Source organism: Chionomys nivalis, chromosome 19 (genome assembly GCF_950005125.1).
Source record: "Chionomys nivalis chromosome 19, mChiNiv1.1, whole genome shotgun sequence".
Taxonomy (NCBI): domain Eukaryota; kingdom Metazoa; phylum Chordata; class Mammalia; order Rodentia; family Cricetidae; genus Chionomys; species Chionomys nivalis.
This window is the reverse complement of record NC_080104.1, coordinates 28,638,882-29,713,907: the sequence shown is the minus strand read 5'-3', so window position 1 is coordinate 29,713,907 and position 1,075,026 is coordinate 28,638,882. Positions and strand designations below refer to the sequence as shown.

Below are 1,075,026 nucleotides of genomic sequence, written 5' to 3'. Positions count from 1 at the left end.
CCTGAGTTCAATTCCCAGCAACCACATGGTGGCTCACAACCATCTGTAATGGGGTCTGGTGCCCTCTTCTGGCCTGAAGGCATACACACAGACAGAATATTGTATACATAATAAATAATCAAATAAATATTTTTTTAAAAAGCCTGTGCTAGGCCCAGTCTCTCTCTCTCTCTCTCTCTCTCTCTCTCTCTCTCTCTCTCTCTCTCTCTCTCCCTCCCTCCCTCCCTCCCTCCCTCTCTCTCTCTCTCTCTCTCTCTCTCTCTCTCTCTCTCTCCCTCCCTCCCTACAGATCAGAATGTAGCTCCAGTGCTTGCCTCCATGTTTCCTGCCATGATGATAATGGGTTAAACCTCTAAAACTATAAGAAAGCCCCGGATTAAATGCTTTATAATAATTGCTTTACTCATGGTGTCTCTTCAAAGAAATAGAACAGTGACTAAGACAATGGTGTAGCCCATTGGTAGGGATTGGTTACTCCATATGATATAAAGCAACACTTTTCAGGCTATGCCTGGCTGTGGGCAGCTCCATTTTACTACAGTAATTGGCTGCATTCTGAGTGTAAACATAGAGACAGAGTGACTATGCCCTGGTGGACATGTGAGTACAATCACCTGTCCACCCATGGAGCATAGGCAGATCAATGGCCTGTTTCTAAAAGTAAAAAGAGTGTCTCCCTATAATCTTATCACAGTAGATTGGAACCTGCACTACTGATGTGGAATGTCCTTCTGTATATGTGTTGCTTTTATTGGATAATGAATAAAGCTGTTTCAGCCAAGGGCTTAGCAGAGTAAAGTCAGGCAGGAAATCCAAACAGAGATATATAGTGAGCATAAGCAGAGTCAAAGAGATGCCACGTAGCTGCCGAAGGAGAAAGACACCAGCCAGAACCTTAGGTAAGCCACAGCCTTATGGCAATACACAGATATGTAGAAATAGGTTAATTCGCCAGGTGGTGGTGGTGCACACCTTTAATCCCAGCGTTTGGGAGGCAGAGGCAGGCAGATCTCTGTGAGTTCGAGGCCAACCTGGTCTACAAGAGCTAGTTCCAAGACAGGCTCCAAAGCTACAGAGAAATTGTGTCTCAAAAAAAAAAAAAAATAGAAAGAAAGAAATAGGTTAATTCAAGAGCTAACTAGAAATACACCTGAGTCTTTGGCCAAGCAGTGTTGTAATTAGTATATTTTCTGTGATTACTCGGGTCTGGGTGGCCAGGAATGAAAGAACAGTCTCTGCTTACACACTGCCGAGTTTTTTGCCAACTTGACACAAACTAGAGTCACCTGGGCAGAGAGCGCCTCAAGTGAGAAAATGCCTCCATCAGACTGGTCCACGGGCAACTCTGTGGGGTGTTGTCAGGTTTAATGACTGATATGTAAGTATTCAACCCACTGTGGGCAGTGCCACTCCTGGGCAGGTGCTATAAGAAAGCAAGCTGAGCAGGCCATGGGGAACAAGCCAGCAAACATGGCTCCTTCGTGGTCTCTGCTTCAGTTCTCGCTTGCTGGCTCCTGCCGTGAGTTCCTGCCCTGTCTTCCCTTGATGATGGACTGTAGCCTGTATGGTGAAATAAACTTCTTTTTTCCCTAATCGTTTTTTGGTCCTGGTGTTTATTTATCATAGCTACAGAAAGCTAACTGGAATGGAACCGTATACGCACAAGGACATATTTAAAGCCTCTCAGTGAAACCATTGAGAACTTATTGAGTTCACCAGGCTGAGGAAGGACGCAACACTCTCACTTGGACCCCTACCACCGCAAAGATGATGTCCAACACTGCTGTGGAGATGGCTCTTTCCAATCTGTCACCTGACATTCTTTGTGTGCATCAAGGGACTGGCAGGCAGGGAACTCCTGACTGTCCCAGCTTGAACCCTGCTGTAGATATAGCCTACTTGAACTGGTGCCTGCCTGTCCACTGTCCATCTGTCTGGACTGGGTCCTGTACCCCGCCTTTGCTGTTGCACTAAACCCTGAGGCTTGACTTTGACTCTGTGGCTCTTTAACTTGGCTCTGTGTGCATGCATGTGTGCGTGTTTGTGTGTGTGTTTGCGTGTGTGTGTGTCTTCTGCTTCCAACAAGGCTTTTTAAAACTCAACTGAGACCTCTTTAATGTGTTTGTAGCCATTCTGTAACCTATGTAGAAGTGTAATTATGACACGATGTATAATGTGTGATCTAAGAGCTAATATTAGCAATTAAGATTAGAGCAAAGAACCTGTGTTGGCTTTGGCCACCTATCAAGGGAAATTGCCACTACTTGGCAATTTGCAGATAATGAAATTGACGTAGTCTGTAAATGTTTTGTAATTAAATAAATACATTATACAAAGACCCAAATGTGCGTATGTCTCTGAGAAACAGGGAACTCTCTGGAAGAGCCCTGGGCAGACCCATCCTTCCTCCACAGGGACTCTGCTTCTGCATTGGTTAATTTCTTGTTGCTGTGTTGAAATGCCAAGATAAGGCTGACTCCTACTCCGAGATCAACAGGTTCAGTCTAGCATGGCAGACAATATGGCAGCAGGTGAGGAAGGTTGGAGCTGGAGCCGGAAGCTAACTGGTCACATCGCATCCACAGTCAGGAAGCAGAGTGAACAGGAAGTGGGCGGTGGCTATAAAACCAGAAGGAAGGTCTGCTCCCAATAACCCAGTTCCTCCAGGGAGGCATCTCATCTGCACCACCACCCCAGACTCTACAACCTTTTCATACAACATCCCCCCGGGAACCAAATGTTGAAACACATGAGCCTATGAGGGACATTTTCCATTCAAACCAAATTGACCAGCATCTTACCTTTCTCTGGCTCTTCTTCCCCTTCCTAGGTCCCAGCCTAGCCCGTTCCATCCCCACAGAAGTGGGGGTTTGTATTGGAATTCTTCAGGGGAACAAAAGAGAAAGAGTGAATATAGATTAAAAGGGGATTAATTAGATTGGCTTATATGATAGGGTTGGGTAGTTCAACAATGTGTGTCTCACACAGGAGAGGCCAAGGATCCCATGGTTGCTCAATCCAGAAGGTAGAATACCTCTAGTCCCAATATGGCACTGAAGGCCTAGAAGATTCTTGGAGAGTCACTGGTCTTCAGTCCAAATCGGAAGCCCAGAGAAGCTAGTGCTAATTTCTGATAACACGGTACAAGCGAGAGCTTTCTGCCAAGAGGGAACGTCAGTTGAGAAATTGCCTCCATCGGATTGGCCTGTGGGTATGGCTGTGGGGAGTTTTCTTGACTGCCAACTGATGGAGGAGCGCTTAACCCACTGTAGTTGTACAAAGTTAGCTAAGCATATGTAAAGAGCAAGCCAGGCTTCATCTCTATCAATGATGGACTATAACCTTTAAGTCAAACAAGCCCTTTTCTCCCTGTGTTGGTTTTGGTCAGTGCTCTATGACAGCTGCAAAAAGCAAACAAGAACGGCTGGGTTCTAATATCAGCAGAGGAATCCTGCTGTAGCAGGAGCAGCAGCAACAGAGTAGATGAACTTGCCTGCAAGAGGCAAGGCAAGTGGGCAAAAGCAAGAGCTTCCTTCTTCCACTTCTCCTCAAGTTTAACCATCCCAGGGTGCGCAGACTGGGAGTTGTTGGTTTGAACACCATCCACATTCAGATAGGACCCACTGTTATCTAATTTTACTCATGAGAATATCTATGGATTTGCACGCATAGTCATGTATCCAAGCCTGAGATAGCTGACACGTGTGAATGCACAGACAGATAAACACCACTTTGTTAGATGTATGAATACGAGTGTCACAGTATGTGCTCTTAATGGAGATGTGTGGGATGGGATGTGTGTGTGTGTGTATATGCATGCAAGTGTTGGGTGTGTGAGGTATGGGGTGGTGTGTGTAAGTGTATGTGGTATGTATGGTTATGTGTGGTTTGTATATGTGTGTGTGTGGTGTATGCATTTATGCATGTGTGTTGTAAGGTGTGCATATGTGTGAATTCTTGGTGTGGGTATGGCATGTGTGTGTGCAGGTGTTGGGTGTGTGAGGTATGGTGTGTATGTAAGTGTGTGTGGTTTGTATGGTTATGTGTAGTTTGTATATGTATGTATGCATATGTGTTGTATGTTGTGCATGCATATGTATGCATGTTTGATGTGGGTATGATGTGTGTGTGTGTGGTATGTCATGTTCTCCATGTGCTGGGTAAACCTGAGGGCTGGAGGGGAGACAAAAGGGATCTATGTAAATACTAACCAAGGAAGCCCCACTGTGTGGCCTCAGGCTTGGGTGTGGCAGCTCACAGGCACTCTCTCACCACTCTTGCTTGGTTTGGCAGAGCCTCCCTGGGCTGGGAGCCAGGGCAGGTGGAGGTGGGTGTGTCTGGATGTGGCCAAGCCCTGGCTGACTCTCATGGTGGGACTTCCTCCCTTAGATCCTGCCTGGACCTGTTCTTCGCAGAGAAGAGAGCCTGGGAGTCTACCTACCTTCTAGATTCCAACGTGGCTCCCAGAAACTCTGTTTGTTCTACCACGAAACACCCACCAAGAGGAAGTTTGGGCAGGAGGACCATCATCCCAAATAACTCTATGCCTTCTCAACCGCTAATGCCTCCACTGTTAGAGACCTTTATCCATGGATTCTTGAAAGACATTGGGTCCTCTAGACACTAAAGAAGCAGGGCCACTCTGTTCCTTATATAGCCCGTCACTGTATCCTCAGGCAAGTCACTTACACTCTCTTAATCTCTAAAACCAGGTGAAAGGGCTTCCCATGGTTAATTGTTGAAAGAATTAAATGAGGGAAAGAGGCATCTGGCAATGTGTCTACTCCTTCCTTTCTGTAACAGTTGATGCCGTTTGTCAGCTTGACAGGATACAGAATTGCCTAGGAGATAAACCTCTAAGTACGTCTGTGAGGGAGTTCCTGGACTGTGGGCTGCATAGCGCATGGACTGGGGTCGGCAGCTGGATGAACAGAAGGAAGGGAGTTGAGTACCAGCATCTCCCTTGCTGGTTCCTGTCTTTGGGTACAATGTAACCAGCTACGCCACACTCCTGCCATCACGGCCTCCCAAAGTGTGAACCACAATAAACGCTTCCTCCTTTGAGATGGCTCAGGTCAGGTGTTTGGTCACAGTCAGGGAGTATATGCTACTCCTCCTCAGGGGAATGTGGGACTCTGGGGAAGGGTGAAGCTGGTCCTGTGGCTGGAAAATAAACAGGTGATTTCTGCACAGGAGTTTCCGTTTCTGCCCAATCTCACAAATACTAGTTGTTTCCTGTTGTTGTTGTTGTTTGTTGTGTGTGTGCATGCATACACACGTGTGTGTTAATTGTAACTATTCTCCTGGGTGTGCAGTAGCCTATTTCTGACTGTTCGGTTTCTAGGTGATGAATGCCACTGGACATCTTTTCGTGTGCTTCAGATACGTGTAGACCTTCTTAGGAGACAAGACTCTTCCTTTCTTGCTGTTTCGTTTGGTATTGCTTTTCTTGTTTTTGGAAGGGACTGCTGTGAGAACTTAAGAAGTCTGTGCGCTGAAGGCGGCACATAGCAGACACCTGCTTTGCAAATGCTCTCTCCCATTCCATGGATTGCCGTTCATTATATTGGGCATGGATGGCCGTTCATTATATTGGGTGGTTACTTTGAGACCGTAACATTTTAGTCTTGAAGTTCAGCTCATTCTTTTGTTGTCTGTTCTTTTTGGGTCATAGCTGAGAAAAGACCATTAAACCAAACATAATGTAATTTCCACTGTATTTCTTTCTAGGCATAACTAATGCTTTACACTTAGGTAATTAATTCATTGTATGTCCTTTCTTCCATTTCCCTCTGTCCTTAGTGTGCTTTCCCACATATGTGCCCTGGATTTGTGCTCATGTGGAAGGGACGTCTCTAGGAGTTCTTTGGGAATGCGGTACACTTCCTCATGAGTCATACTTTGCACCCCACCTTTACAGGCCCACTGGGCTTGAGCCCTACAGTTCTAGAAACTAAGAGGATGGTGGGTGTGCTCGTTACTTTCTTCAGCACTGTGATAAAATACCCCAACAAAAGAGAATCAAGAGAAAGTGTTTCTCTTGGCTCTCTAAGAGTGTAGATTCACGGCAGGGCAATCATGGCGGCGGGAATGAGAGGCAGCTGCTCATACTGCATCCACGGGCAAAGTGGTGAGAGCCATGAACCCTCTGACTCGGCTAGCTGTCTCCTCTCAATCGCTCCCTTTGTCCATAGAGTTGCTCTGCTTACAACTCAATTGGATTTTTCTGCCTCTACAACCGTCATCTAGGGACTCCCTCACAGGTGTGCCCAGAGCCTGGCATTATCTCACTAAGCCCTCAAGATGTGCCCAGAGGCTAGCCTTATCTCAACAGTCCCTCACAAGTGTATCCCTTGGTTTCTCTCCTAGGTGATCCTAAGTTCTACCAAGTTGACAATATTAACCATCACATTGGACGTGGGTCTTGAGGAAAAAATCAGTGTTTCTTGCATGACAATTGCCTTGGGGTAGGATGTACCTATTTCTTGAGGCAGCTGACTCCCTCAGATGGCATGAAATAGTCACTGCCTCTGGAGAGGTCTCTGTTGATGACCACTCCTGTTCAAACCTCCTCTCTGTGTGTGCTTCATGGAAGGACAAACAGAGCTTCGAGGAGCCATGTTTGAATTTTAAGGTTTGTAGAATCCCAAGCTCTCTCTCTGCAGACTGATCTAAGCAGGGTCTAAGAGGAGGAGTCACGGGCATGGCAGTCAGCCAGAGTGTGGCCACTTCCAGAGACACCCACGTCGACTTGCCCTGGCTCCCAGCCAGTGGAGGCTTTGTCACCTGCACTGGTGGAGAAAGCCCACACCAAGTCAAGCAAGTATTAGCAGCAAGAGGGTGTGTGTGAGCTCCCACATCCAAGCCTGTGGCCATGCGGTGGGCTTTCCTGGGAGCTCAGCAAGTTGTCTAAGCTAGTTGGCCAGCCAATGAGTTCTTGGTGTGCACCTGTCTCTGCCCCAACTCCCCCAGTCTTGGGATTATAGACATCTGCTATCCCAGATGATGCTGAGGACCCAAATTCCAGTTCTCCTAATTGCCTGTCGGATACCAAGTAAGCCACCTCCAGTCCCCATCAATCTGTTTTCTGTATGTTGAGAAAGAACTGATCCTCCTTGTCTTCATTACTAAGCAATGTTTTACCTCTAAGGATTTTGTGACTTTTAGCTTCAACGTGTGTCATTGATCTAGAGGGGTTTTTTTGTTTTGTTTTGTTTTGTTTTGTTTTGTTTTGTTTTTGTACATGGTATGAGGCAGATGATTCAGATTTATCTTGTTTCCATGTGAATTGCTGGAGAAACTGTTCTTTCCCATTGAATGTGCATGTTCCTTTACTGAGAACCAGATGGCCAGAGTCATAAGGGTTTCATCTGGACTCCCAGTTTTTCATTGGTCTGTATGTCTGGATTCTGTTCAGTTTGAGGACTGATTTTTTTTTAATTCTACTAAGGATTGTGCTGAATATAAAGATCACATAGGCTCCTAGATACAGACTCTTCCAACCTGTATGAGAGTAAATTATTTCCATTTGTTAGATAGTCTCAAGCTTCCATAACAGGGTTTTGTAGTTTGTCACGTCTATGTCCTTTACCTCCCTACAAGAGAGGGCGCGATCCTGGTGCTCATCATATGACCTTGGCTTTCTTGCACATTGTAAATGGTAATGGAATCTGAAAATGAACCACACAAGAGACACTGCAAGAGAGATCTGCTTAGCTTCAACTGTCAACCTGACGTATCTGAGGGAGTCTTGACTGAGGGTTTGACTCAAGCTGACTGCCTGGTGGGTGTGCTTGGGAGGCGTTTTCCTGATGGCTGATCGATGTCAAAATGCCCGGCTCACTGTGCACAGTGCATCTCAAGACAAAGTCCTAGGCTGGACCAGAAAGGGATCTGAGCAGAGTGAGGAGGCAAGACAGTAAGCAGCATGGGGATCTGAGCGGAGTGAGGAGGCAAGCCGGTAAGCAGCATTTCTCCACTTCTGCTTCAGTTCCTGCTGGAGCTCCTGCCCTGACTTGGAAGTATAAACCAAATCAAGTATTTCCTTCCCTGAGTTGCTTTTGACCAGAATATTTACCACAGAGAGCAAACTAGTACAGAAATTGCCACCAGCGGTGACAGATGTTTTGGTGACAGGCATGACGATGTTAGATTTTTTTTTTTTTTTAAGATTATGAATGCATTTGGAACATTGAGCTGGAAAAGACGTTGAGTGCTCAGAACCTACTTGGATGTTCTTGCGGGAGTTTGGGAGATAAGAATGACGCAAGCAAGGCAGAGGATGAGACTTCGCTTTATGATGTTTCAGAGGAAAGCACATACTCTGTCAGGGTCACCATGTGAGATATTTAAATCAAAAATCTGTGGGTGAGTCAGACATGATGGTGCACATCTTTCATTCCAGCACTTGGGAGACCCAGGTAGGCGGATATCTGTGAGTTTGAAGCCAGTCTGTTCTACATAGCAAGTTCCAAGCCATCCAGGGCTACACAGTGAGATCCCGCCACAAAATAAATAATAAATAAATAAGAAACTTAAAAAAAAAAATCTGTGGTGTCTGATCAGCTGGAGCTGAAAAACAAGCTATGATTAGCAAGACACCAGTACCATGGATGTTGGTTAGCTGGGACAAAACCAAACAAAACAAAAACTGCCATGGTTACTAAGAGATCAGCATCATTGAGGCAAAATATCTGGGAAGCAGTCCCTCAGGTCAGCACACAGAAGCTATGGCCCAGAAGGAGCCAAGGCTACGTTTTAAGCTGAAAGCCTAGCCCGGCAATGCGTATGTCTCTTGTGTATTTTTTTTGAAGGCAAGAAGGGGTCATGAGAGCAGCTGAGGTTTGGCACCGTGTGGCAGGCTGGGAGTCCAAGAAGGGACACCAGGATAGACCACTGATAAAGTCAAACCTTAGTTGCCTGGAGATCCCAGATACTGGGGATACTAGAACCCTAAGGAAGCCTGCCAAGGGCAGCAGCAGAGGTGACAGAAGACCTGTCTGAGACTACAGGGCGAGCTGTGTGTGCTGGGGACAGCAGAACCTGAGGGTGGAACTGAGCAAATCTGCTGGAGCCCAGAACACCATGACAGAATGGCAAAGAGTTCCAGCTACTTATGCTGCTGGGCTTACGGCTTTGCTTAAGTGTGATTGTAATTACACACTGTTTCTCTCCTCTTGGAGTACTTACTTGGTTTTGATTTTATGAGAACCCATAGTTAACAGACTTTGGAACTGGGGCTCAAGTAATGACTCAGTGATTAAAAGCCCTGGTTTTTTTTCCAGAGTTCAGTCCCCAACACCCACATAATGGCTTACAGCCCCCTGTATTCCAATTTGAGGGAATCTTAGGCTTTATTCTGGTTTCCGTGGCTACCAGGCATGCATACAGTGCGCAGACATATATACAAGCAAAAACCGATACGCACTCACAAAAATAAAAACAAAATAATTGAAAATAAATTATTTAATTAAAATGCTTTGGATATTTTAAAGAGACTTTAAAATTTGAAAGTGTTTGAATTTTAAAAATATAATGGGACTTTTTAAAAGCATAATAACTTTTTATTGATTCTTTAGAAATTTCACACCATGCACCCCAATGCGTTCCCTTCCCTTCCATTCCCTCCATATCTACCCCTCAACCCCACAGTATGCACCCCAAAATTAATTAAAAACAAACTAACAAAACCCCCACCTTGCTCTTCCATCTTTCCAACACCTCCTCATTCACCCTAGTGGCATCTGGAGCTGCCACGAGTCATGCAGTATCCCCCTTTGATCCAATCAATCCCACCCAGGGAAATGATGGTTATTTTGAGTCATTGGTCTGGTTCAAGGCCCTAGGACACCAACATGGCCCCAGGGGGCAGCCCAGACCCATGGCGTCAGCATAGCCTTCAGTGGTATCATGAGCCCATAGACTTTAACACAGACCCTGGCTACAGTAGGGCCACCGACCGAGACATGGTTCTCAGTTGCATCCAAGGCCTGGACATCACCATTGTACCTTGTGGCTGTGCAGACCACTCAGATCAGTACAGCCCTGCCTGCAGCATGACCCTCAGATCCCTGGCTGGCCTCAGGTGATGGCTCAGACCCCGGGTATTTTCATGGCCTTCGGTGATAGCAGAAATCACAGATCTCAGACCATAATTGAGGTGGGGTCATCAACCCAGACATGGCCCGTTCATGGATGTCACCAAGTCCCCAGGTGTCAGCACAGGCCACCCAGATTAGCACGGCCCCAGTGGAAGCATGGCTCTCAAAAACCAACATGAACTCGGGCATTTGACCAGACCTGACCTCAGTCATCCGCACACCCCTCACCTCAGTGGTTGCTAAAGCTACGGACATCAACACAGACCCCGGCTACTGGAGAATCAAGGACCCAGACGTGACCTCAGCAGCAGCCCAGGCCTGGACATCACCCTGGTCCCGGCTGGCAAGCAGGCTGCCAACATCAGCCCATTCCTCCCAGCCCTCGCTTCTTCATGCCTGTTAACACAGCACACGAACCCTTCTGTCTCTTTCTCTCCCATTTCACCACCATGTACTCACTCAATATACTGGTACCCATCTTCCTGGCACCACAAGGTGCTGGGCAGGCATGCGGATGCTTCAGGCAGGCTGGACCGTGAAGGCGTAAGTCACAAACAATCCCACACCAGTTTGGAATTATGATTAATAGAATGGTTAATTATTTAAGGGGGAAAAACTTACAGATCACCGTCCCAGACAACAGCCCTCTGTACAATCAGGAAGGGAGCCTAGTCGCCGGAAGTGGAACCGGAAGGCAGAGAGTGAGGGGAGGGTAGTGGCTGCTTTCTTAAAGAGAGAGAGAGACCACGTCCCAATGGGCTGGTATCTCAGCAGCTATTGGCTGAAGGAGCGGAAGGAGCTCCCGCAACAGGACCGAGAGAACCCAGGCTGCCCTGTGGATGTCTTTTGACTGTCTGAGCTGCGTGGCCTCAGGCGGCCTGTGGATGCTTCAGGCAGCCCCACTTTATGGGACTTTTAAGGTCAACAATGTTTTATATTTTATATTTATGTTAACATGGAATCTTGGAGATGCATAGCAAAGGAAAGGTTATACTTTAATAGTGATGTGTTTATATGTCACATTGACAAGGGGTCGATTGTTTTGGCTAGTTCTGTAATCTCAGCACTTGGGGTGGGGTAGGGACAAGAGGATGGGGAACTCAAGGTCATCCTGAAGTACACGGGAGCCTGAGGCCAGCCCAGTCTACTTGAGGCCTCTGTGTGACACCGTCCCTAGGGAGTGATGGACAAGTGTCTACTCACCCAAGAGAGATGATTGAGAACAGAACAAAGGAATGATACCACTGAAGTCCAAATGGTAAATCAATGAATTTATTGGGGTCACCCAAAGGATCATGGGTGAAGAGTTACAAGAACAGAAGTAACTCAAAGGCAGCTGCATCAGCAAAGGCCACCCCAGTGTGGCTGACATCTCAGGAGAGCTAGAAGTGGAGAGCTCACTGCACACAGTTGGTTCTGCATGCCAGAGAGGCCCCTCTTCTCCGCTGCCTTTATTGCTTTTATAACCATGGGGAGCCAAAGGACCTCCTGAACATTTAGAACTGTTCACAGTCTTGTTTTAGAACTTCCTGGGTCTAATGAGATTCCCATTAGGGTGAAATGCTTCCATTCAAAGGAAATGACTATGGGGAAAATTCTGTGTCGGTAATTAATTAATAAATAAAAAGATATTATTTAGTATGCTAATTGTGGTCATTTGGATATAAATGGTCCCCCATAGACACACATGTCTGAATGTTTGGTCTCCCATTAGTGGAACTATTTGGGAAGGATCAGGAGGTGTGATTTTGTTGGAGGAGGTGTGTCACTGGGAGTGGGCTTCTGTGGGCCCATATTTCGATTTGGCACAGAAGCCATTAGCCCGGTCTGAGCTGGTCACATAGCTCTGCAGACAAACTGTCTCTGCCTTAACGAAAGCCAGGATGTGCTGCTCCTAGCTTTCTTTTGTTAGAATGTAGATTACCTGAGAAGAGATGTTGACCGATGCTGATGTCTTAAGAGTTTAGAGGTTCGGTGCTTCCCTTCTTTTGTAATTTGGAGGATGTCTTATAGAGATGCTAGTTCATGGCCTACCTGACTGCTAGATGGGAGGTGACTTGAGCCCAGGCACCTGGTTGCCTAGGTAACAACCTTTGTGTGTTCCCGCTCAATTGGTGGGGGTATAAAAGATGTTTGGAGAATAAAGAGTGATCTGGCTTTTTCCATGATGACCGTGTAAGCTGTGTCAGCTTTATTCCTCGCGACTCCGTTTCAGCCGGGTTAGGGAATCTGTGTTGGACCCACACAGGCTCCAACAGGCTTTGAGGTTTCAAAAGTCTTGCTCTCTTTCTCTCTGCCTGCCAGTCTGCAGATCAGGATTTAAAGTCTCAGTCACAGGCCTCCCTGCCACCACACTTCCTGCCATGATGGTCATGAACTAAGCATCTGAAATTGCAAGCAGTCCCGCCATTAAATGCTTTCTTTTACTTTTAGCAGCTGCCGGGGTCATGGTGTCTCTTCACAGCAATGGAGCAGGAACGAGGACGCCACCTAAGCAAATGAATTTTTTAAAAAGTAATAAATTATTTTTATATTTTAAAATATTTAAAAAAATATTTAAATTTATTTATGTTTTAAAGCATTTAAAATAATACATTATTTTATATTAAATATAAATATACCAGCATGTCTCACTGTCAGGTCAAAGCAATAGGCAGGCTGAGAAGGAGCCAGGGGTCCTGGAACCTGGTGCTGTTTCCAGGGCAGTATAGGTAAGGTCAGTTGCAGGTCCTGGATAGAGCGATGGAGAAAACTCCACGTTGTCTCTCATGGTGGCCCCCACAGAAACTGGGGTGAGGGCTGGGGAGGAGACAACGTGTGAGGGTGAGCACTTGGCACCTTTCCTTGAAAAGAGTGGGACCCACTGAAAACTCAAGCAATTTCCCATTCTGTCTTGCCACACCCTTGTGAAGGTGTGCTGGACTCAGTGTGTCCCTACTCAAAGTGGGAGACAGGGGAGACAGGGGCCAGCACATACTCACCGCTCCCATGATCTCAATGAATGAGGCAGGGAAGGTGGGGGTGGGGCATGCTTGTTCCTGTCTCTGTCTTAAATGTGGCTTCAGAGGAAAGTGCTGAACACTTTCATAGTGAAGAAGTGGTACCAATGGTGGCCCTTTGGGGGGGACACTGGGAATATAGAGTTGTCTGCTGCTTCACAATGGAGGTAGCCTTGTCAACATCAAAGTGTTCCTTCCATAATTTCTATCACTCTATGGTAAGGTCATTGTGTCTATCTGTCCGTTGAACAATTAAGGAAGGGCTTTTCGGATATATATATATATATATATGTATGTATGTATGTGTATATATATACATATATATGTATATGTATGTATGTGTGTGTGTATATATATACATATACATATATATATATATATATATAATTTTTGAGGCAGGGTCTCACATAGCCCAGGCTAGCCTCAAACTCGCTAGGTTGCCAAGAATGACTTTGCACTTCTCACGCTGCCTTCACCTCCTGAGTTCTTGCCTTACAGGCCTGCACCACCACACCCAGCTCTACGAGGTGCTGGACGGAGATCCAACCTAGGCCTTTGCTCTTACCGGGCAAGCATTCTGCCAACTAATCTATGTAAGATGTTTTGGAGGGGTTTGTTTGTTTAACTTGAAAATCTGACAGGCAATTAACAATGTGGTTAGTTGGTCTGTGTGAATGATCTTGTCCTGGAGTGATGCCCTGATGGAAGGCCTCCTTGGCTGCATGAACTCCCCCAATCTTGCCGTGGGAATCAGTTCCTGTGCCCGTGTCCTAGAATAGGAGAGTCTGGGTTGTGGCTATCCCACGATAGTCACTCTCCTAAAAGATGTTGCAAGTTTTCCTTCTCCACTCCAGGAGAACTTGTAAGTTCATGTTCTGTGTGGTAAACTCATCGTCCCAGTTAAAGTCAAAGGGAAGTGGGCCTGGGGATGAATCAGCGGCCACGGAGAGCTGCGTCTGGCCTCTGCCCCGCGGCGCTTGCAGTCACCTTCATTTCCGCTGGGCTACAGCTCCCTCGTGCGGTCCTCCGTGGAATAGCATCGCTTGATGTCTGTAGAGGGTCAGACTGCGCTGGGCATAGGTGTCTTGGGAGCTGGTATACACCTAGTCACAGTCAGCGCTTAGTGTTTACTAAGCCCGAGGGCGTGGACCACTTTGGCCAGCAAATAAAGTTGTGTCGCTTTAGCATCTGCAGCACTTCCTGTGGGCCTGCCAGGGCAACAGAGAGCCCTGCTGGTGGGTATAGCGGCCTGGCCCAGGTACTCCGAGCCCCTGGAAGGATATGTTCCAGTCCTTGGTGGCATAAAACAGGAGGCCCTTTCTTTGGTAATTCAGGTACCACCTGAATCCTGATAGTGCTGTAATCCATGTGCTCACGGAGTCTTGGGAGACTGCGGTATTGAAAATAGAGAACTGCGCAGTGTGCCCGGCCAGGTGAAGTGCGCAGTGTCCCCGAACAGGTAAGGACAAAGGCTGGGAAGTGTCCATCACTGGGTCCGGGGAATTCTGCACTCGCTTCCAGGGCTGACTGAGATTGCAGAAAAGGCCTAGAGTCTGCAGTTCTGACGTTTAGCCATGAGAACTGTCACGACCCCCTTGAGCACTGGTCTTCATGTTGTCTGATCACAGAGGGTTTCTGCAAAAGAAATGGCCTGCCCCTCTCTGACCAGAAGGCAGAGTGGTAGTTCATGGGCATGACCTCCCAGGGCTGTGAGGATGTCTGACTCTGGCATCCGAGGCTCTGCAGGCCCACTCCTCGGCCTTCCCCCAAATCAGGATGGACAGGCAGCTCCCTAGCCACCAACTGTGACTGACAAGCCTGGTGCCAGGTTCAGGGTGTTCTAATCCTGGAGCTGTGGCCTCAACAGTCCTCATTTGACAGGAGAAAGCAACCTTTTGGAGCTGGCTGCCTGTCACTTAAAGTCTTAGATGGAGTTTCCTAAGAAGCCAGACTTGAGGAGCAGGAAAGATGGCTCACTGTGAAGTGCTTGCCACATAAGCATGAGGACCCAGTGTGACCCCAGTGCCTTACAGTCTCAGCGCTAGGGAGGTAGAGGCAGGGGGATCATGGGAGCTTGCTGGCCAGCTAGCCTGCCCTAATTGGCAAAGTGCAGGTTCAGTGAGAGACTCTTCTTCAAAGAGGTGGAGAGCGAAGGAGGGAGACACCTGGTGTTGACCTACACACACACACACACACACAGAGAGAGAGAGAGAGAGAGAGAGAGAGAGAGAGAGAGAGAGAGAGCTCCCTTCTTCATAGAAACATTGTGACTTAGAGAAAAGAAACACACGTAGGGACAGAACAATCCTTCTGGTCCCCGAGCATGGAATTCCTGGAGGAACCCTACTTTAAGGACATGATAAGAAGAGGCCCTAAGGGGGTTCAGCTTGGTTCCTGGGACCCTGCGAGGGCTCATCAGAACATGCACTTTTCTGTGGGCAATGGTACACACCTGAAGTGAAGCCTGTGATTTGGGGGTAGGCTGTCAAGTGATCCTGCAGCAGGAGATTAGGAACCTGAGCTGAAACATCAAGATGAATACATAGAAGAATTCAGTCCACAAAAGACTAGAAGCCCTTCCTCACCAGGGCTGCTTCTTAGGACAGAGGGTGAGTGGACAAGCCTTCGAAATACAAGCAGAGAAGAGGAGACTGTGGATGACCTTCTCAGACACCACAGGGCGAGTTTCTGCTTTGTCCTCTGCTCACTTATCCACTCTTATTCTAGGGAGTATCCTTCCTTTCTTACCAAGCTATCTCTGTTTCTATTTCTAATTCTGTTCTCCAAGAAACTTTTATTAATGAGAACCAAGAAGGAGAATCTCAGTGTCCCTGGTAACAACTCTAGGTCCCCAGCCAACAGACCAACCAATGAAAATGCACATAGCCTTTAGAAACTGGGAGCTGTATTTTGCCTTGGCATATTTAAGTAAAAACCACGCTGTTCTTGGTGACTTCGATGGCATTTTGCTTTCCTGTTAGCCTTGTTTTTGTTATGACTGCTTTCATACCAAAGCCACGTGTCTTACTTAAACCAAATCTTCATGCTTTAGATCTCAGTATTGACTCAGTTAAATACTCATAGAACCATGTCTATGTGCCAAGCACAGCTCTAACCCACCGGGAAAGGACAGTTTGTGGAGTCAGCTACGGTGAGGCACACCTTTAATCTTAGCATTGGGAAGGCAGAAGCTGGCGGTTCTCTGAGTTTGAGGCCAGCCTGGTCTACAGAGCAAGTTTCAGGACAGCCAAGCTTAGGCAGTGGAAGACAGAAAGCTGGTGAAGATAAAATGAAATGAGGGGGCCATGTCCCAGCCCCAGCAAGCAGCAGAACTTGGCAGCTGCAGCCGTGTGGTTCGGGCTTTAAAGTGAAGGATGGAAGAAAAGAGCTATGGGATAAAGCCACTGAGGCCAGGCATGTGTCAGGGGTGTCTCTGCATGGAGGCCTAGTAGAGAGACCACTGCGTGAAGCCGTGAAGTTGACGCCGGATTGCCTTGGAGAGCCCAGCACGCTAGAGATACCAGAGCTGTGGGATAGCTGCCGAGGAGAGCTGCTAACAGGGAGCGGAAGCAGCCCAAGAGAAGTGTGTCACAATCAACAAAGCTGAATGGAGCTGGGGATCTGAAGAGCGTTTTAACATCAGACATGGAGATGCACTTTGGAGTTTGTCCAGCTGGGTTTTGGTCTTGCTTTGGTCCGGTATTTCCTCACTGTGCTCCCTTCCCTGCATTTTGCAATGGTAATGTGTATCCTGTGCCTTTATATGTTGGAAGTGTGTGATCTGCTTTTTGATTTTGATTTTTACAGGTGATTACAGTTAAGAGATTGCAGAGTCTCAGAAGAGACTTTGAATTTTGGACTTTAAAAAATTGTTGAGACTATGATAGACTATGGGAACTTTTGAAGTTAGAAAAAAAAAGTGCATTTTGCATTATGATACTGTTAGAAGCTTTTGGAGGCCATGGAGTGGAATGTGATAGTTTGAATGTAATTGGCCCCCCATAATCTCATAGGGAGTAGGAGTATGTCACCGTAGGGGCAGGTTTTGAGGTTTCCTATGCTCAAGATAAGACCCAGTGTCTCAGTCAACTTCCTGTTACCTGTAAGATGTAGGACTCTCAGCTCCAGCACCATGTCTGCCTGTATGATGCTCCCCATGACAGTGATAATGGACTGGACCTCTGAACTATAAGGGAGCCACCCCAATTAAATGCTTTCTTTATAAGAGTTGCTGTGGCCATGGTGTCTCTTCGTAGCAATAAAAACCCTAAGACAGGATGATTTTGTTAAAAAAGAATTTAAAATGATTTTATATTGCTATCGTGCTTCTTCTGAAATACCACCTTCTGTTCACCTGCCCAAACTGGAATCTGGTTCAACAAAATATTATTATTATTAATAATAATAATAATAATTTGCTCTCTCAAATAGAAGTCACGATGACTTAGCTACAGAAGGCCAGTTTTCTCAGAGTTGGAGCTAGCCACTCAATGTGAGTTTACTGTCATGGAATCAAAGTGGCCAGAGGCAAATGTTGTGGAGTATTATTTTAAGGTGTGTTACATTTCTTCCTACTGCTTTTGTTTATAATACAAAACATATTCCATTTGTTAGATTAAGGGAGTATTATTTTAAGGTGTGTTACATTTCTTCCTACTGTTTTTGTTTATAATGCAAAAACATGTTCCATTTGTTTAATTAAGTAAAATTAATCTGTGCTCAGGAGGCTGAATCAGCAACTAGCTGACAGGAAGTGGTAGGGAGGAACCATGTGTAGCAAGTGTTCTTAAATCAGAGCTGAACAGATCTTGGGGCCGGGTTCGGGAGACACGAGGAGAGAAGATGAACTACTTGCGATTCAACCTCTCTGAGTGAGCAGAATTTCACCTCAGCCTTGAATCCCGAGTTCTGTAGAGAGAACCTATTTGAACAAGTTCTCCCCTGACGCTGCACAAACACTGTGGCACATACATGCACACACACACACACACACACTAAATAAACACATAAAATGTTAACAACATTAAAGGTAATGGTACAATCTTTTTCCTTATATTTGTTTTCTATGTATTTATTTATTTCATACATGTTTTAATTCTGAGATCTGAGATAAAAGAGAATTGAAAATAAAAATGATGTGAAAATTTTAAAATTTGTGTATGTGTAGTCTGTGTGTGTGACGGAGTATGTTAGAGTCATTCCTTCTGCAGATGGCACATGCCAGCGGTCACATGTCAGGCCAGGTGACATGTGGGTGGTGAATGTGCCTCACCAGCAAGGCTTGCCTGCCGCGTTTAGTGACTGATAAGGAGTTCAAGTGGTAGTAATTACCCATTCACTGCCAACTCCCTGCCTAGATTTCATCTGTCCTTTCTTCATTTCTTCGCTGTCCCTATCAGGGTTCCAGGACCCAAGCGAGCCACTCAGACTTCTTGTCTCCTCTATTCTAAAGTTTCATCGTCTCTGCTCCCAGGCCAAACTCAGTATGTGGGAAAGATCAGACAGTATGGCTTCATGAATAGCTAGGTTCAGCAAACCGTGTATTTTTGTTTCTTGATGTGATATACCTGTCCAGAATCCATAGGTGTTCTCTTTGCTCCGCTGGGTACCAGCCCTTTCCATTTTGTGATGGTTTCTATGGCAACGAATGTTGCTGGCCATCCTTTATTAATCAGATGTGCTAGGCTCAGATAAGGGCAAGGTACCTTTAGAGTAGGGCAGGTAAGTGCGATATGAATTATTTCCTACATCTTCCCTGCCACCCTGATGCTGAGTCGTCCTCAATCAGCTCTCATTATCTATCAGGCTGATGTTAGAAGAGTCCACCGAGAGAAGCTTGGGGCATCCATAAAACAAAGAAGTCACTCCCCACATTAGTAAAGGGAGAAAAAGCTGTCTGAGCAAAATGCCATATATCTCAGGATTTGATTGGGCTCCTCTAGTTATGCTTCTCATGAGAATATTCAGAGTGTTCAGTTTTTATTCATCTATTACTATTTATATATTATCTGCCCATCCATCAATCCACCTACACATCTACCCGCTTATGCATCCACTTATACATCTAGTCATGTCTTCATCCATCAATTCATCCACCCACCCACCTATCCATGATTCACCCATTCATTCACATCCATCCATCTGTCTGTCCATTCGTCCATCCATCCACGTACCTATTAAGACATCCAACATCCATGTCCCGTGCACCGTTTCAGCTTGGTCCTGTTTGTCAGTAGCTGAGGGACATTTTACCATGTAGATATGCGCATATGACAATCATATGTAGCAGTGTGTGATGAGCTATGAACAGCTACAAACAAATTGCTATGGACACTGATTCTGGGCTGGGTTTGGAGTGGGGAAGTAAAAAGGTTTAGGACAGGACATACAGTGGAAATGGGAAGGAACAGGTTCACATGAGGGGCGGGTTGAGGAAAGATTGTGCTTAAGAAAGAGCAAGTTGAGCTATGAGCCACAAGAAGAATGGGCTTCACCCAGAGATCATCACTGGACACTTCTCTGAGTCAGGCGAAGTATTGGCAGCTTGTCTGTCTATAACTTTGTCATCCTATTTAACATACAGGGTTTTGGTTAAACCTCCGTGATAGGATAAGCCAGCTTTTTTGTGTGAAGTGCCAGAGAGTAAATATTTTAGTTTCTGCAGGCCACATGGCCTCTTTCTGCAAGTGCTTGACTCTACTGTTATAACAAGAAAGCATTCATACATATTGTCAATGAACGGCTGTGTCTGTGTTCTGATCAAAATTTATTGCAGAGCACCAAATTCAAAGTTTTATAACTTCACATATGTCATGAAGTAATCCATTTTAATTTGTCAACCAGTTTTAAAAACAACATGTGAAGCTTATGAATCATACCAAAAAGTGTCTGGAGGAGTCTGTTAAATCAAGTGCCCTTTAGTTCTTCTGGGTTCCTCTACTAACACACTGCCCAGGAGGTCTGAATGAAGCTGACTCCTGACTATCTTCTCAGGTATCCTCGGGCAGCTGGCTCAGATGAGCATCCCAATCAACTGAGGCTGGCTGGAATGTGACTCAGCAGCTCCAAATCAGGAATGACAGGCTTAAAATGTTTTGTTGGAGATTTCACTCGGGTCTAAGGCACAGCATGAGAAAGTCTTGAAGCAAAGAGAGAGAGAGAGAGTTTCTAGGGTCAGAACGTGTAATTTGTTTGCCTTAACAAGCCAATTAAACAAACAACCGTGGAAAGCAGGAAATAGGGTACATTGAATATGGCCACCCTGAAAAGAAAAAAAAGATGTACAGTGACCCTCCATCTTCAGAGGTTCCGACATGAGGTCTAGGTTTTAGGAGAGAGCAAGAGGTAGCTAGGAAGCCCTGGTCAAGGTGTGGTCCTGCCCATTACTGATCTATAGTTCTTTGGGTTTCAGTCTTTCCTGAAGAGTCGCCTGTGTATCAAGGTGTCAGAACCGGGTTAAATCTCTTTCCCAGAGGACAAGGTCCTCCTCTGGGCTGTCACTAGGCTCCAGCCTTCTCCTTCTGCTAGCATGAAATTCCTGGTGGGATTTCAGTGTCTTGGTGTTTGTGGTTTAAATAGTCCAATAGCCAAGGGGACAGCACAAGTGTCCCTTTAGAATATCCTCGTTCCTGCCAGGATGGTTATAAAACAGGCCACGGGAGCAGACGGTAAACGAAGATGTTGAGTTTGGGTTGAGATCCTTGGAACATGAAGGAGCCTGTGGGATAGCCTTGTGTCAGAGGCCTTGAATGCCACTACGAAAGGTTGGGCTTGACCTTAAGTTTCTAATCTAAGGAAGCGATGTGGTGAAGTAGAAGTCTGAAGAGGGTTGCTATTGGCAGGGTTCGGATATTCAGGTGATACGCTTGTCTGGCGGCTGTAGATATGATTCAGATCATGTGGTGCAGCTCAGCGCTCTCTGAGGAAGCCTGGAAGATGACCTATGACTTCCTTTGGTAGGTGTGTGGACTGCACAGGGGTCACTGTCAGATGTCTGATTTGATTGAGCTTCAGGGATCCTCCTATTTCTTCCTCTCCAGTGTTGGGATTACAAGAATATTTCAATTCCTGACTTTTCCCCATGAGATCAGGGGCACTGACCTCAGGTCCTGATATTTGCACAGCAATCACTTTGCTGACCGTCACTCCATAACCCCAACCCTGAATTCCTTCTACAACGGAAAAGCATTCAGTAGCTCAGATGAATTATACTCACCTCACTCATGTGTGGTGTCCTTAAGGTGGAACCACCAGATCTGGCTGGGAGGTGACAGCTATGTGGAACACAGCCACTGGTTCCACCTTGCATTCTTTGAAAACTAGGAGGGAGAATGGCCACATTCCTGGAAGATCCCATATTCCTTTGCCTTTCCCACAATTCCTGGTTTCCTTGTATTCCTCTAGAGTTGACAGTCGTGTGCCTGAACCTAAGGGTGCCCGTAGCTGGACTTGTCTGCTGTGTGTTGGTCTTGCATAGCTTACTGACCACATCCAACCTTTCCTGGCTGCTCACTGTAGGCTCCACTCCAGGACCCAGGATGATGGAACTTCTCCCAGCCTGCTTTGAGCTATCTCAGCCTACAATCAGTATGGTGGGTTGGCTGGGATGATCCAACAGTGAACAAAGGAGCTGGTGGTCATGGCAACTGTTATTGAATTTACATTGATGTCCCTCGGCTTGGAGCTCACATTCTTCAGACCTGACAGAGGGAAATGCATCCCTAAGGACACAGCGCCAACTCTCTCCAAATTAACACCGACACCTGTCTTTGGGAGTTGAATCTGCTCACCCTCAGCCCTATGATTAGCCTCCCGACTGTCACCTCAGCGTTCTTGTTATAATTCCTTTCTTCTGAATAAAAATGGTGTAAATGTTCCTGGGCCTTAGGGAAAATACTTCACTTTTTTCTCCTTGCCTCCTTCTTGAGCAAATAATAATCTTGTGTTTTTTAGATCCTCATTCTAAAAATGAGATGCTCTGTCTCACTCTTTACTCTTCTCATGTAAGCAGCATAGCTACCTCTGTTTCCCTCCTTCTGCAAAGATGGGGCTGGGTAAGGAGGTCTGCTGGGGAACGCACACATGAGGAAGGGCCTGTGAGGAACACAAGAGGGCCATCTGCGAGCCAAGGGATACTTGACCTCGGACCTCCAGCTCTCACAGCAGACGACAAGGAAATTCCTGCTCTTTAAGCTGCCCAGCCTGTGGTGCTTTGTTGCTGCAGCCTGTAATAACAAAACTACCCTGAATTTGTCCAAGAAGCACATGGAAACCATGAGAAATGAATATTTCTTCAGAAAATATTTAGCAAATAAATTAATTAATAAATAATAAATAAATAAAAAGGAGCTGCCAGGACTGGGAAGACGGCTCAGTTAGTAAAGTGCCTGTTGGACAAACATGAGAATGTGAGTTTGGATCCTTAACACCCAAATAAAGAAAAACAAAACAAAACACACAAAAACAAATAAATCAGAAAGCTGAGGCTGGCAGCTTGAGTCTGTAATCCCAGCACTGGGAACCAGAGATGGATCATGCTCACCACCCAGTCTTGCTGAATCGGTGAACTCCAGGCTCAGTGAGAAACCCTACACCAAAGAATTTGATATAGTGATTGGCAAAGGTACCTGACAACTTCTGTCCTCCGTGTGTGTGAGGAGGGTAGCGGGGGGGAGGCATTTGGAGAACAACCACAGGTGTCATTCTTGGGACAACTCTATTTCATTTGAGACAGAGTCTTTCATGGGCCCAGAAATCACCAATCAGGCCAGGGTGGTGGGCTAGTAAGCTCCAGAGATCTGTCTGTCTCTGCCTGCGGGGGATTATAACCATATATCATGCCTAGAATTTTTACATGGGTTCTGAAAACCGAACCCAGGACCTTGTGCTTCTAAGTCAAGAGCTCTACAGACTGAGCCATCCTCTCACCCCCTCGTTTCATTTATTCTCCCATCTTCCTTTGTCCTTGGACTCCAAGCTTTCATTGGATGTCTCCAATGGACACTTGGGGCGGGGGGGAGAAGAACCTTCTTCCACCGTCCCTCTGCAGAGGCTGGCTGTCCCTTATGCCTGGACGTCTTTGAACTCAGGAGGGGACTTTATTTGTCTGTGTCCCTTCTTCTGGGCTCTAAAGCTCAGGCAACTACTGGGCTCACACTCTCTGGGAACTATTCATGGAACAGTTTCTAGGACATCCCGAAAGGATATGTGATGTACGGTCCTTGATATGAAAAGAACTCTTGTGGCTTTAACTTCAGCACAGTGGCTGTACCTTAATCTATTGCTATTGCAGCCAGCAACTGCGACTCCACAGTTACCAGCCTGCCTCTCTGGCAGGGACCCAGCCACTGAGGCCACAGCCTGGTGGGAATTCTGTTCCTGCACTAACTCTGTCACTGCTGCTAAAGGCAGCTTTAACTAAATCTCTATTAGTTTAAAAATAAAACTTGAGATTCAAAGGCTGGGGTGAAAACCTGCTAGCTCAGAGAGGTTGGGTAGCACCTAGATAACCTTCTGTCCTTGCTGATGTCTCCCACTCTGACAAACACAAAAAACACCTCGTCACTCCAAATCCCTCCCTACTACTTCCAGTGTGTCTCTCTATCTCTTCCAGAAGCCAGCTAATGCTCTATGATTATCTTCTGTTAACTAGTTGTTAACTTAACCTCCTGACCCAAGCTGAATTTTATTTCATTAACACAAATGCACACTTGGGGTTCACAGTGTAATTGAATACCCCTCAACAATCCCCTAGTCCAGAAAGTCACGAACATGGCAGATAGCTAAGGTAAGTCACAGCCAATCTCTCTCTCTCCTCTCTCTCTCTCTCTCTCTCTCTCTCTCTCTCTCTCTCTCTCTCTCTCTCTCTCTCTCTCCTGCCTGTAGATCAGGATATAGAACTTTCAGCTATTTCTCTAACACCATGTCTGCCTGATAGTGGACTAAACTCTGAAACTGTAAGCAAGTCCCCCAGCTAAATGCTTTATTTTATAAGAATTACTTTGGTCACCATGTCTTTTCACAGCAATAGAAGAGACACTATTATAAAAAAGAGATTCATTGGGTTGACTTATACAATGCAAGCTGGGCAGTTCAGTGATGGCCGCCTGAATGTTCGGAAGACTGAGAACCTCATCTACAAAGCTGGTGGCTTCAGCAGCTGCAGACTGTCACCGAAGGCCCAGAAGGCTCCTAGAGAGCTTTTGGTCTTTGGTCCACATTGAAAAGCTGAAGAAGCTCATGTTGTTGGAAGGTGGTAGTCACAGTGACAGCAGGAATAAGCAAAGGCAAGGAAACAGATGACACTGCCGTTGGCTGGCCTTCTCTGTATCTGCACGGTCATCTAGAAGGTGCCACCCACTGTGATGGAAGAGTGTCTCCCTTCTGTAATCCTAGAGTGAGACTCTTAGATCATTCCAAGTCTTGTCAAGTCGACAAGTTAGCCATTGCAGTGGGCACGGTGGCCTTCCACGTCACTGATCTGGTATTTGTAAGGTGTGTCTTCCTCTGTCTTTACTCTTAACCTAACAGTGTCAGTACATTTAAGTGAGTTTATTCCAGACAGCAGGTAGTGGGTCTTTAAATATTTTTACCTTTTTTTTTTTTACTTTAAGTACCTTACATTATTCTATTCTCATTTCTATTTCATCATATCACTACGACCCCTTTAAAAATGTTGGTGATTGCCCTAAAACTTAAAATGTTCCTCCTCATCCCTTTTATCCCCCAAGACAGAATCTTTCTATTGTAGCCCTGGCTGTCCTGGAACTCAGTCTGTAAACCAGGCTAGTCTGTTCTCAAACTCAAAGATCTGCCTCTACCCCTCCACCCCTCTGTCACTTCCTCCCTTCTGTCCCTTTGCCCCTCCATCCCTCTGCCCCTCCTCCTCTGCCTCTGCCCGCCTCTTGAGTGCTGAAATTAAATGCATGGGTCACCATGCCCTGATTTTCAATTTGTCAATATCCTGTCCCTAGCAACCAATCTAGGACCCACAAAAAGCAGCCTTCAACGTAACCTGGTGCACTTGAACCATCTCACTAGAGTCTACTGTTCCCTTAGACTGTAACTACCTTGTACTTTGCTTTTAAATAAAATTCTTTTCTACTTTGCCATCTGCCTGCACTTTTTCAATTCTCTGAAGTGGGCATCAAGAACGTGAGCTACAGCTGGTCCAGACAATGACCTCTGGTAACACAGATGTCAACAGTAGGAGCTCAAGACAACCAGGCAGGGTTCGGGAGGTCTGTGTTTTGCTTATTTTAAGACAATTAAAATATGTTATAATTTAAAGACACATTTTGGAACTAACAAAATGGTTTAGAGGGTAAGAGAGCTTAGTACACAAGCCTGGCAGCCTGAGTTTGATTCCTAAAACCCATATGTATGGTAGGAGGAGAGGACCAGTTCCATAAAGTCGTTCTATGAACTCCACACGCCAGAGGTGTGTCCTAGTCACTGTTATTATTGCTGTGAGGAGACACCAAGACCAAAGCAACTCTTACAAAAGAGAGCATTAAACTGTGGGCTGGCTCACAGTTTCAGGGATTTAGCGTCTTATCATCATGGCAGGGAACATGGCAGCATGCGTAGAACTGGAGAAGCAGCTGAGACCTACGTCCTGATCTGCTGAGAGAGAGAGAGAGACTCTGGGCTTGGCATGGGCTTTTGAACATCAAAGTCCACCCTGAGATCCTTCACCCATTTCTTCTTTCAGGCCACACACTTCCTCCAACAAGGCCACACCTCTTAATCCTTCTAAGCCTTCCAGATAGTGCCACTTCCTAGTGACTAAGCACTCAAATATATGAGCCTACAGGGTCCATTCTTATTCAAACCACCACAAGGAGGAAGGATAACAATTTGCTTATTACTGTTTTCCCATCTGTGACTTCTAACTTTTTATTCTGAGTATTTATTTCTTCCTTTTTAAGACTTTATTTTTAGTTTTCATTGTGTGTACATGTGTCTGTATGTGGGTATGTGCACCCTGAGAAGGCAGACTTCGGAGCATTGGAGTTACAGGTGACTGTGAGGCACCCAACGTGCCCCCTGGGGAACCGAAGCCAGGTCCTCTGTAAGAGCATATGTGCTGTTAATAGTTGAGCCACCTCTCTAGCCCCTCATGCATTTATCTCTATTACATGAAACAAAATAATAAAATAGGAACGCAGGAAGGTGAGAAGAACTCCCTGCTGGCACCCTCTGCCGATCCTGCCTTCAGGCCTTCTCTTGCGAAGATCTCTCAGACCCCTTCCAGGCCCTGCACCAACTCACTCCTCCCTCTCATGTACCCTAGGCCCAACTCATCCCACCCCATCTGACGCCTCTGTCCTCACTTGCCCTCACAAAGCTGCATAAAATCCACAGCCATGCTTGAATGAGATGGACAGAAATGGCCAGAGAGAGGCTGCACAAACTTGGAGACCTGAGTTTGAATCCCCAGCACCCACATAAAAATCTGGGTGTGACCACATGCACCTGTGTGAGCCATGGCAAGCAGAGACAGGAGGACCCTTGTCAGCCTAGCTCCAGGTTCCGTGAGAGACCCTGTCTAATAGGAGTAAGCAGAGAATGATAGAACAGGACAACCAATGTCTGTCCCTGACTTCCACATGTGCACACATGGGCACACACACATGCACACACACATGCACACACACCACACACATCGTCATACATAGAAGAGAAACAAGATTGATCAGAAAGTTCAGAATAGGAGGAGGAGACAGATTTCTTCCACTTCTAGAACTTGGTTAGCACCTTAGCTGGCCCTAATGTCCCTTCTCATTGGGTCACCCTAAGACCCATGGTGCCTGACAATGGTGGCACTTATTGTTCCCAAGAGAAGTCATCCTGAGGTTTGGGTGTGGAGAAAGATGGTCCAGAGAGAATTCCCATCACACCACTCCATTCTCCCTGATCCAGGATCCACTACAGTCCCTGAAGGAAATCTTCAGGAGGTTCTGGAGTCATAAAACACGCCCTACTCAGGGACAGAACCACAGCCCTGGTTTCCCATGGCTCTGTTGCTACACCACTGCAGACCACACCAGGTCTGGGACCACGTTCTGTAATTTGTTGTGCTCTTGAGTCTGGATAGTTTGTCTCCATCATTTCAAGTTTCTGCATCACAAACACTGTCCTCTGCTTTGAGAAGAGGTATGGTTCTCAAGCAGACTCCTGATGTGTGTGTGTGCACGTGCATGTGTGTGTGCATGCATGTCCCCAGACACTGAGCTTCAGGGATGCACCTGTCACCTCTCTCTGTTCCTTTGCCCGGTGTTGGGATTACAGGCCCATGCTGCTTCGTCTGGCTTTTATGTGAATGTTGGGGATCTGGACTCAGACCCCACACTTGTGTGGCAGACATTTTACCCACGGAGCCACTGCACCAGCCCCAGGTTCCTGTTAAACCTCAGTACTGTTTCTCTCTAAAGGTGAGACCCAGAGTCACCGAGAAAGCAGAAAAACAACACATATCTTGACACTACGTTCTTTCAAAAAAAGTATTTACTGAGCACTTTCTCTGTCGGGTACAGTACGAAGCCCCAGGGCTGTCACTGGGGTAGAGTGGCCTCCTTACTGAGCTCTCAGCTTGATTACAAAAGACACGTGGTTGGCACCCTAGGGTGCTCAGGTATCTGTGGCCCGAAAGAAGAAAGGGGTGAAGACTCTGGGGGTGTCAGCTGAGGGAAACCATCAGAATGTTCCAGAACTTACTGCATAGCAGAGCTTTGTAGTAGGGTTTGGAGGGGATCTGAACCCCACTATCTGCACACACTACATGTGTGTGTCCAAAGGAAGGTCAGGCAAGCTGTGCCCAGTCCCTAGGTCTGAAAACGAGCGTCAGATTTACCTCAGACTGCTGCTGGGATCATGCAGAATGTCCTTCCATTTATCACTATTCACAGCCAGGCTCAGTGATGTCATGATGAAGTCTGGCCATAGGAGGAATAGCCATGGCTTCCCAGGTGAGCAGCCCAGCATCTCTGTGTGTCCAGGTTCACGCAACCACAACCTTGATGCCCACTTTTTAACCTATTGTGCACAGCCCTCATCTCACCCATAGCAGCCTTAGAGAGCTGCTGATGCCAATGGCCATGAGAGCCTTTCTAGTCTAAATACCACTTTGGGCATTCAGGCACTGAGCACATGCTGCCAATGAGACCGCAGTGCTTGCCTGGAACTCCTGACCCTCTCCACAGAAGCTGCATATGAAGCATGACCTCTCGAGCAACCTGTCTGTCATATGGTCCTGGAAACAAAGTCTGCAGCTATCTGCCATCCTCACCCTTTGGCCGCCACTGGATTATTTTGGCTGAGGTAGAATCAAATCTTTGACAGTGAGGATGGGCCCTCTGCCCCTGCCCTCATGCTGGTTCAGAAGAGATGCCGACCCTTGCCGGGAACACCAGCCACCAGGTCCTTTCATGATTCTGAATGCTTTAGTGCTATTCATGAGTTGCCTTTGGGCTAAGGGCGGTGAGCACAGCTCCATTCAGCGGGTTTCCTGGAGAAGAGATGGGGATACTGATGGTGTGAAAGGGGCAGAAGTCAAGGCCTTTGCAACTCCAAGGCAGAATGGCAGAGGTGGGAAGGGGAGTGGGCATTTTCCCACGCAAGGCCTCAGAGAACAAGCTGAATGAAGTCGTTGCTTGCACAGAATGACCTACAACAGAACTTGCTGGTACTGACTAGGTAGGGTCTGGCCAGCCCTGACAAAACTGTGCACATACGCCATGCTGGCTGGCTCCAGCCTGTTGCCAAGACAGGGATGGTCCTCGTTATTCCCAAAGAGAAGCATTGTGACATTGCAGTGTGCTGTGGACTTCTGTCCAATGTAAAGAGTAGGTTTGGATGAGGCCACTGGGTCCTTGTGAAGTCAACCCGATGGGGTTCTCAGTCTCTTGAGCTATTAGCCTTCATCCTTTTCATATGCCTCAAACAGATGGATTGGCTGCCCCAGTCTTCATTTACAACATGAACTGCTTTTTGGCCATCAGTCTAACTGCTCTGTGACTTGTAGGGCAGCTAACTTCCAGCCTTCCAACTTCCAGCCCTGGGCTCAGGCAAGGATTCCTTCATCTCATCCCCTTCCCCTCCCCCTCCCCCACGTGCCTGAGCCCCACTGTCTCTACCCCAAATACAATCCTCATGTCAGAACAATAAGGATGAAGACTCTGGTCCTTGGTTCTTCTGAATGAGGTCGTACAGATGCAGCTTCTGCAGATACATGAGCCTGTCCTGTAGGTGAGCCTGAGCCACAGCTGGCTTGCAAGCCCCCTCTTTCAGTTATCCACAAAGAAGTCCGTATCAGGCCAGAAGGCCATGGCAGCATTTTGTAGCATGTGTGAAGAAGCGACTGGCCACTGTTTGCTGTCCAAAGAATTTCCGGGCGACAGCTGCAGAGGCTTTACTAGACAGCAGGGGCCAAGAATGGTTCAGGATCCCACCGAACCCCTCTGTGGTACCTGCTCTGGAGCCCTGGGACTGAGTTGTTGGGGCTGGCTGTCCACAGAGGCACAGGCCTGGGTTCCTAGCCTGGAGGGTTCCAACTTGAGCTGACTCAGGTCCAGGAAAAGGTCATGACATCTCTGGTCTTGTGAGCTGGATGTGGAAGAGAAGCCACAGACAGCTGCTCCATCGGGACGGCCACTTGTGGGTTTCTTCTGCACAGTGTTGGGACCCCAAGTCTGAGGATTCCAGAAGAGCCCGCAGCCCCTATCCTTTCTGGGAGAATGGCTGTCTGGATAAATTTGCAAGGCTGCCACATGGGCCATGCAACCTACAAGCATGGGCCCTGGGTCAAGAGCACTTCCCCCATGCCCTGGTCTTAAGGGGTCCTGAGCACACCTCAGGTTCCCGGGTGTCCCAAGTTCCTTCTGAGAGCTAGCACGGATGACAGGGTTTGGAGCTTTGCTTTTCCCAGAAACGCCTGTTGCCATGGCAGCTACAGAGGATGATTGGCCTTCAGAAAGGTCTTGTGTTCCTTCCTCTAGAGAGTCATCTTTAGATGGGACAGCAATAGACTTTGCAGGCTCCCTTTGGACCTCACGCTCTCTTACAAGCAAGTCTTTGGTTCCTGGGTGTGCCCAGGGCACCTGTCTGCTGGGTGCCAAGGATGTCATGGCCTTGCAAGTATCTAAGGCCTGGCTTTCCCTGCCTTCTAGGCTCTCTGTTGGTGCCCTGAGGACTCCATGGGGGTCAGGTGGGGCAACAGGCTCCCTAAGGACAAGAGCAGGGGCAGTGGCAGGGGCAGGAGCAGGGGCAGAGGCAGGGGCAGGCGCAGGTGGGGTCCGGCGCAGCCAGTTGACAATGCCCATGGTGATGGCAAGTTCTGTGTCACAGAGCTTCAGCAGACATTCCTTGCCCTTCCAGGTACTCTGCAGGAACCCCTGACTGAGTAAGTCAGGGCCTGGCGCTGGGGCCAGGTTCTCCTCGGCTCCCACGTGGAAGCTACACATTGACAGCGGAGTCCCCAGGGCAGGCCCTGAAAGGCTCTCAGACACACACAGGTCATCATCTAGGATGGGGCCAGCAGGGGCCTCGCTGGGGTCATAGAAGAGTTCATAGAGGGCATCCCCACTGTAGCTGTCCCTGGGGAAAGTGGCCGCAGGTGTCCCTGGGCTGGCAGCTTCCTTTTTCTCCTCCTCAAGGCCAGGCGAGAAGGAGTCATAGTAGCCTTCATCACTTGTGGACACAGATTCTGGCTGTTCACTTTTGGGTGTACCTGTGTCTATGGAGCTGGCTTTGGAGCCACTGGGGGGACCCCTGCAAGGCAACAAGGGCAATTCAGCTAACCCACAGGTATCTAACCTGAGCTGGTCTGCTTCTGTCCCCTGGGGACTCACCAGCCATGGGCTCAGCAGGGCACGCTGCTGCTGCTTCACGGAGCGATTCACGTTATCCCAGAACTTGGTGAAGTCTGATGCTTCGTTCTGGGCAGGGGATGCCAGCTGTTCCATGCTATCCTGGGAGGGGCCCCGGGGAGTCTTGCTATCCAGAGCCTGTGGTGAGTGGGCTGGACTCTCCGGACCTTCTTTCATCTCCACAGACGGCACCGAGCTTCCATCTGCAAAGATCTCCCCACAACCTGTCAGCGAATCGAAGCTTTTGAGTGAGGCCACGTCCTCACACAGGGCGCTGCAGAGGTCAAAGGGTGTGTCCGGCAGAAACTCACTGTCAGACAGATCCTGGCATAGGCTGTCCAGCCCCAACCCCTCACCCATGGAGAGGAACGATTTGCCTTGCTCTGCCCCAGCACCCAGTGGGACCCCAGGGGATGACAGGCTCTTCCCCTTGGATGATAGTGAGGCCAAGTTCTCAGTCTTGCTTTTGCGGATGTGAAATAGGTTTCGAAAGCACTTCTTGGACCTCTTCAGGGAAATCCTTTTCCTTGGGATGCTCTTAGCCACAGCCGGCACGAAGGGCATCTGGGGCACAAAGTGGCGGTAGTCAATCATACGCTGACCCCCAGGGGTCTCTGGGAAGCTCACGCTCCCCACCATCTGTCCTGTGACGTCAGCTGCCTTTGCGGCCCCTAGTACACTGTCGTGAGTCTTGCTCTTGCGCACCAACTTGAAGGTGGTTCCGCAGACGGGAGTGGGACCCCCTTCAGGATCGGACGGTATTTCTTTGTCGGGGCACTGGCCATACCCTTGAATGCAGGGAGAAGTCTGGGAGCTCTTCTCACCGTGGGTTCTTGGTTGCCCTCCCAGTGAGAGTGACCAAGGGCCTGTGTCCTCCTTGGCTGGTGCAGAGGCCGCTGGGTCTATGAGTTTCTCATGGGAAATCTGCACGCTAGATTTGATGAAGGTCTTTCCCCTCCTCAGCTCCATGTTGCCAGTGTTCTTGCCACTGTGGAGGAAGGTAGCGGGGAGTTAGTATTGGGGATGATGGCCCCAATTGAGGTCTGCATTTTTCTCTGCTCCCCTCCCTGCTTCTCCCCTCCCCTTCAACCCTCTCCCCAGGTCCCCATGCTCCCAGTTTACACAGGAGATCCAAGACCTGTCTTAAGGGAGAAGAATCTGGTGGTTTAGAACATGCTGCCCTTAGGGTAAATGTGCAGAGGACCCCAGAAAGAAATGGCAAAGTCAAAGCATGGGCTGGAGAACCTTCTGAGCTCTTCCCCCAACCCCCGCAGAAACTCTCTCTCTGCCTGTCCCATCTCCTTTCGTTGGCAGTAGCCTGAAGGTCGGCCTCTGTCAGTCTGTCGTGATACCAAAGCCGAATCCCTTCCCCCTCTGGGATTTCTCTGGGATCGTCCCTTGTGTTAGTTCACCCCAGTCCTAGCCTGTGATGGGGGCTGCAGCAGGTTCAAGGTCTGCGGATATTCAGCTCTGGAAACCGCCCCCAAAGAAGCATGCTGGTTGCCTCCAGATGGCTGCATGACAGCCATCAGCTGACAGTCAAGGCTGGCCAGAGTCCCTGAAGTGCCCCTGCAGGCAGAGGGCCTGCCTCCGCTTGGATGCTAAAGCTGGCATCATAGGGACGCACAGGCGGTGAGCTGGCTGAGCTCCTGCCACCTGCTCACACCTGTGGGTAGCACTTCCTCCCTTCCAGGTGACATCTGGGACTTTTGGCTGGGGAACAAGACGAAAAGTAGTCTGCAGGGGCAAAAGAGCCACACAGTCTAGGCTTGGCCCTCCCCCTACTTGGCTCCTCTAGGCACAGAACACCAGCTCTTGGCACCGTGCCTCGGGTGCCATGCTGGCTTTTCAGCCTACTGGGAGATGGATGGGCCCAGTGCCTCAGGCACCATGTTGGCTTTTCAGTCTACTGGGAGATGGCATGGCCCAGTGCCTCAGGCACCATGGTGGCTGTTCAGCTTGCTGGGAGATGGCAAGTACCCAACCTTCTCCTACCCAGAACCTGCGGATTTCTGCTCCAAACATCCCACCCCAGACATTCCTTTACGGGTCTGTTGGACTCTGGCACACATGTTATGCAGGGCCTGGTACTTGTGCATTGTACACCCTCTTAACCGAGCAGAAAACTTGACCAATAAGCTGGTACGGGACAAATTACTGTAGTCCTCACTTTACAGAGTATAAATTCAGGGGCTGGGGAAACAGCCTAGAGCTTAAGAGCACTTGCTGCTCCCTCGGAGGTTTGGTTCCCAGCATCCACACTAGAGCATTCACAATTGCCTATCACTCCTAGCTCTGGGTCGGGGGGGGGGTGGTTGTGTAAGATTTCCTCTTCTGGCCTCTTCCGGTGCCTGCGCTCACATGCACATGCTCATACATACACACATTAAAAACAAAAAAATCTTTTTTTTTAAAAAAAAAAATTCAGCTTCAGAAAAACCAACTAATTGACCCATTGGTGGTAAGGCTGGGACTTGGACCTGTGAACCAATGGTTCAAGATCTCTACCTCCCTCTACTTCATCCCTCATCACTCAGTATCCTGGGCTGGCCTTGAATTTGTCATGCTCCTGCCTCAGTCTCTGGAGTTCTGGGATTACAGGTTGTACACTACCACATCCCACTGAAACTATCTTTTGTGAGAAACCTTAAAATAGAGTAATAAATGTGTTCTCATGAGGAATTTTGGAAAATAAGACGAAGGTGAAAGCTGCCGGCTGCAAAGGCAACTCGTCCAAATTTAGAAAGATTCTAATTGAAAGCAGTGTCATCTTAATGGAGATATTTGTAATGACCTATCAGCTCACTCGTGCCGTTCAGTGTTTGGGGGGCCTATTTGAGTTACTGTGCCCTGAAAAATAGCTCCATCTGGCCATCATCAAGACTGCTTCACTGTTTGTAAAACTTCACACCTAAAAGAATTAAACCGTTGGGACAGAGATCTCTTTCAGTCAAACTACCGCTTTCCAGCTCTCAGAGCGACCAACTGAGCTCAGATCAGGAAAAGGTGGACAGTTCATTCCATTCTGAACTTACAGTGTGGTCCTCCCAGTATGATAATACAAAGACTGAACTCCAAGGCTGCTCTGAATGTAATCGCACTCTGCATATGGTAAAAAGAAGTGGTATAGTTGGTAACAGTGCACCGGAGGCATCAGTACTGGGCAGTGTGACCTGTTGCTTTGGCCACTTTTCCCATTAAAATGTTTAATCCAGCCTGTCTCTTTGGAAACGTGGGTGGAAGGCGAGCTGCCTGGTGGGAGGCGGGCTGGGCAGTCGCCTTCCACCACAGCTTTCATAGCGGAGTGGGGTTTATTCAGACGGCCAGATGCTATGCCAGCACTGCCTGGGGGCGAAGGCTAAATGCACGTAGGTTCTCAGTCGGAAAATGCACACTTGGTTTTTGTAACCCTGTGGCTAACAGCCTGTCAGTAGGAATTCATGACATGCCCTTCCTTCACACATGCTGTCTCTCCATCTCTCTTCCCAAGGATCTTCTCCTTCGTGATCTGCAGAGCTCAGCCACCACTGATCTTTTTATTCTAGTGCTTGGCATTGCTCTAGAACAAGGTTTAAAGTTTGCTAAAGCCCAGCACTTCAACTGTAGCAGACAGTTGTATGCACTATTGCACATTTGCACATGTGTGTGCACCTGTGTGTGTGTGTGTGTGTTTGGCTTGGGAAGTGATATCTTGTGGGCATGGGGATCTGAGGTCAACCTCCGGTGCCACTCCTCAGGGACCGTCCTCTTTGCTTTTGAAACAGTCTCCCACTGGGACCCAGGGCCTGCCAAGCAAACGAGGCTGACCCTTGACAGTGAGCCCCAAGATCTATCTGTCTCCCTAAGTGCTGGAATTTGAAGGGCATGCTGCCATGACTGACGTTTTATATGATTCTTGGGGATTGAACTCTGGTCTCTGCGCTTGCATGGAAATTTGAACAAAAGTTATATTACTCATTTGTGCCAGTGTATGCATGTGCTCCAAAGCATCATGATGTGTGTGCAGAGGTCAGAGGGCAACCTGCAGTATCTGTTCTCTCCTTCTGCTGTCTAGGTCACAGGAATCTAACTTGGGTCACCAGGCTCGGCAACAAGTGCTTTTAGCCACTGACTTATCCTGGAGGCCCCCATAGCAAGTTCTTTCCTGACCGAGTTTTCTCCCCAATCTCCGGGAACAGTCTTTAAGGCTCAGAGCTTCAACTCACATGATACTGCTTATTTAAATGAAGCGTTTTAAATATTTGAAACACCTTGACCATACGTTTCATTTGATGAACTATCACACATTTCCGTTTCCTAATTAAGATGCCAATCTGGACATTTTAATTCTACAAATGCAATTTATCCTGATAATTTTCTAAGACAGGCCCCAACCACACTAAAGCTAAGATGAGCCTTCAAACTCCATGAGATCAGAAACCATGCAGTGTGTTTATTTAATCAGTTCTGCTCCATGGATGTGCTGTTTAAATAAAACCTAAAAGACAGCAGAAGGCATTCAGTCAAAAATATACAGGATGCATATCCCAGCCAGTGAACACACCCTGCAAAAGGCCCCAAGGACAAGGGAAAGAGACATCTAAATGTCTAGAAGTGGATGTAGTGATCAGGACAGCAAGCAATGGGACCAAGCCAGGAGACTAGTCAGGAGACCATATCTGACCTGGGTCCCAGGAAGGAGCTACAGGTGAAAATGGAAAACCAGGAGTGGAGACCAAGGGAAGGATGGATTAGAAACCAACTGCCCCAGAGGCCAGCAGAAAGGCGGCTACAGAGATGCTAATGTCTGCTGCTGGTTTTCAGCACACCAGGACAAGAATTTATTACAAAATGAAGTGACCCCTCTAGATCTAATTTTAGATCAGCTATCTAGGATTTTCTTTTCCCCTTGGAAGGTAATCCTGTGCCTTTCTTTCCGTGTGTGTGTGTGTGTGTGTGTGTGTGTGTTGTGAAAATATTGTAGAGCAAAATTAAAAACAAACCCTCCACGGACTACATGGCCAGTACTTTTGGTATTTGAAATGCCTCTCCCGTGTCTGTCCCCGCCTCCATCCCATCCCCCCCCCCCCCAAGTCACAGCAGGCAGTGAACTATAAAGAGGTGTTTAAGGAAGAGCAGGCCTAGGTGAGGTACCTTGCCTAGTGACTTCACTGGGTTTGGGACTGGGTAGTGGAGGCTAGGGGGCAGTAGTTTGCTTCCGTGGCTGTATGCCTTGTTGCTGGCTTGGTGAAGGCCCAAGTGAGATGAAAAAGCTCTAGTGTTCTGGGATGGGGGTGGGGTGGGTAATAAAGCAGAAATAGAATCTGCGGTGAGAACCACCCACTCCCACACTAGGGAGACAATGGGCCCTTTGGGTGGAGGTCCTGGCCCACCTCCTCTGAGGGAGCCCCTGGTAAGTGGACAGATGAACCACTATCATCTTACTCCTTCCCCAGACCCCTCGTCCGCAGTGACAGGGTTTCCCCCATTACCTAAACCAGTCACCACGCTCAGCCCCCAGGCCCCGAGAATCCTCGCTGAGCGCCGTGGAGTGGAGGGAGTGCCCATCGTGGCCCCTTCACTCAGCCGTCCATCGCAGAAAGCGCTCAAACATTCCCCGGTCCCCCCAGTTCCCAATGAGGACGGGCGAGGCTGGGACCGACGCAGTCTCTTGGGGCCCCGGCCACTTACCGCTGAGGCTGGGGAGTGTCGCAGGGCGCGGCCGCGCCCGAGCCAGACAGCGAGTGCGCGCCCAAGCCTAGCGTCAGCACCACGGCCAGCTCCAGGCTCCGCGCCGCCGTGGGGGGCGGGCCTCCGGGCACCCGCGCGCAGCAGCAGCCCCGGCTTCTCCGCGCTCCGGAGGGCGGGGAAGGGAGGACGCTGCCGACTCGCGGAGGAGTGCGAGAGGACTCAGCCGCCACTGCGCCGCCACCACCCAGAACGGCTCGGCTTGCTGGCTTTGTTCTTGTTCTCTCTAGCTCTCTCCCTCTGCCCACTCAGCCGCTCCCATAATGCTGTGGGTTTTGCGTCCCTAAAGCCCTGTTGCCCCCAGCCTGGGGGTCCCACATCCCAAGAGACTACAGGTGTGGGTGCCCCGCCCCCCTGCATCCCGGAGGTCCAGGGTGGGTTGACTCCTGCTGTCTCCAATGTCACAGGCAGCCTCTCCAGCATTCTTACTCAAGATTCAGGATTCTGAGGCTTGGAAGAAGGGGCAAACCAGTGCCGGGAGGCAAAGTGGGCTATTCCAGAATCTTCCTTATATACCCTTCTTGGAGCTGATTACATTACATTATGACCAAGAATGAAAGAGGCGTTTCCCTTCCACGCACTTACTGTGTGGTCTGCTGGTGCTGTCCCCTGTTGCAGCCTTGATGACAAGTAGAATCGATGTGGGGAGCCCCTTCCGCAGAGCTGAGGACAAGAGTCCGCAGGCTGGGCCCAGTGTCCAGGTCTAGGAGATAAAGGGTGGAGCAAAGTCCTCTATGGTTTAGGTGATCTTGTCGCCCTCCCCAGTGGAGCCAGGAGTGGGGAGTGCACTGCTAGTGTTTGTGAAAGGCTGATGTTAACAGGGTGCTAGCCGCAGTGAGCACAGGCAGAAAGGGCAGCTGCAGAGGAATCAGTTAGGTTTGGGCTAAGGACCAGGGAAAAAGAGGACCTGGTGATTGACAAGGGCCACGCCTTTCCTTGAGCCAGCAGGCTCCCTCTGTCCTACATATGAAAAGCCCCAGTATCCAAGGTGTTCCAGCCTTTTGGTCTGCAGTGCTTTGGTAAGTCCCAACCAATTGAAACTTCTCTTTAATCAGTCAACAGGGTCTAGAGGCACTCCCTGACAAGATTTGACAGCCAGGACGACCCTCCACTTCTAGATGAGCTGCACGGTTGAATCTTCTTTCTACCTAGTGCCTAACTTAGCTACACACACCTCCCTTAAGTGTGCGGTGTACATGTCTTCGTGTGGATGGATGGGTGCACGCGTGAGTGAGTTGCATATGCCTGCCCGTGGAGGTCAAAGGCTAAGTGTCTTCCTCGAGGACTCCGCCTTGTTATTGTTTCAGAACATGGTCTCTCACTGAACCCTGGACATTAGTCAATGAGCCCCATGGATCACCCCATTGCCCGCTGCCACCACACCCCCAGCCATGGGGTTACAGACCTGCATGTAACACCTGGCTTTTCCGTGGGTGCTGGAGATTCGAGCTCAGATCCTCATATTTGTGTGCCAGGCACTTAAATGGCTGAGCTGTCCCCCAAACCTTCTATATCTGCACTGTGACTGTAACCATGTTCTCTCTCTTTTTTTTTTTTTTTTTTTTGGCACTGGTTACCTGGTTACTTGACTGTCCTGAGGGCCAGTTTTCTGGCCATACTCCTTTCAGATTCCCCACGATGGGAGTTCACAAGAGCCAGAAGTCTATGGCACAAGTGTGGTCAGCTGCATTAGTGGAGTTATAGGGTCCAGATCTGCAGCCATGAGGAGCCCCACATCTAAGGGGTTTGAGGGAGAAGGAGTGGAGCTCCATACTGTTGCAGAAGGCTGTCAGAGTTGGAACTGTCTGTCAGAAGCAAGCTTCAGGAGCCCTGGTCTGGAGTGGATGGTTGGATGGGGAGGAGGAACCATGACACTAGGGATGGGCATGAAGAGAAGTATTCTAGTCCTTGGAAGAGACCCACACAGAAGGATGACCTCTCCAACCCTAAATAAACTAGGATTAGAGACACTAACAGATGGAGTGACTTATTGCTACAAGTGGTTTCTTTCTTATTTTATTACAGTTTATACTTTTCTACAGTATTTTAAACAATAATTTTTTTATTCTTTTTTGGTGTGTGCATATTTGTGTGTGTGCAGGTACAACGAACATGATTATAGGGGTGTGTAGAGGCCAGAGGTCAATGTGGGTGTCATTTCTCAGATACCATTCAGCTTAATATTGAGCAAGGAAGTCTCACTGAAACCTAGGGCTGGGAGATTCGGTTAGGTCATCTGGCCAATGAGCTTCAGGGATCCGTCTGTCTCCAATTCGCCAGCATTAGGACATTAGTATTACAAGTCATCTCCCCCAGCATAGGCTCAAGCATCATGCACCTTGCTTTTTACCTCAGAGCTGGGAATTGAACTCAGGTCCTCATGTTTGACTGGTAAACACTTTACTCACTAAGCACTGAGCTGTCTCCCCGGTCTTCATAAATTTTAACTGGTTCTTTAATCACAAAAACTAAATAAGTAAATGTTTAAACAAAAGTAAAGAAAATAAATGTTTATATTGAAATTAGTTTATATGAAAGAGAAGCCATGCACAATTACAGGAAAAGTCTGTCTCCATTTTCTTTAATGCCTTGGTAAGATTTTGAGTATTCATTGACATCCCGCCTCTGCTTTGGGCTTGAAAGCGTCTTATAGTAAAGGCAAACTAGGTCCATTCCTGTTTATGATTAAACCTCTGTTTCTCAAGAATTGGACTATGTCCCACCTGTAACCTCAACTACAAATACTTCTATACTGCCTGTTCAGGAAAACAGCAACCATGGCTTTGTTTCAAAATGCTGTGTAGAACCATCTTGCAATCCTGCCTATTTCAAAAGGTTTTATGTGTACTTTGTTATGACTACCTGTTGTTATGACAACCTTGCTATGCCTTCCTTGCACCCATGTCTTTGTGTCGGGAGGGACTAACTTTTCATGCTTCTGTTCTGCTCCTCTAACCCACCTATTTTGCCCACATATGCCCCATTTGGAAACCCCCTACCCCTGAGCTATAAAAACTTTGTCTTCCTTACATCAACACTGACCTCTCTAACCCTGCCTTAGGGGGAGGCAGCCCTTCTACGTGAATAAAAATACATGCTTTAATTAATTTGGGCATAATTATTTGGCTAAGTGGTCTTACTCCTCACATCTTTGGGTTTAACATAAATATGTGTGTATTTATTGTTAGCCAACATGCTTTGATGTCATCAAAATGTCTTTACTTAATCTGCACTAAAATATTATAAATAAATTGACATTACACACTGAAATATTTAAGTATGTATTTAAAATAGTATTTGTATATGAACAATGTCCCTAGTGGCATCTCCTATCAAAATCCACACAGTAAAATGGGAATCAAATGAATTAATAATTAAATAAATATAAATGAATTATCAATAGCAGATTGACACACTGAAATAACTTTTGTTGAGTATAATAATGCTGTTTTTGAAATCTATACATACAGAGACATAAAGAAACATGGGAAAATACTAACAATTGGAATTTCAGCTAACGGTTGGCCCTTTGTTTTCAATGTTTTCTGTTTTCTCAGGTTCATTATTAAACAGAATATCAATGTCTTCTTTCCACAGTTTTCACAAACTTCAAATTCATAGGCACACGGGCTACACATTATATGGTGAGGATCCTTCTCTGTCTCTTTTTTTTTAAACATTTTTTAATTGATGCTTTGAGCATTTCACATCATGCACCCCAATCCCACTTTTTTTCCCAGTCCTTCCGTATCTGCCTCCACTCTTGTAGCCTCCCCCAAGAAAGAAAAGAAAAGAAAAAGAAAACATTTTGCTCGCCTCTTCCCCGTCTCTCCACCATATATCCTTTTTTATTTAAATAACATTTTTTATTTTACCTACCAACCAGTCTCCCCTCCCTCCTCTCCTCCCCTCCTCTCCCCTTCCTCGTCTGCCCCCCTCCCCATCCACTCCTCCATCTCCATTCAGAAAGGGACAGGCCTCCATGGCCTTGCACAAAGCATGGCACATCAAGCTGAATCCCCCCCTTAAGTAGAAGCAAGCCAGGTGATCCAGCGTGAGGAACAGGTTACCAAAAGCCTGCTGAGCACCAGGGAGAGGTCCTGCTCTCGCTGTTAGAAGCCTTACTAAGAGCTTCATGATTATCACACACGTGCAGAGGGCCTAGGTCCGTCCCATGCAGGCTCCCTGACAGTTGGTCCAGCATCCACAAGCTTGGGTCAGCTGTCTCTGTGGGTTCCCCCACCATGGCCTCCCTGGCTGGTACAATTTCCTCCTCCCTTCCACAAGACTCTCGGAGCTCAGCACAGCGCTTGTCTATGGATCTCTGCCTCTGTCTCCATCAGTTACTGCATAGAGTATCTCTGATGGCAATCAGAGAAGTCACCAATCTGCTTACAAAGTAGATGGACTCATTACATGTTCTTTGTCTTAGTGGCCTTGGGAGCTGCAATGTGTCACACACACAGTATAAACTGTCGCTCAAACAGCTTTGCTTGCAAATGCTCCTTTGCAGTGAGTTGTTGGTGTGGTTCCAGACCTCTGGCTTCTGGCACACCATCAATTCTGAACCTTCACCAAAACTTCTTGGCTATCCTGCTATTGCTCCAAGCCATGGAGCTTCTGCAGCTGTTCCACAGAACCACAGGACAAGTCTCTTTGTATGCTCCAGTGGGTCATAAATGGGGTAGATGTTGGAGTGGACCAACTCAAAGCCCTGGATGTGGGCCTGGGTGGTAGTCCAGACTTCCACAGGGAACGCTTTCTTCAGGCAAGGGTCAAGGCCAGTTTTCCTGCATCCACATCATTGGAACCAGTTCTCCTGAGCGCATGATAAGGAGTAGGTTCAGCCGTCCCATTGGAGTGGTCAGCCAGGTGGCAGCAGTTCTCCCAGGGCTGTCAAAAGCTGGGGCTCTCCTGTGTTCACACCATTGGGGCCAATTGTCCTGGGAGAGGGAGAAGCTCTCCTGCTGAGGACACTGGTGAGGGACTAGACCAGTTCTCCTGTGCCCAGGCCACTGGGGCTAGCTCTCCCATGGCTCCCAGTGATAACACAAGGCATGGACACCATCTCAGACCCTAGCTGTGACAGTACCACAGACCCAGACATGGTTCTCACCTGCAGCTTGGGCTGGACATCAGCTGACAACCTTGGCCACCCATATCAGCTTGTTCCTCACTACCATGGCATCTTCAATTCTGTCTCACCCCACTTCACCTTCTCTCCCGTTTCTCTGTCACACACCTGTCCTGCTGTGGGACAATGGTTTGTACCCTGTCAATTATATTTTAATTAAATGTTGATTTGCCAGTAGCTGGGCAGGAAGTATAGGCAGGACAACCAGACAGGAAGTAGAGGCAGATCAAGGAGAACAGGAGAATTCTGGGAAGAGGAATCTGTAGTCCTGTCCCAACCACAGAAGAAGCAAGATGTGACTAACCCGCCGAATAAAATACCAAGCCACGTGGCTAACAGACAGGAATAATGGGCTAATATAGGTTATAAGAGTTAATAAGAAGACTAAGCTACCAGGCCAATCAGTTTATAACTAATGTAGATCTCTGTTTGATTTCTTTGGGACTGAATGACTACAGGACTGGGCAGGACAAGAAACCTCAGACAACAGATATTTTTATCAAAGCCAGTCTCTGACAACAGAGCAGGCCAAAGATTCACACAGGAGACCCTGCAGGTCTTGGCTGACATAAGTGTTCCAGAGAGCTGCCAAGTTCTTAGGATGGAGGGTTTCTGTGACCCTAGCCTCTTAGCCTCTTTCTGGGGCAGAATCCCAGTATGAAGGACTGTGCATGTACTATAAAGTAACACCAGGGGGCACCACTTGCTGCTGCTACTGCTGCTATCTGTCCACCTACTGTGACCACTCACTGCTACTAAATTCGGAGAAAACAGAAAACCACTGAGACCAGCATTTAAAACCTTGCCTTCTTTACTTCTAACCAGGTAGAGCAATAGAACCCTTAGCCAGGCGATTGGTGCCCATGGGAAACATTGATCTATTGCCAGCTAGTCACAAGCATAGGCAAAGCAACATGGTGGTCTTGGGGACCTAGACGCCAACCTGTGGACCCAATGCTACCACCAGTTATAGGATGGGAACAGAATTAAGTTAGAGGGTGCCCCGCTGGTGTGTGAGGAAAACCGGTGTGTGCTCGAACATAGTGTAACAATACAGTAGAGAATGTCTAAAGCTTGTTCTTTTCTCTCCAGGCTGCAAACAGAACAGCTGTTCCAGCTGAGGGGGATGCACTGTTGCCAAGGTGACACAGAAAGTGACAGGAATCAATACGATGGGAACAACCTCACTGCAGCTTCAAGGATGTTGAACTGCATGAGAGAGCATTCTGAACATAAGGAAAGACAGCTACCGGGACCCACGTGCAGTTTTCCCTGCTTGCCTCTTACGTAAGCCTTTCCTTATCCAGTTTTACTGCCATGAAAGATTCCAGCTGGGAGCATGCCCTCACCAGAGTCTGAACTGACTTGTGTGCATTTTCTACGGGGTGGAAACTCCTCTGCTACCATTTCGCTTTTGTTTATGTTTTGTATAAATATGGCTTTGAGGTCAGAGACATGTGCCTTTTGCCTTTGTAGACTTGTGTGTACCTACGAGCAGCCTGTGCCCTGGGCTGCCTAAGTGGGTGAGGGGGGTACTACTTGCTGAATATTTACAGATTCTTCACTTGCTATGGCTTCCGGAGTAAAAGAACAGGAACACCATGACCATGGCAACTATTATAAAGTAAAACATTTATTGGGGTGGCTGGCTCACAGGTCAGAGGTTCAGTCCATTATCATCATGGTGGGACATGGTGGCATGCAGACAGACATGGTGCTGGGGAAGAGTTGAGAGTCCTGCATCTTGCAGGCATCATGAAATGGTCTGAGAGTCGTACTGAGAAGAGCTTGAGCAAAAGAAACCTCAAAGCCTACCCTCAAAGTGACACACTTCCTCCAACAAGGCCACACCCAGTCCAACAAAGCCACACCTCATAAGAGTGCCCCTCCCTACGAACTATCAAACTACCACAGCCATGTGCTTTATCTATATCATCTCATCCTGAGGAACCCTAATGAAGATGAGGAAATTAAGGTACACTTGTGGCTAATTATGTTTCTCTAGGCCACCAAATAAGTGACGTAGCATGGATGTGTCTCACTCCAGAGCTTATCTTGGTTTTCTCTTCATTGCACTGCGTTCCTGCTACTGTCTCTAGAAGACTCTAGAACTAATAATAATAATAAGCTAGGACAATATATTAATAATATCTTCACTCCCATCACCATCTCAGGGAACATGTCTTCATTCATCACTATTACACTCTGTCAAAATCATCATTGTCATCCCCATCTTCTGCTCCATCACCAACATCCTCTTCCTCCTCACCACATCAGGACCAGCAAGACTATTACCAGTGCCATCCCTGTGACTGTAGTTAACACCGCCACCACAAACACCATCCGCATCACACTGTCAGTTTGCTGCTTCCTTTTTTTCTTCAATCTTAAGCAAATCCTGACAAAACTAAAATTTTCTCCATTTACTTCAATGGTGTAAACATCATATTAAACACAGGATTCTTTGGAAACACCTGAAGCTTTAACACGTCAATCCCAAGAACACAGCAGCAGAAACCTCACAGGATGCTGACACCCATTCCCAGGACAGAGGGAATTCTTGGGGAATTCTGTGTTCCTCCCAGATACCACACCTGTGGTCACTCCTGGTGTCCGAGGGTTGTGGTACATGAGGCAGGAAGGTTGTCACCAATTTCCTTTTTCCAAGTTCAGAAGATCCTTCCAACAGAATGGAAAAAGCAGAACAGTTAAACTTTCATCCTCTCCCAGTGTTCCAGCCCAGATGTGGAAAACATCTACACATAAGAGTTGTGGGACTGGGTGGTGCACAACTTTAATCCCAGCACTTGGGAGGCAGATGCAAGTGACACTCTGAGTTTGAGGTCAGCCTGGTCTACAGAAGGAAACCCTGCCTCAAAAAACAAAAACAAAAACAAAAAAAAGGGGGGGGGGGAGAGTGAGGAAAACGAGCTCAGGAAAGGCATGCATCCTTCACATACCCCTTCAGGGCACTGTATCTTCGATGTGGGGGGAGAGCAACCTGGTGGGTTCACCCAAAGAATTACTCCACCCACAGTGCCGCCAAAGCACCCCCACACAGCTCAACAGTCCCAGGCGCCAGCTCTTAAAGGCTCCGCATTCGTTTGCTTTAGCAGTAAACTCCTTGCCTAATGATGCGCCGACTAAGGTTTTTGATCTCGTTCCAAAGTAAGGTATCACCAAGTCCAGCAGACCAATCACAGCCTCCATGGCAGACCTCCCGTGTCTGTGTAGAGGTACTGAAGGGGCCGTGCATGGGGTAAGGATGCCAGGCTATTTCCGTCACTTCCTCCACGGCTTCCTTCCAGTAGGAGAAAGTGCTCGCACCTGACTTCAAAGAAGTTTTATAGGTATGAATATATTTACCGTCTACTCAAAACTCCAGACATGACTTTATTTCCCATCTACTCAAAACTTCAGCTCAGCAATTTCTGGACTATCAAAGTCTTTCCTTGGTCCCTCTGTAACTCTTCATGCTCTTCAGACAGAAGGCACCTCGTGGCGGCAGAGGGAGCAGAACAGGCAAAAGCCTCATCGGTTGGAGGAGAAGCAGGTGAAGCAGGAAGAAGCCTGGACCGGCTCTGGTATTAGCCACACGTGTGCACGTGCATGCCCTGGGTTTGGGCAGCAGGTGTGTGGGTGGAGTGGCGGGCTGACAATCCTTTCTTTCCCACCAAGATACGTGCTGGGCTTAGCAGGTTATTTTTATTGCCAGTTCCCAGCCGCCTGTATGTGTTAGCTCCCCAGGCAGAGAGCAAGCTATAATTAGAGTTAGTGCTAGGATATGTCATAGCTATAAATAATATGGTCCACACGCGTTCGCTGTAGAGTTGCTGCTCGCACTGGGGTCAGCCAGTTGCCATAGTTTCTCTAGCCTGTCTGCCCATTTCCACTGTAACCATGAGTGAGGTGTGACCACAGGCAATGCCAGCCGCTCTCTTGTATGTAGCAGGTCTGTAACTTCCCAAGGAGTTATCTGCTGTGCTGTAGATCCTGGTCCCACCTGGTCATAGCTGACATAGCTCCAGCAAGCACCTCCCCACAGCTGCTAGAGCCATCCAACAATGTGAGATATGAGCTAATTCAGTAAACTACTTGATCAAGAGATTGGTACGAACGTGGATGGGAGCAAATGCCTTAGTTGAGGGTACCATTCCCCAGCTAGCTGTAGCCAATATGACCACTTCATTTTCAGGGCATGGGAGAAATGAGGGCCACTTCCATAACTAAGCCTTTTGATCTTGTTTTCACATAAGGTTTCTTGGACACCAGTGTATTCTGGTTATTTCCAGTTCCTAGAGATTTACTACAGTAGTGACTTTAATCACCTCACTGGCTGAGTTGCCAAGGACCTAGACCTTCCTAATAGGTGCAGTTTCCTGGGGCAAGAGCAGAGTGAAGACTGGCCACTTCCCTACAGTCACCTTGACCCTGGCCTCAGGCAGCTTCTACAAATAAGCTAACATCGGTGTTCATCACTCTCTTTCCCCGATGTCCAATCCTTCCTTAACCTTCAACCACAGATCTTTTCTCTCTGTTTCTAAGGGGAACCTAGACATGAAAGACAGACTCAAGCCCCCACAGATGGTAGCAGAGCAGAGACCCGCCTCATTCGATGCTTCTACACTGAATAAAGCTTTCCACTTCTTTCTCATTGTTATTTATAAAGAGAATCAAAGTTGCTGGAATCTGTAGGCCTATGTGTTAAAGGCATGGTCCCAGGTCTGTGTGTTATTGAAAGGTGGTGGAACCTTTAAGAGGCCTATTGGGGAGGAAGTTAAGTCATTGATGATGCACATTGGAAAGACATAGGGACACATCCTTTTCCTCCCTCTCTTTGCTGCCTAGTTTAGTACAGAGTAAGCACACCTGTCTGCAGTGCGGGATGCAGCCCACAGGAGGAGCAGGCTGTTTGTCGTCTGGGCTGCCTGGCTATCTTACACCTGAAATAATCACACATAAACTGTATTCATTTAAACACTGCCTGGCCCATTAGCTCTAACTTCTTATTGACTAACTCTTACAACTTAATTTAATCAGTGAGATGAAAGGGTGACTCCTGGGTATTCAGACAGAACTACAGCTGATAAGGTAAGCCCTAGATGGGGATGAGAGAGGCCAGGATATCTTCTCTGAAAAAAAAAGGTAATAGTCCTGTTTGCAAGATTCCCAGAGAATATTCAGGAAAGGAGTACGACCCTACCCTAGGTTATATTGTGCAGGCTACAAGCCTGACTTAGTCCTATTTTAACATTCTATTTGAAAATGTCTCTGTATTTAAAAAGTATTGCCCATATTGTCAACATTTATAGACAATGCTAATTGCGATAATATTCTTGATTTTCTACTGGCCAGAGGCTTCACCCAGACACAAGAACAAGGGACCCATCTCCCTCCCTATGTCTCCATAACCCCCCCCTTTATAACCTGTCTCATACCCACATGGTACATGCCAGGTCAGAACAACAGGGCCAAGTGACCGCCGGCTGAGATCCCTTAAACTGTTAGCCAGAATGGACCTTTGCTTTATTAAGTTGATTAAGTATTTTGTCCCAGTGACAGAAGGCTGAGAACCACATGGGATGTCTTCGATGCACTAGGCCCGGTACCCCATTCTCACCCCCTCCCTGCCCACCTTTTCGGTTCTCCATGCTCCAGTTGTTTCGATCCCTTTCCATTCCTTACCTGGTGGATGGCCCTTGTTACCTTGGGGCTTTTCTCTCTCTTTAATCCCTCTGCTCGGTTACATTGTGGCTCAAGTAACTGTTCTTCTGAAAAGTTCCTTGACCCTCAAGACTCAGGCCCCCTTATCCAGAGTAATAGATTGCCCTCTGCTCCTTTTATAATATTTAAAAAGAAAGTCCCCCAAAGGCCCATGAGTCACATTGGCTCTGGCAGGCAGGAGGGAGGCAACTGACCTGACTTCAGAGCAACAAGACCCAACGCCATGTCTGCCCACTCTCACCCTTTTATAACACAGTCCTTACACCCTGTTAGAGATCTTAAAAGTGGTCTGAGATGGGATTTTCATTGGCATATCTCCCTGTGTGATGGGAGCAATATTGGTCTTGCTTTTCGTGAAGCTGCAGACGAGAAGGGTGGTACTGGGTTAATCATTTATAACAATGACTGTTTGCTTATATGTCCCTTCCGCCTAGCTTGAACCCAGCCTTCATGTTTTATAGATTCAAATTTTTCAGTGCCCTCCTAAAATAATCCTCTTACTATTCACTACAATCTGGATTCTCAAATCCTGTTTTTAAACAAATAGCAAGCTATCCTAAATCTTTCAAAAGGAACTTTATTTTGGAGTGCTTCTATTTGGATTCAAACTCCTAGAGTCAAAAACAATAGAACATTTTTATATTGAGGGAAAAAAGGAAAATATTAACATGGACCAACCAGTTGGGTTAGTATGCTATTACTGATATAGAAGATGTTAATGGGGGGGGCTAAAAATAACTGTTATACAATTCCTTTTGTAATGTGAATGTCCATGTTCTTCCTCTGATGCTAATAGTAAAATAATGAGCTAGATGAGGTTATCACAAACAGGAGTTACAAAAAGTTAGATCTGGGACTGGGTGATGATGAAGTCAGTAAAGAATTTACTTACCTTGCAAATGTGAAGACCTGGGTTCAACCTCCAGAGACTAGGAAAGAAGAGAGGTGGGGCTTGTTGGCCCTACCTTTATTATTCCAGCAACCATAGAGGCGGAGGCAGGTGGGTGCCTGGGGTTCACTGGTCAGCCCGCCTAGCCTTCTCAGCAAGTTAACAGGCCAGTGATAGACAGAGTCTCAATGAGTAAGCTAGGTGAGGAGCAACAGCATAGGTTGTCCTTTGGCGTCCACTAACGTCTGTCCAGGATGTGCTTGCAATTGGGGCACATAGACAATTTGGATGCTAAAAACCAAACTTGCCTAAGCTCAGAACTAGCCACTCTGCTGAGGTTATGTCTATGGAATCAAAGTGGCCAGAAAGAAAACATGAATTCAAACAGCTAAAGCTCCCAGCAGCTGTGGTACTTAACCCAAGACCTACACAAAAGCAAGGCTTCTGAGGCCGGATTCCAGCTGAGGAGTTGGCAATTGCTATGGGAAAGAGAGTCACTTTTCTTTAGGCATGTGACCCCTGGTAACTTCCCCGTGTCCCAGTAGATGACCCCGCGTCCACGTGCATATGGGCATATGGGCCATACTCATTGCATAAATGACGAAGTAAGGAGAATATGAAGTTGGGAAATGTGATGGGGACGGTGGCGGGGGGGGGGGGTGCTGAAGGGAACTGAGGGCATGTGTGAAAGGTGAATTTGACCAAGACCATTGTGTTGATGTATGAACATTTCAAAGAATCAATAAAAAAAATTTTAATTGTAGAGCTTTCGAATGGTTCTCTGGTTAAGGGTACTTGCTGCCCTTCCAGGGGCTCGAGTTTGGTTCCCAGAGATTCACACTACCTGTAACGCTAGCTTCAGGAACTCTCATGCTCTCCTCCGACTCTAGGGACTTTGGGCTGATGAGCTAATGACATGCCAATCTGGGTGATGAGACTTTGTGTTTTTGAGTGCACATTGTAACAGAAGGAAACTGGGATATTCGGGGGTGCCGTGAATGCTTTTGCCACTCCCGAAGGAGCGTATGTCTGCCGAAGCCAGAGAAGAGGACCTGAGGACCAAACTTTCTCCGATGCGGGCTGCCTCCCGTGGAGCTAGGTTTTCAGCGCCCTTGCTCACCTCCCGCGAGGTCAGGATGGGCGAGAGATGGTACCTAGAAAGCAGTTTGCCAGTGTCAGCGGTTGTCTGCACGTGCTTTCTGTCCTGTCTGGGACCCAGACACAGGGCGGCCAGATGCGATGTGGAGCGCCAGGGCCCAGCAATCGGGTCAGGGTGGGTATGGAACCTGCCTGCTGGCTGCTCTGCTCTGGCTCAGCCTCCTGCCCCAGCATGCCCAGGCCATCAAATCTGCCCGCAGTAACAGCGCTACAAATATAACAACCACCCAGGCCACGAGAAGTACTCCACCCCTGTCTCAGGGTAAGTAGGCAGGGGCAAGAGTGACCCCTAAAGTAGAAGGAAGGTTTCCAGTAGGTGCGTTCCCTCCCCCACTCCCCTCAGAACATAGGCAGTTGGAAGGTCCTGCAAGCCTTTAAGTTGAAAGGGAGAGGCTTTAGACAGGGACCTCGACGCGACAGTCTTGCTGGCTCTTATCCATTGATGCCAAGTCTCCTCAGTTCAGGGTCAAGGTTGTGTTATGGCTGTACCACCACCGTTTACATTGGGTTAAGGGGGGAGCTTAAAATGACCATGGACCTGAAAAATAACGGTTTCTGCCAGCTTTGGCTTCTACTTCCGTTTCTGTCTCTTCAGAGCTGTGCTCCTTAAGTTAATAAGGACTGAGGAGAGCCTGATGTTACCCAACCCTTTGCCTGCACCTCTGTTCTGTGGGCCTTGCTGAGAGGACGTGTTGGGCCAATCTAACCTTCTCTCCCCACTCTTTGTGGAATGAGCTATGGCATTCCACTCTTGACCTTGACTCTGGCCACCTGAAAAGGGAGAAGTCAAGTCATTGCATCCCCTGGGTCCTGCTGATGATGACATTTGGGGCACCAAGCGCATGCATCCTGAATGCAGGTGCCTGGCGGCTGGGATTGTCTCCACAGTATGTGGCAAGACCAATTTCCAAGGGAAGATCTATGGCGGTCAGAAAGCAGCTTCTGAGCGGTGGCCGTGGCAGGCCAGTCTGCTCTTTCATGGCAGTCATATCTGTGGAGCCGTTCTCATCGACAAAAACTGGGTGGCTGGTGCTGCCCACTGCTTCCAAAGGTGCGTGTTCCCTCCCCGGGGCCCTTCTGCTGGGAAGGGGGGTGCAGGAGAGAGTCACTAGGAGAGAAGGAGAGGGGTGAAGGATGCAGAGCTGACAGTCCTTCTAGGCTGGGTTCTGGGATAGCCCTGCCCTTGAGCGGTGCCCGTCATCCAGATCGCCATCCCTGCTCATCTCCTGCCGATGTTAGTCTAGCATTACAGACAAAGATCTCACATTTTGTCTCTCACCCTGGGGACGTCCTCTCCTGCTTCCGGAGACTAACTAGTGTGACTGTCACAGTGATATACACCATACTTCTAAACAACTAATTGAAATTTCTTCCCCAAAGTATAATTAAATTAGTGCTGGAAAACCAGTTTTAGCTTTGAAGTGGTCCCCTCCAACTTTCTATTTTCTCTTTCATGAACATTAGGGATCAAAACTTTGTTTCCTTCAAGTACACTTCAGTATCTGACTCTTGCTCACCTCCAGACAGTCCCTGCAGATGGTAGCAGGTCTGGTTTCTCCTGGAAACCATTGCTACTGTGACCTGAACTAGCTAGACGTGCAACAGGTCCAGTGCTTTAATGAAAGTGACAATCCCAGACCCCTATTCCCAAGACTGGACATAGTGAGAACCTCTGTGGACAAGCATCCTGCATCCTCTGTCCAGGGCTCTCTGCAGGCTCTATCCAGGGCATGTTTATTGGGAGTTTGGGTTCAGGCCACACTTACACTGGAGCATAGTTCTCTCCAGAGGCATCCTGGTAGTGTGTGTGTGTGTGTGTGTGTGTGTGTGTGTGTGTGTGTGTTTGTCTTTCCTTTCATGGGGGAATGTCACAATTCCTCCAGCTGGAATGATTTGTGTACTAGCAGAGTCAAGCAGATATAACTTGAGCTCACGGTGTGCCCAAAGGAAGCAAGGAGGACAAATTATTGCATATGGGTTTCCATTTACATACTCAGCTTCCCTGTGTGCCAGACCCGATGTGGAGGGTCTGGAGGATGTGAGGCAAAGGCCACTTCCCATGGTGGTAGGTCATGAAGGTATGTCAAGGAGATACAGTGAATCATACAGCAAGAGGGGCCCTTAAGGAAGGAGACTTGGGAATGAGGGGTGGGCATGTAAAAGGGCCATGTAGTGGACACGAGGACTAGAATATAATTTGTCTTGCAGAAATAGTAAGCTTTTATTTATCACTCTATTTCCTCCACAAATACTTCTTGAGTGCCCATAGTTAGATAGGAAAACAATCTTGAGAAAAGACAAAGTGTGACAGGTGGGATACGGGTCATGCCAGACAGGAGGTGAAGTCTTTGAGAAGCCATATAGTTATAAGACAGATCTGAGCAGGCTCAGTGAAGCCTTGTTCCTCCAAGATGAAGGGGTGCAGTTTGATGAACCTCCGATGGTTCTACCCAATCATGAGATTGAGAGCCCCACGGATTCTGAGGTACCAGAAGCCTTCAAAAGACCTGTGTACTTAGGCTGTGTGTGGTTATCCTGCCCCTCAAGAAAGAGAGAGGGGGAAGAAAAACAGTATTGAAAAAGGAGGAGAGACCTGAAATGAGAAAGAGACAAGGTCTGGCTGCCTGCAGAGTGGGTAGTCAGGGAGACAGGACTGAGCCAACACTTACAGCTCCCCCCCCACCCCCGCCCGCGATAGGTCTCACAACCCGAATGACTACCAGATCAGGCTAGGCTACACCAAGCTGAGCAGTCCCACCGAGTACAGCAGGCAGATGTCAGTGTACAAGCTCATCGTTCACAAAGACTACGACAAATACTACCGCCAGGGAAGCGACATTGTCCTGATGCAGCTGGAGTCCCCCGTGGAGTACAGTTCCCACATCCTTCCAGCCTGTGTCCCAGATAAAAACGTAAAAATTCCCAACGAAAAGGCCTGCTGGGCGAGCGGCTGGGGGCATCTCAGAGAGGATGGTGAGTACACAGGGCAGGTGAAGAGGGTGAGGGGCAAGAGACTGTGGAGGCCTTTCCTGTGGTTGGGAACCTCGGTTTCTGGGTCAAAAGCAAACTTCTGACCTTCAGATCAGAAGTGCGGGCTCTTTGACTCCAGAGCTCTAAGTGTGGTTGACTCTGTGCACTGCAAGGTTCTCGCCAAGCAGTGGTTGCTCTACCCTGGCCAGGAAAGACATGAGGTATTTTTAAGGAGATGAAAGTAACCAGGCATGGAGCATTGGGGTGCTTGACTGGGGACTAGTACCTATGAGAACCTTACTGCCCAACCCTTAAGGCTAGGGAAGACTGCCTGTTCTACCAGCTTGTCCAACTGTATACATGGGGTTCCGATCCAGGGACCCATGAATCAGTCACCTGTGGACCAAAGGCCTGAGTGTTGGGGACTGACAGTCTCCTTGTCCTTATTCCCTAAACAATATGGTAGTATTGTGAGTCTCTGTACCACATTGGCCTTGGGTCAGATAGTGTGTCATCTAGAGACGATTTCAAGTGCACAGGTTCTCGGCATACAGTGTGCAGAGAGAACTCAGTGTCTTTGGAGTTTGGTATCCTGGGCCACAGGGAGAGCCTGCTGTCAGCAAGGGGGCAGCTTAGGTTGAGAATACAGAGTTCCTTGGCAATGATTCTACACAGGATGTTTTTGACTTAAGACCATATAATGGCAAGTTAAATAAAGTGAATATAAATTTGACATGAAACTTAGGGTCACAATCTGGCAAAGCAGCCCAAAGGAGGTTTACAGTCAGATGTTTCTCTGAGATCAGTCCCACAGTCTGTCCCAAGAACAGTGGCTCAGCAGAACTAGTAGGGACAGACTTTCACTCTCTAAGGGCCTATGTCAGGGCAGGTGGGGTCTTCAGGTCTGGCCAGGCAATGGGAGTGGGAACACAGAAGGAAGGTGTGGGCTGGGGCAGCTCTCAGAGCAGAGAACCTGGCCTCCCTAAGAGACCAAACCTTCAGCCATCTTCTGTCATGTCCTCTGCTGATCACGGTTGCTGGGCCTCGGGGCAGGTTTGGGTTTGCTACACACAGGGAGCCCCTGACCAACCTTGAGGGATGTGCACGGTGACCCCCGCATGATGTGAGGCATGCTGTTGTCGGTCTGCTCCTATGAGGCGACCCCAGGCCAGATCTGTAAGAGCACTTGGAAGCAGAGTTCACATCTCCAGGTGCAGTTGCTCCTTGTGATTGGCCAGTCTTCTTGTCGTGGTCCTAAACATTTCTGCTCTGAGTCCTATGCCACGGCTGCACTCGGACTCCAGCGTCCCTGCACCCAGCTTGGGCTCCACAGAGCAGCCAGAGCTGTTGGAAAGCTGAGTTGCCCTTTCCTTGGCTGCTGTGCTCTTGGGTACAGTCTCAGTCCCCTAGCCAGCTGGGGAAGCTCTGCCTAAGGTCCCCCCTCCCCCGCTGAGACCTTTGCAGTCGCCCTGACTTCCCGCCTGCTCCTGTCTTCCACAGCCCCTCTGCTTGCCCCTTTCCCCTTGTCACTGCAGGCCTGTCATGATCCCTTCTCTGCCACTGTGGTCTAGGACTGCTGCCCCACCCCCACTGCCACCAGCCATCATCCTGAGATGGGCAATGGCAGCTTCTCTCTGCTCACGAGCACATCTGGTTCCCCCTCCCACAGTGATCCTGCCCTTACCTGACGACCTCTATGAAGTAGAGCTCACCCTCATGGACAATGACGTGTGCAAATCATTTTTCCCGCCGCCAACATCTGGCTCCAGTAGAAGATACTACATCTATGATGATATGGTGTGCGCTGCCGATTACTCCATGACGAGATCAATATGTTCAGTAAGTGACACCTGCTCCGATGTGCAGTCGGCCTTGGCCACCCGTGTGCCTCTGTCTTGGTTCAGCCCTTTCCGTGTATTCTCCGGACCTTGTCTCCTCCATTGGGTTGGGCTTTCAAACACGTTGTTGAAAAGCAGCCCGTCCAGGAAACAGGCATCACTTGTCATGCCTTGGGGATTTCTAGAAATCAGCTCAACAAGCCCAGGAGAGCGTCAGGTGGATGAAGGTGCTTGCCACCAAGCCTAATGGCCTGAATTTGATCTACTATGCAACCTGCTTGATAGGAGAAAACCAACGCCGGCAAGTAGCCCTCTGAGTTCCACGCCCATGTCGTGAGTGGGGACATGTGCACGCTCACATGTGCTCACACCCTCACACACACACACACACACAAGCACATACACACATGCAAAATAAATGAACTAACGTTTAATTAAAAAAAAATTAAAAATTGATACACTGATGTAAACAGCACCCAAAAAGTCCTCCTGGTGCCCTTTCCTTTCCCTCGTTCCCAGAATTGTCCTGTTTGGCTTTAAAAACACTGCAGCTTCATGCTAGGTCCCTACCTAACTATGCATCAGGCAGGGTGCAGGCTTTTGCCTGGTTGCATTTTTTAGTCAACAGGATGTTAGCCATTCATGCTGCTGTATGGATGCGCTACACTCTTCCTTATTTGTTCTTATCCTGGTGGCATGCGGCAATTTTTAGGAGAGGACTTTACAATGGCATTGCCCTGAACAGGCCCGAGGGGTCCTCACACTAGCAGTCGAACCACCATGCCACGAGGTGCACATGTGTTCTTGTCGTACACCTACTCCAGGCAGCTCTCCAGTGTGACTGTACCAATTTGTGTTTCCGCCCTGGAGAGTTTAGGTTACTCCACTTTGTACCAGTCTTTTGGGTTTTTTTTTCTTTTTTGTTGTTGTTGTTGTTGTTTGTTTTTGCATTATCTGCCTGTTTCATTTTAACCATTAGATGTGATCTTTCTTTCTTTGTTGTTGTTTTGTTTTTGTATTTCAAGACAGATTTCTCTGTGTCGCCCTGGCTGTCCAGGAACTCAATCTGCAGCTGGGGTTTCTATTGGTGTGAAGACACCATGACCAAAGCTTCTCTTATAAAGTAAAGCTCTTAGTTAGGGTAGTGCGCTTACAGTTCAGAGTTTCAATCCATTATTGTGGGGGGGGGGGACAGGGCAACATGCAGACAGACGTGGTGCTGGAGAAGTAGCTGGTCCTACATCCTTCGGGCAATAATTAGACTGCTTCATTGAGTGATATCTTGAACATTTAAGAGACTTTAAAGCCCGCCTCCACAGTGACACACTTCCCCCAAAAGAGACCATAGCTACTCCTACAAGGCTACACCTCCTAATAGTGCCACTCCCTTTGGGGGCCATTTTTTTCCAAACCACCACAGTGACCATTTGGGACTTCAGCGACATCTCCCACATAGACAGCCGAGAGCCAATGTTCAGCTCGCAGACTCTCCACCAAATGGTATCCTGGGTTCCTCGGTAGCTTTGAGCAGTGGGGCTCCGTGAAGACACTGGCCCAAGAGGCTGCCTGTGCTTCGATTTGCAAAATTGCTCCGATGATCCAGATGAGGACTACTCAGATGGCAGAGACACCTGGTCTCCATCACATTCTCTCCATCCTGGTCAGTGTGTGTCCCTCCCTGTGGTCGCCCCACTCTCTGTGTCCTCTCTCTCCTCAGGGAGATTCTGGGGGCCCCCTCGTCTGCTTACTGAACGGCTCCTGGTACTTGGTGGGGCTGACCAGCTGGAGCGCACCGTGTGAAACCCCACTCACCAGCCCCAGTGTCTTCGCCAGGGTCTCCTACTTTGACAACTGGATTAAAGAACACAAGAAAGCCTCGCCTGACCCAAAGCCACATGGGTCTGACCCAAACCCACAGGGGCCCAATAGGCCCCCTCACTATCCCAGACCCCCTGGTGGTGGAAAGCCCTGGAACAGCAACAAAGGCCAAGGCATTGCCATCAAGCCAATGATCTGCACGGTCCTGCTGTCTTCTTGGGTCCTCCTTCTTCAGTTGAGTTAGCTCAGGAACCTGTGACAGAAGCACAGGACCTTGAACAGCCAGCGTGTCCTGTGAGCGTCCTGGGTATTGAGCTCCATACCATCTGTGGGCTCACCTGTCCATCTGAAGCCTTACTTGCCCTAGGTCAGACGAAATTAAAATAAATAAATAAATAATAAAGGAAACCAAAATCTAAAGAGGCTTCTGACTTTTTCTGTCCCTTCAGCACCACTCCTCATACTTTTCAGGGTTTCCAGCTGCTTGGTTCCAGAAGATTACCTCCTCCTTAAGCAGGGATAGCAGCTATCAATTGCTAATAGTTCCTTGACTAGGAACGGGACTCCACGTCCACACCTCCTCCTCCATGCCGAGATTTTGTCTGCTTTGAGCTTCTTCAGGACTGCTGCATGCCGTCAGTCTCCATGGGTTTGTATACGCACATGCACAGCTGTGTCCTAAAAAGGCTGCTTCCCTGAAATCATCTCCTCCTGTGTGACTCTTACAATCTTTCTGCCATCTCTTCCACATAGATCCCTGACCCTTGAAGGAAGGATTGTGGCATAGACATCTCATTCACGATTGAGCATTCTTCTCTGTACATTGTCTAGCTCTGTGTGTGTGTGTGTGTGTGTGTGTGAGAGAGAGAGAGAGAGTGTGTTACTAGCCGTCATTTACAAGAAGAAGCTGTTCTGGTGAAGGTTGAGCAGTACGCTCATCTATGAGGATAGCAACAGGTCATAATGGGCTGTTTTATTTTTATATCTATTGTCATTTAGCAGAATAATATTAGTAGATTTCCCCTTAGGGCCTATGACCTGTCTAGAATCAGGTTCTTGACCTTATCGACAGTGTCAGATCTATGATAAAGCAAAGGTCATTATGAGTTGTTTTATTGCTACGGTCATCTAGCAAAATAATAGTAGTACGTTTTTCCCTTAGGGCTTATGACCTATCTAGTCTCATGTTCTTGACCTTACTGACAGTGTCAAGTATGGGTTCCATCTCATGGAGTGGTTCTTAAACCCAGTTTAAGGAAAGAGGCTGGTTACTTCCTTGACATTTTTGCCACAGCCGCACCAGAGGAGAGCATTTCTTGCTAGGCAGGTCATTATTGTTGTTTGAAGGTGCGTAGCCAGGTAAGATGAACAACTTTTCTCCTCCAGTAACGTGTGTGGCACCTTCCAGCACTGTGAACACTAGCCAGTAGTAGTGAAGTTTCCAGTTAAGTGACAACTAGAAGTCTCCATATTCTGACGTAAGAATGTGATGTCTTCAGCAAAAAGGCCTTACCATCGTGCTGTGAGTGGTAACCAATAGCTTTAGCAATAATGTTTGGGGATGTTAATGGAATCCCATTACCAATAGCTCAAAAGATGCAACCTATCCCTGGTACTGGGGGTTTTATTTGTTATCATATAGTATCTAGTTGGGACATTCCCCTTGATAACATGTTAAATCCATTCAAACTCCTCATTTTACATGTGCATGTATTTTAGGGAGATGCTGTGAACTGCCAAGAATGGCCTGATTCCTGCTAATGAGGAGGCAGGTTCCAGGATGCTTGCCCCCAGTCCCTCCTGTCTTCCTTACAATATCTGCACAGAATGTTTAAGGTTGTTGGCTTTCACAAAACCCAGAACAGTGTTCCGGGCCCACTTTTCCTCTCCCATGGGCTCAGAGGTCAGTGGAGAGATTGACAGCCAGCAGTGGATGACAGGGAGCCTCAGCAATGAGGCACACAGGTGAGAGTCCAGGCTGTTCAGAATGACTGTCACCTGGAAAGGACTGCTTGTTGGGGGTCTCATTCAATCCTGTTCAGTGTATATCCAGAAACCTTCAGAAAGATTCTGGGTTGAGTATACTGGGCTCTTCTATTGAGGTTTGCCTCCACTGGAGACCTTGAAAAGAGGCTCAGTGAGCAAGGAGGTCTCCCTGTTGAATGTGTTTATTGCACAGTACAAGAACCCGTCACACTTCAGCCATTCTGTTATTTACAACACAACATCCAAGCAGATGCCTGCTGCCCAGCTTTCCTGCTGGCATGCTGCGGTGCCATGTGCAACCAAGGATGAGGCTGTCACTGGGCTTAGGAGCCTCCGCCATCACCAGCCATGCCCTGCAGAAGGAGGCCGAGCATCAGAAGACTCAGGACACCGCTTGCACTCGACCATCTGGTCCCTGAAGAGCCTGACGAGAGGAAGCCTTTCAGGTCTGAAAAAGAACACAGAGAACACATAAAGCGCACCGCGGTGGGCTTGGCTAAAGGAACACAGAGATGTCTGCACCGGGTCTCACTAAAGCCCTCTTCTGTTTGGCCCTGTGTGTGTGTGTGTGTGTGTGTGTGTGTGTGCATATATATTCTCTTATGTACATGTATGTATATAATTTTTTTTTATATGGGCTTACAGTATTCAGCCTGGGACTCACTATTTAGACCAGGCTGATTTCTGGCTCACAGAGAACTTCCCGTCTCTGCCTCCTGAAGGCTGGGACAAAAGGTGTGCACCACCACGCCCAGCCATCTTCCATTCTTTTTCAGTACTGGATGACAAGAACTCTTGCCTGGAATGTGTTCAAGACAAACAAATGAAAGACTTATTTTCCCCGCTTCCAGAGACATCTAAATTTTGGTGCAACATTGAACACTGAAGGGAAAAAAGCCTCCACTGTTTTTGCAGGCGAACAGACAGACCTTTCTTTAGCCTGACTCATTTAGCTCACGAGCAGAAGAGGGAGGCCTATCAGAATGTTGTATCAGATGCAGCCAGGGCAAATAGAATTTAAAGCAGCTTGCAGCATCTCTCCGTCCAGATTAGTTCTTTGTGGCTCTGTGTGTATTCGTGTGTGTGTACAAGGTAGCTGTATGTTTGTGGAAAACAGAGGTCAACCTTGGTGGTAATTCTTTAGGCACCGTCCAGATTTATTTATTTATTTTTTGGAGACAATGGCTCTCACTTGAACTTGGGACTCATAGATTAGGATAAGCTGGCTGGCCAGAGGACCCCGGGGATTGCATCATCAAGAAAACAAGACAAAACAAAAAACCCACATGTATGAACAAAAGAACAAAAGCTTTGATAATGGTTTGGGTGTGGTGGTTCACATCTTTAATCCTAGCTCTTAGGATGTAGAGATAGGTGGGTTCCAGGCTAGCCAGCAAGATTCAGTGATACCCTGTATGTCTCAAATAAGAAGGAAGACAGGAAGGGAGGACAAGGAGAAGGGAAGGAGTAGGAGGAAGAGGGGGGATAGCAACTGATGAAGATTTCTGACGTAGATCTTAGCCAATCACAGGAAAACACACATGGCATCAGGTGAGGGCAGGGTCAATCATATAGGGTCACCTTCTCTGGGAGAATGAAGGCAACAGGGGGTGATTCAGGCCCCTTAGGCAGTTGGGTCTCACACACAAACTACAAGTAACAGCAAGCTCTGTGAAATAAGAAACCTGAGGTCCCAAACTGGCTCTGTGACCACTGTGGTGCGTTTCCTAAGGAGATCACTTGAGATTAAAAAGAAAAAACTTAGAACACCACTATATATTTAGAGAAAACTTTTTAAAAGTGTTTTATTAATATTTTATGTTTATTAAAAATCTACACTTTTTATTCTGTGAACTGCCACTATTTTATGTCACACTAGGAAAGAAAATCCTGTTACTAGTGAATAGTTTATTACTAGAACCTGAGACCTTATTATGTCATTTATCAAAGATCTTCTAAATTTTTGGACATGTCAAAGACCTTTGTCATACCCATTACTTTTGGCGTATGTGGGGGAAAAAAAGAAATGAAACCAAGTTTGACCACTTGCTACCTGTCAATGTCCCTTTATTGCTGAATAGACAACAAGATCGAATTATTTTTATTTTTGTTACCCTTGGAGGTTTTAGAGTTCTATGCAGGGGCAGAGGGAGTTACCCTGGAGGAGGAGCTTGCTACTTTGTCTAACTTTGAGAATGGAAGCATTTTCAGAAGCCCTGGCCACTGACCAGCAGATAGAGGAGTCTCTGCCCTGAATGTTTCCAAGACCTTGTACGGGAGATTGCTAAAGACCCCAGAGAGCCCCTTCCGGCATTCCCAGGGAAGAACTGCTGATAAGAACTGACGTCACCTGTGAGACTACCAGATTTACTTTGTAAACTTACGTTGATTCCCAAAATTTGTGTCCTCCAACCTCTGGTACTTAGTGAGCAGAGGGAAGGCACTTGGGCAGTTGATGGCTGGGCCTGGAGACATTCCTGGTGCTCCACAGGAAGGGGAAGAGGATTCAGGAGCTAGGCAATCTCTAAATAACCTAAACCAATGCCATGGCCAGAGGGTGGGGCCAGGCAGTGCAGCCAGTGACTTCCCCCTGCTCTGGTACCGCCCTTCCTGAACGGCTGGGGGAGGGGGAGCAGGGGACAAACTGCTCAGTGCCACATCCACTGGAGGGGTTCAGAGTTGCCTGAGAAAGGGCATAAAAATGTTGGGGGGGGGCATTTCATGCAATGTTCCTTGGACACTGTGGACAGCCAAACCATACAGGAGTGACAGAGGCAGAGGGGGACAGGGGGCTGAAGGGTGAACCTCTGCTGCCTTGTCTACCACTGGGAGTCCAAGCCAACTCCTGATAAAAGGAAGACTGTCACACAAGACATCAGGTGGCAGTGTGGCAACCCCTCCCTTCCCGCTCAGTGCAGTTCTTGTGTCCCCAGGGTTTGGGTACCACTAGTGATCTGCTAAGCCAGTCGAACTCCCAAATTAACTCTGTTCTGCATTTTCTGAAGCTTCTGGGAACCCAGTGCTGAGATCATAGACCCAGCAGTCCCCACAAGGAAAATGTAAATAACGGTAATAAATTCAGTTTCACGATCGAAAGTCTGTTGACTGACGTAGGGATCTAATTTGTTCATTTCTATGTCTCCTGGCACAAGCAGATGCTCTATGGACCATCCACTAACAACAAAGACACAAGTGTATGCATGTATGCTGTAGACGCGTTTGGGGCGCGGGGGTGGGGCGGGTGCTCTTACCACAGTGGCCGAACGTTTGGCGTGGGAGGCAGTACAGGGCTGAAAAGATGCACCTGCATAGGCGGCAGCTGTGGAGGGTCCAAGCTCCATGCCCCAGAGCGCCACAGTCTCTGCAGAGGCCAGAACAGGTCAACGTTGTGTCGGTGTGACCCCCCCCCCCTCCCAGGTCAGACCCTGCCCAGCCCATTTGTGCTCCACCCACCTGCGCCTCTGGTCGTGCTCGCAGTAGCGGCCAGTGAAGTGTGCAGGGCACACGCAAAAGCTGCCCAGAACGCAGGTGCCTCCGTTGTAGCAGCAGCGGGATCCAGGGATCGCACCTGCAGGTTGACCTAGGTCAGCAGCTGTGCTGGCCTCTGGAGCTCCCCTAGTCCCCTCCCGCAGAGGGCAGGGCGCCACAGCCTGAGAGGGGACCTTGCCTGCTGCGTGTGTTTGCTAGGTAAACCTCACTCTTTAACTGGAGGCTGAAAAACAAGCTAACAGGAATGTGGGCGGGGTCCGGGACAGCCCTTGACACCCTCCAAGCGGCTGCTTCTCTCTCACCCTTCCACTGCTAACGTTAGCTTGTGACTTTGTGGACAGTGATTAACCACAGGCCTCCCAGGCAGGACCACCCGTGGGTGTGATGACGCTAGCGCCACCTGGAGCCTCTGGGCGTGCTGGAGTTGCCTGAATGTTAGGGAAGAGCCTGTTGCCTTGGCGACAGAGGAAAGCTGCTACTTTTGCCCACGAAACCGTGAAACCTGAGAGTAAACGTATCACTAGAATTTCTTTTTCATTTTTTTTTAAACATGAAGGTGAAAAGATGTTCCTTACGGTGTCTCCTTTTCACCCTGGTTTATCCCACTTGTTTTTCCCAGGATCCACTGCACAGGATGGCACGGAGTGAAGACTTACTCTCGCCAGAAGTACGGGAGTGGGGAGGGGAGTCCCGTGGGCGCCACCCCTCCTGGCTGCCATTCATTCTGCTGGAATCACGCAGGATCCCGTCCAGAGTCGTCCCTGGGAGCCTTGGAGACAGGATATTGCTGACTTGTCTGACACTGTCAGGTTCTCTCTGATAACCTTTGAAGAACAGCAAAGTAAGAGACTAACAGTAAGGGAGAAACGAGGATTTTATGACTTAGAACTGAAACTCAGGGGGGAAAAAAGTTACTTACTGTTTCCCTGATGGAGGAGCTGCAACACTACAGTCATCAAGAACAGAGGCCTGGAATGTTTCAAGGAAAATGGTTGAAGTTTCAAATATGCAGTCAGTATAAGCACAACTCACACGTCAGTCATGATAGAAAATATATAGCACACTTAGAACTTAACAAAAAATTACAAGCCTGGTAATCATTGTAGTACTTGTAGATTGCTGGAGATGCAGTTATAGTTTAGAAAGGTTTTGAGATGGAAAATGCCAGAAAATTTTAACCCCCTAGCCTGGCTTTCTAGTACCTGGATGACTTCTGTGCTTACCTGGCTTGGTGCCCTTTCAAACCAACACCTAGAGCTGGCGAGTCCCCTCTCATCTGTGCTTGGAGCAGGTCACAGGAGGTACAAGCTTGCAAGACGGGGATGCCGCTGCCCTCTGCCTGGACCAGAAGACACAGAGCTGAAAGGAGATCGGTGAAGCCAGATGCTGAGAACCTCAGGCCAGGGCTGCTAGGCCATCCAGGCTTGAAGGGCTGTCCCTTAGGGGAAGTCCTGCTGAAGAGGGGGTGGGGCCAGGCTGCCTGCCTCCCCAGGGCTATTTACAGTAATGACAACAGCAGTGTGGCCAATCCTTGATGTAAACCACTGGGGACAGAGACAACAGAACACCTCAGCCTCACTAGAAAACAAACAGGAAATGGAAAAGGTTGAAATCCCAACGTGAACCAAAGAGCTTTCCAGGAGACTGAATGCTGAGGCTACTGGATAGTCCCTGTACTGGGAGATCTTGAAGGGCTCAGCTGGAGAGGGAGCTGGGCAGTGGGACTCAGCAGCTGAGGGTGCTTCCATATGTCCTGTGTGATGAACAGGAAGGCAAAGGGGCCACTGCAGGCTCGGCTTTCTGGGGAGTTCATTTGCTCCCACACAGGAGCCTCTGCCCTCTGCTGTGCTCAGCACTCTTTGAGGGAGACAATGTTCCTCCCTGATGTCACAGGTGAGGAAGCTGAACCTTGAGTGGTTAAGCCCTTTGACAAGCAGATCGCTGAGAAAAAGAAAAAGCAGATGCTATGAGGAGCCCACAGCCCATCTGTGCATAGCCCCTTTTGCCTGATGCCAAAAAGAGAGATGAATCTCTGGAGCCCGTGGCCCAGGGCTTCTGCTCCTCGGGTTTTCTATCTGCTAAGATAGGTCCTGAGCCCTGTCGTTACCATAAAAGAGGACACTTTGCAATAGGCGCGGTAAATTCTTCTGTGACTCTAATGTAGGAACTCATTTCTTAAAAATATCCTTTCCTCTGCCGTTGCCACAGTGTTTGGCACTGACCTCATTCATTTTTCCTTTAAATCTGAGCTTCATCAAAGAGGCTGTTAATCCAGAAAGGAACTGGAGAGCCTCCCTGGCCTCTGATCTCCCAGCGAAGGGCTCTGTGAGCTTCCAGGACCAGACAGAGATTGGCAAACACAGTAGGCAAAACCCACAGAGAGGATGGGGCCTCAGGACTTCAGGAGAGACAAAAATACACTTTTAAATGTGATGTTTATTAAATGTGATGTTTATAACTGGTAAATTACTCAGTTCAACCAGATGTACAAAACAAATACATTTGTAACTTTAAATCAATACAAACTTTCATTATGAGCTATACAATTGTATATTTAAAAACAGAATGTAGTGCTGGAGACATGGTTCAGCATTTAAGAGCACTGTTGCCCTCGCAGAGGATCTGTTTTCAGTGGCCAGCACCACATCGTGGCTCACAATTATCCATAACTCCGCTTCCAGGGAATCCAAAGACCTCATCTGATGTGTGCAGGCACCAGGAATGTGTATGCACCAGACATGCAGACAAACAAAACATTCATGCACACAGAACAAAACAAATCTAAAAATAAAAGTAACCTCTCAGCTGAAGGAGTGAGTGTGTTTCTTTGCATAAACAATTTTTGAAATGGTCATTGCACAGCGTGGCCCAGGAACTTGCTGAGAATATTCACGTTGTAAGGAGCTATCTCAAATCTAATCTCTCTTTCATATGATTTCTTTCACTCAGATTTCCATAAAGGACATCCCAGTGCATACGTGAGAGCCGGGAAATTGACCCAGTAAATTCAGATTCACTATGTCAGTGTGAGCCTGGCCAATCCTATTTCCCCCTGGCCTTAGTTTTCAGAGTTACAAACAGCAGCTCCCAGACACTGTGCTTATCTGTTTTGCTGCTGTTTTCCTGTGGTTATTTGCTTGCTAGGCAAGAGCTAAACCACCTGAGCCACATCCAGCTGCTCAAATGAGGTTGGAAGATCTGCACTTTATTGATGGGAACTAGATGAAGGGAAGGAAAGGCCTTACCTGCCAGACAGGAGTGAGAGACAAGGAGCAGCATGGGATACCCCAGCTCTAGGGTTTGCTCAGGGTCCAGGGGCCTGAGCAGCATCAGAGGGGAGGCCCTGGTGACAGAACTGGTGATAAACTTTCTCACCATACTGTCACTTGCTCTATAGCAGGCCTTTGTGGTCCAGGCTGAGCCATTTACTCCCCATCAAAGGAGTTTGGCATGTCACCCTAGACAGAGCTGCTGAATGTCTGCCACCAAGGAGAGCCAGCAGGCAGAACTGCCTGGCATTGGCTGCCTGGGAGAAGGGGAGAGGACTTGTCTCTGGTTATCAGCTGTAAAGAGATAAGGCTGGAGCCACCAATCTCACCTCCTGGGGGCCATTCTAACTCCCAGGGTGTGGGAACTGGGACCTCCCTGGCCCAGCACAGGATTGCATGCTGTCCCCTGTCCCCTCTCTCAGCACCTAAAACTATCCCTGAGGTAATGACCTGACAGAGAATGGGTGAGAAGGATTCTCTGAGTATGGCTTAGAGCTCCTTGGGGACAGGAGACATGAAAAAAACTTGTACTAAAAGACCTTATAGTGGAAACTTTAGGACGCTGGAAAAAAATAAATTGAAGAAGACACCAGAAGATGGAAGGATGTCCCACGCTCATAAATTGGTAGGATTAACACTGTCTACAGATTTAGTACACTCCCCATCAAACTCCCAATGCTAGTCTTCACAGAAATTGAAAAAAAAATTATCTCAGAATTCATATAGAAACACAAAAGACCCTGGATAGTTGAAACAATCCTGAGCAATCAAACACTAATAGAGAAATCATAATTCCTGATTTCAAGGTATACTGTAAGGCTATATAAAACAAATAAAAAACAGAACAACAAAAACCAACATGGTATTGGCATAAAAACAGACATACATAGAATTGAGGACCCAGATACAAGCCACATTCCTACAGCCACCTGATTTTCCTTCCTTCCTTCCTTCCTTCCTTCCTTCCTTCCTTCCTTCCTTCCTTTCTTTTTTTTACAAAGAAACCAAGCAAAAACAAAAACAACAAAACACACACAGACACACACACAGACACATTGGCAAAAACACTGCTTCATTAACAAATCATGTTGGATAGCTATCCGAATGTGGACCAGTACAAGTGGGAAAATGGAATTTAATCCTTACCTCTCGCCCTGCCAAAACTGAAGCCCAGATGGATCAAGGACCTCTACATATGCCCTGATACCATGAATCTGATAGAGGATAAAATAGGAAGCAAGTTTCCATTCAGGGACACAAGGACAACTTCCTGAAGAGGGCCCCGGCAGTACAGGCATTAAGACGAACAACGGGCTAATGAAACCTCACGAAAATAAAAACCTTCTTACAACAAGAATGTCATTCGAGGGAAGAGGCAGCCTCCAGCCTCCATAATGGGGAAAGTCTTTACCTGATACACAGCTGACAAAGTGTTCATGTCTAGCATATACAAAGAACTTAGAAAACGAAACATCCAGCAAATACACCTAGTTAAAAGTCGGAGCATGGAACAGAACAGAGCAGTTCTTAAGAAGGAATAAAAATGACTAAGCAATCTTTAAAAAAAAGTTCAATATTCTTAGTCATTATTGAAGTTCAGATTAAAAATACTTGGAGATTTTTTCCTACCATAATCAGGGGGGTTCAACTCAATAAAACAAAGGACAAAAATTGCTGGCATAGATATAGGGGAAAGAGAGCCTTACTTGTCCTTGTCAGGAGTGCAGACTAGGAAAGCCACTGTAGAAGTCAGTATGGCGGTTCCTCAAAACGCTAGGACTGGCTCCGTCCTGTGATGCAACCCCTGGGCAAATTCTCAAAGGACTCTAAATCCTACTACAGAAATACATGGTCATCCATGTCCATTTCGGCTCTATTCACAGCCTACAAGAAATAAAAACAGCTTAGCTATCCATCACCGGATGACTGGGTGATGAAAACATGGCTCATATACACAGAGAAATAGTATTCCACTGAAAACAAAAATGAAATCATGAAATTCACAGGTACATGGTAGGAAATCAAAATAATCATTTGGAGTGAGATAACCAAGACCGTAGTGTGTTTGCTGGTGCCAAAGTGAGCAAGGACAAGAGCCTCTTGGGCTCCTTTCAGACACACAAGTCCACTGACAAGAAAGAGGTTTAGACACAGATGGCTAAGTGGCCTGAATCCTAGAGCCCACTCTCTCACCTCACCATGCAATCTTGACAAAGCCGAGGGATGGCCTCTAGGTACCCAGTCTTCTACCCCATGTAACAGACGGATTGATTGTACCGATCTCACGTTGTTGTCCGTCTCACAGCCCCCTCAAGCCTGCACATCATAAAGGACATGGAATGGTGCTGTTTTTTTCTTTTCTAATGAATCAGCAATGGCATACACTTCACCACGGCTCCCTCCCACCCGTCCCTACAATCACTATAAACAGGATCCTGGCACTTAAAACTGTGTTTTGGGCCACTGGCAGGACAGATTGCTGAGCTGAGGATTGCACAGCTTCAGGGATGACAGCCAGGTCCTGAGACAATCCATCTGGTCTCTTGAATTAAGATCAAAGCTGGGTTCTAAAATAAATAAAAAATAAATAAATAAACTCTACAAATTTAAAAGATAAATGATAAGATAATTAAAGAACAGGCCTAACTATGGAGAAAATATTTTTTCCAAGCTTTGCTCCATCTGAAACGCATATTTTGTCAGTGTTGCGATGGGCTGCTGTCATTCTTGGAATGGTAAAGGTGCTGCTCAGTATTAACAATTAATCTAATGAACGGCAACTCTGTTATAAACAATGCTACGGGATTGTTAGAACATTAACAATCTAATGCAACAATGTAACAGATAACAATCCTGTTATAAATAATGCTATGGGAATGTTACAGGAACTCACTCTTCCCCACTAAGAGATTCAGAGATAAAAGGACAAACTCTATCACTGGCCGTACTAAAGCCTACGGCTCCTGCCAAGGAGGCTCCACCATGACAGATGCCCTGTAACTTACACGGGGCAGGCAGTATGGTCACAACCAAGTCTATATGGTTAGGGCGGTCTTTTTTTTTTTTTTTATTATGTATACAATATTCTGTCTGCGTGTATGCCTGAAGGCCAGAAGAGGGCGCCAGACCTCTTTACAGATGGTTGTGAGCCACCATGTGGTTGCTGGGAATTGAACTCAGGACCTTTGGGAGAGCAGGCAATGCTCTTAACCACTGAGCCATCTCTCCAGCCCCTTAGGGCGGTCTTTTAACCTGCACCCCAAAGGAGATTTTCTCTGGAAGTTTCTGCTTAAAACAGTTTAACCCCTTTAAATATATTTTTGCTCTCTGATGCTTTCTCTACAAACCTTCTAAAATAATTTTTTTAAAAAAAAAAAACTGAAATCTTGCAGACACTCTCTCCCTTTATAGTTTGGTTAGCAATTCTTCTGTTTACCCTCTGCCCCTCATGGCTGCTCACTTGGTCCTGCCCACTGACAGCTGTATTGTCCCTGCCCCGCCCAGCCCAGCTCCGCCCCGCCCTGCACCCCCCACCTGCACCACCCCCGCGCATTCTTTTCTCTCTCACTAACCTTACATTTCTTCCTGTTCTACACTAGTGGTCCCTCTGGGCTTTGTCATACTGTCAGGGTTCTGATAATTCCTCTGGGATTTCTTGAGGTTTCAGGGACCCTTCTTAACTTTGCTCTACTGATTGCCCTGAAAGCTTTTGCCTTACAGCCTGGGTTCTGAAGGCCCCCTTTTCCTTCTTTATTAGTGTTTGATTGCTCAAGATTGTTTAGACTATCCAGGGTCTTTTGTGTTTCTATATGAATTCTGAGATAATTTATTTTTCAATTTCTGTGAAGACTAGCATTGGGAGTTTGATGGGGAGTGTACTAAATCTGTAGACTGCTTTTGGTAGAATAAACATTTTCACAATGTTAATCCTATCAATTTATGAGGGTGGGACATCCTTCCAACTTCTGGTGTCTTCTTCAATTTATTTTTTTCCAGCGTCTTAAAGTTTCCACTATAAGGTCTTTTAGTACAAGTTTTTTTCATGTCTCCTGTCCCCAAGGAGCTCTAAGCCATACTCAGAGAATCCTTCTCACCCATTCTCTGTCAGGTCATTTCCTCAGGGATAGTTTTAGGTGCTGAGAGAGGGGACAGGGGACAGCATGCAATCCTGTGCTGGGCCAGGGAGGTCCCAGTTCCCACACCCTGGGAGTTAGAATGGCCCCCAGGAGGTGAGATTGGTGGCTCCAGCCTTATCTCTTTACAGCTGATAACCAGAGACAAATCCTCTCCCCTTCTCCCAGGCAGCCAATGCCAGGCAGTTCTGCCTGCTGGCTCTCCTTGGTGGCAGACATTCAGCAGCTCTGTCTAGGGTGACATGCCAAACTCCTTTGATGGGGAGTAAATGGCTCAGCCTGGACCACAAAGGCCTGCTATAGAGCAAGTGACAGTATGGTGAGAAAGTTTATCACCAGTTCTGTCACCAGGGCCTCCCCTCTGATGCTGCTCAGGCCCCTGGACCCTGAGCAAACCCTAGAGCTGGGGTATCCCATGCTGCTCCTGGCCTCTCACTCCTGTCCGGCAGGTAAGGCCTTTCCTTCCCTTCATCTAGTTCCAATCAATAAAGTGCAGATCTTCCAACCTCATTTGAGCAGCTGGATGTGGCTCAGGTGGTTTAGCTCTTGCCTAGCAAGCAAATAACCACAAGAAAACAGCAGCAAAAAAGATAAGTACAGTGTCTGGGAGCTGCTGTTAGTAACTCTGAAAACTAAGGCCAGGGGGAAAAAATTAAAAAAAGAAAAAAGAAAAAAAAATTTTTTAAAAATGGGCCGGAAAGATGACTCAGTGGTTAACAGCACTGACTGCTCTTCCAGAGGTTCTGAGTTCAATTCCCAGCAACCACGTGGTGACTCACAACCACCTATAATGAGATCTGGTATCCTCTTCTGGCCTACAGGCAGGATACTGTTTAAGTAAATAAGTAAATATAAAAAAAAATTAAAAAAAAAAAAACTAAGGCCGGGGGAAATAGGATTGGCCAGGCTCACACTGACATAGTGATTCTGAATTTACTGGGTCAATTTCCCATCTCTCACCTAAGCACTGGAATGTACTTTGTGGAAATCTTAGTGAAAGAAATTGTGTGGAGGAGAGATTAGATTTCAGATAGCTCTTCACAATGTGAGTATTCTCAGGAAGTTCCCTGGGCCACGCTGTACAATGAACAATTTTATTTCTTTGTGCTTGTTTGTTTGTTTATATAGGGTTTCTCTGTAGAACCCTGGCTGTCCGGGAACTCACTCTGTAGAACCGACTGACTTTGAACTGAGTTCTGCCTGCTCTGCCTCCTGAGTGCTGGAATTCAGAACTCAGCACAATGAACCATTTTTAAAATTTTCTTTGCATTGCTTGTAAAGACATACACTCACTTGCTTACCATATGGTTGATTTTCTTCATGTAGAAGTTTGTATTGATTTGAAACAACAAAATGTCCTTGTTCTATACATCCAGCTAAACTCTGTTCGTTACTAGTGATAAACATTACATTGAAAAATTCATTTTTGTGTCTCCCTGAAGTCCTGATGCCCCGTCCTCTACAGGTTTGGCCACTGTGTTTGCCAGTCTCTGGCTGGTCCTGGAAGCTCACAGAGCCCTTCCCTGGGAGGTCACAGGCCAGGGAGGCTCATCAACTCCTTCCTGGGGTAACAACCTCTTTGATGAAGCTCACATTTAAAGGAAAAATGAACAAAGTCAGTGCCAACCACTATAGAGGACATATTACTAAGCAAGCAGGTTACAGTTTAAAGTCCAGGAGAGTTCACCACTGGAGTTGCAGGGTGTCCTGATGATGTAAATGAACTCAGGGTCTATCTCAGCAGATAGAAAACCTGAGCCCAAAGACGTCTTTAGGCTATCCGCTCCAGTCAATCAGGCTGCAGCCTGCAGCATCTCCGCTCAGGCAAAAGGGACTATGCATAGATGGGCCGTGGGCTCCTCATAGCGTCTGCTATTTCTTTTTCTCAGGGATCTGCTTGTCAAAGGGTTTAACCACTCAGGGTTCAGCTTCCTCACCTGTGACATCAGGGAAGAACATTGTCTCCCCCAGAGAGTGCTGAGCACAGCAGAGGGCAGAGGCTCCTGTGTGGGAGCAAATGAACTCCCCAGAAAGCCGAGCCTGCAGTGGCCCCTTTGCCTTCCTGTTCAGCACACACCCTCAGCTACTGAGTCCCACTGCCTAGCTCCCTCTCCAGCTGAGCCCTTCAAGATCTCCCAGTACAGGGACTATCCAGTAGCCTCAGCATTCAGTCTCCTGGAAAGCTTTTTGGTTCACGTTGGGATTTCAACCTTTTCCATTTCCTGTTTGTTTTCTAGTGAGGCTGAGGTGTTCTGTTGTCTCTGTCCCCAGTGGTTTACATCAAGGATTGGCCACCCTGCCGTTGTCCTCCCTGTAAATAGCACTGGGGAGGCAGGCAGCCTGGCCCCACCCCTGCTTTAGCCACTACTAAGACTAGCAGTACTAGGTCTAGCCAGTATTGGTCTCCCAGAATGAAGAACCATGAGTACCAGCAACTGATGAAGGGCTGGAGATGGCACAGCAGCAGAGTCCTAGCTTGGCCTACACCAGACCCTGCGCTCCATCTCCAGAAAGGCAAGGAGAAATCCAAACAACCTCGAAAGTGCTGGTCTCTAGCACAGCAATTGCATATGTGTTTCGAATGTTCTAGACCCAAGGTCTCATCTCTGCAACAAACATAAAAAAAAAAAGTGCTGGTGTGAAAATCTGAGTGTGAGATAGACTCAGGTCCAGCTGAGTGTGAAAATCTGAGTGTGAGATAGACTCAGGTCCATCTGCTACACTTTCAGTTTTCTCTTTCCGGTTATTTATTTCTTATTTATGTGCACATGCATGTCTGTCTGTGTACATACCAAATAGGTGCAAATGTCCGTGAAGGCCGGAAGTGGGCTTGAGGAGCTAGAGTTACAGGTGGCTGTGAGCCACTAGACACGTCGCTGGGAACTGGAACTCTGGTCCTCTGCTAGAGCAGCAAGCATTCCTAGCCACTCAGCACCTTCCAGACCTCAGTTTTCCCTTTAAACAGCACATGTGGCAACAATAAAAAAAATAATAAACCAGCCAACAAATAAATCCTGTGGGTAGACCCAGCCTGTGAACCTAGAAGCACCTGCTTCCAAGTAGCTCTGAACCCTTGTGTTTACCCAGTGTTCGATATCCCTGGACGTGCTGCTCCATGGGAGGTTCTGTCTCGGTGGGCATGCCTCTTAGGACAAAAGGGCAGAAGGGAAGAGGGACAGAAGAGGATGCCATCTCACTCATAAGTGTTTGGTTGGAAACATCACCTCAGCTCCCTGGCACCCCTTTATCCAAAGAGTCTGGAATGTTTGGTTAGGGACTTCACCCCAGCTCCTGGCATACATTTTGGAATGTTGGGTGGAAAGCTCCATTTCAAGCTCCTCCCCTGGGAGTTGCCACAGTCCAGACTCCACCTCCAAGAAAGCTGGCCAAACAGCAACCCCTCCTCCAGAGAGGGTCAAGACCACTCCCATAGGCTATTTAAACTGCCATCCAGAGAAAGAACGTGTGTGGTCTCCCCTTTTCCCTCTCCGTATTTTCCTTGGTCGGAGGGGCTGGGGGAACACCGGGAGCTCTGGCATTCATTAAACCTGGGCTTTTTTTAATTTGGCCTGATTTTGTTTGATTTGGATTATTGCATTTGCAGAGAGGTTTGTCGGATTGGAAAAACTTAACAATAGGGACTTCCCAAACAGGCTGCTGATTAGAGATTTCAGAAACATTGAATCTTTCCTTCACATTGAAAGGTGATGTTGGGACTGGAGAGATGGCTCAGAGGTTAAGGATGCTGACTGTTCTTCCAGAGGTCCTGAGTTCAACTCCCAGTAACCACATGGTGGCTCACAACCATCTGTAATGAGATCTGGTGCCCTCTTCTGGAATGTGGGTATACATGGAGGTGGCACACTGTATTGTATACATAATAAATAAATTCTAAAAAAAAAAAAAAAGAAAGAAAGGTGATGTTGTCCTCATCCCCAATGATTGCCAAACCCCTCAACAGTAGCAGTAGTAGTAGTAATAATAACAATAACAATAGTAATAATAATTTGAGCCTGCTGTCTGTTTAACAACAGAGACAAGTAGCAGTGGACAAATTTGGTTTTCTGTTTCTTTCTCTTACACACATACGAAACAGTACCGGGTCAGACAAACATCTCTGACGTGCCCAAAATTCTAGGTGTCAAGAATTTTCCTCAATCATTCTTCTATCTTCTTTTATTTTTTATTTTTTAATTAAAAAAAATTTGTGTGTGGTAGTTTGTTTACACACGTGTTTGTACACCACACGTATCTGGTCCCCATGGATGTCAGAAGAGGACACTAGATATCCTGGAGTTACAAACTGTTTTGAGTCCCTGTGGGGCCCGAGATTCAAGCCCTGAATCCTCTGGAAGAACAGCCAGTGTTCCTAACTGCTGAGCCATTTCTATAGCCCATTCTGCCTTATTCTTCAGGACAGAGACTCTTAATCAAACCCAACACTGTTCAATACAGCCAGTCACACTAGCCTGCTTGCTCCAGGATCTTGTTTCTTCCTTCTAAGGCTAGAACTACAGATGGGTAGTCAACAAGCCCATCTGGGATCTATGTGGATGCTGAGAATACAAACTCCAGTCTTCTTGCTTGCATGGCGAGTGATTTTAATCTCTGGTCTGTCATTTCACACACACACATACACACACACACACAAGTCTGCTGGATACATTCTTAATGTTTTTTTAATCCATTTATTTATTTATTTATTTATTTATTATGTATACAATATTCTGTCTGTGTGTATGCCTGCAGGTCAGAAGAGGGCACCAGACCTCATTACAGATGGTTGTGAGCCACCATGTGGGTTGCTGGGAATTGAACTCAGGACCTTTGGAAGAGCAGGCAGTGCTCTTAACTGCTGAGCCATCTCTCCAGCCCCCCTTAATGGTTTTTTTAAGAAAAATTTATTTTTGTTTTATGTACATTAGTGTTTAGCCTGCATTTATGTGTAAAAATGCCAGATCTTGTGGAACTAGGTTTCCAGGTAGTTGCGAGCTGCCGTGTTGATGCTGGGAATTGAACCCGGGTCCTCTGGAAGGGCAGTCAATGCTCTTAACTACTGAACCATCTCTCCATCTCCCTTAATGGGTTTAAGCATCCATCAGCTTCTCTTGACCCACCCTGGGTCCAGGTGTAAGAACCCTATTTGATGTTCTGGCATGCTAGAACATACCACCCTCCCTGGGGAGCCGATAGGAGGCAGCACTCAGGCCTGGAGGGAGCCTTGCCTTAGCCATATATGGAGTTGGCCTCTGAGCCAGTCCCTTCCACTGCAGCCTCCCTTTGAACAGGAGTGGGTGTCCCTGACACACTGCTGCTTCATCCTCACCTGTTAGCTTCTGCTCTGTAATCACAGCAGGTCACAGTCAGGGCTGGGGAGACGTGGGCTAGCCTGTCCTGAGTGAACCGGCTACTGGAAGAAGCCAGTAGAAGCTCCCTATGATAGTGGGGCCCCACCTCAGCTACCTGCTCCATAAACCAACATCCAGCTATGGAGTCGGTGTGAGAAGACGTGGGAAGGATGGTCATCACGCCTGTGGAGCTTTCTTTTCATGTAATTCATCACTGAGGACTTTAGCCAAGTCCCTTCTTTGTTGGGCCTTACCACTCAAGACATTACCAAATAGCTGCTCTAGGCTGGGATTCCAGACATATGCAGAGCCAGTTTTGGAGATATAGAACTCAGGTGAATAAGGTGGCAGCTAAGGGACCACCTAGGTAAGGAAAAAACGAGAAGAGGTAGGTTCCTGCAGCCCAGTCATGGCGGTGATGTGCAAAACGGGCCAACCAACAAGTTCAAGGCTCCCAACCAACGATTTTGAGGCCCAGTGTAATTCTGCATCACACTTATTAGAACTCTGCTGCTGACAGTGACCTGGGAATTTTACTGCACATTTATCAAATGTTCTTTTCAGACTTAGGATGCATCAGAGATCTTTATCACATCCATTGGTGTTGTGCCTCATGAGAAAGGGAGAGCAAGTAGGGTGCAGTTTGGACATACTCAGCTGTCTCCATCATGGGATAGGAAACACACACTAAGTATGCTTTTACTCAGGGATAAGAGGTTTGTTTTTTAAGTTGGTGACCACGGTGCATGAGGATAGACATCATCGTGTCTCGTCATGAGGACCAGACTCTGCACCTCTGAAGTGCTCAATGAATGGTGGCTCAATTGTGGCCACAGTAACAGCTGCGCCCTCCTGGTGAATATGCCACCCTAAGTCAAAGCACTAGTAACTGGGGAGAAGGTTCAGTGGGTAAAGTGTTTACCACATGAAGGTCAGGCCTGGTTCTGGTCCTCAGAACCCACACAGGAACGTAGATTCAGTTGTGGAGTATGAGGGGTATTGTTTTGTTTTGTTTTTAATTTTTGATACCTTTGTATGAGTTCTTTATCCACATCACTCCCCCTCCCATCTTAAACTCTGTCCAAGTTCGTTCTCCATTTCCAAGTCAATCCAAGGCTGGGAAGACAGAAGCCACAGGAGCTCAGCCAGCCAGCATCTCTCTGGCCTACCAGCCTAGTCTAGTCTGAACACCTATTAAAAGAACAATGTGGACAGTGTCCAAGGAATGACAACCAAGGCAACCTCTGACCTACACACACATATATACATACACATACACAAATGTGTGCGTATACATGCACACACAAACAAACATACACACATATAGAAACATGTACATACATGTACACACAAGTGCACAGATGTACGCACACAAACATACACATTCATATTCGTACATATGGACACATAAACATGCACACACATGTACATGCACGCATACATGTTCACATACCAGTGTATACAAATGTACACAATGCATGTATATTACACATGTGCACAGACACTCATATACATATATACACATCTACAAACACACATATACACATATGCACTCCTGTCCATACATAGAAAAACAAACACATGTACAGACACACACATAAACACACAAACACACCTACCCATATACACAGGACAAATGTGGACACACACACAATCCAAATACACAGATGTGCACACACGCATGCACACACAGATGTCTACTCACATGTGTATACAAATGTACACACACAGGCAAATACTGTAATTTTATTGTTCATTAAATCCCTTCTATTTGGCTGACTGAGTCACATATAACCCTCACAGGTGCTCACAGCTACATGATAGTTACTGAGGGCTTTCCTTCATTAGTCTTTAAAGCACACAACCATTTTCCTTCAGCTCCAGTAGTTCACAAAAATCCAGGTGTGTCTGACTGCAGAGAAAGGAACTTTTTGTTTGTTTTGAGTCTAGAACCCTGTGCTGCACTGACTAGGGCTCTCCCACTGAGTCTTTCTTTAAAAGGACATCTTTTCCAGCAGCAGGCCCAGTGGAGCCCAGGGCAGGGGAGCTATGCTGCCCCCTCCTGTAGGTCCACAGCAGCTGAAGTGGCCATGCTAGAGGCCGGTGTCACCCCACAATGTAGGCCCACACAGCTGAAGTGACCATGCTGGGGGGCCAGTGGCACCCTACAATACTAACACATTAGTCCTGGTGTAAAGAAGCCCGGGAAAAGCTACACCACTTAAGTACAGCTTCATTTCTGGGTAATTTTCCATTACTCTTTGTCTTAGCTAGGGTTTCTATTGTTGTGAAGAGGCACCGTAACCACGGCAACTCCTACAAGAAAACATTTAACTGGGTGGCTGGCTTACAGGTTCAGAGGTTCGGTCCATTATCATCGTGGTAGGGAGCATGGTGGAGACATGGCACTGGAGGAGTAGCTGAGAGTCTTACATCTTGCAGGCAACGGAGACACCAGGCAGAATTGTGAACAAAGGAAACCTCAAAGCCCGCCCCCACAGTGACACACTTCCTCCAACAAGGCCACATCTGCTCCCACAAAGCCACATCTCCTAATAGTGCCGCTCCCTGTGAGATCATCGGGGCCAGTGACATTCAAGCCACACTATTTGTCCCCAGTAAGCATGAGTTGAGGACCTGAAAGCTCGTCTCCATGGGACTAATCCACTAACATTTTCTCATTTAACACTGGGGAACACTGTGAGGGCGGAAGAAACCCCATTTTATGCTCGGCATCCATCTTTGTGCCCACTAGCTCTCTGTGTCTGCCATCAGTCCCTGGAAGATAAGCTTCCAGTAACCCCGACTCAATGACCCCCACCCCCAAATGTACAGCTGTCCGTGACTATCAACTTGCTATGATTTGACTGATTTTTTGTTTTTTGTTTTTATTTGTTTTGCTTTGCTTTTGCTGTTGTAACTTGCTTGTGCAGAGACCCAAAGGTTATTTTGACCTGTCTTAACCACTTAACTCGACAGAACAGGTTTTGCTTGCTTATGTAGATACTGAAGGTATTCTTGTGTCCCCCCCCCTTTTAAAATTCTTCCCCATACCCATCCCTCAAGGCAATCTCAAATTTGGCTCAGAGATGGTTTGTTCTGCTAGCATCTAATCAATAAACTTTTTAATTAGAATTGGATTAAGCCTGTGGTCTTTTCCCAGGGGTCACAAACTCCATAACGATACCACTAGCTGAGCTATTTTTAATACAGCCAGACCTTAATTTCCCCTGTATAATCTCATCTATTAACCTCCACAGAGTCTTGCTGCTTTCTCCTAGACATAAGTCTTACATTACCTGGTGACAATGTGTCCTCTCCCCCACATTGAGGATTAGAGCAAGTCAGATGGCAGAGCTGAGGTCCCCACTGCCCGAGGCTGCCAATAGAACTGATCAATGGTGTAACTCGGGTGACTGAAGGTCATCTGTCTGCCCTATTGGTTCATGGGACCCCATAGGGCAGTCCCTGCTATTTGACCAGGTCAGGGAAAGCCAGGATTCCATGAGCTCTCCACACTCTGTCCACTCCCCAGCCCGAGTCTCTCTCTTTCTGTCTCTCTTTTTTTCTCTCTCTCTCTTTTCTCCCCACTTCTCTTCTTCCTTGACACTGCTTGTCTTCCTCCTTAATGCAGAACCAAGACAGAACTCAAGTCCTTTAAAAGTCAGGACTCCTGAGCTACATCACCAACCATGAGCTTGTCACTAGCTGGTCACTAGCTGGTCATGGTGCTGTAGCATAGTAACTGCAGCAGGGTAGTTTTAGAGAGAACAGAAGTTTATGTGAGGTCAAGGTGCTGGCACACAGATCAGGTGAACAAGCAGGCAGAGGCCTCCTCTGGTATCAGGACACAGTAGCAGCATAAGAGGTGGAGAGAGGTGCCCTTAGAAAAGGTCATGGAGAGCCGGGCAGTGGTGGCGCACACCTTAATCCTGGCACTCGGGAGGCAGAGGCAGGTGGATCTCTGTGAGTTTGAGACCAGCCTGATCTACAAGAGCTAGTTCCAGGACAGGCTCCAAAGCTACAGAGAAACCCTGTCTTGAAAAACCAAACCAAAAAAAGAAGAAAGAAAGGAAGGAAGGAAGGAAGGAAGGAAGGAAGGAAGGAAGGAAGGAAGGAAGGAAGGAAGGAAGGAAGGAAGGAAGAGAAAAGGTCACTGGGAGTGGAGATGAGGGACATGGAGGGATAGGCTCACGGTACAGCATACATGTTTTTGAATAGCCACTGCTACAGGATGGAAGTTTTCTGTTCTACAGGTAAGAAGTGTGAAGGTTCTATTTTCTGGTGTGCTGGGGAGTGAACGTGGGGTCTGGTGAGCACAGAGCAGGCTGGAGTTATATCACCAACCCACTAAAAGGCTTTTTGAAATACTCTTCACTTGTCTGTTCTCGGAGTCATTTTGGAACTTTTAATTTGAATTTTAAATGCTATTTTCATTTCTCTGGCAGTGTGTCTGGAGAACTGTGCAGAAAGGCACTCATCACCAGTAGCTGTGTGGTCATTTGTTAATTAGGAGAAGCCCTAAATGAAGAATGGGTGCATTTTAGTCTTTGCCATTTAAAAAGCCTGAATTACTTATGTTTCTGCTCTCCTTTACTTCTCCTGGTCTTTGTTTTAAGACGAAGTCTCTTGTGTACTCCGATGGCCTTTAACTTGTATGTAACCAAGAAAGACTCTGACCTGATCTTCCCGCCTCCACCTCCCTAGGACTGAGATTACAGCCTCACCATCGCTGACAGTTTGGGTTTGGATTGGATTTGATTTGATTTGTTTTGGTGGTCTTATTTCTTTCCTTGGGATGTGTATCAGTTACTGCTCTATTGCTGTGAAGAGATTCCATGACCACGGTAGTTCTTATAAAAGGAAATATCTGATTGGGGGCTTGCTACAGTTCAGGGGGTAAGTGCATTATTGCCATTATGTAACCCTGGATTACTTGAATGTAATGTAAATCTTTCTTGGCTCCTAAATGCTTGTCTCCTAAAGTCTGGCTAAGCTGTGGGTTTGTTTGTTTGTTTTTAGTAAGAATTTGGTGTAGCCAGGATTGACTTTATATTCACTTTGTAGCCAAGGATGAGAGAATGGCTTTGAAACTCTGCTCCTCTTGCCTCTACTACTGAGTGCTAGGATTGCAGGAGTGCACATCAATGCCTGGTTTGCGCAGTACAGGGGACCCAACCCAGGGCATCTTGCACACCAGGCCAGTACTCTATCAACTGAGTTATATTGCCACCATTTTTTGTTTAAGGCCAGCCTGGTCTACAAGAACTAGTTCCAAGACAGGCTCCAAAGCCACAGAGAAACACTGTCTCAAAACTTTTTCTAAATTTTTTAATAATAATAATAATAATAAAGCATATTTAAAATGCTGTTAAAATGAATATGGTTGCAACTAAGTTAAAAACAATGAAAGGGTTATACAAATTTTTAAGGTTAAACATCCTGAGATAAAATGAATGATTGATTTCCTACAACAATGTTTTCTTATTTATCTCCAGAGACGGTAAAGCATAGCCCCCTCCACCTGTGGTTCCTGAGATGCAGGAAGCAATTCCCTCCAGGCAACCCAGTGGCAGCTAAATGAGCGTGTTACTTGAGGGCCAAGGAGAAAACACCTACGTGCTCCAGGACCGCTTCTATGGTGTCTGCTTATGCATTTGGCAATGTTACAGCTGATTCTGCTTATAGCATAGTGTACTTGTCTTTCATGTTTTTTTTCTCCTTCCACACCAGTGGCTTCTGAAAATATGGATGTGCTGTATGATCATATGAGTTCTCCTGATCTGACAGAGTGGGCAGGCATTGAAGCTGTAAAGCAGGTTATGGGGGAAAAAACCTGGCTGATGAGAGATTGGGGAAATTTGGGGAAAATGCAGAAGTTGTTCTTTGCCTGATTATAAAACTTGATAAAAGAATTATACTGAAGCAGAAAGGAGCTTGGCTATGATGAATAAAGTTTCTGAAGAACATAGGGCTTTAGGGCTGACTGCCTATGGCCTTATAAATCAATATGATATGTATTGGAATTGTGGGGACAAACAATGGGAAAGGTACGACAATGGAGTAAAGCCCACTGAACTATGCTTCTGTAAACACATAGTTAGCCTCTGAGGTGAAAGCCTCAGGAGTTGTTTTATGATTAAGTCGGCTAAGAATTAAGAATATAGTGGCTGGCGTGGGGCTTGGGAACTGGGGAAATGTGATGATGAATGATGATAATCTGATTTCAGAGAATCTTTATATTTCTTGTGAACTGCTCTGCCCAGGGAATGATTAGCCTGTGGCAAGAAAAAAAGAATCATTTTCCTTGTGTAAAATTCACAATAAAACACTGAGGTTTGAAGCTCAGGGCGGAAGAAGAAAGGAGGAGGAGGAGGAGGAGGAGGAGGAGGAGGAGGAGGAGGAGGAGGAGGAGGAGAAGAAGAAGAAGAAGAAGAAGAAGAAGAAGAAGAAGAAGAAGAAGAAGAAGAAGAAGAAGAAGAAGAAGAAGAAGAAGAAGAAGAAGAAGAAGAAGCAGCAGCAGCAGCAGCAGCAGCATTCTGTCCGGCAGCTGATAGCCTGTCAGCTTGCATCAGAACCCTGTGTTCATTTCCCCTTCCAGACATCCCAGCTTCGAGACCACTTCTCTGCTGAGGCTGCTCCCAGCAATTTATTGATTCGTTCTTAGTATCCTTTTACTAAATGGACACTTAAAACCTATGATTAGATTTTAGTTTTTTTTGCATTTTCCCTTTGGGCCAAGCCTTTGCTTTTTGAATTGTCAGTCTTTACTTTAACCACGAAAAAAAAGAAAACTTCTGTTTGGAGAGTGGTACCTCCTTAGAAATCTTATTAAACGACATAGTGATTGTAAGCCTTTTATTTGTTTTAATGTGCATTGGTATTTTGCCTGCATGTATGCCCATGGAAGGGTGTCGAATCTTGAAGTTACAGACACTGTGAGCTGCCAAGTGGGTGCTGGGAATTGAACCTGGGTCCTCTGGAAGAACAGTCAGCGCTCTTAACCACTGAGCCATCTCTCCAGCCCTGTAAAACTCGTTTTAACAGACAAATATTTAAGTCTGTATATAAAATTTGATGTTAGATAAAGAACACAGTATTGTAAAAATCTTAACTATGATAACTAAAATTTAAAATTAGTTATTAGTCTTCCTCAAAGGATAAAGAAAATCAGGCAATTTTATCAACTAAAAGAAAAAAAAAAACCACAAGCCACATTCTGAGACATTCATGTAGGCTTTAGAAAAGTGTGACTTTGTTGCCATTGATGGTGGGGGAGGGGGATTTAGCTACTAAACATTTCTTTCACTATTTATGTTTCTTAAATACGTTTGTAATTAGACTTCTTAAATTGTTTATGATGTGTGATAGTCTATCTGGTTTAGTTCCAAGTGATAAAATGATTCTAATCTTGGTTTTCATGGAGCTATAAATGAAAATGCTACGTTCTTTCATTTGATGTGCCTGCTTGTTTACCCTAAACCCTACCTTATTCAAAAATTAATCTTCTAAGAGCTAAGGTTTTTCACTGCTTTCATAAATATATATTCTCCTTATTCGGCATAATTTGAATAGAATAAAAATCCAGTTTTTAAGTTGAATTTCAACTCCATTTACTCCACCTAGTCATACTCAAAGATTTGGATTTGCTCTTCATATTCAAATTGTATGAAAAATATCAATCTCTAATAACAACATTCATGATGTTTTATATCTGGAGTACTGACGGGTTTTTTTTTATTTAAATAGCATCTAAAATGTCCTATAGTACAACTCACCAGGATGGAAAATTAAATAATATTTGTGTTTTACTAATAAAAAAGGGAGACAATGCTATAGTAGCTCCTTCCAAATTTCCATTCCTAACTATTTAAATGCACGTTAGTTTATAGCTACAAATAACTGTAAATACAGAAGGAAATATGTAGTTAATCTACATATTTCAAAATGTGTAAATTTTGATTATTTTAGATATGTTTATTTCATATATTACCTTTACTCCATTAGGCCAAAGTGTTCTCTCTCTCCCTCTCTCTCTCTCTCTCTCTCTCTCTCTGAGATAGGGTTTCTCTGTGTAGCCCTGGTTGTCCTGGCACTGGTTCTATACTGCTCTTGAACTCAGAGATCCGCCGGCCTTTGCTTCCCGAGTGTTGGAATTAAAGGCGTGCGCCACCACCACCTGGTGTCAAACTGTGCTCTTGATTCCTTAATTTTATACTAATTCTATATCATGTACAAACATTATGTCAGTTTCAGAGGATTTTTATTTATTTATTAAAGATTTCTGCCTTCTCCCCGCCACCACCTCCCATTTCCCTCCCCCTCCCCCATCAAGTCCCCCTCCCTCATCATCCCTAAGAGTAATCCGGGTTCCCTGCCCTGTGGGAAGTCCAAGGACCACCCACCTCCATCCAGGTCTAGTAAGGTGAGCATCCAAACTGCCTAGGCTCCCACAAAGTCAGTACGTGCAGTAGGATCAAAAACCCATTGCCATTGTTCTTGAGTTCTCAGTAGTCCTCATTGTCTATTATGTTCAGCGAGTCCGGTTTTATCCCATGCTTTTTCAGACCCAGGCTAGCTGGCCTTGGGGGATTTTTAAAAAAGAAAATCAGATCCAGATCATGATGGCTAACAGTTTTGATTTGATCCAAGGGTTTTTTATTAACAGCTTTTACCAGTTATTCCTCCCACCTGAAGACTGCTGTCTTGCCCAATACTCTGCCTCACTTACACCAGATCCTAGTGAGGAATCTTCCCAGCTATAAAGATCTTACAACATTGAACATATAACATGTGGCCCCAACTACAACATTGAACATATAACATATTTGTCTCCCAGGGAACAAAATGTGATGCTTGGCCAGCAGGGGGAGCTAGAGAATTCCTGCAAAGACGCTGTTCCTGCAGAGACCGGCTGATCAGTTTCAGTGCTCTGGCTAGGATGGTGTAGGACCCAGGGCAGTTTGGTACACACCTGCCAAGACAGACCCTACAGAGACCCACCAGAAAGTAGGCCTGACCCTAAGGCAATACCCGGTTCCAAGAAAGACCAGAAACTGAGATCACCCAAGCACCACCCAGGAACACACTCGTTAAAGGAAATTCCTAAGGCTCCAACTATTGTAGATAGGATCACCTGATGTCCCTTAGCCCAGCATACTTATCAGCCTTCACCAAGACACCCCAAGACAAATGTTGGCCAGTCAGTGGTCCTGAACCTTAGAAATCCCTCACCCCTGTAGGGTCCACAGATCTACCCCTCCTCCCGGGGTTCATTTTGAGGATAGCTTGCAGTTTCTGGCCACATATCCTGTTTGTTCCTGTGCTCCCTCTGCCCCCACTGGTGGTTAGCTTAGGGATTTTTGTTTACTCTTGAGCCTGGTAATTTCCCACCTGCCTGGGAGGGGGGGGGTTTCCATTGTGCAGCAGATAGGTATATAAGGTTTTTCTAAGCTTGAATAAATGGCATTCAGCATTCTCTCTTCACGAATGACCCATGTCTCTTGCATGTTCCTTTAATCTCCAGGCCCTTGCCCGGCTCGCGAATGGTACAGTAGCGGGAACTGAACCGTCGAGAGTAACGCAAGCATTACGATCCCAATCTCTGCTATTATAAAAACTCATCCCAACTGAGCTCAGGGCTCTCTGATCCTGCCAATATGTTGTACACACAGAGAGTCTGAGTTCAAACTTGAATAAGAATAAAGGCCCTTTGCTTTTGCATATGGGACTCAGTTTCCTAGTTGGTTTTGGGGGGACTTTGTAGTCAGGGCATAACACAGGCCAACCAAGAGACCAGTTGCCTATGTAACTCCCCTGAATAACCATTCCTTGTCCTTCTCTGTGTTGAAATTCATATCTTGTGACTGACAGATAGAAACCCCTAGGATCTAGTAACCTAACAGATCACCAGCTTCTGCCAATCAAAGCTAAAACTGTTTCGGGTGGTTTTAGTGACTGTAAAAGTTTGTATAGACCCTAGTCCTCAGGCCAAACTTGTCAAGAGCTAGGAAAGGCTCTGTTGGAAATTTCCTGTGTCGATAAGATGAAGACAAAGACTTGCATCTGGAGTGGCCCCACAAAGAACTGTAAGCAAAAGGTTTGGTCGCAGCCTGTAGGAGACAGGAACTGGTAGGAGAGATTGGGGTCACTGTAGGGGAGAGTGGTGTCAACCCTCAAAGGAGATCTTAGGAGCCTTAGAACCCCATCTTGCTCCTCTTCACCCTTGCTTCTCAGCTACAATTCAGTGAACAGGCCTCATCTGCCGCGTGAGCTGATGTTAATCCTACCAGTCAAGACCACTACCACAACTGAAAGTCAAATTTAAAGTAACCTTTAAATAAATACTGCCCGTTGTAATAAATCTGCTTGCTTGTCCTGTCACCTGGGTACCCTGTCCCTTAAAGAGACAAGCCCCGCCCACTCCCAACTTCCCCTTCTGAAAACATGGTTTCTCTTTGCAACAAGTGACCACTAGCATCTTGACTAAGGGCAAGGAGGGTAGGTCTGATGACCTCACTGCCATCTTGACTAAGGGCAGATAACCAAGTCGCCATCTTCATTGAGGTACTCCTTGCCTTGTCTCACCATTTACTTACGTTTTTGTCTCTAAATTTCTCTTACTGACTCTGTTACATGTGTGTTTTGCACAGTGGCATGCTTTTGGTAGGGCCCACGAGAGCATCCACTTCACCCAACTCCTGTTTAATATATGTGTGTGTGTACGCGTGTGACTTTTAATTTAACTTTATGTATGAACATAAGTTAGTTTCAATTCTGTGTATTTATGTATAAAACCTAAATTCGACTGTGTATTTTGTACTTGTGTACATGTACTTACTGTTGAAAAATGTTTTAAGTAGTCCCAGTCCTAATGAGCTCTGTCCATTGTATCTCATTCCAGACTAAGAAAGCAATGTCTCAAATATTGTAAATTGATATGTACTTTTAAATCTGTTATGACACACTATATATGTAATCCAACTCTGCTTTAAAATATATTTTATCTAATGATAAATTTAAGGTTATAAAAATCTATTTCAGATTAACAAAGGCTAACCTACAGCTTTTCCTGTAAACTGTTCTCCACTACTGTCAGTTTTACTGCTAAGCTTCTACTGCAAGCAGTGTTTTCTTCTTTGTCTTTCACAAATATAAATCTCACCTGTTAAGTTAAGAAACCAGTACGGTTAAGCCTGGATCCAGCTCTCCAGGCAGATCCTATACCATAGTCATAACTTATCTATACCCGATAAACAGCCCTCAAATATTCGGAGATCTGGGGAATATGGCATTTAAATGTTTAATTATTAAAGGGTTTTTCATGGGGCTGGAGAGATGGCTCAGAGGTTAAGAGCATTGCCTGCTCTTCCAAAGGTCCTGAGTTCAATTCCCAGCAACCACATGGTGGCTCATAACCATCTGTAAAGAGGTCTGGTGACCTCTTCTGGCCTGCAGTCATACACACAGAATATTGTATACATAATAAATAAAATAAGTATTTTTTTAAAAAAAGGGCTTTTCATAACTGAGAGACAGATTGGTTCCTAGCAGCAGCACCCTATTTCCTCCAAAGAAGACAGAAAGCAGGTAGGCACAGAACAACGTCCATCCACAATTCGCTTCATCAAGTGAAAGTGCTAACCACTGGGGAAAACTGTCTTTCATCTAAACTGAAAATCTCCAGACAGACAGTGGATAAAGGAAAAGTGGAATCAACAGCTTAGCTGCTCAGGCCAAGGTAGGCTTGTCTTCCTACAGATTTCCTAACCCACAGGATCTTCTAAAACCTGCCAGGCTCTGCTTCTAACAACAGAAGGCAAATACAACCCTCAAAGTCCCAGCCCTCAGTGACCATGGAGAACCGTGAGGAGTGGCCCAAGGTAGCCAATCGAGTAAGTTCTCCATCATTCTTTAGATCAATAACTCATGTGAAAGTTTATCCTTCTCAAAGATCTCTGATGCAGTTTGGTAGCAGAGAGGTTTTGCCAGTTTACAAGGGACAACCTCACCAAACAAATTTCAGTATAACTTCTTACCATGTTCTAAATAAAAGGTGTTTAAGATATACAAATGAAAGTTATCAAATTTCTTTCTCATGCTGCCTTTCATTGTTTTAACATTATCAATAAAATGTTGATAAGCTATTAATCTAACTCTGGCAGAGGACTCTACTGCAAAATCAACATTTTAAATTCTTTTTAGTCATTTTCTAAAGATACATTTCTTTATGCAAAAACATTTGTCACAATCATTCTGGCATAAATATACTGCTGTTTATACAATGTATGTGTCTAAAACTTAAGTTTTACAAACTCAAAGAATTCTTGTGAGTTCTAGGGAGCTGAATTTAAGGACTCACCTTAAACAGATCAGATATACCCCCTCTTAATTCCCTGGTCCTGATAGCCTCCTCCTCAATTACCAGGACCTAAAAATATTTTTTTTCTTCCTAAAATTAATCTTGTTCTCTGCTCTGCCAACACTTTGCCAGGTCCAAGAGACACCAGACATTTTCACACCACAAATCCTATATAGGAATGAAGCAACCAGATACTCCAGGACATGACCAGCACCCAGCTTTCTCAGGTACCCCAAGACTCTGACATCCACAAATAAGCAGGAAGCAGTCTTGAGAACCCAATACCCTCATCTCCTTAATCTGCCATGCCTAACTCCTTACCTCTTTATTATAAGAGAAAGGTAGGAATGTTGTAATAAACCTTCTGGCCTGCCCTGTCACCCGGGTACCCTGTCCCTTTAAGAAATAAGCCGCGCCTCCTCTCCATCTCTCTTTCTTTCTTTGTCTGTCCTTCTTCTGAAAAGGTAGTCTCTGCATCTCTCTTCTCTTTCCCCTCTTTCTTCTCTTTCTCTATCCCTCTATGTCTCTCTCTCCCTTTCTCTCTCCCCTCCATAACCCCCTTACCCTTATACCTTATACCGTTTCCAATACCCACTAAATAAACTCTATACCCAAGCGCTCTCTCTGCATGGCATATCTATCTGTCTCCCACCTGCCATGGCCTCCCATCCACCAGGGGACCTGCCAGGATCATGTGCATCATGCCTAGGGGGATGGGTTCTAGCCAGGTCCATCTCCAGTTTTTCAGGAAAAAAAAATGGTCCTGAATCAAGTTTTGCAGGGGCTTAAGAATGCCAAACCCATAATTCCCATTGCTCATCAGGCCCAAACAGGGGCAAGCATACATCCTGACATATTCTCTGCCTGTGAACCTCCTGCCTACGTATGACAAAGCACATCCAGTGCCGATGGGTCAAACACACTTGTTAGGGGGATGAACACATGTGACTTGCTATGTCCCATAAACAATAGCCACCAGTATCGTGGAACTATCTGTCCTTGGGCAAGCAGCTTGCAGATCAGGGGCATTTTTGCTTCATGGGTCTCTTAGGCCTAGTAACTAAAACTTAAAATGAAGCTTTGGCTCTCAGACCACCCGTGACCTGCTATGCCACTACGGGCAGAGCAACAAGCCAACACACCAAGGGCGGAGACTTTAGAAACTATGATCCAAAATAGCCGCCTTGCCGCTTTTCACACGGGTTCCTCAGGTGTCTTGTCCCAGTGATGGAAACCCAGGAATAGAGCCAGAGCCCATTCTGGGCACGGGAAGAAAAGATAGGAGGGAGGGGAGGAGGGACGGACCTGCAGAGAGGGAGGAAGGGGCAGGGTGCACACTGGGAATCTTGGCATTGCAGCAGAGGGTCTGGAAGTGGGCACAGCATGCTGGTTGTGCACACAAGAGCTGTTTTGTTCCCACCTGCTGGGAAGGGCCTGGGATATTCTAACAGGCTTGGAAAGGGTTTCTCAAAGCCCCTGGATTTCTCCCAGGGCATCATGGGTCTGCAAAGAGCCCAGTGGCTCCCTTGTCTCCAGTTCATGTTGAAGGGTGGAGACTGTGCTGTGGAGCCCTAGTGAGCTTCCAGACAGACTGAGTAGGATGTGGTGACTCAGAGAGGTCTGCAGGGCAGCTCAGAGTTAAGCCAGTCGTTCCCAGGTCTGCCAGGCAGAAGCAAGGACTATGGGCGGGGCTTATCAGACAAGGGGTGGAGTTTGGAGGTAGACTATTAGGGAGATTGCTGCCCTTGCAGAAGAACTTTGAGGACTACTACTGAGATGTCAGACCTCGGAGACCCTCACTGCTCGCTGTCAAACCCTCTAGAAGCACTGTTGTGACTTTGGACTTGGAAGACGCCCCTCATGCCTGAGCTGGGGCTTGCTCCAGGAACACAAGGCAACATAGCGAGGGCTTGGCCCAATACAGTGGCTCATTCTTCTGAAATAACACACAGCCTTAGGACAGGGGTGGACTGTATCTCTGGAAGCCAGCTTGGAGACAGTCAGTTCCTACACTGGTAGGCCAGCTCCCTGGCTGTCTCAACTACTGTTCTTACCCAGAGAGGATGTAGCCTTAAGATATTGAAGAACTGGAAGCCTGGTGGGACACTGGGGTGGGGGGGGGTTGTGCTAAAGAAGAGGGATCCAGAAGTTTCTTGAGCTGTTTTATTCTGTCAGGCCTGGATCAGGGATAGCCTCAGCTAGGCAGATGAGCCCACAGATGGAAACATTCAAAGTGGTATCAGTGAAAAGATTGCTAGATCTTGAGAGCCGGCATGGCTCTGTAGCGCCGTCACAGAATCTGGAACCAGATCGACTGCAGGAGGAGGACTTGAGAAGAGAGGAGGGCTCTACAGATACTGGGTTTGAGAATAGTGCCAGTGTTAAAACTCCTCCAGCCGACCAGAGTGGATGCGTTCTCGTCAGCGGGTGCCGAGAAGGGGTCGGCGTCAGGTGTCTCTTCCTTTTTCTTCTTGATCCAGTTGGAAAAGTAGGAGACTTTGGTGAAGATGTTGGGGCTGGAAATTGGCTCTAGACATGCTGCACTCCAGCTAGCCAGCCCTACCACATACCAGGAGCCATTCAGTGAGCAGACAAGGGGACCACCAGAATCTCCCTGAGGAGAGAGAAAACATAGCTGATAGGTTCAGGAAGGAAGGAACACACATTGCCCGAGCTAGAAAGGACTTGCTGGGGACCAGGGGTCTCTACAGCTATCTTGAGTGGTGCCCTTTGGGTCCATGGAGGCATATTTTTGCTTGTTTGCTTTTATTTAAAACATGGGAGACCTCTCTAGTCGGTATCTTTGAGGCAGGATCATAGAATTCTACTTAATACAGTTGCAGAGGGACCTTGTACAGCACCCACCTGGGGCAACCACAGATTTTTAGTATGTGGATGGCAACTAGAACAGCTGAACATCTGGCATCTGTCCCACCACCCACATGGGAGAGGAAGCCACTAAAAACACAGGCGGTGGCCTACTGGCCGGGGTTAGAGAGATGGCTGAGCTCAACTGCAGTGTTGGCGCCATGGTCGCTTACTAGGCAGACAGATTTTTCGTTCTTGACGTCCCCAGCACATATCATATCATCTTTTATAGCTTTATATTGACCGATGCTTTCTGGAGTATGGAAGAAGATTTCGCATTCCTTGTCATCAATGAGGGAGACCTCTGCTTCCTGCAGAGGGAAAGGTGATGGCAGGAACTCTGTGGGAGAAGGGTTCAGCTGTAAGAGGCAGCTGAGGGAAGATGCCAGCTCCCTTTCCAGGACGATTTGGGGTGGAGCGGGGGGCGGGATGAGGCAGTCACTCTAGGCCACAGTGGCAGGGAAGGGCTCATGTCAGGCATGCGATGACCAGTGGAAGTGGCATTCAAGAGCAAGCAGCGGGGCTATGGAAGACAGGGACAAGCTGGAAGTCAAAGTGACCGCAAAGGTCTCAGCATGAGGACCTCAGGCAGAGCTTCCTCAGCAGGTTAAGGGGACTGAGACTGTACCCAAGGGCACAGAAGTCAAGGAAAGGGCAATTCAGCTTTCCAACAGCTCTGGCTGCTCTGTGGAGCCCAAGCTGGGTGCAGGGATGCTGGAGTCTGGTGCAAGGATGCTGGAGCCTGAGGGCAGGGATGCTGGAGTCTGGTGCAGGGATGCTGGAGTCTGATGCAGGGACACTGGAGCCCGAGTGCAGCCGTGGCATAGGACTCAGAGCAGAAATGTTTAGGACCACGACAAGAAGACTGGCCAATCACAAGGAGCAACTGCACCTGGAGATGTGAACTCTGCTTCCAAGTGCTCTCACAGATCTGGCCTGGGGTCGCCTCATAGGAGCAGACCGACAACAGCATGCCTCACATCATGCGGGGGTCACCGTGCACATCCCTCAAAGTTGGTCAGGGGCTCCCTGTGTGTAGCAAACCCAAACCTGCCCCGAGGCCCAGCAACCGTGATCAGCAGAGGACATGACAGAAGATGGCTGAAGGTTTGGTCTCTTAGGGAGGCCAGGTTCTCTGCTCTGAGAGCTGCCCCAGCCCACACCTTCCTTCTCTGCTCCCACTCCCATTGTCTGGCCAGACCTGAAGACCCCACCTGCCCTGACATAGGCCCTTAGAGAGTGAAAGTCTGTCCCTACTAGTGGTGCTGAGACACTGTTCTCGGGACAGACTGTGGGACTGATCTCAGAGAAACATCTGACTGTAAACCTCCTTTGCGCTGCTTTGCCAGATTGTGACCCTAAGTTTCATGTCAAATTTATATTTACTTTATTTAACTTGCTATTATATTGTCTTAAATCAAAAGCATTCTGCGGGGCTGGAGAGATATCTCGGTGGTTAAGAGCACTGGCTGCTCTTCCAGAGGTCCTGAGTTCAATTCCCAGCAACCACATTGTGGCTCACCACCATCTATAATGAGATCTGGCGCCCTCTTCTGCCATGCAGGCATACATGGAGGCAGAATGTTATATACATAAGAAATAAATAAATAAACCTTTTTTTTTTAAAGCATTCTGCTGTGGGATAATGTTCTTGTATACTGTAAAATTTGTCATTCATATTAGTTTAATAAAATACAGATTGGCCAGTAGCCAGGCAGGTGACCAGACTAAGAGGATTCTGGGAAGTAGAAAGGCAGAGAGTAAGTTACCAGCCAAATGCAGGGGACGTAAGATGAGAATGCCTTACTGAGAAAAGGTACCAAGTCTTGTGGCTAAACATGGACAAGAATTGTGTAAGAGCTATTTAATAATAAGCCTGAGCAATAGGTCAAACAGCTTATAATTAATATAAGTCTTTGTGTGTTTCTTTGGAACTGAATGGTTGTGGGACCAGGAGGGACAGAAACTTCCATCTACAGCATCCTGTGTAAAATCACTGCCTAGGAACTCTGTATTCTCAATCTAAACATCAACAGCTGTCCCTTGCTGATAGTAGGCTCTTCCTGTGGTCCAGGATACCAAACTCCAAAGACACGGAATTCCCTTGTATACAGAAAACCTGTGCACTTGAAATCATCTCTAGATGAAACACTATCTGACCCAAGGCAAATGCAATACAGAGACTAGCAATACTGTATTGTTTAGGGAATAAGGACAAGGAGAATGTCAGTCCCCAACACTCAGGCTTTTGGTCCCCAAGTGACTGGATCTGTGCATCAGAACCATATGTATACAAGCTGGTAGAACAGGCAGTCTGCTCTGGCCTTAAGGGTTGGGCAGTAAGGTTCTCAGAGGTGAACGGCTCCCAGTTAAACACCAAAACCTACCCCATGCCTGGCCGCTCTCATCCTCTTAAGGATACCTCATGTCTTTCCTGGCCAGGGTAGAGCAACCACTGTTTGGTGAGAGCCTTGCAGTGCACAGAGTCAACCACACTTAGAGCTCTGGAATCAAAGAGCCCGCACTTCTGATCTGAACGGTGGAGTTTTGCTTTTGAGTCAGAAACCGAGGTTCTGGTTCAAAAACCACAGGAAAGGCCTCCACAGTCTCTTGCCCCTCACCCTCTTCACCTGCCCTGTGTACTCACTATCCTCTCTGAGCATCCCCCAGCCGCTTATCCAGCAGGAACTAGCTTGAGACACCTTCGTGGTATTCTCTGGGACGCAGGCCGGGAAGATGGAGGAGCTGTACGCCACAGGCCTGTGCAGCTGGATCAGAGCAATGTCATTCCCCTGATGGTGGATCTTGTTATAGTTCTCGTGCAAGATGAGCTTATTCACCGTCATCTGCCGGCTGAACTTGGTGGGACTGCCCAGCTGGTTGTACCCTAGCAGAATCCGGTAGTCAGATGGTTTTCGGGACCTATTGGAGGGCGGCACCTCTGAGTGTGACAGCTACTGACAGTTGACAGTGTCACCTGAATTACCCACCCTACAGGCAGCCGTATCGCATGTTCCATCATAGTCCTCCCCTCCTGATACTGGGATGGCCCTTCTCTTGAAGGGCAGATGACCTCCAGCAGCCTGAGGACTTTGGTCTTTTTGGAGGCTTCCAATCACTTCTCCAGCATACCCTAGTATCCAAGGAGCTGCGGATTTCATTCCCGTTAAAAACTATTTGAGGTGTATCCAACTGCTTCATCTTGGAGGCAGAAAGACTTCTCACTTCCAGCCCTGACCAGATCCCTCTCAGGGCTGCGTGAGAATTGTTTTTCTCAGAGCTTCTAGGAATACCTAAAAGGAAAAATATGTTTCCTAGCTCTGGGCTTCTCCTTATTGAGGGATGGCAAGGCAGGTGGCGGGCACCTTGCAAGGGAGGACTCCCATTGGCAGCAAGCTATCCCAGAACCCAGCCTAGAAGGACTGTCAGCTCTGCATCCTTCACCCCTCTCCTTCCCTCCTAGTGACTCTCTCCTGCACCCCCTTCCCAGCAGAAGGGCCCCGGGGAGGGAACACGCACCTTTGGAAGCAGTGGGCAGTACTGGCTACCCAGTTTTTGTCGATGAGAACGGCTCCACAGATATGACTGCCACGAAAGAGCAGACTGGCCTGCCACGGCCACCGCTCAGAACTGGCCATCTGACCGCCATAGATCTTCCCTTGGAAATTGGTCCTGCCACATACTGTGGAGACAATCACAGCCGCCAGACACCTGCATTCAGGATGCATGTGCTTGGTGCCCCAAATGTTAGCATCAGCGGGACTCAGGGGACACGATGGCCTCTCTTCTCCATTTTCAGGTGGTCATAGCCAAGGTCAAGAGTGGAATGGCATAGCTTATGTTAACAAAGAGCCTCTTGGATGGCAGGGATGGGGGTGGGAGGTGTCAGGCTGAGAGCCTCTCAAGAAGGGTCAACAGAAGAGAGGTGCAGGCAAAGGGGAGCATGCCGCCAGGCTCTCCTCAGACTTTATTAATGTGAGGAGCACAGCTCTGAAGAGGCGGAAACCCAGGGCTGACAGAGGCCATTATCGTCTTTGGATGGGTGTGCCCTCCCGTCTCAACCCAAGGAAGAGCATAGTACAGCCTCGTGCATGGCCTTGACCCTGAACTGAGGGGTCCAGAGATCAATGGGAAAGAATCAGCAGAGGTTGTGGGTATCCGGTATAGACCCCCACCTCCAAATGTTCACCTTCAGTGTAAAGGCCTGTAGAGCTACCAACTGCCTATGTTCCGAGGGAAAGGGAGGGGACACGCCCCCCAAAATCTGTCTCCTCTTCTCAGCACTTACCGTTCTGCTGGGCTTGGAGGCCTTTGGGGATGGGCCAGACACCCACAGTGAGTGGTACTCTTTGCGGGAGCGTGTAGTCCTGGGCATGGAGTGGCAAGAGGCTGAAACAGAGAAGAGCAACCAGAAGGCAGGCTCCCGTCCATCCCAGACCCAATTGCTGGGCCCTGGTGCCCCGCATCAGGCCGGCCTGCCTCTGGGTCCCAGACAGGACAGAAAGCACGTGCAGACAACCGCCTATGCTGGCAAACTGCCTCTAGGGAACTCCATCCCTCGCCCATCCTGACCTCGCGGAGCTGAGCAAGTGTGCTGAAAACCTAGGTCCTCCCATGGAGGAAGTTTTGTCCTCAGACCCTCTTCTCGGGCTTCCGCAGAAGTACGCTCTTGCGGGAGTGGGGCCAAGGAACATTCACCGCATCCCAGAATTTCCCAGGTTCGTTCTGTTGCAGTGCACACTCAAAAACAAGAAGTCTCATCATTGAGACTGACACGCCACCGTCTCATCAAAGTCCACAATGCCATCAGCTAGCTCCTCTGGTGGGGCTGTGTGTGGGTGAGAGTCCCCACTAGTAACCAGCGAGTTACCCTGTCTCGAAAAACCAAAAATACAAAACAAAAAAACTACCCCATATATACCTGCATGCCAGAAGAGGGCACCAAATCTCATTATAGATGGTTGTGAGCCACCACATGGTTTCTGGGAATTGAACTCAAAACCTTTGGAAGAGTAGCCAGTGCTCTTAACCTCTGAGCCACCTCACCAGCCCCCTCATTATAAATCTTTATAAACATGAACACTAGTAAGCACACGACAGAATCTATACTAAGGTATTTTGAGATTTCTTCTGCCAATAGAATCAATCCAAAATTATTTACTTCAGCCTTAGGCAGATTCTTTGCACAAGGGCAAAAGGCGGCCACTTTCTTTAGCAGAATATCTCTAGGCAACATTCTAAAATTCTTCCCCTCTGAAACCTCTTGAGTGAGTCCCCATACACGTCTGTCTACCATGCTGCCCATTAAGGGGTACTTAAAGCATTCCACTGTTTTCATAAACCAAAGTACCAAAGTCCAAATTCCTCCAAACACACACATGGTCAGGCCTATCACAATAATACCCCAGTCCCTAGCACCAACTTCTGTCTTGGTTAGGGTTTTTATTGTTATTATAGGCTCACAACCATCTGTAATGAGATCTGGTTCCCTCTTCCGACATACAGAGATACTTGTAGACAGAACACTGTATACATAATAAATAAATCTTAAAAATTTTTAAAAAATTGTTTATTTATTATGTATAATAATATTATTTATTCTGTCTACAGTGTTCTGCCTGCATGTATGCCTGCATTCTGGAAGAAGGCACCAGATCTCATTATAGATGGTTGTGAACTACCTACCATGTGCTTGCTGATAAGTGAACTCAAGACCTCTGCAAGAGCAGCCAGTACTATTGTCCTCTGAGCCATCTCTCCAGCCCTCACAACTCTTATAAAGGCAAATATTTAAATTGAGATAGCTTGCTTACAATCTTGAGGTTCAGTCCACTATCATCATGGTGGGAACATGACAGTGTGCAGGCAGAAGCGGTATTGAAGAAATAGCTGAGTCCTACATTTTGCAGGCAACAGGAAGTTGCATGACTCACTGGACAGTATTTTGAGCATAAGAAACCTCAAAGTCTGTTCCCACAGCATCACACTTCCTCCAACAAAGCCACACCTCCTACTAGTACTACTCCCTGAGATTATGGGGGCCAATTACACTCAAATAACCATACCCTCTTAGACTCAAATGACAAGAGGTCTGAGAAAGAATCAGGGACACAACACCCTTCACAACACCCGCACAGAATATAACTCTCACCAAGCAAGTAAAAGACTTGTATGACAAAAACTTCAAGTCTTTGAAGAAAAAAATTGAAGAAGACTTGCAAAGATGGAAAGGTTTCTCGTGTTCTTAGATCAGTAGGATTAACACAGTAAAAATTGATATGGGACAGTCTTCTGTTTTGTGTTGATTTCATTGGTTAAATAAAGAAACTGCCTTGATCCTTTAATAGGACAGAAAATTAGGTAGGCGGAGTAGACAGAACAGAATGCTGGGAGAAAGAAGCCCAGTCAGTCAGACGCCATAGCTCTCCTCTCCAAAACGGACGCAGGTTAAGATCCTTCCTGGTAAGCCACCACCTCGTGGTGCTACACAGATTCTTAGAAATGGGTTAATCAAGATGTGAGAATTAGCCAGTAAGAGGCTAGAGTTAATGAGCCAAGCGGTGTTTAAAAGAATACAGTTTCCGTGTAATTATTTCAGGAAAAGCTAGCCTGCGGCCGGAAACTGGGTGGCAGGAAGCAGCCCGCCGCTCCTACTACAAAAATGACTGTCCTACCAAAAGCAATCTACAGATTCCATTCAGTCCCCATCAAAATTCCAACATAGTTCTTTACAGACCTTGAAAGGACAGTATTCAACTTCATGTGGGAAAACAAAAATCCCAGGATGACTAAAACAATCCTGAACAATAAAAGACCTTCCAGAGGTTTCAACATCCCAATTTCAAGATACACCACAGAGCTACAGTACTAAAAACTTCATAGTATTGACATAAAAACAACAGGTTTATCTATCAGCAGAATTGAATTGAAGACCCAGATGCAAATCTACACACCTACAGACACCTGTTTTTTTAAAATATTTATTTATTTATTTTTATTATGCATACAATATTCTGTCTGTGTGTATGTCTTCAGGCCAGAAGAGGGCGCCAGACCTTATAACAGATGGTTGTGAGCCACCATGTGGTTGCCAGGAATTGAACTCAGGACATTTGGAAGAGCAAGCAGGCAATGTTCTTAACCACTGAGCCAACTCTTCAGCCCGACACCTGTTTTTTATATTTAAAAAAAGTCAGAAAAAAAGAATAGAAAAAGACACACACACACATTGAAAAAAAGAAAGCATCTTCAACAAATGGTACTGCTCTAACTGTATTTCAGCATGTAGAAATATTTACATAGACCTGTATCAATCACCCTGTATAAAACTTAAATCGAAGCTGATCAAAGTCCTTAACATAAAATTAGATACACTGAATCTGGTAGAAGAGAAAGTGCATAATAGCCTTGAATCATTGACACAGGAGACAACTTCTTGAACAAAACACCAATACTGCAGGCACTAATCCATAAATGGAACTTCATGAAACTGCAAAGCTCCTATAAGGCAAAAAAACACTGTCAATAGGTCAAAAGAACAGCCTAAAGAATGGGGAAAGACCTTCACCAACTCCATATCTGACAGAGGGCTAATATCTAAATATGTAAAGAACTCAAGAAACTAGACATCAACAAATCAAATAAAAAATAGGGTACAGATCTAAACAGGGGATTCTCAACAAAGGACTCTCAAATGGCCCAGACACACTTAAAGAAATGTTCATCATCCTTAACCATCAGGGAAGAGTAAATCAAAATGAGTCTGTGATTCCATCTTACACCTGTCCGAATGGCTAAGATCAAAACCACAAATGACAGCTCATGTTGGAGGTGATGTGGACCAAGAAGAATGCTCCTCTGTTGCTGTTGGGGGGCAAACTTCTACAGCCACTACGGAAATCAGTTCTTCGGAAAATTGGAAATCAATCTACCTCATGATCCAGCTATAACACTCTTGGGCACATACCCAAAGGATGCTCCATCCTACCACAAAGACACTTGCTCAACTATGTTCAGAGCAGCTGTATTCATAATAGCCAGAAACTGGAAACAACCTAGATATCCCTCGGCTGAAGAATGGATAAAGAAAATATGATACATTTACACAATGGAGTATTACTCAACTGTTAAACACAATGATGTCGGGGAAATTTGCAGGCAAATGGATGGAACAAGAAAAAAAAATCATCCTGGGATAACTCAGACCCAGAAAAGCAAACATAGTATGTACTCACTTGATAGAGTGAGGTCTGTCTCTGACTATTTTGCCCACTCTCGGGACTCTTTTCCTCCTCCTGGGTTGCCTCACCCAGCCTTGATATGAGGGTTTGTGCCTAGTCTTAGTATGCTTGTTATGCTGTCCTCTGTTGATATCCCTGGAAGTCCTGCTCTTTTTATGAGGAAAATGAAGGAGCAGTGGATCTGGGAGAGAAGGGAATGGTGGAATTGGAGTGGGGGCTGGGAGGGCTGGAGGGAGGGTAAGCTGTAGTCCAGATGTAATGTATGAGAGAGCAATATAGAAGAAGAAGAAGAAGAAGAAGAAGAAGAAGAAGAAGAAGAAGAAGAAGAAGAAGAAGAAGAAGAAGAAGAAGAAGAAGAAGAAGAAGAAGAAGAAGTTGTACTATTTCTGCAGAAGGGTATGTAGCCATGCCCAATCAAACAATCAGGCAACCAGACCCAGATGGGGTCTGACTGAATCTTAATTCTTAATACAAAGCAGTCCTGTACCTTTCTCTGAGTGGTCAGAATGCAGTCTCACCAGCTTCAACTTCCTGGCAAGGGGTTCTTCCCCTTCTCGTGTTCCCATAATATCTACTGTCTTTCTATTCAGCAGCAGGTCCTCCTGCTTACATGTGTGTATAGGCATGCCCATGCCTTAGGAACTTCTGCTTGGAAACTGCTGAGACCTAACCGAACTCCTATGCCTTCAAAGCTCAAGTTCAAAGATAAGATAAGCATCATCTTTCTGTCAGAGTCTCACCCTGCACCCTCTGCTCCAGACTTCCAAATGGCACCTAAGGCGCTCCACCATCATCCTAAATCTGCAGTTACTTTAGATATCAGAAACAGCGAATCATCCAAGGGCAGACCACCCTCTGGATGAAGTCAGTTATCCTTGATGGCAAGACACATTTACTGAGAGCTAGTTTGTCCCCTGAAGTAATAAGGACTTCTTGGGGCTGCCTTGCAGAACCAGAACTGCCATTGGCCATGCCAGAGGAGCCCCGAGTTGCAATGGAAGTTCCAGGTGCCAGCCCACCAGAAGGGCATCCTCTGATGGGGCCAATCTCATTTAGGCAAGGCCACGGGACTGCAGACCCTGGGATGTCTTTTGCTTCTGCTGTGCCTTTACATCTTTGCTGCAGCTCTCTTTCTCTCTCTCTTGTCTAGCATGGTGTGAATGGACGTGGGGAGATCTCCACTGCCTGTAATATAGTGTGTTTATCTCTTGGAAAGATCCTATTCTACTGGGCATTTTTATCTGTGGGTTGTCGAGAAGATGACCCCTCCCTAACCTGTACTATCTAATTTGATAATAATAATGATAGCCTATGCAGAGTTTTGATAAATAAAAACAAATACAAGGATATGTTTCACAGCCAGGGTCTGTGAGTCTAACCTAAGGAGCTGCTTGGATTGTAGCTCAAGATAATGACTAACAATTGAATCCTAGTAGCCCAGCTAGTTTAAATTCTTTCAATCTTAATGTTGGGGTATGTGGTCATGGGTCTCAGAGTGCATTATAGCTGAAAGAAAGTTTTTAAGCTGAAAGAACGTTTTCAAAATAACGAAGTTAGAGTAAGATTTTTTTAAAAAAATAACTTTGAGGTGAAAAACCCAAGAAGATAATCTAAAGTTTTAGAAAGGCACATAGATGAATGCGGAACTCCTTAAGGTCAGGGAACAAGAACAAAGCAGCCCAGTTATTACTGGCTGATGTGGTCTCCTTGCTAGGTGTGGTTGATGACCAAAGGTGATGATTAATTCCTTATACCCATTTCTGCCCTCAAAATCCCGATATTGAAAAAAAAAACTATTAGTGAATGGATATGTACCCTAAGGATTTAAAGTAGAGCTGACTGATTCTTTTTATATATAAAAGTTTAGGCTTGTGATTTCTTTAAGATTCCTTATAAGATTACCTTCCAAGATAAGTAATAAAGTAACTGACCCTTTCTTTGTAACTGCAAAATGCAGCCTGCCAGTAAAAGACCTGACAAGAACACCTTGCTTGTCCACACAGTTAATCTGTAACTAGTTTCTTGGGTATGAATGTGTGTGGGTTCTTGGGATAATTTGTTTTTTTACCTGCAATACATAATGTTTAGTCGTATGAGGGAGATGAAAACCATGTTTTCCCCCTTTAACAAGTCCCTTGAGAAACAAACAGAATGCAACTGTTTGGCCTCTTGTACTGCCTGGAAGATTCCGCCAGGGTATAAAATCTGTGGAAAAATATGAGGGAAGGTGGACTACAGAAGGAAAACATCAAGAGAGTTTGTGAGGGCCTTTCTTCCTAACCCCCCTCAGATAGAAAAGTCTAGCCTTGCTGACTCCATGGATTCTTGTCAAAGCCCTGTGCTGTTGGAAGCTGTCCCACCCCCTAGACACACAGGGGTACAGAATTGAGAAAACCACCAACCAGACCGCGACCTTACCACATATGCCGCGTGACCGCACATACTCTTGACCCCGGTCCCCAACTTTTCACATTGAAACCTCACGGCAGTATGAGAAGATGAACTTGGGGGTCACTGGACCCCTTTATCAGTTCATTCTCAACCTGCACATTATTAAGCCTCCTTCCTCTGTGTCTCCCCATGATTCACCTCTTTAATTGGAATATGGTAACAAGTAGCCAAATCTAACCTAACATGGGCGCCACATCCAGGGCTTTGGCCTCAACCTGTTCACAGCCACTCTTTTAACATTCTGATGTCTTGGTCATTCTGTGGTCGTAAAAGTAAGCTGTGCTTTTCGCCACCTGGAATAACTGATATCTTTGCAATCGCCCTGGCTCGGTTCCTTCTTGCCAAACAGTTTACCCCTCATTTGCTATCCTTGTGCTATAAGCGATAAGAAGAAACCAGCTGGCTACATATTTGCACTGATGTGTCAATAAGTTTAACTTCTAACAGAAATGAGAAATTGAGAAAACCAGGACTGGAGCGATGGCTCCTCAGGTGAAGGCATCCCACATTGTTAAACATGACGGCAAGAGCACCTGAGTGATGAAATCAATGGTTGGACTGGAAAGAGGAATATGCACCATCGTCCAGCTGGGCGAGGAACTGTCCTGACCTCTTGGGGGCTGAGATCCAGTAACCTCCTGGAATTGATACAAAATACATTATTTAGGGGACTATGAGAGGAGCAATTTACAGACTGATAAAGGACTCCCAAGTAAGTGATGAGCAAACACAAGGCTTCAGTGTTACCGGGAGGGTACCTGGGGGGTCTGCACTGCGACCCTGAAGGAAGCCCCAGCCCCGGACAGGCAGGTTAGGGGCAGAGGCCAAGATTGACTGAATGACCCGTGGGGAAGCAGGCTGTGGGAACCGCTCACGCCGGGCCCCGCCCCTTCCCTCGGCCCCGCCCCTCACACCTGTCTGTCTTCTTGTCCAAGGGGTTAGATGACTCCTTCCTATAGTCTCCCAACCTCCCACCTGTCGGTTCTGCTGTTCAATCATCCACCCAGGAGAAAGCAGTTGAGAAATCTTCTCAGGCTTGGCAGACCACGGTCAGAGAAGTTTATCTTCGAGGCAGATAAACTGCACTTCCTCCTTTGGAGCTGCTGGTCAGAGCTTTCCTGCAGACCCTGCAGATGCTATAAATGTGTCCAGGTCTTGGTTGATCAGAACACACACAGATAGCCTATTGCAGTTTGCACTAACCGGTTTAAGAGACTGAGAATGTCTTTATTCGACTGTTAGAAAAAGAGTGGTGTAGGGCTGGAGAGATGGCTCAGAAGTTAAGAGCACTGGCTGCTCTTCCAGAGGTCCTGAGTTCCATTCCCAGCAATCACAGGGCGGCTCACAACCATCTGTAATGAGATCTGGTGCCGTCTTCTGGCCTGCAGGGATATATGCCTGTCCTGGAACTAGCTCTTGTAGATCAGGCTGGCCTCGAACTCACAAAGATCCACCCACCTCTGTCTCCTGAGTGTTGGGATTAAAGGCGTGCGCCACCACCGCCTGGCTATGATTCTCATATAGTTCTAAATAATTATTAGTTCTTGTATATTTCTGAATCCATTTGGTAAGATGGTTTGAGAGCTAAGTTCAGTTAGGTAGATGTTCTGGTGGGCTAATGCATAGTAACGTGACTGGATAACAGGCTAGATATTTTAAAACGAATGATTTTGAAACATTTCAACATCTAGAAATAATAAGAAAATTAATACACTTACCCTGATTTAACATCATGAAATATATACAGGTATTGAAACCTAGCACTAATATATACAATTTTGTGTTTTTATGAGTCTATTAAAGAAAAGTATTTAAGCAAAGAAAATGAAAATTATTTTTGAGTCAAGAAAATCAAATTATTCACAATTCTCCAGTCACACCCAGGACTGCTATGACAGATTTGGTCAAAAAGTCTTACTGAACTCCTGGGGTGCCAGTGTTTCTCACCGTGTGTTCCTCCTCTCTTCAGATTACGTTGGGTAAATCTGAATAATATGCAGATTATTTATTTTTAAGATTTATTTATTATGTATATGGAATTCTTCCTGCATGTATCCCAGCAGGTCAGAAGAGAGCACCAGATCTCATTACAGATGGTTGAGAGCCACCCTGTGGTTGCTGGGAATTAAACTCAGGACCTCTGGAAGAGCAGCCAGTGCTCTTAACCTCTGAGCCATCTCTCCAGCCCCTACCTCACTTCATTTGTGTCTCTTTAAAAGCAGAAGAACCTAACAGAAAACTCCTCCCCCTCCTTCGCTGGAGTCATCGTCTTGCAATGTCAATTAGTAACAACTGTGCCAGACCAAATGTCCCTGTTCCTCACTGTTGTGCCCAAAAGCTTGGTTTCTAGGTGATTCTAGATCCTTACAAAGTTGACAGTATTAACTGTCATATACTCACGAATTTCAGTTATAGAACTTCCTCCCCCCCCCCCACTCCACACCTCAGTGCTGTGTAGGGCCTATGACCTCATCTAAGAAAGACAAGCACTTTACCATTGAGTCACAGCCCTGACGCCTGTAAGTCTTGTTTGTTTGCTTGTATGTTTGTTTGAGGCAGGGTCTCTCTACACAGCCCTGACTGCCCTGAAACTCATGATGTTGAACAGGCTGGCCTTGAATTTACAGAGATCTGCCTGCTTCTGCCTCTGGAGTCCTGGGAATTAAAGTTGTGTGCCCAGCTGTCATCTTTTATTTGATTTTTTAATATATATATATATATATATATATATATATATATATATATGTTTGTGTTGGCGTGTGCTAGTGCCTAAAGAGGGCAATTGTTTGATGCCTGAGGTAGGTGTTTGGAACAGAATTCTGATCTTAAGAGGCAGGAGGATGGTTGTAAACTCAAGGCCATAGCTTGAGCATAGCCAGACCACAGGAGACCTGCCTACATAATGATCTCCAGGCCAACCAGGGTGACACGGAGAGACTATGCCATCAAACAACAACAACAAAAACAAAATACACACAAAGAAAAACAGAACTCAGGTCCTCTGGAAGAACAGTCACTTTCTAACTGCTGAGCTATATCTCCAGCCTGTCAGGGACTTTTCTAAAAAAAGAAAAAGAAACAAAGAAACCCAGCTACCCATCCCTTTCACATCTTACAAATCAGCCCCACCAGTCTGGATCCCTGAGCCTGGGCTTGTAAGGGTCCCACTAGCACAAGACTGCAGCCATTTGTTGGCCTGGCCCAGGGCCAAGGAAAAAGCAACAAACAGGCTGGAGGTTCCTCTTTTGATTCTAGTCCAGAGTAAACCCATTTCAGGGCATGCAACAAAAGCATCACACCCACATGCAGACTGTGCTGCTCAGGGTGACAGGCAATTCTAGAGGATGCTAATGCAAACCTTCATTTTGCACGGTGGTGGTGGCACATGCCTTTAATCCCAGCTCTCAGGAGGCAGAGGCAGGTGGATCTCTATGAGTCTGAGGCCAGCCTGGTCTACATAGTAAGTTCCAGGACAGGCTCCAAAGCTACAGAGAAAGCCTGTCTTGAAAAACAAAACAAAAAAACCTTTATTTTTATAATTTTACTGCTATTTAAGATGTCGCCATATAAAAAGAAGTATTGGATGTGAAATTACATCAAAGGAAAATAACAAGAAAAATGGGGGCTCCGTCGTAGCAGACTTGTGTAAGTTGAATGAGACACTGGCTTTGAACTACAGCACTCCAAAGAAAAACAAAACCAAGCCACTGGTTATGATTGTCTGGATTCACTCAGTGAAGTACCTGGTGTGTAAGAGTGGGGACCTTAGTTTGCCCCAGACCCCACACAGAAGATTGAACATGGTGACACATGCTTGTAAGACCAGAATTAGAAAGGCAGAGGCAAGCAGAGCTGGGGTTCACTGGCCAGCCAGCCCAGATGAATTGGTGAACTCTAGATCCCAGTGGGAGAGACCATGTTTCAAAACCATAAGGTGAAAAACCCCTGTCACAATACCCTCTGGCCTCCACGTAGGAGTAAATACACATGTAGTCACCCTCGTGAAAACAAACACATACAAACATACACACACACACGCCTGTAAACTGGCCTCTAGAAGAACTAAATAAATTATTGGTAGTGTTATGATTTTATGTCCCCCCAATAAAATTCACACTGAAATATAATGCTGGTATTGAAGTGATGTCTTAGTTAGGGTTTCTATTGCTGTGAAGAGACACCATGATCATGACAACTCTTACAAAGGAAACCGTTTAATTGTGGTGGCTTACAGCTCAGAGGTTTAGTCCGTTATCATCATGGTAGGACATGGCGGCAGGCATGCAGGCAGACATGGTGCTAGAGAAGGTGCTGAGAATTTTACATCTATTAGCAACAAGAAGTGAATCGAGTCTACACTGAGCATAGCTTGAGCCTAGGAGACCTCAAAGTCTGCCCTTTTGGTAACACGCTTCCTCCAACAAAGCCATACCTCCCAATAGTGCCAATAGTGAGCTTATGGGGGCCAGTTACATTCAAACTGCCACAGGTAGTGAGGGGCGGGGCCAGGACTTTTAAAATAATTGCTCAGATTTGTTTGTTTTATGTGTGTTTTGACTGCGTACTGTGTGGGTGCCTGGTGCCTTCAGAGGCCAGAAGAGGGCATCAGATGCCCTGGACCTAGAGCTAGAGACAGGAGTAAAGCACCCTGCGGGTGTTGGAAACCAACCCTGGGTCCTCTGCAAGAACAGCAAGTACTCTCAACATCTGAGCCACCTCCCTATCCCCAGGTGGGACTTTTACTCATTCATTGACTAAGGAGCTAATGGGCTCTCTCAAGAATGCATAGCTGAAGAAGCCTGTTTGACTCTGGTCTCTCCTTTGTGTCCCATTCATTCTGCCATGTCTTGTCTCACCTCAAGGTTCTGCAATGACAGCACAAGCGGCAAAGGCAGTATTCAAACGCCACCCCTCTAGACCCTGGCCCTTTTCTGCCTCCAAAAACTAAATGACCCAAAGAAACCTTTATTCTCAAGAAATTTCCAGCTAGGGTAATTGTTAGGTTTATGAGGCTGCTTAAAGGGACGGGAGATAGAGAGGGGACGCATCTGATGTCAGCAGGAGAGGCAGATACAGCCAGAAAGGGGTGTCTGCCAAAGCTGAAGGGGATGCCTGGGGTTAATTGAAGAGCTTTGGAGAATGGGAAATTAGACTCAGCTGCTCGGGCGAAGGGAAAGCCTGCAGTTTCTCCTTCTTGGAGTTGTTTATTGAGAGGGGGCTGTTTTGTCTTTAGAAACCGCCTTGCCCTGGGCTGTGTTGATGCAGGCAATAGCGGGAGACTGAGGTAGGCAAGGGCATTGAAGGCAGAGGAGCTAGTGTTTCAACACACGGCCCTGGTCAGGATTGACACGGCTTGTTCAGGGTTTATTCTGACCATATTAAATTATAGTAGCAGAAAATAGGCGAAGAGACCCAAAACAAACAGCACAAAGTTGTGCAGCTGTGGCTGAGGCTGAGGAAGTGGCAGGTGTGAGGGGACCCTCGAAGCTTGATGTGTTTGTTGCACATGCATCTTTCCAGAAGTGCTGCACCTTTTCTCGGGCGCCCCGCCCGAACCCCTCTCCACCTCCTGAGACTTTACTGCTTAGCATTAGAAGTGTCTCCTGCTGTTCCAGCTCCCACCCACCATTGTTCTCAGTTTTCCATATTCCCTTCCAGGAATGGGTCATTTTCATGAGGCTATTGGCATATTGTACTTCAGCCATTGTTCTTGTGGAGCTGCTTTGCATGCGGCTTGCTGCACTCAGAAGCATTCTGCATTCCGTGCTGTCTCAAAACAGTTTCACTTTCCGTACTGTTTCCATTTTTTTTTTTTTAATGAATACTATTGGGTAGACAGCTGTCCCCTTCTGTTGAAGGCTTAGCTCTTTTCAGACAGTGAAATTTTGTAAGTGATTGGATAGTGGCTCAAAGCACGCAGATGCCCACCATGTCCAAGACACTCCCTACCCATAAAGATAGTGGTGACCTTTGTTCTTAATATGCAAAGAAAAAGATGAAGAACCAGTGGAGAAATAACAAGCGATATGAATGTCATCATAAGTGTTAAAACCTGTTCAGATTCTCTTAGAGGTAGAGGCTTGGAAACCCCAGCAAATAAAGAATCCATCTTAAATTCAAAGATCACAAGTTTGGCACGCACCTCACAGCAAGACAAGGGTGGAGAAATAGCTCCATCTGTCTATGCTCTTTGAAGTGGGGTTATCAAGAATTAGGGGAGGGTAACTTAGAAACTCATGTCAAATTTGAAACTGCCCATGCTTGTTATATGTTTTGGAAGTGTTATTCTTTGGTTGAGCACTTGTTTGTCATGTGGGAGACCCTGGGTTAAACCCCCAGCTTAAAAAAAGTTGCTCACAGCCAAATCTCAGCACTTCAAAGGCAGAGGCAGATGGAGCTCTGAGTTCGAGGTTAGCCTGGTCTACAGTTCCAGGACAGCCCAGGCTACACAGAGAAACCCTCTCTCAGAAAACAAACAAAGTTACATGCCTTTATTTTGTTTCTGCATTCAAAAATCCTTCCATACAGCCCAGGCAGATTGGCTTCAGACTCTAGATCCTCCTGCCTCATCATCCTGAGGGTTCCATTATCATTGTGCACCACCACACCCGGTGGGTACACGTCTCTTTTTCTTTCACATGTATACATGTGGTGTGTGTTCATGCGAGCAGGTACAGGGGTGGATGCCAAGCTCCATCTCAATCACAGAGGTGGGGTTCCTCAGTGGAACCCAGACCTTGCTGCTATGACTAGTCTACCTACTCTGCTTGCTTTGGGGAGCCTCCATTTCCTCCTTTCAAGTGCTGGAACTGCAGGTGTGGCACCACACAGACTCAGCTTCCACATGGGTTCTGGAGACCCAGACTTCAGTCCTCATGATTGTGCAGTGAGAGCTTTAACCACTGAGTCGTTTCCTCAGCCCTGTACATGCCTTGCCCGGGCATTTCACACCCATGACCTCGTTCCCTCGATTTCTTCATGAAGATAAGTAAAGACAAGGGAACGGCTGTGTGGATCTGTAGGGAAGGGGTGCGATGGGTCTGCTCGTCTTTAAATGATAGGTAAAGACATCAGTGACTCTTCGTTCTATATCACAGGATCCAAAATTTGGACTAAAATTTTATATTATGTCTTAAACACTAAAGAAGAGAGCCAAGCCAGATGGTGGCGGTGCACGCCTTTAATCCCAGCACTGGTGGAAGTGAGTTCAAGGCCAGCCTCTTCTACATAGCAAGTTCTACAACAGCCAGGGCTACATGGAAAAGACAGAGAGAGAGAAAGCTCAAAATGAAAAACAACTATTAACACGTTTTTAAGAGTACCAAGAGTCAAATGCTAAAAGGGTCATAGTGGTTTCTTTCTTATCCAACTTTGCTATTCTCTTTGTGAGTCTTTTGGGATAGTCTAGGGAATTAATCAGAAAATCAAAACTGTTCCTCTCATTAAATTTTCACTAAGCATCTCCATCTCCTTACTATGCCAGGATCTGGGCAAAAGGGCAAAATCATAACATTTGAGAAGGAAAACAATTGAAGCCAAGAGAACTTAAGCAAAGACACAAAGGTGTCAAGTAAAAGGAAGGTAATGGCAGGGCCAGGACCACGCTGCATCAGGCTCCTCCACCGCCTGCTTCCGGAGGCAGGCATGTGTGTCTGTCCACCTCCGCTGCCTGTTTCTGGAGACAGGCATGTGTCCACCTCCGCTGCCTGTTTCTGGAGACAGGCATGTGTCCACCTCTGCTGCCTGTTTCTGGAGGCAGGCATGTGTCCTCCTCAGCAGCCATTTTGCATCTGCCACAGATCTGACGGTTATCCCAGGAGTTCAGATTCAAGCCCACGTACAAACCTTGCTGTGTGTTCCAAACCACATGACTGACAAGCCAGATAGTGCCTGCGAAGCCTGACTGTCCCTTGCAACAGCATCCAGCAGCATTTTCACCACTATGGGAGGTTCTAGGCTCATGTCCATCACAGTTTCCAAAAACACATGCACTTACTGAGCACCCAGAGTGTGGCCAGTGGAACGAAGAGACTGGGTTCTTTTCATTTTACTTCATTCTAATTAATTCAGATACCCACATGACCCCAGCAATTCCTGTAGTGAAAAGTGGCTCTGTAGACGCTGGACATAAAGAAGACCAGTACCCTATGACAGGGAGGCTCTGACATCCCGGATAGATGCTGTCAACAAGAACAGTTAGCCAGAAGCAGAAGCCAAAAAGCAAAGTTAGTACATTTGGAGATTTTTCTAGAACTATTTGGACTTTGATGGATTGGGCCTATGTTTTATTTTAGCAGGTGTTGTGTACATACTGAGTTTTACAGTCTGAGTGGTATTTCCATCATGAAGTCAGTTGCGCTAAAGTCTGGGGTCCTGTTACAAACTGCAGAAGAATCTCCTCTCCCATGCCTCTCCTTGGGGCTGGTCAGTCCTGAGAAAATCCTTGGTTTTCTTTCAACCTTTGCACCCATGCCTTTTTCTCTTGAACTCTTCAGTAACCACTTACTGTTTCCACTTCCTGTCCTCAAGGTTGAGAAAACATGGTGTTTTTCGAGTTTTAAAAACCGATTCATTGCACTGGGTGTGGTGACACATGCCTTTAAGTCTAGCACTGGGAGGCGCAGGTGGGTAGATCAAAGCCAGTTTGTTCTACACATAGTAAGCTCCAGGCCATCCAGGGTTACATAGTGAAACCATATCTCAAAATCGAAACCACGTGCACACACACACACACACACACACATGCACACATGCACAAACCCATAACTTTTAAAGCATTCCACTAACCCAAATACCATGTCCTCAAGTCCATATAAGAACTGAAATACTCAAAATTACAAAAATACAAAAAAAAAAGAACTAAGAGTATAGTTGCTCAATAAAACAATGACATGGGACTCTGCAAAATAGCATGCGTTAGCAAAATTATTACTAGAGGAGAAATATAGACATATTTGATATTGGAAAAGTAGGGGGTTGAAGAAGGTAGAAGATTGAAGGAGTCATGTAGTTGATCCAAATGCTACTTCCCTTTAACCCTAACCCTAACTCTACTTTACTTTCCTGTTACCTAGCTACTTCTGCCTCCCTTAAGATCACTCTCTCATGATCACCTTTTTGGCTTCATGACCTACACACACACACACACACGTGTGCACCATTTTAAATGTAGGCTCCACATATAAGATACATGTGGCTACTGTCGTTCTGAGTCTGGCATCATTTTAATAACATAATAAGTTCCAGTCGCAATCATACCCTGCAAATATCATACCTCCATTTTCCTTGTTGACCGCATTGAATTCTATTATGCATGGGTACCACATTTTAAAAATACATTCGTCTGTTGATAGGCATTTCAACTGCTCTAGTTCCTGGCTAGAGTACACAGTCCGGTTACAAACACAGATGCTCAAGCATCCAGAGTATGTTGACTAAAAGTCCATCAGGTATGTCGAGAGTGGTATAGCCGTGTCATTTGATAGTTCTATTTCCAACTTGCTGAGGTACCTCTGCACCAATTTCCATAGCAGCCACACAGGTTTACACCCCACCCACAGTGGACAAAGAGTCCCTCTGTCGCCACATAGGCATGGACACACGTCATTTGTTTTCCTGATGCCTGGGACAAGATAAACTCTCAAAGCAGTTTCATATTTTTGGTTGTGAGCCTAGCCTTTAACAGCTGAGCCATCTCTCCAGCCCTCAAAGTAGTTTTAATTTGCATTTTCCTGATAGCTAAAGATGTTGGACACCTTTTCAAGAATTATTTTGGCTATTTGTGTTTCTTCTTAATTTGTTTACATTAGAGTGTGATATGCGTCATCACTTAAAAAATGCAGAGTCTCCCATGGGTATATGTTTGTAGAGATAAGTATTATTAATACACATATTTTTTAAAATGGTGTCTGGTGAGATGACTGAGCAGGTAAAGGTGATTACTTCAAAGCCTACAACCTTAGTTCAGTTCCTCAGGATGCACATGATGGAAGGAGAGAACCAACTCCCACAAAGTGACCTCTGATTTACACATAGGTGCGTGACACATGCACAGTCACACTAGATAGATAGATAGATAGATAGATAGATAGATAGATAGATAGATACAGACAGACAGACAGACAGACAGACAGACAGACAGACAGACACAGAGAGAGACGACACTACTGGAGTAGCTCAGAAATTCCCACAGTTGAATGTTAAGACTGATAGACTCAAGAGTATCCTAATGTAATTTTTTTTTCGAGACAGGGCTTCTCTGTGTAGCCCTAGATGTCCTGAAACTCACTCTGTAAACCAGCCTGACCTCAAACTCAGAGATCCTCCTGCCTTTGTCTCCCAAATGCTGGAATTAAAGGCATGCTTACCACTGGCCCTGTTCCTAATGCAATTTCTAAGGGAAGAATAACAAACATGTATTTGAATGAAATGCTACAAATAATTTTATGGTGGTGCCTGGTACATCACTGGTTCTTTCCTGTTTCAGCTTCTGGTAGAGGAAAAGTACGTAGCTTTTGTCTGTGAGTCATCTTGAATGAGGAATGATTTGGTAAAGGGCACTGCTGTAAACACCGTTGAAACCGTTCATCTTTTCTCCCTACATTTCCCTCCAGAATGTAGAAAGGCTTACAGAGTATTCTTAATTCCATTATGATTTATAATTTGCATAAGTTCCATGAGCTTTCTTTCTCCTTTTTTAGCAGACATCGTGGGAAACACTGGTTATGGTGTTCAGACTTTGAAAATTCTCAGGTGAGAATGGTGTTGTGATTGTTAATACTGATTATCAGTATGACAATATGCAGATTTACCTTAGAGACCAGTCATTGGCTGGGGCATGCCTACAAGGGATTATCTAGACGAAGTTAGCCTCTAGCTATGTCTGTGAGGGAGGTTAGCTAAGGTGAGCACAGTGCCCAACAGTGGGCAGCACCATTTCACAGTCTGGAGTCCTGAACTGAATGAAAAGGAGAAAGGATGCCAAGTACCAGCGTTCATTGTTCCTTGTTTCCTGCATGCTGACGCAGGGGCAGCATGACCAGATGCTGCCAGCTGCTGCTTCCAGGATATCCCTGCCATGGTGAATTGAACACTCACGCTGTTGGCCAAAAAACGTCTTTCTCCCTTGTCTCTCTCGGGGTATTTTATCAAAGCAACAGAAAAGTAACTAATATGTGTTTGTAGAATTAAGCTCTGAACAGAGTTGAGGGCCCTTAGTGGACTTTACACAGCCCTGTGGTAAATCCAGCTTTGAAACTGAAGTACCACGTCTCAAGCCTCGGGATGAGAATGGGTGGTCTCTTGCTCAGCCCAGGAGCCCCTGACAATCTCAAAGGAAGAGGAAAATGGGAGTCCGGTAGTTAGTGTGGTACTGAAGGTGAGCCCTTACATTGTCACTGTGATAAGGGCCAAAGGGCAAAGATGTAAGGGACAGGGTTTGGAAGGAAGAGTTTCCCTGACAGGAACTTCTGGAGCAGCGTGTGTCAATCACTGATTGCTAAAGGCAAAAGATTAGAGCAGTGGCACAAAAGGAACCATTGGCAGAAATAACCTTTGCTTCGTTATCACAGGAAAGCACCCATGCTTGCTGGAAATGAGGAAGGGTGAGGTGCAGGCAGGTGTTGCACCATCCCTCCTCTGTCTGAGACAGCGAGGACAAGCTGCACCTCCAGCTGAGGGGCAGAAGGAAGCAGGTGGCACCTATATTCAGAGACTCTGCCTGGGTTTTTCCCCAACACTTTCATGAGGCCTCCCTTTGCTCCAAATAAATGCTGCATTTGAATCTCTAGGGTAATGCTTCTGGTGCAAAGTGTACAACAACTTGGCTTTGCAGCTAACACATACTTAGGAATTTAAAAATATTCTTTGCAGAAAAACTCCAGCGAAGAAGACGAAAAAGACCAAAATTGCAATCAAGTACTCTTTGCTGAAAATAAATATAAATAATCAAAGCAAATGTAACGTGTCAGACAAATGTTCTAATCAGGAGTCACACCACACAGTGGGTGTACTGGCAAATCTGATGTTTCAACAGAAAAGCGCAGCCTGTTCACTGATCCCACCTGAAACCTGTTTGTGGTCTTGGTTCTGTTTTCTGCCTCTCTGTAAACGAATTATCTTCTGATTTGCACATTTTTAATCCTTGTCAACACCCCTCTGTTTTCTCCTGATATTTTCTTATAAGTCCCCAAACTGGTTCCCACTTTTCTCACGCTTTCCTGACTTGGGGTCTCCGAGAGTTGGAGACAAGAACCTGTCTTTTTAGGCTCCCATCAGAACTCTGAAGGAAGTTCTGTAAAACAGGTGTGTATTCTACCTTCGCTCCAAGAAATAGCCAGGGCTTGGCTGGTGACCCATATCATCAACCTAAGACCTGCCATCCAACCAAGAAATGCAAGGATGTCTTTGGCCATCTTCCTTCACCACCCAGAGATGCTCTGAAAGTCACCCCCACCAGCTAGCAGGTTATCTCAGATTCGGGTGCCACTGTTAAACTTTGCTTTCACTTTGATTGTCATAAAAATTCTCCTCCCTATATGCCTGACTAGTCATGAAGCCAACAAACATCCTCCTCTACCAGGTCTCAAAAGGTGGATTAATGTAGCAAAGAATAATAAAAACCCAGAGACAAGCTGAAGATCAGAAAAGCAAAACAGCCAAGCTACTAGCGAAGTCTCACCTCTACCAAGGCTGGGCGACTGCACACTGAGCCCTGAGCCTCTGTCTTCTTCCGTCTTATATTACCCTTTAGTCCTGAGGTTAAAGGCATGTGACTCCCTAGTACTGGGATTAAAGGTGTGAGCTACCACCACCTGGATTTGTTTCTGCATTGACTTTGTGTAGCTCAGGGTGGTCTTGAACTCACAGAGACCTGTCTGTCTCCCAAATTCTGGGACTAAAGGTGTCTGACACCACTACTTGGCCTCTAGGCTTTTAGTTTTACCTTCTGATCTTCAGGCAAGCTTTATTTGTTAAAATATCACTGTAGATTAATAGTTGCTTAATGAAGCAAGGAAGCAAACATGGTAGGCCTTATGTTATCAAGGAAAGGAAGAATGTGTCTGTTTCCAGAAGATGAAGAAGAGAAGCAGGAGGAGAAGGAGGAGGAGAAAGAGGAGGAAGAAGAGGAAGTCTGGTGGCACAGACTTGTAATTAGTTCCTCTGGAGGTGAGGCAGAAGGATTATAAACTGAAGACAGCCAAGTGTGGTGGCACACACCTTTACTTCCAGCACTCAGGAGGCAGAGGCAGGCAGATCTCTGAGTTCAAGGCCAGCCTGATCTGCAAAGGAAGCTCCAGAACAGCCAGGGTTACACAGAGAAACCCTGTCTGATAAACAACCAACCAAACAAAAGAACCTAAAGAGTTAGTTCAAGACTGACTTGAGAAAACTTACTGAGACTACATCTCAAAATAAAAAGTAAAAGATGAATCAGGTATGATTACAGGGTAAATAGTCTCAGAATTTGGGAGATGGATGCATGTCAATTCAGGCAGGCGTCTGTCTGAGGCTTTGTCATGTTAGACTCTGTCTGGGGTGTACTTTCCAGTGATGTCGTCTATCTCTAGTCTGTCCAGCTGGTGATTGATCTGACACTCTGGGGTCTGGTTCATCTGTCTTATTAGGCTAGAAGTCTGTGTAGCTGGCTGTAGGCATGTCCACCACGTGGTAGCCTGTGTATATCTGTCTGCTCTGCTCAAGGCTGACTAACTACAGACTGTGTGAACAATTGTGTTCAGTATCTTGGACAGGTCTTTCTGCCTCCCCAGGTTCTGTCTAAGACAGATTCTAATTTGTTGAGCCTCCACTTGTACAGCTGGAGATGTATTTGTACACATTCGGGAGGTATGTCAGCTCATCTACAGGGTCATGTCTGTCAGTTGGGGTCCACCTGGCAACCCGGCTAGCTATGTTTATCTACCCAGCTTGGAGTTTGGCTTGCAAATCTTGATGTGGGATCTATCTATCTCTACCTGAAAGTAGTTTGTCACCCAAACGTCCATCCATTATATGGGGTCCCTATCTAGATGAAGGCTGGAAGTTCACCAGTCTGCTAGCTGGGATTCTATCTAAGACTATGCCAGGTCAGTCTAGCCGCTCATGATCTAAATAGTGGGACGTATCCAGCTCACGCATGCCCAACTAGGGATGTATATCTGCCTATCTCACTGGTTGACTCAGCTATTTGGTAGCCATCTGACCAAAAGGAGCGATATCCATGTGTCCACCTGAACAGAAATTCTATGTCAGAAAAGCTCCATCTGTCTGGATAGCTGGGAGTTTAGTGGCTGACCTGTGATGTCTGTACAGTCCCCTTCCGTCTATGGCTGGTAGGTCAGTCAGTCTGCCCAGTCTAGCTGGGATGTCTGTGTATTACTTCATCAGAAATCTGTTTATATCTGGACTTTTGTCTGGCTAGGAGTCCATTTGGCTTGCTAGGCAGAGTGAGGGCCTGATTTGGGGGGACCGGTGATCACTGGCTGGTACTAGTCTTAAAGGCTATTGGTTGGTCTCTCTGGCCGAGGTCCATCTGTTTTGCCATAGACAACTCCTCTGAAGGTGTGGGCTATTTAGCGACCTAGCTCTAAGTCCAGATTTGGTGAGCTATGTTTTCCTATCTGGAATGGAATCATTTTTTTCTTCTTCTTCTTCTTCTTCTTCTTCTTCTTCTTCTTCTTCTTCTTCTTCTTCTTCTTCTTCTTCTTCTTCTTCTTCTTCTTCTTTTTATCTGCCTATCTGGGGTCAGTCCACTTGGCCATAGCTAGGCTTGATCTGGATCTGTCTGAATAGTGGGAGGTCCATCCTACCCATCTTCAGGGTCGTCTACCTCATCCCCTTGTGGTCACCTGAGTGCCTGGGCAAAGGAAGCCCCGGTACTGAGGATACACCTCTCATTCTGTGGTGAGGGGATGTCTCTGGAAGCTTACCAATAGATTATAGCCTCTTGGGTATGTGGGGAGGGGGTCGCAACGCCCACTCCTGATGTTCTTTCTTAAATCTTCTCAGGGTAGACCCACCGCCAGTGATCTCCCACTTACCTCTCCAAGCCTCGGGCTTTGATTGCTATAAACACTGGGGCAAAGCCCTTATTTTTTCCGCCCTGAGAAACTTTTATTTTGATGCAGACCCACAAGTCCCATTTCCAACACAGTGCACAGCAGCAAGGCTGCAGAAGTCCAGCCACTATTGCGCGACAGCACTCACACTCGCGTCCACTCTGCTGGAGGATCCCGTGGTCCTTTGGGTTTTCCAATGCGCAAGTTGAAGCCTGAGAGAAGGGAGAGAAGTTGGGGAGTGAAAGGGCGACCTCTCCCAAAACACCCCCAGGTCCTGGTATATAAAGGACAGCCTGAGTCCCAAGCTCCAGCCAGAACTGCCAAATTCCTGGGGCTCTCCAAAGCTGCACCGTAGGCTCTAACTGACTTACCTAGGCCACCAGTCTGCGCTCCATTTGTTACTTCTTCATAGGCATCAGGCCCGGGAGGATTTAGATCCACAGGAACTGCGGGCAGAAGAACCCCTACCGATCAGTTCAAGCAACCTTCTCGAGTCCCAGGGGACTCCACCGAGGGCGCAGTCACAGACTTCCCTGGCAGAGGTAAACAGTTGGAGGCGGAGCCACGGGCGTGGCCAAGTCCGGAGGTCTATCTTTGGGGCCGGTCTTAGACCCAACCTCTCAACTGAGACCTGACCTGCGATTCATTTGGGAGACTTGAACCCCCACAATCAGGAGCCCAGGATGTGGCCAGACTGGGTTCGGGAGCTGACCCTCGTGGGGTTGCTTAGATCTCCCACCCCCACCCCGAGCCTTAGCAGGTGGCGAACATGAGAACAGGTGCGCGCGGGTGGCCCCCAGCTCCGCTTTCCGAGCAGGCCGGCCCCAACTCACCACGGCCCGGTGGCGTCGTCCCCGTCGTGTCTTCGGTGTGTGCCACCGGCCGCTGGGAACGCGGAGTCACCTGGCTGTAGATTATGGTGTCGGTGCTGCTGGGCACCCGCGTTCCCCGCCCTACGCCCGCGGGGGCGCCATGCTTCTGAACCACAGCGTACGTGTCGGCCATGGTCCCAGTCTGGGATCCGGGTACGGAGATGCTCCTGCTGCGGGCAACAAGCAGAGGAAGTGAAAGCACAGAGTACAGGGAGAGCAGGGGAGGGAGCAAGTTCACCCCAGGCTGCGGGCTTCCTTCCTGCCTGCCGCCCCAGTCCCCAGCGCAGCAAAGGAGGGAAGGGGCGGGCCACCCGAGGGTTGAAAGCGGGGGTTCCCTACAGTAAGGGGGACAGGGACAGATTGACAAGTAAGACCCATGTAAAGGCAGACTTGGTCGAGTGTGGCTGTAACCCCAGAACTCCTACTTGAGAGGGGAGAGAGGAACAGGTGAATCCCCAAAAACCTGATGTACACAGTGAGACTAGACTGTCTCAAAACATATGGAAGGCGAGGACCCATACCCAAGATTGTCCTCTTGATGTAGGAGGGTCTTCTATCTATCTGCTGACTTTCATTGGTTAATAAAGAAACTGCCTTGGCTTTCTGATAGGGCAGAAATTATAGGTGGAGTAGACCTAACAGAATGCTGGGAGAAAGAAAGCAGAGTCAGTCAGACACCTTGGAGCCAGCTGCCAGGTCAGGTAAGCCCCCACCTCCTGGTGCTACACAGATAATCAAGTGTGGGAGTTAGCCAATAAGAGGCTAGAACTAACGGACCAGGCTGTGTTTAAATGAATACAGTTTCCGTGTAATTATTTCCGGGACTAAGCTAGTCATGCGTATGGGAGCCAGGCAGGACGAAAAGCAGGCCTGCCAGCAACTCCTTCTATATCCTCTGACCTCTCAGTGCGTGTATACACACACATACACACACACAGAGACAGACAGACAGACAGACAGACAGACAAAGACAGAGACACAGAGAGAGAGAGTCTAAAAATATATTTGTCTAATTAATTACCATCTGCAAGAGCAAGGGAAAGGCTAACTCAGAATGCAGGGGTAGGCGGTCCAGACACAGAGTGAACTGTGGGTGGTTCAGCCAGTACCAGTACCTGAAAACACCACCTGGTGGGCGGGATGTGTCAGCCGGCGCTGGGGAGATCCTGAGGGACAAGGAATCCTTTCCAGTTGGGGCACAGTTCTACAGGAGAGCAGGCGGGGAGGGTCGTGAGGCCATGCCCCTTATGCTGGTCACTGTGGTGCTGAGATAAGCTTATGAGGGGCAGGCAAGGGCCCTGGCACAGCAAGTCCACTGTTGTTCTCAGGAACGTCAGAGTGTTGGTGGCTAACAGAGTGGAATTGGGGACTCCGTACCTCTTTCAGTTTCTGGTGGTGGGGGCTGGTGTTCTGGAGAGTACGGGAGAATAGCTGGGCCACGGTGTGGTACAGGAACCTGTACTGCTCCTGTTGGGGTGAGTGGTCATTGAGAAGGGAAAACACAGAAGCCTCCCCGTGTCCGGGGGATAGAAAGGCAGGGCAAGCACACACCTCTGTCTGCACGGCAGCAGGACGCTGTTTCCTCATCTCGAGGACCACATCAAAGAGGTTGAAATTGGGTGGGATTGTCTGGGACAGAGAGAGGGAGTGTGAACAGGCCCTGGTAGGCAGGTGTGGGACACACTGCACACAGAAGATGGCATCGTACCTGGGTCAGCAGCAACTGCCTCACGTAATCCACAGCACACAGGACACCTGTCCGTCCGCAGCCAGCGCTGACAAGCAAGAATCGGAGCAGACTCTATCACAGCCGGCCCACAACGACCTCTTCCCCATTTTTCCATTCTTCTCCCAACCCCCTCCACTTCCCATAGGTTTTGCCGTGTTGCCCAGGCTGGCTTGGACCTCTTGACCCTCTGACCTCAACTTCCTAAGTGCTGGGATGCTGGCCTGCCTGTCCTACAGATACCTCTACCTCTTCTACATGGAGAATTTGGGGCTGAGCTGAGTCAGATCCCCTGCAGTACCTCTTAAATTGCAGGATCCCTAGATTATAATTTCAAATAAAACACTTTGGTTTTTATATGTACACTAGTGTGTGCCAATTTGGGGTGTTTGTGTGTGTGTGTGTGTGTAGAGATCAACATTATATTTGAGACAGGGTCTCTTATTAAATGGGGTGCTCACAAACTGGCTTGATTGGCTGACTAGCAAGCCCCATGGATCCACGTGTCTACCCCTCACCCAGCCATGGGGTCACAGAGACAAGCCGCCCGTCCTGGCTTTCCCTGGGTGCTAGAGATCTGAGCTCAAGTCCATGTACAGCAAGTACCTTACCCACTGAGCTAATTTTTCAGCACAGGAAAACCATTTTTTATTCATAAGCCCACTTGGGCTTATGAAGTATCAGCTATATGCTTACTCCCCAGTAGGCAGTCTGTGCTCAGCAAATGCTAAAGATTCCAGCTCATTATATCATGAACATAGGGACAGAAGTTTCTCAAAAAGAGGCAACTGAAAGGGAAAGACTGCTTTCGAGCCAAAACCTCTCTTCCTTGCTTTTCTGCTTCACCCTCTACCTTCTGCCTCTACAGAGCCTAGAAAGCCTGTTCTCAAAACCTGCAGTGTTGGAAGGAGACAAGATTGCCAGGCAAAAATTGGAAACTTGGGGGTGGGGATGGGGTGAGGGTAAGGAGAGATGGGGAGAAAAAAGTGGGAAGGGGAGGATGGGGAGAGCTTGGGGGAATGGGATGGTTGGGATGGAGGCAGGATGGATATGGGAGTAGGGAAGTAGATATCTTAATTAAGGGAGCCATTTTAGGGTCAGTGAGAGACTTGACTCTAGATGTGTACCCAGGTGTCCGTGGAGATGTCCCCAGCTAGATCCTTGGGCAGCTGAGGAGAGAGAGCCTGAACTGGCCCTATCCTATAGCCATACTGATGAATATCTTGCATATCACCATAGAACCTTCATCTGGCGATGGATGGAGATAGAGACAGAGACCCACATTGGAGCACTGGACTGAGCTCCCAAGGTCCAAATGAGGAGCAGAAGGAGGGAGAACATGAGCAAGGAAGTTAGGGCCGCGAGGGGTGCACCCACCCACTGAGACGGTGGGGCTGATCTAATGGGAGCTCACCAAGGCCAGCTGGATGATGGAGCATGTGATCAAAGCGGACTCCCTGAACGTGGCTGACAAGGAGGGCTGACTGAGAAGCCAAGGACAATGGCACTCGGTTTTGATCCTACTGCATGTAATGACTTTGTGGGAGCCTAGTCTGTTTGGATGCTCACCTTCCTAGTCCTGGATGGAGGGGGGAGGACCTTGGACTTCCCACAGGGCAGGGAATCCTGACTGCTCTTTGGACTGGAGAAGGAGGGGGAGGGAGGAGCAGGAGGGAAATGGGAGGAGGTGGAAATTTTTAATTAAATAATAAAAATAAATAAATAATAAAAATTAAAAAAAAACCTGCAGTGGACACAGAGGGGTCCAGGGCCAGCTCCATGGAGGCGACGGGCCTCCTCCACCATGGTGAGAATGTGGTCGGGATTACTGGGAACCCCGTGGTCTGGCCAGGACATATACTGCAGCTGGTGCACAAAGCGGGATTCCTGGGACGGGGAACAGAGAATAGAAAAGCATACATTTATAGAGCACCTACTACAGCCCTAAGCGTATTCCATTGAAATCCACCAGATAAGGCTGGGGGAAGAGCACTTGTACAGCATGCACGAGGCTGTGCGCTCCATCCCCCGCTCCGCAAAGGAAAACCAGCCCACTGCATAATCACTGAGGGTGATGAAAACCAAAGAGAGCCCAGTTTAAGGCGGTGGAAACAGCTTCTCCCGTGCAAGAGCCCCTTCATCTTTTGCCTGTTCAGTACCTTCTGGAATGTAACCCGGAGTGTCCTGAGAGTGATGTCTGCATTCACTGGCACCTCCCTTATCTGAGCGTGTGAGAAGAGGAGAGAGAACAAAAGGGAAACACAGACCTGCAGGGGCACATTTCATACTTCCAGAAAGCAAAGCTTTGGGTTTGGGTTTTGGTTTTGAGACCGATCTTGCTGTAGAGCCCTAGGCTGGTCTCAAACATGAGAGCCTCCTGCTTCAGATTCCCATGTGCTGGGATGACATGTGTATACCACCATGTGTATATACTTGTGTATACTACCATGTGTATACGTGCTGGGGTGGCATGTGTATACTACGAGTGTATACATGCTGGGATGACATGTGTATATACATATGTATACTACCATGTGTATACTACATGTGTATACGTGCTGGGATGACATGTGTATACTACGTGTGTATATACATATGTATACTACCATGTGTATACTACATGTGTATACATGCTGGGATGACATGTGTATCCTACCATTCCTAATGCAAGCAAAGCATTCTTGAGTAAAAATCAAATACTAAAACATTTTAAAAAGTCTCTGGCCTGCAGTGCTGTTCTTACATTCCTGGGACCACAGACTTATTTCCCATGTTGCTGAGAGACGAGAGAGCTTTCTGAGCATGGCTTCCAATTCAGACTCTGTTGGGCTAGGTTACTTAGTGTGTCCTTGTTAGAATTCCCAATCCTCAGAGGACTTATATTTGCTCTTTTCTCCCTTGTCCATTCTCATTATGTATTTCTTTAAATTTCAAAAGAATATCTTTAAATGGTTTCACAGTCAGCTGGGCTCTGGTGGGTGCATGCCTTTAATCCCAGCACTCGGGAGGAAGAGGCAGGAGGTTCTCTGTGAATCTGAGGTCATCCTGGTCTACAGAGAGTTTCAGGATAGTCAAGGCTACATAGAGAAACCCTGTCTCAGCAAACAAACAAGCAAACAAACAAAAAGTGGTTTCACAGCCAATGATGGTATTTCCTTTAGGTAAGTATTACGTTATTGTAAATTCAGCCATATATTTTTTTAATTCAAATAAATTTCTATACTGATAATATTTATAAATTTTCCTTTGGTCCAAACTTCTCCCAAAGTTTTCAAGGAAACTTCTCTCAGAACAGGAAAAGAGGAATGACTATACAAACAAAATTAATCCCTGTCCGATGAACACGAGAGGTCCATTGTTCTGAAATACATCGGTCTCATTGTATCTGTATGCAGTTCTCTGCACATGGTAAAGAAATACGAATTGCAGAAACCTGAACAGGCACATTTTGGTTACAGAGGTAACAGTAGTCATAGTCAAAAGTGCTAGGACCTGAGAAGAACACTTACCGAGCATGTGTGAAGTCCTTGATTCTCTCGCCAGCAAAATTTCACACATACACACATACACACACACACACGCTGATAATAACAATAAAATAATAATAAAGTAAAAACTTTAAATTGTGTTCTGATGGTTTGTATGACAAACCCAGAGTGTTCTGAGTCTTCTGTGGTGTCAGGGAGCTGTGAGGAAATGGCTCATCCTTGTACATCCAGTCCAAGGTTTCTCCTTCTCTATATCTTCCTGGAAATCTCCCCACTACCCAAGGCCCGCAGAGCCCACCTTGTTCCCATCCCTGCCCCGGCTTACCAGGGTGATGCAGAAAGGCCCTGTCTGCAGTGGCTCCTGCTCCTGGGCCCAGTAACGTTCACACTTCTTCTGCAGAGGGAAGGAGGAAAGGAAGAGTGAATGAGGAGGTGACTTTCAGAGTGACAAGACACCCAAGTGCGACACGTGGAAGGGCCAGCAGCTGTGGCTGTGATAGAGGCCAGCTGTAGAGTATGACATTAAACACATGCACACTCCATAGGGGCAAGATTAGTTATGTATTTATATATTTATTTATTTTGGTTTTTTGAGACAGGGTTTCTCTATGTAGCTCTGGGTATCCTGGAACTCACTCTGTAGACCAGGCTGGCCTCAAACTCACAGAGATCTGCCTGACTCTGAGGGGCAATGTTTTGATTACACTGGGGGAAGGCAGTTCAGGGTATCCTCCTGCTGCCTCGAGCTAGAACTAAGTACATGAACCAATGCTTCCCATCAAAGACACCTGTGCTGCAAGGGTGTAGGCACTAAGTGGACTAACTGGCCTACTTCCTTGACATGTAGGAACTAAGGAGCCTCATTATTCCAACATGCTACAGAAACACAGATCGCGGCTCAGAGAGGGCAACACTGAATTTTCAGGGAAGAGAGAGCTATGCAAATAGAAACCAGGGAAATAGGAAGGGCCAGGCAATAAAACATTCAAAAGAGACTTGGCCACCTTCCTAGAAAAGTAAAGCACTTGAAATACTCTTTAACGAAAGTCAACACAACCTAACGTTGAACTAGGAGACACTTCAACCATCCAGCACCTAATAAAAATGTCCTTGATAAACAATGACGCAGTAACATGTGACTTGTTACCAGGGAAATAATCAGCAAGTAGAAAAAGATCCAGAAGCGACAGAGGAAAGAGGCAAAGACCTTAAAATAGCAATATAACAAAGACTGGAGTGTAAGGTGCAAAACCAGCCCTAAAAGGAATTCTAAAACACTTGAAGTTCTCAAATAGCAGGTTAAACCCCAAAGGAAAGGAAAGCAGTGAGCATGAAGATACTGCAACATAAACAAAGAGAAGAAGAAGAAGAAGAAGAAGAAGAAGAAGAAGAAGAAGAAGAAGAAGAAGAAGAAGAAGAAGAAGAAGAAGAAGAAGAAGAAGAAGAAGGAGAAAGAGGAGAGAGGAGACTCAGTCCTTTGTGGGACACACCAAATGGTACCCGGAATTCAGAAGAGGAGAGATGGAGAGAACAGAAATTATTTTATGTGTATGGGTGTTTTGCCTACATGTCTTTCTGGACACTGGGTGCATGCCTGGTGCCTGAGGCCAGAAGAGGGCAGTGGATATCTTGGACCTAGAGTTAGAAATTGTTGTGAGTTCCCATGTGGGTTCTGGGAATTGAACTCACATCCTCTTGAAAAACAGTCAGCGCTCTTAGCCACTGAGCCATCTCTCTAGTCCCAGAGAGAACAGAAATCATCCTTGAAGAAATAAAAGCTGAAAGTTTCCCAAAGATGATGAAATTAATAAAGTCAATAATCTGTATTGGGGGGGAAATACATAAAGAAAACAAGGTTGAAAAATACACCATGACCCAACTGATTAAAAGAAAAAAAGAAAGAAAATAATAATGAGAAAAAAAATTAAAAGCAAAACACATGTGCTGACAATATTTTTAGAAACTCTGTAAGCCAGAAGATAATCATGTGACATCCTAAGAATACTGGAATTAAAAAAAAAACACACACACAAACCTTGGGTTAGGTTGTTGGTTCAGGGGGTAAAATTGTTTGTCACCAAACCTGACCACCGTAGTTTTATCCCCAGGTCCCCACGCGGCCAAAGGAAAGAGGAGACTCTTGGGCAGTTGCTCTCTGACTTTCACACACGTGCCATGGCTCTCTGACTTTCACACACGTGCCATGGCTCACTCATACTCCGCCCCCCAATAAATTAATAAAATAGTAACCTTGTCACACAAAAACTTAGCAAGTTCACTGCAAGCAAATCTATAAGGAGAAGCTTCTCATATACATAGAACAACACCAGATGGAAACTTGAAGCTACAGAAAACAGTAAAGAACAAAGACAAAAGCAGACATGTCGTTACATTAAAACATTCCTCACATTTTTGCCTCCCATAAAAAATAATCGAGTTATATTTACTGAGCAAGTAAGGCAGAATTAATAATAACACTTCATACATCCAAAAAACAACAACAACAACTAACCAACCAGCCAAACCTGAAGGAGCATAAACATGACCTAGCACACTAAAACCAAATATGGTCCTACCCAAACCAGGGATCACAAAGTACCCACCAATATCTCACAAACTTAAAGCCCAAATTCTCAAGAAAATACCAGCCAAGTATTATAAGCTAAGAATAAACAGGATTAATCCTAGGGATGCAAGGTGTTTTGACAATACAATATCAGTATCAGAGCTGGGGAAATGGATTGGTGGGCAGGTTTTTTTTTTGGTATTGCCAAAAATGTAATCTTAGGATGAATATAGAAGTGCAGATGTGGGGGCTAGGGAAGACCATTCTGGTGTTGACAGTTTACTAGGACAGAGAGGACTCGGCACACCGTCGTCCTCATGGCCATGACTTGGTCCAGTGAAAAGACACAGAATAAATTCAGCACAGGGAAAAGTGTGGCTCAACGGTGGCAGAACACAAGCTTCCAAAGCTGCTTGCCCAGTAGAGTTTCAAAGGGTGTGCTTCATTAGCCCAGCGATGAGTTGTGGGGCAGAAGTGATAGAATGTCAACCACAGGTTGTTAGGGAGTCGGCTCCCTGGGAATTTTGCTGGGTGCTTTTCAGTAGCATACATATGTTAGGTATAACGGCCCATCCTTACAGAAAACCCTCACAATTCATCTGAGAGCCAGCTCATAGGAAGGCCTTTCTAAACACGAGCAGCATGCTGGCCTTGTTCACCTTTTTGCACAAGGTGCATAACCAAAGCCATCTTCCAGAAAGGACAAATTCAGTGCTAGAGAGCTGGTTCAGGTGGGAAAGTGCCAATAAGCTTCCTAGGCTCATAGTCTAACCATTCTAGCTGAATCAGGGAGCTCCAGATTCCGCAAGAGACCCTTTCTCAAAGTAAGGTGCAGAGCAATAGAGGAATATACCTGAGGTTATCCCCTGGCTTCCACACGCATGCTCACACATATGTACACGTACCCTCCCACTCACACACATCACATGCACACATACCACACAGCACACCCATACAAGCACATAGAGAAAGGACAAATTCAAGGGCTCACTTCCTTACTGGAAGCTTCCGGGGTTATGGGTTTAGTCCGGGAGTAGAATGCTTCCCTACCAAGAAAAAGGTTCTGGGTTTTGATTCCCACCACTGAAAAAAAAAGAAATCTCAAAATTTGCTACAACAGTACAGTAATTACAACCTTCTCTTGCTAATACAAAGACAGATTTATAGATCAATGGAAAAATTTGAGAGCTCAGAAATAAGCCCTTACGATTATTTTTTTCAATAAAGATGCCATGGGATTGATGTAGAAGGCATGGTCTTCACCAAAGGCATGGGATCAATTGAATACATACACAAGAACTTTGGATTCCTTTCTCATCCTGTATGCATAAAGTTAATTCAAAAGAATAAGAAATGCAAGATATAAAGTTGTGAAAAACTTAGAAAGCACAGAAGCAGATACTTATTCTTTAGACAGTGACTTCCTAGATGTAAATGCAAAAAAACACCAGCAGAATGATAGGTTAGGGGCTGGAGAGATGGCTCAATGGTTAAGAGCACTGCCTGTTCTTCCAAAGGTCCTGAGTTCAATTCCCAGCAGCTGCATGGTAGCTCACAACCATCTGTAATGAGATCTGGTGCCCTCTTCTGGCATGCAGGCACACATGCAGACAAAATACCGAGAATACTGTCTACATAATAATAAAGAAATACAGAATGATAGATTAGAACACAACGATCAAAGCGTATGTGTGTGCAAAGTGTTCCTACTGAGAAAGGAAAATCCAGTCCACAGTCATCAGTCGTATGCTGATAAACACTTGTACCCAGAGCTCTTTCAGCTCAGTAACAAAGACAACAGACCAGTTTTAAAATGGGACCCAAATATATGCTTGTCCAGAGAGGACATACAAAAACATTTGAAAAACAAAACCAAAATGAATGTTTCTTTTTTAATATTTATTTTTGCCTGGTGATGGTGGCACATGCCTTCAATCCCAGCACTAAGGAAGTAGGGGGCAGGTGGCTCTCTGGTCTATAGAGTGAGTTCCAGGACAGTAAGGGCTATGCAGAGAAACCCTGCCTCAAAAAAAGATTTATTTTTATTATTTTTAATTGAGGAGGTAATGTGCAGGTGAACGCAGTGCCTGCAGAGGCCAGAATTGTTGGGTCCTGGAGCTGAGTTACAAGTAGTTGTGATCGCTTGATGCCGGCGCTAAGAACCAAATTCCAGTCCACTGCAGTAGCAGGATGCACTCTTGACCACTGAGCCATCTCTCTATCCTGGGAGCTGTTTTCTTAATGAGTGGGAAGGTAAATAACAACTGTTGAGCTGGGGAGATGGCCCATGCGTAAGAGCGGTTGCTGAACAAGAATGTGGATCTGAATTCAAACACCCAGCACCCACATGAAAAGTCTGGGTTGCACCTGTAACCACAATACTGTAGGGGCAGAGGCAGGAGGATTCCTGGGGCTTGGTTGCCAGCCTAGCGCCAGGCTAAGTGGACAACCCTGCCTCTGCGGAAAAAGGCAGAAAGTTAATAAAGAAGGATGTCCAATTCCTTCTCTGGCCTCCATATGTTCAAGAGCACACCACACCACACACACACACACACACACACACACACACTTGGTGTGCACACAAACACATATACACCCAGACACACATACATGTGTATATACATGTACACACACAAAATAGCAAGTGTTAGCGAACATATGGAGAAACCAAAACCCCTAGGTGGTGGAATCGTAAAAGGTTTAGACACTGTGAAATAAAAATTAACCAGTAATTCTACCGCAGATTTATATTCAATGAATTGGAAAAATAGAAGGTGCTCTAGAGAGCTAGCTCAGCAATCATGAGTGCTTGCTGCACAACCATGAGCACTAAAGTTCAGATCCCTGCACCCATATAACAAGCCAGGCATCCTCTGCAGCCCCAGCTCAGGTGGCCAGAGACAGGACACTCTCTGAGGTTGCTAGCTTCTAGGCTAGCTGAGAAAATTCAAGTACTGAGTTCAGGGAGAGATTCTGCTTCAGAAGGAATAAGAGAGTCAGGCAGAGACAGAGCCTAGCCTTTAAACCTAGCAATGTGGCAGGGATAAAGAAAGGTGGGTCTCTAAGCTTAATACCAACCTTGTCTACATTCTGAGTTCCAGGCCAGCCAGGGTGACTTTGTGAGACGGGAGATGTATGCACACAGGTGTACACATCCATAACTATACATGTGTTGTTCACACACAGACACAAGTATGCACACAGACACATAAACGGAGTAAGACAAAACCCAGAATCAAACAGATAACTGTTTGCCAGTGTGTGCGAACAGCATTATCCATAGTAGTCTAAAAGATAGAAACAACCCAAACATCTATCAACACATGAATGGGTAAAGAAAACATGGCACAAAGCGATGGCATAGTAGTCTTAAAAAGAATGAAATTCTGATGTGACAGCATGGACACGTCTTGAAAACATCAAGGGAAATAAACCAGAAACAGAAGGACACTTACTTTATAAGCCCGTCTACAACTAGAACAGGCAATTCAGCGGAGACAGAAGACAGGTGGCCAGCACCAGGGGGAAAGGGAGAGTTTATGCCTTTTATTTGTGTGTGTGTGTGCACGCACACGCGTGCGTATGCATGTGTGCATGTCTCTGTTATGTGAGAATGAATGTTAAATGTGTTTGGGTGCCCAAGGAGCCCAGAAGAGGGCATCAGAGGCCCCTGGAGCTGGAGTTACAGGCAGTTGTGAGCTGAGTTCTCGTCCTCTATAAAAGCAACAAGTGCTCTTAACCTCCAAATATTTTTCAGTCCCTTGAGAGGCAAATTTTATGTTTACATACATTTTATATGTTTTAAAAGACCCAGTTAGAGATTCCTTCATATTCCCAACAATGGCTATACAGACAGATGAGCAGGGAGCAGGCAAGATGGCTCATCTGGTAAACATACTAATTGCCAGGATAGATGACCTGAGTTCAATCCCAGGAACCCACATGGTGGAGAAGAGAACCAATTCCCAAAGTTGACTCTAACCTCCACCCCATTCCACAGCATGCACTTGCACACATGGACACGCCCCTCCCCCCCAATAAAGGAACTGTTTCTAAAAAGAGCATAACAAACACTGGTGAGGCTCTGACGAAACCAGAGTTGTCATGCACTATGGATGAAAACGTAACTCGGTGCAGCTCCTGCGGAAACCAGTTTGTCACTTCCCTAAAATAGAGTTAAAAGTAGAGTTCCTCCATGACCCAGCAGTTCCAACAGCTCGAGAAACGAAAGTTCATGTCCACTCGAGGCTTGCATATGAGTGTTCATAGCAGTGTGATTCACCGAAGCCAACATATGGAAACAACCCAGCATCTACAAACCACTTCAAGGAGGGAAATGGGGAAACATTCAGTGTGGTACGACCCGGCAACAGGAGCAAACTGTGAACACACTACCATGTGCAAGAACCAAAAACACAAAGGGAAAGACGCCAGCCAAAAAAGACACTCGCTGCACAGTTCCATCGCGTGTGAATGATGCAGAGTAGGCAAACCTGCAGTGATCAAAAGTGGACTCGGGGTTGTCTGCGACGGCTAACGGGATGATGGAAATGTCGGCGGCCTCCCTGAGCTGCCCAGACTGCCCTCAAACTTTTTATCCTCTCTCTTTGGCCTCCCAAGTACCAGCAGCACAGGAGGGAGCTGCTATATGCGACTGAACAGATTGTATTCCGGCAGAAAGGCGAAACCAATAGCGTGTGGAGTGTAATCACACTATTGTGAGTGTATTTCGCATGTAGAATTAGCCAGTGTGTTGAGGTGGATACAAACTGTTGAGATAGACTAGAAATGGGAAAATAACAGGAAGGAGTGACAGGTGGGCATGCTGGAGAGTGGGAAGCCAGTTGAAGGTCCAGGTAACAGAATGGGCAATTGAAAAGTCTAAGGCAGGGGATGGCCAAGGCACAGGCCCCGGAGGAGAGCCCTCTCTGTCTCATCTGAGGAACAGGCAAGCGTAAGTAGAGGGGAGTGTGAAAAGCAGGGAGGCGTACAGAGAGAAAGACCAGAGAGGAAACAGAACAGTACAGGTCTTTGGACATGTCATGGGCTGGTGGAAAGCCCCAGTTGCCAGCGCCAAGGGGACAAAAGGAAAAAGATCAAAGCAAAACTAGGACTAGCTGCTTTTGCAGAAGAACAATGGAGTCAGCCAAGGACTTAACCCGGGGTCCTAGAGACAAGAAGGAGACCCTAAGATTCCTTCTCCCCTCCCTACACAAGCCTTCTTTGCACTCTGGGAGGCTGAGGATACACACCCGTCCATTCTCTATCTCTTGACAGGCCATCAGGATCACCTAGACAAGAGGAGCAAGGAAGAGGGAGGTCACTGGTGAGGAAACAGAAAGGAGGGTGACTCAGAACCATGCCCAGGGTCCCCCAATGCTGACCGTGATCCCGAACTCCCAAACCAGGCGCCAAAAGTCCAACAGAGTGTGAGGCAGGGGTCCTTGGGTCGCAATGTAGGCGTGACTTCCATCTGTGCCCTGGGAAAGGCCCATTCATCATTCATTAACAAGATTCTGAAGCCCACCCTCCCCACCCCCAAGCCACCTCTTCCCTGGTCACTAGCCTGACCCGGATGAAGTTGGCATTGATGTAATCTCCATGTCCCTCCTCCTGCAGCAGGGAAAGGATGACGCGGGTCTCGTCATCTGCCAGTGGGTAAGACATACAGAGAGGGGTGTGCAATTATCTGAAGGCTTCCAAGGCGAAAGCAAACCAGGTAACGGAACACTGGTAGGAATCTGCCCCTTGTGGCTTCAAAGAGTAATGCAGCTGCCTCACGTACCGGAGCGGAGCGGAGCGTTGGGGCCGGGCAGTGGGTAGCTGCTGCCACTAGGGCACTGCCACCTAGCGTTTGTGCAAGTGGCCCTGACTCCCTAAAGATGACTTACATGGCACCACGTCTTTGTAGCGGTTCTTCTTCGTGTTCCCAGGCCGATTGCCGACCTTAGTGGAGCACACACCTCCAGTCTTCCAGGCCACCGAGCGGGCCTTAATATCCTGGTAGAAGGCACCGCGAGCCAAAAGAAGAGAAGAGGCAAGAGAGAAGAAGGAAGAAGCCAGGTCAGAGTGTTGGGACACTGAAACATCCCAAGAGTTATCCAAACAGACGAGGAAAGACTCGTGCAAACCCATGGCATAAGAATCTGTTTAATAATATCCGGCAACAGCAAGTGAAAACACGCCTAGATGATTCAGTCGTCCTAAGTAGAAAGTACCCACTGTCCATTGTGCAGATGGAAGCTGACGGGGGAAGTGGTTGAGCAACTTGCCAAAGGTCCCACAAGGAGGTTGACCTCTCAGGCCTGCATCCTCCATCCACATTATAATGTACTATAAATAATAAAATATGCAATATCTAGACCCAAAAGAAAGCTCGGTGGGTAAAAGCATTTGGTATTTGGACCTGAAGATTTGTGCTCAATTCCCAGATCGCACACCTTAATAAGGAGTGAGAAAGTTGTTCTCTGACCTCTACATGGGTACTTGTGGCATGCACAAGACTCCCACCCCTGAACAAATGAAATGGGCTAGGGAGATGGCTCAGTGGGTAGAGGTACTTGCCACCAAGCCTGATGATCCGAGATTGACCACCAGAATTCATAAGGTAGAAGGAGAGAACCAACTCTTATGGTTACACATACTCGTGCGCACGCACGCAGGCATGCACGCACGAACAATTTTATAAGAAGCTCAGAATCATCCTTGGCTACATATTGAGTTCAAGATCTGCCTGAGGTACATAAAATACTGTCTCAAAAAAAATTAAATGGTGGTTGGAAAGATGGCTGAGCGGTCTAGTGCGGTTGAATGCTTTCTGCTCTTGCAGAGGACCCAAGTTCGGTTCCTAGCATCAGCACTGACCAGCTCACAACTACCTGTAATTCCAGCATCAGGGGACCCAACACCTTCTTCTGGTCTCCAAGAATACTGTGAGCACATGTGTGCATGTGCATGCACATACATACCAAATAAAATTTTAAAATAAGTGCTTTATACAAGATACAACGTGACAAGATGTCATATTTATGTTATAACATATAACATATAAGAAGATGCTATAGGTGCTTTATAACTAGTACATTATTATAATTAGTGAAGAATATTACTCTTATTATCCGGTGTTCATAATTGCAATGATAATAAACACCTATCAAGTTGCCATTGCGTTTGGGCCACCACTTCAAAGCCCCCAGAGACACCTTCCTACAGTGGTGTGACTGTTGGAATTCCAGTCCCAGAGGCGGAAAAACCAAAGCCCTGGAGTGAGTAGCCTGGTCTACAAAGCAAGTTTCAAGACAGCCAAGGCTACAGAGAAACTTTGTCTCAAAAAAAACCTGTATTACTTATATATTTCTTATGTTAAAGTATTTTACATGTGCAAATTATTTATATTTGCATCTATACATGTTTAGTCTGTATATTTATAAATTTAATAAATTTGGTACTTATTAATATTTGCTTATGTATTGTGGTATTGTTGTTTGTTGTGTATGGTGGTATTGTCATTGGTTTTGAGACAGGGTCTTTCAGCATAGTCCTGGCTATCCTGGAACTCTCTACGTAAACCAGGCTGGACTCAAACTTACAGAGATCCACCCCTGCCCTTCCAGCGTGAGTACTGGGATTAAAGGTGTGTGCCACCACGGTGTACTGTTATTGGGTTACATAATGATCTTTGTGTGAACTATCTTTTTCTTTCTGTGAGACAACCTAACTCTGTATTTCAGAGTGGCCTCAAATTATGTAACTCAGGCTGGCCTTGACCTCACGGGGATCCTCCTGTTTTAGGCTACCAAGTGCTGGAATTACAGGCGTGTGCCACCATGCCAGTCTGTAAGTGGTTATTTAATTGTCATATTTGTTTTTATATATTTATAATACATATTTGTGTTTGATACCTGTTGAGTGGTATTCTCTTTCACAGGCTGGATTGGCACTACCTGATGTAACGTTTACAAGTTCTGTAATGTATGTTGAGGGCACCTATCCAGTGAGCACCCAATACGTGCTAAGTGTTTCTACCAAGACTACCTAATTTCTCAGACCAACTTTTAACATTCACATTTTCAAAACAGTGGAAACTGAAGTCAGACTTCCCCAGGTCACGGGCAGGGACTCGAAATTCTAAACTCCGCGGAGCTCAAAGGCTAAGCGACAAAGTTTCCCTGTTCCTCTTTCTGCTGCCCCAAGCCACTTCCTCCCAGGGATTACAAGGTGACCTAGGAGTGGCCCGGGTTGGGGACTGGGAGTCCAGCGCAGGTGTGCTGCCTCCCTCCCCAGCTGCAGCCACCGCCCTGCTAGGGAGAAGGGTCGCTCCTGGATACACTGACCCTGAGTGTGCCCGACTCCTCCCAGACCGCGGTGTACTTCACCCTCTGGGCACCTGCGGGCAGAGTAGGAAAGGCTGAGAGACAGTGTTGAGAGCGCGTCGGAGGTGCTGGAAGAGGAAACCAGAGAGCCGGAGGCAGGAGACGGACGCCCCGGGAACCGAGAGAAACAGGCAGAACTTTGACATTGCACAGGTGGACAGCGGTGGGGACAGCCTAGCTGCGAAGTTTGATCGCTGGAGTGTCACTCACTCTGAACTCGCGGCCAAGGATTTCTCCCTCCCGGCGGTCCCGGGCCTCCAGCTGCTCCAGGAAGCTCCGCACCAGGTCCAAGTGGCGACTCATGCTGCGACCCGCCGCAGAGGTTTGCGCACGCCGCGCTCCCACGCCGCGAGAGAGTTTAGAAAGTGTGGGGCGGAGCCTCTGTCCCAGAAGCCAATGAAGGCTGTCAGTGGCTGGCAAGCCACGCCCCTTGGCCAATTGCATTAGGAACTCACTCCACTTCGCCCCACCCACGGGCGCGGGCAGCTACTGCTGTCGAACTGGACATCGTGTGTCTGTCTGACCCGCAGTTCCCCGATGGCGCCTCAGGTGCTTAGACTGCAGTGCAGCAGCAGTTGAGTTCTCGTGGATCGCTCGGACCCCCTTGAACCAGTCCCTAGACCGGACTCACCACCACGTCCCTTTCCCGGTGGATGGCTGCGCCCTTAGTGTCGCAGGCCAGGTTCCCAAGGTTGCTCCAGGGTAGCGAGGCCACCCAGCCTGCATGCAGCACGCAGACATCCACAGCTGTGCCACAGCTGAAGATGAGAGAGGGGAAAGGCAGGCTTCGAAGAAAAATACTGTCCTGCCACTGTGCTTTTGGAAAAGGTCTATTCCTGAGAGTTTTTCTCTTTCTGAAATCTGCTGGAAAAGCGAGGATACCAGAATCTAGTCCTAACATAAGGCTCTTAATCCCACACCTCTCTGAGAGGAAGAGAATTAAGGTACTGGAAAAGAGTTCATGGGAAAGCCGAGCGGTGGTGGCGCACGCCTTTAATCCCAGCACTCGGGAGGCAGAGGCAGGTGAACGGTACATCCCCCCCCCGACGTACACACAAAATAAAAAGGGGGGGGGCTGCCAAAACACAGGCTTCAGTAGATGGGCTAGCAACACCTGCAGGGTAACCAAAGAATTTCAGGGGTTGCCAGCCCTCTACTGAGGGAGGGCTCAGAGGAAATCATTTGGGGCTGAGTATGGAAGGATAGGGCCGTGGACTGGAAGTGCCTTATGTCACTGAAAGATCTGTGGGGCCATTGGTAACAGGCTGTCAACTTAGTGGTCATCACAGTGTTTACATGGAAGAATGGAGAGCATCTTGAAAAGCCAGACAAGAACTGGTTTGGGCTTAATTACTTGACCTCTATCCTATGTACTTTCACTTTGCCAACGTGAAAACAGCCAGATGGTGGGGGAGGGGATGGCTGTATCCAATTTTTTTTTTCATTGAAAGGGGGCAGTGGGCAATAAGATGGCTCAGCAGCTAAAGGCCTTTCTGCCAAACCTGTCAAGAAGTTGAGTTCCATTCCTGGTACACTCATGGTGGGAGGAAAAAATCACTTCCATGAGTTAGCCTGACCTCCACGTGCTCAGCCCTGTGCATAAACACACAAATAAATGTAATTAAAAAAAAAAAAAAGCTTAGAGGGGCTGGAACGATGGTTCGGCAGTTAAGAGCACTGGCTGCTCTTCCAGAGGACCTGGATTTAGTTCCCACCACCCACATGGTGACTCTCAACCATCAGAAACTCTAGTTCTGGGGACCCAATGCCCCCTTCTGGCCTCCACAAGCACCAGACATGCACATGGCACAGATATACAGGCAAGTAATACTCATATACATAAGATAAATTTCTTTTTTTGTTTCTTGAGACAGAGTTCCTCTGTGTAGCCCTGGCTGTCCTGGGACTGGCTCTGTAGACCAGGCTGGCCTCAAACTCACAAAGATCTGCTGCCTCTGCCCCCTGAATGCTGGGATTAAAGGTGTGTGCCATCACTGCCTGGCCAAAGTTTTTAAAATGTTTTATACATGTGTTGGCAACAATCCTTTAATTTCGTTACATTTTTTAATATTTTGTGGTTTGCAGATTCTAGCTTGCTGGACCTAGCTTAAATATTGAGAGATGAGGGTAAAATCAGATGGTTTAAAATGCTGAGGGTGAGTGGCTGTTGGGTGTTCAGTCCTAAAAGGGACATCTGTACCACCCTCTCCAAGGCTCAGGGAACATTGCAGGGTGGGGATGTGGGCAGGAAGAACATAAGAGCCAGAAGGTAGAAGGTGAGGGGTACCATGAAACATTGTCTTCTGGATATGGCATAGCGGTTGCACCCATGAACCCATAACTCTGGGTTTATCAAAGTGCCATCATGAATGAGAGCGACTCAGCAAGCCTCTCTGAGAAGCTATAGGCCATTAATAGTCATGGGGGGGGGGTCACATTCCTCAATAGTGCAGCCACTGGTAAGTTTCCCTTACTCAAGTAAGTGAACCCGCCCTACCCATGCCTATTCAGAAAACCCCAGCTCACTGCAGTGGTGCACATACACACCAAGGACAAGCAAGTAGGAGAGGGCTTGTCATGAAGGGGGTCTGCAGGAAGAGGAGAGGATTAGAGAGGGCAGTGGGAGGACTATGATCAAAGCACATTGCTTATGTACAGAGCTACGGAGGAATTGTTTTAAGCCTTAAAAAGTGGGGATCTAGACTATTGTGAGTTATTGGGGAGCCACTGTTCATGTTTGTGTGTTCTAAGGGGGTCAGCAGGGATCACTGAGAAGAGACAGTAATTGTGGGCTCACTGGAGGTCAGTTATGTGACCAGCAGTGATTGGAAGTTGGTGCCACCTGGGGCAGGGTGAAGGTCAATTCATTAATTGAGGGGCCTTAGAGACTTGGAGGATTGGTTCCCAAGGAAGCAGGTGACCAGTAGATGCCAGTGGGACTGCGATGCCTGTTGGATAGACATGGGTGGCGGGTGACTCAGGCAGGCAGTACATAGGTCTATGAACTCCGTGAAAATAGGAGTCACAGAAGCCGAGTCTCCAAGATGACTAACGGCAGTCATTCTAAGCCAGGTGATTCCAGAACAAATGGAGGAGTGTCACTAAGGGATTGTGAAAGGTCTCCATGGAGCAGCAGTAGATACCATGTTGGGCAGTGGCCACTGGATACTGGTGGTACCCAGGAGCAGTGGCAGCCCTGAGAGGTCAATGGTCAGCTATGGTAATAGGCAGCAGGACAGGAAAGCTGACCAGTGCATGGAGACTCTGCTTTGGGATCTGGAGATCTGTGCAAGCAGGGAATGAGAATCTAGCTGGGAGGCCCAGTGGAGTCTATTTCTCCAGAAGGAGGTATCCTTTCTGCAGAAAAAGGTTATTTCTCTCATAGGCTCAAGTTTGGCCAATAAGTAAGCCTGTCCATCTGAACACTGACTGGGAGGGTGATGGGTCTCCACTGGGGTAACTTAATTGGTGGCGATGTTTTGTCTTCTGCTTGGCTGGGATTAATTTTAGTCAGCAAGGAAGGGGGGTTCTATTTCTCTGGGACCACTGATCTGTCTAGATGTCTGTCTTCTCGTCTGTCTAAAATTCTATCTGGCTATCCAGATGGGAGTCTGTTCTCTTGGGATTCTGTCTATCTTCATGGTTAATCTTGACTGTCAGCTTGACACACCTGAGAAGAGGGAACCTCTGTTGAACTCCACTATGTCAGATTGCTTGTGGACGAGAATGTGGACATACTGTTTTAAATTGCTAACTGATGTAGGAGGGGTCCAGTTCATTGTGGGTGGGGCTACTCCAGGCAGGTAGGTGGTCCTGGGCTGTGCAAGAAAACTGGCAGGAAAAAAATATTATTTGAAGAAAGCTGACTGCACAAGGAGGAGGAAGCAAGCCAGCGATGCAGCAGTCCTCAGGGGACTCTGCCTCCATTCCTGCCCCCAGGTTCCCACTTGAGTTCCTTATGTGGCTTTTCTCGGTGATGGGCTGTGACCTGTAAGTCAAATCAACTCTTTCTTCTCTTAGTTAGGTTTCTATTAACGTGTTCACCATGACCAAACAGCTAGGGGAGGAAAGGATTTATTTCACCTACCCTTCCAAATCACAGTTTATCATCAAATGAAGTCAAAGCAGGAACTCAAGGCAGGAACTGAGTCAGAGGCCATGGCGTGTTCTTACTGGCTTTGCTTAACTGCTTTCCTGGAGCACTCAGGACCACCAGCGCAGGGATGGTACTAGGAGCACCCAGTGAGCTTGGCTCCTCCCACATCAATCAGTCTTTAGGCCACAGGCAAATCTGGTGGGGGCACTCATCAGTTGAGGTTTCCTTTTCCCAAATGACATTGGTTTGTGTCAGGCTGAGATAAACTAGCCAGCACACGCCTCAAGGTGCTTTTGGTCACGATGTTTGTAACTGCTACTGCAAACAAACTAAATCAGAAATTGATACTAGGAGTGGGTTTTTGCTGTGCTGAACCTGACAATGTTGATTTTGGGGAGGACTGTGGAGGATTTTGGATCTTTGGACTGGGAAAGCCATTGAGTGTTAGCAAACTGTTCTGTGGGCCCTTGGAAGAGAAGATAACAATGGCTTACAATGTTTCCAAGGGAAGTTTGAGAATCTTTCTCAGTTCCATTTGTGTGGTATATTTGAATCCAGAATCTGGAAATGAAGCCTTCTTTGTTTTACTGGGGTGACGGATGCTGAGAAGGCAGCAGCAATTATTAAGAGGGCAGTATCACTGAGGTGAAATCTGGAAGTTATTTCCTCCGGGTCAGTATACAGAAGCTGTGGTCTGGGCTGGGTGCATCTCTAGCTGATAACTGAACTTGGTAATGGATAAAAGCCTCTCACATGGAATTGGTTTGTAAGCATGAAGGGGTCATCAAGCGCAGCAGAGTTGGTACTGTGGCTGGGTGGCAGACTCTCTGCAGAGAGGCCACTGGTAAAGGCGCAGTCTCAGTTTTAGTGGAAATCAGCATCGAAGGGGTCACGGAGAGAAGCTGAAGTCTGGCACCATGTGAAAGAGCCGGAGTTCATGAGGAGGTCAAGAGAAGCCACTGGGGAAGGCACAGCCTTCCTAGCTGTAGCGAAGACCCCAGCACATTGGAGACTATGGGATATCAGTCAAGGACAATTAACAGAGAGGAGCCAGCCTAAGCTTACTAGAAAAGCTGTTGTGTGCTGCAGATAGCAGAGGCAGAGAAGTGGGACTGTGTCTTCCTGTTCTATTGCTGTGAAGAGACACCATGACAGGGGCAGTTTATAAAAGAAAGCATTTAATTCAGGGATTGCTTACTGTTTCAGGGATTGCATCCATGACCATCATGGCCGGGGCATATGGCAGCAGGCCGACAGGCATGGTGCTGGAGCAAAAACTGAGAGCTTACATATCAATAAGCAGCAAACAGAGAAAGCAAGACTGGGCCTGGTAAGGGCTTTTGAGACCTCAAAGCCCATCCAGTGTCACACCTTCTTCAGCAAGGCTACACCTCCTAACACTTAAGCAGTCCACCAAGGGAATCAAACATTTAAATACTGAGCCCGTGGGAGTTATTCTCATTCAAAGCGCCACAGGCTGCACATTCTTTGGAGCTCAGAAGATTGTGAATGAATACCAGCTGTCAAACACTGAGCTGCAAAATTTGAGCAATGATGTTGGACCTGGGGTTTCCTTTGATCTGATTATAACTGTTCCCTGGTTCTGCCCTTGTTGCAATAAGAAAGTATTAACATGTTCTACCCATTGTAAATGATAGTAACTAGTAAGCCAAGTAAACCCTTCCCTCCTCAAGCTGCTTTTGGTCACGGTGCTTGTCACAGCAACCAAAAGCAGACTGGAGCAGAACTCTATCTAGGTAAAACTGGTCTGACTGGTTGCTGACAAAGAGGGCAGGAATGTTTGACTCTAACTGGATCTGAGGCTTTATATAGTTATAACATTCAGAGTCCTTGGTCCATTGGCCACTCAAGAGCTGAGGACTAAGTTGATGGGTGCTGTGAGGGGCCCAGCCTGAACTGTTGTTTCAAAAGAAAAAAGAAACAACAGTGGAAAACCTGGGAGACACTGCTTTAACTCAGGGGAGATTCTTTGATGATAACCCCTAATACTCAATTATTCTCAAGCTTTCTTTTCCACTGAACCAAAAAATTCAACAAACCAAATGGATAGAAGACATTGTCAAACACCCTTCCCACACACACACTTCACTGCTTCACTGTTAAAAACTCTCAGGCTCTACAAGCTGACACCCTAGCCATCCGCAAGCTTGACCTTCGGCAAACAGAATGCACAACCCTCTCCATCTGCAAGCAGGGGTTTGAGCCCAGCAGTATCAGGGCTTCCTGGAGAGCTCCTTTGGGGTTCCCCAATCTCCTCAGAGGTTTCAGTATTCTGAATCAATGGTTCCTTCCTTGGAACAACATCAGCATCTCGAGGCTACAGGTACACATCATAAAGAGAGCGCCACACTACACTTCAGCGCTCTCTGGAGGCTAAATAGTGATAGTACAGCTGACTATTAACAGGATCTAGAACTACCTACCTATGAGGTAAGCCTTCAGGCACACCCCTGAGAAATCTCTAGACCAATGAGAGGCCTCTAGACCAGTCATCCTCAACCTGTGCGTTGCAACTCCTTGACAAACCTCTGTCTCCAACAATATTTATATTACGATTCAAAACAGCAGCAAAATTATAGCTATATAAAAATATGTATGAAGTAGCAACAAAAATAACTTTATGGTTGGGGGTCACCACAACATAAGGAACTGCATCAAAGGGTCGCAACATTAGGAAGGTTGAGAAGCATTGCTCTAGCCAAGTGTGTGAGGCATTAATATAGAGTAAGCTGAGGCAAGAACCATCCTAAAAATAGGCGGCACCATTCCCTGGGCTTAAATTCTGCATTGAATAAAAAGGAAGCTAGCTGACAAGCAGCATCCCCACACTATGCTTCCTACGTTGATTCAAGTTCTTGCTGCCATAACTTCCCTGTCCCAAAGAACTGTCTTTGAACTGAGAGCCAAAATTAATCCTTCCTTCCTCAAGAGACTTCTCGGGGTGTTTTGACATAAACTGAGACTGAGAAGTGGGGCTGCTGCTGTAAGACCCTGTGGTTTGTACATCATGGGAATTTGTTTGATTGTAGGAAGGAAAGGAATTTAGAACTGTGGACTGGAAAAGCAATTGAGAACCGCCGTAGAGCCCAAAGGGCTTGCATCTGTGTGCTAGTCTCCGAAAATGGCTTCATTCCACCATGTCCTGAGAACTGGGGTGAAACTGAATGTAAAGTCAGTGGACAAAGACAGGGGAGCTGTCAGGCTGGTGATGAGGATGCAGCCACACTGTTAAAGCAATCAGCACCACCGAGAAGCACCTGTCAAAGCACTCCATTACAGAGTCTCCCCAGGGTAGCACCAATTCAGTGTAGCTGTGATCCAAGGACATCAGGCTATGTTGTATCTTAGCAGCAGAACTTGACAGCACCATCTATGTGGGTCCGGGATTTTCAGCCATAAAAGATGCAAGATTGAGGGGTTCAAGGAGTCATATCCATGGTTTCAAAGAACAGATAAAGCCAGGCAATGTGTGGCAGGGTAAGTATGAGGTTACTGCATGAAGCTGTGAAGGTAAAGCCTAAATTGTAACGGAGATCCCAGGATACTGGAGCTACCAGGACCATGAGATTAATGCTGTTCCCAGATTTGAAAATGGTATCTTCCCAGTGGTGTTGGTACGTGTCTTTAATCCCAGCACTTGGGAGGCAGAGACTGGTGGATCTGTGAGTTCAAGGCCAGCCTACTCTAGCCTGAGTTCCAGGATAGACAGGGCTACACAAAGAAACCCTGTCTTGAAAAAGCAAACCATCAGACTAAAATGACATTCTCTTTGTTTGGTTTTGAGACAAGGTTTCTCTGTGTAGCTATGGCTACCCTGGAATTCCCTCTGCTCCCATGTGCTGGGATTAATGGCATGCGCCACCATTGCCCTGCAAAAGTCTTTATTATATTTTTATTTATTTTGTTCATGGAGGCATATGTGGAGAGAACAACTTGTGGGTTTGGGTTCTCTCCTTCCTTCAAAGGGGCTTGGAGACTGAACTCAGCTTGTCAGAGTTGGCAGTAAGTACCTTTACCTGTTGAGACATTTGCTGGTCCAGAAATTGACATCCTTAAAATCTACATATTAACTTTTCCCCTAGACTGTTTGTTACCTCTCCAAGGCGGCCTCACCTACCTGCCATTGCATTGGAGGAAATTTACTCAGACAAGTGCTCACACATGTTTTTGGCAGCACCAGGGCCTCTTAAAGATGGATCTGGTCAGAAACCTGCATCTCTGACCTGTAGCTCCCATCTGATGTTAACCCAGCCTCAGCAGACTTCCTCTGGTACTTTATTTAGAAGTGAACAATCAGATCAGGCATGGTAAAACATACCTTTCAACTCAGCATTCGGGAGGCCAAGGCAGAAGATGAGTTCAAAGCTAGTCTGGTCACCACAGTAAATTTATAACTCAATCTCCCACGTCTCACCCCCCTTGTGTTCCCAACATTCCTTCTTTTACACGAGCCCCTCCTCCACTTTACAGTGACCTAATAGTAATTACCAATCCCGCTGTTGTTTTTCTCTCTCCGCTCACACCCACAGTAACAATACACTAACACACAAAATGCAATTGGTGGCCCTTCAGTTCCCCCCAAACTAGTATTTAAGGAAATGTGTGTTTTGTAGTCAACTAACACTCCACTTTAAAGATCTTTGGGACATCACAAAAAGGCAAAATTTATAGACATACAAGAATAGGAATTGCATGTCAAATGAACAGGAAATATTTTCAATAAAATTATGGAAGAAAAATCTCCTAATTCTAGATGAAGTGATGCCCAAAGAGATACAAGAGGCCCACAGAACACCAAATGGGCAGGACCAGAAAAGAAACTCTGTGTATCATATCAAAATAATTTTAAAAACTAAACACACAGAACAGAGTGTGGAGAAAGTTACAAGAACAAACTCATATACAAGCATGCTCAGTGCTTAAGAACACTAGATGCTGCCAGCGGTGGTGATCCACACCTTTAATCCCAGCACTCAGGAGGAAGAGGCAGGTAGATCTCTAAATTCTAAGCCAGCCTGGTCTACAGAGCTAGTTCTGGAACAGCCAAGAACCATACAGAGAAACCATCTTGAAGAAACAAAAGGAGAAAAAGAACACTAGGATGCTCTTTAAGACCAAGGTTCAATTTCCAGCATCCATGATGGCTAAAAACTGTCTAACTCCAGACCTAGAGGATCCTACACCCTCTTCTGGCCTCCTCAGGCACCAGACCTGCAAGTGGACAGACACGTATGCAGGCAAAACACTTTTACACATAAAGTTTAAAAAGAAAAAGACATTCTAATCCTTAGAAACTGTAACCGAGAGTACATTTGAAGGAAGGGTCTCTCCCCTCGACCGAAGAATGGTTAAGGAAAATGTGATATATCTACACAATGGAGTACTACACAGCAGAAAAAAATAACGACATCTTGAATTTTCAGGCAAATGGATGGAGCTAGAAAATATCGTTTTGAGTGAGGTAACCCCAGACCCAGAAAGACAATTATCAAGTGGTTTTTAAACATAAGGCAAAAACAACAACAAAAACAGCCTACAAATCACAATTGCAGAGAACCTAGACAACAATGAGGACACTAAGAGAGGATACATGGATCTAATTTACATGGAAAGTAGAAAAAGACAAGATCTCCGGAGTAAATTGGGAACATGGGGACCACAGGAGAGGGGAGAGGCAGGGAGGGGGGCAGAGAAAAATATAGAGCTCAATAAAATTCAATAAAAGAAAAAAGAAAGAAGGGTCTCTGCAAATATAACTGAGTTCAGAATTGTGTAAATAAGATCATCCCAGATCATGGGCTATAAACACTCTGACAAAGGTCCTTCTAAGAGAAGCATTCAAGAAATTTGATAGGCAGAGGAAGCATGGAAGACAAAGGCTGGCACTGATGCGCTCCAGTCGACAACAAGGAATGCCCAGGGTTGCTGGCAGTCATCACAAGCAAAAGAGCAACAGATTCCCCACCCCACACACACAGACTTAGGAGGGAGTGAACACCCTGACCTTGCACCATGACTCTAAAACTAACAATTTCTGTTAAATTACCTGGTCCCCAGTAATTCCTATGGGAGCTATAAGAAATAAACACAGGACACCACAATTTTGATTTTACTTGTTTTAAAATTTCAACAATACACACACACACAAAGGTTCATTCTTCCAAGAAAGAAGCAAAATCCCCAAGGCTTTGCAGAGGAACTGGATCCATGAGCTGTAATGGTGGTTTCATCCCAGACTTTCCAACACAGTGGCCTCCGTGGCTCCTATGCCTCCCTTTCTCCTCTTCTACTGGGTCTCATGTCATTCAGATGGCTTCTGTTATCTCACACTAATTCGGTTCTCAGGATTCCATGCAGACACGTTTTATGCTGTCCTGACACGCTTCCTTAGAGGTCTCCTCCTAACTGCATGATGGATCTCATCACAGCTCTCTCTGTAAACTCTAGTGCATTTGCAGGGTCTTGACAACCACTCTACATAAACCCAGGGTCCTCAGGCATGTACAGAAATGTGGGTACAGAGAAGGCATAACTTGGAAGAGACTTGGGCACAGACTTAGAATCTTGAGGCACCTCCCCGTGTGCTCTTGGATAGGCCCATCTGCAAGAGTTAGAGGAAGGGCAGGCAGGTTGTTGGTGTCACCATGTCTCCTGGGAAAGAGGGAGGATACACCTGCTTGGCAGAGGGACCCTGTTAAACTGACAAGTTAGGCTGGCACTGGAATGGGGCCAGCTTGCTGCTGGTGAAAAAGACTTACCCTAAACCACTGAGATAAGCGATCACAGAGCCCAACTCCCAAAACAACCACTCATTTTCCAGTGGGGAGTCTGTACCATCCCCAGCCTTAGAGGGGCTGCTTATACTCCACATAAAACGAGCCCTGAGGACATTCCACAGTCATTAGGTCTTCAACTCACAGACACTCTGTGGGCTTCATCTTTCAGATTTGGCCTGACAAGAGAGTAGGCCTACTGTGACCAGTGAGAGGCACTTGGGTAGCATGACGACAGAGGGTTTATTTTGGATCCTTCCAGCCCCCACTTGGAATTAGTAAATCTGTCTGTGACAAGTCCCTGCCCCAGAAGTCCAAGTCCGCACCCTGACTGGCCAGTAGCTCACAGGTCACTCAGCACTCAGGAAGACCCTCTTGCGGGCAGTGTTGGTATAGGGGTGCCAGCGCCACTCTACGTCTGCCGTGGCCTCCTGCTCCAGTGTGCCCAGGCGAATCATGTATACTAGGGTCAGGGGAAAAAGATGTCATCCCATGCACAACCAAGCCCCTCCTTAACCTCCCCCAGGCATAAACTAAAGCTCCAAACTCACACTTCAGCTCAAACCGAGGCCCAACCTCAGTCAGCTCCACATTGCGGTGGTCTGTCTTCTTGTAGACATGGTGCCTGGGGAGAAAGCAAGCAGAGATAGGGATGTGCCTCAGAAGGGCTGTGGGTCAGCCAAAAGGCTACGAACGTCATGGGGTCCCAGATGTAGCCCAGAGACCCACCGGAAGGAAATGTAGTCATCCTGGTTTGCAAAGGTGATGACCCGATGGCTGTCGTCTTTGGGCACAGGGAATAGGTAACGAAGGATATCAGACACCTGGGGCATAGGAAGGGACAGTCACAAGTGGCTGGCCTGATCCTTACTCCTCACCCCCACCCCAAGGCTCCCATACTTACCCGCTTGCCCAACCGTGAGGTGAAGCCATGAGTGATGAGGTGAGGCTTGGCCTCTGACATGGTGCCCAGGTCAGGGATGTCATGCCGCATAACCACATTGCACAGTGTGAAGTACGCCGTAGGACCGAAGGGCAGATGGCTGACAATGAGCCCCACTGTAGGGTACAGGCTGTCAGACACTCTGCCACGAGAACAGCCCTAGCTCCCTTCCCCTGTGGCAGGCCTTACCAGGTGTGCCTCGGTGCTCATGGACAACCAACAGGTCGGTGACCCCGTTGGCTTTGCAAGCCCGCACCAGCGCTCCAACCTCATGCCGACCCCGGTTCATGCGCTGGGCACCTGGGAACACCAGTTTCAGTTCCTGCCCATAGACCAATGTCAAATTAGAATCGGGGCCACTGACCGTGGGCATCCCCTACTCCCCACCCCCTAGTACCTTTGCAAACATCTTCAGGCGAGAACTGGGGTCTCGGGAGGTAGTGATCATGATCTTAGGATCCTCAACCCCAGCCCATCGATATTCATCATCTACATGGCTGGTCACACCTGTCGGGACAGCAAGGGACAAGAAAATGCTGAGCCTGCTCAAGAGAACCTTCACTGACTGAAATGCACCTCCAGTGGCCAGGAGGGCAGCTACCCTTGGTTACCCAGCACAGCTGAGCAAGGAAGTGTTCCGTGGTGGCAGAGTTCTGAACTGCTAGAACAAGAGGTGGGAGACTCCCCTTCCTCACAACAAATACCTATAATCTCTGTGGTTCCTTCCCTGCTTAGTAAATAATGCAGTGACGAGACATGAGGGTGCAGTGCTGAGGACAGGGCTCTGCCCCAGCAGAGGCTCCAGTGGGGAGTGAGCTAAGCTAAGGACAGGGCTCTGCCCCAGCAGAGGCTCCAGAGGGGAGTGAGCTAAGCTAAGGACAGGGCTCTGCCCAGCAGAAACTCCTGTGAGGGGAGTGAGCTAAGCTAAGGACAGGGCTCTGCCCAGCAGAGGCTCCCGTGAGGGGGAGTGAGCAAAGAGCGAAAGCTACTGTGTTCACTGTTTTGTAAACGAAACTAAAAGCCCCCATTTAGGGAGAGCCCTGCGATGCCACACAGATGAACAGGAGTGAAGTGGGGGACAGGCACGGAAACACCCGGACACTTCATCCATCAGGTGGGAAACTGCCCAGTGTGTCTGAAGAGGACAAGGAGCCCAGTGCGCAGAGAAGTTGGTTCAGTGTGGAAGAGGGCTGCACAGCACAGTTCTACCTTCGCCGCCAGCATCATCGAACTCCAGGGACCCCTGTAAGGCTAGAGCCTCCCGGCGCAGGTCAGAGGGAATCAGCTGGTTTTCTGCAAGGAAAAGACAGGGAGCTGAGTGAGACACAAGCAGGGCCCATAAATTTATATGACACTGTGGTTTACTAGCCTGCACAAAGTTGATGGGAAAGCACTCTACTTCTTTCTTAATGGAATCAGTACAGAAATAGAGGACCAGAGAAGCAATAAACCAGCTATGTTACTTACTTCATTTGAGAAATGCTCTGGAGATGTGCATGGCTTTAGCTTTTAACTGTTGCGATTACAGGGCATGCCACCACACCTAGCTACCAACTTCTCATCTAACTGTCAGCTTATGGCACCTGAGGAGCTCATTTTTTATGTATTATTTTTATAACCAGACAAAAATTTAAAGAAGTTTTGGTAACTCAACGATGGGCATTTTGTTTGCAGGTCCAGGACTCTGGTCCTGAGGAACATTATAAAACAAACAAACAAACAAAAAACAGACTGTTCTTAATGTAGGAAGAAAGAATCGTGACCCCAAAGTCTTCACACAAGGACACTAAGCTGGGTGTGGAGGTTCATGCCTTTGATTCCAGGGCTTAGGAGACAGAGGCAGATGGATCTCTGTGAGTTTGAGGCTAGCCTGGTCTACATAGTGAATACAGACCAGCCAAGGCTACAAAGTAAGACCTTGTCCCAAAAACAATAACTGCAAAACAGGATAAAAAGAACACTGCTAGTCTTGATGCACAGAATACTTCAAGGTGAGTGGCCTATGCTGGTTGTGGGTCAGAGGTTTCTTCTGGGGATAAAGTGGGGTAGTCGGGGGCTAAGCTGTGATGTGTCCACTCTGGAAAATAAAACACATTTGAGCATCCCATCCACAGGCCCAGTTCTGCTCTCCAGCATGGGGGGGTGGAGGGGAGGACCACAGCAACAGCACTCCTTCCAGCTACCGATTACAAACAGGCCCCATCTGCCACAGGAAAAGAATTCCCCAGTCACTCACAAGAAGGAATGTCTAGCCATTCCTTTGGGATCTGAGAAACAATTAGAAACACTGAGCACTCTCACCCAAACAAATAAAGCAGCCAAACACATATACTCTAAAATCTTTAGACTTAAAACTAAATAGGTATAATGTACGCACAAATAATAGCTTAAAAAATGGTTTCTTTCTCTTTTTTTTGAGACAGGATTTCTTTGTGTAGACCAGGCAGGCCTTGAACTCAGAAATTCACCTGCCTCTGCCTCCCTAGTGCTGGAATTAAAGGTGTGTACCACCACCACCCAGCAAAACCAAAACAAAACAACAAAATGGTTTCTTTTAATGCAATATTTAATATAGTGATTACTATAAATGTTAATATAGTGATTGTTTTCCCTTTTATATTTTTGTGTTTGTGTGTCTGAGTTTACATGAACACATGTGAGGGTGGCTGCTGAGGCCAGAACATACTGGATCCCCTGGCGCTGGGGTTGGAGGCAGTTATGAGCCACTCCATGTGGGTCCTGGGAAATGAATTTGGGTTCTCTGTAAGAGCAGTAAGTGCTCTTAACCCTTGAGTCATCTTTTCTGTCACCTCGTTTTGTTTTGTTTTTTTAAAGTTCTGAAGATGGGTCACAGACACTTAGCGCTATGCTCATGCAGGCCAAGCTGATCTGGAACTCATGCATTCGGAGAAAGCACTGTCTCTATGTCCCCAGTTCGGGATTACAGGCATAGGCTACTAGGCCCAGTTTAGTTAGGCTGGTACCATGTTAGGCAGGCAGTCTAACAACTGAGGTACAATCCTGGCCCTGACATTATGCTTCCTAACTCAAACAAGCTTCACGTAACACATACATACTTTATAGTCATAAAATGTACCAGGGGTGATGAACAATAGACAGGAGACATAAACCTCCCTGGATACAGAACCAATGAAATAGGGATAAATATGACATTTCTAATTAAGCTCTGTGATAGAGGAATTTCATTTAATGGGACAAAAATGGAAACGTGGATAAAAGCAAGGCAAAGTTTTAAACTTCTAACTCGAAAAAACGAGATATTCTGTAAGCAAAAGTAACAACCAACTTGTAAACATGCGAGACTGCAGCACAAATGGCCATACCGACCATTCCGAAACCATTGAGAGGTCGTACCTAACAGGCAAAGAACGAAAAGATGTTCGGCCACACTAACACAAACACGCCAAGTTCAAACGCGTTTACAGCATTGCATAGTATGCTCTATCAAGGACTGGTACCCCGCCAGGTTAGGGAGGAGGGCTCACCTTCAAGAGCACGCTTGACTCGCTCTTTCTTCTCCTGAACCGATCGCTGCGCATCCTCCCGGGCCTTGCGGTACAGGTACTCCCGGCGCAGGCGAGCCTCCCGACGGAGCTAGAGAACAGACACGGCCGCTTTCCACTCCCGATCACCAAGGACCCCAACCCAGTCCTCCACGAGTCCCCCTCCACCACCACCATCAAGCCAAATCTCGAACTCCAAACATCCTACCATGATGAGCGCCGCTCCCACACGAGTCTCTGATTTTTAGGCGCCGCTGGCACCACGCATCGCTCACTTCCGCCCTCAACCAGGAAGGCTGAGAGGCTTCAATCGAATGGGCTGCCGTCCGGAGTGCCCCACGTTAAGATGGCGAACGGCGGAGGGCATCGCAAAGGTATTGGTCAGCCAGGAAGCCAATCAAGTCCCTGGATTAGGAATGTCACGTGCTTTAAGACAGCCCAGAGAGACGAGTCTGCCCGCGGCTTCACTGAGCGATCAAACAGCCGGTTCGCGAAGAGAAGAAGCGGAAAACTAGGCTGGTGGCTTCCTGGGACTAATCTTAAGGCCCGACTCTTCATAGCCGTCTGACTCGGGAAATATCCCGGTTCCCGGCTCCCGGAGCGCCTTAGCAGTTGATGCGGGCCACCCGGAGATCGTCACCTTTGGCTTCCGGGTCACGACTAGGAACGCCCCCTAAAGGCGGATCTCAGACGCCGATTGGCTGCTGTGCAAGTGGGCGGTGACTAGGCGGCTTGGAAGGAGGTGGCTTAGCTCCTCCGTGTCCCGAGAAGGGCTGAGCCATGGAGGTCTCGGCCCTGCGAGAAGAGCTGGACTCGATGTTCCTGCAGCTGCTCAGCGACCTGGAGGAGCTAGAGGCGAAACGGGCGGCGCTGAACGCCCGGGTGGAGGAGGTGGACCACGGGGAATGGAGGGAGGGACCGACGGCGGGCACAGGGAGGGAAACCGAGTCTCAAGTCTCTCCTGCCTCCCCCAGGGTTGGCTCTCGCTTGCCAAGGCTCGCTATGCCATGGGCGCCAAGTCGGTAGGGCCCCTGCAGTATGCCTCGCGTATGGAGCCTCAGGTCTGCGTGCGCGCCAGGTGAGGCACCCTCGATGGAGACTGGGTGGGCGGGACGTAGGCCTTTGTGGCCAGAGAGATCCATCTTCCCTTCTCCTTCAGCGAGGCCCAGGATGGACCCCAGACCTTCAGGGTGATCAAAGCTGACTCCCAGACCCCTGAGGAATTGGGGCCCAGCGAAGCATGTGAGTTCTCTTTCCTCCTGTCAGCCCAAACTCACTGAACATTTAGATGACTTAGTTCGGGATCTGGTTAATGGATCGCGTCTAAGCTGGAGCCTGGGCTGTTTGAGGAGCTTTTCCTTATACTTTGATAGGGAGTTACTGGATGGTACGTTTTATAGTGCGAGAGATTTTGCAGTCAAAGGAAGTCTCATCAGCTGAACGGAAAATGTGCTTCTCTGTATCTATGTGTTCCTTGGAAATAAACCTCTAATCCCAGTTAATCATTCCTGAGACAAAGAATGGGGAATTTCAGGGTCTTCCAGAACATTTAGGGAGCCGGGTGGTGGTGGCGCACGCCTTTAATCCCAAAACTCGAGAGGCAGAGGCAGGTGGATCTCTGTGAGTTCGAGGCCAGCCTGGTCTACAAGACAGGACAGGAACCAAAAGCTACGGAGAAACCCTGTCTCGAAAAATCCCCCCGAAACAAAACAAAACAAAACAAAACAACAACAAAAAAAAAAACCAAAACAGAACATTTAGGGAAAACGGGCAAGGTCAGTTACCAGCAAACAGAATCCTCTATTCTGGAGTCAGTAGACAAGTCACTTGATTACAAAGGGAAGGCTAGTACTGTTTCCAGGCCCAGACACACATACAGGTTGAGGGAAATTTTCTTTTCTTTGTTCTTTTATCTTTTTTTTTTTTTTTTTTGGTTTTTTAAGACATGGTTTCTCTGTGTAAAACCCCTAGCCGTCCTAGGACTTACTCTGTAGACCAGGTTGGCCTTGAATTTACAGCGATCCTCCTGCCTCTGCCTCCCGAGTGCTGGGATTAAAGATGTACCCACCACCACCCTACTTGCTGGGAGAATTTTCAAACCTTCAGTATTTTCCAGAACCATGACTAGATTAATGAGTTCTTTGTGATCATGAGAACTGTATGGTCTTTAACTTTTCTTTCTCCAGCTCTGCGTAGGCGCAAGGGCCCTACTAAGACCCAAGAGTCAGGGGCCTGTGTGGTCCCTCAAGATCCCTTGAACTGGTTTGGGATCTTGGTTCCTCACAGTCTTCGGCAAGCCCAGGCCAGCTTCCGGGATGGTAAGTGAACCCTGTTGGCTTTGTAGCCATGTACTGTATTGATAGCCAGCCCGCTATCAATAGGGAGCCCTTGTACGCTAGCCCCGCGGGAGGACTCTACGGGTTTTCACTGGCAAACTGTGTTGCACGTCTGCTGGGGGTTTTCCCCCAAAGCACCCACTGCTGTTCTCAGCATTCCAGGTTCATGTTTGCCAACTGCTAAGGGATATAATAGCAGCAGGGATCAAACAGAATGTTTATCCTGAAAAGGAGAAAGACAATGTGTAACTAGATAGGCAAACAAATAGACTTGTATTGTAGTTCCAGGCTCTGAAAGTCATGAGAAAAGTAACGTGGGAGGGAGTGGACTGGGGAGCTGGTTTATGAAGGAAGGGCCTCTCTGAGGGAAGAACTTTGTGAGGGATCTGGAGGAAATATGTTCTAGCTAAAGAGACCATCTAGGCTGGTCTAGTTACTAGGGCAGAGGCCCTGGATGGGTGAGTGGGTGGGGTATCTGGCAGAGCTGGCCAGAGGGCTGGAATGGAGTCGGCGGAGCAGGAATACCAGGAGCTGGGACCAGGGAGCCAGACCTTAGTGAGGTTCTATGGGTGGGTGCAGAATCAGGATGAATCAGTCGGGCCAACAGAGTAACAAGAATCCTTGGGATGCTCTGAGTGGGGACAGACTGGAGAGCAGAGAGTGGAAGCAGGTGCCAGGATGGGCCAGTCACGGGATGTAGGTAGAGGCCGTGGAAGCGGGGTAAACAGTGGGAACATGTTCTGAGTGTGGAAGTTCCCAGTGTTTGCTAACAGCTTAGATGCAGGAGTGAGGGAAAGAAGCGTCACCTCAGAACATTGGGAGGCTAGAACTGTTTCACCTGTGGTGGTGGGCAGGCTTCCAGGCGGCTGCTGAGGGAAAGCTGAGTGGCGATTGTGTGTGTTAGTTCTTGTGGTTCAGCACCTGCATCTGCACTGGAGGGAGGTTTGGAAGTCCAGTGTAGAGTGCTGATGTTTAATTTCCCAGGCTGTTGACAACGATGCACAGACACCTTGAGGTGAGATCAGTTGAGGGCCAGGGAGTACCTAAGAAGACACTGGAGAATAGGGCTCACAGACAGGGGAATCTTAGAATCTAGGAGTTTTGAGAAAGCATTCCCTGGAGGGTTAGGGAGAGTCCCGCTGCCCCGAGGGTAAAGACAGGACTGCCTGGCCTACTGGGTAAGGTCGGGGAGTAGAGAGCAGAGGGAGGTGCAGCCTAGAGGTGGATGAGAGTGGTTCAGGATCAGGTGCAAGGGGAGGGCAGAGGGAGAGCAGCTCAGAGCAGTGGTGGAGTTTGCTGGACGGAGGAAATGGGACCGTGAGGTTTGTGGTCTGTGAGGTCCTCATCCCTGGCCAGCATGGTAGATCAGAGAGGTGTCTTTGTTTTAGAGGGCATGCACAGGGGAGGTGCTGAGGAGGTGAGGGTGTGGGTCAAGTGATGTCACACCTGGAACGTTTAGACTCTAGAGGCCAGGGCAGTCTGAGACTCACAGTCCCTGGGGGAATCGGGGGGGGGGGGGGGGTCCATGTGTCATACCATTCTTCTTCTCTCCCCAGGCCTTCAGCTGGCTGCAGATATAGCCAGCCTTCAGACCCGAATCACCTGGGGTCGGGAGCAGCTCCGGGGCCTCCAGAAAAGACTGAAGGAGTTGGATCCTGGGCCTGCCTGACCTGAGTCTACTTCCGGAGGCACTGAGCATAGTCTTCTTGGATGCCCTGCCTTACTCTTTCTTTCATAATAGCCCCTGCCTCAGCTATGCCCCTCTTCAAAATGTCCTTAGTCTGCGTCGTTTCCAGCCCTGTGAATTAGGAAGTTGAGTTCTGAAGTTTGCTGAGGCAAGCTGAGCAGTGTCGAAAGTGGCTTGTAGGAAACCACTTCCAGGTCCACGTTCTCATAGAGCCTCTCGCCCCGTGGACAAGTTAGGGAACAAGCGAATAACCTCGCACGGGCCAAGTGGGATAAGGGAACACTGCATGCATGGTGATGGGAGAAAAGGAGTCTGGGAACTTAGGCCAGATCGGGACAATGCCATTCAATAGAAATACCTCTGGCTGGGCTTGTTAGTGCATGCCGACTACTAGTCCCAGCAACTCTAGAGGCTGAGGCAGGAGGATCACTTACGCCCTGCAGTTAGAGACTAGCCTGGGCAACAGACCTTTTCTTTAAAATAGTATAAGACAGTGCGCACACACACACACACACACACCACACACACCAGAGTAGACTGTCAGGGAGGAGGGAGTATTCTATTATGAAAGGAAAAGAACCAAAAAACTTTGACATTCTTTCAGGGGAATTGAAGGGACCTTCCCACTTGTGTTTATATAGGATTGAAGTCCAGCCTCTTTGCTTGCTGAACTTGTATTCCTCCGTCTGAAACTGTACCCCGCTGCACTTTTCTACTGAGCTAACTTGAACAGTGTCTGGAGACTTGATGTTGGGGAGGGAGGTTCACTGTTTATGGGGTGTAAATATTTCTTCCCAATTTGTCGATTTTGCTTATATTGTTTTTCTACTTCTTAATTGTAAAAATATGTAAAACTACAGAAAACTTGAATAAAGAAAGTGAAAGCTACAGTAACTGTCACCAAGTTCTTTGGTTTCTTAAGTCGATTGTATTTTATTTATGAGTGTTTTGCCAGCGTGTGAGCCTGTGCACCATGTGGGTTGCCTTATACCCTCAAAAAAGAGGGGAATGGACCTCCTGGAACTTAAGTTACAGATGGTTGTGAGCAGCCTCATGGGTGCTGGGAAACCCTGGGTCTTCCTGCAGAGCCGCCAGGGAGTGCTCTTAACCACTGAACCATCACTCCAGACTCTTCAATCAGTTTTTAAGGAAAGTTGAATCTATATGATTCTTGGACTTGGGATTGTATTAATGCAATAATAAAGGAATCGTAATTGCTGTGGTTTCGCTGGGTTGTTAAGGGAATTGTGCACCCAGCTTTTCTATCAAAGTTCAAGCTGTAAATTTTTCTGACTGAGTATCTGAAAATTATTCATCAGGTTGTCAATTTTTGATGATAAACAGCAAAAAGACTAGCTTCACATTACAAGCCTGTGAGAGAAGCGAGCACTTCCCTTCCAGATTCTCTGTATGCTTGGGGCTATTGTGACTAAAGAGAACATGGCCCCCAGCCCTTTAGTTTTTATTTGAGAAGGGCAGAGTGCGTAAACCAGGAGGGGGACCTTACAAGAACTCAACCAGTGTTTGCTTTCCGAGTTTTGGAAGCATTAAAACCATGAGTTTCTTAACATTCTACTGTCAATAAAGCGACATCTCCGCAGGCAAAAAGGACCGAACACAGTCTTAATGACCCTAAATTCTTCCTGCGGGAGGGAATCTCGTGGAACGCTGATCACGCCACTGTCCACGGGACTGAATCTACAAGGAGCCCACAAAGGTATTTACTGCGGGGTTGGTCTCTGAGTGTGACAGGCTCCGGTAAGCGCGACACTGTTGCTGCTGCCGCTGCTGCTGGGACAGAATGAAGACAGCTCCGCAAAGTGCTTAGCTGCTGACTTCCGCCCCATTTTCACTCACAGAGAAGGAAGGTTTCATCCTCCCGGTCACACGACTGGGACAGCCGGAGAATCCCCAGGAAGTAAGATGCCGAAAAATTTAAGGGGTGGAGTTTGGGCAAACGTCCCTGCTGACGTAGATAACATAGTAGACAAAGCAGAGACACCTGCCGGCAGCTCCCATATGGTCTAGCGGTTAGGATTCCTGGTTTTCACCCAGGCGGCCCGGGTTCGACTCCCGGTATGGGAACGAGATGCCATTTTTGTCCTGAAAAAGTAGTTCACTTCTCTTCTTGTCATCTTTGGGGCTCTTAACACCTCACAAGATAGTAGTGTTGCAAGATAGTAGTGTTGAGTGCGGAAGGCTCAGGAAAATGCCCGCATGGCTTTTTATCAGTCTATGAACTGACTTCACCTTTCATCACAATACTAGTTATTTTGCCCCGCGGTAACTGCTTATATCAGATATTATCATTCCAAACACAAAACTATAGATATTGAAGTTAAAAGTAATATTTAATTTTTCAAAATAACACTGTTGAGTGTAGATACGGAAGTTCCTTCTGTCGACCCCTTCCCGTATCTCCTGGCCTTGAGAAGGGAAATGCGGGGTAGAACTAGTAAAGAGGCGTTCTGGGGACTGAGCAGAAAGCAAAGCGGGGGTGGCCGTAGGGGCAGACGCTGCATCCTCCAGCAAGTAAGATGAGCGGGGCTCGCGGGGCTGTGAGCCGCAACTGCAAACTACTGTCTTCCTTGATGAGGTTTGTCTGTCTTATCTGTCGGCCAGGGTTCTTTCCTTCTCAGCTGAGTGTGCTGGGCGTGATTCCTTCCTCCAGTATGGGACTGACTTCAAACGTTCTTCATCTGAAACGGGTTCCCTGTAGGTATCCTAGCCCGGCCTTTAACTCCCTATCCTGCCTTGTTTCCTGATTACAGATATGCACCACTGCACTGGGCTCAGACGACAGACGACCACCACTGTGTCTACACACCCTGGTGTTGAGAGGAGCGAGTCCCTCTCCCTTAGGATGTGGTTAAGTAGGTTACCTGTGTCCATGCCCCGGCGGATGGACCCACACCCATATGTATATGTATATGGGAGGCGTTAATTGGTCTCAGGGGTTATCAGTAACAATGGAAAAGAGAAAGAGACATGAAGATGAAGATAGAGGGCAGGGGCACTAGGGGGACCTAGGAAACAGTGGTACATAGTTATGACAAATGAAAACACTGGACATGGAACCGGGAAGAGGACTTGGTGGGAGGAGACAGTTTCAGGGGGGCAAGAAGGAGACAATAGGCGCGAGTGTGACCACCATGTTTGGTTATAGTTTCTTTTTTTTTTTTTTAACTTACATTTGTTGTGTGTATGTGTGCGTGCATGAAGGTGCACAGGCCACAGGGCATGTGTGGATGGATGTCAAAGGACAATTTACAGGAGTCACCTCTGTCCTTAATGTGGGTTCCAGAGGTAATTTAATCACTAATTCATTTCTAAAACATAACATTTGGTCTAAAAAGTTATTGTAGAGCACATCAATTACTTTATATCAACATTACTCTATGGGAGAATTCTCACAATATTTTGCCAAAATGATTTCAAATTTATGAAGATATACTCACCCAGTAGCTTATTAAGAATGCTTAAAATCAACTCTCTATATGTTAATGTTCCCTAGTACTCCTTCAAACCCTGGAAGTCCAGAGCTGAGTTTGCTTCTCTATGGAGCTCCTACAGTGGGTTACCAAAACCCCTTTAATATTAGCCTCTAGGCAGTGTCTGTGATTGAAAAGATGAACCACTAGAGGGCAGCAAAGTCCCACAACACTTATTTCCGTCTCTTCACTAAAATCATAGTGTTAAGGGTTTGGTTTTGTGCCTATATCTTGTACAATTACATAGCAAAGTGATGTCATTTAGGGCCTCAGACACAAAGCATTTGTTGCTGACTATACTGAGGGTGATATCTGTGAGCACATCCCAGATCCCTACTTAAGAATAATGTTCTCATTTGTTAGCCACGTTTCAGATTACTATATTAACAGAGAATGGAAGATAAAAGACTTTCAGTCTCAACCAAGTAGTCTATTAAATGAACCTCGATGGTTTTTCAAGATTCATGCTTTGTTATTGGAGGTTGTAACATGATTAATAAAATCCCAGAGACAGAAATTGGGGTTTCACCTGAAGGTCAGGAAAGCAAAACAGCCACCCACGGGCTCTTACCTCCACCTCAGTCTGAAATGGCGATCCTGCCTCCAGGAAACTCAGAATGAAACTGTGTCTCAGAGCTGTCTCCTCCTATCTTATATTCCTCTCTAGGGCTGGGATTAAAGGCGTGCACCACTACTGCCTGGTTTTTATGGCAAACTAGTGTGGCTACTGGGATTAAAGGTGTGTGTGTCAACACTGCCTGGTCTGTAAGGCTGACCAGTGGGGCTGTTTTACTCTCTGAACTTCACGCAAGCTTTATTTATTAAAACACAAATGAAATATCACTACCGGAGCTCAGGAAGCGGCCTCTGCAATCCTCATGAAAGGAAGCGGAAGATACTCCTTAGTTTTATCTATGATCTCTTTCAGTGTGGAGTCATTACAAAGTGAGGAAGAGACGGTGTGCCCGGGACATCACTAAACGATCATTTTATTTGCACAGCACATAATCGCACATAGGAGAGAATGTGTGTTGTCTGCCCAAAAGAATGGCGGCCGGCTTGGTGTTGTAGCAGCTCTGATTTGTTTTTCCTTTTGGTTTTTAGAGACAGTTGTTTTTTGTTTGTTTTTCTTGTCTTTCCTGTCTGGAATTCTTGGCTTGTCCTGGAATTCACACTGTAGACCAGGCTGGTCTCAAACTCACAAAGTTCTTACTGCCTCTGCCTCCCAAGTGCTGGGATTAAAGGCGTGTGCCACCACTGCCCAATGCAGCTTTGATTATTTCTCATGGGATTTTAAACTCATTTTCCTAGAACTGAAAGTCCTTATAGTTATAATGAGAATACATAAAGCAGAAGCTGATAAAAGTGCCAACAGAAGTGACCCGCCCAGCAGGTCCTAAGTTACTCCAGGGTCTTGAAGAGGCACTATCTGAAAGACATGGGGGGAGAGAGAAACGGACGCCAAGCAGTATTCCTTGTCAAGGCATCCCCTTTATTGAAGCAAGTTTCATGTCTTAAATACTCCTCAGAAAGGAGCTAGGTCAAGGGGAAACTGAGAAAAGGGGGAAGGGAAGGAGGGGCTCGGTAGCTAGGCAACTAAGTGGGGCAGTTTGGTAGCTAAGCAGGGCAGTTGCAAGGTCAGTGGCTAGAACACCTACTGTTAGGGATAAGCAGGAAGCCATGAAGACACTCTGTGGTGCTTTTCAGAGCTTGAGTCTCCACGGTCAGCACGTAATGTTTTGGCTAACTTTAAGTTTTCTTGTCTCAAGATTTTTCCTTCAAGGCCCTGTGAGATGTGAGAAAGGAGAAGCCTGAAATGGCTCCTGACACAGAAGGATGGAAGAATATGTTATGCTTATCACATAATAGTTTTCAGCTCACACACAAGGAAAAAAACCTCAAAACTTGAAAACACTTGTTGACTTGTGTCACAGCATCCATTATCAATCTGATACTGGTGTGGTGATGGGGACCAGCTTGAAGGTGCCAGAAGCGGACATCAGGACTGGACCATCAAACAGAAGCGATGCCACAGATCCAGAGGGCTCAACGCACTGAGACTCCATTCATCCTGCTAAAACCATTCATCCTGCTAAAACCATTCATCCTGCTAAAAAAAATGTGATCAAGCCTTTCATTAAGTGCAATCATAATCTATACCACAACAAAATTTGTGAAGCCAAGAATTCGTATTGATGACATGGCAGCAGGAACTCACAAAAATTAAAATTAAAATAACAGGAAGTGCCGGGCAGCGGTGGTGCACGCCTTTAATCCCAGCACTTGGGAGGCAGAGGCAGGCGGATCTCTGTGAGTTCGAGACCAGCCTGGTCTACAAGAGCTAGTTCTAGGACAGGCTCCAAAACCACAGAGTAACCCTGTCTCGAAAAACCAAAAAAAAAAAAAAAAAAAAAAGGAAGTGGTAGAAGACAATAGCACCAGGTAATGTCCTGGCAAAGAGTTGGCAGCATGATCCTGGAGGTTCAAACAACAGCGGTGTAAGGCTGAAGACAGCAGATACACACGGTACCTTTGAATAATAGTAATTTCTGTTAGCACAATGTAGAATTGCTGTTCAAAACAGGGTTTCCCTATGTACTAGCCCCCCTGAACTCTCTTTGTAGACCAGACTGACTGACTTTGAACTCAAAAAGATAGATCCTCCTGCCTCTGCCTCCTGTGCTGGGATTAAAGGTGTGAGCCACTTCTGCCCAAATTCAGGTGGAATTCTTGAGCTCCTATTTTTGTTTTTCCTTGTTTTTATTTTTAATATTCTTTTCCTCTTGTTGTTCTGGGCATTAAACTCAGGGCCTTGCACATGCTAGGCAAGTGCTCTATTACTGAGACACATCCCAGCTTTAAGAATTGGATTTGAGCCGGGCGGTGGTGGCGCACGCCTTTAATCCCAGCACTTGGGAGGCAGAGGCAGGTGGATCTCTGTGAGTTCGAGACCAGCCTGGTCTACAAGAGCTAGTTCCAGGATAGGCTCCAAAACCACAGAGAAACCCTGTCTCGAAAAACAAAAAAAAAAAAAAAAAAAAAAAAGAATTGGATTTGAACCAGGCGGTGGTGGCTCTTACAGTCTCCCTTCTCCCTTTTCCAGGATGTTCTCTGAAACTTGGGTACAGGAGCCTTGTTGTCCATGTATCCATTGGGGCTGGCTCCCCACAACCAGCGGGTCTCTGCATTACGTCGAGTTGTGGTTTTCTGTGACGGTCTCCATTTACTGTAGATAGGCTTCTTTGGTGAGGGGTGGTACCTACACTTATCTGTGGGAACAAGGATAAGTTTAAAGTGGCAGAGGTAGATGCTCTTCTAAGATCCAGGGCCTCAGGAGCCCTGCCTGGGTAGTTGGCTAGGTTTCTAGTATCAAGCATGAATTTCCTTCTTATTGGGTGAGCCTTAAGTCTAACTAGATAGCTGTGATATGAGTGTGATATTGCACTCTTAGAGATACCTTGTCATACTAATCATTCCAAGGATGAGCCCCCTAATGGGCCGCTTAATACAAAGTGGTCAGTCCTGAAATCTTGGACACACAAAACACACTAAATGGACTCAACAGGTTGTATTTATATATTTGTACATGTGTGCACATAATAATAAAAGAGGCCATGCATTTGAAAGGGAGTGAGGGAGGTCAGGGAATGGGGAAATGCTGTAATATTTTAATTAAAAATATCGTCCCACCTATAAAAACAAAGCCAAGCTTCATCAAACCATTGCCACATTGGAACATGGAATTTGGGTAGCCTACTTCTGTGTTCCTGGGCCATGGTCACTCTACTTGGCTCCAGAATCAACTCTCCTTTCCCTTCTCAGGTGAGAATTGAGGATACCGAAGACAGCATGGAAGCATAGCTTCGTTTCCAGCCACCGGAGTACCAAGCATTGTTTTCAGACAGATGGAACCTTTTCCTTTGACCCCACCTTCCTGGTCCCTAAGCAGATATGAATCAGGTGTCCAGGTCAATAAGGGGCACTTACTCCTGGTAGTGTGACCCGGCTTATTTCTAAAACCCATCCACCACCTCTGAATCCCTGATCGCAAATTCAGCCAAGCCAGAGAGGCCCCATAGCATAATTAGTTAATACATATTGGTATATGAAAATGATATGTATTTGTAGATAAATGAAAAATATAACCATTTTCACCTACCTTTTTATTTTTGCTGTTTGAGAAAGTGTCTCACTAGGCTAGTTTCAAGGCTAGCCCCAAACTCAAAGCAGTCTTCATGTTTCAGGCTCTAGAATGTTGAGATTACAGAAATGAACTGCAATTCCCAACTCTCATTTAGTATTTCTTTTCTTTTTTAAGAAAAGATTTATTTATTAAGATTATTATTATATTTATACAACAATTATTATATAATATACAATAATTTATATAGTTATTATACTTATATAATTATATTATTAAGATTTCTTTATTAAGTGTACAATGTTCTGTCTGCATGCATGCCTACAAACCAGAAGAGGGCACCAGATATCTTTATAGATGGTTGCAAAAGCCACCATGTGGTTGCTGGGAATTGAACTCAGACCCTCTGGAAGAGCAATCAGTGCTCTTAACCTCTGAACCATCTCTCCAGCCCCTTTCACTCACTTTTTCAAAACAGGATTTCTCTGTGTAGCCTCATCTGTCCTGGTAGAGGAAGTTTATTAAGAAAGAAATCACATTCTTGAGAGTGGGCTATTGAGCAGGGAACAGAGCCAAGGAGAACTGGGCCTTGTGGGTCCCCGGAAGATCTTTGTGGTCCCACCCTTCTCTTTGTAAGTTTCTTGGGCTTGTTTTCACACAGGCTTTGTTCCTTAGATGAAGCCCAGGTGAGGAAGGGCACCTCATCTTCCTCTGAAAAGTGGGAATCTTCACATGTGATCCTTAGTGTTTCACTCTCTAGTCCCTACTGTCCTGCCACACTCCATGGCCATGACGTGAGTGACAAGTACCATTTCTAAATCAAACTTCAGGAGTGTGACTTAAAGGCCAAATCTCAGCTCCTTCACTCTCCGGAGACTGGATTTTTGGCCTCCCCTCTTCCCTAGTATCCTCAACAGTAGGAGCAGCAGGCCATGCTGGCCTGACAGGTATTGTGTGTGCACTGCTTCCTTAGTTGCAAAGTGATCTGGCCCACAACTCACCGGGTGCCTCTTGCTGGTAGAGATAGACTGGTTTGGCTTTAGTTTCTTGAGTGAGGGCCTAGCTATGTAGCATAGGCTGGCCTTGCACTGGGAGGGGGACAGCCTGCATCCTGTATGTGGGATGGCAGATGAACAGCACTATTGTCAGAATGAGTAAGACTTCCTGAATAAAAACGTCTCTCTCTCTCTCTCTCTCTCTCTCTCTCTCTCTCTCTCTCTCTCTCTCTCTCTGTTCCTGCTGCCTGTGGATCTGGATGTAGAACTCTCGGCTCCTTCTCCAACACCATGTCTACCTGCACACCACCATGGTTCCAGACATGCTGATAATGAATTAAACCTCTGAAACTGTAAGCCAACCCAATTAAAAGTTTTCCTTTATAAGAGTTGGTCATGGTGTCTCTTCACAGCAATAGAACAGTGACTAAGATACCAGCTTCCTTTTGCTGTCATGGAAACGGATTACTAAGCTTAAACCATTCAGCAAAGGTCATACCAATAGGAGACAGGAGACTGACTCTTAAATCCAGGTTTTTTTTTGTTTGTTTTGTTTTGTTTTTTAACTCGGGCAGGCAGTATCAGGTCCAAAGGAAACTCCAGTTTTCCAAACCCCAAAGGGATAGTGCGTCTATCCAGAAATGACACGTTTGGCCCAATTCAAGCTGGACTATAGAAAGATATCTGGATAGATAAAAGCCAGAACGCAGCAGGAATTTGCGAGTCAAAGTTTTTCCATCTGCCAGAAGGAATCATTTCCCTTGCCTTTGACAGGAGGGACATGGACTTTCCATTGACATAAACCTGGGACTACTTACCAGAGCCCGTGCCGACCTCCAGGCCCCCTCAGTACCTACTTGCAAGTACATGACCTATATTTCAAATCCGCACACTAGCATCCTGGCCCCTCTCACCCCCTGCCTCTACCTCAAGCTCCCAGGCATGCTCCAGCTCACGGGCATCCTCCTTAGAGCCTGTACTGTTCTCCCTCTTGCTAGTTCTCGCTTCTCCAGGAAGTCTCCCTTCTCTGCTTGGCTAGCTCTGGCCCGGTCCAGTCTGTTTCTTTCAGTCTGCTTCTCCAGATGCCTCTGGCTGCTCTCTCCCTGTTCACAATACAATCCTCTCTAATGGAGCAGCCATCTTGGCAGTTTCTTTACGGTTCCCTCTCTAATACAAGCAACTCTAGCTTGTACCGTAATTTGCTGTGGGAGCTGTTTTGCTGCCTGTTACTCTGTGGCATGACCACGCTGACTGTGTGAATATCTGAATGTCTCAGGAGGTGTGCTACCAGATGAGACTATGTGGAATTCCTAGGAGGGGCCAACCAGGCCTGTGCATTAGACATTTGGAAACATTCCCTGGCTTGGACTCCCTTAGGACATTTGGGGTGGGGCAATGTTTTATGGAACAGATTAATCCTAAGGTGTTTCCTGAAGCTTAGAAGGTCAGATTCTTGCCTACTAAAAGTCCAATTAAGACAATCCAACATGCTCTCATAAAAATCTCCCACCCATCCTGAAACAATCACTCCACCCCCTGAGAACCTCTGACGAAACACAGAAATGTCTGTGTTGCTGTTAAGTGACAACTCAGAACAGTGAAAGCAATTGGAAGGTAACTCTGGGGGAAGGGGAAATAATTTGAACTGGACCGTCCTGGACTGACTCAGAGCTTGAACTGGGCAGCAGACCTGAGCGTTGACGTAATCAGCAACAGTAAATAGGTCGGCTGCCAAGATAAATGCATTATGAACATAATGAATGTGGTGTGCTTACGCTAGAATGGAAAAACAAATATCTACATCTCTGAAGGCGTATGCTTCTCTCCCGGTTGTCTCTTGAGTTAGCAACGGGGAACAATTTAGTTGTCCAGACCCTCATTAATGCTAAATTCTTTCTAATTGGCAGAGGCAGCCATCCAGACGGTACTAATGGGTCCTGGCAGCTACGGCAGTGTCAAGTGCTGTAAATGAGAAGTCCTAGGCAGCAATTTCACAGCAAAGGCTGACTGAGAATTCAAAGCCACAATGGCTCCTTCACCTCCACCGACACAAACAGCTTCTGTTACAGCTCTCCACAGATAGCATCTTCAAGGGCCATTTTCTCCTGGATGCTGTTAACAGATAAATGAGGTTTTTCTATTTGACTAGAAAGAGGACTGTGTGTCGGACCTTTTGGGGAGACCCCTCCCATAAATCCTACTTATCTCCATCCTTGGTCAGCCATCTGCAGGACACAGACACCGGCGAACAGGGCTTTGAGCAGCTGCTTTCCCATCGCAAGTCCTGGCCTGGTCTCACAGCAGAGCTTGGTCCCCTTGGCTTCCCCGGGCGGCTGCCTTCAGGGTGCAGTTTGCTTTTTCCTCTGAGTAAAAGCGACATAGCAGGAGCCGTTCAGATTCTCCCCAGTCTGTAAGATGTGATCTTTCTCTAAAGAGCCCAGCAAGAAGGAATTCAGACATGGAGGTGATTTTTTCTCTCATGCAGAGAACGTAGTCTCTTTTCCTCTGGAGGCTTGTAAAGGGGGATGGTAGAAGTTTCTAGAAAGTGTTCTGATTTCTGTTTTTGTTCCTGAGACTGGTGAACTGAACTCTGGAGGAACCTCATAGAGCTATGTAAAGTCCTTTCTCCAGCAGAGGACACTGAAAGCTCACAATTTCTCCAGAATTGTGTGCTTCGTGGTGCTCAAGGTGTCTAAAATCAAGGCACCTGCCTCCTGAGACTCCCAAATCAGCAGATATAAGACTAGGGAAAAAGCAATGAGTGTTCCCCACCAATCTCTCCCTAGCCTTCTTGAGTCTCAGTCTTCAAGTGAAGTCTATGCTTGATCCAGACGATTAATCAGAAATAAGCCTTACTTTTTGCATTGTTCCTTTTTCCTCAGATAAAAACTTACACGCTGGAGTCCTCGGCTAAGCTAGGGTTCTTTTCTTTCACCCCTTGTAAATCCTGGATTCTAAGCCAGCGCTAAGTTTACTCTCTGAAGCACAGTATAGTTTATTTTCTGGTGCAGATTTACCCCTAAATTTCTTGTTTCTTGATTTTTTTTTCTTTTGTTTTTAGTGTATTTGTTTGTTTTCTAAGTCAGGCTCTCTCTGGTCAAGCTGGCCAACTTGTCATCCTCCTGCCTCTGCCTCCCAAATGCAGGGCTGTAGATAAGACATGCACACAGTCTTAATTTCAAATGTATTCCTAATATTCTAGCTTCCTAAAGCCAGAAGACTGCCTAGGACATAAGACTGTGGGTCTCAGCACAGCAGCCAGTTCTTCCCGTAACTCACTAATCTGGTGGGTTTGCCTCCTGGCCGTTACATCATCTAGTTTTTGTTTTAGCTTGTTTGTCTGTTTTTTTAAAACAATGTTTAGACGTATGTCTTTTATTTTATTTTTTTAGATTTGTATGTTTTATGTTTTGTCTGCATGTATGTAGTAACACAAGCATACCCAGTGATCAGAATAAACTGTCAGATCCCTCGGAGTTACAGATGGCTGTATGTTCTGGGAACCAAGTCTGGATCCTCTGTAAGAGCAAACGTGCTCTTATTAACTACCGTGCCGTCTTCCAGCCCCCTTCAGATCATCTGAGTTGTTACTGGTGAACCAGCCTGCCTTCATCTTGGGCTTGAAAGCCATCTTTCAATAATGGCAAACTAGGTTCATTCCTGTCTATGATTAAATCTCTCTTTCTCAAAGACTGGCCTTTGTTCCACTTGTAACCGTAACTACAAATGCTTCTGTACTGCCTCTTCAAGGAAATGGCAATCATGCCTTTGTTTCAAAAAGCTGTTAGGCCCATCTTGAACCTTACCTTTGCTCATAATAACTATGCCCTCCTGTTGTTATGAGCATCTTATGTTCTGCTTCTGTGACCCTGCCTGTGTGTCCCCCAAACCGCATATTTGTAAACCCCCGTCCTTGAGCTTTTTGAAAAAACCCTTATCTTGCCCATGTCCTCTGCTGACCTCTTGAACCCTGCCTTAGAGGGATGCCTCCTGTGTTGGCTTTAATTAATTGTTTGCTTTTATTGGCATTGATTATTGGGGTCGGCGGTCTCTCCTCCCATCTTCGGGATTAGCAGTCACTTCCTCTAAGTTCCGTTTTCAGTTTTCAGCAGATCCCCTCTCATAGAGTAGAGCCCAGAAAGAAGATTGTGAATGCTCTCAGGATGAATTCTAATCCCCAGCAAAAGAAAAATAAAACCATCAAACAAAACCCTGAATTCAACAACAGCAAACCTTATGGACGTCTACTGAAAACTGAAGCATCATAATTAGATACATACCCTTTTGCATCAGATTTGTTAAACTTAGAACTTCAAAGGGGGGGACTAGCACACCAAGCGTGCAGTCCTGTCTGTGTGTGTGCACACACACACAGCATGTCATGTGTTGGTGAGCCTGTCTCATTCCCTTATGAGCTTGCCTTTGCGTGAAGGGACAGGACAGACGAGAGACAAATAGGAAAAACCCAGCAGGAGAGAGGGAGGAAGGAAATGCAAAAGACCAGACGGTGAGATAATCTGACTCAACCTGCAAACTCTTGTGTGGTGCTCACATTCCTCCTGGGACTTCCAACCCCCGTCAGCTGCAGAGACCATGGGACCTACGTATAGCTGGCTGTTAGCATTGATGACCAAATCCGACATCAGGAAAATATGACCAGTGTCTGGCTGAGCGTGTGTAAGTTCTCAGAATCTGAGAATAAGGAATGAGATTACAGAAACATCCCCACCTACACCCAAGTGGGGGTGAGCCCGCAGAAGGAGGGTGCCATATGAAGTCATATTTCTCTTTTCTTGAGGAACCCACCCCCATGCCTATGTCAGATTGAAAACAGAGGGTGAATCCTCTACCCGAGTATGTGGCAGGAGCAGTTCCGTGGATGGCATTTGTTCAGAACCCAGTGCTAACACCTCTTAAAAGGACAGAGGTGAGTTTTTTCCAGATAATGGTTTTCACCATCCTGTGAGTGGAAAATTGTTTCATGGTAAGAAAATGCCAAAGCACTTCCAACAGCGTTGAAGAAATAGCTTCTAGGCTGGATTCAGTCCCAGTGGACCAGTGTATATGCTTAGAGAACAGGTCAACTGTAAAAGAATAATGGAATTTTTATTATTTATTGTTCTTTGTGACAGTCAAAGTATATGTGTATAAACTTTTACCTTAATTTGTTTATATATATATATATATTTTTTGTTTGTTTGTTTGTTTTGGTTTGGCTTTTTGGATTGTTTTTTTCTTGAGATGGCTTCTTGTGTTGCGCTTGTCCTAGAACTCGCTCTATAGACCAGGTGGCCTCAAACTCATTGAGTTCTGCCTGCCTCTGCTGGGATTAAAGGCGTGCACCATCACTGCCGCCACCGCCACCACCCAGCTAAAGAAATACAATCTTTTCAAATTAAGCATGTATTGGCTCCCCACAACATACACGCACTGCTTTTTTAGAGTCTCACTATGTAGCCTTGGAATTCTGTATGTAGACCAGGCTGGCCTCAAATTCATAGAAATCTGCTTGCCTCTGCCTCCGAGCGCGGGGATTACAGTCATGGATCACCAGGCCTGGCAATTAAGAAAGGGATGTTAATGGTGCTTGCCTGTGCACCCCTTTCTTAATTGCTAATAGAACTTCCGTATGTTTTGCATGCTTATACCTTTCCCGTGTGGCTCCCACTGAGAACCCTGGTTAGCCGAGTGAACCACAGTTGTTTGATTAGCACGGTCCAGAGCAGGGCAATGAGGCCCAAGAGGGTGTTCTTGCTTTCTCTCAAATGCGAGAGATTATCAGGCCCAAAGGAAACTCCAATTCCCCAAACTACAAAAGGCAGTCCAAATATCCAGAAATGAGCTCAGCCTGGACTGATGGAGGATTAGCTAAAAGCTTGCAGTTAGATAAAAGCCAGCATTCCTCGGGATACCGAAAGAAGTCATTTTCCTTATCTCCAGCAAAAGGAACGTTTGTCTCCCCAATTAGCATCCTAGCCCTTCTCACTTCCTCCTCTACCCAAAAGTCCCACCAGCGCATGGGGCTCTCTCCCCACAACTGCTCACCCTTCTTATAACCCAGCTGTTTGCATTAGTCACTGCTCCAGCGCTTGCTATCCGCACTGCACGCCCCCCACCCCCCATTCCCTGCTCTTCTTCTCTTTCTTACAGATGTCCCTGGCCATGTCCAGTCTTCTTGCCATGTTCCATTTCTTTCTTTCTCTCTGTGCTCTGGACTCTTCCAGATGCCTCTGACTGTTATTTCTCTCATATCCACAATGAAACCTGCCCATACCATGGCGGTTTCTATAGAGATGACTCTACCTTACAATATCGTGTCTTCCAAGGATTTTTTGAGACAGTGACAGTCGATGGCCATGACTAGAATTGTCCAAGACCCTGAGAGCTCGACCCTAAGGAGCGTCCTGATCTGGCCAACGAATTAATATGCCGTGGATCACCTCTGAACCATACGATAAACAACAAAGACAGAAAATAACCATAGTTTACTATAACTTAGAAGTGAGGTTTACTTAAGTGTTTATCATAAATGCCCACAGATATTTAGGACACTACTGCTTTTGTTAAATAACTACACAGTGGAACGAAACATTTCTCGTTCATGCGAGTTTCAACACTTTAAACAGAAAAACCAACGGTCTCTCCCTTGATTCAAAGAGACAGAGAGAGAGAGAAAGAGAGAGAGGTGGGATTTGTATTTTTAAAATGGTTCTAAAATTTAAGATAAATTATTCTCAAAGAAACATTCTTCAGAATCATTCCTTCATTTGTTGACTATAGTACATGATTCATGGACAAGACAAAAATTTAAACTTAAATATCTGCATATATTTGCACATCAAAATTGGATGAGGAGAAATGAAGGATTAAAATGGGGTGTCTTAAAAATTTTTTTTTTTTTTTTTAACGAATGATGAAATATATAGACCCATTCACTGCTGGATATAAAAATTTAAGTGCTAACTGTCTAGACTAACCTGTAGCTACAAGGAAACTGGTTAAGACAGGAGTTCTGGATAGACAGGGCAGTAAACAGTTTGCTATTTGTTAGAATTCCAACTGGTATGACTGGAAATCATGTGTGAATGAATGCACGCGTGCGCCCACACACGCCCCCCCCCCACACACACACAGCACATTTTCTTCTCCTGACTCCATTAAAATTCATTTAGACTTCTTTTGTTTCAGAATTATCTACCTTCAGCTGCAAGGGAAAGTTGTTTGTATTTCTTGAGGGCTAAACTTTAAGATCACTTCCTGCCATTAATGTCCTGTTAGTGGTGTTTGGGGGCATTTCCTGTTCCCATTCTTAGCAGTGCTGAGCTGGAGGATCTGGATGGTTGCTGATGTTTCATTTTCCAGAATGGCTTCACAGGTGACTATTTAGGTATAGATGGGTCACTGTCGTTTCCCCAGGATAAGTCCAATGTGCTTTCTGGTGACTCTGTCTGTAGCGTGGCTGACAGAGCATTTTCGTCCATCTTGGGAAACAAGCTAGGCTCAGTAAGAACGGTGCTGTTGCCCTCTTTATTAGTGAAAGCAGCACCATTGTTTCTTGATATCCTGCTCTGGTTGGCAGGCCGGATTCAGACCTGGTACAGATATTGGTAACTGAGCAGTTATTACTGAGCCTAGCTGACCCTATAATCTCAGAGGCAGCGGCAGCTTTGTTGGAGTGGATATGGCCTTGCTGGAGGAAGTGTGTCACTGTGGGGGTGGATTTGAGGTTTCCTTGTGCTTAGGACACTATCCAGTGTCTCAGTTGACTTCCTGCTGCCTTCTGGTCAAGATGTAGCCAGCACCACATCTGCCTGCATGCCACCATGCTCCTTGTCACAATGATAATGGACTGAACTGCTGAAACTGTAAGCAAGCCACCCCAATTAAATGTTTTCTTTCTAGGAGTTGCTGTGGTCACGGTGTCTCTTCACAGCAATAAAAATACTAACTAAGGCAGAGCCCAAAGACATTCCTGGGCATAAAAATTAATTAAAAATATAAAGAAAAAACCAAACATATGTGGTTACATATGATTACAAATTTTCTATTAAAAAAATTCCTAGGCTGGGAATGTGGCTCAGTTGATAGAGTACATTTTTTTTTTTTTAGAGAGCACCGAGTCCTGGGTTCAATCCCCCAGCACCACCTATACCAGGTGTGATAGAAGGCGTCTATAATCCCAGCACTTGGGAGGCAGAGGTGGAAGAATCAGAGGTTCAAAGTCATCCTTGGCCATATATCAAGTTCGGCCAACCTGTGCTTCATCAGAATCTGCCAAACAAAATAAAATAAAACAAATCCTCAACCGAACATAAAGGCAAACAACCCTAAAGCCTTTCCCAAGGTGTGACCGAGGGAACTGATATGTTTATAACATAGAGATGCCGTTCAGATTTGAAGTCACTAAACACCACCCATGCCCACCAGAGGGTTTCCCTACCAGGTGGTTCGCCAAGGATGTAATGACATCCAAACAAATACAAATTAACCCCTATATACATTTGCACAAACATACAACTGTCCAATGTAATCACATTAGCCACTAACACCTGCTCCGCTGAGTTAGAAGCAAGGGAAATACTTGGGAGGTGTTTTTAATTGCAAGAGTACACTGCAAAGCAGCTCACAATGCTTATTATTCAGAAATAAATCCCTTATGTAATAAAAATTTAGGTAAACTTAAAAACTTCCAGGTGTTATCTTCAGGTAGTGATGTAGTAGGCCATTTTAAAGGTTTAAATTTTTTTAAAAATATTGTGTGCATGAGAGTTTTGCTTGCAAGTATGTCTGTGCACTTGCATGCCTGGCACCCGCAGAGGCCAGAAGAAGGCGCTGGATCCTCCGGAACTGGAGTTACAGACAAACCTCATGGGTTCTGGAAATTGAAGCTGGGTTCTCTGGAAGAGCACCAAGTGCTCTTAACTACTCAACCATCTCTCTGGCCCCCTTTAGTTTTTTTTTTTTTTTTTTCTCTTTAAAAAATGCTTTCCTGTATTTGTCTCTTACTTTATTAATTAAGAAACAGAAACAGAGTCAGGCTCTATGGTACAGGCCTGTGAGTGCAGCTTCTCCAGAGGCAGAGAAAGGGGGATTTCGGACCCAAGCCCGGCCTGAGCCTCTGAATGAGTCCAAGGTCAGCTGTGGCAGCTCAGCGAGGCTGTTCTGAAAAGACAAACCAGAAAGGCCGAAGGCACAGTTCAAGTGTAGAGTGCTTAACACTCGGAAGGCCCTAAGCTTAATTCTTTGGCCAAATACGTAAATAACTAAGTAAACAAAATGTATAAAAGCAAGTTCCTAAGTCAGCCTTCCTGTGGAGCTTGCTTCTGACTTTCCTGTGCTTACTCCAGCCTCCTGGTTGACACAGTTCAGGCCCCCATCTGAAAACTGCGTCTGTTTTCCCCAGCTTTCTCGACAGATTCACATGCTCTTGGCTTCGCGTCCTTCTCTGAGCATATATAGTAAAAGCTAATCAGGGCTTTTCTGTAAAACGCAAGAATTATCTAACATACGAAAACTAAGCCATAAAAAAAAATTGGCGCACCAGCTAAATATAAGTGGTGTTAGCTAGCATCCAGCTTAAAATAACTTCGGCCCTCTGCGGGGGCCACTGGCCATGATTGACGTGGAATTTACCCAATGGCTAGTGCTGGTCCTACATTTTTCAAATCCTTCTACTTTTTCAAAATAGGTTGTTGAGTCGAGCTTTATGTGCTTATATGGCAAAGCTCCCGTGTTTACTGTCCCAAGACCTAAGCATAAAATCTAGTTAAGGGTTCTTGCCAAAGCATGAATCAGTCGCAGCAATATTCTGAACTCTGTTCTCTCTTTCCATTGTCTAATATTTCTTCCATCACAACCCAAACAATTACTCATAATTAACTGAGTAGAGGAAAGGGGCCCTGGCAAGAAGTGTACTTGGCAAGGACCCAAAGCCTCTTCATTGTCTTCCACACAGAACAACTACATCAGTTCCTTCCACCGTCAGAGGAAAAAAAATGGATTTTGCAGAGCAAGGGTTGAAAATAAGGGGAAGGAAACAACTTATTTACACATTCCTAATCAAGCTAATACATAATCTGTTTATGGGGAAAGGAGAGAGAGCCTTTGAATTGCGTGGTCATTCTAAAGCCTGCTTTCAGTTCCTATACCACAGGCTCATCAGCACAGGCCCACTAGCCTCTTGGGTCTCTAGGCTCAGAGGGAAATCCCATCGGTAAGGGTAATAAAACCCAGAGTCCAGAAACTCTGGGAGAAGTTAAATGCCTTCCACATTGTTTGAAAAGTTAAAGCGCCATTGTTCTCCTATTTACTCAATAGCTCCTCTTCAAATCCTAGAGCAAAACGAAGACCTAGAGTCTAAATTTGTCACCTTATACCAGATGGCTTAGAGGTTGTCATAGTCAGGGTGTCTATTGCTACGATGAAACACCATGACCAAAAAGCAAGTTGGGGAGGAAAGGATTTATTTGGCTTACACTTCAACATTGCTGTTCATCACTGAAGGAAGTTAGGACAGACACTCAAGCAGGGCAGGAACCTGGAGGCAGGAGCTGACACAAAGGCCATTGAGGGGTGCTGCTTACTGACTTGCTTCCCCTGGCCTATTTAACCTGCTTTCATATAGAACCGGGGGCCACCAACCCAGGAATGGCTCCACCCACTGTGGGCTGAGCCCTCCCCAACTGATCACTATTTGAGAGAATGCCTTACAGCTGGATCTCATGGAGGCCGCTCCTTAACTGAGGCTCCTTCCTCTCTGATGACTATAGCTTGTGTCAAGTTGACAACACAAAACCAGCCAGTACATAAATTGTTCAGCCTCAGTTCCTCTGAAGACCAGTGATCACAATGCAGTACAGTTTTGCACCCCGATGAAGCAATGACCACCAATGTGTCATCAGTTCATGGGCATTCCAGGTGAGTTAGTGTCCAGCCACCTTGGGGGCTACCAGGAGAGCAAAGGTCGACCTCCAAACTAGATTCTTCATTCATCTGGCTGCCCCAGGTCTTTTCCTTTATGCTCTTTGCCACTTCTAGGTAACCTGGAACTTACTAGTGTTCCCTAGGAAAGGGGAATATGGCGTAAGAGGTCATCTTCCCAAACCCAAGAAGCCCGAGAGACTTCAGACTACATTTCTTAAGGACACCAAATGAGAGAGAACCATTGTCTCCAGGAGGTCCGCAGCCATTCTTAAGAAACAAGTTTTAGATTCTGAGAAATTAGAGTTCTCATTCATCCCTTGCCTAGGTCCCCGAATCTCATTTATTTTCCTGGTCAAAAGCCCTAAACGCTGCAGTTCCCTGGGCCATCATAGACTAGGAGGCAGGTGAGCAGGACTACCTAACACCCAGACCTAGCTCCTGCTCCGCAGAGCCAGGCGACCCTAAGAAATGAGGAGGACGGAGATATCTGGGTGGAGGGGGATAAGCTATGGACTACTCTAAATTTTTTAAATGAGGGGACAGCTCCAAAATGTTCATTCCCGAATATAATAAGTTATCACGATGCGTCCTATAGCAGAAAGCTAATCACGGGTTAATCTGATCCCACCTACCAACCCCTTAAAATGCATGCTGACCTGTGGTTCTCTGTCCAGGGTCACACATTGTAGAGATCAAGTGTCTATCTTGGCGTTGCAGCTGGCATGGAGGATGTCCTGTGTGAACTCTGTGTGAACATCGCTGACAGTGATGTTCTTTGGAATGCTGGCCAAAGGGCCAACAGTGGAGAGAATCTGGGGATCTACACAGGCCAAGGCAGAAGTTGCTGACCAGCAAGGCTGGCTGATGGGCACAGCGGTTCCCTCTCCTCCCCCAGGCACGTCCATACCAATACCTCTAGAGTATTCAGAAGGCACGGCCGAGAAAACTTTGGAAAAATTCCCCAAGCAAGTAACAAGATGGTCTCCACAGGACTGGCAATGCAGTTCCAAACAAGGCAGAACTCTCTGGTTGATAAGTGACAGGCAGTCAGCTCAAAGGGGACTGGGGACTGTGAACCAAGAAAACCATATCAGCGTATATAAACAGGCTAGGGTTCAAAGGCCAAAGCCCAGTTGATTCAGAGGTCCTATAACGTGACTTGGGGCTACAGTTTGGCTTTTCTTTGTCTGTGTAGGCTTGCTTCTGAAGACCAGTTCTCCCAGAAACCAAGGGCTGTGATCATTGTTTTGTTCTGTGGCATCTGGAAGCCCTCTCTGCACTTAGGAAACATGTCACCTCTGAAGTTTTCTGGAGCACATGCCCTCCCAGGAGAGGAGCTGCACACCAGCTGCCTGAGCTATTAAGCAGGCTCAGAACTGACACAAAAGCAGGCGCTCCGACCTTGCCCGGGTGAGCTCACATTCCTGGGGCAGCAGTGGCAGCGGCCCTAGGGATTCCATATGCTGCTAAATACCCTTTTAATTAGTTTCCTTTCTAGTGAGATGGAAGCAGCTGCCTAGATTCACACAACTCCCATTCAGATGGGAGCTTCATTCTTCAAACATGCCTGCCGATCCAGAGTCCAAGCAAGGATGGTTTGGGTTTGGTTTTAATTCCTTTCGCTGTTGTTGTTTTGAGAGTAGGGTTTTGCTCTGTTGCCTCAGCTGGCATTGAACTCGAAACCCTCTTCTCTAAGTCTTTCCATTAGCAGGTATTATGATCCCAGGCTCCTCACTTGCTTCAAGCAAGGATTCATGTTGATGTTTTGAGGGTCACCTAGGTGCTGAGTGCATGCTTCCTTCCACCCCAGACTTGTCATTCAAGGGATAAGGCTCTCTTTTCAGTCCAATCTGGTTGAGATGTCCCTTTCTGTGACTAAAGAGAGTGGAGCTCACAAAAGACAATTTCAGAGACCCTCTTCTGAAACAGAAGGGGGAGCATCCCAGAATAAGGAGAGGAATACATGACAACCATTTTCACTTCATATAAAAATTTTCCTGGTTATTTGCCAGTTCCTTTGAAACCCATAAATACCAAACTACAAAGGCTTGAAAGAATAAATCCTAATTTCCAGTCCCAAAGAAAACAAAAGATCTTAAAGCGAGGCAGATTTTGCCACAATGACATATGATGGCTAGAAGGGATCTCACAGTGAGAGAAAAAGAAAAAGAAAATGTTTTGTCTCTAAAATTCATAGAAAAGATTTTCAGTAGTACTCAAATGTTAACCATTGCTTCTAGACAAAAATCTCCACTCTGCCCTTTCTCCCAGTGAGTGTCCCATTTCCGGGCCTAGATTTGATAAGATACTCCTAAATACTATTGGAAGATGAGTCCCCTGCTGGAAATTTGCCAAGAGTTTTTACTGAGGGAAATAAATTACCAGCTACTGCTTAGCATTGCTTTTCCCCAAAGATCAGGAAGCAGACTAAATGCCCTGATGGAAGAGGGTAATCTTTCTATCTGTTGCTTTCATTGGTTAATTAATAAAGAAACTGCTTGGCCTCTGATAGGATAGAAAATTAGGTAGGCAGAGTAGACAGAACAGAATGCTGGGGAAAAGAAGCCGAGTCAGTGAGTCGCCATGATTTTCCCACTCCAGACAGACGCAGGCTAAGATCTTTCCTTGAAGCCACCTCGTGGGGCTACACAAAATATCAGAAATGGGTTAGATCAATATGTAAGAGCTAGCCAATAAGAGGCTAGAACTAATGGGCCAAGTAGTGTTTAAAAGAATACAGTTTCCGTGTAATTATTTCGGGTAAAGCTAGCCGGGTGGTGAGACGCAGCCCAGTCCGCTGCTCCTATTACAACAATGCCCCATAATCCTTCATGATGCCAAATACTTGGGGATCTACAAGCTTAACCAGAAACAGAAAGATAGTTGGCAAGGGAGATAAAGTCAGCTTCAAAGGGAAGGAGTTAGAAAGAACACTCAGGGTCAAGAGATGGAACATATATAAACTATGTCAAGGGCAGCAAACCTCAGCTGTATGTTTGGTGCCAGTAGAAAGAATCTGACACAGTGTGATAGTCAGGGTTCTCTAAAGGAACAGAACTTATGGAATGATCTATCTATCTATCTATCTATCTATCTATCTATCTATCTATCTATCTATCATCTATCTATCTATCTGTCATCTATCTATCTTGTTGTTGTGGGGTATTTGATTATACTGTAAAACCCAACTCTTTGTTAATAAAATCAACATTGGATCAGGGGGTGGAGCCATAGTTGACAAGAATTAGCCCTAGAGAGTATGGACGAACCTGGGAAACAGAGAGACACACAGGAAGTGGTAGGGAGGGACTTGGAGTTTTTCCTGTGGTCTTTTTGGTTTGGGACAGCTGGAGAGATGCTGTCTTGTTGGGTGACCAGACAAAAAGGAAGATCAGCTGGTTGCTTCTTGGTCTTTCTGAGCTAGCAGGTTTTCACCCCAACATCTGACTCCCAAGTCTTTTTCAGTAAGTAGAACAATAAAGATTTATTGTAAAAGCTAAATGTGGTGGCAATGGCAGGCTGGGGTCTGGGGGACCTGAAATTTTTCCAGACCATGACCTGAGCAGTGGGGTGCTGACTGAGGAACCACAGACAGTAGTTAAAATATCAGTAGATTCAGATGTAGCCACTAAGCTGACAAAAACCAACAGATGATAGATAGATGATAGATAGATAGATAGATAGATAGATAGATAGATAGATAGATAGATAGATAAAGGGGATTTATTAGAATGGCTTACAGGCTGTGGTCCAGCTATTTTAACAATGGCTGTTTACCAACAGAAGGTCCAAGAACCCAGTGGTTGTTCAGTCCATGAGTCTGGGTGTCTTAAATGGTCTTCAGTATACACTGGAATCCCAAAGAAGTAGGCTCTCATGTAAGGAATGGCCTTAGTGTGAGAGCGAGAGTAAGCAGGAAAAATGAGAGCAAATGCTCTTCCCCAACCTTTATAGAAAGGTATGTTCCAGACTGAAGGTGTATCTTCCCACCTTAAAGATCTGGATTAGGAATGGTTCTTCCTATTTCAAATGACTTAAAAAAGGCAAAAAAATCCCTCATAGGTGTGCTTATCTGCATGGGTTTTAGTCAATTCCAGATGTAGTCAGATTGGCAACCAAGATCAGCATCACACATAGAGTGCTTCTGTTTGATCTTCCAGGTCTGCTCTCCATCCTTCTAGAACCAGCTCTCTAGTGGCATGAACAGCATCAATCAGCACTGGCTCTTCTTGCATCTGGTGTTCTGCCAACCAAAGGAAGCAGTAGAAGCTAAAAAAGTGGGAAGGAAATGAGTCTGAGATTTACCTTCCTTGCTTCCTGCAAGATGATGATGGCCATTAGGTAGTCTTCTCTCCAGACATGTTCTCCAGGCTGTCTGCTCTCCTAGAAGCAACTGTTTCCATTGCTATCTGGTTCCAAACCCCATCCACATTTTATAACTAGCCCTATTACACTACAGTGGGGTTTTAACATTTTATTTTAAAATTCTATTTCTTTAGATGTATGTATATGAATGTTTTGCATGCATGGACATAAGAACACCATGGGCACTGATCAGATCTCCTGGAACTGGAGTTGCAGATGATTGTACCGTGTGGGAATCCAGGTACTCTGTAAAAGCAACAAGTGCTCTTAACTGTTGAGCCCCCTCTCCAGCCCATACTCTGTGGTTTTCATATTTCTTATTCCTCTCATGTGAGCATGCCATCAAGTTCCTGCTGGGACAATGACACATGCAGTAGAATGGAAGTGAGGACGGACATGCATTTTTCTTTGCTCAGATGTGCCCCGTGCTGTACCCACATGAAGATGTTAAGTGTGTGCTTAGGAAGGAAGGCTCATCTTTAGAGATGCAGGGTTAGGATCGCATATCAAGAGTCCTAAAATCACTCTAGCACTGAATGCAGAACAAGGAGGATTGTAAGTATGAGGCTAGCCTGTGCTACATAGAGTAAGTTAGTCTTACTCCCAAACTCCTGCTGCTGCTACTACAATCACCAAGAGAAAAAATAGAGGAAGGAAGGAAGGAAGGAAGGAAGGAAGGAAGGAAGGAAGGAAGGAAGGAAGGACAAGTGTACTTCCTGGTTATGGGAATGAACCTAAGAACAGGTCTCTTAAGATAAAGATTGAAATTTAGCCATTGGCTACAACATTTGAGGAGACAGTTACAACCTTAGCTAGAACAGTTTTGAATTAGAGCAGTGGGACTGTGGACACCAAGTCATTGGGAACTCCACAGTGAAGGAAAAGAGGCTATGAAGGGAAGGAAGGAGGCATGAAGCCTCACTTACATGGAGGTGATCAGAAGTGAGAGAGAAAAAAGGATTTTTTTTCTTTTTAGTTTTTTTTGAGACGGGGCCTCATGTAACCCAAGCTGGCCTTGAACTCCTGGTTGCTGTGGGATAATGCTCTTGTACACTGTAAAGATTTGTCACTCATATTGTTTTAATAAAATGCTGATTGGCCAGTAGTCAGGCAGGAAGTATAGGCAGGGTGATCAGACTAGGAGAATTCTGGGAAGAGGCAGATACAGAGGAAGCAAGATGAGAATGCCTCACTGAGAAAAGGTACCAAGCCACTTGGTTAAACATAGACAAGAATTATGGGTAAATTTAAGACCTAAGAACTAATTAATAATAAGCCCAAGCAATAGACCAAATAGTTTATAATCAATATAAGCCTCTGTGTGTTTATTTGGGACTGAATGACTATGGAACTGGATGGGAAAGAAACTTCCATCTGCACCTGATCTTCCTGCCTTCACTTACGAGAGTTTGCCATCAGGGAGAAATCTTAGATGAGACAAATGTGGAAGACTCTGCCTCAGAGGGGTAATTCTTTTTTTTTTTTTTTTTGAGACAGGGTTTCTCCTTAGCTTTTGGTTCCTGTCCTGGAACTAGCTCTTCTAGACCAGACTGGCTTCGAACTCACAGAGATCTGCCTGCCTCTGCCTCCTGAGTGCTGGGATTAAAGGCGTGCGCCCGGCTCAGAGGGGTAATTCTTTACAGAGGGATAGTTTCTAGCAAAGAGGTAAGAAGACCCCAGCAGGTTGGATTTGGGTAGACAGGATCTCCTCCTTGATCTATAATGGGGACAGTGAGGCTCCATGAACATGTGGACCACCCTCGAAGAGATGGGGATCAAGTTAAGACATTTTGCTACCTCAAACTTCTGAAAAAGTGAAGAGGCAGGAACTTTTATGAGGGACTGAAGGGGGATATGAGTCATGAGTTTCAACAGTGACAGGGGAGAAAAGGTCCAGGAGTTTGGAAGTACGCTGAAACTGGCCTAGCAGGATGAAGATGCGAGGCTTATGTAACGGAAGAACCAAGCACAGAAGTGTGTGGTACCCACCAGCCAGCTGAAGACTTCAATAACTAAGCTACAGATGAATATACATAACCAGACTAGGGCAAGAGAATGCATACCTTCTCCCGCCCTCCTCCCCTGCCCTGAAATGTGTAGTCATGAAAATTAAAAAAAGTACCAGCTGAGAGGAGGTGGTGGTGGGAAAACTCGCTGGTGTCAAGTACACAGGTGTGATAATGTGATATTTTGTAGACTTTGACTAACATAAAATAAACTGAGAGTCAAAAAAGCGTGAAACTTTATGTCATTTAAATTGTAAACATACGCATAGTAGAAGCGTACTGCACACCACACACACACAGTTACTGAAGATTGAACTCAGAGTCTCACACAAGCTCCCTACCACTGAGCTATCTTCCTAGACTGGGCATGCTCCTGTTGTTGCTATACTGGAGAACAAGTCCAGCACCTTGGGCTTACTAGACATGTGCTCTGCCATTCAGCCATGCCCCTAACCCTACATATGCAAAAAGATTCAACATATTTTCAATATATTTTAATGAGATCTTACAATATTACATATTCTATGGTCTTGCTACATCCCCCCCCACCCCCAAAAGAAAAAAAAACCCAAGAGAATTATTGCTTTGGGCATAGTAGTCCATACATGTGATCTTGGTCTATGGGAGGATGAAGGATGCAGGATTATGTATTTGAGTTCAGCCTTCCTCCTCCCATAGTCTACATAACAAGACCTTATCTCAAAAAACAGTTGAAGAAATGATAAGCTTTTAGGCTGTTTTCAAAGACTTTTTTCTGTCTAACAGTGGTGCAGTGAGAAAGGTTGTATATATGCGACTTTACATGGCTGCGACTAGGTTTAAGACACCTGCTTGGAATGGCTGGGCAGAAAGTGCATCAGTTGATTATTTGTTACCATGCCATTTTCCTCCCCAGCTCTACAATAAAACGTTTCAAAAATTTACCTTTGCTTATTTGGTGGCTTTATTTATTTATTTTACTTTGTCTTTTCGAGACAGGGTTTCTCTGTAGTTTTAGAGCCTGTCTTGGAACTCACTCTATAGACCAGGCTGGCCTTGAATTCATAGAGGTCTGCCTGGGTTCTGCCTCTCGAGTGCTGAGATTAAAGGTGTGCACCACCATTGTCCTACTTGGTGGCTTTTTTTAAAAAAAAATGTATTTATTTATTATGCATACAATATTCTGTCTGTGTGTATGTCTGAAGGCCAGAAGAGGGCACCAGACCTCATTACAGATGGTTGTGAGCCACCATGTGGTTGCTGGAATTGAACTCAGAACCTTTGGAAGAGCAGGCAATGCTCTTAACCACTGAGCCACCTCTCCAACCCTCTTTGGTGGCTTTTAAATGTCATTTCAATCAGTTTTAGTTTAGTTGCATTGAGATTATGAGGGAGATTGAACATCTCCTCTTGTAATTAATTTTCCCTATTTTGAAATCTATTATTTGCCTTTCTATTTTTCTATTAGCCTTTTCTACTGCTTTGACAAATTATATAGAATTACACTTAACTTCTATCTTTACAAATCCACCAACTCATTGAGAGCTGTCTAATAGGACTTCATGAAACAAAAAGACTACGTAAAGCAGAGGAACTGTCAATCAGATAAAGAAACAGTTCACAGAACGGGAGAAAAATCTTTGCAATACTTCTTACAGAGGATTCCTGCCTAGAACATATAAAGAATTCAAAAAGCGGACTTGGAGAGAAGATTGAGCCATTAAAAGCTAGGCTCACAACCCAAAACACCAAGAATTCAAAAAGTAAATATCAAGAAAATAAACAACCCAATTCAAAAGTAGGTCATGAACAGAGTGTTCTCAAAAGAAGAAATATAAATAAATGACTGATAAACTCTTAAATAACTGTTCAATATCCTTAGCCATCAGGAAAATGCAGATTAAAATTTCTCTGCTATTTCATCTTATCCCGTTGTGATGGTCATCATCAAACACACAAATGTCAATAAACTGATATGAAAAATGGAACCATTATAGGCTGTTGGTGGGAGTGTAAAATAGTGCAGCCACCATGGGAATCAGTCTGGAAGTTTCTCAGAAAAACAAGAAATAGATTTATTGTATGGTTCAGCAATGTCACTCACGGGCAGATAGTCAAAAAACTGGGTCCTGCTGCAGAGAGACCTTTGCCTACCCATGTTCCCTGCTGCTCTATTCACAGAGCTAGGAAACAAAATCAATCTAGTGCACATCGGTTGATGAACAGATAGTGAAAGTGTGGTCCATCTACACAATGGAGCAGGAGAATACTATACAGAGGAAGGTAACCACTTCATTAAGTCAGACACCACATAGTCTGTCTCAGATGTGGATTATGGCTTCACACTTAAAACTTTGTTTCTTTACTTGTAATGATTGCAGAGGCCCGAAAGTCAGGTGGGAGTCATGGTAGATGGGGGAAGAGGCTTGATGGGAAGTGAAGATAGCAGAACACGGGTGTGCTAGGGTTTCAACAGGGACGGACTCACATGGTTTAGGGACTGACCTAAAGGTGGTAACAGAAGTTTATAGTGTTCACAGTGACTTTACTGATGGTAAGCGTTGCAGTTATTGTCCACTGGTCATTGAATTTTAGTATACACACACATGAACATACACACACCCATATACATCCCCATACCTGTCCCCCATACGCCTCTCCACACATCCCCCATCCATATCCCCATACACACATATCCATATAACCATAAAACTGACCACAATTTATAAGGTCAGACTTACGGTTATGTTTACTTATAGCACATGTTCATGTAGTTTAATTAAAAAGGGATCGGGTGTAAAGTTAAAAATTAACTAAGATGAATGACGGGGATAAACACCCGAATCCAGGTATTATGTGCCATCTGGTCCGTGCCCTCTGCCCAGGCAGAAACAAGCTCACATGTCATCTACTCAAACGGAACCCACCGGGTGGGGAAGAAAGACAAGGTCATGTGACTGCTGCTCCAAGGAGAAACAATTAGACTGCCAGGGGTATGGTTTCACTTTCTCCTTGAAATATTTATTGAGGATAGTGAGGCCCCTAGCCTGAGTTACAAAGATATGCTTTCCTTACTCATTCTACAAGATCTGCACTTGGATGGTTGTTATACTTTGAATGTCACATAAGCTATGCGGGTCACTTAGGGCAACCACAACAAAACTCATCTCAATCAGGCTTGGCTAGGATTTCACCCAGATGAGTGAATCTCTCTCTAAGTGAAATGAGAGGTGGCTTGGAAATCCTTAGGCAACGAATCCAAAGTTGTATTTTAAGAAGGAGCAGAGAGTGACAAGCAGCCTCTAAACTGGAGGTCACACTTCAGCGTCTCAGGTTGTCAAATCTCAGGTGGCTGGTTTTGAAAGCCTGAGAGCAACCCCTTGACACAGCGGCACCAGACAAAGGCTTCTTCTGGTCCTCAGTCCGCAGTGCTGGTTCTATGACCTCAGCAATAGATATGAATCTGTGGCCCACATGCAAATTTTTCTGGCTGACACAAACAGTGTCCCGTAGAGAGACGACTAGCAAAAGCGTCCAACCTGATAAGCATTAGATTGACCACTCCTGGGGCAGGTAACAGTTACCACTCTCGGGGCTGGGGAGCCGTATTGTGCGTGGTGTGTACAGTAATGCCTTGGGCCTTTCCGAGTGCCTGTGAGTAACTCAGCCTGTCTGAGCTCAAGTGCCCCGGAACTGCATTTCAGATGCACAAGCCTTTCTATTAAAAAATATTTTAATATATATTTATTTGTATATAACATAGATAAAATAAATATATTTATATATAATATATATTTACTTCATTTTATGTGTATGAAGGTTTTGCCTGCATAGTATATGTATGCACACCTGGTGTCCAAGAAAGGCAGAAGAGGGTATCGGGTCCTCTGGAACTGGAGTAATAGATGATTGTGAGCCAGCCCGTGAATGCTGGGAATCGAACCTGGGTCACTGCAACAAGGCCACTGAACCACTGAGTCATCTCTCCAACCCCAAAGTCTTCTTATTTTTACTACTGGTATTCCAAACAGTCATCTTGACCTAAAACAGGAGTTCTGTATTATCTCTTCAGTCCAATGATTATATTTGAGATGTCAGACAGGTATCTGTTGTTATTTGAGAGTATTTATAAAGCAATGCTTACAAGTGGAACTGAGTAGAGAAATAAATTCTGTTATTCTTGTCTCCTTGTCTCTGATACTGCTTAAAGAATGACCTTCCTCCCCCAGTTCCACATCCTGCATTAGTTTTGTCTCAGTGCAGCAACAAAATGTCCAGCGAAAGGACATTAGGGAAGGAAGAGTTTGCGCTGGCTTAGGGTGAAGTGGCCAAGGTAATACCATCTCGTTTTGATCTTACCCTGGCTCCACTTATCCGCTCTATTTTTTTTATTTTATTTTATTTTATTTTATTTTTTGGTTTTTTCGAGACAGGGTTTCTCTGTGGTTTTGGAGCCTGTCCTGGAACTAGCTCTTGTAGACCAGGCTGGTCTCGAACTCACAGAGATCCGCCTGCCTCTGCCTCCCGAGTGCTGGGATTAAAGGCGTGCGCCACCACCGCCTGGCTTATCCGCTCTAACTCCCAAACAGTCAACGCATTCAGGACTTCCCAGGACCCTGACCATGCCCAGATGAGCCACCAATATCTGCTGAGTGGATGGCCAAAACACATGCTACCTGGTCCCCTGACCTGTACCTGACCGTGACGCCGTTTTGGCTTTTGCCTTTATAAACTCTGTACTCCTGAGCTTGGTGCCAAGATATCAGTTGCCAGCTAATAAAAGATTCTAATTTGGCTGTATATGCATTGTGATCTGTAACTTCCTCCCCGGGACTGTAACAACAGGAATATTGACCATCGTGGCAGAGATTATGGTATGGTGGCAGAGGCATGAGTCAGCTAGTCATGCTGTGTGCAGAGTTAGGAAGCAAAGACAGAGGAATGCTTGTACCCATGGGGCCATTCTCACTCAAACTACCACAGCAGGGCAGCACCCTAACCTGACAGGGTGACCTTCTAAGAGAAGAGTCCTCCCTGGGGCCTCTCCTTCCCCATCCCGTATCTCTCTCCTTTCTCTTCCTCCTCTCCTCCCAGTGGATACCCCATGGAAAGTCCACAGGATACAATGAGAAGCCCCTAGAGTTCAGAAAATAAAGGCTGCATCTACTTAACACAAGGGGTTTGGCGCTTTGAGCTTATGGCTCTGAACAGTGTAGCCAGACATCTCACGCATGTGCCCAAGCCCACCTCCACAGGATCCACGATTCTAATTTTCTCACAGTCTTCCTACCAGACATGGTGGCACATACCTCTGGTCTTGGCACTTGGGAGGCAGAGGAAGGAGGAGCTCTGGGAGTTCCAGGCCAGTATGATCTACATAGCAATTTTAGGCAGCAAGAGATACATGGTAAGACCTGGGGTAAGGGAGAGAGGGAGAGAATCTCATTGGACAAATCTTTTTTTCGACTTTCCACTTTTTAGTTTGGCTCCTTTAATTGGTTTGTTGAGGATGTGTAGCCAGACCCCACTTGGTGCAGATTGTGACCCTCAAACTTGATAACGCACGCAGGGCCCTTTTTCTTCTCCTCAGTGTTGGTGTTCATCCCTTGCTGGGCTTTTCTTTCCCACCATCCTTTGCCACAGTGTTGCTCTGGCAACAAGATGTTGCCACCCTAGGATACCCATCTCAGGGCCGCTCGTTGGCTTCCACTGTCTACCCACCCCCCTTTTGCATTCCTTCACTTCCAGGTCCCACTCTTTCCCCTAGAGAGCAACACTTTTATCCATTTGTCGACGTCAAACCTCCATTCATCCATTCAACGGTGCAAAAATGCACCAACTCAGTCCTTCCCTTAAAACGAAACTAAGGCTGGTCCTTGTCTCTTTCCCTCCGAAGCACCGTCTTCGCGCGGCATCCAGGAAGCTAAGCGGGTCGTGAAAACCAGAAGGAACACAGTTATTGGTCAGTTTCTCCCTGATAAGGGCTAATGACACCTCCGCAGTGGTGCTCTTGGTGAAGGGTTAAAGAACTACAAGCCTCAGGTGGGCTGAGAAACTGGACAGGAAAGTGGACTTGACTGATAACACCCTTGGCTGTTGTTCCAAGAAGCTTCTGATAAGATCAACAGACCAACCGCTGGTATTTACCCCGTGGAGCCTTCCTTCTGGGGAACTGACCTGCAGATGGGGTCTCCCACCCTAAAAGTTCCCTTTTCTGCTCTTTAAAGATCCAAGTCCCTGGCGCGTAGGTGCAGTCTCCTCTCCCACAGAGAGCCTGCTGGCCTTCATAGTTCCGATGAAAGGCCACCCTGCTTCTAGCAAGGTCGATTTCCTCTTGTAATTCCACATCACCTCAATCAGTCCCAATCCATCACCCGACATCTCAATGGGCAAGTCCGTTGTATTTCCTAAAAGAGGGTATCTCTGGTGTCTGAGACAACTGCCATTGTCTCCACTTCCCCCTTCTGGGTCTTTCTAATTGCTTGAACCCTCATGTAGAACTGGAGGACATGCCATATTAAAAAAAAAATTCTAGTCCACAAACAACAGGTGCTGGACAGAAATAGTTGATACTATCAGAAGCCAATTTCCTTTCTGAATTGTATTTGGCAGCTGGGGAGGGCACATCTGTTGCAGGGGTTTACAGCCTGAAGGCTATCGAGGAGGCTATCTCCTTATGCTTGACGTTGCACCCTTCCTCCTGTTTCCTCGGTAACACGAGAAAGGTAAACACCAGTTTCCCTGTTACTTTACCTTATCAAATGGCGAGAAGGACATCCCTGGGTTTTGCTGACATCCATTCAAAGGAGCAATTTCCTTCCAGTGAAAAGAATAGAATCTAAGTCTCACCTCTGGCCCTTGTAAGGAATATGACATTCTAAGCCACCCCAGGCACTACCTAGTGTCTCCTTCCTTCAAGAGATAATCCAGCTGAGCCTGTCAATCACCTGGCCAGGTCCAGCCCCTGGAAAGCCAGATCACCTGTAGACATACTCAGGGGGAGGAAGGACTTGTAGGGGTCCAGCCTCGACAGGTTTCGCAGGGTAGGAGCATGAGGATTAGAATTTTTAAGCAAAAGGAACAGAGATATTAGAGGAATAAAAGACAGAAATATAGAACAGCATTAGAATGGAAATTCAGTGAATATTGACCAGCCTGCACTGAATGGTCTGGACTGAGCCTTTTGGAAGCAATGAGCATGGCATTGGGACAGGAAGGTCATCAGGGGTAGATGCAGAATTAACAACATAAAACACATATGTTGGTCCTAGAGAGGGTGGTAAAAATGAAATCCGCATAATGTGATATTAACCGTTTTTAAAGCATACAGTTCAATAGGCTAACCAAGGTAGCCTCTAGATTTTGCCATTCTGCTTTGCATTTCATGAAGACCAGAGCCACACTTTGACACAAGGTAATAACTAAGGTTATTAGTAACGAAGGTTCTTACCTTGCCGGAATATAAACAGCATTTCTAACGGGAATTAGTCTGGAAAGTCGAAAAGAGCATAACTCCTTCCTACGAAAGACCAACATTACATTAGAATTAAAAGATTTTAACAATATGTAGTTTCCTTAATTTGTATTCTGGTTTTCTCCATTCTTACAGAAAAAAAAAATGCTAAAGTTGACTTTCTTCAAAATTCGCTTTAGACCTGACCAAATTAGAGCTCAAACTGCTTCAGCAAGAACATTCCTTCAAAGTTACAAATGCATCCCTAAAAGTTGCTCTAAAATTCAGGGATGGATTTAATTCATAGAATAAACTTAAGTTATATGTAAACCCACTAAGTAAGAACTCCACCTACTTATAAAAAATAGAAGTGACCAGAGACAGGTGGATCTCTGTGTGGTTGAGAACAGCCTAGTCTACATAGGAAGTTGCATGCCAGCCAAGGTGACACAGTAAGTCTTTGTCACAGTTAAAACAACAACAATAGGGTGGTAGTGCCAGACCTGGGGAGATGGAGGCAGGAGGGGTATAAGTTAAGCCCATCCTTGGGTTACATAGCAAGAACCTGTTCAAACAGGGCCTGGTATACAGCCATGTAGCTAAGTGCAGAAGTGCTCGGGAATCATGCACAACCCTAGGTTTAATCCTTAGCGCTGGGGTGTGTGGTGAAGGCCAGTTTGTTCTCTGTGTCACTGCTAAATGAATATAACTGTGACTTCCTGAGCCCTCCAGTGAAGGGAGAGAGGTAGAGGATGTATTCAATCAACGTAGCCATTGACTTAGTCAATCCTGTGCGCATAATGAAACCCGTGCACTGACTTCAGAGAGATTCCAGATGAGTGAACACATGTGTGCTTTGGAAGAATGGTGTGCACTGGCCTCTTGGGGACAGATGTTTCTGTGCCCCAAACGTCTCTAGTCCCCGTCCTTTCTCTTTGACAGTCCATTTGAATCTTTTACTTTAAGGTGGACCTGGTCAGGGACGTTTTGGCTGTGGTTATTCATACTTATGCTGAGGCCTTAGATTTCGCTCTACTGAGCTACATGTCTGATTTTGAGTCAGTACTGTAGTGCTTTTTGTTTGCTTTATTTTCTTTGTTTAATCACTATGGTTCTGTAATATGTCTTGAGATCTGGAATGAAAATCCCTTCAGCACCTTTTTCCTTTTTGTTTAGGAATGTTTTGGCTATCCAGGACCTTTTGTGATTCCATATGGATTTTAGGAATTTTTTTTCTATTTCTGTGAAGAAAGAGATGGGGACTTTGATTTGGGATTGCATTGAATCTATAAATAGCTTTTGGTAGGATAGTCATTTTCACAGTATTATTTCTACCAATCCATGAACATGAGATGTCTTTCCATTTTCTAGGGTCTTGCCAGCTAGTGAATTTGAGTTTGGTTTGTTCTTGTTTTTCCAAATTGAGTTTTCACTCTTTCTGATTTTTTTAGATATAGGCACTTAGGACTCTAAATTTTCCTCAAGAATTGTTTTTAACGTGTCTCAGAGGTTTTGTTATGTTGTATTTTCGTTGTCACTTAGTTTCAGGATCTGATTTCTTTATTAACTTCTTTCTTGTTCTATTCATCATTCAGGAATGGAGTTGTTTAATCTCCATGACTTTCTGTGTTATTTAGATATTTATCTGCTCTTACTTTTAAGCATTATCGCATTATAGTCAGATAGGATACACAGAGTTACTTCAGTCTTTCTTTTTTTTTTTTAAATTAATTTATTTAATTATTAAAGATTTCTGCCTCTTCCCCGCCACCACCTCCCATTCCCTCCCCCTCCCCTAATCAAGTCTTCCTTCCTCCTCAGCCCAAAGAGCAAGCAGGTTTCTCTGCCCTGTGGGAGGTCCAAGGACCACCCACCTCCATCCAGGTCTATTAAGGTGAGCATCCAAACTACCTGGGCTCCCACAAAGCCATTACGTGCAATAGGATCAAGAACCCATGGCCATTGTTCTTCAGTTCTCAGTAGTCCTAATTGTCCATTATGTTCAGCGAGACCGGTTTTGTCCCATGCTTTTTTAGACCCAGGCCAGCTGGTCTTGGTGAGTTCCCGATAGAATATCCCCATTGCCTCAGTGTGTGGGTGCACCCCTCGCAGTCCTGAGTTCCTTGCTCGTGCTCACTCTCCTTCTGCTCCTCCTTTGGATCGTGAGACTTCAGTCCAGTGCTCCAATGTTGGTCTCTGTCTCTGTCTTCTTTCATCGCCTGATGAAGGTTAATATTCAGGGGGATGCTTATATGTTTTTCTTTGGGTTCACCTTCTTATTTAGCTTCTCTAGAATCACGAATTATAGTCTCAATGTCCTTTAATTATGGCTAGAAACCAAATATGAGTGAGTACATCCCATGTTCCTCTTTTTGGGTCTGGCTTACCTCACTCAGGATAGTGTTTTCTATTTCCGTCCATTTGTATGCAAAATTCAAGAAGTCATTGTTTTTTACTGCTGAGTAGTACTCTAATATGTATATATTCCATACTTTCTTCATCCATTCTTCCATTGAAGGACATCTAGGTTGTTTCCAGGTACTTCAGTCTTTCTAAATTTGTTAAGATTTGTTTTGTGTTCCAGAATGTGGCCTATTTAGAAGCTTCCATGGGCTGTTTGGGTAGAATATTTTATAAAAATCTGCTAAGTTAATTTGATGTATGATGTCATTTAATTCTGATGTTTTACTGCTTGCTTTTTTGTTGTTGTTATTGTTGTTTGTTTTGGTCCAAATGACATGTCTTGTCTATTAAAGAATGTTGTATGTTTTTTATTAAATAAAGTGTGCCACAGTTTGGTGCACATATGTTTAGGATAGTAATGTCTTTTTGATTAATTGTTCCCTTGACTAGGATAAAATATCTTCCTTTATTGCTTCTGATTAGTTTTAGTTTGAAATCAGTTTTTGTCAACTATTAGGGTAGCAACGCCTGCTTGCTTTTTGGTGCCGTTGGGTTGCAGCATTTCTGTCCATCCATTCACTCTGAGGTCATGCTTATCTTTAAAGTTTGTGTTTGTTCTCAGTGGTACCTCGGGGTTTTGTAACCATAACCTCTTTCTGCTCTCTCTTGGCTGTACACATTCTTCTCCTCAGCCTGCAATATTGCTTTATTGCTTCCGTGTTTCCATTACAGTCAGTCTCATGGATATACACTTTTTTCTGTTTATATGATGAAAAGGTTTTCTTCCTTCTTCAGCTTTGGCAGATAGTTTTGCTGGGCACCTTAGTCTAAGTTGTCCATCATGAACCTTTAGGACACGACATGCATTGCTGCAGGCTATTCTGACTTTCAAAGTTTCCACTGAGAAACCAGCTCTTATTCTGATGGGGTTTCTGTTTCTTTAAATAATTTATTTTTATTTTATATGCATTTGTGTTTTGCCTACATGTATGTCTGTGTGAAGGTGTCAGGTCTTAGAGTTACAGGCAGTTGTGAGCTGCCATGTGGGTGCTGGAAATTGAACCTGGGTTCTCTGGAAGAGCAGTCAGTGCTGTTAACAGCTGAGCCATCTCTCCAGCCCCTGGTGGATTTTCTTTATATGTGACTTGTGTTTCTTCGCTTGCAGTTTTCAGTATACTTTCTTTGTTTCTTATATGCTGTGTCATGGGGATTTCCTTTTCTTGTCTATTTTGTGTTTTGTGTCTTTTTGTATCTTTTTATATAGGTGTGTCTTTTCTTGGTTTGGGAAGTTTTCTTTGTTGTAAAAGGAGCGGCGGGCCGCATTGCGCCACCCGACTAGCTTAACCCGAAATAACCACACAGAAACTGTATTAATTAAATTACTGTCTGGCCCATTAGCTCTAGCCTCTTATTGGCTAACTCTCACATCTGACTAACCCATCTCCATTATTGTGTATCGCCACTTGACTGTGGCTTACTGGCGTGAGTCTAACCAGTGTCCCTCTTGGGCAGGAGAAGCATGGCGTCTGCCACACTTCCCTTCTTCCCAGCATTCTGTTCTGTCTACTTCGCCCACCTAAGGGCTGCCCTATTAAAAGGCCAAGGCAGTTTCTTTATTCAACCAATGAAAGCAACACACAAACAGAAAACCCTCCTACACCATTTCTTCTATGATACTGTTGATCTGATGTATGCCTGGGAATTATTCTCCTTCATCCTATAATTTGGAGGTTTGGTCTTTTTTATGGTATCCCACACTTCCTACTTGTTCCTTTTCTCTATGTTTGTGTGTGTGTGTTTTAATTTCATATTCTTGGCTTATTTGCTCTAGAGCCTCTATATTGTCTTTGAGTTCTGATATTCTATATTATGCTTGTTTCATTCTGCTTGTAAGGCTTTCCCTCGAGTTTTCTAGTTGAGTTATTAAGTTTTTCAGTTCTGTCTTCATGTCAGCTTGAGTTATCCTCAATGTTCTATCTCCTTATTAAATTCTGTTTTCAAGTCCTGGGTTGTCTGCTTCATGCCCATCTTGGACACCACTCAGGTGGTTATTCTCTTTAAGTTCATTGAGCTGTTTCTTTGTGTCTTCTTTAAACTCCTTGCATTCTTTGATGATGTTTATGATGGTTCCTTTAAATTCTGTGTCTTGGGGTTCATTGGAGAACATTTCTATAGGCCAGCAAATTTGTGGATTTTTTTGTTTTTTTTTGTTTTTTGTTTTTTGTGGGGGAGCACTGTCCTGATCTTTCACATTATTTGTATTTTTGAGATGAGATCTGTGGAATTCTTTTGTTAGATCAGTCTCTGATACAGTTGTAGCAGGATGGGACATAGCACAGGATGTGAGGCCAGGTGAGGTCAAAGGTGGCCTGTGGCTTAGGTGGGATGAAGTCAGGTAAACACAGTGTACTGGGCTGGGGTATAAGATGTGCATGCTGGTTCCAGCATGAAGTCCTGGAGAGATTCTTGTGAAGCAGGTGGAGGATCTGGTTGGACAGAGGGACTTGCAACAGTACAAAAGGGGCCTGTAGGTTAGGAGCGGGATGGGGCAGGGTCCTGACCAGTGCCTTCCATTGGAATTTTGATATTATTTTCAATTTCTTTAAGGAGTGATGTTGGAATTTTGATTGGGATTCCATTAAATTTGTAGATTGCTCTTGGTAGGATGGTCATTTTCACAGCATTGATTCTATCAGTCTGTGGACGCAGGGGACTTTCTATCTCCTGGTATCATCTTTAATTTCTTTCTTCAGTGTCTTGAAGTTTTTATTGTATAAGTCTTTCACGTCCATGTTTTTGTTTTGTTTTGTTTTGTTTGTTTTGAGGTTATTGAGAAAGGGATTGTTGCCTTTATTTTTCTCTGGGTATGTTTACTGTTAGATATGGGAAGTCTACTGATTTTTGTGTATTAATTTTGAAACAAGCTATTTTTTGCTGAAAATGCTTATCAGCTATAGGAGTTTTCTGGTAAAGTCTTTTAGGTCTTTTATGTATAAAATAATATAACTTATAAATAAAGATACTTTGATTCTTTTCCTATTTGTAGCCTGTTTATCTTCTTTCCTGTCTTACTGCTTCATCTAAGACTTCAAGAACTATGTTGAAAAATAGCCAAGAGAACGTACTAGATTTCTTGCTAATGATTTTTTAAAATTTTAATTAAAGTTTTGTAAATTTCCAGTCTTTATTTCTCCACCCTTTTTTCTCCTATTCCATCTATTTTGGTCCATTTATTGCTGTCCTACATTTATCTAAGACTCTTCATTTTCTGTTTTTTTCAGATTGTGTAATCTCCATTGATCTATCTTCATTCTGCTGATTTTTCTTTCTGTCAACGAAAATACCCTGCTACATCTTCTCATGGCTTCTTATAGAAATAGCCCTTAACATCATTCCTAGACAATTACTTTTTGCTAGAACAAACTATCCAATTCTGCCTTCTAAAAATGATCTAATCTTGACCCCAAATTGATTCCTTTGGGGGATTTCTGTATCTTGCTTCTCTCATAGTGGATTGGCCAGGATCATTGTATTTTTATTACAATTTTACATTTTATTTTTGTTATCTTCAGAAGCATTCTTGCTTCCTCCTCCTTTCTTCCTCTCCTCCTCCTCCTCCTTCTTGCAACAGGGTCTCACTATATAGCTGTGGCTATCCTGGAACTCTCTACGTAGACCAGGCTGGCCTTGAACTAATGGAGATATGCTTGCCTCTACCTCCTGAGTGCTGGAATCAAAGGCAAACATTCTTATTTTATCGTTTATTTTGTTTTATTTTTCATAGTGCTATAGATTACACCCAGAATGCCTTAAATATCTTGGACAAATATTTTTTTCACCTAACTACACCCAGACCCCTTTGTTTTAAATAAATGAGAGGCTTTTTAAAATTGTTTTTATTGAGCTATATATTTTTCTCTGCTCCCCTCCAAAATGAGAGGTTTTTGAATTTAAATCTAGATTTGCCCAGAAATTTGACCCCAGTATGAAGGATTAGAACCCTAGCCTTTGGGATTTTACCTAAGCAATTTCTGAGTATAAGAATCACTGTGGAGTTATTTAAAAGATCCAGTTCTCATCTAGGTCTATGGGAACCTATTCCGAGGGCAATGCCAGTTAAAGGAAAAGTAAAGGGGCTGACACGCAAAGCAAATGAAAGAAAAGCATAGAATAAAAATCAAAAGTATTTATAAGGGTCGGTAATGTCCTCTGAAGCAATAAAACTTAACATGTGTGATGATCATTTTAGAATTTGTTTATACTCTACCATCCAAATATTACTAGAAATGTATTTGTCTGCTACAAGTCAGCACCATGGTTCATAGGATCTGGCCCTCGATCCATAATAATTAGAAACCAAACGTTAATAACCTTCATAAAGAACTGGATGGCCCTCAGGTAGGGCTTCCAGAAGCTGCGCCACCGAGGCAGGCACTCACCACTTTTCCTTATTTCTGAGTTTCAGATCATTTTCCTTAATGGGCATCAAGTGTTTAGCACAGATTCAGCTCCATGACAAGGCTCCGAAGGTGGCTGCTTGTTTGTTATTTCCATACTGGCAACTCTGGCTTTGACGCATACGCACTGGAAGATTTCAGTCAGTGCATTCTTTTCTTAGTTCTTTATTTGTAAAGTGGGGATAATGGAGATCCCAACCTTATAAGGTTCTCATGAGGCTTCAGTGGGAGTTCATATAAGCTAAGCACTTAGAGTCTGGCACATGGCAATCACTAACTTAGTTAAATCGATGCTGCCCAGCGCAGGGCATGTGATGTCACACGGCCGCTGACATTTTTACAATATAAGGAAATAAAAGGAGGAGAAATCTTTGCGGCAATAGCACCAGGGTGGCAGAGCTGGTCAGCGAGCCCAAGGACATTTTGCAGCTTGGATTCAAGCTATTTATAGCTAGGCTGGGAAACAAGTTCACAGTTCCCAAAACATTGAAATGGATTTATTCCAGGCTTCTGATACCAAAGATAAATTGTACAAGTCTTAACTCGTTTCGTTCTGCTTTGCTCCTGTCCATGGGCAGTGATAATTATGTAAATCACCTTCATAACTTCCTGAAAGAGCTGTCTGATGTTTCTAGATCAAATCTAGCCATCTGCACTCATGATGTCATTTCCCCGAGCAGGGAAATGTTAATTCTGTTCACCACAATCAACTTTCCCAGCCTGTTTGGCTGTCTTCATCAATGCAGATGTATAAAGCAAATGTTACCAGCCAGTCTACATAATCAAAGCACAAAACCCGTTTTCTTTTCATAATCTTACCTTGCGTTATGCAAAATGAACATCTGCAGTGTATGCAGAGAACACTATTAATCTTCTGGCATGAAGTGAACAAGAGGTCACATTTTGTTCTGACATAAATAAGACATTATATATGCATATGAATATGCACATGTGCATGTGTGTGTACTGGCTGGTTTCGTGTGCCAACTTGTGGCAAGCTAGAGTCATCAGAGCAAGGAGCCTCAGTTGGTGAAATGCTTCCTTGAGATCCAGCTGTAAGGCATTTTCTCAACTGGTGATCACTGAGGGAGGGCCCAGCCTATGGTAGGTGGTAAAGGATTCTATAAGAAGGTAGGCTGAGCAAGCCAGGGAGAGCAAGCCAGTAAGCAGCATCCCTCCATGGCCTCTGCATCAGCTCCTGCCTCCAGGATCCTGCCCTGTTGGAGTTATTGTTCTGACTTCCTTCAGTGATAAACAGCAATCAACTCTTTTCTCCCCAACTTGTGTTTTGGTCCTGGTGTTTCATTGCAGACAAAGTGTATATGTATTTTTCTGTGATGTATATGACAAAAACATGATTATAAATAACCAGATACATCCCAAATTTTCTAAGAATATAATTAATGTTGGTGAAAATAGGTTTAATTAGTAACAGTTCTGATGAATTAAATTACCTGAAGCCATGGTTCTCTCCTCCTCAAGTCTTATTTCCTAGGCTGAGAATGCAGCGGGTATGAACCAGAGAGCACAGAGCCACAGAAGGCGCAAATTATATTTAATATGTGTATTTCAGGAGCAAGATGGGTTATATGTGTCACCATGGCAACAGCTGAGCAGAATGAAGTCTTTATAACCGTTCTCAGAAGTGATTCATCTTTCCCTATTGACCTATTCAGCAATATCTACGCTTACTTCTCCTGTGATTATAGACATAATGAATGTATCACAGTTGCAGGTGATCCACACAGCACAGTGATAACCCACATCCCCATGGTTCCCCAGCCTAAAGGAATTCTGCTGACATGTTTCTGCTTTATGCATTTATAACGGCATCATGTGCAAACAACAAAGAGATTACATATATATCTATATGGTTGTGACCTGTCTATTTGGTAAAGATTTGTCCTATTTACCTAAGGTTGCATAAGAAATCACATTAAAACTTGATGGCTTTAAAAACAACCTTGATTTTGTCCACGAATCTGCAGTTTGAACAGCTCTTGATGGGAACAGTTTACATTCAGTTCACTTAGCCTCATGTAGCATGGCTGAAAGACTTACTGCAACAATATTTGAACTCTCTAGCCATGGGTCTGGTGTCTGGGCTAAGGCATTCAACAGCTGGGACTGGAGCAACCAGGATCCTGCATTCATTTTTGCTTTCTACATAGTTTTTCTTCATGGCGCCTCCAGGCAGCAGGTAGAGGGAGAAAGACACTGGGCCTGGAGTAGACTTTTGAAATCCTAAAGCCCACCCCTTGAGACACACTTCCTCCTCCAGCAAGGCCACGCCTCCTTCAAACAGGCCACATCCACTGCAACAAGATCGCTCTCCTCATCTTTCCCTGATGGCTCAACAACTGGGAACCATACATGAGCCTATGGGGGTCAATTTCATTGAAACCACAGCAGTGGGGTCCCACAGATTCCCCCAGGGTTACAGTCTACTGCATAGCTCTTGGTTACATTCCGGATGGGAGTGTATGTTTACTTTTTTATGAGATTGGTGGAGAAGTATCCATCCACTCTGACATAGCAGTTCAGCAGCAAAAGTTTGCTTTTGTCTTTAGATGTGCTAAAATTCTAAAGTGTGCCTTTCGTACTATCATGCTACAGTTTTTATTGGCGTTATGAGTTTTGTATGTCCACTTTCTTTCTGTGTGTTGGTGGATATTGATTTTCATTGAGCCTTCAGCAAATATTGTTCATAGCAAATTCCTTTGAGGTCAGCAAGTCTAATTAGCTAACTATTGATTAGGACTATGGATTTGGATAAAGGACAGATTTATTTTTAACTGATGATACTTGTAGAGCAGGGAATGTCTCCATCCTGATACAGGAAGGCTTGCTGAGGTGAGGTCAATGATTACTGTACTGTGTTAGCACGATGTCCCACTTAAAAATATAACTTTAAAAATAACTTTAAAAAAGATTGGTCACCAGAGAATAAGTTGAAGACATTCTCTTGATTATTTCATTAAATAATTTTAAAATCCCAATTGCAGCAAACGTATTTGCTGTATTTATTTTACACTCTTCCATAATTTCCTAGAAAATTAATAATGATCAAATCATATCACAGACATAAATCAAAATATACTATTAACATAACTTGCTGCTCTTGCAGAGGACCTGGGTTTGATCCACACATTCCCATGGCAGTTCACAACTGTCTGTAACTCCAGTTCCAGGGGATCCAGTACCCCCGCTGGCTACCATGGTTACCAGACATACTTGTGGTACACATACATACACACATACAGTCAGAACACTGTCTTCGGGTTCCTATTGCTGTGAAGAGGTACTATTACCACAACAACTCTTAAAAAGGAAAACATTTAATTGAGTGGCTTACAGTTCAGAGGTTTAGTCCACGATTATTCACGGTGGGACATGGCTGTATGCAGGCAGACGTGGGGCTGCAGAGGTAGCTGAGCGTTCTACATTTTGTGCAGGCAGCAGGAAGTAGTCTGTGTCACTCAGCATGGCTTGAGCAAATATGAGACCTCAAAGCCCGCCTCCACAGTAGCACACTTCCTCCAGCAAGGCCACACTTACACCCAAAAGGCCACACCTCCTATCTGGGCCACTCCCTTTGGGGGTCATTTTCTTTCAAACCACCACAACATAGGCAAAACACTCACAAATAAAAATAAATATGTCTTAAAATTCAGCTATAGCACTAGACAGGTTTGCCTGAAGATGAAACATTTGAGTTGCCGTATTTAATTTGCCAACAAGGGCTTTGCCAAATTTGAGGCCTGCCAGATCTTCCCAGCTGCCCCTTCATCAGACAGTTTTCTGATGGAATGGCATGCATCATCATTCCTTCCTGTTTGAGTAATACACGTTCCTCCACGTGCAAAGAATAAAGTGTGCTTTAAATCAATGTCAGCTGAAGCTGCATGGCTCAACATGTGCAAAAGCCAAAGCCATCCATTGTCACTTATAGTGCACAGAACGCGGGCTTTAGACTCCCTTCTCTCATTCGAGATGTCTCCCTGCAGAATGCCAGGGTAGCGTTGGTGTCCAGAGTGCTCGCTTACAGACACTCTCAAGTAAGTCTTCAAGTAAGACTGGGAGATCTGAGTTTATTTCCACTTTACTTTCCATCAATGGGATGAGGGGAAATAGTGAGATTTTTTTCTTGTGTTGAAAACAAATTATTATTTGGTAGAAGTTGACATCAACAAAAATACTTATGGAGAGGGGAAACATACAAGTTATGTTTTGTCGCTCATATTTAGAAATACAAATTTGCTTACAGTATTGTATTTTGTGTATTATTTTATCGAGGTAACAATCTCTATTTGCAAAAATGCATTTCAGAAACATTTGTTTGACATAGTAATTTTATTTCCACCAAGCTAACTTCTATTGGTAAAACACAATTAGTGGGATATTTTTAAAACTTCAAAAGCTCTGAGGGAAAATCATTTAAACGGCCAGTTCTAAAGAAGCTAAACTGTTAAACAACTGTTATTAATCCCACTGGTCATTAAGATTGCTACCACGATTTTGAGCCAAGTTTGAAGCAAGTTTTAATTAAATACTGGCCGGGATGGTGGACTCTGGCCAGGTGCATTTCGGGGTTCCCAGAAAATGGCCACAAGTAGGCTGGTTCAGTGCTTATAAAGGCAAAACTCCAAGGTCACATACTTCCGGCTTCCAGGTGACCAAGTACAGATGGTGCAATTGGGTCAACCAAACTTGTTTAAGGAAGTGAAAGCATGTGACTTCTTATCTTTTTAAACAACAGTGTCCAGCATCTTGGGAAGTATCTGTCCTTTGGCAAGGACCTTACTGGTTAGAGGCATTTTGTTTGTTTGTTTGTTTTATGGATCTTTTAAGCATAGTAATTAAAACTTAAAACATAACTTTGATTCTCACACTGTAAGTGCAAGGATAATGTGTGTGTGTATGTGTGTGTGTGCGCGCACGCATATTACTTGGGATTGGATCACAGGCCTTTTACGACTAGATAAACACTCTAACATTGAGCTATACTTACAGCCCATGACACTTTAAAATATCCATTTCCCAAATAGTTATCATCCACATGGCTTTGACTGGGAAGTTATCAGAGACTAAGTTCCAACAAAATAAAGTAGCTGGTCAACAGAGGAAGACAGAAATTACCAAGCTTGATCTAGTCAGAAGAGGTCTAAAAGAAACCCAAGGAAGCCAGTGAAAGCAAATCAAAGAGTCACACAGTGCATCCAGGAGTGACTCCCCAAGAAATAACAGGTGACACCCAAGAGATGATTTAAGTACCTGGAAGAAAGTTTGGAAACAAATTAGAAAAGCTATCCCTGAAAGTTATCTTAGGATGCTTTCTAGAACACACACACACACACACACACACACACACACACACACACACACACACACACACACGGTGCTAGTTAGAGTAGAAACAAAGATTTAAAAAGAAAACATGATTGTACATATAGGGTGTTACCTAGCTATGAGTACAGTTGACATGGGCTGACCCCACACTGCCATACAAATGCTTAGAGGAATAAGGGAGTGAAAGCTGTGTGGGTGTGGATAGATCCACACGTAAGTAGTATCTGCACTACCTTGGGCCTCTTTGGGAGATGGTTAAGAGTGTTACATTTGCACCTTCTGTAAGAGACATGAACAGAAAAGTAAGGCTGTAAAACTCGACATGTTGTTAAGAGATACACAGATAAAGCCAAATCAGGGAAGAAAGGTACAGGTGCATCATTGTCTATGTGAAGTGGAAAGGGAGCCAGGTGTTTGCTATACCTTCATAGTAAGCAATAATAACAAATATGGAACCCCGGAACTATGAAAACTATGAAAATCTTAGTTAAAAAATAGAAACACTGTTTTGAAAAAGAGAAATGTGGGAAAAAATATTTTCAAACCAAAGGGATGATTCTGTCCTCGGACTGCCTCCTCTTCAGTCTGTAATGGGCTCCTGTCTCCTCCCGCCTTATATTCCTCTCTCCACCCAGCCATACACCTTCTTGTCTCCACTTTCTTAGTGTTGGGATTAAAGGCGTGGGACTCCCAAATACTGGGATTAAAGGTGTGAGCCATCACCACTTGGCTCTGCTTCTCTTTTAGACTAGATCAATTTCGTGTAGCCCAGGGTGGCTAATCAAAGATGCTTTTAGAGGCAGATGCCAACTAAAGCCTGTCTACCAAGAAAAGTGAAGTGGAAACTTCACAATCATTTTTCTGTAAGACTTTAAGACAATTCTGAAGCCATTTTGACAATTCTGAATCTTCTCAGCCTCTGAGCCATAGTGCTTCCCCTCCTCCCCTGGGAACCAAGGACCTAACAGCTACACATGCACGTACTCAGTTCCTGAACAATTACCCATATACATATGTTTTGGTTCAGTCCCCTGGGAAACGGGGTCAAAGTGACCTCTTACCTTACCTGATCTGGCAACAGCTCTCCAGTCAATTATTGGTAATAGCCCTTTCGAATAAGCCAATCATAATAGTCAAAGAACAACCCCCCTTGCTTCTGTGACCCCTTTAAAAGTAGGCTGTGCCATCTATTTGGGGTCCCTTGGCTTCCCGAATGCTGGGGGACCCTGTCATGACAGAATTAATAAAATCCTCATGCTTTTGCATCGGCTGTGGTGTATGAAGTGGTCTCTGGGGGCGACTCCTCCTCGGTGTTTGGACGCTAGAGTCCAACACTTCCCCGAGCCCATGCACAGGGCCATCTTACACTAAAACATAGAAGGCTTTGCTTTGATGCAAACAATAAACATACAGACATAATGTCAAAGTCTGGAAACAGGCTAAATGAAAACGCCTTCTTCATTTGATTGAGGGTCATAACATTGGCTCAGACCACATCTTGCCTCACAAGTCTGTGGTCCCGAGCGGTTTTCAAGTAAAGCCAGCCTCGGAGATGATTTGCTGCTCTGGTTGGTTGCAGGACCAAACGGAGGCTGTCTCTCTCTTGCGTATCTCCAAAGTGAAAGGCATCGCTGGAGAGTGGGCTGTGTAATGTCTCCTCAACGGCAGTGCTCGCTTCAGTGAGAAAATAAAGGTTCCCATTTCCATCTCCTGGATGCAAGTTAGCCGTAAAAGAGTAAAGAAACCCAAACCAGATTCTTCTCACATTAAAAACTGATGAAAGATGCAAGGAATTTGGGATGCAAATGTTTGCAGTTAGCATCTGAAAACCTTCCGAATGCGATGGCGGCAAATCAGAATTGGTTAGGAGAGCCTATTTTACTTCCAGATTTGAGTCAATTGCAGAGGTCTGTTTTGGCACTCTTGAGACTCCATAGAAGACATGCGAAGTAGGAAACCATATTAAGAAATAATAGTCAAGCTGAGAACTAGCCGGGAGTGGCTTTGAACTAGAGGACTCACGCCTTACCCAAGGGCTCCCTTCAGTATCTGTAATTCACATGCTGCCTGTGCCAGACTTAAAGGCTGCCAAAGGACACTAGTTACACAGTGTGCATGTAACTGTTTTATGCTGGCAAGTCTCCTGACCCAAAAGAAGAAAATTAAGTAAGATTTTGCCAGATGCAGCAGGGAAAAAAAATTGCTTATTCTTTAGCCATTTTGTAATTTGGCTGAGTTCCTTTTGTTTAGGAGAAGAGGGTGGAATATTAAAAATAAAAAAGATCACAGAAAGCACTTATTTTCCATATTTGGATGTACATTCAACTGAATTCCTCAAAAGCCTTTCCCATACCTTCACTCAAAAAACAAAAACCAAAGCAAAAAAAAAAAAATGCTATAGGGTAAAAAGAGTTCATTTTCATGTTTTCCCATGCTTAATAAAGGACAAATAAAATCTAGAATAAAATTATATGTTAACCACACATACTGAAGTTATAGGGACATAATTACCCGCCAAAGGGTAAAAGGTAAGACCCTGTGGCTGAAGATGACACAGCTGGGGTAGAGCACGCGGGTAAATCAAGTCACACCTGAGACACCAACACCCTCCCTGCAGGCCAATGGACTAGGAAAGGTGCCGATGGTCCCCCCAGCTGTGGATCATGAGGACTGCCGTGCTCAGGTTACTTCCAGGCATGATGTTCCCGCTGGTGCGCAAGGGGCACCAGTTTCTGGGGTAACCACTTTTTTATCAGGTGTCCTGCTTCCTTCCTGCGGCCTGCTTCGTGGGAAGAAATGCACACCTCGTATTGTAAACCTGGGTAAAAGTCTCTGGGTAGGATGTCACAGGCCTACAGAGTAATTGAAGCTAAATAGATATGCAGCTGTACTGGATGGTTTTGCATGTCAACTTGACAGAAGCTATATAGAGTCATCAGAGGAAGGAGCCTCTGCTGAGAAAAATGCCTCCTTGAGATCAGCTGGAAGGAATTTTCTCATTTAGTGATCAATGGGGGAGGGCCCATCCCATCTCATTTAGTGATCAATGGGGGAGGGCCCATCCCATGGTGAATGGTGCCATCTTAGAGAACCTGGTCCCGGGTTCTATAAGAAAACAGGTTGAGCAAACCACATAGAGCAAGCTAGTAAACAGCTCCCTTCCATGGCCTCTGCATCAACTCCTGCTTCCAGAATCCCAGCCTGTTTGAGTTCCTATCCTGACTTCCTTCAGTGATGAACAGCAATGCTGAAGTGTGAGCCACATAAACCCTCTCCTCCCCAACTTGCTTTGTAGTCATGGAGTTTCATTGCTGCAACAGAGACCCTAAGACAGTAGCCTAACTGCCGTCTAAATATTTATATTTATCCCTGTAGGCTAGTGCTGTTATCTGCTCTTTTTGCAGTCTGCAATAGTTAATACAGAGACCCATCGCTAGTCAAAAATGCTAAGAATGAATGACTATTGAGTACTCAGCGCTAATCAGGACATCTGTACTGCCTCCTCCAAGATCCAGGGACCGTGATAGGAAATGGGGAAAGAGACAGTTTAAAGGTTAAGAATGGAGAGAGTCCTCTACTACGCTTCCTTCTAGAAAGTGTAGCTGGCATGCTCATGAACACTCAGCAGCTCCTGCTACATGTACAAGACCCACATAAAAAATAATAGACGTGAGTAGGAGGAGCATTCACTGGGCTCTATAGAGTGGGAGGGGAAAGAGACGGTAACAGGGTGAATGCATTCATGATATATTGCACGCATGAATGAAGTTGGCAATAATTAAGTTTAATGAACAACTTTTAAAATATCCAAAAGTATAGGGATGTACTAAGAGAGGCCAGATTTCCCCCCCACAATAGAGGTGTTTGTCCTAACAACAACTCCGAGGAGAGGGCCTGAAACCAATTCTTACAACTTGCCATCACCAAAATTTTCAGAATTTTTAGCTTATGACTAGGCCATTTCTTTCTTTGGCCTATTTTTTTTTTCAAGCCATTTCACCTTAACTAGAAGCTAAGTTAATCTAGAGACCCATTTTAAAATTATCAGCCATCTTTTAACTAATCTACCTTCATAACCAGAACAGGATAATTAATAAGGATCACTAAGAGCATGCATAAATTATGGGGAAGGAGACAGAACACACAGGTTCATTTATTCTTTTCTTTAACTGAAACAAGGCTTTGGTGTACAGTACTGTGTAGTTGAGAATGGCCTCAATCTCATGACCCTCTTTCCTTTGCCTACCAGCTGCTGGGTTTACAGATGTGGGTACCATGTGTAGTTGAGAATGGCCTCAATCTCATGACCCTCTTTCCTCTGCCTACCAGCTGCTGGGTTTACAGATGTGGGTACCACTTCCTGCCAGGTGAGGGCTTCTCCAGGTTGCTATCTTGCTGGTATCCCCTGGGAACCAAAAGCTTCCTATGTGCTGTGTACTGGATCAGTTGTAGCCTCCCAGATAGCATGCCCCCAAATAAAGCCGCTTTCAGTCCTGTAACTTCTGGGTCTTAATTCCTTTTTACTCCAGATGTTTGAGAGACTGCTTTCTAAGTAAAACATTAAAAAAGAAATCACAGGGCCTGGAGAGATGGCTCAGAGGTTAAGAGCATTGCCTGCTCTTCCAAAGGTCCTGAGTTCAATTCCCAGCAACCACATGGTGGCTCACAACCATCTGTAATGAGGTCTGGTGCCCTCTTCTGGCCTTCAGACATACACGCAGACAGAATATTGTATACATAATAAATAAATATTTTTTTAAAAAACAGAAATCACAAATAAGAATGCTAATAAACTTTACTGCCAGTTGTATAGTGCCCGCGTCAAGGCCTGTAATTCAGACTCCTATGAGGGAGTCAATGAACTAAACGTGTACAGGGACCCACAGTTGGGAGTGCCAGGCTGCTGTGGGCGTTGTTCACAGCTAACGTAACTTAGCATGCCAATTTAGGTTTAGGCTTAAGGGACAGTGATCCTGTGAACTGTCTGTGTCTTCCTGCACGTGTGGGTGACTGTCACCCTGCTTTCTTTCCAACGGACAAAATTGGCTCCTCATATGGGACTGATAGAATCTCAGAGGCTGAGCCTAACGTGGTAAGAAACTGTTGAAGGATTAGCACTGGCTCTGGTGGAAGAGTAATTATGTCGTATTACAGACACATCTGCCACACACTCACTAAACCATCAGAGAGGCCAGATGTTCCTCACGTTCTACTTCTTGGACATTTTTCAGTTTCCAAATATGATACAGCGTTCTAGTTAATGCTTACAAGCATTTTCCTTAAATAAACTTAAAGCTTAGAAGAACTGAAGTAGTTTCCTGGAGACTCCTCTTCTCCTCCCCCAGCCAGCCTCCAGCCAGCAACTGTGGGATATTCCTTTATACTGTGTGAATATATGACACTGAGTTGGTTTAATAAAGAAGCTGACTAGCCAATGGCTGGACAGGTAGAGTTTAGGCGGGAGAGTCAAGAAGGTAGAGTCTAAAAGTCTCAAGGAAATGCAGAGAGAAGTAAGATGGTCCTGCTGTACTGAGAAAAGGTACTAAGCCACGTGGCAAGGCATAGATGAGGAATATGGGTTAATTTAAAATGTAAGAGTTAGCTAGTAACAAGCCTGAGCTATTGACCAAGCATTTGTAATTAATACTAAGTCTCTGTGTGCTTATTTGGAAGAGGCTGGTGGGACAGAGCTGACCAGCACAGTCTGGACAGAAAGTCTGCCTACAAGTTGCATTCTCTGTAACATCTATTTGTACTCTCCAAAATTCTCTGTGTGCGTTCATCTGATAAATACCAGACATTAATTCATCTGGTAAAGAACAATATTCTTAGCAAGAGTCTTTTAGCTCTAGCCTGCAAAGATAAAAGGGGTGACTTCATGTCTGCCATCTCATTCATTAAATGGATTTGATGTCTTGTGTGTCAGTCATGGCTTTAAACTTTGATACGGGGAGTGGAGAGATAGCTCAGTGGTTAAGAGCACCAGCTACTCTTCCAGAGGACCTGAGCTTGATTCCCAGTGCCCACATGGCAGTTCAAAACCACCTGTAACTCCAACTCCAGAGGATCTGATGTCTTCTTCTTGCCCCCAAGGTCACCAGGCACACACATGGTTCACTGATAACGTGTAAAGGTGAAACAGTCATATGCTTAAAATAATAAAACAATTTTTTGGTTTTTCATTAATGTTTAGAATTATTTTATATACCAACCACAGTTCCCCTCCCTCTTCTCCTCCCATCCCTGCCTCCTCCTCCCTTCCACCCTCCCCCCATCCACTCCTCCTCCATTCAGAAAGAGCCAGGTCTCCCATGAGAGTCAATAAAGCACGGCACATCAAGTTAAGGCAGGACCAAGCTCCTCTCTGTGCATCAAGGTTGGGAAAGACAACCCAGCATGGGGACTAGGTTCCCCCAATAGCCAGTTCAAGTAGCAGGGACAGGTCCAGGTCCCACTGCTAGGAGCCCCACAAACAGACCAAGCCACACATCTGTCAAACACTCACAGAGGGCCTAGGTCAGTTCCATGCAGACTCCCTAAGTGTCAGTCCAGAGTCAGTGAGCTCCCATGAGCTCAGATCTGCTGTCTCTGTGGGTTTCCCCATCATGACCTTGCCCCCCCCCCCCCCCGCCAGATAGTGCAATACTTCCTCTCTTTCTTCAACAGGACTTCCTGAGTTTGACCCAGGTCTTGGCTGTGGATCTCTGCATTTGCTTCCATCAGTTACTGGATGAATGCTCTCAGATGTCACCAATCTGATTACAGGAGAAGGCTATTTCAGGCACCCTCTCCACTATTACTAGGAGTCTTATCTGGGGTCATCCTTGTGGATTGCTGGGAATTTCCCCAACACCAGGTTTCTCCCTAACCCCCAAGTGGCCCCCTCATCAAGACATCTATTCTCCCTGTCCATCCTGCCCCAACCCACCCGACCTGATCCTTCATACTACCATATTACCACACCTCCATCTCCCCATCCCACCCCTAGTTTACCCAGGAAAATCCATGTGTCCCTCTTAGGGTCTTTCTTATTACCTAGCTTCTTCGGGACTGTGGATTGTAGCCTGGTTGTTTTTCTGGGTCTGGGTTACCTCACACAGGATGATTTTTTTTTTCCTAGTTCCATCATTTGCCTGCAAATTTCATGATGTCATTTTTTTTTTTTTTAATTTTTACCTCTGAGTAATACTCCATTGTGTAAATGTACCACATATTCCTTATCCATTCTTTGGGTGAGGGGCATCTAGGTTGTTTCCAGGTTCTGGCTATTACAAATAATGCTGCTATGAACATACTTGAGCAAGTATCCTTGTGGTATGATTGAGCATCCTTTGGGTATATGCCCAAGATTGGTATAGCTGGGTCTTGAAGTAGATTGACCCAAACATAGATTGAGAAACCACCATACTGACTTCCAAAATGGCTGTTCAAGTTTGGACCCCTACCAACAGTGAAGGAGTGTCCTTACTCCACATCCTCTCCAGCATGGGCTGTCATCAGTGGTTTTGATCTTAGCCATGCTGACAGGTGTAAGAAGACCCTGACATTGGGGCTGGAGAGATGGCTCAGAGGTTAAGAGCACTGATTGTTCTTCCAGAGGTTCTGAGTTCAATTCCCAGCAACCACATGGTGGCTCACAACCATCTGTAATGATATCTGGTGCCCTCTTCTGGCCTGCAGGCACACATGCAGACAGACACTGTAAACAAAATAAAATATATTTAAAAAAAAAAAAAAAGAAGACCCTGACATAAATCCACACACCTGTGAGCACCTGATTTTTGACAAAGAATCCAAATAATACAATGAACTACAACAAAAGGCATCTACAACAAATGTTCCTGGCATAACTGGATGTCAGCATGTAGAAAAATGCAAATAGATCCATATTTTTCATCCTGTAGGAAATTCAAGTCCAAGTAGATCAAAGGCCTCAACATAAATCCAGTTACACTGAGCCTGATAGAAGAGAAAGTGGGAAGCAGCCTTGAACACATTGGCACAAGAGACCACTTCCTGATAGAACTCCGGTAACACAGACACTGAGATGGTAATTAGTAAATGGGACCTCCTTCAGGAGGCTTCAACTGAGAACGTTCTGTAAGGCAAAGGACACTGTCAATAAGACAAAACAGCAGCCTACAGGTTAGGATAAGATCTTCACAAACCCCACATCTGACCGAGGGCTGATCTCCAAAATATATAAAGAACTCAAGAAACTAGATATCAAAATACCAAATAATCCAATTAAAAATTGGAGTACAGCCGGGCGGTGGTGGCGCACGCCTTTAATCCCAGCACTCGGGAGGCAGAGGCAGATGGATCTCTGTGAGTTTGAGGCCAGCCTGGTCTACAAGAGCTAGTTCCAGGACCGGAACCAAAAAAGCTAAAGAGAAAACCTGTCTCGAAAATTAAAAAAGAGTACAAATCTAAACAGAGAATTCTCAACAGATGAATCTCAGGTGGCCCAGATACACTTAAAGAATTGTTCAGCATCCTTAGCCACCAGGAAAATGTCATCAAAATGACCCCGAGATACCTTCTTACACTTGTCTGAAGAGCTCAGAATAAAACAAATTTAAAAAATGAAAATAAGCCATGAGAAAGTAGCAGTACGGAAAAGATAAAAATATTGCCCTCATATTGTCTCATCCTCTAGAACACAATAGGATTTCCTTACAAAATTTCCATCCAGTTACAGACCCATTGAAACCTGATAGTTCCAGGGGTTTGTGTGTGTGTGTGTTTGTTTTACTGCAAAGCCATTTAAGTACACAAAGTGACAAGAGTCCCAAATTATGATTTAAATTTTTTCAATTGAGAAAAGTTACTCTTTCAAATATGGGGAGATTTTATTAGCTTACAGTTCAGGAAAACCACCACCCCAGGCTCCTCTTTAGGACTGCTCAAGGGAGAGCATGGACTCCCTTAGCTATGAAGTGTCCCTCCTGCTCAGGCATGGTACACAGACTCATCACAGGCAGACGGTATCACAGGTGTTCTCACCAAAATGCTCACACTAACTCCCAATAAAATTACCCCGAAAAGCAGAGTGAGAGTGTGTAAGAGAGACTAGAGAGACAAAAGCCTCACACGTTTTGGTCTCTATGACTACAGAAATACTTCTCTCCCCCACTGCAGCTTAAGGGCCACAACAAACATTCCAGTTTCAAGAAATAACCGGAAGGACATTTTCCCTCTTTTCGCCAGGCTTCTGAAACACACCACGTGTCTCAGCTTACCACCTGGGACAGCCAAGAGAAGGCAAGGACAGAGGGACCAGGAATGCTACCGTGTCCTTTGCTGGGGTGTTCAGATGTTCCTCACTGGTCAGAGCCTTCAGGGGTGGTGGAGAAAGGACAGTGACCAGAAAGGCTCAGAGCCACATAACTCAGGTAAGCATGGTTTGCTGAAACCTGTGTGGGGAGGGGACAGAATAGAGGCAGGGAGAGCAAACAGGCAAGAAGTGAGACTCCCCTGTGGGAGAAAAACTTGTTTCTATCCGGGTCAGCTCAGCAACTCGGAAGTCTTCTTTAGCTCTGTTGTCCCTTCTTACTTCTCCACAAGCAGAACTTTAAAAAGTTAATTAAAATATAACAACATCATTTCTCCTACCTCCTCTTCCTTCCCATGTCTCCTCCCTCCCCCAAATTCATGGCTTCCTCTTCTTTAACCATTGCTGTTCCGTAAGCATATAAACAAACATATAAATACAGTCTGGTGTTGTTAATTGCTCGCAGTTCTTCATCTAGTTGGGTGGGGAGGCTGTGAGGTTCCCCACCCCCCAATCGGCACTGGGATGTTTACTGTTGCTGGAATTATCCAGGTCTTGTCCAGGCAGCCATACTGTCGAGATTTCATGGTGTGGCTTCCCTGTCACCGTTAGAACGACAGTCTCACAGCGGACGTCCTCATCCTCTGGCTCTTACTTCTACCAGAACTGTTCCTTGGTTTCCTTCTCCGAGATTCTCTTTAGTTACTAAAGCATTTAGGAGGTCATGTAGTTAGCACGACCTTTCATGTTTAGCTTCCTTTCACATTTTCTTACCGACCCTGGTACACAGCCGATGAAGCTCCTTTGTGTGCGTTTTAATTTAAAGTTGACTTCTTTGAGGTTCAGCGATAGGGACACTTCAAAGGCAGACCACGTTCAGTATGCAGAAGTCCTGCACTCCATTACCTCTGCCCCCTCTGAAATTTTTTCTGGGAGAATGCCTTTGCCTGTTTATAGCTGGCTCCAGCTCTGCTAATAGAAGTGACCATCTGAGCAAGACTCATACCTCCAGGGACCACCCTTATCCTTTATGCTAAAGTGACCCTCGGAGGCACACTTTGGCTGTCTGGACTGATGGATGCAAACTGTGTCAAAGTTCTGTCTTGGAGGAGGATCTGGCCATTGTCTGTTGGGCTGCAATCTTCACGCTGGAGGGACCTGACAGCCGTTAGTCAGCAGCACAGCTCTGGTTCTACCCTCTTTTTGGCCTGTAGGCTTTCTTCAGTTTCCCCCAGAGCTGGAATGCTAGATAAGCCCTGGAAGCAGAGATAGAAAGAAAAGCTTGTGTGCCAAGCAGCTCCAACCTGCAGTGCTCAGCTACAGCCTTCGCGGTTTGGAAAGGAATCCTGCAAGAGGCCAAGAAGACTCATCTGGTGTCAGGCGGGTGTAACCAGTTTATCAATGTAAAAAGCTAATGACAAGCGAAGAATTACGAAACCCACTTAGCCCTGACTTAGCATCCATCAAAGGATGAAAGCAGACGCTAAACCAGAGAAAGGATCAGTTGCCAGGTCCAGTCAGCCGTACACCCACGTACGTATGAGTAACCCTAATTGGACTCAGCAGTATACATGCGAAGGAGATGCGTTTCAGAAGGGGATTTAGTGAGACGTGGATGGAGTTTTAGGAGCGCGGGAGCGATATGATGAAAATACATTGTACTTCTGTATAAAATCCTAAATAATAAACAAATACAATAGGTTTATTACGCTCCCTAGAGTAAAGTGGCGGGGACCCCAAATACTCCTAATGGACACCATTTCACAGATAAAGCACTTGCGTTTTATTTTAATAAGCCCTGGTTGCTGAATATTCAGAGGCAAAGGCAGGCAGGTCTCATGTGGAAGTTGCCCTTATAGAATGAATTCTTTCACCCCTTCCCAGAAAATTCTCTCAAATGCAGTTCTTCACTGAAGCATCACCTAGTCCTGGAGAGTCGCTTTCCTCGGTACATTGGGATTATTACTACTGCCAGTTTCTGTACCCTCAGGAGCTGCTCAGAAATTAAGTCACCAAAGGGGTTTCTTGGGCATTCAAAGGAAGCCAAGTGTGGTGCTAATCGCAGAAAGCCTTGTCAATATCCTTCTCTCCCTGCAACATTCATGCAAAGACATTTACGCCGCTGTGGTTTTCTTCTTTAAATTCCCCACGTGTGGGCGAGCATGTCTCTTGCAAACAATCACTGGATAGGCATTTGAGGCCACACTTTGCCACTACCTCCATCATAAAGTCACGGAGTGAGAGGCACAAGTGAAATGCCCACGTTATAGTCACAGGCCACGAGAGTGCATCATAACATAGTCATTACCTGTCCGGCAGCTGTGCATTGTCTGGTTGGTATGAAGGGGACTGCTGAGATTGTCTGGTTCGTATGGAGGGGACTGCTGAAAGATTATCTGAACCTAACTAACACCAGTAAGAAAGACGCAGTACTGGAATGACTAATTTGACCAAGGAACCGTCTTCCCTAGCTCATTTATGCCAATTTATTCAGACTAATGTTAACTCTCAAAAACAGCAAGTGGACCTGAGAGGGTTCCCACCGCCACCCTAAAATATTTGCCTTTAAGGTCGATCATCTGTCCTGCTGCAGACAGCAGTTAATCCTGAGAGACGCCCCCGACGCTCTATGGTTCAGTCCTTACATCGGATGGGATATGGGCAGGCAGCTTCCCATGAATGAGGAGATGTCGTCTCTCCACAGATGTTATTCTAGTCCTAGAGATGAACCTTGAACACCACACAAGCCAATCGTCTCTGGTCCTTTTCCTTTCCTCCCAAGTCATACAGATGTGGCTAAGCTCCGGCCCCAGGACTTACTCTTGGGGTGTGGGGGTTCCCCTTCCACTCTGAATCTTTCTTCCACTTCTGTTGATGGGCAGCAGGACTGTGTAATATTTTTTGCTGAGGGCAATAACCGAGAAGGCAAAACCAAAAAGCTCCCACAGTGGGGTTTCCATAATAAAGCCCTGGTCCATGACTTGTCTATAAAACACCTTAAAGCTTTTAGACCATACCAAGAGCGGTTTCCAGGTTACTTGGAGTTTTTTAGAGCTGTCTCGGAGTTTGAAGGGCACTAGAAGCACAGTGTGACAGAGAAGGAGCAGTGTCAAAATTAACCACAGCCTTGTACCATGGAGACAGTTCTGGCCCAGACTTAAATGATGACCAAACAAGACCGTGCTCATCTGGGTGGTGGGAGCCAAGCCTCCAGAGTGGGCCGCTCTGAGATGGAACCCCTGCAATCTGCAAGCCCGTACCAGGCACCGCATTCTCTCCCCGCTGGCTACTCCCTTGCTGTGTGTTCAATACAGTTGTCTTTTCTACTCTGAGTAAAAACCAAGCAATGCTCCAGTTATAAAAACCTGTTTCCCTTCCTGAGTCTGTCTACCAGCCCAAGGAGGCCCTTGGGTTTGAGAGGCGGTGCTTGGCTAATAATCCTTTGGGGGCTGTGAGGTGATGTACGTGCTAAAACCTCCTCAAGAACCATTCCCCCCACTAAGTGAGCTTCCAGGAAGCAGCCGTTGTGTGAGGCAACCTTGGCAAAAGCAGGGGCGTGACTGGATGCCAAGTTCGAGAGGTCAAAAGCTGTGCGGTACACGCCACCCCGTTTCCATCTATTTGTGGGAGGCATAATCTGGACCCTGTTAAAGGGCAATCATACTCTGAGAAGCAAATGGTCAGTCCTGCTGCAAAAGACAAATGGAATAAGCACAGGAGGAGGATTTCACCCCAAGGGAACGGAGTTGAAAGAAAATAGACGAGAGCCAAAAAGTGGCTCAGCGATGTTGGAGCGCTCGAAACAGTAGACAAGTCACAGAGCTTTCTTAAGTGGAAGGGACCTGAAGAACAAACAGGACCCTGCTCAGGCAGTCAGACACAAGCGGATCCAGGGAGGTCTAATACTGTGTCTGCGGATGAACCAGGCAAATCTGTAAGGGTAATTCATCACTTTCTGGGGCAGATACAAAGAGCTAAAAATAGAAAAGATGCTACATGACAAGCCAGAGGCTTTGCTGGATGGTGGCTCTAAGTGAATAGGAAAACGACACTGTTAACTTTCCATTTATAGAACGAGGACTCAAACAGAGACTGTTTTACAGGACTCCAAAAACATTTAACTGAATCTTTTCCTCTGTGTTTGCGGATTCAGGCATTGCCTCAGCAGGGATTAGCTGGACAAACGGCAATGCATTGAGAGGTTATGTTTTCGTGCCTTCCAGAGGTGGGAAAAGTCGCTGTATCCAACCACAAAATCGGGTCTGTTTTCTGGAAGTATCCGACACAGTGCAAAATCAGCTCGCCTTGAACTCTCCTTAAAAATCACCTGCACAAGGCGGAAACCAAATGTCTTAATACCCCATCTAATGAGATGCGCCACAGTTCCCCGTGGAACGAGGTCATCCTCACTGCAACACACTGCTCCACTCAAGCTTCCTTCCACATATATGTGTATTTCTCAAGGTTTTCGAACATAAGATAAGAATCCTATTGTAACGGAGTGCTAGCAAACCCTCAGTGTGTATACGTGTAACAAAACAGGAGGTGGAGAAGCCCAGTGAAACACTTGTAAGACCTACTTGCTTTAAATGGGCTTTAAAAACATCGTGCCTCTACAGAGGATTAAGCTCCACTTTTCCTCTTTCCTTGCCCTGCACTTTAAAGCAGGAAAGACAATGGAACAAGAATGGATCAGTTCCCCGCCATAGGTTATACACAGCTCAAAGACTGGAAGAAGCAACAGCAATTGAGATTCCTGACAGATGAAATGAATCGACGTGATGAAGAGCTGGAGTATGTTATGTAGAGCAAGAGGAAGAGTCTGCAGCAGCTGGGCTTCAAGAGGCCGATCTGGGAAACAGATCATCACAACCTCTAGACTCCATAGCAACAGCTTCCATAGCAACAGCTGGCCCCAGAAGGTATTGTGGAGATGAATTATGATGATGTGTGGTAATGGGAGGAGCAGGAAGTAGGAGTCTTTGGCTAATTGAAGGCAAAGCCTCTGCTGATGTATTTGCAAAGTGGAATATCTGTGTCCCAGAAGTTGTCTTGGATGCGGTGGGAGGCAGGTTTTACAGATACCCACAGGAATTCCCTCCTGTACAGTAAGAAAGGGAAACTCAAGAACTCTGCAGGAGTCCTGACCACACAGGAATTACGACTGCTTTGCAAGTTGGGCTTGAGAATCTGTTAAACATTCACTTATTTAGGGGCTGGGTGTCTCAGCAGTGACGAGTACTTCATGCTCGTCCACAGGACCCCCGATTCAATTCCTAGCATCCGCGTGGTGGCTCACAACTGTCTGTAACTCCAGTCCCAGAGATTTCAAAGCGTTCTGGTCTCCAAGGGCACTGGGCATGCATGTGGTTGGCAGACATACATGTAGGCAAAGCACATACACATTGAAAAACAAACAAATAAGTACTAAAAAAATACTCATTTCCTGTAGGAAAATTTTACCAACTTAGCTGGGAACACTTAATTCTCCAATATCTTTGAGACGGACTGAGTGTAAGTAGAGTCCCCAATAGTGCTCCTAGTAGCTATTTAGGAATAGATGGTAGCATTAACTTATTTACTTTGTTGCTATCTGATGCTCTTGTTCCTTGATCATATAATAAATTTTGTGTATTTTTTTTCTCGAGACAGGGTTTTTCTGTGTAACAGTCCTGGCTGTCGTGGAACTCACTTTGTAGACCAGGCTGGATCACTGAGGTTCACCTGCCTCTGCCTCCCTGAGGACTGGGACTAAAGGTGGGTTGCCACCCAGCTCCTTTTTCTTTAAAAGCAAAACAGTAGGGCTGAGAGATGGCTCTATTGCTAAGAGCACAGGCTGTTCTTCCAGAGGACCTAGGTTCCATTCCCGGCACCGACATGGTACTCACAACAGTCTGGGATCTGACAGTCTCTTCTGGTCTTCATGGGCACGGTGAGCATGTGGTACACAAACAGACATTCAGGCAAAGACTCATACACAATAAAACAAAAATAAATCTCAGAACAAAACAAAAAAGAACTCGGGATAGTGGGCTGTACCTGCAGCTATAGCTATGCTAGATTTGAGGCAGGAAAATTGCTTGCATCCAGGAGATCAAGACTAACTTTAGCTAAAGAACGAGAGACAGGGGGGTTGAGGGGGGTAAGAGGTGGGTGTGTATCTGCATGAATTAATAAGTCAGGCCAACTTTTGACATCTAGAATATTTGTAAACATAATCTCTTATATTTTCTTCTTGTTTTTACATGGAGACACAGGGTAGTTAGTGTCAACAGATGCTCTGTGTTATCTGTGTATTCAACATTCCTGCCTCATGAACCAGATTTCTTTAGGACAAGAACCTGAAGTAATTCTAGAATTTGGCTCTTGTTTTTCACAGCAATTCTAAATAGCCTTACTCCAATTATGAACGCATGTAATATTATTTCTGTTGATGGTACATTTGGAAGAAAAATTTCTTTAAAACAAATTATTTAATTCTAAAATGGAAGAAAGGCAAGGAGGGAAGAAAAGAGGGGAGGAGAGAGGAAGAAAGCTTAAAATGTTTTGGGGGCAAGTTCTAGTTTCCTCTGGTCTCAGCTTCAGCAGCTGACTTGCTTCTGGTGTCCCAAAAGAAAATAATTCAGGTGGGACGCAGGAGCAGACAGTCAGACCAGAGTCGAATTAGAACAAATGAGGGAGCCAGAATGCATTCTAGGAAAGGAATGGGCTGAGCCAAGCATCACTGCCCAGACCCTGGCGGGCCAGAGGCTCTTACTTCTTTTCTCCTACTGTGCCCTCCTTCTGCTCCATGGGGTGGGTGCGTCCGGGAGAGCTTTCCTCAAGGACTGTCTCACCCAGCCTGTTGTAAGTAAATGTGTGAGACGCAGGAACATGTTCGAGGGTTCAAGGACCCCTCAAGCAGAGAAGCTCACTAGGGGGAAGGGTAGCTGTTCTCTGCTCAAGCTCTTGGAGAAAGGGAGCCTTGAAGTTACTTTAATCTCATTTAGCTTGTGCGGTGACCTGCACAGTGTGGTAACCTACCTAGCTGGGGTGAACAGGAATGAAGGAATGACAGACACGCATACAGAAAAGCTAGGGCCAGATGGGCCGTGTGCTTGGACGAAGATGCACCAGTAGCAGCTTGGAAACTCAACGTGTTTATTACATACCACGGAGCAAGAAGGAAGATGTCAGCTGTAGACCAGGGGGCGACTCTGCCATTCCCAGGCATCTGAAGTATTGCAGTCCTTGACATGGCCGTGTTCATGTCCATGACATCCATCCACTCCCTCGAGACTCTCTCCACATCCACGAGCTAGAACGGACTACTATGACCCATCATCCCTTACATTTATTTTGGGGACTCTGAGTTGGCCGCTTCTATTACCATGGTCTTGAACTGATACACCCATCGTTCTTTAGGACCTGTTCTTAGGGTCTATTGGTCAGTCCCTTACAGAGCTAACCTCCTGGCTAACAGCAGCTGGTCGTGCAGGAGCTCAGTGGTACAGCATTCGCCTGGCATAGGCCTGGGTTCACAGACCTATTATCCCACGAGAGGAGCTTACGGGTGTCTGCCTGTTCCATAGGGAGTTGCCACACAGCAACGTGGTGACTGGGGACTTGTAGCTATTAGGGTTTTCTTTCTGAGCTGCAGACTAAGGAAGCAGTGACTCCCATCCCCGCTGGTCATTCTCTGGAGACATCTTGGTGTCACAGTTGGCCTCTAGTTGGTACTGGCGTTAGGCTAGACTGCAGTAAATGCATGGTGGAACAGGCCCGTGTCGTGTGAGGAAAAATACCAGAAGCCTCGAAGCAAAATTATCTCTGAACCAAAACAATCAAATAAAAGAAGTTCCTCCAGAGAGGGGAGCCTTTCAGACTCCTCAGGGAGAGAGCCAGGGTCAAAATGAGAGAAGGGAATTAGGCCACAGTGGTGATAAGGAAACAAAGCCCACACAGGACAAGAAAATCCAATTTAGATATTCCTTGAGTCTGCAGTCCATTTGCCAAGTTGATCAAATTATTGGGAGTCCTGTGGATTCTGTCGTATCGTTGGCGTGCTGGAAGGAAGAAAACTCAATTTCAGTCTACCCCAGAACTTTGGTAAGGAGAACCATCCGCTGAGCTGTCCTTTTCTATTTAAAAACTGAGGCCATAGAATGAGAAAGTGCATTGTCTGAGATAAAACAAGGCGTCTAACCCCTGGGTGGTTAGGACGGTTGCTCATTAATACCGACCACATCTTCTGGGTTAAAGGTGAGCTCAGGGACCGCACAGCATGTGTTAGTGCGCATGCGTTTATGATTGTGTGTGCGCATGTGTGTAGGGTAAAAAGGGTCCGTTAAGGAAAATCCTGGCCCTGAGACCAGAGACAAAGAAAAACGCTGTGCTCCTAATCACCCCAGGAGATGAAATTCAACTCAATCCCTGAGCGTGAAAACCAATCTTTTTCTGAGCTTGTCCCAAGCGCAGGAATCGAGATCCCCAGAAATCTCCTTGTTGGAAAGCTCTACCCCTAAGAGATCCTATATAAGCCCTGTACCTGTTCAGTTTGGGGCTGTCCTTTTCCACACTGGCAGAGGCAGCCACTCTCCTGGATTGTGTTGGAAAGACTTTCTTTCTCCAGAGGGGAGAAACGTCAGGCAGAGACGTCACCATTTTTACCTGAGCACAGTGGATCAGAGCAGAACTGTAACCTGTTGGCTGCTGGGTGGTGGGAGGAGGGAACCTTTCCCTTGCTGGAGCAAGGCTGTAACATTTCTCCAGAGCAGAGCAGAGCTGACACTTGCATCAGGGAACCCTTTCCCATAGGAAGAACTGTAGCTTTGCTGGGGAAACCGTTCTGCACCATAACATAGCTTCACTAATCTTCTGTTGGGACACCTTTCCCTCCCAAGCTTTAGGCATTCCCTGTTTTCTGACCGCCAGGATCCCCTTCCTTTCAAGGCTGTAATACTAACACTTCCATTGCTGATCCTACTTGGTTTCTGGACCCTAACCCATAGGCAGCTCCTCCTTCTTCCTTCCCCACCTCACTCCTCCTGGCAAACAAAACGGATAGTGGGTCTGTTCCTGCGGTTTCCTTCAAACTTGAATAGATTTGTCTGTTTTCTTCTAAGCCAGTTGTTAAATTCTCTCACTAAGAAGACTAAAGATTCGCAGAAAGTAGCCTTAATCCCCCATAACACAAACCCTTAAAACTGTTTATTCATGGGAACATGTGAGAAGAGTCCAGAGACCAAAAGCAGATCAGTTCCAAAATCATGTCAACTAAACATAGTCCTCCTTACCCCAGGGCAAAATGCTGACATTTTAAGAATAGTAACATTCTAAGAGAATATTTTTTTGGGGGGGGGAGAATATTTGGAAAATTTCTTAACCTCTAAATTACTTTAATTTTCAATAAATGAGAATAAAGGCATAAATGTAAAATTCCGTGGAAGAGCTGGGGTGAAACCCAGCCCTAGGGTGATCTCTATCACGTGAGCCAAGGGGGTGGGGAAGCAGGGCCTTTCCAACCCTCCGGAAGTCCCGCTCTAAGGACACGGTCTTGAGTCACTACCCGCTGAGGTGAGCTTTTTGGTGACAGTTATTTTTGTGTCGATAAGTGACCCCAACAAACTGACGGGTTCACTAAGTCAGATTTGGGTGGAACTTCTTTGGTTCGTCCTTGCTGGTTTACTCAGGGTGAATGTTTGGTTATTTCTCCCTTTGCCACAGGGCAGAGAGGACAGGGGAGGGAGGAAGTAGGGAAAGGGAGAGAGAGGAGGGTGGATAGGAAGAATTTCCTTTGCACACGTTTTGAACGTGTTAACTTAGCATATTGGTAGCACACTTCCAAATATTAGCAGGCAGGAGTTGTGATGCAGTTATCCTGCAGTCTGGCAGCTCACATCTATAATTTCAACGCCGTGTTACACACACACACACACACACACACACACACACACGCTTTAAACAGGACTGTTTACTTCTAAGCAGACTGGAGCTAGACTGAAGGGCACTTGTTTCCTAAAGTACTGATAAATAAAAAGAAAGTGCCTGCTGCTATTGTGGGATCCAGGTGGCAACCCATCAGGCTGAGAGCAAGTACCAAGAATGTGTAACAGCTGGGTCACTCACCTGAGAACACTTCAGAGCACCGGTCACAAGGAGGTAACCGTCCTGCACTTGGAACTATATGTGTGTGTGTGTATAAATATACATTATATAAATATAAATATATATTTGAAATTGGGGAAACAAGACAACAGATCCCTTTTCTTCCCTCCCTTCTTTTATTTAAAGGTCAGTCCTGGCTACCCAGAGAAACTTGCCAAGTTTGTAACCCACATTTGCCATTTGGCCAGGTCCAACAGTTTCCAGCCATTGTGTCAAAAGGAACAGTGCACGACAGTTAGTAGCTTTGAGTTTTTTTTTTCTTTTTAGACAAAACCATCTGCCCAGGATTTAGATTCTCTGATACTCCAGCTAACTTTTCAGGGTTGAGATTCATCCCAATGATCTGTTTTTGTTGCTGGTTTTAAGACTTGACCTCCCTAAGTAGCCCAGTCTGACCTTGAACTCAAGCGACCTAACCTTTGGAGTACACCCGTGCTTTACAGCCCTGGGCTCCACGCTCCGCAGCATTTTGAGGAAGAAGGGAAAATGAAAGGGTAGAACAAAGAACAGAAAGGGCTGTGTGTAGGTGGGTAGGGGGCTCCACCTGAGTCTGCACTGCTCGCAGAGTCCGGGTACTCCCGAACACAGAGCCCTTTGTCTTTGAAATAAAAACCGAATTTGTGCAAAACATTAAAGGAATAGCCATTTCCGCTTCCTTTTTAGGTGATATAATCAAACCCAGGAGCTACCACGTCGTCTCACGGTTAGAATTATCTTCTCCTTGCCTTGACAGGAGAGCACAGCCACTGCACAGACAAGGCACCAATTCGCAGGAATGACACAGCAAGTAGGGGAAAAAACCAAGCCTTTCTCCATGGTACCCGAACACCAACGCTACCCTTTTCTGAAATCTGTGCTCAGTTAGAGGGTGTTGTGATCTGCCATGCCCAAAGGAGCCACCTGCATTCTTCTAACTACAGCTTGTGCTATTTTCTTATTTAGGGAAATTGTGTAATTTGATTAAACACAAACAAAGAAAACTCAGACTGTAGGAGACTATCATAATACTAACAGTAAGAGCAGCCATCTTGTTACAGACCTCACTTCTTCCTCGTGACTCATGTAACAAAGTCTCCCTTGACTCTAGGAGGTCAGGACCATTGCAGCCTGACGATCATTACCACTAGTGGGCACATAATTAGAACATATTAAAATACCTGCAGACGGGGGTTCCCACTCGCGCTAACGCCTTTCACGCCTCTCACACCCTCCCGGTCACACTTATTAGCATATCCTTGGAAACAAACAGAGAAGCTCACTTTAAATAATCAAGTATTCCAAATATTCAAGTGAATAGGTTTTATTAAATGCATACTAATATCTTTCTCTAGTATGTGAGTATACATAATAAATTAAAATGCATATTTATTAAATATAAGTAGATATAATACCAGAACATGATTATTCCAGATGAGAAATCAAAATAAACCCACTTTTAAAGTATCTTTTGGTCACTCCAAATTGATACTGTTCATAAAAAAATACACCAATTTTCCCTGGGGAAAAAATTAATTCCATAGCAATGAAGTTAAGGGACATGTTTTATTTCATAGCTTTTTTTTTGCAAGCGAAATTGCTGTTACAAAATGAGTTCAATGATACAGGGGCTGCTGTCCACCCAAGCGAAGCAAACCTCACGTTTATACGAATGAACTTTGCATCACTTCTTACAGGAGAGACGGCGGATAACCCAGGAGGGCACGTCTGGCTGCATCTAAAGCAACGGAACAAGGATGCTGGGAGGTGCTTGCACACCATGGTACCCACAGCTGCTTGAAGCAATCTCCTGGGGTTCTCCGTTGGTTACGGCTTGAAGACCTGCGTGTTGATGTGGTTTTCCTTTTGCTTTCCTTCTAATTTACAGTTAAAGCATCTCAAAAGAAAGACTTCCCTGCTATGTCTGTCAGATGTTCAGAATTTTCATAGAAACAAGAAGTGTCATGAGGTATCCCTTAATGTCAGCTATGTAGCGCTGTGGTTGTCGGAGAGGATGGAGACTTACCTGTCGGTACAGTAACTGCCTTTAGTGTGTGTGTCTACACGTGACGGTGCAGGAACATTATCTGTTCATGTTAAATTCTTTCTTCCTCATCACATATGATGTGACTTTTACCCCAGAAAAATCTGACCAAAAAGTGATACAGATCAAATAAAAAGACAAATACACAAATAAGGCCATCTGCAGAATTTAAAACTTGCCTCCTGCAATATTTCACAGTAATCTCGAAATCATATTTTACATCATTCACTTAAATAATAAATGCTCAGAGGAGGGCTTGTTGGCGCCCGGTGCACTATCTCTTCGAAGACTTGTCTAGTCTGCTGGCAGGTGACTTCCTCTGGGGCGTGGGGATCTTAGATGGCTTGCCTGTGGACGGCCGAGAACCTGCTCGGGGCACAGGTCTGTGTGTCTGTGGGACAGTCTCCACGTCTGAGCACACAGACTGGATTTCCGAAATGTCAAAGTCTGATGCGTCACTGCCTCGGCGGCTGCTGGCCCTGCTGCCAGCTTTGCTTCCAGCTCTGCTTCCAGGGCGGCTTGGAGTCTTCCTGGATTCTGAGGAGAGGGGAGACAGAGGCGCCACGTTTAATCTCAACATGCTTGTCTAGGGCTCAGCATTCACATACAAGCCCTTTGGTCTTGTGGCTTCTCGTTATCACTCAAGGGCAGGCAGCCTCATCCTGAGCAAACGTTGAAGAGCGACATCTAGACTGGCACCCCAAAGGTAAGGTTGGACTTACCCCATTTAAAACTTAGTATGTGTCCGTTACAGGTAGACACAAAGAACACCCCTTTGTGTTCTTGGAGGGTTGAAGCCTGCTTGTTTGAAGCGCCCACAGACCCTCAGGTATAAGTCTTGTCTGAGGGGACGTGACTTAAATCATGTGAGAAGTGTCCCTCATGTTGAGCTCAGAGCTTGGTAGGGCTGGAGTGTCACTAAATTCATTAGTCTTTGATGGAAGGGCCAGTAACAGTTACCTGGCACAGCCCCATGCGCTCCCTGAGTGGCAAGAGGTTCCCAGAGCGAGGGGTACAGTGCTGAGCTATGTTTATGCCCCAGTGTTTGGTGCTGTCCAAAGAGACTCCTGGTCACTCTGCTAGGAGTCATTTACCCCTCTTTGTTGGAGGATTAGGGCTTCATTTCACGTCAAAAGGATACAGTACTGACAAAAAATTCCCTTTCAAATGAGGAAGAGAGGGAACTTTAAGCCTGAGGTCATTGTTCAAGAAAGAAATGGCCACACTCACCGGCAAGCTGTGTTCGGACTCTGGCAGCTGCTGCTGTAATCAAGGCTCTGTCCTCCCCGGAGTGGAAGCCTTTCCCTGATAGATACCCTGGGAGCCGCAGCTTGCTTCCCTGGATTGGCGTTCCCTGTGTGTGACCAGTGCACAGACCACGTGAGACTTTGCCCGTGTTTCCCGATATTCCACTGACATACTTTACTCATGGCTGGACATCTATGCACGTCCTCTGAGGAGGCAGACATGCTTCAGTTAAGTAAGGCTCTCACTTGCTTTCCTCCTCCAGTGTTTTATTAAGACTGACATAAAGGAAGCCTCCTGAAGAAAATGGCTTTGTGATGGAAAGTCCCCCAAAGAACACAAAAGTCACGGCGAGGAAAACAAGGCAGACTGAACAGTGGGGATGTTAGTATCTCAGACTGTCAGTGTTACAGTGTTAGACAGCTGTCCCCAGGATGGTGGCTATGCAGGGAAGGGAACAGAGGGCTGCAACTGTGCCGGAATGTTCCTCTGCCGTCCATGTCCTCAGGAAAACGAGGCAGATGTAAACAGAGGCAGGACGATGAAAGCAGGAAAGGATACCCGATAATAAGACAGCTCGGAAAAGCTTAAAAAGGACGTGTGATTGTCTAACTCCACACTGAATGTGTTCACGTCTTGGCCTATCATAGTGTTGTTTACTCTTTGTGGTACTGGCTCAACCGTACAAAACTTACAGGCAATACTTTCGGGATACTTGCTTCAAACTCTGAGGAGTTGCTTACAACATGCAGGGCGGTTTCTCCACAGCTAAAAATACCATCTCTAGTGCATAAGGGTTTCATATTTGTCAAGGGGCACACAGCCCAGGAGCCACAGAGAAAGCATAGCTAAAAAAAATGATGACTATATTTTGAAAACAATCTTCACGTTAGAGTCTAAAATTCTTAATAAAGCATATGCAGAACTTTTGATACTGATCTTATCATTTGATAATGCACTTATTGGAGTTAGTATTGGATTCCTACCCTCTGTCTTCCTGTGCATTCTACACATATACCCAAGTGCGAGGAACATTCTTTTAAAAACAGGCATGTAGCCCAGGCTGACCTCAGACTCTCCCTTCCTTCCCACTCCGAGTGCTGGAACTCACTGCCCACACGAGGTCCAGCACAGCACTTCCTGTTTGTTTTGTTTTGCAAAACAGGGTTTCTCTGTGTGGCCCTGGCTATCCTGGAACTCACTCTGTAGACCAGGCTGGCCTCGAACTCACAGAGATAGATCCACCTGCCTCTGCCTCTGGGATTGAAGGCGTGCTCCACCACCGCCTGGCTCCAGCATACTACTGATGTATGACTTACGCATGGAAACACTGTCAACATGCTTTCTCATATTAGCCAGAGTTAGACCTCACAATCGCCTCACCACCCAGGATCTGACAATGTGGATTTAGTGAAATTCCTCATCTAGAAGGAATCTAAACTGCCCCCAGGGAGCCACCGCTGATGATGATTGGAGTTATCATGTGGCATTACAGAAGCCAGAGTCCTATGCGTGACAAGAGTGCCGTCCCTCACTCTGACCGTTGTGACTGGACTCTCTCTCTGTCTCTCTCTCTCTGTCTCTCTCTCTCTGTCTCTCTCTCTCTGTCTCTCTCTCTCTGTCTCTCTCTCTCTCTCTCACACACACACTGCTCCATGAAGGCACACTGCTTTTTTCTTTCTTCCTTTTTAATGTTGTGAGGTTATCCTTTAAGATTAAACAGACCATTGCATCAGTTCAACTAATGTACTTAGGCTTTATTATGGGCGTGTGCATGCACACGTGAGTGCAAGTGTGCTGAGCCACAGACAGATGTTGGGCACCCTCCTCTGCCGCTTTCCGCTTCTGAGACAGGGTTTCTCACCAATTCCCTAGCTCTACCCCACGCATCCCGCTTTTAGGTGAGTTCTGGGGATCTGAACTCAGGGCTCATGTTTGCACAGTGGGCACTTACCAATCTAGTCCTTTCTTTCCCCGGTCCCTACTTTAATGGGGTATTTGCTACTTTTTTGTTTGTTTGTTTTTTGAGACAGGGTTTCTCTGTAGCTTTGGAGCCTGTCCTGGAACTAGCTCTTGTAGACCAAGCTGGCATCAAACTCACAGAGATCCGCCTGCCTCTGCCTCCCAAGTGCTGGGATTAAAGGTGTGCGCCACCACCGACCGGCCTACTTTTTTTAAAAATGTGAACATAGAAATTTCAAACCTGTCATTTGAGGTCCTTTAAAAGCTTCTCAGTTTTTACATAATAGATTCATAACAACTAACAGACATTTGTAGATTTAATCTATGATGTTAATATTTCCCACCGAAGGGAATAATCGGGAGTGCAGGACCCAGGGGAATGAAGAGGACAGACAATGTTAGAAGGGAGTTTGTGTTTGTCTCAATTCTTCCACTTGGCTACGCAGTGACCGATACTGAGAACAGAAGGCAAGGAGCTTTTCTCTGCCCATCAATTGTCTTTAACGTGAGGATTCAGTAACAGTCATGAAAACCATTAATAGCTTTAAAAAACAGTACCACATTTCTTTTTTTTTTTTTTTTTTTTTTTTTGGTTTTTCGAGACAGGGTTTCTCTGTGGTTTTGGAGCCTGTCCTGGAACTAGCTCTTGTAGACCAGGCTGGTCTCGAACTCACAGAGATCCACCTGCCTCTGCCTCCCGAGTGCTGGGATTAAAGGCGTGCGCCACCACCGCCCGGCCCACATTTCTTTTATACAAGGGCCTTGGCTTTCAAATTATATCTAACCAGTAAGCCAAAAAAAAAAAAAAAAAAAAAAAAAAAGCCTTTTCTTTCTAAGAAGAGAAGTTAGGGACTGCTCCTCCATTATGTGGTTTTAATCAAAGATGTGAAATAGTGTCTGTATTGATCAATTCACAGAAGTTTCTTTCAAAAATCGATGGTTGAATGTAGACAATCTAATATGCGAGTTAATCTTGGCAAATATTATCTTAAATATTCTAAATAGCTTCTCCCTGTACACCAGGTCATTGTTACAGTATGCTCACATAATATTCGCTCCTAAAATATAACACAGACACCTTCTGAAAATGACAGCTGGGTGTCTACATTCCCACGCTCATCCCTCTGATGCCTGCACCTGGGTCGGCGTGAACGAGCAGAAGTGAATGCCACAGATGGTCAGAGGCCCCATCCATGGTGAACACTTACTAAAATTCCTTAAGTAATTCTCCTGTAAATGCTGCCAGTGACACTGTTCGTCATTCTCACTCAAGGGAACATGCTAAGCTTCTCGCTCAAATTAAATCTATGGGCAAAAGCATTTCGCCAACATTAAAGTAAACTTTCATGGGCTTGAATATACGTTTTGTGTTTTATTCGTCTAAATGATACATGGAGACTTAAGTATGAATGGGAACAAAGACCACAGGAGGTGTTGTGCAGCCTGACGGTGTGAACGGTCTTTTCTGACAGCCTCTCACTTGTGTGTCCCCTGAGGACTGTTTTACAGACTGTTAAAAAGCACACACATTAAGGTAGTGGTGGCAGTGTTAGTAGGTGGTAGTATCCAATAGAGAAGGCTGTTAGGACCGGAATCTGGGCCTTACGATACCTCTGCTGACGACACGGGAAAGTCTGAGCCCTCGGCTGCTTTACAGGGAGTTGACATTTTGCTGTTTGTCAACCACGGTTTACCGTAATTGCGTGTTAAAGGGTGGAGAATCTGCGTGGAACAATGGCAAATCAAATGTAAAGGACGGCAGATCAAAAACAAACCCACAGCGAAGAGGCATTCATGGGAGACTCACGTTATACAGACAATGAAAACAAAGGTGGAGAGAGTGGATGGCAAATCATACATACCCCAAAACCAAACAAACAAAAACACAACAACAAAAAACGAAGCTTTTAAATAGAAAATTCAACCTGGAAGCTGACAAAGCCCCTAGACAGGTAACCCTGTAGTACAGACACCTGCTTCACGGGTCACGGGGCAGAGCATATTTAAAAAACCAATAGGTGGGAAGAGATCTAAATGGATGAGGCTGGTCCTACACATTCCAGGGAGATCAAACACCCAACAGTATGCTAGGGACAGCGAGTGCATTGGGAGAGGAGAGGCCACAGCCCAGAGTCCTACCTTGGGTGTGCTGGCGGCAGCAGGCACCTGTGGGGAGGCTGCCTGGCCAGCGTGACTGGACACAGAAGTGGATCTGTTGGGTGAAGCCCCTCGGGATGAAGGCCGTGATCTGCGGCCTCGTGGCCGGAAGGCAGCCATCCCCTGACTGGCACCGTCTGCTAGGATGAACTTCTCACGCAGCTCCATGTTGGTCCTTCCTTTAGCTGGAGTTACACACGCAGCAGAAGGCACAGAAAAGAAGAGAACGCATTCAGTCTTTGCAGGGGTGGGGGCACCCCAAAGAGCACGCTGAAAACTTCGAGGACATCTTTCTGCCATGCCAACTCCAACTTAGCATAACAAGAAGTTAAATGCATTCCTTCACAATGCATTCCTCTCGGATACAAGGGAGCGTGGAGATGGGCAAAGGTGCGCTTACTCTAACACTAGACACCAGCAGGAATAAACCAGTGTAAAACAAAGTCAGCATGACAATGGAAAGCTCATGCCACTGTTAATCCACCAGCTACTGATGCCCACACGCTTGGTCACCCTCACACCACACCAAATAGACAAGTCAGGAAGGCAGGGCTGTGTCTTTTTACATGTATTGCTGAGGTCTGGAGAATGCCAGTATTTAACACTGGGATTAAACAATTACACAAAATCAGAGGTGGCTTGTTAGTCATGAAGATAACATTAAAAACTTCCAGAACTTCCACTGAAGTGAGGGCAGCTAGTATTTTAATTTCAGGCCTTTAAAAAAAAAAAAATGAACCGTTTTACCAACATGCAGAACAAACACCAGACCCAGGAATCCACGAGGCAACCAGTGATGAGCACTCATACAAACACATATGCGCATGGAGCACACTCCACGAGGACCCGATGGGCAACGTGTTAGCATGTGCTTGATCACTTGGGTAACACTTGCGACAAACTACCGCTGTGTCGCGTTTTCAGAATTTCTAATTTCAGATTAGAAGCCCCAGCTCGCTGGATGGGAGTTAAGCCATACACGTGAACGAAGCACATTGTGTTAAAACGAATCATGAAAGCGAGAATGTAAAAGAAGGAAAGAGAAAAGTGAGGGGGGAGAGCCAAAGAGAGGGGTTGCCAACCTATAGTAGGCTGAGTAGTAGTAATTGAAGAGTTTGATTCCGAACGTAACATTTTACTCCCATGATGATGAACTAGAAAAAATGACACAGGATACCAGTCACATTAGAGCATACTGTTAGCAGAGGAAACACAGTATAGCAGTTGGGTACGCAGAGTGCTCAGATGCAGCCTTCAGCACACATTCAGGACACAAGTCACAGCAGAAGAAGCCCTACGAGGTCCAGCTCCACCAGAAGAAGCAGCTACAAAGCTCACCCAGTTGTGCTAGCTTGTCCTCCGTGATCCCGCAGGACAGGACACATTTGCACTGCCATTTCCTAGCCCCGGCTGTATTTACCTTGGCCCGTGCTCTTTTCAGAGAGCAATCATGTACCACAAACTGACGTTTTGCTTAACAACGGACTTTTTAATGGAGCTGAGAAACTCCTAACACCTGTTTGATGTAGCAGCCATCTTGCGGGTGTGGTGCGGCAACACCGCTGCCGTGTTTGTGGTGACGCTGGTATGACCAAGCCTACTGCAACACCAGCCAGACAAAACCGTAACACAGCTCCAGAGAGGACACAAGGCTGCAATCGTGCTAACAATGATGGCTGCTCGTTTATGTATTTACCATACTGTATTTGCTATTACAGCATGCCGTTTCAGACCGCCAGCCGCCTACACAGCTTATGATGACTGCATTTCTTGGCCGCATAATTTTATCTTGTGCTCCAGTCAATCTCACCTTGCTTTCTTTGGAGCAACAGGTAATAATACCGCCGCCCCCCAACCCCCACACCCTTGTTGTGTAGGACACTAAACCGTTCAGGTTGGTATTAAGTGTGCTTCATGTTTGCACTGTAATGAAAACGCCAGACTGACACATTTCTCTGAACACATCCCCAGTGTAAGCAAGCAGGACTGACGGACAGGAGAGTTCTACTCTTTAAGCTGCATCTTTAGCTAACAAAGAGCAGGAGGCTGCTATGTGGCTGGACTTGACAGACACGCCTGCTGACTCGGATACATCTGTATCCAGGTGCCAGCATTGAAAGGAAGGGTTCCTGCTTGGCCTTCCACTTGGGAGTCTAACGGGCAAAGCTGAACAGACGTTTTTAAAGGACTATAATAAGTTCACAGACTAGGACAAATCCATCAACCTTAATGCTTTCTTGTTTAAAATTAACAAATGCTTACTGAATAGATGGCACCTAATTATAAACTGTAATCAAATATCCATATGATGAATTAAGAATCGAGTAACTGTAGGACATGAAAATAGGAATATTAGGGCTGGTGAGAGGGCTCTCACAAAGGGCCCTTGTTCGGTATCATTGCCCATGGATGGTTCACAACCACCTGTAACGCCAGCTCTGGAGGATCTGTGGACACTGGCACATACATACACACACTGCACATGCATGCACACACACACATAATTAAAAACAACAGTACAGTCTTCAAAAAGAGATACTAGGAATATTAGAACCCAAGTTAAAATGCCTGGGCTCAGAGCCGGTGAAAGCTACAAAATAATATTTACAGTTATTCAACTTCAATGAGGGTTTGCTATTTTTATGTATTACTTTCCCCTCCTCTCCCCTCATTTAAAAAAACTTGACTTTTAGACTTTTACTCTCTGTCATTTTCAGATGTTACCATGTGGATTTTCTTTCAACGACAGACAGAAGTCTGACCTGGTGAGTGGAAGTGTTCATTTTGAGAACTACAGTCAGGTCTTACACAGAAAATCTAGACTGTATTTCCTACCTACCTGTAACAAATTCATCCCATTGGTTGAAAAAAAAAAAAAAGAAGAAGAAAGGATGTATTTTATAGACCAGTCTGATGAAACAACGGCCGTGGGACTCAAGCTGGGCCCAGTTTGCTGTCAATGAGGAACACTGGGCACTGCTATGTTTTCACGGTGCTTATGCCCCGTTCGTCTCCTTACCCCTGCAGGGATCGTTTTTCACTAAGAACTCATCCAGAGCCATCCATCCACCTCCAACACGAACCATCACCGTACTCCGCAGGATCCGAACCAGCCGCAGCTGCTGCGAGTCTCCAAACTAGGCAGCGAAGAGAGAAAGGACCTCTAATTGTCAGTACCGATGACAAGCGAGAGAATGGCGTGCAGCTTGCAGTGGCGTAAGCAACCAACTCAATTGCTTGCTTAGTTCACAGTGATTAATTAGTGAAATCTCAAAAGGGGTTTGCAACGATCTACATTAGACTGCTGCATGCCGATTTAGCTCAAAGGAAACAGTTGGGAGAAAAAAAAAAGATCACAAAGGTTAATCAAGTATAATGTTGAAGCTTCATTCTAAAGTTACAAATGATGTTTCTTCCTTGTAATAGAAACAGCACTCACAAGGCAGGAACTGAGAATGTCTCTAGACGTTAAGCGCAGCCATGAACAGAAGCACAAGTCCACTTGCCCAGGACTTACACAAAAGGAAGTGTACGGACTTCACCAAACTGATTTGGGAACACTGCCTCTGAATTTAAAACTACTTTCCTTTTATATCTGTGGCAAAAGTCTTGAGCTCCTTCGTTTTCCCTAGGGAAGTTCTGACTTGGGGATAAAGTAACAAATGCTTGTGTCTAATACAAGTTTCATACTAAAATTTCTGGATCTCTAATGGTCTGGTAAATCCATTAGCCAGTGGTTGGGTTAACATACCACTTTATATATTCCCGCAGTCTTAAAACGGGGACTGACAAATTACTAACGACACAGCTTCCAAGTCTAAGAGGATTTTACTCAAAGCTGTCCGTACCGTTGGTGCTTCCTTCAATCACCTGGGAGCACACAGACTCTCCGAGTCTTGAACAAACGCGACATCACAGGTAGTTCTGGTCATGGGCTTATGTGTTTTGAAAGTCTGATGAGTTTGGACCTGGAAACCATTTCTTAGAGGCTCACGTCCGACTGTGAAAACTACCATACTGAATTTCCAGCTCATCAGCTTAGTGAGTGACAGAAAACAAGTTTGTCAGGGGCCAACAGCTTCCTAGCAGAGCTGCCTGTGATGGTTCCCTGCCTGCACTACGCCAAGAAGAAACCCCTGCTACTTTTCTATGGTCTTTAATGCTGGATTTTAGGGTGTGAACCCAAACAGAGAGCCCCAGACTCCATTCAGGCACCTGCACTTAGAAGGCCAAATAAGCACACCAGCAGGAACTCGGTGTTTCCCCTCACACCTCTTAGTTAGCTCTTCCTAAGTTCGATTTTAAAACACTGAAACTTAAATATCCCTATGGGTGAATTTCCTCTGAAATGTGAATTTAAAAATTAAAACTTGTCTTTGTGTTGTTAGAGACAAAAATTGGTGCTGCAATTGGTAAGCAAAGGGAAAAGGGGTGGTGAAGAAAATTACTCTTAAGGAACCAGATAATGGGCTCAGGTGAAGCTTGTTCAAGACCAGGTTCAAAATTAGACTTAAGGAAACAACTAAAAATGCTTCCTAAAATGGTATTTTGGTTCTATTAAATATGGTAATTTCAGATTTTACTCTACCAAGGTATTCTCCAGCCAACTAACAGTGTGTCTAGAATTCCTCTAATTTTCTCAAGGCCAAATCATGAGACAAGAAAAACAGACTCATACTGCTCTTTGATTCTCAGCACACAAAATCTTTGAAGGCAAGAATCTTTTCTATTCTCTGAAAATAAAAGATATTACCTTACTTGTTGACTCAGAAAATACCAAGTATGAAAAAGTAACATTTTATCTGTTCTAACAAATAGGTATGTTACCCTGATTTTATCCTTACATATTATGCATTAAGTATTAAATTATCACACTCAATCCCATATATATGCATATATATATGTCAATTAAAATATTTCTTGAGAAAATTCTAAAGTAATGTTGTTGTTTAACTCTAAATCTCTGGTGGAGCAAATTTAAAGTAAAAGATAATTTGCAACTTTCAAGACACAGTGTGGCCAGAGACTGAAGCAGCAAGCACAGGGCCAACATGGGTCTGAGCCAGGTCCTCTGAATGTATAATACAATTTACAGTTTAGTATTTTTATGGGACTCCTGGATATATGAATGAATGGGTCTCTGATTCCTGTGCCTGTTCTCGGGGCTCTTTCTGTTGGTTTTCAGTGTCCAACTTCATTATGATAGTTTTTGCTTCATGCTGTGTCACACATATTTTGCCGTTATCTCTTAGAGAGACAGGAGGGGAGTGGATCTGGAGGGGAGTGGAGGTGGAGAGGAACTGGGAGGAGAAGAGGGAGGGGAAATTGTAATCAGGATACATGTATGAGAAAAGACTCTATTCTTAATAAAAGGGGGGAACAATGTCACGTGACTTACAATGGAGCAGTGATCGCTACCTAACACAGTATGCTCCTGACTGAAGGGTGCAGTCACAAACATCTTGATCGTGTGTCCATTAAAATGTGATTTCTCCTGTGTGTAGTTTAAAATTCCCAATCATGCCACAGCACCACTGAGCAGTTCATGTTGACTTAGATGTCAATGGAAACATTTGGCTACGACAGCACCAAACATGACCTGGCACGCACCGCAAAGCAGTAACTCAGAATAAGTTAGCTACTGGGAGCACACGTATCACTTGTGGTGAGGCCCCATGAAGACCTCTTGGTACTTCTTGCCATGGTCACTGCTCGGTGCTACTGCATGCCATATGTCCTGAACACCCAGACACAGTGATGTATGGAGAATCAAGTTTGTGTTCCAGTGACCACCTGCAGAATAATTTGTTAGCAGTATTAGCAACAATGGGACTTGAACACTGTGTTTACATCACTGGAGCCAGCTAATCAGCTACGGTTCATTATCTGGTTCACTTAAAAGTAATCTCCTCGTTGGACACAAAGCAGTCAAGGGTCCTGGGTCAAGGACTCTGATAGCGCTGACAGGAACAGCACACCAACCAACACTGTAGTAGCTAGCAAGACAGCATGGAAGGACTGGCCATGGCAAGCTTGAATGGCTATGAGTTAAAGATTAAAAAAAAATTATTGGGAACTTGAGATTCCACTGGTTTATACCTGATTTCCCAGGAAGAACTGATAAAAAAATAAAAAATGGGAGAAAGACAAAATTAGTTCAACAGGAAACTTCCTATATGGCTCGAAAACTCTCTCTCTCTCTCTCTCTCTCTCTCTCTCTCTCTCTCTCTCTCTCTCGCACACACAGACATACATGCATGCATGCATGCACGCACACGCACACACATGCACAGTCTCTCTCACACATGCACACACAGTCTCTCTCTCTCTCACACACACAGTCTCTCTCTCTCTCTCTCTCTCTCTCACACACACACACACACACAGAGACATACATGCATGCATACACTCGCACACACACACAGAGTCTCTCTCTCACACACACACACACAGACATACATGCATGCATGCACTCGCACACACACACAGAGTCTCTCTCTCACACACACAGACATACATGCATGCATGCACTCACACGCACACACACACACAGAGTCTCTCTCACACACACAGACATACATGCATGCATGCACTCACACACGCACACACACATGCACACAGTCTCTCTCTCACACACACACACACAGTCTCTCTCTCTCACACACACACACGCACACACAGTCTCTCTTTCTCACACACACAGTCTCTCTCTCTCTCTCTCTCTCTCTCTTTCACACACACACACACACACACAGAGTCTCTTTCTCACACACACACACACACACACACACACCATCTCTCTCTCACACCCACACTCGGTACACACAGGCACACACCCTGGACTTGTAGACACAGTATCTAGTTTAGAGACGTGCAAGCACCCTTTTATTCTGATTTCAAACCAAACCATTGCTGGTCTTACAAATTTACTGGAAAAAATCTTAGGATTTCAAATTGAAGTTAAAAGGGTCGGTAAGTACAGGAACATCTTTTTTAAACGAAAGAGCGCTGGGTTTGTAGATAACGTGCTATGTTAAGGAAGCTCAGCACGTCTTCCTCCTAGCTGCTTACTAAAAGATGCTTTAAAGACGAGAAAAGAACAAAAAACAAAGACAGAAAGATAAAATCACATCGTTCTGTTTTGAATGTGAACCAAATTCATTTAGATTTTGAATAAAAGCGAAAAAATTACTACATAAATTGAAAAGATGCTGCATCTTTTTCATATTTATAAAAATGGGTCTGTATTTTTAATTTCTAGACAAAAAGAAACAAAATGCTAACTTTGTGACCTTGGTTTGGAATAGCTGTTATTTAGAAGCCTGAAGCTTTGCTCTAATCCTAAGGGAGTAAGAAGTAATGCGGGACAGCTTTAATACCTGGTTTGAGTATCTTACATTTAGTAATTTTCTCCTGAAATTTTCTCCTGAAATGTGTGGGTGGGGGAGGGGTGCCATGAGTCTGACGGTCCAGCCTGAGGACCCAAGTCCAATCCCTAGGACACAAACAGCTGAGCAGATCTGACTCCCACAGATGTCCTCTGACCTCTATGCATGTTGTGGCATATGCATACACACACACACACACACACGCACACGACAAATGTAAAAAAAAATGAAAAGTTATGTGCACACTATAGAGGTTAAAAATAGGGCCTGCTGCTCAAATGCAAGCTATCTCTGTAACAGACACGTTATATAATTTGCGATGTGGGTCCTGACGGCTGCCTTCTTCGGCTTTGGGTCCTGCAGGAGCTAGAGTGGGGGGGCCCCCTCCCCGGGACACTCACCCTGTATTTGTTGTCGCCGATCTGTTCAACCTGGAACCGCTTCGCACATTTACATTTAGCTACTTGCCTCGTGACCTGTCAGAAATGAAGGCGAAATATTCACTTTAACCTTGGTGTGTCGGAGTGGGACCCTGAGAACTGATGAGCTGGCTGCATGGGCCACACCACCGCCCTGCGGAACACCCGAGCGCAGCAGTGACAGAGAACAGACGATGACACGTACCTCATCTTCAATTTTGTCGGCATCTGTGACGGGTTTGTAGGCATCTTTGTTTGGATGCAGAGCTGCCACAAATTCATAGTAGTCGATGTATCCGTCGCCATCTCGGTCAAAGATGTCTGCTACAGCGCTCATCTCCAGGCGGCTCGTCGGGAACTCTGAAGTGCGCCCAACAACACTGGTTAGGTAGTTTGTTAACTACACCTCATGACATAGTTGACTGCCTATTTTTATTCCTTTTTTTTTTTTTTTTTTTTTTTTTTTTTTTTTTTTTTTTCGGTTTTTCGAGACAGGGTTTCTCGGTAGCTTTGGTGCTTGTCCCGGAACTAGCTCTTGTAGACCAGGCTGGCCTCGAACTCCCAGAGATCCGCTTGCCTCTGCCTCCCGAGTGCTGGGATTAAAGGCGTGCGCCGCCACCGCCCGGCTCCTATTTTCATTCTTAATGTGGCTGGTCGGGGTGACTGAACAACTCAAAAAAAAAAAAAAAAAAAAGCCACCCTATTGCAGTATAATAAATCAACAAAATATGATACAAATTTGTCTTGAAGAAGGATGAGGGGCTGGAGGGACACACAGTGGTCAGCAGCCCTTGCTGCTTTGGTAGGGTTGCCAGACAAACTAGCTCAGGGCACTCATGTTCAATTAGTGTGAATATAAGAATTATGAGCTAAAATGAATTACAGTATTTCTTGGTTTGCTTCTGTATGCTAAGTAACGTACACAAGAAACTTTTAGAATCAAATACTGCTAATTTATTTATACTAATAACACAGCTTGAGGAGGGTGGCCATACAAAGCAGCAGGGTATCTGATTCAAGAGACAAAAATATTACACATTTTTCCAAGCTGGTAACTTCCTAGCCAATTTAAAAGGCAACACTTCACTAGCAACACAAGTTTACTGGCCCCATAACCTTAAAGTGCGCTTACTTCCTGAACAAAGTCTTCTAGTGACAGTCATCTGCCTTGGGACTTACTTGAGGAAAGAATTCCATCAATAAATTCCTGCCGAGTGATCTTTCCATCCTGGTCCTTGTCGATTCTCCTGAAGAAGTCCATCACTCGTGATTTCTTATGATTCATCCACCGCATGTATTTTTTACGCCAGATATCAAAGTCGAAGTTAGCAAATTCCCTCAGCTAAAAAGGGCAAATGTTTTGGCTGAGTTAGTGCCGTGCTCAAACTATTTTAAAATTTTTGTCTTTATTCTTGATAATTTTATACACGCACACAATGAAATACCATAGTATCCACTCCACATCGTCCCCTTCAACTCTCATGTACCTCACACGCGCCTCCCAATGTCATTTTTTCTTTTTTTATAATAACCCACTCAATGCTGACTATGTGTGCACAGGTCCAAGCACCAAATTCTCTTTTCTAGTAGCTGACTAAAGCCACTGATGACGATCTCCAGGTGACAAATATTTCTTCCACTTCGAAGAAAGTCATGATCTTACAAATGGCTTTTTACTATGTTTAGTTCACTATGTCACTGATTTTTTTTTTTTTGCAAGTAAAATATCTACATAATCTCATACTGCTCATGCCACTAGTCACAAAAGTGTGTTCCCAGAGTGCCAATGAAGGTGCAGGCCTTCGCATGTACCCAACCCATCCTCCTGTCCTTTCACAACATAAAAAATAAAAACCTCCCACTGTGGGGTACATGTTATTATGTTAGAAAGTCCTTCCAGATCATCATTCAGATGTTAAAACTTAAGGCTTCTAGCTTTTGGTTCCCTGGATCTAATTCCCACAGATTCCTTCCTTCCTTCCTTCCTTCCTTCCTTCCTTCCTTCCTTCCTTCCTTCCTTCCTTCCTTCCTTCCTTCCTCCCTCCCTCCCTCCCTCCCTCCCTCCCTCCCTCCCTCCCTCCCTCCCTCCCTCCCTCCCTCCCTCCCTCCTTCCTTCCTTCCTTGACAGGATTTCTGTGTAGCCCTGGCTATCCTGGAACTCACTTTGTAGACCAGGCTGGCCTTGAACTCACAGAGAGGCGCCTGCCTCTGTCTCTCAAATGCTGGGATTAAAAGTGTGTGCCACCATTGCCCGGCCACAGAAACATATACAATCTTAGTGTTTGTTTCAGAACAAGAGCACTTAGATCCTAAGATTTTGTTTATGTAAGAGAAACCCATGCTTTTGTGCAGTCCATCACGGAAAAGGAATACGCAGAGACCCCGTGGAGATGAACGTATGAGTTTCCAGACCTCCTCCAGCCTGTCCAAGGCGTCGTTGAGCTTCCTCCTCCTTTCCAGAGCCAGGAGCCAGACCTGCTGCCATTTGCTCACCAGCAGGTTAACCCTGGGATTCTTAGTTTCGATTTGTGTCTGTGGTCCAGATGGATACAAGCCTGATGCGGGGAAGCGTTTCCCTGTTAAAATACAACTCCAGTCAGGACGCCACAGTGCTGATGGGTACAGAAACTGGGTGCTTTGGGCTCCCAGCCGAGCCTGACTCTAACTGCAAAGAAAAGCATCCCAACCTAGTTATTCTTACTTATTAAGGTCCATGTTCTGATCTTATGCATTGTAGAAATGTGTCTTGATAGGGCCACTCAAACACTGAGAACACTATATATCTAATGTTTAAAACATTTTCCAAGCCGGGCGATGGTGGCGCACGCCTTTAATCCCAGCACTCGGGAGGCAGAGGGGCAGAGGCAGGCGGATCTCTGTGAGTTCGAGACCAGCCTGGTCTACAGAGCTAGTTCCAGGACAGGCTCCAAAACCACAGAGAAACCCTGTCTCGAAAAACCAAAAAAAAAAAAAAAAACCAAAAAAAAACAAAACAAAAAACATTTTCCTACTTAAATTCATGTCATTTCAGCGATGGGGTGACACACTGAGAGACATGCTAGAGTAGGTTACAGAGAAGGCACCTGCCTTCTTAGAGACTAAGGAAGAGAAATGGCTGTCCCTGGAATCAGTCGGATGCTTCACAGATGACAACAAGCCAAGAAGATGCTTGGGTCCGTCCCACCCTTCTCCCAAATCCGTTCTCCACTGAGTGTGTGTGTTTCCTCTCATACCACACACCCACATTTACCGAGTCAACTTTCTTCTTTCTGGCTGTTTTTAAAAGCCCCCACAGTACTTGGGAGGCTGAGGCAGACAGAGCTCTGTGAGTTCGAGACCAGCCTGGTCTACAGAGCGAGTTCCGGGACAGGCTCCAAAGCTACACAGAGAAACCCTGTCTCGAGAAACCAAAATAAAAGTCTCCACAGCAAAGCTCACAAGTGCATTTCTCTCATCTAACTGAATGACAGAATACGACCTACAAAAGTTATTGGCCTAAGATCATACTGCATGTAGTCTCAAATACACGAGGCTACATGCTTGGGAGTACTCATGCTCCACCCGCAGGAGCTCGGTCAGTGCAAAGAGGTGACAAAGTACTCCCATTTGCAGAAGAGGAGACTCTATCAGAAAGGAGACAAACTGTTCAATCTTATGCTTCCCAGCCGGTCGGTGGTGGGGACAGCAGGAGTCTCAAGTATCCCAGCTACAGTCACCTGGTCTCCAGTTCTGCTCCAAGCAAAAACTAAGACACCCTTCAAAAGTCTACAAAATGAACAACAGAGACCGTACTTTGTGACATTCTTGGCGCTAACTGCTACCATTCTGAATGCCATTTTGTGAGTGAGAACTGGCCGTGAGATTAGTCAAGAGAGTGGCATCCACAGGACAGCGAACGCAGTCAGAGTCCAGCCTTCACCCACATCACCATCAAGTTTCGATGGCTCAGCTTCAATGCTACTCATACAACACAAGGAAAGCGAACCAACGATTTAGATTCTTGTAACTTCCCCAGTTTCTTCTCAAATCTGCAAGGTACACTCTAACCCAAGTTAAGCAGAGGCCCTGGAGTACAGCCTTTTAATTCACTTAGAAAATAGCTAATTACTTAAAGCCCACGCTTTCTTTAAGAAAACCTTCTCTGGTAGAGTGTTCATGGAGTCAGTGCTTTCTCCTGGATCTCAAATGACAACTGAAAGGAATGGGGACGAGCTTGCTCAGTCGTCCTTAAGGAATTGCCCCTGCTTACGTCCAGCTCGCCCCTTGTCCAAGACTGGGATGTGGGACTGCAGTGCAGACGGGTCGGCAGCCCTCCTCTTGTAGGTCTTGGTGACTTTATCAACGTCAGGCTGCTTTCTGGTCATTTCTTCCATGAAGGTCTGAAAGGAAAACCGGTGTCACGGTATAGATCAAATTAATATTGCTATCAAAAAAAAAACAGATGACGAGGGGACTGTGCTGCCATTGTTACAGGACCGCCACCATAAACGAATGCAGCAGTGGCTTTTACTGATTTCCACAGAACACAAAGCTGTACACCTGACCAAAAGCAAATTCAAATTAAAAACGACATTGCCGCTTTTCAGTCTGAAAACAACGTAGACAAGCGCTCCTAACTATCTGCACCGACTCGGTTTGAACTCTGAAGCTCTTCCACCGGGGAAGTTAGTGAGCTGCGGCCAGTCCATCCACAGTCTAAACACTGGAATGACTCTGCGTACAGTGGCAGGAGGTGGCCAAGTGAAACGCATATATACTTAATGGTCATGAGCAGCGACTTCACCTGGGGCTGAGGTTAAGGAAGCGAACGTTTACTGTGGTCTGTTCCCTGCATGCGGGGTATGTGTCAAAGGCGGAGGACGGGCAGGATGAGGCAGACAGGTGAAGACAGAGGCTGCATGCTGCTGCAATATTTATCATGTTGGAAGATTTGAGCTACTACGATGCCTCTGAACATAAACTGAGATATTCTGGACCACTCTACACACCAGTAACACAGACAGAACATTTTTACATTTTATTTTTAGCTCTGTGGATGTATGTGAGGCATACTCTTGTCAGTATGCACACCACCTGTGTGCAATGCCTGCTGAGGCCAGAGAGGCTATCGGAGTTCCCGACATTTAATTTACAGGCGGCTGTGCGCTGCCCAGTGTGGGTTCTGGGAATTAAAGTTCTAACCTCTGAGCCATCTCTCCGGCTCCAATAATTAAACAAACTATGAGTCAGAGCACATGAATGCCAGCATTTCAGGGTTTGATATGAGTCAAGTACATAGGGTAAGATGTCACGTTGAGAAAGAACATGAATGCCCCTTTACACAGGCTGCATCTGGCATATGCACGATTGGCCATTTGAGGAAACAGAGGAAACACGTGCACACGAAACAATAAACTACTAGGCAGAGCCACAGGGAGGAATGAGATTGCCCGGCAAGGGGACAGGACTAAACACCGGAGCTGAGGATACAATGGAGAAGAAGGCAGAACTGATGGGAGTTAAGTGGCAGCTCAGGAGCTACAGGAGGCAGAGGACTGTCCCAGAGGTCCTAGGAAGAGACGCCAGGCTTGGGCTCGGGATTCCGTCTGAGAAGCGCTGCAATGGGAGGGAGAAGACACCCGAATTGACAGCTAACGAGTGAGGATCACGTTTATCTACCTGGTGTTCGGCAATGAGGGTTTTCACTTCTTCAATCTCCTGCGGGATGACTTCCTTATCTTTCTCACTGAGTGTAGTTTCAGCCCACTGCAACCACGCCAGCAAAGTTTCTAACAATTCCTGCTTAGCAATGAGCCCGGCCAGCGCCCCTGCTAACCTCTGCTGATGCTGCTTTGCCCAGGCCAGCACCTGTCACAGAAACACAAGGTTCACTGGAGTTCTTCCAGCTCAGGGAACAGCTTCATTAACATAAACACATAAGCTTTACCGATTTAAAATGTAAATTAGGATCATTCTGGGCTAGACCTGTGAAGCTTTCTTCTATTCTAGATCCGGCACCAAGGTCCAGCTTGAGGAAGCACCAAGACCCCCTTTCAAGGGTGTTTGTCACCACCAGACAGCTAACGATGTATACAGTATCTGAGTTTACTACTGTTTAGTCCTTGTGCTTTGTCAAGTTCAATATACCCAATCTAGAGCACCAAAGTGTGTATTACAGGCAGCCTTTGGAAACAGCATCTAAAGTGCTACGATCTTAAACAGGAATTCAATCCCCATTGTGCTCTTCAGTTCACTTGCTCCACAAGCACACATGGCCCCGAAGCACTCTTCAGTGTGGCGTTATTCAGCAGACACCATGACAGGGCAAAACCTACAGAGAACCAAACATCTGCCTCCTCAGGCCTCAGGGCCACAGATGCAGATCCCATAGCTTTTGTAGCCGCAGACACCTTCAGGGTCTGACGCCCAGAGAGCAGTCTACAACAGGGCACTCTCCTGTCCAGGCCTCACTGCCCTCGACTGCTGAAATTCCCCATTTCCCTGGCCTGACTCACAGCCACCGCCACCAGAGATGAGAGAAGGCACACTGACCTCTTCGAACCTGGCCTGGATGATGGTTATCCAGTGCTTGATGGTGGTGATGGAGTCAGGGTGGCAGAGGGCCAAAAGGGCGTCACCCTTACTAGTGGCCTTACTTAGTTCGCTTCTTTTTTCTTCCAGTTTCTTCATGAACTCCTGTAGAGGAACAGACACTTCAATCAGTGCTGGTGCTGGCTGAACACAAGGTTTTAGTGACATTCGTTTACTGTCGGGTTCTAAAAATAAGTAAGCATTCGATCTGGGTGTGGGATTTGATGCTGGCTGGTGGTCAGCCCCCAATGATATAAACTAGATTTCTAAATGCTGAGCTGAATCTAAAACCCACCATGAGCCCGCCACACTTTGCCTACAGTCTAGCTTCACATGGAACCTTGTACAAAGCCTTCATTCCTCCTCCAGGCAATGCCGTGCAAGCCTGTATCACATCATTAACAGCAAGGCCGCATTTCCTTGCCACAGTCAGATAACCCTTCTATGAGGAAGGGCAATAATTAAAGTATGCATCGGATGATGTAATGGATGCTATACTAGAATGATGTACTTCCAACATGACCCTGAAAGGCCAGGTTATTAAGCGGTGTTGGAGAAAATCTTTCACGTTAATCGGAAGTGCTGACATCAACACCGCATAGGGTGTGAACACTGTAAATTCCTGACTTTCCAGTCAAAGGTTAAAAACCATCTGCTATGTGGACCACTCTTGGGAGGGTTTTGCCAAGTCCCAAGCATAGCTGTAGAAAACTAGCTTAGCTGGGCTTGGTAACTCAGTGGCTACAGTTTTGCCTGGTTAGTTGTTCAACACTATGAAGTTAATGCTTTAAATTTATAATTTATTTTACATGTTAGTTCTTACAAGAATTTTTATAAGGCTCTTGGTTAAAAATGAGAAGTGGGCCCAGAGAGACTTCTCAGTGAGTAGAATGGGTGCTTCAAGTCTGAAGACTTGGGTTCGAGCCCCAGAACCCATATGAGAGAAAGGAAGAACAAACTCTTCCAAATTGTCTTCTGACCTCTGTAAGCACAGGGTGGTGCCCGCAACACACAAGATTCAAATAAATAAATACATACATAAATAAACCTCCCCAAAGCAGAAGAGGCTTAGGAATAAAATTCTAAGGCTTTAGGTGAGTTGCTTATTTTGCATATAAATGCCAAAATTATTAATGTACAGTTCTAGTGGGATACTTTGTAAAAGCCAAGCTGCTCTTTATTCTTGAAACACACATACAGAGTGACAAAATGGGCTGACTCTGATCAGAAGCCAAATGACCCTCTAGAAAAATCAATGTGCGGCCTAGAGGGAGAAAACCGAGTACCCAATTCTACAGTGGCCACTTTCTGTCAAAAGAGCACCTAAGAGGCCACCTACCTACCCAGGTATGCAGGTCTATGTGGACAGGTGTGTAAGCAGGGAGGGTAGAGACACATTCTCAAATGTACCAGACGGTCCGTTTCTTCTTGCCCTTGCTATGTGTAGTCACGGGCTTCTTCTCTTTACCTTCTTCATTTTCCCATTTTGTTTGACTCACCGACTGGAAAGGACTCACCTTATGCTGATCAATGAGAGTCCGGAGAGCATCCTCATCATCCGGGAGAGCACCATGGAAACGCAGGGTTTGCTCTGCTTCCGCCAGCCACTCCAGGAGGGTGTGGACCACAGAGTGAAATTCCTCTGCCTAACAGTTAACACACACACAAAGCAAGATATCTAGTACACCTGTTAGTAACATTTACAGAACTGTACACATGTGCCCCCGCCATGAAAAAAGTCTTGAATGAATTATGCACATTACCCCTGTTACGAAGACAGTGACATGTTACTGTGTTTTACAAATATAAGGAGAGATGGACTACATTAGAAAGGCCTACAGGAAGACGAGGTCACCATTCTTGCAGCCTAGTGCTAGATGTGTGGCAGTTGGAGTTGGGCTTCCCAGCTGAGATATTACTCAAGCAGAACTAAGTAGAGATTAGCAGACACCCTTGCCAAGTACTTTACTTTCTCAAAGTAGGAAGCAGGAGGAAGGGCACAGAGAGGGGTGAGGCAGACTACTGACTGTCTGGGATGAGGACGAGGATAAGCACTGGACCCCTAGTCTACCAGATCTCTTCTTGCTGAGGCCCCAGGCCTTCCCTCATTACACTTAGCTGTTGGTTATACGGATTTTACCTGATGCAGAGCTGCTTCTAACCGTGTCTGCTTTGATATAGAAAGTGCACACACAGTCTCCCAGCGGGTGCTCAGTTCCTGCATCTGGACCTTGACCCAGGAGGAGTCATCCCGGCTGCCTTCTATGAGCTCTCTGGCAGAGCGCTTCAGGGCCTGCACGCTGCTGGTCCGCTTCCCCAACTCTTTTTGGAAGACCTAAGGAAACCATATTAACTTTGACTTAAGTTAACTGTCAATTACAAAACACCACATATATACGCTTACAGCCAACAGTTTTTAATGACCACATTTTTGGCAGAATCTTCCCAAGGTAGGAAGCAACTCATGATTCCTCTCTGAGGATTTAACACTGTCTTGGACAGATGTATTTATATTTGGTAACATTCTCATAAGGAACAGATTTTTTTAAAATGACATATATCACGTTTAAATAACGGTGATCCATCGTCTCAATTTTTTGTCTGAGTAAAGTAGCAGAGTACTCCAATTCCTCTCAAGTTGTTAGCATGGCTGCCATAACATGCATGCCGGCCACCTCCTATTCTGAGAGACAAGCTACATAGACAGAGAATGGAACAATCCTGGTGCACATTACCGGGTCCAGAGAAAACAATGAATTCAGCAGTTATTGATCCTTTCTTCTATAATTAGCCTTTTCCCCACAGCACCTTAAGTATTAACCTGTGTTCTCACAGTGTAGAGGACCTGTCACCTCAGTGAGAAGGTTTTAAGGGATTCCACCTCCCCCTCTTAATTTAAGCAAATTTAAGTGATGTGGCTTCTTTGGGTCACTCTAAGAAGTGATGTTGAACCCAGGGCTCTTCATTTTTTTAATCTAAGTGTCTGTATATAAAACCAGATATTCAGGTCGGGCATTGGTGGCACAGGCCTTTAATCCCAGCACTCGGGGGGGGGGGGGGAGAGCAGAGGAAGGCAGATCTCTGTGAGTTCAAGGCCAGCCTGGTCTTATAAGAGTTACTTCCAGGACAGGCTCCAAAGCTACAGAGAAAGCCTGTCTCGAAGAACCAAAACAACAACAACAACAAAATAACAAAACCAAAAAAACCCTCCAGATATTCAGATAACCAGTTTTCTAGCTATAATAAAATTATTTTAGTTAAAAAAAAATCATCCCAGAGGGAGCTTATCCAAAACAATCCAAACAGATTGCGTAAGCAGCCTGACAGTTTAACAGTATGCAGCTACAGACAGACAGATATACCACCAATACACACAGCAGGGAAGTATCTACATAATCACTCGGGACAGCACTATTCAATAGCTTCAAAGTGGACTTTCCAAGTCCTTTGTATAGTGAAACTTCTGGCGTCTTACAGCTATATTACTAATCCTTAATGAATAAATCATATTTGATGAGTTTTTAATGTGTAAAGTCTGGAAAGTGCTTCAGATAGCAAGTATCTAGAGAGTAAACTTATCAATGTGGCGTTTGTGTACCAAGTAACACTCCATCACCCACTATTCACTGCAGAAATGCCTAGCCATGCCTGGACTTATCACACATTAGAATATTTTCTTCGCTGGGCAGTGGTGGCGCATGCCAATAATCCCAGCACTCGGGAGGCAGAGGTAGATGGATCTCTGTGAGTTCAAGGCCAGCCTAGTCTACGGAGCAAATTCCAGGACAGGCTCCAAAGCTACAGGGAAACCCTGTCTCAAAAAACCACATAAACACACACACACACAAAATATTCTTCAATAAAAGTAAAGCATTGTAATTAAAAAAAAACATTTTTTTTTTTTTTGTGGGCCAGACCAATGTTGAGACAGTATCTCATGGCACAAAGATAACCTTGAACTTCAACTCCTCCTGTCTCTACCTCATCATTGTTAGAATTAAAGGTATGAGTTACCACTGGGCATAGGCAGTGTCAGGGATCAAATCGAGCACTAACCCTGCATTCAGGCAACTGAGGTAAACCCCCAGCATGCTCTTTATTTACTCTTTTCTTTTCTCTTAGTGTTAATTTGTGTACTACTACAGTGTGAGAGGAACCTCATGACCTCTTGGAGTGTTCCTGCCTGCACACCTAGATGATGACTTCCTTCTAAATCACTAAATGCATGGTTTTGAATTTTATCATGCAACTGTTTGAATGAAGACCCAAAAAGAGCCATGACATGAAATTACACTTCAAGTCTAGAGCAGACACAGATCCGGTGAGTACAAGAACAGCATTCCACTGTTTAATTGACGGCCCCGCCCACGTCACTTTTAAAGATGGCTTCCGCATCTGCTCAATCACACCTTTCAGTAGGAAGACACTCTCAGTGTTTAAAAGGCTACTATTGGCTGCTTGTATTCTCGTCAATGCTGTGTATAAATAGAAAGTTCTGGCCGGCAATACCTTGTGATTATCAATCAGGTTCATCACTAAGTCGATGTCTCCGTGGACAGGCTGGTCTTCTGCCAGCTGGGGCTCCACTCGATACAGCCAGTCAATGAGGGCCTGCAGAGCATCTGTGAATTGTCCAGAGAATAACAGGGCCTCCTCCAATTTGTTTTGTCTGGGAAAAGAGGAGATAAATTAGCTCGCTGAAGTTCCCAGTGATGGCTGGTGGCCCTGAAGTGGAAGAGTGAGGGGTCTTTACCGTCTCCTCTCCTGTCCTTAGAAAATGCTTTTCTCTTTTATTCCTATACACGCCTGACATCTGTTACAGGAAAATTCCCTTAATCCCACACTGCAAATCACTAATCATTCTAGAGTCTAAATACACATATGTACTCTAAAGTTTTACTTAAAAAGATCTGTCTAATGCCGTCTCAGTGTGAAGCTGCCTAGAACTGAACACGCTACTTCATCTTGATACAGGTTGAAAATCTATACTCCAAACCTCAAAATTAAAAATTTCCTAAATCTGAAGATTTTCATCATCATCAACATGATGCTTCAGAATCCCATACAATAAAACTGTCCCATAATGTGCTTTTACAAAAATAAAATACAATAAAACAAACTGACTTTCTAATTTTAGCCCTGCAGTCTTCTTGGGATCATATGAGGAAGAAATGCGGTGGAGAACGGCCTCAGAGATCATGGCAAGAAAGAGCGGCCAACTCCATGCTGTGAGTATACCCAGGACAGATACCCCCAAAATACATCATCAAGAGAAAGTCACAAGAAGGCTGCCACAGAAAAGAACCCATCCCACAAGGTGAACAATTCTCAACAGAGAAATATAAGAAAAATTAATTGTTAGCCTCGGTAACAGATCAGATGAGGCAGAAGAAAAAATAACAGAGCTTGAAGAGACGTCTTTTGAACAGTTAGGGTACAAAAGAAAGAACAAAAGAGAAGTAGGAAACCATGGAGAGAAAATACAAGAGCTCTGGGCGGCCCTGAAACAATGAAATACTCCAGTCACTGGCATACGTGAGGAAGATGAGAGACAGGCCAGGGGCACAGAAAACCACTTCACTAACATGACAGCAGAAAACTCCCCAAACCTTGGGACGTGGATATCCAGGTACGAAAAGCATTTAGAACATCAAACACACATTACCATGACCTATTATACTTATGTTTTTAAAAGTATAGATGAAGAAAGAACATATCAAAGTCTGTACAAGAGAAATGTCCAGTGACATTTAATGGCAAATACAACAGACTAAAAGCAGCATTTCTCAGAAGGACCCTAATGCCAGGAGGGCATGGAATTGTGTATTTTGGGTCCTGACAGAAAATAACCACCAACCAAACCTTGCTGTAGCCAGCAGATTTGTCCTTCACAGTCTAGAAGTCAGGACCTTCTGTGATAAGAGACCAGAAGCACAACACACGCTTAAGGGACCCCTATACTCAGAAACAGAAGGAATTTAGTAAACACCATCACTGAGACCATGAGTAAATCCCACTAGAAAACAGATACGTGCCAATAAGGAAGAGAGTAACAACTATAAAAATCACATGCATAAGATAAATAGGAAAAAAATGAGCAAATTATATTCAAAGTTACTAGGAGAAAATCAGAATGAGATGTAAATTTATATGCCAAGTGTTGGAACAGCACCTAATTTTCTAAAAACCAAACACTACTAGACATAAAAAGGAGATTTAGGCCCCACTGCATCCATGGGTGACTGTAATGCCAAGAGCAACTTTGCAAAACTGGAGAAAATATCTCCAAATCACATGAGAGCAAAAGAGACTTCATGTATCCCAGGAAACCTAAACAAAACCACACTGGAGCTAAAATAAGGCATAAGGATAAAGCACTTCAGGATGTTGGCACAGGTGCATTTCCTAGATAAGACTTCAGAAGCAGAGAAAACAAGAACAGACACCTGGAATTACATCAAAGGTTCTGCCCAGCACAGCAGATGGTCTTCACTCTGTTACCTACACGATGAAAGAGTACAAACTGGTTTGAATGAGATGGAGTTCACAGCCTCTTTGCATACTTGGTCGCTAGAACTGTTTGGGAAGGATTAGGAGGTGTGGCCTGCTTAGAGGTGATGTGTCACTGCGAGTGGGCTTTGAGGCTTTAAAGGATACCAGTGTGTACTCTGACTCTTGCTTGTGGTCTGAGATGTGAGCTCTCAGCTGTTCCTGATGCCATGCTTTTTTTCCCACCATCATGGACTCTAATCCTCTGGAATTGTAAGCCTACTTAAATCCTTTCTTTTATTAAAAAAAAAATTAAAATAAAAAATCACCTCAGGTTATATATGTAAGTTATATATGAAACAAATGGATTTCAAACTTAGACTAGAGTCAGTTTTAGCCTCAAGATATTTCATGGTATATATTCAAATATCTGAAGGAAAAAAAAAACCCCACCAAAATCTGAGTATTTCTCATCTTAAGCCTTTTGGATAAGGGTACTCAACTTTCCTGACAAAAGTAACTAGAGCTATCCATCAGTGAAACACAGGGTGTTTGACCTTTTATACTATGATTGTACTTTATTGAAGACTTGGAAGTTTTAAAGGAAGTCTTGGGACAAAGGAAGGTAAGATGCTTGAGCTAATGCTAGGTCAGGCCAGTTCTGCCTTGCATAAGACGTTATGGAGCCTGTTCTATTTCATATCCAAAAGCAAGTTCTTATGGGGGGTGTGAGAGAGAGAAATGTTAAGGCTCCTGCTTGTACTCTAATATAACTACTCTACCAGTTATATGGAAACTGAAGGAGAACAGCAGCTGAGAACCATGGTAGCATTGCTGTAATCCTGGCACTTGAGAAGCTGAGAAAGGAGGATCAGTGCAAGTTCAAGGCTAGCCTTGGCTACACAGTGAACCAAGAGGCCCCTAGAATACAGTGTGGAACCGTCTGCAAGTAAGCAAGCAGACCTAGGTAAAAATAAGCAGTATCTGGACAGTCTTTTCAATATGTTCAGGGGGTATTTAGGAAAAACAGATATTCCTTGCCTAAAGGACTCCGAGGGCCACAAACTACCTCTGCAAACACCCTCCTGTGCATCTGAGGCAGGTCTATGATGTCACCAGCTGTCGGGAGGAACATCCTACCTTTCCACAGACTTTCCGCATATGGTGTCCCACTTGTCCCTGAGTTCACTCAGCATGTTGTCCAGCTTCAGGTTGTCATCAGCCAATGTGGTTTTCTCCTTCAGAGAACGTCCAGTTCGATTGGTGGTATCATAGACAGAATGCTTCCCTCCGAGAGATTTCTGAAACTCCTACATATTTAACAAGAAGAGAGTAAGTTGCTGCTGGGAACTGTTTGTTTACCAATAGGCAAAAAGCATTAAAAGCAGGGTCTTGTTTAAGTCTGGGATTTAAGTTCTTTGTTTGATGACTAGCCAGGCATCTCTGCATTAACTGTCATTCACTGCAGAGGGAAATTTCTTTGCTCAAGGCTGAGGGCACCACTAACCTTTGGGTATAAATATAAATATTAAGAAGGCCCTCTGACAGGTACATTTAATGAAACAAAGGTAGCATGTTCATCTTTCGCGTCTATGACCTTCCCAGCCATGGGTCTTTGACCAGATCCCTAGGAAAACACTTCATAGCAAATCTCAACTCCTCTGGTTACCCCCTTAACAGTCGTGCCACTGTTGTACCAGTGGACATACTTGGCCTGGCAAGTTGGTATTGTAGCATGCAAGCTACACATGACTCCCTCTAAGAACCCCCAAAAAGCTGTGGAGGAGAGAGCAGAAGGAATATGAGTTGGACAATGGGGAAGAGGGCCATGAATCTTTGTCTTATGGGTATGAAAAGCCATGGCATGCATAAAGTCATAGCAGCTGCAGTTGCTTATACAGGACCTGCACGAGGCTAAATCCAAAAATGTAAATATTCAGTCATAGGTAGGGGAGGGGTCCATGAGGAGTCGTTGGTAGGAGAGGGACACTATTGGGGGTTAGGAAATCCCTGTCTTCAGTAAAGCAATGATTGCACTGTTATTCATGATCCACTGGCTAGATCCACACTCATGTCCTCATGGGTTGCCCTTGTTAAACTCCATGGGTCACAAAGCAAAAACCAAAAAGAAAAAGTAAGAAGGGGACTTGGGAGGAGGATGAGAGAAGGCGAAGATACGTATGAGTAGGGTCAAATGTAATGCAAAAATGTTTGAAACAACCAAAGGACAAATCATTTTCTTTTAAAGAGGCATCTCTGCCGAGTGGAGGCCTGGCAATGGAGGCCATCAGCAGGCAATCAAGCCCAATACACAGCACTGTTCTATGGGGGCATCCCAGGACAGAAAGCAATCTTAAACCTGATAACTGAGGGCTTGCTCTTTCTCTCAGAAGCTCAGCGACCATAGGAGTATCTGTTATTATTGAGAAAACAATTTCAAATCTTCTTTTTGATGGTGGGGAGGGAGATGTCTAAAACTAGGGCCTTGTGCAAGGCAGGCAAGCTGTTGACCGTGGAGTTATTACATCCTCAGCCCAAATACTCTTGCAGACATAAACTACAGACTCTGCAATAATTGCGCTAAAATGACTGCAAGGTTTCAGAGAGGAAAATGTGGCCACATACCAATGAGTCTATCCTGGACAGAGTGATTAGCTAACACAAACTTACGGTAGCTTTCTGTTGTTGTCGGGCATCCCTACTGCTACCTGATGTGGATACTCAGAGTACCATACAGGTAATTTTGTCTGGGAGCCAGAAGTCAGGACTGCCATTCTAGAGTCCGATGGATAGATCATTTGGAAAACCTTTACCCAGTCTCTCCAGCTGTATAAACCTCTATCTCTACAGAGGGTTATATTACCTTCTCAGGATCAAGTGGCCATTGTGCTGTGGTAATTCAAATGTAACTGGTCCCCATAATCTCATAGGGAGTGGTACTAGTAGGAGGTGTGGCTTTGTTAAAGGAAGTGTGTCACTATGGGGACGGGCTTTGAGGTTTCCTATGCTCAGGATACTGCCCAGTGTCTTGGTTGACTTCCTGTGGCCTGCAAGACTTAGAACTCAGCTACTCCTACAGCACCACAGCTGTCTGCATGCCGCCATGATGCCAACGAACTGAACCTCTGAAACCGTAATCAAGCCCCTCAATTAAATGTTTTCTTGATAAGAGCTACGGTGGTGTCTCTTCACAGCAACAGAAACCCTCACAAAGACATGTGTACTAATGTAACATCTATATGGTACCACTCTTTACCTTTTAGTTACGGCTTTCATGTTTACGTACGTATATGTGTAAGGAAATGACTTATTTTCTTCCCACACAACTCAATCATACTTATAAGAACCAGGACTGTGTGTGGGCCTCTTAGTACCATTTCTTAGCTAGCAGGTATTTGTATTTGTAAGTATTTACAAAAAGAGTAGAAAAAGGAGGCCATTGCTGCTGAAGATACAATCTCAGGAATAAAAAGGAAGAAAGGTCAATTTATATACACTGTCTAGGCTGATGGACCAGCAAGGTGACACCAGCGACTTTCAGTGCTGGCAGCACATTGTGAAGGGTGAGGTAACAGGTACCACCCACCTCTCGAGCAGTGGCTCTCAACTTCCCTAATGCTGCGACCCTTTCATGAAGTTCCTCATACTGTGGAACCATAAATTCGCGGCTACTTCATAACTGTAATTTTGCTATTGTTAGCAATCACAATGTAAATATATCTGTTATGCAGAATATCATGTCACCCAAAAGTTGCTCACTGCAGCAAATCTCAAGGTTAGCACTATCCAATGCATTTTTACGGCATTTTAAAGCTACACTTCCCACTTTACAGTGTGCCACCAGTGCTGACCGTGCTCTCACGCTATTCTGGATGGAACACTTGTGTTTGGAATCAAGGCGTTGACACGGATCGCCTCCACAGCAGACACACACTAAACAATTTATTGGAGTAGATGGACTAGAGCTTTCCGATGCTGATTAGCAAAGATTTCCTTCAAAATTGCTTTTATGGGCTGCCTTAAAGATGTGTCTTGGAGAAGTCGTAAACACTGGTAATAAATAACACTGGGTAAAATGGAGACTCTAACGTTCTCTGCGTATTTGTTTCTCTGAGTTTCTCTAACTTTCAGATGCAATGTCACTTTTATAAGATTACATAATATCCACTTATAAATTTTAAAACAGCATTTTATTTTGAGCAGGGGTCTAATGTTTCTATCAGAGGAGTATGGATGATGCTGGCCACTGTAGCAGCTCACAGACAGAAGCCACCAGCAAAGCAAGGCAATCCTGAAGCCTCGTCTAGCCCGAGGACACACGTGTTTCCTCCAATCATCCTCTAGTCACGACCTTCTGGGTGACTTCACAGAACACATGTGAAAATCCTGTCTCGATTTTTTTGAAGAAGATAAATCTTAAACTACCCTACAATCTTCCAGTCTTCTTAAAATCACCAAATTCTAAGCAGTGATTTCCATGCAGCAGTCTGAAACTGTCAAAGTGTTCACAGCAGTCAGGCTCAGCGGCTCCCCCCCACCCCACGCATGACCAGGGACCACTTCACAACACAGGCACCAGTACGGAGGAGCTGAGCAGGGCAGAAACGTGCTCTACAGGGACTAGTGGGAGTAAGTTTTTGAGACACTGTTTTTACATTTTTCTAGTCTCACAAAGAAGCTGGCACCTCTTCCTCTGAGAGAAGAAATGAAAATTTTCACACACACCCCCACACCCACACACTAGTTCCTAGATAGCGTCAGTCAACTTTTCCTACCTCTCTGTTTAGAAGGATCTTACTTATTTATGAGACGAGGCTTTACAATGTTCCCCAGTCTGTCAAAAGACACGAAAAGCCGAAAGACAGCGCTCAAGTGTTCTGAATCATGATGGGACCACTCGTGCGTTCTGATGGCCTTAGGCAATCCTGGGATTGCTTAAGTCATTTGACCCCCCTAGGGGCTGTGAACCCCATGCTGAGAACCACTGTTCTAGGCCACAGCCTTTCTTCTGGTCTGGTGATTAATACACGCACAAATAAGAAAGGATCAGCTGCGGTCTTGAAACGCAGAGTGCGCTTTTTAAACGAGCAGCTCACCTTGTGCTGTGCCAGCTGTGTTTTGATTTTGTCTGGATCATTGGCGATTTCCAGTTCAGAATCCAAGGACTTTTCGGACTCTTCCAGCCATTCCATTAGTTTACTCCAGGCTTCATGGAACTGGTAAAGAGACCACATTTGTTCAGAAAGTTGTGAAGCACACAATGCTTGAAATTTAATAAAACAGAAACAACTACCAACGGGTTCACTAAAAACCATCAACTCAAACATTCCCCCGAAGACAAATGGGGAAGGTTTCATGAGCAAACTGCAGTGTCCTGCCACACTGGACACACGTGGCTGTGGCCTGAGTCAGCACACCAGGTCACCCAGTCCAGGGAAGAGCCAGGGAAGGAGCTCCAGGGGCCCTGCCGCCACCACACAGCCTCCTTTTGCTCAGCAGTTAACACAAACTCTCAGAGAATATGTTTTGTTTCTCTGTCTCTTTACATAGCTTGACAGTTTTCTGTGCTAAACTCCTATGTCAAGAAAAAGAAATAAGAGGAAAAAGTCCAACATTTGTGAATTATTCTTTAAACACGCCAAGAACAAGGAAGGCTATCTCCTTAATACATGAGGTAGCCTAACACCCTCACCCCTGCTCTGGAGCCCCACTCAGTGCTCCTCACAACCTCACCCCTGCTCTGGAATTCCACTCAGTGCCCCTCACACCCTCACGCCTGCTCTGGAGTCCCACTCAGTGCCCGTCACACCCTCACCCCTACTCTAGAGCCCCACTCAGTACCCCTCACATCCTCACCCCTGTCCTGGAGCCCCACTCAGTGCCCCGCACACCCTCACCCCTGCTCTAGGGCCCCACTCAGCCTTCACCCACCTCCTGTGGTCAGATGTGCACTACCACCATGCTAGCATTCTAACCATGTCTAATTCTGTTTGCCAACTAGGAACGTGAAAACATTGTAGGTAGGTCAGCGCATGCTTGAGTACAGCAGAGTTTATCTTGTGCTTATCTTCCAGAGGAGCAATCAGATACAAATTCGGGATACTAGTTATGAAACTGGTTACATGGTATTCTCCCCCCCCCCCAGGGTTTCTCTGTAGTTCTGGAGCCTGTTCTGGAACTTGCCCTGTAGACCAGGTTGGTCTCGAACTCACAGAGATCCGCCTGCTTCTGCCTCTCGAGTGCTGAGATTAAAGGTGTGCGCCACCACCATCGGGCCATGGTATTTCTTATAATACATTTAAATAAAGAGCTACAGAACAAAAGCTAAAGAAACGAGAGTAAGAGCCCTGGACACACAAACACACTGACACGAAGCAACAAAAGCTGCATAACCATAGCAATAACTATAGCAACTCTTGCAGCACAAGCCGCCAGAGTGTACTGAAGAGCAGCTCATCACAGACTTGGCCTCCCTGCCCAGAACATGCCTCTCACATCGCTAATCAATTTAAATGGGAAGGGAAAAAAAGGAGGGCAGGACACATTCGTGACAGTGAAAGTCGGAGGGCCACCTCAGTTCATGAGACAAAACCCAGGGCAGGGAAGGAACGAGAGGACAGTCCCACGAAGTGATGTGTGGTTTGGCTCTGAACAGGTGTAGAAGCGGCTGTTGAGTGGTGTAAAATACACGGGCTTTGATGCCCACCCTCTAAAGCTATGCTTAAGCCACAGAAATAGGGCAAACGCCGTCCATTTGCACTGGAGGCAGAAAAAAACAAAGCTGGCTGACAAGATGAGACCATAGCTGGCCAGATGGAGAGAGGAGAGACGGCAAGCAGATACTAACTACTCGTATTCAACAAGCCTTGTGAGTCAGCTGTGGAGAGGGATGCGCCAGGTTCAGAGTCAATACTGTCTAACAATCTTTAGAGACCGATCCTATTTTAGAGACTGAGTGATCCCGAAGGTGTCAAACGTCTCACTCAGAAAAGGGCTTATGGCATTTATGCATCACCCAGACACCACACTCCAGTGTCACCAATGCCAGACAACAGGAGCTGAATGAGGCAAAAGCAGAAACCACAAAATTCAGCCTCAATATTACACTAAGTTTCTAGTTAAAAAAAAAAAAAGAAAAAAATTCTCTTCCAAATAAGGTGTCTCTATCCCCACAGGGCAGAAAGATGTGTAATTTTCCTCTCGTCTGTGGTTAGTTCAGATGTCAGTTAACGGCAGGTTAAGAGAGAATGGAAAGCTCTCTGTGAGGTTGTGAGAGTCCCTAAATCAAATCAAAAGCAGCCTCCAGAGATTCAGGTAATTAGGTTCAAGTGAGATGGAGCTATACCAAGGTCGTTGGGAAGAAATAAAGACTGCTGATGAGCAGCCTGGGAAGAGGCCATGGGCAAGAAGAGGTCCCTCGGGGAGCACTGTGGAGGCCGCGGGTCTGCTCCTCAGCTCTGATGTGAGGGAAGTTTGACTTACAGTTAGCAACATAAGAGGGTCTGGTACCCCTCTCTGATTAAGAGAACAGGGGTTGAAAGGACAAGGGCAAAAATAAACACACTGCAAAACAAAAATCTGTAAGTTCTTAATGGGCCTTGATGCTAATCTATGAAGCTGAGCTATTTATAGCTTTTCAAAATGAGTCCCCATGGCCCAACGTGGCTGCCAGCACAAAAAGGTGACGTCAAGAATCCAAAGGCAGACTATTGCCCTTTCAGGAAAGGAACACCATGGCTTCTTATTGTTACACGACACGGCCTGCGATAAAAGTCCTGTGATCACACATCTCAACAGCTTCATCTACTGTCTGCCAAGGTCAGAACATCACTATAGTTTACTACCTGCTTGGCCCTCTTCCTCGCTTCGTCCAGGGACCTTCCTCTTTCCACCAGCCGCTGAACCACCTTCTCCCACCGGCTCTGCACGCTGATCAGCAGGTTCTTGATGAGCACCACGTCTTGTTTCTGACTGAAGTACTTCAGGTGGGTTCCAGTTTTGTCCAGTTCTATTATCTGCTCACGGTGAGAATTCACTTCATTGGCGAAGACCTTTCCCGCAAAAGAAGAAACATGGGGAAATGATCAAAAGTGTACGACTGTCACAATGCTCGCGTTAAAGGACAACAAAAAGTTCTCAGGTGGGGAGGGTGAGGGGTGAGTCCAGGAGGAATTAGGGGAGCAACAGGAATGTGATCAACTATGCTGCATACAGGTGTGAAATCCTCAAGGAATAAAACAATACATTACAAAAGAGAGTTTTCAAATTACTAAATTGATGCTTATGACAGGAAGGCAGATTGGTCTCGGAAGCCAGGTGCTTCCCATCTGAGTTCCCACGTACCTTGTGCTCATCGATCTGAAACAAGATTGTGTCCAAGATAAGACTTGGCCGAGAAGCCACATTCAGGGTTTGCTCGGCCTGGGTGAGCCAGTTGATGAAGTCCTGGAGGGAACTGTGGAAGTCCATTGCTAAGTGGAGAGCCTCTTCCAATTTGGTCTGTAAAGGAAGATGGTGTGTTTCAGTTTAATCAACTGACTTATAAAACTAATACTTATAAAGCCTAAGTAAATCATATCACTCTCTTTCATCTAATTTGTGATCAGAATACAGCTATTCATAACCTAGAACTTGAGTGCTTTAATATTTTAAAAATTACCAGAGCACAAACCGAGTAACACCTGACCTGTGATAAATCTTTATCCATACCGTACCTCCGTTCTCTTGGGTTAGAATACTGTGTTTAACTTCATAAAACACCAAATATATACCAAAAATATGGACACTGATAATGAAAATCAGACTCCTGATAGCTAGAAATAAAACATAACCCAGGCCCTAATGACACCAAACGCTGTTCTGCCGTACTGATCGAAGCACGTACTTTCTTCTCGTTGAGCTTGCTTTTCACAGACTCCCATTTCTCTTTCAAGTTGTTTATGTCCTGGTCAATATTTGTCTCTGCAGATTTGGGGCATCTTGCGAGCATCTGCTGCCCTTTCTGCATCAGACTCTTGTATGTTTCTTCTTTGATGTCAAAGGCAGCGCAGACTTCCTAAAATGAGAGGCCTTCATGTCATATGACTTGCCAAAGAACAAGATGTAAGTTACATTTTTTAAAGAAGATTTACTTGTAATGTGTATGAATGTACATTTGTCTGCCTAAATGCACATGCACCGTGTGTGTGCCTGGAGCCCTGCCTGGTGCCCCTAGAGGTCAGAAGAGGGTGAGTGTTATAAAGCATCATGTAGGTGCTTGGAACTAGACCTGGGCCTGCAGTAAGACCAATGAGTGCTCCTAACCACTGAACCTCAGTCCTCAAAGTCATATATATATATATAGTCAATCCTTCTAAGTCTCCATCATATGTTCATCTTTCTGGCTTACAGAGCAACCCTGACAGACAGCTACACTGTAACTAATACCGAAACAGCAATGATGCTGATAGCCACTCCCCGTCTACTGCATGTTGCGTGCTAAGGCCTACAGCAATAACTGGCATGCTGCCAAGAAGGGTCTCGCTGCATGGTAACCAGTGTGATCTGTGATGTGGTGCCGACAATTTCTCTGAGTTTTCCTCCTCTGTCCTTTTTACCATGATACAATAACTAAATAATTATTGGTACAGTTTAACCCTGTACTCAGCGAACATGTGAAGGACAGAAAACCCAGAACCAGTACAGAAAGATGCTCAGGCTGATACACAGATTGCCAGAGTAGTGGAGCCTCACTTGAGATACCATTTTCACTGATAAATTTTTAAAAGCTACAAATTAGGATGATGTGTACATCTTCTATGATAAATACAGAAAAACACTGGCTAAAATTAAAAGTTTAACACCAATGAAATAACGGTTATAATTAATTAAAAACCAAAAAAAATTAATTTTTCTCACACGGATTGAATTATAACATGGGTTGAATCAGTTTTGACTAAAAGTTATACATTCCACATCTTACTGAGAGTTTCAACTTTTTAAAAAAAGTCGAGTTAGGTTTTATACAACTAACCATCTGAAGTACACCAATTAGTGATCTGAGTCATTACAAAGCTCACTAAGTACATTTTCAGCAGCTCAAACCTGTGTTCCTCGTCCTTAAGAGAAAGCACATTAGAGATGAGGCACACCTACAGCATCTTTTTAAACAGCGTTAGCCCCTAAGGCAGCCTCAGGATGGGACCACTCCACATCTTGTTCTCATCTTCGTCTCTAGAACAACCAGAAACGTCTGCCACAGGCTTATAGTTTTAGAATCTGCTAGATGTTTATTTATTGATTGGGTTTTTCGAGGCAGAATTTCTCTGTGTAGCCCTGACTGTCCTTGAGCCCAAGGCCAGCCTGGTCTACAAAGCAAGCTCACAGAGATCCCTCTGCTTCCGGAGTGTTAGGATTAAAGGCGTGCGCCACCACCCCCTGGCTTCAAACTAAGTATTTTATATGTAGTTTTCTGGAAGTTCTTAAGATGAGCTCTCTGCTTTCAAGTTCTTATATATATATATATTTTTGTAAAGTATAACATTCTGAAGATAGAATTAACTCTTAGTTAATAAGTTATGAACTAGGTGAAAGCTATGTAAGCATTTCCAGGGAAGTAATGAACTACTTGAGTTCACTGAGCTATTAAATCACTCACAGTTTTCAGAAAGATGAGCGTTCTTAGGGTACAAATCAGTAGGCAAAACTACTTCGTCATTGAGCAAACGGGTCTTGCCCAGTGGCAAATAGCAAAACCAAACCATAGGGTTATAGGCATATGCCAGGTCTAGCCTGATAATTTTAGAGATGTCCTTCATACTGCTTATAACTTGGTATGTGTGTGGGGAGGGGAGAGGGAAGGAGGGAGGGAGAGAAAGTGTGTTACTCAAAACCACTACACTTCTTTAAAACCTTTTTCATTGCTAAATGGTGCTGTGTCTAGCATTTACAATGATTTCTGCCACAAAGCTTAACCTTTTAACCGTATCTTCTTCCTCAATTATTTATGCATTACCCGGGCGAGAGCCGTAGGAAATACCGTACATACCATGTGTGCGTTAAGCTGCTCCCTGGCTGTTTCTGGCAAACCTCCCAGGGGTTTGGATGCCAAGAGGTGACGCTCTGTGTCAGTCAGCCACTGCTGCAAATCCTCGATCTCACCATGGAAGCCTTTGGCCTGCAGTGATTGGGTAGTGTTAGGTGGGTGTCACAAATACTACCACTTTCAAGCAAGGTCAGCCTCTCTCTGCATCGCACAACATAAGGAAGCCAGGTGCTAGGACCAGTGGCTCGCGACCTGCGCACCCCAAGAAAGCTCAGGTCAGCTAAGAAGCGGAGCGCTGTCTTCTCATCTGCTCTTTTCTTTATCCCACTTACTTTTACTTCTCTCTTTTAAGTATCAACATGAAATATCCATCTGTGACTCAATGAAGCAAATCCACATGACTTTGGACTTGAACACAGAGCGAGTCTAGGGCTTATTCCCTTCATTCACCTGGCGCAAGGCACTATCCAGCTGCTGCTTCCTTTGATCTGTTTTTTCCAAAATATCCTGCCAGCGTTGATTTAAGATTTTGAGCTTGTACTGGAGGTTGCTTGCTTCTTCTCCCGCACTCGAGGCAATTAGATCATTTCCTGCTCTGTTGACCGCTTCTACTGTGGACTGGTGGGCTAAAACGTCATTTTGGAGCACCTGAAAATGTCAATATGATCATTAGCTGGAAACACAGTAATGGTACTTATAATGCTTGCTTATTTTTTTTTTTTCTTTTTCTGGCAGGGAGAGGGTATCATGTATTCCAAGCAAACCTTGAAGTCAACACACAGCTAAGGAGGACTTCAAACTTCTAATCCTTTTCCACCTCCCAAGTGCTGGTAATACAGGCGTGGAATAGCACAGGTAGTTTTAGGTACCGCTGAGGGATCAAACCTAGTCTTCATGCGTGCTAGGTAAGGACAGTACACCTGAACCAAACCTCTAGTCCATCATACTTGCTTTATTTTCTGGTTATGAAATATTCTGAAACAAAAAACCTTGTAACAAAGTTTTAATAGCAAGTTTTTGTGACAGCTCCCTTTCCTTCAACTTTTGAGGCTTCCTAGATATGCCAGTCGTCCTAAAGAGACGGTCCAAACGCTGGCAGGTATTCTCACTAGAACGCCCTTGTGACTGATGCACTACGTTCTTCTGTAGAGATTATAATTAGATGATTAAAGCATTTCTACTGATTCAAGTCCATTTTAAGTTTAATTTAATCTGAATGTTTTAAGGGATATTTTTACTCCTATATATTCATTTTCCTAATATAAGATTATCACATACCTTAAGACATATGTTTTATAATTGCTGTTTTGAAAGGAGAAATATAACCCTTTATTCTCTCATTGAAGGGAAGCAAAGACTACTAATTTGAAAGGAGCCCTTTCTCTTTTGTTAGCCAAGAGGTCATCAGGGCCCTACCCCACACTCTCTGACGTATGCTTGGCAGTAATAAAGAAAAGGATGTTATCTCTTATCCTATGCAAGACATCACACATCTGGAGGGGAGTCCAGACCCGGGAGGCTCTCCAGATAAGGGAGGCAGTCCCTGGAGCATGGCCTTTCTGACTGTTCAGTCCGTTTCTGAGGGACCCGATGCGTCAGTGTTTTCCAGAGGCACACAGCCAGCTGAGTGGGGAGTCAGTTCTGGAGAGCACGCACCGTGACATGGTCACAGCCGGAAACACTTCCTCGAGGCCCGAGTTAGATTCTGCCAGTGTCGACACTGACAGGACAGTTCTGTCAGGTTCCTTCCTCTCACGCTCAGAGGCAGGGGGAGACCATGAGCAGAGGGTGGAAACTTTCTCTTCGCGCTGGTTTTGGCAACCCCAAGTCACTACACAATGATCTTTCAGAAATGAAGAACGAAAAGGCAAAATAGCATTTCTAACGAGTCAGATGAACAGTTCTCCCGACTAAACAACCGGACTGGGCGTCTTATTTTCTACCTCTATGACACACAATTCTGACTGCTGACGTAGTCTGCTTTTAAGACAATTGCCAGATTTCTAAGACGTGAAAGCTTCTATACACTCACACATGAGACAAACATACTGTGTTTTGATGAAGAGTCATTCTGGAAAGCAACTGTCATTCACGAGACAGGGGCATTAAAAGCCGTGGTAGAACAACAGCGTTTTCAGCCTGGATGTTTTTAGGTCATTCTCTATTTAACCCTTTCAGGCAATTTAATGCCAAATAACCTCTGTTAAAATCATAAACGTGAAAAACTCCGACATAAAAATAACAGGCAGTGACAGTACGTACGTGGTGCTTGGCGAGTTCGATTTCAATGGCTTTCGGGTCTCCTCCGACGGGTTTCTGTTCACTCAGCAAGCCCTTTGTGTGTGTCAACCACGCCAGGAGCTCATCCAGAGCATGCTGGAACTGACCCAGTGCCAAGAGAGCACCCTCCAGCTTGTGCTGCCAAGAAGCAGAGAAGAAAATCCACTTAGGATCTGACATCATGAATGATGTGCCCTTACAAAACAAAGGCAAAACACCAACTGCTTAATGCTGTCCGAGTCCATCCGCATGGTTCATGAATCTAGTCATATCTGTAATCAACAAGTCTGAGATATAACACACACACACGGTTAAATGTAGCACAAAGGGGAGGGGGGTTCATAAGAAAATTTAGATGCCTCTAAAGGTTATTGCTATTAACTGCTAGTTTGATTTTCAGTGGCTGTTTTATATTGCTGAGAGTGTGCACACATGATGTCTGGTCCTTAGTCTGGGCCCTCACCTGTCTGCTGACGATCCTCTCGTCCAGGCTATCCCATATCAATTTCAGCTCCATCAACGGGTCTTGAACACTGTGTTTGTCACCCTCCTCTGTGACTTTCTTCAGCAAAAGTTCCGCTTGATGGTTCAGCCTTTCCATTTCTATCTGCTGTTGATACGCCTCTGACTTAAATTGCTATGGAAAAAAAAAAAACAGGGACATTTAAAAAAAATCAATAACTTTAAACCAAAAATATTCTAAAATTCACATTTCTTACTGAAAGCAAAAGTGGTAGAGGTTTCCCTCCTTTATTCGATGTTTTATGAATAGTTACAATTTTGGCGTTTCATTTTTAGTCTGTGCAATAAAATTTAATAAATCCCATGGAGAAACTTCTTATAATATTTCATATTACATTTTATTTTTTATATGATTTTATATTAATGAATGTGAAACCCCAGAAATAATGACTTTAAGAACTTTAGTAATTCCTATTCTCAAAAAAGTACACATTATGCACTCTCTCATAATTTTTATGTTTTTATAGCTGTTTTATATTCATTAATAATGATTTCTATGTCTTACTATTGATGCAAAATAAGTTATTATTAATATTACTACTACTAGGAAGAAAGTGACCTGCTATAGCTGTGGGTGGTCTTTATCCCTATTTTGCTTAGGTTGGTCACAAATTCACAACAATCTTCTCAGCTCAGCCTCCCAAGTACGGGGACTCCAGACCTGAGCTATCACATGTGGCTGTAGAATTACATCCTTTTCCCTGGTCTTCCTATATGACTGACAGGCACTTTGTGATCTTTGTTATGCCAACCAACATTTTTATCAACAATAGACAACATTTATTTGAATCTCTGATGCTAATTAACTGCTAATATTATAGCAATATATCAATTACGCTAATTACAACAGTCTACTGAGGCACATTATAATAGTCTCATAATCCAAATTTGGCCCTCCTCCTCTACACACACACACCATCCACTAAGATATGAGGATATCTGAAGAGCTGTATATCAAATCCTAGGCATAGTTGCTTTTAAGTATACAGCTTTTGGAGAGAGTTACTAGTCTCGTTTTCACCCTTTTTTGCTTATTTATAGTTCTATAAAGAGTAGGTATTAAATAAAACAATCTTTCATTTTTAAAAATAAACACTTATCTAAACTTACTGCATGCAGATATTCTAACAGTTGTAGGCCTGTGAAATCGCTCACTGGGTAAGGAATTTGCTACCACCCTTGACAACCTGAGCTTGATCCTCAGGATCCACGTGGTGGGAGGAGAGAGCTGCTGACCACAAGTTGTTTTCTGCCCTCCTTACATGTGTGGCATACTTGCGTGCAAACGCACAAATAAAAACGTGCAATAGAGCCAGGCGATGGTGGTGCACGCCTTTAATCCCAGCACTCGGGAGGTGGAGGCAGGCGGATCTCCGTGAGTTTGAGACCAGCCTGGTCTACAAGAGCTAGTTCCAGGACAGGCTCCAAAGCCACAGAGAAACCCTGTCTCGAAAAACCAAAAAAAAACAAAAACAAAAACAAAAAAAAAAACGTGCAATAGAAATAAACAGTACAATCTTGAAGTCAATATATAATGTTTAAGTTAGTTATGCAAGCTAAATAAACTTAAGTGAGAAATCTGAGGAACCAGTAACTTGACAATATAGGCGTCTCTTTACCAACCAGGAGCCCCACACGTACCTTCAGCTCTTCAATCTGCTGCTTGACAGTCTCAAGGTCTGTTCCAATTGGAGACATTGAGGCTAACTTGTTGCCTGCGATATCAACCCAGTCAAATATTGCCTGAAAGATAGATTTCCCATGTTATCACTGTTGCTCCGAAACGGCCATGCTTCTGGAGTTACAGGGAAAGGCAGTAACTAGGAGAAATTATGAAAGGCGCCTACTTTATAAAACTAAGATAGTTCGCCTGAATAAAAGCCTTAATATAAAACAGCTCCTCAAATACCAAGTAAACGTCACCTACAATTCTGCACCAAAGCTGGCAAAAGGAAAACTATTCTTAAACTATCAGACACTTTCAAAGAAAAGCTCATTTGAAAAAGAATAGGTATTAAATAAAACCATCTTTCATTTTTAAAAATAAACACTTATCTAAATATCTAAATATCTACATGCAGATATTCTAATAGTTGTAGGGCCTGTGAAATCGCTCACTGGGTAAGGAATTTGCTACCAACCCTGACAACCTGAGCTTATATGTTCAATATATATATTCAATATATAATTCAATATATAACCTGAGCTTATATATTATATGTTCAATCACAAAAGTGCAAATTCTCATTTGCTTATATAAAAATAAACTGAAAGAAAAAGATCCAAATGTATCTACTCATTCAAATAACCAAGAAGGTCACTATGGTTCAGCTCACCTTCCTATACTACCTAGATTAACATTAAAATCCTGCAGATGCATGTGATTAAGAGTCTGTGAACTGCAACAGGCTTCAGAGGCCACTACATTGTTCCTAGGTTTCCACACATTATACACAGGTTTACTGCATGTTTTTCTTAAAGGTAATGAATGTATATCTAAATAATTTTATATTTTGATGAAGCTGACAGAAGAGAAACCTTACAAACAATCTGGTCTATTTAAATGACCATAAACCAACCCTAATCACTTTAGCTGCAACTTGGAAAGAAAAAGTATCTCACCTTATAAACAAGCCTTGCACCTTATGGAGTACCTAGCACCATATCATAGCTACAGACATTCAGTAACCCAAGTTGCCATTTATGACCAATAGGACTTATGATGGAGCTTATGTTTCTTGCTGTTGGTGTCAAATCATGGTGACTTACTCAAGGCTCTCAGGTGACCTCACATATTTGGTAGTACCATCTCTAGCCATGGGAGACAATGCCACTCAAAAGACTTGTCATTATGACGCATCCTTGCACAATGGGAGTCCAACATGGCTACCACCGGCCATAGGTTATTTAAGCAAGAAATCCTTACTTTGCTTGGGGTGGGGTGTGTGCGCAAGTGCACACACACCTACAGGAGTTATAACAAGGTGTTTTATGTCATGAAAAATTTCATGTATTTCCAAAGTTCAAAACCCTTTCTGCTGAGATAAAGCCTGGCTGGTGATATTTATAGGATGAAGTGACATGAAGAAAAAGGAAAAAATGTTCTCATATGAGCTTTAAAAATAATATTCACATAAGTGTTATGGAAATACTTAAGAGAGGGTTTTTCCATGTGGTAGGGAGTATGAAAGATTAAACTCCTGCCAACCTGTTAGGAAACAGGACATGGAGGGAGGTAGGGAAGAAATATCCCTAAGCTGGCCTCAAGAGAACTTTAGTATTAAAAGACCAGATTCTATCTGGCTAACCAACTGAATGAGAACCTTGAAAAGACAAGAAACAACTACTGTAACAATCATGTAGAAAAGAAAGCACCATGATACACCCAGTTTTGAGTCAATAAAATAAAAATCTATTTTAGTACACAGAGAAAACACGGCTTCGCATCGGTTCTCTTGAGTTCTGACATCAGTTAAACTTGGTGATATTTTTAGCTCATGTTTATTCCTCTCATCTTATTTCACTCAGCTTTAGAACAGAACTCAGACTCCGTTCCATGACACTTCACTGCCTGGTGCCCAACAATTCTGAGAAATACTGTGTAGGAACATTTACTCTCGCTTAAAAAAAAAAAAGCCACTAGACTACTTCTCTTCAAAGTAAATTCCACTAATGTGTGTACAAATCCATGTTTACATGTACATATAAATCCGTATGTCCGAAAGGTAAGAAATAACTTCTAAAAAGGAAGAGTTGAAGTAGCTGTGGCAATTACAGGAACAGATTTGTTTGCAACTGCACACAGCCACAGGGTTGGGCTGGTACCAAAGTATAAATGCACCAATAACATCTCCTGTTTCTAGCTCAGGCCGGCCAGTGGGCACAGCAACCATCTCACCTGCAATCCATCTTGGTACTGAACGGCAGCTTGCATGGCCTCTTCCAATTTGTCAACCCGGTCTTTCCAAGCCTTATTGAGAGAATCCCATGCTGAATTTAACTACAAAACAAACATTGCAATCCTTTGAGTGTCAATTGTATGATTTTAACTATTTGTAACAAACAGATATTAGTTTGTTAAGTTTTGAGAAAGAAATTCTTGTGAAAGTGGAAAATACATCCACCAGTACCTCATCTATACTTTTCTTGACAATGGGCTTATCAGGGTCCCCACATGCAGCGATGAGCTCGGAGCCCAGTGTGATGACCATGTCTAGCTCCTCTTGCAGTCCGTCAATTTCCTCTCTTATTGCCTACAATTCAAAACAGAGCCTCAGAACACCATGTAAAACCACATCAAAACCAGGAAAAGATGCCACACAGAGCTAGCTGTCCAGAGGGATTCCTAGGTGAGAGATTAGCTTAGTTTTGTTTTATTTCCCCAGTTCATATAGTCATTTTCTCAACAAGAAAACAAAAGAAATATTTTAGAGAAAAAAAAATATTCTCTAACACCAAATCTTTACTAATAGAGACAAAATACCAGAGCAATTTTAAAAACATCCCCAAGACAGTAAAGCACTGGAAGGCGTTTTGTTTCTCACAGCTAGTTTGCCTGTATGTGTTCAAAACAGAGAGCAGTCAAATAGGAGCACAGAGATTTTATGCCAAGTAATGTGTCCGCTGGGAAACTCATGGTAAGCCAGCTCTGAAGTTCCACGGTGCGTCACCACCCAGGTATCAAGGCTGATCCGTCACAAGAGAAATGAAGCACCTACCTTGCTTTTCACCATCATGGTTAAACACACCCACCCGGCAATATTTAATGAGCACAAACAAAGCCCTAAACCAAACACTGGAAATGGAAATATCTGCCTAGTCTTCTCCAGAGCCCCATAGCCCCGCAAGTGGTTCAGGTAAATACACAACAAAATAAGTGTATGGGGTGGGTACTAACCTAACCCAATCCCGAAGCCTATCGCAGCGGTGGCAGAAATGACACACTGAGGCAAGGCAATGGACTGCGCACGGCTTCAAGGACACTAAAAAGAGCACAGAGGTAAAGGAGCAGCGGAGCGGGGCCTGTGACCACACGGGCACCAGCCGGTGGGAGCAAAGCTGGTAGAGGCCCTGGGTAAAGTCAGGGCTCTTGACCCAGCAGACAGTGGGGGCATCTGAGGGCCTTGACTCAGCAAGACAGAGACAGGAAGACTTTTAGAGGCTGGGGAGGGCAGACATCCCGTGCTTCAGGCTGCTTGGGAGGCCCTGCACCAAGTGTGAGCAGTGTAGGGGCAGAGACATGATTTTAAGAGCCACCTCCAGGTGACATCTGCATGGCCATTATATCTTGGTTCTCACTGCGCATTCACATTCAGAACCAATGCAAATTTTAACAGCATGATTTTCTCAGTCATATACAATATCAGGTGTTAGCATACACAACTTCATGGTTTTTCTTTTAGTTGAAATAAGTTCTGTCCCTTACCTCAGCTGCTTCCTGCTGCTGTTTTACTACTGAGGGATCAATCCCAGGGTCTTCCAGGTCCCGGATGAAATCTTGAGTGTCTTTTATGGTAACAACTAATGACATGTGATCACACCAGAATTTCTCTGCTAGTTCCATAACATCCAGCAATTTGGCTTCCCTTTCTTCCACCAGCGTGTGTATGCTTTCCCAAATGAAAACCATTTGGTCCAACTTATCCTGCACGGCTACACAGCAAAACAATGTCAGCAAAGATGCAGGTCATCCTCATGAAAGCAAAAGCAAAACAGTTACCTGATTTGCTAAATACATAGAACAAGAACAAGAACAAGGTTCTAACCAACTGCAGCCTATGCATTATCAATGGGCCCAAACCTATCCCATACAATACAAAATCTATAGGTCAGCTCTTGCCAAACCAAGACTTTTCCTTACAAAAGTAGATGCTTAAAGCCACATGAGCTCAGGAAGATTCAAGTTTACCAAATTTTAAGTTCATGAAGCTGGACTTAATCCCAAAGACAGTAAGGAACTAAGCTAAGTAACTAATCTGAGACGTGTTTTCTTACGCTCTCCAAGGATGGAACTGCTTGCTCAGGCCCAGGAACAGGACAAGGGTTTGCACTTCTGGCTTGCTTCTGGAATACTCATTTCCACTATATACACACCTTTTCTCTGACTCACAGATCACAACTCTAATATGAGTGGCTATGGTTACCATTCTGGTGGTTATGGGATGGAGGAGGCATGCTAGCTATGATACTAACACTGTATCCCCAGCTTTGGCTTATTAGCATTAATTTCAGTCTGAGAGCCTGAGAGGCTCAGAGAACATATGGTCTTTATGTAAACACATTTTGTCTTCAACCAATTGATTTCACAAACTGAGGAGGACATCAAAGGACTTTCATACAATGACACATCACTGTGCAAGCTCTTTAGAGACCTGGCAGTTTGCTATGCAGTCAGGCTGGCAGCGGACAGCGTACAAATCCACAGCCGTTTTAAAGTTGAGACCGGGTGTGGTGGCGTGCCTCCTCTCAGGACTTGGGAGGGAGAGGCAGATGGGTTTCTGGGAGGTTGAGGCCAGCCTGGCCTACATAGTGAGTTACAGGCCATCCAGTGCTACATAGAGGGAGACCCTATGTAAAAAACCAACCAACCAACCAACCAATCAAACAAAGGAACGCGGAGCTTGTTTCCTCAGTTCGAAATCACTACCTTTGGCAGATACGTCCTTCTCGGTGCCCTCAGACCTGGCTATCATCTCCTCTCCCCTCTGCCTCAGAGTCTCGTACAGCGGCTGCAGCTTCTCCATGTCCACAGACACGCTCTTGTTTTCACCAATCTGCTCCTTGATCTTTTCAACCTCAGCAGAGATGGATGGCGGCTGCCTCAGACGCTCCACGATGCGCTCCAGGCTCTCAAGGATCTGGTCGATTTTGTCATGAAACTACGGGCAAGACAATGGGGTCACTGTCCGGCTGCCTGCAACATTTCCTTCAGCTAAAAGCTGAAGCCCCTCTGCCAACACTTCCATGCGGAGTCACTTCCAGCTGGTGTATGAAGCCATGCCTAAGGTCACGACCTCGGTGCACTTCTGTGTGACACGCTTATGAAGAGAACACCGAGCTTCCCATCAGTAATTGAATGTTTTCATTAAGAAACAGTCTACGCTCCTTAGCAGCAATATAAATCTTAACCTGTTGTTTAATTTTTTTTAACCACAATTCAACTTCTTTTTTTTTGATAAGGTGCACATTTGGCTGTCAAAACTGATTATTCATTTAAAACGAACATTTCGAAATCCTAAAACATTATACAAGTGTATGCAAAATTCATAGGTGGCATTGATTAGATTCAAGGGATTCCCTTTAGTTACATATTTTCTAAACTGAAAAAAAAATGTAAAATTAAACAAAATAAAAATATGTCCAATGTTGTATCCAATTCATGGTCAAATAAATATATAATTAGATATATGAAATAATTTTATATTTATAAAAGCATCATACACAACTACGCAATGTTATAAAACCGTGTTTATTCTAAAACCCTACACTAGCGTCAGAGCTGAGTGGACCCACACTGTCCTAGTTAGTTCTAACTGCCAAACTGACACAACCTAGCGTCATCTGAGAACGAGTCTCACTTGCGGGAGTTCCCAGATCAGACTGGCCTGTGGGTATGTCTATGGAGGATGGTCTTCACTGGTAATTGATGATGGAGGGAGGGCCCAGTTCACTGAGTGGCTCCATTCCTGAGCAGATGTTGCAGGGCTGCAGAGGAACCCTGGCTAAGCTTGGGCTGTAGAGGAGGCCACCAAGCCGTGTTCTTCCCTGGTCTCTGTTTCAGCGTCTGCTGAGCCCCTGTCCTGCCATCCCACAACAAGGGACTGGGACCTGGAAGTGTAAGAAGACACAAGCCCACCACCCCCTATACTGCTTCTCCTCAGAGTATTCTCCTGCAGCCGCAGAAGGGAAACCAGAACACACACTTGGGAGTATAGAAAATGCCACCCCAAAGCCAGTATCTAACGATAAAGATCAAAACTTTGAAAATGGCAAACCTACAGTTTTGCAAAAAGTCAGCTTCTTAAAAAAATAGTATTTACAAAAACTCTGTTTCCTACTTAATATTCTTATCTTTTTTCCCTTTGGCTTATTGTTCAGGGTTTCCTCTAAAATGCTTTATTAGAAATATTTTATTATTAATGACTGTAATAGTTTCTTTTCTTTCCCTGACGTCAAATACTGTGTTCTACTTATGGTGGCCACTGAAGCAAGTATCTGACCTTTGCTCCCAGTAGGTATCCTACTTGCTGAAATTTATTTATTTTTATTGTACCCTGAAGTAGGCAGAGAAACCTAAGAGTTGGCTGCAAGAAAATCCCACCTCGGAGAGAGAGGTACTATACTCAGAGACAATACAGTCGATATATCACCCGAGATGAAATTTAACCAGAGGGTCCAGGAAAATGTTTGGTAGGTTTGGCTGTGGGGAAGGAATTAATTTTTTCCTAGTGTAAAGGATTACCTGAGTTGACTGAGAAATGGCTTCATCAAGAACCACAGCTCGCTTTTTGACATCTTCTTTAATTTGACTGTAAAGGGTGTCAGCTGCCACATACTTCTCTTGGATATGAATGCCTTCCTTTGGGCTCAGCTCCAGCAACTGTGGCCCGGTCTTGTTCATCTTATCTATGTGAGGCTTGTGCTCTGCTATCAGCTCTCGTAGTTGCTATAATAAACCAGACAGCTTCTCAGTATCTCAGAGTCACACCTCCACATTGCAACTGGTCCCATCTCCAACGCATCCAGTCAACAAGACATGCTAAACAAATGCCCTCCCCGCCGCCAGACGCTTATCTATGCCTCTGCAAGGAAGAGAAGCAACTGTCCAGCCACAAACAAGATGGCACTAAAGCAAACAGTAAATGTGCAGTTCATAGCAAGAGCGGCCCATTTTCACAAGAGCATCACGTCATCTGCAGGAAAGGAATCTGAACGCCTTGGGTGAGCCACTGCTTACGGGTGCTTCTTACTGCACACTCATAATACATACAGAAATGATTGGGGGAAGGGACATCAAGATTAGGAAGAATCTTGGGGGGAAGAAAGACACAATACCGGGATTTTAAAAACCTTAAGATAGAGAGGTCCGGGAGTGCCCTGAGCCCACAGGTACCCCATTCACACATGTGTGAACCAGTATCAGAAGGATACTCATATATATTACATTATATATGTGTATTAGAACCTCGTCTATATATACATGACATATAGACGCTAAATATATCAAGTCATTTCTGTTGGTTATTTTATTACATTTATTTGCATGTGTATGTGTAGTTACAGGTAAGGCCGTGAGCTGCCATGGGGTCACTCCTGCTAAGCTGCTGAGGTGCTGGGAGCTGGAATAAAGCTGGGCCCTCTGAAGAGCAGTACTTCATGGGGCCCACTCCAGAACCATTCCCATGGGAGCCTTTGCTTTAAGAGACTCTCAGGTCAGCCTCTAAGTAGGGACGGCTTCCACTTGCCCCTCGTCAGCATGCCCTCGTCCTTAGGAGTCTAACTCCAATCTGTTGCACTCCAGCCGCTAGCAGGAGCTTCCGGGAGGGCTCACGCCCAGGAAAGGCAGTCTAGAGATAATGTACAGGGGTTTGATGCTTTAAAGTTGTCTGAAGGGCTACTGAAAATACTCTACACACGAGTTCAGTTATAAAAGCACGCGTGGTGAAGTCTAAGCTAAAGTACTGCACGCAAAGAGCATGGGGGAACCGCTGTGGGGATCTTCCTCATGGCTGTTTTGGTCGGTCTAGATCTTATTTTCACGCCATATTCCTTGTGCTATGTCGCAGAAAGGAAGAGGCAATGGCTCCATCAGCCGACATCAAGGACATGAAAGGGAGAGCTGACAATGTCAGGCATGTTCTTCTTTTGCACTGCAGAAGGCAATGCCTGGACAATAACTCTGAACCCAAGAACCAAGACTCTCAAGGAAAATGCAAAACTTTGGCTGAGGTCTCTTGACCTGCCTGGCCAGCTGGTCGATGCGGCGCTGCTGAGGTGACTTAACCCGGGGGCAGTGTGATGGGTTGTATGGCATGCCGTGACAGGCCAGAGGACATTTGTTAGGTGCCTACTTGGACATGTGTGTGTGAGCCAACAGCCTTTGCCTGGGCGTGGTGTTATACACCTGTAATTCAAGCAGTCAGGAGGCTGAGGCAGGAGGATGGTGGGCTTGAGGCCAGTCTGGACTACATAGAGAGAACTTCTCTCAGGGGTGAGGGGTGGGGAATGTGGAGACCACATGACTTTGCCTCACATGTAACCAAGTAATTCTTGAGGCCGTCATGCTAGAGAGATTCCACAAGACTGAAAGGTCTATAACACTTGATAACACAGCCTGTGGAGGCTATTTTCATTTCTAGATAGGTCTTCCCTCACCAGTAGATCTGGAATAGAAAAGAAAGGCTTTTAGAGGGGGGCTGCGAAACCTACCCAGCATGAAGACTTTGCAGACGCATAAGGCTACAGAACCATATGTCTGTGTTGCAAGTTCAGATTATGCAAAAGAGAAAATCAATTCTATTTTTTAAGGTTTTAGCTACCGAGCCATTTCTTATCACTAGGTGTTATTCTAAAAGCAGTCTTTTGAATCGCCTATGACAGAGATGTTCATGGCCCATTTTACACTGAGTCATTTGATGAACGGCGGCCAGGATCTCTGGCACAACAAACCTTGACACTTATTAAATTCGGTTGGAGACCATTTTTAAGTCTTTTGCTAGTTGAATGATTTGGATAAGACTCTGTAAACATTTAGTTTCGCCTTAAACTGCTTGTATATCTGAATAAGTGCTTCCACTAGAGACAGTCTTCCACGCCAGTGTGTTAAAGAACACAAACAAGATCAACAGGCAGGAGCCAGGCCATCCGCTGCTATTGCAGATGACCTGGTTTTGATCTCAGCACCCACATGGCAGCTCAGTCCAGAGTGTACAACAGTTCTCCTGGCCTCTGACTGTACACATGTGGTGCCGACATATGCACAGGCAAAAGGCGCATATATACAGAATGAAAACAAATCTTTAAAGAAGTACTAAATTTATCATGTCTTCTGAGAGATATTGTAACATAGACTGGGCGATTTTCACCTCCTTATTAGTCTCCGAACACATCACATACAGATCAAGGAGGACAAATACGTTCTTAAGCTCACAAATATAAAGAACTCCAGATCTTCTTCCGAGACTCGAACCCTAACTCAACCAAACTCTCCTAAGTGTCAAGTAACATTACAGTTGAGTGACGGCTAGCGGGGCGATTCCATAATGCCAGAGTTCCATTTCCATTTCATGTAATTAGGTCACACCTTCACTGTTTGACATAGTGGAGGTGGTGATGGCCCTTTAACAGCCAGCATGGAGTCACACTATCTCATCTCGACTCTTAGCCACCAACCTACGCTGATACTTCAGCCGGTTTCCTTCTCACAGCTCTCGGGATATGGCTGTTATGACAGATGCATGCATTGCCCATTTCCTCCAAACTCAACGGCTGTGTATGCATGACGGTTCTTCTGTACACCTCTACTCTGCTTTTTAATATTTTAGATGGCTCTGGTCACGACATACAAAACATAGAATGTATTCAACGTATGAACACGGAACACGATTCAACATACATAACTGAAAGCACCTCAAAAAGCTCATGTTGCTAACATTGTAAAAATGGTATTCTTTTCCCTCCCCAGATGGGAGAAAGTACACACTACTGCAGGAAAGCTGTGATGTCTGCGGTGTGTGACAGCTACCCGGCCGTGAGGCAGAGCAGACTACACCGCAGCATTACAGACGCCCTAGTGCTGTTTGGTGTCTGACATCACGTTAAGCACGCCGTCAGGACCACTGCCCCGTTAGCGGCTGGGCCTCTAGCTCTCACCCGGTGCTCTTCCTGCTGCCGTCTCAGAGTCTCGTATTCCAGGGCTGGGGCAGGCAGCTGGGAGATGATTCTTTGTGTTTCTTCCAGCCATGGCCAAAGTTCCTCGTATGTCTCCCAGAACTGGCTAACGAGGGACTGTGCCCGTTCCAGCTGCAGGTGCCTCTCTGAGTTTATCTGGCAGATGGCATCATAGTTCTTCAATACCTTATCCAGTTTTTTCTAGAAAACAGAATGAGGAAGTATGTTCGCCAGGCTGGAAGTTGAAGTTCAGGATGCTCTGACTAGTTCTGTACATATGACACAGAGCAGGAACACAACCAATGTACACGAGATAAATACAGAAAAGAAACCCGTTCGGACTGACTGTTTCTACGCATGCATGCGTGTTAAAAGAGGGCACTTGAATTTTTATGCAGAGTCACTGAATTCTGCAGACACAGTGAGCAGAATTCTCGGGTTCTCCTACACTGTTCTCTGCATTAGAAAGTTAAGTTTCACACATGTGGACCAGCATTAACACTATTATCTGGAGAAAAAGGAAGATTATCTTTGAAGAATGAAATTAAAAGGACAAAAAAAGAATTCAAAACAAAATCGAGTGTGTGCATGGGAATCCCAGTAGGCCACTGTGCTCTACACTAGAGCTGTGTGTGCAGTGATTGAGAGTGCGATGCAAAGTCACAATAAAAACAAGAGTAGCACAAAGGCTGATCGCCTGATAAGCTACAAGTCAGAACAGAAAACATTTCATGATCATCTGTGTTTTTTTTATTTTTGAGTCCTTGAAAAATATTACTTAGTTATAGACTAATAAACCACCCTTGTTTAAAAAAAAAAGGAGAAAGAGAAAACAGCATTATACTGTACAATCTGTAATTTTATCTGTGGTCTACCTGAAAAAGAAATGCATTTTTTTCCCCTAAAATGTAATTTAAGGCATGGATATTTGCCTATCTTTATTTGGGGTCATATGATTACCCAGTAGTATTAACACTCAGTCACTTCTTTTAACCACTGAGCCATCTCTCCAGCCCTACTCAGTCACTTCTTTAAGCTACTCAGATGTCCATATAAAGCTGAGCCAACCACTTTTACCTGAGGATGGTTTTCCATCAATCTGCAGAATTATTAAAACCACATAAACCTATGGCTTCCTTAGCTATTACCTCATTGTTCTCCTACTGGCTTAGACTAATATTATACAGAATGAAGATCGATGTATTTTAGATTTTGTTTCGGCTTAAAAGTTGCAAATGTTCCAGAAGTTTATGATCCATAGCTGGCATCTCTCATAAGCATCATAACAGTAACGCAGCTAACACTGACTGGACAGACTGAATGCTCAACTTGGGTTAGTCGAGGAACCTTTAACAGCTCAGAAGTATCAACACTGACTGTCCTCTGGGGGATGGGTTTCCATGGTTATTCAGTAACCTGAAAAGATGCCCGTTTTAAATGTCACAATTCTGCAGTTTAAACAGAAGCTGCAGATACACACAAAGTGCCCTTCTAGAACTCAGTGCTCAGAGGATACTATTCGTTTGAGGGTCATTGCCTAGTATACGGACAAGGTGATACCTTCATTGGCTGCTTTTCTTCTTCGCTGGAGGTGGTCATGATTTTATGCCCAGATTTAACAAGTTCATCAATAATATCCTTGTGTCTCAAAATATCCATGGTGAATGCCTGTGATTTACCAAACAAAGACAAAATACAAAGAAAAATGTGTGATTCTGTGAAGGCAAGTAGACAAAGCAGTTGAAAATAGCAAGCGACCCTGACAGGGTCCTGGAAGACGCAGAGCCTGGAGACGCACAACCTAGATGGCAACTGGAAATGTATTTCCTCACCTTTTGAACCTGCAGCTGAGCACAAGTCTGGTCTTGCTCAAGCCTGATGTCACCCAGAGACATTAATTTCTTCTCTGTTTCAGTAATCCAGGATAGCTCAGCATCCGCCGCTTGCTCAAACTAAACAAAAGATAATAATTAGGTCAGAAAGTTACTGTGGCTGGTGCCAGAAAAATTACCTATTTCTGTTGCTTCTAGATACTCCCTTTCCTAATTGGAGACTCTCAGCTTCTCCTTTCAGAGCACGCTAAACTAAATCGTGAGTGGCTGAGGGATAGAGAGAGAACTCTGCTCTCAAGCTCTTATGTCCTGCCATATGGTCACGAGCACAGCAAGGATGTGAAGATGGCTGGCTCTGCGGCCTTCTGTTCTGTTGTCTCAGCACTCAAACATAACTGTTCTAAAACCTGACAATTTGATAGCATTGTAAGTAATGTTTCATATGACTCCAATTCTCGATGGGTAGGTAGCACTGTGCCATCAAAGTACCTTGTTCCTGATAAAAGAATGAAAAATTTCCATTTCTTTATTGTATGTGTTTATATATAAACGTGTGTGCATGTATATATAAATGAAGAATACACTCAAACAATTCATATATGACTTGTAAACATCTCATTTAATACTGGGCTTTAACCATGTACAAGATCATTCCTAAATGTTTTAGTTGTTTTTCCTCATCATTAATTCATAATTCATAACTCATAGGCATGGCAGAAAATTTTAAAGTATAGAAAAATAGAGAGAAGAAAATTAAAATCCAGAGTTAATATTGTTGGTAATTCAGTGACTTTCTCCCATCGAACTGGGAAAGGCAGACTTGTAAACTACCTTATGAACACATTTATATTCTGCTTCTTTAATTATAAATAATCCCCACATTTTGTTTTTGTTCCTTTGTGTTGTCAAAGTGCACAAACATTTTCAGTGTCTCCCATCAGATAAACCCTCAATGCCATCCTGAACCAAGCAGGGATCAGAAAGTGGGTGAGTAACACTATAGCCGCCAGGGATAAAGGTAAGCATGAGAGCTTTAGCTGGAAGAACTCATGGGAAATGGATACTGCAGCCTGCCAAATCCAGGACTGCCTGAACGCTCCACTTCCCAAGAGAAGCTGGAAATCAAAATGAGAGTACAGGAGGATGATTAGGAGAGAGAAGAGAAGGGTGGTGCTGAAAAACAAGCCAGAAAATAATTCCACTTTAAGGGCTCTACATTAACACAGCATAAACACACAGGGAAACGGAACAGACCAAGTTTCCTCATTCCAAGATAAGTAAAGGTAAAAATGGCAGCATGACATACAGAACGCTCCTGCAACACGAAGAGGAAGGTGGAGTGTCTTGGACCTGGGATCTTGAGGATCAACACCCAAGGGTGGTATATTTTGCACCTCACCTATACAAGATTAAGTACAAAACAAATAAGGAGCCCCTACACACCAGTGCATATAGATGTAGGCCCAGGAGAGTCCAGCTCTCTCTAGCTAATGGACACACGGTGGTGGGGGGCAGCCTAGCGAGGTAGAAAACAGACAATCCTCACTTCAAGTCAATCAAAAGCCACAGAGGAAAATGGCAGCCCCACTCACTCATGCCAAGAGGTAGCACGAGGAGCCTTGGATTTCACCCTTGAATCTGCAACAGCGTTCCTACATCCCTTTCAGGATGATTTTAAGCAGGAGCCAAAGTTTTATTCCCACTGACTCAAAACTAAGTTCCTTCATCCAGTGTAAATGGAGGGCAGCGGGGAGTCTGGACTTCAGCCAGTCAGGTAGTAATGAGGCACTTCTCCTTTGCCCCACTTTGGTGGCATCATAACAGACCTAGTGAGGAGTCAGAGTTCTCCACATCACTTGGTGTCAGACCATCATGGCCTCCCACACTGTGCAGAGAGCTGGAACGACCAGCCCCACCCAACAAAGATGAGGCATGTGCCCTAGAGTCCACGGGAACCTGCGCTTTTATCTGCCCTGGCAACAATCCCAGCTGCTCCTGCCACATTGAAAACAGATACAAGCAGATGAAATCAAAGATTTAACCCATATCAAAACTAGGAAGACTCATCTGCCCCTGCCTCTGGAGTGCTGGGATTAAAGGCCTATGCTACCACGCCAGGCCAGTACTGTTCTCTTTAAGGGTGAATATTTTAATATTTTAGGTTTAAGACTAGCGACATAAATCTGATTATTATTGTTAAATCTTTGGGAAACACTTGCAAACATTTTTGACTACAGTTGGTCTGTAGTTAGTGCTCGAGCAAGCTCCAATGCATGCTAACCAATATGATCTCAACCTGTTAATTCAGCCCGTATCTGCTTCATATCACCCAAATAACTGAACACAGAGACGTCTCAAAGGACGGAATATTTGTCTTGTTACTCAGAGAAGGCTTTGGTGCCAGCTCTGGGATGTTCAAATAAATTTTAATGGAAAAAGTATTTTAATAGAGTTGAATAAACTTCATAAGTAAATATTCCCACTTTCCTACAACAATGAGGCATACAAATTCCTGCAAGCTGCAAAACAGGCGGGCGAACACATTCCTCGGGCATGAATGCTCCTCAGAGAAACTTCCTAGGCAGGGCCTTGCTATAGTGTTCCTTCCAGCAGCCTTTGTGAGCCTTGACTATTAAAATACAGTAAGGGGAGAGCGTGAAGCTTCAGAACCTACAAATTACAGTTACACGATGCTAGAAAAGCAACTTCGGAGACTCTCTCCCAGTCTGCTTGTGCTTCCTGCCTTTGCGTGGTGTGATGGAAGAGGTTAGTCACACATCTCCTGTTTGAGGTATCTGAAACCATAGAGCCCCGAACCAAGTCTGCAATTCAAGCCTGATGACTGGATGCAAACAGCACGGAGATCTCAACAGGGCTCAGACAATGCACAATAAACTTCTAGGCCGCTGCACTGCCCACCATTTTCCAGGGCTGTGGCTAACAGCAGAATTCTCTGAATCTTTGGAGTAGAAACTGTGTGAGCCACAGACAGGTCAGAAACTATCATTTTTTCCCCCTTTTAATCATCCTTGGAAAAAACTCGACGTCACCAAGAAAACTCTTTCCTTTCGAAAACAAAGGCTTTTTCTTGGCTACAACAGCATGCCAGGGAACAGTTAACACTGACCTATCTGCTAACTCGAACTATTTACTCACAGATCCATAAGGCTGAGTCTAAGCATGACACGAGAATGAGCAACACGCACACACGCAGATACAGAGCATTCTGTTCGGAAAGCAGGGCTTTCCTGTGTGTGGCAGGGTGCTGCCTGTGATGTAATAGGGGCAGATGGTTGCTAGCTATATGCAGATCAGCAGCGCCCTAGTGCTCAGATACAGCCCAGCCAAATTCTATTAAAATCTCAGAGTTCATTTCTGAAGCACGGTAATCAGAATGGAAATACAGCACCAGTCATGTTTGTTCAGGTAAAGACCCAGGGCAGCTGGAGAACGTCTGTTGCCTAGACAACAAGATACTGGTCCTACCTGCTGAGACCGCAGAATGGCAGCATCGATCTCTTCTACTTTCTGAGTGATGGTGTCGCTCACCAATCGGTAGCGCTCATTGTCCTCGGCGACCATTTTCTCAAGTCCTTCTCTGGCCCTCCAGGGTACAAGTTCCAACAGAGCACTGCTCACTTCATTAAGGGAGTCCAGTAAGGCTTTGTTGCTCTTAACTTCTTTTTTCAGTTCCTTGAAAACACACACATATGGGTAAAGGTTCGGGCAGGCTCTCCTCTGTTCTTGGGGGTCCTTTGTTGGCCAACCAAGCTGTACTTGGCCTGGCTAGCTCTCCCTGAGCTAAACAAACCTCCATTATTTATAGCTATTTTGCAAAAATGAAAGTGTTTCCAGAGAAGTTTAGAGAACAGTTCCTTTGTCAACACAGCAAGATTGGGTCTTTGAAATGGAAAATAAATATTTACAATTTGGAAACACAAACCCAAACAATTTACTATGTAAGTGATCAGGTAACAACACTAAAACAAGCTGTCGCACTCCTGAGGAACAGGGCTTGCAGGGAGGGCATGCTGGCGTTGCACCTCACCAACCCCCTTCCACCGCAATGCATCTGAAAAGAACACTTGGAAAGGCAGTGTATTTTTGTGATGTTGCCAGAAAACCCACCCGTGCCACCCATCTCTGACAGAAAATTACAAATCTCTGAAACAATGGTCATCTTCTTTTTTTTTCCCCCTTCTTCATTATTCTATCTTGGGCAGGAAACCATATTCCCAGTTACATGAGTCTATACGCTCTGTCTGAACAGTCAACTTGCTGCCTGCTTCTACCAGGGCCCGCCCACCAAGACAACCTAACTGGGATCCCCACAGACACGCCCCTTGTGGGTGACAAATGCCTTCCTTTGAGAAGCACAGATACATACTTTCTGTCTTTCTTGGACTTGGCTTGAGGCTTCTCCTTTCAGGGCCTGAGTCTCGTAGGAGAGCAATTCCACCTCCACCCCGTCCAGCCAGCAGCACAGCTCCTTGTGCGTGGACTGCAGCTGGGTGGCGAGCTGCAGAGCGTGTTCCAGAGTCTTCGCTACATCGGTGCTCAACTTGGTGATGTCTTTGTACCGTGCTTTAATGGCTTCCAGCTTATCTTGAATTATTAAAACTTCATCACCTAAAATTGCAAAAGACTTATTATTTCTTATAGAAGGATAAAAAGCTAGGGTAGGGAGTTTCTTCAGGGACTACTGATGATATGTTTTGGCGGGGAGGGAGAGGAAACATTTTCCTTAAGATGATCTGACCCAAAAGATACTCTTACTTCTTCCTCAGGATTGCTAGCCATAATATCATCACTAAAACTAAAATGGAGATGACAAGGACCAGAGAAACTTTTATGTGTAACATTTTATTTACCTTACAAAGCCATCTGTCTTCAAAGAGTGAGGGCTACAACAGCCTGCGCTCAGGTCCCTGACTTATAAGCGGGGTTTCGTCAGGCAGGATGTCCAACCTTCCTGTGCTTGCTCAGCACTCCTCGCTTCCACACTTGTGGGGATCTTTATCTGCCTCTCCTACCTTTTCAGACAGACATTAACTATGCCCTAAGCTTCAGACTTCTAACTCAAAGGTCTTAGATACTTTATCACGTCTTTAGCCACAATGATATCCGCCCCGTGAACACACACACTGCTGAAATAGGTAAGGACTTTCCTATAACCAAAAGGATTGTTAAAATAACTTAGTTTCTCTGAGTTGCTCAAGAACCTCTCACGTAGATATTGAGCCATGTGTCTGTTTTCTTGGTGGCGCAAGCTTGGAGAAATGAAACCTACCTTAAAACAAAACAAGAAAACAGACTTCTGAACCCATGTGCTCCCATGGTGAAAGACTAACAGCCACAGTGCAGGCTGCTCTGAGTAGCTCCTATGCCAAGCACTTGATGCTATGAGTAATCCACATGGCGTCCACCAAGAACACAGTGAGATCACACATAAAACCCACTCGACTGACCTTCAAAGCTTTCTGCAGGGTGAAGCCTTAGAGCTGCCTCACAAAGTAGGACGTGTTCTGTCACCCCCCCCCCTTGAACTGCACCCTGACAGCACTGCAGGCTGCTGGCTGTGGACAAGCCCGAGGCATCTCACCTGTGGTTTGTTTGAGCAGCTCTAAGCCATTCAGCAGAGCCTGATCTACGCTCTGTTTTCTGAGGAGGATGTCTTCTTGCAGAGCCTAGAACACAGGTACCATTGGTATGGAAGCAGGGGGAAACAACTTTAAATCAGCAGCAGCACTCACTAGCTTGAGAGAGCTTCCACTGGGCTCTGGGGACAGATCCAGAGAAACATCTCCCACTTTTAAAAGCCCGCTTGCCATTCCCTCTCTCTTCCCACCCATGCTCCACGCCCCGTGTTCATCGACCATGATTCACAGCGCTCCCCTTTTAGAAAACACCGAGGCCTTGTAAAAATTCCCTTTGTGGGGGCACTGAAGTACTGCTTCATTATGGGCCCTTGAATACAACAGTAATCACACTGAATAAGCAAAAGGCCAGCTAAATGGATGAATTCAGTCACGTGTCATTAAAAGTACCCTGTACACACAACAAAGTCTCTTGTGAGTATAATAAATCATAATGGACATGAAATAAATACAACTAAAAAATGAATAAATTAACAACAACTGAAATGAAAAAAAAAAACAAACATAAAGGAAATAAATGAAGATACCCGGAGTTCAGCCTGCTGCTTCCACAGGGCCTCAGCGCTGTGATCCTGGACTGACAGCTTGCTCAGTTTGCCATGCACTTCATTCAGCCAGTTCATCAGCTCAACTTCATCTTCCCCAAAAATCTTAGCATTACACAAGGCCTGCTGGAGGAGCTCAGACCTGCTGTGACTTTTCTCTTGAATCTCAAAGTACCACACTTGAGAGCAGTCTAGTTTACTCTGCACCAGGTCTTTATCCTCCCTGGAGCTCAAAACCTTTAAGGACTGGCCAATGCTAACAGCCTGGTGTAAATGTTTATTGTGATTGATGATGTCATCTTCTAAAGCCTAAACAAAGTTCAAGAAAGGAAAACAGAACAAAACAAAAAGGAATGGACAAATGAAAATGTAAACAGAACCAAAGGATGATTTAAAAATGGATTTAGTTTTGCAATTATGCATAAAATAACAAATGTATGTCACAAAAACCATGAAGCAGATGATAACGTGGGCCTCACGGACACACGGCACCTTACTTTGTGCTGTGCAATCTGCTCCTCCAGCTTCGGTGCCTGGGTTCCTATGGGCTCAGAGTTTGCTAGTCTCTTTTCTACAGCCGTGAGCCACTCGTTCAGCGGTTCCAAGGCCTCGTGAAACTCCTGTGCTACCACCGAGATGCCTTCCAGCTGGCGGTTCCTACACATTTGCCGAGACACAGGTCAGTCAGGGATGGAGAAGGGGTGACATCGCCAACCAGTGTTTTCAGCCACGCTCCTTCCACTCTATTCTACACGCGGCTTTAAAGACCTCAAGTAAGGCTAAGCTTTAAAGCGCAGACATGTAAAGGACATGTTAAAATAGCTCTAAATAAATGAGATTAAACAAGATATCCAGCACATGAACACGGCGATGGGTGAAAGCCACCTTCCCTGAGAATATGCACGTCAATTCTAACCACTCTTCAAGGCAGCGGCAGTAAGAACAGTGACAAGAGGCGCTACTGAGGACACAGGGCATGCCTGGCTTTGCTGGAAGCACTCTGGATGTGATTTCAATGGAAGCGGCACCGGCTGAAGCTATTTATAACAAGATGGTCAGAGGTGGACTTTCAAACTTGAAGAACTGTGACTGCTACTAGAAAAATACAGCATCAAGTGCACTTGTCAAAAGCAATCGTTAACACTTTGTGGACTTAAATGTCAAAAATGGGAGCGCTCCTCAGATGAATTTACAAGGTGAAGGGCTTTCAGAAACCCAGGGCTGCAGAGCATCCAAGCAGTCTTTCTGTTTCCATTGCTGTTTTCCTCGTTGGCCGAGCTGCCAGTCCTCTGCTGAGATCTGGCTGTTGTCCTATCTTCCTAACACATTGACGTTTTCAGGAATAATATTATCTGGGAAATGAATTTCCCATGAAGCTGAGAGGAATTACAGAAATTGGCAGCAGGGACAAAATATAATTTCCATGTCTTTTCTTTTCTTTTCTTCTTTTTTTGAGACAGGATCTCACTATAAGCCTTGGCTGGCCTGAGATGCCGTGTAGCTCCAGGTGGCCTATAACTCACAGATACCCACCTGCCTCAGCCTTCAGAGTGCTGTATTGGCGCACACACATTTTAAAACCCTCCCCCATCATTCCAGTTCTGAAGAGGCAGGAATTTACGCAGTACAGTTATTTCACTGTCAACCCAATCACTGCGCGTTGACTCCTCGCAGTCACTGTGAATCAAAGCAGCCATGCTGCAGACAGGAGGTGCTGCACTGGTTGCGACTCTGTAATCAAAGGGTTGTGAGCAGGAGCCCAGGAGAGCTGCATTCTGCTCTACTGTCGTCATGGAGGGAGAGGCCCACCCACTGCTTCCTTCTTAACTCCTCCCTTAAACATGGCCATCACTCCCCATCTCCAAGCTCCTTACTGTTACATGCTTCCTGCATCCCATGCATTTGCACTTTAATGCAATGAAAATGTCATCATTTTCAATGGCCATAGATCTATTGGTCTGCACCTATCTGGGGGCAGAGGTGACTGAGCTCCCTCAGAACCCAGCATGCGCCTGTGCCTGACTCATGGTAGGAAGAGAAGTGCTGTGCAGTACACAAATGAACGCATTTCCCGCGAGGGAAATGCTTTCAGAATAAGCAGGGATGTAGCTGGTGGCCACAGGGCAGCAGAAGAATGAGGGGACAGGCACTGCAACCCCTGTACACACGATGAATATGCAAACGTAGAGAACAGGGACTTAAAGGAAGTTCTGCCCCAACCCAAGCCCTGAGTGCACTGTGGCTGCTCCGCAGGGACCGTTCGCAGTACCTTGCTTCAGCTCTGCTAAGCAGGGCCTCCCATCTGCTGTCCAAGAGGCTCAGCTGCCTTGACAGCTTCACTCTGTCTGCAGGCTCTGCAGAAGCAGCGATTTTCTCTCCTTCTCGTTTGATCACCTCCACAGTGGACTTCCGGTCTTCCAGCAGTCTCTGCAGAAGCTTCAGACAGAATGTTCAATATTTTAAGAGGCAAAATCAAGTATTTATATCTTATGTAAGATAGATAAATAGATAGATAGTATGAACATATATGGAAAAATATGAGAAGTAGGATTTAAAAAATAATCCATTTAGGAGCAGTGAGATGGTTCAGCAGGTCAAGGTGGCTTGCCACCAAGCCTGATGACCTCAGTTTGATCCCTGGGAACTATGTGGTGAAGGGGAGAACCAACTCCTACAAGTTGTCCTCTGACCTCCACATGTAGGCTGTGGCACATGCATGCCATATAAATAAATAAATGTTATAAAAAAACCACTTTTAAAAAGGAAAGAGAAAAGCATTTGGTGGAATGGTTACTGTGGTGCCAGACACTGAGGTGTGGCTTCACCACAGACAGCTCTCAGTGGTAGGGTCACTGCAATCTTCACAGAGGATAAGCAGCATGAAGCACAGGAAAAGTATAACGTCCTCCTTACTTTAATAAAACAGGAATACTCTAAGCACCCAAAAGCTATCAACTCTACCAAAATAAAAGATTTCCATAAATCACGAGTGTTTTCAAATCGCCTTCCAACATGAAACAATGCACTGCAGGCAAGCAGGTTACAATCAGAAAAGCCCGCGAGTAGGAAGGCTGTATGGGAGGCTCATGGCCCTCCACGTGGCAGAAGCAGCATTTCAAACCCCACATGAGGATGAAAACTTAGGCAGAGCTCTCAGACACCCAAAACGAAGGGAATGTGGGGTGCACTGGGGACTCAGGAGCTGCCAGAAAGATTAAGGTTTCAAGACTTAGCAGTTAAAAGGAAATTCAATTTAAATCTAATTGAAGGCCAGACTCAGGGTCACCCTGCCCTAGCTAATCAAAACAAATCATTCCTGAGCAACTGTGTGTATAAGCACTGGGCTCCGGCAATGAGGCGCAGGAGCTCAACCAGACAGGCCTCTGCTTCCTTACTCTGATCCCGAGAGACAGTTAAGGAGCAAAGATTTAACAGTTACCCTGAGTAACACGCTACAAGAATAAGGTGAGACTGAGACCACCAAGAAGGGCACTGAGGGGAAAGCCCACTTCCAAAGGGAAAGGCACAGATGTTCTTGACACAGTTCAGGCCATGGGGTAAACAATAAGGAAGCACATGGTTTAGGTAGCAAGGAGAACTATTTGGATACGCATGCACACTCACACACCCTTGTAGAGGCAAGAGGACAACTTGTGGGAGTCAATTCTCTGGTGCCTCCATGAGGACTTCAGACTGTCAGGCTTGGTGGCAAAGCCCTTTACCAGGGTGCTAGCCAACTTGCAAGTCCAAGTGGGTTACTTTTGGTGAATGGAAATAACAAAGCCTTTGGCAATTAAAAAGACAAAGCCAACAAGTGGATTCTACTGACCAGGCATTATTACTCAGCCCAGGAGAATAAGTTAGTTCAAGGTAGCAGTATATAATTAAAAACCACACAGATACAATGGGTTTCCAGTATGTTTCCTTCCTCCCCGTCCTGTTTCGTTGTCTGGTACCAGAGCCTGAACCAGCACCTCACGTATCCCGGGCCACTGCACTATGATTACGTCATATCCCCAAGCTGCTTGTTCACATTCAGTTTCCAGACAGGTTCTCACTGAGCTGCGGGCTGAGAACCTGTGACCCTCCTACCTCTACTTGCCACGTGGCTGGGATTATAGGCCTGGGTCGTAAGGCCTGGCTTTATTTCTCATATAACTTCCTAATTGGATAAGTTTTCAGAGAATTTTTAGAGAGCAGATATGGAACGAAGAACTAAATGAAGTAGCCAATGTAAAGGTTTTTAAAAAGTTTAATTTAGCACATAGTGTATGTATTTAAGGGTTATAATGTGATGTTTTAACATGTGTGTACACCGTAGAATGATTTAATAATAAAACTAACAAAGCTTATTTAGATTTATTTAAATTTAAAATTTATATTTATAATTAAAATCTTAATTTTGAAATATATAATAGCCCAGTGGTAAGGCACTTTCCTAGCATGGCTTAAGTCCTAGATTCAATTCCAAGCAACACAACATACACACACACAAAGAGAGAGAGAGAGAGAGAGAGAGAGAGAGAGAGAGAGAGAATGCATGTTATTATTATGCCTGCTAACTAAATTAAACCAGGGCTAGAAAGGTAAATTAGAACTTGATTATAGGGGTTGGGGAGATGGCTCAGGAAGCACACAAGCTTGCTCTGCAAGCTTGAAGACTGGAGTTTGAATCCCCAGGATCCATATAAAAAGCCAGACAGGACTGCAGGTGCCTGCAATCCTAACATTCCCCAGTGGGTGGGTGGAGACAGACAGATTCAATTGTCAGCCAGGCTGAAGCACCAGCCCCTGGTTCAGTGAGAGCCCCTGGTTCAGTGAGAGCTCCTGTCTAGAGGAAACCAGGTGAGGAGAGGGAGACACCTGATGTCCTGCTCCGGCCCCTCCATTCAAGCACTCACCTGCATACCTCACACATACACACAGTTTGAATTACAATTTTTATATGTAATGAAACTATAAATTCAATTTCAAATAATTAATCTACTCCCATTTAAAAAGTCATACAAAAGCAACCTTACTAATATACCATGTGCCATGCCTTTTTCTGTGTGTCATTTCAAATCACAGCTGCTAAATCACTGGAAATGTCATTAAAAGCTTCATGTCTAGCCACTACACGATGGCGAGCCCAGCACTGTATACGCTGTCTTGGGCGGCTCTCTGTCCATCGGCATCAGAGCACGCGGCATTACATTCCCAGCAGGTGTGAACCGAGGATTCGCGCCGTCAGCGCTCGAGAACCCTCCAGTATTTAATCTACAGAAGGACAACTTGATGGGTAAATCTTATGTGTTAGAGAGTGACGATTTCTTCTGTCCTAATGCCTCCTGGTCAGTGAAGGGTTTCTTAGCTGTTCCATGTAAAGCTACTCCCAACACCCCTCTACTCCAGCACTTCCTGCCCTGACCCTGCCTCTGTCAAATGCAGATTCCCCCCCTCATCCCTGCTCTGAAATACTCTAGGTTACATACTGACGTTGTTTACTGGCTTTCATAGCCTGTCTTTCCCATTAGACTTTATGTTCAACAGGGACTCTTGGTTGTTTTCATCCGGGGCTGTATTTCTCGCAGCCAGAACAACGCCTTGACCAGAGAAGGTGGCAGGAGGTAGGTGCCGGCCGAGCAAGTGCCAAGAAACCGTTACTATGACATCGGGTTAGTTCAAGTGAGAAGGTACGCTTTGACTGTCCTTTTAAACATTAAATATGAAAGCAAATGATAATATCATTAATTTTACCTTTTGCTCTTGTATCTGGGCTTTCACCACTTTGAACTCAGCCGATGGAGGCTTCTGATTGGCCACAAGGTCCTCGGTGTCTGCCATCCAGCTGAGCAGGGACTCCAGGGCATCCTGGAACCTCCCACAGTGGAGCAGGGCCTCCTGCAGCTGGGCTGCCCGCTGAGCCACCTGCAAAGTTCCAGTTGTTTCAACTTATTTACTTGTTTCATTAAAAGAAAAGGGAAGGCATCTGCCCACTAGACACTACTTCTCACAACTGTTTCTTAACTTGGTCACGTACTTTTCCTTTCCCTCCCTCTCTGCATGTGCATATGTGTGTTTAGGGCCAGAGACGAACTTTGTGTCTTCTCTTACTTTCCACCTTAATTTCTGAGACAAACCAACTGCTTGCCATTGAGGCCAGATAGGTCAGGATTCCACCTCTCTCCACTGTCTCCATCCCTCAGTGCTGGGGTCAAAGGTCAATGTCATCTGCTTTTAGGTGGGTGCTGGGGTTCCAAACTCAGACAGGTATTTTACCTACTGTCTCCTGGACCTTTTCTTTGCTGTGTGCATGTGTGTGCCTATGTGTGCACATGTGCCCTGTGGTGCTTCCCCCTCTGTTCATAACAAGATGCCATTCTTGGACTTTGCCACTGTAGCCATGGCAAGCAGAGCAAAACGACAGCGGCGGTCAGGTCTGTGATAACGGTAACGGAGCCGCTGACACTCCCTAGGGAGGTCTGGAGAGTCTACTCTGGGGTCCCTATTACCCTAGCCCCTAGTTGCAAGTGATCTTGGGTGATGCTGAACTGTATAGAATTGAAAGGTTAATGCCATCCATGATGGGGTCGGTCTTTGTGGTGACTTAGCTATTGGGGGGGGGGGTCACACATGCTCTAGTAAGTAACCTCTCACTTGCACCCTGTTTAGAAAAAAAAAACACTTAATAAACTCATTGGTCTCAAAAAGCTGGACTTCAGTGAAATCCCACTTCAGTCTGCTGTTAGTGCCCATCTGGGTGAATGGATGTCCATGGGGATCTCCCCAAGAGAAGTTAACACAACAGGAGCCTGCATCCCTTACGTCTGTGAGTCACCAGGGCAAAGGAGCTACCACGGCATGAGAGGTTTGCATGCTCTTTTAACACAGGGCCATCCACCATGGCTGCCTACAGTCATACCTGCTGGGTCTGTCAAAGTAGAGAACATGGCAGGGCAAGTCAACCGACGAACTTCGTTTATCTGTGTCCCCTATCTACTGTCAGGGGCCATTTAGTGCACAGTAACATGAAAAGGGCAAACATGCTTGGGCACGAGCGGCTACCAGGACAAATGACTACTAGTCGTGGAAGAGGACAGTGAGCAATCACTAAGGCGCTGAAGGGACCGTGCAATTACCTTCTTATTGAGCGTTTTCCACCGTGCATTGACATCATCCAGGTCATGCTCCAAACCCTGGGTGCAGGTGTTTGCAGCTGCGCTCTGAATGAGGCCTTGCCCTAACCAGTTCACATCTTGCTGCTTCACCTGCAAGGCTTCAATTTCTTCTTTCTGGAACACCTGCAGGTTGGGAGACCCATATCGTAAGAACTATATTATCTAACAACCACCAAATGTGTAAAGACCGTGTGCTTGCTCATTACACAGTAGTAAAGTGAAGGGAACCACTGTTACTGAGATATCATTTACTATTACTTTGTGAGTACGAAATATAAATTTGTGGCACTTAACAATATATCTTATATATCATTTAATAAGCTCGCTTACAAAACCAAGGTAAGTATAATGGAATTTCCTATCATCACAATTTAACTCTATGAAAAAAAAAAACACAAAAAATGCTAAGGAGCAAAGGATAAGATGCCCCTTTCAAGTCAAGGGTTCTCATGGGGGCTCATAAGGCTTGGTGCAATATAGCTGGCTGACAACTGAAGCTTGGGACTCAAATTACAAGTGGAAACTCGCTGGCAAGACAACAAAGTAGGTCAAGAGGCCAAGTGCGTGCCTACCCAAAGGGCCAAAAGACAAGGGCAGCAAGTGGAGAAGGACACCGGGCACATGAGGAGTCCCACAAACACAGCAGTGGAAGGTGCAGCCCCAGGGGAACGCCCAAGCGGACACGGTAAGACCCCTATGCACAGGGTGTTTCATAGCGGCCAGTGGCAGAGAGGAGGCTAGGGCCGACCTAGAACAGTACCTGGCCCTAAGAGTAAGTGTAGAGCCTCTGGCCTTGAATATCAAGTGTCCCGAGGAAAGTCACACCCCATGCCTACTATGACATAGTCCTCTCCTGAACATTGCAAAGAAGAGGTCCTGGAATTTTAACCATAAAACAAAAAAAGAAAAACGCAATTCACCAACTAACTTCACTAACTAAGTTCTAGTGTAGAAACCAGGACAATATGTCTCTTCCCAAGACTGCCCATCCGTATGTAATGGTTTCCAATGGAAACAACTTGCAAGAAGTCACAGTCAGAGAATTTGAAAGAACAGTTAAACTATGTTCAGACAACTCAAAGAGGATATGAATATACCCCAAAAGTATAAAAACAAAGATCTAAACAACAAAAAAGTTTCCAAAATACAAAAATAGAACCTAATAGAGACATAGGATTGCTGCAGGAAATTCAAATTGAAACGAAAAAAAAAAAAAAAAAAAAAAGGAAAAAACAAACCAAACAAACAAACCTAAAACCAATAGGCCAAATTAAGAAATCCTAGTGGAAAGCCTTACCCACAGAATGGAACACGTGGAAGACAGAGCAGGAGTTCCTGAGGACAAGGTGGAGGAATTAATCATTCACTAAAAGTCAAAGATTGAACATGAGAAAGCCTGGGATAGCCCGGAAAGATCAAATCTTCTAATGGCAGTATAGACCGAGGAGGAGAGCCCTACAGCAAAGGCACTGAGAGGACTGTCAAGGCAGGCGTGACTCCAGTGATGGACCCCTGCACTCATGGCCCCTCGCCCCCGGATCTGGACCCACACATCAGCTGTGGTTTCTCTTTGCTCGCTACTACCCATGAATCTGCTGTCAACACTTTCCTAGGACCCTGCCACCTACTGTCCATCCCATCCAACACATGGTCCCCCAGCTGCTTGTGGTGTATAAAGGATGAGATTTACATGAGATTAAAATACAAATCCACAGAAATGGAACTTACTAGTTTTTGCCTAACGGTTCTATACCCTGGGCCTGCTAGGATGCCTAGTAGTAATATGTACTCAATAGTTATTTGTTGAATTGGTATCAAAACAGGAAAGATACAGCTATCTTGGGCGGATGCCCTTTCCAGTTAACAATGAAGGTAACGCACCAATTTTTTCCCCACAGGTAATATAAATATTTATAATGTTGGGCTTGGAGAACGTTATGAGAAAAAAAAATCAATTATTTTTAACTCCCTGATGAAATTTTTACACAGATAATAAGGTAGACTAAGATTTGGGATTCTGAGTCATTATTCTGAAGGAAACCATAATAATAATTAATGGCTGGATAAACTGAACATATGGAAACGTAATAAAGGCAGATATATTATAAGAGCACTTCAGGAGAAAATTATAGGTAAAGTGTGAAAAATAACCGCGGAGGATGTAGGGGCCCAGGAGACCACTCCCCAGGAGACCACTCCCCAGGCTGTGGCCCAGTGCTAAGCATTCAGGGTTCCTCTATGTTAACCGTAAGAGCAAATACACTGGGAATAGCAAACAAACGAGCCATTGTTTCCTCTGAACGTCCCTGGTAACATAAAGTTCAAGCTGCTTCTCCCACTGAAAATGCATATAGACATTTCCATGCTGGCTAAGGATGTCTATGTCAATTAGCAACTGTAAGAAATTAGCAGAAGAGCCCCGGTCACTGCAGAGACAACCTCAGACATTCTTCTGTGTTTCAGGAAGGTGTAACTTGCTAAGTACGTCAGCAGAAAACTGCGAGAGGGTAGTGACGAAAGACTTTGTGTTTTTGGCACTGTGTGTGACTCTGTTTCTTTTCTATGGAACAATCTAAATTGCCACTTCCAGGAGCTAAGTAAGGGAATGGTTCAACAGTTTACAAAAAAAGTATGCACAGGGTCAAGAAAACTGCTGCACTCTTGTAGGTTATATAATGTTTCAGAGAAAAACTTCTCTCTTCGTTTTCAGAGCAAAAGCCTTACTAATACTAAGTTCTAGTAAACTATCTGCAACCCTGATCTAGGCTAAATGAAGGGTTTGTATCAGAGCAGATCTACGAGTTTGTGATCATTTTCCAAAATTCTTAAAAATGACTATACCAATAGCTATGTTATGAAAATATTTTTCACATCAGTTATAAAATCTTATAGGGGAAAGGTATTTTGCTAAACCTTTAAATTAGCAGAGCATTTGCCGCAGGCTCAAGGAAAGGTGTGGACGGTGGAGCCCAGACAAGCAGTACGTCTGACACTGTTTAGATTCCTTATCTCGGAGTGGTAACAAATCCCTACAAAGACCTGCCCCCCACCCCACACACTCAGAGCACACAAACACAGAGAGCCTTAAAATAAAATGAAGCTGACTTCGAGGCAAAGGGTACCAGCGGAGCTCAGGGGAAGCACCAAAATAGGCAACTTGAATCAGAGTGGGAAGAAAAAAAAAATTACAGGCTTGACAGATAACCTCCACTTATCACAGGCCGCACCCTTTACTTTCTGCGCTCATCCGCAGCTCCTAAGGAGTTAGGGTCGACAATGCCTGCAAGAACACAATAGCTTCTCTCCACTCCCGCACAGAGTGCCTGTAAGCTGGCCGGGTGGCATGCTTTGCAGACCATAACAATATAATGCTGCGTTGGTACCTTTATGACTAAGCCTGTTGATGTTTAATAGACTCAAAACAACTGCCCTTAAATGGCACTGCTTCAGACCATGATTTGTGGAAAAACCTAGCATCAACCTAAATTAACAGGGGGGAATTCTGAATGGGCTGCACAGCCACTGTCTGTACCGCCACAGGCCCCTGAACATCTGGGAATAATCATTCCTCAACAATTCCTAATTAATTTGTTACACCAACGGATTTATCAATTGCTGGCATCTGGCAGGGCGCTAATCAAAGTCCTCAAATGAATGACTGCGTTTGGTCATTATTAAAAATCATTCTTGACCACGCTGAGACAGAACCACGGGCAGCTGCCACTGCGGTTTTCCAATTCCATTAATTACCTGGAAGCCATTGCAGACTGTGTCCAATGTTCCCGCCTGGACCCCTGTTTTTCTGGGCCCTGTTTTCTTTTTTACTGGAATGAACTGGAGGGAGCATTTCTTCTGGGTCACCTCGATCTCCTGGGCAGAAAAGGGGGCCCCTACGTCACCCTTAGATGCCCTGTTGCATTCTGCTGACTCATATTGTGTCAACAGTATCACATTTTCTAGCAAACCTGTGCTAGCAAAGTCTACATGCGGCTCTCCCAGGTCTGTGGGAGAGAGTTCTAAACCACCAAGGCGTTCCTTCGTACGTTCCCTACTATGTGTCGTGATCTGGGACTCCCCTTGTCTGAAAGTTGTCTCCTTTTCTTCAGAGTTGGAAACACACTTGTTTCCTCCATCTCTTGGTACAACCAATGTGTGGCACTTTGTGCTCTCTCTCAACTCGCTCTGCACACACCCATGTTCACCATGGGGCACCCTCTGGCCACTCACACATTTGTTCCCGTCGAGTGGAGAGATGACCTGCGGAATCACCTGGAAGCTGTCCCCAGGGTGGGCACTCCTGCACGATAGCAGTGGGATTTTCTGCTCACTGACGGACTCATCAGAAAACAGTGGCCTATATGGCTCTGATAAGTGAATATCTTCAGCAGAAGACAGGCTTCTCGTCTGTGGCTGGTCCCCACTTACGGGGCCCTGTTTCTCTTCTTTCTCTGCCGGGGGACTGTATAAACCAGAGTCATCTTCTTCTGAGGTCTGAGAGTTAGTGCCCCATCTGCACTTGCTGGCCTTGGTAACAGCATCTGACACATCAGTAGGCTCAACAAAAGAACTTTCACTTTTGTTTGCATAATCCATAAAATCGGCTGGAACAAACATCCGCCATGACCTCCTGTGCTCTCTCTTTTCTGCCTGAGACTTGGGTTTGGGGAGACCCGTACTTCGAATGACATCACTATTTAGTTTGAGGGCATCGAAGATCATCTTTTCATCTAGTCTGTTAGTTTCCCGACCTCGCAGCTCAAATATACTGGAAGAGGAAAGGGCACCATTGGAGCACAGAGAACTACCGTCCAGTGTCCTGTGACTATAGGGTAAAGTCCGCTCTGTAAAATGCCTAGAAGACAGGCTACCTTTGGAACCTGAGTCTATCTGTTCGTTTAGTCTGACTGTGTCATAGATCGACCGCTGTGGGACATAGCAGTCTTCAATATTCAAGTCCTCCTCTTCTTCACCCTTCCCTACACATGGAGGATTCTGGCGTAAACAGTCTGGTCTGCTGAGTGGCTTCCCCATTTTGTAGACAGTCAAAACAAATATTGCAGCTTTTGACACCAAATGAAAGAAATGCAGTAAAACATTTCCCAAGAAGGTCTACTTGTACATAGAGCTGCGGTGCATCCAGCTGCAAGGCATAAATAACAAGGCATGGTGTCTGAGGTGCTGACGGTCATCACGAGTGCATCCGAGTAAAGGAAGCTACAGCCTTTTACCTGGGTCTCAGATATAAAGTGCAAGAGCCTGAGCTTTCAGCTCTTGCAGCTCCTGTGCAAGTTCCCTTCCCCTCACTCACTCCCAAGCCGACCAAAACAAGCACACAGCTAACGGTGGCTTAAACACTCAGAACATTCCACTCTGAGTTCATTGCACATTTCGGTCTAATTTTGCGTGAGGTTTCCAGATTAAAATTTCCAAACGAGCAAGCATTTTAACAGGCTGAAGGTTAACTTCGGCAGAGCTCTGGTTGACTGTAATCCACTTAAAGATGGCTTACAAAACTCCATGTCCTTTACAGATAAACTTCAGAAAAGCAGACAAACACAAGAGCCATGTATTGTTCAGATCGGAAGGCACAGAACAGATTGTCGGAGAAAAATAGGCTTGATGTTGTAAAAAAGTTAAATTTTTCTTTTAAATGGAAGGGGGAGCCATATATAAATAAATTCGACCCAAAAGGCAGTTTTTCTTCTCATATTAAGCTTCTTTGAGGTTATCCAGAATTACCCGAAAGAAAAAGGGGGAGGGCAGTAAAATCCAGCAACCATTAAGCCGTCAAAAAGCATGTCCGAACTTCTCTTTAAAAAAATTTCCCCCAAGATTCTTATCTGGTCTTTCTGAAGAAGGCTTCTTCCACCTGAGGCGGCTGCAGCAAAGAGCTCCGGGCTTCCTCCAAAGCACGGGCAGTTCCCATCCAGCTGAAGCCCCAGCCTCTGTCCTCCGCCAGGGCAGGCTGCGGCCGCTCCCGCCGGGGCTCGGGCTGCGACAGGGCAGCGGGGCCTCGCAGCACACCCAGCCCCGGCGGCATCGATCTGATCCGGTCCAGGGCGCGAGTCCCAGCCGCCCGCTCGGCTCCCCGCTACGCCCTCCCGTGACTTAACTTCACAGTCATCCTGCCCACTCGGCTTCTTCCCCAGCCCAGAGCGGTTTCAGGGGGAGGAATCTCGAGGCCTAGAGGCTGTAAAGCAACAGCTTGGTGACATCAGCGCGGAGCAGGCCGGTCCTGCAGCTGGGAGAGGGCAGCCGGGTTCAGATATCCCGAAACCCCTCCTGGCTTCAGATCCCGGAGGGATCCCAGGGGCAGGGATAGAACCTGACACCAACCGAGCAGGGACAGTCATTCCCACCGCGGGCTCAGACTGGACTGCTAAATGAAAGTGTGTGTGTGTGTGTGTGTGTGTCTGTGTGACTGTGTGTGTGTGTGTGGGGGTAATAAGCCACTCTCCACGGTGACGAATCAGTTACTTGACCAACAGTACCACTTTGAAGTCGAGTGTTTTATCATTCCTCTCTAAAGATGGAGTTCAAAACTGACTGTTCTCCACAGTAAGGGCCCTTGCGGGCACCTCGCCCCAGCACTGCTGACAAGAATATCTGTAGTTACTAATATCCACACGGACCTCTTGAGATTAATGCAAGGCCCAGGCAAACGATGAACACAGGTTATTTAATAAAAATCACATCTACAGATTTTTATCAGTTCAGCAAATGTTCTTACAAAAATACTGTCCAGCAAGCCAAACCTTGGCCTTTTTGGCGGAAATGACAAGAATTATTTAATAAACTTGATCCATTCTTGTATGAAATAAAGCACACTGCCAGAAAAAATACCTAGCTACAAAGGCAGGAAGACAAAACGGTGCTGCCCCCCGAATGAAGAAAGCGGTTGTGGTATTTCTCTGGTAGTTTTATGAAAATGTTCTATACCTTAAGTACCCCGAATTATTTTATAAACATCTAAGTTAAATTAAAATATCTTCACACTCAACAGTTACTAGATGCACTCAGTACCTGGTCATCATTAAGTTGGAAAGTACATTTATGCCGACATTCATACAGAAAAAGCAGGTATAAAATACCCGCCAACACCCCAACACGGAGGTCCATTTTCATGGTACAGAACTGAAATGTTTCAACGACTCTGCGAGTCTGTGACGTCCAATCACAGAGAAAAAAATGTGTCCACAACCACCGTGTTGAAGCCCTGGACTGACACACTGCCATGTTGAAGCCCGAGGCTAGGAAGGCATAGAAATCAAGGGTCGTGTTCTCAAACTCCCACCACCTTAGACGCATACAAAGAAGTAGTGATAATTTCCATGGAACTGGGACACTGTTAGATCCTTAGCAACTTTTCATAAAGAATGGCCTTAACTCAGCCCACCTTAGACTGAGTCATTAACACAATATTATTCCAGCCCTGCGCAAGATCGAGCGATACCTAGAAACTGACGTTTGAGATAGACAGTGCATTGTAAAACCTTCACAGATAATTCATCACCAAATTCAAGCACTAGGCAAGCACTGGGGGAAATGACGTCACATCATCACTGTCCTTCCCCATATCTCACAGCATAATGGGAAATAAAGACAATAAAATGGACCCAGCACAGTTTGGAAGCAGGAAGCACCTCGGGAAAATGTGCGCTGGCCGATTATGTGTAACCGTGAATTCTTATCATCTCAGTGATTGCAGCTTATTGTGTTCTGGTTCAAGTTAATTACTGTATTATTTGTACTATATCAAGACGTCTAGCAGTAAATTCACACGTATGTGTTACGTGAGATCGCACAGAAAGCTACAGCTAGATTAACATAAAGGTCAAAGACTGACTCGTCTTTCACCTTATATCTGTCCCATGTAGCTACTTCAAGAGTGACAGTCCCCACTGCTGGTGGAATCTGGACATGGTATGCTGTGCTACACACTAATCATGGATCGTTAGAGCGCTCACACTTTCCGGAGAGGGCTTTTCTGAGCAGTTGACACCGATAGCTCACACACACAATCACAATGCTGTCTTCAAGCTGCAGCTTACCCACGCTCTGTCTACTCAGACACACCTAAGATCAGTGTGAACAGAACATAAGGGGAACAGCACCCTGCCGTTGCTTCCTACCTCTCAAGTGAAATCCTTTTAAAGGAGAGTTCTTGCAAGTAATCTTATTACCAAGTGCCACAAATTACTTTACGGAAGTCATTAAAGGCTAATTCTATAAACTTGAAACATGGAAATTTTAGACCTGAGAGATTCGGGACATTATGTTTACTACACCATTAATTGGAAAATACGTAAACACAAACTATATTATCTATAAAAGCTGACAAAATTCTCGCTTGGCCCAGCCCAACCATTGCTGAAATCTGGGTAAGAAACCAAATGAGAAAGAGGGGTTTTGTGCTACGGGTATGAGACAGGCACGGAGAGCAAGGGTTCATGGTGCTCTTTCTAAAACAGACAAGCTGTTCGCTGAAAAAAGCAGGGAGTGACCCACGGTCTCTAGACCAAAGCCACCACACAAGTGATGGTGGGCAGTGCGTGGGCACAGTGGCCATTTATCTGAGTGGGAAGTAATTCACAGTTAACAGGGAGCAGCACAGAAGGAGCATGTTTAGAAGCACTGATTGTCTGGTGTCTCCTCAATCTCCCCAACAAGCACTCATGATCCCTATATAACAACTGCAGTCCTAGCAGCGCACATCTGTCCCACCTCTGGGAGTGAGGCTTCTAGGTGGCTAAAAAGATTCTGCACAGAAGGCAGTGGTCTTATTAATTAAATACACAAAAATGTCTAAAAGCTCATGCTTTTAAAGGCTGCCAAGCAAGCGCACACATTAATAACCCCATTCAACTTCCTTCAGAGGACAGAGCCAAGCAAAATCTGAAAACACTTTTGTATCAAAATGGGGATAAAAGAAACAATTGCCCTTAAGATGATTACAGATGGGTGTGTGTGTGTGTGTGTGTGTGTGTGTGTGTGTGTGTGAGAGAGAGAGAGAGAGAGAGAGAGAGAGAGAGAGAGAGAGAATGAGATATAGCATGCACATAGAGGTCAGAGGTCATCTTGTGGGCGTTGGTTCTTCTCTTTCAGGACATCGGACCTTGGTGGCAAAGGTCTTTACCAGTGCAGCCATCTTGCCAACCCTCCAGCTCCCACTGACAGTCCTTCCAGATTTGTAGTGTGTGATGTTTCTTACGTGATGGAGGAGAGAGGGCAGCCACTTAGGGTGGATCAGAATGGAGGACTCACAACCCTTCATTACCTTAGGTGTGGAGGTGTGATCTCTACTCGGGGACTAGGGACTTCTGCCTAGCCCACCAGATGTAGTATTACTCCTAAAGGGTACTATGATGGGATAAAGAATGTCACCTTCCTATAAGGCTATAAACTTTAGGTAGTTTCCACGGTGAAAATATTTCACCTTTATAAACACTGAAGGGAGGCACACAGCCTGCTGGCCAGCAGTCTATGACAGAAATCAGTCCACTAAGGCATGCCTCACACCCAGAACCTCTCCTAAACCAGAGTTATCTAATTCCCCTTGTACTCAACACAGATGGATAAATTATTCATCTTTGCTCTTTACTAACAACATGAATATTACTATTAAAACTCTTTCTGGAAATTCTAATTTTACTTTTCAAAATACGCGACATCACAGTAGGTGTTTGGGGATTATTTAACCAATATTTTAAGAAATTAGTTTGCAAATTTCCTGGTGTCTCTAGTGCTATCATAGTTTGCATTTTATTTATTCAATATTCAAATACTGCCTGGCTTAGATAATGCCTACACCTGGACCAGACTTAAGTTATTATAGTGTAATTATGTGTTCTGGTCTATGTCTTTGATTTCAACTTGAATTAGAAATTCTCCGATCTATGAAATGTTATTTCCATTTTGAAAATAGAATTGCTAGTTAATATTGACTTGTACCAGAGACACTTGTGTGGAAAAAATGAATCACAAAGGAGGCAGCAAGAGTAGCCAGAATGAACAGGAAGCAGGGTCTAAGTGTTTTTTGTTTGATATCATTCTGCCATGGTATAGAGAGGTAAGGGTGCAGACTAAGATGGGATGCTATCTATTAACACGGTAGTTTCTTTGATCTTCACTGAGATCAGTGTGAAATCAACAGTTCAGTGCAGTGATGCCGACTATGATGATGAAAGGATCTGGTGGACTGCTAATGACGTAAAACCACTTGCATAACTGCTTGATAAAGAAAAGTGTGAATACCGGGAAGGGGTGGCGCACGCCTTTAATCCCAGCACCTGGGAGGCAGAGGCAGGTGGACCTCCACCTCTGTGAGTTCAAGGCCAGCCTGGTCTAAGTGGTGAATTCCAGGACAGCCAGGTAGACACAAGGGAGACCTTGTCTCAAACATATAAGTAAGTAAATTGCAAAAAAGGGAAAAGGGGGGTGAGCATCTATATGACTTAATACATCTTGTTCTTGAAAATACACCCGAGTTAGGGCTCTGCAAGCAGAGGCTCGGAGCACCAAAGCAGGAGACACGGACATGGACTCTGGTGTTCAGTCCACAGAGTGAGGACACTCTGCAGCACAACTGAATTGCAAAAGTAGAGAAGCATAGAAGAAAAACGATACACAGAAGGAAAAGCAACAGCAGAAAAAGAACCTTATTCTTTAAACTTTAATCCAATGACTAGGTAAACCTAAGGGCCAAGAAATCAAATATATAGTTTAAAAACTGGCATTAACTAAAGAGGTATCAATCTTTTGTCAATTTTTTTTTTTTTGGAATCTTCTTTTGACTGATAGTGAATCAGAAGATTTAGAATAACAAGGTTTTAGGCAGTGTAGCTGAATTGATTTTTTTTTTTTTTTACCGTACATAAATTTTGTCTTTTTAAGGAAACAAAGTAAAAATAAATGGCAGTTTTTTCAGTTCTAATCTGGAGGAAGGGGGCAGGGAAATCTGTACTTAAGTCTACATCACATGGGGTGAATGTTGGGCTCTGTACTGACGAGTCATGTGGAAATTAGTGACCACTAAGTTTCAGTCCTGCTCTCAAGCAGTTCACTGTGTACCGAGAAAAACCACCACAGGATTTTATCCATGACATTAGGGTGAGGGAGAGCTACTTTGTGGATTAATGTCAAGCAGGATTATATCTGAAAGCTCATAACGAAAATAGGCCCAGTCCTCCAGAACTTTTTGGTTTCATTCTTAGAAATTATGACTGGCTTTTCACGCAATGCAAATTACTCCACTTGATTTGTTTTTTAAATTTTCAAAAAATATACTGAAAAATAATTCCACAAAAGACTAAGGCCCAACAGAAACTGAACTAAGATCTGCTCTTCTGCTGCTTTAACAGGGAAAGAGAAAACACTAAAGTGAAGGGCTGTCTGGTCCCGCCTCATCAGCAGCACACTCTCTGGGACACTTGTGACCACAGCCCTCATGTGCGCACCACACAGCTTCTGCAGCCTCAGGTGCACCGAGCTCCTGGCGCTCCTGGCACACAGTTTCACAGAACACTGTTCTTAAGTGGGCGTTCCTGAAGTGTTGGGCCAGAGTGAAGGGCAACAGCCGCTGGTTACTCAAGTTCATGATATGACCGATAGCAAAACTTCCCAGAGGAAACATCAGGTCTGAAATGCGAAGAACGCAGCACATAAGGCATTGTATGATTTTCCTCAAAACACCCAGGCTGTGTGATGTTATCACCTGTACGACCCTGTGCACAGGCCTGTAGACTAACTAGGGATGAACAGCGTCTCCTTTGCACGGCTGATACTACAAAGTATCTGACTGAACCCACGGTACAGGTCTGCTACTTGCTGTCATTATTTTTTTAGGGTACACACAAACAAATGACATCTATGTTTGTGTCTCTTTAGTCCTTAGAATCACAGGGTTTTAAACCCTGAACGGACTGTGTGCCCAAGGTATGTAATAAACTGTGGATTATTAGCTTATACTGTGTGAATATATGTCACTGTGATTGGATTAATAAAGAGGCTGACTGGCCAATGGCTGAACAGAATAAGGTTAGGCAGGAGAGTCAAACTGAGAATGCTGGGAGGAAGAAGAGTGGAGTCATAGAGTCACCAGCAGATGCAGAGGGAAACAAAATGGGCATGCCATACTGAGAAAAGGTACCAAGCCTTGAGAAAACCTAAGGTCATGCTCAACCTCCTTAGCGATAAGGGAAATGCAAATTAAAACAACTTTGAGATACCATCTTACACCTGTCAGAATGGCTAAAATCAAAAACACCAATGATAGCCTTTGCTGGAGAGGTTGTGGAGAAAGAGGCACACTCATTCATTGCTGGTGGGAATGCAAACTTGTGCAACCACTTTGGAAATCAGTGTGGCGATTTCTCAGGAAATTTGGGATCAACCTACCCCAAGATCCAGTAATACCACTATTGGGAATATACCCAAGAGATGCCACATCAAATGACAAAAGTATCTGTTCAACTATGTTCATAGCAGCATTGTTTGTAATAGCCAAAACCTGGAAACAACCTAGATGCCCTTCAATGGAGGAATGGATGAAGAAAGTGTGGAATATATACATATTAGAGTACTACTCAGCAGTAAAAAACAATGACTTCTCGAATTTTGCGTGCAAATGGATGGAAATAGAAAACACTATCCTGAGTGAGGTATCCCAGACCCAAAAAGAGGAACATGGGATGTACTCACTCATAATCGGTTTCTAGCCATAAATAAAAGACATTAAGCATATAATGTGTGATCCTATAGAAGTTAAATAAGAAAGTGAACCCAAAGAAAATCATATAGTCATCCGCATGGAGAGGGGGAAGTAGACAAGATTGCAGGGCAAAAACTGGGAACTTGCGGGTGAGGTGGCATGGGGCAAAGGGGAAATGGGATGAGAAATATGAGAAGGGGAGGATGGGAGGAGCTCGGGGGATTGGGATGGTTGGGATATAGGAAGGATGGATACGGGAGCAGCGAAGTATATATCCTATCTAAGGGAGCCATCTTAGGGTTGGCAAGAGACTTGACTCTAGAGGGGTTCGCAGGTGTCCAGGAATATGTCCCCAGCTGGTACCTTGGGCAACTAAGGAGAGGGAACCTGAAATGACCCTATCCTATACTGATGAATATCTTGCATATCACCTTAGAACCTTCATCTGGCGATGGATCAAGGTAGAGACAGATTCTCAATTTGGAGCAACGGTCTGAGCTCTTAAGGTCCAAATGAGGAGCAGAAGGAGGGAGAACAAGAGCAAAAAATCAGGACCACGAGGGATGCACCCACCCACTGTGACAGTGGAACTGATTTATTAGGAGCCCACCAAGGCCAGCTGGTCTGGGACTGAATAAGCATGGGTTGATTCCGGACTCTCTGAGCATGGCGGTCAATGAAGACTGATGAGAAGCCAAGGACAATGGCACTAGGTTTCAATCCTAATACATGAACTGGCTTTGTGGGAGCTTAGCCTGTTTAGAAGCTCACCTTCCTGGACGTAGATAGAAGACCTTCGTCTTCCCGCAGGGCAGAGAATTTGGACTGCTCTTCAGTATCGAGAGGGAGGGGGAATGGTGTGGGGGGAGGAGAAGAGGAGTGGGGATAGGGGGAGGGGAGTGGGGGGAGGGGGCAATATTTGGGAGGAGGGGAGGGAAATGGGAAACGGGGAGCAGGTGGAAATTTTAATTAAAAAAGAATAAAAAATAAATAAAAGAAAAAAAAAGAATAGATAAGAAACTTGGGTTAATTTAAATTTAAGAGTTAGCTAGTAACAAGCCTGAGCTATTGGCCGAGCATTTGCAATTAATATAGGCCTCAGTGTGTTTATTTGGGAGCTGCTGGCAGGACAGAAACTTCCACCAACAATAAACAGCAGGCAGTGGTTACAGATATTCAAAGTTATCTTCCAAGTTCACACATTTAAGCTCCGTTTTTACTAAAGACAGGAAAAGGAAACAGCATATCAGATGTAACAACAACAAAAAGTTTGGAAGTCCATTTAATTTCTGTTTTTTTCCCCCCATGGGAAGCATCTGAACCTGAGCACCAAACAAGAGGTCTCTCATATGCTCTACACTGGGAGCCCAGCCTACAGTTTTACATATCTTGGTTTTGTTTGCTCTTCCTTTAGCCTCTATGTGTTAATGATGCAAAATCCCTCTACTAGTCTTTGCTAGAAAGTAAAACACATCTCAGAAACAGAGCAGGACCCATAACAACTTCAGAAGGTCTGTGGCACACACAGAGCAAATACTCAGTAGTTTGTTGCGCATACCTGACATCCTCGCTTCCAGGAATGAAGCTCTCTTTGTACATGCAACTATTTGCTTCGGCTTTCACTATTATAAGTGGCCCCGAATCCAAAAAGACTGAAACAACCATTTTTTTTTAATATAGTTCTCCATCTATTAAGCACCTTTGAGGCTATCAAGTGGCAGACATGACTTGAACCAATCAAAAACAATTTTCTTTGAGCTGCATCAGACATGAGCTGAAGATCTGTTATAAAACTGGGATTACAACATGAAAAATCACACTGCCTTTAAAAAGACATAAACTTCTACAAGAAAAGTTTAGAGAGGAAATTAAGATGGATGAGAAGACTCATTTAAAAAGAGAAAGAATGGAAAAAGACTACCACTGTAAACTATAATTTATCACTGAGGAAAATGCTGGGAGACAAACATATGAAGTTCAGTTCAAAGCACAGCTCTGGTCACTACAGACGTCAGCCACAAACGGCAACACAAATGACTCCACTGAGGTCAGATTGAAGCCTGCCTGGAACATCCTCAAGTTCTCTTTGACTCATCTAGGCCTTTGAACTGCCCTGCAATATGTGACTATTATAACCATATGTACTCATTCAGACATATGCCAGTCATTCAAGAAGGTTAAAACAACAACAACAACAACGAGCCCCATAAAATGCCTTTCCACACTAATTAGAATCTTCATTTAATAATAAAAACATTTGGAAAAAAAATATAGACTTCCCTACCTTAAACACGTCAAGCTGCTGGTTAATTGTCTCAGTTTCTGTCCCCACGGGCCCTTGCGATTCTTCGTGGTCCTCAGCCTTCTGGAGCAGAGCCAAGAACTCTTGCAGTTTGTGGTAGAACTCTTCAAGCCGCTCAGCCGCACCTTCCACCTGCTCTTCCCTGGCTTTCGCTCGGTCTAGCAACTTGTTGCACTGTTTGCTCAAGGCTTCTAAGTCCCTTTTGATTCCAACAAGGTCGGGAGAGGTTTCTTCTGTGGCTAGCATCATCTTGCAGGTTTTATTTGCGTTGTCGTTGCTTGCTATGAGGGCTTCCAGCTTCTTCAGAAAGGCCTGTATAGATGCCTTCTGCTTTTGTAGCGTTTCTGCATCTCTGCCCACTGGAGCCATGCTATCCAGCTCATCATCAAACTCTGTAAACTGAGAAAACATCTCTCGGATGGTGTTCTGGAAGTGTCCAATACCCTGCAGCTTGGTTTCGAGGAAAGAACACTTTTCATCAACTTGCTGGCTCAGGTTTTTATGCTCTTCAGCTAATGTTTCTGCTTGCAACAAAACATCAGAGGTTCCCTTTGGTTCTGCGGCTTCCATCACCAGATCCTGGGCGAGCCTTTTTGCCAAGTCTACCTGATGCTTGAGGGTCTGGAGTGACTTCTGCTGAGCCTGTAGCATGGTCAGGTGCTTGTTGCTGTATGCCTGGGGTCCTAGGGAGTGATGGGCATCCAGCTGTTCTTTCGCCCCTAGGAGCTGCCTTTCAGCTTCTTTGGAGGCTTCCTGGAAGTCTTTAAACTTCTGCGCCATGTTCTCTAGGGAGACTTTCTTACTTTGAAGCTGTTCGGTGACCCTGTCTACCTTCTGGATCAATGCCTTATTTTCATCCGTAACCACCTCTTTATCCACCTCACAGACACTGAGTAGGCTATTGGCTGCGTTGTTTAGTAATTCCACCATTCCGAAGTGGTGGTCCATTTCCTTCTGCAGGGACTTTAGCTCGGCAATGGAATTCTCTGTCTCAGTGGGATCCAAGCAGAACTTCACTTTGTCCAGACTCTGCTGACATCTGTCTACCCACGGCTGCAGAGTTTCCACCTGCTCTCTGTACTTGAGGGCTTTCTCTAGCGCGTCTTTCAGTTTCTCTTCCCTTGCGCTCACCTGCTTTCTGAATCGGTCCCAGTCGGTTTTCATCGTGTTGAGCTGTAACTGTAAGGCTGCCTTCTCCGCCCCCTGTGTTTTTAATAACAGGTTTTCACCTTCTGCAATGGTTTTCTCGTAAATGTTAGACTGTTCAGTGAAAGTTTTGCTGAAGTCTTTCTGAGCTTTAAGCAATGACTCCAAGATATCGAATTTGGCTGATACTGGGGGAGAGTTTCTTTGTTCCTCCTTCTTGGTGTCCAGCCAAGCCTGAAAATCCTTAGACATTTGCTGAAATTGGTGAGAGCTTGCACAGGCTGACTGAAGATGCTGAACATGATTCTCTAAAGGGAAAGCACAAATGTGTTATTTTACATGAAGATCTTAGCACTATCTCTAAAAAGCCAACAGAAACCTCCAAGTGATGGCTCACAGTTATCCTAGAGCAAACTTGTAGCATTGACTCGAGGAACTGGAAGTGAATTTGAGCTATTGATAGAGGGAAAAACGAGAGACAAATATAACAGGCAGCAGCTGGGGCAAGAAAGCAGCTATTAGGCAAAACCAAAAGTCACGGGAATAGGTAAAAATGAAGGTGTAAGGTGTGGGCATGACATACTGGTCTTGTTCCCAGAATGCCTTCTCCATGCCAGCATGACAAGCTGACAATGGCACAGTTCTGGATTGCCTTAATCACTCACTTCTTTCTTAAAATCTTATTTAAAACACCCCTTTCCCCATAAATATATTTGGATTATATTTCCCGTTTCCCTAACTCCTTCCAGACCCTCCCCACATACCCACACAACTTCAAGTTCTTCTTACTCTCTCTAAAATAATAATAGTAATAATAATCAAAACAAGCAAAACACAAAAAAAGAAATTCAGTAAGACCAAAAAAACTGACACACATGCACACGTAGACACACACATGCACACGTAGACACACACATGCACACGTAGACACACACATGCACACGTAGACACACACATGCACACGTAGACACACACATGCACACGTAGACACACACATGCACACGTAGACACACACATGCACAGACATACTCACACACATGCACATAAATCCATGGAATCTGTTTTTTGTGGACCAACTACATCTGGGCATGGGTCCTGCCATGGAATGTGGTTGATTTACCCAGTGACACTCCACAGTAGAAACTATATCAGTTTCTTGGTTAGTTGAGGACTGTGTGTCCACTTCCCCTCCTCAGGGGAATTTTGTTGAATTTTGTCTGGTTTGAACCTGTGCAGGTACTGTGTGTGCTGTCAATAAACCTTTTCATATCAAATACAAGACCCCCCCCCAATTTCTCAGACTTTTCCGTATTCTCGGGGCTTAAATTATTTGCCAGGTGATTCCAGTTCTGAGATGAAGCTCAGGACCCCCGCACACGCAGATCTTGGATACTATCCTATGCTGTCTCTGTGTAAAAGAAGCCTGAAATTGCTGCTCTAATCAACATAAAAAACTGAACCAATGAAAATACAGATCACATATGGCTAGAGGCAAGGCCTAGACGTTCGTGGAACAGAACAGACAGTGAAGCATGTCCTTCTTTGGCAGGACCCTTCATGCACCCGTTGTACCTAGTTTGTCACAGAACTGTTGCTGCAGGTGAGCGAGGAAAACAGAAACCCACACATTTCTCTAGAAAAGCTTTCTGTGACAGACTCACACAAAGTAATAACAGATGGGAAAAAGACACAAAGCCTTTCAAACAACTAACTATTCACCTGCTTTTCTGCTGAAATAAGACAAAGTAACACAGCAAAGGAGTCTATGTATTTAGAAGGCCAACTTGGACTACTCAGAGTTAAAGCATCAGCATCATCTGGAATGTGTGCAGAACATCTCTGATCTGTGCAGAACTTCCTCAGAACTCTCTGTCCACCTGTGCCCGGAGGAGCAGGGTCCTTTCCTAGTCACGAATTATCACCAAACGCTTGCAACAGCAGCACAGGCTCACAATTTCTTACCAGGAAATAGGTATATGCAAAGGGAGACCAACCTGTCTTTTGTTCGATATCCTTGAACGATTTTACAACGCCCTCCAGTTGCCTACTCAGTTCTGCTTTCAAGTAGCTCTCTTTGACCAGCGCTGACAGGTCCTCGCAGAGTGCCTGCGCTGCCCTGATGTGTGGGCTTTGCTGTTCGATTTCCTGCTTCAGCTTCTGGGCCGCTTCCAGCTGCTGGTTCACAGCGTCAGGCAGTGTGCCCGCCGTGAGGCTGCTGCTGAGCCGGTCATCCAGCTCACTCAGGGTACCCGAGAGGCTTCTCAGGAGGCCCTGATACTGCGTGCTTTTGACGATAGCCTGGTCGATCCAGTCACACCTGTCCTTCAGTTGACCCGTCAGGTTGTCCCACTTCTGGGTCACAGCTGCCAGTTGTTCGTTCACCATCCCATGTAAAGAAGGGTCTTCCCCGGGTCGGCTCAGGATGCCCTGGCCAGCTGCTGTGAGCTGTTCGTATTGATGTTTCCGAGTGTCGAATTCTTGAAGCAGAATCTAGAATAACCGAAGAAAATAAACAAAGGGTTGTATAATTAACTATAAAAAACATAAATTTAAGCATCCAAATGGATAGAAATGGTCCAAACCTCTCTAGTTTGCTTTTGAATTTTGTTTTAATGCTTGCCTAATTTTTGAGGACAGTGCAATTATCTGAAACTAAGGAGCCACGGTGCTTCCCAGGTAACACCCTGTGTGCAAGGAGGGTAAAAAGAATGATATAAACTGTAGCGTGAGCAGATGAACAAACGCTCAGTCACACGTTCCAGAAACACATGAGATGCTGCTACTGGGTTCATTCACATCACCAATATTTCCTGGTATTCTACACCGAAGAAAACGCAAGGGTAACTCTTAACTGCTTAGTATGCTCAAGTGTGCTTGGCTTATAAAAGTTTGGTTTTTTTTTTTTTTTTTTTAAAAAAACACCAAAACAGTGGACTTAAAAACATTTACAATCTTTATTCTAAGAGCTTTAAAGATAAAATCTTACTGCTCAGAATGTAGAGGCTCATCGTCACTGGCATTAGAAATGACCTCCAAAGCCTTCCTTGTGGTGTATCTAATCTTTTATTTTATATTTTATCTATTTTATATTTATTTATCTATCCTTTTCAGACCGTTAAGATGACAAGCAAGTATTTCTCCAGATAGTTCCTGTTTATCTTTCTGTCTTTGTTCTGTTTGTCTTATGAACAGAATGAACAAGAACACCCAGGACTTGGTGACACCTTTGGCTTAAAGGAGCTCCTCCTCCCTGCTCTGAGGACACTGCTCATACCTGCAGAAACAAACTGGAACCTGTGCTCTTCTGTCTGACTTAAATGTCAGATTTTCTTTCCTCTTTGGGCTTATCTGTGAATGACTAAGACTCTGAGGTTGACTACGAGTTCTGAGGTTCCCTCTGTCCCCTCGGTCTTTGTCCTTGTCCCCACTCTGCTCTGTCTTCTGATCAGGACCTTACTGCATGGGTTTTACAAGTTTCCATCGAAATGAACGAAGCCTGAACAGAGAATTTGTGAACAGTAAGAAGGGAACACCAGCATCACCATGACTTAGGCAATCACACTCACCCTTCAGGGTCTCCTGAGGGTTAGCGGGCTTGCAACAACTACAGCATGACCAAACAGTAGGCAGAGGATCTGCCCCCCATGCTGGCTCAGGGAAAATACCGTGGCTACCTCCCAGCTGTAGCTCTCTAAAGGTCTTGCTTTAGATAACACGTCCCACAGCAGGAAGATACACACCGGCCACACTAATGTATTTTCACTGAGCACATTTGTCTTGCTAAGTCAAGGGGCTGCATCCAGCTGGTTCTCAGATAGCACTCACCTGCACCTGCTGCTTCTGTGTGTTCAACATATTCGGGTCAATGGATAAGGGTCCAAGAACACTGACCATCAGTTCTTTCTCCAAAAGCCACTGCTTTAGCTGTGCCTCTGTGGTCTGGAACTGGGTTAGATTATTGGAGGATTCTTCCAGCTTCTGTTGCCTATCAACTGTTATCTGGTTGAGCTCTTGCCACTTAGTATCTGCAAGAAAAAGGATGAGGCTGGTATTGGGTTTTTGTACGTTTAATATCCCCCCTGGAAAACGGTAATCGTGTGATTCAAAATGATATCATTGCTTTTTTGCCCCCTTTGCTGTTAGGATCTAGACTCAGAGCCTTAAGATTAGGCAAGTACACCACCAGTAAGCGACCATCTATCCTCGTTCACGCCTTATAACTCTTTCCTGTTAGCTGTAACTTAAAAGAATTATGTGAAACACCACAGGTGTTACCCATTAGAACACGAGGCTGCCATTCTAAGAAACGGCCACGAGGGGATGAAGTCTGGAGAAATCAGCCATAACCATCTGTAGCTTGTGCCTTGAGACTAAGGACTGACAGCCCCTGCTGGGAGCACACAGACCTCAACAGGGATGGGCTGGAGGGGATGTAGGGGAGCAAGCCATGGAGCCCCAAACTATAGACATCAAAACACCTCCTTTCTATGGGGGCTTTTTCTCTGAAGGCTTGCTTCTCTGTCATGCTGTTCATGGCAGTTCTAGGAATTCCTATAATGGTCCTCATCTCGTGGTCTTGCATGTTGTGGGGGTTATTCCCATCTGCTATGATATACAGTCTCCCTAATCTCCCTCCCTCCTCAAGGCCTCCATGGTCCTGAGGCTCTCCCTTCCTAATGCTGCTCATTCTAAATGATAACGGGTCTCAGCTTCCTTCCCCACACACCAACCGCGCCTGCGCTTTTATTCTTTGTCATAACGTTATGAATTTAGTAATTGTGTATTAACCCCAATAGAAGTAAAACAAGCCCGAACCTATTTTAGAAGGCAGAAATATTAACGTTGTCCAAAACAATCAGGTTCCTGTGATCTCTCATTCCTTCGAAAAGTCCTATACAGTTGGGGGGGGGGGTGGGTGTTACTGGGTACTGAACCTAGGGGCTGTGTGAATGCTAGGCAAGTTCTCTGTTGCTGAGTCACACCACAACCCTGAATCTTTTTTTTTTTCGAAGTTTCTCAAATATTTCTAGGTAAATGGCTTCCAGATTTGAATATTTACCCTCAAGCTCTCTACTAGACTCCCTCAGTACCAACCAAGTGCTACAAAGGTAAGCACGAGATCTCAGAGTCCCGTGAAAGGGCAGTTTACCTCACGACCGCAGCGTGACACCGACTTCTACGAAGTTCACACTGGAGAGCTGGACAATGCAGTGGCAAAGGCACACCACACAGACAAACCCTCGGCATGATTTTGTGCCATACTGCATTCACAGCCATCACAGGAACCGGTAGTGATGTCCCTCTAAAAACTGACCTTTGCCCCTGTTTTCAGATTTATTTCAAAGGCCACCCTCTCTTCCTTTTCACGGAGATGCAGTAGTTCGTAATGATTTTTAAAGGCATCTTATTTTAATTACCTGTCTGTTTGTCTGTCTGTGCATGCATGTAGTGGGGGTGATTTTGTAGGTGTAGGTGCCTTCAGGGTCCAGAAGTGCTGGATCCCCTGGAGCTGGAGTTACCGTGGTTGGAGCTGCCTGAAGTGGGCGCTAAGACCTGAACTCAGGTCCTCTGCAAGAGCAGTCTGTACTCTTAACCACTCACGCTCCACAATGACTTTCGACGGCCTTCTGACGGCTCTGCTATGCCATCAGAGCCCACGCACCTCGTGGTTATGCTCAGGGCCATGCTCTCCCACGGTCTACATCATCCTTGTCCCAGACCATAGTAATTCCCGAACTCGGCTGCCTACAGAACCACCTGCCGGGACTGTTAACACACAGGGGGTCTGGAGTGGGGGTTCTGCGAGTTCAATTTCTCCCTACTTCCCAGGCGGTGCAGAGGTGGACACGGATACAAAGCACACACTCTGAAACTACAGACATAGCTTAGTAGTCTTGTAACTCATATCTGGCTATTTCTCAGCGGTAAGCCATTTAATTCTAAAATAATAATTTCCCTCAAAAACAACCATTTTCAAACATATCACTTCCCTCCTCAAGTCCTTTAATCAATAACTTCTCATCATTTAGATGATAAAATCGGAAGACATCTGCCTGAACTCAGGGACCATCACAGCCTGACCTTGGAACACTCATCTTGTGTCTATATTGAGAGGATTCCTCTAATCTGGTCCTCACAATCTTAATGTTCTCCTCAAAGCAGCTCATGTTCACGTAAGCCATACCTGGGCCACTTCCCCGCATCATCTCCTATTTCTGTCCGTCATTTCCATACTACAGGACCATCCCCTCAGCCGGGAAGCCTTCTTGCTCTCCTGGTTTCCACAGAGCGCAACCTCTTGAGGTGCAGATTTGCTGTCAGAGCACCGAGGCTTGCCTTACACCCACTTTATTGCTTTTTAAAATGTGTTTGTGTGGGTACACATGTGCATATGTGTGTGGAAGCTGAAGGAGAACTGTCACTGCTGACCCTGGAGCCATGCGCCTTTGTTTTTTTCTATGAGACAGGGTCTCTCACTGGCCTGGTCCTTGCCTAGCAGACAAGGCTGCCCAGGTAGCCCCACAGAGCTATGCGTTTCTGCGTCCTCGGCACAGGGATTACAATCTTGTATTATTGTGTCTAGTGCTTTCACATGGGTTCTGGGGACCGAACCATCCCTTTGCTCGTGTGTGTAAGTACTTTATTGACTGAGCCGTTTCCAATGGTCCCAAGAGTTTTTTTTTTATTATTGGTCACTTGGCACAATATACTAAAGGAAAACTTCAATAGAACACAGTAGGTGATTTTTATTTAATGGCATCCTTCTGTATGGCAAGTTCTAATCCAATATAATCTGACTCGAGAGACTGATAAAGGAGACAGGATGCAGAAGTAGCCAAACTATCGAGAGGCATTTTAGGAAATGTACACTCCTCCCTCCCTCCTCTCTTCTAATGTGTGACAACACTCTGCTCAAGTAATGTTGACGTCCCAGGAGAGCCACTGACTTGGGGGACCATGACACAGCAGGAGTCTCGAGAGTCGAATCCTCTCTAACGCCGACATTAATTTACAACACTTTGTTTCTGAGCCCATGATGCCTAACACTGAAAGGAAGGTAGGAAATAAACCTAACAGAATGACTGAAAGTCAAGTCATCCCAAGAACGATCCACGGCGTACACTTCACACAGCACACAGTAAGGCTACTAGACAGACAGACCTTAGCTCACGGAAACCGCTAAACAACAGAGCAAAGTGGGAAAATCTGCTTTCTTAGTTTCCGCAGCTCGCACACACTGGAAAGGCCTTTGAAGGAAATTCTACTTCTGCGAGCAGTTTGTATAAAGGCAGGGTGGGAGGGAAGGGGAAGACATTGGCTTGAGAGAAAGGAGAGCTAAGGAGACAGGGCTGGAGGAGTCTAAGAAGCCTCCTCGCTGAGGAGAGGGGAGCCTCCCTTTTCCAGGTGAGTGAATGGAAGAAAAGATACTAAGGGATAACACCTATGAGCACAAAGCTAATAAAAAACAAATAAACACCAATAAACTCAGTGCACAGCATTTTATCATCAGCCAATCCACCTTTTCCGTAAAAACAGTTGAATGCCAATTCTCAGAACAATGGACTTAATTTTAATTACTCAAAAAACAGATTTTGAAACATTTAAAGATAATCCAAAAGCAACCGAGACTACTGTTGTTTTCTGAGATGCACTCTGATGCCTGTGAGCGGAGGCGCAAAGCTACACTTACCCATCTCCGTCAGCGTCTGTCTCCAGGCGGGGGCCTCGGGAGCCTCTGGGTTCTCCTTCAGTAGCTCAGTCAGTTTGTCTTTCAGCTCTTGCACTTTGTTCACGTTCTGCTTCAGTTCCGCCTCAAAGGACTAACAAGGAAAAAAAAAAAAGCAATTAAGTACACCGAAGTTTGCCGTCAACAGACAAGAAGTACAATTGTGCTGCATTTCCTACCCTCTGGTACGACCCAGAGAGGAAAACCCCCTACGTTAAATGCTGGAGTGGGTGAGGACCTGGATTATGGGACTGCTAATTCTCACTATTGCTTTGCCCATCTTCAACTGTGAGACACAGAGATCCCACACACAGAGGAACCCTCTAATTTGGAGGAATGGCGGACTGATACTGAAGAGAATTTTCTGATGTCAAACTACTACGAGGACATGCAGCTGCTCTCAGTGAGACTGGCTGACAGGCCTTGGGAAAGGCCTCCGGTACTTTGGACTCAACTTGGGAACAAACACACAATAGAAGTCAAATGCAGGTTTCTACTTTGCGTACATTTTTGCCATCATAGTGCCACCATAGAAAACTACCTTCCCAATTTTGACAGCTACAAAAATACTGTCCACTTACGAGGATGGTACCCCATTTTATAGTAGACAAAACAGGCCCTTAATATATTTAACCCTTACCTAAATCTTTCCCAAAAGTTAACTAGTTAATATCCTAGATTTAAATGAACGTAATGATGGCCAAGTCACATATACCCAACAGTTTGGCTCTTTTTACAATGTCAGAGGGCAGGAAAAAATGACTACCCAACTGCCCCAATCTACAGAAAGGCAGACTTTAAAACTCTCAAGTTATTTGTTGATGGATCTAAGTAGAAAACAGAACAGAGCACAGGAACACTTTGGCTGCTTCTGAATTTCCGTCCATTCTCTCCGATGTCTTCCTTCTGTGCACCAGTGTAAGGGTTACAGCTCCGAAGGGAAAGGTATCCTGGTAGTCGGAAGCCAAGGAATACCCGCGAGTGTCACACTCCAGGGAAGCCGAACAGAGTGTAACATTTCTCTGGAGCACCCCAGAGCAGAGTGTGACAGCCTGGCTGGGAACCCTCCACCTCTGGAGCAGAGCTATTACATCTGCATTAGGGAAACCTTTCCTGGAGCAAGGACTGTAACTTCGCTGGGGAAATGGTCCCCCACCTCTAACACTTGGGTTGGGCTACGTTTCCCTTCAGAGCTGTAGGTAATCCTCCCTTAGGAGTTGTACGTATGTTTGGCTTTCTTAGGATTCTCTTAGAATTTCACAGGACTTCTTAGGGCTGGATTTTTACAAGGTGGAGGTTTTCAGGGTGGAGACTGGTAGGATTTCAATTGGTTGATTTTCGTGCCCTGGGATTGGTTGGTTTCAATTCCTGATTTGCTGAGGGGCAGTGTGTGTTTCTTTGGCTCTGCTCTCTGGGCCAGAGATCTCTTTCACCGGTCCTTTTTACCCTACGTCCAGTCTACCTTATTCTGCTCGACTTGCGTCTTCACGGATTCAGTGTCTGTGGGCGTTGGCGTCTGGTGCCATTTGCTTGCAGTTTTGTTCATTTTCTGCAACCACTGCATCATCGCACTTGATTCTTCCTGAGCCTTTTGCAACTTGGAGAGCTTAGTGTTCAGTTCAGTTATCTTATCCTTGAGTAAGAGGCCAAGGTCTTCATAACCGTGGCTTATGTCTGTCATGTCCTTTTTAATAGATGTTAACCCTATGAGTGGGAAGAAAAATATACCGTTGCATGTTGAGGGCTTCTGGAGAAAAGTCATAGAATTAACTATATTATACAGTACTTCCTTCTACTTTGTCTCTATTAAGCTATAATAGACAACAGACATTTTAGGATCAAAAGATCAGGTCATACTGCTGCTTAGTGAAAAATGACTCAGGAACACTGCATAAGAGTAAAATGTCAGAGGTAGTGTGACAGAGTTCTAAGCTTAAATTCTATTTCTTGAGTACTAAACAATAAATCAGATCAAATGCTACCCCAAGTAGAAATGTATCTTAAATCAACAACAAGAAAATAAAACCAAGTACTAAAGCGAAACATTAAAGTTTGATCCATCACAGTTGGGCAGGGTTTACAGAATATTCTATCAATATAACCACGGAGACTGTGACCATTCTAATTCAAGTTTAAGATTTCAACATAAGTACGGCTCTCTCAGGATTTTCTCAGAAACAGAAAGCTCCACTGTGAAGCAGATAAGGTTCCTGTTCACCTTTATTTGCCAAGAACTCCTGAGTATTTGCATCCATTCCTTCACCATTTAATATCGCCCCACCTGCAAAAACAAAAACAGCGTTAGATTGTCGTAGTATTTCTACTCACCAACAATACATGGCATAAAGCAAACCATCATCGAGCGGCCATTTAAGAATTGTTTATTCCTAGAGCAGTGAGGCTGTGTCTTACTTTCTACTGTTAATAAATTAATCAATAGTTAATTCTTAAATAAATACTGTAGCTAAGTTGTCTTGTGCTAAAGTCATCTTAATGATAAAGCTACTGAAGTTTAGAAGGTCCCCAGCATGCATATATTAAATAAAGCAAAGTAACCGAGAAGAGAAAGTCTGCTCTACCTAATGAAAATAAAGATGAAACAAAAGCCTTTGCTGAGTCCACATATGCTGAAGAAGAGAGAATACAGGGGCGGTAGTGCCTGGGCCTGGGGTAGGACTCCTGAATTAAATGCCAACTCTACTAATTATTAGCTGTGTGCCCAGAAGAACTAATAAGTAAAGCTGATGTCTAACCTGTAAGAGTAGTTAACTTACAGATAGTTAACTTGTTGCCTATCAAACAGACCACAGATAGTTAACTTGTTGCCTATCAAACAGAAACTCCTTAGTGAGTCATAATAGCTATTCGTCTTTTATTATCAAAACCATCTGGTATTGGCATGTTTCCATACCACACTGTTAATAAAATCCAACTTTCTCGTGCTAGCATCCGCTGGCTGTCTATCAAAGCAGAGATATGCCCAAACAAGCACAACCAAGAGAAACTTTTAAATATCTGAATCTTGCATTGTTACACACACACACACACACACATTAAAAAAAAAGTCACATGCAAGGCATTTTACATGGAAGGGAAAGCATCCCAGAGTCTAATTCTTAAAGGCCAAACAAAGAAAACACAGCAGAGAATAGATTTGACTACAAATAAGGAGGCAGGGGAACTAAGATAAAGACAACAGGATTCCTTTTCTTAAGAAAAATCAACTTGGCATCTCAGGAAATCTGATTAGGGGCGAAAGGAGAGATCACTGCAGCATATATAATATGGGCATCCCTTTCAAAGGGATTAATAGAGTGGAATAAACGACTGGTTGAGGAAAGTGCAGCTGGAACATGGGTGTCACTCACAATAGGGACAGCTGGAGGCCTGGTCAGACTAGATAACCAGAGGGCACTCAAAGACACACAATAGAGATATGGGATCAGCCTTCTGTCTATTCAACTAGAAAGAAAACAAAAACTAACAAACAAAAACACACCTCAATAAAGTATGCCTTATCTAAACACTATACTCATATTAAAGTAGTTTGGGAATTGACATTTGTATGCGTTTGACTGAGAAAAGTGGGATCAGCTGGGACTTAGGCTGAGATGTGCGCTCGCGCTGGCCCACAGGCTGCAGAGTCAACTGCTCTGGGAACAGTGCACAGACAAGCAGACAAAAAGAGAGCAAGAGAGGAGAGAGAAAGATAGAGATAGATGGATGGATGGATGGATGGATGGATGGATGGATGGATGGATGGATGGATGGATGGATGGATAGATTACCTCTTCAGAGAAGAACCTATTCCCTTGCTCATTTCTTTTCTAGGAAACCAAATTCATTCCTTTACTACCTAGTATAATGAGACCAGAAATAACACAAAGAGAACTTCAACAGCTCCATATTATTACAGTAAAAAGCAAGCAGACTGGAACCTGACCGGTCTCCTTCCTCAGCATCACCTTCTTATCCTTATTTGCCAATGCGGTTATAGTTTACATGCAGTTGTTAATAAATATCAAAATGGGAGGGATTTTAAAACTAATTTAAAATTAGGACAGATATTTTTCCATGACAGATGTGCGTGCGTGTGTGTGTGTGTGTGTGCGCACGTTCCTACGTCTGTGGGTACATATGTGCAGGCGTGTGTGCTGTGTGCGCTGCTACATGTGGAGGCCCACCACAGACGTTGAGTATCTTCCACGATCACTTCCCACTTTATTTTCTGAGGTGGGGTCACTCGCCAACTCCAGAAGTCAAGGAATCAGTGAGTCTAGCTGGTCAGTCTGCTCTGAGGATCACCTGTCTGTGCCTCCTGAATGCTGTGATTACAGGCAGGCCACCATGCCCACGCAGGTGTAAAACATACGTGTGAGTACTGCCGATTCGAACTCCCATCCTCATGCTTCACACAAACACATTACGCACTGAGCCATCCCCATCTCTCCATGACAGATTTCAATGTGCTTTTAAAAATCATTTGTCTTATGTCTTTTACCTTCTGGGGTGACTTTTTATTTAATTAATTAGAAATACACAAAATTAACATGAGAGCTCTAATTCTTACAGACTGGCCACGGAGACAAAGCACATACCTGACTTGACTGCTGCTATGGCCTTGGCAGGGGTGGTCAACGCACTTATCAGGTTACATAGTGAGACCCCAATGTTGTTTGCCGTGTGAATTTCTGGGGCTTTCAAACGCCACTTTTCTTGTAATTTCTTTAAACACAAAAACACATTATCTTTCAGTCTTCCGTGTGTCTTCAAAGCTGTACATTGTCACTGAACTTGGGCAGATTTCAAAGCAGCAATGACTGTGGGCCCGGGTGACTGTTAACACTGTTAGCAGAGGAGAACGGGGCAAGGCCCATTCTGTGTTCTGCCCCCAGCCACAGTGGAAGCCAGGCTGTGCCCTGGTGCTACGGGAATGTTCCAGAGTAACTGTCAACTGTAAGTCTGCAGGGCTATACCAGGTGCAGCCGCATCATTAGGTATGCAACAGGACAATAAAAATAAACAGGGACATACAGACAGAATTCCAACTCACGCTGCGTTTCACTACCATCGTTTCAGTGGAGTTGTAAAGATACATGACTTCACTCCAAGAAAACCCGACACAATCATTCATAACTTTCATGACTAGAGTCAGACAACAAAATATGTATGTACTATTTATGCAAGGATTTCAATCAAATAACTAACCTGTCTTCCACCACTGGTTACCAAGCACATGCAGACAGGGTCTCTCTCTGACTACGTGGAGGGAGGGCATAATAAAAGAATGGGAACTAAGCTGAAATTTGATGAAGAAGGAAACGTAAATATTAGGGAGGCTAATGACTCATGGACACATCTTCTTCATAAATCAAATTAACAAAGGGATTATGTCCTTCCTCGAAAAGTTCAGCTAATCCCTTTACTGGCTCCCACAGATCCTATAGGGCATTTATGAGACCAGCTTGCACGACTTTAGGCTGAAGGACCCTACAGTTCATTGCTAACACAGGCAAGCAGAGGTTAGGATCAGGTCCAATGAGCCACCTTAGTTTCTTCCAGAGATTTTCCTAAGTCCTCTGCTCCCAAAGAAGGCTTCACCACGGGAACCTGCTTTGCTGTTTCTTTTATCCAGGACGTCAGTGACTGAACAAGGACTCGGAAAGCACCCAGCTGCTCCTGGCAAGAGCCGATAGCGTCTTTTCTAAGGAACAAAGGCAAACCAGAAGTTAGGCTGTGGAACCAGATGCTCCAATGGTCATCATCCCTAAACCGGGCTCAGCTTTAACAAGCACCTTTGAAATGCACAGAACAACTCAGGCTCACGTTTGCTTATGCGGCCAATGAAATCAGCTGAGTAACCACTTGTGATTCCTTAAGCAAAGCTATAGATAAAGAGAGGAAACAGTCAAAAAAATCTATGACCCATCCGTAACAATACTCTATAATGCTACATAAACTCTAGCAGCTTTGATTGATCCATCTTATATAATGCTTAACGCCAGCCAGCAAAGATCCAGAAAAAAAAAAAAAACAACCCATGTATCTTCTGCTGACCTGAGGAGAGCACAGGTCACATTAGTTAGTGGACAACTTAACCCATTAAGGAAGTAAGCTGTTATATTAAAAGGGGCTATTAAGAACACACTGAAATTATGTGTAGCTTCTGAACCGAGTCCCCAAATCAAGAACTACTGCTTTTCAAGGTTATTTCTCTCTCTGCAAACAGAAAGGCAATACTTGACAAAGAAACCATAGACTCTAGTGAGCTGGATCATTCCAGTCACACCCCACCAGCACCGTCATGCTTATGCAGTGCCCCCCACTTTTACACAAGCCATGTTCTGTTTCCCACCCTCAATAATTTAGCTTAATAGTAACTTGTGTTTTTGTTGTTGTGTTTTGCTTCTTAAGACAGGGTCTCCCTTCAGTCCATGTTAGGGCTTCAAACTCTCTGCAATCCTGCTCCAGCCTCCTGAATATATATTTTTTTGTTTTTGTTTTTTTTTTTTGTTTTCAAGACAGGGTTTCTCTGTAGCTTTGGAGCCTGTCCTGGAACTAGCTCTTGTAGACCAGGCTGGCCTCGAACTTGCAGAGATCCGCCTGCCTCTGCTTCCCGAGTGCTGGGATTAAAGGCGTGCGCCACTGCCCAGCCCTCCTGAGTATATTCAATGCATGAATACAGCAAGAGTCCAGGCCCCACATTTTGGAAATCACCTCAGCCATATACTCCCATAAATAAAAGCAATGTAGCTACTGAACACCACCAGATGGAATAAAATATATTTTGAATGAGGTGCTTACTTTTCTTGGATGGTATCCTCCAGTTCTTTGAATTTCTTTGACAAATTATTTGTTTTTTCAAACACCAGAGCTTTGTCCCCTGGCAAGCCATGACTGGATATCTCTTTCAGGAGGGTGTGCAAAGCTTCGAGATCTTTCTTGTGTTCTAAGAATTTCGTAGTGGATTCCTGCAAAGGATTGACATCCGTCAGTATAAATGCTGCGGGACCTTAGAATCACATTTCTCCAGAGGTGTGTACAGGGGCAGAGTACCTCTAGCTGGGGTTTCATGGAGCACACCTAGTGTTCAGTACTCCACAGACTGTGAATGTGCAGCTAGGATACAGGGGACACGTGAATATGCGCTGTCGTTGTTTCTCTGTGATTTTGGCATGCACAGTGATATTTGTAACAGCTATGGCACGTACGGTAAATGAATAATTCTATGCAATGGACAAATGCTTCAAGGAGAAGCAAGCGTGAAGCAGTTAGAATGATGATGGGTAGGCAGACTTGTCAACAAACACGTGACCTTGTCTTAACCAGTCCACATGCCTGGCATCGTGGCTACCGCGGACTACACACCTGCATATACTGAGAGAGCTCTGGAACATCTTTTCCTGGCATGTCCACCTCAGTGAGTGCCTGGCTCTGTGTGTCTAGAAACACCTGGAGCTTTTCTGAGAGCTTTTCAAACTGCTCTACTTTGGCCTTTAGTTCCACCATCTTGGCAAGCTTTTCTTTATGCTTCTGACTGGCTGCGGAGAACCGGGTAGACAGGTCTTTCATTTTCGCCTGCAGCGAGGATGCAGTGGATGGGTCTGTGGTCTCCATAAAGGTCTTCACTTTCTCATTCATGGCATTTACGCTGCTCTGACGGCCTGCAATGTCCTGCTCCAACATCTGAAACACAGCAATTATTGTATGTATATTCTAGTGATGTCCACAAATAATGCCGCGGAGGTCTGAACATGATTCTCCACAGCACCAGAAGCTCGAACAACCTGTGACTGAAAAGGCTAACAGTTGGGAATGAGTGACACGCTTGATTTTCCCCTTGAGGAAGCCAACCTCAAAGCTCTTTAAGGGAGTGTGGAGAACAGCTGGGTGGCTGTTTGAAGAACGCAGGAGGCTGCTGCTACCCAGAAACCCTGAGATCGAATGTAGTCTGCGGATTAGCCATGCTCTTAATTTTTAAAAGGCTTAGTAACAGCAAGATTGATCCGATGAACCCCATGAGCAGCTGTCTGACGTAATGATAAATGAGGTAAGACAGTGTAGGTTTAGGCCCTCCTTAATGAATAATGGAAAGTACATAAATCTCTTCCTAACCGATATCAAAACAATCATTTACATATTCATTTGAACAAGCACTGCTTGCTACTTGGCTGTATTCAGGGGCCTCTCTTATTTCTGTCTTTAAGCCTATCTATTCCTGGACACAAATCATTTGTTTTTAACTGCAAGTAGAAAAGGTCACTCACAATGTTTTTACTGATGAGGTCCTGAAGAGCCGCAGAGTTTAAGGGCACTTGACCTTGCTTGACCAGTGAGCTCTCCACACTTCCCATCCAGTCCAGCATCTCATCCAAGCCGTCCTGCACACTCAGTGAGCGGGTCAGTGTTATCTGAAGCTTTTCATTCCGTTCATTCACAGACTTGGACAGATCATCATATCTCCCAACAATGTCATCTGCGCCACACAGAGAGGGGACTAGTAAGCACCAAGCTCTGCTTAACTTATTCCTTCTCAAATGCATTCTGAGGTTAACAATTAGGTTTTCATATAAAGAAGTTTAAATGATACTTTTTCAATGAAGAATCACATAATGTAGAACTTTTTATAAAGACACAAATAGAGTGAAAAATGAAATATTAAAGAGTAATTTCACATGTCTATCATTTGCATGTGGAAAGGTTTTGGAGGCAAGAACATATGAAGTATTACAGAGAAAGCATGGTCTAAACCGTGGGCCACAGCCATCACTCTTGCTTCTGACTAGTATGTCAAGACTTATTATTTGGGGGTGGTGAGTGACAGGTCCCATACAACTACTCTCCAGAGAGAATATTCTGTCATATAACTGTGTACACACACACACACACGTTCATATTCAGCTTTTGTCATAATCAGAGAGGCTTCAAATTCACAGAAGATGCAAATGCATTCAGAAAAAGGGCTAACAATGTAAATCCACTCAAAGCTATGATTGTGTTTCTAAAACATAAATAACAGAACTCATCTACAAGTTTAATAGCAGACAAAAGGCAAAATGAGTTTAACAGAACAACTTATCTCTTATGAGACAAACTTTACTTTCAAGTCTAAAGATTTAAGGTGAAAGGGAAGGAAGGAAAGGAGAGAAGGAGGGAGGGAGAGAAGGAAAGGAGGGAGGGAGGGAGGGAGGGAGGGGCAGACGGATAGACAGAGGGAGGGAAGGAAGGAGGGAGAGAAAAATGCTACTTTCCTTCCTGGTGTTCTCTTGAATGACATTTGACATTCTATACTGTGGGCCAGCTACAGGTTCCAAGAACAGGGCTACTAAATTTCTGTTTCTCTCTGGAAAACAACTTGTTTTTATCATGATTTTCAAATCTCATTTATTATACAAAGGCTTAAAAAAGCATTTCAGTTATTTCTGAATGTTTTGGTAGAACACACTGTATAACAGAGCACTAGAAGCTATGGCCTAAACAGTTCTGTAGGGGAGTTCCCTTCCGTGCTTGTGTTTGGCTTATGGTGCATGCATGATTCAACAGCAAAACAATTTCTTCTAAGTTGCTGTAAGCTACAGTATGAGAAAACAACTGAACACATCCTCCCTGAGGAAAGTTGGCATGCCTGCTGCCGAGACACAATGACGCTGAGGAGAGTGCTGACTGGAGAGAAGGGCTGCCTTTAACCTGCACCAAGACGCTACAACCATCCAGTTCCCAAGTCAAGAATGACCCCTAGCCGAAAGTCCCAGGGGCAGTGGCCTTAAACTGTAGCTTGTGACTGGCAGCTGGGCTGTTCCTGGGGAGCAGTGCTTGTGCATCAGCGTGACGAGGGGTGTCGGCTCAGCTATGATGTATGACTTCCCACGCCAAATCAATGAGCTGCTTTCAAAAACTTAATACATTGTGAGTGCTGTGTGTGATGAACTGCATGTCTGAACCTTGACATGTGCCCCGCCACATGTATTTAGGTCTAAGGCCTAAAATGGTGATATCTGGAGATGAGGACTTTGGAATCCCACGTGCATATGTGTGCATGTATGTGGTTTGATCAGTCCCTTGCATAATTTCCCAAGCAATAAAAAGCACTAGCAAAATATTTGTGTGGTGTCTGTCTTTTGGCTCCAGTTCCTAACAGAGTTTTTACATGTTTAGCAAATCCGTCATGAGTTCAAGGGTAGACTAGGATACATGGCAAGCTCTTGCTTTTTAGGCTACCCTAGGATACACAGCAAGCTTTTGGGTTTTTTTTTTTTTGTTTGTTTCATTTTTTTGAGATCAACAAACCACTCAGAACATGTATTTTTAAAAGCTATTGTTTTTCTTTGAAATAAAAAGAGATCTTATGAAAATTTTTCTGTATCATAAATAGTTTCATATATTCCTAGAAAATGATGTCAAACAAAAGCTCTAAATATTGATGTAAAATGCATGAAATAATGAATATTTAACATCAGGGAAAGCCAAGCCTGAAGTCTAGCATTAAAGAGGCTAACACAGGAGTTCAAGATCAGCCCGGGCTACACAGTGATTCTCAAGCCACCTGCTCTATAGAGCAATAAATAAATAAAAAAATAAAATTTAAAAAAAAATTTAAAAATATGGAAATATCAAAAATGCCTCTTCAGTTGACAGAAACATAATGAAGACAGTCTTTCTGCTTCACAGCTCCAGGCTTAAGTTCCTACAGTGATGATCACTGCATGGGATGATGTTATCAGAACAGAAGAACAAAAACTTAGAACAGGCGGTTCTCAGCCTGTGAGGTTGCGACCCCTGTGGAGTCACTTAAGACCATCAGAAAACACAGATATTTACATTATTATTCATAACAGCAGTGAATTTGTAGTTGAGAAGTAGCAATGAAAGTAATTTTATGGCTGGGTCACCACCACATGACAAACTGTGTTAAAGGGTTGCAGCCTCAGGAAGGTTGAGAACCACTGCCTTAGAACCTACACTCACACTTTCTTCATGTGCCTTAAAATGTTGTAGTTTTGTGCTTTACAATTAGATACGATAATAAAATGCACATGAATTTGTAAATACATGTGCCTTTTAATTACTTGCTGATCAAGGTACATGATCAGAATGTTTCGTCTTTAAGGACAGAGAAGCGCTCATCTCAGACTGGCTTTCTCCTCACTTAAAATTCCTACTCAGAGTTTAACTCAGCTCTATTTGGGGGAAACATGAAGAGTCATCTGGAAGATATTTTTATTTCATATACACATGCAGAGACAAAAAATCATACAACATACATTTTCTCCTTCTCTATAAAACACCTCCATTTCCAATGTACCCATCTGAAACTAGGAATAAGCTAAGCCCTTACCCAGGGTCTTCTGGAACTAGGAACAAGCTAAGCCCTTACCCAGGGTCTTCTGGATGTCATTCTTGGCAGGAAGCAAGGAGCCCTTGGCATCCAAGAGCACTTCTGCTGTCTTCTTCAGCTTCTCTACAGCAACCTGCTGACTTGATATCTGCCCTTGCAAAGCCTGTGGGATTAGGTGGTTTTCAATTATATTCAGAAGGACTACAGATTCCCAATAAGGGAAAAAAAGATAAATTAAGTTGAATAGAATAAAGTGTATAACATACAAACTGCATCATTAAACTTATTCTGGACTTGAGAATAAAGTGATTAGAGAGAAGCAACAACCAATCCAGACAGAAAGTGCAGACACACATGAGTAAGGGTTCTTAACCGTCTTTCTACTTGTGACTTGTAACCCCATTACTGTTTTCCTATAATTTCCACTTTGATGTTTTGTATAATACTCCTACCTCCAAATCCTGAACCCCAACACCAGCAACAAAACCAAAAACCAACGAATCCCCTGAATTATTTCTGACTCTAGGTCCTTGACTTCAAATTGTGTCACTGTATTATTTAATTCAATAAGTTATTGAGCATCTCAAAATTCAAAAAGCTTTGCTACATTCTGTAGAAAAAAAATAGCTACCAAGCTTACAAGAAGGGCTACATTTCAAAGGTCAGAGGAGATGCTGGTGGAAGGTGAGTTAGAGGAAGAGCCGCAGGGCCTGAGGACTACTGTCAGTGATGGATGATGCTGGTGGAAGGTAAGCTAGAGGAGAAGCCGCAGGGCCTGAGGACCACTGTCAGTGGTGATGATGCTGGCGGAAGGTGAGCTAGAGGAGAAGCCACAGGGCCTGAGGACCACTGTCAGTGGTGATGATGCTGGCGGAAGGTGAGCTGGAGGAGAAGCCGCAGGGCCTGAGGACCACTGTCAGTGGTGATGATGCTGGTGGAAGGTGAGCTAGAGGAGAAGCCACAGGGCCTGAGGACCATTCTTAGTGACCATGCTGGTACTCTTTAAACTGCAGAAGTGAAAAGACAGAGCGCTTCTCCATAGAACAAATAGAAAGCACAGAAATAGCCCAGCAAGTGAACGAGTGAGAGAACGAGAATATGATAATGAATGGATAAATATGGCTGCAAAGGTCTCAAATGTTAGGCTAAGGATCTGACAGTCTGCTGGGAGAATGGGGAATTATTGAAGGCTTTGAAGAAAGTGCTAAGTAAGGCCATAAAGGAATCCAAGGGTGTGCGTGGTGGTGGTGGTGGGGGGGGAGAACTCAGTGAGAAAGAAATGAAGAGAGAAATGGAGAGCCCAGCTGGGAGTAACTTAAGCCAGAACAGGGAAGTCAGGACTTTACCAAGGTCTGAGGCCAAGTCCTCTTCTCTGATGGTCTGGACCACAAAATACAGAACGGTTCAGGGAGGGGAAGAGCTACACGGACTTGTTCAAATTATCTAAAGCCACGATACTTACACAGTATGACTTACTACATGTGAATTCTACACCAAAAGCAAATAAAGTAAAACATTTAATTCCTTAGCTGTATTAGCCACGCTTCCTCAGTGACTAAGGCTATGTTGCTGAACAGAGGCCATGACAGAATGGCCGGCCATCAGAGGGCGGGAACAAAGGGCAAGAAGAACCCCTAGAACGACTCCTACAACACTGTGCTGGAGGAAACGAGCAGGCTGGCAATGGACGAGACTACTCCAAAGGAACTAAGTAGAGGAACTGCGACCATCAAGGAAACTGCTAGAGCAGACGGCAGCAGACTGCAGCAGACGGCAGCAACACCAGAGAAGATGTTTACACTGTGATGGGAAGGGAGACAGAAACAGTGCGGTCAGTCAAGGAGGTGAGAACAGCCCAGAAGCATTCTGTACCCAAAGCTGAAAGAGGGAGAAACCAGATGAGAGCTAACTGGGACAGGTGACTCACACTGATAATGTAAACTAAGACTAACAAGCCTTGGGGGGAGGTTCCTACGATCTACGATCTCTGAGTGAACAGGTGCAGTTCCACACTGGGAAAGGGGTATAAAGAGGGTTGGATCCTGTAATTCCTAACACCCACGTAGGTTGTCCAGCTTCACAGGTCTGACAAGGTTTGTATTTCTATCCTCCAAGAGGGAACATAACAGTTCCCCAGCACTAACGCTGAGGCACTCTGAATATTACAGTAACATTCTTCCACAGGTCACTCTTGAACGAATACTCATTGTGCACTGTGGGCTAGGTGAGCCTCTAGATCAGTGGTTCTCGACCTCCCGAACACTGTGACCCTTTAATTCAGTTCCTCACGTTAAGGTGAGACCCAATTATAAAATTATTTTCATTACTACTTCATAACTTTAATTTTGCTACAGTTATGAATCATAATGTAAATATCTGATATATAGATGGTCTTAGGAAACCCTGAGGTAGGACTGTTCGGCCTCCAAAGGGGTCACAACTCACAGGTTGAGAACTACTGATCTAGATACTGGGAAAATGGCACTGAACACCACAGACACAAACACACACCTTCACAGAGTTTAATTCTAATGGAAAAGGGAGAAAAAAATAAGAAATCAAACAGTAAGTAAGTGGGTTGGGCTTCGTTGGGGGTAGGAGGTGGGTGAGGCAGAATGCAGGCAATAACATCAGTGTCAAGCAGTTCAATAACAGTGGACACACGCTATGGAGAGTTCAGCGTATTCGGAACCCTCTGAAGGGACAGGATCTGCTCCACACAGAACTACCACACTGGTGCAGAGAAGGGAAGGCCGTCAACAGGACCACGGAGCGGCTGTTTCTCCTTCCCTCCCTCCTTCCTTCTTTACCTTGGTCTCCTCTAACTGCCTCTGCAGATTTTTGGGATCCACAGCAATGGGCTCAAGTAGGTGTTTGCTTGCTTTGGCCTCACAGGCCTGCAGCCCGGAAAGAAGCCCACAGGAAGCGTCTTCATAGTGTTGGTATTTATCCACCAGGTCTTTCAGGTTATTTCCAAGAATGCTGCACTAAAAACAGAAGAAGACATGGAAAGGGAGGCTGAAACCCACTATTTTATCACATAGCAAATAATCTGAGATGCTTGAGCCGTGGAACTTGGGGGTGAAACAGATCAACCCAAGTGAGGTTTTTCCTTCGCGTGGAAGAGTCAAAAGGGAACCTATAAATAAGGAGATAGTTCTAGACTTACAGTAATTAAAAATCATTGGTGGTTGATCTCAAACGAGAAGGAATCACTGGACGAGGCAGACTTACTGGGGCACACCTCCTGGGTTTTCAGACAATGTGTGTGTGTGTACACCTACATATATATATATTTATATATAAATCATATGCAATATATAATGTATATTATATATAAATACAGAAACTTGATGAAGATGCTTTTACAGAGCCTTATAAATCAATTCTACATGCTGCACAAGACTAAGACGATGATGTCAAATAACTCACACTACGAGGAAGCACCAGCCAAGCTGCAAAGGTGCTCTTCAAATCTGAACAGTCTATGCTGCAAGCAGGGAAATACGTTCTTACGTCCTCTCCCTCCACATTTTCAAACAGGATCTTGCTATGTAGCCCAGGATAACCCAAATTCATATTCTTTTCCTACCACCACAACTGGCTTACAGTTTTGTTTTGTTTTTTTGTAATAAGACTCTTTATTTTCCAGAGTAATAAATGAAGCAACACAGAACACTCATCACTAATAAGCACTAGTCATTAATAATGAGAGCATACCGATCAAATACATCTGTAGGACAAACAGTTCTGTAATATATGTGAAGGGAATTATCCTATATGAAAACTTCACAGGGCAAGACTAGAGGTTGAGCCCCTCCTTCTGCTTAGCTCATATGCTCCCTCTGGTGGTCCCCTTTAGTACTGCATAATTTGAGAACAAAAACTAGTAAACCTCTCTGAAAACTTGTAGTTGCTAATCTTTAGGAGACATTTTCCAGAAGTGAAGATGAACAAAACTACTATTTTCCCTTGCCAGTTTATTGTTTTAACTTCTAAATACAAAGCAAAAGTGAGGAGGGCAGATCGAAAAATGCATCACAGACTGACCTCTACTAAAAACCAAAGGAAAAATAGAATTTACCTTAGAGTAGAGAGACCGGAAGCGGTGTGTAGCTTGGTCCAGTTTAGTCTGAACCTCCCTGTGGGTGGCAGAAGTGTCGATGCTGCTGTCCTTGCCAACCCTGTCGCCATCTCTCCTGCTGCAAGACTTGGCAGCTTCTAACACCCTGTTTCCAGAAATGGTGATGTACCTCAAGTCGCCTTTGTGTGAAATGACGTCTTCTGAGAAACTCTTCTGCCTCGTCAGCTTGTCCATTAAGCCACTGAGGTCGTCCGCACCTGCCTCCAGGTTCTCCAGCTCTTGTTCCGACTGCTGGAGCCAGTGCTCAAACTCCCCACAGTCAGCATCGAACTTCTCCAGCTCCTCCTGCAGGGAGTGCGTCAGCTTCACCTTCTTCTCAGACTCGGCCAGCACCGTCTCATAATGCACCTTCAGCTCCTGCATGTTTGCCTGCAGCTTCTCCTTCTCCTCGGGCGAGAGATAGTGGCCCTGTTTCTCAAGCAGCACCTGTGCAGACTGCGTGGCTATGATGACCGCCTGGTGCTGAGCCATGATCTCGTCATGCTGGCTCTGTGTGGAAACAGGTCAAAGACATCTTAGAGCTCAGGAGCACTGTGGCGTTGGGGTGACTGGGCTTCCAGAACCCAACCTGCTTCTCGATGCACCTTCTCAAGCCACCGCACGTATAATCCTCTTACCGGTTAATTTAGAGACAGCGAAACAAGAACAGCATTTCTAACAAGCCCAGCAGAATTAAAGGAGCAGATGTGAGGGAGCCCACCGGAGACATCTGGTCTCAATGACCTCGGTGTCTTACAGTGAACACGGAGCTCAGTGTGTTACAGGTTTGCTTTAAGGACCATCTCAGCTCACATACAAAGAATTCCTCCAGAACGTGGTTCATGCTAGGTGTTCAAGTCTACTCTGAGGCAGGAAAGCAGAGAGAGAGAGAGAGAGAGAAAACTCTGGGGAAGTGGTGCTGCCAACAGGTCAAGAATGTACACAGAACCACCACTGGTCTCAGTTTCCAGAGAGCAGGTTGGCCTTGGGCATCTTAACTTCCTTCCTTTCCATCTATAAGAAGTTTCATCAAATACGCTACCCAAATATGGTAAGTAAAGGTTAGTAAACCCTTAGAGCAATGTTTCCAGTTTAATGGCTAACATGGGTCTGATCTGGTCACACAGTAGGGCTCTTTCTGTTACACCTGGTCTTTGCTTGCTCCCACCTCTAACCCCACCCACCTGGGTAGGCATATTGGTACTTTTCTTTCCTCCTTGTGTTTTTCCATGGTGGCAGCTCTTTCAACAGACACCTACATAGCGGCTTCCAACCCCCCTTTAAATATCTGCATAAATCTCATCAACACAGTTTTATCTTAACTAGCTGGTTTAAATACTAAAAACCAAACCACATTACATTAAATTACTGTTGACCAACTCGTTAAGAGCTCTCTCCCTTATTACTTACTATCTTCGACCATACCACATAACTTAGTTATCCTGTGTTATGACACCCTCTCCTCCTTAGCAGGCAAGTGCCAGAATGGAATACCAAGCACTTAGAGCAGTGCTGACACCCGGAACAGAATGAGTCAGGACAGTAGAGTGACAAGGGCTTAGAATCAGCAAGAGCTACACCCTGCACGCAACCCTGCTCTCAGCCAGCCAGTGGAGCACAGGCTGCCCACACCAGCATTCTCACCATCTGGAGCAGTACCCAATCCCTTCTGTATCGCAGATACACACTTTTGTTCAAACCATTTTCTCCCACAAATTGGGTCTTTGGCACTTGAATCACCTCCATATGCTCCTCCCCAGCAGGGCTCTGTATCCGATAGGATGGACATACAGAGCACCTTATATCATCAGATCAGCATCCCTCCTTTGCTATAAGGAATCTTAGGCTGGAAGGAGGAGAGGGACTTGGCTGACCTGGGGCCCAGCACAGTTGCAGAGGACGACACTGCTAACTTGGGCCCTCTGGCTGTGTCCCCACTCAGATCAGCTCTTAAGGATTTTCGATCTTAGAAGGAAAATGTCATGCTATGGTGGTCTAAAGTAATGGCTGTTTTAGGGGACTTCTTCATATTAAAGTACACTTGTTGATAATTTTTATTACGTTGGTTAAGTTACTACCCTTTCATGACCTTTTCATCGTAACTCATAAACTTCCTTCAGGAGTTCATTTTTTTTAAAACCAATAACAGTGAGGTCCTATTCCTAAGATTTTGAAAGTGTTATCAGTGAGTACCCCCACTCTTTGGGCTTAAGTTATATCTTCTAGAAAAATCTCATTGAGACTATCCCATTGGGTCCTAGTTGAGTCCATAGACTTGCAAATCCAAATCCTCTCAAACATAGTCATCAGGTGCTGAATTCCAGGCACCAAGACAAAAAAAAAAAAAAAAAAGAAAGAAAGACATCAACACACCCACCTTAAAATGGATGTGAGCTCAAGGCTGCACAGTCAGCCAGTCTGTGAACAAGCAGTAGCAAGATCCACACAGTGACCGAAAGTATGGCTGAGGTTAAAGCCAAACTCTGTTTCTACTCCATATGCAACCTGGGCAAGCTACATTAGGTATTTAAGTTGCAATTGCCTTATAAAATAAAAATTTCAAACCTCAAAGAGTAGCCAGGAAGACAAAATGCAGTGACTCAGAAAGAGGCAGGAGCGCTGGACCACTATCACCACTCTGAAGAGGTCAACTATAGGACTCATTTTTTAAAATTTATGCGACTATGTCTGTTATGGATAATCTTGGAGGATAGCTGGAGTGACAGGTAGTTTTTAGTTGCCTGATGTGGGTGCTGGGAATGGAACGTAGACCCTCAGCAAGAATAAGCCAACTCTAATGCCCTCTTTTATTTCTTAAACAGTGCTTTACCGGTGCACAGAAGCTGTTACCTCATGATTAACTTCTTACTATTTTTATTTGCTAAGAACTTCCACAGTAATTTATATCTGACAAACAGTGAACCTGGGGTCGGGAAAGTCTTCACTCTCTGTGGCTGTATAAAGCTGCCCGACTTGTCACTGACATACACACAGACTGTGACATCACCGTTTACACAGCGCACCTTGACTCTCTGGTACTGCTGGTTCAGGTTCTCCTCTGTGGTCCCACCGTCAGGATCTGCCTCCAGCAGGTTGCCATTGACTTCGTCCTCTTCTCCAATTACTGACTTGCCATCATCTTCATGCAAATGCGTTCCATTCTGCTCCATCATCTGCAGGTGCTTGATCCCTGCCCTCCCTGAGTCTTTCTCGACATTCGACAGCCAGTCCATAAGGTTTTCTATTTTGGTTCTGCTCTCTTCCAGCTGCCTCACAGCTGCAACCTGGGTAGGGAAGGTCCGTAAATATTATAGACACAGCCTAGGTTTAACACATCACAAAAGGTTTACATAATCCTGAATTATGAAAACTAACACATACTAGAAACATATGGGAATTAAACCTTAAGGCAACAAGCAGTGATTCCGCTCTACACGGCCTTCAAACATATTATTCTGAATTTTTAGCTATAGTCGACAGCACTTCTCACGTCCAGAGTCTCTCAAACTGCTTCTACTTAAGGAGAAATTAAGCAAAGCCAATTCTTCCCATCTTTGTTTGTGTTTGGCCACGTTAGACCCAGAGCTCCAGCATTTCAGTACCCAGGGCTAAGTGCTGCTCACCACCTGACAGGCTTAATAAAAGCAAGCAGCTACCATGCAGCGTTAACCACCTCTGGCAGAGCAACCATGTACCATACACTTGGACTGGCACCTTTTCAGCTTCTTCCTTGATGGCTGATGTCACCGCTTTATCCAGCTCCTTTCTCGACTGCTCTGCCTTTAAATTCAGCTGTTCACACTTTGTCTTTGCCTCTTTCAGTTTCTGCTCGATCAAAGCTTTATCTTCTTGGGACAGCTCCTCGCCACTCTCTTTTAAAAAGATTTCCGTGTTTTTCACTATTTCCGCCAAAGCCTGCGTACTTCCTTGCATATCTCTCTGTAATTCCTTAAAACACACACGAGAAAAAAAGCATTCTATTACATCATTTCAATTCTCGCAGAGCTGTGTTCGAAAAGACTCACTGGGGCTGGAGAGATGGCTCAGAGGTTAAGAGCAGTGCCTGTTCTTCCAAAGGTCCTGAGTTCAATTCCCAGCAACCACATGGTGGCTCACAACCATCTGTAATGGGGTCTGGTGCCCTCTTCTGGCCTGCAGACATACACACAGACAGAATATTGTATACATAATAAATAAATAAATAAATATTTTTTAAAAAAAAATAAATAAAAAAAAAAAAAAAGAAAAGACTCACTGTAGGCAGAGACTTCGCAGATACAGTTGAGAAAGCATATAGAGCAAGGCAGTGTGAACTGTTTTAGCTGCACTTTAATTTTCATATAATTTGAAATTTCAATATTAAAAATGTATGAGTTTTTCATGTTAAGGAATGAGTATTTGTGAAACAATGAAAACACTGAGGCAGTAAGCATGTGAACTGTACAAATTTGTATGAGATTTATATAGGCATATTTACAACATATATTTGTGGTGAGATTTACTCTACTTCAAAACAGTGATATATATGTTTTGAGACTGGGTCTCACAATGTGGTCTTTTTCCTCAGCCTCCCAAGTGCTCTGCTTGCAGGCACACACACCCAACTGAACACTTGTTTTTAACCTACCTATTACTTGGGAAAGAAAAGAAAATAGCTCCATCGGAGAACTGAGATGCTCTCTTTTTCTAGCACCAGGAATATCATATAGTGTGGTTTGTTTGTTTTGCTTTGTTTGAGACAGGGTATCTCTGTGTAACCCTGGCTGTTTTGGAGCTTGCTCTGTAGACTAGGTTGGGCTTGAACTCAGAGATCTGTCTGCCTCTGCCTCCTGAGCGCTGGGATTAATGACATGTGCCACCACTACCTGGCATGATGTAGTGATTGCATCTTAGTCCAGGCAATTAGGACTCTTGAGAGGGAGCTTCCCCCAGGAGTTGGCTTTCTTTTGTCAGGGAAGCAGAACTATCCCTCTGTGATGTTTCCTCTTAAAAACAAGGGAGTCCTGTCCTTGTGCATTTTCATCCTGTATAACACCCTGCCGCATCTTAATAACACCGTTCTCCATACTCTACCTGGAGGTCCCCTAGTTCCGGAGTGTTCGACTTGCATGAGAGCCTGTGGATAACACCACTACCAAGCGACATTAACTTTGGTAGTGACTTGATTCGTATTCACTCGGCTTGAAAGACATGTAGCAGTGGAAGTACGCTTAGTACTTACTGAAGGGAACTAACACCCCGAGACACAACTAGCACTGAATTTGAATCAAAACTACATATAACGAGGTTCTCTTTCTCCTGACACCAAAATACAGATTTTTCTCACCTCTCACTTTTGTTATTTTATCCCTTTCGCCTCTAAGATGGAAAAAAGAATTACAGGAAAAGAGGAGAGGAACAGGAAGAGAGAATACTGAGCTCTGAGAAAGGACTCAGACTGAAGGCTGTTTCTCCTGATTTGTAAGCAAGTCAGCTGGACATAAAAGGGTCCACACTGTAATGTATCCTTTGCCCCCTTAATGGAATATGTCACCTGCTTCAAGTGTGAATCTAGCTTTTAGTATAAAGTTTAAAGGTCTTTCTCGGGGCCTCTGGGAATGCCTTGCTTTCTGGTACACCTGATATCTCTTCAGCAATCCCAGTGGCCTTCCAGACATTGTAACCAGACCTAACAGGGACATACGGCCGCTGCTACCAAAGTCTACCTCTTGCTTGGTCTGGTACTTCTTTAACTCCACTGTGCCATCTCCAATCACAAAGGCCTCTTGGTGACTAATCAGGCGGTTTTCAGTTTGGGTGAGGAGATCACAAAGCCCTTGGAGTTTCTCTTGGTACTCTTGCTGACGCTCCGCTACAACCTAAGAGGGAGAACACCCAAAACACCTTCAATGCGTGACCTCCAAACCACTTGTGAGCAAGCCTATTATCAGAAAACACTTTTCAAACCCCCTCCATTAAGCCTTTTAAGTATGCTGTAAACATGATAGCATTGGAGTGCAAACTGAGCGAGGACAGACAGAGAGTGCAGTATGAGCGTGTCCCATCCACACGGAAGAGCGCGTGATAGAATACTGGCCATGCACAGGTGTAAGAGATGGAACTTCTGATCGACAGGAAGAAACATTCCATTTTCTTAAGCTCTTGAAACCTGCAACACACATAATTAATTCTGCAAAAGGACACCAAAAGAGAAGTTAGTTGTGGTTTGTCAGTAAACATATGGATATGTATATACGGGTTATCATGCGACACACAGTGCCTGGATGCTCCGAGAATGAAAGGAGCTTCACATGCATCACTTTTACTGCATCCGCATGTCCTACGCTCATTACCGTCAGCACACAGTACTGAACTCATGAACTCTCAAAGACTAATAAGTCAAAACTTGTATTTTATGTTCCTATCCCCCATGCACACTCATTTATCTAGATCATAGCCACAGTAAACACAGTTCATGTTTGCTAAGAGCTCAGCATGGGTCAGGCCCAGGGCTGTTTCCTAGGAATCACTATCAGTGCTCACAGGATCACCAGATAAACACTATGATTTCCAACTGACCAATGAGCAGAGTGAGGGTGAGTGACTTCCCCACGTCACACAAAGCAGACAAAGTAGAGCATTTAAGACACAAATCCAGGCAATTCTGCTCTAGGCAGGTACTCTGAAGCACAAGCCCTGGCTCTGTTCACCCCTCCTCCTTCTAGGGGAAATGGCACCCTGGACCTCCAGAGTTAAATCTTCATCAGCTACTCCTGGACACTTCTGATTGCTTTCAGTTCCCATTTCCAGGGAGAAAATTAAGGCTCTCGCCTGACAAAGCACTGTTAGAAAACGATGAAAAGACATCAACGGCATGACATCATCAACATGGGAAACTATGCTGTGATCTGAGCCCACCCAGGGCATCCCCTATACCCACTGCAGAGTTAACTCCACACCCACTCAGGGCCACACAGAGCACTTCACAACTGCACAGGAAAGGCAGACCTTCTGATGACCGAGCTCCTGCTCTCGGTGTAAGCAAGTCTCTAACCGGCCCGCCTCAGTGGTTACCAGCTCCTGCACATCAAGAAAACCCTTCTGGGTTGTATTCAGGAGTCTCAGCAGCTGTCGGCTTTGGCTGGGAGACAGATCTTGCGCATAGTCGGAGATGAAGGACTGTACGTCAAAGGCCGTCGTTTCAAGCTGCACTTTGATATGTGTGAGGTCTCTTAGCACATCCTGGGGAAAAAGCAGTACGAGCTACCAGGAAGGTAGGTGGCAGTGAGGAAGTTCTACAGCATTAGTCAACTGCTTAAATACACTCCTTCTATCAGCACGCTAAGGGTTAATGATCCTTTCTCAGTAGTCATCAACAAACCTACTCATCCATCACCTGGTAACGTATCTGTGTGATTGTGTGCATGTGTGTGTGTGAGTATGGGTATGTGTATGCCAGGGCACCAGGGTAGAGGTCAGAGGTCAGCCTCAGGTGTTGGTTCTTGCCTTCTGCCTCGTTTGAGACTGGGCCTTTGATGTGTTGTTCACTGCCTTCTCCCAGTCAGCTGGTCCACAAGCGACCAGGGATTCTCCTGTCTCCGCCTCCCACTTCCCACAGAAGCACTAGTGTTACAGATGTGTGCTACCCCACCCGACTGAACACGGAATCTAGGATTTAAACTCAGATCCTCATACGTGCACAGAAGTGTGGAAGGACTTTCTACACTAAGCCACTTCTCCACCCCAATGATAACGTATTTAAATATGACACAGTTAACATAGAAAGAAAAAGAAACCAAGAATATTCGGTCTTTGTCTGGTAGATCACACTTAATGCGCAAAAGAGGAAAACAAAACAAAGCAAAAAACCCAGAAGACCCCAAAGCAGGTTCATCCATGGTCACGAAAGGCCCATTAACATCACAGAGTAGCTGCTAATATTTCCATTAGCCTTTCAATAGTGAAAACACATAGCAAGCTCATGAAGATCACAAAATGTGAATTAACACACTATAATTTTAGTGTTCTGATTCTGAGGCAAGGAGCCCAACCGTGTTAAATGGGAATGTTGTTGAAATTAAGAGCCTGTAAAAAAAATTTCAGCCCAAAATTAATTACCATATAAATATGAGTCCTATAATTTGACTAGTTTTGTACAACCCTTTACATATCTTTTTTACTATCGTGTACGTATATAATTCATTTATAAACACAAATGTCAGTTTGTCAGGGGTAATGAGAACTTGGTACAGGGTATGGGATAGCTTCCAGAGCTAGCGCAACTGAAAAGACATCTATCTCTTCAAGCCAAAGACAGGAAATAACGCCTTATAGTCCCGGGAAGGCTGTCTTCATCCTGAACACTTTACAGTCAATCTATATGTCTTGTACTTTGTCATGTGTACTTCGATACTTGCCTTAAGAAACTTCACATTTTCCTTTACAAGTTCAGTATCCTGGACGTTCACAGCTTGAATATTCTCCACAGATTTGCTTTTCTCTGACACCCAATCTGAATATGACGTGAGTTTTTGTAGGAAGTCCTTATGACAAACTTCAAGCTTAGACTAGAAAACAACAACAACAACAAAAGAGTTGAGAACTGTTAAAAATATAATACTTAAAAAAAAACCCTCCAAGTATGGTTTAAATTCCCCATCACATTTCATTCAAAATTCACCGTTTCACGCTTACCATTTCAGCATCGATTGCGAGCATGATCAGCTTCTTTCTCTCTGAGGATTCACTGCTGAGGGATGAGAAGGCATTCTGCAAACCCTCGTGGCTTTTGCTCAGTGCCTCTCGATGTCTTCTGGGAAGGTCACTAGGAAAAGTCTTCAAGAACTCTTCTGCCAACTTCAGATCTTTTCTTAAAAACACAGCAACTGGAGCAAATCCCAGCTCAAATGTCTGCAGAGAAATACAGTCCACACCTATTCACTAACAGCAGAAAGCCCGAACCCAAACACGAAAGCAAGAGCAAAGCATTCCAACTGTGCACGAAGTGGTACGAGCCACCAGCTACTGCAGCTGGGATCTGGATGCTTCCCACGGCTGGTGCCTTGGTCTTTGGCTTGGTGCTACAGGGGAGGATTACAAACTTTAAGAAGTGGACTTAGGAAGAGGACTTCAGATCCCAGGGGTGGGATACTCTCAAAGGCAATAGGGGCACTATGGACTTTCTTCTGCCTTTCAGTTTGAGGTGATGAACTGCCTTGCCACAAAACTAAAAGCAAGAGGACCAAGAGATCATCGGTTAGAGGCTCTAAAGGGAAGAACCCAAATAAATCTCCTTGATCTCCTTGATTACTGATGAAAAGCTGACAGGCATGTTAGCAGGCCACTCTTACCTCTAACTGCGCAAGCTGATTCTTCAAGGCTTCTAGACTGCTATCCGCAGATGGCTGGCTGTCTAAGGGGGGTTTCATATCTCGAAGCAAAGCTAAATATTCATGCATTTTCTCAGTATGTTGTAAACACTGTTGCAACTCACTGGAACACTGAAAACAAATTTGGATATAGTAATTAGTAGTCTTTATGAAAAAAAATTAAAGAAAACAAAATGTATGGGATAATCCCCACATGGTTATTGTGGAACTGTCATGGAAAAAAATGCATATGTCAACTCACTTTTTCCACGGAGCTGTCATCAGAGGCCATTGCTTTTGATACGGAAATACATTCTGAATGACCTGGAGGCTCACTGCATAGCTCTTCAGGCTTCTCAGCTCTTGGCAATGCTGCTATGTGCACAGCAGAGTGTTCTGCCCCCGTGTCGCTTACAGTTTGTGGAGTCAGGGAACAGTGACTTCCTTCTTTGCTTTGAAGATCACTGCAGCTGTACGGCTTTTCTTCCACCAGCTCAGAAGCAGCACAAGAGTTCTGATTTGAGGCTTCAACCTGCTCTCTTTCAGTGGCATTCCCATCAACAAGCAGCTTATGAAAAGCATTTTTAAGTTGAGGTGGAAATAATTCAGATGCAATGCCTTTCTCCTTTGGATCACATTCCATTTGAGTTAATACTTTTATCAACTCAGATGTGCCTGGGGTCTCTTGGATCTGCTGGTTTTGCTTCAGTATATCAAGAAGGTCCAACTGAAGACTCTCAATACAGAGCGGATCACCTCCACTCTCTGCCTTCAGTTCTGATGAGTTATTCGTGGGGGAAACGCCAGGACCGGGCACACTCGGTACTTCATCTGGCAACTGAGACAAGACAACTCTTTTAATTAAGTTCTGAATTGAAATTCTTGTGTCTGTGCAAGCTGAAGGGTCTCTCACCTCTTGGCGATTCATATGACCTTCTTCTAATATGCTTTGCAAGATACCCTTTCCATCATCTACATTCGCCAGAGAGCACTCAGGAGCATGAACCTCTCTCTTGTGGAGTCTTGGAGAGAAGGCTGGTTCTCTGTGTGGCCGTCTCTCCATGTTTTCTTTTTCCCTGCTGCTTTCTAGCAGTGAGCAGTCCACACCTAACGTGCTGTTTCCCACCTCGTTCAGACGCAGCTTAGACTGCACAAAACTGGTGCTTTCTCCACAGTCCTCCACACTTTTAAGAGGCAAGGGTGACAGTGTGGTGTCACTATTTTCTGTAGTGAACTCTTCAGTTTCTGTTTTTCCTTCTGAGATACTTTCTTTGATACAAGGATCACTTTGCTGGATCTCGGTACCTGGAGGCCAGTCTTTTTGGGGAATAACAGACTTTTCTTCTGCATTATTTACTGTCTGTAAATCATCTTCCATGGGAGGAGAAACCACTGAGACACAGCTTGCGATATTTTTGTTTGGTTCTAGTACACCCGCTTCTGTACGTTTGTCACCATATTCTAAAGACGTAAGCAGACCACTCTCTGTCTCCAGTCCTCCTGTAAAGGCATCGTCTCCCACCTGGCTCTTTACCTCGGAGGATGTAGCATCTGAAGTCGAGTAAGCAGGAGTCACTTTAGAAGCAGAGGTGTCAAATATTTCTGCAAGAGTCTCAGACGGAATGGGACTCGCACTAACCCTCCTTGGCACACTCTCGGATTCATCTCCAAGAATCACAGTTGCTGCTCTCAGGTCCCCTCCATGACTAAGTTCCTCGGTGTTTGTCATCTGACAGACAAACTGACTGTCAGCCATGTTGAGGCTCTCTGCTGCCCTTGTATTTGGAAAGGGGTTGAGATACCTTTCCCCTTCGCCTGGGCCTTCTATCAACGCTTCTTTACCCAAGCCCATTTCCTGAATGGATGTTTCATCCACCAGCGGATTGTTTTTGCTGTCTCTACCTTTAACCAGACCTCTTCCGCTTCCTTGCTGACCTTTGTCATTTACTGTGGATGACAACTGGCTTTCCTCAGAAGGTCCGCCTATTAACTCAGTTCCAGAACAAATGACTTTATCCGAAGATGGATTGATTTGGTGTGATATATTCTCAAGATACCCGTCTTCAGCTTTTAGAATGTTTGTAGATTCTGGCCCTTGAATCAACTTGTCTTTTGTGTTCATTGCATCACTTTCTAATTCAGAAACCGAACCAGTATTATGAGATAAAACACTTTCAAAGATTTTTTCCGAGGTGTTGTCTTTAGCACCAGGCAGCGACACGTCTTTAGTTGCCATGTGATTGGACAGACTTACTTTGCTTTCCTCATCAGTTTCAGTCCTAATTTCTGGATGGTTGCTTTTCTCAGTGCCTTGACTTCTCTCGCCAGTTGATTCTGGCTGCAAAACACTTGCGTGGCGCATTTCATCTAGAAGGACTGTGTGACGGAGACTTTCGTTTCCATCCCTGTGTTCCTTTACAGCAGTGGCACACAACTGGGTATCTTCAACTTGGTGCATGGGCTTTCCATTCTCATCTTCTACTCCTTGTCCTCCTCCTCCATCACCACCATCTTCACTGCTGTAGTCCCCACTATGAGTATCACTGTCATCATCATCCGTGTCACTACCGTCATATATATAATGCCCGTAACTTTCTCTACTTTCTTCAGAACCTCCATGATCAGTATCAGGTTGACTTTCTTGGCTAGTGCCAAACTCTTCTCTTCTCCCTCTCCCGCTACCATCAGGTGTTAATGAAGCCCCAGAGCCCTCTTTCCTTCCTATAATTTTACCATCAGTCAGTGAGTCGGAACCATCATTGCCAAAGTCACACAGGTTTTCCCTTTTAGATATAAATTCCATTAACTGTTCATCCACTTTGTCTGAGCCAATTGAATTGCACTGTTTCTGGTCAACCAAATGTAATTCAGGTTTCTCCATACCTACAAGAAGTTCCTGAGAACAGTGCACTTTGCTCGCCACACTTAAGCTATCAACTATACCTCCCTGGGGAAACAAAGCATTTTCCTTCTCTTTTGAAACATCATAAGAAACATCAGCAGGAGGAGGAGTCCCATCATTTTCCTCCTGCATCATGTCGTAGTCCTCAGGGTGCAAACAATCATGGTCATCAGCTTGAAGAACTAGAGAATCATGGTCATCATCTTCATACAAGGGGGTATCATAAAAATAATCATCACTCTCAGTGTCTGTTCCTGAGTCACTCTGCTGATCAGCCAGCAGTGATGTTTCATAGTCATCAGCATCAATGGCTCCTTCAGGGGACAGTGTGTTGATACTACATGAACCATCCCCAGGGACCGTGGTACAGGAGCGTTCTTCCACCGCAGATGCACTTTTCTCATTTTCATCTGTTGGCTGAGCATTTCCACTCTCACCTGAAGCATCTGACATGTACTCATCACTGTGGTCACCTGAAGCATCTGACATGTACTCATCACTGTGATATTGCTCTTGAGGATCGCAACACCCAGCCTCTAAAGACCTCTGTTCACTATGCTGCCCCTGAAAGCTGATGTTAATAGCAGCAATTCCCAGAAATTGGTCTTGGAATTTTTCTCCTGTACTTGTATCAGATGACAACTTTTGGTCATTGAATGGCGATGGGGAAGCTTCACCTATACAGCCCACATTCTGTGGAGCTTGGGGATCACTGAAATGTCCCTGACTGTGCCTCAACTCATCATGACTTAGCAGGGCACTCAGCCGGGGGGAATAGTCAAAGATAGATGAGCCATTCTGCACATTATCTTCATTCTCTCTTTCATTCCAATTACAATGTCTACCAGTTTTTGAAGTCAAAAAATTACGTGCAAAATCTTGAGTGACTTTAGAATGATTACGTTCATCCAGATGTGTCTTTGTTTCAAGCTCACTTTGATTTTTATAGTCGTGAAGTACGTCATCAGAATCATGTCTGGGCATGCTCCCTTCTGCAAACTCAGGCTGTGTTGAATGTGAAGCAGGTTTGGGGACACACACACTAGATGGACTATTGCCTTTATGAACAATTGCTGTGGTATTCATTAGGTTTTCTGGCCAATACAATTCACTGCTGTTGTCATTGTTTTCTGTTTTACAAAGATCTTCATTTATGGCACGCTCTCTGTTGTCAAGAGCCTCTTTATGTTCAGGTTGTCTGTAAGGACATTTATCAGAGCCAGCTGCTGGCGTCCAACACTCATCCTTTTCTCTACTTGAAGCATCATTGGGAAAGGCACCAGGGATGCTTAAGACAGAGATACTTTCTTTTCCAGATGTGTCAGCTCTGAGGTCTGCACTGCAGCTTTCCAGCAGCATGCCCACAGCCTCGTCCAAGTCTCCATCATAGAGCAGAAGTCTCTGTCCTGTGTTTGCATCCATGTAGCTGTTTACCATTAAATAAGATAGGAATAACTTTTTAGTTTGTTCTGAGCTCTGGATTGTGACTGACTCTTCACCATCAGAACCATCCTCTTCTTCCCGGTAGTCATGAACTGTAGATGGCTGGAATTTACAAAAAGAGAGCCATCTTTTGGTATTTTTACAAGCTTCCAAATCTCCCAAATCTGGCATTTTGTCCGGCAGTGTTATATTTTTTAAAATCGATGCTGTATTATTATCTATAATTCCCAGCTGCTTAGCAACATCCAAATCAATGACCTGAGAACTTTCTGGGATGTAGAGAGCAGCAATTTTCTGTCTCCCATTCAGAATTTTGTAGGCTAATTCATTTGTAATCAGCTCCTGCTCTAAGGAAGAAGATGTGGGAAATATTTCACCAGAGTGGGGCCAAATGAGTCCAACATAGCCCCGCTGGGCCTCTAGAACCAGAAGTGCGCTGCTGGAACTTATCAAGTCACACTGTACGGCTTCGTCTACTGTCAAGCGCTTAGGAGGGTTTGAGCGCATGATTCCTCCTGTCTGAAGCTGATAGGTGAGGATACTACTAGCAGTGTCTCTGTCAATCATTCCCTCTGCCATGGCTTCTTCGACAGTCATTTTCTGACCAGAGTTGCAATTGACCAGACCACCAGACAGAATCTGTGCACCTAGCAGCCTAAACATGGTTTCACGGTCTATGAGCCCTTCGTGAGCTGCTCTTAGGACACTGATGCTTCTTCCACATTTCAGTGTTATTCTGCCCGCTTCCTGTGGTCTCACGGGTAAAAGCCAAATCCCAGTATTTGCCTGCAGAATACTTCTCTGTACCATGTCAGTTAAAGATACCTTTTCATAAGTGCATGGGTCAATAAGATCTTTGCAAGTATTTTGCCTTTCTAGGACTTTAGAAAACAATGCTGAGGAGATCAAATTCTGTTGGAAAGCCTTTTGTAAGGTTAGGTGCTCGCCTGTGGCTGGAACCACCAGAGAGTCTGCCGAAAGCAGTATCTCAAGAACTCGGATGGCCATGGATTCTGATATCACGCCTTGAGCCAGACACTGTAGCACAGGAATCGTGGATGGTGATGCAGTGGAGATAATCTGCTTTACTTCATTCATTTCTTTCAGTTGGCACAGAATCTGTTCATCAATGAGGCCATGGCTTTTAGCATCTTTAAGATCAAAACACTCTCTTAATTCTGGTGAAATTAAACCAGAAATCACTAACTGTGCCTCAAGCAACCTGATTCCTGTCTCATAGTCAATCAGGCCTCTTAAAACCGCCTGGAAGATGGAAAGGACCTCTCCAGTTGTCTGGATCATGGTGCCTGCAATCACTCTATCCCGCTGAAAGGGAAATGCAGAGAGACTGGGTCAGTCTGGTACCCAAGGCAGTTATAACATCGGTGGTTTTGTTTTATAATAGTATACTTAACCATAAAAAAAATCCTCTACTTACCAAGGCAGCTTGTGAATGTTAGGCAGCTCAAAGGCACAAGTGATCTATGTCAGTGATCTATTCATCAGCACAGGATGTGATAAAGCTTTGAAAACAACATGCATCTGTGAATTGAAAACTTAATATCCGGGCACACTACCAAGGTTAGTGAGGACACGGGGGTGGGTGTGGACAGTGAGAAAATAGAACACACATCTAGAAGGCAAATCATGCTTTCTACCTGGGTGAGATTAGGGTCTAGTGATATGAGAGAGCATCAGACTCCATGCTATTGATGTTTACAGCACACAAACCTTTGCAAGGATAGTAAAAAAAAAAAACAAAAACCTAAGGAGCCAGGAAATTCGTTACATACCCCCAAACATGACAAATTATATGAAAGTATTCCTAGAAGTCATGGAGTTAAAAATAACACACACCATTTAACTATTGGACATTGTGTTCAACACATGACTGTGAGCTGGACAATTTTTAAGTGATTTCTGCTATTGTTTTTTTTTTTTTTTTTTTTGCTTAAGATATGAGAGTATTCTCACTTTAAGTTGTAGCTCCCCATCACTCAAATAATTCTCGTGGGTATCTCAGACAACCAAAAAGCTCCACAGCATATCAACCGTAGGCTCTTTCCTAACCATATTTTATAATAAAATACCTAACAGTAAAGAACGGTTTTGAAAAAGAAGAGTTAGGGAATGAATGCGTTCTCCTTCACCATGCAAGGCAGAGATTAAGAAGGCGCAGAATGAGTGATGATCAGCACAGGTAAGATTGAACTTTGTAAACACAAAAGCCTTCAAACACTCAAATAAATTCTTTCCAAGTATTTTCCATGTATAAACCTCGAGGTACATTGCCATATATTTTCAGTCATGCACAAACCAGACTCTTGAACGGACCTCACATTTGTGAGTAACGTTACCTTTTCCTCCACCTTCCTATCTCCGGACGGCTGTGACTCTTGTTGTTTCAGGGATTCGCTGAATAATAAATTATATCCTTCTTGAAGAGTTTTCACTTGTTTTTCCAATTCATTTCTTTCTTCATCTGTCAGTCTACAGTAGGCATAAAGTGTCAAGAGGTAATGTCAGCCTTCAAGGGTGCAAGTATGTAAATTGCCTCAAGTATCTCTGCTACTTAATCTTAAAATAGAGCCTGAATTATTTCACAGGCTTTGAAATGATTATGTATTAAAATAAAGAGCCTATATAAGATTAGTTCCTCTGCTTAAGAAAGAGACTAAAGGGTTAAACTTATAGGTTAGTTACACTCCAGGATAAAAACAAAACAAACAAAACCAGAATAACTACTGCAAGATGATCAGAGAAAGATTCTTCAAGGAATAACATAAAATCATTTCAGGATAACCATGAAGAGGTCATTCCAAGAGGATTCAAAACAAGGGAAAAATGCCCTCTCTCTGTTTCAATTACTGGTTGAAATATATAACTTGTGAAAATAAGACTAGAAAACAGAGAAATACACACCAATGCACGCATGTATGTGCACACACGCACACACACACACAAACACACACACACATGCAAAGAACACATGTATGAAGTTTCCCAAATGTAGTTTTAGGACACCATGTAGAACCTGACTTAGAGCCTGAACTGCCACACAGTGGCTACTCATCTTCAACCTGTCTGAGACAGTTTACTTGTCAGAAACAGATGAGGATTGGTATGCCACAGAACAGTGAAGACTAGCGGTGACGGATTGCTAAACTCATCTTCTATTAAGTAAAGTCTGGTTGGTTTGTGTCCACAGTTGAGATGTTGGTTAAGACGCACTGCCTTTTGTCCGCTGGATGGATTTGAGAAGGTGACCCTCCACTGAATGAAAGGGACAATGAGATCCAACGTACTTGTCTCCATGTTTAGCCAAAAAAAGCTGGGTGGCTTGAAGAGCTTCAGAGATTTGCTCCTTTTTGGTTGCGATTTCTTTACTGGAAAGCTGTAAGGTAAGAAGGCACATTCAAATACTCCCCCATAAAATGAGTATTAAATAATAATTTAAAAACATATCATTTTCATCAAGATAAAAAGTGACAGCTGTATTTTCTGGGTGACACACATAGCCTATTGGCTGTGAGCAGTGTAAGAGAAAGTGCAGAGCCCTCCAGTCACAGTGCTACCACATCAATGCAACACCACACAGTTCCTGCATCTGCCCTGGCTCAACCATGTCTGTACCAAAAGCCAGAAACCCAGTGCCTGCTCAGTAACATCATTCTCAAAAGGACACCGTGGGACAAGGATCTTCCTTCCAGAGGCTCCTTTCATTATGGTGAAAGCAGTACTCAGCAGGCCTCTAGATCAAGAGATAACTGCTCAGGCTAACAGCCTCTATTCCAAGTCATCCGAGGCAACCAGAGAAGGAAAACACTTTGGTTGAGAGACAAGTAGTTTTCCCAAGACTTTTCCTTAATCCCTTTTCATTTGATCAAAGCATCCATTTTTGTGAATGATCAGGAATGAGAGGGAATACTGGGCCAACTAAAAGATGCCAGGTATACTACTTAGTCAATTTATACCTACTCTATGTGGTTGTAGGTAATCATGAAAGCAAATAGAATCTTCGAGAACTCACTCATTATGTATATCAAACTACTTTTTCCTTTAAAAGAGAAAGCAGTGTTCTGGTAGAATTCCAGTTAAGGTCATGATCTTACCTAAAAGTGTTTGTGTATACTACATCTAAATCTTACTCGTGTTTCAGAGAATTTGTGACTATAATGTGAAGACATCAGGTGTTCATATAATTCATGCTTCTGAAGAAATACATTCTCTTAAGACATCTTTGCTAGGGTTTATGTGCCTATTTTAATGCTTTCCTATTTGTTAGTAAGGAAAAACTTGGGAATAAGGTGCTGTAAATCAAATATTTGAGGCGAAATACGTTGAAGGGTTTTAGTTTGAGACACACCAAATGTAAATGCTTTTTGAATTCTCAATTCTTCCATTTGACTGATACACACCATGAAAAGACTATGAGCTAACTGGATCCCTTTTCAATTAATATTTTAAGTATATACTCAGTATAAACCTTTTCAAGAGAAACCCCAAATCAGATCTCTTTGACCTTATATCAAAAGCAGGAATAGACAAGAGTTGATACCTTTCCTGACCACCTCTGTGTCAATGTCAACTAAGTACAAGTACTGAGGCAGAGCTAGAAGAGACATAAACACAGAGACTGAGTAATAGTTCTAGAAACTACCCATGTCAGGCAAGGGTGGGAACTAGCCTCCTGCAGGAAAACTCCTTTCACAAAAGTTTCTCTTGGTTTTCATGTGTAGGCATGATGACACATGTCTGAAATCCTAGCATTTGAGAAACTGAGGCCAAAGATCAGGAGTTCAAGGCCAGCCTCTACTGCATAGCAAGGATGAAAATAGCCTCAACCTTATCTCTGTAAAACAAGACCAACCCAACAACAAAATACAAGCTAGAGGGAATTCCCACCACCAATAACAGCACTAATAGAATTTAGATATTAATGCCAATGTCCTGAGCTTCAAGTGGCACACTATGGAGCAAAAGCGCCTCCGTGATGTAGTCTCCCAACTAACCCTAAGTGACTGTTTCCTTGGGAAACTGAAAAGATCCAGGAAAGAATGACTAAACATTCAACAACGTTCACATCCTAGATGGTATTCTCCATGTCTTTCTTACGTGGGTGGCATGGAGGATTGATGACTTCACTGGCCAACAATCCTAGTCATTCCAATCAGGGAGTGGATCTAGGTACGATAAGGTCCTATAACCCATTGGCTTGCTGATAGCGGAATCAATGCCAATGGATCTGGCTTTGGAATAGGACACCATTTTCCAGCACATTCTAACTATGACTCTTTGGGCAAACTGCCTAATGGCCCAACCTCTTAGATCTTCATTATAAAAGCCTGTAACCCTGGGGGAAATTGAGGTAAAGGTTTCTAGGTTGTTCTTTGCAGAAGTAAATTCTACCCAGTCAGCAGTAGGACCTCTGTGAATACCTGTTGCTTAGAGAAGAGACGTTTCCCAGCTTTCTCCCCATCTCTCATTGTCTTGCTGATATTTGATACCCATTTCTGCAATTCTTTAGCTTTTTCAACATGTTGTTTCTTCTCTTCTTCCAAAGACTTCTGACAGGTACGAGTGGTTAAAAAAAAAAAAAAAAAAAAAAGAGATACATTCTAGTAAATGCCTGATGACTGAACTTGTCAACGAATCTATCCTCGCTGAGAAAATAAGAATGCAAAAAATGTTTTCCCATCATGCACACAGGTTATGATATCTTTTATTCATTCACTTAGCCATGTTCACCATGTCACACCGCAGATGTCTAGGTAGCTGGGAAAGCTTTGAGAATCGGTCTTTATTCACTGCTCTGACCACCCAGCTGCTTCATGAGTATGACAAATAAGCAGACTCAACTTTATTCATGAGATCAAGAGATCTGGGACTTGCTGCCTTTACATTAGCATTACAATCGCGAACGCAGTGACAGAACGCTATCAGACAACAGGAAGCAGAGGGAGAGAGAGCAACACACAGATGATCCCTCCCCTCCAATACACAAAGGATTTGTTAGATTTTAATTCCAACGTCTCAACTGAAATAAGAGATTACAGCGGACACTTGAATATGTAAAGAACATCGCAGCCTGCAGGAAGCAATCTCCAGCCTCACGGGTCTGGACACATCTGCGTGTTCTCTTCGCTCCGGTGATGCTCTGTGAGATGTTCTTTCAGTATGCATGTTGTACCCCGTCAGAAACATGCTGAATCTATTCAGTGGAAGGACTCCAAAGGACTGAAGAAGTCTGGGAATGTGTTGATGGCCACCATGCTGACCCCATTTTCTAGGTCAAGCCCATTTATTTTAGTGAGATAAATTTTTTTTTAAAATGTTAACTATTTTCAGGAGCAGTCAATCTTTTGTTATTTCCAATTTAAGGATTGCCGTGTTTTCTGAGCAGGGAGCTATTTCTAGCCTACAAGAATCAGTGCTTCGAGCTAGTGACACAGTTCCTAGATGACACACTCAGCAGACACCATCTGCTCTGAACAGACGGCGGGAAGCGGCCGGCACCGCCTCTGCATGCTTAGGGTTACTTAAACGTCCTACTGGGAAGAATAGTAGAGGCTGGAAATCCCTGTCATCAAGGGTTCAGAAACTTCCAACAGCTTAAGTCCTGTGTGGAAATCAAAATCAGCTTTCTCTAAGGCTTCCTTATAAGTCAACTTTCTTTTAGTCTGGGGACATATTATATTCCTGACGTAGGACTTTTGATCTTTGAGCCGGGTGGCGATGAGGACATCGATGATACCGACCTGCAGCGCCTCCTCTACTGACAGCCTCGAGTGAGCCTGGGGCTCTATCAGGCCTCCTGTCAGGTACTGGAATTCCAGACATCGCATTCCCATCTCCTTACTTATGATGTTTGCGTTCACGGCTTCCACCACGGACATGGTTTTATTAGTGACAGGATGGCTAATGCCCGTGATGACCAGTTCACACTGGCGCAGCTGCTGGGCAAAGCCCTCGTCAACTAGGCCTCTATGCAAAGCCTCAGCCACCCTGTACTTTTTGCCAGTCAGAGGATCAATTATCCCCCCTGTACTGACTTGGGCTTCGAGGCATCTGAGGGCAGTAATCCTATCAATCAAATTTCTACGGGAGGCTTTAAGTAAGGAGATCCTTTGCCCACTAGCAGTCAGCCAGTAGCCTGCGATGGGACTATGCAAATCCTTCTTAGGAACTATCTTGCTCAGCAAGAAGTCAGCCAGTTCTGTTAGTGTGGTAAGGCCTTCCTGATACTTCTGGATCAAGGCTTTGTCTAGTGTTCCCTGCTCAACAGCCTCACTAATATTGAACTGCAGACCAGTTTTAATATCGGTCAGCATGTGAGAAGGATGCCCATAGGAGTCAAAAAATGTGGCTTCCTTCCACTGGTACTGCTGCCCTGAAAGTTCAAGATAGATACTTTTGTCAATCAGGTTTCTCTGGAAAGCCTCATATGCGGTCAGTTCCGCGCCTGTTTTCGTATCTACCACGGAGATCTTATGAGTTTTCTCGACGTTGAGACTGGATATGTCCCTTTCTCCAAATGGCAAGAGAAAGCACTGGCAATCGACATCAAACACACACATCTGCAGCAACTCTGCATAATACAGAGCCTGCTTGTTGTTGGGATTAGGAAAGACTCTTGTGTTGCTGGACGGCTCGTGCAGAAACTGTAAGATGGCATTGTTCAGCAAGCCCTGCTGCACAGCGGTTTCTGGAGGAACACGGATGCCCCTCACGGGGTCGATGACGCCCCCACTGGCAATCTGCGCTTCCAAGATATGTTTACCTTTCTTCCTGTCAAGCATTCTGTTTTCCATTGCCTGGAACACTGACAGTGTCTTAGAAGAATGTGTATATCCCAAAACTGCCTTCTCTGCCTCCAGGAGCCTATTCCTGAACTCAGGATCAACAATGCCTCGAAGAACCGCATCTTCAACACAGTAAGTCTGACCGGAAATGGGATCGATTATAAAACCTGTTGCAGCCTGAGCTTCCAAAAAGGCCAGAGCCATCATTTTGTCTATTATGATTTTCTGGGCAGCAGACGCAAATGACATTTTTTCTTTGGTAGACTCTAAATAAAGTCCTGCAATGGAGGTGGCTTTGGTCAGAAACCTGCTAAGACTTTTCTGAACGTCTTCAACCGTCTTCAAGCCCAGTCGCAGCTGCTCGACTGTTTTCAGGTCCAGAAGTTTTGCTTCAACCAGCTGCCTGCCAGTCACACTGTGCCTGAGCCCTTGGAACTGGAACTCGTCCTCCCTAACAGAGCATGCTTGGTTAAGGTCAAAGCTCTGGGAAGTCTCTGGCCCCATACTTTTCTTAAAGAACTCTCCTTTGAGTCCACCAGATCCCCTGGACCCTTCCAGCATCCAGCCGCCAGCATTGGAACCCAGCTTCTTCTCTTGTGTTAAGCTCGTGACTTCTGTGTGCATACCACACTGTTTGTTCTTAGCTATCTGCAATAGGAACGTTTAAGAAGTTAAAAGTTGCCTAAAGAACATGATGGCTCCTTAGTAAATGTTCTCGACCCAAACACAATCCCCTGATTTATAAATACGTGAAGAATGGCAAACCAAGGATAAGGGGAGAATAAGATTTTGAGAGACTCAGGTTTTAACAATTAAATACATTAGTGTGTGGGAAAAGACTGAAATGAAACCTGGCCGCAGAATATGCTCGAAGTTAAAGGTAATATTTGGTTCGTCTAGCTTTTCCCCTTCCTTGTGGGGCTGGGATCTGACCCAGGGCTTTGCACGTGCTAGGGAAGTCTTCTACCACTGAACTGCATACACAGCCATTTTCTAGATCTTTTTAAAAAAATATAATCACATTAAATATATACGCCTATAGGTATGTCAATTTATCCATATTACAATCTCAAGCATTCATAAATCAGTGGTAATTCATAGTAAGAATGCAGCCAAACTGAGGGAAAATTATAGTACTATATTCTTTTCAGAACTACTATATACAGCTTAGCATTCAAAACTGTTAAAAATGTAGTCCTGGAGAACAAAGAAATAGAAGAAGCCTGGCTTGGTATATCTAATAAGGTCTCAGAACAATGTATACCTCTAAGGGTGTTAAGAGCTTCACCAATTCCATTTCGAGTTTGTCATCTTGATACCTAGCAGGTGGTCTGGAAGTATGCAAGGCTTGGTCTCTCATCTTCTCTAATTCAGACAGTCTTGAAAGCGGGTTTTTCTCATCAAAAGTTATCTGCAATTCAGTGCTTGTCTGAGAAAAATACTCTGAGTAGCATGGTTGGCTGCTCTCCGTGTTCAGCAGAGGCCCTGGTTGCCGGAACTGAACCTCCTTTGGAACTGGATCAGTGACCCTATGCTGCCATTTTTCTTCTACCTGCTGTGCTTCCTGAGTCCACTTCGACAGTGGACATCTGGACTTTAGGCTGAGGTGTGCAGAGTTCCCAGAGGAAGTCTCTGTGGGGTGGTGGCACTCTCTCCCTGCCATATCGAAACCTGATGTGGAGGTCTGATCCCTGGTTGTGTTTTTTTCTTGAATTTCACACTGGAGCAAAACTAACTGATGCTCATGCTCCTTTATCTGCTGATCCATTTTTTGCTTGAGGTTTTCAACCTCACGTCTCTGGGCTATCAGCTCCTCCTCAAGTTGCCGACACTTCTGATAATGGTTTGCTTCGACGTGCTGGCCCTGCTGCACCTTCTCCCGGTGGCACCGGAGCTGCCGCTCAAGTTCTCTGATGTTTGTCTCCCACAGCTTCGCGTTCTCTTGCGCTCGGCAGTTTTCTCTCTGAAGAGACACAAAGTCATGCTTAATTCCAGAAATATCATTTTCGGTGATGACCTTGGACTCCATTAATTTTTCCATCTTTTTCCGAAACTCGTCTGCCGAGCGTTTGAACTTATCCGACTCTTCTTGGAGCAGGACCATCTTCCTGTGGGTCACCTGCTCTTCGATGGTCTTCAAGTGCAGCTCATCTTGCACCCTTTTCAGCCTGTCATTTAGCTCCTGCACCTGAGCCCGCTGCAGCTGAGCCTTCTGCTCCTCCCGCCGCTTCTCCTCTTTGGAAGCGCTCAGCTCAGCGCTCAGATTCCTCACCTCCTTCTCCGTATTCTGGATGATGATGCTCTGCTGGTCACATTTTTGCTTAAATTCACTTACTAAATTTTGACTTTGGGCTAGATCATCTTCCAGGCTTTTAATTTTCCGGTGGAAATCCTGTTCTGTTTTTGTCTGTTTGTGCAAGTGCTCATTGGTGTTACGTAACTGATCTTTAAAGCCGTCTGCCTGAATCTGCAGCACTTCGCATCTGTGCTGGATAGCTTGTTTCTCTCGGACTATGTTCTTGGACTCGGCCTGGATCCTCTGCATCATTAATTTGGTTTCATTATTCTGCCTCGTGAGCTCATCCACCCTTTGTTTGAGCATTTCTGCACACTCATTGCTTTTCTCCAGCTCTTCGTTGAGCTTCCGGATTTTATCATTGTTTTCTTTCTCAGCTTTAATATTCTGAAGCAACTGTGCATGGCTCTTCTCAAACTCTTCTTGTAGATGATCCGACTTTCTCTGACAGAGCTGTCTTCTTTCATCTGAGAGCTCCTTCTTATTCTGTGAAGACTGAACCTGGGAATTTAAATGCTGGATGTTCCTCTCAGCTAGTGCATGGGCCCTCGTGATTCTGTCCACTTCTCTCTGGAGTTTTCCTTTCTCGTGATGGAGAGATTCTAATTCTAACTCGTAGTTGTGCTTTATTTTCTTGAGATCATTGGCTTCCTGCCTGACCTCTTCAGCTTTGTCTGTGGTTTGGTTCAGCTGCCTGCCGAGTTCTCTGAGCTGCTGGGAGTAGCGTTCCTGGGCCTGATCCTTCCTTTCCAGTTCCCCTTTGAGACACTTGAGGGTGTTATTTGTCTCGTCCAGTTTGTCTTTCAGCAGCCGCGCCTTTTCCTCGGAGGAAGCCTTTTCAAGCTGGATAGCACTGAGTTCATACTTAAGCTCCCTCATCTCTTTCTCAGCCTTTCTGTTGGCGACAGTCAGCTCATCTACCTGCTGCTTAAGCTCCTCCTCTTTCTGTCTGTCATGCTTCTGGGGGCCCGCCACAGGCCGACCTGATGAAACTTGTATACAGGCAGGCAGCCCATTTTCTCTACATGAATACTGAATTTCGGTTATTTTTCTTCTTGCTTCCAATTCAATCTTCTGCTTTTCCTTCAGCTGCTTCTCAGCCACCTGTTTCTGGAAGGCCAGGTCCTTCTCCATCTGTTTCACCAGCGTCAAGAGTTCCTCCTCGTGGTCCCGCTTTCGTCGGAGTTCTTCCACTAACGCCTGTTTCTGCTGTTGCAGGTCGCTGAGGCTCGAGTCCTTCCTCCTGAGATGATCTTCGAGGGTTCTTCTTGTGAGGGTGTTTTCCTCCAGCTGACTCTGGAAGTTGCGGAGGTTCTCCTCCACTGCAGCTCTCCTGGCCTCGGCCTCGGATGTCAGCTGCCTCACTCGCTCGAGCTCCCGCTCGGCAGCTTCCTTCTCTCTCACAATGGTCTCCAGCTCTCGGCGGTACTGGTTGGCCTGGCTCTCAGCCCTCAGCTTCTGCAGAGAGATGTCTTCCACGTTCCTCTGCTGCTTTCTCAGTTCATTTTCTGCAGCCTCCTTAACTTTCGGGAGCTCTTCCTCTACCTGAGATTTCTGTTTCTTTAGCTCAGCTACCATTGTTTCCAGCTCACTGATCTTTCCTGTGAGTTTGCTATTTTCAACCATGGTTGCTTTCTGGCGCTGCAGCAGATCTGAATACGCCCCGTGTTCAGAATTCTCCTTAGACCTTTTCATCTACAAGAAACAGTTAAAGCGTCAAAGCTGTTCTACCGAAAAGGATTCTGCAGCCTCTCAAGCATGCTCATGGACTCAGGAGACCAAGGGAACTCAAGTGCAGAAGAAGCAGTGGCCACCAGCACCAGCACCAGTTTCTTCAGAGCGGAAACTTCACCAAGCCAGCAGGAAGGAGACAGATGACCTGCAGGACATGTTTCCCAGAGAACCCCATTTTGCCCCTCAGAAGTAATTTCATATAGAAAATTAGCTGGCTTGCAGTTTTGAAGCAAGAAAGTACTCTACCCTGAACCTTTACAGATGTCAAATTTAACCTCTGCTCATATGATACCATCCTCCTGCTCTCACAAGTCAATCATGGCAGCTTCAAACAAAACCACCATGCAGGGACAAAGAAGACAATGTAGTCTGCAGTAACGAACCCAGCGGAAATTAAACATGGTACTCACAGTTCCATGTTTATGACTAAAAAACAAGCAGAATTTCAGAACAGAGAGCCAGATTCAGAGATAATATTTTAACACAGGAAAGGAGAATTACATAAATTGTGACATTTCCAAGGTACTGCTTACGATGGCAAACATGACAATTATAATGACGAGAATTACTAATGTAAAGGCAGCTCTAGTCCCTGGCTTGAGAAAAGATGATATTCAAGCACTCACAGATTTCGCTGTTGTCGCTGGCATGCCTCATCTGAAATCCACTTTGTCAACGTACCTTTAGACATCCCACAAACACAAAGATACTTGTGAAATGCAAATGTTTTAGAGATATACATAGGGATTCAGATCCATTCCATCAAACGAAAATAAGGAAACGGGTTAGCAGCTGGGAGGACTGAGAAAGGAAGTTCCAGCTGAAGTGCTCCATGCGAGGACCAGCTTCCAGACACACTCTAGCTCTCTTAGCTGGCATCGCTACGGTGCTGGCTTTGTGCCAACTCAAAGTAACTGCAATAAGAAACTAAGTAGGAATACAGAAATCATTTTGAAGTTCTGATTTGTTTTCACTGGGATATATGTGAATTTCAAGAATTTAATTTATAACGAATCTTTTTCTTCCTTCACTTTCCTGATTTTTTGATAATTTGGGGCTTAAAAGCTCAGCATCCTCCATCTACCTCCCCGTGGATAAGAAAATCTCATCACAACTGCTGTGTTGTGCTGTATTTCTTTCAATTATGTATCAAAGTCGATGCTTAGGAACACTGCAGCATTTTGTATGCTTAAAACACGAGTTTTCTCAGGGCACAAGCATGCACACCTGTAATTTCAGCACTCAGGCTGAGACAGGAGAATATGGAGTTGCAGGACATTCTGGGCTTACCCAGACAACCACTGTCTCAAAAGCAAAAATGCACATTTTAATTTTTAATAATTCTTTCTGAGAACCAGTCTTGTATCAAATCTTACTTACATAGCTTAACTTTTGTCAAGGTGTTTTGAGTCTTTTTCACTTGATGAAATTCTGCTTACCTCAGCAAAAATAAAAATAAAATCCATTACCGAATCTTCAATATCTTAATTAGAGTAATTTTGGAGGTCTAATAGTAATTGTCTGGTTATTTAATAGTAATTGTCTATGTTGTCTGGTTGACTGGGATTTTTTTCACATGTGCTTAATATGTCTTTAACTAATTTAGTTCAACTGCTGATTGTTCATCTTGTAGATATCAAACTTACTCATAAAAATCATACCCTCACCAGGTCTCTCTCAGCTCTATGCAGTGAGATCAATTTATAGACTTGGGTTTTTGCGTCGGCTACAGAATTTCTTCACCATGTCAAATACATATCTAAACCAGTGTTCTAGATTTCTCCAGAATCATCTGTTCCCTCTGAAATTTACACCTATCTTGCTAAAACGTGGACTATGAAAAGCTCTGCTCTCAGACAGTTTATCCTGTGGATCTTCAAGACTGTTCCAGAAGTACTATCCTTTGGGGTCTAAAACTCAACTTACAGATCTTTTAAAGGACATTCCATTAATATGTCCTTAAACAGAAGGGTATTAAATTTTATTTTAAATTATACTCTTTGTTTGTCTTCAAAACTATATTGTTTGCATTTCCAATTCACCATAAATTTTCAGTGTTTCAGCAATAATTAGTACTGAGGACTTTGAAAATCTTTGTTTCTGTCAACTTCTATCTTATTGCAGGACTTGAGCCGAATGGCCCACATCTGTACAATTAAATATATACCGTGAGGATAGGAAAGGACTTACGGGACTTTATGTTTCACAACTGCATGCAAGATTTAAACACTATTTAAAACGGAATAACATCTCTCAAAATGTAGTGAAAATAGGTGCATTATATTTACAAAAGGAGCTGGTTCTCTGTGTTCATAAAGAAAGCTGGTTATAAAGCCTGAAGTGCACCCATGAGTGGGTTAGTGCTGAGACTGCTGACTCAGAACAGACTAAAATAGCTCAGAAAATATTCACAATTTCAGAAGCTAAGGAAGCGACCACCGTCTCACAGGTGCTGGTGACTGTCCTCTCAACACATACGCAGTACTGTGTCAGGGAGCGACACCTGCAGAATTTCAACAGTCCAATTACCATTTACACATTTTAGCATTCTTTTACCTATTTTTGTCTGTTCTGGATGAGGAAAGGAAAGGTTATCAAAAGAATAGAGCATGGAATGATCCTTTCATGTCATAATCAATGGCTTTCACAAGTCATTTCTTATTCCTCCTATTTCTCAACACAATTTTAAATTCAGGATTAAAGCTGCAGAAGTCCTTCAAATCAGAACCATACTTATTCTTTTGATCAAGTACAGTTCTGGGACAAAAACACAAAGCGTAAAACTCCACAAGTCTTAAAAAGTACATTCTTTTGAATAAGAATCTACTACTAAATTTATCTTTTAAATTTAATTACTTGTAATAATTTTAATTCTTTAGAGATGTATATCAATCCAAGATGCATAACACACATGTGTGCACACAGTGCATCTCTATGGCCTCTGTATGAGCAGCAACTGAGCTTGAAAGAAAGAATTTCCCAGCCATGAGGAAGATGGACAAAATTCTGCCCAAATGCCAAAATCTTCCTGCTGAAACAGAACCATTTATGAGACCAGCTATCATATTAGGGTTCTGAAGTAACTGCTTTTGGGGTTTGGGGAACTGAACCAGAACTAAAGCTAGTCCATTTGAAGTAAAAATTCAAAAATTATTTTCTCTTTTGGAAACTCTAAAAACAAGCAAGTAAATGTCCAGGCTTCCCCTTTTTCCCAGTGTAAGCTTCTAATTAACTACTTGCATATAATTATATATAACTACTGATATAAGCTATCAGCCATGTTATCATGAAGCTTATATTCGCCTTCCCAAAACATTACAGTTACTGCTCAAATCTAGTTCCTGCTTCCTTGGAAGTTCACTGGTAAAGGTTACCTCCTCCTCTTCCAGCCTTTTCAGTGAATCGCCAGCAAATTTAATATACTGTGTCATAAGAGTGACCAGGGCAGTGTATCGAGTCCGCAGGTCCATGAACTGTAAGAGAGAAATGACACAAATGTTATCTCTGTTACTAGTGAGTTGAGTGAACTCTGAATGATGCCCACACTACCAATTGGGCTTTGAAGAATAAAGCACACACTTATCCAACAGAGAGTGGCATTTCAGGAGTAAGGTGCTTGCTACTCACTTCTTTGTAAGTTTAATAAGCACTTTTTTTTTCCTGCATTAATAAATGATCTTTGGCTGGGCAGTGGTGGCATACACCTTTAATCTCAGCACTTGGGGACAGAGGCAAGTCCATCTCTGAGTTTAAAGCCAGTTTGGTCTACAGATTGAGTTCTAGGACAGGGATATACAGAGAAACCCTTTCTCAACCCTTACTGCCCCCCCCCCCAAACAAAACAAAAACCTTTATTTTAAAAGTTTTTGTTGTTGTTGTTGTTGTTTTGTTTTGGCTTTTTGAGACGGGTTTCTCTGTGTAGCCCTGGCTATCCTGGAACTTGCCCTGTAGACCGGGCTGGCCTTGAACTCACAGAGATCCACCTGCCCCTGCCTACTGAATACTGAGATTAAAGGCATGTACCACCATCACCCTGCAGGTGATGGTTTTAAGGAAACTTAATAAAATGTAGTGTTACAGCACTTTCTGTGGTGGAATATTTGCTTACACTGTGTGAAGATGTGCCACTGTGACTGGCTTAATAAAGAGCTGAATGGCCAACAGCTAGGCAGGAGAGAATAGGCGGGACTTCGGGAAGAAACTAGGCACTCGAGAGAAGCCAGCGAGACACTGAAGAAGTTGTGCATACGGTACAGAGGAGAGGTAACTGAGTACATGGCAGACTGTACATTAATAGCAACAGGTTAATTTAAGTTATAAGAGCTAGTTGGGAAAGAGCCGAAGCTAAAATTAAGTTTTTATAATTAATAATAAGTCTCTGTATCTTTATTTGAGGGTTGGCAGTCCAAGAAAGTCTAAGAAAGCACAACTACAACTTTCTATCAGGGATGGTTAGAAAGAAGTATTAAAAGTATACAGTGATGAATGTAAAAAATTATGATGTATAATTCCATTAAATCATTTAAAAATAATTAAAATGGCCAGTTTTACAAAAGGGATGCTTTACCATGATAAAAGTAAAACTGTTTTTATAATGTTTCTTTTCTGCCTGCCCTCAGCTCCTCTCTGTTTGTTACCTCTTGAATAATGAGGTCCGCTGAGCTCTGCATCCGCCGGCGTTTCACTGGAGACTTCTGCTGTGAGTCGACCATGGCCCTGTAGGTCACCGTCTGCAGTTCATAGTCCTGCATCAGAGAGTCAGTATGATCAAGTTCATTAAAGCGAAGCCTGAAAGCTCGTCCACAGTGACTTACCCCAGAGAACTGGAATGCAGTTCACCAAATTAGGTTTGGATAAAGAAATAAATTAAGAAAACCAAATATTTTAAAAAAATCTATTTGACCTTAGAAGATATCTGTAAGGTGGCGACATAAGTAGAGACATGTATAGTGGTCAGCAAAGATCCGAACTGTCTTTAAGAAGTCACAAAAATATTTACTGGAGAATACTCTTGGTATAGGCAACCTCCACTGATTCCACATCACTAACAGAATTGTGGAGTCGGGAAGCTAAGAAACTGCCAATAATATCCTATAAAAATGACAGTATCTCTTTAAGATTTTATTTATACAATGTATACAATGTTCAGCATGTATGCCTGTAGGCCAGAAGAGGGCACCAGATCTCATCACAGATGGTTGTGAACCACCACATGGTTGCTGGGAATTGAACTTTCTTAACCACTGAGCCCCTGAAAGTATCTCTTAAGTACAAGTTAAATGTTCTCTCCATTTTAAAGAGAAAAAAAAGGAAAGCAATAAGAAACAAGTTTCAGAGCTGTAGTCTAGCCTGTGTGTACATTTTCACGCATTCATGGGGAGTGAAAATGAACCTGTCAGGGTTTCACAAAGAATTATTATTAGGGAAGTATAAAAAGGTTTGACTGAGGTTTGAAAAGGGTTCAAATGTTCTTTAACACAGGACAGAATGCTTTGAATTGCGTTAAAAATATACTATAGCACTATACACATAAACACTAAATTTGCCTCAAGTAAGTGACTTTTCTCACCTTCACTGCGGCTGAGTACTGCTCGGAATATTTCTGACACTCGTCCATTTTGCTCTGTTTCACCTCTATTTCAGACACCAGCATCTGTAAACACAGTTTAGAGAAACAACAATGGGAATTCTATCCCATTCCACCTCATGCTCAGGAACTGAGAGATACTCACGCCACTCTGTACTGCCGCTGCGCATCTCAATGCTTCACACCTTCCGTGTGGCCTTGACTTATGGATAAACAACACACTTCCAGAATAAGACTCCTAAATGATCTACCCCTTGTGAGGCTTTCTAAGTGGAAATGAGAATCGTGCTGAGCTGACTTGGTGTAATTCATGACACCCACTCCAGATGAAAACAAAAACCTTTCAACTCTCACCTTCCCACCAGTTATAATAAGGATTCTGTCTCCTACCTCTGGCCATGCTTATTAATTTAGCAAGCATAAAACTATGTTGCCAGAAACGTATCAAGAAAAATTAGACCCAGATTATGAAATCAGGAAGATGAGGTATATAAAAACTATCCCAACACTCTGTTAATTATCTATACTTTCAAAAATGACTTCCAGGAAATAAAATAAATGCAGGTAGGTTTGGGGTGTAGAATTCTCATATAGACTGTTCTTCCCCATGGTTGTCTACATAATTGCCTTTTCTTCCAGCACAGGAGAGAAAAATGAGGCTCGTGGCCAACCAAATGCAGACAGAACACAGGACAAGTATTTCTCTGGGTACCTTCTGTTGGTTCAGCTGTAAGGCTAGAGCTTTGCTGTTTTCTGGCTGATTTTCCTGAATCTTTCGCTGGGTAGTTTCAATTTGCTGGATCCAATCATCTAGAGGGTGGTAAGAATCTCTGTAGTACTTCAGTGATTTCCCAATTCCTTCTAAGTCCCGAAGCCTACAAGAACAGCAACAAATGGTCAGGCTCCGGCAGAAGAGGTGAAGGGATTGGAAGAGAAAAACACAAGTGGAGACCCAAGAGTCACTATGCACAGCAGGGCAGATGTGCAGTGGCGACCTAAGACAGATTTCTGGGGCACTCCGTACAGCATCAGGGCGAACATAGGTATTCTGTTCCGGGGACTGCTAACTGGTGCTGCTGTCTTACTATAGCACTAAGACTAAAGCTGAAAAGGCAGCAGCATTAACCACATTATAATCAGTCAATGCATCCTGAACAGCTGAGGCTCACCCCAAACCATAGTTCACCTTTGGAAGAATGCAACTCCATGGATGGTTCCATGGTCTCAGAGGGAGTCTTCCCGGAAACATCCATTTCTATGATTTTTTAAATCAGAACACTAAACAAACTCATCATGTATTTTCCAGAGAAAAAATAGAATGAATATAACTTCATTTCTTGAGAGTTTCTATATCATAAAAGCATTTAATTTATATTAATATAAACATAAAAATGAGCATGAAAGGCCATTATTTATTCCTTTTAAGATGAAGCCAAAATCAATTCCATTTTCTTCTGTGCTTTTAATTCTCACTGAACAAATGATTTAGTCGTCTGACACGTCCATGAAAATGAGTAGCAGGCCACTCCAATCCCACCTCTTCTCTTAGGTCCAGCAGAAACTGCTATGCAGAGCCCAAGACAAAAGCTTATGATTTAATTTGCTAATTTATGGTTGTTTGAACATCGACTGTTCATAATAACTTTTAGAGCATTATTTTATTGTCTTTTAAAAAGACAGAATATACAAAAGCGAAGTGTGGAAGTTTGAATGTAATTGGCCCCCATAAGCTCATAGGAAGGGGCACTATTGGGATGTGGAATAGGTGTGGCCCTGTTGGAGGAAGGGTGTCACTGTGGGGGTGGGCTTTGAGATCTCCTTTGCTTTTGTCCAAGAAATGCTTAGTGTGGCACACAGTTTACTTCCTCTTGGCTGAGGATCAAACTGCAGAACTCCCAGCTCCTTCTCCAGCACCATGCCTGCCTGCCTGCCACCATGTTTCCTGCCATGAGGATAATGGACTGAACCTCTGAGACTGCAAGCCACCTCAATTGCATGCTCCCCTTTATAAGAGTTGCCGTGGTCACGGTGTCTCTTCACAGCAATAAAAACCCTAAGAAACCAAGATACACTAGCATTTTTAATTATACATAATTGAATTTTTTTTTTAATTTCTAAAGCTGGAGAGATGGTTCAGCATGAAGAGCACTGTCTGCTCTTACAGATGATTTAGGTTCGATTCCCAGCACCCACTAGTAGGTCTACAACTGTCTGTAACTCCAGTTCCAGTGGATCTAATGCCCTATTCTGGTCTCTTCAAGTACATACATGCAGGCAAAACACATAATACACATAAAATAAAATCTTAAATAAAGAGAAAAAAAATGTTTGGAGTTACATGTGTTGTTAAAGCACACATGTAAGAAAAAAATGTCATTAGGAAACAATCCTGCAGTTAACACATTAGCTATGGAATGTCAGTTAAAGCCTGATAAGTTTAGACTTTGCCCTCTGCACAGAAGGGAATCCAACCCATGTGGCCACTGAACAGAAAGGGGACCCACCTGTTGTCAATCTGCACATGGACATTCTGCCATCTTTCAACCAGCTGGTCTGCCTTTTCTTTGTGCCAATCAAAGTCAAGGTCCCGTTCTTTGTGTGCCTTAAACATCTCATCACTGATGGCCTTTGCTTTCTGCAACTCATCCTCCAATGCATGGAACACCCCTCTCTTTTCATCCACTTCTGATCGCCATTGCTAAAATACACGCATCAATGAACATCATGAAATGTATCAACAAGTCATATAGTAAACACATTATTCACCTAATGCAAAAATTTATACATAACTATATGACGTACAACTACATAAAGAAAAGTGTACTTCTTTACAGGAAGTTGTAGAACTAGAAATGAATGGAGACGGCACATTCAGAAGTATGCCAGATACTTCAGGTTGGGTGTCTGAAACTCGAGCTCTGTGCTAGAGAAATACTCAGAACTATGACCCTGAAAACATGTCCAGAATTTCTGTGAGACTCTTACCTTTAGAGTACTCATTAAGTTCTCAATATTGTTCTTGTCAGCTATTACTGCTTCCTCTTCACACAGTTTGGTTTCATAGAGTTTGACCAGGGCTTCTGCCTCTTGAGTGTTTTTTAATACCAAATTAACTGTTTTCAACCTTTAAAAGAGAAATAAATACTAGACCATGCTCTTTAACACTTTTTTTTTTTTTTAAATAAACATACTGTAGCCCTAAAGCATCACTGTAACTCTTGACACAGGAACATTGGTCTCCTCTAAGTCTGGCATTCAGTTGACGCTCTTCCTAATATGCGCCACCTTATGCTCCACCCCCAGGTGAGATCTACAGATGCCAAGAGAAGACAGTTCTAGGTCACACTACGCATGACAGGAAAACCCTAAAGACGACCTAAGGTGATCTACAGAACAAAAACATGGGAGGACAGTCATCTCCGGGGCAATTCCCCTGACGTGGAGAAAGACCATCAGTCTAGTTTCTTAGATAAAACCCATTGTTCATAAAAAGCAATCAGCGTCAGGACAGTAGGCAGATGTGTCAACCTACTTCTCTATGTAGGTGGAAGACATGGAGTAGATCTGATTCATGCTCTGGACGACCACGCTGAGCTCTGATCGCAGAGTGGGGACGGATGGGGAGTCTGCCGCTTGACTGAAAAACTCTTCACACTTGTTTGTGATCGTTGCCAAATCATCTTTAAGCCGTTCCAGCTCTTTCTTTAGTTTCTAGTCAAGGAAGAAAACAGAGGCTATAAGTTATCATCCCAAGTGGGTACATTTCTTACAGCTGCTTAACAATTCATTTCACAGTGTTATGACCAACATGTGTCCGTATAACTTTTTTCATTACCAAATACACAGAAGCATTGCCTGGAGCTTTATAATCAGTAATGTCTTTATTGTTAGGTCCCTTGACTTAAAGCTCTAATTTTGTATACAGCAGGTGTACAAGGACTCTCTTTGAATGAAGTCCATCAGGATAGATGAAAGGCAACATGCTTCTATGTTTACCTAACTCAGAGGCAGAGCAGAATTATAGGATCTTAATTTATATCCAGCAAGATATGTACAACTGGACCCCAGGAACTGAAGTCACAGATGAGCATGCAGAACATCAGAAGGTGATATAAGAGGAAGAAATGACCTGGGTTTTCTAACACATGTGTAACTCTTACCTCCTGCTCTGTGATTCTGAACATGCTTTCATGTAAATCGTCTCTTTCCAGGGGTGTCCGTATCTGCCGGATTAACCGGTCTTCACAGCTCTCTAACCGAAGTCGGACGTTTCTCACTTCTGAGATGTAGAGATTATACACCGACTCCTCTTGCTCCTCTGTGAAAGCAAACATGTTCAGCTACAGGCTTCTCATCCCTAGGAAGCTCACGTGCAAGTTTCCATAAAACAGCTTGATTCTTACTAAGGCAAACCAATGTTCTATTAGCAGAAATCCTAAAGGCATAACCTTAAACAGAAATCTTAAAATGTGAATTTTAAAACTTAAAAAAATACTAATCAAATTGCCCTAAGGTCATTTAAAGTACCAAATTATCACGGAAATATCCAAAGGAAACAATGTTCTGTTTTTATATTCACAAAATATGAATTATAAGCTATCACTTAACCATGAAATTGAATAAAAAAATCCAAGTGTAAAAAGTAGCAGGTAAAGAAAGTGATAATGTTTTAAGATTTTGAAACAGAATACCATTAATAAAAATCATTTGTTTTTAAATAGTATGAAGAGTTAAGACTAAGATCTATATCGAATAAATGTTAACTAAATAAAGCATTCTGCTTTAACTCCTGTGTAAAACTGAACAGAGGAAAATCAAATCTTTTATGCGCCTTAAGGACCTTCATCCTGAGTGTTGCCCTGCAAGGCAGGACAAATGTTAAAATGCAGATGAGGTAAAAAACGTGTCATCGGTCCCACTGCTTGGCTGGCATCTTGAATTAATGATCTCTTCTAGAATCTTCCTACCTCAAAAGTTTTGTTTGTTATTGGTGGAGCTGGGCCTGGATTCAGGGCTGCACATATGCCTGCTCTTACGTTATGCCCTGCACACATGCATTTCTATAGTGTTCATTAATCTTGCTTACATATCCCAGCCACGTGATGCAATAACCTGAGATTTCCAACGAGAGCAGAAAAAAAGCCTGGAGCAAACCCCTGCAGGGCAAGTAAACAGACCCCACACTTTACCTCTTTCTGCAGACTTGAGAAGCTCTTGATAATACTTCCTACATACATTCACCTCCTTTTCTAGTTGAGTGACATCTGAGCCTGAAAATATTTGGGATTCCTGGCTGTCCTCCAGGAAATCTTCCAAACGAGACTGGAGATTACTCAGAACCTGCTGGTGTTCACCAGGCAACATTGTCTTTATCTGAAAGAACAAAGATCCTTTGATTAAGACGTAAAGCCAAGAGCTGTATCTGAATGGTTCAGATCACAGTTGATACCACGGTATATACTTCAGTTAGTCACAGTTAGAGGAAACATCTGAAGTTAATATTCTATTTATTTTAGGCTTATACCCTATAGTAGGGAAACGGAACCAACCTAGATTTCCTCCAATAGATTAATGGATAATGAAATTTGGCACACATATAGAATGGAATAAAACACTGTAGAAAATGGAAAAACATATAATATTAAGGGAAGCCACACAATCTCAGGGAGATAAAAAGCACAGGATCTCCCTCATGTGTGAAGCATCACCTCTAATACATACATAGATAAGAAAACAAACGTGCGTGTGTGTACAGTAGGCCATGTAGACAGTCGAGTAGAAAGGGTAAGTACCTGGGTGAATGAGACTGAGTGTGGGCAAAGGACTGAAGTCAGGAAAGATGGGATAAAGCTACTTGGTTTTTGTCTCAGCTCTCTCACGGACTTTCAGGTTTTGTGATGGATAAGTGAATACAGAAGATGTTTGATGGTAAAGTCGAACGTGAAGCTCCACAGCTTCAGAATGGCTAGTCTAGTCATCCAGATGTACAGACTTTAGGTCTGTTAACTTGGGGGTATGATTGCTTTTCATTTGCAAATTCTTTACAATAGTGTTTATTAAAGGAAGACAAATAAAAACATTGACAAAATTCAATAAATAAAATTAAAATAAACCCACTCTGTCTGTCCAAGCATCTAGTTTTAATTATTATTTCTTATTCTTCCACCTCCTTTCTTGTTTTTTTTCAAGACAGGGTATCTCCCTAGTTATCCTGGAACTTGCTCTGTAGACCAGGCTGGCCGTGAACTCAGAGATCCACTTGCCTCTGCCTTCCTGAGTGCTGGGATTAAAGTCATGCGCCACCACTGCCTGGTTATTTCTAATTTCTCACCCTCAGTAAGCACTGAGCAGAGCATGCGCTCCGGATTTCCTTCACCTGGAGAGCGTGCCTCACCCCCAACAGGTCCTCCCAAGAACTCACTGACTGCGTAATGTCAGCCTCCATGGGGCTCCATGCTTTTCCAGAACAAATGCAAGCATGGCCCTGCAAATGACAAGGCACCCCTCATTTTTGGAAACATTGGATTAATGTGCACATTTATACTCACCGAAGCCACGTTACTAGCTCGAATTCTGTCGATTTCATTGACCAGATAATGCCAGGAGACTACACTCTTCATGTTTATGTGAGATTCATGCCAAAGAGCAAGGACACTCTGATACTGTTGCTCAATTCTGTAACATATGCAGGAAAATATAGACTTTTAAGCCTTTTTGCCCCTTCTGAAAACATGTTACAATCTTTGTTTGTAAAACGCCCCCTAAGTACTCGCTCTACAGAACTTCCAGTCCTGTGGGTCCCTGACAAAGCACTGATTGCTTCTTTAACCTTCAGCAAGCCCCAAACCATACTAACCTGTTTGCAAAGTCAACTGCTTCTTTGTTTGGTGGAGGAACAGTAAAACACACAGATGGGACCATAGCCTCATTCCCAGTGGGACTAATGACCTTCCACTTAGCTCGATGAGAATTGTTTGCCAGAACACATTCATCGTCTTTATAAATGGTTATCTGGTTTTAAATGGAAGAGGAAAAACCGAGGTCACCACTGACTCATGTATACACAATCTTGCTAAGAATTACATTTCTATGAGGCAGAGAAAAGCCTTATGACTAGGAAGCATTATGACCTCCTTTGTAAAATGCACGGATTCGTCACAGAATCTGGTCTGCTTTAAGAATGACAGGTACCTCAATCTGTCTGTAGTCGCAGATAGCGGTGATGGGAATGGAAGTTTTGAGTGGATTGTCAGGATTCCGTGGCTTCAGCTGCACTATTGTCTTGGCTCTCCCCATCAGGCCGGCCACTGAGCTTCGGTACTGCAGAAGCTCTTCTTTTTCTTCCTAGAAACACAGCGGGGTTTTCAGATTAGTGATTCAAACTCTCCATTCCACAGGGATTTACACAAATGAAACTTCATCACCAAAGTATGCCCTGACCACTGGGCTACACTTTCTGCATCTCATCACCCTGTCTTGACTCCCTCCTTTCTCACTTTGTTCCCCTCCCCCCCCGTGTGGCATTATTGCTATGTAACCCTCTCTATGCGTTTTTTTATTTAGCGTACTACTGTGCAGCTACCCTATGGTATCTAGGACCACAAGGGAGAACAGGTCCTGCCTCTGTTGTTCATGGTTGTATCTCCGGAACTGAAAACTGGGCAGACACAGAAGGTGTTTCCCAAGGATCTCCTTGTGGAATGACTGACCACACAGACTACTGCTAGAGCAGTTTAAACAACATCATATAAAGTACACTACAAAAACTAAACACACTAAAGGCCTGGTTGAGCCGATGAAATACAAATCTATACACGCAGACATCTGATGAACCACTAATCCACAGTTTCCACGTCAGTACCATGGATTCCTGAATGAGGTCCTCCAGTTTGTGAATGGCGCTCGATCTGTCACAGCTGTACTTGCGCTGGATGGCATCCTTCAGATTCCTTAGGTAATCAGTAGCTTCTTTGGCTTCATTGAAAAACTAAGGAAAGAAAATTCGACAGCTGAGCTACACTGAACGCCAGGAAGACAGAGCTGTTAAATCTGGGTACTCGGGCCCTCTGTGTGCCTCTGACAGGGGAGAGCAGAACCAAATCACAAAAAAACTTAACAGCATCGTCCTTTTTAAAACTAAAAAAACCCTTTGCACTTAGATGGCTACAGATGAATATTAATTATCCAAACTATACATGTATACTGTGCTTTGGATCTATATTATTTTGACTGGAAGTCTGTTTTACTTTAGGGCTCAACCAATCTTTTACGTAGGGGTGAAATTTCAAAGAATGTATGAAAATTTCTAAAGAATAAACTGAAATCTTTATTTGGTTGACTCTATAATAACTTCCCTTAATATGAGAAAAATTTGTAGAATTATTTACACCATTTAAAGGCCTTATAAAAGATGCATTGTGTGTGTGATTGTGTGTGTGTATATAAATCAGAGGTCAGCAACTGGATGCTTTCCTCACTTTTCCCCACCCTGTTTTTTGAGACAGGGTCTCTCACTGAACCTGGAGCGCTCTCATTTGGCAAGACTGGCTGGCAGCGAGCCCTAGCGAGCACTGGGCAGCTCACTTTTTTCTTTTGAAGTGTGGTTTCTGGGGGTGGAACTCACGGCAAACAATGTGCCAGTTAAGCCATCTTCCAGCCACAGGAACTCTTCTTACAGCTAAACTTTCCCCTCTCAGACCTCACACCAGCACCGACAACCTGTAAGAAAGTATTGCCCCCCCCCTCCCGTGTGTTCCACACCTCAGCCCCACAGGCAGCGCATTCGTCTGTGCAGGCTCAGGGCGTCGATGCAGCTGCAACTCCACTCACATACCTCGAAATAGGCGGTGTTGTCCTTGATGTGCTGCTCCACACACTGGCAGAGCTGCAGGACCCAGCTCCACTGCGTCTGCATGGCTGCTCGGTACGCCTTAGAGAGAAGACACGCACTGAGACAGGATGCCAGTATACAGCCCTGGCTATCCTCAAGTTTGTGCCAATCCCCCTGCCTCAGCTTCTCATTATAGGCTGGAATTACAGGCATGAGCCATCATGCCCAGATCAGCGTTGATGGCTTCAAATGACAAAACACTCTACTATCCAAAGAGATGGAAAAAAATTCTAATGGGCTGAACATGAAAACTGGGGTAGTAAATTTTCTTACTTGAGAGTTCTTCCTTATGCAATCAGTCTTAAAATTTGTATATAATTTTAAATTAGTCCAGATGAATTTCCCCAAATTTCTAATTCCTTGATTTTTTTCTTAGAATAAGGAAAAATTATGACTATATGAAAAATTTAATTTAAAATAAATGCAAGTTATTCCCTCTATTTATAAAATGCACCCTTGTCTTCACTCCATACTCACTAGTGCTGCCTGATTTTTAGAATACTGAGTGTGTTTTTTCTCCACGGTATCCCAGTGTCCCCTGTTAATGGATTGTTTGTATTACTGAGCTACACTGTAGTTTTCTTCTGTGTTTTGCTGAAGAAAACGTAGGGAGGATAGAAAAGGAACATATACTTTCATATCAATGCAATTACCAGGTTTAGTAATATTATAATAATAAGAATTTAAACACTCATCTATTTGAATGCTTATTATTTAATACAGAGTATATCTTTCATGAAGGAAATACTTTAGAAAGCACACCTAGTTCCTCATGAATTATGAAACTCGTTTTTATTGAAGGTACAAATCCCTGCCTCCCAGGAGAGGGAGCTCCGTGTCCACTGCATGTTCAGCCTGTTCTTCCTATGGGAATGACCCCAGGGCCTCCGAGCTGAGTTCAGACAGGCTTTCCTGCCTGGGAATCTAGGAACCTACACTATTATTTGCTCCCTCAAGCTAAGCTACACTTTTGTTTGTCATACACAGTATGGACAAGCTCCACCACACGACACCCTCCATCCCCATCAGGTGAATTTACTCAAAAGCGGCTTCACGAAAGCTGCTACCTTTATCCCAAGAGAGGACAAAGAGAAGAAGCACTACGGTTCACTGAGAAAGTTATCTCTGAGCCAGACCGGAGTAAACACTTAGTAGTTTAGCGAAAGAGGTTTAAGTTGGCAGATCCATCCGCACTCAGCCTAGACCTCTCACTTTCTTACCTCTATAGTCAACCGGGCTGGGTGGTTTTCTAGAAGCAGCTGCTCTGCAATCTCCTGAACGGCTTTTATGTTTTCCTCCTTCTGCTCGAGTTCTCTCATTAGCTCCTAGTGAGGAAGCATTAAGGAGTGTATCAGAAGATGCGGCCAGCTCCAGGTCTAGCTTTGGCACTGGAGTGCGCAGCTCACTCACCGCATGGTACCCTTTCTTCCGATCAACGTTGGTGTTCCTCTCACTCCAGTCGTAAGCGACTTCTTCCTCCTCCTTCTCATTCAACCAGATCAGTTCATTAGTTGCCCGTGTCACAAAATTATGCAGCGTATCAAGGTGCCGCTCCTGATTTCTAGATGTATTCTTTTTAAGAAAACGCAATGTAAGAAACAGATTGTCAGTAAACAGGCGGGATGGAAATCGAGAGTTTAAAGCAAACAAATGAAAAAGACTCACCAAGAGTTTTGCATATTGACTCTCTAATCTGTGCAATTTGTCTGTGTAAGTCAGCTTTAGAGGCGCTGTCATCTGAATCTAAAACAATGGGGGAAAGACACAGAGGTTAAGGATCTCAAGTTCTGACTAATACTTAGTATGTCAATCACTGAGTTATAAGGTCTTTATGTAAAAAAATAATAATAAACAGCTACAAAATATTTTTAAGAATTCACATACCTCGCTAATTTTAGCTTCTTTAAGGCTTGCTTCAAATTCTTCAATGGCTCGGTGAACGTTTTTATGGTTTTCTAAATGGCTTTCAACACTTGGCAAATCTGAGCCCCATTCAGTGCGGTCCAGCTGCACCTTAAAGAGCAAAATACCAGTTTAAAAAAAATGGAGAAGTTGTGTTCAGAGTAAAACTGGGGAACCGGGGTAAACATAAACATTACCTGCATCTCATCAACCCAGTTCAAGAGATCTTGAACAAATTTCATATTGACTTCCTCTTCTGTCAAGTTCTGATCCAGCAACGCTGACTTTAGAAGGGGCTTTCGGATCTGCATTAGCTTCAGAGTCTGTGATGAGCTTGGCTCTACTCCTAAACTGAAATTTGGAGCCATTACTGAAGGGAAACCAGGTGTATAAGCTGGAGTTATCGATGGAGTCAGACGGGAAGTCATCCCCGACGACAAGCCGGAAGTCACACTAGAAGAGGTCAACGAAGGTGTGAGACTCTGGGTTAGCCCTGAGTTCAGACTCGGGTGTAAGGTCTGTGCAAATCCTGAGTTTAGACTTTGGCTGATTCCTGATATCATGAGCTTTGTCTGTTCTGTGGTCAGCATGCGTCCTTTGCTGTACACGGAGGAGCATTCATTCCTTAAGGCCATAATTTCATCACGCAGCTTTGCAACCCTGCAGGAACACAGAGAGGGAAAAGGTGTGATCGAAAGGCTAATGTACACTGCTGGCCTTAGCTCACGTACCAATACTGGCCTTGCAAGGCTATCAGTCACGCGCCACAACAGCGAGTCACTAACAGCAGGGGTGGGGAGCAAGAAGGCCTTCAAAAGTGCTGCTTTCAACTGTTGTCTGAAAACCTAGACTACTCAAGAAGTACCCATTTTGTTTTAAAAACATCACTGAAGCCATGAGGTAAAATGTTGCCTCACGTTTTGTTTTCACTGAATATCATACTTTAAAAACTCTCCACATTATTAGTCTTTATTACCATCACTTATAAGAAACATAATTAGTACCATATGGTGGTGCTTTTATTATTTGATATTAAGGAGAATAAGATTTCTTATAAAATATTTCTGGCTTGAACATAAAGTTTTCTAATTATATCTGCTTATTACCCACATAGAGAATAATTCCTGATTCCTAAAAGTGAAATTAGTGGCTCAAACACGATTTACAAAGGTCACTTTCTTATGTACATAGAGAAAGAAAGACTACAGCTGGCCAAATTCTAGTCTCTCTGCCCCCATGAACTTCTCAGAAATGTTGTGCATTTGCTGTTTACTTTTTCCTTCTCGAGATAGGGTCTTGCTATCTGGCTCTTACAAGACTGCCTACTTGTGTCTGAGCTCAGAGCCCATGTGCGTGTCACCGCGCACAGCTTTTCCCCTCTTTTAATGTGCACTGGCGTTTCGCCCATGCGTATGCCTGTGTGAGGGTGCCAGGTAACCTGGAACTGGAGTTATAGACACTTGTGAGCCACCATGTCGGTGCTGGGAATTGAACCCAGGTCCTCTGGAAGAGCAGCCAGTGCTTTTAACAGCTGAGTCACCTTGCCAGCTTCCACAGCTTTGCCATTTTATACACATATATTTTTCAAATATTTGGTCACAACCATTTTCATAATAAACACAAAACTAACTGAAAGATGGGAACTTTTCCCTTTTCTAATGTTGCAAGTTGTTATTATTTGGTGGCCTGAGGATCAAACCCAGGGCCTTAAGTATGCTTAGTTAAATATTCACTCTGTGGGTCACATCCAGACCTACATTAATGTGTTATATACTTGGAAATAAATATAAACATTTAAAATACTCATTTTAATGACTCTGGTATTTACTATGATAGCAAATTTACATTTACTGCAAATATTGATCCTACTTATTTTATCAAAATATTAGAACTCACATAAAACTGAATTTCATATTCTACAGTCCCATCGTGCTCTTCTGAAGCAGTTATTGGAAAGGTATAAAGCCCACTCCTACCTCTGCACCAGCTGATCGGCCTGGTAATATTTCCCATCGATCAGAATCTGCACATCAATCACATGCTGGCGTAAAAGGTTCTCACATTCCAGTATGTACCCGGCAATTTCTGCTTCATTCTGAAACTGCACCCCTGATTCTAATCTTTTGGAATCCTGTATTTAAAAGAACTCAGCATTAATTTCATAAAACAAAGGTTAAAACTAGCTTTAAAGTCCAAAATATTAGAAGAGAAGCCTATTTGGTCTTTATTTCTTTTGGTTCGAATATATGTTTTTCTTTCACTCACTGCCTCCCAAGAGAGAAAATATTGACCATAATCTTTCCAAGCTTCTGCAGGGAGTGAGTATCAGGAATCTGTCATATAATACGAAAGGTTCCACTTTACCCAGCACACAACACCCCTCTACAGCAAGCCCTGGCTCCAGAAACCAACTTACAGACTGGAGAGCATTTCGGGCTAGGATCAGTTTGTCTTCACAGATGACACTATCCCTCTGAACACGGGCAGCAATCTGTTGCAGCATATCCAACCTAAAAGAGACAAAAGGAAAAAAGAAATTTCTTTTTCCTTTTGAAGACAAAGAGCTCAGCAGTCGTGAAAACCGACCCTGCCCAGGAAGCAAAGACAGCCTCGCACCACTGACTCCATACCTGTGTCCGTCAAAGGACTCATTGCCGAAGCTAATGCAGGAGTTGATCAATGTGGGGCCACAATGGACAGACAGAAGATTGTCATTCGAATCTAGACTAGTCCGAGTGCTCGTAGTGTTAGTAAACACAGAGTCACTGCTACGATAACTGTAGCTACTGCTGTGCATTTTCAGTCCTGAAATGATGTCCTAGGACCATGAAAGTAGGAGTGGAGGAGGCTCCAGTTCTACCTGGCGGAAAGTGGCCTTGGTGGAGTGATACAGCTTTAATGGATCCTTAAATATGCCTCAGCATGAATATGCAATACACTGCAAATATTACGCTGATAGCTATTCAGAAGAATCATGCCTGAAGCCATTCATTTGCTTGCTGAGGTTTGCCTTTTGTAGTCTGCATTAAAGCACTGCAAGCACAGACAGAGCAGGATGACTGGGCGTCACTGGAAAAGATATGCCAAATATTTTCACTAAGAGTCAACCAGTTGCAACCACCTAAAAAACAACTCCAGTACCCAGGAACCCAGGAATGACCACCAGTGAAGGTAATTCTGTCCATACTAACCACAAGCTAAGAGGACACAAAGATTGCATCACAGCCGGACTTCAGGGAAGAGATGCTATGTGCTGGATAACACAAGGCAAAATGCTGAAACAATCAAGTACACACAAGCAAGCAAATTTAATGACAAACAAAATCGATTTCCATTTGACCATCATGTCATTTGTCCATCATGTTAAATTAACTAGAAAAACATCCAATTACTTTTCTTTGTATGATGAACTCTCTCAGTAATGTTACTTCTAACTACCACAGCTCATATTTGAAAAGACAAAGAATCCAAGTAGAATACTGACTCACTAACAGCAAATGTGTCTGGACTTGCTTCTCCTTCACACAGACTAGCAGAGGGCCCAAGAACATCAATTCTTTCCTGTTTGTCTTCTACACACTCCAAGCCACACAGCTACTATAATTTGTAATATGCAGCCAGGACCAAAAACTTGTGTCAAGAAAAATGAAGGCTTTTAACCAACTAAGTTCCCAGACACTTCCCTACCTCCAATCCTACAAAGCCACAGTGATGTCTCTCTGCTCCGAGTTAAAACATTTTAATTTTCCAAAAGCAATGACCAGGTAAAACAGAACAATTTACAACAGGAATAGCTGTACTTTACACTTTCCATACAGTTTCTATGTGTCAGGAAATTAAATATTTTACACACATAACCTCATCTCGTATTCATAACCACCAAATGTGGTAGGTGTTGTTATACCCTGTTACAGTGAGGAAACAGGCCTAGAGATTTAAGAACACCTCTAAAATCACATAGCTTCCAAGGGGAAGTAATACACCTAGTCCAGAGCAGACTGGCTCCTGAATCTCGAGCTTTCTTCCAGCACCATGCTGTTGGGGTCGAGTGTATCTGTGTGAAGTACTTAAGAGCCATGAGATCATAAAGGCTCAACCCTCATGAGTAAATTAAAGCCACGATCAAGGGAGTGACTTGGTTCCTGCACCAGTGGGTAGAAGGCTCTGCTGCTTCAATGAACATCTGCTCTCTCCTGTGCCTGTCTGGTCCCCTAGCCACCATGCTGTTCCACTCTCCTCCTCGTGGTCTTTCTGCCACCGACCAGGGAGAGCCCTCATCGGGTGCCAGTGTCAGCATTTCTCAGTCATCAGCTTCCTCTTCTCTTTTTCTTGTCTTAAGCACAGGACAATCTTTTATACAGTCCAGGCTTTTCATGTTCCTGTTTCAGCTTCCCAAGTGCCGGGCTATAGCAGACTTGTACCATACCACAACCCTCAACAATAAACTTCTTTTATGTGATTCAGTCTGCAGCATTCTGTTGCAGCAGCACAAAGTGGATTATAGCACACATTAAAATTCAGGTACTGATGTAGTGACTAAAATTCTCTATCTTTTCTCTCTATCTTTAATTCAAATGGTTCCTTTAACACTTCATTTTAATCATTGTTAAGAGCCCATGCATTTAAAGCTCATTTTGATTCTTATGTTCTGTTTACATAGACATGGTAACTTTATGCTTTAACAAGACTGAAACTAGTAAGAAAGAGCTGACAAGAGGAACTTGTCTTTGCATCTTAAACATATTATTCCATGTCAGCACTGAAGTCAGTATGGGAGAGCATAACACAACTACACTGGGTGTCTCTGTCATGTGCCTGGCACTGTGCAAAAGCACTGTTAAGGGACACAAAACGACAGCTTGTCTCCATATTATTAGAGCTACTATCTTAGAAACAGGTGGCTTGAAAGAAACATGAATAAATATGAAGTTATAAACAAGGTAGGCATTTTTGAAAAATACTCATAAATTATTAGTCATAAAAAAGGGCATGTTATCCAGCCTGGGGCACTGGATGGGAGGAACAGGGAGGCTGAAGTCGGAGAAGGATTAAGACTAAGAAAAATAAGGACGTGAAATGGATTCCCTGCCAAAAGAACAAACTACACAAAACCCTGTGAATAGAGGCAGACGGAACACAGCCCAGGTGAGCTCCGAAGAGACTGCAGCCAGAGCAATGCCTGACCACACGTGCCCCCGGCTGGAAGGAGGGGCACAGAGCACAAGTCTCACACACGATAGCAGGCTGGAGGATAATGACCACAAGGAAATAAAGTCATAGGACATGGCCGAGCATGCAACCCAGGGGGTGGGTGGTTCCTTCTTGAGCAGTGGGACACAGTCAGAGCAGCAGAACAATAAGCAGGCAGTGCGATTTTCATGGACTGCGCACACACAGAAGGGAACCCAGAGACCTTCGCTGACTGTTTCTGTTGTTGCTCCTTGAGACAGGGTCTCAGGTAGCACAGGCTGGCCTCCTACCCACAACATAGCAAAGGGAGAATGATCTGGAGGCTCCAATTCCTCTGCCTCCACTTCCCAAATGCTAGCATTACAGGCATGTGCCACTGCACCTAGCTTTATGTGGTGCTAGGGATGGAAGACAGGGCTTTGTGAATGCGAGGGAGGCAAGTACTCCATTAACTGAGCTATACGCTCAGCCTCCATTGGCTTTTAAATGAAAGTATGTCCATGGCCTTAGAGAAGGAGACCATATGAAAAACTTTAATAATAGACAAAACAGCTAATCTCTAACTTATGAACTTCCACACTTGGGCCTTGGTGACTTAAGATTATTTTAAGAAAGACTTCTGGGTGCTTTTAGACAAGACTCCATACAGGAATCCAACCTACCAGGTCCTGTATGTAGTTACTAATTAATTCTCTAAGAGTTCTTGCTACCGTTACTAGATAAGGAAATGGAGGAACAAAGACACTAAGGGACTTAGCCAAGGTCACATAAACAAGTAACTGGAAAATACAATCTGTGTGAGCCTCAGTTCCAGTCTCCGGTCTCATAAACCATGGCAGACAGTTCCTGAGAAAAGGCCAGGGTTGAACTCTGACCTCCACCTGCAAGTACACACAAGTACCCAGGCAGACATGAACACAGCAGGAAAAGAACAGACAAAGCAACCAACAAAACAAAACCAACCAACAAAACCAAGTGAAAGTCGCGTTCTAGGAGAATCAGAATGAAGAGAGCCTCTCAGCAGACACCGCACTGGGCCAGCTTCCCTACCTCTCCACCTCTGGTCGGAGCGCCTTCTCCCGCTCAAGCATGGCAATGATGAGCTTGCCCCACTCCTTTTCAATGTCATTTGGGTGATAACCTTGAAGGAGTTTGATCCGTCCAAACTCTATCCAAATCTTAAGGAAACAACATAATTAATGTGCAGCAAAGGCATGAAAACAATTCAGAAATTATGCTTGAAAGTACCAAGGGATATTCTTGGCTTACTTACCTCTAATAACTTATATAGTCGCTTAATTTTTGATTTCTCTGTCTCCTTTGGTGGGATTTCTTTTTCTTTAAACTGTAAATACTGGTTATAAAGTGCCTATAAAGAGAAGGAACCTAAGTTACGGCCCGCCCTCAAAGCCCGCTTTCATCCTGTCAGTAGAGCAAAGGCCATTTCCCGTGTCATGAGCACTCAGTAGAGCTCCCTTACGGACTCAACGCTCCAGCTGCCAGGCAGCTGTGTGCTGGTTTGCGCAGGACCGGATGAGGACCAGATGAGAGCCATGATCTAGCATGTGCCACACAGGACTCTGAACTACACATGATGACCAAACACGAAAGCACATCCTTGAGAGACTGAGCTTCCCAAATACCATGCACTGGCTTTTAGTTTCTCAAAAACAGTTTGATGAAATTTGCATAGAGGCAGGAAAAGACTTTTTCCCTTCCATTCCATGGCTCTACTCTGGAACCCGTGCAAGCTAAGGAGGGCTAATTTGTGGCCTCTTCATACCACTGCCAATTTTAACAGGGATTTTTTTTTCCTAACAAAGGAGAGTGGATGCTATTAGCTGACATTACTATTATAGACACTCCAATCATGTAATTATCTCATTTGTGAACCTCTTGAAATGTTACTATCTTCATCTTAGAAGACTTTTATAAAAACTGCATAAATAAAACACTTTCACATTTAATAGATGCACGGTAGTCAGTTTAGCTTAATTTATGCTACATTAAAATACACAACACATTTCTGTAAGATTCTGTAGAGGTTTGTGAACTTGGAGAACTATTTGCTAATTCCTAAGGATATGTTTTCTCTCCTACATTACCAATTAGCAAGCAACCTATGTGAATACTCAGACTCCTACAACTCTTAAAGACCTGCTGAAGCCAGAGACTAACACAAATTTGCCCAATGGTCAAAACAAAAACATAACAAACAACCCCCACCACACTCCCAGAATTCATTTAGAAACATGTGTATTTGTACATTAAATCCAAAAACTGTATCGAACCAACACCAAAATCTTGTAGGTTGCTATCAGTCATTGGTCACCAAATGTCACCATGTGCAAACACTGTGGCACCTTATGAAGTAGAAAGGGCCAGGTTTTGGTGCCCTCGAATAGTTCATATCCACATAGGGAGGCATCTTATAATGATAGGACCCCATAAAAAGGTTTTTAAAAAATTAAACAATACTAAGTAACTCTGTGCCAAGGACAAACACCCTGTGGTAATGAGAAGAGTCATGCCACAGATGTGTGAGAATAACAAAGAACTTTCATGAGGCCTATCCTGTGTTACTGCAGCTATTGTGATTCCAGTCTGAGAGTTAAAACAAAGCTTATTAAGTTAAAGAATTAAGGCTACTCTGTAGTCAATATTCATATTAGTTGTTTGTTAACAATAAGCTGCGTTTGCTATTTCAAATATAAGTGCACAAAATGAGACAGCTTATTCTTTGAAAAGCTGTGTATTCATAATTACTTTATATTGCTGGGATAGCTCAATGACCTTACCTAAGATGACAATATCAGCAGAGGTCTGCTAACCCTTGGCCACTAATGTGAGGCTGTGAGCATCAAGTCTAAACTCACTTGCACTACAGCAGGATCTGCACTCTGAAATTCCTAACATGCAGGATGTGCCTTGTTCTCTACAGAAGCGGCCCTCGGGGCAGCTTCTAACCTGATTCAAGTAGAGGCATGCTCCTGATCACTGCTCTGTGTGTGAGCTCCCAGGGATCTTTCTGTCCCAGCATCTGGTGGCCTCCTTGCACTTCCCACTCATCATGTAAGATCTGGCAGTGTTAGCTTCAGAAGCTCTCAAATTATACCTTTAATTCTCAACAACTTAAAGCTTGGGTAACGGAACTTCTTAAAGATGTTGCTGCTATAACTTTGCCTACTAAAATCGATGGCTTGCCAATGGCAATTTCTCTTGAATGCTAAGATTATGGGATTAACCCAGCATTATTTTACAGCTTTTGATCAAATCAATCCTAGTGATCTTCTACAATATACCAACCTTTAGTTCAACAGGATTGTTAGGAAATGTTCTCTCAGACATTGTGACCACGTGGTGTCTAATCCACTGGATGAGGTAGTTCACCATATTCTGGTATTCGATCCACTTGACTTCAACATCCTAGGCAACAAAACAGCAGGGACAGTTGGAGTCTATGGGTAACTGCACTCATCTGCCAGACATATTCCTGTGAGTGCAGATGTCTTGAAACTTGGCAGAGACATTCATCAGGTAAATGCTTTCTTAGTTTCCACTCAGCTACAATTCTTTCCACACAAACAAAATTAAGAACATACTATCAACACTTGGCCACTAACCCTGGCCCAATGAGTGTCCAAAAATAGTGGCTGTCTGGGGCACCACATCGAGGAGGCTTCTGAGACTTCAAAAAATGACCTGGAAGGTTTTCCAGGGCTCAACATAAGGGGAGCAACAGCTTGTGTACACCAGGGTAGTCATCTCCGGCAACCACTGAGCATCTAAGTTCCCTAATACCTGACACTCAATGAAGTTAGAGGAGATTTAGGGACCAGAGAGGGGAAGGTTGGATATGATGGGATCTTCAAGTACCCATTAAACAAACTCTCGTAAAAGGAAGGAATCGGAAGGCTGACAACTGCTTATTAGGTGACAGGATTATGCTCACTGTTACAATAAAAAGCAAAACTTTTAAGACATAACATCTGTAGTCAGGAGTTACTGTCTAACTAGGGAGAAGAGGGAATCATGTAAGAATAGTTAAGCGGCATGTGGGGCAGTGTCTAATGTTCGAATGACTGAAACAGCATCTACTAAAAACTGGAGGGAAGGATACGCATGTGCCTTGCAACGGTCACCAGAGACTTCTGAGCAGTGAACCATGAGTGATAATGTGGTTGGAGCAGGGACGAATAAAAGATCCAAGTCCCAAAGGAGGCACTGGCACAGAAATGCTCTACCTATAGGGAACTGGTTAAGACCGCAAAACTGCAGATGGAATTGCTAATAATGATAATTAAAATGCAGTTCTAACTACTGGGCATGTGAATGAATGCAACCAGTCACCCTGCAAAAGACATGACAGTGGACAAAAATTAATTTCCCTGTGCAGAGTTAATGCACAGATAGAAAAGCATACGCTATCAAGCCCAGTGCTACATGAAGAAAGAAGAGGTAGCAATAAGGTAAAGGAAGGAGGCACAGGAACCATTCTGCACAGGAACCATTCTGCAGCACCAGCTCGGAGCAGTGAAATAGGAACACGCTGCCAGGAGAGCCAAATGGTTAGGATTTTTTTTTTTTTTTTTTTGTGAAAGGCGAGAGGAAGAGAACAAAAACAGATCTAGAACTAAGACTATGGAGCAGTGATACAAGCAGTCGGAAAAGGGAGCGCAAGGCTTCCAAGCAATGCATATTCATCTCTATATCTGTGAGAATGAAGGGAGCAGCCTGCAGTAAAGGGGCATCGCCCTCAAATGAACACAGCATCCTGTTCACTACTGGACATAGTGTTAGTTCAGCATGGCTACGTCAAAGCACATAGCTAGGTTAGATTTCACAAGCCTTTGAGAAACGGTGACTCGAGTGAGGTCACAGTAGCCAAACCGTGTGTCAGAAATCTAGCTCTGCTCACCTGGTCAAACAGAGACCTTCATCCAGGCAAGTCAGAAAACAACTATCTAGCCAACTTATTTCACACGGTCTCCCAGATCAACTATAAGTTGCATTCTACAGAGAGATGGCCTATCTACACAGACAGGAGACCAGTAGTTGTTAAAGGACAGCAGGTTACCACAGAAATATTTACATCCCAGTAACTCACTGCTTTCTTTCACAGATGTGCTGTGACTCTCAAGCACTTTCCTTTATCTGTTACACAGAACAACTTTTTTAGTTACCCTTTAATTTCAATGGCAGAACGACGCTGTGAGATGTACGTGCGGTCAGAAAAATAGCGCAGGTGCCCAAATATTTACATAGCATTTAAAATCCATTTTTAAAGTCCTGCACTGATTAGCAAGCAATTCAATTACTGATCATCTATGAACCAACAGGTTAAGTGCAGGAAAACCAATACTCACATTTGCACCAATGCCTTCACCACCTTCGGGGACTTTGGGAAATGCATCATAGAGGGAGGACACGTAGGTTATTACTGACTTTTCATCAGGTGAAGAGACATCAACATCTAAAGCAGCAACAGAAATGAATTATTTCACGATACTGACAGATGACTTCTGGTAAAAAGCGCATGCCAGTGGAGGTAGGACTCAAGAAAACACCTCACCTTCAGGGTCCAGAAGTCTTATAACACCAATTTTTTCAGCTACATAAAAAGCGTGCTCTAAATTTGCAAGGTTGCTTTGAACAGCAACAGTATTCATGTCTATCAGGTCCGGCCTAGGAGAAAAAGCACACAGTGTTAAGTTTCTTACAGGCCAATTCAACCTGACAGGTGCAAGTATCAGTCTCCTAGATACCAGCACCTGCAAACACCAGTACTATACCCATATTAAATCCAAGGTCGCCTTTAAACACTTGGTACTGCTTACTTGTCTCAGAGGCTTGTATGGGCCAAAGGAACACAAAAATGTGAGCATATGTAACTCCCAGATCTATATATAAATGCCCCGTGATTGGAACTCGTGACTACATCTGTCCTCCTTAACTGACTGAAACACCTCTCTTTCACCAGCCAGCATCCTCTCAGATTCTCCCCAGATGCCAGTTTTGTGCTTGGTTTAGAGCCATGACTGTGCCCCCCTCTGCTCAGAGTGTCCGATTTGCTGTTGCTGTTTCCAATCCTTTCTCCATTCTAGCCAAGCTGGCCCCGTCTTCTCTGTAGGACACTCGCTAACCACCACCCCAACCTGTCATGATATGTCCGAGCTTCTTGTACTCTTAGGATGGACTCAGAGAAGCAACAAGGGTTTCTCATACTTCTGTGCCTAGTAATCTATGGTTGTGTGTGTGTGTAAGATTCTTTCTCAAAGGTTGATTCCAAGATGGCAAGGGCCAAGTCCTAATAAATCTCTATAGTTTATCCTCCTACTAAAGAGTACATTCATTAAGAAATATCTACAGTTGTGTTAGTGAGCAGATTGGTTAGTAATTCATTTCATTCACCTGTGCATTTACAACCGCCCTCATAATCTTTCTCCCAGACATATAGACACACACACACACAGCAGGCACAAACACACACACAGCACACATGCAGGTAAACATACATGCACACACACAAATACACAAAGACAAACATGCACAGACCGAAAGGCAGGCAGACACACACACACCACACACGCAGACGGCACCCGCACCCTCGGATCTCCTTAGATCCTCCCTATCACTTTTTAGAGGAAGCCTACTATAATCCCACAGGCTCTCAGGTTTGCTCAAAGTAATCCCCAGGGAAACACACAAACAGTGGGTCCTCTATGTGCTCCAGGTGATGTGGGAGGGTAGTAAGTTACTTGGAACACTGCTTAGCAGTCATTTGCACAGGAAACTAGAGTGCATCATCAGTCTTGAGAAGAAAGGCAAGCACAAATGTGTGCTTCTTTTTTGTTTGCTTTTTTAACCTAAAGAAAATGCAGCATTCCACACCCAAAGGGGGAAAAAAAATCTATGTGCACTTTTATTAGGATTTAGAAGGGGGTTTTCATAAACTGGAAACGTAGCTCCACTTCCTATTTGTTCACATCCCGAAACCTCATCAGAAACTCCTCAGTGACGTTCACACCCACGAGTGTGGGCACACTTTACCACTGACATCAGGACACGTAAGGGGCAGCCCTCTACAAATAGTACTTAAAAAAAATCACAGACCTATGACATCTACTGATGTCAAGAGTACTAAAGAGGTATGTACAAAAGTCTAGACCAGGATCTAAAGTTCTTCCAATAAAAACATTGTTTTGCTTCCACAAAATTCAAATTTCCTGGAGAAATAAAAACCAGACTTCAAGTCTGCCAACCTCTGAACAAGAAACAGCATGCCATTATGAGAACCCTGCCATTAGCAAAGAGCGTAAACACTGAGTAATCCCAAGGAGAATGAATAAAGTCATTGAAGAATGAAGTTTTTTGACCAAGAGAATAAAACACAAAACTTCCTTTAGAATGATGTCATTCCAGCGCAGAAACAGCTGCACAGTACGGGGAGTCTGAACAAGCCCCCTCTTCTTTCTTGAACTGAACACTTTACCAGAGCAGTGGCTACAGTGATCGACCCCTACTAAAAGTGTATAGTAGATAAAGCCACTGGGAAAAACAAAGACCTTAGGAGTCTTCAAAATTGTACTGCTACCCTGCTTGGCTGGCCCTGCTAGCCTTTCAGTGGCCTTCCTCCTATACCTGGAGCACCCAGAGGCCTGTGCTGTGTCTTATCTACCTCCTCCTCTCCTGGCAATCTCATCAGGTAACGTCGGGTCTTTAAATTTTCATCTGTTTGGGGCTAGAGAGATGCCGCAGTGGGAAAACGTACTTGCTTTGCCCGCCTGCGTGCTTGTGTTCTATTCCTCAACACCCAAATAAAAAACTGGGTGTGGCTTTGTGTGTCTATAACCTCAGCACTGAATGGCAGAGACGGATCCCATATAATCTCTGCATTGGGTGGCAGAGAGACGGATCCCATATAATCTCAGCATTGGGTGGCAAAGAGATAAATCCCAAGAGAGTGGCTGGCTAACAGTGAGCTTCAGTTCAGGAGAGACCCTGTCTCAAGGCAGTAAAGCAGACTCCAACAGAAGACACTCTAGACCCTGCTCTGGTTTCTACATGAGGCTCAAGGGCATACACCTGTATACCATACACATCACGCATACCCATGCATGCATGCCACACACACAAAGAAATTCGGAGGCTTTCCACTCCCTGGAGAAACCTATTCCCATTGTAAAGCTAACATCTCACTTTTGTGGAATGTTAGCAGGAATTTCATTTTCAACCTGGTTTAAGTTCAAAAGGGCACCAGACACACTGCACGCACACAAAGGCTATGTGTTCCGACATTCCACTCTAAGACGCTGAGCAGTCCCATTTTATAGGCCATTTTCGAAGTAATATAAAGCAATCCTGGCAAAAACACATGATAGATGTTTTTATAGGAAAGTGTTTTTTATGGACAAGCTCTCAATTATTTTTATTATTTTATGACACACCCATCATGGATTATACTTTCTTAAACACCATACCCCATCTTTTCTTTTAGAAATGATTACAATTGAGGTGAAGACAGAAAATGATATAAATTTTAAATTGAAAATGTAAGGTCAAAACGACATAAACTCCTGCTGAAGCGCAATCAGAAAATGCAAATTTGCCAGATGTGGTAGTGCACAGTTAAATCCCAGCACTCAGGAGGCAAAGATGGGAAGATCTCTTATATGAGGCCAGTCTGGTCTATGTACAGAGTTCTAGGCCAGCCAGGGCTACAGTGAGATCCTGTCTTAAAAACAAGAGCAAACTAATTCTACACATGCTTGATAGCCCGAATTTACTATAAAAATATAGAGTAAAAATGGATTTTAAAGAGAGCACTGGTTAGTTTGTTTGTTTGTTTGTTTTTTCTTGACATAAGCTAGAATTATCAGGAAACAGACAATGTTAACTGAGAACTGCCTCCATCAGGTTGGCTCGTAAGTGAGACTGTGGGGGCATTTTCTGATCAATGGTTAATATGAGAGGACCTAGCCTCCTATGGGTGGTGCTAACCTGTCAGGTGCTCCTAGGTGGTATAAGAAGTTGGCTGAACAGGCCATAGAAAGCAAGCCAGTAAGCACCGTTCTTCCATGTCCTCTTCTTGAGTTATTTCCCTGATTTCTCTCAATGCTGTACTGTAAACTATAAGATAAAATAAATCCTTTCCTCCCCCAGTTGCTTTTGGCCATGGTGTTAATCACAGTAACAGAAATAAAAGGAGGAGAAATGGCTATTGCTATAAGCTTAAGTGTCTGAATAAAATTAATATTTAAAAGTTTATATAGTACCAATTTTTAAAAAGCACCCACGTTAGACAAAATGTTTACAATCACCCATATATATAGACATATATATATGTACACATATTCACATATGAGACTTATGTACACATAGGAACATATACGGATCGATACATAATTTCAAAATATCTCCACAGTAACAGCCAAAGCTATCTGAACACTAAAATTCCACAGGAGATTATACCTGGGGTAGATGATATCCGCAATTTGACTTCCCAGATTCTAGACACTTTATTAGTACATTAACACATAAGAAAACTAGGTAGGATGCTGTGGAGAAATATCCAGTAGGGATACCCAGGTCTTCCTACCTGAACAGCAATTTCTTCTGAAGCTCAGGAAGCCCTAAAGCAGGCAAACAACACAGAAGTTTCAGGAAGCCCTGAAACTGAGCAAATCTTCTCTCCTCCCTCCCCAAGGTTTCATAAACAGTGAAGAGTAACTAAAGGGACAAAGCAGTTGAGTGCCTGGAAGGACTGCAGATCAGTCAACCTGCCTAAAGGCACTCTCCAACATGCTGACCTGCTGAGCTGTCTGAATGCCCTACAGTGAGCTGCAAACTTTCAGAAGTTGTCAGCCATGGTGAGCTAGGCCTTCTGTGATGCTGCTGTCTTTGAGTCATTCCTGACACCGTAGGTAACCCCTCACCCATATTCCTGTTGATAGCCCCAGAGTGTGTGTGTGTGAGTGAGTGTGTGTGAGGAGTGTGTTATCTCTCCATGTTAGCACTGTGCATCTGTGTGCATGAGTGTGATATCTCTCCAGGATAGCATTGTGCATCTGTAATAAGTTGAATTTTCCTTTGAGGCTACAATCTTCTTAAAACTTGAACCTTATTTTATTTCTTTAAAATAAAATCTCTTTAGTCCCTTTAACTCAGAAATAAAAACAGCAGATAGCTATTATAAGGAAGCCCCTCAAACATTTTTTTTATTAGCACAGAAACCCACAGTATAAATGCATACACAAAGCACGTACAAATACTAACATTGCCTTTTGCTTTCTCCCCTTGGTCCCACACCAGAGACTGTGTTGAACTCTTTTCTAGTGTTTATTTTTATTGTTTAAGTCAGACTATTGGGGAGGGGTGTGGATCGGTCGAACTTTGAAGTACATAGTAAAATTACTGGGTCTGTAGTACAAGACAGATTTTTTTAAATTAGAATTAAAAACAATAGTTCCAATGTCAACTCCAAGTGGCTACTTGCTGCTGGGGAAGATCCTTTACTGGGTCGCATGCAGTCACGATGATGGTTACTTCTAACTGTCAATCTGACACAACCTAGAAAGGCCTGGGTAGAGTCTCAATGCGGGACTGCCCAGATCAGGATGGCCTGTGCCAAGGAGGTGGGTGAGATGGGAGGATGTTGCCTTTAAAAAGCTTAAATGATGGGGTAGAAACCAGTTGAAGAATGGCGTTAACACTAAAGCTAACATAATCGCTTCATTGGTTAAGTCAGAGAGACTGCAGGATGTGGGGGCATTTAGCTGGATAAGAAAGCAGCTGCAAGAGCTCAGAGGCTCAGGTGAAACCTTCTGTGCTGCATATGGACAACAGGAAGGATATCCTGGGCAAACCCTATTGGAGGCTCCATCTGGTGGGATATGAATTTCTTTAAAGGAATCCTAAAGGCGTTCCCTGCTCCTCGGAGGGGACAGCACACAAGCTGGTATGGCTGTGAGCTAAGGAGGCTACAACTCAGGTTGGCATCAGTATTGGACGATATCAGAAGCAAAGCCTGCCTGGAATTGATTTTAAAGGCACGAAGGGCACAGGACTGAGGACGGCCGTGGAGAGCAGCTGGGCTGGAACGATTAGGAGCCCCTGAGGAGAGGTCCCGAGAGTCAGACATGAAGCTGGGAAGGCGAAGCTTCTGCTGCAATGGAGACTCTGGACATTGCAGATGCCAGGGCTGTGGGTTTGGCCAAGGAGAACCCCAGGTGTTTGGGAATGGAGCCTGCCTGAGCCTAAACGGGCAGCTGTATATGCTGCAGGTGGACAGGGGCAGAGGACAGAGGACAGAGTCACCCTTTGAAGCCCAGCTGATTACCCAGAAGGCAACAGTGGAGCTGCACGCAGGTTTGCCATTTGCACTGCTGGATTTTCCTTTTGTTTTTGATCTGATTGCTCCTATGTCCCTCTTCTTCACTTTTGGAGTAAGAGTATTTATTTACTCTGTGCCAACACATTTTGGAAATAATTACCTTGTTTTTGATAACAGAAGCTCACAGTTACGAGACAGTTCTTTTAAAGTGTTGAGGTTTTTAAAGACTTCAGGGACTTTTAAAGGTAGACTATATTTTATAAAAACAAACAAACAAACATGAGATTTTTGAGACTGAAGGTGAAAGGTTATAGCTTAAAGTGGTATTTTCTGTGCCAGGTTGATAAGGGGTGGAGTCACAATGGTTGCTTTTATTTGTCACTTTGATATGACTGCTCATCTGGGAAGAGAGTCTCAGTGCAGGGCTGTGTAGATTGGGTTGGCCTGAGGGCGTGTCTGGGGGGCGGGGACTATCTTCATTTCTTCCCTGCTGTGGAAAGACCCAGCTTAAAGGAACGTGGTACCATTCGCTGGGTTTGGGTCCTGGATTGTGCAGGAGTGAAGAGACCAAGCTGAGCACCAAGCATGTCTGCACGTACTCTCTCTGCTCCCGAGCACAGATGTGATGTGGCTGGGTACCTGGGGGTCTGCCACTGTGACTTCCCTGAAATGCTGGACAATATATAACCTAGACGTGCAGGCTAAACTGAACCCTTTCTCCACCGGTGCTTTGGTCACTGCATGATGTTTTAGCATCACTGCAATAGAAACAGGGGGTCACACAAGATGAAGTGGTCTATACATGGAAGGTGGTGACGGTTGTATAACAATGTACTTAATGCCACCTACGCCTCACTGAAAAATAGCTAAGAGGGGACATCTTATGAATCTCTTATTCATTAGGCTTTTACTTATTGAAAGACACATTTAATATAATTGAGAGAGAGGGACATGTTAAGGAAAAACAATAACTACAACAAAAAACACAGGGCTCTGATGCAGGTGTCCTGTGATGTCAACCTGATTTGTTCTGTTTCGTTAGGATACACATGATACACAACTCCACTTACTACAGGGAAAATCAGGAGTTACACGAGCTGGAACAAAACCATCTAGAATTCCAGTTACACCCATGGAGCACCGGGAAATGTGGTGGCTGTGCAGGTAGGGATTCCCATCTGCCGCTGGCCAAGGTCAAGGACCCACGTGGGTTTCCCAAGGTCTCAAGAGGATTTGGGAGTAAGCAGGTGTAAACCAAGCAGAAAGAATACTGTACACAGGCTAAGATGCACCTATTGTCACAGCACAGTGCCACGAAAATGCACCGGGAGAAGAGGTAACTGGATGCTTTGAGTATGCGGATACACAGCTCTTCCCAACACAGCAGCCAGTCTACTCCTTCGCTTACAGGGGATTTAACCTAACCGACCACATTCCAGGTAATGCGATGCTGAGAACAGGCGGGGGTGTGTGGAGAGTGGAGCACATCAGGATGTCCTCACCCAGCAGTGAGAACACGGAGAAAACTCATCTGTAACTCCGCTGGAGGAAACCTGAGTGCAGGCAGCGCAGGAAGGGTAGAAGCAGCAGCGGGGGAGCATGGAGAGAAGGCAAGGCTGGCACGAGCAAGGGGTCAAAGTGGATTCACAAGAACCTCTTAACGGGATAGAAAACTTTTTCCCCTAGGAACTACAGAAAGCCATTAAAGTGTGTTAAGTAGGATTATAATAAGAGAGTAAACGATCAGGTCTGAGATCAGATAAGGAAATTTAAAATGGTTCAGATATTATCATAGAATTCAGGTTGGAGAACATGGTGGCTTGCAGAGGAATGGCACAGATGGGGAGAGGAAGAGGGACCAGAAGATCATACCCACAACACCCTGTTCTGTAATGCAGATTGCAGTAACTAAAGCTGTTATATGGCTGAGAGAAAAGAGAGAAGGGAGGGGGCTGGACCCACAACAGTGAAAATACTCCAATACAGCAGCTAAGAGAGAAGAAACGAACGCCCAAGAGGCCAAACATTGACAAGTAAGACCAGACTTGTAATTGTACAGATTTAACCACATGGAAGTCACCCAAGGCCCTACAAGTGTTGGAGTAGATTATGGAATCAGATTCAGAGTAAGCACAGTGGAGAAATGAGTATCAAGAGAAAAAAATGAAGACAGACAACTCTTCCAAAAAGACTACTTGAGAATGAAAAAAAGCACCCCTATAACACACACACACACACACACCACACGTTGTTGTGTGCACATGCTGACACACACAAATAATGGGTTGTAGAAGGACACGTCTATAGATTCTTTTATTGGCAGAAACTACCAACATCCTTAAAATTCATTGAGAAAGATCAACTGGAGGGAAAAGTCAAACAAGCCCGGAGAAAGGAGGTGAGAAGAAAGACAGAGAGGAGTCACAGCACAGCAGCAGGGGCACCAGACAGGTGGAACACGATGGCTGTGCTTCACAGGAGCACAAGAGATGAAGATGGGTGCAAGGAGGTGGGGGTATATCCAGAAGAGAGAATAAAATCTTTCCCTGAAAGCAGATACCAGCTCATCTGTCAAGGGTAACGAGATGAGAAACAGAGGAAGAAGTAATACAGTGGGCAGGGAGACTCTCCCCTGACGTGTGACATTCCACGGTGTGCATCACAGCTTAGGGACAAGCACAGACAAGGCAGACGGCTGGGCTCATGCAGGAGCAGGCTTTGCGAAGAAAAATGACACACACTCAGCAGTTTGCAAAGAAGAGATTCACTCTATGAAGTTTTACTATAAAGACAAAGAAAACCCCCACTGCAATTACCCAGAGTCCAGTCTTAACACAGCTCTGCTGGAGAACATATTCCCCACACAAAGACACGTCCCGCAGCACATGCTTACATAACATCATCTTTTCAACAGATCACACAGTAAGCACATACATTCCCTATGCCTCACTCCTCCCGAGACAGCACAGCAGTTACCATAACAAATTCCTGAAGATGACTGTTCGGATCAAATCGTGTTCAGACTTCACACACTCTAATTGTTCTTATTGGAGCAACGAGCGCCTCACCTCCTTCCCTCCCCACCCATCCCCCCAAGGTCTGTAAGCTGCCTCCTCCCCTGTCCCCCAGCAAATAAACATGGCTTGCAGAAGAACCACACGGAGTTATGTAACAAGGGTGTAGGCATCCCTTTATGCACATATTTGGGCACGCATAATATTGAGAGAATCAAGGCCAAGAACTCCTAGGTAGCAACAGGATATCCAGATAGTTTTCTCTTGTTCTCAAAACTAGGTGTTTATTTCAAATATTCTATCTTTCCCCCCTACAAAGTACCACTCTATTACAAGGCAGAGAGCAAAGATTAGAACCACTATAATTTAGTGCAAGCTTTGTTGGCACGTCAAGATTAAAATCTAGCAATTGTGATAATTAAAAGGTAATTAAACAGTTACAATCACTTCCATACTGTCTCCTAAACCTGAATAGGTCCAGAGAAAATTGCTGGCTTTAACCAAGAGGGACCTCCTTCTAGTACCTGCAGATTGCATGAACTGCTCAGATCTTATCTGTAAAAAACCCCAAACCTCCCCCAAACAGGGAGGTGAGAATCAACTTACTTTCACTGTATTAAAACTAACAACTTCAACTACTTCATATCACATAGTAAGATGAGACTATGAACCTATAAGCAAGTCAAAGCCAACAAGTTGAGAAGCAAACAAACAGACCCAGGGAAGGATACCCATGCCTGCCCCACTCCTCTGGGGAAAGAGGATACTGAAGGGAAACAGGATGAAGAAAGGAGCTCAGAGACAGCAAGGCCTGGGTCAGCATCCCCCTGGGCTCTCCACTAGGTGCTCTTTTGTCACAGGCTCAAGGACAGCTCACAGGGAGAAGGGGACTAGTGCTTGCCATAGGCTGCCTGAATCTCAGGCACTGCAGCCTGCATGCTTGTATTGTATCACGGCAGCCTCTGTTGTTGGCATCCTGGAGTGTGTGTGTGTGTTTGCACGTGCGCATGCAAATAAACACGTGTGAAAGCTGAGAGGATACTGGGCGTCTTCCTCTATCCCACTCTACCTTATTTTCTAAGACAGGGACTCTTGTTAAGCTGGAAGCTCACTATTTCAGCTAGGCTGGCCCAGGATTCTCCCAGGATCCACCTGTCTCCATCACCTAATGCTGGGGTCACTGGCACATGCAGCCATGCCTCACTTTCGTGTGGGTACTGGCAATTTGAACTCAAGTCACCTTGCTTTCACAGCAAGCACCTTTACCCACCAAACCACCTGCCCAGGTGTAGCATTCCAACTTTTCAAGTGGTCACGTCACTCAGAAATGTCCTGCCCAATTCACTTTCCTTCTCTCAGCTCAAAACAGACCTGTGTTTTGAAGAACACCCTGAACATCAAACACAGAAAAACATGCCTATGACGTCAGCTTTGGTGTGTCTTTAAGAAATCAACATAAATAATTTAGTAAAGTGGAAGAGAACGGGAGTCAAGGTTCTCAGACCTAGCAGAATACAACTAAAAATCGAGACACACTTCTTTCTCAAAAGCCTCATGGCAGGGAAACGATACAGACCCGGGACCTTATTATTCACAGTTCCACACATTTGCCCAGCACACAAAGTTAAATTCAACATTTTGATAGCAAAATCCAAAAAGTATCCATTAATTATGCATTTTAAATAAACTATGTTCACAGAACAGAAAACTATGTGGCACCTCAAGAGAAATCACAGATAGAAGAAAAGTGGGGGCCTATGTCAGTAGTGTATACTGTAAACTTCAAGGCTTATGGGGCTCCTACGGGGGCAGCTGCACAAGTCACCCTCCTGGTACGGCCATGAATCACCTCAGTGCTCTGTCTCAAGAATGGAAGCAGTAGAACAAGGTGACCACTGACTTCACATCCTTAAGGCTAACCCAAGGCTCGTCACTGGGCATCTCTGTGGATTAGTCTGGGCAAGAGGGCAAGGAACACAGAAACAAAATAAAACAGGCTGGAATTTCCTCTGATACTTATTTGCCGAACTATACCCCCCAAATTACGTGTAAAAATAGATGCAATAAAAACAGCAACCAGATTTATGCCACTAAAGCCATATTCCTTATTTGGACACAAACAAATTCTTTTCCATGCAGTGCACACTGGCTCTTTAAGGGCTTGAAATGTGTTAATAGTTAGCAGTGGCCAGTTTTTTTTTTTCCTCTGAGCGCAATCACTCTGAGTTCATTTTGTAAATGAACAATTTGGTTGGCTTCACAAAATGAAATACTTTTTGCTGTTGCTGTTTGGTTTTGGTACTAGGAACGACCACGGTTTCTGGCCTCAGGGAGCAGAGCCTGTAACACCCAGGTGTGTATACACACCCTCCTGTGTCAGGACTCAGCCTGAGGACAGAGGGAAAGGAACTGCCAGTCAACACTAAACACCTTCCTCTGAGAACATTTCAGCCCCTGGAGGGCCTCCTCCCAGTACTGAACCAGTCCAATCCGGTTTAGTTTCTAAGGAGTGACAGAATCCAAGACAGAGTGACTCACCAGCCTGCAGGTCATATGATTAAACAAATGACTCTGACCACAGGCTGTGGGGGGGACTTACCCAATTAAAAGACTGTTAAACTTTTTAATATGATGAAGCATAGCAGTCCCAATAAATTTTAATTGAAAATGCAAATTATGAGCAGAATAATTAATACTAAATTATGTCCTTCTTAATTAGAAAGTAGTTTAAAGGACACACTCTTATAAACTATTGCTTAAATTTCCCAGTTTTAATTGGCTAATATGTTTAAAACATGCCCGTGGAAAGAATGCAGAGACTCTGCAGGAGATTGAAATAAATGAATGGATAAATTAAAACAAGAACAGGACAAGCAGAAACTAGTAAGTGGAAATGAACCCCCGCACCCAGCTTTCTGGCCCTGAGATTCTGAGTTTTTCCACCTTGCTCTGCAGGGCCAAGCTGCATTTCTCCAAGCTCTCTGGCCTCCCGAGGGAATGCATGGATGGGCTGCTGTGTGGAACCTGGCTTTCAGGAAGTCCAGAGACTACTGAAGTTAGCTCAAGGACAGAACTTCAAGCACACAGTCAGAGCTCCACCTCATTAGGACAGAGACTGGAGCACACCTAGGGCCGAGCAAGGCTGGAGCTCTATCTCCACCTCTCAGGAAGGTCGGCAGGGTACTCTCACCCTGTTAGAGAACACACGAGACGCGCGCTGGTTAGTGGTTCTTCACTAATTCTTCACATCCCCTACTCAGGGAATGCTCCTGCGACAATCTTTTCATCCAAACTCAATTTTCACTCTTCTTCTGAGCGACAAAGTTCTGAGTTTATTAATGGGGAGGAGTGTTTCAAATCTCCCAAGATTTTACTAAAGATCAAAGCGTTCAAGTTATTTGAACTGAACACACAAAACAGGCAGGCATATGCCATTTTTATTATTTCAACTCTTTCCGCTGAAAAACGAATGGAACAAACTGAAGTCCCTTGAAGGAACCGGGAACAGCAACAAAATCTCCTAACAACATTTAACTGTGGGAAATATATTTACCCGTAATCTATTTTAAAAAAAAAAAAAAAAAATTTCTTTTAATTTTTCTGTTCTTTAAAATCTCCCTACTTTCTCATTGTTGTTACCTGGACCATAATCTAGGCTCTTTATCTCTTCCAGATAACGTGACATATTAACATGATAGAATTTGTGATTTTGCTCTTACTTAAGCCAAGTATTTTAATATGTTTTAATTTTTAACTGTTCTTAACATATTACATGTTTTCACTATTAGCTAATCCTAAATTAAGCAACTAACATTGTCCCTCAATAATTTACAGGAAGAAACAAAAGCCCGGGTTGGCAGTTCCAGACATGCATGCATTTCCATGGATCTCTGCTAGCTCTCATTAGTCTTTGAGGACACATATCTGCATTGCTCTGGTCAACACTTCCATCTTTTAAAACTGTTAGCACATAGAAATTATATCAGTTAATGGCAAAATCCAGAACAGTCACATTAATTATTTCTTAAAAGGTATATAATATTGAGCATATTAAAAAGCATATGAATATTTTTTATTATTGATAAAAATGAAGGCACAGCTTTTTCATAAGACTTTATCTTTGTTTGTGTTTTGTAGCCCCAGCTGTTCTGGAACTCACTCTGTAGATCAGGCTAGCCTGAAACTCAGAAATACTCCAGCCTCTACATCCCAAGTTCGGGGATTAAAGATGTACGCCACCACGGCCCAGCTTGATATTGTTTTTCAAACTAAAATATTTATTTTTATTATAATATAGATTTCTGATGAAGCAGAAACATCTACCATGTGGTCTGTGTGTGTTTCATGAGTGCTTATCTTCTAAAACTATGTTCTTTTTACCTCTGTGGACAGTTTTAATATACAAAATCAACATTAACTTTAAAATTCCTCTACGTTTAATTTTGTATAATAATAGTTCTTTAGAGATAAAAATTAGAAAGTTAACTTATGTAAAAATTTTAGGATACTGAATTGTTAATAACATACTGCTTACTTAGGTTAGCAGCCTGTTTATTTTCAAATATTCTAGATATAATTCTAATAAAATTATGGTAGACTATCTAAAACAATTTACTTGACCAGTGGCTTTTCACAAAATAGTTTATATTAATCCAAAATTTTGAATGTGTGTGTGTACAACAAACCCAAAGTATGTTTGAAAATACCATAAGGAAACCTATTTCTATGTGTATAATTTCAAAGCTTAAAATCTGTCATGATTCTGCTTTTATGACAGATCAATATTTCCAAATCCTTAGATATTATATATGAAAGTCTTGCTCAATCACCATGGGAAGTAATAGTTGCTTACTTTGGAAAGACATACTTTTATTTTTAACCCCTGGTCTTCCTAGGGTGCGAGCACCACGGTCTCCATCTACCCCACCTCAGCCACTGCAGTCACCACCCTCTCTAATGGTCCTCCAACACCTATCTATTTGCTCAGAAAACGGGTCCACGTGCTAGCTCAGCTAAGTTTTATTACTAAAGCAAAATGAAATCCAATAAAATAGTAAAGCTTCTTATCCAAATAAATACAAGAGATGAAACCATTAAAATTATATGGGAATAGATAAGTAAAACCAACGGCCCCTAAATTATCATGACTGTTAATATCTAAAAGCCCACTTATGTTGATACTTTCCTTGCTTATGACTTTGTCTCCTTGGTCTTTGGAGTAAATTAAGGTATTAAGAAATAAGAAATAAGACTGGAGAGATGGCTCTGAGGTTAAGAGCACTGGCTGCTCTTCCAGAAGTCCTGAGTTCAATTCCCAGCAACCACCATTACAGGTGGTTCACAATCATCTGTAATAGGATCTGGTGCCCTCTTCTGGAGTGCAGGCATGCATGCAGGCAGAACCATGTATACTTAATAAATGAATAAATGTTTTTAAAAAATAATATAAACTTTGAAAAAAAAGAAATATGTGCAAGTCAAGCCTATCTGTTTAGTTCCTACACACACTGGAGGAAAGGAACTCTTTCGAAAGGCCCCAAAGCTTTAAAAGACCTCTTACAGATTTAGGCCTTTTTTAGTGAAAGAAACCAAGTATGGGACAGAGAATACTCTAACAGAACTTCAGCAACAGAGACCTTGAAAGCTTAGAGCTGGAATTCAATTTTACCAGGAATTCTGGAGGAGAAAAAGAACTACAATTCCAATGTCTGGGCTGGAGAGCGATGGCTCAGAGGCTCTGAGCAGGCTGCTGCTCTTCCAGAGGACCTAAGCCCACACAAAGGCTTACAACCCTGTTCTCCAAGGGTACCGGGCAAGCTAGTGGTTATAAACACAAAACACTCACACACATAAGATATTGTCTTTAAAAAGATCCCATTTCTCACCATAAGCAATGACAGTCAATTTAATATTTCTTGAAAATTTTAGGATCTCTGATGTACAGTGACTTATTTTAGTAATTAAAAAAAATACATATGGATGCCAATTTTCTCATATGATATCCTTAATGAGTACTGAAGAGACAGATTTCAGAGAATGAGAGAGAGAGAGAGATTATTCTATCCATCTATCTACCTATTTTTTTTATAGGCAAGTATGGAACCCAGGCTGGTTTCAAATTCAGCTTCCCGAATGCTGCTATTATGTGCTACCATGGCCAATACAGGTATCAATAGTTTTAAAGCAGATGATTTTAGAAAAGCTAGTCTCTACAACTATTATCCTACCTACAAGGTTTCAGAGAGAGAGCTCCACGGTCTTCCAGTGTTGAATGCCTGGGACAGACAGGGATATGTCTGTGCCACCATGAGACTCAGTGTCTGCACTGTACTCTAGACAAGGGCAGGCAGGTTGACCCAGGTTTTCTTCCTAATTCAGCAGCCTCCATCCATCTCTATCCCAAAATTGTTTCATCAAGGAAGGAGGCTATCAGACTGTTTAAAAACACACGTTGTTGAGTGTGGACCCATGAAGAGTTCATTACTGTTTTGTATAATTTTTATTATAGTCAATACCCTTTTTAGTTTAGTAAGGTTATAGCTTAGACTTAACATATTCGTGACTGCAATTTGGTTCCTCAATACAACACATTCTTTGTAAAATCAAGAAAAATAATCAAGGTTCCACCCACAGTTTTCAATAAACATTTTCTGTGAATTTAATTTCTCGTAAGATAGTAAAAGCAGACTCAAGAGTCAGCCTGCCAGGTTTGAATCCCAAGTCCACCACCTGCTAGTCTTGTGACTAGGCAAATATTTACCCAGTGTCTTGACTTCACATATAACTATGGAGACAAGAGGGGATGGTGTGAGAATTAATGAGTAGATACTATACACTCAGTGTTAATTCGAATGTTAACAGTAAGAGTTAATCAATTTCATAAGAAAACGGTTCACCAAGCCCAGATCAGCTGTCCAGCCACCCCTTGGAATGATACAATGATATGACTTGGAAATTCATGGGTTGTTAAGCCTGCGAACTATAAACCTTTGCTTTCTACTCATCAGTTCCCTATAGATAAAATCTAGATCATTGACCTGCAGACTGTAGGCACAAGACCTTAATACCTGCTAAATTGTAGAAAAAATCCAGACATAATACAGCTCTGTTGTTCTCTGTCTACCAGCCATGTTCTTCTGTGTGTGTGTGTGTGTGCGCGCGCGCGCGCGTGCGAGTACGTGCGTGCATGCATGTCTGTCTGTCTGTCCATCTTTGTATGTGTCTGTCTCTGTGTCTCTCTCTGTGTGTCCACATGCACTACAGTTTAGAGAACTAACTCAGCAGTGGGCCTACGCTGTCTTTCATTTTATCTTGACTTTCTGCTACGCACATAAACTGCTTTTTCAATAGTAACATGTTACTTAAAATGTTAGAAATGAAAGAATGACTTATATTTACATTAGGGAAAACACACAGATTCCATACCTGTATTTATGAATGATGGCATTAAATAGTTTCCCATCTCTCCAGCAAGTAGTGAAATTTTCACACCGTACTCCAGCATAACCTTCTGTTGCCTGCTGTGTCCACAGAAGCAACCTTTCTTTCGCAGACATGTCCTCTGACTCTCCAGTTACATGGATGTCTGATATCTAAATATAACAGAAGCATTAAATCATTAGGAAGGAAGGAAGAAAGGAAACTGCGAGAGTAAAAATCTACTATGTGCCAAGTACTTACATCCTATTTTCTTTGATCCTTGCAACCCTTGTTTTTTATACTAAATATATTTTCCCTGTTTTACAGAGGAAAACTGAATTTCAAGCAGGCTTCCGGATTTGACTTATCTGTATCCAAGTTAAAATCATCCAATTTATTTTTAAGTGTAAAGTACACGGATTTTACAAAGATAAACAACAACAAAACCCTGACATGCAGAGGGATTCAGACCACTCCAAACTGAGGCAGCACAATGAATTGTTGTAAGAGAAACAAGTCAAACAGAATTCCCAGAAATCTTCATGTAACAGCATGCTAACACACAAAATATAAAAAATACAGCTTGAACTTTTATTCTTATACCTGAAGCAAATTATTCAACTTCTGTTTAATGCATTGCACTGGTATTTTATTTATGCTATAACAAATAAAGCTTGCCTGAAGCTCAGAGTGCAGAGCTAAGCCACTAGTTAGCCATAGAGGCCAGGCAGTGGTGGCACACACCTTTAATCCCAGCACTCGGGAGACAGAGGCAGACAGATCTCTGTGAGTTCAAGTCCAACCTGGGCTATATGAGATTGATAACAATCTGTCTAAGAGAGAAACAGAGCTCACACAGGTGATCCCAGCTCTTGGGGTCACATGCCTTTAATCCCAGCACCAGGGAGGTGAAAAAAAGAGTGATATGGTTGGGCAGAGAGAGGAATAAGGTGGGCGGAGACAAGAGCTCAGGGCATTCAGTCTGAGGATCCAATCTGAGATTCAGTCTGAGGCAGTCTGAGGATACATAGGGACAGGATCGCCCCTTGGGTCTGAGCACTGGTACAGGTAAGAACTCTAGTGGCTGCTCTGTTTCTCTGATCCTTCAGCTTTCACCTCGATAGCTGACTCCAAGTTTTTATTATTATTAAGACTAATTAGAATTCGTGCTACAATGCTTACTAAATTCCTTACTAAAGCCTTCACTATTTAGCAGATGCTAGACAAATACATTCGTGCTGTTTTACCCTGAGAATTAGAGTTCTCACCTCAAATCAACAACTTGCTTTTCACCCATTCTTTTATACAGTTGTTCCCGAATATCTTTTTAGTGATTCATTGTAGTCAACATAGTATATTTTAAAAGCTTCATTTTATTTGTATGTTTATACACAACACAGAGATCAGGGTAACTATATTGTATTGATTAAATTTATTTAGTGCCACACCACAAACTAGGTCGCAAAGGTGACACAACACGCCGTGGTGACCCTCATGCTAACCCAACAGAAGCTGCCCTGCAGGTTTGTCCGCATGCTACAGGGTAGCGGCGTTAACCTGCTTTTGTGTTATATCAAAACTTAATATCATTAAAACAATTCTACATTCTTTGCTAGTGAGATCTCTTAAAACAACTTAAGTGAATTTTTTTCAGATGAAAATAGGTCAGAAGTAAAAGTCATAAATTACTCTATGTACAATTTGATCTAACAAATATTCCGTGTCAAGAATAAGGACATGGTGCCCTCTCTCATTTTTAACTATATTCTGTAACATTTCTGGCTGACAGCCTATAAACTATTTGGAGCTCCTTGTACAGCTTTAGTAGAACTTCCATGTGTGTTTTATTTGCACAGTTCTGAGAGCCCCTTCCCACTGAGCGACAAACAGGACAGGGATCTGCATTGTTCTCCAAGAGCCCCTTCCACTGAGTGACAGAAAAGAACACAGGGCTCCATGGTACACACTGTCCCAAGAGGAACTCTTTCATCTGGGTCCTTCTTGGCATGGTGCTAACTACTCAGGTCACAAAGTGATTTCAGCAGGGGCTCCCCAGTAGATTCACAGTTGGGATTAACATCAATATGTGATTGTTCCCTCCATCAGAGAAATGTCTGACACCAAGAGATGGAGAACAGAAAGCAAGCCAGGATCTAGAAGAGATTTGCAAATAAGGAGGGGTGTGTGTGTGTCAGAGAGAGAGAGAGTCACAAACCCATCTGCAACAGAAACAAAGGCCCAAATCAGAGCTGCTTCTGGTTTGAGAGCCAGCTTCTTCATCTATCAAATGAGGGGGTAGGGCGCTGATGACAAGGTTGAAGGCCTCTTTCCATCTAAAATCTTACTAAGACACTATAAACACAACAAAGAACCCAGAGATCAAACACAGAGTCAAGCAACTGAAAGTGGAGAACGGGACAGGGTCAAGCCCCTTCCTTATTCTTCCCAGCTACAACAGCCAGGGAGGGGCGTGGCCAATCCAAGGACCCAAGGAACAAAGGCTACAGCAGAGTTCTTCCCGGGCTGGCAGATGCGACCTTGTCTACTGTTGTAGTAGATGAAGGTGGGGCCTCACTACCCCCACACCTAGGGTTCTACAGGACAGTCAGCCTGGTAGAGCTCCAAGCTGAGCAAAGTCTGCCACACTGGCCTTTAAATGTCTGGGAATTGAAAGAGAAGCACTGTCTCCATTTTAATCATCTTCCCTAGGAACTTGTGCTAACCTCTACATCATTATGAGAATTATGTACATGGACATACCACATAACATACAGAAGAATTATGTTTTTATTTTCCATGTGGAAAACAATTACCACTATTTTCTACTTAATTACTTCTGAGGATATTGAGACATAATTATGTTAGATGACTTAGTGACACAGCCCACACCAATTTGCTTCTTCATGATTACATACTCAAGTCATGCAGCTGTTTAAGAATGCTCCCTCCCCTAACAGTATGAGAGTCATTACATTCTCTATGAGAATTCCAAATTAGCATGGTGTGATCATACATGCTCAGTGTATGCTGGATATTTTATTCAGTATCAGCATGGTTTATTAAAACCTGGAACACAGGAAATACATATTGAATATGTTTAATTTCTGTTGTTATTTCTTTTTAAAAGGGAGGAGCAAAACCCTGCACTTCAAATTTATTTTCCCCAGTTCTCAATGTATCAAGGATTGTTTCTGCTTTTTCTAGAAGACTGAGGAACATTCTGGGCCAGCCTAGTTACAAGAGTAATTATCCATTAACTAGGAAAGACAGCACATTTCAGCGATAAGGTGCCAGGGTAAAGGCGTGAGTGCTGTTCTCCCTGAGAGGTGTCAAGGTGAGTTTACAGGTCTGCAACAGTTACAGAAAATAATTGGTCTTGTTATTAAATAATTGCCAGCAGATGAATTCTAGACTGCCACTCACACACACTAGTTCAGACTGTTACACACACACACAATGTTTAAACTCTAATTTAAAAACACACATTTAATTATGTTATGAACCACGGTTTGTCCTGAAGACTAACACACCACACCAGCTTGCTTTCCTCTTCTCTGGCCATTCTCAGGTAACTGTCCATCGCCTGCTGAGCCTTCCCATCTATGCTGTGTGCTCGCTTCACTTCTGATCTGCCTCCCACAACTCCAGACTCACCAGAAATCGCAGCCCCTGAGAAACAACGCCTCTTAAGGGCCTCATATCGCTCCTCATTTTTGAGTGTCAGGTCTCCCCCCACTACCATACCTCTCCTCTAGGCCTGCATGTGTGTTTCTCAAACTTATACCTATGGGTACAAAGACCTCAACTTTTCACATTATAGGACACCCTCGTTCTACTCAGAAATGATGTACCCACAACTGTTAAGCACTTGAGTGTGAATACACGCCCAACCCTCAGCTCCACTCATACGGAAAACTCAGTCCTTTCTTTTCACTCAGATTCAGTATCCTTGGTATGAGCTTCAAACAAGTTACGCCCTTCTATCTCAGAGAATAACTTCTGGCAGACAGGCTCCCGCTGAGCTCCATGCCAGCCTCAGATGCTACCCATGACCACTGTGATGTAGATTACAACCTTTAAAATTCAGTGCGCTTGAAACCGGAGTTTTCTTTCCCCTTCATGCACCCCGTCTAGATTCCTACCACAGAGAAGCACCCCATCTGATGTAGGTGGGTCTTCTATCTATCTGTTGCTTTCATTGGTTAATTAATAAAGAAAACTGCTTGGCCTGATAGGGCAGAATTTAGATAGGCGGAGTAAACAGAACAGAATGCTGGGAAGAAGGCAATGAGGCAGACGGACGCAGGTTAAGATCCTTCCCCGTAAGCCACCACCTCGTGGTGCTACACAGATTATTAGAAATGGGTTAATCAAGATGTGAGAATTAGCCAGTAAGAGGCTAGACCTAATGGGCCAAGCAGTATTTAAGAATACAGTTTCCATGTAATTATTTCGGGTATAAAGCTAGCAGTGCGGGAGCTGGGCGGGAACACAGTCCACTGCTCCTTCTACACCCATCACTGGCACAGTCGCCCCCCATGAAAAACTCTGTCAACCATGATGCATCTCCACGTTCTCCTCCAACCCCACCCTCAGTAACTCTCATACCCAGAACAAAGAACAAGAACTGCAACGTCGCAGCACAGTGTCACAGAGCCTTGCTCGACACTCCTGGTCCCTTCAACCACAGCACAGGGGGAGATGTGGGAGGGAAGGAGGTCCTTGTGCTCACAGATAGAGCACTAGGGGAGCCAAACAGTGATGTTAAACACACAGGGCTGTCCCTTCAGAGGGAGGAGTGTGTAAGCTGTTTTCTGCCCATGGTTAAGGAGCTGCTCTTCAACCTGAACAAATGCAGTGCCTGAAGTCCAAGTAAGCTCCAGTGTCACTTTCAATGTAAAACACTGCTCAGGTGGCCTTACCATGATCCTGGCCGCAGCAAAACTTCCATCATCTTCCAGAATGGAATTTCTCTTTTGATTGAATCCTGAGGGCATTGTATTATATCTTGGCATGGGGCTTAAAACTTCTTACTCACTGCTAACACTAGCCTTTAACGGAAGGGGATATTCTTTAACTTTTCAACTAAGCAAATTCTCTCAGAAACTTTTGTTACTTTTCTGCTTCAACTGTGAAAATTCAGAAGCTTCTGTTACTTTTCTGCTTCAACTGTGAAAATTCAGAAGCTTCTGTTACTTTTCTGCTTCAACTGTGAAAATTTAGATTCTACTTCAATTCATTATTACTACAAGATATAATTAGTTCCACTCACACGTGAAAGTGTTAACTCATTAAGTGTATTCACACAGAAACACCTTGTGGTAGTTTGAATGTAACTGGTCACCATAAGCTCAAAGGAAGTGGCACTATTGGGAGGGGTAGGCTTGTTAAAGTAGGTGTGGCCTTGTTAAAGAAAGTGTGTCACTTTGGGGACAGGCTTTGAGGTCTCATTTGCTGAAGCTTCACTTGGTGTCATAGTCCATTTCCTGTTGCCTTCTGATCAAGATGTAGACAGCACCTTGTCTGCCTGCATGCCTCCATGCTCCCCATCATATTCTCTGCCATGATAATGATGAACTAAACCTCTGAGACTGTTTAGCAAAGCCCCCGTTAAATCTTTCTTTCATAAGAGTTGCAGTGGTCATGGCTCTTCACAGCAATAGAAACCCGAGTTAAGATGCATCCCAACCATCGTGTGCGTTTTGCTATTCACACACGGACGATCCCAACTTCACAGAATGAATGAGGAAACGCTGTTTGCTTCTCATAGAGCAAACCTATTTCAGGGCAGCGCCCTGGCACAGCAGAGTGTGCAGCAGCAACCGCCATCACCACCGCTCTGTATGTGCTCCTCCGTGATACACGATTCCAAATTGGAAAGAAGAGTCTTTGGGATTTCTGCATCAAATACAAATACTTTTTAGAGCCCCCCACAAATGCTGGCTTACAAAGAGCACTACCCAGTTACTAAAATGCCTGCAGAGTAGTTAACAGCCATCCAACTATACCAAGGGTTTGCCCTACCTGCGTGAGCAGTGCAGTTCACTCTTTCTGTTTGTTTGGTTTTTGTTCTGTGAGACAGGGTCTCACTGTGTAGACCAGGCTGGTTTTGAACTCACAGAGATCTTCCCGTCTCTGCCTCCAAAGTGCTGGGATTAAAGACATGCACCACCATGCCTTAGTGAATTCTTTATTCTACAGAAACCCTGTCTCGGGAGAAAAAAAAGAAAGCACCACATGCTCCTTCTCTCTAGGTCTGTAAGTGATTTCTACCCTTAGAATGTTCTCTTCCTAGTCTGCCTAATACAGACCCATCAGGTAGGTATTAAGTAGATGCCTACTAGGTGAAAAGGCATGGATTGGGGGAGAGAAGACCAAGTATAAATCAGAAATATTGTATGTTGTCTTTTGAACCTCTGCAAACTTAGCCATTGTAGGAAATGAAGTGATTATGGTCAGCTCGGCTTTCCAGTAGAAGCTTCTAGACTGACCACTGTGCACAAGGGTCCCGCAGGGAACCAGTACCAAGTAGAGATGCTACACCTCACCTTCATCATCAAACCAAAACAAACCAAAAACAAAAAGTCCCAAACTTGACAGGACATAACCTGGAAACTCCGCTAACACATCTGGGTTCTCGAATTTCACTGACAGTGGATTGCTAAATGGCCTAGTTGCTGGGAGTGAGTAACAACAGTATCACTGTGAAGCCACGCGATCTGGAAATGAGAAAGGCCCCCGAGCAGTCAACATCACCAGACAACCGGGAAAGGGAAGAGCCTATTTTCACAGAAGCTGTCACCATCACGGCATGCACGTAGCACAGCTGATCCCCAAACTCCAACACTCCCTGAAATTTTTCACCTTTATTTAACTTGGTTAAATTTATCTTGGTTATGGGAGTTCTAGGCCACAAGCATGTTATGGAAGCATTCTGACACAGAGTTCTATCATAGCCTCATGTGTACACTTAAAACACGTATATATTTAATATTCAAAATTGCAATTTTATTTTTAATATTTAAAAATAATTATGTCATTTTAAAAACTTTATCAACTTGATAAGTAACTAATGTGTACAAAAAGTAGAAAAACCAACATAAGCTATTTCCTGTAGGCAAGGCTATAAAAAGAAGATCAAGGAATCACAGAATTCAAACTGACAGAAAGCAAAGCCACTTGGGGAAAAGTTGTCCCTTTAGTGAAGGCCATAAAGTGAAAGTAAATAAGACACTGTGCCCAGGGTCTAACATTTTGCTTGCAACTAGGTTCCCTAAATTCCAGCTCACGGTTTCTGAGAGTGAAATTTCTCCTCATCTTTAGGAAAACATATTATCACTGCCACTGATGAATTTGTTTTTCTCAGCAGCCAGAGTGCACACCACTAACTCAACAGCTTTAATTACCTTCACCTTCCAGTATTAACAGAAAGGAGGCCACTGCTGGGAAGACGCTGCTCCAGAGACTCACCCCATAAGGGCAGGTATCCCTTTGTTCCACCTCAACATTTACAGTCAAACTTTCCTGCATGGGGAATGTCTGTTTCAACAGGGACAGTGCAGCTAATACATAGAAAATCAGACCTTTTTTGAGGCATCAACACACTTGACTCTCTCACATAAATAGGAGACAGAGGGTTCATTAAAAAACAAAACCAAAAAACTTCCCAGTAAACTGGGTGTGGTGAGGCAGGAAGATCACTTGAGTCCATAGAGCCAAGGCCAACTTTGAAAACATACTAAGAGATTCCATCTGAAATAAATTGTTACAATAAATAAATAAATACAGTTACGCTCCTTCACTGACAGCCTTCTCCCTACAGACCTGCAGATCTGTGGAGGCCTAAAATGAGCCTATTTCCACCTTGTCTGAATGTCAGAGTTTGAGGTTGCTCAAAATGCTTGACAACAACCAGGGCTACACATCCTGACCTAGGGTGTGGCTGCTTAGTCCTTTTGACAAAAAGATGGCCCATACAGGTAGACACTTCCCCCAACCAATGGTTGGAAATTCAAGCACACTCCTGTACCTTCTTTTGAGATGGGGGTTTGACCTTGGGAGAGACTGTCTTCTGGACGCTTGGTTTAGGGTGCCTGAACAACAGAATGCTTTAGTCAAGAATTAATGCCTTGCTGGCACAAGTTACTGTTCACGTAGTCCTTCGTATCATGTTAATGCAGTCTTTTGGTTTCTTCCCGTTTTTGTATTGAGGTATAAAAGTGTATGGAAAATAAAATCTGCATTCCGTATTCAGTGAATTCAGCTGAGTTGCCTAAGTCTTAGCGATTCTTTCTGATCTAGGCTCCTCCTACTTTACATTCTAATCCTCATGCCCCTACCCTGGTAAGTGGTGTGCTTGTCGAAGCATGGTCCCCTGACACAGATCTGCCTCTCTTATTCTAGTGTGCAATGTCTTTGAAGTGAATCTTCTATTAAGGTGTAAATAAGCCAAGGTAACTTCAAGAACTGGTTTTTCCCAACAGGAGAATTTCTGTTTGAATATGTTGAAGCTTTAAGGTGCCTCTGGTATTTGAAGACGAACACACACTGATCTACAATAGTTCAAGAAAGGAGTGAGAGAGGAGAAACGAGGAGGAGGAGGACGGGATGCAGCGTCCTTATTGCTATGTAAAAGGTTTCATGACAGCGGGAAACGTCTCGGTAAAACCTGAAAACTTACAGAGCTCGTTGCTTCAGAGGACAGTTAGAGGGTCTCTCTGCATTCGCAGGAAAAGATGGTGAAGGGATGAAGGCCACGGCGCACCTTGCATCCCGTCTACTCCTACATTACCTCATTTAAAACAAGCAGCTACGCCCATTTTAGAGATGTGGATAATAAGACTTCTAAGTTTTGTGACTGAAGATCTTATGTGTTCTTTATTCTACCATGGGGATTCCACAGCATCCTAAGAGGTTTAGCCCACTGATGAACCATCTCATTCTACTAATGCAGGACCTGACATCTGAGACCTATGGCAATGCGGAAATGACGGCTAGTCAGAGGACTACCTACACAGAACACAAAGTCTTTAACCCCTTAGGTGGGCTTTACTGACTAGTCTCTCATCATTTTGACATAAGCTAGAGCTATCTGGGAAAGGATAGTCAACTGAAAGAATGTTCCCGACTGTCCTGTAGGCAAGGATCTGGGGGCATTTTCTTGGGGATTGATGTGGGAGAGCTGAGCTCACTGTGGGTAGTATAATCCCTGGGCTGGTCATCCTGTAAGGAAGCAGGATAAGCAAGCCAGTAAGCAGTGTTCCTCTCGGGCTTCCGCTTCAGTCCCTGCTTCAATGTCCCTGCCCGACTTCCCTAGATGATGAACTGTAGATGTGTGAGCCAAATAAACCCTTTCCTCCCCAAGTTGCTCACTGTTTTCATGTTTTAACACAACAACAGAAACCCTAAGACAGAGTTGGATGGAAAAAATGCCATCAAACAGAAATTACGATTCTTTGCATGTGGTATTAGAAGAAAATATTCTGTGTGAGACTTTTGATAGTATTAAGAACGGAAGCCACAGTTGGAGAGAAGGAGTGCACCATCGTTCTCCTAACCCAAGAAGTTTTTCACCCAGGGACGTCTGGAGATGGAGAGTAGACCACAGCTGCGGAACCTGGCAGCATGCAGTGAATCCCATCCTTCCTAACCAGTGGCTTCTCTGGGCATCAGTTTCCTTTTGTATAAAACAAGGAAGCAATGGCATCTCATAGAGGTCTCAGGACAGTGGGTACTCCAGGGTAAACTGAGGCCAGTGTACAAGGGGGAGTGCTACTTAAACTCTGATCTACCCACTTGCCACTGCGGTGGGCGAGTCGGCTTCCACGCGGAGCCATCGGCACAAGCACGTATTTTCAGGTAATGATGTTGTTTCTGAAGACAACTCTTTCAGAAAGCATTTTGGCAGAAATAAGTGTAATCAACACATTTTTAGTGGCTGCTTCCAAGTTTAAAAAAATGTGTTAGAATGCTCTGCAAAATACTTTAAGTGAAAATGTTGCTCAAACACTATGAAACCGTAACAATTACAAACCACCTACATGAGGAAAAGGACTAAAGTGATTTACACATTGGCAAAAATTCAGGCTGGGGTTTTAGGTAAAAAAAAAAAAACAAAAAAAAAAAACCCTGCTAAAAACAAAGTGCTAAAGCTGAGGGCTACTCAGGATACCCTCATTTTTGTCCGAACATAGAAAAATACCCGTTTCTTTGGTAGAAGAAAGGAGTTCACAGTTTTATAGGTCCTCCATCAAGTTTAAAATACACAACATTATAAAGCTGACTGGGGTCCAAATCCTATGTGATTACATTTTCATTAATTAAATAACTATAGAAAGTCAAAAATCAATAAACACATTTTCATTAAGAAGATAAAATGGTTCAGAAAGAAACAAATTACTCAGTTATATAAAAGATGATCTTCAGTTTCAGGACACAGGGTCAGCCTAGCACAGGTCAGAAAGAAGACATTCTGAGTTTAGCACAATCCTATGAATTCTGAAACTGAAGCATAAAGAAAAAAAATAATGAATATATCCATTTCAGTGTGACTGAATGTTTCTGTGTTCCTCTCACATTCTGAGATGGCTCCAATTTGGTTTCAAAACTTCAGATCTAAAGGTTAATGTAATCAAAAGACCCACTCCTCATTTGTCCAGAGACTGCTAACATCTCCACAGCAGCCACACTTCTAGTCCTCATCCTCCTCCTCTCCAGCATGCCTGGTTGACGTCAGCACCACTGACTGGCAATTCATCCAACGACAGAAAGGCAGACAGAAGTATTACTTTCACTAGCTAACACATCAGGCTTGTGGGAAGGAAGTTCAACCCCATCCAGAAGCCAGAGTTTCAAGGACTTAGGCTTATAGCCTGGTCCCCACTTGTGGCAAATAGTAGACTGTATCATGCAGAAAAGGGTGATCTACTCAACTCAGGGCCTTGTTTTAACCCAACATACAGTACAGAGTAAATGTTCGTCAGAAAGGAAGGGGAAGAAATCACTAAAAATAAAAAAGTGTACATTTACACACGAGAATTCACAGAAATGTAAAACTGGGAAAGGCGAGGGCAAGAAAAATTCGGCTTGGTCAAAGCGAGGTTCTCTATGTGCTAGTCAAGTAGGCTGAGTGGTCTAACCCCTCTGAGCCTCACCTAGAACCACTTCACAGGCATCCTCAGAAAATGAATGTTGTGGGGGAAGAGGCTAGCATAGCAGAACCCGAAGAGTAGCATTAGGGTTAATAGAAGAACCATGATCTGCTCCAATAACTTCTAAAAGAATATGAAATTACAGAAATGATAATGCCTAACTCTGTTGCAAGTGTGTTTTGCACAGTGGCATGCCTTTGGTAGGGCCCACCAAGAGCATCCTCTTCACCCAATTCCTGTTCGCTCGGTGTGTGTTCATATAAGTAACTTAAATGTCCTTATACTGTTAAATGTTATAATTGTCTGTTCACTGTATCTCATTTCAGATAACAAAAACTCCTGTTTTAAACTGGTATGTACTTTTAAGTCTCTTCTTACAACATGGAGGACCCTGAGGAGTAAGTGGCTCTAGATGCCAACCAAGTAAGTTCTCTGTTGTTTTTAAATCAGTAACTCAAGTAAATTTTTATCCTCCCAAAGATCTCTGATGCAGCTGGACAGCTGAGAGGTTCTATCAGTTTAAAAGGACAACCTTATGAAATAAATTTCAGTAAAATACAAATACAAGGCTTGCAAGTTATAAAAGTGTGAGGACAAACACAAGTTACTAAATCTCTCTCACACTGCCTTCTATAGTCTTAAAAATACTTTTCATTGTAGAAAAATATTTGTCACAGTCATTCTGACATAAATATGCTACTGTCTACACAATGCATATGTCTAAAACTTCTGTTTCCACAAACCCAAAGAATTCTTGTGAGTTCCAGGGAGCCAAATTGAAGAATCCACCTTAAACAAGTCAGATACATTCCTCTCAATTCCCTGATCCTAATATTTTTTTTTCCTAAACTTAACTTTGTCCTCTGTTCTGCCAATACCTTAAACAGGTGTAAGAGACACCAGACATTTCCATACCACAAACACTGGACAGGAGCAAAGAGACCATCTATGCCAGGATGTGACCAGCACCCAGCCTTCTCAGGTTCCCCTCAAAGACAACACCCACAAATAAGCAGGAAGTAGTCTTGAGAATCTGCAGCCCCAAATCCTTTAACCTGTGGAGCCTAACCTCCCACATTTTTATTATAAAAAAGAGCCTGGAATGTAATGATCTGTCCTGTCCCTTTAAGAGACAAAGCACGCCCACTCCCTCTCCCTCCCAGCCACCTTCGGAGACCTGCGGCACGGTCTCGTGGCATGCCCATCTGTCTGTCTCTCCTTGTGATCTGCTGCAGGAGGCACTTGGGGAACTGCGCTAGTCCCTGCTTAGGACTGGATGCTCTTGGGACCCGCCGCCCACTGTCGCTGCTCAGGGACCTGAAATGTCTCTGCTGCTGCAACCACTAGGGATCCTGCAGCATTTTACTTAATCCATTACAAAGACCACCTGTTTGCAAGGACTACCTAAGCCTTGCCTCTTGTGTTCATCATTCCCACCCTTCACAGATGATCTTATGAGCATCAGCCCTGACTCTGATTTCTTCTAGAAGTTTTCTTCAGTCTTTTTGCTTTAAATTACAGAACTGTGGTCTCACTATGTTGCCCAGGATAAAATGCAGTGGCTACCACAGACAGGATATGAATTCTGATCCATTCCATTTCTGTACTGGGCTGGCTCGATGCTTCTTACGCTAAGCAATCCACATCCCTTATTTGGGCATGGTGGACTACTTCCTGAAATTCCTGAGCTCAAACAGAGTTCCTGCCACAGCCTAGTAAGTACTTAGGGCTACAGACTGGCAATCATGCCCAGCAGAACTTCTCTGACAATGAGATGTAACAGATACTGTACTGTTGTCTAAATCAGCTAATCATAATAACTTGTGGAAGCCCCGGAAAATGTGAACCTATTTCCACGTTGACAAAGGTCAGAGAGTTGGAAGTTACCTCTATTCCTTCAAGGTTATTGTGTTTCTACCTCAAACAACGGTCACACCTAGATTTATATCATAGAGTTCCGCTCTCTCAAGGTTATTGTCAACTGTGTAGCTAATAGTCAGACCTTGTATTTCAGAAATAGAGAAGTAGAAGTTTCTACTCAAACAAAAGTATAAGGAATGAACAGAGTTCCAATTCCATTAAGGAGATAACATTCGATTCCACCCAGGGAGTGGTTTGCCTACAGAATATTTCAGTCTAGGGTGTGAACGTGACTTGTTTTAGAACAGCAACAAAATGGTTAAAGTATGGACGTAGCCTACGACCTTCACTGGTCTGTTCATTTCCTTGTACCTTGTTAATGCAGTTTTTTGTCTTACTCCACCTTTTGGGGTCAGGGGTATTTTAAGCAATTAGAAATTCATCGTGGGTGGTTCCATATTCACTGGAACTCCCTCCAGGTACTAGTCTCTGTTTCTCCTGTTTTACTATTTTCACGTCTTCATATTCTTTATTAATGTTTCTAGAGTCCCCACATGCCTACCCTGGAGAGTGATATTTCTGTGGAGGCTGGTCCCTGACAATAACTGTACTATCTTAGAACACACTGGGTTGTAGAGCTACTGTGAGCTTCCTTTTCTTCACTCTGTGTGAGATCCACCTGTTTTGGCTCTTTCATGGAACTGCTGGGGAGATCCAAGGCCATAACATGTTCTGTAGCATTTTCTAATTTAGGAACATCATACTAATCCTGGGTACTAATTACACACACCCATCTCCTTTCAAATCCACCCATGTGTCCCACACACGTTTGTATGCTTATATGATATACTCGTCAGACATGTATGGAAGGGGAGCCCTTAGCCTGGAGTGCCTCTCAGCACATGACTGCAAGGATTTCAAGGAGAGGTAGGCTAATCATCTACACAGAGAATGACCAGTGTCACAAGACCGAGGGAGTTCAAATCAGGTTAAGAGGAGCTCAAAGAATCGTACCAAATTCTACTGCAAAGCCACCTCTACAGTGTTCAAGGATGAATCAAATGAGAGGAAGTGAAGAATAACCTCAGGCAGACAATTGTGTGGCTAAGGAGAGATTTCTGAGGAAGAAAGACACTAATGGAGGGGCTGGGGCTGGTCACTTCCATCTAATTACCTACGAGAAGTGAGGAGTCTGTTGTGACACAGAGTTCAACAGACAGTCCCACTTGAACACACTAAAACAAACCAAGGCTAGAAGACACCTGCAATGATACAGGAAGAAGGACGTCAGACAACAGCTGAGACTGCTGGCTCTCTGTGGATAAAAGCATAGCTGCTTTGTTCTACTCTGATCTAGATGACACTACACTTGGTTACACACTGCTGTAGCACAATCACTAACAAAACTAAGTGGCAGGTTTCTGACTTATTTCTACATGTATTTTCCAAGGAAACTTAAAAACACATTTGCTATAACAGATCACAAAATACTTGGCATGAGGATGATGACGAGAAGGGTTATGTGCACCTAAACAGACTGTAATAATTTCCAAACAACAACAAAAGCACACAGAGTTCACGTGAAGCCAAATGAGGGAAATAAATCTAAGACACCAAACCAATTACATTCATAAGCACAGGGCAGTTAATATGCTTCCTTCTGCACTGGCCTTTATGCCTGATTTACACAGATAATGCTACAACTGGATGTTTTCTTTATAAATGCAACCACCACAAAACAGAAACAGAACTTCATGAAGCAGAACCTTGGCTAGGTCTGTGGTGTACATAAACAGGAACTCAGGCACCAAGGTCAGTGATGACTATGCATACTAACCCTAACAAACTTCTGTCTGCCACCGCCAACAATCCACACCAATGACACGATGACCTGCCCTGACCTGCCCATGAAGTCGAGCATCACGAATGCTACTTATATTCGGGTATTTGGGGGTAAAAGAAAAAGTTAGGAAAAGTTTAAAGAATAAAAAGAAAACCCTGCATCAGCAGCACAGAGAAGACATTTAAGTAATGTACTTCCTTGGGAAGTAAACGACACTGATCTAATTACTTTCGAAAGACAAATAATTTATCCAAAGCTAAATATCAGTGTTAGGGAAAAAGATCTCAGCTTCATATCAGCCTGCGTCATATCCCAGTGCCAATGACATGATGCCCCAACAATTTTCTGATGTCAAATCAGAGCCATGGAATTTGGGCAAGTTAATCTGTGTCTCCACCCTCAACACACAGAACAAGCGAAAGCAATTATGTGAGTGTCTTGTGCATGATGACTGATAGAGAACTGGAATTTGGCCTCTTGGACTATGGACCAGAACAGCAGAATGCGGAAGGAACTGCATATTGTCCTGTCACTACTTATTCCTTTAAATAATATATAACACTTTATATTTTAATTGACACACAGTAATTGAATGTATTTGGGAACTACAGTGTGTATATGTGTCTAACTGGCAATGATCTAACAGGCAATATTTGGGCAATCTAGTATCTCAAACATCAAAATCCTCTATGCCATCTACATCAAGATATTCAGCTCTCCTATTTTCTAATTTAACTTTTATCTAACACAGAGCTAAGTTTCTGCAGCTATTCCAAAAGAAAAATTAAGAGCCACAGACTAAAGAAATTCCCAAGCTATATGCAACAATTAAAATATTTATGCTACTGAAATTAAACTGAGGAGAAGAGATATGGCTAACACAAAAGTTGAAATTACAGTGTTCACATATGAAAACCCTTCAATGTCACGTGAGCTAATACACAGATGGCATTTTAGAAAGGCAAACCACACACTCAAGTCTGCTGTGAGAGGGGCGCATTCGTTCATACTCTCTCTTACCTCACATCCATCACTCCCAGGTGTGCCCCTGGAGACCGAGGGCACACTAGCACAGAGGGCATGGTACCTCCTTTTTGTAAACTGAGGACAGTGTGCTTCATGAGGGTGAACTCTCCTGCGGTGCTCTTGGATACTGCTGTAACTTTTTGACAGGTTTCCCACAAACACATTGTTTCTGAGTGTGTTCTCTGTGACACAGATGGAACTTAAGCTGGCTGACTTTTGGAAAAGAGAATCGTTGTCTTTTCTCAGGAATGGTCTCTCTTTTGTGTTGACATCACCTAAATGTCTCTCTGTCTCTGTGCGACAGGAAGGGCTATCTTTTTCTGAAGTCGTCTTGTCCCGGGCACTAAGTTGTACTTCTGAGTCGCTGCTCTGAGCAGAGGAAACTATCACTTGGTAGGAGCCCCCGTTCGGAGCACCCGGCAGAGGTTTTTGCTCACTGTGGTCTGCTGCAGCTGTCCTGGCTGGCTGCACACCACCCTCTGGTGCGGGGCTTGTGGCGGGGTCCTCTGGCACCAGCTCTCTGGCTGGCACAGCTGGCTGTTCCCTGGCAGGCTGACCGCCACCCTTCTTGCCTTCTCTTTCGCTGTTTCGCCCCGCAGAAGCAGAGTCACCTACAGCTTTCTGGAACGGTTTTCTTCTGAAATATCTTCTTCCGGGAGAGTATTTTTCAGGGCTCAAGGGAGTTTTGGCAGGATCAAAATACTGTTCTTCTTTCTCAGCCCGAACACAGCCGCAGACATTCCCCATTTGATCCACAGGCACTCACGGCTCCACGAACTCACTCATTTCAAACTCCGGAGTGTCCAGGACCGGCTCCACCAAGTCCTGAGATTCCACTCTGACCCGTAATTCCTAGCAGACTGTGTGACCATCCTCTTCAGCCTGAAGCCATGTTGTTTATGAGAAAATCACTTGCAAGAAATGCCGTGGCACCCTGCCAGCTGGTCTCTGTGTCTTATTAGGCACTGTGGCTTTTTCCTGGCCGCCAGTCCTCGGAGACTAACACGAGTACTCACAATCAAACAGGACACCAAGGCCTGCGCTTCATTCCAGAGACCACCACCCGCAGATTACCAGAGCGCCTCTGAACAGCGCACACAGTATCACCATCTGCATTAACCTCTGAAGCCGAGCGAAGGGAAAGTAAACACAGCAGGAAGACAGGAAGACTTCATGGTAAAGTGCCCTTCAAGTCCTGTCTCAAAGTGCCTTTCAAACTCCAGTGCAGAAAGTCTTTCCTCTGACTCCCACACCCCTAAAAAATCACCAACTAATTTTAGGGCTTACATAAATGAAAACCTTAAGAGTCTCTCTATGTTAAGACTAACTCAGAAAAAAAAAATGGAGTAAAAATAAGATTCAACAATGGGTTGAAGGGAAGACAAAACACTGAATGGCAAAAATAGTTTAATCATCTCTATAGCCAGTCTTTTAATGCAGTTGACATATTTTCAAATAATAACGCTCTCGGTTGCCTGCTCCTTAGGCTTGTCACATGAGCAAACGAATAGGGAGTGATTTAAAGGTGGAAGTTCCTGCACATCTGACACTTACATCAGGGCAGGTCACCTTTCTGCTCCGTAATTGCACTTGGGTTACATATTAAACAGCTTTAGTGGGGCCACGGTTGAAAATTAAGAAGCCAGTATGGAGACTGATACTTTGAGCTGTGCATATTTCTAACGCTGAGTCATAGACCTGGTGCAAAGGAAATTGGTGTGACATGAGAGAGATTGACACACAGGCCAAAGCCATTTGGAGAGCTGGCAATACCTTCCAAAGGTAGCCTTAGTCCTCCACCAATCACAGAAGCAACTCACTCACGCTGTCTTTCTGAGGGGGGATATGCAATCAAACGCTCAGGTTAACACAGATGTTGTAGGTGTCTGTCTGTAACCTATCTGTATTAAAAGGGTTACTTAATTATTTAAAAAAAATTAAACATCCAGTGACATAGTCTTGGGCTTGTTCGTTCTTAAGTTTTCAATGTCTTCAACAGTAATGGAGCAGCATTTAAATGCAGACCGGCTGCTACTGCTACGTGCACTGACAGGGTGGAGAAGCAACCGTGATTGGCACTCCCTCCACCCTTCCCCCTGGCCCTGCCAAACTAAGCAACTGTCCATGGTTGAGTCACATGCACCGTTCCCTTCCAGAAATGGCTCAGCTTTTGCATCTGCCTGGTAACTGGTACCTTTTCCAGTCTTCTCCCGAAATGCCCTGCTGGGCCTGCCACAACCCCTCAACTTTTCTTCACACACTTAGATTTGTATTTATATCGCCAGTGGATGTATAACCTTTGGTTACAGCTAGCTTACCCTTTAACAGAGAGCACACCTCATCGTGATCGAGCACATAGTGCTTCAGGACATGAGACTGTCAGGAGTATATCTCCTACCTTCTGAATGCCAGACTGAAGAACAGATTCAACCTGTGATGCTCAGACGCATCTTTAAAAACAGACCATTGATTTGTCTGAAATTTCTGTCTTATTTATGCAACAAGCAGAGGAAATAAAAGGCTACCCACTCTGGGTGAGGGTGACCACTCTTCTCTCTGGGCATGGCGGGAGTTCGAATCTTCGATTAGCACAGCAGTAAGAAGAGCTTTATTTCATTTACATTTTATTCAAGCAACCATACTCAAACTACTCCTCCTGCCTCTCATCCGTGACTCTGATACACGAGCAGTACCGCAATGGCTGGCTTAACATGCAGTTCTTCTTAAATGACCCTTTGCTTTAGAGTCCCTCAAATGCGGAGTCTACATATGCTGCCTCTGATTCCTGCTTACCCACATTCCCATCTGTTATTTCCCTGTTTCTGCTGCAAGCAGCTGGGGAACGTTTCCTCTGCCATCTCTGGTGGCATTTGAGACTGTTAACCAGCCTTTTCTACTCTTGTTTTTTCCTTCCATGGTTTCATCAATCCATTTTCCCTTTGCTTCACACATCTCTCTGAATATTCATTCCTTTTTGTTTTCTCAGCAAGACCTGCTCCTGCCCCATTGTCCTCATGGGCCCTCCCGACGACAGGGGACCCTTTGCTCAGACTGTCAAAACCCTTTTTGTGTTGATAAATCCCTGTACCTTGACTTCTCAGGTCTGCTCTGCTCAGCAGACTAGCACACAGGATAGCTCACTTACCCTTCAAAGCCATCCAGAAGGTCAACCATTTTCTCCCTGCTACCAACCTTAGATCTCACAATGTTTTCTGATGTCCTAAAGAGTTTAACCTGAGTCCTCCTCTCCATTTTCTATACCCTGTGGCCAAGTTTCTTCCCTTTTCAAAATGTCACCTCTTGGATACAATTTTCAATACCCCTCCCCCAACCTCTATCCCTCACCTCTGAAACCACTTCAGTTTCCTGGCTCTTCTCCCTCACGATGGCCACTTTATTTTCATATATTTACATAGAACTAAAGATTTAAAAAATTAATTACATTTTATTTATTGGAAAAGGGTACACATGCTAGCACACAACTGGAGGTCAGGGGACCACTGACAGGGGTCAGTTCTCTCTCACCATGTGGGCTCAGCGTCGAGCCTTTGGGTTTGTGGACAAGAGCCTTTGCCCACTGCACCTTCATCTCGCTAGCCCATCAGATCTTATTTTATTAAAATATTTTTCCCTCGAGCTCAGTCAGAGTGGCCATCACAAGAAAGAATAAAAAAAAAAAGCCAAGAATGAAATTGTTTCCCTCCTCTGAAGTTCTTTCAACTGCCCCACAGTGATCTCTAGGGTGATAGTCAAATTAGACACAGCCTGCCTTATCAGTTACGTGATGAACTAGCTGGCTCCCCTCCAGTGAGGGGCCTCAGACTTTCCCATCTGAGTCCTCGCAGTTTCAACCATAATTTAGAAAGTGCTGTGTTGTGGATACTAGTTGAAGATGTGTTTCATTTATGCTGGGGACCATTTGTTTAATGATGCAGACATGTGTGGCATTCTCTCATGTTGCATTTACTTAACTCTGTGAAGCTGTGTTACTTTGCCTGTCTAAAACACCTGATGGTCTAATAAAGAACTGAACGGCCAATTGTGAGGGAGGAGAAAGGATAGGCAAGGCTGGCAGGCAGAGAGAATAAATAGAAATCTTGGAAGAGGAAAAAAGGAGCAAGAAAAGGAGAAGAGAAGCATGCTAGGGGCCAGTCACCCAGCAACACCAACAGCCCTGGAGTAAGAAACAAAGAAAGGAATATAGAACAGAAAAAGGTACAAGCCCAGAGGGAAACAGTAGACAGGATGACTTAAGAAAAGCTGGCTAGAAACAAGCCACACTAAAGCCGGGCATTCATAAGTAACAATAAGACTCTGTGTATGTATTTGGGAGCTGAGATAAAACGACAGGACTGTCCTAATGCGCTGATGTCTAGGAGATAACAACCGAGTCACTGTACATGAAATCACTCTTGAGTCACTTCTACTTCATACAGTCTGGTAGCATGGTCTGGCTTGTGTCCTGCTCGGAAGTCTTGGCCGGCAGCGCTATTCACTGGCTTGCCTTGGCTTCAGCAATGCGGTCGACTGGACACCTTCATCAATAGGTCCCGTAGGCAGGCTGGTTAACCCCACATCCCCACTTGCCCGGTCCTATCAGCCCTGGGGTTTTCATCCTAGAGGATTTTCCCCTTTCCATATGGCTCAGATCCTGTTCCTAAATGAGCTCCTTTACTGCGCCCACCCCCACGCCAAGATTTGATTTAAAACCCCACCTACTTCCTTCTGGAGCTAGTAAGCTGTTTAGCACAGTACTCCTGAGGGTCTGACGAACGTTTTGTGAGACAAGCAGCTAAAGAACTAAAGCAAAGCACAAGGCTCACTGTAAATCCAACTTCAGATTTTTTTTTTTTTCAAACCGTACGGCTGGCTGTCCTCAGACCTATATAAACCACAGCTGTTAGGTGAGACTTTTCTTCTAATCTGGCTTTTTAGAATACGTCTACTGCCATCTAGTGTCTACTACAGGAAATTGAATTTCTTTTTTTTTTTTTTGGTTTTTCGAGACAGGGTTTCTCTGTGGTTTTAGAGCCTGTCCTGGAACTAGCTATGTAGACCAGGCTGGTCTCGAACTCACAGAGATCCGCCTGCCTCTGCCTCCCAAGTGCTGGGATTAAAGGCGTGCGCCACCACCGCCCAGCTGAATTTCTTATACTATGGATTTGAGTCATAAACTCTTTGCATACTAAAACAAGTAACACCGCCCGAAGAACAAGAGAAACATGTCTACATTTAGGAAAAACAGATTTCTACCTCTCAACTTACAAAAGAAGGTCTTTAAAGGCAAATAGAGAAGCTCTTGGAGACCAGGAGATGAGACGCCAGGCTCACCGTGCTACTAGAAAGGTAACTGGAGTATTGTTCTGAAAATACCCTGAAAGTTGCTTTTCACTCAGAGGATATTAAGCACTGTCTCGTGAACCACCTGAAAACCAGCCGCAAGACACAGAAACAGCAATGAAGAAAGCTCGGACTTACCTGAAAGTGCAAAATTATTGTCCATATTAATCCCAGAGTCAGCTTAGGATTCCCATCTGTTATGTCATCATTTCTAATATTCACTAACTTCACCTGTTTTATAGATGGAGAGATAAACAAACTTCATTATGAACCAGACACTAGTCCTCTTTACCTATAAAAGAAAGGCTAAATCATACAAAGAGTGCAAAGACCACTAATACTGTTTCCCTTCCCTTCTGTGGTCTAGAAAAAAAAAAAAAGACGGTTTAAACTGGGTATGTTGTGGTTTTCTAGAACAAGGACTGGAAGTGCCCACTTGTCAAAAATGCAATTCAATAGATGGGGCCTGGGTAAAACATTGTGATCTTAAAATCAGGGGACAACTTCTTTTGGAATGAGCTTATTTCACCCTTGCAATCAAGCAGAAAATGGCCCAAGCCATACACAACTTTAACAGCTTGTCCATCTACTATAGAGTTTTAAAAAACTACTTTGTATCGTAAGTATTTAAATCACAGTGTATCTAGAAGCTGAGAAGACATCACAGGACAGGGCAACACTGAGAACCAAGCTTATCAACTGTTCACCTCTGACATTCAGGTAGACAAATGTGATGGTCTCCATCACTCGCTTCTTACACGGACGAATTAAATACCAAGACATATGTCGTTATGTTGCACAGTTTGTTTCCGTATTTAGTAGAGAAGGATGAGGCAAGGACGATCCTTCACCCTGACCCTTGTCCCTTCTGCCATGTGAGAAGGTAGGCTGCCCTTGCCAGGGCACCTGTCATTGTCTTGCCCTTCAATCCCAGCCTCTAGAGTCTAGAACCACAAGGAATGACTTTGGTCTTTATGAATTATAGTTAGTCTATGAGAGTAGCACAAAGAAGACCAAGCCAGTTATCTACTTACAAAAAACAGAAAACTGTGACCCCACTAGTGAGTACAAACACTACTAGCACTGTTTCTAGAAGCAGGGTATAAGCTATGGAAACATTCTAATCTATGCAGTGTAGAAAGTGAGGTGTTGCCGCACCCCTACCAGGAACTGTTGCATCCACAGGCTTTCCTGACATACTGTTGCTACTCAGATGGCTCTAACTCCCCAGGCAATGCACTCTCATCCCAGCAGGGAGAGCCAGTCCTTCTTGCTCAAAGGGGAATAAAGCCCTCCACATTCTTCTGAGCTTGCACTCAAGACTAACTTCCTTTCCGTAGGAACAGATGTCTAAAACCATCCTAAAATATTTGCCTCAGCAACATGCACCATAGTACAGACCCAATTAAACCTTCCCATTACCTGACATAATCCTACACAGGTGTATTTAATCACTTGTGTTTCTAAGGCTAGCGTCTGGACAGTCCCCTACCTGGCGTCTTTTCAGATAGTCCAGTGCAATCTGTACGTTCTGCAGTCGGTGGAAGCGCATCCGACCCTTCTCTCTGGGCTAAGGACAGAAAATCAGAGGCGTAAAGATACTGCAGTTTACAACACTACTGACCATGCTAATTGAAATATATTATCTGCTTTTCAGGTAGGCCCATCCATGTTTCTTTTACTTTTTAAAAGAGGTTTTTAACCCTTCTCTATCATCTTGGACTGAATTTCAAGTCTGAGGGACTTTTTCTAAATTTAGTTTAAACATATGCTTTATTCCAAGTGCTTCCTTTAAATAAAAGGAAGACCTTCGACCATGGAGACCTTTGGTGTCCACCAATAGAACAATCCTGGCCAACTGGTGCTTAGCTATAAAATAATCATAAATCTCCATTTCACCTTCTTAATATACACTATCAGCAAGACGGTTTTTCTAATTATACTTATGGATTTATGAAAATGAGGTAAAAATAGCATGCAATTAGTATTGAAAAATGAAAAACAAAAAACACCAAGGAGAAAGACAAGAGGTTTATTTATCTGTGACTGAGGGAAAACGCAGCTTATACTATGCAGTACTTTTCCTCTGTATTTTATTTCAGCTTTTACACAAAGTTGGACTTAATGTCAGGCAGAAAGGACTCTGTACTTCTGTGTTTCATTGGATGCAATGCAACTATTTTCCCAGCCTCAGGAAGAGTATCAAATCATAGTTATTTTATTTCCTGCCATTTTTCTTAAGAAATGGTACACATTAGCAGAAAGAAAAAAGAATCAGAGTTGGAAAACACTTCACAAAAATACAAAGAATGGGGCTGAAGTGTATCACATGAAATAGTCTAAAAGCAAAAAGGCAGAAGAAACTGAAGCTTTCACTTCTGAAATAAAAGCTGTTGACATCCAAGGTGCCATGATAAAAGACAGCAGACCATAAAAGAGAAAAATAATTTTGGTGTCAGGGCAGAAATGAGGCTGAAAGCTCACAAACCGGATCCTATAAAAGGACGATTTCCAAGGAAATCGCAGTGGGGAGTGGGATGCAGATGGCCAGAGCAGCTCATCTGTCTCTGAGACGGTAGGCGGCCCATGTCAGCTAAGTGTCAGACCGCCTTGTGATCTTACAGGCTATAATACTTAAAATCTTGCCCCTTCTGCATCCCACAGATGGGTATGATTTAAGGAAACGAATAAAAATCTCCCTAAGCCCCACTCCAGAAAGTTGTCATGCTTGAAATATCAATTCCAGAAGGAAATGAATGTGCATAAAAATTAGTTACACTAGTCATCAGTATTCTGTTTATATGCAGTGTAAAAAAAAAACCCTAATGTCTAAATAAGTCAGTCATTTCAGCTCTGAAGAAACCTTTAAAAAGAAAGTATTTCGTTTGTCCAGTTTCTCAACAAAGACCAGCCTGCTCTGGGGTTGGGTGCCTGTGCCTCCTCTATGAGCTGGAGCCCGTGAGTTACTGGCCTATCGTGTTAGCGCTGCACGCACGCACGCCCTGCTAGGTTAGTGAGTTACGGGGGTGACACCTACCCCCTTGTCCTCATCCTCCACATCCTCATGCTGCTCACACTCGCATGCTGCTGGTGCACTCACCAACCGTAAGGTCTTCAAAAAGTCTCGCTCTCTTGGCTAGTGAACATAACAGACAGAAGACAGGACAGCAAGGATACAGACAGACCGGGAATGAAAAGGAGAGCATGAGCGGGGTGTAATGTGGGAGAGCAGAAAACAGAGAGGAAGAAATGGTCACACAGGAAGGCGAGGACACCTGGGGTAGCCCCCTTCTCAGAAAGGAGTCTTTCCATGTGTGGTTACATTGTGTATGGACTTCTTTTAAGCAAAACCAAAATAAAACCAAACAAAACAACAGAAAACAACCCAAAAAGAAGCACAAAGAAAAATAGTAATGTTAATTATAGAACCTATCACGAAAGCAAAGACGTCTTCAGGTCCACATCGCGTCATGTGGAGACGGGATGCTGGAGATGGGGTTCTGCAGCAACCCACCAGAACTCTTGTCTTCTGGTTGAAATTCATAGTGTGAAGAATAAATGCCACAAAAGCCTAACATCTGTGCTGCAAACACCCTGGCCACGTGTGCACAGAACTATAGGCTTAGCAAAATAAATGAGGAAACCTCTAACTTACCAAGGTGTCCCCAGAAAGGACCTCCAGAAGGGAGATCAAATTGTGCCCGTCCCTCAAGTCTTCGTAGAGATCGTTCACGTGTTTCCGAACCTGCACAGAAGAAACAACATTCTTCAGGCCTGGGACTCAGAACTGGCCTTACCATTCCTTCATGTGGTGTTCGCCTATGCATTTTTATTCTCTCATTACTTGAATATTTAATTTAAAACCAACAAAAAAAACCTTGATTTTCAGAGCAACTATTCATAAAGATGACCAGAACTACCAACTTCTTAGCACCTCAGACAAAGTACTATCATGAACTTACATGGGCTTACAAGGTTTTTTTTTATAAGATTTATTTATTATATATACAGGTTCCTCCTGCATGTACACCTCCATGCCAGAAGAGGGCACAGATGGTGGTGAAACCATGTGGTTGCGGGAATGGAACTCAGGACGTCTGGAAGAGCAGCCAGTGTGCTTAACCTCTGAGCCATCTCTCGAGCCCCAGGACTCTAAGTTTTAAGTATACATAATATCTTGACTTTATTCATGGTCCCTGACACAACTAGGGTCGTCTTAACACAGAGTGTTGTTTCTTCCTCCAGATGGTCTTCATACTAGCACAGTGGTTCTCGGGCTTCCCAACGCTGTGACCCTTTATCACAGTTCCTCATGCTGTGGTGACCCCCAACCACGAAATTATTTTTGTGGCTACTTCATAGCTGTAATTTTGCTACTGTTATGAATTGTAATATAAATATCTGACATACAACCCCTGTTGCATGGATACACATTTATGCATCTGTGTGGGGTATGTGTGTGTGTTCTATAACCTCTCTGTTTTGTTTGTTTTACAGAAATAAAAGCCCAGAGCTTTTATATATGCTTGGCAAGAAATCTATCACCAAGCCATACGCCTATCCCTGGCAATTTATTTTAACAGTGTTAGAAAATATATTTGATTAATGAAAAAAATCGCCTTAAGAGTGTCATATTTTAAATTTACTTGTTTCTATGCCCAGTGTGTGAGACTTTCTGCAAAAGTCATAGGATCTTTGAACACTCGCGTATACCTTTGGCATCATACTGACAGATACAGGCAAAACTTATACTCAGAGGCCCCAATGCTAAGGCAGTGCTTGTCATGGCAAAACTGACTTGCTTTTACTCGATTCTCCTTCTTTACAAACTGGAGCTACAGTCTGACCTCCTAATTCCTACAGAACAGCACCAGGATCACAGATCATACCTGGAGCTACAGTCTGACCTCCTCATTCCCATGGAACAGCATCAGGATCACAGATCACACCTGGAGCTACAGTCTGACCTCCTCATTCCCATGGAACAGCATCAGGATCACAGATCACACCTGGAGCTACAGTCTGACCTCCTCATTTCCATGGAATAGCATCAGGATCACAGATCACACCTGGAGCTACAGTCTGACCTCCTCATTCCCATGGAATAACATCAGGATCACAGATCACACCTGGAGCTACAGTCTGACCTCCTCATTTCCATGGAATAGCATCAGGATCATAGATCACACCTGGAGCTACAGTCTGACCTCTCATTCCCATGGAATAACATCAGGATTACAGATTACACCTGGAGCTACAGTCTGACCTCCTCATTCCCACGGAACAGCACCAGGATCACAGATCACACCTGGAGCTACAGTCTGACCTCCTCATTCCCATGGAACAGCACCGGGATTACAGATTACACCACAGTAAAGAAAATATTGAAAATATTTTCTCTTGGTCAGAAAAAATATGATTTGAAAATAATTTTACGTAATATTCATTTTTATAAAAGTTTTACTGTTGTGTTATCATATTTACCTCAAGATATCTTTAATTGACAATCCCCCTCAGGGTCTTAACCATAATTCAGAAATAAAATCTTTTTCAAGGGTCTTTTCAGGAACACACATTCTATATACATGGCACATACAAGAAGTATACATATCACCATATATGCCATACACATATCAAGGACTTTTTTGGGGAACATACATGACACACAGGCACAGCACTTAATGAAAAGAATGTAGTATATAATTTTCTAATTGCACATTAAAGGCCTATAAAGATTCTCAGTTCCTTTCCACTGCACAGACTTGGATTGGTAAGACCTTCTCGGTGCTTGGGAGGCAGAGGCAAGTGGATCTCTGTGAGTTCGAGGCCAGCCTGGTCTACAAGAGCTAGTTCCAGGACAGACTCCAAACTACAGAGAAACCCTGTTTCTTTTGTCCAAAATCTGAGTCATAGACATTTGGCCTGGTTAAGTCCAGACGACTGTTACATAACTGCCAATGTTCTTCTCCTTTCCATTTAAAGTTAAGAGTAGTTTCCCCTTCCTTTGGATAGTTTTCCCCCATGAGGCAAAAAATATGTCTGGATAAATAGGAGTCAAGGAAGTGACAAGGAACATAAAAGCATTGCGAGGCCCTAAGGTCAAGTTATACAACCCGACTTACGTAACTAACGCAAAGCACCATTTTCTGTGGTTCACACAATCATCCCAGAATTTTCCAGGGCTCTCTTTTTTATCTGTTTGTTTTTTGTTGTTGTTGTTTTGAGACAGGGTCTCACTATGTTACCTCTGGATGTTCTGGAACTCACTCATTAGACCAGGTTGGCCTTGAAATCAGAGATCTGCCTGCTTCTGCCTCCCTAGTGCTAGGATTAAAGGTGTGTGCTACTAAGCTCGCTTGGCTTCCAGTGATGTCTAAAATGTCTGTATGTACTGCTTGGGATCTAACACGTACCCACAGGGGACACGCTAATCTATTCTAAAGAGAATGACCTAAGGAAGGAGATAAGTAGACAAAAAAACAGTAAATGAGAATAAACTCAAGGGGCTGGAGGTGACCTGGGAACAAACAGAGGTAACTATGCCAGACCTGTGTTACCCAAACAGGGCTTAGCCAATAAAAAAGTACAAATGGAAAAACAACAAAGCTGGTACTCAAAAGCTCCATGCTGACAAACTTTTACATAAGTTAAAACTCAAATCCCATGCTGGAGAGATGTCTATCTGCTTATTCAATATTCAAAATGGTCTTTCTCAGAAGTCTGACGTCATATTAGTTCTTGTTCATCAAAAAACTCCACAAGAATTTTGAAACTCATACATATCAAGACTCTTGTGACTGGGATAAGCACCCGGGAGAATCTGTTAGAGGAGCTAGGATTTACTGTTATTTATGATCTCAAGGCTGTGGTCCACACAGCACGGAAGGTGTGGCACAGCTGAGCACGTGACATCATGGAAGCCAGGCAGCAGAAAGAGAATACCTATGAAGGTAGGGAGGCCATGACAGGCTCCAGCCTTTGGGGATAGGTTGCCCACAATCAGAGTAGGTCCCCCCCTTTTGTCTCCAGAATTGCACTTAGCAAAAAAAAGACAGTAGTACATCAGGTCCAGAAGAGGAAGTGTGGAGACAGATGTCCAAAACTGTGTAGAAGGTACCAAGGGAAGGAGGAGGCAGCCGCCCAGTCAAAGAAAAGTGAGGTGGGAGTTAAGGCAAGCAGGGGACCAGGAAACCAGGCAGCTTCATACATTATACATTAAGAAGCTCTGAAGACCACTTCAGATTAGGGAGCCAGAAAAGGCTGGTCCACATATGTAGGGGCATTGAGCTGAGGAAAATTAGTGGGAAGCAGAATCATGAACAATCTCAGCCTCCTTTCTATGAAGCCTAAAGCAGAATTCCTAATTCAACCAGAGAGAAGAGCACTGGGCACTGAAGACTCTTTTGCACCTTCCTGTAGACGGTCACTAGAAGTCACTACGAGAATGCACTTTAGTAACTAGCCTTTGTCTGCCACGACCACCTCCCGAGACTCAGTGATATATGCTTGTCTTGTCCCTTTGAAGATTTACCCTTCTCTGTTGAATAAGCTAGACAAGCTGGAATCGAAGCTCCCTTGCTCCGAGATCTCTCTCTCATACATATGTGAAATGTGTTAGCAGATTTGTTTTATTTCTCTTAATCTTTTGCTACAATGGTGGGTTCCAGCTAAGAGCCACTAAGAATTATTCTTCCCTACACTGCTTCTCACGACTTTCCCGTATACTGTGATCTCCAATGAAGTCAAACGACAAAAGCCGAAGGCCAGATCTTTCAGTCAAGAAAAGGGCCTGGAGGGGGGAGGATGGAGAGAACTAGGAAGAACATGGCGTCAGTGAGTCCTGGATACAGAAGCAACATCCCAGAAGCAATGCTCACCAGATAAAGGACTACAGTCTTCTCTTAAAGGACACAGGATTCTCAAACACAATCGGCGATCTTTTAAAAGGCATAAATGGTAAAAGAAGGCTTGTCCTAAGAACTCTTCACTGCCTTGTACCAATTAGTGAAAAGGAGGGGCCAGTCGGCTTCAGTGAAAACTATCAATTAAAACACTTTGATTCCTTTTATAGCCCACACAAATGCATGAAAAATGGGCCAAACAGTTCTCTCAGGACAGCTCTTTTAAAACGCTTTTCAAAAAAAAAAGATTAAATATTGATACTGCTATATGAATTACAGACAAGTAACTGATCCTTTTAAAATACACAGGAAGGTTTAAAAATATTCTCAGGAAGTTATGAGTTGTTTTGTGAACTATAAATTTCAGTATTATTTCTTCTCTTCAAGAATCGTGAAAGAATAAAATCAACCCCACGATTTTCCCTGTTATGAATTCTAAGTTGGTATATTTAGGTATTATGAGAAAAAGCACCCCATTTGATGTCATGCAAATTAATGCTGGCAATGAGACAATGGAAACAACACAGTTACATCATAGTGGGCTCAATTAGTTCTGCAAGGGAACAACAGGCTTCTTTCCTGAAACCTGTGCAGTATCAACTAAACAAAAGTCTTCTCCGGTCTGGCCACAAGGTGGAACTGTGGCGGCTAAGAGCATCAGCAGCACTGACAGACACTAAGATTCAGGGAATTTTAGGCACGGCTTTTATGGCGATCACAGGTGTATCAAGGTAAGCTCTCAATGGTTTTGTTGTAGCTTTAGAGAATTTAAGAAAGATATTTTTTTCTTTGAATCAAATGGTCACTCTTCAAAATCGGGATGGGAATTTTTCTGCAATTATGTGAAATTTTATTTGACTCTGGTTTTTGTTTGGATTGAGTAGTTTTTCTTTTTCCTCTAGCTTTTTCTTTTCATATATTCCTCTAGCCTTTTGTTTCCATATATAGGAAAATTGACAAAAATCTATCTTTCATGAGTCTATTTTCCCTGTCTATATATTTTTCATATTTTACATAGCTATATGGACCTTGCTGTTGAGAAGTTCTGACTGAAAGAGAAAAACCAATTCAGAAAGAACATGCTGTGCAGAGTAGCATCTTTGCTGGTGCCCATCCACGTTCTCTGGAGTTAATGTGCATAAGGGTGTGTTCTGGATGTGTTGCACACTTCAGTGTTAAACACAGGAGTTAATGTGCATACAGGTGTGCTCTGGATGTGTTGTACACTTCAGTGTCAAACACAGGAGTTAATGTGTATATGGGTGTGTTCTGGATGTGTTGCACACTTCAGTGTCAAACACAGGAGTTAATGTGTATATGGGTGTGTTCTGGACGGGCTGCACACTCCAGTGTCAAACACAGGAGTTAATGTGCATACGGGTGTGCTCTGGATGTGTTGCACACTCCAGTGTCAAACACAGGAGTTAATGTGTATATGGGTGTGTTCTGGATGTGTTGCACACTTCAGTGTCAAACACAGGAGTTAATGTGTATATGGGTGTGTTCTGGATGTGTTGCACACTTCAGTGTCAAACACAGGAGTTAATGTGTATATGGGTGTGTTCTGGATGTGTTGCAAACTTCAGTGTCAAACATAGGAGTTAATGTGTATACGGGTGTGTTCTGGACGGGCTGCACACTCCAGTGTCAAACACAGGAGTTAATGTGCATTCGGGTGTGTTCTGGACAGGCTGTATACTTCAGTGTCAAACACAGGAGTTAATGTGAATACAGGTGTGTTCTGGACATGCTGCACACTTCAATGTCAAACACAAGAGATAAATACAGGTGTGTTCTGTACGGGCTGCACACTTCAGTGTCAAACACAGGAGCACCACTTCATGGAGATGGAGAGGGTGGGGAAAAGGGATGGGACAATGGCTAAATAAACATTATCAAGTCATCCTCACAGAAAATAGGTGGAAGACACTGTAGGAAAGATAGTCCAGTATTCTGTCACTGAGCGCTGACAGCCAGCCATAATGGGCAGGAGGAGAAGGGTCTGAGCTTGTAAATGCTTCTTCAAGCATCATCCTAGCCCAGGCTTCCATAGTTACTTCTGTAAAGTGCTTAGATTAAATCACCATGGTGATCGCTATTGTGCCAAGCTCAGTTTTAGATAACCACCTAAGGGATCAAAGAGGAATCAATTACTGGCATGTTTTCGTAACTTCCTTTACATCCCTCCCAAGTTCTTACAATACAGACCCTAAAAAGGAAAGGCTGAAGGAGGAGGAGTCAGGATCACTCTTAATCAATACACAATAAGCTACTCAATGAAACAAAATTTTACTATAGAATAAATGCTGCGAGCACAGGAACATAGCAAGACAAACAATGACACCTAGGGGAGCGCCATAAGAACAGCTGACGTTAGCTGACATGGTCCCCTTGTGTCCTGGAGAACAGCGTAGACGGTGCGGGTGGTGGCAGTCTTTGTGTGTGTGTGTGTGTGTGTGTGTGTGTGTGTGTGTGTGTGTGAGAGAGAGAGAGAGAGAGAGAGAGAGAGAGAGAAATTACCCCATGAAGATGAGGAGAGGCGGGGGTGGGATGGGATGGGGAAGGGTAATGTAGTATCACTAGATCATCATAACCCTGTCACTGAACACGAATTTTTCCAACAGATCCCCCTGCAGTTTCAAATATTAGCTCTTACTGAATTTTTTTTTCTGAAACAGAATCATGAAATTTTACAGTAAAAACCACATAAAAGCTAAAGAATTTTATCGAGGTTTATGTTGGGGTTAAGCCCCACTAAACCTCTCAGGATTCAGAAGGACCGCTATAGCAGGTGAAAACTGACTAAAAAGGTCTGAGGGTAAACAAAATAACCTCACGTAAGTCTTTTTTAGCATGCTCTATGTATTCTTTCTATGCTCTCTCCAACGTTCTCTCGAAGTCCCCCTTTCGATGTTTCTTCTTAATGTTCCTCCTCCATGTTCCTCTCAACCCCACAAGGTTTTCAGTTTCTATACCCACACAGACATAATTAACAATTCGCTCGTAAATAACAATGATACCAAGCATGCATTTCTTAAGGCTAACAGGATGGATAAAGTAGGAACCAGCTGTCTTACTACTGCCTCAGATGGGGCGTGGCTGTGAAGCTCCTATGCAGATACCTGGAGGATTAGGTGAGGCTTTAAATCAGTACAGAATTCTAAGAATAAGAAAAAGAGGGTCTGTGTGTTGACTACATTTGTGTGGTTAGTTAGAGTTTGTATGGGAGTCTTGCTATCTGAATTAAAGGGAATGGACTCTCTTAGCCCTAGAGATAACACTGAAGGTGGCTAGACCAAGGGGGAACTGTGGCAGGGTAAAATCCAGAGCCTGGCATTTCCAGCTTCCCAAGAGCAGCTTTGTTCCCCGTGACACAAGTGAGAAGCATTCTCCTCTCTCTCTGGGGCCTTTCCAGAACTCAAGGCACCCAGTATATATTCTATACATCAAGACTACACGGCCAAATGAAAAGTTGTCCCGCATAACAGTACATTTGAGAATTAGGCCCAATAATACACTACTGAGGTATTTTGGGATGAATCCTACTATGAAAAGAGAGGGACACCATGGCGTCACAAGGTTTACGGAATGCCAGGGACTATTCAAAAGGCAGGTTTCGAAAATTTGCAAATTGGGTGTAGCCAGCTGTACTCTCAGTGTATAATGCTTGTGGCTCATAGCAGAATTTAAATTACTTTTACTTAAAATATACTCGTGACCAAAATTTGAAACTAGATTATAAAATATGAATCTCTTCAATAAATTCCTATGTGGCTCTATAGTAATAATAAATCAACTTATGATTTGGGTCCAAACTGATTATTAGACATTAGAGATGAGCTTAGGCAAGCACACTCAGTTCTTCTCTGGTGAAATGGGCAGCTGGGGGACAGGCACCCGGTCTTGGTTGTTTGCCTCTCAATGCAAGGTCACTTTACCAGGTTAACTTTACTCTTTACAACTACTTATCAGAGCGTCGAAGAAATCTGGCTGGCACCAAGGCGGGATAATGCAGAGGAGAAAACATAGCAGTGCAGGACACAGTGCGATTCCGGAGTAAAGGAACCCCAGCTAAAAAGAAAAAGCTTGAAAAATAGGTCATAACCATTTAGTGTTCCTAATAAGCTATCCCATAAACAAAACTGATATAAATTTACTCTGTGATCACAGCATAGGAAAGGAACACAGAGAAGCAAAAATAAGGCTCTAACTGAACAATGCTGTGCCCATCACAGAGCTGAGTTTGGCAACTGAGAATACTGCTTAGCTGAGTCACCTCTAGGATGTGGATGTCCACCTGCTACACAGGAATTCAACAGTGAAATGGATCCTTCTCCCATGGAACAATCTTCCTGATGTTATAGAATTAATACAACGTCCAAGGGAGATATCACATGACATACTTGGAGATTAATAAATAACAAATCTCTTTACTATCGCTCACACTCAGCTCTGGCTAAAGCCCAAAGAGGAGCTGGGCATGAATAGAAGATTTCAATAACTTACATACACTTCAGGCTTAGGCGTTCCATATATACTGCCATCCTAAAGTCTCTTTCAGGTCTCAGGCCCGGTTCACACTTTGAACAGTTTAAACAGACAGGAATCTGCAAGTCTGGCCACGTGGGCAAATAGGAGATTACACAGCAAAGATATAGCCAGAATGATTTCTTCAGTGTTGTTCTTTGTGAATAGCTGTTACCTAGGTTCATCTGAGAGACCTTGGCACAGCTGGTCCCACAAGGAGTTGCAGCAGGTGAGAGTCAGGGACTAAGAGGCACACCATGTGGAGAGAGGGTTTGGGTATAGTTTATTCAGTGGGTTATGGGAGGAAAGGGAAGTGGGAGGAGAAGAGAGAAGCCAAGGCAGCAGCAACCTCTTCCAAAAAGAGAGGGGGCAGAGAGAGAGAGCTCAGGCTGGATGCAGAAAGAAGATCCATTGCCTAGGCGGAGTGGGCGGGGCTTGTCTCTTAAAGGGACAGGACAAGTCAGTAGCAGGTCATAACAACCCTGAGCACCATCACTAATAACCTCCAGGCCTTCTTAGCACTGACACTCCCTGGTATTTATATCTGAATTGAACTTAAGCCTATTTCTCCAGTTCTTACAAATAATCAACTAAGAACAATGGTTACATCCTCTTATAGTAAACCTATTAACGTACCCAGGATTATGATCAAGACAACAGCTACAGGGAGATGAATATAAAAACTACTTTTAAGGAAGGCCCAGATAACAAGATCCCATGGCTTCTGCTACACACAGCTCCAGTGGTTTGGTGACCTCTTTTTGCTGTCAATTTTATTTCTGCAAATGAAGACAGCAACCCAGGAAACTTAGTTCCATGATTTATATATTTCTGAAGCCATATCTGAAAAACTAATGTTTGGAATTATATGTGATGTATTTATTTTTTACATTACTTTTTAAAAAATAGTAGATGTGTATGTATATTTGTTGAATTAGTCTCCGTGGCAGAAATATCCGTTTTGGAGCAGAATCAGAACTTTCAAAGATACTGTGTTCATCTTTAAACTGATCTCTTCACAAGTGACAACACAGCTATACCAACTTTTCACACTCCAGCGGCTCAACAGGACTCTGTGGGTCACAAGAGCTCCTCAGCTGGATCTGTGAGTTGTGTGGAGCCTGAGTCAGAGAGGGTATGTCTTCAGTCCCATAATGAGGCTTTAATCTTAAATCCTCCCTGCTCTTATTCTGAATACCTCCCCGATGTTGACAGGAGCAAGTGTCCTCAAGGGTAGTCTTGAACTAAGTAGCACTTAGCAAATCAGAAACCACACTCTACAAGTGGACCATGCAAGACAGCCATAGGCAAACTGTAAGGCCCTTAGCTCCATCTTCATGTCCAATCCTGAAGGCTAAGACAATTAGAAGAGAATGCCTTAGTGAACAGCTAAACCACCACTGTCACGTGATACAGCATTCCTTTGTATTCACCATGCATTCTGCCCCCACCTCTGCTCTGACTCTCCAAAATTTGTCTTCACTTGAGTTCTCCACCATTTTTCTCTGTATTGTCATATTTCTTGGTTCAGGATGTCTATCATCACTTTCCTTCTAGATTGGTTTTATGTTCACAATACACATTAACATGAACACCTTAAAAGAACAAGATTCTAAACAGCCTGACAAAGCGCCTTTCAGAAACATAGACAACGCAAGTTGAATGAATAAAAACACAAGCCATGGGCACTTTGCAATTAACCTTGGCCATGCTCTCAACTGTGAACCTTGGTGCCTGCTCAGCTGATGCTTATGAAGAGAAACTCCGGAAACAGATGCACAATCCACTGAGCCTCTTCCATAACACAGAGGCCTGGAGTTTGCTCCCAGGACCCATGATGGCACCTCCCATAGTAGATCTGTATGAATGCTGCTGAGTCACAAACTTCACGGAGAAAAGTGTCCGTGTTTTCCTCTGCATGTTCTATCACCTATCTAAAAATGATGGGCAAAGAGCTGTTTAGGAAGGGTATGGGGACAGATCTCAGCAGTAAAACTGAACAGAACGGAGCTCAAAAGTAATTTTTTACAATATATTTATGATGTAGTATATATATATATATAATATGGCATACTTTAATATTTTAATAACATAGGTTTTCTGGTAACATAGAAGCAACTTAGCAGAGGGCATTCTTTTCAGGAATGATGATTTAATGAGTATCCACATGCAAAAAGATTCATTTGAAGCTTTTCCTCAAAAGAAACCATAAACTCAGTTGCAGCAGCTAAAATTACATAATTACTAGATTAAATTACAGCAGTATATTTTGGGTCAGGGAAGGCTATTTATTTATTTTTATGATAATGTCTTCAATTATGCAGCCCAGGCTAGTATCATACTCTTGATCCTCTTGTCTCAGCATCCCAGCTGCTGGGATTATAGGCAGTGATCACCACAACTAGCTAGAAAACCATTTATATGCACCATGAAAAGCACAGATGGTAAAGAAAACCCCATTATTAGTGTGCCTACCTCCAGCTATAGGCAAATACATGAAAAAGCATGTGGTCAAAGAACACAGTCAGATGAATGTAAGCACATGAAAAGATGCTTGACATCATTAGTCATTAGAGAAATGCAAATCAAAATCACACAGAGACAGCAGTACCGTACACACGAGGGGGGGTTAGGAGGAAGGGGAGAGCTAAAATCAGAAGGACAGTACAAACAAAAATGCAGAGTGATTAAACCTTCACACGCTACTAAGGGAAACATGAAATACTTCAGCCACTCTGGGACACAGTTCAGCAGCTACTTAGTTGTTAAATTAGATTTACAATGTGACCCAGCAATTATACTTCTAGGAATGAAAATATACCGTTCACACAATGAGGTACAGACTTACATTCACAATAGCATATTTAGTGCCATAAAGAGGAACCCCAAATGTCTGCCCACTATTAATAGGTAAACTGTACCACAACTACCAGTGGGGTTACAAAAGGGAAAAGAGCATTATAACATGGTTGACCCTCAAAAACACTGTTACTTGAGAAAGCCAGATGCAAAAGATATATTATTCTGCGTACTGGCCAGTTTTATGTCATTTTGACACAAGCTAGAGTCTTCAGAGAGAAGAGAGCGTTAAATAAAAAAAAAAAATGCCTCCATAAGATTGCGCTGTAGGCAAGCCTGTAGTGCATTTTCTTAATTAGTGATTGCTGAAAAAGAGCCCAGCCCACTGTAGGTGATGCCATTCCTGGGCTGGTGGTCCTGTGTTCTATAAGAAAGCAGACTGAGCAAGTCATGAGGAGCAAGCCAGTAAGCAGCCCACCTCCATGGCCTCTGCATCAGCTCCTGCCTGCAGGTTCCTGTCCTGTTTGAGTTCCTGTCCTGGACTTCCTTTGATGATGAACTGTGATATGGAAGTGCACACCAAATAAATGTTTTCCTCCCCAAGTTCCTTGGTCATGGGGTTTCATCACAGCGACAGCAACCCTAACTAAGACATTCTATTCAGTCAAAATGTCCAGAAAAGGCAAATCTAACAAGAAAGAAAGAGTGTCGGCGATTGCCTAGAACTGAAGCCAGGCAACCCACGGGGGTCAGGGCAAATGGATGCAGAGTTTATTTTTCAGGTGATGAAAATATTTTTAAATTGGACCATGGCAGTGGCTATACAATTGTGAACCAATGAAAACAAAACAACAACAACAACAACAACAACAACAACAACAAAACCACCTGTCAAATCACATGAGTTCAAACAAGTAAATTTCATGAATGTAAATTATATCTTAACAAAATTATTCTTGTGTATTAAAAAGTGAGGAAGCAAAGCATTCGTGTGTGTGTGTGTGTGTGTGTGTGTGTGTGTGTATCAGAATCCAAAAGCAGTAACAGCAGTATCTAGGATATAATGAAGTTCATAAAGCACAGGGACTGCCTGGAGGTGGCAGTGCACACCTTTAATCCCAACACCCCAAGGCAGCCTGGTCTACAGAGCAAGTGCCAGGACAGCCAGAACTGTTATACAGAGAAACCCTGTCTCGAAAAATCAAAAAGAAAGAAAAATCATGATTTGATTTACTGAAAAAGGTGTCATGTTTATACATTAATACTTAAAAGGTCAGATCATAGTATTGATAAAAATACAAAAGCTGTCTCAATCACTATGAATATTCAATCTAGACCTAAGAGGGGTCTGTGGCTCGGAGTGAAAGTAAATGAAAAGGCTGTGCATACAAGGTACCAAGGTCTAATTTAAACAAAGGAGGAAAGGTTTGCTAAGGGTTGTTCTGCAGAGACTCCACATCTTGATGCCTGCTGAAATCTCACCTTAGAGCCACCTTTCAGTGACTCTGCACTGGCAACCATGCATTCCGGTTTGCTTCTCGGTGTCTGTGCTAAGACACTGACCAAAAGCACCTTGAGGAGGAGTGAGTTTATTTCATCTGACATTTCTAAGTGATAGCCCACCACAGACACCAAGGCAGAAACTGAAGCAAGATCAAAAGAAGAGTATTGTCTCCTTCTTCACGGCTTGCCCAGTTTTCTCTCTTTAAGAATTTTATACACTACTATCGTATTTGTGTCTCTTCTCCAATTCTGCCCACTCCCACTCCCTCCCTCTCAATTTCATGGCCTCCTGTTCTTAATATTGCTTCACACACACACACACACACACACACACACACACACACACACACACACACTGCTGAGTCCATTCAGTGTTTCACATACATTTTTATATCATAGGGCTTGGCTCTGGAGGAGAGTGATTCTTCCCTTTCTTAGCTGCCATGAGTTGCCTGTAGCTCTTCATCTGGTGGGGCTTGTGATTGTTCTCCTTTCACTCTGGCATGTCAACTGGTGTCAATGTTCACGCCCTGTTTAGGAGACTATACCAGTCAAGATTCACGTCCTGTTTAGGAGACTATACCAGTCAAGATTCATGGGTGCAACTTCTCAGTCTCACAGAAGACATCAGATCCACTGGCTCGTACGATCTTTCTGCTCACTCTGTTTCCAGAGCCTTAGTTATAGGATTGTGTTGTATGTACATCAACTGGGTTGGGAACTCCATGGTCAACTGTCGTCTTCATTTTAACCAGTGGTGGATTTCTGTAAAAGTCAACTTCCTGTACAAAGCCGCTTCTTTGATGAAGGGTGAGAGCTATACCTACCTGTGAGCATCAGGATAATATTCAGAATGCAGCTGAGAATTATGATGGTGTGGTGTAACTGTTTCTCCCCAGATTGAAACATTCCATCCTTCAGGGAAACTTTGTAACCAGAAAGGTAAACAATTAAAGATAAGATCTTCAGGCAGTCCCTGAAATTGACCAGATTCACTGCCTCCCTGCCAGAGTAAGCAATAAAAGCTGAGAGTCCCCCTGTTCCTCTCAGATGAAAGGAAGCTGAGCTGCAAAGAAGAATCTCAGAGGAGAAAAACCCACAAATAAGACTATGAGACCAGCTTCCTAGAAGTCGAAGCCAGTTGAGCTACCTAGAAGAGGTTTAGAATAATTGAGTCACTTGGAAAGAGAACTCTCCGACTTGTTGAGCTGCAAGCTGTGCAATGTGCTCCAGGTTCAGAGCTTTGAGACCCATGCTGGGGTTGGCCTTGGTGATTCAGCTGCCTTTTGTGTCATTTCTGCTCCTGTAAGTAATACCTCACCCAAATTCCTGTAAGTAACCCCAATAAAACTCACTGGCTTACTATTGGACTTTGGTAGTTTCCCAACTCTGGTCTGTCATGGGCTCCCTATTTGGGGTTAGTAGACATGTGTGCAGCATTTCCCCAGAAAAAGTTTTGCCACACAACAAATAGTTTATTGGTAGACAGAGGTTCTGCTCCAGGGCCCATGACCTTGCCTATGCCAGGCATGAAGTCCCTCCTACTGAGCAGGCCTTAAATGGCTGTTGGTTACCGTAAAATGCGAGAGTTACTACTGTATCTCTGAGGATATCTTGTCATGCAGGTCCTTCTGTGGTTCATGGGCCTCACAACTGGGTAGGACTAGTGACTGCCTTACTTCCTAGGCAAACTGTATAGCATCTTCTGCTATATAGGAGCAACAGTCTGTATTGTTTTGAGAGTCTCTTAAACTCCCATGGCCAACAACTCAAAGGAAGAGAGGTTTTCTATTGAGTTGTCACATGGTCTATGGTTCTTGATGAGACTATTATCACCCAACACGGCTTAATGTCATTTAAACTATATGTTTATCATTCATAAAACTGTGTATACATATAAAATGTATGTATAAACAAACACATATATAGTATGTTTTCCAAAAATCTTTCATATTATTTGCCCTCCTCTCTCCCCTTCATAGCCTCCATGTTCTACCATCCCCCTCTCCAGACCCTACATATGTGACCCTGCACAATGCACACACTACCACCAATCATGGTCCCATTTTCTTTCCTAGATTGCTTTCTTATACTACCCGAGACCACTTGCCCAGGAGTGGCATCACTCGCAGTGAGCTAGGCTCTGTGGCATCGTTAATGAGGAAGATGCTCAACAAACTTGCACAGGCCAATCTGATGGAGGCAGTGCCTCAAGAAGAAGTTCCCCCCTTCCCAGGTGACTCGAATTTGTGTCAGTTGACAAACACTAACCAGCAAGCCATATCTCGTCTCAAAGATAATTACCACATAAACAAATTTTGTCTGAGCAGCAAGGCAATGTACTGAACTGGCATGCGTTAGAACTCTGTGAAGTGAACCAAAGAAAAAAGAATGTTCAGAAAAGCAGCCATAGTAGAACTTCTCATTCTCATAGGAAGGAAAAGCCTCCCTCACAAAGGAATTCTGGGAAACACAGGACGTGATCCCTTCCTCACCACAGAGGCAAATGCACATAAAACTCTGCCCCAAATCTAATACAAAACCTTATCCTGAGACAGAGATAGGAGCTAGGCACGTAGCTCGTCCAGGTACAGAGCTTGCCTGGAATGTGCAAAGTCGGACGTTCAATAATAAAAAACAAGAAAAAGAAAATGACAAAAGTCAGGAGTCTTAGGTTACAAAAAGCTAGTGGGGTTGAGGGTACTGTAGTATGACAATGCTCAACGAGTACTGTGTTAGGGTTTCGCTTTATTCATGAATACCACACTTCAGATTTCATAAATACTTTCATGCAGCACAAAATACTCTTCAATTTGATTTCAATTTTTTGAAAATCTAGAAACGATTCATCATCCAAGAACCATACCAGAAAAGAGGCTGTGGCTGGCTCTGGGCCACAGCCCTTAGCATGCTTACCGCTATCAGAAGAGCCCAGGCTTGAACAAGAGAAGGCACATTCATCATTACCAGCTCTTAACTCCGTTAAAGCTGAGCTTTCCCATTGTTTTCTATTGCTATGGCAAATTAAGAGTGAAAAAGTCCAAGTTTCCACAAAAATAACAAAAGTTTGTTTATGTGTGTACACACAGATACATACATAAACATATAATTCTTTGTAGACTGAATGAAGAATAGTTAAGTCTTAAGCACTGTCTAACAGTGTGGCAACTCTGCAGGGTGTGAAAAGCCGACAGCTCTGCATGGGTGGAGGCAGGGGGATGCAGATCACCTAAAATTAGCTAAGATCACCATTCTATAGCTTCCCCAGTGCTCTGACCACATGGCTGATTTTCCTTCAACCTTAAGTTTAAATGAACATGAAAACCAATGGAGAAAATTTCAGAAAAATGACATATTTTTTTAATCACATGTAGAGATTCTGTCTCAAAAAAAAAATGATCAGATTGGAAGAACAAGAAAATAAACAAATGTAGGTGTGTCAGGAAATATCCAATACAGCTAAACTGTGGGGCAGAGAGAGGCAAATGTGATGAATGAACAAGCATTTTGGCCACTGCATGTTGTAGGCATGTCCTGAAATGTCACGCTGTACCCCAAAGTACATATAATTACTATGTGTCAACTGAAGATGAGACTATATATATATTATCTAAGACAGGGTTTCTCTGTAGATTTGGAGCCTTTCCTGGATCTAGCTCCTGTAGACCAGGCTGGTCTCGAACTCACAGAGATTCACCTGCCTCTGCCTTCCGAGTGCTGGGATGAAAGACGTGCACCACCACCACCTGGCGAGCCTATATTTTTAAGATAAAAAATATCACACGTGAATGAAACAAAGGAGACAGAACTGCTTGACTGACCAGAAAAGCGGCTTCTTCAAATATGGAAGAGCTAGCATACAGGTCTTCTGCCTTAGTCTGGCCCAAGAGAGTAGGGGGAAGACAGAAAAGGCAAATTGTAAACAGTGAAAGAAATAACTCAGTTACAATTCAAATAATTACAAAAGTAATGAGCCCTTTAAAAAAAAAGGCTGTGACAAAGCATGGCAACAGTAGCTGTCAGAATAACTAACTGTAACTCAAGACTATATTCCTTTAAAAGTACTTACTTTAAAGCTCTCCCAAAGCACTTCCAGAAGGATGTTAATAGCTACTATTAGACCAAAAGCAAAGTAGGCTTGAGAAACACCATGTCCAACAGTTTGTCTTGCCGAAGAATTGGCCAGTCTTTCACATGCTAATATGTAGCATAAATCTTTCATCTGGATAACGTTTCTTTCCAAATGTTCCTGCATATGGAAGCCTTTTTATATCCTCCACACTCCCTCCCCCACCTGACTCTCACAGTGCCGGTTTCACTGGGACCAAGATTTGGGAAGGACTGCTCGTGTGTGTATGTGCACTTACACGTGTGAACATGATTTGGGAAGGGCTGCTTGTGTGTGCGTGCACTTGCATGTGGGAACATGATTTGGGAAGGGCTGCTTGTGTGTGCATGCACTTGCATGTGGGAACAGGATTAGGGAAGGGCTGCTCATGTGTGCACTTACACTCAAGTGGTTGGTTGATTTGCCAACTTTGGGGGAAAGAAAACCAACAAAGTAGTCGTCATAAATTAAATAAATTCCAGACAAAGAAGTTTGAAATTCATATTAAATTATTACATACAATGCTCAGTAAAACCAAAATGTGGGCAAAGGATTTCAGTTTATATAAAATACAGATGTTTTTGGAAACAAAAGCAAACTGTGAGAAATTAATGCAAATTATTAATATTCATTAACTCAGTCAAGAGATCAATGAGAATCGCTTCTATCTTTAGAGAACAGAGTGACACCTAGTCAGTCTTCTGATGTGCCCGTATCTAAATCTACACTATTCAGTAATTCAGAAGGCCGTGTGCGATGTTTTCAGAGATCTAACACATCAGTTGGCGGGGGGTGTGGGTGGGGGTAAGCTGGGTGGTGGAAACCCTAACTTGTGTAGGAAATCCTAACCACATGCCACAGTCTCTGCTCAGGCAGGAAGCCAACATGGGCTGTGTGCTGTGGCTCTTCTCTGTGGCTCTGAGAAGTCTGAGGCTAAGTTCAGCCTTGACACCATGGCTCGCAGCATCTCCTTGCAAACTGACTGTCATAGTCACATGATGGGGAAGCTGTGTCACCACGGGCCTTGTCCAGACCACGGAAAACACTTTCTAATTTAGACCCTACCATTTAGCTGGTATAATTTACTGTAGTATCGCTGCAAAACCACCACAGCTGAACAACTGGGTCAGCTCCTAGTTCAGTATCTAAGCAATAGTACTCAAACCCATAAAAAATGTTAAGACCATACCTGCCATTGCTATGAAAAATAGAGAAGTCTAAAGGTTTTGGACAGATGGGTTTAAATATCTACAGCTGAAGGGAATAAAACAACTTACTTAATGTGTATATGCATAAAAACCTTACTATGCACCAGACATTGAGTTCAAAACTTTATTTGCATTATTTTATTTGATACCTTTTATAACTATAGTAAGAAGAAATTGTTCTTAATCTCTGCTTTACAGATGAGAAGATGAAAGTCTACAAAAGGCCCAAAATCATACCACAAGAGAACCACAGGATAGCAGCGGTTTCAACCTTCCTGAAGCTGCGACCCTTTAATACAGTTCCTCATGTTGTAGTGAGCCCCAACCAAAAATTATTTCATTGCTACTTCATAACTGTAATTTTGCTACTGTCATGGACTGTAATGTAAATATCTGATATGCAGGATGGTCTTAGGCGACCCTGTGAAAGGGTCGTCCCACCCCCAAAGACTGAGAACCACTGGTCTAGAAACCGTTTGTAACTACTACACCGTACCACCTCCACTGGGTTGTGGGGAGCAATGAGAAGAGATGCTACACAGCAGTATGTCTACTGCCTATTAGCTGGTGTCCCGCTTATAAAACAGACTACTGGGGTCTAGCTAGCTACCTGGCTATACCCAGGGTATCTCCTAGGCCACAGGTGCCTTTTCTTCTTGCAATGTCTGTAGTTCCACCAAAGACAGGCCTTCCAACAGGATAGGTAGGGTATTCCACAATTCAGAGACTATGATGGATTAAGTTATTTCAACTGTGTACTACCAATCCTAAGACTATATACGTGAATTCAGTATGAACCCTCTGAAAGTCCAAGGAGGAGAGAAGAGAGCCATGCAGGCAAAATACCTGCCCTGGACCCCTCCCAAGACAGAAATGCTAAGAAATGTAGCAAGAAGTACAGCGAGGCGTTTGAAACCTGAATCTATTTAGAGATGAGGGGATGGGAACTGTACTAATTAGCATTTTTCTAGTGTAGCAAAAAAGGGAATTTATCAGATTGGCTTATATAATTTGTCAAGTCCCACAAGGGCTGTCTGCACACTAGAATAAGAACCTCATAGACCTTTACCTAAGCATTCCTGTTGTGGGAAGTTTGTACACTGTGTGAAGGAGTATTTCCGTGGTTGGTGTAATAAAAAGCTAAACAGCCAATAGCTAGGCAGAGGTACAGGTGGGAGGGAAGAGGAGGAGACATCTAGGCACTCGAGAGATACCAAGGAGACATGGAAGAAGGTGGACGCGCAGAATGAAAGGTTAAAGGTCACATGGTAAAACATAGATTAATAAAAGCAGGCTAATTTAAGTTATAAGGGAGACTGAGACAAGCCTAAGCTAAGGCTGAGCTTTCATAATTAATAAGAAGTCTCTGTGTTATTATTTGTGAGCTGGTGGCACAAAGACAAACCTATCACACGTTCCCAGTTTGGCGACTGAGGCTAGAGCTGCGGGATCACCTAAGACCACCAGAAAACACATAGACTGAAATCTCAAAGCCATGAGTCCTTTACAGTGGATTTTCTTGGGAATTTTGTTATAGCAACAAAAAGGTAACTAGTGTGTATATGTATGTACCCACACATACACAAACAGACATGCACATGCACACACACACACACAGTAAAATGAGCCTTTTCAGCTTTAAGAGAAGGAACTCATCATGAGTTGGTCTCCCAGTAGACTGTGCTCACTCCCAGCAAACCGACCCTCATAATTCCGTGTTGAAACAGTTCTACTTCATAAACTGGATATAAGGGGGGTTAATTTGGTTTCACCTTCATTCATTAAGCAAGACATTCTTCAGTGTGGTGGAAGGGAAACAGCAGTGTGCCTGACAGTACACAAGGGCTGGGGATGCACACATTATGTAATGAATGACTCAGCTGTCTCCAACCTGTGCAGCTTAGAGTCTAGCATTAATAACACTCGAAGTCTGCTTCAGTTTACCAACCGAGCGCTCAGACTTCTGATGGAGAGGATCGAAGAACAAGCTTTGGGAATGGTAACACCACTGATCAAAGTATAGTTATTTTTCGTCTTTGAAAATGTCCTAGTCATTACTTGTCTCTAGCTAATAGACTTGACCTTCAGGAATGCTGCCTGGCTTCTTGGCATACTTTTATCTGTATCTCTAGACTCTTGCAAAGCATACTGATTAAAGAAGAATGCAAACAGAAGCCATGGCCTCACAGAGAAGCTCTCTGGAGTCAGAAGAGCCAACTACATCTCAGCTGTGACACATTCCAGCTCTGTCATGTCAAGCGGATAAAACTACCTCGTCTTCTCCCATGAGCCTCAGTTACTTCATGGTAAAATGAGGACTGACATGTCTGTCTACTGCATACTAACTGGTGCAGCATTTGGCAATCAGCAAGCAGAAAGAGCAATGGTAATAATGATCAGAAAAGGAAAGAAGTAAAAGAAAAGGAAAATTATAATCGACAAAACTGAACTAAAATTATCTGACTAAATTATTAATAATTAGTTTAAAACAGTAGTCGACAAGTGTAATACTCATTGGAAAGGGGCTTAAATCACCCTAATAGACAAAAAGGGGAAAGTAATTTTCATGTCACAAGATAATTTTAAGTTCAGAATAGATTTTATAATAAACTAATTTTCCATACTCTAAACCTATAATAGAATTCAGAGCAGAGAATCCAGGGCCCAGGGGCTTTCTGCCGGCAGACAGCTTTTACTTGCACAGGCTCAGTGGACTGGCATCCAAAGGCTGAGACTGAGCCAGCAGGGAGTACCCCCATATATACTTTCAGCCTACTTTGTTCTCCTCACAGGGCTTAGGTCTGTGACCCTGGGACCAGAGGAACATGTAAGACCGAGCATGCATACACAGATACTGATTAAATCATGTGTTTTCTCTTTGTCTAGGAGGCCCTTACAGAAAACCTACATTCTACACACTTAGCAATGTTCAATGTTTACATAAAGGCTATTAAACTGTTTCTTATTAAAGTGTGGTAAAGGGAAGGAATGAAGCACGGTATCAGCGCGGGACTGGATCCTGTCCTGTGAGAAAATGCAGATCAACCAACAGAATACATCACTAACTATGACACCAATGCAGATTTACATAGCGGATTACTGTGTGGCTACAAAGATAAACTCCCATACATTTTCAAGTGTTTAGAGGTAAATAGCCATGATGTATATAACTTTTATCCCAGTGGTTCCAATTATTGTTTTAAAGAATCTACACTGGGGCTAAAGAGATGGTGGAGTGACGAAGAATACCCAGGTTCATCTCCCAGAACCCACACAGAGGCTCACAACCATTGTACCTACAGTTCCGGGTGATGTGATGCCCTCTTCAGGCATTTTATGGTACTGCATGCAAGTGGTAGATAGGCATACATGCAGACTGAACATTGATACACATAAATAAATAATTTGACTAATTAACTAAAATATGCTCAAAGTACAAGGGTCAATAACAGATATAATTAAGGTGACATTAACAAAAGCTGAGCCTGGGTAAAGAGTGCACCAGTGCTACCTGCACATATGCATGTATCTGTACATCTGTGTATACAGTGTATAAGAGTGGGGAACATTCATGTGTCTATGCTCCCCAACATACTTTCCCATCAACATTCCCGTTATGAAAGCCCACCCTGGATGCAGCCCCGTCCCCTTTGATGTCTTCATGCTGTCACACGTCTCCTACAATCATAAAAACCTGACTGACAAGACTTGTTTCTAAATCTTTTGCTTTGGGTTTTTTAACATTTCTCCAAAGAACTGCCAACACGCCCTCACTTAAATGCAGCTTCCACAACAACAATAACTTAAATATCAAGTCCTAGCTGCAAGGGCACACAGGCTGCCCCAATGCCAGTCATCTTTCTCTTTCTAGGTGTGGTCACTCAACTCCAAGTCTATCCCAAAGTCTTTAGCGTGGCAGAGAGAACCAAAGACCTGGGTTATAATTTTCACTTTCTCTCCAGCCCTCTGGACGCTGCTTAGCCTGATTTTTCCACGCCATCCTATGGATTACTAGCTGTGCAACCTTGGGAAATTATGGGAGCTCTCTGTGTATCAGTTTACCATCTGTAACACAGGGACAGAGTAATCACAGTGCGCCCACAATGACTGTCGTGAGAACGAAGCACAGTAAGACGGGAAAATAACAGGCCCCAGCACGTGGTCTCGACCAACGTTAGATAAACTATGACTAACATCGGTAATAATGTGGTAAAGCACCGTACGGACAACCGGGATTCGATGAAAGAGAGCTGCCATTTCTAATCGCTATATTTTCTACATCAAAATGCTCATAGGATATGTGTTTGTGCGTGCAACTTCTCGACGAGATAATATGGTGGAAAGAGTAAAGCACTCGGCATTGCTCTCTGGCCTTTGCAAATGTGAACAAGCACATCGACCCACACACTCACATGTACGGTGCACATTCAGAGGGTCATTTGCATACTGATCCATTTATTCATGACAGGTTCTTCTTTTTCTTTCTTTCCTTCTCTCTTTCTTTTTCTTTAATTTTTTCTGAGACAGAATTTCTCTGTGTAACATCCCTAGCTGTCCTGGAACTTGCTTTGTAGACCAAGTTGGCCTTGAACTTCAGAGATCGGCCTGCCTCTGTCTCCCAAGTACTGTGATTAAAGGCATAGGCACCACCTTCTCCCGGTATCTGGCCCTAGAGCAGCGGCTTCAGCATTGGGTCAGAAATGGACATTCAGCAACTTTCTAGGAGCACAAGTTTTCAGGCCCCATCCAAGGACTAGTGACTCAGAAGCTGCTGGAGGTCACGTGTATTTTAACAGCCTAGCCAGTGAGTCTGGGGCACCGGGCGGAAATCTCATTAGTAGATTTTAAGAATTTTAAGATTTTAAGAATCAAAATACTGCAGTTGCTGTATTTTCATTGGCCGTTTATAAAGCCAGTAATTAAAAAACACCCTTGTCCTAAGTGAAATGTTCAATAACAGGATAAAATAGTCTCTCTCTCTCTCTCTCTCTCTCTCTCTCTCTCTCTCTCTCTCTCTCCCTCCCTCTCTACCCCTTCCCTCTCTCTCTCTCTCTCTCTCTCTCTCTCTCTCTCTCTCTCTCTCCCTCCCCACATACCTCTCCCCCTCTCTTCCTCCCCACCCCCCTCTCTCTGTAACCCAGTTCCCTCTTGGCCTGGGTGTTTAGATGTCCTTCTAGTCACCAATCAAAAAACAGAGTGGACTGATTGCTTCAGCTGAGCCATAAAGTCACTGATTTCTCTGTGCCAGAGGACATTCTTGCCTGAGTGAGTTCAGCTCTGCAGAGACAGGACAGAAGGGTGAAAGCCTGCAGTCCATGGCCGTCTACGGTGTAGTAGCCCTGTGCATACTAACAGAGTGTGGTCCAGCCCTGGAATCCAGGTGCTCTTCTCCAAATAAACCAGTAAGTTAGATATCGGTAAATTAAAATTTGGGGGAAAAAAAAAAGGCATTGTAACAAACGTCGTTCACACAATACCGCTGCAGAATAAACAGTTTAACTGATGGATGCAGAACACATTTCCTATGTAACTGGCAGCATGATGGGCCCTGGAGAAAGCACATCACACGGACCACTGCAGAAGAGTCTTCAGAGAAACTGTCAACCCTTAAACCAATCCTCCAAGACACATCTGCTCTCTCCTGGGGCCAGGTCCACAGGTAAAGTGAGCCATGCAGCCTCTGATACAGTCACAGTGCCTTGGGAACAGAGGGCTTCCTTCCTTCCATAGGCACGCCATAGGCAGAACTGTACTGTACGGTACTTCAATCTTGGGTGCCGTTTCTCAGATTATTGTCCTGTGAGCTATCAGAGAGCAACACAGCAAGTGGACTCACATGTGACCAGTAATAACATGCAGTTATATACGACTTCCAGTTTGCAAACACAGAGTACCCTAGACAGGATGGTCGCAGACAAACGCTGCAAAAGAATTCCTAAGAGAATGCCAGCAATTCTGCATTTTACAACAATCCTCCAGATGATGTAGCTAAATAAAGCCACAGTATTTTCAGGAGCGACCATACCCACGTGACAACGCTGAAGTTTAAATTATGCTAACACATGGATAAATGCTTGCACGACATGATTGCCTAGGTAAACAATTACAGCAGACAGGAATGTGCTGACCAGATTCTGCTCCTCTAAGTATCTGAAAGGATGATGAATCAGAGGGACACACTTGCCAGATGCCAGTCAGTGTGCATGAGGCGCAGCCACTCACACAGCGAGGCAGAACTCTAAAATTCAAGTGTATTTGGAGAAAACACCAGCGACAAAGGGACAATGCTCCCAATAAGCATGCTTCACCCATCTGCTTACTTACTTTAAACAAGAATCATATTAGTTTTGATAAATATAAAAATAAGCCTAAGAAATATTGCTGTGGTGATCTGAATAAGAATGGACTCCATAGGTTCATATATTTGAAAGCTTAGTCACCAGGGAGTCGAACTCTTTGAAAGGATTTGATGGATTAGGAGGTGTAGCATTGTTGGAGGAAGTGTGTCACTGGGGCTAGGCTTTGAGGATTCAAAATCCCAGTCATACTGTGTCTGTCTGTCTGTATCTTTCTCTGCCTGTGGCTCAGTACAGAGCTCTCAGCCACTTCTCCAGCACCATGCCTGTCTACTGCCATGCTCTCAGCCTCAGAAACTGTAAGCAAGTCCCTAAGCAAATGCTTTCTTTTAAGAGTTGCCTTGGTCATGGTGTCTCTTCATAGCAGTAGACTAAGACAGTTATTTTCTCCAGAAAACATTTTAAATCCTCATCAAACATCTTAAGGAAAAAAACGCTTCCCATGCAGCTGTAACAGCAACAAGCACCAGGTAAAACTCCATGATGCTTACTTTCGCGGATCACAAGTTTCTGAAGACCGACTGACCATGCCAGGTAATTTCCATCATCTCATTGCCTTAACACTTAAATAACATGATTTCATTTGTACAAAATCTCTCCAAATAGTATACTTTTCATTAATTTAAAAGGACTGAAGGAAGGAAGATACAGGGCTCCCAGCACCCACTCTAGTCTCACCCTGAATACATCCAACATGTCCAGTGAAGAGAAGAAAATCAGCAGGGGACTATTTTCCCATTATTAACAGTGTTTTTCTAACCAAAACGCACATACTTATCTTCTAGTTCCTACTAACTGAATTACGATCACACCGCCACCGAAAACAGCATTTGTTCCAGGGACAGAAACAGGGTCACCGCCCAGTACAGCGTGCTTCTCATCAACCCTTAGGGGAAACACGGGCAAGGTGGTCGAGGCAAACTGCCTCTGCCTAATGGGCCAGACCGTGTATGTTCTGTATTTTTCTTCAATTCAGAATAATGATGTGACTTTAAGAGAGAAATAAAGTGTGTATGTGTGCGTGTGGGGGCAGGTGTTCGTACGGCTGGAGTTTGACATCCGCAGCCTCAGTTCATGGTTCTCAGGACAGCCAGCATGGGCTACTCTAAAACCAGAGCATGAGAAGTCAGCCAAGGCCACATTCCAGTCTTTACCTCCTTAATGTGACTCTACATTAAATAGGAGATCGTTTTAATTTAATTTTGTTTTCTTTGTGTGCTTGAAATTGCGCCCAAGGTCTTGTGTGTGCTCAACAAGCATTGAACCAATGAACTATACCCCGACCACAAGTTAAACAAAAATCCTGACCTCTAAAGGGATCCACAAAATAAACTCGCCTGCTCTTACAGCATGAAGCAGCTAGGCAGACACCAATTTACTGGCTGTTGCGTGTAAAATACTTATTTTGCCAAGTGTTACTATATATTGCATAATTAAGCCTTAAATCTTTGATATTTTCATTTTATATACAAGAAAGTCGGAGAGTTAAACATTCTAGGAGACATTCCAGGTAAAAGAGGATTCTGAACCCTGGTGGCCTATCTAACCCTAAAGGTCATCTATGTGAAATCAGTAGACTAAGCCATGTCAGAGGGCTGACTGCAGGAATGAACAATTTAATATATACAATTAATATATAACTAAACATAGAATGCATATTCTAGACACAAACAATGATGGGCTTAAGAATGAGTCCACAAGTACTTAATTAATATTTGGATACTTTTAGAAAAATGTTCTTACGTGTAGTCATCAACCTTATGTTGAGTACTCATTGGTACAATGAGTAGCCCAATACAACTGGCCTGGCATACATGAGCTCCCAAAAATGACCTGTCTGGTGCAATGATTTATGGTCCCCTTGATATTTGCCTTTGTTATATTTATCTTTGGCACTGATGTGACTTAATCACCACCATGGAGGCTGTGAGGTCAGCAGCAGTAACAGGGCCTCTTCATCAAAGAGCTGCTTCCATAGCAACCACTCTGAAATGGGAAACTGGTAGCCTGGATGAAAATGGCAGACATAGACTCATATGTTTGAATACTTGGTTCCCAGTTGGTGGAACTGTTTAGGAAGGATTAGGAGGTGTGGCCTTGTCAGAGAAGGTGTGTCACTGGGGGAGAGCTTTGAGGTTTCAAAAGACTCCCAGCCTCTCTCCATCCCTCCCCCCTTCCTCCCTCCTTCCCTCCCTCCCTTCTTCTCCTGTGTCTCAAGATATAAGCTTTCAGTTACTACTATAGCATCACACCTGCCTGCTCCCATGTTCCTTGCTATGAAGGCCATGGACTCTACTCTTCTGAAATCCTAAGCTTCAACTTAAAGACTTTCTTTTACAAGTTGGTCATGGTGTCTTCTCGCAACAATAAAAAAGTAACTAACATAGAAACCCTCCTGGAGCTTAAGCCCAAAAGTTCCATACCCCACAGCTGACTACAGCCCATCTCTGCCCTATGCTGTGGAGAGGATTCCACACAAGTCCCTGGTACATGCAGGATTGGCCAAAAACTTGGAAGATGGCAGATAAAACTGGTCTCTTCCTCAATCCACAAAGCGTTCCGTGATGCTTTCACAAAAGCATGATAAAGCAGGTCTCAGCATCTACACCTTGTCAGCACACAGTTCCTATCAATGACTCCTCACTAGAAAGTGAGCAATGTGCTCTCTCTACAAATGATCACCAGACACAGGGTGCTGCTTGGTAATGGGAGAGGTGACGGGGAGTGGTAAATCTTTCAGATAATTCTGATATGTCACTGAAATTAAAGTCACTTTTTTTTTGAAACGGAGTTTTACTATGCAGCCCTTGCTGGCTTGGAAATTACAACGTACATGAAGGTGCCCCGGAATCACTTTTGATACTGGTGCTGCCTCTACACTGTACGGTAGTTTAAGTGGAAAAACTCTTCCCGCCCAGAATGATTCCCTATTGAAATTTCAGAGGTCTTTACAAAAATATGGGGGAGAAAATGACCAACAGTTCATTTCAAAAGCACATGGGCTTCAGTAGATTCAATTCAGTGAATTCAACAACTCTATAAATAATAAGGAAGATTCTGTGTAATTTTCTGGAGGGTCTATCAAATTCTCAAGGTGACACACAGCACACCAGTAATAGTAAGAAGCACAGCTATTTCTCAGAACAAGAAAGATACAATCCCTAGAAAGCAGTAAAACAATTCCCACATCTTTCCACAGCCCAATTTCATTCTCACCTGACCTCAACTATCCAAAGAAATCTGAGTCCAGAACTGGAGCCTTAAAGAGAAACAGCTTGTTCCAGAATGCAGCTTGCCCAATCCAATGAGGATTCCCAAACGAATGAGGATTAAAGACTCCTTGAACTACCAATATTTTTTTGTGTGTCTAATAACAAGAGGTTTTACTAATGTCATGAAATATGCTGTGGTCAGGAGCACTTAGTCTCCCACCTCCACCATCATTCCCCACAAGTCACACACCAGATAACATGCGTGCCTCAAATGCACGTGCCGTTGACATACACTGATGATAGTGCGTGCCATCCACAACTCTGCCTGGCGGAAAACAGCGCCAGGGTGTGAGCGAGTAACTCACCTTCATTAGGTGCTGATTGATCCATTTGGTAAATGTTTTCTTCTGAACTTTGTCCCGCTCATCTAGAAAATAAAAAAGAAAACATAAAATAAGGTTGGTATGATCCACACACAGAAAACTTCATGTCTTAGAGCTGAACAAGATGGGGCATTCGGAGGATATCCTTCTGTGCTCACGCTACCCCAGGTGCTGTTACCTTTCAAATGGAAGCCAAGGACTCACCCCAGCACAGACGATGAGTTGGGGGGGGGGGGCGCAGAGAGGGTCCTGCAGGTCAAAGTGAATGATGGACAAATTACAAACTATGGAGGGCTGCACCAAAGGGCAGCTCTCACACCACTGGGTCTGCCGTGCCCTCTAAGCGTCCAGCAGCAAGAAAACAGCGAAACAGTGGGCATGAAAATTACTTCTGTGATGTTTAGATCGTCCTGTCCAACTAGCAGCCTGGGACCCTAACAGCAGGTCCCTAAGAAAACTGTTTTTAAATGCCTTATAAAAATGTGGAGCTGGGAATGGGGCTCAGTGGAGCAAAGTCCTGCCTTGAAAATTGAGCATTACAAAAAGAAAACTCAAGATTCAAAAGAAGGCAGCTTCCATATTAAGTTACAAAATGAAAATGAAGAAATTCCTGTAACTATCCTCCAAACTGTATTGATTTACTTAGTCTTCACCTAACAATATGAGGTCCTAAAGTTCCATGTCCAATGTGTTTCATGTAAACTCTTGTTCTCTTGGGTATGGAATGGTAACCAAAATGGGATGTTTTGTTTTCCAAATTAAGCAGATACCAAGCATATAGGTTAAGAAGCACGAAAAGGAAGAACCTAAAAATGGACTTGGCTCACTTCTTACACAAATGGTCCACCAGGAAAGAAAATTTAACAAAGCAATTTACTTAGAGACCATAATCGTCAGCAGGAGCTGACCACTGAAGTGTGGCATGGTCACAGAGAGGCTCAGAAGCACCACCGAAAGCTGAGATGATGCTCAACCCCTGGGCACTGTGACCCACAATGCAAGCGCATGGGTTAAGTAAAAGACCACGCTCACCTGGTGACGTGTAATGCATGAATTCTGCTGCCATCTTCTAAAGAAAACAGCCCAAACCTTCTCTTAAGTCATGGTAAACCTAGATTCGTGCCTTGCAGTACCAAGGAGATCCTCACCAAGAAAGTCCATGCAGTAGGACCGTGGCAACAACTCCAAGATCCTCCTCTTTCTTCAAGACGGTAACTACACTGCATCCGGCAAAGAACTTAAGCCTGGGAAGACCAGGCAATTTTACCACCATGTGCATTATTTCAAAAGGGAGTCATTTTAAAAGGGAGTATGCCGGTTACAACATCTAATTTTCCAATTACAAGTCTCATGGTGATTTTCCTCATTTCAGTCAGGGATGCTTAACACTGAGATTTATATTTAGGGCACTGTTGCCATGACAACAAAGAAGCCAGCCATCATTCCTGTGTATTAGCCAGAGATCTGTTGGTTTTAGGAACTGCCCAGTTAGTATTCTGAATCAAGTTTTATAGCATTCCTGTAGTTAATATTATCTTATTTACAATCAGTCTTAAATGAAAAAATATATTTATGTTCACCCTATGAAGTACATGGTAGCTGAAAAATACACAAACACACCAATACAAATAATAGAATATAAGAAAAAAATCATATAAAGAGCAGTTATCACCGCTCACACTGTTTACGCTTCCCAGTAAAGAGCAATCACAGTTAAATATACTTAGTGCCGCACACAGCAAATGTCAGCGCTACATAAAAACTTATACTCTGCGCAACTATCTGAAGCAAAGTTCTCTCAGGCAAGCCAAAAGGTAGTCGAGATTCTCCCCAGATTCCTCAAGACACCCCGCAGTCATGGGCTCTGCCCTGCAAGCCACAACTGGTAGCACAACTTTCCTTTCCAAACTCTGCGCTGCACGAGGCGTTCTGGGGCGACTTACTAACCCATACAGCACATAAGTCCCGCCAGCTGTGCACGCCAGTCCTGACCGCTTTTCACAAGCTGCCCCATCATTCTGTGGGGGTCGGTGCGGAAAGTCCTGGACTCTCTCGTTCGAAGTGCGATGTGTCAGTGTGCTGCTAACTTTCTCCACAGAAAGGAAAGCCCTGACTAGACACTCCTACTTGCTGCGGAACTAGTCAACACCCCTTCTGAAACAAACATTAGCAAGCCAGAGTACTGCACAGCCGCTACTGAAAACAAGCTAGCTGGTCTGTTTCTCTCACGAAGGGAGCCAGAAGTCTCTTTAAAGGCAGAGTCCTCAAACTTCTCCCCACACCTGCCTCTTGTTAATTTTTGAGGGACAGTGAGGCAACCAAGAGGGTATCAGATTTTACAGCAGAAGCAACTGAATATTGCCTTCTAACACAGCAGGCAGGAAGGATCCCCTTGTGGTGAAAAGCAGCACCCAGCCAACACAGCTCACCCCAGCTACACACGTGAGATTTGGAAAGCACACCTTTTCAGGTTAGACATATTCTTTGGGGAAAAATATTTCCGTATGCATACTCCATAAATAAAGCACACTTTAATTTCAAAGCAAGTCTCTGTATTGGGTGGTACTGGAAACTTTAAAGCTGTACAAACCAGAGACTGTGTATACCCGGTGTGCACTTATGATTACCAGTCTGAGGCCAAAGAGTGGGATATAACAGAGAGGGGAGGAAAGTAACGGGTGGGAGGGAGGGAGGGAGAAAAAAAGGGAGAGAAAAGGAAAGGCCAGAAGGAGATCCTTAGTTTGATTCTAAAGAGTACCTTTTTCTTTGTCAAATAACAGAAGTCCTACCGTTACAATTCATAAAACATGGATTTCCCAATTTCTCAGAGCTTCATTTCCAAGCATGAATAATGTCAAGAAGTGAGAACCCTTGCTCTGAACACACAAAAGATCATCAGCACCTCCATGCTTAAGTGAAACATCAAACGTGTTTTCCCAAACAGACACCATACAAACAGTAACTCCAAAATAAAAATTAAAAAAAAAAAATCACGTGTGCTTATTTTCAACAATAGAGAAGAGCGGAAATAGTCACAAAAAGACACCCCAATATTGCCACACAACTTCTGTTAGGATGTTCTGAACATCCTTAGATACTGTCAGCTCCGCCCAATCAGACCATACGTGATAAACAGTGATGGCTACCGCTCAGAGTAGTATCAGAGAGCACCTGCTTGGACTTCGCACTTTACTGTCTGCTTCTTTCTTTTTCTGAAAGGAAAAGAGGCTATCTCTTCCTGGACAAATGGTATGTGGATACAGAGGTCATCTCCCTAGACAAATGGTATGTGGATATAGAGGTCATCTCCCTGGACAAATGGTATGTGGATCAATACAGTTCAGAGAAGGAATGCAAGTGACCGATAAAGATGTGGAGACATATTCAACAACCCTTCCACTCAGTAATGAATACATTTTCTTTTATTTTTTTTAAGTTTTGTTTTCTTTAAGCTGGCCTTGAACTACTGGCCCTCCAGCCTCCACCTCTGAACTGCCTGAGTTACAGGTGTGTGACACTGTACCAGGCCAAAATAAATAAATAGACAGAGAGACAAATAAGCAAACTTTACGCTGGCATAAATTTATGAGAATGGTAATAGCAAATGCAGAGAAACGGGTAGTTCCTATCTACTCTGATGCAGACAGGTAGATTATAGCATTTAGCAAAATGATTTGGTCATTTGGATCACATATTTAAATGAATACACTTTCAGAATCAATCATCCTACTTGCGGGAACTGTAACGAAATGCTTGTATATAGTGTGTGATTAGCTCACAAGGCTGTTTACTGTGGCCGAATGGGTTAAAGAGTTTAAACGATGATCAACAGGAGACCAGATACATGAGTTACAGCTCACTCATGCATTGAAACTTCAGTGTTAAAAATCAGCACATACTGACGTGAAGATTTCCAAGATAGAGTGACAAAATGAAAACTAATCAATGTCGATACATATGTATCTATAAAAGGCACAGGAAGGATTTCATCAGAAAGGTGTGAGGTGAAAGGAGAGGGGCTGGCATGCTGCCACTTATTTTCCAATCCACCTATCCCTGGTTGCAACGGATCTTTCAGAAGAAAGACATTTATGCATCATCACTAACAACAACTGGGAGAAAGGGCTGCCAGGCCTCTTTGCTCATCTATGTACTGAAAAGTCTAGCAGACTGCAGAAGACACAAGAAAAACACCAAGACCCGGCCCCAGTGCCCTATGCAGGTTTAAGGGTAGAGCGGCATAGTGGGTACGCCAGGCTTGTGTCCATGCTGACGGCTGAGGAGAGGATGGGAAAGGGAAGAGACGAAGGACTGGAACCGGAGACAAGGTCTTCAGAGGAAGGCTGACCAGCAGGGGAACAGGGCTGCAGAAGGCCTCTGCAAAGAAAATTATAACTGAGAACACATGCAGACATTAGCCGGCTTGCAGGGTCTCCTTGTTTGAAGTTTAATTACCAAACACAAAATACAGTATGGGTTCACGGGCCTTTGTGAGGGATCAAGAGACAGGACATAGAATGTGCCGCGTAAGCTGAGATGCTCATCAGAAGCCTAAATCTCTCTCTACAAATGCTTTTGTGTTTGTCCTCTCCCTAACTGATGACCAGAATGCACGCCTTCCGGCCAGTGCAGCTCTGGATCCCCAGTACTGGAGGCCGGAAAAGAGGTGCTAGGTTCTGCTCTGGTTGATATCTGTTCTTACGATCATCCAAGAATTTAATACAAACCCCCAGGAATCTGCTTTTCAATCTACTTTCTCCTACCTGAGCAGACCATAAACACACGACCGCAAAGAGAATTATTGTTACACTGCTCCATGTAACTATCACCCAAGATCTCTCTGCCATCCCAGTCCATGTTAAGGACAGAGCGTGCTTACCAGTCTGCATCCGTGTTACACTAACACTGGCTAAAACAGTTTGTTCTAAAATTCAAATACCATAAGAGACTACAGGGAAGACCAGGAACTCATACACAACATGAACACCAGGACCCTGGCACACCTCAGGCACAGAACTTGCCCATCAGGCTCTTGACACCACAAACGCCCTGCGCGCCTGAACTGCACACTGCCCCCCAATAATCCTACTACTATACTTACCAATCTTCATTTTACCAGTTAGAAAAGCAAACCCTAAATTTCCAGGAACTCAGTCTGCCCAGAGGTTGCTGTCAAGTGAGGAAGCAGCAGAGTGAGGGCTTCCAAGGGTCTCCATGCCATTCCCGCTGTGCGGGAACAATGACACACATGTATCGTGGAGAAACCAGGATGGACAGGGGATGAGTGCTTTAATTCTGCCGTACTCCAATTTCCTGAATGTGCCAGAAGAGCCAAAAGAATAAGCCCTAATATACCTCAGTTAGTGGCCTACCATTCATCAAGCCAACTTTCACTTTCCATAAAGCATACTGACATAGAAGTCCTAATAAATCCTTTCAAACCATTGGGCCTCTTGTCACCAGGCTGTGACAGAGGTCTCAAGGCAATGGAGACTGCAGCCATGAGTCACATATTTAGCACTGTTTACTCCAATAAAAACAAAGCCAGCCACACAGTGAGTCAGCAGCAAGGATGCAAGGGTGGGAAGAGCAGAGACAACTACTGAACCACTGGAAAAAGTGACGGGTCTAGGCTTGCTTCCTAACCATAGCCTCCCACCCAACAGGGCTTATTTAAATGCAGTTTGCAGCTGGCATAGACAACTGCCTACTTGCAGAATCCCCAGGCATGCCCCGTGCCACAGAGCCACACCCAGCTCTCCCAGTCCTGTCCCAGGAAAGTTCTGTCCCACCATGGCCTCCATCACTGCACTCACTCATGAGCACTGATGGGAAAAGGCAAAGGCGCACAGACCAGTTACACAGATGCCGGGGTGCCGGATGATCTCTTCCTGGGGCTCACTTCCTCTTGGGAAAAAAGACCTCATATGCCTGTCCAGACACTCAGTCTCCCAACCAAAGCTGACCCACAGAATGAGATGTAAAACAGACAAAAACAGAGCTCTGATCAGCAGACGACTTTCCTATACATTCGCTCTCTAGAGAGTCTGAGCTAAGATCATCTATCTACACATCTAATGTTCTAGAGCAGCAGCTCTCGACCTGTGGGGCCGCATACCATCCTGTATATCAGCGATTTACATTACAATCCATCACAGGAGCAAAATTACAGTTATGAAGTAGCAACAGAAATATAATTACATGGTTGAGGAAATAATTACACAACATGAGGAACTGTATTAAAGGGTCACAGCATTAGGAAGGTTGAGAGCCACTGCTCTAGAGAGTGCTCATCTTGTCTACTTACATTTCTTGAAAACTAAAGGCAAATTTTAAAGAAGCAGATACTCTGCTTGGATATCTCTCCAGGCATTTCTATCAGATGAGTGGTCTTAGAATAAACTTCTGTGACCACACTGCTTATCTCTGTGAGTACAAATGCCTCACCATCGAGTCCCTAAAGATCACTGATGACTAAGTAAGTTATTTAATAAAAAAATAAGAGCTAGGTGAACCATGATGACACACGGATCATGTCTATAAGGAAAGCTACATTTGAAGAAGCTTTATCAATGGCTCAATATGTGCAAAAACGGGCACCCAGAGATAGTGCTGAAGCAGGAAGGGGCCATCACTGGTACAGCTTTTGGGAACTTGACATGTATAACATCTGTGCAGTCACTCGGCCTTGAGGCGCACAAGGCCCTGACCTGACCACGGCATGTCTTTAGTACAGGTTTTACAGAGAGAGAAACTGAGGCACTGAGAACTCTACTTATGTGTTCAAGGTTAGAAAACCGATAACACAAGCACCAGGATTCAAATACAGGGAAGGAGCCCAAGAACCTGCTCTCTTAATCCTAAAACTAGCAACTCTGGGGCAGAGGCCAAGACAGCCAAAAGATCAAGGAAGAGTCACGAAAAAAAATGTCCATACAGACATTCAATACAATTCTTAATGATCACATTCCGTATCTTCAAGCCATTTACAGTGTAATCACAAAAACAAAATGTTTCACAATGGAAAGGAGTGAATTTACACAAGTATCGGTTTGTTCTATTGGTTCCTGAACTTCTCAACCATACAGATATTATTTAAAGATGTCTTCTCTTCCCTGGTTTCTACTGGTATTACCTTGAAAATCTGGGGTTCCAGGCAGAGTTTAAAGTGTTGAGGATGACAGAATGGTTGTTCATGTACTTGATGTTAGCACTTGGTAGGCAGAGCCATTCTATTCTAAACCAGCCAGAGCTACACAGCTCAAGCAAACAAGCAAGCAAGCAAATAAACAAAGAAAAAATAGTGCTAACATCTGTTTCCTGAGGGGCAGTGCTTGAAAGGCCCCCCTCGGGTGGGAGGTGGGACTAGAGGATCTGATCTAGTGTAAATCTCTTCCAAAAACAAGGAGAAAGGAGCATGGAGTACGAAATAATACAACTTTAGAATCCAAGCAATGTCTGACATCTAATGACTGAAAAAACTCAATTCAATCTTCAAAACCATATGAGCTCCGTGTGTGTTTTGTTTTTTTTTTTTGGTTTTTTTTTTTTTTTTTTTTTGGTTTTTCGAGACAGGGTTTCTCTGTGGTTTTGGAGCCTGTCCTGGAACTAGCTCTTGTAGACCAGGCTGGTCTCGAACTCACAGAGATCCACCTGCCTCTGCCTCCCAAGTGCTGGGATTAAAGGCGTGCGCCACCACCGTCCGGCTCCGTGTGTGTTTTAATATAAAAACCTCTGTAAGTTAATAATGGCTCAGACTGCAAATCCTATGGAAGCTTAGATTTATGCATACATAACTAAACAGCTTTATGGATGGATGGATGGATTTAGATGTTTATGTGGGTGTGGGCATATGTGTATGCACATGTATGTGTATGCACAACCATGTGGAGGTCAGAGGTCAATGTTAGTTAATTATTTTGGTTGCTTTCCACCTTATTTTTCTGATGCAGGGTCTCTCACCAAACTAGGAACTCATCAATTCTGCTTGACTGGCTAACCAACAAGCTCCAGGGATCTTCCTGTCTTTATCTCCCCAGTGCTGGAGTTGTGCACAGGCGCTACCTTGTGCTGTATAGCTACTGAGTATACAGCAACGTTGGCCAGTTTCTTTAATTTGCATATGGGGGAGGTACTTTACTGACAGTGCCATCTCTCCAACACCTCGTCATTCCTCTTTGAAACAAGCCCATCTTTCTAAGAAGGCAGCATTCCACCAATTCAACAGGCATATGGTGAGAACTAAGTGCTAAGACTGGCCATGTAGAGAATAACATCTTGCTCATAACTCTGTGGCATGTGTAAAGGGGATATGAAAAGAAATAATGAATGCTACGTGCCTAAGAGATTGCTTGGCCTACAGTGACATTCCCTCCTAATGCAATCTGACAGACCTGAATGCACACACCTAATCTAGGCAATCCCGACATCAGAAGCATCTTGAGGAAGCGGGAACAGTAGCATCACACACAGAAGGAATGAGAAGGACAGGAAATGGGAAGCTAGCATCAGCAAATTACATGACATCCCATAATCACCCAGCTTTCTGATCATGTGTACTTTTGACCATTAAAGGCAATGAAAATGAGATACTTGTAATTGGGAACAATTTATTCATCACCTCGCAGGCAATGAGCTTAAACACAGGTCTATGGATCACCCATCCTTTTCTTGGTAAATAATACCAACAGGAAACTGACTGCAAAGACACAAAGCTCAAAGGGATGAATATTCTGGCTGACCTTAAAGTACACATAACGATATCTGAACTGCATTCACATACTGCCTCTTGCTTTTAGTGTAACTATTTATCCACATGAAAAGGAAATTATAGAAATGTCATGGAAGATGGCAGTAATTACTTATGATTTCAAAAACAGAATTATTCAGCAAGACTAAGCAGCTTTGCTGGGGGAGAATTTCCTAAAGTGCTTCACTCCTGCCTCCCCCCACTGCCTCTACTAATGAGGGCCCTGGTGAACCTCTCCTCTAGGTCTAACAAGGCAGCCTTTCCTGTTGTGACAGACGAATCATGATGATCGCAGAGAGGAGCAAATGATCTGAGGAAAGAAGATGGAGTCAAAGGCACTGGCCCTGAAAGCAGCCAGCACACTGAGTGAATGACAGAAGAGAGCACTGTTTCCTATGTGGTACACTGGGAAAGTGGCCAGGTACCTGGTTCTGCCTGGTACAGACTGAATACAGAATTCCCTAGGAGTCTGGCTGAGGCACCTGCCAGATGGGTCATCATAGCAGGAAATGGGCCACTGAGCAGGTCATATGGCTCAAGTGCAAAGGAGCCTCCTAGTCAGACCTAAGGGGAAGTGACTCTGGATTGGTTTAATCCTCTCATTGCTGTGACTACACCGGACAAGAGAAGGCTTCATTCTGGCTCACCTATTTCAGGAGTAGTCCATCATGATGGGTAAGGCAGGTTGGCATGAGTGATTCTTCTGGAGTTAGGGGTGGTCGTGAGCCACCTGATATAGGTACTAGGAACCAAACTCTGGTCCCTTGTAAGAACACCAAGCATTCTTAACCTCTGAGCCATTTCTTCAACCTCTGAACTTCCCTATGTGAAGGAAAATACAGGCAAAGCAATATGAAGGAGGCTTGGGTCCCTCCAGTTACTACTGCTGTGTAACAAAAAACTCCAGAACTTAACTGTATAAAGCAAGCATGTATTATGAATATAAATTCTGTATGTCAGAAACTCAAAATAGGGAATAGTGGGGACAGCTTGTCCCCCACTGGTAAAGTCCAGCAGCTGAGAGCTAAAGTCACCTGGGGGCATTCTGACTCACGTATCTAATAGCTGAAAATCAGTATCAACAGGGACGTTGGGGGCAGTCAACAGAACACTCACAGGTTTCTGTCTGTGTGGCCTGACTTCCCGAGACAATGAATGGCAGCCTAAGGGACCTCAGCCACAGGTCCCAACTACAGGAAGCTTTTCTGACCTTCTCTGACCTAAGTATGGAAAGCACCGAATGCCACTAATCCTCTGTTCTACCAGATATAATGACAGAAGTGCTCAATCAGACTCTGTAGAAAACTTAACTATCTATATAACTCCAATACTTAAAAACAAACCATCAAACAAAAGCAGTAAACATATTTATTCCAAGAAATTAATTTTATAATAGTGACTCTGTGGTCACGGTTTATTTTATATTGTGAGCTGTTGGCATATTTATTCGATTCAAAGTTATTAATGAACATCAAAAGCGCCTAATGTAATAATATAATCACTTTGCTAGTCAATTGCATGCTATGGATTTCCCCTCCTGGTTCAGTACACCTAAGGGATTTTAGAGTGGAAACTGTAAATATACTGACATGGCCAAAAAAACTATAGTATGAATGAACATCAGCATTCCAGATGTGCTGTGTGGATCTCAGTGGACATGCCACCCATGTCACAGCAATTTCCCCCACAGACAAACAAAGTTCTTATTACTGATTTTACCTCAGCAAAGTGAAGAATCTGACAATTTCACAGCAGAGTTTCAGGCTCATCACTCACTGTATACTGGACACATCACTATCCTTTTAGAAATTAATCACAGACATCTTAATGCACCACACCAAAACCTGCTGAACACCATGGGGAAAGTGTCTGATTTCCCCCAGTAACCTACTTCTACTTGTGGTTTTTGTTTCTTTCTGCATTCCAATGAGGTCAAATGCCTCCAAGTTAACTGATGTATCTCTTTAGTCTCTTTCAAACTACAGGCTGACTCCCTCTTCTTCACCTCTTTGTAGAAGTCATTGGGTCATTTGACCAGTGGTTTCCCAGTCCAATTCTAGTGACTGCATGCCACAATCAGTATTTACTATAAAGCTTGGAAACTAGATGAACAATAGGATTCAGACACATAAAACAAGGTTTTCATATTTTCTTCTATAAGTTTTAGATTTTAACATTCATATATTATTTCTATATATAAGATCAATATATTTTTAAGATAGAGTTATGCCATGTATCTCACGATCTCCCAGTCGCGGGCTCCTGAGTGCTGAGATAACGGGTGTGCCAACACGCCCATCTAAATCACATTCATCCTCATGCTCTCTCCCTCTATCTCCATTAGCAATCATGGCCTAGATAGCTTAAAATGCTACAAAGAGCAGGTCCTTTGCTTACCGTTCCTTCCTGGCCTCACACTAGATTACCCTGTAAAGAGAACACTCCCTCTGCAGTGCAGGCTCAGCTCTCACAGGTAAATGTCTGGTCCACACGTCTGTAAAGAAGATGGTGAGCTGTTTCCTGAAACCCTCCAGACCAGAACAGAGGACACGACACAGAAAAAATATCAATAACAGGGGAGTCTGGACTCCCAAATGTCCAGACTGATGCTTTGAGTTGGAGAATACACAGAAGAGAAAAACAGTATGCTTAATTTTTAAGATATCAAGATTAAATAGGAGGATATAGTAGTCTAATCTTTTCATTTATAGTTTTGGTTCTTGGTTCTGGTATAATTTCTTTGGCTTATAACTTAAATCTCTGATAAAAACTGATACTGCTTAAGGAGAACCTAAGGAGATGTGGAGAAAAACCAGTTTTCCCCTTTTAAGAAAGAATTTGTGCTGTGCCCTTTAGAAAGAACTCCACAGCATCAATAAGAGAAAAAGCTAACATGGTGAGCAAAAGGAATTCTTTACAAAACCAAAATAATCTTATCTTTCAAAAAAGAAAAAAGAAAGAAAGAAGACACAAAAGCACAAATACATAGCTGCACACACACTAAGAGCATGGAGAAAGGCTGGGGTAATGCACAGAGAACTGCTGGAGCTAGCAGGAGAGGAAGAGGTAAGCTACAGACAAACAACAAACACGGGTTTGCTGTCCCACTGCATCTGTGCTGTGCCCTCCGCTGAGAGCTGGGGACTGACGGCTTCTATAGCTGAGGTGAACATTTCCAAGGTCCGTGGAGATTCAAATTCCTTTGTTCCTACCCAGGAAAATGAAGACATGACAGAGCAGCAATGGCAAGAAAGAGGAAGGTCACGTAACAGCGAAAATAAAGAGATAGAAGAAGGCCACAAAGTCCTTGTCGGGCACCTCTGTGGGAATGATGACCAGGAAGGGAGCAGGCTGTGAAATCACGGCATTACCCATGAGCAGGCTGAGACTACCGAGTAAGATAACGCTTTTCACTCTCTCCCTACAACCCACGGGAGGAATGACAAGCTCATATTTCTTATTCTACCCATAGTGGCCATGAAAGGAGTAACTGATTTATTTTAGAAGGGCAACAGGGTGTTTCATTACCAAAGATTCTACACCACGGTTCTGGAATTTTTCTGCTCATTTATATTGATAAATCCTTAAATTACTAAGTGATTTTTGTAACTTATTTCAAGTTTTAAGGACAGAGCATCTCCTGACTATCTAAATGACTCAGCCAAAAAGCTATGATCGCTGGCTTTGAGCCACTGAAGGAGACTGTTACGGAGACAAGACAATGCCAATCCATAGTGACACAGGCTGATGAACCAAACAGGGCCGGTCATCCTCCTGGATGAGCGTCTGTGGGAGGCAGAACATGAAGAAAGACAGCAGCAGTGCAGCAGACCTCCAGTTATGACAGTGTGCACACGACTGAGACTTATTACCAGAAAAAAAGGTGACCATTAATTCAGAGCCTTCCACCATGAAAACTTCAACGACACTGCACTGATAAACAATTCAAATGTACACACAGCCTGCACAAACAGAATTCTGACAGAATCACATAATGCTTATTAAGAATCGATCTACCGTAAGCCGGGCGATGGTGGCGCACGCCTTTAATCCCAGTAATCCCAGCACTTGGGAGGCAGAGGTAGGTGGATCTCTGTGAGTTTGAGACCAGCCTGGTCTACAGAGCTAGTTCCAGGATAGGCTCCAAAGCCACAGAGAACCCCTGTCTCGAAAAACCAAAAAAAAAAAAAAAAAAAAAAAAAAAAAAAAAAAGAATCGATCTACCGAGTAAGTGCAAACAGCACAAGGTGTCTGCACCTTCCTAAAAAAAACACAATCCTAAGTAAAGAAATAAGGATGACGTCCAGGGAGTGACATGTCTGAGGCTGTCCACAAGTCCCACCCTCTCTGTGTCCCTGGTCTTTCCAGGACAGCAAGAGTCTTTACGGGAAGGACCAGCTTGTTTCTGTTGTACTAGGACCAATGGTTTCTGTTGTACTAGGAACCATGCTATCAGTGGACTGCCACAGAAAATAAAGGCTAAAATGATTAGGTAGAACGAAGCCTGGCACACAAGGTCACCTATTATATGACTCTATTTCTATCGCTGTCTAGAACAGGCAAATCTCACAGGACATAATATACCTCAGTGTTTGGGAGAAGTGACAAAGGGTATGGGGTCTCGAAAGCACAGTAGGCATGGTGTACAATTTTGTGTCCTAAGTTATAAAGGAATCACTTCATAAGCCATTGCTATGGACTCGAAACTGTGCTGCATACTTTTCTAATACCAAGTCACTGAACCCTCCAGTAACAACGAGGAAGGGTATTATAATTGAACCTCTCTTTTGTGGATGAGGAAACTAAAGCACAGGCATTTAATAAAGTTAGCCAGGCATAGTGGCTCATGCCTGTCACCATGGCAATCCCAAGGGCAAAAGAGAAGGAACGCTGTGAGTTCAAGGCCAGAACCTTGGAACTACAAAGTGAAACCCTGTCTCAAAAACCAAGCCATCAAATAAATAAAAAAATCTGTGAAATTTAATACAATATGCACAACTGGTGTGTTACTAAAGTATGCCCATAAACTGGTACATCTACCTTCAAAGGAGTTTATTCTGATCCCCAGGAGTGTGGTAGTTGTGACAGTGGAACATGGCTGATGTGACATCCTGAAATAACATCACAAAAAGCAGTGGGGTTTCCTTCTTCTTCTCAGGGCCACTCATTCTGAAAGAAGTCAGCTGCAGAAATGCAGTGATATTTTGTTTGTGATCTAACAAAGCTTGCCTGAAGGTCGGAGAAGCAGAGCAGTGAACCACTACATAGTTCTTATCTCTGCCAATGCTCAGACTGAAGGAACGATCCTGTCTCTATGAATACTCATAGAGATTCTGCTGTGGTCTCTACAGAACATCAGACTGCAAGCTCTGACTGAATCCTCAGGCTGCATCTGAGCTCCTGTCTCCTCCCTCCTTACATTCCTCTGTCCACCCAGCCACATCACTCCTGTCTCCACCTCCTTAGTGCTGGGATCCCAACTGTTGGGATCACCTTTGTGTGAGCTCTGTTTTTCTTTTAGACAGATTCAATCTTGTGTAGGCCAAGATGGCCTTGAACTCACAGAGATCTGCCTGCCTCTGTCTCCCAAATCCTGGGATTAAAGGTATGTGCCACCACTGTTTGGCCTCTATGGCCAACTAGTGGCTTAGCACAGAGTCTTGAAAACACTTGGGACAGTGCTTGGGGAGGCTCACAGGAAAGAGTCCCCTGCCCCTGTCAGTTCATGAGTCACACTGGAAGGAGATTCCTAACCAGTTAGTCTTCAGATGACTGCAGACCTGGGTGACATCTTGGTGTCAATATCACTCAATTCGCTCCCAAACTCCTGACTCACAGGGAAAAAGGTGTGTGTGGGTGTGTGTGTGTATAAGTGTATGTGTGTATGTGCATACACACATAGATAACAGATGATGGATGACTGATAGAAGATAGGTAAATCAATAGATATTCTAGTGCGATAACTTTATGAAACTATCTCAACCTCTAAGAGACTGGAATTATGACAGACCTCACAGCAAAGTTAATAATATGCTTTGAGATCAATGAAGACTTTGTCTGCTATCCTAACATGTACTTTTAAGTTTAACCTGCCTTTAAGAGAACAATGCAACTGACATTATCTGCCTTGGATTTCCCATGCAATCAGCATTTACAATCTAAGCCAATGCCAAATCTTATGTACTCCTGACCCGGAGTAATGCACGTGTGTGTGTGTGTGTGTGTGCTGTAGTCATCCGCTGAAAGTCGCCAACAGATAGAAAACAACCGTACACAACAATAATATTCTCTGTAAATGTTGAAAACAACATATGGATATAACTTGATAAAGTATGTTCGCTGTACTGTTTGCTGTTTGGAGTGCTGCAGGGCTGGTCGCAGTCAGCAGAATGCCTTTCCCTATAAACTTCTGTTAAAGATTTCTGTAAAGAATCCCCCATTCCTTTCCCATGCCATGTTTCTGTGCTGTTCAATAAAAACAGGGCAAAGCCTTTTGTTAAAGTCAGAATAGACAGACATCAGACAGCATTCAGACAGTCCAGTAAACAAGCTATAGACAGATGAAGACACAGGGAGAGGAATGTGGTTTTGGTCCTTAATGCATTAATCAATGCAAGATGACTGAAGTTTATCGTCGATAAGAAGACAGGCTCATGCCTGTCATCCCACCTATGTGAGATGCTATGGCAGGGTGGTCCTCAGTGCTGGTGCATATGAAAATCAGTTGTACAACTTCTGAAAACCCCGATGTCTAGAGTTCCTTCTGACAACTGAGGACTGACCAGTTTTAAGAGGTTGATCACTCAAATCAAAATCTTATGTCACAACCACTTTCTAATAATCACGCGGAAACTGATTTGTCAGTTTGGACTTGGCCAAACCCTCTTGTGTTACCTGTTTGCCTTCCGGGGGCCCAGAAAAGAACACAGCAAAGGTGAGTCTCAAGGGTAGCTCACCCAGATTCCAAGATCCCTGTCGCAGAGTATGTCTTCACACTGTGTGAAGATGTGTCACTGTGATTGGCTTAATAGAGAGCTGGATGGCCAATAGCTAGGCAGGAGAGAACAGGTGGGACTTCCGGGGAGAGAGAGGAACTCTGGGAAGGAGAGAAGCAGGGAAGACACCAGGACAGGTAGGACAAGTCGGACATACAGAAATGGAGAGGCGGTAAAAGGGCCACGTGGCAGAACACAGATTAATAGAAGCAGATTAATTCGGGTTATAAGGGCTGACTGGAGACAAGCCTAAGCTTAAGGCCAAGTTTTCATAATTAACAATAAGTCTCCATGTCATTACTTGTGAGCTGGTGGTCCAAAAGAAAATCCAAGTACAGATCCCAGCTGGTGCTGCCCCCTGAACCCTGAAGACAGCTGCTCCAGCTAGCGGGTGCTGTAGCAAGGGAGACTGCACGCACTTCTGCCTCCCTCTTGATTATAAACATCTGTAAAACTAAAAATCCTCTGTTCACCCATTCTTCTACCCCCTCACTAATTTTGCTTCATTCCTAGAAGCTTTCAGGTTACACACATCCTCTTCCCTCACCCCTTTCTCATTACATACTTTTTCTCTGAGGTTTTAGATTTTTTAATGTGAGACTTTTTGTCCTCTGATTTCCACTGAGTTCATTCAATAAAATAACAAGGAGCTATTTTACCAGCTACTGTGTATGGAACCATGAACAACACAGTAATGTGTAAGATGGAGGTTTCCAGGGTTAACCTTTGGGATTTGTTGTTCATAGTCATGTCTCCCCATTACATAGTCTAAGATATTCACAGACACATAACTAAGTGCAGGCTCTTATCTTTCCACACAATAGTTAACAAGTCAAAGTTATCTGCCTTGATCCATCCCATCATATTCTAGTTTTTCTCTACCAATTAATGAGGGGGGTGAGAGGGGAAGAAAATGGGGAGAGGGAGGGAGAGAATGACTATCTGAATGAACTGGAAGAGGGAAAAAATAGCTCAGAATTTCTCTGAAAAAAGCACCATTTACCTCAAGGAAGGGTGGTTTAGCCTCACGAGGAACTCGGAAGACTTAGCACCTACATTTTCCACTGCTGAACAATGTGCTTAAGATGCAGTGCTTGGTTACCTAAAGCTCAGAAATGCTTTTGTGGCCTGGCTAGCAAGAGTTCCTGTTGTTAAAACTGCAAACTATGAAGAGATTAATATACAACTCAGCATAGCAGCAATTATAGTCTGGTAGTTACTACAGAATAAGAAGTGTACAAAAAAAACCTTATGTGTTCCTGAACACTCCTTTTACAGGCAGGCAGGCACGCACGCACACACATATTGCGTGCGTTCACCCAAACACTCGCGCACACGCACACACGCGCGCGCGCACACACACACACACACACACAGCCTGAGGAAGAGGTTGTCTCCCTATTGGGAGCCGCTTTCCGCCTCCAGGTGCCTCTGTGAACTTCACTACCCAGTACTCCTATGCTCCCAAGTGGCTGAATGGGAAACTGCAGGTCATCAGCAAGTCCTGTGGCAGCACCTCCTCTGAACAAGCCACTTTAACACAAACTGTCAATCATTAGTTTTTCTGGCAGGTAGCCTTTGGCTCCACCTCCTTCGCATGCTGTCAATGTTCTGGTCATTGCGATCGCTCTCACACACTGTTTGACTTCTCTAGTGTACGTTACATTGTCAAATGTCACGTGCTGTTGAAGCTTGTTAAAGGTGAACCTGGGCGTGAGGAAACCCTCCTCCTGTCTCTCCGAAAGCCCTGTCATGGGGCAGGCTGGTCCCCTAACTGTGTAACTAAACAGAAAAACAGCCAATGGTGCTTAAAAGCACCTTAAAAAGCACTGATTCTTAAAAGCAGCTAAAATGTAAACTTCCAAACTGAGGTTGCTATTGATTTTCCCGTAACATAACAATGCCTGAAGTAGGAAGGACCAGGAAGAGGAGAGCCGCAGGCTCACCGGACAGGAACTCCAGCTGACTGCAATTCCTGGTGAGCTGACTGAAGGAGGACCATGAGCTCTTCTGAGGTCACCTTTCTTCTGTGCTCTGGTTTTCTACTGGGAAGCCCCACCGTATGCTTGTTCAGGAGCTCCAGACGACAGTCTTGGTGAGGCTTCCCAGGGCATATGTCTTCCTGGATGTTTGGAGTGCCTGATTTGGCAGTGTTCTGCTGTCCGCTACTCCTTCATTGTTCCTTTACTTACTTAATAAACTCTCTCATTCAAAACACAACAGCAGCCTGAGATCCCAGGCTGCAGGTCAATTCTCTGCCGAAGAGTTCAGCAAGGAGACGACCCTCAGACAATTCAGTAGCCATTACCCAGTTTTATTTTTTCAATCTTTGCATTCCTAGCAATGAACATGCAACCTAGCAGAGAGAAGATCTGCAGAAGCTTCTGGGGGAAAGGAGAGGAGTAGAAAAGGAAAGACATTAGGGGGAAGGGTATTAAAAGGAGGCCTGGAAAGAAGCAAAAGACGCTAAATTCACAATCAGAACACTGGCATTGCAACTCCCTCCCACTTGCTAGCTACATTAGCAAAGGCCTTCTGCAGGCCCACTTTCCACCTGGAACACAAGGCTTCAGACTTGTAAACATTTCATCGTTCATATGAATATCTATCAAGCTTTGTAGGAGGCCCTACCTGGGCTGGCTGGACTTCTGTCAACTAGACATAGCATAGAGTCATCTGAGAGGACGGAACCTCACTTAAGAAAATGAGTCCATTAAGATCTGGCTGTATGCAAGCCAGCAGGGTGTTAATTAGTCATTGACGGGGAAGGGCCCAGCATATTGTGGATGGGGCCATCCTTGGGCTGATGGCCCTGGGTTCTATAAGAAAGCAGGCTGAGCAAGCCACATGGAGCAAGTCAATAAGCGGTACTCCTCTGCATCAACCCCTGCCTCCAGGTTCCTGCCCTGTTTGAGTTCCTGTCTTAACTTCCTGTGAGATGATCTGTGAGATGAAAGTACAAACCAAATAAATGTTTTCCTCCCCACCTTGTTTAGGTCATGGTGTTTCACTGCACCAACATAAACCCTGCCTAAGACAGTATCCTTCCCCTACAATGGTGATCTGAATAAGAATGGCTCCTACGGGCTCACATATTTGAATGGTTGGTTCCCAGTCTTCTGCCTCCAAGTTCCAGCCCTGTTTGAGTTCCTGTTCCGGCTTCCTTCAATGACACACTGAGATGTAGAAATGTAAGCCAAATAAACCCCTTCCTCCCCAGCTTGTTTTTGATCAGAATATTTGGTTGCTGCAATAGAAACCCTACAACAGCACCTACATAAAACACTGTTTCCAGGGAGATTTTCATGAGAAGCGTCTGCCTCCTTTATTATTTGGCAGTTTCATTCACCATTCCCTTTATTGCCGGATTCCTGGACTCAAAAAACTCCTCCTGCCTCAGCCTCCTGGGTAGCCTGGACTGCAGACTGTAGCCACCACTAACTTCATGCTTGGTTGAAGGGTAGTAACTGGAATTGCCAGTGCTTTCTTTAAACCACACTGGGGATGACAGAAAAGTCACTGCGGGAGGAAGTTCAGCCTGAACTCTACTTTCAACAGAAAGAAGGAGTTTTATGCATTTAGTAGACATGACTCAGGAAACAGACACTAAGACCATCACAAAGGTGCAGGCATGTGCCACATGGGGCTAAGAACCATGTACATGCCAGGATAGCTATGAATATTATTAGATGTCAAAGGCTAAACACCCGGTTAGAGAAAAACACAAGACACAGATTAGGTGCAGAGACATTTTAGTCTGAATCCTCAGGCAGATGAGAGGAAAGCCAGGCACACACCAGGCTCTGGCTCCTGCCTGCCGTGCATCCCAAGTCTTCAAAAGTTTTTCATCAGGCATGGATGGACTTTCCCTGTGGCTCTTGCAGGACCTTCAACAGCCCGGATTCTGCAAGAAAACTACAACTCCCATAACCTACAAGCACAAACATACACTTAAAAATCTGATAAGGGCTAGGGCTGGGATGTGGCTTGGTAGGAGGGAAACTGCTTGTGCAAGACACTGAGTTCTCCTCCCAGCACTACAGAAGTCCAGAGTCAGTGTTTTGCTTTGTTTCTCCTCTTCTGACCTGGCTGACTCCCTTAAGCTGCTCATCAATAACAGAGTGAGGAACTCTATTAATACTTCCATATTTAGCTTGCCAAAAAAAAAAAAATCAATTTTCCAAAGCATTACCTTAGCTTGGTCTAAATTCTGACTCCATCTTATAAGGTCTTAGGTTTAAAGATGCAGTAGATATAAAAGCTTCGCACCCAACATCACGTCCTTTCACACAATTAACCCTCTCACAGCCACCAGCGCTCTCATTCCTCTATTTTCTCTATTACTTTGGGGGAGTTGGGTTGGGGGCTGAAACAAGGTCTCATGATATAGCCCAGTGTTGGCCTCAGCTCACAGATTCTCCCTTGCCTCAGCCTCTGAAGTGCTAGTATAAAATACAGCACACTGCAAGACTCCAACTACAGGGCCCCTCTGGAAGAGACAAAACCACAAAGGAAGTAGCAAAGACCAACCAGGGCTTGCCAAGAGGAAGACAGAACAACTCAGTTCCTCTGTCTGGAAAAACCTCAGGGTACTAGTGAAACTCTTCTAATTCATTCTGTCACGAGGGAGTGGGGTACAGTACATCTGCTGAAATCTTAAAACAGTGCAACACACTAGTAAAGACTATGTATTCCCACAATAACGGATCAGGGTCAGTCAGTCCTTTCCTATAAACAATGTCTGTGCCAATTAAATATGCCAATAGAAGAAATGACAGAGAAGAAGAGACACAAAAGGACTTTTTAACTTTCTGCCCTACTTTTCTATAGACTTAAAAATACATAGAAAACATGCCAATTAAAAAAAATCCTTCCTTCACAAAGCTCATATTTCCGTCACTATGTATAGTGAAAATGACTTTAATTAAAATGAAAATATTATTTTTCAGAAAAGCTTATACTTAATATTTTATTTCCATAACATAATTACTCCCAAAATGAAGTTAAGATAACATAAAGAATGCTAATAAGTGATTATAATATAAAAAGTCACCTGTAAGAACATCAAAACACTGGCTAATAAGTTTTTCACCATGTTCCTGCTAACCTCTCACAGTCAAGTCCTAATATATGTTCTTACTGCATGTGACTCTGCCCTTACAGCACCCCCAATGTGATGACTTAAAAGTAGATTAGCAGCTTACTAGAACAATGATTGACAGGAGGCCATCAACTTCTTGATAAGGATCTTACCAGTACAGAGAAGTTAGATCATTTAAAAAAAAAAAGTACCTCCTTAACAATGGCACAACCAGGACTCGGATGCCTCATTTGTCGGTATTCTAAGGCACATGATGTCATTTTTTTTTAAAGATTTTTGTTATTTTTACTTACGTGTTTAGTTTTGCTATTTTTACTTGCGCATCTGTCTGTATGAAAGTATGCTACATGTGTGCATGCCTGCAGAGGCCAGAAAGGCTGTGAGACCTCCATGGAGGTGGACTTACAGGCAGTTGTGAACCTCCTGATATGGGACTAGCAACCAAACTCGAGTCTCAGAAGAGCAATAAGTGCTCTTAGCTACTGAGTCACCTCACCAACTACGATGTAATCTTTGAACAGTATTTATCGCCCAGGTGTCACAGTCAACAAAATACAACATAGGAGTTGTCCTAGTCAACTTTAAGTGTCACCTCGACATGGCGTAGAGTCATCTGAGAAGGAAATCTGAGCTAAGGGATCGCCCAGATCGGACAGGCATGTGGACATGTCTATGGGGAGTTGTCTTGACTGTTAACTGGCATAGTCTCTGAGCAGCTGGTCATCACTGTGCAGGAAAGCTAGGTAAGCACAAGTCCGAGTAAGCAGTGAGCAGCTTTCCTTCCATGGTTTGAGCTTCGAGCTCCTGCGTGAGTTCCTGCCCTACCCTATGAACAGATGGGCTGCGCTATACACTGAACCCATTCCGGCCCTGGGACACCTTTGGGCAGAGTGTTTTCTCACAGCAGCTAAGCTGGAAAGCAGTTAACCTAACCACAAAGGCCGATCCTAACTCTGCTCATTCCAAACCACTTAGTAAATTAGAGTAAAGAGCACAAGATTTCTTATTTTATTCAGGGCAAAAACTACTTACATGCGTGCCTCTTCTGTGGATCTAAACACAGCCTAAGGCTAGCCATATCCCAGAGTAGTACAGCTTCCAAAGAGCAAACTGCCTGATTAGTAGGACGAATCTTCTTTTGCTTGTCTGGTTTGATTTTGTTTTATTTGTGACAGGGTTTCTCTTTTTTTCCTGGAACTCACTCTGTAGACCAGGCTGGCCTCAAATTCAGAGATCTGCCTGCCTCTGCCTCCTAAGAGATGGGAGTAGGAGGACTCTCAACCATAATTCCTATCTGATAATAGTCTCTTTGCAAAGAAATGCAATCTGAACATTACCTAAAGAAGCCAGGAATCACTTTAAAACAAATCACAAGCTCTTCAATGTGGGGATGGGGGAAGGGGACTGACCTAGGCTAAAGCTAAGCCCGGCACTGTAACTGTCTGCAAGGGGAAGTTACTCCACAGGCCACCGAGAGAAGTGGCATCATTCGAGGGGACATTATAATTCCTGTATTGAATGCAGAGTTAATAAACCATGCTGTAAAGCTATTGCTCCTAACTAAACGTATAAAAATCACCACCAAGTAAGTGTAAAGTCCTGGGTCAAAATACACAGGCCTGCACAATTCCCTTACACGGCTGCATCAAAGACACTGGTGCCACGGCCTGCAATACACACTGAGTATCAGTGCTCCAGAAAGGGAAATAAACTCACATTAGCGTTATTAGTAAAGTGAACTCCACAAGAGCCACTGTGGTGGCAGGAGGGGAGGGAAGCACCCTTGCATGAGGACACGGGCTATGCCAAGCACGAGGGCTGAGAACGACAAGAACGTTGGCACGTCAAAAACTCAACTTTGAAAAAAAATGCGTATTTTTAGCCTATTTTTTGGCAGACTTCTGTTATGTAAGTGCTCTGTCATCTGCTAAAGTCCAATGTCAAGTTAATATGTAAAATTACATAACAAGGGCTGGAAAGTTGGCTCCATAGCTAAGAGCACATATTGCTCTTGCAGAGGATATGATATCACATGCTTCAGTTCCTACCAACCATGTCACCAGCTTACAACTGCTTGTAACTCCATGGCAAGTGAACACCACTGACCTCTGAGTACACTGGTTCACTGTGTGGACTTGGGTATGTACGTACACACACACACACACACACACACACACACACATTCACGCACATACACACACACGTGCACACACCACACACAAAGTAATAAAAATTTTCTTAAAATACAAAGCAAATAATTCAATATATTTGGGTCATTGCTTGTTAGTAAATAATATGCAAGTTATTTCCTAGATTAATCACAGAATAAGTTTCTGAAAGTGCTGTTTTACTGACACGATCCTCTGTGCTAAAGACGCATGGCACAAAGAGACTGTGCGTCAAGGCAGGGACTGCACTGGGCCACAGTCAAATTGCTTCAGCCATTTCCCACACGTAGAACAGATGAAAATGGGATGGAGCAAGACACTCTTTCCAGGATCCTAAGTTTCTCCAGCTCCCAAGAGAAAATCAAGATGGTTCAGACATCAAGAAAGAAAAAGACAAGTATTTCTAGTCACTGAGTAAAAAAAAGAAAATGTAAGTTGACAATGACATTTGAGGACAGGGAAGGGGTTCTTCCTTACACAAAACTCTCAAGAAACAAATGACAACATTTACAATTAAGTAACTTAAGCAAGTATCAGGAAAATACTACATACAAATCAATTAAAATTTTGCCTACTAGTTACAAGACAGAACAATAAAAAAATATTTTACAATGGACTAGGTCTAGCAGACTTCATTATGTTAATGAAGAGACCATATTTAATGCCACTATTTAAAGGAAAAACTGCCACATGTGGCCCGATGTGGCACACGAGGGAAGAAATACCCACCATCAAGTCAGGAACATGCTTGCTGAATTCCTTAGTTTGAATTCAGCTGTGAGGATGTAGTTAAGCATGTGGGACACTGTAACCTGTGGGAAAGAAAACTGTTCTAGAATAAAGGAAACACACATGACAACAAAAAGCAGTGTGTGGTCCTTATTTGGATACTGGTTGTTAAGAGACCGATCCCGAGGAGGGATTTAAAGACTGGAATATCAGAAAGAATGCGTATCACGCAGCAGGTAGTATTACACAACTGTCTGTTACAGCAGACAACGACGTTGTGACCACTCTGGTGCCATACATGCTGAATTATCTAGACATGAAACAGCCCGAGGAATGTTATGGACCAGCACAAAAAGCAAGCACACTGTTTTTAAGGCGAAACCACTGTGTCTTTCCCAGAGATGTTTCTAGGAATGTCACTATACAGAATCTAGTCATCTATCCAGCAATAAATGCACACTGGCCCTCTAATCGAGTTAGGAGTGTGCTGTGGGCCACCTGCTTCAAATTCCCTCGTACAGCCTACAGTCCACTGAAAGGAAGTCAGGGCAGGAGCTCAGGCAGGGCAGGAACCTGGAGGCAGGAGCTGGTGCAGAAGCCATGAAGGGTGCCGCTTACTGACTTGCTCCCCACGGCTTGCTCAGTCTGCTTTCTTATAGAACCTGGGACCAGCTGCTCAGGCATAGCATGACTCCCAGTGGGCTGAGTCCTCTCACATTAGTCATTAATTAAGAAAATGCTACACTAACCAATACAATTTTCTGAGAGAAAAGCACCTTAAGATGAAGTATGGCATTATAGTCATTTAAAATGCATAAAAGGATAGATATGAGTAACAATTTCCAATTGTCATCCTAACGTCTGGTTGATACATAAAGATTACTAAGAAAACAATGCTTAAAATGCTTATACACTATGACTGGTTTAAGGAGAAACATCAAGTTGTTTGAGTTGAAAACAATACAGTGTTGTTAGGGTTTTAAAAACAAATATTTTATTTTACTTTAATAACAATGTCAACTTGTAGCAAAGCACTGGAAGCTTAAATAACTTTACAAAAAAGGAGGAGGAGGAGAAGAAGGAGGAAAGAGAAGGAGGAGGAGGAAGAGGAGGAGGAGAAGGAGAAGAAGGAGGAGAAGGAGGAGGAGGAGAAGGAGGAGAAGGAGAGAAGAAGAAGAAGAAGAAGAAGAAGAAGAAGAAGAAGAAGAAGAAGAAGAAGAAGAAGAAGAAGAAGAAGAAGAAGAAGAAGAAGAAGAAGAAGAAGACCCAGTTCATCTTGGTTTCCACAGGCTTGCTATATGCCAAGCAATCTGATATACTAGGTAAGAGCAGGGTGTCAACAAGGGGACTTGTACCCCATGTGGTTAACTTGTCACAGATGAACTCAAGACTTAAAACTGATGCTGCACTATTGTGACGGTTTCATTCGGGGATGTACCCTACAAACAAGGAGAAAGGAAAAGAAGTTCCTATAGGGACCAACGCAGAGTGGGGGAGCAAGGATGTGTGGTCCCAGATTCACAGCATTGATGCCTTGACCAACAGCAAGCAAAGGTGAGAGGAACACAAAAACACCAGAAACAGAAGACATCAGGTAGCCATGGGCTTGGGGTGGGGCTCTAGAGAGAAGGCAGTTGTCTACAAAGTAAATTCCATTCCTCCAAAAGTTTTGTGCTTAAACAGTCAAAGAGGATCTCTAATCAGCATGACAAGAGACCCCACTGAAGACGACAAATTAACCAAGAATTCACACGCCAAACTTCATTATCCCCTAGCCAGCATCCATACACACAACTCTAAGGAATTTGACAGTACAAGAGAATAGACTTCAAGATTTTGATACCAACATTGTCCCAGCAGAACTGCCAGGCAAATTATCCCAAAGGGAAGGGAGGAGTTGATGAACACACCACACTAAGCACCCACAATTCCCTTGTAAATATGAGTGCATAGTCAAGAAAGGACACTGAGCAAAGCCACTAATGTGAAGAGCCAGAATAACAGAATTTCCATTAAAAAGCCATTTAAAGAAAACAGAGCTGAGAAGGCAGATAAAAACATAATAAAAATAAAATTAGACCATGCCCTCATAAAAACAAGAACAAGATACACAGCTCTGTGTGTGCGCGTGGATGGGAGCACCTGCCTAGGCTGCACAGGCCTGGAGGTCCTCCATCAGCACAGGTAAGAACAAGACACACAAGACAGAACCAAGCAAGGCAGGGCAGCATGCATCTGCCCACAACGCCAGCAACCAGAGCACAAAAATCAATCCTTAGAATAAAAAAATAGGAAAGTCAGTGAAAGGATTCAGAAGATAAAATCACTTAGAAAACAAACAAACAGTTTAAAATACGACAAGAAAAGGCAGAGGAGAAAAGCAGAAACTTTTACATTAAAGGTCATGAATTCTTAGATTAATGGGTAGAGTGCTTACATCACTGATAGAAAAGGCCCACATTACAGCACGCCACCCTGAGACTTCAGCACACTGCAAAGACCTCAGACAGAGTATTTCCATGGTGATTCTATGTGAGATTACTAAAGAAGCTTTGCAGAAATGTCTCCACCTGGTTCCAGTTCAAACCAATGACTTCAAAATCTCTCAGACCAAAATTTAATCAAACTTCTCAGATGATGTTCAAAAGTGAAGCCTGAGTTTAAAAAAAAATCACAAGACTAAAAGTTCTAAGATTAGAGGTAGGGATGAAAAGAGGGCCAATGAGTTTGAGATTGCTTAATGGCAACACTGAAAATTCATAAGAGAATTGATTCAACATTCTGAAAATAACTATTTATAGCCAAAGTGTTTATGAATTAATCATAAGGAATGCTATTTTTTCCACAACTCTGATATCTCATGTCATTTCTCTTCCATGAATCTTTCTTTAGGGTACCACATGAAAAGGCAGTTTAACAAAACCAGGCTACAAACAAAGAAGCAGAAGGACATGGCACCCAATGCACAGAGGTCTGGCATGCAAGGTATCCCCAGAGCAAGTCACCTCTCCCAGGAATGGAGCCACTCAGAATGGACAGCCCAGCTCCAGAGGCCCAAATGTACACACATGATCTATTTGGGTGTTCCTCGACAATGTTCACACATGAGACTACAGTTGCAATGAGTGCACAGGAAACTCAACAAAGAAGCAAGAAGACACTGACAAAGTTACAGAGGAGAAGACATCATGCTACAGTCATGTCTCAACTGTGAAGAGCATCTGACAAATCACAGCAATGTGACAGAGGCCACAGCTGTAGACACGTGAATGGTGTAACTACACTGTGAAGACAGAAGCAGGGATATAGGGACGGCTGAAAGGGAGCTGTGCACACATCTTCTAAAGAAGGGGGCAGGCGGACGATCAGAAAACAGACTATTCAGAATGGGGTCTAAAAATCGTGGCCCCAATGACTTTAACAGCAAATGCCACAGCCAAGTCTGCTGTGAGCAGAGGGGAGGAGCTACGGTAGGACTGGGGAGGACCGCTGATTCTTTCACTTTTTAAACTGTTCATGTAAACACCTTGACAAAAATTCCAACTACGCCAGCAAAAACAAAACAAAATAACAGTGGAATAATGTAACAGAATTAAGATAGCTTTTTAAAAAATAGGTTAAGTGGGGCTAAATCCTCCTCTTTTTAAAATTACAGTATAGATATTTTAGAGAGATGAAAGTAACCACCAGTCAGAGCTCACAGGAATGGGTTAAGAAATGGGGGAAGGAGAAAGTTGCTCTTTTTACTATAAACCTTCACTGGTATCTAATAACTATGTGTAGATATTACAAAGTTTCAGATTTTCAAATTTGAAATTTCTTGAGACCTAAAAAAATTTTGAAAATTCAAAGATTTGTGTTTAACTTGATATGTTTACTAACTTTTCGCTTAATTCTAAAAATTCTAGTTTATTCTTTAAAATGACATGTAGTACGTAATGTCCAATTTAGCCAATATGCTATTGATTTGAGATTAATTGCTAAAGTTTCTCTGATTAAAAGTATGGGGGAGGGCAGCATGATGGCTCAGGCTGTCAGGGTGCTTATCACCAAGCCTACAGAACACACATGGTGGCAGGAAAGAATCAACTTCTGCATGCGATCCTCCGACCTCCACAAGTGTACTCTGGCATGCATGTCCCCTCCTACATCCTCAAACATATAAAATAAATAAATCAATATAAAACAGATCGTTAAGGTACTTCGGGACTGGAGAGATGGCTCAGTAGCTAAGTGCACTTGCAGGTGCAATTCTAAGGACCAGAGTCAGATACCAGCACCCACGTAACTAGCAGGGTATGACCCTTCTGCCCCGCACACAGGCACACACACGTTTACATTCATGTGAATGCACACGAAGGAATAAAATAAATATATCTTTAAATACCTTTACCTATATCTACATGGGACAATTTTTCTTTTGTCTTCAAACTTTTTGCCTTATAGTCCACTAAAGACCTTGTGGCTCCTTACACATGTGTAAAATTAAACTCCAGACTTAATCTGGATTTCAGTTTCTCCATTAACATCCTTGTTTTGAGTGCAACACATTTACAATGCCACATTCCTGCAGTCTCAAAGACGGCTTCATCCATACACAGAAGATGTGTATTTAAAGTAATGTCAGCTGTATAAACATAAGCAAAATTTTTTAAATTATTACTGCATATTAATTGTGCAGAGACGTTCACTGTGACATTTCACATGTGCAGACATGGAGATTCCATTGCATCTGCTGCCTTCCAGCCTCTCTGGCTTTCCCCTCAAGCCTATTTCCCATCGATAATAAACATTCTTCTACTTTCAGCCTGAATCTTTTTTTTTCTTTTTCTTGTTACCACTGAGGGGTGAAAACAGAGCCAAACACTGTACCTGCTCTGCCCAGTGCTAACAAGAGCGGGTTTCCTTACCCGAGAATCACCAGGATGAGGCGCAAAGGGACCCATCACTTTGCCTTCAGCTGAAGAGTGTGAACTATTCATCTGTATGACAAACTAGCTAATCCATGGTCAGAAATACCTTCTCTTACAAAACACAGCGAGAGAATTAGAACTCTCAATCAACTCAGGAATATGCAATTTTCTCATTGTTATTTCACAGAGAAGCCCAGTTTTTCACATGGCCCCACACAACCTGTATATAAGAAAATGTTTGAAAAACTCTGGAGAAAATTCTAAGTTCACACAGGCGAAGACATAAGTTTACCATATGGCTCTGGTGTTATTGATAAGCAAAGGGAAACTCAACCTGGTTTCTAATTACAAAATACCTCCATTTCTACTTATTTATTTCCATTTATCTATTGAATTTCTAATTTAAAGAAAAGGTTTAAAGACAGCATTATAAGCAGACTGGATTGTATTAGTTCATGATATAATGCCATATATTTAAAGTATAGCAGTATATACATAATCAAAACTATAATTTCAGACCTCTGCCAACAATGAGCAAACATTTTCTTGTCTTCACAGATTTATGAACCACTTCCCTTCAAACTTTTGAGGAAAGATTTTCAGTTAATCTTTTAAACTTGACAGCAACAGGAACCTCTTAGCAAATTCTGCCTTAACAAAACATAGATGGAGATTTTAACAAGCATTTTTATCTGGACTTCTCTACTACTAATTTTTTGAGACAAATTCAATTCATAACACCAGATAAACAAGGTTCAACTACTGAGAATCCTATCAAATACGGATGATTACTTCTAGCCATTCTCTTGAAGAAGGCCTCCAGACAAAGACATCTTTTAGGACACAACATGAGTTCATGGGAACATACCGATTTATCTTACATAGCGCAGTGCCCTACTTTCTAATAGTAGGACCTTTCCCTGGCTCTACACACATAACACCCATTGATATCCATGGGAGCCTGGTGTCCATGTGGCCTCTTGTAAAGGGGAAAATTTATGTCTGCTGCTGAATGCTGCTTGCACCTGGCTGCCAGCCAATCCAATATAAACATCAGCATTCATCAAGTGTTGGATAATTCCTTGTCTTCCGTGAATTCCAGACTTTTGAAAAGGTCAAAATTCAATTGGAGAAGAGAGAAATCATTATACTTAAGAAGGCACAGAACACACAAAGAATTTCATACAGTGAAGCACAGTATAATGCTGAGAAATTCTAGTGTGGCCGATGTGAAAATCTATGGACCAAGAGCTGCCATTTAGGGTTTTTTTAGACATTTAGTATGAACTACACATCAGCCCACTGCGGTCTCAGAAGTCCTCCAAACAGGCACTATTTCTTACTTCCAGGTGGAGGAAGCAACACCGCAAACACTTCTGCTCTCGAGCCAGGGATGGAAAGAAGCCTCCTGTTTACCTGAGAACGGGGCAGCCAGGGCGACTGGGAACAGACGTCCTGGGGAAATCACCTTCTGAACTCAAAAGGCAGTGACACTGTTAATAAAGTACTCGGTCCGTCGAAAGAAGTGCTCAGGAGAATGCAAACTGTAAAGAAGAACTGTAGGGGGGTCTCTGATGAATGCAAATGTCGTCTCGAAGGCCAAAAACTGTCGCCGTCTTCTGATATAACTGCCAAATGTTCACGGAACCATCTCCCTCCTGTCAGAACCGTTTCCCCCGACAGTGCCGTGAGGTCCTCAGCCCAGGGCTGTGACCTCATTTCTCCAATTCTCCTAAAGTCCCCAATACCCAAGTCCAGCCTTCTACACTTTAGCTAGGTATCTCCCCCATGCATTGGAGTAGGCATCTTTGGGAGTTAATAACTTTTCACTGATGAAATGAAGATACATGTTCTCTGTATATACTGTGTATCTATACATCAAAGCATGCCCAGCCTCCAGCCAGTCATATTTCACAGCTGGAATTTTACTGAGGGGTCAAATGCTTGCTGGTCAGATCATCTGACAACTTACGTCAACAGACAGTTGACAATTCTGAACATCAGATCACCACCTTGACTTTGAAATACAGTTCTGGAAGAAAGGTGCAATTAAACAAGATTTATTTTCTTTTCTTAAAAAAAAAAAAGGTAAATAAGGCCCATATTTAATTAAATGAAGATAGATGATTTGATATTAATTGAAATTTCTCATTGACACATTAAAAGAAGAAATATTTATTTCTCTTAAGAACTCTCCATTTCCTGGAACTCTTAAATATTTATTTATTTTCCTTTTAGTCTTTTGAATCAAGTTCTCATCCCGTAGTCCCGGCTGATCAGAAACTCACTATGAAGCTCAGGATAGCCTCAAACTCATGGCAATCCTCCTACTTCAGCCTCCAGAGTGCTGGAATTAAAGGCTTGAGCCACCACACCTCACTTTTTAGTCTATTTAGACAATTAAATTTTGATGAGACAAAATAAAAATTCATCTAAGTTTCCACTGCAATGATACATTTCTTTAGGACTGCATGATAAAGCAGATAATACTCTCCAGAGGCCACGCCAACCTGGCTTCATTCAACACACCTTCACAGACGACAGGAACAGAACTGAGTCCAATCAAGCTCAGCCTTGCCCAGACACTTAGACCCTTTCCAGTGACAGCCATTACAGTAATTCCTTACAAACATTCTTCATTCCACAAAATACTACAAAAAAAACTAACAGAATGAAAGGCTACACAGAGAAACCTGTCTTGAAAAACCAGAGTTTATTGCTGCACTTTTACATGTAAAAACCAAATTTTGTTTCTACCCCACTGCCCCACGTTGCCTTCCAACTCTTCTTTGTTAAATGTCTTATGCAACACTATTATATTTTACACTGTTACTTTCTTCCCCAAGAGGTTGGGTCCCAAATGTGCCTCATCAGTTTGTCTTTGGTAAACTGCAAGACATCAGGCCAAACACTGCAAGCTGACACTAACTGAATTCATTGTACAAAAGCAGAAACCATAGGAACCATTTTAAATTCTGATTTTTTTTAAGCAAACTTTCTTTGGGGCCCATTCCACACTTTTAATGTTATAATTTAAAAAAAAATAAGTAAATAATCGATGAAATTAAGTAAATAATACATACTTATTCTTGAGTATTTGAGTCACTGACATTCTCAATTACTTTTCCAGACTTGAAACAAGTTCCAAACAAGTGATGGAGCTGCAATTCATGAATAATGTTCATTATACAGCTTCTCGGGAAACTGAATCACCTGGGACTGAAGAATAGGAGGCCAAGAGTCCTGACTTCCTCCTGACTCAGATCACTTGTAGAGAACCATGTTAAACACAGGGTCTCTGAAAAATCGGATTCATTACTTTACAAAAAGGTTTAATGGTGAGTTTCCATGTTTGGAGCAGAGTCTCACTGTGTGTCTCTGGAACATGGAGGCTGGCCTCCAGCTAGCACTGATCCTTCTGCTTCTGCCTCCTAAGTGCCAGGAACAGCCATGCAGTGCTGGACGGGGCTGAGGATGCGCCAAGGGCCTCCAGCAAGCTAGGCAAACACTGTGCCATTGAGTGACATCTCTATCCAATCCCAGTTTTTGTTTGTTTGTAGTTTTGTTGTTTATTGTTTGTTTGTTTGTTTGTAAGACAGGGTTTTTCTGTGCAGCCCTGGCTGTCCTGGAACTCACTCTATAGACCAGGCTGGACTTGAATTCAGAGATCTGCCTGCCTCTGTCTCTCAAGTGCTGTGACTAAAGGCGTGACTTCTATACCCTGTTTCTCCATGTTATCCTAGAAAACAGAACTTAGTGGACGTGAGCGCTACTTTGAAAATATTATCACCAGAGTCACAAGACTCTCCGTTTTACCATCAGTTTTACCACCTCTTAAGGAAAAGCATCTCAATTTTCAAAGCGTGTGCACACATGCCCTCACTAACCCTAACAATTAAAGGATGCAACAAGTCTTAGACCAAAACAGGAGAAATATGCCTTGCAGATTAAGCGTTCTGTTTGTAGTTAAGAATAAGTTCCTGTTTGTTCTATGTTTTCTTGACCCATCTGCATTGGAATTGCTTAATTGCACATGGACAGGAGATATGTGGGCAGGAAATATGTCAGAATACAGACTTGCCCCTGAATGGATGTAAGTGGGAGGTACACAGGCAGAAAATACATCAGGATATATGCTTGGCCCTAAAACTGGACCTGATGGGAAATATGGTGGTCCTGTGAGGCTGCCTTTTTAAGCCTCTACAAGATGTGACTTCTGGGTACCCAGAGATAGACCTGGCTAGAGAGCCCATCCTCCTGGCCAGTACTTTTTTAAAGCTTGCTTTCAAATATGGCTTTAAATTGTGGCAGCGGTCTTATTCTCAACCGGTTGGATTAGCACCAGTTTAAACTACCCATTGGCTAAACGATTTGCATAAAGAAGGGCAGCATAGGTCGTCACTCTTCAAAGAACCAGAATAAAGAGTAAGCTGCTCACATTTACTAAGAACCTACTATGTGCCTAAAGGCAGAGTGGTATTTTATATGTATTTTAATAAATAAAGCTTGCCTGAAGATCAGAATGCAAAGGCTAAATTACTAGATTCCAGGGAGTGGTGGCACACACAATCCCAGAACTCAGGAGACGGAGGCAGAACTCTGTGAGTTCAAGGTTACCCTGGTCGACACAAGAGAGATCCAGAAACAGATCAGGTGGTGGTGGCTCACACCTTTAGTCCTAGTGTTTGGGAGTCACACACCTTTAATCCCAGCACTAGGGAGGTGGAGAGGAGCGATATAGCTGGGCAGAGAGAGGAATATCGGGGGGAAGAGCCAGGAACTCTCTGGAGTGTGGAGTCTGAGGATCCGTAGAGACAGGATCTCACCTTTTTGGGTCTGAAGATTTGGTAGAGGTGAAAGGTCTCTCTAGTGGTTGGCTGCTTTGCTTTTTTGATTTTCAGTTTAAACCCCAATATGGATCTCTGGGCTTTTATTATTCATGCTACATAGAGGCACTGTTCTAGGGCGTCATTCTCAAGTCATATACAAGGAAACTGATAGGCAGATGGGGCACATGCTGTGCTCAGGGGCTAATCAGGTAGGAAGCTGCATGTCTGCTCTAAACCCAAAGCTGAATAAAATGCAATGACTGGTGATTCAGAAAAGAGAATAATGTTTAGTGCCAAGTGGAGAATACTCCTTCTGAAGCCAAACCACAACTACAGAAAAGTACAGTCACCATGAAGACAGAGGGGACCCAAATCCTTCCATAGAAGTCATTTGGCATTTCCTTGTAGACCCCGAGAGGGACAGTCTGAACAGCAAAATGGGGCCACCAGGGAGGGTAAAGGCTGCGATTTCAAAACTCTGAACTTTCGGAATTCCTAACACTGGGGCTAACAGCAGGAACACAAGCAGATTTAAGCAATAGCAAAAATTCTTTCCATACTGCATCCTTACAGAATTTTAGAACAAAAATATTACTCAGTTTAAAAAACATGTATTTAAAACACACGGCCCTATTTAGCTTGTTAATGTCCAATCAACAACCAGCACTCAGGACATCTTGCAAGCAGGAAGAAGCAAGACTGGACACCCAGAAGACAGCCTGAGCAGGAAGGAGAGCAGTGGCTCCCCAAAAACACAGCCCAGAAGGGATCTGTCTCAACAGGACAGCTGGAAGTCGTTCCTACGGAGGAGAGCAAAAGGCACAGACGACAGACATCAAGAGTTGGGTATTTCTCCACCAGGCTGACCAGAAAGGCAGCCCTGTGCAGCTGTTGTAACCCATGTAGCTGGTCAGACAGGAATATGTACTTGGCAGTAGAAACAGCAGGCTGTCATTACTGAGGGCTGAAGACGGCTGATGATGATGATGACAGCATGGCAAGAACAGTGACTGCCATTGTGCACAATACTTTTTTCCAGACACAGTATGGGCCTTTACATACTTCATAGCCCTCACACGCAACCAATGAGGTATATTCCCTATTTGATGGATGAGAAAACTGCAACACACGGACTTGGAATTAACATGCCCACGTTCATTCAGAAAGAAGCAAAGTCATAATATGAACCCAGATTAGAGTCCAAGGCTATGTCCTACTGCTCATTATAATAACATATCTACAAAGGGTGCAGTGAGAAATTAAAGGAGACCTAAATAAAAAAAATCATAGATCAGAACACTTAATCATAAGCATTTGACTTTTCCCCAAATGATTTATGACCTTAATATAGTCACCACCAAAACAACATCTAAAGCTTGTATAAACTGATAGGCTAATTTTAAAAAGTACATAGAAAAATTTAAAACTAGAACTGTCCAAGTCATTTTTAAAAAGAGCAGGAGGGCTCACATTATCTGACTTCTGACTTCAGCGTTTAGAAGCTATAATCATCCAAATGGTAATAATATAAAACTAGCTGCATGGGTCAAGGGAACAAAACAGAATCCTGACAGACGGGACTACAAGCCTGTGACTGGCACATCCGTAACAAAGTTACCAAGGGGAAAGACCAGCCTTTTCAGTCACAACTACTCGACTAACATAGGAACCTAACATCATAGACAAAAATTAAAGTCAAATGGTTTACAGTCCTGAAATGAAAACCTCTAGAGGAAAATGTAGGTAAATATGTTCTTTATAATCAAGTTAGGCAAAAACTCTGAGACATGAACCACTTTGTTCTTCGAACAGACCTCGGCAACTCCTGCTACCATGCACAAAACGGCTTCTCGAACAGGGTTGAAGCTGTAGCGAGACCTTCCAGGCTATTCAGCGAAAGCATTCTTTTCCCTGTGTGTGAATGAAGCGACAGCATGACTAACACATCGGTCCTCAGAATTTGCGTCGTCAGGGTCCGTCTCCCCAAGGGAGGTATGTCTACAAAGCAAATCAGCAGATCTTGGGCTACCATGGCTTTAGCTGAATGTGGCGCTGAAACTCTTGGGCCACCCGTACAAATCCCACCAAAGTCTCATAACTATTCAATTTTATTTGGAAAACCAGTACTATACTTTAAGAGAAAAAAAAAAAAAAAAAGGTCAACCGAGGCTTCACATTGACTTCAAAGATAGAAATCATTTAGGGGGCTCTGTTGGAACAACATTTGCTTTACTACGTGCTTCAGTATAAAGACTGAACCATTCGGAAGCATGGTTTGAATTGAACTAATAGTGGGAAAAATCACATCATGTCTTCAAATCTTATGTACAAAAAAAAATTCACGAAGAAGGAAAATAAAGATGTGCATTCAATTAACTTTTAATCATTTCCTAAATTAAAATAAAGATATATATAAACATATATTTAAGTTTCATCAACTTTTTCAATGAAGAAATGGATGATAACCAACATGAAATGTATTCATTGCTATTCAAATTAAAGCTGGATGCTCATAACCAGTGATAACTACTCTATGATTTATTTTCTAAAAAGGCATCAACTGAGAGTTTCCAGCAAATGAGTTCTGATACTTCTACAATCAGCAGAGGGAGCACAGTCTAACAATAGCACTGGCCAGCACCCTCCACCACCTGCTGGGAGCCCGCTCTTAGTCACTGATGAGGATTTCCGTCATTTCTGAACACTGGTTAGTGAGCAGCTCCGTCACAGGAGGCGTGACTCGATGATGGATGCAGACTGTCTGATGTGGCTCCTGTGGCAATGCACAGCTGTCCCAACCACCCACAGCCCTGCCCCTCAGCCTTGATCCAGCAGCCTGCGATAGTCACTCAGCATCTGAAGCTGAAGCAAGAGCTGAAAGGGAAGCCTGTGTGAGGACAACGACCCCTGCCCCATCCTAACCCTGCTGCTGGGGGTGGGGGTTGAGGGTAAGGGAGCTGGAGGGGTGGGGGTGGCACAGTCCCCAGCCAATTCAGACCCACAGTCTGTTGTCCTGTGATTTGTCTGTGTTCTCCCCGCAAGGCTCCACATACTGCCCCACCCCAAATTCCTTCTTTCTCCAACTCCAATTCAGCCTCATCAGTCACAAATTATTTAAGGAATGGAGTTGTGATCAGGGAGCAAATCTTGGCTGCCCCTCCCAGCATGGAGCTTCCAGATCTCAGGCTCTCAACATCTTTTCCCGTCAGACAGTGGGTGCTGCCCAGAGTCTGAAAAGGAATAGTCAATGGCACCAAAGGATCCCAGCCCACAAGCCAGCTATGCAGGTGGTGGCATACACTAAATGTTTTAAATGACTGTTGCAATATCAGAAGTGTTATGATGAGTGTGCAGGAAGACATGGCAAACCTCAGACCCTGGAGCCTTCAATCTTCCATCCCCTATAGCTCACTTCAAAGAAAGAAGTGCAATTAAAATACTTTAAAGTTGGTTGTTGGGTGTCACCAAAAAATTTAAAACCCCATCTTCCACGTAAATACATGATAACCAGAATCACAGTAAATGCTTCCACTAATAGACTGGTCGGATATTTAAGAAAGCCAATTGTCTCCTAAATTGAACAAAGACAGGAAGAGATGTGTTTTGGATTTTGAATCATATTATGACTTTTTAAAAAATCTTTCTGCTTCATTTTAAATATAAAATACTCTAATTTTGATATATTAATGATTAGGAATTAGTTTTTATGTTATTATCGTTTGTTTTTTGAGACAGGGTTTTGTTGTATATCTTTGGCTATCCTGGAACTCAGTCTGAGACCAGGCTGACCTTGAAATCACAGAGATCCGCCTGCATCTGCTTCCTGAATGCTTTGATTAAAGGCCTGCACCACCACTGCCTGACTTTTTTTTTTTTAAAAAAAAAGATCATTTTAACTTATTATTACTTCACTTTCCTGTGCTTCTGCTGTGCAGTGGCACTTGTCTTAGGATATAGCAAATACAAGGACAACCTGTACTTTCAGTAAATAGCCAAACAGCACATTTTAGGTGTGATATTATATTTAGGCATAACACAACACCAGCCCGCCAGATACTGTGACACTTGGTTAATAATACACCGAGACTCTAATGTCACTTATTCATAACTCATCTAGTCAGAAACCTGGCTACAAGGGGTGTTCTTATCCAATTACAGCTAAAACATTTGTTTTGTTTTCTGTTTTACAGAAAAAGATACCAATTCTGCTTTAACTTTGACTTTGTTGCTACAACTTCATAATCTCCGTCAGGTATGATGGTTTGAATAAGAAATGTCCCCTATCACTCAAGTATCTGAATATCTGGCCCCTCGTTAGTGGTCCTGTTGTGTCAGATTATGGGGAGGTGCAGCCTTGCTGGAAGGAGTTTGTCACCAGGGGGTTGAAAGTTCTAATTCCTTTGCCCTGCTTCCTGCTGAAGATGTGATCTCTCAGCTTCACCTTCCAGTCACCTGCTGTCATGCCTCCCAACACTGTTATAAACTCAGCTGCCAGAACCAGAAGCCACAGTAAAAACTTCTGTAAGATCCCTCGCCCATGGTGTCTGTCATAGCACCGGAAAAGCCACGAATACACCAGATAGCAAGTTGTTGTAAACTGCTTATTCAGAAGTACCACCAAGACACTCTGGACGCGGAGTATGGATCAGTAACACCTGACTGACCGACAGCTTTCATTGACTAAATGAACCTGGAACATCTTAGAACGGCACACTGTATTCTCAAGGGACAGCAAAACAGGGTGACTTTGTCACACAGACTAGTTTCCATTTAGTTAAGTATTTCTGGCTGTCCCAACTGAGATACATGTGTTTACACACAAAGCTACACTTGAGCCTTCTTTGGAAGCAGCTGTCTCTGTTTCCCATTCTGCAGAGATTCTATGCACCAACATGCTTCTCTACTCAGCTCACAGAGTCTTCTCCCTTCTTTTAAAGCATCATATGCTGGATAAACGTGATATTCCAGGCAATTCATTGCCTCCTTACAGAAACTATGCAGTCACTGAAGTAAAGTGACCTCTGAAACCATGGTAGTATTATTCCTCTGAACATCAAAAGGCAGTAGCGCTTTTGACTCTGAGTCTGCAGTAATTCCCACAATTCAGTCTTTGCCTGGATTTATTTGATGTCCCCTGCTTTACTACTAGCTGAGTACAGAGAACTTTTGTGCTTATTGAGGTCATCAACATATTCTCCAACAGAGACACTGTTCTCTTTAATTACTCTGACCACTGACCCTACCACTAATAAGGTAAAGAAGGTCTCTGGGGTAATCACATACCTTTCTTTAGATAGATAATACACAATAATCTCAGTTTCAAGGGCATAGGACTCTATTATATCAGTTTTAGAATAAGAAATCTAAAGATTTCCCCAAGATTTAGCCCAAGATGTACTTTTCCTCCTATTCAGGAAGTGGTAGAACTTTGACCACCTGGCTGTCAAAGTTCTATAAAATCTAAAAAATCCCTGGTCTCAAGATAGCTGGGGCTGTAGTCTCCAGACCTGGGCCACTGTGTCAGCCACAGGAAGCAACATCCAGAAGAACAGGATCAGTGAAGATCGAGGTATTGGTCCTGGCATCCTTGTACATGAGTCTGTTATCTCTTTATCTTCTGATAATCTAACCATGGGGCTGGGGAGATGGCTCACCTGTAAGAGGCATCTGCTGCCTTTCCGGAACCCATAGGGAATAATGCGTAAGAGCTCATGACTCCAGCTCTCAAGGACCAGTGCCCTCTGTGGGCACCTGCACTCACATGCACATATAATCACATACACTGACACTACTAAAAAAAAAACAAGCTCTTTAAAAAGAAACTGATCTTTTTTATTCCCTCCTTGTAAAACTTGTGAACATTTTTTTGCTTGTTTCTGAGACAGGGTTTCACTGTAGATCTCTGGCTGTCCTGGAACTTGCTTTGTAGACAGGCTGGCCTCGAACTCACAGAGATCCACCTGTCTCTGGCTCCCCGAGGGCCGGGATTAAAGGCGTGCGCCACCACGGCCCAGTTCGTGTGAATATTTTATATATAGCATTAAGGCAATGATAACAGCGGTAAACAACTTCATGCTATTTGCCATAGTTTTATTAACCCCTCACCATCCCTTCACAAAATTAAATCCTAAGCTAATAAATAACGCCCAGTGTGGCACAGAAAGGAAAGCACAGCATCAGGCTACTGCTAGACACTCTGACTGTGTTCTGCACCTTCTACACCATGTCATCACTAAACAGGTGGTTAGTGTGGTGGTTGTAGAGGGGGAGGCATGTGCGCATGCCTGCCTGATGACAGCCCTGCAGATCAGTCTCTGACAGAGCACTGGCCTAGCATGGCCAAGGCCCTCAATTCTAGCCTCAGGGCTGCAAAATTAAGTAAGTAACTCAGTATCTTTAGCCAATACAATTACTGAGACTTCACCTCATCGGAATGGTCATCATCAGGAAATAAGGGGCAAGAGAGACAAGGAAATGATTCAGGCCATCCTACCAAAAGTAATTTACAGATTCAATGCAATCACATTGAATTCCAATACAATTCTTCACAAAAATTAAAAAATCAACCTCATATAAAAATACAAAACTATAAACAAACAAACATTAACAAAACAAAAAACAAGATAAAACAATTTTAAATTGAACTAATAATATATAATAAACAATATGGCATTGGCATTAAGACATGATGATCAACGAAACTGAAGTGCCAAACATAAGTCTATGGGCTCCACTTTTTGACAAAGTAGTCAAAAAATACACTGGAGAAGAGAAGAGACAGCATCTTCATCAAATGGTGCTGGTCACACTCAATGGTTGTGTGTGGAAAAATGCCAAATAAATCCTTATTTATCAGCTGGCACAAAACCTAATACTACTTATGCTGCTAATGAAACAGAATGGAATGACGCCTACTGCCATACGGCTATAATTCACAGATCAGTGTCTCACTCAGCCCTCATCAGAGGTGCTTCCTATAGTAGATGGGAACTAACATAGAGACCCACAAGTAGACAATGTACCAGGTTCACAGCCCTCCCCTCAAGGCTCAGAGATCTATAAGGAAGAAAAAGCCAAACGAAAGAGCCAGAGGTCATAGATGACTCCAAGGAAACAGTGCCTTTCTGACACAGCTGTACTGACGCATGCTGGAACTCACAGAGACTGTGACGGAATACACAAGCTAGTCCATGTCCTCATACTGAGAAGAACTCGACATGGACTCCCACACCTAACTGTACAATAACATACATCTGTACACATTATACCTTTTTGAGGCCTTCAATTCACTCTCCCGCCTCCTCTTTATTACTTTCCTACTGATCAGTCTTCCGGAGGGTGTCCCTCAGAGCATCTCTGGGGATGAAAACACACATACCAATCTTCAATCCACCCAAACCATTCCTGAGGGCGATCTCTCAGGGACCCCTAGTTCCCGATCTTGGTGGAATCTCCTCTTGTAGCACCCGCCGGTACTACATGACAGTACAGTACTACTCCTGTATTGCGGTGCCTGCACTGCAGGACCATTCATGAGCCGGGCAAGGGCCTGGAGATTGAAACACGCAGAGACACACAGACAGAGACACGGGTCTGCCCCCTTTATTGTGTCCAGGGGCAGCTTACATAGAGATCCTTGACTGATAGCCACGCCCCAGCAAAAACCACCAGAAACCACTCCCCTGCCATCAGGAACTCCTGAGGGTCTCGTGCTCAGAGCAGCTGCAAGCATAACACGTTGTTTACAAGAAATTCAGGATCTGGGGGTTCACAGCTACCAACACCTAACCAAGAAACTAAGTGCACTTGATACCCACTGCTGAAGGGAAAAGCAGTTTGCTCCAATGGAGTCTCACTGCATATACTAACCACACCTCATAGCAGGTCTCATGCCCAGGACTTGTTGGCCAACACAAAACAAACCCAATGACATTTCTATAGGTATTTTGCTCTGGGCACTTTTGTCTCATTGATCTTTTACTTGTTTATTTTGAATTTTATTTTTTGTTATTTTTATTGTTTTGTTTGTTTTAAAGAGAGAGAGAGAGAGAGAGAGAGAGAGAGAGAGAACATGAAGTTGGGTGGAGAGAGAGGTAGTGAGGCTCTCAGAAGAACTGGAGAAGAAGATGAAATATTGTATTAAAAAAATCTTCCTGGGGATGGTTCAAGACAGGGTTTTTCTGTGTAGCCCTGGCTGTCCTGGAACTCAGTCTGTAGACCAGGCTGAACTTGAACTCACAGAGCTCTAACTGCTTCTGCCTCACAAGTGCTAGGATTAAAGGCATGCACCACCACCACCACCCAACAGTGAAAACAAAAGCCAAAAACCTTTCAACAAAAAGTTTCAAAACTAAAAATAAAATCCCATAGTGTAGTTTAAAAAAATAAACAGAATTAGAATGCAATAATGAGATCCCAACGTAGAGAGAAAAAAAATCACATATTAATTGTGATTCATTATTGACTCTATTATACAAACAACTATAAGTTCACAAAAGGAAAGAGCACTTCTATGTGGCTCTATTTTAAAGTGTGAAACTAATGTGTCTGAAAACTAAGAAAAGAAAAACAATTCCACTCTGTTAAATGCTATTTTTATCATTACAGAGTATTTTTGTATAAAATATGACACTGTGTCTCACTAAATAAATACGAAGCAAAACCAAGCTGATCAGAACCCTTCCCCAGAAGGAGAGAGTCAGAGAATGTCAGAACGCCTCCATTCGGAGAGGCCACTACACTGAAAATTATCAGAGACCATCCTGCTGGCAAAAATAGCAGCTACCCCTTCCAGTCCTTCACAGCACGGTGAGGCCTGCAGAACTGAAACAGACCCAAGAAAACCCTTAACCGACGGGAGTCTCTGCCCCTGCTCAGCAGGCGGAGCAGCAGTCTCCTCCAGCACGTCTGTCCAGGTGATCTCTACAGTCTGGTTCATCACAACAGAGCCATCAGAAGAAAATCGTCAAAACTGGAGTTTCTTCTCTCGAGTTTCCTCAGGACGCCAAAGGGAAACGGCAAAGGTAACTGGAAGAGCAGAGTAACCAAATTGACACGCAGGGACTATGGGGTGTCCCCTGGGCAAGCCACTTGTCTCCTCTGCCACCATTTCCTCACCTGGAAAATGAGAATTGGAACAGCCACCATGAGGCTGTTGTTCGTATTTACACGACATGCACAAGGCATTTAAAACAATTCCTGCAAGAACATTTAGGCAAAAGCTGGTAGAGTGATCAGAAGGCAGATAGATGCTCAGAGCCCTGTGATGCTAGCACGGGGTTTGGTTCTTAAGTGATTCATGGGGACCTATCACATGTGCAGATGGAAATATAAACTAGGTACTTATGCCCATTCTGTGTTTACAAAAAGGACAGCTTTAATTTACCACGCCTGCAGTGCTCAACTTCATTAAGCATCGCGTTACTCTGAAAAGAGCCGTTGCCTCCTTCCTAGAGTAGGACCACTTCAGGCGATTTTGAAACCACGGTAGAAGTGCTCCAGTTTTAGAAGCCGGTGGAAGGTCTGTGTGCATGCCCTTTAAAGCTGATCCTTTAAAGAATGGATGATACCTCTGGGGCCAAACCCCAGCACTCCACCCGAAATCACCCCACACACACACACCCTGTCGTGATGCAGAGCCTGACACCATAGAGCAAGTGAGGTAACAGTGAAACAGCTGACTCTAAAAGCAGATGATAAAACACCGTGACTATCTGACTTCTTACCTCATCCCTCAAAGCTGGTTCAAATGGTAACAAGTATATAGAATGAAAAGCACTCCTAAGACATATAAAATTTGTATTAATTTATTAACAAGTGCTTGCTGGCATCTAAGTAAACAATCTTTTTTACTTCATACAATATTAGTTTAGTGAAATTTATGGTGTCATGTCCTGACTGAAAAAAACTAAGAAAACGTAATTTACTTCATTGTTCTTTCCTCGGCTTTCCACAAGGATTCGGGATTGTAAGAGAATGTTTGTACAGTGCTGAATTTTAATCAAACGGAAAACCTTTGGGTAGGAAAATGAAGCCCATGAAAGGAACACTGCTTGACCCACAGATACCACAGTCCTTTCTCCCTCAAACTGCTGTGGCAAGGGCTCTCCCAAAACAAAGGGAAGGCAGTGTGAAATCGCTGCATGTGTGCACATGTGACTGTCATGACTCACGTACACAGACCACACTGAAGGGGAACTAAGGAAGGCTGTATGAGCCAATGCCCTGGAAAGCCTGGGGCTCAATCACTGCATGTGAATCCTCTAAGCCAGTGTTGGCACAAATACACGCTGCTTCCTGACAGAAGGCCTTTGTGTGCCATCCTGCTATGTGAGACTCTCACAACTGTCAGCTGACTGGTTCCACTTCTGTGTCCCCACTTAAATGTATTCAATTAAAAATTATGAGGCGAACACAGAGTCACAGGAGGTGAGCTGTTAAGGAACTAAGGAAGGGCGAAGAACAGAAAACGCTCAGGAAAAGCGCATGCGCTCACGCACGCACGCACGCACGCGTTGTAAAACGACACCAATGCAACAACAGTCCTTCAGAGAAGAGAGATACCTGTTTTCCTCAGCTCCCCTAAAGGTTCCCACTGCATACTGAGGCAGCTGTGGCCATGCCATGTGGATTCAGGAGTGAGCAGAGCACCTCTACACAGCCACACATCGACACCCCTAATGGATCACAAGACTATGGCTCAACTACATAGCAACAAAATAGTTTGGAAATCACTCTGACACTCAGTTCACTGAGAAGCCTTATCTATGGACCCCAGGAAGGAACCCCTTCCACGTGTATGGGTGAGGTGCTGGCAGGTAGCAGGCAGGCCTTGCATTCCCAGCTAGAACACTCTGTCTCCTTTAATTTATGTTCATAAACTTATTCTAAGTAGGAGAAAGCCCCTGTAACAATAAACCTTTGTTTTTGTGTTTACAAGTTTTTTAGGCTCTTCTGACCACATCTAAGTGTGACTTGTTAGCAATAATGTTCACATTTAATTTTTAAAATTCTCTCACACCAAAAATCTTGTCCTCATACTGTTCTGAAAACCAAGTACTAAGGTGACTTGAGAAACTCTGTGAAGGACTAGCCTACTGAGCGTGTCAACTCTTGAGCTGGAGAAAATCTAAGTAAAGAAGTGTGGCTTTAATCCCTTTCACCAACTAGGCCAATGATTAATAAATGGGTCCCTAAACAAAGAGCACAAAGAGAATATAAAACTACTGGCTGAAAACCCTAACAAAGGCTATCAAGTTTTCACGGAATAGAGCTTCCCTTCGAGAGCTTTCCTGCTCTAACCACCTTGAATAAACAAGAGCGTAAATGGTTCTAAGACACTGTCACAACTTAAGTCATCTCAGAAAACAGGACAGACTGTTCAAGAAGAACCTGAGATTCCCCCCCACACACAAAAGTTTAATCTTACCTTAGACACCACCCCACCACCCCCGCACACCCGAAGTTTAATCTTACCTTACCTGAGAAGGGCAAACAATGCTCTTTATATGTGTGTGGGACAACTATCTACAGCGCAGCAATTTCTGAACTCCTGTGGAATACTGTGGGGGAAGTATTTGTTCTTTCCATAGCCTTGCTGTTTTCCTACAAAGCCCCCATTCAAAATCTCAAGCCATTACTCCTGTGAATATTCTCACCCTTTCTTTATTCATAATAGCAAAATACAGATCTGTCAAACTTGTCCTATTTTGTCAAGTGGATGTTTACAGACTAAAGGAAACCATGGTGATTTTTCGAAAGAGCTCAGATAGCACCTGGTCTCCACCACGAGGAGCTGGGCTAAGGGGTGCTTTACTAGACATCTCTGACTTTCTGTGGCAGGTAAAATAAGTTTGCCTAAGATCTAACTCTTATAAACACATGACCTTGAAATGTGTTACTATACATAGCAAAAAGGTCTTTGCAAATGCAATCAGTTAAAGACCTTGCAATGGGGAGGCTCTTGGAGGAGCCTGAAGGGCCCGAAGTAGTGTCAAGGGTCCTCATAAGAAGAAAGGAAGAAAGAAAGAATGAGCAAAGATCTGACAATGGGACAGAGAGAGAAGATGTGGCCATGAGCCAAGCAATGAGTTATTTCTCAAAACTAGAAAATCAACATGTAACGTCCAGAAGGAACTGTTGACACCTTAGTGCATAGTGGACTCCTGCCTCTGAACCATGTGATAATAAGTCTGTGTTGTTCCAATCACTGCATGGACGATGAATGGTAGCCACAGCAGAAGGAAGCCAATAGCATCTCCTTCTGGAGAAAATGGGTGGATTTTAAAAGAACTACTGCTTTTATGAAAAGAATAGAAGGAAGAAATTCAAATTTCAGTATGGTGCTATTAGCTTGGGTAAAACACAGCATTTTCATAGTTTAGATGACAGGTCCTCAGAAGATTAGTGTAGTCGGCTTTTCTTTAGGCTACCAGTTCACAAAAAATGACATGGAGATTTCTTATTAATTATGAAAGCTCAGCTGACGCTTATGTTTGTTTCTAACTAGCTCTTATAACTTAAATTAACCCATTTTTTTAAATTTACTTTCTGCCTTGTGACCTTATTACCTCATCTCTGTAGTGTCCATCCTGTTTTCTCTGTGTCTCCTGGCATCTCCGTCTTTTTCTTCCCGGAGTCCTCTCTGCCCTAAAGTCCTGCCTATTGGCCATTCAGCTTTTTATTAAATCAACAGAGTGACAAATCTTCACAGTATACAAAAAGATTATTCCACAACAGCTTAGGCTTGTTCCTAACTAGTTCTTAATAACTTACGTTAACCCATATTTTTAATCTATGTTCTTTTATATGACTTGGTTGCCTTCCTCTGTACTCCCCCTCTTGCCTTCTCTCCATCTGGATGCCAACTCCACCTTTCTTCTTCCCAAATCTATCTCTCTGCCCAAAAGTTCCTGTTATACCTCCCACCCAGCTATTGGCCGTTTAGCTCTTTAGTAAACCAATCACAGTGAGACATCTTCACATAACGTAAAGAAATATTCTACAACAGACCATAGGTCTTGAAACAGCAATACACATTCTCTTTCTAGGATTAAACACCCCTGGCAATTCCATATTCGTGGGTACCATGGTTTGAAAAGTGTGTCATCTCTCAAATTAAATGCATGTACAAAATGACAACTCATTCTCCTTGACCAGTTTAAGACATACTGCACTGTCAATCAGACATGCTGACCCTCCTCCAACTCAGAATTCACTAATGCAATTCCAGCCAAAACCAGGAAAACTTGATATTCTGGCTTTCTTTGGGATACTTTTACACAGAAAGGGGTCTTTATCCTAAAATGCTGAAACACTCTTATAGATAACTACTGACAGCAAGGTGACTATGTCTTAATGAACACCTAGTTCTGTAGGTTCACTACCAACTCTCCCAACCTCTTCTCAAACTGTTCAATAAGAAAGCATGTACACAGTACTGGACCTGATGCTGGTCAGCATCTAATGAATGATTGCTACCTTCCCTCCTTCCCTCTCACTGCCTTTTTCCTCTTCAGAAGGAAATACTACAGTGGTCTTAACTCTCTATACCCAGAGGTGACAAGTCTATTAAAATGACTGACACACCATTGTCAAGTAGAGTATCTCAGACTCCTAACTCAGGTATCAGAACAAGAAATACTGCTCAGCTGGGTCTGTTTCTCCAGGTGTAGGAGGCATGGAAGTCTTGTGCTCACAGATGATCACTAAGGGAACCAGGAATGTTAAACACACAGGCTTGTCCTTGCAAAGGGAAAGATACCCACTCAAAGGCTAAGAAACGGATATGGCTAATAGACTGGTGACCTTTGCTCTAAGTGTGGCTGAGACCCACACCAGATCTTCCCCAAGACCCTTATGCTGAGCTTGTCGATCTAGAGAAACCATCTTTACAGAAGGCGGAAATATAGGCAATCTATAGAACCCATTTTTATCGAAGATGTCACATGTATTTTACAAAGACTTTTGACATAGTCACATCTTAAGCTTTATTGTGCACACAGACTTGACATAATTATCACTAAGGAAGCTTTCATCAAATCATGCTTTGCTTAAATATGCCTAAATTAAATTTCTCAGACTCAAGTTTGAGCCAGCACCAGCTACTGAGCTGAACTATTTCCTTGCCTCCCGAACAGTTACTCTGCTGGCTGTGGTGGTCGCAGAGACCCCTGCATGCAGGTCATTCACAAGACCCATCCAAAGCACATGGAAGTGCTAAAGGGGCTGAAACAACATCTACAGGGGAGAGGAGGAGATGGCAAGCCTGGCCGGACTCCGGGAGACACTGCTCCTCAAAGAGGGTGGTAATGAACAGCTCAGGACACTGTCACTACTTGCGACTTAAAAGCTTCGACCACACACAGAAATTTTCATAGCTCTCTTAGCTTCCTGTTTACAAACACCAATTTTACTTAGTGAATTGTTTAAAACAGCATATACTGGATTATAAGTAAGGAAGAAAGCAATTAGACACCTTCATTCTTGTTTGAACTTAGGATGGTTTTAATAAAGTATCTCTAACAACACAAGCTACAAAAACTTTTTATAAAGTCAATTCTTTAAAAGCTACATTAGAAAATGGTCTAAGAAAGAACTCTTTACACAATTCTTGCTAAGTGTGTACTAAGCCGTAGGCACTGGAGTTGTGTTCAGGGATCCCTGCTGTGTGCTGGGCCTTCTGCGGGGGTTTGGTTAAGGTCCGAATGAACAAACTGAACACTGTCCTTGCCTTCAGTGCTCACAGGCCATTGTCAGTTCTTCTCTTATGAACTGCCTATTGAAGTCCCCGGTCTGTTTTTCACTGAAGACAGAATCACTATTCTTGCAGATGTATGTAAACATTTCCTAGACTGAGGACACTGGCAAACATTCTATTAAGTTAAAACTGGAACAAGTCACAAAGTGAGTCTAAAGGATCTACTGATCCTTTGCCTCGGTCTGCCATAGCTGCTACCGTCTCATACTCCGTGCACACGACAGCAGGGTGGCCAGGTGATTAAAAGCACAGGCATGTCAAGCCAGGCATGACATTAAAAACTAAAGCCCCAGCACCTACAAGGCTGAAACAGGAGGATGGCGAGTTTGGGACCAGACTGAGCTAAATAGTGGGTTCCAGGCAGCCTAGGCAAAAAGTAAACCCATGCATCAAAAAACAAACAATGAATTTAAAGTTTACTGGCCCTAGAGAACCTTGTTTTGGATCTCAGCTCTCAATTCTTAACTAGGACCTTGGGCAAGGATTCAAATGTTGATGTAACTCAATTTATCAAGTACAAAACGAGGATAAGGAGGCTTTAAGCGCTGCTTCAGATACCACTTGGAGGAAGACATAATCCACAAATAGCACTTACACTAAGTCCAGCAGGTAGTGCGTGTCCACCAAGCGCATGTGCAACAAGCACATGTGTTTACAATGCTATACTAGAGCGAGCTCCTAACAACTCCAGAGGCTTGCCAAACTACCAGAACCGTGTCAGCCCTTGTTAAACACGGACATCATTCAAAGCCAAACAACACAGACCTACACTTAATGAGCCAAATTAGAAACAATGATACAAGTGCCAACTCACCCAATCGTTTTACTCCCTGTCGCCTCTGCTGAGGTGGCATCGATCTGCCCTATCTGTATACTAAACTAAAACACTCCATGGCAGTACCCTGCCCTTAACTGGCAGCATAACTGAGCTGCCTGATATTGGCCATAGTAAAAACATTCACATGATGGAAATGAGCCAAGGCCATACATCGAGACGATTTTCCCATGAAGAAGTGGCTATCACATATTCACCAGCAAAACCCTGCCTATCAAAGTGAATATTATAATAAAATACTCTATTGCTTTTTTTAAATTTCTCTCTTTTTCAGAAAGGAAAAGTTGGTGGAGGTGAGAACAAAGCCACATGTTAGTTATGTTGACTGACAACTAGAAGTTTCTTTTTCTCCTGTGTTGTTTTGTTTTGAGACAGTTGGTGTGGGCCAGCCAGACTCTGGCTCCTCCCGCCTTGGACTTCCGAGTACTAGGGTTACAGGCCTACACCCCCATGCCCAGCTAATCTCAGATTTCATTTCAAAGCCATGTCCCTAAAGGACCACAGAACTTTGGCAATAACTGCACCAGACAATGGCTTTGCCTATTTTTTACCACCAAAGTCTGAGACATGTGGTATTCCTTATAAATAACAAGGCCTATCAGCCAGGGATCAATATGAAGGTCACCTTAATAAATAAAATATCAGTGAGTGCCAAACTGTCATTAGATATAGTCACACACCTCTCCAAACTGTTTGGACCTTTTGACATTTCTTAACCCACGTCAGTATCAAATAGGCCTGTAGTTACTCCAGCTGAAATACAAGACTAACTTTCAAACAGCCAACTGCCTTCCATTTGCTTGCTGCATGCCCTATCGGAACCTGGTATAATGCATGCGTGAGGAATGTGTTCAAAGTGACCAGACAAATGAACGCTTCAGTTCACAACGTGAAGGGTGACGTGACAACATTTCTATACTCAGAATGAAGCTTGAAAGGAATGGGTTGGCTGGACCTTCAGGACTTACTGGATTTATTCAGAACCAGGGAGATAGACAGTACAATGCCTGGGTACTTCAGGAGTGCAAGGGCGGAGGGAAGCATAATTAAGTATTAAAAGCACCACCTAGAGATGAAAACGCCTGGGCTTCGGTCACAACTCTGGTACCAACAAGTGCCAGGAGCATCACTTTCAGACTCAAGGATGCAGGTGTTAAAATACATCATCCCATGCCACAACTCAAACAAATATGCTGCCAGTCACCACAGTAAGAACCACTGCTCTGCCCGCCCTCCTGTGATAATAGCGAGTTCTTATTAAACTGACCCAAATTTAATGATCACACAGATAGAAATATTAAAATCAGTCATATCTCCTGACCCAATGCCAAGGTGAATGTGCACACCCTTTCTGTGTCTTTGGCAAGATCAGTTCAGAGCTTCGACTGAGCTGAAAGAGCAGTTAGATAAATTATATATTGAGGGCTCTAAGATCAAATCAGCATTTCTATAACTGATCTATTAATAAAAGAATATCTGTCAGGTGTGGTGGCGTAAACTTTTAATCTAGAGAGGTAGAAGCAAGTGGATCTCTGAGGTTGAGGCCAGCCTGATCTATAAAGTGAGTTCCGAGATAGCCAGGGCTACACATAGAGAGACCCTGTCTCAAATAACAAACAACAACACAGTAAAGAAAATCATGATTTTATGTGTGTGTGAGCCTGTTGGCTTTTTAAGAAGAAAAGGGGCTTCTATCATGGCCAAGACAAGGCAGCAGGTACAAGGATGATTGTTCTTTAAATAACTATGAATACAGATAACATACATGTGATCACAAATTTTGGACAGTGGACAAGAGAAAGCACAGATGATCTCCGAGAAAAGGGAAAAAGGCAAGCTTGCCCTGCTATTACCCCAAGCTGACTCATCACTGGGGAGTTTCCAAGCTCTAGTTCATAGGAAACATGGGGTAAGGACATGGGTGATGGTAGTCTCCTTCAGGCGACAAAGATAGTTCATCTGAGAGGGTTAAGACAACCTGAATGTGCCAGACAGAAAACAAAACAAACTGCACAAGAGCCAATGCCAAAGACTTGAGAGGAGTTGTATCTTCCACGTGTGAGGAGTTGCACAAACCGGCAGGCAGTGAGAGACTCACCTTGCAGTCACAGGCTAGGGCCCTCAAGGAAAAGGGGAAAGCTCACAGCAGCAGCAATTTCTCAGACCCTGTTATCATTACCGTGGATGAAAGAGGGCATGAAACATCAGTTACCCGAGGCTGCTGTGTCTGTGTGGCCCCAGCAACACAGCATGAGACCACCTATGATTAAAGGAGCTAGAGATATGGCAAGTGCTTGACAATGCTAAAGGACCTCTACACAACACTGCCAGGTAACAGGATTCTCTGCATTGCCAACAAACATGCAAAACGTCTGAGCCAGCTTGTCTATGGCCTTGGCTGTTGTCTAAGGGTACACACCCACTCAGAGCCGCTACTCAGAATGTTTTCTGCGTTTCCGGCATTATGTTATTTCTATTTAAATCAAATCTATCTCCTCCTGATTTCGCTTGTCATCCACTGTGGCAATGGTTCATTTTGTTTATCGTCCTATATGATAAAACTATGTGCCACAAAGTAGCACAAAACTTATGTACAAAATTTATGCCCAAAGTGAAGTAATCTATATACTTCTTACACGTTCCAGAAGCTGTTGCACATCTGAACTTGGCAGCTTTACAGCTGATAGTTTAGTTACTGCATTTAAAGGCAGCCAGTTAAGAAACCCTTATTAGAAGAAATTCACTTACTCACCTTTTCAAATAGGTACGTTAGACATTTATAACATACAAAGGATCACAACAGTAGTGGATATATTTAAATGATTTACATATTTCCCATGGTTTCTCAAAATTCAAAAGTATTCCATCCTCTATTTCATAACACAACTTTTAAATGCAGAATGAGCTTTCTCATCTCCCTTTTATATCTCTACATCATCTCTTAAATCTGGTACCTTCCTTGTAACTCTGGGGTTCATTTTTACTCCAAAGAAACATAGATCTTCTAAAATCTTTCATTCCTTCTTGTGAGGGTGAAAAGCTTCAGGAAGCGAGATATGGGCACAGACACGCTGGCCTTGCTAGTGGCAACGGCCACAGAAGTCACTCTCGGAGTTTGTTTTTGTTTTTCCACTCGTTTGTTCAGCCCTGCTACTGTCCCACTATTCATCTCGCAGGCGTCCCCAACAAACCTCAGGAGATCTCCTATGGAAAAGCAACATCAGCTTCGGCCATCTCTGTGGCTTCCACAGTGCTCCGAAAATAGCTTATATAATTTTTAAGTACATAAATGAAAAAAATAAAGTTGAATAAGCTAAGTAACCAAGCATTGGAAAGATGGAATATCTTAGAAACCAACGTGACATTTGTCTGTTTCGCTCACGTCAGCATCATCTCAGCATCCTGGACGACCTCAAAAAGAGCCAGGGAGCATGTCACTAAGTCCGAGCCTGTCGATCATAGCTGAGGCCACTGACAACCGCCTCAACTGTAATCAACCGCACAAGCTGTAGGACGGTAAACTGTCGATGACGGTGTCTGATGGCCTAGTCAGTCGATGTCACTTATCCCCCACATCCTGCTTACAAACTGTACCAGTCAGGATCACATGAACGAGGGGCGGGGGAGACACCTCGGTTGCTCAAGTGCTTGCTGTGCCAGCATGAGAGTCTGAGCTCAGACCCTCAGCACCCAACTATTAACAGTGGGTAATTCGAGAACGAGAGTATTTTTTAATCTCTATATTTGACATTTTAAAACAAGGATCTATTACTTATGGGATAAATATAAACACCACTGCAAGTCAAATAGAAAGCTTAAAAGAATTATCATTTATACACACATGATATACTGCTAGCTGCCAGCAGACTACTTCCTGAGAGTCTTGTGCGTATAATTAGCGAGTGTGTGTGCAGGCTGATGTCGGGTGTCACCCTCGGTCTCTTTTTCTTTTGAGGTAGGGCTTCTCACTGAACCCAGAGCTCATGCCAAGGAGCTCTAGAGTCTGCCTGTTTCCACTCCCTCAGCCCTGGAGTTAGAGACGTTGCTCTGCTGTTCCTAGCTATAAGTGCTTAGTAACACTTGAAAACTACTGTTGCCATTTTTTCCCTCAAATTCTGTTAAGTTTTTCCCTAAAACCTCCTACTGTCAAAAATTTGCCAGTTGCCTCTAACACGCCAACGGATCAGATGCAGAAATTGAATGTAAGCTGTAAACTACCCTTATAAGTTCAGTTATAGGGGCTGGGGACATAATCAGTGGTCGTGAGTGCGTCCTGCTCTTCCTGAGAACCCAAGTTCGGTTCCCAGCATCCACTGGGGCAGCTCCCAGTCGCCTGCCTGGAACTCTAGATTTCCACCTCATTTTTATCTGGGTTTCTCATTGAACCCTGAGCTAATGGGGATCCCATTCCTCTGGACACTGTGGGTACTGCATGCATGTGCACAAATCCAAATACAGGCACACATATGTACATAATAAAAAATAAAGTGGAGCTATCATGAACCTTTAAAGGTCTGCCTCCCAACTACCCCAGGATCAGCAAGAGATGAGCTCCCCACCCCCTCTGTGCTGGCTTCCCATCTTCATGCTCCACATACATGCACACACACAACACAGGCTTATCTGCGGTGAGCACGAGCCCAGATCATCACCCCTCCCCGCCAATCCTGCTCTCTGCAGCGTTAAAGAGCTCAGGCCAGAGATTATCATATTCCTCTCCAACAGTCTCTGTCCGTCCTGATCCAGAGCAGATGGGAAGCATCCAGACTATAGCAGGTCCTCATAAGGCAAGCTATGGGGAAGAGTGACATAATGGGAGTGGCCATTGGCCTGGACACGCCTCCCAAAGCCTGGCTCTTAGATCTCAGGTGGAATGGAAGAGCCACCCCAATCAGAGAACTACAGACAAACTACCCCTCAGTCCTGCAAAGTGAAAGTATTTTTAAACACATGGCACAATTTCTATTTATCCTGAATACAATCTACTGCTTAGAGCTCCATAACACAGATACACCTGCTGCTTGCAACCTGTCGCCAATGGCGCTTTAACCACATCAGCATCCAATGGACACTGAACCTCAGCGCTGCTCTCACCACAGACACACACACACACACACGGAGAACAGCAGCTCTCACTGTACACACACACACACACACGGAGAACAGCAGCTCTCACCACACACACACACGGAGAACAGCAGCTCTCACTGTACAGACACACACACGGAGAACAGCAGCTCTCACTGTACACACACACACACATGGAGAACAGCAGCTCTCACTGTACACACACACACACACACGGAGATTAGTAGCTCTCACCACACACACACACACACGGAGAACAGCAGCTCTCACTGTACAGACACACACACACACGGAGAACAGTAGCTCTCACTGTACAGACACATGCACGGAAAACAGCAGCTCTCACCGCACACACATACATGGAGAACAGCAGCTCTCACTGTACACACACACACACACACACACGGAGAACAGTAGCTCTCACTGTACACACACACACACACGGAGAACAGCAGCTCTCACTGTACACACACACACACGGAGAACAGCAGCTCTCACTGTACACACACACACACGGAGAACAGCAGCTCTCACCATACACACACACAGAGAACAGCAGCTCTCACTGTACACACACACACACACGGAGAACAGCAGCTCTCATTGTACAGACACACACACACGGAGAACAGCAGCTCTCATTGTACAGACACACACACAAACACGGAGAACAGCAGCTCTCACCGCACACACATGCAAAGTATATAGATTTCGGAACCCAAAATCACATTAAACAAAAAGTAAGCTGCATTTCTTCTTAAACATGGGCCTCTAGCAACAACTCCAGAACATTCAAATGCCATTTATTTAAACCGAGGCTATCCACCATACACTATTTACAATCTATACTAGTAACAGATAACAGCTTTGAGTGTAAATAAGGATGGGCCACGGTTATTTACAGGAAGAAAATGACCACGCAGCTGAACCCCAGTCCCCAGCTAGCCACTCAATCAGTACATGTGACAGGAGCCCAAGTCCCTCAGCTCTGAAACTTAGGCGCATGCACCAAGGAGGTACTGTCAGGATTCGGCTGCACCATACACACGGGGGCATAGCAAGTACAGAAGATGCTATTGCTACTTCAGACTGACAAATCCATGCTGAAAATGCCTGGTGCCATCTTTAACTGTTTGCTGCGCCATGACCAACAGCTACTTCTCGTGACTAAACCCTCAGGTCTGCTCCTGTATTTGGGGCACAAGAGCATCCTCTAAAACGGAGCATAACATTTTTGGCTTAATAATGGCTGACAAGTAACATCTTCCTGCCTTTATAGAAATATTTACAAAACACCAGGACATTATTTTCCGACAATGGAGGAGAGAAGTGTAGCATCATTCTGTCCGAATTAAATGAGAAAAAACTTCTGTGCCCACAACAGCCCCTTGCAAAGGCAACACAAAGCCTCTCCTGCCCACCTTCCTTCAAAAGTCAGCTCCACCATGGAACCCCAAGATTCTCAGGTCCCTCCCGTGTAGACCTGGACCCTCCCTTTCTCCCCAAACTCAGCTCTGTGAAGAGGCCCCTGACCTGTGATCCCCTTCTGTGGGCTCCGCTTCCCTGGCACAGCCTCCAAGCTTAGTAACTTAAGTACCAGAATTATCTGCAGGCTCCATCTTGGTGAATAGTTCTTGTCCCTGCTCCAAGTGTTTTGTGTCTCCCCAGGCTTTCTACGGAAATATCAAGTATAAAACAAAATGCACTAGAGAAGGGGTTCTATTATATGCTAATTTGTCTACATGAAGCATATAATCAATTAACTCCTGACTAGAATTAGGAGAAAAGCTGGAAGCAGCGCTCACTGAATGTTTTCAGGGGAAGGCTAATTATGAAGTCACCACATTTACCGCGTCATTCTCATTCTGCCGAAGCGCACATTTCCGTTTCCATGCAGCCTTCTACGCTGGAAGAAATTGGGGTTTAAGCATGTGCGTATTTTTCTATGAAACAGTGGCATGATCCTTGTATTTTGGTTCTTGTAACTTTCTTTTTCTTTTGAGACAGGGTCTCACCACCATATAGTCCAGGCTAGACTCAAACTCAGGATCAACCTCTGGAGTATTGGGATTATACAGGCAGGGGAACCACATCCTGGACAATTTAGACTCTTCCAATCCTGCTTTACACCCACCAAAAACATTCAAAGAAAAAGTATAAAGGTCAAAAACTATCTGCATAGCGTTCAAATACTGTGAAAAGCATTCATAAGCATAAGCCCTCACTTAAAGATCATACAGCATGGAAAATTAAATCCAAGGGCCAGCAGGATGGCTCAGGGGGAAAGGGCACCTGCTGCCACGTCTGAGAACCTGAGCTCAACCCAGAACCCACATGATAAAAGGAGAGAACCAACTCCCACAAGGTGTCCTCTGACCTTTAGAGTACTCCTGCAATGATCCATGACCACACAAAATAATACACACATGCCTACAAAAGTAATGTAAGTAATAAAAATATAAATGAGTGAAAGAAAATTGTAGCCTCCACTCAAGCTTTTCATGTGCTACTTTCAATACCCCCCTTGTTATATGTTACCACAAAGATCACAAAGTCAACACTCAGACATTGCTTTAATTGTTCATCTTTTTCCTAGAAGTTCCAACGCTGATAAATACTTTAAGGATTGAGGTTCAACCCAAACATGTTACAGGAAAACTATCATAAATTTCCTCTATCTCAACTCAGATCTTAAAAAAAAAAAATCAAACATGATTATTGACTGAAAACATTATCAATTGTAAGAGGTAAGACCATAAAACTCTGCATTCTTATGACTCTGTGTATATCAGTGTATACATATTTACACACACACACATTCAGGCTGTTATCTAGACACAAAACCAAAAACATTCCAAAAAAATTCAAGCAAGCTCTCTTCTGTATAAGTACTTCTGATTACATTTTCAGAGCAGTAATTCGGTATCTCAAGAGATGAACATTCATGTTTCATAGGACATGGACTGCTAATTTCAGTCTATCCTTAAAATAGAACAGTTCAACTAATATTAGACTCAACTGTTATACAGCATTGTAGCTGCCAACAAACTGGATATCTGAACCCCTGCAGCCGCTTATATAGATACCAGAGCAAACTGTCAGATTGCTGAGCACTGAGCCCACACACTCTCCAAAGTAGGCACAATGCATAGTGTCCTTAGGAGAAACATAATACACAGTACACAAAACACTGTGACCACATGAAAGAAAGAAAGAAAAAAAAACAACTGGGCCTTCATTTACTTTAAAAAACAAAAAACACCTATAAATTAGTCATTCAAAACCATTGCAGGGTGCTGGGGAGATGGCTCAGTGGTAGGTGTGCTTGCTACACAAGCATGAGGACCTGAATTGACATCCAAAGCACCTACATAAAAATCTGTGTGGCTTACAATCGCAGCGCTGTGGACAGCAGGCAGAAGGATCGCTGAAGTTCATTGGCTGCCAGTCTATTTCCAGGTTCAGTGAGACTATCTCAAGGGAATAGGGCAGAAATGATAAAGCAGGACACTCAATGCCCTCCTCCAACCTTCACAGGCAGCTGTGTCCACCTGCACACACACACACACACACGTATGCAAACACACACCACATACATCCACCTCACAAACACTTTTAAAAATAGACAAGAAAAAGAGGTTCGATACAAAAGACCACTGACCACTACTGCATAGCACTGGTTCCCAGAGCAGGTAAAACACAGTAAGAAAATAAAAACAACCAAATAAGAAGGCGAGGAAATGAGTGCTGGGTGGAGGTGGGTACTGAGTTTACCCAGCAACAGAAAGCCCCTAGGTCTGGTCTGATTGCCAGCACCAGAGTCCCACAGAAAAGAAAAGGAGGAAAGACATAAACACATCTACAAAGGAGATTCAGAAGCAGCCAATAGATACATGGAAAGATGTTCAAGATCATCTACTAATTGCAAATTAAAACCAACAACGAACAGAGCTCAAATATGAAAGCGCAATGGCACCACCGTGGCTTGAATAAAACCCTGTTGAAGTTGAATGCTCTAGTGCACAGGTGCAACCCTTGCTGGTGAGGAGGCCATGGGGCCAGTGTCGTCCTAGTGAACTGAGTAAACTGGGCCCCTCCCCCGACCCAGTAGGTTCTCCCTTCTCACTGCTCTGCCAGAATCTGAGACAGCATGAGGCCCTCCTCAGAAACAGATCAGATGTGGCTGCCTGAACTCGGATTAGAACAATGAACCCAAACAGACCTCTTTTTCTTATAACTTACCCAGCCTTTTGCTATGGCAACACAAAACAGACTAAGACAAACATCCAAGGCTGGTGTGGATATGGGACGACAGAAAGTCTCAGTCACTGCTGGTGGAAACAGAAAATGGCCCAGCCACTTTAGAAGAAAGCTTAGCTGTTTCTCACAGACCTAAACTAATACCCGAGGATCCATCACATTCATTCCTCTGCCTCAGTGACTGGAAAGTCCACATTTAAAGCCATTCACACAAATGTTTAAAGAAGCTTTTCTAATGGTTTAGAAAAACAAAAATGGAAAGCAAGCAACATGCCCTAACTGGGTGAACAGATTTAAATGATAGGGCATTAACAAGAGACTATTACTCAGCAATAAGAAGAAATGGTACATTAGGTCAATGAAAGAGATGGTGTACAAGGCCTGGTAAAGCCACACCTGCAGTCCCAATGCTCGAGAGAAGAGTGAGTCTGAGGGCGAGCATGGGTTACACAAGTTCCAGGTCAGCCTGGGCTACATGCTAAGACCTTGTCTCCAAAAACCAACGAACCAACCAAACAAAGATATGGATATGGGAGCATTACGACATGCTAGGTACTAGTATGACCAGGACATATACCATATGATTCTAACTGTACTGAAATCTAAAAAAGGCAAAAACCGAAAAAGCAGAAAGATCGGTGTTGTCAAGGCCTCGAAAGATTGTGTTAAGTAGTAAACCTATTCTGTATTATTCTGTAATGGTAGACACATCACATATTTGTCAAAACCTGCAGAAGAAAAACTACTGTAACTATGGGTCGCAGTTATAACAATGCAATCACACATGTCAACAGAGCAAACTCGGGAGAAGGGGGCACCATACACAAAGTCATAGTTTTCACTCATTTTTTTTTTTCCTTAAACCAAAATCTGTTCTAAAAGCTAAGTGGGCTTTTTGGATATTTTGGTTTTGTTTTTTGTCACAGACCAGGATCAGCTAGAGATCTGAGCTCTTGGGCACGCTCCACCCACCAGTCCGCTGTCAAATTACTTCAGTCTTTCATCTTCCCTGCTGAGTTAGTAACGTGGGATTAAGTAAACTACAAAGGGCTACGTAGGCCCCACACCAAGAATACATGGAGTCACACTGGCATGAACAGCACAGAAAACCGAAACACTGAATGCATAAGAACATGTTTCTAATTCCATGACACAACGGTAGCTTTGTACACGATATTTAATGCTGGGATCCACTGGGAATATTTTCCCCCGCCAGGAAAAAGAAAATCAAGACTTTGTTAACTCTCTTGGACAATTCTATCTAGGAAGCATTCCAGGCACGTATCAAAGCAGCCACATGTAGTGCTGGCATTTACCAAAACTTAATACTTTTCAAGGTTCCTTCCATCTAAACATACACTAGACACACACTAAAGGTTATCTCATTTTCATAGATATCTACGAAATTAGAGTTTATGAATTAGCTAAAATAAAACAGTTCAAATTCTAAAATCTACTTAGCATTTCAAGTGAAGTCACTTCTACATATTTGAAACTACTGTTACTTCGTGCCATTTAACACACCTCAGAAGATCTAGCTTCACTCAAAATCAGATCCTCAATAAGATATTTCCTTCAGAACTGTTCTGTAGCATTTACTTGTCAAGGTAACGTCACTGAAAATGCACAGCTTATGTCAAATGTACTCTTGACATTCAGATGCAAACGCTATCACCGATAATGCCATCTCAGGAAAACTGACTCCATTAAGCCTCTGTTTTTAGGTCTGTGAAATGGCAATGGTTGTAAAGAGAACTATGGAAATTAAAAATCCAGAGACTCCTAGTTTAGAAATCATAACCTACCAGCGCCCTCTTAACCTTTTTGCCCTTTCTTTTCTCCATCCAATCCTCCACCTTGCTGTCACTTACCTGGTATGTAGCATCTGCTGGGGATTATTGACGGTTCTACTCTCTAGCTACAAAACTAAAGCAAATATGTGGTCCTTGTCATGGCATCTAGGCCTCTCTTCAGTCTGATCCACACAAGCCTCCCTTCAATCAAAATTCCCTTATCAGTGGACTTCGGAGTCACATCCATGGCTACCCTCTACCTCTCATTCATCCCTGAAATTATGCCTTGTCCAAGAGAACATCTCATTTGACCTTCACTATAAAGCTTTCCCTGCGGCGCACATGGCCACGGGTTGAGGTGATGATAAAGTACTTGCCTTGTGTCCTAGCTTGCTCCTCTGTCACTGTGATAAAGCACTGACCAAAACCAACCTGGGGAGGGAAAGGCGTTGTCTGGATTACAGGTTACAGTCCATCACTGGTGGAAAACAGGGCAGAAGCTCAAGGCAGGAACTGGGAGGCAGGAACTGAAGCAGTGTCCACAGATGTGCATTGCTTCCTGGCACACGTTCTTTCTTAACCAATCCAGGACCACCTTCTCAGGAGTGGCCTCTCCCACACTGGGCTGGGCCCTCCTCCGTCAATAAACAGTTAACAAAACATCCCACAGACTGTTCAGAGCCCCATCTAATGGAGGCGATTCCTCAACTGGGGCTCCCTTTTCTCAGGTGTATTGATGATTTTGTGTCAAGCTGGCCGAAAGTAACCAGCATATCCCTAAAGCATGAGGAGCCAGCATCGCATGAAAAGCCAGGCCCAACAGCCTGTCTATGTAATCCCTGGGCTGGGGAAGGCAGACTCGGGTAGCTTCGTGGAACTTACTAGCCAGCCAGTAGCCTGGCTGAATGCAAGAGAATACACGGTGGATATACACCAGAGGACGACCCTCCCTCCACAAGCATGCACAGAAACACAGGCGATACACACCAAAATAATGACAAGCACTCAAGAGAGTATGAGGAAGAGGGCTATTGGTCCAATCACTTGAAGAAGCAATGCTGGACCTCAGCAAAATCCTGAACTTCATCTTTGGAAACAGGAAAAACATAATCACAGTGTTACTAAGAGCTGAGAAATGGACACAGAAGTCAGTCCTACGCTTGTCTTCCAAGTCCTCACAGAGAGAAGCATGCATGTGTGTCACAGAGGTACCTGGGTTCTTTTTAACTCACAAAAATTACAAACATTCTAAAAGACAAATCGTCTCCCCATGTGCAGTGCTTTTACGAGGTAGAAAGTTAGGGGTTGTGCAGCACACTCTCCCCTTTCACGCTCAGCTATGGAACTAAGAGCGAGTAAAAACACAGCCTAGATACTCCATCTTTGTGCAGCCTACATGACTTCGGATGTTTTCATAATCTCCAATTTCTTGATGAGGCTTTGGTCCAAGCTCCTCACACAGCCCAGCTCCTGGGACCCATCAGACACAAAGGCAGAAGAAATACAAAGGCTTCATTGCCTCACTGTAAAACAACGAGGCAATAAATTATCTTCATCACTTCTGCACGCTGTCACTGCCCAAATAAAATTGTGGGGCCAGAAATTAAGCATCAACAAACTGCCCAAACGTAAACAAAGAACCTAAAAGTTCTTAAAAACATGAAGTTTTCTTTTTAAAGTACTTGGCAACAAATGTAGAGATCACCATTAAGTCGGAACAAAAGAAACAAAATAGCCAGGGTGACAGTGGAAGTTCAAAGTTCAATTATTAATAGCTAATAGGTCCTTACATTCCTCAGCTGATCCACACTTCTCATGTCGTAAAGCAATAGCCAAGCTCTCTGGCCAATTCAAATACTTATGATTCCGTAAAAATTACACTTTAATCAACATTATAACATTTCCATTTCATTTTTAAAGTCCTCATAGTTCAATGACACTTTCCTATCTTCCCACAACCTTTGCTGAAGTGTAATGTACTGGGTTACAATTATTAACATGCACCCAAACTTCAAGTTTCCAATTTAGCACAGACATTCTATCCTGTGTACCAGACACTGCCGGCTGTAAAAGCCAATCGCCATTCTTTCCTTATTCTGTACAACTATAACTTCAATTGTGTTTGTGGCACAAGATGAATTCAGTCAAAACAACAATAATAAAAAAAAAAACCCTACATTTTCTTCCTTGTGGATAGGGGTGGCTGGCAGATGAAACTGAGACAGGGAAGCAGGAGGAGTAGCGACCATATTGTAACTATTAAGCGATCACATAAGAGACGCTAATGGCCAACTAGCAGTAGGCAAGTCTGTGTCCCTTCTGGCAAATGGAGATACTTTATATCCCTGGCCATCCTGCCTTGAAGCTCTTGGGGGGTGGGGGTTCTATTTAGTTAAGCACTGTCATCATGTTTCTCAGGAACAGCTAACCTCAAGACACTCAGCAAGTTAAACCCATTTTTTTAGCAAAACACAGACTAACACCATGTCACTCAATGTTGCATTGTCATGGTGTAGCATAAAGTTCACTTATTACGTAACCGTATGCCATGAGCATAGCATGAACGCAGGAAATCAAGCTCTGCAGAATCCTGAAGCCATCTGAAATCGCCTAAGCAAGATCATCCCAGAATGTGCTGTACAGAGCAGAGAACCTGTCGAGGCACTGACCCTAACATTCGCCTTGCCGGAGTACCAGAGCTGGTATCCAGAAAAGAGAGCGTATTAACCAATCACACGGCTCTGTGCGATGTCAAAACTGAACTGAAAATGGAAACTACTGTACTCTTGCTTCCTTCAGCCACCAGAAACACAGTAATTCTACAGATACCTGTGGAGGACAGAAAACTTCACCTGTGGTCCAAACCATAAAAGGTTGTCTGCCGTAACTAAGTAACTGAACTGTCCACCAATTTTCACAGAGAATAATGTTCCCACATTACTATTATTAGTATTAACGTGTGGGACAACAAATAAGTTCCATATCACTGGAAGAATCAGTACCATGTTAGACCAAGAAACTTTAACATTTTCAAATTAATTTTCAATTAGGCTAGCAAGATGTTTCAGATGACAGCAACAATCCTGGAAAACTTAGTTTGATCCCCAGAACCTACACAAAAGCCAGATCTAAGGAGTAGGAGGATGGGAAAGAGTCTGATAAAAATATATTGTGTGAGCCAGGTAGTAGTGATGCACACCTTTAATTACAACACTCAGGAGGCAGAAGCAGGGGAATCCCTGAGTTAAAGACCAGTCTGGTTACAGAGGAAGTTCCAGGACAGCCAGGGATATACAGAGAAACCCTGTGTCCAAAAAATAAAATTACATTACAATGAAAGTCTCAAATATTGTTTTTTATTAATAAAAGTACAAATAAATAAAATACCAGATGCCATACGATGTATCTGTGATCCAGTGCTCCTGTGACGAGGCGATTGGTACAGACACAAGAATGGCCAGAAGCTCAGATGGCCAGCTAGCCTGCAGCAGGCTGCACAGCACACTGCAAGCACTTGCCTCAGTGGGCTGGAAGGAAGAACTGACTCCTCCCCAAAGTTGTCCTCTGACCCTCAACTCCACACACACACGACAGACACAAACACACATCACGTGCATACTCACGCACATAACTAAGTAGAAACCACACAGAATAAAATATGATTCACACTAGCATTTTCACACTTAACATCATATAAAAGTATCTGTGTTGGGAAGACAGGATCAATGACAACTCAAGCGGCAAGCAGCCCTTCAGATTAATGTGACAGCTAAGGATCCATCTATAACATTCATTTTGCTATACTTGAGAAGATGAAATCACTCTACCTTTTATACTAAGCTACTAAAAATATTTCTATCATACAGGGAATGTACTAGATAATTTACAATAGATAGAAAGGTGCTAACATGGGCAATTTCAAATATAAACAATATTAAAGAATTATGCTTTATTTTTAAAATGCCTTTATTCAAAAATAAAATAAAATAAAATAAAATAAAATGCCTTTATTCACTCTGATTTGGTACCAAACCAGGAATGTCTTGACTATGAATCTGTTTTACAAATAACCGGATGAGAATATGATCCCGAAAACGGCACCCGTCTTTGTAGCAAATAAATCCTAGTGTTATTCTAGTTCAGTAAACAGTTGCCTATTTTTACTCTGACTTAAAGGACCGAAGCCATACACAAGAATAGCGCACACCATGAAAACCCAGAGCTTGCTCACCACTAACGCTGTCTCCAGAGGGCCTGGGATGGAGTTCTCCCAAGACTGCATGAGGACTATGCCTAATAGGCTCCCAGCTTCCAAACCCAAGACTTCTAATTCCTAACATTATAGATTACTGTAATTTTATATTTTGACAACAGGCTCATTTTGAATTTACTCCAGTTGACTCTATCACTTACCCTACTCAACAGCTGGGCATATACTTGGCAACCCAGTCACACTGCAGAGAAGAGCAAATGCACTCTTGTAACCAAGGATTTCAACTGAAATAAAAATCAAAATAACCTCTCTTCAAACTGGAACACACAATGTGTTGAACAATGCAGTATTTCAAAAAACTGAACTTGGAAAGTTTTGCAAACTGGCACTCCCTATTCAAAGCAGACAATTCTTTTCTGATTAGATCAGCCCCTATAGCCAGCCATTGGGATAAAAAGTGCAGTAGTGAAGTCATCGTATTGGTCACTGATGGGAAATCAAAACTGGCTCCCAAACACATCAGGAAACAATGGCTTCCCCAGGTCTCCAGCTTTTCATAGAATACGCTGGCCAACAAGCTTCTTTTCCTCTCCAAAACTAAGTGAAATTCGGAACATCTGTACAGCCAAATGCAATTTGATGACCTAAGCATTTCAAAACCACAAAGAGTGAGGGAAATATCCCCCTTGATTTCTGTCTGTGAAATCTTGGGCAAAATGTCTTAAAAAATTATGTTTAAGTGAATTACTGGCAGTAATATTAGCATCAAAATGAGGTAATGAGAGATGCACAGTGGCCGCTTTTATTTAATTTTCTGTTATTTACCAGGACAAATAAGACAAGCTTTTAAACAAAGTCTTTTTCCTCAAGACTGGCCAAAATCAACAGTCCGGTTATTTCTTTTTAGTCACCTTAAATTACCCACTCACCACTGATACTGAACTTGATTGGACAAAAAAATATATATATATTAAAAGCTGTATTTTTTCCACATATACACTGTAGACCTTCTTGATTTTTTTATACAGCATATAAGCCTATTTTGCAATATTTCTCTTTCTTTACTTTCTAGAGACAGCTAAGTAAGAATATTTTAAAAAAAGAAGCAAACCTCAGTACATTACATACACAAGCAAATGCCCAGATATGAGTAGGCTTAAAATATCAGTGCACTTGCTCAGAGTGATATTATCCACAAGAGAGCTTTGGCACAAAGGAATTCCAGTTGTGTTTACAAAAATGATATGCAAAGTCTAAGAATCCCAGTCAAAGAACACATTCTAGAAAGGCATAAAACATTACTGCAGGAAGACTCTGAGCTACAGGGAGCTCGGAAATTCTGTTAGTCAGTTTTAGATTTATATTAGTAACAGAAAACTGCATGCATTTTATTTAATTTGCAGAAACTGAGTTACTAACCCCAAGGCAAATATTCAAGAGATGCACTTGCATCCATCACATGAAACCACTGTTAACTCTTTATTCACACACATGGGTGAGCCATCCTCACAGTGGAATGTGAGACAACCGTGAACTCACAATAACACTGGTGTAGGCATACTTAAAAATACATTTCAGGAGACATAAAGACTCAACATGGGAAAGTACCATTTCTATTTTAGCTAGCATATTAACTTCAAAGTCAAAGCATTCCTAACATATATGTCCACGAGAATCAAGTTGGCACAAAATTTCCTGAACCTAAACAATCACCAGAAAAACATCTCAAATAGACTTCTTTATATTTAAATATACGACCAACTCTGTGGTTAAAGTCTTCTTTTTATCATGATATGAAATAATTTTGGACTGCATTAAAGTTAAAATATAGTCGTAAGTGATAACTTTTTCACATAAGTACAATTTTTTTTTTTTAGAAAAAGAAATGATGTGGTGGTTGGTGGTGGGCTCAATACAAGAACCTTTATAGGTAGGTCAAGCCTATAGCAGGTAGGACCAGCCAGGCTTGGAAATCTCACAGAGAAGTAATGGCATCCACCCTCCTAGGAAGAATTATGGCTAGGCTTGGTGCTTAAGAGCTTCTACAAAGGAAAAGAAAACGCAAAGTGCTTCTTGGAAACAGACCTCCCCCGCCCTCCATTCCACCGCCTACCCTTAGGGCGTCTCCGAACCCTCTCCCACCCAGCTCTGTTCTGGGGTACAGGATTTCATCCAGAGCACCTGACGGTCCCCAGGACTGGTTCCGGCTACTGTTTACTTGTGCCCACGCGGGGGTAGCTCTGATTTGGGAAAGGTAAAACGGTTCCCACCGGCCCTGCCCCGCCACGCAGCCCATCACAGGGATCTCGTACCTTTGTACCTCTCCAGGACGTCCTCGTAGGCCTGGAGGTACTCCTGCTCCTCCACGTACAGGTAGGCGGCGGGGGACAGGTACCCCGCCATGCCGGGGTCTGGGGTGCTGGCCGCGCCCGTGGGCCCGCGACCCGGGAGGGGGCGTCAGAAATCCCAGGCTGGAGGGACAGCGCGGCGGCAAGCCCGGGACAGCGACCCCAGGGAAGGCTTCGGGTGGCCGCGGGCGGTGGCGCGGGGCAGGAAGCCTCCTGAGCCTGCGCCCCGGGCCGCGGCGCTGCGGAGGACAGCGCTGCCCCGCCGGGATGCGCCGCGCTTCTGCGGCATCTCCGGGCTGCGCCGCAGAAGCCCGCCCGGGAGGAGGAGGAGCAGCAGCGCTGGGCTCCGGCACCGCCTTCCGGCCCGCCCACCGCCCTCCGCCCGCCGCCGGTCCCAGCGCGGTTTCTATTTGGGACCCACAACAGGTGCGGGGAAACAATGCCCCGGGGCTAGTCCCTACTGAAGGGGCTGGAGGCTCTCCCCGAGGAAGGGGTATCGTCGACCATATTGGAAGTACTTTCCCTAGCCCATCTGACGGCATAGAGGGCCAGGTCACTGTAACAGGGCACGAAAGGGACCGACCCGCGTCCTGGGGACGGACGTCCAGACCTGGCGGCCTCTGGAGGTGGCAGGGTGCTTCAGGGCCTGACAGTGCCTCCAGGGTCAGAGCTGCTGCAGACCAGCCGGCGGCCCCTCCCTTCTGCCCCCCAGAGCCTGCCGGCGCATCTGCTGCTGCTCTAGGAAGGACTGTCCATTCACCACAGTCCTGACTACTGTCCCCTCCCTCTTCCCTTGTATTATTCACTGCACATAGTACCAGCATCCATTCAGCAAAGGGGATATAGCTCTCTTAAATTTGTTTCGCCATATGCTAAAATAAGTAACTTTAAAGGACCCCAAGATGAACCAACTGGCACTAGGCATGTAATGGATGTTTTTCAAAAACACTGACTGGAGTCCAGCAGCTGTGGATGGAATCTTGCATCCTCGTTGTGGGTCACCAGCAAGTAACTGATTATCTTCACGGGCAAATATGGGAAGATAATAACTAAATGAAGCTCTGAGAATAAAAGGAGTTTTTTTGTGTGTTAGCTACCACTATTTCCATGCAAAGAAAGCCCACTCGTTAACAACCATCTGGATATATGACACTTCTCTCTAAATCTTCCATCTCCTATTTCCTCCTTTGGTTTCTACTGGCCTCTCCCCCCCTTGACTCTTTCTTCGTTGATGTTTAGTGCTGTGGAATTGAAACCATCTTCTGTCAACACTATATGAGGATGAAATATGCTTGAAAAGTGATTTCTGTTAGAATCAGGGCAGGTAACGCCTCCTCGGCAATTGACCTGCTTTTATTTCCCCAAATAAAGCACCTCATCTCTCTTCTCTAGCTAGATCACTTGTCTAGCCTGGTCTGGTCTGAGTTTGATCCCTGCGTATAAATAAAACTCAATAAGCTATTCTTGTGCATATTAGTTTATGTAGTAACCTTGGGACAACTTCTTGAAATGAAGAGGTAGCGATGAGTTCCCACTTCCACATGTCATTCATACAGAAAGCCCTCACTGAATACACAGTAAGGCCACAGAAGGAAAAGTCCACGACTTCATCAGCAACCGACACACAGTAGCATTCGGTTTTATGAATACAGTCAGCACATATTTTAGTGTTTTTAAACTGTCCATTTAAAGAGCCAGTCAGAATGAACACAATTAGCATGTGGGGTTCAGCCTTTGCCCCAAGCATTCTTGAAACCATAGCAGTGGGTGGATATGCCAGTACTAACAGTATAATCCACAGGAAAGCAACCAGAGCATAGCATCAAAGAGCCTGGCTTTGGAGTCAAGACCGCCTGAATCCAGATCCTAACTGATGGACGGCCTTGGGTGCTTCTACTCACTGAGGGCATCTATGAACTGAGAAAATTACAGGTCCTATTGTATAGGGTGCTTGCAGGCCTCCTGAGATGTATTTGTACCTGCTTAGAAGAAGCCGTACTATGCACATGACTATCCATCACTATAGAGTATATTCCATGTTGCAAAAATGTTTTACGTTTTCTATTTCTAGCTTCCATGTCTCTTATTTATCACCACAGCCATGACTCTTCAATTAGGAAACTGGAGCTAAGAAAAATTCAATAATGGTCCAACCAAAACACAGCTAGAGATGGGCATAGTTGTATACAGCTGTAATCCTGGCAAGGGCCCCACCACTGAGCTATCTGTAGATAGAGATCAATAAAGTATCAGAAACATGTCACCATCACTGACTTCCTAGAACACAAACCTGATTGCATTACTGCACTGCTCTGAAACCTTTCAGCGTCTCCACTGTGTGCAGTGGGAGCAGCCCCAAGGGCTCCATACCGCAACTCCCAATGTAGTTTCTACCCTCCTTGTAATCCCTACACTTAGCTACACACGCCGCTTGCAAGTCACATTTAAACAAGTGGCCTGTCTTTGCTCACGCCGTTCCCTCCCTTTGAAGTGGCCTTCCCTGTCACCCTAATTCTATCAAGCTCTTTTGATCTCAGATCAAGTAGTACTTCCCCTCAACACCCTTCCAGGAGCCTCCCACATCTCCCTTCTCCCCAAGGTCAACGAGACTCCTCCGGTTCTTTTAATATTAGGTGCGTCCAGCCATGACGGCTAATCTCTCAAAGCATGTTGTAACCTTATCTGGCAGCTCATCTATTTGTCATATTAACTATGACTTTTTAAAGGCAGAACTATGTTCTATTCTGTGTTTTCCTCAATAGGCATGTGTTTACGACAGATGAATTAAGTTATCCTACAGCCCACGTGGTTTTTTGACTCAGGGGACGTTTCACAAACAACTCTACTCTAATGGCCTTAAGAACTATCACACGAGCACCACAAACTTCCCCCCACTTCTGACCTGCACTCCATCTCTCACAAGCGATGAGTTCCTAACAAGAGCTGAGTTCCAAGAAGAACGTCAAATGTGTTGTAAAAGTAGAAGTTTTAGTGACACCCTTTCAAACTATCCTTATCACCTGGCTCCCTTAGACAGACTATACCCTCACTGCACTGGGTAAACCGTGGCCAGTCTGATACATAATACACCGAATCTCCTAATTTAGACACCCAAGGGATCAAATAAACATTGTGGACTGGCTCCAACTCTGTCCTCCATGTGGGATTATTTATGATTTGCATAGCAAACATGTAATTTATGAATATTTTAAAAAGCAGTAATATAGCCAGGTGGTGGTGGTGCACACCTTTAATCCCAGCAATCAGGAGGCAGAGGCAGGTGGATCTCTGTGAGCAAGGCCAGCCTGGTCTACAATAGCTACAGGAGTTCCAGGACGGGCTCCAAAACTACAAAGAAACCCTGTCTCGAAAAAACCAAACCAAACCAAAAAAAAAAAAAAAAAAAAAAAAAAGCAGCAATATGCCTCTACACTTCCATATTGTTTGTCATTCATTTAGTTTTATTCTATTTTTTGAAGAATTTGTGTGACTTTAGAAGTAGATACTTTGAGGTCTCAGTAACCCACCTCAAACTCAGCGGACATTTCAGTGACCAGCACAGGCCTCTGCCCTCCAATCTGCAGTACCCTCTTCACCACTGCTCTCCCTGACCCCTCCATGCCTTTGCCGCCTACAATGCTCACTGGTGGGTAAGAGCAGCTCCCGTGACATATGCCTGCTAACATGTTCTGCAGTTTATGTAATCACATTCCCACCGACAAACACCTACCCGATTCTACCTCATAAACTCCTTCTTCACTACACAAACAAAACATCCACCTCCTGCAAAAACCACACGTCGGATGTGGTGGTGCATGACTTGGATCCCAGCATCCGAGAGGCAGAAGTCGGCAGATCTCCAAGAGTTGATGCCAGCCTGACCGACAGAAGGAGTCTCGGGCTAGCCAGGGCTATACAGTGAGCCCATATCAAAACAAACAAACAAACAAACACACACACAAGCCAAAACAACAACAGAACTACACGGAATAGGTTCCCTGCTTCGATGCCTGAGGCTTTCCACGCTGACAGCTTGTATACACCTTCCCTTCACCTATGTTCTCCTTTGGCTGAGCCAAAAGTCTGGGTCTGCTAGTGTCCTTCCGTTCCGTGAGGCTTGAGCTGCAGTGGGCTCTCAAGAGGACAGAGGCAGGCCCAATGACTAAACACAGACAGGAGGGCAGTCAGAGCGGAGGCCCAAACCACCTCACTCTCACTTGGCTTCCAATGGCCATCGTCCCTCCCCTTCCCCTTCCTGCTCCACCCCTCCTTCTCCAAGGCTGGGTGACAGGAGCCAGCATCTCACAACAGAAACCAAAAGAAGCTCAGGGCTGTTGCCCCAGAAACCCTGACTACAGAGTGATTGGCCAAGCTATTTGTTTCTCTTATCATTAAAAAATCCCACTGGGGCCCCTATAGAGACTCCAGGCACCCCGATGGCTGAAGACAAAGCCCCAGTGGTGCAGTACCTGGGAAGCAAAGGCAAACTATGAGAGCACAGCCCCCAACCCTGCCTAGTTACAACTTGGGGAGAGGAGAGGGAAGGAGGCCTGAACATCTGGCTTTTAGCCTTTGGCCTTTGGAAGTGAATCTCCAGAGACGTACCCAGTCCATCCTGCCCTATTACCATTCCAAAAGTGGGGAAAAACTTAAAGGAATGCAGAGCTATCCACCAGGAAGCCCCTCTCCTGCGGACCGACCCGCACAACCCGCATGTATGCCTGCACAAGCCCCAGGGGAGCTATGGGCCAGAAAGCTGCTTCCTTGGTGTTCTCAGCTTTCAGCTATGTAAAACAAGCTATCCCTCGCACAGGACAGAAACACTGGCCTCTCCCCATGTATTAATTAATACAGAGTACTTGATGGTCCCTCACAAACACTAAGGACACAAAGCACCTATGGACATGATGCATACAGAAAAGCTACATTTAAAAAAAAAAATGTTCAAATTGCTGGGTTGTGCTCAGCATCCTAGGTACCAAAAACCATGAGACTTGAGTTAGACATGCGTATCTCAGTGCCCGTGGGGAAAAAAAAAAAAGAAAACGAAGGCTGGCCTCCCCCAGCTTCCAGCAAAATCCTCCAGAAAGTCTACGGTATTAATACTCTCGGGTTGCCTCGATGGTCAGTGTGCATCCACAGAAAGTTCAGCACAGATACCTGTAAATATTTGCTTGCTTTCAGAATCTATCGATTCATCCAACCAGAAAGCAGAGCCAAACAGCTTAGTCACCAGTGCAGAGAGGAGAAGCGCTCCGGGAAGTAAACATGGTCATTTCCTCCCCCACCTGAGACAATTTCTACCCAGTGCATCAGCTTGCAGATACAGCACCAGGGAACAGATGGGTGAATTTCTGCCACCCCCATCCCTTCTTCATCCCCTCCCCCACTTACCTGCTATCCGAAGCACAGCCCTCTCAGCCGGGTCCAGCACGGAGCCCCCTTGAATCTTCCTTTTGGACCGCTCATGTTTAGGCAGATTCCAGGGTAAGGTGTCTCCAGGAGCTGGAGATGCTGAGCCAGATTTCTGGCTGAAATCATCCTCGTCAGAAAAATCCGCAGAGGAGGACATGGAGCAGCGGTAGGACGCGTTCCCGGAGCTCTGAGGAGGATGACACAGGAAAAGCTTAGCGGCAGAACGCTCACAAACGATCCCCCGCTTACAAATGATCATCAGTTACGATAACTCTGCCCCCTCCCCATCTCCAAGCTGCTCTCTCTCTGCCCGCCAGAGAACACACACGCAAATAAAAATAAAACGAACTCCAAGGCTCACCATAATTTCTTGGCCAAGTCTGCTCCAATAGAAACAATAAGCAAGCAGTTCCAATGCATGAAGACCAGAAGGAAGAAGTGTGTGGCCTGCGCTCCAGCCACCAGCTCAACAAATGACTAGCCCAACAATGAAGCCAGAATCAACAGCCTTCCTGTGACAAATCTATAGTATCTGGCTCCCCCAGCAGGACAGAAGAAACATTTTCCATTACTAGCCTTCTGGTTAATTCATTAATGCAACTAACTTTAAGTTTCAAAAACAAAGCACAAATGCAGGATGTTGGGTCCCACCTCCTTTCCGTTTCAAGCCGCCTAGTCGCGGGAACCTCCTTTTAAGCAGTTTTGAGCCCTGTGTCCTCTTTATTTAATTTTCTGCATGAGCCTGAAGCAGGTTCCCAGAAAAGGCCGAGGAGGGAGGGAGGGCTGATTCTGAGAAGAGCCTTTTCTCAAGACTGGGAGAGCACAAAAGCCTGTTTTCAAAAGCCAAAGGCAACGCCAATAAACAAACATCTGAACTCAGTTTAGAGTTCTTGAGATAATTTAAACTTCCAGCAGGGTACAACTGCCAATAATGTAAATGAGAAGGACACAGCACAGCGACAGGAAGCCAAGTTCCCAGCTGAAGCCATCACACAATAAGATGAGAAACACAGACTTTTACCCAAAAACACTTTGCCTGAAGGTTATTCCTCCCAGATCCAGCAGGAGCTCGGTATCCTCAGAATCAGATTTTTCATAAAAAGGCACACAGTGCTATCCCTTCTTTTTCATTGGATTGTGTCTGTGACTATTTAGACAGTCTGCAGCTCAGGGAGAAAAAGGTGCCGAATGTCTGTGCTGTGGACTGGATTAAAAACTCTCGAAAGTATTGAAGGGTACTCTTCATTTGTCTCTTTGCTGGGGCTCAAGGTGAAGATGCCAAGCTAGCATAACTTGAATTCCTCGAGAAGAAAGCTGTAGCCATGGGCTCTCAAGCAGCAAGCTGCAGGCAGAAATCTCAGTGAGGCAAGCTCCAGTTGGAAGCAAAAACACTGGTAACCGCAGCAGCAACGGATGTGTGAGCGACATTCAAGCACTCACACAGGACCCGATAAACAGGCTATGACAGCGTCAGGACCACGGACCACCATTCAAACCACGGCTGTTCGGGGCCAAAGCACGAAGCATGGTAATATTTATCTAATTTATGTTCACTTTCCTGGTAATATGAAGACAGTAAGCAAACTTGAGGGAAGTAAATGAACGAACTTGAATTTCTGTATTTTAAGCCACAGCATTTGGCTGTCATCAACCCAATTTATCTCCCTAAGCTTTTCTGAAAACCCAACTTGAGTTTGCTGTTGGAGGGATCTGAAGGGAGGGGGAGACATTCTTAAGGACTTTTAGGGGTTATTGGTTTCCTCGTGTTCTTCAAAATGGCTTTCTACTTGTCCTTTCTTAAGGCCATCCTTTATCTTTAGATTGTATTTCTGCACTATTTTAGTGAGAACAGTAATTTGCTAATCTGTCCTGAGATGGGAGGAATAACAGTACCTTTCCAAAAACCACTGGTTATTGATTTTTGCAGAGTAAATTTTTTTAATGGTCAGAGTCTCAGCTGACTGAACAACAAAATGTGATTTATGCCACGACAGCAACACTATTAATCACCTCACAGCCAGATGGGAACAGTGACTTCCCTGGACCCAAGGGTGTTGACTGGCACAGCCTCTAATCTGGCCATGTCACTGATAACTAGATAAGAGAACAGTAAGAAAAAAAAAATTATCAGCACCACGTCTTTCGACAGTTTACTCTAGGGACATACAGACCACACACATTTATATCAGACATGCTTCTAAGCAGTAACGCCCCTACTTGTCTACAGGGTTCAAACCTTTTAACAGTTAGAGTATTACACTTTTTTTTTCCAAACACACACAGACAAAAATCACTTTTAGAACTGGAAGTACGTTCTACAAAATGAAAGCCCGTTTGACAGCTGGAAAATTGAGACTATATTTAAATGAAGCTACTTCAAAGTGGAGAGCTCACATCAATTTTCATATCCCTTATTGATCTGTAATGACTTGCCAAATCATGTCACTATCTTGGGGCTGGAGAGAATAGTATGAGAATACTGCTATGTTTTATTTGTTTGGAGAAAAGTAAACAGTTCCCTGACCCAAACTAGAGCCTGACCTTTGATGAGGGTTTAGGACAAAGGAAAAAGACTCCAAGAGCATCAAAAGCTCCATGTTCCTGGTTCTTATTCTATTGGTTGCCTGAAGATCAACTCCTATCGAAATACAAATATCCATGTCCATCCATAGAGGACTAGTTACATATACTGTATCTATCCCATGGGCTACTCTGCAGCAAGTAAACAAAAATGTTGATCTACATTTAACAAAGAAATAATTCATATATAGTGAAACCTTAAAAAAAATCCATATACATATATGTACCCACTGTGTGTATAAAAAGACAGATGATGTATTACTAATCAAGAGTGGTTATCTCTGGGCAATGACAAAGATTAATTAGCATGTTTCATTTGTTTCTTACAATTTTTAAATTCACCAAAAGGAAATGTCCAGAGAAAATATCAGATATGGAAACAATATGTTCGGGACTCACGAGCCCCACCGCAAAGTGAATGGAGCCCACTGAAGCCTCCTTCCAGAGCAAAACAAATAAGCCATTACACAGAAACTACATCAGCAAATGTACAGGCTTCTCTGGCCTCCTGACCCAGGGGTTAGGGCTCCAATTCACACCACCCTCTGTCATCACCACTTGTGGATAACAAGGGAAATAGGAACTAGTTCTCCAGAAAGGGAAAGGGTAATTGGGCTGTGAAGACAAAGCTGACATTTGTCTCTCTCTTTTCTCCCCATGAATGGGTGTGCACTACCTCTTACTCACACTGAGCTTCTATAACCAGAACAAATAAAAACACTAGGTTGTGATGAATCAAACAACCCTGAACTGGGTCTTCTACAACCCAAGATATTAAACTAATTTTATCAAATTAGATCACTAAAAGATCACTCTAATGTTCCTGATAGCCAGTTCACTTACATGGTATAAAGAGAACCCAAATCTTCTAATGCCGGGATAATGACATAATATGACATTTTAAAATGGACAGTAACTTTCTAATTGAAGTCCCAGGACAGAATCTGAGCCGTGGACAACAGGACTGCCTAACTGGATGTGGCCCAGCCTACAGGGCCTGGTCTGTGAGAAACTGCCAGGAAATTGTCTTGGCACTGGGTACCCTCTAAAGCCACTGGGAAATAAGTCCAAAGAGAAGGATTTTGTGAAAGAGCCAGACATTCAGAGTCCCACAGGTTGAAGAGCATACTCTCACTGGCCCACACACTCATCACCATCCACATGTCTATATATGTATGTTTCACATTAAATTTTTTAAAAAATAAGAAAAGAGGGGCTGGAGAGATGGCTCCGAGATTAAGAGCACTAGCTGTTCTTCCAGAGATCCTAAGTTCAATTCCCAGCATCCATATGCTGGCTCACAACCATCCATAATGAGACCTGGTACCCTCTTCTGGCCTACAGACATATATGCAGACAGAATACTGTATATATAATAAATAAATAAATTTTGAAAAAAAATAAAAATAAGAGAAGATTTACACAAATCCTGATTATGGACTATTTTATAAGATATCTTCCTAGATTCTGCAAAATAATTCATAGTTTGAAACATACTTCCTAAAAAGAAGGGACTCTTCAGTATGTAACGGACCAAAAGGGCCACCAAATATGTGCATGTGTGTGCATGTGTGTACATGTGTGTGCGTGTGTGCATGTGTGTGTGTGAGATCATCCTGCCGCAGACTCTCAAATGCTGGGATTACAGGCATCTGACACCACATCCTCCTGCTCTTTTCCACAAGTATCAAAGATTAGCTTCCTCTTGTTTGAAGGCTTAAAAGTCACGTCCCGTTTATGAAGCTCCATGTTGTTTATCTGTCCATCCACTGGTGAACGCTTCAGTTGATTCCAGAGCTTGGCTAGTATGGATAATGAACGGGATTGCGGCATTAACTAAAGTTCCCATTAAAAGCATGGCTTCGGACTGGAGACAGTCTTCGCTAGACTTAGGACTGGCTTTCTTCCAGTTTAACCAGCATATTCCACCCAGTTTCATCGTTTACTGGGTGACTGTAATCAGGGACTAGACTAAGCATTTAATTCATTAGCTGAGCATCTGAAACAACAACCCAAAACAGAAAAAGATTTTGGGGGAACTTGAATTTCTTATCTACATTCACTCTATTAGAACAACGTGGAGCCAAGACTTGGCACCTTCCAACTGCAAAGCCTGTGTTCTTGATCATACTGTGCACTAGAGAAAACAGAACATGCTCAAAACCCTCGAAGATCTTCCCATGGATTTGCATGAAAGTAGTAGTTTGAGGTCATTCTGGGCTACACAGCAAGAATTAGCTTAAAAGACAAAGGTGTGGAAATACAGACATCAAGGACTAGCTTGTATTTAAATATCTACAAATATAACTTTTCACAGGAAGAATATTTTAAATAATTTACCACAGAGGAAAACAAACACATCCCTGAAAACAGTCCCACAAAACAGAAAGAAATCAGGGCCACAAACTATAATACCAAGACACTTCTGTAGCTAGACAATACTTAATCTTGCATTTTATGGTGATGTTTGTTTATATCAGCCAGTTGAAAATATGTCTTGCCTATCTATAGGCGCCTTCCTTGAAGGAATGCAAAAGATGCTGGAAGTACAGAGGGATAAAATAGCAGACTTACAAGTAAGTATCTATCCTTACAAATTCATCTTAAAATGTATCTTCTAGTAATACTATAAAACACTGATACAAATAAGTCAGCTACAAGGGAAGAGTGGGATCTGACTGGACCACCAAACTGCAGCACAGCACACCTCTGGGAGAACTCTACCCAGTGCTGCCAAGGGCTGGCAAAGACTGGTGTGGGGGGGTGTAGTGGGGTCAGCCGGGCAGTTTTCAAAGGCAAGTTAATGGCAAATCCTTAACCCTAAGGAGACTTCATATGAAACTTCAGATATGGAACACATTCTGGCAATCTTCACCCAGCCCTTTTCCCTTTTTTATGATACATAGTACGAGACTCTGGTCATCAATTCAGGAATTGATACCATTGTATTCAGAGAATAAAGGAAAGATAAACGGTGGGAGGAAGGAGGCACAATGCTAAGCAACAGAATGGGAGTGAAAGTGTTTTTGTTTTGTTTCCTTTTTTGAGATGGGGTTTCTCTGTGTAGCCCTGGCCGTCCTGGAACTCACCCTGTAGACCAGACTGGCTTCAAACTCACAGAGATCCGCCTGCTCTGCCTCTGAATGCATCACCACTGCCTGGCATCAAAGCATTTGTTGTTGTTTTGTTTTTTGTTTTATTTTATTTTAAACGTTTATTTATCATGTATACAGTGTTTTGCCTGCATGCCTACACACCAAAAGAGGGCACCATGTCTCATTTTAGATAGTTGTAAGCCAGCATGTGGTTGCTGGGAATTGAACTCATGACCTCTGGGAAGAACAGCCAGTGCTCTTAACCTCTGAGCTATCTCTCCAGCCCCATCAAAGTGTTTTTAATAAGACAAGAACTATAGAAGATGGCCAGAAAAAAGACAAAATGGAGGCAGTATGGAATATTTTAGTTAAGTGGGTATCCAACAACACTAGGTGACATCAGTTTTCCCTAAGTGCTGAGTCAATCTCCTCTATTATGGTAAATATCTTTAATTCTCAGGAAATGTTAGAGAACTATATGAGACTACAGATGCTGACTCATGCTTCCCAGGAATCTCGCCCGATACCCACTGGCTTCCTGCTGGTTTGATGTTCCCTGCATTAACCTACCTATGCAATGTCATGAGAGAGACTTTGATTCTAAGTACTTCAAAACAAGGATGTGGCTATAGTTCCTGTTAGAAAGAAGATACAGGCTAGGGTCATCATATCTTGTGTAGAGCCTGAGGCATAAAAGCAGACCTTTTGCAGAGTCCATACGCCTTCTGCCATCTATGCTGTCTTGTAGAAATTTGAAGTTTCATACATTATGATTGAGTGAATATTGGATAATAGCTGTGTGACCTTGAGAAAACTGCCTTGCTCCTGTGGGCTTTCATTGTTTCATCTGAGAAACAGGAAACATGGCGGTGCTGATGTGTGCAGCTGCAGTGGCAGAAGAAATGAGCATTCTTGACATTTTAGATACTAGGTGATGCTACCTACTCATGCTTGCTCTATCCAAGAGCAGAAGGCTGACGGCAGGAGACCAGGAAGATTGTATGACTGCTGCAGAGAGACAAAGTCCACCAAATTCCCTTATCTGTCATTTCCAAACTTAGCATATAAAAAGTTCTGTTGTTTGGGGGTGCCCTTGTGTCTTTCCAAAATGTTCCTTTTTAATTCGCTGTTTCCACTACTAGAGACAACAGCAAAAGACTAAATGTACCAGGATACCAGCATTTTAAAACACTGTGGCTGCTTAATTGTTCCCTACTGACATGTAGAGAAGCTTGTATCTCTACGGGTCCTTATGCTTCCATTTTATTACCTATTTTCCTTAATGAAATGGCAGAAAATTGCTTTCACAAACATGTTCTCACTTCAAGCAGTTATTAAGTCAAGAATTACTTCTTCATTAAAAGAACACACACACACCAAACTTTTGTTATTACACTGAAATAAAGCCTGAAACTGCTGATATCTCGGTGGGGACCTCCAATTGCCGCTCACCGCGCCCCCGTGTCTGCGCTCTGTGCACTGGCACCCAGTTTGCGAGCTTCAGGCAAGGGAGCTGGGGGTTAAAATACACAAACCCACACAGACAGAGAGACAGTGACACGGGTCATCCTTGAATTCCCCAAGAATGCCCCTTTATTGTGTTCAGGGGCAGATTATATAGAGATAGCCACGCCCCAGCCAAACCCACCAGAAACCACTCCCCTGCCATCAGGAACTCCTGAAGGTCTCGTGTTCAGAGCAGCTATAGGCACTCAGATCAGGGGATTACAAGAAATTCAGGATCTGGGGTCTCACTGCTCCCAACATGAAACCTTAGATGAAGTTTCCACTTAGAAGAAAGAGCTGCCACTTTCTTCACTGAGAAGAAAATTCTCCCCCTTTCAACCACACTTGACTGGGACCTAGAACCTGGTTTCAGCAGGTGGGACCCATGTGCACTGAGATTCAGGGAGGGATATTTTCCAACTAGGGCTAAAAACACCAAGTGTCTCCTCTTTTTTTCTTCTCCTTCCCAAGCACAATTTTTTATTTTTAAGGTTACTTTGGGGCCTGCAAGATAGCTCAGCAGGTAAAGCCCCTGTTGTGCAAGCCTGGTGACCTGAGCTGGAGGAGAAGAAAACCAATTCCCCTATTCCCAAAAGGAATTGACCTCTGACCTCCACATGGGCCCCATGGCAGGAGCACACATGCGATAATAGCAGTAATAATGGTAGCAGTGATTTTTAAGGTTATTTGAAATTATTCTAAAACCAGGGGAAAAGACCATCTATTTGTACATTGGTCACTGCCACCTCATTACCAGGTATGAAGGTAATTACAGAAGGGTAATGAATAGACCAGTTTGATAATAAATAACGAAGGCTCGAACTACATCACCAAGATTAGAGATGGAGGGGAACAATGGATTTGAAATATTTAGAGAGAAAAAGAAAACCTGAGCAGAAGGCTGGCCAAGCGGTGGCTGACAAGGTCGTCAGCTAAGGGAGTTCACTATGACCAGTGAGAAGGTTGAAAATTAGGCTGGAAGGAGTTAGTATGGGAGTCAGAGAAGAAAGGAGAGCAAGGGTCCCAAGGAATCGACACAAGGAGCAGTCTGGATGCTGGAACTGTGAAGCCATTTGCTGACTCTAACAGTTTTAGGATACAAGGTTAAGTAGAGAGAGACCCCCAAGAGACCTGCAGCACTGCACGGCGAGCTGTTGCTTACAGAAGCCGCACTAGTCAGCAGCACGCCGGCTTGGACAGATCACAGCATGCCGCTGACAGTCTCCCTGAACCACTGAGTCCTTCCTCTGTGCTTTCCTCATATATACAGAGGACAAGGTGCATAAACCATTTGTGTACTGTCACCTTCTTTATGAGATGCAACATCGTGGACCATAACGGATGTGTTATGTTATTATTAGTCTTGTAGCAACTTATGAGCCGTGATATTGCTTAAAAACACAAAATAATAATACCCATATTTCTTCTGACCTCTGATTGCCTGAAAGCAGATGAACTGGTCCCACTGTGCTTATAGAGCAAATGCACTCGCTCATTCACAGTGCCCCCAGCCCATCCCTGCTGACTTTCAGTCCTCTGCTCTAGTTCACAGCCCCACGACTCCCTTGCTTGCTCATAATGTGCATGGATGAGTTGTGAATTCCAACCCCTGACCTTCCTCCCCTTCCCAGCTGCCCTCCTGACCCTGAAAGATTGTCTGTTTTGTTTTTATCCTCCTTTTCTCATCAAGGGCTTTCCAGCTGGTGCAATGCTTCCTCTAACAATAATATAAGCAAAGAATGTGTCAAAACACATCAGGACTGATGAGCTCAGAGAGTGTGGCACAGTTTCAAGCAAGATGGGGTTCCAGTGCTGAGAGAACTCAGAAGCTACCTGCAACTGTCACTTTCTTGCAAAGGAAAAATTCGTTCTCTTAACCCCATGCCCAGCAGTGGAGCCCAACATAAAGAATCTTGGCGGTAATTCTGTCACATATCTCTTTGCTTAGGTATTTTTTGTTGGTGGTGGTGTTTTGCTTGTGTATTATGGGTTTTGATTTTATGTTTTTAGGAGTTTTCACTATATGTGTGTTTCCTTGCTTTTTCTTTGAGGTTTTTGTTTTGTCTTTACTCTGGTTTGCTTACTTTGTCTTCTAAAGAGAGAGAAAAAAAGAAGGCATGAGTGTGGAACTGGCGGAGAAGTGGAGACACTCTGGGAGGAGTTGGGGAGGGGAAATGATCAGATCAGAACATAATATATGGAAAACTTTTCTCTCTTCTCCTCCTCCTCCTCCTCCTCCTCCTCCTCCTCCTCCTCCTCCTCCTCCTCCTCCTCCTTCTCCTCCTCCTTCTTTTTCTTCTTCTTCTTCTTCTTCTTCTTCTTCTTCTCCTCCTCCTCCTTCTCTTCCTCCTCCTCCTCCTCCTTCTCTTCCTTCTTCTTCTCCTCCTCCTCCTCCTCCTCCTCCTCCTCCTCTTCTTCCTTCTTCTTCTCCTCCTCCTCCTCCTCCTCCTCCTTCTTCTTCTTCTTCTTCTTCTTCTTCTCCTTCTCCTCCTCCTCCTCCTCCTTCTTCTCCTTCTCCTCCTCCTTCTTTTTCTTCTTCCTCCTCCTCCTCTCTTCTTCTTTTTTTTAAAGACAGGATTTCTCTGTGTAGTTCTGGCTGTCCTGGAACTTTTTGTAGACCAAGCTGGCCTCGAACTCACAGAGATCCAACTATTTCTGCCTCCCTAGTAGTGGGACTAAAGGTGTGCACCACCACTGCCTGGCTATATAAAAAAATTTTTTCAATAAAAAACAATGTGTCAAAATACGTGGCAGTAACAAAAAGAGCGATGAATTTCATCAGGAAAACACTGCACAAAATGAGTGAGCAGCTGTCCACTTGTGCCCACTCCATTCCCTCCACAGAATTGACCCTGTGTGTCCATAACAACAACAACAAAAATGTGTGATTTGGCTAGGCCAAGCACCTAGCTTCTGGTAAACCATCAGTGCAGACATTGTTCTTTTACCATTTAAACCAGCAGACACCAAGGAAAGCGAATGGCCCTCCTCAACCAATCAGAGGAGGTCTTATAGAACACATACTCAGGTTTCCAGAAGTTTCTTGAGGACTGCAACACAGATGTCCTGAGTTTCTAGCGTGAGGCAAACAGAAGTTGAGCTCCGGACTGTTAAACCAGTTCTCACCCGAATTTCCAGGCTGCCAGCCTGCCCTACAAATTTTAGCGCTGCCATTTCCACAATCTCTTATGCTAACTTCTTAAAATAAGTTAGTCCGTGGATACACGTGTGTGTTTGTACGTGCATATGCACAGGCATGTGTGCTCCATAACCAACGTCTGACTGGCGCTGCTTCTCTGATGAGCTGCACAGGGACAACTGGCTACCCCAGATGCCGCCTCGACTCCATTCTAGAGAAGCACAAACACTCGCTCCGGTTGTTTTTCCACTTAGACAGTCTGCAGGGGCTTCCACCAGCCCGAGTTAGGAAGCCATGTGCTTCATCTCCTTAATTAACTCCCTAAGGGAAGAGCTGGACCTCTCCACTCGCTCACATCCTGAATGAGGACGCTCACATCTTTCACTGGCTACTAGACACTATCAAAGCGGTATGGTGAGCCTCTATTAAAGCACAACACTAAATGTGTCCCACGCCTTTCACTTGGAGATTGAAAGGATGATATGAAACCCAGGCAAAAAAACTTGGAATATCAACGACTATCGAAAAGGCACCTTCAGTGCAACATCTACATTGATGTTTTACCAAAAACTAGATGCTATGGTTTCGCCAAAGAAACACGCACTAACCTTTATTCCACAAAACCATGGTTTTCAATGCAGATTTTTTACTAAGAAATAAAAAAAAAAAATCTACCTCGCTTCATTCATTCATTATCTGTAAAGCTTTTATTTCTAATCAAACCTTAAGAAATATGAGTCATTCATACTTGAATGTGAGGTCATTAGACTATATCCTGGAAAAGTACCTTGATAGAGAAAAAGGGAACCAATGTTTGTTGAAGTAAAGGAAGAAAATGTTGCCTATTTCTGTTGGGGGATATTATTTCCAGGTGTGTGACTTTTGTTTACACTGCATTTGTTTTACTCTGTGAGGCTGTGTTACTCTGGGAGGCTGTGTTACTCTGGGAGGCTGTGTTACTCTGCCTGTCTAAAATGCCCGATGGTCTTAATAAAGAGATGAATGGCCAACAGCAGGACAGGTGGGGTCTGCAGGCAGAGAGAACGAGCAGCAAGAGAACAAGGAGAGGATGACATCAAGGAGCCAGCTACACAGCAAACCATGGAGAAAGAAGTAAGTAAAGTATACAGAAATAGAGAAAAGAAAGCCCAGAAGTAAAAGGTAAGTGGGATCATTTAAGATAAGACAAGCTGGCCAGAAGCAAGTCAAACTAAGGCTAGGCATTCATAACTAAGAATAAGCTCATGTGTGATATATTTGGGAGCAGGGTGGCACCCCCCGTACAAAGCCAAAAGAGTAAAATATCCTACAACATTTCATAATTTTCCCTAGAAATATTTTTCACCAACAGAGGCAGAATTTCTAAGGACCAAGTAAGTTCTTTCCTAACAGAAATCCAGACTAGCTCAATTCAGGAGCTAGAGAAGACAAAGTAGTTCAGCAGCCAGAAGCACCAACTCTGAATCTGTGGGTGGGTCTGCCCTCCAGCTCCTAGTACTTCCTCACCGCTCCCCAGGCCCAGAGACTGCAGCCTGATCTTCTCAGGGCCCCTCCAGTTCTCCAGAGGGAACACGATCGCTGATGTAATCTGTGGGAGTCAGAAGATCCGCCTCCATGCGCTGGTGCCACCACGTCTGAACTGCACCATTAGAGTTGCTCTTTCCGTGCTCCCCTGCCTGTGACAGGCTTGTAAAATGCATAGGCTGATAAGAGGGACAAATAAAGCATGGATATGCATCTCAAATAATTAGTAAGTTGTTGGCAATTTCCTCCAAAGAGGAGGTGTGAACCATCTGAAAGGAATTAAAGGAAGAAAGGGAAAGTATACTTTCTCACCATTGTATAAATTCTTGTCTTCTCATTAAGTAAGGAGGCCACAGTTAAAATTCTTCCTGCCAGAATGGAAACCACAGGAAGGATTCTGGGAAGTCTTAAGGTGTGACAGGGAGAGCAAAGGCTTTAAAATGGGAGTGTTTACAGGGTTTCCATTCTGTCTCATCCTAGCTAAGTGACTCTTGTACATATTGTAACTCATAACAATGTTTGTGAACCTTGGATCACTGAGAATAATGTCTCCTGTCGGAGTAGTGGTGCAGATCAGATTACTATATTGAGTTATTAAGACCAAATCTAGCATACACTGGGAAACTTTAAATAACACCTGTCGTCTTGAAAAGCTGTGCTAAAGCTGTGCGTTCCATTGAGCACTCCTACACTCTCAGCTGTAGAGCCTTAAACCACCTTTTAAGCCACGGGAGCCCTTAGTCTATTCTGTGCCACACAGGGACAATCAGCCCACTGAACCTAATAGAAGGGCCACACAGAAAGTACACAGTGAACATTCAGCAAATAAGACCCACATTCTTATTCCAACTCCTGTCTAAATTCCAACTGGCCTCCTCGCTTCTCTCCTGGTCCCCAACAGTCACTCTCACAGACGTTAGATTGAATCTTTAAACATAATTAAAACGACAGCTCTGGCATGCCAGAAGTCACCCAGCCCACCCGGCCATGCAGCCCAGGATGGGCAGGTGCCACTACAATGAAAAATTTATGATGGAGAGGTGGGAAATATAGAAAGACGGAGCCAAGCACGCGCTAGGGAAAGAGGAGGGAATGTGATGGCAGTGACAGGCGAGAGAAGCTGGGGTCTATATGCTGCCATCGTGCAGCAGGGTAGGGTAGCGTACAACTGCCTGGAGCTCATGCAGATGCAGACTCAGCCCGCTAACCTGCTAACCCGCCACCCAACTGCAGGATTCTCCTGGCTCTGGACAATGAAGGAGGCCTGAAACGAGGAAAGTTTGACTTTCTGGATTGGGCTTCCTCAAAGGGCCATGTAGGTGTTAGTGGTCCATGCTGCTGCCCCAGGACGTATGCAGTCTGTGTCGCTGCCCGATGCCTTGGTGATGTCTTCAGGCAGCTACCTCGGTTAGCCAAGCTGACGCGAGTGGCATGTGCAACCATCTGAGACCACATCGAGGCTTGTGGTCTATGTAGCTGAGGGCCATGGGTGCGTCAGTGGTCCTGATATAGCCAAGGGCCACACTGATGTCTGCTGCCTGTGTTACAATGGAAACCCATGCGGATGCCCACAGTTGGGGTTGCCACCTGAATCCATGTTAATAATAGCCCTGGGTGAGAAGCGGCCCCGCCCTGCTCCCAACACTGCAGGCTCTCCTCAGCTGATGGCTTCTGTCTCAGAGGCAAACAGAGAAAGACTCATCCTCCCTTACCGGGCTGGCCACTAGGAATCTGACTGTGTTCCAGTGAGCACATGGACAACACAAAATGAACTTTGGCTGGATGGGAGGTGGGAGGTACGTCAGGGAGGAGGGGGTACGATCATGGGAAGTCTGGGAGGTGAGCACAATGTGGTACATGATGTGAGATTTCAAATGATCAATTAAAAAGTTTTTTAAAACATTAATTAAAACAATTTCAAAATCATTCATATGCTAAAACCCTCCCATGACTTCCATTTCAATGGGTAAAATCCAAAACCTGTTTTTCCACCCACAAGGCCTTGGGATCCATCCTGAAAGATCTGCTCAAGTGTTAATTTTAAGAAAAAAAATCTAACCTAACAGTCTGCTGAAAGTCACCACCCCTTGCCTCCTCCCTTACTCTGCCTCAGTTTCCCCAGCCTCACTGGTCCCCACCTGGCACCTTCCATGTTTACTTCTTACTCTGTACTACCTGTGTCCCTCACTCAAGACAAACTCCACAGCTACTGCAGCTCCTGCCACTCAAGACGATTCTTATGGAATGGGAAAACAGTTGGTGAATTAATCTCCAAAAGCACCTACGCTGCTGGAAGCTCTCTAAATGCTGACTTCCTCTATAAACCTCAGTTCCTCCAGTTTGTATTTCTTCTGTCATCTGCCCCAAGTTTGTCCTGAACTGGGTGGGGGTGGGGGGATGGAAAGCATAATCTCACATGGTCTTCCAACTTCACACCTAAAGGTCCTTAGTCATCAGCTTCCAGCAAGCTTCCAGGGACACAGGAGAAGTAAGCCAAGGTCGTATAATTAGAATATATATTTCAATGTACAGATGTAAAAAAGCTAGGTACGTTTAGCTAAACACAGTCTGAGAACAGGAAAACAACACGTACAGAAGAAAGTGTATTCAGCCAGCAGGTCTCGTCATACCATGTGGCATCACTGTTCATGTCCCTTCACCTTGTTCCTCAGGGACAACCAAGAAACCTTTACCTTGAAAGGCCTTTTGACGTCTGGATTTCATATCATTAATATTCCCTCTTCAAAATAACAAAGAGCCTATTTATATATACTGATTCTGAGCTAAGTTTAAATGCTAGAAACTAAAGGTAAAGGTAAAAATAGAAATATGGACTGAATAGTACCTGCACAAAGGAGACAGAAAATACCCTTTTACTCGCAGAACTCACTCAGCCCTTAAAAGGGGGGAAAATATCTTTTGGATGATACCACTTTTTAAAACTTTTTATTTATTTTTATTCATTTAATTTTTTATTTATATGAATTATTCCACTTTTGACAGAGTTGTTCATTGCCAAAAGCAGATAAAAATCAATGAATAAAATAAAGGTAAAATAATTTGATGACCACACTTATTATTTCTTTATTATCTTATAAAATACTACATGAAGTTTTCTATATTTAAGGAGGTTTTATGTTTGACCCAGAATATAAAACCCTGCGACTGAAAGACTGTAGGCTTAATTTATGGATGCCATGTGCTGGGAGTTGGGGCTTGAAAATCAGCAGCTACAGACCTTCCCGTCCCCTGGGCAGGCGTGCACTCCTCCCTTCATGGGCAACAGAGGGGCTGTGCCATCTGTTCTAAGACGAGGAGCTGAGGAGCAGCTGGACAAATGGACTGCACAGCCCACATGGAAATCAAAGCACACCAGGACAAAGCAACATCTTGGCAGACGGGAGCTAGTGGACTCTGACACGATGCTTTAGTTTGGTTGGTTGGTTAAAACTAGAGTACTTTAGGAATGGAAGCCAGAATTTGGGGGATGCCGTGACTTGACCTGAGCTACCCATCTGGGAAATGTCCTTAGCTATACAAACAAAGTACGGATTTTTCAGATGTACTAGGTTTAGTATCCTGAGAGGCCCTCTTATCGTTTAATAACTAAAAGTGATGGATAAAATAACAATAATACGTTTTTAAATGCATCAGTGAAGTAGTAAGGAGGTACAAAGAACCTATAAGCTAGAAAGAGAAACAGAAAAGCACAGAAATGTTATGGTTATCCCTGGCTTCCTCTGAGCCTAAAGCTTCACTTGGCATCCAAGCACCTGCTTTGGTGAACGGAAGACAAAGCCAAAATTGCCTAATTTTAAAAGTCCAGACAAAGCCAGGGAAAACATGAGTCAAAAGAACAAAGCAAGAGCATCCTGGTGTACTGAAGACACTGTCTGTCTCCACTTTGAAGCCAGATAGAGCAGGAAATAAAAACTCCATAACCTCAAGTTGGTCCTCACATGCCCTTCATGGCCTGGATTTAGGACCCCACGTGAAAAAGCTCTAGAGTTATCGGTTTATTTTTAGATTCCTCTCAACTAATTCAGGTCTGGCAAAAGCAGACCCTCTTCAGAGAAATGTACCTTCAGTCAGAATCTCAAAAACTTACCACAGATGAAACACAATTAAACACAGGCTCCTAACAGAGTCTCAAAAGATACAGTAGAACAAGCCCCTTGGCTTTTGAAATCAGACTCACAGGCACAAACACCCATAGAAGACGCATGTAAATAGGTACCAGTTATATAACATAAATTATCCAATAATATAAATAAAACCCAGTGAAAGGGGAGTAAAGAACTTACACAAATCAGTAAGGGTAGCAGTAACAACCATATAAAGAGAAAATGAAATGCAGAGGCATTTGTGAAGGCAGCACACGGGGCTAACGGCAGAGCAATAGAGAATGTTCCATGCGACTCTATAAAGTATGAGAACGTTCTGTGGTAGGTCAAGACAATGAACACTGAAGACAGCGTTTCAGGAATAAACAGAGATGCAGGGTAACCAGTGGCCATGGAAATAGAAACAAGTGTGTAGGAACATGCTTCAGATGACAGTCAACCAGAATAGGAAAGAAGGAGGGGTAGCTGTAGCTGTGGCTTACTGACAAGATCCTGACTTTTGTTTTAAATGGGGGTGGGAGGAACACTGGTTGCTTTCCCAGAGGGCCAGGGTTCAATTTCCAGCACCCACAAGGCAGCTCAAAACTATCTGTAACTGCACTCCTAGAGGGATCGAACACCCTCTTCTAGCCCTTGGGGGTACTGCATATACATAGTGCTCAGATATGCACACAGGCAGAATACCCATAAACATAAAAATATAAAGGAATAAAATTAGGGAATAATAAAATAAAGAAGACAGAAGACATACTATGTAGAAACAAACAAATGAACTGGGTCAGGAGCTGGAAAGGTTAAGAGTGCCTGCTGCTCTTACAGAGGACCACAGTTCAATTCCCAGCCCCCCTAGCTTCAGGGGATCTGACACTCTCTTCAGAACTCCATGGACAGCCTCATACAGGAGCACATACCCACACATGGACACACACACTTTCACAGAAATAAGTAAAATAAAATAAATGGAGGCTTAAGGGTGCTTATGGCCTAGTCAGATGGTAGACGAAGAAGCCAATTAATAAAAGCAGGTAATGCATAAGCCAGTAAGTCCATCATAATCTTTCTTCAACCCTCTTACTCTCTACCCTGCCACCTGAAAACTACATTTCATAGCTCATTAATCTTGTGGAGGACATTACATCAACGAAGTGCCTATAGTTCCAGATACCAAGAGACTAAGGCAGGAAGATCACATGTGCCTATAGTTCCAGATACCAAAGGACTAAGGCAGGAAGATCACATGTGCCTATGAAGAAAAGATTACCTTGGGTGATACAGATATAAAGGCAGTGTGTGCATCTACCTCAACCCCATATCTCAAATCACCAAAGGTGACTAAAATTAATACCCTTGAGAGAGGAGATTACCTGAATGGCTGATCCCTTCTGAACCACTTGAACAGGTATACATTACTCTTTACTGGTACCATCTTCAACTATTCACAAACATACTCCTCTTGCTGTAAGATCTATCTGGAGCCCACACCAGAGATGCTTGAAGACACTCACAGAGCACTGAGCACTCTTACAAATTTCTTCATGCTGTGGAGCAATGGTCTTGTACCCTGTAAAGATTTGTCACTTGTATTGGTTTAATAAAACAATGATTGGCCAGTAGCCAAGGAAGTATAGGTGAAGTGACCAGAATAGGAGAATTCTGGGAAGAGAAAGGGTAGGTCTGCAGTCATCACCCAGACACAGAGGAAACAAGATGAAAATGCCTCCCTGATAAAAGGTACCAAGCCACGTGGCTAACACAGACAAGAATTATGGGTTAATATAAGACGTAAGAGTTAATTAATAAAAAGCCTGAGCTAATAGGCCAACCAGTTTATAATGAATGTAGGTCTCCGTGTGCTTCTTTGGGACTGAACGGCTGTGGGACCAGTGGAACAGAAACCTCAGTCAACACCCTCGTGTCATAGAAGACATGTGATAAGACACACTCAATATCTTATTCCATTAAGTGCTTAAGAAGGCTTTTATTAGCTTAATTTTAAATTATAGAATTATTTTTGTATAATTTTACATTCGGCTCATGTACAATTACATACAAATTTAACTGTAACTTCTGACTTAGTAGTCATTTAACTATAGATCATTTTTAAAGTTTAAATTCCAAACTTCTTTTGAAGCAATATTTACTTAGGTCCCAGTCATTCCTAGAGGCATTGGGGAACTCGCGGACTCCAGTACAAGCAAGAGTGTCTAACAAGACACAGCACCTGGCTAGAAGCATAAATCTATCAGTGAATGATCCAGGGTCGCCTCTAGCAGTCCTCAGGATCCATCTCTGGGCTTGCTGGGATGTTCATGGAGACAGGCCCATGACCACAGCACATGTACAACTATACTGCTATACCACTATGCTTGAACTCTCTTCACAACCACACCAACCTGCTGCTCTGGTCCTCTTCCTCCACTGTGCTCTCTGCCTCTCATCTCACTGCCAACAAGCCTGGCTCCCTTGCAGGAAACATCATCTTGACTACTTGTCTTACACTAATCTTCCACACATATTGACACCTGCTCTCCAAACCTCAGAATCCCTCCCACAAAGACTGCACTTCCTACTGTTCACTCCAGGAAAGGGGTGCTCAACGCTGCTCCCTCTTTCCCCTGAATAGTTGCTGTCTGATCCACACAGCAACTGGCAGGGATGTTAGCCTCTGACTCATTCCTTTCTCCCTATTTTGAAGGCTGTCACACAATCCACTTGTTTTTATCTTCCATCAGCCACTCCTTCATTCCTGGTGATGACATCACCTGAATCTGAAAAAAATCCAAAACCAATCTACCAGCCCAAGAATGTGACCACCAATCCCTGGCTCTCCGGTTCTCTCCTCTTCAAGCTAATCCTGGCCCCCAATCCTTTGTTCCTCGTCAGATCCACTGCTACCGTTAAGATTTCCTGTTCTTTCCTCACCCACCCTTATGCTGCATTATTTCAGGCATTCTCTTGACAGCAGTACACAGCAGAAGCTATCAATTCCACCCTCCATCTGGTACCAGCTGAGACATTCACCTTAACTCTTAATCCTAAACTGCTGGAAATCTGCACTAAAATTATCACCGGCCAGTCTACTTGACCCTCAACAAATACACACATGCAATGTCTCTGTTAGATGTCTCTCTGAATCCTGAGTCCTCTTTAGCTTGTTACTAAGTTCCTTAGAACCTTCCTGAACAAACTTTAAAATTGTGTGTGTGCATGTGTGTGTGTGTGTGTGTACACCTTGTGGGTGCATGTCACAGTATGCACGTGACAGTCAGTCAGAAGATAACTTTATGAAGTTCTCTTCCAAACACAAAGGAATATACTTTCTTCTCTGCACCTCACGAAACTTTCTCTAAAAGTGACCACAAACACAGACACAAAGCAAGTCTCAACAGATACAATAAAAATGAACTAACCTACTGCATCTTATCAGGACACCATGGATTAAGTAGGGATATTAACAACAACAGAAGCAACAGAAAGTTTGCAAAATCATGGAAATGGAACAATTCTCTACTGAATGAAAAATGGGTCAAGGCAGAAATAAAGAAGTAAACTAAAGACTTTGTAGAATTCAATTAATTCAAAATGCCCAAACGTATGGGACATGATGAAGACAGAGCTAAGAGGAAAGTTCACAGCACTAAGTGCCTCCATAAAGAAAGTGGAGAGATCTCATACTAACAACTTAATGGAACACCTGAAAGGAAGCTCTAGAACAAAAAGAAGCAAACACACCCAAGAGGAGTAGACTGCAAGAAATAATCAAACTGAGGGCTCAAAGTAACAAAACAGAAACAAAGAAAACAATACAAAGAATCAATAAAACAAAGAGTTTGTTCTTTGAGAAAATCAACAATATAGACAAATCCTTATCCAAACTAAATAAAAGACACACGGATAGAATCCAAATTAACAAAATCAGAAACAAAAGGGAAGATATAATAAAAGACACTGAGGAAATTCAGAGAATCATAAGGACAAACTTTAAAAACCTGTACTCCCTCCACCAAATTGGAAGATCTAAAAAAATGGATGATTTTCTCAATAGGTACCACTTACCAAAGTTAAATCAGGATCAGAAAAACAATTTCAATTGACCTATAACCCCTAGTAAAAAAGAAGCAGTCTTTAAGCTTCACAAACAAACAAACTAACTAACAAAGAGTTAAGGGCCAGATGGTACTAGACTTTCAAAGAAGTGTTAATGCCAATACTCCTCAAATTAATTTCACAAAATAGGAACAGGAGAAACATTACCCAATTCATTGTATGGTACAATAATTTCCCTGATACCCAGAACACATAAAGATTCAACAAAGAGAAATAATTAGAGACCAATTTCCCTTATGAACATAGATGCAAAAATATTTTTTAAAAAAACTTACAAACCAAGGATACATCAAAAAGATAATCATATAGACTTCATCCCAGAGATGGAAGGATGGTTCAATACAAGAAATTCAGTCACTGTAATCCACCATATCAACAAACTAAAAGAAAAACAGCACATGAGTATCTCATTAGGTGTAGAAAAGACCTCTGACAAAATCCAACACCCCTTCATGATATACATGCTGGAGAGGTTAGGGATACAAGACATACAACATAATAAAGGCAACTTACAGCAAGCCTATAGACAACATCAAAATAAATGGAGAGAAACTCAAGCAATTTCACTAAAATCAGGAACAAGACAAGGCTGTCCTCTCACCCCTTATCTATTCAATATACTATTTGAAGTTTCAGCTAGAGCAATAAGACAACTAAAGGAGATACAATTTGGAAAGTAAGAAGTCCAAGTATTGTTATTTGCAGATGATATGATAGTACACATAAGTGACCCTAAAAAAATAACACCAGGGAACTCCTACAGCTGATAAACGCTTTCAGTAAAGTGGCTGAATATAAATTTAACTAAAAAAATAATAATAAAAAACATTATCCCTCCTATATACAAATGACAGACTAAGAAAGAAATCAGAAACACCTTTCAAAACAGTCTCAAATAATAAAAAAAAAAACTTGTTATAAATCTAACCAAGCAAGTGAAAAACATATGAGAAAAACTTCTAGACACTAAAGAAATTGAAGAGGGTATCGGAAGATGGAAAGATCTCCCATGTTCATGGATCAATAGGATTAACATAGTAAAAATGACTACCCTATCAAAAGCAATCTACAGATTCAATGTAATCCCCATCCAATTTCCAACACAAATATTTACAGACTTTGAAAGGGGAATTCTCAGCTTCATATGGAAAAAACAAAAACCCCAGAATAGCTCAAACAATTCTAAATAATAAAAAACTGCTAAAGGCATCACCATCCCTGATTTCAAGATGTACTGCAGAGCTAGAGTAAAAAAAATTGCATGGTAGTGGCCTAAAAGCAGACATGCTGATCAATGGAATCAAACTGAAGATCTAGACATAAATCCACACACATATGGACACCTGATTTTTTATAAGAAGCCAAAAATACACACTGGAAAAAGAACAGCATCTTCATCTTCAACAAATGGTACTGGCCAAACTGGATGTCTGCATGTAGAAGAATGCAAATAGATCCATATTTGTCAACCTGCACAAAACTCAAGTCAAAGTGGATCAAAGACCTCAACATAAAACCAGATACACTGAACCTGGTAGAAGAGAAAGAAGAGAACAGCCTTGAATGCACTGGCACAGGAAAAGACTTAACAGAACACTGACAGTGCAGGCAATAAGAGCAACAACTAATAAATGTGACCTTGTGGAACTGAAAAACTTCTATAAGGTAAAGGACACCATCAATAAGACAAAATGGCAGCCTACATAATGGAAAAGATCTTCACCACCCCCACATCTGTTAAACGACTAAGATCCAAAGTATATAAAGAACTCAAGAAACCAAATAACTCAATTTAAAAATGGAATATATAAACAGAGAATTCTCAGTAGATCTAAACAGAGAATTCTCAATAGATCTAAACAGAGAATTCTCAATAGAGGAATCTCAAATAGCTGAAAAATGTTTAAAGAAATGTTCAGTATCCTTAGCCATCAGGGAAAAATGCAAACCAAAACTACTCTGAGGTTCCATCTTACACATGTCAAAATAGCTAAGATCAAAAACACAAGTAACAGCTCATGCTGATGAGGATGTGAAGCAAGGGGAACGCTCCTCCTTTGCTGGGAGTGCAAACTTGTACAGTCACTATGCCAATAGAGCAGTTTCTCAGAAAATTGGGAATCTATCTACCTCAAGACCCCAGCTACTGCACTTTTGGGATATACCCAAAAGACACTTCATCCTACCACAAGGGTACTTGCTCAACTATGTTCATTGTGGTTATTCATAATAGCCAAAAACTGGAAACCTCCTAGAAGCCCCTCAACCAAAAAATAAAGAAAATGTGGTACATTTACACAATGGAGACATCATGAAATCTGCAGGCAAATGGATGCAATTAGAAAAAAAAATCATCCTGAGTGAGGTAACCCAGAGCCAGAAAGAATAACATGGTGTGTATTCACTTATAAGTAGATATTAGCTGTTAAGTAAATGATAACCAAGCTACAATTCATAAACCCATAGAGCCTAGGTAAAGAAGAGGACTCTATGGTAGCAGTTCTCAACCTGTGGATTGCCACCCCTTTTAGGAGGTCAAACAATCCTTTCATAGGAAGACACAGATTTTTACATTACAATTCATAACAGTAGCAAAATTACAATTATGAAGTAGCAACAAAAAAAATTTATGGTTGGGGGTCACCACAACACAAGAAACTATATTAAAGGGTGGTAGTTTTAGAACCACTGCTCTAGGGGGTATACATGGATCTCCCCAAGAAGGGAAAAGAGAGTGTATTTTTGCGGAGGACTGGAGACAGGTGGGGACATAAACAGGAGGGATTAGGTGTGGGAGATATGATGGAGTAGTATTTGGGATCAGTGTGGAAACCTAGCGCCATAGAAACTTCTTGGAATCTATAAAGGTGATAGTAGTGAAAATTCCTAGTAATGAGGGATAAGAAATCTGAAATGGCCCATCTCTTGTAGAAAACAAGGCTCCCAGTGGCGGGACTGAGCTCCATTTGGTAGAGCTGTTGGCCAAGGGGGTCCTGTGGAGATATCCAAACACCCCAGGCTGATGTTAGGACACAGGATTACTCTCTGCAAGGCCTCCCTTGCTGATGGCAGCATCCACACAGCTCACTGAACACGGAGAGGTAGAACTGTTGCCTGTATGGAGACTTTGTTCCTAAGACATAATCTCTTTGGTGCAGGAAGGTACTCTGCAGGATATCAAAAGAGAAGCACGGACACCAACCCAGCTACAAACCTCTGACCTACACTCTCTGTCCTGCCTGCAAGATGTGCTGGGGCAATGGTGGTACAGAATTTGTGGGAGTGGCCAACAATGATTTAACTTGAGGCCCACTCCACAAGAAAGAACCCATACCTTACACTGCTTGGATAGCAAGGAACTTGAAACTGGATAGCCCAGAGACCTATGGTAAAAACCAAACAAGACCGGTCTAACCCTAACAAACAAACAAAAACCAATGAAATGATTCCTAACAATATCCTGCTGTATTCATAGATCAGTGCTGTGTCCAGTCATCATCAGAAAGGCTTCTTGCAGCAGCAGATGGGAGGAGGTGCAGAGACACACAGCTAGAGAGTATAAAGAGAGTCTAAGTTAGAGGTCTCCACTGGATCTTTCTCTTTGGAGCTCAAGGAATCCCACAGAAGAGTGGAAGGAAATGGGTATCAGAGGGGATGGAGGATACCAGGAGAACAAGACTGACTGACGGAGCATATGGGCCCGCAGAGACTGAAGTGGCAAGCATGGGGCCTGCAGGGGTATGCACCAGGTCCTCTGCATATATGTCCTTAGCTTGGTGTTTTCGTGGGACTCTGAACTGTGAGAGTGAATGTCTTTAACTCTTTTGCCTGCTCTTGGGGTTCTTTTCCTCCTTTTGGGTTGCCTTGTCCAGGCTCAGTGTGAGAGCTTTGCCTTGTCTTATTGTATTTTATTTTCTTAAGTTTGGTTGTTGTCTCTTAGAGGCCTGTTATTTTTCTGAAAGATGAAGGGTGAGTGGATGGTGGGTAGAGAAGAAGTGGGGAGAGGAGGCCTAGGAGAAGTGGAGGGAGGAAAAATTGTGGTTGGGATGTATTTTATGAGAGAAAAATCTTTTTTAAAAAATTGAATAACTGGACATTGTCCTAGAAATACAACTGGTTGGGTTATTTGCCTTACTGAAAAGCATATTACATGTGGTGCTGAATTCATTAGTCAAGCCACACAGGAAAGGGGTGTGCACAGGTTTGTAGTAGAGTGGAAAATTTAGGTAATCTTTTTCCCCATAGTGCGTGCAAGCACTGTGCTAAGCCATCTGTGAAGACCAGGTTCAGTGAGTGTGGCACCAAAAGGAAAGCAAACGCTCTAGATAGACTACAGAGTTCCCAGTATAGTAAAGGCTATATTCTCTACATGCTTTTTGCTCAAACTCATGCTCTATGATTTCATAAGGCCATCTATGATTCACTGATGAATTAAATTTTCTAAACTCATGAAAATCCACAAATACATTAATCGACAATGTAATATTAAATGTTATGACCACATTCCTATAGTAGAGAAAATTAAGTCATAGATTCCCTAAAGCACTGGGCTTTGGGATCTGAGACTGAGCCACAATCACTTCAGACAGTGCTGCTCTGGAATGTACACTCGGCCACTGCTAAGAGTATCCACCATAATGCTCATGTCTCCTAAAAGATTTAGCTTAGCTCACTGGGCTTAATCCACTGAATTAAACAATCACTGACCATATACGAACACAATGTAATTTCCACTGCCATGATAACCGCACAGCATTCAAATGAATACCAAGAAAGCTATGCGGAGCCTATAAAATACAAGTGACCTTGGCAATCTGTCCCCATAGCTGAGTTTCTCATTCTCCTTTCCGCTCACCCTCGCTCTGACTTCTCACCTTACAACTCTCCCTTACTCCCTAAAAGCCAGCCAGTGGCTACTCAGAAAATAGATAAGGGACGGTTAAATATTTATTATAATCCCACAAGTCCTTGGGGCTAAAGTTTAGAAAACAAAGCAGTCTCTCTCCTGTAAGTTTCTCTCTCCTGTAAGTTGAAAGTCAGAAAGAAAGAAAGAAAGAAAGAAAGAAAGAAAGAAAGAAAGAAAGAAAGAAAGAAAGAAAGAAAGAAAGAAAGGAAAAAATCACTATGGAAGAAACAACTTCAGTGTGTTTCTAAGACAGCCCTGCTGCTGTTTCCAGCTCACTGGGCACTGTAGTTAGCACAAAAGATATTGGAAAACATCAATTAGTGGTGCACTTACTCAATGCGTAGCAATACAGAATACTATCCTTCTCAAAGTTTTATACACCTAAAGAAATGAAAGAGCAAGTAAAAGCCCCCCAAGACTGTAGCGCAACAGTAAATAACTTCCAGAGCTTTTCAGAGGATGCCTTGCATCCAGCAAACTCACTTTTACACCCAACTTCCCGCCTTGCAGACCCAATAGTTCATTTGTTTTTATTTGCTTATTTGTTTTGGTTATTCTAAGACAGTACTCACTATGTAGTCCAGGCTGGCCTAAAACTCATAATGCCCCAGACTCAAAAGTGCCATGATTACAGATTTGCATCTCTCAGACCCAGGCCACACACAGTTGTTTTAAAAAAAAAAAAAAAAAATAGGGTTCAAAATTCTGCTGTTCAACCATACTCAAGATTTTATGCTGCCTCCACAATCTTGTGTAGATCCCAAATGACTTCTCCGTGAAGGACCACTGCTTCTGTCACCTGTCAACAGTGAAAGAAATCAAGCCTGACTCTAATCAGACTGTGTTAAATGGGTGGTTGATTTTCATGACACAGAGGGAGGAAAAGCTCCCAAGAGGAGGGAGGAGAAGAAAAGAAGATGCCAGAATCTCAACTGATCTCTCAACACCTTTTCCACAAAGCTGAGGTAAACAAAAAATTCCACTCTGAGGTGTGTATTCATGTGGAATTTTTGACTTTGGAGCGCCTGGGATAAAAGTTTATGCTCAATAATTTTAGCCTCTTTGGAATGAGGACACAAGGCTGAAAATGATACGTCACAACAACTATCACCATAGTACAAGGGAAATGGCTACAAAAAAATGGACTCCTTTTCAACACTCAGGCTGCCCATTTAAAAATGATCATTTTTGAGGTCAGGCAGTGGTGGCAAATGCCTTTAATCCCAGCACTCAGGAGGCAGAGGCAGGCGGAACTGAGTGTGAGGCCAGCCTTGGTCTAGAGCAAGTTCCAGGACAAAAAAACAATAACAAAAAAGATTATTTTTATTACAGCATGGTGAAGCACATTTAGTCCCAGTACTGGGGAAGCAGAGGCAGCAGATCTCTGTGAGAGTGTGGCCATCCTGGTCTACAAAGTGAGTTCCAGGACAGCCAGGGCTACACATAGTAAGACTCTGTGTCATGAACTTATAAAAGCCCACATCCTGCAAGCAGCTCAGTTTCTTAAATGCCAACATACAGCTATTTTGTTTTAGAGAGGGTAAACGCATCAGGAAAAGCAGCTAAAAAGAAAAAAAAATACACTCAACTGTTCGTGCCATTTTTAATAAAGCTAAACAAAACAAATAAAATTCTCAGACAAGCATCGGAACTTTAATTAAGCTTTAAATAGAGCTTGAAAAAAAGTGTGACTCATTCTCTGGCCGACTGATTAGCAGAGGATATATATGTAGAAATACGAGCAGTGAAATGGAAGGAAACAATCCACACTGTAAAACGGTCTCCTGAACAGAGCCGCATAATGGATGCAATGGCAATATTCAAGATGGACTCAGATTGATCAGGCAACTCGATAGCTTGCATTTTAGGCATCATTAAACTTTCATGAGTTCTGTGGGAAGAGAAATATAATCTGCGAGGATAAAGAAGTACGGGAATAGAATAATTCTACTTATGGGGGAAACGTTCAAACAGGTGCCATCTGCCTTTTCAGAAACCTATGTTTACTCAAACTGTGCCACACACTTTCTTCCAAGTTTGCTTGTTTTAAATAATATTTTTATTTTTGGCATAGTACATGTGACAAGAATAAAAATTCTTTTCTGGAAAGAATTCATTTTTAGATATTAGAAATACCATGCTTGTTTATTTACATTATCCAAATTTTAAATCATACACTTCAATACCTCCTTGCTTATTTACATTATTTAAGTTTTAAATATACACATATTCTATATGCCATTTGATAATATGTTGTTTAGGTTTTTCCTAAGGAAAAAAAATGAAATAAGCAAAGAGTTCTTTGTTAGAAGAAAATAAAACTCTTCAAAATACAGCAGTGACAACAGTGTCCTCTCTGTTTCCTAAAAATCCGGAAGGTTCTTCAGAGAGTCGGGTTTATTTTAAGGAAAAAAAAAAAAAAAAAAAAAAACGACTCACTGAAACAAAGAGCACAAGCTATAAACTTACTCTAAAGGGCTGTTAGTGTTTGTTACAGCTTTATTTCAAGTTTACTTACTTTCTGAGACTGCCTGGCCTAGAACTCACTTTGTAGCTGGGCCAGACTTCATCTCTCAGGAATCTCCCACTTCAGCTCCTTGTGCTGGGACTGCAGGTGTGAGCCACCACAGGCAGCTTGAAATTTGCCACATGGAAAGCTTTAAGACATCAGACACCAGGAACCTTTGGTTTGAAACCAGACACAGATTGTCTTAAAGACCATCACAGGGGTGTTATTTTATTACTAAACATTTTAATGAACATCTCTAAAACTTGGTATAATTTTTTAGTTGTTTTTGCTCCAAAATCTCAATGCTGTGGTTAGCAAAACATATTAACTCAAATATACAAAGGCTTTGTATGTCTCTGACTTTGTCAAGAAGTCCTGTGTGACACTGGTGTGTTCACCACACATTGCATGCATGGTACACTTGGCTGATAAATCGTGGAGTCTCTTTCTCTACAGGTTAACAATGCACTCTAGGGGTTTTGTCCTAGAACTTTCTGCAGCATAGTTTTTCAACTGTATTTTCAATTGCAGCAAACAGCAAAAGCTCTGGGCTTAAGTTTCCTGTGACTGAAACTACCAGTTTAAGTCAGGTGTGCTGACACCTCCCACAGTGTTCTTTCTGTTCTCGATTGTTTCGGATACTTTTGGCTTTCTGTGTTTCCACAAAGACTTTAATATTTTTTTCTATATGTCTGGAGGAAACTCTGGAAATTTTTAATAGGATTGCATTAAATTTTAGATTACTTGGTGGGGTGGCAATTTTTACAATATTATTTCTTCCATGCCATTAGTATAAAAAAAAACTTTGCATCTAATAATGTCTTCCTTAGTTTCTCCCTTCAATGTTTTTCTTTTTATCATAATGGTCTTTCACTTATTTTTTTCAAGGATGTATTTATTTTTATGTGTATGAGTGTTTTGCCTGTGTGCTTATATGTGCGCCATGCACACACAGTGCCTACGGAGGTTAGAAGGGGCCATATGGGTGCTGGGAATCACCTGGGTCCTTTGGAAAAGCAACAAGTGCTCTTAACCACTATGCTGTCTCTCTAGCCCCCTTTCTTTGACTAGGTGTTGGTCATTGAGCCCCTCAAGTACCCCCAAAACAATACTGGCTCTAGCCATTTCTCTTGGTTTCTCACCTTAATTAGATTATGAGGCTGCATTACAAGACTCCATGGTTGCTTGAAATAGAAAAATTAGGATGACCCTGAGCTGTAAGCGTCCCCCTGCTAGGCAGCTTTTATAGTACCAGAAGGTGTCATACAGGCTGTTGGGCAAGAAAAGGCAGCAACAATCCTACCCAGTTGTGAATAATAACCACGAACCTATCAGGCAAGATGGGCTCACTGGGGTGCAATAGTAGCACGGCTGTTGTAAAGTATCTAACCACTCTGGATGAAAGGCCTGTTCCACAAGGGGGAATTCACGCCTGGTCCTGTAAATCCAGTCAAAAGTTTATGGCAGAGAACATCTTAGGAGAAAATTTTCCACGGGTGTTTAATAAAATTGACACAGCACTAATATGTCTTCTAAATTCGTATATTAACCCTCAGACAAATGCTACTTGAGGCCTTAAATAAAGAAGCTTTCCCTTCATGATGAATGGCAATTAATGCAGAAGAGGTATAGTTGCTCAAGATGCTGAGAATAACTGATGGCCAAGGAGCTGAGCAACTCAGAATACATCACAGAGGAAGAGGCAGACATAAAATAACAGCGGGAAGATACAAAGAATGGCTGTAAAATTATGACATCTGGGCTTGGCAGAGCCAATGCAATCATGAGCTCACAGCAGCTGCAGCTGCCTGCAATGGAGCTGCACAAGACTTGACCTGTCAACAGTCAATCACAGATGAAGGCGGGGCCTACAGAACCCTACTATTCCCTACTGAACCACCGACCACTGATGGACTCTGGGAGAGGGGCAGTCATCCTTCAGTCATTGTCTTCGGTTGTGTGCCTATTAATGAGCCTAGCACGCTCCAATCAATACTGCCTAGCATTTCCATTGAAAACAAAAGCAAAATAAAAGACAGCTAGCTACTTGTTCAACTAATTCTAAATCTCAATTAAGGCAGAACAGAAGTGACGTTCCTCAGGTATGAATGCTTTGATTCCTAAGGAGCAACAGCCAGCTTCATTTCAGGAGCTTTGAAAGGGTGAGCTAGAGAAATAAAAACTATAATAGGTTTGCTTGTTTTCAAAAGAGTAAAAAAAGGGCTGAGGAGATGGCTCAATTTGTAGCATGCCTAATGTGCAAGCGTGAGGACCTAAGTCTGGATCCTGACACCCACATAAAAGCTGGGTACAGCCATGAAAGTCCATAACCTCATTGCTGAGTGCGGTGGACACAGAAAGATCTCTGGGACTCAATAGCTAGCCAGTCTAAATGATTCGGTGAGCCCAGGCTCAGTGGCAATCCTGAAAAAAAAGAAGTGGTGAAGAAACAATCACGGAAGGCACTCTACACCAACTTGCAGCCTCCATGTGCATGCACACACACCACACACATGTACACACCCACAGAGCTTTTACAAGATACCACAATGTGGGCATGTCAGTGAATTATTCATTGTTTCCAAATTTTCAATGCACATTTTTTAAACAAATTAATTCTGTGTTCAAGTTGTTATTTCTAACTTAATTTTGGAAATATGGAGATTTTTTTTTTAACTCTGATTTTGTATCTACATTTTCTTTCTCCTGAAAAACCTTACTCTAATATCTCCTTAAATACTTTCTAAATAAAATCTTTCAACAGTTTTTTTTTGCTATAAGAATACAACATGATCATGAAATAATCTTTTGAATTGTTATCCAAATTTCATTTTTTATCAATAGTCTTATGATATAATGCATTAACTCATACGTAAATGACACCATAACCCTTAAAACTTCAACTGAAAGTTTACCATAAGTAGATTCTCTCATTTAATTGGTAATAATGCCATGCCAACTATGATTTCATTTCATATGTGGTGGTTTGAATGAGAATGGTCCCCATAGGCTCATATATTTGAAAACCTAGTACCCAGTTAGTGGAACTGTTTGGGAAGGATTAGAAGGCAGGGCCTTGTTGGAGGTGTGTTGCTTGAGCAGAATTTACGGTTTCAAAAGCCCACACCATTCCCAGTTAGCTCTTTCTACCTTGTACTTGAAGATCTAGATGTGAGTTCTCAACTACTGCTCCACTGACATGCCTGCCTGCAGCCACACTCTCCTACTTGATGCTCACAGACTCATCCTCTGAAACTGTAAACCTAATAAACTCATCATTTTAAAAACAGCCCTGGTCGTCATGCCTCAACCCAGCAACAGAGAAGTAGTTAATACATCATCTGATATTCAGTCCATCATGCCACACTGCATGCAGAAGGACGTGTCCTCCAGTTGCAGTATGCCTATGACTTAGCATCCGCTACTCGGAATTACTTCTTGTTCCATCCGTGCCTTTTGTGCTTCATAACAGCTTCATTTGGAAATAAGCTAAGTGTGTGTCATCATGTTCTTACTGTTTGAGATCTTTTCTCAACAGATGTTCTGACTCCTCTGCTACTGTTGCCCTAATTAAACATGTTTTAAATTATAGTAAAACACACATAACAGAATTTAGCTTTTAAGAATACAATTCCGAAGTGCTCAATTTATTCATATTGTTGTGCAATCTCTAGAACTCTTTCCACCTTAAAAACTCCCATTCTCTACCCACACACCCTGTGTCTTCTGTAACTCAGCATTACAGCATTATAGTCTCACGGTCTGCCCATACTGCAGCATGCCTAAGAAGTCCTGTACTTCTAAGACTAATGCTCACAAATATATATTACCATATTGGATTCATCCATGAATCTATCAATGGGCACATAGCACATTACTTTTTGGTTACTATAAATGACACAGCTATGGACATGAGCAGACACTACCTCTTTATAGCCTTTCAGTTCACTGGGATATAACTCAGAAGCGGATTATCTTTTCTCTTCTTTAGGACTCTCAGTTTTCCATAGCTACTGTACCATCTTACTTTCCCAAAAACAGTGCACAGGGATTTAAACTTAATTTTAACATCAGGTTAACTTAGATACCTGATCCTCATCCACTTTGTGATGCAGAGCTGCACAAATGGACAGGTCAATGATGATGCTGTGAGTCTCAGTGACTCCCCAGCACTGGGGACGACTGTGTACGTGGACACTACCATTTGATCTGCAGGCAGAGATGTGTGGAGGCTGGAGCACACACTGCACACACCTCATCAGAGTGGACTTGATAATTCTAGAGTATCGGCCCATAGTAGCCCTGAATGGACAGCACAAAGTATGCAGGCCATGACCAGGCTCTCAAAGATGTATAGGTGGGTACTTCTTAAGAATGAGTCACATTAAAAGATGACTAATTCCCCTATTTCTATTCATCTGTAGTCTTCTTCCCCAAATATCTCAATCCCAATCTCCCAAGTGTTATCTGAGGAAGAACTCCTCAAAACATATCTGGCCATATGACCTTTGCTCATTTCCTCACACAGTTTGATGAACTCAATAAATAATATACAGTCAGGTTAAATAAGATAATGAATATGAATAGATTTTGAAAACAGCAACTGCTACTGAACTACCAAGAGCTACTGCAAAGAAATAATTTTCCTGAAACACTACTGTCATTTCCAGAACCGCCTTTGCTCTTCCGGAGTTCATGATAAATTCTGATTGGATTTCCATACTTTGACTTTCTTGAACCACATATCACCCCAGAACTGGAAATGGGTAATACTGAAAGAAGCCAGCCCTCTGGAGTGGCTTAGAGGTGTTGAAGCTGGTAATATCTTAAAAGTTAAGAATTAGAGATGAGAAAAAAAGATTCAGAGAGATAAAACTGAGAAGGCAGGAAAGAGAGTTACTTGTTATGAAGTACGGACACTTTACTAAGTACTAAGAGGCTTTGTGGCTTGTGTACTGGGAAAGAGAATCTGGAGACAGGACCCACCAAATCCAAGAACCTCTCACATGCCCTCGAGCTCTATAGCTTTTGATCCCTGAGAACCAAGAGGAACACAGATGAGCTAAACGTCATCCACTTTATTACAATACAATCTTTAGGATGAAATGATCAATATGATTGAATCTCAGGTAAAGGTGTCTATTAAGCCTTAACAGCAGAATAAGAGAATCTATGGCTGTATTCATTAAAATAGAGGGCTTGAGAAGCATCTTCCCAGAGCGATTTGCAGATCATCCTGTTCAGACGTAAGATGATGCCAGGTTAGCTTTGAAGAGGCCTTGGATCTAGCTATCCACAAAAACTGAAGTGTGAATGACTGGGTGGTCAAAGTTTATTTTGCTTAGCGCTTAAGGAATATTTTTTAAGGCAATAGATGGCCCTGAACACAAGGAAAACAAACAATCAAACAAACAAATGTCAGGAAGCCTTGCCATGGTCAAATGTTCCAAGAGAAACAGGACTTACAAGCCATGATTCTTGTCTCTAAGCAAAGCACACAAGTCTTTTACCAAGTTCATGTTGGTTTCATAAAGTCTGGGAGACTAAAGAATGTGTTTATTTGCACTATTCATGGAGGAGAAATTGTTTGTCCTAGGCTAGGCAGTGCTAGCACACGCCTTTAATCCCAGCACTCAGGAGGCAGAGGCTGGAGGATCTCTGTGAGTTCGAGACCAGCCTGGTCTACAAGAGCTAGTTCCAGGACAGGCTATAGAGAAATCCTGTCTCAAAAAAACAAAACAAACGAACAACAAAAGAACTTGCACGTCCTGTATGTTGTGTATGGTACACCAATTATTTACAGACTTTTAATAACCTATTAAGATAAGTAAAATCTTTTAGAGATATCTGTAAATTATAAACCTAAAAAGACTAGCACAGTAATGAGCACCAAACACTTGGTAAACTAAAAACTTGGACATCCTTTAATGAAATTCTTTTTAGGCTCAGTGGCTAAGAGCACTTTCTGACAGGATTCGGCTTCAGTTCCCAGCACTCACATGGTAGCTAACAACTGTCTAAAACTCCAGTTCCAGAGGGTCTGAAGCCCTCCTCTGACCTCTGCAGGCACTGTACTCACACGGTACACAGATATGCATACAAGTGAAACACCAATACACATAATAAGTAAATAAATCTTTAAAAATAAAATTCTTGTTAGGCCCTTACCAAAGGAAAATTTGATTTCCCTCAATAAATTCATTTTTTAGAAATGCAAAGAGGCAGTCAGAGAGTGATGGCAGGCGCCTTTAACCCCAGCACTTGGGAGGCAGAAACGGGTGGATCTCTGTGAGTTCAAGACCAGTCTGGTCTACAAACTGAGTTCCAGGACAGCCAGAGCTGTTAAACAAAGAAACCCCGTCTTTAAAAACCAAAAGAAAAAAGAAAAGAAAGGAAAGGAGGAAGGAAGGAAGAAAAAAGACAGACAGACAGACAGAAAGAAAGAAGAAATTCAAAGAGGCAAAGGGAGCAGACGATCTCTTTAAGACCCCTGCTTTTGCTGATTAATTAGCCTACGTGTGGGCTGGGCAGTCAAGCCTCCACTGAAGGGGGAAGTGTCCTGGGGTTATGCAAATAAAGCTAGCTAGCTGCCTAGTCCTGAATATTTGAAAAGGAAAGGGAAAGGGAAGTCCACTTAACATAAGCAGGAAAAGAACAGAAAGACGACACCCAGCCACATTTATAATAGAAAATAATAAAGATCAAGGACCTGTGCTCGGCCGGCAAGCTTGGTGTGCTAAAATCTTACTAATGTTAATTTATAAAAGTTAAGGCTATGCAATGTTCCAAAGTATCCTGTGGCGGTACAATCACCTAAGGCACAGTGCAGTCAAACAGGAGGAAAACATCTCCAAGACACCAAACAGAAATCAACAGAAAAGAAGAGCAAGGCACGGAACTGGTTTCACAGAGGACACAGGAAGGCAAGGAGTAAGGGATATGTCTGGAAAATCCTCTCCTGCCACCTTCTCTCGTCTCTACCTGAACAGCCTTTCTTGATCTAACACGATATCCTGAAATCAAACCCAAGAGCCCTGGATTCATCTCTGCTTAAACTATTTCTATTTCCAAGGGGACAATTGGAGATTATACGGGAAACACACCCCTGTTAAAAGAACAGAGAACACCAAATCTTTCTTTGGAGGAGTGGGGGGATGAGTATCTCACTATGTAACTCCAGCTTTCCTGGAACGCACCACTTAGGCCAGGGTAGCCTCAAACTCATAGAGATCCCCCTGTCTCTGTCTCCCAAGTGCCTGGATTAAAGGCATGAGCCACAGCGCCTGGCTAAGAGCAAAGTAAACCAAATCCTAAAAAGCACCTTTTACAATTGTAGAGTCTAGGTGCCAGACAGAACTGTTCCATGATGTTTCCCTCTATCACATGCTCAGGTTCTACTTACAGCAGAAGAAAGGAGAGTGGACACAGAAAGCGGAGCGAGGCACAGAAACCAGCAATTACCTTGCTTGCGCCCGATCTGGAAAGCTGGCCGCCTGTCGCTTCCTGCTCCCTCTGCTGTGACTGGCTGAACTCTACTCCTTACAAGGATCTCTCCACGTAAGCTAAGTGAAAGTTCACTGTGTACAGAGAAGCCTTTGAAACACACTGAAAAGGTATTCATTCCGAAGCAGCTTTAGGCCCTGTTCTCAAACTCACACATCAGACACCCAAGCTGCAACTTCACTTCCTGGGTCACCCAATCCAGGTCATGCATTTGATAACATCTTTGTACAAATGGCTCCCAAATCCAGACTCACGTCTTCTAAGACATTAGGGTCATTGCAAACTTAACATATTTTTATTCCCCCCAAGCCTAAGCCTGTTTCTTCTCCCCTGTATTAACCAACCTCTGAATCAAAATTTTCATACTCAGTAAACCAGTTTCTGGCTGGTAGTAGGAGCTCAGAAGTAAGAAAACCAAGGGGAGCTCCACACTGGTGTTCCTGCCAGGAGGGAAGCAAGCTACCGGTTAGACAACGAAGCAGGAGCATTAGCAGCTAAGTGCAGAGAGAGGTCTAAGCCAGAAATGGAAGAAATCATGCTGCAATATTAAAAAAGAACTAGTCTGCAAAATAGAACAGAAGTAGATAGAGGGTTTTTAAATGTTTTTTGTTTGTTTGTTTTTAATTCTGGAACTTTTATGTCCCTGTGACCGAGAGCTGTCTTAATTGAACAGATCTGTACAAAGAGACATCAGAACAAAGGTTTCTATTTCCTGGGTTCCCTGACATAGGAAGAGCAAGCCAATAAGATGCACAGCAAAAATGAGGTTTGGGGCTTATTTATTGCTTTTAGCATCATTTAAAAATAGGTTTTGACTGGTACAATTGTTTAGCTATCTAATTAGCTTTATTTTCAAGACAGGGTTTCTCTGTATAGCCCTGGCAGGCCTGGAACTTACTCTGTAAACCAGGCTGGCCTCCAATTTACAGAGAACCACCTGCCTCTGCCCCCTGAGTGATGGGATTAAAGGTGTGTGCCACCACGGCCTGGCTGACTGTTTAAAACACAAAGATTTTGTGTATGCATATCTGAGACTCGGTATGGTTAAGATAACCAGGGGGCTGATCACAAATGTGAAAATGCAGAATTTCTCATTTTTCCCCAATATTCTCAAGTCCAGAGACCCTGGGTTTAAATGTCAGCCCTGCTTTCTACCAGGTGCATGAGCTTGGCATGTGCTGGAAACCGAGCACTTGCCCGAAGACTGCAGGGAAAATTAAGCGAGAAGAAAAACAGCAAAGAGCACAGGGAACATAGCCCAGGAAGCAAACACGGAGGGATACAAGTCTCCACATTACAACAAGAAAAACCACTACAGTTTGAATCTGGAAAGTCCTGCACAGTACCCTACATTGAAAGCCCAGTGCCTTGCCCATCCGTGGTGCTGTCTGAAGGCTGTGAAGTGTAGGAGGCAGGGCCTGGCTAAAGGAGGTGGTTTACTGGGGACTAGTCAGTGCTGCCTGCCTGAGCTGTGTGAACATGTTCCTACCATCAATGGCTGGACAGCTCTGCTATGTCTCTCACAGTAAGAGAGTGCAGATACAGTGTTCCCCTCTGGTCTCTATCGGATATGTGGTTCACAGCAATGAAAAAGTTGTGAATGCAGTACTTAAGGACTCTGACATTCAGAAATCAAAAAGTGTTTCATATTGTCAAAAATATTAAAGCACAAGGGAGGAGCTAGATCTAACTGTCTTTCCTGATCCAATGTGGTTCAAGATCCCTAAACATGCCAGTGACAGACCCTGAGATGAAAATAAATCTCAAGACACATTTACCGGGAGAAAATCGGGATAAAATGGCTGCCTACTCAGCTTTAGAGACATCCAATTTCCCAAAGGAGTGACATAAGAAGTCCATGTATTATTAATTAAGTTTCTATTAGTGATCCCCATTATACATCTTATAGGCACTCTTAAGTATAAATTATGAATTCAGAATAAGCCAGTCTGTTACAGCCGTCAAAGGCCATGAAGGGCAATGCCTTTCACACGACCTGTCATCATGAAGGCAGTGCCACTATGAGCCGGCAGAAAGGAGCACAGTCATGTCTTCCTCACCTGCTCCTTGCATGTAAACCCACAGCCATGTGCAAGCCGGACAAGCACTTGACCACTGAGCTACACCCTCAGTTGCTGTCATATTTTCTGATTCTTCTTTGAAGTCACTTTGCCAGTCTTTCTTATTCACAGGTCTTATTACAGTCACTCCTAGAAATGCCTGGAGTGCTTCACATAAAGCCATCCAAATAATTCCGGATCACTGTGCAATCCCATCTGATATAATCTCACCATGTCATCACCCTGATGCGATTTCATCCCATCTCCAAGCCACAGATAGAGTTGTTCTTGCAGCAGTATGTGCCAGCACTGACTTTATCCAAATGAGGAAGCGATAAAATGAACAGGTTTGGGTAGGGTGAACAGGGTGGCTGCAGCCCATACTAGTGACTACAGCCAACTACACCCATCAGAAGACATGGACGATCCAGTCTACAGATGACAGAGAAACACCGAAAGGTTAGCAGTGGCCAGACTTCAAAAGTTTGCAGAGAAATCACACAAAACAAGATGCCAACAGTCTCCTCGCTGCTGACTGACAATGTCTGGTCTCCCAGACAATTTACTAGAAATGCAATCAGATGGGGAGCCCACATCACCTGCTCCCACAAACACACACCAGGCTGTGGACAGCCTCTGATCCTCACTCGCCCCTCCTCTGTCTCCCTCCTTTCCTGCTGCTCCCTCAGGACACAGCTGATAAAGGCTGTTCTCAGATGAACTATTATTAATAACGGACGTTGGAGTTGAGGCATGACACCTAGCCTATTGCAGTCACAGCTCATGTGCCCCAGCCTGCTGCACACACAACACATTCTTAATCTTCCAAAAATCATCGTATTTTATAATTTTAAATAAAATTTAACATTTTATTTGAATAAAATAAATTATATTTAAATAAATAAAAATTTATTTATTTTTTTCTGGCTTTATCTGGGAAGTACAGCAAGTGGAATTTAAAGCAGTGGCTGTCTTGAATATATGGCCCCAGTCAACTTCTCCAGATTGCTTTTGTATGCATTTCTCTTATGTAAATCCCCACACACCCAAACAGTTCTCTCTGTCCCTTCGTCTCCTCTCCCTAAAGACATCATCTCCTGCCTGACAGTTCCTCTGGATCCTGTAACATCAATAACACATCTTGTCATTAAACAGTGCACTTCAGTGCTTCTGTTGCAAGTGATTCATTAAAAGCAGGACCCTTCTGCTAGCTTCCTCACCAAGCCTATTTCCATATGTGCCTGCGACCCAGGGACCACTATGGAATGGCATCTGTGTCTTCATGGCTTACAGAGGCATTATCAAGTCAAATCTTGACAGTTCTCTTAGGTTGTCAGTACAGGCAATAACAATAGGCTTGACATAGCATAAGCATGAACCACGTGAACATAACTTTTAATCCTAAAATAATATAAAATTATAGCGGTTAAGAAATATAATTTTTAGTTTTCAAAAATTTCCCAAGGCCTCAATCCTTAATTATCACAGTGTTGGTTTGGAAATCCATGTGTCAGAGGCCACCAAGACAAAACCATCAGAACACCTAGAGCAATGTGCTCAGAAAATGAGATCAGCCTTCAGCTGAACCCCAGCACCCCAGGGAAGGCAGTGCTTATGTCAACAGACGTACAGGTCAACAGACACTTGGTTAGTGTCTCAGTTACTTTAATATTGCCGTGGCCAAACATCATGGCCAAGGAAACTTATAAAAGAAAACGTCTAATTTGGGCTCACAGTTCCAGAGGGTTAGAGTTTATGATCATTGCAGGGACCATGGCAGCACACAGGCAGGCCCTACACTGCAGCAGCAGCTGAGAGTTTACATCTTGAGACAACAACCACCAGGCAGAGAGAGATTTAAATAGGAATGGCTTAGGTTTTTGAAACCTCAAAGCTCATACCCAATTACATACATCTTCCAGCAAGGCTTTGCCTCCCAATCCTTCCCAGGCAGTTCCTTCCAACTGGGGACCAGGCATTCAAATCTATGCGCCCACGGGGGACATTCTCATTCATTCAAATCACCATAGTTAGGGAGACAAAGCTCCTGCCTTCCTACGGTTTTAAGGTCTTCTAGAGTTACCTCGAGCTGGCTTTACAGGGAAGCTGAATCCTCCCAGGCCTAGAGATTCCTGGAAGGGGATCAGCTAGCACCACAGATTCCAGCTCCAGCTCCCCTTCAGTGCTTTTCTTGTCCTGATCCCAGCTCTACTGTCACTCTGATGTCACACCTCAGCCTGCTAACTCTAAAGCCCCCCTCTTCATTCTAGACCACAGCTTCAAGGGCACCAGGAATGCCCTAGTATTTAGATCAGGTCTGTGTGACACTGACCCGCTCTTGCCTCTGGCAAGGATCTACCCAACACCTTCTCTTTCATGTGAACCCGGTCACTTTGTGAGGTACCAACAGGATAGCCCAATTACTTGATCCAAAACTTATTCAAGAGAATGATTTCAACATTTGAGTGGGTATTCAATACTCTTACAAAAGACAGTTCTCTACTTACAGGCCTTCTGGCACCTTGAACAGAATGATAAAATTCTGGCTGCACTCGGCTACTTTTCTTGATTCTTCGCTTCTTCCCTGATGACTCTTGCTCGCTCTGATGGTGAACTTCCACCACAGGCTTGACTTCTTCTAGCCGGGCAGCCGCAGCAGCAGCAGCAACTCGTCTCCTGATGTGCCGAGGGCTTGCTCGGAATCCCTGTGGCAGGAAACACACACAAATCTAGATTTTCACCGAATTTATATAAATATTCTCTGGATTTAATTAAATTAAGTGTCCCAAGTCCCCCTCATTTACTTTCACAACTAAGTATCAGAGGTCCAACATGGATGTAACATTTATCCACGGTGCTCAGAGCACCTTAGAAAATGGTCTTGGGATTCAGTAAATCGATGGATGGATAAAAAAATGACAGATGGGGACTCTGTCCTACTTCTATATATGGCTCAGATGAGTTAATGAATACGTCTGATTAAGCATGAAACAGAGGGTGGTGAAGGAAACAGAACACCAGGCCAGGTAGACAGTTTGTTTTAAATGCCAACTTGACACAATCTAAAATCACCTCGGAAGAGAGTCTCAGTGAGGAACTACTTAGCTCAGGTTGGGCAGCTTGCACGTATGTGAGGAATTGCCTGGATTGCATTAACTGCAGCAGGAAGATCTGACCATTGTGGGCAGTACTGTTCCCTATGTCTGGGTCCTGGAGTATATCGTATAGAAAAGAGACTGAGCACAACTAACGATGCATGCATTCATTTTCTCTCTACTCCTGACTGTGAATATAACTAGATGCTTCAAGTTTATACCTTAACATTCTTACAACAGTGGACTGTGACCTAGGATTGTAAGCCAAATAAACCCTTCCTTCCTTCCTTAAAGTTACTTTTGTTGGGATACTTAATTTACTAAATCAACAGAAATGATGGGGAAAGAGCCCCTCTGCCCTCTGGAGAGCAGAATCCCTTTGCAGGGAAAGTAGGAACATTGGTACAGCACACACAGAGGGAGGGTCCAGCGCTAAGGCAGAGGTCGTGTGGGGGAAAGGGACGTGGGCTTGATGGGCTGGGTCCAAATGCTTGACTCGTTAACTAAATCCACACAATTTAGTAAACATTTCTGATTTCAGCTGTCCTGCTCCATGAAATGTTTACATTCTGGTCACAAGACTTTTAGGTTCTAAATAAAGGGTATTTATAAAATTCCAAGTAGCCTATCTAGAAAAATGCAGTGCTTGATAAAACAGTCAGTAAGGTAAGCATAACTCTTCAGACAAAGAAAGGAGTTCAAATAAGCCATATCGAGAAAACAAAGATGGCCTCAGTCCTCTTGTAGCAGAAAACAAAAAATAATTTACCAGAACACAAAAGAAGTAATTTTACATGAGTTCACAAGCACGCAGACGAAAATGGACAGGCAGTTCAGTGCTCTCAGTGGCAGCAGAGCTCAGAGGAGCTGAATGGAGCTGAAGCCACTCTATATTTGGCTTAGACTAGTGGGTGGCAGGCACTTGAGGACTAAAGAGTACTTATGTTCCAGGCAAGGCAAAGAGCTTAGGAATGAATGAATAAGTAAAATGGCAGGTACACGCATGAAATATTTACAAGCAAGCAGATACTATTTGAAGATATGCCAGCCAGGAGTCTAAGTCAAGTATGGATGGAAATTAACGAGGTAAACAGACGTTCTAAGGGGAGCCTGTGTTTGTGGTCTGTCTGAATTTTAGAAGAGACACAGAAGACTTGAGATTGCAGTGAGGGAATACAGAATGAGGACTAATGACACCAGGAAAAGAAGTACGTTTTAAAGGTCTGATCGTGTATGTGCAGAGTTCAGGAAGACCGGGTGTGTGCAGGGAACTTCTCACTGAAGAGCCTGAAGATGAGCTGGCGTTTGATTGTGGAGACCTTGTCCACAAACTGGAGGATATGAAGATGAGGGGGGTATGTAGAGGAGGACCCGCAAAGTCGCTCCGAGGTCAACAGAAAACTGTAAACAGATTTTCAAAACTGCCAACACTGTCTGGACCGGCTCTCCACACATGGGCCTGCTCCAACCCGCCCCTGCGTGAGAGCTCAGCTGGCCCTCTTCAACTCAAAATAGTCCCGGAAGATCTTTGCAGCCCCCATACGACCCAGGAGGCATTACAGCAGCTGCTGGGGATGAGATTAGGGGCAGGGAGCTGGGGTCATCTGCTAAGCATGTTTAAAGTAGAGCTGGGTCCCTCAAATGAACTGGCCATCAGGCAACCATGCACATGCCAGACTCCAAGCACTCTCTTTTCTTCCTCTGAATTAGACCCACTGAGGATAATTTCTGTGGCTTGCAGACTCAGGAACCATGGTGTATTCTAACCACTAGGTGGCATTAGCTAATCACTGCCAGCTTCTGCAGAAATGGGGTTAAATGAATGTTTATTTGATAAAAATGGAGATTCTCTTCTTATGAGTACCTGTCATTGGTTCAGTTTCCATTATTACTAACACTCTTCGGGACTGTACAAATTCTAGAAACACTTGGGAGGCAGATATTGTCTAAAACTTTCTCAAAGTCACTCAGAGAGAGAGAGAGAAACTAGAACATAATTCCACAGCCATTCTGGAGAACAAGAATCTACCTACTCCATCTCCCCCATCCATTCTAGAACAATCAAGACTGCTCAAGAACACATTCAATGAAGAATTTGTGTGTCTATTTGGACTTTTGTTGTTTAAAATATATTTGTGTGTGTGTGTGTGTGTACATCATGGTGCGCTGTAGGTTCAGAGGACAACTGCAGAAACTGGCTCTTCTGCCACGTGGTCCAGGACTGAACTCCACTTGTCAGGTTTGGTGGCAAACATCTTTATCTCCTAAGTCGTCTTGCCAGCTTACAGAGTTGCTTCTGCTACCAAAAGAAAAAATCAACTAAAGCCATCTTTTCCTAAATTTTCACCCAACCTGCACAGCTTTTTTTGTTTTTATCTTAGCTCTGTCATGTAGATCTTTGTAAATTCTATTCCATTTAAACATTACAATATTCTTTCAGAATCAAATTTTCTAAGCATTAGAATATAGAACAGAGATTTTACATCCAGACTATCCAGGTCCGTTCCATAGCTTCTGCTATTCCCTAGTTGTGTGCTCTTGGCTAGTCACTTAACGATTTCCTTACCTGTAAAGTAAGTTTGAAAATGAAATACTCCATAGGTTTGCAGAGGCAATAATGATTTCACTTATGCAAAGCATTTAGAAGAGCGGTTGGCACACAACAGGATGGAACTGTCAGCTATGATTACTACATATTACTCATATAAATAAAATATATTCTTGAATACAGCCAGTATGAAAGGAATCTTGAGTCACACTGCTGGTGTGCTTTGCGGAAGACATGAGAGGCACTGACCAATGAATGAGAGGTCTTGGCTCAGTGAGTCTCATCACAGTGAGTCTCATCGCTGTGCTCAGCGGCTAGCCCTCTTACTCAGCATGTGATACCGGTCACAATGTTTGCTGTGTCACAATGTTTGCATCTACAAAGATAGTGTGACACAATTCATAAAGAATCATGGTTGCATTTCAGAAGGAAAGCCCACATAGAGTACTTAGAGAAGTTCATATCACATAAATAGTAATTGCTTGGCATTTCTATTATTGTATTGCGTACTTTCTGACTCTTGCACTAACAAATTTTATGCAGCTCAGAGTTGTGATGGCCAACACTATAAACACAAAACCATCACCCGGTAGTCAGCTTTATTACCAAAGTCACTGCGCGGGTTCACAGTCCTTAGTTTATGATACACACTTGTCATAAACACTATAAAACATGAGCCGTGATGCAACAGAAGGAAAATTATACTTTGAGACAGCAGGTGGTGCTATAAGCTCTTTTTGGTGTTAGTATTTAAAGGGCTATAGTCCTCTCTCTCTGTTCATTTGACCTCGCCTAGATACCACTGGTTAGGGCACAGAGTTAGGGAAGTGGAAGGGATGGAAGAGTCCCAGAAAGCTGGTTAGTACTTTCACACCGTCTGTTACTGCTGAGTTAAAATGAACCAGCCTTGGGACCTTCACCTGGCCACAAAGCCAAAGTACGGGCTGTTGATGACAAATACAGTTAGCCATTCCTTCCTGGCCCCAAACTAAAACTCACACAGATAAAAGATCACAGTAAGTGCAGTGAGCTGTGCGTCTCTACCACAAAGCTAACAAAACCAGAAGGTAAAGTCCCCCATCAGAAGTGCAAATGGCCAAAACAGACTCCATAGTTTTCATGCGTGCAAGCACCTGCACTTTGTTTGAAGAGGGAGGGAGGTGAGGTAAGAACTGAAATGGTTGGGGGAGGGGAAGGAATATGATCAAAATGTATTGCATGAAATATAAAAACAAAACAAACAAACAAACAAACAAAAAACTACGAGCTTTTAACTCCAGCACTCGAGAGCAGAGTCAGGTGGTTCTCCGTGAGTTCGAGATCAGCCTGGTCTACAGAGAAAGTTCCAGGCCAACTAGGGAAACACAGAGAAACCCTGGGTTGGCTCTCTCCTGCTTCAAATATGCATCCTGAGTTTGGGGTCACAGCTCACCCTTCCACTGGACAGTATAGGAAGACAGTAATAGAGTACAGTCAGCTATCCTTCCATTGGTCTGAGGAAGCACAGTGCAATTTCCACATGATGTTCCTGTCATCCTGGGCAGACTTCGTGACCACCTCAGTAAAGACTCCCAGAATAAAGCCACCAGAAGCTGCGTCTTTGTTTCTCTGGGTTCGCCCATCCTTGCCTCCCCACTCTGGGCCCTACTCTTTCTCCAGTTTTGTTTCTCCGACCTCTGCGCTCACGCTTGGTTCTCTATGGAAGATGTTCCAGGGGAGTCTCCCTACCCTTGGGATACCTCACTCAAGCAGGAGACAATTTCCTGTTCTCTGGGAGGGACACCTGTGTTGGGTGTTTTTGTCAACTTGATACAAGCCTAGACATATGTGAGGATCTTCCTCCATCACACTGGTCTGTGGGTATAGCTGAGGGGAATTTCCGTGACTGCTAACTGATGCGGTGGGCACATCCCTGGGCAGGTGGTCATGGGCTGGATAAGAAAGCAAGCTGAGCAGGCCAGGCAAGCAAGCCAGAAAGCAGCATCCCTCTGTCCCTGGGCTTCAGTCCTTGCCTAGAGCTTCCCCTACCCCACCCCTGCTTCTTTTGATGATAGAGACTCTAACCACAAGCCAGCTTCCCCCAAGTTGCTTTTGGTCAGTGTTTTGTCAAAGCAAACCAGAACACTACTCTTTGAATGGTGGGCACTGAGAAGTCTTTCTGTAGGGGACTTCTGCTATTTTAAAAGCCATTCTAATTTATTAGTGCTTTCTGGGTAACAACTTCTCAAGACAGTCTTCAGTGTGTGTGTTGGGGGGGAGTGTTCTGGGGAAAAGACTGAACACGAGATAAATCTCTCAGACTTGAATTCAGCGCACAATAAGAGTATTGTTAAATGGCACAGAAGGTCTCTTCTCTCTATGTCCAGCTTCTGGGCTCTGTTACCATTATTTCATCCTTTGAATCTGGATTTCAATGTTTCAGGTATTTCAGGACTAAATGAAATTTGCAGTCCTTATCTCCCTGAGACTTCATTACTACAGTGAGCATAAAGTCCCCAACATTCATCCATGTTGGATACACCATGTGGATTCTTCCTTTTAACCTGATAACAGTTCATTGTATCTATGTGCCATATTTTTTATTTATTCCTAAGGTGACTGACATTCCCATATCTTATTCATTTTAGGAGGTGTACAGATATCTCTTCAAGGTCTCCATTCAGTTCTCTTGGATAAATAGACAGAAGAAGGATCATGGGGTCATATGATGGCTCTATTTTCATTGTTTGAGAACCATTTGTTCCACACTGCTTGCCACAGTTACTCTATTACTCTGTATACCTCAGAACAATACAGGGCTGTGATCTGCCTACATTCTTAATAACACCTTTTAAAACATCAATGATGATTATTATTAATTATTATTAGTGTGTATACTTTATTACAACAACAGGAAACAAAACTAAGACAGAGCACCTCCTTTGAGAGGTTAATAAGGAAATGTTGGGGCCTAAGAGTCTGTTTTTTGGGTGTTGTTTGTTTGTTTGTTTTTCGAGACAGGGTTTTTCCTATCGCTTTGGAGCCTGTCCTGGCACTCGCCCTGTAGACCAGGTTGGCCTCGAACTCACAGAGATTCACCTGCCTCTGCCTCCCAAGTGTTGGATTATAGACGTGCTCCACCGCCCAGATCAAGTCTATATTCTTAACAAGCTATCAGGGGATTCCAATCCTTCAGGTCTGCAGAGCAAGTTTCAAGTAACAGTACAGGACTGACAGACACTGTGCGGCCCTTGCAGAGGGTTAAGGACATCAGCACAGACTGTAAAAGCAAAAGTAACAGCGGTGGCTGGTCCAGTCCCGATGGCTTCTGCCCGTGGCCTCTCATGATTTCAGCGTGGCTATGCATTTGCAGTTGTGTGAGACTCACCTCTGTGCATCCAGAACCCAGCTCAGTTCTTAAAGTTCTATCAAATTTCTCATCCAAGAGACCCTGAAATACAGTATATATCTAACTCTGTACCCCAAAACCACTTGAGACAAAAAGCATAGACTACATGGCTGAAGATGTACAGATTAAAATACAAAATGGAGGTTTTTGCATTTGGAATTACTTGAGATGTTGCATCTTCTTCTCTAGAGACACAAAGAGCCTTGAACTAGAAGTGTAAGATGTTCTGTGGCAGGGACCACAGAGCACACTCAGAAAATAACCTCATTTCCCTCCTGGCTGACCTCACTAGTCCACATGAGGGTTTAGTTCACTCTCAAAATTTTGTGCAAATTCTGTAATTTTTCTAGTCATTGTTAGGTAACTAAAAGTTCTCTTTTTTGTTTACAAAAATAGCATTGTTACGATGAGGTCGGGGCACTCTTCAGTTTTCCAAAAGATCCATAGTAATACTCATACATCTATTCCCCCAACAAATTATAAATCAAACTGTTTGAAATGCAACCACTTCTCCTTCGACCACTTTTAAATAACTCATCTGACTGTTTCTGCCTTCTGGAATTATTGTACACAAAGCTTTGCCTCAAGTTTCATGAACAGAGGCCAAGTTTTCTCAGTGGTCTCCCTAAGGTTGCTCTCATTATAGGTAAGAAAACTTAGGGTGGGGCTCAGTGCATCATATGTATATTTGTTTGAGACTGACCACTTTGGATTATATAACCTATCTGAGGCTCTTCCCTGGCGAAGACTGATTCTCTCTTAGGGAGCAATGACCGCCCGAATCTCCTCATCTAAGGGTGGAACCATGTGGAATATTCCCTATCTACAATGGCATATCAACTAGTGTCGTCACTATTCTGGTCGAGTTCAGGTAATGATATTGCTGTGAATTCAAGGGTGTAGCTTCCTTGTCGTATATAGAAAACAGATGTCCTGGTCCTCTGCTCTTACCATCCTTCCTCCCCCTCCCTCTTGATGTTCTCCAAGCCTCAGATACCACAGCTGTGTTGATCTGGAGCTGGACACCATACAGTCAGTCAATTTCTTCATTTTGGCCAGTTTTACATTTCTGTAATGCTCTCTTCTGGTTTAAAAGGTAGCTTCCTTGACAAGGGTGAGAGCTACATTTATCTGTGGGTGTAAGGATAAGCAGTACGAAGGTTGTTAAAGATTCTACTGGTTTAGGGGAACGGCTGCACTAGGTTCTCCTCTAAGGTCCATGTCCTCAGCACCCACGGGTAGTTAGCTAGGTTTAGAGTAGGAGGCATGAATTCCCTCCTATTAAGAGTGCTGTCCAATCAGACAGATGTTGATCATTCCCAAAACAGAAATGCCACTACCGCACCCTTGGAGGTATTTTGCCACGCTGGTGGATAATCCTTTGTTTAAAGGGCTGTTTGGTGTGTGTTGATCAGCTTCACTGTCTGTGTTCTGAGTACTAGTTTGTGATTCAGTAAGTGTAGCTTTGTTTTCTTTCTCTAGCCGCTTGGATGTGCTAATTCCTCTCTCCAGTCAAAAGTATTACTTCTGGTATTCTTCTGGTTTATGGACATGGGTTACTTTTGTTTATATATCATGGAAAGTTTTGCTCTCTTTCAACTATGGAAAATAGTTTGGCTAGGCACAGCAGTCTAGATCAGCATCCATTGCTTCAGGTTCTTCTGGCTTTTAAAGTTTCCACTGATAAATCAGCTGCTATTCTGATGGCTTTTCTTTCATATTCATTTATGGTTTTGCTGGGGTTTTTTGTTGATGTTGTTTTGTTTTCACTTTCAGCTTTCAATACCCTCTTTGTTCTGTATAGTTGGTGTTCTTACAGTAATACACCATGGAAAGTTTCTTTTCTGATCCTGCGTGTTTGGTGTTCTGTGTGTTTCTTGTATCTTCCTGTGTATGTCTTTCCTAAAATTGGGGAAGTTTTCTTCTATGATCGTGTGGAAGATCAATCTACTTCAGTGACGTGGGATTCTTCTCCTTCATTTATGCTTATAATTAGAATATTTGGTCTTTCTACAGTCTCCCAGAATTCTACATGTTCTCTCTCTCTCTCTCTCTCTCTCTCTCTCTCTCTCTCTCTCTCTCTCTCTCTGTGTGTGTGTGTATAAGAAAGAAAGGGAGAGAGAGAAAGAGATATTTCCATATTCCCATATTCTTTGTTTGAATGGTCTAATTCTTCCATTTTATTTTCAAGTGCTGATATTCAGCTTCTACTTGATCCTTTCTAGAGATAAGGCTTTTAAATTAGCTACTTTTCTGTTGCTGTGGTAACACTGTGACCAGGGCAACTTACAGAAGAAAAAAGTTTATTTGAGCTTATGGTTCTAGAGGGATAAGAGTCCATGACGGTGGAAAGAGGACATGGCAACAAGAAGTAGGAATGGTGGCAGGAACAGGACGCTGATACCCCACATCATGAATCACAAGTGTGAATCAGAGAGAATCAACGGGGAGTGGAGTGGAATCTTTAACTCTCAAAGCCTAACTCCAGTGACTTGCTTCCTCTGACAAGTTCATACCTCCCCACCATTCTCAAACAGTGCCACCATCTGGGGCTCAAGCATCCAAACATCTGAGCCTAGGGAGAACATTCTCATTTAACTCACTAAAGCTTCCCTGAAGTTTTCTAACTGACCTATTGAGTCTATAGACTCCATCTTCCTTTCACTTTGAGTTACCTCAATGATTCCACCTCTTTACCCCTTTTCACACCCCAACTTGCCTTCGTCATTTCATTCAGTTGTCTATTAGTCTTGTATTTTACTGAAGCAGTTTTGCTATTCCCTTAAGTTCACTGAGCTGTTTATTTTTGTCTTTTTAAAAGCTCCCTTGATGAAAAAGTTATGATTGTTCTTTTAAATTTTGTGTCCTCAAATTCCTAGGTAATTTTCATCAAGGAACCTTTTAATAGGACTAGTGGATTGGGGTGGCATACTATGATAGCTTTCATATTGTTTGCGTTTTTATGATATGGTCTGGACAGTTTAACTTCTTTCCTTGGTTGTATGTCTATTGGGATTTTAGACTGCCTGGATCAGTGCAGAAGTTGTGTGACCAGAGCTAGGTTTAGAGAGTATGGAGATGGTATTGGTGGCATTAGTTACGGGGTACTCACTAGGGAATACCGGTGTTTAAGCAAGACCATTGCTTGAATTGTGGACCCATAGCTAATCTGGGGATGTGGGAATGGTGTTTGTGAAAGGGTGGTGCCTGGGTTCGAGTGGACTCGCCCAGAAGCTAGGCCTGGTTGTATCATTTAAATTTCAATTAATTTATATTTAACTTCACATTCATCAAGCTTCTGCCATCTGTGATTCTTTAGGTCCTCAATGTCCTCTCTACCTTGCAGATTTATGAAAAAGAGCTAGAATTATAGATGGACAGTTTGAGGGGACAGAACTGTAAATGAGATATATATATACATATAATTTTTCACATTTACTCAGAAGAGATCAGTTACACAGCCATCATCTAAACTTTCAAGAAAAAGAAAGCAACTGAAGCCTTATATCATGAAGGATATAACACAGATGTTACACAAACGCGGGTACTACTGAACTCGGGGACAAGTCCCATGCAGGAGTCCAGCTTCCCTCCCCAGCAATGTGAGCCTTCTGACCACGACTCTTAGGGCCTCAGACAAAATTAAGACAAAACAAACAGCGCCTGCACAACTCATTACCCAGCCTCGCACAATCTGAGTTGTACTTCTCTAGCACTGTTTGGCTCTTAATGACACCCAATTCTCTCTCCACTCATGGCAACGGTGCAAAGTCTAGCTCTCAAGCCTCTCCAAAGGGCTCAGTGCTGGGCATGAGTTATCTCACTCTATTATTTTGTAGTTATCATTACCTATGAGACGAATGCTATTTTGATGCCCATTTTTACAGGTATGGAAATACTCAGAATTTTGCTCAACACTTCAGAGTTCTGATTCAGCACTGAAGCTCAGGCAACCTGACCTAGGCTCTCGAACAGAGATCACCAGACTGTGGTTCTCCAACTACAACGGTCTTATAACAAGTTCTTAAAATTTTTCATTGGAATGCAGCCATGTCTATTCATTTGCCTGTTATTTAAGGCTTCTCTGCTTAAAAGCAATGCTGTGTATACGCAATGGAGATGATATGACCTGTAAAGTCAGAAATGCCTGCTCTCTGGCTCTTTGACAGAGGCACGTCGCTAATCCCTGCTCTCCAGCATCTTGAAGGGCCTTGAGTACTTCTACCATACACTGAAAAGTAGTTCTGTCTTGGTGTTTTGGTGTGTTAATCCATATTCCGGTCTGTGAAATAGAAGGTCAGTGAAATTTCCCTCTGGCAGCCATATCTGCTCCATCTGTTTGTAGTTTCATAGGCAGATTAAACAGCATCTGTTATGATGTTTTCCAAACACATAAATGGTTCTACCAAAAATGTATCTGCATTGTTCTTCTAAAAATGATGACACCTACTCCCTTGTGAATTTTTATACTTAGACTATAACACTGAGAAGAAAAAAGTTTGCTCAAATTAATCAATACTACTGCATTTAATAGGTTTTAACCATAGGCCTTTCCTGCCCTGGCTTTTTGGTTAGGCCAAACATCATTAGCCACTGAAAGATAAGAAATTTTTCTGGGTATAATTCTCCAGTATGGCTTACTGCGCTGAAACCAAACTACGCTATTGCTATTTTTAGTTTAAACTCATCAATTCCATGTTTCATTTTATTTTTAAATAAAAATGAGGCGAGACAGAGAGAGAGAGAGAGAGAGAGAGAGAGAGAGAGAGAGAGAGAGAGAGAGAGAGAAGAGAAAGTATGCTTGGTCTTTAAAAGACTCTTGAATGTGACATTAATGCTGCATCGCTACTGAAGTGAAACCGCACGACACAGAAGACTAGACAGGTGCACCTTCTGGATGCTGAGACTCCGCCCAGATTCCCATCCCTCACCCACTCATTTCCCTGGTGGCTAAAACTCTACCTGGGAAATTCCTTGAGCCCACTGCTAGCTGCTGAGCTGATATCACACCGTCATCGCGCCTTCACCCTGCCCAGGCTGGAGTCAATGGGGAGGGGGATGGCTTGCTTCCATCAGGACAACTCTGATGTTTTCCATGAGATCAGTGGGTGTTCTTGCAAATGGACCATAGCTCAACTTCTCTCACTCTCTTAAGGGTACTGCTCCTCGAGGGCACTATCCAGTCAATCTGCAAGAAGCCTGCATCTCAAATCATGGTCTGTGTTCTCCGGAAGCTGCCCTGAGATGCATAAAGTCCGAGTTCCTTAGGAATCTTAGCTAATAGTCAACAACACAAAATAATCAGCAACCAACAGCTTCTGCAAAGGCAACAAATCCATCAACACAGGGAATAGGAAGCCCAATGCCAGCAGTGGTGGCCCAGGCCTTTAATCAGGAGGCAGAGATAGGCAGATCTCTTGAGTTTGAAGTCAGCCTGGTCTACAGAGTGAGTTCTAGGACAGTCACAGCTACACAGAGAAACTCTGTCTCCAAAAAAACAAAAGAAAAGAACAAGCTAAACGTGGTAGTGCACACCTATAATCACAGTGCTCAGGAGTCTGGGCCAGGATTGTGAGTTCCAGACCTCCCAGCAGTACATTTAGGAAGATCCTATTCCAAAAAAGAAAAGAAAGAAAAGTGAAAGAAAGAGAATAACTACATAACGCGGGCCAAAATATACATCTCAAACAGGTCCCAATATGCTGCAGAAACAGTAGCCATATGGAATAGCAAAGTGGGTCACAGATGAGAGTTCTAGAACCACGCTAAGATGCCATGCAAAGCTGAGGATTGTAAGGAGGGAAGGCTGCCTGCAGACGAGGAGCAGAGTCAGTGCAATCTGCTCTGGCAGCAGCTAGGTCTCACAGCCTAGGGCCCAGACACTCATGCGCAATGACAGGTTCTAAAAATAGCCCTGCCACAAGCAAATTGTAACCCAGCCTTTGTCATTACAGATGAATGTGAGCACAATCTGTCTGCACAAGCCCCCTTCAGATTTAAGCACTCCCAGACAATAATTCCTTGTCTACAAATAAAGTCATGACTGTAAAATGTGTACATAAAAAAAAATCCTTTCCAAGACAAGAAGCCAGGAGAAATGAATGAAATAAGCATATTTTATGCAGGATTTACAACTTCTCAACTCTAAACTCCAAGGAGCCGAAAGGCAATATAGGTCAGGTGATCTGTGACTGTGTATGATAGATGGTACTAGAAAAGGGCACAGAGACCAGTCAGTCATGAGAGAAAGGCAGTGCAGAGAGGTATTATGAGAAATAAAAAGGATCACGAGAGAAGCCAGGGAGGAAAGCAAGCAGAGAGGTAGTGCAGGGGAGAAGTCTGAAGACAAAGGAGCAGGAGGGGGCTTTGGAGTTTTAAGTCACAGTAAAGTCCTAAGTGCCTCTTGAGTGTCTCAGTGGCAACCCCTACAGCGTTTCCACTGAACACTATGAATTCTGAGTTTTTAAGACACAAAAATAAGTTTATAAGGCAGTGCATAAGAAATAACCCGAAATACAGGAGAGGACAATGGGTTAAGAGACAGAGAACAAAGAAAAGACCTAAAGAGATTAAAAACTGAATGCTAACAGATACGGGGGTGGGGGGCATGTGTGGATAAACCATCTTACAACTACAGCTTTATCAGTAGCACCCCCTCCAAAGTCTGTTCTCAAGCAACAGCTTCATCTTGAGGGCTACCTATTTGTGTGCTAAAGTACTACTTGTGTAAGAAATTCCTGTAGCGAGGCCAGTCCTATCATAACTTAGGCAGAAGAGCAGCCACAGGTAGATGGGACAGCAGCCCTAGCTAGTGAGAGCAAGCAGCAAGACCGCTATGTGCAGGGTCCCCTGGGTCTGCACAGTCACCAAGAGCATCTCTACAATACACATCAGGACCTGGGCAGTAATGACCCCTGTGTGCCCTCCTGCAGCATCCTGCTCCTCAGTGTTCTGCAGCCCTCCCTGGATCTAGCAACTAAAAAGAATCTCTCCGTATGTCAACAACTACTGGTTGTTAAACATTTTAAACATCGACACCTCTACCAATGGGATGAAGTTAATCAGCACGGGTGCTGGAGCTCCATGTAAGTCCTCAGATCCCAAACCTAACCAACTGTAGTAACGTAGGAAAGCAAGGCAGCAGGAATCAGTGGTAGATGGATGTTTGCTAAGACTCCCTGTCGAGCCCCACGCTGGCTGCCTATGCAGGAAGACTAAGAAGGAACTGAAGAGCAGGGGTCCCGGCACACACAGCGGTGGTCAGAAGCGCCTCCAAACAATCTGAGCCTCCACCCTTGGACACAGAACGGGAAGGGCTGATGCTCCTGACCACATTTTAGGAGTGAGCTGAGATGATGTGAGCATTTGGTTTGTGTTCAAGCCCTAAATGCTTTTCTGGCAGCACATTCTCTTTCTAAATCTGCTTACTCTGCAGGTGTTCTTACCAGAAAGCAGCAGGGAAAAAAAAAAGAAAAGTTCCCCGACCTAGAAGCCTCTGATAATTTATGGTAAATAAAGACGGGAAATGGGGAACAGGACCCAGGATTCCAGGAGCCAGAGGACAATGAGGTAAGTGCGAAACACTATGCGGATTGTGGTCACAGCCCCTTTTAGTGTCCAGTTCTCACCCCCGCAGAGCACTGCAAAGACGTCAGCATAAGCTGCACCAGGGGTCACCTTGCGCTGTTACCCCGGGAGGATGGAACAGAAGCTGGAACGGCGGCGACTAAAGCTTTGATGAGGTGGTGTTACCTTCCTTTTCCTCTCCCACCTATCTGGGCAAAAACTATGAACTTTCCCATCTCCATCCCCTGATTCTGGTTGGATTCTGGGGAGTAGGTGAACTTGAGTGGAGTTTATTTCAATGTGACTTTTTGTAGTATCTTATCAGCCTGACTTACAGAAAATGCATCCTTGGTCATGAAGATTCTTCCTCCCCACCGTTGGGTCCTGCTTCTCCTACCTATGCTTTTCAGATTCTCCACAGGTTCTGATTTTGGCTCTTTTCTTATTAAGCATTAACTTGTTTAAAAATTTCAGAAAATACGTATCAGAAATATAAGTATGGTAACACTTGTGTTAACTCAAAAATGTGTCTGAATGCCTCTGCTCTGCCCTTCTAGAAATATTCTTCCAGACCAATCACTAGAGTTAATACAGATCATACTCATCATTAACAGAGACTTAGCAAGAATTCAGATAGTATTTCAAATGTACATTCTTTCTAACTGAATAATTTTCTAACATAGGGTTTCATACTTTATTCTGCTACTAACTAAAACTGACATTGTAGTTTTTTATTTAATTTTTAAAAAATAATATTATGATGTACAAGAATCAAGATATATCCATGTGTGTTTCTATGATAGTTAGTTCTATCTTTCTTTCTTTCTTTCTTTCTTCCTTTCTTTCTTTCTTTGTTAACTTGGCACAGACTTGAGTCATGGGGAAGAGGGAACCTCAACTGAGAAAATGCCCTCCATCAGACTGGCCTATAGACAAGCTATAGGGACATTTTCTTGGTTAATGACTGGTGTGGGAATGCCCAGCCATGTGGGCAGTGCCATCCCTGGACAGAAAGACCTGGGAGGTATAGGAAAAGTAGTTGAACTGCTCATCATGAACCTGATGAGCAAATCAGTCTGCAGCGTTCCTCTGTGGTCTCTGCTTCAGTTCCTGCCTCCCAGTTCCTGTCTGCTTGAGGTTTCCCCTTGACTTCCCCTCATGGTGGACAGTAAATGGTACATGTAAGACAAATGAACCTGTTCCTCCCCCAAGTTGCTTTTGATCGTGGTCTTTATCATAAGATAGAAAGCAAACCAGTATATTACCTACATCTTTTTTATTTAGAAGTAGAGTTACTATGCCATTAAAAGTCTGCTGGTAAGATGGCTCAACGGGACCCACAGGGTGAAACTGACTACCGCACACTGTCCTCTGCCTTCCATAAAATATGTTGTGATGTGCATGCACACTCACACACACACACACACATGCACACTAAATAAATGTAATAGAAAAACAAAATTCTATTACAAATTACGTTTATACCGTCATTATGAAAGCCCCTTTTAGTCCCAGCCCATCAATACTGAAGAGTGTGAATCTCTATCTGTTGCCATCTTGGAAGCAAAACACTTTTAATTGGCGACTGTATGAGTAAATATAGAAAGGCTTTCATATTATGTAAGCCATTTTGTTTCAATTATCTGCTCATAACCTCTTTGCTCATTTTTCTACGATTTATATATAACCCTTATTTACTTTCTAAAAGACTTATATACCTTGAACAAAAAAGTATTTGCCACATATGTAGCAAGTGCTTTTATTCTAGCATCCAATCTTTTCAGCTTCCTATACAGAAATTTAGAATTCTTCAGTTCAAATTGCCACTCTTTTCCTGTTATGGAACCCAAATATTTTTTCATAGACTATTGCTTTTAACTCAAAGGTTTCCAGTGATCTCCCCTATCCTCTTCCACTCCTCTTCAAAGACTTATACATGCTATATGATGTTGCACGGAGAGGTTCTTCTTTTGTTTTCACAGAAGATGAGACTCTGTGGATTGCTTCTAGACCAATATGGTATGATGGACCACACCCTCCTGAAAGGTTGCTGTAAACACCCTCAGAAAATTACTTCACTCAACTGCTGACTGAGGTGAACTTAGCATACACGATATACCATGAATGGCCAGCAAACAGCAAAAAGCTGTGCTAAACTCTACATTTGTGTCTAGAATTCCTTTTAAAGCCCTCTCAGGTTTTGTGTGGAGTTAGTTCACCACGTTGGAGTGCCAAAACTGTTGCATGGAGAGGGGTTTCTTTGTTCTGTCCTGGCCACCCGGCTAGCTTACACCCAAAATAATCACACAGAAACTTAAACACTGCCTGGCCCATTAGCTCTAACTTTTCACTGGCCAACTCTTACATCTTAATTTAACCCATTTCTATTAAATCTGTGTATCACCACGTGACTGTGGCTTACCGGCAAGATTCTAACCAGCGTCCCTCTCAGGCAGGAGATCCATGCCACCTGTCTCTCTGCCCTTCTTTCCAGCATTCAGTTCTGTCTACTCGGCCTACCTAAGTTCTGCCCTATCAAAAGGCCAAGGTAGTTTCTTTATTCAACCAATGAAAGCAACATATAAACAGAAAGACCTCCTACACCAATATGAGGTTGAGAATTCTTCTTACTTGTGGGAACAGGGGGTAAAGGAGGGGATGACATGATGGTTGATCTTGATTGTCAAGTTAATGGCACTTAAAGTCACCGTGGAAACAAACACCTGGGCATTTCTATGAATTTCTAGAAAAGGCTGAGGTGGGAAAACCCCACTAGAGTCCTGAACTGAATGAAAAGGGAAGTTTGTTGAAAGCAGGCTTCATCTCTCTCTGCTTCCTGACTGTGGGTGCAGTGTAACCAGCTGCCTCACACCCCTATTAATAACACGCCTTCCCTGTCCTCATGGACCATAACCTCAAACCACAAGCCAACGCCAACCCTCTTTAAGCTGTTCTCTCAGGTACTTTATTGCAGCAACAAGAACAGCCACTGATACAGACAGCCACTCTTTCTGGTCCCTTTAGACCTTCAACTAATTAGACTTATAAGTTCACCAATTTAAATTTAATTTCACCCACCAAAAACATACAAAAACAGCCTAGGGAATATTTGACCGCTATCTAGACAGCCCACGGACTTTACCCAAGTTCACACATAAAAAAATTAACTACTACAAAGCCCCCTAATAACCAAGATAAAAGTATTTCTATCATGACTGTGAAATCACTGGGTACAGAGCTGAAAAGATAAGCACGGGGTTGATGAGATGTCTCAGCATGGACCAGTGCTCGCCATGAAAGCCTGATGATCTGAGAAGATATCAAACACGTGTAGTGGCATTTCATTTGCATTTTAATAGATAAAGCTTGCCCGAAGATCAGAGAGTAAAACACTCCACTGGTCAGCCTTACAGGCCAGGCAGTAGTAACACACACCTTTAATCCCATTAGCCACACTAGTTGCCATAGAACCGGGTGGTGCATGCCTTTAATCCCAGTGTGCATATTTTTAATCCCAGAAGTAGAGAGGATTATAAAACAAGAGAAGATAGTTCTTAGACACAGACTCATTCTGAGACTCCTGGAGATAAGATCACTATTTCGTGGGGGCTGGAGAGATGGCTCAGAGGCTAAGAGCACTGCCTACTCTTCCATAAGTCCAGAGTTCAATTCCCAGCAACCACATGGTGGCTCACAACCATCTGTAATGCGATCTGGAGCCCTCTTCTGGCCTACAGGCATACATGCAGGCAGAACTCTGTATACATCATAAATAAATAAATCTAAAAAAAAAAAGATCGCTATTTCGGACTGAAGTAGAAGAGCCAGTGGCTGACTGTTTTACTTTTCTGACCCTCAGGTTAAACTCCAATTTTAGGCTCTGAGTTTTTATTAATCGTGCTTAAAACACAGGAAAGTTGTTCTTGGACCTCCACACACACATTGTCGGGTGTGCACACACATACGTATCACACATGTAATATTAACAAATAATAATTAAAAGGAAACGAAGTCATGGAACTAGTTGTCCCCTGCTGGCAGGAGCGAGGTCTAGGTCATCACTGGTTGATGTCTAATTTAGATATTTAGATTTTTATGCTCAAGTGAATTACAGTTTGCATAGAAAGTGTCCTTCAAAAGTCTCAGGTATTGAGTGATTAATCCCCAGCTGGATTAATGCAAATAGATCAATGCATTGATCTGTTTGTATTGGATGGCATGGAGGGGGGGTTGGGGAGAGGTGCTGGTTGAAGGAAAACACTAGGGGCATACTTTTGAAGGATCTTCCCCCGCTCTGCTTCCTGACCATTATGAAGCCAGCCAGCCTTGGCCAGAATCCTCTGGAATCTCCCCTCCCTGAAGCTGTTTTGCCCAGGCTCTTTGGTCCCAGTGATGAGAAATGACCATATGTATATATGAGCACACAGCGCAGTTCTTAGGGAATTAAGAGAATTCTGTCTTGCTGACATAATGGTTCTTTAAGGTCTGGCCACCCTGCACTCACATTTCACAGTCTACTCTGCATAAACTTCATGGGACAGAGAGGAAGGCACTCTCATGGCTGAGCACAGGTAAGAATGACCCTTCCATATCACAGCTGACAAGCACTTCATCTTACTGAGAGGGATAAGCTTAGGGCAAGGCTATAAAGTTAGCAAATGTTACCATTCATTTTTCACAAGCTGAGCATGGTGTTAAACTTGTAAAAGTAATTTTAACTATTAATGAGTCTCAATAAAATCAAAAACGTGTATACAGATCTTTGAAATTATCCCTGCATAATGTAGCAAGACAAAAAACAATGATTTATCAACAGAAAGAAAATAAATATAAATTATCTATCTAGAGGCGGATTTAGTGATGCACATTTTTAATCTCAGCACTTGGGAAGGCAAGCGTAGGCAGATCTCTGAGTTCAGGAACACCTGGTCTACATAATGAGGTCAACCAGGGCTACATAGAGATACCTTGTTTCAACAACAACAACAACAACGAAAACCTACCCAGAGACAAGCTAGAGAATGCACACATGAATCAAGACGCGTTATAGGAGGGCAACATAAGAAGAGCAGTAGGAATGAACAATAAGGATCACAGAGATTCAAATAATGCTAGCAGGAGTGGTGCAGGGGTCCTGAATTCCTCCTTTGTCATCCAAACACACTGCCAGTTAAACGTTTTACCACAGCTCAAGATGGGAAAACATTGAAGCAAAACATAATCACAGATGCTGCTGGTAGGGTTTCTAATTTGCAGGTAGGAGCCTGGGAAAACAGCCTTTCTCCTCTACACCCGCTCATTTAATCCTCTGATTTTGAAGCGCTGACCTCAAGCCGGCAGGCCTAATTTTAGTATCCCTCATGAATCGCTTTGACTCCCACTTCTGCTTCTCATCATCTCCTGAAGCAGGAAGGATAAGCACGCATGCCCCAATACAGAAGCTGAATTATCATGAATCTACTAGAGGAGCACAGGCTTTGTAGCTTTGGAGCCGGTGTCTGAGTTATTCTGAGATGCATCTTTGCTGAAGCACATTCAGGAAACGTGTTGCCAGAAAAGAATCTACAACGCGAACATAAATCAATGCAAATCCAGCTACTCTGAACGAACCACCATGTTTATTTTTCACACAATGCAAGATTTTCAAACCTGCCCTTGGGATGTGGGGTGCTGCTAAGACCCCTTGAATGTTTATTTATGCATTCTGTATTCATCTTTACTATTCTCTCTCTCTCTCTCTCTCTCTCTCTCTCTCTCTCTCTCTCTCTCTCGGTTAGGCTGGGAGGAAGGGTTGCTGATCTGGAACTTGTGGTGATTCTCCTGCCTCAGCTTCTCAGGTACTAAAATTACAGGCAAGAGCCACCACACCCAGTCTCTGTAGCTCCATGTTTCACATGGGTTTCATGTATGGTGTGGGAGAATTGCCTGTATTCTGTCAATCATGTACTTTAATAAAATGCTGATTGGCCAGGCAGGAAGTATAGGTGGTCAACCAAACAGGAAGTAGAGGCAGGGCGATGAGAACAGGAGAATTCTAGGAAGGAGGAAGCCCATTCCTCCCAGTCCAGCCCAGACCACTGAAGGAGCAACATTCAATCTGCCCAGCGGAGAAAGGTACTGAGCCACATGGCTAACAAAGATCAGAATAATGGGTTAATATAAGTGATAAGAGCTAATAAGAAGCCTGAGCTAATGGGCCAATCAGTTTTATAACTTATGGAGATCTCTGTGTGATTTTCTTTTGGGATTTGCTGGCTGTGGGGTACTGGGCGGGACAGAAACCCCAACAAGCCGGCCCTCAATGCTACACATGTATTTAGTAATTCAGATGTTCTTGAAATCATGTGGCACTGTGGCAAGCTTCGGAAACAGGAGAGAACAAAACGGAACTCATACTTCAGAGTAACTAGACAAGAGAGAGACATAGACCTAGAGCAAATGATGCAATAATGTTACCATGAAGGCACATCACAGAGAGGTCAAGGAGGTGACAGGTTTACTGGAAAAGAAAAACCACCCTATGAGGGAACCCAGTGAGGAATCAACAACCTCAAAGATGAAGAAAGGTGCTGGGCCAGGAGAAGAGGCCATTTCAAGGCAAGCACTGAAAATCCACCGCAAGAAAATATGCAGAGACCCTGGGATCCCCTCCCCCCATGGCCACCATGAGCTTTAAGTACAAAGTCCTGCACTGGAGTGTTGACTGTGCTTCAGTTCAGGCTATGGTACTTGAAGCTCCCAAAAGACAAGATAGACGGTGAACAAAGCACAAAGAACTGAGCCCCAAGATTCTTCCAGTGTTCATGACTCTGATAAGAAAATGAAATACTTCTTCTTTAAAAAAAAAAGATTTACTTATAATATTTTTATTTATGTGTATGCATGTGTGTTAGTGAATGCCACATGTGTAGTGTGTGTGTGTATACGTAGAATCATATGTCAAATACCTTGGAGTTGGGTTACAGATGGTTATGAACCACCCAACATGGATGCCAGGACTGCGCTTAGCTACTGAGTCACCTCTTCAACTCCCAAGTGAAACACTTGTACAGAGTCATATCTCAAAAACGGTACTAGTTAGTCAGTAGGCAACCTAATGGAGACAGGTAGCAGAATAAAAGGGAAAAGAGGAGCAGGCACAAGGGGTTAACTGGAGACAGAAGGATAATAATCACAGGTTAGAAGGGCACACTGCTTGGTGCCGTTTGGTTTAGACAAAACCTACAGCCACAAAGGCCACTTTCAATCAGCCTTGTTCTCTAGACTGGAGGAGCATTTCATGTGCTCATCACTCTGGATCCATTTAGTGAAATGGATTCCCTCCCCCTTACCAAACCCAGTAGCTGGAGTCTCACAGAGGAATGCTAGAAAACACTTAAAAACAGAACCCAAACAAAGCTGAAAGAACTGCACCAAAGAGCTTACACAATAAGCAAGTGAAACAGATTCTCATGATACACTACAGTGCAAAAACCCTCAATGATTTCCCCCAAAAGAAAAAACTTCATCCAGCACCACACAGATAATGATACAAAGATCTGCCTAAAATATCAGCAGATGTAACTGGGGAGGTGGCAGATTCCTGCAGTCCAAGCACTGAGGGGACGAAGGCAGGAGGATTGCTGTAAGTCTAAGGCTAGCCTAGGTTACAAAACAGTCAGTAGGTCAGCCAAGAGTTCATAACAAAACCCTGTCTTAGAAAAACAAAATCAAACAGGAGTGTAGGAGTGTGTGTGTGTGTGTGTGTGTGTGTACCAGCAAATATAATCAGCAGCCTACAAAAACTGAACAACATAAGAAGGAAGGTTTGTTATTAGAAGTCAAGAGAACCCATGTTACAAAGGGAGCACCAGGGGCAGTCCTCGGAGAGTCCAGAACAGGAAAAGGCAGCCTGCACTACTACCCTTTTATGTCTGCTGGGCAGACCAGGAGACTGCAGTAACAACTGCCACAAACAATACAGAAAGAAAGGTGGAAGACGAGAGGATTAGGGAATGAGATTGACATCTACACACAGAAATTCCACACAAGGGCTGGAGAGATGGCTCAGTGGTTAAGAGCACTGGTTGCTCTTCCAGAGGTCCTGAGTTCAATTCCCAGCAACCACATGATGGCTCACAACCATCTGTAATGAGATTTGGCTCCCTCCTCTGGTGTGTGGGCATACATGGAGGGAGAATATTGTATGCATAATAAGTAAATAAATCTTTTTTTTAAAAAAAAAAGAAATTCCACACAAAATATGCCACACTCTGACTTTTTTCACTTTTACTTATAATCAATAAGGAACTAGAAATAACTATTATAAGATATGGAAGAACTACACAAAAGGCTTCCATGAAAGACAAGTTGAACAAATAGAAAAGCATTTTAATCATACAGGAAATCTAAACTAATAAACACCCAAGTATCCTTTAACAGAAATCATATTTAACAGTCAGTAAAAACACTGATTTCTTCCCTTTTTCATTAGAAAAGCAATTGGAATATTGATTATTGGTACCAGAAAAACAAAACAAAATAATAAGCAAGCTAAAGAATAACCTAAGAGACGAGAACTATGGCCTCAATAGTGAAAACACCTCATTGTGGAGGGTCACATAAACCCTAGATCTTATGATTCTATTTCTGGGAGCTGATCTAAGCATGATATTTGCACACATGTGAACTGACTAGATTTCATATCACTGTATTGCTTGTGACAGTCAAAATTAGGAAATCTTACTACATTAATACATAAAATCTATGAAGTCAAATAACTAGAATGTGCTCTACAGAAAGCTCCCCAAGTGAGTAAGACAAAATGTAAGAGTATAGGCAGAATTTTGCTATCCATGTAAGAAAGGAGGAAAAAAAATCAGATATGTTTATTTCCTTGAATAAGGAAAATACATGACAGGATTTGTAAGAAACTAAGAATAGTGATTACTTAGGCAATTTCTTGTTCTAAAATGGGGAACAAGAATGGAATAAGGAGTTTCCACAGGTGGATTTCATGTTTAACTTTTTAATCAACAGGATGCTTTTTGCCATTTCAAGAAAAAAGTTAATATAATCAATAATAGAAAATGCTACAACTACACCTTTAATTCCTTGAGGGACGAGACATCAGCACACAGTAAATTATCTCCACTCTCATTCTCCACTCCACAGCTCCACTACTAAAACCTTATATAAAAAGAGTATAAAAATTAAGTTGGGCCGGGCGGTGGTGGCGCACGCCTTTAATCCCAGCACTTGGGAGGCAGAGGCAGGCGGATCTCTGTGAGTTCGAGGCCAGCCTGGTCTACAAGAGCTAGTTCCAGGACAGGCTCCAAAACCACAGAGAAACCCTGTCTCGAAAAACCAAAAAAAAAAAAAAAAATTAAGTTGGAAGATTAAAGAAATGAGGCAATGAAACTGACATCAGAGCCAAGAAAAAGCACAATAAAACATCAACAAACAAAATTTACCCTTTTCAAAACAAGTATAGGAAACTCAGAAAAAGCAAGCTTATAAATATCAACAAAATGTTGATAACTTACAAATTTACCACATATCGCTGTAAGCAAGAGGGGTGGTGCCCCAAATATTATTTAATTTGGCTCTACTCCATCTGCATGTCTGACGGACAGGTCTCTGTCAATCAGGTCTGCAAGGCAAGCCTTCAGAACAAAGGCCCAGAGAGAGCTGCGCTGTGTCTCTGGAAAGGCAAGGCCCTAGTGGCCACTGAGGTCATATGACGGTAGCTGCCCAAGCTGGAACACACAGGCCTTGGTGCTTATGATTTTCTTAGACTCCTACAGGTGAGGAAGGTTTGTGGAGCAGCTGGCCTCAGCTCAAAAGCCTTAGAGCTCCCCTCCCAGTGCTCAGGCTACCCCGTAGGATATCAGGGCCCTTGACCTGCCAATTGCTGGGAAAAAAAGACATAGACCCCAGAGCAACGCCATGATGAAAACCCAAGTGTATTTTCTTTATACAAAGTGTTTCCTTAATGATACCAACAACAGGAAATGTACAGAAATTTCATACAAACCTGGGTTTCAGGGCCCAGAAACTAATGTATAGAATGACTCCCCTAGTGCATACAGTTTGGGGGAGGGAGTTTCAGAGTGCCATGCATGCCCCGTGCTTCTGGCTTTTTCTCATACCTAATAAAATGGATTCCAGGGAAGCTTAACTTCAGTGAGCATTCACTGGAAACCAAGAATTTCTCCTTTTTGCTCATCCAATTTTTAAATACATTTATCTCAAGTGAGCTACTGTATCAGACTTATTTTTCTCATCACTAGCATTAACAGTCATTTCTCCAATATACATTTAATTATATAAGCTATAATGAAGCAATAAAATATTCAAATTATTGTAAAAACACTGCTGAATATGAACCAAGGCTCTAAAAGCTGGCTAGAGACACACAGCTCCCTAAATATTCTTTTCTCAAGACTGAATAACATAACCCAAAAATCTTGGCATAAAAGCTGATTTAAGATGGCATTAACATACTATATGGAAGAAAAATTTCAGTTCTTTCTATTGTGGAATTTAAATTTCAAGTACTTCCTACTATTTCCCTGTTATGGATTAGCAATCTGCCCCCAAATGAGTTTGGAGTGTTCATTCCCCATAACAGCCTTCGTTTGATGGACTCATTTCTCGAAGACACAGACACACCCCTTGGGTACCAAAAGCCTCGATCCCCAAGTACTCTCTCTCCTCACACAGACACACAGGCACACACACACACACACACACGTGCGCACGCACGCACACACACACTCCCATATACTCTGAATCATCCGTCATTCTTCACTTACAAGACCTAACCAGTATACTAATGACTAATATATGCACAGCTGTACTGTACTGTTTAGGGTTCGGTGACAATGGGAAAAGTCCACATGTGTTCATATAGACCCAAGTCTTCTGGTGGGCTTGCCAGACTTGGAAGTACTGATACCAAGGGGTTCTCTGTGGAAACGGCCTTTTGAATCTGGAGTAGAGGGTAGAATTTGGGAGAAGAGTGTTTTAAGAAGTCAGGAGCACTTAGGGGTAAGGAAAGCCTAGGTAGGGGCTGAGGAAGGCACTTGGTGAAGTAGAGGAGCGGATGTGAGAGCAACCCAACCCCAAAGGGCAGTAGACCATGAGGAAAGAAGGAGGACAGCAAATAGCAAAGACGCACTTCAACAGGCTGTGTTTCCTCAGATGTGCCTGGTGACTCCGGTTATCTTACTCATTTAACTCCACCAAAGCAGGCATCAAGGGTTAGCCCAACATCAAACACTCAGCACACACTTAAGCATCTTTTCTATGCCAGGTGCCACACAAGGTTGTGGGAAGATGACAAAAATTATCAAGTACCCGCCTTGGGAAAACAGACACACATCTAAGTCCCCATCCCACGTCCGTTGCCCTCACCCAGTCTCAGAAGACAAAAATGTCTGTAAGGATTATGGGAAGACCAAGAGTTAAAAGTAGAAAAGAAAAAAAAATGTTTTACTCTCATTTGGAAATATGAGCCGAAATTTCTCACACATGAAAGTGGATTGGAGGAATTCCAGCCTGGGGGACAGCATGAAAACAGAAGGGGACCGGGGGGGGGGGCTGAACAGTTGGCTCTTGCTTTAGGACAGGGTATACACACATCAGAGTTGTGCTGGAGCAGTCACGGAGGCACTCATCCTGTACGAAAAGGAGGCCATTAAATAAGGAGGGGTTCAGACCTGGTTATCCACAGTGAGTTCTGTAAACGGCATACTAAGGCAGGAACTGCAAGCCAGGCCGAGACGACAGGGGGGCAGGGTCCCCAGTAGCAGCCCTGTGCTGCATCTGGTTAGGAACATTTATATTTATCACTCTTCCTTTGTATTTCATTAGCTGGTTGATACCTGACTTCCTATGCACTGCCCTTACCAGGTAACTGTGGATTCCTACTCCACACTGAGGTTTTTCTAAAGCCTGAACAGAAGCACAAATCAGATGGGATGCTAAAACAAATAGACATAAACTCAAATTCTTCTAGGCGAAAATGAACAATAAATCTGCCCAGCACTGGGGGTGGCTTACACAGAATACACACACACACACACACACAAAACACACACACACAACAATTCTTGTTTTCTTATTTTGCTTTTATTTTTTTAATTTGGAAAGCCTAACATAATTAATTGCCTCTTGCACAATAAATATGCTAAATTGTTTTAAAAAAATAAATTCTAGCACACTGGTCTTGACTCAAGAGGGGACTAGTTTACTAATTCCCCAGTCATCAGTATTAGTGTGGCAGAGCAGGTGATAGACGGATGCTGGAAGAAAAGAGTACACACATGTACCACCATCCTTTGAGCATCCTCCCACTCTGGCCGTCTACTGCAACTGAGAGCACCTCTGGGTTAATCTTCACAGCCATCAGCTAACACATACATTTTAATGCTTACCTTTAAAAATCATAATGAGAGACCTATATCACACATCCCAAAGCCAAATGGCAGTATCCACTGAACGACCTATCCTTCCTTTTAAAAACAGAAATAACAGAGAGAGATAACAAATATATCTAAAATGAAGACTTTTCTGGTTTTTGGATTATTTTCATGTCCTCGCCCTATCAGCTGGCAGTCTCTCTGTATTTCTCTAAGCCACACACACTACTTCAGCTTTAATTAAAAGGCTTGTTGCCATAGTTTCCCAGAGAACAGCTCGAGGCATGCTTGAGTCTGTTATTTTCTGGAGGTTTTTAAAGAACCTGTTATCGATATAGCAGTAGCTAGCCAACACTGCCCAATTTTCTTTCCCACTTACGACAGATGGACATACAATGAAGTGTTTAGGATAATTCAAAGGCATATAGGACTCAGGAACATAACTTAAAATTCAGCACTTGGCTCTTCCATTTTGGCACACTGGTGATGTATCCAGCAGACAGCAGCCTAGTCAGACAGCAGCGGAGGACAACAGCTCTTTACACGCACACTGACTACAGCTGTGGAAAACACCAGCAAACTTCTCTGTCTGATAAGGTGGAGAAGACACTGTATTTCCGTATAATACATGCACATATAATTATGAAATAACAATTGCCTGCCTGACTCACAAATGTGAATGCCAGAAAATGTTTGAAAAGGGAACACCCAGAAAAGAGATTAAACAAAGAAGATTCATTCCTTTAAGAATGTCAAGAAATTTGAAGTGACACACAAGGGATCTTATTTCTCAGAGCTAAGACTGTGATCCATGGAGTCTCACCTTCCTTTCAGGTGACCATTACCACCACATCCCAGGCCCAGAGAGCAAGCTCAAATTCTATCCTGAGTTTGTAACCTTAGAGAACGTAACACCGATAGCTAACCTTAGGAAAGCAAATGCCAGTCCAGCTAGTCATACCCCAGCTTCGTTCTCTGCTCTCAAGTGGTTACAAGCATGGACTGGACCAGAGGGAGCACCAGGCTTTGGCCAAGTGATGATTAAGTGAGATGGGCCAGGAGGAAAGATGTCTGGCAAAAAGAGGTGATACACAATGGCAGCTTGTGTCCCTTCCCTGTAACTAGGCCATCTCCGGACAGGATATGGGGCATGGCAATATCTCACCGTTTTCAGAAGCAATTGAAGCCACCCTGCTATCATTCACAGACTATTTTAAAACTAACATAAAAACATTGATCAATTTTTCCAACTTGAACATTACATAAATCACTTGACGTCTTTGTATTCTGTATGACTCAACTCTCTCTCAGTCTCCCTTTTCTAGACAAGATGATGAGATTCTAAGAAGTTTGAGATCTAGAAGGACCGAATTTCCAGTCAGTGACAGAGGGAACGTGACATGCCATGACTCTGCTAGATTTGAATTATTCACTAATGAATGGAATCGTGATGTATAAACAGGTACTGCTTTGTATCCACTATTATGCTTGACACCTATATTATCTTCTAGCTTGATAGGTGTCCACGAAGGGGAAAAGGCTTATATTATCTCACTGATACCCAAAGGGGCCTGCGAGGAGAAATATTGCATGTTCCAGTTTACCAAAAGAGAACTATCAACATTAAAGCATTTACCCAAGGTAAGCTAAGGACCTAAGTTAGGATTCACCTCAAGTCTCACATGGTCCCATCACTGTGTGTGGAGAAGGGAGGGAGAGAAACACAACCCAAGACAGTTTCTATAGCCCCGAGGAATTCCTGAATACATACATACTCACTACTAAAAGAAGCCTTAGGTCTCTAGACCTAAGTACCCCCCACCTCCACCTATGCCCCCAATATAGGCCAGGAAGATCTGACTTGTGACTTCAAGTAAGAGACTAGACTAGGAAGACTATGAATTTCTATGTCTCCAGATGTAACAGGTAATTAATATACAGTTATCTACAATGCCACACACCTGAAACAGAACAGCACAGACCATCCTCAACACCCCCCCAAAAGGGTCGTCTAAAATACTTTGAGTGTTTGTGCACATCTTTCCTGGACACTGATGTAGGTAGAGCATCTGGAGTCTTACACTCGGCTTCTTTCATGTAGCTTCATGGTTCAGTTTTGTTCTGTTTGTTGGCGGGGAGAGGGGGGCACGAATGTGCACACATGTATTTGCAGACATGTGGGTGTGGAGGCCAATAGTTGTCAACAGGTGTCTGCTTTGCTTGCTCTCCACTTAGGCAGAATTTTGGCTAGTCTAGGTAGCCAGCTTGCTCCTGGGATATTGCTGTACCTCCCAAGCACTAGGATCAGAGGCAGTTGCCATGCCTACTATGGTCCTCACACCTACATGGTTTCATCTACTGAGCATCTTCCCAACCCCTGATTCAGGTCTTTGAGGCTCATCCATGTTGCAGCCTATCAGGTTTTTCAGTGAAGAGGATTTCAATCTCTTAAAGCACCATTCTTCATCATCACCACATGGTAGCCACCAGCATTTGCCCACAGCTGTGCCATTGTGCAAGCCCAGACACCAAACATCCTTCATGCACTCACAGGCAACCAAACGTCTGCCTATTTTAAAATTTGTTTCTTCTTAATGAGTTCTGTGAGTGTTTAACTACTGGATACAAGACTTTCAGTAGATACATAATTTCCAAGTCTCTTTTCACAACCTGTGATTTACCTTTTCTACTTATTTAAAGATGGGTCTTCTCGCTGGGTGGTGGTGGCTCACGTCTTTAATCCCAGCACTCAGAAGGCTGAGGCGGGTCTCTGTGAGTTCAAGGCCAGCCTGGTCTACAGAGCGAATTTCGGAACAACCAGAGCTACACAGAGAGACCCTGTCTTGAAAAAAAAAAAAAATGGGTCTTCTTTTGTCTTTTCTTTTGTGAGACTTGGGATCAAACTCAGTGCTTATACATACTAGGCAAGCCCTATGTCCCCAACCTAATGGTATTTTTTAAGTGCAAAATTGAACATTTTTAATGAGTCCAATCTACCCTTTTGTTGTGAGGGTGTGCTTTTTGGTGTAATATTTAAGAAATCTTGGCCTTGCCCAGAATCATGAAAATTTTTTCTCTCAAACTTTTAATATGGGTTTACATTCAGCTTATGACTTATTTCAGTTTTAATTTTCCAATTCTGTGACTTTTGGTATTATTTCCTTTTACATATTTGATAGCATTCTCCAGTGAAAGCCATTTGGGGCTCGTATTTTCTTTGTAGGGAATTGAGTTATCAGCTCAGTTTCTTTACTGTCTGGATGTCTCTTCAGATTTCCTTCTGGACTTGCTTTGGTGACTCATGTCTTTCTAGAAATGTGTTTTTCATCTCAGCTGCTCAGTTTGTCAATTAGAAAATGCTTACACCAGTCCTTTGGCTCCTTTCGGTCCCTGTGGTCGACAGAGCTTTCAGATTCCACTTCTGACTGCGTGTTCATCAGCCTGGGTCTTTCATTCCTGTTCTGTTACATGCTTCTGTGATGAGACCGTGTTCTCATTGGGGCCAAATGGCAGCATGACAGAAGCAAAAATAATGGGAATTTGTTCTCTTGGGATAAAAAAAGCAAGTTTTGGTTTTTTTGGCTTCTTTTGGGATCTGCCTGTGGTACTCCTCGAGGCACGAGGATTATGGAGAAGAGAAAATGGGGGGTTCCTGCATTTTCTGAGTCTTAAAAAAGAACCCCTTACTTTCCCCTCAAGACAGAATCAGGTGCTTGTCTTGGAGTTCAGTACCCACCCTCGGGATTTAGGCTGCCTTCCTGTACACTGCCTTGGGTCTAGAGACGCTGTAGGTTAAAAAAAAAAAAAAAAAAAAAAAAAGGCAAGTTCATGGCCAAGGTATGATGTTTAGGTTTCTTACTTATTAGCTTCAATTTATCTATCAGTGTGAACTTTTTTTTTAGAATTCTTCAGTAGATGTTCAGAGCATTCTGCCCTCTTTTAAACCTGTGCTCAGTGTGAGGAGTGCTTTGTAACTAGAGATTGCGTATTTGTTTCCTGGCCTCGGAGACCCAAATAATTACACATCACCAAGGGGCTGTGGCCTACCAGTGTCTGTCTCCTTCTGCCTGCTCTCTCTCTCTCTCTCTCTATATATATATATATATATATATATATATATATATATATATATTATTTTTTCAAATTTTCCATCTGGCTTTACTCTGCTAAGCCATTGGCTGAAACAGCTTTATTCACTATCCAATAAAAGCAACACATACACAGAAGGACCTCCCACATCAGTGTTTATTTTCACCTTTGATAACCAGCCCATCTCCCTATCAATCAAGCCTACGTGTGCGAGCCCACTGCTGCACAGAACCCACAATACTTTTTTTCTCATCACACGATCATTATCATTATCTCAGGAATCTCACCTCAGCACATTTCTCATTCAGAGAGTTCCTTTAACTTCCTAAACCAATCAGATTAGGATTAAAGAACTCCCTGCAGACTTCGGAAAATACAATGTATGGTTTGTCATGATTACTGATGAGTTTACCCAATATAGTTGAACAGTCACACAAGAAAAAAGAAAAACACAGAAACCTCAACATTCAGAAGGTGGAGGTGGGAGAATCAGACGCTCAAGGCAATCCTTGGCTACATAGGCAGTTTAAGGACAGATCGGACTATATGACAGACTATTTCAAAAATAATAATAATTAAAAAGCCGTCGACCATTAACAAGTTCCAAGTTTTAAGCCAGTCACCGAGCAACTCCAGACAGCAATTTCAAAAGCGTTCAGTCCTGCTGTACAACAAGCTGCTTGGGGAGGCAATGGGCATTTGCAAGCTTTGGTTTGGGGACATTCCAAATTGGAGCAAGAAAGTCCTCCGAATTTGGTAAAATGTTCAATCTTCTTTTTGAAACGTTACCTTCTTTTTAATTAGTTAATCAAGTTTAAATAAGCAAATATTAGTTAACACTGCCATTTTGAACAAAGTGTGCTCTACAGAATCCCCTTCAGCCCCCCTACACCCTTCTGCTCCTCGTCCTCCACCCCCCCCCCGTTCCCCTCCCTGCTCCTGTGCAGTCCTTGCCCTCGGTCTCTTTCCTCTTTCACGCCCTGTGTCCTTTGCCCACCCTCTATCTTCCTCATCTTCTTCTCTAGAGTTCTTCTTCTCACATTCACACCCAATTATTTATACTTTATTTGATTTAAACGATCCAGTCCCAAATAGGAACTTAAAAAGTGTTCAATTAAGAAACAATGAGATCGAATTTCTACTACTCTGAAGTCCTGTGTGGGATGTTAACTTTGAGAGCTTTCAGAGAATCTCCTAAAAGCAGTGAAAATATAGCAATACATGTTCTTTTGCATATATATTCATATTCAAGTGCCTGCAGAGTCTTCATGATGCTCAGCTGTGGGCATGCAGGGAACAGACAGACCTAATAAACAACTCTGATAGTAAGACGAATATGTCTAGTCATGTGACTCTACTCATTCTAGTCATGTGACTCTGTCCAGGAAAGGCAGATCTATACAGACACTGAGAGCAGATTAGGAGTCCCGGGGTGAGAACAGGATGGCTGCCAACATAAATATCTCCCCGGAATTATGAAAAATATTATAAAACTGGACACTGTACCTCAAGAAAATTGGATGTAGGATGAGATAAGCATTCATTTTTATTAATTATTAGTGCACAAAATAATGGGTTTATTAATAAAATTTTTTAATTTGTTCATGTATGTAGAAAACAGAAAATTAGAAAACACTGTCTAAGGTAAAAATAGGAAAAGTTTATCCGTGGCAAGCCTGTATCTCAAGAGGTCTCTTGTATTGAACTCTTTCTGCTTTTTGCACCCAAATTTAACCATCTATGAAGCAAACTGTTAGCTTGCCAGCAAATGAGGGACAGTGTGGAAGGAACCTGAGTGCGTCAAGTAGCTCAAGAACACGGGAACAAACATCCGCCAAGGTCAGCCAAGACTGACCCAGAGAGGAGCAACTTCCTGGTTCTGCAGTCCAAACCACCACTATGTAGTTAGGAGTCCAGTGGCTAAGTTACCAAGTCTTTGGCATAAATAAACACGGTATATTAGCTCTGTCATAGCTGTGGGTGCTCTAGCCATAAAAGGAAAATCTCCCTTCCCTAAGACTAAGGCCTTACACTGGGCTTAAAGGTCCAGGAAACCAGCTGTTTGTCCAATTCCCAGAGGCAGCAAAAGAAAAGCCGCTGGCCCTCGCCCTGGACACCTGGCAGGCAGCTGCACATCTGCCCCTCTCCATCCCCCTTCCCAGTTCCAAAACCAGTCTAACCAGAGAAAACAGCTCATTTTCCAGCACTGCCCCTAAGGAAACCCTCTTCCCCCTTCTCTACCCAGAGTGACAACCTCCCCTTCCCTACCTCTCACTCTACTCTGCTCCAAAGCCCAGCAACCTCCACTCTCACCTCTGGCCACAGTGCTGCTGGGTTTGCACCTGGTCATAGTTTAGCCAAATCTTCTGGCGCCCTTCTAAGGCAAAATAAAGTCTCTTCTTGCTGTTAAGGTTGTCCTAAATTTTCGTTCATTATTTTCTTCTGTAGAAATCTAATTCTTAGAACCACAGCCCCTCTTTCTTCTTTCACCCCTGAGTGATTTCAGCAGCACAGCTAAACATCAAAGAGTCAGCTTTACCTGTACTGCCTGTACTGTGTGTCTTTTCCCTCTCGTCCATATCCGCTCTTCTTCCCTTCCTTTTCTCTGTATTTGCTCCCCACTTCCCCCATTTCATATTACTGAACGGCTATGAATTCATTTTGGACCTTTCATGTTTTCTAATACAAGCAAACAGAAACTGACTTTTCCCTCCAAACGTTGCTTTGCTTATACCCCACAATTTTAAGACACTGTTTTTATTTTTACTTAGCGCAAACATCCTCGAATCTCCTTTACAATTTCTATTTTGACACAAAAATTACATAGAAGCATGTTATTTATTTTATAAATACTTGGCACTTTTCTAGAAATCTTGTTCCTGATTTAAATTTGTTATGAACAAAAATTAATCTGTAAGATTTCAATTCCTTAAAATCACTTCATGTCTCAGATGGGTATGGTGACACACATCTTTAACCCCAACACTTGGTAGGTGGATCTCTCTGAGTTCGAGACCAGACAGGACTACAAATCAAGTTGCAGGACAACCAGAGCTGTTACACAAAGAAACCCTGTCTCAACAACACCCTACTCCCTGAAAAGTTAATCCATGTTTTAAGGCCCCAAACTCTGTCTTTGTGAATGTGTATGTGGGTGAGATTAACTCAGCCTTCTTCTATGTGGATGTTCTACCAATTGTTGACAGAGGTTTATTAGCCTTTTCGATGACCGCCTATTACACACCATCACCTATTTCTGCATTGCTTTTTATGTCTACTCCATATCTGTAGAGGTTCTTACTGGGTATGTTCACATTTAGGATTATGTCTTCCTAATAATTATCCCTTTCATCTTTACGAATCATTTCTTAACTCTATTAATATTATTTGCCTTGATAAATCTATCTAATCTAACACTATTAGAGCCACTCCAATCTTTTTTTTTTTTGAGGGGGGGTGTTAAGACAGGGTTTCTTTTTGTAGCCCTGGTTGTCCTGGAACTCTGTAAACTAGGCTGGCCTCAAACTCAGCGATTCCTCTGACTCTGCCTCCCAAGTGCTTGGGATTAAAGGAGAGTGCCACCACTGCCCAGCTAGAGCCATTCCAGCCTTAGGCTTAACTCAAGCACTTTCAATGTATCTTTGTGTTTCTTTTCCATTTTTCTTTCATACACAGTCTCATGTAGCCTAGACTGATCTCCAACTTGTTAAGTCATTCATTGGGAAGGTCATACTTCCATCTCCGGGATCATAGGCAGGCACCATCACGCCCAATTTATGCAGTGTTAGGGACATATGTGTGCCAGGCAAGTAGTTCAACAAATGAACTATATCACCAGGCCCTCTATAGTTGTTTATTTATTTATGTAGAGTGTGTGTGTGTGTGCCCGCACGTGTGTGTGTGCGCGCACACGTGCATGCATGCATGAAAGAGAGAGTGAGAGAGAAAGAGAGTTCGTGTGTCTATGCCACATCTGGCATGAGGCGGTCAGAGGAAATCTATTCTGTCCTTCCACTACTTGGGTCCCAAGAACTGGGCTTAGATGTGGTGGCAGGTGTTGTACTACCTGAGCCATCTCACCAGCACCTCCCCTTTACTCTTAAAGTCTATGCCTGTAAACAGCATATAGTCAGGTCTCGCTGTTTATCGGCTATAATAATCTGTCACAATTAGAATATTTAGTTCACTAATATTTAATGTAGCCAAATGACATGCTGATTTGATGTCTGTATTTTATGGTTTCAGTGTATCTTTTCCATAGTCTTGGTTAGTGGGTGAGTTGTTGGTTATTTTCTTATTTATTTTGGTTTGATTCTTGAGATGTGGCTTCACTTTGTTGCCCAGATGGATCTATCACTCAGGAGCTTCGGCCATCCTACCTCAGTCTGTCCAAGCAGCTGGACTGCATACATGCACCTCTATCCTCAGCCGGATCCTTGGATTTTTTTTTTTATTAAGTGTGGCCTCTGGCCTGATTTCCTCAGGCCATTTGGATATGTTTTAAAATTCTACTTGGATTTATCTTCTGGCTTCACATTATTTTCTGTTGGTTTTTCTTGTGCTGAAATCAACATTCTTAAATTTTATTATATTTTATAAAATAAAATTAACCAATCGTAAAAATACTCATTGAATTTGTTATTTTCTATATTAATCATTATATCCACATACATCATTAACCCCGTAAGAAGGTATTATAATTTGTGCTTTAAACAATTATATGTATTTTTAAAGATAAGAATAATAAATACATATAATTGTTTAAAGCAAAATTCTATATCTGGGTTTATACATTACTCATCAGTGGATGCCATTAATATAGGATTAGTAACTTTTGGGGGCATTTGTATTACCATGGTTTCAATCCTAATATTCCTGCATTGGGATTTATAAAGCTGGGTTGTTTTAGCTGCTTGGGTTTGTTTTGATCAGGTTATATTCTTTGAGTTGAAGTACTTCCAATGTTTGAGTGGGGCTTGGATATGGCAGAGTTGATGTCTACAGTTCACAGTTCAGAAAACAGTTGTCTAGGAGCCCAGGTGCCTGGTGCAACACGAAGCACATCACAGTCACTGGATATTGTCACGGTGCAAACGCTATACCAGCCAGTTAACAGCAGTGGCCACTCTGGCGCAAGTAACTGCTGGAAGTACGGTACAGTACATGTTACGAGTATAGTATGATACATACTTTAGGTACTGAAATAAGGTGTGAGGGGTACGGAGGACTGGTGGGATAGGTAGGGAAGTAAGCAGACAGGGGAGGAAAGTGAGGAAATAATTAAGTTCCGTGGATCTTAGAGATTGTCAAAGCTATGGAAAGTTAATATTAGAAGTAAAAAGAGGAAATGAGGAAGAGAGAAAGAGCAGAAGATGTAAAATCAACGGGAAGTATGTGAGATGTGAGTGGAACAATAATCATAGAGACGATGCTGGTGATCATGGAGGGTGAACAACAGGAAGAGTATTGTAGTACATTAGTGAAGAAACACACCAACCACCCTAATGCCTAGCAGACGGACAGAGAAATGGGAGTTAAAGGAGCGTGTGACATTTGTGCAATGGTGGAGATTAAACAGTGAATTTCTGGCATAACTGTGCTGAGATAGGAGGAGAAATTCTCAGCTCTGGCTCCAGCAGCTCAACCTGGTGCACGGGGAGGCGGCCAGTGAGAGCCCTCAACCTATAACCTTGTCGTCTCTGCCGTGTGGCTGGGGGGGGGGGGCGGGGAGAGGGCTGTAAGTCCTTTACCGATGGTTTCTTCCGACCTCTGCCCTCCACCTTGACCTCTTTCAATCCACAAGATTTACATGAAGAATAACATTTTCCATGCAATGTTTTTCCTGGCATGTTTAAAGTTAACATACAACTTATTTACCATGCGATTTTCATTAAAATATGTGAAAAATGGCAATTTAACTGGTAATAAACCCTACCTAGAATGTGGTTGCTTGATGGACCAACAGGGTCCAGCTCACATTTAATATTAATTAAATCCTTTTTTTTTTCAAGACAGTTCTCCTGTATTCCAGGCTGGTCTTGAACTTTTACCATAGCTGAAGATGGCTTTGAACTGATCTTCCGGCCTGGCCTCCTCCTCCTTCGCTCTGGGATGAGAGGGATGCGCCACCACACCAGGTTAATGTAGTTCTAGGCATGGAACCCAGGGATTTACACATGCTAGGCAAGCCCTCTGCCCACTCATACGTGCTCATGGCTAATGTTTCTCTGTTATCAGAATCTGTGCCTCCGGTCCGAGGTGTGCACTGAGATGAGATTCGGAGAACCACAAAGAAGCCCGGTAAATGCTGTGAACAATTGTTCAGCAAGAGCAAGGCCTGCATTCACAGCAGATGGCTGCAGAGTCTATGAGGTCAGACACACTCACAATCACTTCCTCTACCATATCACCATCGGAAGTCTCAAGTCACAGACACTCTTGTTTTTCTCAATAATACAGTTTACTGTCACATCCTTGTCCCATTCTGGTATCCTCTGCCAGTAAATGGTTTCTTATGGTTGATAGGTATATTAAGCATTCAAAGCATAAAAGATCAGGCTTGGCCCTACTGGACTTTCTCCATCACACCTCTCTCCTTCTTGGGCATTTCACAATACACAGAAGAAACCAAACTAAAGACACTGGCATGCATTTTTTTTTTTTTGGTGAGCCAGTTCACTGCACTTTCAAATGAGAAAAATAATAGGTTTAGTAATAGTTGTACCTTGTATCTGCCACACGGTGTGCATAAATTCTATTCTCTTCCAACATTAATATAAAATTGATCCTTTCAAGAATCTTATTCACTAGAATACGAATTCTTTCCTGAACTTTCAACCATTTCTAATGCATTACTTGGCATTGTGTTAAAAAGCAACAGAACCTAAACACTTGTATTTAATTCTGGAAAACTCTCACAGACTTGAACCTTAAACCCTGAGCTCAGTATTTTATGTGCTGCATCTAAAGCAAACACCTGGATCCATTTTGGAGAAACATATATGCCGTTTAAAATACCAATTACTCTTCCTGCCAGTAAAGTACCAATATACAGTGCTTTGTCCTGTAGCTTCTGCTTCGTTTCATCATTATAACAATGCAGATGTAACAAGTAGCTTATATGTAGTCTCCAGAACTACAATTTGAATCCTTAATACATGGCTTTCTGCTGAGTAGCTGAAGGCCTCTCAAAACCATATGCATACAGACTGTATGTGGTAATCCACGCCTGCAGTCCCAGCACTCTGGAGGGTGAGGCAGGAGGTCCTCCCACGCCCATGAATTTAGAAGAATCGGTGCTGGGAGACGGCAACTTCATGAAAGAAAGCTACAGGTTCAATTCAATCCCAATCAAATTGCAACTCCACTCTTTGAAGAAATTGAAAAACAATCCAGATATCCATACAGAAACACAAAAGACCCTTCGCAGCCAATGCAATCCTAAAAAGCAAGAATGCTGCTGCTGGTGTCATTATATCTGATTTTGGTTACACTACAGAATCATCATCATCATAGTGTGTACTGGCACAAAAACAGACACATACACCAACGTAATAGAACAGAAGAGCCAGATATAAGACCATTTTTCATTAAACTGAGGCCCAAAATATAGCATCTTCAACAAATGGAGCTGGAAAAAGTGGTAATCAACATACAGAACAGTAAAACTAGAACCTTCTCTATCACCCTTCATCAAAGTGGAAGGGAGTTCTCCAAATGAGTCAAAGACCACAACATAGAACCTGAAACTCTGAAACTGCAAGAAAACAAATGTAAGGAACACACTACAAAGACATAGATATGACAGATATTCTTGGTTGTCAGCTTGACTGATTCTGGAATTAACCCAAGCTCCTGAGTATAACTGTGAGGGGTTTTTCTTGACAGAATCTCTCTCACACACACACACATATTCTCTCTCTCTCTCTCTCTCTCTCTCCCTCCTTCTCTCAGTTCTGTTTCTCAAGAGAGCCCCGACTAGAACAATAGACATATGTAAGGACTTTCTGCCTCCAGTTGCTCAGAAAGTAAGTAATGAACAAATGGGATATCATGAAATTAAAAGGCTTCCTTACAGCAGAGGCAACTGCCATTCAAGTTAACAGGAAGCCTATAGAGTTCGGGGGTATAGCTCCCACATATATTCCACAGAAGATTAGTATCCAGAAAATATAAAGACATTGAGAAACTATACATCAGGAAAATGAGCAATACAATCAGAAAGTGAGCTATGAAAATGAACACAGAGGCCTCAAAAGAAGAAACACAAATGGCTAATAAACATTTCAAAAAGAACTCAACACCATCAGCCACCATGGAAATGCAGCTTTAAATTACTTTGAGATTTCAGTTCACTCTAGTCACAAGGGCTATTGTCCCCAAAGCAAATAGCCCTGCGGTGAGACGGCTCTGCAGGAAAAAGTTCTTGCTATGCAAACGTGAAGGTCTGACCTTGATCTCTGTACCACATCAAAAGTCAGATGAGGTTCAATCTGTAACCTAGCGTTGCTGCAGTGAGATGGTAAGCTGAAAGAGAAAAATCGCCTGGGAGCTTGCTGGCCAGCCTGGAATACACAGAGCAACAGAAGTACAAGAAACCCTCCTTCAACAGGGCGAAGAGACCACCATGCTGTATCACAGCATACACACCATCTGCATGCACACATCCAGAACACCGAATGAATGGGAAAAATGCTATCAAGGATGTAGGAAGAAGGAGCCCTTATATATTACTGGGGTAACTATGAAAATAAGTGTGGAGCTCTCAAGTGGCTAAAAATAGAATCAGCATATGACCTAGCTATACCACTCCTAATGTACTATTACTACAGAGATACCTGCCATCCATGTTCAATTGCTGCCCTATTCATAACAGCCAGGAAATACGATCAGACTACATGTGCATCAACAAATGAGGGGATGATGAAACTGTAGCACGGATACATAATGGAACATTACCCAGTTCTAAAGGAAAACGAAATAACAAAAATCTCTGGGAAGTAGATGGAACTGGAAATTATCAAGTGAGAGAACCCAGGACCAGAAAGACAAACACTGCATGTTCTCTCTCATGTGTTGACTTGAGCTTTGAAGTGTAGACTTTGCGTTTAACTGGGAGTGCCTATAGAAGCCAGGAAACTACAAAGGTCCCTGAGAGGGGAGGGCAAGATGAGCCTTCAAGAGGGAGGAAACAGGAGGACACATATGGTCTGAAAGTGGGAGGGCAGCCTGGCAGTGGTTGTACATGCCTTTAATCCCAGCACTCGGGAGACAGAAGCAGGCGGATCTTTGTGAGTTCGAGGCCAACCTGGTCTACAAGAGTTAGTTCCAGGACAGGCTCCAAAGCTACAGAGAAAGCCTATCTCGAAAACCTCCCACCAAAACAGAGAGAGAGAAAGAGAGAGAGAGAGAGAGAGAGAGAGAGAGAGAGATACTCAAAGTGGGAAGGTTTAAGATGAGACAAGGGGGAAGAATTTGGAGGAGAGAATTAATCAAAAACTTAAGATGTATAAAAAGCCTGATGGAAACCTACTTCCCTGTAAACTAACTTGTTTAAAACTGTTTGAACAGTGGTGATCCCTTTCATCAGTAGGCAATGCTGCTCAGATGTCACAGGTTAGTACGTGAGAATCTCAGTACCAGGTGTGGGATGGTGCCCTATGAGCTGCTAGGGAGGAAGGCCACACAAGTCCAGGCTCTTGCATGTCTCTTGGTTGCCCACAGGAAACAGCTGGTAAGACGCCATTGCTGAACAAAACACACGCCTTGGTTGCAGGACACAGGGAAATCAAGCTGGAACTTAGCAAGAAGCTTCCTTTCTGCCAGCTAGCGTTCATTATGCTGGAGGTTTCTATGAAGGCTGCTGGAGAAGAAAAGGTATCGGTGGTCTTAACGGTGGACCCTGCATGCTACAATACCGATGTCTATCAGACAAGATGTGCCCACTGCTATAATAATGGAACGACTATCATGGAGGAAACCAACCATTTTCTGACTGAACTTTGAGACTCTATTATGAAGTTGTCAAAGAATGCGTTTTATTAAAAATGCCAGGGAACACATTCAGCTACAATTTTGAATAATCTTAAAGCTAGATAAATATTCTAAGCTAAACAAAAACCTGGATGTGGGGAATGCTAGGGGATATTTTCAACCTACTTTGAAAAGTCCCTGAAACTGCACACCCTTGGATTAAACAAGGCCCAACTGTATGTCCAAAATTTTTTTAATGGCAAACATTTGTCTCTTATCCTTTAAGAAATAGATGGATATAGAATATTTAGGAAACTATTACATTTGTGAGAAGAATTTAGTCACTCACTAATGGAACTTCACCACACCCTTGACACTGAGCCATGAGGTGGAATTTAGACTTTGAGACCCTGAGTACTGTTCAGAGACAACAGAAAGTTGAGCAAAGCTCACCAATTATTCTGAGGGAGACCAAACAGTTTCCTTGAGAGAGGACCTAGGTTTTGAGGAGTTATAACCTGGGCTTGAAGAGAGGTCAGTCTTTGCTGGTTGATTGATTTTGTTTCTTTAGTCACAGAACAAGGGAAATGGGAAGGGTTTTTCTCCACTAGAAAGAACATGAGCAATAGCTATAATCTAGAGAACATGGCAGGAAGTGTAGACTGGAAGACTAGAACTTGAAGAAAATGGTTTTAGACGGGGCTTATCCAACACTCTTCCTTGCCTGCCTCAGCTGCAGATGCTACAGAGGAATCGAATTTCCCCTCCAAGCATTGCTTGCAGTCAAGGTAGCCTTGTCGGAATCTGGCCCGTGAAAAGCAACAGTGAGCTAACTGAAGAGGGTCGAGCAAACGCCGGTTTCCAGATGTGCACGGTTGGTTAGCCCTGTCCCTTTCCTCCTTCCTTCCTTTCTCCCACTTCTTAGACTCTGTTACCATAGTGCAACTCTGAGGGAAAGCAAGTTTGTTTCAAAGATCCAGCAAAGACAAAGTAGAACTGAAGTACCCAGAAGCCACCTCTAACCTTGCTAACAATATAAACACGTTCATTAATACTTCATTTTGTGTGGGCTTTTTATTATTGACTATACTTGTCTCCAAGACTGATAAGAGTTTTAAGAATTATCTTTTTTAGAATGAGCCTTATTAAATTAGTATAAGTAGATTATAGAGGGGGTGCAAAGACTTTGCCAGAGGCTTACAACAGGGCTCAAGCCAAGAAATCAGCAATGGTGAGAGGAAGGAAGGCAGAGTCTAGAGTAATAAGATAGGATAGAGTGGAAGAAGAAGCAAACTGAGGAACCGTAGACAGGAGTGCTGCGAGCCTCTTAAACTAAAGTGTAGACACAGAAATGAATTAAGGTATTCAGTGTCATACATACTTAGTTCCAACAATGTGTAGGACATTCCCATGAAAAACAAGCAAAAGGATTGTTGACTCGGGATCTGGAGGCCGAAATGAGACAGAGGAGATATCAATTTAGCCACACAGTACATATGGATGAAGTCCACAAAGAAAACGTGGAGGGAGAGAAGAAATGAGACCCAGGAAATCTACGACAGGAAGCAGATTGACGGCTCCCTAAGGTTGGAAAGAAAGAGCGCAAAGAGGACCACTAAAGGAAGTCAACTGCCAGCAAGCATGGGTTCCCTTAGGGTGATGAACACTGGAAGTGTAATTGTGACTCACTGCTCACCCTTGTGAGTTCACTGAAAACAATTACACTTTAAACAAATGAACTATGCAGTGTGCAAATTGGGTCTCAGCAAATCAGTTTTTTAAAAAAGCAAGTAGAAAGAGAATCAGTGCTTGAAAAGAGGGTACAGGGTGAGAAAAGATGTGGGGATCACTAAAGGGATGGTCCAAAAACAAGGGAAGAAGTTATAAGAAGGAACCAGTGACCAACAATGTTAAATACTAGACCCACCAATCAAACCCAAACCTGAACATCTGATTTAGTGAGTTGGCAGTCCTGGCGAGCTAAGTGTGCTTGATTTTAAGGGATAACGCAGAAAGCAGACTATATTGAGGAGGGAGACTAAGGAGAAGTGAGGGATAGTGGGTAATAAACAGCAGCAGTGGTCTGAGGGAGAAAATCCCCCATAGGCTCATGCATTTGCATGCTCAGTCCCCACTGGGGACCCTCCAGGAAGGACTAGGAAGTGCGACCTTGTTGGAGGAGGTGTGTCTCTGGGGGTGGGCTTTGAGGTTTCAAAAGACTCAGGCCATTCCCAGTGCACTCTTTCTGCCTCCTGCTTGTGGCTCCGATGTAAGGTCTCAGCTACTGATCCAGCAGCATGACTGCCTGCTACCATGTTTCCCACCAAGATGATCATGGACTAACCCTCTGAAACTGTACGCAAGCCCCCAGTTAAGCACCTTGGTCACGGTGTCTCCTCACAGCAATAGAACAGGGATTGAGATACTTCCTGCAGTGAAAGGAGCAGCAATGCACATAGGTGTGCAAATGTCTCTGTGGGAGGTGGAGTCCCTTTGGGTATGTGCTCAGGAGTGGTGGATCTGTGACATATGGCTGTTCTGTTTTGAATTTTTGGAGAAGCCACCACATTGATGTCTCTAACTTCTGTACTTACACTCCCAACAACAGCGGATAAAGATTCCTCTCTCCTCACACCCTTACCAGCATGTGTTATCACTTGGGTTTCTCGACAGTGGTCATTCTAACTAAGACAGGGTAGAATTTCAATGTGGTTTTAGTTTATATGAGGGTTAGAGATGTTGGTTAATTCTTAAAGCATCGTTGGCCATTTGTAGTTCTTCTTTTGCAAACGGGCAAGATCACTAGCACATTTATTGGGTGGCAATTTGGGGCTTGGGGAATGTTTAATTTTTGTGGTTCTTTATACATTCTAGATGGAAACTGCATGTCTGCAGTGTAGTTGATAAAGGCTGTGATGGCTCTTCTTGGTTGTCAGCGTGACTGCATCTAGAATGAACTACAGCTGGAGAGATGGCTCAGAGGTTAAGAGCACTGGCTGCTCTTCCAAAGGTCCTGAGTTCAATTCCCAGCAACCACATGGTGGGTCACAACCATCTGTAATGAGATCTGGCGCCCTCTTCTGGTGTGCGGGCATACATCGAGGCAGAATGTTGTATACATAATAAATAAATCTTTAAAAAAAAAAAAAAAAGTGGTCACTAGAATGAACTACATTCCAGAAATGGAGGGCATGCCTATGAGAGTCTCTGCTTTGGTTTGAAGTGGGTGAGTCAACTTCTAGTCCAGACCTTTGAAGTAGAAAGACCCATGCCTTTAATCCAGATTTCAAGGGAGGAAGATAGCCCTCGCCTTGCCAGCACATCCAATCTTTCACTGGCATTAGAGTCTATTTCTTCGGGATCCCAGCACACACAGAAGACCAGCTGAGACACCCAGCCTTGTGGATTGAGTGACTACTGCATTCATGGACTTTCCATTCACAACTAGCCATTATTGGACTGCAGCCTGTAAGTCATTCTAATAAATTCCATATACACAATGTGTGTGTGTGTGTTTGTGTGTGTGTGTGTGTGTGTGTGTAGGGAGGGAGGGAGAGAGAGAGAGAGAGAAAGAGAGAGAGAGAGAGAGAGATTCATTCCATAAGTTCTGCAACTCTAGAGAACCCCTACTAACACAAAGATAAAAAGAGGAATTTTGAGGAAGAAACTGAAAAGCTGATACATGAATGTCAGGTATTATACAAACAAACAAACAAAAACTAATCGAAGGAGCACAGGGGAGTATAGTAGAAGAGGGGTTTTATTAGAACCAAGTATATTGTTAAATATATATGAAAATAAAAACAACCCTTATGCAATAAATACTGGTATTCTATACATTCTGCATTAGAATTTGTAATGACAGCAAAAACATGAGGAATACAGCTCAGTGGTAAAATAATTGCCCAGCATGTATGAGGGTCTAGGTTCAAATTCCAGCATCACCGCCATCACACACAAACACACGCACACCATACACGCACCTTAGATAGATGGCATCTGCATTTAGGACAGAATCCAACAATACCTGATCCTTGGACCACAAAACATGCTACCCTTCCAAATCTGAGCTTCCTAGTAAGCAGAAAGGCCCAAACCCATGTTTGTTCAACTGCTCTGCAGCACAGGCCAAGGTCTGTCGTTCTCCCTGACAGTGAGAAAGGAGTGGTCTGACTGCTCCGCTATAGTTGCTCAAAAGGAAACTAAAATGTGCTGGTGTTTTGCTTCTCCTAGAGGTTCATGTCAAGCACCCTCCTAAGTGTTCAAATCAGATAGTTTTACCACAACTGTCAAGTAGTGTACGAATCTCATTTTCATTGCAGTAGGCACTCACACCCATATCCAAGCTTCAGAGTCTTTGAAAATCCCAAGCCCTTTACTCTAGTCAGACACTGAGGAGTGACTGTAGGGTGTGCTGTTCCACTCTGGCTCCTGCTGTCTGCCAGCTGCAGTCTCACCCTGTACTGCAGCATAAATGTCACCCCTGCGAGGACACCTCCAGCGTCCACCATCTGCCATCTCAGCACAACTAGTGCCATCATTCTTCTGCACATAACTTGCTGTGCCTTTTCCCCTCTCACCTGGCCCAACCCAGAAGGCAAAAGCCATGTTCCACACGATGCCTTGGCAGTGTGATGCTCTGTGCACCATAGAAACACTGCCTACAATGGAGCTGTGGGGCCAGTGAGATGCAAGGGGCTGCGCCTTCACCGAGGAGCATGGCAGGTAGCAGAAGAGCCTGTGAGTTCTGCACAGCGCTGTGAACCTCGGTACACACACCCCTTTCAATACTCCAGCACGATCAAACCCCTTCTGTTCTACAATCTGAAGCATGGGCTCACTCTTCAGGCTAAAGGTTGGACAAATATTCAAACTTTGAATATGCTTTTGCTTAGACACATGAAAAGTGGGAGTAACCTTATTTTAATATTGGGGGGTTTTGTTTTTCACTCAGCAGCTGGTTTGTTATTCTGTAAGGTAAGAGTGGTATGAACGGCTGTGCTGAAATCATAAGTTCCATGGCGAGGGCTAATCTGTTACTTAGACATCTGCACTGGCTGCACATTTGCACGCCACAGTCTCTGATGCTTTCACTGCATGGGTGACTCATAGTTGGCAACAGCACAGCACTTCAGTTACTGTAACAGAAGAACCAGTAACTATTAGATTTCAGCAAGGATGCTGGGGTGACTATGGGAGATTATATATATATGTATATGTATATATCAGCATCTTTGTCAGCCCTGGTGTCTAACACAGTACTTCATAAAGAAAAGACTAATGTATTTACTTTGAAAATTATTGGATCACACTAAATGAACACTGTATCATGTATATAGTTACTACTCATGATTGATTTAATTAGTATAAACTAATCTAGACCTAGAATGACACTAGAGAAACATTTATTTGTAACAATAACCTAATGATAAAGGATAGCTCAATAATAAAGCACTATTTTCCCCAACTCAGAACACTGGGTGATTTTTTTTTTCAGATTTTGAAAAGTATAAAGCTATTTTTAAACTGCTCCATAAAACATAATAGTTACATATATTTACATGCATATGTAGCATGTGCTCTTTACATATACATATCTAGAAGGGGTAGTAATTCTTAATGAAACACAGGAGTCTAATGAGAAACTATGTAATATAGTGATTTTGCTGCTCATCCTCCAGAGTTTGGAACAGGGACACTTGGGCATCTAAGGAGGTCAGAGGCTTTGAGTAGACCGTACAGTACATTTCATCCAGAAGACTTTGAATAAATAGGGTGAGGAAAGCAAATAACAAATGTGTCTATCCAGTTTTATAGAAAGTATGCACTGAGAACACTCAACTTAGTTTTTCTCTTCCATTGAGAATTTTGGGCCCATTTCGGTCTGGGTTAGGAGTGACACAGGTCAGCACCAAAAGGAGACAAAAGGTAGCGGTGGTTCTCGTCTTACCACCCCGTCCCTTCCTGTGTGACTCTTCAGGAACTGCTTGATCTGAGTTACTCTCTTGGTCCCTTTGCCTGAAGCAGGAAGAAAAGATATTCACTCAGATCCTGGTGGCGGGAAAGGGCAGGCTCCTTCCTTAGACAAACAAGGCGTCCCTTCTTCCCTGAGCAGATGAATAGGGATCATTTATCACCATTCACTCTGGGACTCTCGAAGGCATTATAACTGTCTTCATTCTATGAAGGACAATACACCAAGATTCTCCTTTATACTAGGACGGTGCCTCAGCTAGCCATATTACTCTCTGAAATGTCCTCCAAAACAAGACTTTCACCACCTGACTTTCCCTATAGGACCTAGGGTGACATTGACCACTGTTCACAGTCTCAACCAAAACACTGAAGTCTTTGGGAAAGTGCACTTCAGATGTGCCAGAGGCTGGAAAACAGGAGGTACACGTGGTTTCTAGACTGTCCTACATCAATGGGAAACCCACTAACGGTTTACAATGAAATCACACACACACACACACACACACACACGGCAAGTTTTTAAGAGCAAGCAATACACATATTTCTACCTAACTGAACCTTTCTATCTATTGTTTCTAAGGTCAGGTAAAATTGCATAGACATTGCTAGAGGGGTTAATTTCACTTTCTCATACGCTGTTATTAAAATTTAAAGGCTTGTTAAAAAGCTTGAATCTGCAAAGGAAGTGCTGGTGGTGACTACAGACCTAACGCACCACATGAACATTCATATTGCTGACTTATAGTTTCTCACAAAGAGCTTGGATTGAAGAAATGTGTCAGTAAACACAGACGAGGAGAAAGAGATTTGGGGGCTGCCTTCATCTCTTTGGCGGAGCCCTCAAAGCTGTGTTTTCTCCTTAGGAAGTATTATTCTGATCACCTCGGATAGAACACCTCAAAATTCCCCATCCACGCCAACTCCTCCCTGGAGGCGTAAGTGGTAGAAACCATCCACGCCCTCTGCCAGATGAAACAGCAAAATGTTTCCCAAACTTCATCAGTTCCAGTATTCTGTCACAGCCTGCTCAGGTTTCAAAGTGAGTCAGCAGATCCTACATCATGTTTCTCATTTGACCAGGACAGAAATGCTGAAAGTGAATTATATCCACTTATTAAGATTGGCATGGAGAACAGCAAGCACTAGAAACTAACCCCAATGTGATTAGAACCTGCAAGAAAGGCGAAATATTGGCTTTGATAATAAAATTTTGTAGCAACTGCTAATAAAAAAAAAGCAACAGGAATAAATATTCATTGTGTCCACTCTAACTTATTAAACATGCTTCAATCCAAGTAAATGTGGAGTTCTTCTTTAAGGAGAAAAATCTTGGCAGAAATAATGTTCTAAGAGGGAGAAGAAAATATATCCTGTGTTTTGTTTAAGGGGAAATGCTCTGTTTGTGGTAAACAGAAGACAGTGATGAAATATGACATTATTGTGCAACACAGTCTACGAACTTCCACATATAAAATGACATTCCTTGCTTAGTTTATCAAACATAGCCCATCAACAAATTAAGCTGATATTACATTTTATTTTGTTGAGGAAAAAAAGAAATTCCAACAGAATCTTTTTGTTACAATGAGTACCTTAAATTTTACTACAAACACAAGGTAATTTTTTTAAAGAACTGGAAAAAATCAATCACTCAAGAAACAGAGAAAGGCATATCTCTGTGAGTTTGAGACCAGCCTGATCTACATAGTGAGTGCCAGAGAGGCCAGAGATGCACAGTGAGACCCTATTTTAAAAAATAAATAAATAAAATTCTAATTTAAAAGCCTAGGAACAGTAAATAAACATTGCCAAATTCTAAGCCATGTTCCAAGAATGCTTTTTTCTCTCCTGTCCAACTCTGAGTTCTATTTGCCCACCAAGAGACTGTTCTCATTCATCCCATAAACATTTATTAAGAACCCATTCTAAGTGAGGCACTGAGCCAGGCAGTGGCATCACAAGAGACCTCGGCTCTGCCCTCAGGAACTCACAGGGTACCACATAAAGCAACAAGTATACACAAAGATTTCAACTACACTGGCAGTCTTACAGAGCAAGATAAGGCAATGAACAGCTATTCCCAGACTTCTTAACGAACACAAGCCCAAGACAAAATTTGAGCAGAACAAAACACAAAGACATAGCCACATCCCACACGTTCTCCGGGCACTTAAGCTAGAACGTCTGAGGCTCGTTGGCAGCAGCCTTACTCCACCGTCATTTATGTCCACGGAACTGGTGGATTTTTTTCAAGTCAGTGCCCTACACCTTAACGCTTGCACACTGCCCACTATTTACTGCTTGCTGCATCTAAATGAATTGTTCTACTTAATTGATGAGCTATTCAAGAACTGTTTCACAACAGACCCAGTTCATGCTGTAGTCCATAAAGTTGACCTAATTTTCTAAAGACTTCATTACAAACATATCTTGATTTTTTTTTTACAAATTTTTTCTTTTTCTTTCTCTTCTTCTCTTCCTTTTTTTTTTTTTTTTTTATTTAACAGGGTCTCACAAATGTAGCAATGGAGCTCTGACTGTTCTGAAATTCACTATGCAAACCAGGCTGGCCACCAAACTCATCAAGATCCCCTGCCTCTACCTCTGAGTGTCAAGTTTAAAGGCGTGTGCCACCACACCTGACAATTTTCAATTCAATTCTGCAAAACGTATGACGGTTACCCAAAACTAAATACCTCCTATCAACTAATTATTTTTTACATAATTTTGAAAATAACTTTTCACATATAGCCCTGCAGAGACTGCTGGCCCTGTTATACAGATGGCAAAACTGTTTTTCCAGCAATCCCCCCTACCACACACACAGCTAGTTAGTATAAAACGTGATACAGGCCTGCTGACTGTTGACAAGTTCTTTCCTCACAAATCTTAACTAGCACAGGGTTCTCACTTCCAGGGCACACCCAAAAGAATCACTCAGTGTGCAACATAATACCGTTATGATAATGCAGGTAAGTTTAAACAATCACCGGGATGCGATGCAACCTCCGATTAGCAAGCAAAACAAGATGTGGAGTAGCTTCAGGTAAATAAGGAGCTTGCAGGAGAAGGGATACAGACAATACTTTGCGGAAGTGAGTAAGCTGTATCACAAAGCGGCCTCCACACCCCGGTCGGTGCAGCTTCCCCCCAAGAAAGAACACTGTCTTGCTATAACTGAGCATCCCGAAACTAGAGAAATCCAATGGGTCAGGCTGAGTTTGTACCTTGCTCTAACTGCAGCTGGTCCTCCTGCAGTCTCACCTACGATGTCCAGCCACCGACTCTACAGGATAGTCTAGCGCACATAGCAACTACACACTCTCTGCTGTTCTGCTGTGTCTTCAACACCACTTCCGTGTCCTAAATACCGTCGTGGACAGCTTTCTAAGCTAGCAGGAATGTCACCTGGAGTCCCAGCTGGAACGCATGTGGTTGAAACTGTTCTGCACTAAGGTCCTAACAGTTTTACCTTTGTGGTTTATCCGAGTTCACAACTACCGACCTCGGTGAGCACCCAGGAAGTGCTTCCACCATAGATCCAGACTGTACGCTCAACTGATAGCCATTCCCTGGCTAAGTTCTCTAAGGCCTGCTGCACTTTCAGGGTCTGCCCCTCCCACCGCTTGTGAAACAGACTCCACACAGAACTCCACACACACAAAATCTGTTATAATGTTCCCTGGGCTTCACTGTGGAATTGCTTAGAAAGAAGCATGCCAGTTTGGGCTTAGGGTCTGCAAGCTTCCCATCCGGTGTCCTACCGGCTTCTTAACATGCACGTGATTAATACTGGCACTCAGGAAAGAATGCTACCTCTGACCTTGACAGTGCACTAAATAAATTACCTCAGAGCGAAAGTGATGAGATCTCAGAACAGCATCTGGGGAGAAAAGAGGGAAAATGAGACTTCATTAACTCCTTGTTCGCAGCCTGCGGAGTTGCTGATCATTTACCTGGATTCGGGAAAGCACATTCTAGAAGTCTCTCTCCAATTCGGTGGGCATGCTGGGGGTGGGGGGAGCGGAGGGAGTATGGGTGTCTCTAAGGTGATTTCTCTGCAAGAAGTTTCAGCAAAGTTGGGAGGGGAGCCCCCAAATTATCACGCCTTACTTTTTTTTTTTCTTTTTACATCTCCAAGCTCCTGCAAAGGGAAGAGTGCCTCAGCCCAGGATTCCACTACAATTACCTTCTGGGCTAAAAATTTAGCAAACTGACCCTAAGGATCGAGTCTGATACTTCCTCCCATCACCTCCGAATCTCCGTGGCTATCCAAACCCTGGTGATCTTTGGACAGACTTGAGGGCAAAAGGCCAGGGCGCGTTAAATAAATAAATGCACATAGCTTGGAGAGTGGGCAATGAAGGGGGCAGGAGCGGCAGAGGAGGCTTCAACCTCGCTTCTGCCCAGAAGAAGCCAGTGGTGGCGTGTCTCACCTCTGCTTCTGGAACGACCCGAAAAGACCGATTTCATCGGATGTCTCCCTTTCTGGAGCTTGCGGTGCCAGCAGCAGAAGAAAATGATGGTGGCGATGGTGCCCAGCAGAAGCAACAAGAGGAAGAGAGCACATTGGATGCTGTAGGGTCTCAGCAAAACGAGGAAAGCCGCGGCGATCATGGTGCGGGCGAGGCGGGGGGCCGTGCGGCGCCGGGCTGAGGCGGCAGAGCGCGCTGGGCGCGGGGCGCGGGGCGCAGGGCGGGCGCGGCGGCCACGGGCGAGCGCGGCTCAGCGCGTCAAGCCCGGCGCTCGCGGACCCGCGCGCGGCCCAATGGCTGCACACCCCGCGCCGGCCCCGGAACGACTGATGGAGAGCAGCGGACAGCTCTCGCCATGACTCAGCACACGGCGCGCCGGCGGCAGCCGCGCCCCTCCCTCCGCAGGCGCCCCAGCCTGTGCGCGGCCCTCGGGCTCAGCCCCGCCCGGGACGCAGCCGGCTGAGAGCATCGTCGGATGGCCGCCTCAGGCCTCGGCATCCCGAAGCCGTCGCACGTGGGGCAGGGCGGGGCGCGGCGGGCTGGCGGGGGGCTCGCTGGGTGACGTCACGGGCTGCAGCGGCGCGGCCGCGCGCACATGGCTGCAGCCGGGACCGAGCGGCGCGCCCTCCCGCAGGCCGGCTCGGTGCGCGCGCGCACGGCCCGCCAGGCCACGCGCCAGGCGGCGGTGCGCGGGACCCCCGGGCTTCGCCTTTGCAGCCTCGGTGGACCGACTGCTGGAGGCCGGCGTCAGGGGGCGCCAAGGAGCCGGGGGGGACCCGGGCTCCCGCCTCCCTGCGCCCGCCCGGAGGCTGGGTCTCGGAGGATGCAGCAGGGTGAGCTGTTTGGTTTGGGGGCGGGGGTAGTCCTTGCGCACGGAGGCGCGAGCACCTGGAAGGGCCATCTCTAAGCCGGTCCCATCCAGCAGCGCTCGGGAGAGGCATGCCGGGGTCTGCAGACTTGCACGGTCCCACCCCCAAACTTGGTGCTTATTTTCAGCCCAGACGTGAGCTCTTAGGTTCTATTGATACCTGTCGCTGGCCATAGAACCCTGATTTCGTTTAGCTTCTTTGTAGGGAGAGGTGATTTTAGGTGTGAGCATCTAACCGATGAAGGAAGTTGGTGATTGATTGGCCTGTAAATACTGCGGGAGAAAAATTTTAGGCACTATTAGCCAACGGTGATCTGTCACACTTGGGCACACACTCACCCTCTCTCCCTTTTACCGTTTCCCAGCCCCCTTACATTCCCTTATAATCTGCAAAAACTGATTCGTTGTTGTCTACTGGACACTTCAAAGTGCAGTGATCGCTGGTCCAGTGCCAAGAAGGCAAGGTGTGAACGCTGCGGTGTGCTCTTCTGCGGAGAGCCTCTGCCACCTGGCGAGGAAGCCAGACCTTCAGCAGCAGCCTGCAGCACATTGCGGCCTTGGCGGGCCAGTGCAGTACTCTGCCCTGCTGCCCCTAAGGCATGCTGGCTTTTGTGGACTGGGTGATTTGTTTTGTCTCATTTACTGGCATAAGAATAAAAACAAAAAAAAAAAATTGCAATTATGTGATATATGACAAATGATACATTACCACTTTTGTGCCATTTCTAGTTACTAGCTTGGAGACTAAATAATTCGCAAAATTCTGAAAGTCAATTGAAGAATTGATAGGAATGCTCGTATTGTTTTTTTAGCCATTGCAGTACTGCAAAAATGCTTAGCCATTAGCTGCTGTTGAGGTGGGTGATATACACTATCAAGTGTGAGCATTAAAAGAAATGCAGAAAGATATTGCTTAGTCCTAATGCCAGATTTGTAAGTATGGATTGCAGGCGGTATGTCCTCTTATCTGCATGCTGGTTGACTAAAACAAATACAGACTGATATGGAACTCACTCAGTTTTAGGGGGCTGAGAATGGAAGGGGCCTTGCTTTCAGTCGCTGAGTAAGGTGAAACGGACTCTGGCATGTCAGACTGCAGGGTGCATTGCTTCCCAAACAGACTTCACAGGTCCCAGGCAGACGGCAGAGCTACATCACGTGCCCACAGCTGAAGGATTCCTGATACTGCAGCCCACTGCAGTAAGAAACTGGATTCCCATGCACTAAGCAGGGGTTGCTGAAAAGAATCCTGAGAGCTTTGCAAAGTGTGGGACACCAGGAAAGGAAGGACTGACCACGCTGAATGAGCAGGGGGCTTGATACTCATTTTAAACTGTATTGGAGAAACCTTCTGCCAACAGTAGGTAGAGATAACATGCAATTTAGGAAGGTCATCCTTATGCTTCTCACTGCCTAAAGCTCGTAAGTGAGCTGGAATGGCATAACCATCTTTGAATGGAAACAGCTCTGAAACTGTTAGTGCAGCAAAGTAATCCGTTTGCCCCAAATTCTGCATCTTTAAAGGAAAAACAAGCAATTAGTAATATGGTCCTCTGAGCTATTATTACTTTGGTGTAATTATTATCATCGTGAGCCTTGCTGCAACCGTTTGCGAGTTCCAATTGCACACAAGAACATCGTTCATCTTCCTTCTCAGGCAAATGCTTAACTAGCTAAACTTAACTAAAAAGGATTTATAAATATTTCTTTCTATATGTATTTATTTCTGTTCTTTGTCTGGGTAATCTTAAGGATACATACAATAAACAAACCAAGTCCTTAAAAGAATTTAGTCTATGAGTCCATTAATTTCTGATTTATTGCTAATTGATCTTTTCCTTTCCAAATAGTAGCATGTTAGTAATTTTTTTCTATGTGTTTGTGTGGCAATACATCCTGGAGTTCAATATATATTATATTAGCCAATCTGTCCTTCGGGGAAATTAATTTAGTAGTATTTATGCCTTCTCTTCCTGCTGAGTTCTCATTTGAAAGAATAATTGATGTTATATAAAAGTCATAAATTTAGAATTAAAGGTAAGGGTGGAAAGAACGTTCATGACACAAATTTCTCATACCAATAAATGAAAAAGTCACAGTGGAAAATGTTGTAATTTTTTGCTTTTATGACAGAGAATTACCACTGTAATCCCGGGGGCAGGGAGTTAAGAAGAAAATAGTTTGTAAGATGTTACATAGAAGTGATTCACCAAATAGCCTGTCTTGTCTTCAGATTCTCCACCATATTAGTAATAAATACAAGGATCCAAAAAGAGAGTAAAATATTAACTTTATTTAGGGTAAAGTCAGGTTAAAGACCATTGCTTAGACTCAAGACCAAGTAGGACACCTTACCCATATTTTCCTAAATCAGCGTGCCCACCTCCATCACAGCTAAAAAAAAGAATCTCAGCAATACTGAAGCAGGTAAAATCAACGTCTACAAATTCCTGCCTAGGAACCAGAGTCTGAGACCCTGACAGTTTCCCGTCTATGAGGAACACACTAAGTGAACAGGAGACTAGTACATGCATGAGAAGGGAGCTTTGTTAATCTTCACTAGCTAGCAGACTGTGGCAGTTAATCTGTTTGTTTGTTTGTTTGTTTGTTGTGTTTTGTTTTGTTTTGTTTTTGTTTTTCGAGACGAGGTCTCTCTGTGTAGCCCTGTTTGCTCTGGAACTCGCTCTGTAAATGAGGCTGGTCTTGAACTCATAGAGATCTGCCTACCTCTGCCTCCGATCACATGCATGCACCACCACACCTGGCTTGTGATGGTTAATCTTGATGGACCAACAAGGTTATCAGTTGGCTCAAACAGAAAAGTGCCTAAGAGATTAACAAAGCACACTTCTAGATGTGTCTGTGATAACATTTTCAGAGGGGATTAAGTGAGTGGGGAGATGCATCCTGAATGTGGGCAACATCCGCCCATAGGCTAGAAGACCAGATAGCGGAAACTACAACGTGGGCATATTTACATTCTACTTACATTCATCCTCTCTACCCTCTCCGCACCCCCCCCCCGTGTGTGTGTGTGTGTGTGTGTGTACACGTGCACGCGCGTGAATGAGTGTGTGCGCTTTTCAGCTGCCATAGTGTGAGCTATTCTACCTTATCACCCATGATGAACTGAAACCTTTGAAACCACAAGCCTCCAAGGCAACTCTTTTCTCCTTTAATTTGCTCAAGTCTGTCACAGCAAGGAAAATCCTACTACTAATCAGTCCTTCCTCAGTTTTTCTCATCCCTAACTCTACCTGAAAGTTAAGCGTAAGTTAAGTTTGGGGGGGGATTGCCTTGCAAGCGTGAGGACCCATGTCAAAAAGCAAAAACCAAGCAAACCAACAACAACAACAAAAAAAAAAAAGCAAACCTGCATGTTTGTAATCCTAGCACTGGGGAAGTGGGTCCCTGCAGCTCTAGCCAGACATCCTAGCCTATATATGGAATTACAGACCACAAGTGACCCTTTCCCCATAAAAGGAAGGATTGCCCCTGTGGTGCAGCTCCTCAGTTTGTCCTTGGGTGTCCCCACTCATATGTACACATGTGTTGTGAGCCCTACCAGAAAGTAAGTGATTTTAATAAAGCAGAAATATCTTGTATATTATTTCCCTAGAGTCAATAGGTGTGGCACAATTTACTAATTAATAGGTCAGAAAGAAATAGCAGGAGGAAACAAGGTTTCCAGCCCAGGCTGTGTAGACAGAGAATTTGCGGAAGATGACTCAGACTCTGAGCCAGGGTGGAAACAATGAATTTTGAAGGATTACCCAGGATAACAGTGTGTAAAGAGCCGACAAACTCATGTAAATATGGGCAGAGAATTCCAAACCACAAACGGATGCGGGACGAGTCATAGCATAGATTGCAACTGAAATCATAGAAATGGGAGAAGTGGCTAAAGAAGAGAGAGCCTAGCAAGGAAGATGGCTCCTGTTTGTGGGTGGGGGAAGGGCAGAAGGCAGGACTGCTCAGTGAGTAGTGTCGCGGCAGAGCAAAAGCTCTCAGGGCAAAGAGAGAAATTCCCCTGAGGAACAAGGAGGGGCAGACATCAGGAGATTCTCCAGAGGACTGAGTGGGCTTGATAGAGGCTAAACCACACAAAAATGGGTTACAGAGGGAATAAGTTAAAAGGGGGCTTTCCAGAGACACTGTCCACAATCTTTGGAGAAATTTAACGGATGGAAACAAATTAAAAGCAGTGAAAGTCTGAATAAAGCCGAGAGGTCCTAGTTTTGTCTAGATCAGAGGTTCTCAACCTGTGGATCACAACCCCTTTGGGCATCAAATGACCCTTTCACAGGGTCACCTAAGACCACCAGGAAACACAAATACTTATATTAAAATTCATAACAGTAGCAAAATTACAGTTATGAAATAGCAATGAAAGTAATTTTATCGTGGGGGAGGGGGGCTGCCCCAACATGAGGAACTGTGTTAAAGGATCACAGCATTAGGAAGGTTGAGAACCTCTGGTCTAGAAACTTAGCATGATGGACCATCGTTGTCTGTTTGTTTCCTTTTGCTGTGGTAATATGCTATGTCAAAAGGAACTTTGGGGAAATGGGGCTTATTTCAGCTTTCAGTTCAATGTTACAGTTCCTCTGATCGGGGAAGCCACAGTGGCCAGAGCTTAAGGAGGCAGCTCCACAGTCAGAAGCAGAGAGTGTTCAGTGCAGGCTCCGTTCCCTCTTTCCCTTTCACTCAACCTGAGACCCCGCCCATGTGGCTGTGAAAGCCACTTTTCACACTGCAGAGTTAATGCTGAGCCTGACTAGGATGCCTCCCCGTCCATGGGTTCCTTCCCTGCAACTCTGACTATAACATTCAGACTTGAAATTTTATTTTTAAGGAAAGATGTGGAGCTATCTGAGGGGTATAAAAGAGGATAATGAAAGGTGAAAATTATCAAAATACATCTTATACATGTATGACATTGTCATCATTAAATAACAATTTAAAAAGGTGTGGGGACTTACTTTCTACCTTTGAGGGTTTAACCAAGGGCAATTGCAGTGGATTGTTTAGGGAGTCTCTTGGACAACCCTAACCAACTTACTATTGATCAAGATACCATGAACTTCAGACTCAGGGCCCTGAGCCAGAGCTGACTTGAAAGCCTCCTCTCTGAGGACTAGCTCTCATGGTACCCAAAGGTACCATGCAAGCTGCCAAAGGAGGGAAACAACCAACGGTCCTACCTATGCCTATGAACCACAGCAATGACCAGCAAAGCACCGTAACCCTAAGGGTATGCTAGTAGCACACATCCCTAGCCAGTAACCGACAGCTCTGTGGTTGGGCTTAAAGCCCACTTAGCAAGACAGGAATCTTGCTTGGCACTGGAAACTTCTCAAGGCCAGTGAAGTCATGGATCTTGGAGAAGAATCCATAACTAACACTTGATGAAATCAGCATCATCCCAGGCTACATTCTAAGTATGTGTCCTGTACCCACAGATAAGTATAGTGCTCACCTCTCATCAAGGAAACTTCTCTTTGCAACAGACAGAGACCATTATAGAGAACCACAACCTATCACAATGCAGAGCGGTGGAACCCAGTCCCAACGGGTACGCTACAATACATTCCTGCACCTAAGGCTCAGGGAACGTTGCAAAGGGGAGGTGGAAAGACTGTAGAAGCCAGAGGACCAGGGAGTTTTCTGTGATCGTGTGTTTCCTAGTAATATCACAGAGTGCATGCATGAAGTCTCAACGTGACTGCCTAAACATGATCTGAACACGGACAACAACAGACATGCCAAGTGGATGGGGGAAGGCCCATGAGTCCCTGTACAAAGAACTGCAGGCAACTACAGAATGCTGAGAATGGGAGGGGTGATCTTCCCCAAGGAAGAGCACACCAATTAGATATCCAGTGCCAAATGGTTGCCCCTACAAACATAAACACAAGTAACATTGCACAGACTGAGCCGATTATATATAGAAATGTATCTGTATATACATATAAATTTATACATGTATGTAACAATAATGAATGATAAAAGGCTATAAATTTGTATGAGAGCTGGTTTGGCTGGAGGAAAGAAAAGGGGAAATGACATACATGCCCCATCTACACTCACACATGTACACATCATGCACACGCATGTACACACACGACAATATAGTAATAAAAGGATATGGGGGGCTGGAGAGATGGCTCAGCAGTCAAAACACAGACTGCTCTTACAAAGGACATGAGTTCAATTCCTACTGGCCCGTAACCACCTGTAACTCTAGTTCCAGAACAGATTAGATGCCTCTGGCTTCCGAGGGCACCAGAACTCATGTTCACACAGACACACAAATACACACAAATAAAACCTTAAAAGATAAGCTGGACAGTGGTGGCACGTGCCTTTGATCCCAGCATCGGCAATCAAATATATGAGAGGCCTGCCTGATCTACAGAGCTAGCTCCAGGATAGCCAAGGCTACACACAGAGAAACCTGTCTTGAAACACCCTCCCCCCAAAAGATAATATGGGATACCTTGGGATGTAGACAAGACTTGTAAATTACCTAGTTGGTAAAAGTATAATGCCTTCAAATATTGCCTCCTTGAAAACAAGCAAAAATGCATAAGAATGGGCTGGAGAGATGGCTCAGAGGTTAAGAGCATTGCCTGCTCTTCCAAAGGTTCTGAGTTCAATTCCCAGCAACCACATGGTGGCTCACAACCATCTGTAATGAGGTCTGGTGCCCTCTTCTGGCCTGCAGGCATACACACAGACAGAATATTGTATACATAATAAATAAATAAATATTTTTTAAAAATGCATAAGAATTACTCTAGCTAGCAGTGTGTTACTTATTAATCGCGTTGGACAAGTAATCTACTTGTTCTTAGGTGAAATATCTTTCATGTGCCTATAGTGAAAGGAAAAGAATCTACATCATTGGAAAGAATTTTATTGGAATAATGTAATCTTGACTATCTGATGATTTCTGGTTATCAGAATCAGGAAGGCGATTATGCAATGCCTCACATTCGATAAGAGTTTGGGGAGGGAAAACTTGTCATTTCAGCAATATCAAATGTTATTATCAGCAAATATGCTCTCAAAAGGACTTCATACATATATTACTATAATATAAACATTTTAAAATAACATAAAGGCATTATTATAAGAGAAAATGTTTCTTTTCTTTTTTTCTTTTTTTCTTTTTTTTTTTTTTTTTTTTTTTTTTGGTTTTTCGAGACAGTGTTTCTCTGTGGCTTTGGAGCCTGTCCTGGAACTAGCTTTGTAGACCAGGCTGGTCTCGAACTCACCGAGATCTGCCTGCCTCTGCCTCCCGAGTGCTGGGATTAAAGGCGTGCGCCACCATCGCCCAGCAAGAAAATGTTTCTAATAGAGTCACTTCAGATTGTACTCTTAACAGTATCAAGATCCATAATAATACTGTGGGGAGAAAAAACTGTCTGAACTTACAGAGTTCAAAAAAATGTCCAAAGTTTGGTACTCAAAAACACCAGAATACTGGAACTCATCTACACTATAATACTCCACAGACACTTTTGAGGAAGGAATTATTATTACCCACAGCAACCAGAACGCATTTATGTAGCTTCCACATTGCACAGAGGATTGAGTCATGCAGCAAAATACTGAATCATTTGGCCGGATAATTTACACACAGTTGTAGGAACTGCTGGTGGGGATTTTAAGAGCTTTTCATAAATCGAATCATGAAGCTTTTAGAGTCATAAATCATAAAGTTCATTGTTATTCAGATGGTGTAAAATACCTCTACCATTTCTAAGAATGTGCAACTTACAAAGACAGTTTGAAAACTGAAATCATTTCCCGGGTAGGTTCAAGGTGGGGTTTGTCATATGACTTCTGGCATCCCAATATTCTTTTGGTGTGTGTGTGGGGGGTTGTTGTTGGTTGGCTGGTTGGCTAGTTGGTTAGAGACAGGGTCTCACTGTGTAGCTTTGCCTGGGCTGGAACTCAATATGTAAACCAGCATGGCCTTCAATTCACAGAGATCCACTCACCTCTACCTCCCAAGTGCTAGGATTAGAGTTATGTACCAGCATGCCTGGCTCTGACATTACTAAACGAAAAAAAAAAAGAAAGAAAGAAAAGATAATATGTTCACAGTTGCATAATAAATGTTATAAGTGAATATAAAATATTGATTAGTATTCATTAATTCAATTTAATATCTTCCCAATAATAAAACTACAGCCACCTTGAAATGATTATTCCTATTTTGAAATCTTTAGGACTTCCACATTCATTTTAAGTTTTATTTTCTGCATTAAATATTTTTGCAGCCATTTGTTCATTGCCTGAAAGAACAGTATCACTTAAAAAGGGAAGAAACGCTGTGTACCAAGAAAACTGCACAAGTAACTAGCGATTGTTGAAAAGCTTTTTCAATAACACATAGTTTCAGAGGTTTTGAAATTATCCTAGTGTAAGAATAGCCAAGAATCCTTGGGAACAGAAAGAAAAGTGTGTTAATACATCTGAATAGCCCGGACATTGTGGAGTAGAGTAGGAAAACAAGCAGCAAACACACTGATTTAGAATGTAGGAGAGTTGACATTTCAAAGCCTACAGTGCTGGCAGCCCCAGCTCTACTGTAGGAGTTCCCAGCTTGGAATCCATAGTGAGTTTCTAGGGATCTGTGTTTATATGGAGGGGGGGGGGACCTCAGCTCCACCTACTCATGATCTCCAGCCTTCCGCCAGACACAGAATGCCATGGCTTGTACTTATGTCCCTTCCAAAGTGCATGTTGAAATTTGACTGTTGTTATGTAGTATTGGGAAGTAAAAATCTTTGAGTAGGACCCTTGGGAAGGCTTCTGTGAAGTTAATGCTCCTATCTTAAAAGTGGGTTATCAAAGGGCAAGTTCAGTTCCTTCTTTCCCTCTCTTCGTCTGCCTTGAAATGAGGCGGCAAGAGGGCTCTAACCACATGCTGAAATTCTTAGATGCCACAAGTCTGTGTACATACATATATAAGTGTGCAGGCAGACAGACAGACAGACAGACAGACAGACAGACAGGGATTTATCATTCTGCAGTACTAGGGAACGAACCCAGGGCCTTGCCCATTCTAGGTGAGCACACTACCTCTGAGTTATACTACAGTGCAAACCAATACAGTTCTGTTCACTGTAAAGGACCAAGCCTGTGCTGTATGTTACAGCATCACAGAATGAACTCCATTGAGAAGCTCCTCAGGCATCCTTGTAAGCCTCAGTTCTTGCTCCCTGTCACATGGCCTAGCCACCAGGTCTCTGTTTTCCATCAGCATAACTACTTTCTGTCACAAGTCTATCACAAGACTTTTTATGTGTGACCGTCAAACTCCAGATCCTCAGGTCTAGTATCCTGCGGAACCCTTATCTCTCAGTTCTACAAGTTCTTTTCCCTCCGAGTTCCCTTCTGTCTGTCCAAATAGTGAAGAGTGGACACAGTGTTCATCGCTCCAACCAGTGAAGTAGGGACACAGCGCTCATGCTTTCCCCACAGAAATGGACTTTGACTCATCGTCCCTTAAAGGCCTCGCGATGACTCCTGGGAGCCCAGTAGTTTGCTTGCTGCTCTTTGCGGAAACTCCATGGCCATCTGTCATGAGATAATAATCTACTTTGAGAGGCTACTGCAGGGCTGCAGTTCCTGTCCCAGACTTCCTGTCGACCTCCAGCCTGGTAAGCTAGTCTCAGGCTGGAGCATGCTGGAGGATTCTTGAAATCCCACCACTCAGAGGCTGGAAGCAGGAAGATTGCAAGTTTCTGACCAGCTTAGGTCGTGAAATGTGATGGTGAGCCCCAGTGGTCAGTTTGTGTAGATTTGGAATTGCCTAGAGGACACATCGCTAGGTGTGTGTGTCAAAATATTTCCAAAGAGATTTAACAGGAGAAAGGTCTGAAGACAAGGGTTCAAGACTGAATGCATAAGGAAAAGGGAGGTAGGTCTGCTTCCTGACCGCACACTCTTGCCGCCATGTCTTCTCCACCGGGATGGACTGCATTCACTCAAACTGAGCCAAAATCAACCATTCCTGAAGTTAAATATTTTCAGATATTTTGTCACAGCAGTGAAAAAGTAGTGGACCTGCCTAAAATGAACCTGGGTGTTAGTGCCTGGGTTACGAGTGCCACAGCACCCCGGAGGCTGGTTGGCAGAGTCGGCACAGGACAGCATGCTCCAGTCTCTTTCAGTACTGAATGGCCGGCTGCCTTGATACAGACATCCTGGTGATCATAGATAATGCTTACTGTGTGCTTGCACTTCTGCGTAATGCATTGCCTACATTTGTTTATTCTGTCCACACAGCAACCATGGGTTAGGGCTACACTTACGCTTACCTTACATGAGTGCCCCAGAGCTTACGATGGAAGGTATCTGCTTCCCCACCCAGGACCATACAGCTAGCAGGTGGAATAAGGAATTTCCTAGCCCTCCAAAACAGCCCTTCCTGTTGTGTGCTTTCATTGGCATTGCGTCCCACCCCTGCAGCTCCTCGCCTGAAGGAATTCCTACTAGGGATTGCTGGGTAGCAGCTATTCCAGTTATTTTTAGAATAAGCTCTACCCAGGTCATTGAGGACTAAACTGGCACTTAGGAAAAGTATCTGAAGTTTCCTGGTACACAATGTATATGGTTTCCTTTTTATTTAACTGGTAAGAAATTTTCCTAGATCACCTCTCATAAACTTTCAATCTAATGAGATCCCTTTCATTAAAATTTTATCATTTTCGTTCTGTTTCAGTCTCATATGCCCGCTCCCATCCGTTAGGGGAATATGAACTAGCACCCCCATAGTGCTAAGCACCTTCAGAGGAACCAGGCAGACTCATCTTGGAAAGCAGTCACTGTTTATCCTCTATTTAAAAAAATGTAGCACTGATAACTTTCTAATTACAGGAAGTTGAGCTTCATGTCAAAAACATCTTAGGCACTGAAATTAATCAGGCGTATTTTTTTTTGAGTCCTCTCCAGCCTTCTCTATTTTAAAGATCCCTCCTCCTCCCACATGTTTAATCTAACCTTATATGAGAGGAATCAGTTAATAATTAAAATATTACTGTTAATCAGCATGATGTTAATATAACGAATATGTCAACCCAAACGTGGTTCTGTTATCGTCTCCACTTTACAGATGGACAGCTCGCCCAGAAAGGCCCAGCACGGGATACTGAGAGCCGGGGCTGCAAATCCAGGTTTGGTGTGGTGTGAGAGAGATTCTTTATAACCCTGTGTGTGGCCCTGCTTCACCGTCTCATGTGTCTGGATGAGGTTTAGACTAGAAGATTAACACCACTCACACAAACTTCAGCTCTACTTTAAAAGAAGTTTCTACATAAGCTTTTCTACCAATTCTTATAAGGATGGGTTTCATAGGGGCTGGCTTCGCCACAGCAGAATTAACAGCTCACAAAATTGTCCTCAAAGACCACTAGTGCTGCTGATGGCCTTGAACACTCCAGAAGCCTGAGGTTAGAGCGTTGTTTTGAACGTCTATCCTGTCTGTTGCCCTCCTTGCCTTTGTGTGGCTTCCTGACATATTATATACATCCCAGGAATAATGACTTACATTGACTAACACAATATGATTTTTACCTTGTCATTATTTGCTAAACAATACAGTATGATAGTCACACTGTTGTTCGCTTGTTTTACAAATTTTATTCCTAAATAAGGAATAAAGGCAAGAAAAACATTTATCTACAAATATTCAGTCAAGACCTGACCTTTCCCTAAAATCTTTTTGTGTGATCAGTTGAACGCAAAGGTAAAACCCCATGGGTGTGCAAAAGCAGCTGTGCTCTCGGTCTCCACTTTTAACCTTTTCTGGTTCTAGTTGTGACAAGCTGTCGTAACCTTGCCAGCACTTCTGTCAGGAAGAAGTGTTCCTACCTGACAGTCTGTCCATTTCCACTATTCTGATGAACTTATTGATAGTAGAAAACTCTGCTCATAAATAAGTAAATGGATGTATTTTTTCTTTTTTCTTGTAAGTGAGTTTTTCTTAATGACATCTACTTAAGAGACCAGGAAATATAACCTGTTAGGATGTATAATGTAGCTGAACATTTTATACATTTTTTTAATTTTAATGTTGCTTGAAGTTGGCATGAATAGTAGAATCAGAAGAGGAATTAGTAGTAGTAGATAAAGGGGGAAAGCACTTACGATGATTTATTAAGTAATTATCTGAAATATGTGTTTAGACCTAAAATATGAGTGTTGAGAAAACATAAAATTAAGGGGGACATTGATAAATGGCAAGCAGCTTTTTTCATGAATATATCTCATCAATATAGGATAGCTGTTTCAGAGAGAACTAGCTTGTCTTTTCATGTTTCAATTGATTAGATAAATTAATGATTAAGAGTTGAATTACTCCTTTTTATGCATAAGTATTGACTCTGGTATCAACATTATTACATTAGTGAATTTAAAATTGATTTTAAAGTCATGAAAGTTGTAGAATACCCTTACTTTAAGAAAACATAATGATCATACCTTACTCTGAATTTTCAAGATGAATAAAATGTGCTACATGATAAAAAGAAATATGAAGTGGAGGGCATGGCTCATGAGTAGGCCAAAACAGAACTGTTAGTTGAATTTCCTCTCCTTAGGCTCAACTCTACACCTTTGTTTTTAATGAATGGAGGGGGTACGGCACTAAGTATCAGGTGGACGAGTAGTAAGGGAAGAAAAGCCAGGGATAAAATCTCTAAAAAATCTGGCATTTCTTAGAAAATGTTTTAGAGGCCTTGAAACCACAGAAAACCTTACTCAGGTCCTTCTGAGTTGCTTACACAGCTCCTGACTTTTCGTTGACGACAGATGGGAATTAGATGCCATTAGGGAGCAGTTAAGAGACCTTACTTTGTTGCTAGCCTTTGGTTTCTATGGTATCCGTATCTGCTTGTAGAAATCTCATTGAATCCAGCCACACTGTGTAAAGAAGACAAACACAGATCGTTTAGTATTTATTTCTCTTATTTCTCCAGCCAGGTCATGCCAGAACGTGGAAACCAGAAATACTTATGGTTTCTGTTTCTGTGAAGAGACACCATGACCAAGTAACTCTCATAAAAGAAAACATTTCATTGGGGCTGGTTTACAGTTCTGAGATTTAGCTCATTATTTTCATGGTGGGAAGCAAGGCAGTAAGCAGGCAGACATGGTTCACTTTCACAGCTTCTTGCAATGGCCTCTCTAGGCCTCCATTTAGGAAAACCCCTGACACAGTCCTGGCCTCAGTGGCTTTCTTTAGTCACAGAGGAAGATTCCATAACCCCTTTCTTCTGTCCTTGACTCTAAAACTGGAACCACATGGCTGAAACTGCCAAGCTTTGTTGCTTGCTGGGACTGGATCATGGCCACCTTACTTTCCCAAGCTCAATGGTTACCTTTACTGTCTAAGCTTAACTGTTCTGGAACTTGTCTGTAGACCAGGGTGGCCCCAAGCAGAGAGTTCACTCTGCCTCTGCCTCTGCCTCTGGAGTATAAAGGCATGCACCACCACCCCAGACTCTGAGCTTTTCTTTAATCCCTTTTTACTATCAGAAGTTTAACTGCGCAGAATCTTGCCCTGAGGTCACCACTTCCTTTATTCTATTTCTTACCTGTTTATCACCTTGAATTCAGGATTTAGTTCCCTTCCATTTCCTGGTGCTCCTTTTCTCCTCAAAGTGTACATTTTCTATTTTCCTTGCTCAGTACTTCTTTTCATTATAAATCTTCATTAGAGTTAATACTAGAAACCTCATGATCGAGTTAATACTAAGCTGTTTTAAGATTTCCTCAGTCAACAAAATTATTCTAAAACTCTTCATTTTAGCCTCAGGCAAACTTTTTAGACAAGGGCAAAAAGCAGCCACATTCTTCACCAAAATATCACTAGACTGGTCTCTAGGATACATAGTTCAACTCCTCTGGAACCTCTGGAATCAGGCCCCCACCCTCAGCACTTGATGGAGGAGGGTCATCTTTCTATCTGTTGCTTTCATTGGTTAATTAATAAAGAAACTGCTTGGCCTCTGCTAGGGTAGAATTTAGATAGGCGGAGTAAACAGAACAGAATGCTGGAGAAAGAAGCCGAGTCAGTGAGTCGCCATGATTCTCCGACCCCAGAAGGATGTAGGCTAGAATCCTTCCTAGTAAGACACCATCTCGTGGTGCTACACAGATTATTAGAAATGGGTTAATCGAGATGTGAGAATTAGCCAATAAGAGGCTGGAAATAATGGGCCAGATAGTGTTTAAAAGAATACAGTTTCCGTGTAATTATTTCGGGTGTAAAGCTAGCCGTGCGGGCGGCCAGGTGCCAGGAACTTAGCCTGCCGCTCTTATACAACAAACACTACTGTCTTTCATGTTACTACTAGGTTGTTCCATTAAGCCATTCTTTAATCATTCAACTACTTTTCTAATTCATAGTCCCAAATTCCTTATTCCTCCAAATAAAAAGCATGGTCTGGCCTATCACAGCACTACCCCAGGCTCTGGTACCAACTTCTGTCTTAGTTAGGGTTTATATTGCTGTGAACAGACACCATAAACATGGCAACTTTTTTTTGTTTGCTTGTTTGTTTTGTTTTTCAAGACAGGATTTCTCTCTGTAGCCCTGATTGTCATGGAACTTGCTTTGTAGACCAGGCTAGTCTCAAACTCAAAGCAATCTGCCTGCCTCAACTTCCCAAGTCCTGGAATTAAAGGTGTACAGTACCACTGCCCAGCAACCATGGCAACTCTTATAAAGGAAAACATTTCATTGGTGCTGGCTTACAGTTAAGAGCTTTCATCCATCATCTTCATGGTGGGAAACATGGCAGCATGCAGGCAGACATGGTGATGGAGAGATAGCTGAGTGCGCTACATCTTGATCCTCAGGTAACGGGAAGTGAATTCTGTGTCACACTGGGTATAGCATGAGAACAGATGACCTCAAAACCTGTCCTCCATAGTGACACACTTCCTCCAACAAGGCCACACCTCCTAACAGCCACTCTAGGGGTCCATTTTCTTTCAAACCACCACACTATCCTTATTTAATACAGCAATGGTGCTGCAGTAAACAAATATTGTTGGCCAAGGCTCATTGTTGATAGCAGATGTCCACACATAGAGTACCAACAGCAGAAGGAATCTAATAACTGGTAAATAGACACCCAGGCAGCCAGAAGGTGAAAGAACCCTCCCATGTCATATCAGTTCACTAAAATGAGAAAGTTTCGATATTGACAAGTCTTTGAGACATTGACAACTAAAGACAAAGAAACATGAGGACAGTGGTATCCCACAGGGCTGGTCACTGTGGAAATGATGCCCTCTCTAGACAAAAGTTATTGCTGGGAGAGCTTTTAGACACGGGAATACTCTGAAATGTAAAAAGACTCCATAGATCGGGGCCCTAGAGATAAGGTCTCCCAATTCACCGTCTTCCCTCCTTCTTCACTGCACCCTGGAACTCCACTGGCTGAATTCAGTCCCACAGAGGACAGCAGAACTACTGTGACAGTTCTGTCTCTAAACTCAGCAGAACAGAGAGGGTTAGGGATGGGATCTGGCAAGACAGAGGATTCCAGCCTTAGTGTCTGGTCAGGAATATAGTCATATGAAGCATTTCATAAGCATTTCATGACTTCTGTCTCTGAGAGTCCAGAACCACAGAGTAACACCATAGACAAGGAGGTACTTCTGGGGCAGTAGTTACTGGCGTTGAGAGCCTACTGCAAAGCTGCTGGTGAAAGTCTTTAGTTTGCTTACAGGTCAGCAGCAAAGGGTCATTGCCAGAGTCTACAGGAGATCTCAGTTCTCTCATATTTATAGTATAAATATCCTTTTCATATACTCCAGATTAAACATGTTAATACAGATTAAATGCTTATAACAGTTACATACATTCATATATATGTACTCATGCATACATAGGAGGAGAGAACTCAATAAATTCTAGCCGTGGACTTATTATTACAAGATTGGAAAGATGTGAGCGTATCATGCAGGCAATACAAGGAGGTGAGTAAGTCTTTTTGTAAGGAGTGGTTACATTCAACACAAGGCATGGCCTTGCTGTATAGTCTTCAGTGTAGCCTCAATCAAAGTGCATCTACAGACCCTAATCAGAGTGGGTTTCTTTCCTAACCCACCATGGAAAACCTAAAATGATTCAAGTCCCTCAACCTTACTCAAATATTTTAAGGTTTGCACATACTCCCCAATCTAATCTAAATAACATCATTGTTTAGCAGTATGTTGACCCATGCTGAAGCTTATTGAGAACTGGTAAGATGGCTTGGTGGGTAAAGACGCTTGTGGTCAAGCCTGATGACCTAAGTTCAATCCACAGAACCAACATGGTGGAAGGAGAGAATTGACTTCCTCCCACAAGTTGTCCTCTGACGTCCATACTTATGTGTGTATACGTGTGTCTTATGTGTGTATAGGTATTTATATCACATATGTAGATTTGTGTATATTGTCCACCATTTTATTCAAAGTGTAGCAGCAACTACTTTTAAATGAATTTTGAATGTTTTTGATGCCATCTGAATATGGAGAAGCAAGTTGTGCTGCCCACAACCGACACTCGTAAGCCTCATAATCTCCTAAGAGAAGTAAAACACTATCAACTTTGTACGGGTGTTTTATGCTGGCAATTGCTGCTGTATCTGGAGCACTTGAAGAGCAGCCAGTTATAATCCTTCCTATCCTGGCTTCTCTTCTTCTAATAAATACACAATTTTTTCACAGTAATAGAAAGCATCCCACTTCTCTATTTTCTACGTTGTTAGAAGTCTGGGCTACAACTAGAAATCTTTTCAGACCTCACTAAGTCAGCCATGGACTGTGTAGAATGCCCTGCCACTGTTTCAAATACGTTGGGGCTCACATAGGAAGAGCATCCAGTTCATATTCTGACCTGAGCATGGATGGGGCTTCAGCTTTGTGTAATGCATTGTTCATGTCTCAATGTTTTTATGTAATTCATAATATGAATTTTCTATTACAAAGGAAGATGAGACAACTGAATTGTATTTTGGTAATCATTTAGTTTCCTTCCCTTCAGTGACTGTTGTTTCTTAGAATTTCAGTTAGGCTTTGAATTCATGCATTATGCCATTGGTTTGTTAAATGTAAGCAAAACCTACATTAAAATTTTATATTTGTAACTACATTTGCTTTCATGTTACAAAACCTCCCTTCTGTCTTATCTTTGAGATAAAACGTTTTTAATAATTTGGTTATCTCTTACATTATTATTCTTTTTTTGGGGGGGGTTTTTTTTTTTTTTGGTTTTTTGAGACAGGGTTTCTCTGTGGTTTTGGAGCCTGTCCTGGAACTAGCTCTTGTAGACCAGGCTGGTCTCGAACTCACAGAGATCCGCCTGCCTCTGCCTCCCAAGTGCTGGGATTAAAGGCGTGCGCCACCACTGCCCGGCTTATATTATTATTTTTAACTTTAGGTTTTAAGACACTTGTGGATCTTTGTCCTAGGTGGTTTAAGATGAAACAAACCCTTTCCTCCCCTAGTTGCTTTTGGACATGGTGTTTATGCCAGCAACCGGAAGCACACTTGAACAGTTCTGAGATCAGTTTTACTGTGCTCTGATCAATGCATTGTTTAGGAAAGACAAATGCATCTCTGAGGTTTTGCTTTCCAGGGCGCACACACCAGTGAGTGAGTGTTTGTGTGACTCCTGAGCTGAAATGTGTGATTTTATTCGCTCCCCCTACAACATGTATTTTTCTATAACTTGCAGAAAAAAAAATGAAAGTCCCTGGCTTATGTTATTCCTACAACCATATGTCGTGGGTATTATGTGGCTTTGGTTTAATTTGATCAGCTAAGTAATAATAGCTCTCTGAGGAGTCGTTAAGTTTTGTAGGGAATAGAATAGCACTGCCATGGGAATACACACGCCACGCGTGTTCAAGGAGCTTGCTCCAAAGGGGAAGTTTCTAAAAGGCAAAATGGGAAGACTTGTGTGAGATAGCTTGAAACAATAATCTGTGATTGCAACGCTCAATAACAATGGTTGTGCCAGTCAAAGACTAAGGAGGCAGCTGCTGGACAGATGTCTTGGGTAGATGTCCTGTGTGTGTGAAGCTGTGGTGACCTATGTTCAGGCTATGGTTTTGGGAGAGAATTTAAGAATGCTGTTTTCATGCTAATGCGTTCTTCTTCGCCTTAACTTCCTGGCGTTATTCCTCTATTGTTTAGTCTAGTTCGGACTCTACAATAGTGACCATAAGATAATGCAAAAACTGTGTTCTTGCATGGTAAATTGTCTCGCTTATGTTGTGATAAATGCACATTGACAGGACTGGAGAGATGGCTCAGAAGTTAAGAACATGGGCTGCTCTTAAAGACGACCTGGGTTTGATTCCCAGCACCCACATGGAACCCCACAACTGTAACTCCAGTTCCAGGGGATCCAATACTCTCTTCTGAGCATGGAGGCACCAGGCATGCGTGTGCTGTAGAGACTTATATGCAGCAAAATACATATACACATAAAATAAAAATAAAATTATCGTGCACGCTGACAAAAGTTGCCATATCTGCAATATATAACTGTATAAATCAGTGATAGTAATTGCATTCATATAGTATAGCCATTATCGTCATCATCCAGCTCCAGAATGCTCCCAACTGTCAAATCCAAATTCTTTACCCATTCAGTAATTCGCAGACCAAACCTTCCCTTATTCCCCAACCCCTTCCACTCAGCATCCTACTTTCTGTCTTTGTAAATTTGGCTGCTCTGTGTACTTTGTATGAATGAAATCATGTTGTGTTTGTATCTTGGAAACTAATTCCTTTGCATTCATTACTCTTATGTTGCTGTGACCAAGTATCTAATATAAACAACTTAATGGAGGTAGAATATATTTCAGCTCATGGTTTCAGAGTACCCGTTCCATGGCGAGTTAACCTATATATTTGAGCAAACAGTCGTGGCAGTGAGAACAAGTGGCAGAGAAAGTACCTACCTCATGGCAGACAAGGAGTGGGGAAAGAGACAGCAGGGTGCTTAGGGCTAAAATGTCCTCAAGAACCAGCCTCTCCCGATGACCTGCTTCCTCCAGATGGACCCTACCTCTTTAAATGCCCATAACATCCACAAAACCACCACCTGGGCTTAACACGTGAGTCTAGAAAGTGCCCTGCATGGCTCTTGGGATTGACCTACCTGGGACAGTGAGGGAACGAGGCAATGGTAGAGTCTAAAGAAACACACACATATCCACACAAAGGAGCTGGGATCAGGTGGTCTGGGCTCTCTGGTGGAGAAACCACAGCACCTTTTGAAGCTCAGTTTATTAAGTATGGTTGAACAGGGAAGTGAGGTTATTGCATCAGCTGAACAAGGATTAGCCTATCTAGGTAGGAGCAGTCTCTGTAGGGGAACAGTCTTCAGGCTGCAAACACCTGGAGGAGAAATCTATAGTAGACACTTTCTGAATACACTATCAACACCTGCGCTTCAACTTGAGGAAGGCTTTGCCAGTCCCGTGGCACTGAGACATAGGGGTCCTCAACTTGACTATGCCTATGCCAACAAAACACAATACTCAGGACTTTTTTACTCCCTCCAAGACAGTTTATGTCTGAACCATGCTAGCATCAAAGTTCATCCATACTGTACCGTACATCAGAAATTCAAGACCAAATGACATGATGTCTTATAGGCAGAGGCTTCTTGTTTGTTTCCTGGCCACCCAGACCCGAAATAATCACTCAGAAGCTATATTAATTAAAACACTGCTTGGCCTATTAGCTTATGCATATTTCTAACTAACTCTTACATCTTAAGTCAACCCATCTCTATTAATCTTTGCATCACCACAAAGTCATGGCATCTCTCTGACTCTGCCTTCTTTCTCCCAACATTCAGTTTTATTTTCCTGTCTAGCTCTATTCTGCTCTGTCTTGGGCCCAAGTAGCTTTTTTATTCATTAACCAATAAAAGCAACACATATACAGAAGGACTGCTCACATCAATGTCTATAAATGCTCCTTTTGCTTATCAGTTCCTCTGGTGATAAGACACCTAGGAGTCTTTTGCTACTGCCGTGAACATGGGGACAGACAGATCTCTTAAGATTCTGGTTTGACAGCAACTATACCATTTTATGTTACCAACGCAGCATGGAGTTTCCAGTTTCTCTATATGGCGCCAGTACCTGACTTACCGGTTTTCTTGTCAGTTGTCGTCCTAATGAGTATACGATAGTATTTCATGGAGATTTTGACTTACATTTGCCCTTGTTGTATTAGTTTTTTCCATGTGGGGGATCATGGTGCATGTCTCATGACACAAGGTCAGGTCAGAGAATGATTGGTAGTTGGTTCTCTTTCCCACCATTGGTATCCAGGGCTCACACTCAGATCATCAGGCTTAGTGGCAGGCACCTTTACCAACTGGGCCAACATACTGACCCTCATTGTGATTTTTACCTGTATTTTCCTTACAGATGTTGGTCATCTTTGTAAAGATTTTCTGGGGAGAGGAGCATAATATAATTGTATCATCCTCCCCTTTCCTGTATTGGTCATTTGTCAATCTTTGTTATTGGCATGAACGACAAATGCTCTCCACAAACTTATGTATTTGGAGATGTATAGATTCTTTTGCACATGGAGACAAGGTGGGCGCTTTAGAGGTAGGAACTGAGAACCCAAGGCCAGCTCTTCTTCCAGCTCCAAACTGTGAGCCAAAGTAACCCTTAAGCTGTTCGGTATTCCATCACAGCAACAAAAGAGTAACTAATACATATATCTATGTAGAGATGTCTACTCAAGTCTGTTGTTCATTTTTTTAATTGAATTGTTTTCTGTGCTAAGTTTTGATTATTAATCCCTTGCCAGAGACACAATTTGGAAATATTTTCTCATATTCTGTGGATTGCATTTTTACTCTAGCAGTGATTGATAATGAGTAGTTTTTAATTCTTCATGAATTTCTTTTTTATTTTCTATTCCTTGATGTCATAGAAAAGAAATTTCTATGAGTTGTTGCTAAATTCAGCAGTGTGTCTGTCTTAATTTTCGGAGTTTTTTCTTGAATGTGAATATGTTTTGTTCCCCTCACTTCTTAAGAGTAAACTTGTTCTTTGGCAATTTAATACATGTATATAAGATTCTGATGGCTCTCACCCCTTCCTTCCCACACCTGAACCCTACTCCTGCCTACAGGTCCCTCTTCCACATTCATGATTTTTGGGTTTCCTTTATAATGCATTGACTTTAGCCAGGACTGTTCATATGACCACATGTTTGGAACTATCTATTTGAGCCTGGTGGGGCTCCTCGGTGGGCACACAACAGCTACCCATCCCAGACAATCCATCAGTAGGCAGTAGCTCGGCAGGGAAGGGTATGGCCCATGAAGCCATCCCCAGTGCATGATTGATGTTTGACCATCCCAGCCTTCTACAAGCCCAAGGGAAGCAACTGCCAATGCTGTGAGATCATGTTTGCAATGGCTATGTTTTGCCCTGAAGACAGCATTCCACAGCCTCTACTTTCCAGCTCTTATGCTCTTTCCTTTTCCCCAGGGCCTTAGCGGGAGTAGGTTAAAAGGAATGTCTAGGTTTCAGCTCTCAACTGTAACTTGTTCTTAGCAACTCGCTCAGTGACGCGTCTCTGCCTTCACCACGACATTCACTGCAAAGACAAATTTCTCTGACCAAGGCTGGGTATAAACCTGAGTGTCTAGAGTGTTAGTTTGGTACCATGTCAATTTAATTAAACAACGGTAATGAGACCCCATATGCCCCACAGGCCTATAAAATTCCGCAACCATGTTTCTTTCTGACAAGGTTTATTTATGTCATTATATTATTAATTCTCCAGTGGAATGGGCCTCAGCTTAAATTCAGTCAGAGCGGTTTTGGGGGTTGGTTTTTTTTTTTTTTCAAATAAATCCCTAACCTTGGCTTGGCTTGTTTCTAGACAGCTTTTCTTAACTTAAATACCCCATCTACCTTTTGTCTCTGGGCTTTTACCTTTCTCTATTCTATATTCCTTTCTTCCTTCCCTTCTTACTCTGTCATTGTTTGCACCAGCTGGGTAACTGACCGCTGGTGTCCTCCCCTTTATCTTCTTCCCTCTTATGTATTCTCTCTGCATGGCAGCCCCACCTGTCCCCCTGCTATCAAACTATTGGCCGTTCGGTTCTTTATTAAGCCAGTCAGGTGTTTTAGGCTGGCAAAATAACACAATTTCACAGAGTTAAACAAATGCAACATAAAAGAATGCAGCACATATCTGTATCATTTAGCAAGTTTTCCACAGCATGAATGAATGTAACACATCTTAAAATAATATTCCACAATAGTTGGCTACTCCCATAAAAATCATGGCACTCGGGCCAGGCGGTGGTGGCGCACACCTTTAATCCCAGCACTCGGGAGGCAGAGGCAGGCGGATCTCTGAGTTCTAGGTCAGCCTGGTCTACAAGAGCTAATTCCAGGACTGGCTCCAAAGCTGCAGAGAAACCCTGTCTCAAAAAACAAAACAACAACAACAAAAAAATCATGGCACATCTTGCCCAACAGGGGGACTTTGAAGTTTGTAGGGTTCACGGCTGGGTAAAACTGTCAGTGCCTTTTCTCTCTAAGCACCCTCTGTAGTTCCTTCTGGTAGCAAAGAAGCTAGTCAGTGGGGGCAGGGAGGAGCTCTGAAACTGATCACTGGCTTGATTTCTCTACATCTTGGAAGAAGGTATGTAGACTTTTCAGAATAGAGTCTTATCATCTGTTTCTGCTGGGTAACCAAGAGGAATGGCAAGAACCAGTATTATGTTATCTTTTCTCCAGTGTGCATTTTTTCCCCTGATTATAAAAACGCAGGCAACTCTGCTTCCATCATCTTATATTTGGCCCCTCTTTCTATGCCATTGATCTAAGTGTCTGTTTTGCGCCGGTGCCATGCTGTTTCTATTATTATGGGTTTGTAGTATAACTTGGAATCAAGTATAGTAGCACCACTAACAGCATTCTTGTATTTCAGGATTGTTTTGGTCATGGATTGTCTTTGTGTTTCCATCGGAATTTTTGGATTGATTTTCTATTTTTGTGAAGAGTGGAGTTGATGTTTAGATGGATTGCATTGAATCTGTAGATTGCTTTTCATAAAATGTCCATTTCCCAATGCTGATTCTTCTAATAGCTGAGCATGGGAAGTCTCTCCATCTTCTGGTGTTTGATTGAGATTGAGAAAAATTTCAGGATTTTAAAGTTTTTACTTGTAGAGGTCTTTCACTTCTTAAGTTTGTTCCAAGGCAAGTTTTTTTTCTTGTTTTGTTTTTGTTGTTTTGTTTTGGATTAAGAATAGAATTTTCTCCCAGGTTTTTCTTTGTATGTTTGTCCTCAGCGTGACTCAGGGTTTCTCCGTAGCTTTTGGTTCCTGTCCTGGAACTAGCTCTTGTAGACTAGGCTGGTCTCGAACTCAGAGATCCGCCTGTCTCTGCCTCCCGAGTGGTGGGATTAAAGGCGTCTCAGCGTGACTTTTAAATGGGAATATTCTTTTTAAATTTATTTATTTATTTATTTTGCATCCTAGCTGCAGTTTTCCCTCCCTCCTTTCCTCCAAGTCCCTCCCCCACAACCCCTCTTTGTCCTCACACCCCAAACCATTCCTCTTTCATCGCTGTCTAGGAAAGGGTAGGTCACCCATGATTTTTGTATGATAATTTTGTATCCTGTCAACTTGCTGAAGATGTTTATCAGCTGTAGGGGTTTTATGGTGGAGTCTTTAGGATCTCAGTGTATAGAATCATATCATGTAGGTATAGACTGCCCTTTCATTTCCCAGCTGCCCAGACCCGAATAATCACACAGAAACTATATTAATTACAATACTTTTGGCCAAATAGCTTAGGCATCTTTCTAGCTAACTCTTAACATCTTAAATTAACCCATCTCACTGTGTCACCCAGGCTGTCCTTGAACACAAGATCCTCCTGTCTTCATCTCTGAAATGCTAGCATTACAGGTGTGAACCCCCATGCCCAACTATAATGTTATCTTGAAAACTCCACTCTTGCCGGGCGGTGGTGGCGCACGCCTTTAATCCCAGCACTTGGGAGGCAGAGGCAGGCGGATCTCTGTGAGTTCGAGACCAGCCTGGTCTACAAGAGCTAGTTCCAGGACAGGCTCCAAAACCACAGAGAAACCCTGTCTCGAAAAACCAAAAGAAAAAGAAAAAGAAAACTCCACTCTTTCAGAGATAGATAGATAGATAGATAGATAGATAGATAGATAGGTAGGTAGGTAGGTAGGTAGGTAGGTAGATAGATAGATAGATAGATAGATAGATAGATAGATAGATAGATAGAGCCAACAAAAAGTTGTACTCCATGTTTATTATGAATTTTGTGAATAAAAATTTTGAGTAATGTATTTGCTAGTATAATAATTTGATGAACAAAATGTTACTGTTTGCTCAATAATCCACATGTTTCATGAAGATCCATATGCACAATCTCTTTTAAAAGTTTTATTACTTATAATTAAATGCTTATGAAAACAAATCAGTTAAAGCAGGCACTGTGAAGATGAAATGAGACCTAATGTGCTGCCCCAGCTACACACAGTCAAGGCTAAATCTTGACTCTGTAGCCTTGCTTCCTAGGACTTCAGAGTTGTCAGGGAAGCCTTCTGTGGGGGCCTGAGCTGGGAGCACGTGGAAGCAGCAGCATGATGCACCCTCTGTTGTGTTTTTGTTTTTAAGGAGAAGCGTTAGCTGCATGCAGAAGAGCAGCACCTACATGGGAGTCTCTGCCTTTGACGGTTTCAGAAAGCTTTCGCTGACTTACTGAGAAGATGCAGAAGATCTTGCAGACAGATGAAATTACCGATAACCAAGTTCTTAGGAAAAGAAAGAGGAAACGGACAGAGACAGCGAACTCAGAGAATGCAAATAGTGCCATGGATAAAGCACAGGTTGGTTTTCTCTTGCTTTGGTTTAGTCTTCTTATCTAGCTCAAGCATAGTCTACAATGCCTACACTTGCTTCTCAGTACTTTCTCCCCTTTTCTAGTAATTTGTGTTTATTCTTTATTCAATTAAGAGAATATAGCTTCTCTCAAGTAAAGCTTGAGTTGGAAACACAGTCAATAGGCACTTTCCCTACTTCATTTCAGCCAGGACCAAATGTCATTGTTCAAATTCTGTTTGCTGTTCTATACAACAAAAGATCATCAAACTGTGTCTGAAAATATTTTTCCTCACTAGACACTTTGTGGAAACTGGTGGTTTCTTCATTAAGACATAGTCTTGCTCTCTGTTTAGAACCTGGATCATGGCCGCCCTCCCCATTCCTTTCCCTTCCTATACTTTGGACAACTAACTGACATGTTCATTCTCTATTTTGATCTATATGTCTTCATACAACCACACATTTGTACATGTTTTGTAATACATATAGCATGTTATATTTCCATGTTAATTTTTAAACATTGTGTCTGCCTCGTATTCCCATCTCTGACCCACTCTGTTCATACCCCCTCCCTCCCACTACTGCTTTTGCAGCCTCCCTGCATTTCTTACCTACAATAAAACGTAGCTTACCACACACACCGCTCTGCACTTCGCTTTTCTACTTACCATTTGAAGATATTCCCACTGACAGACTACCTTTCTTTTCACCAGCTCTGTTATCCTCCTGTCTAAAGGCACCGTCGTCCAGGTAGCTATCATATGTGGAGTGGTTTTCAGCATTCTTCATATTGCCAGGCAGTTTGCACTGTAAAATGCTATCTTCATAGCAGTTGGTGGCACATGGATATCATTATCTAAGTCTTAATTTGCTTCTAATTTTTCAATAAGCACTGCATTTTCCAAAAAAAAATTGTTTATAGGACTTCATATTATGAGATACATATAACTCATAAAACATGTTCTGTCAAGAAACAAATTCACATTGCTATCAGCTTGTATAGCTATCCATCTTTGTTTTTTGTTTTTAGGGCTAGAACCACTAAAATCCATTGATTTGCACAATTACACCCTACCGGTTATCTCTGTTTGAAATGCATAGGAGGATGACCTGTGGCTTAGAGTTGTGCATCTGTTTCTGTTCATTTGCCTAGACGTCATAAGACTGGATTAAACTCATTTGTGATTAACTCCAAGTCACCAATAATGCACTGGTGTCACATTGAAAAAAGAAATAAAGGCACTTCCCCTTCGAGTGATTTAACCAAGAGGAAGTCCAGATTTGGAGTCTGTGCTTCATGCTCCCTGTGCCACCTGTCTGCATGTTGTCTGAGCCTGAAGGCTGTCTTGTTGATCTATCCCTGTGCCTGTCTGTCCTGTCTTTGAGCACCTGTGTTCTCTGTGTGTGCCTGTCTGTGTATGTCAGTTGTGTGGCTGTGGTGTGACTGTCCCTGACCAAGGGCTTGCTCTATCTTTATTGAACAGCATAGAAAGCATCTCACAAATAAAAAAGGGGTACTTTACAGGAATCTTCAACAGATTTTTTACAAGGGATTAAGTTACTGGCTCCAACTGATCCCAATTGACCCAGACAACAAACAGTACTACATTGTTTATCAGGCAATACCCATAACCTTTCAACCTTTATGGTAGATTTTAGAAAGCTGCTTTCAACCTCTGTATTGGCTGCCTTCAGGAAATGATACACATGCATTCTCCAGGTCAGAGGCATGGAAGAGCACATAATTGAAGATGACAGCTATGCATTAGGTTAGGGGGGGAAATCCAAGGCAAGTTAAGTTGACTGTTACATTGTTCTCTTAAAAGCAGTTTTGTTTTGTTTTGTTTTGTTTCGTTTTGTTTTGTTTTAAGGCTGAGTAGACAGTTGGGTCTTTAGTCTTTAATCTGTAAATTTGTTTAGTCTTTGATTTCAAGATATATTATTATCTCTGACTGTGAGGTCCAGCAAAAGCTTCAGTCTGGTAAAATGTAAGAGGTATTTTCACAAAATTTCATTGCCACATAAGATGGTTTTCTGAAGATTCACCCCACAGTCAACATGCCAGGGGCAGTGCATGGGCCTTTTTACATTTATACTTTCTTATCATTATCAGTATTAATATTATCATTATCAGTATTAATATTGACATATCTGATTTTCATCAGATATCTTATTGTAATTTGCTAGTGCGGGCTTGAAACTGCTCAGGACTAAAATAAGCTCATGTTCTTGGGGCCAGTATGGTGCTGTCTTTGGCACTTTGCTGTCCTCCAAATCTTAATAGTTTTCCAGACTACATAATTCTGTTTGTTTCCATTGCAATTCACTCCAACTAGAGATCTTATTTGGTCCAAGATCTTGGGCCTGAAAGTCCTCTTCTTTTATTATTGCATCTGTAGCTAGCCTCTTTTCTCTCTAATTTATAACAGTTACTAAGAGGCCTTATGAAACAAAATACTTGAAGGTATGCCTTGACTACGAAGCATCTCATTGGGCTGGATACCATCATCAGAGATCACACAGCAAGACTCTTGAGCAAACCAAAGTGAAAGTCTATACTGTTGACCTGGGGAATTGTGGACCGTTTTTCCAATTTTGACATTTAACATTACTTGGAAGCTGCACTGTGTTGAAGATTCTCACACTGCTGATCCATCTTCCTCAGCTCACAACTTTGTCTGTGTCTAACAGCTGCTAACGTTTTCAGGAAAAGGAAATACAGGCAGAAAGCTTTTCATTCCTTTAAGTTTGTGAACCAACAATGGCACATATTGTTTCTGATCGTGTAGGAACTTAAGTATAGGCACAGTGAGGAGCATAGGAGTCTGGGAAATGAAGTCTTTAGCTGAGAGTTGCGTGTCCTTCTCAATGCCTGTTTCCATGAAGAAGTGAGAGAGCATAGCTACATAGACATAGTGAGCACTCTCTTCCTCCACCAACTTTTCTTTGGGGCTCTGGCTCTGTGACATACATATTTATGTGTTTATGAGACTTGAATATACATAACAGAAATCATACAAAAGTGTGGTGACATTTTCCCATGACTGTTCTCATCGGGCTTTCGATTCTCTATCCCTGCTTAGTAAGATCAAACGAAACCCAAATCGAACAATAAAGCCTAGACTTCTCCCTTTTGAGCTGTTGTTTCACTATTTGAGTCACTTCAAGATCTAAGCTTCCATCAGCCCTACTTTCTTACCCTTCCCCATTCCACTGTTTTCATTGGGAATTGATCCAGCTTTGGGGAAGGCTTGCATGTCATCTCAACATTTGGGGAGGGGCATAGGTCGTCTACCAAAGTTCTTAATGTCCCTGACTGGTCCCTAGGTATCCATCAGTGTTCCTGATGGGCCCACCCTTCGAGGACTTTTGGGGGGATTCTGTTGCCTCTACCCCCAGACTTTGGCAGCTTGGCACCCATGGCTACCTTCCGCAAGACTCTGGCACTTTGTGTAGTCTCTGACTACGTGCTCTCTTTTATCAGTTCCCCCAAACCGCTGGCCAGGACATGACGACCTTCTGGATTTTCTTGCTGCTTTACATTAGGTCTGGAGAGTCAAGATGCCAGTTTTCAACACAAGTGCTCTGTCCCCTGTCCTGACAGTAGACATGGATTGTCTTCAGATTCTCATCATTATTAATCTTGCTTCAGCTGAAAGTCTTGGGCATGTTTTCCTGTATGCACACACAGATCTGGGCATCATTTGCAAGAGCACAGGGGAGATAATGTTTAAATATCATAGGATAATATTACGGTGCTTTCCAAAGTAGTGTGCCAAGTTCTCTTCCTACAGCAGCATATAGAGAATTTCAATGATCCATGCTTACTCTGCTCAGATTTGTCAGCTTCACTGGGTTTTGCCCAAATGATAGCTGATGGTGATTTTGGCCTTTTCTCTGCTCACCAATGGGATTGAATATCTCTGCGTCTACTGATGAACCATATACATTTTTTACTCTGTAAAATGCCCCTTAATATCATTTGCCCATTTTTCCATTAAGTTGCTGTTTTGATTAATAATACTGCAGATATTGTATTATAACTAACTTTCCATTGGTTCTTACTGTCTTTTTTCTTGTTTAGTGTGCCTTATGAATAGAAATCCTTTATTGATATTGTAATCAGAGATTTTATATCTAAGAAATGCCCACTCCAAGTTTAAAATATTTACATTTATATATGTTCATGCTTCTTGTACAGTTTTTTAATTTTGCTTCTGATGTATAAATTCTTAATCCATCTGCAGGGATTTGCACGTAGGAGTGTGTGTGTACAAGTGTGTGAGTATGCATGTATGTGCGCACATATGTAAGCATATACATATGGGTGTATGTGTGTGTGAGTGTGTATGTGTGTGTGGTAGTACATGCATATGTGTTTAGAATGAGGCAGAACTCCATTTCTTTACCTGTTTTTTCAAGGCTAAATGAGCGAGCATTCCAGCATCCTTGGTGGAGCAGATCACTTCCCTGGTGAGCTTCCAGCCCTCTCTTTTGTACATCACAGTAATCAGACTCAGACATCTATTTTTTAACCACTCTATCCTACTTCTTGGTATTGTTGTCTACCTCTGTATCAGCACCAAACTGAATTATTCTGAATTTTTAATAACACCTTGAATTTGGAGAGGAAGTCTCAATTTCTGATATCTTTAAGAACTCTTTTGATATTCTTGGCTGTTGTGTTTACAAACTTATAGTCAATTTTTAAATTTTCATTGGAATTGCATTAACTTAGTAGAGATCCACTGGAGGATAATCAGTATTTTTACTTACGGCCTTTCATCTCTGAACTTTTTCTTCTACGTCGAGGGCATGTTTCAGTAAAGGATTTTATTTTCCTCCTAAAGAGTTTGTTCTTTTTTGCTATTCATTAATGACACCTATGCTCAAAACAAGATACAAGCACAAACGTAAAAGACTTAGACTCTAAGTCTGGAAAAAAGTCAAGACGTTCTACAATAATGTACTTGTCGGACTTTTTCCTTGTAGCCCTGGAGATGACTCCCAGGGTATTCACATGCTCAGCAAGTGTGAGCTCCATCCTGGCTTTCACTCACTGGACACTCTAAAAAGACATTTTTAAAGAAGTCTAAAATGCATACGGAACAACACACATATCAAAACTGTGGTTTCATGAATATCTAGAGAATCAGATGGTCACCATCACACTAAGAGACCCTCACACACAGCCGTACGTTAGCTGCCACCCTGTACTTGTGTGACTACTGTCCTTACAATATGTCAATATGTGGCATCTTTTTGAACTGTTCTTAATCATCTGTAGCAAGAATTTGCTGTTAGTTTGTTCAGCTTGTTAAGTTTCCTCTATTAAAAAAATAAATAAATAAAAGACAAGGTGGTTTCTTTTCTGTTCAGCGCAAACTGGCCTGGAGCTCACTCTGTATCTCAGGCTGATCTCCCATCTCCACCACCAGAGTCCTAGGATTAAAGACTGTGCCCCCATGACGGCATACTAACCCAGATGAAGAAAATAAGTCAGATTTTTAAGTCCTTAGCGCAAGGCAGGTACCATCTCAGAGGAGCCCAGGTTTGAACCATGGCCTTGCTATGACTCCCACATTATATAATCTTGTTTTTTTTTTCCACTGGTTAGGCAGAAAGTCAGAATCCTGACTTCTACTTGAAGATGATCATGAACCTTTTCCCCATCCTTTCCTGAGTTCCAGAGGGCAGAGGACAAAGCTGGGGCCACACATTGTAGAAACTGCATGTGGAAATGGGCATCCATGGGTTTAAGTAGCTTTGGCTTACGGAGCATGGGGTGACTGTTAAAGGAACTGCCTTGTTTTTAGAGAGACCCATATTCAGGAAATGCCTTCCTGCCTGGCGAGAGCTCCAGTGATGACGAAACCCCCTTAGCAGAACTGTCCAAGGAGGAACTTTGTACCAAAATCAAAAACCTGAAGGAGAAACTAACGAACATCCGGAAGGAGAACAGTCGGCTTCGACAGTCTTTGGTCATGCTACAAGGTAAACCTTAAAGGGATTGGCGTTTTAGATAAACAGGACAATATGTGATTGGTGCAAAATACTGTATTACTGCAGATCAGTAGTTAAAAATGGAAAAGAAAATCAGTTCCTGAGAGAGCTGAAAAATGACATTGTAAGAAATCAGTCGATAGCAAAATTTAAATATGGAAAGCATCCGATTATTGCACACGTAATTTAGATTGTCCTCCAGTGTCCCGGATCTTGTAATCATTTAGAAGCATTCAACAGGTATCTACTGAACTTAAACTATTTACATGCTGAGCCCCAGAAGGAAACAAAGCTAGTCCCACCAAACAAATATGCCATGGTGTCCAGACGGACTTGCTCTGCCTCTCTGGTCAGGAAGACTCTAGAGAATGGGACTGTCTTTTGTTGCTGTTGTTGTTGTTGTATTTTGTTTTGTTTTTGTTTTTTCAAGACAGGGTTTCTCAGTGTAGCTTTGGTTCCTGTCCTGGAACTAGCTCTTGTAGACCAGGCAGGCCTCGAACTCACAGATCCTCCTGCCTCTGCCTCCTGAGAGGTGGGATTGAAGGTGTGTGCTACCACTGCCTGCATTGAGAGTGAGACTATTGTGATCGACTTTGAGTCACTGGTCCCACGGGCTGCACATGAGCTTTTGTGTCAGGAACAGTGGTTTAAGAATGACTCCAGTTAATTAAAAAAGAAAAAATACAACAACACACACACACACACAAAGAATAACTACAGTCTAGAAGCAAATAGAAGAGAAGGGTCAGACTAAGGAAATTAAAAACACAAAAAACCCTGGCTTGATGCTTTTCTTTTTTCTGTAGGATCCGTGTTTGTGTTCGTCTTTATTTTATAATGATGTTGTTCTTTGAGTATTTGATATATGTATACAATGTGTTATCGTCATACCCACCTTCGTTTCCTCCCTTCACTCCTGCCCGGCCCTCCCCACCTGCTGCCGTCCCCATTCATATTCACTTTTCAGGAATGAAAGCTTTCGGTCATGGTTCAGCACTGCGTGCTTTTTAAACCACAAGCTCTCTGGCAGTTATCTCCTCCGCGTCGTGGTGTGCAGCTCCAAATACACAGAGCATTTGACAGTGTGCTTCTGTGTACAGAACTGGTACAGGTGGTACAGGAAAGGAGGGGAGGACCAGCCACCAGGTGTCACAGCCATTCAGACTAGCCTGACAGCGCCTACTCTAGGACAGTAAGTGGGAATAAAGTCTGTTATTCCAAAGAAGGCTGGGGACAGACAGGTGGATAGAGCTGGGTAGGAGTGAAGTCAGAGGCTGACAGAAATGAGTCACTTTGGTCTGAGATAAATATCAAATTTAGTTTTAAGTACAACAAGCCACATGTGAGCAGAAGGATGTTTATTCCACTAAGTGTTAGCCCTTTACTTCTTTACTTTAAAGATTGCAATTTTATAATTTTCTTTCGGTGACATTTTCAGAGAACAAATTCTTTGCTTTAATGTAATCCGTTCTAGAGGTTTGAAAGAGCTGAAAATCAAAGACAAAACATCAGAATAACTTGCTGGCAGAGCACTGATTTAGGGTTATACACTATGATTTCACATCTACTCTACAGCACGTTGGTGTGTCCTCTTTTTCTGCCCTCTCCCCCAGATTCCACTTCCTCGTCTACAAGATGAGGTCAACATGTTGTTTCCTTGTTACTATGGGAATTTGGATAAAATAAAGATAACTTCTCTACCCAATGCCTGGCACAAGCTGGGAGATTCAGGAATGGTAGCTTACTATTGCCCTCATCTGTTATTGGTTTGTTTTTGTTTCATTGACCACAGAACCAGAAAGAAAGGGGGAAGGAAAGAAGGGAGAGAAGGAAGAACAAAAAAAGAAAACTGTAGCTGGCTGAAGAGAGAACTTAGCAGTTAAGAGCACTGACTGCTCCTATAGACACCCCAGGTTCAATTCTCGGTACATACGTAGAGGCTCAAAGCTGTCTGTAACTCCAGTTCCAGGGAATCCAATGCCCTTTTCTGGCCTCTGAACACCAAGCACACATATGGTACAGACATACATGCAGGCAAACACTCATACACATAAAATGTAAAAATAAATAAAAATCAAACTTTTAAGTCATTTGATTCTCCACCTTCTGCCCTATTTTCCTCCAAAACTCATGGGAAAATGGCTTAAATTGGGCGTGTAATCACAGCATGTAAGAGGCAGAAGCAGGAAGACCAGGTCAGTGTCATCTTTGGCCACATTGAGATGCTGTCACATAAAGAAAAAAAAACTTTTAACTTGCATTAGTCCTATCTGCTGATTCTTTTACTAGTTCCTTGGCCACTGGAGGGTTCTGTGCAAAAGTTCTTAACAACCCCAATATCTTGAAAAGTGTTCCCTCTGCTTTCCTATTGCAATTTCAGCATTTTGGATTTTAGCTTGAGGTATTTAATTCACCTTGAGTTCACTTTTGTGCCTAGCAAGAGTTAAGGACCTAATTTCATTGTGCTGTAGTGGAATCCAGTTTTTCCTAATTTCTTCCTCCTAGATTTCATTGTTAGTATACAGGAGGACTACCTGAAAATAAAAAGTTTCTGCACAGCACATAAACTATTAACAACCGGCAGACAGCATGGGAGAAACCCTTTACCAGCTGTGCTTCAGACAGAGGATAATAGCCAGAATTCACCAAGCCAAGCAAACCTTAAGCACCCAGGAAACAAAACTGCCAGTCAAGAAGTGATGTAGCCACGTGAACAGACGTCTCAAGAGAAGCACAGACAGCCAATAACTATTTTTTTTAAGTGTTTAGTGTCCTTACTTATGAGAGAAATGCAAATTCAAACAACTTTGAGACATCACCTCATCTTATTCGGAATTACCGTTCCCAGGCAATCTGACGGATGCTGGAAAGATGCAGGAAGGAAGGTCCCTTATCCACTGCTGTGGGGGTGAGAGCCAGCATAGACATCATGGAAGTCAGTTTGGAGGTTCCTCAAAGTATTAAAAGCAGAACTAATATTATGGCCCAGTTATCTCATGCCTGGGTCTCCACAAAGGACTGCGTCCTGCCACAGAGATGAGCCCACGCCCATGTCCACTGCTTCTCTGTTTGCAATAATAAAGAAACAAAAGCAGTCTAGAGGCACATTAGCAGAAGGAGGGATGGTGAAAATGCGCCGCGTGTATATGATGGAATACTGGTCAGCTGGAAAGAAAAATGGAATGTGTAGGGAAATGGCTGTGCCAGGAAAATATAATGTTATCTAAGGTGACACAAAATCAGAAATGAAAGAAAGAGACCAAGAGAGGGTCACAGTAGGTGATGAGGAAGGATGGGGTGTAGGCCTCTCCCCTGCCTTATAGTGGATCTGTGAATTCAACATTCAATGCATTCAAGTAGCAAGAACCATTTTGCAGTTCAAAAGAATCCCACATGTGTTTCTCCTCCGAGGCAGTGCAGGGGAGGTTGATCCTTCTTTATAGCCCTCTGACCCTCAGCGCACTAGGAGCTAGACATGATGTCACTGAATGCATTTGTCACAACGACCAGAAGAAAAAACACTGGAAGGGTTTTATCGCCTGACTTATAACCTGACACTTCTCCCATTTTTTTTTTCTATTGAAAACTGTGTCAGATGATTCTAATAACAATGTTACTTAATATGTAAATTGTATTGCTATAACTGAGATGAAATACAGGATTTTTATAAAAGGAAGAAACAAAGGTAAAAAAAGGAAGGGAGCAAGACAGAGAAGCCCTTTAAAAGGTTTTCATATGCATACTATCTTCGGTTTTCCATCTGGTATTATTTCTGGGTCCCATTTGAATCTAGTTCTTTTAATCCCACGAGGATTACTGTTCCCTGATCACTTTTCCCCATCATGCACCAACCAGTGTTGAGCGCAGCAGGTACAAGATGCCAAGCCTGAAAGGCTAAGAGCACAGAAAAGGTTGCGGTTTTTTCACAGTTCCAGAAGCTAGAATTCCAAATTCAGAGTGTCAACAGAGGCACTAAAGAAGGCTTTCTAGACCTTTCTCCCAGCTTCTGGGGAGTCTTGACTCAAGGCAGCCATCTTTACATAGTATCCTCTATCTAATCACTGGGTATTAAAATTTATCAGTGAACCAGACGGAGGTAGCTCATGCCTTTAATTCTAGCACTCAGGAGGCAGAGGCAGGTTAATTTCCGTGTGTTTGAGGCCAGCCTGGTCTACAAGAGCTAGTTCCAGGACAGGCTCCAAAGTTACAGAGAAACCCTGTCTTGAGAAACAATAAACAAAACAAAACAAAAAAAAAAAAAGAAAGAAAGAAAAGAAAAACAACAAAATCCATCCATGAGCTTTGATGCTCAAATTTCTCTCTGCATTAGTCAGACTTTCTGTTACTGAGAAATTCTTAAATTGAGAAACTTCAATTATTGAAAGGAAAATTTATTTTGCCTCACAGACTAGGGGGTGTCAGCTGACTCCTTTGCTGTGGGCTCAGAGCAAGATACAGCACTTCAGCAGAGATGGCTGGTGTCAGAGCTGCTCACCTTATTAGCAGCCAGGAAGAACAGAGAACAAGAAGGAGGGAAGAAGATGCATCCTTCCATGGCATGTTCCAGAGATGACCTACTTCCTCCACCAAGGCCCAATTCACTGCCCACCTCCTCCCAATGATGCCCAATGAAGCATCAAGGAATTAAGAACCCGAATTTAGAATCTCAATAGGCTATCTGGGAGTGGAAGTTAGGAGAATATTATGGATATTAGACCAAGAAGGCAAAGAAAAAGGAAATAAATATTACTAAATAAATTCAGAATTAGTCTTGACACCCAAACAAGGAACCTTAAGAAGTTATGTTTTAACGAATTCATACAGTGTCTTTCTAGAACTGAAAGACACTTCTAGATCAGAAGACACCACCTGAAAGCAAACACACTTAGATACTTGAGCTCCAGGTGTAGTTCAGCCCCGGAGTGCTGGCTTTGCATGCACACCAACCCACCAACAATCCTGTGCACCACAAATAAAGATCGATCCCTATTTTCCCATAGTAAATTGTAAGATAGATAGATAGATAGATAGATAGATAGATAGATAGATAGATAGATAGGTAGATAGATAGATAGATAGACAGATAGATAGATGGATGGATAGATACATAAGATTAGCAGCTCTGGATATTAATTATTTTTAACTTTAATGAAATTTACATTTAAATTTAGGCACACTTTTAAAGATTTCATGAGATTATAAACTACTCGAATCCCCATCTAATGAATTAAAAATAGTTGCCCAAAGCATTGTGACACATCAGACCAAGCAGACCTAGCTTGTCACAGCCTAAGGAAAGGGGTTAAAATGGGTCCAAGCAATATCTTCAAGAACCTAAAGGAAATGACTTAATTCTATATCGTGTGAAACTGCGAACCCAGGACAAGGCTAATATAGCAATATTACACAAAATCTCAAAAATGTACCCTATGTACTCTCTACTTTAGAGCCAAAAATAGAATGTGCTTCCCCAAAATTAAAGAGTAAGCCCAGAAGGGGAAAAATATGGTATCCAGGCAACTGTGATCCATTGTAAGCACGATATTTGTTAAACCAGCAATCCTGAGTTCGATCCTTGTAACCCATATAATAGAAGAGAACTAATTCCCACTGGCTGTCCTCTGGCCTCCACACATGTGTACACACACACACAGGGGGAAGAATTAAATGTATAAAATAATAATAAATCCTTGATAGGAAATAGACTTCCAATATTTAGTACTACCATTTTTCAAATTTTTCTTATATATTAGAAATTGTTAGTATTCCTTTAAAAAAGAGAGAACTGATTCATATCGACTACAAGTAACTTTAAGTATCGACTAATTGCCCTGCATAGATGTGTGGCATGTGAAGGAAAACATTCAGCTGAGAAATTTACAAACCTATATAAGCTGAGAGGCGTGTCACAAAGACACGAAGAAAAGATGCCAGCTCATCCTGAAGAAGCTAGTGGCTTGATTTTTCAGTCAAAATACCAGTGATCCTTTTGTTGTTTCTCAGTTTTGAGCCTCCTGAATGCTGGGATCACAAGCATGCACCACCACACACGGTGGATTTGGCACTGGGGACCCAGCCTAGGGCTTCATGCATCCTAGGCAAGCGCTGTGCCAACTGAGTTACAGCCAGCTCTTAGTTTTGCTTTTAATAATTGGCCAAACTAGGAGGATGTGTTTGAGGGAGGCCCAGTACCAAGATGGTTCAAGCTCTGTTGGCTGAATAGTTGTATGGGTTTTGTTTGTTAGGTTTTTTTTTTTTTTTTAACATTGTACCATTTTGGAGATGAATGTTTCTTCTAGAATGGGAAAAAAGAACAGAAATTGTTACCTAGATAGCAGATGAAGTATTTACATTACAGACTGTTTCATCAGAATTTGCTGTGATGTCTGCTAGCACAAGTCAACAAGCCAACTTCTTCAGAGAAGTGCAGCCTGTACGGTCACAAGGGACCTACTCTCAGAATCTTCCTCCCAGTGCTTAAAGGCTCTGCCATTATGACCCCTGTGCTTAAAGGCTCTGCCATTATGACCCCTGTGTTTCCCTGTTAGACCCACCCCAGAGCTCGGGAATGAGACCTGAAAGCCATCAGAGAAAGGATGGATTTCTTAGCAAAGGATGCTTGGAAACAGATAGCCCCAGTTAAACTCTCATTTTACTCCATATAGTATATGAAGAACATAGCTGTATATTAAATTAAAACTCCGTGTCCAAGTTTGAATAGGAGCTGTGATAAATTTTATGTGTAAAAAGTATTCTCAAAGGCTGCAGAGATGGCCCAGCCATTAAGAACACTTCCCAACCCCAAGTCAAGCTCACTGCCTGTAACCCCAGCATCAAGTCAGGCTCACTGCCTGTAACCCCAACTCCAAGGATTCTGACACTCTCTTCTGGCCTTCAGCAGGACCTGCATTCATCTGCATAAACACAAACATATACTTACACATATTTAAAAAATAATAACAAATTTTTTATCAAATAATCTCATCTGGTTGTGGTAGTACACACTTAAAATCTTAGGTCCTGAGGAAGCTGATGAGGGTTGTGAATTTGAGGTAGTCCTGGGCAGTACACTGTGTTCAGGGCCAGCCTGGACTACATGGCAAGAGTCTGTCTAAAATTAAATAGCAAAAAAAATCCTAACAAATGTTTCCTAATATTATACATGTGTGGACCAGGAAACAAGAACCCAATGGCAGATGTTTCTAGGACCCAGATGTGGTCCTGAGATATTCTCTCCCCTAAAAGCCCCAGAGTTTCTCATGGAAAAGGTCAATTCTGGGGTGTTACACAGGAAACACACTACCATTATTTCTGGGAATGCCAGAGAGAAAATGTCAGAGCAGGAAGCAAGGAAGTCTAACAGAGACAGTACAAAGGTGAGACCTGGAGGAGCTTTCTATGACCACATATGGGACTCTCGGAGTGTCGCAGAGGCACGGTAACCATAACAAACAGCAGCATATTCTTGAGGCTATTTGCAGAAGTTCATGTTCACAGTCAGGACAGGAGAATGCAGTAGTCACCTGGGAAAACTTACTCCTCTGAAAGCCATCAGCGTCTGTCAAAAGAAGCATCCGCCCCACCATTGTTGTGAAATGAACCTCTGAGAACCAAAGAGTGAATGAGAATTTGTAGAAGAACCTGAGCTAATGGGTGGGCAAGAACCACACCTGGTTCAGCCATCCCCTAAAACAAAGTGACTCTGAGTAGTGAAACCCACCCACCTGCGAGAAACCAACTGTCCCCGAGCGAGCCTTCAGATCTACACCAAACGAAAGGATGGGTGCAGCCAGCAAGATCCAGACTGAGAGAAAGCTTTGATGGCAAGTGACTCAGTTTCCCCACCTGCGAGAACAAAACCAGAACACAAAAAAGGAATTAGGTCGAGGAGAAACAGCAGGTTTATCATGTGGTCCTTATTGGACCTTACTCAAATCAACTGCAAACGTAAACACAAGATAATCAGAGAAATTTAAACATTGGCTGGTTTTTGACATACATTATCTAAGAATTAGTATTAATTGCTTGGGGCTGTGGCAGCGGTAGTGTGAGTTCCTAACTCAGTTCATAAATATGTAGAGGTGTAAAGTGTTTGCCACCTGAATATGAGAGCCAGAGTGGATTCCCAGCATGCTCAGCAATGCCAAAGGGGTGTAGCAGCCCACCTAGAATGCAGTACTGCGGAGCAAGCTGGCTAGCTAGACTGATCGGGTCTGCAAGCTCTGGGTTCAAGTGAAAGACCCTGCCTCGACAGTAAGGGAAGTGTGACCAGGGAGACCAGAGGTAAACTGTTGACCTTTGCGTGAACATGCACACACACACACACATGATCCCACACACGTGAGGGGAACGCAGACTTTTGTACATGCATAAAGGTTGGGAATATATATCCTGGAGAAAAAAAGATGATTTGTTAAAAAAAAAAAAATTTGAATTTTTACAAAAGGTGATTTACCATTTAATTGATCGTAATGATAATAATTATTAAAACATACGAAAGTGAACATTTTACAAAATATTAATACTTAAAAATAAAACAGTGAGCATGTTTTTCATCGTATTTAATTGCAGCACCCAGGGTCAAGCCCATAGCTTTTCATGTTAAGCACATGCTGCACTACTGAACACTCAACCCCAAATCTGTTAATTTAGGAGTGGGACTTCCTGTGTGGCCAGGCCAGGCTCAGCGCTGACCTCAACTGTGGGTACACCCTGCACCCTGCTTTGTGTGTGTGTTTAAGGCATGATAACAGTAAGAGGTAAACTCAGAGGAGAGTGTTTGCACGTGTGCTTAGCTCCTTTTGTCTCTGTGACTGGACTCCTAAGAGCAAATGTCCGGGGGTTCCAGAGGTCTCCAGCCATGGCCATCTGGATCTGTTGTTTCTGGGTCACAATGAGGTAAAAAAAAAAAAAACATGGCAGAGAGTATGGAAGAACCAAGTTGCTTATCTTACAGTGGCAAAGAAATAGAAGGAGGAGACCGAAACAAGATACAGTCCCCAAGAACATGCCCACAGTGACCTACTTCATCTGGGCCCGATCTTTAGACGTTTCTACCACCTCTCAATAATGCCATAAACTGATGAACCCCGGGATGGAGGGATGACTCAGCAGTTAAAATCTCGCACTGTTCCCAGCACCTATGCCAGGCATCTCACCGCCACCTGAGCTCTAGTTCTGGGGGACTCAGCTCCCTTTTTTGTCTCCCTCAGGCACCCACACACATGTTGTGGCAGAGACTCACGTAGACACACATTTATACATGAATAAAAAAATTTTTAGTAAATCCTTAAAACATCTGAGGACTCCACCTGTATGTTAATACATTGATAAGGGTAGAATTTTCATGAGCCAGTCACCTCTCAGTGATTGGCCCACCATCTGGGGACCAAACCTTCAAGGTTTGCAAAACACAGCCTTGAATTACAACAATTAAAATGTTAAAATGCTTAATAATTTAAAGAAGTTAGTAATAATAGCTAACACATCATGCAGTAGAGCAGTGGGTCTCAACCTTCCCAATGCTGTGACCCTTTAATGCAGTTCCTCATGTTGTGGTGACCCCAACCATAAAATTATTTCATTGCTACTTCATAACTGTAATTTTGCTACTGTTATGAATCATAATGTAAATATCTGTGTTTTCTAATGGTTTTAGGTGACCCCTGAGAAAGGTTGGTTTAACCTCCAAAGGGATCATGACCCACGGTTTGAAAACTGCTACATTAGAATTCTTATAAGCATTCTCTAGAAGCTCTGTCAGTTCTTAATAAATGAAATAAAAGGGAAAAAACTGGATAGGCTGTTGCTTACCTATAAAGCCCAACACTTGAAAAATTGAAACAAAACCAGGAGTTTGGCTGGGCGGTGGTGGCTTTAATCCTAGCACTCGGGAGGCAGAGGCAGATGGGTCTCTGTGAGTTCAAGGCCAGTCTGGTCCATAAGAGCTAGTTCCAGGACAGGCTCCAAAACCACAGAGAAACTCTGTCAAAAAAAAGAAAGAAAGAAAGAAAGAAAGAAAGAAAGAAAGAAAGAAAGAAAGAAAAGAAAAGAAAACCAGGAGTTCAAGGTTCAAATTCAGCCTCTGTAAACAGACATTTCTGGTCCCAACCACCCAGTCCCTAATAACTAACTCAGAGACTGAATATGAATTATAAATGATCAACCAATAGCTCAGGCTTATTACTAGGTAACTCTTACATTTAAATTAACCCATATTCCTTATTTACCCTGTGCCACATGGTGGTACCTTTATTAATGTTCATCCTGCTCCTTCTGCCCTTCTTTTTCATAGCATTCTGAGTTTGGCTTTCCCTGCCTAACCTCTTCCTGCCCAGCCATAGGCCAGAGAACCTGTTTATTAAACCAATCACAGTGACATATATTCCTACAGTATACAGAAGGATTATTCTACAAGTGTCAGCTACCTAGTAAGCATGAGGCCAGTCAGGGCTGCATGAGACCCTGTATCATAACAAAGCAAAACAACAAAAATACTAGTATCCCATGCTCAGATGTAGAGGGATTCTCTTGCCCTCTCTCCTGTCGGCTACCAGGTGGAGAGGGCAGGAGGCAGTAGCAGCAGCAGATAACTTTATACCAGCCTGTAAGCATGATTAGAGACATCTCTCCAGGAGACAGACTTCTGGCGAATCAGTTCCATTTTATTCCAGAGTATAAGGAATATATAGGATTGGGGAACCTGGGGACAAACCCTAATTTGCATTAAGTGGCAGACTCCTACCACAAGGCTTTGTATGAGGCAGCAGGGTCCCATCAAAATGCCTAGAGCACTTGCATTATTATTACCATGTGAGTCACCAGGGGAAGAGCTTTTGCAGGGAACTATGTCAAGGGTCACCCTTGAGATAAATCAGGCTTCCTAGCCTCATCCTCCAGATAAGACTGGGTAGAAAGCAGGATGCTTCGCTGGGGAGGGAGGGAGTTCTGTGTTGTCGAGCTTAAACAAAGCTACCAGGCTGTGGTAGACTGCAACCTCTACCAGCCAGTGATGGCTTCCAACAGCCTGACACATATTTATGAAAGAATTCAAATAATCAAGAATCAAACACATATATTTATCCTCATAAGAGTTATAGTTGAAAGTGTACTAAACTGGGACATTCAAGGAAAAGGGCTTCTATGACTGATGAATGTATAGTAATTTATCAATAGGTAAGTTTATCAATAGATAAGTTGATTATTCATCACAGAGTACAAACTGCAGAGTAGTGTAATGCTAGTTAGCAAGAGAAGTAACCAATTATTTATGCACACAGTGTGAATGAATTTTAGGGTTCTATGCAGAGCAAAAGATTAAAATGCAAAATAGAGAGTGTATGTTTGAAGCTGCTTATGTTGACTTCTAGAACAAACAAAGCTTGTCTCTGCCTAAAGAAGTGCCTCGGATGCAAGTTTTCCTACAAGTTCGTGAGGAGCCCTCAGGCTCAAACTCGTCCCCTTCACTTACTTCCTTTCTCCTTTTGACTATGTAAATTTGACTTCAAAATCCATGTGTTCTGAGCAGAGCTAACAAAATGGCCAAAACGTTCACCCGCCAGCCTTAATTGGAAGGAGAGCTGGGCTACAACGCTGTATGTCAATGTGGTTCTAATTACGGGCAATAGTGAACACCAGCAGTAGTCTCAGTAATCATGAGAACGACATGTGCTGATATACATGTCCAACCTTTGTGTCGGAGAAACCAGTAAAGATCGTAAAGATCCTCGAAGCCTTGCTTCGTGTTTGGATTCCGTTTTCTCTACATCTCAGCTTTGACCTTCGAGTCTTCAAGTGCAGAGCGTGTGTCCTTCAGCGTCTGATGACCCCATTCTGCTCCGTGGCAATTTAATTCCTGCTTCACCTCCAGCTCCCAGCTCAGTGTTGAGCTGAGTCTTCCCTGCTCTGGATTAGGTCAAATCCCTGTACTAATTGCTTTTGCTGTGACTCTGACACAATACCTTAACAGGAGCAACGTAGAGAAGGAGCAGTTTCCTTCTGCGCATGGTCGCAGAGGGTTAAGTTTGTGAGCACCTGGTTCTGTTTCTGGGCTTAGAGTGACTGATTCGTGGCAGCATGCAGGGAGTGCTGAATGTACTTACTGAAGGAACAAGCAAGGAGATTTTTTTTTTATTAAATATTTCTGTTGCCTTTGGAACCCTACACCTCATACTGGGTCACCTTGCCCAGCCTTAACACATGGGAGGTACTTAGTCTTACTACAAGTTGATATGCTATGTTTTGTTGATACTCATGAAGGACCTGCCCTTTCCTATGCAGAAATGGAGGAGGAGCGGATTGGGAGGTGGGAACAGAGGGGAGAGGGGTTGGGAAGAGATGATGGAGAGAAAACTGTGGCCAGGATGTAAAATAAATAAATTTATTTTTAAGATTTTCCTGTTAACACAGCACACGTGTACTGATTTGGATACATCATCAGTTATTGTGAAGATTATAGTTCAATAGTATGCATAATAAAAATGCCCCCCAGAAGGAATTCAGCGTCTTTCCCTCTATTATAGCAGCACCCTCAACCACTGAGTGAGGAATTAAGTTGAGCAGAGTTCAAAGTCTCTTCCAGCTCCAACAACAAGCTATTTGTCCTTAGGAAACAAGCAAGCTATAGCAAGAAGACTAGTTTACATGTCTGCAAGAAACTTGGAATGTGTAAGTTGTCAAAACCAAAAAAGAAGCAGAATAATTCAATTGATCTCCAAAATTCATTTTAATATGTGACAACATAGGCTCTAGTCACAACACCACAAGTTTATTAGTTGGATGGAACTGGCTCTTTGCCTAACCAATCACAATTTTTCACAACCCGTGGTTAATTGTATCTTGACACTTGCATTGCCTACTATGAGCTTTTAGGATGTGACTGGTATTGGTATCAGCTATGTCTCTGCACCAGAGTTTCAATGTCCTCAAATGTAGCTCTAGCAAATAGAGGAGAGTCAACCTTTGAAACACTGTTTTTGGTTTGGTTTGTTTTTGTTCTGATTTGGACAGGATCTCTCTGTGTATCTCTAACTGTCCTGGTACTCACTCTGTAGACCAGGCTGACCTCGAACTCAGAGATTCGCCTGTCTCTGCCTCCTGAGTGCTGGGATTAAAGGTATGTGTCATCACCACCACTACCAGACTAAAACATTGTTTTTAATTCAAAGTGATGCATAAGCATTCAAATATAGCCAGCATTTCAAAACTCCTTATCAAGCAGATTGTAACAAAAAGTTAAATGTGGGGCCGGGCGGTGGTGGCGCACGCCTTTAATCCCAGCACTCGGGAGGCAGAGGCAGGAGGATCTCTGTGAGTTCGAGACCAGCCTGGTCTACAAGAGCTAGTTCCAGGACAGGCTCCAAAGCCACAGAGAAACCCTGTCTCGAAAAACCAAAAAAAAAAAAAAAAAAAAAAAGTTAAATGTGGGGACTGGAGAGATAGCTCAGAGGTTAAGAGCATTGACTGTTCTTCCAGAGGTCCTGAGTTCAATTCCCAGCGACCTAATGGTGGTTCACAACCATCTGTAGTGAGATCTGGTGCCCTCTTCTGGAGTGTAGGCATATGTGCAGGCAGAACACTATATGTGGCTAAACACCTTTGCAACACACACACTGAAAAACATGAAAATGTCACTGCTGTTGATGTGTTTGTGAAATGCGGCTTTCTCTTGCTGTTCCAGTGTTACCGCAGGCAGTCACCCAGTTTGAAGAACTGGTTGCGGTGGCAGAGACCCTGCTTAAGGGTGGGGGAGTGGCTTCCACACCTGCATCTACTCTCTGGAGATCAACCAACAACTCCTCCCCAGACTCCTTTGCCTCTCTATGCAGTAATTCCAACTCTAGTTCCAGCTCCCCAAGTTCCCTGAAGGCTGAGGAGGAGCAGCCTCCTGGTGAGAAGCAGGTTGGTTGGAATACCTCCTTCTGGGTCTCTGAAGACTGCTGAGCACAAAAACCAAAGAAGGGTGAAGCGGTGGGCACTCATCTCAATAACTCTGGGCAGATTTAGGTTCTGATCATTAGATCCCCAGTATAAAGAATATTTTTATTTTAGCGATGAGAGTAAATATTTGTGAAACAGAAACTGAATTTAGAAATTTAAAAGCAAATATTGGGAATAAACGCAGCTCTTGAACTCTATATTCTTGCATAGGTTATAGAAGTATTTCACATTAAAGGCGAAACTCTGTGTCACAGAGAGAACTGTGGGCCTCTGTATACCTCGTGTCCACAGCTATTGACGTTTTCCCTGATCCAGAAACAGGAAGTAAAAATGTAAAACTTTTGTTAAAATCAGGAATAAGCCTAAGAAAATAGCTCTGCCAAGGTGGTACTGAATGAGTGGTCTAGTATCAGAGTATCTGAATCTTTGTATATAACTTTCTGTTGCTGTGAACAGATTACCACAAATTACTGATTTCACAGACATGAATTTATGTTCTCAGGATCCAATACAGGGCTCACTGGTGTGAATCAGTGTGCAAGCAGGAACATTCTTTATGGGAGATTCTGAGAAGGAGTCTGGTTCCTACTTATTTGCATCATTATTATAGAATTTGGTTTCTAGTGTTTTTAGAAATTAATTTCCCACTTACTTCCTGGCTGCAGATTGGTTATTCCCATTTCTAAAACCCCTAATGCCTGGCTCAGGGCTCCACCCACCATCTCCCTTCACACTGGGCTCAGGGCTCCACCCACCATCTCACTTCACACCGGGCTCAGGGCTCCACCCACCAGCTCACTTCACACTGGGCTCAGGGCTCCACCCACCAGCTCACTTCACACTGGGCTCAGGGCTCCACCCACCAGCTCACTTCACACTGGGCTCAGGGCTCCACCCACCAGCTCACTTCACACTGGGCTCAGGGCTCCACCCACCAGCTCACTTCACACTGGACTCAGGGCTCCACCCACCAGCTCACTTCACACCGGGCTCAGGGCTCCACCTACCAGCTCACTTCACACCGGGCTCAGGGCTCCACCCACCAGCTCACTTCACACCGGGCTCAGGGCTCCACCCACCAGCTCACTTCACACTGGGCTCAGGGCTCCACCTACCAGCTCAAATCACACTGGGCTGACGGCTCCACCTATCATCTCACAGTCAAGCCCCGCACTTCCCATCTTTCGTCCTGTCCCTTTTCATCTTTTGCTCCTCTCTTCTACCCCCATCATCAGCTTTTAAGTTCTCACTGAGCCAACCTGACTGATTCAGAATAATCTTCCATCTCAAAATGCTTAACTTTCACTATGTTTGTACATTTTCAGTGGGGTAACATATCCACAGGAACCAGGGCTTAGGAGGGCGCATCTTCTGAGAGCCACGACTCTCCAAACATAAGTATGAAGCTTTGTGGATAGGGTTATTCTTAAGACATCACATTTAGATGGGCCAAGAAAAATTTGCATATATTCCAAGCAGATACCTCATAAAGGATAACAGATATTCCAAATGTTACTATTTCCTCCACCTGAAATGTAAACTATGTACTACAGTGCAAGATGCCACCTTAAAGAGCGCTGACATTTTATGGTATGTCTTAATTTGTATTGTTGTTTCTCTGGGTATCATCTCTTTTCTCTTTTTCTAATTTCAATTATCATTTCTTATTTTTTAGTTCAAGATTGAAAACTGGCAGATTGCACGTTGTAATAAGAGCAAGCCTCAGAAATTTATTAATGATTTAATGCAAGTTCTTTACACAACTGAATACATGGCCACACACAGTCTGACTGGGGCAAAATCCTCTACTTCAAGAGACAAAGTTGTAAAGCCAGCTATGAATCAGAATGAAGTTCAAGAAATCATAGGTGATAATTTGATCGCATTGATTTTCACATGACGGTTTTTTTCATTAAAATGGTTATTAAATCTGGGTGTGGTGGTGCATCCTTATCATCTCAACACTTGAGAGGTGGAGGTGGGGGGACCAGGAGTTTGACATCGTTCTGGGTGCATAACAGAGTCAGGAGCCAGCTGAGGCTGCATGAGCCCTTATCTCAAAGAGAAAAGAAGAAATCGTTGTTAAACTAAAAGTAAACTGTCTATAACTGAGAAGTTCAAGTTAATAAAACTCAAAGCTTCAGAAAGTTGCAGCTTTACTATTTTAAAATTTCAGGAACAACTTGTATTTCTTTCTTAGTTATATCCCCCATATATTGTTTGTTCCTAGAAAAAGATCATTTTAAACACATAGCTTTCAAATTAGTGAACCACCTTAAAAAACAATGATCTACCTTTTCCAGGTTTTGATTTGGCTTGGTTTTGCAAGCATCGAAAAAATTTAGAACATCTCTGACCAAGCTTTTGATGGACCATTTCTTAGTTAACAAGTGATCAACTTATGTTGACTAACGTTAGAAAAGAATAGAAATCAGTCCATGACATTCAGAGCAAAAAGCATGCAGTCCATAGCAAGCAGGAGAGTTACAACTGAATGATGTCATAGGAAGACGTGCATATATGGTGTGTTTATAGTGTCACCTTTCTGTTAGCTTTGGCTGTGCTTCCAAAACCTGGGTGCATCCATCTGCTTAAACATGCCTGACAATTCGGGCTACGTCTGTAAATCTGAAACACACCCATGCTTTGCCTTAGTTCATAGGATGCAAACCCCTCATGAAATGACTCACATGCCGCGGTGATCTTTTACAGGAATAACGAAGCAGGTATTTCCCAGCGCAGATGACATTTCCATCAGAAGGATGATAGGACAGAAACTCAATAACTGCACCAAGAAGCCGAATGTGGGCAAAACTCTTAACTCTCAGGATATTAAGTAGCCCTAATGGTACGTCTTTCTAATGCTCGTGCGTCTCAACATAACAAAGTCTGTTCTGCAGTTATCTGTGGGCTGGCATTTCCCAGACGCTCAGCTAGGGGGCACTAGTGGCCGTAAGATGCTACTAGGTGCCCCCGTGAGTGTGAGGAGAACTGGGGAAGGGGCTAAATTTGGGAAGCGCTGAGTTCTGTCAGAAAACTGTCTCTTTCCCTGACCAAACCTCTAATATATTGGCATGGGTATTGGTAGATGAAAATCATTTGTTATAATTTAATGTTTTTTTTTTTCAAAAGTCAGGCATTGCCGTCTGCAAACACGTGAGGTGGAATTTGGCCACTTCAGTTTCGCAGTGAATCATTGTATGTTTCTATTCGATGTACTCCCAAAGGGCCACGAGTTAAAGGCCTTGTCTCCTGGTTGGTGCTTTGGGGAGATGTTAGGAACTCTGGAAGTGTGGGCCTCATGGGAGGTCTCCTGGTTATTGAGGCATGAAGGAGACTGAGAGACCCTGGTCTCCTTCTCTTACACGTCCACTGGGGAACTTGTGAAGATCAACACACGCGCTTGTACTATTCTTGGTTTCATTGACTCACGGAGGTGTGCAGAACCAACAACATAGTAAGGTTCGTGTGAGATTGAGATAGAAAAGTCCCCACCCCTTTTTACATCTGTTTACTTTGCCTGCGCACACATAGGTGCACATGACCCCGTGTGCCACCACAATGCAGCTGCGAAGGTCAGAGAACATGTTACAGGAGTTCTCTCCTGTCACAGTCTGGGTTCTGGGGATCGAACTCAGGCCATTTGGTTTGACAGCAAGTGCCTTTACCTACTGAATTGTCTCGCCATTCTAACCCCATTTTCCCAATCCTCTATTTTCATCGTGGGCAGTTCTGGGGATTGAACCCAGGCCCCTCATTTGCTAGGCAAGTGCTATACCACTGATGTAATCCTCAACTTTCAACTTTTCTGCTGTCTTTGACTTTTGTTTTGCCTGTTCTTTGCCTAAATGCTACCTTCTATGTGACTTTACCTGCCTTCATTCCTTGTGACTGTGTTTCACAAAAGTTATGGAACTCCATATACTGTAGTAGTTCCGTCTCCTGCCCATGACTATCACCCCATCATCCCGGAGGGTCTTGTTTCTACGTTATTCTACTCTGGTAACAGTAAGCTTTTATTTTCTTCTAAAAATAGGCAAAAGCGGGGGCTGGAGAGATGGCTCAGTGGTTAACAGTGCTGCCTGCTCTTCCAGAGATCATGAGTTCAATTCCCAGCAACCGTGTGGTGGCTCACAACCATCTGTAAGGAGATCTGGTGCCCTCTTCTGGCCTGCAGGCATACATGCAGGCAGAACATTGTATACAGAATAAACATATAAATCTTTTTTAAAAATTGGCAAAAAAAAAAAAAATACCCAACAACAAAAAGCCCTACATGTAATAGCAGCAGTAGAGTCTTTAAGCTCAAGCGCACTACTAGGTTACCTTGAAGATTACAGCAAGTGAAGATATTTGTTTCCTTCTTATACCTTGTTTCTAACTTTAACCACATGGTGAATTTTATCTCTTACTGTGAAATTATTGCTTATGCCTGCCCCAGAACGTCTCATATTGGCCTCAGGTTGCTCAGTATCTTATTGTTATGAAGAGACACATGACCCTGGCAACTCTTATAAAGGAAAACATCTCATTTGGGGCTGGCTTCCAGTTCAGAGGCTTAGTCCAACATCATCATGGCAAGAGGCATGGCGGCATGCAGGCAGACATGGTGCTGGAGAAGGAGCTGAGAGTTCTACATCCTGATCTGCAGGCAGCAGCAGGAGACTGCCACACTAGGTCTAGCTTGAGCATATAAGACCTCAAAGCCTGCCTCTACAATGACATGCTTCCTCCAACAAGGCTATACCTCCAAATAGTGCCACTCCCTATGAGAAACACTTGAGTCTGTGGGGGCCATTCCTATTCAAACCATGGCACCTGGTCTCCCTGGTGTCTAACAACCATGTTTCTTCTATTGCTATATAGCCAGCTCTTCAAGTTCATACAGTTCTCTTGTTGAGCACATTATTATATTTCAGAATTCCATATAGTATCATAGTGCCCCCATTCTATGCATTTTAATACCGTAAACTGCCAAGCAAAGACACAACAGACATCTCTGACTATAGCAGCCACCAAAGTGAATGAGTGTTAGAAGATTTTTAGGTCAGTTTTGCTTGTCCTTGCCAACAACAGTGTGATTACATCACCTTTATCTGCATTAATTCAAATCAAACCAAAGGAGCAGGATGTAGTTGTTTGTGCCTGTAATCCAACAAACAAAAGACTCTTGAGTTTTAGGCTAGCCTGAGCTACGTAGTCCTAGATTATGCTGGCCTTTAAGGCAAGACTTTGCCTCATCAAAATTGAAATAAATGACACTTGTTGTTTGATGAACAGAATCTGTTCCTTTGCCTCCTGGGTCTGGACCTGTGTGTGTGTGTGTGTGTGTGTGTGTGTGTGTGTGTGTGTGTGTGTGTGTATGTATAGTCATGATTGTATTCATTCTATCAGTTCTGTTCCTCTAGGGAACCCTGACACAATGACTTTGCTAGCGTTCTTGTCAACAGAGAGATTCAGATGTCTATTAGGCCCCAGAGCCTAACAGCCTGCCATTCTCTTTGTGTGGCTGGGTCTGGCTCAGGATGTCATTGGTTGATGTAATTTTGAAAGGACAGCTACTTTCCAGCCAAGTTCCCTTTATTTGAGGGAAGAGCTAAATCCTGTCTTCGTTTTGAAAAACCAGTTTGTTCTCATCCCTTGAGTGCCCTCTAGTGGCGTACATGTACATTGCTAAGAGCTCTCAGATAATCAATCTATTTATTTATTTATTTATTATTATTATTATTATTATTATTTTGGTTTTTCGAGACAGGGTTTCTCTGTGGTTTTGGAGCCTGTCCTGGAACTAGCTCTTGTAGACCAGGCTGGTCTCGAACTCACAGAGATCCGCCTGCCTCTGCCTCCCGAGTGCTGGGATTAAAGGCGTGCGCCACCACCGCCCGGTCGATCTTATAAAAGGCCTTTTCCTAGTTCTTCCTGTTTGTGTCTCACGTGAGCTAAAGGTTTAATTTCTAAGGATTGAAGAGTCCTAGGCTATCACTTATGTACCATCTAAAGGCCAAAGAGCCTTCTTCTGAAATTCTCAACGCTGTCTGACTCTTGCAGAATATTTCTTATGCTTCTGCTATAACAATGATTTCGTACAATGTTGTTTAAACAGAGGTCTAAGGATATTTTGTCCTGTTGCTCCTATCAGAGGATGTTTTGAAGTGTCTGGAGATCATTTGGCTTTCACATCTGGGTACCACTAGTGGCATTTATCAGCAAGCAGTGCCACCAAACAGCGTACAACTCATACAAAAGCCTCTCATCTCCTCCTCCCAGCATAGATCCACCCACATCATCATTGTTGGTTTTGTTTTGTTTTGTTTTTGAGATAGGATATCTCTGTGTAGCCCTGGCTATCCTGGAACCCATTCTGTAGACCAGGCTGGCCTCGAATTCACAGAGTTCCAATAGCCTCTGCCTCCTGAGTGCTGGGGTTAAAGAAGTGGGACATTACCACTAAGCATTGTATGTTAACTTTGTAGCATGCGACTTTGCTGAAAGTGTTTATCAGCTGTAGAAGTTGCCTGGTGGAACTTTTAGGGTCACTAATATATACTGTCATATCATCTGCAAATAAAGATACTTTGTTTTCCTCCCTAACCTATTTGTATCCCCTTCAGCTCCTTCAGTCGTCCTCTTGCTAAAGCTAAGATTCCAAGTACTAAATTGACTAGGTATGGAGAGAGAGGATTATGTCAATTTCAGCCCTGTTTGATTTTCTCTTGCTATCTTCTCCTTTTGGGTGTTATTTCTTCTTTTTGCCCTAGAGTTTTCAATTGTGCTGTTAAGTTACTAACGGGATCTCTCACCCACCTTTTAACGTAGACACTTAGTGCAATGAAATCGCCTCTTCGAGCCACCTTCATTGTGTCCCCATAAGTTTGAGTATGCTGTGTTTTCATTTCCACTCAATTCAGAAAGTCTTTCATTTTTTTACTAATTTCTGTCTTGACCCATTTAGCATTCAGTAGAAAGTTGCTCAGTTTCCGTGAGTTTGTAAGCTGTTTTTTCTATTGTTGCTCAACTTTAATCCGTAGTGGTCAGATAGAGTGCATTCAATTTTCTTGTATCTGTTGTGTCCAAGTATGTGGTCAGTTTTGGAAAAAGTCTCATGAGCTGCTGAGAAGAAGGTATGTTATTCTGTGTTTGGGTGAAATATTCTGTAAATATCTGTTAGGTCCATTTGATATATTGTGTCAGCACCATCATTTTTCTGTTTCGTTTTTGTCTGGATGATCTATGTATTAGCAAGGGTGAGGTACTGATTATCAAAGTTTGAGGATCAATATGTTATTTATACTAGTGTTTTGGGTTTTTTTTTACACCCCACAATGCCCTGAGTATTGTTTTTTTCCCATCTCTTCTGATTATTTCTATTTTGAAGTCTACTTTGTCAGTGTTGAAATGGCTATGATAAGCTTTCTTCTTAGGTCCATTGGCTTGGAGTATCTTTTTCCAGTCTTTACCCTGAGGTAGTGTCTATCCATGATGTTGAGGTTGTTTCTTGGATGCAGCAGCAGATGAATCCTGTTTTCACATTCATTCTGTTAGTCTGTGTCTTTTTACTGGGGAATTGAGATCGCTGATATTGAGAGATATCAGTGGCCAATGATTGCTGGTTTCCTGTTATTTACACATGCTGTTTGAAGGTCTTTTTCTTGTGCTTCGGCTATGTTGGAATAGTCAAGGTCTGCTGTGGTAGGATTACTGGCCTGTAGTTAACACATATTGTTCTGGCTGTAATGGATTTTACTGGGGGCTAAACGGATTTTACATCTGGGTTTAGGATGATTGTAATTCTAGATACTGATATCTAGTCTTGTCTTTGTAGGGTGATTGTTTTGATCCTTGGTTTTGGTTGCCCCTTCTGGTTCTTAGGGGAGTCTGGTGACTGTGGGTTTCCTGGTAGGAAATGCTTCTAGGATCCTGCCGGGTATGGCCTCTGGGGGCTCTGGTTCAAATGTGTTTCTCCTATTGGGAGCTGACATTTAGGAATAGAGATGATGGTCTGCTTGCTTCCCTGGAAGAGGCTGGCAGGTCCTCAGGGAATGCCTGAGGGACTTGGAGGGTGACACAGAGGGATGGAGCGGTGAGGGAGGCTGTAGGAGAAGATCTTTATGATCTGCTGGAGATGGGGGCAGAGAGGACAGGGAGGCCACAGTGGACGGTCTGCTGCAGAGCTGGGGGTGAGACTGAGGGCTGGATTTGAAGTGGTGTGGGGAGTGAAGGTCTGAAGATCGCTTACCTGCTTTCTTCTCTTCTGGGTTTTGAATCAGGGAAACCAGGTATGGAGAACTGGTAGCCGCCATTAAACAACAAATAAACATTACTTTAAAATGTTATACAGAATTGTTGGTTGATGGAGGAAGGTCGTTGGTTAAATAATAAAGAAACTGCTTGGTCCTCATAGGTTAGAACATAGGTGGGTGGAGTAAACAGAATAGAACGCTGGGAGGAAGAGGAAGTGAGCTCAGATGCAGGGCAGCTCCTCTCAGAGCAGAAGCAATGAAGCAAGCCGCCAGGTCAGACATGCTGAATCTTTCCTGGTAAGACTGGTGCTACACAGATTATTAGAGATGGGTTGATCGGGATATGAGAATTAGCCAGTAAGGGTTAGAGCTAATGGGCCAAGCAGTGTTTAAAAGAATACAGTTTGTGTGTCGTTATTTTGGGGCATAAGCTAGCCATGCGACCGGGAGCTGGGGCAGCATGAACACAGCCAGCAGCTCCCCACTACAGTTGGTGACTTTTTAAAGTGCTTCATTGGTATAGGGGATTCATTTTACCATGTTTTAAAATTTAGCTAATACAATTTAATCATCTCAAATAAAAATTAACTTAAAATATTTAAGTGTTTTCTACACTGGAATTCCTCTAAATAAACTATAAAACAATTCACAGTACATCTCAATAACAATAATTCTTGTCTTTAACCCAAATTTGCACCTCTTTGAAATTTGTTTTTTTATGACTACAGGTATCTTAAAATAAAGCATGTTTGGTTTTACGTCAACCATTGGATTTTGCTGGAGAATCTGAGACACATCAGAGACCGGCTGTATGGCGTCTGTAGAACCCATGGCCTTTCTGGTGGAGCAAGACTGGCCGAAGAAGCTGCATGCAGAGTCCATACTAATTGCTAGCGATGCATCAATCCAGAGAATGTCTGTCAAACACGCATGCGATATGGTTTCCTTGGAAATACGCATTTCTCGCAGCCCCAAATACTTCCCTGTACAACTAACGTAAGATAATATAAGCTCTTATCGTAGCAACAAAAGCATCTACCCTCCAAATCGGTCAACGTCCTCCACAAACAGCGTGCATTACTACCATCGGTGATTCCCCATGATGCTGTTTGTTTGCGTTTTTGATGTAGCAAGCGTGTTGAGTGGAAATACAATTGAAATAATACGTTTACAAATACAAAAGGAGCAACATGAGCCTAAGCGATGATAACCGCATCTAACCAAGTGGTGATGATGTAACATTAAGGTGAATAGGATTATGGGGAAAAAAAAAACAAAAACGTAAAAATCTTTTCAATATTAAGTTGTCCAAACACAATCCTAAAAGCCCCAAATCCCATTTTTGTTTGTTAAAATGATGAACTGAATTTTATAATAGACTCTTAGTCTGTGAAGCAGACATACCTCCCAATATTCATTGTCCAAAGTGTACTAGTTACAGATTGTAATGTTAAACAACAATATTACCTAAAGTATACTTAGGGCATAGCATCATGTTTGATCAGCTGTGATGCTAAACTGCTTAATTTTAACATGTTTATTTCCACTCTAACAGAAGGGAAGTGAATTGGAAAAAAATACTGCTTTAATAATGGCACAGGAAAAAATGTCATTTTGTAAATCAACAAAAGATAAAATATTCTTCAGAGACTTTTCACTTCATGGCAGATCACCTATCTACTCTGCAATATGAAACTATATTTTTTTCCTCCCTCCCTCTCTCTTTCTCTCACTTTCTTCTTTTCTTTCTTTTTCTTACTTTTTTTTTCCAAAGCAGGGTTTCTCTGTGTAGGTCTGGCTATCCTGGAACAAACTGTAGATCAGGATGGCCTTGAATTCATGGATCTGCCTGCCTCTGCCTCCCAAAATCTGGGATTGATGGTGTGTGCCACCATGCCCGGTGAGACTCTGCTTCTTGAGTGTGTAAAGTGATGTTGGAGCTTGGAGAGGGGACCCCTAAAGTGCAGCGCACCCAGGAAGTACTCGGTAAAGGGTGCTTGATAACCGTACAGTCATACAGAACAGTTATTCTCAATTAAATAAATTATGCAACATTTGCTACTTTTAATTAAATAAAGTTTAACTCCATTGAAAACCATTGCACTTTTTATTGTTCTTTTTGTTTCATAATGCATTATATTCAGGGCAAACAAATTTTACTCTTTTAACCTCTTTTAGCCCTCAGAGTATAAGTTGTCTGATGCAATGCTCTGAATAAAGTTGGCTATTGCATGAGATATCAGTCCACGTCATTTATTGGCTCCATTCTTCCAGGTCCCACCACCTCTAGAGTGATAAATGTGAGTGGCACCCAAACAGGAAGATAGCATAGTTGGGACCCTCACAGGGGGAGGTGAGTGAGAATAACAGGGCAGAAACCAGGGAAGGCTTTGCCTTATATCAAGATTTTGTGTCATTTTTTAAAGGAAGAAGGAGCACAAGTATCCCAACTATTAGATTGCTTGCAAGTTATTTATAATTACAATTCCTGGCTTACAGAAGAAGGAACTTTAGATAAAGAAGTATGAGACAGTATCCAAAAAAAAAAATATTGAAAAGGCATATGAAGGAGGGGCAGGGGGATCCCTGTTCAATTTTGAGTCTCTTGGCCATTAATTAGGACCGTTACCAGAAGTATTTAAGGAAGATAAAAAGGATATTAATCGTGAGTAAGAGATAATTAATTCCTTGAATGAATATAAACTGGATGATCAAACCTTAAAATTGGTAAAAGGGGCAAAAAAAGAAGAAGGGTAGCTGATTTCAGGACTAGTTATATTAAAATCATGCCAAGTCCCTGTAAGCGTTATGCTGATTTCATATGGAGACCCAAAGATGCTATTGAGAAACAAGTCAAAGAGGAACAATTCAAGAGCTATTGTTAAAACAGCTGGTTTATGGTGATGCCAATCAAGATTGCCGAGGAATAATCAGAGGAGAGGAGGAATGTTTTGGACTTTCTGATAGTCATGTAGCAACATAGGGACCTACAAACAGAGCTTTAGAAACTATGCTGTTCAAAGACAAATGTCAGCAAAGTGTCTCAATTCCCCCTGATGGGCCACTTAAGGAAACAATGTAAATTGCTCTTACAACAAATAATGCTCAAAATGGGTGAATTCCTGGTATATGCCTCAAACGCAAGAAAGGAAAACACTGGGCTAAGGAATGCTGATCTAAATATGGTAAGGATGGCAATACATTGGCTAGCAACAATACCAGTAAACAACAGGGAAACATTATTGCCCCCTCCCTTCAGGCCCTGCAAAATTAGAGAACTTAAGTCTAGAAACAGTAACATTTGTGCCAGCTTCAGGTTGCAATCTACCCAGTTCTTTTCTTACAAGCTGCTGCTCAAGAAAGTACTGCTGTTCAGATTCCTTGCCCTAAAGATACCGCCATTTCACCTCTTCAATGTCCTTTTAAGTTATATACAGAATATTGGGGACCTATACTGCATAGCACAGTTGGACTTTCATTGGGTCACAGTAGTTTATCCATGAAAAGAATCATGGTTCACACAGGAGTCACTGATAAAGATTACGTAGGGGAAATTACAGTCATGATCCCAGGGCCCACTGATTGGCAATTTAAAGCCAGAGGGAGAAAATTGGAGTTACTATTATTGTCTTATATAGGAACAGTGTAGTTTGTGAGGGAGGATTTTCATTACATATAAAGCTGCATCTTTTAGCACTTTTGAAGGAAAGTGATAAGCCATTGTTGGATTCAAAATTAAAAGTTTTACAGGATTAATGATTCCTGAAGTTCATGTCTTCTATCATAACCATAGAATAGCCTTCCCAGTGGTGTGCTGTGGAGTTACATTCAACCCTAAGAGGGTTGGGAACTATGAGCTGTAACAAGGTTAAACAAAGTGTGCTACAAAATTATAATGCATAGGTCTATGCTCTGTATGATCAGTGTTTTGATTATTATGTAGCAGGGAAGTTTTTCTCCTGGTCCAATCTGTTTGGTGTCTTGTAAGCTTTTCATATCTTTATAGGCATCTTCTTCTTTAAGTTAGTGTATTAGTTAGGGTTTACTTTTGCTGTGAACAGACACCATGACCACGGCAACTCTTATAAAGAGAATATTTAATTGAGGGGGCTTGCTTACAGTTTCAGAGGTTCAGTCAATTACCATCATGGCAGGGAGCATGGCGCCATGCAGGCAGAAGTGGTGCTGGAACTAAGAGTGCTACATCTTGCAGGCAACAGGAAATCAGCTGACTCCCTGGGTGGTATCCTGAGCATAAGAAACCTCAGAGCCCGCCCCCACAGTGACACACTTCCTCCAAGGCCATACTTACTCCAACAAAATCACACCTCTTAATAGTGCCACTCCTTATGGGATTAAGGGGTCAATTACATTCAAACTACCACAGTTAGGAAATTTTTCTTCTATGATTTTGTTGAAGATACTTTCTGAACCTTTGAACTGGGATTCTTCTCCTTCCTCTATTCCTATATTCTTAGATTTGGTTTTTTCATAATGTCCCAGATTTTCTAAATGATTTGTGTCAGGACTTCTTAGCTTTAACATTTTCTGTGACTGATGTATCCATTTCTTTTATTTTTTTTCTTCAGTGCCTGAGATTCTTTTATCTCTTGTATTTTATTGGTGAAACTTGCTGTTTAGCTGGGAACCCCACTTTGGCCCCACCTCGCTCTCTCCAGACCCTACCAAGTGGGGGTTCCTCCCATGAAGCTGCTCATAGAACTAGCCTACAGGATATTTAAGACCTGGTCCCTAGGCCTGTCATGTGATTTCTCTCCTGCTTCCCCCAGATCACCTGGGGATGCTTTGCACAGATTAAACCTGGTCTTATTAATTCAGAGTGGTTTGCTTTATTGCATTGACCGACAGATCCACAACCAGGGGGTTCAAAATACTTATTACTTGCCTCTGTAGTTTTTATTCAAATTCCTAAATTTTTCTTTTCTAGAATTTCCTCATTTTGTATTTTCTTTATTGCTTCTATTTCCATTTTTAACTTTGTTTTCTTCATGTTTGCTTTTTCTTGACTTTCTTTAAGGGATTTATTCATTTCCTCCTATTGGTTGATTGTGTTTCCTGGATTTCTTTAAGGAATTTATTCATTTCCTCTTTAAAGATCTCTGTCATGTTCATACAGTTGGTCTTAAGGTCTTTTTCTTGTGCTTCAGCAATGTTGGAATATTCGATATCTGCTGTGGTAAGCTATCTGGGCTCTAGTGGAGACATATTGTTCTGGATGTTATTGATGTGCTTTTCATACTGGGGTATAGGCATCTGGGTTTGGAATGATTTTAATTCTAGGTACTTGATATCTGGTCTTGTCTTTATTGGGTGGGTATTTTGTTCTTTGGTTTCTGTTTCCTCTCTGGATATTCAGAGAGTGTGTTGGCTGTTTTACTGTTGAAGGGTCCAAGGATAAGAATATAACATGTAGAATCCAAAAATAGGAATGTAGAAATAAAGAAATATAAAGTTGTAAACCTAGGAGAATGAGAAGAGACTGTCAGCAGCTTTCTCAGCAGTTTGAGGATTAACTACTAACAGTGGGTTATTTCGCTTTACAACCCATAGCTCTATTTACAAGGCCAAAGCATCTCTCTACAAACTGAGAGGTGGCCTATGAATATGAACTGCGTCAACTTTTAGGAGATAGATATATGACTTCTGGGTTGTACATTATCCCTGCTGTATGAAACTGGCAGCATCAAAGGGGAGACCACAGGGCTTCAGGAAACACTATCTGGAAGTACCAAGAAAGACAGTAGAATAAGTACAAACACTAGTTTAACTTAAAAACCTCTGTTAATGGAGATTATACAGTAAGGCAGTCTGTATCTGAGTTTTACCTTGAGATTGTAAAAATTCCTTTGTTCAGACCTAATGTTTGGTGCCCCTACTATAAAAATGTGGGTTCAGAAACCAGCCTCCGCCACAACCTTATCGAAAAAACAAAACAAAAAGAACAACTCTGACTGTGGTCTCAACTAGCTGATAAGCTTTCTGTGCCCCATAGGGATTTTTTCCCCTGGATTCTAGCTTCTGGAATAAAGAGACAGCACTGGATAAACCTCATATATTGTCTTCAGAGGCAAAGAAAGAACTACAGCTATTTGAATCCAGACTAAAAGAGGCATTTGTATGTTGTATGTATTCTTCACTGCCTTTGAAGTTATTTTCCACACTAAGTTGTCTCCAGAGCAGACACATCGACACCTACACACTAACACGTACAGAGAGTGCCCCATCCCACTTAGACAAGAGAGACAACTGTGCAGCAATGTCATATTTGTGCTCCCTTATACTGTCATAGGTCCTTATGTTGTGGTGACCCCAACCATAAAATTATTTTTGTTGCTAGTTCAGAACTGTAATTTTGCTACTGTTATGAATCATAATGTAAATATCTGTGTTTTCCGATGGTCTTAAATAACTCCTATGAAAGGGGCAGTCAGTTGGTCAACCCTCAAAGGGGTCATGACCCACAGGTTGAGAACCACTGGTGTAGGCAGCATATCTATGTTTGTACTTTTAAGACTTCCTAGACTGGTTGGTTTTTATTGGTTTGACACAAACTTGGGCTACCTAGAAGAGGGAAAAACACGTGAAGAGTTACTTCCATAGATTGACCTGTGGGCTGTCTATGGGGCATTTTCTTGATTAAATGTTGATGTGAGTGGGCCCAGCACACTGTGGATGGTGCCAGTCCTGGGCAGGTAATCCTGGGCTGTGTAAGAAAGCAAGCCGAGCCACAGGAGCAAGCCAGTATTCTTGCACAGCCTCTGCTTCAGTTTCTGCTTCGGGTTCCTGCCTTGGGCTTCTGCCCTGACTTCCATGAGTGGTGGATTGGGACCTTACGGCTGTAAAATGACATAAACGCTTTCCTTGCCAAGTTGCTTTTGGTTGTGGTGTTTGTCACAGCCCCTGCTGGAGGATTGCTGCTGTTGGGTACCAAGCGGTCTGCAGAATCCTTGGAATGCGTTGCAGGAAACAACGGATAGATGGCGCTAGAGTTTGATCCTCTAGCAGACCTCAGCTGATGAGACTTGTTCTTGGCTACGTGGACAGGCTGTCTTTCTCTGCCGGAGATGAACCTTCTACTGAACGGACTCTGGCTTGCCAGAGGCCAGCCCTCCTCCCCACGCCACAACACTCCATCTCTAGACCTCCAATCACTCACAGGCTGTGGCACACCACACCGAGGCTTCCTGATATATAATATTGTTCCTTGTTCTTAGTCCCTTTCCCACGGCAGCTCATCTTTTAGAATTAGTTTATTCTTTTACAATTTCATACATGTTTATAATGCATTCTGGTCACACTCTACCCTCTCCCCGATCAACTTTTTCCCCCTCAGACCAAGCTCCAATTCCACTTTCAGGTCTTTTTGTTTTTGCTTCATGAGCTACTGGATTCAACCAGGACCACTCACCTGGGCATGGATGTGAAGTTATTCGCGGGATGGCTCAGTTTTTAATCATAGATGTTCTCTCAAGATGACACTTGTGACAGGGCCCCCAAGTATGGGTCCATTCTATCTTGACTAAAGGTCAGAGAGTTGGAACGTCTGTTATTGTCAACAGGTGTGGCTAATATCCAGACCTGGTATTTCAGGCCTTAAGAAGTAGATTTGTTTCTACCTCAAACAAAAGTCTAAGGATCCAACTAAATTCTTACTCTCTTAGGGAGATAACTATGGATTTCACCCAGAGAGTGGTTTGCCAACAGAATGTTTTGGTCTAGGGTGTGAGCGCGTTACTTGTCTTGTTCTAGCAACAGAATGTTTAACTAAGAATGTAGCCCGTAATCCTTCAACTGGTCTGTACAGTCTTTGTAGTATCATGTTAATGCAGTTTTCTATCTTATTCTTATTTGGGGTCAGGGTATTTAAGCAAATGGAAATTAAACGCCAGTGATTTTAGTATTCACGTGAACGCCCTCCTGATGCTATCTTATTTCTCCTATATCTATGTTCCTTTTGCCTAATAATTCTAATCCTCACACTCCTGCCCTGGAATGTGCGAACCCGTGGCTAGAAGCCCAGCAGAAGTCACCCCGACAAGGTGGCTTATGGCACACTTGGCCACTGTCCACGGAGTTGCATAGGATGAGATGATGGAATTCTTCTCCACTGCAGTCCCCTCATTATCTCGGTTTGTGCAGTGGCTTCTCTTCCCCTCCACCGGGAAGCTATGCAGCTAAAGCTGTGTTTGGCTTCCTGTGATGACTGTCTTTTCTCTCCTTCATTTCCCAGTGGAGTCTTCTGGGCCTTTTAGGTATAGGATCAGGCCTTCTTTCTCTAAGTAGGAATTCTTTTACTTCTTCCTTCCCACTTGTATCCATTTTTAAATTTCTCGGGTCTTTCTTGCTCTGGCTAAGAATTTGTGCACTCTGTGCAATGAAATGGAAAGAGTGTACTTGCCTCGTTCTCTTTATTAGAAGAAATGCATGCTTTCTGGGTTTTCTCATCTAGGATAAAGTTAGCTATGCGTTTGTCAGGAATGACTTATATTATGTTGAGGCCAGAGCCTTCTGTTTCTAGCTTCTTCTGAAGGATGTTGAACCTTGTCAGGGACTTTCTCTGCATCTCTTGAGACAATCACTTCATTTTTGCTCCTATTTCTGTTTTAAGCTGAATTGTGATTGTTGACATCTCTGTGACCCAATGTCCCTGCATCACTAGGTTGAAAACAACACGGTCATGGTATATTATCTTTTTAATGTGTTGTTGAATTTTGTTTGCAAGGGTTTTTTAATTGATTAATTTATTTAATTGATTAATTTATTATACAGATGGGAAGAGGACCTTACACAGCAAGTGTGGAAGGTGAGGACAACTTTGGGGAGTCAGTTCTCTCCTCCCACTGTATGAGCCCGTGGAATCACACTCAGGTCAACCTGCTTAGCAGCAGGTGTCTTTACCCACTGAGCAATCTTGCTGGACCATTGAATTGCTGCAGTGGGAAGGTGGAGAGATGTTCCAGGTGAAGCCTTGGCTAGAACTCAGAAGGGCTCCCAGGAATCAGAATCTGAAATTCATTGACCTGCCAGGACCTCATGAAGGCCTTCTAGGTTGTATCCATGGAAGGCCACATAGCTGGTTCAGCAGACTCAGGGCTTTTCTGCGGAAGACCAGATGGTCATCCTCCATGGCCACAAGCTGTTCAGTGATCATTTTGTGATGTCTAAGCACTCTTTTCTATGAAATCATCTCTTCCTTTGTCTCTTTTAGTTGTTAAGAATGTTCACAATTGCATCCATTATTGAAAGTTGGGTAATAATAAATCCTTTATTTTAGAGGTTTGTTTTAATTTTTTTAGAATCATATGTGATTCCTTTAATTCTCATTTGTTTATTTTTGCCTTCTCGTTGGAGCCATTCTCCCCCCCCCCACTGTGAATCTATACACTTGGTTCTTGTGCGGGTGGGCTTCCTTGAAGTATTTTCTGCAGTCTTGCCTTTGTGTTCATAAATGGCTTCAGTTGGTGCTTATCGTGGAACTCTATTTCCCCTTCATTTGAAAAGCATCATTGTGCTGTATTTAGGGAATTTTGTTGTAGGGTTGGAAATTCATCCTCTCATCCTCAGCTGGCATTAGAGGGTTTCTGTTGAGGACTACACTATTGTGCCTTCATAAGTGGCATGACATGTCTGTGCAGCTTTTGTATAGTTACTTTGTTCCCTGCTTAGTGTATTAGTCTATATTATGATACCGAGAAATATTTTTCTAAGTAGGTCTACTTGGAGATCTAAATGTTTCTTGTACTGAATATACATTTCTTCAGCCAGACCTTGGACACTTTCTGCTATAATTTCATTGAATGTATGTTGTATGCCTATAGTACATTCTCTCATCTACGTCATAGATTATAGGTTTTGTCTCTCGTATTCCAAAGTCTTGAATATTATCCTGATCGCTTGTATATGTGTGTATGTATGTGTTGCTATCTGAATATAATATTTCCCCATCCTTGTCTTCAATTCCTGATATTATTTCTCCCATCCTACCTATGTCAAGGTTTACATTTGCCTTTTATTTTCATTTATTGAACATTTTATTTTCAAGATTTGGAAGCTTTTTCCTTTTCTGGTTGCTGAATTTCTCAACCAAATTGTTGAATTTTTCATCCAAGTCAAATTTATTTCTTTATATAAATAATATAAATATATAAATAATGAAATATATTTCATTATTCTGTTTGAATCCACTTTCGGGTCATTGTCCTATTTGTTTTACCTTGGTTTTTGTTGTTGTTGTTGTTGTTGTTTTTAGTCAGGTCACATATAGCCCAGGCTGACCTCGAATTTGTAATATAACCTTTATCTCTGAAGTACTGGGATTCCTTTTTTTTTTTTTTTTTTGGTTTTTCGAGACAGGGTTTCTCTGTGGTTTTGGAGCCTGTCCTGGAACTAACTCTTGTAGTCCAGGTTGGTCTCGAACTCACAGAGATCCGCCTGCCTCTGCCTCCCGAGTGCTGGGATTAAAGGCGCACGCCACCACCGCCCGGCTTCCTTTATCTCTGAAGTACTGGGATAACAGACCCATTCTACTGGACCAGCTTTTGTTTAGTTTTAAAATCTGACTCTTGAATTTTTTTTGACATTTCAAGCACTTCACTCTCTCTAGAACCAGTTATTGAGGGGTTATGAACTTTTGGAGGGAACAAGTTGCCTTTTCTTTTCATATTTTGTATCTTGTAAGTTGTAATTTGTAGATCTTTTGGGCTAGATATTGCTTATTTTCTTATTTACTGGCTCTTTCTTGTGAGTATAATCACCAGTGGAACTCAGAAAAAGAAAATAAGCCACCATTGCAACAGCTTCAAAGCAAACCAGACACACAGAAACGCACTGAAGATAAAGAGAAGGGGATGCTGGGAAAGCTCGATGGACGAGGAATGCTTGCTGCGTTGCTCCTGATCCGCATTCAATCCCCAGCACACGTACAGATAGGAGATAATTGACTATACAGAATTGTCCCTGTACCCCCACTCACACAGAGTAGCATGCACATCCCCCTACCTCACTCACAGAATCTGTACAAATATAAAATAAAGTTAAAATTTTTAAGTAGGGAGAGATATAGGGCCCATGGCTCTACCCCTCCTCTTGGGGTTCATCTGGAGCAGTTTGTTGCATTTTCCAGCTAAACATCCTGTTTGTTCCTGTGCTCCCTCTGCACCCCTGGTGGTTAGCTATAGGGCATTGTTTACTCCACCTTGGGCATGGTAATTTCCCACCTCTCTGGGGGGAATTTCATTGTGCAGCGGCTAGGTGTATAAGGTTTTTCCTAAACTTGAATAAACCACAGTCGGCTTATCTCCTTTCGAATGACCCAGGTCTCTTGTGTGTTCATTTAATCTCCAGGCCCTTGCCCCCGCTCGTGAGTGGTATAGAGAGTAACGCAGGCATTACAGAGAGATAGTGAACCACAAATAATCATGGAAATAAGATAGCAAAAAATACTGTAGAAATATGAAATTCAAAATAAAAAAGTGGCTGGGTGTTTTCAGAGGTCTTTTTTTTTTCTAAGGATTCTGATGGGATTTGATAGGATTTGCTGTAGTTGTCTGGATCATTTGGGGGTGCAGGGATAGGAGATGTAACTTTGCTGTTTTGAAGTACTAGAGATAGAATTCAAGGCTGTGCTAAGTGTTGGGCAAGCTGTACCCCAGCCTTTGGAGGGTTTTGTGGTGGGAGTAACAGAAATGCCCAAGAAGCATCATTTGTATGATGTTGCGATGCGTTAGGGCCTGTTTGCCTGTTGTTGCTCTTGGATGGAATATTTCTTCAGCGAATTTTCCCCATAAATACTTATTATGACAGGAACGTGGTTGAAAATTACTAGATTCCAAGTTGACTTACGCTGCTTTTTCCTAATATATTTTTTCACTAAATAAATAAACAAATTAGAAAAATATCAATAAAGGTATAAATATTACTAATAATGAGTAAAATAAAGGAGAGGCTAGGAGAAGGGAAAAAGGTAAGGCAAAGTTGAATTTTTTAAAAAGAAATAATATGAGAAAAAAACAAAAGACAAAATTAATTAAAGAAAAAGGTAAATTAGAAGAGAATCTGTTATTGTCACTCTACTAGACCAGCATAATTGACAACTGCATTCTAAATATCTATCCTTATACCCATAGTTAAACCCATGTGCATAGCTCACGCTCCTAATCAGAGAGTTCTCTTTGCAACCGATGAAGACCATTAACAGGATAAAACATCAAAAATGTACAAAGTGATCTTGTGTTGCTCAGTGCCAACTAACACCTGTACAACATAACTCCTGCACTCAAGGCCGAGGGAGCATCATGGGAGAGGGGGTGGAAAGCTGTCAGAGACAGAAATCCAGGAAACCCATGAAAGGACGGGGAAGCTAACTCACGGCACACCAACAGTATGACTACCTAAACAAGACTGGAAGATGCACACCACCAATAGAGAGGCTAATGTGGAAGGGTGACATCGCATGGAATCGCACCTGTAGAAAAAGAGCTGCACTCAGTTAAGGAATGCTGAGAGTAGAACCCTTTTCTTCAGGGGTGAGCCCTTTACCTCATTATCCAAGGGGCCAGGCCTGCACTCCTGACTCACAAGTGCCACTAAATGAACTAAGCAGGCTGTATTTCCATATTTAGCTTTATATATATATATATACACACACACACACACACACACACACACATATATCAAAGAAAGCCATCTCAACAGGGATCAAGGAAGGGGGTATACAGGTGTGCACAGGAGGGATTAAGGGAAAAGATGAAGTTAAAAACAAAATTTAAATTTAAAAGCAGTTACGAATTACTTGGAAAAAAGAAATGAGGTGAAACCTGCTCTCATGGGACCTCAGTACCACTGGGCTACAAATCCCCTTCGTCACGCCTGACCTATTTCAAATACAAATGCTCTGGGTTCAATCTAGCAACTCTCGCCCAAACCACAGGTCTTCTGTCCAGTCTGCTGTACTGGACACACTGTCTCTTCTCCTTGGCACTCCTGCTCAGAAACAAACACTTTAGTATCTCGCGCAGCTCTTCTTCTGAGCAGATGTCTTTTTTGTATCTGAAACTGTGATTACAGAGTTCTCATGTACAGATTTTTGACTCTCTATGTATTTTATCTTTCTTCTGCTTTTGCCTATGCTGGTATATTTTTACTATTCAAGGTTGCTGCAAGATTTGTAACCTTTTTCAACTTTTGCAGGAATGTCACATTCTGTAACTCCCAAAGTCATGAGAAACCAAGAGGAAAAAAAAGTGTAAGAAACATTTTTGAAGAAATCCAAGCAGCAATGAAATCTGCCTGGGACTGACAATGGACACAACCTTGTAATTAACAATGTATGGTCATTATTAATCTTAGCTTGTTATACTAGGCTACAAATGTAATTTGGACTCAGTTTATTTTAAATGATTTCATAGATTTGCTATGGTGCTTCGTCATGATATTGGTGAAGGAAATAAAACAAAGGGAATGTAGCAAATAGGAGAAAAATTAGAAGAAAATTTAAGTATGAGGATATACATTTGGTAAGGAATGTTACAATGAGATTTTTTTTTTTTTTTTTTTGATTTTTCGAGAGAGGGTTTCTCCGTAGCTTTTTTGGTTCCTGTCCTGGAACTAGCTCTTGTAGACCAGGCTGGCCTCGAACTCACAGAGATTCGCCTGCCTCTGCCTCCTGAGTGCTGGGATTAAAGGCGTGTGCCACCACCGCCCGGCTACAATGAGACTTTTTAAGATAAGAATTATGATGGCAAAATAAAGTTTTGTCCTAGGGTAAAATGACTAGAATTTTCCAAAACAGATAAAAAAAAAAAAAAGATGAAGGCAAAGCAGAAAGTCCATGTAAGTCAAAAGGTTTTTAGAGAATGAAGTTAAAAAGTATATATACATATATGTATTATAGATACATGTATCTGTAAATGTGTGTATTATTAAAATTTCTAAAATCAGTCGGGTGGTGGTGGTGCCTCCTTTAATCCCAGCACTAGGGAGGCAGAGGTAGGCCGGTCTCTGTGAATTTGAAGCCAACCTGGTCTACAAGAACAAGTGCCAGGACAGGCTCCAATGCTACACACAAAAACCCTGTTTTCAAAAAACAAAACAAAACAAAAATTTCTAAAGTCAAAATTCAGTACACTGATATAAAACTAGAATACGGTCCTCTGTAACGCCGGGTGTTACTCTCTACGGTACAGTTCATGCACCACCATACAGTTTACGAGCTGGGCAAGGGGCTGGAGATTAAAAGAACACAAAAGAGGCGTGGGTCATTCATGAGGAGATAAAGCAGAATGCCATTTATTCAAGCTTAGGAAAAACCTTCTATACCTAGCTGCTGCACAATGGAATTTTCCCCAGGCACGTGGGAAATTACCACGCCCAAGACGGGATAAACAAAGGTCCTATAGCTAACCATGGGGGGGAGGGGTACAGGAACAAATAGGTTGTTTGGTCAGAAATTGTCCTCAAGATGAACCCCGAGAGGAGGGGTAGAACCATGGCCCTACAGTCCTCTGTTAAAAATAACAAGGTTTTCCATCCACAGCACTGCTTCCTAGACACTTTGAGTTATCCTGTGAGTCCAATCTCCAGAAGGGACCCCCAAAGATCCCCATATGTTTGCCTCGCCATTAGTTTCCCCACCATCCACTTAACCAAGAGACCAAATGGCATCCTGTGAGCCTGACCTCAGATGGACCTTGATGGAGGAGGTGTGTCAGCAGGGGTAGGCTTTAAGATTTCAAACATCCACCATTCCAGTTTGTGCTCTTGGTTGTTGTCTCAACAAGTAAGCTCTCAGCTGTTGCTTCAGGGCCATGCCTGCCTGCTGTCATGGTTGCTCCCTGCTATGATGGTCATGAACTCACCCTCTGAAACTGTAAGCCAGCCCCTAATTAAATGCTTTCTTTCATTAGCTGCCTTGGTCATGGTGTAGTGGGTTAAATGAAACCATGGAGGTTTTTATACCTAACACAGTCAGGTGGGCCAACAGGTGAAGACCTCATCGCCTGATCCTCAGTCAAGGCCAGGGCAATACGTGCTCAGGAAGCAGGGTTGATAAACAATCCTGACACAGCTCCCAGAAAGCTCAAATCAGAAGGGCAAGAAAAAGTCACTAGCGGGGAAGAGCAGCTGGAGACCAGGACTCCAAATGGTCCCAACATGAGGGAAGGGAAACACAGTTGGTAGGAATGTAAACTGGTACAGCCACTATGGAAATCAGTCTGGCAGTTCCCCTTAAAGTTAGGAAGGAATAGGTCTATCACATGATCCAACTATACCACTCTCAAGCAGATGCCCAAGTTGGATTGTAAATCCTACCTCAGAGATATTTGCTCATTCATGCTTTATTCACAATAGCCAGGAAACAAAAACACCTAGATGAGTATCAAGCAATGATAATAATAATGGATAATGAAAATGTTATTCATGTACACAGTGAATATTATTCGGCTATTAATAAAAAAATTTAAAACAGAAGGTAAATGGGTGGAACTTGAAACACGATGAGTGATATAACTCAAATCTGGAAAGACCAATATCACATGTTTTGTCTTGTGTGCATGCTGGCTTTGAATTACAGATATGTGTGTTTCATTTGATAAGCCTTAGCAGTCAAGAAACCAATAAGGGATTGGGGAATCTTTCAAGAGAAAGAATATAGTGATATAAAGGAAGAAAAGAATTAATGGCATGGGAAAGTTTATAATGGGGGATGAGAGGGCAGGACAGAAAAAGGAGGATGGGGAGGTAAAAATAACTCTAAAGGTCTTTTGAAAAAGTCAGAAAGAAACCTATTATAGAAGCTTTCTAAATTACATACATATACATATATAAAAAGAGTTTAAATGGACTCATTCTATAATGAAGGGGAGGGCATTGTGCCTACTAGATACAATAGGTTAGCAAATAAAAAGCCCAGTGCCATGTTGTGGGATATTTGTACACTGTGTGAATATGTATTGCTATGATTGGTGTAAAAAAAAAAATCTGAACCGCCAATAGCTAGGCAGGAGAGCTAGGTGGGACTTCCACACAGGGAGAGGGGAAGTAGGAGAGGAATCCAGGCAGTGAAAGAGTTGCCAGCCAGATGCACAGGAGGCAGGACATGCAGGAAGAGAGGTGAAAGTCATGAGTCATGTGGCAACATATAGATGAACAGAAATGGGCTAATTTAAGTTATAAGAGCTATTTAGAAACAAACCTAAGCTAAGGCAGAACTTTCATAATTATAAGAAATCTCTTGGTGTCATTATTTGGGAGCTGGCTGGTGGGACAGAGAAAGACTCCTTACAGTACCAGGAAGAGGTCATCTCTTTGAGTTATTGTCCAATGAGGCCGCAGATATCCTCAAGCATTACAGAATATCATCATTGTGCTTGGTCACCCCGCTGAACTCCTGTTGCTGAAGACATCACATACCTGAGTCATAGAACGTGAAGATATCAAGCTGGGACTGACCTGGAAGCCTCATCTCTACTGACTGGCTTTCAGAGTGCTGGAAGGTGCTATGGTTGCCAACCAGCGGAGAAAAAGAATCATTGTTCTTCCTCAGTTGTGAGCCCTGTGAACTCCAATGACAACCTGCCTGGCAAGATAAGCCCACCGTTGCAAAAGTGACATGAATCTTGTCTGAGTAAGCAAACATTCTCTGATTGAATTTGAGGAAACCGAGCCACAAGAATGACCCAATAACTATTATTGGAACCAATAACCTGGGCTAGATAGGTCCTAGACTCTAGTGGAGAACCTACCTCTATTCTGAGGAAGGGTCATAGATTTTAATCAACTCCTAATGACTTATCACTGGATCCATAGATTGGTGCATCTTTCCCCTGCTTATTCTCTCCTATTTATTCTCAGAGAGAATAGCCCCTCTATTCTCTCTGCCTAGCTATTGGTCATTCAGTTCTTTATTAGATCAATCAGGTGTTTTAAACAGGCAAAACAATATAACCTTACAGAGTTGAACAAATGCAACATAAAAGAATGCAGCATATCTTTGCACCATTAAACAAATATTTCACTGCAGAAACATCTTTAACTAATATTCTACATCAGAGACCCATCAGGAATGACGGTATGAGTCACTCCTCCAGGAAAAGAGCCAAGAGCTGCTGAAGGGTTTGCTGAGGGTGGAGGACACACAGAGTGGGTAGTAGAGGAAGGTAGCTATAAATACCAGCTAAGGTCATGTGACCAGTTACGGAAAGGAGGATAATAATTGGCTTGAGTGCTTCTGTCTTGTTTTGTTAAGAACGTGTTTGTAAAGATCTGTGTTTTTTTTTCTCAATTTCTTTATCATGTAATATAACATCAGTTGAGAGAGTGTTGTGGTTATCATATTTAAGTTTTGAGATACCAAAAGAATGTCCCTCAAGGAACAGTGCCATCTATTCTAAAATTTATAATGCATTTGCAGTAGTATGCGGGAAAGTTTGTTCGACTAGCTGGACCACAGTGAGGTTCAGCAGTCAACAAAAACATGTGGTATTTCGATCAACAGTCTGTCATCCTTAATTTAAGCAGCCTTGGTTACTCTACCAACATACAGTGCAAGGACACTAGACCCACAATAAGGATTTGCATTCTTTTTCAACCTGAAAAAGTTACCAAACAAAAAGATTTCTGGGTACTTCTTCCCTTAAAAGATTATATTCTTTCCATTATGGAAGCTATATTTCTTGTGAAAAGAATAGCTAGGTAAGGAGTTAGATACAAGGTAACCTGTTTCGGGGAATCTGTAACTGTGTTTCAGGAGCTCTGTCTCCTGCTATTCAGAATGAGCCTGTAAAGTTAAACTTCTCTGAAGCCAGAGTTAGGCTGTTCCCACCATATCAGAGGCTAGAAGGCCATCTCACTCTCCCAACTGCCCACACAGATGACTAATGAAGGAAGCCCTGTATCCTCAAAAGACCCTGACTTTATTTCATCACCAAATACACTGGAATTTTTATTCTCAGACTGTTGTGGACTTTTCTAGAAGATTGTGGGAAGAAATAATGTAGCAGCCAGACTCAGTACACCATGACTTGGAAGGGAAAATGCTTTCTTTATCCTGTGATTATGACCCATCTCATATATATTCATGAAAATTTCTTTAAATTCGGCAATGCAGAAACTATTAGGCTGTTATCCTAATCCATCTTTGGGACGCCTAAATATTTTCTTTGGAGTATGTGTTTTGTTTTGGTAAATAAACTTCTGCTTAACTATAGACTGAGTTCTTGTTTTTTCCTTTCTTCTTCCCTCCTTCTCTCCCTCCCTTCCTTTCTAGAAAACAAGAATGAAGACCCAGTAATTGAACTAATTTTCCACTCTCAAATAAGACTGACTATAGAATCACATGACCCAACACCTTTTTAATTTCCTAAAATAGATTCCCAAGTTTTGTCCATAAGTCTACATTTTTCTTTTCTCCTTTGCTATACCATGCTAAATTAACTTTCTGTTATGTAGCTTCTAAACATGTTCTTATTAAACAGGACAGCCAGAAAAAAAAATCACATTTATATTTATGTAGGTTTTCTATTATTCTCTCTCTGGTCCGTCCTCGAGATTCAATACTTGCTAGCACTGGGAGATATTAGATGTGAGAAAGGTGACTAGGTTAAGAGTGCATCATATCTTGAACTTGACCTAAAATTATCCATTCCACACCTCTACCCAAAATGTCAAAGAAAGAGAAAAAAGGCAACAAAGTGTTTCCGGTCACCAACCGTCTGGCCCAAAACAAAGACCACTGGGCTTTGCTTTCCTAAAGGTCTGAACAGGTTAACTAACACTACCAGGTCTGTTATCCACTGGTCCCCTTATGCCCACACGTTTGAGTCCCATTTTCCAAGAAATTAACCAACCAGCTCAGCCTAGCCTGGAGAGAGAAACCTGGACCTGGACCACCACCCGCAGCCCTGTAAGACCTCAATAGAAATGCTTTTAGTTTATAGGAAACCCTGTCTGGAAACCTGTGCACAACAAGGAAGCCACTTTGGGAGACTACTGCAAGAATTAACGACCTCTCAGAAATGTCACCTAAGCTCTTGCATCTGCCACCCTTGCCAAGATGCTAAAGGAAAAAAAAATCCTCCATTTTTCCATCCGCCCCGCTTGTTGCCAGAGGGAGCTCTTTCCCTGCCAGTGTCCCCCAGGTTAAAGGGGGCAGCAGAATGAGATTTCGCGTGGACTCAAAACTCTATCAGGCCCTCGCCACCTTCTCCCCCATCTTCCGGAGCTGCAGGTGAGCGCCAAGCTCCAGGTCCTCGCCCGCTTTCCCAGCCACGCGGTCGGCAGCCTCGAGGCCAGTGGGAACTACAACTCCCAGGATCCTTCGCGGGGCGGGAGGAAGGCGGGGAGCGTACAAAGCGGCGTTGGAAGCTAGCGGCAGCGAGGCCGCGCTTGGGGTCTAGCGGCTCGGCGTCCCCGCGGCCTGAGGCGTCATCTGCGTGGGCGCTCACGCAGGGCGGGTCGCGCGGCGCAGGGCGGGAGGGAAGTCGTGGCGGCGGCGTCGGGAACAGCAGCAGCGGCGGGAGCGTGGTGCTGACAGGCCGTGGGAGAAATGGGCGACCCAGGGCCGGAGGTGAGTGGCGGCGGCCCGGGCCTTGGCTCGGCCGACCCCGACCCCGAAGGGTTTGTCTTCTAGGCCGAGGGCCTCAGCTGGGCCGCGGCCTAGGGCGATTGCTGGGCCTCCAGGCCTGGTGCACATCTGCGTGGAGCCCTCAACAATGGCGGTCCGGCCGCCCCCAGCCCCTGGCCGCCCTAGCTGTAGCAGCCGCAGCCCTGAGGGTGAGAGACGATTAGAGGCGGGCTGCCCTTGCTTTCTAGCCTGCGTCCCTGATCCTGGAGGTTTTGAGCCTGCAGCCCCGCTCTTGGAGAAGGCGGGGAGGGGGATTGTGGCAGCTCGCCTGGGAGGCTAGGTCTCTGCAGTTCCCAGACGCCTTAGCAAAACCCGCCTCCATGCAGTTCTGTGAGCCGGATTTGTGCGTGCTCGTGCTGTTCCCGCAGGGGCTTTTGTCTTAAACTCGTTCCTTTTGGAAAAAAATTTCTGCCTACGAGCGTGTGACTGAATAGATAAGCGTGTTTTGGCTTTTGTTTATAGATAATAGAATCTGCCCCACCAGCTGGGCCTGAGGCATCTGAGTCAACAACGGATGAAAATGAAGATGACATTCAGTTTGTTAGTGTAAGTAGAGCCCGACAGTCGCGGTTTTCTGGAGTGAAAGCGTGTGGTAAGCCATTGTGTGCTTAACCTCTACATTCATCACTCAGCAGATAGGCATGAATGTCACATGCTACTACACAATGGTGCACAGGACTTCTACCTGAAGAGCTGCCTGGAGGCTTACCTGAAGGGATACCTGAACAATTTCAGTAGACTTCACAAAGTGGGTGGCCTAAAGAATTGTCATGCACATAACGGGCCCCTTCCAGATCTTAAGTCTATCCATTCTGTACTGTGGACATTTTCTGTTTTGATGTAGACACACAGGATGGGTTAATGCTGAGGAGGTAGGAAAGGGCTGTAAAGAGGGCAACATCTCAGTGTGATGTATCTTCTAAGATCGCTTGAGGAGGTCCCTAACTTCTGAGGTCATCTTGTTACAGCACAGTACAATTGTTAGTCACAATGAGGAGTCCTGCATCAGTCACCTGGAGCGTTGCTGTGGTTTTCTCAGTTTATACCTTTGGGGACAGTAGTCTGCCAGCCTTGTGAACCGACAGGTTCCTGGGTCCACTCCAGATCTGGTGAATCAGAAATTCAGGGTGGAGCCTAGGTATTGTCATTTTGGCCTACAATGTGGGACATTTGCATCTCTCTACACTTTATCGAGTGATGATGAAGGGGAAGATAACAGCTTTGGGTGATTGCCACCTAGAGAAGTTAAATTTGTGTATTGACTATTCTTTTTTGGGTTTTTTTTTTTTGTTGTTGTTGTTGTTTTTGTTTTTCGAGACAGGGTTTCTCTGTAGCTTTGGTGCCTGTCCCGGAACTAGCTCTTGTAGACCAGGCTGGCCTCGAACTCCCAGAGATCCGCCTGCCTCTGCCTCCTGAGTGCTGGGATTAAAGGTGTGCGCCACCACTGCCTGACTGTATTGACTATTCTTAAAGAACTAGTTAGCCAGAGAACATCCCTGCTCTTTACACTCCTGAAATGCTGTAGATAGCTACAGCTTGTTATAAAATCTGTATAGTTCTTTATTGTTCTTCTGATACATATGTGGAAGTTTTGGAAGTTTTGGCTAACTGTAAAATAGTGACTATTAAAGAATATCCTACCCGACATTGAACCATTGTGGCCATCCATTGTGTATGGTGTTTTCATGGTTGTTGTGAGGGGAGTCCTCAAAGTTAATTTCTTGGCAGTTTTTTCCATTGCACACTGTACTCTGTCCTTTTCATTTGAACTTTGAGGATCTGGAGTGAGGTTTGTGGATACACTGACTTGTTCCTTTCTTCCTAGCGGATTGAAGTATTTTGGAGAAAGGAGAATGTTGGTAATTAATCCTACCCCTCCAACATGTGTTTGATAAAGGCATTTATGACTCGTTAAGACAGATATTTCATATTCTTCTCAAAGGGTAACTCTTCATTATAAAATACGGCCTTCTGAGAAATTGATAGACCATGTAAAGAGTAAGGTTCTAAAAGTAAATTGTAGCCAGGCTTAAATCCCGGCCCTCATGGAGGCAGAGACAGGTGTATCTACAAAATGAGTTCCAGGATAGCCAAAGATTGAGAGACCCTGTCTTGTAAACCCGCCCCCCCAAAAAAGGTAAATTGTTCATATCTTGTGAAATAAAATAGTTTGTAACTAGTTAATTAGGGTATTTGTTGATCTGAATTTTAAAAGTAATATTTAAATTTTATTTTAAATGCAGTTATTTCTATGTTTACATCAAGGATAAAGAATGTATAACATATAAAACTTTGTGTGTGCTTGTAAGTGCTATCACTTAAATGATGATTAGCGATAGCTTAATTTTACTTGAAGATCCATTTAGAATCCCAGAACTGGGGAGGCCACACAGAAGGATTTGAATTGGAAGGCAGTCCGAACTGCTTCCTTACCAAGTTCTAGACCTGCTGTATAGTGAAACCCTATCCAAAAAAAAAAAAAACAAAACCACTGCTACTAATAGGACAAACTATCCAGAAACAGAATCTTGTCTTCTTTTTTTTTTTTTTAAGATTTATTAATTTATGTATACAGTATCCTGCCCCTGCAAGCCAGAAGAAGGCACCAGATCTCATTACAGAGAGGTTGTGAACCACTATGTGGTAGCTGGGAATTGAACTTAGGAAGAGCAGTGCTCTTAACCACTAAGTCATCTCTCCAGCCCCCAGAATCTTGTGTTCTTTGTAACACAGTTCTGTTTCTCTGGAAGTTCTTATCTAGTAAAGAAACCAGGTTTCTGTTTGAGTTTTTCAGTATAAACTACATTATAATGTAATGTCTTGATTGACTTGGTTTTGATTATTAGCTTGTAATTTATAGCGAAATTATGGTATGTATTTCTGTGCGACTGTAAACTGCACAGGAGTAAACTGCCATCGGACAGGAGACTCTGTGATACGAAGACTAAGACACACCACATACTTAAAGAATCTAGATATGGAGATGCAAAAATGAATCCTTTGTTTAACTTCTGTTGAAATATTCAGGGAAGTACGTAGTTCATAGGTGTCCTTGTTTGGTATTTGCAGTGGTGATAAATTTAAGATTTTAAAAAAGATGTATGACTGTTTTGCCTGTATATATGTACAGCACCACTTGCATACGTGGTGCCCACAGATCAGAAGAGGGCCTCTGATCTTCCCAGAACTAGAGTTGTGGATGGGTCTTCTGCAAGAGCAGCAAGTGCTCTTAAGTGCTGAACCTTCTCTGCAGTTCTCTCAGTGCAATATATTTTTATTTTTATAAGTGGTGCTTATACTGGTAAGTTTTTATTGTCAGTTTAACATAAATTAGTCAAGTAGGAAGAAGGATCCTCAATTGGGGATTGCATAGATTAGACTGGCCTGTGGGCATGTCTGTGGGGCATTTTCTGGATGGTTGATTAATGTAGGAAGACCCAACCTACTGAGTATTATGTCTCTAGGCAGGTGGTTATTTGCTGGATTAAAAAATCATGAGCCAGAGAGAGAGCTCTTGAGTAAGGGTCAGTAAGAGCTTTCCTTCTGGGCTCCTGCTTTGAGGTCTGGCTTCCCTCCCAGCTGGGCTGTGACCAGGAAGTATAAGATGAACTAACACCTTTCCTCAACAAGCTGCTTTAGGTTTTGATGTTTATCACAACAACAGGAAGCCATTTAGGACAGTCAAGAAAGGATAGCACTGATAAGAACTTTTTGTTTCTGCCTGTTAATTATGTCTTCTGTTTAGCAGTATGGCCCTTTGTTCAACTTGTATCTTTATGGTTTCTTTTGGAGTAGGACATCTTTCCTTACAATTTTTTTTTACTTCCCCCCCCCCCAAAATTAAGCTAAATAACTGCTAACAGAATTGTTCACAGTGCCACTTTAGATATAAAGGCATACACACTGCTGGGAACCTATCATAATCTTCATAACAAGACAAGAGATTCAGAATTTCAAAGCTAATTTCATAAATAGTCTGAGCACCCAGATTGAATATTAATACTGCAGTAGAAAGGATGCATGCAGAAAGCATCATTAAAAGTGATATATTATTTAACTGTGTGTGTGAGAGAGAATGAGAGAGAGAGAAAGAGAGAGAGAAAGTAACTTTGCCATGTGTGCAGGTGGAGACAGAAAAAGTGTGTCTGCACTCCTGGAGTTACCGGTGCTGTTGTGTCGCAGCATGGTTGCTGGGAACTGAACTCGGGTCTCCTGGCAGACCAGTATCAGCCTAACTCCTGAGCCATCTTTCTAGTTGACCAAAAGCATCTTTTGACTAGGTTTCTTAGACTACTCATTAAGCAAAATAATATTGAGGCTTAGAAAGTACAAAGTTGTGCATTCTTAATGTTAGACCTATATATTTGATTTATATATATCCTACCCTTGAATGTCAGTATTTTAGTGCAGCAATGAGATAGAAGAAAATGGCACTGATAGAAAATTCTTTTACAAAAAGCACAGAATACTTTTAAAAAAAAAAGAAAAAGGAAAAAGACACAAGAAGTCCAGGGAACAGGGAAATAGCTTAGTGAGTAAAAACACTTGACCTGAATTTTATTCTTGGAGCCTCCATCAAAAAATAATAAACAAACAAATAGATGTGATGGCAATTGAGCATCTGTAATCCCGTGGAGTTGGAAAAATCTGTACAGCAGCAGAAACAAGAGGGACCCTGCCTCAGCCAAGTGGAAGGTGAGAACTGGAAGGTGTCCTCTGACTTGTGCATGCCTGTAGTAGCACGTGTGTATGTATTCACACATATACACACATATACAGTTAACATACACGTACAGAAAGGCATAAGACTTTATAGTATATTAGTTTGCTATAAAAAGTGGTTGTGTGTGTGTGTGTGTGTGTGTGTACGTACTAGGTGGGGATTGACTTCAGGGCCTCCAACTTGCTGGTTGAGTGCTATGTCCCCAGATACTTGAATGTTTAAAATGGCATTTTGAATTAAAAAAGGAAAGGCATGAAAATGAAAGAACAGCCATATGTGTAGTTTTGGGGATATGTGTTTTAATGTTTTCTTTAGTTTTTAAGGTAGGAGAAAGATGGCCCATATGATACAGATCTTGAATGAGGTACTATATTTGAACCAAAAAGTAGGCAGTTGGAAACCATTTGAAAGTTTTGAACTAGACAGAAGTAAGGTATAACCCTAACCTTTCTTTGAAGTAGAATAGTTGCGGATGATATTTTAATGTATTAGTATCTCTTTCCAAATAGAAAAATTGGTGGTTTTCATTTTGAGAATTGGTATTTAATTACAGTAATGCAAATAGTTTATTGCAATATATTTTAAAACTTAGAATAGTCTTGTATTTCTAATATGTTCTGCATGAGCCTCTCCTGCTAAATTGTAATGGCATTTTGAGTTGAATCCTTTATTATGTTACTGGTACAAGAGGAGATAAGACTGATTTACTAATTATATATAATTATATTTACTTATATCAGTAGTATAAGTTCATATAAAATACCATTTAATTTAAGGACATAGGTAGTCATTACAAATATTACAGGAATAAATATTATAGGAGGTAATCTTTTTCTTCATATTTGTATTGTGAACATTACTTCTTGAGGATTCAGTAACTTATTTGATTGGGCAACATTGTGAAATATAATTCAGGCAATGGTGGTTTTTGTTTTTTTTACTGAAAGGGAACATGTTAACTTGGAAACTTAGGTAGTAAGCAGCAATTTTTTAAAAATTCGATTTATACTTAAAAGTATCTCTTAGTTAATAGTGACTTCACAATCGTGTGTGTTACTCAGTTTTATTATCTGTATAATTGGATGATTTCAGTAATCAGAATCTCTGTAAAGCAGTTATGGAAATTGGATGGTATAATTTGGAAAACCTAGCACAGAGCCTGGTATGGGGCTAGATACATTTTCTCCATTAGGAGTAGAATAAGTGGAGTACTACATGCTTTGGTTTCTCAAATTCAGTATGTCAAACAGTTTTAAGTAAAGATAAAAGGGAAGTTGATTTTGGTGAGTACCTGAAATCCAAGCGGTGGGGAGATTGAGGGTAGCTATTGATACAAGCAACATACAGGGACTTCATGGTCAGCCTGGGGACCCTGAGGAGTGAGATCCCATCTCAAGAGAAAACAAGCCAGTGTGGTGGTATATACTTGTAATCACAGCACTCAGGAGACTGAGGCAGGAGGATTACCTCTAATTTATTGTATCTGCAGTGCAAATTAGTTAAATTACTTACACAGAAGTATTTTTCTTTAGCATGCTTATAATTTTCCTTTCAGTCGTTAATGTCTCTTGTATTACTTTTCTCATTGCTGTCATCAAATACTTGACTGCAACTTATGCAATGAAGGGCTTATTTTGGCTCACAGTCCACAGTAGGGAGGAAAACGTGGTGGCAGGAATATAGAAGCAGCTGCTCATGTGTCCACAGGCAGGAAGCAGAAATTGTGCTCCCTCTTACCAGCCATGGGGTGGTGCTGCTCAAGAGTAGGGAGGGTCTTCTCAGTCCTGTCAAGTGCAGTCTTCAAGTTCTTCTTGTCTCATTCTATCCCTTGTAAGTTAGTAATCATTTGTTGCGTGAGTGAATTTTCCCCCCTCTTTTGTTTTCTCTTGTCCTGGGTATTTTTTATTATTTTGTCTTAATGACTATAAATTGTATGAAATTATTATCTTTTATAGTTCAGCAACAGTTGCATATCAGTGAAATGATTTAGTAGTAAAGTTCTGGTAGTCTTGCAGTCTTGCTTTATCTATCTGATCTTATTTTTGGCCATATGTATCTTTAGCTACATTTTAAGAATTGTTAAATTTTTTATATTTGAGCCGGGCGGTGGTGGCGCACGCCTTTAATCCCAGCACTCGGGAGGCAGAGGCAGGCGGATCTCTGTGAGTTCGAGAGCTAGTTCCGGGACAGGCACCAAAGCTACAGAGAAACCCTGCCTCGAAAAACCAAAAAAAAAAAAAAAAAAATTTTATATTTGAGCCAGCATTTTGCCTGGGCTGGTCTTGGGAACTTAATAACCCTCTTGCCTTTGCATCCTGAATGCTGGGATTTTAGATATATGCTGTCACACCTGACTTAAGTCTTTTTATTTTCCCTAGTACTGGGGATTGAACCTCAGGGCCTTGTGCATGTTAAGATCCCCACCACCAGGTTGTATCACCAATCCCTTGCATATTCTTTAGTCCTGGCCTTGAACTTATAGCATGTCATGTATTACAGGCCTGTGCTACACATGCCCAACTTATTTTCATTTTCTTGATAGATTTCTGTAATGTCCAGCCGGCTCTGGCCTGCAATTCCCTAAGTATTACAGCCTGGCTAGCCTAGAACTTACCAGACTCTCGGTGCTGGGACTATAGGTGTGTACTAAGACCAATTTCTCTTTTTCATTTATGGAAATTCTACCCCTACCTCTGTGTTTCTATTATTACCTGGAGACTTTCTCGATTCATTATATCTGTGTACAGTATTAAGTTCCTGAAAGTCAGGTCTGATGACAGATAGCTATGATGTCTGTGATCCATGTACTTAGGAGGCTGAGGAAGATTGTGAATTTGAGGGCAGAATGGGCTGCATAAAAAAGTTCCAGGCCACCCAGGCTCCATAGACCCTATTTGTCAGAAACAAACCAGAAAGTGGAGTATAGTGTAACAAGTTCCTAAATAACATTGCTTGAATAATCCAGACTATGGTGATAATATCAATGGTCAAAGCAGATCCATTTTCATCTTTTTTACTACCTTCTTGAATTTGAACATATGATCAAATGATTGGACAATATCAGTACCAAGAGTAGACTTTAGTCTTAAAGTAGATGATGCATCTCTGTTGACCATGTGATTATTCCCCCCCCCCCATGAATGTTCATCTTAACAGCTTGAGCAAAAATTCCAGTTCCTTTATCACATTTCATGGTTTTAAAGTTTTGCTCACCAGTTTTTTTTTTTTTTTAAATATTTATTTATTTATTTTGTCTGTGTGTGTTTACAGACCAGAAGAGGGCAGAAGACCTCATTACATATGGTTGTGAGCCACCATGTGGTTGCCGGGAATTGAACTCATGACCTTTGGAAAAGCAGGCAATGCTCTTAACCACTGAGCCATTTCTCCAGCCCCTTGCTCACCAGTTTTATCTTGATGTCCAGATCACTATCCAGAAGGATGGTAATTTATGGTTTATTAAAACCTGAGAGAAAGCCGGGCGGTGGTGGCGCATGCCTTTAATCCCAGCACTCGGGAGGCAGAGGCAGGCGGATCTCTGTGAGTTCGAGGCCAGCCTGGTATACAAGAGCTACTTCCAGGACGGGAACCAAAAAAGCTACGGAGAAACCCTGTCTTGAAGAAAAAAAAAAAAAAAAACCTGAGAGAAAAACACGATCTGGAGGGAGAGAATCTTGAGCTAGATGTTCTTACCTTCTGTCTACAGCAAGCAGCCTTTTCACTCTATGATCTCTTAAGATCGGTTGTGTTTTTTTCCCTATGTCCCCCTTCCCTTTTATTTCAGTGTATTAGATTTTAAAATTTTGAGTCAAGTTCTCACTTCATAGCCCAGCCTGGCCCTTGAACTTCTACATTATCCCCCAGTGCTAACAAAATAGGCATATACCAGTCATACTGTGGGATTTTAGAGGTTTTTGTTTGTTTTTACATTGCTCTCTTTGTCTTTTACGGTATGGTTTATGTGCTTACAAAGCTTTATTTAACATTTCTCTTTCAAAAGTCATAGTAGTTTTGGTGCTCAGTGTTTTTGCCCACATTCTGCACTGATGACTTTATATTGGCTGTAATCATTTCGGTTTAGTTGAGAATTTAGTAGTTTTCTTGGGGCGGGGGCCGGGGAGCATCTTCCAAATCTTGCTCCCAAAATGTTCATACCCCTAAATTACAGACCTGCATGTTCAGTTGTTGGCCAGGCACCTTTGTGTACATCTGCAATGCTGGCGTTGGTATATTTCTAGTCACTTGAACTACTTTGATTTCTTGATTTTGCTTTTTTGTTTGTTTGTTTGGTTGGTTGGTTTTGGTTCTTCGGATAAGATTTAATTTTCTCATCTAATTTTTTTCTTCCATTGTGCCCAGGTTCTCTTAGGTGCACTTCCCTCTTTTTATCATTACCTTTATAAGTTGTACATTATTGTGTGTCTGTACTAATAAGTTATCTTGTTTTCCCAGTTTTTGTATTCTTCTGTGGTATTCCTATAATGTTATTCCCATTGTGATGTTACTTATTAATTCCTTTTTGCCTATAGAATTGAGAGCTGGACTTTTAGCCTGACAAGAATAGGAAGAAGATTGGAGAAGAATCTGGGTTTGATGTTTTACTCTCTTAAGTTTAGGGAAATGAAGCTAAGTTATTGGTCAAAGATCTCTATGTGATCACAAATTTGGATATCTTACTGTTGGTACTCATCCTAGGTGAAATGCACTGGGTCGTAGTATCCCTGTGGGTTTAGGTTTAACTTTTAGGTGCCCCCCCTTTTCTTTTTAAAGGTACTGTCTCACTTTGTAGGCCATGGTCTAGAACTTGCTGTGATATAGTCCAGCTGGTCTTGAACATGTAGTCATCCTGCCTCAGTTTAAACTGCTTAGTACTATAGGCATGTATCATCATGCCTGGCTCATTCACCTTAAGAAAAAAACAAAACAAAACAAAGGAACTCTGAATAGTTACTTTTGCTTGTTTGTTTGTTTGTTTGTTTTTTATCTACTACTTGTATGTCTTCCTTCTCAGAACCAATCCCAACAAAGAACATTGTTTAAAATTCTGGTTTGGTTTAAATGATGTTCATGATATGCATTTCTTCAATTCTGTTTATAGGAAGGACCATTAAGACCTGTTCTTGAGTATATTGATCTGGTCAGCAGTGATGATGAAGAGCCTAGCACCTCTCATAGTGATGTAAGTACATTACATTTGATTTAAACTTTTTCACTTGTGTCAGTTAAGAGTTTTTTGTTTTTTTCTGAAGAGTGAGGAAAGCAATAATAACTGTGTTTAAGAGCATCAGTGCTCTAGAAAATGTTCATTTCTGTCAGGATGGACAAGCATAGTTAGTTCAAGGAGTCTTTCACTTCTTCAGTTCTTAAATTTGTAGGAAACTTAACACTGGAGAGAAATAACTGATAAAAAGGGAATTGTAATTAAAAACCACAAGCTTTTTGCTCACCTCCACCCCCTTCTTTCTTATAACTCTCTTCTGGTATTTATACGGCTGAATTCTTAACTTTTTGAACTATGTGGCCAGAGAAAATTTGTCTTGGGAGAAAAGAAGTGGGAAGATCTTTCAGGAAATGGAATGTGGAGACTTAGAGCCGATAAATGATTCCAGTCTTCTCTCCTTTTATCCTTTCCTCTCCCCATCCTTAGAACTGGTACATGTGACCTGCTGCTTGTAGGGTTGACCTTTAAACCGATGCCATACTCTAAGAGTTGAATTCCTTGAACCTTCATGGCAATGTTGGCTTCCATTTGTTACTACTTAGCCCAAATTTCTGTTAATGAACTTTTCTTGATTAGAGAGAGAATTCCTAGTTCTTGCTTGCTTGTGGTGACCAGAGCCTTCTTGTTTTATGACATAGGGACTTGAGACTTGGATCTGTGATCAGAATGGCTCAGTTTGAGATTTCTCTCACTTCATCTTAGCCCTTGCATTGTGTTGCTTTATTTATTTATTTACAATTCAAATGAGAATTAGTCCTGCCTCACAGGATTGTCTTGGGGATGAAATGAAAAAGTAAATATATAAGTTCCTTAAAACTACAAATATAAAGCAGAAATATACAACCGGAAGGTTATTCATGGGGAGTTAAGAAAAAAATCTTAAGGCAATTTACAATGACCCCACTTGAGGGAATTAAAATTTTTTTTCCATTTCAGTAGTACTCTATTCAAGTTTTCTCCGCCATCATCTTCCCCTTGCTGTCTTTTATATACTGAACAGATGTTTTTTCTTTTATTAGTTGTTAATACAAGTGTCCTTACTGCAGCATCTTATCTTAGCCTGGGATTAAGCAAGAGAGTAAATTAAGTACTACTTTGAACTGAAATTTTTGTTTGGTGTGTGTGTATGTGTGTGTATACACGTCTGTATGGATGTGTGCAAATGTATGTGCAGGTGCAAGAACACAATGTGAAGGCCAGAGGCTAACATCAGGGTTCTTCTTCAGTTGCTTTCTACCTTACTTATTTTACTTTATTTTTGAGGAGCTCTTAATGAACCTGGAGCTGGCTGATTGACTGCACTGTCTGGCCAGTGCATTTGGGATTTGCTTGTGAACATTTCCCCAGTGCTAGAACTACAGATGTCCAGTTGCATGCCTTGCTTTTATGTGGATACTAGGCATCTAAACTCAGGTCCTCATATTTGTGTGACAAGCACTTTACATTCTAAACCATCTCCCAACTCCAAAATGATTGTATTTTTATCATGACTTTTTTTTTACGTTCAACATTAATGCTTATTGTTTTAATGGGGTCAAAATGAATCCTGTGCATTTGTCTTCTGTTTTCTTTTGCCGACCTATAGTGGATTGTTTCTGTCATTCTTATTTATAATAATATAAAATTTGAATTCTACTTACTGGACATGCATCTCTGCACTTGAAAGTTAACATATTAAAAGCATATTTTTTTTCTTCCTTGGTTTTCTTGTTCATGTGGATAACCCAGAGAATGCCTGAATCTAAGGTGCCACCCTCTGAGAATCATCGCCCAGAAATGTGCTCTAGCTGCAGTGTTCCTCTTCCCATTGGAGACAGCAGCTCCTCCTCTGGGAGTTGTGCCAACAGTCCACAAAGAATAGTTTCTCAACCTTCTTCTGTTGAGAATCAATTGGAGAACCAGAAAAATGATCAAAATAATTCAGATATTAATATCTCTGAAACAGAGACACTTAAATCACAAAACAGTCAGACTCTACCTTCATCATCACTGCTGGTCCCCCAAGAGTCTTTGGCTTTTTCTGAGGTCAAAGAAGATTTACCTATCACGATGTCTTCAGCTTCACAGAATGGACAGGATGCCATCCTGTATCTCCAGACACAAGTGGCTGAGATGTCCAGAGTCATACGTGATCTGCAGTCCAGGAGTTGTTTTAGATTTCATCATTCTAGGTCAAGTGAGAACTCGTCAGTTCCTTGGGATATGTCCACCTCTAAGGAGGACGGCTTATCTACAGTTGAAGAAGAGGCTGATTGCAAATCTCCATCAGCTGATGACAAAGGGCAGCCAACTGACCCCATGCAATCTAGTTTCACGGGTCTTTTGAAGAGAATGGAACAAAGAGGTGTTATAAAGAGGGTGACATTACAGTCTGAAACCGAAACATGTGAGGGGAAGCCTGATTGGATGACCTCTAAAAAACGTTTGGTTCCTCCATTGCATCCACTTTTGAGAATTGCCACCACTGAAGTTTTTAAAGACCCTGCTGATTGCCATCCTTCTTCCTTCATGGGACATAGAGTATATCCTGTGGCCAAGGACACATCTCCTTTCCAGCCAAATCCACCAGCTGAGGGACCCATTATAGATGTACTAGAACATAGCAAAAGAGGAAACACGACATCTCCTTTAGACTCTACCTCAAAAGAAATGGAGGTCATGGGTTGTAGGTTCTACCACGCTGCTTCCATTGCAGCCCGAGCTGCCAGCTATATGGCCTATATGACTCAGTATCAGCGTAAACTCTGGGAAGACATGGAAGATCTGGTTCATGATCCAGAGTTTGATCGTGGAAAAGCAAGGTGTATAATATCGGATGGCATGGATGCAGGACTTTGGCAGCTTTGTACCACCAGGGACATAATGGACTCTGTAGTCAGAGTTATGGCCATGGCAGTAGACTATAGAAGACAGGCCTGGCTTCGACTCACATCTCTCACTAAGAAAACCCAGGAGAAGATCTTACACTTGCCCTTTGATGGTACATCTCTTTTTGGACAAGATGTGAATGCTATTGTTGCAGAAGACAATAGTATTAAAGAAAATGAATATAAAGATCACAATAAATACTATACTCAGCATCGATACTTTTATAGTCACGATCAGAAAGCACATTATCACAACAGAGGGTACTCCAAAGGGGATTGGTACAAACCCCGGAATCACCCTTATAGATATAGAAAAAAGGGAGACTCTCCAGAGCGACATGGGTATAAAAATTAATACTCTGGATGTTTAGCAGATTAGCCTTCCAAGATCCTACTTTACCTGTTTTTCCCCAGGTTGGGGTCATCTCAAAAAATGAGTGCATGTCTGGAATAATCACAGCTGATGTTTGAGTTCTAGACTTTTGGAATGAAGTTTATAATAAAAAGACTTAAGCTTTGTTGGCCAAATGGAGACTTTGCTCTAAAGAGTATTGGACAGGGGTTTACCCATTATTTTTGTTCCAAAATAAGTCCAGAGAAGGGTACTCAGGAATCTGAATCTTCTGGAATTAAAAGAAAACATGTAGATTCATGCCTCAGGAAAATCTTGTTGGTAAACTGAGGACTAGCAGATTTTGGATCTGGAAACAATTTGCTACTAGATCAGTGTTTACTAAGACTGAAGTGCAAAACCTTCATTTTTAGATCACCAGTGCTTCTGGAACTTCAGGCTTCAGCTTGATGGGTCATCAAAAAGTGGTAGATGTGTTACAGCCCCTTTGTTAAGATTATCAGCTCACCATAGTTCATACAGTTATCAGTCATGAAGCTATATGTCTGCTGGAATTCCTTAAAATTTTTGCCAAATCCAGTTTACTTCCAACTGGGATGATTAAATGTCACAGGTCTACTTTTGGACTCAAAGTGGAAAAAGTATTTTCCTACCTGTAACATGACTGTAGAAAAGTTAAACTCTTCATCCTGACTGAAGGCTACCACACCATCACTGCTCATAACGCTGCATGTGGGATAGCTTTCATTGCCATCAATCCTTGTAGTCTTTGACTTACCACCTGTGAGACTCAGGCGTGAAAGTGGGCCTTCCAGTGAGACGGCCTTCTTAAACCTGTTTTCTAAGCAGTTGGTTCTTTTGAGCTTGATAGTGCATTACATTCTCAGTACAATAGACAAATGCATCGTCATGGCCCTGGAAATACAGAATATTATTCCCATCATCCAGGCATGCAAATCTGAACTCTTTAAGAGCAAGAATTCCAAACATGCCTGACAATCTGGTCTCTTGAAGTAAAGAGGGATGACATTAGTCTAGACTTCCTTGAGAAATCCCTGATACGTAAAGTGTGATTGGGTGTTTTCAAGATACACAGCTGTTTCTGAATATAGATGATAATACTTCTTATTGAATTCTTGAAAGGTTGGAATCAACACTTGAGTGATGTGTTCTTGGTTGACTTAATTTGTCGTGTAATCCAACTGGACTAACTCTAAGAGATGATTTACATTTTGCTCCCAATAATAACGCTCCACCTTTCTGGAGCTGGCAGCAGATACCTCAGTTATGTTAGTGTCCCACAGTATCATCTCTCTAATCTCAAGGCAATGGCTGTATAATATACCAGCCCCTATGTCCTTGTCTTCACAGCATGACTTTTAAAGTAGAAAGTGTCAAGTTTGAGGTTTGAACACTTCACCTAATGTAACTTGGCAGCCAAAAAATAATTTTTTCATAAATGTAATTATGTAACGTCTTGGATGTTCAAACACCTGCTTTTTCTTTATTTTTAATCTGCTTGATCAAAATGTTTTAAGTATACTATTAGTAGAATATAGCACTGTCTTATGGGTTTATGTGATTTCTGTTTCTTACCATGATTCTTACATCATAGTGGTTGACATTTTCTGTGATGCTAACCTCTTTGTAAGTCATTAGACAATGCCTTCTTCCTTTCATACCCATAGCCAGCACTCTGCTTAATCTACATTTCTTTGTCTTACTACATAGAACTTGATATGTAGACCAGGCTGGCCTTGGACCCATAGCGATCAGCTTAGCTCTGCCTCCAAATAAAGGCCCGGCTGACACTTCTCATTTGTGCATATAGATTGAAGGCATGGATTTCACAGCTTGTATAAAGTTACTTTGTCAGATCATTTTAGGGTACTGTATTGGACCTATTTGTGTTCTTTGTAGATTAAACCTGAACTAGTTATCAAGCATTTAGCAAATTTAACCAAATTGTATCTAGGGTTAATATTTAACTTACTTTTCTGTATCGTCAACAACATTTTACTTTGACTTCCTTAAGTTCGTTCCAGGGCTCTCTAAAGTGTCTCTCAGATGAGCTCCAGAAAAAACAGACTTTTGTAGCTCACAGCGAATTCTATACAAAGGCGTAGACTCAAGCCCCTACCGGTAGCAGTGCAGTTTCTTCTGAGAAAGGAGTAGCCACTCAGACGGCACTGAGGAAAGGGTGCACGCAGCTTTGTGCGGTGTTTCTGACTAGTTTAGGTTACTGCAGATGTTCCTCCCTTTCCATCTTGCCCTGAATTAGATGCTACATAGCACATATGATTTGATATACTCCTGTTGTTCAAAAACGGAACAAAAATAAATAATGCTTAAAGACGTGTTCTTAGAAACTGTTTTGGCATTCCCACCTAATTTATTTATACCGATTATTGCTTTAAATCATAGTAGACAGCAACATAAAAAGCACATGAAATTTAGCACTTTAATAATTTTCACATTATTATACACTGTTAAATATGTTCAGGACAGCCCTACTATTTATCTTAGATGTTTAAGCTATTTCTTAATGAAATACATTGCTTGACTACTAATTGTTAAGTCCAAGCAACTCCAAAGGACTCAATTTTCCTGAAAGTGAAGAGTGTCAGGAAATCACCAGATTAGTGATTAAACAGACAAACTAAAAAAGTATTTGGCCCTTGAGTCGTTTGTGGACAGAGTATGGTAGGGTGGGAGCTCTCTTAGCTATAGCTACTTGATTCAGAACTATTCCAACATCTTTTACCTGTTTATCTTTTTTTTTTTTTTTTTTAACTCTGGCAAACTTGAATGATTATGATGGTGTTATAAAAGTTGGTACTTGGTGTAGTGAGACAACCCCAGTAGACAGTACAGTAGAATATAGCATTTAGATTTAACCAGCTAAATATCTAGATTGTGTCTGCAGAGCCTGCAGCAGAATTTCCTATTAGGTGGAGTGAGAATATCACTAGCTTTTGTAGATACTTTGGAGTACTTAAAAGTTCCATGATTTGATTTTCTCGAAAGGGATGTGTTTAGTGATCCTTTCCTTCAAAATGTCCTTTATTGACTAGACGTAAGATGTATTTGAAGACAATATGGTTTTTTGTAGTTACTGTGTATAGAGAAATACTATTTCCATTTATTGTTATATAAAGTGCCTTTTTAAATTTCATTCTTATGTTTAAGACCTAACCTTCGATGTGGTGTTCATGTGACTTCATCACAGTGATTTACCTAGTTTATTATCTTTATTATCTGTACAATTGCACTATTTCCATGTACTTCTGAATGCTAATTTGTTTTTTTTATAGCACTGTTACTAATTTCAGAAGGTTATAGAATAAATCTCCCTCTTTATTTAATTAATGTCACAGAAGTTCTTTTTAGGTTTTAATGATTGGTTTCTAGACATAAAAGTAGCTCTTTTTTTCTTTGTATATTCTAGATTTTCTGATTTAGTCATTTATCTCACATCTAACCTTGCTCATCATAGCCATAGTAAAACAACTTATATTTGCTTAATGGATGTGTTTATTGGGATAGAAACAGCAAGGTCATTTTAAACAGTAAAGTTGATGGCACTATATATTTATATATAGTAGTCTGTGGCAGCTTCCTTGTCAGTATAATTGTTTTTTTTTTCCTTTTTAAACTGGCAGCTTCTTTATTAGTATAACTGCATTTATTAGCCTTCAAAATGCTATTTTTGAGGGCAGCATATATTCTTTCAGGCTACTTTACTGCATTATACCTAAGTGACCTGATTGATAGCGTCCTTAAGGGCCTGACACATCCAGGATATATACCTCTCAGGTGTTGTAAACAAGGAGGTTGAAAAGACAAAGTCCAGAATTCCCTCTCACTGTAGAATTGGATACTGATAAGGGTAACAGAAAGGTTAGCCATACTCATCATTCTTGAAGTTCTAGTTCATTGGGATTCTGCTGAAGGCTTAGGATTATGGGTTAGATTCTTTTAGGAATAGAAGACTGCAATAATAATTTTTGTTCTTCAATGTGAGGCATATTTTGCCCCAGTTTTGCACTGTCCAGTTCCCCTGTTTTTGAAATTTACCCATATGTACTTAATGTTGATGGCTAGACCAATAACTAATTGTTACTGTGGATACATCTTATGCATGTCTTTCGGTTAGTCAGGTTGATTCTGTGTGGTTTTTAGTGGACATACAAACTAGACAGTTTTTTTTCACTTAAAACTTAAAGAAGTTATCAGTAAGTGAGTGTTGATTACTGTATTGAATGCAGATTTTCTTCATAATTAGCAAGTTTCATAAACCATTAAAATCTATGGAGTTTCCTTTCCTGGATGATTGAGAATGGTGTTTTATTAAATTCTTTTTCTCTTATTAGTGTAGTCCCATTTTTGTACTCCTGTGTCATTATTTATTTGACTTTATTATAATGCACTTTTGTATTACTTAAGATCTTACTACTGGAGTTTGTGTTCACTTCCTGTAGGATGTAGAGGTGGTCACAGTTCAGTTGTGTCTTGAGAGGGGCTTTAGGTAGCTTCTCAGGCTGCCCCATACATAATTTTCCTGCTTTCACCTCCTGGGGGTAGGGACTTCAGGGGAATGGCACCATGCTGGGCTTTTAGTCATGCCAGTCTTGCTAAGGGTTTTGATACTGATCTGTCTTTACCCAGAATCTCTTCCCAAGGAAGTCTGATTTTTCCCTTAATCTCTTTGATATTGAGATTTTGTATACTTAGCATAAATGTGTGTGCATGATGTGTGTGTGCGTGTGTGTGTGTAGCACATGGAGGCCAGAGGTTGATGTCAGGTGTCTTCCTTATTTACTTTTCATTTGTTTGTTTGTTTGTTTGAGATAGGGTCTTTTATTGAACTATGAGTTCACAGGATTAGCCAACCCAAGACTAGCTAGGCAGTGAGGTCCAGGAATTCTCCATCCCACCCCCACCTCATACTATATATATTACACATACATGCTATTGTGCTCAGCATTTTACATGGGTACTTGAGTCCTTGTACTTATGTGGCAAGCACTTTATCTATTGAATCCTTTATGCTCAAGTTTTCCTTCCGTCTCTCCCCCATTGCTTCCCTTCCCTCCCCAACTACCTCCCAATCCTATTTCATGTTCCTAAGTGCTGGAATTAGAAAGTGTGAGCCATTTTGTTCTACTAACCAAGATTTTGATGTTAATTTGTATATTTAAATGTCATTTAATTTGTATGTTTAATAGTCAAAAGCATTTGTCATAAGAATGTATTTAGTTTTTCTTAAAATCTTTAAAAAAATACAGAGGCCGAGAATATAGTTCAGTGAGAACAGTACTTGCCGAATGGGCAGAATGCCCTGGGATCAAATCCCAGTACTGCATCAACCAGTAATGGTATGTCTAAACCCAGCACTTAGGATGTAGGGGCAGGAGGATCAGAAGTTCAACATCTTTAGCTACTCTTTTGAGTTTGTGGCCCTCATGGTCTACATGAGACCCTGTCTCAAAAAGAAAGAAAAAATATTTTATAGCCAGTCCAGTCTCAGTTCTTCTTGAATCTTGAACTTTCCTTGTTTTTGTTTGGTTGGTTTTTTTTGTTTTTTGTTTTTTTGTAATGTCCCATTTAATGGCATTTTCTTAGTTCAGATGTATATATTTAATTGGTGGTGTTGTTGCTGTTGGTTTTGTCTTAGATACAGTGTCTCTATAGTTCAGGTTGGCTCTGACTTCAAGACAATTTCACCTCACTTTCCCAAGTACTGGGATTCCAGAAGTGAGCCATTGTATGTTCTTCACAGATGTAGTCTGTATATATTGTTAATGGTTAAATTTATTATCATAAAATTCATTTATAGTATAGCTCTGATATGTTTAAAGTCAACCAATCTTTGGGTTTTAAGGGCTTTACTAGTTTTACTAGTTTTTGTTTTTTTTTTTTTTTTGAGGGAGCTATTGCAGATGGTTTATTGGATTTTTCGAGGTTAGAGTTCTCAGGTTTCTTTTAGAACTTGGAAGACCTTAGATTTTGTTTTTGAATATTATAGTGTGTTTAGTATTCTTGCCTCTTCTCTTTAGTGTAAGTGAAAGTAAATGTATATTTGGTGATATTTTTTAAAAATTCAACTTTGACTGTAAATGCCTCAAGTATTGCTTTGTTAGAGGTTCTGTTCGTCCTTGTACAAGGCTAGCTTTCATGTGCTCCTTTTCCCCATGAACTTTATGCTATGCGTTTTGTTTTCTTTTCTGTAAGAGTGACTATTACAGCATTCCATTTGAAGGGACACAGAACTCCCATTTTTGTCTGTGATGGCTGAGTCACACTCCTAGGACTTATTTATAATGCAGTGTATATGTTAAGTAACTTACTGTGCTATGGACCCTTTGTATCTTTTTCAGTTAGTGAGGCAACACTGACCTGAATAATGATGGAATGAAATTACCTCCAATCTTTAAGACACAGGGTGTGTTGTTGTTGCTTGGTGTGTGTGGGAGGGAGGTGCTAGAGGGTCTTGTTGTATAGCCCAGGCTGGCTCAGGACTTGTTGCAATCCTCCTGCCTCAAGTGCTAGGATTCCAAGTCTTGTTTGAAAAACATTTTATTGCCAGCTAGGTGTGATGTCCCATACCTTTGATTCCCAGCGTTATGGAGGCAGAGACAGGCAGAAGATCCCTATCACTTCTAGGCCAGCCTGATCTATATGGCCAATGGTAGGCCAACCAAGGCTTGTGAAACCCTGTTTCAAGAAAAAATTAAAAAAACAACAATAACAAGTCCTATTTCTTTGTGGAAATTTTCCTGTTTGGAATGCAGCCCATTCCATAATATCTTAAGTAAAATATATTTAATATGTAAATAACCTCATTTAGATTCTTAGCACAGAATTGTGTATGTATTTATATTTCTTTAATGACCTGTAAAAGCTCTGTGTATTGTGAATGGTTAGACTACCTTGATCTTGGTTGCAGTGGATTTGTCAGTTTCCTGTCTGGAAGAAAGGCAAGGACAGAATGTGCTATATGTACTAAGCATTCCTAGCTACCTTCATCTCTGTGCAGATGTGTTCCAGTGGTGTGCCTCCACTTTGATGCAGACTCCTCGGGTCACATCTTTTAGGGACAAATCTTTTTCTGTTTATGGCTATCCATGCACTCGTTAGTACTTGGTACTGAGTTATCCCACCTTTGAGATGAGGAATAGCCTCACTCTTCCGTCGAGGCTCTGTACTATGGCTGTTGTCACAGTGCTCACAGCTTCTGCTCCCCACTACTCAGACTCAGTTCACTCGTGGCACTGATTATTTTAGTCATAATTTTTATCTCTTTTTTTTTGTTCTGTTTTTGTGTAGTGAAACAAAGGTGGAATGGTGTTTGAATTTTAAAACACTAAAGGCTTTGACCTCAGTATTAGCAAGTCACTTATTGTCTCAGCCTCTGTTTCCCTACTTTAAGGTACTAACTGGGTGTGGTGGCACACGCCATTACATGCCAACACTGGGAGACAGAGACAGGCTATTCTAATAGTGAGTTCCAGGACAGCCAGGGCTACATGGACCCTGCCTCCAGACAAATAAATACTTTGAAAAACACTAAAGCCTAATGCAGATTTAATTTTATAACTAATTATGTTATTCTGCATTTTTAGATTTCCTGTGAATGGGATGAATTGCATGCTTTTTACTTTTTTGAAAATTTCATACTTGTGTACCATGTATCTTGATCATGTTCGTCCCCACTCCCTCCTGCTCTCCTGGGCCTCTAAACAAATCTCCCCTCCAGCTTAGAAATCTCCCTCCCAACTTACTGTACTGGCTCTTTTAAAAATTTCCACAGCTTTATTTAGTGCTGCCCATATGTACATGGGTGTGGGGTCATCCACTGGGCATGGGCAGCTGTCAGTCACACCTCAGTATCCACTGTGTGGAGGCAAGGACCAAGAAAGGTATGGGTACACTGAGGTCTAGTTATGGAGTACGTTCTCACATGGGACTCCATCCAGAACAGAAGCTGAGGAAGAGCCAGGCATTCTGATGCCCGTACACTGCAGTAACTTCTTTATTCACAGGAATACGTGTGGTGACGTTGTCATGAGAAAGGCCAGCTAGAGAGGTCAGAAAAGCCTTCCTACCAGCTGACTCAGCTGACTTTGGAGGGTGTTAGTGTAGTTGGTCTGCTGGAGAAGCAGCCTTTCATTTAGGAGGGAGAACTGAGACGTGTAAAGCTGAGACTGCCATGAGGTGTGTCTGGCTTCAGAATGGTAAGAACAGCCTTAGAGATGTACAGAAATGAAGGAAATGAAACTGTGGAGAGGGTAAGTTATGCATGAAGATGTGTTGGTTCCTGTGACTCGGTGTATCGCTTGTGTGGCCGTTGCCTAAAGGTTATGGAAGTGTTCAGAAATTGTTTTATACTGTGTCTGCTATGCACGTCTAAAATAATTGAAGCTGAAGAAAGACCTCAGCATTGCATTCCTTTCCTGGGGCAGCTTAAGCAGTGAGCGAGAACTGAGGACTGGTGGAGAGCACTGAAGACACAGAGTGGAATCCCTTCTGGCTAATGCTGCATAGGGTCCTTTAGCCAGTACCTTCTTCAGAGCAGCAGCTGTGGCCTATAGCTCTCAGTTTTGACTTAGGAACAGTTTCTGGGCAGACGTGGAGAAAATGAACGTGTGTAAGAATGTTGTAGTTGGCACCTGCAGGTGATTTGTGCTCATGCATTTTGTGCTTGTGGTAATTCCAGTAGCCCCTGAACACTTTATCAACCTCTGCTTTTTTTTTTGTTCTTTCTCCTTTTTATTTTTCTGATACAGGATCTCATGTAGCTCAGGCTGACTTTGAACTTACTGTATAACTGAGGATGACTTAATTTTTGATCCCCCTGCCTTCACCTCTTGAGTGCTACGGTAACAGACATGAGTGACCATGCTTGGTTTATGTGGTGCTGAGGCTCAAACCCAGGGCCTTGTTGAATGTTAGGCAAGCACCTTATAGTTACATTCCAAGTTCTCTTTCTGTTTTGAGACAGGGTCTACTCTGTAGCCCAGGCTAACCTCAGATAGGCAGTGGTCCTTCTGCTTCAGCCTCCTGAGTGTGGGAATCACTGGCATGAGCCACTGTGTCTTGTCCTGCTCACTTTTCCTTCCCTCCTCTCTTTTTCTCCACCCCCCCTCCACCTCCTTCTTCCCTTTCTCTTTCCTCTGTCAGAGGCATCACAGTGGCACTCAGGGTTAAAAGTAACTCTTTCTCACAATTTCACATAGTCTAAGATAGTTAGAAATCCTCCTTCAATTCCAAAGTTGTATAAACTCCTGCGCGCATGCACATACGTGTTTCCTGTGCTGAGGGTCTGTCATTAGAAAAATAAATATAGAAAGATACTAACAACTTACTCAAAAGATATGACAGGTAGAATCTTATTTAGCAGATTTGGTGGTACCAGCTTTCTTACTGGTATAAAGTATAGAATGGGGTATATCTGCATGTTTGGATTTTGACTTTGTTTATATAAAGCAGATATTCTGTGAACTCTGTATTTGTGAACAATAAATTGGAGTGGGAAGGAGATGGCTTTGTAAAAGGGGTTTTTTGGTTTTAAAATTATCACTGGGGGTGATGAATATATATTGTACTGCATTGTGTTTATCTCCTGCTTTATCTGTATTTGGATATAAAATTCTTGAGAAAACTTGCTGCCTTTCAAACTGTTTTTTGGGATGAGACTTGAATCATAAATTGGGCAAAAGGGACTTCTGGTACCTAGAACTTTGGGATTACAGATTACAAACCAACCTTGGAAAAATGATGACAAAAGGCTTTAAATTTGGTAATGCATTTGTTTCAGGAAGTCTTCCCGACCAAGTACGCTAGGCAGGTGGTTAGTGTATACTGTTTTGCAGTTGGCCTCTGTTTTTAGCTTTTTGAACTTGGGGTCCTTTACATAGCAGTTAAGGGTAATGAAACTAAGTGAACCTTTGCCTTGGGTCATTTTCTGTGCACCCCATTTACTATTCAACCTCCTATAGCCAACAAATTTTTATTGCATTTTTAGTATCTTTGCCAAAAGCCAGAAAGTGCCTTTTGGTGAGCCAGGTAGGAAAATGGTTGCTGAGAGCTCTTCTTTGAGCCAGCATTTGCAGAATGCTTTTCTCTTACCTTCTGTTATCCTGTGAAATAGGTTGAGTAGTTATCTCATGTTACAGAATTAAATTAATTACAGAATTACTTTAACTGAAATATGGATATAGTTTATTCATGTTTCAGTTAAAATAATTTTATAGGAAATACAAAATTTAATATTGCTATTAAAATTACCTTTTTAGAGATGAGCAGTGATTCAAGAATGTCTTTTTTGTATTATTTAAGCACTTATATACTACCTCAAGCTGTTATTCAGTGATTTTATTCACAAAACCCCATGATTTTCAGCATTGTGTTTCTAGAACTTGTCAAAGCAGACTCACTTCTTTAACCTTACAGTTTTATTGAGTTAATCTTGGTAAAATATTTCTGAACAACTTTAGCTAGTGACAGCAATAAAGAAAAGGTTGGGGGTCAACTTTTGGTGAGAGTTGTATGAGAAGTGAACTGAAAGAATTTCTGGGCTGAGTGTGGTGGTGTACACCTTAAGTGCCCCCTCCCAAAAAAAAGCCAATCATGGTAGTTCACACTTATAATCCTAGTATTTGTAAAACTGAGGCAGGAGGATTGTTTGGTTTAAGTTTGAGGTCAACTTGGACCACACAAAATGAGACTGTCTTCAAAAATAGATGGGGTGAGATGCCAGAAAAAAAATTCTAGGTAACATTTTAGCCCTACACTGGCCTCAGACCTGCTTTTGCCTCCCCACTGCTGAGATTATAGGCACGTTGCTGCCACGCCTGACAAGAGTTTTTTTAATAAAACACTCAGTTTGTAATCCCAGCCTTCAAGAGGCCAGGCAGGGTGATTTGCCATGACTTTGAGGGTTGTCTGGGCTATGTTGCAAGACAATGTATTGAAAAGGAAAAACCAAAAGGCTTACATTGTTCTCAGCACTCAGTGTTAAGGACAGTTCTTAATTACTAGGGGAGAGTTGGCAACCCTATGGCACTCAGCTGACTAAACTATAGAAGAATACCTTTCAGAATTAAGAATACAATGATCTGAGAAGCAGGTATTTGTAAATGAATTTCAAAAGAAAGTTCATCTGTTAGTCATTTATGTAGGCATTCATTGAAGATTAGTTTGGGAGAAATTTAACTGCTAATAAGAATTTCTTTTGTGATGTAATCAGCTCCTTTTAAACAGATTTGCGAAATGACCTACCTTTATAATTGAACAAGCTTTTATAATTGGGCAAGTTTTCTGTTGCAGATAGAAGAAAGTGGATTCTAACTTAGATAAGGAAATACTTAAAAATTTTAGCTTTTACTTTGGTTAAGTATTGTTATTTAAAATGCAGTTAGTGCGTGGGCTTTGGATGTTTTCAGAAAGCACATGTGAGCTGGGTGTGGTGTTTCAGGGTTGCTGTCCCTCCACTTGGGAAGCTTGAAGAGGTGTATCATTGGGTCCCAAGAGTTGGAGATTTAACATGGGAACCAGTCTCTTTAAAAACCAGCATATACTAGAAAGGCACATAAATAAGTAAACAAAATCATTATTAAATGGTTTTAACCAAGTAGTCTTATGCCTTAAAATGGCAGTGGTACTTGATCTCAGCAGGAGCCACTAAACCTTCTGTATATAAGTCACTTATCTTAGTTCTTAGTTTATTGAGATGCCTACTGTGTTGTCAGGTTGGTACCCATGCATAATCTTAAGCACGCTTCTCCCCACTTCTCAAGTAGCAAGGACTGCAGGCTTATGCACCACTATACCTAGAATTAATCAATATGCTTTTGTTGGGCTTGGGAAAATTGTAATCCACTCATTTTATCTCTTGGGTATTTCCAAGCAACAAAAGATTCAAAGTTTTACCTCATTCTGTCTTCATCAACTCTTGATCATCGATAGGTTTGTTAACAATTTCATTGCCAGTACTGATTGTGGGAAGATTAGAAACTAGTATGAAAGGAGGAGACCCTCTAGACTGGCATAACTGCTGTAGACATTTTGATTTATACTTTCCTGGATTTGCTGTATGGTATTATTTTCACATTTATGTCTATGTGATAGAAAAGAAAGATACTGAAATATAAGTTTAGCATCACTTTATTGATTAGCAGGATTTTGTGTCAGTTCATTGGTTTATTTAATGATTGTACTTTATTGTACAGTTTATGTAGCAGATCACAATTTCTAGCAATGTGTCAGGTTCTGATACTTTCCGGGGAATCCTTGTGCATTACATTTGATAAATCTTTTGGTGAAAACTTTTTCAGAATGATAGAATTCTCATTGGAGGTAATTATTCAGATAGAATTTAAGTTTATAGTCAGAAGTGGTTTCTGGTGAAATGGTTACTGATCTGCAGCATACGGAAAAAGGATAGTGTAGCCATTTGTCACAGAGCTGAGATTGTTCATCAGGATGTCATCAAAGAGTCCTCTTTCTTTCCTTCCCAAGTTATACCATTTGTAGGTTTCAGAGCTACTTTGAAGGATAATTTTCTGTTGTTGTTTTGATGCTAGGGACTGAACTCAGAGACCTGTGTTTGCCAACCAGTCACACTCCACCATGGGTCTTAATGTAGCCTGTACTGGCCTCACAGTCACTGTAGCCATGACTGGCTTTGGATTCTAGGTCTTCCTGCCTCTGTCTCTGAAGTGCTGGGGTTACAGGTGTTCTTTAATTAAAAGTTATGCTGGCATCTGCCTCTGCTTGAACCTCATGGACATGAGGTTAACTAATATCCTGAATTTGATTGCCATTTCTGGGATACCCAGGATACTTGACATGTTTAATCTCAGATTTAAAAAAAAAAAAGCATTAAGAAGTTAGCCAGATGTGGTGGCTCACATCTAAATCACAGCATTTGGCAAATGGAGTCAAAAGAACCAGGAATTTAGACTCATCTTTGACTACATAACAAGTTTGAGGACAGCCTAGCCTATAACAGACCCTCTTAGGAGCAACAAAATGTAAAAGTCTATGAATTTTATACTGGCTAAGTGATGTGTCTGCTTTTTAACCTCTTAACTTTGTACTATCTTTGTTAATTCTGTGCAGTTCTGGCTCTGAAAGAAACTGAGAGGTCAAAAATAGAGATAAGCTAGGGGTGGTGGTTCATGCTACAGTCCAGTTTCTCAGGAGGCCAGGGCAGGAAGATGGAAAGTCTGACTTAGACAACATAGTGAGACTGTCTCAAAATGGAGAAAGGAAAGAGGGCCTAGATGTTGCATAGGTGGTTAGAGCACTTGCAGAACATGCAAGGTCCTAGGTTTAATCCCCAGTACTAGGGGAGGTGTATTGCTGCTTACTACCTACTTATGTGCAAATAGAGACTCCTCACCAGAATATTCCCCACCACAAAATCTTATCATTTGCTGTCCATATGGAATTGTTAGTTGTACTTTGTATCATATACAGAAGTTAGTCCAAGGTGACCTTGGTGAGTACTTCAAGATATGTGGTCCTGGAAATGCTATAGCTGCTAATATTCCAATAAAACTTAAAACCTATTCTCCTTATGTGGATTCAGAATTAGTTTAGTGTGACCTTGGTAAGTTACACATCTTAAACCTGATCCTAGAAAAGATCTAAGAATATAAATGATAATTCAGTCTAAAGCCAATGGCAAATCTAGCCTGAGTGTATGGGAAGTTCTAGAATTTTATTCCATGACTTCATATTAAATCACAACGTTTTGGCATTAGCGAATGGTAAACATTTCTAGTCCTAAGAATTGTGAACCCGTTATCTTAGTTTAATAAGAAATATTTAAGAACTTTCCTCTGTCCTGAATTTTTTTTTTTGAAGTTGGCCTCATGTGTTACCTACTTTTCTCATTGCTATAATGAAGTAGTTGACAAAAGCAACTCAAGATAGGAAAGGGTTGTTTGGCTCACAGTTTGAGCGCTCAGTCCATTGGGACAGCAAGGTTACAGTGACAGGAGATTGAACAACTGTCTGCATCCTCTAATAGGACTAGGGGAGTGCGTAGACAGTACTGGGGCCACCCTTGTAGACATTCTCAGGGCGTGTTTCCATGGTGGCTCTAGATTCATTCAGGTAGACAGCGAAGGTTGCTAACAAGGTGATGGAAATTTCTCTTTCTGGAGTTCTACTTGAAAGTCTCTAGGCTGTTTGAGTCCTTGAATTGCCTGCTGCATTGCTGTCAGAGCAGGGGTTGTTTTCCAGTGCCAGTGAGTTCTCCTGTAGCCACTGAAGACTGTAATCCACTATGTCTAGTGGCTGTGTCTCACTTTGTACCTTTAGCAGTGGGTTTGTTGTTCACTCACGCTGGCTTGTTCTGTGATTCTGCTGGGCAAGCGCTGTACCACTGTGCCAGGCCTTAAGCCTCAGCTATCTCTTCTGGTCCTCAGACAGAGACTGGATAAGTAATAATAATAGTAATAGTACCATGTAACTATTGAACCTGCCTCCTATTATTATTAAGGAGAAAATACTTAACATTTGTTTTCATTTTTAAATTGTTAACTTCAGAATTGGCAAAGTTTAAAAAGTTAGTGTGTGTTAGCTTCCTTTACTATACTTCCCACCACGGTTCCAGCACTGTCTCTCAGTTTACTCTTGAGATTAGTAGTCAGGGTTCTTTTTGTTAATTTTTATGACGAAACAAAACCCAGTGAGTCGCAAACAAACAAGATAGAAAACTAAGAGGGAGAGTAATTGGGAAGAAAAAAGAGGTCAAGAGGAGTGCAGAAGGGGAGGAAGGACAGGGTGGGAGTGTGAGAAGGCAGGGCGGAGGTGACTGATCAAGTACGTTCTATACCTGTATGAAACTGTTAAAGAACAGACAAGAAAAGGTGAGATGCAATTGAGACATCTGAAGTCAACCTCTGACCTCTTTGTTAGCAAATCTCTCTTCTTTCTTTCCCTCTCCTTTTCTTTCTTACCTCTCTCTCTCTCTCTCTCTCTCTCTCTCTCTCTCTCTCTCTCTCTCTCTCTCTCTCATCTTCTTCTGCCTCTGGGAATTGAACTGAGGGCTTTGTACATGCTAGGTAAGCACTCTGCCACTGAGCTAAATCCCTAGCCCTAAGCAAATAATCTGTTTTTTCATTCTTTGTTTTTATTTCTGTGTGGCTCTATATTTAAAGGAAGATTTCTTATAATTTACATATATTTATTTGTATGCATGTGTGTGTATATGTGTGAGTGTGTTCATGTTCTGGTGCATGTGGAGGTCAGAGGACATGTGTGAGTCAGTTCTCTGTTTCCACCCTGTGGGTTCTGGGTGAATTTGGATGCTCAAGCTTGGCACCAAGAGCATTTACCCACTGAACAATCCCACTGGCCTTCAATTTTTTTTAAGTATTGGACAATGTATCTTTTAATTGGTGTATTTAGACTTGCCATGTAGAGTAGTTGGGTTAATACCTTTTTTATTTTATTGTTTTACTATTTGTTGCCCTTCTTTTGTCTTCCTTTTTGTTTATTGCCTGTTTGTATATTTTCCCTTTTCCCCACTTGTAGTTTCGAGTTGCTTGTTTATGTGTATGTATGTGTTTTGTTTTTGCTTTGTGTATCTAGATGTTTTGCCTGCATGTATGTTTGTATACCACTGAGCATTCTTGATGCCCTTGGATGTCAGAAGAAGGCATCATCTGATCCCCTGGAACTGGAGTTACAGTTGTGAGCCACCATGTGGTGCAGGGAATCAAGTTAGGTCCTCTAGAAAGAAGCCAATGCTCTTAACCACTGGTCAATGTCTCCAGCCCCTTAATTCATTCAGTTTTGAGTCCATTTTTCTCTTATGTTAGCATATCAATTACAAAATATCACAATAAAATATGTGCTCAGGCCGGGCGGTGGTGGCGCACGCCTTTAATCCCAGCACTTGGGAGGCAGAGGCAGGTGGATCTGTGAGTTCGAGACCAGCCTGGTCTACAGAGCTAGTTCCAGGACAGGCTCCAAAACCACAGAGAAACCCTGTCTCGAAAAACCAAAAAAAAAAAAAAAAAAAAAATATGTGCTCAGGAGATAAAGTCAGATCCCCCTCCATTCCCCTCTCTCCCTCCTACACACATATACACAAACATACAAACATATACACACACACATATACACAAACACACACATAGACATACACACACATAGACATACACACATCTATCTGAAAACACACACATATCAGGAAGATTTTTAGAACTATAACAGAAGTAAATGGTTCTTGAATGCAATTACTGTTTGGAAGTGAATGTTTATTGTGTCTTAAGTGTTGATTTTGTATTAAGTGGAATAAAAATGGTTCTGTTTTACTATAGGAGAATTTTAAACACAAAGACCATATAGACCATCAGAAGGATAAAGTTGCTTTAACATTGGCTCGCCTCGCCCGTCATGTTGAAGTGGAAAAACAACAAAAAGAAGAGAAGAATAGAGCATTCAGGGTATGTTTCTATTTTAATAAGGATTTATTAATTTATAGACTTATGTATAATAAAGATGTAAACATAGTTCTAAAAAGAAAAATAATAAACAGAATTTTTGAATAGTTCTAATGAGTGAGTATTCTACATAAAAACTACAGAAAATGTCTTGTAATTATTTTTGGTGTTTGTGGTGTTTTGTAATGTGTGTGTGCGTGTGTATGCCTGTGGAGAACAGAGCTCAACCTTGGGTGTTTCTCCTTAGGAACCATCTGCCTTGTGTTTTGAGACAAGGTTTGTCATTGGCCTGGAACTCAGGGATTAAGATAAATAAGCTGGCTGGGCAGTGTGCCCCAGGGATTTGCCTGCCAACTTCCAAGTTCTGTAGCTATAAGCACATGCCATTATGCCTGGTTTTTAGTGGGTCCTTATGCTTGTGTGACATATTACTCGTCGAGTCCTCCGTCTAGCCCCTGATATTGTTATTATTCAAGATTTCAGTGCAGTGATTATAGAGTGAGAAATTGGTGATTTATGAAGTTGAGGATACATACTTTGTGTATTGAAAAGTCACATTGCGCTGGGCACTGGTGGCGCACGCCTTTAATCCCACCTTTAATTGCAGCACTCGTGAGGCAGAGGCAGGCGGATCATTCGGAGTTTGAGGTCAGCGTGGTCTATAAGAGCAAGTTCCAGGACAGGCTCCAAAGCTGAACAGTGAAACCCTATCTCAAAAAACCAAAAAAAAAAAAAAAAAAAAAAAAAAAATGAAAGAAAGAAAGAAAAGAAAGATCACATTGCTACATTAGAACTTTAGTTCTTTGTGAAAGATACTTTTAAATTTTTGTATTAAAGCCAGTATTTCTGTTTACTTGACTATAGAAAATTTAAATATGTACATGTCAGTATTCTTGAGACTTCTTTATGGCTGTCCTTTCTATTTGTCTTCAGATTAAAATCTTGGTCCATTTTTTTTTTTTTTTTTTTTAACCTGAAGGAAGTCAGGATAAGAACTCAAACAGGGAAAGAATCTGGAAACAGGAGCTGATGCAGGGGCCATGGATAGGAAGAGCTAAATTTATACACTTATTTTCAGGAGTTATAATGTACTTGTTTGCTTGTGGGTTTTTGTAAATAAAACTTTATTGCATACTGCCATACTCGTTAACATACTGTCTACAGCTGCTCTGATTCTATGGCAACAGGAGTTAGAGGTGGTGGTGGAGACTCTGGGCTAAGCCTAAACCGTTTGCTCTTCAGCCCTTTTTGAAAATGTGTGCCCTGGCACTCTTTGTAAATGGTAGCAGATACTTTGTGCTGCCATGGAGTAAATGTTGCTGAGTGTCTGATATTGATATTATTCATTGAAAAAGTATTTGCTAAGCTCTTTTATATAGAAAACTATAAAAATTTGAAAATGTCTAAAAATTTAAAGCTGAAAACAACCCTTTATATTTCCATTGCAATATTGCCTTAAAATATAGCTGCTTTTTAGCCTTTTTGAAAACCTCTTACAGATATAGTTTATATAATTTGAAATGAATGACTCATTCATTTTGTCCTTACTTATTCAACACCTTTTGCTGACTCACAAAAATATGATCTCACAAAATGGAAAATGTTTGGTAATTATTTATTGACTTGCGTCAGATGTTTGCTGTAATTTGCCTACTTCCATATTTTTGGAGATGTAAAAATGTAGCAAATTTTATACAAATAGCTGTGGGCTCAGCAGCTTAGTGTAGTACATATGACTATTTTGATATATGTATAGTCTTTGTTATAAATTTCTAGGTGAGGCGTTTTGGGATAAAGTATACTCTTTATATCACTCACTGATGTATCAAAGTCTTTTCACCCAAGAAACAGTAGTTCTCATAAGTCAACTGAGTTTTTTTCTCATTATCTTTAGGAAAAACTTGATTTTCAGCACGCTCATGGTTTACAAGAATTGGAATTTATTCAAGGACATTCAGAAACAGAAGCAGCAAGACAGTGTGTGGACCAGTGGCTAAAAATGTCAGGTATTCATTAGAGGTCACATTTCATTCAGTTCCTGAACTTCCTGGGAGCCTTAAGGTAGAAGGTGTATGGGTTTGCCTCCATTGCTAGTGATATAGGTGGTACTGAAATCAAGTTTTAGGGAGAAAGTGATGAAAGGTCATGTGGGAGAACCCGTGTCAGAAATGCCAGGCATGGCCGTGTGTGTTTGTGATCCCAGTGCTGTGGAGATAGGGGCAGGAGATTCCTGGGGCTCATGGGCCAGCCAGCCTACCTACTTAGTAAGTTCAGGCAACCGAGAGACCTTGCTTCCACAAAAGTATATGGCACACTTAAGGAACACCCAAGCTTTTCTTCTGGCCTCTATGTGTTGTGTGCACACATGTGAACATGTGTACACACACACACACACACAAAACACATTTAGTTTTTGTGATACTAATGTCACTTCACAACTGTGGCCTGTTTTATAATGGCCTACTTTGACGTTGTAGGACTCAAAACAATTAATTCTGTGAAAAAAAAATCATTCCAAAGTGGAGGCAGAATGGGGAGATGTGAGAAGTCAATTTTGTGTCCTATAATGCACTGTAACAAGGAATTTGACAACGGGCACCTTTTGCTTGGACATTTGAAAAGGTAAGGAGGATACTCTGAATTCAGATGGTGAAGGCTAGTCATCTGGGGGACAAGTTGTTTTTGTTTTCTGTAGTGTTAGAGATCCTATCTAGGGTCTCATTCATGTGTAAACAGTTCTCAAAATGATTTTGTTAAATGAAGTTTGATATACCAGTATAGTTTTAGCTTAATATTTGAAACTCAAGTTCTTTTATGCTATTTTGATATGTTATTTGTAATTTATATTTAGGTTTTCTAGAAAGCTGGGTAAGATTTTAGATTGTTCTCCAGCATTATAGCACAGTTGAGATAGTTGTAGAGAAATCCAATCTGTAACAGTAAATTTCAGGAGACAGAATTTACAGGTATTTGTCTCTCTTACATAATCTGACAGAGCATTCCAAAGTAATTACCCAAGGCAGAATTTATAATATTTATAATGCGCCCGGCTGATAAGTAAAAATGCTCTGTTGTTGCCCATTTGCAGATTAGCTGAGCTTCTTTCCAGTAGATCATGAGAAAGCAGAGATTTTTTTTTTTTGTAGTTAGTTTCCTTTTTAGGTAGTTAAAAGACGGGGAGTTGAGAGTTTGGGGGTTTCCAGCTATTTTTTCCTTCATAGATGTCTCAAGAAGTACAGACAACTCTGTATGTCTTTTGTGTTCATCAAAAGACATCAGCTTCACATGCAAAGCAAACTGGTTTATCTGCTGGAAAATGGATCTTTCTAATGTTGCTTCTCTTGGTTGTGTAGGTTTGACCACTCCCCATGTGATCCAACAATTACATTACGTGGCCCTCTCGCCAGTTCCTTTGCTTGTGTTGTATGTTATGAACATTTTGTTTCTCAACAGCAGTATAGGGATCATCTTCTCTCTAAGGTAAGAAGAACATGCTCTGTGAACAGATACTCTTTTTCTAGATAGCCATGGAATTGGTATAGGTTTTTTTCATGTTGCTCTTAATCGTGCAGTCACTAATGATGCTGATAAAAATTTTAAATATTGTAAATAAAATGGCTTAGGGCACTAAGTTTATTCGCTAAACTCCAGCAGTCCTAGAGATTATCATTAAACTGTTGCAGGGAGCAGGGGCCCCTTGTTTGTTCCAGCCGCCCCAGTTATCTTACACCCGAAATAATCACACAGAAACCGTATTCATTTAAACACTGCCTGGCCCAATTAGCTCTAACTTCTTATTGGCTAAATCTTATGTCTTGATTTAAACCATTTCTATTAAATCTGTATGTCACCACAAGGTATTAATTTTTAAAAAAAAATGTATTGAGTATTGATTTTAGCTGTAGCATTGGTATGATAAAATTGGAAATTTAAAGTTCCTTTTTTTATTGTGTTAGTTTACACACTGGGCTGAGTGGTGACATGGCTTTTCCTTTTATTTTAGGTAGCAACAGCCGATGGGCATAGCAATGGCCTTCCTCCTCAGATCATCCAGTGTTTTGCATGCCCATCTTGCTTTCTTCTGTTTAGCACCAAGGATGCATGTTTGAAGCATATGTCTGCAAAGAATCATTTCCATCAGCGTTTTAAACTGGGCGGTATGTTAGTGTTTCTCTGCTAAATTTCTTTAAATGAATTATATCTTTGCAAATTTAGTATACTTTTCAGAGTAGCCCTTGATTATTATTATTATCAGTTTAAAACCATAAAAAAGAAATGTTTAAGTTATTTTTTTTTAATGTTTATTTGTATCTATCTGTGAGTATGTTTTAGCCCCCCTTTTTATTTTATTTTACTTTATTTTTTTAAGACAAGGTCTTCCTTTGTATCCCTGGCTGACATGGAACTTACTATGTAAGTGAGACTGTCTCAGACTCACAATAAGATGCTTGACTCTACCTCCTGAGTGCTGGGATTAAAGGAATGTGCCACTGCTACCCAGTTATATTCTACCTATTTTGAGGGATGAGAAGAAATTGTTAAGAAAGCACATATTCGGGATAGTGTTCTTGCTGTCTAGGAGGTCTGGGAATGGGATCTTCTGCATTTAAGATTTCCTTTTAGCCAATACTTGGGAGGCAGAGGTAGGTGGATCTCTGTGAGTTCAAGGCCAGCCTGGTCTACAAGAGCTAGTTCTAGAACAGGCACCAAAGCTACACAGAAAAACCCTGTCTTGAAATACAAAACAAACAAACAAAAAAGATTCTTTTTAATTTGAGGAGAAGGCACCCTTTGTATTTCAGTCTAAATAAATGATCTACATTATTACTAACTACAAAAATGTTTCTTACTTAACTGATGTTCAGAACGGGGAAAAAAGAGGAAGATTGGGTGATTCTCTGTTTAAATTACCTTGCAATTTATAGTTTATTTTGTTTTTCAGATGATAAGGTGACAGCACACCCAGTATCATTTCCATCTTTTGCAAAGAAACTTCTGGTCTCCTTGTGCAAAGATGTTCCATTTCAAGTTAAGTGTGTGGCCTGCCACCAGACTCTGCGTTCCCACATGGAACTCACTGCCCATTTCAGGTTTGTACAGGTCTAATCTTAGGCTCTAAGGAAATGCTAGTGAGTTCTTCAGGAATGGAAAGATTCAGCAACTATTTTCTATTCCATGTGTCTCAACTTTTAAAAAAAAAAAAAAAAAAGGATGTCTTGTTTTCCTTGAAAGTAACCAAATCTAACAGAATGAGAGAAGTTGGAGGTGTGGAGAAGTGTGGTTGGGAACCGTGGAGATGCAGGATGGTAGCCAAAAGGCAGAGAGTTCTTCATGGGAAGTTCAGCATTCTCAGGCTGTCCACCTACCACCACATGGTTCTCAATGAGTCTTGTTCTTTAGCAGAAAAGCAAACATGGATAGAGCATATTCGTGACATAAGTTAATCAATTCTTAACAAACAGAGCTGGGAGTTGTGGTGCCTACCTATAACCCTAGCTCTTGAGAGGCTGAGGAAGAAGGATTACAAATTTAAGGGCAGTCTTGGTTACATGGTGAAACTATCTAAAAGGGGAACAAGTTGGGTGGTGGTGGCACACACTTTTAATCTCATCACTTGGGAGCCAAAGGCAGGTGGATTTCTGTGAGTTCGAGGCCAGCCTGGTCTAAAGTGAGTACCAGGAGAGCCAAAGCTGTTACACAGAGAAACCTTGCCTTGAAGAACAAAAACAAAAAACTTCCAAAAAACAAAAAGGGCAGTTGGGCAGTGGCAGCCACGATGAAGCTAAAGAGATGAGATAGGGCAGGACGACAAAGCAAAGTAGAGGTTGGAGAGATGTCTCCGTGAATAAGAGCATATTGTGACTACTCTTCCAGAAGGTCACCCACGTGACAGCTCATAACTGTCTATTATTCCAGTTCCAGGGGGTCAGATGCCTCCACAAACATCAGGCACACAAAAAGTAAACAGATATGTAGACAAAACACCCATACATGTTAAGTAAATAAATAGAGTTAAATATATTAATTAAAACCCATAATAAAGCCAGAAAACAGCAACGAAAAAGAGTGGAATATTGTCTAGAGTTTTCATTGTTCTTTCATATATTTTAATTACCTTGGAGAATCTAATTTGCTTCAGAGTCCTTTAGGAGTACATTCGATAGTGATTAAAGTTTTCTAAAGTTTGCTTTAATTTTTTTGGTTTTTTGAGACAGGGTTTCTCTGTAGCTTGGGAGCCTGTCCTGGAACTAGCTCTTGTAGACCAGGCTGGTCTTGAAACTCGCTGAGATCCACCTGCCTCTGCCTCCCTCCCAAGTGCTGGGGTTAAAGGCGTGCGCCACCACTGCCCGGCAATATTTTTAACCCTTGTATATGGTTAGAAAAATAAAAATAGTGGTAATTTAAAAGTATTTTAAGGTGATAGAGTATCACTTAACTGCTTTATTAAAAAATATCTTTTAGCACTTATATTGTTATTTTAAAATTCTTATCATATAAAGCGAAGAAAACTTATACTGTTTTTTTTAATCCAAATTAGGGTTCATTGTCGAAATGCTGGACCTGTAGCCATAGCTGAGAAAAGCATTGCTCAGGTTGCAGAAGAATTCATAGTAAGAGGTTATTGTTCAAATTGCAACCAGGTCTTTGTGGATGAAACCAATATCCAAAGTCACAAGAATTCAGGACACAAAGTCACAGTTGTTAACTCGGTGCAAGAGTCAGTCTTACTTTATTGCCACATCAGTGCAGGCAGTAAACCGCCATGTGATTTGCATTTATTCAGTCAACCAAAATTTTCATCACTTAAACGAGTTATGTCTATTAAAGAGTCCAGCGCAGTGGACTGTGTCATTCCAAAAAAGAAGCCAAATTTAGGTGGCAAAAGCCGCGGAGGAATAGTTCGTGTGCAGAGCCAGAGTTCAGCAGTTACAGCCTGGTGCTGTGAGTGCAGTCAGCGTTTTCCAAGTGAAGAGGCAGTAGAACGGCATGTCTTCTCAGCAAACACGATGTGTTACAAATGTGTGGTCTGTGGAAAGGTGTGTGAAGATTCAGGGGTCATGCGTTTACACATGAGCCGGTTTCATGGAGGGGCACATTTAAATAACTTCCTATTTTGGTGTCGGACATGCAAAAAGGAGCTAATAAAGAAAGATGCTATCATGGGACACATCACTGAGTTTCATAATGGGCATAGATATTTTTATGAGATGGATGAGGTAGAAGAGGAAGCCTTGCCATCCTCCTCTGCGGTGAGTCATTTGGATGCTGATAAGCCACCTTCACCCATTACTGTTGTTGATCGTTGCCTGACAACAAGTCCTCCAAGGGGCAGGTGGCAATGCCGAATTTGTGAAGAGATGTTTGATTCCCAGGAGTGTGTGAAACAGCACTGTATGTCCTTGTCAAGTCACCAGTTTCATAGGTACAGCTGTGCCCACTGCAGAAAGACTTTTCATAAAATAGAAACTTTGTACCGACATTGCCAAGATGAGCATGACAATGAGATCAAAATGAAGTACTTCTGTGGGCTTTGTGATCTTATTTTTAACAAGGAAGAAGCGTTTTTGAGTCACTATAAGGACCACCACAGCATAGATTATGTGTTTGTGTCAGAAAAAACTGAACCCTCAATTAAAACTGAGGATGATTTTAAAATAATAGAGACCAGTAATTTGTTAAGCTGTGGTTGTCATGAGAGTTACATCTGTAAAGTCAACAGAAAGGAAGATTACGATAGATGTCTTCAAATCATGCTAGATAAAGGTAAACTGTGGTTTCGCTGCAGTTCGTGTTCAGCGACAGCCCAGAATTTGGCTGACATTAATACTCACGTCCATCAAGTGCACAGAAGAGACACAGGTGATGAAGAGCAGCAGTATGTGATCAAGTGTGGCACCTGCACCAAAGCCTTCCAGAACACTGAGAGTGCTCAGCAGCATTTCCACAGAAAGCATGCCACCTTCCAGAAACCTTGTGTGGCTCCTGACGGGTCAGACAGAAGAAACACCGGCACATTTGCTGCCAGTGCATCACATGCTGAGAAAAAACTGAAGCCTACGAACTATACAGACGTGGAGAAAGGTGCCGAGCATGACACGAGCTGCCAGAGTGTAGGTATGGCTTTCCAGCGTGGGGCAGGTGTCGCGCACTCACACCAGGTCGTGCACATGTGTGCTCACCAGCAAAAGCTGAGGGAATGCTGAAAGCAGAAGTGTCAGCTGATGAGCAGCCAGTGTGACTTTGAGGGTTTTTTGTGTGTGTGGTCTTTAATAACAGAGATCTCTTTCTAAGAGTTACTCAGTTACTTAGTTTCTTGAAGATTTGGGAGTAATTCTGAATCTGAAAATCGCATTTTTCTTAAAATATGAAGGTTCATTAAAAAGTAAATATTTTTTTCTGTGTGTTTGAGGTGGGTATCTTTGTGTTGTGTTTAGCTTTTTGTATAAGCTAAACGAGTCATGTATCACTGAGCTGCGTCACCAGCCCTAGATGTGGCCTTGTTCTTTTTCTTCTTTTTTTTGTTTTGTTTTTGGTTTCTTTTCTGTAGCTTTGGAGCCTGTCCTGGAACTTGCTCTGTAGACCAGGCTTGCCTCAAATTCATAGAGATCCACCTGCCTCTGCTTCCCGAGTGCTGGGATTAAAGGTGTGTGCTGCTACCACCCTACTGGCCTTATTTATTTGTTTGTTTTTTAAATTTATTTAGGGTTTGTTTGTTTGTTCTAAGACAAGGTCTCAACACTAGCCCAGGTTGGCCTGGAGCTTACTTTGTAGCCTAGGATGGTCTAGAAGTTGTATCCATTCTTCAGCCTCTTCAGTGCTAGAATTACAGTTACTGCTATCATGCCCGGCTTGGTCTTATTCTTTATATATGAGAAGTTAGAACTTTGCAACAAAGCTTTGTAATAAATAATTAAAATAGTGGTTAGAAGTAGAATGAGAAATGGGGGTGGGGAGTTGAGAGGTTAATTTCTTCCTTTATACTTCCTTTGACCTTTCCCTCCATATGATCAGATTAAATGAATAAAATAGTTCATTATGTTATTTAGAAGTTTAATAATTTTTGGCTAGATACAACAAACCTGTAGACTTTTGACTATTAACCTGGTGAATTATAAAAGGCAGAGTAGAAACAGTAAATAAATTTTGGCTGTTTCTTTGGTTCATGTTTTATTTTTAAAATTGTTTATTTATAAAGTAGCATTTTAATACTATTTCAAGTAATAAATAGTTTTTAACATCTGTCACAGTCTGTCCACCTGGTGTAAGACCTCTGTAGTAAGGAAAGGAGGGACCTTGCAAATCCCTCTGCCATGGGCCTGTATACCTAGAATCTCCTGGTTTCAGCTGAGGAACAAAGCAGCCCCTTAGTTCTTGTCCCTGCTAAAGGACCTGCTGGACTCCAATATATTTATCTAGGGTAAAGCACTTTGATTCATCCTCCCCCGGGATACATAGCCACTCCTGGGCCAAGAGAGTCTTGGCTCTGAATTAGATGGGGGCATGTGTGGAGGCCTAGCAGCTGAGGGTGGCAAGCTGGAATTCTGGTCCGGCTTCATTTTCCACCATGAATCTATTTTTTGACATGGTGTCTCACACTGTTGCTCGGACTGTTGGGCTCGAGTGACTCTCCTTATATTGGCCTCCACACAAGCTTGAACCATAGGTGTGAGCCACCACACCTGGCTATAAACCATGGACCTTTTATAGGTTTGCTTGGTAGTGCATATAGCTCTCGATGCTACCTTTAGTTGTGGGTTTTCACTGAGAAAACAGCTGGGCAGTGGTGGTGCATACCTTTAATCCTAGCATTTAGGAGGCAGAGGCAGGCGGATCTCTGTGAGTTTGAGGCCAGCCTGGTCCACAGAGTGAGTTCCAGCACAGGCTCCAAAAGCTACACAGAGAAACGACCAGCCTGGTCTACAGAGCTAGTTCCAGGACAGGCTCCAAAGCCACAGAGAAACCCTGTCTCGAAAAACCAAAAAAAAAAAAAAGAAACCCTTTCTTAAAAAATCAAAAGGAAAAAAAGAAAGAAAGAGTAATTGCACTAGAGAAAGCATTAAATCTTTAATCGTCTAATAAGTTTTAGTTCTAAGAAAGTGAGAGAGCAGCCACAGCATTTTATGTTTGCTTGTGCTATTCCTTTGGTTTTCTCACTGCACTGGGGAATGTGTACTTGTCTGTGTTGGACTGTAGTATCTAAACCTGAGGTTTCTGAGGGCCAGAAGATAGAGCATAGCTCAGAAGTGATACATTGAAGAGGCCTCTGTGAGGCCTACTAGAAACAAACTCACTTCAAAATATTCCAGGGTTTGTGTGAATACTACAGGACACTTCAAGGACTTGTCAAGGTAGAAAAGCTAGGAAGGGGAGGTAGGCTGAGAAGTGGAGAACGGGAGATGGAAGAAGAGCCCGAGAGAACCAAGAAGTAGGTAGTAACTTCCTACCGGCACCTTCTCATGCCTGTGGGGTCAGGTTTTGAAGCTGTGCTCCTGTGAGTGGTTAATCCTCAAACCAGGGGGCTACTAATAAATCAGTAGATTAAGAAAAGCAAATTCTTGTGCCAAGAGTGTTCTTGGTAAATAACCTTAAAAACCATGTTTGTAGGGTTTAATGTGTCACCCAGGCTGCCTTCAAACTTAAGTTTCTTTGAGCCTTTCTAAATAGAACATTGGGACATAATTTAATGTTACTATGCATTGTATTATTGTACTAGATTATTTTTGTGTGTTTCTGTTCTGACATAAGTTTATGAGTCTTTTCATGCACACTGAGTATTTATGGATAGGGAAATTTTATTTATTTAGTCTTAAAATTTGGACTTCTATTTGACCTAGTACAATGATTTGTTAAAAATAACTTTATTTTTAACAAAAAAGAACTTAATTTCTTTTACAAATGACTTTTAAAAAGAGCTCTAGACAGGTGTGGTAGCGCATGCCTGTAGGCCTAATACTTGGGAAGTGAAGGCTGAAGAATCAGCACTGTGCCTGGCTTTCCTTCACACTCTTTTTTTGTTTGTTTGTTTTCTTGTTTTGTTTTGTTTTTGGAGACAGGGTTTTTCTGACTGTCCTGGAACTCACTTGCAGAGATCCACCTGCCTCTGCCTTCCAAGTGCTGAGATTAAAAGCGTGGCACCACTGTTGTCACCTAGCTGAAGAATTAGAAGTTCAAGGCCAGCCTTGATCATGTAGTGTGTTTGAGTCCATTCTGACCTAAATGAGATCCTGTCTCAAAGCAAAACAAAAACACAAAGGCCTTACAAGCAAAGGGAGATAGTTTAAGAAGGATATATAGTCAGGTATAAAATACCGTTAAGTCACCTAGTTTAAGTATAGACAGATTTGGATTTCTTGGAAAGATTACAGTAGAGATGAATAATAGAAACAACATTTATGCATATTGGATCTCTGATGTCTTTAGACTTGAGGAATTAGGATAGTTATGGACCATTCTTACTGAATTCATGTTATGTTTTTGTTTTTTGTTTTTGTATGTGTGTATGTTCTTAGACGAGGATGTTGAGCTTCCAGATGTGGACTACCTGCGAACCATGACGCACATAGTCTTTGTAGATTTTGATAACTGGTCGAACTTTTTTGGTCATCTACCTGGACATCTTAATCAAGGAACATTTATTTGGGGCTTTCAAGGTATGGTTGAAAAGGGATGCGTTGTGAGGCTCCTCTTCTGCGAGGATGATTCATTTGAGAAGGTCCTTTAAGCCTTTCTGAGTAGAACATGAAAACTGTGTTATTACTGTGCGTTACTCTCCTGGATTGCTCGTTCATATTTATCTTACTTTATGTATATATGTGTATGGAGGTCAGAGGACAGTTTGTGGGAATCTTCTCTTCCTACATTATGTGGGGTCCAGGGATCCATCTTAGGTCATCAGTCTTGGTGGCAAGCATCTTTACCCACTGAGCTATCAGGACATTGGCCCTAGGTTTTTTATTGTTGTTAACATATTTCTATGTTAAGTATTAGCTCTGTTAACCCAGAATTCATGTACTTTTTTTTTGATACACATTGAAGAAGGATTCATTCAACACCTATGTGTCAGGCTTTTAAAATAGAAGAAAGCAGGCTGAGAGGATCGTATATGATAGTTACACAAGTTGTTTAAATACTAACTGCAAAACAAAATTTAAAAGCTGCAGAGATGGCTCAGTGGTTAAGAGCACTGCTGCTCTTCCAATGTACCTGGGTTTGATTCCCAGCAACCACACGGCAGCTCACAGCTGTCTGTAACCCTGATTTCAGAGGATCTGACACTCTCGTACAGATATACATGCAGGTAAAACTTCAGTGTACATAAAAATAAATAAATCCTTTTAAAACAAGCTAAAAACCCCTAAATTCAAGGAAACAGACTGAGATGCTTGTGTTTTGTTACAGTGTTACCTTGGACTGTGGTCACCTAGCTATGGGACTGATGTTATTTTCAGTGTGCTGCAGTTGCCTCTTCAGTTCATTGTTGCTCTTTATGAAGGACCTCTTCACTAGATACTTCTATAAACCTCTGACCAGACCTATGGGGAGGAATTCTCTGACTTACTGATGTTTAGTGTAGTGAGTATCTGGTAGAGTTCATTTTTCAGAGGGAATAGCATACAAAGATAAGGATTGACATTAAAGATAGAAACATACTGATCTGGATAAATTAGCCAGTCTAATGTTTTATCAAGTCTAGCTCTGCTGATTGCCTCACTTTTTTAATTTTTTAAAATACTTGATAATTTTGTGCACACACTTTCACACAGACACACACAGACACACACACCATTTTCACCCCATCACTGTCTCACATCTTCTACCACTGCCACAGAACCCCTTCATGGTAAAGCGTGCCCTTCCTGTGTTTGTATCTGTGTATCTTGCTCTTGTGAGTATGGGTTGGAGATTCTTATTTTTTTCCAATTCAAAATTTTCCCCTTCCTTCCATTCCCATCCTGCTCCCCCTCTTTCCCTCCTCCCTCCCCCTCCAGTCTTAAGAGAGGGCAGGGTACCCTGCCCTGTAGAAAGTCCAAGGCCCTCCCCCGTCCATCCAGGCCTAGGAAGGTGTGCATCCAAATAGACTAGGGTCCCAAAAAGCCAGTCCATGCAGTAGAAACAAGTCCCAGTGCCATTATCAATGGCTTCTCAGTCCACCCCCATTGTCAGCCACATTCAGAGAGTCCAGTTTGATCACATGCTTGTTCAGTCCCAGTCCAGCTGGCCTTGGTGAGCTCCCATTAGACCAAGCACACTGTCTCAGTGGTTGAGTGCACCCCTTGCAGTCCTGACTTCCTTGCTCATCTTCTCCCTCCTTCTGCTCTTGATCTGGACCTTGGGAGCTCAGTCCAGTGCTCTGATGTGGATCTCTGTCTCTGGGTTGGAGATTCTTTAGCAGAGCTTGAGCACTTTAATAGTGACTGCCAGTCTGGGATGGAATGTTGGTGGCCCACCCAGTGTAGGTCCTCGCAGTTCAGTTTTGTGCCATGACGTGTCCAGAAGACAGTGTCTCAGAGCACTCCTCCATCCCCCGGGCGGGCGTCGGAGGGAGTTTCAAAGCTGCACTCTTGAGGGCTGATCGCTGAGCTGCCAGTTATCGCAGGACTTTAACTAGTCAGGAGTCTCTGAACTTGAGCCCACACAAAAGAAGCCACTCCGAGGAAGACCAAAGAGCAAGGGTAGCACTAACCTGTGAGCATAAACAGACATCTTGAGATCGCTGTGCATTGTTTCTTATCCACTGATTTTGGCATACTTGTAAAACCCACCAAATTTTGACTTCATGTAGAATGATACCATTCAAACAATGTTAACTTTTTTTAATTTGCTCACTATCCATATAAACTTAAGAAAAGTTATATTTTATGCTTATGGGTGTTTTGCTTGTCTGCTAGTGCTCATGGTGATGAAAGGAAGGGTATCAGGCTTCCTGAAACTGGAATTCTAGACAGTTGTGGTGTGATGGTATTATCGACCTGTGGGTGATGGAATCCGACTGTAGTGATGAGGAGAGCAGGCCTGCTTTTCATCATGCCTGGCTCCCGCATGGCTAGCTTTACACCCGAAATAACAACACACAAATTGTATTCATTTAAACACTGCCTGGCCCTTATTGGCTAACTATCACATATTGATCTAACCCATTTCTAATATCTGTATTGCCATATGACTGGCTTACCGGCTTGAGTCTAACCTCCATCTGTCTCGGATAGGAGAAGCATGGTGTCTGCCTGACTCTGCTTTCTTTCTCCCAGCATTCTGTTCTGTCTTCCCTGCCTACCTATGTTCTGACCTATCAGGCCAAGCAGTTTTCTTTATTAATTAACCAATGAAAGCAACAGATAAAAGACACTCCTACATCAAGACTGGCTGAAAGAAGAACCAGTGCTTTTTTGTTTGTTGGTTGGTTGGTTTTTTGATTCAGGGTTTCTCAGCTATGGAGTCAGTCCTGGAACTCTCTCTGTAGACCACTCTGGCCTTGAACTCACAGAGATCCTCCTCCTCCTCCTCCTGAGTGCTGAGATTAAAGGCATGTGCCACCACTACTCAGCTGAGCCAGTGCTCTTAACCACTGAGCCATCTTTAACACATAAATTTGTATGTACATAGGCAGATTAAAGGAGCCAGTCTCCATCCCCAAAACTGTAAAGCAACAAGATGGTGATGCCTCTGGTGGGATTGAGATAGCATCTCATAGCTTCTGGCTGGCCTCCAGTGTGCTTTTTAGCTGAGGCTTTCCTTGAACTCTGGGTCATACCTCTGAGTATGCACCACCAGGCCTGCTTTCTGTGGTGCTGGAGGTCAAACCCACAGCTGTGTGCATTCTAGGCACACACTTTAGTAACTGAGTTACGTCTCGGGCTAGTTCTCTCACATTGTAGTTAGTACTTTAAAGAAACAGGGTATGTACAGCTTATATTTTACCTTGAAAAGGGTCTCGGTCTTTTCTTTCTCTGCTTGATATCACTTATATTTTTTTCTAAACTCAATAGGTGGAAACACCAATTGGAAGCCTCCACTCAGCTGTAAGGTCTACAATTACTTGAACAGAATTGGATGCTTCTTTCTTCATCCTCGTTGTAGTAAAAGAAAAGATGCTGCTGATTTTGCCATATGTATGCATGTAAGTAGGTGTTCTGTTCAAAACCTGATGCCAATCCTAGGTCCATTTGGATTTCTTCCCACTTGAACTGTAGTGGCAGCATAGTTCATTGTTCACTGCTGGTTTTATAAAACTGTCTGAATCAGGGTCTACTTACTGCTGTATGGTCTGGCAAGGACCCACCTCACGCTTAATTCCTGTTTATGTCAGTCCTCCAGATCTCTATGTATAGCAGATTCAGTTTTTTATGGAATAAATAGTTGAGATGATACTGTACTTGCTGTTACTAATGTGCTTTCACAGTTTAGTATCTGAAATTGAGATGCACTGTATCAATCAGTGTAGTCCTAGGTAGAATTTGCGTTTGCATCTGCCTCTGCCAGTCACCCAGTGAAAGTACTGAGCCAGGACCTATTTTATATTAAGTCCTCTACTTGAATGTTTTGTGTCACTCGTGCAATGTAAATGAATGCTTTAACAAGCATGTCACTGGCTCTTTCAGCCTCAAGAGAATTTTTTTCTTCCTTTGATTGAATCACACAGTTAACCTTTTGTACGTCTTCCCTGTGAGGGTTTATTTGCCTTTTCATGAATAGGTGGCCCTTTAGGTCCCTCCTTCATATAGGTGTAGGTACATGTAGTTTGGCTGTTTTTTTTCGTTATGGTACATACATAACTTATCTTGTGTTATTGACATCTTATATTTGATTAAGTTTATATTATTTCATTTATGAAGGCTGGCTAGGGAATATTCTATATGTGCTCATGGTGAAATAGATTTGAAACTTTTGCAGATTTCTAAAAACCAGTGCTGTTTGTTCCAACGTAGGCTGGCCGACTAGATGAGCAACTGCCCAAGCAGATCCCCTTCACCATCCTCTCAGGAGACCAAGGTTTTCTGGAGCTAGAGAATCAATTTAAGAAGACTCAGAGGCCGGCTCATATACTCAACCCTCACCACTTAGAAGGAGACATGATGTGTGCCTTGTTAAATAGCATATCTGATACTACCAAAGGTATGCAGCTGCCGTCACAGTGCAGACCACCCAAGAGGAGGAGATTTCACTGCTGAGAGAAACCAATAAACTACTGTCTGCTAGTGAACTGTTGTCTGCCTCCTAAACCTCTGTGCTTTCCTACGTCTGTCTTGTTTATCCTTTCTTACGTACTTTCATGCTTGACCTTCTCTTTGGTACAGACTAATGTAGCAGAGGCTAGCCTTGAAGTGCTAATCCTCCTGTCTTTTCCTCTGAAGTTCCAGGATTATAGACCGTCATGCCTGGCATTGTGCCTCCCTTCTTTTGTATTTTAGACTGAAGATTAATTCACATTAATTTTCCACAGCCTTCTTTATGCTGCTAGATAAAATCAGTATCCTTTTGTATAAAATATATATTCATGTCTTCAAGCATATTAAAGCTTAGAATTCATATCTTTACTCTGTTTCTGAAATCACAAATTTATCTTCAGATTTTTTAGAAAGTATAGTCTACCACCTGAATGCATCCAATTTATCAGAAAATGAGGTGTTAATAGATAAAGCAAAAAATAAAGCAATACCTTGAAGGAAAGTTGAGAGGCTCTTTGAGAGGTTGACCACGATGCAGGGAAGTGCTGATTAACCTCTAAGTCCTTGGGTAGAGTAGGCTCCTCCTACTATTGCTGTGGTTGGTACTTTTTGTGAGTTTGTCCATGGTTAGGAATACTAATGTTCAGTTTCACCACCCCATATTTTTAAAAGAAAGTAATTATAAGAATTTTTTGTTTTTCCTAATTTCTGACATAAATATGAATGAAGAGAGAATAAGAATGATACTTCAATGTTCCAGCAGACAGCTATGGTGATTCACACTTGGTACTTCTAGCAGTTGAGAGCCTGAAGCAGGAGGATGTCTATGAGTTCCAGGATAGCATGGACTACAAAGTGAGACCCTGTTTCTGAAAATAACAATTAAAAAAATCCCTAGTAATGAGATATATGAGAACTGTCTCTAGTAAAACAAAATGATGAAAAAGATCTGAAGATTTTTGGTGAATGGCCTCAGTGGAAACTTGATACTTCTCGAGCGGGTTATTGTATAGTTTAACATTTTCCAGCTCTGTCTCTAGATATTTTCTTTTAACATATTTGAATCTATATTTTAATTGAAAACTCATAATGAAGAATGTTACTCTAGTCAGCAATCACAGTGGATTCTATAAATTATGATTCTATTTATCCTTTTTTGGGGGGAGAGAGGACAGTGGTCTTCATGACCCAGTTTGATTTGAAACCTAGATCCTCTTGCTTTTACCCACTTCTGATGTGCAGGTACTAAAGGTGTGTGCCACCATGGTTAGTACTCAACTATACTTTTTGAAACAGTAATGAAGGTGGGTGTGGTGGCACATGACTATAATCCAGCCCTTAGGGGCTGAGCCAAAGGGAAATGGGAGTTGACAGCCAGCTTTGGCTAATGTGTGCACAAAAGTCACAGTATTGATACAAGATTAAAAAGGAAAATGCGCTTTTCCATATTACACCCTACCTTAGTTCTTATCTTCCTACTCTCTAATTTTTATTTTCATCCACTTAATTTTTCTATCTAGACCTTTATTTGTTTGGTTGTTTGGTTGGTTGGTTGTTTGGTTGGTTGGTTGGTTGGTTTTTCGAGATAGGGTTTCTCTGTAGCTTTGGAGCCTGTCCTGGAACTAGCTCTTGTAGACCAAGCTGGCCTCAAACTCACAGAGATCCACCCACCTCTACCTCCCAAGTGCTGGGATTAAAAGCGTGCGCCACCACCACCCGGCTAGACCTTCTTTTAAAATCAAAACAAAAATTAAAAAAAAAAACATAGCAAACAAACCCTGTTCCTTTCTGTCATCACTCCTGTCCTCAGCAGCCTCTATTTTCCCTTGGCCACAAGAGCAATCTCATTTTCTTCTCTCATGCTACAGTTCTGGGACTGTTTCTTAGAGAGCTAGAATGTGAGATCTGTCTGTGTTGCTGCTGTTTGGAGTGAGCACTGTGTGTGAGTAGGTCTGTGTGGGTGCCCTGGGCTGGAGGTCAAGCGACCACAGAGTGGCCTCATGAATGTTCTCCTTCAATAGTCCTTTTCCGCGTTGCTTGTACTCAGAATGTATTTGAACTCACTGCTTTGGGGGGAACTTAGAATGGAAAGACTGCAACCCAAGTAAGGAAAGGCATGGAGTTTGATTGAAGGCGAGCTTTGTAACTCCCTAGCTGAGTGTTCTGAGACAGGTTACTCTACCTTTTTTTTGAACCTTATTTTTATGTCTGTTAGGTTATAAGAATTGGTGATTTGTACAAATATGTGTAGCACCGTATATAAAGCACTTTAGATGGTCAGAGAATCATACTGTCTTTTTTAGACCTGTCATAGAAAGGAAATATTCCTAGCCACTGTTTTTAAAGTATTAAAAATAACAAGAATCATTGCAGAAGACGGGGCAGGAGGAGGGTCAGAGCCATAGGTGATGTAGGACTGTAGGGAAACTGTCTTCCAGCGCAACAGGGTAGCTGCACATATGAACCCACAGCTGCTGTGGCAGATGCACAGGCTTGGAGATAGGAGGTAAGGATGAAGTCCTACCTCTGGCTGCAGAGCTACTAGCAGTTGATAGCTGCTGTGGGAGGGGTGTTCCTATCTGTAGACTTTATGGCAACTGTTTGAAGACTGTAGTTTTGGGATAGGGGATTCAGTGGAGCTTTTTGAGCATCTGTTGAAAGCTTTCTCTCAAACATGAGTGGATAGTTTTACATAAAAGGTTCAGATTTGTCTCCATACCAAGCTCTAACCATGCTAACAGAACTACAGTGCAAGTGGTTTTGCTTTCTGTAACTGTGTTGCTGGGACTTGAAGCTAACCTTGCACATGCTGTCAGACACTCTTAGTTGGCTCTGCCTCTAGCCCTGAACAGCTTATTCTGTAGGTAAAACAGCAAAAAGTTCTCTAACAACAGAAGTTTGAGTCTCATATCAGAAACTTAACATTGCCAAGGTCAAACATGGTATACATTAGAGCAGAGAGCCCTGTAGAATCAGAAACAACTGTTTGAATATTGGCAAGAGGATCCCTGACACATGGATGGTATCTTTTTGTTTTGTTTTGTTTTTTGTTTTCTTTTCTGAGACAGGGTTTCTCTGTAGCTTTGGAGCCTGTCCTGGAACTTGCTCTTGTAGACCAGGCTGATCTCAAACTCACAGAGATCCACCTACCTCTGCCTCCCGAGTGCTGGGATTAAAGGCGTGCGCCACCACCGCCTGGCTTCATGGATGGTATCTTATACTTGGAGAATTTAGCTCTTAGTTTCTCAGTTAATTGGAAAGTTTTCAAGAAATGTTTTGCGGGCTGGAGAGATGGCTCAGAGGTTAAGAGCATTGCCTGCTCTTCCAAAGGTTCTGAGTTCAATTCCCAGCAACCACATGGTGGCTCACAACCATCTGTAATGGGGTCTGGTGCCCTCTTCTGGCCCGCAGGCATACACACAGACAGAATATTGTATACGCAATAAATAAATAAATATTTAAAAAAAAAAAAAAGAAATGTTTTGCTTAGTAAAAGTTAAAAAATACTAAAGAGAGAGAGAGATTGGGAGTTTCTGGCTCAATATATTAATGTCCAGTCATTTGGCCTGGCCCTGCTTGTGCGAGGTAGAGAGCTAGATGGCTTTAACTAGTAGTTTTTTCTTCCAGGTCCCTGAAAATCAGTTACTTTTCAGGCAAGGTGAGCCTTTAAATTAAATTTAGTTGTATCATGGTTTTTCCTTATTTGATTTTATCTCCATACATACAGTATATGTAAAAATCTTATTGAGGCGTGAAAATGTATAGCAGTTTGGCTTCATTGACCTTTTGGCAGCCTTAGCTGTGTAATTGCCCTAGCTGTTCTGGGTACTCAGTCTGTAGACCAGGCTGCCCTCAAACTCACAGAGATCATCACTACCCAGCTTCAGTTCTGTTTTCAATTGCACTCTGCTTAAAAGGTGCTACAAAGCCTGGAGGAGTGGTGCTACACACCTGTGACTTCCATAACTCAAGAGACCGAGAAAGAGCTGACTGGCTTAATGAGACCCTTGCTCAAATAGTAAGAAACAAAAACTTAGCAGAATATTTCAGTCAGTTTTTCCTGGTAATCCTAATTAGAGGTGTCACATAGGCTGATCTTAGTCCTTCTACATTTTATTCAGAAATCTCTTAGCATAGCTTTCCTGTTTCGGGGATGAAGGTGCACTTGTCACCTACGTTCTCAGTGAACTAGCTTTACTGAGGGTAGACTGTGTTATAACCAATATGCTAGCTACTTTTTTAGTCAACCTGCTTAAACATTTAACAAGTTTAGATACATTTAATGACATCTAATGTTTTTCAGTCCTCTTCTTTTTTTTTTTTTTTAAAAGATTTCTTTATTAATTATGTATACATACACCAGAAGAGGGCACCAGATCCCATTACAGATGGTTGTGAGCTACCACGTGGCTGCTGGGAATTGAACTCAAGGACCTCTGGAAGAACAGTCAGTGGTCTTAACCTCTGAGCAGCCCCCTTCCTTTTATTTATATATGTGTGTGTGTGTGTATGCGCTGAGACACAAATCCCCACTTTAGAGGCAAGGAAGCACGGCTTAGAAAGCTGAAATTACCTGCCTGTGGCCACTGGTTTTCTTTTCGTCAGTGCCATCTGCTAGTGGGTGAGACTTGTTTAGTACAAGCCAGTTCCCCTGGTGGAGAGATTCCTCACCCACTCTTCCACACACACTGTAAGTTGCCGGCTCTAGCCATGTGCTTTAAGAGTGAAGAGCGACATATTTGCTATAGAGTAATGATGGTACAGTTTACATAATGCAGTATATCCGATTTTGTCTTTTTGAAGCTGTATTCAAGAATTCTCTTTCTCTCTCTCAGAAGATAGAGGTAGGTTGTGAGAGCTCTGCTGAACAGTCAGCAACAGCTGTCAAGTGCCCTAGCATCTGTGTCAAGCAGTTAAACTCACCTTCCTGTCTTTCCAGGCCCCTGAGACTGTGTAGAACTTCAGACATTGCAGTGGGCTGTGTACGTAGCCTGAAACTCTTAAGAAGTGCAGTAGCGGCCCTGGCTGCTTGTCCACCCCCTTCCCTCTACTCCGTGTTAAGTATAATTGTTGTCTGTAGAGTCAAAGTTGTACAGACTTTGAAATCCATCTTGAAAGTAGATATAAAAGCTCACCTGTGCTATGACTGTGTAAACTGTTGTGGCAATAACATGACCTATATTACGTTAAATAATACGAATTGAGTCAAAAGGCCAATCTGCCTGTTGCTTCCCCAGTTAATCTGTATAGAGGCCTGGAAGTAGAGTGTCTGTGATGTTCTCAACTGTGTGGATGGCTTGGTTGAGGCAAAAGAGCCTGGACTAAGTCTGTAGCCCCGTGCGTGTTGTGCATGCAGTTCAAACTGAAAGTCTCCCTGCAGTGTTGGGACATGTGATTTTGGGAGGCCTAGACTTTACATTGTGGTACCTGAAACCTGTTGATATTCCTTTTTGCTCTTTTGTTGTGTTTTGTTCGTTGGTTTTGTTTTGGGTTTTTTTCTCTCTCCTTTTGCTCTCTTTTAAAATAGACTTCATTATAGTTATTTCTTATTTGTGGTTTTGCGCACACAAACACACACACACACTCTCTCTCTTTCTCTCACTTGTGGAGGTCAGAGAACAACATGCAGGAGATAGTTTTCCTCTTCTTTGTGGCCTCAGGAATCAAATTCAGGTTGTCAGGCTTGGTGGCAAGAACCTTTATCAGCTGAACCTCTCATCAGCTCTTTCTCTCTTTGTTTTTAATGTCTAGACTCTAGACTTTAGAGGCTGAATTTGCTTTTTAAAACTAAATGAGCTGGGCTGTGGTGACGCATGCCTTTAATCCCAGTGCTCAAGAGGCGGAGGCACGTAGATCTCTGTGAATTCGAGGCCAGCCTGGTCTACAATAGCTAGTTCCAGGACAGGCTTGGATAAGCTCTAAAGCTACAGAGAAACCCAGTGTCAAAAAACAAACAAACAAATAAAAATAAATGAAATTATTTAATCCCAACACTCGGGAGGCAGAGGTAAGTGGCTCTCTGAGTTCAGTGTCAGCCTGGTCTACACAGCAAGTTCCAAGACAGCCAAGACTACACAAAGAACCCTGTCTTGGGGGAAAAAAAAACTAAATAAAATGAAAATACTGCTTGAAATATTTGAAGCATTTAGTGAAATAAAAACATTTAGTTTTTACCTATTGATGATTGTGAACTTTTAGTCTTTTTCTGGATTTTTGCAGAAGCAAGTACTACTTATTAGTTATTTTGACTTTGATTCAATTCAAATGATATGTTATTCGTGTGTGTGTGTTTTCCTACAGAAGCTTGTATGCTGATGCATTGATACAGGTCCATTTAAATTTTATTAGAAGTAATTAGCCAAATAAATAACAAGGTCACTTGATCACACCAGAAGTGATTTTTCCAATAGCTGGTTAATCATGGCAGCTATAGAAACTCGAGGCTCATAAAAGTCTGTATGACGTTAGATGAGTTTCTGCCTGTGGTATCATTGTCAATTAAGGCTTTTTATTATCTTTATGAAGATGATTACCTGTGATTTGAAAATACTGGAGACCTTGTCAACTTTTAATATTACTAGGTAAGCATCACCAACAAGCCCTGTGGGACTAGCAGTGGGGGCACTAAATGCACAACCTTGGTATGAGAAAGTCTTTGAAAATATGGTACGTGGTAAGCATCACCTGGGGCAGGAAAATTTCTGTAAGTTTGAAGCCAGCCTTGGTTACAGAGTGAAATTCTGTTTAAAAAAAAAATCCAGTAACAACATAGAGGAAAAGAAAGAACACTATTTGAGATGGGAGATGTAGGACTGAGTTTTTAGAAACGTGTTCGCCTTTGTCTCTTACAGAGTGTGACAGTGACGACAACACTGGTGTGAAAGGCACAGCAGGAGAGGAGCTCAGATCCACCGAGGGTAAGGGCTCATCCCTGCCACACTTGAGTGTGTGTTGTTCTCCTCTGTAATTCCTTATGCCTCACTTTCTCCATGGTCCTTCTAAAAGATTTTCTCTGCCCAGAGGTTGATTGGAAAGTAACCCTATTTGTAGAAGGTGGGAGCACACTGACACACTGTAGCCATTTGGCCACATCAGGTCCAGTGCCTAGCTTGCAAATAAAGTGTTGCAGCCGGTGGTGGAGCACGCCTTCAATCCCAGCACGCCTTTAATCCCAGCACTCGGGAGGCAGAGGCAGGCGGATCTCTGTGAGTTCTAGGCCAGCCTGGTCTACAAGAGCTAGTTCCAGGACAGGCTCCAAAGCTACACAGGGAAACCCTGTCTCGAAAAACCAAAAAGGGAAAAGAAAAAAACGGCAAATAAAATGTGAAGGTAGTTGAAAGTTCTACATCCAGATTGGCAGATGGCAGGAAGAGACTAAAACACTGAACCTGTCTTGAGCATCTGAGATCTCAAAGAGCACTTCCCAGTGGAAGTTGACACACTTCCACCAACAGAGCCACACCTCCTCGTAGTGCTACTCCCTGTGGATCTATGGGGCCATTTTTATTCAAACCACCATAAGAGCCCACTTTCCTCCTTCAATGAAAAGCTTTTTCCTTCCATAGGCCAGGGGGCTGTTTGGTGACTTAACATGTTAAGTTCAGGGTATAACATTATCTACTGATGAAAGGGAAGCACTGGTGTTCACTTACATCACATTATACAACTGTGGGCCCTGAGGCTGGACGTGGGAAAGGAAATGTGGCTTAACACACAGATGAAACAGCCCAGTTGATTTAATCAGTCTCCCAAGAGCATGTGGTGGTGGAACTGATTTTTTAAATAAGTTCATACTGTAGTCTTTTTCTCTTATAGCCAAGTCACAGGCTAATGAAGTTGGCAGAAAATCCATAACCTACTTAGAAGCAAATGGCTTGCCCAACAAGTTTTCCCAACATGATCTTTAAGGTCTAAGTCTGTACTTAGCATTCACATAATGATGAGTTAGGCAGAGAAAGAACATTAGTTGAGTTAAAACAGAAAGTACTGCCAAGTGGTTTGCTAAGACCACTGAAAGGTTAACATAGCTGAGCAGGAATTCAAATTTTTGCAAACATTGTTCAAAAACCTGTGACTAATTCCAGGAAAATGCCAGTCAAAATTGTAAATTTTAACTACCCACATACTGAGATTGGTGGAATTTCGGCCAACTTGGTAAATCTGAATCGTGTGCATCTGAGTGTGTTTCAGAACCTCCCCATTTTGTTATTTTTGCAATGTATGTTTTAGTTAGGTGATTGGATATTTTTTATGGTTCTTAGTTTGGGGAAAGAATTTCTGCTAAAAGTTCCAGATAACATGCTGGGACACAGGTCAGTTGGTAAAGTGCTAGCCCAGTGTCCCAGCTTACAGTTTGTTGTAAGGTTTCTCTGTGGTTTTGGAGCCTGTCCTGGAACTAACTCTTATAGACCAGGCTGGTCTCGAACTCACAGAGATCCGCCTGCCTCTGCCTCCCGAGTGCTGAATAGTCAGACACTTAAGACCATCCTTGTCTATGTAGTGATTTGGAAGCTCGGGCAGGTTACATGAGACCCTCTCTCAAAAACCTTAGAAATGAGAGAATCCAAAGGAAGATACCTTAAACTGTTTACTAGTTCATTGAAGTGGCAGCATGAAGTCCATTCCTAGAACATCCAAGGGCTGTGAAAGTGGTTGATTTAGTTCCTGATGACAGCATCCAGTGCACAGTGCACAGGACAGGACCTTTCCTCCATTTTCCTAATCGCCTTTCCCCACTTTCCTCTACACAGTAAGTAGCTCAAATGTCATTTCTTGTTGATTTTCTGGTTTTGTTTTTTTGAGATGGGGTCTTCCGTACTGGTTAGGCAACCTTGAACTCATAATCCTCCTGCCTTGGCTCCCCTATAGCTGACATTACAGGTTTACACTGTGCATGGCTGAATTTCTCTGAAGCTATGGCTATAGCTACTGTCTGTAGAAAGCTGCGACTGTACTGTTTCCGGTGCCCCTGAAATAGTTCTGTCTGCATTCTCATCTCTACTGAGCGCCCCGATGAGTTAGGATGAAGTTCTTTTCTTCCCTTCATCAGAACTTAGTATGGTGTTCAACATTAAATGATTGCTTGTCGAATAGACATTTAATTTCTTTATATATTTCGATGGATGTGATTGAGCTGTGTTCTTTCTCATGCCATACATAATCCTTAGCATATATCTCTTCTTATTTCAGGATGGCTGAGGTTGAACTTGACATATTTCCAATGTGTGTGTGTCAGTTGTTACTAATTGTAATAAGACAACCTCACCGATCATGGAAGTGATTTCTTTTTTGTTTGTTTGTTTTGAGGCAGTCTCACACTGTAGTCTAGGCAAGCTTGGAATTCATTATGTAATCCAGGTCAATTTTAAACCATGGCAGTCCTGCCTCAGTCTCCTGAGTGGGCTAACAGATATGAACTCCACATCTGAGTCATTCAGTCCCTTTAATCTTAGTCAAATAGTTGTGCCTTTTTTTTTCTTGGTTTTTCGAGACAGGGTTTCTTTGTATCTTTGGAGCGGTCCTGGAACTAGCTCTTGTAGACCAGGCTGGCCTCGAACTCACAGAGATCTGCCTGCCTCTTCCTCCCAAGTGCTGGGATTAAACCACCGCCCGGCCAACATATTTTTTTATGAGGATTTTTTTCACCTTTGTGGGTTAATTTACTTTTTTTGATCAGTTACAGTGTATGTGTGGTTATATTTTTGTTGTTGTGTAGTGTGGTTCAGGACATCAGGCAATGGCTTCCTGAGCATGCCATCCCTACCCCTCATGAGTATTGTTTACTAACTAGATAAATGTTACCTTTCTCATATCTTTTCAGATATTTTTTCCTGTTGGATCAATTATCAAATTGATAAATAATTCATATTGATATTTCATTAAATATCATTTATGGGTTGAAGATCTTTTTTTCTTGCAGTGGGCACTAGTTTTGTGTCTGGCAGATATTTTCTCCCACTCTGTGACTTTGGTTGACTTTTTTTTTTTGTCATTGAATAGTGCCATGTGGTCTATTTTTGGTTTTGTTTGTTATTTTTTTTTTAAAGATTTATTTATTTATTTATTATGTATACAACATTCTGCCTCGATGTATGCCCACACGCCAGAGCAGGGCGCCAGATCTCAGTACAGATGGTTGTGAGCCACCATGTGGTTGCTGGGAATTGAACTCAGGACCTCTGGAAGAGCAGTCAGTGCTCTTAACCTCTGAGCCATCTCTCCAGCCCGTTTGTTATTTTTTTAAAGATGTTTTATTTCATGTATGTATGTATTATGTATGTGTACCATGTACATGCCTCACGCCCATGTAAGTCACAGAAGAAAGTGTCTCAGATCCCCAATGGACTGTGGATGGTTGTGAGCCATCATGTGGGTGCTGGTAACTAAGTCCAGGTCCTTTGAGAGCAACAAGCACTGCTAGCCACTCAGTCAGTTTCTCTAGCCGATTTGTTTTATGTTAGGGCTGGACTGGACTGTTCAGGCTGATCTCAAACTCCCATGCTCTGTCTTATCCTTTGAAATATCATGGTGATTTTTGATTGATAAAAGTAGGTTTTTTTGTTTTTCGTTTTGTTTTTGAGACAGAGTTTCCTTATTAATCTTGGCTGTCCTGGAACTGGCTCTGTAGACTGGGATGACCTTGAACTCACAGATGCCCACCTGTCTGCCACCTGAGTGATGGGATTAAAGGATTAAAAGAGCGTTTTTTCCTAGGTTGCCTTTGTTGTAGCCAGGTGCCCATACATGCATGGTTCTGCTTCTGAGGCGGCTCTGCTGTTGCTTTGCTCTATGTCAGCAGTATCGTTTTGCTTTAGATGCTGTAAATCTAAGCTAATTTTCCCTGAGCCTTATTGGGGCACAGTTGACAAAAAAAAGTAAATGTAATAGCACTTCATAGTATTACCTTGCTGTTTCTGTCCCCTCCTGCCTTCCCTCCTTCTGCCTCTTTTTCTTTTTTATTTATTTATTGATTTTGATTTTTATTTATTTTTGAGACAAGATCTCACTGTAGCCTTGACTTGCCAGGGACTTGCTTTGTAGACCAGGCTGGCCCTAAAACTCAGAGATCTGCCTATTTTTACCAACTCTTTCTCCACCCTACCCCCACCAGATGAGTTGATATTTCATTGTAGCCCATGTTATGGGTCTCACAGAGCTCCCCTGCCTTTGCCTCTCAAGAGCCGGTGTTGGAGGCGTGTCCTGCCACATTTGGATTCCTTTTCTTTCAAGTTGTGTCAGGCTTGGTGGCAGGTGCCCCTAAGCCATCCCATCCCACTCACCGTGTTCATTTCTTGTATGTCTCATCCTGACTCTTAGGATGCTGTTCAGTGTTGAAGTAAGTAGCACGCCAGTGCTGCTGCGGTCTGCTGAGTTTCTGCATCCCTGCCCTGCAGAGAAATGCCTTCCTGTCCCTTGGCACACTAAGTGCATGTGTAAAGTTGACTTGGGGTCATATCCAGATTCTCACATTTCAGAAGACTCAGAACTCTATTGCATTGTACCTTCCTCCATTCTGACTCTGCTTCTCGGGAAGAAATGTGTTGATAAAATCACAAACAACACATGCTTAGTTGTCTGCCCTGTTTTAAAGTTCTGTTTTTAAATGCAGATGTGGAATTAGAAGAAGCTATTAGAAGAAGTCTTGAGGAAATGTAATTAAAGCTATTACCACACAACATCAAGTGGCCTTGAAGAGACTCAGGAAAATGAATCCTTTGTTTTCTAAAGGAGACCAGAGATCTAGGATAAATGTGTCTAATGTGCTTTATTCTTTCTTGTGTTCAGAATCTTGTATTTGCTTTGTATTTCATGCTGTTGTGTAAAATTGAATGAAAGGAACAGAAAACATACCAGTGCAAACTTAAATCATATTCTATTTATGCAATTATGGAATGGATTAATGGAAATCATGTTTTTCCAGCTAACTTAGAATTCATGCATTTAGGTTAAAACCAGTTTTAAAAAGGAAAAACGTGTAAAGCTCTTGACTGTTGTATGTTTTCCCTCTTTATTTGTACTGTACAAATGGATCTAGTATATTTTTTTAGGAATGAAAATGAATATGAATAAAAGGTGCCATAACTCAGCTTTTTCCAGAAATTCTGTGTGTTTTGTGACCCTAATGTGTAATATATCTTTGAGATCATTGGTTATGAGTAATGGAAATTGATTATAGAAACATATTCAAGCCAGTAAGGTTCTGTCTTGTCATTGCAGCTCTACACTTGCTCTAACTAGAGATGCACATTGCTACAATAAAACCTCTTTCAGACAGTTACAGTGAAACTTTCCATCCCTTCATCCTTTTGCATGACTTGAAATATGCATAGAATTAACTTATTTTAATACTAGTCCTTTTGTATATTCATGCAAACCTATTTTTAAAGGTTTTCTGGGCTTTTTTGTATGTATACTTTTCAAGAGACATTGTTGAAGGTCTAGTCTACGCAGGAATAATCCTTAACTCCTAAAAAAAATCAGTTTCACGTTGCCTGTCTTCATTTTAGTTTTTCATTGGGTTATATCTGGTATGATATATTTAGTTCTTAAGTGTTGGAGTTCCTTTGCGAGTAAGTAAAAATCTTTTATCAGTGGAAGAATAAGATCTAGATATGTATTTTTCATGTTATTTGTGCAGAAATGTCATATATAATTTTTGAGTCATAATTTGTCAATATTAAACGTATTTCTCTTGCTGGGCATAGTGGTGCATGCATTTAATCCCAGGACTTTCGAGGGCAACCTGGTCTGCACAGTGAGTTCCAGGACCGCCAGAGCTACATAGTGAGACCCTGTTTTAAAAAAAAACAAAACAGCCGGGCGGTGGTGGCGCACGCCTTTAATCCCAGCACTCGGGAGGCAGAGGCAGGCGGATCTCTGGGAGTTCGAGGCCAGCCTGGTCTACAAGAGCTAGTTCCGGGACGGGCACCAAAGCTACAGAGAAACCCTGTCTCGAAAAACCAAAAAAAAAAAAAAAAAAAAAAAAAAACAGAGAAATTTTTCTAGCTGGGCATTCCAGTGGTTCCAGCACTCAGAGTCTGAGGCAGGAAGACTACCCTGTGGTGAAACCCTGCCTCAAAAGACTAAACCTCAAATTTCAAAATCTGCAGTTTCTCTTTTTGGTTAAGACAGAAAGATGTAGCTTGGATTCTGCCCTTTCTCTGTGAGAGTGGATCATTTAGTATGAAATAGAATTTCTGTGTTTCTCAATCCATACTAGAAATCAGTTTTTTAATGTCGCTTTTTGAACTGAGTGTGTATATATGTCCTTGGTCCTTCCCTAGAGCACATGAGGGCTGAGCTTCCGTCCCAGGTGCTGGTCCTGGAGGAGCTCGTGAGCACCCAGAATGACCTCCAGGTGTCACTCTCTTCTACTTTGTGAGCTGGGCTTCCAGGGTTGCCACCATGCCTAGCCTTACTTAGACTTTTTTTTTTTTTAAAGTAGATATGGTGTTATTTATATTGCAAAATCAACCAGACTGTGCTTTAATTTTCTTCTGTGTATGTTTGTTTTTAAGCTGGAGTTTCTGGAGCCCAGGCTGCTTTAACATTTTATGTTTAAGTGTCAAGCAAGGCTATACTCCTCACGATTGACCTTGAAAACACTTGCAGGAGCTTGCTAAACAGCAAGAAGGGCAGCCTTGAAAGTAGCTAAGCAGATGTGGAGCAAGAAGAAATGTTCGCATTTCTTTGCCAGGGACTCCATGTCCAAGTGTGGTGCACACTGATAGTCTATCAGGGAGCTGTTGTGCTGTGTGGCTCAGGTTTGTCTAGTGTGCCTGAGGTCAGGGGTTCACTCCCAGCAGCTCACACAGCATGCACAGCAGATCTCATGGGCTGCAGTAGGCAGCCGTTGAACCTTCTGGTTGGACAAGAAAGGGAAATTTCACTGAGGCTCTCTTGAAGAGGTAACAGTGTTCTTTAACGTGCTGACATTACTAAATGATTTTTAAAACACTATAAAACTGCTTCATAATTTGAATTTAGACAGGAGTCATTAATAATAAAGTAGATTATTATCAAAATATATTTCTAATATTTACAATTTTTTGCATTTCATCATTCATTTATTCACAGCTGCCTGAAGTACATGAGATGTAACAGTAATCCTAAGAGCTCCTGTCCCTCTACTGCTCAGACATGGAGAATGGGCTATATGGATAGTATTGGGGAACAAATAAGCAGATAAAACTACCCATTAGGACAGTGTGGTAAATAAAGAAGGGAAGAAGAGAACGGTGCAGGACTCAGACCTGGGACAGCACACATGCTAGGCAGGCACTCCACCACTTAGGTCTTTCTAGCCCTAGAATTACTTCTTGTTTCGAGCCAGCATCTTGCTGTGTAGCCTAGGTTAGCCTCCAATTCAGGGTCCTCCTGCCTCAGCCTTCTGCTGCTGGGATTACAGGTAGGCACCAAGTACACTCATATTTTTAAAACTGTTCAGGAAACATCTTACTGGTAAGTGAACTTAAGCAGATTCAAAGGTGGCCCCTGACTTGTGGTTTGATTTAGGGTTTTGAAAAAATTACACACACTTGGTACTTTCCTTGTTTCCTCTGTGGTGAGCCACTGGAGGTTTCTGAGACGTGCGATCTACTGTGGTACTTTAAATCCTGTATTGAGGATTCACCGGAGGGGCAGGATAGATGCTGAGGGTGCAGATGGCGCTCTGCAGTCACCCAGGGAAGACTGGCAGGTGAGGGGACTGGAAGAGTCGAGGTAGTCTGAAGTCTGAAGGTAGAAATGGGTTGGGTCTAGAATATGAAAGAGTACAGAGTGGTTCTAGGCTAGGAACCTGAAAATTACCAAGCCTGCAACAAAACTCCCTGCTGGTTTTGAAACCAAAATAAGCACAACCAGGAGGTAAACAGCAAAGATTTAAGATCTGTACTGGGCAGGAAGAGCATGAGATCCATTCCCAAAGCAAAGCTCTCCACAAACTCGGGAAGAGCTGGGCCATGCGTAGTCCTATATATTATATAGCATATATGTATATATAGTAGCCCACCCATTCGAGGCATGCTAGTTTAAGGTCAGAGTTTACAAAGAGACTTCACATACCTTTAGACAGGAGCATACATGTGGCAGATTATAGTCTGAAGATGCCTCTGTGTGCTCAACTTGTGAAACCATGTAAATAAAATACTTTGAGATGTCTGCTACATTAGTGCCTTTTGCTGTGACAAAACACCATGACCAAGGCAACTAAGAAATCATTTAATTGGGCTTAGTTACCGAGGGTCAGAGTCCTTGATGGCAGCAAAGACAGGTTCTGAGCACTCATCTCAAACCCAAGCAGGAGGCAAAGAGACGTGGAGTAGCTAATCTTCCGCAACCTGCAGTCACACTTCCTCCATCAGGGCCACCGCATGACCCTACCCAAACAGCCACCCACTGAGGATAAAGGAAGAGAGCATGGGAGACATCTCATTCAAACCATTGCATCTGCCTTTCTTAGTTCTAACCTAGGACAGAGGCAGATGCTGTACCATTGACCTATGTCTGCAACCCCTTTTTCTTTATGAGACTTTGGGCTCTTGTCAAAACTACCCAGCCTAGCCCTGAATTCACTCTGGCCGGAGACATGATCCTTTGTCAGCGTCCAGAGGAGCTCGCATTAGACCTCAGACCTGCCCAAGCTTACAAGGCATTCATGTCTGTGTCGTGAAATGACAGTGTTTAATGAAGCCAGATAATCCACTGTTCCTTAATATTTAAAATGGGGTGGGGCAGGGAGACCTGGAAGTCAGCCGTTCTTAAAGGGCCCTGACTGTTCAGTAATCGAATGGCCTTGAGTCTGACTAAAAGTTGTGAATCAGTTTCAAGTTTCTCATTTTCTGTGCCTTGTGCATTGAGAGGACAAAACAATTTTAACTAGACACGGCTTTGTATTTCAACCCTGCTCCATCTCTGACTGACATTCACAGCTTCTCACACGGGAGCCTGGTGAATATTATTCACAGAGGATTTCAGTAAGTTGGATGTAAAATAATAATCTTCTCATTAGGAAGGTGAGACAGTAGGAATGCACTGGGCTTCTCCTTATTTGGAGCACCGTGTTGTCCAGGCTGTCCTGTCCTCTTAGGAGCCTGCCTGGTAACCGGACAGGTCGGGCAAGTAGAGACTGAATTAATTGTCTAAGGTTCCACAAGGGGACCTTTTTTCCCACGTCACAGGCTGCACGATTTTTGTCCTTGCTGGGAATTGTGGGTGCGGGGAGAAACAGCAGAAGCCACTGGCGAGCAAGCAGCCCGGTGGGAGACTGGGACGGGCTCCGGGACAGGGTCCCCCCACCCGCGTGCCGGCGGCTGCGCCCGCGCCTGCCCTTGTTTGGCCGCGCGGCCTCGGGGGCGGTGCCGTCCGCGTCAGCGGCGCCCGCGGTGACGGCGACGTGCGGCCCGCGCCACTGCTGCCCGCGGACGCCGCGGACCCCCGTAGCTCATGGCCCAGGCGAAGATCAGCGCCAAGGCCCACGAGGGTCGCTTCTGTCGCTCCTCGTCCATGGCCGATCGCTCCAGCCGCCTGCTGGAGAGCCTGGACCAGCTGGAGCTCAGGTGAGGACGGGCGAGCGGGCGAGCGCACGGGGGGCGCTCCGGGTGGGCTCCCCTTCCCCGGCGAGCGCGGCCTTCCCAACTTCCGGAACCTTCTGTGTGGTCCCCGCTACCTTTAACTTTAAAGTTGCCAGTAATACTCCTTGGAGGGAGGCAGCAGTTTAGTGTTGGTCCTGCACTCTCCCCCCACCCCCATTGTAGTAAGTTTCTTTACCCCAAACCATTTCATAGTAACACAAGAGTAAGGAAAATTCCAGACTGCCCCTCCCACGGCCAGTGAGAATTAGATCCACCAGGGGCCGCAGGGGGTGCCGGAGTTGGACGCGGTCTTTCGTTCTAACCACGTGCAGTGCCTTCTGCAGTCTGTCCGTATCTGTTGTGCATTTAGAAGATACTGGTAGTGACACCTTAGAAGTGGTAGCCACAGGCCTGAGAACACGAAAGGCAGGAGTCATACTCCGTCTGCCTAAGGTTCTATCACGGGATCAGCCTCGTAGTAGAATATTGAATACTAGCAAATGCTGCAAACACTTTGTTGCCTTATGTATCTGGTGGAAACGGTAACGCCTCCAAAGTTGTGCAAGTTTTGGTTGTGTGCAGGTATTGTTCAATGAAACTCTTATTCAGGGCACCTCGAGTCTCCTGGGACTGCGAACATGTTCCCAATTTTCTCCAGGTTCTGCATAAGCAAAAGAATATGAGCCAAAGTCTTGAGTCTTGCGTGCCTTTCTTTAGCTCCCTCCATTCGTCTACCAAACACACGGAAGTGTTTGCGCAGAAAACTACAAGCGAGGCATTTATTATTACTAATTTTAGAAGCAAAACCAGAAGGTGAGACATTTTCCACAATTTCCTGAGTAGCCACAAGAGAAGTCTGAACCATATGTCCCCAACCCGGAGTGAGGCAAAGGGGCCTCGGCGTTAAAGCCCTTCTCTTCTGAAGAGAGGGGAATGCTTCCGTCTAGGAAGCAGGCGCTGAACTTTGACAGTATATTCTCAGCTGCTCAGATTTCTTTTTCCCTTCCTTGAAAGGGTTCTGGAACTTTTTGCTCTTCTTGAAGCTGAGTCATTGTCCTGAAACCTGAATTAATGCCTCCCAGGTGGGGGGGGGGGACGACGGACTCCTGGAAGCCTTGGTTTTGAGAGGTGTTGCATTCACATGTAACATTCGATTAATGTAGAAGGAATTCTGAGTATTGCACATAAGCGATTTGGTTCTGTTACTTAACGGTTGCGCTGAGCGGGGAGTTGGATTCATGTGTGTTTAATAGCTCAAGGGGTAGGGTCCTTTTTCAGAAGGCACCTTGACTGTGCCACAGAGCACTACACAATTAAAAGTTAGAGTTTTAAATGTGGATGATGGAGAAAAGATGAAGCTTGTGTGGGTTCCCTCTGCTAGCTTCCTTAGAGTCCGTGTGTGAGTAAGGCAGTGGTTTGGTGTTGTTCAGCGCTCTTGTAGCTTCGTTTGCCTTTTCCATTCCGTTGTGTGGACTCTGTCGACAGTGAAAGGCACTTTTCCCTCGTGAACCGAAACCACCCTAAAGGCTTTGTGTCCTAGAGGATGAACTGACCTCAGGGATACAGGAAATGCTTTGAAGTGTTCAGCCCTGCTTTACAGACTGTTACCAGATTGCCATTTGTATCTAATGGTTTTATAACACTAACTACGCTTTGTGACAGTAATAAAAGCCTGTCTACTACAGCCCCTCTAAAGAGCTACCCCTGTCCTTTCTTGATCTTGGCAACCAGCTCTATGGGATTCTGCACTTGTGGCTAAGTACCTTACTAGGTACTTTTCAGTGCTTACCCTAGCTTATAAACAATACATCTATCTGCTTGCTAGGCCTCACATCTCTGAGGGAGTTACCATTATCTGTATTCTACAGATGAGAAATTGAGGCCCAGATACAAATACCGAGTTGCAGTCAAGAGCTGTGGGCTTCACGTTTGAACACGGGAAGATGGGCTGCTCAGATCAAACACCACGTGCCCTAGTGTTGAATATATCATCTTTCAAACTGTCCAGTAGGCATAAGAATGTGCTTTTACTAAAGAGAAGAAAATCAGTTTAGCATTTAATTCAGTAAATATTGAACACCCAGCACATGCTGAGTATTGAGTAGCTTCTAGAAGCTGTGGATGATAAAGAAGCTGTCCAAGGGCTGGGTTTTGGAGATTGGCAGAGGGAGAATGGATGGGAGGTAGGACTGGGAAATTGGCTGTTCATACATTTCCCAAAACCGATCCCATAGTGAGTAGTTTTTTCCCAGGCCACCCAGGCAGGAAATGGCGGTTGCCTCAGGGGCCAGGGAAACACACCATTCCCTTGCTTTGGTTTCTTACTGCTTAAGGTTCCTGTTAGGCTGTCCCAGTGTTCCCAGACTTACAAAGCTAGTCAACACCATATTTAATGTGGAGTAATAGTGTGTAATTTGAAAGAACACTTTTCATATGCCTTGTAATTTGAAACTTCTAAAACCCTCGAGAAGGAGGAGGAGGTTATTATCTCTCGGCTGTGAGAACTCCAGGCTGGGAGGGAGCTTAGTTGCTAGGATGCTTGTCTAGCATGTTCAGAACCCTGCGTTTGATACCTGGCTTCAGAAAGCCAGCCACGGTAGTGCATGCCCATAGTCCCAATCCTAGAGACAAGAGGACCAGAAGCTCAAGGTCATCCTGGGCTACATAGTGAGTTCTGGGCCAGCCTGGGATACATGAAACCTGTGTGGGGTGAAAAAAAGAAGAAACTGAGGGACTAGGTGCCTTGCCTTAAGGCTAACGTACCAGGGAGTGGTGCCGGCCGTGAACGGAATGTGACTTTTTTTTTTTTTTTTTTTTTTTTGGTTTTTCGAGACAGGGTTTCTCTGTAGCTTTGGAGCCTTTCCTGGAGCTCCCTTTGTAGACCAGGCTGGCCTCGAACTTACAGAGATCCGCCTGCCTCTGCCTCCCGAGTGCTGGGATTAAAGGCGTGCGCCACCACCGCCCGGCATGGAATGTGACATTTTGGTGACAGAACCTTACTGGCAGTATCAGGAATTACAGCAGAAGCCAGGGTCTCACATGAAGCTTCGTCTGGGAGTTTAAGAACCTGTTTTTGAAAAAGTCCCGTAAACCCACAGATGTGAACGCTTGCCGTTTCCCTGTTTATGGAAACACACGTTTTAAGCAAATGAGCTTGTGTCCGTGACAGTAAGTCTAGAACAGGCACCGCGAATCTCGTGTGTGCTGACGTCATACATAAGCGTTTGGCTCCTGCTGAAATTTTCAGCCAGCGCTGCCAATTGGTGCGTCAAACTCTGCTCCTTCTTTGCTTCGGTCGGCCACACAAGGGCTCCTTATCACTGGTGCCATGGGTGAGGAAATTTCGGCCAAGTCAGCAGCGGTTCCTCACACAGCTTGGGTGGTAGCTCTCAGCGGTCAGTTTCCTGAGCCAGTGACGCCTGCCTGCACCCGCCCTCCTCCAGTCTACGCTGACACCTCCACTTCAGGCTCATGAGATGCCCGGGACAGGGGACCAGGTGAGGATACTCCAGTTTTATGCTCACGAAAATCCTTACCACGGTGTCTTTGCCGAAGCCTGCTCTAGTGCAGCTTTCCAGAGGTGCCGCCCAGTCCGCTCTGATGGGACGCTGCTTTCTTCCCCAATTTGGACATGTAGCTGCTCCCTGAATCCCAGTCCACACAGAAATGCCTCTTGCCGACAAGAGGAGAATCCCCACATGAGTTTATTAATATTGAATGTTTATCTCTGTCTATCTTAGCTACTTAAGAAACTAAAACTAAAGGCAGTATTTAAGGTTCAGTCACTAATCTCAGACTAACGGAAAAGCTACATCGACAAAATTCTGAGTCGAGTTGAAGTACAGCAATAACCGATAAACAGTGCAAACCTAATTTAAACAAGCTGAGCAGTGAGGACTGCTGGCCTAGTGCACACGAAGGCCCTGGTTCCGTCCCCAGTACCGATAAACCAGGCATCGGCGTGTGTGATGTAGAAGGCAGCTTGGGATACAGGAGGTCCTGTCTCAAAAGGAAGAGGCCGAGGGGGAAGCAGATGGGCGACACAAGCTAGAGTCATTTGGGACGAGCGACCCTCAGTAGAGAAAATCCCTCCATAAAATCAAAGCCTTTCGGGGCAGTGATTCTCGACTTAGTAATGATGTAACCTCGTGTTGTGGTGACCCCCACACACCATAAAATTATTTTCGTTGCTGCTTCGTAACTGTAACTTTGCTCCTGTTATGAGCAGTACTGTAAATATCTCTGTTTTCTGTTGGTTTTAGGGAACCCCTGAGAAAGGGTCATTTGACCTCCCTCACACAAAGGGGTCGCCACCCACAGGTTGAAAACCACTGCTGTGGGTTTTGTTTTTGTTTTTTAAATTAGTGATAGGCGTAGAAGAAGCCAGCCTATTGTGAGTGGTGCCCACGCCTGGACTGGGGCTTCTGGGTTTTATAAGAAAGAGTAAGAAATCCCTGAGGGAGCAAACTAGTAAACAGCATTTTTTGTGGGCTCTGCATCACCCCCTGCCTCCAGGATCTTGCCGGTTTGAGGACCCAGACATCCTCCAGTGATGAAGAGTCAGCAGACAAAACCATTTCCTCCCCATGTTGCTCTTGCTGATGCTGACCTGTCACGTTAGTAGAAACCCCTACTAAGAGAGGTGCCAAGGGAAGTGTTGATTTCCTTCAGGGGCAGCTGTGAACAGTTCCGGCACAAGGGAGACAGAATTTTTAAAAAGATCCTGTGTATCAGGAAGGAGGCATGGCAGAAATACAGCCATGATAAATGGATATGTAGGTATGTATTCTGCCTTAGCAATTTCTACTGTGTATAAAGAACTTTCGGGGGGGAAAAGCCCCCCCCCAATCAATCACTGTGTCAATCAATCAGTCTCTTTCTGTCTGCGGGAGAGCAAACTCAAGGTGCATTCTGGACTCAGGTCCTCATCCCTAGCTCACAGTAGCTTCTCATCCACAGATGAAGGGTGTGTCCCCCAGGATGTTTCCTTTTTAATCTGTTTCATTGTCTCCACGTGCTAAGGGCAGTACCTGATTACTGTAAACGAACCCCTTTTTAGCATAGCGTCCATCCCTCAGTCACATTTAACACAGGCACAAGTGTTCAAATGGAATCCGGGCTTTCAGAGTCTGCATCATTTCTCCAAACGCTGGAGTCATAATTAGAGTTTCTAATTATAAACAGTTCCCATTTGTGCCAGCTGGGCCTCTCTCGTACCTACCGGGCTCTCATTTATCTGCCGGAGGACATGCCGTAAAGCAGCGGTGCTGGAGGAAGCCTGTTGCCTACCAGCGCCTTACGTTGTCTGTACAATGCTTGCCTGCTTTGACCGGCTCTTTAGAGCTGCGCTGGAAGTGGAACACCTCGTAGAGCTATTTTGGGGTTTGACAGGTGGGTGACGTGTGGACAGGATGAGAATGGGAGGTCATGGGTTGATGTGTGCTAATAAAAGGCTGGTGACATTGTCCCCTCGTTGGCCGCTTCCACGAGTGATGTGGGTTGGAACGCCTGTCCGTGGCCTCGCATTCTGGGGTCAGCTATTACTGTTCCTCTACAAAAGCTGGAAATGTCGTCATGGTGATCCATAAGAAAGTGAGCTGGAAATAGGAAGCTTAAATGTGTGCGATGTTTCTCTCTTGGCTTTCATGAGTCAGCGCCCTAGTTTTGAATCATGGAGTTTGCTCACCTATATGTGAAGTGTGTGTGTGTGTGTAGCTGGCAGAGGTAGCGGTTGAAGTGTTCTGTAATATGATTGTATGATCAGGGTTTTACATTGAAATCTTAAAGAGGCTTTCCCTTTAAATTTGGGGAAAAGCACAAACCTCATCACTCCACTGTCTACTATAGTACCAAAAGACCTTAGTCCGTAGTCTAAAGAAAAAACAACTGGATGAGAGACATAAATTCTTTTATTTTCCCCTACAGTATGATCATTAACTCAGAAGAAATGATGGAAGTGACAGGTCAGCCATCAAAATTAAATACAATCAATGTTGCCGGTTGTAAGCTGACCCTAAAACAGCATGTCTCAAGCCAGTAATAATCGGCTAAAACTATAATTAAAACAATCTGCAGCAATGTCCGCAAGGTTTCTGGAACACTCTGAAATCTATAAGCTGGCTGAGAAGAATATTTCAAAGCTAGTCACATACAAAACTGACGTAGACAAAGGGATGCAAATTAAACTACACTGTCAAAGGAATTCCAACTCCCCCGTATTTTCAAGAAATCAGACATACAGTTTATGTGGAGGAGGAAAGGTATCTAAATAGCGACATCATCGTTAGAGAAGATTTGGGAGGAGGCCATTCTACCAGTTACTGCACCGTACAAAGCCCAGGATGTTGAAAAGCAGCGGGCGGGGGGCAGCGAGCATATTGATGGCGCATTTCCTATAGGTCACACGGGATGTGGAGTAAAGAACTCTCAGGAAAATGGCGGTTTGGTTATTGCCTAACGCCCAAGTGTATTCTCGTGGCCTAAAGAAATAAATACCAGGGAGGTAAAACTATAAATAGAATATGGGACAATATTATGAGCAGGATGTGAGAGAAGCACGTGGAACGTGAAGAGGATAAACCACAAGGCAAAGCCACAAGAAACGAATCCATCCCATCAAAAGGGTCTCCCCCTGGCACTGAGGGGTCAGAAGCAGGAAAGCCAGTCTGAGTTACATAGTGAAACCATGTCTCAAAAAACTAAAACCAGGGCTGGAGAGATGACTCAGAGGTTAAGAGCACTGGGTGCTAGGGTAGAGGGTAGGAGTTGGTTCCCAGCACCCATCATAACCATCCATCACTCCAGTTCCAGGGGACTCGAAGCCCTCCTGTCCTCTGCGGACACTGCGCATACACAATGCACTTCCATGCCTGCAGCTAAGACACTCAGGCACACGGACCACAACAAACCTTTCATGACGTACAGAGGTGCTCTTAACTAGTAGGCTAAACATGCAGTGATCCCAGGTGCTTGAGGCGGAAACAGCACAGGGCGCCCTGGGTAAGAGTTTATCTCGGGGGGATGGGAGAAGTATCGATTCAGTGAGGGCCATCCCGAACAAAGCTCGCAGGGCAAACGACTTCCATGTCTATGGCCAATAAGGAGTTCATGTCTTGAGCATGCAGACTCCATGTGCACATGAGTGGCCATCTCCGAGTGGCCAGAGCCGAAAGAACCAGGCAGATCCACACGTGGCACAGATTGCAGCGCCGAGACCCAGGAGCCAGATGGTTCTGAAAAGTCAGGTGAAAAAAGAAGTGGGTACAGATTTAAAATGCAAATAGACAGCTTTTAAAAGAACAAGTCCACATAAGTGACCTTGGTCTCTAAGGTCACCCTGGGGAAGGAAATAGGAGCCCGGCCAGCAGAGGAGCCCGAGAGAATGACTCGCGCTTGCTGCCACACTACTGAGTCAGGAGTATTGCTGCAAGCTCTAGGCCCGCCTTTGAAACCCTGTTACAATTAATTTTTTAAGTAGTGCTCTGCTCCCCACTCCCGCGCGCCTCCAGTCCCCTCCCTCCCCCGGTTTCTCTGCATAGTCTGGCTGTCCTGGAACTAGCTCTTATAGACCAGGCTGGCCTCAAACTCATGGGATCCACCTGTTTCTGCCTCCTGAGTGCTGGGATTAACGGCGTGCACCACCTTGCCCGCGATGCATTTTCGCAGTCAGGCCTTTTTGCAAAGCTTTCTTACTGCCCTTTAAACTTGAGCTGATTTAGGTGGCAGCTGAGGGAAATTGATAGGAAGGACACTGTCGCCCTGACACCTGTTTTGCTCTGCCAATCCACACAGGGTTGAAGCTTTGAGAGACGCGGCTACGGCTGTTGAGCAAGAGAAAGAAATTCTTCTGGAGATGATCCACAGCATCCAGAACAGCCAGGACATGAGGCAGATTAGTGACGGTGAGAGCCGTTTCCACGGAGGGGTGCTGCCTACCTCTAGGGCGTCTGATGAACGCGAGCCAGCGCTCGGCTGACTTGGGGTGCGCCTGCTCCCCAGTTCAGTGTTAACCGCAGCTAGAGAGCAGCTGCAGCCCTCAGGCTGCTGGCCGTGGTCATTGTCTCCGTGTGCTCCCCACCGCCACCCCAGCCTGCCAGCTCCTGAAGGGCAGGCGAGTCATGCAGCCATCCTCAGACCCACAGTGCTTTTCACTGCCGGGACAGCAACGGTGGAGGAGCGAGGTGGAGGTGGAGACTTGGCGAGGTGGTCTGAGGTGTGACGGGCAAAGGAATTAAAGTAAAATGCCCTGCCGTGGTCCTCTGAGCAGTATGGCAGCCAGGGAGGAGTGGGTCACTGAGTACAGTGGGCTAGACAGCTGGGGACGTGAGCAGTTGAACTCCAGACCCACTGTCTGTCCGCAGTGGGCCCTTCCTAGTCCTTCGCCATGAGGGCGAGGGATCCATGCATTAGGGAGTTCTGGACTTGGGGAAGAAAGGAGTTGCCGGTTTTGTGTAAATCTTGAAATGTTACCAGAGTCCATGGTCACACAGCTTCCTGTCGCTGGCAAAGACTCGCACCCAGGGCCAGCTCGAGTCTGTCTGCAGGGAGAAGGGCAGGGATTGCTCGGGAGCGCACGGGCCTCCATTATCACCGCTCCTTCTTGGCCAATAGTGTGCGCTGTGTGAGCTTCGGATGTACACACAGGGCCTCGGCTGTGCCCCATCTCGAGCCCTAGCCGTTCTCCCAGCTAAACTCTGCTTGCTCTGAAGTCACTCGATCTCCATCCCAGCTGTAAATGCCTCTGCCAAATGTGTGGACAGACTTGGGATGGTAGCTGCCCCTGCTGTGGAAAGACTTCCAGAAAAAGACATTCTGTGACCTAGCTCTGTCATTGGGCACTTCCTCAGTTAATCTTGCATGCGGTAGTATTTTGTTGTTGTTGGTGGTGGTGGTGGTTTTTTCCTTTTTTGGTTTTGTTTTGTTTTTTGTTTGATTTATGTATTTATTTATGGTTTTTCAAGACAGGGTTTCTCTGTGTAGCTTTGGAGCCTGTCCTGGAACTCACTCTACAGACCAGGCTGGCCTCGAACTCACAGAGATCCGCCTGCCTCTGGCTCCCTAGTGCTGGGATTAAAAATTTCACAGACGTGTCTAATACAAAATCAAGGTAGCCACACGTGCCTGCTTTGGCTTTGCAGATGTGCGAAGTTTCTGTCTCCTACTGACCGATGTTTCGTGTTTAGGAGAAAGAGAGGAGCTGAACTTGACTGCAAACCGCCTGATGGGACGGACCCTCACTGTTGAGGTCTCAGTGGAGACAATTCGGAACCCCCAGCAGGAGGAATCCTTGAAGCACGCCACGAAGATTATAGATGAGGTGGTCAATAAGTTCCTGGACGACCTGGGAAATGCCAAGAGTCACTTAATGTCACTCTATAGTGCCTGCTCATCTGAGGTGCCACCTGGTCCGGTTGACCAGAAATTTCAATCGATTGTAATCGGTTGCGCCCTTGAAGATCAGAAGAAAATTAAGCGGCGTCTGGAGACTCTGCTGAGGAACATTGACAACTCCGACAAGGCCATTAAACTGTTAGAGCACTCGAAAGGAGCCGGTCCCAAGACTCTGCAAAATGCCGATGGCAAAGTTAATTAGTCTTCAAACCCATAGGCCCTTTACCAAGGCTGTAAAAAAGGAAAAAAACCACTATTTTAAATAACTAGTTCTTTACATTAGGCATAACCACTTATACCTCATACTGATGATTGTTTCAGATGAGGGAGTATCCCAGTGTTAAAACTAGACGTATTTCAGTCTCTGACTCAGAAGTTTTGGACAGAATTCTGTCTTGAACTGGACTTTAGGGCTGTATATTTTATTTCTAAAGATGCACACATAGTACTTGGGAAAATAAAAAAAGGGGAAACGCATCACTGCTCTTTCCTTGACTTCAGTACAGATGCACTCAGCCCCTGGAGCAGTGTGGTCACACCACAGTATGAACAGAGCACCCAGCTCCTGGAGCAGTATGCTCACACCATAGTGTGAACAGACCACCCAGCCCCTGGAGCAGTGTGGTCACAGCAGTGTGAACAGAGCACCCAGCCCCCAGAACAGTGTAGTCACACCACAGTGTGAACAGACCACCCAACCCCTGGAGCAGTGTGGTCACAGCAGTGTGAACAGAGCACCCAGCCCCCAGAACAGTGTAGTCACACCACAGTGTGAACAGACCACCCAGCCCCTGGAGCAGTGTGGTCACACCACAGTGTGAACAGACCACCCAGCCCCTGGAGCAGTGTGGTCACACAACAGTGTGAACAGAGCCCCCAGCCTCTGGAGCAGTGTACTCACACCAGTGTGAACAGAGCACCCAGACCCTGGAGCAGTGTGGTTACACCAAAGTGTGAATGAACACCCAGCCCCTGGAGCAGTGTGGATAAAAGGAAACACATCAGAACCTCACCCTGCATGTTCTCAATATTTGAGCCATCTGTTTTCTGCGTCTCACCACATATCTTATGTGTGTGAGGGCATGACATAAAATGTGAGGAAACCACTTTACCACGATGATGGTCCATAGCCACCAGGCAGTGGCCTGTCTCCACTGTGGGTGAGAATGGGCTGCCCTGAAGTCACTGCGCGTGCAGTGGTAGCAAGCGAGCTACTGACCCAGCCCCTTTTCTGTGGTCATGTGGGTGGTTTCAGCTTGTTGCTATGACAACAGCACATTTATGTCCTTAGAGCTTTATTCTGTTCTTGGTCTTCTTTGTATAAAATTCCACTAATGGGTCCATTGAGCCAAAAGATAGATACATTTTCATGGCCTAAAAACGTATTTCTAATTTTTTATAAGTTTTATCAGTTTGTACTGCCTTCAGTAATTAAAAGAATCCATGTCACAGAAGTCTGTAGCACTGGGCATTGCTTTTCTCCCATTGGGCACCAAGCCCCTTGTTAACCACACCTTGTTTGCTGACCAGCAGGTCACCTTCCTATGACTGAAGAGCAGTGCTGGCCACGGGCCACTCCAACGCTGCACCAGCTCCTCAGCACCAACTCTGAAGTACGTTGCCTCCAACACAAGCTTTATTAGGATGTAGAGATTTTCCTACCAAAAGACAAAGATGGACTATACGGATCATTACCATCCAGCACAGCTATTACTGAGCTGAATTTCTGTGCTGAAATGCTAAGCCAGTCTCAGGAAAGGGTCCCCAGCTGAGGTAAAGCATCTGCCTGCAGACTGGATGCCTGCCACCAAGCTCGCTGCCACCATGTTTTCTGTCACCTGGTTCTTTACCAGTTTTTTTTCTGTTTGTTTGTTGGAAACAGGGTTTCTCTGTGTTGCCCTGGCTGTCCTGGGACTCACTCTGCAGACCAGGCTGGCCTCAAACTCAGAGATCCTCCTGCCTCTACCTCCAAAGTGCTAGGATAAAAGGTGTGTGCCACCACTGCCTGGTCTTTGCCAACTTCTTTTCAGTTGTTTTTATTGAGCTATATGTTTTTCTCCACTCACCTCCCTTCCTCTCCCCTCCCCTCCTACCCTCTCCCATGGTCCCCACGCTCCCAGTTTACTCAGGAGAACTTGTCTTTTTCTACTCCCTATGTAGATTTTGCCAGCTTCTTAAGTACACAAAATTTCCCTAGGCTCTCAAATGCCAGCCTCTTCGATTCCTTCCTACCCTGGGAAGAAAAGCCTGCCTCCCCCAGTCCACTCATTCCCTGTCCATCCAGAAAGTCTGTCAGGAATGCTGGCTATCTCCTTGACCTTTCTATTCTTTGCGTCATTTCCTTCTCATTCTTTATAGATTTTATTTGTGTGTGTCTGGTGTGACCTCACCTAGACAAAGGAGGGAAGTGAGACACGTGCCCTGGAGCTGGAGTTACAGGAAGTTGAGTTGCCTGAAAATGACTGCTGAGATTTGAACTCTGGTCCTCTCCAAGAGTCGCCAGTGCTCTTAACCCCTGAGCCATCTCTTTTGCTCTCGTTCTTTTTCCACAATGGATTTTTTTTATATGGTCCCTGATTGCTTCTCACAGACTTGACTGCTCCACCACCGCCATGACTCTGGCTGCTCTGTACTATATCCAGCCCTCCGACCCGCCAGGTGTGGGCCTTCTAACTACAGTCTTTCCTCTGTCTCAATTGAACGTGACATTTTAGGACAGCCCCTCTGCCATCCCTACCCTGTTTGCTCTGCTCCCAAGGACTCATCTCAACACCAGCCCGGTAAGCTGTTTTCTGCCTTTCCCTTTAAAGATGGACTCTGTAGCGTGGCAGCTAGCAGGACCCTCAGAGGTGCCTGCAGCAACCTTCTCCCGTTCACCAACCAAGGGCAGAGTTTTCACTCTTAACTTTCACAGTTAAAAATGAAGAGGTACAACGCTGACATTTGAGTGGTTTATGGAACCTACCTTGAAAGGTGGTCCTGAAGCTTTGAGAGTCTGGAGAGTCGATACTTGAGCTAATGAATGCGCAGCTCGGTTCCCCTGCTGCCGGTTCCAGGGGATACTAGTTTTCAAAGATGTTAAATGAGAGGGTTTGGGTAGGAGGATCTGTGGTCTTCCTAGGGAGTGGTTAATCTTGAGGAGAGGCTGTAGTGCCTTAAATGGCTGCCAATAGAAGTGCTGCCCTTCCTGAAGGCCGAAAGGGGGCGCTCGGGTGCCTTAGAGCCTGAAACCCAGAGACCCACCCCCAGGAGGCTTTCACCTCTGTCACGGCAGAGCTGATCCGAAAGAAGCTGCTGGGGGAAGTGGAGAAACATCTCCAGCTGTGGAAGGGACGTGAGCAAACCCTTGTCAGGAAGGCTGAAGCCTGAGGCACAGCTAACAGGAGATGGTATCGCGAAGAGGGAACTGGCCTTGCTGGGTGGATCCAACGTGGTCTTTAAGCTTCTGTGTCCCATGCTTGTCAAACGGGAGCTGGGGGAGGCTCAGGCCACAGTGGGAGAAAAGGCTAGACTGTATCACAGCGGAAATGAAGCGCTACGAATCCCAACTTCAGGACCTTGAGCGGCAGAGCAGCAGCAGGTCAGCAGGCTCAGGCAGCAAAGGCAGCGGCCCGGGAAGGCCTGTCCCATAGTAGGTGGAGGGGAGAGGATGAGGCAGATCCAGGGTCCATACTAGAGTAACTCATAAAATACAAATATCCTCCCCCGCCAAAGTGAGTACTGTGCGCAGTTCAGTTCCTCACCAGAGTGCTTGGACTTCACCCTAAAAAGGGATCAGCTCCTGGATGTGGTGGTACAAGCCTCTCAGCCCTTGGGAGGCAGAGACAGGCAGACCTCTTCTAATTCAAGGTCAGCCTGGTCTACACAGGGAGTTCAGGCCAGCCAAGGCTACGTAATAAGTCCCGTCTTTAGCAGAGACCAAAGTGATCCCACCCTTGTAGAGTTAATTTTACCTTTATAAAAATTATTATCACTATTTTATGTATCTGGGTGTTTTGCCTGAATGTAGGCCTGTGTCTTTGAAGCATACTGGACCTCCCAGAACTGGCTATACAGGTGGCTGTGGGCTGCTATCAAACCTGGATCCTCTGCAAGAGCGACCAGTGTGCTTGACCAATGAATCATCTCTCTAGCCTGATTCCCATTTAAAATCGGAAAATAAAAAGGAATTTACCAGTCTCTGGAAGCAACCGAGTACCAGAACTAAAAAGCTCAAAAAAATTTGAATACCAAATATTTGCCTTTTTCAAGTGACCGATCCTGAGAACTGATTGATATTCTATATATCTAAAGGCCATCTATATGATGATTCTATTTTGAAAGCTGGGCAGCACAGCTATTAAAGACACAAAATGAGGTCAAAACAACTGCACATTTGGAAGACGGCTGAGCTTAAACTTAGCTGTCCTCTGCTTGCATATGCTCACTCGATTGTATAAGGAAATGAGGTGAGATGGACTGAGCAGGCAGTTCTGCAGAGAATGGTGAACAGCCCACTCCACGTCTTGACCAGCAGGGGGCGCAGCAGGGTGGCGGCAGCATTTATGGTTTAGATCTGGCCTACGTGAGTGGCTGAGTGGGTTGTCTGACACAGTGAACTAAACTTCAGTTATTTTACACCCGAAGATGGGGTAAAGGTGTTAGGGGCCAAATGCCTCAAAACATGAAAATACCTTTAAAAGACCGGTAGTAGCCAGAAGGTAGTGTGCACGTCTTTAATCCCAGAACTCCCAGAGGGTGAGCTTATTAGTGCACAAAGTAGCTAAGTGAGAAATACGTGTGAGTTATTTTGCTATTTAAAGAAGTCAACCTGCCTATTTACTCCTTCTTTTATTTATTATGAATGGTGTCATAAAGCTCTTGCTGGGGTGAACTCACCCACGTGGCCAAGGGTGGGCCTGCACTGCCACCTCACCCAGGTCCTTTGTGACCCACCCCACACTGGTGGTCCACATCACACATACCACACCAATTTCTAGTTTCGAAATGTTTTATTGTTTTGGTTTTGGAATTCATCTTCGTTGAGACTGTAATCAAGTAGTACATTTTAAAATTAATCCCAAAGGCAAAAGTACCACTCAATATGAATGCATACAAGTATTTTTCCCAGTCAGATTTACAAAAGCATTATTTATTAGTAACAAAAATATAGAAGGGATTAAGTTTTTCCTTTGATCCAAAGATTTTATTTTGAAAATACCACTTATGAACCTCCTCCTTTAGTATTCCAGGAGCCAGCAGGAAAGGAGCAGTGGCAGCCGCCGTCTGGAGCCTGGTGCCGGGGTAGTTCAGACCCCACTGTGGTTTATTTACCTGTATGCAGATAACTCCATTTGTACAATAGCTTTCTTAAGTTTCATATGTGAAACCCTTAAGAGTAACAAGATGTTCATGTAACTGTTAAGGTGAACAAAGCCACCCAGGCACTGCATGGCTGCAGCAGAGGGAACACTCACCCTGTAGGCTTCTGCAGCCACTCGGCGAGAGATGCTCTATCGAGGTGTTCCCAGCCTCACTCCAAAGGTTAACAACACCTCAGATTACAAGAGCACACTTCAGGGTCTAAGACATAGGCCACCCCTCATCCTAAATCTTCTGACTAGACTCCAGTCCCCAGTGTCAAGCACAGTGGGGGCCCACACTCCTGAGTTATGAGCACCGCCTCACAGGTGGGAAGCAACACCTAACTTCACTCTGCAGGGAAGGGCCACGTCTCCTCACTGTGGTAGTGTTAGCTTGCATTTGAGAATGTGCTGCTGCCACTTCGAGTGGATAAAAAGGAAGAGTTCAACCTGTGTTTTTTGTACTGCCATATAGGGCTGCTTTATGTACTATTTAATTCATGGCAGAGACTGGAAGAAAGAACCTGAGGAACTCTTAGATATGGCAATTATTCCACAGCTATGTGCCTGACACTAAACACTGGTGACGATGAAAAAACGTAAACCGGGGCACAAATGGACAGGGCTCTCTTTGTGTCACCGCAGGGCTTCACCAGAATTTCGTATAAAGCTCTTAGAAGTTACAGTCACACAAGGGGACAATGTGACCTCTGAAGGCTTCAGAATTGAATACATGGATAAATTAATATTACTTGTGGCTGATTTTAGACAGTCTATAAAAATACAGCAATGCAAAGTAAAAATTCAAATGTGTTACAAAGACTTCCATTAAAAAAAGATAAAGCACATAAAATTCTGTTACAAATATGAGGAAACAGCAGCCACCATCAGTCTGGGTCTATGTCATAGAGAAGTACCACACACCCCTCACCACACATTCGTGCCTAGGAGCACAGCTTACAGTGCTCTCTCAGGAATTCTCCCAATTCAACCCTGCCAATTAAAAATAACAAGGCTATTTGTCACCAAATACACTCTGTGCAAAAACCGAAGACTGTATTTGAAGAGAGAAAAAACCACACTCACAGCGGGGGACCTAGGTAGGTGGTGAGGAACCAGGGTCCCGCCATTCTTCTCCCACCGCCAGCAATGGGAGTGCTAACAACTGAGACACAAAATAAACATCTTTACTACTCGCTGACGGATGACGGCAGATGGGTTTAATGTGAAAGGCAAGCTTCAGTCTCGACCACAGAACAAAAACACTCTACTATGCTCAACATTGATCCAGGCGGGAGGAGGGCGGTAAAATGGGGGGAAATTTAAAAAAGGGGGGAGGAGAAAAAAAACAAGGGAAATGCATCAAATATTTATATATTCTGGACATATTTTTGTAAAAATAATAGAAAATGACATCATAGCACATTTTTCAAGAAAATCGCTTTTTTATACTTTAAGTCCTGTGAGAACCAGGGTGTGGAAAGGAGCTACTAACGCTTTATAGACAAAACCACTAATAAAGAATAATCAGTTTTTAAAAGAACTCATGAGATTATCTCTTTGGCAGGCGTGTCCCAACTTCCAAGTCTACAGTCACCATCTACACACTTGGTCGTTTCTTTGTAGACACTCCTGTGCCAACATCTCTCAATAAGGTGCCATGGAAACCAAAGGCCACAGAAAATTTTAAGCAATAATCTTAAAATGTTATACAAGGTTTGTAAACAGAAGGATGCTTTAGAGTTGCAAGGCTTCGAAAAATCCATAACCTGGCTCAGGACCAGACTACCTTTGTACATTCTGAAAAAATGGTTCCCTTCATCTTCAAAGTTCAGAGTTGAGGGGGGGTCTCAGTCAGCAGCCAAAGAACTAATTTGCACACTTCCCGGGATCTTCTGGGTGGCGCTGGCTGCTGTGGACCTGGGGATGTGGCTGACCCTGTCACAGCATGAGCTCACCATCTTACTGTGGCCACGGAGAGGACTCTGCGGAACTCTCACTCAGGAGAGGCCCTGGCATTCAGATGTTTACATTCCCTTCACCGCCTTTAAAGGATGCCACAAATACAAATTCTATACAGCACTGTAAAAATTAGGGGGCTGTTTTGGCACACGGCACATTTAAGTCCAAGTGTGTTTTGTAAAATATGTCTTGAAGTTCTCGTGTGAGACCAGAAAGATACACAATGTATAAATGGTGGTGTGCGTGAACTGCTTAGGATCTACAGCCTTTCCCAGGGCACAGACCTCGTTTGCTGGAGCCAGATGTCTGCATGCACACTCCCACAACCCGTAACAGATGTTCCACTGACAACACACACGAGTGCAGGCTGACAGGCACCCGAGTTTTCCCTTCAGTACTTTCTTTACGCATTCAGAATGAACAGGAAACTAGACAACCAGTTCCAAGGAAGCAATGCTTGCTGCCTCCCCTTGGGCAGTGAGGGAAACTGTTACCAACAGATTTAGTCGTTTTCAACTTTGTTTTCAGCATTTTAAAATTCAGCAAAATCTGTTTTGACATGTCCTACGTGTCCCTTCAAAAACAGGATAAGCTTCGTCTAATGTCAAAAACTAGAATGAGTCCACAAGGCGGTAACTTTCCAGTAGAGGTCTCGATCTACGTTCTGAGAAGCACTGCAGGGCAACATTACAATGTCAGCTTTCAGAGCGAGGTGCAAGGTCCGTCCGCTAAGACTCTAACGCCGTGACGCCACCGGGTGCGTTCCTTAGTGAACTGCAAATGCAATTCTGCTCTTCTCCCTGAAGCAATTTAGGGTATACTACAGCTGCTAAAAGGATTTCTGGTTTTCTTGGTCCTTTGTTTGTTAGGTCTAAGATTGATGACGTCTCCACCGTTAAGGGTACTTGAATTCTGCCCCAAGTGACTTCCAATGGACGTGTTGAAGACACCTGTATAGATTAGGGAAAAACAGAAAAACTGATACACCTCAAAGTCATCTGTCATACACATATTATTCATTAGTAAAATCAGATAATCAAGTACCTGCAGTTGTTTTCATTTTTTGTTACACTAGCACAGAAACGTTAAGCAAGCAGCCCAGCTGTACTGAGTCTGTGCTGCACTGCCGCTGCCGGTCTCCACTCCCTCTGCATCCTGAGGCTAAAATACCATAAGCAAATTGGCCTACAGGCAAAGCGACAAGTGAACGACAGAGAAAGCTATCATATTTCCGATTTGAAATGTGCTCTGCCCCAAAGGGAACCTTGAACTTATGAACTGCTGAGTATCAATTCACACGAAACTCTGGGCATGGATATCACAAGGAGACAGAACCCAAGACCAGGTAGTTCCTGTCCACGAGAAGCTGCAGTCTAATAGGCGATATACAACACACAGTAAAACTTCAGGACAACACATCGTTTTGGTTTTGGTTTCTGGAGATGAGGACCCTTCCTTTCACCAGGCCCAAGCAAGGCAAACTGTTCGACACCAGCGAGTCCACACAGACCCGCATGCATGGCTCAAAGGAAGGGCCAACTGTACCACTTCCTAAGGCAGGAAGAACTGTGTAAAAAGGTGAAAGTGTGTTCGCAAGCCACTGAGGCTAAGACAGCAGTGCACAGAGCCCAACACAAAGCCTTGGCTTATCCTTAAACTTATTTAAGATATGGGAATAATTTCTGTACGTCAACTGCACGGTTCTCAAGCACAGACTCTGTGGATGCTGAGTACCAATGTCAAAGGGTGGGACAAGCCTACAAATCCAGCCTTAGATTTCGTTCTGCGGGAGGAAAGGCCTGGGCCAGTGAGAGCTTCCTACACAGTCCCTGAAGAATGAATGCATCCTGACATTAGATGGGAGGGATCATTTCCCATAGAATAGGAAGAAGCAAAAGAGAGCACTGGGCATGCTCAGGAAAGAACTCTTTGGGAGTCAAGAAATTGGATGCTAGCCGGGCGGTGGTGGCGCACGCCTTTAATCCCAGCACTTGGGAGGCAGAGGCAGGCGGATCTCTGTGAGTTCGAGACCAGCCTGGTCTACAAGAGCTAGTTCCAGGACAGGCTCCAAAAAAACACAGAGAAACCCTGTCTCGAAAAAGCAAAAAAAAAAAAGAAAGTGAATGCTTACAGAACGGTGGGGCAAGAGAACAAGCCCCGCCCCCAACACAAACACAGGAAGAACCAATTCTAGTAAGAGAAAAGAAGCCAGAAGCCAGTAAAGGTCTCTGTGAGGATTGATGTGCATGGAAGGAGGGAGGATACAAGAGGATACAAGGTGCTCAACAGAGGACACAGAAGCCTGGAGTACCAAGCACGGCTCTCATCTCTATGCAAGCCGAGATCCAAGGTCAGTTACTGTGAAAAGATGTGAACAACAGTCTTAGGAATGGCCAAGCTTTTGCTAGTGTCTAACATCCAACAGAAAAGACCAGTAACAAGCAGCGGGGGGGGGGGGGGGGTAGGAGAGCACAACAGACTCACAAGAGGAGCTGTGGAGCCTGTCCGTGTAAGCACGGTCTTCTCAGAAGTACTCACGTGTCTGTTGTCTGCTGTGTGAAACTCAGCAGTGGCAAAACTCTTTTAACAAGACAGTGAATAGATGAAATAGAACAATTTCATCTGAATAGTTTCAACTCAGACTTCCTTAAAGAAATGAGCACATTACACATAGAAAAGGTAAACAGAACACAACACAACAAACAGAATAAGTGCTGAAATTTCCAAGCACTTACCGATTTTGTTACTACTTGAGTGTGTCTGCTCTGGCTCTTCAGTTATTTGCTGTTTGAGTTTTTGTAGATGTTTCTCAGCCAAATATTTAAAAACTAGAATAAACACAGATATATAGTATGACTATGCAAGTAAATCAATCTTCATATTGCAACATTTATGCTTACTATATAAATTTAAAATTACATTAGAAGCATACAATTTAGTTCAAAATTCAACTTTTAAAAATTATTTGAGCAATATCTGAAAAGTATAGTGATAACACCAGTAAATGCAAAGTGTGTCCAGTGAAGAGCTGGAAGCGTGTACAAGTGTACACACTGGCTCTGCCATTTGAAAACCTTGGATCATGATGAATGGTCCAACTAATAACTGGACTCATTCCTTTCTGCTTTTTTTTTTTTTGAAACAAGGCTCAGGCTGGCCTGGAATTCCTGCTTTGACTTTCTCAGCGCTAGGACAACAGGCACCCACCATGCCCCACTTAAATAAGTTCAGTTCTCAAAGAAATATCCACTTTTTTTGGCTGAAGAAAACTATGCAGAATAAAGACACAAACAATAATCCAGCTGCAATCTAAAATGAAAAATCCAGAATGAGAAAAATCTCAAAATTTTCTTTAATCTTACTTTCTTTGGTTTGGTTTTATGAGACAGGGAATAATCACAGACCCTGGAACAGAATACCTCCAAAATTAACAATGCAACAAGAAGAAAATTTTCTTCTTAAATTGCTTTGAAATCCAAAGTCTAAGCATGACAGAGACAGCATTTAAAACCCCCACAAACTTCTTGCTGCAATATGCTGTTAAGGATGCACTTCACCTTCGTTCACATTGAGGTCTTCCTTCACAGACGTCCTGTAGAATCTCAGCTTCAGCCTTTTGGCCAGGGCCTCGGCTTCCTCACTGCACATCAATGGAAACAAAGAAACCAACCAACCAGTGAAGGTGTCCGCTGAGAGGGGCTTCTGAAGTTTTCAGTGTATCTGATGAGTAACACTGGAGCGTGGAGGCAGGGAGGGGTGGAGGGGTGCAGACTCCCTTCTGAAGAAGCCTGGCACGGCTCCCCCCTAACTACAATGCATGAAGCGCTGAGTCTCAATGCTTGAGCAGGACTTCCGTCTTTACTGCCATGTGGGACAAACACCAACCATTTCCCCTAACTTAACAAAATGCATTTCTACAAAGTCACAAAGCAATTATTCATTACTTTTCTTCAGAGAACATCTCAATCTGGAGGCCGGAGGCATAGCTCAATTGGTAGAGTGCTGGCATAATGTCACAGGCTGTGAATTACACATTTCATAGATAGACAGACCAGTCAAGAGTTCAAAGCCATCCTCTGTTACAAGAACTAGAAGCCATTTTTATTTAAATGAGACCATTTTAAAAAGATTATTTATCTTTAACACTACTTGAATTTATTACACTCTAAGTTGCCTGTTTTACTCTCATTGCCAAAAGCTAAAGCGAGCACATTAATGGTCACATCAGTAAGAATGAATTTTAGTCTCATGAGGGCTCTTTTGTTTGTAGATCTGTCGGGATTGTAGCCACCCTGCTCCACAATGACTCGCTGTCGCCCAGACTCCTGCCATGCATTCCATGTGTGGCTCTCCCCACCCTGTAACCACGGTTGGCCTATGTCCTGTAAAACACTTCTGAGAGGTCACCAAAGTCACTACAGTGCCCTCCAGGAAATGGCTGCCCCCAAGTAAGAGAGCCGCCTCAGAGTGGCCCTCCACCAGGTGTGCAGGACCTGAGACAGCCCAGCATGTAAAGGCTGGGCCCACCTGCATAGAGAACGACCTTACACCAGCCTAGGTCACAGAGTGACACACACTCTCCAAAAGCAAAGCAAGAAGAGAAGGAGAGAGAAAAAGTAAAAATAAAGCAAAAGTGTTTAAAAGCTATCAAATATTATTAATAATGAAGAACGGGTATGTATAGGTAAAAATTATCTGGATAACTAACTAAAATATTTGAGGGAATGAAGAATGGCTCCACGGCTAAAAGAGATGACTTGATACACAACCATGAGGACCAGAAACAGCTGGGTACGGGCTCATATTCACCTGAAATTCTACAACTGTTGGGAACAAAGACCGGAGAATCACTGGTGCTTGCTAACTACTAGTCTTTGTTTTATTTTGTTTGTTTTATTTTGTTTTTTTTCAAAAAGGCCAGAAGTGGCTTCCATGTTTATGGAGAGACCCTGGTTCAAATAACATTGTCTACATCTGAGGGCACTTATCTTCTCTAGAGCCTTCAGCACAGAACATCTATCTACCATAAACACTAGACACCTGGAGATCTAGAGATGCTCTTCTCTCTTCCTTGCCCACTTTTTAGTTTTAGTTTTATGTCGACGGGGCCTTCCTATGCAGGCTGCACCTGCCTCAGCCTCCACAGTGCTGGAATCTAGGTGTGTACCACGTACGAAGCTGCCGCACGAGCCCACCTACTGGCACCTGTAGCAACCTGTGGAGTTCTTTTCAGGCGAGGCCGCAGGTTTTTACTTCCACCACAGAAAGAATTTCAGGACAAGTCAGTATGAGAAATATTTTTAACAGATTTAAGCAAGAGGACTGGGGACACACGCAGAGAACAGAAAGAGCAGTGGGAGGGGACAAGAATTATAAGTCGTCTTACTTTTTGATACAAGAGTCGTCCAGCAGATCAATCTTGTTTTGGACAAGCACAGTTGGCAAATCTCCAACTTCCGCTACTACTTTTTCTCTCCAGCTGGAAATCGCCTCAAAAGATTCCCTGTCTGTGGTGGAAAACACAAGCACACAAGCCTGGGCCCCTGTAAGACCACAAAAGGAAACTGTCACCAGGTCATCAAAGCAGCCCTGTAGGTTTTCCTACAGACCAAGACTGAACTCCCACTTCAATAGTCTGCTTAGACTCCAGCGGAGTTTCTAATTAAAAAGCACAGGCTGTTATGAAGAATGAACAGCCAAGTGCCAAACTCGAACTGAACACGGCACAGCTAAAACATCACAAAGCATGGCTTAATTCCCCTGAGAGGCAGCAAGGGCAACAGGCTAAGCAGGAATGACATGCTCTGCTGAGAGCTTCGTGGTGAGATTTGTCACCTGCTTATAACACAGATCTCAGAAAACTCCAAGAAAGCAAATGACTTATTCAATTTGTTTACTTTCTTCAAAATTATATTATTTTAGTCAGAATATCAGTGACTGTCTTAGTTAGGCTTACTACTGCTGTGATGAAACACCGTGGCCAAAATAAACTTGGGAAGGAAAGAAGTTAATTTCACTCACAGTTCATTATCAAAAGTAGTGAGGGCAGGAACCTGGGGGCAGGGGCTGATGCAGAGACCATGGAGGGGTGCTGCTTACTGGCTTTCTTAGCCTACTTTCTTAAAGAATCCAGGATCACCAGCCCAGGGATGGTGCCACTCACAGTGGGTGGTTCCTCCCCATCAATCACTAAGAAAATGCCCTACTAGCTTACCTATAGCCCGATCTCATGGAGGCATTTTCTCAATTCTCCCTCCTCTTCAATGGCTCTAGCTGTGTCAGGTGTTCCAAAATAAATATAAGCCATGTCCTGAGCGCACACACTCACACCATGTGGCCTCACGGTCCTTCTGACAGAATTGTGGCTATCAACTGTCACGTTAAGCTAATGCCATCTAAGATTGCAAACAGAGTGGGTGTGATGGCACACACCTTCAGGCCCAGCACTAGAAAGCATAAGCATGAACACTGCAAGTTCTAGGCCAGCCTGGTCTACAAAATGAGACCCTCTCTCAAAACAGTAAATAAATAAGTAAATGAACAAACAGCAGCCTCCTGGAAAAAGCAGTGACTCTCCTTGATTCCTACACTCTGGTGACAAAGCCGGTGATAAAGATGTCAGGTCCCAAGTGCTCCTCTCCCCACTCCCTACCAGCAATGCTGGTGACAAAGTCCTAAAAAGGACTGTGACAGGGTAAGTGAAAGGATTGCTACTGGCCTAAAGTCAGCATAGCTCAGGATCTCTGTGCTTACCGGGATGGCCTTACTCACCCCGGCAGTCACCTGCCTTGGGCAGGGAGTCTAGCTCCCAGTTAATCCTAACAGCCCGGAACTGCCAAAGCCCCACCTTGCTGACTATATAAAATCAGCTGCTGTGCAGTGGCTCCGCTCTGCCCTTGCTTACAAAATCATACAACAGGCTCAAGAGAATTTTCTGGAACCGCATGTTTTATTTCACTCCTTCCAGGTCCCCTCGTGAGTTTCCTTCTAAGATTCAAGGCCCTCTTGAGCTACCAGGACATGGTAAGACCCAGCAGTAACTGTCTCCACTGGAGCGCACAGTGAGGAACAGGATGAAGAAAAGGCAGCTGTGTGTTCCTCTTACAGATGGTGAGAACCCAATAACCACCCGCTATCAGCAAGCCCTGAGGCCTGGACCTACAGAGAAGTGAAGTGACAGTCACATTACTATAGTCACTGAGCAATGTAATTTGCTTGAATTGTAATACGCACTAAAACTACAAATAAAACACTAATCAGTTAAGAATATACCATGAGACTGTTACCTTTAAACCTAAAATTTTATATCCAACCAATGGACATTTAAATCTAAGGAAATGGGGTGCTTCTGGGTATATAAGATTATAGACTCTTAAAACTAAAAACCTTGGAACTATAAGATAAAAATAAAAACGGCAGCAGATGCTTGAGGCAGAGCAGAGAAACAGGAAAGGAGCCCCTCTCAGGAGTGCAGCGAAGCCTCTCCAGCAGGGAACTAACCTCCAGCACATGCACCCCAAGGACGACGACACAGAAATTGTTTCCTTATGCAGTGTCCCCAACTAAGAATGCTACAACAGCAACAAAGTAAGGCCCGAGCCTATGCCCTCTTTTGGTAAGACCTCACATCTGTAGGGGGTATTTTCTGGAACCTCAGAAAAGACTAACCCCATTTCCTGCATCTCTGTGACTCACAAGAGCCACCCTGTGATCTTGTGGGTTCCTCCATGAAGACAGCAGCTAAGCCTCCCAAGAACAGATGCCGCTTTTATAAAGGCAGTGGAGCAAGACTCTTCAGGAAGCCCGCATCCGTGCTCTTGTCTTTCTTTCCCAACTGTGTTCATACCCGCTCATCCTGACATCCTTTCTACCATGTGGTCAGAGATCTAGTTCTGCCTGAGGACTCCAAAAGCTGAAGACAATGTGCCGGGACGGGGTGGAGCAGTACCTCCACTCCTACTTCTGCTGTGTCCTGTAAGCCCAGAAGAGAGAGAAGGAGTTCAATATTATTTGAGAAATAAAGAGCCAAGAAAACACAGCCTTCCTCCAGCTGTGATAGGTGGGCAGAGGCCAAAGGGGTGTCGGAGGATAGGAAGATGTAATGTTGAGCAGCAGCTGACATGGCCTGGGAGTAACTGAGCAATTGGTGGACACTGGCTCAGGCAGAGCCCCTCCCTACCTGTGCCCCCTCCCTGTGGGACAGCTGCAGGTCTGGTCTGTGCACATCACCAGTTTCCCAAAACCTCAAGCAGGTGCCTCAAGGGATGTATGTTTATATTTGTGCTTTCTTGTTTCTGTGAGGCCTTGGTTTCTTAGGGCATTCCCAAGATGACCTGGCAAATCCTTCGGCTTCCTGGGGCAGCCCTACAAGGTTCTTTAAAGGGACTGGCCCCACCTTTCCTACAGTGGTAGTTTCTGTGTTCAAGCTACTGAAGCCCCTCCACCTGTGACCCCACCCCTAGTCGTCTACTTCTTTCTAGGATCGCACCATCTGCTTTCAATCCCACATGTTTAAAACTTCCCCCTCACAGTAACTAAGGTCAAATGGCAGGAGTTTCTAAACTCTCCATAGTTGCCTTAAGACAAACCCTGCAAATTCTCAATTGGAGAAACAGCAGGGGATCAACTTTTCTGCTGGCTATTGTGTCCCTGTCCACTGTTAGGGCATGACTAATTCCTTCTCCCAAAATGGAGAGATGATTTTAAACCGAGAGGATACAGAAAACCTCTAATGTCTCCACACCACCTATGAAAGAGTCAGAAGATCCCTACGAAAGGAAACTGACAGCCTTCATTCAGAAGAACCATAGGAATTGTGGGCAAAATCCTCAAAAGACACAGGATGAATAAGATCAGCTGCCTGTAGGGATAAGCCCCACCCATTAGGCTAAGATAAGTAAAAGCAGACCTAATATAAATGATGCCCTTTGAGGAAAGAAGCCCTAATGGGAACCAAACCCTCCATAGAAGAACTGGTACCAATAAGGAAGCCCGGCTTTGTGCATGAGCTCCAAGCCATAAATGAGTCAAGCCATCGCTCACCAGCCAGTGGAGCCTGGTCCACACACTTTGTTATCTAACCCGCCTCCAAGAGCAGCCTGTTTTTCAATTCCAGATCTTTGCAGTGTCTTCTGTAGTTTCCCCGAGAGTCAAACCGTCAATATTTGTTTGCCTTCATGTGGGAGATTCAGCATTATATGCACACCGTGATGTGACACTTGATGTCCCACACACTTTTCCCAAATTCTTAAATCTGATTTACAATGTTTTCTTGAATTTACTCTGACTCAGTCAACGACCTGGCCGTGTTCTTCCCCACAAAGTAACTCCCAGAGATGTGCTTTTGTTACAGTGACTAGCTAAGAAGGGTCATAAAGGGCCAAATATAAGACGTAGTTTTGCTAACAGGAAGATAAACACCTGGTTACACAGTGATTTCTTATACCTCTTGAGCTGTACTTCTGCTATTGTAAGAATTTTCTTACCCCTAAAACAAAAGCAAAACAAAACAAAGCCCAAACAATTAAGAAGATTCCTAGGACTAACTACTTATTAATTGTTCAACTCTGTGTAAACTTAAGAAGGAACAACCAGACACCATACAGCTAGACCTGAAGGAAAAGGCAGCAACTGATACCTACCGAGCCCTGAATTAGGGTACCTCAACTATAAACCTCTTTCCCCTTTCATTCATGAGAAACTAACGGGAAAACTACAGCCCCTTGGTAAGCTAGGCAGCAACAGGACCAGGTAGCTGGACACACTGCCCTGTCTGAGGCCATCCTCTGCCACTGCGGCTCCGTGACAGCAGCTGAGGAGGTCCCTTTTCCTCTCCTGCACCATGCAGATGCCCATCACACAAAACTTCTGCTAAAGTCACATTACTCAGGGAGTTGCCTAAAAATGTTTAAGATTTATTTTTCTGTGTATTTCTGCATGCTCGCGTGTATTTATGTGTATGCATGTATGCATGTGCACGATATGGATGCTGGTGCCCTTGGAGGCAGAATTGTGTGTCAGATCCTTGTGACTGGAGTTACTGATGGCTTTGAGTCTGATGTGGATGCTGTAACTGCTGAGCCTCCTTTCCAGCCCTTAATTGTTCAGGTTCTTATGACAATCTCGTGCTCGCATCCCCAGATGTTTCCTGGTGCACTGCATCTCTCTGAATCCTCTCCTTGCTCCTCTTATCAGATGAACTAGACGGAGAAACAGGGCTACTCAAATAACTGATACACACACTGAAAACAACTGCTGGAAATGCAGAATTATTTTATTTATGAGATGAACAAGGACATTTTCTGCCAGGATATTTAATTACTTCCATTCTTGACATACTGAGAGTACTCATTGCCTCAGCTGCTCATTGCTCAAACTGCTAAACTCATTGTCTTAATCAGAGCATGCCATTTACCAGAAAACAAAACAGCTAATGTTTATACAGATTGTAGCAACGCACATGACATGTTACAGAACTATTTCCAACTTCCTCTGGCCAGCCTATTGAAAACAGTCAACAAATCTCAATTAGTAGATCCCAGCCATTTGCCCAGTTACCCACTATTAAAATCTCAGGACCTTCTAAAACAAACAACAAAGAAAATGCAGGCTGGAAGAGCTGCAAAAACAGCTTCACTATATGCAACCACACAGAGGGAAGACTCCAGCCAGGTCATGATGACCACTCTACTTCTGACCTTCTTAATGCTGAGGTTAAAACAACAGATGGAGTTTGTGATTTAGTACAATGCACTGTAAAAGCCCATGTTCCCTGATTAAATGAAACTTCACATACAGTTAGCTAGGATTAGAAAAGTATTAACTACAGCCCACATTCTGCCAACAGGAAACAGAGAGACACTACTACAAAATGATCCCTCCTGGAGCCCATCTCCCTCTGTGTAAAATGAGAACGAAGACGCTGTTATGCACGCAAAGCCTCTCTCACAGGTGTGCCTTCTTGTTCCTGCCCACATCAGAAATATTAGTACGTGAGGGAAGGACAATTCTGCTAAGAAGAAATTAAAAAGGCTGTGTTGTTATCTCATGTCTTCTGTAATGTGACTTCCTCAGATTAGAATCTGGTTCATTAGTAAGATAACAGGACAAACCAGGCTATTATCCACAAATAAGAGTTACAACAGCTTAGATACTAAACACCAGTCTCTTCTAAAGTTAGAGCTAGCTACTCCACATGGGGTAAGCTACAGAGCCAAACTGGATGGAAGATTGGAATTAAAAGATAATGAACTATTTCAAGTGTTCCATGAAGTATCCATGACTGCAGACAAAGGGGAAATATATAATTAGTCTAACTGAGGGGTGTGATGACACATACAAAGGATTTTTTTGGTTTGTTAGGGTCTTTCCTCACCTTGCTACCTTCACTTCATGAAGCCCAACTGATAATTACAGTATTCCTATTACATATCACATGTAATATAGTACACAGTATTCCTATTATATAACATATGTAATATTATGTCAGAAACAGAGGACCAAAAAAAAAAAAAAAAAAAAAGGCAGCTCAGATAATAAGGTTAATAGATTTGCTATGATCCAGGAGTTTCTTCCTTAATGACTTTACCTGGCATACCTTTCTCTTTCTCTTTTTTCTTTTTTTGAGACAGGGTCTCTCTACCTAGCCCTGGCCGTCCTGGAACTCACTATGTAGACCACACTGGCCTTGAACTCACAGGGATCTCCTGCTTCTGCTCCAGGCTGCTATGACTAAAAGCTGTGCCACCATGCCTGGGCATTCCTTTCTCTTAAAGATTGCTTCTTTGCCTCATCTAGATGAGATGCTAGGAATGAGCATCCTAGTGATGGGAGACCTTCAATATTTAATAAAATATTTGACCCTTGCCATGTGCACAAAGAGGGGACTGTGGTCATGATTCTAGAAAAAAGAGCCGTGACTACCAAGGCAGACTTGCTGATCTTCAACGACATGGAGAGGGTGGAAGGCTGCAAGTCAGAGCCAAGTCATCTTGGCTCTCTTCAGCCCTTCCATGCCACTTACTGGCCATCTCTGTATATACTCGAACATTGTGGCTATGAGGTAAATCCCTGGGAATGTTTGGACAGATTCCTAGCTCCTACTAGCCCCAAATTCAAGAATGCTTGCTGTCAGCATCTTAGCCTGTATCTCGCCCACTTTGTAAACCTGCCTGCCTGATGTTCTCTCCCACAAACCTGGAAAGTATGATTTACACTTTTCCTTATTCTTGTTACTTCATGAAACCAATGCACATTAGAACCCAACAGGACCAACCCGAATCTGTGTTCCTGGGCCATGCTCACTCGTATGTGGCTCCAGGATAAACCAGCTCTGCTTACTTTGGGGTGAGGGCTGTTTCTGTACTGTCACCGCCTAGTACCGACATCCACAAGCTGCAACGAGGAACTGTTTTCTTAGCTAGAAGGGGACAACCCGCAAACTCATAGACATTGGCCTGCTTCTGTCTCCTGGGTGCTAGAATTAAAGGCATATACCACACCAGCTATGATCTTAAATCTTAACAGCTAAAGACTATGTTACTTCCAGACTGCCGTATTAATCAAATTAATACACCTTGTTTGAAAGTGTTTTTCTGTTTTCAGCGATCTTAGGGAATCCCAAGAAACCACAGAGGGATGCTGAATAATGCACTTCTCAGATGTAAGCTCAGCTGCTGCTGCTGTGTCTTCCTTGATTGGGTCTGTCCTGTGACAAATGCTCGCCTGTGGAATCTACAACAGAAGCTGAAACAACTGCAGAACCACCAATTTCCTACCCTCCTTGCCATTTTAACAGAACCTGATGAAGAGTTAGTTACATTATTATTTATTTTATTTTATTTTATTGGTTTTTCGAGACAGGGTTTCTCTGTAGCTTTGGAGCCTGTCCTGGAACTCCCTTTGTAGACCAGGCTGGCCTCGAACTCACAGAGATCCGCCTGCCTCTGCCTTCCGAGTGCTGGGATTAAAGGTGTGCGCCACCACCGCCCGGCGAGTTAGTTACATTATTAAGATGGGCCTTTAACAGGATTCTATTTATAAACTTAAGGACATTTTAAGTTAAAATGATATATTTACAGAAACCAAAGCTATTTAAAGCCTTTTTAGCCAAGGGAAACAGTAGAAAGTAATTTAAACATCATGTTTAGAATGTAAGCAACATTGTGGTCTTTTTTTAGTTCTGGCAAAGAGCAAATTTTATAAACATAATAAAGAGAAACAGTATGATTTGTGGTTACCTAAAACTACTTAAGTAGAGAGAGGCCCAGTGGTTAGTGCTGTAATCTCAGTACCCAGGAAGCTGAGGCAGGAGAATCTAACAGTATATGCCTAGGCTCCAATCCCCGGCAGCACCAAAAAAATAAAATAAAACAGCACAAAATAAAAAAGTAAAACCCGAGTCTTATACAATTATGGAAATAAGCCAGATGTCAACATTATCTGGAAGAAGCCATGAAAGGAGCTGATGGGCCAGTCCCTGCTGACCCTGTCTCCATGGCCTATAGGCCCGGCATATTATGACTTTAAGGTGGGACAATCTGTCTATAGCACAAAGCTTTGCTTCTTTACAAGACCTTTAAGAGGATACTGAACTAGAGATTTTGAAAATTCTCTATTACCATTTTTTTTTTGAGACAGGTCTCTCTATATATCCCTGGATGACCTGAAATATAGACCAGGCTGGACTCAAACTTCCCATAACCCTCCTGCTCTGTCCCTGGTTCTGCCTCCTTCGTGCTGAGATGACAGGTGTAGTCACCACAGCTGGTCAGCACTCTCCCGTTACTGCGCTGTTATTCCTGGTTCTGGGTACTGAGCGCGGCTCAGTGCATGCTAAGTGAGCAAGGTAACAAAGGGCTATACTCCACCTATTTTATTCTTAAAGAGAATCAAATAAAAAACAAAGTGTGCAGGTTGGTACTGTCAATCTGAAATAAACCTAGACACATCTGGCAAGAGGGAATCTTAGCTGAGGAAATGCCTCCCTCAGACTGGTCTGTAGGGCATTTCTTATTTAATGACTGATGTGAGACAGCCCAGCCCACTGTGGGCACGTGATCCTGACGGCAAAAGAAAGTGGGCCAGGAAGCAGCATTCCTCCATGGACTCTGCCTCAGTTCCCACCATGACTTCCCTCTGTGATAGAGTATGACCCAAGCACTGTAAGATGAAACAACCTGTTTCCTCCCCAAATTACTTTTAGTCATGGTGTTCATCACTGCAACAGAAACCCGAACTAAGACATCAAAAAAGCATGGTCCTTCATCTACCCAAGAGTAAGTTTCATATTTTACCTCGATAGTATGCCTTTGTTATTGCATCAAATTCCTCCTGACCTGCGGTGTCCCATAACATCAGTCTGACATCTTCATCGTTAACTCTGAAACAAGAGATGAATTTAGTCCATACGAGATGAAAAAGATTAATGTACATTTTTATTTTTCAAACCAAAAGTCTGAAAGCTCTGTGGTTCGTTTCGCTCTGAAAGTCAGAGCAAAATAACTCTGAATAGGCTCCCCAGTATTGAAGGTAGAGTGAAGACACTACTCTGTCTGCCATAGTGGCTGTAAGACCAGAAGAACTGGGAAAGGGGAACCCTTGGGTCAGATCATTTTCTCCTCTTACTACACCAGCCTAACGGGGTTTGGTGCCCTATCGACGGGATGAGAACGGGGAAGGAAGAAGTCTGCTTGGCAGACCTCACTTTGTCGTGTAGCTGATGCTCACCTCAGGAGCTATGGTTATCTCTGGAGATCACACCCAGAACCCCTTGCATGCTACTCAACGCTAGTCATATGCTTTTCCACTAGGCTATGCCCTCTGCTTTCAAATGTTATTGGAACTTTTAAATTATCAAATACAGGACCATCCTATTTCTGGGGACAATACAAGGTCAGGTTCCTGAGCGCCAGCTCGGATGCATTCCTGCAATCCCAGCACAGGATTCTGAGGCAAGATAACCTTGAATTTGTGTTATGTTAGTAGACATTATCTCAAGACAAAAGAGGAACTACTCATTCTTTTTCATTAATTGATCAACATCTAACCTTGTTTTATGTGTTTCTACTTAAAGATACCTTATTATATGGTAATTAATAGAGCTCATGCCCAGCAGCAGTACAGCGAGCACTGCAACTCCTGTATGAACACTGATCTAACATGGTACTCTTCTCATAGGGCACAATAGCCTTCTTGCACTCAGAAGCAACACACAGAGCTGCAGCAGTATAGCTGGGGGCCATGTGTGACAGCCAAATCACCAGCGTGAAAGGAGAGCCTGAAAACATGCACTCCACCAAACAAAGCAGGACATGTTGATTGTATTCGGGCTAAAACGAGAAGCAGCACCTTGGCTGGCACAGCTGGGAAAGTACATGCTGGACAACTCCCATGTTTCTGTAGCTCCCGTCCATCCAGTGAGTGACCACAAAAGCAGTGACTCTGTGGCTTCAAGTAATTTTTAGCAAGGAGGTGAATTTGCAAACAAAGAGCCTATGAGTAAGGGCAGGAAATGGCTCAGTGCATAAAACCAGGCACACACTATCCTTACAAAGCACCTAAGTGCAATCCAAGACCCATGTCCAGCGGCTCACAACTGCCTGTAACTCCCGCTCCAGGGGACTGGTGTCTTTGGCCTCTGCAGGCCTCTGCATTCATGGGCACATGCCCGCTCACCAGTACACAATTAAAAATGAAATAGTTTTTCGAAAGCCTATGAATAATAAAAAAATCAACTAATATCCAAAATATTAATTTTTATTTCAGGTACAAGTACAAAATACAAATATCATCAAGACAAAACGAGTCTTCTTAAAAGTATGTTTTAAGGCAGCAAACACGGACAAAAGCATTCCAGGCAGACAGAATCAAGGATGACCACTATCTCTGCTGCAGTTAGTAGGTGGGCAGCGAGTCAGTACAACCCAAAGGAGCCTGGAGGGTCTCAGTGTTGGTGAAAAAAGCATCACTCCGGTTCTTTAGAGTCCAGCTGGGTTTCCTGAAACAGGGCTTCCTTCTGTGAGCAAATTGAATACTCCTAAACCCAGCTGCTTTTATTTCTTTAGGATAAAGGTGTATTATTGCATCTCTAACTTCTGTCTAGTGTTGTGCAGTTTTTTGAAGGAAACACCAGGTGTAGTGGTGAGCAAATGTAATTTTGGACACTTAGAAAGTGGAGGCTGGGGGATCAGGATTCACGGCCAGTCTCTGCTGCAGAGAAAGTTCAAGGCCACACTCACCTACTTGAGACCCTGACTCAAAAAAATAAAATTTAAAGAAAGAGACAATCTAAACAAAAGGAGCCTCTCAAGTGAAAAATTGTAAGACAGCTGAAATGTTCCTTCTAAACAACACGGCACAGAGAAATCAGTCAAGGGTCGGTTTGTTTATTGTATCCCAAGGTGTCACTAATAAGACATACAGAAGGGAGAAGGGAAGGAGTAAAGAGGAAAATGAAAAACATTAGAGGAAAGGAGAAAATGGCAAGAAAATGAGAGCCAAAGATTAAAGCATATGATAAAACAAACACTAAGCAAACAAAACAAAACCGTGAGAACTACCTCGGGCCCGCTGTGGGCAGACACCTAAAATCTTAGCACTCAGGAGGCCAAAGAAGGAGCTGAGCAGCTGGAGGGCAGGCGGGCTGCAACAGGAAGCACCTGTCTCAGAAACAAAAATAAGGGCCAGGCACAGTAGCTGGAGCCTGTGTAATCCAAGTGCCTGGGAGGAAGAAGGAAGAGGATCAGGAGTTCAAGGCCAGTGTGGGCATTAGAAGGCCTTGTTTAAAAAACTGAACAAAGCAAACCATCACCAACAAACCCAACAGCACTAACTGCTTCGTGAGCCACTGCCACTTGCTGCCTGGCTTGGACAGCAAAGCAGGTTCTCATGCCAGTGGAGTCTTAGACACTCTACAAATCAGAACCAAAGGATAAAATGCCAAGTACATACTGAATCTGTCGCTCCAGAAAGTCAACACCAATGGTTTTCTTGTAGTCTTTTGTAAAAATGCCTTTGCAATATCGCTGAATCATACTGGACTTTCCAACTGCCCCATTCCCTACGACCACCATCTTGATGGCTACTTCCATATCTTCCTCCAACATTTTTGAAACAGAAGTGGTTTCTGGATCAGCTCTAATTCCAGGTGATCAGATCGTCTCTGCAAGCCTATAACTTAAAGTAAAAGTATTTTTATCAGGAAACAATCACTTTACATTGTAATAATCTGTCAAAGGCTGAGGCTCCCAATCCGCCCTTTTCCTGTTAACCTCAGAAAGGTAAAGACTGATACCTTATCCGCACAATCCTTTTAGAGACAAAGACTTGGCATTGAAGTTGAAGAATTGAATTTATTACTTAGTCTCTTCAACACTCAGTTTCCTGGCAACAATATCCATCTCAAAAAGTTGTTGACCAAGGATACGTGTAAAAACTTTAGCGACGTGTGAGTTACACATACAAATACTCATTTCATGTGATACAATCCCACAGGGTGTAATAACAAATGGATTATTAGAAACAGAACCTGAGAACGCTTCTCAGCCTTAGAGGCACCTTTTAAAGAAACCACCCCAAAGAAACGTTTTGTGCAATGATGTACAGTCAGGTGTCACACCAAGCTCTTGGTTAACTGTTTCAGCGCTCACATTACAATGAGTGCCACACAAATTATCTAATGCTACAGATTCTTTGGTTTGAGACCAGTTATAGTTTACCAGGTAACCAATGTAATAGAATATGCATACTTCACATTAAAAATATAAAGTCAATTCCTATAGTTCTTAAAACGCCATGTCTACTTGGCTATTATATATCGACTCCTGTAACTGAAAACCCATCACTACACAGACTGACCCTGAAATGCAAGAATGTATCTAAGGCTTCAGACTCACCCTAGGTAGTTAAAAAACTAGCATGGTCCTAAGAATCTTCTAGAAGTACTTCTGAGAAGATCTAGCCATACATAGTCAGAACTTCACAGCAGTAGCCTTTGAATCTACTTTGGAAGAGAAGCACAAGCTGGGCATGGCGGTGCAATCCAGCACTCAGGAGGCAGCGGAAGGAAGACCATCACAGGTTAAAGGCAGCCTGCTCTACAGTGAAAACATCTCAAAAACAGAAGAGTACAAACAAGAAAAACCAAGAGGCACAGAGGGCACATCTCAGGCTTCCTTCCAGAAAGATGCTTGCGCTGCCACCTTTGGTTCCACCACTGCCCATGCCTTTCAAGGCCACACTTCCCTGAGACAGGACAACCAGAGTGAGGCCAGCTGTGCTCAGTATGGGTTCCTCTTTGCACTGGGCCTCCAGCAGAGCAGCTGCAGGCTGGAGCTCCATCCTCCAAATCCTCCTTTGCAGGCGTCAACCAGATACTGAGCTTCTCTTCAGCCTTCCCAGGAATTTCCCCCATAAGCCTCCTGCACTGCTAATTCCATCTTGGCATTGCTTTTCGAAGAGCCCAGATGGATATGCTCCCCCACTCAAGTTTATAATCAAGTAAATGTTAGAACCAGGAGCCTATGCTAGTGCCTCTGGACTGTGGCTGATGCCAGAACCGAGAAAGACTTTAAAGGGTGGTGATGCTTGGATCCTGTGCTCTGAAAATGTGATTTCAGGGCTCTAGGATGAAACCAAGACTTCACCTAGCAGCCTCTGACGACCCTGGAGCTTTGGTATCCAGAATGCTCAAGAGCACAGCCAAGTCTAACAGGAGGGGCAGCAAAGCCATTGTCTCAGCCCTCATTAGGTTGACTGAGGCGGGCCAGGCCTCAGTGGGATGGCATCTCAGAAAACAAAAGTAACACTACAAACTACAATTCTTACCAAGATCTGGCCTTGTTCATCTAGCTGTACTGCACACTGGCTTGGTTTTAGGACATCAACTTTCTGTGCTCCACCTCACAATTCTTCACCCTAGAAGCTATGAAGTTCCAAAAAGAAGAAAAAAAATTGATAAAGTCTACAACGAAATTCCAGCAACAAAAACCTTGAATTTTAAAATATAAAATTAAATTTTGTCCTTTAAATATATATATTCATCCAGGCAGTGGCAGTGAACACCTTTAGTCCCAGCATTCAGGAGGCAGAGGTAGATGGATCTCTGTGAGTTCAAGGCCAGCTTAGTCTACAGAATGAGTTCCAGGACAGCCAGGGCTACACAGAAAAACCCTGCCTTGAAAACACACACACACACACACACACACACACACACACACACACACACACACAGTCTCTCAGATTCTGTTACACAAATGGCTCAACAGTTAAGATGCATGCTTTACAACCATGGGACCAACCCTGAGATCCCAACCCTGGGTAACAAAGTTGGGTGTCTCTCACATAGCTATAATCCCAGATACAGGGAAATTGAAGACAAAAGGATTTTTGGGGCTTGCTGACTTACAGCCTAGCCAAGAAAATAAAAGTCTCAGGTTCAGAACGAGATCTCTCAACATTACAGGTGGAGAAAGATGCAGAAGCGCACCTGATGCCCTCATCTGGCCTCCACGCACGCACACAGACACCGGAACAAGCACTCACAAGTGCACAAATACACATGTATACAAGCAAATAAGGAATATAATACAGACACTTGAGAGACACTTTTGTTCCATTGTCCAAGTGTAACTAAAACCTCTGCACATCACACAAAGTGCACATCGGCCTCTGACAAACAGAAAGGACAACTGGCTATAGGCTGCAGATACAAGGAACAAAACAACAGTGAATGTACTTTGAGTTCTTTTTATCTTTTACTTCTCAAACTAGATTATGAAGAAGTCAAATAACCAACCAACAAACAAAAAAATCTCAATGAAAGGCAACTCTCTTTAGCCAAAGGGCCAGGAAAGAGGCAGCTGAGCAAAAAGCCAAGACAGAAAACACCCTCATGATGACACTGTGTACCAAAGGACAGCCTACCTCTCCAAGGCAAGAAAGCAGGTCGTCCCTTTCCACCCACATAACCACCACTGCATCACTAGAGACCCATCTCGCTTCTCACCACCATCACATCTTTTCTGGAGGAATGTCAGAGGCCTATCAGAAAGCGTCAACTTCCACCATCCCTCAGAGGCCATCTTCCCATCCAGTGCAGTGTTAGTGGGGACCACACAAGGAACAGTACTACAAAGTGCCTCTCCTCTTCCCCAGCAGTAAACCTGGCAGGCGCCATCATGGGTGCCTCCTCACGGAGGATCCCTTTCCACCCTCAGTTTCAGTGGAAGACAAGTCTTAGCCAAGAACGATGCATGGAAGAATCAAGAGTTTGCACGTGAACATTCTAACTACAACACTAGACAGAGCAAACGGCAGAACGGGAGAACAAAAGAAAGGGGTAAATTTGATCGTGCAATAGAAAATATCCAATATGAACAACACAGCACACTGAAGTGAATAAAGACAGAGCCTCAAAGACCCTGAGAAACAGAATTCAACGCTGGTGTCACCAGAGTTATGACAAGAAAGGAGCAAAAGGGTGAGGCTGAGAGGCATCTGAAAAACTAAAGACCGAAACACTCCAGATTTAGAAAAAACACAAATTCAAAGAAGTTAACTGAATCCCAAACAAGGCAGAGCTAACAAAATCCAGACCCAAAACAGACCGAATATTGCAAACGGAAGACACACCTTCAGAGCACTGACAGACGAAGAGTTTCGTATTTATCAAACAGCAAGGGAGGGGTGGGAGATTTAGCTCAGAGGCAGGGGCATGTTTTTACGCACAGACCCCCAGCATCAAAGCCTCCTGTCCTGCCTCTGAGGGAATTAGGAAGGGTGGCCTTCCTGGAAGAAGGCGTCAGGAACTACAGGCATGCACCACCACACCTCCTACAGATAGATCAAATAACATCAACCGTAAAGGTCAAAAGAAAAAGCACATGATTTTGTGGGCACTAAAAGAGATGATCTGTCAACACAGAGCCACGGCCCAAAGGAATCCTTCAGGAGTGAAAGAGGAGCCAGGACGGCTTCTGATGGGGGGGGGGGGGCAGAGATCACCCCAGTCTGTGCCAAAGAACAAAAAGACGTTCCTGAGGCAGAATCCTAGACTATCAAAAGGATGAGCATGGCAGATAGAAAACTACTGTGAACTGCAACAGACTTCTTGTTTCTCTCTTTACAATGTGTGTGAAGAAAATAATTAAGGGGCTGGAGAGATGGCTCAGTGGTTAAGAGCATTGCCTGCTCTTCCAAAGGCCCTGAGTTCAATTCCCAGCAACCACATGGTGGCTTACAACCATCTGTAATGAGGTCTGGTGTCCTCTTCTGGCCTTCGGCATACACACAGATGGACTATTGTATACATAATAAATAAATATTTTTTAAAAAAAAGAAAATAATTAAGACAATTAAGATAAAGAAATGGAAAGAGGATTTTATACTGGAACTGAGAGAACACTAACTCCGATACGCTTCAACATATACACATATATTTGTGCATGCACACACACACATACACACACAGTGTGACACCCAGAACAATCATTCAAAAACTCCTACAGATGTACTAAAGAGTCTAGATAGAAAAAGTTACAGAATCAAATCAGTATCAATATTTACAGAACTCTCCCCACAACAGACTACACTTCCTGTCAAGAATGCACTAAGCGGAGCTGGGGAGATGGCTCAGCAGTTAAGAGCACCGGCTGCTCTTCCAGAGCACCCAGGTTCAATTCCCAGCACCCATACAATAGTTCATAATTGTCTGTAATTCCAGTCCCAGAGGATCTGACGCCCTCTTCTGGCCTCCATGGGTACCAGGTGCACACACACATAGTGTACAGATATATGTGCAGGCAAAACACTAACATTTTTTAAAAAAGGATTAGAGTGCACTGAGTATATGTTTTCCCAAGACAGAATATATTCGGAGCCATAACAGAAAGCAGCTGTGAGATGGCGTCTCCTCAGAGTGTCAAAGGACGCATTCACAGAATCCACCAGCGCAGCTGCCTAAAGATGAGCTAAGCAAGGCCAACACCAACGGACATGCTAACACAAACTGAGGGAAGCTCATAGGCCTCAACCCTGCACAGAGAGCTATTGACACCTAAGGAATGCTGAGAGCAGGAGAAATGGTTTTACCAAGAGAAACGCACACCAATTGGTTACCCAGTATCAGATGGTCAGCACTGAAAACAAAGACATACAAGAAATATTATATGGGCTGAGGAGATTGTATCCAGACACACGCGACAATAATTAAATAAAAAGAAGTCATGGATTTCTTTATTAAAGTTTTTTTTTCTTTTTTAAAGATTTATTTATTTATTTATTATATATGCAGTGTTAAGCCTCCATGTATGCCTGCAGGCTAGAAGAGGGCACCAGATCTCATTACGGATGGTTGAGGGCCACCATGTGGATGCTGGGAACTGAACGCAGGACCTCTAGAAGAGCAGCCAGTGCTCTTAACCTCTGAGTCATCTCTCCAACCCAAAGCCATGAATTTGAAAGAGAACAGATGGGGTACATGAGAAGGTCTGCGGGGGAGGAAAGAGAAGGGAGAAATGGTAAATGATGCAATTATAATTTTAAAAATAATATATATATATTTAAAAAGGAAGTGCCAACAAGATTAAAATACCGAAAGCAATACAGTGAACATAACAGACTCACACCAGAAACCAGTGACAGAGTGAATAGGAAAACGTTGACATTTTGAAAAGAAAAACAAATTTCTAAGGATCAAGGGATCATAGAAGCCTAGAGAGAAGTAACTGGGTGTAGCTTGTAATCTCAGCACTTGTTGGAGCAGAGGCAGGAAGACCATGTCTGAGGCTAGCCTAGGCTATATGGCTAGACCCTGTCTCAAGAAAGAGAAGTAATATCTAATATAATCTACTATAACTATGTAAGCATAATAATAGAAAAGTACAATGTGGGAATCTGTGGGATACAGCTACAGCAGTGCAGGAAAACGTTCCATTAGGTAAGATTGGAATTCTCAAGAACCTCAGCTTTGAACCCAGTGGGACAGTCAAAATTAACTACTCAGGAGGCAATGGAAGGACAGCAAGCTCCAGGCCTGCTAGAGACCACCCTAGTCACTCTCAAGACACTATGTCACAATGAGAAATAAAAAGAAGGCTGGGCATGTCGATCAGGGGCACAACACTTGCCCGACATGCCTAAGGCTCTAGGTTTAACCCTCAGAATCATCATAGAATAAAATAAAGTTGAAGGAAATTGCATTGTCCAATTTAAAACAATACAATTTGAAATCAAGAAAGTATGACACTGGCAAGAGGAGATGCACACGCCTGTGAACCCACACACCCAGGAGAGAGGGCTCAAAGCTCACAAATGTAAAGCTTCACATCACACAATGAACTTCAAATGCACCACAAGTGTACACTTACAGCTCGGAAGAGCAAGTCTATAGGACAGTAGATTTCCGACTGGGTTTAAAGACTCAGGAAACCGGAAGACCCAACATGAGGGGGAAACTGACAAACTATACATCCAAACTGAAAACATAGGGTGCTGCTCAGGGGTTCTCAACCTGTGGGTCGCGACCCCTCTGGCAAACCTCTATCTCCAAAAATATTTATATTACAATTCATAACAGCAGTAACATTACAGTTATGAAGTAGCAATGAAAACAATTTTATGGTGGGGGGGGTCACCACGACATGAAGAACTGTATTAATAAAGAGTCACAGCATTAGGAAGGCTGAGAACCACTGTGCAAGATGATGGCTCAGCAAAGAGAGCTGCAGGAGGCAGGTGAATTAACCCAACAGCAAAGGAGAGCGCTGACTTCTGAAAGCTGTCTTCTGTCCTCCACGTGTGCACATGATATGTGCACACCTGCCCTCACACATGTCATCTGTGCACAACCACAGTAAGATAACTTCAAAACGCAAAAACATTCACCAGGCATGGTAGCACATGCCTGTAATCCCAGTATTTGGAAGGTGAGGCAGGAGGATCAGAATCTCAAGCTTATCCTTGGTCAGAGTTCCAGGCCAGTATGGGCTAATGAGGAAGTCTCAAACCAACAAAACAAAACAAAACAAAACAAAACAAAACAAAACAAAACCACCTAAGCAATAACAAAGAAACAGCCCAGAAGGGCGGTGCAGGGCTGAGATTCCTGCACTTGAGAGGCTGGGACAGGAGGCGACAAGTTCCAGACTACTCTGTGTATGTATTTTGAGGACCCTTTCTCAAAAGCAAATAAATAAATACAAACACTTGTTTCAAACGATAACGAATAAGGAAGGCAATGAATAGCCAAGACAGCGACGAGGAGAACAGAAAACACTTTCAAAATCCGTTACCTGACATAACCGGTATCTAGAGTGTTAGAAAGAACCCTCAGGCTCAACACAAGAGAATGCAGTCAAGTTAAAACAAGCAAAAGCTGCAGACAGTACACACAAGACTGTGCGTGGCACATGAGTACACAGACATCCAATGACTGTGGCTATTAGTTAAAGGCACATGCAACCCAATGGCACACCAGTGTTTGTATGGATAAACAGAAAATAGGAAGAGCAACTGAACTGGGAGGAATAGAAAATGACAGAGCCACTCTGGAAAATGGTTTTCAGAGCTGAAGATACAACTGAAGACCTGAATTCCTACATAATCCTCCAATCCCACACAATACTCTATGGAAATAAAACTCAAGATCACACAAAAATCCGTAGAACACACACACAATCAATCTACAGCCATACGACCCTGGGCACATCTCATCTCAGAAGCTAGGCAGGTTGGATCCGGTTAGTACTTGCGTGGGAGATTTATTTACTTTCATTTTAATATGTATTAATGTATTCATGTTTTGCCTGAATGTCTGTGTGAAGGCATCATCAGATTCCCTAAAACTGAAGATATAAGTGGATGTGAGCTGCCCTGTGGGTGTGGGACTCTAACCCAGGTCCTCTGCAAGAACCTTAACCAGTGCTCTGAACCAATGAGCCATTTCTCCAGCCCCATCACAACTCTAGACACGATCTCCTAAAACTGACAACCAACCAAATATCTTTCCGTGGGTGGATAATATAATTGGATATATTTGAAGGATTCACCTAACTAAATACTACTTAGCAATTTAAAAAAATACGGGAAACAATGTGGGAACAGACAGTTGGCTCAATGGGCACATTGTTCCCTAACTCCACGAAGCTCTGGATTCCATGCCTAACACCACACACACCTGGCACATATCTGTCATTCCAGCACGTGGGAGGTGGGGGCCGAAGAATAATAATCTTATGGTTGTGAGCCATCTGAGATCTTGTCTCAAAATAACTACATAGATAGAAAGCCCCCAAAATAACCAATATGGATGCATCTTGAATCACAAGGGCACTATATCCAGTCAGCGAAAAAGAGTTATCGACACCCCAAATTGTTACATTTAAATGACATTCTGATAACGTAAGTAATTCCGAGGAATCAGGAGTAAGACATATCATATAAAGAAACAGCATGAGGTTTTAACAGATAGTGTGACTGGTTTTATAGCCTGGTTGCATTGGTGATTACATGAAACTAAAACTCCAAAAGGTTATTTTTACCATATAAAAGTTAAAAATAATTAAAAAATTAAAGACGTGGAAGCAGATTATAGCTCCGGGAACTACTGTTGGGATTCTCAGAAACCAGAGTTAAAACACTGCATCCCAGCATACAGAAGAGACCAGTGGATCTCTGGGTTAGAGGCTAGCCTGTCTACATAGCAAGTTCCAGGCCAGCCAAGGCAACACAGTCCCAAATCACACACATCAAAAAAACAAAACAAAACAAAACAAAACAAACTGCATCAAAATAATTATGTCCTTAGAAAGGCACAATTCTGAGTATAATTAAAAACAGTTATTATAAATATCCTTCCCTCTCAATTTTAAATCCCTTGGCAACCAATTCAGCCTTTCGCTGTAGCAAAGGATGGTTCAACTTACTAATGAGAGGGCTGCTGGGTTTGGTTTTTACCGTGCATCAGCCTGGACGTTTGAAAAAGCGCAGGGACGGACTGTTCTTGTCGCGCAGCCCCGTGCGGACCTCGCCTAGCCCGCCGGAGTGAAGTTCTCACACCCTCGGCTTCCCGCTCCATGGAAACCGCGGCTACCGATCTGCGGGCGGCGGCCGGGATGGAGGGAACAGAGCGGTCCAGCCTGTCCACCCCCGGGCATTCCCCACGAGGACCCAAGAGGAGAGCGCCGCCCGCCGCAGCCGCGGTCCCCGCCCACAGCGACCTCCCGGCACCGCCACCCGGGAGCCCGCAGCCGCGAGCCGAGGCCGCGCAGGCCGCACTCACCTCCTGCCCGCAGCCCGGAACCCTCGGCACCGAGCCCGCAGCCCGGACCCTGGAACCCGCGGCACCGAGCCCGGACCCCACAGCCCGCAGCACCGAGCCGGGCTCCTCCCCGCGGACGCCTCGCAGCCGCTCCGCTCCTGAAGAACGATCAAGATTTTCTAGCGAACTTTCCTAGTATCCCGGTTCGCGAAGACACTCGTCCCTGACTCCGGCTAGGATGAAGGGCGCGCCAGGCTCCCGCCCGCCGCGCTGAGGAGCATGCGCCACCTCGACTGCGCATGCTCCGCACCGGCCCCGCCCTGCGCTGGCCTTGGAGGGGCTGACTGGGTTTGCAGAGCCTCAGGCCTCTGGTACCCATGGAGACCAAGGTGAGCAGGATGAGCAAGCCTACTGAAGGAGTTCTCTGTTTCCTTTCCAGGAGCCTCAGAAATCTGCTATTAATTGGGACGCCCCTGGTGGCGTCGAAATGGTGGAGTGAGCAAAACAGTGTTGAGTGAAGACGAACTCATGCGGCTTGCAGGGTGTGAATAGACAAAATAGAAGCCAAAGAGCCTTAGCAGTCTAGAACCAACTGGCAAGTGAAAAGGTCCTGCAAAAAGCAATCCAAACTTGCTATAGACGTGATTTGACACCGCGTGTCTGTGATCTTAGGACCCTAGCAAGATGGTGGCAAGAAAATCGGGAATTCAAGGCCAGCCTGAACTACAAGAGACTCCGTCTCAAAATAAACTTGTTTCTGTTACTTCTGCTGTATACCTCAAAATGAACCAAAACAAAACATAACATGGCGAGAAAAAATACCAAATGTCGACAAGAATGTGAAATAACTGAACTTGATCGTGATACTGGAGCAACACCTTTGAAAAACAAGGACAGTTTGTTACAGTTGTGACCTGCTAGATCCTGTTCACACGGTTGATAGGAACTGTACGTAGGATGTACAGGTGTCAACGCCCATGGCTGCTTCTGTCCTCAAATGGGAATAACCCAAAAGACCATTCAAAAAAGACTGAGAAAACTTTTCACTGTGCAATGGAAACACTACACAGTAATACAAAGGACTCTATAAAACTGTAGGTACCAACACAGAAAACAACAGAAACTTACAGTTGAACATAAAATGTTAGACACAAAGGTACATGTTACATGTTAAATCCATTTTTTTCCCCTTTTTGGTTCTGCTTGTTTGTGGCGCTTTGGGGTGTTTTTTTTTTTTTTTTTTTTTTTTTGTTTTGTTTTGTTTTGAGGTGGTTTGGCTATATATCTGAGGCTGGCCAGGTATATGCCATACAACTAAGGCTGAATTTCAACTCCCCATCCTTTTGTGCCAACCTCTTTAGTGCTGGGATTACAAAACTGTGTCATCATTCCCAGTGTTCAGTTCATTTCTGTTGGCAACTCAAAAGTCTTGACACTAAAAGGTCTCTGAACTAAATGGGTTTGTGCAGTTTGGCATTACAGATGGGAAATAAACCGACCTGGTCCTGGCATGAGCCCCCACAACTAGCGGCAGAGCTAGACAAAAGAGGGGACCTGCAAGTCAAGAGCATTTGAAATGAAATTTTGACAAAGTAAACCGACATTGGTCATCGCTAAGACAGTCTGTATGATCCCTTTTTGCTTCAAGCCCATCCTACACAGAATGCTGTGAGCACTAGAGTCCTAGGGGTTTTTTTTTTCTCCACAAAGGATTTATTTATTTATTATTTATACAATATTCTGTCTGTGTATATGCCCTCAGACCAGAGGAGGGCACCAGACCTCATTACAGATGGTTGTGAGCCACCATGTGGTTGCTGGGAATTGAACTCAGGACCTTTGGAAGAGCAGGCAGTGCCCTTAACCTCTGAGCCATCTCTCCAGCCCCGAGTCCTAGGGTTTTGAGTGGTGGTTTCACCCTTCATTCAGGAATGTGGAAGAGGCCTGGTCTGAGCCTATAGCAGTTAGCTGTTAGGTTCTCCCACTGCCACTTGCCCAGACCTGAGTCCCCTTCATCCTCTGGTCCTTATAATTAAATATAGGACATCTTGCAATTTTTCACTACAAAGAACAAAAATGGAAAGACTGAGAGGCAAGAAGTTAAAACTTAATAGTCACGGGATGTGCAAGGAATTGTGACTGAAAAAAAAGGGGTTTCCGGGGTGCTGGGAAGGTAATCTCCATTAGTCTTGCTGCTAGGAATGTGTGTGTATTTGTGAACATTCAAACTTTACTTTCTATAAACCTGGGGCCTCATTCCTGTCAGTCAAGCATCCTACCTTTATGCAATAATAGTAACTCAATCTCTACTCCCGTTCTTATATGTTCTGTATGAGAATCATACTTCACATATAGTATTTTTTAAATGAAAATTTTCAGATTTAAATATTAGAGATTACTTCTCCATGATAAAAATAAATGTCAAGTCAGTAGTAAGTTTAGCTCTTTGATTTTGGTTGGAAGTTATAAACCTTTTTAAAAAAAATAATATATTTAACTTTATTTTATGTGTATTGGTGCGAAGGTGTCACATTCCCTGGAACTGGAGTTATAGTTATAGGCAGTGGTGAGCTGCCTTGTGGGTGCTGGGAATTGAACCCTGGTCCTCTGGAAGAGCAGCCAGCGGCACTCTTAACTGCTGAGCCATCTCTCCAGCCCCCAGTTTTTACCTTTTTTATGAAGTTTATAAAATTGGAGTTTACTAAGAAATAGTTTTAATATAGATGAGCATTTAGGGAGACAGAGGCTCCAGGAAAGGACAGTGTGACAGTGTTAAATGTCAACTTGACCGAACCTAAAACTTCCTGGGAGATGGGCCTCTGGGCACATCTGTGGGGGATTATCTTGATGGTGTTGCTGAGTTGGGAAACCCCTTCCACTGTGGGTGGTACTTGTCCCTGGCTGGAATTCTGGGCTGAATCTCTTTTTTTCTGCTCTATTCCCAGGTGGTTGACTCAGCTGCTCAAGCTCCTGCCTTTGATTTTGCCACCACGATGGATGATACAGCCCTTAACCGTGAGCTAAGAATATACCTTATCTCCTTTAAGTTGCTGTTATTCATGTATTTCTATCACAACAGCAGGAAAAGAGACTAAGACAGTATTAAAGGTCATGGCGACACAGCACTCTAATCCTAACTCCTAGGAGGCAGGGGCAGGAGGATTGCTTCAAATTTGATACCAACCTGATCTACATAACAAGTTCCAGGCCAAACAGGATTATGCCTCAAAAAGTAAAATAGTAAATAAGTAAATAATGAAAGAAAATGATAGCATTACATGCCCTAGAGTGATGAAAGACTTTTCAAAAAAAGTCTTGAAGTTTTGTGTTTAAGTGTCATAATAATACATATATGATTTTGATGGCATTGAAGCTGTGTTGTTTAAATAATTTTTTTAAAATATTTATTTATTTATTTATTATGTATACAATGTTTTGTCTGTGTGTATGCCTGCAGGTCACAAGAGGGCACCAGACCCCATTACAGATGGTTGTGAGCCACCATGTGGTTGCTGGGAATTGAACTCAGGACCTTTGGAAGAGCAGGCAATGCTCTTAACCTCTGAGCCATCTCTCCAGCCCCTTGTTTAAATAATTTAAATGATTAGGTTAAATGCTTAGGGTTCTTTGGTTTGGAGTTTATTTGTTTTTGCAAATGAAATCTCGGTGTGGGCTCAGGAGTACTTTGGATAAGATTACAGTCTGATGAGACAATAGCAGGTCAAAGGGGTCCAAGAAGTCCTTACTATTCCAGAGTTACAAGTGTGGGAAACAATGATCCTCACTTCATAATAAGAGACATCAAGTAGAGAAAGTGAGAGAGTTTCTTTTACAAAGTTGCAAGGCTGGGCCTCAGTCTAGAATGGCAGGAACACTGATTGAGTGCCGAGAAGTGTTTCAGTGCAAGCAGATAACCCTCCATGTCCTCTAACTGACGATCAAAAAGGTACAGTTTTACAGGTCCCAGAGAACTCAGCATTCCCTCCTACATTTCCCCTTTCCTTGGTAAAATCCGTGCGTTGATTTCCTCTCTCTGTTTTACAACCTGTTTATTTTAAAGCTTTCAGGTACAGGCCATTGCAGGCAAGCTTGCCTACTAGTAATTTTCTAGTCTAAACTCCTAATTTAGCCGAGGGGGTAGCTTTGCAGGTTTGGGGTGGAACATATGTCTTAAACATTAAAACAAGGTTTGTAATCTTTTTTTGTGAAATTTCATTCATCTTCAGCCAGTCAGGGTGAGGGAGCCCTATAGCACAAATAATAAAAACCCAGAGACAGATAATTGGGGTTCAACCTGAAGATCAGAAAAGCAAAGCAGCTAAGCTGGTAGAGAGCTCTTACCTTTAAGAAATACTCAGACTGAAAGAGAGCGAGTTCCTGTCTCATCCTGCCTTACATTCCTCTTTAGTGTGGGATTAAAGGTGCGCACTACTACCACCCAGCCTCTATGGCTAACTAGTGTGGCTGCTGGGATTAAAGGTGTGTGTATGGCTGACTAGTGTGGCTGTATTGTGTCCTGCTCTTTAGGCAAGCTTTATTTATTAAAATACAAATGAAATATCACTATGTTTACATCCTGAAGAGGCTAATTTGGATGCCAAGATTCTGATGAAATTATTGTTACATCTGCATCTGTGTCTACCAGACCTTCAATGCCAACATTTATTTGTATTTTTAATTTTGATCTTTGTTCATTTATAGAAGTTTGCTAAAATACTAGCTTTATGGTTTCTCCTGAATTTTCTGCTCTCTTTTCTATAGCTGTTCTATTATCCAGAGCAGTATGGTTTCTTGCAATAGTTCTTAGATTCTTTAATTGCTCTGGGAAAGAGTTTCCTCTACTATGACAGGAAATGACTGAACCGGATTTGGCACAGGGGCCTGCGAGAGGCCCCTCACAGAGTTTCCCAGGGGCAAAGATTACCATGAATATTCCTCATTGACCCACATCCATTAGGCCAATGCCTGCCTTTGCTACACTTTCTGCATAATCCAAAAGGGAGGGGCATTCTGAATGAATTAGTCTTAGAAAAAATATTGTTTCTAGGAACACTCTATCTAAAAATCCCCTTTAAAGTGACCTTGTTTGCCACAATTATAACATTTAACATTTCAGTTTTTCCTTAAACTTCTGGAAATCACCTCTCCTATCTATGCATCATCATGTTTTAATATTAATTGTTAATATTAAATATTAATTAATTTTAATATTAATTAATCTCAGATCCATACCTCCAAAGATGCTGACTTTACTTTTAGTGGCCTAAATATCCTTTTGCATAGAGAATTGGCATTCTCAAAAGCCAGAGATTCAATTATTATTTGTCTAGCTTCTGAATTTGGTATCATTCTATTTCCTGCTGAAGTCAATTTTTGTTAAGAAATTTGTAAGGCTTTCTTTGGGCCCTGTGTAACTTTAGTAAATTACTCAATTTTCTTTCCTATTTCTCCAATTCTGTCCCAAGCATTCAAAGTTGGTGTGCTGCATAAATCATATACAGCTTGCCTTTCAATAGTACCATATTGTCCTCCAAAAACTTGATCTTGGGATATTTCTCTAGCTTTACTCTGTTGTTCAATAATCTTAGCTTCTTCTCTGAACCAGCTGTGCCATTATAATTGTGGATCAGGCTCTAAAACATCTAACACCTATCCAGTTGTTGGGAATAATTCTATTACACTGACCACAAGTTTGACATTTGCTTCATAAAAGGTGAATGCTTGCCATATGAAACTATTGCTTTCTTGAATCTCCTTAAATCTAACAACTGCACAGGAGTCCAGTTAGCTGTAACAGAGCCTCTGCTGTTTGACAATTCCTGTAAGGTTACTGGATATATTAAAGTTGGTTGTCTCAAAAACTTAAAATCAATTAGATTGATTAATTAAATAGATCTATAACCCCTAAGGAAATAGAAACAGTCATCAAAAGTCTCCCCCGCCCCCCCCCCAAAAGCCCAGGACCAGGTGGTTTCAATGCAGAATTCTATCAGAATTTCAAAGAAGAGTTAATACTAATACTCTTCAAATTGTTCCAAACAATAGAAACTGAAAGAATGTTATCAACTTCTTTTTCACAAGATTACAGTTACCCTGACACCCAAAACCACACAAAGGCACAAGGAAAAAAGAGAATTACAGAACAACCTCCCTCATGAACACTGATGCAAAACTACTCAACAAAATACTGGCAAATTGAATCCAAGATCATATCAGAAACATGATCCACCATGATATAATAGGCTTCATCCCAGAGCTTCAGGGGTGGCTCAACATATGAAAATCTGCTAATGTAATCCACCATACAAACAAGCTGAAAGAAAAAAAAACAATGATCTTCTCATTAGATGCTAAAAAAGTCTTCAACAAAATCCAAATCCCTTCATGATAAAGGTCTTGGAGAAATCAGGAATACAAGGAACATTCCTAAACATAATAAAGGCAATATATAGTAAGCCAATAGCTAACATCAAATGAAATGGAGAGAAACTCAAACCAATTCCATTAAAATCAGGAGCAAGACAAGGATGTACACTCTCTTAATATCATTCAATATAGTACTTGAAGTCTTACCTAGAGCAATAAGACAACAAAAGGAGATTAAGGGGATCAAATTGGAAGGGACGAAGTCAAACCTTTTGCTATTTGTGGATGATATGATAGTATACAAAAGTGACCTCCAAAATTCTATCAGGGAACTCCTACAGATGATAAACACCTTCAGTAATGTGGTGGGATACAAGATTAACTCAAAGAAATCAGTAGCCTTCCTATATACAGGTGGGCTGAGAAAGAATCAGAGTAACATTAACCTTCACAATAGCCACAAACAGCATAAAATATCTTGCGGTAACTCTATCCAAACAAGTGAAAGTTCTGTATGATAAAAATTTTAATTGAAGAAAGAAATTAAAGAAGATATCAGAAAATGAAAAGATCTCCCATGCTCTTGGATAGGTAGGATTAACATAGTAAAAATGGCAATCTTACCAAAATTAATCTACAGATTCAATGCAATATCCATCAAAATCCCAACAGAATTCTTCACAAACCTCGAAAGAACAATACTCAACTTCATATGAAAAAACAAAAATTCTGGGATAGCCAAAACAATCCTATACAATAAACTTCTGGAGGCATCACTATCCCTGATTATTATAGAGCTCTATTGTAGAACTACAGTAATGAAAATAGCTTATATTGTCATAAAAACAGACAGCAGACCAATGAAATCAAATCAAAGACCCTGATATTAATCCATACACCTATGAACACCTGATTTTTAACAAAGAAGATAAAATATAAAATGGAAAAAAAGAAAGCCTCTTCAACAAATGATACCAATATAACTGGAAGCTGACATGGAGAAGAATACAAATAGATCCATATCTATCCCCATGCACAAAACTCAAGTCCAAATGGATCCAAGACCTCAATAGATACCCAGAGACATTAAACCTCATAGCAGACAATGTGGGAAGTACCCTAGAATACATCAACACAGGGGACAGCTTCCTAAATATAATCAGATACTGAGAGCAACAATTAATAAATGGGACCTCTTGAAACTGAGAAACTTCTATAAGGCAGAGGCCACGGTCAACAAGACAAAATGTCAGCCCTCAGAATGGGAAAAAAAATCTTCCACAGCCCCACATCTGACAGAAGGCTGATCTCAAAAATATACAGCGAACTTAAGAAACTAAACACCAAAATACCAACTAGCCCAATTAAAATATGGGGTACTGATCTAAACAGAGAATTCTCAACAGAAGACCTCAAATTGCTGAAAAACATTTAAGGAAATGCTCAACATGCTTAGCCATCAAGGAAATGCAAATCAAAACAATTTTGAGATACCCTCTTACTCCTGTCAGAATGGCTAAGATAAAAAACACTGATGACTGCTTATGCTGTGGAGAGGGTGTGGAGAAAGGGGAACATGCCTCTATTGCTGGTGGGAGTGCAAACTTGTACAGCCAATTTGGAAATCAGTATGGAGAGTTCTCAGAAAATTGGAAATCAATCTATCTCAAGACCCAACAATACCACTTTTAGGCATATACTCAAAGGAGGCACACTCATACCACAAGGACATTTGCTCAATATATTCACAGCAGCATTGTTTGTCATAGCCAGAACCTGGAAACAACCTAAATGCCCCTCAACTGGAGAATGGATAAAGACAATGTGGTACATTTACACAACGGAGTTCTACTCAGCAATAGAAAAATGATATCTTTAAATTTGCAGGCAAATGGATGGAAGTTAAAAAAAAAAACAAAACATGCTGAGTGAGGTAACCCAGACCCAGAAAGACAAATATGGTATGCACTCACTCATAAGGGAATATTAGGCATAAAGCAAGGGATGACCAGCCTGCAGTCTACAACCCCAGAGAAGTGAGGTAACAAAGAGGGCCCTAAGAGACATACATGTATCCACCTAGGAAGGGGAAATAGACATGATCTCCTAAAACCTTCATCCAATAACTGATGGATGAAGATGGAGAGTGGTTAGTTGCAGAACTAACCACTGACCAGAGCTCCTGGAATTCTGTCGAAGAGAGGGAGGAGAGTGGTTAGTTGCAGAACTAACCACTGACCAGAGCTCCCGGAGTTCTGTCGAAGAGAGGGACGAGTGGATAATATGAGCAAAGGGGTCAAGACCATGATGGGGAAACCCACAGAATAAGTTGACCAGAACTAACGGGAGCTCACTGACTCTGGACAGACAACCAGGAAACCTGCATAAGACTGATCTAGCCCTTCTGAGAGCAGGTGATGGTGGCTTGAACAGTTCAGTGGGACCAGGAGCAATCTCTAATGAATGATCTGGCTTTTTGGAGCCCATTTTCTTTGAAGAGAAACCTTGCTCAGCCTAGACACAAGGGGGAAGGTCTTGGTCCTGTCTCAATGTGGTGATGTGACAGAATTCATTGACTCCCCATGGAAGGCCTTACCTTCTCTGAGAAGCAGATAGGAGTGGTGTGAGGGGAGGGTGGAGGAAGCAGGAGGGAAGAGAGGGGGAAGTGGGATTAGTATGTAAAAAAATAAAAATAAATAGAAACACCATGGAAGCAAACTCCTGGGCGTGTGTGTGTGTGTGATAGTTTATATTGATTGTCAATTACACAGGATATAAAATCACTTGGGGGACAAGTCTTCAGGTACATTTGTGAGAGATTTTCTAGAATAGGTCAATTGAGTTTGAAGACCTATTCTCCTAGTCAGAATTAAGAGGAAAAAGTGAGCTGAGCACCAGCAGCATCACCTCCCTGTGGATGGAGCATCACTTGGGTGTTACTGGGGTGGTGCTCTCCAAGGTACAGAATTTTAAGCTCTGAATTGTAACCATTGGAAATTAGTAACAATGAACTCAGGGCCAATTGATTTCATTTATCTAACAATAAATAGTAATTTGTGTCTTGTGCACTTAATCTGTGTGTTGGGGTGATGATGAAAATTCATCTATTAAAAAAAAAACAAACCAATTGCTTACCTTGCCCAGCCTTGATATAGGGGTCCTATCTCAACTTGATATGCCATGCTGTGTTCAAGCCCATGGGAGTCCTGCCCCTTTCTGAGTGGAGATGGAGGAGGAATGGGTGGATGGAGAAGGGGGTGGATGAGAGTCAAGGAGGAACAGAAGGAGAGGAGGGTGGGGAAACTGTGGTTGGTATGTAAAATGAAGGAAAAAATGTTAAAAAAAACTAAACAAACGAAAAACAACTGCTTATACAAAGCAAAGTGAAGAGAGTACCAAGATTTAGCATTGAATTCATGAAATGAAAGACAGTCGTTCTTATTGCAAATATATTGTCTCCATGTAATACCCTGCACGCAAAGACCACCACATCTGTCCCTTAACACATGTGATTAAGTCACCTTCCACGGCAAAGGGACTTTTCAAATGTGGTAAGGACCATGAAATGAGAGGTTTTCTGAGTACCTGTGTGAGCGCAGTGTAATGACAAGGAGTCGTCATAGGAGTGAAGCAGAGGGTCAGAGATAAGAAGACAGGCATTGTGGTGTGAAAATCAAATGTCCCCTACAGGCTTATGTGTTTTCACTCAGGCCCAGGTTAGTGGCTGTGTCTGGAAAAGCTATGGGAGCTTAAGTGGAGTCCTTTGAAACTAAAGGCCCAGGTACCAAACTTGGAGCTCTGGAATTTAGTGTCTGTCCTGCTGGCTTTGCTCTTACTTTGGTTCAATATGGCCTCACTATGCCCACATTCCTCCCTTTAGGGTGAGATTGTAAATTCTGTACCATTGTTTGTTGGAATTATGTAATTAAAAAAATTTTTTTTTATAGAGAGTGATATAGCTAAAAGCCTGTTTTGAATCTCAAAAGAGACTTGGCATGTTGTGCTTTTAAATAGTGTTGGGGCTGACAAAGACAGTGGGTACTTTTGAAATGGGTAGAAACTCATTTTTCATCATGCAATGACCATGAGCTCTTGAGGGCTCCAGGTGGAATGTTGTTATTTGGATATTAAATATTCCCCAGAGGCATATGTGTTTGAAAACCTGGTCCTGAGCTGGTGACTCTGTCTGGGAAGGTTAAAGAACCTTTGGGAGGTGGAGTCATGCTGGAGTCTCTGGAGCAGGCTTTGAGGTTTCTTAGCTTATTCTCTTTCTGCTTCCTGCTTGTGAAGCTGGCCTCACACTCCTCTTTGCTGGGCTTCTCTGTGTGGTGGGAAGAGTTGGGTCTCCAGGATCCAAAGCTGCAACCCCTGAAAGGTCCTGACCCTAGGTCATTACTGGCTCTCTCAAATTTTGAGATTTTGAGAAGGATCTCTGTTCCTTCCCCACAGGTCAGGACCTTGGGGAAAGGGAAAATCCATTTTCTCTAAGGGAGCTTCACTTGGGTGTATTAACCACACTTCAGGGTGGGCCCCATGACCAGAAGTAGTTGGCCAGCATGAAGTAAAATAAACTCAATGATATTTTCATAGACTTTTTGTCTCATTTTGTTTTGTTTGGGCATTTTTTTGTCTTACTAATCTCTTACTTGTTTATTTTAATATACATTTTTGTGGTTTTGTGAGGGCATTTTTTTGGTGTATTTGTTGTTTTTGCTTTTGTTTCTTTTAAAGAGAGAGGAATAAAGAACTAAATTTTCAAGGAGAAGGAGGTAGGGAGAGTCTGGGAGAAATTCTGGGAGAGGGAAAAACATGAACAAAATATATTTTATGAAAAAAGTCAATACATGTTGCTGCAGGAGCTCCTTCTACTCCTTTAGCCAATAGCCTTTAAGATACCAGCCCACTTGAGTGTGGTCTCTTTTGCTTTAAAAAGCAGCGGTAGCCCTGCTCTTCCTCTCTTGCTTCCAGCTCCACTTCCTTTATGAGAGGGAACTTGGAAGAATCCACCCTCATCCTTACAATTCACCTTCTCACCTTATCTTTGTTACCTGCTGGCCAGCCTTCCAGAGGGTGTCCCTCAGAGGTGTTCCTAGCTCCTGATCCCAGTGGTGCCTCCATTTGTGGTGCCTTCACCACCTGGAACCGTGGTCAGTCAAGGACCTCGGGATTAAAGAACACACAGAGAAACAGATCACTCTTGAAGCAAGAATACCAATTTTTTTTTTTGTTGTTGTTTTTCGAGACAGGGTTTCTCTGTGGTTTTTGGAGTCTGGAACTAGCTCTTGTAGACCATGCTGGTCTCGAGCTCACAAAGTGAGTGCTGGGATTAAAGGCGTGCGCCACCACCACCCGGCACCAATTTTATTATGTTCCAAAGCAGCTTATGTAGGGCTCTCCTTAACTAGTGGCCATGCCCTAGCTCTCAGGATTTTCCACTGCAAGCCCACCAGAAACTACTTCCTTGCTTGCAGGAACTCATGAGGGTCCCATGCTCAGAGCAGCTGCAAGTGTAGAAAAACAAGTTGTTTACCTCCAGCAGGCAAAACGGTCATAGAGAGTTCAGGGTCTGAGGGTCTGCAGCTCCCAACACCTGGATTTAGGAGATTGACTAGTTATGCTTTTTACACTTCTGTGTACACTGGGTCACCAACAGACATGATCTATTTACTGTTGACAAAATGAGCCATAGAAATATAATTTAAGTTTGTTTTATAATTCATTCATGGATAAAAGGTTATTACAAGTTTTTGTAGTCTGTGTGTTTTCAAGGAATCAACTCTTTCTCTCAGTAGAATCTCTTAATCTTGTTGTAAAAAGCAACTGATCATTTAGTTTGTTTCCTCCTGGACATTCATAGAAAATGGCTAGGAAAGCAGTGATAGTGATCCTCTGGGTAGTCTCTGAATTTCCCGAGACAGCAGCACAACAGGAGAAAGGCTAACCAAGGAGAGAGCATCACTGGTTCACTTCTCTTCTGGCCCGATTCTTACCATCAGCGTTCCCTCTCCTGGAGACTGGAGATAGTAGCTGGTAAATACAGCTGACACATTCATTTATCTAGTGGGGAGAAGCAGGAAGAAACACTTCAGTTCAGAAACACAGAGCCTCATGCACTAGCTAAGCAGTCGGGTACCATGATTTATTCAATTTCCTAAACCTATACCTGTGTCTGGGGGATGGCAAGGGCAGAGATAATCAGCTGAACAGCTTAAATAGGGAGGGACATCTCAGGATGGGCCACACAGACGTCCACCTAGAGAGAAACTCCTGCTGGTACCTTTACAGTCCTCATGTGACCTTCCTTTGACAGGTGACCTCCCGGAATAGGACTTTAGGATTACGCACCCCTAGGGTGTTCATTATTTCTCCTGTACTGGCGAGCAACTAGGGTTCTAGTTTCATCTCTGTCACTGTGATAAAACACTCTGACCAGAAGCAACTTGGGGAGGAAAAGGGATTCTTTGGTTTACACTTCCAGGTCACAATCTGTCACTGAGAAAAGTCAGGGCAGAGTCAAACCGGGACTGAAGCTGAAACCGTGGAGGTACACTGCTTACTGCCTCCCTCACAGACTTGTGCTCAGCTGGCTTTCTCACACCCCATCTGCCTAGGGATGGCGCTGCCCACAGTGGGATAGTCCCCTTCACAACATCAACCAAAACAAGTCCGCACAGATGACCACAGGCCAACGTAACCTGCCAGTTCCTCAGCTGAGACCTCCTCAGATTACAGTAGGCCGCGTCAAATTGAAAACAGCCAGGACAACTCATCTTGCTCTTTCAGGCTAGCCCTCCTCACTGTCACCCCACTCAAGGAGACACTGACTGAACCATATAAAATTATGCATCACTTCTGTAGTGTGGATAGATTGTAGGGCTCGTCAAATTCCAAAGCTCTGTTTGATACCAAGGTATTGTTTGGAATTTGAAAAGTGCTTAAGAATTATTCATCAATGAGTAAGCTTTGAAGGGAGACAAAAACTATTAGGAAATAAATTACAGATTTATAACTGATGCCTATTCAGAATGAAATTATTTTTGGTATGTTTTGATCACTAGATAAATGTCAAAGTCCTCAGTAAGAAATAGCAAAAACTGATGAAATAACATAAATTACCTCTTAGAGCTGTAGTAGATGGGATACAAATGTTCTTTGTAAGGATTGGTCTGTATGAGACCATGCTATCAAAATACTGTCTTAGAGGACTGGGTACATAGATCAGTTGGTAGAGCGCTTGCTTAGAATGCACAAAGCCCCGAGAGCAATTTCCAGCACTGATTAACTGTACATGGTGGTACACACCTGTAAGCCCAGGCCTTAGGCAGCAAGATCAGAAGTTCAAGGTAATCTCCAGACTAGAGGTTGTGTTCAAGGGCAGCCTTTGCTGGTGGCCTGTCCCAAAACAGTAGGAGCAGCAGCAGCAGTAGCAACAGCAGCTGTACCACAGCCACTGTTACCACCACCATCACCACCATCATCACTACCACCACCACCACCACAGTTCCAGGATGCCATATTAACAAACAGTTTTCAAGTAGTGGTTGGAAGAACCTTGAGTTTTCCTTTGACGTAACCCAGATGCCTTTGCACACTAAAGCATGCATGATTCAAAGAACTTTTCCTAGAGGGGAATTCTAGCATTTGCACTTTCAAAAAATAAAATTTGGGGGCCTGTAAAATGCCTCAGCAGATAAAAACACCTGCCATATTAGTCTGATGACCTGAGTTTGATCCCTGCAACCCACATGATGGAAGGAGAGATGCAACGCCTTAAAGCTGTCTGCTTACCTCCACACTTGCATGTGTGCATGCGTGCGCACACACACACGCACAACCACTACAAACGAACAAACAAATAAATAAATTGAGTCATTCTGGTTGCACGTAGTCTTGTTCAGTGGCTGAGAATAGATGTATTCATTTACTTTATATTTAAGTTCTTATTCAAGTCTGTACTACATAGAGTACATATTCCCCACAACACCCCTCCCTTCTTTTTCCCTCCTTCCCTTTCTCATATCACCCGAGACAGTTTTACTTCTATGTTCATGCCACATATACATACATATTTTATATATTTATAAAAACCGGGAACCATGTGTAAGAACATACAAGTCTTTCTGAGACTGCTTAATTTGCTTCACACGATTAGCTCCAGCTGCATCTGTTTTCCTGAAAATGACATCGACTTATGTCTTCCAGGCTGAAAGGAATTCCACTATGAACACATCACATTTTCCTCATCCATTTCTCAGTTGTTGGATGTCTGGGTTTGCTTCATGTCTGAGCTCTGTGAAGGGTGTTACAATAAATACTGATGTGCTGATCAGTATTTGATACTGATCTCTGGGGTGTGCTGGCTTGAAGTTCTTTCAGAAATACTCATCAATGGTTGTCTTAGGATTTCTAGCGCTGTGAAGAGCCATCATAACTATGGCAACTCTTACAAAGGAAAATGATTATTGGGTGGCCTACAGTTTCAGGGATTTAGTCCATTATCATCATGGTGGGATGTAGCAGCATGCAGGCAGATGTGGCACGGGAGAAGGAGCAGGCAACAGGAAGTGTTTGGAGACACTGCATATGTGGCTTGAGCATATGATGAGACCTCAGAGCCCACCTCCACAGTGACACACTTCCTCCAAAAAAGGCCATCTGGACTTCAACAAAACCATACCTCCTAACAGTGCCACTCGCTATGAACTCATGGGGGTCTATTACAGTCAAACTACCACAGTGGTATAACTGGGTCACATGGAAGATCCCTTTTCAGCCCTTTGAAAAACCTTCACACTGGCTTCCAGAGGGACTGGAGTCGTTTATGTTCCCACCAGTTATACATAAGGATTCCTTTGTCTGCATTCTTGCCTGCATTTGTTGTTGTTTTATTAATGCACTCTAATTACAAGTAGTATTAGGTCTCATTATGGGACAGTCATTTGTGTATTTAGTATATTTTGATTATATGCCCTATTTTGTTGACTTTTCTCTCCTCCCTCCATTCCTGCTGATGCTTTTCATCTTCTCAGTTATTTCCTCTTCTGTTCTCCCCTTTCTCTCCCTCTCTCTCTCCCTCCCCCAACTCTCTGTGTGTATGTGTGTGTGTTCCAATGAGGTTGATTAGGGTTTCCAACAATATCATGGGTGACAAGTCATTTAGAGGAGCATGGCCAGCCTACCAGTGGATATACCTCCAAAGAAGAACTCTCTCTCCCAGCAAATATTAGCTCTTTATTGATACTCAGGGAAGAAGGGACGACCCTCATGAGCCCTTCCCTTCCTCCATGTGCAATCTTGACAGGCCTTGTGTATGTTGTACATGTAACTACAGTTGCTGTGGGCTTTGGTTTATTTTTCCAAGTTCATATGTGACACAAGTTTTTCTAAGTCCATAAGGCACAGAAGTTATTTCCTGGAGATCTCTTGAGTTTTTTCACATTTATTTATTGACTGGTTGATTGACAGCCCCTCCCCCTCGTGTGTGTGTGTGTGTGTGTGTGTGTGTGTGTGTGTAGGTACAAGGGTGCAGGTCTCCTCAGAGGCCAGAAGAGGGAGTGGGACCCCCTAGGCCTAGGGTGGTATGTGGTTGTGAACGGTCCTACTTGGGTGCTCAAAACTAAATTCAGGCCCCCTGGAAGGGCAGAGTGTGTTCTAAATGCTGATCCAGCTCTCCAGCCCCAAAAGCCTCTTTTCTATTCTGATAGGTTTTGTTTTAGAGTCTGTTCTCTCAGATATTACGGTGATGTCACCTGCTCCTTCCTACTTCCATCTGCTTGGATACTTTTTACAACCTTTCATCCTGATGTGGGTGAGGCACATTTGATGGAGATGTGAGTTCCTTGGAGGCAAAAAGTAGGTGGATCCTATTTTAGTCCAATCTGCTAGTTTGAATCTTTGGTTTTGGAACTAGGTCCATCAATTTTCTGTTAGCACGGAAAGGTGTGCATTAATTTCTGTCGTCCTGTTTGTTTTTGTAATGCTTGGTATTTTCTGGTTCCCCATTTTCTTATCTACTGTCCTAGCATTGCTATTTCCAGTAGCATTAGGGTATGCTTATTGTTTATTCTGTATTTTTGTCTGGAGAATCCCTTCCATTTTCTGTATTTTCTATAATGATGACTTAGTATCCATGAATTCCTTTAGTTTGTTTTGTCATGGAATTTTTCTTATATATCATATGTGTATATCTATATATCCATATTATCCCAGTAGATTTTCCTTAAAACACATTTTTACCCAAATGTGTATTGTTCATTTGCCTATGACCCCAACTCCAAGTAGGTTTTTTTTCATGTGACTTAGGATTAGAACTTTGTATTGGTCAGGAAAGAGTAATAATTAGGCACATCACAAGTTAACGTTGGAAACAGATGGTAGGAGCAATTTGAGACTGAGCCAAGCTCTTTGAGTTACAAAGCATCCTTCAGATTCATTTCGCTATTCATAGAGAGCGATGAATCACACTATTAACTTACCTAATTGCCCTTGGCTGCAGCTATGAGGTTCAGCTCCACACTCCTTTAGCTTTCATTAAGAAACCATTTAGATGAAATGCTGTGTTTTGGAGACACCCTATACTGAGTTAGTGACTTTCGTTCAATATCCTTTGGCATTATTTGAAAATAACAGAGCTCATTGGATATACTTCCACTTGCCCAGTACATTTTTCTCTGTAGTTCTACTGTAAATGGTCTCTCTTCCCCTCACATTTGAAGCCATGTTATTGTGCTGTGAAAAGAGACAGGATTAGTTCAGAATAAAAATGAAAGAATAATGAAAACATATGAATTTGAGAGGCTGTAGACTAACTGCACAGAGCTTAAGTTCTTGGCCTCCAGAAACATTTATAGAATGGATTGACATGCCTGGGGGCTCTAAATACGAACATTTTATAATAAGTAACAGTCCAAGCAACCTCTTCCTTTCCTTTTCTGCTTCTAGAAATATATTTCTCCCACATATTTTACCAACATTTTTTCTTTATCATGAAAATTGGGTCAGTTGTGGAACAAGTCTTTTTCTGACCAGATCAGTTGTTCCAACACTTGCTTTGGTCTATATGGAAAGCTAGACTAACACTAATCCACCCAATCAGGGCAGGAGTGGGGAACAGGAACCAAACCCAGCAGCCAAGGAGGCTGCGCTAAGTTCTTCATCTGTTTATATAGTACATGTGGCCACACCCAGAGTGTGCCAGTATCTTAAAGGCTATTGGCTGAAGGAGTTCCCACAGTACCTCCCCACTTCCTCTCCCGTTCAGCTCCACCCCTTTTCTGTTGCTTTCTAGAAAACAAACAGGCTTCTAAGGGATAAGAAAATAAGGTAAAGCAAAAACAACTACATTGGAATATAGCAAAACAAGCAACAGAAGGAAAAGAGCTCAATAAAAGGCACAAAAATACATACAAAGACCCATTCATTCACACACCCAGGAATCCGTAGAACCATAAAATCAGTGCATTTGCTGTTGGCCATCTACTGCTGGGCATGCACCCTAACCTTGAGTAGTTTGTTTCCCCAGTGAGACTTTCTTAGAGGAAGCTAGAGTTTCATTTGTGAGTGGTTCTCAACTGGAGACAGTTTCTGGGTTAGGGATGGGGGCATGTGTCCACTTCTTGCAGAGATAGGACCTCATCTGGTACAGACCTGTGCAGGACCTGGGCATACTGCCTCCATCTCTGTGAGTTCATGTGTGTGTAGGTCCTGTTGTTGAGAAGGCCTTGTTTCCTTGGTGACCTCCATCTCCTCTGGCTCTTAGACTTTCTGCCTCCTTATCTGTATGGTTTCCTGAGCTATGGGGAAAGGGATTTGATAGAGATGTGTCTTGCAAGGCTGAGCGTTCCAAGGTCTCTCATTCTCTGCATATTGTCTGACTGGGTCTCTGTATTTGTTCCCATCTGCTGCAGGAGGAAGCTTCTCTGAATATGGCTGAGCAAGGCAATGATCTATGAGTATAGAAAATGTCATTAGGAGTAATCTTATCACTACATTTTAAACCAGTATTATTTGGTTTTACTCTAGGTCCCTGGCTATCTAGTCTCAAGTTCTTGGTCACTCAAGCAGTGTTGGGTATGTGTTCTATCTCATGGAGTAGATCTTAAGCCAAATCAGTTATTGGTTGGTTAAGCTTTGTGCTGCCATTGCTCCAGCATATCTTGTAGGCAGGATACTATTGTCAAAGGATTTGTAGCTGGGTCGGTATTGGTGTTTATCTTTCTTCTTTGGTCTTATGCTGAATAACTTCCCACGTCAAGAACACCAGCACGGAGGGGGGAAGGCTCTATGTAGGCACCAGCTCGACTTTTTTTTTTTTTAAATATTTATTATGTATACAATATTCTGTCTGTGTGTCTGCCTACAGGCCAGAAGAGGGCATCAGATCTCATTTCAGATGGTTGTGAGCCACCGTGTGGTTGCTGGGAATTGAACTCAGGACCTTTGGAAGAGCAGGTAATGCTCTTAACCGCTGAGCCATCTCTCCAGCACCCCAGCTCGATTTTTTTCATGTTCAATGAATTGTGTAGGTGTTGTCTTTAGCAACAGAGCCTTACCATCAGTTTCCGAAGATAACCTATAGTTTTGGCAACTACATTGGTTGATTCCAGGTTCTGGCTATTACGAATAATGCTGCTATGAACATAGTTGAAGTAGATTGATTCCCAGTTTTCTGAGAGCTTTCCATACTGATTTCCAAAGTGGCTGTGCAAATTTGCACTCCCACCAGCAATGGAGGAGTATTCTCCTTAGTCTGCATCCTCTCCAGCATAAGCTATCATTGTTTTTTGATCCTAGCCATTCTGATAGGTGTAAGACGGTATATCAGAGCCATTTTGATTTGCATTTCCTTGATGGCTAAGGATAATGAACTGTTCCTTAAGTGTCTTTCAGCCATCTGAGATTCTTTTGTTGAGAATTCTCTGTTTAGAACTGTATCCCATTTTTTAATTGGATTATTCCTCATATGAATTTTTAAGGAAAAATGTTAATAACAGTTTAAGCTGATGGTAGACTACTCATGGCTACTCACAACTGCAGCCGTATGTATCCTACATCTGCTTTCTCTAGTTATGTCTCTTTAAATGAGTTGCTTCATGACTTCAAGAATTGTGGCTCAATTCTTCAGTTTTCTTATCTCTGAAATGGGGATAATACTTCCACCTGCCATCGGATTGTCCTGAGAACCAGTGATTGGTTTTGCTGAACAGTAGAAGACTGTCAGGAACCTAGTGTGATCTCACTGATGGGAGTTACTCTGATTTATTTCTATTTCTAGATAATCCCAAGACTTGATCTTTTGTTACCTTCTTTTAATGTCATTCTGTATTCTATTTTCTTTTCTTGAGACAAAGTCTCATTCTGAAGTCACTATGTAGCCCAGGCTGGCCTCAAACTTGCTCTTTCTCCTTGCCTTCGACCTCACATGACCTCAGTTTTTCTTGAAGCAGAATTTCTGGAAGCCCCGTCTAAGCCTTCAAGGATTTCCATCCCTGTGGAAATCACAGTGTTCCAACAATTCTCTTCTGTTGGTCTTTGCTAATGTTTCAGGAATGTACTGTTTTTCATTTCTCTCTTCCATGGTGTCCCCTGCCCCTACAATACCCAAGAGAACTAAGAGTAGCTGTTTTAGGAATCTGGGAAGTGAGGGAATATGAGTTTTACTTTTATTGGGGGCGGTGTGCTACAGATAAGATTTCAGAGAAAGCAGAACTTTTCTTTCAAAGTCTCAATTTCCTCTGAGCCAGGGCTTGGACGCACTGATCCCAAAATATAAAGCTGGCTCTTTAACTCTTTCTAAATGTGGTTCGTCTGAAATGATTTATTTCTCTGCTGCAAATAAATATTTAAAAGCAGCACAGAGTCAGCTGTGTGTGTCCTGCTCTTTGTTTTTCCCTCTTAGTCTTCAAAGGAACCAAGAGCAAAGAAGTTTGCCAAACTGAACAGTGTAATTTCAGTGAGAAAAAAAGTCTTTACAGCCATGTTTGAAGCAGTTGCAAAGAAAGAGCCTACCAGACGTGGCACGCCAGATCAAAATGCTATCTCATGCTGAGAAGCTAGAAGCAACAGAAAAGTCTCCGGTGAGGTGTTAGTGGCACTACCCTACTCTTTCCGCAGCTGTCTGACTGGGTCTTTGGCTCAACAGGCCAGAAACCCAGAGGACAATTACTCCAATTTATCACTGTCACTACTGGGTCCAACTCTGCATTTCTGAAACCTCTGCTGGCAGGAAAGAGGGCACGATAAAAGAAGCCTGAAGAACTGAGAGTGACCTAGCTGGTGAATCCCGTATCACCCCCATGTCGCCCACCTACAGCTCCTGGATGTATGATTTGGGAACCTGAAAGAAAAGCCTATGAATATTGATGATAATGCATGTGAATTGCTTCTAAGTTGCCCACAACCACGTTATTAAGCATACATCATAGTTTTTCTATATTAAGCATACATTATGTAGTATATATATATATTATCAAAGGTGAACTTTAGACTTAAAAGAACATTTGGATCCATTGATCAAGGTCAAAAATAGGTCATGGGCTCTAACAACCTAGAAATGTGAAGGGTTCTGCTCATGAGGAGCCTTTTGTGTTGACTTGCTACATAACAAACCACACACAAAGAGCACGTATCTCTGGGCCATATTCTGGATTGGATCATCTAAACTGAGTTTGTCTGGGTGGCTAACCAAGGTAGCCCTTTTCTACATTCCTCTCGTCTTCCTTCTGAGTCCATCATGGCTGAGAATATGTATAAGAAGAAAGATTGCAATATGCAAGGTCTCATAAGGACTAGACTCGGAGCTGGATCATTCTTTTCTGCCTCATTCTACTGGTTAAGGCAAGTGAGTTCCAAGGCCAAGGCTACAGTCAAGGAGCAATGCCACGTAGTCTATCTTCACGTGAGGTAATGGATGCTATGGCATATCACTGCTATATTGTATCTTCTTTACCATTTGTCCATTGATGGGCACCTCAGCTGACTCTATATGTAACTTGCCTATATATAGACCTATATATATACCTTCCTAACAAGTAGTGCCATCATCAACAATATGCAGCTTTCTTAATTACATGTTGACTTGTATTGCTTTGGGTATATAGCCAGAAGTATACAATGCAAGATCTGGTATTGAGATCATTTCTAAAATGGGTGGACTACTATACAATAGCTCTCCACTTTCCTGCAATCACACTGGATTTTTTTTTATGCTCTTGCCATTAACCATTAAGGCTAGGGAGAGATGGAACCTCAATATATATATATATATTTAAAGATAGGGTCTCATTTAGTTCAAGTTGGTTTCAAACTGGCTCTGTGGCAGAGGATGACCTTGAACTTCTGATCCCCTTGTATCCTTTTCCCAAGTGCTAGTATTATAGGCGTGCACTGCCACACTCGTGGTGCCGAGGCCTGATCCCAGGGCCTTAGGCATGCTAGACAAGCGCTCTACCGACTGAGATGAACGTCCAGCCACTCGATGTACTTTTGATTGACTTTCTTAAAGAGTTTATTGGTTATTGTTACTTGCTGCTAATTCTTTGTTGCTACTTGTTCTTTTAGATAAGGTCTAACTTTGTAGCTCAGGTTGGATTGTGTGTCCAGGCTAGCCTCAAACTTCTAGGGCCTGCCTACCTCAGCATCTTGAGTGCTAAAGTACTTAATTGAAATGTCTATTTTTCACATTTATTTGTTGTACTGTTTGTTTTCTTGATGTCTAATTTTTTAATTCTTTTATACGGTCTGGACATTATTTTCCCGTAGAATGAAATGTTTCTCTCTTTATGAGTGCGGTCTCTTCTCTTTGTTGGTTTCCTTGGCTCTGCAGAGATTTTGAAAGGTCAGGTCATCACATGCTCATTCTTGCTCTTATGATCTGGCCTATTAGAGTCGTTTTCAGAAAGCTCCTGCTATGCCTTCAAGCTGAAGTGGTTTCCCCCGTCGGCTTCAAAGTTTCAGGTATTACTTTAAGGTCTTTGATCAGTTTTGGACTGATTTTTACACGGGGTGCAAGATTAAGATCTGCTTTCATTCTATACCCAACTCTCCAATTTTCCATTTGTCGAAGAGGCTGTCCCTTCTCTAGTATACTGTTTGGTCTGCATCGAGAATCAGATGCCCCTGGCTGTATGGGCTTATTTCTGGGTCCTCTCTTACACTTGGTCTCAGTATGTCTTATCTTTTTGCCAGTAACATGCTGTGTTTTTTATTTTGTCTCTGCAGTAGAATTGGAAATTGGTTTTTATGATGCATCCAGCATTGCTATCCCTACTTAGGATTGCTCTGGCTACTGAGAGTATTCTGGGAATGTACATGAATTTTAGGATTTTTTTTTCTAGTTTTGTGAAAAATGTTACTGGAATTTTGAGGCATAAATTATTTTTAAGTTCCAAATGCACAGTAAAAAATAGATTTGGCGGGCTGGAGAGATGGTTCAGAGGTTAAGAGCATTGCCTACTCTTCCAAAGGTCCTGAGTTCAATTCCCAGCAATCACATGGTGGCTCACAACCATCTGTAATGAGGTCTGGTGCCCTCTTCTGGCCTGTAGGCATACACGTAGAAAGAATATTGTCTAAATAAATAAATATTTTTTAAAAATTAGATTTTTGTTATGCGTCTGAGTGTTTTGCCTGCAGGCATGTTTGTGTACCACATGCATGCCTAGTGTCCAAGGATGCCAGAAGAAGGCCTTGCATCCCCAAGAACTGGTGCTACAGACAGTTGTGAGTTGTCTTGTGGGTGCTAGGGATTGAAATAGGGTCCTGTGGAAGAGGAACAAGTGCTCTTAACCACTAAGCCATCTCAATAGTCCCCCCAGGTTTTTTTGTTTTTTTTTTTTTTTTTTTTTTTTCATAAAGAATTGTTAGCATTTAATGAACCTTCTTGTGTGACTTCAAGTTACCATGAAGTTGGTTTCCCAGGTACATCTTCACCTCTGAGTTTCTGTTGAAGACATTGTCCTGATTGACAGGTTGCTATGGAAGCTTTCCCCTCCCCAGAAACTTCTCGTAACCCTAGAAGAGGAGAACAACATACAGTGAACCACAGCAGGTACCAATTCTCCGATGAGCACTAGGAAAGAGGCATGCCAGCCTAGCTCCCAGGGTCCAAGCTGGGCATGCTTTGGTTCTAGTCTCTAACAGGGCACTGGACACCAATGGGTCAGACCAGCAGATCCCCTTGAAGAGCACCAGGACAAGTGTCCCATGAGAGTGTGACTGTGGTCTTAGTAGACATCCTCTGAAATGAGAACCACTATGAGGTAATTCAGGAGCAATCATTCTGAAACGTCCTAATTTTCCATTAGGTTTTGTATATTCAATTTATCCTATGATATGATCCCATTGTTCTTCACTTTATTGTTTTATGATTCCATTTGTCCAAAGCAGAGACAAAGGAAGAAATACACTGACTTCTCCCTACACGCCCTTCATTCAAAGCTTCCTATTGACTAAACTGACCCAGAAGTTAGACCCTGGAGGAAGTGCTTCTCTGTGACACACAACAGGGCAGAGACCAGACTAGGATAGGGTACCTGCTGCCCAACCCAGTGTCTTCCTTTCTCCTGTGCTGTCTCTGATGCTGCTCCTGCCTCACCCAGACACCCTTACACTTGCATGCTGGTGACAGATAGCATGCACTGAAAGGTGCAAAGGGAGGTTACATTGCTTTCTCCTCTGTTTTGGTCCAGTCTTTCTGGCTTTGATGGTGTCCTTCCAAGGCGTAGCTCCTAACATAATGCCAGTTCCACAGATCTGGGACTCAACCCATCTCATAGACCTCATTGGGAGACACTGTCTTCTATTGTTGGCTTTGAGTGCTTTCATACTGCTTTGTTGATTCCCTTAATCCTGCCCTGACCGGTATGATTGGTTTAAAGGCTTTTCATTAGAGCACTTGGGTTGAGCTCCAGAGCCTTGACTGATGCTGGACCTCTTCCTTCCTTCCTTCCTTCGCTCCTTGTGAGCGTCACTAACCTCTTCCCTTCTGCCTAGAACAGTGGAATGACACAGTCAAAAGTCCGTGGCTCCAGTGGCAGGCATACAAGGCTCTCCTTTTGATTCAACTGCAGTAATTCACCGAATTCTGTCTGGGAAAGGTTAAATAGCATCTTTTGTGAATCTCCGTATCCTTGATAGTAAAGTGGAAGTTGGTCTCATGGTGGTTTGGTTTATGTAGGAAAATCAGCTCCTGCCCATGTATTCCAGGCCCCCATTGCTGTGCTGACCTAAAACAAGGCCTCACTAAACAGTCTTTCCTTTGTGTTCTGTTTTTCAATGGCAGGAATCTCTTTTCTATTGGACTAAAGGAGATTAAGAGCCTTCAAATTATTCCTACGCATTTCTGGATGTTTCTTTAAACAATCTTTCTTTTATAGTCGTTCCAGGCTACTGCCCTGTCATTTTTCTGCCCCAGTTCCCACATATTTATCTTCTGTTTTCAGGGCCACTTTTTTTTTTTTTTTTGCCAAGGCTAAAGCTTTCCCAGTGTCACGGCCCATCTGTCGAATGCCAAGGGTGTGGACTTCTGTGCTCCTAAAGAGTCTAGTCCTTGGAAGGCCTCCTCGTGACCTAGGTTTGTGGAAATGAAGGGAGAACGGCCACCTTGGCTCTGGGTCATCTCAGTTCCAGATATCCTGGGCTTATGCCTAGAATCTGTCATGTCATCTCTCACACACAAATGACACCACTCTCTGATTCATTTACCTAATTTACTAAATGTACCAACCATCACAGGATGAAAGGGGCAGGGGCATTCAGAAATCCAGATGTCGTCTGGAGATGAGTCAGCAGTTAGTCCAGATGTAGAATAATTCCTACTGCCATGCATGGCATGCAATAGATTCTCAATAAATCTTAAATGCTATTTTCTTTTTTTAAAAAATATTTATTTATTATGTATACAATATTCTGTCTGTGTGTATGCCTGCAGGCCAGAAGAGGGCACCAGCCCCCATTACAGATGGTTGTGAGCCACCATGTGGTTGCTGGGAATTGAACTCAGGACCTTTGGAAGAGCAGGCAATGCTCTTAACCTCTGAGCCATCTCTCCAGCCCTTAAATGCTATTTTCATGAAAACGGGAAAACCCACATCCTGACATTCAGATAGCACAAATATAAATACTCATACTGAGATGGTATCTTAGTTTGGGCTACTGTTTGTAGCAGGCATCCCAAGAGCTTTGTAGCTGATCTGATTCTGGAGTATTAGCACCTGGCCTTTGATCTGCCTTTTGTGCCTGCTCCCTTCTGCTTGAAGTGTGTAAATCTTAAGTGCTTGCTAAAAGGTTCAAAGCCTATGCAAAATTTGGTTGAAGAACTGAGAAGTTCTGTGGCTGAGAATTGCTTTGGCATTTGTCTGCTTTGAGGAGCTTAAGAGGTTTTGCTAAGGTGTAAATTGTATAACAACAACAACAACAACAACAACAAAAAGCCTTTTGCAAAGCTACAGTCCATCAGTTCACCAGAAGCTGACTCCCCTGCAGCTGCAAAGGCTAAAATTACCTTAGAGTGACCCTGCTTCTTCTGCGAACCCTCGTGAACTGAACACCTGATACTGTTGGGTACACGGTGGTCGGTCGCACAAAGATGGGGACAGGCCACCAAAGTCCAATAAACCAGAATCAAACTTTATTCCAGGAAAAAAAATTAAAATTAAAAAAATAAATCTCCATGGGGCACAAAAAGCTTATCAGCTAGCTGAGGCCACAGCCAGAGATGGATTTGTAAGGCTGAGGCCAACGCCGGTTTTTTAAAACTCCTTTTATAGCAAGCATTAGGCAATAACAAAAGAGTTTTTACAATCTCAAGGTAAAACTCAGATACAAATTGCCCTTCTTTTCAATTTCCATTATCAGAGTTTTTCAATTAAACTAGTGTTTGTATTTAATTTATTATCTTCCCTGGTATTCCCAGGCGGTGTTTACTGAAGCCCTGCGCTCAACCCTTTGATGCTGCCCGTTTCACATAGCAGGGATAATGCGTAATCCAGAGGTCCCGAATATCTACCTCCTAAAGGTTAACTCAGCTCATATCCGTCATTATTCATGGATGGCCAGGGTGTTATCTTAGGGCTCTCAGTTTGCGGAGAGATGCTTTGGCCTTGTAAACAGAGCAGAGTAACCCACTGTTAATAGTTAAGGTGCTGAGAAAGCTGTGGATAGCCTGCTCTCATTCTCCTAGGCTTACAATTTTTTATTTTATTGTTTCTTCATTCTTATTTCTGGAATCTGCATTTCTATATTCTTATTTTTGGACTCTTCAGACACAACTATTGCTATGATGAAACACCATGACTGAAAGCAAGTTGGGGAAGAAAGGGTTTATTTGGCTTATCCTTACACATCCATAGTCCATTGCTGAAGGAAGTCAGGACAGGAACTCAGACAGGATGAGCACCAGGAGACAGGAGCTGATGCAGAGACCATGAAGGGGTCTGCGTACTGTCTTGCTGATCATAACTTGCTCAGCCTATTTATAGAACCCAGGACCGCCATCCGAGGGATGACCCCACCCACAACGGGCTGGGCCCTCTCGCATCAATCCCTAATTAAGAAAATGCCCTACAGCTGGATCTTATGGAGGCTTTTTTTTTTTTTTTTTTTTTACTGAGGCTCCATCCTCTCCGATAACTGTAGCTTGTGTCAAGTTGACATAAATTTAGCCAGCACAGATGGCCTCTCATTATGTTACCCAGACTACCCTGGAACTCGGGAGCTTAAGTGATTTCTTGTCTCAGCTTTCGGAATAGCTCCAACCACAGGCAGGTTCAGCATGCTCTACCAGATGGTACAAGGTTTTCAAAGTTTCATTTATATGTCACTTCTTACTGGAAGTCTGGCTTGCTCCCCTTAGTAGGAAGTAATCTCTACATAAACCAGTTTCCTAGGGCTGGTTACAAAGTACCCAAACAGGGTAGCTTGAAACAGTAGATGTTTATTCTCTCACGGTTCTGGAGGTTCAAAGTTTGAAATTAAGGTGCAGGACCCCCCTTGCCCTTGTTAGCGGAGTCTGTGTTGTCCCTTGGCTTGGAGGTGTTGCTCTCCAGTCTCTGGCTCTGCCCTAAGCAGACTGCTGTGTCCGTTTTCACTCGATATTGTTACATAAGGATAATAGATCACCTAATTCAACTTCATTGTACCCATGATGACTATTTCTTAGAATAGCTTTTCTTTATTCTTTGGCAATGTTATATTTGCACAAGATGTATCTTGATCATACTCACCCTCAACTCTCTCCACCCTTAGAACATCCCTCAACACATCTTCATCCTCCTCCCACGGTTATGCACGCCCTTTGATTTGTGTAGCCCACTGAGTTAAATATGAGCGGACTGTTGCAGTGTTAACTGATCTCCTTGCCTTGAGCTTGTGTGGGTCTCATGCAGGCACCCACAGCTGCAGTGAGGTCAGCCGTGTAACGGGCATACAAGGTCCAGAAGACAGCATATCACAGCACTCCTCCCCGTCGTCCAGCTCTTGCCTTCTTTCCACCTCCTGTCCTACCACATTCCCTGAGCCTTTCAATGTGTGTGAGGCGGTGATACTGTAGATGTCCCGTTTAGAGCTAACAACTCAATAGTTATTCTCAGAATGTTGACCTGTTATGGACTTCTAAACTATTGCCCACTGTAGAAAGTGGTTTCTCAATTAGTATTGAGAGCAATACTAATTTATAAATAAAGAACAAATACTTAGAAGTCAATTTGACAACTTGTCCTTGTAACAAAACAACAGTAGTAGATTCCTTACAACACCTTTGACCCCTCGAGCCAGGGGCTTTTGGCCAGGTTTACAGTACCAGGCATGAATTCCCTCTGGCTGAGCACCCTCAAATCCAACCAGAAAGTGATTGGTTACCTGTATAATCTTCATGCTTCAATTGCAACAGTGGTCACATCTTTCCAGGCATGTTGGTATTGTAGCATTCTGAGTCAAGGACTGAGAAAGACCACTGATGTCTTTTTCCCCCCATGGCCCTGCATAGCATCTTCCAGCACTGTGAAAGCTAGCTGACAGTGAACAAGTTATCCGGCCACTTCCAGTTTGATTTCTTTATGTCTTGTAGTCAAAATGCGTTGTATATTCAGCAAAATGTGTAGCCAAAATGTGATGTCTCATCATCTAGTTATAGATGGCGACCGAGAGCCTGTGTTGTTTCGGGGAGTCTCTTGGGCCTCCCTGACCAGTGCGCATGGAGAAATATTGCAAGATGTAGGACTAGAATTTCAACAGATGCTCTTGGGGGATACAATTCATTCCACGAGTTTTCCAGAAGCATTCTAACATTTAGCAGGTACAGCATTACCTCTCCTTTGACAATTGTCACAGGTAGCTTATTTATCCTCCCCCACACAGTCCAAGAAAAGAAGCAATTCTGGGTTCCCTTTTGTGTCTCTGCTAACACTTAGTAAATGGCTGGGTTGGGACTCCCGCCTCCCTTTTCTGACTCATGGCCAATCTACAGATGATAACATGAGTTTTTTCCCTGGTATGTGCACCAAGAGTTATGCGTGTTTGCTGATCTCCGGGTGATCTTTTCTTTCCTTAAAAAAGTATATATCAGAAAGATGGGTCTGACACGCTGAAACAGATGCTTACAGTCACTTCAAGTGGTTCAATATTTATTGAAATTGAACAGTGGGATTCATTCTACCAGGAAAGCAATCTTGTTTGTCTCTAGTTTATAGCTCCTTTTTCCTCTTTTATATTTTCAGCATCCTTCTGATGTCCTTGGTGACAGTTGCTATGGAAGTATTTTAGTGTTGCCTACAGTGTTGTATGGTGTGGTACGTGGAGCAGTCATCAATTCAGATTTATGATGATGCCTAAGCTGCAGCTTTAAGTTTTGTGCTAGCTTTCTGGTTTGGTGATTGGTTATCAGTAGAAAGGCGATAAGCATTTATTTTTCACAGTATGACTTATCACATGAATTTTTTTATTGTCTTGATGTGTTCCTTTTTGGTAAACCCATGTAATCCATTTGATGCCAGCATGGTGAGGTGTGGTTTAAACCAGTGAAAGCTACAATATTGTGTGTGTGTGTGTGTGTGCATGTGTGTGTATGCTTATGTGCACATCTGCACTTGTGTATGCATGTGTGTGTGTGCATGTGTGTGTAGTGTATACTTATGTACACATCTGTACTTGTGTGTGCATGTGTGTTGGTGTGTGTGTCTGGGCTGTGTCATGTGTCTTCTTTGATCACAGTCCACCTTACTTTTGGAGATATGATCTCTCATTGAGCCTGGAGTCTGTCATTTCCGTGAGACTGGTTGGCCAGTGAGACCCAGAGTTCTCTGTCTCTGTCCTGGTTCTGGGGTGCAGGCACACACCTCCATGCTCAGCTTTTTACATGAGCTCTGAGGATCTGAACTCAGGCCTTCGTTCTGGCACAGCAAGCTCTCTAGCCACTAGCCCCAGTCCTAAGCTCAGCCTTTTAAGGATATATAGTTTGAAGAATGAGACTAAATAATGGGTAGAATGCTGTGGAATAATCCCCCTCTACACCTAGAATACGTATTGCTCTCATTGGTTGGCAAAGAAGCTGATAGACCTAGATCAAGGCAGGATAAGTTTAGGCAGGATAATAAAACTGAGGATACTGGGATGAAGAGGAGAGAGAGAGAGAGAGAGAGAGAGAGAGAGAGAGAGAGAGAGAGACTTAAGTCAGCCGCCTAGGAAACAGAACGTGTAGAAAATGAGGTAACGAGCCATAAACCACATAGCTACACATAGTTAAGAAATATGAGTTAATTTACATGTACGAGTTAGCTAGTAACAAGTCAGAACTATTGGCCAAGCATTTATAAGCACTATTAAACCTCTGAGTGGTTTTGAGAACTGGCAGATGGACAGAATTGCTCCGTCTGCAGCAGAAGAAAGGAAACTAGGTTGTCTGGAGTCTTATATCTGGTTTCTTCTATAACATGAGATTAGTGGTAGCCATATATGTCTCATGTACTTGATTGGATTGATATGAGGGCCTCATGATTAATGACTGTATTTGTAAGCTGTGCGACGCTATAACAGTGCTCAGAAGTAGCATTCTTTTTTTCTTAATGATGATGTTTTTAATATATATCACACCTTGGCAACATTGTTTCTCAACCCTCTGCTCTGGTGAGACATTACTTTATACCCTTATTCTGCACTTCCTTGGTTGATCTCACAATAATAGTTATAGATAATGATCAAAGACTCAGCCATGGTTAAACCCTGGGAGACAGCTTCCCATGCCTCCCTGCTGATGGACAGAGATAACATCTAATCATAGCCTTCTCTATATTGGGCCACTGCCACCACTGCTTTCCCCAATAAAGTAGTTAGCTATACAGGTGAGACACACAGTCACAGAGTGAGTTCTTTGTGTCCCATAGGAGCGCTCTGACTCTAGAAGGGTACTTGGGACCTTTGGATGCTGGTCCCACAGGAGTGCTTTGACTCTAGGAAGGTACTTGGGACCTAAGCTTGGTCCTCCCTCTCAGACACTGCCAAAAGCAATACAATCTACATTGGGGGATAGAACTGGTTTTGGTAACATGGCCCCAGAGACTATGAGCCCTCTGAGAGCAATTGTGTTGGGCTATGTTGATCCTGAAGGTCAGGAGAGGTCCTGTGATCCAGGCAGCCATTCCCAGCTGTGCAAATGTCCAGAAAGGCAAGTATGAGCAGAATGGGATGTGAATGAGCCTGGAGAATCATTGCCTCTCTTGTTGAAACAGAATTGAGACCCGACCACCTCCAGGGCCCATCTTTTAGAAGAGGAGAGAAGACAGAAGTACCGGAAGATGTAAATATGGCAGATAGACATCCACAACTTCAGGCCAAGTCCTCTGACTTAGGAAGAAGAACAGGGATGCCCCAGAGACCAGTGGCTTGTCGGGGATTCTCACTGAAGATGATGTCAAAAGCGTTGTTCAACAGCTAGAACTCAGCAGAGCAGTACTGTCCACCCCACTCCATGTAACATGACCTTTATCTGGAGGAAATGCATTGCTGGGTATCCTTGACATCAGGAGTCTTAGGTCAGTTCATTTCCAGAAGGTGGAAAAAAGAGAGAGAATCCATTTTTTTTTTTTTTTTTTTTTGGTTTTTCGAGACAGGGTTTCTCTGTAGCTTTGGTTCCTGTCCTGAAACTCCCTTTGTAGACCAGGCTGGCCTCGAACTCACAGAGATCCGCCTGCCTCTGCCTCCCGAGTGCTGGGATTAAAGGCGTGTGCCACCACCGCCTGGCTGAGAATCCATTTTTTGATGCATTCTTCAGGTGAGTTTTTTTTTTTTTTAAACCATGCCTGTGTTTTTAGAGTTTATGTATGATGGCTATTTAGTAACATTTCTAGGAGACCTAGCATTCTTACTAACATCTAGAGCCTTAGTCCTGGCTCTGCCTTTCACTCAAGTGTCAATGGGAAGCATCCTCTTCTCCTCTACGGAATCACCACACTGCAGTATTTGCAAGGTCATCAGACTCTGTGTGTTTATCATCCCATCCTTCCACCGTTTTTTTTTTTTTTCCAGAAGAAGAGAGAAGTTTGATGTTAATTATTAGGCTAACAAGGATTTTAGTTATTAGGTTGATTTCTTGAATATCTTAATTTTTTGAGACAGATGCTTGATTTGCAGCCTTGAACTCTCTCAATCCTCCTGCCTCATCCTCCTGAGTGCTGGGAATATATGCATATCACTGTACCCAGCTTCAGGTTATTTATTCGCTGTAACATCTCTCAGATGCACCTATAGCCGGGTTGGCATGTGCCCTCGGTTTTGCTCCTGTGAAAATGTTTGTGTTGTTCCCTCTTTGGTTTAATCACCACGCAGCTTTCATCGGTGGCTAACATGCAACCACAAGATGTAAAGAGGAGCCCACACAGGTGTGGGGATGCTGACAGTTCTCGGAATGATTTGGAATACATTTAGTGATTGACAGATTTTAGTTTGAAAAATGGTCAGTTTGTTCCACAGATGCTCCAGAAGCTGATATCATTGCAATTGAACGGAATTTTTATAAGTAATCCCTTGCTTGACAGCTCTAGGCATTTTTATTTTGTTGATTCTCTTGAAGAATTTTCAGTTCGCTCATTTGGAACATACTTTGTGAGTTAAATGCAGTGAGTTCCTAGACACTGAGTCATTTTCCAGATCTGAGTACATTTTTCCCCAACTGACATTCCCCTGCCGGTATTTGGTCCAGTTTCTCCAATGGGCTGTCGGAATATACTTAGCTCCTCATTAACAAATAACAGGCTTCCTGTCCACTAGTAGGAAAATAGGATGAAGTCAGATAATTGATGTTTTAAATGATAAGCAAAGGAGAATTAAAATATGGGCAGTCAGAAACCTAGCTTTCAGATGCAAGATTATTATTAACAGGAACCTGAACCAATGACAGACCTACAATTTTCGTGGTTTTAAGTAGAATACAGATCCTCTTTACTTTAAATATCACGTAACTGTGGGATGAGTCGGTTTAAGTAAATCAAGAAACTAGGGCTCTGGCGGAGACAATGGCGGTTTCACATTTTTGAGCAGTCGCCTCATCGAGCCTGGCCGCAAATTCAAGGTTCTTTCTCTCCTTAGAGTTCAGTATCAAGTCTGTTTCTGCTTCTAGGAAAACAAAACAAAACAAAACAAAACAGAAAACCTACAGAATCGAGAGTGTCTATAACTCCCTTTGCTAAGGGGCTAGCAACATTAACTCTGAAAACACCACAGGTTTCGGCCTTACCAAGTCAAATCATCAGCCAGACAAATAGTGCAGCCGCAGCTGCTTTATGAGGCTGACCAGAGTGACTGTGGAAAGAGGAAGCCATGCCCGAGTTTAGCTAAGCACAAACCGCATAGATTTGATTCAACTATGTGGCTAGTATACCTCACATGTGGTCTTCATGAATTCCCAAGGAGGGTGGGTGGGGGGAGAGCAATTTGTTGCCGTTGAATTATTTGTCTTACGTGTATGTATGTATGTGTGCTTGGGAGAGTACATGCATATGTGTACATGTGCATGTTAAAGCCAGAGGCTGATGTTTTTTGAGCCATGTTCCACTTTCTTCTCCTTCTCCTACCTTTTCTTATTCTTGTTCTTCATCGTCACCACCACCACCGTCAAGACAAGGTCTTACTGTGTAGCCTTGACTATGCAGACCATGCTGGCTTTGAATTCATAGCGTTCCGCCTATACTTGCCTTTGGAACGGGATCACAGGCACATGCCACCTTGCCTGGCTCCACATTATTTTTGAATATAGCAGCTCTCACTGAATTTGGAACTTACTGACTTGGGTAGCAAGCCTCAGAGATCCTCCTGTCTTTGCCTCCCCACCACGGGGATTAAAGACATGTGCCACCCCCAGATTTTTTTTTTTTTTTTTTTTTTTTTTTTTTTGGTTTTCCGAGACAGGGTTTCTCTGTGGTTTTGGAGCCTGTCCTGGAACTAGCTCTTGTAGACCAGGCTGGTCTCGAACTCACAGAGATCCGCCTGCCTCTGCCTCCCAAGTGCTGGGATTAAAGGCGTGCGCCACCACCGCCCGGCTCACCCCCAGATTTTTATGTGGTGCTGGGGAGCTGAACTCAGGTCCAAAGCTTGCATGGCATGCACTTTATTGACAAAACCGTCTCCCCAACTCCTGGATTCTCTGTCTTAATTTTACATTTTACTTTGGGTGTGCATTCCTTTGCTAGATTAACATTTTTACAGGATACGAATTATCTTTTCTTTTCTTTTTTGTGTCAGGTTGTATTAATTTCTTTTCTTTAAAAAAAAAAATTGAAACAGGGTACGGCAGTGGTGGCGCTCGCCTTTAATCCCAGCACTCAAGAGGCAGAAGCAGGTAGATCTCTGTGAGTTTGAGGCCAAGCCTGGACTACAAGAACTAGTTCCAGGACAACTAGGGCTGTTATACAGAGAAACCCCGTCTTGAAACCCCCCCCAAAAAAAAATAAAGAAAGAAAGAAAGACCTGAAAGGACAAAAACAAAATTAAACAAGATTTGAACATAGACATGCTTAAACCTTTTACAGCTTAGCACTTTGTCTATGAAATACAAATGTCTGAAAATGTTTTTTTAAAAGTAAACAGTACTCTACACGTAAAATGGAGAAAAAAGTAAAATCCATTATCCTCACTAATTTACAAGACATTGCTTTACATTATTTGTTGAAGGGTGGTGAGTGTGTGTGTGTGTGTGTGTGTGTGCGCGCGCGTGCGTGAGTACCAGCACATGCACACTCACATGAGCATTTGTATGTATGCTCACACTTGTGCATGCTCTGGAGCAGATCTTGATGCCCAGAGGCTCAGTTTCCTTGAATCTTACCCTCCCTCCCTCCCTCCCTCCCTCCCTCCCTCCCTCCCTCCCTCCCTCCCTCCCTCCCTCCCTCCCTCCCTTCCTCCCTCCTTGTCTTTGTTTTAGGCAATGCTGCTCTTTCCTTTACTCATAAAACTTTCAGTGAAGCTAATCAGCTCTGGAAATGGAGGAAGGATTGCTGTACCACAGCAGAAAACATACAACTTCCAGATTTTTCTCTATCAGTCCCATAATACTGTGTAATACACTAAACCCTCAAAAAATTCCCCGCTTAATTTAAGAACCCAAGAGCAGGCATTAATTTCTCACTGGTTTTAATGGGCATTAAATGCTTGAGAATCATTCTTAGCTTGATACTATCAAAATAATCTTGTTAATCATATAAAGCAGTTGTCATTGGCTTCTCTCGTTAGTTAGACTTGTATATACTGCTTAGCAACTAACATCCTGGGAAAGCAGAGATGATTAAAAATAATCAAGAAAGGAGGTGAGGCTAGATAAAGGTGTACGTAGATAAAGGCTAGATAGAGATCAAAGGAAAATGAAGTTCAGTTATGAAAAATGGAGAAGTTATGATTGTACTTAATTGTTGCAAGAGATCTCAGAGTCATGAGAAACGAAGCCTTTGTCCTGCTGGCTGAAGGGGAGGTCACTGTGCTCTATGTAGGAGCCGAGCACACTGGAGCAGTCTACTACTGTCTACCCTGCCTTGTTCAGGCTTTGAAAACAGAATAGAGCATCCTGCTTTTGCAGTTTAAGCAAGGAGGATTTAGAAGAGCTCGGTGAGCCATGTTGAAGTTGCTTGGGTGGGTAGAAGGTTTTATGTAAGTTGTTACTTCATCCACCAGAGATAGGGAGGGATGGGCGTCTGCAGGGACCACCAGAAAGCACTTAATCACCATCCTTCCAAATCAGGAAGGTTGCCAGAATACCCACTAGATGGTGCTCAAATTACTGTGGATAGTTATGTGATCCATAGAATCAAAGATTATAAAATGTTAGAACAAACAACCACAGCACTACCAATTGTAAACCTTCTTGTCGGGACCACCAGCCCGCAAATATCAACACAGAGACTTGCTATTAATTCTGAAGGCTTGGCCTTATCTTAGGCTTGTCCCACTACCTCTTATAATGTAAATCAATCTGCTTCTATTAATCCACACTCTGCCACATGGTTCATTACCTCACCTCCATTCTGCACATTCTGCTCTTGAGTCCGCTGCCAACATCTGTGCACCTAGATTCCTCCTTCTCTTCCCTTCTCTCCCAGGAAGTCCCACCTATTTTCTCCTGTCCAGCTATTGGCCACTCAACTCTTTATGAAACCAATCACAGCAGCACATCTTCACATGGTGTACAAATATTCTGTAATGCAACTGAATAGAAAACAGTATTTAATTCAGGCTTTAAGGCACAAATAATCCATATGTAGAAAGAACTAACATGGCTTTTGAAATTTTGTGTCATCAAAATATCTTCACTTGGCCCCAAGGTGGCCTTTAATCCCAGTTCTCGGGAGGCAGAGGTAGGCAGATCTCTGAGTTTGAGGCCAGCCTAATCTACAGAGGGGGTTCCAGGACAGCCAAGGCTACAAAGAGAAACCCTGTCTCAAAACATAACAACAACACAAAATTCTTTGCTTAAAAGGTGGGAGTGGCGTGGGAAGAGCTTCCTTCCATCCAAAATCAACGTTCTTAGTAGGAAATTAGATTACAATTAGTATTTTTAAATTTCTGTTTATTATTTTATGTGTAAGGGTGTTTTGCCTACATGTATATTATAACATGTGTGTCCTAGTGCCTAGGGAGGCCGGGGAGTTAGACCCCTTGGAACTGTAGTTATAGACAGCTGTGAGCTGCTGGGTGCTGGGAATTGAACTCGGGTCCTCTGGAAGAGCAACCAATACACTTAATGCCCGAGCCATCTCTCTAGCCTCATAGTACTTTTTTCCTACTGAGCTTTAAATGAATTCTAATGTATTAGTTACTGGGGAATTACAAGACTACTCATTTACATTATCCTCCTAGTTAGCCTCAGTTGTCAGCTTGATGCAGCCTGGAGTTATCGGAGGAAGCCAGCAAGTAAGCAGCGTCCCTGCATGGTTCCTGCCTCCAGGTTCCTGCCTGGAGGGATTTCTGGCTGGTTCTTTCAAAGGTGGATGTACTCTGAAGCATAAAGGCAGTGAGCCCTCTTCTCCCAGGCTGCTGTTGATCATGGTGTTTATCACAGCGACAGACAGCCAACTAGGAAAATTATCATATTTTTGTTGAGATTTCCCTCACTTTTCCTCATGTGAATTTTTAAGAATATCATGTTGAAAATAGAAAAATGTAGATTAACCAAATCCGTCAAAGTAGTGATTTTGGATACAACAGGCAAAATGAAGCAAGAAAAATGAAATATCAATTCTTGAAAGCAAAGAAGGCAAGACTTGAGAGTTTTCAGTGGTACCTTAGGCATGTGAGGCACAAGCTCTTCCATCAAGATTCAGTCCATACATGAGACCAGGTAAGAGTAGGCCATATAGCTCCTCATGGTTTCCAGACTGCGTAAAGAACGATTTTTAACATAAAGTTTCCCAGGTCCGTCATTAAGTGCACTGAAGCGAAAGTTGCCTTCTTCTCGCTCGTACTTGTACAGTCAGCGTCCTAGAGACTGCTCATCTCGCAGCAGCTTGGTGCCATTACTAAGGCAGGTCTGACAGAGCTCTGGAAAGATGGTTGCTCCAGTGAGCAGCTCCGGCTCTTCTCCAGTAGACGTCTGAATGGGCAGCTGGGGCGCGGTCTCTGTTAGTTGGTGTCTTTGTAGACTTGAGCTTTCTCCCCGTTTGTTAACTGAAATCCCCTTTCACTGCTATGAAAAGGCCAACAAAAATGTCCACAGGGATGGTGTCTGCAAAGGCAAGATTACAAACGCACCTACAAGTCAACTAGGAAAGTGAATTAATCTATGGTCACATAGTTGGATGATGGGCGTGGTCGACCACTAATTAGAATTAACCAGACCAGCTCAAAAACAAGGAATATAATTTAATAATTGGAAAAGGAGAAACTCACACGACTGGGGTCCAGCGAGCACCACGCGTAGCCGAGAGGGAGGGAGGGAGAGAGAGAGAGAGAGAGAGAGAGAGAGAGAGAGAGAGAGAGAGAGAGAGAACCTGGATCCCCATTTGTCTTTTTTCCCTGGCCCCAGGCGGCCACACCCTAGCCAAATGTGATTGGCTGAGCTTCCCCATCAGTTGGATAGTCTACAACAGTGAGAGAGGGAAGTTTAAACGTAAATAAATAGCTGGACCTCTGGCATCTGGCTGTCAACTCAGCGCTCAGGAAGCCAAGGGCGGCAGATTTCTATGAGTTTGTCTTCAGTTTGGGCTGCATGGTAACCGTCAGGCCAATCAAGACAACACAGAAAAACTCTGTCTCAAAAAAATTAAGAAAACAGAATCTGTAAACAGTTATATGAAAGAAAGGATTCAGTTAGAATCATAACAGAATTATCTTAATTTGTAAGTTGAAATGCTAGAAAAATGACCATGAGGATATAATTTATATATATTTTTTCCCCAAAAGCTTTCTTTTCAGATATCATCTGAATTGGCTTGGAACTCACTATGTAGCCCAGGCTGGACCCAAACTCATATTAACCCTCCTGCCCCAATCTCCTAAGTGCTGACATTACAGGTCTGACTCACTATGACTGGGTAGTTTATCCTTCTTTTTACATATCTCAAAGAAGTAAAAGGAGAATGGGGAGGAGCAGGTAGACGAGGAGAAGGAGAATAAGGGAAAAACAGAGTGAGGAGGGAAGGGCAGACATGTGCCGGTCAACGTGGAGATATGGAGAGCAGGGTGCACAGTTCCAGGAGGCATGCAGTCAGGCAGGAAGCCATGCTGGATTTTGGATGTTTTTGTTCCCTAACGACCTAAGACATCAAAGGCTTGTCCTTCAGAATATGGCCTTGTCAGGCTCAATGGAAGGAAAATAGATTGCAAGGGGAGTGTCCTTGAGGGGCCATCAGAGCCCCATCCCTTCTCTCTTCATTTCCTGGCCACCGTGGCATAACTACAACTCATTGCCTTGCATTGCCTGTCCAAACCCTAAGCCTGAATAAAACTTTTCCTTATAAAGTTGATGATACATTATGTCAGAATGGAAGAATGCTAACTCAGTCACCATTAGTGAGGTGCAATAGCAAGAGGGGAATGCTGGGAGCAGTAATCTGAGGTCAGACTGCTAGGAAGATGAGATGAAACAGAAAGGATGGGGAAGCAGGCTTTCAAATGGGCAGATTTAGTCTGTGTTATTAACCACTATGTTCCATATCGTTCTAGAATACAGCCATTAACTAAGCAGCCGTCAGTTCCTCTCTATGGAGCTTAGACCTCTGAGAGACAATTCGTTTCTGTGTCTAACTTTTCTCTGTGTAAACTTTCCAGCAAGGAACCCCAGAAGGAGAGAAACAGATTTGCTGAGCAAATTTGTGTTGAATATTTTGTGTAAGTCACATAGTCCTGAATGATGGAGGTACAGGAGTCCCTGTCATCGAGGAGTTCAAAATCTTGGATCCGAACAGTTCAGCATGTTGGGGGTATGCACAGGGTCCCCTCAAACCACAGACGTGAAGGTGCAATGGTGGGGAATGTTGGAGCCTGCTTCTGCTTGGGAATAGAACTGGTGACATTCAAGGTTCACCGTGACAATTCAGAACAATCAATTCACTGGCATGCAGTAAAGATTCTGCCTGTGGAGCACATGCAATGTTAGCCTTGTAAGTGTGACATCTCAGACCATCTTCTCTGTAGCATCATGTTGCTATTAAAACCCCATCCCATAAGAGCTAGCAGGCTGACCAACCCTGCAAGGACTCAAGCCCAGAACCAAGATTCTGTGTTGGCGGGGCTGGAGAGATGGCTCAGTGGTTAAGAGCACCGCCTGCTCTTCCAAAGGTCCTGAGTTCAATTCCCGGCAACCACATGGTGGCTCACAACCATCTGTAATGAGGTCTGGTGCCCTCTTCTGGCCTGCAGGCATACACACAGACAGAATATTGTATACATAATAAATAAATATTTAAAAAAAAAAAAAAAGATTCTGTGTTGGCCCACCCCAGCCCAGCATCCATCTCATCTTTGACCTGTTGGAGAATGGAGGGGTGTCACTCCTGGGTGTAGCACGAATATTAAAAATCCAGAGACAGATACTGGGGTTCAACCTGAAGATCAAAAAAGCAAAGCAGCCGGGCGATGGTGGTACATGCCTTTAATCCCAGCACTCAGGAGGCAGAGGCAGGCAGACCTCTGTGAGTTCGAGGTCAGCCTGGTCTACAAGAGCTAGTTACAGGACAGGCTCCAAAGCTACAGAGTAATCCTGTCTCGAAAAACAAAACAAACAAACAAAAAACAAACAAAGCAAAGCCACTGGCTGTTACCTCTACCTCAAACCTAAATGGCTATCCTGCCTCCACGAATCCTCAGAAGGAGACTGAGTCTGAGACCTTGTTGCTCTCATTTTATATTCCTCTCTAGTGCTGGGATTAAAGTCATGCACCACCACCACCCAGCCTCTAGGGCTAGCTAGTGTGGCTGCTGGGATTAAAGGTGTGTAACACCACTGTCTGGCCTGTATGGCTGACTAGTGTGGCTGCTTTGTGTTGACCTTTAGGCAAGCTCTATTTATAAAATACAAATAATCTACCACTCCACAGGGCTACAGGATCTCCACAACACAGGGACCAGGGGCCACACACCAGACTAGTGATTCTTTTTGATAAACACCTGCTTGTAAAAATAGACAGATAAAGGGGTTTACTGTGTGACTCATTGTGTTATTCTGCAGCTTCCATAATGAGATTTTTTCCTTCTCCCCCTGTTTTCTTTCTTTCCTTCCTTCCTTCCTTCCTTCCTTCCTTCCTTTCTTTCTTTCTTTCTTTCTTCTTTCTCTCTCTTTTTCTTCTTTTTCTTTTAAATTTTATTTTTGTGTGGGGAGGGAGATGGGTGAGGTCAAGAAACATGATGTGAAAGACACAAAGGCTTTTTTAAATTTTTATTTAAAAAATAAATTAAAAAATCCATCCCACTGCCTCAATGCTTTATTATTTTGAACAACAGACTTCTTTATAAAGATGATTACTTATAACTCAATCTTTCCGTTTAGTGTTTTGACAAGAGCCATGTTCTAAAATGTCATTCACAAAAGTCCATGATACGTTCTTTGAGACACAATATTCTATGCCATCTGAACATGGTGTGCCTAGGTTTTATTTATTTTTTTATTTTTATTTTTTTCGAGACAAGGTTTCTCCGTAGCTTTTTGGTTCCTGTCCTGGAACTAGCTCTTCTAGACCAGGCTGGCCTCGAACTCACAGAGGTCCGCCTGCCTCTGCCTCCCGAGTGCTGGGATTAAAGGCGTGCGCCACCACCGCCTGGCGGTGTGCCTAGGTCTTAATGTTCTCTTTTCCATCATGTCTTATAAGACCTGAAGAATACAGTAGGCAAAAGAGAAGCTGTGGGTGAGGGAGTAGCCTCAGCCATCAGAGGGAGTAGGTAGGTGTGCCTAAGCTGGGGAGGTAACAGACAACCTGATTTTTATAAACCAAGATCAAAGACAGTCGCCCTCAGCTTGGATCAAGAACTCTGAAGAACATCCCTCCCCTGACTGTGATAATTATACTGATACCATACACTGTATTAAAAAAGAAATAGATTTATGTATTCATCCAGAGGTCATTTTTTGTACTTTTCCATTGGTGTGTGTGTGTGTTTGGTACTGGAATAGGCAACATGACAGGGACACTGATAGGAGCAGTCTGAGGGGCCGACAGAAGTCAGTTCACTGCGTTTACAGTGTTTTCTGCTATCAAGGGAGCAAATTCCAATGATATTTCCTACATATCCCATTTGTTAGGCGCAACAATGAGTTGTGTCCCTCATCACATTCATAAATTGAAATCCTAAACCCTGGTGCCTCAGAATGCGAGTATCTTTGGAGATTATATTTAATAAGAAAGGATCAAAATGAAGCTGTATGGATGGGTCCTAGTCTAATATGATGAGTTGTCTTTTAAGAACCCTGAAAGTGACTATTCCTTCTAGTTTCTTGGGCATTTATTTGTTTGTTTGTTTTGTGGTAGAGTCTCACAGTATAGTTTTGGCTGGTCTGGAACTTACTGTGTAAATCAGGCTTGTCTTGAACTCCTAGAGATCTACCTGCTTCTGCCTTCCAAATGCTGGGCTAAAAGTGTGTGCCACCAAGCCCAGCTAATGATTTTGAACTTCCTTGGAAAAAACATTTATTTATTTCATTTTATGTATATGTTTATGACCTTAATTGTATGCACAAACACTATATGTATGTAGGTGGCCTAGGAGGCCAAGAGAAGGCATTGGAACCCCCAAAACTGGAGTTATAGAAGGTTGTGGGTTCTTCTATGTGGGTGCTGAGAACCAAACCTGGGCTCTTTGAAATAGCATCAGGTACCCTGTTAACTGCTGAGCTGCCTCTCTGGGACTTGATATTGCACTTTCAGAATCATGAAGAAGAAAAAAAAGGTCTGTTGTTTAATAACCCAGCATTTGCTATGGCAGCCCAGCTGGCTTCACGGTTACTGTCTGTGGGCTTCTCCATCTATCTGTGCTTTTCTGGTCCTTACTAACTTTCTCTTGGGCATAAGTGAGTGGAGGTCTCTTTCCAATGCTCTCAGCCCCCTTCCCACCACTCAGCATTTGTGCTGCTTTCTTTTAACCCCGATGTCAACCCTGCTATTACTCTGTAGTCCACTTCTGTTTGACTCCTAGCTTGATAACCTCAGTAAGTTTTCCTCAAAGCCAGTTCGTCCATAGACCTCAGTGTTTGGTTTCTCTTCTATGATGCTCTCCATGCATGTCCTGAGTGACGTTTGTAGAGGATGATGGATTATTTGACCCTGGCTTTGCCCGGGTTATTGCTTCTGTAGGGTGCACTCTTTCTTCCTTTCTGTGAGCGATGCTGACTTGTGGATCTGGACCCACAGTGGGGTGCTTCTTGCTGACGGGTTATCTGACTTGACTTTGTTCTTTCTTTACTGTCCTGGAACTCGCAACATAGTCCAGGCTGGCCTTGAACTCACAGAGATTCACCTTACTCTGCCTTCTGAGTACTGGGATTACTGAGTTCCAGGATTCTTGACTTCTCTGGTTTCAACCTCCAAAATGGTCTCTCTGCTTTTCTCTTATACTTGTTATAGTTTAAAACATTACATTTATATTGAGTATCCCCTAGAATCAAAGAAGTACTATTGTAGTAGTCTTGATCAGGGCCCTGTGGGGAGGCCCCTTATGGAAAACTATTTACCTGGCTTGGTTGGAAATATAACATTTCAAGCTACTTCAAACAGGAAAGAGTTAATCCTGTTGAGCTGGCCACAGTACTTCTCAGGAAGGCAGGTTCATGCTAAATGGTTGGGAGGAATAATTATCCCTTTAGTGAGATACTGTATGTTTCCTTCCCAGAATCCCCCCATGCTCTGACACCCACCTCTTCCTTGTACAGGGGCTTGCAGAACCCTGTCATGTAACTTTGTAAATTCTTCTGCTTTTCTGAATTGCTCAGAAAAAGCCTAACTTTCCCTTTTCTCCTTTCCGTCCCTGATGCTTTCTGTAAGCTTTGGGAGTTACTCCTTCTCTAAAGCTCCTGTCCCCATCACGTGATGCCCACCACGAGGCTTAGCTCTAGCAGCACCTGGCCTTTGCTCTTTCCCTACTCCTTCCTCCTCCAGGCAGCCGCGGAGACATAGAGCTTGCTTGTCCTAGGGATTTTCTTTTAGACTCTATTAAAATTGTCCTCTAGATTCCACCTGAGTCCACTCCTAAGTTCTTTAATAGCAAGACTAAGATCTCAATGTAATGGTTTAAGTAAAATGAGGCAGGTTCCCGATTGGCAGCTGGCAGTGGGCAGTGGGTCCTGAGACCACGGCGGGCCATGAAGGCAGCAGGGTCCCAGGCAGGAAGCCACGTGGCAGGTGAGAGACTGAGACGGATAGACACACTATGCAGAGAAAGTGAAGGGAGAAGAGCAGAGAGAGGCAGAGAGAGAGAGAGAGAGAGAGAGAGACTCAGAGTAGAAGCAGAAGAAAGATCCCCTTGCCTCAGTGGTTGATAGGGGGGAGTGGGAGGGGCTTGCCTCAGACAAGGAGGGCTTGGCAGACCATTACACTCAAGAGTAAGTTGATATTTTTAGTTTCGCCTCAGACTTTTGTGCTCTGTGCTTTTAGCATTTTCCTGTTACTTTTTCAGATTCAAATCCAAAGTTAAGAAAATGATATTTAGTTTCATTAAGTATTCCAGGGAAAAAGAGAACAAGCACACATTAGACCTGTAAGGCATGAAGAAAACTCTCTGGGATTATCTGTTGGGTGGAGTTTTCCAACGTAGTTTTTTTTTTTTTTTTTTTTTTTTTACTGCCATTAGCTCTGTTTTCACACATGTCAGTAAGCTCCTAAAGGGCCCAGATTATATATATATATATATATATATATATATATATATATATATAAAAGCACATAGTGATTACTTAAGAAATATTGTAAAATCCACAAAAGCCAACTCCTAAAAGCACACTAGCTGGAAAGTCTTCTTGAGTTATTTGTCCAGTCTACTTTGTAGAGATGGTTTTGGCTTAGCCAAGAATCAACATTACAGCAACCCTGATCCACCCTCAGATGTGTGCTTTTGTGGACAATAAATTATATCATCAGGTTCTCCGTGAGTGACCCTGAAAAACACGGGGGTCACCAATGTGTTTCACTGAGGTAAATGGACACAGAGAACTCTGAGGATAGAGAGTTGAATCCAAAAGTAAGAGTTCTTTTCGGGAGAAGTTATCAGTGAATGCTTCTTATAAAGCCAAGACATAAATGTATTGCCCTTAAACATTTGGACTTCAGATAAAACAAACCAGCAGTAATAGTTCCAAGTTTTTGTCTTGGGCAGCTGTGCTTGGATGTTGTTCAGTCCTAAAAGCTATTAATCATAGTGTTGAAATGTGTTATTAAAAATTAAAGAGTTTGTTGTTATGGAGATAAAATCCAGGGCCTCCTGGCCCAGCTCCTGTACTCTGGGGCTTTTGGGTTTTATCTTTTATTGTTATTGCCTGTTTGCTTGTTTTTTTTTTTTTCTTCTGAATAACTTTCTCACTGAATAGCACAAGTTGGATTTGGATTTGTGGTTCTCCTGACTCAGTCTCCCAATTAGGCTGATTTAAAAAAATTATTACTGTTAATTACCCAGGTCATAATTGCATAGTATAATTGTGTCTAGCTAAAATGACATCAGACATCCAAAATAGATTAAAAATGGGTATTTTCTATCACCCCTTACCCACATTTTAATAGTAAACTAGTTCTAGAACTCTGGATATAAATCAGTGGTTTGGGGGGACAAGGCCTTAAGTCTGTATCCAGCAAACCACACACACACACACACCCAATCCACAAAATAAAAATGTGGTATGAATAAACTAAAACTATCATATTGTTATAACATCCATAAAAGCAACAGATTCTCAAGAGTATGAGGAGTAGGATCTTCAAAGCCAGCCTGTTTAGTGAGACCTTGTTTCAAAACAAGACAAAGCAACAAACTAGTAAATTTTTAAAAAAAGATTTATATTTTAAAAATTATGTGTATGGCTGTGTGTTTGTGTGTATGTATGTGTGAGTTTAATATAGGAGCCTACAGAGGCTAGAAGAATGCACTGAATGCCCTGGGCTGGATTTACAGTTAGTCGTCAGCTGCCTGAAATGCGTTCTGGAAATGAACTCAGGTCCTCTGTAAGAGCAGCACATACTTTTAACTGCTGAGAAATGTTTCCACCCCCTAAATTCATAATGTTTATAAATTAGCCAAATATTTCTAGAGGAAGTCCTGGCATAATACGTTGACATGCCCAATGCACACTTTTCTTGACCCAGTTACTTCAATACAAACAGTGGAAAAGATGCAGAGATATATGTGGGTAGTTCCTGATTGCATTACAGTGTGTAATAGTGAAAATGTGAGCACAGGTTAAGGTCTCATTAGTAAGAAGTTGGCTATAAAGCACATTCCTTAGAGTCATGCAGTAAAAGTCTTTGGAGCCATTAATTAACACAGGGGTGTACAGTGTGTTACTACATGAACAGAAGTAGATTTGAAATGGTTTGTAAAGTAGACTCACGTGTGTGTATATATAATATTGAAGGACGTATATAAATATACACACACATAGACGTTAAGCCTTTATGTATATGTACTGAAAAAAGCTACATGGAAAAGAGCACAAAAATGTCAATAGTTATTTTTAAGTGTTAGGCTCTTTGTTTTTTACTTTATCATATTTTATGCAACTTTGTTTTTTATACTAAAGATATATGACACTCAGAATCTGAAAAAATGAAAGTTTTATTTTTTGTTGAGTAATATGAAAGTTGGATTACATATGTGTGTATGTATGTCCATTTTAGGTTATTTAACTCTTGAATTTTAAGTGCTCTCTTTATATTCATACTTGATTCATTTGCATATATATGCTTTTTTTTTTCTTTAGGTTGGATTACCTAGAACTCACTATGGAGCCCAAGTGGGCCTCAAATTATAATCCTCCTTAGGACTGGACTGAGATTATAGCCTTTAATCACCAGATCTGACTTTATTAGCAAGTAATTTTGGCTTTTATATTTTCTCCAGAATTTTTCATGTACTTAATTAATTTAAAGGTAGATGTGGAATTTTAAATAGTACATTAAAATTGTGTGTTCAAAATAATGGAAAGCATTTATTGATCATTCACATGCAACTAAGATATAAATATACAAAATGTTTTTGGAATAAAGGTATAACTTTTATCTCTTGAAGTTCTGATTCTATCAGAACTGATAATGTGGGATTCTCCTCTGTATGCTGTGATTACCATTAATGTGTAAAGAAACTGCTTTGGACCTAAAGCAGGGCAGAACTTATTTAGGCAGGGAAAACTAAATTGAATGCTGGGAAGAAGAAGGCGGAGTCAGGGAGCTACTGGCTGAGACAGACATGCTGAAACTTTTCTGGTAGGCTACGACCTCATGGTGATGCACAGCGTAATGAAGATGGGTTAAATTAAGATGTAAGAGTTAGCAAATAAAAAGCTAGAGCTAATTGGCCAAGCAGTGATTTAAATAATATGGTTTCTGTGTGATTATTTTGGGACTAGGTGACCGGGAACAAACAAGAGGCTTCCTCCTTACAACAAACAAAAATGATGTTTCATCTTCAGTATTTTCTAACTCTGTTGGTGTTATTGGGTGTTCTAAATAATCTTGAGTCACTTGATACAGTGATTTTAAATAACATTGTTTCTCACAGAATAAAGCCTTCTGTCCCTAAGCTAATGCATAATAAAAGCTCAGCCATGAAAGCTCCATTCCCTCAATAAAATAATCGCTGATGTAGAAAGTAACTATCTTCTAAGAATATAGTTTTCTAAAATTACTATATGTGGTAGTTTGAAAGAAAATGCCCCCAAAGAGAGTGGCACTATTAGGAGGTGTGACCTTGTTGGAAAAAGGTATGTCACTGTGGGACGGGCTTTGAGTCTCTTCCTCAGGCTTCCCTCAGTGGGACGTCAGCCAACTTCTTGTTACCTGCAAATGCAGCAGTCTCAGCTCCAGCACCACATCTGCCTGTACATTGCCTGCGTGCTGCCATGCTCCCCTTCATAATTAGAATGGACAGAACCTCTGACACTAGAAGTGAGCCACATTTAATTGAATGTTTTCTTTATTAGAGTTGCCATGCTCATGGTGTCTCTTCAGAGCAATGAAAACCCAAGACGATATTTGTTAAAATTTATTGCCCAACTATATTTGTCGATAATCATTTTAAGTTACTATTTCATATTTATACTATGAGTGACAGGGTTTACTGTCCATGCATTTTATGATTAGGTTAGAAATTCTCAAGCTTGAGTTGAACACTGAGGGTAGCTGGAGTTGATGTGTATCTTTTTTGGCACTGTAATTGTTAGGATAGTTTTTAATATGCTTTTTAATTAATTTTCTCATCACTTGACAGAGGCACCTTAAGAGAAAATTATGTATTAATCATATTCATACTCACAGGTTGGGGTAACGTGGTTCTGGGTTTCTGGGCCCATGCTGGGGCATGTGTATGGCAGAGAATGGGCGTCTTATTATGGATGTAAATCAAAAAGGAGCAGAATCAGCAGAGTCAGAGCCAGACATAGCTCCTTAGGACACAAGCCCAGTAAGTCACCTCCTTCAGCAAGACAGGAACTTCTCCTATCTTTCAATGATGTATCTAAATTTCAATTTGTCAATGGATTAGATCTTCATCAGTTCAGGCCTTCTCCATGATCTAGTTGTCTTGGGAAAGTCCCCACAGCACACAACATACAACACACCTTTACTGTATAGCCAATCAAATTGATAGCTGAGATTAACCATTATATATGCTTACAGTTAACATAACATATAAAAGTCAAATCCATTTATAGGCTGCAAAATTGTAAAAGCAACACAATATGAGTAACATTAGTTTGCTGGGTATTTTACTAAAACTGAAGAATGCATATTGAGAATAATAATGAAACGATTTGGTATCTTTTTCACTTGAGGCTTTGCAGTCTGAGCACAGCAGATTATCATTTGAGTGACTGTCATTACCATTGCTGGTTATTTATTTAAATTTTTAGAAAAGCAAATATAGGCCAATCAACATAGCTATTTACCTGAAAACACAAGGGAGAAAAAATCCAATTGAAAAAAAAAATCTCTCATTGTATATTTTGTTGTATGTATACTGCTTGCACCTGTGGCAAGTTGTAATATCTAAAGACAAAGATCAAAGCAATACTTCTGCCTCTTACGCTGGATGGACTGGGTGGACCCTCTGGATTTCTGAACTATCTACCCATAAGAGCTCCTTTCCTACCACAAATTTCTATTTCAGCTACTGTGAATTTGCAGTTTCTTTGCCAAAATATCAGTGATCACCACTGGCTCCAATATTTGAGTTCCTCTGCATCAATTCTCATTTCACTAGTGCCTTAGTTTTCTAACTGGGTTCATTTGCTAATATCCAGACAGACTTTGACTCGCTAAAAGAAAGGCTAAGAAACTGATGGTTTCTTTATGAAAGCATTTTGGAATTGAAAATTACAGCTAGATAGAAACTATAGAGAATTAATTTTCTACACCCAAATTGGTGTTGATGACACAAGACAATGATCTAAAGGTATTTTGTTGGGTATAGTGAGGGTTCGCTGGTTAAGAGACTGGCTAACTCTGTGGAGGACCCACATTTAATTCCCAGTACCCACATGGCAACTCATAACCTCTCTAACTCCAGTTCTGTGGTATCTGATTCCCCCTTGGAATCTGACCTTGGGCATCAAGCATGCACACGACACACAGACACACATGCAGGCAAAACACTCATGCATATAAAAGTAAAATAACTAAAATTAAAAAAAAAACATTTTGTCTTTAGACTCTTAAAATCAAGAATATTTAGACATGCTTATCAATATATTGAAAGCTAGACCTTCTCACTTCAGACAATCATCTGGCACTAAAGCAGTTGCTATTATGGACAGGGGCTCCCATGTGGCACTATTTGGAAATAAAATAGCCTTCCCAATGACACAAGATGTATATTTTTACTTAAACACCATATAAGTTAAGGAGAATGGAAAGGAAAAGAGTTAACATGGTTAAATAGACCCCGGAGAGTTAATCGATCATACAAACAAAATAGCCTTGAAAACTGTTATGTGTTTTGTAAATGTCAACATCATTATTATAAGAAAAATTGTAGTTGGCAAAACCTGGGTTTAGTATTCTCTACCAAATGTTGGATTATATCTTCACAGCAGAAAGGAAATCCCACAGTGAGGGTTGTTAATCAGTGGACGAAGTCCTCCTCTGCAGAAAGCCCAGCCCAGCCTCTTTCCATCACAATGTCCTCAGGAGAAGGCAGTCTTGGCTTTAGGAGTGGCTCGTGTGGCCTAGGCAGTATGTGTGGATTGGGAAAAGTCAGCTTTGGTTGAGGAGGGGAAGGAGCCAGTGTCTGTGAAAAAGGCCCCAGCCTCGTGGGTCACACAGGCTTGGAAAGAGAGCGGTGGGTGAGGGGCCCACACAGGGAAGAGTTTGAAGTACGTACTACACACTTGGGAAGCATGGACCTAAACTATTTAACCCCATGGGGAAATTCATTTTCACTGTAGAAGGAAGGAATTTTTTTTACCTCGTGGATACTTACTGATGGGTGATGTTTTATTACTCAAAGATGAGAAAGTCAGTAGAGGTGATCCCACCCAAGTCAGGAAGGCAGGCTCCTTTCCTCTCTGCAGTCAGTACAGATCTTAACATTTACCCTTTACAGTTTATATTATCAATGTTAGAAAGATTCCTTTTTATTTCATGGCTTCTATCCTGTGAAAGATTAAGATCATTTCCCCCACGAGGAGCACTAACTTTTACTTGTGATAATCAATCAGTCAAGCTGGAATGAAATCTTGGCATCATCACAGCCTCGTATTGATGCCTTCTTCAGTTTCCAAAGCTTAGCCAACCGAAGGAAAATATTTGCTTCGGGAGTTGCCATCGGAAAGCCAACAGTGAGAGCGAAAATACAGCTTCGGGGAGGATTACATCATAGGACACACAAAAGCCCATCTGGACCCAGGGATGAATAGGAAGGAGTTCAGTTCAGTTCAGTTCAGTTCAGCAGGTCCCTGTGGAGTGTCTGACTGTGCTACGGGTGGGATCGAGGCAGAGTGCAAAACCCAGCAAGACTCTCTTTTCCATCTCAGGGCCTTGTCATTTAGGAACGAGACGTGTATTTAAAAATTAAGATATTCAGAGTAGTTTGACATCAAATAGCAGTTCAATGTTGCCAATGTATGACTGGATTAATGTGAAATGACCCATTCACTTAGAAGTTCTCCCTGGGGAGGTTACATGGGCAGTGCATCAAAAATGCCACTGGTTCATAAGGTAACAATGGATTCAAGGGTAGCTCTTAGATTTTATTTTTAAAGGGAGGCTTCTCCCCCTCCCCCAAGCCAATTCCTTTGAATGTCACTAAGATGATTTGAGATAGATGTGTCTTGTACTGTGGAGTTCAGTCCAGCTTAAACTTAAATAGAGAAAAGAGTTGTACTAAACATTTAGGAATGAATTGGAGTTACTAAAATCAGGCATTTCTCATAACCTTTGGATGCCGACAGTACTATTGTAAGATGAATTCTCTCAAAAAGTTAATCCGGCCAGAGATGTATAGTGTTTGGTGTTATGGTGCCTACGGCAATTATCTCTAAAATGTAAGGTTCAGAAACACTATTATTTAGAGTTATTTATACTTGGCTAACCCGAAGGCAGAGAAAAAGATTCTGTATTCTTTTCCATCTCTGATATCTAGAAATAACTCCTCCCCACCAAGTGAACAAGTTTTGCTGTTCCTGTGTTCAGGGTGAGGTTCATCTTATTTCACTGTCCCCCTCACCAGAAAGATACTGGCTTAACTTCAGGATTCTGTGCCCAGCAACACACTTTTCCAGTCTGAGGGAGAAGGTTAAATTAATAAATGTATCTGCCTCCCGTACATACCTTCTATATGTAATCAGGGTGATGAGAAGGTCCAGGCAGGACAAACTGTGTCTCGGAGGCTTAGGTGATCCCTGTCAGGTCATTGCTGCAAGGTGTGTACTTGAGTGTGTGTGTGTTCATGTCCACCCATCTGTCTGTGTGTCTGTGTATGTGTGGTGCTGCTGGCAAGTGGAGGAAAGAATTCAGGTTAAGGTGGTGGCCTACTAAAAAGAATCTTCATGCCGTGCCTCCCAAAGGACTGAGACAAGATGGACAGGTGAAGAGAAGGAATTACTAAATCAGAGAGAGTAGAAATAATTGCTCTGCAAGCCTCCCCACTGAAATTTCAGGAAGCCATTCTCTGAAATATCACTTTCTTTTACAATATTACGAGATCTTCTTTGTGTCCACTAGGGAGAGAAGGGAGATGGCAGAGAGGTTCCACTGAAGCCTGCCCCTTCTCCCGAGAGCAACCAGCGTCTTGAGTTGAATCATTGTCTACCCTTTAGTATGTACTCTTCAATATTACATTGATTAAATCCTTAAGCTTTTATATAAATCCTGAATTGTATCATTAGAGTTCAACACAAGACAGGTGGCACGACTCAGTATTGGCTAACTCAAAGATTTGTGTGTGTGTGTGCGTGCATGTGCATGCACATGTGTGTGTGTGTCTGAGAGGAATAGTTTGGGGACAGCCACAGAGGACTCATTAGAAGTCAGTTTGGTCCTGTTACTAGTCTGGTAGAGGGACGGGGGCTATTATCTGACCCAAAGCCGGAGAATCATTTAGTGTCAGCTTACTTGAGACAGGCAGTGACGTGTTGAGGGCCATAGACAGGCCTGCAGGGAGACACCTTAGGATATACCAGACTGACCTCAATTCCTTCCCAATTTCCCAGGTCATTTTGGGAATGAATCTAACCGTAAACACACAGCACAGAAAACTGTTTCTATAGCCTGTAAAGTCAACACCAGGGAGCAGGGACGCAGTGGTTTCTAGGTGACGAATGGGGAATGAAGAACACGCTACATATAAACATATGTCCCAGTGTCCTGCTCCCATAGGCCTGAGAATCATTCATATTTCCATGCTTACTTCAGCTGTAGTTCATTTGTTCACATTGTGTTTTATAAGTATATTTCACTGGGCAAAAAGACCACAGTTCATTTACCCGTTCCTCTAGCAGTGAACAGATTCTGGTATTTTACTATTTTGATGTTCCTATGAATATGTTTGTTAGTGGTTTTTGTTTTTTTGGGAGGATGTTTAGGCACAAAATTTCTCTAGAAATATACAGCACTTATATTAGAATTCTTGAACTGGGGCAATCACACTGAGATCGCCCGATGATATTAACTGGATTTTCAAAGTGGTTGCATGAGTTCATCTTTTCCTGAGGCCTGTGGGGGCCTTCTCGACACTGGATATTTTCAGACTTTGTGGTTGTACTGAGCGTTTCCATGTCCTGAGTTTTTGGTGTGGTTTGACATGATCTCATATGTTGAGTCATCACTGTTTCTCCTGTCCTGGAAACACTTGTTCAGATTTCCCTCCATTCTTTCCTACTGTGCATTTGTTTATTTACTTACATTTTCAGACACAGCCTCAGCGCCTGCAGCCTGACCTTCAACTCACTATGTGTGTGCTGGGGATTGAACCCAGAGCTTCATATCTGCTGGATAAGCATTCTGCCATCTGTGGTGCATCCCTAACTTGATGGTGGGGACAGCCCCTGAGTTTTTCCTTATTAGTTGTATTTGGATAGTAACCTGTGTTGGTTATAACTTGTCTAATTTTGTGGCTATGAAGATGCACCTATACTTAAATCGAAACTTAAGTTCTTTATTCTAATATACTCCAAATAATCAATGAATTCTTTCTACATTCACCTTCATTATCCTCTCTTGGGACTTCTTCACTTTTAGCTTGTGTTTAGAAAGTGGTTAAAAGATACACAACACAGAACTTACCATTTTAAGTGTACAATTAGTGGCAGTGTATACATTTGAATTATTGTGCAACCATCATCGCTCTCCATCTCCAGAACTGTTTTATACTTTTCTTCTTTGTAGATTTGCTTTATAGTTATATGTATGTGTCTATGCGTGGGCATGTTCACGTGAGACCAGAAGAAGGGGGATGGCTCTCCTAGGGCTAGAGTCACAGGCAGTTGTGGGCTGTCTGACACCCTGCTGGGAACTGAACCTGGACCCCTGCAAGAGCAATATACACTTTTTTTAAAGATTTATTTTTATTATTTTGTTTGTCTGCATCTGTGCAGTGTACATGTGCTTGGTGTCTGAGGAGACAGAGAGCCTCCATGTGGTTGCTGGGAATTGAGCCTGGGTCTTTCACAAGAACAAGAAGTGCCCTTAACCACTGAGCTGACTCTCCAGCCCAGCATACACTCTTAACTGATGAGACCCCCGTCTCCAGACTCCTATGCTTTTTGTTAATCTCCCCGCTTTTAGTTATGTGAGCTAGCTTGTTGTTCTGAACGACCTCCAACTCTTGGGTATAGGTCGTTCTAACACTTTAGTCTTCTAAATAGCAGACACTCTGGGTGCATGCCACTGTGCCTGTATCTTTAAGAACCTCTTTGGCACACAAACATCACAAAGACCATGCATATATTTTTCCAAAAGTCTTATTATTTTGCATTTCTGTAGTATCTTCAACTAGCTTGAGTTGATGTCAGTGGATACTAAGAGGTAGAGAATAAAATTCTTCTCCCACAGGCAGCCATTTGTCCCAGAGTAATCTAGAATTGCCCATCTTTTCTCCACTGACTAGAGGAGTGGGCCTGTCACATGCTGGGCTTCTGGGTTCTCTGTTATGTTCGATTAATTCGCTTATTCCTGTTTCAGTAACACAGTATTTCAAATGCTATAAGATTATATCAATCTTTCTGTGGATTCACAGTTCAAAGGCTGTGGAATTCCTAATTTTCTTATCATCTTTGCTTCATATTCATATTTCTATCCAGCCTTTCCCAGACACTCTTTCTGGAATTTCTAAGACTCCGCCAAGAACTGTTCATATTCCTCCTCTGGTTGAATTGTTTATTGCTTGGTTTATCTCACATAGTAATTCATATAATTATTTGTTCTTTTCTCTTTCCTACTAGACTATAAAATTTAAGAGGACAGAGATTGGAACTCTTTCATTGGAAAACACTTCTTGGCACTTAGTAGGGCTAGCTGACGTTTCCAGAATAAAATTAGCCATCTTGGTATATGGAAGGGCGTGTCTTCCTCCCTGTACTACCTGTTAAGGGTATGTTCCCTCCGGCTCTCTTGACCTTCGCTGGCTAGACTAATGGAAGCAAAGGGAGAAAGAATGGGATGTTTGTTTTTAGATTTCTCTCATAGCCAAACTCTCTGAAGTAGGAAATGAAGTCAGGAGGGTGGAGAGAGCAGAAGGTGGCCAAGTTCGCCTTCGTTTTTATGGGTCAGGCACCCTGCTGGAAAGGCTTCTTTTCCTGTACTTTCCACGGGGAGCAGCTCTGGCAGGGTGTAGCGATCAGAGGATGCTCACTTCGTAAAGAATGTTTGCACACCCTTGGGCTTTGGGGTAACACAGCCTAAAGTGGGGAAGAATGTAGATGTGCTCTGACTTACCAAGTATGGCAATGAAACTCTCTACTGTGTCGAGCGCCATAGAGCTGGAGTTCTGGAGTGGTGAAGTCAGCTCAGGGTGAATGCCATCTGGGTTGGACTGGACTGTCTGCAGCTGGTATTGTCCAGCACAGGCCCTGAGCGGAGCAGTGATGATTCATGGAAATTATGCTGCGGAAGGTGCTCTGTGCTTTATTATAGGAGAAGCTGGGCAGCCGAGTCATTCTGAAAGGAATGTTATACAGTTTTCAGACGAGCACTTGCTGTCTCTAAGGTCAGAGGCGCATTCGATTCAAACCATCTGTTTCCTGTGAAGCCGAACCCAGCTCTTTGCTCATAGTCTCGCCAGGACTCATCACCCAGCGATGACTTAGACATCCCTCCAGGACTCATCAATCTCCTCCCATAAATATTTATTGAAGGCTCTTGGGATCCAGAAGCCATGGTTCCAGAAAAGGCACGGCAGTCCCTGGTTTTGACTGCTTATGGTTTATCGAAAGTAAAATTGTGTTTGTGCATATATATATCTCCCGCTATGAGGTTGGCGCCTGTAGCTTCTTGAGAGTCCGGTTTGCCAGGACTCAGCATTACATAATTCCTCATTGTTGATGAAATGAATATACGAGAGAGCTCCTCACTGAAAGCACAGCTGAAATGTCCACATCGTTGTGTGTTACTGCTGTGGGGAAGTTGCCCTTTCCATTGCCCCTGGATACAGAAAACAGTTTTTACAGTGTGTAGTGACCCTCACTGATATTTGGTATAGCTGATAGACTCAGGCTACTTTGTTCTCTGAAATCAGATACAGGCTTTGAAGGGGCTGGGGTGAGGGCTCAGCACTCAGGAGCACTCTTCTTCTGATCCCAGCCCCACAGAGTGGTTTACAGGAGTCTGTAACTCCAGTCCCGGGGGGGGGGGGGGGGGGGGGGTCTGATGCCCTCTTCTGGCCTCTGTTGTCACTTCATGCAAGAGGTGCACATCCTACAAGCTGACAAAACATCCATACACATAAATACATAAACTAAAAACAGGACTGGAGGGACAGCTCATCCGTTAAAAGCTAGGCTCACAACTGAAAACATAAATTAAAAACCAAGAAAAACCCAGGTTTTTGATATGATGTAAAAACATCTATTACATGGCATAATACGATTTTGGTAAGGTTAAACGTTTTTCAACTTCTTTATGAAATAGCCACGCAATGACATTAGTTATCTCGTATTCTAATTTTGAAGGTAGGCATTTAAGGGATCGTATAAACTGATAGATGAAGATAAGTAAAAAGGGCTGTCCAAAAAAGAGCTTAAAATCAAATAGCCTTGGCATTCTTAACAAGCCACAAGTGATGACCATGAACCGTTTGAAACAGGGTACAAAATTGACTCAGAGGTGCATTTCCCTTAGGAGACAATTCATCATATGTTTTAGTAGTTTATGTTCCCAAACCATGAAGACCGGTAGTAGAGGGAAATAAATACATAAAAAGTAAATCTGGCATGGTGACCCATGCTTTAAATTCTAACACCGGGGAGGCAGAAGCAGGTAGATCTTTGTCAGTTTTGCCAGGAAAATTCCATTTCTGATAGCAATAAACATTTTCATACTTTATAACCGACTACTTCGTGAGCTAATTTTGTAGTTTGTGTAAGATTTTCTCTAATAAATTGATGCTTATTATATTTATAATATTCCCGACAATATTAACTTTTTGTATTATATTTATGGCAAACCCTTTCTCACTGCATAATAATTCTGTGTACCTTTTTAGACGCACAATTTTGTTTTCCTAGTCTTAGCTCTAGATTTTTTAAAAATTCGTTGTGACTTCACTTAGATTTCTGTGATACCCTTAGACTAGTCATGTAGTCATGTATACCTTCTCTGTTCTGTGCTTCAGTTTCTTTTTTACCCTTTAGAGGTAATTCACAGGTTGGACTTGGTGATGTCAATTGTGTATATGCCACAGAGGGGAAATGTATACCCCACTGTTGTATTAGTGGAATCAGGACAGCAAGATAGCTGGCAGAGTGGAGCTCCGTGATAGTCACTTCAGTTCTATTATTTGTTAGGTAACCTTTGGAAGTCACTTTTTTTGTTAATTGGAGCTAATACTAGAGGCTTCCTTGTGTGGCTTGAGAATAAAAATTGACATATAAACTGTTTATAACAGGCTCTGGTCCAAGGGACAGTTACCAGTTAGTCCATCTTCAGTGGGCATTTAGAAGCTTCAAAGTGTTCGACTATACTATGCATCTCTAAAAACGACGACTAAGTCCAGCCTCGTTTCCAGGGCCTCTGCCTGCGGCTTTTGTAAGGGAGACACGCCACCTAGGGGCCGCGGCCTGGTACACTGTAGACCGCAGAGGGCTGCGGGGCTCTAAAGCTCCGCGGGAAGGATCTTCCCATCCCGCCGGCTTCCCTGTGGTCCCTGAGCATTTCTGCTAAATCCTGCAGGTTCCTCCACTCCCTGGAGACCGGCTCTGATGTTACCCTGCGAGGTGCCGCAGGAGAAACCGAGGGCACCGCACGTGGATGCGCAAACGGACATTATTCTTGAAGCTGTTTTCTCAACAGAGAAAGGAAGGCGGCATTGCTAACAGAATGAGGGGAAGTCCTAGTGTACCCGGGGCAAAGCCGACCCAGGGAGGCTCTTTCCATCTCTCCGTACTAGCACCGCCCCTGGATTTCAGTACTTAGTAACACGAACTCTGTCGGCAGCGTGCAAACGTTTGCCCTTAGCATTGCAGCACTGAGTCCCAACGCCGTCTCCGTGCACCGAGGGACAGTTTAAGTTCTAGAAAACAAATGAACAGAATCCACAGACATTTTAATTCAAGATATTTAATGCCGGGCGTTGTGGTTCAGCCCATAACTCCTGCACTTGGGGCGCTCAGGCAGGAGGATCGCCATGAATTCCAGGTTATTCCTGGCTGCAGTGGGAGACCCTATCTCAGAAAGATCAAACATACGCAAGCAAAACGAAAAACAAAACAAAAATAAACACAAAACCCCAGCAATTAAAAAGTCCTTCTGCGAACAAAATGCACGAAACACTTTGCCCCTTCAGTCGCTCCCACGGATCGCGCGTAGCAACACGGTGGGCGGGACGCCAGGGGCTGGGACCTCTGCGCCACACTTCCGCTTCCGGCCCCAAATGAACTCTCCCGCCACTGGGAGAGAGCAGCTGTCAGCGCGGTATTTCCTCCAGTTTGATTGCTGGCTGGCTAACGAAAATCTTGCGGGTTTATTAGGGACGGAGAAAACGTGGAGTTGAAAGTTTGCAAGTTGACCTGGTGGGACCGAGTGACAGGTGATGTTTGCGGGGGTTGAGGGGTGGGAAGAGACGCGGCCCTGGAAGGCGCCGAGGCCTGGCGGGAACTTGAGGCACTTTTGAATGTTATGGAAGGCTGGATTCAAAGGCTAGGTCCCCAGAGTTATAAGATGAGGCGTAAGTCTCTCCTCCATGTAGAATCTACTTTTCTTTCCCTTGACTTAAGGACTGCCCCCAAGTAGAACCCCATCTGGTCTTGAGTTCCCAGACGTCTGAGGGTGGCGACACAGACCGTGTGAGCGGGCAGCATCACTTGACTTCCCTCTTGCTAAAAGAGCCACCACCTGCATCTCTCCCCGTTTCACTCCCCCGCTCACTCGCCTCCGTTATTACAGATGAATGTAGAAAATAGGGCCTCGCCTAGGTGTAATCGCTTTTAATGATCAGTGTATGCAGTATTGTGTGTGTGTGTACGTACAATGTACGCACATGTCTATTTTGTTGTTTTCAACTCTCCTATTGTTTAAACATTTCCCCCATCACTTAAACATCTTTTTTGTTGTTGTTGTTCACTGCTTTCAGAAGGTAGCCAAGATGCAGTTCTCAGGAAGGATTCGGAAGAAGCTGCGCTTGGCAGGTGACCAGAGAAATGCTTGTTACCCTCACAGCCTTCAGTTTTACCTCCAACCACCTTCTGAAAACATATCTTTGACAGAGTTCGAAAGCTTGGCTGTTGATAGACTTAAATGTAAGTGGCATTAAATTCAAATATTTTGTATTCTTGGGGTGCACAGCTGTCATTGGTGGCAGCGAATGGAAGCAGTTCGTCTTTATTCGGCAGCTGGTTGGATTCGGACAGGTGGTTTGCTGTGGAGGGTTTGTTCTTCTGTTCATGTTCATTGCGGAAGGCATATTGAGTATACTGTGTCGGGAGGCAGGGACTTTGTGATGAAGACTGTAATGCTGTTCTTTGTTGAAACTGTATCTACTGTGGAGAGGGAGAGAGGGGGATGCAGAATAGAAGTCATGCATCTAATTCCCTTCTTTGGTAGATGTAAAGATTAATGCTCCTGGAGCATAAAAGTGAGAGTAACTAGCTTAGTCTGATTAAGTAAGGATTAAGTCTGATTAAGTAGGGGAGTTGTAATTTGGTCTGGTTCCTGAAGAAATGAGTAGAAGGCAGGAACTTCCCAGCCGAAGAAGTGATGGGCCTGTTCAACCTGAGATAAGGGTCTCTACAAAGGCGTGGGGCTGTGAGTGAGAGCTGTGGTTTTCAGTGGCCACTTCAGGGTGGTTGTAGAAGTGTGGGGGTCGGAAGGTGTATTAGACCATGCAGGATCTAAGGGTGAGAAGGACGTGGCCACTCAACTGGAGGCCTCTTATCCTTTGTGTGTGAATGCCGAAATGAATGAGCTTGACACGAACTGAGACAAATACGAGCAGTCTTCAGAGTTTATGCTCCCGAATGTTCCTGCTGGAAGGACCAGGAGACGGGATATACTGTTAGTTTTCTTTGAGCAGCAGGGTATGAGCCGTTAATGCAGGAGATAGCACTCATTACTGTCCAGAGTGAGTGATGGCAAGGGGACAATTGTCATAGGAAGTTTTACAGTGTCAGATGGCTCATAGTGAAGGTGGTGGCTGAAAGGCGTTCCTTGGCTTTGTCATATAACGGGTGAAGTGGCAAGGGCCCAGTTAAGGTAGCAACGATGGCAATGATAGGAAGGGAAAGACTGAGAGCCAGAAAGGAGGTGTGGTGACAGGATTTGTGAGTGGTTGGATGTGAGGAGTGAGTGAGCAGACGTAGGGGGGCTGATGGGCCTGCTTGGGTAGAAACTGCAGATGGAGATGGGGACGGCGGGAAGAGGACAGGGAAGTGGAGAGGATGCGGTTTGGACATCATAGCAGGAGGGAGCCAGAGGAACCTGGGTTTGTGTTCCGGAGGGATGCAGAAGAGTCTCATCACTGGTACTAACACCTGCCTCCTGGGAGTTTGTGAGGAAGGTTTGCGCGTGGCTCAGGATGGCTCCTCTGCTGTGTCACCTTTGCGTCACCAGGGAAGGAAAGCCTATGTCTTGTTCTTTCTCCTCTCCTTCCCATCCTCCTCCTGTGCTGAGAAGGTCAAGGTGGACCGAAGACTCTAGACAGCAGAGCTTCTCTTCAGACGGGCACACAGGCCTTTTCACTTTTCAGCGTTGGTGGCATGGCACAGCTGGAAGGATCATCCCCCGTTTTTCTGTCTTCTCTGGTTGAGACTCTCTGGCCTTAGATTATTTTCTATTTTCAGCGCATTGATGGGGTTTATCCTCTTACAAATGCAATTTATGTAATGTACTTGTAGAAAACAAAATTGTTAATACTGTCATGGTCTAAGAACAAAGGATTAGAGAATTGCTGTCCATAGGCTTTATCTTTAATTTATGTCTTTTTAAAATTATTTTTGACTTATACTCTCTCTCTTTTTAATCTTTCCCCACTAGTGCTAAAAACAGTTGAGAATCTTGGTGTGAGCTATGTGAAAGGAACAGAACAATACCAGAGTAAGTTGGAGGCTGAGCTTCGAAAACTCAAGTTTTCCTACAGAGTAAGTAACAGAAAGATGCAGAGGGAGAATGGTCCTTTCAGATTGTATGTGCTTATGTTACTGAGTGTAAGTTATGGGGAAGGTCTTTTATTAGGCATAGGGTTTTATGAATGTAGTTCAGATGTTTGGAAGAACAGTCTGTTGAGGTGGCTGACATATAGTGCTCACCCTCAGGACTACCATCCTTCTGCCCTGTTCATTTCCTGTTGCAGTACCGTCCTGTGCATTGCACAGGGAGCTTAGTAACGTCCTTGCCTTTTACCCATGGCGGAATATAGAGGTTGCCTGCATTCTGTGCTGTACAGGGTGATGCACGCTGTTTCTTTCTGGTTATTCCAGGAGCATGCACAGTTGCCTGGCTCAGACAGGGCCAGTTTAGAAGGCTTTTTAGAGGAGGGGCTGTTCCACAGTCTCAGCTTTCCTTGACCTTGTGATGTAGTCCGGGTTGACCCTGCGCTATTGATCCTCAGCCTCTGGAGTGCTGAAGTAGCAGGTTTATAGCACCATATGTGATTTGGATCTGTGTTTTTTTTTTTTGGTTTTTCGAGACAGGGTTTCTCTGTGGCTTTGGAGCCTGTCCTGGAACTAGCTCTGTAGACCAGGCTGGTCTCGAACTCACAGAGATCCGCCTGCCTCTGCCTCCCGAGTGCTGGGATTAAAGGCGTGCGCCACCATCGCCCGGCTGGATCTGTGTCTTAACAGATAACATAACATTTTTATTTTGGGAGGATAATTGCCAACAGCAGGTTGATGGGTCGTCTTGGACAGGAGAGGACAGGAGCCGGGAATGATGAGAGTCTGAATTTATGAGAGATGGGACAGTTGAAAAGATATTGGTGTAGACTGCAAAGATTTTAGTGGCTTATCCCAGGGGGAAACCAGAGAAAGCAGTTACAGTACCCAGGTATCTACTTAGGACAATGTATTAGTTAATTCTTTATGAGTGTCACAGAATAGCTGATGGGATAATTTAAGGGAGGAGATATTTTACTCATGGTTTTAGAGGTCATCCTTCATCATAATGGTCCAGGCATGGCAGATTCATAATGGTAGGAGTGTGCTGTTGTTCCTTACCTCGTGGGGCACACAGGAAGCAGAGAACACAGTCACAACCAGAAGTGGATGCAACCTCCTCCCCTAGTGACCTACTGCAGTCAGCGAGGTCCAGTGTCCAAAGGTTCTACAGCTGCCAGACTAGCAGCCCAGCTGGGGACCAAGTGTTGAAACGCTCGAGTCTGTGGCTGACATGTCGAACGGCGGTGCTATTTTAAGGTGTGACGTACAGTAAGAGAAGCTAGTCCTGGAACCAAGATGTTGAGATTTGTTCTAGACGTAACTTGGACACAACTGTCATAGTATCATGTGAACTTCTTAGAGAAGGCATGTTTGGTGGGAGTGCAGGCTTCCGAGAAGGTTGGAATCAACAAGACTAAGTGAGAATGCACTAGGGAAATACTTAGAGAAGGTAATATTAGGGGGACAGGATGAGGAGAATACCAGTATTTGAGGTGAGTGGAATGGAGGAGTCTGGGAAGGAGATAAGGAAAACGATTCATGAGAATTAAGTGATGAATTGGGTTGGTAGTGTCCCAGAAGCCAAAGAAGGTTGGCATTTGAATGATAGTGGCCATATTAATAATGACAACACAACAGATAACACCCGCCGTTTGTATTATATTTATTTTGTGCTGAATTTGGCCATAAGTATATTACTTATATTGGTCAATGTAATTTGTTTTTTGAACTGGGTACTGTTACCATCCTATTTTATGATGAAGACATTGTTTTCTTATGCTTCATGCTCATATTGGTAAATCGTAGAGCCAGGATTTTAACTGGGGCATTTTGTTTTGTCATGGTATTTTTAATCCCAACAGTTTCAGAAACTTAGTCAGAATCACATAAGATTAGTTGTACAGTGTACAGTGCAGTTAGCATCGGGCCCTTGGAGATGGGGCAGAAGTCAGAACAGTGGTAGCTGTTGGAGGAGAGCGGTGGTGAGGTGGGTGTGGATGCTCATGAGATGTTTAGCTAAAATTGTCAGGGGGAAGTAGGATAGAAAATAGATGTTTTAGGGAAAAGAGAAGATACATATATATATATATATATACACACACACACATAGATGTACTTAACACATGTGTGTTAATTTCATTCTTTATTTGTGTGAGTGATGTATGCATGCATGCAGGTGTTCTCACCCGTTTGGCTGCATGTGGATTGGCCAGTGGCCATTGACTGACACTAGGATGTCTTCCACAATCATTTTTCTACCACGGGCCATCAGAGGCAACAGCAAATGAGTTGGAGGTTTTAGTTATTGGTCAAGGAAGGAGAGACGCTGTGTCCGTGGAGATGGAAGGGAGGGCAACAGATGCTGTGTCCGTGGAGATGGAAGGGAAGGCAACAGATGCTGTGTCCATGGAGATGGAAGGGAAGGCAACGGATGCTGTGTCCATGGAGATGTAAGGGAAGGCATCAGAAGCTTTGTCCACAGAGCTGGAAGGAAGATGCAGCCTAGCATGTGGATACACAATCTTAATGCTGTTGGTGAAGGTACCACAATAGGGGCCTTGGCAGCTGGTGAAGACTGAAGCTGCTTTTCTAAGAAGTGAGGAAGGAGATTATTATGTATCAATTGGTTTCGCTATCTGTAGGATGTGCTGTTGATTGAATCTGGAATGTCTCCCATTGGCCCGAGTGTTAAAAAGCTTGGTCCTCAGCTTGGTGTATCTGAAGGGAGGTGAAATCTTTAAGAGGGGAGAGTGAGGCCTAATGAGAGATTTTGGTCATCAAGGCATCTGCTGAAGGGCACAGAGAGACCCCATCTCCTCCACTCTTAGCTGATCCCTACCACTTCCATGCAGTGAGCAGCTCTGCTTTGGCATCTGCTCCTCCCACGATGTTATGCTTTGCTGCAGACCTGACAGTAGCAGACTAAATGACTGCAGTTCCCACATCAGTGAGCCAAGAGTGAACGCTTCTCCTTTTGAATGGCTTATCCCTCCTATTTTATTAGAGTAACTGAAAGCTGATGAACTTTGTTCTGAAAACTTGTATGACCTCTTAGTGCCTCCATTTCCTCATCTTTCAAATAAGAGCACAGGAACCTTCATTACACAGTTTTAAGAGTGGTTTGTACATTCAGAATGCCTTGAACAGTGCCTACCTATTTCTAGTTAGTGCCAGGCATGGGTTCAGTCTTGCTAGTTTGGGCTTGGATAAAATTCATTGGCATTGATCATTGTGTACTTCAGGTTAGAGACTGAATTTTATATTTTGCATTTCTACAGTAAAATTTTTTTCTTTAAAAGTTCTCAGCATTTGAAGATAGGACTTTGGAGTATGGTTATATATTATAATTTAGAATTAAAATAATTTTTTCTCATACCTAGAACAGTTAAAATGAAAGGAGTTGGGGATCGAGTTTTAGGACTGACTGAGAGGGTGGATACCCTGTGTAAGCTGGGAAAATCAGGAGTAGTGGTGATAGGAAGGAAGTAGTTGGGTCTAGCCCGGAAGCTTTCAATGAGACAGTGCAGATCTCAGTTTTACATGCTTGTAGTTGAAATACAATGATAATTATCCGGCAAAGCATATTAAGAATTGTGTCTTGAAGCTTCTTTTACCATTGGCTGTGTTGAATCAGCATGTCTTTACACCCCTTCTCATTCTGAGACATGAATTTATTTGTGTTGTTTTGTTTTGAAGGAGAACTTAGAAGATGAATATGAGCCACGCAGAAGGGACCATATTTCCCACTTTATTTTGCGCCTTGCATACTGCCAGTCGTGAGTATACCCTTGGTCCTCGCACTCAGATTTGATCTTGGGTTATAAACTGGTTCATGTGAAGTTGGCATGTTTCTGAACTAACTGTATGAAACCCCAGAATGACATTGGGGGAACCAGCATGTCATAGGATGAACATCATTGTGCATTCTTTGAAATAAGTTGTTTTACTAGAAAATGCTGAAAAAAAATTATTGCAGATTTGCTGGATTAAACCGTTTTTATCTGAATGGGAAAGGCTCTAAATTTTGGGATTTAAATTTATAAGGGATTTCATTAGGAAGTCGACTTTTGATACTTTTCCAAGGAAAAAACTGGTAATATTACTAAGAAACATTGATTCAAACATGCACTTGAATTTGATAGAAGTTTTCAAATGTGAGATTAAATTTCAGCTATTTTCAGTTGGTAGTTGGTTTCTTGTAACTCAGTGCTGCCACCCAGAGGGAGAAGGAGCTAATTGCTATTTTAGTTTAACCCCCCCCCCCCCCCCCCCCCCCCCCCCGCCCCTGCTAATTTCTGGTCAAATATCAGAGATATGGTTGTTTCTTGTTATGCTAAGTGATAGCATGTTTGCTTTAAAGTTTGAAACTTAGAGTTTTGGCTTTATAGAAAACATATGTAGTTTATATGATCTACATAGCCACTGAATTGCTGGTAGTCTATGAAAGTTACCTCGAAAAAATGAAATTATATTTTACATGCAGTAGTTATTTTATAATGTAGCATGAATGCCAGGTATGTATTTGTCTTATGGATTACTATATTTTTATTTTTAGCTTTAAAATATTGGAAGTTGCTGGGCGGTGGTGGTGCACGCCTTTAATCCCAGCACTCGGGAGGCAGAGGCAGGCGGATCTCTGTGAGTTCAAGGCCAGCCTGGTCTACAAGAGCTAGTTTTAGGACAGGCTCCAAAGCCACAGAGAAACCCTGTCTCGAAAATCAAAAAAAAAATTGGAAGTTTAGGGTGGGGTTATGGGGAGGGGGTGACCGGGAGGAGAGGGGGGAGGGGAAATTGTAGTTGTGGTTGGTTTATAAAATCAATGAAAAAATGTTATTTAATAAAATAAAAAAAGCAAAACCAAAAAAATACTGGTTTACTGTGAAGCTTACCCTCTTAGTTGACAAAGTTTGCTCATGTTAACCTGTTCAGAGAAAAAAAAAGACTTTTAAGACTTTGGTGTTTACTTGCTATGGACAAAAGCACCACAGAGAAAGGAGCACCTCACTTCTAGTGTAACGGCCTCTTTGAAAGTTACTTTAAATGCAGTGAGCTTTTTTTTTTTTAAACTTTATTCAGTAATTGTACTGGTTTCCTCCAAATATCCTTTCTTGTGTGCTCCCGGGCCTCAGCCCGCATCCACGTGGAAGGTTGTGGTTCTCACATTCACATCCCGTCTCGGGTGAGACCGGGTGCACACAGCGGTGACGCTGTGGACTTCTCTTTACTTGAGAGAGGACGGTCTGCTCTTGACGGGTCTGACATGCCTTGAATATCCTGTCAGAGAATCTCTTGAATCTGATCATCATTGGGTTTTTTTATTGTTTTTATTTTTTTATTGTTTTTATTGAGCCATCATTGGGTTTCTAACTTGTATTCGTTTCTGTTTCCGTTTCAGGGAAGATCTTAGACGATGGTTTATTCAACAAGAAATGGATCTGCTTCGATTTCGATTCAGCATTTTACCCAAGGATAAAGTTCAGAATTTCTTAAAGGATAGTCATTTGCATTTTGAGGCTGTAAGTGTGTCTATATAAAGATATATATTTTTTTCTACTTTCTCCTCCCTTAGTTTTAGTGAGAACGCGTCTCAGTATGTAGTCCATACTTAGGGCAATCTTCATGCCTCTGCGTACTAAGTACTGGGATTGCAGGCATGCCACCATGGTTGGCTTTTAAGTATATATTTATAGTTATTTGAAATTGTTCCCCGGTTATCATCTCCTTTTCTTTTAAGTACTGATAATAGTAAGTTGATCCAGGCTCTTTATGTTCTTTTATTAGGTACCCGGCTCAAAGAATAGCCGACAGCAAGTGATACTTGAAAGCATGTGAGGTCTAGAGAAGGTTGTGTTTCAGTTTGAAAGTCAGCTGTTTGTAACTTCTGATTGGATAGTTTTCAGAAGTCACTTTTGCAGACTAATCTGAGTGAACTACATTTTGCAGTTATGTAAAACAAATGTTTGGGAAATTCAGCATGGAATAATATTGTGGTCAGAAGTAGAAAATATGTCCCAGGTGGATCTGTGCTGCTGTGAAAGAAAGATTGTCAAGTGATATAGGTGGAAGGTCCCTGTCCTGTCTGCAGACTGCTGTGTCATGGCTTCTTACAGATCAGTGCCAACAAGAGGAAAGTGGTGCTTGCTTTTTCAGAACTCATTCCTTCTCATTTACTGTTAAAATTTTGGTCAAATTTGGTTGCATAAGGACGGTCAGCAAACATTTAGTGTCTACTGTGTGCTAGGGAGAGACTTTCTGTAGTTCCTTCTCTTATAAAGTCCCTGTGTGTGTGTAGAAGACCTGGGAAGTTGGCACAGGATCATTGGACCCAAGCCCTGTGCTTCTACTTTTTTTCTTTTAGTTTTGGTCCTTGGTGAAGTCTGTTATTACTGTTATCAACAGTTGATTTATCTTAAACAGTGATTTGTTTTACTTTTGGTCGTGTGTGTGTGTGTGTGTGTGTTTGTGCGTGGGATACGCGTCTGAGTGTGGGTGCCCATGGAGGCTAGAGGCATTGCCCTCCGGGCATCGTGAGCTGTCTGACTGGAAGGTGCTGAGAATCAAACCCGGGTCCTCTGCTGAACCATCTCTCTAGCCTCAGTTTATCTTTTCTTATTAGAAGTAGTTTTGTTTTTTTAAACTATTTTGAAATTGCTGGCTTTCTATCAGAAGATTGGAAGAAAAAATGTCCTTGATCTTGTTTTTTATTCTAGAGTATCTGAACACATTGCTAAATATGTTTTTAAAAAGTAATGTGTTTAGGAACTGGAGAGATAGCTCAGTGAAGAGCATTTGCTGCTCTTGCAGAGGACCTGTGTTCGGTCCCAGCACTCACATACGAGGCTCACAACTGCCCCCATAACACCAGTTCCATGGGATCTGTGCCCTTTTCTGGTCTCCTTGGGCACCAGGCACACACACACACACGTGTGTGTCTGTGTCTGTGTCTGTGTGTGTATATATATGTCCCTTTTACATTGAAATGTAGTGACTTCTGGTTGTGGGCTCTGTATCTGGATTCTACAAACTTTGTGTTAGAAGCTTTCAGAAAAATGTGATGACTTTCTTGTCATTGTTTCAGAAGTAATATAGCTACTTACACCCCGCTTAAATTTATTGTGTTACAAGTAACCCAGTGGTAATGTGAGTGTAAGGGTGGGTATGTGTAGGTTATATGCAAGTAACTGCACTATATCTTCTTTCTTTTCTTTTTGAGACAGGGTTTCTCTGTAGCCCTAGCTATCCTGGAACTAGCTCTGTAGGGTCTTGAATTCTGAGAGCTGCCTGCCTCTGCCTCCAGGCATGCACCACCACCATGGTGCATGCCTTTACTGTGTCCTTTTCTATATCCAAGCTTCTGCTGGGTTTGGTGTCTGTAGGGTGGTCCTGGGACCCATTTACTGGGACAGCTTGGAAAACTGCAGCCTGAAGTCCCAGATTCAGCTTGGCTCAATGCCAACTCCAGGTGCTAATGTTTCTTCTGAGACTTAAGGCTTCTGATCTGTGATCATGTGAAATTAATTTGATGTGCACAACAGTGTGAGTGTGTGTGTGTGTGTGTGCGTGTGTGTGAAGGAGGGAGTGGGGGAGGTTGCACTTTCTCTCCTGTGGTCTGACCCTGGTAAGCAGGTACTTATTTTCAGGTGTCGCAGACTGACTTACCCCTCAGGTCCCTGTCAGCCTTTTCCATTTTACTTTAGGTTCATTCCCAGACATGTGCATATTATCTTTAGTTTGCTCTGAAGATCTAGTTTGCATTTGAAAACTATTACCCCTAACCAGGGATTGGTATAGACTTGGGGCAGAACCAGGGTTTGAGAACAGTTATGGGCATTTGTCACCTGAGATGGTCTTCAAAGTGGAGACCATGCATCTTGCTGCTTTAGGTGAGGCACACGAAAATGCGAGGGTAGAGATCTACGGGGCTATCACAGTTTCACTGTGGATGTTCCCGGCACACTTAGAGTCTACTTGGATTTGAAGTGCTTGTGTTCTTGTTTGTATTTCTTTGTCTTTATTTCTTTAAGGCTACAGTACTTCCATCTTCAGCCTCATCTGTAAGACAAGGTACTTTTATATCAGGAGGAGCTACAGTAACATAAATTACATGCTTGCTTTGATAGAGGAACATGTACAGAGAAATGTCTCATTAATTCTTTTGCACAGCCCTTTCTCTTAAATTTTGTTTTATTTAGAGTGCCATGCTGATGTTATTTTATTGGGTAAAAATCTGGAAAATGTAAACTGGTTCCTGATCCTGTTTTGTACTCTGTGCTTTTGATCCATGCAGTGTGCTGATTCTTCTGCTTATTTCGTTTGAACTTGAGTTTCTAGTGGATAGCAGATTCTGAATCTTTGTGACATAGGACATGAAAATGTACAAAAAGAGAAGAACTGGTGTGTTTTATCCTTTGCCTTAATAACTTGAATGTCAAATCAAATTCCTAAGAAGGATTAGAGGTGATGGAGTATTGTAGTCTCTGAGGATTATTTTGGGTTTCTCATAGCTGAGATGATTGACTTAACCTTGAGTCATAGCACAGGGGACTGAGCATCCATACACAGGTTCTAGCAGTCAGTAGGGAAAGGTCAGGCTAGACGGAGGACCCTGTGCTATTGCACTCCAGAGCCAGATAAGTTTGTAATACACTTGGATGTTTTAAAAGCTTCTTAGGAAAATTCATTTGACATGCCAGTGGATGTAAAGCCCGGGAACTTTATTACGGTAGCAGAAGTCAGGGACAGTAAAGATAGGAGAGTGTTCTGTGTGCCACAGACTAGATCTGATGCACCCTAGAAAGAGCTCGTGCTATTTGGTTGCCTTGGTGCTCAAGGAGGTGAGAGGTCTCAAAACAAGTACACATGCAATTTTGAATGGTTTATTTTTGCTTAAAATGAGTTTCTTAATCCCACACCTAGCACTTAGAATTTCTTGACTCTTATTTTGGATATCTTTTTATTTACTTATTTATTTTTATTTTAGAAAATGTTTCATGTTACTTTAAAACATTTAAAAAAATTATTTTTTTGTATGTGTAAGCATGTGTGTAGGTACACATGGCACGGCACGCATGTGAAGGTCAGAGGACAAACTTGAAGGAGTTGGTTCTTCTACTCTGTGGGTCACTGGGATCAAACTCAGGTTGTCAGGCTTGGCGGATGAAGCTTAGTTTGTTATTTGATACTGAAAATATCATCTTTTAATTCCTTAGGCTCTTCTGGATGCTTTTCTCCAGTTAACATTGCAACATTGTTTAGTCTTTACTCATGTGGAATTTTAAAACAATCTTGTTATATATTTATCATTGTTTATCAAGTTGGCTTCGGCACTCATGGGTTTCTGACCATTTCTGATCTCTGTTGTATCGCTTACTTTGTTAACTGGTATATTTTAGGTGGTTCTGTTCTTTTGGCATGTGCACTCATCATTGTGGTTGACTTCATTTCTTTTATTTAAAATGTGGGATACTATTGGCCTGGTATATATCATTCTCCTTTGTCCTCCCTCTATAACCTAAATCAATAACTTTCCTAGTAATTTCAGTGCAGAACCCACAGACTGGCGAGCTCTGTTCCTTTTGTGCCTTTTGACACAGTGTGTCTCTGTGAGTACAAATCTAGTGATAAAATCGAGGTGGGACATGCAGATTTTGGAGAAGAACAGGCAGGAGAATGCTTGCTTTTTTTAAAAAAGTTTTTTGAAAATTAATTTTTATTTTATGTGATTGGGTGTTTGCCTTCATGTATGTCTGTCCACCATGTGTGCATTGGCTTCAGAGACCAGAAAAGGGCTACAGATCCCCAGGAACTGGAGTTATAGACAGCTCTTAATTATCCTGTGGGTGCCGGGAATCGAACCTGTGTCCTTTGGAAGAGTAATCGGTGCTTGTAACCACTGGGTCATCGTGATAGTCCTTTTAAACTTTTTTAAATTTAAATTTAATTAAAAAATGTTCGTATAATATGTTTTGGTTATATTCTTTACTTTTTCCTTCCAACTTCATGTTCTTTCTTTCTCTTAAAAAGAGAGAAAAGAAAGCATACAAAAAAACAAAACAAAACAAAACAAAAAAAAACCCACCTCACACACAAAGTTCCCTTTCCTCAAACAAAGCAACAACTAAAATCCCCACAAGGAGCCTGTTTTGTGCTGACCACCTCCTCCTGAGCATGAGGCCTGCCCTGTGCTCTGTCACTCCACTGAAGAAAACTAGCTTCCCCTTCCAGCAGATATCAGTTGAAAATAGCTTCTTGGTTAAGAGGTGGGACTGTGTGCTAACTTCCCTTTCTCCTGTGTGCCGGGGTGTATATTTATGTGTCGTGTGTGTATGAGCTGGGAACTGACCGAGATCCTCTGCATTGATTCATTTCTCCAGTCCCCAGCGCTTCCTTTCTGAAGACAACTCAGCTAACATAGTCCTTTTGTTTGCATAGTGGTCTATACCATTGGATAATTACATAGACATGTGTACTAACTGGGCAGACATACTGTCGATAACTTTTGTTTTGAAGAATAGGGAAAATGTCTGCCAAACTCTCAGCTAGTTGAGACCTGTTTTTATATGTATATAATTATGAAAAATCATGGCAAGTAGTCCTTTTGGTAATATTTTAGAATTCATAGAATTTGGGTTTTCTTTTTAGAGTTACAGAATTAGGTTTTCTTCATAGGGTAGTTTTTAAACCTAGAGATTGCCAAAATGTGGAACTTCAAGCTGAATTAATTAACCTTGAAGACTTAAATTTAACATGCAAGCATTTTCAAACTAACTTGTGGAAGTCACCTATTTTAACAGTTTTTATGTAGTTTTAAAATATAAAATTCCTAGAGTCACACGTTCAACAACTATGCCTACAACTTGGAAAATATGACTTTAAATTAGTTGAAGTTTCCTGCATACAAGGTAATGTGTATGTATATCTGTGCATAAAAGGATGAAATTAGCCTTACTGAATCTCATCGCTAGCATTGTCTTAATTAAAAATATCATGAGATATTGTTCATGTTTTCTGAAGCTATTCTGAAATAGATACTGAAGTATATGACATATTTGCATTTATAATCTTCATGGTCTTCTCCCCTTTCTCCAAGTGCCCTTAAATTCAATCCTTTTTGGTTGAAGTCATGTGTCATGGATTAGTCTGAAGTCTAGGTCAGACTGACTCCTTCTAGGTCATTTGGGTGAGACTACAAACCAGGGTTAGGGTCACGCTGTTGGGTGTGATGGCACACCCCCCAACATAGAGGCAGAGAGGGGAGGAGAACAGCAGGTTGAGACCACCCTGGCTTACACTGAGTGCCAGGGCAGATAAGGTACACTGTGAGACTCTCAAAACAGTGAGAGTTAGGAATATGGCTAAGGGCTTGTAAAAAGTAGGGGCAGGCGAAGACTGTGTTTTCAGTGATCTTTTAGCTAAACTTGGGTACAGAGCACTAGGGTGTAGCTAGTAGCTGCAACTATTGGCTTAGAGCTTGTGGTTTGCTGTACTTACCCTCCAAAGGTGTGTGAGGACAGGGCAGCTGCACCCTGCTGCTGGATGCCAACACAGCTTTCAAGACTTAAGCCTTTCTCTTGCTGTTGATCCTCTTTGGCTTTGTTCTCTTGCTTATATCTGTTAAGTCTGCTGTTTCCAGGTCCCAGTTTTGAGCAAGAGAATCCTATTCTCTATTGGAACTTAACCTTTCACATACTTCAACTTCTTTGGGTAATCTAATGGTTAAGATCACTTTGTCAACGTTAGGAAAAAGAACTATATCCAAACTTGCATGGGGTCCTCATTTCCTAAAGAAAGATGCTAATGACTAAATAGAATCTCATCTGCTAAGACATGTGAACAGAGGAAGCTAATCTCTGACAGCTAACGTTTACTGCGTCTACTGAGTACCAATCACTTAGCTAAACGCTTTATGGGCTTATATGGTTTAATCCTCCCAACAGCTCCATGAGGAGCCTGAAGATAAGGGAGGCTAGAAGTCCCCGCAACTCCCCCAGGCAGGCTAGTGGATATTTTGAGATATGTAAATCATTAAACACTTAGTAAATATGGATCAGATTTTTTTTCTCACAGGTTGTCCTTACCTAGCACCAAAAAAGAAGTGACATTTAAAGTAACAGGGCTCATCAAAAAAGATACACAAACACAGGTGTGAGATCAGAGATTCACATTAATGTTGGAAATTAAAGCATTAACTGTAATTTTGCTAAAATGCTTCCTTTTAACTAATAATTCTTGTCAGAATTAGAAGCTAAGTATATCGATATACCACAGGGACTTTCCCCAACCTTTGTTTCTATGTGTAACATCGTTGGGGAACCATACAACTTCGTTGTGTAGAATTTCATTTTGTGTGTATCCGGATATAGGTACGCGCGCGTGTGTGGAAGTCATAGATCAAAGTTGGATGCCTCCATTTATTACTTTCCACTTTATTTTTGAGACAGGGTTTCTCATTCGTTCATCTAGCCTGGCTGGTTAGCAAACCCCAGCTTCTGCTTCCCTGCCCTGGGATAACAGATGTGTGCCCCACGTCAAGCTTTCTATGTAGATGTTGGGGATCTGAACTCAGGTGTTTATGTTTATATGTCAAACGCTTTCTCAGACCTCTTTTCACCTATTTAAAACATTTTGGATGTGTTAGTTCATGCTCAGTGGTTTGCTCATGTAGTCTTCTAAGGTCATTGTAAACCCAACCAGTAGACTTTGTGCTCCAGTTGGGAACAATTAAACTTAATTTGTGAGGCACAGAACAGTTAAGGACTTGGATAGAGTTTCCTCTTCGTCATAAGAAAGAGGTGTTATCAGGGGAAGCTTACTTACTGTTGCACACTGGGCTTTCTAGAATGGCTTGTTGGCTAGTCTAGAGGTTCTGGACTATACAGGATACTGTCTCCCCAGTAGAGCTACACAGCTTTATGGCATTCTTAGTGGGTATGATTGTAGATACTTCAGGCATTCAGGAGACAGGATGCTGGAGCGCCTACAGTGCACAAGATAGTTGTGTGTAACTCAATTTTCCCCTTTCTTGACGTTTTATGTTTCTGTGGATACCTTTTCCATTTATTGAATTGAGTATCAAGCATCGTTTTATAAATCAATATGAAATGCTTACCTCTGTATTTTTCTGTGGGATTGTAGCTAGCTTTGTGTAGTGTATTTTAAGTGTTAGTTCATTTAAGGAAGGATGGCTTTGAGTCTGGTGGAGCTGAGAAGTACCCAGGCCTTGCAGGTCTCTGCTGACTCTCATTTGTACTGTCTAATTGAATAACTCCAGAGAGACCGTCACCCCAGATACATTGTTCTTATATCATAAGCTCTAGATGGACGATCTTCTATTTCTTGTGAAAAACAGTCTTAGCCTCCCAGTATCACATTCCCATAGTACCTGTAAGAACACGCAAGCATATTAGGTAGAGAGTCACAAGCAGCAGTGTGACAGCAGTACACTTTTCTGTGCTCTCCTTCATCAGCAGTGAAGGCCTCATGTCCCAGAATCCCGGCAGAGTAGGTGAGCCAACTTCCTCAAGAGAAAGTGTCAAGATTGGCTGTGTGTTCTTAGGTCCTTTGGAAGGATGGAGACATCTCAGTGCATGTAAGAAAGATGGCTTCCTCCTGGGGTTGTGCCTCCCATAGAGAGAGGCTTCTGGTCTTGGGATCCCTTTTGTCTTGTACTCCCCGTGTGGCTGAGGACGATCTTCAACTTCTCCTCCCAAGCGCTGGGATTATAGGCTTACACCACCATCCTCAGTTTTATACACTGCTGTAGACTGACCCCCTTGAGCTTCATGAACGCTGGGCAAACACTCTAGCAACTGAGCTCTATCCCCAGACTGTATATATTCTTAAAATTGTCTGTTTATGGTTCTGACATAAAATAGCAGTCTTGAAGAATACTGATCGTAAAAATAACTTCCAAATGGTTTTGGCCAGTGAAATGGGTTGGTGGGGAAAGGCACTTGCCACAGGTCTGACACTGAGTTTGATACCAGGACTCACCTGGTGGAAGGAGAGAAGGGCAGATTGTCTTCTGATCTCCAGGCATGCACCATGGTGGGCAGGCGCCACCCTGCACAGATAAATGTGGTTTAAAGAAGGTGCTGTGTGACGCTTCTTAGATAGCTGGTTTCTCTCCCTTTCAGAGGGTGCTGAAGGCGGAGATGGAGAGAGTGAGCCCTGGAAGGTCTCCAATCCTTATAAACCACTGAGGACTTTTCTTTGCAGTGGAACTTCTCAGATCTGATTTGTGTATAGGCAGTTCCTGAAGATGAACCCAGGAGGCCTACTGATGGTTTGGACTGAGGTGGATAGGTTAGGGTTCTTTCTTGTTCCTCTGGAAAGACTTGCGGGTCTCTGAAGTGGGTTCCTTTCCCCTCAATTTTTCTTCAGCAGTGTCTGGTTTTTCACGTTCTGTGTGCTCATTTCTCTCAGTTCCAGCTTGAACATAGTTAGAGTTCCATACCTCATCTCAGAGGATAACATTTTTACCTCTCTGGAGGTTTCCAGATACTTTGTTTATGATTCACTTATTTTTTTTTTATTCTTTTTTAATTAAAATTTCCACCTGCTCCCCGTTTCCCATTTCCCTCCCCTCCTCCCAAATATTGCCCCCTCCCCCCACTTCCCTCCCCCTATCCCCACTCCTTTTCTCCTCCCCCCACTCCATTCCCCCTCCCTCTCGATACTGAAGAGCAGTCCAAATTCCCTGCCCTGCGGGAAGACCAAGGTCCTATCTACGTCCAGAAAGGTGAGCGTCCAAACAGGCTAAGCTCCCACAAAGCCAGTTCATGTATTAGGATCGAAACCTAGTGCCATTGTCCTTGGCTTCTCATCAGTCTTCATTGACCGCCATGCTCAGAGAGTCCGGAATCAACCCATGCTTATTCAGTCCCAGACCAGCTAGCCTTGGTGGGCTCCCAATAAATCAGTTCCACTGTCACAGTGGGTGGGTGCATCCCTCGTGGTCCTGATTTTTTGCTCATGTTCTCCCTCCTTCTGCTCCTCATTTGGACCTTAAGAGCTCAGACCGTTGCTCCAAATTGAGACTCTGTCTCTACCTCGATCCATCGCCAGATGAAGGTTCTAAGGTGATATGCAAGATATTCATCAGTATAGGATAGGGTCATTTCAGGTTCCCTCTCCTTAGTTGCCCAAGGTACCAGCTGGGGACATATTCCTGGACACCTGCGAACCCCTCAAGAGTCAAGTCTCTTGCCAACCCTAAGATGGCTCCCTTAGATAGGATATATACTTCGCTGCTCCCGTATCCATCCTTCCTATATCCCAACCATCCCAATCCCCCGAGCTCCTTCCATCCTCCCCTTCTCATATTTCTCATCCCATTTCCCCTTTGCCCCATGCCACCTCACCCGCAAGTTCCCAGTTTTTGCCCTGCAATCTTGTCTACTTCCCCCTCTCCATGCGGATGACTATATGATTTTCTTTGGGTTCACTTTCTTATTTAACTTCTATAGGATCACACATTATATGCTTAATGTCTTTTATTTATGGCTAGAAACCGATTATGAGTGAGTACATCCCATGTTCCTCTTTTTGGGTCTGGGATACCTCACTCAGGATAGTGTTTTCTATTTCCATCCATTTGCACGCAAAATTCGAGAAGTCATTGTTTTTTACTGCTGAGTAGTACTCTAATATGTATATATTCCACACTTTCTTCATCCATTCCTCCATTGAAGGGCATCTAGGTTGTTTCCAGGTTTTGGCTATTACAAACAATGCTGCTATGAACATAGTTGAACAGATACTTTTGTCATTTGATGTGGCATCTCTTGGGTATATTCCCAATAGTGGTATTACTGGATCTTGGGGTAGGTTGATCCCAAATTTCCTGAGAAATCGCCACACTGATTTCCAAAGTGGTTGCACAAGTTTGCATTCCCACCAGCAATGAATGAGTGTGCCTCTTTCTCCACAACCTCTCCAGCAAAGGCTATCATTGGTGTTTTTGATTTTAGCCATTCTGACAGGTGTAAGATGGTATCTCAAAGTTGTTTTAATTTGCATTTCCCTTATCGCTAAGGAGGTTGAGCATGACCTTAGGTGTCTTTTGGCCATTTGAATTTCTTCTGTTGAGAATTCTCTGTTCAGATCAGTGCCCCATTTTTTTATTGGGTTCATTAGCATTTTAAAGTTTAGTTTCTTGAGTTCTTTATATATTTTGGTGATCAGACCTTTGTCTGTTGCAGGGTTGGTGAAGATCTTCTCCCAGTCAGTGGGTTGCCTTTTTGTCTTAGTGACAGTGTCCTTTGCTTTACAGAAGCTACTCAGTTTCAGGGGGTCCCATTTATTCAATGTTGCCCTTAATGTCTGTGCTGCTGGGGATAAACGTAGGAAGTGATCTCCTGTACCCATATGTTGTAGAGTACTTCCAACTTTTTCTTCTATCAGGTTCAGTGTGTTCAGACTAATATTGAGGTCTTTAATCCATTTGGACTTGAGTTTTGTGCATGGTGATAGATATGGATCTATTTTCATTCTTCTACACGTTGACAACCAGTTCTGCCAGCACCATTTGTTGAAGATGCTCTCTTTTTTCCATTGAATACTTTTAGCTCCTTTATCAAAAATTAGGTGTTCATAAGTTTGTGGGTTAAAATCAGGGTCTTCTACTCGGTTCCATTGATTGACTTCTCTGTTTTTATGCCAATACCAAGCTGTTTTCAATACTGAGGCTCTGTAATAGAGTTTGAGGTCAGGGATGGTAATGCCTCCAGACGATCCTTTATTATATAAGATTGTTTTGGCTATCCTGGGTTTTTTGTTTCTCCATATAAAGTTGATTATTGTCCTCTCAAGATCTGTGAAGAATTTTGATGGGATTTTAATGGGGATTGCATTGAATCTATAAATTGCCCTTGGTAGAATTGCCATTTTTACTATGTTGATCCTCCCTATCCAAGAGCAAGGGAGATCCTTCCATTTTCTGGTATCCTCCTCAATTTCTTTCTTCATTGACTTAAAGTTCTTGTCAAATAGATCCTTTACTTCCTTGGTTAGGGTTACCCCAAGATATTTTATGCTATTTGTGGCTATCGTGAAGGGTGATGCTTCTCTGATTTCCATCTCTGCTTCCTTATCCTTTGTGTATAGGAGGGCAACTGATTTTTTGGAATTGATCTTGTATCCTGCAACGCTACTAAAGGTGTTTATCAGCTGAAGGAGTTCTTTGCTGGAGTTTTTGGGGTCGCTTATGTACACTATCATATCGTCTGCAAATAATGAAAGTTTAACTTCTTCCTTTCCGATTTGAATCCCTTTGATCCCCTTATGTTGTCTTATTGCTATTGCTAGAATTTCAAGCACTATATTAAAGAGGTATGGAGAGAGTGGACAACCTTGTCGTGTTCCTGATTTTAGTGGAATAGCTTTGAGTTTCTCTCCATTTAATTTGATGTTAGCTGATGGCTTGCTATAAATAGCTTTTATTATAGTTAGGAACGACCCTTGTATTCCTAATCTCTCTAAGACCTTTATCATAAAGGGATGTTGAATTTTGTCAAATGCTTTTTCAGCATCTAATGAAATGATCATATGGTTTTTTTCTTTCAGTTTATTTATATGATGGATTACATTGATAGATTTTCGTATGTTGAACCAGCCCTGCATCTCTGGGATGAAGCCTACTTGATCATAATGGATAATTTTTCTAATGTGTTCTTGGATTCGGTTTGCCAGTATTTTATTGAGTATTTTTGCGTCGATGTTCATGAGTGAGATTGGCCTGTAGTTCTCTTTCTTGGTTGTGTCTTTGTGTGGTTTTGGTATCAGAGTAACTTCAGCTTCATAAAAGGAATTTGGCAATGACTTCTCTGTTTCAATATTGTGAAATACATTAAGGAGTATAGGTATTAGGTCTTCTTGGAAGTTCTGGTAGAATTCTGCATTGAAGCCGTCTGGACCTGGGCTTTTTTTGGTGGGGAGGGTTTTTATAACAACTTCTAATTCTTCGCGACTAACAGGTCTATTTAGATTGTTCACCTGGTCCTGGTTTAACTTTGGTATATGGTACTTATCTAAAAAAGTGTCCATTTCTATAACATTTTCCAATTTTGTGGCATACAGGTTTTTGTAGTAAGATCTAATGATTCTCTGAATTTCCTCTGAGTCTGTGGTTATGTCTCCCTTTTCGTTTCTGATTTTGTTAATTTGCGTATTCTCTCTCCGCCGTTTGATTAGTTTGGATAGGGGTTTATCAATCTTATTGATTTTCTCCATGAACCAGCTTTTTGTTTCATTGATTCTTTGGATTGTTTTCTGTGTTTCTATTTTGTTGATTTCAGCCCTCAATTTGATTATTTCCAGTCTTCTACTTCTCCTAGGTGAGTCTGCTTCTTTTTTTTCTAAAGCTTTCAGGTGGGCTATTAAGTCTCCAATGTGTGCTTTCTCCGTTTTCTTTAAGTGGGCACTTAATGCTATGAATTTTCCTCTTAGCACTGCTTTCATAGTGTCCCATAGGTTTGAGTATGTTGAGTCTTCGTTTTCATTGAATTCAAGAAAGACTTTAATTTCTTTCTTTATTTCTTCCTTGATCCAGGTGAGGTTCAGTAGTTGACTGTCCAGTTTCCATGAGTTCATAGGCTTTCTGGGGATAGCATTGTTGTTGAATTCTAACTTTAATCCATGGTGATCTGATAAGACACAGGTGGTTACCGATATTTTTTTGTAACTGTGTAAGTTTGCTTTGTTACCGAGTATGTGGTCTATTTTCGAGAAGGTTCCATGAGCTGCAGAGAAGAAGGTATATTCTTTCCTATTTGGGTGGAATGTTCTATAGATGTCTGTTAAGTCCATTTGATTCATTACCTCCCTTAATCCTCTTATTTCTCTGTTAGGTTTCCTGTCTGATTGACCTGTCCATTGGTGAGAGAGGAGTGTTGAAATCTCCTACTATTAGTGTGTGTGGTTTGATGACTGCCTTGAGTTTTAGTAACGTTTCTTTTACATAAGTGGGTGCTTTTATATTAGGGGCATATATATTCAGGATTGAGATTTCATCCTGGTGAATTGTTCCTGTTATGAGTAAAAAATGTCCATCTCCATCTCTTTTGATTGATTTTAGTTTGAAGTCAACTTTCTTAGAAATTAGTATGGCCACACCTGCTTGTTTCTTAGGTCCGTTTGCTTGATAAACCTTTTCCCAGCCCTTTACTCTGAGTAGATGTCTGTCTTTGTGGTTGAGGTGTGTTTCTTGTAAGCAGCAGAATGTTGGATCCTGTTTTCGTATCCAATCTCTTAGCCTGTGCCTCTTTATAGGTGAGTTGAGTCCATTGATATTAAGTGATATTAATGACCAGTGGTTGTTAACTCCGGTCATTTTTCCTTTCTTTCTTTCTTTCTTTCTTTCTTTCTTTCTTTCTTTCTTTCTTTCTTTCTTTCTTTCCTTTGGTAGTAGAGTTTGTGTGTTTCCCTTCTTCAAGTTGTGCTGGTGAAGGGTCATTAGATGTCTGAGTTATTGTGGGCATTTGATTCACTTATTTTTACTTTTTTATGTGCGCTGGTGTTTTGCCTGTATGTGTATCTGTATGAGTGTGTTGCATCCTCTGGAGCTGGAGTTATAGACAGTTGTGAGCTGCCATGTGCGTGCTGGACATTGAACCTGGATCCTCTGGAAGAGCAAACCTCTGAACCATCTCTCCGGCCCTACTTTGTTTATTTATTGTTATTTTAATGCTATGTTCTTTTTCTTAAAGGAAATATCTTATGTGTCCCAATGTTAATCTTGTTTTCTGGCGTACAGTCTGATGATAAGGAAATCTGCTTTAAATTATGGAAAAGAGCAGAGGATGAGATTAGCTGGATAGAAGGGCAAGGGCATTGTTGGAGGATTTGAGGAGCATGACCAGATCTCTGTGCAGATAACCACCATGGTGAGACTTGAATGCAAAAAAATGGGGTGCTGACAAGGCAGGTTATTTCAGAAGACGTTATTAGTGTCTGATAATGTAAGTAAGGAGGGTTTGTGGACTGAAGAACTGAGAGCTTGAGTCTTCATGGGCATGGCCTAAAGACTGGCGCCAGATCTCGGTGCAGAAGATAAGGGTAGTGTGATGCTGTGTGATGCTGGTGACAGTGGGGATGTAAAAGTGGAGTGTATTCTTAGGGCAAGATGTGTATTTGCTTGTGAAAATATTGCTTATGAATGCCAGTAGGCCGGTGGAGATGACAGTGGCAGTTCAGAATGCTAGGCTGAGATTAGGAGGTCAAGGGCGAAAGCAGTGGAGCCAAAACCCCACACACACCGTGAAGAGGAGGACAGCCGAGGGAGCTGCGTGAGCGACCTGGGCAATTAGTGCAGCAGACTTATGAGTCTGACCATGTTACCAAGCTTTTACTGAAATCTAGGATTATTGTAAAATTGAATGAAATCATCTCCATGAATCATATAGTCCTTGGCAAGTTATTTATTAAGCACTTTTATTATGCATATAGAAACTGAAGTGATTCTGAGACTTCTAACTCTGCAATGGTGTTAAATGTCTAAAGTGCCAGGCATGGTGGGTTAGATTTTAATTGTAGCAATTGGGAGGCAGAGACCAGTAGATCCCCGGGTTCAAGGCTAGCCAGGTCTATGTAGTGAGTTTTAGGCCAGCCATGGGTACATAGTGAGGCTCTGTCTCAAACATAACAAAGCAAAAACTAAAATCAGACAAGGGATTTTAGGCAGTGACACTTTTATTCATTCAGTTAGGCTTTTGGGTTTCTGAAGATTGGCCAGTTCAAATCTTGGCACTAATTTGCTTGATAAATATATATTTTAGTTTTAGGTATTTCTTATATAAAGCCTTCCTTTAAAATACTCCAATTAGCATATAAAATGGGTTTCATTATGACATCTTCTTACATATGTTATTGTATCTTGGTCATATTTAACCTCATTCCCAGAACCCTTCCCAGGCTCCCCTCCTTCCTTCTGACTAGACCTCATTACCCTCCCTTAGAGTCCCCTGTCTCCGTTTATGTCGTGTGTGTGTGTGTGTGTGTGTGTGGTTTAAATCTAGGTTGTGTGCGTTTGAGAAACATGCAGTATTTGTCTGTCTTCCATTTGACTCCCTTCTGTCTTTTCAACCCTGATACAGACTCAGTAGTTCCACCTTCAGTTTTTTTCTTACTTACACATTCCTTCACTGTTTGGGACTTAGAGGAAAGTTTTTGCTTGAAATTAAATGTTCTTATTTGATGAGGCTGAGAGTAGGGGAAGTGAGAGGTGATGACACTCAGATTGAATGTATTTCTGACAGGTTTTTTTCCCCAAGAAGATGGACTTCAAGGAACCTACTTGTATTTCTTTCTTAGTTGCCAGGAACTATTGTGCTCGAGAAGTGTCATTTGGGGGAGCCAGAGTACCGCAGTTACCAGTGGTCTGTTTAGTATAGAAGAGAAAATAACGAGAGGAACATGTAGCTGCATGTGTGTGTGTGTGTGTGTGTGTGTGTGTGTGTGCGCGTATGTGTGTCCTTCTTCTCCTTCCGTAGGAGATGGTTGGAAGGTTATTAAGCAGTAAGTGTATTAAATGGAACCGTCAGCGTACATGTACCTCGAAGTTGAACATTTTACACTTGCAGTTCGGTTGTGCTGTTGGTGATGTCTTAAGAGAGCGGTGTTCTCAGGTGAGTAGGGTAAGTGTTCGTCACATCACAGCCATAGTGCTCTAACCCAGCCTGCGGGTCCTTGTCTCAGTGAGGCTTGGGTTCAATACTCAACAGTCCTTATAGTTCTTCTAGTCAGTGAACAGACTAATATTTTCCGAGCACCTACAGTAGAATATTGTAAATTGTGTTACAAGTATTGGCACTTGAGTAAGTGCTTAAAATAGTTTGGAAGTGTTTGGTTGATCAGTGGACACCAAAGCTTGGGCTTCTGAGTCCTTCCTCCTTCCCTCTCCCACCCTTCTTCCTTCCCCCCACCCTTGCCCTTCCTCCTCTCCTCTACCCCTGCCTTCTCCTTCTTTAAGAATGCCAGTTGATTTTATTGTGGCTGAAGTTGACTCTGGAGAGTTAATACAAAAACTAAATCTGTTTTTCTCTAGAGTTTTCTTTTAATTTGCCCAGATGGACAGAACTAGCCTAAATTTTATAAAATGCTAGATTTCAAGAAGTAAACATTAATTTTAAATGATATTTCTTTGTGTTTTTACTGTACATGCTGTAAAATTAGATAATTAATACAGTTTAAAGGAGATAATTAATCAAAATTGAGAGGAATTCTAATTGATGAATTCTGTTTCACCTTTTTAAAACTAAGAAGGATTTGCCTAAATTATGTAAAATGCTAATTAAAGGGATTAATTTGTTAATCATCTTAGTATGATTAGAGGCAGATGCTGATTACCTAAGTGGACCTTTCAGAGATGACTTCCATTATTTCAAATCAACTTATCAAGCCAATTTAGACATTAACTTAAGAAATAACACATGCAGTAAGTTTCCTGTGTACTGACTATGAGTGTATGGTGTGGCAGGGTTATTCGCAAGTTCTGTGAAGCAAAGACTTTGAGGGTAAACTGCCATTTCCCTAGTCTCAGGTGGGGATGTAGAGTGTTGGCCCAGCATGCCCAGAGCTCAGGGTTCCATCCCAGGCCCCTCCTAAACTGGTGGGTGTTGTACATGCCTGTAATTCTGGTGAGGCCTGGGGTGTGTGTGTGAGGATATGCGGGGTGTGTGTGTGTGTGTGTGTGTGTGTGTGTGCTGGAGGTGGGAGGGTCAAAGGGTCAACACCAGTCTGAGCTACAGAAACAGTTTGAGGTCAAATGGGATACATATAAGACCCTGTCAGGAAGAGCTGAATTCTCATTCTCTCTCTCTCTCTCTCTCTCTCTCTCTCTCTCTCTCTCTCTCTCTCTCTCTCTGTCTCTCTCTTTCTCAAAAACCAAGCTTATTGGATTTCATTAGATTTTCTAGTCTGACCTTTGTAAGTACTGTGGGACTCTGGTTTTCCTATTATAAGGCAGAACAGCACAAAGAAGCAAAAGTTATCCTATACGTGTTCATTGACAGTGTGCATAGAAGAGGAGGGATGTACCGTGCGTGTATTCCAGCCTGTCTTTACTGGTGGCCAAGTCGTCTCTTACAAAGCAGAAAACAGGTGAGAGTCAGTGTGAGCAGTGTCAGTCAGGGAAGCAGGACTGTGAGCCACACTCCAGGTTCCATAGTCTTGGGGTTGGATGCCACGGCTGTGCTGATCAGTTGTTTCTTCATCCTGATTTGTTTTGCTCATCTGTGTGGTAGAGAATACAGAAACATTAACTTGTCAGTTTGAAGGCCATAAAACAGTTTGCAAAGCTTTTAGACTCGTGTCTGGTACACAAAGCATATAATAATCTATTATCCACCAACTATTATTTTTTATGGTTCTGACTTTTGCATAAAATTTATGTAAGATGTGTGTGTGTGGGTATGTGTAGAACATTGGCTGGAATTCAGTGTGCACTTGAATCTTTTATATGTGCTGCAGGCGTGTGTATGATAAATTATAAGAACATCGGGAATATAAGCTAATAGAATTTGAAATCTTTCAATCTTCCAGTGACTGAGTGTAGATTTTATTTTAACTCTCTCTTCTTTGCATGTAGTGAGGGGTTAAGGATGTATGTGTATGTGGATGAGTTCTAACTAATAGCTGGACAGCTGGAGGACCTTGATCATGAGCACTTTTAACTGGGGGACTTTAAGGGTACAAAGGGGGGGCTCATTTAAGGTCAGCTAGGATTTTGTTCTTAGATTTTAAAGCAGGTTCCAGTAGGGTAGGGTGAGGGTGGCAGTGTTGCTGGTTCTTTTCTCAGCTTAGTAACCCATCCAGCTGTCAGTTCTGTGCCCAGGTGCCTGTTCGAGTGTGTCCCTCTGTTCAGCTTCATCGCTGCTCTTGTAGTTTGGGCTAGTGTAATTTCTCACTCGACCAGTTATATACAATGACGCGAGAGTGTGCATATCTGTTTAACTCCTTCACAGTCCAGTGTGTGTGTGTGTGTGTGTACACTTGTGGAGGCTAGAGCAGGGTGTCCTCTTCTATGTCTCTGCACATCATTCCCTTGAGATAGCGCCTGGATTAGTCGGGGTTCTCGGGAGAGAACTTATGGACTGAATTTCTCCCCCCACCCCTCTCTCTATACATACATACCTACATATATATATGTATATGTATATATATGTATTTGAATAGTTTATAGCCTGCAGTCCAACCAATCCAACAATGGCTGGCTGTGAATGGAATCCAGTAGTTGCTCAGTCCCATGAGGCTGGGCGTCTTTGCTGGTCTTCTGTAGATGCCGGAATCCTGAAGAAGCAGTCTTCAATGCCAGTGAAGGGATGGATGTTCTGGCAAGGCAAGGGCAAGCCGGCAAAGAAGGAAGCTTCCCTTTTTCTATTGTTCTTATATAGGCTTCCAGCAGAAGGTGGGGCCCAGATTAAAGGTGTGTCTGCTTGCCTCAAGGTCTGGATTAAAGGCCTGTGTCTTCCTGCCATAAGAACTGGATCCCAATTGTGGCCTCCATTTCTGCATTCTAGCTCCTTCCAGATAGTCAGGCTGATAACCAAGAGTAGCCATCACAGAGCCTCTTGATGAACCTCGAGCTCCCCGGTGACAGCAAGCCCAGGCATTCCTCATCTCCACACCCATCCCCTAATAGTGTTGGTGTTAAAGGTGCTTACAGGTCACAGGGCTATTTTTATGTGGGTACCAGGATCTGATTGCAGGTCCTCAGGCTTGTACAGTGAGCACTCTTGCCTGCATAATATATACACATCAGACCTGTAAGGTTAAAATAAAAAAGCCCTGTCTACATTATGAGACAGAGCACTTCCAAAGGTGCTGCTGAGGTTTCTTTGTGTTGGCCATTTCTACAGCCCACTCATCTGACTTCTTCATCACTCTCTTTCAATTCTGTGCACTCCACAATGACTGCTTTTAGTTTTGGAAATGTTTTGCTCCTTTGATCTTAAATATTCTTCCCTCTGTTTCACCTAATTCTGACTCATTACTCATGACTTAATTTGCATAGGTTTTCTTTCAGGACACTTGTCTAAGATTGTCTTAGAAATTAGTCTTTGTGCTTTTGAGTATTCTGTATTGCTCTGTCACAACTTTCCTGCCAGTGACATCTGTATCTTCTGAGAGCATGAACCTACCTGTTATCAAACAGAGTGTCCAACCTATAGGAAGTACGTAATATGTGCCCGTTTACCGAAGGGGTAAGCAAATGAATTAGCCACTTCCCAGTGCAGTGTGTGCATGTGCGTGTACACTTGAGGAGGCCGGGGAAAATGGTAACAAGCATTACCCACAACTGTAGCTTCCTAGAAACCATTTGGCTTTTGAGTGTTTATTATGCAGTTATTCAATAGTCCAGTTTATTCTTGTTGTCTTACTGTGTGTCAAGAGCTGTGTAAGATGAGCAGGTCAGTGTCTATAGTTTTCGAAGAGGGCCTAAAAATTCAAGATTTGAATTACTTTTTCATGAATTGTATAATTGTGGAACTCAGAATGAGCTGGCTGCTTTAAGACTTCTCAGGCAGACTTTAGGGTGGGTGTAGAAATGTGATTCTGTAAACATTAAAGAAATTTGGGTGCAGATTAAGATCTTCAGGGTTCACATGTTATCCTGCACATGAGGGAACCTTCTAGAAGTTGCTCACTTGTCCTCAGTTTCAGGGTAAGAGGTTTAATACCTAGTCCAGCTGCAACCTAGGTTGTCTGGAATTTACAAAGTTGGTGTTTCAGTTTTATCTCATCTTGAAGCTTTCATGTGGGTTTAACAGTTTCTCAGTGTGACTGAGGTAAATATAGGTTATTGCTTATTATTTTAAAGTACTGAATGAAAAAGGAATGCCTATCATTAAAGTGCAAGTATGGTACTGTAGGCTAGTTTGTATGATAGCCAAGCATTTGCAAGCAGTATATATGTTTGCAACCCATGGACATTTTGCGTCTGACAGATCACTTTAACTGGTGTAGTGGATTAAGGATGGCTGCAGATTATATTGGAGCTATATATAACTCAGAGATTTACTTACATGAAATGTTGTGGCAAAGAGACATGCATTTACACACATAGGAATACCATAAAAAGATAAAATCGGAAGCTATACTATACATACAAAGGACCTGTAAGGTTAAAATAAAAAGATCCCTGACAACATCATGAGACAACTTGCAAAGGCGCACTGAGTTTGTTCTGTGCTGGCCACCTACTGCTGGGCGTGCAGTCTGTTCTTAAGGGGCTGTTATTCTGGAAAATACAAATAGTAATCCTTGCTTTTCTTTTCCCTTTGTAAATGAAGACTAGTAGTAGCCTGGGCAGTATAGAAAAGGAACAAGTGATGGGTACCGTTAGAAAGGGGTCAGTGTCACGGCTGCAACAGAGAGCAGAGTAATTGATCTAGAGGGCATCCGTCCGGTTTCCTTTCGTGGGTTTCGGAACATGGCATGTGTTAGAGTCCTCGAGTCAGCCCACAAAAGACCACCAGTCACGTATGCCATCAGCAAGAGTGTCTGTTTACGATACCAGCAAATGCAGGGTTGTTCACCTGTCCAAAATGGTGACAACCCTGAGAGAGAAGCATGCAGGCTCCTTTTAAGCACAGCTAAGGAGAGTTTTCGGGACAGCGAGGTCATCTCAAATGTATGTAATTGGTTAAGCAAGCATCAGTTACACCAGTATACTTTTAATTGGCTGAGGTTGTCTTCTCTGTAGGGCTTGTCCTTGGGAGGTATGGGATGACTGCTGACCTGTTTGTGTTATCTCCCTTTGCCCTTACTGTAATTTGTTGATAAATGCCCTTTGTTGGGAGAGACACTAGTTTGCCCTCTCAGAGAGCTGAAACCTACACATAGTTGTGAGAGTGGGGAAATTTAACCCCTTCAGCATGACTCATATTAGGTGGAATAGGGCAGGATTTAGAAGAAAAAAAGTATCTTCTTGGAGCATAAACAAAATATTCTTGAGGACGTTACAGGAATGTTAACTGACCTGGGGGTTCATGTTAGTATTATAGGTGACTTAAGGCTGATGTGTCCCTGATACAAAGAAAGGAGGGCTGAGGACCGATGTGGGCAGCAGAGTGGTTCTCCTGTCACCTCTGTAATTAGAGGACTTGGACCCTGAAGCCCTCTACTTTGGAGTGGCTTCACAGCCTTTGTATCTGAATCTGAATTTAAGTGTCAGTGGAACACTTGAGCTTTGAAGGAATGTAACTGGGGACGAAGGGAAGAGACTGTTGGTGGACTATGAAGTTAAGTGTGCCTGAGGCGGATCAGAGGGACCTACCTGGCCTTTTCTAAGGACATCTGCTCAGCATTAAGTTCGGGTAGGTTCTGTTAAGAATGCTAATTTCAGGCTGGAGAGATTAATTAAGAGCTCATGCAGCTCTTTTAGAGGACCCAAGTTTTGTTCCCAGTTTCCATGTTGGGTGGCTTAAAATGCTAGCTCACAACTGCCTGTAACTCTAGTTCCGGGGGAATCTAGGGATATACATCAGACCTCTGTGGTCACAACACAAAGAGGCACATGTACCCCCCTCACGGACTTGGACACACATCATTAAAAATAGTCAGATACATTTAGAAAAGAAAGTTAATTTCATGGTAGCACTTTATTGTTAACACCCTTAGGTTTTTTTTTCTTCTTCTGATTTTCATGCTTTTATTTCTTTCTTCCTTTACAAAAACATTGTTACAAAAACAATCTTGGTGGAGGGAGGGCCTGCTGTTTACAATGCAAAACCTTGAAGCAAATATCTCCTGAGTCAGGACTATTGACTTTTAACTTGGGAACCATTGTTTTTATTTTTATTTATTTTTCTTACATATCAATCCCAGTTACCCCTCCTTCCTCTTCTTCTGTTCCACCCTCCCTCAGCCCATCTCCCATCTGCTCCTCAGCTCCTCAGAGGGTAAGTCCTACCCTGGAAAGTCAACTATATCTGTCCCATCATCTCCTTGAGGCAGGACCAAAGCCTTCCCCCTACCCATGCCTAGGCTGAACAATGTATATCTCCATAGAGAATGGACTCCACAAGGTCAGTTCATGCATTAGGGTTAGATCCTGGTTCCACTGTCATGGCCCTATATACTGCCCAAGCCACACCATTCTCACCTACCTCCAGGGGGCCTAGTTCTTGTGGGACCCTCACCCCTTATTCTCAAAGGGGCGAGAAGAAATTTCCTAGCAGAATGTTTTCCCAGGAAGATAGTGGCCTTCCCCTCTCCCACCCGGGAGAATCCGAGCACAAGGTCACTTAGCTCAGCCCAGCCAGCCACCTGGTACAGGCTGATAGAGATGGCCTAACTCAAGAACAGTGGCCTTGCTCTAAAAACAAGGAAAAAGCTGACAAAACAGGATGGGAGGGAGCAAAAGTCCTTGTACCCGTGCCAAAGCATCTTCAAAGTATTCTCTTTGTAGTTATGCCTTTAAAAGCTTACCCCACAGAGGAGATACAACTCCTCTCTACCTTGTTGTAATGGGGATGGAGATGAGTTCCAAACATGTTTTATTATGCTGATTAAACCTTGCTTATTACAGTCTGGGCCTCTCTGGTGGTCTCTCCGGGGGTCGTTATCTGGGCACAGCAGTTCTGTTTTATGCAGGTTCCCCAGTTGTCAGTGTTAGTGATCTCCCATTAGGTCGGGTCAGCTGATTCTGTGGATTTCCCCATCATGGTCTTGACCCCTTAGTTCCTATTATTGCTCTTCCATCGCTTTGTTTGTTCTCTGGGAGCTTGGCCCAGTGGTTAGCTGTGGATCTCTGCATCTATAAAGAAATGTGGTACATTTACACAATGGAGTACTGCTCAGTAATAGAAAACAATGACATCTTTAAATTTGCAAGCAAATGGATAAAACTAGACAAAACCATCCTGAGTGATATAACCCAGACCCAGAAAGACAAATATAGTATGTACTCACTCATACGTGGATACCAGACATAAAGCAAAGGATAATCAACGTACAATCCACAGCCCCAGAGAAGCTAGCCCCATCTTCCAGAAACTCTTAGATGTCTTAAATTGACAAGAGCCATTGGATTGGGCTAGCTGGCTGTTTGGTGACTGTCAGGTCCTTCCCTCTAGCTGGCTGCTCTGACTGGAGAATTGTTCTGTGTTCTCCTTGACTGTTATCCTTGCTGTTTTGAACATGGAACAGTGACTCCGAGAAGTTTCCATCTCACTGCAAGGTTCGTTGCAGCTGAGCCAGTGCTGAACGCCCTAAGTCCTGAGCCAGGAAGCCTTGCTTTGGTCATGACTGTTTCAGACATGTCACACCAGCCTTAGAAGACTCTGCTCTGTTCAGGCCAATCCTCAGTGAGTCCAGGCGACCCAACTCACTCACACTCCCTCAGGAAAGGACAGCCTTCCGTGACTCTGCACACATCCTGTCATTGATGCCGTCCAGGGCTTGTGATTGGTGGGGCCAGAGTGTTTCATGTGTGGCCGTGGATGTGAGCATGAGCTTGCCACATGGCTCTTTTCTGTTTATATTAGCAGGCTGTTTTGTGTTAGTCTTGCTAAGTGAGGTAGGAGATTCACAGTTATGTTGCATGTTATAGAAAATTTACATTAACATGTATATATAGTCTGGGAGACAATATTTTTAAGAAACAACAGGGGAAAATAATTTTGTTCTAGAATGCTTCATCTAATCTGTGAGTTAAGGAAAGAGAAAAGGTGTTTGTGTGCTGGTTACTCTGGAGTGTAGCATCTCGCTAGCGGAAAGGAGGTAGAATTCTGACAGATGGCGTGTCATCCATCACCTTCAAGTGCTTGAGGTATTAAAGTGTCGAATTGGGTCAGCAGATAGGACACCATTGTAAGACTGGTTCCTAATGTTTTCAGTGTCAGTGTGCACATTTGGACATTTCCAGTAAACACTGTCTTCCCTTTGCCCAGGTGCAAGACAGCTTTGTTCTATTCATGGGAATTTGAGTACAGTGGAAATGCACATTTAGTAATTCCCAACTTACTAAAATAAATTGACAGAGACTTGATTTATTATAGTTGGTAAGAGAAAGCACTAACAGACTCATTTATTTTTCCTGGCGTTATTTTTCTGTGATCTTTTATTTCATTTTCTATTTTCTTGAATCAATATGGCCGCAGCAGAAATCTCAGTTGATGCCGGGCGGTGGTGGCGCACGCCTTTAATCCCAGCACTCGGGAGGCAGAGGTAGGCGGATCTCTGTGAGTTTGAGGCCAGCCTGGTCTAGAAGAGCTAGTTCCAGGACAGGAACCAAAAAAAAGCTACACAGAAACCCTGTCTCGAAAATCCAAAAAAAAAAAAAAAAAAAAAAAAAAAAAAAAATCTCAGTTGATGGCACTTTCCATATTTCCTCCTCTGTTAGTGAAGTGATACTCTTTAGTGTCCTGATAACTGGTGGGCTTGGATGACTTCAGATACCATCATGCTTTTCATTAATCAGAATTTTGCTGTCTCTTGTCCAAGAAACTTGAAAATGACCAGCCTGCTCTATAGTTTAAAGACATAGAATCAAGTACAGTCCAACAGTGGTCTACTGGGCGCAATTGTAAAGATGGGGAAAGAAAATTACTTTCTCTTTCTTTCTCTCTCTCTCTCTCTCTCTCTCTGGAAAACATTTGCCAGTTGGAGCCTCAAAGAAGATTGAGTTTGGAAGGTTTTTAATTGTGCACCAAAAGGTTATTGCAGAAGATAGCATAAGGGAGCATCATAAAGAAGAAATTGAGAAACTCAGTAACAGAAAATGGTGCAGAGAAACAGGCATCCTGCCAGTTGACTGAGATCTTGGAAGAGTTGGGAATTAAAGAAACAGTTACAGTTTTCAAAGACTTGATTTTATTAGTAAATGTGTGAGAATCAACTTCAAGTGACTTGTAAAGGATGCTACCTTTCACTTACATTTTCTCTTAAAATATTTATTACAAATTTAATGATGTAAGATCAGAGAATTTGTTAATGAATAGTTTATATTAAACTATTGGGATAAAATTGGGGTAAAATGAATTACGATATTGCAGTTTAGTCTCTCAGCTCTTGACATGTGGTTAAATAAATATTCCCAAACAGGATAAAATGTGGGTGTGAGTGTGCAGGCAGGAGATCCAGTAACAGATGTAAATGGGCGCTCGAGCGTTGGCTCAGTGGTTAAGAACACTTATTGCTCTTTCAGAAGACCCAGGTTTGATTCTCAGCACCCAAAACCATTTGTAATTCTAGTTCCTGGGAATATGACTTCCTCTTGTGGCCTGTGTGGGCACATACATAACTACAGGCAAAACTCTATATAAATCAAATACTATAATAAATAAACATTAAAAACAGAATGTAAGTGGTCTCTTTCATTACTAAGGAGCCAGGACAGTTATGTAAATAACACATTAGTAACTCAAGAGCATTGTGCTTTCCATCAAGGGAACTTATAAGGAAATGCCCACTGTACTTTACACAGATGCCCTGGTGTCCTTAAGCTGTGGAGTTTGAAGGATCTCTGTCTGTCTGAGGTTCTCACTGAGTCCTCTGCTGTTGCCTTTGTGCCTCCAACACAGTCAAGCTGTTTTTGATGAATACAAAACCAAACCAAGCCAAACCATAAACTAAAACCATCTAGTGAAAATCTTGGTTATGTCAGGAAGGCAGCATGCAGAGGTGCCAGCTGGGGGGGTTGGAGAGGTGTGGGGTGGGAGGATGGGGAGTGTTGGGGAGATCCACCTTTAGGGGAAGAGCTACAAGCAATTCACATCTGCTGATGGAGAGTTAAGTCTTCCCAAGGGATGACCCTGCTGATTGATTATCCAAGACCAGGTGGCCAGCCCTAGAAATACATATGCAGGCAACACCGGACAGACCCAGCAGGTTATATTTATGTGTTTATTCATATATATGCATATGTAACAACAGTGATTAAAGAAGGAGTTAAATTTGAGAGGGAGGTTAGGGGAGGTACATGGGAGGGCTAGAAGGGAGGAGAGGGAGCAAATGATGTAATTATATTTTAATTAAAACAAAAAACCTGTATACTTTGTCTCTATTATTGTTCTTTTTTAATGGTTCTACTCTATCAATTTTTACTTAGAATCTCTGATAGCAGAAAGCAGAAAGGCAAAACTTAATCTTGTTTTGCTCTTTCAGAGGGCGAGTATATTTTATGATTGCTGTAGGTAATCTCTTTAAGGAGAACTTGAGCAGATGAAACGTGCTCATATTTCCCAGGAGAGAACAGCAGAAAAGACGATCTGCAGGGTTATTTTGGAAATTTGAAATAATCAAGTCAAGTACTTTATACTAGCCAGTAAAGTTTTAGCTAGTCAGTTTGCATTTTTAGTGAGAATTTTCTGTCTTAAGTTTTCGTTGTAACTAGATAAATGAAAGCCTAGGGTATGAATGACAATGGGTGAACTTAAATATTTTATTAGCTTATTTTATTTTCTGTGTTCAGCAGTTTTTTCTGCATGTATGTTTCGTACCATATGTATATCTAGAGCCTGAAGAGGTCAAAAGGGCTCATTGGATCCACTGCAACTGGAATAATGGATGGTTGCGAGCCATAATGTGCGTGCTGGGAACCAGACCTGGGTCCTCTCCAGCTCCTGAGCGAATGTTTAATTCACTGAGGAAACTGATATTCATTCATAACAGGAATGACATGGAAGTTTAGATAAAATATATTTGATTACTTTGAAAAGGTGCATTACTTTTATCTTTTCTCGTGTATTAGGGAGTGAGCTTAGTGCCTGTGGGTGCTGGCAAGAGCTGGCACAGGACTGAATCTTCATACTGTGTTCCTAATTCTATGAGTTCCAGTATAGGAAGATTAGACAGCTTTCTTCTTTCTGGAGTATAGGTTTTGGTAAAGGAAGTCTTCTTCCGTTCTTCAGCCACTTAATGTGTTTATTTTTTAAAGTTCTTGAATTCATTTTTGGTTGTCTGTTTGGACAAGTCAAGTCTTTTGTAACTATGGTCTTGCTTGAGGCCTCTGAACACTGCTCTGCACTTCCCTGGCATTTTCTTTGTAAGCAGTTTAAGAACTGTTCTGTTTGCTTCTGATACGTTTAGAAGCTGGCAGCTCGTCAGGGCAAGAGCCTTCCTGTGTGGTCAGTGACAGTGACACCAGTTTCTTTGTTGCTGTCACAAGCCACTATAAAAGAGCAGATTGGTGCACTTGTTCCTAACTTCAGTATGCAAATTATTTTGGTGTAAAACAGCACAGCTAAGCAGTTGCTACTGTTAATGATGGCGACATCAGCATCATATTAGATTTCAAATAAGTATAGGAGAAAGGAGGATTTAAAGTGGCTATTCACTCTTGGTCAAGGTTGACGTACCAGCTATCAGTTCCCTCCTGTATAGCAGGCCTAAGTCCAGTCAGAAGCTGTTGGTTACCTTTTTAACAGTTATGCCACAGTTGCACCACAGGCCTGTATTGTCAGTCTGATTTTTATTGTGGCTCAGGAAATTTGTAGCAAATGGATGGAATTGAAACAAATTATACAGTGAGGTAACAGATACACAAAGACATTTTTTGATTTGTGGGTTTGAATTTGGGTATTTGTAGAAACCTGGCAAGTAGAAAGGGGCCCTTATGGGGAACAGGAGGAAGGAGACTTAGGGAAGTGGGTTAGTAAGACACAGTGATGTGAAAAGGAAAAGGGAAATGATGGGGAGAGGACTAGAGCCAGGGCAACAGGCTGGGGTGAAGGGAGCGAGAATTCACACTAAGGATGTCTGACTTCTTTCCTTTCCTTTCCTTTCCTTTCCTTTCCTTTCCTTTCCTTTCCTTTCCTTTCCTTTCCTTTCCTTTCCTTTCCTTTCCTTTCCTTTCCTTTCCTTTCCTTTCCTTTCCTTTCCTTTCCTTTCCTTTCCTTTCCTTTCCTTTCCTTTCCTTTCCTTTCCTTTCCTTTCCTTTCCTTTCTTTCTTTCTTTCTTTCTTTCTTTCTTTCTTTCTTTTTTTCTTTCTTTCTTTCTGCCTTCCTTCCTTCCTTCCTTCCTTCCTTCCTTCCTTTTTCTTTTTTTTTTTTCTTTTTCTGAGACTGGGTTTCTTTATAGTCTTTGGAGCCTGTCCTGGAACTAGCTCTTCTAGACCAGGCTGGCCTCAAACTCATAGAGATCCTCCTGCCTCTGCCTCCTGAGTGCTGGGATTAAATACATGCGCCACCACTGCCCTGCTGATTTCTTTTTTAATGGCTGCATAAAATTGCATTAAAATTTCACATTCTATTTGTCCGTTCATCAGTTGCTGGACATCTGGCTGTTCCTATTTCTATTACGATGAGAGCAGTGATGGTCATGGGTGGACATGTGCCTCTGTGGTACGATGTAGGTGTATGTTCAGGAGTATGCTCAGGAGCACTATAGCTGGATCACATGGTAGTTTTATTTCTAACTTCTTGAGGCACCTCCATGGTTTATATTCCTGCTAGTAGTGAGTAAGGTCCCCCACATCCTTGTCACCATTTGTCATCATTTGTTTTCTTAATCTTAGCACTGGAGATGCTGACAGAATAGTTGAGTGAGGCCAGCCTGAGACACACAAGAAGACATGAACAAACAGACAAATACATTTAAAGACTGGTGTTTGTTGCTTACTCATGAATGCTGGTTGCTTGTGCCTTACTGTTTGAGGTGTGTGCTACCACTGCTTCTGCTTCTGCAGAGGAGTAGTGATGATTTCATATGACGTAGACATTTCTCTCAGTACTCATGTGGGTTCCACTTTTATCTTCATTTCTGTACCTTTTTTTTTTTTAAAATTGGGAGAGATTTGTTTTCTCCTTTTAAAAGATTTTTAAAAAAATTATGCGTATAGATGTTTTGCCTGTGTGTATGTCTGTGTACCACATTTGTGCCTGTGAGGCCAGAATAGGATGTCAGATCCTCTGGAACTGGAGTTACAGAAGATTGTGACCCACCATGGGGGTCCTCGGAAATCCAAGTCCTCTGGAAGATCCGTCAGTGCTCTTAACTGCAGAGCCACTTTTTATATAGAAGTTTAGAATTTTTATCTACCTAGAGTTGTCAGTCTTTTTATGAGGATATAATCAACACAAGAGTAAAAAAAGTTAGTGCCTTGAAAAGTAATATTTTAAGTTTAAAGTATTGTATGTGACTAAAAATCTGAGAAATAAACTAAACCATTATTAACTTTAATAGATACTTTAATAAATAGCAGAGTATAACTCTTGATTTGGTTGGTTAATGGTCACATTTAGTCTTTAGTAACTTGATTTTTATTTTAAAATTAGGATCTCAAGTTGTAGCTCAGGTTGGCCATAAACTCATGGCATGGTTCTCAGCCTCCCTATTTCTGAGATGACAGGTTTTACGTCATGGCTTTAACCTGAACATTTTTTTTTATGGTTCTTTCCCTCTGATCATTGTACTTTCCTTCTCTGTTCTTACTTATTTTTAAAGACTATTTTATGCAGCCCATGCTTATCTTAAACTCATTAAGATAAGAGTCACCTTAAATTTCTGGTCCTCGTGCCTCCACCCCCGTGTGCTGGCATATAAGCGTGTCTTCATGCCTGGGTTTATGAACTGCCAGGGACTGAACACAGCTCATAAGGAAGCACCCCACCAACTGAGCTCCATCTATAGGCCCTTCGTTACTGCTCTTTTTATATATCTCTTTAGATATTGGCAGGAAAAAACCTTAAAAAATATTAGAGTTAAGTTTTCTTCCACATTTTGCCTTCCCTAGGGTTAATAATGATTTAGCAATCATTGGGAATGACAAGACAATTAGTATATTAACTTGTTTCTATAAAAGTGTGCAATGTTCTCTACAGTAGGAAAATGCTTTATTGGAACTGAAGAATATAAGTTTAAAAGGCTCATAAAATGCGTTTTCTCTTAGATAAGTGATGAAGAGAAGACTCTTCGAGAACAGGATATTATTGCATCCTCGCCAAGCCTAAGTGGGGTTAAGTGGGAATCGGAGTCAGTTTATAAGGTATGTAAACATTTATAAAGCGTCATGCTTAGCTTTTTCTGCATTTAAAAAAATATTTATTTATTATGTATACAGTGTTCTTCCTGCATGTCACAAGAGGGTACTAGATCTCATTATAGATGGTTGCTGGGAATTCAGTTCAGAACCTCTGGAAGAGCAGTAAGTGCTCTTAACCTCTGAGCCATCTCTCCAGCCCCCTTTACCTGCATTTTTAATTTAACACATTTGGGTAGCCCCTCCCACTTCATTGTATGAATAGAACGTACTTAGGAGACACTCAGTGCTGGGCCACCCTCCATGCAGACATCCTCCTCACCCTTTTGGGGTTCTGGCTGCACCCCAGGCCATTCTGTTGAAGGAAAACCTTAGGGGCATTGCTTGGGCTCCTGCATGTGCTCTGGGGCTGCCCCCTCTTTTCTATTTGGCTCTAATACTCTTTGATTTGGTGATTTGGTGTCTGCAGTTTGACACAAGCTAGAGTCATCAGAGAGGAAGGAACCTCAATTGAGAAAACAGAATGCCGCCCTGAGCTCCAGCTGTAAGGCATTTTCTTAGTAATGAATCAGGGAGGGTCTAGCCCATTGAGAATGGTGCTATGCCCGGGAGGATGGTCCTTGGTTCTCCAAGAAAGCAGGCTGAGTAAGCCATGGGAAACAAGTCAGTAAGCAGCACTCCTCCATGGCCACTGCATCAGCTCCTGCTTTTAGGTTCTTGCCCTGCTTGACTTTCTGTCCTGACTTCCTTCAGTGATGAACAGCAGTATGGAAGTGCAAGCCGAATAAACCCTATGCTCCCCACCTTGCTCTTTGGTCATGGTGTTGTCTCAGGAATAGAAGCCCTGACTAAGACAGCTCCCTCGGCAGGTCTTGGGCTCTTCCACACGCTTAGGCTTTTGACTTTGTGTGGTCCCGTTGCATCTCAGCTCTGTACTGTGAGCCTATTGCTTTCCTATGGGGATGCCTTCCTGAACCTAGTCCAGCATCTTTGCTGGGTCATCTACATTTCTTCTGTCCTCTCAGCATAGAGACCTTCTTTATGTGAGCCGGCCAGATAACTTGGGAATAAGTAGTTGTGAAGGGGAAGAGGGAAATCTGAAATTAACTGAAAACTTGGTGACTGCCATCTCATAGTTGACCGTGGAAATGATGGACAGTCACAGTAAACTTGGAAGTACACCTTTCTTACTTACCCACTTACTTAATTTTATACACAGGTCCCTCCTTTTCCTTTTATTCAGTTTTTGTTTTTTATTTTTGGTTTTGAGGCAGTGTCTCAGCAAGTTGACCAAGCTGGCCTTGCCCAGGCAGGACTTGAATTTGTGATCGTCCTTGCTCAGTCTCCTGAATTGCTTGGATTAAAGATTGAATGCATGATGAAGTCTTGCCTCCACATTAGCTGTCTGTACCTCTTTCTTTTTCTTCACATCGAGCCATCATCCAGCCTCCTCCCAAGCATAGTGTATGAGGATTGGGTCCTTGATTTACAGCACACATAGCTATTACTGGACCATCACAGCATCTGCTGCTTCTGCCTGGGCATTTTTGTTTGCACTGTGCTTACCACAGTAAGTTAGAGGTCTAGAATGTTACAGAAAAAAAAAACACAGTGGGATTATTTAGCTTTTGTCTTCCTTCCTTTCCCCAGGTTTACAGATTTGGGTCCAGAGGAATTTATTTCACTCACTAAATCATAAGCCAGTAGTAGACTAGAATAGATTCCAGTCTTGGACTAGACCTTCCTTCCAAACGCCATCCTCTGCTCTTGCCTGCATTGCACTAACCCTTCTTCCCTGTGCCTCTGCTGTGTCTCGTGTACCACCTGTTGCAAACCATAGCACACATGATGCCCTGTGGAGCTGTTTGATATTCCACAAGTCTTTTTTCCTGTTCTTAAATAAATTATGAACTCTTTGGGGACAAGAACTATATTGTAGTCATGGAAAGCAGTACATTTGTCACAAGCTTTCTAGTTAAAAGGCATGTGATCACAGACTAGAGACGTACGTGCCCTACCAGAGGACGCAGGTTCGGTTCCCAGAACTCATATTGGATAGCTCACAGTTGCCAGCTTCTAGGGACCCAACACCCTGTCTAGACTCTGGACAGTGTACTAACATGTGCTCATATCCATATACAAACACAACATATATATATACACATAATTTAATAAAACGAAATAAAAAGCATTTAAATGACATATGATCTGTTGTTCAGAGTGTGAGGTGTCATCATATGCACCAAACTGCAGCCAGGCAGATTTCAGTGTTGCCCAAGACTAGAAACATTTTCATTGCTTCATTTTCAAAAGAATAAAAAAAATATTTTCTAGGATGATGATTTTCAGTCATCTAAGATCATGTGATGCTTATCTTAAATGGTGGGGTAATTCATAGGATTTACTCTTCGTTTTATTTTAAAATAAATACTTAAATTCTTAGGGCAGATATTTAACAGCAAAACTGAAGGGTCATTATTTCAACTTCTTGGTGTTGAGAGAAACTCTTGACATATATTTCTCCAATGAAGGAACAGAAGCTTAGATGAACAGATTGGGAATTAGCTTCAATTACAACTAATTTTTAGCACTGGATATTTTTTAAAGATAAAAATTAGAAGAGTACTATTTGACAACAAATTCTGAACCTGTCATGAGGTGGCTATAACATGTCTAAAGACTTCGATGTATAAGTTTAAAATTTTGTGGTTTATATTTCAGAAATTTGTAGGTTATAACTAAAAGGAAACATTCTTTTTTGACTCTTTTTAAATTATTGTTACTGTCTTTTGAAACATGTACTCTAAAACATTTTTTTTTACACCATTAATTCTTCCTAAATGTTAACTGTTTGGTTTTAAGGAATACATTTTTTATTCTCTTTTCTTTTTGGAGCTTCTGGGACTAATGGGTTTTGTTTGACTTAACGTTTGAAGCCTCAGGACCTGGTAACAATAGAAACTGATGTGTTTCCCCGTTTCCCTCTGAACCCAGATCCCCTTTGCTGATGCTCTGGACCTGTTCAGAGGAAGGAAGGTCTATTTGGAAGATGGCTTTGCTTATGTGCCGCTTAAAGACATTGTGGCCATCATCCTGAACGAGTTCAGAGCCACACTGTCTAAGGCTCTGGCAGTAAGTGTTCTCTTTTCTGTCTTTATTTGACATCATTATAAATCCCTGGTGACTGTTTTGTGCTCTTCTACAGAGTAAGTTAATTTAATTTTCATAGTAACATTCTGATTGCCTGTGGTATTGTGTTGTTAATTGTGGAATCCTAGGTTTCTAAAGTATTAGTTGCCACTCATGGTTTTCTTATTGCTTCTTCTGATAGCTCTAATGGGTGACTGACTACTACTTATGGCAGTGGTCTCTAGGTTATCCATTAAATCATTTCTGCTTGGAGATGGACTTTATATGTGGTCCTTAAAAGCAATGTGGCCGTTGGTGGAAATAACTCCTAGATTTCTGTTGTGAATTGCTATAGTTCTATCAGTAGAGGGCATTGTAGGAGCAAATTTTGGTTTTCTTATTTTGTGGTGTTGGAAGTTGAAACCTAGGGCTTCGGCTTGCTAGGGAGTCATCTACTGCTGACCTGTGTGCCATCAGCCCTAGGAGAAAGTGTTTATATTTAAGTACTAAGAACAGTGATAGGCTACTGCTGAGTAAAAAGCCCAGAATTACGTGACATTCGAAGAGCTATGTTGAGTAAATGACAGCGTATTTAGTTTGTTGAAATCTTACTTCAGACTGATGACACTTGACTTTTAATCTAGGTCAGTTTCTTTTATGCTTTTTTGCTCTTAATGTGGAAGAGGACTTCAGAGTCTAAGGGCGGTCATGAAGCTGTAATGACAGTTGTGTAAGCATGTGGTCAACTTTCCTTTTGAGGTAAAATTGTAGTGTTTCTGGTACAAATAATTCTTATTATTGACTCTCTAGGGTCACTTAAGCATGCATCATTCAGTTATTTGGGAAGGCTAAAATATCTACTATTTTTATTTGGTGAGGCAGCTTATGGAAACACCTAACTGGTTTTCCATGAAAATCTGTATGTGTGGGTGTGTGGTGTTAATGATGGAACCAAGGGCCTTGTGTGTGTGCTAACACATTGTCTACTCCTGAATTATACTCTCAGGTCTGAGTAGGTATTTAGCTGTTAATGTTCTTACTTCATCTAATTCCATGCTATATTCTAAATATTTATTATGGTTAATGCTCTTAAATTGTTTCCCTGTGATTTACTCTGTCCCACAGTGTGTTTATGAATAAGAATAGTGACTCCACCACTATGGACCTATTTGTTTATTTGTTGGCATTCTCTTTGTTCTATGGTTCTTGTTTCAACCAGTTCTCTGTTTTGGATAGCATTTTTTTTGTGTGTGTGTGAAATAGGTACATTCTTTTCAGGACAGTAGACAGCAGTGAATGCTGTCCACTAATGCTCCTGTTCTCCATAGTCACAGAGCCATCACCAAGTATTTTTGAAAGCTTTGGGGATGTTGGTACCAACCTTGAGGCAGTTGAGGCTCCTTCTTCAATTCTGTTTCTAGTAACAGAAAGCCTCCTGATACTTCCCTGCTTCAGAGATTGTAGTACACACTACATTTTACTCCAGCTCCCCAGTTGCTGGTCACAGAAACAAATCTATGGTATCTTAAACAGTAATGGAGTATGTTAGTCCATAAATTCAAGAAGTTCAGAAGTCGTCTGAGCGACACTGGTGTCCTCATTAGTGTTCCAGCTGTTTCTCTGCAGTTGTTTTTCCATCGCATGTGCATATGCTTTGTCCTTGGTTTGGCTTCTCTCACATAGCAGAAGTGGGTCAGACATCATTTCTCTTGTAACATACCATCCACACAAACTTCTTTTTGTGTCCTTGAATTCTGTTCTTTGTATTAGTATTTATTATGCTTGAAATGGCTTAAGGCACAAGCTGTATCATTTCCTTATGGCTGCTCTGTCAAAGTACTATAGAATGGGGTCTCAGAAGAAACATTCATTGTCTCCTGATTACAGAGAGTTCATCTCTGAACTGTTGGGGAAGGGCTGCATCTGCTTCCAAGACACAAGGTTAGTGCAATCTGCTGAACAGGCACTGCTGCAAACTTAGGAACACACAGAATTCTGTCTTTACCCCTGTGCATTCAGATTCCTCCATTTTCTGCTCAGAGAATAGGGAGAAGAAGTAAAATCTTGTGAAAATCTACCGTATGGTCTTCTTCCCACATTGTATCATCAGGAAGATAAACAGCAAATCCATACCTAACACTTTGAACTGTGTGGAAGACAAATGTCCAGCAAGTGTTCTCCACAAATTTATGAAATGAATGGGTAAAAGACTGTAAAATGTATTTAAGCTTTGTAAAGCACTAACCAGAATTAGCTCTGAAACACTAGCAGGGTTTCTTGGCTTGCCTCCGCAGTTCCTCGCCTCTGCTTTCTCTTAAGATTGATCTTGCATTTCTGTTGAGGATATCACAATTTGGGAACATGCAGAGTGTCTTAATCCCATGAACCATCAAACTCAGTGTCAGAATCACAGCTTTAGGCAAGGCAATTCTTTTGGCCATGATAGTTGGCTAAGTGTACAATACAGCTTGGATAACGCCCCCAGATCTCGATGTTTTGAAGCTGTAACTGGCACTCCTTCACAATGTGAATATATTTGGAAATGGGGCCACTGCAGACACAGTAGAGCAGGGGGCTTTAATCCAATATAACTGGTATTATTATAAAAAGTAGAAATTTGGGACACATCTGGGTTATATTGTCACACACCAAATACCAATAACTTGGAGAGAGATGTGAAAGGCCCTTCCGCAACAGTTCAGGGGTGAGCAGTCCTACTTGCACCTCATTCCCAAACCTGTGGTACAAAGAATGTCCAAAGAATGTGCCATAACCACTCCTGGTGACCCATCCCTGATGAGGAAGTGCAAGATTACAGAAGCAGAAATGTCTGAGAAAGAATTTAAAGTCTTATTGTTCAAAAGAATTAACCATCACTTAGAAGAGACATGAATCAATTAGGGAAATTTATCTATGACCTTGACAAGGTAGTCTTCCAAATTAACAGAACAGTTAATGAATTAGAGTTGAAAGTTCAAAATATGGAGGGTCCATTTAGCAAGGAGTTTGAAACATAGAAGGAGATACTCAGATAAAAACCACAAGAGACAGCCCTGGATGGGTAGGCACGCCATTCAGAGTGAGTATTTATTTAGTGGGTTATGGAAGGAAAGGGAAGGGGAGGAAGTGGGTGGGGCTTGTCTCTTACAGGAACAGGATAGACCATTACATGAAGGACAGAGTCAGGACATATATAAGGAAAAAATTAAGGCATAATTCCTAAAAATGGATAATATTTCCAAGAAGTCTGGAGCACATTCAAGAGGCCAAGCTCATGCTGATGGTGTAGAAGGAGTGGAGGTAAAACTGAGCGGAATGGACAGACTGGTGAAACTACAGGAAAAGACCTCAGAACTGGATGGAAACAGGCTTTCAAGCACATAGCGCTTAGAGATCCAAGTAGACATGCCCAGAGAAGAAACTCTCCATGACATACAGTAGTCAGGATGTCAAAATAAAAAGTAGAGAAATAATCCTCTAAGTAGGAGAAAAACACTAACTTATATTCAAAGGCAGAAATATCAGAATTGCCCCAGGCTTTTCATCTGCAAGTGTAAAAGACAGAATGAATGAGATGCTTCTGGCTCTGAAAGTGAACAACTGTGAATCAGAAATGTTACATACTGCAAAGCTATCTTTCAAAATTGGTGGAGAAATACAAGAATTTCAAGGCAAACACAAATAAAAGGAATTCGTGAGAACCATGCCATCACTGCAGTAAGATCTTAGTAGAATGTTTATAGGGAGGAAGATAGCATAGCTACAGATAAACAAACTAGATTTGGGGAAACTGCATATCAGACCAGCAACTCAGTAAACCCTTAAAACTAACATGGGAACAGGAAAAGAAATAAGAAAAACCCAGCAAAACAGAATGTCACTTGTTTTAATCAGAGTTTCTATTGCTGTGATAAAACATCATGACTAAAAGCAACTTGGTGAGGAAAGGGTTTATTTTGCTTACACTCTGTCTGCATCACAGCCCATCACGGAAGGGAGTCAGGGCAGGAACTGCAGGCAGGAACCTGGAGGCAGGAACTGAAACAGGCCATGGAGGAGAGCTGCTTACTGACTTGCTTACATGACTTGCTCAGCCTGCTTTCTTACAGAACCCAGGACCACCATCCAGGGGCAGTGCCACTCATAGAGAAGTTGTCCCTCTCATATCAATCATCAGTCAAGAGACTGCACCACAGACTTACAGGCCAATCTGATGGAGCATTTCTCAGTTGAGATTCCCGCCTCCTAGATGACTAGTTTGTATTGTTGATATAGAACTAGCCTGCACAATTCAGTTTCTTTAAAACATCTGAAGTCTTTTTCAAAGTTCAAAGTTTCTCTAAGGTTTCCAAAGCCTCTCTAAAATATACACACTCTTTAACATGGTCAAAGTTCCTGTACAGTTCTAATTATATAAAATTTCAAACTGTGGTATCCTGTTATATATAAAAAAATCACTTCCACACTTTGTTCCTCCAAGTGGGAAAAGCCAGTGCACTGTTAGTTTCATTCAAATCAAAGCAAAACCAAAACTGAACAGTGCACAGCCCAGTGTCAGACTCCGTGGCTCATGATCGTTTATATTCCTGAGGGCTTGGCGCTGGAACTTCTCCAGCTTCGCCGTCCACGGCACAACTCTGAGTGCTCTGTGGCTTTACCAGCCCTAGGTTCCAGACTCCTCCCACAGTCCTCCTCAACCAACATGGTCAGGCTGTCACCGCAACACCCAACTCCTTGTACCAGTTTCTGTTTCAAGGTCTCAGTTACTGTGAGAAAATACCACGACCATAGCACCTTGGAGAGGAAAGAGTTTATTTTGCCTATAATTCCATATAACAGTCTACCTTTGAAGGATATTAGGGAAGGAACTCTAGGAAGGAACCTCTACACAGGAACTGAAACAAACCACGGAGAATGTTACTTGCTGAGCTAGCCTTCCTATAGCACCCAGGACCACCTGTCTAGGGGTAGCACCACTCCTAGTGAACTGAGCCCTCCCACATCAATCATTTGTCAACAAAATGCACCACAGACGTGTTCACAGGCCTGCCTGGTGGGGCATTTTCTTAATCGAGATTCCCTTTTCTAAAGTGATTCTATTTTGTGTCAAACTGACATACAACTAGCTAGCACAGTAATATAAATTTATAGGGGATAGCACTCTTTTCTATAATAACCTTAAATGTAAGTGGCTTCAACCCACTGTAGAAAGATGCAGACTCAGAGCTGGATGACAAAACAAGGCCTGACTATGTGCTGTCTCCAAGAAAAGCAGGTAACCAGGAAAGGCACCCAGATACTTAATAGCAAAGGAGGGAAACAAGCTACTTAGCAAACAGAAATTGTAAATAGGGTGCCACATCTAGTCTTACATAGACAAAGTAAGCCTCAAACCCATAACTAATTAGAAGAAATAAAAGGGATAATGCATATTAAAAGAATCAAGAAAATAGAACAATTGCAAACATTTATACATAAATTATTGGAGTCCCTAATTTTATAAAACAAACACAAAAAGATACAGAAGACCACATAGGTCCTGACACAATAATAATGGGATCTTGAATACTCCACTCTCAAGTTTAGATAGGTCTTCCAAATTAAAAACAAAGAAATTTCAGAGCTAAAATATACTATGAATGAATTGGACTTAACAGAGTATTCCACCCAACAGATGAGGAAAATACATCCTGTTAGAACCTGCATGCCGCCAAGGCAGTCCTAAGAAGAAAGTTTATAGCAATAAATTTTCATGTTAAAAAGATTTGAGAAATACCAAATAAATAACCCAACAATGCACCGCAAGACTCTCCAGAAACAAGCAGATGGCCCTGCGCACAGTAGATGCCAAGAAATAATGATTAGAGACGAAATTGAGTAAAAGAAAACTACACAAAGTCAGCCAAAGAAAGTGTTGGTTCTTTGAAAAAGTTAGTAAGACAGACAGTCCTTAACTAACTGACAAAGAAAGAGGGGGAAGACACAAATTGATCAAATTCGAGATCAAAAGGGTGCCGTTACTGCTGACCTGAATTGATTTCAGAATGTCGTTAGAAATTACTATGAAATTAATAATCTGAAAAACTGGATAACCCAGAATAGAAGAATTTTCCAAAGCATATCGTCCGCCAAAATTAATCCCTGCAGGTATAAAGAACTTAAGCAGCGAAATCGAAACTTTTAACGAAGACTCCACTCGAAGAAAAGCCCAAGACAAGATAGATTCACTGCTGAATTCTATCAAACTGTCAAGGAAGAACTCATACCAAATAGTTTTTATTATTACATTCAACTAAAGTATCATATTCACTAGTGTACAGTGGTAGCCATTGTAAGATGGGAATTAAAAATGGGTACGAGAAGAACAGAAGTAGATGGTAGTAGGTCATCTTGTATACGCCTTCTTTGGAATCATTACTGGAGAGTGCTGGTGTTATTGCTGGGAAGGTGTTTGCAGCAGGGATGTACAACAGAAGTATTTGGGGGGAGAAAAGGTTTTGGTGTTGGGTGTGTTGAACTTATGTAATTATGGGGCAGTGATAAATTTGGTTTGGAGTATGTATACATGTATTATATATACATATTGTATATATCCTCTGTACTATATATTAATTAGTCATTATGCTGACATCATTGAATAACAACTAAAACTTAGCAAAAATATTTCTAGGTTTCTGATTCATTAAGTTCACTCATTGGAAAACCAGTAAATGCATATTAAAGTTCTTTAAAATCCTAGAGTGCTCCGTACATGAGATGTTCATTTAAAGGGGTAGACTTCTGTGAAAAATAATATTTTAGGAAGTTTTACTTTTTCTTTTGATTTTATTCTACAGTGCTTTACACAGTTTATATTTTGTCATGGAAATTGATAGGGAAAACTTTGACGATTCACTCCTTTCTGGCCTTCTTTGGTTTCCAGAAAATGTTATTAGCATGGATAGCTGGTATTGTGAGTGTGAGAGGGTTTTAGAATTGTATGGAATCATCTGTGTATGGTCTTGGTCTTTTTCTTTAGATGTTAGAATACAGCTGCTTAATAGAGACCGTCTCAGATCAGTCTACTATAACCGGTTATTCTGTAGAGCGTGGGACGAACTGTAAGCATGTTTGTCTGTTCTGGAGGTGTCTGGTGAGGGCCTGCTTCTGGATTGGTGTGTGGTGATTATCTTGTTGTCTTCTCAGATGGTGTGTGTAGGGAGAGAGAAAGGACATGCTCTTGTGCCTTTTAATATAGGAGTTCATGAAGTCTTTCTTTATGACCTAATTGTTTTCCAAATGCCAGCAAATCATTGTCTTATTTACTTTGTGTGATAGGGCTTTGCAGAATGCTGCCTCCTCCTTTTACCATACGTGAGTGTAGTATTAGTTTTTTTTTTTAACATAATTTTTTTAGCCGAATCTTTGGTTATTTCATATCAAGTACCCCAATTCCACTAATTTCCTAGTCCCTCCATATCTGCCCCCATCCTTGTAACCTCCCCCAAAATTTAATTTAAAACAAAAAACAACCCCAACCCCCCAAACAAGCAAACAAAAACAAAAAAACCCAAAACAAAAACAAAACCAAGAAACCCCCCAAAACCAAAAACCAAAAGCATCTTGTTGATCCCTTGGGCAATGCCTGCTCCTCTATCAGCTACAGTGCTCTGTGCATGAACCGTTCCACTCCTCTGTGTTTCCTGCATCTCCATCATGTATCTGTCATAGTGGCATTTGAATTTGGTGCGTCATGCAGTGTACCTTTTTGCCCAATCAGCCCACACAGCTTTTCTTGTGAGTGTTCATCAGGGTGTTCAAGGCCTCTGGTCGTCAGCTACAAGGTCTCCGATACCCTGCTATTGCCCTGAGTCGTGGGGTTGCTGCCACTTTGAATCCACAGGGCCAGCCCTTCATGTGCTTCAGCAGCTCGTAGATGGGAAAGATGTTGGGGTGAGCCAACTCAAAGCTCTGAATCTGTGCCCTGGTGGTCAGTCTGTTAGCTTTCCCAGATCCAAACCAACATAGCTGGCTCCCCCTTTGGCCGGGTGAGTAGCAGGACCAGCTCTTCTTGCACCTGAGCCCGCAGGGCCAGCTGTCCCTGCTCTGGCTACACGAGGGGCAGGGTCAGTCCTTCCTCCCCACATACCACAATGCCATCTTAAAAATTATAATACTTTTACAGATTCTTTGAGAATGTCACCCATGTATACAGTGTATTTTTTGTATTCACTCCTCGATGTTTTCTTATATAAGAAGCTTTCTATTTTGTCTATGCATGTTTAATTGCAGAAATATGCATAGCTTCCAGACTCATGGAGTCTGTCAGTAAAGGACACAGGTCTTTTGCTGCAGGTCTAATGTAGCATCTTGAGCTCAGTGCCTTTTCAATAGTCTGGTGCCTTTCCTAGGCTCAACCAAACCTCTCCTCTGTATTGCTTTCTGGGATCACTCTAAAGCACTGTTTCCACGAACATTTTAAATACTTCAGTGACTGTAGGGTAAAGATTATGCTGGAGTTAAATTAATTATCTCTGAAGGCCAATGCCATGTCTTATGAAGATTAGCTACCTAGATCTGATGAGTTGCCTGTGAGAACTGTATGTTTGAATGCGAATTTTTGTTGTTAAAGGAAATCAGGATGGATGCAGTTCAGCTGTGTACGCAATGAGAACAAAGCACCTGCTAATATGCACCAGATGCCATGTGTAGAGCATTTCTGAGCTCCCAGGGACAAGTATTTCTGACTTCAGAAATCCGACTTGTGTGTTCACTTTTGTGCTTTTCTCTTTCTCCCTTACTCCTCGTAGAAGTCAGACAGTCCCACACTCCTTTGTGGGAGCTCCTGTTTCTGAGGTTATGTGTCCTATTAAGAGTTATTATTACCCATTTGAAAGCTTCAGTGCAGACTCTTAGGGAGTAATGAATAGTTTTCCACACTGTGCCTTGTTTCTCTTAACTGTGCCGACTAATACGTCTGTGAAACACTGATTTTATACCCGTTGCCTACTTGTGATGAGAAAGTGTCAGCTGATTCAGTTGCTAGGAAACAGCCGATTACTGAAATAGTTTTGGGAGGGGGTACTTGCAAATCCAATTTTTCGACAGTTCTGCTCTCATAGAACACAAATGTATTCAGCCACTACAAAGAAAGATGTATCACCTGTTGGGGTTTCAATTTAAAATCTTTCGAACAGGGGGAGCTGTAATATGAAAAGTGTTACAGGATTGATTAAGTGTTGAGGGTGTAATTTTAAAACAGAGACTGGGCATCAAAAAGTAATAATTATGTACCTGTATGACTATGGGTTTCAGTTTTCCGATTCATCATTAATGAGAGCAAGAAGAACTAGGGAGGAGGAAATAAAACCTAGCACACATGGCACATTAGAATTAACATAAAAGAACTCTATTAATTAAATCAACTTCATAAGATAGAAGTGGGATTGGCCATATAGTAGATTAAGTCACTCACATGTCCTTCTTCACTTTGGTTGCTTAATCTGTGCCAGAGAAAGAATATTGAAAAGGAGTGTTTGGTCTTCTTTTATAACTGACCGATTTTTTTTTGTAACTATAATTTTATGGTTTTGAACCTAAGGTCTTGTGCATACAAGGAAATCACTGTGCTACTGACTTTTCTCCCTAGCCCCTAGCCAAAGGCTGTTTATTTTATGTCAAGTAAGTAACTTTTCTTAAGTATTCAGTGTGTGAGGCCAAACCCCTGCTGGGGAGACAGTGTGCCTGGGCTTCCAGGACACAGCAGCAAGGGGGAGGGGTGGGGGAGGGGAGATGGGAAGCAATGTGAACAGCTGCATGCATGGTCAAGTGAGAGAAGAGTGTGTATGAAGTAAAGAGACCACAAATATGATACAGCGACGAACTTGGTCTGAGACTTAATTGTACAGAGGGCTTCAAAGATGTCAGCTTTGGTTTGAGTTTGGCTTTTTTTTGGAAAACAGATTAAAATGTTTTATACTAATTTTAAGTTTGTAAGCCATCCTGTAAAATTTTGTGAAGTATCAGAATATGTGAAGATAGAACTATATAGTTTATATTTTGATAGTATGGTATGTAACATTTAGAACTCACTAATTTCTTTCAAAATATTTTCTTAAAATATCACAATATTTCTCTTTCTTCCTCCTTTCTTCCCTCCTCTTCCTCCCTTCCTTTCCTTCCTTCCTCCCTGTCTCCCCCTCACATTCTTTTTCTGAGATAGGTTGTTACTATGTAGTACAGGCTGTTCTCAACTTGTTATCTTCTTGCCTTAGCATCCCAAGTGTGGGTATCACAGGCATGAATAACTCCACCAAACTCAATAGCATTAAATGACTATATTATCTATCACTGAGATATTATGAAATTGTTTATGTCTATGGTCTGCATGTTTGTACATGCACCATGTTCCAGAAGAGGTTCTTGGGTCCCTGTTACTGGATTTATAAATGGTTGTGAGCCACCATGCAGGTGCCAGGAACCAAACCTGGGCTCGCAGCAAAAGCAGCCAGAGCTCTTTACCACTGAGCCATGGCCAGCCCCATCACGTATATTTTAGTAACTTACTTTTCCATCTCAGTGACACTGGACGTCATCATTTCTAGCATTTGTGCAGTCACATGCAGTGTTGTATGAACTTCTTATCTAAACCTTGGTCTTTATTTTTGTATGTTCATGTAAATTTAGAGATTATTGAGTCAGAAAGTCTTTTTTGTTGCTTTTTGTTTGTGTATGTGCAGGTGAGTGCATACATGTGGAATCCGGAGGTTGATGTCAGGTGTCTTTTCAATGACTCTCTACCTCATCTCTGAGACAGGATCTTTCACAGAACCCAGAGCTCACCAATTTGACTAAACTTGCCCCAGGAGTCTCTCTCTTTTTTTTCTTTCTGCTTTTTCAAGGGCTAGGATTACAGGCGCATGCTGCCCTCCTGGCTTTTTATGTAGGTCTTGAAGTGGGGCCACTCTAAACTCCAGTCCTCATGCTTACACCACAAAGTTTTACTAACTGCCAACCCAAGTTTAAGTAGTTTAATGCACTTGATGCTTTCTGGAGCTACCTTTTCTTTTCTTTTTTTAAATTTTTTTTTATTGAGCTCTACATTTTTCTCTGCTCTCCCCCCCACCGCCTCTCCCCTCCCCTTTCAACCCTACCTCACCAGAAATCACTTCCTTGCTTGCAGGAACTCATGAGGGTCCCGTGCTCGGAGCAGCTACAAGTATAGAAAAACAAGTTGTTTACCTACAGCAAGCAAAAGATCATAGAAAGTTCAGGGTCTGAGGGTCTACAGCTCCCAACAGCTCCCCCTTTTCTATATAATTAGACCAGGCCTGCCTTAGGTTACCAAAGCGCAAATTCACATCTTACCTGTCATCAGGAACACTTGCCTCTACACGCAAGGCCTCTATCTTAGGTTGATTGTGACAGGCTCCTGTTTTACCTGTCTCTGGCTCACTGGCCTTCTTGTAGCATGTTGACCCATAGAGTGACTGGTTGTTTTGCTTTTCTAACCTTCAGTTTGAACCCCAATATCTGTCTCTGGGTTTTTATTAATCGTGCTACATTGAAGGGTATGGATGTTGTCTTAGAGTGTAAGTGCTATACAAATAGTTAGAAATTAGTGTAAGAGCAAAGGTACCGGCTATAAGTGTGCTGATGAGGATCATGGAAGATGTGACCAGAGTCTGGAAGAGTTTGGGAAAGTGAAGAGTGCTCTCCAGGATGTGAGTGACTGTTAGGGAGATCTGCTGTGGCAAGGATTGAGATGCACCTGGGCTTCAGCTCAGAGAAGGAATGTTAGCAGAGTAGAGATTCTTAGGAAGCCATTTTTCATATCTGCAAAGGATGATCACAGACAATATAAATTTGAAGGTGAATGTGCCTCATATAGTTGAGAACATAGATACAAAGAAGTATATTGTTCCTTTCCCAACTTGGTGTTCTTAGTGTTTACTGTACAGCATTATATATTATAAAGTAATATTATAAAATAGTGCCTATTCATTGCATCTAAAGTAAGAAATTGAGGAAGAAGTATTTTGTATTAATTTGTAATATAAAACATCGATCACATATAAGAGATTTTTTTTAAGGTATACGGCATCACTGCTCGAAGAGAATTTTTTTTTTTAAAGAAAATTCTGTATGGTGAGAGCTATTTTCTGTTTTCTTTTATTTTTTTAAGTTTAACTTATGTGCTCATTCTTTTAGAGTTTCACATTATGCACCCAAAATCTGCTCACCTCCTGGTTTCTCCATATCCTTCCCACACCTTTGCAGCACCCCCCACCAAAGAAAACAAAACACAGTAAGCAAGCTAGCAAACAAACAAACAAACCAAACCTAGACAAAAGAAAAAACAAGAAAGTTCTTTGTTTCTCCTTCTTTCCTGCCTTTCCAACACCTCTTCATTTGTCCTGGTGGCACTGGGGGCCTCCGTGTGTCATAAGTATAGCCTTTTGTCCTATCGGCTTTACTTGCAAATGTTCCGGTACACCATCTTCACTGTATCCTCACAAGAACTCCTCTGGCATATCCTGTGGTTACCCTAGTCTTGGAGATCTGCAGGTATTGTTCCACAGGACCAGTCCCCTCACGAGCTCCAGCAGGTCCTATATGGGGTAGATGCTAGGGTGGGCTAACCCAAGGCCTGGCTGTGGTAACTGAGCTGGGACCTTCCACCTCAGGTGATTGTAGTGTAGCATGAATACTTCATAGGAAAAACTTCTCCAGACAAAGGAGAATAGGAGGTATATAAATAAGTCTTCAACGTGAGTGGATACTAGTGCCATGGCAGTAAGATTCAGTGGGAAATAGCTAGATAGGGGACCATGAAAATGAGAAGAAATTTTAAGGAGGTAGTCCAAGGAGAGAAAGTTTGCATTAGTCAAAGTATTTTTTTTTTAATTTAAAGAAGCCCAAGTCCAAATTTAAGAGAAAAAAGGCGATTAAAGACTAAATTTAGAGTTGGTTGTATCTCCTGTGATCTTATGTTTTTATTTCATCAACTGTTTCATAGTTGCCCCCATGACCCATGCTCTATAAAGAACTTTGGTTTGAAACCCTTTCCATAATTTGGTTTTGCTATGTCCATGAGAGAGAGAGGTTTGTCTCTTCCTTCCCAGACATGGTCATCTTTTGTATCTCTGCTTAGACTGAATCTGTAGAGGTGAAGCCCTATAGATGTTAGGCATGGGCACTCAGTGCTAGATTGTACTTTGAAGTGAATTGTAAGAGAAAGTTTGGTGATAACAGGTCTCTTTGCATATTGGGAATCAAAGAACAACAACTTTAGTTTTGGACACGTTTGACTTACAGTGCCAAAGAAATAGACACCTGTGATGACATCTGACATGTAGCTGGAAGTCAACCCTAATGTTCAGAAAAGAAGCTGTGAAGAGGGTGTTGTTCAATGATGTGATGATGTTGGGTTGGACATAAAATAGGGTGAAAGGAGTTGAAGATATACGTCTAGGGGACATTCCTAAGTATGGAGTAGATGGAGGAGGTACAGCTGAAGAAACTGGAAAAGCAATGTGCTGGAAGGATGAAGTGAACTCGGGGTATAGTCTTTGAGAACATGAAAAAAGTAGCCACTAGTCAGGCGTATTAAGTGCTGTAGGGGAGATGGAGAAGATGGAGCAGAGGCCATTGTGTTCTTGTGACTTTGGGGAAAGCTGTGGAGAAGGAACAGACCTTCTGTCAGGAGGTAAAGGACTGTGGTGACATCTGGAGTAGAGAGACAAACTGCAGGGTCTCCACATTTCACTGTGTGCATTTGGAAAGTCGGTCAGGGAGTCTGGAACCAGGGGCACAGCCCTGGCTTTGTCTTGAGATTTTCATCACCTTGTTATGTTTGTCCATTTGGATAACTTCACTGATGTTTAGATTCTTTTGTTTTAATGATCTGACAGCTCTCTAGTGTGGAAAACTTGGGTGAATGTTTTGTGTTACAGTTTTAGTGTTCATTAAGCATTATTGTGTAAGCAGTAAGCAGGTGCTAGTGAATCTGATCGTTTGTGGCATCTGTTTTTGTTGTTGATGTGACTGTTCTTTGTAAGAACGGTTGCTGTTAATATTTTGACTGTCACATCTTAGACAGACTGTTAAAGAATAGGTATTTCCATTCTATCTCTCCTCCCGTCTGTCCTAGCCTTTCTTATATACTCTGACTTCATTATTGCCAGAGGAGAAGGCTGAGTATCGATGGGCAGAGCCCCTGCCACTCAAGATTTCATTTTCCTGTAGTTCTGAAGTGCTGTCTTTTACATTTCCACTTTCTCTATTTAGAGAGCCGTCTCTTTGCAGGTGCGATGCTGATAGAATTTATCTGCTGAAAATGAAAGTCTGTGCTCTTGGATCTCTGGCTTCAAAATAATCATCTAGAGTACATACAAGATGTAAGAGGCAGATGAAAGATGCAGAGATGCCAGTCTTAATTTACAAGAGGTTCTTATCAGCAGGACAGGATCATGACTCATACCGTCTTCAAAATGTTTCTGGCGTTGTTATCTGAGCTGTGATATTTCATCAAACATACAACTTGAACTTACAGAACTCTAGTTTTCTTGTTGAATTTATATAGGCAATAGCAGATGCTAAATTCAAAAAGTATTTCTTATAAAAGCTTTACATTTGGGCTGGGGCGAAGGCTTTGTTGATAGTGCTTGCTGTGTAGCCAGTACCCGAGTTCAGATCCCCAGGACGGCGATCACAGTGCTGGTGCTGTGGGGACTGGCCAGATAGCCTAGCTCTGGGTTTACTGAGAAACCTAGGCAAGTCATTAAGGAAGAGATGTGACGTCAACCTGTGGATCCACATGCATGCATGCACATGTCGACCTGTGCACATACCACCCACATCTGCATCACAGGCACACAGATGCTTTACATTTTTTGGGTAATGTTTAAAAATGAATTCTATTTACCTTCAGCTTGTGGAAAATCTGAATATTATTGCATTTCATGGGAGCTTTAGTTAATGACCACCAGTGGTGGTCTCATTTAGAATTTACTTCCTCGTAAATTAGTTTTTTAAATCACTGTTCCATAGATTTGAATGTAGTTACTCTTTATGCAAATGGAAGTTCCTTTCTGTTAGGTAGTTTTTATTGTGACTGAGTTACTTTCCCTTGGAGTGATGAAATGTTAATAAATGAAACTTAAAGGAGGAAGGGTCTTTGGGCCCACAGAAGGCTTCAGTCCAACACAGTGGACAGTACATGGTAGCAGGCAGGGAAGGCATGGAATCAGAAGCAGGAGGCTGGCATATTACATCTGTGCCCAAGAAGAGGGAGAATGGGGCCATAAAGCCCCAAGGCCTGCTCCTAGTGAGCCACTTCCTCCAACCAGGCTCCACTCCTTAAAGATTCTACAGTCTCCCCAATGGGCACCACCAGCTGGTGACCAGCTGTGCAAACATGAGCTGTGGGGTCAAAGCACAATGGTGACAGAGTCCCAGGCAGCAGACACAATAAAGATGAGAACTGAAGCCCAGCCAGGTCAGCTTGTTCTCATCACATGCCCAGGGAAAAATGGAAGTTGTCAAGGGTTTGGAATACCTAGCCTGATTTCCATCTTATTTTAATAATTTAACAAAGGTGTTTATAAAGTGAAAAAAATTAATATTCATTTTTTTCTCTTTAGGTAGTTATGTTGACTACTAAAATTTAGAATTTACTTTAGAGATTGTTACTATTAAAAAAGACTTTAAAATAGCTTTGTTAGATCTGTCAAAGTTTCAACAGTGATAGTAATGTTTACACTTTTCTTGATGAATTATATTTTTCATGTTGTGTGGCTAGTATACAAATGACATTGTTTTATGCTAAATAAGTTTTTTTCCTAGATGCAGCAGAACTCTGTTTATACTGTGACCTTTTAGAATAAATTGGCAAGTATGTCAGGTTTGCCACGAGGTGGGATGGAAAATGCATTTTCAGGGAGATCGCTGGGCTGCCGCATTTACTTGAAATTTTAAGCAGTGAGATAAAAGACTTTATGTTGAAACATGAATGATGATTAACGAGCAGCATGTCACTCGGAATTCACTGCAGGTGCGGCGTTTCCATGTCAGCTCAGAGCGGCTCCTTGTAGCACAACGGAGGATTTTATAATAAGCACACAAGGTTAAGTGTGCCACGGCAATAGTGGAGCAAAGCAGGAAAAACTCGGCGTCTCTTTTCACTTTGAAATTGACTTCTTAACCTGTCCAATGCCTGTTTTCATATCTTCATTAATATTTTATCTTTGTATTTTTCTGATGACCTATCGCCCTTAAAAAAATTCTGGGAGCTTCTGACTTTGGAGCTTATTTTAACAAACTTCTCTGTGCTTTCCTATGGCACCTGTAATTTTCTGTTACTTTTCGAGTAAGTTTACATATAAACTTCCTTCTGAGCATTGACCTGGACAGTTGAGGTGACTGCAGTGGATCAGGAAGTTGAAGTTGGGAAGCTTGTGAGAAACCCTGTCAGCATTCAGGGCGTGAGATGAAGTCATTATTAGTCTCTTGAGGTAGGTTTGTGTGAAGTGCTAACTGACTTGCAATGGGAAAAACCAAGGGAAGCTTCCTATTGTTTCAATACACATTTCTCGCTAATTTAACTTTGAGGGATCAAGGGCTGCCTGGTGGTTTCAGCCCTGAGAATAGTAAGCACTGTGATTGCTATGATCATCATGAGGTGGTAAATCATTTGGTCAGTTCAGGAGCCTAAAAGGTTCCTCTGGTGAGTTGAATAAGAACGCCCCATAGGCTTATATGTTTGAATGCTTAATCGCCAGGGATTATAACTGTTTGAAAGGATTAGAGAAGGATTAGGAGTTGTGGAGTAAGTATGGTGTTGATGGAAGAAACCTCAAATGCCCTCCTCCCCCACCATGGTCCAGTGTGTCTTTCTCTGCTTGCTGTCAGTGGATCAGTATGTAACTCTCATCTGCTGCTCTGGCACCATGTATGCTGCCATGCTCCCATCATGCTTCCCACCATGATGATAATGAACTGTAAGCAATTGAAATATAAGCAGTCCCCCAACTGAGTGCTTCCTTTTAATAAGAGTTACTTTGGTCATGGTGTCTCTTCATAAGAGTAGAAGCCCTAAGACAGTTCTTGTCTGAAGATGAAGGCATACCTTTTGATTCTATATCAAGTGCCTTTTATGTGTCTGCGTGTGATGGTGGAGAGTGCATGTCTACAGGTGTGTGTGTGTGTGTGTGTGTGTGTGTGCGCGCGCGCGCGCTATGGCATACATGTGGAACTCAAAGGACAACTGGGAGTAGGTTCTCAGCATAGGTCCTGGGAATTAAAACTCAGGTCCCCAGATTGTATGGAAAGTGCTTATATCCTCTGCATGATCTCACCAACCCCATTCCATTTTGTGTGCTTTTTTTTTTTTTTTTTTAATTCTGAGTGTGTACCTGTGTGCATGTCTGTGAGAGTGTGTAGCTCGGAGGACAGCTCATGGAGGTAGTTTTTCCCTTCTGTCATGTGGGTGTGTGGGCTCAGGCAAATGTCACTACCCATGGAGCTATCTTGCCAACCTTATGCTGTGCTCTGAGATTTTTTTCTTTCAACTTTATACATTTCATAAATATTTGAGGAGATTTTTGAGAACAAATATGTCAAGATTGCATTTTAAGGGAAAAAAAAACTTTCCTGGAATTGTATTTTAATTATTCTACTTCTCACCCTCATTGAATAGTGAGAATTTATGTTGATATTGTTTGTGTTACAGTTTTTTTGGGATGTTGTAGTTCGTGTATAAAGGACATGATGCTATCTTGTATGAACATGCTAAGGGGATTGAACCCTGTTCCCGCGTGAGTTCTTTCCTGCAGTGGTAAGGTGGACAGGACTCATTGTGTGTGCTCTAATGCTGCTTTGCCTGGCATTAAGAATATTTTAATTTGAATTTACAAATGTAATTTGGGAGATTAACAGCAAGTTTCAAGCTGTTTCGAGTTAATTTAAATTTTGATGGGAGGCTCAGATAGTGATAATTTCCTGAGGGTATGCTAGGGACCCCGTGGCTGCTTAGACTGGAGAGAGCCTAGATTAAAACTAACTCGTGGGGGAGGTAGTTGTAGTGGGCATGTGGCTTAATTTCAGGCATTTATAACTGCTTTTTCTTTAGTAATTCAATGTTTATTTATGCCCTGAAAGTAGTTAAAGTTTCTTTAATGGACAAAAAGTATTAATCCTTTCATTATCTTACTGAGGAAATACAATTTTTGAGGCAAGTTTATAAGAAATTGAATATGAATCAACACCAAGATGAAAGTTGCTATTTTGCCACCTTCATCCCTATCTTATTTCTGAAATCAAATCTAGGAAGACTAAAACTAACAAGCAGAATGTAGTGTGGGATTGCTCTTGATGTCCCACTCTGTTTAAATCATTCCTGTCTCCAGGCAAAGAGACTCTGGAGAAAGAAGCAATGAGGCTGTTGATAATCTTTGCCTAAAGCACTGATTCTCAGCTGTTTTCTTTGTATTTATTCAGATTTCTTCTCCCTGGGAAAGCACTCTTATAAGTGTTATGGGGGTGGGCGGTGAGATTGTCTTGGGGGGACAACCTAATGTTGTAATTTTTAATTTGCGTTTGGAGGGATGAACTGGCAGTGCAGCCTCTAATTGATTATTCACACTTCCCTACAGACGCTATGACTTTTCCCTAAAAATCTCTGTCAAGACTTTCTCCTAACTTTTTATTTGGAAATGACTTTACACTAACACAGATGGTGGTAAACAGTACAGAACATTCCTTCAGTACATGTGGCTTTCCTCAGTCCCATCTTATGTAACTTTGGTGCTGTTAGTAGTAAGCTTTGTTCAGATCTCCCCAGGTTCAGGTTTTACGTGTCATTTGCAGTGGCTCATGTGGCTATTCTGTGACTCCTGGTACTACTGCCATCAGCATATAGAGCTTTTGTCCACCCCGAAGCTTGCCACTTCATGGTAACCCTCTCATCCTTGGAACAGAGCCTGCTCTTTGTCTTCATCATTGAGTTAAGGCCAGAGTGCTGTATCCGTGGGATCATGCTGTTGTTAGAGAAGGACAGATATTCAGAGGAAAGTCTTCAAAGGGCTACTGCATTCGTGACTCAACTCTGCATCTAATTAGGACAAATAGAGATTTATAACCAAAGAGCAATGGTGAGACTCAAAGATTATTATTGAGAAAAACTATCAAGGTTAGCAGTTGGTCTTCCTAGACCAATTCACAGGATTCTTGCTAAAGACAGGTATTAGTGGTACAGTATTGAGAGCAGAAGATTTCCAGTAAACAGCAGGATTCTTAAGACTGGACAGAGTATGTCAAAGACAGAATCAAAGGGTGGGGACCCTGTCAGAAAGAGCACTTAGAGGAGCCCTGCTCAGGCCGTGACAAGGAGAGCACTTAGTTACTGTTGTGGTCTGAACTGTGGCATGACCTTTCCTCAACAACTGTATGTGGAAGATCTGATGTCTTGTACCTCAGAATGTGATAACAGTTAGGATAAGGCCTGAAAGAGGATGATTAAGTTAAAATGAGACTCTATGAAGGGGGTCCTGTTCTAATCTGAATGATGGTTTCTTAAGGAGACAGAGAGACACAAGGATGCAAGTGCAGAGGAAAGAAAGGCCATGTGAGAAGGTGGCTGTCTTCTTCTATTTGTACTTTTAAGAAATCCCAGTTCAGGAGCCTGGGGCATATAAGATCAAGTGCTGGCAGATTCTCGGTCTGCTGATAGTGCTTTTTACTATGCCTTTATGTGGGTCCTTCTAGGCACCCTTTGTGAAGGGTACTAATGCCATTTATGAGGGTTCCATCTTTATAAACTAATTACTACTGGAGGTTTCTCTTCCTGCCCGCCAGTTCCTGAATAACCACTCTGAGGCTTAATACTAATTACAGAATGTTTGGCCAATGGCTCAGGCTTCTTACTGACTAGCTCTATATATCTAAATTAACCTATTTCTGTTAATCTGTGTATTACCACGTAGCCTGCAGCTTACCGGTAATGCTATGGTATCTTATTCCTCTAGCAACTGTTGGTGTTTCCTTGACTCTGCCTTCTTTTTCCCTGTATCTTTGCTTGGATTTTCCACCTGTCTCTCTTCTGCCTGGCTATTGGCCAAATCAACTTCTTTATTAACCAATGATAATTAAAAACATATTCACAGTATACAGAAGGACATCCCAAATCACTTCTAATACCAGTCACCACCTTGGGGAGGGGTTTAGGATTTCAACAAATTAATTTTGTGAAGAAATATACATCCAGTTCATTGTAGCAGCCACCTACCTGGTAATAATGAGAGTTTCAGAAGATATCAAGCCAGCAAACACTAAACTTTGGCATGTATCCTTAGAACTCTTTTTTTGCTTTTGTTTAAATTTACTTAGATTAGTTTATTTTATACACATGAGAGCCCTGACTGCTTGAATGTCTGTACCATGTACATGCCTGGTGTCCTTGGAGGCCAGAGGAGGGCATCACAACCCCTAGAACTTTAGTTTCAGGTGGTTTTAGGCCACCATGTATTCTGAGAATCAAACGTGTGTCCTCTGGAAGAGCAGCCAGGGTTCTTAACTCTGAGTCATCTCACCAGCCCTGAGGACTCTGTTGTTTTATTGACATAGTCTGTGATCTTTTAGGTAGCATTATCAAACAAATGAAATATAGTATATAACCTTTTAGGAGCATTTAAAAATAACCTAATTCTCCATCTGATGGTGTATTCTAGTTCATTTCATTCATTGCCGACTAGCACTAAAAATATGTATGTATTTGCATGTTTGTGTGGGGTGTGTGTATGGAGGTATAGTTGCTTGCAGAGGCCAGAGAGGGTTTCAGGTCCCCTGGAACTGGAGTTACAAGCCACCAGACTTGGATGCTGAGAACAGAACTGCAGTCCTCTCTAGAGCAATACACACTCTCTTAGCTTAGAGCTGTTTCTCCAGCCCCCGATAAGCGCTTCTTCTGTGTGGATATACAGTGTGCGTGTGTGCATTCATGTGTATGTAATTTACTCTTTTGACATGGCTGCTACTTAGTTTTTTGTGCATGAAATTGCCATGCCATGAATATTCTTCTTTCTCTAGATAGGAATGTCTTTATTTGACTAGGGCAGTATCTGAAATAAGATTGAGTTCTGTGGTATCTGGAATGGTGAAGTGTTTAAATTCCTCCTGGCAATGTGTGTGAATTTCAGTTGCTCTGGATTCCCACTAGTACTTAGTGTTTTTTTTATTTTTATTTTATTTTTTTATTTTTCGAGACTGGGTTTCTTCGTAGCTTTTGGTTCTTGTCCTGGAACTACCTCTTGTAGACCAGGCTGGCCTCGAACTCACAGAGATCCACCTGCCTCTGCCTCCTGAGTGCTGGGATTAAAGGCGTGCGCCACCACCGCCCGGCCAGTACTTAGTATTAATCATATATATTTAAAACAATATTTTTGTTTTTGTTTGTTTTGTTTTTATTGAGCTGTAAGTTTTCCCACTCCCCTTCCCTTCTACCCTTTTCCCTTTTATCCTCTCTTGTGACCCCCACACTACCACTTCTCTCAAGAGATCTTGTCTTTTGTTCCTTCCTATTTAGATCCATGTTTGTCTCTTAGGGTCCTCTTTGTTGTCTAGTTTTTCTGGAGTTGTGGCCTGTGGGCTGTTTTTTCTTTGCTTTATGTCTAAAAGTCACTTATGAGTGAATAAATATTATATTTGTTTTTCTGGGTCTGGGTTACCTCACTTAATATTTTTTTTTTCTAAGTACATCCATTTGCCTACAAATTTCAGGATGTCATTATTATTATTATTATTATTATTATTATTATTATTATTATTTTACCTCTGTGTAGTACTCCATTGTGTGAATGTACCACATTTTCTCTTTCCATTCTTTGGTTGAGGGGCAGATAGGTTGTTTCCAGTTTCTGGCTATTACAAATAATGCTGCTATGCACATAGTTGAGCACTTGTCCTTGTGGTATGATTGGGCATCTTTTGGCAATATACCCAATAATGGTATTGCTAGGTAGATTGTTTCCTAATTTTCTGAGAAATTGCCATACCGATTTCTAATGCATCTTTACAAGTTTGCACTCCCACGCAATGAAGGAGCGTTCTCCTTACCCCACATCCTCTCCAGCATAAACTGTCATCAGTGTTTTTGATCTTGGCCATTCTGACAAGTATAAGATAGAATCTCAGAGTTGTTTTGATTTGCATCTCTCTGATGGCTAAGGATGTTGAGCATTTTCTTAACTGTCTTTCAGTCCTTTGAGATTTGTCTGTTGAGAGTTCTCTGTTTAGGGCTGTACCCATTTTTTGTTGTTGTTATTGTTGAATTATTTATTTCTTTGATGCCAAGTTTCCTGAGTTCTTTGTATATTTTCGAGATTGGCCCTCTGTCCTATGTGGGCTTGGTGAAGATCTTTTTCCCAATCTGCAGGCTGCTGTTAAAACAAGTTTTTCTTAGAAACTTTTATAGGGTTATCTAATTGTGCTGCTGTCTTGTCATGGCTCTAAGCTGTTTCTATGGCTTTCATTTTTATTTCCTTAATGGTCAGCTTTCTGAGCAGCTTATATTTGATTGTTTACCATCTCTGTATCCTTACTGGTGAAGGCATTGTTTCTTAGTGGGCTCAAATTTAGAGCTTTGCAAGACTGAATCCCAGCCAGGACATTGAGATTGGGGATGGGAATAAAAGTTATCATTCCTTGGGAGAATGGGAACATTTAGGGGATTGAAAATTATTAGTTGAGTCACAAATAGCTCTCTAAATAGAGCTTTGCAATTGGGGTCTCTCTTTGGTGTTGTGAATTTTTTTGGAAGAAAATCTGGTACTTGAGTGAGGCATTCATTTTTTTTTACCAGACTGTCAAAATGCTGAGTGTTTTTCAAGGACAGTGTTAGGAGAACCAATTTCTACCCCTTTACACATTTGCTCATAGTATACTATGGTTTAGGTGGCAAGAAGCTAGTGAAAGCCAAATTCTGGAGCACACTGGATTAAAATCTATCTATAAATAGGTAATGGAAAACAGAAAGCAGTTTCTGTTATTCCCACTCCCCCCATCTCTCTCTCTCTCTGTCTCTGTCTCTGCCTCGCTCCTCCCCGCTTTGCCGTGTGTGTATGTGGGTGTTGTGGCAGGGGCAGGGGAAAGGCTCTTATGTGTTGGGCTGGTCTTGAAAATTCTTATGCACCTTTGGTGACTGGTTTTATGTCAACTTGACAGAAGCTAGAAAAGAGAACCTCAATTGAGAAAATGCCTCCACCAGATTGGCCTGTGGGCAAGCTAGTGGTGCATTTACTTGATTGATGTGGGAAGGTCCAGCTTACTGCAGGCAATGCCACCTTTGGACTGGTGGTCTTGGTTCTATAAGAAGGTAGGCTGAATAAGCCATGAGGAACAGTAAGCCTGTAAGCTAAGCAACACTCCTTCATGGCTTCTGCTTGAGTTTCTGCTTCCAGGCTTCTGCACTGACTTCCTTGAGCTGGAAAACATAGGGTCTGATTCATAGGATTGTGAAGTACTTAGTGTAGTGTACCATGACATATGTTGTCATCAGTATAGCCTTCTTTTATAATAACGCTATTGAAAATGCTCAAGCCACAGAACAACATCTTCTGTTAGTTGAAAGCTGTGTACTTGGATGAAGTCTCAAGAAAACTCATAAAACTTTACCCCCCAACCTAGTTCTTTCTGTAACAGTAACCGACAAGTGATATAACCCCTGAGCTACATACATATCAAGGAGGCTGTGTTCTTGACCCAACTAGTACAATCAGTTTTAATTGTTGAGCAAAGGTAATCAAATCAAATCAAACACTTTTAAGTTTTTCCTCCCAGTGTACCTTTTTAACTGTTCTCCCTGACCAACCTCGCTTTCTGAAAACATGATGTTTTTTAGAACAACTTCCAGGGTCTCTGTTCTGCATGAAACTACCTGTGGGCCTTAGGGGAGATTAAGCACACTAGAATATGAGACCCAGAACGTTCGGTGTTTTCTGTGTTCTGCTAACTGGCCAGATAGTGGAGGGGAAAGAAACTTTTGATAGCAAATAAATTTGTGTCAGCATTGCAGACTTCCCTGAGGTTTCCTAGTGACAGTAGAGGAAGGCCAACAGCAGGAGCTGTGTTGTTTCTAGCTTCCTATTTTGCTGTCCTCGCCTGGGACACTAATCTTTTGCGTGCGTTAATTACCCCATTCCTTGTAAACCTCTTCTTAAGCCTTATTTACATGGAATAACCATGTAGGAAATAGCATGATGGGGTGGAATGTTTAGCTTGGTTTTTGACAGTAAGATTGCTTAGCATGTGCCAGGCTCTGGGTTTGATCCTCAGCACAGTAAAATCAACTTGATAAACCCTAATGGACTTTGAACCCCAAGAAGAGAACAAATAATGGGGCTACTGTACAAAGTGTCCTTGAGCAGTACAGTGTCTGCTCCTGAGAATCTGGCTGCAGGCCTGAGGAGCTTCGTGAGCCGCAGAGGAGTGGGCGTCACTGATGTGGCTGAACTTTGCCTCCAGTCTTCACTTCAAAGACTCTTTCTTCTTTATTGCTGAATGAAAGTCTACTTCTGCCAGGGCTGAAGACAGCCAGATATTAGCGAAAACTGTGGAAATACTATATTCAGCAACTAGTGACAGCAGGGTAGAGCCGAACTCCATTTAGACATGTGACAAGGTGGCTCGGGCATTTTAAAGATAACTTACTCTTTTAGTGTGCCAATAAACTAGATAACATTTTTTTTGCGTGCTTACTCACCATTTAAAACATAGGAATCTTTCAAATGTCTTGATAGATTTCTCTGCTGAGCATTTAGAAAATCAGATTTTGGGAAAATTCAACCATTTTTCATTAATAAAGTTACTCCTACCTCTGCCTTTTGTTCAGCCCCCTCTTTTTTAAATTCCAGAGCTTGCTGAGTTTGCTAGCAGCTATATTGACTGGGTTGTAATTTTTAAAACCATGGGAGCAGCATTATTTTGGTTGAAGGGCATTTAAATGAGTTAAGGGGTGAACAGACCACATCATATTATAAATCTTTATAAAGACCTTAAGTTTCTTCTAGGACATCATGTGATTTGTCAGTTGTCATCCTGTGTGAGTTACAGATATCATCAATCATGAGAGAGAAAAATTCCCATTTAAATGTTTGATCATTTGTCTTAAGAAAATGCGGTTTTCCATTTCTTTTAGAGTCAGAATCTTATAAGCAATAATGAGTTGGAGTCCCGCTGGCAGTGCTGACCACTGGGGAGTGTTCGCGAGTGAAGTGCAGGTTGACTTGTCTTAGATACGGCTTGTACAGTCCTCAGGGCCCCTAGCTCTGTCTGCATCAGGCTTCAGTGTGATGCGCAGAGAGATTGTAATGGAACACCTTTTCGTTTGCTGCATTTCGGCTGAAGGTTTCTCTGCTTTTGTTTTGATAAATAGATCTTTTCTTGCTCTTAATGAGAACTTAAGTGAAAAAGTACAGTGGGCTTTTCTTCTATATGTTCTTCTATTGAATTGAATCACATAAGCCCTGTGAGATCTGTCCATATATGTATCTTTAAGAAAAAATATTATTTTGTGAATTGCCTTTTACTTTTACTTTAAGATTGTTTCTTGTTACTGGGGTGTGTATAGAAAATAGACACCTTATAATGAATAGCTTTTATAATCTTACCTGTCTAGCGTTAAAGGTTGTCTTGTGATGTCATTATTTTTCATTTGTTCTTAGTCTTTGGTTACTCTGTTCACTTGGCTGTTTTTGCTCAAGTTTTCTCCTTAGAAGCCATTTGAAGAGCATAGATGTGGAATAACTTCTATGCAGTGGTTGGCTCACAGAGGTGCAAAATTGTGCTGTTTTGTAGGATCCAAACTTTATTTTCAGGGTGGAAATTTTTGAGACTGAAGTGATTGAAAGATGTTTTATTATTTACTAGCAGCTACAAACATCCAGCTTTTCTTGTTGATTTTCATATAGACAGTTCTTCTCTTCTTCCCCCCGGTGCTGGGATTGAATATGGAAGAATTTTAACGTCAGTTCTCCCCCATCTCCATTTATAAACGATATCTTTGGCTACTAGAAGAGGGGTTAGGTTGTCTCCTAATAGCATTATTAGTTGGCAAAAGGTTGGTTTTCAGCCTTGAAGCATCTTCTGTACAATGCTTTAAAATATAACATATTGATGGCAAGAGAAATACTTTGACTTGGTTTAGGATCACATTTGGTTATATATGTTGATTTCCTGTGAAACATGTGGGTATGAGTATTCACTTATGCTTTTGAGTTGTTTCCATAGTGTTTCAGGGATCTCCCATGTTCTTACTAATCTAGTCTTCATGAAATCTCTCAACATCAAGGCATACTGATGAAGTTTGAATCACTGCCAACTACCAAGATGTTGCCACAGCCGTATTTATTTACAAAATTATTTTGTATCCTAGAAGCCTTGTTTAATTGTGCTTTGTGAAGTTCACTTTATGTTGAATCTTTCTTTCTTTCTTTTTTTTTTTTTTTTTGATTTTTCGAGACAGGGTTTCTCCGTAGCTTTTTGGTTCCTGTCCTGGAACTAGCTCTTGTAGATCAGGCCGGCCTCGAACTCACAGAGATCCGCCTGCCTCTGCCTCCTGAGTACAGGATTAAAGGCGTGCGCCACCACCGCCTGGCTCTATGTTGAATCTTTCCATTATCAAAATTCCTGAGGAGAAATCTTGAAGTAAGGCCTTTCTATTTTCTTCTAAGGCAAAATCCCAATAATACTTCTATGGTGGTTTGAATGAGAATGACCACTGTAGGCTCATGTATTTGAGTACTTGATTCCCTTTGGGATGGACTAGGAGGTGTGGCCTTATTGAAGGAAGGGTGTCACTGGGGGTGGGATTGAGGTTTCAAAAGCCCACACCATTCTCAGTTAGGGTGCCCCCTCCTGCGTCTCTCTGACTCTTTGTTTCTCTTTTTCTGCCTTGTGCTTGTGGATCAGATGTTCGGCTCTCAGCTCCAGTGCCATGCCTGCCTACCTGCTTCCATGCTCCCCACCATGATGGTCATGGACTCTGATCCTGGAACTGGAGCTTTAAATCAAATGCGTTCTTTTTGTCAGTTGCCTTGGTCCGAGTGTTTTTTTCACAGAAAGACACACAGATGGGGTTTGGGGGCAGAAGAGGAGAAAAGGAGAGAAAGATATATCTTTGAGATTGTACGCTTGTGTGTGTGCATGTGCGTGTGTGTGTTGGGGGGGGGATGTTGGGGAGGAAGGATTGATAACCTCTGTTCTATCCCAACAACTTAGTTGTTTGTAATGTCTTCTCTCTGGCCTTATAGTCCTCACTTATTCTCTCTGTGAGAGAAGGATCACACATTATCCTTAGTATATTTTCTCATTTGCTTAATGAAAGGGAATTTACTGTGAAAGACCTCCCAGTCATGTTGGTTTCTCTGCTGCTTGCTGGCCCTGAAACTGCCAACCATTCCCCCTGTTGCCATGACTCTGCACAGATCTCTAACTGTGATGTGTTTTTAACCATGTCAGCCATGATGTTGGCGACTCAACCATGCTGAGGACAAAAGGAAGATGGAATGAGAAGGAATGGCAGAATATAATTATTTGATAAGTCACCAAGACTAGTCTCACCTTATTACATTTTCTTGCAAAATAATTACTTTCAATGACAGGATCTCTCTCGTGTAGCCCAGGCTGTCCTCAACCTTTCTATGTAGCTGAGGATGGTCGTAAACTCTAATCCTCCTGCTTCTACCTTCCACATGCAAGGAGTACTGTGTCAGTTTATTTCATTTATTTTTATTTTTATTCATATTGTTTCCCCAAACCCTTAAAAGTAGGTCTTGCTAGTGCCCATGTTGGCCTTGACCTTAAGATCTTCCTGCCTTTGGCTACAAACTTCTGGAATTACACACATGCACTGTCACCTATGCATGTATGTTAGTATGGAGGAGCTTGAACTCCTGAGGAGCTCCCTCATCCTGGAGTTGGTCTTGGCTATTATTTTCACAGAAGAAACGTAGAGATCAGATTCATTCCCAAAGGGTCATTTTCCTGTATTCTACCATAGTCCTTGCTTTCTAGAGAGCAGAATGTGGTTCCCCCAGCTCTAGGAACAGCTTTATATATATGTGCTGCCATTGATGGTCCAGCGTTGATTCCTAAGAATAGAGTGAGGTCAGGTATTATTTCTAGAGTGGAGTGAGGTCGGGTATTGTTTCTAGAGTGGAGTGAGGTCGGGTATTGTTTCTAAGAGTGGAGTGAGGTTCCGGTATTGTTTAACTCCTTGACTGCATCTTCTTCAGATGCTCAGGCACACACATCTTTTACTTGATGCTCGATTTCTTAGCATCAGGGTCTTGGGCAAGAATAATTTACACCCTTAAAGCCTTGTAAAACTGAAGCATGCTGACCCTTTTGATAGAACCCATTTCCTCTGAAGGTACAGTCTCTCTGTGTTGCCCAGTTGACCTCAAGCTCAGCAGTCTTATGCCTGTCTTCTAAGTAGCTAGGATTATAGCCATGCACTAGTGTGCTTAGCTGTGACTCCTTTTGGGTCTCAAATGTCTGGTATTAAGCTTTTTCCTGCCCCACTTTGGTAAATAACCTTTATTTTTGTTCCAAGTAGTAGAAAACTTGCCTAGAATAGTTTGAATAAGAGCAGTTTTGAGCCAGGCAGAGTACTCCCTTAAGATAACCTAAGCTACAGTGTGAGACTCTTACAAACAGACAAACAGACAAACAGACAGGCTTAGAAAAAAGAGAAGAACATTTTTGAGGGTGGAATATTATGGGCAGTTTAAAGTATTGTTCTTGGGTCTAATAATACTTTGGAAGAAATGTTATTTAAGTTGGAATTTTGTGAAGAGTTATTTTAAACTATCCTAAAATCAGATTGAATTTTATGGTTTCATTTTGACCAACAGGGAGTAATTTGGAAAGTAAACAATAATGGGCTGATACATATGTAAATTTCTGGCCTAGAGATGTTTATTTAGCTCAAGGTGCTGAATTTATGTCGAAGAATTATGATCAAATAATTTCTCATTAAATCGGTAAACATTTACTAGAAAATGGTTTTAAACAGTTCCCTTGAACAATTAGATAATTTTTAAAAGTTTTTTTAAAGAATTTTTTTTTTTTTTAGTATAGTCTTATATTAAACTTGAGAACCTAAATCTCACTGCAAGGAGAAAGAGGTGGGTGACAGAATGTCAGGTCAGGTTGTACAATTATGTAAATACAAGCCCATTTCCCTCAAGGAGAACCACACACCTTTTACATGAGATCAGTCAACACCTCTCTTACAGTTGCTTTCATTGAGCTAATGAATAGATATTTTTATTTTTGAAATACTGCATTTTTTATTGACCTTATTAACAGCACTCTCTATGTGAGTAAATAAATCACGGGGCTGCTGCTAATTCTAAGTGCTTGTAATCGCTAAATAAAGGGTACTATAGATTCCACATGCTGTAACCTGCACATGGAAGCAATGCCTTTTTTATCATCTGTAACTTTAATGGAAAGAAAATGTTAATTTAGAGTAATGAAATAGACCTCTAAGTATGATTGGTGAATAGACCATTAGGTTAATTAAAATGAGGATATGTATCACTGCTCTGGTGGAGCTACCAGCATGCAGGAGACAGATTCATTTAGTGCTTGAATAGTAAAATTCAGAGCTAGTCTCTCTGAGCCTAGATTTACTACAGACGGAGTAAGAACCGTGACAGGGATTTCTATTTCATTTACCTTCACCTGTCACATACTTGCCATTATAGAAAGCCTGTCACATAAAGGTGAAAATCTGTACAGTCTTTGAAAAGAGTCAATTGAATTTAAATTCCTTCTGTGCATCATACCAGATGAATTAACTACAAAATAAGACTAAGTTAAGCTATTGTGAAGAACTCAGATTTTGTAATGTGTGGCACTGAAAAGGTTAGTGCTTTAAAAATTTATTGCTTTGATAGATTAATGTGTGTCTCAGTCCCCATCAGAGAGAGGTTTTGTCGTACAGTTGGATGTCAGTTAACACAAAATGCAGAGAATAGGCATCTGTGGAATGCTCAGTCACAGATGGAGCGGCAGTGTCGGTGTCTTGTGTCGTCTCCTCTTTGCCCCTGAGGCTCAGGGATTACCATGAAAAGTGAGGTGGAAAGATTGTGAGAACCAGACATGGGGAAGACTGGAGCGAGGCAGTGTCTTCTAGACATGGTGGAACCACTACACCCATGAGCTCACAGAAGCTGTGGTTGTCTGTACAAGACCTGCACGTGCTCAAGCCAGCCAGTGTCTCAGTGTGTAGAGCACGGGTGGTCTCGCAAAGCCAGCCAGTGTCCTAACATAGAGCACAGCTGGTCTCGCAAAGCCAGCCAGTGTCCCAACATAGAGCACGGGTGGTCTCGCAAAGCCAGCCAGTGTCCCAGTGTAGAGCACAGGTGGTCTTTCAGGCTCCCATCCTTAGCCAAGACTTTGCTGACAGCTGATGGCTTCTTGGGGAGCGAGAATCAGTCATCTTTAAGGGTGTAGTCTACACTCTGCAGTATATGAGTATATTATACTTGGTGGGTTTAAAATAAAGACCACTGGGAGGAAGTGAAGGAGTGGCTGGTAGACCTGGGGAGAAGGGGGTGAATATGCTCAAAATCCAATGTCTGAATGTATGAAATTCTCAAAGAATTAAAAAATTATTATATTAAAATATTTATTAGTTTGTAAAAATGCAATTGGGATGACCTGCAATCTTTTAGTTATTAGTTCTTTTCTGTGTCTAATATTTATAAACTAGGTTGAGACTAATTTGGTAGGTTTTTGTTTAGGTGACCAGTTTGTTGGTTGAATTTACTAAAAAATTCAGTGCTTCACTGTGGTATATATTTTATGAAGGAACTCTTGAGTGTTCTTTGATTTTATTTATTTAGTCTTAACTTTTTGGCTTTTGGTCTTTGAATCTCTATTCTCAAGTGTCATAGTGCAATGTGGCTAGGAAGCTGCTTCTCGGTGAGAACTTTTGCTTTGGTTAAGAAAGCTTGGCATGTCTTTAAACAGTACTGGGTCAGTATGGTCTTGAGTTATCATCCACTTCTGCAGCATATGCCAGCTTAATGTGTCAATTCCTACTTAGGTCTTTTATCCATAATTAGATCATGTTGCCTAATAGTCATCCAACCTCATCTTCCCCATTAGCTTTTTGTCTGCCAAATGGGGATGAGTAAGTAAATGTTCTGTCAAGGGTGTCTGACTTTCTGAGATTACTGTTGTTTATAAAACATGATGGGCCACATTCATAGCTGTCCTGGGACATGTGCAGCCCTCAGGTAAGACCTGTCTATGAGCGACTGTACAGCAAATGATGATAAACCTTAGGATCTGTATGGTCAGTTAAATAAGAACTTGTTCTGTGCCCCGTATCTCACGGGCACTTTCTGCCTGTTAGGCTTTCCTTGGAAGACTGTAGAGATTAATAACGGAATCAGCTCCACTGACTTTGTAAATCAAAATTTATGAAGCCGAGCTTCTCTTTTTCTTTGTTCAGACACTTAGTTTTTTTTTTTTTTTTTTTTTTTTTGGTTTTTCGAGACAGGGTTTCGCTGTGGTTTTGAAGCCTGTCCTGGAACTAGCTCTTGTAGACCAGGCTGGTCTCGAACTCACAGAGATCCTCCTGCCTCTCAGACACTTAGTTTTGAGAAAGTCTTTTTTCTTATTTTTACTGTACTTCTCTGGCTGTTTTCTTGAATTCCTAAATGATATAGAAGATGTTTAATGACTTTATATAGGGATATATATTTAATAGTTTTATGATATATAGTATTAACTCAAGAGAGCTTGATCCCAGTCATAATTTTATGCTTATGTTAGGAAGTGAATGCTTACTCTATATGTGGGTTCACCTTAGAATTTTTAAAAATCATTGACTTAGATATTTAGCAGGTCTCATTCTCTTTTTCTTTCTCTCTCTGTCTCTCTGTCTCTTTCTGTTAAGGCTCATTTAGTGTGCTTAACAAAAATGAAGGAGTTGGAAAGATGCATTGAACCTGACTGAGTCAGAACATGTTGGCAGTGAAGGCAGGTGTTGTACTCTTTCTTGTTTTCAGGATTGTAATCATTCTTGATATGTCTGTTTCTTTTTTTAAAGTTTGATCTTATTTCCTAAATACTAATCTTCCATTTTCTCAAGACTTTTGTTTACTTCAAATTTAATTTTGGCATGTGCGAGAGTTTCGGTAGTCTTGGCGTTGTCATCTGTTCTTGTGTGTGATTCTCAAGGAAATGAATTGGCTTGATCTGTGTGTCAGTTACAACAGTGTGGAACCACCACCTGAGGACCGGACTTTCTCATTCATGCTACATGCTTGTCTTGGCTTGGTTGGGGGCTATGTTCTGTGTTGTCTTTATTCTAGAACTCAGGCTGCAGCCATGAAACATTTCTTGGATAAAAAGGTATCAAATTCTGTCTGACTTGGGTGTCTCCTTTTCAGAAAGAATATATCACTTTAGCTGACTTTTCATTGATCAGTCAAGACCCCTGATTAGTGAAACATTGAAATATACTTCTTCTGTATTTGGTGGGCAGCTCTAAGGAGTATTAGCCTTAGTTGCTCCAGTTACCTCACTTCACCCTTTATTCCTCCCATGGAATATATGCACATTTTTTCATAGGAGACAGTTAGAATGTCTGGCAGGAGGAGTTATGTCTCCACCCTTTAACTCATGTGACTTCTGGTAACTTCTGTTAGGTAAACTATATGGCTTGCTTGACTCCTAGAATATATGTAGGTCTGAAGTATGCCAGCCTGGAATAGGATCTTTGAATGGAGTAGGTGTGCTATGGCTTGAGTTTTTGTATGTGTCCTCTACCAAGGATACCAAACACCCTACATAGGGACTTCTCCCTTCACCTGGATCTCTCACAGAGCACACCTGAAGCATCGCTAGCGTCATTTAGCCCTTAACTTTACTGTAATATGAGCATTTGCTGTGGCATCCCACTGTGGTTCTAGAAATGATACTAATAGCAAGAGTTGACTCTGTACAACAGTGGCTTTTGGAGTAAGACACCTGTCTTAATTGTTAACTCTGCTAATTTTGTGACTTGGGGTAAATTTAGTTTTCTGAGGTTAGGTTTCTTGTGAAATGAAGGTAGTAATGCCTATCTGACTGCTCTGACATGAAAATGTAATGGGATGGCTCTAACAAAGTGCTTAGGCTGGCACTCAGTGTACAGAGGAGTTCCCCATCACTTTCCTCCTTCCCGTCTCAGTTATCTAAACACGTACTTATGGAAAACCTGTAGTAAGCAGTTAACTGTGAGATTAGGAATTGACCAAGATGTCTTCATTGGTGAACCGTTTAGTCCAGTTTTTAAATTGTCCTTCTAATGCAATTTAAGGTGTTCTCATAATGGTTCTTTTCCACAAATGGTAGAATAGTGATGATTAGTTTTATAATTGGCAAGATTACAACATACCTCTGAACCTTTAACCCTTTTAAGATAAACTTTTCTGCTTTTGATTAGTTAGGTTTTATGGGGGGAGGGGCTACTATCATCACCCACAGTCTCCTTCATATAGGTTGGCCTACTGCTCTGGAGTCAAACACGCACGCACACACCGTGTAAGTGAGAAGGAGAGTGACCGGAGGAGAGACAGATGCACAGAGAGCAGAGACAGGCAGATGACTGAGAGACTGAGGAGAGGACGTGGAGATTTGCGATGCCTGTTGTCAAATGTGAATCCATAGGCCAGATGGAAGTGGAGAAGTTGCCATCTTGAGCCTAGAATTTGTTGGGGAGGCTTCCTTGCTGGGAACAGGATTCCATATTCCAGTCCTGAGATAGAACTCTTCCTTTGCTCTTCAGCCTTTCAACGTATGGATGAACTGTGCACACTTCACGGGTACTCACCTTTACAGAATGCCTTCACAGCAGCACGTAGGTTAGTGTTTAACTGAATGACGGGCCCACAGCTTAGTCCAGCTGACATGTAGTCTCCAGCTGCTGCAGGAGAGTGGGTGACAGAGAGACCTCGAGTGTTGACGAATGTCATGGTTTATTCCCAAATGTGTCCTGACAGGCTTATTTTTTTTTTCAAATTTAAAGAATATTTACAATTTTTTGAGAATTTCATATACTTGTACAATGTATCTTGATCATATCTACCCTCAGTTCAACTCCCCTTCTCTACCTGGTCACTCCACAATGTCTCTTTACCTTTATTCATCCGCACCTCTTTTGAAATAGCCCACTGAGTCCAACTGGAGCTCTCCCTGTGTACATGGTATTGCTGTGCACTGGAACACAGACGAAAAATGACTTCTCTCCATCCAGCAGCTCTCAGCTGCCAGTGGCTCCTCAGCAAGGGACCTCAAGCCCCCCTTCATCTATTTCGCAATGTTTACTGACCTTGCTTTTGTGCAGGTGTTGACTTCCTCTGCTGCCTCCATTCTTGCTCCTCCTCTTCCATGATGTTCCCGGGCGTGAGGAGGTTGACAGAGATGTCCCATTTAAGGACGGAGCACTCAGCAGTCACTCCTTCTCAGCCTTTTGACCAACTATGAGCCTGAATTAATGCTGTCTGTTGCAAAAGGAAGCTTCCCAGACCAAGGTTGGGACCAGCCCCCATCTGCCTGTGTCCTGAAGTGTATTCTCTACTTTTCCCTCTAGCATTTTCCAGTATTTTAGGTTATGTATTGAGATCTTGGTCTATTGGATTTGCATTTTATTATAGGGTGAGATAAGGAACTGGGTTTCAGTCTTCTGTGGGATACACAGTTTTCTAGAACTATTTATTGAAAATGTTGTGATGGCTGTAGGTGTGTGCTTTACCATGCTGGTTGTGTTACCTAGAGAATAACTTAAAGTCAGGCATGGTGGTCCGTCCAGCAGCACCCTTTCATTCAGGATTTCTTTGACTAGCTGAGCTCATTTGTGCTTCCATGTGAATTTTAAGATTGCTTTTCTTTTCTGTGAAGAATGTTGATTGATATTGCATTGAATTTGTAGATTGCTTTTGGTAAGATAGTAATGAAGACAATATTTATCCTTTAACTTCTTGAGCATGGAAGTCTTCCCATATTCTAGTATTTCCCCCAAATTCTTCAGTGTTTTAAAATTTTCATTGTGGAATTTCTTCATACCCTTACTTAGGTTTATTTCAAGATGGATTTATTTATTTATTTGTTTACTTATTGAGGCTTTTGAAAATGGGGTTGTTTCTTAGTCTGGTTGTCATTGGTATATAGGAAGGTTACTGATTTTTGTATGTTAATACTTTATCCTGCCACTTTGCTGAAAAGTGCTTATAAGTTCTAAGAATTTTATGGTGTAGTCTGTGGGTCTCTTATTTCAAATCATACCGGCAAGTAGAGATAACTTGACATCTTTCCTATTTGTATCCCTTTTATTTCCTTCTATCTTATTGCTCTAGCTAAGACTGACAGTACTATATTGATACTGGTAGAAAAAGTATCCTGTTCCTAATTTTAGTGGAAATGTTAGGTATAGACTTCCCATTTTGCTGAGATACATTCCTTCTATTCCAAGTTTCTTCAGGAGTTTTACTATGAAAGGATGCTGGGTTCTTTCAAAAGCCTTTTCTGCATCTGTTGAGATAACCATGTGATTTGTCTTTGAGTCTAATTTATAACATTTATTAGCTTACTCATGTGGACCCGCCCCTGCATCTCTAGGATAAAGCCATCTCGATCATGGTGAATGATCTTTGTGAAAAGTTACTGAGTTTGATTTAGAGCATGTATTTAAACACTTGGCACCTACATGCTGCTTTGTGAAGTTGTGACATTTTGAGAATGTTGTGCTTAGTTGATGGATGGATGTTTCTAGTGTTAGGGTTATAGCTTCTCTGTAGCTCTAGTCTCAGTTCCTGCTTCCTAGTCTGCCATGATGTGAGCAAGCCACAAGTCTCCATTGCCAGGTATCAAGCTGCAACACCATGATGGACACTGTTCTTTGAAACAGTGAGTCCCACATAAAGCCCTCCTGCCTTATGTAGCTCCCATAAGGTATCTTGTCACAGTGACAGTAGCTACTGCAGATGGCCTTGCTATCCATAGTCCTCAGACCTGAGAGAAACTGGGCACTTGGCTGATAACTCAAACTACAGATAGCTTGTAGTCCTACCAGGATGATGGGGATAGGAAAAAGGAAGAGGAGTCTACCTTTGGCCAGTAGGTACCAGCAGGGTAGACAAGGACATACTTCATGTACTTAGTGTTTAATGCAGTGAGAGTTGGTGAGCCTTTGTAAGAGCTTTGGTGGGGATTCAGGAACATCCCTGGATCTCAGTCAGCTCTTCCTTTGAGAGCTGAAGACTCTGCAGCCTCACAGATAGCAAGGCTTCTGAAAACCACTGAATGGATAATATTTTCAATGCTCGTTAAGTCTATCTCTTTAACAGGTTAAATATGCTGCCGACTGGTTTCATATCTTTCCCATTCTAAAGAATACCATTTAAGAATCTGGTATAAATCTGGTAAAATCATTGGATAGTCCAGGCTTATGACCTACTGACTGTTTTTCCTTAAAAACAAAATGACAACCTTTAAATTGAATTTTTGCAGCTGACTTGTAGGTGTGACTTCTGAAGTCTCTATGATTTGTTTTACTGCCAAAGTGATATCATTAATTACTTGAGTGCTTTTAAGTTCTGTTTTTATTGCTCATAGAATTTCCCTAGGAAAAAATAAAGAATGACTCTTTAGCCAAGTTTTATTGGGCTAAAGATCAATTTTATGAAGTCTGATGACTTCATAGTCTAAATTTTACAAGCCTACCTGAATGGTGTATAATGTTGATTAACTCATCAGCTCCTTTATTGATTAATGACACAGATAAGAAAGATGTACCTTGTTGCATGGGGGATAGAACAGGAAACTACAAGCCTCAAGACAGCCAAATGTTTATATTTAAGAATGACATGACCCATGAAAGAGAGGGAAAGTCCAGAACTTAGTTAAGACTGTGAGAAGGTCAGGGGAGAAAGAGAAAGTGCTTGTGGTGATCTCGTTTTGAAAAGGGAAGGACAGCCAGCAGCCCTTTCCTGACGGCAAGTGAGTGGCTGTGCTGGCCGCATAAGCACAGTTGCTGGTTGTCTTAGAGATGCCTTACAGAGATGGTGCTGCTGCCATGCCTGCATTCACGTGATAGCTCACTGCTCCATCTTACTGAGATAGTAAGCCTCCTGGTCCAGGACTGTCAAGGGCAGTGCACTTAGTCCTGAGTCATGCTGGCTTTGACTGGTTCTGCTGTGTAAGTACGTTGTCAGTGCTTCTGGGTATCTGGATGCCAGGTATGTTAATGATAGTGAATCCAGCCTAAGCTCCAAAGAGAAATTTTAGAAATCAAGATGGTCTGTTGTTTTTGCTAATCATGGCCAACTTTGGACAAGTTTGAGGATGTGCACCTTTCATAAGATGCCAGGGAGTTCATGTTTCTTCTAGAGTCTCTGACCAGAATCTGCATAAAATGTCAGTGAGTTTCAGATGCAGTCAGTGCCTACTGTTCTCTTGCACTGCACTGAATTAGCTGGTGCTAGCATGGCACATAAATGATAGCAATAAAGATCAGTCTGCAAAGGCACACTGGCTAGAAAGTAAGAAAAGGTTCTTGGAGAACTAAAGTATTATGGATTAAAAAATGTTGCTGATAGTAAAAGACAGCTTGGTCAGTGCTTGACTTCAGGAACACGTGCATCTGATCATTTATCTGCCTTCTCTTGCAAGGCAGGCTCTGTGTAGTAGGAGACTGCTCATTCGTTTCCCAGCCACCCAGACCCGAATAATCACACAGAAACTATATTAGTTACAACACTGTTTGGCCAAAGACTCTAGCATATTCCTAGCTAGTTCTTACATCTTAAATTAACCCATTTCTATCAATCTGTGCATCGCCACAAGGCTGTGTCTTACTGGTAAGGTTCTTAAGTTTCTTGTGTGTCCTTCTCCTTCGGCAGCTACATGTCATCTCCCTGACTCTGCCTACTCTCTATATCTCTTTTCAGATTTCCTGCCCAGCTTCACTCTGCTAAGCCATAAAGAAAACAGCTTTATTCATCAACCAATAAAGCAATACATATACAGAAGGGCATCCTACATCAGCTCTGCAAACTGGTGCTTCTTCTGCTTACTAAGGACAGTGATAGGCATGGTTAAGTGAACTAGCAAGTGCGTGACACATGGATGTTCAGTGTACATTATCTTCATGATGGTGGTGAATATGATGGCTTCCGTTTTTCAAGTTTAAATAGATCAAAACAAGTACAGTGTGGTATGTATATGAGGTTTCTGACTAGTTTGACAAGAATAAGAGATAATCTAGGTGAAACTCATGCAAGTATGAAAAGCTGAATGTACCAGAAATCTATCTGAAAATTAAGGGAATGAAGAAAACTGTTCTGTGGTCTTTGAGATAACTTATCTGTTAATGTTTCAGTTTTGTTCATTTGAATCTAAGGTTTTGGTTTCACCAAGCTTTGTCCTAAAAACTTTTGAGTTAATGCTGTCTTTTTTTTCACTACTGTTTATCCTCTTTGATTGTAGGCTGTCGTTCTTCAGAACACAAGGGACAGAAGAAAAATAAGACTGACCCCTTTCTTACCAGCTACCTGAACTCTGAGTAACTTTCCTGCCTGGCTCTGTCCTGAGAGCATTTGGTCAGGGCATCTGTGGTTCCCTCTCCTGGCTTTGCTCTCTGTGAGCTGCCCAGACCTTGGTGTTTGCTCTCCATAGTCAGCCTACAGGAGGGACCTCTGTGTTGTAAAGTTCCCTTTGTCACCTGAGAGAACCCTTTACCTCCTGGGAGCTGCCATCCCAGCCATGTCTTCCTTCTGTGATACAGTTCACTGATGTTCCTCAGTGGGCTGAGAAGTTTCTGCTTCTTCTATTCATGCTTTAAACACAGGCTAACTCGGATGTCTGTTCTTTCTTAACACCTGCTTCCTCCTGAACGTGGAGTTGTCAGCAACAACCCAAGAGGGATCTTCTTCTTCATCAAGATTTAGCTGCTGGAGAAAAGCTGAGAGTTATTAAACAGCTGTACTCTGACATCCTCTGCCAGGCTCTTCTTTCCTTTCTGGCTCACTGTAATGGAATGCCAGTATTGTCTATAGCAAAACAGGCTTCTGCTCAACAGTAAGAAGCAACTGGCTTTTCCAGGCTGTTAGGGCCGCCTGGGACCTTCTGAGTGGCACAGGAGTAGGAAGAGATGTACTGGGTTGGAACTGGAGAACTGGGTTCTTGTTCTGATTGTGTCACTGATTTCTGCCATGGTTTCCTCAACTAGAAAATAAAGGCGATTAGGCCAGATGATGTCCTGGTTTTTCAGTCTTTAACTCACCCTTGTTTCTGTGAACCAGAACACTGTGTTTAGGAGGGGGAAGGCAGAGGTGCTTCTACTTAGTTTTTGATTGTCGGAGATTTCTGAGCTGCCCATGTCTTCACACAAGGCCTCGGAGATACAGAAGCACTTGGTGCTAAGGACGTCTCCTACCCCCTTGTACTGTGCTCTCGAGTGAGTTCTGACAGCACTTAGAGAAAAGCAGCATGAACTGGCTCAGAGTCCTGTCTGTGTCGTGGTCTCTGCCTCTTTCTTTCAAGTCACATTACCACTTGGAGGCAGGGTGCCCCTTCTTCGTTCTCTGTGCTCTTTGATGAGCCTGCTGTCTGCTGTCTCTTCTGTGGGATGTTCTTCACTGACTCACCTCTCTCTTCAGTCTCCAACTCTTTCCTTCTGTATCACATAGAAGGGACACTCCTCTGACCTGCCTAGTCAGAGGTCACCTGTCCCTTACACATACTCACAGTACCACATACTTCTCCCCTGAGCAGCTGCCGCAGTCACAATATCATGTTTGTGTTGTCATCTGAGCAACCATTTCTTCCCAGGTATCATGTAAGCCCCTTGAGAATGCTATGGGTCATGCCTGGGTTTGTGGGTTGTTTGTTTGTTTTGTTTTGGCAGTCTTTTGTATTTCTTGTGCCTAAAAGTGTGACAGAATCATGAGTATTCCAAAGATACGAGCACCTCTGGACTTGGAATTAATAATGGTAGTAAGAGGAAGAACCACAGGGGAGCTCGGTGTGCCAGGCACTGCTCTGTCCTGTCTCTGTGTACATCATTTTCAAAGTCATCACCGCTACAGCTTTGGAGACATTTTTGTACTCTTTGTACATTATTAAGTACTTTAAGTGTTTGTTTAACTTAACTTTAATGGAATACTTGAAGGTACATATGTTAGCCATAGGCCTCTTGGTCCCTGATGCTGTTGTGTGCCAGTAGAAACTCTGAGATGGCACAGAGTCAACCAGAAGGGAACTATTCGAGTAGAACAGGAGCTGACGCCCGATTGCATTTCCCCAGATTCTCTGAAAGCAAATGTTGCTGGCTGATTTGGGAGTCATAATTTACTCAGGGAGAGGGACTCCTGTGGAAAGACACAGGTCATGGGGTAAAGCTTATCCTGTTTGTTTGTTTGGAGAGGTGACTCTTGTTCCACTCAGACTGGGGGTGTCCCCTTGTAGTCAGGGTAAGTTGGATTCGGATGCCATTTGGCAGGGGTGTTGTTTTTGCTGTGTATGCAGTTTTATATTCTGACTGCAGTTGAACCAGACAGTCAGCTGGTCACAGGGCTGTGGCCAGTAACTTTACTTTTAGCATCTTTTTGAGCCCATGGTTATTAATTAAGTGACCCCAACCTGTCACACGAAGGAGCTGAAGCAGGTGACATGATGACAGGTGAGGTGACTCTGGGCTTTTCTGTCCCTTCAGGTTTTAGTATGCCAATTTTTCATTTGAGGAAATTGAGGATCACAGAAGTTTAGTAACTGAGCCCATGTCTTAACCCATAGCCTGTAAACACCATCACTGACAAACAACTGTGCTTTACAGTTGGAAACACGACAGGGGAAGATCAAAAGCTTTTGCACATTTTTTGCTTAGAGCTATGGAATACATTGCTAACTCCTTGTGTCTACTATCAGTGTGGCAGTGTATTTAGTATTTCACCTCTTGTTTTGGTTATCATGCATCTAACTTCCTAGGAAAAATTTTGTGTTTTCAGATCCTCCCTCCTTTTCACAAGGGCAGTCTCTGATATTATATAAACTGAAAGTGGAAGATACATGCTATTCTTATATAGCTAGAATGTGCATAAATGATCCATTTGCCCAGTTTTGGAATAGAACACAGCAAAGGTACTAATAGGAGTCAGTTTTTCTGAGGATTGGGCAGGGGCAGTAGCTATACTGGTGTTTGGAAACAAGTGTCCAGGCCAGTTGTGTGCGTGATAGACTGTAGAGTCTGTGCTCAGAAACAGTGGCTTTGAGGGTGAAAGACAGGGAATAAACAATGGCATGTATTTCAGGGTCGTGGAGACAGATGAATTAATTTAGATCTGTGTTTGGCTTGTTCAAATAGTCTCTTCTGTTAGTATTCTTTGATTCTGAATATTTTGTTAAGTACATTTTTCTGTATTTTTTATAAAGAGTCTGTTCTGGTTATATTTGTCAAAGATCATAACTCAGAACCTTGAGTAGGACACACTGACTAAAAACTGTGTAGGGTATAGTTGGGAATATAACTCAGTGAGAATTTCCTTGCCTAGCAATCATATATCCTGGATTTGATCTCTGCCTTTGTAAAATGAACATATTACAGTATAATCATGGGGTTGTTTTTGTGGGAAGGGTTTCCTCATGGACGTTCAAAGTCAAGGCTTTGGTTATTTTTTAAAAACGTTAACTTTTTGCCCTGTGATTACTTGCTCCATTCTGAACCTCAGATTTGGATGCTAGGCTTATTGGAATATTTGGAAACCTTCAAGCAGAGGTGGAATAGTTTTGAGGCCAGTACCTCAAGGAGAGATACACTGACCAGTCTGGCAGTGATTTCATCATCAGCAACCTTGTGATTATTATGGGGTATGTTTATGGCTGTCTGTCTGTATTCTCTGTAAAGAGCCTGTTTAACTACTCCTCATCCCAAAGTGAAGAGGCATGAGCCCAAGTTTCTGTCTGGAGAGCTCATGTGTTTCTGCAGAGTGCAGTGCTTTCTAGCACATTCCCTTTCAGCCTGTGGAAGAAGAGACTTTGAAACGAGAAATGTCATGCAAGGTGAACTATTGGTATTTTCACAGCAGGCAAATTTCACCATCTTCTTTGTAGAAACACTACTGAATCACATTTATGTTCTGTCACCTTTGCAATGAGAACAGATAGTGACATTTAAGCCTAGGAAAATCCAGTGTCTTATATTGACTGTTAATATGAAAAACTTGAAGAAGCAGGTAGAACATTGTGACCTTATGATGGGAATTCTTTAATTAGAGTTTATAGATCAGTCAAATATTTGACTTATTGATTTTGGAGAGCCAAACTGTTTGGTATGCAAGGTCGGAGCATAGTCGAGATGTTGCCCTTGACCCTGGATAGGCGGTCAGTCGGGTCTGGGCCGTGTGGGAGTTGGCATGTCCACCATTTGATGTGCACCGACAGCAGGTTACTTCATTTATAGACACACATTTAAAGTGTTTGTGTTTTTAGAGTGGCTTTAGGTAGTATTAACCGATAAAACATACAATTAAAAATATAGCATGTTGGCCTTTCTGGCTCATCCCTACTCCTTGTATGTCAGTCACTGTCACACGGAAACACTTCTACAAGGAACTCTCAGTGAACAGAGATGGGAAGCAGGTAGGCGATTTTCACTGTGCTTTCTTTCCTCTTACTTGGTCTGCAGCAATCTGCTTGCAGGAGCCCCTCCTCCCACCATACAAACTGACTGAAAGACAAAACCCACATGATTGTCTCACCAGATGCAGTCAAGTTGTGACAAAACCCAACAACCCTCATGATAAAAGTCCTGGAGAGACTAGGGATACAAGGGACATACCTCAACATAATAAAGGCAATTTACAGTAAGCCCACAGCCAACATCATCCTAAACAGGGAGAAACTCAATGCATTTCCACTGAAGTGAGGAACAAGACAAGCTAGTCCATACCTATTCAGTAAATAAGTGAAGTCCTAGCTAGAGCAGAAAGACAACTGAAGAACATCAAGGGGATACAAAAAGAAAGGGAAGAAAGTTAAAATATCTTTGTTTGCATATATGTTTTTATACATAAAAGATCCTTATCACTCTACCAGGAAATTTTACAGCTGATAATATCTTCAGCACCTGGATATATTGGTACACAACTTTAATCCCAGCACTTGGGAGGCAGAGACAGTCAGATAGATCTCTGAGCTTAAGGCCAGCCTGGTCTACATGATGAGTTCTAGACCTACGTAATAGAGACCCTTTTCAAAATATGTACACACACACACACACACACCCCTTTTTGATTGGAAGCTTTACCCCAGCTGTTGATATCCTTATCCCCATAGAGTCTGGAATGTTTGGTTGGAAGCTTCACCCCGGCCCCTGCCATCCATGTATCTAAGGAGTCTGGAATGTTTGGTTCGAAGCTTCACCCCGGCCCCTGCCATCCATGTATCCAAGGAGTCTGGAATGTTTGAGTGGAGAGTTCCCTCCCAAGCCCCCTTCCCTGGGAGTTGCCACAGTCCAGACTCCATCTCTGAGAAAATCCACCAAACGGTAACCCCCTCCCTAGAAAGGATCAAGACCACTCCCACAGGCTATTTAAACTGCCCCCAAGAACGAACACGTCTTCTTTCCGTTCTTCCTTTCCCCTTTCTGTGGTCTTTCATCTATGGGTGGCCTTTGGCCACTCGGGAGCACAGGCATCCATTAAACCTGAGCTTTTTTAAAATTCTGTTTGATTAGATATGATTTGGATTATTGTATCGGCGAAGAGATTTATCAGGCCATAAAAAATTTTCATTTGGAGGTCCCACTGAAACAGTGGTGCTGTTTTTTCCCACTGGCCCGGGGCTACGTGTTGGAAAACACCCTTCTCGCCTGCACCTGCTCTCTGCCAGGCTAAGATTGGCTTCATCTGGGTGAGGTCTGTTGCAGTCATGGGCCTGTGCCAGGCGCCCAACCCCACCAGGAGGGGCAAGGGCCCCTGTGGGGCTCCTTCGGGTACTAGACATCCTTGCAAGGAATTCCACACCTCTCTTTTTGACTCAAAAGTCCGTCACAGTGGATGCATTGTGCTAGGCTTTGAGTCTCGCATCTCGGCATAGACTTGTAAGATGGGCACCTGCAATTTGAAGCCAGAAACTCCAATGCCCTTGGGCTGCTTTTTACAAAAAATCCTTTTAAGTTGTGGCTATCTGACATCATATGTCCCTTAACGCCTAACGTAAATCAAGCCCCCATAGGCCCATGATTTCTGGATGCTGTGCTCCTGCTTCCCCTCCCTAGGCTCCCTCCCTCCACTTCTCTGTTTATTGCTTGTTTCCATTCCTGGCATTAATCTGGTCATGCTGGGTCTCTACAAGGGATCCATTTCCCTGTCCTTCCACTCTAAAACAGCATAGGTGTTCTGTCCTGTTTCTGTTCTCCCTTACAGCATCTGCTAATATGGTCCTTAATGGGACCACCTGTGCGCTTCCCTTGCTTCTGCCGCCTAAACCAGGATTTTTAAGTTGGTCAGCGGACACAGATTCCTAAATTTTTTTTTCATTTGTCTGCCTGTTAAAATAATGTGGTCACACTATGCTTATTTTATGTCTATGTGTGTATGAGTGCTTGCTTTTTTTAAAATCTGTAAAAACTTGTAACTCCAGATTACAACAGCTCTAAAAAATACAAACGCGCGGGTAGCCCCCATTTTGACCTCAGCACTATCTTTGGTAAGAGTACCCACGTGTGCTTGACTTACCAAAGAGACTGACCACAGTTAAAAAAAAAAAAGACAACTCATGCTGGCAAGGATGTGGGGTAAGACAAATATTCATTGCTGGTGGGTGGGTGTATGAACACGTGTAGTCACTATAGCTAGTGAAAATATGGTACATTTACACAGCCATTAAAAATGAAATTATGAAATTCACAGGTAAATGAATGGCGCTAGGAAAAAAATCTTCCCAAGTGAGGTAACTGAGACCTAAAAAGCCAAATATCGTATGTTTTCTCTTTTCTATGGATGTTTGCATTGAACTTGGGTGGGGAGGGTGGGTTGGGGAGAAGAGGCTTTTCCAAGGAAAGGGAAATAGTGCATGGAGAGACAAACTGCAAACTAGAATGGATGATTAAATAAAACAGGGTATAGGAGAGAAGAAGAAAGAAGAAATACGGAGGGACCACTAACACAAAAGACCATTTGAAAAATTGTATGCAAAACCTGTAACTTTAGCATCTCCCTAAAATATATACATATCTGAAAGGAATCCAAATGGGGTCACCAAATAATAGGGAGACAATGTTGCAAGTAGACATTTTATGCAACCAAGTTAAACCTCTAGTGCCTGGAATAGTTACATCTTGTTGAGTCATTGGCCAAAGGTCTTCTAGACCCTCCCTCTCCCAAACATCACAGACTATATTGCTAAGGCTGTTTACTGGTTGCTGTCCACAACCTGAAGATAAGGCCCTGTAGATGAATATGGAGAAATAGACCTCCTGTCTAGAAGCTTCACTCATACTGACTAATATTCATGGTGTTGTAAGGACCTTTGCCTGCTACCAGAAGAAAAGGTAGTCATCAACCCAGGTACAAACCCTGTGACCTAGGACAGTAACTTGGGTGCAAGATATACTGGTGCAATAGTGGCTTAAATATCATGGGAGTAACCATCCTCAATTTTTTGAAAAGTTTGATTTATGGCCTACTCTCCGAGATGGTTTTAGCTGTTAAAGTGTCCTAAAGCCTGAGACTAGACAACTTATGAGTCTATGGGAAAACCTACTACTATTATTCTGCAAAAGCAGCATTGTAATAAAATGACTGTTAATGACAAACTGGTATACCCATAGATCAGAGAAGGCTCTTCTAGTAGGTGGCTGTTAACACAGAGACCCTCAACTGGACAATGATCAGAGAGTGAGAGACTTTGATGCACTAAGTCCTAAATATAACAGCCAGAGGTGATGGTTGACTCCAAGGAGACAGTGTCTTCTAGATACATATGAACTTGGAGAATGTGAATGCATTTATCTTTCTCTTTCTAGTACTTTGAAGGCTAAAATAGATTGAGATACCTGGATATATTAGAAGACCCTTCAATTTCACTTAAGCTCACCTTAAGAAACACAAATTTTCTTTAAATAAATAATGGTTAAGAGCACTGGCTGCTCTTCCAGAGGACTCAGGTTCAGTTCACAGCTCCAAAAGGTGGTTTATACCTGTGTATAAGTCCAGTTGAAGGGGTCCAGTGCCCTCTTCTGGCCTCTGGATGAACTGTATGCAATGGCGCAGACCCATGCGGGCAAACGTTCCCACATATAAAATAAAATAAAAATTTAAGAAATTTTTGTTCTGATAGACTTTGTTTGTTTGTTTTAGCAAAGGATAGTCTTCAGGCGATTTCTCCCCAAGCTTAGAGTATGATCTTTTCTGCTCTGGCTGAACAGGGTGTGTAGAGTAAATAGGAGCTGCCATGTTTCAGAGTGGCTGTGAGAAACCTGGAATCCCAGAATTTTGCCTTGGTTACTAAATGTGATTGAGATGTAATACTGAAAAATATAATAACAAATAATTTATATAACCTTTTGTTAGCAGATGTTAACTAATTTGTTAGGATTAATGTATATAATATACAGTATATAAAGACTTAAAAGCTTTTTCGATTTCATAATCTGTTGCCTCAGTTTTCCATATTTATGGTTCACACGGATATAGATAATGTCAGATATTAGGGATATTAATTTTTCTACTCAGTATCTAGTTTTTCTAGCCCTTTGGAGTTTTAAAACTCACCCCTTTTACAGGGAGCATCTGCTTTAGGAAAGGTAAGTGCTTGTGGAATTGGGACTGGGACAGAAGTAAATGCATTGTGCAAAGTGTGTCTCAAGCAGAGGTTGCAGCGGGAGACTGTATAAGCACAAAAATGAGAGCGATTTGTGAGCCAGTGGCTACAGAGGAGCAGCTTGTGGGAGGAAGGGTGTAAATGATGAGTCAAGAGTGGAGTGGGGTGTTAGAGCAAAACAGACAGACCAGTGACACAGCAGGGAGAGGAGCTTTACCAGCAGAAGAGAGTAGGAGGCCAGAATAGGAGCCGGCTAAAATAATAAGGAAGGAGGGGGAACGGGTTAGCCTTCTACCTAGGGCTTCACTCTGCATGCCCCTATCTAGATGGCCACTTGGTCTGCTCGTGTGGAAAGTGGAGTCCTAGCAATGCAGGGCAGGCCAAGTGGATATTCAGTGGGTCGCAGCATCGAGAGGCGAGTAGTAAACACCAGCTGAAGTAGCTGAATCAGATAGTCTTGTTTTCCTTTGAGAAAAGCCAGTTACACAGATTGGTCAGGTGATTTGTGTATCAGTCATGGTTCACTGCATATATGAAAAGTTGAATTTCACATATGTTATTAAAGATATGAAAGAAAGGATGTCTCTAACCAAAAACTTAAAAGTCACTTGGAAGCAAGTTTTGGTAGCATTCATTGCAGAGCTGGTTTTCTGGAGGACTGCCACTGTTAGCCCCATCACCCTGGAAACAGTATAAACCTGCCAATTCTGGAGTCAGCTGCTATTTAGATGGCTTTGGTGTGGATCACAAGGGAGCGTCAAGGAAAATATATATATATGGAGCTCTGGGTTTGCTCTTTGTCGTAGTGGACAGCCACAGCCACAGTCTATATGCATAGCAAAGCTCTATCAAGGCTGGCCTTCACTCCTAAGGGAAGGTCTGGTATGGAGTCATGTTCACCCTCCTGTTCAGTCATTGTCATTTCATGGCTTCCGGCAGGGAACTCTCCATGCTTGTAGAATCCCGCAAAATGGTGCCTCCGCGTCCACCTTGTTTTGTAGTTTTATGCTGGAGCAATTTTACCTAATGTATCATTCAGTTCAGATAGCAGAGGATTTTAGTCAGTGTGAAATCTTCAAATGCTCACATCTCTGAGTAACTAAGTAATTAAAAATATAAAATAGGCAAATGTGAAAGTTTGGCCTTTTTTTCTATGAATATAGTAGGGGGTGGTGGTGGGGTAGTCAAAGAAAAATTATTTTGCTTAAAATAAAAGTGTACTTTAAAAAGTTTGCTTTGGAGAGCAGAAAGTAATTGTATTATAAGTATGTGTAATTATTTGCATCCATTTCCTACCTCTTGGGGATCAAATTGGTTTTCTCCAGGAAATGCAATTACATGTAGGAGGCCACTTTTTGTTGAATTACTGTGTGTTGCATGCAGCGCACCCCACAAACCTGAAATCAGAGATGTACCGCTATGATTTATAATGGCCATTAATTACAGCTTTGTATTAAAGCCTTTTAGTTTTCTGCATCAGTTAACCTACATTCTCCTTTGAAGAAGAATTACTTGCATTAGGTCTCATGCTAACTAGTGAATCCTGTCTTTTGTATCTCTCAAAGGCCCTGGATGCACTTCTCAACTAGCTTGAAGTGCGATTTCCTAGGGTTGTTTAACACTGTGTATTGTTGAGGTAGCTGGGAGGATTCCGTTCTGCTGATGAGAATATAGCCCAGGACATGGCTCAGAGTATTAATAAAAATATCTGCCCACCACACTTATCATCCTTACAGCACCATGCCTGCCTCTGTATGTTTCCTAGTTTATAATCTTCAGGTCTAAGCTCCAGCTCTTCAGCTTCCTATGGTCTTACAAAGTGCTCAGGTTGTCTCCCTGAAGAATACAGTGCTGGGTCTGGGGGTTTTTATTTAAATATTTATTTATTATGTATACAATATTCTGTCTGCGTGTATGCCTGAAGGCCAGAAGAGGGCACCAGACCTCACTACAGATGGTTGTAAGCCACCATGTGGTTGCTGGGAATTGAACTCAGGACCTTTAGGAAGAGCAGGCAATGCTCTTAACCTCTGAGCCATCTCTCCAGCCCAAGGGTCTGGGGGTTTTTAAAGGGCGCCTGGAATCTAGTGCACAGCAAAGATACAAGAGCTTTTGTGAACTTTCATATGAAAAGCCAGTCTTCTCCTCCCTTTCAGAAGTAAGGAATACCCGTAGCCAAACAAGCATGTATCTCTTTGACAGTCTCCTTCTGTATATGGGGACAAGCAGTTCCCTTTCATTTGTAGAACCACACCATCTTCAGTTTGATGTGTGTCCAGCTGTGATTTCTTTGTTGACCTCAACTGTTTTACAACTTCGTTAGAGACCTGCTTCTTGGTGCTGCCTTCCTGTGAATAAAGCCACATTTTGACATAGGAAATGTCTAAAATTGGGATAACATTTAATCACATATTTCTTACAAATTACTCACTGAATTCCATTTTCTTGAGAGTTCCTATGCCCGAGAAACAAGTTTTATTTTTTTTTCTCTTCCTCTGTACCTCTCTGGCTTTCCCTCTCTCTTCCTCCTGTTTTTAAAAATATAGCCTAGGCTGGCCTTGAACTCAGTTCCCGTGCCTCTACCTACTGAGTACTGTCCACCTATTAAGAAGTATATTAAACATAGTTTAATCTTGCAAGTTGGACTTAATGCATGCTCTTCACTTCTCTTATTTTGCTATGTTTTATCTGAATATATTTCTAAATATTTTTTAGCAAGTGTTCCTAAATAGTGTAAGGAATTATGAAGGCAGAATAATTATGTTCGTGTAGTTTGAATGTACTGTGTCCAGAATTCAGATGCCATTAGCATGATAGTGTTTAGGAGTGGGGCCTCTTAGCATTGGTGAAGGCATATGGGCTCCTCTTGTGCTGATGGATTTGGGCACCTATAAAGTTAGTTGGTATTGTGTGGTGCTATTCCCGGGGAGATGTGAGCAAAATGTCTGCTGACCCCACACAGGTACCCAACATAAAGTCCACCTTGGTGAACTAATTAGTTTATTGGTGTTACTAAAAGGAATATGGGTGAAAGGTTATTTACAGGAGCAGAAATGACTCAAAGACAGCTTTAATTGAAGTCCGCCCCAGCATGGGTGACAACTCACAGAAGCTGGAAACCCAGAGCACACTGCACAGTCTGCAGGCAGCTCATCAGGATGGAGGATGTCTTTCCCAGGTGCCTCAGTTGGTTTAGCCTCTTCGAAGACAGTTCATCTTGTCTTTCCTTTTTTCCAGACGGCCTAGCTTATCTGAGAGTGCCTCTCAGTGGTTCCTTACTCCTTGTATGTGTTTGGGAGGGAGGGAAGAGGCCTCTGCATTTGTTCAGTTTCAGGAACTCTGGAAGCTACTAAGTTATTTACTTCCTAGCCTAGCAGCCTTCCTGGCAGGGTGGAGTGTTTCATCTCCTTATAAACTCTTGTGTCTTACTGAGTGCCCCTCTTAAGACACCCTGTGTACAGACTATCATCATCCCTGTTTTATTAAAAGAATGAAGTGGAGGTTGGTGTGTGGAAGAGCCTGGCATTGCAGTCCCCAGACCTGAGTTTTCTCCCCTACGTCTGCTGTTGCCATCGTTGCTGAGCTGTATCAGTATGGAACATCTGCTATTGCCTTTCCTTCCAGAGCTGCTCATGGGCTTGCCACCTCAGCCTGCCTGAGCGTCTGGTACCCAGGTGATGCGGGAATCCTTTATTTGGGTGTAGTGGACTGGACAGTGGGGGACCATGGCATGTTTTGGAGCGGGAAGAACTGAGAGAGCCAGAGGGTCCTGCAGAAATTAGTCATTTTTTTTTTCCAGAGGTGAAAGTTCAGTTCAAGTGAGGACTGTCTCTTCATTTTTCTTTTCCTTGGTTTGCTATCAGTTCTGAGATAGATACATGCCATATAATCCACCCACTTAAAGTTTACAATTATGATTATTTTATTCACAGAGTTGTGCAGGTAGCAGCTCAGACAGCTTGGGAACATTTTCATGACTAAAGGGCAAACATATATTGTCTGGCACATGCTTGCCCAGAAACCCCCATGCTCAAGAATAGCTGCCAGCACAGACAGTTTCTATCTGAAACTGCAGAGGCAGAGCTAAGGCCAGAAAATGACCCACTGAACTCCCACCTTGATATGCCCTTTCCTACTTCCAGTCCTACAAAACCTCAAGCCCCCAGTGCCACAGTGCAGTTTCCACTTCTTCAAAGAGACTGTGGTCCTTCTGTTCTTCTGATTAAAAGAACAGGTTTGCTTCTGGAGATGTCTGTCTTCTATCTTTTGTGTCTGTAATAGCCTCCATCAGTCCCAATCTAACAATGACCCTCTGGAAGCATTGGTCACTTTTTCTATTTACCTTGAGTCTGTCCCACCTAGCATCTAGGCAAATATTAATCAGCTTTTGTACACTATAGGTTTGCCTTTTAGGGAATTTTCATTCAAGTGGGATCATATAAGAATGTGGTCTTCTGTGGCTTCATTCATGTCGTATGCTTTCAAAGTTCATACATGTCATTGCATCATATGCCATTCCTTTCTATTGCTCAGTGATATTCTATTATGTTATATACAAGAGGGGTGTCTGTGTAGTATTATACCATTTTAGTTATTATAGCTGAGTCCAGGTCCTTTAACAACACACAACAGGACCACCCCAGAACAGAGAAGTGTGCAGAGTTGAGCCCCATCCACAGGGAGAACAATCCTACCTGTAATTATCTTTTTCTTACTTCCATTCCTCCCTTATTTTTATTGAATGCTTGATGTACGAAAACCATCCATACTTCATTATGTATAAACATAAAGGACATGACCTGTTTTCTTGTAGAACATACAAGTAGAGAGGTTGAGACAGTGAAATACCCTGTGTGTCTCTCGTGTTCTTTCCAAAGTCAGGTTCAGAGGAAGAAGAGAATTGTCACTTATGATTGCTGACTGTCAGCTTTCCAGGTTCCCAGGTTAGTGGTGTGTGCACGTGTGTCTGTGCCTAATCTTACCTCTGTTGGCCTGGGTCCCTTCAATAATGAAATACTGTATGTGTTTACCAAGTTGTACAAATAAGGATTTTGCCTCTTACATATACATCCTTTGATACACATAAACAAAAGCAGTAGACATTAATATATTTTACTAATAACATTTAACTTTTACTTAGTAATATGCATTAGTTTTAGCTTGAAATTTGTAAATAAACTTTATTTGGCAAATGTGCCAGAAATTGTACCGCTTTGGAGTCTATAAATATGCTCTAGAATCTCAGGTACTGGCTGCTGTGTTCACTGGGGCAAACTCCTAGCATCCCTGAGAATTTCCCCACCTGTGCAGCAGTGTTCCTGTGCATCTCTTAATGCCTTGGGGAATGCAGAGCATCAGTTAAATCCTGCAACAATCATTTCTTTCCTGATACTTGTCAGTCACTGATCTAAACTGGAACAGAATCTTACGCAGGAAGAATTTACTCAGGGAGTAAAGAAAGCACCTTGCAAGCGTGAGGCCTGGAGTTTCAACATGCAGAACACACATAAAAACTGCTGGGGCGTGATGGGCCCTGCAATCCCAGCTCTTGAGAGATAGAGATGGGGTTCCTGGGGCAAGCCGGTTTAGTAGATTAGTCAGAATCAGTTAGCTCTGGGTTCAGAGAGAGCGCCACCTCAATAAATGAACACACATGGAGAAATCAACTTCATGTTGCTTGCACAGTCCATGTACATGTAACTGTGCCCCAGGCAAACACATGCACACATTCATGCATGTCATACACACGCTCCCCTCCCCTCTAAAGTATGCCATCTGATTGAAGGCTGCTGACCCAGAACATTCTGGGTCTATAAAACAGTCTGTTTTATAAAACAAGCCTTGGGAATTATTCACTGTTGCTTGGTTAATGTGCTGTAATCTGCTAAAAAAAAAAAAAGAAAAGTACCCAAATTAAAATGATTCTTTCAAGAATAACAGGAACAGGAAAGGTTTCTGATAGACTGCTTTTTATTTTGTAGCTTTTATTAATCTTTAATGACTTTTCTCCTGTATGAGCATGGAGAACTTGCAGATGTTCCTTGGAGAGTTTCAAAAGATAGACTTGAAAGTGTAATCCACTATGCTCTTATTACTGTTTTGTAGAGGGGAAATCCTCTTCCCTGTCTCTTATAGCTGAATGTGTTGCCAAATCTGCACATGGCCTTTAATGAACATTTTAATTATGTACTAATTATGTAGTTAAAGGGCTGAGGAAATATTTAAGTAAGATATTTAAGTGTGTGTGTGTGTGTGTGTGTGTGACTGCATGACTGCTCCACTCTCTGATTTATAAAGCACTTTGCCTGCTGGAAATCCAGCCAGTTTGTAATATTGTTTGCCCTGCTAGATGCCCAACAAGATACTGAAAAGTTGATGGCTATGTATGCAGAGAACAAGTCTGAGGGGAAGCTAAACCTAGTAGCTATTATTAGGCAAGCATAGTAGTTCATGTTATAGACTTGTTGTGCAGAGGACAGAGAGATCCTGTGTGCATGAAGGAGGATGTGTTATGGCAAAAGAGGTGCTTTGGACTGGATCTGAGGGATGAGCAGTATTTCTTAAGGTGCCAGTGCAGTTAAGTGTTAGATGCTTCTGAGAGTGAAAAACCTGTGGACTGAGAGCTGAACTCTAGATGCTCAGTGTATAATGAACAGCAGAGGCTGACCTGGAGCTGAGGAGAGAAGGTGAAGAGCAGACTCAACTGAAGGGCCTGGGAATTTAATGCACTTGTGTTTAACTCAGTAGGTCATAGAAAATTGTGACTTTTAAAATTTGGTTTATTTTGAATATATACAAGAAGTTGAAAAAGAAGTGTGTTTAGGAGTACTGTATATCCTTTGCCCAGTTTTTACCATAGGAAATTATATAATTACCATGGTAAAACTGAGAGATTGACATTGGAAGAACTTATAGGGCTATTTGGAAAGTCAGGTTTTTTTTTCCCTCCCTCCCTCCCTCCCTCCCTCCTTCCCTCCCTCCCTCCCTCCATCCTTCCCTCCTTCCCTCCCTCCCTCCTTCCTTCCTTCCTTCCTTTACTGTCTTGGTAGATTTGTTTAAACGTCTCCACAGGCCTTCCCTTTATGTCACTGCCTTTTATTTCCTCCCTAAACCCTGCCATCCACTGGTCTGTCCTATATTGCTATGACTTTATTTAAAAATATAATATGAAATTATATGATGTGTAACTTTGGAGAAAATTGAGGTAATCAGAGGAATATAGGGAGTTGTGATGTGGTTCAGAGAGCTCCTTCCATGAGTTTGCTCCATGGTGGGATCTCACACAACTGTGATTTCAACCCAGGAAGTTGACATTGCAGTGTGTATGCATGCAGTTTTGTGCTGCCTTCTCTTGTGTGGACTTGTGTCAGCACCCTATAATATGAATATATAATATAATGTATTGAAAATGCAGTATTCAATTCAACTCTGTGCAGTCCTACCTATTCTACCCCAGTCCCATTTCTAAATCCTACTCACAGGGAAGCAGTTTCCGTTTAACATCATCGCACCCAGAGTGCTGCCTGTCTGGGTTCTACAGCCTGTGACCCTTTAAAATCGGCTCTTGTTTAACATAAGGTCCTCGAGAAACATCGAAGTGGATGTATATATTTTACGTCACTGGATCACATTTTCTTGCTTCTTCATCTGTTGAAAGCCATTTTATTTGTCTTCAGTTTTTTGATAATATGAATAAAGCTCCCTCAGCATTTGTGCCATATTTTGCATGAATATGTGTACTTTTTGAACATTTGTACTGACAGAGCACTGGTGCTGGGCCATGTGCTGACTACATATTTGCTTTTTAGAGGCATGGCCAAACAGTAGCTTTACCACTTGCATTTCTGCCAGTATCATGTGCTTTCTGAATTCTCGCCAATATTTGATATCCTCATACTATTATTTTTCTAATGTTTTCTATTCTGATAGGTCTGTATTGATCTCATTATGTTTTAATTTCCTGTCCTTACTGGCTAGTGATATCAAACACATTTTCTCTCAGAGTCTTTTTTAGTTTGTCATACTTTAGATTATTTTTCCACCAGCTTGGAGCGATGAGAAGGGAAGCAGGATGTAGGGAGATTAATTGGAATGTGTTTAGCTAGTTCAGGTAGGGACCTAGAGAGACTACAGTGGTGGTCTGGGTAAGAACAGAAGGGATGACTGGTGTGTGCATGAAAGTGGGTGAGAGGAAAGGAGAACGAAGCGGGATAAGCATATGGCTGTTGAGGGTTGCTGACTGTTCAGGTAAGAAAATATTAGCCCACAATTTTCTTAATAGTTTAGAGGAAAATGAAGAGTTGGTTTGTACTGTGGTCATTTTGAGTGCAGGTGGAATGTTTTAGTTTTCCGTAAAGAAAGTCTTATAAAGAAATGTTATGTCAAAGATTTAAAAAAAAAATTTCAGAGCGACCCAAGTGAGTGCATACTATCGAGTCACCTCTATACTGGAATGAGGTGGAAGTGCAGTCAGTGCACTATCGGTCCAAAGTCTGAGTATCTTGAGACTGAGGTGTAAATGAGAAGAATATGTTTGATTCTATAGTCTGGCCTGGCCTTGTGGCCCTCCTATGCCTGCCCCCCAGTACATGGGATTATGGAGTGTACCACCACGCTCATTATTTTCTTTTTAACACAGGAAAATAAACATGTTTATATAAAGCAAAAAGAGAAGGCAATAGGCACTTGAGAGGTTTAAGAAGCATAGGGGAACAAGCCATGCTATAGCTATGGAGCCCAATGTCTGATAGATACACACAAGATAAAAGGGCAGGGAACACAGACACCTTCACACACCAGCTTTGTAAAGATCCCAGTTGTTTTTGGTAGATGCCTTTAAAATTTTGTGAACTGTTTGGTATTTCATGTGATAACATTATTGCAATATCTTAGTAGGGCACATTCCACTTTCTGTTGATGGTCTCTTATATTTGATTAAAACATATAAACTGAGGGGCACATGTAGCAAAATAGGAAACGTCACACTTTTATAGTTAATACCCTAGTTAGCTGCATCTGTCAGTTGCACACAGCCTAGAGTCGCCGAGGGAGTTTGAATATTTGATTGCCAATGTTATTCTGTGGATGCATCTGCAGGGCATTGTCTTGATTGATAGTTGTTTCTAGTCCACTGTAGTTCTTATTCTTAGGCAGGTGGTCTTAGAGTTGGATATAAAAGCTAGTTGAAGCTGGATTTGGTGGTGCATCCCAGCACTTGGAAGACAGAGGCAGGCAGATTTCTGTGAGTTCAAAGCCAGTGAGTTCCAGGACAACTAGAGCTGTCAAATGAGAAACCCTGTCTTGGAGAAAAAAGCAAGCAAGCAAGCTAGTTGAGAAGGACTCAGCAAGCATGCAGTTTTCTCCATAGTTTCAGCTTCTATGCCCTCTTGAATTCCTGCCCTGATTTACTTCACTGATGGATTGTGACCTGGAAGTTTAAGTAAACCCTTTCTTCCCCCAAGCTCCTTTTGGTCATGCTCCTTTTGGTCAAACTCAAATAGTTAGTATTGCGCTTTTCGTCCAGGAGATCTTGTGACTCACATGTTAAAAGTATGTTATTGCAGGAAGCAAAATGTAAAGAATGCATGACACAGGTATTTTCCTTAGTTGTAATAAGATATATTTAGGGGTAGTGAGTGCTTAAACGACAAATTTTGGAGCTTTCTGTCTATGGTAAGATATTTTGCAACTAACATTGCCTATGGTTCCCCAGTTTCTCTTTTCTAAAAATATATAATAAAACATGGAAATGTCAACTATAAAGGATGGCAATTGCTCCGACTTGTCCTTTGCTTGTCTGGCTATCCATCACACAGCATCAAACCTCTTGTGCCAGAAACTATGAAATAATGTCCTTGGAAAGTAATCAGTCAAATGTGTGTCAAGGTCTTTTAAAGTCTCAACTAGCTGTTTTGGTATCAGAAGAAGTTTTACAAATATGCTTTAATAAAATGTTTTTTCTTAAGGAAGTGTGTCTCTCACCTTGTTTATTTTATCACCATTACTTGATTTTATACTGTGGGTGGATGGGCAAATAGATAGAATATGTTACAAGGTCCAGAATTTATACCCACGTTGCCACCAGGAATGCCCAAGGTCTGCTCCATTCTGCCACTAAGAAGGGAATTAATAACTTGTGTTATTAGAATAGCAAGCTCCATTATTAATTATTATTATTATTTTTTAAATATTTATTTATTTATTATGTATACAATATTCTATCTGTGTGTATGTCTGCAGACCAGAAGAGGGCAGCAGACCTTATTACAGATGGTTGTGAGCCACCATGTGGTTGCCGGGAATTGAACTCATGACCTTTGGAAGAGCAGGCAATGCTCTAAACCACTGAGCCATCTCTCCAGCCCTAATTATTATTATTATTTTGTAATGCTATAGTAGGTAAGGATTCTTTTTAAAACATTTCCAGACCAATATCTCTCCTCCAACTTACCTTGGAATTTATTTATTATTAGACATAAAAATAGAAAAGGGTCATAAACTGAGAACAAGAGATAAGAAAAATAACCTCTTTCTCTAAGAAAATGTAATTTTGTGTGCCATTTTGATTTACTGAATTGTTACATTGGCATTGAGCTGATTATTGTATTGGGTCTGTGTTACTGGAGAGATCACATGTCACTGCCCACTTTCTGGATTTTGGAAAGGAGAACAGTGTGCATGTTCAGGTTGCTACTTCAAAATGTGAAACTTTCTGAATATTGTGTTATTACTTAGAAACTTCAAGTTTGATAAAAATCCATTTAATATTCTAGGATGTGAAAACTGAAATCTGAAACACTTAAAATTCCAAACATTTTGCTTTAAGATAAAAGGAAGGAAATGGGAAAGGAAGAGATTCTGTCAATCCTTATGTGTTTGTTGAAACATTTAAAATATGCAGTTTCAACATACGTGGCCTCTAACTGTGTGGTGAAGTAAGGCCTTTCTGAAAGTCCTATTTAATGGTACGTGATCACACGGGAGTGGAAAGTCTAGATTGTGTTGTATCTTCAACAAAGTACAGTATACTTTGCTATCTTCATTTGTGTGTATGTGTTGACCTTGGACATGTGTGTATTGTATGCACACACATGTGTGCTTGTGTAGGCTGGACGTTGATATTGGTTGCCTTGTCTCTGTTGATGTCTAGCTTTAGTTCTGAGACTCTTCATCTCTCACTGAACCTGAGGCACATAGATTCTGCTAGACTGCCTGGCCATATGTGATTAAACCTGGATAGAGGAGTCAGCTCTGTGTGACACGGAAAGGCACATTGGATTCTGTTTACACTCAACTAAAAACCTTTCGACATCTCCAAAGACAAGGTCTCCATTAGGGAGTACTCTCTGGGGTAGGTGAGAAAAAGAAGCAGCGAGGGTGCTGAGCCAGTGAGTCCTCCCGCAGGCAGCATCCCTGAGCACGAGGATGGGCTTGTTCTAGTTACCCAAACTGCACATTTGCAATAGCGGTTGAGGTTTTAGCTGCAGGGGAAATAGGAACTCCTCTGTATCCTTTTCAATTATTTGTTTTTAATCACCCTCCGACTCCCAGTACTTCAAGTGCATTTCAAAGGATTATGCTTTATAGAATGCCTGCTTCCAAGGCATTGGTACAGATCTTACACACCGCCTTGGCTTTCTTCTCCATTGACCTGCCTCCACTTCCAAGTGCTAGTGGAAGTTCAAGTCAGAGGGAAGTGAGGTTTTATTTTTATTTTTATTATTATTTTTTGATATAAATAAGTAAATAAATAAATAATGTTAAAGCCTATGTTTACACATACATATCTCTTCACTTTGGTAATTAAATATATCGGTGGATCCTTTGATGTTAATTTCAAATTACTTAATAAGGAACATGTTAGGTATCGGGCAGAGTAGAGTTCATCATTCCAGACGTAGTAAGTACACTGCCCGGAGTAGTGCCAGTGCAGTGGGAACTTAGACCGCGTATTTGAGCGGAACTGCAGGAATCGTTGACGACCCTACTTAGGGAAGATGAATGACATGCACTATGAAGGTCACTCTTCTCTGGGGGTCTTTTAGACATTTTCCAGACATCTGTGGAGACAGTTGGCATTTCTAGTGCCCAGAGTACAATCTGTGTGATTGTTTAGGAAACTTTATGAGCAACTTCCATCTAATGCAATTTGGCTTAATATTCATGTTTGAGGAACAGTTTAGCTCTGCAAAACTCAGGGCATTTTACTATGAAATAAGAAATAACAAGTTTATGTTTATGTTTATGTTAATATGATATAGATACTTTAAAAAGATGATGAGTGAAAATATAATAATGAATTTTAGTTCCTTTAGTATTATTTTACAAATTTATTACACAAGTTGACATCTATAAACAAATGGTTTGTAAAGTCTCTGAGTATAAAGATTTTTTTGGGTGAAACAATGTTAGCTTTATCTCTTAGTCATTGTGATGAATACAATACCCAGACCCAGTGTCATCTTGACCAACTCTCCATCCTAAATGCATTATCAGGGACTTCTCTGTCAGGGCCCTATAGAATGTGAAAATATAATACTATGTTTTTTAAAGCAATAAGATGTACAAAATGTACAGGAGAGTAGTCTGCAAAGCTATAGCTGTGACTCCACTTCCACCCAGAGATGGTCCAGAAGCAATGCAGGAGATTTTTCTGATAAAGATAGTGGCGGCAGACTGAAGGGAGGCTGTTGCTTTTGTTTTGCTTTGCTGGGGATTGGACCCAGAGCTCTGCAGATGCTGGCAAGTGTCCTCCCACTGAGATAGACAGTGAATTGGCCATTAGAGGTTCAGGGACTTTTGGTGGGCCAGTCTGAGCTCCATATGGAAAAAGGATGCTGGTTACTTGTGTGGTTCTGTCCTTGTTCATAAGAAAAGTCTCTTAGACAGTTGCAAACTCTTGGTTGATGATAGGAAGAATGGGACAGTCTGGATTTCATTTGCCAGACTCTTCTTTTGTTCTTGAGGAGTCTGGCGGTGAGACGAATTGTGCGTTGTAGCGGTTGAATACTGCCCAGTGAGCACCAGGCCCTGTTAATCCCCAATAGAAAGAAATGGGGAGAGAGACAGGCAGGAAGAGGGAAAGTTCAGCAGTGGTGAAACTGCTTGCTGTAGCTTAAGAATTCTGAGCCTAAATTAGCAAGTTCCTCTCAAAGTTGAAAGAGTTTTGTGGGGAGAAGTGAGTGCCCCATGTGCGCCCTCTTTGTGCATCTCTGCTCTTCTTCCTCTTCCTCCTCGAGCACTTGTTTTGTATTTTATAGTCATGAATGCTAGCAGCACGCTGTGGTGCCGCAGCCCCTGCTACCCATTTTCTTCTCACACTAGGTCCCGTGATCAAACCTGAGAGCTGGAATATCTGCTTGCATGGGTCCCTAGGCTTGCTCCCCTCAGTCTGCGTGTCAGGCAGCCCCCTGGGTTGGAAACATCTTGTCACCTCTACAATGTTTACTATTCTTTGGAAGTTAAACTACTTGGCAGATTTAGGACTCCAATGGAATCTGTTTTGCTTAGCAAGGTTGTTGGCCAGTTTTGGAGCCTTCGTGTGAAAATCCTGTTGGTGGCCAGCAGATAGGGGAATTTCCAGGTTCTGCTGCAAATGGATAAACCACTCTGATATGCCGATCCGTGAGATAACCTCTTCACAAGCACTGTGAAAACCAGCGACTCTGGGGGCGTTCGAGTACTAGTTGTTATGTCTAGCAAGGAGCAGTCTGACATGCCAAGGGAGATTATGAGATGGGAGAACAAACTTGGCCACAGAAGGAAGTAGAAATACAACATGGAAGTCCACAGTGTAGGCTCTGCAATTGGGATCCATTGCTGTTATAACAGAATGTAGTTCAGAAGGACACAGGATTTTCTGTTGCTAAAATCAATGAAGTTAAAAGAGCAGCTGCTTGTAAAAGTTAATTTTCTTTGACATCTGCATTGGTCCCAGTAATAAAAACAATAGCTCTGTTGAACAGCCTGTCTTTTCTAACCCCACGTCTTCTTTTTTTCTGTGAAATGTTTGGAAAATTGTTGCCTTTTGGTTTCAGAAAATGAACAATGAATCATGTGATTTTTAAGATCAATGTAAAGTATAATCTATGCATCTTTAACTTAGTAGAAAACATTTTTAGTTGGCCCTCTTAGGAAATAACAGGATGCATAGGGCCATTCCAGACCTGTGAATTGAAGAGCATGTGACAATATTTTAATAAGTATTTTCTATTTTCCTTACTTAAAAATTTAAATTAGATTCTTCTTATCACTTGTAAAGATGCATAAATGCTTCTGTCCTGTTTCAGTGGTACAGACTACTGTTCTGCTTATTTGAATAAACAATGCTAATTGTAGAGCGTGCCTGACTTTGCATCATCCATCTTGGATTTCTGTCTGGGTACTCCTTTGATAGTAGGTATTTTCTTCTCTCTGGAGTTTCATAAGAAAGCAGAAGTGACTGGTAGAGGGTAAAGCACCAGAAAACAAAACTGAGCAGTATTTCCAAGTGAGCTATGTTTTCTTGTCATTTTTATGTGTTTTAATTTAGCCAGTGTTAGGTGGGCAGTTCGGAGAGGAGGGATTTATTATTTTAAAATGAGCCGCTGTATTCTTCATTTTCAACTGATTGAACCATTTTTAGTTTTAAAGTGCCTATTGTCCCTTTACAATCCATTTACTATGTTTGATCATGTGTTTTCTCCTCATTATTCATGTTCCCTCTTTGTATGTTTATCTTCTGAAAATATGTTCTTTTCGCAGGCTCCTTAAGAGCCCCTCGAAAATTTTCTTGACAAAACATTTTATGTATTTTCATGTGTATGTGAGTGCCCGAATGTTTGTAATAGCACCATGTGCATGCATGGTATCCTCAGAGGATAGAAGAGGATATGGGATCCACTGGAAATAGTTACAGACAGCCGTGCGCATCACACACATGTAGTGCCTATGGAGGTCAGAAGAGGGTGCCAGACTCCCAGCACTGGTGTTACAGAGGGTTGTAAGTCCCCATGTGGGTGTTGGGAACTGAACCTGGGTCCTAGCAAAGAGTGGCCGGTGCACTTAAGTGCTGAATCAGATCTCTTTAGCCCCTTAGATATATTTTTTTAACATCTAAATTCAATTCTTTCAATTTGTTTGATTGATTGATTCTTTTGAGATAGGCTCTTATGTATGCCAGGCTGTCCTTAAACTTCTGACCTTCCTCCATCTACCTCCCAAGTGCTATGATTAAATGTGGGTCACCATGCCAGCTCTAAAAGGTAATATAGCCCCTGTTTTGCCATTAATACTAATACAGTTGCTTACTTTCCTGATCTTCTTTATGCCCCTTAGTCCCAGAGTTCTGTGATGTATGTTTGCTTCATACTCCTCATGCTCATGTCTGCCTTTCTACCACAGTTGTCTTGGCCATAGTTTTGTTGTTCATGTTGAATCCCTGTGGGTACTACACTCTTAATTGCTTCCCTTGCTGCTGCTTAAGCTTGCCCTCCTCAGTTCCTTTCACTCCTGGAAAAACAGCTGTCCTCCCTTGCCTTAAGTATTTCAAACACAGATGTGTACAGAATAGGATGACAAAGAGCCATGCACTTAGCTCCATGAATCACCCAAAGTTAATGGACAGTCATTGCTTCAGAATGTTTTTAGGACTGAGGAAAGGGAGAGAATGTCACTTAGAAAACATAAACTTTTGTAGTTAACTGTCTGATGTGGGATTCCCCTCTGTATGCTGTGAATGTTTTATTACCATTGGTTAATAAAGAAGGTTTTGGCCTATGGCAGGGCAGAATAAAGTCAGGTGGGAAATTTGAACAGAGATACAGAGAGAGAATAGGCAGAGTCAAAGAGACACCATGTAGCTGCCGAAGGAGAAAGATGCTTCTGGAATCTTTTTAGTAGGCCACAGCCTCATGGTGATACACAGATGACTAGAAATGGATTAATTTAAGGTATAAGAGCTTGTTAGGAATATGCCCAAGCTGTTGGCCAAACAGTGTTGTAATTAATATAGTTTCTGTGTGATTATCGGGTCTGAGCAGCTAGGAACAAACCAGCAGCCTCCGTTTACATTTGCCCCTTTTGCTTTTCTCAGATAAATTGCTTTCCATACAAAGGAATTTAAAAACCTACTATTGAGTTTAATTCTAAAAGTTATTCTTTCTGTACTGATCAGCTTCTATTTTTTAGCTGTACTGAAGAGCTTGTATCTAAGGGGAAGGTACACATATCAGCCTGTGTGTTCCATTGCTTTGAGGTTTTGTTCTCATCTGGGAGGTGAGGTGTCAGGGCCTCACTCTGAAGGTCGAGGTAGGCAGAACTCTCCATCCTCCTGTCTCCACTCGCCAGTGCTGAGATTAGAGCTGTTTACTGTTAAAGAGACATGTGTGCCAAGCATGCTTCCTATCCAAGTTTTCCTATTCTTGAGTAAATTAGTCTTCTAGTTACTCTTTACATTTCAATTTCCATCTGATTCCGTGTCCTTTGTGGGTAGGATGTTGTGAGACAAAATTTTGACTTTCCTTAAGAAAGTTACTGTGAGCCGGGCAGTGGTGGCGCACGCCTTTAATCCCAGCACTCGGGAGGCAGAGGCAGGCGGATCTCTGTGGTGAGTTCGAGACCAGCCTGGTCTACAAGAGCTAGTTCCAGGACAGGCTCCAAAACCACAGAGAAACCCTGTCTCGAAAAACCAAAAAAAAAAAGAAAGTTACTGTGTACCAGAAACCACAACAGTGACACCTTAGAAAGCATTTAAATATACCCTTTAAATTCAGCGCTGGTTTACACACAGAGCCTGTTTTTTCACTTTAATTTATCTGGCCCTATTACAGAGGTGCTGTTACACTGACCCTTACTGTCTGACATGTGTTTAAGTAGTCTTAAGTCTTATCAGATTTTTAAATAATTTATTTTATTTTTTTAAATTTATATGTAAATGGGTGTGTCAGTGGGTGGGTCAGAAGATGTCATTGAATCCTCTGAGTTGAATTTTGGTTGGCTTTGAGCCACCTGATTTAGGTTTTGGCAAGTAAACTCAGGACCTCTAGAAGAACAGTAACTGCTCTTAACCTGTGAGCCATCTCCAGATATATTAAAAAATGTTTTTATTCATTCAGAAAGACATTACACTTTAAATAATGCCTCATAATGTGTCTTCACTTGATATTTCTCTTTTATTTGTAGCAATTATCTAGTGACCAGAAATCCCCTTTACTCCCAACCAAGAAGACTTAGAGTAAAAGACAAGAGCTATGACATGGTAGTTTCTCCATAGTATAATGTAGCTTACCTTTCCGTGTACTTAGATAAATACATACTGAGATTTTATGAGTTTATGCTACACCCATAATTTGAGTTTTGAACCAAAAAACCACAGTTCCGTTGTCTTAGTTAGGGTTTTTATTCCTGTGATGAAATAGCACGACAAAAAGCAAGTTGGGGAGGAAAGGGTTTATTTGGTTTACACTTCCATACTGCTTTTCTTCATCAAAGGGAGTCAGGACAGGAATCCAAATAGGGCAGGAACCTGGAGGCAGGAACTGATGCATAGGCCATGGAAAGGTGCTGCTTACTGGCTTGCTGCTCATGACTTGCTTAGCCTGCTTTCTTATAGAACCCAGGACCACCAATCTAGGAGTAGCGTCACCCACCATGGGCTGGGCCCTCTTCCATCAATCACTAGAGAAAATGCTGTACAGCCAGATCTTACGGAGGTATTTTCTTATGTTTCCCTCCTCAGGTAACTCTAGTGTCAAGTTGACATTAAACTAGCCAGTGCATCCGTCTGTGGAGCACTTGCTGTATTTAAAGAAGTCTTTAGATGTCTTATTGAGCTAGAAATGAAAGGGAAAATGTCTGTGGCCCTCTGGATAGTAAGTTGCATTTACTAATGGAGTTAGAATGCAAGGCCCAGGGCAGCCTTTCTAACGCACTGCGGGGAAGTGTCTAAGAGGGAAGAGCACTGGCGGGAAAGTGGAGGCAGGAACGAAATGCCTGGGCCAGTGGGTGGGGCTTGTATATGTTGTGGGGAATGAGGGGCAGTGGAGCAATGACTAGGAATGTACCGTGGATGGCGAATGCTGTGAGAACAGAAGACCAGTTGAGATGCTGCTTTCCAGGGCTCAGCAGCCTCTGTGGAGGTGGCATGTCAGCCGGATCCCAGATGCCGAGAAGGAATGCTTTGGTCATCTTGACGACTGAAAATGCGGAGATGATGTGAAGCTTGCAGACTGTTGCCTGTCTGCATAAGGCATCACATAAGCGTCTCAGGATTAGGCACAACTCCTGAGTCCTCACAGCCATGTGGGGATGAGTCAAGATTGACGGTGTGGCGAGAGGAGTATTTTGTGCTGTGTGTATAGATCTTTTGGGGTTAACCTGGCTCTGTGTGAGATTTGCTCAATGATACCAATCTTTAAAGATTAATTTTTATTATTTTTAAAATTATGTGTCTTTTTGTGGATATGTGCATGTGAGTGCAAGTGCCCACAGAGACCAGAGGAATGTGAGCTCCTGGAACTGGAGTTGGTTGTGATTGTGGGTGCCAGGAACCAAACTCATGTCCTTTGAGGGGTAAATAGTACATGCAGGTGCCGAGCCATCTCTCTAGCCTGATAGAATTCGTTAAAACAAAATAGACCTAAGCATCACTGAGTCCAGTTGTAATTCACGTAACATTAGTACTTTAGAGATAAAGCCAGGCGGGTTCCCTCAACTTTGAGACCAAGCCACCGAGGGCTACATAGCGAGACTCTGTCACAAAAAAGCCAAAGGGGAGGGAAATCAGTCACTTGGTAAGCTTGCCTAGAAATAACACAAAACTTGTTTTGCGTCATTCAATATACTAGGTGTATTCTTCGGTCTAAGGTCTAAGCTATGCTAACTTGTGTGATGGTTTGTCATTTTATCTTCAGCACAGTGGTTGCACCTTAAGCTACTGCTATTTCCGACAGCAACTGTGAGTCCACAGTTATGGGCCTGCTTCTCTGGCAGCGCCTGGTCACTCAGGCCTCAGCCTGGTGAGAATTCTGTTCCCACAGGCAAGGGCTCTGTTGCTGCCACTAAAGGTAGCTTTACTAAATCTCTGTTGTTCTTTTTATAAATAAGACTCGAGATTCAAAGTCAGGAGTGAAAATGTGCTAGCTCAGAGAGGTTGAGTAGCAAATAGCTAACTTCTCCTTTCTGGCATCCAGCGGCATGACTCTTTGTTTGGTGGAGTGGAAGAAACAAAAAGAGTCATGCCTCTCAAAATCCATCCCTACTACTTTCAGTGCGTCTCTGTATCTCCTGTAGATGCCCTCTGATGCCCTCTGATTACTTTCTGTCAAGTAGTTGCCTCTTTACCCAAGGTTAATTTTATTTAACTAACACACATGCTAACTCAGGTCACAGTGTGATTGGATGTCCCCAACAATGTTTCCCTTAAAGTAGCTGTAATTTGGGATTCATACAGAGCATATTTTTGTGTTGTCTATAAAAAAACCCCGAAATTTGTAAATGAAATTTATTAGATTGCTACTTACTTTAACTTGCAGAAAAAACTGCTTAAAATATCTACTAATAAACATCTTGGTCTGATAGTATATTGCCTTCTGGGAAGGCTGATAACTTCCCAGTCATTTAGTTTTGATTTAGATTTAATTTTCGTGAAGGCAGGGATTTGAAAGCCTACCAAGTGCAGATAGAGATATGCTTTTTTTTCAAAAAAATTTTCATCTATTAATAGAGTGAGGTGCAAGTTCTTGTCAACATTCTGTAGCTAGCTTCTCCATTACACATCTGTTAGTTATTATTGCTAGGGCTGTGGCAGCTTCATGGTAGAATGGGGGAAAGAAACCCAATATAGTAGTTCAGAAGCTTGAAGAGTGTCCGTGAAGCTGGCAGTTCCTTAATGCCGGCTGCAGCAGTCACTCAAAGTCAGCATATGGGTTTAGGGATAGGTCCATTACCATGCTCCTTAACCCAAAACCATGCACTGTTTTTGAAAGTCCTAAATGTTTTACAAGTTGCAAAGGATAATCTTTGGAAAACATTTTACTCCAGTCTCCAGTTTAGAAGTCATTCTTGGTAGATAGTTGTCCAAATTTTCTTTTCGTTACTGCAATGAGCACCATGGACCAAAAAGCAACTTTTTATTGGGGAGGAAAGGGTTTATTCTATATTATAATTTACAGTCAATCAGGGCAGCAACTCAAAACAGGCACCCAGAGACAGAAACTGAAACAGAGGCCGTGGAGGAATCTGCTTACTGGCTTGCTCCCTCTGGCTCACGGTGTGCTTTCTTACACTACCAGCGTCACAGTAGCCATCAGGAAAATGCCCTTCATCTCTGCCTGTGCCTCAGTTGCATGGAGATGGTTCTTCAGTTGGGGTTCCTTCTTCTCAGATGGCACAAATTGACAGCCAAGATTAGCTGTTACAGCTAATTAAGTTCCAGGTAGAGAGGTTCAAAATTGAATTGCTCTGCTCTAGAAATGTGGTGATCCTCTACTGGCGACTCTCTCCCTGGGTTCTTCTTCCGTGTGTCTTGTGTATCAGGCTGAAACTGGACTCAGCCTCTCACTTTCAGTTCAGTGTTTCACTAATGTGGCCCCAAATAAAAATTTTGTAAAATTTTGGGCGTGAGATCATTGTTAATAACTTTAACCTGAAAGCCTAAGAGAATTAGCAGATTTTAGTTAGAGAAGAAATCAACTTATAATTTGAAAATTTCAGTCTTTTAGTGTGGGATAAATAAATAAATAAATAAATAAGCAAAAAGGAGGGGTACAGATACAGTCGTGATGGAATGCATCCCTAGTTTAGGGAAAAGGAAGGGGAGGGTGGAATAGGGATGAAGGACGGTTTAAGGAAGCCCCCCATTTGGAGGGAACGGCTGTCTAGGCAATGTGGTGTGGCTGAGAGGTGTCTGTTTTCATTAGAAAAGATGCTTTAATTAGGAAGCAGGCCATGGAGATTGACAGGTGCTTGAAAAAGTTCAGCCTGTCTGCTCTGTTCTTAGAAAATTGGCTTTTCAAATATCTAGATAGGTTAATTAGACACTTTTAGAGAATAGCTTTGGATCTGACGTGACATCTCTTTAACAACGAAAGTGGTATTTTGTAGTGGGATTTGACATTAAGGGTTCCATGATAGGAAGTGGTGAAGGTCTGCTTATATTATAGAGTTGGATAACTTTTCTAGTGATGACATACTAGACAACATTTTTCCTGGGCACTAAAAATCTTTTTGTGCTAAAATTGCACCACAATATTGTGTCACAGTATTATGTTTTATTAATAAGTGTTGATTGTTGACTTATGTGAAATTCAAAATATTTGCTATTCATTATTAGACATTAATTAAGTGATATTACACAGTGTTTTGGTCTTTTTGTTTTGGACCTATTCTGCCACTGAGTTACAGCCCACTCTAAAACTTACATTAGAATATTTTAATATTTTAAATTATAGCTCTATTTTTAATTTACATAGTATAAAGAGTTGCTTTAATAAATTGTTTTCTGTCTTCAGGAACTTTATATGAAAACAGTAGAGCTACCTGTGTAATACCAAAGGATGTCTTTTCACCTTTGACTTTTCCTAAGGGTCCCTTCTGTGAATTCTCAAATGATTCTTTTTAGTAGAGCTTGGCTTTCAGTTTTGGTCTCCTAGATTAATTTGCAATCATATTTTAGTATTAGATACTTTTAGTTGGTTTTGAGTCTTATTAGATGTTCTTGGTTTTTTACATCATTGTGGTTAATATTAAGGAAATTATGGGGGGAGTGTGTGTGTGTGTGTGTGTGTATTCCAGTTATTTCACTTTCATGATTGCTTGGCCAAAAGTGAAAGTCCCTCTCCTTAATGTCGTCATTATCTTAGAATCATACTGTAAAGTTAGGGTTTATACATGTTAACATTTAGAACTTTTTCCAGTTTTATTTTCAGAGATAATGCGCTTGTGAGTAGAGGCTTTTGAACAAACTCAGAGGATCAGGGCTCAGATGGACAGGGCTCTTTGCTTGCTTCCCCTTTTCCAGTTCAAAGCCCAGGAACTTATTCTGTGACCTCACGATGCTGTAGTCAGCTTTGTTTTGTTTCCTAAGACAGGCTTTCTCTGGGTAGTACGGGCTGCCTTGAGTTCTCCATCTGCCTGTCCCAGCCTTCCAAGTGCTGGAAATACGTAGTGATGTAATCCTGAGGAGCTAGTAATTCCTTGGCTTAAGAACAGAAGTGCCCCTTATGTTTGTGCACTGCCTGCCTGGTTTTCACCCAGCCCTCCGGTTGCCTACAGTGTGTCCCTTAGCGCTTTACTGACCTTTTTCTCTGTTTCAGCTAACAGCCAGGTCCCTGCCTGCTGTGCAGTCAGATGAGCGACTCCAGCCTCTGCTCAAGCACCTCAGGTAATAGAATTTTTGATGTTAAACCAATTATAATTCTTACTTGCTTGAATTCTGTTAATCAATATGAATACTTGCTATCCTTGACTCTAGAATACTGAGCAAGTTCATTTCATTCAACAAAATGTATAAATTATTTGTTACATTTAAATCAAACTGAGTAGAGGTGACCAATTTAATGGAAAAATATAAAATTTATGTGCATTTTACTTAAGCATAAAGGTATACTTTTACTTGAAATTTAATGGATGAGGCTTGTTTCTAAATATAAAAATAGCATAGCTTCAGTATTATAAGTAAAGGAAAAATGTGTCATTACTATTTACAAATAATATTTCTTCCTTTTATGCTTTTAAAAAACCCAGTATTGAGACAGTGGTTTTATTGAATTTACTTTTTCCCCTTTATCACAGACATATAAGACTTGCCACCTTATTGAAATTATTCTAAAAAATCATTCTTAGTGATTACATTAAAATCTTCTGTTACAGTTGTGTTATATATATTTATCATTATATTGAAGATACTTAGGGCTTTTCTAGTTCTTTTGCCTGCAGTAATATAATTGAAATGATCCATGGGAGATAGATAATGGCAACCATGCAAGTTAAGCCAACTAAAAGTGTATGAGTCCTACTAATGACCAGACTAAGAATGGGTCATAGCATGAATATTAAAAACCGAGAGAGACAGATATTGGGGTTCAACCTGAAGATCAGCAAAGCAAAGCAAAGCAAAGCAGCCAAGCTACTAGAGAGTTCTTACCTTTATGAAATCTTCAGACTGAAAAAGAGGGAGTTCCTGTTTCATCCCGCCTTATATTCCTCTCTAGTGATGGGGTTAAAGGTGTGCACCACCACTGCCTGGCCTCTATGGCTAGTGTGGCTGCTGGGATTAAAGGTGTGTGCCACCATTGCCTGGCCTGTATGACTGATTAGTGTGGCTGTTTTGTGTTCTGATCTTCAGGCAAGCTTTGTTTATTAAAATGCAAACGAAACATCACTACAGTGGGGTCATATCTCCAAAATGTCTCTTGGTGCCCAAGCTCAGGGTGCATTGTTTTAAAAGACAAAACCCATAATACATCAGTGCTCAAGGCGGGGTCATATCAGTGAGGGGTTTGTAGTGGCCTAGTAGCATCTTTATTCTTGCAAAGCTCAGCCGTATTTTTCAGGCACTTCATGACAATTATTTTTGATTTATGCTTCATCTTAGTTATTTTATTTTTATATTTAAGCTTGTACAAGCATCAGTTTTTTTTTTTTTTTTGGTTAATATGTCTGAAATATGGCCAGGGTCACGAATATTCCCAAAACCTTGCCAAGGTGGATGTGGCTGTTGAGGGGCAGAGTGCTGAGAAATGTCCAGGCAGACACAAAAGATTGCGGCAGCTTAGTCACTTCACCGTGTGCAAACCCTTGCCCTTGTCTGTATTTTAGGCTATTTCATTAGAATAGTCTTTCAGAAGCAGAATTACATTGCCAAAATGTATGGACCACTTTAAAGATTTCAGAATGTAGTATTTCTTTTCAAAATGTTGTTCTGCTTACGTTCTTATACTGTATATGACTACCCGGGCTACTTCAGCCTTGAGAGAGGCAAACAGCCATGAACTGTCGCAGGATAACTTAGTCATAACGATGGTATTATGGTCACATGCATCTCAGTTCTCATGGAGAATGACTTTTAGACATTTTATTATCCATTTCTGTTTTATGCTGAGATTAACAATCTGTATTTTTTGCTAAATTATTGATAACATCTCCTGACTTTATTTGATCTCGGGTACTTAAAAGTATAAGAGCTTGTAACGCTGTTATATTTGATACAAGCAGTTCTCTCTAAATTTTTATTTAGTCTACTTATATTTATATTGTGTAGTCAACGAAAGTATTGTTTCTCTTTAGGGTTTCTATTTTTTAAGTTTTTAAAAGATTTATTTACTGTAGTTTCATTTATATGCAAATTTATGAGTATTTTGCATTTCTATATGTATTTGTACCATGTTCCTGCAGTGCATGCAGAGGTCAGAGAGGGTGTCAAATCCCCTGGAACTGGAATTACCCAAGGTTGTGAGTTTCTGTGTCAGTGTGGGAGCTGAACCCTGGTCCTGTGCAAAAGTAACCAGGGTTCTTACCCCCGAGCCATCTCTCGCTTAAGCTTTCCCTTCTCTTTTGTCACTCAGAAATTTTATGTTTTGTTTTTTGTTTTTGTTTTGATTTTTATTATTTGCTTCCTCTTACCTTTCCTTTTCTCCCTCTGGTTCGGTAGCTTTCGTTTTTTTTCACGTAATTGCTTTTGGGGGGTAGGGATGGGAGTGTGATTAAAACTAGTGTTTCCAGAACCGAGAAACACACATCTTGTACACATTTGTTTCATATCCTAGAGTTATATTCATGGGTCAAGAAACCTAGACCTCAAGTTTGAGTATACTGTTCAGTCTCCTTTTTTTGTCCCTTCTAAATCTTTTGATTTTATCTTCAAAGTATCTCTTACTTCACTAGCCTGTGCTCTGCCCTTACTCATGCTTCCCCTCTCTGATACGATTCACATCACTGCCAGAGCTGACTATCTTCTTGGCTTTTGCTCTTCTGTCTATGTGCCTGTCCTCCTTCCCCAGCCTCCATCCTGTTTCCTTCTGTTTGAAGCCCAAGCTTGGTACTGCCTTGGATGTCCTGCTGGTAAGAACTGTAACCTGGTGAATGGGCAGTTCATGTGTCATGTTCTCTGGTCATGTAGTTCCCTTCTTAGTCTGGCCAAGATGCCTTCCTGTAAACGGAGACTTTGCTTTTGTTTCCCACTTGCCCAGACCAGAATAATCACATAGACACTATATTAATTACAACATGTTTGGCCAATGGCTCAGTTTTCATTTTAGCTAGATCTTAGTATCTTAAATTAACCCATTTCTATTAATCTGTGTATCACCACAAGGCTGTGGCCTACTGGTAAGTTTCCAGTGTCTACCTGACTCCACCTTCTTTCTCCCTGCATTCAGTTTAGTTTTCCTGCCTAGCTCTATTCTGCCTTGCTAAAGTAGCTTCTTTATTAAGCAATGATAATAAAACATACTCACAGTATACAGAGGGGAATATCCCACATCACCTTCCCATAGGTAGTTCCTTTCTCCTAGGCTACCTTCATTGCAGAATTTGATGCTATTCTTGTCTGCCCATTGCCCAGTAACCAGGATAATATCCGACACTTAGGAAGTACTATGTGCTTTGCAGAGTGATGTTCAAGTTATGCCATTTATGTTTTCTTTTTTCTTCTGAATGAAATTTTTATTTTGTATAAATTAATTTCCCCTGATAATTTTGCTGGTTCAAAATATAAGTCAAAGAGGTTGACTCTTGGTGCTAGTGAATACTTGATTCCATGCAATCATGATGGATTCTTCATCTTTCTACCTCAATATGGTAATTGTCATCTAGAATTTAGATTAACTACTGTCATCTCTTTGAGTCCTTGAAACTTGCACAGACTGTATATTCGTTTAAGGCTTTTATTCTCTGTGGAGTTCATTCATGACTGGTTGCTAGGCAACCAGGACTGGATGTTGCTTTTTTATTGTTATTAAACCAAATGGCTTCTTATTTTATTACTGTGTCAGAGACATCTGTAGGTAGGGTGGCAGCTGGTGTGCATAGCTTGGCACTTCCTGTTCTACAAAGTAATCCTACAAAATGTGTGCCTTTCAAGTTCATTGGATTGTTTTCTGGCTTCAAGCACGATGATTTTCTCTTATCTTTTTTTTTTAAAGGTCAAAGTGGCAAAGAATTGGGCTCAGGGTTTAGATAGCTCAGTTGCTGGTGAGCATGAAACCCTAGAGATTGTCTCTTCAGCAGGACATCAACAGGGCGTGCGTGGTAGCACATGCCCTTGGGAGATAGAGTCAGGGTGAGCAGAACCTCAAGGTCATTCTCCTCTGTAGTAAGCTGCAGGCAGATCTAGGATGCATTAGACTCAGTTTAAAAAAAAATATGAGAAGGATGATCACTTGATCTGAGACATTCTAATGATAATCTTGTTAGGAAAAAATAAATTATCATTGATTTGCGTGAACTTTATAATTTAAGTGTGACCTAGAGGAGATAGACTTTATAAGGTGTTATTGAAGTCATTATTTGTTCTAACTTTGATGTCTCTAATGATCAAAGATGAAATATGAATAGCATTTGAATTAAATTTGTCAATAAATTTCACTTGGGAGATAATTCAATTACCTGTAAAAGTTGAAGGAGCAGTATAGGGGAATTGCTAAATTGTTTTACAGCATTTAGTCACTCAGAATTCATGTAACACTTTGCCAACCTAATAATCTAGGCCAATTTTAATATATACATATATTAGAATATATATATCTAATATATACATATATGTATATATATGTATATGTGTGTATGTAGATAGATAGAAAGAAAGACAAGATATAACATCCATATTTTTCATTAAATTCAGTTCGCTTATTAAAAGTTAAACACACAAAAGCATTTGCCTCAGTATCTTATAGAAGTAAGTTTATTTTTACTCATTAGTAGCATTTATTGGCTACTAAATTTTCCATTATGAGTAAGTGAGACACAATTTGTTATTCAAGAATTCACAGGCTTGACTTCATCCAAGAGACTGGCGCATTAGCGTGTTAAATTGCTAAGCTTTTGATTGTGAGTGGATGACAAGGCTTTATTAATTTATAAGGACTTATGATAATTTCCTTAAATGATAGTACCAAGGCCCACTTGCTTTTTGGTATTTGTACTCTCTAGTTCAGTAGTGTCTCAGATTGGCTGCTCAGATGGAGGAAGCCTTAATCCTTCTTGTAGATAGTGTCATTAACAAGAGAATAGAGGAGGAGACTGTGGTTGCTGTCAAATTAATAATTTAAGACAATTTAGTCTGGAAATGATTGTAAGGCATATGTAAATGATATATTTAGTGAATAGCTAGCTACAGCCTACACTGTGAGGGTGATTTTTATATGAGAAATGCCTGCTGGTCACTCTGGAGGTGATTGTTATAGAAGAGAGAGTGAAGGAGGAGAGGAAATGACTTGAATAGAGGCCACAGCATGTTTGGTGTTTGACCTCTGTGGGGCAGCTGTGGAAATGGGAGATGAGGAAGAAGAGAAACTAGAACCACCGGGGAGAGATCTCCCAAATGCCTGGATCACACTGAGAGGATACTGTTTCAAAGGCGGTAAAGCCATGGTTCTCAACCTCTGGGTCATGACCCCTCTAGGGTCTCATATGGCTATCCTGCACATCAGACATTTACATTATTATGATTCATAACAGTAGCAAATTGCAGTTATGAATAGTAACGAAATAATTTGATGGTTGAGTGTCACCATAACACAAGGAGGAACTGTTAAAGGTCACAACATTAGGAAGGCTGAGAATCAGTGGACTAAAGGAAAGCTTAGAGCCCTGTCACACACCACAGGAGAGTCAGGTAAGAAGTGAACAGTGCCTATTGACATAAGCCCCAGAAATCAGCCACAATGTATAACAATGGCACAGTTAGGAAGGAGGAAGCGAGACAGGACGTCCATCCACACTCCTTTTTCTAAGGGCAGGGAAGGAAGGAGGGCTGCATTCCTGGGCTTCTTGGTTGAAGAAAGTTTTAGTTTTTTGTTAAGATTGCAGAGATAGACATATTTACAGGGTGGGGAAGGGTCATGGGCGTTAGAGGGAAACAATCAAAGGAGGAAGGCTGAGAGGGCACCAAGTGAACAGGATTGAGCACTCAGATTGGTTGCATTTGCATTGTATGTCAGTTCCTGTTCACAACCCTCCCTCCCGCGCACACACCCTGGAAATAGCAAGTGGACATCGTTGTTTCTGTTTTTAAAAGTTGACAGAAAAACTTTAGAGCAAATTTTCTTCATGAAGCTTAGTTTCTTTACAACTACTGCCCATCTTTTTCCTCAGATGTCAGAGAGAGACACAGTGATGACTTCCTTTTTCCAAGGTGTTGGGAGATTGAGGCAAGGGGATGACTTGAACCATGTGATGAACACAGTAAGACCCTGTTTTGTAAACAACAAAAAAGGGTGATGAATGAATATTTCATAAATTTTTTTTCTTCAAAATTCCTATTAGGAAAACTCTTAAGTTAGGAAAATTAAACTGGTTGTGACTTGCTGAGGAACCAAACAGAATAACCAAAGAAACAGCAACAAGCCGGGCGGTGGTGGCGCACGCCTTTAATCCCAGCACTCGGGAGGCAGAGGCAGGCGGATCTCTGTGAGTTCGAGACCAGCCTGGTCTACAAGAGCTAGTTCCAGGACAGGCTCCAAAAACCACAGAGAAACCCTGTCTCGAAAAAACCAAAAAAAAAAAAAAAAGAAACAGCAACAACCCCCTCATACACAAAATTCTAGAATAGGGTGGAAAAGTTGTGTGAATAATTTCTATTTTCCTTAGACCACGCGTTAGCCCCGCCATTAATGAGCCACATCTCCTTGTAAGTTTGTTGTTACCCTGTGTTCTGCCATTGCATTTTGTAGGCATGGTTGCTAGGAGTACCGATTTATTTTGAGCTGTCCAAAGATCTGTGGTCATGTTCCCATGAATCTCGGCCTTCATTGTAAATGAGAATCTTTTACTGCTTTGACCCTGGAATCCCATGGGGTAATATTTATAAAGTAATATGACTTTTTAAAACTATGTTTCTTTACTCATGTCTGTGGGTAAAACAACTTTTAAGAGCTGATTCTCTCCTTCTACCTGTGGTCGTGAGGATCACACTAAGGTTAAAGATGATGGCAAGCACCATTCCACCAGCCCTCAGGATGTATAAAATACACACTATTTCCACTTATTATATCACTTAGAATTTAAAGTATGAAAGCATGAGATTAGAGAGGAAAACTTTATACCAGTTTTACGTGTAATAATTTGCATGAGAGATTTTTATCTCCTTGAATATACTGAAGTGTCTCTCCATAATGTGTGTATTTCTCCTTGCCCCTCCACTTTAGCATAGGGAATTTGTATGTGTGTGTGTGGGGGGGGTCAGGTTTTTCCCCAATCATATTGACTCTCAATAGTGTGTATATTTCTCCTACATCCTTCCACTTCAATATAACAAATAGCGGGAGGGCAGGATGTTGCCTATCAATCTAATAGTGTCCTAATTTAATGTCTTTTCTTTATTGAAAATAAATAATTTTAAAACTGTGTTTGCTATACTGCGTCTTCTAATTTTATCATCCTGTTTCAGTTCAAGAATGAATTGAACTTAAAGATAATATAATATAGCAGAGAGGAGTGTTATGTGCAAAGGATTGACTTTTTTTTTTTTTTTTTGAGACAGGGTTTCTCTTTGTAACAGTCCTGGCTGTCCTGGAACTCTGTAGACCATCCTGGCCTCAAACTCACTGAGATCTGCCTGCCTCTGCCTCCTAAATGATGGGATTAAAGGCATGTGTGCACACACACCCCTGACTAGGAGTAACTTTTTGTTGTTTTCTAAGACAGGGTTTCTCTGTAGCTTTAGAGCCCATCCTGGAACTAGTTCTTGTAGACCAGGCTGGCCTTGAACTCACAGAGATCCACCTGCCTCTGCCTCCTGAGTGCTGGGATTAAATGTGTGTGCCACCACTGCCCTGTGGTGTTTTTATTTTATGCATATGGTGCTCTATCTGCATGTACACTTGCATGGATGTGAAGAGGGCATCAAACCCCATTACTGAGGGCTGTGAGCCTCCAAGTGGTTACTGGGAATTGAACTCAGGATCTCTGGAAGAGTAGCCAATGCTCTTAACTGCTGAGCAATTTCTCCAGCTCTAGGCTTAACTTCTAATGCATCCAGAATGAATCAAATAGTTATACTAATCTGTTAACATCATTTAAAGTAATGAAATCATCTTTCTTACACTGTATTATCATGTCATATTATTATCATATTATATTATTATTATATCATATTATTATTAACTGCTTGTTTGATTCCTGTTCCTAGTGCAGTGCATTTGCTTAATATGGACATGTTTCTGTTTATCTGAAGAGTGCACCGTCACTAATCTTCTGTCAGACAGGCAGCCTCTTAAGAAAGCTTTTTCTAGTAGGCATAGTGAGCAGGTGAATAAGCTCTCATTTTCAAGTCCAAACATTGTGTTGATATTCATGTGTCAGTTGTGGTAAAAATGAAAGTAAATGTTCAAAAATGGTTTAGTAGATTCGGGCTTACACCAGCCAAAGTGTGCAATGCAAACCTTGCTGATGCGAATCACACAAGCGTGGCTGTTTGCTAGCTCTGCCTCGTCACCTGTTCCCAGTCTCTGGCAGTGCCTTGAACTATTTATTTCCTTTTATTCATACATCAACACAAGCTTTTAGCTCACTGATTATTGCAAAGGTCTGTGTAATAAGTTAATAGGATTATTATATTTAAAGTTATTTGGGGTCTGTGTAAGAAATTAATAAATTATATGCTTTCAATTTATAACCTTAGAGTTACATTTTTCCGTATTTATATCAATGATCATGTGTTCATAAGAATATTTGCTAAAAGTTGACCTTTTGTTAGAAGTTACCCATTGTATTACTCTGATTATGTACAAAAGAGTTACTAGATATGGCCCTGTAGCTACAATATATTTTCTAGGGGGAAAAGAAGCAAAATTTATGAACACATACATGTGCACATATGCCTAATCTAGAGAGAAGGGAAAGTAGAAGGACTCAGGCAAGGCCGTGTGCATGTGGATCACTTAGGGTTGGAGAGATGGCTCACAGTTAGCTGCATGCACTACTCTGCAAGAAGACCAGCATTTTGCATCCAGGACTCACGTCAGGTGGTTCACATCTTCCTGTATGTAGCTCCAGCTTCAGGGCATCTGACACCCTCTCCTGGCTTCTGTGGGCACTTGTACCCATGTGTACACACAGAGAAAATTTTAAAAATTAATATTAAAATAATTTAATGCCAATTAGTGTGCTCAGTAAAATATGCAGTTATGTCACATTTGAAAAAGAAAAGACAGAGATAAATTCTTGCTCCCCAGCACAGCCATTGCTGGCTTTGTTGTAACCATATGAGTATTTGTATGTTATTATAAAGCCATACTTTAAAACAGGTCTTTCACGTAGTGGAAAATTCGCAAAGTAGAAATTGATTTTCATGTCTACATATTGTTCAATGGAGGGCAGCTTTATCTTTCGCTTAGCTGCTCCCCTTCTCTCGAATCTTTAGTTTCTGTGTGACTAGGGGAAAGGTACAGTAGAGAAGAAACATTCTTAAATCTCTTGTTCTATTTTTTTTCTAGCATTGATGGGCCTCTAGAAGTAATAAAATCCGTTCTCCTCTGCTGGGTCAGTCCAAAGCTCTCACAAAGTGCACCGTGGTGAGGGTGGAGAATGACTTTCTGAGAAGGCCTGGGAGCGCACTGCAGTGCCTGCTGTGACACACTCGTTAGCAGCTGCAGATGAGTTATGTGTTAATCAGTTGACGTTGAACCTGTGCTGTTCCTTCCAGCAGCCAGTAGTCAGACACAGCTACCCAGCGCTTGACTAGTATACCAGAGGAACTGCACTTTAAAATAGCGGGGTGGAGAGTTCTTAGTATAAAGAGAAGTTAGGTATGGCTCGCTATCAGTGTCTCTGAAGGACTTAAGTACTGAAGGCTTGGCCCTCATATAGTGGTGTTCAGAGGCAATGGATCTCAAGGCTTATAGCATTGTCAACCACAGAAGCCACTGCTGGGTTAGTAATTGAAGTTCTGGTTGGGAGTTGGAAACTCAGGAGATGGGGCCTAGTTAGAGGAAGTAGGTCACTACAAGGGTGCCCCAAGAGGCTGTATGTTAGGTCTAGCCCTCATTCTGTATCCCTGTGTGTGTGTGTGTGTGTGTGTGCGCGCGTGTGTGCGTGCATGCTGTGCTTCTTGGTCACCACAAAGAAAATAGCCTTTCTTCTCACATAGTTCTGTCTCCATGACATTCTGCTTCACCTTGGGCCCAAAGCAATAGAGTCAACTCACACTTCTGAAAACATAACCCGGTCTAAGTAGCTTCTGCTGGAAGGTGATTTTCTGAAGTATTGTCACAGTGGAAAGATGACTAACATGGGGAGCTTGTAAAAGCTACCCTTAAAGGGTTGTGGTAAGACAGGTGGGTAACTCACGGTCATGATAGCTGTATAGGAGGGTGGACCTTTACTTGGTGTAGGTTTTGGCTCTTTGCACACCTGAGCTGGTCACCTGTAAAGGGCTATAGCAGAACATGCACAGAGGAGAAACGTGCTTCCTACATGACTAGCACCCTCCTGCCTCAGCCAAATGCTAAGAAAGATGACACGTGTGTGAGCCCACCCCTGACTGCAAAGTTCTTCATGGCAACTGTGGAGGTTTAGATGAGAATGGCTCCCATATATATTTGCTTGTGTAGTGTCCAGTTGTGGATTGTCTGGGAAGGATTAGGAGGTGTAGCCTGTTGGAGTACATGTGTTCTTGTTGGAGGAGGTGTGTTCTTGGGGGTGGGTTTTTAGGTTTCAAAAGCCCCCCTTCTGCCTCCTTCCACTCTCTTATCCCCCTCCCACCTGCAGCCTATGTTTCAGGATGTACAGCTCTCAGCTACTGCTCCAAAGCCGTGCCCGTCTGCTTCCTGCCATGATAACAATGGACTAAACCTCTAAAACTCTAAACGAGCCACCAATTAAATGCTTTCTGTTGTGCGTTGCCTTGGTCATGGTGTCTCTTTATGTTCTACATAGTACAGTAACCAAGACAGCTATAGCAACTAGAAGAACAGTCATTTTTAGTTGTTTATGTGGTATTTGTCTAGAATGCAGTCTCTATGAGAGTAAAGAATTTGCTCACCTCGTTTACCTGTGTTTCCTCATTACTTCAAACAGTGGCTGCCATAAGACCCCAGTGACCGTGCGAATCTAGTGAATGAGCGAATGAATGAGTGATAGAAAAATTTTAAGCTGTTTTTTTAAAAAAATTAACTTTTGCCATTTATTCTTTCTTCTTTTTTAAAAGTTGCTAAATATTGAGTCTTAATGAGATGGTAGTCTGTTGATGCTATTCTGAGTGTCTACCCCAGAGCCTCACTCATACTAGCCAAGTGCCTGCCCTACCCAAAGTCACAGAGCTTCTCATCATTTCCAAGGGGATGTTCAGCACTTTACCTTAGCAGAGTTCTGTCGTCGTTTTTGTGACTTAAGACTGTTCCATGGACACAGGGCTTTTTGCTCTGGGACTTGTGAGTCTCGGGGACTTGTATTTAAGTAACAAAACTGTTAGGAGTGTGATACCTGAAACAGAGCCCTTAGACACGATCATACTTCAGTGACTGTTCAAAGGAAAGTGTGTTGTGTGATTCTTTGAACTGTGACTTTTAGTAACAATCTTATTAGCTGTCGCCACACCTTTTGCTGCCCACCCACCCCTGCTAATATTGAACATACAAAGCTACACAACTTCCCCAAACATTGTATCCTTAATATATGTGAACAAATGTGATGGGATAGTCCTAGGATCCCATTGTATCCTTAATATATGTGATGGGATAGTCCTAGAATGCCATGGACAGGGTAACAGTTTCAGAAACATTCTGTCCTCTGGGAGCTATTTGTAAGGGAATGGAAAGATTTTTTTATATGTTAATATTATGTGTTAACTGTTGCTGAGACCAGTCTGGTTTAGGGATCGACCTAACGGGGGTGATGGGGAATGAACAAATGACAGACACAGGTACAGAAGAGCTAGGATTGGGTGGGGACCAGCAGTGGTAGTGGAAACACTATGCGTTTTATTCTGCACAGCACACAGGAGGGGCGGGGGTTGGCTGATCTCAGTAGGGTCTCTGTAGGGACCAGTTCTAGGCTGAGTCAACCTGGAGGAGGAAGCTGCAGCTGATGGTTTTTGCACACTGGTTTTAACTAAGAGTCAGTCTTTGGCCAACACCTGTACTCCAAGCAGGGGACGACTTTGCTGGTCCCCTGGCCATATGTGGAAGGCTTGATCACTCCTATGGGTCTGAGGCAGTGGGGTCATTGATGTGGCCATTCTCCTGACAATACACATTCACTCAGTACTTCATTCTTCCCATCTCTTAGTTTTCATTATTGCCTCCGCAGGCACCCTTTCTTAGTCTTGGGTATCCTGAACCAAACAGTCTGTCTCAGAGCGTCATTCATTACACACCTCCAGAATACGCACCAAGAGCGGAGAGAATATAAGAAACTTACTGGTGGTGTGGGCCACGTGGGGACAGAGAGCAGCTGTACCGGGGTAGCACTTACCTGCAGTCTGCATTCCAATTTTATTATTGCTACTGCTGCTATCCACAAATGCAGATTATATTGCATATTGTCTGATGATAGTTTTCTGTGGAACCTTTTTAAAAATGAAATTGAGTAAAATTCATGTCAGTGGAAAATAATTTATATTCAATTTTGACAGAGTTTTATTGATTGTGTTCTCATTTGGAATCACTGCCAGGAAAATCACCTGGACTGACACAAGTTAGATACCATTTACTGAGGATTTTAGCCTTAGGAAGAATCTCATTTCAGTTTCAGTGGTGACAGCTGCTGAGTGAATTTTCTCATGATGCCCTTCGCAGCAGGAAATGATATGTCCTTACTCCGGCTTCCCTGATTTTCTGTACACCCAATAAATCTACATTGCAGGGAGATTCCGCTTTCTAAACGTCTGAATAGCCTAGCTTAAGTGATCAGAGTGTTTTTTGTTTTTTGCTTTTACTGTCCAAAGTGGGTAAAACTGTGATTGCGCCATGCAGAGACTCTCGTCTCCTCTCTCCGAAACTGTTTTCCACCTGTGCCATGATGCCTGTGGCTTTATTTGAAAAGGTTAGGCTGGGACTTGGGATACTTTTATAGAATGATCCAAGAGATTGCAGCTTATTTTGAAAGATGCTTTAGTTTACTTTTTAATGCCCCAAATAAATATAATTGCCTGGTTCACCAAATCAGTTTTGATTACTTTTGCTTTCTTTGCTGCTTTCATGTTTTATGCGGTATAAAAAATATTATTAACTCAAGCCTGCCACACGGAGAGGGGTAAGTAGTGGTAACCTGTTTAGGTTCTCTGGACTGGGAAATGCTTGACAGAGACTGACAATGTATTTTCTATATTATTGTCTTAAGGACTTCAGAATTTCTCTGTTGAGGAAAGACATTCCTGGATGATGGGAGAGAAACCCTTTTACTGTAGCTCAGAACCATACTGGCATCTCATGGTTTCTTACAAATTAAAGAAGGGTGAACAGCGGCAGTTGCATTTTGAGGTGGACCAGACTATCCCAGATCACAAGAAGCACTATCTTGAAGCTTGGTTTTTCTTTAAAATGAACCTTAGTTTATTTTACTTTCACAGCAATCCCAACTCAAGATTGCTTAAGGGCAAACTATGCCTACTGTGTCTAATACCTAGTTTCCAAGTAGGTTATTTAAAAACAAGCTCTTTTGCAGTAGATGGAAAGACTCTTTAGATTTTTCTATATTTATAGCTTATGTTGTGCCTATGACTCAGGCATTTTAGTTTGGGAAGTAGAAGCGAGGGCAGGCTAGTGACTGTTCGGTAGGTATGCCTACCTAGCCCAGCCTTCCAAGGATCATTTGACTGTCTCTTGTCATTGTGCACTTGCAGCAGTGCCATTAGTAAAAACACAATGGGAATCACATGTATACTTTTATATTGTGCACATGAAGATAATTTTAATGACACCTTCATACCTAAAATATGGTTTTAATGTGTAATTGACATGACAAATTATTGGTGAAATATTTTACATTATATCATTGCAAGTATTTGAAATCAATGAATACATTATTCTTATTGTTAAACATCTTAACTGAGAAAAAGACAAATTTAAGTGCTCAACAGTCATTAGTCTGGCAGTTCCTAGCTTATGTGGAAGTTCTTTTTCTTTTTCTTTTTTTAAATGCATGAAGTGAGTAAAACCGATTGTATGAAGTTGAATTCCATTTAAATCTCCTGCATTTGAAGCTGAATTTTACCTTTGGAAATCTCCTAAAAAGTAAATATTGCTTATAATGATAGTTTCTAAAAAAAAAAAAAGCTTCCAGATATCATACATCAAAGGACACCTAAATGCTTCTACCTCAAGGTTAAATATTTCTTACAATGGTATAATTAAAAAAATAGATAAAAAATCATCTTCTAGTATTTGTTGGAAGAGATAAGTAAATGCTAAGAATAGAAAAACAAAACAGCAGTGGAATGGTGAGCTACACCTTAATGAAGGCAGAAGCAAGGGGATCTCTGAGTTCAATGGCAGCGTGGTCTACCTTGTGAGACCTCGGCCAGCCAGGACTTTTAACAACAAGAAAACAACCAAGCTTGTTTAGGCGAAGGTGATGGCTCCAGTTAGATGAAAGGCACAGTGATGAAGTCTAGAAATTTCCTGATCTTTGATGGCACTACCAGGATTCCATTTTAGTCCCTGTCTCTCGCAGAGAGAGATAAAACCCATGACTTCAAGATTCTGAGAGCCCTGCTTACTTCCTTGTCTGGGTCTCCAGGACTGTTCTGGGTAAACTGGGTTGACTGTCACACACAGGAAGAAGACTTGCAGCCACGACCTCACCCTTACAAACCTGTGTTTTCACTCCTTAAAAGGAGAAGATGAATGGAGGCACAACTGTCCTTGAGAAGCTGACTTTTACTTCATGTTTGTAGTAATGAGGGGTGATGTTCATCTTGTGCTTGCCATCATTGCTACAGCATGGGGAGATTTCCCCCCTCCTCTTAACCAGCTGATCTTGTTGGGAGACCCACAGGTCCACTTTTGTCTGATTTCTGTTTGTTTCTGTTTCAGCTCTTGGTTCCCACATTTCTGACAAACGCCCCCACCAAGGGTGTAAGTGTTCAGTTGTTATGCATGTGCAACCAATAGCACCTACATTTCTGTGCTTCTGCCAAGTCCAGAAGGTCCGCCTCTCACTTGGGAGTCATAGGTGCATGTGTACAGATGTGTTTTCCAGATTTATCACTTTAGATACTCAATGGCTTATTTATTTAGATATTTATATTTTCTGTAAATTAGATATTTGTATGAGATTTTTGGAAAAACTACTTCATTGTGAATGAGTTATCTGTCTTTTTGTGTCAGTTACTTATCACACCCATATTCCCCAATATTGCATTGATTTAACAGGGTGAAAGGTAGTACCCTATAAACTTGGTTATATAAATATGGGTTTGGGATTGTGATAGTTAATCTTGATTGTCAACTTGACAGAGACAAGTCTCTGGGCCTGCCTGGGAGTGTCTAGATTAGGTTAGCCTGTGCGGATATCTGTGAGGAATTATCTCTCCTTAGGTTAACTGAGGTGCTACCAGGAATGCCTGTGGCAACAGTTCTTGGCCTGAGCAGTGTTTCTTGTTTTGTCTTGTAATTTAGTAATTAGGATTTGTTATATAAGGACAACAACTGAGTTGTAGGGAGAAACTTATTTGAGTCCGAGTGTCTAATAGCATTCTTAATTAATTAGTTATTTTTTATTTATTTATTTTTTTAAATTTATTTATTTAAGATTTCTGTCTCTTCCCGCCACCGCCTCCCATATCCCTCCCCCTCCCTCAATCAACTCCCCCTCCCTCATCAGCCCGAAGAGCAGTCAGGGTTCCCTGCCCTGTGGGGAGTCCAAGGACCTCCCACCTCCTTCCAGGTCTATTAAGGTGAACATCCAAACAGCCTAGGCTCCCACAAAGCCAGTATGTGCAGTAGAAGACCCACTAGATAGCATTAATTAGTTATTTTTGAGACAGGGTTTCAGAGCCCTGACTGTCCTGGAATTCATATTATAGATCAGGCTGACCTCGAACTCACAGATCTGCCTGCCCTTGCCTCCCAAGTGCTGGGATTAAAGGCTTGTGCCACCACCTGGCTTATAAACATTTTTTAAAGATGAGTTCCTCCTGCATCTTATTCACTGGTCAGTTTTGTTAAGGCAGTGACCAGGTTTATTTTCCTGGCACACAGCACTGTTCCATCTTAGCAAAAGGACACTCTCCTTTTACAGCCCAGTATCTTCAGAACATATTCTAATGCAACCGAGTGGCCATGGAGTCACATCCTTCCTGTTTTTGCTACTTTCTGTGACCCCAGAAAGCTGTTGTACTTCAGGAGCTTTTGTACAGGCTGCTCCGGCAAGTAGAAGGTAACTTACGTATAGAAAGCACAAGTAAACTATTGGAATTCGTAACCTTTACTACTTGTGTTTATGAATGAACCAACTGGTGTATAGTTTGTCTCCTTCGTTTTATATTTATGGCAAATTGGTGATTCAGCTAAGACATAAAAAGAGCCATTTTCAAGATTCTCTGACTAGTTAATGAAACCTTGCTTTTTGTATTTGGCAAGATAATGATTATGGATACAATATGACTTTAGTGAACCATTAAAATAGTTTTTAAAAATCTGTGTTTGGAAGAAATGACACTGTGATATAAAAGGTTAGGAATTAAACAGCTTTTATGGTCATTGATTTTTGCCTTGTTTAAAACTGAACAGTGGTGACCACGAAGCATCCTCAGAATGGATATTTTCTGTTGTGTTAGCATGTGTGCCTCCTATTTAAATTATTCCTAACAAATTTGCTGCTATTCAACAATGAATGAAAAAAGCATGAATTTGAAAGAAAGCTAGGAGGTGGATATAAGAGGATCTGGAGGGGAAGCTAGGAGGTGGATATAAGAGGATCTGGAGGGGAAGCTAAGAGGTGGATATAAGAGGATCTGGAGGGGAAGCTAGGAGGTGGATATAAGAGGATCTGGAGGGGAAGCTAGGAGGTGGATATAAGAGGATCTGGAGGGGAAGCTAGGAGGTGGATATAAGAGGATCTGGAGGGGAAGCTAGGAGGTGGATATAAGAGGATCTGGAGGGGAAGCTAAGAGGTGGATATAAGAGGATCTGGAGGGGGCAAGACAGGAGGTGGATATAAGAGGATCTGGAGGGGAAGCTAGGAGGTGGATATAAGAGGGTTTGGAGGGGGCAAGACAGGAGGTAGATATAAGAGGATCTGGAGGGGAAGCTAGGAGGTGGATATAAGAGGGTTTGGAGGGGCAAGGGAAGAGGGAAATGATGTAATTATGTTATACTCTCAAAAATTAAAAAAAGGCAAAATTGCTGTTACTGTTTCTTTTTATCTAACATCAGCATGACAAATTTATAAAACGGATGCATTTTTAAAATTTATAAAATAAGAATACACAGAGAGTTACCCAGTGTCGTGTCTCCTTTCATTTAGAAGCATTACAATAATGAAGTCGAGAGCTCTCTGGATATAATAGAGATGTGGCTCGCATTTCTGGGTTACCTGCAACAGTCCCCTTCAGGAGCTTTGGCTTTGGCACTCCATGTAAAAGCCAAAGTTGCTATCTCATGACCTAGTAAGAACTGTAAGGATTTTTATTCTTTGTGGCAGCATCGCTTGCTTGTGTTTTGTTTGTGTCTTGATCTTTGCATTGCTGTCAGTGCTTCACAATAAAAAACCAGGAAAGTCAGTCCTGGAAATACTCCAATGACCTAAGCAATGAAGTTAGTTACTTTTCTCTCTTGGGACCATAAATACCCAACACAACTTCACAGGGAACCTAGATTTCGGCCCTGGTTTCATTGTGTTGGGGAAGGGAAGGTAGAGCTCAAGATTCAAGAGCATGTGGGAGAGCTTCTTAGCATCCCCGTGGACCAGGATGCAGAGACCCTCAGTAGGACAGAAAGATGGGGAGGGAGAGAGGTGGAGAGGTGCAGAGGTGAGGTAGGGAGGTGGGAACGCGGGTATAACCTTTCAGGTCCACGCTTAGTAGTGTACAAATTTCAGTCACCACAGCTGGAGATTGGGCATCAATATCTTTCCATTTGTTTGCTTAGTGTTTGTGTGTGTGGAGAGCAGAAGACAGCCTTTATTTCACCATCTGAGTCCCAGAGGTTGAATTCAGGCCATTGGGCTTGAAGACATTTGTCATTATTCGCTGAGCCTTCTCACTGGCCTGAGCTGTGGGTGACATTTTATATTCAAGCCAGAGCAGAGCTTTTTAAGATTTCTAACTTACATTTAAATTATTCTTTCATAGTTTACACTTGAAGTTGTTTTATTTCATTAGGTTTTCTCCTTTGAAGGTGAATTTGTATCTTGGACTTACTCAAGTAACTCAGCTATAAATTCCCTGTGATTCTTGACTTTTCTGTCTTCCCCCTTAAGTTGTATCTATTTCTTTCCTCCCCAGAAAAACCTAAGTCCATCTACTGAGATAAGCCAAGCTTTCAACTTCTCTGGCCTAGCCTTTAGGCAATATTCTTCCCAATAGTTTCTACTGTCCAGTTCCTCTCTTCTTTGCTCATTTCTTCACTCTGCTCTTAACTGTGAACCTGATGATGTCAGTTTGATTCTTGGATATTCTCAAGGCCTTTCATTGCCTACAGAGCATGGCTTCCAAGGCTTTCCCATCATTTGTCTGGATGCAGTAACCTACCCTTTCCATGTCAACTCTGTCTGTCATAACCAGCTTACCCAGTATCTTGCTTATTTATTAGTCAAGACAGAAGAATCCCCTTTTATCACAGATGAGAGGAGAAATCGCATTTCTAATATCCCTTGTTGTCATTCCCTCCAGTGGAGTCCATATGTAGTTGTATGTGGCTAGTGACCTCCTTTCTGTGTTGTGTGTGTGATATGTATGCTGTACTTACCCTCCGTGTAGTTCTTATGTTGTAATCCTCCTTTCCATGGAAATTAGTTGGTGTTTTATAATATTTAGAATCATGCATCTTATACAAATGATTTCCATTTTTGGCAAATATATATTCCCCCCACTTCTCCTCACTGGCTTCATCTCTGCTGTGTAGCTCAGATTCCAAGTCCCCTCAGCCCACTAGACTGCAGGTGTAGCTGCTGTGCTCTGCCTGTGTTTCTTCTTTTTGTATTCTTTTTAACTCATTCATCTGACCAAGACAAGTTCCTATGGTGAAGTAATTATTTGACTGTGTTTTATCAATAACCATCTAAGCAATGAAGTTAGTTACTTTTCTCTCTTGGGACCATAAATACACAGACATGTCTGTGTATTACCGCACCACTACTTATGTATTTGTTAGTTGTTGATTAGAACAGCTCTTTTAGATGATTGGAATCACCATTTTCATTAATGCATTTGGATACTGAGGTTTGCAGGGGTCAAAGGTATGGCCTAGTAAAGAGCTGGGTGATGTCTCCTCTAGACTCATACTGACTGCCGTACTGACTGCCTTCTCTCTATTTACTGGTAAAGGATGCAATTGCTCTGTTGTACTGGAATACACGTTACTTACTTTAATTAGCACTTTGAATAAGCCATATCATTTACTTTCTCTAGCATTTCTAGTCAAGTCTGGCATCCATAATTCCATTTTACAAGTGAGACTGATGACAAAACAGGGTAATTGACTTTTCCAGTTCTATAACTAGTGATTTAAAGCACGGAAGAAGAAAGGTCTTTAGACTTGTAGCCTTGTACTATTTCCATTCCCCTGTGGTGCTTCTTTGTTCTGCTGTAAAATGGGAAAGTAGGTTTTCTATTCCTGTGATTTTACAGAAATAATGGTCTTTTGTGCCCATATAACAGTGTAAAACAGGAGCTGGGGAGATGGTTAAGTTGATAAAATGCTTGCTGTTCAAGTCTGAGGACTAGAGTTCATATCCCAAGCATCTATATTAAAAAACAAAACAAACAAACCAACCAAACAAACAAACAAAAAATGTGACCTACTAGGCACTGTGACCATCTGCAATCCTAGCACTTGGGAGTGGAGACAAGGACTCCCCAGGGTAAGCTGGCTAGCTGGATCTATCCTGGAATCCCCAGTTTAGTGAGAGACCCTGCTTTAGCAAATAAAGTGGAGAACAATAGATAAAGACACATGACATTACCTCTGGCCTTCACAATATGTACACACATACCCATGAACACCCTCACACATGTGAGCCTACATGCACATACACTCTATACACATAAACCTGCCAAAATAGTGTAAATCATTAAGATAACAGCTGCGGGTTTCACGTAGCATAATCTCTGTGTGCATCATGTTAATATCCTTGGTGGAATATGCCAGAGCAAATGACACGTTACTTCACAGAAGAGGAAGGCTTAGGCTTGATGGTCTGTCTCATGGGGCAGTTGCAACATCTCAACACACTCCTGTAGGCTTGTTTCATAATTCATATCTGTTGTTTAATCAGTAAAATCAGTCAACTGTGGAAAGAACAGTGTCTTAAAGAGCATGTGTGTGGTTCTGCAGGAAAAGTCTGAACCTAGTAGATGTGAAATAGAGAGTCTGGAGTTCTTTAAGATTAGCTTGACTCTCCAGGGTTTTCTTTAGTTGTAGCTGTATAAGTCATGGCTTGACTGTATACATTTTCCTATGTGATCTAGCAAACTGGATGCAATGGGATCTTTGGATATGGATGGTAGCTTTTGTCAAGGATTTGAAAAGTTACAAAAGATGAATGGCTTTAGATAACATGTATCAACTCGTGTTTCCATATTTGTAAAGGACACCACAGAGGCATTTGTTGTAGGAAGAGGATGATAACATCCTGAAGAAATGGAATGAAGAGACAAGTTTGCATTTGACTACATGGCAGACTTGATCCTAACACATTTCTTGTTTCCTCATTTGCTAGTGTAAATTAGATGTTCTCCCTGAATGGATGTGAGGATTTAATTAGAGAATGTACACGGGGATTCCTTGCACGCTAAGCACTGTTAAATATTTTATTGAATGCCAACTACTACTGTTTATCAGGCCTTTAACAAAAATGATTTCGATTTGGATCATGTCAGCACTGAAGGTAGGGTCCCATCATCCCCGTTGGACAGAGAAGGACACGGCATGCGAGTAGGCAGATGAAATGCCTAGAGGTGTTGTCAAGGGTGATTTCTGATCGCAGCAGCTTTCCTTTCCTCTTTGTTCTGCTGCAGTGTTTTAATAAGGCCTGAGTAAAAGAGATGTAAGTGTTTACTGTATGGATTATGCTTGTGAGAAGTGAAAGCAGTGCCCTGGGGTAGGAATCAGGAAATCCAGGCTGGCACTATATTGTGTATTTCTTGTAAGTAATTCATTGTATGTGACTTATTAAATACATTTAAAGTACTTGATTTTCTGCTGAGGTTCATGTGTAAAGTGTTTTCTTATTATAACTTTGATCTTAGAATAAAAATTCTCTTTGAAGAGATGAAAGTATTTCACAGATCCCATTTTAGTATTTTGTTCTGCTTTGTTTTCCAGTCATTCTTACACTGGCCAAGATTACAGCACCCAGAAGAACACGGGGAAGATTGCCTTAGATCAGATTGATTCGGTAAGCACCGGCCCCGATTAAAGCAGACTGGTTTCAACTAGAGACCCCTGCTGGAAAGATGGGGAGCAGTACCGTATGCTTCTGATTATTTTTTTAGGAAAGTCGCATATCTTATATATGTGATTTTTTTTTAATTGGAAGAAAACAAAATTTAAAGGGAAATTGTTTACAATTTTTAAAAAAAATTTGATTATTGGAAAATGGGTTTCCTTTAAATAACAGTCATTAAGTGCCATTTATGTGTTTACATTTAAATACACACATTTCGAAAAGGAAAAATGACGTGTATTAGTTAGCTAGAACCATTATAGCAAAATGTTATAGATTGGTGACTTAAATACCATAGGTTTGAAGCCTAAGCTCAAGGTTTTCTGGGGCCTTTCTCCTTGCTATATAGACCACTGCTTTCCTGTCTCATGAGATGGTTTCCCCACTGTTGGCCTATATAGCCTTGTTCTTTCTCTTCTTTTATGTACAGTAGTCATCTTTTATAATATAATGACATCATGCAACTTAATTGCCTCTTTTAGGGATTTCTTTCCAGATATAGTCAAACTCTGGGTAATGGGTTAAAACTTGAGTATGTAAGTGTGGGTGCAGTTACCCAGAAGTGTTCACTGGCACTAATGGAGACGTCCATCCGCATTAACACATGTTCACATCTGCCTTGTTTTACTTTGCAGTTCCTCAGCCAAGTGCTCACTGACTCTGTTGCTTTGTCCCTATAACACCATGCCATCAATATTTCTCTTGGTATTTGCTGGTCGTGGACTGCTCCTTCTAGGTTGTTCTGTACTGAAATCTGTATCTGTCATTGGCCCTATTGTCCCCGTGTCCCTCTTCAGATGGGGACTGTATGGACCTAGTGCCTTTCTTAGAGTACAGACCTCTTCTGAGCCTTCCCTGTTAGGGCTCTAGCTAACATGACCTAGAACGGATTCACCCCCAGATGCTGTTTTATTTGCATGGCACTGCATCTGTTGTTGCTGCCCTCTGCAGCATCCCTTATCCTGTCCTTACAGTTCCTGTCAGCTCAGTCTCCACTGCTGTCTTACTGTGGCCAACCCTGTGCTCAACTGTCTTCGTTTTCAGTCTGTGGACAGCCATTAGGTTCTCTTAAGTGTTCTTCCTGCTTCCATTCCTGCTGCTTATAGTCCCTGTAGAGTGTAGTAGCCTGAGTTCCTTTGAAATGATCAGCATGCTGGTGCTTACGGCCTGCCTTCTACTTTATCGTGGCTCACTTACTGTGTTCTAGTACTCTCTATTCATTCCTTGACTCTCTCACTGTGCTCTAGTATACCATATTTATTCCTTCTTGGAGTTTTTTATTTTCATTACATGAATGGTATTCTCGGATCCTCACGTAAGCAGAATCAAGCTTGAAATCTGTCTTAGTTGAAGTGTGGTTTCCTCAGAGTCTTCTGTTCCCAGCATTCTCTCTCCCAGTCCACACTCGATCCCACTGCTGCTGTGTTCTCAGAACTTTGACACCATTTTCACCTTCTGATGTCCATGCCCATTGTCTGCACCAGAGTGTAAACTTCTCCAGGAGGGGATCTGTGACCTCTTTCTCTACTGGTAATTGTGAGGGCCACACACATAATAATGTTCAAATGTTCAGTAAATTCTAGGTGGTTGAGAACAGAGAGAGGAAGGAGAGGTTGAATTGGGGGACTGCCTGCTGTAACTAGATCACTCGAGAGTGGGGCGGGTCCTCTAGACGGTGTCAGCAGAGTGGAAATGTGAACAGTGACAAATCAGTCCTCCTGGCTTCTCCGGCTTTTGGCTTATGTCTTTGTTGCCGTCCTCATTACTCAAGTTGTTGTCAGGATTTGGTCTGTGTAACAGCCATAGTAGTCTATGTATTGTTCCTTTGTTTAGGAAGGAACTGTGCTTTGTCACCTTGTTTTCTAAAATACTGAATAGAATCTGTTCTATCAGTAGGCATTGGGGATGGTGTGGGCTTACACTAAGGACACTGAACATGCACTATTTTTTTTTTTAATTAAGAAAGAACCAGAGTAGTTATGTGAAAATGACCCAAAAGGCTTTCTGTTTGTCCCCCACAGAAAAAGATACAGGTCTGTGTGGTGCTAAGTGCTGAGGATAAAATTTAGTTGCTCTTTACGGAGAGACACTACATGGCCACTAGAGGGAGCAGCAAAGTCAAACAAAGCAAGGCCCGGTCCTCCTTCTATGGTGAGCTGGCAGGCGTGCCCTGTTGAAACTCACATCCTAGGTGCAAGGATGCATTTGAGGGAGTTAGAGGAAACGAGGTTGAGACTGTGACTGAAGAAAAAAAAACTGAATTTAAAAACAAGCAAAGATACTTTGTTTTTGACACTAAAATGTTAAAACCTACATTTTTAAACTATTGGTTAAACATACTTATTTGATTTTCTCTTTGAAATTGTTTCTTTTAATTTCATATTCTCCTTTATGTCTAGTTTGTTATGAATCAATTTGCTACTTTGCAGTTATATTTTCAGATCTTTTTCTTAGAAAAATGGAATATTATGTCCACATAAACCCTCTAAGAATATTCAGAGTAGTTTTGTTTGTAATAAAAAGGTGGAAAGGACATAATGCTATCCCGTGAGCATATGACTAAACAAACTGCAGCGTATTCAAGGTCTAGACTGTGCTTGTCATTGATGTTCCCAAACCAAGTGTGAGGAACTGGCAAGAAGCCAGTCCTCAAACATGCCATACTGTTCTTTATCCCAAATTTACAACCACTGCAGATATAATAGGGGACCTAGTATATCTTCACCATTACCTAAACTTGCTTTTTTTCTTGTAGCTTTCTACCAAATCCTTCCCACCTTGCATGCGTCAGTTGCACAAGGCTTTGAGGGAAAATCACCATCTTCGTCATGGAGGCCGGATGCAGTATGGCCTGTTCTTGAAGGGCATTGGCCTAACTTTGGAACAGGCACTGCAGTTCTGGAAGCAAGAGTTTATCAGAGGAAAGATGGATCCAGACAAGGTAACACTGAATATGTAGAGCAATAGCAAATGAGCTTTTGTTAGAATGAAACCAGAAGTTCTTTTTTTAAAGTATGCACTGAAACACAGCTGAAAAGTATAAAAGATGCACATGTCTTGGTTTATATAAGAAGAAATTCACATGTTAACCTAGCAAATACCAAACAAAAACCTGGGAAAGGTATCTTCTTAAGTAAGCATGTCCTCAGTGGACTGAACTTGCATAATGAAGAATGTTTATATAAGTAAATATGTTGTCTCATATTAGCTTTCTAAAGCTGCTGTAACAAAATTCCCAGTTCAATGGCTTAAGCAACAGATACTTAGTTTCTTGTGGTTCTGGAATCTGGAAATTCCAATCAGGGTTTTGGCAGATGTTGCTTCTTCTGAGGACTGATCCCATGGCTTGAGGTTTGACCTATTCATGCAGTCTTTTCTCTCTGTGAGTGCCACCACTGCCGCCACCGCTGCTGCAAGGACTCTAGTTGCACTGTGTCAACTACACACGTAGCATCTTACTGCACCCTGCTTCCCCTTCTTAAAGACACTCTTGGAATACAGTCGCACTTGGGACTAAAGCTTCAAAATAGGAATTTTAGGGTAACAGTACATGTCTCTCGTTATATACTTTATTTAAAAATCTGACTGTTTGTGTGTGTGTGTGGAGGGGGATGGGTGTGTGTAGGGGGTGTGCTCCAAAGGTTGAGGTCAGGTGTCTCCCTCTGTGGCTTCCACATTGGTTTTGAAACAAGGTCTTTCGCTGAACCTAGAGCATGCCATGTCAGCCTGACTGGCTAGCCAGCGAGTCTTCAGGATCTTCCTGTGTCCACCCCTGTAGCACTAGGTTAAAGACACACACCACTGTTCCCAGCTTTTATGTGGTCCCCATGCTGTGCATTGAATGTCATCACTGATCATCTCCCTAGCCCCTAGACCTTCTTAATATTGTGAAAAGTTCTTGTCCATCTTGCAGACTTGTTTTAAAAACTTCTTTCCTGAGAACTGTCTAGGAACTTTTAAATATATGACTCAATAAATCTTTATTTGAACAGTTTAGAATATTTCTTATACTCCTATTATGTTTGTTTTATTTTAAAGTATTCTAACTATGGAAAGTATGAAAACTGCAGAAAAATTTACTTGTTTTCCTTCTCCCATTAAGAAGTAATTAGTGTTTAGGTACTATCTCAAGTTCAGGTAGCTAACTACTACTCTACCACACCCCGCTATAAAACTTTTATGGTTTTCCGTGTTATTAACTAATCTTTGAAAGGTGATTTGAATTTGTTACATAATATTGTAGCATTTAAAAATGATATAATTTGTTCCTATAATTTCAGGTTTTAGACATTTGGTTGTCTGTGTGAGCCATGCATGTGTACACATGTTATGTTCACGTGGAGGCCCAAGGTTGATGTTGGGTGTCTTTATTATGCTCCACTTCCTTTATGAGACAGGTTTCTCATGAACCTGGAGCTGGCTTTTTCAGTTTGACTGTCGGGGCAGAGAGACTCTGTTCCCTACCATCCCAACGCTGGGATTGCAGGCATTCACTAACTATACCCAACTTAAAAAAAATAGTGTATGTGTGATTTGTGTGTGGGGTATGTGTGTGTGTGTGTGTATGTTCTGTGTATGTGTGTGGGTTGTGTGCTTTGTGGTGTGTGTGTATATTGTGTATGTGTGTGGGTTGTGTGCTATGTGGTGTGTGGTATGTGTGGTGTGTATGTGTGTGTGTGCATGCGTGCATGCGTGTGGGCACATGTGGAAGTGAGAGAACAACCGTGATCAACCGGGATTGTGAGGCTGTGGGGCAGTGCCCTGTACCTGCTGAGACCTGCTGACCAGACTGCTTAGTGAACAAAGGAAGGGCAAGTGTTTTATTGATTTCTTACAGTGGGTCAGTCTGGTACTTTCCCCTGGCCATGGACACAATTTCAAAAAATTTTGCCTTCTTGTGAACCAGCATCCTGACTCTGAGGTTTACATTCTTCTGTGGCTCGCATAATCCAGACATACCAAACCCTGCTCTTGACACCGTCACCTTGCCAAAATGTTCTCCCACTGTGGCTTGACCCAGCTCTTACCACAGGGCTGAAGGGCTTCCAGTGGTTGAGCTTCTACCCACATATGTAAAGCTTTTAGAAGTACCAGGGACAGGTCTCAGACTTAGTTTGCCTTTTGGTCACCTTGTCTCGTATTTGAGAAGGTCCATGCAGCAGCAGCAGCAGCAGCAGCAGCAGCAGCAGCAGCAGCAGCAGCAGCAGCAGCAGCAGCAGCAGCACTGTAAAGTTTATTTTGAACCCATTTGTTTAATGTTTTTCTTACAAGATTTTTCTTCACACACTTTAAAATTTGGTGTAAAAAGAAATTAGTGGATAATTTTTAATTTTCACTATAAGAAGATAAGAGTTTATATTTTTATTAGCTTATTGGTTATAGCAAATGTACTATTTTGACTAAGATTATATTGCACTTAGGTTCTGTTGCTATACAATCTGCACTTGTAAACAAATGGTCATGTTTTTCTCAGTGTTCTCTTTTCTTACATATACAAAGTACAATCAACTATGGTCTGTTAAGTTGTGGTACTCTTTTCAACCTAACAGCTTTTTGTTAGTCTAAAGAGGTGCAGAAAGGGTTGGCTTACAGTGCTGTCACAGTACTTTGCTGGATGGATATGGAGAATGTTCTAACAGAAACTTTAATGAGTGTTGTACTGGCTAGTTTTATGTCAGTTTGATACAAGCTGGGGTCATCTGAAGGGAGGGAACCTCAATTGAGAAATGCCTCTGTAAGAGGAGGTTCAATTCAGAAAATGAGCCAACCATTCCTCATCTCCAACAACCTAGCCGTTGCTCAAAACCAGGCGATAGTGTAACTGGGCAGCATGTTTGGGGGCCGAGTATGTGCGAGCTCCAGGCCCCTGCACACCGCCCTGTTGGCCCTGCTCAGCAGTGACATGTTCCCGTCCACTGTGCCTTCTCTCGCACCTGCCACCACCATTGCACACTGCTCTGTTCCTCCACCTTTCCCACCTCTCCGATGCATACGTGTCTGCGGTATTGACATTGCATGCCGCAGTGTGTCACACACTATGTTTTTTTGCCCAAACAGCTTTACATACAAATATTCATTGCATGAGTCTTTGGTCTGGTTCAAGTTTTCTGGTTTCTGAAGCACCATAAATATTGAACCATTGCCTAGACTCGGCTCGTATATTCTGCTGTTGCCCAGAGTCAGAGTGATGTTGCAACTAGGCAGGGTGTCAAGGGCAAGTTCCATGCAAATTCCAGACTGTTGCAGCTCCTGACTCCCACACACCTCCCTGCTCTTGATGTCAGCCACCCCCAGGCTTGTCCGGTTCAACCTTTGTGCTTGTAGCCTATGGGCTGCACCACAGTCTTGTGCTCTCTCTCTCTCTCAGCAAGGCAGGCAGAGCAGGCTGCAGCCACAGTGGTTCCAAGTGAGCCTAGCACAGGCACTATTCAGTAATAACGTGTTTCTGCAGAAGCTCCAGGCTGCTGCACACCTTCCTGTCCTTGGTGCCAAGTGTTGGGCACAACTGTTGTGCTTGTCGACTGTGGACAGTGAGTGCTGCAGGTTCCGTGCTCGGAGCAGAGGCAGGCCTAAGGCTGGCTCTATTCAGTATTGACCTGTTTCTATAGGGCTCCAGGCCATCTCCCTATTGTTGGTGCTGGCCCCTCAAGGGCTCATCAGACATGATCTCTGTGATTGCAGCCTGTTGGTTGAGACATGGCATAGATATATAGATATAGAATCTATAGAATGGTATAGATTCATCATTCTCTGCCGTACATGGCTCTATGCTGCCATCTTTCTTTCCAGTTTCATGAGTCCACTTTTTGAAGCATCTTCCCATAAGAGTTGCTTTTTTAAAAAGTTGTTCCAGAGCTACTTGAGGCTCTACAGATGCCTTTTCCATGTCTGTGTCACCCTCAGGAGCCTCCATGGGTCTCTTAAACTCCTTGGAGCTCTGAGATGCCTGTTAGTGGCTGCCATCACCTATTTTTCCTCCCTTAGTTTCAAACTTGTATTAAAGTGTGGAAAGAATCCTGAAATGTTTGTTTACTTGGAACTTGGTTATTAAATCGCTAGGTCACTAGAATTAAGGCGAACTGTGTAATCATAAAGAATTCACGGCACAGTACCCTTTCATCCAGTGGTGGGCGTGTCAGTTGCCTTCTGCTTCAGCCGGACATTAAGCACAACATAGCGCATTTAATGGCTGCAATTTTTGGTCCTTGCATGCCGTATTCAGGGTCAACTATATTCTGTTGTAACTGAATCAAGGAACATTTAGAACTATTTAAAAAGCTTATCTTTTGTCCCAGAATTTAGCAGGCAGTGACATAGGTTAGACTTGAGTTGTTCAACTTATTACCAAAGAAGAAAGTATTTTTGCTCATGAGGTGTGACTATATATATCGAGGTCTGGGAACAGGGCCTATAGTTTGTGTCTTCAACCCTTCCACATGAAGCTGATGTTCACTAAAGACTGAGAAAAATTGTTCTGTGAACGACCCTTAAAATATTCAAGTTCCTAACTGGCTTATCCAGAAAATAGACATTGCACGTCTTCCCCTCTTCCTTATTCTTCCGTCTGACTGTGTGGGCAACTCAGGCACAATGATCTGTCCTTCATCAATGATCCATGCGTGTATTTAAAGGCCCACTACATGCTAGGGCCTAGAAATGCTAAATGAATTGTACAGCAGAGTGTCAACTAATGCACTGCTAATGCATCTCCAATATACTCCAGGATTGATCCCAGGAACCCTCGGGAAGCTAGGCCAGACCTCAGTACTCATAGCTCGTTTCCTTTGATTGTAAACAGTGCTTTATTTTTCCTCTAGAATATTTCCTCAGTCATTTTATATGTGCTAGGTGACATGAAAGGGGTTGAGAAGTACCGACCTCAGAGAATGCAGGCTTGGGCTTGGGCATAGTTTTTCTGCTCTATACAAGTTATGTAACTATATGAGGGTTCTCTAGTGGGAAAGAACGGATAGAATGAATAGGTATTAAAAGGGAACGTGTGAGATTGGATTGCACGGTACTGTCTGGGTAGTCCAACAGTGGCTGTCTCATTCTGGAGAGGCTGAGAACCTAGTAGCTGTTAAACCCCAAGGCTTTATGCTTCAGAAGCCCTAATCTGGTGCTGAGGGCCTAGAGGATTCCCAGAGAACCTTTGGTTTTCAGTGCACATTGGAAGACTGAAAATGCAGGGTTCTCATACCAGCAAAATAATACCACCGTAGCAACAACCGCAACAATGTAGATGAACTTGTGGTCAGAGTAAAAGCAAGTGGATATTAAAAGCTGTTTTCTTCTTAGACTTCCTTTTATATATATTGCTATTAGAAGATGCCACCCACATTTAGGTTGGGTCTTCCAGCTTTGAATAACTTGACCAAGACAGTTCCTCATAGTCTAACACTTCGCTACCAGTTCCCTCTCTCTTACTCCCTTCAGTTTTGCAGCAGCCAGACACTGAGGTCCTTGCATAGCGTGTGTATTCAGTCACAGCTGCTGCTGAGTGTCTGTGGTCTGTCCAGACCCTTGTTGGATGTGAGGAAGACAGCCTCAGTTTCTGGTTACTGAGGTCATTGTGTGGGAGGTGGAGGTGTTCGCAAAAGAATTAACCTATTCCAAATCCCCCCATCCCTCATCCATAATTATCTATTCTATCTCCCCTACTCAGTGCCTTAAAAAAATCAAATGAAAAGCAGGTACCTTTAACTTACTTATTTTATTCATACCTTCTGGGGGTTTAATTCATTACCTTATGCATGCTAGGCAGGCCCTTTACTACTGAGCTATGATGCACCCTAACCCAAGATTCCAACTTCAGTCATTTATTCATGCCAGTGGTACGCTGGGTTAGACTGATGAGGAAATGGAACTGCAGCTAACTTTTGAGTGGAAGTCAGTCTTGTTAATGTGCCTGATGCTCTTAGGAAGAGATGGTGGTGAATATATAGCTTCTTACAAAAAAAATGTTTAAGCCGGGCGGTGGTGGCGCACGCCTTTAATCCCAGCACTTGGGAGGCAGAGGCAGGCGGATCTCTGTGAGTTCGAGACCAGCCTGGTCTACAAGAGCTAGTTCCAGGACAGGCTCCAAAACCACAGAGAAACCCTGTCTCGAAAAACCAAAAAAAAAAAAAAAAAAAAAAAAAAAAAGTTTAAGATTTCATGGAGTATCTTTTTATTACCTTTATGTATTTGTTAAAAATCAGCATTATATATGTATATATAAGTATATATACACACACAGACATGTTACTGTTACATGAAGACATTTCAAAAAGGTATTTACTGTAGGTTGAGCATATACTCTCTGTAACTTTATCCTTCCCTTTTCACCCTCCTCCCTCCTATTAATCCCCCACGTTTTCCTAGTTTTGTGTTCATGTAATCTATGCAAACATAATTTGTCTTTATATAAAATCTATGATTACCTCAAATTCGCATCTGTTTTCTTGAAAATTATATAAATTTATTCATTAGTTGAAAGCCAGGTAGACTGGGATCCATAAGACCAGCTGGGGAGGGGGGTAGAGGAGGTGGGAGGGAGAAAAAGAGAGGGAGGGAGAGAATATGAATCTGAATGTGAATATGCAGAGAATATGGAATACAAAGTCCTTACTATTTCATTATAACTCTTGAATTACCTTCCAGTTAATTATAAGCTCTTTGAGAGGAACAGACATTTTGATTTTATATTCAAGTAACATTTATTGAGTACTCAGATGTTTTTCATAGCTTAACAAACACGAGTCTCTTGAGTAGGGCAGTGCGGCTTGATTGGGATGGCAGCATAGTGCAGTTGGAGAATGTGAACTTTGGAATCAAATAAGAGCTCAGACTCATCTGCGCATTATAATCTGTGTGCCTTTGTAGAAGTCTGCTCTCAGCTTCAGTAAGGATAATGGTGGAGTTTATATGGTGATTGTATATAATAATATTCTTCCTATACCACTTATTAACAGCGTTTGTTATTTAGCAGAGAATCTAAATTGCTTGCCCCTAAGTTCCCATTTAATGTGAAATAGAATGTGGTAATAACAGCATGAGAGCAAGCTCAAGAACGAAATCGTATATTCACCCGGGGGACTCAGAGGGCTTCCTGGGGAAGTTAGTATTTGAATTGAGTCCTGAATGATGGTAGTGTGTGAGCATTAGAATTGGGAGACAGTGTTTCCTGAGCCGTGGTATGTTTCTATTATAAAGGCTGTTGGTAACATCACAAAGGATCTTGTAAATTGTGTTTTGGCTAAAGACATAAAATCATTTCTCAAGTGGATGATTCTTCTGTTCAATCTTTGCAGAAGCTGGATGTTATTAAATCTCATTGAAAGCATTTCTGCTGGGTGCTAAGAAATTCCATGTGGGCTTCTTTGCAGTCTCTGTAATGGGGCATGGAAGGTAATTCTTTGAGACAGCGAGCTTCTTCTTAGAGCATCAAATGTCCACGGAAGGTTGGTGTTTTTCTTGTTGCAGCGAATTCATAGTCTTTCCTTGGCCATGTGTCGGTGTTCTTGTTGTTTGCTTTTAATCTGCAAGCTGTACCTTTCTCAGAAGTGTATCTAAAGAGCTACTTAGTTTATGGTCCCTTCTGAGGGGCTTTACAGAAAGCATCTTTTTCACTGGTAGCAAGGTAGGTTTACTGATGATGATAAACTGAAGAGCTGGGTCAGCAGAGTTCCTAGGACACTTGATGGGCAGATCCTAGATGATACAGATACATCGGTGCTCAGAATCTCTGGGCAGAGCAGCACCGTCCTTGGATAGCTGAGGTTTCCGAGGCATGGCTCAGGTCTTGCTATTCGTTATCTATGTTCTGAATCATATAAATGTAGTTCACAGATCATCTCAGGTTTCGAAACCTGAGCTCCTGGTCTGTGGTGCAAATCACCCACTGTATTTTTTTCCAAGTTCATCTCAGGGAATGGCATACTCCATTGTTTTGATGGGTTCATACTTCAACCTTGAAGTTTTCAGGCCGTGCCTTTCTTTTAGACCTGTGCAATCAGAAGCATGAGTGGTCTGACTTAACCTGAGACGTGTACCACTGCTCTTTTGATAGGGAGCATTTCCCACTTGCTATTGGGAGGTGGTGAAGGCTTCAGACTTGTTAGCAGGAGGTCTTCAGGCCCTGGGGAGGATAGTGAGAAGTTACCCTTTCCTCCTCTTGGTAGCGTTGCTCTTTCAATGCACTAAGCCCCAGGAGCAGGATGCATTGGTGAGTGCATCACTGACTGGAGCATTCAAACTTTGAACCAAAAGAAGCCTTGCTGTTGCTGATAATCTCAGGTATTTGCTGTGGCAATGAAAAGCTGACCAGCACAATTACTGTTCCTTCAGTCCCTACAGCCACAGTGCTAGCCTACCCTGTCACTGTTCTCCAGACCATGGTGATGGCTTCATGGCTGAACTGTGGCCTCCTGTCTTAGAGGACTTTATTGGTGTCAGCAGAAGCAGAGAGGCAGAAAGTCTACCACAGGCTGCTTGTGTTCCTAACAGGAAATTTATAATTTCTGCAAGTCCTGGCCCTGAATCTTTAATGACATTCTCGCCAACATCCTGCCCCAAATTTTGAGGGAGGTAATTATTTCCCTGATGCATAGTCCATTGACTATGCTATAAGAGCGTTCCATTAGCGCAGCTGATTTGAGTATAGCAGCTTCTTGTTCGAAGTTGTCCTATATATCCTAGATATATTACTAATGCCAAAATAATGAGAATATAATGAAGTGCACTCACTACCAATGTAACCGATCATAATTCCATAGTTTTAATGATTTAAAGTGCTTCAGGCTTATCACTAGGAACGTCAGTTATCATTGCACAGGGAAGGAATTACTGGTTAGTAGAGACTTCAAGTCGAGTTAGTATCAGAAAAAGCAGCCTTTGTCTTCAAAACAAAAAAGATATAGTCTATTAAACATATCCAGTTACTTTTCCCTCAGAAATTTGTGGCTAAAATCTCACTCACCTATATTCAGATAATGGATTTGTTTTAGAGTAGTGATGGCTGACAGATTGGCTTTATTTAACACTTGTTAAAAGTAAAGTTCAGCCATTAAGTTCTGCAAACATTTTATTTGACTTAACTTTTAAATTTTATGTTTATTTCCTGACCATGTAGACATGAGGCTCTGATTTAGTGACAAGTATAAAATACTAATGAGAATGCTTTTGAGACGTAATTATGTAGATTTAAAGGAGTGATGTAGTTTTAATTATGCCCTTTAGCTAGTGAGCTTGCATATTAAATTCATCCATGTCTTTATGTTTTCCTCTGCAACTTTGCTTTTCTCAGCCCCCAACTTCCTAATCAGCTCACAGGTATAACCCAGAGTTATATAAGTTAAGCCAAAGGCTGTCAAAGAATCTGCTCAAATTACTATCTCAAAACATGCCTAAGTTTAGGTTTGGAAATGGCTCCTGGGGCTACAGTGTTCTTTGCCAGGTTTAAGAGGAGGGAACTTGCAGTGTGGTGTTTACCTTGCTCCCAAGTAAGAAACATCCCTTGGTTGTAATATGTTGAAGCCAGATGTTACATTCCTTCCCTCAAGTTATTTTATTAAAGTTGGGGAAATTTGAAATAAAATAATGGTATTCAGAATTATAATTTTTATCTTTGATTTTTTTTTTTTTTACCTATTTACTGTTTTGACTTTGTTTTCTTTCACATGGGCTCTCAGAGACTATGAAATGATTTGTCCATGTTAGGAGAAAATTATGAAACTACCTAGCCTTCCTTGATGAGGGTTTGCTTTTGTGAGAAACTAGATTAGGCAGAAATCCTCAGTAAAGTTTAAATAAAAAAAGATAAAAAAAAAACACCAACCTGTATTACTATTTTCCATTTGAAACAGGGTCTCACCTAGGACATACTAGCTTTGAGTTCACCTTTCTTTCTAAGAATGACCTTGAACTCTTGGTCCACAGGCTGCAGTTTCTCAGTGTCCGGCTACTGTGCAAACACAGGATTTAAACTTGAGTCGGTGGGCTTTCTTTAGAGGCCAAATAGTAGCTATTTTGGCTCCTGCTGCAGCGGCTCTGCTTCAGTGGCAGGAAGCCAACCACAGGTGGGAGCTGTGATCGCACATGACTTTGTCACCCGTAAGCCAGGTGCTCAACTGGATTCAGCTTATGCGCTGGTTGTGGTTTGCCAACTCCTAATTTAGAACATGGATTTCTAACTCTTTTTCTTTTCAGACTGACATTCGTCTTGTACACGTATGCTGTAGCTGCTTTTAGTCATTATAATAGCTTATGAGACAGGGTGACAATATTGCTTTAAATTTTAACATGAAAAATTACAAGCAAATGTAAATGCAGATCTCCTCTTATCCATCGTATGAAACAATCACCTATCCTTTTCTGACAGTAAACTTGTCCTTTATTCGTTTGTTTTAGCTGATTGAAAAAACAAAACAACAACCCCAAAACTTGTTCCAAAGTGTGGTTGTGTGGTACTGTGTAGGTCAGAATTCTGTAAAGAAACAGGGCCAGTCATACACACACACACAAGTGCAGGGAGGATTGTGCGCAGAGGGAGGGAGTGACTGTGGAGAATTGTGTCATGTAATTATGGAGACTGAACACCACCGGATTCTGCTCTGTCTACCAACTAGAGAAAGCCAGTGGTGAAGTTCAGTTTTAGCCATAGGACAAGTACAGTCCTAGTCAGGACAGCTACTGACAGAAGCAGGACAATGTCCTCCAGGTAGGCTGTGAGGGAGAGTCTGTCTGTCTTTTACATTCAGTTTAGGCTTCAACAAATAGGATGCTGCCCACTCACACTGGAGAGTGAAAGCCACTTTGCCCAGACTGTCAAAACACCCAGACATGCGCAGCTACAAACACACAAACATTAGCCGTCATGATTACACATTCTCATCAGCAGGCTTGCTACACTGCCCCCTTGTTTGTATTTTTAATCTATTAGCTTATAAACGAGCTCCTTCTGTAAATGTTTCATTGTCTGTCTTTGTGTCCATCTGTGGTGTGTTGTTCTGCTCCCGTTCTCGTCTCCCCTCTAAGTAGCTGGTCCTGCCAGCTTCAGCTGTCCATCAAGAGCCTTTCCTACAAGACTCACTCTCACACTTACTCTCTTCGCCTGAGGGGCCATACTGGTGGCCGTAGCTGCCTTCACCTTTGCTGTCTCATCTGATGGTTTGGCAATAGCATGGTCTTCTCAAAGCAATGATGCTAATATTTTACTTCTAAGTTTATCAGCCAGAATTTGCTATAAAAAAACCTTCCCCAGTCCATCCTGAAGATTGATTTCCCCTGAGGTAGAATTCACAAGGAACAGAGGAGTTTTAAATCTCACTTATAGATTGGGTTGGGAGCTGAAAAAGTTAGGTTAATTGCCTAAAGTTGCGGGCCTCCTGACTGGTCTAGCAGAACCAATCCCAGGATAGACACACAGTGCTCAGTAACAACTCAGTCTGCATTGCTCTGTAAGCTCAGTGAAAATACTGTAGTTTTCATTGGCCCTCTTCTGCTATTCTTTTTTTTGGGTAAGTAAAAAGGGAGTAGATAATTTTATTTAATAAACTGGAGATAATTTTGGAGGATGAGTGAGTACTTTTGCTTAAATTCGGCTCTGTCAGACCGCAGCTGTCAGCCGACCTTGGACAAATTGCTTGGTCTTACCATAGTCCAGTTTCCTCATCTATGACATGAAGATCCTGATAGTATCTGTCCAAATGACTTGACGTAAACATTAAATGAAATTAACACAAGAAAATTGCTTAGACCTGTACCTTGCACACAGTAGATATTCAATATCATCTTGTTTTCTGTAGTCAAACTGTCCCATAGTTATGCCTTTAATTCTATGAGCCGTCTACCCCAAGCATTAGAAATATCGCAGTAACTGTTAGGAAAGCGATATGGCACTGTTTACTGCTACAGAGGGAGATGGTTGGTCAGCCATGAACTGACAGCATGAAGACGGAAGAGGTGGCATCGACCTAAAGTGTGAGAGCAGCAGAGACTGTATTTCGCTAACCCGTGATTACAGGCACGTGTCTTCAGGTTCTAGGTACACCTGCGGGATTATCTAGTAAGCTCATGGTGCTTGAAAGGATGTATGGAAACTGATTGCATTCACGATTTTCTTGTCTTTGAGTCTTATCAGAGAGGTTTGTTGGTTCTGTTTTTGGTTTTTTCATTTGTTGAATCTGAACACTTCCTACTCTGGCAATTTTAAAAGCTGTCAAGTGAACTCCTGTCTGTTCAGCTGGACGTGAATTACTTTATTCTGCACTAGGTGCAAAAGCCAAATGCCTTCCGCCCTGTTTTTCATTCCTTACTTGTTAGAGTACAGATGGCGGTGCTCCATTTAAATCGTACTTCTCATCTTTATCTGTTTTGTCTGCGAGGAACTTTTGGAATGTATTTAGCAGACACTTGTAGTCAGGGTGGTTTCCAGGGCTTTATGAAGCAAAGGCTCTGCTCTCCAGATGAGCTTCGGGGAAGAATTCTGCAGCTGCCATTCTGTGTTGTTTCTGCACTGCTCTGTCCAAAGCTGAGGATGAAGGGTGCATGAATATTTAGTCTGATCGCTGGAATTTTCCTATTTGTTCCTTCGCATTTCTTTTTTATTTTCTTCTATTCAATATATCCATTGATTTTTACATCCCTCACCCCCACCTCCCCTCTGCCCCGTGGGTTTATGGGTATCAACAAAGCATAGCAAATTAAGTTGCAAGTTGCAGTGAGACCAAGTCATCGTCCCCCCTCTCCGCCCCCATTCAAGCTGGACAAGGCAATCCAGTATGTGGAATAGGTTATGGAAAGCCAGCCAAAGCGTTAGGGACAGCCCCTACTCCCATTGCCGGGACTCCCACAGATAGACCAAGCCACACAACTATCACATATACCGGGCTTAGGTAGTGCATTCAGGGTTCTTATGAGCCAGGTTAGTGTTTCTGTGGGCTTTCTTGCGGTGTCCTTGACCCCTCTGGCTTCTGTAATTCTTTCTTCCTCTCTTCAGCAGGAGTCTCTGAGCTCTGCCCAGTGTTTAACTGTGGGTCTGCATCTGTTTCCATCAGTTACTGGATGAAAGCTTTCTGATGACAATTGGGGTAATTGTCGTCCTTTGCACTTCTTATCTTTTTCTCTGTACTGTGTTAGCAAAGCTTGTCACTGTATTTTTTTCTTGAATTGCCAAGTATGTTTTGTGCCTTGTTTGAAAGAGAACCTGCGTTATAAATGATTTGTACCATGTATAACCTTTCTGAGAATTTGAAAGAGCTTTGTATTTGGCCTTGAGAAGTGGAACACTTGCATTTAACACAGTTTTCTAGATGCATAAGTAGGCAGCTAGGCAGCAGTGATACCATTTAGTGTGCTGTGCTCCACATGGGGTAAGTATGCAATTTTGTCATAGTAAAGGTTAGCGCAGGTTGTTCCTTATCACTTTCCACCTTACTGTTTGTGTGAAATTGCACCACCTAGACCAAGGAAGGGAGCAGCACCATGTGCAGTAGCTGCGGGTTTGTGCTAATGTTTTGGGGAAGAAAGTATTACTCACCTTAAACACATTTTCAGTGTTATTTCCTTATTACATGTCTTGGGGTTTCTGTATTCACAAATGAGCACCACTGTGGTATTAAAGATGGCATAGAATAAAGCTGTTCTAATCACACTTTTGTATTTCAGTAGGTTACTTTTTCAATAGATTACCTTTCGTCCAGTAATGGAAAGTGTCTGTAAGATTCTGTTTCATGGCTATTAAGGGGATAGTGAAATGAAGAGCCTGGATACAATGGAAAGGGCTGAACTACAGTGGTATACTCCAGGTGTATCTCTGTCCAGGTGCTTTGCAAAGACACACGGCCTTTCAACTCTGCCTTGCCAGCGAAGCCTAAATGTTAGAAAGAACTCTGGGTCTAAAGCCACAGGACACAGCCAGGCCAGCACCTTGAAAACTCTGAAACGCCTTCTCAGCAAATTAAAGAAATAACATCTCCTGTGTGTGGGCAGCTCCAGAGTTAAGTCAATTTTCTGGGAATGAAGTTCTTCCTGATTTGTGGATGCTGTGGCACCTGGTTTAGAATGAGCCTCAGCAACTCCATGGGTTCACAGTAAGTCACTGCAGTTTGCTTCTGTTCTGTCACAGTCTTGGTGTGACTTTGCTTCCCTGAGGTTTGTCCCGTGTTCTCATTCGGATTTGGCAGCTCTCATCTCAGTTCTGGGCAGGTTCTTGTGAGGAGCAAGGATAACATCTGCCAAGTGTGGAGCAACGTCAGCCATGTGGAGGAGCATTGTGCACGTTAGCTTTGTACTTGCTTGAAAGTTTCTGGTCATTAGTCTTTGTGTGCATCTTAAGATGAGGGGAGGAGGAAGGTTCAGTATTAAAAACAGGTAGTGTTGTAGAGAACACTGGGTTTTTGTTTTCTTGTTTAAGTTAATGTACTAATGAGAAATGAGTGAAAAATGTAATACCGATTTTTTGAAAACAGAATATTGTTGAGGAATGAAGTTTTCTAAGCCCCAAATTTATATTTTTTTCCTTCTTGAATGCTTATTGTCTGTAACTCAGACTTTTTTGGAAAAAAAACTTTAATATTTGTAGGAGTAGAAGTAAATCGAATGAAAAAACCTTACATTTTAACATCCGTGTTTAATGTGTAATAGCAAGGTGAATTCATCAACCTTCAGCTCTCACTTCTGCGCCCTTTGCTTTGGTTAGCTCTGTCAGTCTTGCCCGTTCTCTTCTCTAGAATGTGAAAGGGAATTATGTGTGCATGAGAAATCATCTCTTTAGTTTGCTAAGTCATCCCAGCAACTGCCGAGCCACGGTGACACATCTAAAGGAAGTAGCAGAGGCTCGTCCGGGAGAGTGCAAGGAGTCGGAGCACAGGTGTGACAGAGCTGTGCTGTCGCCTCGTCTCGGCAGAGCTCTCTGACTGTGTACAGTTGATAATGAAAGCCAAGTGCCGTCGTCTCAGCTCTTCTGTTTGATGATCTGAGTAGTGGTTTTCAGTGTTTTGTGACCACAGGCAGGTGACATTTTTCCACTCGCCATCATTAATCTAGGCCACCCCAGTGAGTTCTTTTGTCTCCATGGTTTTATAGCATCTACAAGCAGCATTGTCTTTTATCATTCAGGTAATTTTTCTGTACAAACCTTACAAAATACTTGGGTGCTGAATGTTGAAAAGATGGGTTTTTAGGGTTCTGGTATACGACTGGTGGCTTTGCAGCATGCCCTAGTGAGTTGCCAAGGTTCTTGTCAGCCTGCCTGTGGAACTGCAGGCAGTCGGGGGGCAAATCCACTATTTACTGTGTTTTCAAGAAGGAAATTAATTGGCCGGGCGGTGGTGGCGCACGCCTTTAATCCCAGCACTCGGGAGGCAGAGGCAGGCGGATCTCTGTGAGTTCGAGACCAGCCTGGTCTACAGAGCTAGTTCCAGGACAGGCTCCAAAGCCACAGAGAAACCCTGTCTCGAAAAACCAAAAAAAAAAAAAAAAAAAAAAAAAAAAAAAAAAAAAAAAAAAGAAGGAAATTAATTGTCTGATGTTTTCCTGTGTGGTAGTTCAAACCTCATATGCCCACATGATGGCATTCTATTGCAGCTACCAAGTCTACTCTAGGAAAGTCAAATCTCAGAGCACTTTTACGGGATGCCGTGATGAAACGCTGTAGGATCTGTGGACTAAGTGGCTTTCGTTTTGTACCTGCACAAGGCAAATCTAATCATATAACCAGACAATTCTTAATCTACAACTCACGCTTCACCGCGTGTATTTCATATCAGTGTATTTGACCTTGAAAGAAGCAATTGACTGTTGGGTGTTTATTTTTCAATCTGGGAAATGGGAAGAACAATAGTACTTTGAAAGTATTGTTGGATATGGTCTCACTTTCACATCAGGTTTGTAACACATTCATTAATACAATGTTAAAAATTAACATTTTCGGGGTCAGTGAGACAGCTCAGCAGGTAAAGGTTCCTGCTGCCAAGCCTGACAATCTGGGTTTGGTCCAGAGATTCTCAGGGTAGACGGAGAGAACTGAATCTCTGACAACCTGCCCCTGCCACGCCACACATGTGCACTGTGACACACACGCACACACACACGCACTGTGACACACACGCACACACACGCACTGTGACACACACGCACACACACACGCATAAATGTAACAAGATATTTCAGGTCCACAGACTCCGTGTGAGCGCAGCTTCAGCTGAGTGCACTCCCTGATGGTGCAGAGCCCATGAGCACATTTCTGCTCAGAGCCACCATTCCTTTGTGTATAGGGTGGAGCTGGGTTTCTTTCATGGTGTTAAATTTAAGCAAAATCAATATAAAAGTGTAAAAATGTATGTAAAATGCTTCCCTGAACAAAGTAAATGAAGGAGCACCATCATCACAGCTCACAGCGTTGCCGGAAAGTGGCACAGATTTGAACTGTGAATGCCAGCTTATCATTTAGTTTGAGTTCAGTCTCACTATTTCATGACTAATGAGGCGTCATATTCCCACTGGCCATCAAGTTTTAGTGAGACATGTCAGGAAAAAGTATAGTCTCTTAGCTTTATAATAATAAGAATTTTTTTTATTAAAGTTACCATTAAATTGATATCATTTCAATAAATTTCTTTGGATCTAAGATATTCATATTTGCAGTTTTCTAGTAGAATTTTGTGTGAAAAATATCTACTTGATTTATATAATGATAAAACAAAAGGAATGCCTGTATTCCTCAATAAAACTCAAAAAAATGCATCAAATGCATTTTCTCATTTCTTTTGAAGCCTTTGGATCACTTTCCTTTAGAATGTCTATTATTCCTATTATTCCTGTCAAAAGACTTTTTTTTTTTTTTTTGCATAACTTGTGTTTCATTGCATTGCTATTTTGAGTTTTAGGCAGGCAAAATTAGAGGTGACATATATACTCTACGTCATTATTGCGGCAAAGGTCAGTGAGGGAGTGTTTAAGTCCATTTTCCCTGTCATTTCCCACCCTGTTACTTAGACAGAACTAAACTGTCAGGAATGTATTCACTTCTGATGTAAGAAATGCAAGGAACCAAAATATCATTACTAATTTGCTGCATAGTCTTGAAGACATAAGTTCATAACCACATCTCGGAGCTCTTCAGAACTTGGGGAATGTGCAGCGATTGTTTAAGTCGTCAAGGTGCAGCTGAGTGTTTGTTAATTCTTGTACAACCTGTGAGAGGAGTCTTTATGCACATGGCCTGTGTCTGTGGCAGCCTCTTACATCTTTCCTGTTGAAATGCCCAGCTTCATGGGCTTTATCATCTGGGAATACTACTTTGTATCTCTAAACAGAATTTTGAAATAATAAAAAAAATTCATACTTTTTATTTTCTGCCTTCTTTCTCCAGTGTCTGTTGTCTTTTTCTTTAAGGAAAAAGTTTAATTAATAAACAAGGTGTTGTCAGTGTTATGCAGCAAAAGAAAAAAAAAAAAAGGACAGATTAAGGCTCCTTTTATTTGACTTTGTTGCCTCCCCAAGAGAGTGGAATGGTCTTGAGCAGCAGCCAAAATGTGAAATTTGAGATTACTTGTTTCAGTATTGAATTTTGGCTCAGCCATGGGAGCAAGGTTTGGGTGTAGTGTTCCCATGGTGGAACTGAGGTGACTTCCTTTGCACACTATGTCACCTTGTTCCTTCAGGAGCTACACAGCTTGTGCTTCTTGAACAGGCACATTACATTTTGCAGGTTTATGGTACATGATGTTTTCATAACAGAAGGAAGAAACAGAATATGATGATATGAACCAAGAAAAAAATGGAGCGCTGGGAAGTCACTGTATGTTTACGTGCACACCTACTGAATTTAGTTCATAAAATAATGGGCATAGGAAACAGGGATGCCCCGTATCGAAAGCCATTATCTACCTGGGGTGGATGTACACAACTCAAGTAGGGATAAACCGAAGCCATTTAACTGGGTATATTCATGCATAAAACAAACCTGAGGAGCAAATGTTGTCAATTGTGAATTGGGTGGTACTGAGAGAAGATAAATTCTCCAGCATTTATGGAAAATGTCTCCTGTAGTTGTTTGGTGAGGGTCTCATTGCTATTACTCAAGTTTCAAAAGTAATATTGTGGCTATATTTCTTTAGAGACAAATTGATTTGGGGATTATTAGTATTCCACAAATTACTCTTTAAAGCTGCACATCAAAATATTATTCCTGTAAGTTTACACATGTTGTGTTTCTCATTGTGCTTCTGCTTATTTGTATGCCATAGAGAACATCAGAGGCAGCTGTAGAATTTCAATGAACGTTCATCTGCATATGAAGAGGCTCATAGGCCTGTGATCCCAGAAGCTGTCCAGGCAGAGTCCAATTCTTAGATTTGCAGTTATCCCTAGCTTTCCTTGTCATAGCATCTCACCATTAAATGATTACATTTGAATTAATGTGAAAGTTATTTTTTTAGGAGCAGCTTTACTTGAAAACAGAATGGGAAATAATTTCTGTTAATATTGAGTTTATGACACAGTAATCTCAAAACTTACAACAGAAATTTCTTTAGCAGAATGGTAATTTGGAACATTATTCATATGTATGTATTTAAAGATAATGTGCTTCATGAAGAGAAGTATTTCATATAATAATATATTGAAATGAACTGTTGAGGTAAAATTATAAGCAATTGATTTTTTTCTTAGTGTATTCAAGTGTGATGTAGCATAGAGAAACAATTAAAACAGTTATATTAAGGGAAAGAATCCTTTAACATAATTATTTGCTGTAGGAGAATATTTGTATATTTCTATATAGCTGGAAGAAATTAAATAAATCCAGCACAAAACTGAACTTGGTGACTTAGTGAGATAATCATATTATTCTGCTATCGTAGCTCTAAAATGGTGATCAGACTATGGGGAATGCTGTTGTAGAAGAGTGACTATAATGAGTGACAACTTTTGATCTTTTTAAAATAATTCTTTGAGTGTTTCGTACAGTGTATTTTGAACACATTCACCACCCCTTCCCATTCAACTTTGAGATGTCCACTTTTTTCTTCTTATTTCCCCATCAAGTCCAGTATGAATTTCCCAGCAAGTCTTGGGGTTGAGGCCTGCTCTGCTGTGTAGTTATTCTGTTAGAGGTCACATTGTTAAAGGAAACTGACACACCTTTTCCCAGTGGCTATCAAATATCAATAGTTGTTCAGCCTGGTGGGACTGTGTCCATCTTCATCTGTCTTCATCTCCAGAGTTTGTCTGGCTGGAGCTTCTGAAGGCCTTATAAAATGCTGTCACAATTGGTGTGAGTCTGCTTGTTGTACATCTTCCCTTTAGCAAAAGTCCGTCAACTTCGAGGCAGGGATGGGTGCTCCACAGTCTTTTATGCTCTGCATGTTGATCCGTTTTAGGGGTAGGATCTCTGTGTTAATTGCCATCTACTTCAAGGAGAGCCTTCTCTGATGAGGATTGAGAACTGACTCTGATTTATAGATATAACAAAAAGTCATTGCATTTCACATGTCCATTTAGAAGAACAATGTATTGGGTTCCTTCCTAGGGTCTATGATCATAGGTTCTTGTCTCTGTTGACAGTGCCAGGTATAGGTTCGATCTCACGGACCAGGCCTTTGTTCCAGTCAGAAAGTGGTTGGTTGTTGCTATGACATCTGTGCCACTATTACACCCGTGGGCTTCTTTTGTCAGGACAGTTGTCGCTTGCAGGGCTCACAGCTGGGTGGGATTGAGGTTTACTTTTCTCTAGCAGTGTTCTCTAGCCGGCTCTAGTAGATGGCAATTAATACAGAGATCCTACCCCTAAAACTGATTAAACAGCACCTTCCAGCATCATGAACATTAGTCTGTAGGGATGAAGCTTCCAGGTGAGTATGAATTCTGTGAGTCCAGTACGTGCTATCTTTAGTAATAGGAATTTATTGTCAAGCTCTGGAGATAGCCAGGAGTATTGGCACTCTCCTACTAATGTCAGGAAAAGGTCATTTCTGTCTTCATTCAGTGCCTCTGATGCACTAGGCAGAAAGGAGGGAGAGCCTACAGCTGGCAGATAGAGCAAGGACAAGGCATTTACTCTACTCCACTTCTCCACACATTCTTTCTTTAAAAAGATGACACCTTTGAAAGCTCAGTCCCTTAAGAGAGGTTGTAGGATGAGAAAGTATTACATTTTTCATTATTTCAACAACCAGAAATATATGAAACTTGACAATTATATAGATTAAAACAGTGTAATGCAGCAAGTCCATGTGGCCCTGACTGTTATTTATAGAACTATTACTTATGTGCCAAGTAAGTGCAAAAGACACAGAATTTAATGAAATAACAAAATCTCTGTCATTAAGGGGTTTTTGCCCTCAGGGTGTCTCTCCTTGTTCTAGACTTAGTATGTCCTATGCTGATTCTCTACCTCTCCTGAGACAACAGCACAGGATTTTCAGTCACAACATATCCCAAAACATGTCCAGTATTCTCCTTGCGTGGTGAGCAGAGCCACCCCAAGAGAGAATGTCTGACTGCACTGGTTGTTGCCTCCTTCCCTCAGCTTGCTCTCTTAAAGCCCATAAAATAGGCAGTTACATCTGTAGTGCCAATGGTAGGTTTTATCTATTGAATTTTTAAATCTACCCAGACATGAAAGTAGAGTTTGGTAGATTGCTAAACACAGCTAAGATATATTTGTTCTTTTTAATATGTTGGGACAAGCTCATCTGTGTCCTTTACCACACATGGTAAATAGTTGAGAAGTTTTGCAGTTCAATGAATAAGCTACACACAGACTGGAGGTTCAGAGTCATTGCTGAGGAACTCTGTTACTCAGATATCCGCCAACAGGTAATTATAGTCAGCTGACTAATCCTATACACAGTCACACGCCAGAGAGTGATATCTTGGCCAGATATGCACTGTGTGTGTGGTAGGAGGTCTTCATACTGCAGTATTGCTCTCCCTTGTTTGTGGTTGCCAGGTGATAAAAGCATAGCACATATATCTGTGCACAGTTTATAATACTTGATGATAATTGATTATGTTTGCATTTTTATGTTTACTGTATTATCTTACCTGCAATCCCCAGTTTTGGGATCAAACCAGGATCCTGTACATGCTGGGCAAGCTCTCTACCACTGAGCTTAGGCTTTACTTTCTATGATAGCTTACTTCTGTGTGTCCTCTTACTTATACAGTTATAGCACTGGGGATATAGCCCAGGAGAGAGTGTTTGCCTAGCATGTTCAAGGCCCTGGTATTGATCTTTAGCACTGAACAAAAGCAAACACCAAACTGTAAAAGCACGCCATATTATGACAGCCCCCATACATTTTCTGCCTCTGGGTTGTGTAGGAGACCACACTAATGAACGGTCATTGCACACTATCGTGTAAATATGCACCCACCTAACATACACTTTTCAGACAGCATCTCCGTTGATAACGACACATCTGTACTTCTGTGATAGCGTGAGAATAGATAGTTACTAAGCGGTTTGAAAATTAGCATTTAATGTGAGACTTGATATGAAATACAGATAATTTTATTATTCATAGTTTAATGTGTGCTTTTTTTGTGTGTGTCTGGGGGTACATGTGTGAGTTTTTTGGTTTGTTCACTAATGCACCATAGATGGAAGCATATGAGTCTGTATTCAGCAGTCAGTTTGCCATTTTCTTTGGACATGTTCGTGTTTGACCAACTTAATACTGACATTTTAATCTTAACATTAAATTCCTATGAAAGAATGAAAGATTTATTATGGTGTCCAGAGCAACTGCAATATGAAATAATGGTTTCCTTTAAACATTTCTAGGGTGGTAAAACTGAAGGAAGAAAAGGCATTTTCCTTCTATCTCTTCCTGTACATGTCACCTGTGTACAAATCATTTGAAAGAATAGCATGGCAACACAAATCCAGTGTCTTAATGAGAAACCACACTGATGCTGAGAAGCAAACAGATAACCTGAAGCCAGACAATGAAATTTACATAGCCCTCCCTTGGTAGAGTCGTCTTCCTGCATTGCTGAGAACACAATCTGTCAATAATGTGTTGTTTGGTTACAAGACAACAACTGCTTTGTTTTCAGCTTTAATTCAGAACCTTGATCATAATCTACATAAAGTCAGCAACGGGGCTCGTGCATATAACACACCACTAAGATGGAGAAGAAGCATTTCTCTTCCTTCAAACTTTGTGTCTTTTTGCAGTGAATCATATCTGTGTGGTTTATGTAAGTAAGTGATGCAGCGCTCTAATTGCAAATAATAAAACAACACAAATCTGCGCATATAGCCTTTTTGTACAAGATAGATTTGAATCCTGTAACTAAACGTTTGCACTCATTAAGGCTAGTGAACTTTGTTATTCAGCCTTTCATCCCTCTCACTGGGAAGTATTGTAGTGTTATAATTTGTATTTGCTATAAGGCAGACTAGCATATAGTGACTTTATGTAAACAGACAAATATGATCCTCACTGCTATAAGACAGAAACCATTTTCCCCCTGATACTATGGACTAAAGTGACCAGACAAAGAAAAATAGGGAGACTGTATGGGGAAAGTGGATAGAAGCTAAACATGTGTAAAACGTAGACAGGATGATTCTAACCTAGCAGAAGCTGAGGACAGTTACTTTTTAGAAATGTTTGTAAAAGTCGTTATTGCTTTATCCCCAAGGAGAAATTCTAATCCTCTTCAGTTTGGTCTCAGCCCATGGTCAAAGGTCAACAACTAACCACTCTGCTACTTGTCCTGCTAAGTGATGACATTTGATGGGTTAGGGCTATTAAGTGCATTTTTCATTTCAGTGATTAAAGCTTATGTTGAGCCTATTGAAATGGCCCAATCCATAGGCATTTGTCCTCGGAGTGAAATCTGCCTGCATCATGCCTCAGTAGACGGTTACCTGTAACTTCATGAAGATGGAAACACAGGTTCAGTTTGGATTGTTGGATTGGTGTTTTATGATTGAGGGATCCCATGGCAGTCAGCTCTGAGCTGTGGTACCATAATGTTGGTAAATTAAAAGCAGAGATGGACAGTAATTAAAGCAATATAAACAGGTTTTCTTTAGGAACTGCTAGAGGAGAGAGAATGTGGTCGTGTTATAGAACCGGGCGCAGCACCAGCAAGTGAAGCTCTATAGTCAAAAAGTAAGTGGGTCAGTGGATGTAAAGTTAAGGGAAAGAAATCTCAAGGGTGTGGCCCGGATTAGGAAAGATGAGAGTGAAATCAGACCCTTTGTAAGTTACCTCACTCATTACAAAACCTGGCATCTCCAACTACCTGATATTTGCTGGGTTGCTTTCATAATGAACCTTATGGGTGGCAAATGGCAGCTCTGCCATCCTAGTGTGCCCTGTGCTCACTAATGTGGATGAAACCTAGGCCTGTCCTGTGCACTCGGGGTTTCAGCTTATTGCCCATTACTTCCATCTGTGCAATACTTTTAGTGTTATGCTTAGTAATTTCACATGAAAATTTGCTCAAGAACTCTTACTTCAAGCTTTCCAGAATATGCATTTTATCTAAAAGAAGCATGGAAATAAAGTATGACCTTTTATAGACATTTTATTCTGACTGTTAGATTCAGAACTCTGAAGATGCCCTTTGGAAATGACTCGTTATGTGTGCTCTGTGGCTTTTCAAGACGTAGCAAGTATTGCCTGGGTGTCATGGAAGAACATTTGATGTGCCCTGTGAACCACTTACAGCTTCTGAGAATTTAGTTTTGAAGGCTTGTGAGATTACTGAGTAGTAAAAGCAGGGCATAGTCTAAGATTTTTCTCCTATTATTTAAAGGTTCTTATGGTCTGCCATTTGTTGTAGTCTGACAGTTATTTTAGAAACTTGGTTTTCGTTCTCATAGTTTTTTGTTTTTTGTTTTGTTTTTCTAGACAGGGTTTCTCTGCATAACAGTCCTAGTTGTCCTGGAACTTGCTTTGTAGACCAGGCTGGCCTGGAACTCACAGAGAGCCACTTGTCTCTACCTCCTATGTTGTAATTAAAGGCATGCACCATCATACCTGGCTGATCTCATAATTTTTACCATAAATAATTATGTGAGAAATTTACCTTAACTTATACTCCTCCATCCAATTGGATTTTACCTAATATTCTGTCACATCGAATATCCCTTTAATCAAACATATTATCAATGGTACATTGTCTGCCCTTGTTTGACCAATGGGTTATGGGCATCACCTAATATAGGAATTAGAAAATCATCAAACATCAGGCCCTGGAAACATTTGATGGGAGTATGAAAATGGGATAATGCCCTTTCAAATGCTGTAGTAGACCAAGGAGTTCTTCCACGTGCAGTAAGTTTATTTTCTTGCGTACTGGTGTAGTGCTGGATAGCCCAGGAGCAACTGACCACCAAGCTGATCAGTACAAAGCAGAGGCTAACAAGCCATAAAATAAGCACAGACAAGTGTAATGGAAACCAAATACGCAGAGATGAGAACTATCCTAGAGGGGTATAAGGGCGCATAGGGAAATGCCACTGAGGCCTGGAAGAAGAGTCGGCTCACAACCCCAACCTCCAAGATGAAGTATCTTTTGAAAGAAAGAAGTTACAGCCTAAAATGATATATTAGAACCTATAATTTTGAATATCTTATTACTGAGAAAGAGCAGTATTATGGAAAGAACTTGGATTTTGGAACCAGACTTTTCCAGTTTCGCATGCTTTTCAACTCCGCTATTTATTTAATGTCTATGTTTTATTACATTGCCTCATTTCTTTGAACTTTAGTTTCCTCTTGTGTTCCATCATAGGGAGACCAGTTATTTGAAATGATCAAATGGGATTGCACTTTTAAAAGCACCCAAGTACCTAAAGTGCCTTTCAGTGAATGCTAAGTCCCTTTTCTGCCTCTTATCCTATTCATTCCAAAGCCCCTTCCACACCATTATCTTGTTTTATGAACACCACGGCAGGGATTCCAGGTAGGAAGCACCTGCAGTGGCTCATCCACTCGTCAGACATTTGCTGACAGCTTGTTTCCCGGATGGAAATGCGGAGGATACATATGAAGAGGCACTTACTTCATAAGTAGAGTGAGTTAGGATGTTGAATTTAACGGACAGTTTAGGAGGACAGAGAGGCTAGACTGTTTTCCACCTAGTGTAGTCTCTGAAATCAAATCAAGGAGGGAAAATTGATTATTTCCTGCAACAGATTATTCTCACCATTAATCAGTAAACAGTTGCCCCTTCATGGCTTCGGGCTTTCATATCCTTAGATTCAGTGAACCTCAGATTGAAGTGTTTGGGGGGGAAAATTATTGTGTCTGCATTAACCATATATAGACGTTTTTCATTGCTATTATTCCCAAACAATGACAGTGTCACAACTATTCCCATAGCACTTAAATTGTATTACTTATTATAAATAATTTGAAGATCATTTAAAGTAGATGGGAGGCGTAATAAGTTAAATTCAACTATTACACTCAGTTTTGAGCTATTGGACATTGACTTGTAGATTTTAATTATCACTGGGATTGCTGGAACAATCCCCATTAGATACCAGAGACGGGAATGATTATAACCTTAACTTTCTCCTACCTAAGAAGATTTTTATTGTTTCTTTAAAAAGTTTGTTTAGTATGCTGCAGAGACAAGTAGGTAGGACATTAATAGGAAAACCTTGTTTCCGTGTGTGTTTATATGTGTTATATTTGTGTCATAAAAAACCCAGGAGATACATAGAGTATTCATGAACACTGAATCCCTTAGCTGTTTGATCCTAGCTGGTGCTGATGCCATTACTGTATTGACTGACTTGGTCTCTTCTTTTTTTTTTCTCAGTTTGATAAAGGTTACTCGTACAATATCCGGCACAGCTTTGGAAAGGAAGGCAAGAGGACAGACTATACGCCTTTCAGTTGCATGAAGATTATCCTGACCAATCCGCCAAGCCAAGGGGATTATCATGGTAAGTGCTTGTGCTGGATGCCGGGGGATGACTTTTCACATTGCTTGAAGGCCCTAGCTTGTGGTAGCTTCTGTCTGTGTATGTGTCAGGTTGGAGCGCCGTGACAGTGATCTGTCTTAGTACTGAGCTCACTCAGCCTTGGTCAGCTTGTGCTGGAGCAGGCTTCCCAGTTCTCTTTCATCCACTGTTCCGTGTCTCATGTTCTGCAAAGGTTTTAGAAGATAAGATTGTTTTGAGCTGTTTGTGCTTTTTATTAATGTTCAAAAGGCCACGTGCAGAGGAGCAGTGTATTTTTTTTCTTACTCCTGTCATCTGATTAACAGAGATTAAGTAAGCAGTTTAACAAGTCCCAGTGTCAAATGTATGTCAGTTTGGTTGAGTTGTTCACACACACACACACACACACACAGACACACACAGAGATTATAGTAAATTTGAATTTCTAAATTAGGCATAGCAAGAGATTAACAATAATAGAATAATTATAGTGATGTACTATAATAATAACTGTATCAATGTACTGTCCTTGCTTTTATATAATATGAGCTGATATTGTGTATTTTGGTCCAATGACGCCAGTGTGATAGATGTAACTATTGTGATTTAGTATTGGGAAGATCATGTCAGGTGACCCTAGGCCAGCTAGCTCCGATGCTCTGAATGGGTGGATGTCATGACCAGGTGATAGAAATGTTTGCAGAGACTCAGTATTTGGCAGGTTTTCTTCTTTTTTCTATTGGAGACCATTTTTTATGTGTGTGAAAACTATAATAATAAGTTATCTCTTAATATTTTGTCAGATTACTACCCCAGTATTGTAATCCTTTAGAGGTCATCTGGGAGCTCTTAATACTGTGTGTTTCCTGAGGATTTCATTCCATCCCTTGTCCTTTTATAACTTTAAAGCTGGGTGTGTTAGCACAGAGCCTGAAGTCTGATGTAGGATTCCCCTCTGTATGCTGTGAATATGTTCTATTACTATTGGTTAATAAAGAAACTGCTTTGGACTGTGTCCGGGCAGAATAGAGCGGAAAAACTAAGCTGATGCAGGGAGAGAGAAGACAGAGTCAGGGAGGTGCCATGTTGCTGCCAAAGGAGAAATATGCGGAACCTTACCGGTAGGCCACAACCTCATGGTGATACATAGATTAATAGAAATGTGTTAATTTAAGATGTAATAGCTAATAAGAAGCCTGAGCTAATAGCCCAAACACTGTTGTAATTAATATAGTTTCTGTGTGATTATTCGGGTCTGGGCATCTGGGAAACTAAAGTACAGTCTCTGTTTACAATGGTCCAGCACCAAGGAGCGGAGGCAGGAGGATCACTTGAACTCAGGAGTTCATTGTGTGGTATGAGCAATATAATGAGATCTATCTGAAAATAATAATTTAGCAAATTTTTTGGAATATTCCACTGCTGATTCTGCCTCAATTTTCTGCCCATTTCCCTATATAGGGGTCTTAACAAGTTTCTTCAATTGTGTGTTTGTTACTCAATGTTTCCTGCATTCCTTCATCAGCATGTTAGCAAATTCATACCAGCTTGTATTTCAATGCAAGTGGCTTTCCCTGTTCCTTTACTGTTCCCAGGAAGCTTTTAAAGTCGTTCATGGCTTCATGCTGTAAATTCTTCCATCAGGCATTTTCAGTGTAGCTTCACAGGAACTCATCTTTTCCTACATTGTACTATGTCTAGATTAGGACCTGTATCAAGTACTGATTTAATGCAATTAAACCAGGTAAGTTTTTATGGCCTTGACAAATCAGATGGTTCTCTGATCAAGGAGCTCGAGTAGTGGACTCAATTTAGGTAATAATAAAAATGCAACCTCAATCTTGCATTTCCATCGTAAGCCAACTCAGGATGGCCAGGAATATAGTCTTTCATCAAGAAGACCTTAAATTTCAACCCTTCTTGCAAGTATTTTTTATTTCTTGGAGGAATTATTGGTCAGAACTTTCTATTAACAAGGTGGCTGTCACCCTGACTCAGATCATGTTGCCAGAACAGATCATTTGGGGTTTTGAAAGCTTATGGCTTCTTCATAGCACCCTTGACTTTATCACACGCCCAGTACAATTGCTGCTAGAGGTGGTCTGTCTTCTCTGTGCTGTGCTCTGGTGCTTCTTGAGCACCTCATGAGTGTTGGTTTATTGTCCATCATCTTCTGGAAGAGCCTGCTTTCGCCCTCCCTGAAGGCTTACTTTAGATGGCATCTTTTCTCCTTAATCAGCTTCCCAGCCTCTTAGGAATGTGGCAGTAGCTTCCTCGGGATGTGTAGCCTGTCTAGTGATTTTTTTAATTTAAACCCTGTTTCTGGGTTGTCTTGGTTGTAGGCCTACTACGTGCAAGGCCTTTTGTTTGATTCATAGCTCCTTTTCAAAGAAGCAAAACAAGACAGAACAACTCTATTCCTGAATCTATATAAAAACTGCTTACCATACGTGGCTTGTCACTCTTTAAGGAGCCTTACTGACATGTGCGCTTGCAAACTCAATGCTTTCGACAGCTCCACAGCACCTTTTATGTTCATTCTTTCCCATCCACAAGTTCATGTCTTTGCCATTTTAACTAAACAATTGTCTCATACCATGCCTGATTCGTTTGCAATTCCATGTGCTAAGGAGAGCCAGTAATAAGTTTCTTCTTTCTTCTTGACCATTTCATGAGTAGGAAATTTGTTCTGCCATAGTATCTTAACAACTTTGGCCTCCTGCCCCACTTCCTTAACTTTTGTTTGTTTGCTTGTTTGTTTGCATACCTGGATTGCCATAGGCAGTACTCCTGTGCTATAATCTAAATGCAGAACTGTGTTATCATGATAGAACTGTGATATCATGTTATAACTAAGACTAAGTGACCAACAGGCAATCATTGTGTTCAGCATAAACACATCAAACATCCTAAAATTTCTGCCACACGACTCATGATGCTGTACAGATATACCTGTGTAAAATTCCATTTGGATATTATTGACCTTGGATAATAGAAACCACAGAAAGTAAAGCCTCACATATGGGTGGATTCCTGTACTGTTCTTCACAAATATTTGATGAACTGAACTGTTTGATGCACACATTTACCAATCCTCCCATTTTTTCTTTCTCATCCCCCCTCCCCCCCCTCAACAGGTCAATTGTTTTAAAGTTTTAAACTGCATTAGGTTCACAGGAAGACTGAACAGAATGTGCTCCCATATGCCCTCATCCTCACACATGATAACCTCCTCCATTCTCAGCATCTTCTGGCACAGTGACTGGTTACTACATGTTGTTATTTCTCAAAGCCTGTTGCTGAGATTAGGGTTCACTCTTGGTGTCTATAGTCTATGGGTGTGGACATCCACATTTTTGACTTTGTGAACATCAGTATGTTTCCTTTAAGCTTATTTTCAAAATATTCTATCTATAGAAAATATGAAAAATTTACCCATTATTTCACATTTAATCTTGGTTGCTATCAACATTTTAGTCTTTCTCTTAAGTCTAGACAGCTAACTCTTAACTGTTTGCCTCATGTTTTTAAACTTGACATTATTTTATGTTATTAACTAGTCTCTGGAAGATTATTTTAATTTACTGCATAATATATCCTTTAAAAGTAATTTTAAAATCTCTTCCCTATTTTTGGACCGTTGATTGGGTCTGTGGTTGTATTGATATATGTATGTGTCTCTGATATATACATGTGTGCAGGTGTGTGTCCATGGAGGCCAAAAGTTGATGTTGGGTGCCTTTCTCTATTGTTCTCTACCTTCATTTTTACACATAGCTTCTCACTGAAGGTAGTCCTGCTGTTTTAGCTGGGCAGAGGCCACTCTTGACTTCCAAGTAGAGCCTGGGTGGAAATCTGGTAATAGTCCATTATCTGGATATATCACAGGTTATTTTTTTCACTTATTAAAGAACATTGTCTTAGTTAGGGTTTCTATTGCTGTGAAGAGACAGTGTGACCACAACAGCTCTCTTATAAAGGAAAATATTTCATTGAGGTAGTAGCTTACAGTTTATAGGCTCAATCCATTATCATTATGGTTGGGAGCATGACAACATGCAGGCGTACATGGTGCTGGCTACATCTTGATTATAAGGCAACAGGAAATGGACTGTGGCACAGAGTGAAGTCTAAGCATAGGAGATCTCAAAGCCTGGCCCTAGAGTGACACATTTCCTTCTATAAGACCACGTCTACCTGAACAGTCTACACCTCTCAGTAGTGCCCCTCCCTGTGAGCTTACTGGGGTCACTCACATTCAGACTACCACAAACATGTTAACTGTTTCCATCAAGCTGCTTTAAATAATATGTGACACAGAATGTGGTTGGTTTTTGAACAGGCTCTATGACTGCTTCCTAGAATTTTTGTTCTGTTTCTGCTGGGTAGAATAATTTGTTGATACATTACATGCATTTAGTGTATAATGTAGTTTATATGAAGCTTCTATGCTGATTTTTGGGTTTGGTGATCTATCTAGAGGTGAAAGTGGGGAACCAGTTATTTTATTTTGACCTGTTTGACCTTTATGTTCATTAGTGTTTGTGTATGAAATTGGGAATCTCAGCATTTGGTGCATATATATTTTACAATTGTATCTTCTTGATGAGTTATTCCTTTCATTAATATGCAGTGGCCTCACTTGTCTCTTCTGATTACTTCTGGTTTGACATCTGCTTTTTCAGATATCAGAATAGCTAAGCCAGCTTGTTTTCTATTTCTGTTTGCTTGATAGATGTTTCCCATCATAGCACTGACAGTATCTGTACCAGTAAGATGTGTGTCTTAGAGACAACAGAAAGGAAACTGTTTCAGTTAGGTTTTCTATTGCTGTGAAGAGACATGGTCATGATGACCATGGCAACTCTTACAACAGAAAACACTTAATTGAGATGGCTTAATTTTAGAAGATTAGTCCATTATCATGGCGGGACATGGAGGTGTACAGGCAGACATGGTGCTGGAACTGATAGTGCTATGTCTTGCAAGCAACAGGAAGTAGACTGAGTGTCACACTGAGCAAAGCTTGAGCAATAGAGACCCCCACAGTGACACACTTCCTCCATCAAAGCCACACCTATTTCCACAAAACCATATCTCCTAATAGTGCCATTCCTATTGGGATCCATTTTCCTTTAAACCACCATAGAAACCCTTCTTAATGTGTATAGTGTTTTTAATCTGCAGTTTTAAAAAGTGCTTAGGTTTCATATCTCTCTGCGTATTCTAACATCTGTTCTTTTTTCTAGCCTATGTACTTGGCCTCTTCATTCCAGCATCGTTGCTGTTATAATTCTGTATTGTTTGTTCAGCATTTTTACACTGAACTTCTCCTTGAGTGAGATAAACTTGCTGGGAACCCCCCTTTTCCAAGAATATCAGGCTGTAATAGACTCAACAGGGCTCTGCTCAGGTAGTCTCTTCTGGAGAATAGGATGCACTAGTATATTTAGCCTTTCTCTTCCTTCTACAGAAGCTTGATTTATTTATTCATTTGTGTTTATTTATATGATAAACACTACTGGTAGATTTTCTGATGTAAAACTCATAGAAGTGTAAGAGTTGCCCTAGCACTCATCCCCTTGAGCTTCTTAGATGCGTTCACACTGAGGCTCCAGTCATGCACCAGTCAGATGGGCTTGCCCAGGGCACTGCTGTGACAGAGGTTTTCCCTGGGGATTTCTCTTCTGGTCAGTTATAAATCTCTGCATTTACCTGCTTCGCAGAATTTGCCTTGAGATCCTATTTCTTTGTTGTTGATTTTTCAATTAATTAGCTTTATCTCCCTGGTTTTTCTTTTAAATAACTCATCGTGTTAGTCTTGTGTTGAGCCACCCACAGGAGCATGGTCAACCTCAGGAATGCCAGACACTTTACTATACATTATACATTTTCTCAAGATGCTTCCTTGTACTAAAATGTATTTTTGTAAATATGTATAAAGGATATGCTATAAATTTTTCAGAATTCATAGTTTATAGAGATCCATAGTTTTACAATGGAGGCTTTATTTATATTTAAATTGTTTGATAAATGTATTGGTTTGGCTTCTTAGCCCTTTTCCGTTATTTTTTCATTCTCCAATTTCCACCAATTTTATATAAAATGTGCAGTTACTATCAGTTAGCTTGTAGATCTATTTTTCTGTGCCTAAATAGTCTCTGTTCTTCTTCATGCAAATATTTCTCATTGTCCATCCTTTTATTTTGCTCATGAAATAAGTGATGAGACAAATATACTATGTGTGACTTTTCTCTGAAGCCATTTCTAATTGTCCACAGTGTTTACTGCCATGATTCTTCAGAGTTTATAGGAGTTCCGGTCTTCAGGAGTTAGGCGTAGAATTTGTGTCAGAATCTGATTTGATATATTTATGTTTCTTAGAGTTTGGATATTTTTATTTCTATTATATATATCCTTCTCTTTTATGTTACTCTGCAGTATTTTTAGACTACAGAAATGTGAGAGGTAAACTGTTATGCCTACTTTGTGATTTCCTGTTCTGTGAGAGGTGCCAAGGGTCAGGCTGCTTTCCCTTCCTCATGAATGGCCATGAGTCTGCGAGTGCTGCGCTGTTTTATGTAACTCCTGAACCTGTGGTGTCCTGATACCTGAGCAGCTAAATCCTCCTTTAGATAGAAAGGGAAACAATTGTACCCATGGGCAATTGAGTTTTTATTAATAAGCTGTTAGACATTAAGAGTGCTTTGGCAGCCTCTCGAGGGTGGCACTGTGCTGAGTCCTGGTAAATGACCTTGCTGCTGTGTGGTTTGTGTTTTGTTGTCAGGGTGCCCATTCCGTCACAGTGATGCAGAGCTGCTGAAGCAGAAGATGCAGTCCTACAAGATTCCTGCCTCGGGGATCAACCAGGTAGGTCCAGTTCTGCCCAGGATCCTCAGTGATTCTGCAGTAGCTCTATCCTCTTGGATTTGTTTACAGAATGATGCTGTGCACTGCATCAGGATTCACACCAGACTTCTGCCTTCTGGGTGAATTGATCCAACACCTTGACTTTTCAGGTTCTGAGTCCTTGGAAATTCCAGTTCTTCCATCTGCTCGGCGACAGTTTTATTTCCCTTGGTAATAAAAGAACATAGAAATTCCACCCCAACTTATTTTTCTCTGTCAGTTGAGGGCCTCACCTAAAAACATAAATGTTTGATGCATTGGGGTTTATTAGTGAAGCTGAAAATTCATGACAGAGTCTTTCATTTTGGAAAATTGTTTTCTGAGGAAAAAAATATACTTTGAAGTCAATGACTGTTCTAGTAGGCTCAGTTGTTGCGAGGTTTAATCTGTATAAGTCTGATGGTAGCTTATTAGGTCTAGTACTTTTTCAAATACTCTGTTTTGTTAAGAATTTAACTAAAATGCATAAATTGTTAACAAAATATTTAAGAGAATGCATCTTTTAGTAAGTCTATCTAGTAGTTCCATGGTGTTGTTAGAACTACTGTCTGCAATGTGATTCTGACTTGCCTTGGGTTCTACAATAGCTGACTGAGCCTATCCTTCCTGGCCCCAGAAGAAGCTGGGACATCAAAGTCATTGCACATTCTTAAAAAACGTTTTTTTTTTTTTGTATTTATTTATTTTTTTAATTTGAAGAACATCATTGTACTGGAAAAACCCTATTGTCTAATTGATTTAGCTTATCTTGTAAAGTTTTTAGGTAATTAGTCTAGTCAAAGTGAAGCAATGCTTAACAAAGGAGACTGTTTATAACCAATCGAGTCTGGAAAGCACTTTCTGCAAGAGCTTATCATAGGATGAGGACTTAATAGAAAGTCATGAATTTGAATCACGAATGCATAAATAAAGGGCAGGAGTGTATAAGGTCATTGGCTTTCAAGTGAAAGGACCAGTACATGAGCAATGATGGGCAACTTAGAAGAAGTGCTTGGTTTGGGAGTTGAATTTTCGAAGTAAAGAATTAGAATGGCAAAGAGGAGGTGGTTTTGCATCCAAATAGAGAACCTAGGGCACTTTCTAGTTACAATTATGAGTTGGAAAGACCATAAGAATGCTGAGGAGTTGTAGGTGTGACATGCCACTAGTACATAACCAGGGTGTTATGGGAGAAGTAGGGTGGAGTAAAAGCCAAAACAAAATCCTGGCTAATGCTTACCAGAGGATAAGAGGAAGTAGAATGAAGTCTGAACAAAAATGGGAACATAGGGAGAGCACCGTGAAGAAAGAAAAAACTTTTGAATTACAGGCATAGATGAGGGAAAAGAACTCCAAGTCAGTGAGAAAGACCAGATCTTCAACAAGATCATAGAAGAAAATGTCCCCCAAACTAAGGAAAGACATGCCCACACAGATATAAGAAATACCCAGAACACCAAATAGACAAAACCATAAAAGAAAATTCCCACACCATATCAGAGTTAAACACTAACTATACATAACAAAGAAAGTATAGTGAAAAGTGCAAGAAAAAAAAACAAGTCACATACAAAAAAAAAAATCCATTATAGCTACAGCTGACTTCTCATTGGAAACTTTGAAAGCTAGAAGATCCTGAAAGAATACATTCCAAGTCCTAAAAGACTTAACGATGACCAGCCTAGATTAATATACCCAGCAAAACTATCTGCCATAATTGAAGAAGAAACACATTAAAAATATTCCATGATATAAACAAACACACACATTCAACAAACCTAACCTAAAGAAAGTATAAGAAGCAGTATTTCAGGCTAAAGAGAGGAGTGAAGATAGCAGAATAACTTTGAAAAGAAATATAATTAAAAAATACCGCTAAGAACACAAAACCAGCAAAAATCAGCAACACAATGATGACAACACACACATTTCAACAATAGCTATAAATACCAGTGGTCACAATTCTCCAGTTAAGACATAGGCAGATTGGATAAATTAAAAAATAAAACAAGAACAGTCATTTTGATTTGCATTTTCCTGATTGCAAAGGATGTTGAGCAATTCCTTGAGTGTCTTTTGGCCATTTGAGATTCTTCTGTTGAGAATTCTCTGTTTAGATCTGTACCCAATTTTTAATTAGACTATTTGATGTTTTAATGTCTATTTTCTTGAGTTCTTATATATTTCGGAGATCAGTCCTCTGTCCAATGTGGGATTAGTGACAATCTTTCCCCATTGAGTTGACTGCCTTTCTGTCTTATTGACATGTTCTTTTCCTTATAGAAGCTTCTCAGTTTTAGGAATTAATTATTATTTATTTATTTATTAATTGTTGCTCTCAGTGTCTGTGCTACTGGTGTTACATTTAGGAAGTGCTCTCCTGTGCCTATGCATTAAAGGCTACTTCCCACTTTCTCTTCTCTGGGGTTCAGTGTGGCTGAATATAATGTTGAGGTCTTTGATCTATTTGGACTTGAGTTTGTGCATGGTGATAGGTATGGATCCATTTTCATTCTTCTACATGTTGACATCCAGTTATTCCAGCACCATTTGTTAAAGATGCTTTCTTTTGTCCATTGTATAATTTTAGCTTCTTCGTCAAAAACAGCTGACCTGAGCTAGTGGGAGATCGCTGTTTCTGGACTAATAGTGGAAGACCTGCATAGGTCCTAACTAGGCCTTCTGAATGTGGGTGACAGTTGTGTAGGCTTAGGCAGTCTGTAGGACCACTGGCAGTGGGACCAGGATTTATCCCTAGTGCTTGAACTGACTTTTTGGAGCCCATTCGTTTTGGAGGGATATTTTGCTCAGCCAAAATATAGGGACCTTGGTCCTGCCTCAGAGTAATGTGACAGACTTTTGTTGGCTCTCCATGGGAAGCCTCACCCTCTTTGAGGAGTGGATGGGGGTTGGAGTGGGGGAAAAATGTGTGGAGCGGGACAAGGGGAAGGAGTGGGAACTAGGATAGGTATGTAAAATGAGAAAAGATTATTTAAAATTATAATTAATTAATTAAAGCAAAACAAAATAAAACAAAACCCCCAGAATCCACGTACCTGTTGTCTACAAGAAACACACTTAGTTTTAAAGATAAGTACCTCCTTGGAGTAAATGATGCATAAAGTACTCTAAATGGGACCAGGGAGCAAGTAGGCACCACTACCCTAATATCTGAGAAAATAGACTCTAAACTATAACTAACCAAAAGAAATAAGGAGGGATATTTTATTGTATCAAGAGAAGGATTAATCAAAAGACATTGCTGTCTTAAACATATATGCACCAAACTCTGGGCACAATATTTTATAAAATATATACTACTGAATTTAAAAAACAGATTGACATCAATCCATTAATCATAGATGATTTCAATAACCTGCTTTCTCCAGTAGACAGATTATCTAGGTAGAAAATAAGCAGAGATACATTAGAATTAATTGATACCGTGCATCAAATGGATTTAACAGATATCTACAGAATATTCTACCCAAACACAATGAATATCCTACTTAGCAGCACATGGAGCCTTTTCTAGAATAGACCACATCCTGGGACACAAGGCAAATCTTTTTTTCCACTTCAAAAAGAGTGAAATCACTTCTTATATCCTAAATGACTATGTTATAGTAAAACTTAAAATTGAAAGCAAACAAATATTTAATAACTTCGTAAACTCATGGAGATTAAACAGCTCATTACTTATGACTGACCAATTAAACCTGTTTGGGTGCCAGATATGGCTAACTGGGTGGCCAGCCTTTAGTCACACCCAGGGAATGCAGAAATATCCACGAGTGTGATGAATGCTCAGAAAAAATTCTTATCTATCTGGTGGTTAGACTTTCGCTATCTGAGGGGGAAATAAGAAAACAGAGATACTTTATGATGGTAACTTTCTCTATATTTCACCTTAAAAAAACATCTTGTTTCTTTTTTCTTCATAGTTAGCTCTGCATCCTTCCATTGCTATCCTCATCAGCCTCTCTCTAATTAACTCTCCACATCTCTCGCTCTGCACCCTTCCTCTGCTCTCCCTCAACACAGTTGCCTTCCTCTCACAGCCTAACTCTGGACATGCACATTTTACATGGACATTTACATATTACATTACATTCATATGTTACATTTTCAGGGACTAACCCATTTTTGTAACACATGATAACTCACATAGTTTCTGTTAGGCTAGGGACGTCACATTGACTGGTTAGTGAGTAACACTTGCCCATTCACATAGCTCTTTCCCACATAGAAAATGACATTGGAATTCAAGACTTAGCAATAACAGTTAATTAGCTGGACCTTAAGTGGTAGGGAAGTACTGCAGAAAGTCCTTTGCTTCAGGGAGTTCTGTCTACTAAGGTTGCTTCAAGCTCTGACCTTGAATTAGCAAAACACCAGAGAAAATGACCTCATGTATTTTTCTCAAGGGGCAGCCAGGTATTTGTTGGGGCAATGAGCCTGCTTTGAATTTTTTCTGGCGTCTCAAATTAGCTGTCTGTGTAAAAGGCTGTCTTTGTGACTGAGAATACTAGTGTTTCTATGTCAGTCTGAATAATGTAAAGTATCCCAGTATTATTTCTATTCATCAAAATTATGCAGTTAAGCAGAAATCATCTTCCTGACCATCCACAGCTACATGTGTACCTGATATATGAAGTATTTACGTGAGATAAACATACAAGCAATGGGAAAACAGCCATGGCAGTTCTTAGGGAAGAATTGCTTGAAGTACTATCTGGAAAACTAGGGCAAGACAAGGAAATTAAATGGATATAAATAGGAAAGCTTTTCATTTCTTTCTTGAGTTAGTCTTTGATCCAATTATTTAGTAGTGTGTTGTTTACTTTCCATGAGTTTGTGTATTTTCTATCACCATTAACATCCAGCTTTATCCTTTTATTAAGGATATTATTTTATTTATTTATTTATTTATTTTTTTGTCTGTCTTAAGACTTGTTTTGTGGTCTGTTTTGGAGAATATTCCATGGCTGCTGAGAAGAATGTGTATTCTGTGCTTGGGTGGGATGTTCTGTAAATATCCATTTGTCCTAACACTTTTAATTTCTTATGTGTCTCTGTTCTGTCTTGACTTTACGTTGATGTGTGAATGGGGTATTAGAAGTAGTCCCAGCTCAGTTAGGGCTAGGTTCATCCTCTGAGCACAGGAGCAGACTTGAAGAGTTAGAAATCTTTCACTGAAAACCCTCAGAAGTCTGGGGAAGGCTCACATGGTTCTGTAGATGTGCAGTGGCAGGGGCTAGTATCACAGTGCCACATGAAGGAGGTACACAGTACCCAGGTCCTCAGGTAGCAGGGATGGGACCTACTGCCTGCAACAGCATACCAGGATACAGGGGTGCTCAGGCAGGGGGAGTGGGGGTCCCTTCCTGGGCATGGTGTGCATGGTGCCAAGCAGCAGGGTGGAGCTGCAGCAGGAATGGGGGTCACTACCTGGGTGGGCCACAAGCCTTGCTCCTACTTACTTGATTTATATGTGCATAAAGGCACACATGCCACAGAGTGGAGGTCAGAGGCAATTTTGAGAAGTAAATTTTCTCCACCATGTGTGTTCCTGGTATGAAACTCACGCTGTCAGCACCTTTAACCACCGAGCCATCTTGCAAGTCCAATTTTCAGTTTTTTCTTTGACAAAATAAAAAATGTATAATTCTATGATGAAAATGTTGTGTTTTTGAGATACCCAAATTTTAAGAATATGTGATCAAAATATTGAGAATAAAATCACTGGTCATAATTTTTTATGAAAAACTACACATGAAATTTTTATGTTGCTTGTTTGCCTATTCCCATAACTGTTGCCTGTGAACAGAACTGTCCTTGCTTCATGAGTCCCGTGCTCTGTGCTGTGGCTATGACAGCTCACTCACGCGCAGCCACTACGCTCACGTGGCAGTCGTTGCACGCCGTGCCTTGGAAAGAGCAGTGTCTTTTGTTCTGACTCCTGAGTGCGTCAAGTCCATGGTAGTTTTCTTTCCTATGTAATGATTCACAGAGTGCCTGTGTGAGCAGGAACCATGGATGCTACGATGCTTTTCCTCTTTTCACCTCCACTGAGCCTTCTTCTGTGCCCCACTCATTCTTCACAAGACATTGTCATTATCCTTGTTTCCTCCATGAGGAATCTGAGACTTAGGGTAGGACCTGCTCAGAGCTTTGGATCAGAGGTGCAGGAGGCCAAATCTCACACTGGCAGGCACTGGAGATCAAACTCCACTTCCTGTCGCTCTGCTTTCCTGCTTTTTTTTTTGACACATTTTTCTTTTAAATTCAGTTGAATTTTTTCTTGGTTCCTTCTTTCATTGAAAGCCTTTGCTATGAAATGTTGAGTATTCCTTTACACTGTGTGAAGATGTGTCACTATGACTGGTTTAGTAAAAAGCTGAACAGCCAATAGCTAGGCGGGAGGTATAGGTGGGACTTCTGGACCGAGAGAGCTCTGGGAAGAAGAAGGCAGAGTTGCCAGATAGACAGATGGAGAGGAAGCAGGATGGGCAGTACAGAGTAACGATAGCCAAGACATGTAGAAATGTAGATGAAAAGAAATGGGTTGGTGGAAGTTATAAGAGCTAGTTAGGAACAAGCTTAGGCTAAGGCCAAACTTTCATAGTTAACAATAAGTCTCCATGTCATTATCTTTTTGCAAGTTTGCAGCCCAAAGAAAAATCCCTCTGCAATGAAATGAATGCAGTTTTTATGCCTAGACTTTGGAGTATTTAATGCATTGTTTAAAAACCAGCTGATAAGAAACAAAGATGTGAATAATACACAAGATGTAAATCACAGGTGAAAATGGGGTTTTAAAAGATGCCTTTTTCATTAGAATCGCCTTCATGTGCGGTTATCTTAAGATATCTTAACACGTATAGCCATTATTTTTACAGTTTGTGCAGCTACCACCTCTGTCAAGTTTCTAATTTTTACATCACTTCAGGAGAAAACTCAGGTTTTATTGTTCATTTTCCAGCTGTTGGCAACCGCTGCCTGCCGTCCTGTGGTTTGCCTGTTTGGGCATTGACTATAAATGGAATCTTCCCTACTGCATTTCTCATGACGTTCTCCCCAAGTCTTCTCACCTGTTTTCCTTTGTATCGTGCCTCTGTCCTGTGATTTTTGGAATAAGTCACATTATATCAGAGTCGAACGTAGTGATTTTTTTTTTTTTAAATCTCTATAGATAGGCCGGTTGTCCATCATCTTTAAGTAGGTATCTGTTCACTTGTTTGGCTCAGTTCAGTTGGGTTGTTACTTTCTTGTTGAATGTAATAGTTCTTTTATTTTGTATATGAGGCCCTTATTAGATAGATGATTGAAATGTACTTTCCCTTTCTATAGGTTATTAATTTCTTGGTAATGCAATTTGATGGAAACATATTTGAGCGTGGGTGAAGTCTGGTGTGTCTTCTTTTGTTTCACATATTTCTGGTCTTATATCTAAAGAGTTCATTGCCAGAATTAAGGTCATGAAGATTGACACTTAGATTTTCCTGTATCGGCTTTAGAGCTTTGGCTTTGAAATTTAGATCTGTAGTCTGTTTTGAATTAATTTTTGTGTGTAGTGTGATGTTGAAAGTCACTTTGTATTTGTATGTTGATGTCCGTTGAAGAGGTGGCTTGCTACTTGATAGTCTCGACAGAAGTGAACTATATCTAGAGATGTAGTTAACTTAGCAGTAGAAACTTCAAAATACACAAAGTAAATTGGATATAGGTATGTAAAGTACTTTCTGGACTATTAATTCCATTGTTTTGGTCTGTATGTCTGTCTTGATACTAATACTACAGTTCGGATATCATAGCTTTGTACTGGGTTTTGAAAACCCAGAGGTGTGAATTCTTCAATTCTGTTCCTCCTTTTAAATATTGTTTTGACTATTTGGAGCCTGTTTTTTTTTTTTGTTGTTGTTTTGTTTTTTTTTCTCTGTATGTCAGGATCAGCGTTAGGACTTCGATGGATACACAATGTGTTTGGGTGGTAATGACGGCTGAGCATTGCCTGCCAGTACCCGATACTGCACATCTTTTCTTTTTCTCAGTTCCTTCGGCTCCTTCCTTGTGTTTTATACTTCCCAGCATACACGCTTTTTGCTTTATGACTAAATACATTCCTTATACTTTGTAATAGAAATATTTTCTTCTTTCTCTGGCCATTCATTACTGGTGTTAGAAATACAGCTGATTTTTATTCATGTGTCTTCCAGCCTTGCTAGGTTAATTTATTGTACTAGGTTTCTGTGGATTCTGTAAGAACAGGCCTTCTGAGAATAGATGTGGTATTACATTACAGCCCTTCCATCTGGATGTCTGGTATTTCTTGTGTAATTGTCTTCTCTGACTCGAAATTCCAGTACTGTGCTGTGAGTAGGAAGGGAAAAGAAAGTAAGTATCTTGATCTTGTTCCTACTGGTAGGGAGTGGCTTTCAGTCTTCTCCAAGGTGTGCTATTAACTGTGGATTTTCATATGCATTCTTTACAATTCTGAGTAAATCCCTCCTACTTCTAGCTTCACTGGGAGTTTTTGTTTGAATAGCCAAGACATTGGGTGTTTCAGGTGCCTCTTGGGCACCAATCGAGGTGAGTCACATGTTCCTTTTTAGCCTCACTGTATCGAGGTTCATATTTGAACCGCCTAGCATCACTATGCGAGCACTTGGGCATAACTTCTAATTCTTGTAAATGTGTTGCTGGATTTGATTTACCAGTGTTTTGTTGATTTTTCAGTATGAGGGACTAAGCCCAGGCCTTGCTCATACCAGACACACCCTCCCACTGAACCGTAGCTATGGCCCAGACTTGCTAGTGTTTTATTGAGGACTTTTGTCTATACATTCATAAGGGCTTGCTATCTGCTGCTTTCTCATGATATCTTTTTAAAGTGTTAATGTCTTTGGGAGGTTTTTAAATTGTGATTTGATTTGTGCTTGTTATTCTTTATTTTGATGGTCTATCTATTCTTGGATCCATTTTGTCAATTTATATTTCTAGGAATTTGTCTGTTTCATCTACGTTGTAGCAGTCACATAATTGCAGTGTTTGTTAGGAGATTTTCATGGTTTCTTTTAACTCTTTGAATGTATTTAAGTTGTGTCTGTGTTACCTCTTGTGAATTCCTACTGTGAGTGGGTCATGCTTTCTAGTTTCTTTGCATGTTTCATACTTTCTAGAAAACTGGAGAATCTGGGTATGAAGGTGTCTTAACTGTAGAAGTTCAGGTCTTTTGGTGTGACCTGATCTTACTGTCTGGTGTAGCAGACAGAACCACGTGGACTACAGATGTAGTACATATGATTGATTGGTGAGGGGCTGACTAACTCTTGAATTGCTAATTTCTCCAATGACGTATGGAAAGGCTGTGTGTTAGTAAAGCAGTTCTTGGGAGGCTGTATGTATTTACTCATGTCTCTTGTGTGGTATCACTTGTCAAACAGCTGTTGTGGGGCTGCACCTGTTGTGTGGAGCTGGGCGGAACTGGCTCTCAAGCTGTCGGAGTCAGCTCTACTGTAAATGTAATGTAAATGTTAACCAGCTAAAGCTCAGTATAGAAAAGCACTGTAAAATAGCTTAGCAATCTGTAGGTTAATTACATGCTAGAGATGATAATATTTTGACATTTTTGTTTTAAACTATTAAAAGTAATTATCTGTTTCATTTGAGCCTTTTACCTGTGGTCATAGAGACTATAAAATCCCAGCTGTGTTCTGAGTTATGTCATTATAGGGGAGCCCCACTCACAGCCACGATCTCTGAGTTCTGAGCACTAGCCACATATCCTGAGCAGAGTGATTGCTTTTACAGGTGCCTTATATTTGCTCCTGCTTAGAATTGTGTTTAGCTTTCTACAAGTAATTTTACAGACCTCACTGTAAGAGTAGAAATGTATTGCTTATTATCAAGTTTGTTGACAGAAATCGTGTTATTTATGAATGTCTTTAATTTCTTTTTCAGTATAGTGTTTTTCAGTAGAGAAGGCATATTTGTTGTAGATTAGCATAACCATTAATAATTATTTCTAAAGTGCATCTAATTAGTGCTTCCAAGAAATTAAGTAGCTTTTTTGGGGTGGTGGTGCTGGTATTTTTTCTTTCTTTGTTTGTTTTTCATTTGTTTGGTGAGGGAGAGCGTGGAGACAAGGGGAGAGAGACACACAAGAATGTGAAGTTATATGGGTAGGGAGAAGACCAGGGAGGAGTTGAAGGAGGAGGAAACATGATCAAAATATATTATATAAAAGAAATTTAAATAAAAGGATGATGATAAAAAGAGAAGGAAATAGTAATTCTCTTAGCGAAATAACCAGTAACTTGTCTCGAGGATAAAGTGTAATTTCCTTTACTAAACATAGTGAATACAAATTGATGATCTTTTTTGTGAAGATGAAAAGATGAATTATTTTATTTTTAAAAGTTTAGAATTCTTCTTGGTGGATTTTAGTACCTAATAGAGAATGACTAAAATTTGAGGGGAAAATCAAGGAATATATATGACATCACATAGTCTTTCTGTGCTAGTAAGAGCCAAGCTGCCATATGATGCTCCTGCATCTCAATTTTACTCTAAATATTGGTATGGAAAACTAAATTTATTACTTTTTCCAAAATACTCTTAGATCTTCATGCAATGTTTTCTTTGATAATTTTGTTTTTAAAATTGATGTGATTTTTTTTTTTTTTTTTTTTCTGGAGCATGATTAAAAAATTTGTTAGGCAGGCCTCAGAGTTGCCTGTGCCTTATTTCCCTCGGCCTGGGGGTGCTGTCCTTTGGAAATAGTGCTGTCTGGAAGAGGAAGTAGGGTTTACTGAGGTCTTTCAGAATGGAGCAGGAAGACTGGAGAGTCCTTGCCATTGCTGTTAGAGGACCCTCTGTGGGCTGCTGCAGCCACAGCACAGGGGCAGCAGACTGCAGACTCCGTGGTTCTTTCCTCATTTCCCCACCTGACTCCTCCTCACTGTCTTCTTGACCTGAGTTCCCGCCTTTGTGTGGTTTGTGTTTCCCTGACCCCCCTGTTTCTTATCCTAGGTCCATCTCTGCTGCTATCCTTGGAAGCACACGTCTGGGTATGCTTTCAGTGTTTGCACAAGCCTAGCCTCACTGTGGTGAACACCTTGGAAAGGACCAGCAGTTCTTCGAACCCCATGACACTGAGCTGCTATGGCTTTTGAGTCTTTCTGGCTTCCTTTCTTGTCTTATGGCAGCTTCCTTTCATTTCTGTCATCCTTAACTGAAGCCAGCTGATGGGACTTCACTATATTGGGCTTTCATCCTTCCAAATTGTGAGTTAATAACCCTTTATTAACTCAAGTACCCAATTTTGAACATTTATTATGGGAACATAAAGTGAGCTAATATAGGGAGTGATCTCTTCGTGGTCTTCAGACTCCACGCTGGAGAAACAGCGCTGTTAAGTTGCTGCCTCGTCCTTTCCTGTACTTTCCCCTTTGGGACACTTTTATTCTGGCCCAAACTCTGTCTGTCTTGGGTGTCTCCCAGCCTTTCTTGGATTCTGGTATTTACTGAATTGTGCTTTTTATCAAAATTAGAGTATTTGGGGGCATATCTTGATTTTCCTTTCATTTTTAACTTCATATTTCCTGCCTTGAAGTCATTCTGTCCAAAAGCAGGTTGTTTCAGTTCCCATCTTGTCTTAATACAATGTTTAATGTTTGTATCAGGAATTCCACAAAATTAAGAGCAAGCCTACACCAAGTTGCACTACATAGGCAAATGCTAGTACTTCAGAACCACTTGTAAAATTTCTGAAGTCAGCAGAGTGGGCCTACACATACAATGTTAGCATTATAGCTCTATAGCCATGCTGTTGTTCAAAAACCACTCAACTAACTGTTTAGTGACTGGTATATGGTATTGGGCATATTTTATATAAGAAATAAATGTCAATTTTAGAAACAGCTGAACCATAGGGGGGAAAATGTCATGTTCACTTTCCGTAAGAGGGAGTGGAAAGATCGTCAGAGCCACAGGACCAGGAAGTCGGTTGCGAGGCTGTGTCGTTTGTATAGGACAGGGAAGCTGCACTCTTGAAACCTTAATAGTATGGCTGCCTAAACAAGACCTGAACAATGTCAACACTAGTTGACGTGCCAGTGTTGATGGAGGAGATCTCACAAGTCCCCAACCCTAGATGAAAGGCTACAGGCAGTTAATAATTGCTGAAAGAGGGAGAATCAGTCTTCCCCAAGATGGGCCCCCTAATTGGTTTATCCAATGCCAAGTGTCAGTCCTAAGAGCATATACATGTAAGCAGCAGTGAATGCACTGAGCAGACTGCATTGGTAGATTTAAAGGTATGTATACACAAAGCAGTCATAATCAAAGAAAAGAGAGCACAGTGCAGATAATACATGGAAGTAGGAGGTGGGTTTAGAGTTAGGGGAGGAGCAGTGGGAGTCAGGAGCACGCTAGGGTATTAGAGGACTGAAGAAGACCAAGTGTGGCACATACACGTTTCAAGTGTTGTAATGAAACCCTTTAGTTTGTAGAATTAGTAAATGAAAGTGAAAGACTTTATATGTGCCTTGAGCCCTCTTGTTGAAGAGTTCTTACCATTCTCTTAGAATTTTTTTTTTTTAAAGCCTAGTTTATGATATTTAGAAAGTAGTCCGGGGAATTGAGAATGAGTAGTGCATTGTTTGGAAGCGTCAGAATTGACTCTGATGGGGCATTTTCATGGAAAGTGCCTGCTTTAAGAAACAGTGTCTGACTCTTAGGAAATGCTTAATCTCCAAGTCTGAGTACTTCCCACTACTCTGTTCTCCTCCTGGTGGGGTCCGCTGGGCAGCCCTACAGTCTGCTGACCCTAGTCTGCACTTCACAGTGAGTCTGGCACGAGTGAGGCAGTTCACCCTGGGCTGAGAGAGTGCCTGCCTTCCTGCATTCCTACAATATAGATTGTAGTCTGGACTCTTAGTAATTGTGCTCTTTGGTCAGTTGACATTTTCTTTTTAATTTTAAAAACATATAAGTTGTTTCTATGTTCCTTTATGGAACGCTAGATTAAGCTGCACATGATTTCTTAATTCTTTTCAAAATTGATCCTGTCCCTTATGAGACCTTCAGGCAGCTTTATTTGAACAGGATGTTCTTGTTTGAAGTGAAGATAGTGTCTTACACTCTCCCCAGCTGCCTCAGAGCAGAGCACGCTCTCTGTCTCTCAGAGTTCTCCTTGGCTCACTCCCTTTTCTCCCCACCATGTATGCTCCTTTAACCTCCTCTGCTTCATCTCCTTCATTCTAAATTTGTCAGTTTTTCTTGCCAGAAAACAAGAAAACCCACTATTGCTTGTTTTCATCATCTCTTCACAATTATACTCGTGTTATCTCAAACATGCTGTAGTATGACTAGTAAAATAGTCATTTATTTAATATAGATGGCTGCGTGATTTCAAGACAAAATATTTTTGTTAAAAAGGAGCCGCCTCCTAGAGTGGTGGTAGAAACAGCTGTGTTCTTAAGCTGTCAACATTTTCAGTTAAGTCTGTGTTTCTCATGGTCTGTGTCTTCCTTGTCAGTTCACATGTTTCTAGTCTCTTCTGCTGGGTGGTTTAACTGACACCGTGACATAACCCAGGCTCACCTGGGAAGCGTCTTAAAGAAGGGTTGTCTGGAGAGATGGCTCAGAGGTTAAGAGCATTGCCTGCTCTTCCAAAGGTCCTGAGTTCAATTCCCAGCAACCACATGGTGGCTCACAACCATCTATAATGAGATCTGGTGCCCTCTTCTGGCATATATATTATTGTATACATAATAAATAAATAAATATTAAAAAAAAAGAAGGATTGTCTGGATCAGGCTGGTCTGTGGGGCTCGTGTATGGGGTTATCACGATTGTTAGTTGATATCAGAAGACCAGGCCAGTTGTGACCAGCACCATTCCCTTGTTTTGATTTTACATAAAAGGAACATAAATATACCATACAGTTCAGCTTTATTTCTGTGAATTTATTTTGTCTTCAGTTAATTTATGGGATCAGATCTTAAATCTGTGTTTGAAGTCTCCTTTGAAATGACAGTTTATATGTGTCAATCTGTTGTGTTTGTTATCCAGTAATTAGCTTCAAGTTCATCACTGCACAGCTTTAATGGCTGTTGGACAAGCATTGGGGTATAAGCTCAGAGTATTGGCATTACTTACAAAATTTTATGTATTGATTTATGTATTGTCATTTATTTTTAATGAATTTATTTTTCATTTTTCTCTAATTGAGGAAAAAATGGGTCATAGAGGTAGATGGAATCCTGGGTTCTGTGACAGATTGATATTTACACAAATCTTTTAGATTAAAGTTAATTGAAAGTGGTATGAAATTTGTATATACGACAACCAGAGGAAAGCAGTCCCTTAGCAGATTTTTGCTGGTGCTCAATGCCCCTTCTAAGCTATAATTTTCTTTTGTTCTGTCAAAACTGTAAAGCAGTATTCCCTGATGGGGATAGCAAGAATTCAAGACTGTTCCTTTCTTTGATGGCAGGAAGGTTAGCCTTTTGAAAGGCAGTACAAATTAACAATTTTCTAAAATTCTACTTTCTTTCATTTTGGTTATCTCTTAATTCCAGCATTTTTCTGTGCTTGATAAATGGGTCAAATATGTGTGCCTTATTTATTTGGAAGTGGCAGAAGGCAGTGACACTTTGTAAGTTTCAGCTACCATTGTGCTCCTCTGATAAGGATGGGTGCTTATGCCTTTCTGAAGAGATTACATGAACTACAATTGGAAGGAAAATTGTATTTACAAAAGATAGGATGGCGTCCCTAATAGATGTTCAGAATAGGCTATCCACTGTGCATTATGCTGAGTTTTACTAGAAGTAACTATATTACGGAAAAGACAATCTGATTGCAGATAAGTTGTTGTCTCTCTATGCTGGTCCAGAGGGTTTTGACTCATTTTTTCCTGATGTGTTCATAACAGTGTTTAGTGTTACATCTGTATAAACAGGTAATGTGCAAGTAAGTCTAAAGAATGCCTTTTATTGCTTCATGCCTCTGCTATTAGATTAGTAGATTTATAGATAGATGGTTTTACAAAGATGGGCAACATGATAGTGCCGACAGTACCATCAAAGTCAGAGTGCCAGGATCTGCTCTCATCCTGCTGTCAAAGTATGTTATTAAAATCCCGGGTGCCAGGTCAGAAAGATCACTTGCTATCACTTGCCATCTGTGTTTTACTGCTGAGCTAACCCATTCCTGGATAATCGCAACACCATTGCAGTGCCCAGGCTGCGGAAGCACAGCATGCTACATGATTTATGTATTGAGTTTCCTTTTCAAATGGAGATTATAAGAAGGCCAACAACTGTGACCACGGTGGCTGAGAAGAAACTTAACTTGTCTTTTTTCTTTCTTCCTTTTCCCTATTCATTTTAGATTTTGGATTTAGTAAAGGGGACTCATTACCAGGTAGCCTGTCAGAAGTACTTCGAGATGACACATAATGTAAGTACATTGTATAAATTTGCAGATTGATGTGTGTGCTTGTTACTCTGTGTTTTGCTTGGTGCTTTTTGTTATAGCAATGAAAGTCACTCTCCATAGTTCAACACAAAAGAGATTTATTACATGGTATTAAGCAACTTACAAGATTTATAAAAGCACCAAAGAGCTGAGCTGGGTCCTAGAGAAGGAGAAATAGTCCGAGGGAGATGCCTGCCTTATTGCACCCACCACTCTGTTCTAGGTTCAGGAACCAAGACTGGTGAGATTTTTGGTTTGAAAAAAAAAAAAAAAGGATTTATTATGTCTGTCACAAAAGCTACCATAGAAAATATATAAGTAGTCATAGCTGAATTTATAGAACTTTGTGAAGCGGGTCAGGGTTGACCTATAGTCCTTAATTTAATTTGCCAATCCCTGAGCTGGATTAGATCTGGGGCCTTGGCCATAGCTGTCGAGATGAACCAGCATCCTTTTCCATCCTCCATGAAGAAAGTCTGGTATATTTGTGGCTGCCACTTGATAGTAGTTTAATCTGCCTCCCAGGTTTTATATTTTGCATGATAGAACCGTGGTTTACGTGTGGATTGGAATTTCAAGGGATTCAAAGAAATGCGACCATTATCTTGCTCGCTTCCTTGGTACGGAAGCTCCCACCAATTATTTAAGGATAATTAAGAGGAGCACTGAGCGAGTCCGTCTGACACGGGTTTGAAATATGGAAAGCAGGAATCACAGACCCAAGAGGCCTGCAGTGATTAGATAAATCACCCAGAAAGGTGAAGTTGCTACAGTTGGGAGAAGCGTGCCACAAACTCTGGTGCACCGAAGAATTATGCACGGCTTGAGGCTTTCATGCGAGCAGAACTGACAGCTCTATGCAGCCAACAGAAAACATCTGTAGGGCAGAATCAGCCCACTGGGCCCTCATTCACAGGCACTAATTTGAATGTGGCTCCCTAACCTGGGACACATGTCTAAGAATGGGCATTGGAGGCCTGTCTGCCTCTTAAAATAGTTCATCACTGAGTGCTCGCGTGCTCGGCGGTGGGCTGTGATTCTACCCCAAGTCTCCCCACAAAGACACTGCATTTGTTGAGTCATTATCAGCTACTGCGCTAAACTTTATATTCATGTTTTTATTTGGTCATCAAAAGATGACTTTTACAATGTTGGCTATGTAATTGCTTAATTTATTTCTAAGTGTTCATAGGGAAATTGTCTTATCAATGATTAAAATGACAAATAATATGAGCCTTTGGGGAACCCTTAAGGCACTGCAGACATATCACTAAGTTCACTGAGCACACTGGCTCCTTTGAGCCCTACAGCCGGTCCTATTGTACCCTATTAATGAATACAGCACAGAGACGCTGAGCAGCCTGGGTAAGTTCTTGTCGGAATGTAACTGAGATTTGAACCTGGGCTGTTTAAGTCCTCAAAAGCCTGGTAGCCTAGTCTTGTTCTATACCTTGTCCTAGATTTGGAAGAATGTCAGCTGAGGTGATTCTAGACAGGAAATGTGAAGCATTGAGGCACTTGGTAAGGTTGGATGATCTAACTCATAAACTATGGTTTATGTATGAAAAACTGTGGATCCAGGGAACTCACTCAACCTGCCTCAATTGGTTGAAGGAACATCTAGTGCTAGAGATGGGCCTACCATGAATCTTCTACATCTAGTTGGAAAATATTGCCCTTATTTTTTAAACAGCTTATTCTTATAAAATTTGAAATATTCGTCATAAGGAAAATTAGTAAGCAACAACAAAGTCTCATAAGTTTGATCATGATAGGCCCTGCACCAGCCTCCTGTGTCTGGGCTTCTTAGCAGCAGCCTTGAATGCCTTGCCTTATGAGGACTTGTATGGCACTGTTTCTGGGAAGAGGTGAACAAGCATTTATTCACCAAGCTAGGGAACCAACAGCAGACCAATATATAGATTCCACCAGTCCAACTTGGTGAATCAGTGAATTTTCCTGGGGTTGCTTTACAGGGGTGGGAATGACTCAAAGACCGATGCATCACCAGAGCCCACCTCAGCATGGTGACAGCTCACAAAAGCTGGAACTCTAGCGCATACTGCACAGCCTGCATGCAGCTCGGCAGGTTAGAGTGTGTCCTTTCCAGGTGCCCCATTTGGTCTGGGCCTTTTTTAGGTACCTTGGCTGGTCTTTACCTCTGCCTGTCAGCTTGGCTTCTCTGCCTCTTCCAGGAATCTCAGCTTCTCTGAGAGTTTCTGATAACAGCTTCTATCCGCTTAGAGAGGATGGGGGCCTAGTGAATCTGGTTGGTTTCAGGGACTTCCTGAAGCTATTAAATTGTTTACTTCCAAAGTTTAAGGAGCTTCCTGCAGGATGGAATATTTCACCTCATTTTAACAACTTTGTCTTAAGGAGCTTCCCCTTTAGAACCTTCTGTTGTGCACCCCCTTCCCCCTTAGAATCTCCTGTTTGTGCCCCCCCACCCTGTTAGAGCACCTTACTGTGCACCCCCCCTTAGAACACTCTGGTGTGCACCCCTCCCCCCTTAGAACACTCTGCTGTGCACCCCTTCCCCCTTAGAAAACCCATGCTGTGCACCCCTTTTCCCCTTAGAACACCCTGCTGTGCACCCCTTTCCCCCTTAGAACACCCTGCTGTGCACCCCCACCTTGGCATCCTTGTCTCACAAGCTTCCCTCCAGCATGGAAGAGGAAACAGTTACATGACAGGACTATATTTCTTACTTTGCTGACCCAGCATTCATATATGCTCTCAACCATTTGTGGACCCTTTAATTAAGAAGCCTCCAAACTTTCAAAATGTGAGATTCTCTATCTAAGCTTTAATTTTAATAATTAAATTAGGCTTAAAGTTGAGTTATACTAAGTTATTCCCCCCTCCCTTATCCCATGTTTGTTTTGCTTTTTAGTATAGCTCAGATTGCCCTCAGAATCATTCTGTAGCCCAGTCATGACCTTGTTTCCTCACCCCTCTGCCTTTACCTTCTGGGATATTAGGCAAGCACTGTACCAAGTGAGCCACACCCCAGTCTAGTGAATTCTCAAGTGTGCTTTTGTGGTATCCAATACAACTAGGGCTATAATTTGCCAGTTTTAAACCTAGCCTTAGTTCACTCAAGATGTGTATCAAAACCCTTTCATTCATGGAAGTAGTGTAGCTTACACTGCATCTAAGTATCTGTATTCATTAGATCTATTACTGTAGATTTGTAGATGTGGATAGCTTCACTTATTATTTTTCTGGTGTAAAAATAGAATCTATTTTTATTACTTACTTTCTGCCCTCCTGTCTCCCTCCCCACTAAACCTCTGGGTTCATTTTCCAGGCCTGGGCGATGAAATTCACTTAAATGCAAGTTCTGGAAATGAACTCGTTAATTGATACCATTTGCAGCAGCGCTATGATAGCTCCATATGGCTGTGTGGTAACACCAGCTGCCTCATTACAAGCTGTCATTGCAAACCTCTTGATTAAAACCCGAACACCTCATAGGTAAAACAGAACTGCTTCCATTCTTCAGATCTATATTCGCTGTGGCAGAAATATGAGACCTACATTTGTGTGAAGGTCATCGGGTGGAATGTATTGATTCCTTCAGTGGGTGTCAACAGCTGACCTACTGATAGCTGTCTGCCTCAGTGTTTATAAGGGACAGTGTCCAAAACAGTTATATATTGCTGTCCCCCATCATTTGCATTCTTGAATGCTTTGACAGTAAGTGGAAACACTAGACCTTTTGTTAATCTCTGAGTTTTAATTGAAAATGGTTTCTTTAGAAATCGATCCCTTTGAATATTGATTGTAGACTTATTTTCCAAGTAGTTGAGCATAATTTTTTCCTCAGCATATAAATTGCTACAAAAGTCTTGTGAAAACCTATCACACATTTTTTTGAAGTCTTAAATTGAGTACACGAAATGCGCTTAAGTGTCTTTACTCTTGTGGGGTCATCCTTACACAGCAATTGACATCTGGGCGAGAAGCTGCACCCGCCAGCATGTCTCATTTAGGACCCCATCACAGCTTCCTAACTCATTTCTCCAGAATCTACACATGCCCTGCCCACGTCTTTCCTCCTCACACAGCAGGGGGTTCTTTAAATTAAAAAAAATAATGATAACTTTATTCTTTTGGGAAGTCTACCTCATTTTTAATCGACTTACCTTTCTTGACTCTTAAAACATTTGATTTGGATTCCATAGAACATCAATTCTTCAAACATTCATATCCCATTAGTTTCTCCCGCAACAACCTGACATCACATCATCGCACTGTCCCATAGACGAGGAAAGTGAGGCTGAGAAAGGCTACTGCGTTTTCTCTTGCTCACGCCACATTCTGAGACTTGAGTTTAGTTACCTTCTGTAATGATGGGTGTGCCCAACACTTTAACAACTTGAAGGAAGGCACAGAAAAATTTCTCATAGTAAAAAAAAAAAAATCGTCTCCATATTACTATCTAGAATTAGATTATTTTTGTAAGTTTTTTTTTTTTGTATAAATAATCTTTAAAGGAGCAGGAGAGATGACTCAGTTGTTAAGAACACTGGTGGTTTTTGCAGAGGACCCGGGTTTGGTTGTCCGTACCTACGTGGCACTCACAACAGTCTGTAACTAACTACATTCCTTGGTTATCTGTTGCCTTCTTTGGAGAGTGCTTGCATACATGCAGGCAAAACACTCATACACATAAAATAAAAAATTCTTTAAAAATCACAGTTAAAGCCAAGTTTTATATAATTTTCATTGCCAGTTTATTTGACCTTGCATAAATCCTCTGAATACAACTTCAGAGAAATGTAAGTGTCCTAGTCAAAACACCTGGATTCATTTTTCTTGTGTTTAATCCCATCTGTATGTGGTATTGTTTATAGAAGGACATTTTAATGTGCAGTGTGTTGAGCAGGCTTCCCTCCCCATTCTCACCCTCTTGTTCCTCTTGACAGTTTCATTTTTCCTTTCATGCCAGACACACAGACATGATTTTGGTGCCTGTGTAAAATCTAAGGACCACAAATGAGGGGAAAGAGGATGTTTATCTTTTTCAGACTGACTTAATTTTCTTACTATGATTATCTCCACTTGTATCCATTTTCCTGCAAATGATGCCTGAAAGTATTCCCTTGCGTGTATATACCACATTTTCTTTATCCATTCCCTGGTTGCTGGATGGCTAGGTTGGTCCCATATCTTTCCTATTGTGCATAGTGCTATAGTAAACAGTGATGTTCAACTTATTTCTATGATATGTTGATTTCAGAAATGTTTAAACTTCTCGTGAGACATTCCACGTTTTTCAGGAATTGGGTGTAATCAGATAAAGAAGTTCACAAATTATACCATTGTTAATAATATTACAAACTTACCATAAAACATTGAGGAAACACAAGTTAAGCAGCCCCACTGTCACTCACTGTTAAAAAGATAAAGATTTTTTTTCTTGGCGATCTGTGTAATAATTCTTTTTTTTTTAATATTTATTTGTTTATTATGTATACAATATTCTGTCTGTGTGTATGTCTGCAGGCCAGAAGAGGGCATCAGACCTCATTACAGATGGTTGTGACCCACCATGTGGTTGCTGGGAATTGAACTCAGGACCTTTGGAAGAGCAAGCAATGCTCTTAACCACTGAACCATCTCTCCAGCCCTGTGTAATAATTCTTAAACCTGGATATAAACAGCCAGTCACTTAGCACAGTAATGATCCTACAGTTCCTGGCACAGTGTGAATTAACCGACTAAAGAACCAGACACCTAGAGGTGCTGACTTAGCAGGAACCCCCTTTTTTTCTGGCACATGTTCCACCGCTGAGTTTGTTCTGAGTCACAACAGCTCCTTTTCTCACTACAGCCCAGATCAACCCGCCATAAGATTCCATATAGATCTAATCACACGCATCTCCTCCTTGTGCCTAGAGAACTATGTCAGGCAGACCCTGGCTTCCTGAGATCTCTGAGGTCTGGTCCCTGCCAGTCTTTATAACGTTGTTTCTTCTTATCTCTTTATGTGCCTTTTATACCAGGCCATGGGAACCCCTGGCACCTGTGCCACTCCCCCTTTGCTCTGTACTTGTGCAGCTCCTGTGCTGGCCGCTTCCCATCCCAGCGTCTTGCCCTCTCCGTCTTGCTAGCCCACCTCAAACAGCACTTCCCACAAAGCTTCCTTTGGTCTGCCTCGCCAGAGTGATGGCCTTTATCTGTAACCCCTACACTTCCAGTTTCTGGAAATGATTTTTCAGCTTATGAATTACCAGGCTGTGATTTTTCTTTAGCTTTAATTTTAGTCAAATATATTCTTGTGTTCTGGAAAACTACTGATTATAACACAGCCACATATACAGTAAGGCGTGAAATATATGACTGACCGTTTCTGGGCTCAACTCCGTAAATATTTATGACATACCTATTTTGTACAAGCCAGCTCAAGACAGAGTGAAGTGTTTAAAATGGTGAAAGCCAAAAATGGGGACACAAACCTGTAATCTCAGCTACTCAGGAGCCTTACAGAAGCAGGAGAATTACAATTCAAGGCCAGCCAGGCTAACACAGCAGAAATATAGAGACACTATCTTTAGTAAATAAGTGGATGAATAGTAAGATAAATAAAAAGACATAGCATAATGGTTTCTGATCTGAAAATATCACATTTCTAAAACCAAGCAAAGTGGTGTTTTGTGTTACTACTAACTGCAAATGAGAAGGTAAGGTTTGCTGCGAGGCTGTGTTTCATAGAAGCAGTAGTCTGACCCAGTGGTTGAGTATGAAGAAAGGAACTTGAAGACTCACATTGGAAATGGAAGTTTCCCTGTTAGATTATGCCACATCTTTGAGGAATCACTAAAACAAGAGACTGCAGTTCTCAGGAATGACTATTGTATATGGACACATGACATTGGCTTAAGGATAGTCATTCATAGCACATCCTTGGTAGTGTTCACTTGGGTATGATCTTTAACCCCCTTTTCAGTTGCATTACCTAAAAATCCTGGAAAATATTGACACTCTAGCTGAGTGCACGGCAGAGAGTGTGTCTGTGACACCTGGCGCATGGGGGCATAAGTGCTTGCTGCTGATAAGAAAACTCTTTTTCTTCACCATCAGTAAACTTTAGGGTCAAAATCTGGGAATGATATTCTTTGCTCCTTCATTTCTGGTGTACTAAAGGCACAGAATAATGAGCAATGTGAGATAATACTCATTCAGTATTTGAGGAGAAGAAGTAGCATAAGCTATTAGGTTCCCACTGAGTCACAGTTAAGATTTAAAAAGAAGATTTCCTCCAACAGGACAGATCACAGGATGCCCCAAATTAACATGGAGAAGTTACACTAAGTAAGACTGTTTGTTCGGCCTTCTAATTATACCTAATGAGATTACATATACCAGACCTAAGCCCTGAAGTACACTGGCCCCAGGGACCAGTATCAAAGTGATCAAAGTGATTTTATACCACTTTGAAAAGCTTGGTCAGAAATGTGTTAAGCCTTCTGCTTAGGGCTAGGGAAGCAGTGGCCTGTGCATCACTAGTGGCCATTTTAACATGTAGATCCTCCCAGGTGTGTTTCCCAGACTCTGTTCATATTGTGCAGGGGCCAGAGCCCAGGTGGCACACATGTTGGGAAAGGGCTCTACCCCTGAACTGCACATCCAGGCAGCTCTGTGGAACATATTTTTTATCATGAGTATTCATCAGCAGACATTAGGATGATGATGTGGATACTCTTAAAAATTGAGGGTGCATTGGGTGTGGAGGGCTGAGTTGTTATCCAGAATGTCACAGAATGGTGATCGGGTTCTGTGAACATGGTGGGTGGTGGGGGTAGCTGTGTGTTTGACCTGGTGCTGTCTTGAGTCTTCTGCTCTGCTGAGAGTATGGAGTGGATAGGAAGAATAGCCAACTGCAGAGGGCTGGACTGAGTGTACACCTGTACTAGCCCCGGTGTCTGTGGGCTTCAGTGGAGTGGATAGGAAGAATAGCCCACTGCAGAGGGCTGGACTGAGTGTACACCTGTACTAGCCCTGGTGTCTGTGGGCTTCAGTGGGTGCCCCACTGAGTGAAGTGGGTAAATAGTGGACTGTATATTTCAGATGGGGATAGCTGGGATTCACATCAGGGGTTTTCAGCTGTGGGTGAGGGTGGAGACAGCCTTTGAAGCTTTATTTCTAGCATTGCTGTGTGCTAATGTGGTTTAAATTTGCTTCCTTGGGCAGGTGGATGATTGTGGCTTTTCTTTGAATCATCCGAATCAGTTCTTCCTTGAAAGCCAGCGAATCCTAACTGGTGGCAAAGACATCAAGAAGGAATTCAGCCAGCCAGAAACTCCTCAGCCCAAAGCCAGTGTCCAGAAGACCAGGGATGCATCGTCTGCCTTGGCTTCTCTAAACTCCTCCCTGGAAATGGAGCTGGAGGACCTAGAAGATTGTTTTAGTAATTGATGTGGCTACTTCAGTGCACCTTTCCCCCAGCTAATGCATTCCTGTTTGTAAGGTTTGCCTTTTTAAAGCCCTCCTGTTGAACAGCTTCCTCTACCTACCTACTCCATGTACAGACATCTCTTAGCAGAGCAGGTTGCTTCTACCTTATTTTTGACATGATGGTAAAAGACAGTGTTCTATTGAAATCTTTCATTGAATATTTTGATTTGAATCCTGTTTCAGAAAATTAAAACAGAACTTAGTGACTAAAGTTCTGAGGCAGCAAATACAACTAAAACCAGCTTTTAAAGTTTCACATATTAGAATTTTGACCCAGTCCTCTTTTGAAGCATTTTTGCTAATAAATATGAACATGTATATGACTATATCTGTGTGATTGGGAGTCCTGTTTCACAGCAAGTTAGTCATTACTTCTTTATTTGAAATGGTCTTTGAAATACTCATACTGTCAATCAGTATGGGGAGCAGAGGAGGCTCCGAGTGAATGCGTAAGGAGTGGATAAAGTCCCGCGTGACTGTGTATTGTTGACATGAGCACAGCCGTGGCAAGGACACCAATGCCTGAAACCCATGAGAACGGCAAAGCCTTCCTCTGGTCTGAGTGGGAATGCTGACAGTGTGCACAAAAACTCCCAAGCCCAGCTTCCTCGTCTGGGGCATCTGCTGTCCTGTGGAGACCACCTACCGAGACCAGCTAAACTGCTCCTCACTTTGGACTCACGAAAAACTTTCTGGTTGCGGCTGCAGTTGGTGCACTCCATCTAAGCAAGCCCAGTCTCCCCAGCCCCAAGTTTTCTGCGTACGCATCTCTGCTTTGCCCTTTCTTCATTCCCTCATTGCCCCAGACAGCTTTCACCAATGAAGATTAGAAACTCTTTCTTTTTTCCATGGCCTGTTTGTTACTCATTGTCAGCAGGAGAGTTCCGTCCCGTGAGCGGCAGCAGACTCCCTGAAATGAACGGGGACTGGAGAGACAGAATTCCTGTAGTTACTTGCTCAGGGACAGGCTGTTAGGTAAGTAATAGTGTTCTGCATCTCAGCCGTTACCCACTGGCTTCTTACTAAAGCAAAGAGGTTTAAAGTCTAAGGTATGAACCAAATGATTTGGTAGCTAGTGTTTTTTTCACTGCGAGCAGTGGGGCTTACAGACAGTGAATGAATGCAGTTCCTGGTCCTAGCTTGCTTCTGGCAAGGAGGTGAGGTGGGCCCAGACAACCCATGAGAACAGTATTCATCAGAGCCATCTTCTGGGTGCCTGACTCCCCCTGCATACCTACTCACCCAGAGGAGCTGGGACTGTTATATAAGAGAACGGGTTATTTTCAACTATGTGGAAAATATGAGCCCGTTAATCCGTTTCAGTCTTTTCTTCTGGTAAGGGGGCACTTGTCTTTTTCTTTGGAAAAGAATCTAAATTGAAAAGACGTACTTAGAAAATGGGGCTGTTCGGAGTACCACGTTTCAGTCTTATGATGTGCTGTATCCTTATGAAAGAATAGAAAAAGGAGCAGAGATCTGTTGGTACAGTGCTCCATGGAGCTGTTTTTAACCACAGAACTAAGTTAGCTTTAGAACACTAAACATCCAAACATAGGTCTCATGTAGTACAGTAAGGGGGCATTGAACACAAACAATCTCATGTAGTTCAGTGAGGAATCTTAGTCTCTGTAGGTGACAGTGCTATGTGGGGCCATCTTTTGCTGGTGCCTCATGTCCTCATTTCAGGAGGCAGAAGGACAAGGCCATGGACAGAATGGCAGATCTGTTTTAGTGCCTTTTTTTTTTTATGACAACTTCAAGAATGTATGTCATCTTGAATGTCTTATATGTCTCTAGTCAAATTTCCAAATAACACTAGATCTCAGCTGCAAGTTCAGTGTCCCAGTAAGAGGCTGTCTTTTACACAGAAGAATGTGTAGAATTTGTGAAGTCTGCAGATCAAGAGTATAGAAGTCAGAGGCTTAAACAAAAAGACAGAAATTAATATCATTTACTGCTGCTTTCGAAGGTTGGAAAAAGCAATTTTTTCCATGCTTCATGGGTCTCGACAGTTTTGATTTGTTTTCTTGAAGGCAGACCTGTTTGAATTGGATGTTGTAGAAGGAACCCAAAATGAACAGAAAAAAAGGATGGTGGCCTCTCCAAAAAGCATATGGTGAAAAAGTCTGAGTATTCCACATTGTTACTGTGAAATAAAAAAATAAGGCCATGTAGCTCTTACCAGGTGAAACAGTTAAATAAAAAAGAAGTTGGGGTTCTTGTCGCTGTTGGAGCGATGGCATTGTTGATGGAGATACTACTGGGTTTCGTTTGTGTTGCTCTGTAGTCTTCATCCTGCCCACAGGATACAAGGCTCTTAGTTGTCATGACATGAAAGAACATTAGAAGAGTTTAAGTAAATGTGTTAGGACTTACTGTAATATTATAGTCGTCAGAGAACAGTTACAGACTTTAAATGTGTTGGAGGTGGAATAAAGCATTGGGGAAGATCTTTACTTCATACAGATTTATAACGAGCTGAGGGGTCTGTCAAGCCATGCAAGAGTGTTTGCTCACCCTATCCTGCTTCCGCACTGACGCTCAGCGCCACACATGCAAATTTCTGTCGTGTTTTGCCGAGAAGGACACGGGTTTAAGCTTGGAAGATGACATCATCTTCTAAACAACTCTAAGGTTCTCATTGGGTTAGTCTGCCGTCTGCAGATTTAATCAAGGTCTTCCCCAGGCATCAGCTTGGCATTAAATGTAAGTGCCCATTAAAGTGAGAGTTTGACAGCCGTTCTGCTTGTGACGCTCTTTGCAGCTGGTTGGGAGACGGCGTTGAGAAGCCTCCAGCCACTGTGGTGATTAAATTCATTTCTTAACTGCTTTCCTAATGGTGGCCAAGGATGGGGAGAGAAGGTGAGATGGGGGGAGAAGGCTCGTCTTCCCTGTGGATGCTAGGGTAAACGGGGATGAGGGGGCAGGGGTCTCTGTGTCACAGGGATAAATACCCCAGCTGACAAATGAGTGACACGGGGAACTCATTTCAGAGACATTGTTTGATTTTTCTCACTTTCAGCACAGACAACACCAGGGTGTTAGTTGTGTTTTCCGCAGTCTGACATGAAGGGTTTAGTTATCCTGCTCCTAAAAACCGTAAGCATCATTGGGGGCGGACCTCCAGTGGTACATTGTGGGCGCAGTGTTTTCTCACACGGTAGCTAGCTTGTATTCAGGTAATCAGTATTTACCCAAAGCATCTGGCCGCCTTCTCGGTGTTGAGTCCTTTTTTGGCAGGGCTTTGCCCTCATCTATGCCTTCCCGCCATAATTGGCATTGTAGACTATTAGCTTTGTGACTCTATGGAAATCATGTCACCTGTAGGAAATTATCTTCCCACTTATCTGACCTTCCTGCCAAAGGCAATACTATTTCCTGTTATTAGATTTGCTTTCTCTCCGGCAAGCTCTTTTTGTCTGCTGCTTCCTGACATTTCATTTTATCCAGGAATTGTCACCGCAGCACCTCATCAACAGCTAAAGATTATGTCTCTATACGAAGCAGCTATATTTCCCCCGAGCCTGCCTTTGCAGTTGCTGGTTTTGAACGCTGATGACAAGGCAGTGAAATAATATTGCTAATAAATTCATGATAGGGTTTCCAGTTTACGGTAATAGAATTATGGAACTCTTTAAGGTTGCCTTATTTTACATTCACACTGAAAGCATAGAAAGGAAATAAATTCAGCAAATGATGCACGCAAGGCTCTTTGTAACACAGGAACGAGTCATCACATTCTTTGCTGACTACCTCCATGCACGTGGCACATGTATTTTTAGCCTCCACTCGTGCCATAGAAGGTAACGAGATTACTCATTTCAGAAAGATATTGAGATGCATACTTCTCTTTGATCTTCCCTCTCAACTAATTAGAGACTTATTTAATAATCTGGTGCCACCCTTAGCCTTTGGCTTTCTGTAGAGTTCCTGCCTTGCCGTTGAGTCACTCCCCCAGTCTCCCTGAGTGAATCCGTCTACTCCCGTGGTATCAGTTCCCATATATGTGCATGTGATTCCCACTTCTTAACCGCTGAGCACAGACCCAGCCATCCAACTACCTGTTGTACATCTTTATTAGGAAATCTCACAAATGTCTCATACCTAATGTATCTAAAACCAGGCCTGTTTTCTTCCTAAGCCCGCTTCTTTCTCCTTCCCCCAGCCACCATACATCCAGGTCCTCCTGAGATTCTGTTTCAGTATCAGAATTGTCTTAATGTCTTAACCAGTGGGTCACACCTGGGGCAGGTTTGCCTTAGGACCTATTTGGTGATGCTTGGGATGTTTTTGGTGCTTGCAACTGGCAGGGCCCTGCTCGTGTTACTTAAGGGATGGAGATCTAGGAGACTGCTAAGCATCCTACAAGGTATTCTTCCACAACAGAGAAAATGTCTGGCTTGAAATGTTTGTGACATTATGACCGGGGATCCTTGTTCTAAAGTTTCCTCTCTCTATCCTCTCTACATTGAACTGCATTAAACTATCCCTACTACTGTTAGCAGCATACATACTGAGTACCCAGAATTATTGTGTATCTCACTGTGAGCTCAAAACAATCCTAATTATTAGAATTTTGAATATGAACACACACACACACAAACCATTACTGTACTCAACAATTTTATAGTCCAATGAAAGGGAGCATAAGTAATAGATGATTAATTTTCTAACTATGAAAATACCCATGTAATGTTAGGTGATCTAATGAGATAATCTTATATCTGATTCTGGTCTCCTTTCCATATCTTTCCTCAATATGTTACCTAAGTACTTTTCTTATCAAGTGTTCTTCTTCCCATGGGTCCTTATTACCTTTATCAGGAAACACAGTTGCCGTTGCTTTGTGCAGGGGTTTTCTTAGATACCCTCACCTGCATCTCTGCTTCCATATTGTTTCTCCTCATTCTGTAATTCAGTGCCGTGATTCAGGCCTTCTGGGTCAGCCTCTTTCGCACCCACAGGACTTTATACCCTCTAACCACATGCGGACTCCATGTCACGTTTAAGCCAGCTGATACATGATTCTATTGTGTGATATATGTGTATATATTATATATCATATATATAATACATGTAATATATAATATATGTTTTATATTATGTACACCTGCACATGTACAAACCCACACTCAAACATCCATATGCAAATAATTTTTTTTAAAAAAGAATGAACTTTGACTCCCAAGTAAAGCCACCATTAGCTGTGACTTTGTCACCTTCCCTAGTTTCCTGTGCTTCCTGGCATCCAGCGAAATGGAGGATAATTGCATCCATTTGCAGCATTGTTGGTTAGGTGTTATTACGTGCACAGCACAAAGGATGCTGACGAGTGGAAACAGGAAGTGTTAGCTGCTGCAAATTGATGGTGATCCCTTCCAGGAAACGCCACGCATGGCTCCTCCCTGTTTTGAGGGGTAGTGTGAAACCCCAGCAGGGTGACAAATGTTCACAGGGTAGTGCTCATTCTTAAATGGAGGAATGGAGGCAACAAGAGCCTCGCTGTTGAGGAAACGGCTGTACATTTATCTTGGGGTTCTCATGCATTCATGACTTGCCTGAGAAAGTGATAGCTCTCCACCTGGTACCCAGTTTCCAAGCACTTACATAGCAAAGAAGTTTGGAACGGTCTCATCATATAACCCAGGTTGGCTTTAAGTCTGCAGTCAGCCTCCCAAATACTGAATTATAGGTGTCTGCCACCGTGCCCAGGCTCAGTGTCCTTCACGGTAGATTATCACTATGGCACTTCCGCAGCAGGGTAAGAAGAGCAGTCATCTGCATTTTCCCTAAAAAGGAGATTCTGAGAACGAAGTTCCCTGCTCTGGGGCGTAGACTGACTTATGCTCTGACCCCTGGCCTGCGCATATTCTTCCATGCTTGACTTTGGTACTGAGGCCTCCAACTAGCCGCCTTGGCCAGGGAGCTCACCTGCAGGCCTCTGTGAGACAGTCTTGTGAAGGTATCAATAGTTGTTGAAACAAAGCCAGTGAGGGAAATGCCCTGATTCCTGCCACTTCCACTAGATGAATGTGGCCCACTTAGGTCCTTGTGTGTTCCTTTCCTTCAAGCCTAACAACGGGCATTTATTCAGCCTCTAAAGCAGTGAAGTAGAGACTGTATGCTGTGGGTCCTGCTGTCTCTCTCGTAACTAGGCAGCTCTATTATTACAATGAAAAGCGCCATATAAAAGCCATGGATAAATTAATGTGACTATTTTGAGCATGAATTGGGCCAGATTTGACCTGTGGGAAGTGGTTTGTCAATGCCTGACCTAGATGAAGAGCAAAATGTTTGAGGGATACAAATGAACAACAGTGACTAAAATCCTAATATGTGCATCCTTTCAGAATAGAGCATACGACTTCAAACCTTCTGTCAAGAAACACATCCAGATGATTCCACTGGCAAATCCTGTCCAATGCTTAAACAAACAGTACCAAATTCTACACAAAAACAGGAAATGATAATTGTCTTTCCGGGTGTGAGTTACCTCACTCAATATGATGTTTTCTAGCTCCATCCATTTGCCTGCAAATTTCAAAATGTCATTATTTTTTTTCTGTGTAGTACTCCATTGTGTAAATGTACCACATTTTTATTATCCATTCTTCAATCAAGGGGCATTTACGTTGTTTCCAGGTTCTGGCTATGATAAACACTGCTGCTATGAACATAGTTGAGCACATGTTCTTGTGGAACAATTGAGCATCCTTTGGGTATATACCCAAAAGTGGTATTGCTGGGTCTTGAGGAAGGTTGTTTCCTAATTTTCTGAGAAATTACTATACTGATATCCAAAGGGACTGTACCAGCTTGCATTCCCACCAGCAATGCAGAAGTGTTCTCTTTACCCCACAGCCTCTCCAGCATTAAGTTGTCATCAGTGTTTTTTATCTTGGCCATTCTTACAAGTGTAAGATGGAATCTCAGAGTTGTTTTGATTTGCATTTCTCTGATTACTAACAATCCAACATATGTTCTGAAGCTAGCATTGCCCTGCAACTAAAACCAGATGAGAAAACAAGGATAGACACAACAATTCTTAACAAATGAACAATACATTTTGACCAAATTGATCTATTGCAGGATTGTAAGGTCAGTTTAATGTGCAAATATCAGTGTATCTTACCATGTTAGCCAAGAGGAAAAACTTGATCATTTAATAGAGAGTAAGCATTTGACAAAGCAACATCTGTCCATGATTAAATTCTTGGTAAACTGAATACAGAGACTCTTCTTTGTCTACCAAAGGCATTGGTGAACATTCTGGAGATGATACAGTCTTTAACGATGGATGGTAGTCGCAAGATACACATTCTATGCAACATTGTACTTAGAGCTCTAACTATTGTAATGAGGCAAGTAAGAGAACTAGCTATACAGGCAAGGAAACAAATAGAACTTTTCATCACTGGTGACATGACCATCATTAAAAACCCTACTCTTCAGAATGAATCGGTGGATGCAGTAAGGTCCTAGGAGGCCAAAACAAATATTCCTAGCAATCATAAAAAGTTGAAAATCTTATAAAGACCATTCTGGTAGCTTCTAAAACATGGAATACCTAAATATAAAGTTTAACATAATGTGCAAGACCTACGCACCCTGCGCTTCAAAACATGACTGAAAGGAGAGCGAGAGATTAAGATGGCGACTGGGGGTGGGGCTGGAGAGATGGCTCAGTGGTTAAGAGCACTGGCTGCTTTTCTAAAGGTCCCGAGTTCAACTTCCAGCAACCACATGGTGGTTCACAACCATCTGTAATGAGATCTAGTGCCCTCTTCTGGCCTGCAAGCATACATGTAGGCAAAACACTGTCTACATAATAAATAAGTAAAATCTTAAAAAAAAAAACCAAAAAACAAAAAACTGGCAACAGGGTTAGACCGTGCCTGGCAGCCTCTCCACGGAAACATTGATGTGTACCGCTCCTACACACAGCTGTCTTCCCAGGAGCTAAGGGAGCGAGGTGAGAGCACAGCTTCTGGCTGGCAAGAAGGAAGGGCTGCTGTCCTTTCAGTCCCCTTTTAAGCATAGCACTGCGAAGAGAGCTGCTTTCTCCTCTGGGAAGGACCTAATAAACTGCAGACCTGATGTTAGTGCTGAGCCCATGATGGACGTTTCCAGGCCATAAGTGGCGCCTCTGCAGTCACATTAGCCTGATGTCTCAGGACCGTCACTCAGCTTCAGATAGCACCATGTGGAAAAAGAATCCAAGCACTGGGGTATTATAGGTCAGAGAAGGAAGCACAGATTTTTGGTCTTAGAACTCAGTGCCAGGCCCACTATGGTGAGACCCAGCATTCTGCAGAGCCCGATTTCCCTGGCGCTAAGCCAGTGCTCAAACATGAAGTCCCGGAACCTGCTCTGGTGTCGCATGGCGCCCCAAAGGGACATTTGTATTCTCACCAGTATTGCCTCTGGTCACCTGCAATCGTCTTGACCGTGAATATGCTTGAGCACCAGGCAAGCAATATGGGCCCTGCTCCTGCTGCGGAGCCGCATGTGTCTGAGCCCTACACGTATTCAGCCTTGTAGTACCAAGGCCAAATAATAAGGCAGATTCCCACCGCGCCTGAGCAAGGCTGCTGACTATAAGCTTTGGGAGATGAACTAGCTCTAGATACTTGCCTAAACAATCTTGAGTGGCAAAGTTGAAGTTGTGACAAACAACTCCCCGTGCAAACACAGTGAGTACAAAGACCACAGACGCAGAGCAGACCCCATTTGGGGGTATCATCTGATGAAACAGCAGGGGCCACAGCCTCGAAAAATAAATAGCCTGTGTGGAATTTCTGGAAGGATGGATAAAAATAGATACATGATCACAACTGTATTGCCAGCAGTGGTGAATTTAAGACCACAGGCCAATCTGGGCTGCTTGGACCCTGGGTCAGAAATGAAAACAAAACCCAAACCCAGATTGTGAAGACTGGAAGGGGAGGTCTCACCACCTGCTAAGAAACACCATGAACTTTCAGAGAGCTGTGACTCACCAAAAGGGCAAAATAAAACTCCAGGGATTGAACGATTGACTGTCTAAGTAGACAAAATGAACTTTCAGAAGCAGGAGAAAGTTTAGTTTTAAGAGAGACTTGATAGAGATGGATGAAACTTACAAAGAAAAAAAAATCACATAAACTTCGTCATAGTGGGGTCATCAAAGATGACTCAGCGGATAAAGAACTTATTGCACAAGCCTGCAGACTTGAGTTCAATCCCCATAACCCATATAAGGGGGGCTGAAAGGTGGCGACTCCACAAAGTTGTCCCTAGACTGTGGCATGCCCCCTTCACAATAATAATTGTTAAAAAAAAAATCCTCATACTGGAAAGTACAGCAAAGGGAATAAAAAGCATCTAGACGTTATCCCTAGCCGTCTAGGTAAAAGGGAAGAATCAGCACAAAAATAGGCTGCTTGAAAGCACATTCGGAGAAGAAAAATGGAAAAGGAAGGAGACGGCTTCTGGGAACTTTGACACTGCATTAAAAAAGCAAATATCTTGAGGTTACCTGACAATACCAAGGAGGTAGAACGCTTGTTCAGAGACACGACAGAGAATGTCCCAAATCCCAGAATGTGATGAAGATATCCAGGCGAAATGCAGTTAAAGGTCAGCAGTCACATTCAACTCAACCAAGTCCACCTCAAGATATAATCGGGCTTTCAAAATACAGAGAGGAGTCTCCGAGGAGGAGAAAAGAAATAACATGTCTTAATTTACCTGATAGCAGAGCTCCGCAGAAACCTTATCAGCCAGAAAGGAGCGGGCTGACATAAAGTATTAACAGGTGTGGGGGTAGGGATGTAGAGGACACCTTCCAAGCAAGAATGCTGTATCCACAGAAGCCTGTATTTATAGAAAGATTCAGAATGCCCTATATTGTAAACATAGCAACCAAACCTTTATAGCTAAGTACAAAGACTAAAATCAATTTGAAAATAACTATGTTAAGAGATAGGTAAGATAATGTTGAAAATAGAACAATTATTCAAAATACATGGAGTGATAGACTGTAACTATTTTAAATTGTGTGTGTGTGTGTGTGTGTGTGTGTGTGTAGGGATGTATAATAGTGTACATGGGGTGGTTGGAGGACAGCTTGCAGGAATTGGTTCTCTCCTTTGACCGTGTGGTTTGGGGACCAATCAGGTTGTTACGTTTTGTGACAAGTAACTTTAAAATGCACAGAGACATTTTATGGACCCATAATATACATTTTAATTATTATTTTCCCTGTCTTTTTGATGGTTTTCCTTCTATGCTTTAGATCAATGTTAATTTTCCTTCCATCATCATAAGCTTTTTGGAATGACAAAGCAAAACCTATGATAGGCACACTGAAAATAATGAGGCATGCAAATAATCAGAAAAAATGTAGCATCAGTAGACAACTACAAGAAATGAAAAAATAATAGAAAAGAAGTACAAGAACAAAGCTAGAACACAAGTGACAAATGACAATTATAGAGAGAAGGGAGGTTGCTTGTTTGTCCTGGCTGCCCGGCAGCTTAGACCTGAAATAATCACACAGAAGCTGTATTAATTAAATCACTGCTTGGCCCATTAGTTCTAGCTATTTATTGGCTAACTCTTACATATTAATTTAACCCATTTCTATTAATTCCTGTATCGCCACGTGACAGTGGCTTACCGGATAAAGTTCCATTGTCTGTCTCTGGCAGCCCCATCGCTTCTCTCTGACTCTGTCCTTTCTCCCAGCGTACAGCCTAGCTCTCCCTGCCTAGTTCTCCTCTTCCCTGCCATAGGCTCAAAGCAGTTCTTTATTCATTAACCAATAAAAACAGCACACAGACAGAAGAATCTCCCACACCAGACAATAGTAAGATCTAGCCTATCAAAGTAACTGGTTTGAATCTCCTAAAAAAAAAAAAGATACTGAAAGAAGAGGAATAAAAGACCCTACCAAACATTGTTTAACTGTTGTTTGAAAAAAATATGACATCTTTGGACATGTGTGAGGAATACTGGAAATTTGGAAGAATCTATTTCAAATAAATCGAACACAGAGGGATGCAAGAGTAACCATGCTTACCCTAGACAGAGGGGTGCAAGGGTAAATAACCATGCTTACCCTAGACAGAAGGATACAAGGATAACCATGCTTTCCCTAGACAGAGGAGTGCAAGGGTAACCATGCTTACCCTAGACAAAAGTAGACTGCACATAAAGGCAGTTTTAAAAAGGAAGCGGGGGGAGGGAGGATTAGTGTATAATGATAAAGGAACCAGTCAGCAAAAGAAATAATGTTTTAAGGTACCTTTACTATGGAATCACCTACATATACGAAGCAAATATAACAGACCTACAGTGAAAGACGGGCCCAATACAGTGATGATAGGAGAAGGTATTTAATATGCCTGAATGGTGACACCCAGCACTCATTTCCTTCTCCGCAGAGAGACCAGAGTGAAACACCTGTAACTGTGTTTGGAAGGAAAATGTTGACGAGAGAGTGGAACCTTGTAAGATTCAGACGATAGTATAGAAAAAGAAGAGATCTGTATGCCCTAGCAATTGCCACACCAGTCTCCGTTTCCCAGCCCACAGAGAGGGAGACTCCTTTGTAGAGTAACAGTGAATGAGAGATCCCCAGCACTGTGTCAACAAGGCTGCTGGCTGGCCTAGCTATGGGACAGTTTCGGTCTGTGTTGGCTTACTGCTCAGGTAAACAGCCTGAAATCTGTACGGTCTTTGCTTTGGTAAAGGCTGCCCCATCATCTCCGTGGTTCCCCAGGCTACTCTGGCCAGAAGCCTTCTGGAGACACGTGACAGTTCTGAACTGGTACTGCTCTGTGCGTCAGGAAGCCCTGCAGATTCTCACATCTGGGATTCCACAGAAATTTATTGCACTGGCTCAGAGAGTCTATGCTTTATGAGTGGCTGTAGGGGACAATTGTGTGGCTCAGAGGGGAACAGAGGCCACCATTCTGCGAAGCCAGGAGATATTAGGTGCTCTGACTTTGAGATCAAAGGTCAGCGACAAGTGTGGCGATATCATCACCAGGTTGACAGGAACATATGTAGTTCCCACCCTGCCCCCTTATCCACTGTGGGTGCCTGTTGTTACCAGGCTAGGGGCAGGGCACAGGTGAGGCCATGGCCACTGCTGGTGTCCCATTCTTGTGCATTCTGAGATTCTGTGTAGTTCTAGAACTGCAGCTGCTGCTCTAGACGCTATGCTAAAAGAGCCCAAAGAGATACAGCTGTCCAGTTGCACCCAGGTATGCCCAGGATCTGCAGAAAAGAGCGCCACAGTTCCCATTGCTGCCCCGGACCTGTTGTCTTCATTATGGTTCCTATTGCTGTGATAAGATACCATAGTCAAAAGTAACCTGGGAGGGAAAGGATTTATTTCGCCTCCTATCTTATAAGTCCACCACTTATAAGATATGAGCCAGGGCAGGAAGCTGGAGGCAGGAACTGCCACAGAGGCCATGGAGGAGTGCTGCTTACTGGCTTGCTCCTCATGACTTGCTCAGTCTGCTTTCTTATAGAACCCAAGACCACCTGCCCAGGAGTGGCACCACCCACCATGGGCTGGACCCTCTCCCATCAATCACTAATTAAGAAAATTACCTGTAGGTCTGCCTACAGTCTGATCTTAGAAAGATTTTCTCAGTTGAGGTCCCCTCCTCTCAGATGGTTCTATCTTGTATCAAGTTGACATACAAACTAGCCAGCATATCTGTCACCTCAGAGCTGGCTTGGCCACCAAAGAGGGGCTGCTTCAGATCCTATGGTGTCAGGGTCTGTGCCACTGCTTGTTTAAAGGAGAACTTCAGCCTCCTCACCACTGCCGTGGCTCCCAGTACCAGAGTGCATTGGTCATAGCAGAGTTAGAGTTTACACTGCCCAAGATAACCTGCATTGCCTCTTTGGGGCCGTTGTTCCCATCATAGAAGTTATTAAGCCATAAGCACTCCACACATCCACACCCACACCTCCTGCTGGGTATACCACACTCACTTAAGCTGATAGTGTCCCTAATTGCAGGAACCACAAAGAAAGAGGTCCCTCCAACTCCACAGTGGTTAAGAACTGTGTTCAACCCAAGAAATTAAGAAACTTCACTGTGGTACCTAAATGGAAATACAGCGAAATGCATAGAAAGCTGGCATTCTTGAGACATAGTTTCTGAAGAAAGGCACTCACTCAGAAGGCTGCTTCCTAACAGTGGGAGAGATTATGAACTCATGAGAGGCACAAACCGTAGAATATTTTTCTAGACACAGACACCTGCCCCCAAGTCAATATGGATGAAATGAGTAAAGAACTTAAAAGGGTGCAGATGAGAAGTTGAGGAACATCGCTCTGAAAGGATGGGTGGAAAACTTGGAAATGAAGTCGTTGTAAACAAACAACAAGGCACTGAAGCCTCAGACCAGATCAAGTGGAAGAAAGAATTTGTGAATTGAAGGTGAGTCCTTCAAAATGTCCTAGTGAGACACACACACACACACACGAGAACAAGAAAAATGAAAAGAGTTGGAACACTCAAGATAACTGAGGTACCATGAAATGAACAGGCTTCCACATCTCTACATACCCAAGGGCCCCTATATAGAAAAGGGATTCGCTAGAGCATATTGTCCAATTGTCACAAGCCTATGGAAAGGGGTAATTGTAGGCTCTGCCGTATAAAAGCGCTGTCACATTTAATAGTATCCCTGTGGCACTAAAAGCAAATTTCGCAGCACAAACCCGATGGCCAGGAGGGAGTGGGATGACGTAGTCTAAGACCTAGAGGAAAGTAACTGCCAGCCCCAATACAGTATCCGCCATGGCTGTCCTCCAGCAACAAAGGACGCACAGAGGCCTGCCTATGCAAGTGTAAGTGAGGGAAACATGACAACCCGAATGGCCTCGGCAAAGATGCTTATGAGAATTCTGCATCCAGAAGTAAAGGAGAGGTAGCTACCAGAATAAAGACAGGTGACACTACAAATCCTATTAGAACAGCAGATATCTAAAATACTAATATGAAAGTATTGGTACAGAAAGTCACTAAGATGAATATAAGAAAAAGAATGTTACAGAAAGGACAACACAGGTTATAATAGTTAAAAATGAACAAAATACAGCATTTATGGTCCCAGTCATCACATACTAGTCAGAACTTGCATGGCAATGGAAGGACTATGTATTCTGTTGAAGAAACGGACTGGAAGAAATTATAAGAGGATAAGACCAGGTGATGAATGACACCAGGAAAAGCATACTGAACCTGAGAGTCAGCATATATCAATGTCATTCCAAGAAAACGCATGCAGAAATTGAGCAGAAACATCTGCACTTACATCTCATAACATGGGCTTGAAGACAAAAGCTATGGGAACTCAAAGATGTCACCATACAGTGAGTGAGGAATCTACTCAATAAGAGAATGGAAGTAAGTCTCTAAGACTCAGTAAGATAGAATGGGAGTAAGTCTCTAAGCAATGAATATCCGAGAGCCCTATGATTATGTGCTCTAAAAAGATAAATGGCTTCCGATATATAAGGTAGAGGAACATCAACACCCTGCTTTAATTGAAGGATCCACTTTTTAAAAACTGAGAAATAAAAACAAGTGAATCCTGACGTAAGCATCTTTTAAAAAATTCACTCACAACATCAAAAAGATTATTCGCTATAATCAGTCAGGACTCGTCCTGAGTACAAGAACAATTCAACCAAAACAAATTAAGGAATCTGATAATCCACATCAGTACAACAGAAGACAATACCATATGGCATCTTTGTACTTGTAGAAAAACATTCTACAAAGTCATCAATATTGATGGTGAACCCTCTGAACAAACTGACATAGAAGTTTACACACATTGGCAAAAGACCAGCCCTAAGAAGCTCAGAACAGCACCAAACTGAAGCGAGAAGATCTGAACACTCTCCGAGACATGAAGCTTGACAAGACACAAAGATAACCACGTTCGCTGCTCACTTAGCATAATTCTGGGTATTCTAGACAGAGCAGTGGTGCTAGAGAGAGAGAGAAACAAAGGGCATACAGATGAGAGAGTAGAAGGCAGACTGTTACTGCTTCCAGACATTATCTACTAATAGATACCTAGAATGCCCCAATGGTGCACTAAAATTTACTTGAATTAACATAGTGATTAAGCCAAGTTGCAAGACATAAACACCGACAGACAGAAACTAAAAAGATTTCTATGCATTACGGGCAAAATGGATGAAAAAAATCAAGAAAGCAATATAATTACAGTAGTTACGAAACAGTTGTATGCCGTTGCAATTCTAAACATATCCATACCACAGGGAGACTCAGTTTGATGGAACCAATACTATAAAGTTACAGTATAAAGTTACACTCAAGGAGATGCCTAGATCTTGAATCATTGAAGAACTAATCATGATACTGAGAAAATGGAAACAGTAGGAGTGTCCTTCATCTGATTAATAAATAAAGTATAATGCCCATATGGGTTGCAATGCCGTAAAACTTGAATGTCATAGAAAAAATGAAAATGTATGACTTGTATTAATAAATACAATTGAGAATCATTATGTTAAATTAAAGTAAACATGCTTAGGAAAGCAAATTCTGCATGATATCATCCACATGTGGAGTTGAAGGAAACGATAACAACAGATGACCTCATAGCATTGGAAAGGAGAACAGTGGTTACCAGAGGCTGCAGAGAGTGGGAGCAGAGGGAGCTAAGCCAGCATTAAGAAAGGTCTGGTGTGTGCTTAGGCAGTACAGTACTATAGATAGCAAAACATGCCCCGAGCCTCTGACATTCAGACAGATTTTCAGTTGTCAACCAAAAGAGATGATAATTTAGATAATATATTTAACCTGAACTAAATAGTATGTAGTGTAAATGTGTATCAAAACACTTCATGTTTCTCCATTAATATGTGTAGTTTTATATTTTATGTATCAACTAAAACTAATTTTCAATATTTTTAATGATGTGTGTATGTGTGTGGGTTTGTGCACAGGAGGGCAGTGCCTCTCCTGGAGCCAGATTTACAGGGTGTTCATTAGCCCCAGGTGTGGGTTCAGAGGCCAAATTCAGGTTTTCTGGAAAGGCAGTATGCACTTTTAGCCGCTGAACCAACTCTCAGCTATTTTAAAATAAAAAAATAAGATTTTGAAAGGCTGTTTCTCAAGACATTTAGGCTGGCTCACTGTGTTAAGTTACACTACAGTTAAGCTCTGTCTGACAGTTTGGCCCTTCAGTATACTGAGATTGAACTGTTTATAGGAATCACTTATCCAATTTGTTTTTCAGTTAAACCAAAGAGCATGCTCTAGGACCCCGAAATCTGACTTAAAGTCATTTAAATTCTCTAAGAAGGTCACCACGTAACAACAGCCCGTGAACATCTTGAGGAAGTCACGCAGCAGTGGCTTTATGTTAATGGTCCATGTGCCAAAGCAGAATGCAAATGACTATGAGCCGCTTTGTTGAGTGGGTCTACTAGTCCTGTGGACTGCCGAGGAGTCTAAGCAAGAGGTCACTCATCAGATTGCTTACACTGGGGTGAAGGTCTCATTAGCAGTACACCTCCAAGAGCTTTTACCAGCCAATACGTCCCCTCAAAAAAAATGTAATTAATTATAAAAACACAATGACTGCCATTACATAGTAGGTGAAAGTCCTCAGAGCCATCTTCAATACTTCCTTCCTCTCATGACCTACATCCATCCAAGTGCTTTCTACCATCGAAATGCATCCACGGTGTGATCATTGTCAGCCATGCCCACTGTTTCCATGGTCTTACCAATTAATTCCTCAATTATTGTGATACCTTTTAACTGGTATAATCCTTTCCTAAATTAGTTGAACATCTAACGGCAACTCTAGAAAAAAATGCAATCAAAAATTTGCTTATACATAGTAAAGTACCAAACTTAAAAACTATTTTTCTAAGTCTCTCTTTCTAAAGAAGAGAAAAGCAGTTAGGGATGGAGGGAGGCCAGTGGGCCAAATCCAACCTACTGCTTCTTTTTGTTAATGAACTTTTACTTCACACGGCTGTGTGCTTTAATTTACATATAGCCTCCAGAATTAATTGCAAAGAGAACACACACGTGTAACGTGAATCATATAGGTGTATATGCATAAGATATACGTACCTTATATATGAGATGAAAAACACAGTAAGTCAAACAAAAGCTCCATGGAAGGCATCACCAACAGAATATATCAAGGGTAAGGACAGAAGGTAAGTGCTTGAAGACGGAACAGGAAGTTGAGCATTCAGAGAGTGACAAAGATTAATTAAGAAGAAAATACAAACAGAACATTCACATCTGACCAGCCAAAATTAAATCAAGATTATATAGAAAATTTGAACACCCGGGAGAGTGCTAAAACATTGATAGAAGAGCAGTAATCAAGAACTTTCCAACCAAAATAAGTCCAGGCTCAGATAGATTCACCACTGAATTCTACCAGACCTTTTCTAAAACATTGCTTTTCCTATTTTTGGGGCTACCAGGATAGTTACGGCATTTTTTCTTTTTCTTCTCCCTTCAACTATTCCATATACTCCTCCTCATTTCCTTTCAAATTCATGTACTCATTTTTATTAATTGTTGCGATGTGCATATATGCATATATGTGTACATACATACATATGCACATACATATACACATACATGCATATTCCTAAATACATAAAGGCAGCATGCTCCGTCTATATAATGTTATTTGTATATATGCTTTCAGGGCTAAACATTTGGTAACAGTTGGTGTGCTCTTTCGTGGGAAAGACTACTTCTCCAGCTCTCAGCATTCCTTTGTTGCCTCTAATTTTTGGTGTAAGGTGGAGGGCTTGTGTGTTTTCCCCATTCACATTAACATGTCTATGGTAGTTGTCCTTGGCTTAGGTACTCATGTTGGTGAGACTTTATGGGTGTAGCTTATTCCATTATGAGGAGATACAATCTCACAGAAAACTCCCTGATCTGGGTCTTACTCTCTTTCTACCCCACTTTTTGCAATGTTCCTTGAGTCTTAGGCACAGACGTTTTGCAAATGTGTCTATTGGGACTGGGATCCTCAACTCTGCATTTTGACTTCTGGCTTTTGAAGTGGTTTCTGTCTGTTGCTAGGAGACGTTTCCTTTATAAGAGGGTGAAGACTACACTCATCTGTGAGCATAAGAAAAAATACATATAATGCAGTTAGGAATTTGGGCTGGTTTAATAAAATGGTAGTTGTAGGTTCTCTTTAATAATCTTCACTAGCTCTGGGTAGTTGCATAGACTTTAAGTACCATGCACAATTTCCCCATTGAGTGAGTTTTAAGTCCAATTAGACAGTGGTTGGTTACCACCAAAATCTGTGCCACTACTGCCCCCTTAGAGTTATCTTGTCATGCTGCTCTTGTGGATGGGACTCTTGGTTGTTTTGAAACCTTTCATGATGCATCTGGTACTATGAAGCTATTCCCGAGGGAGCAGGCTTTCAGATCAGTTTCAGGTGGGTGCGATGTCCGATACCTTTCTGTGATAAAACACCCTGACGAGAGCATCTGCGTAGAGAAAGGGCTTATTCAGCTTTACAGTTCCAGGTTATTGTTTGCCATAGTAAAGAAAGTCAAAGGGGAATTTGAAGGAACTAATTACTTCCATAGTCAACAGTAGAGAGAATTAAGCATGCATCCTTACTCCTTAGTCCCTTCTCCATACTTAGGCAGCCCTGGACCTCATGTCTAGTGAATGGTGATCCTTCTGTGGACTGGGTCTTTCTATTTCAATTAACAATCAAGACAGTCCGCCCAGGTCAACCGGATATAGGCAATCTCTCATTGAGACTCTTCCCAGGTGATTCTAACTTATATCAAATTGATAACTAGAACTAACTGTTCCAGGAGTGTTACTTCTGTATTGACAGTCTTCGTGGAAGACTATAATTGTTCTGGGGTTCCTTCTTCTCAACTGATAAGAGGCTTCAGATTTCAAGGTAAGGATCTCCTGTCCCTTACGTGTCCTGATAATTTTCCCTGAGTATTTTGCTCTAATACACCAAGCCACCGTAACAAGAATGGCAGGCAAATGGCACAAAAATAGATACATAAATCAATGAAAGGAAATGGAATTTACAGACATAAACTCACACATGTATAATTACTTGACTTTTGACAAAGATGCCAAAAAGATACCTTGGAGAAAGGACAGCATCTTTGATGCATGGTGCTGGGATCACTGGCTAACCATATGTAGACAAATAAAAATGAATTCTTATTTCTCACCCTACACAGAAATCAACTTCAAATAAATAAAAGAATTTAACCTAAGACTAAAACATCAAGTCGTGAAACATTCAAAAGTAGGCAAAGACTTTCTAAATAGGACTCCAGTTGCTCAGGAAATGTGAACATTCACTGACGTGGGCCTCATGAAACTAAAAAGGATCTGTACTGCCAAGTAAAGAGATAACTTACAGAATGGGTGAAGATCTGTGCTAGCTATACAAAGGATAGAAGATTAGTGTCTATAACATGCAGAAAAAAATTAAAAAAACTAAATATCAGTGACTCAAGCCACAGAATCAACCAATTGTCCAATAAAATGAAGAGTCTAATAAAATTTCAAAAAATGAAAGACAGATAGTCAATAAACTCATGAAACAATGTTAACCTCCTCACTGGGCATTGAAGAAGTCAAAATAAAGATAAAATTGAGATTCCATGGACCCAATCAAAAGTAATCCAGCAAATGCTAACAAAGATGTAAGCTAGTCCAGCTGCTAAGGAAATCAGTATGGAGGCTTCTCTAAAACGGGTCACCACATGACCCAGCTACCACTCTTGGATATCTTATCCAAAGGACTCCAGTCATTGTTAGATCACGAACCTGTAACTTTTAGATGCCAATCCCACTATGAAATCAGATCTACAGCCTGGAGAAATCAGGCTACAGTGTCCTGATTTTGTTTTCAATATAATGACATTTCTTACTATGACACAGATCTTGAGTGGATGGGGGGACAAAGTCCAGCCCCACAGAGATATAAAAGTCAGAATATCTGTTTTGTTTGAAGTATTTCTTTGCAAACCTGGTCTTTCCTCCCCTGCCATGCTGTCCTTGACAACTGTCTCTCCTAATGTTTCTATAATGTCTATAATGCTCGTCAAACCTCAAGGCTTGTTCATGCTGCCTCTGCCAGGATGCATGGTCCCGCCTGATGCTCTTCCATCTCAAGTCTCAATCATACCCCTTGTGGTTGCGAGAATCTCCTAGAAAAGCTAAATTATGAAGGGAAATTTCAGGCCAGCTCCTTTCCTGAACCTGCTGTTCTGATTTCTGAAAAACATGTCATAGAGACCTGCACATCAGTGTTTACTGCAATGCTATTCAAAATAGCCAAGGTATGGAGGCAGCCAAGATTTCCAGCAACAGGGGAGTGGATAAAGAAAATACAGCATAGATACACAGTGACACTGTTTCAATTGTAAAGAACAAGGTTATGCCATTTGCAGGCAAATGGATGCAAATGGAGACAGACATACGAATTAAGCCAGTCTCAACAAAGGAAATATTACATGTATTCTTTGTCATATGTGGTTTCTAGATTTTACACACACACACACACACACACACACACACACACACACACACACACACCACGGAAGTAGAAGAGAAACTACTCAGGGGCAATAGGGAGACTAACAGGAGGGGAGGGAGAGCAGGAAAAGAGAACGAGAGACGGTAAGGGGAAAGATGGACCACTTCTAACGTAGATGGATGGGAATGCGAGGCAGTGCCCTAAGTAACGAATGCACACCTCCAAAATTAAAAGGGCCGAAATAAGTAAAATTAGGGAGTTAACATTTTCTTTGCATCCAAATTTTACCAGTCCATGAACCATATATCACACTTTTAGTGAGACTTTGTCAGCCTCCACTCTACCGTGTAAGTCATATCCGTATTCTTTTCTCTCCTTTGTCTCCTGCTTTAAAGAAGGAACAAATTTCAAATTATATCTTGAAATGCTAAACTCCACTGCTTCTCCAAGCGTGGTACATGGTTTAGTGAGGTCATATTGTACCCATCCTACTATGTAAATTTCATGTACAGATGATTGCTTCTTAAGTGTATTTTATATCTCCTCTTACATATTCAATTATAAGTATGTGTTAGCCTAATTTGAAGAAACTGGTTTTTCTCTCCAAAAGGTATTTCTTTATTACCCGAGTTCCCTACTATTTTTCAACATGTCTGTTCCAGGAACACATTTTAAGAACACAGATTTCATCACAATTATAAAATAATCTTTTAAAATGAATGCTTTTATACACCTTTATAGAAAGTTAGCTTACTATTTACAGTATTTGTTGTGAAATATTACTCTAAATCAACAATGATAGATTCACAGATGATAGACTGACAGATGGCATATGATGGATAAACACATACTTGATATATACATGGTAGATAAATGATAGATGGATATATAAATAATAGATATGTAGATAGATGGATAAATACGTACATAAAGACTAAAAGTGCTATAATAAATCTATATGTGTAGTTTTGTGGGCTCATTGCAGCTGCCTGTTGTACGATCCCTTTTTCCAGGGCGGGGAAGGGGATGAAGAGGAGGCAACTACACAGACTGAGAGATTCCAATACAGAAGCTCTTTATTGTAAAAAGGTGGTGGTGGGGATTATACGGTTAGGGAAATTAAGCTGCCGCAACCAATTTCTGGTTGGTCCTTTGGAAACTGTTGGTCACTGCTGGTGTGTTGTGATTGGCTAGGAAGCATGCATCATTAGTTACCATACTTTTGTATGGTCTGCTGACAGATTGTCTTGGCCGATTTTGCTTGCTCATTGTGAGTTTGTATGTGCTTGTGCTAGTGCCCTGCCTTATATGTGTATATTTTTCAGATAAGGAAAACCATAGTTCTTTTTAACTCAAATGCCATGGTCAGAAACCAAAGAACACTGCATATGGGGGTGCACTGGTATAATGAGAAAGTGGTGGATCAAGAATGGAATGATGTTTTCAAAGTGCTTAGGAATAACTGCCAACTAAGAGTCCTGTGTGCATCAAAATTGTCCTTCAGAAACAAAAGTAGAGAAATATTTTACTGGACAAACAACCACAGAGGGAATTCAGCACCACCAGATCTATTTTGTAAGAAATATTTTAAAGAAAGTTTCTAAATATGGAATAAAATAAAATAAATAATAACTTAAAACTATATAGAAGTATAAAACACTATAAAATGTGTAAAAGTATAAAATACAGTCAAAGTAAATGTGTAGTCAAATTCAAAATACTTGCTAGGATGGTAGTGTGCAAATCACATACCTAAGTATAAAAGTGAAAAGACAAAACTATTCAAAACAACTTAGCTATAATTATTTCTTAAAGGGATATTCAATGTAAAAAGATACACATTGTAATTTCAAAATAAAATGTCCTAAGGGCATAGGAAAATGTGTTTGCTATGCAGTAAAAGTTATTTAAAGTAGCCTGGACCCAACATGTAGGATGTAAATATATAAAGCAAATATTAATAAATTTTGATGGAGCGATGGACTAGAACACATTAATATTAGGGGACTCCCGTATTCTACTTTTAGCAATGGATATATCATTCAGACAGAAGATTTTGGATGCAAAATACACTTTAGAACAGATGACCTGGGACACATAAACAGATCATTTCACCTAACAACAGTAGACTGCACTCATTTTTCTCATGTATTACATAGGACAATATGTTACACACAAATGTTTTAACTTTTGAAGATTGAAATCATGTCGAGTCTTCTCTCCTCAGTAATGTGAAATTAATGACAGAAGATTCAAAATATTCACAAATGCTTGAAAGTCTACACTCTTCCAAGTAGCTACAAAATCAAAGGATGGGGTAAGTGGGCAATCTTAAAACACATTGAAATAAAGGAAGCACAGAATATCAAAATTCATGAAATCTAGTAATAGCAGCTTGAAGAGATGAATTTACAAATATAAATGACTCATCAAAAAAGAAGCAAGATGTAAAGTAAACAACAATTTTTTGAGAAGGAGCTAGATGAGTAAGAAATTACCCAAGGTTAGTAGAAAGAATGAAATAATACAGATTAAATTAGAAATAAATAAAATGGAGACTGGGTTCCATCATGACAAGCAAAGAGCATCTCAGGATCATCTCTAAGTGAGATGAACTCTTGGAGCCCCCACAACTGTCCCAAGACAACCCTTCTTCCATTCCTGGCTGGATGGCATCTATGTGAGTCCCTTCAGCCTCCCACTGCACCAGAAGTCAGGACCTGGGCAAAGAGTGTGTGTGGTGGTGGTGGTGGTGGTGGGCATAGGGTTGCCACAGTGGTTAGAGGAAGGAAAACCACATTCAGGAGCCATGCTATGCTTGGGGACGAGGCAGAAATCTTTAATAACTAAATAAATAAAAAAAATTAAAAATAAATAAGTGTATAAGATTGATAAGGCTTCAAAACAGCACCAGTCCAGGACTTTACGGAGATCATCGTGAGACCCTCCTCCACATTGGTCTGTCTGCTACAATGCCCTGTTCTGTTCCTCAAGGTGCTTCCCCAAAGTGATCTCACTAAAATGCAAATCAAAACACCTTACCGTGTTGTTTAAAATTCAATGACCTTCTGTTAGCAACAGTATAAAATTATAACTGCTTAGCATGACTTCGAAGGGCCTTCATCACTGAGCCCTGACTACCCGTGTTACTGAAAGCAGGTAATTATGCAAATCTGGTCTTGTTCCTCTGGAAGCCCCTTGTAAATATAATCAAGCACTATTAATGCTGCACTGTGTTAGGGGGCCATTTGTCTGCTTTTTGTCTTTTAGAGGAATAGAATGTTTTCTTCATTTCATAGTTATAGAAAAGCAGAGTAGGGCACTGAAAAATACTGTCAGGCTTTGTTACATATTAATGCCTTGATTCATTTCCTTCAGATGTATTTTCTTCATAAATAGGTCATTGCAGATGCACTTGGGACTTCTCCCCATCTACAGAGGGAGATGCCTAATGAATTATTTTGCTTATCATTTTATATTTTAGATACAGTTTTCCTCTCTCCATAAATGTATGCCCTTATGTGCTGTATACTCTTGAACTTAGTGCAAGTGGTATGATATGGCAAATATCTTGAAACTTGCTCATTTGTGCAAGACTTTTGAGATCTATCCAGGTTAATGTACAAAACTTGAATTCTCAAGCTTTATTTAAACTTTCTACTCTGTGAACATAACAATCACACATTTATACCACCTCCCATGGTTGGATCTTTGCAGTTCCTTTCCTTCATGCATATGAGACTGGGGTAAACATTTTGTGGACATCGTCTGCACACATGTAGGAGGGCTTTCCTATGCTATATAACCAAGAGTGGAATTGCTAATAGAAAAAAAATGCATAGGTTAAACTTTCATATGTACTTTTCTCCAAAATTTCTATGTAAAAATGTACTATAAAGTTTCCTCCATATATAATAGAATCTTGACCCCGGTAGTCTAAAGCCTAAGAACAAATATAGCCTAAGTACAAATACATAGCCACACTCAAGACAAGGTTCTTAGAAGCTTTATGAGGTCTGTACAAGCACCTTACAGCAATTTGGTGTATATTTAATTACAACACCTATAGGACCTATCACATAGCAGTGTGTGTGTGAATGTCTGATCCTCTAAGCAAGAACAATATTACATAGCTGGGCTATCGGTCTCTAGCTCCTTCCTTCTGGGCAATCTGGGATTGGTGGGTTTCTGAAAGACTGGTGCTCTTCTGAGACAGGTGCTAGAAGCCACTTTTCATTCTTACAGCCCCCTCAATAAACATCTATTGCCTCCTGTAGCATGAGGGCCTGCTCATTGGGGTTTTGTCCTGCCCAGTTCCACAGCCAGCAAGTCCCAAAGAAAATCACACAGAGGTCTCCATAGGTTATAAACTGAATGGCCCATTAGCTCAGGCTTCTTATTAGTTCTTATAACTCATATTAGCTCATTATTCTAGTATATGTTAGCCACATGACTGGGTACCTTTTTCAGCAGGGTAGATCACATCTTGCTTCTTCCATGGTCTGGGCAGGACTGGGGAAAGTGTTTCCTTCTTCCCAGAATACTCTTGTTCTCATTGCCCCATCTCTACTTCCTGTCTGGTTTTCCCAACTATACTTCCTGCCTGGCTACTGGCCAATCAGCATTTATTTAAAATATGATTGACAGGATACAGACAATTCTCTCTCACCAAACCACACTGTAGTGTTTATCAGTCGCTAAGCAGTGACTTCTTGACAAGTATTGTGTCTTTCTAAGATTGTCAGTACACCTCAGTTAATACTTGATGCTATTTAAGCTAATAAGTTATTATATGTGTATATATTTATTTTATTATATTATTATATATGTATATTATATTACTGTATATATTTATATATTATAACATAATATATAATGACATATCACAATAAAATACATTATATATTTAGTATAATATATACAATATTTATTATTTATATATTATTATATAATATGTATATATCATTGCATAATAATAACAACATACATATATTATGTGTTTTATATATATCATTTATTTTATTTTATGTATATGAATGTTTTACAAGCATGTAAGTCTGTGCTCTATGTGTGTGCCTATGTCTGCAGAGACCAGAAGAGTGTGTCAGATGCCCTGAAACTGGAGTTAAGGGCAGTTGTGAGCTGTCACATAGATGCTGGGAATCAAGCACAGGTCTTCTGAAAGTGCTGTCAGTGCTCTTAACTACTGAACAATTTCTTCAGAGCATAATCAGTTAAAGAAAAAGTTTTCATACAATATATTTTGATCATATTCATTCTCCTCCTTTAACTCCTCCCAGATGCTCCCAACCTCCCTCCCTCCCTCCCTCCCTCCCTCCCTCCCTCCCTCCCTCCCTCCCTCCCTCCCTCCCTTCCTCCCTCCCCAACTTCATAGTCTTTCTCTCTCTCTACCTCTCAAAAAACAAGCAAACACCACAATCAGACAAAAATACCGAAACAAAGTTTAAAAAAAATGGTGTCTGTTGTGTGCAAGCCAACTCTTCCTGGGCATGGATGGGGCTTGTCCTGCAGTGTGGTTGATACATACCCTGCCGCTCTATTGGGGGAAACTGATTTTCCCTTTCCCAGCAGGTATTAACTGCAGATAGTTTATTTTTTTAGGGTGGAACTTTGTTTAGTTATCTTAAAGACATAATTTTCTCTTCCATTTCTGAAGGGACAGCAGCGGGTGCCACCCTTCTTAGGGGAACAAATCAACTTTGTTTCCAGGTGAGCCCCAAACAGGATTTCTGCGGCGTGGTAGGCAAAGCTCTGTTCTTTTTTACACCATGAGCTCTTCCCGTGTAAGCCAGAGGAGGCCTTGCTGACTCGCGCGATCACGGGGCCTGGCCAGGGCTGTCAGTGTGCTCCATCATGCTGATTTGTCGTGGCATTGGGGTGGGTGACCCTGCAGGATGCCTTCGATGCTCCATTAGTCTGAGCTGAGAGCGCCGTTGGTTTTTCACTCAGCGACTATATTTTCCTAATGTGCCTTCACCAAACTCCGATATCATTTTATTCTCAATATCATTTCAGTTACACCTAAAACAGCCTTCATTGCATTTTGGAGGCTTTTTGAGATGAAAAGTTATTTATTTCTATATTTCGCTGACTTTTTCTTTTTTTTTTTTCTGCTTTTTTTCCCCTTTGTGACTTAAAGACCCTGAGTATTTTGTTTGGTCTGTTATCTGACGGAGGGGCAGCCTTGTTCTGTTAAGTCCTCTCTCGGTTTATTCTTGGGTTTCCACTATTAATTAGCAAACTCATTTCCTGATGGCCACAGTGAGGTTAGAATAAGTGTGCCCATCTAGACATCCATCAAGCTCAAAGTGTTCAAAGCAGTAACCGGGGACCAATTCTATTCTGATAAACTCCATTAATAGGAAAACATAGATCAAATCTTATGGCCTTAGTCAGCGAGTTTCATCTTATAAAACTCTCAGCTGAACCACAGTTGTACTTTGGCGGTTTAGCTCAAAGTAACGGTTTTGTTTTGCTCAAGGGTCAGAAAATCAAATCTGTATTCCGTGAGTCAGGCTTGCCGTGGAGAGGGCCACCTTCACCTGGCTGTCTGGAAGGCCTATGAGTCTTGGGAACATGGTGGGTTTTAATGCGCAGCCACGAGTTCCATGGGGCATTAATTCTGCTTCATTGCTTGCCCATTTGAACTGGGAAAGTGCCGCTGAATACATTATTCTTTGAGACCTCAAGTCCCACGTTCATTCATTGCCATTTCAAGGTCAGTGCTCTCCTGTGCGACCATCATTTCCATACTGGAGCACAAGGGGAGTGAACCGCTATTGTTTTCCATTTGATGGTCTCCCAGATAACGCCATGGCTTCACCATCTTTAGGAAGTTTGAGGGGGGATATTCGGTCACACTGTGAACCATGCGTTTGTATTTGCATTAATTAAATAAAATTAACCTTGGGTCAGCTGTGTTAGCAACTAGTTGATGGAAAGTATCAGCGGAGCACCAGAGGGTACCTGGGAGAGATAGAGAGACACAGGAAGTAGTAGGGTGGGGTTTGGAGTGGCACAGCTTTTCGTGGATTGGGGAAGTGGAAGCATAGATCTTCTGGAATGAAAGCAAGGAGAGAGTGTTAGCTAATTGCTACCCCGCCTTTCTGAGCTTGCAGGTTTTCACCTCAGCCTTTGAATCTTGAGTCTTATTCCTAATCAGAAGGATAGAGATTAGTTAAAGCTTCCTTTAGTAGCAGCAACAAGGGCCGTGCCTGCAGGAGCCGAATTCTCACTAGGCTGCAGCTTGAGTGGCGTGGCCGCTGCTACTGCAGCATTGCAATTGCTGGCTGAGATAGCAGTAGATTAAGGTGCTGAAGTTAAAACAACAGAAATTATCATTTTTTTAATATGGGAAAGGTCATCGTGTACAGCACAGCAGAGTTATACTTTTACAGAGAAACATGAACACTATATTCCAGGGATAGTCTGGGTTAGATAGAGGCCCGACTTTCTTGTGATGAGTAACTCACAATGATCACTGTAAATTTGTTTTTCTTAAAGAAACTACTTTCAGTTCACAGATATTACAGTGACCTGCAGAGTTGTTCTGGGGCCCTATGAATTGTGCTCTCTTTCAGGCTGTTGCCCTTGGGACATTCTTGAGTAGATCACAGCCTCTACCTAAAAAGGGATTTGTCAAAGAGGGGTTTTCACTTTTATTGGGCATCTCCCTTTTAGTGATTTGGGCTACCCCTTGGTAAAACCACTGTATTTCCTTCTATATTTTTGAAATAAAGGATATTATGATAGATACTTCCAATAGGTAAGCTAGAGTATAAATGATTAGGGGTTGAACTTTTCTATCCTGCAAAAATAGAAAATACAAGACAACAAATGTTAAGTGGAAACAGTGGTATGTATGAATGAAGCTGGGGGCTATGAAAATTCAGGTTTTCTGTGGGAAGATCTGATCTGAACTTCATATGTATAAGAATTACATGGATATTCTACAGAGAATAATGATATGTCTATGAGTCCAGGTTTGCTTTACGAATAATAATTATGGACTGGGTATATAGAATTTATTAACATTTATTCTTATTTTCATTTTGCTAATCATCCTTCCAAATACCCCAGTAGTATGATAAAATTTTAATTAAACTCAGTGACCCAACCTTACTCATAAAATTCATTGTATTAGCCTCAGTTTCACCAATTACTGGTTGACAAGCCTTTTAATGGTCATACAATGGCACAGGAATGACCATATTGACAGAGGAATTTCACAAAAAGTCCATTTAGCAACACCACAATATTTGATTCTCCCTTATAGCCTATGACCTCCCCAATTATTGTTCTTAAGTATGTTTGCAGGCTTGAATCTTCCTCAATGGACCAGGTTTCAAAGACAGTCCAGAAAACGTTTGGTTACATCCAAACAGTCATGCCATTATTGTACCAATGGGCACATCTTGCATTATAGGTCAGTACTGAAGCATGTTGGATTCAGTGGTGGCTAAGAACATGGATGTCTTTTCCTCCCCAGTAGCCTGAATAGCACTGTCTGACACTATGAAAGACAGCCGGTGGGAAGGAGATTTCCATGTCAGCTCCGGATTGATTTCTCTATGTTCTGCAGACAAGGCACATTGTGTCTTCAGCAATAGGATCTTACTACCTAGTTATGATGGACAACCAAAAGCAATGGTAATTGCCTGGGGGCTCCTGGGAACTCCCTGAACAATAATTCATTGGCAGATATCTTATGACTATATGTCTAAAGCTGAGATTTTTGTTTAATAACCCATGTCTTCTAGAGGAAGTATTGTCTACACAGGAAGTAGCCTCTGTCAACCCCCTTTAAAATGTGTGTCTGTGCATGTTCATGGGTTTAGTTACTAGACTTACAAATAATGGGTTTTCCTAAGGCTTTTTTGGACCTTGCTATTTTTGCTTAGCGTACTCCTACCTTCTCCTCTACCTATATCCCCTCACCCCAACCCCTGCTTAAACCTTTAATCTCAAGTATCTCCTACTTTTGTATTGTTTCTGTTTGACTATCTTCACTCCCCCTGAGCACTTGAGGGTTCTCCTCTCTTCCCTCTCATGGGCCCTTTCTGACTTCCTGATGCCAGTAGATACTCTCATCTTTTTTTAAATTTGGGAAAATTTCCATTATGAGTCTTTTAAAAAAGTATGTTCCTTGGGGATTTTGTATCATGTGTTTTAGTCATGTTCGTCCCCTCCCTGAACTCCTCCTAAATCATCTCCACTTCCCTACCCACCCAACTCTGTGTCTTCACCCCTCCCCCGCGGCATCTTGTCCTACTTGTGCTGCCCCAATATTCTTGGATAGACTTGGATGTGTGTCTTTCCACTAGAGTGTGCTCAATTCAACAGGGGCAGCGTTCTTAAAGAATGCTGATTGTCCCTCTCCCCCGAGCTTGCAGTTGCCAGTAGCCCTTCACCTAAGAGTGGGACTTACGTCTACCTTCTTGTGGATGTCTCATCCAGCTTGAGCTGGCATCAGTCTTGTACACGCTGTCACGATCGCCATGAGTTCATACCTACGGCTGCCTGCTGTAGTGGGAGGACCTTATATCCTGTAGTCGTTTACCCCCTGTGCCTGGATCTTCCAGTCTTTCTGTTTTTTCTTTTGCAAGGATCCCTGGGCCTCATGGAGAGAACTATGATATAGACGTTCCACTTAGGGCCTAACATTCGACAGTCTCTTGTTCTCTGCACTTTGGCTACTTGTACGTCTGTGTGTTAGTCACTTTCTACTGCAAACAGAAGCTTTTCTAATGAGATAGAGAGGTGCATGAATCTGAGTAGAAAGGTCAGTCATAAGGACTTGGTTTGATACTATGCCCACTTAGGAAAATAATGTTCTCTCCTAGGGCCTACCACTTGGCCTAGCCACAGTTTCTTGGCCCAACAGTGGTGCCAGGTATTAATTTCATCTGAGCACAAAATACAGAGAGGGCATTGAATCTGAGAGAGAGATCAAATTGTCTTTTAAAATTCTTTTGAAAAATGTTTTCTATTCCTTTAGTATTATATTATTTTCTTTCTTCTATGCCAATTATCTATAGATTTGGTCTTTTTAGAGTATTGGTTATATCCTGAAACTCCCACCAGTTCCTTATTACTATTTTATCTTTGTCCTTGCTGGATGGTACCACTCCTTCCAACTCACCATTAAGCGCAGACATTGGCCTGCCTTTGATCCACCCTATTCCTGTAAAGGAGTTTTTTTTTCCCCTTTTTCCTTTTTTCTTTCTTTTCTTTTTTAAAACTTGTGCTACTATGTTTTTCATTTCTAATATTTCAGATCATATATTTCTTCAGTATTTCTATCTTTCATGTTATCCACTGCCTTTCTGGTTTTCATTCAGTTGTTTGTGTCTTTGAACTTATTTATAAGTATTTTCTGTCTGGGATCTCATCTACTTTATTCACATTAGATGCCATGATTGTAGAGTTAATAAGATTTGGAAACGCTATGTCGTCTTTTTTCCCTTCACGTTTCTTATGCTACAGAGTTGAGACTGATGCATCTAATGGTATTTTGTTGCTTAGCTTAGTCTTTTATCAGTCAGATTCTTTCAGTTGACATAGTTTCAGAGTTCAAGAGGGACTTGAGTGTGTAATTCAGAAAACAATTCCTCATTCTGAGAGCCCAGAGTGCCTGCTGTAAACTCTTTTATTCCTTGAGTAGAATATTTACTGGGAGAGCACTATATAGTTGGTGACCTAGCCATGCATATAATTTAATAACTAGTTAATTTCAATAACTGTTGGAGCACAAAGAACCGAGGTTATAATGAGTATACCTGATTATTGAATAAAACTAGGAATGGGAGGAAAGTAGGGAAGAATAAGGATTCGATCGACTTTGATAAGACAAAAACTTTTGAAGTGAATGAAGTGGCAGAGTGGGGACTAGGATGCTGTTAGGGTTCACAGATTTTAGTTATTGTGATAGCTCTGGAAAGTTACAATTAAGAAGTGAAGAGATGAGGCGGTCAGGATGAGAGAGACAAGAGTAAGAGGCGGTGGATACGGTGTGTGGCCCGAGACTACAGTAGAGTATTCTCTACAGCAAGTGGAGTAGAGAAAAACCCCAGTCCTAAAAGCCAAACGAGCAAAGTAAATGCGCACAGGCAAGAGTGGAAGTTAAGTAATAGGAAATATTTGGGAATACTTGCAGGGTGCGTGGCTGGCACACCTGTGCCGAGAGGAAAGGTGACCTCTCTGACTCGAACAGCTGCCACATGGTGCTGTGTTTGCCATAATCACAGGTTCCAGGAACTTTTTTTCATAATCGTCTGCAATCCGACCCTGCGTCTTCTCCCCTTCATCTTTCCCGAAGCGTCTATCTCATTATTTTATTAACTGAAGCTATCGTGAATGGGACTTTCCTAACCACAGATCTGTTATTTGTGCATAGAAAAGTTACTAGACTTCATGTTTATTTTCTGTCCTGCCTTTTCCGGAAAGTGTTTAATATGTAAAAGTTTTCTGGTGGAATCTTTAGAGACCTTTAAATGTAGGATCATTTTATTTGCACAAATGAATATTTGACCCTTTCTCCTATCTGAATTTTTCCTTCTTGCCTATTGTTCTAAGCCTTTGAGCACCATGTTTACTGAAAGGTGAGAATGAACACCATTGTCACTATTGATTTAAGAAGAAATGCTTCCATTCCCCACCGAGTATTGACTCTCCAGATGCCTTTGTCAGTGAAGTATATTTCTTAGTGTCAACAGATCGTTGATTCTAATTTTTAACAACTAACATGATGTATTTATTGATGAATTGAGGCTATTTCCATTTAAAGTTATTATGTCCAAATGATTCATATTTCCTGTAATTTAGCCAGTTGTTTTTCTAGTGGATCAGATCATCATTCTTACTTTCTCCCCATTTAGTATTAAGGGTCTCCTGGTTTACTGTATTTATCCTTCCTTCATTTATTTCTCTTTTGAAATTTATTTTTTCCTGTGCTCTCACAACTGAGAATGGTTTCTTTTTATGAAATGGATAATAGCCTTTATACTGGAGAGAGAAAGGGCCAAAACATGGGGTGGAAAAAGAAAGGACAGGTAAAAAGAAAAACAAAAGTACAAGATTGCTTAATAATGGAAAATATATGGATAAAATTAGGTGGATATAAGAGGGGTGTTAAAAATAAAACCAAGGGCTGGAGAGATGGCTCAGAGGTTAAGATCACTGACTGATCTTCCTAAGGTCTGAGTTCAATTCCCAGCAACCACATTGGTGGCTCACAACCATCTGTATTGAAATCTGATGCCCTCTTTTGGCCTGCAGGTGCACATGCAGGCAGAATACTGTATACATAATAAAGAAAACATTAGAAAGAAACCAAACATGTTTTAATGTAATAAAGGGAAAGTTCTAGTAAAGGTGTAGTAAAAATATCACACAAGACAGAGGAAGTCAACAACCTACAGATGAAGCATGGGGCAGCTTACTTTCGGGTCATTGGCACTTGGAGAGTTCCAATTGCATGCCCCGAAGGTGGGCGCTCTGCTGAACTCAGGGACTCTTCTTGTCTTCACCCTGGTTTGGTTTGGTGCTGAAGCTGTGTAGGACAAGTGGACAATGTTACCAGAGCCACCTTCACATTCGTAGCTCATTTTCTTTGTGGATAACAAGTTCCCTGCCAGCCACACTTCGCTTTGCAGTCCGTCGCAGAGGTTTTAGAGGCCGAATCCATGCAGTAGCTAATGCTCTAACTAGGAGGGGTCTCGTGTGTGCTCAATGTGGGGGACTCGGCCGTAACAGTGTGATCTGTACTGGCCGGGGACCTGTCTATTCTTTCCCAACCCTCCAAGAACTGAGGTCTAGCGTGTATTCCCACCTGTGTTGTTCAAATTTCTATTCATTTGTTATTTGTTTCTTTAAATGCTTGACATTCTGACTGAGGTGACATGGAAACTCAATATAGTTTTCCTTCCTTCATTTTACTTTTGTGAATGGATGTTTTGCCCACATGTATGGGTGTGCACCACGTGTATGCAATGCCTATGAAGGTCAGAAAAGGGCACCAGATAACCCGTAGTAACAATGGTTGTGAGCCACCCTGTGGGTGCTGTAAATCAAACCTAGGTTCTCTGGAAGAGCAGTCAGTGCTTTCAGCCCCGACCCATCTCTCCATCCTCTCAATCGAATTGATTTACATATCTCTGATAGCTAGTGACTATTTCTTTTCACATGTGTGCTGGGCATTTTTTTCTATTCTTCGAGAACTGGTTGTTCAATTTCTGAACCCATTGATTAGGCTGTTTGATTTCTAGCAAAGTCCTTTGTGTATATCAAATGTTAATCCTATATCTGGGACGTGACTAAAATTTCCTCCCATCTTGTAGGCTGCCTTTTCACTGGATTGCCTGTTTGACTTGTAGTGCAGAAATCTTCAAATTTCATTTAATTAAGGACTTGCTTATAGTTTCAGAGCCTGTGTTGTATTCTTCTTCACAAGGATATCCAGTGCTCTCTGTACATTTGTTAGAGGGCAACTTTCCTCCAATGTGTGCTTCTGGCTCTGGTGTCTTTGTAAAAATACATGTGGTTGTAATTCATATATTTGTATCTCGGTCTTGTGTTCTATTCCATTGTTCCACACATTTGGTTTTGTACCAATGTCGTGTTCTTTTTTAAACCTTGACTTCCCTGTGATGGACTGTAATCTCAAGTTTGAGCTAAAATAAACCATTTGGTTTTTTTGTCAGTATGTTTCCACTCAACAACAGAAATGAAAGTAGAGCAAAAATTGGTAGCAAGGAAGTGGGTTCATTGCTGGGAAGAATCTTATTATGTAGGTTTTATGCATTGGACTGTTTTTGTATAAAGAATATGGACACATTTGCTACAATGAAAAAGTCATTGAATGCTGGAAGTGAAAGGCTGGAAAAGATTTCATTTCTGGGCTGGGCCCTTTTGGGACCTTGAACTACACCCCAGCCCCGAGGATGAACTGAAGGCTACAGAAGAGCTGAAGGCTGCCCCCAGCCCCCACCCTAAGCCCCAGATAAGCTGAAGGCCATAGGACCCCTCTTTAGGGGAAGTATTAGCTAATGGAGAAACCTAAGTTACATACAGTTGCTGACTGCAGCCCATTCCCCAACCCAACTTCCTCTATCAGCTGGGTGATATCAGCTGGGCAATATTTCAAACAGACCCTGTGATTAGCACAGGGTCAGCAGACGTGTGGAGGACATAACTGGAGGTGGGGAGGCTGTTGCTATGCCCCTTAGATACCAATAGCCTATCAGGAACTAACAGCTGAGCTTTACCTCACTTTTAGCCAATTGTGATATAGGATACGTAATTTTGTATTTTGAGACTATAACCTTGTGACTGCTTTGCGGTTTTTGTTTTTATAAATCCCTTACAAGAGTAGACGGGGTCCTTCTCCCTCCATCTGCTGTGCCAGACTATGAGGCAGAAGATCCGTGCTAGCCCATACTTAATAAATAAAACCTTGCTTTTGCATTTGGAAGTGTGGCTCCATGGTGGTCTTCTTGAGGGTGCTAGTATTCAGGTGCAACAGAAGCAGGTCTTAATGGGCCATTTTAGTGGAAACGAAGAAGGTAAGAGTGCTGAAGAAATGTGAATAGTTGAGGACCAGCTCATGGGGTTTTAGAGGGGAGTAAAGACTTAGGAACTAAGTAAAGACTTAGGCCTATTCATGTGGTATCTAGACTAAGAACCTGTATATGCTGGTCATGCTGAAGCTTAAGAAACAGTTGTGGTCGTCAAAGGCATTGGCGCCACTGAAGTAGGACCTCCTGTACTTAACTGGACAGTAGGAAAGTGTTTCCTTTAGATGAGCACACAGGAGCCAACACTACTTCCCATTGTGGAAATACAATAAGAAACAATAGCCACCTCATATGTCAATCATTTTGGGGGAGTAAAGAGATACTGATATTATGATGTGCACTAACACGGTTATTTACTATGGCCAAGACATAAAGGAAGAAGGCAGAGCAAGAGCAGTGACTAATGGCTTGACAGAGAAAAGTAGGGGGGAAAAGGGAATGGAAGTTTTACCAGTGGTCAGGGTCTAGGCTGCATGTATCCTGTAATATTTCTTGGAGTCAATGAATAAGTAGGTCTTGCTTTTTTTGTTCTAACTGCTATTCTGTTTTATTGGTTACTTTTCTATTGGTGAGATAAAACACCAATGACCGAGTCAACTTGCAGAAGGAAGAGTTT

At 42.9% G+C, this 1,075,026-nt stretch overlaps 13 protein-coding genes, 1 non-coding gene and 1 pseudogene across 40 annotated transcripts; 7 read left to right on the top strand and 8 right to left on the bottom strand.

Annotated features, from left to right (window-relative positions):
• Positions 1-27,618: 27,618 nt before the first annotated feature.
• On the bottom strand, positions 27,619-37,323 carry Amer3 (APC membrane recruitment protein 3). Of its 2 annotated transcripts, none has more exons than XM_057751364.1 (2): positions 37,279-37,323; positions 27,619-31,954 (listed from the first exon to the last, which is right to left on the bottom strand). In XM_057751364.1, the coding sequence occupies exon 2, from the start codon at positions 31,933-31,935 to the stop codon at positions 29,539-29,541; it is 2,397 nt and encodes a 798-aa protein (XP_057607347.1). In that variant the 5' UTR covers positions 31,936-31,954; positions 37,279-37,323; the 3' UTR covers positions 27,619-29,538. The 2 variants fall into 2 exon arrangements, with proteins under 2 accessions (XP_057607347.1, XP_057607346.1); XM_057751363.1 differs by lacking the exon at positions 37,279-37,323 and adding an exon at positions 36,637-36,808.
• An 8,091-nt stretch (positions 37,324-45,414) lies between these two features.
• On the bottom strand, positions 45,415-47,505 carry LOC130862069 (RCC1 and BTB domain-containing protein 1-like; annotated as a pseudogene).
• Positions 47,506-49,679: 2,174 nt separating this feature from the next.
• Positions 49,680-56,468, top strand: LOC130862068 (serine protease 40-like). The gene is made up of 5 exons (XM_057751455.1): positions 49,680-49,860; positions 50,487-50,649; positions 52,297-52,571; positions 54,238-54,407; positions 56,124-56,468. Exons 1-5 carry the CDS (start codon positions 49,680-49,682, stop codon positions 56,466-56,468), a joined length of 1,134 nt encoding a protein of 377 aa, XP_057607438.1.
• Positions 56,469-58,533: 2,065 nt separating this feature from the next.
• Positions 58,534-62,975, bottom strand: LOC130862067 (cryptic protein-like). The gene is made up of 6 exons (XM_057751454.1): positions 62,923-62,975; positions 62,619-62,668; positions 62,356-62,523; positions 61,664-61,778; positions 61,462-61,571; positions 58,534-58,658 (listed from the first exon to the last, which is right to left on the bottom strand). The coding sequence occupies exons 1-6, from the start codon at positions 62,973-62,975 to the stop codon at positions 58,534-58,536; spliced, it is 621 nt and encodes a 206-aa protein (XP_057607437.1).
• Positions 62,976-89,100: 26,125 nt separating this feature from the next.
• Positions 89,101-94,222, bottom strand: LOC130862325 (serine protease 40-like). The gene is made up of 5 exons (XM_057751888.1): positions 93,967-94,222; positions 93,198-93,360; positions 92,326-92,600; positions 89,852-90,018; positions 89,101-89,424 (listed from the first exon to the last, which is right to left on the bottom strand). The coding sequence occupies exons 1-5, from the start codon at positions 94,142-94,144 to the stop codon at positions 89,101-89,103; spliced, it is 1,107 nt and encodes a 368-aa protein (XP_057607871.1). The 5' UTR covers positions 94,145-94,222.
• Positions 94,223-115,418: 21,196 nt separating this feature from the next.
• On the bottom strand, positions 115,419-132,752 carry Ptpn18 (protein tyrosine phosphatase non-receptor type 18). The gene is made up of 15 exons (XM_057751578.1): positions 132,660-132,752; positions 129,969-130,077; positions 129,649-129,725; positions 129,462-129,557; positions 129,330-129,368; positions 121,837-121,905; positions 120,183-120,245; positions 119,768-119,910; positions 118,006-118,072; positions 117,849-117,926; positions 117,675-117,764; positions 117,413-117,501; positions 116,259-116,467; positions 115,797-115,871; positions 115,419-115,637 (listed from the first exon to the last, which is right to left on the bottom strand). The coding sequence occupies exons 1-15, from the start codon at positions 132,750-132,752 to the stop codon at positions 115,570-115,572; spliced, it is 1,365 nt and encodes a 454-aa protein (XP_057607561.1). The 3' UTR covers positions 115,419-115,569.
• Positions 132,753-142,673: 9,921 nt separating this feature from the next.
• Positions 142,674-148,284, bottom strand: Imp4 (IMP U3 small nucleolar ribonucleoprotein 4). The gene is made up of 9 exons (XM_057751673.1): positions 148,015-148,284; positions 147,789-147,897; positions 145,492-145,575; positions 144,680-144,789; positions 144,472-144,604; positions 144,244-144,398; positions 144,069-144,163; positions 143,891-143,964; positions 142,674-143,802 (listed from the first exon to the last, which is right to left on the bottom strand). The coding sequence occupies exons 1-9, from the start codon at positions 148,015-148,017 to the stop codon at positions 143,690-143,692; spliced, it is 876 nt and encodes a 291-aa protein (XP_057607656.1). The 5' UTR covers positions 148,018-148,284; the 3' UTR covers positions 142,674-143,689.
• Positions 148,285-148,496: 212 nt separating this feature from the next.
• Ccdc115 (coiled-coil domain containing 115) lies at positions 148,497-152,710 on the top strand. The gene is made up of 5 exons (XM_057751674.1): positions 148,497-148,697; positions 148,781-148,884; positions 148,966-149,048; positions 149,993-150,124; positions 151,699-152,710. Exons 1-5 carry the CDS (start codon positions 148,587-148,589, stop codon positions 151,809-151,811), a joined length of 543 nt encoding a protein of 180 aa, XP_057607657.1. The 5' UTR covers positions 148,497-148,586; the 3' UTR covers positions 151,812-152,710.
• A 1,132-nt stretch (positions 152,711-153,842) lies between these two features.
• Positions 153,843-153,914, top strand: Trnae-uuc (transfer RNA glutamic acid (anticodon UUC)). The gene has a single exon. It is a non-coding gene; the product is annotated as a tRNA-Glu (tRNA).
• A 64,187-nt stretch (positions 153,915-218,101) lies between these two features.
• Positions 218,102-610,424, bottom strand: Dst (dystonin). 15 transcript variants are annotated; one of them, XM_057751244.1, is made up of 103 exons: positions 610,106-610,424; positions 609,518-609,552; positions 559,139-559,336; positions 519,558-519,765; positions 447,367-447,428; positions 419,043-419,132; positions 416,880-416,957; positions 415,526-415,618; positions 394,175-394,341; positions 377,976-378,088; positions 377,770-377,876; positions 375,710-375,829; positions 373,677-373,772; positions 373,454-373,581; positions 369,630-369,723; positions 369,190-369,344; positions 367,411-367,873; positions 367,196-367,324; positions 366,977-367,054; positions 366,722-366,883; positions 366,532-366,636; positions 365,255-365,350; positions 364,283-364,408; positions 363,613-363,765; positions 363,278-363,432; positions 362,970-363,096; positions 361,611-361,794; positions 360,582-360,739; positions 359,954-360,132; positions 359,407-359,545; positions 358,926-359,119; positions 357,134-357,296; positions 356,404-356,487; positions 355,472-355,579; positions 354,209-354,307; positions 344,441-344,569; positions 342,308-342,396; positions 341,360-341,492; positions 334,920-340,328; positions 334,640-334,789; positions 333,984-334,199; positions 333,707-333,856; positions 332,298-332,531; positions 331,016-331,168; positions 329,025-329,258; positions 328,334-328,594; positions 325,272-325,820; positions 323,998-324,174; positions 321,227-321,350; positions 318,120-318,328; positions 317,221-317,538; positions 316,657-316,823; positions 315,400-315,556; positions 314,451-314,577; positions 312,071-312,133; positions 311,315-311,556; positions 309,817-309,946; positions 305,952-306,151; positions 304,121-304,616; positions 300,963-302,434; positions 285,931-286,092; positions 284,549-284,719; positions 281,079-281,245; positions 279,307-279,466; positions 278,792-279,118; positions 278,210-278,294; positions 276,995-277,236; positions 276,094-276,300; positions 272,608-272,727; positions 272,336-272,443; positions 270,758-270,976; positions 267,348-267,551; positions 265,533-265,764; positions 264,312-264,538; positions 263,017-263,139; positions 262,785-262,886; positions 260,528-260,629; positions 258,828-259,001; positions 258,347-258,502; positions 256,535-256,732; positions 256,088-256,216; positions 253,946-254,116; positions 253,405-253,560; positions 252,906-253,112; positions 250,158-250,277; positions 246,202-246,371; positions 243,082-243,241; positions 240,713-240,907; positions 240,090-240,218; positions 238,534-238,677; positions 237,661-237,849; positions 236,252-236,381; positions 234,415-234,578; positions 233,182-233,344; positions 232,208-232,362; positions 231,985-232,059; positions 230,295-230,312; positions 227,215-227,332; positions 225,278-225,349; positions 224,178-224,380; positions 223,650-223,760; positions 220,062-220,185; positions 218,102-219,368 (listed from the first exon to the last, which is right to left on the bottom strand). In XM_057751244.1, the coding sequence occupies exons 1-103, from the start codon at positions 610,284-610,286 to the stop codon at positions 219,106-219,108; spliced, it is 23,268 nt and encodes a 7,755-aa protein (XP_057607227.1). In that variant the 5' UTR covers positions 610,287-610,424; the 3' UTR covers positions 218,102-219,105. The 15 variants fall into 15 exon arrangements, with proteins under 15 accessions (XP_057607227.1, XP_057607229.1, XP_057607228.1 ...); XM_057751246.1 differs by lacking the exon at positions 223,650-223,760; XM_057751245.1 differs by lacking the exon at positions 225,278-225,349.
• A 345-nt stretch (positions 610,425-610,769) lies between these two features.
• Bend6 (BEN domain containing 6) lies at positions 610,770-666,369 on the top strand. 2 transcript variants are annotated; one of them, XM_057751262.1, is made up of 8 exons: positions 610,770-610,977; positions 622,144-622,204; positions 635,745-635,956; positions 641,768-641,945; positions 655,633-655,853; positions 657,568-657,760; positions 658,605-658,740; positions 664,861-666,369. In XM_057751262.1, the coding sequence occupies exons 3-7, from the start codon at positions 635,837-635,839 to the stop codon at positions 658,730-658,732; spliced, it is 840 nt and encodes a 279-aa protein (XP_057607245.1). In that variant the 5' UTR covers positions 610,770-610,977; positions 622,144-622,204; positions 635,745-635,836; the 3' UTR covers positions 658,733-658,740; positions 664,861-666,369. The 2 variants fall into 2 exon arrangements, with proteins under 2 accessions (XP_057607245.1, XP_057607244.1); XM_057751261.1 differs by lacking the exon at positions 622,144-622,204.
• A 17,198-nt stretch (positions 666,370-683,567) lies between these two features.
• Positions 683,568-741,654, top strand: Znf451 (zinc finger protein 451). 6 transcript variants are annotated; one of them, XM_057794434.1, is made up of 15 exons: positions 683,572-683,717; positions 684,237-684,320; positions 693,596-693,676; positions 713,284-713,406; positions 715,298-715,409; positions 715,881-716,025; positions 716,757-716,883; positions 717,407-717,560; positions 718,346-718,493; positions 719,942-721,518; positions 724,914-725,054; positions 728,391-728,521; positions 729,330-729,516; positions 736,421-736,486; positions 741,178-741,654. In XM_057794434.1, the coding sequence occupies exons 1-15, from the start codon at positions 683,697-683,699 to the stop codon at positions 741,222-741,224; spliced, it is 3,144 nt and encodes a 1,047-aa protein (XP_057650417.1). In that variant the 5' UTR covers positions 683,572-683,696; the 3' UTR covers positions 741,225-741,654. The 6 variants fall into 6 exon arrangements, with proteins under 6 accessions (XP_057650422.1, XP_057650417.1, XP_057650421.1 ...); XM_057794438.1 differs by having other exon boundaries at positions 713,281-713,406; positions 721,190-721,518; XM_057794433.1 differs by having other exon boundaries at positions 713,281-713,406.
• Positions 741,655-745,894: 4,240 nt separating this feature from the next.
• On the top strand, positions 745,895-756,977 carry Bag2 (BAG cochaperone 2). 2 transcript variants are annotated; one of them, XM_057751239.1, is made up of 3 exons: positions 745,895-746,125; positions 753,932-754,041; positions 755,323-756,977. In XM_057751239.1, the coding sequence occupies exons 1-3, from the start codon at positions 746,013-746,015 to the stop codon at positions 755,730-755,732; spliced, it is 633 nt and encodes a 210-aa protein (XP_057607222.1). In that variant the 5' UTR covers positions 745,895-746,012; the 3' UTR covers positions 755,733-756,977. The 2 variants fall into 2 exon arrangements, with proteins under 2 accessions (XP_057607222.1, XP_057607223.1); XM_057751240.1 differs by lacking the exon at positions 745,895-746,125 and adding an exon at positions 749,486-749,637.
• A 3,542-nt stretch (positions 756,978-760,519) lies between these two features.
• On the bottom strand, positions 760,520-789,372 carry Rab23 (RAB23, member RAS oncogene family). 3 transcript variants are annotated; one of them, XM_057794659.1, is made up of 8 exons: positions 789,113-789,372; positions 781,660-781,756; positions 779,785-780,009; positions 777,129-777,214; positions 768,221-768,377; positions 766,392-766,474; positions 765,570-765,662; positions 760,520-763,784 (listed from the first exon to the last, which is right to left on the bottom strand). In XM_057794659.1, exons 3-8 carry the CDS (start codon positions 779,937-779,939, stop codon positions 763,645-763,647), a joined length of 714 nt encoding a protein of 237 aa, XP_057650642.1. In that variant the 5' UTR covers positions 779,940-780,009; positions 781,660-781,756; positions 789,113-789,372; the 3' UTR covers positions 760,520-763,644. The 3 variants fall into 3 exon arrangements, with proteins under 3 accessions (XP_057650642.1, XP_057650643.1, XP_057650644.1); XM_057794660.1 differs by lacking the exon at positions 789,113-789,372 and adding an exon at positions 788,757-789,032; XM_057794661.1 differs by lacking the exon at positions 789,113-789,372 and adding an exon at positions 788,788-789,032.
• Positions 789,373-789,433: 61 nt separating this feature from the next.
• Positions 789,434-1,039,731, top strand: Prim2 (DNA primase subunit 2). Of its 3 annotated transcripts, none has more exons than XM_057794656.1 (15): positions 789,434-789,480; positions 792,037-792,106; positions 847,835-848,000; positions 849,733-849,836; positions 853,548-853,627; positions 855,247-855,367; positions 885,682-885,777; positions 888,766-888,903; positions 958,047-958,114; positions 979,377-979,449; positions 982,253-982,438; positions 1,008,277-1,008,403; positions 1,015,188-1,015,270; positions 1,030,691-1,030,759; positions 1,038,977-1,039,731. In XM_057794656.1, the coding sequence occupies exons 2-15, from the start codon at positions 792,089-792,091 to the stop codon at positions 1,039,199-1,039,201; spliced, it is 1,554 nt and encodes a 517-aa protein (XP_057650639.1). In that variant the 5' UTR covers positions 789,434-789,480; positions 792,037-792,088; the 3' UTR covers positions 1,039,202-1,039,731. The 3 variants fall into 3 exon arrangements, with proteins under 3 accessions (XP_057650639.1, XP_057650640.1, XP_057650641.1); XM_057794657.1 differs by lacking the exon at positions 789,434-789,480 and adding an exon at positions 790,220-790,247; XM_057794658.1 differs by lacking the exons at positions 789,434-789,480; positions 792,037-792,106 and adding an exon at positions 847,152-847,291 and having other exon boundaries at positions 1,038,977-1,039,730.
• Positions 1,039,732-1,075,026: the final 35,295 nt, after the last annotated feature.

Bases quoted from the DNA above. Each gene is read 5' to 3' on its own strand.
- Amer3 (XM_057751364.1), bottom strand. From the start codon at position 31,935: ATGGAGCTGAGGAGGGGAAAGACCTTCATCAAATCTAGCGTGCAGATT.
- Bag2 (XM_057751239.1), top strand. From the start codon at position 746,013: ATGGCCCAGGCGAAGATCAGCGCCAAGGCCCACGAGGGTCGCTTCTGT. The intron at 746,126-753,931 runs GTGAGGACGGGC...CAATCCACACAG, and splicing joins CTGGACCAGCTGGAGCTCAG to GGTTGAAGCTTTGAGAGACG. The intron at 754,042-755,322 runs GTGAGAGCCGTT...TTTCGTGTTTAG, and splicing joins CATGAGGCAGATTAGTGACG to GAGAAAGAGAGGAGCTGAAC.
- Ccdc115 (XM_057751674.1), top strand. From the start codon at position 148,587: ATGGAGGTCTCGGCCCTGCGAGAAGAGCTGGACTCGATGTTCCTGCAG. The intron at 148,698-148,780 runs GTGGACCACGGG...TGCCTCCCCCAG, and splicing joins TGAACGCCCGGGTGGAGGAG to GGTTGGCTCTCGCTTGCCAA. The intron at 148,885-148,965 runs GTGAGGCACCCT...CTTCTCCTTCAG, and splicing joins CAGGTCTGCGTGCGCGCCAG to CGAGGCCCAGGATGGACCCC.
- LOC130862325 (XM_057751888.1), bottom strand. From the start codon at position 94,144: ATGCGGGGCACCAGGGCCCAGCAATTGGGTCTGGGATGGACGGGAGCC. The intron at 92,601-93,197 runs GTGCGTGTTCCC...GCCCTCCAATAG, and splicing joins ACTGCCCACTGCTTCCAAAG to GTCCCGAAAACCATCTGACT. The intron at 89,425-89,851 runs GTAAGCGACCAT...CTCTCTCCTCAG, and splicing joins ACGAAAAATCTGTCTGCCTA to GGAGATTCTGGTGGTCCCCT.
- Prim2 (XM_057794656.1), top strand. The intron at 853,628-855,246 runs GTGAGTATACCC...TTTCCGTTTCAG, and splicing joins CGCCTTGCATACTGCCAGTC to GGAAGATCTTAGACGATGGT. The intron at 888,904-958,046 runs GTAAGTGTTCTC...TCTCTGTTTCAG, and splicing joins CACTGTCTAAGGCTCTGGCA to CTAACAGCCAGGTCCCTGCC.
- Ptpn18 (XM_057751578.1), bottom strand. From the start codon at position 132,752: ATGAGTCGCCACTTGGACCTGGTGCGGAGCTTCCTGGAGCAGCTGGAG. The intron at 121,906-129,329 runs GTGTGTATCCTC...TTCCCTCTGCAG, and splicing joins AAGAGATAGAGAATGGACGG to AAGAAGTGTGAACGTTACTG. The intron at 115,872-116,258 runs GTGAGTTGGGGC...TTCTGCCCGCAG, and splicing joins GACGACGCCACCGGGCCGTG to TTCCTGTGGATCTAAATCCT.
- Rab23 (XM_057794659.1), bottom strand. From the start codon at position 779,939: ATGTTGGAGGAAGATATGGAAGTAGCCATCAAGATGGTGGTCGTAGGG. The intron at 768,378-777,128 runs GTAAAATATGAA...GTGGTCTTACAG, and splicing joins AACAAAGGCATACTATCGAG to GGGCCCAGGCTTGTGTGCTT. The intron at 766,475-768,220 runs GTAAGACGACTT...ATTGATGTGCAG, and splicing joins GACGACTCTTGTATCAAAAA to TGAGGAAGCCGAGGCCCTGG.
- Bend6 (XM_057751261.1), top strand. From the start codon at position 635,837: ATGCAGAAGATCTTGCAGACAGATGAAATTACCGATAACCAAGTTCTT. The intron at 635,957-641,767 runs GTTGGTTTTCTC...CCTTGTTTTTAG, and splicing joins GTGCCATGGATAAAGCACAG to AGAGACCCATATTCAGGAAA. The intron at 655,854-657,567 runs GTTGGTTGGAAT...CTTATTTTTTAG, and splicing joins AGCCTCCTGGTGAGAAGCAG to TTCAAGATTGAAAACTGGCA.
- Znf451 (XM_057794433.1), top strand. From the start codon at position 683,697: ATGGGCGACCCAGGGCCGGAG. The intron at 718,494-719,941 runs GTTTGTACAGGT...AATCCAAATTAG, and splicing joins GAACTCACTGCCCATTTCAG to GGTTCATTGTCGAAATGCTG. The intron at 728,522-729,329 runs GTAAGTAGGTGT...GTTCCAACGTAG, and splicing joins ATTTTGCCATATGTATGCAT to GCTGGCCGACTAGATGAGCA.
- Imp4 (XM_057751673.1), bottom strand. The intron at 144,605-144,679 runs GTACTAGGGGGT...GTCTATGGGCAG, and splicing joins GCCTGAAGATGTTTGCAAAG to GAACTGAAACTGGTGTTCCC. The intron at 143,803-143,890 runs GTGAGTTTGGAG...CCCTGACCCTAG, and splicing joins GCCTCGGTTTGAGCTGAAGT to TATACATGATTCGCCTGGGC.
- Dst (XM_057751244.1), bottom strand. From the start codon at position 610,286: ATGATCGCCGCGGCTTTCCTCGTTTTGCTGAGACCCTACAGCATCCAA. The intron at 559,337-609,517 runs GTAATTTATTTA...TTCCTGCCACAG, and splicing joins CTCATCACTTTCGCTCTGAG to GGATTCCGAGCAAGCCCTCG. The intron at 377,877-377,975 runs GTGAGGTGTTTT...TTGCTGCTTTAG, and splicing joins AAGACTTCTGGACCCTGAAG to ATGTTGATGTCTCTTCACCT.
- LOC130862068 (XM_057751455.1), top strand. From the start codon at position 49,680: ATGTGGAGCGCCAGGGCCCAGCAATCGGGTCAGGGTGGGTATGGAACC. The intron at 50,650-52,296 runs GTGCGTGTTCCC...CGCCCGCGATAG, and splicing joins GCTGCCCACTGCTTCCAAAG to GTCTCACAACCCGAATGACT. The intron at 52,572-54,237 runs GTGAGTACACAG...CCCCTCCCACAG, and splicing joins GGGGCATCTCAGAGAGGATG to TGATCCTGCCCTTACCTGAC.
- LOC130862067 (XM_057751454.1), bottom strand. From the start codon at position 62,975: ATGAGAGGGGACTCGCCAGCTCTAGGTGTTGGTTTGAAAGGGCACCAA. The intron at 62,669-62,922 runs GTAAGCACAGAA...GAAACATTCCAG, and splicing joins TTGAAAGGGCACCAAGCCAG to GCCTCTGTTCTTGATGACTG. The intron at 61,572-61,663 runs GTGGGTGGAGCA...TGGCCTCTGCAG, and splicing joins GAGCACGACCAGAGGCGCAG to AGACTGTGGCGCTCTGGGGC.